General features: G+C 28.5%; 6 protein-coding genes across 8 annotated transcripts; 4 read left to right on the top strand and 2 right to left on the bottom strand.

Annotated features, from left to right (window-relative positions):
* Window positions 1-49,240: 49,240 nt before the first annotated feature.
* LOC123305153 (homeobox protein goosecoid) lies at window positions 49,241-121,681 on the bottom strand. Its single transcript, XM_044886785.1, has 3 exons — window positions 121,195-121,681; window positions 110,751-111,052; window positions 49,241-49,456 (listed from the first exon to the last, which is right to left on the bottom strand). Exons 1-3 carry the CDS (start codon window positions 121,679-121,681, stop codon window positions 49,241-49,243), a joined length of 1,005 nt encoding a protein of 334 aa, XP_044742720.1.
* A 54,168-nt stretch (window positions 121,682-175,849) lies between these two features.
* On the top strand, window positions 175,850-201,280 carry LOC123300716 (excitatory amino acid transporter). Its single transcript, XM_044883345.1, has 9 exons — window positions 175,850-176,156; window positions 187,175-187,508; window positions 196,440-196,482; window positions 196,896-197,023; window positions 197,247-197,535; window positions 198,564-198,850; window positions 199,561-199,695; window positions 199,777-199,894; window positions 200,437-201,280. The coding sequence occupies exons 1-9, from the start codon at window positions 175,949-175,951 to the stop codon at window positions 200,557-200,559; spliced, it is 1,665 nt and encodes a 554-aa protein (XP_044739280.1). The 5' UTR covers window positions 175,850-175,948; the 3' UTR covers window positions 200,560-201,280.
* A 7,812-nt stretch (window positions 201,281-209,092) lies between these two features.
* Window positions 209,093-211,545, top strand: LOC123305061 (protoheme IX farnesyltransferase, mitochondrial). Its single transcript, XM_044886665.1, has 6 exons — window positions 209,093-209,340; window positions 209,606-210,018; window positions 210,117-210,292; window positions 210,359-210,538; window positions 211,124-211,258; window positions 211,333-211,545. The coding sequence occupies exons 1-6, from the start codon at window positions 209,257-209,259 to the stop codon at window positions 211,515-211,517; spliced, it is 1,173 nt and encodes a 390-aa protein (XP_044742600.1). The 5' UTR covers window positions 209,093-209,256; the 3' UTR covers window positions 211,518-211,545.
* A 987-nt stretch (window positions 211,546-212,532) lies between these two features.
* On the top strand, window positions 212,533-220,803 carry LOC123291117 (serine/threonine-protein kinase grp). 3 transcript variants are annotated; one of them, XM_044871579.1, is made up of 7 exons: window positions 212,533-212,553; window positions 213,338-213,415; window positions 215,859-216,082; window positions 216,143-216,463; window positions 216,842-217,048; window positions 219,078-219,448; window positions 220,425-220,803. In XM_044871579.1, the coding sequence occupies exons 2-7, from the start codon at window positions 213,351-213,353 to the stop codon at window positions 220,632-220,634; spliced, it is 1,398 nt and encodes a 465-aa protein (XP_044727514.1). In that variant the 5' UTR covers window positions 212,533-212,553; window positions 213,338-213,350; the 3' UTR covers window positions 220,635-220,803. The 3 variants fall into 3 exon arrangements, with proteins under 3 accessions (XP_044727514.1, XP_044727513.1, XP_044727515.1); XM_044871578.1 differs by lacking the exon at window positions 212,533-212,553 and adding an exon at window positions 212,808-213,156; XM_044871580.1 differs by lacking the exon at window positions 212,533-212,553 and having other exon boundaries at window positions 213,365-213,415; window positions 215,807-216,082.
* A 4,909-nt stretch (window positions 220,804-225,712) lies between these two features.
* Window positions 225,713-1,020,241, bottom strand: LOC123305133 (dystrophin, isoforms A/C/F/G/H-like). Its single transcript, XM_044886763.1, is given in 43 exon segments — window positions 225,713-226,059; window positions 228,485-228,601; window positions 228,834-229,198; window positions 229,267-229,416; window positions 230,067-230,323; window positions 230,826-231,322; window positions 232,351-232,641; window positions 233,891-234,027; window positions 234,112-234,270; window positions 235,963-236,222; window positions 332,621-332,698; window positions 340,201-340,367; window positions 363,716-363,839; window positions 389,242-389,386; window positions 401,874-402,046; window positions 798,913-799,114; window positions 799,821-799,975; window positions 800,050-800,261; window positions 804,939-804,992; window positions 811,719-811,824; window positions 815,556-815,654; window positions 819,523-819,848; window positions 991,031-991,106; window positions 991,594-991,695; window positions 991,799-991,960; window positions 1,006,535-1,006,738; window positions 1,006,856-1,007,164; window positions 1,007,225-1,007,473; window positions 1,008,282-1,009,019; window positions 1,010,556-1,011,137; window positions 1,011,338-1,011,640; window positions 1,013,908-1,014,222; window positions 1,014,279-1,014,837; window positions 1,015,049-1,015,165; window positions 1,015,244-1,015,433; window positions 1,016,505-1,016,727; window positions 1,016,789-1,016,990; window positions 1,017,062-1,017,879; window positions 1,017,946-1,018,266; window positions 1,018,982-1,019,239; window positions 1,019,663-1,019,755; window positions 1,019,872-1,019,933; window positions 1,020,175-1,020,241. Coding segments are annotated over 43 exon segments (10,086 nt in total). The 5' UTR covers window positions 1,020,194-1,020,241; the 3' UTR covers window positions 225,713-225,949.
* A 4,489-nt stretch (window positions 1,020,242-1,024,730) lies between these two features.
* LOC123303579 (DNA-dependent metalloprotease SPRTN-like) lies at window positions 1,024,731-1,030,096 on the top strand. Its single transcript, XM_044886292.1, has 7 exons — window positions 1,024,731-1,025,134; window positions 1,025,208-1,025,262; window positions 1,025,325-1,025,475; window positions 1,025,533-1,025,641; window positions 1,025,707-1,025,826; window positions 1,026,405-1,026,621; window positions 1,028,846-1,030,096. The coding sequence occupies exons 1-7, from the start codon at window positions 1,025,069-1,025,071 to the stop codon at window positions 1,030,054-1,030,056; spliced, it is 1,929 nt and encodes a 642-aa protein (XP_044742227.1). The 5' UTR covers window positions 1,024,731-1,025,068; the 3' UTR covers window positions 1,030,057-1,030,096.
* The last annotated feature ends 949 nt before the right edge of the window (window positions 1,030,097-1,031,045 follow it).

Below are 1,031,045 nucleotides of genomic sequence, written 5' to 3'. Positions count from 1 at the left end.
AAATAAAATACAACACTGAAAAACACTATTGGAATTTTTATATTTAAGCGAAACTGTACATATTAAGTATAAGTAAAACACCCTAGGTATAATTATATATGCCCAGGGTGCTTTTTTCGATAAAAATACTTCAAGCGAAAAATGTTGGGTGTTTAGGCGCACATCTTACGCAGACATTAAACGTGGCCTAGGTTTTTAAGCTCACTCTACTCCATTACTGGTAATCAATATATAAACACTTTAAATTAGAAATTTGTTATTGATTAAAAAAGTAACATTTTTTGTCCGAAACATTTTTCCGCAAACCGTACAGTTTAAGCAAAAACGGACTGACAAGTTTTACCCAAAATTTTTTTTTCGTATCAAAATTGTTATTTAGTATAATTGTTTCTACGAAATATAGGTACTTTTCGGGAAAATTTTTCCAATAAATCCAATTAAAGTGGTACGTTTTTCTATAAAGAATCATTTTAATTAAAATTGAATGAACAAACGCATAAAAATCAATATTTTTGCTATCAATTACTGTCTAAACTATTGGGTTTATCAACAAATGATTCAAACAAAATTTTTTTGCGTATTTATAAAGGACAACTTTTTAATTAAGTGTTCATCTAATGTTTGCCAGTTATGAATCAGAGTGAGCTTTTAATTGTACCCACTTTCTGAAAATTCCATTTTAGGTTGTACGAATTTCATTTATGTTATCACATACTTAAGGTTAGCCGTTCCGGTTGCTCGTGATAAAATTTGTTATGATAACCTAGATTGTGGCACATTTTTTAAGAGTTCTATGAGCCCCCCGTCTTGTATCCCATATTTATAATGTCAAAGAGAATTCAAAGCATTTATACATTTGTATAGGAATACAATTATTTATGTTACAAATGTGTATTTATTAATATTTTTTATTACCTACTTTTAAAAAGTCCCAAATAACATCTTCACCAGAATAAACTTGGCTATCATATATGCATGTTCTGATATCAGATTTGATCTAGTTCTTCGGGTTTCTTTAATAGCCAATTTAGACCCCAAACGGTAAGAGATAGAGTGACAATTAAAATTAGAAAGTTGACCCTCATAAAAAAACTAACAATTTTTGCTTAAAACATTTTTTCGAAAAACATTAGCTTTCGGAGGAAATGCCACTTAAAAATATGTCATGATTGCATTTAATCGAAAGACCCAGAAATCATCTTTCAAAGTAAATTTCTGGACAACTAGATCGTTTCCAATCATGACATATCATCTTCTGTTTCTTTCGGTTCTTTAACCAACTAGAGCTCAATTTTCTTGTAAGTAATTTTATCTACGCCCTAGTGCGGCAATAAATTCATTATGCTGTTAACCCACTAGTATCGCAAATAAGTATTATTCGAGAGTTTGTAGAAAAAATGCAATTTGGTGTTGGCACAGGACAGCAAACGAAAGTTTTATTTTCGTAATTAATTCATTTGCAATTGATATTTACAATTATTATCAATTTTGCTTCGGAGCCGAATGAATCCAAAGAATTAAAGTTACTAGACTGTTTTCGCTAAGCTATTTACGCAAATACTAAAAGCCTCTCTTGACGAACGTATGCTATTTTCAGATGGTTTTTAATTCTCGCAAATTACAAAATTTTTTATTTATAGTTTATTCAAAATTACAAAATTATTTTCCCCTTATTTTAATTAATTTTAATTTAAAACATGATGACCTTCGAATAAATGAACCATTAAAAATATGATAAGATGTCATAAATATTATTCTACAATGAACTAAAAAATATCGTTTTCAAATTGGACAGTATTTAGGATACATTTCAAATCCTTCAATTGTATGTTTCTGTCAAAAGGGCTTAAAAATGTATTGTTAATGAAATCAATACAAATTTCACGCCGTTTATTTGACAATGACGATCGTTGACAAATAATACCTACAAAAAAGAAGGGTTGAATGTTAAAACCAATTCGTCAAATATGAATATAGGTATTGTATTATGCATATTACAATGTAAACAAATTAAAAATAAATCAAAATATATTAAAATTTAATTAAGTAGGTTATTTATAAGATTTGAATTTGAAAATGTTGTTCAATGAAGTTTTTAAATATAATACAAGAAGCCATTTGGTAGCTGGACTTTAAAAATAAAATACAAAATTGGTGAGACTAATTGGTTATCTATACAAATTTTTATTCAATGAAAATTCTAAAAACATGACAAACTTAGAACAACTTTATTGCAGTTTTTAGTTAATTTTCAATCAATTTTATACTTCATTGAATTCAAATGAAGATAAGTTCAGTAAATTTTATTTAATTTGTAATCCTTTTTCTTGTCTTTCTATTTCTTTGCCTGTTCGGTACCAATGGAAATCTAAATAGCTTTTTCCTTCCCAACGCTTCCATCATATTTCTTCAAAAAATATTTTTTAAAGTAGGTAGGTAGGTACAAGCTTTTCTTGGTTTTAAAACTAAAAAGTTCAGTCACTCATATGCAATTGTAAAAGCTTTTAAGTGTTAAGAGCCTACATAGTAACATTTTTGATATCAATTCTAAATATGAACAAAAGTATATCTAAGTGGGGATCGAATTATTTTTAAATTATGTTACATATTTTTCAATGATTTTGTAAACCAATCATCCATCTACTGTTTGCCAATAGTTCCTACAAGGCTAAGTTCCATTAGTTTTTTTAAATAATTAAAAAATATGTACCATTATTTAAAGTTTTACAGAAATGAATCCGTTCAAAATTTATATCCGATATGCCTCTGATTTATACCATGTATATATGAAGTATATTAAGGTATACTAAGTTTAGTCCTAAGTTTGTAACGCTTAAAAATATTGATGCTACCAATAAAATTTTGGCATAGGTGTTCATAAAATCGATTTCCGGTTGTCCTTTCTGACAACACGATAACTCAGAAATAAAAAAAAATATCAAGCTGGAATTTTTATTGCGTGCTTAGGACATAAAAAGTGAGGTCAAGTTCGTAAATGAGCAACATAGGTCAATTGTGCCTTGGGTCCATAGGGCTCATCTTGTTAACCGTTAGAGATATTATAAAAGTTTAAATATAAAAATGTCTTTCTTATAAAAAATAAAAAACTTTTGTTTGAAACATTTTTTCGTAAACATCACTACCGTGAGGGCGCAAATTATATAGTATGTATTATATGGGAATGTCAATTATGTGTCTATGATATGTATGTATATGTGGTTCTCTAAGAGTGGCTATCTTTTCTACTTAAATGACGTAAAAAACAAACAATTGCGTAATAAACATTATCTATACATGGTATTTCAACAATTTACTCAGTCAATTGTTTGTTTTCACTTGTTTTCTACATAAATTCTGAAAACACAATTTTTAAAGTTTTCTTTAATGTAAGTATAATGATGTAAACAAATTTGTTAGCTACCGTCAGGGTGGATCGTGAATTTATGATCCCGTGGGCTAATACTACTTAGGGTTCTGCCTCATTTAATTGCCTTTTTGTCAAAAGCTGTTTTCTATAGTGATGTAGGTATACGGTATAGTAAACTAAGCACTCACTAGTTGATCAATTGGTCACTTTGACGACGAGAACAGTAATGCGATTGATCTCAGGCTTTCCAACCTTATGATCGTTTTTTTTAATATTGTAATTATTTTCAATGGAAGCTGGGGGCCTTTTATATCCACGTAACTCTACAGATAATTTTGTAAAGGTTAGTTGCCATAAAATGAAAAAAGGTTTTTTTCCCTGTTGTTTGCATACACATTGTTTCTGTAAATCCTCAATTTGTCTTTAATAAAGTGACGAACAACGAAATAGATAAAAAAATTAAATTGATAAAAATACGGATAAAATAAAATTGTTTTTAAAAAAGTAATATTTCTTTGATTTTTTTTTCTATTACGATTCAAAAGATATTTATGGTTTTTTTTATAAATAAATTTTGATATACTTACATTCTCTATTAAAAGAAATTTTCAATCAAATGGTTAATTATTTTCTTTCAGAGCTTAATCTTCAAATAAAAATCGTTGGATATCGCTTTATAGCTCAGTGCCCAAAGATTTCTTAAAAAAAAATTATCATACAATTTTTTTTTTTTTAAATTGTAGAAAAAAGTCATAAGGTATTCAAACCACAACCGTTCATTTTGTAATACCCTGTATAATAAGTTGTAATGTACATTAAAAAAAATATATTTTTGGATTATTATTGTGAAAATGTTGGAATTAAATATTTCCTAATCCGTATGTTACAGCTGTAGGGTATGATGATACCTATATGTTTATTATTGTTGTAGGGTCGTTGGATTTCGGATTGGATGGATATAATATGTATATAAATATAAAAAAAAAGAATTTTGTTCTAATTTCGTCGGTACAATAAATTTAATGAATATAACACATACAATAAATTATATTCCCCTCAATATTCTCTGTATTAGCAGCCATAACGTGTATAATAAGTAAGTAAATAGTTTAAAAAAATCCATTTTGAATAGTGGTTTTGAAAATTTAAATGTAGGTATCTACCTAGTAAATAATATTTAGTAAATAAATCCATTGGAATAATCATAATATAAACGTTCAACCAAATTAAACAATTGATAGTTTATATAAAAAAAAAAAGTTTAAGGAAAAAATTATCTATGCATTAGAAACGCCATATCTACATTACAAATGCTTTATTGTACCATATATATATGATATATACATAGTATATTTAGTCCCAAATTTGTAACGCTTAAAAATATTGATATTATGCACCAAATTTTGGTATAGGTGTTCATAAAATCACCTAATTAGTCCATTTCCGGTTGTCTGTCTATCTGTCCTCTGTCTGTCGTTTGTATGTCATCTGCCTGTGTCCGTCTGTCATCATGATATCTCAAAAACGAAGAAATATCAAGCTGAAATTTAGCGTGCTTTGACGTAAAAAGTGAGGTCGAGTTCGTAAATGAGCAACTTATATTAGGTCAATTGGGTATTGGTTAGAGATAGAACAAAAGTTTAAATGTAAAAAATGTTCCTTATCAAAAAATAAACAAGTTTTGTTTGTTTTCACTTGTTTTATTCTAATTATAGTACAAGAAAAGGTATAAGGTCAATCTTCAACCATTCGATAACCAGTTGAGACATATTTTTTATGAAATTTTATTGATTTTTAAACATGCCTATCATATTTTTTCTATCGAAAAGTGTTCATGGCTATTTTTAATTTCCTTTCATATTCATTTCATTTTTCAGGCAAGCCTATACTATTATTTTCGTTATAAAATTATCTTTCTTCTGATACCAATTTCGATTGGCTAACAGATCGGCGTAGTTACTTATATTGACTTATCTGTTCATACTTGATGAGGTAACTTCACCAATCTAGGTTAGCTAATCGAAATTAGTATCAGAAGAAAGATATAATTTAATTACGAAATTAATGGTATAAGCTTGCCTGAAAAAAAACAGTTCATAGAAAAAATTAATTAAATTGAAAATAGCCATGAACACTTTTCGATAGAAAAACTATGATAGGCTTGTTTAAAAATCAATAAAATTTCATAAAAAATATGTTTCATCTGGTTATCAGATGGGTGAAGATCGACCTTATGCTGTCTCTTAGACATTAGGCAGTTTCTATTTCTTTAACCGATGAAAATAGAGGATAACTTATTTACATAGTTTATCATACTTCGAAGTTGGTACCATTTTACATACCGTTCTAGAAATCGTAAAATAAAGTAATGACAACAAAATTTAAATATTTTCAAAAATTATCGATTCATAGCGCTTTGAAAAGAGAGTTTGACACTTCCTAGGGTAAGTACCAGAAAATTCTTGCTTCATTTTGAGAATATAAAATTCATTAATATATTCAAATAACTCTAATGTTACTTTATTGTAATATTGTTTGTGTAAAGATAGCCAAAAATCCTTAATTTTCATATATATTTGTAAGCTAATATATTTTATACAAATTTGTATTTTGAAAACACTACAGCTAAAGAAGCGTTCATAAAATAAGTGGCTTAATTTCTGCCATATTGGAAGGCCTATCCCCTTCATGTAACATACCGTAACCTTCGCTATGATCTCCTCTCGGATGGAACGTAGATTTTATGATAAAGCTAAAAAGATATTTTGCATTAAAAATAAGAATAAAATTTTTGCTGCCTTGGTTTTCGAAATATCGAAAGCTACATAAAAAACAAAACATAAACATAATAAAAATAAAATATAATATTGTTATTTTTTCATAATTAAACAAAATTTCAATTTTCGATATTTTGAAAATTACTCCAGATATCGAAAAATTAATGCTTACATTTCGTCTTACATTGTCAAGTTTTTGTTTGTTTTCAATAATTTTTTAAGGTTTTAAGTTTAATTTAAATAGTTCTTTTTTAATTTCCGCCGACTAGTTTTGGAGAAATTTATGAAAATATATCATAAATCTACCGTTTTCCCATAAGACCAATGTTAAATATGCCTACTTTTGAAGTCATTTATTTATTTAATTAATCGGACAACCCCCCCCCCCTAAATTTTTCAAAATTGATTTAGATTTAGTTCAACTTCATATAAAAAAAATCAAGTCTTTTGTTTAAAATTGCCCTAGCACTCGTACATCCTTAACAAACTTTCAAAAAAATTTATTTGGTTAAATATCTTCAAACGTGCTAAATCCATAAAAGCCATATAATATACAGTAGAATCTCGATAACTTAAACCTCGGTAACATAAAAACCTCTGTTACTTCAAAAAATACTATGTTCCCTTCCCATCAGAGCCCAAAACCTCTATAACTTAAAATACGCAACCTCTATAACTTAAATAAATAATCTCTGTATAGGCCCTCAGTAACTACATAGAAACATGTACATACCTCTATATTAACTAGGGTACATAGAAACATGTACATACCTCTATATTAACCTTTACCTAACATAGACACTTGATAACTTAAAACCTCTATAACTTAAAATATTTTGTGTTTCCCTTGGACTTTAACTTATCGAGATTCTACTTACTAAAAGTAACATGTACGTGTAGCATATCCAGAAAATTTCGTGGCTTGCCTTCATCGTCACTCCTCTCCTCACGTAGATCAGCGTAGCTTTTGAGCTACCCCCGTTTTTGACCGGACCACATGGTTATAGACTCTCTCTAAATATATTCGAACAGCATAAAAATAGTTGTATATAATTTAATAATAGATTAACGATTTAATATTATACAAAATTTTGCTTAAGGGCTATATTAATGGAACCTATACCATGTTAAAATCACTACACAACATTTAGGTTTAAATAATACGATGTATTTAAAATATATACAAGGTAAAGCGTTGTGCCTTAGATGTAATAGAGCCAAGAGACAGTAGTATAAAATATAAAAACTAGCTGTAGTAAAAGCATGTACAGAAATTCAAAGCTTTAAATTAACCTGACAAGCCAGCCAAATACGCGTATTATGGATGAAATGAGAAGTCAAAAGTGAAAAAATTTGTGAATATACTAAAGATAAAATTAATACGAGTATGAAGATAGAGCACCAAAAAGTTGAATGCTACAAAACACGCGATTCCTGTGGAATTTGACCCTTATTGTTTATTTAATTGTAAGTTAATTATTGTGTTTTATATTTTAAATCACATGACTCACTTTTAAAATGTTGAGAGAAAAAAGTTTGAAATATCTTGAATCAATCAGAAAAGCAATTGAAACTGTTATTGGATGCCCAGAGAAGAGGATGATTATATAAGAGTAACTTGTATAGATCACATGGGGAAAAGAGTGATCCCATTTGAAAGATGTCCCAAAATTAACGCAAGAAATAAATTCTTAGAAAACACAGGTTTTTAAATAAAAGTTTAAAATTTTTTATTGATTCATAAAATAATATAATATATGAACTATTAACCGAACTTTTCGTAGAACATTTTGCATAAATACGTGAGTTTGTCTACATAAGTTACAGATTTGCAAAAAATTACAACGGTGTTATATCACATGAGCCAATTATATTGTAGATTTTTTGATTTAAAGAAAAAATTATGTTTTCACATTTGATGAAAATAAATTACTATTACTAACAAATTTTGTACGAAGATTGTGTGCTGTGGATGCAGCACTTTCATTATTAATAAAACCATGCTTGACAGTGAAAACGCATTGTTTTTACGTGATTAGTTTAGCCCTCCATTTGTAAAAACCCTAACCTAATCCAGAAAATTCAAATGTTGCATTAATTTTAGAACACCATTTACAAACAGTTGGGGGGGGGGGGTACACCAACCTAAACTGTTCTGTGATTCCTTGTTTACATAAATATATATTGTTTCATGAATCACATATCACATATAAATATAATTTTTATTGATAGTGAATAATATGTAAAAATGCTTCGCGTGTAGAATAGGTGCTAAAAGGAGATGATATTTTCGTTGCTAATAGCTTAAAAAAAAAAAAAAAATAAATAAATATAAAATGGTGATCCAAGGTTAGGCACTCTCCCATATTTGTGTAAAATATTTATGTTTAACATATATCGAGATTATCCTTTTACATGCCTGCTTTACTACTTATAAAATAATTTCCCCTCTATACATGGATACCCCAAAATAATTTCATCCAAATCCATATTTATATGAGTGAGGTATGTACTAATAATACAATACCCAATAACATAATATATTTTATTATACTGGTATGTACCAAAATATAATGACAAAATATTAAATTCAACGAATAATCCTTCCAAATGTATTATTATTATTTTTATTATTTAGTATTTACAAATAATATGGCGGATCAACAGATCAAAAAATTATTATAACATATTTTTTTTATTAGTATGCATTATTATTCTATGGTTTTTTAACTTCCCAGTATAGGAAAGTTTTATATTGGACCCGAAAATCCTAATAGCAATTTTCAACATATTGTATCGACATTATTTTTTCGATCACGCTTTCACCTAAATGATTAAAGGTAATAACCATCGGATTTGAGTCAATCGATGCGCAATGATTCTAACATATACTGAAAAACAAAAGCAGCGTGAAGAAATTGGGGCGTGGGGGGTGCTAGTTTTTAGGAGAAAAATAAAACTTAAAATTTATTTGTTATTATTAAGAAAATAGAAATTTTGATAATATGTAAAATTGAAGAAAATCGATTAAAAAGTAAAACTAAAATTTACCGAATAATACTTACGATAATTTAATTTTATAAATTTGTATAATATTAAAAAAATTTTAGTAAGTACCACGTTTTGATCTTTATACTTCTTGTTAAGAATGCAAGTGCTTAGCCACTAAGCCACGCTTTTTTGTTATAATGAAACAATTTTACTATAACAACAAATTTACAAATTTGTATAACATTAAAAATTTTTTTATTAAGTACCACGTTTTGATCTTTATGCTTCTTTATGAAAATTGATGATTAGGACTATAAGGATCGCACGCACAAGACCTTGTTATACCCTATATATGAAATACTAGCGGACCTGACAGACGTTGTCCCGTGAAAACATAACTCTATATGCGCTCCCACCATTTAATGAAATTTAATTTTTTTGGTGCGAAACCCTCAAAAACAGTTGCAGTGGACCGAATTGAATATAAACCATCATTAGATTCACTTGAACACACGCAAAAATGTTATCAAAATCAAGAAATATATATAACAGTCACTATCACACAAGAAATATATATAATTGCATATACCCTCAACCCCTGTTAGGGGTAGGGGGTGTAACTTGAAAAAAACAAATGGAAACCCCTATTTTTTTCTGCAGATTTGGATTCTTCAGAAGAAAAGACAAACATTTTGTCTAAGAAATTTTTCCCGATTTTCGGTAGATCGCGCTACAATCGACAAAAATCGTTCTTTTAGATTTGGCATAAGAATTGCGCCGTTCAATGACAAAAATCAAAACGAAAAAGTAAAAAAAAAAAATAAAAATACAAACACACAGAACCAAAACAAAAACAAAACAAAAGCAACACAAAAGTTAGAAATTCAACGAAAATAAAAGAGAAGCGAAAATGTCGAATTGCGGCAATTGAGGTAAACCACTAGACAATTGGGAGGATGCTAAATAAAGCTCTTAAAAAGAATTAGATATGAATCATTTTAGATTTAATTTTTTTTCAGACTTTCCAAAATAAAAAAAAACATTTTTACAAAAATAATTTTTCTAAATCATAATAAAATATGAAAAACAAAAACAGAATAGTCTTTTCTTCAAAAAAACAAAAACAAAATTGAAAATAACTATTCTCGACTCAAAAAACTTTTCTCGCTTTCACTTGAACTGCAATTCTAATGCCAAATATAAAAGAACGATTTTTGTCGATTGTAGCGTGATCTACCGAAAATCGGGAAAAATTTCTTAGACAAAATGTTTGTCTTTTCTTCTGAAGAATCCAGATCTGCGGAAAAAAATAGGGGTTTCCATTTGATTTTTTCAAGTTACACCCCCTACCCCTAACAGGGGTTGAGGGTGGAGGGTGTTTTTGGTATGGTTAGATAGAGTTTCAAAAAATATTTGATACGTGTTTTTTCGTTTCAATTTTTTTTGAAAACTATTCAGAATAATCAGCCTGGACGGGTGGTTTGGAACACCCCGTATATAATCTATTATATATATTTAAATTAATAAATATTGATGCTACAAACAAAATGTTGATACTTGATACTACAAACAAAATTTTGGAATAGATTTTCATAAACTCATCTGATTAGTCTTTTTCGTTTGTCTGCTCGTCTGCCCGTGAGTACGATAACTGATAAACGAAAAAAGTTATCGAGTTGAAATTTTTAAAGCGTATTAAAAACATGCAAAAAAATATTTTAAGTTCGTAAGCTAGCAATATAGCTCAATTATCTTTTAAATCGAAACCGATAGAACAAAAATTTAAATACCAAAAACGTTTCTTATCCAAAAATAAACTAATAACTTGTTTGAATCATTTTTTCGAAAATGTTTTCCCTAAGGGTCCAAATTAGGGCAAAACTTAAATAAATAAATTAAGAGGTAATAAGTTAACGTATAAAATAATCAATCCTTCATATGTTTTTTTCTAAGTTCTTTTATATGTATTTTTTAGCATGTTCTCATCCAAAATTCCATTTTCAATGATGTTCGAACGCCAAGGCAATTTTGGATAAATGCTTGATTTTTTTTTATATGAAGTTGAAATCAATTCTGAAAACTTTAAGGGTGGTTGTCCGATTATTGAAATAAATAAAAGACTTCAAAAGTAGGCATATTTAATATTATGGGTCTTATGGGAAAACGGTAGATGGATGATATGTTTTCATAGATTTCTCCAAAACTAATCGGTGGAAATTAAAAAAAACTATTTAAATTAAAGTTAATACCATAATGAATTATTGAAAACAAAAAAAAAACCCAGTGTGGCTGACTAATTAAGGATGTATGAGCACGGTAGTGAGAACTTTAAAAAAATATATTTTTTCTATTTTGGTGGTGAATTATGTTACTTGACAATATAAGACGAAAAGTAAGAGTAAAATTTTTCGATATATAGAGTAATTTTAAAAAAATCCAAAATTAAATTTTTTTTAAAATTATTTAGCTTCCGATATTTTGAAAACTGCAGATAACGTAAAATTTTATTCTTATTTTTCGTCTACATTCATGAAGTCATAACAAACTTCATCATCAAAATGAAAAATAGGGTACAAATAATTTCTACAAGTCTAAACTTGCTCTGGCACTCGTACTACCTTAAATTAATTATAGTTTACATTTCGGTATGATTTAATAACACATATTAACTTAAACGATATTATTAGGTGTAAAAGCAAGTCTATTATGACTTATTCAATTATATACATTGCAGCTTTTTGGAAAAGTGTATTTTCATTTAGAAAAGACACAAACATATTTACTGATTTTAATAAACACCGATCAAACCAAACGTTATATTTAAAATCGTTCCGTTAAACAACAGTTTCAATGTACATAATTATATATTTTCTTCGATGTCATCACATACTTATTTAAATTTTTGCGTTGAAATAAAATTATTTATTTTAAAACGATTTGTTTCACGACGATTTGTTTTCGTCTACATTCATGAAGTTATAACAGCAAATGCCACACCCACACCCACACTCAACCCAACCCAACCATACCTAACCCAACCTAACCCAGCGTAACCCAGCCTAACCCAGCCTAACCCAGCCTAACCCAGCCTAACCCAGCCTAACCCAGCCTAACCCAGCCTAACCCAGCCTAACCCAACCTAACCCAACCTAACCCAACCTAACCCAACCTAACCCAACCTAACCCAACCTAACCCAACCTAACCCAACCTAACCCAACCCAACCCAACCCAACCAAAAATTACAAAAATTGTGTTTTTTTGTATTTTTTATGATTTTTTCGATTTTTACAAATTGCAAAAGTGTAAAAAAAGTTTTTGTCTCCGATTTCGATAAAACTAAGTTTATAAGGTAATTTTGACCCGAAAATTACAAAAATCGTGTTTATTTGACCATTAAATGAGTAATTTTCGAGATATTTTATGAATCTGACTGTAGAGCCAACATTTTCATTCCGTTCAGTCTCTGAAATTATTCCGCATTGAATTTAATTATTCCAAAATTGTCCTTTTCATTTCAATTACGATTCATTACTGTTTCGGACACACAGTAATAAGTTGGACAAAGACCCAAGATATTTGTTATTCATTTTATTACATTAGTTTTTTAAGAAACTGTCCGAAACAAAAGATAATCAATTTTTAAAATGAAAATACAAACATTTAGAATTTATTGTAAGAGAACACTAAATTATAAAATGAATATTCTAAACAAAGATAGCTCTAAACATATATTAAATAGATGTAGACAGTAGGTACAGATAACATTTAATAAATAAAGATCGACATATATAAGATTTAAATGTAAGTAGGTTTGAACTATCCTTGTTTAATAAAAAATTATCAAAAAAAGATAGTAGATACAAACATTTAGAATTTATTGTAAGAGAACACTAAATTATAAAATGAATATTCTAAACAAAGATAGCTCCAAACATATATTAAATAGATATAGACAGTACAGATAACATTTAATAAATAAAGATCGACATATAAGATTTAAATGTAAGTAGGTTTGAACTATCCTTGTTTAATAAATAAATGGTATATGTACAGTTATGAAGTCCCACGGGAATGCTGTCGAACGGGATAAAAATCCTATGTTATTCTCCTGGCTCTAAACTACCTCCCTGCCAATTTTCAGCTAAATCGGTTCAGCCGTTCTTTAGTTATAACTAGTGTAACTAACACGACTTTGTTTTATATATATAGATATGTCTTAAAATAATTTGTCATATTCATATTCATAATTTGTCATGTAATAAAGCTTCAATTTCGCTTACCTTAATCTTATAAAAATGTGCTAAACAGTAGCAGTGTGAACAATCAACTAATGGGGCGGTAAAATTGATCACACTGTCGTCACTTGGATAAGAACGAAGTTACCGACTCCACTCACATCAGAAAATTTAATAATATATTGGATGTAGTTTAAAATAAAATAAATAAAGGTTAAATAATAATGATGTGGGTGGCCACTGCTATAGATAGATGTCTGAAAACGGAGGTTAAACCCAATTATTAGTCGTTATTATAAAAAAGTGCTTTATTATAAAATTTAATTGGAACATTTCGTCATAATCCTTTTTCGCTTTATTATAATTGCTGCGAGTCAAAAACTATCATTAAAATTTCTACTTTCGTTATGGTGGAAGCGATTTGAAAAATATTTAAAATGCATTACTTAAACGTGAAAATGCTTGAAAAACTCGAAGTAAAAGTACAAGTTTAGAAAAAACTACAAAGTAGAAAAAAAATGGTCCTTGGAGACATTACGTGTACTTATAAGACGATGTATACAAAAGCTTTTCTATTTAATTTAAAAAAAGTAGCCTGGTAACTGATCGTTTTACAGACACTTTAAAACCTTTTTCTAATTTTTAAGTATGTTTATAAATTTTAGCATTATTTAAGAGATATTTATGAAATAACGTGAATGTTATTACCGTATATTTTTGGTAATTTTATTTTAATTAAACTTGTTATTTTAATTAAAGTTGTAAAAATTAAAAATTAAATTTGAATTTAATTAAAAAAAACTCATTCATTCAGTCACATTGTATGTAATTTCTGACAAACATCGTCGTTTTTTTTTAAAGTTTTTTATCACTTCGATTCATACCGAATTTAAAAAAAATGCATAGGTTGTAATTGTATATAGAGGTGTAGTACCTACGTATGTATGACTGTTAATAGTTCAATTAAAATGAATTGGCGCTTTGAGAACTTCTACATTACTTCTATTAGTTTATATAAATTTTGTTAAAAATTATAAAAGTCATCAACAGAAAATTGATATTATAAGGTTGCACGGTTACTAGATATAGTATCTTAGTTTATGCCGATTTCTAAGAAAATATGGTTTTATTTTTATACCATGTATATGTTACAGGAAAAGTTGATTCTGCAGTAAGAGTTAAGACTGTATTCCTAGGTAAAGTTGACTGTTACTGGTCTTTTCAGCAAAAGTTGATTTAAGCCGAAAAGTGTTGAAAGATCAGCATGTACTAGTCAGAGTTAACTATAGCTAGTTAAAGTATACTCTCCCTATCTTGAGATTGTAAAAGTTGACTTTTTGCAAGGAAACATTCTATCAGCTAATAAAAACAAATAAGAAAGGCCAAAGCATAATTAATAAGTGTCCATGGAAAAGTTTAAAAAAACTAAAAAATTACTATATAATAAAAATGGGTTATACAGACACTATCGTGTGTTTAGCTTGAGTCTCACGTTAACATAATTTTGGGTAGATGATTAACGAGAACAGAATAAGTTTTTTGAGCTTTTCGGAGTTTTTCTGGGGATTAGTTAATAAACTAAATCACAAGGTTAACCAAAAAGTCAAATGACCCGCAAACCCGTGGTAAGTCGATCCCATTAAAGGTATGGTTAACCCGTGGATAAGTGAGTGGAAGTAATCACAGTTAAAACCTACTATTTTTTCCTCAAAATCTGGATAATAATTATTCTGTTGACGGTAATTATCTTCTCCACAATATCTTAAACGCGAGACTCACGCTAAACACATGATAGTGTCCGTATATTCTTACCGTAAAAAAAACTAATAAACTAATAGAAATGTAGACTATTATTTGTTTCTACAAGGAATCTGACATAATTATTACACTTAAGTAACTTCCTTTTACTCAAATTAATCGAACATAGCATCCAGAAGTTTTTATTTATTTATTTATTTTAAAGTAAGAAACTTTGTTGTTTTTTTATTATAACCCGTGGTATAACAATTGGCAACGTGGCGAAAAAGATACGAAAAAGACTGGATTTTGGGTGAAGTACATCACGTATCTAAGAGCGGTTTGTTAACTGCATGTTACTTGTTCACATAAACATTCAAATTTTTTAAAATAATTTTTCAAATCCTTTTAGCAATATAAATCATAATTGCCAGATAATTTTGCTGTTACTAACATTTCGCTAAAAGAAAATTACACAGTTTTGCAACTCACAGCTTCATATCATAGGACAGAATGTGGAACAATATAATATGAATGAATGTAGCTTTGTACATCTTTAACGTTATAATGGAAGTAATATCGATAATATTGTTTTTTAATTTATTTAAAATTTTTATTGGAAAGTTTATTGATGTGAAACATGATCAAACTGTTGTGAGCACAAAATTTTACGCTTTTTGTTGTTATTATTTTTGATATCTGAGGCAGAATAATATTTATTGTGTATTGGTAAAATAATGCATATTTTTATAGTTAAAAATTAATTACACAATTATTTCATCATTATAATTGTCATTACTAAGAAAAAGTTACCTTCAAGCATTCAATTCGTTAATTTATATTAAGCCAACCTGTAGATTGATTACCGATGATGGTGGGATATATAAATAAGATTATTGTTTTCAACATACACATCAATTTTTAAAATAAATTCTAAACATGCCATTCATGTGAGTGCAATCTTAATGGCACACACAAGTTCCCAGGATATGAAAAGAACCAAAATTTGTTAATGTATCCTTTTGCAGATGATTAATAACCATCCATAAGTGCCTTAAACACTGAAATATTAATGACCAGCTTTTTTCTGAAGCTTCACTTGCAATAATGATTTATTTCAATTAATTCATTGAATGTTGAATTTAATGACTCATTGATTCATTTAAAGAGTCATTGTTAATTAAGAGAAAAAACTTTGTCTGAACTTATCCCCTCTATATACTACTCGCAACATAGGAAATATTAAATTTAAAGGCAAATTTATCACATGCTACCCTTTAACCTACTTGCTCCCTTAAAATCAACTTAATCCTTCCGTCCTTTGGACAACAAAGCAGATGTCTTCCAGCCACTCCTCGGACGGCTATATCACAGCCCATGATGTTTAAAATATCAAATAATAAAATCAAATTAATTGATTTTGGGACTAGAGGGAGGTGTTTATCGTGGTTTGCGGTGATTTGGTTTGCAATTTTTACCGTCAGTTTTATGGAATTTTCGAAGTTTTATTCTTTTCCTCGCACCAAACATTCCAATTTCTGTCAGTCTTTTCAGCACACCTTTAGTTCATAAAGCAATAATTGGCTAAAATATGATATTGTTATCATCAAGTTACGTAATAAATAATGTGAAGAACAAATTTTAAACTAAAATTACAAAGGTTTCTTCTTGAATTTCTGGGATTTTAGCATAACGAAAACTTTAAACGTCTTTTTCTCAATGCTTTTTTTATATAAAAAATTCAACCGCCAGTAATAAATCATGACCCCATAATGTAGCGACATTTATATGATTCAGTTTTTCTGTCATTTGTTACAGGCATGATTGCTACTAAAGAAAAGAGAGATTTTAATTGATCTTTCGAGGATGTTTTGGCTAGAAAACCACTGACAACAAAATATATAGAAAAAATTGCAAGAAGTTTGATTTTCTTGCAATTTTTTGAATTTCTCAACAATTTTTTGATACAATTTTTCAAACCTTTCATGGATTCCAATCATTCTACCCTATGCTTTTAGGAAAAAAAAAGTTTCAACAACTGACTGGCATCCAAATTGTAGCATAGTAAAGGGGTTTTGCATTTAAACTAGAAAAAAATCAATTTTTTTAGAATTTATTAAATGTTCTATGCATTTTTTTGGGGAAAAAAGGAAAAACAACATTTTTATTAGTACTTTTTAATTTGCTTAATACAGTCATGCCCGTATAGTTCTTTATATGTAAAGTTGTTATTAAATTATACTTATAAATGTGTAACTTACTGAACAATTAAATAACTAATTTGGAATGGAATTCCAGCTATCTGGTACAAAATTCTGAGATTGGGATTTTTTGGGCTATACGTTTATTTGCAGCACATTTGATAAAATATACACTATAATAAAATTACTACATTATTCTAAAATAATTAGTTATGCCTGAGTGATTGCTCGGGAGACAAACTTTCAAAAATTAATTATCATTATGATTCACACTTTTACTCTCGCTTTACAGTTTTGTTCGCCAAACTTTATCTGTTAAAATTCGTTTCTCAAAAAAGCATTCATGGCATAAGTGTTTTTATACTTTTTTGGTGGCCCAATTCGACAATTTTTAAGATTATGAAATCTAGTGAAAGAATTAAGAAAATATTCGTTCCATTTTTAGTTGGGACACTCAATACTTACTAATGAACATAAAACAGTGGTATGATGATTATGATGATTATTTCATATTTATTAAAAATTGGAAATTTTAATTAATATCTACTTTTAACTTTTGTTATATGATTTACAGTTAAATCTCATTAAACACAATATAGATATTTTTATTAAAATATCACATATCCATATACAGGGTTGGTGAAAAGTTTGAAAATACGTAATTATGTCGAGAAATAGACGTTGAATGAAATAACTATCCAATCATAAACAAGTGAAAACAAACAATTGACTGGGTTAATTGTTTAAATACCCTACATAGACAGTGTTGATTACTCTATCACATTAAACATACATACATGTCACAAATACATAGCTGATATCCCAATATAATACATACTATACAATTTACGCCTTGTTTGCACCCTCGCGGGTAAACAGTGGTGTTTACGAAAAAATGTTTCAAACAAAAGTTGGTTATTTTTTTATAAGGAATACTTTTTACATTTAAACTTTTGTTCTATCTCTAACGGTTTACAAGATGGGTAAAGCAAAATTTTCGAATGTCTAAGTGATTTAAGAAAATGTTGAAACACCAATTTTGACGGGAATAGGATTTTTTTCCAAACGGACGCACTCATTAACGGCCAACTGAAAAATGCTTCCCGGCTGGTGTAGTGGATTGTATACTAGGATTTACCGTTCAATTAAGATTTTATCCTATTTATTAAGTCGTATTATATCAAAGTCTTATCTTGTCGCAAACTACCCAAGTACCAGTATTTTCAGTATGTGGATAGTATTTCAGTCAACTACTAGACTACAAGCAGATGTATGATCGTATATCTAATATTTGTTTTGTTGATCCGATGGCTATGATAAAGCTTTGATAAAAGCCACAAACGATTATATCTTATTTACGAAAAGCGTATAGTAGGTTAAACTAGAATCTATTGAAACTAATTTACATGATCTTATTTGTATGTTTCAAAGTACTAGGCTAGCTTTAAGCACACTTTTTGTTTACCACAAGGTACGTTGACCATATTGCAATTTGTGTATATCAATATACGTTATACGTACTCATATACAAGTACCAATACCGTTAAAGTTCGAAATATTGTTGAGATTTTTTTATTACCTGATTCAAAAAAAAGCTGTCAAAGTCGCTCAACCCGTATTCTCGACTCGACCTTCTTTCTTTTCTTTTGTGTGATTGATAATTATTGAAATTTAAAAGTAAAAAATTTTTGGAACCGTTACGGACTAGAAAGTACAAAGGAGAAAGTACATAGCTTATGAACTAGATATATAGCTAACAAGTGAAAACAAACAATTGACTGAGCTAATTGTTGAAATACCACGCATAGACAGTGTTGATTACGGAATCGTTGGTTTTTTCACGTCGTGTTAGTAAAGAGAGATAGTCAGCCATACATACATGTCACACACACATGACTAATATTCCTATATAATACATACTATATGGGTATACAGTAATGTTTCCAAAAAATGTTTTTTATGTGCAACATTTCTAACATTTAAACTGTTGTTCTATCTCTAACGGTTTACAAGATGGTTCCTAAGACCCAATTGACCTATTTTGCTCATTTACGAACTCGACCTCACTTTTTACGACCTGAGCACGCTGTAAAAATTTCAACTTGATATCTTTTTTTTTTTGTGCTATCATGATGACAGATGGACCGACAGACAGACAGATGGACAGCCGGATATGGACTAGTTAGGTGATTCTATGAACACGCATATTTGATTTTAACGCTAAGATGTCAGCGACACGAGTAAAAAAAATGTAAACTTTTATATTAAGTTAAAAAAATTAACTTTTTAATATTCTGTTTATTTACATATGAAAAACACCCAAAACACATGAAAAATGAACTATTTTCAGTATTTTCACATTCGGACTTTTACAGTAGCATAATTATATTTCATATAGGTATATATGATACAAAATGTAGTTGTCAATTTAATTATATCTCATCCCATAACATGTATTTGATGTGGTTTTAGATAGTAGAGTTTTCATATCATATAAACATATTATAATAAACACTGAATTGGAGAGTTGGAGGGCACCCCCCTCCCCCGAAGACCACCTGAATGATAATTTAGTCAGTTTACATATTACGCATAGTTTACAAAAACATAGAAAGCCATGCTTGGAATTTTTCATATCGTCTCTTCATTTAAGCATAAGAACTTTTCACTCTTGATTTTTTACTATACAGGATGTTTCCCGATTTAAATAGCCACATTGAAAATGAATCGTTTGTTACAAAAGTGACCAGAGGTATAAGCGATTAAAATATACAGCAAAATTTTCCTTTGATTTTGGAATCCTTTTCTACAAAGTGACTTTGCATTTTTATGAACTCACTAAATATCTTAAATTAGAAAAAATAAAACAAGACTTTGTTAATTAGGTCATTTTGTAAGGTAAAATGTACTTAAATAACTAAAAACATTCAATAGTATTTTACAAGCTTTTATTTAGTTTCGCCTGTCCCGTTGTCTGTCTGTAATCAAATCTTGCAAGTCAAATTTGATCCACTTCCCGGTTTCCGATTGAGGTGAAAGGTTGTGGCGTCCTAATTTTCCCATCGCTTCCACCATATTTGACATGTACAGATAAAAGTATTTTCTACTTTTTAGTACAATAAAAGCTTATATATATATATATTAGTCTTAAATTAAAAATTTTAATAAAAAAATACTTCTTAACGGACAAGCTTTTATTGTATTAAAAAGTAGAAAATACATTTATCTATGAGTCACTCATACCCGACTATTTGTAAAAGCTAGAGGCGCTTAATATCAAGAATGAATCGAAAAATAATTAGGTATGTGGAGTACATGAGAAGTTCCGATTCATTTTTGATATTTTAAATTGAGCGTCTCAAGCTTTTACAAATAGTCGGGTATCAGTGACTCATATATAAAATTATTTTCTACTCTTGACTACAATAAAAGCTTGTCCCGTTAACAGTATTTTTTATTAATTTTTTTTTTTTTGGTTTTAAAGTCAAATTTCTCCATCTATAATGACTGTGGATACAAACTTTAGTTATTGTAATATAATATTCATAGCTTGATTAAATTATTGTTTTATATATAAACGTAGTAACTGGAAGAGCCTTTTTTAGAGAATTTTTATACACTGGCTGATCTTTTCGGTCAGAATGGGTTTCATTACAACTTTATTTTTTACAATTTAAAATTTTAAACTGACCTAGCCCAAAGTTGGTTACCTTGAATAATAGGCTACTGTGACTTTCAAAATACCAATGAGTTTATATACATAGAGAACGCCAGGACCCAAAGCGAGAGAGAAAACTGCCAGTTCACCTGTGTCCTTGTCCACTTGTCCATTATATACAAAAAATAATACAAATATAATAGCAGACACAAAATCTTTATGCATTATATGATTATCACATATGATTATGACAAGGACACAGGGGAACTCACAGTCTTCTCTTTCGTTCATCATATTCGTTTGCAGCCATTTATAGGCTAGCAGATCCCTAACTTTCTCTATATGTATTATCTCTATGCAAAATACACTCTAACACTAATATTACCTATTGCGAAATGAGAGGTCAAGTTTAAATAGAATTGTAGATTATTCATAAACAGATGAAATGAAAGCATAAAGTCTTTTTATTTGAATTCATGGGCTAGATCTTTTTGCCAGCAATTGACTCAAATATATATCTAGATAGTCAAAATAACCAACAGTCTCCTTTGGAGTTTGATGGGAAACGCTTTGTTAAAGAGATAAAGTAAAAATTATAGGTAAAATGTCCGTAAACCCACTTTTTAACTCCCGAACTAAAAAAAAGAGGTGTTATAAGTTGGGCCGCTATGTATGTGTGTCTGTGTGTTTGTCTCTCTGTATGTGAAATCGCAGCACCTAAACGGAAGAATCGATTTGGATTTTTTTAGTTTTGTTTGAAAGGTAATTTAACGGACAGTGTTCTTAGATACGTTTTAAGTGCGAATTTAGGCTTCCGTGCCCGGCTCAGTTTGGAAAAGGTTTTAAGGAAAACGCAATTTAATGGAGAGTGTTCTTAGATATGTTTCAAATGCGAGTTTAGGGTTCCGTAGCGGAAAAATTTGTCGAATGCTTTTTAAATATTGTAAATTTCACTTGTTACAGAATGAAATAAAATTTTGAGCTATTGAAGATGCAAGTTTTTCCAAGAATTAAATGTACCAGCTGAAAAAAACTGATTTAAGATCAGATCTTCTTTTTCACATATTTTATTCAAAAATAACTTAAATAATATCTCATAAGATAACAAATAATTAATTAATAAATATACAGCTGTTGACACCTTATTATTAAATATTTTAATTAATAATTAATAATTTTTATAAACATTAAAAATTAATCTTGGTTACTTGTAAAGCAATAAAATGGATAAACCAAGATTATTTATATATTACTCTTTCCATCTTAATAAATTGAAATCATTTATTCGAAGCGATTCGTAAATCTGTTGCTTACTATTTAGCTTAGACAATATAAGTCGATTTTTAATTAATTAATTATTATCTAATGAACATAACAATACATTCTGTCGAGAATCGAACTACTACATCCTTGTTTAATTATTCTGATAACGCACACCGGGTGCTAATTTTCTCGAACACTATAACAGGAAAAATTTTACCGATTCTTAAAAATAATCATTTAATGACAAAAATTGTATCGTGTACAATTTATCGGTTTTCAGCTAGTTTTATACTAAAACGTAACGATATATAAATTTATCAAAAAATAAATATTATTATTCATATGTTACAACAAATCAGCCCCAATCAACCTCACTCCAATTTTATAAAAACAAACATACTGAATTATAATTTTTTTAGTAATATTTTTTTATTAAAACATCCATATATAAATTTATATTTTTATTAGAATTGTACCGAAAACCGTATCTATCCGATAATCAGTATTACATGATCACATAATGAGTTTGCTTACTTTGGTTTTGTCTTACAAATTTTGTTCTTTTACTTTACAAAATGGGTACGTGTAGGTACTTCGTTAAACGACCATGAACCATTTCTTGGGTTTCCAAAAGTACAACTAAAATGAATGAATGGTACATGAGTGTAAACGCTCTTGAACAAACATTCATGGCCAAGACCTTACAGATACTCTTATAAAAGCCTCTTTTCATGGAAAAAGCCTCAAAGAGTTTGTAACTGGTGAAAATCATTGCACAAAATCAATCATACAGAATATTTTGCCATCAAGAAAAAAATACTATCGGTGAGAATATGGAAGCCTCTTCAAAAAATTTGGAATTAATGAAGTGTTACCCAGGAGTAACATATATAACTGTATCATACTGTTAACTAAATCTGTAATTCTGTAGCACTTCTGAAGCACCTTGGCAGCAAAGGAGATACAATAGATCAAACTGGCTGCAGAATCAAAAAAATCTTCTAAGACTAACTGTTATTTTAAATCTAATCTAATGTAAGTATTGAAATATGTAAGTATCAAACTACTTCAAAACAGTGAATAGTAATTGGAAAAACGAGTTAAGATTATACTACAAATGTCATGTAAGGAAAGAAAGATAGCCACTCTTATAGGTAAAAAGGTTCTTAGGTAGAAAAACTCTTAGGTTTACGAAAAAATGTTTCAAACAATAGTTGTTAGTTTTTTATATGGAACATTTTTTACATTTAAACTTGTGTCCTTAACGGTTTACAAGATGGGTCCTATAGTCCCAATTAGATCCAATTAACCTATGTTGCTCATTTACAAACTCAACCTCACTTTTTACGTTCCGAACTCGTTTTTCAGCTTAATATCTCTTTTCATTTTTGAGTTATCGTGTTGACGGATAGATGGACAACTGGAAATTGACTAATTAGGTGGTAGGTGATTTTATGATTTTATGATATTTTACCTATACCAAAATTTTATTCAAACTTGGGACTAAACTTAGTATATATTTTTTTAATATATTTTATATATACATGGTATAAAGATATATATTAATAAAATACTAAACGTGATTAATTCTTGATGCTAGAATTTACTGATTCCTCTCTACGTGATAAATTCTTGATACAATATTATATTGATACTTGGAAAAAGAAAATATTTACCAGCTACCATGTGAAGAAACTCTTTTCAAATCTTTTCAAACCAAGATTCCAAGATATTCTTGCTACTATTACTTTTTTACAGCGTTATCCAGCAGCCTAAAAAGCCCAACGGATAGATTTTCATATATCTGGTACAACTCTAATTTTCATAAACTATAAAAAATATAATAATATACCTCACCTAACCATTTACTATTTATATAAATTTTTTTTATACGTACGTGTAATTTATGTACTAGTTTTTATTTCATTGGTTTTTTTGTTGTCGTAATTATTGTGAATATTTTTTTACAGCGATGTTTTTGTAAATAAATATGCAATGATGTGAATTTATGCATATCTTTATATGCATTTTTTTCTATGAAAAAAATTTAATAATTGTTTAATTTAATTATTAATATGTCTATCAACAATATCATACACAGTGTTACTTAAAACGCGAAGCATGCGTATGAATTCATAATTAAATATAAATATATCGTCGATATTTTTTATTACAAATGAAATTGTTGGCTGGTTAAGCCTTGCTCAGGTGTATATTAAAAAAAAAGTATTGTGGCAAAAACTTTTCTTCCTATCGGTGTGCTAAAAACAATTGAAAGTTGGACATATAGACATGAAAAATTGTCGGCATATTATATGGTAAAAAAGGCAAACTGATTACTGATCAAACCAAAAAATTTGTTGATGAAATTAGCTCATCCGAATATTGATACTTTTTTAAAATTCTGCGAAAAAATATTTCCCATCGATGATTCAAAGTTGATTGAATTGAGTAATTGAAAGTTGGGCATGATTCTAAAATAATATAATCAATCTAATTAGTAGAAAATGCAGGTGATCAACCGGATAAATCCAATTTATAAATAATTTTCCTTGTCTTTGTTTTGGTAAATGGTAATTGGTAAATTTTTCGTCAACATGATTATTTAACCATCAGAGGGCTTATTAGGTCAGGACATAAGTATGAGTATATAAATCTATGTCATGTATTTTCAGCTGGATATAATATATTATATGTGTGATGATGAATGACTTTTCTAATTTATTTAAAAAAATGCAAGCATTGATATTCAACAGGTTACTCAGACAGTTTTTCATTTTCACTTGTTTTTAACTATATTTTGATGCTGAAGCTGCTTTGTAGTGATAATAAAAAAAGTAAAAATCGTTCAAAAGTTATTTCTGCTTTTTCCATTTTCATGACCACTTTCCACTTTTTTTGTTTTTACAAAATGAAACTGGTGGTTTTTATTAAAAACAATATTTAAAAGTTTTGAATCATTATTGTATCCTAGTGGACGGCGATTAAGTTTTGGTTAAGGATTTGTATTTGTTTAATGAAAAAGATGAAAAGAAGTTGTTGATATTTTTAATTTTCGATTACCAAGAAGACTGTAAAAGCAAACTATTGATTAGGTATACGTGGTTAAATAAAATTCACAATATACAAATTTATAGTACATATTATCTTTAACGAAAAAAAACTTTTTAAATTATGGTGGGAGTGCAGTGAAAATATCGATATATTTATTCTAAGCAAACTTGGGAGGAATGATTGATCAAACGTTTGTCACGTATATTGTCACACCAAATTTTCTTTGGAAAATTTTTAGTATGTTAGTTATTAAATATGTAATCTTCCATATAATAATAATCTTCCATGGTAAAAATAAATTTAGGAGAATCTAGCTCGGGTGTGCGTGGCACCCAGGCGCTGAGATCTTGTTTTCGAAAATAGCCTAACAAATATTTATTATACTCATAAAAATATATATACACCAATATTGTTTGAAAATACGCTTCATGCGTCTTCCGGCATATTCTACTTACTTAGTTGCAACTTATGATGTGCACGCGAAATTTAGCTCGTATTACTACAATAATTAAATTGATGTTCTAACATAAAAAAGCACGACAAAGTTTAATTGCATAAGATTTAGAATGTGAAGCTGATATCCACCAAAACTACTCGACGAAAAAGACATTTTAATTACGAGGCTATAGATGAGCCCATATAAGATCCAAGAACAAAATTTAAATGAAATGAAATAATCGTTTTGTTAATAGAACACAATCGCAAGTTTTCATTTTTGCAAAACATTAAAAGTTGGAGGAAATTGGAAATTGGGAAATTGGAGTCTCAATCTAGAAAAAAATTAACACATAAGAATAGATCTGATATTGATTAGGAAGATCTATTGAATGAGTTGAAATATACCAAAATCTTTTTTTATAAATAAAAATACACAGTGTATTAAATTATTTTCATTCCAATAATATATTTTCGTATTTCCGTATTTCGTTATGTTTCAACATCCTTATGAAAGTATATAGCACTTTCTGTGGCATTAGCAGAAGGCAAAAGAAACTATTAAGTATTTTTATATTTCAAAATTCACCTCACTTTATTTTGGAGTAAGTATTAAATGTATTAAACTGAAACATAAAAATAAAATGTTGTTTTTTATTAGCAAGGTGAGCGAAGCCTGATTTTCGCACCCCAGTGCCCAAATATGATTCAAAAGGCCCTGAATAGATTAATCTGACATGATAATAATTCGAATTACCCATACACAAAGATAAATTAATTCTTTTTAACATGTAATTTTTAAAAATACGGACTAAAATAAACATATTTACTTTGCATTGTATTTATTTATTAATTTTGTGTAGAATAAAATTTAGCTAAATTATTAAATATTTTGATTAAACAAAGTTTTTTGAAGGATCGTAGTTAGATATACATACAATTTAATATTTTTTTAAATTATTTATTATATTGTGTTCATTTTACCGAAAATAATACATGATCTATTTCACTCAACCATCGTAAATTTATATTTATATTGAATTTAATAGTTCTTGTTCTCTTGAAATCCTACTAATATTATAAATTTACAAGTTTGTATGTTTGTTATTCAATCACATAAAAACGTCAGAAATGACTTGGAGAAAATTTGATACGCAGATAGTTTATTGCCTGGATTAACACATGCGATTTTAAATTTTATATAGAAGCGTCTTATGGAACATTACACAATGAAAACAATTACTAATGCGGTAGTCTTTGTTTTTAAAGTTGAAATTGTCCCTTGAGGCCGGTGAGCTATTGCTTGCGGATAAAAATTTTGAAATTTTAAACAATATTTTCTTTTTTAGTTTCATTTTTATCGAATACATGGACTTATGCACAATATTGAAAGTCATCGAGTAGGCGTCTTAAGGTAAGGTGACTCCCAGCTCTCCATTTCTTTCTGTAAAGTTTTCATGTGGTCAAAATAATCAAAAGACAAAAATGTTATTTAAAAAAAAAAAAGAATTTTAGAAGAACAGCTCACGAATTTTACTTCTACTGGTTAATGATTTACGCCTTCTTAACGTGCTGACTCGATAGATACCACCGTTTAGAAAAATGACTCCTCATTTCAAAGAGTAAATACTGTAAATCTGTTGGCATCCACTGAGTTTTACAAACTGAGATAACCAGAAAATTTCTTCAATTATTGTTTTTAAAAATAAACAATATTTTTGTTTGAATTTTAAGGAAATCTTTTTTTCAATAAAATTAAATTATAATTAGTGAAGGATAAATATATTTATTATCGGTTGTTGACCCATTAATTTCAAGTTTGTTAATTAAAAAGCTAACATAATATAAATTGAAGTTTCTCAAATCATAAACATAATTTTATTAACCCTATTACTAAAGAAAGTAAATATACAAAGGGACATTTAACCCTATGACCAATGTCCAGTTGTAATACCCGTTAATAATATAAAAAACGCTTATTGAGAGAAAAATATTTATTTATTAATATTTAATAATAGGGGAATTTGCAGTACCTAGAATTATGGCTACAATCATAAAACCAATCGAAATATAATTATAATTAGTTCATTTTCAATAAGCACTACGCTAATTTGTCAGTTAAATCAAAGGGTATATGCCGTATACCGCCGTAAATCCTCCATTAGAGCACTGCTTCATATCAAAATTCACATTTGTGTGTTTTAACCCTTAAACCCTTTTTTTATATATTATAATTGAAATTGTCTCTATAACACTGTTATTCCTCAACATGTATTTTTTCCTAAAACAATAAATTTAAGATTTATCGATAAATACGTGTGAACTACGCTACATGAAGTGTGTGATACATGGCACAATATGTGCCCTGCCACTATGTGCCTGAAAGCGCTCTCTTCAGCATGTAATCGTTACTATTGAAAATAGCGTTATTAGTGATTGAAAAATTGAAAAATCTACACGATGCTCTGACTGGCACCCTCTATTCTGAGAGTTTAGCAACAGCTCCAACTGGTGGTTTTAGTGTTTCGGGGTGAATGAGACTTCTTTTTTCCACTTAAATTTCAATAACATGTATAAAAAAAAAATATAACTCTAAAATTTAGTGTAGTAGACCACCACTGCACCACTTAGCACCACTTTGTTTATTTCACAAAATAAATTTTATTCGAAAAATGCCTTCTAAAAAAAGCTCTCACTGCAAATGTAAATGCTGACCAGTAAACAGCAATATCTACCCAGAAACCACCGTATGATGCAAGGTATATTGTACTAGGTACTGGTATTGCATCTTACCCTTATATTTATTTAATTTTTAGTAATACTACTAATATTACTGTTACTTTAAAAGGTTTTTTTGTTGCTATTGTTGAATAAATACATCTGTCCAAAATTGATTATATAAAGTTTTGTATATAATTAGTATTAATAATTTTTATGGGAATGTAAATAATTAGATCAAATAATATAGTCATTAATTGTACCTCCTACATCGATCTCACAATGTCTTTTAATCAAAATTTTATTGACCGTTATTTGTCCACTCTAAATCCATTCATGTTAAATCACATAACACCGTAAGTTAAAATTAGGGTAATAAATGGTTTTGATTTTTTTTTTCCTAGTCTTTATGTGTTTATTGCGCTTTCCTCGCTTGTTTGCTTAAATGATGCACATTACAAAAGTTAACTTCTCAATTTTGATTTTAAACAATTGAAAAATTAAATCAGTGTTTGAGTTAAACCAATCTGATTGCTGGACAACTTTTCTAATAGACATAGTATTTTAATATCCTCTTTTATAGAACCTTTCAACTGTTCCGATTAATGTTTTGGTTTACCATAGAAGTTTAGTATACAAAAATGCATGATACAACCAAATATTGTGAGGCTATCTAAACCGCTATTAAAGATTCACGTTAATTGGAGGCTATTATTTCAATAGAAGCATGATATTTGAAATGGTATATCCGAACGCAAGATTGTTTTATGTTTTGTTCTGACACGTTTTGGATTTTCTGACATTTCTTTCCTTATTGAAATAACGCAACACTGATTCCCGTTTTTGACCCTCGGAAAACGGCTGATTTTAAACAAATTTTAAGATTATTATTTTAAATTCATCATTTTTCATATCCTGTTAGCATTTAAATTATAATTGCTGAGCAGTTTTGCAGTTGCTAACACCGCGCCATATATTAATCTAATAATTTTGAAAAAAAGGATTTGAATCATTTGGCTGTTTATTTAAAGAATGTAGTTTTAATTTGCCAGACAGAAATTAACGATAAACGAAACTCTCGTACCAATAGTGAATGGGAAATTTAAATTGATCCAATAGTATATTGTTTATATGTTTACTTCACAATTAAATATATAATAATTTCTAGGAAATGTTTCTTCTTTTTAAATAAACAAACATTTAACATCGCATCAAATTATATTATTATTATTATTATTATTATTATATTGGGATGTTTAAAAACATATCCTATTTCAAATACAACAACTATAACCGTCCGAAATAAATTTCAAATATTACAATATTTCTATTTTATAAACTGCTTTCTTGTTTAAATAAAAATATAACTAGCTTCTTTGTTCTCTGTTCGTGTTTCCCATTTTACTTTCTGATAGAAATTTATTGTTTTCACTCCGAAAATTCTAATAAAATATGTTAACATATAGTAAAATAAATAATCTAGGTATACATGTAATTGTGCCGCCAAAATTTTGATTATCCTATAGCTCTCGAAAATATTCGATAAATACCCGACCAATTCCAACTAATGATTAACCAACAATGAGAATATACTGAAAAATATATTCTTGCAAGAATATACTTACTTGATCAATCTTTTTGTTCAAGCACGGTACACAGATTACAGTTTTTCAGTATATTCTCATTGTTGGTTAATCATTAGTTGGAATTGGTCGGGTATTTATCGAATATTTTCGAGAGCTATAGGATAATCAAAATTTTGGCGGCACAATTACATGTATACCTAAATGCAAAATTTGCAATTAAAATTGGTAAAAACACTAACTTCGCTTCGTTCATGTTTCTAGCTCCGGTCTCGAGTGCTATTGACAATTCATAACTTTTGATGCATAATGTAGTCGTATTAAGCAAAGTTTTCAAAAATAAATTTTACTGGAATTAATCAATGAATACAATAGTTCAGTGAATCAGAATAGTATTGGCTTGACCTTTAAAGGTCATATACGTTACAGATTTTTTGTGTAGACAGTGATCCCTAAACAAGATTAACAATTAGTAATATTGTTAATTTAGGTAGACTAAAAGTATCTTTTGTAATATTAAAATAAAAATGTCTCTTAGCTGGCTAATTAATCTTACAGAGAATCCCGTACCTCGGTTAGTAAAACCGGAAAAATCCAAACACGAATTCGTTGTAGCAAAATTTAAAAAGAAATTCCCCTCCATTTGCTAATCTTTCTAATATAGACATTTCCATATCAACAAAGATAATTTGGATGTTCGTACTAATGCTTCTTAGGTCGAGAATTATGCTTTTAAGAACTGTTCGAGAAGAACATGTAAAATATAACAAGCATGTTTTTTCAAATAATCTAAGTAGACATATATTGCATAATAAGACAAGTGAAAACAAACAATTGACTGAGTTAACTGTTGAAATTCCATGTATAGACAGTAATGATTACTCTGTCACATTACACATACATACATGTCACACATATATAACTGATATGCCCATATAATACATACTATACAATTTGCACATAATTTGCGCTCTCACGGATAAACAGTGATGTTTACGAAAAATATTTTCAAACAAGAGTTGTTAATTTTTTTATAAGGAACATTTTTTACACTTAAACTTATGTTCTATCTCTAACGGTTTACAAGATGGATCCCACGGACCCAAGGCTCAATTGACCTATGTTGCTCATTTACGAACTCGACCTCTCTTTTTACGCCCTAAGCACGCTATAATTTCAGCTTGATATCTCTTTTCGTTTTTAAGTAATCGTGATGGCAGACAGACAGGCGACAGACAGACAGACAACCGGAAATGGACTAATTAGGTGATTTTATGAAAACCAAAATTTTGTTCAAAGTATCAATATTTTTAAGCGTTACAAACTTGGGACTAAACTTAGTATACCTTGGTATATTTCATATACCTACATGGTATACAAACTTTAGACTAAACTTTGTATACCTTGGTATATTTCAAACATGGTATAATAAACTCATAATACCTTGGTATATTTCATATACATGGTATAATCTACAAGACAAGAAGAAACTTATTATACCTTATATTACATGGTATAAAAATAATGCATAATGAATTAATATTAAAGAAAGTATTTGATAGTTTTGTTTATTAATATTAAATATCCGTGGATGGCGAATATTAAAACTCATCAATTTTATCGAATTATAACCCATTTTAACAGACTTATGTCACATACTGTATATTATTTAAACATAAGGGATAGATAGGTATAATATTTGTACAAAATTCAACTACATCTACAGCCTCTTTCTATCTTTGTCCACAATATTATTTTATTTGATTCTTATTTATTTTTTAACTTTATCAATCATTTGTCAAAGTTTGTGTATTTTACAATACTTAAAGTGTTTTTAGTGGCTTCTGTATGCAGGATTATTGATTTTGTAGGTATGCTGGTTTTCTGCGGATGATGAATGCAGATGGAGCATTTTTTTGTTTATTTGACCACCAACAGTGTCTAAGAATAGTTAAATCAGTAAAGGAGCTACTTGCAAAAGACTGTTTAAACAAGAGCGAATTCAGAAAAATTTTAACAGAAGGAAATAAGAACTTTTTCTGAGCATTTTTTGTTCGATTTTTTCTATTTTTTTGGGTCAAATCTTGCAGTTTTGAAATGCTGATTCCGTTTCTTATAAAATCTACTACAAACATGATACCCTTGAAACATAGATTTTCTAATAGTGTGTATTCTTTATATAAATTGAACAATCTTCTTATAATGAACTTGCCTTTCAATGTCTTGGAGATTGAAAAGAAAGAAAAAAGGTAAAGATAGTCATCCATAATTATTCGTTGAAAATTGGAAATAGATTGCAAAACAACTTGTTGTACTCCCTTAAAAATATATAACGCTTGTGAAAAAAATCAAGGCTAAGTTTGTAGTCAGCTCGCAAGCTTCAGTAAAATCTCCATGATAACACTAACCGGTGAAAATTCTTCGCTTAACGATTCTCCGAGTACAATATAAGACAATGAGCACTCTACCTTTTTAATTCAAATATAATTTTAATTTTTCAATTTAATGTACATGAGCGCTTTTCCTTTAATATGTTATTTCTATTGCTTCCAACAAATTTTAATGATACTTGGTAGGTATATTTATATTGTACTGCCATCATAAGTGCATGTATTTTCAAAATTCCAAGCAGATTGACCAGTGTCAAATAACTACTAAATCATTAGTGTTATCAAAACTAACAACGAGCATGCAACACTTATGGATCGAAAGTTCTGAGATAACAAAAAAAAAATACAGTCGAATTAATAACCTCCTCCGTTTTTGTTTGAAGTCGGTTAAAAAGATAAGATTCATTAATGATTTTCGTGGTATTTAAGTGAATTTATTAAAGTTAAAATTGGTTATACAGCAATATAAAAGCAATATACACGAAAATCATGCTGAATCTTATCTATTTATTGTTCATAAATAAGGGCTGACTGACTAGCCCTGTTCTAACATCTAACGGACTGACAATAAGAGACAAGCAAAAAAAAATTTGTTGAATTTACTAAAGCTGATAATTTGAGGAATGGTTATAGCAGTTGTGTACACACATATACTTAACAATAGACCAGGAGTCAGTTATACAGATTGTATATTGCATATAAATAACAGTTATGATTGTCGGTCCGTTAGATGTTAGAACAGGGCTAGTCAGTCAGCCCTTATTTATGAACAATAAATAGATAAGATTCAGCATGATTTTCGTGTATATTGCTTTTATATTGCTGTATAACCAATTTTAACTTTAATAAATACATTTAAATACCACGAAAATCATTAATGAATCTTATCTTTTTAACCGACTTCAAACAAAAACGGAGGAGGTTCTCAATTCGACTGTATTTTTATTTTTTTTTTGTTATCTCAGAACTTTCGACTGGGTGAACCGATTTTGATGATTTTTTATCTATTTGAAAGCTGGTGCTTCCCGTGTGGTCCCATTTCATTTTGGTATAGTTCTGACAACGGCACACATGAAAACATCAAAAGTCTTAAATTTGATTATATTATTTGATCAGATTCACTAAAAATCACAAAAAAAAAAAATTAACAAAAATAAAACCGACTTCAAAAGAAAAACTTTTCCAAAGCAAATTAATATGCACTAAAAAGTAAAAAAAAAAACGATAATTTAATGTAGTTAAAATTATTGTTATTTTTGGAGTCGGTGTCAGCCAAGGAAACAACTCTGACAGAACAGTTTGCTACATAAGCTTGGCTGACACCGACTCCAAAAATAACAATAATTTTAACTACATTATATTATCATTATTTTTACTTTTTAGTGCATATTAATTTGTTTTAGAAAAGTTTTTCTTTTGAAGCCGGTTTTCTTTTTGTTAAAAGTTTTTTTTATTTTTATTATTGTTCATATATAAGAGGTGACTAATCAGCGCTGTTCTAACGTTGAACTGACTGACTGTCATAACTGTTATCCATATGCAATTTACAAGTTGTATAACAATTTTCAGCTTTAATAAATTCATTTAAATACCACGGAAATCATAAATGAATCTGATGTATTTATTGTTCATAAATAAGGGTTGACTGACCAGCCCTGTTCTGACACCAAACTGACTGACAATCATAACTGTTATTTATATGCAATATATAATCTGTATAACAATTTTTAGCTTTAGTTCACATAATTCTTTTTAGTACCACGTAAAACAAAACCGTTTTGATAGCATATATCTGACCCCTGTTCTATCGTTCACTTGACTGACCGCAGTATGTGTGTGTACACAACTACTATAACTAAATCTCAAACGATCAGCTTTAGTAAATTCAACTTATTTTGGCCTGGCTCTTCCATTAAACACACTACTTCCACCAAATTATAAAATTATTTTTCGTGGTGAATTTTCGAAATCCACTGAGATATCATGTAGGTTTTATTATAAAATTGTATTAAAATTAGAATCACACATATTTTCAAAGTTCTTAGCTGGTTACCGACCAAATTAATAGGAGAGTGTTAAAACCAAACAATCATTAAATCACCAGTAAGTGTTCATCAATTATAGTGATTATGCTACTATTAAATTTATGCAAACAACATACCTAAATGATTTCATCAATTAAACTATTAAATCCGAATTTATGAATAGCTGTCCACATTACGAACACAGAATCTTGGTAAAGAAATAAATTGAAATGTAAATAATGAAGAAGAGTCATAGCAGCCAGCCAATCAGCCCTATGGCTGATTTGGTTACATGTGTCGTCCCTGATTTCGTTGTTATATAAGCACAGCTGCTGATACATCAGTCTGCAAATATTGTCATTTTGTATATAGTTGATGGTATATAGTTAATTGTTATACTATATAAGGATGTAGAAAATGCAATGTTGTTTCCATCATAAACGAACGATAGGACAAAACAAAAATGTTTATTTTGTGGTCGCGCGCTTCGGGCAATTGAAAATTAATGAGCGTAAACATGCCATTTAAAAAATAATAATAATAAATATTTCTTAGTTTAGAAGAAAACTGCATTTATTTGACGAATTATTGTTAAATTTATTTAATGTAAATATTTGAACATAGTGTATGTATAGTCTATATTATTTGAAATAAAATTTGGATTCTAAATGCTTAAAATACATTATAATGTTATTATTATTTACATAGAGATTTGTGTAAAACTTCTTTCGCTAATAGAAGTGGTATAGCTTTGACATTTGAGCCCGAAGGCATGAATTTTAAAGAAGTCCTTTTATGGTCAGTATTTTATTTTTTGTTCATTCTCTTAATAACTGAATGGATTCATTTTATGACATTTTAAATCAAGTGTTTCTAAAACGGTCGCATAAAAATTTAATTTTTGTAATTGATGGGCATGCAAAACTGTAAACATTTTGGCTAGAGTAATAGAATAAAAACATCTTGACGAGTTTTTTAAATAAAATACCTAATCGTAGTTGAAACAATTGCGCATAGCCTATCGTTAGATGATTTTGATTAATATATTTTAAGTGGCATCGGGAGAAAAACAAAATATATATAATTATTGTAGAAAATGTTTTTTGAATTTTTTCCATCGATTCGAAGTTATGATGATAACTTCCCTTTAATCCCTTAACGATAAGAAGAAAATTGTAGGTAAAGTTTTAATATGAAAATGTGACAATATTTTACTCCCTACTGTATTGTGCTCGTTTGCAAAAATTAATAAAAAAAAATTTTTTTCTCCGATTCTTGAACTATCGCAATATTTCTTGAGTTGAAAACTTCGATTTATATATTCAATCTTGCTTTAAGTTTTTGCTCCAAATTTTGCTTAGTTGTAGAAAATTGTAGCTTTTTGCAATATGGTAGTTGCCAATTTGGAATTTAACATATAATACATACAAATGTAAAACTAGACTTGATACCATAACAAAATTTGAAAGTGAAATTAAAATTGATTAAAAACCGAAGAAGTTATATAAGCATTCAAAAATTGTTGCCGATTTTCTTTTAACAAAACAAAGTTTTATATATATTTTATATGTATCTCTATGGTGAGATCGGACAATGACGTCACCAATTTATAACTTTTTCTTTGTTTAATCAGGAATTTTAAACTTTCATATTTTGCGTACTTCTAAAGATTTTCAAAAACCTTACCTTCACTTTTCTGCCCGTGCAGTGATAACTCTTCACCTGAAGTGATAAAAAAAAATTTAGTCAATAGACCTATCCATGGAGTGTCACTCGGATCGGCATTCTTATATTTTTACTAAGTATTTTATTTCTTCGATATTAAGTAAGTAAATACTAGTCGCGTTTAGCTTAAGGTTCTATAATTATGCTGAACACATTGGTGAACTCTATAAATTTACTAGCTGTGAACTACCCGCTTTGCTGGGCAACATCCCCACTTGCACCCCTCCCTCCACATTTCCTTGCGTGGGATAACAGTTTTGTAATGTACACGTCATGCTCTTTTATTTGATACCCCACTTAGGTATATTTGTAAATATTCGATAATTCCTTCCCACTTTCTCGCTACACCTTTCTACCCTCCGAAGGTTAAAAGTAGATAAAAACAATAGATCTTTGAAGCTGGTTGTATATCGTGCCAATATTTGAGCTTAATCGATGCACAACTTTTTTAGTTTTTGAAGCATATCCCTTTCAACCCCTATTTCAAACCCTTACTCTACTATAATATGGATGTATTATACATAAAAACCTTTCTCTTGAATCACTCTATCTAATAAAAAAACCGCATCAAAATCCGTTGCGTAGTTTTAAAGATTTAAGCGTACATAGGGACATAGGGACATAGGGACAGAAAAAGCGACTTTGTTTTATAATATGTAGTGAAGTGTAACTACTACTATACTTAATGAAATTATCATGAATATCATATCAGTAAACAGGCTTTTACGAATAAAAATCGGATTTACTAATCAAATTAATTTTTTTAAAAATATTTTTGTTCTTTTTTGTTCTTTTTTTATTAAAAAGAAATTGAATTCTAACTCAATGAGCAAATAACTAGTTTTCGTTTTGAAATACTTTGATTATTATGTTCTGAATATTACGGAAGCTCAAATATTGCGTTTAAAGTTGGATATATAGAAATAAGGTGGAAATTTATATTTATTAATAAAAAAAAAGTATATGAAAATTTTATTATTTGTTATTGTCAATGCATTTGATCGAAGTAATAAATATTATATCATCACAATTGTATCTGGAGGGAATAACAGCTTGTATTTGTGTAGATGAAATATCATTTACGTATTGAAAATTGGCAATTTAATTTCCACTATTCTTTCCTATATATCAATTCAAAAACTATTGAAAAAGTAATAAATGCATTTGTATCTATATTATGTTTCGTAAAAGATTCTCGACATTATAAACATACATACCTGTTTCGTAAATGATCAACGTATATACAAAACAACATACAAGGGTGTTTAAAATATCTTTTTCTGGTCATATTTCATTCTAATATTTCTTAGATACAAATATTTGGAACTTATTTCCTTATTGCGGGTTCAGCGGACGAGGCCAGACAAAAGAAACGTCTCACCGATCAACGCATCACTCTTTTTAAAAGTCTAGTGTCTTAATATAATAAAACTATTTGCAACGAAGCCGTGGTCTTGTGGTTACGCTGCCCGCTCATTAGGTTAAAAAGATTTTTTCCTTCAAAATAGCTTCAAAATTTCTTACATTTAAAGTAATTAAATAAAATTCCCCCCGTGTTTTTTTCGGAAGGTATAGGATCTGTTCGAATAAATGTGTGAAAAGTTTTATTAAGAAGTCAATCCGATCATATTTTCCGTTCCGAACGATTACTATGTAGGTGAAATGGATTGGATCACTCGTTTCGTCCAATAATATTAAATCTGGGCGTAAAGACACTCAACACTAATATAAAGTTATATACAAGTTTTTCAGTCTCAGTAGAGCTTTTGTTTTGGAGAGAGGTGATAAACCATGAATTGCCAACGTTATATCTAATATACGTTATATCTCCCGTGAGTTAATTCCAATAGCCTACATATTTTATGGGAAAAATTATAAGCTTCTTTCTTTTGTTATATGGGATAAATTAAAAAATTTCTTATTGTAAAACACTTGCGATTCTTTTTCTATTTATGATATCATCCATGGTCAGTATATTATGAATTTTTTCGTTTCCGCAGCGCGTGGCTCTTTGAATACAAAAAAAGAAAATCTTTTTTTGAGAAGTGTGTGTCTAGGCCAATTGGTGTACGCTTTTCAATATTTCTAAAGAAATTGTTTTGGTTGTCGGCATTAAGCGAACATTTATTGTTTAGTATTTGACAAAGTCATCTCTCCTGTAGGGATCCTTATATTCATTCTTCTTGTTATAACTTTGGAACTTTATATTTCATAACATATTTTAAAAAATTAATGGCATAATTTTACAATGAAGAAACTGTATAAAAATGTAATATTGGGATATAATGGGTTATGTGTAGAGGATATCATGGCACTCAGATCATTTATTGTATCATATATTTGGTTACTATAGTAACTAACTTTGTGCAGTGGCGTAATGTAATGCATGCTGTAGTGAATCCTACTCTCTGTAAGTAAAGTTTTATTGATGTAAAACAGAGTGAGGAAGGCAAATTTTAATTGATTTGAATTTATGGTATTCTGGTTTAGGTAAGTAAACGTCTAAACTTCGATTTATGAAGAATACTGATTTTTTTCAAAATCGTAACATATTAGAAACACATTGCCAAACAATGACAAATATATTTATTAAACTAAAGAAAAATTAGCGACATTTATAGTTACATATTTCCCAAGGGGTGGAAATTGTTATGATTTATGATGTTTTGGTGATGTCTGATATAAATGTATCAATATATGCTTTTGAAGTATTTAAAGTTCTGTGCACCTCCAGATAAAATCCATGAATAGGCAGTTTAAACAAATAAATATATAGAAAACTCATTATCGAATATTCAAGTGCAGAACAAAAATAATATATACTGTACCCAAAAAATAAGGTGACATTGTATTTATTTTGAAAATTCTTTATTTATTCTTCCAAATCAATTTCATCCATTTCAAAGTAATTTCCTCCCAATGCAATTCATTTATGGCAACGGATTTTCCAATCTTCGCGACACTGGTTGTAGTCACTTTCCGGGATTGCCTTCAGTTCCATCTTCGCTGTGGCTTAAATCTCCTCTATCGTTTCAAAACGGTGTCCACGGAGCGGTCTTTTGAGCTTTCTGAACAGCCAGAAGTCGTACGGGGCCAGATCAGGTGAATACGGTGGTTGCGGAATGATGTGGGTTAAGTTTTTGACGAAATGATCACGAATTATGAGTGCAATATGGGATAGTGCATTATCGTGGTGAAAAAACCATGAATTGTCTTTCCACAATTCCGGCCTTTTTAGGTGGATAGCGTTACGCAAATGACGCATAACGTTCAAATAATATTCCTTGTTGACTATTTGGTTTGACTATTATATTCTATATATATACCGATAATTTACCTGAAAAATTTTTACGTATAAGTTGGATTACCCTTTACGACTAACCAATTGCCCTTGAATAATTTTCTTTATTCTGGAAACTGTACTTGAATAATGACGTTTTTAATTAAAAATCCAACTTTAAATGGTTTTGTACTCTTACATATGACATTATAATATGTGTGTTCGAATTAAACGAATTGTACAAAGTTTAAATATTAGAAGGTTTCTATGTAAACAATAATTTGATCATGGTGCCGTTTATATTATACACATGTTTTCCATAAGTGCAAAGTATATTAAAATTATTGTGTATTCGTTACGGTAGATATTTTTTCTTATCTCCGAACGTTTCTCAATTATATACACGCCCATACTTTTGAACACTTTTTTCCTCCTTCTGCTTTTCCTTGCAGAAGAGATCTTGTGGAGTTTGCGTCATATAATTACTTGCGTTAAAAATAGTTAATATATTATTCTATATAAATGAATTTATTTATCTTTAAAAAATTTATTATTTAAGGCTAATTGTAGACCTGTTTTTAACCCCCCGAACTAAAAATAAGCTTGGTTGTTAGAAGTTTGATCGCTATGTGTGTGTGTGTGTGTCTGTGGCATCGTAGCTCCTAAACGGATGATCCGATATTTTGATATTTTCTGTTTCGCTTGAACGATAATTTAATAGAAAATGTTCTTTGCTATGTTTCAAGTGAGAGTTTAGGGTTCCGAACCAAAAAAAACTAACGATGATATTAAAAATCGGCTCAGTTTGGAAAAGGCTTTAAGAAAAAGGGTAATTTCATTGAGAGAGATTTTCCGTATCAAAAAACTTTGTCGGTGGCTTTTTAAATTATTTAAATTTTATAAATTTCACTTGTCAATTTTTTAAAGGGAGTTTTTCGAGCTACGGGCGATCAAAGCTACACATATATTATCTTCAGTATATGACAATCGTCTTAGTAATCATACATCGTACAACACAATATAATTCAACTATACACAAACACACACAATAATCATATACTATAACCATAATGTTTGAGTAGCTTTGGTCAACCGTAGCTCGAAAACTACTTGTTAAAAATTCTATGGGCGTGAGAGCTTTTGATCAGAACGAACAACACCGAAGAACACCAACTTCAAAACGTCGAATTAAATTGCACACATATGAATGACCGATGTCAATATTATAATTTAATTTAAGTTTGACCGAATATCCTGATCACGATCTTCAAGATTAACGATTTTATAATATAAGTAATTCCTGTAATTCTGGTGGAAGCGCAGATAACATTCCATAATATTAAACTAAAAAGCACGCTTTCGTTGTTAACTGAACTAAAAAGCAGAATATAAATTAGGATTCAAAAAAACTAAAAAAATACGATCAAAAAAAGGTCATATTGGCACCACCAGATTGTATGAGTGAAATCCTACAACACTTTTTGAATAATCGGTATATTTATAAATGCCTAATGTTCGTGCAATGCATGTTCGTATATCTTGTTTATATTCTACATATAACGGCTACCGTAAAATTTGTAGGTATGTATGTCGTTAAACACTATCTATACTGATGCTGAGGTATACTTTTATTAATCGAACTTTAAGTATAATTTTATGATAAGAACTATACTTAGGATAACCTCAAAGTTTGCACATTTACTCCAAAAGATTGTCTTCTGAACAGTGTTACATATGATCACATGCCGTGTAATATCTCGAATGGAAATAATATTTTCACAAATGATCCAACAAGGCTAAATACTGCTGAACTATTTGGTTTACCTTTTAACATGTATGAGAACTATTCTAGTCGGACTAGTATGGTAACACAATCATCATAATTCCAATTTCATGTACTAAAATAATATTATTATTAGATAATCAAAGTTCCAGTTGAATTTACCACTGAAATAATATAAACGCGATCGAAGTGTTCGTATACCAGATGAATATGTTAAATATGGCAAATAATAGAATGTATTATAGATTATTAGTCGATACGTGCGGGATTCCGAAGCAATTCTCAAAGGACCCCGCAATATTAGATAGGAAAATGTTCTTCAAATCGTTCTGATCAAAAACTCTTACTGTCACAAAACTTTTTAACGAGTAGTTTTCGAGGTATGGGCATAGTTCAAAACTACCCGTTTTCTGGCCGTGAGAGCTTTTGATCAGAACGCCCCGAATATTATTTTGGGGGTGGTTTAAAAAGTTTCACAGAAAGCCATTTTCTAGTCATATAGTTACTATATAAATATATGTGTGGCTATGATCGCCCATATCCGTTAAAATTTTTTGTAGTCGGGATAGCTTTTGATCAGAATGATTCACAGAAAGGCATTTTCCAATCTAATATTGCGGATTCCTTTAAGAGAAGCGGGCCGTGTGTCTGTTTTTCGTCATTAGCGAACACAGTGAGCTTTGAAATGAGGGGTAAATTATGGAATTTGATGAAGGTATAAGGAAGATCTCACGAACATTTTTGAAAATATTACCCATATATAGGTGATATTATAAAAGTCAAGTTTGTACATAATCGCCGAACTTGCTTCGCAGCTATCTACTTAGACTCAGTAATAGTGGGTTTAAGTGGCGAAAACATTTAAAAAACTGGTGGAAGCGATGGGAAGACAAGGGACTACTATTAAATTTACTTTTTAAATACTTGGTGCATGAATGCATAACGTTTAAGTACTTTCACACGAAATATCTGTGAGTTTAGATGAAAGTGTGTGGTAAAATATTTGATTAACAAATTGGGTTCTTGTGAGGAATCTCACGCCTAAAAACTTTACTATTGAGAGTTTCTATATCTTTTATTTATGTATTGTTTAAAGAAAAATATCGAGGTGCAATTTTCAATTTGGACTGGACAACAAGATGAATTTCGATTTCCTAGAAGGTCGCCAATAATGATTTTTCGTTTTGTTATCTGATGATCATCCGCTTAGGAATAAAAAAACAAAACAAATATCTATCAATTTCAAGCTGGCGGGAGGAAGTCCCATAACCGAGTTTTCTTATTTAAAAAATTTTCCAGGGACGTTAAGAACACATAAACGAAATCCCTACAATGCAGTAATTACAAAGTTTTTGGGGATTACGGTTTTACACACTTTGGTGTGTGTCGAAGTAATAGTCGGAGTTTAATACATTAGTAGTGATTTAATGTTCCATATTTTAGCCAACGACCAAAGACGGATTCAGGATTTCGTCCAGGGGGGGGGGCTATTTTATTATTTGCCTCTCCTTTTTTAGATTTTGACTATTTATTTTGAAGTTAAACTGTATAAAATGACATATTAACTATAAGAACGGAGGGGGGGGGGTCGGTGTACACTGATTCAACCGTAATTTGTAGAGTTAATCTGTTCTGTATTATCACAATTCTTGTTTTGAAAGGTAAAATGATCTGTCACTAGCAAAGCCTCCGTTGTATCTTTATAACTTTTATAGTATCCTCTCTTTACTTTCAGGTCATAGAAAACAAGACAATCAGAAAAAAGTGTTTTGTGAAAACGGTATCAATGTGGATTTTTTACTTCGTTTGAAAAAACCCAAATGAACATACCACCACAAAATTTGGTCGACTTTTTGTAAATTAAAATCGATTATGATGGGATCGGATAGAAATAACGTTAAAACGTAAAAATAATGATGATAAAAGTTTATATGGAACATAATGTATGCTATAAATAAAACACACACACAATTGTATTCAGGACACAGGAGATTGTATAAATTTGTATGTCTTCATAAGATCACATACAATATTTGATATTTTAATGATAATAACAGTTCGTTTTGCGGCTTTACAGATTGAGGTTGTTATCATCTTTAGATTTGTATTTGATATTATCATATAATTGCTATATAGTATGTTTCACAACTCCTTAGCTATCTTTCAATGAGATCATTCTTTTAAGTCAATTGATACAGAAAAAATGTTTCAAGCAGAAATTGTTCGTATCATATGGTGGGGAGGTATCTCATAGGCACCTCGGAGTGGAAGTTGACCATCAAAATCAGCTAAATTTTCACGCTTTCATTACTGGTAAGAAATAGAAGCTCTTTTAAATTTACTCCGTATGTAAACATTTTTTGTAAATGAGGTCGTTTATTTTCAAGTTATAGTGAAGTTAATAAAAAAAAGTTCGATACGAAAAAACCCGTCAGGCTGAGATGCTAAGAAAACCGTCACAGATTGGTTGAAATAACTTAAGCACAAATTGCACTGCACAAAACTTTCTTTAATCAAGTACAAGAGGTGCTTTTAAAAAGCTTGACCTCCCACCAAAAAAGATAATGAAAATCGGATGACATTTGGGTTGTTTTACATTATTTTCATGTGTAGAAGACACTCCAGGAGTTCGGCGAATTCTTCACGATTCACCCTGTATGTACGTAATTTTATAACAAATAGTAAGGGATGGGATTAACAAATTATTTAATTAAATTGTTATGTGATATTTGTTGATAATATTATAAGAACATTATTAATATTAATTTATACGTTATTATAATAATTCATACATGCTTAATTAATGATTGAATGTTTATAGTACGTATGTATTTCAACAAACCATAATTAATGCAGAATATTCAAATTTTAAGGTTTAGCATTCGATGTCGGAGTTACAGATCCTTACGAAAAACATTCGGAAAAAAATAAACTCGAAAAATGATCTTTGAAAATATATTTCTTGCAAATTAGGTGAGCGAAGATTTCAATAAAAAATATTTTTTGTTCCACTTGAGATTATTTAATTTTTTTTTTTATCTTTGGTAAATATAATTAATTTCACTACAAGTTTCTAAAAAATTTTTTTAATATTAAAAGAGATATTTTTTTAAGGATGAAGAAGAATAACAATTTGTTATCAAATATTGGACATTGTACGAATTCATGTTATATGGTATTATATTAACTGCACTCGTTGTGGCTAAAATGACAGTATCGTAACATTTTTATAATTTTGCACTACATGATGACATTGTAAAATAAAGAAAAAAAACTCAAAAACGTGACAACGGTTGATTGTTTTTGTACCCTTCAGTATAATAATACAAATATAATAATTGTCTCTTTATCTTATAATTTATTTTAAAATGTAAATTTTTATAGCTTAATTGATTATTTTGACCATTAAGTATTGTTACTAAAGTTTAGAGCGGGCATGGGCGAGTTGTTTTAAGTCAAAGCCACCATTGTTATAACTTTATTGGGTGCCATAAATTTTATTGTATGTCTCTTTATCCAAGAACGCATTGCTTATAAAGGAGGAAGCGAGACGGGTATACGGCTCGTCTACCTATCTCAGTTTCTCTTATAGTAATGAGATAAGTAGAAAAAAAATATTGTCTCACTGTCTCACTCATATTTATGGTTTTCACTGGTTAGGTTGTCACTGTCTTACTCGTATTTTAGATACAGAAGTATGAGTGTCTTCTGTAAGTCGCGTTTGCCCATGCACGGTTTAGAGAATAATTATTTAGAAAATATTTGTTTTATGGCTTATAATTGGTTTCGGGATAGCTTCACTTTACATATTGCCTATTAGTTTTTTTCTTTTTCAAATTTGAAATTTGATTACTATTTGTAATCTGTAATCACAATAAGAAAATATTTATTTCATCATTTAATTCTATTGCATTGTTTCTAGATTCGTCAAAGAAAATGCAAACCTGAAATAACCTCAAATAAAAATAAATTTGCTCAAGGAACCTACCTGTTTCAGGCCTCCAGTCGTATGGATACAGCCCCGTTTTTTATTTTTCCTTATGATTAAAGTAGCAGATTTAACAACTAGATAATAAAATAATTTTAATAACATGCTTTAAATATTTGTATAGGAAAACAATTGTATTTACAAAAAAAGTTTCTAACAAAAGTTGTTTATCTTTTGTAAAGAACATTTTTTACGTTTAAACTTTTGTTCTATCTCTAACGGTTTACAAGATGAGTCTCCTACGGACCCAAGACCCAATTAATCTATGTTGATCATTTAAGAATTCTTTTTAACGTCTTCGCTATAAAACTTTTAGCACGACATCTCTTTTCGTTTTTGAACTATCGTGACTGTATTCGGTCTGACAAACGGAAATGGACTATTTAGGTGATTTTATGAACATCAATACATACCAAAATAATTGAATACCAAAATTTTGTTCTTATTATCAATATTCTAAGCGTTATAACTTGGAGCTAAAATTAATATAAAAATCTGTTTAAGTTTTAGCTCTCCTGTTTTGGGCTATGAAGGAAATTGAAGAGGACACTTTCGGAAGCATAAATAAAATACTTATTATATTTTATAATATTTTTATTTTAAATAATTAAATAATAACAATTATTATGTACATCACAGTAAAACACATACGCTATCATCATAATTAATTAAATTTATATGTTAATTATAATTTCATATTATTTACAACATTTTAATTCTATACAAAAAAACGAATAGACCGTAGAGAATTATTAGTTGAAAAAAATTATGTTATCTAACACCCGACTCTGTCTCATTTATATAATACAAAATCGAATACAGCCGACGGTTAGACAATTTTTTCATTCTGGTAAACGATTACGGTCCACGGTCTAGAACGAGATATGTCACCTCGTTGAGTTAGAGGAGTAGAGTAATTGCAACATAAACATATGAGTGTTTTTTTTGGTTTACTTTAAAATCATTATAAAAATAATTTACCATTAAAATTTATCAATAATCCATGAAAATATTTATAAAATACATTTTATTACATGTGAATTATTTTAAATATTATTGAATTAAATTTTTGAAAATAATTTATCATCATTTACTTCTTAGGCAGTATGGTGATTTCGCTCAAAAATAAAGTTTTATTTTGATTATATTTTGATTTTGATTACGAATATAAATCGATTTCGTTTTTTTTTTGTTCAACATAGTTTCATTTTTTTTGTCCAAAAGTTATGTGTATGATCAAATTATATATACTTAGAAAGGGTACTTTGTGTGGAAATTCAAAATTACGGGTCTAATATGGCAAATATTTTAAAGAATTATATTTGTATTAAATTTGCATTTTTCTGTCATTTTCACTTTTTTATTTGAATCGTGATTTCGATGTCCATATTCGCTGAAATTATATTTTTTATTGAAAACCCATATAAAATCCGACATTTTGAAATTTTCAATTTCAAATTCATAATCGTGGCCAGTGATCTAAAACAGCGAAACTGGAGAGTCGTGATAAGACAGAGTATAGATTTTTGGAACTATGTTCCTTATCGCACGTTATCGTTCTGATTTGCTTCCGATTTGGAAGATAAAACCAAAGAAAGTGTAGGAAAAAACGACATCAAAAACCGACCGACCATTTTCGCCCATAGGTCACCAAGGAAACTAAAACTTTTTCTATCGATTTAGCTTGCCATAAATTTTGAGAATATGCAAAAATATTGTTATAATTGCTAATTTGTATTTTTTGCAAAATTTTATGTTTTATCATTTCAAAAAATGAGTTATCAGAAGTTAAAGAAAATTGAGATAATTTAAAGAAAGTACAAGGAATTTTTTTTATTATGTCATAATAAATATCCTCATCAAACCAAATGTTTTGTACGCACATATTCTTTAAATAATAAAACATGTATTTATAATGTTCGAAGGTACGAAAGAAACAAAGTTCCTAGTTCCTACGATAACTTTTGTTCTGTTTTTTTTTTTATAGAAATTTTTTTTTCTTCTTTTTTATTAAGATCAATATGAAAGACTATTAAATGTTTCTTATCGAGCCTACCAGTTTATTTTTGAATTTAATTTATTCTTAAAAACTGTTAATACATGTATGGGTGAGCAAATATTTATTAATTTATTTAGAAATCGACCTTAACAATAGTTTTATGTGATTTAAAAAAAATTAATCATCAATATTAAATATGAAAAAATGCATCAAAATATGCAATTTGATCAATGTAAATAATTTTTTTTTGTATATATATATATTTTATTTCAATTATAAAAATTGATAAAAATTTATGGTAAAATATTTTTTTATAAACTTTATTTAATTGCCTATTATTTTCAAAATTTTTAATCTAACAATATTTAAATAATAATATTTTAATATAATATATACATTTTATTTATTGTTTAAAAATTATAATTTAAAATTGTGTGTCAAATTTTATATATATTGTTTTTATTACGTATATAAATTGATTTAAATTACCAAAAAAATTTAGTTGTTTTTTAATCTAACCACATTTTATAAATAAATACTTATTTTAAATAAATATTTTCAATTTTTTTATAGGGTTGGTTTTGTTCACTTGATCAAACTACCAACAAGTGGTTTACAACATATTCATAAAGCGAGGCCTTCCCAAAGCTTTGGTTTCCAAGGAGGCCGGTGACTATCTTGATAACTATCAGTCCTCTGATATATAACAACACCACTCGGGGTATTCTTTTATCAGAGTTTCATTAAAGAGCGATGGCGATATCACTATCGATCTGATGAAGTGGTGAATATATATCGGTCTAATGAAGTTGTGGATATGTTATCTATGAGGAAGTGGTATATAATTGTTAGTCTACTCATAAACGTTTTCGTAACGCCATCGCTGTCTAAGTAACCTAAGTTTCAGTGATTTATCAGAATAGCCGTATACGGACAATATATTTATATATAGAGAAAATTTCTTTGCAGGACAAGGAAAGGGGTATTTTGATATGATAAGCCACTAACAAAGGATAGTCACATAGTCGTCTCCCCAGGTGACATTACAGACCGAGCGTAAGAGATATTTTCCACAATTATTTGTAAAAAATATTTGTGTAATTAATTATTTTTAATTAATAATAAACCCAATATCGGATTTAAATAGATATCCATTATTTTTAAAATAAATTTTCCAAGTTGACCGTGAGACAATAATAGATTTTTGGTTATAAAGAAAGTTGAGATTTTAACAGTGATTTGAGTCTTGTATTAATGGAAATCTTCAACGATTATCTTTGTCTGCCATATATGTAAAAAGAAAAAAAATTTCGAGAAATTTGTAAACTTCGAGAGGGTTTATTAAGTAGGTTGCACGTGCAAAATTCATTTTTGTATATGTTGTGTTGTCAATTTATTATTTTCGTTTAAAATGGCGGTAATCAAAAATCAAAAAACTTCATTAGAAACAATTCAGCACTTGAGCCACGGAAATTTCTTTTTTTTTAAATTAAAACTAACAAAAAGAATAATTGAATTTTTATCTCGTTAAATTAACGGTCTACGTGTGACTTTTTTTAAAAAATTGTATTAAACAGTTTTGCTCAATTTTATTTACTGTATTAATATAAGATCGGTGGTGATGTGAATGTGTTAATTTTGTAAATCATTTTTCATTCGATAAAATTTATCCAAAAAATATCCATGACGTAGTTTTTGAAATAAAACCGATTCTCGTTACGTGTGGTAATTTTGCGATGCCTTTCCTACTCGTAACCATAGTAATAATAATAATAATAATACAGATGGGTAATACAATTTACTACATTCATTGATATTCACATTTATATTATATGCGTGATTCCCTATATCAACCCTGATAAATAGGGGGTACTTTTCTGAAAATAATGCGTGATTATTTTAATATCAAGTCAAAAAATTAGTTTGGTTATATAAATTATGCATATGCCCTAAATATCACTGGTAGTTTAATCAACGAAATTTTCTATTCTAAATATTTATATATTTTTTATGAAATTTTTATTTTAGACATTAAGCTACTTCTAAATCAGATGAGTCTTCAGCTTCATCACTAAATGAAGTAGTTTTCTGTGATAATAAATCATTATTTGTAGGTGATAAATTTGAGCTAAATTCAGATTTTATTAACACATTATGCGTATTTCGTTCATCCTGTATTTTTCGTATACGTTCTTGTTCTTCTCGCTTTTGTTTACGCCATTTTGCACGTCGATTTTTAAACCACACCTGTAACAAGATAAAAAAATTTATGTTAATTTTGCAAAACAAAATAATTATCTTTGTGAAAAAATAAATTTGATTTAGATAAACGTCTAAAACGAAATTACGCTTTTTATATGGATTGATTAAAACATTTTATACGATATAACGTCATAATAATCGTCAAATTGAGTAACCGAGTTGATTAAAGCGTAACCAAATCCGTACGCGGTATGCCTAGGGAAGTGAGTTCGATTCCCGACGTTACAACGAAAAATATTTAATTTATGTTTGGGATGGGCTGGTGTATGCTTGAAGAAATTGCACTCAGCCTCTAAATATAATTGAGGAGATGATAAATGAAATTATCAACGAAAGCAGTAATAAAACGCCTAGCCTTACTTAGCCTAACGATTAATAATAAGTTACCTATAAGTGACCAGAAATGAAAGCTTGCGACTCAATATTCCTAAGCGATTGTTTACCTGAAAATTTTTGCTGAAGCACAAAATTTGTAAATAGTCACGTGTAGATTCAGACAAAAAATGTTTGTGTTTACAGTTCAGCTTAAGATAATTTTTTTTGTCTAAAGTAATAAAAGTAAAAGAAGCTTGTCTTTGAAAAGTATTATTTCTGCTTCATTTAATGATAATTTTATAATGTGTTGATTGATATTACTTTTTAACGCTTTTATTATAAGTATCAATCAATCAAAGGATTTTTTTTAGAAAAATAACAGATGCTTCCCTGCAAGATTTACTGAAAATAAATAAAAACAAACATAGATTAAATTATGCATATACATATTATTTTATCGGTTATGGTGGGCTTTCAAGCTGTTAAATAATTTTTATTTTACTGGCTATGGTTTCTTGTTACCGCCGGCGGGAAATACTTTATAGTCAAACATTAAAAAATGGCAAACATTTCGTTTGAAATAGTTGCTTAAGGTAGTACTATCGGTAATAGACTTTGCATTCAGAATTTAATGAAACTTGGCTTAGCTGTCCATTATTATATCAAAATTAACCAGTTAAATTTTTAGGGGCCTTCAGACAACTGAACGTCCAGTTTTGTGAAATAAAATAAAATCTGTGATTTCCCATAAGGATCAATGTTAAAATATCTTTTTTTCAGTTCTCTGAAGGTCCTAAAAATTGAACTGGTTAATTATGATATAATAATGGACAACTATGCCAAGTTTCATAAAATTCTGAATGCAAAGACTGTTACCGATAGTACTACCTTAAATATGAATTGTTATTTTTTGTATTGTTATCTTCAACTGTAAAATTAGAGCACCTACGCTTTTCAATTTACCTAACAAAGTATTTTACAAGTTTTAGAAAAATAAAATTTTGTTACAGTTTCAATGAACATTTAATTAATATTTTTGGAAGAAAAAGGAACTCATTTTTACAAAATCAATGAATGAATATTCTTAAAGTTTAAAAAAAAAAATTTTTAATCTGTGACATTAAAAAAAAACCAGATCTTTTTTCTACAAGAACTTGGCACTTGTTTAAATTACCGTATAAATTTCAATTTAACTTATACAAAAGCATATTAAGGTAATGGGAATTAGTGTAATCTTTTATTTTATCAAATTTGTCAGAAATGATTATTGTATGTGATTTGACCTAAAAAATATTATTCAAATTGCAGTTAATTGTTATTACAAGGTAAATCCTGTTAAATCAGTACAAGACTTTCATACAAAAAATACAAAAAAAATAATTTAATATGTATCGGCTTTTATAAATGGTATTACATAGTCTTATCTGTGATTATTCTTAATGTTTTAATATGACCTCTTTTTAAATTTTTTTTTCGAGTAGTAGTACTTTAGAGATATTGGATTAATAATAATCTTCAAAAAATTATTATCCTTTTGTGTATGGACATATATACCAATTTGGCTAAATGGTTTTAAAATAATAAGTTAAGTATTTTTGTAGCCAAAAAATGATTTTTTATACAAAGAAAAAATGTCTGTTAAGGCTTCAATTTTATAAAATTAATTGATAAATTTTTAAATCAATTATAATATCAGTTTATAACTACATAAAATATTTTGAAAATTAAATTTTTAAGTTTTCTCATACAATTAAAATTTTATTTTATTTAGTTAATATTTTTGAAACATAATACACAAATTATTAAACATCAATTGTACCTGTACATAAAAGTGTTGAAATTCCTTCGATCCAGGTTTGTGACTTAAAAAACAAAATTTAAATTATTACATGAAAAAATCCTGTTAATCCCGAGTTATTTTATTACAGTGGTTTGTTAGAAGGGGGTAAAAATTCTAGTTTTATGGTCACCATGACTAAAAACAACTGAAAAAGGGGATGAAAGTGATAGGGATGACGAGCGTTATTTACGTTCAAACTGAGAAAATTTTTCATAGAAGATAGTTAGGAACACATGACCCGATCCAATGGTCCTCTTGGTCTCCGGATTTGAATTCAAGAGTATTTTTTGTGGGGATGTCTAAAAATGTAGCATAGCATCGATAGAGCATCTTGAGCTACGCATAACTCAAGCTTATCTAAATCTTGAAGAGGCCGCCATAAGTGCTGCTTTAAAATTAAGTGTGAGAGTCCTGATCTAAGGCTTGCCTGAGCGTAAGTGGAGCTCTGTTGGAATAGATTCTTTAAGAAAGAATTCTCAAGCTTAATCATCAATTCAATAAATTACTTAAAATTTTGATATTTAACTGAGTAAGTTTCAATATTAATTTGCACGCTTAAAATTACCATAGCTTTTGAAATACCTGAGATTTTGTTTTGTTGTTGTTTACAGAAGCTCAAATATCTACTTTTAAAATCTGAAAAAAAAATTAAATTAAAAACCAAAAATTGTCATGTATTTCCTAAGACGAAATAAAAAATTTGTTAATAAACTAGATTAAAAATGATTAAATGTGTATATTTTATTTTTTCGAAATTGCTCGTCCTAAGAAAAAAAAGTGTTGAGCCTGAAAAACTGACACTCTATATGACTTGAAAATTTCAATTTTTGATTTGTCGGACGATGGACACTGTAAACAAGTAAGCATGAAACTCAATTCATTTTTAGTAAATTTAATTGTTCAAATGAGTGTGAATAAGGTACCGAGCATGGGTAGTGTATGTTCTGTAGGTATTGAAATTCAATTGTAAAGTAAAGAAGGATTTCGTATTTATTATATAGGTACTTACTTAAGTATGTATGTCAAAAAATTACCATTTTTAAGTTGTATTTTGAATACATTTTACTTTTTTTAATGTGTGAAAGAATTCAAATTTTTTTGCATCAATGGCTTGATTTTTTGAAGATTAATAAGCCTAAATGTAAAATACTTAAAAAATTACTTTGGGATGTTTCTAATATCCTGAGACCTTACTTTTAATATAAATTTACAAAAGGCTGAATACTTTGAAAGTTTCAAAATACTTTGTAAGAAACTTTTCTCTCGATTAAAACATATATTAAAATTAAACAATGTATTAATTAATATTAATTGCTGTCTCATCTTCATCGCTTAAGTTGCTTCATCACCGTATGCTGCATGTTCCCATGGTCATTAAGGGAGTTTGTCCAATGATCAACACAATATCCGATACATTATTATTATTGTTGATGATAATTTCTTAATTCCTGATTTCTGAAAAGTATCGGATCGGATCGGATAGTTTGCATTTTTAACAGAGAAATTATTAATTGATAAACATCACTTCATATTTATCGAGATTTAAATATCATGATAATTATTAAGATTATTATCAATTATAATAAATTATCAACTAACGGAGGTTATTTTGAACTACCGAACTAAAAAAGCGGGTGTTATAAGTTTGACCGCTATGTGTGTGTCTGTCTGTGGCGCCTAAACGGTTGAACTGATTTTGTTTTTTTTTTTGTTTTGTTTAAAAAGTAATTTAATAGAGAGTGTTTTTAGGTATCTTTCAAGTGCATCTTTAGGGTTCCGTACTCAAAAAAACTAAAAATTGGCGATGGTCTTCCAAATCGGCTCCGTTTCGAAAAGGTTTTAAGGAAAAAGGCAATTTAATGGAGAGAGTCTAAGATATGTTTCAAATACGAGTTTAAAGTTCCATAGCCGAAAAATATGTCGAGGTTATTTTAAATTTTGTTAATTTCACTTGTAAACAATAAATTTGATTCACCATTCTTGGAAAAAAGGCTGTTTTTTGTAGTTACTATAATGACAACAGAAAGTCCTGCATAAATTATGTTTGCATAAACTTAGAAGCATTAGAGTAGAATTAATGATATTCTTACGCCTTAACACCATTTAATTAAAAAATCTGTTAGTTTATGAGATTTTGATATCAAACAAAATTAAGTTTGAATCAAGAATCATATAAGTATGTTGTACAATCATTGATAAGAGGGCGAAGCCGTGTATGAATGCACAAATATTGTACAATGATTATATTGATTCATATATTTATTGAATAGTTTGTTTATAATACATATCTACAATAAATAGGTATGTATACATACAATATAATAATGTATTGCGAATATTATAATAAATACAATAAGCGGTAAAAACGTTTTGCTATGAAAGTTTTCACTTCATAGCATTCATTTAAACGATACATAGGTTTTACCTTCCTTGTGTATATTATATTTATATACAAGCCACACATTATTTGGTATAAACACATACAATTTATCCAGGCACGTCGATAAGATACCTACTAAGTGTTACACAATACAAATATAAATTGTGGGATATAGTAGAGTATATTATAAATTTAAATACATACAAAAATTACATATACTTAGTATTCATAATCTTAACTTTCCATTACGTGATTTTTTCATAAATACACTGATATATAAGCGTGGATACAGCCCTTAAAAAAGGTGACAGAGCACCCAAAAATCAACCAAATGCGAATCGCAGTATGAACTTGCTCATGATCGATGCATTCTTATAAAGGAGATGTTTACAAAATATATGACGCCTTTACCAAGATTTTGTACAGTGTATTTAAATATTAATAAACCAGTAGAATGTTAATTTGTTCGCTCACAAAAATTACAAAAGTAATTGTCCGTTTGTTTACACGTCACAGTATTGTCCGTTTGTTTACACGTCACAGTATCACATTTAGACTCTAAACTACTGAACCAATTTTGATGAAATTTTTACATCTTCAAATCAAATTAAACGCTAGTTATTTTACATTTATTTAGGTTCTTTTCTTATTTCAAGTTTTCGTTTTTTTTTGATAATATCGATTTCCAGGTGTTTAGGAAAGCAAGCACGAATAATCTTTCCTGTCCAATTTACGCACGCAACCATGATTTTACTCCTTGAAGTGTGGAAAACGAAGTGTGAAGTGTACGCTGGCTGGAAGAGTTACGCTACAAATCTTGGTCACATGCTTCAATGAGATGAGCTACAGACTCTGGTATGGCGGAATTATTTTCAAGTTTTGTTTCTCATTTGACCATTTAGAGTCATTATTGATTTATAATAGTTGATTCACTATCATTATTGAATCGTCGGTCTTCACTGCCTGGATTTCGATATTCAGGCACTAATAAGACACCAACATTTGGTTCATGGATAACGGAATCTAATATAGGGATTGATTTCCGAAAGTACTCTTCTGATTTCACTGGGATTTTTTTCGATTTTTGGAATCTGTTCCTCTCAAAAATTATCAGATGGGGGTTTAGTATGAAATTAGGAACAAGCGACTATTTAAAGCGATTCTTTGTTTTTTTTTTTTTTTTTTTTTTTTTTTTTAATTATTATATCGTAAGTTTATTTAGGTGATGGGCATGCCCATATGGGTGGATCCGCCACTGCTGATATATTACTCAATATATACTATACAGAATACAGCATATTTAAACAATTTAACTAACTTTATAAAAATAGTTATATTTCAAGCTTGTGATTAAAATATATTCTTATTGAATTCAGTCTGTATATAACTCAATTTGATCGGTTTTAATTTAAATATCTTTAATATAAACTTATTGATAATTCATCAATAAAATACATCCTTATTAAGAATTCTGTGGCTGGCAGGAAAAAGGGGGTGCACTTTTTGAAAAAAATTTTTCTTCCTCAATAAATTTTCATTAATAAATGACGCTAAGTGATTTTTTAATACTAAACTAGACGTTTAACACTCTCTGTGACTTAAAAAAGTATAAAGCCTAAACAAGTGCAGAAAAATCTAAGTAAGACTGGCTCATAGGTTTTCGAGCTATAAATGATTAAATATTCCTCAAGGAATGTTGTCTATACCAATAGAATATAATGGTTCTTCATTAAGCTCATTTACTGAAAAAATTAAAAAAATTAAATAACATTTTTATTTTTAACTCCCTGTAGACGGCTATGTGTGTATGTGTCTGTCTGCATGAACCGATTAAAATTAATTTTTTTTGGTTTGAAAGGTGATTTGATTGATAGTGTTCTTAGCTATGTTCCATGAAAATCGGTTTTTCAAGAACCGATTAAAATTAATTTTTTTTGGTTTGAAAGGTGATTTGATTGATAGTGTTCTTAGCTATGTTCCAAGAAAATAGGTTTTTCAAGAACCGATTAAAATTAATTTTTTTTGGTTTGAAAGGTGATTTGATTGATAGTGTTCTTAGCTATGTTCCAAGAAAATCGGTTTTGTTTGAAAATAGTTATAAAGAAAAACCATATTTTTCGGGGGTTTTTAAATTTTGTAATTTCACTTGCTGCGTAAAAAAATTTGTTAGTGAGACTAGGAGTACCTATCCTTTTATACCTTTAAAAACACATTAGTAACAATATTTTAAGTGTAAATACTAAAACATTACACGTGATAAAAAACTAAAAGTCTGTCTGTGTGTGTGTCTTATTTTCTGTGGCACCGTAGCTGCTAAACGGATGGACCGATTTTGATTTGTTTGAAAGGTAATTTAATGAAGGGTGTTTTTAGTTATGCTTTGTTTGAAAGGTAATTTAATGAAGTATGTTACAAGTACGAATTTAGAGTTCCGTACAAGGAAAAACTAAAAATCGGCGATGATCTTCCAAATTGGCTCAGTTTGGAAAAGGCTTTAAGGAAAAAGGCAATTTAATGAAAGAGTTCTTAGATATGTTTCAAATGCGAGTTTAGGGTTACGTAGCCGATAAATTTGTCGGGAGTTATTTAAATTTTGTAAATTTCACTTCTACTATTGTGTGTTATATCGCTTGGAGGACTTTATTTTATATTTTACCCACTAACAATATTCTGTATTAAAATACCTACTAGTCAGGTGATAAACGAATAAAAGAAATCGATTTACAAATTCAAGTAAAGATACTTATAACAATAACATTCAATTGATTATTATATTATGAGTAGATATATTGTATTATGGTAATAATATTCTTCAGTTTCAAACGATAACGATTTATATAAAGTTAATAGGTATAACGATAACCAATTCTATGGTGTACCATATATGTACCCATACTCACCCATACATGATATACAAACCATACACATACACAATAAAACAGACCATATTACTTAGGTACTTTCATTATTATGAAAAGCATATTGTATATTATTATTATGTATAATTGAAAGCTTTGCTTGGCATGCGGCTTGGCTTTTACTAGTATTTAATAATACTATTGTTGGAAAATCTTTTGTTATTTCCTTTCAATTTCACTGTTTTATTTTTCATATGTTTATTATTATATACGATATTTGATTTGGTATAAGTATGTACATGTATTTGACACTTGAAAGATAACTTTTACATTTTATAGTACAAAAAACTTGGGGTTTCAACTCCAAAAAATTAAAATAAATGAAACTTCGTGGAATTATATACTGTTAGATGAGTACAATCAGATAAAAGAAACTTTTCACCAAAAAATATTTTGGGCAGTCTCATTTGGAAACTACAATGTCTCGGGTAGATAATCGCTTCAACTTTAACTATTCTTTTTTGTCGTAGGCTAAATATAAGGAGTTGATTTTTAAAATAGATAAACTTGTTGGTTTCTGAAGTATTTTGAGAAAACGGGAAAATTTATGTATCTTAATCTGAATTTTAAGTAGGTACATACGAGTTTCATTTGGACGTTTTGCGTTATTTTTAGCGAATTTGCGAAGGAGCTATTGCTTTTGTACTGATGATGTAAGTTCATGAATCCTACTTAATAGATGTCAAAAATGACCAACGTTAAAATTTATATATAAATACATATGTATCTATACGTTTATGTGTCTTTAAACTAGCGGTTGCAATTCCAAGTCCGATTTGAATAAAATTTGGTATCAAGAAGGGTTTTGGTATTTGAAAGGTCAAGTTCGTTAATGAGAAAAATCAACACATAAAAATGGGGTAGGGGGAGGTGAAAAGTATAAAATTTGAATATTTTGTGATCAGTTTTAAGCAAAAAAGTATTCTTGTGATATATTTCCTAGGCGCTTAGGTTTCGAAATAATTCGATTTTAAGAAAAATGTGTTATTTTTTCAATCTCTGAGGGAATTCGCTTAGCTAACCTCAGCTAACCTCATCATTAATATTGAAATTAAGTAAAACAGGAAAAAATATCGTTATGCGAACCTCTTAAAACTAAAATACAAATCAAATTGAATAGAAATCTTAAAATGCGAACATATTTTTTTCTATTAAAATGCAAATATCCCATCTTATTAACATTTAAAGTCAACAGCAGAGAAGTGGCTACAAAATTAAATAAAAAGATTGTCGCTTATATTAAAGCATGAATTATAATTTAAATATTAAATTGTGTGTGTTTGACATTTATTTTAATTTAATAATATAAATAAGTACGTATAGATACGATACCATGTTTGTTTTTTTATACGACGTAAGTTAATAAAATCAACACAAAGATAACCTCCAAACTAAAGTGAACTAATATAAAATAGAGAAAAACGTTTTGAGGGTTAGGTTCATAAAATCAAATCAAAAATTTTATTGAAAAATAACACACATTATTTAAGGGGTTGTATGTAAATAATAGTTCGAAAAGAATACAAAGTGTTATAGAAAAATGTTTCGCTATAATGAAATTATAATTAGAAAAGTCGTTTTCCGATCAGTTATACCAGTTATGTCTTTGAGAATTATTATTATATTTGGTAATTTCTAAATTAATATTAGTAGGTACAAGTGAAATTTATAAAATTTAAAAAACCTCCGACAAATACGATTTATTCCTAGTAAACCGATTTTTGAAAACTATAAAATGTTCTCAATCAAGTCAGTTCGACCGTTTAAGGGCTACGATGCCACTGAGAAACACATAGACGAACAGATAAACATTTTAAACTTATAAAACTCCTTCTTAAAGCAATATCAAAGTGATGGTCAAGGACATCAGATGAGATGAAAAGGATACCTAGAGAGCTATCATTTTTTGGGATAAATTTTTGGAAATATTTTAATTGAAATTGAAATATTTGAGTTGACTTTGTTCTTTTGAATTATCTAATTATTTTACCATTTCACTTTTTGAAATGAATTAAGCGTTTATTTGACCATTCATTTCCATAGTAATTATTTATATATTAAAATTATATGTCCTGTCTTTTCCAAACTGAATCGATTTTGAAGATTATCGAAAAATTTTTTTTCGGGCACAAAACCCTAAGCTCGCACTTGAAACATAGCTAAGAACACTCTCCGTTAAATTACCTTTCAAATGAAACTAAAAAAATTAAAAAGGTTCATCCGTTTAGGCGCTACGATGCCACAGACATGCACATACACATACACACACACATAGAGGTAAAAAATATAACACCCCTTTTTAAGTTCGGGGTTAAAAAATAGAATTTTTATAAGTAAATCTTTGAAAATAAAATTTACAGTTAACCTAATATTAGACAAAAAACGGTCTCTAAAATTAATAATAATCTAGGATACTATATTATTTCGCTACAATCTTGCATATTCATCCAGCAGCTTGGTATTAAATGTCATGTCTCTAGATTATTGAGCAGTTAGTTTAAAATCGATAAAAGGGAGATAAATAAGAGGTAAAATACAAAATTAAAATGTATCGAAATATATTTCAGAAGATTATGAACGAAAATATAAAAATTGATAATAAAAGTTTAGAACTATTATAATGAACTCAAATTTATTTTGTAGATGTTACGAAAGCGTTTATGGATTATATTTTATTATTCATATAAGTGTACTATTCGAATGCGATCATTGTGGTTCACTCGATATTCATATGATAATTATTGCTTGGATCATAAAGATGTGTTCTCTTAGCGCCACTCTGTATAAGAATGAAGAGGGTGTATTATTTTTCGTATGCATATGGTTATAGGTCTTGTAGGATGATGATTTTCCTATTTATTAGCCATTTAAAGTACATAATGTAAGGTTTTTATTATTCACACCAGGATGTTAAATTAGGTGTCATGTGTTATATGTTTATGGTGTGTATATGTTAGTGATGATATATTAATATAAATGACACATCCCTTTCCTTCCTAATAATGTACAAATATATTCATATTTTATAGTAGGTACATCTATCAATCCATTCACACCCTTTATAAAATCTATTCATGCATTGTTTTTCAAAGGTGGCGTCATATTGTCCGATAATAATAATAATCATTTTTTAAATGGATAATGATTTTAAATGGATTTAGGCCAAGCACCCTAAACCGTTATCGATACGTTATAAGACACCCAAAAAATCAGTGAAAGTGACTGTAATTTATGTTAGAAACTTTATAAGATTGATAGACTATTAAATTTTTTTAATTCTTAATTTTAGAAAAATGATTGCAAAAGAAAGTAGCAAAAAAGGGTTAACTTAATTTTAACACTTCTTTCAAGACTGCACTATTTAGAGAATAAAATATTTAGTTTGTACCTACTTTGTTTCTACCTACTCAAGTTAAATATAACTGCTTTAAAAGTCTCTTAAAAGTTTGCTTGCGAATAACTCCTTTTTAGCCATTTGGTCTCTTCATGCCCTCAGTTGAAAAAGTGCCAATCACTGAAATCTAAAAATGCCTTTTTTCTTCTAGTTAAATAACCTTGTGGTTTTCTTTTCTGTAATACAATACAGAAAAAGAACTAATATTTTGATTTGGACGGACTTGACAGAATTTTATTAATTAATATACTCAGAAAAAATTATTTTAAAGAATAAGAAAAATAATGTGGGTTTTAAAATAAGAAGTCTGCCGAAATATAAAACTTTTTTTCATTCAAAGACCAATTTTAATAGGGAGGAAAATTTCTCCATTTAGAAAAGATACAAGTTAATAGTTTTAATAAACGAAAAACATTAGAAATTATATTTTCAAATATTTTTAAAATTATTTAACAAAATTGATTGGTAATGTTATCAAATTCCCCACATTTTTTCATTTTTAACGTTCGAACTAAAAAAAGGGGTGTTATAAATTTAACCGCTATGTGTGTGGGTCTGTGTGTTTGTGGCATCGTAGCGCCTAAACGGATGAAAGCATTTTGATTTTTTTGTTTCGTTTGAAAAGTAGTTTAATGGAGAGTGTTCTGAGATATGTTTCAAGTGCAAGCTTAGGGCTTCGTACCCAAAAAATTAAAAAATTGACAATGATCTTCAAAATCGGCTCTATTTGGAAAATGCTTTAAGGAAAAAGGCATTATGATGGAGAATGTTTTTAAAATTGTTTCAAGTGCGAGCTTAGGGTTTCGTACCCGAAAAATTTGTCGGTGGTTTTTTAAATTTTGTAAATGTCACTTGTATATTCATTCAAGATAAGATGTTTTGTGGGGTATCGGTTACTGTTAGTGAATCTTGGACTATTTGGTAACTAATACCTTACAATACTCTTTTTTTTTATATCATTTTATTAGCATAATAATTATTATCCATTTAAACATATATTTATCATTTCCTCTATTTAAAGCATTAACAATATTATTTATTTATAGAGATTATATTATCCTTGGTAATTTGTTAGGTGTTTTTGTACCTACTACTAAAGTATCTTCTATTAGTTAGTACCCATGTGCCTACTTCCTTTCCATGTCTTTTTACAAGTAGGCAGATATAAACTTCAAAAATTAATAATTCCAAAAATATTTACAACCTTTTTCAAACATCTATTTCAAAATTTAAGAAGAAGATCATAATAAAAATTTTTATTTTTCTAATAAAGAATACATGCTAGACAAAAAACTATTGGGCAAAATTTAAATTACAGGATCCGAAGGAATCCTAAGAAATTGAATTGTTTTTAATTGTTTTAAATTTTATTCTTATACAGGGTGGGTCATTTTAATCAATAATGGTTGGCATCATGTTCCAAATCCATCTCAAAATAATTTCATGACATCATGTTCCGACATCAGATTCGATCTAGTTCTTTGGGTTGCTTTAATAAGCAATTGATATTCTAAAAGGTAAGAGATAGAATTAGAAAGTTCATTCTCATAAAAAACTAACAATTTTTGTTTAAAACTTTTTTTCGAAAAACGATAGCTTACAGACGAAATGCGACTTCAAAATATATCATTATTGCATTAAATCGAAAGAAAATATTCTTAAAGATTGTTGGTCAAAGTTATGGATATAATACGAATGTTTTCTATTGCCCTTGACAACTGTTGGCCAACTATTTTTGCATTAATGGTTAATGCATTAATGGCTTATTTTTAAGTCGCATTCTCTCCACGCAATCGGTCATTGACTTGAAAAATTGAGCGGGGATGATGTTGTATCGGTTCTGACCGTTCAAAATGCTTAACCTTTGCGAAAATTACGCTAAAATTGTAGGTAATACATCTAATCATTCGCGATTTACAAGTTGTGAGAGCCAAAGGAAACTAGCTGCTAATTCTGTGGCCGTAAGTGGTGAAATTTTGAATTTACTGCCTCAAGAGCAGGGAATCGAGGATTTTTGGGCTTTTCGAAGTATAAATAATAAAATACAACACTTTATTATATTATAAAATTGATATTTTAGAAAATCCCATTTTCCTGTATTTTGAAATGTTTTTCCTAGGGTGCGGCCTTCTCGAATTTTCCCGTTTATGTAGCCTATACCAATCCTAGGAACACCTTAAGGTCTAGCCTTGTGTCAAGTTTAATCGAAATCTTTAGAGCCATTTTTGAGAAAACCCCAAAAAAAAGGTTTTCCCTAGGGTGTGGGCCTTCTCGAATTTTACCGGATATGTGGGTTATACCAATCCTAGGAACACCTTAAGGTCTAACCTCGTGCTTAGTTTAATCGAAATCGCTAGAGCCGTCTTTGAGAAAACCCAAAAAAAAGTTTTTCCCAAGAGTGTGGGCCTTCTCGAATTTTCCCGGATATGTGGCTTATACTAATCCTAGGAACATCTTAAGGTCTAGCCTTGTGCCTAGTTTAATTGAAATCGTTTGAGCCGTTTTTTAGAAAACCAAAAAAAAAAATACCGACATACCGACATACCGACGGACGCAACATTTTTTAAAAAACCCTTTTTTGGAATCAGGAACTCTCAAAACGTGTATTTCCGTTGAAACCCCGATATCGATTTTTTTTTCGATCAAAATACTTGAAGTTTTATTGGTTTTAAACATGCCTATCATATTTTTATTCTATCGAAAAGTGTTCATGGCTATTTTTAATTTCATTTATTTTAATTTTTTTTTTCATGAATGGTTTTTTTCAGGCATGCCTATACCATTATTTTCGTTGTAAAGTTATCTTTCTTCTGATACCAATTTCGATGGGATACCAGATCGGTGTAGTTACTTATATTGACTTATCTGTTCATACTAGATAAGGTATTTTCACCAATCTATTAGAAAATCGAAATTAGTGTCAGAAAGATAATTTAATTACGAAAATAATGCATAGTCTTGCCTGAAAAAACCGTTCATGAAAAAATTAATTATAATTAATTAATTTAAAAATAGCCATGAACACTCTTCGATAGAAAAACTATGATAGGCGTGTTTAAAAATCAATAAAATTTCATAAAAAATATGTCTCATCTGGTTATCAGATGGGTGAAGATCGACCTTATGCCGTCTCTTAGACCATTGGTTCATAACACAATTGGGGTGTGTGATGAAATTGTCAACTAACAAATGATTTCGTACAGCACTTAACAGGACCTTGCCATAGACTTTCTTCGGATATCTAGTAGTCTGTACTTAAACTGTATCACGGAAATGCATAGCTCTGAGCCTAAATATAAAACAATCAAACAAATATAGCTCGTTTTGTAACTAAACCCAGAAATAAGATTATACTATAAACTTTTCCATTTAAAATCTATTGAATTAATAATAACGTTAAATAACATTCTGTGTGTATTTGTACTATGGTATATCATTCCCATGAGATAGACATAACCTTCTTCTCAAAATCTTACCTACCATATTATATAGGGTAAGATGTAGTGCCTTGAGAGTAGTACACGTAAGAGAACATGATTCAGTTTTTGATTACAGTTTTCAATGATTCAAAAACATAAAATTTATGATACTGTTTCCTAGAGTGAACTGTAACGATTAGATGTTGAAGAGGTCGCCTTCAGACATAATATGCAACGGTGATTTTAGGTACATTAGGATATGAGCCAAGGTGCATATGGTGTTGTACCATTATTCACACATCAAAATTCTCAAAAAAATACGTATTATTGAGGAATAACAGTACTATTAACTTTTACAATTTACATTGCAATATTTTAATTTATGGCTTTAAAAAACATCTCACGGTAATGTTTTATTCTAGGCACTACACCTACACTTGTGTAGTATATAACTAACTCGGATAATAAAGCTTAAGCACACTCATATAATATGTTATAAATACTTTAAATAGGTAAAATAGTTTGGATATATTGAGTTCTCAGTTCATATACTTACATTATTATAATACGAAGTAGATGCGGTAAAGGGGCAGCTTTATGTTAGAAAACAATAGAAAACAAATGATATTCATTAACTATATCGACACAGTGTGGTTATCAAAAATAATGACCGATAACTTTTCATAATTAACACTTGACTTCCTTGTATTAAGTAAAGGAAATATTGAAATAGCTGAAAAATTTGGTGTTGAGTCAAAAACTGTCTGTCGCAAAATCGAAATTTTGGATTCTTGTAACATGTGTTCACGTCCCTTTTTTAACCTATTTATTTATTTTGATATTCTGCATAACTCCAAAACCATCAGCCGTATGACCTTCAAATTTGTCTGACCCTCCACCCTGTACACTCTCTCTTTAGCAAATATTCCTATAAAAATGGAGCTTCCATTCAATAACCCTAGCGTTAATAGGTTTGCCTGTTCATTTTGAGCGTAGAGCTAATTTTTTGAAACCAATATACAGTAAAGGAATGCATGTAAAAAGTCGGAAATTTTCCTTACAATATGATCCCAAAATAATTTCATGAGATTCGTTCGAGCAGTTTCGAGTCGGACAATCTATTTCTTAAATTTTATCATGATCAATATCGCGCGAACAAAAAAAAAAAAAACAAAATGATATCGACTTCGTTAAAGTGTCGATCGATGCGTATTAAAGGCAATATGATCTCAAAATAATTTCATGACATTCGTTTGAGCCGTTTCAAGTCGGGCGAAATTTTTCTTAAATTTTTTCCTGGCCGATATCGCGAGAAACAAAAAATGATATTGACTTCGTTGAGATGCCGATCGAAGCATATTAACGATAATATAATCCAAAAAGAATTTCAAAAAATTAGATGGAGTCGTTTCGAGTCGGTCGAGTTTTTATTTAAAAACTTTTTATTACGCTGAGAAGTTATTCGTGTGGACATCAAGGATCGCACCATACTCTATCCATGGCTTGTTAATTTAGTATTTCACATTGTTTCACACTTCTTAATTTATTCGTTCTATTACCTTCATGATACTCATGAAAACTAGAATACAAAAATATACCTAACGCAAGCAGCTGTTCTGATTTTATATTGCTCAGTGACGACAATAGAGTTCTGGTATTATTTTATTAAAACTATAAGTAGTAACTTTAACTCATGTAAACTGTTGTCCTGTTAAAAATAGCAAAACAAGATTTTTTTTCGAAAATTTTCGAAATCAAAATATTGTAATCATTTATTTTAGTTTTTTGATCTACCCACTAAGATATTTGTGTGTGCCTTTTACCTTATACTGTTAGCATATGCATACCGGTAGTATAATAATAGCGTTATAAACTTTTTCGTTCTAGAAAAAAAATCATTAAATTCTTAGATAATGAAATATCAAAATATTGTCAATAAAACAAATCACTTTTTTGATCTTAAGGCACAAAATAATGTTATCCAAATCTGAGGTAGGTATCCTACGTTGAAATTCTCACTGGCCCACTAGCAATTGTTAAGACGACCACTTAGTTGTGTTTATAAATACCTTTTGAATGATATTTTATCCAGAATGTTATATACTAGCTGATGCCCGCAAATTTGTAACCAAATGCCAGATATAAGTCTTAATTAAAGAGACTTGAACAAATACACACACGTATTATAAATTTAATTCGGAACTCTTGGATTAATGCCATTCGCCTTTTTTGTCACTGAATACGACAATGAGAATTTGAGCAAAGAAAAACCAAAATTCAGCAAAAAAAAAAAACCAATTTCAGAATAGTTTTTCAGATATACCCTTTAACATCTTCGTCTAGATAGATAAATACATATTTAGCTAAATACTCCTTTAATAAAAATTTATTTCCGTTTATGTGAAAAAACGTAAAATTTATTTTTGGCCTTTTAAAGGTAACTCTTTTGAAGGATTCGAGACAATTCTTCCTCTCCCAGTCTTCCTCTTATATACGATATTATTGAACGTTAAAAGCTTGAAGTTGCATGTATTGGACGTGTTGTTGCATGGAAATACGAAATTCGGTTTTTTCTTACTTGAAGAATTGCGAAACGAATAGTTTTTGAGAATTTTGCCCATTTGAACTGTTGATCAAGATGATAATAGTATCGTCTTGAATATGTTTTTTAAGAAATTTTAACGAAAAGATAAATCCAAAGTTAAAAGTCCTTATTATATTTTAATTTCAGGAACTGTATATGGTCCTATTTTGTTAAAGTAGAGGACTGTTGATTTTGATAACTTTAACTGTTTTCCACACAAACGCACATAGCACAAATAAGCTACAATTTTATAACAATATATATTAGGTATATTGGTAACATTGAAATTTGAAAATAAGGATATACATGTGTATCCTAGGTACGAAGTTAAGGTAGTACCTACACGAAAGTGATATTCCAAGAATTTCTCAAAACTCAGAATATAAAATATTTAATTCATAATACACTTGCTGTTAAAATTAGAAGATGATTTACCATGCCATACATGAGATATTAGCAATTAAAAGTGACGCAATTTGTACGTGTACATGGGAGAAGTGTATAAAAATACACAAATTTACAAATATTATATTTATTTACCAATGAATGACGTCCACCATCTCTATGAAAAACTAATATAATGTAGAATACTATATTTAGAAAATATATAAATAAAAATAAAAATTATTTACCATATAGTTTCGATAAAAAACTTAAATAAATAACTCGTTTTAGCGATTATTTTTGTGGAAAAGATATGAAGACTAATGTTAAAGGCATATGTCATAGTGTGTGTGTTTATATGTATACTGGAATCAGTAGTGAGGAACTACAGTCTTTTGAAAATAATATATGGTATATGTATAATAGTCATAGCACAGTTAATGCTCTGAATGATAGTATTAGTCCAAAACTTTTTGACTGTACGGTCGCGGAGGAACTACCTTAATAGAATAACACTGTGAATAATGTTATGAAGGAATAGAAAGGGGCTTTATTAGTTTATTTTCGCTGTTCATTTTCGATCCGTTACTTAAACAATATATGTATATGTATCATATATTATATAAAATATGACCTAAAGCATTTATTTTCATCTATACATATTTCATAATATGATCTGAATATATATTATATACGTATAGGAGATATTATACAGATTTCTATACCTTATACAGTATAGATGATGAATAACAACTGAAACAGTGTGTTACATAGAAATTATTACGTCAAGCGTCTTGCATTTATAGAAATTTTTCCGTGACTCTTTCCAATTCATTTCAATTAATTCACTTGGTGAATCATTGTTTCATTTAGAGAAGGTACGGCCTCACTTATTATCCTCTTTATATATAACTCATAATGTAGAATATGCCAACTTTAAAGACAAATCCACTATACATGATATCCTTAAACCCACTTTCTCCCGCTTCTACCGTCTCCTAAAAACAAAGATTACTTCGACTCCTTGGCCAATAAGGCTGGTGACAAACTAGATTTTTAAGGTGTACATGGCCTCAAATGATCTACAAAAAAAGCAAATAGAAATTGGGGCCAGGATGAAGGTTTGCGTTGAAAATTTTTCCCATTTTATGTTAATTGCTGTAAAAAGTTTTATGTTAATTTGCTGTCATTATTTGTCATCAATAAAAGTGAAAGGGAAAGTTTTAAGGGAGCTGTTATTTAGACATTAGAGTAAATATAAAAATATATTATAGATTATGTCCTATTTTGATATGTAAACTATATTACTGTGAACCTAGCCCTAATTTTAAAAAAAGTATTTATTAGTTTCCTACACAAACTTTCATCCCCTATTCCACTTCCTTCGCGACAAAAAGTAGCCTATGTTGTTTTACATAGTCCCGCCTATCTCTAAATCAGAAATCATCAAACAGTTGGTTTAGCGGTTTAGGCGTGAAAATGAAACAAAAAGACATACGAAGATTCCGAGTTAATTTTACACTTATAATATTAGTTATCTATAGAGGTATAATAAATAGGTTGTTATTGTTTATTCACTAACAAAAGGTGCAGCTCTTTTTGTTTTGAATGGCAAACTCATAAACAATAGTATCAGATCTCCCTGGAACGTCGTAATTTTCTAAAATTGCCTGCTGAGCTGGAGCTGTTGATACTAGAGTTCAAATCACCGCGAGATCTAGCAAAAAATGAATGCGACTGTCAAAACTAGAAGCAGTAAAGGATTAGAAAGAGATTTTGAACCCATTGCTAACATCGATCAAATCGATAAAATATATCAATGGAATAAAGAAAAAGGTGGGAGTATAATATTAACAGTAGTTTGAAATCGATCTATTGTTCGGAGGATGAATTTGATTCAATTTAACGTTTTTTTACAAAAGAAAGTTTGATACGATGTGGTCGATTACATAAAAACAGTTAAAAAATAATTCACCTCTTGGAAAGTGTGTGAAAACAGAAATTTCGAGTGTCAACATAATCAGGTAGTTACTTCAGTTGAATGTAGTTAGCTCAATACTTGAAAATATGGTTTTCCGGCAGAAAATAAGCGTATGCTTGTGATGTTTTTAATATTGGCTGGACATTAGTTTGAAGGCAGAGTATTAATTTTGTCCGTATTGTTCCTGGTTTTGTGACTTTAATTTGGCTTTTTATAGAAATGTTTCTTCAAAACGATTTATTAGATTTATTTTGATATTTTGACTAATGCCTAGGATATTTTTATTAATTACAGTTTAAACGATATGTGTGACCATCTCTCTATTCTTGATCCATTCTGTATGTAAAGAGGAGAATGGATTATATAATTCAATTTTCGCATATCGTTTGTATATATAAACCAATACCTAGTTGGTGGTAGTGTGGTGTGTATTGTAGCTCGCTTTTCGAACATTTATAATAATAACACCGCTACTAAAGTTTAAAACAAACAGTAGTTTCTATAGTATTATCGGTTTTAATTCCAATTAAATTTATTTATATAACATATTGAAAATATTAATTTGAAAAATTCATGTACCTATATTTATAAATACTGGGACGTATTGGGAATTAAATTTCTAACAATATCAATTTTTATCGAAATTTTTATTGAAAAAAATACGATTTCGAGTAATCAGTTGCCCCAATAATCAAGACTTATTCTTCTATTTGACTTAATGGTAAAACTTATAGCTAGCGAAAGTCTATTTCGTAGCATAAATTTTTTGTTATGATATGCTTTTAATTCTAATAGGTTTAATTCGAATTCTTTAGAAAAGTGTGACTATATTTCTTCAAAGCATTCGCCTACATCTCATTTTAATCCCTTAACTAGCAGATTTATTTAGACTGTCAGCTCCCGACAATAATTGAACATAGCATTTTTATAAATTTAACAAAGTATAAGTGAGACCAACTAGTTTAACCTTTGTGGATAATTCTTTGTTTTTGAATTTTCATGCTTTATGGGCTTTCATTGGTTTTTTATGGTTTTTCAGAGCTTGTAACTATGAACTATATGAAATTTTTAATGCGTACTATCTAAGTTATCGATCAAGGAAATAGACATTTTCTATTTGTGTTTTCATTGCGTAGGAAAATAGGAATATTAAAAAAGTGGTACTTGTGTCAACAGTCGGAAAATAAGGAGTTAAAGATAAAAAATCTTCGTACAATATCTTTTTGTTCAATGACATTACTTTCGCCATTATTTTTTCCGTCTCATATGAAAGATACAACATTCATTTGAACAACCTACAGTTTGTTTATATAAATATATTAAATACATAAATTTTGAGACAATTTTAATATAAATGTAAATAATATAATAATAATATTAACTAACTATCTAGGAATATTATAAAAGTTTAAACATTTGTATTATTTTAATTATAAATTCAACAAGCAAACTGAGCTGAATATAGCAGCAACAACCAGTCGTAATATTAAAAAGCGTAAGCAAGCAAAACGTAGATACAGATATATGAAACAAACACCGCACCGTTAACTACTATTACAACTCTTAAAAAACATTGTCGACATCACAGTATTTATTTGACTATACATGGTGGTTCATTTAATAGTCAATAGTATTAAAAACGGAATTTTACCTTCGTTTTTTATATCATAGAAGCCATCTACATCATTATTTTTTCAAGCTTTAATTAGCTTGATTAGAGGCTTTAATTGAATTTAAATGTTTGTATTTATATTTGAATGTAATGGAACTTTCTCTCATTTCTGAGAGAAATTTGAATGGGAGGCACAGAGGTAATGGGAACCGATATACTCATAAGACTTTTAAAATAAGATTTTGCCACCATTATGGTACGAATGCTGTCGTCCAAGTAACTGTCTTATGTTGATAAAATTTTGTGCGTCTGGACAAGTAGGTAAATTATAATCAAATCTGGGAGGTAAAAACAAAAAAATGTCAACAAAGAAAAAACGATACCATAAAACGACTATTTTCATCTAGATTACTTAGAAAACTAAAACTTCTCAATCGATTCAGCTTGCCATGAATTTTGAGAAAATGCAAAAATATTATTGTAATTGTCAATTTTTATTATTTGTCAAAATTTTTTGTTTCTTCATTTAAAAAAACTATGTTGTGAAAATTATCAGAAGTTAAAGATAACAGAGATAATTAAATGTAAGTGAAATGAAATTTGTATGTTATGTCATAATAAATATTCGGATCAAATCAAACGTAATGTACTAACATTTTTAAACTAATTTTACAATTAATTCGTACAGTAAAAAATAAAAGTAGCTATAAAATTAAATTCTTTAAAGAATCAAACAGGTATTTGACTTCTAAAATTAATACGTAAAATTTTCAGAAAAATATCTTGTAAATAAAAAAGTAAGTGCTATATTTATAATGTACCAAGGTACGAAAGGAATATAGTTCCTACAGGATCGTTCCTACAGGATGTCTCACGATACCTGTTTTTTTAACAATTTCTTTCTTTCAATTTTTTCAAGCAAAAGTATTTAGAAAATTAAAAAAACAATACAATTTCCATTTCTTTGAAAATAAAATAACAGACATTAAAAGACATTTTAATCGAATCAAAATGCTCCTTACCATTTAATGACATAGGTTGTTTGGCGATAATGTAGGTTCTTATTAAAAACCCAAAAAGGAGTATCTCTTAGCCTGGAAAACTCAATTATTTAACTGGGAGTGGTGGTTTCTAAATGTACTTATAATTACAATAATGAATGCAGAGAGAACAAGATAACTTTTTATAACATTGAATTTTGCGTTACAATTAAAGTTATTTTATACTGTTCAGTTCAACGCGAATCAAGAGATGTTTTTAAAACTATGAGTTTATCATTAAATGAAATTCTTTCAATTACTTTAGGTGGGCAGAAAATTGAAGAGTAATTCGAAATGGGAGGATAGATAATTCACGAAAGTTTAATATTGAACATATGATAATAGGATTATAAAATAAAAATTTGGGACAATTTGTTCAGTTAAAACTTTATCGATTTTTTCATTGTAGAGGTTGGGAAGTAGTTGTGTTTATTATCAAATATCAAATAAAAACTTCAGAAACGTTTATCAGTTTATGTGGATCAGCCTGTAACAAGCATTATTACATTCTCCATCATATTCCACCAATTCGAATTAAAATGAATTATTAATTTAAAAAACAAATATTATTTGTTCATTTATTTTTGTTATTTCACTGTTGATAATAATTTTAAGGAATAAAATATTGTTGCTGAAACAATATATATGACTTATTAAAACAAATGTAAGTTATATTGTGTATTCGAATAATAAATATCATTGAATTATTAAGCATTTATTTTAAATTCTTCTTTAATTTAAATTTATGGAAGCAACTTCTCTTTTGATATTTTAACGAAGTCTTTCATGAAGGGTTTCGATTAATTTTTAAGAAAAATTGGCTGGCACCATCTCTTGTTATTGTTTACAATGAGTGGGGTGTAGGTCAAAGTATTAGCGAATTGAATCAATTTTTCTGCTTCTATCCTCGAGGGACCATTTGATTTGATTTTCTAATAGCGTTTAACCATGGAGAAAATCATTTCGCCATATGATAACCGGTGCCTTAAAATACTTATTTTAGATTTATCAAAGATGTAAACTGTTTAGAAAAAAAAGTTAAAGAGTTCATTTGTTTTGTAATATTGCTATTCGTAGAGAGCACACCGTATGGCCAATCAACTGAGTCGATCATAGCGCTCGATGCGGAAAAAATTTCGTTAAATCATGCTCATGTTCATATTTAAAATAAATTTTATATTTATATTTTGTCTATAAAAAACTCCATTTTATATCTGAAAGATTGAATAAAAAAATTAATTAATTTAACAATAACAGTTTTTGATAGATGAAATCTGTCAATTTGATAGTTCACATAATATTTGTTTTCGTTCTGGAGTTTATTCTACTTACTTTTTTCTGCTGATCCAAGGAAAAAAAATTTATCGGATCATTAATTTGGTCAAATCCTACTTTTTTTTAAAATTATATTTTTGCAATAAAACAACGTAAACAAACAAAATTATTAAAACTTAAAATGCAATTAGTAAAATAACAAATTACGTCACAAAATAACAAATTACGTCACGTATTTTGTTTGTTTACGTTAAATTAAAAACACTCCTTTTGAGACGTAATTTGCTTTTTTACTAATGATGTAATGTTTTCTTGCAAAAATATAATAAAAAAGTTGGATTTGACCAAACCAATGAAATAATTTAATCGTTTTTTTAAATATTTCTTTTCAAAATAATATAATCCAATTGAAATCAGTTCATATCCCTTCTTTAGTTGAATATTATTAAATTAAATTTACTAATATCTACTGATTATCATTGGCTGCTGGTTATCGAATGATAGTCAGTGAATTTACCAATTTATCAATTTTTGTCATTCTTGTAGCGCCCAAATTAGGGCTCAGATCCAAAATTGGTAAATAACTTTTTCCTTCGTCTTTATGAGCTTATTCTGTGTGCTCACGATATACAGTTAACAACACAGCGCCCTGTATAGGAAGAATATATTTCTTACTTGAAATTTTACTCTTTTAATAAATAATTGGCTACTAACACATATTAACTAATGTCCTAAGAGCATGATTTAATGTTGCCGTCAGATGTCGTTTTCATCGCGCTCTCTACGAATTTATCTCTTTTCAAATATTTGGTAAGCTTACTAATTTTTCTTACAGTTAAAGGAGTCGGTAAAAAAAAAGATAAAAGTAGCATTAATTTCTGTACAATTTTCCGAAAATATACAATTTGGAGTACTTATAGGCGAAGCCACACAGGCTACTGGAGCATCATACTGGATTTATTTTGATCTCCTACTAGAGCCTCTATGTTATTATGATACATGATATATACCTAATAAAACATAATTTGTCATTTATGGAGCTACATGTTATTTATAAACAGAGATAATACAATTTAAAAAAAATACCCATAGTAAAATCAACAAAATTAAAGCAAAAAATAACAGAAAACGATTATTTAAATAAACATTTTAGATTGGATTTTTGTTTCATTTAAAAAAATAAATCATAATTTACTTTTCTTTAATTTAATTAATATTTTAAGTTAAATAAATATAATAATCAAAATGAAATAAGTCAATTTATATTTATATTCTATACGCTTGTACTAACGGTTAATTAGGACTATTCGATACTTTATTCCTTCAGACATTTATAAATAGTTTTAATAGTGACAAACCACATTTAGATGAAGCTTATTTTAGTTGATCTCTTTAGTTGAATTTTTTTGAACTATCGATAAACAAACAGACAAATATATAAACCTAATCACTTTATAATATTAGTTTGATAAGCAGAGCAATAAGTCTTTCATGCGGTAAAGTAAATACCTATTTAATGTTATGGAAGTCTAAAATAAAATTTTGAAACAGTATTAGACAAGGTGGCACGAAGAATAGATGATATATTAATAGGAGATGAAACCTTTAAAAATACATTAAATGAAATTTTTCTATTCATTTTCTTGCTGAAGAATTTTTTATACATTAATTGTTTTTTTTTGTCGTTGACTAGTAGCTATCTCTATCTCTATATATTATAAATGCCAAAGTAAGCATGTTTGTCTGTTTGTTTATTTGTTTGTTTGTTTGTTTGTTACGCTTTCACGCTAAAACTAACGAATGGTTTTTAATGAAACTGTACAGCAATATAGCTGATATATCAGAATAACACATGAGATATAATTTAAACAAATATATTAATAAAAAAATAAAAAAATTGAAAAATTAATTTAATTTGGCATTACCATTAATTACAGATTTCTGGAAAGGTAGTCATTTGACATTACCATAAATTGCAGATTTCTGTAAAAATAGTCAATATAAAATGTTTCACGGCCATCTTCTCTAATATACACAATGAATAATTACTATTATACATATTTAAAAAAATAGAAAACCATACATATATTTTACCTGTGTAAAACAATCCTTACCATTATTTCGAGTGTTATAAAAAGGGGATAAGCGAGAGCAATCTTTATCAATCTTTACATTTAAACCCAGCGAAGCGGGTGGGTATCATTCTAGTATCTATCTATATCTTCTTAAATCAAATGATTATATTTAAGTATCATTTCGTGTTTAGTATGTAAAAAAGTAACAGGTTGTTATTTTGATCTCTTTTTTAATATATATTGTTCATGGTGGAACGTCTGAGAAAATAAACGATGTGAATTTTTATATTGTAAATTTTTTCGATATTTCCATGCGCTTCCTCAAAAAATACGACAAGTTTATTGATAGTTGTAAAGCTATCGAGAAAGAGTGTTATTGGAAGAGTTGTACTTGTTAAGTTCTGAGCCAGGCAAATTTTAAACTGCTCTTGCAGCTTAAAATTGATATACATAAACTTTTTTCTTACTCTAATAGAAAGACAATCGATTCTCTGACAGTATCATCGCCAACAAATCAACGAATTGGTAGCACGACACTTTGAGATTATAGATATTGTTTTTAATCACAATAAACTCTTCTTATGTCATCTAAACATGTATCAAACTAAATATGTTTAAAATATATAGGTACTTTATAATATTTAAAGGTTTTTGGTTACAAGCATACCACCTACGAAGCATTGTGACATGATTAGTGATTACTTTATAACTCATATTAAGAAGTCTTTAATGCTATAATCTTTGCCCTTTTCTGTTATAAAACATTTTTTTTATATATATATTCCCAAGATAATAGTTAATTTTTGATAGACACACACATAATAAATAAACCATGGATGAAATAATATGATTATTCACTCTGGACTGTTAAATAAACCATAAGTCTATCCTTTTATTTGAAAAAAAGGAAGCAAAAATAAACATTTAGTTTAAAGTTTGTGAAATGGTAAGCGATGATGATTTTGGTATGGTTCATGTTTTTTCTACTACCCTATAAAAAATGAATGCTTACACATTTTTTTTAAAATGTTTGTATGTGTGTACGTATACATTGCTTGCTAACTTTTTGATAGGAATTTATTTTGTTCACCCCGAAAAATCCCAAAATTTATCTATACATTTTCACGTTTTTAAATATACAATAAAATTTCTTTAAAGGTAGAAGAAACGGTATGATCGCCAAGTTTACGAGTGGATTCATTTGAACTTATTTTAAAAATTTAAGTCCTGTAACTCGTAAACATACTAGTCGATAATTCTGCAAAACGCGATGCTTATATAAGTGCCGATAAGTGCCGTAGGCCGCAATTCCGGTAGATTACATAGCGAGTCGGGGTCCATTAAAATCTTCACCGACACAAATCTTTCGAATAACGAGCCCCGACTGTTAAGTCGCTATGTAAACTACCGGACTTGTTTCTTTCCTATCAAATTTTATTTGACACATTCAGATTTTTTATATTTTTAATTATTTATTTTATGTATTATTTTATTCAAAACTGCTATGGTTATGATTATGGCTTCTTTTTTAATATACACTTGGTTAAATCAAGTAAGTAGTCTAATTAATTTAAGAACTTCTTGTATCTGCCACAAATCATTTGTCATATCGTTTTAAATAGCTATAGCTCAAAAAATCCAGCAAATTTCCATTTTCTTAATAATTTCTCTAACTAGATGTCTCAATTACCGTTTAAAATAATATGCGGTATTTTGGAAACACAAGAAGTGATTAAATTTTTAAAATGATAAAATCGTGAAATTTGTATTTAACCTCTACCTTATCGATACAACAAGAAATCTACTCTACGATTTAAATTCGGCAATTTTGGGTTTTGGTATAACCGCAGCAGTTTTGACTGTTAGATGCAATTAATTGTAAGAATTAGTTGATAGTATTGAAAATTGATACTTGTAATCATTTTGAAATGAATACAGCAGGCTATAGAATCAGAAGTTTGACTTAAGGTCATAATCAGTACAGCTTTTGTGCATGTAGCAAGAACAATAATTTTTTTCGTTTACATTTCGAACATACAATTTTTTTTAAAGAGTATGAGTATTACTGCAAGGGTGACGCGTTGTGAATTTAGTTTTTGTTGATTTTTACTTTACCCATTATTTTCATTTTTGTATCGTTTTTTTAACTCACAATGCTTAATATGTGTACTGTGAAAAGAGCGTGTATAATGTAATCATAGTATATTATGATTTACTTATGGAAAATACAAAAAGCTGATTTGTAATAATTTGGAATTCATTATCATTTTCCTGGAAAATTGACAGTTTGTAGTTTTAAAAATTTAGATGGGAATTATCAAATAATGGTTTTTAGTTTTTAATCCTTAAAAAATTGCGATTTTGGTTATTTAAAAAAAAAAAGAGTTTGTTTTTGTATATCATTTAAAAAAATGATAAATACATACTTGAAACTTCGTGAATGGCTTCCTTTTGACGAGTCTACCAAACTTTCCTTTACGAATTTTTTCGAAAAGGCTGCATTTTCAAAAAAGCATGATGGCGTCATATTTGAGTTATCGTTCTGAATAAACGCAGCAAGGAATTTGTCATATCGACGAGACCGACAAAAATACTGCACCGATGAGGATGGTTACCTCGTACTTCGAACATGTCGTACTTAAGTACTTTTGCTTTTGAATACGTACATGATTCACTTTTGCTGAATTGTTTGATAATTATTATTATTATCAAGTGGTCATAGTGTCCGCCAAATTCCTTTCTGCGAAAACGCAGCCTTTTCGAAAAAAATCGCAGAGAAAAGTTTGATGGACTTGTCAAAACGAAGCCACTCGTGAAGTTTGAATTATGTATTCAACATTTAAAAGAAACCGTGGTGTTTCACGGTACATTAAAACAGTAATAGATTGGGACAAAATGAAATTTTTTGCCAAGAAATGTTTTGTTGCTATCATTATCTTAAAATATGCAAAATGAAAAAAATATCAAAAAAATTAAAAAGTAAACCTGTCAAGTTAAAAAACAGCCATTGCGTCGCTTCTTATTCTTATTTTAAAAAAATAAAAAATTTGTTGAAAAACTAACAAAACGCTTTTTAAAAATGGTGAAAATTTGATGAGATACAATTCATTATTAAAACTAAATTAAAAGGTTGGCTTATAGCTATTGTGATTAATGAAATTTGTTTTAACGGGAATGACTTAATCAATTTTTATAAAATTCTCAACGTTTCAAATAAAGATCATCAGCGCTTTTTTCGGTTATATGGTAAATGACAAAACTAATGAGATGATAAGCTTTATCGTGCGTTTGGCACATAGGGGCTGTGCAAAAAAAAGAGTGTCCGAACGCTACTTTTTAACATTCTCTTATAAGCTTCATACGTATGTTATTATGTTAGTATGTTAGTATGTAACGAAAACTTTGTACATGATTATTACCCCTTAAAACGTTGGACTAGATCGAAATTTGGCATAATTACCATGGGCCCATGAAAATAAAATAATTGAATTTGTTTATTTGATTATTCTGATCAGGATTTTCAGAAAAAACGATTTCCATATCTGAAGTATATGCATTTATTTGCGCTCCCACCATATTTACTCGGAATTTTTGATAAACAAATAATAGTCTTAAATGCCCCTTTGGAAGTATAGCCTTTCCATTAAAAAATAATCGCTTCACGATCAGCGAAGATATAGCGTAAGATACAAAAAAAAAACAGACGACTTGAGTAAGTTTTTATCAGGCTATTTCACAGCTTTTACCAAATTGCATTTTTAATTGTGCAATAAATTTGAAATTTCAGCTATATTTTGTAGGGATACTTTTACAGTTAAATTTTGATTATTTTCCTGCAGCCATTAGTATATGTATTATAACATTTTTTACGATTTAATATATATTCATAAATAAACATATCGTTATTATACTGTTTAATGAAAACATATAAAACATTTGTTAAAACTGGTACTTGAATAAAAAAATATAACAATTAATATAATTACATAATTTACTGGCTTTTCACAAAAAATAAAATAGTAATAAAGTGAATTTTTTTTCATACCTACATTCATTTATAAGGTTTTGTTTTTTATATATTTTTTTTATTATTTAGGAAAACACATTTACATATCAAAACAATACAAACAGATCTTTTATTCTTAAATATAGAAAAAAATATAAATAAATATATAAACAAAAATAATTTTAAATGTATGAAGTATATTTTCATATTTATAAATAGGGTAAGGTGTTGGGCCTGGCTTTGGACATTACGCATCAAGGAAAGTAGCTGATTCTGAACAAAGGTTTCATAAATTTTCTCTAGAATTATGAGCGATGTTTTGGTACACAAAAATTTTAATTTTAATCTGCTTTTCAAATCGAAATTTTTACATTCGCTCCAATTTATATTCTTTATCCGATTTAAATTATACTAATTCTAAAAGTAAAAATTTACTAATCCGCAACTTCCTAAAATGATTATATTTTTAAATTTAATTCGAGTTTTGAATTCAATCCCTCCTTTAAATGTAGACTAGTTAAGTTTAACCATAATAAAGAACGTTTTACGTCGCATCCACCTTTATGTATAACAGGTATCATAACAGGATTCATTATATAGGGCCGACATAACCCTGATTTTTTTTCTTCTGGCTCCTGGATACTTCGATTCATCGAATGGTGCAATTTTCAACATCAGGCTATCAACACCATTTAAGTCACCATCAAGTCACCTATGTGAACTGTGTTATGTTTTTTATGTATTCTAATATTATATTTTTTGAAAAATAATATCAAAATTTATTTGTTTTCAAAATTGTTTTTTCATACTAATGAATTAATATCGAATTTTCAAAATGTTCTACAATTTTCAATTCAGGTACATTTCTGTGAACCACTAGCAATAGATTTTTTTTGTTTTTTCTAGTTTAATGTTTTCTTTAATAAATTAATTTTTGTCATCATTTGTTCAATTGAAAAAATTATTTTTTTCAAATTACATTTGGTTACTTTTTCTATTGTTTGTCATGGCAGGCGCGAGTAATTTTACGATCTGTTGATTTTTTATTTCTTATTGATCTTGTACAAGATCAATTACATCCGTGGTTTCCAGATCTTTATTACATTGTGTTATGTGTTTTAAACCACTTTTTGAGTACATTACTATTTATTTTTTGATATTTCTCGATGCTTATATTCAATTTTGAAACTAAGGGTAAAGTTATTAGGAGATTTTAATAAACGTAATGTACCACTGATTAATGATAATGGGTATGTAATGAATATTACAATTATTTTGTCCACGTATAAAGCTTATAAATGAGAGTAGTACAAGTAAAAAAAAAAAAATTGCATGGAGCCTGATTAAATAAAAAAACCTTTGAAGCGATTATTGATTGCCCAGAGAAAAGGACGCTTATAGGAAAAGTGGAATTTGTGGGATTTTGATATTACTTGATGACCTTCCAAAATTTTTAAAATAAAAACATTTAAAAAAACACATAGGTAAATATAAATTATAATACTAGGCACGACACTCTTCCCTACGCATGAACAAATGAGAAAATGGTTATAAATTATTAATATTAAGTCATTCTATTAAAAAATGCACAATGTTTAACATTTATTATTATTGTATGTATATGGTTTGAAACGTGTAATGTAAAATATGTTCTATGTATGTGGAAAATGATTATCCCCATAACACACTTCATGCGACCGCAACTGTCTACAGATTATTTTATTACCATACGTTATTAATACAATATATATTATGCTGCAAAAAAGGACCATCCAAAGATCTGATATTATATTCTCTTCATGTATTTATCAAGGGCGTCGCCAGCCAATTGGCCAGAGTGTGGGGGGTAGGATTGGAGCAAAATGTATAGCTGTAAAATAGGGCACCGCAATTCATTTTTTCATGTCCTTAGAAAGCAGCAGCTACACTTCTTACCGCCTACATTTTGCATATTGCCAAAGTCTTTCTGGCTCGTTATCATTACTAGCCAGCCAGCGACAAGCTTGCAAATTGCTTTTATAACCATAAAAAAATTTAAAAATCTGGAGAAATTCAAAACGTTTTTTGAATCGCTATTTCTAGGAATTTTTTTGTGTTTTTTAATAATGCATATTTCGGAGCAAAGTAAACGGTAACCTGAGATACCTTTGACTATGAAAATGAACTTCAAACCAAATATTGCTGAAAACATTATTTCTCTTTTTTGGTTTAAAATTTGAAATATTTAAAAAGGTATTTAGAGTCATGATTATCTGAGGCGTAGAAATAGTTTCTTCGGTATTTTTTCTGTTCAACTCAAGAAAATTAAACAAAAATTTTTCAAGATTCACTGTCATTTGGCTAACCAATGTAACAAAATGAATATCAAATATCTTTTATTTTAGTCCAATTTATAACTATCAACCCGAAAAAAGACCCTTAATTGAATTGAAAGGTCTATACTGAAAATATCGAGATCTATTACGAATAAATTAATTGGAAATATTTTTCTCAATAATTTTTGTAAATATCATTTTCCAAGTTATTTTAGTATTTGGCTGTACTCCCTAAAATTTAAAATCAGTCACCCGTTTTGGAATTAGAGGGTGGATAATGAAGGCAATTGCCATTGAAGGAAACCTGTCCTTTTAACTTCTCCAGACTTTGGTTTCGTACCTCGATGTAATTAATATATTTAAAAACTTTTAACAAAAAAAAAAAACCGACTTCAAAAGAAAAACTTTTCCAAAATAAATTAATATGAACTAAAAAGTAAAAAAATAATGATAATATAATGTAGTTAAATTATTGTTATTTTTGGAGTCGGTGTCAGTCAAGGAAACAACTCTGGCAGAACAGTTTGCTACATTAGTTTGGCCGACACCGACTCCAAAAATAATAATAATTTTAACTACATTATATTATCGTTATTTTTTCCTTTTTAGTGCATATTAATTTATTAAGTTTTTTTTATTTTGTGATTTTTAGTGAATTTGAAGTACACTTACTAATTTGTTACTAGAAAAGAATAATCGAAATCTGCGTGATATTGAGTTATTTGCCCTCTTGTCGTGCATACTTAATGCAAAACTTTTATGGTTTTCTCATGGATGCCGTTGTCAGAACTAGACCAAAACTTGGACCATACGGGAGGCACCAGCTTTCAAACAGATAAAGAATCGTCAAAATCGGTTCACCCAGTCGAAACTTCTGCGGTAACACACATAAAAAAAATACAGTCGAATTGATAACCTCCTCTTTTTTTGTTTGAAGTTGGTTAAAAACAAATTTTAAAATTAAGCTTAAAATATGGTAACAGTAAATTTTTTTATTTTTATTTTTTTATTTCCTTATATTATTTAATTACTAGAAAAATTTTGATAAACTCATCAATTGATTAATTTCATGGTGAGAAATTGAATGTGAGGTTTTACGAGACACTTTGTGTATGATTTCAAACAAACATATATATTTTGGGGGCATCATATCATCGAGTTAATATTGTTTAGTATGAAAACAATTCATTGTTTCAAGTGGATCAAAAATTCAACGGAAGGTTAATTAGTGTTGCATTGATCTACTCACACAAATATATAAAACATGCGTATATTCATGCTTGTATGTAGTGGTTTTTAGATGGAGGGGCTTCCCTAAAGGGCTTTCCATTGTCCCCCTTTAAATTATAACATTATGATATATAGGGTGAGATATAGTACCAAGGTTACATGTACTTTGATTCATTTTCTATTTTCTCTAAGCGCGAGAAACGTAGAGAGTTGATACTCTCAGACAAGAGAATGTCTGTAAGAGAAATTTGTAAGATTTCAATCATATACATTCTATAATGCTGCTTCACAGGTACATTCGGCGAGGATAATTCTAAAATATGTAATCTAAATATTATAGAATTTTCTAATCTTGTACCATTGATCAAACATATTGTACCATGGATCACAAGTTTTTATGAATAGTTGTTATTCTTCTAATAAGGTCTCGAAAAAATTGGTGAGTTCCGTTTTTTTTTTTGTTAAAAAGACACAAATGTCCCGGTAATGTACACCTATTTGAATGTCCCGGTAATGTACTTTATTTTGTTAACTACGATATACACCAATACATGTCAGGAAGAGTCATATTTTGCAGTGTATGTTTCAGTTTTTCAGAAAAAACCGATAAAACGACATTTTTTAAAAATGAAACCTAGCTAGATCGACTTTTCGCCCCAAAAAACTTTTGCATACTCATTTTCATTAAAATCGTTGACGCTATTTCCAAGATCGTTGATATATATAAATATAAATATATACAAGAATTGCTCGTTTAAATATATAAGATAAATTTTATATAAATTTTGGGCCATGGTACTACACTCTCCCATATATAATAATATAAATATTATCCAATTTGTACAGTATCACATGTATTATAGTACATAATATGTAAAAATATATTATGTAGTTATAGCCATATGTTATGTTGAACCACAATAATATTATTTTAATAATTTGTTAAATAATAATTCTTAAAATAATAATTTTATTTAATTAGATAATACAATTATAGATATGATTATATATTTTAACATATTACGTAAAACAAATATTTTATGTATAATTTCATTTTAAATTTTCTAAACTTTTAGATTTAAGTTAAAAACTCCTATTCATAAAACTAGGTATATAACTTTATAATATTATTTAATTTGAAGGATTTTTGTTTCACATTCATGTCGGTCGCACTCCGATGAAAATTAATAAATTTGTTCAAAGTAATATTTATCTACCATATATAATTGTTTTTAGTGAATTTCAGGCTTTTGTACTGTATCTCAGAAAGGATTCAGGCTTTTGTACTGATGATGAAATTTTCAAAAAATTTCTGCAAATGTTAATAGATCCTATCTAATAGATGTCAAAAATGACCATCGTTAAAATTTTTATGTATATATAAATATAATGTATGTATGTATACATCTATACGTTTTTATGTCTGTACCCTCTCTAGCTGTCGGAATTTTAGTCCGATTTAAATAAAATTTAGTATCTAGAAGGGTTTTAGTATTGGACAGTTCAAGTTTGTTAATGAGAAAAATCGACAGTTAAGCAAGGGGTGGAGTAGGCACAAAGTTCAAAATTTTAAACTTTTTCAAAATAAAAATATTTTTTTAATCAGTTTTAAGCAAAAAAGTACCCTTGTAATTTTTTTCTAAACGCTTAGTTTTCAAAATAAAAATTTTTGATAAATTAAAAATGCAATATTCGATTTTTAGGAAAGTGTGTTATGCCTGGGGGAATTCGCCTAGCTAACGCAGGTAAAAGCTTTTCAAATAGAAGAAAATATTTTTAGGTAGTGCTCTTTATTCTCTACTTTGGAGTTAAGGGATCGTTATATGTAAACAGCTGTTGAAAAATGATCATCGAAACTTTTCGTGGGCAATGTAATATCAATATTTTATTTTTGAAGATATATTAATTAAAATTGCTCCAACGTTGGAACCTGCACGCACAACTATTCAGGTAAATATAAGCTGTTTTTGACTAATTTTTATAATTATTGATGTTACAGGAACATAATTAAACAGAAAAATCTCAAAATTAATTATTGCTTAGTATGTGATGAATTAGAATAAGTGTTATAAAACTATATAATAAACGCAGCAATTATTATTGATACAAGAATAATTTAATCGATAAGAAAAAGAAGAATAACTCAAGAATAAATATTAAGGGGATGGATAATTTTTTGTTAAAAAGAAAATAAATAAATATGTTACTCATATCCCACTGTGTTGTGTGTGTACATGTCTGTGGTAGGTTGTTGGTAAAATCGAGAGAATAACATATCTGTGAATCTGTGTGTTGATAGAAAAAAGGGCATTACAATACATAAATAATAATAACATTGGGTATATATTATGTGTATATTGACTATTATGCCAATAGTGCATAGAACACCCCAATTCACTCTACTTCATTGAAGTGTTTGTTTAACAATTCAACCCCTAATAGTTCTATTATTCTGGTGATGATATTCGTAATGTATATATAACAACCACATATTTAATTTTTCAATGTTTATATCTTTTGATATTTTGATGAAATATTATTGATATTTTGATGGGCTACTAGGTGTATTTAAAAAAACAAAGTAAATTAAGGTTTCTTTAGTTTAGTTCTGTGCTTTTATTAGTGCACAGTGGCTCCAAGATAAGACAAAAATAAAGATGATAAAATTTTTTTTTTGTTCTTTTAGAAAGTCCATGTTAATAAAAATATAAATTGCAAGTAATTTCTGTGTAATTTTTTTGTTAGAAGGCCTATACAACCATATATTTTTAATGTTTTAATATACATCCTTTACATATTATTTTATTTAAAAAAAAAAAAATCTAAATAATTACCATCTGCCAACCGTATTGGTAATTAATTAGTAAAAATTCTAAAAAAACCTTTAAAACGATGAAGAAAACTTCTTAGTTTTTCCCGAAAAAAAAAAAAATCTTAAAACTGGAATTTATATTTTTGTCTTATCTCTACATGGAAAAGGACCTACTGGACACAAAATATAATTTAAACAAACGAAAACGAACAATTGACTGAGTTCATTGTTGAAATACCATGTGTTGATTATGTTTATTTTTTTTACATGCTGGAAGAAAAGAAAGATAACCACTCTTACACACAAAGTAAAAAGAATAACTTTCTTCTCATTTCCTCAGTAGATAAAGTATATGGTATAAACAAACAAACACCAAACACAAACATAATATATGTAACGTATAAATTTAAAATATGTACAATACCTGTATACATACTGTATAATGTTCTAATCTAAATTGCACCCTCACGGGTAAACAATGATATTTACGAAAAAATGTTTTAGGCAAAAGTATTTTATTTTTGTGTAAGTTTTTTACATTTAAACTTTTGTTCTATCTATAACGGTTTACAAGATAGGTCCTACGGACCCATGATTCAATTGACAATTATATAAATGAGCTACTAGGTGCATTGAAGAAAACAGTTCCATCGTTTTTAACAAATATTATATCTAAAAAATTGTGAACTTTGAAAGCTAAATAGGACTCTCGATTTGTTAGAATAGGATGGATTAATGTTTTTTTTTTTTGATGATATTGGTCTTAGTCTGTTGTTACTCTCATACTACGTACTCAACCTGCTACACCGACAGAGAAAATGAAATACCTAAAAGTGCCGTATGAAGTGCGAATGTAGCTTATATCTTAATCGTTCATTAGTCGCCGTTTTTCTAAGAATGAATATAATCCTTTTTCATGTAAATTATAATAAAATTTGTTTGTGACACGTAAAATAACGACGGCTGCCAAATATTAAAAAAATTCACATTATTTGTTAAACTAACATAATTCTGAAGTACTAAGAAACGCATAGCGAAATTCGAAAAATAGATACTCTTTGAAATTAAGTATGAGATAAAATATTTAAATTATTTTTATACGATTTTAAATAATCATCTCTTTTTCCATTAATTTCAGCTGAGGCGTAAAGCTATATATTAATTCGCTTAGAAAAAAAAAAACTAAGTGACAAATAATGTATAAAAATCGCAAATAATAAATATTTAGAAAAAGTTAATTAAAGTAAGCTAATTATAATATAATGAATAAATGAATAAATATATAAATTATAATTTATTTTATACTAAATAATTAATTATTAATAATTTTATATTTAGAGTTGTTGATTAGTCACGTATAACTTTAAAGGAAAAAAAAAAAGAAAATAAGAAAAAACCTCTTTCGAAGAAAATATAATACCTTTCATAAAATGTAAATAATATTGGAAACATTTTAATTAGCATTAAAATGGTTTCCTCTTTATATAAAATAAAGAATAATTATTATTTATATTATCATGCGCTCTATAATATAACGATGGTAATTATTATAATAAAAGAGCCAACGAGATACGTTGAAGAATGGTTGGGATAGTGGCGCGCACATAGCATAAATTATGATCAAGGAGTTCTTTTTCTTCTGAACTGTATAAGGTTCACTTTGTTTAATGCATCATTACAATTATGTGTATAAGGTTATATAAAATATTTTCTTATTCATTCTAATACTTGATATTTTATCTTCATTTTACTTTTTCAATTTTCAACACCTTTTTACGTGGAGAAAACTGTTAAAGGCCACCTAACTTTATATACAGAATGTATGAAATGTGTCTTGTTTATCGCTAACATTAACATAAACTAGCTGTGGTGGCCAGCCCATTAAATAATGTAAAAACCACCGACAAATTTTTCGGGTAGGGAACTCTAGGTTAGGTTAGGTTAGGTTAGGTTAGGTTAGGTTAGAGTGGTTATCCTGGGATGGAACACACTTAGACCAAATTGTCCGTTGTGATACCGAAAAAGGGTTAGCCCATCCCCGGCCACTCCATGAACCTTTTGGAGCTGTTTAAGAACAGCAGAAGAGCTTTGACGTCGACGGACTTTTAGGTCGAAGAGGTTGTCAAAGAGGGGCTGGCTCAAGTAAGTCTATCTTCTCATGGAAAGAGCTTGAGACATTGTCTCCTCCTCCTCACCACTGTGACAGCTACTGCAGTAGTCGTGATACACTGCCAGGCCCAGGCGTTCAGCATGCCTGCCGCCCAACCAGTGTACTGTAATAGCCGCAACAACTTTGCGAACAGAGCCCTTGGAAGTGATATAAGATCTTCGGAACGCCGGCGATTGTACTCAGACCATATCTGTCTTGTAGAACCACAAGTACGTTCCTACCTCCATCTAAGATTGGCTTTTTTTAAGATATCTTCTTTTGTGCTACCTTTGACGTTAGATAGACTGAGCTGAAGGATTTAATAGCTGCTTGGCTGCTGGTGAAGATTGTAATGTCCCTGCACCTGCACCAGGGTGTCAGTCTTATACAGTCACATACCTCAGGAATAACCATCACTTCCGCTTGATACACGCTACAGTGATCCGTCAACCGAAATGATAGACGCAGATCGAGATCTTTAGAGAAGATCCCACAACCCACCCTCGGAACCCTAAACTCGCATTTGAAACATATCTAAGAACACTTCATTAAATTACCTTTCAAACCTTGAAATAAATTTTGCGTTGGTAGAACGGCAGGTTTGGCAGTTCTTGATGTGTTTTACCTCCATTTTCGATTATCTCAGCTCCTCAATTATTTTGAATGACTCTCCTACATCTTTTCCATGTATTTTCCCTGCCATTTACCAATTTATCACTATTACTTAAATTAATTTTTGTTGGAGTGGCGGGAATCAAGTCTGAGAATCACGAACTGAGCACTAGAGTTGGCTAAGATATACTTATCTCAGAAATATTTTGATTTAAAGATATTTTGACTATTTAAAATTGCCTATCGTATTTCAATTTTTTGTGAATAACGTAAGGTTTTTACAAAACAAAATATATAAATACAAAAAAAATGAAGCATATATATTTGAAACAGCCTGTATATTTATAAAATATACTAAGTAAATGTATATATTTCGCTTTGCTTCTTTACATACTACATAAATTGTATCTTAAAAATATTTTATAATATTTATTAATTTTATAATTTAAATAATTTCATAAAAACGTTGTAAGGCTTCTTTTACATTAACGCGTCTTTTAACGTAACTTATTTTATATAGGTTGCAATTTAAAACAAAATTATTATTTTATATCTATATTATATTTACTTAAAATATTATTTAATTGAGTTCTAATGCAATTAAATTTATAATTATTTTTAATTAATTCTTAATCGAATGAAAAATAACTTTATAATTAAATAACGAAATTATGTTTAGAAATATATATCTTTGATTTCTAAACGTGCATGTTGATAACACGTGTTATGATAATTTTAGTTTTAAATTATATATATTTGCAAATGAAAACGGCTGAATTGATTTTAACAACTGTGATTTCATTAAAATTGCATTTGCAGTATAGATGATAAAGGATAGTTGACATTACAGAATAACTAATATAGCAAGCCCCAAAATTCCTGGGATTATAAAAATTTATCTTGACCCGTTCTTACACAATATGAAATCAAAAAAATGTCCATTTATGGAAGATTTCGAAAATATACACTATTATACACATTGTTTACCGATTTTGAATACCAACGATCAAAGAAAGAAGTTTATTTCCTGCTTCCATTTTTACCATTGAGGAAGGAATCTTATTCCCTATAAAGTTTCCTCCCTCAATAAAATAACAGTAGTAATATATAGAGTTATCGGTTTGGTGTGACTGCATGTGGTATCGTCTTATCGTAAGGAATATTCTCTAGTGGATAGATTCTCTAGTGGATGGAATTTTATATTTCAATAGGTATCAGCTTAGGTATCCATGCAAATTTTAAGAAAAATATCATTGAAAATCATCGATATAAAATAGATTACTCTTATGGAGAAATTTCAAAAAACGACTTATTTTGAAATTTTTTGATAATTTTTACTTGGAACGAATGAAAACAAATTTTAAAAAAAACAACTTTTTAATAGAAAGTAAACATAATAGCAATGATAGAAAAGAAAAGAACCAAGTGCCTTGTTCCATATAAGAGATGTATGAGCAGGGTAAATTTAGGGTTGAAATTATTTTTATCTTATTTTCAAGATTTTTAAATTTTGCCTTACTGGAGAAGGAGAAACATGTTAAACATAAGCCATAAAATGGAACGTTATCACGGAGCTTAAAATAATAAATATTAAACAAAATTACAAAAGAAAAAAAATTATAAACACTTAATATATGTACAATTTATATAAAATAACTTTTTGATTAAAGAGGCTTGTTTATACCAACTTATTTATGAAGTTGAGATATAAATTACACCGCATACCCTTTTTTTACACATTCACCTCGTATATACTCTTATTCTCATTCCTAAATCATTTGGAAAAGAAATATAACAAGGCGTAGTGATTCTCACCTTTTAAAGGCCGGTCCAATCTTTCTTATTGAGTGTATAATGTATACCATTTTATTCAATTATCCAGTATGGTATGTTCGATATGTTATAATACCTATTCCTAAAAATATAAGATAAGCAGACTTTTTCACCAAAATAGCGACAAGTAACATATCTCTTAGAAGATCATTAGAGTACATAATTGCGATTAATTTATTCATACTGCTGACGACTACATTTTTGTAGCAATACATTAATACATATATAATATAAAAATTGGATTAGATATTGAGACTAATTTTAATTTTATTCGATTACCAGCAAAAATATTAAATTTTAAGCTTAAGAATACGCAAAAGTTTTTCCAAACATATTAAAGTTACATGAAAACTAGTCTATTGTGTTGTATGAGTGATGAAAAAATCTCAAAATCTGGCACCCCCCAATAAAACTAATTATATTCTATACCGAGCTAGTAACTAGTATCGAATACAGCACAATAAATAATATTTACTAAAAAATTTTCTACTATGATAAATATTAACATATTCCCAAGATACTACAAGATTTTTTGTTTACCACTCTTTATAACATTGACTATAAATCCAACCTATGTTCTATAACTTCGATAGCTAGCTTATATCTCTTGAACTAGACGTTTTTAGGCCCTTAATAAATATATTTTCAATATCAATATTTAAGCCGATCGCGATGTTTTTATTTCAGTTTTCGGTAAGAATACAATAATATTCTATCAGAAAAATAATATTATTATAAAATATTCTTCATATTATACTTTATAAACGTGTCAGCCATCCCATCCACCCATTTATCTCCTTCTCTAACCAATGTAAAACGCCTTTACTTTATTTTTACTTTCTCTCTCCTCCTATTTCTTTTATAATTATATAAAATTGTATTTATAATATTTTACTTTTCTCCATACATGAAAATTAAATGTATAATAATAATAAACGAAACTTGAATGACTGGAAAATCATAATTCGTATTTTAATTACACTTTATATTATAATTAATGTGTTTCTACTGCTTTTTCTTCTACTTTCTTCATCATCAACATGTCGAACTCAAATAATGATTCCATACAATTTTCAAATGTTTAATTTTCTTATTCTAAGTATATACTTTCAATCAAACATTAAAGGTTATGTAATTTTGTTCTTTTTAGCCATATATTACCGCGTAAGTAGTGAAAAAAAATTCGGGAGCAGCACAGCTGCATCGCTTAAATCATATTACCCTTCATTGGATGTTTCTTATTGTATAATATTTTCTATTCAAATGGTAAAGTAATTTCGGAAATAGTTGGCCCTTGACGCAGTATATGGCGGAAAAATTAAATAAATTAAAGTAAATCCAACACAAAATACTTTCTTATACTATAATAATAAAAATTTCAACGTATACTCTATGTCATTAAAAACGCTCGAATTAAAACATTCTAAGTGTTACTATTATAACATAACATATGATGAGTACGCTTAGGATGTTTTAACTGTTGTGATTTTATGGGATCAAGTATACTTGTTTGATTACCACTGCTTGCAATAAGATTATAGGTTATAAATGGGGAGTACTTTATAATTTATGATAGGACGAGCTATGAATTTATTGCGCCTGACTTTATCTTAAAAAAATATAGACTAGTCTGCGAAGTAAAAAACGAATTTTGGTGGTCCAAGAAAGAAAAAACGGAGTCTATTTTTGTGTTGAGCATCAAAAATCACTTTCTTGGTTCTAAAAGTAACTTGAAACTACATACTTTAAATCTTTAACTAAATTACGAAATTATTCAAATGAAGATTGGTTAATCATGCGAATAAATGACAAGTATATTTATTATCCGAGTTGGATTTTAAATTTTCCAAAATTTACAAAATTTACTACAAATCGATAGAAAATAATGAAATGTCCTTTCCGATAGAAAATAATCGAAAGTACGATAGTGTGTAGGGTTTATTTCAATTAAACACTTCACTTCATATAAATTAAATTTTCCAGTTTTCTTTCATTCATTTTAATTGCTGAATAATAATTTGTTCAAGTTAAAAGTTTCGCCGTAAAATACTTGAGACAAACATACTTAATGACTTATTAATAATGTTATTATTTGAAGAATAAGTGAAAAAGATTTTCAAAAGTTTAATTGATTGATTAATTTTCATTATGCTTCAATAAGATTTTATGATAATATTTAAACATGGGGGCCGTAACTCACCAATATAATAATTATTGTTTATTTTAAAAACTTTTCCAAAAACCTTCATTCAATACAAAAAATGTGATAACTTGAAGCTTTTATTGTATTTGAGCTTTTATATATTTATTCGTTGAAATATAACAAATTCTGTTGTTATATAATAAATACATATTGTATGTGATATGAAATTCTAATATTAACTTTTTGCAAATTTAAAAAAGATGAAAATATTTTGTTGAAGAAAATTGGAAAATGTAATTTCAATTTCAATTTTCTTGATTTTTCATACCATATCAAATTATAACATCGCTTTCATATTTATTATACCTTAACTTTAACTAAATAAAAAAATTTTATAGCTCCAAATTTGGGAAAAGATAAGATTATTTCAACATCCAATATAAGGACTATTGTATTTGTTTATGATTAAGCGTAGAGAGTGTAAATAATAGCGGTACTGCAAAATGTTTAGGAAAATATTGAAGAATTCGAAGAGTCATACTATGTGATTGCATTGTAGTCGATTTTAAAGTATTGTGTACCTTACTTGAAAATTTTAAATGGAAACACTCTCTTTTGATATTAGAAGAAGAATCAATCATTGGGAGCGAAATCTTACGCTGAGACGTGTATACATGTAAAGTTGAATCTAAATTGATTTTAAGTGCCTGAAAAAGCGACAAAAATCGAGTTCAAGGCATATTTCAAAGATATTTTACTATTTTCTTTTTCTAAAATATTATATTTATAGAAACGAAAGGCAATCGAACCTCTTATTATTTACTTATCAGACTTCTAGAGATAAAATCCTTTTTCCGGTTTAATTTGAAGTTTTGGTTTGTTCGCGAAAAACTAATATTTGGGATTTCGTACATAACAGCTTATATAAAGACAAAAAGCATACTTCCGCACATTTTGAAGCTACAACTAACATTCCAATTTTTAAAAATTTGTTCGGTTAAAGGACACTGTCATTTATCTGAGACAAACTGATATTTCGAATCTGATTTTTTAGTTTTCAAATCTTCCTGACTCTCTATATAACCCTATCCTTTTAACTACTTGATTTTACTGTCAGTACCTACTCAATTTTTTTTTTTTGAAAATGGTTAACGCTTTGCTTTTAATATGGTTTTAAATATAAACTGCAGTCAGGGAATAGGCCACAAATTATTTTTAATTATTTAGCTCGTATTAATGAAGAAAGCAAAATATTAATTTAATAAAAAATATGTTTTTATATTTTTAGATTTTCTTATTAGATATTTTTATTATAAATTTGTTAAAATTATTGTAATCTTAGTAACCCATGCAATTATAAAATTATATGCATATTGTAGACATGAAAACTAATCAAGAATATTTCCAACTGAAAAAACATTGAACTATTTCGATGGTTCTCTATAACAAAATATACTGCGCACTATTCACGAACGGCATATACGTTATAATATTCTTCGTAACTTTATCTACATGATACTTTTTTAACAAGAATTTTCTAAATACAAGAGAAATTTGACTTCCAGGCATTTTAAGTCTATTTTATACCTCTTTTTATATAGTTTTTAAATAATCTTGTTTTTTTTTCTTCCAATTTTGTAAGTTTACATATAAAAAAAGGTGGTTATAAAACGTGGATAACACTTCGAATTAAATATTAAATGAAAATAAATTTTTATTCCTCTCAAAGTTTATAGCAACGTTGAAAACAATTTTTGACTGTCAATACCGCGACGGTCATTTAGCATCTCTCATTTTGTTTTCTTTAACTATGGAAACCTTTTTTTTGTATTTATGGAAAAGTTATTGACGTAATCAGGGCCGAATAATACACTTGTTTGCTAAATTTTATATTCATTTTTACAGTAAATTTTACTTTGTATTTATTATAAGCACACTGAGTTATTTAGTTTTGGAGATCGCATGCTTGCTTATTCCAACAGCCATTTGCTGATGGAATGATTTTTGTAACATTTTTTTAAACAAAATTTTACACTTTCTTTTCTCTAATAATTCGAACTAATACCTTTGTAATAAGGTGAATTATAAAAATGTCATCATCTGTTTCTTCAATCTATTTTATTTTGCTGATGACATGGGATTTTATTCTAAAAATTTTGATTTCATTTTATATAAACTTTAACTACACTCTTAACAAATGAGTATATCAAAATCAATAGTTTTTTGTATTAAATTTACAAATACAAAAATATTTTCTCAAATAATATTAATTTTTATCATTTAATATTAAATCAATTAGCATCTTGCCAGTGTGCACAAGGCGGACGCGTGTAGTATCTATCTATAAATATACATCAATATTCAATAAAATGTAAATGAAGTTCAATTAGAAATAATAACAAAAACATTAGAGTATAATGTTCGTGGTATGTTTGAATTGGCAGAGAATACAGCAAGCCGTATGAGCTTTTTCTCATTAAAGTGAATTAGTTTGTTAAAGTCAGATTCCAATCCGATGGTTATAATATGCGGTGTACTGTATGTTATTATATTGTATAAGTAAAAAATATAAAAAGTTTTCTATCCAATTTTCACTCTTTTTTTTTAACGATTGTAGGGACAGTGAAACCTCCGTTTTGCATTATATAAAGCTAATTCATAGATGATTTTAGACAGCCACTCACATTAAAGTGAGCAGCTGACTCTACAAATTTACTTGTACAGGTAAAATTCCGATTCTCCCAATTGATTTCCATAATATCTGATAAAGTCTAATGACATACCGGCCGTTTGATTCACACTTTCGTATACTGCATACCACGAGTATGAGAGAGTACATACATATGCATACATTAAGCAATGTTTATAAGAAAGACATAGGATATTAGTACAGCTTACTAGTGAACCATCACACAACTCAAAGCGGACCAAACTCTTCTTTCACACCAAAGCTACAAGACATGCACACTTACTTATACACATTGTTTACTGTATACATATGAATGATCTATCATGCTTTCTGGAATGTACTATGCGCAAGTGTGAATGAAAGGGTCGGCATACACTCTGGCTTATTGTTCGACTGTAAAGGGCTTCAATGTAAACTAAACTAAGGATGGCTTCAATATTTTTAATTTGCTTCAATTGACTTATTTAAATATTCATAATATATTCTTCAACATTTTCTCCGATGGCGAAAAACGTTGCGAAAGAGTTTTTTTACAGGAAGAAATTACTTTTGAATTTCTGGAGTGGAGAAGTTTATGTCGGTAAGCTTAAAAACGAAAAAATAAATAAGTATTGAAGTTTGAGTTTTGAGTTTCTTCCACAAGAAAGATGTGTTCGATTTGGTTTTCTATGTCAAAATATGTTTATAGTGTGCTAATATCCATACTAGGGCAGAATATATATACTAGTCCAGGTAAACTTTGGACGGTACGAAGTCAATTTTTCGTCACAAGTGGTCTTAATGATTTAAAGAAATAACATGTTGTTACCTTTTTATTTAGGAGACCGCGGAAACTTGATTTTTCGGACAAATTTGAGAAGTAGTATCCGTTGGTGGAGGTTTTTACCATTAAACAAGAAAAAACTGTTTTAGGTTCGAAATTGTCTTCTATTTTCATGCCAAGATAATAATATTACGTGATATTATCTTTAGTAAGCTACTATTTTATTCCATTCCCAATGCTCACAGTTCAACGATTTGCTTATAATAATTATTCAAAATCAACTTATATTAAATTTAAAACAAACATTAGTTATAATTATTCAGTTGCACTGTAAATAAAATCTATTATTTTCTACTTAAATAAAACGATTGAGCAAACATCTATATGTATTGATATAAATGATGGGTACATAATATATATATATATATATATATATATATATATATACTTATAATAAATGTTTTAATTAATGATGAAAACTTTAATGAACTGTAATGTTAAATCATAATAATATGAATTTTATTAAAATAATAGTAATTTTCCATGTAATAAATTGATGATTGACTTTAAATTAATTATCAATTACGGCTTTTTTTTCATTTCAATAAAAAAATGATAAAATGTATTTTAAATTTAATCAAAAAAAAAAAATTTTTTTCTTGCAACAAACTAAAATGGATAATTAGGTTCATTAATAATAGATCTCAGTAGCAGTGATCGGCAAGGGAGCAATTTTAACGCCCAAATTATGATTGGATTTATCACTTCGGAATTTTTGAAATATTAATCTTATTTCAACAAGCCCGCAACTCACGCTTTAAGGGAGAAAATTTAAAGCTGTATCAACAAAGTCACATTTATTCAGAATGGGAAAACTAAAGTTCATATGCCAGGATAGCCCTGGAATTTTTTCCGATAGGTTATAAATTTTTCCAGATATGCTATTTGATGTATAACATATTGTATACTTCATAGTCGGATAAAGGAATACATATACAAAACCATTCTTAGGGAGTCCTCAATGCTCCGATTTTGATTATGATTTTTTCAAAATGATTATTTTTGTATATTATTTAAAATCAGAAACATTTCAGATTGGGGAAATAATCTGGAGGAGAATAGGCAATGTTGCGACTGATATATCGACGCCCAGTCTGAATCGCTAATGATGGAAGTTTGAAATTTCGAGAAGATATTGATTTTATACTGTAGGTGTAACATAAGAAAGGATTGTTCGAAATCCCCTAAATGCCCTAAAAGGGTGAAATAGGGGAGTAAAGTTTGTATGAAAATATAACAAACCGGTTATTAAAATCGATTGAGTAGTGTTAAGTAGAGCGGAACCTTAATTTTTTGAAAATTAAATACAGCCCATTTTATTTGCCGATAATGTAGCATTCTATAGGTGAAAGAACTTTTAAAATCGGTTAAGTAATGAACTCAATAAATATTTTATAAATATTTTCATACAAACTTGCATTCCCTATATTTCACTCTTTTAAGGGATGAATTTCGAAAAATCTTTTTTTTCGATTACTTTTTTTCAAAATAAGTTTTTAAGTTTAGTATAAAAGTAAATCGAGCCATAAACATAGTAATTGAACGACTCACTTTGATAATAATTTTTTTATTATACCTGTGTCAGTCAGTAATATGGCTGTGCATTAGGTAAAAAATTACATAAAAATGTGAATTGTATTTTTGATATGAGTTTTCTGATGTGATCTGCCGCCATACTTGTGCATATATTTAATATACAATATATTATTGCCATCGGTATAGGTATATCAAATATACAACATTTTATTATATCCATTTAGATAGATATTATTATATACACAATATGTATGTATATATTTTAGTTGTCATGGAAACATAATCCGTATCGTCCTATCATTTGAATCGTTCTACAAATTCCATCTATCCAATCTGCATTATACAGTATTCTATTCTATACATATAAATATTACGGTAATCTTACATGTATACAAAACACAGTATGTTGCAAGAAATAAACTCCAAAACTGTTTTAGAGTACTATCACTAAAAAATCCGGGTAAACATAACAAAGTCATTATTGGCTTGGTGCTCCTACACTCAGAAGTCGATGGGAACAAAGAGCCAAAATGGGTGGACGTACGCCGTTAGATGATCTAGAACTATCTATAAAATCAATTTCACGTAGGGAACGATCTGTACAGATTTTGTCATGAAAAGGTGGAAACTGGAATACTCATTATGTGCGAATACGAGAGTGTGCAGCACAAAAGATCTTCTATGGCATACTCCTATCTCACATCTAATGTAATCTATAACTGCATATAAACTCCGTCAATTTTAAATTATAAGAAAAAAAACAAAGTAAATTACAGGTTCAAGAAGTGGCTGCGTGTCTAAATGTTCATTTAACTCGGATCCTGGTGTGGTGAGGCATCTTTTAGTTTTTAAAATGTATTTCTAGTGCAAATGCAATAAATAACTCCCGATGATTTGTACTTTATTTTGAAAAGTTTCCAGTTAAGAATGTTGAATGGCATTGCATTTATAATGATTTGTGTCCCTTCATAAGTTTGATCTTCACTTAGTCACTTAGTTGCGTTCTTCAAACTCTTAATTGTCTCTGGATGATTGGTATTACATTAGTCCTTGACTCACCGCTACCAATAGTCCGACAAATAAAAAATTTTCCATTTTCCATTTTCATAAATGAATTCTTGGTGGAGTGAATATTAACCGTACGAATGTACATCGACTAATTTCTTTCATTCAAATATAATATTCAATTTCTGTCATTTGAGAAGAGAAACCTTAGAGATTCGAATAACGAAATAATCTAGCGATATTATATTTGACGCTGTTTTAGGCAAACACAGTAACACTAAAATGGCGTAATAATAATTTACGTTATTTTATACCTATCGAAAAATGTCAACAACAAAAAAAAACTTGGTGTTTCTGACTGTAGATTATGCCCATGTATGTTAAAAAAGTCACAAATAAGTTTAATTGAAATTTTCGTTGGAGCTTATAAACAATTAGAATTAGATAAATCTACAAATTTTATTAATTAACTATACTAAATGTGGTTACAAGTGACGCGCTTTATGATCATTAAGTAATCATTTTGGACTAAGCAAAGATTTATGAATTTGATTCTTGTAATTGATGTATCTTTTCATATTTTGATACAAATTCATTTGGTAGTAAAATTCAAACATTCAACTTGTATTTTTATGATTCAATTCTTTAGATATTTAAGACTAAGGATTTTTGATTCAAGACTTTACTATCCGTTTCGATTTCCGATACCGGGAAGTGCATCCGAGCCTCCGGAATGAAAAAAAAAAAAAAAAACGAAAATTAGAAAAAATTGCATAAAAAATAGTAATAAGTATCTGGTGCTGTGGCTTTTAAAAGTGTAGCATTCCAAATTCTGAATCAGCGGTCTAAAATACATTGTGTAGAAATGCTTGAATACAAAATGGTAAAACGAATATGGAGTGAACTGCGTTTAGCCGCTTTACTATATTTAAAAAATAAAATCTAGAATACTTTATAATGAAATATTTCATATCTAATTTAATCGTAAAATGATTTCAAAAATAGTTTTTTAAATTAAATTTTAAATGACATTCCTAATATGGTAAGGCTATCTCTATATCTACAGATTTCCATAGTTATACCATTTAATTCAAATATAAGACAGAGATGCGTGTATATAAAGCTATCCAAGCTTTTATATTATACTGCTCATGATGTCAATGAAAGCTCACATATGTCATTACACATTTATCTAATGACTAGTCACAAGTGTAATCAAACAGATATACAAAGTCAAAGCCATGTGTTGTATGGATACAGGTAAAGGTATATAGGTATTAATTATAATATTCATAGTTACAGTAAAACTTCAATATACAGAGAATCAAACATATACCTTCAATAAACATATGGAAGGATATTTATATTGATAATAAAGTATCTTAATTCATCTTCCAGTTCCTTGATAGATATTGCTTTGTATGAGACATCTACCGAGAGGCAGCAAATATAATAATTAGAGTTATTTTCCATATACTTTTCGTTTGTGTTTATTTACACTTCAGTTTTGTGTTTTCATTTCAATTTCATTTTACCTAAATGGCTACTTATTTGTGGCTGTTTTATTATGCCATATTTCAGATTCAAACATAAAATAGAATATTAAAGAAGTAAAATCTGGAAAAATTCACTTTCATGTACTTTTGATCAAAACAACGTTCCGTACTTCAATGATGGAAATTATTATAAATTGCAAATATTAGTAAAAGAAGTTTGATTGTTTTTTGAAGATGTCTAATTAGCTTTTCTAGAATAACTCAACAGTTTAAACGCGGTTAAAAGCGGTAAACAAAGGCTTAAAAAATTTAGATAAGTTTTTATTAATTTATTAATATTTTTATGTAGCTTTTAAAAAAAGTGAAGGACGGTTTTTGTAAATAGTTACTCCTATGATTAAACTTGTCGTTTGCCAAAAAAATACAAAAAAGAAAAATGGCCTTAGATAAATTGTTAAGCAGATGTGATTTCGTTGGGAACTTTTCAAATTTTATTTATAATAGTTTTTTTAACAACTGTATCAATTTTCAGTTTACTTCGAATTATTGTTAATTGCAATGTCTATTTTGATAGAATAATTAACTGTATTTTATTATCAAAAAAAAAAAATTGCTTTTGAAGATAAATGAATACCATATGTAAGTTTAGGAGACTATTTATGAAACCGATTGCCAAATTGTATTTTTTTATACTTTTAAAAATAACAAAAACAATAATGGATTACAAATAATTTTTTTGCTCGCAAACGTAGAGATAAATCAACACTCAAAAACACTTTGTGGCTCTCTCCAAACTGAACTGAATTTTCTTGAACCATAGCTAAGGACACTCTCCATTAAATTACCTTTAAAACATACAAAAAATCTAAATCGGTTCATCCTCTTATTAAGAGGTACGATGCCACAGACAGACAGACATACACACAAACATTCACATAGCAGTCAAACTTATAACACCCCACTTTTTGTGCAATTTTTTAAAAGTAAATCAGATTAATGCATAAGCTATTTAAAGTAAAGTGGGACCATTATGGCCAGTCTTCCCTATTATATAAAAAATTCCTTGGCCTTGTGTAAAATAAGAAAAAATATCTCAATTGTGTTTATATGTTGGGACATAAAGTTATCATGTGAATGGTCTTGGTGAAAATGGCCATATGATTTTTTATCTTTAAACTTCTGGTACGTATTTCCTGTACGATACTTAAATACACACAGGTAGGTATAATAATTAATTAATGTACTTACACCATATCTAATACCACTCACATATGGTACAGTTAGTTATACAAAGCAGACAATTATTACACCTTTAAAGGGTAATACTAACAGTAGTTAATGTATACACACGTCCTACATATAGTATAAGATTAATTCCTTACAGATCATATCACTCATCAGATAAATAATAATACTAAGTGGTTTAAGTGTATCTAATTATACTAATTAGTAAATGCATAAATAATAACTAAACAGATATAGTTTGTATAGTGAATCTATTTCTCAGTTTCAACAATCAATATATTTTGTTTGATCGAAACATCACTTACAAACTGAAAAGTGCATTTTTTTTCTATACTTACGTTAGATCACAATAAACATTCAAGTTTTTATCCAACATTTGTTATGCTGTATATCAAAATCTCTATAATTGATTTTACCAACTGTGGTGTCATTAAAATCATGTTTGACGGTTCGGGGAACATGGCAATATGTGGTACGCTTAACATAGGATATATAAAAATCAAGTTGATACGCTGTGGAGCCAAAAAAAGAAACATTAGCCAATTTCAACAAATAAGGTATCATTACTTATTGTTGTTGTTCACATTTACCTTACTTTAATTAAAATAAGGTATCGTTAGAAACGTAAGGACAATCAAGATAACATAACATAAATTAATTATCAAAAACTTCCACACTATCTGGCACATTATCTGATTTAAATAATTAAGTAAACGTTAGACAACAGTAACACACATTAAAAAAAAATTCAGAAAAATATAAATCATTCAATTTAAAAATCTCCGTTGTTATAATAAGCCGTGTGTATAGTCAGAAGTCTTTAAGCCTAGCTAATGTCGAATTTAGACACACTAAAATTAGTTAGTCTGTAAGCCTCCGACTATATGACTTCTTAAACACCGGAGTCGGTATAAGTTATTAAATTTTTTTTAAATAAATGTCCTTATAATTACTTAATTTTTAGGCAAAATTGGAAAAATTGTTGATATTACAAAGCTATGTACACGGAAGTAAAAAAGAAAAATACAGATCCAGAAAAAAAAATTATGTTATGTTCATGGGTTCTGAGTTAATACACACATACGTATAAACGTCTCATCGAATAATCAATATGTTCAATATGAATCTTTTGTTCGCTGTTCTGTTCTCAACACCGAATTTTTTTGCGATTTCAAAAGTTATTTCATTTCGAACAGAAAATGATAAACAACGAAAGTAAGTTTTCTAGTGGTTAAAAGAGTTTGTCTAATTTTTTAACTAATGGTTTAATTAAAAAGTGGTTCTTAAATTGTTGTTTTATGCCATAAAATGGATAGCAATTTTAATATTAATCAATTCGAGTGTTTTTCTATTATGCCTGTTATTAAATCTGTATTACCCATATGTTATATAAATCGGGGGTAGACTTCCACTGTTCTGTTGATATAGAAATATGTGTAGGTATATACTTATACATTTACGCATATATGGAATAATACATAGCTTCTGGCCATGAAAGGGCGATGATTTGAGTGCGAACCCTGCCACTCACTATATTCTACATAATACAAACTTTCAAGTATGTATGCATTATGTTTCTAACCTTAGCAAATTTGAATATGTATCATTCCAAAAGACTGTGTGTTCGATTTCGATTCATTTTATATTCCGCAAAATAATATTTTCAAGGATGAGTGCAAAATTTTTGCGTTATACAAATTATTATATATAGATAGTATGAGTACTCTATGTTAAAAAAAATCAATTTTTTAAAAGCTTCACCCCAACATGAGGCTGTATTCCTGAATAACAACCTATGACATCCGTGAAATTAATTTAAAACTTATTTCAGAAATTGATGTTTTGAAATGTAAAAATGGGCAAAAGTGAATATTTTGTACAACATAATATCTGTTTAATATTTGATATTTTGTTTCTATGGAATTGGGATTTTGTGGCAATAATAGACCTTTTCATCGATTTGCTTTTGTTTTGGACAGTTATCAAAAAACTATGCAAGTAAAGAAAATAAATATCTTTTGTCTTTCTCAAACAGTGCTTTTTGACAAAGATTGAACGTACGTGATATGTCTTTACATGAACAGTTTTTTGGCATCTGTGCGAAACAAAAAATAATCATTTTTGCAAATGAAAAGGTCTTTTATTTAATTTTTTTTAACGCTCTATCTTGCCGTTTATAGGCGCTGCTTGTAGTAAAAGATTGGACTATTCCCATAGTGAAAACCTAGGATTTATCGATTATAGTAGATAATTTTTTGACTTAAACTTTTTTTGATATATTGTCCCTGGTCTCTGTGTTATAATTATACAGGGTACCTTAATTCAATACACAATCATATTAATTTAACAACTATATATAAAACGTAAAATCAATTTTTTTCGAACACATTGTATATATACGGTGATAGTAATCTAATGATAAAAGGAACATAAACAGTGCTCCTTGCATTTAACTACATTAAATGGCCCTAAGTGATATTACAACTCTACCCAACATTCATATTTACTCTGAATTTGAATCTTATTAATTAACATGTATTTAAATTGTAATTATTTTAATTCAACTAGTAGTTAATTATTTTATAACACTCGCGGTTTTATTTGGTTTTCGAATATGTACTAACGATAAGTTACTATATATTGCTTAAATCGCTCCTATTTCAAGCATAGAGTTAGTTTTTATTTTTTTTATTTCAAAATTCATATAATGTTTACTAGGTATTACTAGCCTTGCAATATATTTTCTTAAGAAAGAGTAGATATAGAATTCCCCTCTTCGGAACTCAAAATCGCAAGTAATAATTTCCTACGGTAAAAGTTTATATTTCTATATGATATTTTATTACCATTGAAAAGACTATTAGTGTAATGCATAGGGTGATGACTAGAATATAAGTTTTTTATTTGAAATAAAAACAAACCGGTGTAAGATATCATTTCTTCAAAAATGAAGCATTGATTTTTCTTAAATTTCAAGTATTGGAAACATGATTAATTAACAGTATTTTTAACTCCAAAGCGACAGTTTTGCTAAGGCATGAAGCTATTTAGTAAAAAAAAAGCTTAGATTTTTTCATTAATAAATCTGCTTTAATGCAGAAATTACTAGTTTAAAAAAACTGCACGCCTCTTTATGGTAAGAAAACACACATGTTCATGAATCACGTTTTCATTCACAAAAATAACCAGTTTAGTGTGTTTTTTGGTATGGAGGTGTAATTGGATCGTAAACTTGAAAGTGAAAATAGCCATATTTGTCAACTCAGAGATACTCACTTACATGAAATCATTTGAAATGAAAATAAAGCCATAGCCCAATGGCTAAAATTAATAGATAATCCTTTTGTTATCTTATGCCGTTTTGTTTTTATTCGAATTTAAAACGGATATATGACTACCCTCAATGTGAGCTCGATTGAAGAAAATAAATAATATATCAAATAAATTATCCAGGGTGTGTTAGTTCTATCCATTACGCATTTATTTGTGCTTCCAGCTTTTCTAGACCTATCGAATTTTTCGTTAGTTACATGGGAAAGTCACCAAGGTAGGCCAAAACTCTAAAGCAGACTTTATTCACAGGAACTCTTCTTGTGAGAGTGTAGTTGGTCTCAGTTATTGATTGTTAACAAGATTAGGTGTCATGCTTGTGTGGTTTCAGCCCACCAGTTTCGATGCTACAAAAACGTAAACAACGTAACATTTTATTAATTAAAGACAATTGAATCATATACAAAATTCATTAATTGTCGCTTTTTTACTTTTACGACAATAGGGTTAAGCTAGGGGCAAAAGTCAAGAGTATAGACGCATAGAACTTTTTATAAGAACGGTCGTTCGAAATTCATGATATTATTCATGTTTTCCAATTAAGCAGCATAAAAAGTTCATAAAACTTCATGCATGACCAAGTGGATGTTAGTAATGATTGGACTATCCATTTGCAAAGTTCTGATTAGTGTTCAATTAGAAATATCATTATCCTCTTTTTTCATTTATGTGACATAAACTGAAATACATTCTATATATCTAAGCACTCTATACATTTTTTTTTTCTAGAAGTAGGACTCCTTCATAGGTAGATTGAAATATAAATATAATATATTTTACGATTTGTTAGTTAAATTTCTACACGGTATGTTGACTATACAATGGATTCAAAGAATTAAGTGTTGTACCATGATGGCAATGAATCTCCTACCCTTCTTTGGAGACAATCACATTTTGATGACAATCAGACTCCCATTTTTTAAAAGATAATGACATCTTCTAGACAATAATTTTATGAAGACATAAATTTTATTACCGAGAGAATGATTTTCCGATTGCTTTTGTTTTCGAGTGATATAGAATTGATCACTGTTTCAATCAGTTACCTCCTGCGAATCTATTGCCGAGAACGGGTTGTAAGAGCTACATGTGTGATCAAGTGTTCCTTAGAGTTTAATCCATAGTAAATTGCGATATTGTAACATGAATCACATCTTATTAATAAAATATAAATATAATATAGCTTATATCGATATGTAGGAATAATGACTATCAGGAGAATGTATTTCGATTATGATATCATTATTACAAATTTTTACGATAAAATATAGTTTCAGATTTTCGATTAACAAAGAGACATTCGTAACAAACTGCTTGTGAGAATAAAATTATAATTGAAGATAGAAACTTGAATTTTTAACTGATTTCTGAAGCAAATACAGTATAAAAGATTTTCTTTCAAAATCAAATATCATAAAATAAATATTTGATACAGAACTATTAATAGTTACGCCTCTATAAGGTCGCCCTATTAGCTCAGTTGGTTAAGGCGTAACCAATTCCATCCGCAGTATGCTTAGGGTGGCGGGCTCGATTCCCGCCGTCGCAACAAAATTAATTTAATTAATATTTGTGATGGGCTGGTGTAGTGCATGGTATATGCATGAAAGAGGTGCACTCAGCCTCTCAAATTGAGGAACTGATAAATGACATTATCAGGGGAAAGGTGGTAAAACACATATATGGTATCACAACATTGATACCCACAACATTGATAGTCCTATTGCCTAATTGGTCTTTCGTGGACAGCCAATATAACCTAACCTAACATACGGCTCTATAAGATATCTAATTTTTTTTTTGCTTGCCATGGACCCACATGTTCTTCCTATTAATGAACAATCGAATATTTTCAAATCTACTTAAGTGGCGCGGTATTAAATAAAAGAGCATGACGTGTACATTACAAAACTGTTATTCCTACGCATGGGAAATTGATAGAGTAATGAAAGTGAGGGATCGAATATTTTCAAATATACCAAAATCTGGTTCCAAATAAAAGTGCATGGATGTGTACAGTAAAAAAGTTACATGAAAGTCAATTCAGCCGTATAAAATTTGTAAACTCTTTTATCGGGAGCTTATCAAATTTCATAAAATTTACCAGATGCTTCTTATCTATTTCGGTGCAACCATAATGTCCTACAGCGATTGTGGCAGGGGACAGCTAGTTGCTTAATAAAACATATAAATGTATGTTGTGATTCAAGGAACAACACTCTCCCATGCATATATATGTATACATTCATATCTGTATATCTATGCTTATTATTACAATATTACATTTCGAAACTGACATTTCTTTTCGGTATGGTGCACTTGTTTCCATGACATTTGTTACAAAGCTATATATCATACATATATATATATATATATAACAAGCAAACAAAAGAGTGAGTTTATAGATATCATAATATAGGCAAACATGTATACACTGTTTGGTTCGTTCGTTGAATAATGTATGTATGAATGAGTTTATATTTATAAATCACAGTCACTAGTCACAAACAAGAGATGAAATAATAAGAATCAAATCTATTCGATGATCACATCAAAAGTATACGGTCGTCAGTCACATAGGTAGAAGATATCTTTCATGTGTATCTTCTTTCATTATGAAAACAACCATATTTTATATATTTTCTCTTTAAGTTAAATAATTATATATCTTGTTTTTCACTACATAGGTAGGTATATAACATTAAAGTTAAATCAAAGGAAATTTATATTTTATATAAGATAATAATAATATAGGAAGGTACACATGTAGTAGTTAGTTATATAAAATATAATTTTCTTAATAATATGTAGTAATTAAAATAAAGTTTACTCTTTCTGCTAAAAGAATCATTCAGCTAAAATATTCTGAGAAAATGGTTACTAATTTATTATATAGATAGACACAAAACTAATTTCCTTACAGAAAATACAAAACTTTTAGCAATGTCATATTTCTAAAATTTGAGATCATGGGAAATAGGGCTTAGTTGACTTTATCTTATCGCTTTGATACTACTCTTTCTAATATAAATTTCTTCACAAGTGAAATTTCCAAAATTTAAAAAACCCCCGACAAATTTTTCGGCTACGGAACCCTTAACTCATATTTGAAACATATCTAAGAACATTCTCCAATAAAGTGCCTTTTTCTTTAACCGCTTTTCCGAACTGAGCTGATTTGGAAGACCATCGCCAATTTTTAGTTTTTTCGGATACGGGACCCTAAATTCGCACTTGAAACATATCTAAGAACACTCTCCATGACACACACACATAGCGGTCAAATTAATAAGACCCCTTTTTTCTTATTTCGGGGGTTAAAAAGGGTATTGCCCAAAATTTAATATTTTTTGCTGGTATTGAATGGAACGTGTTTTTTGTATTTTTGCAAAACGATTAAGTAATATCTGAAAAAGATTTCTTATGAAATATTTTTTTTTACATTTTTAGTCTCAATATAAAATATTAATTATTTAACGTCAAAGATAATGTTCGAATGTTTGTTAATAAAAACAATAATTTTCATTGCATTCGACCAAAAATTGTATAAAATTGCAAAGCAACATATTTTAAGTTTTTTCAATAAATCGCGAGTTTTAATATCCAACAAATATTAAAAGCTGTCAAAACAAAAAATTGAGTATTTTTTAAATATAGTCTAGTCTGTTCAATTGTCATTCACAGTTTCCTATTGAAAAAAAAATAGCCTGTGTTGTTTGCTACTATAAAAACTGCGAAACATTTAAACTATCCCAATGAAACTTATTTAAATTTTCAGTGAGGTTACGGGAAACTTATTAATTTTATTTAAAAATTAATCATTAACAAAGAAATTAATGATTTAAATATTTTTTTGAATTTTTTTTTCATCTTTTTAAAAATGAGTTTATTAGTTATTTCTTTTGATTCGAGCACAGCCAGTATAAAGGATAAAGTTTTATTTATTTCAAATTCAGTGCAATGATCTCTTAAATTGCCGCCTGTTTTTATAATTATTATACTTTTAACAAACCATGATCTTAATATGGTAAAATAAAAACGGCAAATAATTGAAACCATTCAGAAAAAATGATTCTATTGTATGTATATTATATTAAATAAAATATATTTAGTTACTATTTTCCTCTTTTGTTTTGCATTATTCAACCATATTATTATTATTAACAGAGGGGAAAAATTCTAAAAAGTACATACACAAAAAAAAAACATTCTTTTGTAAATAAATATGTTTACTTCTATATGCGGTGTAATGAAATAATTATCAATGTAAAAAATATATAAAAATTACATTAAAGCTTGTTTAAATATATTTATAGGGTGTTTCAGAAATGTACGGCATAAAAAAAGTTCGTATAAACTTTTGTCTGTGGACTATTACATTATATTAGTTCGAGCGCACACAAGACGGATGGTTTACATTACGTCTATTGCACCGTATTAGGAATGGGATTGTGGAAGACGCAGCATGTACTGTTATGTAAATATCACGCTCACATATCTCAGTAATTACTTAATTTCAGACATATGTTTTTAAGAACTTCTTAATTATTATTTCGCGCTATATAAAACAAATATCTAAATTAGGACCGGAAAATTCAAGAACACCCTATATACAATAAACGCAGAAACGAAACTCGTTGAAAAAAAAGTTTATTATTAGGCATTACTTCAGATAATACAATTAACTAAAATCATTTATTTTCTTTAAACCGACTTCTCTTCATTAAAAAGTAAAGAAATTTTAAATACTCTACCAATAATTTCTTTGAGAGAAATGAACTCTTGATGTTCTGAGAGTATGATTAACGTCCACTTCAAAAAGTAATTGCTGGCAAGGATATTATTAGAAGTATTTAATTTAAAAATATTTATTAAAAATTTTTTTTACTAATTTTTATTATTTTTTGCAATTATTTTTACAAATTGATTGCTGGGACTGACTAAGCCATTGCGATTAACGTATTAAAACATTGTTGGAGTGTTTTTATATTTGTGACTATCATAGACGATGTAAGATTGTCCATCGAAGATTTTATTAGTCAGGATTCTCAAATCCATGACAAAATATTTATTTAATTTAGTAGTGTATTTTCATTTTTCTTTGAAGATATCTATTTACCATTCACCTAGCCATCGGGAATCGTGCTTTTCATAGGACAAGGCAATATTTATAAGAATCGATCTCACGTAAAATACCGCCTCTGAAAGAGTAATATAAAACAAAAAAACAATTTTCGTCATCACGAAGATTTACACTTTTTAGATCAAATTAGTTAACAGGGAATATTAATCGATTTTTTATTAAAATTAAATTTGAATTGATTTTTTAAATAATGATGATAAATATTATGTCTATGTCAAAATATTAACGACTTAAAGTAGAAAAATTTGTTACAAATATTTAAAAAATACCTATAAATTTTTTTAAATTCCTATTTAAACTTAAAAAAATCAATATGATATTGTTTATTTTATTTATGTAAATATATTTATTGAAAAATAATTTTAAGTAGCTAGAGGAGAATATTTCAAGTATATTACGCACTTAAAAAGATCTATGCACTTGAGTTATTAAATGTTAATTTTATTTTTTAAACCAACAAATGTTAAATAAATTATTGACTTGCATAAATACATAATGATTAAAATACATCAACTATTTTACTTTATTATTTCTAGAATTTTAGTCTTTTATTTTATAGAGGTATTAAAAAATATATATTTAGTCGAATAAAAGCGGAGTAACCCTTCCAAACTTTAAATTTTGTGCCTCATTATTCGTTGTGTGCGTAGTCATGGTAGGGACAATAAAATTGATGCCAGCGCTTCCAGTGAAAAATTTTGGAGTTAAAGGGGGCTGTTATGACTAATTTGCAATTCTTTACATGTTAATGTTATGGTGAATGTCAAATTAAAATTATTGAAAAACACTAATTAATTAAACTTAATGCATTAAAAATTGTGAAAATAAGAAATCAAATTGAACAAATATTATTTTTTAAATGTAAATTATCATAATTATTTATTTAAATTTGTGAGACAGTAATATTAAATTTTAAATGTAAGTCTTAAATGCAATCCATACAATTATATATGCATCCATACAATTCTATAATTAAAGTAGTGTATCGTTACCATGGAAACGAAACTCACGCACGGAGCGAATAGGTATAGATTTCGAATATTGAATCTTTAAAATTTATTTTAATTAATTAATTTTGATAAAACGTTATTCAACTTTATTAGCTTTGTTATTATTAAAAATGAATGTTCATGGCGCAAAAAAATCAAAAAAGAGGAACTTGTCCGATACGTATGCTCGATGTACAATTTCTAAATGTCTGCGTTAATATTAAATCAAAATTTCGCTATTGTCTCAAAAAAATTTTCCTTCGTAATGTTTTAATCATTCTGTTAATAAACGAAACTAAAAATAAATTAAAATTAACTCACACGCGAGTTGATAAAAATAAAATAAATTCGTAAGTATTGAAATATATTATAAAATGAGTACGTAACTAAATATCTTCTTGATGTTGACGCAAGGCAGAAGATTAAAAATAATTGATAGTTTTTGGAAGTTAGAATATAGCCTATTCATCAATAATGGAGCCAGAAGAGAATAATTTTAATTTAAAATATAATTTATGCCTCAACTCAGTCTCAGAGTTTTTTTATAATCAACGATTTAAAATTTTTATAAAAATTTCATCAGATTCGCTCTTCTAGACATTCGATATTTCCATATTTTCGTTAATAATAATTTTGAAATATAAATTGTATTCAATATTAAAAAGCGTTTTCGATCATATATCAAAACAAAGTAATTTTCTCTTACCTCAACTCGTTCTTCTTTTAAATCAACTTTTAATGCCAATTGTTCTCTTAACACAACATCTGGGTAATGTGTTTTCTCGAAGGTTGCTTCTAATTGTTCAAGCTGTTCTTCCGTAAATATTGTTCGATGTCTCCTTTTCCGTTTAGGTGGTGGTACATGATGTGGATGGTGATGGTGATGATGGTGTAGGCTTCCAGGATTGCCACCAGCAGCGGCTCCCGCAACAGCCGCCGCTTGCATAGATGCAGCCGCTGCCACAGCATGCATGTATCCAGCCGGGTAAAAATTGGGATACGCTACTGCTGGTCAAAAGAAAGAAAAAATATGTATTTGAAATATTAAAAGAATTTTTGTAGAAAATTTATAACATTTCGAATGTATATTAGATATGTCTTAATTTACAAAATGAACTGAATGCTTAGCTCCTTATAATTTATAAGAACTGGCTTTTGCTATAATATACCATGAAGAATTCAACCTAATATTTTTTTAATGAGATATATGATTTCGCAATAGCTCGTTTTTTGCGAATTCAGTTCTACTATAAAAGCAACGAGAATATTAATTTTTACTTTTATATGATAGCGCTAAGCCAAGAATAGGAGCAAAACGTGCAGGTAAGGGAAGAAGAAATATAATGATAATGAAATATGTAAGGCGAAGTTTTTATTCGCAGTTGAAATATTCATTATAGTTATCCTCTTATATTATTGAGTTTTCGCAGATAAATTCAGTTCTGCAAAATAATATTTTGCTACATAACCAATTTTTACATCAGTCGATTCAGTAGTTGAATATAACGAATTTAAAAAAGCAACCTTAGCAAATCTACTAGTCTTAAATCTAGTTATTGATTCAAGTGGAATCTACCTAACAATTGTGGATAACAATTTTTAAGTTTTTGGTAATGAAAGAACATTGCGTAACTATAACATTTACGAAATCTTTTAAGAATGATTTTATAAAAACATAAAATCAACGAATCATAAATAATTTAAAGAAAACCCGAGAAAATACATATAATTTTTTTTCTCATAATTTAATTCTAGAATATTAAATTTAATTCTAGAATAATTTAATGCAAATAATGTTATAAATATAAAAGAATGTAAGAAATATAATTTTTTCAATAATATTCAAATTTATAACAAATATTGTTTTTTAAATGGTTCGATAATAAAACTGCTTAAGGCTAATCCAATTCCTCGATAATATTAAATTTAAAATAACATAATATTATAAGAACGTATTGCAAATAGATAGGATAATAAAATAAAATATAGTGAAAACCACTTAGAGACATATCGAATGGACCTTCAACAACTCACAATCGTAATAACAAGATCTTTGGTCAATGTCCTGTGAATATGATTCTACATAGCCTTTAATTTATAAAGAAAACATTTATATAAAGCCTTTTGGAACTGCAGCTTCATCATTGGAATACCGTTCCCTTAAAAGTAAATGCTACAAAATACATCCTTGTAAACAATGACATAAAAACAAACTAACTTCGCATATCCCGTTTGACCCGATATCCAGTTTGATATCCAATAACAATTTTTCACGCATGTATTTGAAATAAATTGTTTTAGAAATAAATTTCGATTTTTGTATCATATAAATAAGTATTTTGACTACAAGTAGTCATCATCAGTATGAATTAGCTAAGTCATACTGATGATAATATTTATATAAATTAGTTTAGGACCTGGAATGATCAAACTAATTTTTGGAATTACAAACTGATCCACGGAATAAGAAATCGAATATTAAGAAAAAACGTAAGAATATTTAACGAATAGAATATTAAACGAATATTTGATGTGCATTAACAAAATTCAGTTTTAAGTTCTATATGTTCGAAGAGTTCTAATTCTGAAAATAGGAAGATATTTAAAAGACTTTTGCATAATGCGTTTTGCAAATTTATTGCATTCAGCGAACGTTTTTTAAATGTTGACATATTGACTGCTAGAAATTTATATATGGAATATATCAAGGTATATTAAATTAAGTCCCAAGTTTGTAACAGCTGGAAATAATTATTGATGCAACAATTTAAATTTTGGTATAGGTGCTCATAAAATCTCTTAACTAGTCCATTTTCGTTTTTCCGCCCGTCTCGGTGCCCGTCATCGCTTTAACTAAGAAACGAATAGAAATATCGAGCTATAACTTTTTTAGCGTGTTCAGAGCGTAAATAGTTACTTTGAGTTCGTAAATGAGCTACATAGGATTGGTTCATGGGGCCCATTTATTTAACCATAACACATAGAATAAAAGTGTATATTTAAAAAATTTGTTTGAATAATTTTCCCCTAAGGAGGTAGATAATTAGAATAAAATTTTAGTTCCCGATTTCTGCAAAATTATTCAAGAAAGAAGGTTGAAAATTCTTAAGTAGCTTCTAATAGTGAGTCTATTGATCCTAATTTCATACCAAGCTCTGGAATTCGGCAATGTCAATAGGGTATTTCAACAATTAATTAATTCAGTTTTTATAAATGTTTGGATCTATACTTGAGTCATTTTATCGAGGCCAACATTTTAAACTTTAAAGTGTGTTTTCGAGACTAGTAGTACAATTTAATGGATTCGATTTTATATTTTTGCTAAATATAAGTTATTTTAAATAAGAATTAAAAGATCGAACTACTTAAACTGTGTGCTTTAAAAAGGTACTTTGTTTTTTTTTTATATGTTGGCCTTGATAAAACAACTCAAGTTATAGCTTATATGTAATACCGATTTAAATTTCGATTTTTGCCCCAATTTGTGTAGTCCGCCACCAAATTAGCAAGGAGTAATATAAGAGCAATTACGATTAGCTAATTCATACTGATGATGACTACTTGGTAGTTGAAATACGTAATTATAAAATGCAAAAAACTGATCTAAGAAATTGAGGCAAAAATCGAAATTTATTTTGAAATATCCTAGAGTTCTCATTTATTATCTTTGATAATATTTATAAAAATACCGATTTATCAAAAATATCACTGTGTGTATTCTATGAACATTCTATACACATATTATCATCAAATAAATTATGTTTTAATAAGATTGAACGTTATCGGAAAAATATCGCAATCAATCGATGCATAGACACTGTATACTTACTTTTAAAAATAATATATTCACTGTTAGTATTATATGTTCGTACTATTATTATATAATATTCAATCATTGCCGCAGGATTATTATGAATAAATGATGTCGGAAAAATTTCATCTCGAACTTACTGTACGTATACACACATATTCAAATCATATTGTATTGGAAAAAAAAAAGTTTATCGTATTAAATTTTCATATTTTCTTCATATTGAAAATGCATGATATTATGGAAACATTTACATTACTTATTTACACAATACAATGTTTTAAATATAATTTTTATTCCGATTATTGGATTTTAAAATTTTATTCTTATAGATTTACTTATATGATATAGGTATGATAACTATCAGGGGTGAACGATTGTCATTCGCGTTCGATTAAGTTCAACCTCGAAGCTAACGTGAATGTTAACAAATTAGTAAATTAAAATTACCATTTTTACATTTTTCTGTGTAGAAAACACGCTTGAAAGATATACCTACATAATTTCTTATGACTGTGTCCATACTTTTTCTGTTGTACAAAGAAATTAGTCCGACATTTGTCGTTTCACAAGCAAGGAGCAGCGCCTCAAATTTCTAATAAACCAAAATAAAAATAAAACAAGTGAAAACAAACAATTGACTGAGTTAATTGTTGAAACACCATGTATAAACAGTGTTGATTACTCTATCACATTACACATACATACATGCGCATAATACTAAAATTTGTGCATAATATGAGCTCTCACGGGTAAACAGTGATGTTTACGAAAAAATGTTTCAAACAAAAGTTGTTTATTTTTTAATAAGAAACATTTTTTATATTTAAACTTTTGTTCTATCTAGGAGAACATAACCTAAAAATAGCACCCATTAGTCGAACAAAATTAAAACAATTACTTGTAAATCCCAAAGATAAAATCAACATGGAACAACAATCGGGAATATATTGCATTGGATGTCAAAATTGTTCGAAGAAGTATGTAGGTCAAAGTAGAAGACAAATTATCACAAGATTCAAAGAACATATGGGCCATTTAAAATATGGAAGAATTGAAAAATCATGTGTAGCCGCTCACGTTATCGAAAACGACCACAAAATCGACAAATCAAACCTTAAGCTCCTAAAATCAGTACCCAATCCTTGCGAATTAGACGCTTATGAAAGCATCTTCATTCAAAAGATGGGTAATGAAGCAATGAACTTGGACAAAGGACCTATTCCAAATTCGGATTTAATAAAAATTGCAAAATCAAGGTTGAATTTCTAAAAATTGTCAATACGTTATAAAAATAAAGGATTATTTATTTTCATGATTTATTTATAGTTTTTTAATTTAGGTTTGATTTGTAATTTATTATTTTAAACGTCAAAAAATACTCGAATGGGCTTGCGCACAAGTATCAAGCTCATTGGCCAGACTTGTAAACTGATGGCAGTTGATTGGCTAGCGCCACTGACACTACAATTTGACAGATTCTGTGAACAGTATAAATTGTAAAAACACGAAAGTAACAGTGTGCAGTCCGCCACCAAATTAGCAAAGAGTAACATTCACTAGCTAATTCTTACTGATGATGACTACTTGGTAGTCGAAAATACGTATTTTAAAAATACAAAAAACTGATCTAGGAATTGGGGCAAAAATCGAAATTTATTTCGACATATCCTAGAGTTCTCATTTATTATCTTCGATAATATTTATAATGAATAATCTACTCGTACAGAAATTTAAAGATAAAACGATCGATGAAGGAATTTTTATTATTGTGTTCCTACCTACCTATAAAAAGGTATTAAGCAATTTTGTTTAAATATATGATCTTTAAATATGAAAATATGATTTACACATCGTTGATTTGAAAAAATAATTCAAATGTAAGTGCACTACTTTACATTTTTATATAAAGATGTATTTTGCAGATTATAAAATCTATAAGTTTTTGTTATAATGGTAGTTTTATAGTGGTGTATATATTGTAAATATATGTACATAAGACTTATGGGAATATGTCTTATGGGAAAATGCTATCAAGGAAAATGTAACAACCATAGTAAATCTTAATAGTTCTATAAAAAATTTTAAGTGATTTACATTTTCCCTAATGAATCCAAAAAAATAAAACAATTAATCCTATTATTTTTGTTCACACTATTTTAATGTTTTTGTTATATTAACCTAAATATTGTAAAATATAGGTCTGATATTTTAGAAATTCTAAACCTGCAAAGTAAAAGAGCAAATATTTTTATTGATCTAAGATATAGTGGTAAAAGTTACTCGTATTTCAAAAATACCCCTTTGACGATCAAAACAAAACAAAAATTTCAATGTAATTTTCGGCTTTCTGAACAGCAATCGTACAAATTAAGGATTTTATCATAGAGGAATTTATTAGAGTAAATTTTATAAAATCCCTAATTTTTTAATGTTTGCATGATAAATTACGGTTATTATATCCTAATTATGAAAAAGGGATAATCAAAAGTATGGCTATCCCTTTACATGAACTTTTAAAAATCAAGCCTTTTTCTTTTATTGCATAAATAATGATTACAGCTCATATTACAACCTTTATATTTGCAAGGTTAAATTTTGAGGGAAAAGTAAAATATCATTAAAAAATCATCCATTTTTTATAGTTAAAAACCTGTTTCGGAAAGGCAATGGAATAACAAATGAACAGTTATTTTATCCGACTTAATTATCACCATGTTACTCAAGTTATCGACACTCAGATAATTGCCATTCTTAGAATAAACAAATATCGGATCTCTTGGAATTTGAAGTATAGGAAAGCAATCAAAAATTTTCCGAGTCCCGTGTTAAGGAACGCCCTGTTACCGAGATAATTGTTATGTAGGACGCTGACCACAATGACATCTCTACCGCTATGTCTATCTCTACATATTTTAAATGCGAAAATAAGCATGTTTGTTTGTTTGTTTGTTACGCTTTTACGCTAAAACTAGGCAATGGTTTTTAATGAAACTGTTCAGCAATATCGCTGATATATCAGAATAATACATGAGCTATAATTTATAAAGATATATTTAAAAAAAATAAAAAAATAAAATTTAATCTGACATTTACTATTTAAAATTTTTACAGAAATCTGTAATTTAAAAGTGTTCTGTAAAAATTTAAAATAGTAAACGTCAAACCAATCATAGCCAACTTTTCTGATATACTCAATGAATTATGACTATTTTGCATTTAACAAAATTGAAAACTGTGCACATCTAGAAAGGTGGAGGCTATAAAGCGGTATTTTTTACTTTTAAGCGCAACGGGTGGGTATCAGGCTAGCAAACTATAAATAAAGATCATATTATGAAAGGTCTCAATGGTGATGTTATCAGTAAATTTTTTGAGTGTAGGCCTACGGACTATAATTATATAAATAACCTTAAAATGAAAATAAGTATAAAAATTTTTAAATCGTATTCTAGGAAAATTTATAATATTTGTTTAAAAAATATATTTAAATCAATCCCATAAGAGTTTCATATGCTTCTGAAAATACATTTATAAAAATTTTTATATATTTTATAATATTACGTTTGAAAAAGAAGTTAAAACCCATAAAAAATCATTCTAAACACCATCCATAATATATTTAGACAGAGTTTTGTTCGAGTGAATCTCATACTCACATCAACATAATATACAGTTCATACATAGTACATTACAGTACGTTTATATGTAAATAAGGGTGAATTAAAAAATGTATAAAAAAAAGCTTTTTTTCATCTTAAGCTTCGTTATCTTTCACAACCCACATAAGCTGTTTGTTGAAAAATATTAAACAAAAATCGTTTTGACATGTACACATTATTTTCACATGAATTAAATTAATATTTACGATTTTTTTTTTATATTAAAGTTATTTATTTATTACCTTCGAATGTAGTGTTTGGTTCAAAATAATTTTTTTTGTGATTTGACCCTGGAATCATTACAAACAAATATTGTAGTTGCGTGTATTTTATTTTTTAAGATTTTTATATTTTAATTCGATATTTGGTTTTTTTTTTAAATTATGTTTTTATTGTTTTAGAGAAATTTTTGTTTATTTAGAGAATTCTTGAAAATTTAATACCTAAGCAGTAGAAATCAAAAAGTTGTATAAATAATTGAAGAAATATTAGTTTAGGTAAACTCAAACTGTGTATGAATATAGTACAATAAAGCATGCAAGTTTGAAACATGCCCACTTTTCAATTCTAGGTTGATTTGATGCTCTGAGCAAAAGTATGATATAACTAAATACAGACGAATAAAATGACCACTTTTCAGAAGAACCACTTTTATGTGTTTCATACCTTTAAGTAAAATATTTTTATTAGCTCACGGTAATACTTCTCAACACTAGTACTTAATTTTAAAAAATATTCTAATTTTCTCAGAAAACAATGAATTTAGTTCACAATAAATAATTAAAATAATAAAAAATAATTGTATTATTTTTTCGAACATTCGTTCATTCTCAAGAGATTAAAATTTTTTTTAAATATATCAGTTTATTTAAATATATTTAGTACTAGGGAGATGTTCAAACCAAATAATAATTATTTAAGAAACGACGAAAATGGAAAAAATTTCTAAAAAGTTAAAAAATATATAATCAAGATAATATTAGTGAAATAAATTAGCAATAATAATAAATAATTTTTATACTACCAAATTATTTAAAAATTTGTACTGGCCTACAGAACAAAACTGTTCGGTAATATGCGTTAACAATGTGCAACACATTGAATTTTGTGCGTTTATATTTATAATGATACTAGCAGTTCCGACAGACGTTGTTTTGGGGAAACGTAACTATAATTAATATACCTATACTATGCTTAGCCTACTCGCCAAACCCATTCTGCTAAAGCCATCCTGCTAAAACCATCCCGCTAAACCCCATCCCATCCCACTAATCCAAATTTTTTCTATTTATAAGATAGTCATGGCCTTACCTTCGGCCTTTGGCCTGTCTTTCGGCCTGGTTCGAGCCCTTGGCAGTGGATATAGCTCTAATAAATACCTTTTCACAATACTTGAATAATTATAAATAATACCTCAATACGATAAAAAATATATAGTAGATTGTAAGTTTTAATACAATGTAGAGTTCGTACAAAACGAAGTGGCACCGAGCAAGAGAGAGTGTATGATGTATATGTATGTGCACTCGTATCTACACTCTCTCTTGCTCGGTGCCACTTCGTTTTGTACGAACTCTAATATACGATTTATTTGCGCTCCCACCATTTAATGAAATTTAATTTTTTTTGCTTGGGAACCCTCAAAAACTTTTTTGAGGAACGAATGGTGAATCTTTACCATCATTTTATATTAGATAACCATAGATGTGAAGGAAGCGATCAGAAAACAGGACACAATTGGGAAAAACAACATGCGTATTAAAGTTAGGATTAATAAAATTTTTGAGTATAATATAAACAAGTGAAAGCAAACAATTGACGGAGTTAATTGTTGAAACACCATATATAGACAGTGTTGTATATGCAATGGTTTGTTTTTTTACGTCATGTAAGTAAAAAAAGGAAAGCCACTCTTAAATAGTCACACAGTAAATAATTTCCGCCTTTGCGGGGTAAACAGTGATGTTTATGAAAAAATGTTTCAAACAAAAGTTATAATCTTATTTGTTTAAAAGTATCATTTTTTACACTTAAACTTTTGTTTTATCTCTAACGGTTTACAAAATGGGTTCTACGACCCAAGACCCAATTGACATATGTTGCTCATTTACGAACTTGGCTTCACTTTTTACGTCCTAAGCACGCTATAAAAATTTGAGCTCGATATCTTTTTTCTTTTTTGATTATCGTGTTCACAGACAGACAGACAGACAGACAACCGGAAATGGGCTAATTATGTAATTTTATGAACACCTATAGCAAAATTTTGTTTGTAGGATCAATATTTTTAAGCTTAACAAACTTGAGGCTATACTTAGTAGACCATGATACATTTCATATACACATGGTATTTTAAATAGCTCGTGTTAAACGTCGAGTAATTTATAATAATCTTCAGGTTAATGTGATACTATTCTGTGAAGACTCGCGCATTTTACTTAATTTTAAACACTTTTTTTGTACTTTTAAGTTTATATTTTAAAAATTATATGTTTTCTCATTTCTCAGAAAGTTGGGTAGGCAATTAGGCATTCTATATCAGACTGATTAAGTCATTTTACGCCTGATAGAACTCTTTAAAAAATGAATTTAAAAAATCTTTAATACCAATTATAAAAACTAAACACTCAATTATCTTCTTTTCATTATCGGAATGGATAGTTCTTAATTTTAGTACCCAAATGTACAATGGCAATTTTATGACTTTTTTATAATATTTAAATTACTACAAGCTACTATCTTTTTTTCGACTGCATAAGTGGCTTAAAAAACTTCTTACCCCTTGTAAGTTCTGCAAGGATAACAATATGTAAACTTAGTGTATGCAAAAATATAAAACTTAAAACATAAACTCAAAATTTTGAATAAAAAAGAGGCAGTTTTTGGGTTGTATAAAAATTTGATTGTGAAACTTATATTTGTTTAGTTTGGGTTTTACCTAAGGTACATTTTTAACATTTAAAATTTAGTTCTATCTCTAACGGTTTAAAAGATGGGTCCTCCGGACCCAAGACAAACTTGAAAACTCATTTACAAACTTGACCTGACTTTTTACGTCCTGAGCACGTTTTAAAAATTTTAGCTTGATATTTTCGTTTTTGAGCTATCGTGTTGACAGACAGAACGACAGACAACCGAAAATGGACCAATTAGGTGATTTTATGAACACCTATTCTAACATTTTGTTCATAGCATCAATATTTTTAAGCGTTACAAGCTTGGGACTAAACTTAGTATACCTTGATATATTTCATATATCTATCTATACATGGTATAAAAATAACTGGAACCTGATTTTTCTAATTACCAGTAATTTGTATAAAATTCTGCAAAAACTACACAAGAATAGTCATTTTTGTTTTTTATACCTATGATTTTAGTAAAAAAGTATTTTCAACTAAAAAACTTCGATCCAAATTTTACGAATACCCATTTTATAATACACAATAAAATTTTCAAAAACCATGTTTTTTCATTCTTCAAGAATATTAAAGCGGGCATGGCATGTTAATGATAATTCGTTACTTAAAAATAATTTATTTCCAAACTTAAAGCCATAATATCCCACAGTAACAAAAAAAAAACCTTCCCTGATTTATCATGTTAATTTTGCACTATTTTCTTAGATAATTTATCATTTATTATTATATTATTATTTTCGAAAAATTATATCTTACCTAAAAAGTCTGCACTAGAAGCACCAGCGAAACCGGAAGCAGCAGCCGCTGCAAAATGACCTAAGTGTCCTAAAGGATGATGTAACATAGCAGCCGTCGCAACAGCAGCTTGTTGCACTGCATTATGTCCGGATATTACATTATTATTCGTTGCCGACGCCGTATTTGATGATGACGTAGATGACGTAGGTGGTGAATTTGATAATTGTGGTCGTAATGAACCAGTTGATTTAGTATTTGGTGTTGATAATATACTATCAATTGTAAACAATGACGAAGACGAAGATGATGTATTATTGGGTGATGTTGATTTCATCACAGGTTTAAAACCAGTTCGTGCCCCAAACAACATAGCCGCATTTATATAACCACTTGGCGATTGTCTACTGTTACCAACAACACCATTCCCTGCACTATGATGCTGATGGTGTGCTGAAGAATTCGTATGATGTGTGGTTGATGACATTGGTGATGACGTGTCAATCATTCTGGTCATCAAATATTCGTCTTCACTACACGTACCACTATATGTGTCATCTGTATTACAATTTGGAAATTCCGAAGGATTTTCAATAACCGCCAGTTTTAACGATATTTAATAAAAATTCACTACACCAAGAAATTGTCCTTAAATTAATTATTAGTCTCTAATCGTTGAGTGTGTTCAAATACACTGAACACGTTCCCAGATTGAATATACAGTTTTGAGAATGTGTGTTATTTTTTTCTTTTGGAAACACAATAGACTACCGCGGCGCACTTAAATAAAAAACTAATAAATTTTTGACTAAAATTACACTTGGAACAAATAATCTTTACATTTGAATTAAAATATTAAATTAATTATATTGTTTTACCAACACACAAGCAAATCACAGTTGAATGTTGACACACGGTGAAACAGTACCCATGAAAAAAAATTTCAATTCACTAATTTTTACGATTTACAAAAGAGAATTTTTTTTTTTTTTAATTACAATTTTTACGTTTTTTTTTAGTTTTATTTTTCCATTAAATAATTAATAAAAAAGTATTAAAAAAACAAAATTTGTGTGTCAATGATTTATGGGTGATCTTGACTCAAACAAGTTTGTTATAAATTGTTATACCTTTAAAAGTAATAATACTATTAGAGTTAGAAATTGATAAAATTGAAACCCCTCCCATGAGGAACAACCCCTATGAGAGAACCGTTACGCGCACCCCCTCTTTTATAAGGGCGGAGCATTTACATTCATTCATTCATTTATGGGGTATAAATACATGTATATATTCTATGTAATGTATAAAGGGTAGTTTTATCTCTGCCTTATTCAAGTGTCAATTGAATTTTGTTATGAACAATTCGATTTTTTTTGTCTATGGTACTTAATTTGTTCAATTTGTAAAATCTATAAATACTATTATTGTAATCATTATTAAATTTAACATTTTTTTATAAAATAATATACTGACACTGTCTTTGTAAAATATGATAAATCAATAAGAAAATTTATGGCTTAACAATTATTAGGGCAGGATCAAGTTATACGTGCTTTAAAAATTTTCGGAACCAAAAATAAATATCATATACTGTACATTTGCCGATAATTTTTTGCAAAAGCTGATTGTAAGTGATTTTAAGGAACAAGTTTTTGTTCCAAATTACCAAAGTATTTTTAAAATTAATCAGTTCTGGTTATGGAAAAAAAAGCTTGTATTGGTGCTTACAAAATGACCAACACAGAAATGAAGTTTTGACTAGTATAAAACATTTTTTATAAATATTTTTCTTTTGCGTCCGCATTCATCTATTTTTTAAGTCCATTATTATTTTGATTCTATATTCTAGCAAAAACATCCCATTCATTCTCCAAAATTAAAAATTTAATCAGAGAAATACGAACGGCGCAAAATAATAGACACCTCCTATCACTCCCCTCTTGATTGGCCCATAATTTTATTACTTCTTCCATGAGAAACTTAGCTGTTCAAAAAATTAAGAAAAAATGTGCCCCTGAGCATATATGAACTGAATCAAATTTATTTCCTTACATTTTGCTTGTTTTTCTTTCAAAACTTATTTACACTTTATCATTGGAAAATCTTCGAAAGATCGTTGTTAATGGTAACATATTATTTTCTGAATGGTGAATCTTACACCAAATTTTTTACAATACAATAATGTTGCACAAATGTTTATTGTTCACATATGAATCGCAAACCCTTTTCGACCAAATGTTCAAATATCTTCATTATTCGTGAAGACCAGAGTGTTAAAAAGACAAAAGCTAAAAGTAAAATCAAATAATCAGATGCAACCTCATATTTACGGTTTTTAATTTTCATTTCTTTCATTAAAAAAGTCCTCTACACTTTTCTGAAATTTGAAAAAATTTACAGTTTTTGGCTCTTTCGTTATCCAGTCGTTTGTTTAAGTCCATCAACAGAACACACTCAAGTAATATTAAAAATTTTTTATAATGAAATCATAATTTAATATCTCGGTTGACAGCTACAGAGAAAATTAATTGAATAAACATTTTTTTGCTTCAATTGCCTAAACTTAACTTGTTATGTAAATAAATTCCTAATAAGATAAATGAAACTTACTGAATATACAAATTTTTCGAAATAATTGATGAAAGTTTTATTCATACTATCTTACTCCTATTTTAAGTATTGTTATTTTACTTTTCTGCAATAAATAATGTAAAATTATCAACTATGCCTAAAGCTTAAAGTTAAATCGATATTCTACGAAAAACAAATGGATATAGCATTTAATAGAACTTGGTATTATACTATTATATACAGGTAAGTAAATCAAGCCTTTATTGGTTTCTGATATAAATTATTATATAATTAAGTACCTACAAAATTGAATCGCTTAAAATTATAATCATACAAAATTTAACTTCTCAACCATCAACCAAGTTATTATTTAGATTCGGTTCATGTGTGTCTACATACAGTGTGTCTTATTAAATCGGCACCAGATGGAAAACTTACTATTTGTTCTATGAAGTTATTCTATGTAAAAAGTTGCTGCTTGATCTATAGAAATGGCAAAATACAAAAAATAATATATACCTAGTCATATATTATTTTTTTACAATCGTATACAAGGCGAGAGTAAATTTTAAGAGTAAAGTACCTTTATTTTTTACACTATCATTTATTTGTTGGGAAATTATTAGAGAATTTTTGAGTTGATTCTAATTGAAAACTACGGTCAGATGCCTAATATTATCCATCTACCATGAAAAAATAGATTTTGTTATTTGTACTAACTCTTCTCCGTAATCTGTATTAGATAGAATTAAATAGCATTGATATAATTTGTGTCAATAGATCGAAATTTAATAAAGCATTCATCTACACGCCGGCTGATGCTCTGAAAAAAACAAATGAAGAGAAGAGTAAAAATTACAAAATTTGTTTTTTCATAGTAGATGGAAAATATTGAATATCGGAACGTAGTTTTCAATTATAATCAACTCTCCTTTATAAAGATTGTCCATCTTATAAAAAATAAATGTATACTTGACTTCTAAACAAAATTATTCCACAAACCAAGTATACGAATGCAAAAACTTGATATCTGATTATTTCAATTTCCGTTTCAGGTTATGCAGAACTTTTTCTCAGAAATAACTTTTTTTCATAACACGAAGAATAAACAAGTTTTCCATATGGTGCTAACTTAATTATAGACACACACTATATTGAAAATTTGTACATCCTCTCCCCTTCAAAGTTAAATACTTCGTTGCTTCTAATTCTATTACCTAAAGCATATGCGAGCTATCAAAAATCAAGAATACACTTCTGTGTAGTTTTCAGATTGAGAAAACATGTCACATTTGTTTCAGCTTTAGTATATATATCGCAACAAGATTATTAAAGTCGCTTTATTACAATAATCTAGATTTATTACATTGCGGATTATAATTTGATTTTTAATCATTACATCAAATTTTCAGAATGAAACTTCTACTAAATCATAAAAATAGATGCAGAAATGAACCTGATTGCTCCTAAAAATGAGAATTCTCTTTCAAAGATCTCGTACGAATCCTAAATTTTACCATATAGGAGATTGCAAGCTTGACGAAGCTGCACAAAGAGTCATATTGTGCAAGCATCATATATATAATACTTCTACTATAAGCCAGCGCTCTACTTTCGCTTATTGAAAGAATAGTCACGGGGAGAGTGACTGTTCTTCGTTATCGTTTCGTCGTTATCGCTCAAGCAATCAGCACCGTAGTTAATTTTATTTCAAAGTCAGGCTCAAATAGATAAATTCATAAACATAAAACTTCTTGTATTATTATCTCTATTTTATGAAATTAACCAATTTCAATAACTTAATAATAATCAATAACTTAATAATTCAATCCGGGAGCCATATAAATTTAGAGAATAAGGAAGTTATATTCCGTGTTTTAAAGACACTTACTTTTTTAACTAGTTCCTTTTTTTTTTACCTTAGTATGCCATATTAAGTACACCCCTGAATATTAAGTCAAAGATGGCAAAAATTTTACCTCGACCGAGGCGTGGGTAGTCAACGTTCTACCTCGTTTTGGTATCACCTCGCCTAGCCTCGTACCTAGCTTTTTTATAATTTTATAATGTTCACTATTCTCGGTTCGCCTCGACCGAGGTTGAATGTTGACTAGCTTCGGCTCAGCCGAGATAAAATTTTTGCCATCTTTGATTTAATTTTCATGAGTGTACATAATATGGCATACTATGGTAAAAAAGAAACCTCGAGAAACACTACCAATATCGCCTTAAATAGCCTTAAATGGAGAATCCTTGGCATACATTGCCAAACAATTTGTTCAAGCGATGTATTGGCAATATTCTCAAAAATATACTTTTTTTCCATAGTTTCAACACCACTGTATCTAAAAATTGTACGTATTTCTTATAATCAGGATACTTTGGAGATTTAAATGAAGCTAAGATGAAATAAACCGAGGCTGGTAAATTTCCATACATTTTATGCGATTTTTTTTAAAAAGAGTACACATGTTGCATTTAGATCTATGGAAACTTTTCTACTAAAGTGTTCATGGCACTATTTTAAACACTATTATATTGTCTAACAAAAATATACCCCTCGATTCATAATCGTATACATATATGTTGTGTAGCATACAATACCTATATATACAACCAATGACAAAAGTGCACAAGGGATGATTCCAAGTTCATTCAAAGTTAAGGGGTGGAGCAGTAGTAACTGCCTCGAGTCTCGTTTATACATAAATGTGTAATAGATAGATAGATAGATATAAAATAATATTGTATATTTTTCATACGTATATACATATGTATAGATAATAGTGTAGTTAAATATCATGTTACTATAATTTTAACTTATTGTATAGTATTAAAATTACTATATCCTTAATTTGATATATTACATACATTATAATCGAGTTATTTTATTTTGTAATCGATTAACAAGGATATAACTGATTTATGTACTTCAAACTTTTTTTAAATAGATAAACTTTTTTTAAATAAGTTGCCTGTTTTATAATTTTTTTTTTCGAAAGTTTATTAAAAATTACTGAGAAAAATTCGAAAAAAAGTTTTTTTAAATTGATTTTTCATGTAATTTTACAGTTGAAAATGGTTTTTCTAAACTATAAATTCAAACGCTAGTGACGTCAACACATCGTTTTAGTAACGCCACCGAATAAAGAAATGATAGAGTAACATGCATATTGATAAATGGTTCGTTTTTAACTTGCTTTCACTATATTACAACGTAATTTTCCAAAGAAACAAGTTGAAAAATGTGAATTTAGCGTGATTCAGATTGGCTCACAGCCTCAACGCATGTTAATACGACACTACCTTTTTATACCATGATGTATATGAAATATATCAAGGTATACTAAGTTTAGTCCCAAGGTATACTAAGATACACAAAGAAAATTTTTTACTGTCCGTAAGAAAAATTGTATTAGCTGAAGAACGCGAACAAAAAGATAATTACTCCTTTAGTATCGCTACGTATAATGGATGCTATAATAACTAGTATAGGTTACGATACTACATTTTTCTCTCAAAAGGTATTAACACTTTAAAGCTTGATCATTTGGTATGAAACGGATGAAATTGCAAGTTTTTACTTGAGATAGTTAGCCGATACAGTCATTTGTTTCTAGTTCCAAACTTAACCTATTATAAAAAAATTTTAAAACAAAGTGCAAAAAAGAAAAAAAATTATTTTTCAAACAATTTAAAAATAATAAGAAATTTAGAAAATAACTAGGTAGTTCAAGCTATTTTATTAATTCGAACAACCTGTATTTAGAAAACGAAACTTGAAAATACATTACCATGTATTAAATTTTCCTCATTAAAATATTAAACATCCTTTATACTTTGAATATAACATATTCGAATTAAGTGGGAATAAAAATATAATAGTCTAGATTTCTCAAGTACAAAATTAAGAAATAATACATATTTGGTAACATCATATAGTCACAATTTTAATTTCAACATCCGCTATTTACCAGTCTAATTCAAGTTTTGTTTTTTTAAGTGTAGATTGCACATTTTTGCTTTAGATAAAACAACGTTGCAATTCCGAAAGATCGGGATATCTGTGTCACAGTTAGAGATAAAATAATTCGATTTTGAACATTCGATTTCAAGTAAAAATTATATCTGAAAGTTTTAGCTCATTGATAACGGAGGTATAAAGAAAAATTAAGCTTAGATATCAAGGCCTTTAAGAACGGTTGCCAAAGTTACAAATTTTTTTTCAGATGATAGATCAAAATTTTTTTTTATTTAAATTATTCCGCCGATTTTTAAGAGCTAAAAAGTTAAATTAATAAAAACACTTTATTGTAATTAAGTAAATTTTCTTATAGGCAACCAGTTCTGCTTGTTAACAGATACAGAAAATATACAAATAGTCAATACAATATTCAAATTTATGGTGAGAGTACTTGAATCTTTCAATTTCAAAACAAATAGCTAGTTTTCTTTGGCTTTATGCATTTAACTGCGCTCCCGCCATTATACAGCCTAATGCATCGAATACCTGTGACAGTAAATTCAAACCAGTGACGTCAACACGTCGCTTTAGTAACGCCCCCGCACGAATAAATGATAAAATAACGTGTAGAATGATAAATGCTTTGTCTCTTAATTTATTTCCACTATATAAAAACGTAATTTTCCAACGAAACAAGCCAAAAAACACGTAAAAAACAGGTTTAAAACACGTACACACATGATTCTGATTGGCTCACAACCTTAACGGGTGTAATTTGTTATAACATCCAAAGACAAGTCGTTATTTTTATTCAAATATATAACTAAGTATTTTTTATTAATAATTAATAAAAAATTATTCTTCTAGATGAACTAAAAAGTTGAAAATAATTTCTTTAAATTCAAAAAAATCATTTTATCGTAAAAAAGCGTGGGATGTAAAATTTCAATTATTGTAAATATTTAATTGTCAGATATTGGCAAAAGTAAAGTCGTTATAAAATATCTTAAAAGCACTCCACGCTTTTTTACGATAAAATGATTTTTTTGAATTTAAAGAAGTTCAGCTAGTTACAAAAGCCTGTTTTTGAGTTTTGTAAAACTATTATTTATTTTGTGTTTTTAAGTTTTATAGACTATTAATTATTTATCAAAAATTCAGTAAAAAATATGGTGGGAGCGCAAATAAATGTATATTTTTCAGATATGGAAATCGTTATTCCTGAAAATGCTGACCAGGATAATCAAATAAATTTATTAAATTATTGTATTGTCATCGGTCTTTGATAATTATTCCAAATTTAGAGTTAACCCGACGTTTTGAAAGGGTCAAAATAATGGGTCAAAGGTTCCGTTACATACTAATATACGTATGAAGCTAATAAAAGCGTGTTAAAAATCAAGGCAGCAATTTCAATTCATTTAACAGATGTTGTTCATCAATATCTGATCTTTTTTTTTGTTCTACATTAAAACATTGTGATTTTTTTACCCTTCAACTTTCAATATTTTACAAAAATGAAAACTTGTTATTGAGTTCTGTTAACAAATCGAATCTGTGTTGTTTAACATCAATTAAATTTTTTTAGTAAGAACATCTAAATTGGCTATATTTTTATGCCAAAACTAGCAGATTACACATCTCATGTGTATAAGGTTATTATCGGTTCTGATAATAGTTCCTACATTACTTCTTTGATAAATTTAATAGACATATCGTTAGCTAAAATTATTAAATTTATATGTACACAATTTAATAATCACTTTTAAGACTTATTTATTTTTTTAATCTTTTAAAAAAATAATCTTTTTGAACTCAAATACCATAATTCGTTTGAAATATTCCGAAATTTTTTTATATACAAACAATATACAAACATTCAAATAGTTTCTATTAGAAAATTCGTTCCGCACTTCGAATAATAATGATATTATAATGAAACTCAGTATACATATTTTATTATAAATTTCTTTCGAAAAACATTTATTATTTTATAACAAAATTCTTTTCTATTTTACAAAAAAAGAAATAACACAAAAAGAATCTTAAACGATATTTGAACATGTTTGTTATAATATAGTCAATAAGTAATTTTATTTATTGAAGTCAAGCAGAAATATTTTTTGTATATGAATAAGTTACCATGTAAAAGTATTTGAATTTAGTGTAAGAAGTTTTCCAAATATTCTTTTGAAATTTTATCTTTTAACACAATTTTGGTTATTGATTTTGAAAAAATTCTTTTTTCTTACTTTGTTGCTTGACCAATAGATAAATTGTATGTCTAGTTTTGTATACATTAATTCAGCAAACACATTTTTAAGTAGATCTTTTGTGTAAATTAAAATGGGCGTAAACAGGCGGGTATATTTTTGTTAATAAAAACTAATTTACTGATCAAAATATTAAAATATTATTTATGTTAAATGCTAGTTTACTGAAAAAGATCTAAAACCAGAGTTGCTATTAATTTGTGAGAAAAAAAAACCCTTTTGAAAAATAACTGCAATCCGTTTTACTTTATACCCCATATAGAAACTATACCAATGACGACGATGGAATCGAAGGTGGGACAGCTTTGATTATCAAATAATTTGCTACTCTTCGTCCTTCCTTGGGTAAGACTAATAAAACAAGTCATGGTTTTTGAGTCTTCGTCTCAACCTAGACCAAGGGTAATTAAAATCAAATCAAGGCTTGATTTGCCAACCCTTATCCAATTCACTAATAAATCTTATGTTAGTACCTACTAGCCTTGGTAGGCCAGCAAATAACAGATTATCACAAGATTCAAATAAAAAATAAACATAATATTATCCAAAAACGTGATAAATTTTTTGCTTGCACCCAGGCGTGAAACAATGGGACGATGCTATCATTTGATGATAATTCGAGATTGAGCCACACATGTTTTTATTCTTAACAATCTTAGTCCAGACGAATTTTTTTATTTTAGAAGTAAGATTTAGACTTCATCCAAGAAATATTTGCTACGTTTTTGACGAATCTTGTTGCTTTGAGGTCCTTTGGATTCATATGTATCCCAGCTATTTTGTAAAGCTTTCTAAAACGTTTGGCTTTTCATTGAATTAACTTTAAGATAAACCTATTTTGCTTCTTTTCTTTTTTAAGTAAGGTAAAGAAAATAGATAATTTGATGACAAAGTTACACTTTGTAAAGACAAACATTTTTCAATAATTCTCAATATTTTTCGTAATATTTTACCGGCTTGACAAGTTCAAAATAAAGAACTACGAAAATGAGAAAAAGGTTATAATCTAAAATAAATTAAGCCAACCTGTATAAGCTAAAGGATGTCCAAGGGCTATTGTGTTGGACTATAATCTAAGCCCATTGATCTCTATTAAATAGTCAGATTGAAGCAATTGAAGCTTCCGCTGCTTCACCCGGACAATTTACATGACCTTGGCCCAATATTATTATAAGTCGATTATCTTAGTGATTATTAAAATAAATACATGATGAAATGGAAATGTGATTAATATTGATATTTGTGATCTTCGTTAGCATCTTGAATGTTTTGCTAACAGTATTTCGAATTTGTTAGATGAAAATGAATCTGTAATTTAAAGAAAATTATTCATACATTTAATAATTTTCCCATATCCCTCTACCCTCCCTTTGCCCAACTGCTTTCTCCATAGATAGAACGTTCGATTTTTGTATTTCATACTTTATTTATATAATAATAATAAATATAATACAAATCATTCATTGTATTTCAAGTGTCATATTCCATATTCATCCTTCAAGAGAATTTTCATTTTCTACCCCCAATCTGTCTAATATGTATTATATTCGCACTAAACATGTACACACATACATAGATGTATATGTCACAGTCAAAACTCAAAAGTACTTTTGACTGTAAATTTGCGTACAAAAGCGGAAAACAATCCGACACAAAAACAACGGTACCAAAACACTTCAGTTTAAACAACTCAGTACAAAAACAGCTCGCGTTAACTCTGAGACTGCGTTCACTCACTGATCCACGACTTGGCTCTGTCTGTAATGGGATCGAGTTAACAATGGGTTGGGTTATTTTTACTTTTAAGCTAACCCCGTTCACTCACTGATCTACGGATTGACAATGCCTTTATTGAAGTTGAGTTAGCATGGATCTGCGGATTTTTACCGGAGTTGTAATGTCGGAGTTTATTTGGTAAGTTACCTCGCTAGAGATTCAGTAAAATTTGCTTTTAATGAAAACAATTGCGTTATAGTTTTTTTAATGATTATTATAACTTTAATTGAAGTTAAAATAACTGAAGTAAAAATAGGCAAAAATCAGTAAGTAAAAACCACCTTTGACCAACTTCATTCAGTAGCTGTTATTTCAGTCAAAAGTACTATTGTCGAAAGACTTTGGTCAAAAATACTTTTGACTGATTTTGCTAGTTACAAGTAGTTTTGACCGGTTAACAGTTTTGACTGTAACATATATTATATGTTTAACACAATTATATGTATAACTGTGAAACATTACACATACTGTTAACGCTCTTAAAATATCATACATTAGGTCAATGAAATTTAGCTGAAAATTTAATAGAATAGTAAATATCTTTGTTATTATATCTTAGATATACAAGGTTGGTCATTTTAATCTATAATTTCTAAAAGCTCGTATTGTATTTAATCAATCAAAAAATAACTTGAATAAAAATTGTAAAAATTGTAAATGTTGATGAGGGTCATAAAGTTTTGGCATCAGATGAGACGTAGTTCTTCGGGTTGCTTTAATATCCAATTTAAATCCTAAACGGTAAGAAATAGATAAATAGTTTGAAAGAAAAAAAAAAATTTTGTTTGAAATATTTTTTCGAAAAACGTTAGCTTTCAGAGGAAATGAGACTTAAAAATATGTTATTATTATATTTAATCAAAAGAAAATACGCTTTAAGTTTATCGATAAAAGTAGGTCATGGACACAAACGAATGTTTTGCCCTTGATAACCTTTGGTTAAAGCCTTGTTCCGTAGTTAGTGTGCTTTCTTTCGATTAAATGCAATAAGGGCATATTTTAAGTCGTATCTCCTCCGAAAGCTGACGATTTTCGAAGAAATGGTTTAGAAGAAATATGTATTTTTTATAAGGATCAACTTTCTAGTTTAAAGTGTTATTCTATCTCTTACCGTTTAGGATCTAAATTGACTAGTAAAGAAACCCGAAGAAGTAGGTCCAATATGATGTCAGAATATCCCCAGAATGTGTCCTACCAAACTCTACAACTTTTGTTTAAGTTATTTTTTGATTGGTTAACTACAAAACAAGCTATTAGCCATTTAAGATTAAAATGACCCCTATGACGACACATGTTTTGAACGTTGTAGAACACTCTTGGGGATTTTAGAACATTTAGAAAAGAACATTCTCGAACATATGAAGACTCTGATACATTTAAAAATATCTCAGATCATTCTTATTCAAAAGAAACCATTCTTAATTATTCACGATTATTCAATACCAAGTTCAATAATTATTGATTATTCTAAATCATTTCAAATTATCTAAAGTTTCGAAGGATGCCGAAATTTTCTGGGAAACATCTAAAAGAGGTTTAATTTTTGTTACTAGATGACACACTAAACGTCACAAAATCCTAAAATCTACTCTTGAGTAGAATTAGCTAGAAAAAGGTAGATAGACAGAATGGTCGATTTACATCTAGGCATATAAATATCACGAGTATGACAGAATACATGCGTTAAACAATGCATCTAAGTGAGAGGTATTATATACATGTGTTGAAGCTTCGATATGCGTTGAGATAGTTGTAAGACGCTTGGAGAGTGGGAGTTTCTAAGCCACTTTTGCATTTTCATATAACACCCTCAATACCTCTTACTTAGATGCACTGTTTAACGCATGTACTCTGTCATACTCGTGATATTTATAGGCCTAGATGTAAATCGAACATTCTGTATAACTGTCTATTCCAGCAAACGTTACGAAAAAATGTTTCAAACAAAAGTTGTTAATTTTTTTATAATTAATATTTTGTGCTATCTTTAACGGTTTACAAGATAAGTCATACGAATAAAATACCCAATTGACCTTTGCTGCTCATTTCCGAACTAAGCCACACTTTTTACGTTTTTACCTATACCTACCAAAAATTTGTTCATTGCATCAATGTTTTTAAGCGTTACAAACTTGGGACTAAACTTAATATACCTTGATATTTATTACATATATGCAATTTGATGTAATTACCCTACAAAACGTATTACGTGTTAATATATTGTCCTGATTATGAACTGTAAAGATGCTGAAAATTTCACTTTGATTTTCAGATAAATTAAAACAAATTCGCTATACTGACAAGTTAATGAATTTTTCAACTCTATCAAAACGTAAACTCATTGATTATTTAAAGAGCTTTTTAGAGATTGAGTTTTATATGGATGTAATAATAAAATATATAATACACCTTTTTTTTCTCTCATATAAAATGTGTGATGTTATATCACACAATACCAATGTACTAGATATAGACGAACAACTAATTGTTCCATCAGCTCAAGTATCATTATCTAGCTCTTTGTGTTATGTGGTGTGTCATATAAAGAATTGCTATTAACTTATTTAATTGCTTTTCATATCACAATCATGATGATGGGTGTTTAACGGTTTGTTTATTATATAAATATAAATGATTTTCTTTTTATTTTTAATACTACTATATTATTATATAGATATAATTTTCATTTGTGAAAATGAAAATATGAGAAAACACTTGAAAGACCAAATTATAAAACGACAAATTTCTTAACTCTGCACAAAAGATTTTTTAAATAAGCTTTTATTAATTTTAACTTGCTTTATGGACAAAATTTTTCAATTAATTCTTCACCCACTGATAATTATCGTATCGACTAGAAAGAAACCATGAGAAATATAAATTCGAATGGCTGAATAGAATAGATGGAGAAAACATGTTTCGTGGGCGGGAGTGCTGGTAAATGTTATATTTTACTTAATATTAAAATTTAAAAACTATAAGTAAACAAGTGAAAACAAACAATTGATTGAGTTAATTGTTGAAATACCATGTAAAGACAGTGTTGGTTACGCAATCGTTTGTTTTTTTACATCATATAAGAAAAGAAAGATCGCCAAACATCCATACATAGATGTCACACACACTTAAGGATGTTCCAGCATGGTATTTGCAGTTTCTATGTTAAAGCAATGGTACAATTTTTTTTTCGACAGAATTTAACGAAAAATTAAATTTAAGAATTTAATAATGCTTACTATTAATTCCCAAAGTTTCAGAAATTTTGACCGTTTAAAATGGGAAATAATTATGCCAACGTCCCAATTTCGATCAATTTACGTCAAAATTAATATCTCGAAAGTGAAAATTAATTTCTAAATTTTTTTTTAGAATTGTATTGTATAAACATTTTTTTCTACTTTTTCTTCAATATATAATAATATCATAAAAAATAGTTGGAGAGACCGGACATTTTACATGCTTTAAATTGGACATGACCCTCAAAATCGCGAACTTTGTCTTTAAATATCTCGCGATCTAAACGGTCAAAAATTATGAAATTTTAGGAATTCATAAATAAAGCTATTATAAACCCGAGAAAAAAAATTCGGCCAAATCTGTCGAAAAGTGATTTCATGCTGGTACTACCTTAACAGATATTCCCATACAATACAAAATATATAATTTGTTTCAAACAAAAATGTTTCTATCAAATTTGATGTAATTATTTACCCAAAAATGAGTTTCAAACAAAAATGTTTCAAATAAAAGTTGTTTTTATATGGATCATTTTTTACATCTAAATTTTTGTTCTATCTCGGGTCCTTTGTTTTAACGGTTTACAAAATGGGTCCTACGACCCAAGATCCAATTGACCTATGTAACTCATTTACGAACACGACCTCACTATTTATGTTCTGAGCACGATTATCTTTTTTCTTTTTTGAGCTATCGTGTTGACAAAAAGACAGGCGAACAGACAATCGAAAATGGACTAATTAGGTGATTTTATGAACACCTATACGAAAATTTTATTCGTAACGTCAATATTTTTAAGCGGAGTACAAAATTGGGACTAAACTTAAACTTAAAGTATACCTTGTATATTTCATGTACATGGTATAAAAATTCCACTACATATAAGATAAAACAATAATGAAATACACCGAAATTATCAGCATCAAAATCGCAATTATCAGCAAAAAGAAATTTTTCGAACTGATTTTACTTACAACAGATTTGACTTTCTCACCTATTTCATTGTTTGTTTCATATTTGCATAGTCGGATTTCAATTTGGATTTAATTCAAATATTTTATACTTTTTAACAGCCCTTATATAAGTTGTATTTGTTACACAGGCCAATTCTTTTTTCACCTCATTGCTAAAGTTTTCGTAGCCACCATTACCTGGGAAAAAAGCATTTAGAATAATAGAAAACAACAAGGAAAATTCAAAATATTTCTAGAATCGTTACCAATTTCTAGGACTGTTAGATATTTTTTTTTCTTTTTTTTTTTCTTTTTTCTGGCATTCATTTTTTATCAAAAGTACTTACTTACACAAAATAAAGCATGGTTTTCGAGAAAATAAATCAGTTTTAGGCCCCTAAAAATTGAGGAAGGACTAAAGATAGGTACCTATTTACTATACAAGTTTTTATATTTTTGACAAAATATAGCAGGTAGCGTGGAAGGTTAGGGTTGTTGATGTATTTAGCCTAATTTTATGCCGACCCGATTCAATTTTTTCATTATGCAAATTAATTTTATTTTTATATCCAATCGGATAAAAAAAAAACAATTTAAAAAATACATTATAGAAGTACCCACCTAATGAGAAAAATAAATTAAAATTATTAATTCGAAACACAAACGTATAAAAAATAAACCACCTATTTTTAATAAGGATGACGACAGGTTTAAAAGTTTTGTCATGATAATGGCATAGCATAGGTATATATACAACAAAGCTTCCTGGCTTATTTAATAGGAATAAGTAATGTTGATTATAATATGATGAGTAAGTAAATACTGTTTATATAACAATACTATTGTTACAAATACATATATACACACCATGGTTGCACATTAAAAAGCTTGAAGGGGTGATAAATACGGTGACATTACCAACACAACATTGGAGCTTTTCTTTCTATGATTTAATACATAAATATACAGAGTGGACAACGGATTAAAAAAATCATAAATGACGAAGTTTTCAATTGTTTAAACTATTGGTTTTACTAACATAACTTTAGAGTAAAGTAATATGAAAATTAAATAAATGGACCAATAAATATTTCGATATCTTAAATGTGATTGACCTATTAAACATTTGTATGGCTAACCAAACGAATTTGATTGAATGGATTTAAACTTTTTTTAGGATTACTGTTTTAATAAAGTGGCTTAGAGACGATTTTTATAATAAAAATCATACTGAACTCGGTGGTTATAATAAAAAATTTGTATACCACCGGGTTCTTTGATAAAAACGTTTCTGGCGGATTAAATGATTTTTTTTAAATAAAAAACAATTTTTTCTTTTTATTTGCAATTTGCATTATGCAATATTTTCATTTAAACAGTGACGATAATAAGTACATCAGCATGTTTATTATGTCAAAGGTTCAAATTTCTCGAGGTGTTGCAGGTAATAGACTGACAGTAACAGATGAATAAACAGAATGAAAGAAGATGAAACTGGATCCAACTTCAGAACTACAAATGCGGAAAATTCGATGTTCCTTTACTACAATAGGGAATATTAATGAAATTTAAATTTGAATCAAATATATTTCTTCCCTTTAATGACTGGACATTTCAACTAAACCATTATTTTAGTAATTAATATCTTTTTAATTACTTAAAATTAAATAATAACAAGTGAAAACAAACAATTGACTGAGTTAATTGTTGAAATACCATGTATAGGCAGTGTTGATAACTCTGTCACATTTCACATACATACCTACATATCTGACATATTTAACTGATATTCTCATATAATGCGCAAGTGTTGATGCGCACTCGTTTGTTTTTTTGACGTCACGTAAATAACAAAAGATACTCACTTTGATATTTATACATACTATAAAATTTGTACCTAATAAATGCCCTCGTGGGTAAACAGTGATGTTAACAAAAAAATGTTTCAAACAAAAGTTGTTTATTTTTTGGTAAGGAACATTTTTTACATTTAAACTTTTATTCTATCTCTAACGGTTTACAAGATGGGTACTACGGACCCATGACCCAATTGACCCATGTTGCTCATTTACGAACTTGACCTCACTTTTTACGTCCTAAACACGCTGTAAAAATTTCAGCTTGATATCTCTTTTCGTTTTTGAGTAATCGTGACCACAGACGGACGGACGGACGGCCGGACGGACGGCCGGACGGACGGACGGACAACCGGAAATGGATTAATTAGGTGATTTTATGAACACCTATACCAATTTTTTTTTTGTAGCATCAATATTTTTAGGCGTTACAAACTTGGGACTAAACTTATAATACTATGTATATTTCATATATACATGGTATAATAATAAATATAAGTATAAGTACAAATTCAGTGATTGTATTTAAAAATTACTAAAACGGAAATTCAAATTTTTATTCGGACGTGACATTATAATACGGGCTTGTCAAATTTGTTGATATACTGTATGGTATTAATTATTTACATTTTATATGGTATTTAATTAAATTATACTATTCTACGGCTTTTTATTAAAAAACTTAATAATAATAATAAGTGTAAATTCTGTGTTGTAAATTCATTTTTTTTAAGTGTAAATTATACATTGAACTGTCACCAATTGACAGATCACGTACTTATACGTCATCAACAGAGAGCGTCAAAAAACTGCGTTTAAATATCTCAAAATTATAATGTATTTTAAATAATTTTTTACACTTAAATACAGCATTTTTAAGCAGTATTTATATTTTTTACTTTATTATAACGGTGTAAACAATGAATTAAAAATATAAAAAAATACATGAATATTCCCTATTGGTCATTTTTTAGTTATGTTGAGTACTCAAATAATAAATAAAACAAACATTTTTGACTTGCGATTAATAAAATAAACTTGTGTAAAGTAATGATAATTTTTTTTCAATTTTACTATCCGAAATTCGGCCGGATACTGAATTACTATCCGGTATTAGACCGGATAATGAAAACAGGCCAGATATCGGATAGTTACCAGATATCCGTGTTATATCTAATTATAACATTTGATATTTAATTTTTAGGCTTGCACAATTTGGATACTTTTGTAACGAAAGACAAAAACTAAAAAATTACAATATTTTCTTATTCACAATACGTTTCGAATTAATAATAAATATTACGAACTCGAATGTATGCCATTTTGACCGATTCCTAACTATAGAGAAGACACCCCATACACAGTTTAGTCACACTGAATACATTCGTAGTATGATATTATTATCTTCAATCACTTAGCTAGAAAAACACTTTTAGTAATGTAACTTTGTTAATCCCTAATCCATTGGATCCACAAAGCGACGTCGAGACGTATAACGACGCCGCATCATCAGTATACTACTACTTTTTAACATAGAATAACATTTGGATGTTAAGAGATTATCTCTCAGGCTATTTTATGGATTTGTTTAAAATATTTTCACCATAGGTGTGCATAATATTATGTATATTAGTCACCAGTAGTCAGGTGATTAGGTATACATTTTCATTTTATATTCACGAAAGGTATTAGAAATTCTAATAAATTTTAATCAACAAATTGCATCTATGTATTAAAAAAATAATAAAGGTATTTAATGTAAAATTTTAGATGAAGTAAAATAGAATTTGATGCAAATACTTCAGACTACAGAGAATTTTTTTCTGTATTAAATTACAGGAGTTGTTTCTGTATTTTAAGTAAAACCGTAGTCTTTTATTGTTGATAATTAAATGTCTTTTTTGTCAAATATTTTTAACCGACTTCATACAAACAAAAAAGGAGGAGGTTATCAATTTGACTGTATTTTTTTTATGTGTGTTACCTCAGAACTTTCGACTGGGTGAACTAATTTTGACGATTCTTTATCTATTTGAAAGCTGGTGCTTTCCTTGTGGTTCCATTTTATTTTGGTCCAGTTCTGACAGCGGCATCCTAGAGAAAACCAAAAAAGTCTTAAATTTGCATTAAGTATGCAAAACAAGAAGACTAAAAATCACAAAATAAAAAAACTTTTAACATAAAAAAAAACCGACTTCAAAAGAAGAACTTTTCCAAAATATATTAATATGCACTAAAAAGTAAAAAAATAACGATAATATAATGTAATTAAAATTTTTGTGATTTTTGGAGTCGGTGTCAGCCAAGCTAATGTGGCAAACTGTTCTGTCAGAGTTGTTTCCTTGGCTGACACCGACTCCAAAAATAACAATAATTTTCTTTTGAAGTCGGTCTTCTTTTTGTTAAAAGTTTTTTTTATTTTGTTATTTTTAGTGAATCTGAAGTACACTAACTAATTTGTCACTAAAAAAACAATCATCGAAATCGGTTGGCGTGATATTGAGTTATTCGCCCTCTTGTCGTGCATACTTTATATGAACATTTAAGACTAACCATTTATGACTTATACGACTATGACAATTTACTTATTGGCTATTAGACGATATCTTTTCTAATATTTGTTTAAACAATAAAATGCTAATAACTTAACTTTTAAATATATAAATTTTCTATGACTTTTACTTTAAACTTTTCCTTCTTAAATTAATATTGTTAAAAATTCAAAGGTTGATCGCTATTTTTGCAGGTAAGAAGGCAAATTATTTACTGCTAATTATGTCACTAACATTAACATTTTTCATATATTTATTGAATTTTTATCATTACACTATGTATACTTATTTTTTATTAATCTTGCACACGGAAGGAAGAAAGTAGATATCTAGTTAATGGAAGAGCTACAAAGAAATTATCTTCTATGGGTATGACAAAATGCAATAAAATGCTGTCGAAATGCGACATCGTGAGCATATCCTGTGATGTAATGGAATTTTATTCTCGTACATTACTATAGCGTATAAACTCATAAAAACATGTATTATTCTGGATATAATTTTATTTTATTCTGGATATAATTTTATTTTATTTAGAGCGTGGTATGGTCAGGATTTTTCTTTTGACTTCACAACTCAAATCGTATCAGATTGCCAATGAAGCTTCAAGTGCCTCTTATTATGATGTCAAAAATTCAAGCCAACAGAAATTAAGCTACTTTTGGTCACCGAACTATTTAGTCGAATATAAAGAATGGTTGTCGAATAAAATTTTCTAGTGAGTACTTATTCAAATATAGGTGAACTATCCATCAAAATAATCTAAGAAACAAATTGAGGTCGACCTTCACTCATTTGGTTACGAATTGAAATTTATTTTTCCTGAAATATATGAAATGGTTACAAATACCCCGCAATTATTAAAAGTAGATAATCTTAAGCATATATTTTGTAGGCAACCTATGATATTTGTTGACATTTGTTGAGTGATATTTGTTGACATGTTATATCTTATAAAAATAACTTTCATTCCATAAGCAGATGGGTAAAGGCCAACCTTAATTCGAATCCTGTACCATATAGGTATATAGGGTCATGTAGAAACAAACTCAGACTGAGCATAATCAAATTAGGGAAGAGTATAACGGGAGGAGTGGGTGTGATTTTAGCGTTCAACAAAGACAACTGTGCGAATGGTTATGCTCTCAACATTCTATTTTCTCGCAATTATTACTTATAATTGGCTTCTTGTTCGTGACACTTAACTGATATTGGCAGTAGCACAAAACTGATCAACTCACCTCTGAATTATCTGCCTTTCTGATACTCTTATTTGTCTTCTAATATTGCTAAATGCTGTCGAAAATTGCCTTTAAAGAAATATGCCTCAATCGCAAAAACCTCAAGCGCGATTCGCTTGAAGAAGTAAATTGCTTCTACAGGAACCAGTAGGTACTATACACGATCACTGCACACTATGTTTAGACTTCTTCTGTATACAACTGCCTACTTATCGTTTGGATAAAAACATTTTTTTCTCGTAGTCTTCTTTATGTACTAAATTGCCATCTTTTTTAGATAAAACTAGAGACGTTTTCACAATTTACTTTATTTAATTTCTCCCCTAGCACCCTTCCCTTAGTTGGTCATGAAAATGCGTGCGGTAATAAACTATTTATCCCCCGCAAAATAAGTGCCATAAATAGTTCTTATCTCACGACGCAGATTATGCATGTTATAAATGTGCTCCTTATCTAGATAAACCTTTCTAAAGATATGTTTCTTATTACGCTTACGATCTTACACAATTTATAATCAACTTCAAATTTAAAGTTCTTCGAAAGATAGAACTTTCTTCAAGTTCTTCGAGAATAATATACTTAGGTATACCAAGGTATATTATTTTCGTCCAAAGTTTAAACGCTTAGAAATATTGATGATACGAATACAATTTTAAATCACGTAATAAGTCTATTTCCGTTTGTCTGTCCATCCTTTCATCTGTGAACACGATAACTCAAAAACGAAAAGATATATCAAGTTGAAATTTTTATATAAAGTGCTCAGGACTTAAAAAGTGAGTTCGTAAATGAGTAACATAGCTAGGTCCGTAGATTATAAATCAAAGATAGATTAACAGTTAACATGTAAAAAGTGTTGGAATGAGAAAATTATTTTGTACACATTCTATTAATAAAAATATGTGTTATTATTAAGTTGGCACTAGTGTAAAAAAGCCGCCTTATATTTTTAGTTGTCAATATACATAATGTAACAGAGTTGTACATTTTCAGTTTATTTTTACTTTAATTACAAATCATTAATTATTACTTGTGTTATTTCAATTATCCTGTGATCATCAAAACCGACATTCCAAGAGGTTATGGGCCTTTAAATTGGATATTTTTTGGTGACACTGAAAATTTAACCTCAAGTAGTGTATCCGTTAGCGAAGTAATTAGTGAAGTGTATCCGTTTTTATACACGTGAAAATGTCTGGAAACAACTTACCGGTTATTGAAAAACTTAAAGGTAGGGAAAATTATAACACGTGGCAATTTTCCATTCGAACTTTTTTGGAATTAGAAGATCTTTGGACATGTGTTCTCGGTACCGATTCTACCGCTGATGAAGAAAAAAAGATCAGGCGCGATGTTAAAGCCAAATCAAAAATTATTCTGTGTATTGATCCCATCAATTATGTGCACATTCAAAATGCAAATACTGCGAAAGCAGTTTGGGATAAACTTAAAATAACGTTTCATGATTCTGGACTTGCACGCAAAGTCAGTCTTATTCGAACTTTAATAACCACAAATCTTGAAAGTTGCGAATCCGTAGAAGACTATGTAGGAAAAATTATGTCAACCGCTCAAAAATTAAACGACATAAATTTTGAAATAACTGATGAATGGTTGGGAACATTTTTATTGGCTGGTTTACCGGATGAATATAAACCTATGATCATGGCCATTGAAAGTTCTGGAATCCCACTGACGGCTGATTCTGTTAAAACAAAGCTACTACAAGAAGTGAAAAACAATAAACCTACAAACTCCGTGGCATTATACAACAAACAGCAAAATTACAATAAGCATCAATATAGAAACACAAATCAACAAACCAAGGGTCCGAGATGTTTTAATTGTAATGGATATGGGCATATTTCAAAACACTGTTCACGTAAGAAAGTAAACAATTCAAATTACGTAAAAAATAAGCAGACGACTTTATTATCATGTTTCAATACATCCAACTCAAAAAATAACAGCTGGTTCGTTGATTCCGGCGCTTCAGCTCACATGTCGCACACCAAAGTTCAAAATTTAAAATCTGCAAGTGCTGCTGACATTATGGTAGCAAATAGTCATCGAATTAATGTAAAAGGGATTGGAAGTACAGAAGTAAACTTAAATAATGTTTCCGTCAACATCAAGGATGTGCTTTATGTTCCGGATTTATCAGCTAATTTACTATCTGTCAGTCAAACTGTTAAACAAGGAAACACTGTGATTTTTGATAATAAAGGTTGTCGTATTCTTGACAGTGATGGTTTTCAAATAGCTAGTGCTAGTTTAATAGACAATATTTATAAACTTGATTGTGAACCTAGTATTAACCAATCGTTACTTACCAAGTCAAATATAATGGATTTATGGCACCGTCGACTAGGACATCTCAACTATGAATATATAAAAAAACTTAAATGTATTGAAAATGTTTCAAACGTAAATTCCTCCGAATATAATTGCGATAAGTGCGTAATATGTGTAAAAGGTAAACAAACACTGAAACCGTTCAAAAATGCAGGAACCCGTGCTAAAAATATTTTAGAGTTAGTGCATTCGGATTTGTGCGGTCCAATGGAGAGTGTTTCGTTAGGTGGTGCACGATATTTTTTAACATTCATTGATGATTTTACTCATAAAGTTTTTGTTTTCACTCTTAAAAATAAAAGTGAAGTATTTGAACATTTTAAAAATTTCAAAGCATTTGTTGAAAATCAATCCGGTTATAAAATTAAAATTTTGCGTACAGACAATGGGGGAGAATATTGCTCGAATGATTTTACTCGTTTCTTACAACAATCAGGAATACAGCACCAATTGTCTACACCGCATACTCCGCAGCAAAATGGGCTAGCTGAGCGTATGAATAGAACAATTGTAGAAAAGGTCCGGTGCATGTTATTAGATTCAGGTTTAGGGAAAGAATTTTGGGCAGAAGCGGTTTCCACAGCCGTTTATTTAATTAATAGGTCACCCACAAAATCTTTATCTAATGGCATCCCTGAGGAAGTTTGGTCAGGTACTAAAGTGAAACTAGATCACTTAAAAATTTTTGGTTGCAAGGCAATCATGCACATACCCAAACAAAACCGCAGGAAACTTGATCAAAAATCCAAAGAATGTGTTTTTGTAGGATACAGCTCAAACTGTAAAGGATATCGCTTATATGAACCCAAATCGAGACGTACCCACATCTCTCGAGATGTAGTTTTTTTGGAAAATGATAATATTTCTAAGAAAACCGATGTTGATACTGTAAATTTAGATTTAGTGGGAGGTAGTCCTCTGGACATAGACAATAATTTTAATGAAGATGTACTTGAAGTGGGAGAAAGTGACTTTGTTGCAGAAAGTGATGACTCAAGTACATATTTCTCTGAAAATTCTTTGGAAGACCCGACCTTCGAATTTCCACAGGAAGCAATACATTCCGCAGATAGCACTTCTACAGATCTACGCCGATCTGAGCGACCTAAAAAACCAAAAGTATTGGATGATTTTCTGTTATACATGACAAAATCAACTAACTTTGATCCAATATCCGTGGAAGAAGCTCTAACCAGGCCCGATGCAAATGAGTGGAAGTTAGCTATGAAAGACGAGTACGACTCGTTAATAGCAAACCACACTTGGGATTTGATTGACGTTCCGATTAATAAAAACGTCATTAAATCAAAGTGGGTTTTCAAAACTAAACGTTCAGGGACAGGGAAAGTTCAGTACAAAGCTAGACTGGTTGTGAAAGGTTGCGCCCAGAAACCAGGGATCGATTACGATGAAACTTACTCACCTGTAGTAAGATATAGCTCAATTCGATACCTTATGGCTCTGGCTGTGCGATATGACTTATGCATAGATCAGATGGATGCTGTCAGTGCCTTTTTGCAAGGCGATTTATCTGAAGAAATATATATGTCACAACCCGAAATGTTTGAAGTCAATGACAAAGCTTGCCGACTCCGAAAAACTATTTACGGTTTAAAACAATCTAGCAGGGAGTGGAACAATAAATTGAATGATTGTCTCCTTCAAGCGGGACTCACGAGGAGTAGGACCGATTCATGCGTATATTACAAAATCAAAGAAAAAAAACTGACATTTGTGGCCGTATATGTAGACGACTTACTGATTTTTTCTAATGATTCTACTTTCAAAAGTCATTTAAAACTCCAATTGAGCTCTAGATTTAAAATGAAAGATGTTGGTGAAGCGAAACATTGTCTAGGTTTCGAAATTTCTCGGGATCGTTCCAAAGGAAAACTATGGATTGGTCAGAAAAAATATATTGAAGACATTTTAAATAAATTCAATATGTCGGATTGCAATCCAATAAGTACGCCATTAGATACGAATCAAAAACTTTCCAAAAATATGTCTCCGAAAACGCCTGATGAAGCGAAAGAAATGTTGAACATTCCATATCAACAAGCTGTTGGAAGCCTCTTATATGCTGCACATGGCACTCGGCCAGATATTGCGTTCGCGGTTAGTGTAGTTTCGAGGTTCAATAATAACCCAGGAAAACCTCACTGGAATGCAGTGAAAAGAATTTTTAAATATTTGAAAGGGACTGCGAACTATAAATTAGAATTTTGTAAAGATGAAACTGACGATCTAGTTGGCTATTGCGATGCCGATTGGGCGAGTGATGTAGATGAAAGAAGGTCAGTTACGGGATACGTTTTTAAATTCCAAGGTGGTCCCATAACTTGGTCAACTAAAAAGCAAATCACTGTCGCTTTATCGACAGCCGAAGCTGAATACATGGCCTTAGCGGCAGCCACACAAGAAGCCATGTGGCTTAAAAATTTTAGCAAAGAGTTTAAGCTAGGTCCGTGCTCTCCGACGGTTATTTTCTGTGATAACCGAAGTGCAATTGATTTAGCGCATTCTAATGCTCATCATAGTCGAACCAAACATATTGATATTCGACATCATTATATACGCGAAAGAATTATATCTGAGGATATAAAATTGGTGCCAACAGACACTAATAGTATGTTAGCGGACGTCTTAACGAAAGGGTTAGTTCAGACAAAACATGTCAAATGTGTTAGTGGCATGGGAGTAACGGGGTTTAAAGAAGAGCTAGAAAAATAATTTTCTAGTGGGAGTGTTGGAATGAGAAAATTATTTTGTACACATTCTATTAATAAAAATATGTGTTATTATTAAGTTGGCACTAGTGTAAAAAAGCCGCCTTATATTTTTAGTTGTCAATATACATAATGTAACAGAGTTGTACATTTTCAGTTTATTTTTACTTTAATTACAAATCATTAATTATTACTTGTGTTATTTCAATTATCCTGTGATCATCAAAACCGACATTCCAAGAAAAAGTTCCTTATAAAAACAAAATTTTTTGTTTGAATCATTTTTTCCTCAACATAACTGTTTGCTCATGAAGGCGCAAATTAGGAAAAAAATTTTGCTTACATTTGCTCCAAAATAATAAAAGAGAAGGATATGAAAATTTGCAGATAGTAACTTGCTGTCTTTTAAAATATTCTCGGAAAACAAAAAAAATTATAGAAAATACTAAAATTTTTGAAGTTTACTATGAACGGCCGCCATAATTGTGTTAGTTTTATAAACTTTCTAATTCATTAACATATTGTAACAATTAGTTCAGTCAATTGTTTGTTTCTTTTTTTTAATGTTATTCAAAACTATTTTGTCATTTTTTTTTTAAATCTTTTTTGTTTTTTTTATCCATTTTTTCTTTTTTTGCAATACAGTAAGGTGTAAAGTGTAAAACGGAGTTTCAAATATTAAATACACTATCGATTTCTATAGTTCAATTAAAACGCTTTGCGTGGCCAATAATTTTTCTAATTCTATTATATGGATAACTATTCGAAATTTATTTTAAACAGAAAAGTTTTCCTCTGATTAGAACTCAAATTAAAAAATGAAAATTTGGATTTTAGAAAATTATCGTATGTTAGGATGTTCTTTTAATATGTGCATTCAAACATTAAAAAAAAGAGAAAGCCATACAAATTATTGTTTGCTTAAAATATAAGTCAGTAATGCCATCTGTTGATTTAGTTATGAAACAGTAAATTAATAATGTTGGTTTGTCTCTGAAATACATAAGCAATTGAAACAAGAAGGTAGAAGCATGATAAAAATAATAGAGGTATATTGTTATTTTTAAATAAAACATTTAAAAAAAACCGGGATTATGTTTGTATTACTTTTATATATCCTTTAATGCGCTCCGACCATTATGGTATCTATTTTACCAAGGAAATTTTTTGAACTTTAAAGTATTTTTGAGCCTAATAGTACAATTTAGTTTATTCGAATTTTTATTCTACCTAAATATAAGTTATTTTAAATGAGAACTGAAAAATCGAACTAATTAATTAAACTGTATGCTTAAAAAACGCACTTTGTTATTTTAAATGTTGGCCTCGATCGGTAAAATACAGAGCATTTAAGTTTTCATTTCATCGAAATTATTAATAAACAATTTATCCAATGACCACTTTCGAATAAAAAAAAACATTAAAATTATATTTTCCTAGAAACGACTATAAGGTTACAAAGGTTATAATAGTGTGATCAAATAAATAAAAAATGGCGTCAATTTTTAGATAATTCTGAGTTCGGAGAAAAAAATTGAATTTAGTAGGTCATTATGATACAAATTGAGGAAACTAAAATCTAACATTTTTTGATGGTCGGAAGGGGTCCAAAAAAAATGGTAAAGTTGCCTAATCCGGTCTTTCGCGTCAGATACCGTCGGATTGAGTTAAAAATAAAAAAGTGTTTAATAAGCTTAAGCGCCGTAAAAAGGCGAAAAGAATGAGCTGCGAATGAACCCGATTGGTCCATCAATGTCCCCACAAATTGCAAAAAACCATCGATTTTGCTCGAAATTTCAAAACTTCATAGCTCTTGTTGTTTTAAAGATTCAAAGCTGAGATTTAAATGGATTGTAGATTTTGTACCCATGAAGTATCACACACAATTTCAGCAAGATCGAATGTATACTTTTTGCAAACCGCAGCTGAATGCAAAAAACAGGACTTTTGTAAAATGGCCCTAAAAAAGTTGTGGTGCGGTAACGCGCTATTTTTTTTACGCGATCATATGCTTCAATAGTTAAAGTAATACCTACTAAAGTGTCAACCTCTCATCTTAAGTAAAAGTTACTAAAATATTAATTTTAAATTACTATTATTTTAAATTATAACATTAAAAATAGGATGGGAGTAATGGGAGCAATTTTTAAGACTATAATGTCACATAACTTCTGTCTCTTAATAATTGCTCTCATTACTCCCATCCTATTTTTAATGTTATAATTTAAAATAATAGTAATTTAAAATTAATATTTTAGTAACTTTTACTTAAGATGAGAGGTTGACACTTTAGTAGGTATTACTTTAACTATTGAAGCATATGATCGCGTAAAAAAAATAGCGCGTTACCGCACCACAACTTTTTTAGGGCCATTTTACAAAAGTCCTGTTTTTTGCATTCAGCTGCGGTTTGCAAAAAGTATACATTCGATCTTGCTGAAATTGTGTGTGATACTTCATGGGTACAAAATCTACAATCCATTTAAATCTCAGCTTTGAATCTTTAAAACAACAAGAGCTATGAAGTTTTGAAATTTCGAGCAAAATCGATGGTTTTTTGCAATTTGTGGGGACATTGATGGACCAATCGGGCGCTTAAGCTTATTAAACACTTTTTTATTTTTAACTCAATCCGACGGTATCTGACGCGAAAGACCGGATTAGGCAACTTTACCATTTTTTTTGGACCCCTTCCGACCATCAAAAAATGTTAGGTTTTAGTTTCCTCAATTTGTATCATAATGACCTACTAAATTCAATTTTTTTCTCCGAACTCAGAATTAAATTATTCAAAAACTTAATTTGATCACACTAATAACGACTGTTACAAAGTTTTTGTTCTCATCAGACCCGATATACCTAATAAATACATATTACTGTGTTTGAATCGTTGAACAATAATCGTCTACAAGGTCTACAAAAGTTGTCTTTAAATAAATTCAAAGCTGATTTTAAATTAACTTAGATATATTGGTGTTCATAATCAAAGTACAACAAATTAAATTTGTTAAATAACAGCAATAGAGAAATGGTAATAAACAACAACCAAAAAAAAACTAGGAATAAACTGCTTCAAATAAAAGTTTCATTGATTACGCTTTAACTAGCAATCTGAAATAAATATTACATAATTAATCAATTGTAGAATGTTAAAACAAGCCGCGTTGAGTTGAAAATAACAAGAACAAATCTAGAATTGGGAAAATTATTTCGCTCATAATCCAGAGAAATAAAATACCTTTTAATGTTGTAAGCACAGAAAATGTTAAAGTAACATATTCATAGTTGGGCATTATCAGGTGCTTATGACGATGGTTCCAAAAATAACAAGTGCAAATCTACTATTTTCCAGTATGCATTCCGCTTTCAACCTAGAAAAATTAAATTGCTTTTAATCCATTAAGATGACAAAATTTTCCATGAAAGTAACTTATTTATATTGAGTCATGAGCTCGTGATTATTTTACTTAATGCTGGGTGTTAGACCGTGAGCCTATAATGAATCGAAATTTCCATAATTCTTTTTGTTTGCCTTTTTAATAATTGATAAAGGTACTCTTTGTGATGGAAAAATTTGAATTTTTAACGATAGCCCGGGTGTCAAACTTCATAGAAATCAAGTTGTTTGCCGTAAACATCAAATGAAATCTGTTAACAATATAATACGTAAAAAGATGACCGGAAGTTTGTAAATATTAAAATGACTGTAAAATAGAACTTAAACAAACTCGTCTTTCAACTCATTTTCAATTATCCTAGCATTTTTTCACTTATTTTATTATCAATACCTTCCATTTAACGTAAAAAGCAAACAAAAACCATTGTCAAAAATCGTACAATTCGATTATCATAAATTCGACACTAAAGTCGTAGTAAAGCAAAATGAAACAAGGAAATTTCACTTTATTATGAGCTCACGATCTATGTTGTAAACATGAATGATTTATTTAATAGCATTGTAAAGAACTTAATATTTTAAAAATAATTGAATTATAAAAGATTTACGTTCTATTATTCTTTAGATAAATTTAAAAATCATCACTTAAATCTCCATGATTTGCAAGGCAATTCAATTGCAAAAAAATATGCACTATATAATATACGAACAAACTTTGAGAAAATTATTTCTTCTGCTATTATATTCCTAACTTTTTGGTCAAGTTTTGTATTTATTGGTGGGTAATTAAGATTAAATTTTTTGCTTGAACAATCTGGATGAAACTAGAGATTAAAATATTTTATCACTATACTTCCCTGAGTAGGTACTTATACTGAACGCAGATATACGTATACCTGTTCTGTGGTCCTACTTTTGAGTACACTAAAGGTACTTTTTTCTCTACACTCTCTAGCTAGGAAGGTGGAGCAAATTTGTAGGCTGTGTACTTTATTAGTTTAACTACTCTAGCAATAGTGTACAAGTCTAGAAAGAGCAACTTTAATGTACTTTCCAGCTATTGGAGTTCAAGAAAAAAACATAATATGATAAATTAAAGTACAATTTTATTCTAATAAATTTCGTTCTGATGTAATCAATATAATATAAAATGTAAAGCGTCGAGAGTCAGTTAAAACTGATAACGCTGACCGATGAAATACAAAACTTTCCTAATTGTTACTATTATTGTTTGAAAACATTGATTTTCAATTATTGCTTTCAACTTATTGATTATAGCTTGTCCTGTGTTATATATAAACACTATGCTTGACATGTCCTCACAAAAACAACCGGCTATGCCAAGCGAATTTTCTATGCGATTGTTGAAATCATATTTATTACTTCTCTCCCTAAAAATGGGTCCGATTTTGCTTTATATAGATATTTTGATTCAGCTTTTGACAAGGTTACGTTGTGTCTCTAATATCATTAAGAAAAAGAAAATTTGAGAAATATCATTTTACAATTTTACCCCGGCAATAATAAAGTTCGAATGATGATATTTTTTTATCCTTTCCACTGGGAAGTTAGTCTTGTGGAACTTTCGGATCGCACTTAGACCGCTTTTAATCTTACAAACGGGTGTGTCGCGTTGCGTTAGTACAATTCATTAAAACTTCATCGGTATATTGATATATTCTGTGTTAATGATAATATAACTGAAGGCCAAAATTTGTTTTTTTGCAAATGTGTTCAAAAATTTAATTGCGTTAATTAACGCAAGATGCGAGCTAGTAAAATAACCAAAACTTTATCTGGAAAATTTAAATTACATTGTTTAGATCCGTACGAAAATGATTTTAATAATTGATCTCGTAATTTCTGAAATAGTGAAACACGCTGGCAAAATTTCTTAAAGAAATACAATTTGTATGTATGTATAAGTGAAGATTGTTCACCGGTTGATAGTCAAAGATAATTAATTCTTCGAAATATTATTTTCATTATAATATCATTTAATATTGAATATGCAAATTATAGAGAACAAATCACATGAGAATAAAACAGACCTACTAATACACATAACATAATGAAACCGTTTTGTTTACACCTTTTTAAATATAACGGAAGCCTCTCTTTATATAATTATAAACACATTATTTAAAAATAATGGGTATTATGGCGAAATAAATTTAATAAGAAGATATGCTTATATTGTCCAGTCACAATAGGCAAAAATTCGTTATTTAATTAATTAATTGGCATAAATTCACTGCGGCCTATTAAATAAGTATTTGTACGAACAAAAAATTTATTCTAATAAATATTCTAACCGATATTAATTCGTAAAGAAAGTAATCGATCAGAATATTCTTTCTTCCGGCACTGAAAAAATAATTAATGTCAAGGCAAGAGGATGTCTGTTTGAAAATTGTAAAATAATCGTACTTTTCAAGTTGCATTTATTATTCAATTTTCCTAATAATTGAATAAGAACGATAAAAAATTATGTTCCTATTATATTATAATTTAAAAATTGAAGATTTTGAATGCGGTCGAAAAATATCAAAGCTGCGAGAAAGGGAACGACTCACTAACAAGATGAAGAATTTTCGTAGATAATAAAAGTTGTTAGGCTAATCATAAAAAATTTTTAAAAGTTGTATTTACCAATTACGATATCTTGACAAATATTTATTTCGGCGAAGAAGTATTCCTTCCATTTTTCTTACATAATAAAATATTTGGAACAATTTTTTTGTTCAAATTCAGAAATATATTACAGACCATCGATAAAATACTTCAATTGATACATTTATAATAATAGTTTGTAACAAAAATACTATATCGGGACTTTCGCAAGAAAACTTAACTTTAGTTGTACTATTAAAAGTAGAGAAAATAGATGCTTGTGAGTATAAAATATAGCAATATATATGCTTTGTGAAAATGTCAGCTTTCAATCACCACTGATTTTTTATCCAACCAGTTACACCATTCTATTTTGACCGCCCTATCTGGTCATATATATACCATAGAAAATTAGAAGTTCTAAGCCCTTCGAGACAGAATAAAATTAAAAAAACAAAAAACATTTATATAAACAGCTCAAATCTATACTATGTGAAGAGCATTTCAATAATGAACTATTAGTTCTTAGTTTTTTATAGAAACTAACAGTTCTTTATTTCTAATAAAGAAAAATATAACATTCCATTTCGAAAACATAATTTAACTTATCAGATTGTAGACAAAAAAACTTTTGCACTATGTTAAAGACATGCTGGAAGTACTGGCCTATCATTATATAAATCATAATAAAAATCACTCTGATCATGACATTTTTTACAAGATCATTCCATTTATATAGGTTTTGAAATGTTGCCTTCATAATTTAATGTTCACAAAGAGATGGTTGGTCATCTTTGCTAATAAACAATGTCAGATTTTCAAGTTTTCACAAGCAAATAAAGTACAAGTTTTAGAAATCGGTATTCCGAAAAAAAGACTAGTATGATGCCACAAATACAAATGATACCTGACGCCAGCGTATACCTACGAGTCTCAGCTAGGGGGAATTAAGAGCAACCGCAATTTTTCAATCTCAATTGTATTTAAAGAGAAAGATAATTTACTATTTGTACTTTTTAGTTTCATTTACTTAATTTTTAATACCTATCTTGGCTGCCGGTCCGGAACATTTTTTTTTTGAAAATTTATGTGTACTCTATGGGAAAGATAGGATACTGAAAATCACAGAATATATGGAAGTTACATTACATTACAGTCAGGCCCGTGCGCAGGAATTATCCAAGGGAGGGATCAAACTGTTTTCGAGTAAGAGAACATTTTATAAGGTCAAAATATAGTATTCAGTCACTATTTTCTAATTAGTTATTCATCTTTATTGCAAATGTCAAGTTGAGTGAATTTTTGACTTCCCGGTCGGCAATACATTTTCACGAAAATTGGACTTCGTCGACCCAAATGTCTAGTTCAAAAGTCAAGTTCAAATAGTCTAGTTCAAAGAATCGAGCGTAAAATGGGATAAAATATTGCAATGATTCAAAAATCGATCTATAATCTTCAATAAATCAGTCTGAATATTCGAGCATTGAGTTTGTTATGTCGCAAACCTTAGCTTCCGCAATTCTATGTCGAATTCATCGCAAATAGCGCTATAGAATTTTGAATCAGCCTATTCGATAGCCTCACCCAGAACCAGGTTTTTTGTTTGAAGTACTCGACTCAAGGACAAAGTCAAAGAATGTACCGAGATCAAAATATGTTTGGATATCTGACTAGTCAGTGGAAATACTTCCCATAAATGGATGCATTTACAGGAAAATATTGTTAATTCAATTTTATGTGAAGAAATTCTCAATGGGAGTGGTTTTGATCCCCAAAACCCCTAGTAAAGTGTTAAAAAATGAAGTAATTTATTTCGGTATATTTACTGTATTTTGTAAATGGAATGATGTTTGCACATTGTATATTCAATAAAAATGTAATTGCACATGACTTGTATGTAATAAATTTAAAAATTCTAATTCATATATAACATCTAACTATTTTTAACAATTACCAACCTTTAATGATAAATTAAAAATATTTATACCTTTGCCAAAATTTAAAAAATGCAGTTTGTGAATGTGATGTATATAAGAGTATTATTCCTGCATGCAGTTCACTTCTGGATTTTTCCTACTAGGATATATCTAAATACCAATGTCAGTCACATAAAATTGGCAGACAACCTATACTTTGGAAGAAGTGAATTATTGGGCCAGAGAGCTACAAACAAAAGACACTAACCAGCAGTTGTACATCGATAAAACATTTTTGCAATAAAAAATATTTTTGTATTTTTTACCAGTTTTAAAAAAGAAGTACTCTTGTGAGTTTTTCTTTAGACGCTAAGTTTTTGAAATAAAATTTCTTGGAAAACTAAAAATGCAATATTCGATTTTAAGAATAATGTGTTATTTTTTCAATCTTTTCAATATCAAACAAATTTCCAAATTAAAAAAACCATTGACAAAGCGGTTTTTTTTTTCAAACAAAACAAAAAATTCTAAATCGGTTCATCTGCTTAGGAGCTACGATGTCCCAGATAGACAGTCGGGCTGACACACACACACGCATAGCGGTCAAACTAATAACACACCGCCCTTTGCGCCGGAGATTAAAAATATTCTCATCGATTTATCCGTGATTAAAACAAAGTACGTTTTTAATTGGAGCAAAAACTTATATTTTTAATAGAAGCAAATATAAGGGGTAATGCAAATTCCCCTTATGTATGTATGTCCGTTTTGGATAAAAAGAAGAATTCTACAACTAATGGTTGTACAAGACACATATACTTAGGAACAGAAACAGGAACAAATATAAGGGTAATGCAAATTCCCCTTATGTATGTATGTCCGTTTTGGATAAAAAGAAGAATTCTACAAGTAATGGTTGTACAAGACACATATACTTAGGAACAGGAACATGTCCCTCGCACAACAATCTTCATTAATTATTCACGATCGTGTTTTATCAAAAAAAATTTGAGCATCGAATCAAAGTAAATACTTTCTATACAATCGATATTTAACGAAAATTATAAAACATTCTGATTATAAAGACTGGTGCCATGCTTCCTTATCTACAAAGACCTAGATACAACACACATAAAATCTTGCTAATCCTAGTGACAATCAAAATAATGGAGGAGCTGAAATAATCAGCAAAAACATATATATAGGGTATCACAATATAGTTCTGGCCTCTCAGTAAGTGTAACCACAGCAATACTTTTTTAGGGACAAGTTTTATTTTACTAAAGAGTAGTAAATAATTTTTCCTACGAAACAATCATACATGGCGAATTATAAAAGCTTTAGACACACGAATGAATTTTGATTTTTTAAATTGAACGAGTTGAGCTTCTACAAATAGTCATGTATGAGTGACTCATAAGAAATATTATTTTCACAAGTGAAATTTACAAAATTTAAAAAACCCCCGACAAATTTTCCGGGTACGGAATCCTAAACTCGCACTTGAAACATGTATAAGAACACTCTCCGTTAAATTACCGTTCAAACGAAACCAAAAAAAATTAATATCGGTTCATCTGTTAAAGCGCTACGATGCCACAGTTTTTTTAGTTCGGGGCTTAAAAAAGATTTTTCTACAGTGAGTACGCTCTAGAATTTGCCTTTTATAAAACTTCAATTACCTGTTTTAGACATAACAGCATTAGGAATAAATTGAGAATTACATTTATTAAACAAATTATCTTAAAATTATTAAGATAGGAAACGAACATTAAAAGAATAATTTTATAATAAAGACATCAGCTGTACATCTTGTGATGAATAATGAACTTGAAAATTGAATATATGCATATTGAATATTGAACAAAAAATATCAATGAGATTGAAAAGAAAACGCTGCCAAATTTTCCTTACAACGCACTACCATTGTCAGTCTGATATTAATTTCATACACTTAATAATTAATTTAAAGTAATTTTTAGACCTTTTATAGTGAATCGAAGTACTTCTAAGCCGTAGGTACATTATTATTCTAAATCAGTTACGTGTGTTATACAATAGGTCATTATTATTATCCTAGTACAAAGAATAATATTGAAGCCATACACGGTGTATACATGTTAAACTAATGTTAAACAATTTTTTTATTAGTTTAACAAATTGTCTGATAAAAAAATCAACGTATAATAAAACATATAATAATTATAATTTTAAAATAAATAATATAAATTTTCAAAATAAAATTAAAAGACCAAATCTTTTCTTAAACAAATTTAATTGTTATGTAAATTAAAGTGCGCAAGCTCAGGCAAATTTTATTTTTATTACAAATAAGTGTCGTCATTTCAAATAATATAATATAATTCCTTAATAGTTTTTTGTCCTTAGACAGAAACACGAAATGGTTAATTTTAAAAAGTATACGTTAAAAACTAGTTATAAAATTATTAAAAGAATATTTTATCCAAAAAATTTATGATTTTTAAAAGTATTATGTGAATTAAAAATTTAATTTAATTTAATTTAATTTTTTTAAATTTCTTTTTTGAGTTTGAAAATATTAATTTTTGTACTAAATTCTTATGTTTAAAAAAGATTAAGTAACGCAGTATTTGTTTAATTTTAAAAGATTTATGTAGTACAATAAAATACAAAGAAAATTTTACTATTGAAAATTCTATTGTTTATTAGTTCATTAAAAATTTCGATTGTGGTAAGTTCTATTATTTTTATATTGTTATAAACTTATTGAAAGTTATGTTATTTTGTCTGTGTTAACAATAAGATAAATTAATGTTTGTTTATTTTGTAATAAAAAACTTTTCACATAATTTTCGTCGAAAATTTTATTGACTTTTCATTATTTATTAATGTTGTATTGTGACGAACAACAATTTTAAAAACTACCGTCTAAATTTATCACACAGCTGCATTTAAATATTTAAACTGTTTAAAAATATTTTGAATAATCGTTACATCAATACTTTTGAATAATCGTATATCAATATCAAATTTCTTGGAAGATTATAATTCGAGACAACATTTGTAATTTTCGCGTGTGCAAAACAGTTTAAAAATAAATATACAAACAAAATATACATTCATTAATTAATATTTTAAAAAAATGTCAGCTATACTTTGTCTCAATTTTATAAACATTAACTGTAGCAGAAAATTCCAATATTTTTATATAAACAAAACATAATAAAAAGTTATATACGGTGTAAAATTTTAAATATCAATGAAAGCGGTCCTAATTCAGGGATTTGTATATAGTTTATTATCAATTAAGATAAATTTATTTTTACAAACAAAGCTTATTAAATTATTATATTGTCGTCGGTCCTTGATAAGTGTGCGAAGTTTCAATTCAATGCGACGTTTCAAAGTCGAAAATCACGGTCAAAGATTCCGTTACATGGATACATAGGTACATAGATACATACCAAGCTAATAAAAGCGTGTTAAAAAAAGCGCTTTTATCATATTAATAATATACAGTGTGTCCCCGGATAGAGGCAACTATACTTGTAAATATTCTTATTTTACATTTTAAGAAAAAAAGTCAATCTTTATAAGAAGTTTTGCTTATTCTGAAAAGTATGTACGTATATTTAAAACTTCTTAATGTACATAATAGCCAAAAATTTGATATCACTATTTTTATTTTTGGTAAAGTACCCTTCCTTTTTATAAGTTGACAAAATGTTACTAAAAAAAGTTACTCGAAATTAAAAATTATGACTCTATACAAAATTTCAAGAAGATCATTCCAACTTTGACAATTCCATTCTTAGTGAATGTTTATCCGAGAAAATAAATTTTCTTTTTAATTTTCTAGCCTAGTCCACAAAAAAATACACTCTCGTATAGTACATGTTCATTGATTTATTATTATTTTCTCTGTAACGTTTTTTTATAATTACAGCTTTTGTTCAAATAAAAAATGATACTATAATTAGAGTACACGGATCTTCTTGATATTTTGTATAGAGTCATAATTATTAATTGCGAGTAAGTTTTCTTAGTAACATTTCGCCAATTTATAAAAAAGAAGGGTAGTTTACCAAAAATAAAAATAGTGATTCCAAATTTTTGGCTACCCTGTACATAATTAAGAAGTTTTAAATATACGTACATACTTTTCAGAATAAGCAAAACTTCTTATAAAGAATGACTTTTTTCTTAAAATGCAAAAATAAGAAAATTTACAAGTATAGTTACCTCTATCCGGGGACACACTATATATGCTTTACGTATAATTCAGGATATCTAAAAAAAAACAAATTTACATATTTTCTCTTAAAAATGGACCTAAGACGCGGCAGTTTGTCCTTAATGACCCTATCATATTCGTGTAAAAAAATTACCAATGTAATAATATAATATGGTATATTTTTATGTTATCCCTTCTACCATAAAATAATTCTTTTAGAATAAAATTTACGATCCCCATGAATGAGGCAATGAATTTTCCGTACATATTATGATTCATAAAATATTTCATACTCTACACCAAATGAATCGGAAATTACCATATGATTTACTATGGGATTTTTGTTTCTATATTATACAGGGTGGTGCAAGTTATAACAGCAGGACTTCAGAAAATGGTAAATAACATTAAAGTAACGATAATTTCTCAAGACACTTAAATTTTAGGAAAAGAAGACATTTTTAATGTATAACAAAATCAGGTGCTTAAACAAAATTTGGCTCACGGTATGAACTTAGGATCTCCTTTATGATTTAAATTTTATGATGATTAATTACGAAAACCAGCAATTTAGACTTGAATGTGCCACAATCCTGTTTCTTACGATACGGTCTTCATTAAAATGAAAGAATAAACTCTATTTTATTTGCGAATGTTGAGAGTGGCGTACGAGACTTTTTCGAACCTGTGTTATGGAATACCCATGCCTCGGACGCCACTTTTTACATATGTAACCATAGTTTTAAATTAAGAACGTTTCTTAGTTCATACTGTGTACCAAATTTCCAATTGTTCCTAACAGCGGTTTAGCAATAGGTACTCACAAAATTTTCTTTCCAAAGTTTCAACACCCTGTATTCATAAGTGTATAGGTACTGAGAAATTATCATGATTTTAAAGTTATCTATAATTTGCTTTTATAACTTGAATCATCCTGTATAAATAAAAAATAATTTTTTTAAATCAAGAAAACACGAATCAAATGTTGCTGTCAACATGCATTTTTGTAATTAACCTATTCAATATATATCTCTGGAATCTATGAAAATACGTTAAGTTTTATAATTAACTCTAAACGCCGCCGCTGACCTTCACCATTCACGTTTCTTTTCCGTTGCGTATTTTCGAATCCAGTTAGGTTTAATTAAAGTACTACCTTGCTGTTATATCTTTATCCATTTTTAATATTTTCCAAAATTTTTGAACGTTAAGTCACTTTAAAGTGGTTTTTACATGAATTAGTCTAATCAGCAATTTTCTCAATATTTGACATTATCGTACGAAATACAAAAAACTCAATTCTAATAAAATTTTAAAATCAACCATTTTCCATTAGGAATGTTTCCTGGACGTATTTTCAATATCCCAGTTTACATCCCATGTACATTATTTTTTATACCATGTATATATAAAATATATCATAGTATATTAAGTTTAGTCCCAAGTATGTAACGCTCAAAAATATTTATGCTAGGAACAAAATTTTGGTACATGTGTTCATAAAATCACCTAATTAGTCCATTTTCGGTTGTCTGTCCGTCCATCAACACGATAACTCAAAAATCAAAAAAGATATCAAGCTAAAATTTTTACAGCATGCTCAGGACATAAAAAGTGTTGGTAAATGGACAACATAGGTCAATTGGGTCTTGGTTCCGTAGGTTCCATCTTGTAAACCGTTAGAGATAGAACAAAAGTTTAAACGTAAAAAATGTTCCTTATGTTATGTTCCTTTGTTAAAATAAACAACTTTTGTTAGAAACAATTTTTCGTAAATATCACTGTTTACCCGCGAGGTTGCAAATTAGGCGCAAATTCTATAGTATGTATTATATGGTAATATCAGTTATGTATGTGTGACATGTATGTATGTGTAATGTGACAGATTAATCCACACTTTCTATACATGATATTTCAACAATTAACTCAGTCAATTGTTTGTTTTCACTTGTTTATAACTATAATTGTAACAACTTCCCTCAATAGACTTTGTTTTTAAATGAAACTGTTTAAATGAACTGTTTGCTGTTAAATGAAAAATTATCATTCATTCATTAATTTCAACAAAGGAAATTCGTAGTAAAGTATATTATTTTGTTTACAGTTCTTCAATTTTCACATTCACAAAAAGTTCCCAGAATAATAAATTTTAATATGAATGCAAATTCTAGGTAAATAAATAAATATTGACTTAATTTTACGAAAACATTCATTCAGAATCATATGAAACAAACTATTTAAGATTACCTATAACTTATTAAATCTCATTCACTTCCTTAGAAAAAATTAAAGTGATTTTTTAATATTATTCTATCATTCTGTTTATTTCTATCTTCTACATTCCCCGAATAATTTTAATACTCTTATATTGAATTTTTCAAGTGACGTTAGAAACGAAATTAATAATATAACTTTTAACCCAATCATCTTAGTAAAAAAAAGTGGTCAACCTCGGAATCTAACAGAATAAGCTAAATTTTTGTACAAATCTTTATTGTGATAGGATAAATGTTGTCTCAAAAGTTACATATGATCACGCGTACGCGTCCTTTAATATTCAAGAATTCAAGGTCTCGAGAGAGAGGATAAAATTTTCTACAAATGTGGTTTGCAATTTTTTTTGAACGTTGAACCGTTTTTGAAATGCAGGGCGCAGAAGATGGAACGCTTAGCTTAACACACTTCAGTGCTGGGTCAATATTTATAAATATAAGGTATTAAATAATTATTTAAGTTGTATTTAATGAATAATTAAGGAAAAAAACCGCATAAAAACTTGTACTTTACGATTGACTCTGTCTATTATACGGTTTTTTCACTTAATTATTGATTAAGTGGAATATTTAAATTTCACTTATATTTATAAATATTGACCCAGTACTGAAGTAGGTTAAGCTGAGCGCTCCATATTCTGCGCCCTCTATTTCAAAAACGGTGCAACGTACAAAAAAAATTTCAGACAAAATTTTTAGAAAATTTTATTCCCAACATCTTTTATAATAGATATAAACGCGATTAAAGGCAGAAGAAATGAGATATTTACAAAAACCTGATTTTCACGACCTTAGATCTTGAATATTTAAGGCTGTGCACGTGTGACCATATTTGTCTTCTGAGACAACATTTGTACTATCAAAATAAAGGTTTGTACAAAAATTCAGCTTATTCCGTCAGATTTACTTTTATTTTTAAATTTTATGCGAGACCAACTTGGGCAATTTTGTTCTTAAAAAAGAGATGAGGAAATGCATATGGTACATCCCATAGAAATAAAAATAAAAAGAAGACAAGCTTTTCGTGATTGACTAAATTTCTTTCCAATTAAAATTCCCATGTAATCAATAATTGTTAAATACAATGTACTTACCTGTGTTCGTTGTATGACTGTTATACGTAGACGTAGGTAGAATAAATTGTATACGTAGGTAGAATAAATTCCCATAACAAAAAAAATTTCGTATTTAACATTTTATAATTTAATTAATAGATATTTAATTCATAATTTTTCCAATATATTTTCGCCATTGTCGATATTTATTTAGATTTTCATAATGTATGTCTTCCAAACCAAGAATCTGTTTATGAAAAATGGCATCATCTAAATTAATTAATAATTTTTAATAACAAACGCTTTTATCCCCTTAAAAGTACAGATTTAAATTTTTAATTAGAACTTAGTAATTAAATAATCGATTTGCGACGTTTCCCTAATTTATTTTAAATATATCAGGCTCTGAAAAAAACAGAATAGGTAATTTTTATTACATTATAAAACGACAGAAGAGTAGTAAAAGAAAGTCATTATCACAAAATACCAGTTTGTGGTGATGATTTTTGTACTGTGCTGTTAAACTTGAGTAAAATTTTTGAGTCAAAATGGCATGCCCATAATTAATTCTTCAAAAACTATAATCTATAATAGATTGATTATCTATCCTTCGGATCCTTCCAGCAGAGGATTTAATGAATACCTCTTTAAGCTCTGATATATATAATTTCACACTCGAGATAATGGTTATTGGCTAATCTAAATTTATTTTAGATGAAATTTTAAACAAAAGTTTGTGAAATTTTGATTGAGATGGAGACTTTTGTAATTTTAACATCTTTAATAATTTGTTATAAATTTATTCCTCTTCAAAAAGCGGAAACGAACTTTATAGTAGGATGTATATACTTTCCAATTTTACTTCCTCACAGTAAAGAAACTATTATAATCGTGAAGTCGGTATTCTGTTTTCAACAGAAATATTCATTTTGTGAATTCTTGATTTATTATTGTCTAGTTTCGGCGAAACTTCTGTACAAAAAGATATGAAAAATTTTCGATACGCAAATTCCAATAGAAATATACATTTGGACGATCGCCTAATTTATTTGACGTACCAGGAGCTTTATGAGCGTACAAGTTAATGTTAATGTACAAGTTTTTTAATGTTAATGAATTTCATACATTCTTGGTTTACAGCCAACTACAAAATGAAGAATAGCATAATAGATTAATTGTTGATAGCTGGCTGCAGCATAAAAGTTTGGCTCTGTGATCGCTGTCAATTTTAAACAGAAACATTAAAATTAAATGCTTTAATTAAGGCGACCTATATTGTAAGCATGAGCTTAAATATATTTTTAAAAAGTTCAGCGTGCATGCAGATTTATTCTTCTAAGTTATTGCTTTTAAATCTTATTATTATTTTTGTTTTTGAATCAAAAAAAATTATTGATAGTAGGGGAGAGTGCTTCATGCCTCAACTCTATACATTTTTCGAGAATTTAAATATATGATGTATCTAAAATCACACGTATCAATTTTATCTGAAGGTGTTCTCTTCAACATGTTATATTTACTGTTCACTCTAAGGAACAGTATCGTATAATGTATTCTTCTCTTAGCGACTTGTAACAGCTCCAAATATTAATTTTATCGACACTAAAGTAAACGCTGTATGTATCATAATAAAAATCGCCAATTATAATCGAGAGACCGTGATGTAAATAAATATCGTATACACAATTAAAAGTAAACAAAGTAATAAATGAGACTTTTTTTTTTAGACCTCTTTGACTACGCTTAAACCAAGGAGAAAATAATTTTAAAGTTTAGTGCGTAACTATTATCATGCATCCGTGATAAAAGGTTGTTTTATCACCAACGAGATGTAAGCACGTTGAATAATCCCAGATATATGACGCTGCGTCATTCAAACTTTACCTGCTCGACATTTTACATTACGTTTAAAATTAAATTATGATATAAAAGCCCACCAATAATTAGTTATCTAGGTGGATTGTGATTTAGACCACAAAAAAAATCAGTCAACTTATAAGTAAATGAATCGTAAAAGCCATCATTTGTACCTTGAAACAATTAAAAACGTTATTTCTGCTTTATTTCAAAACAAATGCACATAGGTAATTATTCTCTACGTTGCTTGCCTTTTAGTTACTAAACTATGTCAACGTATAGTCTCCCTATACATAGATAGTCATATCTGTCGAAAAACTACAGAAAAAATCAAGGTACCTACATTGTTTTAACGGTACTAGTATTACATTTTACCCTATACACTGTGTCACAAGAGCAGCGCGACGGTCCAAGAACTTTCTAGAGAAACATATTTTGGAAAACTGTTTCATAAAAAAGTTGCATAGATCAGAATAGGCCCATTACAAAATTCCAAATAGAAACCGCATTTGTTGTTGTAGATTCATATAAAAGAAGTATATTTTATTCGAAACATTTTTTAAGCTGTAAAGTAAAGACAGAAATCGAATGCAAAATTCTACCAATAAAGTGATGGAACAGATAGATTATTCTGTAAGATGAAGGTATTTTTTGAAAAATTAAAATCATGCTTTGGTAATTTTCCACGGGGAATCTAACAGTGATCTTAATTTCGATCTGGAGCAATTACCTTTTTTTCTTGTAGCCTAATTGTACATTTGAATGTAAAAATATCACTGTTTGCACCGATAATGTAAAAAAGTAGTTTTAATTAATCATGTCTCCAAGTTAATCGTGTCAAGATAAAAAAAAAAGGTTAAAATAATCTGTTTAAAAAACTCATCCAACAGAATATCCATCAGTTTCGTTACTTAATAGGTAATATCTAGTATTCAATTTCTTATTGGGCCCAATAAGGTATTAAGCCCAATCCTACGTAAAATTTTATGAGTTACAATTTAATATTAGAAATAATATATGTATACCTCGCGAACTATAATCTCTGTGCTAAATAATAAAAATCAGTAATTTACGTCAAACTGTGATTTTTAGTGTAACTAATCATTTTCTAACAATATTTTTTTATCCGGCAAAATGAGATTGAATCTTACGTAAAAAGGAGGAGGTCCCAATTATGCTTACATAATTAATGAATGGCCCCTTTTGTTTAATTTCTTTTACATAAATCGACAACAAAACATGGGGCTTCCATTTAAAATTATCAAGTCAAACACAGGACTTCACAGGACCTTCCATGGTCATTTGAATGTCACAATAATGTATGTCCACTAAAAAGATTATTACAGATACCAAAAACCGACATCAAGGTTACCTAGAAAACTAAAATCAATCGATTCAGGTTGCCATTTCAATCGATTCAGGTTGGCATGAATTTTGAGAAAATGCACAAATATTTTTATAACTGTCAATTTGTATTTTTTGTCAAAATTGTATGATTTATCATTTCAAAAAATTGACTTGTGTAAGCTATCAGAAGTAAAAGAAAATAGAGATAATTTAAAGTAAGTAAAATGCAATTTTTATGTTACGTAATGTACTCAAATATTGGGTTGACTACTAAATCAGAAGTATGTCTTTTTTAAACTAATACTACAATTATTTCATACAGTAAAAACTAAAAATAGCTATAAAATTAAATTCATTCAAACAAGTATTTGACTTCTAAAATTAATACCTTAAATTTCAGAAAAATGTCTTGTAAATAAAAAAAGTAAACGTTATATTTATAATGTAACAAGTTACAAACAAAAGGAATATAGTTCCAACTAGGTGTCCCAAGACATCTCGCAATCTTTTTTTTTTGTACCACGAAACTTTTAAAACATTTTTCAAAATATCTTCTCTAGAAAGTTCAAAATATCGTCTCTTGCACCGTGCCGTTACCGTTGTGACACTCGATATATTGAATTCCCTATACCTACCTATAAAAATAATAATTTTAAATAAAATCAATATTGACTAGTCTATTTTAACAATTCATGCTGAATAATAAATAAAAATAGTAAATATCGTTAATGTAAAAATAAGTCTTGGTTTTGTTTACACTTCAATTTGTATAATGTTTACATTTTAATACAAATTTAATTATTTATATTATGTACCAACTACTAACAAATTTATATTGGAATAAAAGTTATATACCTATACTTTAAACATCATTATTAATTGATTATAATATTTTGGTTTGATTTTTCTAAATACCTTATAATTTTTTTTAATAAGTTTTACGTGGTACTAAAATGAATTTACTAAAGCTGATAATTGTTATACAGATTGTATATTGCATATAAATAATAGTTATGGCTGTCAATCAGTTAGGTGTTAGAACAGGGCTCGTCAGTCAGCCCTTATTTATGAGCAATAAATACATCATATTCATTTATGATTTCCGTGGTATTTAAATGAATTTATTGAAGACGAAAATTGTTATATTTTGTAAGTTGTATTCATATTGTGTAGGTCGTTGCATAATATACTCTGCCTCAACACTTGACAAAAACTCGATTATAAACTAGAGTATCCAATTTTAGAGGTTAGCCGAAATTGAATGACCGCCACTGAACTAAATCACATTTCCCCTTGATCACTACTTATTGGTGGATAGTTTGCTGTGGCAATTTTAAATAAAGATAATGTAAAGTTTGAAAATCGCACCGTCCTCGGATTAAGCAACGTGCTTAAAAATCGTTGTATCATGTATCCTCTTATCACGGGTACATGATAATAGGTACACAATAAATTTTATAACTAGTTTCTCCTTGATTTAAACCAAACCAAAAACCAAAAATCAGGCGCTTAATTTTTTGAAATTACAGTAATCGCATACCATTAAAATATTTTAAAAAAACACGCTTTATTTATATGTGCTTAAGAGAACACAAATTTCAATTATAGTATAATCCACGCTTTTTATCATTGCATTTTACATTACAATCAAAATAATATTTAAAACATTTTAACCACATTTTAACAAAGCGTGTAACTAAATATATGTCTGCTTAATCAATCAATTAATGCAATATGCAAACCAGCTCACTAGTCGAGCGGTCTAAGGCGTTAGTCTTTGGCCGTTTGGCTAGTCTTTCACTGGGAAGTTACGGGTTCAAATCCAGGCAGCGGCAGTGTGAACAAATTATAATTAATAGGGATACAGAATTGATAACATTGTCTAGAAGTAACCGATTCCACCCACATCATAAAATGTAATTGTATATATTAGTTAAATAAATAAATATTAACAAATAATGATATGGGTGGCCTCTGTTAAGGCATATGTTAGAGATACGGAGGTTAAACCCCATTACTATTAATGGTTAATAATTTCTACAAGGCAGCGTCGACAAAATTGTCTAGCACAATTTTTGTGTAAAGTTAATGATTTCATGACTTCAGATAAAGTTAGCTTAAAACCTTAGACTTTCATAATTGCTAATCTTCAATGAAAAATCTGATAATCTTCAACCCTAAATGACGAAGAACCAAATATTATATTGACCGGATGTACCCACTTGGAACACTACATGAATTACCTACCTTCGAAAGCCTTCTATTAGCATCATATTAGCAATACATTGTCATACGTGAAGACGAAACGATAACTCAACTTCTCTGTCATTGCCTAGCTCTTGAGAAAACTGACCATTGATTGACTATTTAGTAGTGTGCGGTGACCTTAACTTTTAACCCTTGAAACTTGCTTAATCTTGACCGTTGTCATTCTTGACTTTCATCCTAACCTTCTTCCGAATAGTTTGAAGGCCAGCTTTGGTTTATATCTGATACGAAATAAATTTATTGGTAAAATAATTTATCTTCTTAACGTGAACATTAATAATCAGAACAAATGACCTTGATTTAGCGAAAAAAAATTCCTAAAGACTAATTAAATTAATAAATATCTTTAATTAATTAAACATCATCAAAGAAAGTGAAAGATGATAAATTTTAGTTCAATTAAGTTCTATTGGACAGTATCCAAAAAAAGCACAGCCAATGATTCCACAAAAACTTTTTTCCCTATTCTTCGTTAAACTTTCTTCAATTAATGTATGTATATTATTTGTTTGTAAATTTCTTTATTACCTCGTATCTTCCAAACGTCTCGGTGGATTTCGATAGTTAAGGCATCAATCTATTCAAAACCCCAAATGTCCTTAGATAGATTTATGTAAAAAGAGGAAAAATGACGGTTTAATGGCGCAAAATAGTAATTCGTTAAATTAATCAAACCTATAGAGTAGGGTATCAAAATAAAGGAAATTGAAAGGCGATTACAAAATCCGCGAAGTAGTACTGCGTTAACTTTACCAAACCTATCGAGAAGGGTATCGATAAAGAAAATTGAAAGTGGAATACAAAAATTTATATAAATTATATGTTTAAATATAGTTAGTAATAATAAATTCCTTTAAAAAGTTTAAAGAAAGTAAAATAAGGCGGTTTCTTTTAGTGCCGGAAAAAAGTTTAAAATAAAGTAAATGATTAAAAAAATCAAAAATCAGACTGCGTTAAATAAAATCTGAACAGAAAGAATCAAGTCCAGTAGTTAAAATTTTTTCAGTCCAGCAATTTTAACAATCGGGGCCCATTAAAATTTAGGGCGGGGAGCATTGTCAAATTTTCTTTTCTTGTCTACTCAATTTTCGACTAAAATAAGTATGATTCACTCTTATTAAAACTATCTATTTGAAACAAATCATAAAAAATGACCTAAACAAAACCACGCGACTGATCTTGACCAAATATAAAATTGAGCAGAACAACTTTCTATAAAAATTCGACAGAGAAAAATTATTTTATATTCTTTATATAAACATAGGCGAAATTTTTTTGTTTTCAAAAAGTTCGAGCTACATAATGAAAAAGCCGTAATTTCAGTTTTCCTTCTTCTGAACGATCATAGGTTTTGTAAGTTATTGGTATTTCTATAGAACATTTTGTTTTGTTTACCCACCATCTATGTTGAATATATAAGAACTATTGACTTGGTTGGAATCCCAAAATGAACACACTATAACGGCATGTTTGATAAAACATTGTGATAACTTTGTGAAAATGCTTCGCTTATTGCACCACTGAAAAGCCAATAATATAATTATTCAATTTCTACTTTAAAAAAATAAGTTATTGGTTTTACGCCGATGACGAAATTTGATAAAAATTTAATCTTATTACAGCCCATTGTCCCTGTCTAGTAACAATTGATTAGAAACTTCGTTGAAATGTATATTCTTAAAAAGGGCTTAGCTTTTCTAATACGCATATTTGTTTTGGTAGAGATCCTGTGATAAAAGAAGGGATATAACAGTTACTCTGAAGCTACATATTTCAACAATTTAAAGCGATTGGCATAATTTTTATTATTTTAAAAATATTTGGAAACGTTCAGAAGAATGATGTTTTTGTATGTATTAGCGATAGCAGCCTACCTAATATTATAATACGACTTTGAATTTGTTTGTTACGATTTCACGCAAAAACTACTGAGCGGATTTTGATGAAACTTTACAGTATTCAAATTATAATGGCGGTCGGATATTATTCAACCAATATACCTATACATTCTAAAAGCGGGCCAATCAGGGCTGAAGGACAACAAGTGTTGCATTTATATTTAAAGTTGGCATTGTTTATATTGCAAGTGTTACAGTGAGGACAAAGAAGGTGAAGACTATAACACGGTTTTTTTTTTCAAAAGTTGAAATTGCCCAGGAAAATGGGTAGGTTACTACTTATTATTTAATCATAATCGATAATTTTTTATGTGAAATATAAGGTTGATCTCCTACTCTGCTTTGAGCATGAACGAAGGTAATACAAACTAACTAACTAAATTTTGCGTCGCCTCCACACTATGAAAGTATACATACACAAGTTCCAGTTTTCTCCTGACGATACACAAGCTCCGATGACAATACACTTGCTCTAGGTGTACTTTTCACCTTCCCTAGAGGAAAATGCGTTCAAGAAGAAGAAACGTGATGCGTGATGTAAAAAATGGTTATAAAAAAAAACCATATTCCCATAATAATTTACTTAGTGAATTGAAGATACAATCGCGTGATTGGCATAATAGGCCAATCTAATAACTTGTTTTTATCTCTGGAGGGGGGTACTCACACAATGGACCTGCCGAGTCCACTCGTCCGGAACCTGGAGTCTAGAGTTATTAAACAAATTCGGCTGGAAATTTTGTATTGCTTCCTTGTAAGTGATATAACTAGTAAACGGTGTACTTTAGAATACTGGTGCTACGGAACATTTTGTTCCTTAGCTGTTTTTCTTTGACTTAAAAAGAAAAAATTTTTTTTTCGTTCTTTGGAAATAAAAAAAAAATAATCTGAAAAAAATTGTTAAATTTGGTCTGTCCGCAAGGTCTGAGTTTTTATACGATCGCTATCTGTTTCACGGGAATCGAAAGGGTGAAATATCAATCTTAATTAGCAATTTTGTGGCTATACCCATATTCAATATTAACAACAATTACAGCGGTTTAACAAAACGAAAATTCCTTAATTATAAATTAAATTTCAGAACTTATTTTCAACTTAGCGAGATGTGGTTTTAAAATTTTTCAAAGCGGTTAGAAAATCGAAGGTTTAAAAAAATAGCCCCGACTTATGGCCCAGGAGACCTTGGTTTTGTTTTTATGAAAAACAAAAAAAAGTAAATTTCTCATTAAACATTTTGTTGTATTTTACTTGCAAAATTTTGATATACCTAACAATTATGCCATCTGTTTTAGAGTAACGAGTTTTAGAATAAGTTTGATATTTAACGAGAAATTTGCTTTTTTTTTTTTTCGTACCAACAAATTCAAGGTCTCAATCGCGAAATGGGCTAAAACTCGGGTCTATTCGTTTTTATATATTTGATTTTCTAAGCACTTTGTAAATTTTAAAACCGTATCTCGTTAAGTTGAAAATTCTTAGAGAAATTTAATTTTCCAATTTAGGAATTTTGTACCTGGGCACTAGGTACCTCGAAGACCAAATCTGACGCAATATTCGTGTTCAGCGACTCCAAAAAAGCCCGAGTAACATGTTTGGAATCATTTTCATCACTATTAACCGAATTGTGAATTTAGTATTTTTACGGTTAATTAAAACTGCAATTGTAAAATGCATATTATTTATGCAAATTGCATATTTTTTATTTCTTATAAATCAATTTAGGTCACAAAATTTTCTGACGCTCTAACGAATCGAATGCCGAAAACCGCTATCTTTACTTTTTAATCCGACTTACTGTTCAAATTTTTCGAACTTCATTGCTTTGTTTCTGCGACTAGAAGTAAATATTTCGACTTCAACTTACTTATCATAAGTTTGGTAATTGTATAGTATAGTAATTATATACTTTAATTATTGCCAAGTTTGATAAAAAAATAATTAAATGTTCAGGGTCAGGCATGGTATTTGTCAATATTTTCAGAACGTCTGGAAATTTGAATAACTAATGTCAATGTCGTCCTAGGGTAACAATTTGTCAGTTAATCTGGAATTTGGAAAATTTTAAATTGTGAGTTAAGCATAAACTTTATTAATATACTTGTGTATACAATTACTTGTATATACAATTTTATTTCGAGTATCGTGGTATTTATTTCAATAACTATAACTATTGAAAGTAAAGGTCCAATAAAGATTCCCTTGAGATACCCCCTTTGATACGAACCACTTTTTGCTTGAAAAATTTCTCTGTATTTGACTTATATTACAGTAACTTTATACATCACAGTCTGCATGAAATCCGGTAGTTCTGATTTCGCAGACTTGTTTATGGTGTTGGCCTAATGAATAATCCAAGTTTGTAATCTCGGGCGCCGAAAGTAACTTTGTCAAAAATCGCAAAATTAGTGAAAATTTTTGATTTTGGCGATTATTACCCTACATGACTAGTTTTTTATTTTCAAGTAGACTATTGTAGAAATTTGCTACAATATGAGATTAGAGAATGAACTCTGCAGACCCAATACTTTCCGAGATAATGCCTTTCAAAATTTATCGACGTAACTTTATACATCAGAGCTAACGTCAAATTCGGTAATTCTGGTTTTTTAGCATACTTATTTAGGATATTGGCCCAATGAATAATCTAAGTTTGTGACCTCGAGTGCCGAATGCAACTTCGAAAAAACCCATAAAAATTTCGGATTTTTTCTTATTTTAACGATTATAACCCTAGAGAGATAGTTTTTAAGTACTTTTGAACATAATTTTTTGCAAGATTTTTTCGTTCTGAATAAATTTTGACCCTGAGCAACACTAACACACTCCGTCGGAGGTAAGTGGAATTACCTCCCGCTAGAGTAGTTCGAATAATGTCTGACATATTGCGAAAAAATTGCGAAGTTAAGCAAAATGGTGAATTTTGAACAGCTTTATCTCGGAAACTATTGGGACTACATAGACGATTCTCATAGTCTCATATTGTATTTTTTCCCCAATTTCCTAGATCAATTTTTTGCATTATAGTCATCATCAGTATGACTTAGCTAATCGTAATTACAGTAGTATGACTTACCTAATCGTAATTACTCTAATTGTGGACGTTACTCGTTGCTTATTTGTCCCTGGATCTACATATGCTCTAGTCTCATATTGTAGCAATTTTAGTCTACTTGAAAAACCTCCTGAAAAGTTTCTATCAAGAAAATAGTCCTTTAGACTATAGAAGAATCGCCAAAAATCCGAAATTTCCACGGATTTTTCGATTTTTGACAAAGTTGTGTTCGGTGCTAGAGGTCACAAACTTGGATTATTCATTAGACCAACATCATAAACAAGTCTGCGAAAAATCAGAACTACAGGATTTGATCCAGCCTACCAAGTTACTTTAGAAGAAGATAACATTAAAGAATAACTAAGGAAAACTGGAACATACTATAGTATTTCAGAGCACCCATTGCAGTAGTTTGGGTGCACTACAGCCGATCCTAGATCGATATAGATTAAAATAATATAAGATTAATTTCTAAAATACACCGTGCATTTTATTAACATTAAATATAGACTGTCGTGTAAATAATACCATGAATTCTAAATAAATTTATCAATTTTTTTGTTTGTTTTGTTTTGTTTCTCTTTAACTGTATCAATTGTTTTGCATGTCATTAATCAAAGCTTTATAATATCTTTTGTAATATATCCATTGAAATAACTAACTATATAAATAATATCTACAGCGGTACTCAATTAAAATTTTTTTTACTTAAGAAACTAAGACAACACATTTAAATAACATATTATGTAAAATTTAATGATACCTGCATGAGGTGCTCTTTATTGAAATCTCTTTAATCGTCTGTTTTGAAATCTACTTTCGTTTCGATACTTATAATTTGTTAATCTAAATTGGGTTATAGTTGATCATGAATAATTTTTTATTATTTTCCTTAAGTGCTAAATATAGGGATGTTAAAACATTAGGAAAGCGTAGCGTTAAATTAAAGGAATTGTGGTGTTAACAATTAACCCGACGATGTAAATAATCCGTCGTTATAAACAACCCGACGATATATTCATTCAACGGTTCACATATATACAGTCCTATCTTAGAAACAAATGTAATCTAGACAATTCTAAAGAGAAATAAACAATACCGTTTTATATTAATTAAACAAAGATAGAAAACACATACAAGTAAAATATATGCAAGAGAACATATGCCACAGTTCTAGAATTTGCTAGACTGTACGGTAACAATTGATTGTAACTATATAAACCGCGCACAGTGTGCGATACCGTCAGATTACAATACAAATTATTTAAGTTAAATACAGATAAGTTTTATCATCTATCAGAATAACATTAAAATAAAAGTATTGTGAACTATATTGTATTTGTATGTAGTAAAAAAAAACTTATCAATAAAAATTCGTATAAGTATTTGAGTATAGACAGTTCATTTTTTCATAACTCAAATTGGATTACGCTAAGCCCGCTACAGAATAAATAGAATTTATTACATCGATTTTTATAAAAAATAAAATCCCATCCATTTTCATATGCTTTTCATAACTTTTATTCTGGGTTGAAACATACGTACTTCTTATTAGTTGTTCTTCAATTCCCTCAAACTTTCATTGTTTTGCACAAATGAAAACTGGTTATTGTGTTCTGATAACAATGTTAATGCCTATATTTTTATGGATATTATAAAAGTTTGTTAGGTAATTTTGTCTGATTACGGAAGTTATGTGAATAATGTGATCGGGGATGTAAACGGGGGAGATTCAGGCGGACGTGTTGTTTAAAGATATTAAGTACGATGACTGACATATACTAAGTGGGTACTTACTAATGAATTATTTACCTAACTTATCTGTCTGTCTTCCAGTCACCTAAACCATACAAGTTTCTATTTCATATAATAACTTCGAAAATACAATCTTGGTACCTTTATAAAATACGAGAAAATAATATATTGTCATCTCTTCAATAGATAATTATTCGACCATCATTCAAGTGAAGCTAATAAAAGCATGTTTACATGTTACTGTTTAAAAATTTCAGGAAGTAGTAATTCTCATTTTCTATTTATCTGTATTTAATGCGATCTTTATAGCCTGAACGTTTCAAGCTTTATTAATTAGACTTAAGTAAAAGTAAAATAACTTTCTGAATTATTAGCATATCAAGGTAACTGAAGGGAAAAAATTTATTTTTTACTTTTTATCGCAGTCAAAATTTTATTAAAAAATGAATATTTTAATTAAACTTTTAGCTTAAAAGTTTTTAAGTGCTAAAGCTTTTTATTTAAAAAAAATTTGTTAAATCAATTTTGATGTAACTTTTTACCCACTTTTGTAATATTTTTACTGCCATAAGATCGTTTTGTCAACCAATATTTATTTATGCTGTTAAGTTTCATTGGGAAGAATATGAATATTTTTAGAATAAAATTTGACCCTACCAGACAAACAAATAAGAAACACGTAAGAAGTGAAAATGCAAATTTTTATAAATTATTAGGGTACACTAATAGACACACAATAAAAATCCTTAGGGATATATACAGGATGAAGAAGTCGTAAATATGCCTATATTGAAAAGTATTGCAATGCTTTGTATGTGCAGGAACTATTGACTGCATACTATTGCATTGATTGAAATATTTAGTACGTCTGGAAACAAATATATTTAAAATATTATTATTAATGAATTATTGAACCCACGTAATAAATGTTTACATCAATTTTAGGTATAAATGATATTATCCAAAATTATTGGATATATGCCAAAGAAAAAGATGACAATATGAAATGCACCCACCTATCCTACGATATAAATGCAATTTTAGTACCCCTGTCATAGATAAAAGTTGTATATACGAATTTAAGTTGAGGGGGGTCAAGCCGCTAAGACTTGTAACAGATCGATCAATAAACGCGCGCGCTTTGTACACATATATATATATATATATGCACACATATATTTTGTAACGTAGTAGAAATATTGTGGCGGGGGATGCTTTTAACATGGAAATTTAAATACCGTTCCTTAATGATATAAACGAGTCCACATTACGGGAAGAGCTACTATCTAGTAAACAATAAAACTCAAAAAAAGTTTATTTGCTATCACAGTTTTCATTAGTATATTGGATATAATCTGTCTACTTAAAAATTGTCACCCATAATTGTTTTTAAATTAAAGTGAAACTAAAAAACTATTTTTGAACGTCAAGTTTTTTATATAAAAATAATTGGAAATTTCATTAAATTTCGCTAGTTATATAGCGAATATTTTTTATTGATACTAAAATATTATAAATTTATAACTACCAAAACGGCAAAGAAATCGGAAAGATTATTTTTTACTGATTTTATAAATAATCACCATCGTAATTTCTATTTAACTTTATTGGAATTAAGATGGAAAAATCGTCACGTTTTTCAGAGTACTTGTTTGCGAAAATGGCCCCGGCTAGTGGCCCAGAGGCCGGCGAGGGGACGCAGCTCCCGCGTAACACCACGGTGGATAGTTCAGCGCCCAGGGAGTTGACCGGCATACGAAAATGGCTATCCGAAAATTTATTACTCATTGTTACATTGTCTGGGGTTTTAATTGGAGTTATTCTAGGTAAGTAATTCTATATTTATTTTTTTAAGCTTTAACTTTTTATTATTATAGCACAGAAATATTGTTTATATTTATGTTTAAAAGATTTGAGAAGCCTTATAAATTTTAATATTATTTTTAATCCATTAATCAATTTACATTTTCTAAATAACTAATATGTACAAAATGTTTAAAAAGTATGGTACCTACGTAACTTGTATCATCAAGGAAAGGATTTTTGCCCATTTCTGTGAATTAAAGTACACTAAATACTAACGGAAGCAAATCACAAAATGATTATTAAAAAATTGTTTTATTTTGTCTATGACTCATACAACTAACACAATCAATAAAAACTACCAAAACAATTAATATATTGTTAGAGTTGTAGGATAAAAATTAATATAAATAGATAATGGCCTCTTCCTTCTTCATAGATTTTTATTTGATAATAGATGACACCTTTATAGTTCATAATGAAGTCAAAACTCTTTTATTTTTCTTACCTATCATTGCGTCAATGGTAGTTAAGTTTTGCAATTGGTATTTCCGTGTTTTCGGCTATTTTTGAAACAAGGTGCAGTACAAATATAACCATTTTCATCCCTTTTGTAGAGTATTATGTATTATGTATGTATTCAATGGTTTTATTCCACTTCATTACAGATTCAGAGTCTATTTTGAACAATGTAGTATTACACAGCATTCACATATTTCGTAATACCCTGTACAAAAAATAAAGCAACTAGAGTAGTCATAAACAAGACAATAGAAACAAAACTCAAAGGTGATGGTCTTGCACACTTACTCTTGTTTCTGAAGTTGCAGCAAGACTCTTGCAAAGAGTTTTGTTTTCTACTAAATCATAAATACTGACTTTGCTACATGAAACTTGCTTATTTTTCAACTTTGAAGGGAAACCAGTCAAGAAATACTATTTCTGCAAGAAGCACAGTTTCACCTGCGACTTCAAAATTTTAAAGGACTTTGAATATAGAAAAAAAAATTATAACTTATTTGTATGTATCTGTACATTTGATTGAAATGAAACTGTACAATAATCTTAAGGGTGGAAGTTGGGCCTTTGTATAAAAATATTAAGCCACCCAGGAAATGTTGTTTTACAAGTCTTGCGAGACCAATCAGTAAACTAGAGTTTATCAATTTGAATCAGATTCTTTACCGTCATAAGTTTATTGGCATAAGGGAAACGTACCTTTTCAAAAAAAGTATATTAGCTTAGATACGTTTTTTTGAAATGAGATTTTTATCTTGGTTTTGAAATCATGAAATTTTTACATAACAAAGCGAAAAAGGGAGAACGCAGGTTTACACACAAATATTCCACCTTCTAGGTCAATTTACTTGTAGATGTGTGAATAGCATTATTACCTCAAAAAGGCATATTATTGCATTGGGCTAGGGCTGTTGGGGATTTGTAACATTCAAAAGTTTTTTATTATAAGGGAAAATCTAGTCAAGAAAAGTACAATTTACAAAAAATTCTTCGGAATAATATGTTTTAGAAAAGTGTAAAAAACTAGTAGTGGCAATACCTTCTTGAACTATTTAAAATTTCAAAAAATATTTAATTTAAAAAAATTTTTTTGTTTTATGGCCAAATATTATATATTTTTATATTCTTGGCATATTATCGACTTGTTACAGTTCGTAAATTGGATAAAAAAAGAAAATATGATAAATATATATTATTATTTCCTTCAGGCTAGCAAGCACGTGTTTGTGTCAAATTTAAACTATTAGATTGAACGGAATTTTTGTAATTAGTTAAGTAAGCTCATTTATGAAATTCGATGAAAAATAATTATTTTTAAATATTCAATGTTTATGTCATATTTAAATTATTATTTTCGAAGTGCCAATTTCTATGCTTTAATTAATAATTTTGTGAAATAATATCCATACAGGAATAATTGGTAATAGGTTTTTTTTTCTTGGCAAGCCGACAAGCGGGCAGTTTGTTTCACAGCTGAAAATAAAATTTTTTTAATCAAATATACTAGAAATCTTCAAGTATGGCAAAAGAAAAGATGAAATGCCCTTTGATGAAAACTGACATGATTTTTTTATACTTGAATCACTCCTCCAACCGACCAATAAGAAGGATTTCCTTTTCCCTTACTCAAATTTATCCAGCGATTAAACGCGCAACTTTTAAATTACTTCTGTATCACATTCTTAACTACAAAAATAATATCAGCAACTATTCTATTTATCTATCTCAGAGGTTCTCAAACTTATTTCGTCTACCGCCCACTTCGAGAATCTAATTGTTTCTCCGCATCCCGAAAGCGTGTTATATTAGCCTATTACCTATATTTATCCTATACAGATTAGACTTACCACCCCCTATTCAGGCCTCTGACGCCCCTAAAGTGGCGTTATCGCCTACGTTGAGAACCCTGATCTAGTTATTATTCAAGAAAATTTGTTGTGGTCAATTTGACCGTGAGTATTGAATGAAACGCAATTTTTTTGTTTGTTTCTGCCTATCATTTTGAGGATTGATAAAGATAACAGATTAAGAACTGTTCAGAAATTTGCTCAAATAACTTCATACCGATTGAAAATGTACAATTGTAATTTTTGCACAATTGATTAAGAAATCAACAACCTGACATAGTTTAACCACTTGACAGAGCAAAATCAATTTTTTAACGTTTAAAATTTAAAAATAATATTTAAGTTAAATATAGCCGGTCAAGTTGCTAGTCGAGCAAACACAATAAGGATTGTAAAAGATAGAATGCTACAAAAGGTAGCATGGCTGCCATTTAGTAATTCTTGGTTTTATTATTTGCGGTAATATTAATCACACTTTGTAAAAATTTCAGCTGTCTAATTATTACAATCTCTGAGGTACAGTTCGTTGAAAGAGAGCCGTTCGGACTAGCAGGCGGGTAGCAGAATCTTAGTAATAGAGTTCCCTTGGCTGCCCTTCGGATGCAAAACACTAATACTGTATTATATTTTACAATGGTTATCATGAGACTATTGGTCGTGGGATTATGATCAACTCTATACAAGATTGTCGATTTACTTTTCGCAAATATGCAGATAGCTGTGTAAAATTTTAATAATTTGAGAAAATTGTTTAACATATCGTATTCTGTAAGTTTGATATATTAATGAGGTTTTAACTATGATTCTAATTAATTTGCATTTTCTTGCACTGTTTATTGGCAAAGATAAGTGATAGGCATTGGTCCTGATGTCGATTTCAATGTATCTTTCGTTAAAATTTGAAAATGTGCGAGTATAAATAACAAGATCTAAAATCAAAATTAAAATCGATTGATAAACATATAAGATATATAAGGCAATTAAATAATTGTTTCTATCATATTCTTGCAAAACAACTTTTCATATGTAGTCTCTATGGCAATTGCAGGTTATGACGTCACCAAGTATGTTATTTTCTTTTCTTTCTATTTGTAGAATTAAATCTTCCTCATATTTTCGTAGTTATTGATTTAATCCAAAAATTGATTTCACACGATGTTTTGGCTCGATAACGCACGTCTTTTGAAGCAATACAAAAATTTTAGGACAAAGGCTGTCTTTGAAAGAAACTATAAATTTTTTTTAATTTCAACTAAAAATACTTGTGGGTATTTTGATAAGCAAGCCGATAAAAAGGCGTTCCTCTATTAATATTAAGAAGTAGACATGAGGAAGTAAACATACATTGATATCACAGACTAATAGATCCCAAACAACATCATATGACCATAAATCGAATTATTTTAAAACACACACGACTAAGAAGCAGTTCTTTTGAAACTTCTTGTATAATTTTTGTTAATTTCACTAATGATAAACTTTTAAGTTAATTAGTTCATGGAAATAAATACCCTAATAATGATTGTGCAATATAGGTATTATTACATATAAAACAGTGTCATATTATGTATAATTAAATTATTAGTATGTTTTTTAGATTAAAAACAAACCTTTTGAGCAACACAGCACCATCGTTTAAGTCATATTTCTCCTTTATGAAATGTCTCTTATTATTTATTTCTCATCTTATTATTTTAGATACGCTTTATTGAACTGGGATTTTTGCTTTTTCATTGTTTTGATAATATGAAATATCTACATAATAGAACAGGAATCGACACTGCCAAACTCTCAATTTAAACCACTCAATTTAAAGGACTTGTAGATGTGTAATAGCCTTAGAAACTTGTTCCATAGAACTTCGATACAGTGCATGAGTCTATATTTCCAGGGGAAAACACACCTCCGATGAATAAATAGTATTCGGAAAAACTAATTTATTACAATATGAAAAATTTTTTTCATTAGACGAATACCTTTTACGTAATTAATTCTTGATAAAATAATTATTTATTACTTAATTCTTAGTAATGCGTAGGTTTTTATTTCCTACACGTAATTTGTAGATTTTGACATAAGCTTATCGTTTAAGGGTATCTACTTCCTTCCTTGTTTAAATTTTCTTAAACGAAAATTTTTTTAAATTTTTATTGACGCTACGAATTTATTTTCAAAGTTCCAGCTCGATTAAATCACGGGAAAAGGGTTAAAAATCGATCCATTTTTTTGGCATGCAAGCAGGCACTACCAGTTAAAAGAAAATGGAATGGAACAATACAATCTGGGCTTTTAAATGACCAACATATAGGTAGATAGTTCTTAATGTGAAAGGACCGGCTTAATTAAACCATTGTCAGTGTGAAAATTTAATTGTTGTCAATTAAATTAATTTGTTATAAAGCAATAACAAAAATTTTCTAATGGTGATAGCTCTGCTTTAGACGGGGACGTATTTTTTTTTTGGTCTTCATAAGTCACTTGGCGCCCTTCTCTTATAAATTAGTTTTCTTCTCTTGTAACCTTTCCCTTGCAAATGCAAGGGTCCTAGACAGTTGCCTAATCCGTGTAATGATTAATAGATAATGAAATCGTTTTTATTTTTATTTTTTTAAGCGACAATTCATGCTAATTTTTTGCCAGCGTTTAACGCACGATCGAAGCTAAGGAAATTGTATAATAATCTTCCCAATAATACTATACCTACTATATAATTTACCTTTCTAAATTTTATTTCCCTTAATTTGGTGATTCATTAATTTCACACCCCATTAATCTGTTACAAAATGGTATTTTTAGTCGTATTTTATCCGAAATTATAGATTTTTGAATTGCATCGAAGGTTAACGGGAACGGGTGGGTATGTTTTCTAAATTCGTTCCAAGAACTACTCCTTTTGCGCCTCAGCCGACACTTTCATTTATGATTTATCCAAAATAATTTTATAGGATTGATTAACCTCTTTACGGAACGAATAACGTATCAATAGATATTTGTAAATATTTACAATTATTGAAAATTCTCGTTACCTATTTCTCGTTTGCTATTTTAAAATACTACATTTGAAATTGTAACATATATTTGATGAAAATCGAAAAAATTTCATTTCCTTGATTAGATTAAAAGTAAATATCTAATTCTAAAACTCCACAAATGAATTGCTTAATTGATAATTTGATCTTGTGTTAATACACACTTTTTTTAAAATTTATTTATAATTCAAAATATTTAACATTAATTAACCCCAATTTATTATTATAGATCAATTAATATATTGGTTTAAAAACGTAATACATTTTTATTTATTTGTACTTAAAAATTTTAATTCTTTCTTATAGATGTTCACATGTAACCGCCATGTCTATGTATTATGCATACCAAAATTTTAATAAATATTAAAAGTCCACAAGTAAAACTTGAGATATTGTCGTCATATTTAGCTACATTACCATTCTTCATCATTGGCAAAATAGAATTTATAACAATCGATTTTAGCTATTTTTGATGTCAATCAAAAGACTTAAATAACTTAAAGTTTGGTATTTTACAGTCATAAGTCGTATTGCATTTGGCGGACTCAATAACCAATGAAAAATCTCCTCACATTAAACTCTTACTTAAGAAACCATAATAAGCACTATTTTCAAAGCAACATTACAATAAAGAATGATATTAATTTTCATATGTCTTCGGAGGATATCAAATCATATTTTATAGAATTTCACGATCTTAGCAAACTATGCATCAATCCAATCTCATAAAAACTGAAATATTGTCAATATTTTCAAAAATCTTGCCACCTTGTTTTAAAAATTATTCTAACTTTCTAACTTTGTAATTTTACAAACATTTTTCTAATGAAATAAACTTTTTTTTGTAAAATAATCAAACTTATCTATTATTTATGAAGTAAATTTGTAATATTACAAAACATTTTAGAATTATGAACAGCCATTTTTATTATAACTTTTGAACTTTTGTTACATTACTTACCAAACTGTGTTTGTTTTTCAGAAGGTTCAGAAAAAGCTTTTAAAACGATAGATTTTTGAAACAATATTATAACAGTTGAAACTAAAGGCATAACCAAATATAATTAATATAGCAATATATTTATTTATCGACTATGGTTGAAACTACATATACAGAAAAAAATATATATACTTGAGTTGATTAACTAAATTTATTAATTAATTATTTTTATGAATTTTGACAACTCAATTTACTTCAATAAGTTTGTATATGAAAATTAATAATTAATGAGCGATATTTTTAATTTAAAATTAATTACCGAACTAGACTATTTTACAAATTTTTTTCTATTTAAAATTCAAAATAATTTTAAAGTTCCAAAATTATAGAAATAGTTCTAATTTCAAACGGTATAGAGTACTAATATCCGTCTTCAAAATACAATATATATAAATGCCTCATCCAAATTTCATCTAGATTTATTAAATAACGAATTCAAAAGCTCCGTTTCGTATCTATGGATAAGTATTGGTCTCTATAAAAACGAGATAATATATTAGCAATGTTTTTGAATTCAAACCATTTCACCTCCGATATATATAAATATGTTTAAAAAAAAGTTCATTAAGGACGTTCCCAAAAAATCACGTTTTCTTAGAATCATCTTTAAATCGCGTATATATACATTCTCATTATGCTCTTTATAAGTAGGTAAATTTTTTAATACCCCTTACAATTACGGTTTAAAGTTTGCGTTTTTAAAAAATACCTAAATCCTATATTATACGTATACATGTTTTTAAAGGCATGGTTATATATGGTTAATTGTGTAACAAAGGTAATTTTCTTAAGATGATTTGCAAAACTAATATTCATTAGTAAAAAGTATGATAAATATTTTCCTTTAAAGAAAATTATAACAAGCGGCACTCATTTTTCCATAAAAGACATTTAAAGTGATGAAATAAATAGCATTTGTATTAAGAAAATAAGTATTTCTTCTATAAGTGATTTTCTGTAAATCTTTACGCATCAATATATCAAAAACTATGGTAAGTATACATCGAAAAAGTTTACTTTTAATTTTCATCTAATTTTCTTAAGTTCTAACAAAATCCAACCTCAAAATTTAAAACGTAAGTCTCAAATATTTCCATACACTCATTTTCCTGAGAAAGTCCTTATAACAAATTATTTACGTCTTATTTACTATATTTTATATATATATACTATATTTTTATATTTTTATTTATTACTTTAATGTCTCGCAAATGAAAATTCTTTGTGCATATATGTGAACTTTTTCTTGTTTTTGTGTAAAATCCTTTTTTGTGACTTGTGTGCGCATATTTTTTTAATCCAGCTTTTAAAAAAATACTGATGAAATTATGGTGACATGAAGGATTTATAAATACAGGGGAAATCAGATATATATACCTATATATATATATATATATATATATATATATATATATATATATATATATATATATATATATATATATATATATATATATATATATATATATATATATATATATATATATATAGATTATTAAGATTATTTTAAAGATTTTTTTATCTTAAACAACTTTTCCCGTAAAAATCGTCATTTTGCATGCAAAAACTTATATGTAAGACGATTTCTTGACCTAAATTACAGCTATTGAGCACTTTATGAAAATCTTTCATGTAAAATTTGAGTATTTACGCCTTGTGTTTTCCGCATTATGACGCATTAAATAGGCTACTAACACTAGTTTACAAAATAAAATAAAAATCATATTCTTCCAGTGCATTTCATATTGTTTTTATTTAGTGGCAATAAGTAAATGCAATCATATATTTGTTTCATTTTTATTACAATTGTCACATTTTATTTTCAAACTTTTAAATAAATATTAACTTTGAAATTTTATCTCAAAGGCTTCAGGTAATACTAGCATAGCTTTTAAACATTTATGTTTCATCTTTCCATACCTTTCTGAAAGATACTGGGCCCAGGGTATGTTAGGTGATTATTGCTGGTCTATTTTAAGAGATACAATTAAATACAAGGAAATAGCTAAAGTGATTCATTCATTCTTAATATTTTTTCAATACCGTTTTTGTGTTTTTTTGTAAAACAATTGAATTGGATACATAATGTGTTAGATTTTTTCATACTTTTTTGAAACTTAATTGTTAAGAAAATACGCTTTGCATTTAAAGGACAAAAACTAGTTTAATTATAATTTTAATATATAGTATGTGCTTAAAACTATAAGTGATATGAAAAATCTTACTAACACTATCGAAGTCGAGTTTTCTGCACATGAAATTTTATAGAAAAGAAAAAAAATTAAGTAAAAAATGAAACTAAAACATGCATTTCCTGATGCGTGTTTGTTCTGCTTCGATTTATTTTAATATCGGTATATAGTGTCACAGGTCAAGTAATAATAACACACATTTATGCACGCTACAATTATGTACAGGAAAATAATACTACAGTAGAAATTTTTACAAAGTTATTGAAAAAAAACTAGATAATGATACGTTTTGTATTTTCTGCACGACGAGGTCATAGGTCAGTGTACTTGAAGGTACTGTAGATAATACTGTCGTATGTACGTAACATGTACATAATGTATGAGTATATTGTTTTTGTAATTTTCGACACATAATTAATTTACCTGTATACACAATTAAAATGAATGAAATATTTTATTTCCGAAAATACAATACTTTTACTTTATTAGGATTCCGTTTACGGTACATACCCAAAGGTGCTTGTTCTGTTTAGGCGATTAGGTTTATCAGATCATCATTAGATGCTAATTATACCCAACGTATGTAATTAGGAATGGACTAAGTTTAGTCCCTTTATAATGCTCAGAAATAAACAAAATTTTGGTAAAAGTGTTCATAAAAATACCTTATTAGGTAAAAGCGAAAAGTTTTTATAAAATTGTTCAGGACGTAAAAAGAATCTTTAATTTCGTAAACGAGAAACATAGGTCAATTGGGCATGGATACGTAAGACTCAACTTTTATACCATAAAAGATAGAAGAAAAGTAAACAACAAACAACATTTGTTTGAAACATTTTTTCGTAAACATCATTGTTTTCTCGTAAGCGTGAAATTTGGATAAGAGATGAAGGATGAAAATTTATGGATAGCTTTGAATAAGTTTATCTATTGATTCTAATTTCATACCAAACCTCTCGATCAAAGAGGTCAATAAGTGCAGAAATTTTTTTAGATAAACTTCGTCTCAAAGCTGATTCCAAAAAACGAAAAAAATTTCTTTGAAAACAAAAAACGTTCATTTTTAACATCAGTTCAGGAAGTCAGATATTTAAGGAAAATAATAAGTTATTTTAATTTATTAATTTCTAAATTTAATTTTATCAACTCACAGTCACTTTATTTTGTATGCAAATTCAAGCAAGTTAAAGTGCTTTTAATTTTTATCGAAAACAAGAAAAACTTATAAGATTAGCCTAAGGTTCAGGTTTATGTTCGTTAATCCGATTTCAAATTCAATCAAGGACAAGTCGGGGCTATTTCAAAAAAATTCACGAAACATTTTTGTAATACAATAATCTAAGTCTCTGATTAACTATGCAATGCAATTATTTGTTGTGATAAAGTATGGAACCATCGATGCAGGAATCGAATTCACACTTAGCAAATTTTTCTTTCTATAAATATTTAAACAATCTTTTTTCTAACTACACCGTACCAGTGGTTATTGACCTGTTTTTTACACATGTAGCGATGAATTAAAATTGAAATTGACACGTGTTATCCTGTGAGTTTATCAAAATTTATTGCTTTTGTTAATATACTATTGATCGTTTTTCTACACGCACATAGGTATTGGTTTATCGTCGTTTCAGAGAATTTGTTTTTAAATGTATTTTTTATAAACGATGTTTTTTTTTTCAATAGATACCAAATAAAGAAAATGGGACTTTCCATAATAACCGCAAGCAAACCGCATAAAGCATAAAATTCTAATCATAAAAGTTTCTATAGCCTACGTTTACAAGCTTTTTGTTAGGCAGAAGGCATAAACCAGTTTATTAACTATGGCTTTAAAAATAACATATTAATGCGGGCTATGAATTTATTTGACTTATAATATAATTTAAGGATTTTGCTAAAATATATATCCTTTAGGAACACTAGCCTCACTCAATATTTTTGACTTAATATTTGGTAAAGTCTGGGATAACCGTTTAAAAAAGAAAGAGTGTGCTATTGGGTAACCACGCTGCTGCTCAATATATTGACGGATCTTCAATTAAAACTACCTGCGCACGGTCAATATACTTGAAGCAAAATAATCAATTAGAATCGTGACTTAAGCAGAGATAGCATCCCCTGAAAAAGAGGGAATAATAGGCAATCCATGCGTCTGTCAAATATATTGATAAAAGATTACCCGTCTTCTTCAATATTTTTCAACCAATATTATTGTTTCAATACACTCCTCAGATGATCGATATATTGATCAATGTTGTGATGATATTACCTCAGTAATATTAGTGTAGGCACTGAATAAGTTTCGTGTGCATTTACACTCACTCAGCGCCTACACTATATTGTATCTGGTTGATTCTATATTTAAAAACATGAATGAAAACAAAATTTGTGGGCAATGTTTATCAACTTTTGTTTGCAAACTTCTTAAACTTCTTTAATTTTCTTTTTCAGGTTTTGGCCTCAGACCATTAAATTTAAGCGCAAATACAATAATGTTAATGTCTTATCCTGGTGAATTATTTATGAGATTATTAAAATTGATGATATTACCATTGGTAATTGCAAGTTTAATTGCTGGCTCAGCGAGTTTGAATGCACGATTAAATGGAAGAATTGCGTTAAGAACATTAATTTATTTCTTTTTAACATCTTTATTCAATGCAATATTGGGTGTTGCTTTAGCTGTTATGATACATCCTGGAAATCCTGGTATGAAAGATGCGTTAGGTGAAGGTACTGAAAATCGTGAAGTTAGTTTATTGGATAGTCTACTTGATTTAGGCAGGTGAGTTCAAAAAAAACATTAAACTATGTTTCATTTTGTGTTATTTTTTTAAGACATTGGAATTGGTAAGATTTTGTATCAGATCTTTTCATCTCATCTAAATAACAATCCAAAAAATTTGTCTTTATAGGAATCGATTTGGAAAAAGATTATTTTCAATATTATATAACGTCTCTATATTTTATTATATTCTGGTACCATTTATGTCCACGCTTGTTGTTTTTCGAATTTTACAACAAAAATATCACTGTGTCTCAAACTTTAACAAACATAATGCTAACTAAATTCTGCACAATAAAATTGGTGTGTATCATATTTTTCAAATGGCATATATCTAGCTCCGTTATCAAATGGCAAAAATCAAACTTTTAAGGCTTAAGTATTGTGAAAAATTGAGGGTCCATTGTTTTAGAATTTTCAGTTTTATCATATTTTATAATCACATGGCTGCTAAGTCAGAGAGAAAAAATTTTCACGCAAAAACAAGTCATTTTATTTCTTTTTTAAGACTTCCACAAGGATATCCATTTCACCCGAATCGAACAAATATGTATATGAGTTTCTTTTTTGCCTATTTTGCCAGGATGATTACCTTTATTCACATTTCGAAATCTTTACAATTTCCCAATGAAATTCGAAAAACTTTTAATCTGTTTGTTTGAGGTAGTTTTAACATATATCAAGGTCTTATAAAACTAATCGATATATAATATTCAACCTACCCCATTCTCCATCGAATCCTAAAAGACATATTTTTTGTATTTATTTCCTTTAATAGAACTTTTACATCCAATATGAATAAAATATCACTAGTAATGATTAGCAGCATAGATGATAATTATTAAAATATTCTTACACAATTAAAGCTTTCACAAGTTTTTTAACGAGGTACTATTCTAAAAGAAAAAGAAAATAGAAGACCAAGCCGTCAACTTTCTTCATTTTTAAGAAACAAAATCTTACATGAAAATCATTGTAAACTACTATATTGATAATTTGTTCTGTTAAGCCAAAAAAATTTAGCAATGGCAAATACGGGAGATCCATGTTTCAATATATAGTTTTTAGAAAATCATATCGTACACGAAACTTGTTTAAGCATTAAATGTGTTAACTCGAATCTCGCATAATATACCTATTCTACTACAAAAGTTTTTCTGGATATGTTTGTTTAAAAAACTACTCGTTATTTCTATTAAAACTATGGTATTATCAACCATGTAAGTCCTCATCAATATATTTGTAACAGTCAGTCAATCTGTGAGTGTGCTCATCACAAGCAATGTTATAATTATAACACTTAGAATGTTTTAACTAGTACGTTTTTAATGACATAGAGTATATATATGTTCAGTAACCACCAGAGATTATACTAAATACACAACGCGATATTCAGTTAGGGTAATGTCAAACGATACATTAAGTCCGCGTTTTTTTAAACAATCATGTATCACGTACGTTAATTTCAACGTACGTAAGAGCTCTAGCCTAATGTTTGAAGTTATGAATATGAAAATTTTCTTAACTATTATTTTCATAAAATTTTAATTAGAATTATCTGAGAGTTAGGCTAATATAATATAATTAAAATTATCTACCTAATTAATAATCGAAGAAACAAGAAATAAATTGAAGTAACGAATAGTTTTTTGTTCTTGAACGATTGGTTTAAAGAGAATATGTCAAAATGAATTTTATAGATAGATTCAAAGAAATGAAAATTATAATTATAACGTATATGTATATTTAACTACAATATAACTATAATCGCAATTAATACTTCAAAGGTATTCCACACTCTGGTAGAAATAAGCTGTCTATTGCCGGAGCCATCCGGAGCGGCAAATTCTTTAAATATTAAATACAGTAATCTCGATAATCGGGACTCAGTAAGATCAGGGCTATTCCGAAAAATGGTGTTTTCCCAAAAAACACCATTGCAATGTATTTAAGCGAAACTGAACATATAATACATATACCCTGTAGGATGTCTTTTTAAAGTTGGCATATGCTCGAAACTCTAAAACTAATAACTTTTATCGATAAAAATGCTACAAACGAAAAATGTTGGGTGTGTAAGTGCACATTGGCCTAGGTTTTCAAGCTGACTCTACTTCATAACTGATACTCGATAGATGAACATTTTAAATTTAAAAGTTATTATTGATTAAAAAAGTAACATTTTTTGTTCGGAACATTTTTCCGTACAGTTTACGCAAACCATTCCGTTTAGGCAAAAAAAAAAACTGAAAAGTTTTACCTAAAATTGGTTTTTCGTATCAAAATTGTTATTTCGTATAATTGTTTCTGTAAAATCTAGGCACTCTTAGAAAAGAAATTTCCCATAAATCCAATAAAAGTAGTTCGTTTTTCTATAAAGACCATTTTGGTTTTTGCTATCAATTTCTGTCTAAAATATCCGGTTCACAAAAAAATGTTTCAAACAAAATTTTTTTGCCTATTTATAAAAAACAGCTTTCTTATTTGAAGCGTTCGTATGTTTGCCAGTTACGAATCAGAATAAGGTTTTAATTGAACCTGAAAACTTATATCGAATTCGCTGGCGGCATAAGATACGTCCCTCTGAAAGTAATATTTTTCTTTGAAGCGTTTTCCTTGATTAATTTATCTAACGGGTTTCAAGTATATGTCAACTTAAAAAAGACACTCTGTATATGGTATGAGTGTAAAGAGCGGCAAATATTATTTTTTGCCCGGAGCGGCTAAATAGCTAGATCGAGCCCTGGATGTAATATAAATAGTGGCCTTATGAAACGAAACGAAAGTCAATACTTTACTAACAAGTGTAATGCCTTATCTATACGTACCGTCAACGTATATTTTCAAACATTCTTCATTTTCTTCCAATAGAGTCACAAGTATAGGGTCTTTTAATAAGAAGGATACTTTTTATTTACATTCATTTCAATTACTTTTTAGAAGAAGTTTTAGTGATTAGTATTCTTATTAAAAGCAATAGAAATGAAACAATTTACAGGAGTTATAGACTGGAAATTTCGAGTGAAATCCAGTAAAAAATATTTTCGAATGCCAAAAGTACATTGTGATTGATTTTAATTTGAATTGAAGGTATATTGGACAAATAAAGTGTAGACATGCAAAAATTATCGAATTACCTATTTAAAAATACTATTTTTAAAAACAACTTAATGCCAATTTATAAATTTGATTCTATTTATATAATGTAATAAATTGTGAATATATTGAGTGAATATAGTGAACAACCCACGTAGATCTGTTTACCACCAATCATGCAGACATGATTTTTAAATATAAAATTTATGTTTGCATGGGTAACAATCACGCGATTCTATTTTGCAAAATATATGACTTGGTACGTAGAAACATTTTACCCTCAAAATTTTACATTGGTTTTCCATCAAAAACCTCTGTTATGTTTACTGAATGAATTCTATAAAAGAGCCTAATATTGGAAAAAATTAGGTATAACATTTGCAAATGGCAAAAGTTCAGACTATTTCATTCATGAGAAAATGACTTTTTTAGAAAATGTAAAATTTGTTCTGCCAATCAAAAATATGACAATATATACCGCATTGTCAACCTTAAATATTTGCAGGTCCAGGAAAATGAAAAATAATTTTTTCATTTGTTATCCACTCAGCTCATTCGTAAATTTCTGCGAATCTTAGTCAACACTGAAATACCTACTCCCTAGAAATACTCCCTCGTCATCCATTGTCATGTATTGCTACAAATCGTCTCAAAAACTCGAATATCAAGGGGCAGAAAGTTTACTCTTTTCGCGTTCAAAGTCAATTATCTTCTTTTATTTTAAAAAACTACGCTCAGCAGTCATACTACAGATAACATCAATATCTTTGGAATATATTTTAGTATCTGTCACTTTTTATTATTCGAAAATTTTACTTGTTTCTGCTATTTACTGTACCGACTACAATAAATGTTAAGTTCATCAATTCTATATTTAATAGTCAATAACATGTCTATCAAAATAAATCAATATATAAGAGAAGGTGTAGAAACCATATCTCACTGAAAATTGTTTCTATTTATGGTACTGTTATTCTTAAATACTAGGCGGTTTTCTTTTTTTAAATTTAAATAGTTAAAAACTATCAATAAAAACGTTTGAAAAATCATGGTGCACGAAATGTGTTCCATGGTACAATATCATAATGTACCATAGGCTACCTAGAATCAGCCCTACCAATTTTACTTGAAGACCCTCTCCTCCATATATTTATTATCTTTACTGTTCACGCTAGAAGGAACATCGTTATAATTTGTAATTAATAGGTTCTCTCATAGATATCTCTGCCTATTAAACGCTTCGAAAGTAATTTTTATTGATCCGAAGTCTATAATCATGTATCCGTGGTACAACATGATGCTATATCCGAATTGCCTTCTCAATTTACCTTCTCAACATTTAGGCATAAAACTCAATCCATTATTATTATACAAGTTAAATATTTGTACGTAATTACCTCACCAACGCAGTAATTTTAAGTCATTTGAAAAACATGATATTTTATAATATTTTGAAATTCTTAAAACTAAACATGAGATCCAAAGTGTAAAAATTGCAAAGCTGGCAATTTGTAATTTTTTGCACTCAGTAAAAAAATTAAATATTGTTTTAATTGTAAAAAATTTACCCAACCTCACGGCGCCTATTTTTATAAATTCGAAAACTCTATTAGTTTAATGAGAAATCAGTTTTCGAGAGGTATATTTTATAAACAAAAAATTCGAACTCTTGAACTTTAATAATGGAATTCAAAAAAAGTAAAAGTAACATGCAATAATGCACATTCCATATGCTACCAATTGGTATCATCTACTAGCTCCATTAACGTACAAAGCATTGTTTTATAATATTTATGTTACCCGGTGGTACCGTCACATTATTATGTAATAAAACAACATTGTGTGTGCCGTGACTTGCGTGACTATAAAATTATTATGTTAATAAACTGTATTAATTTTAAAGATATCAAATGAATAATATATTTAAAGCATCCATCATTTGCATGTTTTTTGCAAAATATTGTTTCCGATTAGAAGAAAGAAGAAAAATTTATCAATCTATTTTCACTATTTAAAAAGAAATTAAAGATAAATATCTTTAGAAAAACTAATCATTATAAAGAAAAATTTCAATTATTTTTTATATGAACTTTTTGCTATAACTATACATACCAACTTAAAAATGGTAATTCTCCTTTATCAATTAAGGTAGAGTTAAAATCTCAAAAGTAGAGCAATCGTTACTTAAAAAAGTATATTTGGTAAAGCTCAAATTAGGGAAATTAAATGTAATTTAAATTTTTTCGTATGAAACTTGGCTGCCTGACATATAATTCCGTAACTTCATAGAGAAACGATATTTTAATGTTACAAAACATTGAGGTTTTATCCACCGCTCGTTTAACCACGTGGCATCGATTTTCTTTATTACACTGGGAAAAAAAATTCTTAATACAAAGTGATATGAGTCTCAACCTCATCGCGAGATCAATTATGGCGAAAGGTACCACGAATGCGATACTACTACCGTACGAGGTTGAGTGATGAAGTTGACACAAACGCATGAGTTGTTTGTGTGAAAGTAATATTCTGTCCAACAAATTCCAAATATTGTTGTTTTGAAATGCAACTCAGTTTTAAAGAATCGTTTTTTGATTGATTCTACCACTTATAAAAATTATACAAAAATACTGATATGATTGTCACAACTACATGAGCAAGTAAAAAAATAAAAAAGGTTTATACCTGCTAATAAGTTTATTTAAAAAAAAAAAATTCTTCGAGTCGGTTTGAACCAGCGAGATAATCAGCGACCGATGCTTGCTATTCCAAAAAATATGGTTTATACCTATTATAAAAATGATTATGGTTAGTAACAACTATCTTTATGTATTTGGCTCAATCGCATATGAACTATACATTATTGATATGCGATCATATTAACCAAACCCTCTGTTTTTAGCAAGTACAAACAAATTTTCTTTTAATTCATCAATTCGCTTTATTTACATCATTTCCAAAAGGTACAATTTTATTCCATCAATAAAATGCATGACTTTAAACTAAAATCAATCTCTTTCATAGAAGTTAATGATTTTGTTTATTTAACTTCAGTGATTTTGTATCAATGAATTCATATTTTAAATTCAATCCCATTATATTGTAAATACAAATATTTAGCTGTACTTGTTCCAATCGTTAGGAAATTGTTTGAAAGTATTTTTACTATTATTTCAATATGAAACCGCCAACTTCGGGATGAGATTGCCGTTGTAATTATATTAATCCTAATTTAATTAATTAAATTAGCCGGAAACTTATAATTAACAAGTTGACAAACACTATTGACAAAATACATATGAGGTATCTTCAAATTAATTCTCTTTGGTTTTCATAAGTTCCATTTAAAACTCATGAATTCATTTTTAATCCCTTTCTCTATGCTATAATAAAGATTGTGGAATTAGTGGATTATGCCAGAAGCTTGTTTAAGAATATTCTCGTAGATTTTGGTCGAGGTGTAAGCTTTATAAAATATTTCTGTTCTAATTATAAAAAAAAAAAAAAGAAAAAAAAGAAGTTCTTAAAGACTTAAAATAGAACTCTAGAAACTATTTTTAACACACTTTTATATAACTGACCTGTAGATTAAAGGACTGTAATGCAATTTTTCAATTCAGTTTTTACCCACTTTTAGACACCGGAATAATCTGAAATTATACAGACGAATGAAGAATCGATGACAATACAATACTACGTTATTATCCGATGCCATATCGGAACTTGAAAGTATACGAAACGTAATAGTCTAAATATAAAATATAGTTTTAAGAAACTAAGAAATCATGCGAAAAATTTTAAATTATGTGAACTTAAGCGTACAAAACAATATCAATCGAAATGTAAAATTAAATGTTATAAAGCGTGGGATGACCGATATCTGTTAAATAAACTAATTTTATGTGAATAGATGTAGAGGGTCCCCTTACTTTATAACATCGAGTTGTATATTACAATTAAAATTATTATGTACATTATTTTAGTCAACTTATTAATAGAAAGCATTTTCTCAGTTTTCTTAATATTATTTAACTCTTGTTTCACTTTAAATTAGTCGTAAAGTTAAAGAGCTCATTTGTTGTAGAAAGGTAGAAAGGTTTATTTTCCCATCTCTGATAAGCAGAGGACGATTTGCACAATCGAACGAAGTGGATCTCTGTTATCTGAAATATTCTTGTTTAATGGCATTCACAAAATATGAAACGGTGTTAAAGATTGCTTTATATCAACAATCGAATATAATTTGAATGAACGGAAACAAAGAAAGATGGGAAAGAGAATGAGTAAAATATATTCGTAAAACAGAATGTCATACCTAAATATATTTCTAAATAATCACTTTATGTAAATTTAATTGTTTTGTTTTGACGTAATATTCACTAATTGGCTTACGAAAGAAAGAATAAGTGTAACGCTTTATTTACCCTTATTATTTTATTTCGTGACGTAATTCATACAAATATTTACTATGGTAGCAGTGAATATAATAGGCTTGTTCTTTAGATACAAATATCTACTTTGACTCAAAGTGTTCAAATGAATATTTTATAAAATTCAAAATAACGATTTTAACTAAAGAAGTTAAAAATTATTATTTTGAATTTTTTGAACCAAAGATTTGCCGCAGAAAAACTACAAATATGTACTCATGATTTCACCATTTACATGCAGTATCGACATATTCAACTGCATTCAGTTCATCTGATAAAACTCCTTAATTCAAAATACAGTGCAACCTTAATATAACATACCTTAATATAACGAATTCCTTATCAAATTTTTCGTAATCCCCTTGAATTGCGAACAACCTCTTTATAACGAATTTTCGACTAATCTAACCTCAATATAAAAAGCCTCAGTTTAACTAATTACTTGATATAACAAATATTTACTTGTTCCCTTTCGATTTATTATATCGAGGTTGCACTGTAATTATCAGTTAACTTAATAGCTACTTGTTTTTCAGTTAATAATCAGTGTTGGAATAAAAAAATAAACATGTTTTTAACCATTAAGAGCTGAATGTAAAAATTTGAAGCTGTAAAATTGAAAGTCGGGTTCATTTATCAATTTTTGTAGGTAATTTTCGAGAAAAAACCTGTACGAAAAGCCTTTATTTTAGAGCAAATTCCAAAAATATTCATCTAATCGTCAAATAAACTTTTTTATGCTTTTGAAGAAAAAAAAAGTTCCCAGTTTTTTGGAATTTTCTTAAGGGTTATCCTATTGAAAAACTGGACTAAATCTTAAAAATTTTGGAATATTCCAATTTAACTACGAATTATTCGACTGCTTTATGTTTTTTAGCTAGAGACTATTGTGTGCTTATTACCTAAAATAGTTTACTACCTTACTTTTTGGAGTATGTAATTGCCCCTATCTAGACCCACGTTTGCTCCAGGAAAAATCCAGAAATTTAATTTACTTTAGGTATATCACTTCATAATATCTAATATGTATTTGGAAATAGATATAAAAATAAAATTTTTACCCCGTACAGAAAATTTCCGAACAATAATTACCTCGACTCTAAATAATAGCACAAGTAATTAATAAAATTTTGCTGTTCTTATTATATAGGCTCAAAATTTTACAGTCAACTCTTAATTTAAATTATCATCATTTTAATGTTGTTCTAAACTGTATTGATTATTTATAATAAGTAAGAATGAATGGATAATTTTCCATATAAACTTTTTCATAAAAATATTTCGCCATCATAATCAAACACTAACAATTCTAATAATATTAAAAAATGTGTGTTTGGGAACGCTAATTAAAAACGAATGGGAATGTGTAGGATTTGTTAAGGATAACTTTTTGATTTTATTTCAGAAATATATTTCCGGATAACATATTCCAAGCTGCCTTTCAACAGGTTAGTGTTAGAATTCAGTTTCGTTTTACTGAATTCGCAAAACGAAAACCTATACACACACTCAGAATAAGTCTGTCTGATTCATAAATTTTAAAAAATTTAAAAAACATCTCCATCAATTTATCTGACGTAGCCATATTAAAAATTTATCTTCAAAATTTTTCTTCGATGGCCAAAATTATTTAAAATTTAAATTAGCATGTAGAATTTTTTTATTAAAGCCAATGATTAGAGCATGATAAAATTTTTTTTAATATGCTTTTTAAATGACTTATTGTTAACTTTTTTCTAAAAAATTGAACTAAAAAAATAAGGGCCACAACATTTTTGACTCAAAAATTGATTTTTAAAAAATACATAAGAAATATAAAGTAAAAAAAAATTCAAATAATTTATTAATGTCTCTTTTTCAGGCCCACACTGTATACGTACCCAAAAAGAATATTTTTCGCAATGACAGTTTCAATGATACAACTTTAGGAAATACAGAAAATTTGATTATGCCAATCGATGATGGTTTAGAACGAGAAATTCGATATAGGTTTGTTACAAATTTGAATTTAGTTTTCTGCCAGATATGTGCCGATAGCTACACTGAGCTTTCCCGAATACTTACGATAACATGTAAAGTTTAGTGTTTGGGAGATTCGTAATGATATCGTGAGTATTAGAAAAAACTCGATGTTGCCATCAGCTAAACTTTTACAGAAACTGGCTACGTTATTACTGGCATGGTTAAAACATTTCCATTTTTATTTTCACAGAGCTGGTACAAATACGCTGGGAATTGTATTTTTTTGCCTAGTATTCGGAACAATATTAGGTACATTGGGGCAAAAAGGAAAAGTTGTAATTGATTTTTTTACAGCAATATTTGAAGTAATTATGCGTATGGTATCGGGTGTTATGTGGCTCACACCGTTTGGTATAAGCAGTGTAATTGCTGGCAAAATTTTAGATGTGGATGATCTAGGATTAGTGATGTCACAATTAGCATGGTTTATAGCAACCGTTTTAATTGGGGTCGTATTTTACCAATTTATTATCATGCAGGTAAATATAAATATATTTATTTTTATTTTCTAAGTTTTTCTTAATATATGCTAATGCATTTTCGGTTCAATGTTGGTAAAATGAAGAGAATGAATTCTCACGATAACTAGCTTGCACACTCTCGCTTTGACTAAGATAATCTGAACCCTCTTAACTCTTCTCACTCCTATTTATGCACTTGAAATTTAGCACCCTCCCCCCCATACACTTTCCAAACTTCCCCCTTTTTTAACATCAACACTGACTGGGGACGTTAGTCATTATACCAAGTTGTTGCCTGATTTTGTGCTTTCATTTTCGAAATTTTGGCTATTCAAGAGGACTACAATACCGCTCACGCAGCAACCTTAGAACGGGCAGAGGAGACGAAGTATGTTTTTTTAATGGAACTTAATTGGAAAGAGTTTTAAAAACATATTACAAAGGATTTTGGAAAAATACACTACGACACGCGAAAAAAGACATTTTTTCGCGAACTTACAATGATTTAAAAGTGTCAGTTTATTTGTTTAAAGCACAACAAAATCACACGCACACACAAGGGGGATTAGAGTCGATAAATAACGTGAAAATGACGCTAAAAGTCGTAAAGCAGAAAAAACGCGTGAATGAATGTCAATATATGGATATGTGTGAGTGTGTGCCATATTAGAGACAAAGAATCCTCACCTCTTCATTTTCACGTGCTTGATTTTCTGCGCTTAAAGCAACAAAAAATATTTAAGCCGACAATTTTTAAACTATCGTCTTTGAAAATAAGACGTAGCCAGTTTTTTCAAAATTCTCTTGGGAAACCCATTGAAATAAGAACTTGCATCACTTGAAGCTCCTCCTTTCCTTTTAAAAACCGTACTTCGTCTCCCTCTGTTGTCCCTAACGCTATTACTCTCTTGAACTACAAAATTTACGCTTTTTTTCTAGATCAGTTTGAAAGTAATTTGATAATTGCTGAGCTTTTTCCATTCACTGTTTAGACAGAATTTCGTTGAAATGGCATATAGTTTAACAATTTTTATTTTCAATTTCAGTTGATTTACTTTGTGTTTATACGAAAAAATCCATTTAAATTTTATGTAAAATTGGTTCAGCCATTATTGACAGCATTTGCAACGGCATCAACAGCTGCCGCACTACCATTAACATTTAAGTGTGCAAATGAAAAACTACGAATTGATTCACGCATCACACGTTTCGTATTACCTATCGGTTGTAATATAAATATGGATGGTACAGCTTTATTCGTTGCTATTGCCTCAATTTTTATTGCTCAAATGAATGGTATTTACATCGGTTTTGGTGAAATGATCACTGTTTGGTAAGTTGAATTAGAAAAATGTATGTCTTGTTTGTTGGCAACTTGCAGGCATATCTCTTAAAAAAGTGTGTTGTATACATAGTGTTCTGTGTAATTGGCTACAGACCTCTTCATTTTCTGTATAAACTGAGAAAAAAGAAAGAAAAATCTGTTGACCAAATTTCAATCTGAGGCCTAACATAGGAAATATGGTTATGAAAAAAATGATAAATTTAATAAACAGTCAGAATATGGAGGGAACTTTCACAAAACTATAAAGTCATGTATATATCCTATATACTTTCTCGGTAAATTAAATGTACCCAAAATTAACACTATAGGGACTTCCTCCACGCCGCTATATCATCCGTAAATTTCAATATATCCGTAAATTTCATATGATTTTTCATGTGTTTCTTGTTCAGTTAGTTTGCTGGCTTTATTTTTTACAATTTCTGGCTATCTGGCTATTGGCTTACCTAACGAGGAACGAAAGAACTAAAGCAAATAATAAAGAATAAAATCGCAGCGATGTCTTATAATTTGCACTCTTAACAAGGACTCTTCACAACGCAACTGTATTCATCTGCTTAGAAATTTTCTTTGGTGATCAATGATGAAAGATTGCATAAACAAGACTATTTTTGAGTCCATGTTCATTACCCAGCTTACTAGAAATATCTGTCCGCTTCTCAATATAATTATGCAAAGCCAATTTTTTTTTTATTTAGTTTGTGTTCAACGGCTGCTTCTTTGTCATCAGCAAGTGTTCCTAGTGCAGCTTTAGTTTTATTATTGATGGTGCTAACGGCTATAGATGCACCAATTCAAGACGTATCCTTATTATTTGCTGTTGATTGGTTTGTGTAAGTATTTTATTTCATATTCTGTGATTTTAAATTATTTTCATAAATTTTAAACGATAAAATAATTTGTTTACTTTTCAGTGATCGTTTTCGTACAACAAATAATATGTTAGGTGACTGTTATGCGGCAGCTGTGGTTGAATGCTTGTCTAAAAAAGAATTAATGGCCTGTGATGCTGCTGCTTACCAAGTTAGCCAGGTTTGTTTTATAAATTCATTTTGAGCTTTCCTGTCTAAATTTTTAAAATTAATAATCTGGTATGAAAAATATCAATTTTTGTTACAAACTTTTGCGTCTCAAGTTTTGAATATATAAACGATGATCTATATGATATCACATCATGGCGGTTCGTGTTTTAGGTCACGTGACATGCAAATTAAAAATTACGACTTTTAATTTTAATATAATAAAACAATAATGTGCTTTTGTGACTCGAAATCAGAACATTTAAGTATATTCCTACATAAATTTAATTTTTGATCAAATATCATAATTTATTTTTCCCTATCGAAAGTACTGCGTGACAATTAAATTTTGTAGAGCTACGGCCATATATTGAATATATAAAAGATGATCTATATGATATCACATCATGGCGGTTCGTGTTTTAGGTCACGTGACATGCAAATTAAAAATTACGGCTTTTAATTTTAATATAATAAGACAATAATGTGTTTTTGTGACATAATTTATTTTTCACTAACGAACGTACTCTATTAAAATTATTTGAAATGTTGCAGGAACATACACCAGTTACTTCAAATGGTCATATATTATCTCGTCATCAATCCGATCTCGAAGCAAATGGAAAGGTGCTTGATTCTAATTCTGTGATTATAGATTTACGCCATGGTAAAAAATAATATAAAAAAGAAACAAATAATTTTTAATTACTAAAAAACAGATATAATATACATTATAACTATAATAATATACGATTAATCAATAATTTATAATGATCTTAACTATAAGGAATCTATATACTACCGATACTGAAAAAATCAGATATTATAACCTATACATTTACATTAACCATTTATATAGAACTCAATGTGATATTTTATCATCCTAGATTAAAAACCCTGTCCATGTTAATTGTTACCTACTATATGCAAGGTGGTTGGAAAATGTCCAACAAAGACATTGTTTTTATATTTTAATTATGTTTTGGTAGGTAAGCATAAGTAGAGAATACCCACCTTAAACCTACTAAAATATTAACAATTCATTTTTACTGCAAAACATTTAAATATAATTGGAATCTGGCATATTACACTAAATGTCAGAAGAGGTGAGGCTTTAATGATTTAAAATTCGATATCTCAAGCAACATTAAGTGATCATTCCTGGCATCTAGTGGTAAAAATGAAAACAACTATATGTATGCATTTTAAGAATATGTTAGTTTCCATATATTGTTTATGCTTCATTTATTTTTTAATCGATCTTTTACCGACCACCTGTGTTATTATGTGTTTTCTTCATCATAAAAGTTTCCATGGACTTATAAAATATTTTTTCCAACAAATATATTTTATATGTCTATGATGAATCATTTAACCACATCTCTATTTAAAAGCATATCGATTCCAAGAAATATAGTTTTTAGAAAAATTTTTCATTACATAAAGGATGTAAAACTTTTGATGAATTTTTAATCAAACGGAAGTCAATAATAATACAAATAAAACAATATTCTTTATCATATCATCTTAAAATATACATGTATATCATATATGTCATTCTTATAAATGTTAAAAAAGGCCGCCAGGGTTCATAAAAAAACTTTGTACGTAAATTTTTTTTAATGAAAACAATAAAAAGACCATTTTAAAACAAAATTTATATTCATATAATCAATGTAAAAAAACATATAATTGTCTTCATTCAATTTATCAAAACAATAAATGAATCAATCTGCCACAAATAAAAGTATACCTACCGTTACACCTCTAAGCTTTATAAAAAAACAATTCTTAAGATCTGCCCACCTAGCCGAGACAAGTAAATCGGGTACAACCAAATGCATTTGCTCCTTGCAGAAACAATCAGCAACAGGCGTGGTATCAACTTAATACTTCTAGGAATAATTTTATTTTGCAGTGTAAACAATTTTTAGATTACTCGGTCATTCAAGAATGCCTTAATTTTTTTTAAATAATTATAATTAAGTAAATGAAAATTGAAAAAAAATCTTACCAACCTAATTGAAATAGAGAACTAGTAATTAGTCATAGAGTGAAATATTATACTCGTTTTTCTGTCTTATTCGTTGAGTATTAGTAAGTTATTTAGAATTAAGTTTCGCCATGCATGGAGCTAATGAGGATTTCTTATGATTTAAATTGCTAATAAATAGCATGCAATTTTTCCATGCCTTATTTATAAAAACCTAATATTCAAAATATTCGTTAATTTAAACAATGCTTAATTTAAATTTTCATTAAGAATTATTGTATTACTTGTATTTAAAGGATATTTAATTTTTTTTCCCCTGGTCTCACTAAGCTTAATTATATGTTGCATTATTTTATTAATATGTTACCAGTATGTTGTCCAGAACGATTTAACATTAAATTCATGTATTTAACATTATCAGTGATGACTTCATCAAACGCTTCATTATTTTACATCAATAAATTTTTTGAGTCATTTTTAACAACAAAACAAAAATGCACTAGAATCTGACTATTATTCGGCAACAAACAATATTTATTACTAATTAATAGTCCGTGAGACATAACAATAATTACTGAGGAACATTGGAAAGTATTCCTGAAAAGTTAATTCTACTGGACTTCATACATATTCGAGCCATTTTTGCGACCCGTTTGTGCCAAAAATTTAATGATATACCTATGAAATAGCAAACTCTTTTGTGCAATAATTTGAGGGTATCTATGAAACAATGAAATGAAACAAAATGGTGTGAATTTATGCAACAATTTTATTGATATGCCATAGCTATCAAATTGATTGCACAAACTTTTTGCGCAAATGGCTTTCACGGTAGGTGGGTGAGTTAAGAAGTCTCCAAAGCAGTATCATTTCTTGTAACATATTTTATAGTATTAATCCATTCTAAGAAAACGATTCATTTGGCTAATCAAATTTAAGTAAAAATGGAAAGTTATGGACTTGTGTAATAAGATGGATTTATTAGTTGCGTTCTTTTTTTTCTAACACCAAAAAGAATAAATTCATCATTTTGATGAAAACGCATGTGTGCAATTTATTGAAATATGTTCGGTATTATCATGGGCTTTAGAGTATACATAGACTAAGCATCGCCTATTTTTCCGTACTGTGAGAAACGTGCCAACATCTGAGGTAATTGCTTAAGTCGCATAGGGATATTTATCCAAAAAAAATACATTTATCAAAAAATATACAATGAATATAGGGACATTTATCTAAAAAAACATACATTGAATGTTAAATTTTCATATCACAAAATGTTTTACATAAAATATCGTGATTTCACTGAACTTTTTCGCTTTTTGACTTAAAAACTTCTTATCACGTATCACTTTACATTTTTTCTTACGAATCTACAATGGATTTTACCTATGCAATTACCTCAGATGTTTACACGCTTAAAATCTTTTGACACTCAGTCTATATAACTCTAACGTCAATGGGTATTATTCACATGCCATATTTCACGCAGATTAATACACATGCATTTACGCAAAACGCATATTGTTTATTTATTTAATTTGTCTTTTTTGTCGAATATTTTTATACCACACGTTTGTATAGATTGTAAAAATAAGTGTATTTCATAGAAACTTCATTATTTTAATATTTTAAAATTATATATATTATTTTTCTCATTTAAAATCGTTCATACTATTTCTTTTTTTTTTTTTTTTTAAGTGGCATTTGATTAAAAAACTATATTTGCATTTTTGTAGATTTTTTCTCAGGTTGATATTGAAATTACGACCCCGTATTAATAATAGTTAATTGTTATTTAGTAATAATTGTACTAGATTATAAAAATTTAAATATTAAATTATGTCATTTAGTTCATTTTGTACGACATAATTTAAAAAACCCATTTATGTTAGGATGAAAATATAAGGTAACCAAATAAGTTAATGCGGTTATTTATAGTAAAACATAATATATACAAAAACCGCAGGAACTTATTTGTTTACCTAATAATTAAAATAAACAAAGGCTCGTAATGATTTGATGAATAAAAAAAGACGTGTGTCTTTTAAAACTGAACAAGACTGCAACTTTTGATTTTTCTCTTAATTTTAGTGTTTTAAAATTATAACTCTGTTAATGGATGATTTTGAAATATAAAATACATTCTAGAGAAACTTGATATGAAAATACACAACCCAAAGTATCAGGATATCTATCTAAAATAAATATACAGGGTGTTCTATTCTTGACTGCAGAATTATTGCCTCCTGAAAAAGCTGAGAAAAAAAAGAAGCAAATGCTCTTTACCAAATTTGGATCTGAGGCCTAATTTACGAGATAATTATCCTACTCTTATTATAAGCAATTAATACAAAATACATTCCTCAAAATCAAATTCATCCAATCAAACACTATTTCAACAGAGGATGTGTTTTATCATAGTGGAAGGAGTCTCTAAATGCAAAATTAGTACAAAAAAAAACTCTATTTGGCTACTTATATTATTATAAAAACTAACCCATAAAAACCAAGTATTACACACTACATACAAACCACACTATGTATATTGTGTTGAACAATATACAGTTCTATATGATTTTGTTTTAAGGTTTTTTTTTGTGTAATAATTTTGCATTTAGAGACTCCTTCCATTATGATAAAACACACACCCTGTTTAAATAGTGTTTTTTTGGATGAATTTGATTTTGGGGAATGTATTCTTTATTAATTGATTATAAGAGTAGTATAATTATATCGTAAATTAGGACCCATATCAAAATTTAGTAAAGAAAATTTTCTTCTTTTTTTTCTCAGCTTTTTCAGGAGGCAATAGTTCTACAATCAATAATAGAACATTCTGTATATAATAAATAGTTGTTTTCAACAAAGTTATTTCATAGAAAAAAGGAAAACTTACAAAATAGTGCAAAATTCATTTCGATATCTTTTAATTAATCTCGACTTGTTAAACGTTTTATGTTTTTAACGAAAACTAATTTAATATAAACAACACAGCAATATAAACAAATTTCTACCTAATATTTTATTTTTTATACTACAGTATAAAAGTAAAAGATTTATCCATATGTGTGAAAGCTGTATCAAGAACAAAACAATATTTATATCAAAAGGTTTTCCATTCATTTTTAAATAACTGTACCTGCGCCTTGGAAGAGCATGTAACTGTGAGAGGGAAATAGTATCGAATACGGATATGAATTCGACCGTGTATAAGTATCATTCATGTTGGGTTTCTCTGGGAACAAGCATGCCATTATGAAATTTCTAAAGTCTATTTACGATAAATTGATTGTCTACATAAAATTACATAATTCATATCAGGAAAATGCTTAATTTCCTTTACACGAAGATTGTACATCAAAGTTTAGAAGCTAGTTTATAGAAATGTGTAGTTTTATCAAGATTTTGTGTAAGTAGACTTACCTATCCTTAAATAATTGTCTTATACTTTTGATTCTGTTTCATTATATTTTGAACAAAAAAATAAAGTTTTATAATTCTATTGTTTAGTTTTTAATCGTTAATTTAAACAAAAATTAATGATTTCCAACATTCTGAGTGATATTTGTAGTGTTTTAGTAGATTGCACAAAAATATTATAAAGAAAAAATATTTTTTCAGAATATTTAGTTCCTGTAATTATTGTTAAATCAGATGAATAAAAATATCTCTTTTATTCAATGTTTTTATTTTTTCAAAATTGGTTATATTTTGTTTCAAAATTTTAATTACAGCATATAGGTACAACAATTATACTAATCCTGCCTCGAATATCTTGTGGTTCAACTCCAAAGAAGAGTTATTCTTTACATACAAGTGGAATTAAAAAAACCGCTCTGCGATTTTTATAAGATTAATCGGCTGATGATTCAAAAAAATTAATCGAATTAAAAATGCATTTTAAAGAATGAACAAACACATACAAATAGTTTATCAAAAATCACAGATCGATATTTTTAACCAAAATTATCTATTTCATCTTCTTCGAACTTTGGAAACTGAACTGTATAATACTTACTAAACTTAAGATATGTGCACGCGTTTTTCTTCTACTGCCATTAAAAAGGATAAATATCTCAATAAATAATAGCTAAATATGAAATTTTTTATTTATGAAATTGTATAAATTTATTTTACAATATACAAACATACTGGGCATCTGAAAATTGAACTACATCCTACTAAAATGATTGATATATCTATTATCGTATATTTACAGATTCGGGAATGATTTCTAGGTATGAATTATTCTTTAGTTTTATTTAATACATATAAACCAAGGGCCGTCAAAAACTGTAAAAATCGAAAATATAAAGTATTAAAACAAATTTCAGTTTTTTTATATCAATGTAAAATATAAAGAAAAAGAGTACACCTGGACAAGGATCGAATAAACAACGTCTGTATATTCGATACTCGAAAGGGTCATAGTCTTATTCAGTTTGTGTATGCCAAATTTCATTATATTCGAAGATTTATTTTTCGAATATTTGATGCGTAAAACTTGCTAAATTTATTTTAGGTAGGTACCTAATCTTACCTTTTTATAGTAAAGTAAAAACCTGCAATTATCGACTCCAATACTCATCCATCTTGTAATTTTTTTTTTAATATTATGGACAAAAATGGGTATGGACAAAACTGAATTTTCCGGATACCATAGTGGGTTTTCAAATTTTTTAAGTTTGGATATGGATCATTTTTAAAGTTTGGATATGGATTGATATACTTGTTTTTAATCGAGTAACCAAAAAGTGAATTTTCCGGCCGCCATTATGAATTTTCAAATATTTTATGATCAGGTTCGGATTCAACGACCTCGAAAATCCTCAAGACAACATCATTTTTTTAATAAATTTATTTTAGCTGTGTTTAATATTATTCGGGGGTTCAAAATAGAGATTTCGGCTAAAAACTGAATTTTTCGGCCCCCAATTTGAATTTCCATATTTTGAATAGTTTCATTAGAATTCAGCAACCTCAAAAACCTTCAGAGTAGTATTTTCAATCTCATTTATTTATTTTTAATACGTTTCGGGGACTCGGTGGCATAAAAGTCGAATTCCGAAAAAGAAAGTAAGGAAGAGTCACAAAATAATTTAAGGAGCTTTTTCTAAATGCAATTACGAAAATAATAGGCCATGTTAAATCAATATCGGTTCATTATCAAAAAAAATTGGTTAATCGACCCGGATTTTCATTCATTTCCTGTACTACTTTTACAACACATCAAAGAAACAAAGACTCATTTTCAGGTGCCTCTAATAAGATGTAGGTATATTTGAAGAACGCGTATTTTATAATATCATTTGTATTCATTGTCTACAATAAAAACTTGTCATAAATAAATAAGAAATAAAGATTTCAATGCATTAAAAATTTTTTAACAGGGTCTACACCTCTTTAAGAATACCAAAATTTAAATGACACAGCGATTGCGATCATTAATAATCATGAAGGTTATAGAACAGGAGAAAGATCGCTATGTACTAAAGCATTAGCGTACCCATGAAGCATATAGGCAGGAGAACGATCGCTATAGAAAATATTGTCCCCGAAATATGGATAAAATAAGTGAGGCGCTGCGATCAATACGTAGTATCAATAAAAGCGGGCTGTTGTGCGCTAATTTCAAATGATATATCAATTTGTACATTATGGTAACAACAACAGCTAACTTCACAGATACTACTTCTTGATGACAGCGCGGCTGGTGGCTTAAAAATGAACTATAAATTCTACAAATTTTTAGGGACAGATACGCTAATGCTTTAGTACATAGCGATCTTTCTCCTGTTCTATAACCTTCATGAGCGTACCTGTCCCTAAAAATTTGTAGAATTTATAGTTCATTTTTAAGCCACCAGCCGCGCTGTCATCAAGAAGTAGTATCTGTGAAGTTAGCTGTTGTTGTTAGCATAATGTACAAATTGATATATCATTTGAAATTAGCGCACAACAGCCCGCTTTTATTGATACTACGTATTGATCGCAGCGCCTCACTTATTTTATCCATATTTCGGGGACAATATTTTCTAAAGCGATCGTTCTCCTGCCTATATGCTTCATGATTAATGATAACAAAACTCCAGAACTATACCTATTCGATGTGTCTCGATAAACTCGCGATATAGGTCAATTTGACCTAAAAGTACGCAAAATGGTCATTTATTCGTATTTTGCGCATATTTTGTGGCCAAATTGAAGCTAATTTGCCTATTTGTCAGTTAGATGATACCTTTGAACACATATTAACTAGCATTGGCAACAGAGTGAGAACCACCTCTCCAAGATGATTGAGAAGAATAGTAAATGATGAAGCATGATTAATATAATATCCTGGCGCGTATTTACAACATAATAGTTGCCACTTAATAAATATTATTTAATAATTCAACTTTACTAACCTATGATATATGTCTACTTTAAAATATTCCTTGCAAATAAAACAATATGTAACCATTTTTTAGAACTTTTATACAGAATTAATTAAACAAACAGTTGCTATTGAAGCAGCTGACTTCCATCAATACTAACATGCGCATTGAATACCATGCTCTGTTATTGTGTTTCTCTATCAGCTGTTTGAATATTGTGGCACACGTTGGGCATATCTAGTAATAGATTATCTCAGGTTTACGATAATATCTACTTTTTCTGTAACAGTGTCACATTTTTGAACGCAAGAGCTAAAAACTTCTGAACCCAACCAACTTCTGTACAGACTCCATTACAAACTCAACACAACCAACTCGTGATTACAATAAGAGTTACATATGATAATAGATTAAAAATGACACGAAAAAAATTTTTTGACGCTGCTGCTGGAATTGAACTAGTTAATTACTAAAATAACATATTATATAGCAAGCCTCCACTAACTAAAATATCTCTACTTCAAAGTAATGGCTAGAACGTAACATGCATAATGCTAAAATACATTTGTAGTTGGTGTGTACTTATCATAGCCAGCAGCCAATAGTCCATCCTGTCTTGAGAAGATATGATCTTTTACGCTGAACACACTTACCTTACACACACATATTATGATTGAACTGATTGAAGCACGGTCTATTATAAATAGTCTATGGAAATAGACTAAAATAGTTAGCAAAGAAACGCACCTTCAGTTTAAAATGAATCATTAAATATAGATGTCTATTATATTGTCAATTTTGGAATGTTATCTAATAATTGATTTATCAAATAGATTGTAAATAGGGTTTTCCTAACCTTAACGGATCGAATATTTCCACATTGGATATTTGATTGTTTTGAATAAATGCATAAAATACACAGTTTTTTCTAATATGATAGAAAATATACTTTATCAAAACGTTTTTTAATGAAAAATAATGTAGATTCTGTTTGATTGCATAATGTCAATATTATCTGCTAGATTATGGACCCGAGATATTTCAACGTATTTAAAAGTTTATCATAAGGCGTTAAAACACATACATGTAAGTAGTAAATACATTTAAATCTGTACCCCAGAGGTAAACTATCGTAACTGACATTTTGCAAATTTTACAGGAGACAAAAATCACATTATCGAATTTAGATTGGTGGATTTTCCATCAATACTTTTTCCTCGCTTTCCATTGAATTCAAAACATTATTCTGTTTTGTAGATATGATACAAATGATAGTTTACATCTAGAGTACCATCGTACAGAAATGAATTTTTAGAAATGTGACTTAATTTAAATTAAATATAATTTTTAGAATGGTTCGATACTATCATCACCAAACATATCGAAAAATAAGCAAATGCAACAAGAAGCCACCATAAATGTTACTGACTATTCGTTAAAAAATGAAGTAAAAGAAGTTATTAGAAATCTAAAACCAAAAGAGTTAATGACGTGGAAAGTAACACCTTCTGCTGAACTTTCAAATTTAACAGATTGCTACCTCAAATTATCTAAGTTTAGATTAACATCTTTGGTGGTTATTACTAGTATGGGTGGATATGCAGTTGCTCCAGCACCGTTTGATCTAACAACATTTTTATTATGTTCAGTGGGTACTGGGTTATTATCGGGAGCAGCAAATTCAATAAACCAATTTCATGAAGTTCCTTTTGATGCTCAAATGTCTCGTACAAAAAATCGTGTTCTTGTGCTGGGTCATTTAACGTGAGTACATTCCAATTAATTTTTTATTCATTCATTCCATGTATTTAAATTATTTTAATTGGTTCATTAAATTAACGTAAATTATTTTATAATTTTAGACCAACTCATGCCATGGGCTTTGCTGTAGTTTCTGGCATTGCCGGTGTTACCACATTAGCACTTGGTGTTAATGGTTTAACAGCCGCACTGGGAGCAGCAAATTTAATTCTATATACCTCAGTATACACTCCATTAAAACGAATCAGTATTTTAAATACTTGGGTAGGATCAATAGGTAAGGACATTTCAATTACTAATTTTGTAAAATTTGTATTATTTACATGTATTTATTTATTTATAGTTGGAGCTATACCACCTTTAATGGGGTGGGCAGCGTGCGCTGGTTCTTTAGGCGCTGGTGCTTGGATAATGGCTGGTTTATTATATGCATGGCAATTTCCACATTTTAACGCACTATCGTGGAATTTAAGACCAGATTATTCTCGGGCTGGCTACAGGATGATGGCAGTTACAAATCCAGGTATATATTTCCTATGAAAACATGAATTAGAGTAGTAAAAATTCTCTCTTTAATTTATTGAAAATATAATATAATAGTATACACTATGTGTTATTTCAAAAGAAATTTCGTTTTGACCATCAAACTTCCATGAATTAAGATTTTTAAAGCCATTTGTCGTTTCATTTTTTTCATTTGCTTTTCTTTTATATTTTACAGTTCAATTTGAAGTTACTAATTATAGACAGATGAATTTCAGGAAATGGATTAATTAAGTCATTGTCATACTGTTAAGAATCTAAACATTAATTACCAGTAAAGAGTCCAAAAGTCTTTTTATTTTTATATTTGATTAATTATTATTTTTTGCTTTGAAGTTCACGAAGAGTAGGTTGGTTGTCATGTAAGCTTGGAACTGATTATAGTTTACATTAAATTTGTATCACAAAAACAATTGTGTCAAAACCTTTTTGCGATACCATATATCATATGAGAGGAGCATATCTAAAATTGATTAACTGATTTTTATCAGGGAGTGGAATTTTTCGAAACTTCAACCAAATTGTTTAAGTGTCCATAAAATTTATACCTATACATTTGTTACAGGACTCTGCAGAAGGGTAGCACTCCGATATACATTGGCATTAGAATTGTTAACAATAGCGTCTCCAATTTTAGATGTTACAAATTGGTGGTTTGTTTTAGAAGCAACACCTTTAAATCTATACTTCTTGTACTTAGGTACGATCAACTACTTTTAATTTGTATATTAATACATTAAACAAAAATTAATCTCATTTTTTTTTTCATTTTAGCATATTTATTTTATAAAAAATCTGATAGTAATTCATCACGAAAACTGTTCAGATTTTCACTAATTCATCTGCCGTTAATAATGATTTTATTCTTAATAAATAAGAAACATTGGTTTTTAAAAGAAAATGATAAGAAAATAAAATTGGAAACATCGTTACCAATTAGCCCAATTGTACCATTATGATAGTACGCTTATTTAGTTTTAAATGTTATAACTGTTATTTAATAAACTGTGTTATTTTAAACAATAATGTTGTACAGTGTACATAAATAAAAGTAATATTTTTCTTTTGGAAAAATATACGAAAATAAACTTTTATGAAGTAATATTTTTCTTTATTTTCGTTTTTGAACAGGCAAATAAAAATTATAATATATTGAATTTATATAATTATTTATCCATCAAATAATTCATAAAATTATTTATTAAAATTAATTAACTTAGAAAGTTGTAATTTAATTTTCATGGGTCAATAAATTTTTCTCGAAAAATTCGTTTAATGTTTACTCCCTTTTAATTTTCATTATTTTATTATATATATATTAAACAAGTGAAAACAAACAATTGACAGAGTTAATTGTTGAAATACCATACATAAACAGTATTGATTACTTTATCACATACATACACAGTACACATGCATACATGCCACACATACATAACTAATATAGCTGATATTGCCATATACATATATACTATGCAATTTACGCCTAATTTGCGCCCTCACGGGTAAATAGTGATGTTTACGAAAAAATGTTTCAAACAAAAGTTGTTAATAAAAGTTGATAAGGAACATTTTTTACATTTAAAATTTTGTTCTATCTCTAACGGTTTACAAGGTGGGTCCCACGGACCCAAGACTCAATTGACCTATGTTGTTCATTTAAGAACTTGACCTCACTTTTTACTCCTGAGTACGCTGTAAAAATTTCATCTTCATAGCTTTTTTCGTTTTTGAGTTATCGTGTTGGCAGAAAGACGGACAGACAACCGGATATGGACTAATTAGGTAATTCTATGAAAATCTATATCAAAATTTTTAAGCGTTACAAACTTGGGACCAAACTTAGTATACCTTGCATATTACATATATGCATGGTATAATAAGAGGTGTAAACCCAAATAATATGTTCTAAGCAAAGATATTGTAATAGTAATTTTATCTATGGTTCTAGGGTTTTTAAAAATATATTGTAGGGAGTTTTACGACATCGATAATGTAAGTAATATTGAATATTACTAAAATTATATACTTTTGTTCGTTTATTAAATAGTTCGAAATTTAGTAATTGAAATATATAATTAAACTTATTTGTAAATGTTTCACTTGATAAATTTTGTAAAATAAATTTGAAGAAATTAAAAATATATAAATTATGTGACGTAATCGATATTCTTAGTGTATATTTACTATTTAATGTTGGTATTGACAACGCTACCGATCATCACAAATTTTTCTATTTGCCATGGCTGTCGCGTTTTGGTCATTTAGATGCAATCGGCTTAATAATATTTCAATACTAAAATCATATCTAAATAGATTGTCGATTAGTACAAATCTAGTGGTTAATTTAAAATAAATAAATTCAAGACAATAAAATTTATTGAAAATGTGGCCAGATTGATAATATTAAATAGTAATTATTTAGTGAATAGCCCCGGGGTCTTTGATTTTCATAGTCCGTTACCTGGCGAGCAGCCATCATCCCTGTGTTCTATTGTTCGCTCATTATGTATCCGGCACTTAACCACGTGTTATGTCAATATATTCAATTTATTTTAATGCATTATCGAATTAATTTCCAATAGTATATAATTATTGGTAAGTACATTTTTTATTCATTGCTTTTATTTGAATTGTCTATTTGTTACTTAAGATATTGATCAATCGTCTTATGCTATCCAATCATTAATTTTCCCAGTTGGATGAAATTTAATATATTGTATTTAAGTATTTATTTTATATTTAATCTGTTTATTTTTTATTTATTTTGCGTGATTAGATAATTTAGTAACATGGGTACAGATTTTGTTGAAGATTGGACCATTGTAAGTACCTTAGGGGAAGGAGCATTTGGAGAGTAAGTAAATTTAAATTTAACATTAGATTTAAAATTTATTGTTTGCTTTTTTTGTAATTTTTGATTTCAAACTAAAAGGTAGATAGATTCAAATAATTAAATTCACCAGTTCAAAAAATTTAAATAATTTAATTACGTTTTTCTCTGGTTTTTGGCAAAATTTTCTCAATTAATTTTGTTATACTATGTATGAAACATAAACAGACAAACATCGATGCTTTGTTTATAAGCTAAATGCTTAAACAATTTATGAAATAGGTATTGTAAAATCGCCCCACCCTTTTGAAAATTAATTTTTTACTAAGAAAATTGTGTTTGTTTGAAGGATTCTCAAGAATCATTCATTTGGTTAAAAAATAATACATATTACATTAAAAAAAAAGTATCTTTGTATGTTTTTTGTTTACAAGATAGAATAATTTTTAAAGTTGTCTGTTATTTTAACGGTTTTTTAAGTAAATTTTAAAATGAGAAGAAAAAATCATAGTTTCAATAAAAATTTTAGTTCAAGATCGCATCACAGTAGCAAATACGTCATAACACGCCTAAAAATATAAATGAAAACAATAGAAAATCAGGTTAATTCGATAAGGCGTGATATGTTTTTGTTAACTACTATTTCCAGAATTTTTGAAATTAGTAACAAAAATTAACCGGTCGAATAAAAAAAATACTTTCAAAATTTTACTATATATGGAAAAATGTCTAGCAATTTAAAAAGCGGGTCTGGCCTAGAAAAAAATTAATTTTATGAAGGCAAAAAAATTAAACGTGTTTAATGAGAACATTTTTCTGAGACAAATCAATTTTTTCGAAAACAAGATGTTCTTTACCATATCTACTTAAAATTGAAGATGTTTTTATAATGCTCGGCTAATTTTTTGTTGCATATTTTTTTAAAATTTGGTAAAAGTAATAATTTACAAAATTCATTAGCCTGCTTAGTTAAATTTTTCTAACATGTTTTATATTTGGACTAATTTAAAAGAAAAAAAATTGGAATCGATTAGCCAGTTCAGAAGCTATGATTTAGATTTATTAGATTTTAAAATAGAGAAATTACTGAAATAAAACAGTTACACATACTGTTTCTAAAATGGAGTCAAATTATCGGCTAGACTTCTCACGTTTGCGGTTATATATCCACCAGAGCATACGCCACTTTCAGTATCACATGTTAGTTAGCATTTTTATTCTTATCATTAAGTTTTGAATCTCTATTCACAATAGAAGAGTAATATTGGCATAAAACAATAATTCAATTGTTTTATTTATCACTTAAAAAATATTTGCATACGAATAAAATTATCAATATTTTTCAATGAATGAATATAAAAAATAGGAAATTTTGTAGTTTCGTACTTTTTCCCATAGCTAAAAAATTGAAAACTTCATTTGGATCCTCTCATCTTGTTAGATTAATCGTTAAATAAATTTTACTTTATTGACGTGGCAAAATTAAGCAAGGTGCAAATAAATTTTGGGAATATAAGTTTAATTTATTATTTTAATATTTAATTTTGAAATAATTGATTGTCATTCAAAATACTTTCAATAAATAATATTCAATAAAAGCCTGTTCGTATTTTTGGATAAACTTCTATCCCTTTGTAACTAAAATCAGCCCGCTAGATTGAAAAACATTGGGTTATGCATGCTTTGAAATAAAATTCAACTTAGATCATGGGTGGTCTATGCATCTACGGAATAACGAAATATGCAAATAAATTCACTTTACCAATTCATATACTAAGGTTAATGTTTTACATTAATAAGTTATGAATCATTAAAATGTTTACATATTTCAATTAGAAAATATTATAATAAAATTAATTAAAATGTAATTATCATTTTAAATTAACAATATCAAAAATTGTAAAGCTAGTAAGATTTATTTCTAAATAAATTAGTTTTAATAACAATAATTTCATTTGTCGTGCGAGGTCGTGTTTTATCGCAATTAAACCATATTTATACAAAATTGTTTTGATTATCGATAATTATATAAATTGTGTATTTATAATTGCATCGTTGGACGTTTAAATTTTGCTTTTCATTTGAATGATTTAAATTTAAATGGCAGATAACTAAGTTATAGTCAAAACAATTTTTTCTCAAGTAACTTGATCATTCTTTCCAATGAGTAACGAATATCTTTCCTGCAAACAATTACGATAATCTAATTTCTATTGACGACTACAAAGCTCTTTTTTTATGGAAGGACTACATTTTCTATAATGATGTAGTTTATAAAAAAATATTAAAATGAACTATGTAATGATATATGTATTCTAAGCTGTTACAACAAAATTTGCTAACTTATTTCAAATTTAACAATATGTCAATAAAATCAGAAAACACGATCTCATTGTCGTTTTTTTTTTTTGATAGAACTTCCGAAAACGAGAATTACTTAATAAATATTTCCTGCTTTTTATGTTAGAGTAAAATTATTGGTTAACAAAACAACTAGCGATGCAGTAGCAATGAAAATGATAGATTTAGAAAAGCATCCAAAAGCTTCAGAAAATGTGCAAAAAGAAATATGTATCCATCGTATGTTAAACGATCCATCGATAATTCGTTATTATGGGCAAAGAAAGGAAGGTCACAAAGAATATATTTTTTTAGAATACGCCGCTGGAGGTGAATTATTTGATCGAATAGGTAGCTAATAAATATTTTCTTTGGCTGTTTAGATTTCTTATGTTATTTTGAAATTTTTAGAACCGGACGTAGGTATGCCTGAATTAATTGCACAAAAATATATGCGGCAATTGATGTCAGGCGTTGAATATTTGCACAAAAAAGGTGTTTGTCATCGCGATTTGAAACCAGAAAATTTATTATTAGATGCAAACGATAATTTAAAAATAACAGATTTTGGTATGGCTACTATATTTAGAGTGCGAGGGAAAGAACGTCCCCTCGAAACACGATGTGGAACCTTACCATATGTTGCACCCGAAGTTCTTAAACGACCGTATCGTGCTCAGCCAGTTGATATCTGGTCATGTGGTATTATTCTTGTTGCAATGCTCACCGGAGGTGAGTTTATGTTTAGAAATTATTATTAACTCTGTTTTTATTTTAAGCGTCATTCTTGTCATGAAAAGTTGTTGTATCTTTGGTATCCTAGCTGTTGGTGACATTTTCATAACCCAAAGCTATGAGACCAAAGTTATAAAAACCTTTATATTCATCGATGGAAATTTCAACAATAGGAGTTTATTAAGAAAATACATTTTAACTTTGTTTTTTTTTTTTTTTAATAAGATTCCGTTCATTCCGCAGGATGCAACTATAACAAATTATTTTTGTCAAAATATATACTAATTAATAATCATATAAATATTTTAAATTCATAGTCAGCAAATTGATACATGCGTAATTATTGATTGAAACGATAATTTTATGTTTATCCAGAATTACCCTGGGATAAACCAGCGTTAGATTGTCCTGAATATCATAAATTTCGCGAAGAACAGTTTCCTTCCTTTTCGCCATGGAATAAAATTGGTAATATGGCATTATCATTAATTTATTCGATATTGAAAGCGGAACCAGAAAAACGAGCTACATTGGATCAAATTCATAAAAATCGTTGGATGTGTCATACATTTACCTCGAACGGTAAGTTAATAAAAATAAATTTTATTTCAAATTATACATTTATTTCAATTTATTTAGATTTACTATATTTTCGATGTCGTGGAAATTTCTGGATATAGAAGAAAGTTATAGTTTGTTTTAACTTCATGAAAGTATCAGTTCGAAATAATTCATTTCATAATTTCAGGTACTAAGTGACTCTGAGATAGTTTTGGAATTCTCAGAGAAATTTGGTACCTGTTGTTTTGTGATGATAGCCTTCAGAAGGTATTTTTTATCCAATTTTCTTGATTTATTTCATGTTCATAGTGAAATCATTTTTTGTCTTTTCTTTGGTATTATAGCGGTATGATTAGTTTTTGATATTTCATAAAGCTAGATTACCAAAGCAAAGCTGATTAATGAGAAACAACTAAAATGCATTTTTCATTGTTAGTAAAAGCTTGGTTGTGGGACAAAACATTCACAAAAATCACTCTTAATTCCATTTTCCTTTCTGTACAGCGGGCAGTAGTTCATTTGTAAAAAGTAAAATAATTGAATGCGATTAAAAAGTTAAGATAATTGAATGCGATTTCATTCTGATTCTAGAATATAGGATAAGAAAATTTTCCTTCTTCCTCAATCAGATATATAATTACAATCTCGAGGAACACGAGTCGAGTTTTCAAGGTTGTGAAAACAATTCGAACAAAAATTATTTCGATATCTTAATCATTTGAATAAAAATAGTTGCAGAGTTGCTTATTTCAATAATTTACGAATAATCAAAAAGGATCAAGACAAAACATTGTTAAAGCAATCATATTTTTTTTTAAAATTTGTCTGGCCTAGTTTTTTATTAAAATATCAGTTTTTAAACATGATAGGGAATATTCATCTATTTTTTTATATTTTTAATTCATTGTTTATACCGTTATAACATCATAGTAAAGAATATAAATACTGCTGAATTTTGAGATGTTTAAACGCAGCCCTTTTGCCGCTCTCTGTTAATGACGTATTAATATGTGATCTGTCAGTTTGTGATAGTTCAATGTACGGTTTACTACAGGTATAATACCCACGGATGTAGTAATTATAATATATATCCATGGTAATACCATAAAAAATATAAGTAATTAATAGCATACAGTATGTCAACAAGCCTGACAAGTCACATACTATGACACCACGTCCGTTTTAGAAATTTAAATTTCTCTCACTGAATTTGTACTTTTATTAATTATTTGAACTAATTAAAAAGATATTAATTACTAAAATAGTGGTTTATTTCAAATGTTCAGCCAATAAAGTAACGGGAAAAAAATATTTGAACCAAATTTAAATTTCCTTAATCCCTGTTATTGAGATGTGAATTGTAATAAAAAACACAGGAGCTAAAAATTTGTTATTCTAATAAATAATTTACAGTCGTTGGCCCCTTTTCACAATCAATTACTAACTTCGAATGTAGCTTCGTTATGGTTTACCTAAAACAATTTTAAATTTAAAAAATTCTGGAAAATGGAAAAATTACGCAGGGCTCCTAATTTTTTTTTTTTTTTTTTGTCAATTTTAAACTTGATTTATTTTTTTATATTTTTTTTATTCTAATACAAAGGTATTTAACATATAAAGGTGAAGGAGTTTAACATTTTGCAAAACAGGATGTCAATTTTTCGGGTTTTGGACGAAGGACAATCCTGCATTGCAAATGTCGAATCAGTTCACTTTTCCATTGATTATTTAATTATATTTTAAAATGACAAATAAAAAACGAAAATTTACAAATTTTAAGATTCTGTTCATAAATTGATGAAATTATTCATGTTTACATATTCGACTGATCTACCAGTCCTAAAGGTTAGCACTCAGTCATAAACCTTTTGTTTCAAAAAAAATGATACAGGGAAATGTGTTATCTATTTTTGAATGCTAAATATCATATTTTAGTACAAAATGCTATTTGATAACAATGTAAAATACATTTAATTTATTAGATTTTAATGTTATGAAATGAAGTTACGACTTGTGTTTTAAAATTTTAAATGTTACATACAAACAACAGATGAGAAGACCAATTGTCCGGGATCACCAAAACGAAAATGCTATGGCGCTGGATTTATTGATGATGTTGATGGAAAAATATGTCAATCTCAACCGGAATCGTTACGTGTATCAAATATTAATGATGTAGCTACGGCAGTCACACATAACACAAATGATATTATCAGTTTCTCACAACCAACCCACTTAGACGATTTACTATTAAGTACACAACTACATTTCACACAATCGCCTGTTAATCAAAATCATTATCAAAAATTAGTGAAACGTATGACACGTTTCTTTGTAAATACAAATTGGGAAACTACCGTACAACAATTATGTGATTATTTCGATAAGCAGTCATTCAAATGGAGTATAAATTCAGGAATGGTAAGTCAAAACAAATTATTTATATAAACTAAAGATTTTTATTAAATTTTGATTTGAGAGCATAATTAAAATTAAGGTAGTACCAGCATGAAATCACTTTTCGACAGATTTGGCCGAATTTTTTTTCTCGGGTTTATAATAGCTTTATTTATGAATTCCTAAAATTTCATAATTTTTGACCGTTTAGATCGCGAGATATTTAAAGACAAAGTTCGCGATTTTGAGGGTCATGTCCCATTTAAAGCATGTAAAATGTCCGGTCTCTCCAACTATTTTTTATGATATTATTATATATTGAAGAAAAAGTAGAAAAAAATGTTTGTACAATAAAATTCTAAAAAAAAAATTTAGAAATTAATTTTCACTTTCGAGATATTAATTTTGACGTAAATTGATCGAAATTGGGACGTTGGCATAATTATTTCCCATTTTAAACGGTCAAAATTTCTGAAACTTTGGGAATTAATAGTAAGCATTATTAAATTCTTAAATTTAATTTTTCGTTAAATTCTGTCGAAAAAAAAATTGTACCATTGCTTTAACATAGAAACTGCAAATACCATGCTGGAAATACCTTAATTTTGAATTGGCTCCTAATTTTATTTAGAATATTCATCTTTAAATTTTATTTAAAATATTCATCTTTCGAATCAAATATGCAAAAATAGTCTATCTCAAACACGTCTTTCTATTTAAAAATAACCATTGAAATTTTACGAAAAGGTATCTAAAAGAATATTTTATACAAAAAACTGTTATTAATAAGTGAAAATAACAATTAACTGAATTAATTGTTGAAATACCGTATAGACAGTGTTGAGTATCAGTCAATAAAATCAATTTAAGTTCATGAAATATCTCGGTTTCTATTGATTGTACACTAATAGTTATATTAATAATTATATTATTGTAGATGTTAAGAATGTATCTCGTTCCAAAAGTTTAGTAATTTCAATAAAAATTTCAAATATTTCAGGTAACAATAACTACAATGGATTGTCGAAATATGCAGTTGGTATTTAAAGCTCATGTGTTAGATATGGATGGTCATATACTAGTTGACTTTAGATTATCTAAAGGCTGTGGCTTAGAATTCAAAAGACGTTTTGTTAAAATTAAACAACATTTCCAGAATATTATTGTAAAAGGTGCCATCGATACATTGTGGCTGGTTCCGACCAAGTGAAAATTATTTGCATGATAGTGTTGTCTTCAAGAATAATTAATTAAATAGATCTGTTAAAAAATTAGAATATAGATTATATAGTCAATACATTTTGTAGCTTTAAAAAATAGAATCTTGTCAATTGCTATCATAAGTTAAGTGTAAAGTGATTTTTATGTATTTTTTATAATGTGTGTATTACTTTTTAAATTTTTTATACTTTGTTGTACAAATATTTTTAAATATATTCATTTAAAAATACGTTTACTTTTTAATTTTGACAGTTAAATTCTATATTTCATCTTTCATACTGTGTTTATTTAATATAACTATTATGGCTTCCACGGAAGATGCCAAGTTTTTACCATGCTAAACTCGAATCTAACCTTAAAATTGCTTTATTACGTCTGGTTTTCGAGAAATTTTACCAAAAGTGGTAAATCACTTTTATTTAGGCTGTACTAAATGAGATCACGAAAAAAAATTTTTCCAGAAAAAGATTAGATTCTGAAAGAACTATTGCCTTGTTTCAAAATCCATTTTGAATTGTTTCAATATCTTTTTTTCTCGAAGAATCTTGAAAGAATTATATTAGATCTTAACAACAAAACAATTCAGTTAGCCAATTTTTGTTTAAAACGTCATTATCAAATAATGATTGAAATGTTTTAATAAACGCGTGTAAAAAGTTCAAATCGATATAGCTTCGGCATCTCCAAATTTTAATGATCAAAAATAAATTTTCGAATTCTACACTTCAAATAATGAAAAAATGTAAGTAAACTTCGAATTAATATTCGGTTGGCGTTAATCTATTAAATAAATAGTTTTGGACATCAATTATAGGTCATTTTAAGCGGACAAAAAAAAGGAATACACGACTATGTACGATTATGTAACAGTTTTAGTCAGTTCTAGAATGAAAATTATAAAATGCTAAAAAAACTAAAAATCTTAACACCAAACCAATTTTTGTGAAAACATCATTTAGTTGTTTCAAAAAAGTTTCATATCGAATCACGCCGGCGTTGCGCAACTTTATCGACTCTACATTTCTGACATGTTTAAAGAGCTGCTTCATAATTTTACATGGATTCTGTATTTCTAATTTAAACACGATCATGTGTGATTAATATGACCCAAAAAGCGAGTCTTCAAAGGTTTTTTATAGATGGGTAAATTAACGCCAAACGAAGATGAATTTAAGGTATTACCACTAAACACTTTTTCTCCGTTTTTGAAATGTATCATTTGAAAAACTATAAACCTATTATCAACTAACAGAAATATACTTCTGACGTCCAAAACTTTTATAAGTCTCATTTGCTTCCAAATCATAAGAAGCAACATAATTAAAAATGTGTTGTTTGTAATAGTATACCAGGTGTAACAGAATAAATCAATAATCTAAGGGATGTTAATATACGCTAAAATTAGCATTTTGGGGTATATAAGGAACACGTGCCCGGATACGTTACCCTCCACAGGCCTTAAAAATTTGCATACCGTGTTGATTAAAATCACATTATTTTTCGTTTTTTTGTCAGAATATATTATTGATTTTTTATTACTTATGTTTCGACCTATAAGTATATCGAAATTCGACTTATACGTTAAGATTCGTTTCTTAAACGATACTGTATGTATATATATCTTTAGATTTAACTCTTATAACAAAAAGTGGCAACTCTTTAACTATTGGGTTTTGGTCAAAAGTCCAAAAGGCACTTTCGCCTTAAAAGAGTTCAGAGAATATTCTCTTAAGCTATGACCATCGAGTCATGGGCACCCTGTATACCTCAATGATTCATTTGCCAATACTCTATAGATTAAAAAATTTGATAATAAGAAGTCTGTCTGAAGCTGTGTTCGTCATATCCTCGTACTAAAATACATTTGTAATACAGAGTGCTCAATCAATCAAAAAATGGTCTCAATAAAAGCTTGAGTGAAAAGCTTAAAAGTAAGAGAGGCGTCTTTCTCTCTTTATTTATCTTACGTCTGCGATTATGGTTACGAAAATTAATGTCGCTTATAGCATTACCGATTACATTATAAATAATTTTAATGTAAACTTACCTTTAAGCTGTCATACTGGTTTTACTATACAGGGACATAATAAACAAAATTTTTATGAAAAATTTGTTGAAAATAATACACGCTGAGGATTTATTTGTTGGAGTTAAAATAAAAAAGCATTAGAGTTTATTAATTTTTTGTTTAATCTTTTTATTATTTACAGTTTTCGATATTGATATAAAGCCTATAATTGTGTGATTTTATTTATAATATTTATATATTTATATATTATATTATTCAATAGTAATTAATAACAATATTATTTTATTATGCAATAATAATAATCAATCGGTTTTGTTTTTTTGTTTTTTTTTTTTTTCATTTAAATAAAAATCACAAAAAATTATTTAAAAAATGTAAAGTAAATATATTTAATATCATAAAATATTTGTAAAAAGAAAAATGTATTTAAAAGCGTTAATCATAAAAATTTTGGACATTGTCAAAGCTGCATTATTAGGGCCAACCCCTCACCTAAACTAGACTTTCAATTAAAACTTAATACATATAATTATAAAATATAATAATTTAAATTTGTATAAAGAATATTAAGTTTTTTACATCACTGGCAGTGAATGCATCGTCGCAATTTATTATAAAAAAACAATATTTTTTTACTAAGGAACTGTGAAAAATATTCTTTATACAAATCGAATAAAATTATTTGTGTTAGAGTAATTTTTAAATGAGTTCGAAGCCTGCAAAGAAATACGCGTGATTATCTATTTTGGAAGGTAAATAATATTAAATTTGTTCATAGCCGCTGACTGTAAGATTAACTTTTTTAAGTACATGACGGGCTAGTATAGTTCCTCAGCTGCAATAAACAAAGGCTCACGGGCCATTTTAAAAGAAAGTTTAAAACTTTAAAAGTATGTAGATTTCAAAAAAAGAAAGAAAACAGATCAGAAATATTTGTTTCCCCACATTAAAACAAAAACTATTCGAGATGCGAGAGAGAGACCTTTAAATCACAAAGACCTATAAACTAATTGCCAAGTATTAAGTCAACTGTGACAGTTGAAGCTGCATGAACCATATTTTAACTAAACATGAAGCTTATTTATTAAAAGCACATATCTCCCATCGGTTTTGAAAGATCACTGTAAAAAAATCGATTTGATTGATAATTCTTTGATTTAAAAAACTATGAATCAATAAAAATTGTTGATTCGAAAGTTTATATCGATAGCCAATTTATTTGTGGAGTTTTGGAACTATTGTATTCCTCTCTTACAAAAAGAACTTGTCTAGAGCTTTAATTTCTTTTCATGTAATTCTTCCAAAATTTCTTAATACTAATTAGGTCAACATATTATTAACATTTTACTTGAAATAAATTTTAAAACGAGAAAACCGTAATTGCAATTTCCTTATTTCCATTACGTTCTTCAGAGTACTTCGAACACTTTTAAAAACTTCTTTTAAATAAAATATAATTAAATAAATTCCAGAATACAATATTGTGCAACCTTTAGTTTTTTTTTTAATAAAATTCCTCTACTTTGAAATATCTAAAATATTCGACAAACATTTAAACAATCTATTTTTTCCTTTAACACTTCGAATATTTCAGAGTGCACTTCTTTTTCAACAGATAGAAAATAAAAAAATTAAAACATTAACTACGTTTTTTTAATAAATTATACAATTTCATTTGTCTACATTATTTTAAAACAATGGAAGATTTCGGATTACTGGGTTGTTTTTAGCCACCATTTTTTTTTAATATAATGGATTTTACACTTACTATTTTTTATTTATCAAAGTCTATGTATATTTACTTGGAAATATTTTGATATGAAGAAAAAGATTTACAAGAAAATTTCAAATAGTTGAAGTTATTTCTATCTTTGTTAGTAAAATTTTCACATTTTCTACAATTTTTTTCCATTTAATATAAAAACAAATATAAAATATATATTATATTAATTTCAGAAACAGTTATTTTTTAGAGATATGTAATTATTCGATTAACTTTCTTTTCCAACGAAGAGTATTTTTGATATGATAAATGTCGCAATGATATTTTAAAGTTTTTTTTATTCGTTGATAGATTTTTGATATATTTTTTTTAATATTTTGATATGACCACGTCATCAATTAAACTTTTTACACGTAAAACTATTAAAACGGACGAAAAGGAACATTGATCAATTTAACGCAGCTGCCCATCAAATTTTATTCATTAGAAATAAGGACCTACATAAAAGCTGTACAAATTTTTTTTGCTTTTAATAAACCGGAACTTTTAAGCCGTGTTTATATTCGCACGCAACTTTTTTGTCTTTTATTTTTTTAGAACATGTTTGTAAAAAATGTAATGTCAAAATAAGCTTATGCAACTTATTAAGCTTTAAAATTTTTATTGTAGCTTATACAACGTTAAAAAAGTAAATTATTAGGCATTTTTCTTCCGTAATGTATGTTGATACTTAAAAAAATGTTTTGCAAGCAAATTTTAGCAAAAAAGAACTAGCTAATTTTATTTATTTTCCCTCTTAAACGTAAAATGTTCACAGGCTCACTAAAAAAATTGATTAAAAAATCACGTAAATTGATTTGTTGATAGGCAGAGGATGATAGATTTTAAGATAAAATAATACTTTTTGAGGGTCTCTCAAAATTGATTCGAAAATTTATTTCTTGAAACGAAAGGAAATGAAAAATACAGCTTGAGTGTAAAAAAATTGTTTACGTGTAAAATTAATTGATTATGCTAAAAAAATTAAATTAATTTGAAACTCTAAAATGTAAAAAAATGATTTGATTCTGAAATGTGCTATGATGTAATTAATATCAAAAAAATACGCATAAATAAAAGCTAAACAAATTAGTAAATAGTAATTTGATTGTTGATTAAAAAGAGTTTTTAAATTAATTCTGAGATTTAAAATAATAAATTCTTATAAAATTCATCTCAAATTTAATTATTTTTCTTTATTAGTAATAATAAATATTATTTGGTTTGGTTCTCAAAAATTAATTCTAAGAGTTTTTTTTTGTTTGTTTCTTTGTTTAATAATAAATATTATAAAATAGAAATTTCTGAAACAGAAGATTGTCACATCGTTCTGTTTCAGTATCATTTTAATCAAGTATTGTATAGAAAAAATTGTCTTTAAATATCAGTTTTAAAATTCCTTTGATTAAATTTTTTATTAAGTTACAATATGGCTTGGTTGTTTGTATGTCCACTACTTAAAACCTATTTGTCAATATCGTAAAAATATTCTTACTTTTCATAAACATTACTCTTATTTTGATGCATTACCATTGTTATTTTCTGTTATTTGCCCATTACGGAACTGTTTTTCTTCATCTGTAATTACTGTTACTAATTCCTCCACGGCTCTCCCTAATTCACCTAGAATTATAATACACAAAATAAATATATTTTTCCAATTTTTATTATTCCTAAACATTAGCCACACCCATATTATAAATTGTATTTGGAACTTCTTGTTCTTAAGTTTCAGTTAATTATTTTTTATTAACAATATAATAATCCATATATTAAGAAGTTGGTTCAAATCCGTAAAAGCTATATTTAATTTAGAAGTCACTATAATTAAAGATTTAACATACTAGTCTACATTTACAAATTTTCCATCTAAAATTAAACTGTAGCTGCATGTGTATGCGGTCAATGTTTCGGAGTGACACACGTTGATTTTGATTCGAAATTTAATATAAGAGGCAGAGAAAATTTTTGTAAGCCATTAGCATTTTTTAAAACCTCTCGATATCAAAAAGCCTAAAAGCCATTCAGCATCTCAGATTTTATTTTTTGTAACAAATACTTGGACTATTCATTCTGATTTCCAATATTGTACGCTCTATGTCACATATTATTAGTTTACTATTTTATTCTCAGTGTTAAACAAACCCTCATTTTTCTCAAAAAATATGATAATTCAGTGGACCCCCGGTAATCTGACAAACGTTTTGCAAGGCAGTGTCGGACTATCGAATTTCTCGGATTATAATACTGCCTAAGACCCCCCTCCCCTAAAGTCCGTAAATTTTTCAGAATTTTACACAAATCTAATGATAAGATTCTATATGTTATACTCTGAAGTACAAAGCATACTTCATTATGTATGTCGAATTTAAAAAGCAAATTGTGTTATGTTCTTAAGTAATTTCAGTTATTATTATGTAATTGTCAAAAAAATATTCAATAATAATAATAATAATACTTTTTATTCAAATATAAAAAATTTACAACGTATTGAATACGTCACAACAAAAAAAAAGTTCGGATTGTAAGAGCGCCGGATTAGCCAGGGGTCCACAACGTATGTATGTTTGCACAACGAGTGCGTAGCACGTATATATTGGACAATCGCAGAAGTATGTTAATAATGCGTTAGTATAGTTATCACACGTATATCATACCAAACTTTATCTTCGCCTCTAAAATGTGAAAATAAACGATAATTATTATTTAAAATTTGTTATGGCTTATTGAGAAAAATAGAAAATTTTAAAGTTATATAGTAACTGAATTCATTACCGCCCTAGTGCGGGAATGAATTCATTATCACACTAGGGCGGTAGTGAACTATTTTTGCCACGCATACTAAATGGGAAAACTACTTCTTTAACACGGGCGTAAATAAATACATTTTGAGTGGGCATATATTACACTTTTTTACATTTATTAAATATAAATACAAGTTACTTACCATTTACATACGACCTGGTTAGCATTAAAAACATAATTAGTATTAAAAAGTTGTTAAATATTACAAAACATGCTAAATATTAGTGTGTATGCATGCTAAATATTAGAATTAATAATAGTGTAAAAGAATAAAATTGTTTTAGAGTGAAAAAATTTGAATTTAAACAGAATTTGTTTAGAAATCATGCAAAACCGGTTTTTATGGCTACTAAACTAACATTTAGTAGCGCATAAAAATGATAGGTATATCATCACAACAGCTGTTAGTATACTTCAGAGTTAAATATAAAGTTTTAACTATTCACAGGTACTGAAGTTTTGCAAATAACTTTTTATTAGAAAAAATTCAGTACCTAAAACCATAGAAAATCGGTCATCATCTAATATATTTTAAGAAAAGTGGGAGGATTATACACCACATATCTAACGCGTTTTTATGATGACCATCATTTCTAGTTTTTGCACGGTTTGAATAGTTAAAATACATGAATACTGACTAAATGCTCTGCCAAAACAGAATTGTATATTATTAAATAAAATATACAGTTTTCGTTCAATCAACAATATTTATTTCAGACCTTCAACAATCTTTAACAAATTTTATTTTATTGATTCAATCGACTTACCGTGTGGAAATTAAGCTTTACATTCAATTCTGGGATCGTTTTGGAAAATTTTCGAATGTAGAGGATTCAAATATGGCAAACAAGTATAATTAATTGAATTCTTGATTGATCAAACAACGAATATTGGAGTAAACAATGAGCATTATTCTGAATTTTGACGAGTTTATAAATCCGATTAACCCTTAGCCTTCTATTCTAACATTTTAGCGCATCGAAACATGATCGCTACACAATGTACTGATTTATTCAGTGGATGTAAATAAGCAAAATTATTGTTAGATTGTATGATCGCGATTATTAGGACTTGTTTTAGGCTAAGAAAAACCTACAAATTACAAATTCTCAATACTTTTTTGACAGAATGTAAACGTTAACACTTTGTAATATAATAAAAGTAAACAACCATGCAAGTAAAAATATATTCGTGCTAAAAAATGCTTGAATACATAGACATTTTAAATATTATTAAGACCCACCTGCCCTGTGCATTAAATTACCAACAGCTTGATTCGATAATGAATGTGGTGGAGGAGGTGGGCGTATATCTTCTCGCTCCCCATTACCCCCACGTGCATCTTCTACCCAACGTCCACCTAATTTATTAAGCATTAATGTGTTACCCAACTTAAAGTTAAAAAATTATTTAAAATAATGAAAAAATGGTTGATGTAGAGAATATAAATAATTAAGCTCTATTTTTGAATGTTAAAAAATTTTTTTTGAAAACTTCTCTTCACTTAAAATAGTGCTTAAAATCTTGTTAGTAAATCCTTATTACCAAATGACGTGATAGAGAAAAGTGTGGAATATAAAATTATTACATACTTGGAGAATCATGGAAGTATCCATTGTGCAATTTAGCTGGTGAATCTGTTGCTAACTGCGATGCGGTAACCGAGCGTGTTTGTAATGTTCCTGTTGGTCGACCAGCAGCAGCTCCACCAGATGGTTCTTCTAAGAGCTGACGTAATCGTTGCAATTGTGCTTCTAATTGACGATTATGATCTTCTAATATTTGCATTCGGGCCTCCAAGCGTCCCTTATGTTGCCGTAATAATTTTGCCTCAGCTAACATATCTTGTCCAGGTGGTCCTTGTCCTCCACTAAGTAATTGGCCTTCTTCAGGACTTTGTTTGGATCTAAGTCTTTCATATTCTGCTTGTAATGTTGCATTTTCTTCTTCCAATTCTCTGCAATTACGTAAAAATTATGCAATTTTGGAAAATTCAGAATTTAAATGTCAGTGTAATTTACAAACCTTATCATTGCTTCTAATTCTTCACGTTGTTCTGCATCGATAGCAACCATAACTTGTACAGGACTGTGTGGTGCTGGAGGTAAATCACCCCCACCATTACTACCGTTTAATGATTGACAATATTGGGCAATTAGTTGATGTTCATCATCTCTGTGGAGATAAAATTAAATTTCTTTAATGTTTGTTTTTAAGTAAATGCAACACGTTAAACAATCACGGAACCAGTTTTTGAACTAAATATTGTAGGCTTATGGGATAGGAGTTAAACTTAAAAAATGAAATTTTGAACACAGGTATAGTCATTGTGACGGTTCATCATTTATACCAATACATGATCCAATCGATACCTAGGTAGTCACTTCCGATACTGAATTCATTGCGCTTAATAAGAGAGATGCTATTTTCCTACTAGTAGAAGCGATAAGCTTTGCTACTTGTTGAATGCCTTTACTTGTTGACGTTAACCATCAAGCTATCACATTAAATAAATAAAAATGGGTTTTCATAAAAAAAGCAATAACTCTAATCAAGTTAAGTAGTCGCATAAATTAGTAGAATATACTGAAAATAAAACAATTATTGTCGTCGTAACACCTTTTGGTAAATAACACAGAAAATAGCTCTGATCTTACAGGAAATGAGCTCCCTTAAAGATAAGGTTTATCACCATGTAAAATTTCAACTTCCTAGAACTTTGAACTTTCGGGGGCATAGAAGAACGTCGTATACCATACATTCCATAGATAATTATTATGATTACATTATTGATTACTTAAGAAAACATTTAATTGATGACTTACGAATCCGGTGTTGAATTAGTTCTAGTTCTTAGTTCAACTTCGGCTAAACGTGATGCATACATTTCAAGTCTTGAATGCATATCTTGCCCCAGAGCTGAATGTTGTGGTGAAGGTGCAGGGCTTTCTAAAGCATCACCTTCAAGTACTGATCTAACTGGTAAATAGCCAACTCGGGGATGCTTTTTGAAATAGCGTTTTGATTTGAATTTATTTCGTAGAGCTCTTGTGAAATCTCTCACATCTTCGCTCGATGTTGTCTGTAAACAAATACATATATTTATATAAATATGGACAAAATTATTTACTTAAAATTCACTTAAACTATTTATTATATCATTCACTTTCTTGCAGTAGAAATATTGCAAATTGACCTTGAGGTACAATTCTGGGCCAGAAATACTCTGACCCAAAATATTATCTTCTAATAACTTATCAAAAAAATTTCTCCAACCTTCGTCTTTTATTTTTTTAAATAGCTACGCCAAACTCATTTTTTAACTTCCTGAACTCAGTTAGCAAACCTTTGAAAGAATTTTCATATCTAATTCCTGCAAGACTTATTACACAATATTAAATTTTTGTAAATCGTCATTTTCATGAAGCCGAGCTTTGAAAACTGCCTGGGTAGATTACAAGTAGAATTGTAATTCTTTATTGTATGTATTATAATTTGGAGGTTTCTAGTGCATTGCATATTATTGTAAATTCTGATATGGTAGTAGCTACAAACTTGCTTAATATGAAAAAGAAAATACTTACAGCTGTGCAATATTCTTGCATAGGATGTGTCAACTTATGATTTTTAGCTTTACGTCCCGAGAAGAAACATGTCTGACACATATCGAAGTTGAAACATTTTAAACATCGATAACGGAAGCCAATAATTGGATATTCTTTGCAAATATTACATTTAGCTTGATGTTTTGCTGATTCTGCTGCAGCTAATCGGTGTAAAACGGGTAGCCACACCATACTTTGGGGTTCTTGTTGAAGCCAACTCAGAAAATGTACTGCCTGAAAATTATAAATTATCTTAATAACATAATTTTTTAAAATACATCCATTTCATACCTCAATTTCTGTCTTATCTGCACCTGCTTTTTCAAAACAACTTCTTACACTTGGTTCAATATTCGAACCGCCGAAAGCAGCTACTTCACCTAATTGTCGAGGAACTTGGATCGCATCATGTAATAGTAAACCCAATTTTCTTTGGTCTACAAGGCGATTTGGATCAGCAATCAGTCGAAATAGATCTAAAAGATTAAAAATATATTTTAGCAATATTACGATATTTTATTTGCTCGGTTATCGAATTTACTTTCTACCAATTGAATCCATATTTTTCAATTTTAATATGACTTTACGCAATAACGGGCGCATTTGACGAGGCCGCAAGGAGTAATTGGACTTTGAAAATGTCAATTTCTAAGAATTTGTTTTTGCAACAACTTTTTTGTTTTTACAATAAATGGTAAATTTAAAAATCGATTTTCTCGAGAATTGATGGGGCTAGCAGTTTCAGTCTTTTTAATTTCAATATCTCTTCGTCTGTTATGTATACAAAATAAATATGTAACACTGAAGTTAGTAGTACTGAAAATTATTATTTATGAAGAAGTCAAGTGAATCAGTAAGAGAAACACACATATTCATAATTTCATGAAGTCCAAAATCGGACTGACAAGTAACTAACAGGTAAGTTTGAGACTAGAGTACATTGTAATGTAATCGAATTTTCATCTTCTGGACTAGGCCAAAAATAGTTTGATCTAGAGAATTAGACCCATTTGGGAGAAATACTGTGAGGATTGTTCCTCGGGGAGAGTTATCTTCAATAATATTTGAACTCACAGAATAACGTAGATAATAGTACAAGTGACGGTATAAGGTCGATCTTTGCCCATCTGATAACCAGATGAGACATATTTTGTATGAATTTTTATTGATTTTTAAACACCCCTATCGTAGTTTTTCAATCGTTCATGGTTATTTTTAATTAAATTAATTTTTATCAATTTTTTCCGTGGTTTTTTTCTGGCAAGCTTTATACCATTATTTTCGTAATTAAATTATCTTTCATCTGATACCAATTTCGATAGGTCAACAGATCATTAAGTAGATCTGTTCATACCATATGAATAGGTAAGTCAAGTCAGGAAACTACACCGATCTGTCAACCAATCGAAATTGGTATTAGAGGAAATATAATTTAATTACTAAAACAATGGTATAGACTAATCTCTTAGATCATAACAAATGATGAATTATATAAAATACTTACATCTATACTTTTCTTCTAAATGTCCTCTACATAAAATCACCAGTCCAACTTTGAACGATAATACACGAAGTTGACCAGTCCTTTGACTATCATAAACATTAAGTAACCAATTGACAGCGAGATCTAAACATAATGGCACGTCAACTTGCGAAGGACGTTCAGCTGCAACACTTTCGTAAAGTGAACTTAAAACTGTAACCATATCAGGTATATCGATGAGTTTATCATTTTGTGCCCGTAAACCATGACTATCGAATGATTCTAGTGCTGATGATAAATTTAACAAATCCACTAGAAACAAAACAGACATAGTTGCAAATTATTTTCCACTCATGAGTATAAGGATGTTCTTTAGTGATCGCATTCGGACATGAATGGTATAGAGCAGGCTATAGAGCGTAAAATTTTATGTAGAAAATAGCTAAGAAGTTTTTAGATCCAATGTACCAATAACGATATTTAATTCATTAATTCTTATCATCTTCAATTTTGCACAAATAGTAGAAAATTTTTTTTAAAAATTTACTAATCATAGTCCAGTTAAAGATGTTACAAATACAGGAAAATGAAAGAAACCGCTCGCAATTTGTTTAAACCTCATTAACAATTTATTGTTTATTAACCAATAGAAACAATTACGACGCTAGCTCATGCGTTACTAATGATATTTGACTCCTAAGAAACACATTCTATGATGGCATTCCATGAGGTTTTAGCAAAATACGAGTGATTTTTTTTATTTTCGTTTATTAGTCGATTTTTGTAACATTTTTTACTGCACTATCATGAAAAATTTTAATTTTATTAGTAATAATTGAGAAATTTGCGAATTAAAAAAACAAGTGAAAACAAACAATTGACGGAGTTAATTGTTGAAATACCATGCATAGTCAGTGTTGATTTCTTTATCACATTACACATACAAACATGTGACACATACATAACTGATAATCAAGTATAGTACATAATGTAGAATTTCCGTCTAATTGGCGCCCTCACGGGTAAACAGTGATATTTACGAAAAAATGTTTCAAACAAAAGTTGTTTAATTTTTGATAAGGAACATTTTTTACATTTAAACTTTTGTTCTATCTCTAATGGTTTACAAGATGGGTCTTACAGACCCAAAACCCAATTGACCTATGATGCTCATTTACGAACTTGATCTCACTTTTTACGTCCTGAGTGCGCTGTAAAAATTTCACCTCGATATCTTTTTTCGTTTTTGAGTTATAGTGTCCACAGACGGACGGACGGACAACCGGAAATGGACTAATTAGGTGATTTTATGAACACCTATGACAAAATTTATTTCCTAGCATCATTATTTTTAAGCGTTACAAACTTGGGACTAAACTTAATATACTATGTATATTTCATATGCATGGTATAAAAACACTTAACGGAGCCCTATCTCGCTTACAATGCCTTGGATAGAAAAACTTCTAAGAACTTCTCTATGTGGAATTTTATGCATTATTTCACTATAATACTCGAATGTGGTCACTACGGAACATCCCATTTTGGAAAAAAAACTTACGACATAATTTTTTTTGTACAGCCCTCAATTTTAATGCAGTTCGATATGCAGAAAACCTGACTTCATTGAACTCTGTTAATGAATTCATAAGCTCTAACATTTTCGGATGGTCCCAATGCGTTGTTTCCAGTTGATGACTGAAACATTAAATATAACATTTAAACTCAATTTTAATCCTTACTGTAGGTATAATTTCAATAAAACATAAATTGTGTACTTACTTGATGTAATAAGGCACCTTATTAGGTGTAATTGCTCTTTCCCATGGTGGTTCCACGGATGCAGAAAGGAAACCTTGACTAGCTGTTGTGCCCCCACCAGTACAGACATCACTTAATGTTTTATATCTTTCATCTACCGCTAATTGTAATGTTTTCCATCTAAAATTAAATATGGGAAAATTATAATTAGTTTCTTAACAAATTTATGAAAGGTTTTCAAAAAGTTGGAAATTTTTATTTAATATTTGATGAAACTCCGTTGAAATTTTACGGCCATTACTCGTACCTTCTACAAATTTTTATTTAACTTGCTTTGTTGTCTATCTACAAATTTTTTGATCCAAATTTCGACTAATTGTATTTGAGCCAGAGCTTTGAAATTTTGCACACGAATTTATGTAATGACAATACAATATGGAATCTCACATAATTATATTAAATATAGCAGGTTATCCCACGTTGGCGAATTCAGTTTTGATTCACAATTACCTTGACATGAAGCGAGGATCAAACAAATTTTTTTTGGAGGGTTAGATGCATTTTTTGATTAATAAATAATTTTACAATTTTAAGCTCTTAATTCTTAGTCTGGTCGTAGCATTGGTTTACGTTAAGAAAATACGAAAATCTAGTTCAATTTGTGATTTACGATTCTACAAGTTTCTGAGATTCGACTGAAAATGCTTTGGGATACCGTTCTTGGTATAGGATTTAGGGAGAAATCGCAGAAACAATTAATCCAATTGTCAAATGAACTAGATTTTTGTTAAAACAAATTGCGCTAAAATTTTTATGCACATTGGAGATACAAATTTTGATATTTTATAATTTTCTGAAAGGATTAGTAATTTTCTCAAGAATTCTTTAAAAAATCGAAAAAATTAAAAAAAAGTCTTTGTTTCGGAATCTGATAGAATACGGGTAATTGTGAAAAAAAATAAAAATTCATTCAAGAATTGGGGGAGTAGGTTTTGAGATATTCAGATAGAATATGAACATCATTTGAAGAACAAAGTCAAATGACCTTGAAACTAGAATTTCCGGTAAAAGTCATGTATACAGATGGATGTCCTCTATTGTCTTAGACAAATTTTAGATAAACAATTTTTCTGTAGTGGTTTCTTTGGATTAAGTAAACAATTTTTCTGTAGTGGTTTCTTTGCAATAATGAGATATTTTTCCGAAAGCTACCCATTTTCGAAAAAATGTTTAAAATTAACTATTACAGCAACCCGGAGACCTAGGTTCAATCTGCTATCAGAACATGATGACCCAATCAAACTCTACAACCTTTGTTTAAGTTATTTTTCGATTGGTTAATTACAAAACAAGCTATTAGCCCTAATAGATTAAAATGGTTCACCTGTATATAGTAATTTTAATCCAAAAATACATACATCAGGATCATTTAACCATTAGATGAGTAGTATTCGAAATTTTCGCTTAGAATCCTATAAGTATTAAAAAGCTTTAATTTCGGAGCGATTCTTGAGATATCTCGAAAAATACTCATCTAATCATCAAATATTATATATTATGTTTTTCGATTCTAAATTACTCTGAATAACCCATAGACACGTTCAAATTTGATTAATTTGGGATTGAACAACAATTTCTAAGTCAATCTATTCGACCAACCGTCGAAGCGGATTAAATTACTTTTTTATTATTTAAAATAAAAATTATTATAGGTGGAGGATAAAATTTTGTACACCAATACGAAAAGGAATAATGAATCCAAAATTGATACGAAATATTACAAAAAATGGTTCAGTGATTGTGTTCCCAAACATACGATTGGGGAATAAGTAACAATTTTGAAAAAACATTTAAAATAAAATAAACAATGACCTGGTATTAAGATCTTCTAGTTGACGTAATGTCGCTGGAGGGATATGTACACCACCTGCTGAGAATGCACCAGCTTGATCATTCACATCGTCTAATGTACGTTGTAATGGCCCCAGACGTTCACCAAAACGTGCCAATTGTTGTTGTAAATCACGCGCATCATTTGCGTCGTTTGGATTTGTCCAGCTAGCACGTACTTGTTCAACAGCTGACATTCGAGCTGATACATCTTCTAAGGATTTTTGGAAAACTCGTAAATTCTGAAAGAAAAGAAAAAAATTTAGTTGACTTTTTGAATTTAATGTACTTTATTTAAATTTACAAGAATAATAATTTAAAAAATCCTGAATACACATCATGAGACTAGACTAGAAATAATTTTTGGTTTATTCTTTATACCATGTGCTTTTTTATAAAGGAAATAAAGCCCTTATTTAACGGCGCTAACTTTTTCTCCCCTCCGTGCAGAAAGTGTTAACTTTCGTTCCGCTGTGCAAAACAAAGTTGCCACTTTCTGTCTCCGTTGAGGGGAAAAATAGTATACACACCACAGGAGTAAGTAAACAACGTCTCAGATCTCATGTTTGCCACCCTCGCATTCCCCACGGGCGACGATGAACATGATATCTAAGATACTGATGCTACTATTTTTTATTTCATTCATGAGTAAGACTAAAAAATGATATAAATGAAACAGAATCTTCGAGTATATTGGATTTTATTAGAGTCGGCTTTTGTATACGCGATAGATGATTAAACCTGGATTAAATCTCAAAATACTTGACCACAAAGTCGATACTATTTGTAAAAAGATTGACGGGCCGGGCACGAGAGAGGTTTTAAGATATTGTCTCATACGATATTACCTACATGGTTATTACATCAACGTTTTGAGAGTTATTCGTAAATTTTAAAAAGGTTTTAAATCTATTCAATTAAATTATAGCTTTTTGAATGAGAAGCAAATAATTGCTGTTGGTTGAACAACGTTTTTGGGAATTGCGTCGGTTCATTTCCTGGTACCAGACCCTGGGTTCTTAAAATTTTTTGTACCATAATCCAGACAGTCAGCCACAAGTTATAATAGGTATTAGTTTCATTATTATTAATTTCCAGCGATTATACCGAAAATTGTTTCTGTTTATTACCATCAAACTATATGAATACCATCTTATTTATTTTGTAATGAATAATTTTATTGAGGAAGTTTGGAAATGTTTGTTGGTGTAGCAAGTGCAGAAAACTAAACAAAGTTAAAAATTTATAATTTTTTGCAATAGACCTTTTCATTTTAAAATCACGATTCACTTTTGTTTCGGACTAAATGATTTATTACCAATGTGATAAAATGAATAACAAATATCTTAGTCCAACTTATTGCTGCCAGTGTAAAAAAAACTCGTAGCGCAGGACCTGAGTTAGCAAAGCGAATTCCACAATGGTCAATTTTGACATCTATTAAGTAGGATCCATGAACATTTGAAAAAATTTTTCCCACATTCCATCATCAGTACAAATTAAGCAATAGCTGCATTTCCTTCGGCAATTGGTTAAAAATAAACTCTGCACTTGCGCTTATTACGTGATAGAAAGGTCTATTAAACTAAATTCTATCTGAGGCGAATAGTTTTAAATCTTATCAACAATCTTATATCTTTTATTTTAAATTAACTAATACTTGTAAATCAATACAAAAGAAACTAATACCTTATTATATTGTATATTTACTTGTGCATCTCTTTATGTAAAGCTCAGTAGTCCTCTCGGGAGCATGGGTTATTGACGTCTGGGTTATTTACCATGTGAGGTCAACTCTGATATGTCAGGGTTAGGATTCGTAGATAAATAGACACTTTATATGCTCTTTATTAAATTTAATAAAAATCATTCTATACATGAAAAAAATGAATGATATTTTCAATAAAAAAAAATCATTCGCTGAATAACATAACCGGTAATTGAATAGAAATAAGTTCTTAATACCTCTTCTTCTTGTTCAAGTAGAATCATTAATTCTTGATAGAATTTCTCTGCATCAGTAAGTTCCATTTTATTGATGATTTCACTAGTTGAAATCGCCATCATTATCATGGCCAATCAAAACGTTCACGAGATATTTTTCAAAATTAAATTATATTGTATATAATATAGATAGAAATCTTTTTATTAACGTTTGAAGTGTTCACTGTCATTAGTAATTGATTGATTCATTATATACCGATATACTATCTAGTGTTTAATGTCACTGTATAACTTGACTAGTGTGGTTGATACTAATATTATTCATTATAATAAATTAATTACTTATTAATTTATTGTTTCACATTTTATTGTCTTGTTAACATATTTTAAGAATTTCACAATTAATTAATTGATTTAGTCATTTATTTTATTTTATTTTTTAAACTTTAATACAATTTTATTCTGTGTTAATCTAAAGTTATTAAAAAATCATTTATTTTAATAACGTTTTTTAAAGAAAGGAATGTTGTTTCGTTAAATGTGTATAAAAAGTTGTTGCTGTTGAAAAGTTATTTATTATCATTTATTATAAGTGATATAAATACATAAGTAAAAAGTTAATTAAATAATGCAAAATCTGAATAGACAGTAAGATAACAGCACATTTGGACATCGGATTTTTTTTACTTATGACTCGGAGGGAGTGAAGGCATAGTAAAGTATTGATGAGAAAAATTCATTAACATTTCCCCTTTAATATTACTTCTTTAGACCTTATGCCATTATTAATTTATTTACTTCTTTAAAATCACACGTGTGGCAACACCTTTTAGCTCTTTAACAAACCGGATATGAACATTCTACCTAATTTAGTATGGAATTAACAGGCTTTTTTCCACACGTTCATTTGCATCAAATTTCCAACAAATATCGAAAATCTTAACGATTAAGGGGGTCACTTTATTACAAAAGATACTCAGAATTATTGACTTAAGCGAGTTATGTAAAAATATCAGTATAATCGGAAGTACCGCAAATCTGATAATATTTTAGGCGGATGTATCCCAAGCAGTTATGGTGGAATATCAATTTTCATATTTCTATTATGTCTGGTTTTCCAGAAACTTCTTATGGGCGGTCAGCCTAAGACACCCTGTCTACTTGAAAGATAGTTGGGTGAATTTAAATTGAATTATTAGTGCCGTTCGCGAAAATATTCAAAACTATATTTATCTATATTAACATTTTTTTTTTGTTTATATTGGATAAAATAAAAAAATTCTGGACCGATTTTAAAAAATCTTTCGACGATATATTTGCTATATTATCAGCATGTAATATAAACTGTAAATGATAATTAAAAAAAATAGGGTTCCGCAAAAAAAAAAAATTAAAACCAATGAATTTGAAAACAAAAGCGAGGATAAGTGAGGGCAAATAGAAAAAAAATAGTCAAAAAGTGATTAGAATATATTTTTATATGAATGGCAAATATTTGACCAGAACCACAAAAAAATTTTTATTTTCGTCAATAACGAATTTTCGGAAAAAACCCGTACTTTTTTTCTTAAATGCTTATACCTAGAAAATGGCGAGGTTAGATAAAAAATGCCAAGATAAAAAATCTTAGAACCGTCCAAAATATAAAATTCCATAGTTTTTTTAAATGTTAAATAAAGAAAATGTGGCTCCCATAAAAATCTACAGGCGCGATGTTGATTCCTGGGCCAAATGCTTTATTTCCTCGATTAACAATCAATGTGTGAAAATTCATATTAATAATATAATGAAAATTTTATAAATATCTACACGCAACGTGTAGGTACACATATTTTAATGCAATAATAACGATGCAAATAAAAAAAAAATCTAATCTAATTAACGTATTTTGTGAAAAGAAATATTTTAATTAAAAAAATCTTTTTTTTGTGGCCACATTCCATTATTTGTGTTCCATAGTAATAAAATAAAGTAGGGAGGTATGTATGTAAACTACAAACGAACATTTCTGGAATGCTTTAATAAATAATGCATGTAAAATACATATTCATCAAATACCTATTTATTGTTTATTATTTATGTTTTATTAGGTAAAATAGTAAGGGAAGGTGTAATACTTTAAATCAAAACTTACATTTACAAAATTTTAAAACCATGCACTAAAATATCATAATGTTTCTGTTAATAGAACTGTTATTCCTCAAGACTATGTATTTTTTTCTAGAATTTAAATATTATACAACTATCGATAAAAACATGCGAAATATGGTTACATGATGTGTGAACTAGTTATGTTTTCACTATCCGGCCGGATATCGGATAGTAATCTAATATCAGACCGAATTCCGGATAGTAATATTCAAAAAGTTCACAATATTTTACAAAAGTTAATTTTAATAATCGTATGTCAAAAGTGTTTGTTTTATTGATAATTTTAGTGCTAAAAATTAACAAGTGGCAAATTGTGGTGAATGAATACCAAATTTTTCGCATTTGTTTGTAAAAGGTGACTCGTCTTGGCTTCGTATACCAGCTTCTGAAAATTGCCTTTCGCTGTAAACGCCACTGCCGGACGCAGAAAGATAAACTCTAACAAATCTTGACAACTGCGGGTACTGATTCAAATTAACTGACCACTAAATGTATGGGTCGTGATTGCGATCGATTCAAGATGTATTTAATACAAAGATAATCTTGTTAGCAATTGGTTTTTATTTTTCTTCATCACTACTATTATCCTTTGTCACTTCATTGAAACAGTCCCAAAAAGTGTCATGGGCTTCACGTGTGAGCAGTTGATGAAGACGGCGATGATCTGTTATTGTCAGAAGAAGATTTGTCGAGTTTTTTTTATATACTCTATCATGATTTTCTGTCGGGCTCTTGCAGTTACAAGAAGTCCTAAATAATCTGATATGAACCACGACGACAAGTTAAATAAAGTGGAACTACCGGGCCGAATATCCGGTAGTCGGATATCACTCCGGCCACGTATCTTGCCGAATATCTGGAATTCGGAATTCGGTATCATACCGTTTCATCTCTAGTGTGAACCGTTGTACCAAATCATAATGTACTGTGGGTCAGATCGTAATTATATTTAGAATTTCCTCTACTGATTATACCAGAAAGTGCTCCCTTTACGACGCAATTGTTAAAGTTAACTGTAACGATTCATAGAATGTAGGGAACAGTGTCATATAGAATGTTAATATATATGATTGAAACATTGACTCTATACGTCTTTCTTACAGGAATTAACATTGACTCTATACGTTTTTTTTACAGGAAAATTTTTATTTTGTAAAAATACGACATGAAAGCCAATCGTCCTCATACCTGCATTTTGATATATCTCTCATTTCAATACAAATATTGTTCAGTAAATAGCAATACCTGCTAAAAAATTGAACATTCTACCGAGAAGAATGATTCATTGTACTTTAGGTGCTACATCTCACCCTATTATTGTAACTATTATTATTATACTTTTAGGATTCACTATATTCACAGGATGTTCGAATACAGCTCCAATGCTGTATAGATATTCTATCCATTAATTTTTAAAGATTAAGCTTTCGAAAAATTTTAAAAGTAGCAATACTACTCGATATCAAGTATCGTTAATTTTGTAAGAATTGCAATTTTGGGTTGGGAAATTTTTGTAGGAATTCTGTAGTCATTTAACACTGTCTGTATTCCTGCTTTAAACAACTTCTATGGATACAAAAAAAATAAAAAAAATAAAATAAAATATGCATAGTAAGGTAAAAAATAATATTCAAAGAATTTTTACTGTCCGGCTTCTATATTCACATTTTATACATAACTGTAATTATGTCAAAGAATAAAAAATACATCTTTGATATAAAGTAAATGATAACAGTAGGCGATACAGTAAAACTGTAAATACATCAAATGCATTTAAATGTAAAATCCATGAAGACTTAAGGAAGAATGAGCATGACAACAATGTTTGATTTAAAGGCTCAAAATTTTTGTATAGGCAGACTTTTACTCAAAGAATATGTGGTTAAAATTTCAGCATACTTCTTGAAGGAAGGAATATAAAAAAACGACATATTTTGAAAGTTTTATAACTTCATGAATGTAGACGAAAAATAAGAATAAAAATTTTCGATATGTGCCTTGGTTTTCGATAGATCGAAAGCTGAAAAATTAAGCAAAATTTTTAATTTTCGATATTTTGAAAATTACGCCAGATATCGAAAAATTGTATTCTTACTTTTCGTCTTGGCCCCACTACCATGCTCATACATCTTGAAGGTAAATTGGCTACTAAAAGTACAAAATTTAACTGTAACTACATACAGTCTTTATAAATTATAATATAATCATTATTATTAACTTGATTAGAGTGATTATTATTCAGAAAATGTACTCAGACTTCATGATTTAAAAAAAAACTACACCTGCTTTAAACGTTATTTTGTATAATCACTTTATTTACGAGTTATAATGTATTAGAAGAGAACTTGTAAATAAAGTCAATATAAAAACCCCGCCGTCCGTGAATCCAAAATATGAGCCACAGTTTCTTTAGAACGTCGAGCTGCAACTCTAATGCTGTTTTTTTGTTATGATGGCAGGGGTGATAAAATTATAAAGATTAACGAAGAAGATATTTTTCTTGTATATATTCATAAAGTTTTTAACTGATTTCGTTTCAATCATTTCACTTTTCCAAATTATTTTTTAAAGAAATATTCTATGGTATAAATTAATTTTAATTAATTTGATTTTCCCCAAATTTATAATTATAAATCCTCTGACTCCACTAACATAAATTGATAGGATTACGAAATGTAACGATTTCACGGTTATTTTTTAAACAAAATTTAATAATAAATCGTTATATTTCGAAGTAAACGTGCATTAAAATTATCGGTCTAGGCTAGAAATGTTTCTTGAAATAATTCTAACAATTGATATGAGTTGCGTCGGGATTCAATCCCTCAGAGTCGTTTTTTGCGTTAAGGTATGCTTTGTTATTGAAATTGTATGTCTGACAGTTGTCAATGTGTTTATTTGAATTTACCTATGAATACTTTTGATTCACTTGATATACTTTTATTAGTTTTATAAAAATATTTAATAATGAAACAAGTTTGTTTTTTTGTAAAAAACTACGTTACATTTGTCATAGACATAATAATTCTCTTTGATATACAGTTACAGAGTGAGTAAGTAAGAACACGTTTCAATGTGTACTAGGATGTTACTCTATTTCTATTTTGAAATGAAACAGCTTTATAGAAGCAAATTTAATGAGAGTTCCATCCTTGTATATTTTGTAAAACATTCAACTCAAAATAAAGGGTAATAAAGGGAAAATACTTCAAGTCGAAATGAAACGCATAAAAATAATAAAAAGTATTCGGATCATTGGAAAGCTAACTTTATGCCATTTGTGTTAAAGCCTCAGGTAAAACCGTGAAAATTGCGGCTTTTTTCAGATTTTGGCGATCATAAACCTAAAGGACTAGTTTTTAATGGTCAGAAATTTTTTAAGTAGACTAATTTTGCTACAGTATGGGACTAGAATTGTCTCAGTAGATCCAATAGTTTCCGAGATAAAGCCTTCCAAAGTTTTTCATTTCTTTGAACTTCGCAAGCTCTAATGTATAAAGTTACTGTATTTTTTCAGAAAAACAACAGTTAGTTCGTTTAATAAATATGGTGGAAGCGCAAATAAATATTTAGTATGTACGTACTGTGCAGCAAGAAATCTTTCTTGTATATAAGAGCAAATATTTGTTTATAATGACTTTGATATGAATTGCCTAAGCAATAATTGATTAAAAATATCATTCTTATGGAAAATAATAACATCATTTACTCAAGTTTATTATGAAATTGAAAACATTCAAATAATAATCGAAAATTTGCATGCATAAAATTCGATTCATTCTGTAGGTATATAACGGATAGAAAAGAATTTACAATTTGAAGAAAAAAAGTATTGATATTAGTTTAAAAAACAAGCAATTTAACCAGAATGGAAAGCTACTGCCATAGTATCTAAAAAAACACGTTATTATTAACAATATTATTAACTTATAAAAATAATTGAAAGCTGCTTATGAAATGTTAATCAGAACGAGTTACATTAGTTCGCGACAGTTTTTTTCAAGGAGGAAATTTTAAAAAAATGCTATTTTATAATTGATATCAATTAACCTTAATTTTTTAATTCCTTGGTTATTATTTTTAAAATTGTAATTTAGGTCCCATATCTTTTATTTAGGCTACCTCTTCTTGTGTGTCGGATGATTTGGATTTATTTGCATCGAGACCTGTTTGTTGTGTTGGGAAAATTTTCTTTTTTTACTATTAAAAGTCAAATTAAAGTAAAAACTTACAGCGGTTACATATGTATAACAATTGATATGCCCAATTATTGTTTTCGTACAAGAATTTTGTATCGAGATTTGTATGTTTACAATAAATGTAAATATACTTTCAAGCTTACATTCCTAAATGTCATTGAAAAGATTCCTTTTTTGTTGAAAAAGTATACCCTAACATATATTTGTCAGAAATAGTATTTTTCATTTTGTCTATCAAGACATTAATGAAATTCTTCTTTTGTATCCAGACTAGTTGAGTATTACAACGTTGTTTAGAAAATATACCAGAAAACGTTAACACTAAATTTGTTTCTAATTAAAATTTTATCGCGTTATGAGTTTATTTATCAAAATAATATCACTAGCGATATTTTTATAGGAAAAAAGAGAAATACTACATTATAACAGGCGTGGACCCAGGAGCGTTTTTCATAGTTGGCACATTTTTTAAATTCGACAGCATAAACGAGATGTTAGATGTTTTTTTATTGTAAATATTTCAGGTTTATCTTGCAGAAGCATTAAATTTGAACTTTTCTTTCAAGGTCATTTAAAAATGAACTCAAATTCGTAGCCAATAAGAAAAAAAAGGAGAAAAATAAGAAAGTTGATTTATGAAATAACAAACAACTTTTGTTGGAAACATTTTTTCGTCAATCTTATAATTTCGATTTGTTCTCTTACTCCAAAAACTGAGCGCATGACACATACTTTCTTAACAGTACAGTTTAGTACATTTGCAAAAAAATATTTCCAACAAAAGCTGTATGTTGTTTTATAAAGAACCACATTCTAATTTAAAGTCTTCTTCTATCTCTTATTAGTTCAGACCATGAATTTCTTTTTTAAAAGATATTAAAAGTCAATGATTAATTTACGGCTTCTATGAGATGACCACTTCAAGTAAAACAACTTTTACTTGGGACATTTTTTCAAAAGTCCTTTGACGAAGATTTTCAGCTGGATTGTTAGTCAGTTAGTCAGCGAAGATGCCAGCTGGATAAAATGGAATACCTGGTATATTCATAACCAGGTAAGTTTATTGCTATTATTTAATATAATAACTAAGTTTATTGCTATTATTCAATGAATATTCTAGGGTTCAGTTTTTAAGATTTTGTACCAGAAGGGTAACCAACGGACCCCTATTACTAAGACTCCATTGTCCGTCTGTTTGTCTTTCAGCGGACTGCATCTCATTAACCGCAATAGTTAAACAGCTAAAATTTTAACAAAGTGTGTATGACTTTAGTGCTATAACAACAAAAGGTTCTGTGCTTTTTTTCAAAAGTAATTAATAAAAACTTGTACGATGGTACGAAACCCTCCGTGTGCGAGTTTGACTCGCACTTGTCCGTTTTGACCGTTTTTTTAATAGTTACATTCGTTTATTTCTTATATGAGTAATCGTCGACACTTACATGTCAACAGACAGACAACTGACAAGCCATAAAATAATCTAATTTTTTCAATTAGGCTTCAAAAATAATGCTCCATGTTGCAGACAAAATTCATATTTGATAAAAGTATTTGAAAAATCGTACATTTACATAATAAAAAACCAATTAATGCTGTTTAGAATTATCGAAACATAAAAGAAAAAAAATTCCAGTTGTACTAGAATCACGTTTATTTGGGTGGTAGTTTGTCCACATGTCTTCTATTCTGTCTCCAAAATAAAATGTTTTAGACGTGAAAATTGGTGCGATTGGTATTATTGCTACGTGATCACACGTACAAAATATAGTAATGGAATACAAAAGGTATGTTTTATCTTTCACAAAAAATCGCCAACGAAGACAGGAATTATCTACATAAAAAAGAAGAGGTAGCTATTGACAAACAAATTAAAAATTTTGGTCAACATTTCTGTAGAAAACTACCAGTTATTTCATTCAATGGTAAACGATGTACCGATACGGAGCCAGATAAAAGCTAAGAACGTCATCCAAGAAACCATACAATTTGTTTTTGCAAACATTCGATTGGTTTATGTTTATTATAACTATTAATTGAAATTAAATTTTTTTTATTGCTTCAATCGACGTTTGTTATCGAGCCAAAACTGCGAAAATATGAAGAATTTAAATAAACAAATAGAAAGAGAGAGAAAAAGTAGTAGCCCTTATGTTTGGATTGTCTGTCTTTCGCGGCTGACTTTATTCTGCAGTTATTATATTAGTTAATGATGTTTAAGAAAATACTACCTCCAGCTAATTACACCGATTAACAATTCTGAAAAAAAATCAGGTGTATGTTTGTGAAAAAATAAATTCTCCTCTTGGGAGAGAAAAAAGGATTTAAAAAAACTATTTTAAAAATCTAAAACAGAGCAAAGCATTGATGTTGTTATCTCTTACTTTTGTGTATATGTATTATATGAAATGAACCCTTATATTTATAAATGGTGTGATTCAAGTGCACACATTTGGTGAACTTTTATTACATTTAGATGTCTGATATAAAATTTATACTGGCATACAGCAATAATTTATTCAAAAGTATATGGAGTTATAAAATCTAATGTTCAAATACTCATATCACATTCGTATTCCTCACTGTGATCTTCACCCTTGATTATTGACATTTATTGCCAGATTTACCCATGTCTGGAGCTTTAGGCAACGTAATTCTCCGAGTCCTCTTGGCGATGTGAAAATCAGACCATGCAGTTTTTTGGTCTTCGTAAATCACCATTACAGTCATTTTGTCACCATTACAATATAACGGGAAAAATCGGATTATCAAGCTCTGCAATAATGCATTTACACGGTAAGAAATTTTTTGTAGATATAAATATGTCAGTATTGGTTTGTATGTCATACTGTATACTGTATTGAGGGAATAGAAACATTAGCAATAGTTACAGCGAACGAGTCCATGCAGTATAGGCGTCAGACCCATACTGGTTTACGATACCTACAATACTCCTGGTGGATAGCCCTATTCAATACAACAATATTACTTGTGCTAACATAGATGTCTCTATACCATATTAGAATTGTAATAAACGCCATGAATTTCTTACCGTATACCAAGCGCTCTGAGAGTGAGGACAATCATTTTAGTGGTTCTGATCGCGTAAGAAGTGCTTCAAATTATGAAGTTTTCCCATGGCAATTAAAATCAACATAATTCGCCGAATTATTTTCAAGTATTCGACGCATAGAGTTGTGAAAAAAATGGTGTCAAACACTGTGGCAAGATAAAGGCGATTTAAAAACTTAATTATAAAGGTTCAAGTTATTGATTTTCGATTACATACTAAAAATCATTAATTTGTGAATCTACATCGACAATGAAACCTGTTATTTCGAAAACCGTAATTTTATTGAAAATCAATGGACTAGAAACAAATAAATAAAAATCGCGCATTTTCGTAACATTTATTAATTAAGTAACAATTTGTTCAACAGTTACAAAGTTAATGAAAACTGAAAATTAAATTTTTCATCCAACCTTATGATTTAACAGTTTTATATATGCTTTGGTTTTCATGAAATCATTGCTTTGGTTTTTATGATACATTTACTTGTATATGGGATTTGAAAAATGTACTCATTTGATTTTTAATATAACACTATATCGATTTTCATTGCGTTTATACGGATGGAATTATATGAAAGTATATAATATAATATAAATGATATATAATATTTATACCTGAACATATAGGTACGTTGTTAGATATAAACTACCTATGAATGTGCTATATATGGAGTGACACAAAGCTTAACTTGTTTAAATTTACAGATCAAATGAAAATTTGTTCATACTGTATTAGGATTGACTTTATTACTTAAAGGGAAATCATCAATTTTATTTATTTTGCTAATACTTACTTAAAATAAAAGCAACTAAGTTTGCCTACAATATTTGTTTTTTGTCATTTTGAAAAAACACCGGTACTGGCTCGTACATAATAACCCTACGCTTTTTTTACAGAAATTTTACAAAAATTTAGCCCACAATTTAAAAATAATTAACTTTTAAATTAACTCATAACGAAGCGAAATGTCTATGATATTTTTTATTTGTTATTTGAATGAAGATTGAAGAGGTAAAAACGAAATGTGAAATTTTAGCTTATACAGATAAAAAATTTAATAAAAATACTTTTTAGGGGACAAGCTTTTATTGTACTAAAAAGTAGAAAATAATTTTATCTATGAGTCACTCATACCCGACTATTTGTAAAAGCTTGAGGCTCTCAATTTAAAATATCACAAATGAATCGAAACGCCTCATCTGTCTACTCCACATGCCTAATTATTGACTCATAGATAAAATTATTTTCTACATTTACAATAAAACAATAAAAGTATTTTTTATTAAAATCTTTAATTTAAGACTAAAAAAATGTACATATAAATATAAATATAAAATTTGATATATATATATATATCAAATATGACAGAAGCGATGGGAAAATCAGGACACCACAACCTTAATGTCCATGCAAAATTTCTCAAAGCTCAACCGGAAACCGGGATCAAATTTGATTTGCAAGATTTGATTACAGGCAGACAACGGGACAGGTGAAACTAAATAAAAGCTTGTAAAATTACAATCTCTTGCGCGCTTTAAGTTTGGAAAATTCGTCTATAACATCGCTCAAATCCTAGCTTGATGCCGCCTTGATTTCTATCGAAAGTAAAATAAATATCAGTTCATAGTAATATATTATAGTTTCTATAATAGGTCATTTGTCAATTCAAACCTGTATTTAGAAAAACATTATTTACCTTTCGATAAAGTTTAGAGTTATTATAGATATATCGTTGTGCTGCAATCTGTTTTATACATGCTTTATCATCAGAAATGACGGTAAAAAATAGCACATGCTTATCAAAGATACTTGGCGCATGTGTTGAAAGTCTGAAATTAGGAGTTCTGTTATTATTAATGTTCATTTAGCATAGTAAAAAAAAAAAACTTGTGAGCAGCCTCGAGATTTAATAGCTTTGGGAGCTAACTGTTCCTGCCTTTTCAATTCTTAGGCGACCCTAAGAAATTGAAGGCCCAGGTGCAATTTATACGCCACTGATTAGACGGCCTATACCACCCTCAAATAAATTTTTGATGAAATATATTTTTGCACACCCAATAGAATACATTTAAAACTTACAATGAGCAAGGATAATTATTAAAAATTTATAAATTTAATTTTGTCTACTATACATAGCAATAGGTTGTTGGTTTCATACATAATAAAATAGAGTAGTCAGGTTACCCCTATGTAATACACTTCTTACTATTGTTCTATTATCATTTTGGATGTTTGAAATTTTTTTTTGTTGGTTTTGAAGATGTCAAGAGATAGATATGTCACACACCTGTTCCATGATGATGAAAAATTATTATGTGATGAACACATTTGTGTGATAGAATTATTTTTTCAAAGTATCTAAGAACAAAAAAATTCATAATCAAAATATTTAATTGAAAACAGTCGAAATTTTGTTTTTTCTCAGAGAAAATTCGCTTATAATAACAGCTGTTATATAATATTTCAGGAAATGAATTTAAGATTCCGAGAAAATTGGAATTATCTTTCTTTTGAAATATTTGAATATAAAATCAAAGCTTTGGTCGCCGAAGTCTATCAAATGTGCAATCACGCCTAAAATACTCAAGCTTCTATAAGGTAGAAAGTATCACCAAAGAGGTCTGCTTGTCTTTTTTTGAAAAATTGATTTCTATAAGTATTATTTTGTCTAGTTCTCAGCGTGCCTCGAATATCTTTTTTTCGATATGTATGAAATATGATTTGAAACCTGGCATTTTAACAACTAGCCTAAAATGAGTAAATTGAATCTTAAGAAATTAATATACTTTTAATAAATAAATTGAAAACACAATCAAATTTGCTTCAAATACTAAAATAAGTTTTCTTCAGTATTCATTTTTCTTACATGCTTATTTATGTGGTTTTAAGGATGTATGAGCATGGTAGTGGGGGCACAAATTTAAAAATAGATATTTTCAATTTTGATGATAAATTTATATTATTACTTGACGATATAAGACGAAAAGTAAGAATAAAATTTTTCGATATCTGGCTTAATTTTCAAAATATCGAAAATTGAAAATTTTGTTTAATTATTTAGCTTTCGATATTTCGAAAACCAAGACACATATCGAAAAATTTTATTCTTATTTTTCGTCTACATTCATGAAGTTATAACAAAATTCTTCATCAAAGTTGAAAATAAGATAAAAATAATTTCAACCCTTAATCTACCCTGCTCTTACATCCCTTATATGGACGGTGACACTTAGTTTTTTTCTTTTCTAATTCATTGCTAATATGTTTACTTTCTATTAAAAAGTTTTTTTAAAATTTGTTTTCATTCATTCCAAATGAAAATTATCAAAAACTTCCAAAATATGTCGTTTTTTGAGATTCCTCCATAAGAGCCAATGTATTTTATATCGATTTTTAATGACTTTTTTCTTAAAAATTTGCACGGTTACCTAAGCTGAAATTTTAACCACGTATTCTTTGAGTAAAAGACTACCTACAAACACATTTTGAGCCTTTAAATCAAACATTGTTGTCATGCTCATACATCCTTAAATGGTAAAGAGATTATTTGGAAAAATTGATGGGATTTGTTCTGACAGTATTTTCCAAATTGCACACTTCTCTGCTCGATCTTGTATTTGTTTGATTGATATGATGGAACGTAATTAAAAAGGTATCGATACAAAATAATTAGGTTTGATGTCGGTCAATATCAATAGACAATTGATGGACAGCGATATAGATAATAATATTCTTAAAAAATTATGTTTAAACAAATTGACAGGAATATGAAAAGACTTAATCATATAAAATATATTTTTATGATAGTTTTAATACTTAAATACTTCATATTTTGATATGGATTTATAATAAACTATAATAATAATAATTGTAAATAAATAAATGAAATGACCTTTTGTATTCTGTTATAATTTAATATAATCGAAGTTTCAATTTCATATAAAATAAATACAATTAAATCCCTTGTATTAAATAAAATTTAATCTATTTTGAAAATAATACATTATATATTATTATACAGATGGTTCGAAAGTGACTGAATCAAGATATGAACGTTTAAAATTCCAACAAAGAAGACGACACCCACTAGTGACGACATACGTAGGTATCGAAATTACATATAAAACTTTGTTTTGTTAAAAGGAGATGGGTGGTAACCTTTGAATGTAATATTTTCGATTGCTTATAACTTCTTCGTTTATTAATCAATTTTAATTTCATTTTCAAATATTGTCATGATACCAAGTCTAGTTTAACATTTTTATGGGTAACATGGCCAATTCGACATTAGGATTATCCCCTCTTGTGAATAACGTTTATTTCGAAAAATAAAGATTTTTTGTTGTTGCTATATACAAATTAGATCTTGACGCCATTTGTAATATCGATAAAAGATATAAAACTAAAATCAAACTGACGAATGGCGTCACGATTTTTATATATTGTTTGACGAGACAGATTATTAAGCAACAATCTATGTATATCAAATTATCGACCCGAATCGATTTTAAATTTAAGTTAAATGACTAATCCTTATACGATTTATCTACTTTCAGTTTTTTATTGGCAGAAATGAACCTCAAATTTATAAAAAAAAATTTCAATCGTAATTTTTCGGATTTAACGCAAATAAAAATTATTGAACTTTTGGAGGCATTCTAATAATTGATACGAGTGGCATCTAGAGTGCCGACCCATTTTGTGGTCTACGGACTTGTATATAAGGCGGACATAATAATTAAACGAGCAAGTTTTTCCGTCATACTGATTGTAATGCGCCCAAATGTATGATATAGGAAAATAATGATGTGTAGTAAAATCGACAGATAAAGAAGGGGTTGAGGTGTACAAAGTACAAAATTTTGAATTTTTATTCAAAATAAAAAATATTTTTGTATATTTTGATCAGTAATAAGCAAAAAAGTACACTTGTGACTTTTTTCTCTAGACGCTTAGTTTTCAAAATAAAAGTTCTTGAAAAATTAAAAATGCAATATTCTATTTTAAGAAAAGTGTGTTATTTTTTCAATTTCTGAGGAAATTCACTTCGCTAACGCAGCTTCTGCGCTACGAATTTCGTTTGCAGTCAATGTATAAAAATTTCTAAAATATTAGCTTTCCTTTGAAACAATCAATTCTAGTGTGATAAATACATTAAATAAAAAATGTGAGTGTACTTAGGCAATTCTTCGATTTTCTTTAAAAAGAAAAAGTTTTTCTATAACTTCTAATATGTTTTTTTGTTCAAAATTTAAGTCTATTATCAGCTACTTCGTTTTCGTTCTATCCGAGCAATCGGGTCCCAGATTATTATATCACGTCAAAAGTTTTTAAAAATTTTTGTACACAATTGTTCTATGTATTGTTGACCAGCAATACATTTATACACCCTATTTATTTTTAACGCCATAAATGTTATTTAAAAGTTACTGGATAATGTGTAAAAGAAATAAAACTAATTTTTTATATTGGAAATAATAAATAATTGTTAATAAAATGAAACAGATATATAATAATAACTTTTATAATCTTGTTTAGTATTCTTGTTTGTCACATTTATGTGGTTTGTTAGTAAATTATTGTTTTTTTTTTTGTATTATAGTATTTATTTATAAGAACGTGGGTGTATTAATAATATCCGGATCAAATTTAATCAATTGATACAACTAAATTACTTAGCTCTGTCTGTTTCACTTTATATAAAATACAAAGATTTTTTGTTTGTTTATTTTATATTTATGGCATGAAACACAAAAAATAAATAAGACCAAAAAATTTTTATAACATAGAAATATTGAAAAATAGGTGGTTTTCTATTTTATGCTCCAAACAGTTATATTCAAACTTGAAACCTGGAAACAAACTTTTTGAATTTGCAGTTTTACAGAAATTACGTGCCGTTTTACGATTTGTAAAAATTATAAAATGTGAAATGTGGAAAATATTTTTAATTAATTAAATTTGTATATCACTTTTAAAATTTTCTTCAGTTCTAAAGCTTGTTTAACAAACCACTGGTTAACATTAATGTATTATTCCGTTTTTTTTAAACATTTTTTTATTTGAAGACTGGAAGGAGGGAGCACAAGTAAAATATTGAACATATTGGAACGAAGTTCCTTAACGCGGCTTGCCATGGTGAGAAAACTGGCAAAATTCTTCACGTAACAGTGTGAAATATGTTTTGTGTGTGCGTGTGTGTCATATCCATGGCAACAACTGTGTGTTCACCTATTTTATATTATTTTTATTTATTATAGTATACAAATTTTTGAATTTGAATGTAAAGGAACTTTGTTCCTAAAGGGGGTCCTACGATCGCAATATTTTGTTATTTTTCACAAACTAAATATATTTAACGGTTCCAGATTCTTTATAATATTATTTTATAGATCGAAACTCCAAGCTAACTACCAAAAAGGCTTGAATTCAATTCCGTTTGAAACAAGTTTGGTTTAATCAGAATGAAACTTGAAGAGACAACTAACTACAAGTAAATATGTTTGGTAAATGGTATATAACTACCTTAGACCTGAAATTTGTATTTTCTAAAGCGTGTAATATAAAGGCCGAGATAAAGCCGAGGCTTTATATCACAAACGCCACATCCTAATAGTGGGGTTTTTACTATGCTCATTTATCCCCTACTCGTAAGTAAGGTCTAAAAATCGTTTAAAAAACGTTAGAAAGTTTGTATAGTAAAATTTGCTGTGATAACAATGTTTTTTTGGAATGAAAGATAATAATGATTTAAAAAAAAATTGCCAATTTCAGTGAGGTTATTAAGTTCAATAATTATTACCAATTAAATTTTTTTTATATAATTTTAAATGTATATTCTCAAATTTGAAAAAAATGTAATAGTTATTGTGCTATATTTCACAGAAAATTCACATTAAAAAGTCATTATTTTTTGCATAAAGTTTCTATCCAGCTCTTAGATAAAAAAAATTATTAAAGGATGGTCATAAAAAAATTAATATCGCAAAAGTTTTGAAAAAAAAACCAAAGTTTTATAAATGACTCTCCAATTAAAATAGCATCATGAAGATACTGATACTAGAGGATATTATAGAAATTTTGCCTCCACCTTATTTAGCTAAATTGCAAACGAAATGCATCAAATACATAAATTATAAAGATGCTTATACATCAAGATTTACTTATATCATTTACTACAATACCCAATAATTTCTGTAGCCCATTAGTAAAGGATTAAATAACTATGTATTTCCATGTCTCACAAATACACAGAGAAAATTTAAACGTTTATAAGTTTGACCAACATTTCAAAGAGAAGATTTAGTTTTAGACAGTTCTCAATGAATGATCATCATCGTGTTTCTTCTTTAATCTAACAACTACATTTATTTCAGCAATGACCTTTTTATTCCAACATTTATAATAGCTCTAACGTCTGTATACAGTGTCGTTCAGAAATTGGGACACAGTGTACTATTTATTTTATTGTAATTTAGACAAAAAAACGCAGTGATACTTTTTTGTTTATGAAAAAGAGTGTACCTCTCTGCCACACTTTATTATTTAAGTTTGGTTCTCTAAACAGCACAACATATTTTGTGCTATTTCTGATTTCTACCATTTTTTTTAACTTAATATCTGGTACACCGAGAGACGGTCTTATGCTATAATACCCGAAAAGAAGGGAAAGTTTCATTCCATTTTCATATATAATGATACTATAATTATAATTAAGGATGAATGAGCACGGTAGCGGGGGCATAATTTAAGAAAAATATAAATTTTCAATTTTGATAATAAATTATATTATAACTTGATGCTATAAGACGAAAATTAAGAATAAAATTTTTCGATATCTGGCGCAATTTTCAAAATATAAAAAATTGAAAATTTTGTTTAATTATTCAGCTTTCAATATTTCAAAGTTGAAAATAAGATAAAAATAATTTCAACCTTAAATCTACCCTGCTCTTATATTCCTTATATGAACGGAGATTCCTCCATTAGAGCCAATGTATTTGATATCGATTTTCAATGACTTTTTTCTTAAAAATTTGCAGGGATACCTATGCTGAAATTTTAACAACATATTCTTTGAGTAAAAGTCTATAAAAAACTTTTGAGCCTTTAAATCAAACATTGTTGACATGCTCATACATTAATTTTTAATTGGAATCTTGGATCCATTTGGACTCGACGAAAAATAAAAACTTAATAAAATAAAATTAATTTTATGAAAAATGTCAGCCTCATAAAATATTCCCTTTTTAGAAAATTTCAAAATTTAGTATTTATTACTTTTTAATTGTGGTTAACAAAAAGCAAGGTTAGACCATTTTTACGGCCAGATGTTGTAGTATAGAGGACAATGTAGAGAAGATTTAGAGAAACAAAACTCAAGCTTTTTTAATTCATTTCTCTCATTTTTGCTAATACAAAGGTCCTAGATGACTCTGTATATATTAAATAAATGCTGGGGCTCTGTGCTACTGTATGTTTTGTTAATTTGTATAAGACGTTATTATTCAACATCCGTTTTAGTTGAATAATAATCGTCTTAATAATATTTTTTTAAATACGAACTTGAATAGACGATATACTTTTTTGTTTTGTCGTTGTTTCTTGTGTAATAAATTTCTTTTGAAAATATATGGTTTCTAGCGAATTAGCGAGGATCAAAAAATGAAATGGTCACGTTCTAATTATGATTTATTGTATAGGTTCTTGTTAGTGCATCATGAAGTTGCGTAAACTAAAACTTGTATGTGTACACAGTTGGTACACTTGGCAAGCTAGGAGCACTTCCTTTTGAAAATGCATTTGTTCCATTCAATAATATTGTGAATAAGCTCATATTTTATCCCTAATAAAAAACCAGAAATGTCAAAATTATGCAAATTCTGGTGTGTTATTTATAAATGTTTTGATTCAAAGCACTTAAATGTTTAAACTTCGTAGTCACTTTTTAAACGTTATAATTTTGTTTCAAAGCGTCTACAGATTTTGTTTTTAAACATATTCCTAAAGCGTTTAAAACGTAACGAAATAAGAGCTACTGACACCATGCATTAGTTTTATTTCAGGCGTTTCAATGGTAACGATACACTACTTTATTGATATAATGGGTAAACATATAAGTTTATGGTTTTTATACATGGTTTACATTGAAAATTTAAGACTATTTTCTAACAAAATTAAATAAGTGATTAAGTTAATTTACATTTAGTAAATATTTATGTAATTTCGTATCTTATTTTCACAATTTCTAATGCAAACAAGTTTAATTAATTGTTATTTTGCAATAATTTTAATTTGACATTATCTATATCATTTACATGTAAACAATTGAAAATTAGTTTTAACAAAATCTGCAGTGTATGTATCTGACTATCTGAGTTTTTTTTATTTATTTACGACTGATTTAATTTGGATATACCGTTTGTTATCTTATGGAAATATAAATATTCCATTACCCAAAAAACTTTGGCATCCGTGATTTTGGTTTGAGTAGTTGTTTCTATTTACAGAAAAATAATGTGACAGAACTTTATCAAAAAAAGAAACAGGGAGGAAAAACAGGGATGTTATGTGAAAGAAAAAGGATTTAATACTTTTTCATCCTTACGAAGCAGCTTATTATTCGTTAATTATATGAAACGTGAAAATTGAAAAATTAATGACTCCCTACAAAAATATTTTTCAAGTTAAAATCTATAAATATATTATTCAATGTTTGTAAATATATGTATCTGTGAACCTATCTACCTTTCGAGAGTTAAAAATAAAAATATTGTGGAATAAACGCCACACAATCCACCTCCGTATACAGACAAACAGTATATATTATGTGTAGCAGATATGTTGATCGTCCGCTGGTTATAAGCTATACTACCATCACATTAAATTGAATACGGCGCCCTCTAGAGGCATAAAGCTATGATAGCACTTTTCAAATATAAATATGTTGTTATACTTTCTCACGAAATTATAACCCCAAAATGGTTTAAATAAAATAAAGTTCGAAAACTAAAGCCCCGATAATTACAGAATCGCTCTTAAAGGTATGAAAACAAGAAAATATTTTCATCTGAAATTCTTATAAGTAAAATCGTCATTACAGTCAGAGAACCTCTAAGATTAAACAGTTTTTCACAGGACCGAAAAGAGGTTCCTCGACTGTAATGACGATTTTACTTATCATTACAATTTCGGATGAAAATATTTTCTTGTTTTCACACTTTTAAGAGCGCGATTCTGTAATTGTCGGGGTTTTAGTTTTTTAACTTTATTTTATTTAAAGTGTTATTTTCTACTTGAGGTTTTTTTAAAAATTATTATTACTAAAGTATTTGGTAAGCTTTATTTTGTATGGTAAGTTGCGGCCAGTCACCATTCATTAACGTATACATCAAAATATAGACATTTGGAGGAAATAAAACTTCGATTTTAGACTTCGAAAACATAAACTCTATCTACATTATTGCATATATATTATTATATATAGAGGCAATAAAATGTTATTATAACATGAATAGTGGTAAGAATTAACCGCAAGAATTCTTGATCCGTAATCTTATATTAAACCACAATTTGTGTTATTAACAGTGACAACTTGACCTCTTAGTTGTAGAAAGTTTATTAATACCTTCTTAGTTATATAGGTATCATAACAGTTCGTATAATTACCGCAAAAATTGTATTTTTCTGGTTCTTTTTTAAGATATTTCCAACTAATTATTAGGTTGTCAAGTTTTCAACTTCATTTAATTCACAATATCAGTCAAATGAATCCTCAGAAATCAGCTGAATTTTTTTGATAGTTTATTCTAATCCAAACTCTTTCAATAAATTCGACACATTTTTTCCTCAATTTCATAGAAATATTTTTCCTGAAAACTTAGTTTTTTAATAAAAATATGTGTAAAAAAGTGAATTATTTATAATGTCAAATTAAATTTTCTAAATTTTAAAATTGTGTAATCATGCATTTTTTTCATAAAGAAATATTCATTTTATGATCAGTTGATATAGTTTGGAAATACCTTTGTCATTCTTTTATTCAGCATTATAGACATAAAAAATGATATTATTTCCGTGTAAATTTGTTGGGTGCTGTTTATTGTCTTTAAATTGGTAGGATTAAATTATAAATCTTTGATTATAAATTGTAAATAAATACAATATATTAGATTAAACTTATGACAATCGGCGACAAACAGGCAACGGCTAACACTTTTATTTATTTGCTATTTAATTTACATTAAATTTGTTGGCCAATGAAAATATTTTCATAAAATCCTTTATTTTTTGAAGCATCTGTAAATTACACAATTAAAAACTTGTGTTTATCTTCTAAAAAACTAATATTTAATTAAAAAAATAATTAGAATAATTTTGAATTGAATATCATTTTTTAACGTTTTGTTGGAAATAATAAAAAAAAAAATACACCTCTAAGTATTGTCGAAATAAGTGCATGTACATAGATGTTTTTATAAACTTGACTATAATGGACAAATATCGTAAAAAAGGTTTGAACCCAAGCAGTTTTAAAGGTTTGAAATTTTATCGTTAGTGTATAATTAAGTATATTGCTAACTAATTCTTAAGAGTAATTAAATATTATTGTAAATTTGGTGAAAATATTGACCAATTGGAAAATTAAGTGAGTATAAAAAAATTAGGCATATATAACCACTTCTGAATTATACATGTATTTTATATTACAATATGCATAAGGGAGATCAAATGATAGCTCTGATTCTTATATATATATATTATAAATGTATATAAATTTCTGTAAAAATAGTCAATATAAAATATTTCATGGCTATCTTTTTTGTTATACTCAATGAATAATTACGACTATTTTACATTTAAAAAAATAGAAAACCATACAAATATTTTACCTGTGTAAAACAATCCTTACCATTATTTCGAGTGTTATAGAAAGGGGATAGGCGAGAGCAAGAGAGGCGGAGGCTATAACACGGTGGTCTTCATCAATCTTTAACTTTAAACCCAGCGAAGCTAGTGGGTATCCTCTAGTAATTCATATTTTTGAAAGTTTGTAGCACTCTTCTGCCTAGTGATATGATACTGATCCAAAACTGATTAAATATAAATCTGTGTTTTAATGAAAATAAACAGATTAAATAAATATTTATTGTAAAAAAATAAAATATTTTTGCAAAATAAAAATTCCGCATTTCATTTGAAATATTTCTGGTATGTTATTTTAGATTAAATTCCGTCATGCTTAAATCTTTATTTGAAAACAAATACCGTGAAAATATAATTATAACCCTGAACTTCATTGTAAAACAGTGGTTTGTTAAAATAGCAACTAAACGTATAAATTTATATATAGGATGTCTCAGTTTAATATCCTCAACTGAAAGTTTTGAAAAGGAAACGAGTCAAAATTCTTCTATTAAGAAATTGTTCTTACGAAAACCTTGAAATAATAATAAGCAAAAATTAATTTTTATTGTTTGGAGTTTTTCAGAATTTAGTGTATGTGCCTAAAAAAAGTTTTTTTTTTACTTACTTTTGATTAAAACTATAGGAGAATGCCCAAGGTTAATTTGGAGATTTAAATTTTTTCTTAACTGTTAATTTGTTTTAATTTTTTTGTTTTAGTTGATTTCATCCGAATGTAGGTAACAGGTTTACGAAAAAGTTTTTCTAGCCAAAATTATATATTTAACTCGATTGATACCCGCCCACTTCACTGAGTTTAAAAGTAAAAACAACCGCTTTATAGCGTCCATCCTCTCTTGATATACAGTTTTCAATTTTATTAAATGTAAAATAGTCATAATTCATTGAGTATATCAGAAATTTTCACCTGGAGTGATTAAATCGGGGCACTCTTTATATAATATCTATGTATCTGATTCACAACAATAGACGAGAGAATGTTAGCATTTATGTATTGTTGATAATGAAAATTGTGTTACGTGAATGTCACATATACAAATAAACCACTGTGTCATTATTACATTTACCGAATGTTTTAACGAAAATTATTATGTTCACTTTTATATAAAAATAATATATTTTAATTAAAAATATTATTTCATAATATTCATTTATAAATATAAATTTTTTGCAAATAAATTTATTGAATTGTTTTTAAATAAATTCCTATATTAAACTTTTAAAATAATTGAATCGATTAAAATTGTATATTGGCATTAATGAATAAAAAAGTCTTTGTTGTTTGTTAATTTTTTCATGTGAGAGAAATTATAAATTAGTTTTTATATAATTAATTATTTAAAATTCGGTTATTAAACTCAAACTTTTAAAAAAATGAATTCTGCTAGATTTGATGAGTAGATCGAAAGGGTACAAAATCTAAAAATACAAGTTTTTGGCGTGAAATTCGTCTAAGGAGAAAAGTCGGTAAATGATTTATTTTTTAGACATATTCAACAAGTGAAAACAAACAATTGACTGAGTTAATTGTTCAAATACCATGTATAGACAGTGTTGATTACTCTATCACATTATACATACATATATATCACACATATATAACTGATAATAAATACTATACAATTTGCTCATAATTTGAGCCGTCACGGGCAAACAGTGATGTTTACGAAAAAATGTTTCAAACATTTTTTACTTTTGTTCTATCTCTAACGGTTTACAAAATGAGTCTGTAAGACCCATTTGACCTATGTTGGCTATTTACGAACTCGACCTCACTTTTTATGTCCTGAGCACGCTGTAAAAATTACAGCTTGATATATATCATTTTTCGTTTTTGATTTATCGTTTTCACAGAAGGACGGGCGGACAACCAGAAATGGTCTAATTAGGTGCTTCTATGAACACTTATACCAAAATTTTTCGTAGCATCAATATTTTTAAGCGTTACAAACTTAGGGCTAAACTTAATATACTATGTATATTTCATATATAAAAATATGTTTATAATATCTATAAATGGGAGCGATTAAAAAAAAAAGTAATTATCTCAGTTTGTTTTTATTATTTAATTTATTCTCATTGATTTAGTACGAAAGGATAAAACCGGGCATTGGATAATCAACTTGCATTGTAGGGAAAATTTTCTGCCAACTATTTTTTTTGAATTAAATAATTAAAAATAGTTAAAAATTATATATTTTTCAAGAGACATGCTTATTTCTATTAGCGTTTAAAGGCTGGGAAAGTTAAATAAGAATTTCAATGTATTCATATTGGTGGTATATGTCGAAGTAGATTTTCTAGAAATATTTTTTCATAGCTAAAAATTTATTCAGTTATTAGGTAGCTATTAGGTAGTTACAGCACAAAGCAGGAGAGATATTGAGGCACCTGTAATTTTTAGTTGCAGGGTCGGAAAAGCTTTAATTATTACTATTGGTCGGCATTAAACGAAACGTACATAGTTCGACACTTTGTTTAAAACATTCAAAGTGCCGCCCGCACTACATTTACGCTGCTTTGTTGAGTGTCTGGCCTAAGTCTACTGTGTCGGAGAATCGATTATCTTTTAAATCAAATATGAAAAAAAGCAAATTAATCAATGTTAGGGGGCAATTAAAAATTTGCTGGGCCTATAACTCAAGTGCATCTCTCAATATCGTCCTTGTTCAATGATGCCGAACTACCTATTAAATTCATGTGTACAAATTCTTAGCAATAAAAAAATAATTTCATGTCTCGTGTACGCTGGCTGTTAGGCTATAAAAAAAATTGCACTAAAAAAAATAAATAAACGTATCGTTATATGGAAGAAGAATTTTTTAACACATGTTTTTGTCGCTGTTAGTTGTCTCAAGGACTCACCAAATGATTATTTTAATGACAAATATTGAATTGTCCATTCTATTGTTATAATCGGTATTCTATCTGAAAAGAATTCTTTCTATTTCGATGGAATTTTATTTTATGTTCAAATTAAATTCAACTCTATTATAATTGAAAACTTTAACTAAAATAAAAAAATTAAATCGAAAAGTAAAAAATGGAATAAAAATCAATACGCGGGTACTGTCATTAAAAGAGCGAATTTTTTGAGATAATGCAATAGATAAAATACACTATATTTTATAGCTACACATAAAATTATCAACAACTGTAGTAAAAATTATTTTCTATAACATTCCTTATTACAGAGATTTTCTATTTTTTAAATATTAAAAAAAAAAATTCGATTTTCTTCAGACGTAAATGGATACTTGAAGAATTTTTTTTGAATTTGCCGCATAGCGTTAGCCAACACCAGTTTAAGTTTTCAGAACAACACTATCAGGTAAAAATGTACTTCGAATTGTAGTATTTCTTAAGATTCATAACAGTTCTTTTTAATTACCATGCCTCGACATCAGATGTAAAATTATGCATCAAAAACAAAGAATTCAGTGTTTAATTCATTAAAATAATATTTGTTTATTTTATATATTCCACCATAATACATTTCTTACATAATTCGCTTCCAACATAATTTAGTTACATTTCTTATGTATTTTCCATCGAGTAGACCGATGTTTGGTATGATACATTGCAGTTTTACACGATTCTACTATGTGCGTTAAAGTAGTCGAAATTTTGGTCTGAAAGTTAATTAACTAATTCTTACAAAAAACTTATGCTGGTAATAAAAATAATAGATATTGAAAAAACAACTGTTTGGTCGATTTAATAATAAGAATCTGTTCGTACAGATATTTATTTATTATAATAATTTTTTTCATAATAGTTTGTGAAATGCGATTGTAGTTATACATAATACAGGTTGGTTCGCAAATAAAGTCCGTACTTATAAAATATTCCACCATAGCTATAAAATTGTACTACAGCTATCAAAAAATTACATGTGTTTTTGAGAGATAGACATGGACTTTAAATTAGAAAATTGTATGTAAGCACTTGTCACTTTAGTGAATTTTTTGAAAGAAAAATTTCTTCAAATAAACTATTGATCCTACCTCCTAAAATAAAACAATGGCCATTGTTAACATTTATATCCAGCGATATTACAAATGATTGGTCCTATTTTGGGCCATTATAGATGCAAAACTATAATGACTATCAGATTTTACTGTGTCACTTCAGATTTTCTTGCGATTCAACAGTTGGCATGATGATAACGGCTGGTAATCAACAAAAGTATCTTGCAATAAGATAAGACTTAATTCATCGCTACCTTGTACCTTGCATTCCGAAGACAGAACAACTTACAGACACCATTACATAGCCAAAGTAAACTATCTGGTATTGACAGTTCATGGTATTCACAGTTCGATCAGGCGTGGTAGTTAAAACAGAGAACTGGATTCAACTCAATACTTGGTCTCTCGAAGCTTTTTACGTTTTGAATAATAGAATAATTTACCAGAATTTTTAAAACATTTGAGATTTACAGATTATCTTATCCAGATATTTTGCAATTCAGAGTATTGTGACATAATTAAAAAATAAAAAACTTCTCACTAAAAATCAAAAGGTTAGCTATGGACAGGAAAATAAAAAGTTTTAATAAATACTAAATTTTAGGGTACCTACTCTGTATGAGAGAAAATATGATTTATCTACTACTTTATCGAAAGATATATGTCTTGTCATGTATGACTAATAAATTTATATTATATTTTTGTCGATTTAAAAAATTACTTTAATATATTTACATTGTATTATTTGTATAACACCTACGCAGACATGAGGCTGCATGTACTAAATCTGTACTGATTTACATTAACATACCAAAAAAGTGTTGTACCATTATGGTATCGATATTAATCAAACTGCTGATAAATGAAAATTAATCGAGATTTTAGATCAAATAATCTCTCATTACCTACGTAAAATAATGGAGAGAATCGCAACCTAGAAAATGTTAAAGCAATCTATTAGAAATAAACTTTCATATAACACATTTTGGGTAATCGAAGAATATTGTCAAGTTTATTAATATTTCTATGAACAAAATATTCTAAAAATATGTTGGTAGTCAAGATAGTTAGAAGTTAATATTATTTTTAATAAAATTAAATTTTGATTATGACTTGTGTTAGAGGTTGACAAAATTAGACGAAAAGTATGAATAAACTTGTTGAATATCATTTTGATTTGTATATTTACAAGTGAAATTTACAAAATTTAAAAAACCCCCGACAAATTTTACGGGTACGGAACCCTAAATCGGATCATCCGTTTAGGCGCTACAATGCAACAGACAGGCACACACACATAACGGTAAAGCCTATAATTTTTGTATACTATCTTATGAATAAAGTCATATTATTATTATATCACCGTTTTTTTTTATTTCGGGGCTTAAAAATCGTCCAGTAAAGCGAGCGAGAGGGTAGAAGCTAGTGTATATTATATTAATAGTTCAAATATTTCACAAAATGGCCTATCTATTTTCAAATAAATATTTTCAAGTTCAGTGTACCTTCTATAATAGTTTTAGCCAAAGACACTGATTTTTTGGACTCATCACTCAATAAATGTATTTATATGCATTATGTACGATGTGTCATTGAGCGAGCAACAATCTGATTGTGGCTCAGAGCTGACTGTATAAAGCGTTGTGACGATGAAATAGATTGTTTTCAATAAAAGTAGTATGGTAACATAAAATATACAGGATGAGTCCACAAGAATATATTATTGAAAATTTAAATAAATCCAAAACTTGTGTAAGAAATTCAATTCCAATTCATAGTTTTCTTAAATTCATCCAGAGAAAGAAAAGCATTATCAAAATTTTTTTAATAACTTTTTTTTTTTAACGTTTTTTGTTCTTTGATCAACGCCGATAGGATATTATCGTTAGTCAAAAATAAATCATGAAATTTAAAAAAAGTTAAAGTTTATGTAAAAATATACTTAGATATTTTGATTTCGAGTCATAAAAGCACTTTTTTCTTTTAAATATTAAAATTAAAAATCGAAATTTTTAAACTATATATCACGTGACCTAAAACGCGGGTAAGCCCTGCTGTGATGTCATAGCGGTGTGAGTCATAGACCACCAGTTAGTTCAGTGTAGACAGCTGGGTATAATATATACATATAAGTATTTATATTTATATTATAATCAAATTATTTGTGTAATTTCGTATAGTGATACCCATATTACATCATCAAATTGGATGCCCGCGTTTTTGACAGTTTAAAAAAGGTTTAAAATTTAATTCAAGTTTTCAATAAATTTTTTGTTGCTTTTTATTAGCAAAATCAACATTGCTATCCATCTAAATTAAATCGCTGAAATTCGGGTATTATAATATTATGTAACTCTGCGTTAGTATACATTCATAGTACACACTCTATGTAAATGCGTGCGATTTTTGTGACACAGAATTTACTTTTCAACATCATAATTAAAGCTCAAAGTTTTTGCACCGTAATTTTTTAGAATTGCATCATTTTCCAAAGCATTTTCCTAAACTAACGAAACACACGGTATTTTTTATTTAAAACAACAGCGTTATAGTTAAATTGATAAAAGAAACTGTAGCTGTTGATGACTGGTAAAAGCTGGAACATGTACACAAGTCTTCCAGCCACAGACATCTGGAACAGTGCCAGTTGAGTGTATCATCAACATGGCTCTATTACAAAAAGAAAATAGTATTTTACTGTGTTCTACACTATAGTGTCATGTGCCTTTTATTTAAATCTACAGAGATTTTTATTTTTTTAAATAACGTTTAAATATTTCTATAATTAAAGGAATTTTACATGGTAATATAATTTGTACATATTTCATGAAAAGATATTTTCACAAGTCTGAACGGTTTACGATACTCTACTGTTTTTATACCCTGTACCAATATATATCAAGGTATATTAAGTTTAGTCCTAAGTTCGTAACGCTTAAAAATATTGATGCTACGCACAAAATTTTGGTATGGGTATTCATAAAATCGCCTAATTAATTCATTTCCGATTGTCTGCCCGTCTAGGTCTGTTCGCCCGTCATCACAATAACTCATAAACGAAAAGAGATATAAAGATGAAATTTTTATAGCATGCTCAGGACGTAAAAAGTGTGTTTGAATTCGTAAATCAGCATCCATCCATATAAAAGTAAGAATATTTGATGTTTTTTTAATTTTGAAAACATTATTGGTAGCCATATTGTTTTAGGTAAATACTAAAATTAATACAAACAAGTGAAAACAAACAATTGACTGAGATAATTGTTGAAATATCATGTATAGATAATGTTGATTACTCGATCACATTACACATATACCTAATGCATGTCACACATACATAACTGATAATCCCATATTAATATTTACTATAAAATTTGCATCTAATGTGTGCCATTAGATGCAATTTGAAAAAATTGCAGTTTGAAAAAATGTTTCAAACAAAAATTTTTTTTATAAGATTTTTTGATAAGGACATTTTTATACTTTTGTTCTATCTCTAACGGATTACAAGATGGGTCCATAGGACCGAATTGATCCATTTTGCTCATTTACGAACTCGACCTCACTTTTTACGTCCTGAGTGAGCTGTAAAACTGTAAAAATTTCAGCTTGTGACAGACGGAATGACGGATGGGCGGACAACCGAAAATGGACTAATTAGATGATTCTATGAGCACCTACAACATTTTTTTCGTAGCATCAATATTTTTAAGCGTTACAAACTTGGGACTAACCTTAATATACTATGTATGTTTCATATATACATGATATAAAAATTCGGTAAATATAAATAGGTATTTAATAATAATGTCGTATTAAATAATAATAATATCATTATATATAAAGTTTGATTTCTAAGAACGACCTAAATAAAAATAAGTATGGCTACTTGGTTTTAAAAAAATATTAATGATAAAAAATATTACATCATATTTAGAAAAAAAAAAACAGTTTTTTTAACAAATGTGAATGTAATGTTTGTATTATTTCTATTTAGCTACAATTTTAAAATTGATAAGACGTTAAAAAAGTCTTTATGACTGACATTCCATTAATAATGTAATATTATCATAATAATGTGCATTTACTAATAAAAATTAACAGTTCATAGACATGATCGTCCATTGATTTAATAATTTTTTGTTTATTTGTTCAAGTTTTTTGCATTCCTAGTTTAAAATTAATAAGCTCAACTCTCAAATCCATGGTTAGTTGATGCCTAAGAGAGGTCTAAATTAGAACATTAATATGGTTGACAAATAGTATTCCCTTACATAAGATAATACATATATGAGGTGTGTAAATCAATTAAAAGCATAAAAATGTGTTTAAACATAAAGAATTATGTGTAAAGTTTTTCTTACTTAAAAAAATTACTGAATTGAAATAAACACGCTTACTTTGCTGTTGGAGTTCTTAACAGGTATATATTTTTGAGCAAATGATTTCAATTCTTAATTCAAGAAAATAAATATTTTTCTTACAACTATAGTACTTTCTTTTGCAATGTAGTGCGTTTTTTAATCAATATTAATTTAAGGATGTATGAGCACGGGGGACACAAATTTAAAAAATTATATTTTCAATTTTGTGAATTATGTTATAACTTGACGATATAAGACGAAAAGTAAGAATACAATTTTTCGATTTCTGGCGTAATTTTCAAAAAATCGAAAATTAAAAATTTTGTTTAATTATTCAGCTTTCGATATTTGGTAAAACAAGACAGGTATCGAAAAATTTTATTCTTATTTTTCGTCTACATTCATAAAGATATACTAAAATTCATCATCAAAGTTAAAAATAAGATAAAAATAATTTCAACCCTAAATCTACCCTGCTCGTACATTCCTTATATGGATGGAGACACTTGGTTTTTTCTTTTCTATGTTATTGCTAATACGTTTACTTTCTATCAAAAATTCCGGCCACCATTAAAGAAATGGCACCATTTTCAAATTTTCAAGAATTTTAGTTATAAAAATGTTTTAGACACAATGTAATGAAGTCACAATCAAAATTACAACCAGGTATAAAAAAAAACTTCTCAAAACCTTTTTAGTTCAAAGACGTCTATGAAAATTATTTTCAGCATATATTGTAAAACATATTTACAAAACCCTCGACTAAAGACATTTGAAATATTGCTAAACGATAAGAAGTGGCAGTCGAGAGATAAATAGACGAGAGTGGATATAGTTAGACAAACGTCGTGGGAATCTTTCTTCTTATTTGTGAAATAGTGATTTGTCTTGGCAATTAAGCAGCCAGTATGAATTAGTAATACTAATATATTAACATCACTTTTAGATTGATGTCTGAATTGAATAATTTATCCTGTGATAATTTTCTCTTTGAAACTAATATTTACAGAAATATTTACGATAATTGATTTCATGAATTTGTATTATTATTAAGTTCTTATAATTAAGAAAAGAGTGCGAGTACCGAGTGCTCCTAACACCTGGTAAGAACTTAAATATAAAAAAGTGTCAGTTCAATCCTCATCCGCCGATTGCACGATATGAAACATGATACGATTTTTCCAAGTGCCCTGTCTTGATCTTAATACCTCTGGTATAGAAAATGCGCATTTAACTGCTAAGCTGAAAAACTTTGATTTATTGCAATAGCTAACATTGCAGTGTTTTAGGCAGTTATGGAAAGTGATCGTCATTCTCTGGGAAATTCAATTTGTGGACTATTAGAGTTCACTTGAATAGCTTGTTCCTTGCTGAAGTCTAAGCTGAGAAATTATGCAGAATTTAAATAATATAGACAATTAATTTATGCGCGGTTAATTTACATTTAATCTTCAAACAAATAATATAACTTTAAAAATTAACCGCTGAAAGAATATCATTCGAAAAATCATTATAAAAACTGATTATTTTTAAGTTATGCCATGGTATTGGTAATGCAAATTTCAATAATATTTAATAATATTTATGATAATCACATGTCTAGAAGAAATGTAGCCTTGAGAGAACATCTTTTAAATCATGATTTAGACATGTAGCTATTAAAATATTCAACAAAGCTTTACTAATACTTAATAATAAATAATATTTCATATGTTTTAAAAATAGATCACGTATGAACAAAAAAACGATTATAAATAACCATTAAAATAACATTATTGTTAATAAAAAGTACTTCAGAAGAAGCAGCATCAACAACAAACGCTACCCAATCTAAATATTTACATACAAAACATAATCCTAAAACGCTTTGCGCCTGTGTAAACACACAACACTTAAAAAGAGAAACAAATTCAAAATATTATTTTTTAAAATTGAAGTCTATAACAATTAACTTTTATATTTAATAAATGAACAAGCACAGAACTCCACTTGAAAACTTCACACAAATAAACAACACACAAATGCACTCACTCACAGATAACAATTGATAAACGTATAAATTGTTCAATTGTTTTCCACAACAGACAGTCTTTTGTTTTAAATATTATTGATAACAATTGAAATAATGACAATTTTGAAAGGCGGGTGTGTATGTATGATGTTATATTATAAATGCATATATCTATCTATGTGTGTTCGTCAACGACGCGACCGCGATCAACGACGGTGAGTATGATGAGGAAGACCTCCACATACATATGTTTTGTAAATGGTACGTACTTCTTATGATGGTATTTTAAAAGGTATGAACTAACTAGCTTACTTCTGAGTCGACTTTATTTACAATGAGTCAGTCATGTAAGCATGCATGTATTTCACTTGGCTTGATGGCGATGCGATGATGCGTTGATGAGCAAATCATTGTTAAATGTGTCTCAATAATTTCGTAGATTTAAAAGGCGCATACAGATAATTTTGGAATAATGTTTTTTTTTATATTATTCTACAGAATCCAAGGATTTTGAGGCAAAATCTTAAAGAAACTTCGGAAGAAAATATCTTAACGATTCTCCCATTAATATTTAAATTACAAAAATAAATTTTTAAACTTCAAGGATAGTCTAAATGAATAAATGAATAGGAAAATGAATTACCAATTTTTGATAATTCATACCAAAATGATGGAAATTTTGCTAAAGTGGGCAAAAAATCCTTTTTATTCCTCGTTTTCATTCCGCCTCGATTCATGGCGAAAATTATCATAGCCAGTTCATTTTTGATATTTTTGATACAAAAAATAACCAATATGATGGATTATAGGTTTGAGGTAAGGATTTTTTGTAGGGTTTGTTATGTACGTTTAGGGCCCTATATGTTAATCTAGCGCACTCGAGTTACTTCCCAAATCCCTTTTTAGGATCCCTAATCGGTTTTAAATGTAGTTTAAATAACCCATATACGATTCATCAAGCATTTTCAGTTTTCTATTGACATAAATGGCGCTCAGATTTAAGAAAAAACATAAATCGTTATGTTTCGAAGTTCAAGTGAATGAAAAATATCGGAGTAGGCTAAAAATGTTTTTGGAAGGGATTCTAACAATTAATACGAGTGCAGTTTGTACATTTTTAGGAAGAACAATACCATGAATCACGAAAAAATACACTATTTATTCGATGGTGACATAATATTTCACTGTAACAGCCAGGTGTTAAAAATTACGTCATACTCTTGTTAAACAATAGACTTTTAAATAAATTAAATAAAATATTAGAGCTATTTTCTATGAGAATTTAGTGTAAACTTAGTTTGCAAAAACGTGCAAATATAAATAATTTCACACCAAAAAGCAATGTAAGTAAATACAATAAAATTTTTTATTAAACACTTTTTTTATTACCAAAGATTATTATTATTTTAATTATTTATAATTTTAATAGCGGTATTAAAACAAACAATGTACATAAATTCTGATATTTCTACCGTCTAATATCAGTCACGAATTTTATATTTTTTTATGATACATGTAAATCATACACAAAAATATTTATACAATGTGGTCAATAAAAAATACAACCTAAGAATTCTAATTTTACTTGAAAATTATTCTTGTGTTGACATACCTAAATTTTCGTCAACTTTTGTCTAAAGTCGTTGCTGGTTAGAAAAAATCGTAAAGATAGCTTTTAAACATGGAAAACATTGTAAATTTAAACATTTTAATGAGGAGTACCAAACTTTTCCCTCAAGGGCAAAGATAACTGACCTCGCCTAAAAATTTGTGACCTAAAAACCTCATAAATTCATTAACTTTTTTTTTATATAATCACATACTTCGTCAGCAAAATCTGTGTCTAGTTTACTTCGGTACGCCCAAGTTTATACAGTAATTTTTCTGATGAGACCATAGAAACATAACCATGAATTATGGGGAAAATTCTTATAACAGCAATATTTTCTATAATTTTGCTGGATTATTCTTCTATAATAAGTATGAATTATTTATTAGTGAATCTAAATATTTTTTTTGTTAGATACTCATTTTTTAGTCAGTGTGTATATAAGTTTTTTGTACATTGATGCATTTTTTTGTACATCAAGTATCTTAATTTTTTGGTTAATTTATTATTAAATATCAGTATTGTATTGTAATAATTCAAAACTTGTTGTAACCTGTAGGAAATCATCTCTTAGTCATCGATCTTTCTAAATTGTAATCAAAAATTATATAATTAAGACTTATAAAGTACCCAGTTATTAGTTCATTCAATAAAAACGGTTGATTTCTATGAAAATATTTCTATACCTGTAACTTTTTTATCGAATTATCCGATTTCAACAAAGGGGTGTGACACGAACGGTAGGTCAGGACGAACATTGAGATTTTTTGGTTTTTCATAAGAAGGACCTTATTTTCCACTTTGATAATGAATTTTGTTATAACAAGAATAATTTTCGAAATATTCAAAGCTAAATAATTTTCAATTTTCGATATTTTGAAAATTACTCCAGATATCGGAAAATTTTATTATTAATTTTCGTCTTATGTTGTCCAGTTAAAATATAATTCACCATTAAAATCGAAATATACATTTTAATTTGTATCCCCCTACCATGCTCATACATCCTTAATAATTCGAGCACAACGTTTTTTTTTCCAATAATTTATTCAGGTTTAAACTTGAATTTAAATAGTTTTTTTTTTTTTAATTAACACCAACTAGTCTTGAAGAAATCTATAAAAATCATTGATCTAACGTTTTACCTTAAGACGTTACTTAAGATGTTAAATATGCTTTTGTAGTCATTTATTTATTTAAATAATCGGGCAATCCATTTGAAAGCAAAGTTGAATTAAATTATACATTGACAACGCGGCGCCAAATTCGTAAAGTTTTATTACATATTGCATACTTACATAAAATATATCATTATAATATAATATGTGATTCATTGTTGAATAAAATAATAATAATTATCATAAAATATAATAAAAAATATAATTAATAATACAATTGTTATGTTAGTTAACAAAACGTAACAATAATAAAGAAATGCAAATGCCCCCACTCAAGGTCAACTATGCAAATTAATTATACTCATATTACATTATACAGACATAAATGTATACATGTTTATTAATAACATATTTCATAAACTATGTTATTATATTTTATTTTAAGTGTTATTTGGATATATTTTTGTATTTATTTTACTTGTGTTGTTGATTGAAAATAAATTATATATATTTATAAAATATTATATTTACTTATGATGCTCATATAAAAAAGTAGCCGTGCGCACAGCTTCACCACGATTTTATAAAATCATTATTTAAGCTATCCTTTGAGTTATATGTATAGAATTGTGCTTTAATGTGAAGATTACATATTGAAGTAAGTTTTACTGTGAACAAATAATCTCCAAACTGAACCGATTTTGAAGATGATCGCCTATTTTTTAGTTGTTTCGGGTACGGAGACCTAAACACGCACTTGAAACATAGCTAAAACACTCTCCATTAAATTACCTTTCAATCAAAACAAAAAAAACCAAAATCGGTTCGTTCGTTTAGGCACTACGATGTCACAGACAGACAGACACACAAACACGCATAGCGGTCAAACTTATAACACCCTTTTTATTGGTTCGGGGGTTAAAAAACGAAGAAATTATAAGCAATCAATGATTGCATTCAATGGTTGCCCATCTCCTTTTAGCAAAACTTAATGTTTTATATGGTGATACCCACGTATGACGTCACCAGCGGGTATCTTCCTTTTTGTTTAGTTAGGAATTATTAAACGTTTATATTGTTCATACTAGTAAAGATTTTTAAAAAACTTCACTTTGCTGCACGTCCAGTAAGAATTCTTCACCTGAAGTGATAAAAAAAATTTAGTCCGATCTCCTATTGTATAATCGCAAATTGGGATAAATAATTATTTAGTTACGGGCACACTAACTAAAAGACAGGAATCTATTGTGTTCCATCCGAACAAACATAGTTACATACATACATTACAAGTTAAATAAAAGCTTGTTAAAAGGGTTTTTGTAGTGCGGTCTTTCGGTATTAAAACCAATAATGTTCATTTAAATACATACGAACTCTGGGTTATTATTTACTGTTTTTTTCAGATTTCTTTCGTTACACCACTTATTCCACTTCATGACCTTTTTAAAATAGAACAAAGTTTATTTTTACTATACTTTAACACTTACTAATGAAAATATTAAACATTGGACAAACTGATAAACTGGATATTATGGCTAAGCAACATTACTCCTCATAATATAAAAAAAAAAAAAAATCAAATCAATGAAGAAGAAAAAGAATAAAAATATCATAAATATTAATATTCAAATCACAGAGTAAATGATGAATTGATGATGGAGGGAGAATATCAAATTTCAATCAATAATAAAATAATTAAGAGGCATGATTTTATTTTATATATTATGAAAACATTTTACGGAACTGTACATAACGCATATTTCTTAAAAAAATTGTTTATAGTGCTACCGTTTTGAATTGATAGCCTATTCCTTAGAAGACCAGCTTGACTGCTGGACTACAGCAGTTGGTTTAAAACGAAAGTAACGTGGAGTGTATAAGAATGTCTAAGAAATTAGAAAACTCTAATGTGCTGTGAGTCACAGGCTACGAAGCAACGTTGATAGCCTCATTGATTTCAAGTGCTCGGGAAATAACGTGTGTTTTATTTTCAAAGGAAGCCCTCCATGTTTCTATCTGTAAGTCAACCTTGTACGTGTGTCTCTTCTGTTTCCCGTTGCGTAGTTTATGAATACTCCCTAAGGACAGATATGACCAGAATATAATCGGATAGATTTAGAGAATTACATTACTTCATGGCGTCTATATAAGCAACATTGCTGCATTCATTACATTGCTGCGATTGCTCGGACCTTACTGGGCGACTATTGCAGGAGTTGCCACACTGAGGAGAAAGGCGAAACGATCACCCAACTTATCTGTAATTTCAGCTTAGCTCTTTTAATGAATAGATGGATTAATTTTCTATCAAATTCTTTGACATCAAAGGCAATAGCTGTGAAAGGGTCAACTCATCTTAGGCTGATTTACAGTTTTTAACAAATACTAGGTTAATACAAACTAATATTTAAAAAAAATTAGTTTGATACATATCATCGTAATCGTTGACAAACGCAGTAAAAAAACATTTCTATTCTAGATTTAATATTATTTAATTATTTAATATTTTTTAATTTTATTATTGTTTACTTCAAATGATGTTTGATAAGGTGTAAATAATAATTATGTCACAACATAAGATTAAAAAAAAAAATGGATAATAGAATTGATACTTGATATTTGTCTATAATCACCGTGCTATTAATAGTGCCAGAAGACGACAGTAGTTGATATATCTAGTATTACTGACATGAAATTAAACAGAAACATAAAATTTACTTTATTTTATTTACGATTTCTGTATAAAATAACTTTAAAATGAATTCCTTAATAAAACAGGAAGGGGCTAAAATAGAACGATGAATACTGTCTTGATTTTTTATTTAAAAAAAAATTCCGAAATTAAATATTTTAAGATTTTGATAGTCAAATATTTCCTATGAATTTGATTATTCGTACGTCATATTTCAAAATGCAAATTTGTTTCAAGACAATTTCGAGTTGGTGAAAGTAGTAAAACAATAGGGAATATTCATGAAATTTAAATTTGGTTCAAATATTTTTTTTCCGTAACTTTATTGGCTGGACATTTCAACTAAACCATTATTTTAGTAATTAATATCTTTTTAATTACTTAAAATTAATCAATAAAAGTGCAAATTCAGTGAGAGAAATTCAAATTTTAAACGGACAAATTCGTTGACATACTGTATGGTATTAATTACTTATATTTTGTATGGTATTACATTGAGTTATATTATTCTAAGACTTTTTATTAGAAAACTTAATAATAACGAGTGTAAATTCTGTGTTGTAATTCATTGTAATTCAAGTGTAAATTATACATTGAACTGGTCACCAATTGACAGGTCACATATTAATACGTCATTAACAGAGAGCGCCAAAAGACTGCGTTTAAACATCTCAAAACTATTCTGTATTTCAAATTGTTTTTTTTACACTTAATTAACGCATTTTTAAACAGTATTTATATGTTAAAACGGTGTAAACAATGAATTAAAAATATAAAAAATTCATGAATATTCCTTATTTGGTTTCATGAAAAAATATTATTTAGATTTGATTTAATTTATGCCTTAAAAAGAGTCCATAGAGACTTGGTTATTAACTTCGTTTGTCCTGAGACTTGCATATATCATTGTTGTTTTACTAGAAAGATCTTTACAGATTTTAATAATGAAATTATTCATTTAAATTTAGAAACCACTATTGTGCGGCGCGTCATTAAGAGAAGAATTATAACAAATGTGTGGATTCATTCTCGGTGATTTATCGTTTAAACAGTAACAATATTTTTACTGTTTTATTAATTTTATTTTCAACAATAATTGTACAACAAGATTATTTTAAGCTTTCGTTTATAAATTAGTGGTGTAAATAAATGCTTCGAACATAAAAACATCTTGTTTGGAAAATTTATGTTTAAATCAAAAATTATTTTCATAAAAAGTTTAAGTTTTTTATTTTTATTACATTAAAAGTATTTTAAACAGTTTAGTCATTTTATTTTCTTTTTCATTATATTAGTAACCTAGGAATAAAAAGGATAGGTACTTTTTAATTCGAAAGTACATAGAAGAAAGTGAAATAGTCAAAGGGTTTTTTTAAAAATACATTGAGTTTTTCGTAATTTTAATTTAAGTGAAATGAAATTTAATTTATAAAGAAAAACAAACTACCTATATACCTCTCAATTTTTCGGAATCTGAGTTACAAAATACATAGAATTCGAGAATGCCAAAAAAGTCACAGTTTTCACAGCTTTTCGAAACTACAAAATATAGATAATTGTAAAATTGCAGATAGTTTGTGGACTTTATTCAAATTATATGCATACCAACTTAATTAGACCAATTAATAGTCGCATCAAGGAATACATAAAATAGCCATTCTAAGCTATGGAAGTCCACAAGATCAGCTCCGATTTTGATAATTGTTTTTAATGTTTCTTTATATACTTTTTTTTTTTTAAATCAGAAACTTTTTAGATGGGAGAAATAATCTGAAGGAGAAAAAGGTATGGTCCCGACTAATATATCAACCAGGCTAAATCGCTAATGAAAGAATTTTGAAATTTTGAGAGGAAATGCAAGTTTGTATGAAAATATATACAAACCGTCATTTTTGAGTCCACTATTTAACCAATTTAGAAAATTTTTTCACTTATAGAATGCTGTATTATCAGCAAATAACATGGGCAGTATTTTATTTTCAAGAAATTAGGGTACAGAACCGAAAGTTAAAATTCATTTTTATTGTTATTAAATTAATATATATTTTTTGTGGAAAGAATCACGCAAAAGTGATTTTTTTATATTTTCTATATATATTTTCTATAAGTTGCACAAATGTATTTTAAAAATATATCAATATAAACAACTAGAATTCATGCACGTTATAGCATGAGAGTGCACTCAAAAATGACGATTTCACTATTTAATGGATTTTAGATTTTGGTGCGAAACCCTAATTTAAAAAAAAATAAAACACAACTCATGTAACTTGCTGATAATGTAGCAGACTATTGGAGAAAGAAGGAAATCAAAAATGACGGTTTATATATTTATATAGTTTTCATTTTAGGGGATAAATTTCATGAAATTCTTTCTTAAATGACATCTAAAGTATAAATGAATATCCTCTCGAAATTTCAAACTTCTATCATTAGCTAACGATTTAGCCTGGGCTAAATCTTGATGTCCCAGTCGGGACATTGCCTTTTCTCAACTGAGAATGTTTTCTCCTCCAAAAAGTTTCTGATTAAAAAAAAAAAAAAAAAAATGAAACAGTTAAAAAAATCATCAAAATCGGAGCTGCATCGAGGACTTCCTAGCAGAAACTCTCATTGATGCAACTATAAACAGGATATGATTTTTCGAATCTGCTTGTTTTGAAACGAATTTGTACATATAAGTTTTCATCACAATAGAATGGGAATTCTAGAGAATATAATATAATTTGTAGGAATTTGTAGTCATCTTTCCGTAAAGAATAAATCTGTAAGTACACATGTATTTTAAAGTGCACAAACAGCAAAATATACTACGATGGCTTTAAAAATGTAAAAATTTTTATTTTATATCATATCGAAACTAAAATTTTTTTTATAAAGTATGATATGCAGAAATCAAATTATTTAAAAAGAACAAAAACAATTTACCAAAATTGGAGCTGTTTATATTCACCAATTGTATAATAAATTCTTACTGTTCAAAGGCTTGGCTATCTGTTCATCAAATAAACTCTGTTTCTGTTCATAAAATAAAAACTTAAATTATAATATCTTTAAAAAAATGTAATTAAATAATCAACTTAAGGTAGTTCTATCGGTAATAGACTTTGCATTCAGAATTTAATGAAACTTGGTATAGTTATCCATTATTATATCATAATTAACCAGTTAAGTTTTTAGGGGCCTTCAGAGAACTGAAAATCTGAACGTCCAGTTTTGTGAAATAAAATAAAATCTGTGATTTCCCATAAGGCTAAAATATCTTTAAAATATCTTTTTTTCAGTTCTCTGAAGGACCCTAAAAATTTAACTGGTTAATTATGATATAATAATGGACAACTATGCCAAGTTTCATTAAATTCTGAATGCAAAGTCTATTATCGATAGTACCTACTACCATAAGGAAATATTTACCGAATTCCATTCTAATTTATTTTCATTTAAATAAGGTATTTTGCAAAATATACAATAATTAATATAGTTACAGTACCTGCACATTTTTTTGTACAAAATAAATAAAATAATATTATTAAAGTTAAAATGTACATGATTTAAGTGTTAAAAATAAAATGTAAGGTAAACTTTATGTTCCTGTTTATATATTGAATTAAATAAACAAGAACATTATTTTTTTTTTAGTTTTTAAAAAAAAAAAATTAACAAAAAATGCAAAAATGTTTAATGTTTTGTTGTTATAAAAATTATAATGAACGATAATAATAATTTTAAATAAAGAATTTATGAGGCAACAAATTTAAATATTATTCTACAAAAAAAAAATTCTTCATTTTTATTTAGACTGATTAATGTTTTGGTGGTAATATATAATGTTTTATTTATATTATTAGGTACATGAAGATATGTGTGTATAATGCATACAATGTGTATAAACTGTGTATTAGAATCTTTTTCACAACAAAATAAGAAATTTATTTTTGTGATTACTTCATTCAACAAGTGAAATTTACAAAATTGAGAAAACCCCCCGGACGAATGCGATTTATTTTTTGAAAACCGATTTTTGGAAACTTAGCTATAAAATGTTCTCAATCAAGTCGGTTCGACCGTTTAAAGGCTTCGCTATCAATGAGAAACACACAGACGCACAGATAAACACTTTAAACTTATAACACTCTTTCTTTTATCAATATCAAAGTGATGGTCAAGGACATCAGATGAGATGAAAAGAATACTTACGTTAGGTTAGGCTAGGTTATATTGGTTGTCCACGAAGGACACAGTTAGGCTATAATGCCCATTAAAAAAAGTATACTTAGAGGGCTATCATTTTTTGGGACAATTTATGGAAATATTTTAATTGAACTTGAAATAGTTGAGTTGACTTTGATCTTTTGAATCTATTGTTTAGAATTACCGAATTATTTTACCATTTCACTTTTCGAAATGTATTGAGCCATGTTTATTTGACTATTCATTTCCATATATCATGCCTTTTCCAAACATAACTAGAACTTTTAGCTACAACGCGAAAGTAAGTACTTAGCGTGGTAGCAATTGAATATTTCCTTGGGTCAAAATTTCTAAGTAGCCAAATGCTGATTTTTTGATTTGAGTATTGAGACTAGACTCAAGATTTATTTGTTATAAGAACATTAACAGCTTATTCAAAGCGCTTACTTCAATACACTATCTTTTTTCTTGCTTACAATGTATACTCAGTGTCACAAAAATGCACGGATTACATTTAATACTATGCGTTGTGTGCGTAGTCATGGTAGGGACAATAAAATCGATGTCAGCGCTTCCAGTGCGCTTCCATTTTGGTGATAAAGGAGGCTGTTATGACTAATTTGCAACTCTTTACATGTTAATGTTATAGAAAATGTCAAATTAAAATTATTAAAAAACACTAATTAATTAAATTTAATGCATTCAAAATTGTGAAAATAAGAAATCAAATTGCACAAATATTATTTTTCAAATGTAAATTATCATAATTATTTATTAAATTTGTGAGACAATAATATTAAATTTTCAATGTAAATCATAAATGCAATCCATATAATTATATATGCATCCATACAATTCTATAATTAAATTAGTGTATCGTTACCATGGAAACCCCTGAGAAAATTTATTATTTTGTATTCCCATACACTAAATATATTCGGCTATCGAAAATATTGATACTATTATCCAATTATTATTTAAGGGGCAAATGAACTTCCAGTTTAAAGAACGTGTGTTTATCAAAAATTAGAAGTTGGAAATGTCACCATTCGATAGTGCATCCCAATTATTTTCAAGTTTATAATTTTTTTGAAATAACCACTTCCCCGTATTTTAAATGGATGATAGAGGTGTTGTGATAGCTTGTTTACACAACGAGTAGTCAGCAGTAGTCTGAGTCTGATGTTGCCTTACGAGTTTACCATATTTATTTTTATCAACACTATAAGTTAGGTGTAAATAAGTGGGTTTTTGTATATTAAAGCGCCCACCATATTACCAGTATACATTTTTCATATATTTTATTATACATTATATATAAATATATTGCATATTTTTTTATAATTTGGTGTATATTTTTAAACTTGATTTCTGTTAGATTGAACAAATACTTTTATATATGGTTTTTAAAAAGGTCTGGCTTTATAGCCATTATTTTCTTTTTTAAAATGTTTCTTTAAAAGAAATAATATTAGTTTTGACCACTAGACCCCAAAGTTACATTAATACTTAAGTCTTTAATTACGAGACTTTACAGTTTGTTTAAACGATAAAGTTAATTCCAAAAATATTTTATGGAAATTTTTACAAAATAAATTAAGTTTCTTTTACTAATATTACATATTTTATTGCATTACGTTCAGAAATTTAATTTTTTGTTTTCCTTAGCCAACGTTTTATGCTATAGCTAGATCTTACTACAATAAAATAGCAAACCATAAAATAAGAAAATTAGAATCTTCCCAGCGCTTTCATATTTTGATCATTTATCATTCTTACATCAGACAAGTAGGAATAAACGGAGTTTTTTCAAATGGTAATTAAAGTCTTCAAAATATTTGGCTATAATTGGGCGTTTACGCCCAAAAGTAGTTAAACTGAATAGTGGAACTGAATAGTTGAAAAATAGGTGAAATCAACCACACAGACCAGGATGATTTCGCATTTAGAGAACTTAAGAGGCCAAGCAGTCTAAGGCGATAGACTTTAACCGACGCGAAGACTAAGGTTGCGGGTTCGAATCCAAGCAGCGGCAGTGTGAGCAATTATAATTAATAGGGGTCGGCAGAATTGATCACATTGTCGTTGCTTGGATAAGATCGAAGGAACCGATTCCGCCCACATTATAAAATGTAATTGTATATATGAACGCAATTTAATAAATAAAGATTAATAATGATGTGAATGGCCTCTGTTATAGGCGTAAATGCCAGAGAAACGGAGGATAAACCCCACTATGATTATTAGAACGCTGTTATTCATAATCACTTGTAAAGAAATAGAATCATTGTACCCTTGTAAATACTGAGGGATTCAATAAAAATGGTTTAAATTTTCAACAAAAATTCGTATACATTATTCATATAAAAAAAAGTATGTGCTATATTTAAATTTTTTCCATTATATTTTTTACATGAAATGTGGCATATTTGAAATTTTATATATTTACTTATAATATTAGCACACATCAGGTATATATTACAATTCGAATTCTTGAACCTGTGCTGTACCTGTGGTATTTATATTGTTAATATTAATACTATTTGATATCATATTGTAATTCCAATTTTAAATATTTGTTTAACTGCCATTATTATTTGTTATGTGATTAATAAAATAATCTTTGTTGTTGTAAAGTAATTCTAAAGAAACAATATTTTTATTAACATTTTACAAGCGATAAATTGCACAGTAGACCAGTCTTAATCGTTAGACAAATATTTGAAATGGAATATTTTTGTAGGTAGCTAAAAGACTAAATTAAAAAATTGGCTAGAGAATATTTAATGAATAATTCTTTTACGGAACAGAGAGACATGATATCATAATTTTGGATAATTGAAAATTTTTGAATTTACTTTACAATTCATTTCCTAAGCTTACGTCTCCTTATACTTTTGTAGACTTCTCGTCATATAGAACCTTACACAGTAGCAGCGAGACAAAATCCAGTCAAAAATGGATCAGTAAGATTTTGATAAGCAAGAAAAAAAATATATAGCGAGAAGTAATTGCCAGGTCTAGTCATTTTAACCCTCTAAAACCACTCTAAAGGAGAAACAGGAATCTTTACAACGGAGAGTCGTTTTCTCTTGAAGCTCTATAGTTAAATATTTATTTTCCTGTCAAATTATTGAAATCTTTGACTCAATAATTATTTACTTGTTCTAAGAAGGTCAACAATCAACTAAACTTATTTGCTTCAATTCAGTAATTTTTAATCCCCGAAGTAAAAAGAGGGGTGTTATAAGTTTGACCGCTATGTGTGTGTGTCTGTGTGTTTGTCTGTCTGCGGTATCGTAGCTCCTAAACGAATGAACCTTTTTTTTTTTTTTTGGTTTTTCTAGAAAGGTTATTTAACGGGGAGTGTTCTTAGCTATGTTTCATGTACGAACTTAGAGTTTTGTACCCGAAAAAACTAAAAATGCGCGATGATCTTCAAAATCGATTCAGTTTGGAAAAGGCATGACATCTAATTTTAACAAATAAATAATTACTATGGAAATGAATGGTCAAATAAACATGGCTCAATTCATTTCGAAAAATGAAATGGTAAAATAATTAGGCAATTCAAAACCATAATTCAAAAGAACAAAGTCAACTCAAATATTTCAATTTCAATTAAAATATTTCCAAAAATTTGTCCCAAAAGTGATATGTCTCTGAGTATCCTTTTTGATCTCATCTGATGTCCTTGACCATCACTTTGATATTGACTAAAGGAGTGTTATAAGTTTAAAGTGTTTATCTGCGCGTCCGTGTGTGTCTAAGTGGCATCGTAACATTTGCTAAGTTTCCAAAAATAGGTTTACAAAAAAATAAATCGCATTTGTGAGGGTTTTTTAAATTTTGTAAATTTCACTTGTTGTTTACTGTTTATGATCATAATATGTCGGTTTTGGCGCATATTTTTAAATAATGTAGAATAAGTAGATTATACACTTTTTTGACGAGTTAATACCGTTTATTTATTTTGCGACTATAGCCAGCATAGAATTTTAAAAAAAATTTTTATTATTCCCTTGACACATAACTTTTTTTTTGTTACAAAGTTTGTAGTTTTTATTTACAATTTGGTTTTTATCAGCAAATTAATATTTTTACAGTTTTATATAATTTTTTTCTTGTATTGTCGGATTATAATAAATATTTTTGTAAAAGATTTACATATTTACTGATTTTTTGTTGTTTGTATGATATTCATCAGAGCGAAATAAAACCATACATATATATCTGCGGTACATAAGATATATAAAATATTTATTTTTATGCTAAAAGCTAAACTAAAGCTGAATTATATACCGTCAAAAATATATAATAACTTTAAATATACCATACGTGAACTTTTTAGTTATAAATGTAGTCATAACTATATATTCAAATACAGAGTGATATTTTATACAAAAGATTAAATATTTTACACTGCTTCAGCAAGTCCTTTATTAATTTGGTACTACAGTCATTTTAGGTACTTTATTAAACGAACCTCTACAAAAATACAAACAAGCTAAAAGTAATGGGAAAATTAAGGAAGTATGAGCGTGTATGATCAAGTAATTTTAGGTATACAAATAAAAAAAATATGTAAATTGTGTTATAACTTGACGATATAAGACGAAAAAACAGAATAAAATTTTTCGATATCTGGCGTAATTTTCAAAATAATGAAAATTGCAAATTTGCTTTAATTATTCCGCTTTCGATATTTCTAAAACCAAGGCAGATTACGAAAAATTTTATTCTTATTTTTCGTCTAGATTCATGAATTTATAATAAAAATAATTTCAATCCTAAATCTACCATTCCTCATAAGGATGGACACACTCGTGTTTTTTCTTATCTGTCACTGCTATGTTTAATTTCTATTAAAAAGTTTTTTTTTTTTTTCATTTTTTTCATTTTTTTCCCAGTGTTAATTATTAAAAATTTTCAAAATATGCCGTTTTTGGAAATTTTTCGTTAAGAACATTTTAAATAGATTTTCAAAGATTTTATACTTAAAAATTTGCATGGATGTCTAAACTGAAATTTTAACAACATTATCTTTGAGTAAAAGTCTACTGTTATCATGCTCATACATCCTTAAGTGTTTAAAGATCCAAATTTAATTTTAAAAATTTTTCCACATAAAAACATGTCCACATACAAACATACAAAGTTTATATAATATCTCTCAATTCGATGTACTTCAGAAGTATACTTATCTAGGACAAATAATTGCTTCCACTGACATGATGTCCAAAGAAGTCGACAAACGAATAGCAAGTGGTTGGAGAAAGTTCTGGTCACTTAAGGAAATAATAAAGAGCAAAACACTAAGCAGAAGAATTAAAAGAAAACATTTGACAAGTGTATTCTTCCTTGCATAACGTATGTGTGTGAGTCTTGGGCACTCACTGAAAAGCATGAAGCTATTAAGATGCCAACGAGCTATGGAGAGAAGTATGTCTGGAGTAAAGTTCAAAGACAGAATCAGACAATCTGAAATAAGGAACAGAACAAAAGTAACCAATATACTCTACCGCATTGATAACCAAAAATGGGGTTGAACCGGCCATATGCTACGGTGTAATAAAAATAAGTGGAGCAAACAGGTTACTTTATGGTACCCAAGAGACAGTAAAAGAAGGCATAGTCGCCCAATAAGAAGATAGAAAGATGAGATACGCCTCACTTTGGGACCTTATTGGACAAGAGTTGCAGGAGACAGAACACAGTGGAGTCAGATGGAGGAGGCCTATGACAATTTTTTATTACTTCGCGCTTATTATTTTTAAGTTTATTGTTAGATAAATGTAATGGACGATTTTTCTTTATTCCTTTATATAATAACAAATAAAATTACTAAAAAAAAATATCAAAATTTAAAGCCTCTTCTATTCTGACTTTCCAGATTAAAAATATCTATTATTTTTGTCTTCAGACTAAAATTGGCTTTTTTAAACTTTAGGATCATATCTTGGAAACAAATCAAATCTGGCTTATATGTCTCTGGAAACTTTTTGTTTTAGTAATACTGATTATAATATTCAGTTCAATCGAGCGCAGTGTTTGTTTCAAAACAGTGATAGGGTAAGACGATTTTATTTAAACTTGGCAATATGGGTTTGCATATGTTTTATAGGTTCCTTAAACAAACCTTTGGAAAAAATCTACGTCCAAAATTTTCCATGCAGAACAGAATGGTTTGATACCCAATTCTTTGATACATCCAATATACAAACATTCATTTTTTCACTTAATATATAAATGACGTGTGCGCATTTCCAAGAAACTTTTTTATGTTGACTTGTTTTTTTTTTTTTTTTTTACTTTTTTTTGTTACGAATTTCAACAATTTGTGAGATGGTATAGTTAGAAGAATATGGTTTGTTTGTTAAATAGTAGTCAGTCTGTTTAGTTATATTTTATTATAATTTTTTATATTTATTGTTGGTTCTTTTTTTATGAGACATGACTTGAATTTTGCATATTATTTTTTTAACTATTTATATTTTCAGTTTGTGACTAATTTCTCTGTCTTTCTCTCTTAAAAAGAAAAAAAAGGAACAATAATAAAAATAATAAAAATATAATATACAGATAAGTTATAATTGTGGTTTATAATATATTTTAATAATGGTTTTAATTTAATATAATTTTTACAAAGACATTTTTTTAAGGGTGTTATTAAAATTTTAATTTGGACAATAAACATTATAAGCTAGATGTTTTATATTTTTGGTTTTATTATTTTTATACTAGTTTTTAAAGCATCATCATAGAACTTCCATATTGTATAATTATAAATGAGGATAAAGCGTAAGGGTAAATAAAATTATTAAAAATATAAAATTGTGTTAGACTTACAAAATGTTTCCAAACATATACTAGTTAAAATAGGCCCAAGTAAAATACTATATATTTGTAAAACACTATATGAAATTGATTCGATATATTTTGTAACCGACTTCAAACAAAAAAGGAGGAGGTTATCAATTCGACTGTATATTTTTTTTCTATGTGTGTTCCCTCAGAAATTTTGACTGGGTGAAACGATTTTGATGATTCTTTATCAATTAGAAAGCTGGTGCTTCCCGTGTGGTCCCATTTCATTTTAATCCAGTTCTAGCAACGGCATCCATAAAAAAACCATAAAAGTCTTAAATTTGCATTAAGTATGCACGAAAAGAGGACGAATAACTCAATATCACGCCAACCGATTTCGATGATTCTTTTGTTAGTGACTTTTAGTGACAAATTAGTTAGTGTACTTCAGATTCACTAAAAATCACAAAATAAAAAAACTTTTAACAAAAAGAAAACCGACTTCAAAAGAAAAACTTTTTCAAAACAAATTAATATGCACTAAAAATATTGTTATTTTTGGAGTCGGTGTCAGCCAAGGAAACAACTCTGACAGAACAATTTGCTACATTACCTTGGCTGTGAACCGACTCCAAAGATAAGAATAACTTTAACTACATTATATTATCGTTATTTTTTTACTTTTTAGTGCATATTAATTTGTTTTGGAAGAGTTTTTCTTTTGAAGTCGGTTTTCTTTTCGATAAAATTTTTCTTAAGATCTGCAATTTGATATAATGATTTTTCTATGAAAAAGGCGCTCGAAGTTTAAATATAAATTAAAGCAAGTTGTGAGATATTGGAAAAATTTTTAGAACTTAATAAAAGTATATTTTTTGCTACACTTTTCTAGTTATGTTTGGAATATTCTTCAGCTTTTTTAGATTTTTTTTTTAAAATCTACATCGAACTTTAAATTGGTGATATATCAACCTTAAAAATATAATTTGAAAATGGTGAAGATCGAAAAAGGCTACAAAAATTAATTTTTTACTTTCAGATATTCTCTAAAGAGACTCCACTCCGACTTCTCCTATAGTAGGTAATTTATCCATTAAGATTTATATTTTCTTATATATTTTAAATCCTCAATTTTCCTTTATACAAAAAAAAATAATCCAATTTTTGTATTGTTTGAGTTCCAGTTTATCCGACTAACCTTTATAAAATTTCAGGTTTGAGTTTTTCCCATTTAATTTTCTGTAAGTTTTTCTTTATTCGAGAGTAAAAATTTATAGCATATGGTTATATGCTATAAAATGTAAAAACTAACGAATAGTTTTTCAACAAAAATAACAAACAAAATAATTTAACGGTCTATTTTATCACTGCAAATTAAACAGTCTGAAATATCACACCTACGTATAAATTCTATTGAAAACTACTAATATCTAGCACTAAAAATAAAAACCAAAACTATATTTAGTAGATATTCAAATTAGCTTGATGTAAATAATTCATGTTTTTATTAGGCGTATATGTAAATAGCATGAGTATCAACTGAGTTTTTATTATTTTAATTTTTTTATTTCAACAATATTTTTTCCATCTATTGGACGTTGGATGTTCATATTAGTCTATCTCATGTAACAACCAGAATGTAGTATCGATCGTTCTTTATTGAATATATATGTTTATGTATATACTTATCGGTGTTGGGTTCATATATTCACACTCGAATACTTGTCTGTCGATTATACATTGAGCTGCATATTCAGTGCTTATCAATTTAGTATTTTTAACAAATATTGAGTTGTCAGTTAATATTTGATGCTATGGCAGAGCTTCTATAATCATTTTTGGTGGTCCCACACAGTAAGAAATTTTTTGCCGATAACAGTGATATCACTATGTAAGTATAGGCGTGAACGTAATATTGTATGGTTTCGATGATTTTGATTAGCTATAAAATTAACAGCAATGTTTATTAAGGTAGTACGAGCGCCAAGGCAATCTTAGACTTTTGCTTGAAATTATTTGTACTTTATTTTCAACTTTGATGATGGATTTTTTTATAACTTCATAAACGTACAGACGAAAAATAAAAATAAAATTTTTCGATATCTGCCTTGGTTTTCGAAATATCGAAAGCTAAATAATAAAACAAAATTTTTTTATATACATATATATGTATAATCAATTTTGATGGTGAAAGATATAATATATATATATATATATATATATATATATATATATATATATATTTTAATTTGTGTCTCCACTGGTTTTTTTTTTTAATTTCCACCGACTGGTTTTGGAGAAATCTATGAAAACATATCATCCATCTACCGTCTTCTCACAAGACTAATGTTAAATTTGCCTACTTTTGAAGTCATTTATTTATTTAAATAATCGGGCAACTTCCCCTAAAGTTTTTAGAATTCATGTAGACTTAGTCCAATTTAATATACAAAAAATCAAGCCTTCTATCCAAAATTGCCCTGGTGTGCGATCGTACATCCTGAAAATGACAAATTAGGTTAAGAATAAAAGAGTGACGAGCAGTGTGACAACAAACATAGCGTTTTCACCAATACTGAATAGGATCCTTGTTTAATAATGCATATTAAATCAATAACACGCCAAACATTATAGCGGGAAAAACAAGTAGCATTGTGACATCTGCAATTTAGTATGGGACTCAAGACAATCTTGTCAAATTGAACTTACTATTTACTTATAATGTAAGTTGCATCAAAGTTTTTACACCATCTAGAATTTATCTTACGTCAATATTATATAAAGTATTATTAGATATATCTATCCCTATACCATACCAGCATTCTTACGGAGCAGAAATCGCGAATAATCCAAAGAACGAAAAGTAGAATTTTTTCATGAATAATAAAATTTTCATGTATTTTGTTTTGTTCCAGAATTGATATTTCGAATTGGTAGTCATTATTTAGACATTAAATTTAAAGATTTACACAATGAAATTAATCATTATAAATAATAAAATTAAATTATAAAATTAAATTAAAATAGGAGTTGATGTTGGCCAGACGATATATCAAAATTTTCAAACGGTCGATCAAGAAACTGAAAACTACTGAATGAGGCCTTTGACCATTAAGTGAATTTAAATTAGACTTCTGACTCTTAGTTCAGTTTTAGTAGTCTACAAAGATTTATTATATTTTTATATGTAATATATTAAATTACAGTCAACAAATTGAAAAAAAAAAATAAATAAATAAATATATATATATATATATAATCTTTAAATGAAATCTTATAAGTGTAAAAGCATCTGTTTAAAATTATAATATTATTTAAATAACATTTATTAAAAATTAATATGAATGAAGTTAAAATCATTGAATTATATTTTGTTAAATAAAAAAAAAAAACATTTACAACTGATGGTGTTAAAATAATTATAACAAATATTTTGTTGCTAATAATTACAGAAAATTATTCAGTCATGTATAAATAAATAAGTAACTTAATATTATTATTTTATTTGTGGGTGGGTAGAATTTTAAAATCAGTTTATTATGAATGAACTCAAGTATGTTTGTTCTAAGGCTTCACAAGGTATGTCTTCACTACTGTTAAGTGATATTTAATTTCTTTTAAATTAACCTTGGATTTATATTTTTATAAGGACAAAAACAACCAATCAGTTTTAATGGTTTTTTTTCTTTTTTATGATTAAACAATTTATGAGTCTCCACTTATTTTCGATAAAATGGTTAAAGGTTGGAGTTTAGAATGTAAAAAGAGTACCTACACTACTTTTAGTATATGTTCATTATTACAAAAAAAAAAAAAAAAAAAAAAAAAATTGTAAAAAATTTACAAAACATCAGCTACAAAAATATTGTAAATTTAATTAGTGGTACAGGGAGGGGAAAATTTTGAACAAACTGCTTGCCCAAAACATGAAACATTCATTTTATGCCATGGTTTTATATGGCATAAAAGATGAAATGAACTATTTATTTATATGCATCATTTTTATTTCCGTAAACTTTTATTTGTAGCAGTTTTTATTTGTGCAAACTAAATAGATATATAAGTTTTGTATCATCAAAAAATAATAGTCCATGCGCTAGTATCAATTGAATGTTCTCAGCTTCTAAACTCCTGCCTCACTTTTGCATATGATTTCTAATTCCTCGTGTGATACACTACAACTTCATTCCTAACCGGCATCCCCCCCTTGCCAAAATAAAGTAGGTCGCCAAAACCCTGAGTTCAGTGTTGTTTGGTAGATTAGCCAAGAAACTAACTTTTTCACAAAGTAGATCTTCACCACTTCAAGAATTGGAACACATGAAACATTCATTTTATGCCATGTTTTTACATAGCATTAAAACAAAATGATGAACTAAATGCATCATTTTTATTTCCGTAAACTTGGAAATTATGTACCAAATTGTCATTCTGGGTTTATTTACAAAGCCAAATTTATCTGGGATTTTTGTTTGTTTAAGTCATGCATATTTGCTTATAACTTTGAGGAAGCTATAGACCCCCAGTACTGCTCGAGAGATTGTAAATAACATGGAAGAGTGTGGTTTTTGTCTGATATATAAATAATATATGTTAATGACAGGTTTTTAGTAGTTGGCGGCTATCAGATGTTACCAGCTCACGGGTTACAGTAATACAATAGGTAAATAAAAAAAAACTAATTAACATACATAAAATATTTATTAAAACTACAAAATATTTATTAAATACAGTGACGGATTTAGATGTTTTGCCATCCTAGGTTGATTCTAACCATGCCTCTTTAGCATCAATAACTTTGTCATAAGATTAATTCATCTTCATAATTTTTTTTTAACCGATAATCACAAAATTTTTGCTTCGATATTTATAAATTGTATCCTGATAACTATATTTTATACATAGTTCTTGAAATAAATACGACGATACTAGAAATAAAATTGTATATTAAGAAATTCTATTTAAAAAATATAATTAAAAAACATACAACGGACTTACATATCGCTAAATATCGATCGTAATTTGCTATTTCAGAATTATTTTTTAAGTTTGAAAACGGCTATACCTACTCATTACCGAATGATAACTCGAAAAGTCGAAAAATCTCAATTAAATTTTCCTGGTAATGGCAAGGCAAAATTTGTAATATTTCGATCCGATAACTCAAAAGAGATTCAACAACGTCAAAAATTATTAAGTAAAGAGTCAACTCCGGATATTTGCAACAGATATTTTACGTATTCAAATTTCGAATAGTTCGATGACCTCTCTAGAAATTTAAAAGATTCCTTCTTTAAACGTAATTGTATTTCAAAAAAAATTTGATTTAAAAGCAGCAAAAAAAAATTTTTTCAAAAATAGTCTATAGAAAAACAGAGAAAAAGAAAATGAATTTTATTTCTTTAAAATTTCAAAGAGCGTATACTTCTCTCATGTGCAAAACACTGTTATAGGGTCGTTCACAAATTACGTTATGCAGAACTTCGTCATTTTTGACCTCCTATCCTCGTCACGTTGCGTCACTACTCAGCCTGTTAATCCGCCACTGATTAAATATATTTACTGTGAATTTATTTCATAATGAAAATAATTTTAATTGCAATTATTATATACAAAATTTGTATACATAATACTAAATAAATAAACAAACATATTAAAAATAAAAATATTTTAATTTAATATTATTGTTTTCATTTTGGTAAATTTCCACTGTTTTTTATTTTTATATTTATTTTTGAAAATATTATACGGAAGGTTGGCAGTCGCTATAAAGTTTCAGGAATAATAAACTTCTATGTTTATTATTTATATTTAGTATACAGCGATGGGAAAAAGCTTGGCTATCTCTATCTTTAAATTACTTTCAAATCATTCAAGATAAAGGGCTGAAATATTAGGCAACCTTCCTTAGGGGGCAGGGAGAGGCGATGAATCTTTTTTTTTTTTAATTAGAGCGGTGAATTGAGTAATAGTTCATTTGACAGTGTTTTTTAAGACGAATATACAACGAATTTTGAAAAAATTAATAAATTAATATGATTCAATACACAAATAATCCTCATCAAGTCCGCGAAAAAACGCATGTTTGTGAGGATATTATAGGACTCCATTCTTTGCCATTACCGCATTATTTTATTTACTCCAAATTCCCTCGGCTGTGTTTGTGTGTGCTACTTTTTGAAAATCCGTTCTATTGAACAACTCTTTCAAATGAACTATCATTCTACTACGCGTGCCACATAGAGAAATGTACTGTACCATCCACTATTCACCCTAAGATGGGCGCATGTTGTCCTCGTACTTTCATATAAACAGTCTTTTATCCTGAATCTGTAAAATTAAATTAAAAAAACTCATGGAACCTAAGCATCCAACACAACGTTGAAACGCGATATAAATATCATTTATTTAAGATTTATCGAAAATAATGAGATTAATAGTAAACATTGTTTTTAGAATGACGTCACAATATTTTAATTATAAATTTAACCACACCACGCCTCATGAAATTAAAAGATTTCTTTTGTCCCCATATTTAACTCGAAAAATTATTTTCTTTAAAAAAAATTTTTCCGAACAGTATTTTTTTGGCTACAAATTTTAATTACACTAGCCAACACAATTTTGGCACAGAAGCATGACTTTACTTTTTGAAAAGTACTTGACTAGCTGAATATGAATCTGAGCGCAAAATTGCTTCATCACGTCACGTTATCGAGAAATTCGTCCTTTAACATGGAAAAAACTAGTTCTTCTTCTTAATTCGAGGTCATATTTCACCGGTTAATAGTTTTTTCTCACGAAAAAATTTACGCCATTAGAAAATACCATTAATTCCCCCTCAAAAGCCTTTTTGAAGTTTTCCAAAATCTTCTTCCAAGAAATAGAATAGGTAATATATAAATATACAATTAATTAATTATACATAAATATTTATATTAGTAGTAATACAATGTATAGGTATTTTAACTATAATAAATGTGATATGATTTCTCGAAGAGCAAAATGGATATCGGAATGATTCAAAAAGTATTTTAGAGGAAGAGGGAAAGAAAAGGAAGTCTTTCAAATTTTCATATGAAAAAAGAAATATATAGTGGTGTTACGGAATTTCGAATATAACAAAAAAATGAATTTTTTCCTCTTTTAGCTAAAAATATTTTGAAAACCTTACGTATTAGAGAAATTCTGAATTCGAATTCGAATTCAGCATCCTCAAAAACTATAAGAAATGTCTCTCGCATCAATGTGGCAAAAAAAAAAAAAATTTTGTTGACCAGTGTTATTATTCCACTTTCTTAATATAATCCTAATAGAATATCAAAACGTAAACATAGATGTACATAATATTTTACAAGAAAAGGAAATTTTGAAATACATAAGAAATAGTTTGCTGCAACCTTTGAGCAAACAGAAGAAAAAGACATAGTGTAGAGTTTTCCCTGACTAAAAGTTTCAGAACGTAGTTTCTGCTAGGAGATCAAGAAAAATTTAATTTTTTGAATAAGAAGTTTTTATTTTAGGTTTTTGGAGTAGCTTAAACACAAGACACAAATATTAATGATATTTATGGCATAATATTACTATTATCATAAAATTAAATTTAGATTAGATATTATTAAAGTAAACTTTTTTAAATGATTTCAAACAACATAAATAATTATTTATTTAATTATATTGATAAAATTTAATTTTATCAATAATTTTCTATATAAATGCATTTAATTTATTCAAAATAAACAATTAATTAATAAAATAAAATAAATATATAGAATATATATTTTGTTAACCAAGTCATATGTTTATTCATAGTACAACAATAATCATATAACAATCAATTAATTATATATCACACAATCTAATTTAATCAGTATTGTTGTTATGAAATGCTAACTAAATATATGTTATATCCGTATTATGTTAAAAATATACTGAGTGTTCTTGTTTACCCGACTCTCAAGGAGTGGTTCTGTTTTTCGCGCGTATTCTTTATGTATGTAAGACTGTAGGTATATATGTATGTTTGTTGTTGTTAACTTTCTTTATTACCTTGTACCCTTCAAACCGCTCGATGGATTTCGACATTTAATGTATCGTTATATGCGTCTTAAAAACCCAAGTGTCCTAAAATAGGAGTTAAAAAATGGCGAATTTTTATGACGAAATAATAAATTATTAATAAAAAAAAATGAATCCCACCTATCGAGTAGGGTAGCTAAATAAAGAAAATTAAGATGGAATTACAAAAATATAAAAAGTAAAATGCTTCAATATAATTAGGAATAATAAATTCATTTAAAGTTTTAATATAGTAGGTATAGTAAAACGGTTAAAGTCCAAAATAAAATAAAAATTAAAAGAACTAAAAACCCGACTGCGTTAAATAAAATCTGAAAAGGAAGAAACAAGTAGTTCACATAGCGACTTCAATTGCCCGAGACCCGACTGTTGAAGCCGTTATGTAAACTACATTACCTACTTACCTCTTTCTTTTCATATTTTATAAAACGTATTCGGGTTTTGATTTTTTTATTAAGATATGAATCAGAAGTATTTCCATACATTTTATATTAGTTATCCTAATTATATAACTAAAATATAAGTTCAAAATTGTGTACAAAAATATAAAAAATTTGAACTGTTTTTAAAAATATGTCAGTTTCTTTTCGATATGATACTCATCAGGGAAATGGTATCTTACTATTGTGTTGGAATCGATCGTTCAGATGTCAAGAATAGATGCCAAGGAAAAAAAACTGAATTGAATCTTTTAATCAATCGATTTTTAAGTAACTCAATGCCAAATGATTTTTGAATTGAAATGTTGAGATGAAAACACTCTTTTCACTTAATTTCAGACATACTTTTAATTACACCTTTAGTTAAATTATATTAGGAAATTGTTTTAACAATTTTATAGCAATAACTTATCTGTTGTCTATTTACTGTATTATGTTCAATTTTCGGACAGGCAGAAAGGTTTTACATTTGTACTTAAAATATTGATTTAAACAATTGAAATGTATAAAAAATAATTTTTAAAATCGTAAGTGTGAAATAGTTATGTGTCATTGATATTCACTTGTAATTAATTGCTAAAACAACATTTATACAAAGTGATTAAATTAATTTGAAGAGTATTATTGAGATGTATGGTAACTATACTGTTAATTCTTCCCCTTAAATGCATTATCAACTCTCTTTACTTCTAATTGAGGTTCATTGTTACTTCATAAAAGACCATCATATAAGTTCGTTTATATGAAATTATCAATCTTTTTTAATAATTTTCCACTTCAATAGAAAGAAGCAAGCTTCTATGATAAAAATTTAAGCCCAGATTTAATATTCAATTTACGCTGACCCATTTAGGAAACATCACGCAAAATTCGTCCTTTTTGGGTGATTTGCCTTGTGTAACAACATTTTGTTGTTCCCAAGTTCCCTCATTTTACACTTCGTAACGCTAAGCACTACCCTTCCCTCCTTCTGTTTGCATATCAAATTATATGAGGAGCTCCTCAGTAAGGTTAATGGGAAGGAAAAATACAAAAAAGTTTATATTAAAACATAGACAGATTTAATTTTTTCCAACAAATTTGTGAAACAAGCCCTGGATAGGATCTGGTGCAACCTTTGAGGTTGTAACGGGCACATCTTTCCGTATTATGAAAGTATTTAACAGTATTATGTATGGCCTACCATTTTATGATATGTCGTATATGAATGAAGGCTGTACCGTTGTATTTACCATAACAACGTAATTTGTATAAATTTCTATTCCAATTAATAAATTATTACTTTAAAGACTTATTTATTATTTCGGGGATAACTTCCCAGCATTATAAATAGTTATAAATAGTCGTTATTGTTCCGCGCGACATCGTTCATGAAAAAGTTTTAAAAATAACTCGCCCGATTCGAAACGACTCGACAGAATGTTAATGACTTGTCCTGAATGAAACGTAAAAATATGTTAAAAATTTCGATTTCGAAAATCGAACGCATTACAATAACTTCCTATACTGGTAAGTTAAAAATTTCCAATTATAAAATATTTATGAAATTATAACGTCTTAGTACGAAACCTCAAACCTATTTTCAACATAATTAAACGATAAAATTGGGTTTAAACTTAAGAGAAGTTGCAGAAACATGATAAAGCTCCGTAAACAACAAATCGAAACCGACTGATCTGACACCAAGCGAATATAAATCTGTGGCCTAAAACAGATTTCCTTAGCATAGCAACATTCCGATCTCGAATCTTGAGCCATGATTTCCCTATATTATATGAGCTATGTTATTTTGAATGCTCTTTTAAAATTAACCTTGTTTGTAGTAAAAGCTGTATCATTTTTCAAATGTTTGAAATAAATGAATGATTGTATTTTTGAATCACTTTGTATTTTTAGTTTAAATATGTAGACCACAACCACTTCTCGCATCATATCATATGCTTGCTGTTCTATCATTACATTATCATGCAGCAAAAAAAGATGAATGTTGCTGATGCTGATGCTGATGCTGATGTTGATGTTGATGACGTTATCATAATGATCATACTGATATTGTGCGTGCACTTGCATAAAAATACATAAAATTAGTAATGCGGCAGTAAGGATTACAATATTTCATTTTGATTGCAATTATACATGCAAAATATTATGTATATAAAGTTTATATACGTATAATAATTTCCAAGTATAAAAAGCGTGGAAAATGTGTTTAGTATTCATGTATGTGGGTTTAGTTTATTTGCACGAGTGTTTTCATTTACAGTCGTAGTATTTACTAAAACCCGGTAAAAAAAAATTCTAGTTGCATGAAAATATGTTCTTAGCATGGTAACAAGTTAATATTTTCATTTTACCTTCTTGTTTAAAATTTTTAAGCACCCAAATACTTAGTTTTTGAATTGTAAGTATATTAAAATCGTTCGTTGACTCGGGAAATATTGACTTGTTATAATAATATCAACAGCCAAGTAAATGTAAACCCGTTTACTTCAATCTGCCTAGTAAACAATTCTACACACCGAATTTCGGCTTATTTGAACTGAAAGGAGCAGCAGTGGATTCCCTCGCAAAAAATAACTTTTTCGACGTTTTTATTGCTTGAACTTCTGTGCAGCCTTTTCAAATTGAGCCAGGGTGTCGAAAACCGGTATTTGGGTGGGTACGATTAGTGCCATGAATGCCCTTTTTATAGCTTTAAACATTCAATTACTTCCACTCCTTATTTTTATATAACAAAATCATGTTTTTTCGCGATTTTTAAGGTTTTGCAAAATTCCACTAAATGGCGTTAGAGGTGTTAAAAATTTGTATGCAAGTTGAGTTCATTTGAAATGTATTGTGCATTTTGCATGTAGAAAATATCCAGCTGTCATTTCCGCCTTTTTAAGTAGACTGTTCAAGATTTTAAAAGACAATGAAAAGACAAAAATTCCATTTCAACGAAACGCTTTAACAATAAGAAACAATGAGTGACTGCAGTTACGAATTATTATTTTAAAAGTAATAAAGGTTTTATCATAGCTCCGTTAGAAATTTACGACTCCATACAGACATAAAAAAGAGCTATTAACTCAAATAAATAAAACTGTAGTGCAAGCATTGAGCACATTTTGATTGGACAAGTTAAATTCAATGATTTGTGCTTCCAGTTATGTATTAAATTAATACTAAGGAAATAGCTCTGAATATTTAAATGACTAATTAAATGAATTATTATTATCAAAAATTACAAAATAATTATCCTGGCGGAGATATTCAAAAAATTTTTCCATTCATTTTTCATGAGCTTCCTTTTTTACATGGCTAAAATATTTTGAGTTTGGCATAGGAAGTTAGAATACAATTCAGATCAAAAATGAAATTTGAATGTAATGCTATTATGGCATTATTTGTTCTTGAGATATATTAGTCGTTGATAAACAAATATATACGCAGCTGCAAACCAATGTTCCAAATATAGATAAAATCTTAGGTGTTGGAATAATATTAACAAAACAAATATTTTAAAGAGGATTTAATGCAATTTAAGCTGAAAACATGCCTGGCCCACCCAGTAAAATATATATAGTTATGGGATTATTAATTTATATAGCTATTATATCCGTATTGTTGTTGGTATTATAGGTCCCATACGTTCACGTATGAACTACAGACATACCAAGCAATAAGCAAGGTGAATATGGATAATATATGGATTATGAAACATAATAAACAAACACATTCCAAATAATATCCTATCAACAAAACTAACCTATATACGTTAACATAAATAACTACATACCTATTTTAGAGGATGTTGCTGTTACCTACTTATATCAAATGTTGGTGAAACATATTTAAGAATGGGCTATATTGTGATAATCGGAAAAAATAGATCCGGATTATTGTTGTAATTACGAGTAATTAATTATGGAGTTGGTTGGGTAGAGTTTGTCGACTATAGAAGTTTTTAGGTCTTGCGTTCAAAAATGGGACACTATTATAGAATTTTTCGACAGTCTCAAAAACAATGTCATAATTAGTGATATCTGCATATATTGTGAGTTTTTAATCTATTTACCATCTTTATTATCGTAACTTTATTTTCTATTTCTTTCAATTAAGAAGACGCTTTTCCGATCAGTTTATATCGTACTCATATTAGCTTTGACTTTGAAAAGTTTTGTTTTTGAAATAAAGGTGAAACCAGCTTTTGTGATTAAATAGAGCTTAAAAAAGGCAAATATCTGTGATACATTGTTTTCGCACCATACAGTAAGTTAATGTCCTATTACAATCATATGTTATAAACAATAACATTATTCCTATCCACATACATAAACCTACAGCTTCGGTTACAAGCGTTGCGTCGTAAAATCTACATTCAATACATCAAGTAGTAAATACAATACATTATTAGAGTATTGTTGTACAAGGTGTACCATCCACTTTTTAATATGTCTAATTAACAGTTTTTCCAACTTTCAATTCTCAAGCCCACTAAACAGACGATAGAAACTAATAAACTACTAGACAGCAGTGATACCATAATATTTTTCGAAACAAAATTTTCAATAATTAGTATAAATGATATTCAAATATTCAATTATTTGTCCACTAAAAAAATTGAAAAAAGCAAGAGTTAAACCGCTAGTTTTAGTAGTAAAACCCCTGAGTTGGCAACATTGCTAATGAATAGGTTAGAAGTAAACAAGTGATGTGTGATACTATCGTATTAGCATTAATATTAAAATTAGTCGGTTTTCTTTTTGTTAAAAGTTTTTTTTATTTCGAACAAACAAGAGGCCACCGAGGCCTTATCACGACTGGACAAGGACAGACACTTTTTTGCGTTCTCAAATATCACTATCACGATACCTTTACTTTCCTATCCATAAATATCCGGTTACGTTGAAAATATTAATTTTTCTGCATTTAATCCTTTTTATAAACGTTTGCTAAATGTAAAAGTAAAAAAAAATATAAATTTATAACAATTTTAATTTCCTAGTTAATTTAAATATTGAGATCTTCTGTATTATTTACCCCGGATTATAAATAAACAAAAATAAAAAAATACTGCACGAATTATATTCGTTATTACAAACAATGTAAATAAAAATTAATTAAAAAAATTAAAATAGTAATTTAAAAATAATAAAACGTAATCAATTTTTTATAAATAATATGCAGACAAATACTCGACGTGCATGTATATAATTTTTTTTTTTTAATATAGTATTTTGGGTATTATATATAAAATTAAAATTTTGTGCTAGCCAAGCGAAAATGTTTACAAGGTTTGTAAATATAACAAAAATAAAATTATATTGTAGAGACAGGTATATACAGATTAAAATGATTAAAATTTAATAAATAAATAAATAAATAAAATTTTTATATTAAACGAGTCCACCATCCAAACTACTACTAAACATTGATTTTATTTATTTGTATATGTATAGCTACGATTATTTTATTTTATCAAAATAAAATTATAAAAAATTACTTGAATATAGATAGATTAAAATATTTCAGTTAATAAAGTTTAAAATATTTCAACTAATTTTTCTTAATCTACAGGGTGATTCAAATAATAATAGCAAGATTTCATCAAATGGTAGAAGTTAAAATAAAGACAAATACTAAATACACAATCGAGAAAGTGTCAGGGTTGAATTTTAAAGTGTCTGCATCGAAATTAACTGTGAATATTGATAAAAGAACGGCTTATGGAGCATTACATAACGTTATTGTATTTGCAATAAAGTCAGAGGCGCAAAAATCTTTTTTCTTGCAATGGAGTGGTAGCACATCCATATCTGTACCTCTTGTTTTAGTAATTTATTACCGTAAGCTTTAAATAATGAAAGATTTTCTAAGTTCATAACTTCAAATATATTCAAATAAATAATTTTTCTTAAAACTCCACTCTGCATTTAGAAAAGGACGATTTCCTGACTACAAGTGCTATAAGAGTATAAGATATTGCCATTATTTTAATATTATCTACAATTTGAAGAAGTTCTGGCTAATAAATAAAAAATAAATAAATTTATACATTGATAATCAAAAGTTTAATGATATTCCAAGTAAGCCAGTTTATAGACAGAAGATATTATGCGACCTTAGAAGATTAATTAGGTATTCTATCTAGGTAGTTATTTACAATTTTCTGCTCATTCTAAATTTTAGCTTCATCAAATTAAATCTATATTTTAGCAAAATTATACCTTTCTATCTTTTCGTTCATGTGATTAGGTAACTTACTCTAAATATTCTTTCATTGCAAATAATTGTTCTATTCGATTATGCAGGGCTTATAAATGAAGGGTGATAGTTCGAAAAGTTAGGGTCAGCAGTTATAATTGTGGTTCTATCATATAATGAACAAAATTATTATACCTTTAACAAAAAAATTTTACGAAATTTTCAAACGCTATATTTCGGCTATATCAAAAAGCTATAATATCTCTGCAAAAAATTATCTAATTTGGAACCCCTATATCTTGTTTGAAAACTTGTAAATTCTAGCTTTAGAAGGATGAAAAATGACCAAATGACAATTTTATATAAAGTTGATAAGAGAAACAAAATTTTAAAAATTATTTTATAATAAGTCTGTGAGGATCATTTGAAAAGTTGTTTATTTTTCTGATAAATGAGGGTAAATTCCGCACGTACCTGGCTCAAATATTCGTTTTCCAAGTAAAATTGACACTTCTGAAATAAAAACCCTGATCATCTGACATAATCATCACACTGAAATTTATCTCATATCTCTCGCAACTTATCAAAATCAATATCCTTTTGAAATTTCAAACTTCTATCATTAGCGATTTAGGCTACGCGTTGATATGTCAGTCGGTACATGGCCTTTTCCCCCTCCAGATTATTTACCGCCTTTGAAATAATTCTGATTTTAAAGAATATACAAAAAGAATCATTTTAAAAAAATCATAAAATCGAAGCTGTTATGGGAGACTCCTAGGTAAAAACATTCATTGATGCGACTATTATATATATTTATGAAATTAAAAAAAAATTTTGTACTTCCCATATCAAGAAACAGGTATGTAAAATTGTTTTGAAAAGAATTTATAACATTCAGTAGAATTTATAAAAATATTGTTTTAATTGAATAAACATATAAAATAATATTGATAAAGTGCCTATATAGGTTATTTTAAAATAATTATATTTTATCGATTTAAATTCAAATAAAATTAAATATTGCTACCTCTTCGTGCTAAAATTTTTAAATATTGGTTTTGAGTTTTTACATAGCCTATACATGGTATTAGGTTTATTCCAAAAATTATTTTGAATTGTCCTCAATATTTCCAATTTTAAAGCGCCCCCCTAATCAAGTTTTGAAGGAAATATACAAAGTGTCTAGCTAAGTTGGCTTTATATGGAAAATTTTTACATTATAAGGTTTACGAAAAAAAATTTATTTTTTATAAAAAGCTCTGCTTTCAAAAATATTAACATTCAGCTATTCACTTTTGACTTCGAGTGCCACAAATTGAAAAAGTTCAATAGGTATGTTAATGATCGTTTAGAAATGCAGACCATTTTGAAAAAATAATAAAGAAAACAGTTCAAGAAATCACTCCCGGAATATGTAGAAGTGTATTTAAACAATTTTGTAAAAGAAAAATTACATTTATGGAACACGAAGGTTCACACGTTGAGGCAAAAATGAACTGAAGATAACTAAGTTAACAAGGAGCCCCAAAATCGAAAATTTTAAATGTTGAAAAATACAAGTTTTTTAATACAAAGTTAGTACATATTTTTTCGACGAAGGCTGTTATCGAAAGAAATGAAAAGTTAATTTTATTTGTGATGTTGATCACAGTGTTAAGCAATTGATAATTAAAAATTTTTTTTTAATTTCTTGCTATTCATAATTTAAGAGAAGAATAAACAAATGAACAAAGTAACATGGAGAAATTAAACCAATTTTTTTTGAGACCCCGTATAACTTTTAAGAATATGCTAAATAAATTTATGGTGTTAAAAATTCATTTTGTCAAAAAAAAACTTCTATTTGATCTTAAATCAAATGAATTCGATAAAAATGATATACTTGGCTAGGCGGACAAAAGTTTTGTAAACAAGAAAAACTTTGTTTAATCGAAGATGGAGCTGAAATCTTAAATAAGAAACATAATCCAAAATATATTTTAAGACATACTGTATTTACATATTTACTATTAATAACATTTATAACATATTTACCAAGAAGCTATTTATATTATTATTTAAATATGGTAATTATAATTTTATTATGCTTTATTTAATAAGTTATAATTATTATCATTGAATAAATTACAATAATAAATGATTTAATAAATGGTTTTCATTATTAATTATTATGATTTGGTTATATTCAATTTATTTATTTATAGTCAGTCGTTTATTTAATTTTTATCTGAATATTACGATCAATTTAATATTTATATCAAAAATATGTTTCTATCTTCATCTCTTTCATTTAACTGTAACTTATGAGCCTGAGTGTGGGTGGTTTTCAATACAATAAATATAAAACGAAATACAGGCAATTACAACAGTTTATTTCACAAAACTACGAAAAAATGAAAAAAAGATTTTTGGAAGCATCATATACTGCCTGATGTGTAGAACAAAATCTAAAACGCAGGTGGATCATATTTCCAAAAAAATTTATAAATTTAAAGGGCGTTATCGAATTAGATTTAACATGCAATTAGAAACCCATGGTTCAATTTCAATTTTCAAAATTTTTGCATTTTTTCTCCAGATGATGTTAACTATTTTCTATATGTATTTATTAGAAAGGATTTTCATTTGTACAAAGATAAAAGATCTTAAAACTTTTTGCCCACTTTTTAACTTCAAAAGTTTTTGCGCAGAGTTGTTATTTTTGTTAGAAACTCGTCTAGTCAATGTGTTATTAACTAGTAGTTTCGTTATACCTACTCTTTGTATGAAATATATTTTTTTTTTTGCTCAGTAATCGTGTGAAAAACACTGTTAAATTGTAAACTATATAATAACTAGCGGCCCCGACGGACGTTGTCCCGTAAAAACGTAACTCCAATTCATGAATACCTATACTACGTTTAGCCTGTCCGCTAAACCCATCCCGCTAAACCCCAATTTAACTCCTATTTATTGGAGTGGCCTGACCTTCGACCTTTGGCCTGACCTTTGATAGTAGAGCTCGCTGCGCTCGCATATGGCTCTAATAAATGCCTATTGACAATACCTGAATACTATTAAAAATACATAGTACACATAGTATACATAATGTGATATGATTTATATGCGCTCCCACCATTTAATGAAATTTCATTTTTTTGGTACGGAGCCCTCAAAAACAGTTGTAGTGGACCGAATGGTAAATCTAAACCATTCTCCAATCCCCTTGAACTCACACAAAAAATTTCATCGAAATCGGTCCAGCCGTCTAGGAGGAGTTCAGTCACATACACACACACACAAGAAATATATATATTAAGATAAGTTACTATTATTAATAATCTATTTTTTTCAATAACTGATAAATTTTAAATATCGTTTATTTCCACATTTGAGAGGTGTATAGTGATAAAATTTTTTGTACGGCATACGTGGAATAACGCATTATTAACGTACTTCTGCGATTGTCCAACTCGTGCTACGCACTCGTTGTGCATATTTTAGATGATTACGTTAATAATGCTGTTATTCCACTAGTATCGTATATAACTATTTTGTGGAACTTGTCCAAAGACGAAATGCTGCATCGGAGCAATTCGTACATATATCATGTATTAACAAACAAATATTAAAGACAATTTGAAGATAAATGGTAATAAAATTTAACACAATTATTCCCTTTTTATTTTGATATTTGGGATAAAAAATATAAAGCATAATAAATAATAATTAACATTACAACAAACAATAGCAAATAATAAAAATGAATTATTATGATAAATTGTATTTAAAGAAGAATTATCTTTTTATTATTATGTGAGTATGAGTTTGGATTCGTTCCATCATAATTGAAATTATACTGCTAGGATTAAATGCTGTACCTTGATCACAATATACCTTTGATCACTTTTCAGTCTCTTGAAAGGTATGGCTATGTACGAGACAGGAAATATATGAAGGCAAAATTTATTTATAAGAGAGAAGAAAAATTGAAATACAATTTTTAATTGAACAAATTGTTGCTTTTACTCTTTATTTCTGATGTGCAAGTTGGCTATTTTGTTTTGTGATTTAAATCTTACTAGATGACAGGAAATTTTCACACAAATAGGCACCACCAAGTATGCACCAAGTTTACTCTCAAGTAGGCACGTGGTTTAAGATCTATAAAATTTTGTATAGGTACACATACAATTTTATACATCGAAAAATTTTAAAATACCTATTGCCCATTTTTTTACATAGATTTGTTAAAGGTAGCATAATAAAATTATAGAATCATCGGTCTCATTTAATTTTACAAGATTTTATTTAATTTGCAATGTATGTATAAATGTATGTTTGCCCGGGTGGAATCTTGCAACTCAATTTTGAAGCAGTTATTGTCAGCCGATTGAGCTGAAATTTTGCATGCAAGCTAGATTGGGATGACAATGCATGGTTAAGTGATTTTCCTTGGTTAATGATTTTCCATGGATTCCATGGTTTGATGCAAGGTTAAGTGATCCTGATTATCCCATCGCTTCCACCATATTTGAGATATATATGTTTTTTACAAAAAAAAAAAAATAATTTTAAAAATAAGTTTTTATTGTTCTAAAAAGTAGAAAATAATTTTGTAGAATCACTCATATACGATTATTTGTAAAAGCTTGAGACGCTCAATATAAAGAAGAATTGAAAAAGTAGGTATGTGGAGTGGATGAATATTTAAAATTGAGTTCCTCAAGCTTTTACAATTAGCCGTTTATTTACTATTTTTTAGTATAATAAAAACCTGTCCCTTAAAAAGTATTTTTTATTAATTTTTTTTCTTTTTTTGTTAATAATTTTTTTATATTTCTAACGAAAGCCATAATTCTCCACTTGTATGTCATTTTTCTTCCGTAGTGGGAAATGTTATCTTGAAAATGACACCGCATTTATTAAAACTGATGGAGTTTTAAAAGGAATAAACAAATAAAAACAAAAAACACCCTTGAGAAATAAATAAATAATATATGGAGATTTTATCTAAATCACTGGTTAATGGTGATTAATTATTTTGATGTATTTCTGGTTTAAACATAGCATGTTAAAGATGTAAAGTTTGTAATAATTAATAGGAGTTGTTACTAAACGACCAGACTAGATTATGTCTATAAGTTGGTGTCTATAGGAGGAAACTTATGGGTGTCTATAGGAATAAGGATAACATGTTGAAGGAGACGTTTACAGCTAAAATTTAAATAATATAATTATATCTTTGGAGCGAGTTTGACTTATCGATACTTTAAAAATTTAAAAATAATATTGCTAGCCTGTCTCATAGCGGGTGATTTTCTTAAGGGATAAACTTAGATCGAAATCAAACCCATAAAAATTATCAATGGGCACGATATCGAATTCAAAGGAAATGTAATTTTAGATAGTTTGTATTTAAATATGATTTTGGTACAAAAAGCATGTAGTTAGTTCGAATAAAGCGTAATCTGGAAGTCGTATTTTCGATCTTTTTTGGAAGTCGTACTTATTCAATAGTAAGGGGTATATTCCGGTAAATTTTGGATTCCAAATAGTTTTATATGTATGGTTTATTGGCGAAAACTAGCGTAATCACATTTCTTTAAAGAAAAAACAATCCATAGGTGTCAGATCATAAAAATGGTGCATCTTTTTACATTTTTAAAGTGGTATTCTTCCGAGTGGTATTTAAGATGGAATAACAAAAAATATTGAACACAAATCATCTGTCAGCTGCCAAATTGGCTCCCACTAGAAACAATGTGTTTTATGTGCAGGTGTTTTCGTATCATGAACTCCGCATATTTTTTTGACAACTTTAATATGCAGTGTGTCTAAGAAGAGGCTAATGTCATTGGTATTTTTCCAAAAAATGGCTTAAAAAATGTAAATTGTGATCAAGGGTACAGCACTCTTCCATATTCTATATTATATACCATAGAGCTTTCGTTGTATTACAGTGACTATAATATAATAACTCTCTTAAAAAACAATTTATTTATTATACCTCGCCATATCGTCGCGTTACAAAATGATAAAACAATAAATTAATTAATTATTGTGTTAATAAAATATATATTTATACGCGAAATATTCATTTTAATTATAAAAAAAACTTTGTGACAAACAAATAAAAACTGGACGGATGGTATTTTATCTTTGTCTGCTTTTTTATGTTAAACAACAAATCATTTTATTTTTTCTCTGACATTTATTAATCGAAAGAAAATTATTTGAGAATTGTTTTTTGCATATAGTTTTAATGAATTCGTAAAGACAAGTTCCTAGCGCAAGAAATGGGCTGGTATTCTGATTTGGACAACACTCATATCAATTTTTAGAATCCCCTCAAAAATCTCTATCCATGCATATAAAATTATCGACCTTATTTCGAATCAGCTTGATATCCCTTTTTGTTTTTGAGTTATCCTGATGACAGACGGACAGCTGACAGACAAACGACAGACGGACATACAACCGGAAATGGACTAATTAGGTGATTTTATAAAACACCTATACGAAATTTATGTTCATAGTATCAATATTTTTAAGCGTTACAAACTTGGAACTAAACTTAGTATAAATTGGTGTATTTCATATACACGGTATAATAACTAACCCATATGCGATTTAGCAAGCAGTTTCAGTTTTGTATTCACATAAATGCCGCTTAGATTTAAGAAAAAAAATTTTAAATCTTTATGTTCCTAAATAAACGCGAATGAATATTATCGTTCGGAGTAGGCTAGAAATGTCTTTTGAAGGAGTTATAACAATTGATGTGAGTGACGTCCAGATGAAAGTCCTCATTCATTTTTCAGGCTAGGGACATTTATCAATGAAGATTGTTTTGGAAACATTTATAAACCAATTTTACTCGCCCAATTTTTAGTTTAGAATATTAAAATTTCACTTTTAGTTTTCGATTTTTGGACTAACAATATTATTTTACGCATAAATTTCATTGAAATTTTACCTGCTTCAGACATCAATGCAATATTATGATTGCTGCATACGCTGTGAAATAGAGTTTGGTGAAACGAATGTCAAATATAGCAAACTGGAAACTAAAACAATTCAAGCGTAAGAAAATTTAAAAAATAGTAAAAAAATAGATATTACTTTTAAGTGCTTATTTTACTTGAAACTTTAATCAGTTTATAAGAAAACGTTGTATTATACATAACCGCTGGTGTTTAAAAAAATCTGCTTTTAAAAAATATCATGAACAATGTTTGGACTAAACAGTATTTAGTCAAGCTTATGTAAACCTTTTTTCTAAATACCATAGAGCGAGTGTTTTGACAATTGATATAAAAGAATTGAATTATTTAAACATATTATTGTTTGTGTTATTTAATAATAAAATATTTTTTCAAAATCATTAGTCATTAACGTAAATAATAATTATACATATACATATAGTAAATGTAGATAAATAAAAACAAATATGATCAACAAAAAGAAAATTAATAAAATAAAAATACAATAAATTTGATTGATGAATGAAATAAATTGAAAACGTTTAAACATCTGTGATACTTATATACAGGTTGTTTAAAAACTTTAACGTCTGTGATCATATGAAAAAATACCAAATGTATATTGTCTAAGTATACAAGTATACTCATATACTCTAAGTATATGAGTATTGATCGTTCAAAAAAAAACAGGCACCGAACAAGACAATATGTAGACATGAGTGCACATACCTCTACGATCTCTCTTGTTCGGTACCACTTTGATTTGAGCGACCTATACATTTTCAAACAAAAATTCATCACTCTTAAGTTAATTAGTTTCTAATATAAAATTTTGTCTGTTTCGATTTGGGATTTTGAACAAAATTTTTTTAACAAAAATGGAAAGATCACATATAAGTTTTATAACGAAACTGTTTTTATTTTTCATGATAGTTTTAACGAAACAGGCAGTTTTAAAAGAACTTTTCAAAAGAGAAACGAAACCGCCCGGCAAAAAAAATGTTCGTAAAACATCGTTGTGACGTAATAATGCTAAGTGAGTAGTATACACTTTATACAATTCATAATTAAGATTATGATCTTTTACGAAAATTATTTTTGTCAAGCGATTTCGTTTTGTTATAAAACTTACATACAGTGCGTTCATTTCAAAAGTATCCACCCTTAATAACTCTTAACCTGATGTGATTTGTGTGAAAACACGTCGATTTAGATATCGAGCGGGAAATTCATTGTTATTTGAAAGGGCATAAAATTTTGTATTCAACCATGATAAAAATGAAATCATACGATTGGTTCTTAAGATAGACTGCACGGGAGATGGAAGGTATCCACCTTTAATGACTCGTGACCTGATGTGATTATTGTTTTGAGAGAAAACATTCCGATTTATATATCGGCGGGGAAGTTCCAAATTGCTAGCTAGAAAATTCTAGTTTTCATCCCTTCACCCCAACCCACCCCTACTTTGAAATTTCAAATGGCTCCCACTTCCTTGTGATACCTCATTTGAAAGGACAATTCTCTCCTCAACCATGGTAAAAAAACGAAAACGATCGATTGGTTCTTAATATTAACTTCACAGAAGATAGAAGGAATGAATTCCATCTTCTGGGCAGTCTATCTGAAGAGAACTAATCGATCGATTTCATTTTTTTATCATGGTTGGAGAGACAATTGTATGCCCTTTCAATTGAGATACCACAATAGAGGGTAGGGGGTGCAATTTGTAATTATAATGTTAGGGTGGCTGTGGGTAAGTTTATGAAGTCGTTACGCCTGGAAGATCGACTCCAATAAATCACTTGTTAGCTAAGAATATGGTTGGTGCCGACTTCAAAGTATATTTTCTCACAAGGATTATTAATTGGAGCCGGTAAATTTTGTACTTTTTTGGGCTTTTTTCTTGGAGTCGGTTCTATTTTTAGCAAAATTTTCTTTTCAAAAATATTTTATAACCATATGAAAACAATTTGAAAAATTGACAAAATTGTAACTCGTTAATAGTACATCCGGATCAAAATAATTTTAAGAACTTTTATGAATATAATAGTTATTTTTTATGACACTGTTTTGCTCGAAAGCGGTTTTTACTACGTACCCTTTATACGAATAAAATAGATAATTCATGAATGAATGAGAATCAATGTATAATTACTTTTAATTATTATTGAATAATTACAGGACGTACTATTTTTTATTAGTTATGTTAGTTAATTAATAATAAAGTCGAATTAATGAAATAATTATAAAATGTAACTTAATTCATGTCGTTAAATTCAGCATATGTTCACAAGTTCTTAATATATTTGGATCATGTAATAATATAATTTATTTAGAAGCCGCAATAGCAATGCTTGTTTAAAGAGCTATTTTTAAATTTGAATAAACGATTGACTGATTTATATATATTTTGCCAAGAAGGGGGCATATTTCGACAATATAAGCCTTTTGCATTACTTTATAGAAGAAAGGGTAAAATTTTAAATCATAATCAATTTGAAAATAAATAAGTATTTCAGCAATAAAAAAAAAGAATGGGAAACATTAGACCAAGTGCTTTATTAATATTCAATTAAATTTATTGAATTACAAAAAAAAATACTAAAGCAATTAACAAAACAAAATATAAAAAAATTAACTGAAACAGTAGAAAAAATTTCTCTTCCCTTTACTAAATGTCATCATTATTATTTTCAATTTAAAAATTACAATTTTTTATTGCAAATATTTGAACCATTGGTACAAAAATTTTAATTTTTAATTTTAACACAAAAAATTGTCGAAGTAATAAACGCGTTCGTATGTATAATAAAACAATGAAAATATTTCAAGCATTTAAATAAACTGAACACTGGAAGATTCCCATGTAAGCGTCGTCATGAGACAAATTTGAACTAAAAAATTAGTCCGAATATAATATTTGAAGAAAACATCTTTTCCCTTTTACAAATAATATATTTTAAAATGGTTTGCACGTTCTAAATTCACGGTTAAAAATTACTTATAAAAATTACATACATTTCGTTTAGGGATGCCGTCATATGATAAATTTGGTTTTACATATTTAAACTTATGTGTTCTAAAGTTTTATCCGGTTATGCAGTTCCTATATCCCGGAAAAAAAATAAGAAATGATAATGTTAGTAAAGAGAAAAATTTCGCTTCCTTGTCTTTCATTAAACCTCTGTTTTTGCGATCTTATATACCTGTACCTGCTCTTGATAATATTTGTAATGCAGTAAGTTTGTCTTTTATGTGTCTTAAGAAAAGAAAGATAGCCACAATCATGATATTCTCATATAATACTTACTATAAAATTTGCTCCTAATTTACGCCTGCGCGGGTAAAGAGTTATGTTTACGAAAAAATGTTTCAAGCAAAAGGTGTTTATTTTTTAATAAGGAACATTTTTATCTATCATCTTTTGTTCTATCTGTAATGGTTGATAAGATGGATCCTACGGACTCAAAACCCAATTGACCCAGGTTGCTCATTTACAAACTCGACCTCACTTTCTACGTCCTGAGAACGCTATAAAAATTTTCGTTTGATATCTCTCTTCGTTTTTGAGTTATCGTCGACAACAGACGGGCAGACGGAAAACCGAAAAGGTATTAATAAGGTGATGTATACCTGTACAAAAATTTAGTTTATATTATCAATATTTTTAAGCGTTACACACTTGGGACTAGACTTGATACATTTCAAATATACACGGTAAAAAATAATGGTCACTAAGCTTTCAATTGTCGGTTGAGAAAAAACATTTATTTTGCTTTATTAATAATAATCCGTATTTTTTTTTATAATAAGATTATAATAATAACAGAAGTCAAATGTCAAAGCTCTGATCATGCGCACAATCAGCAGGCAATACTCTGCCGTTTTCTCTTCATGGAGTATACCGCTGCACACACTCGTCCCTCTCTTTATATTATACATCGTTCTTCTTTTAGAAATGTAAATTCTTACAAACCAAAAGCATTCCTGTCATTTGAAAAGGAACACCGAATTGCGATTACTATGTAAAAGAGTGTTGGGCATGTTAGCTTTATTAATTAGAATTAGATTATTAAAAAATTAAAATTTGCCTAAATAGGATTAGAATGTATGAATTTAAATAATAAAAATTATATTTATTGACTTTTGTGTACGGACCAGCATTGAATGGGATTAAATATAAAATATTTGTAATAATATTACAAAAAACAAAGAAAAAATATATAATGTTATTATCACATAGAGAGAGTGAGACAATGATAGAAAATGAATACATAAAATGTTAAAATAACACTTTGGAATCATATTGGTTGGTTGGCTGGGTAGGTTGAATAATATATAACGGATCACCGTTAAAATAACGATGAGGTGAAATCTCTCATTCATTCATTCATTCATATTAAATACATTACAACTGTGGAAACTGTTCATTTAGGGTGATTTTAAATTTAATAATGGCTCGTGAATTTTGAGGATTATTATTAACTTACCAGTATAGGGTACGACAAATTGTAAATGGGTCTGACAATCAAATTCGAACTTTTCATCATATAAATACGTTTCCCATTCAGGACAATGCATTGACACCACTTTTAAATTGCTATCTGTGTCGGCGTCTCTACGTAGACATTTTTCCGTTTCCGATTTCTTACGAATCAAAGATGATAGTGATATCAGATTTAAGCCAAGCGTTGCATATAAGCATTAAAGTATATAATTAAATTGAGTCGTTGGAGAAAGAAGAAAACAAAAATTTTAAAATTTTCTTCTAATATTAAGAAACCATAAACTGTAGTACAGGTAATGGATAAAGTTATTTTATCACAGAAATGTTATTATGCCATTTTAAGTGTGTCAAAGCGAAATCCGGTTCCCTTATTTGTAATTTACATCTTATGTTGCAAAATTCGGCCTTTAGTTTGCATATAAGTGAAATATTCGTCATAGGAAAAAATTTACTGGATAACTTTTATTATATTTTTAGAACTATGTTTCTTTTCGCACATTAACATTCTGATTTGTTTGCTGGTTGGAAGGTAAAACCAAAGTGCAACAAAAAAAGACACCAAAAACCGAACATTTTTACTCAGGTTACCTAGGAAACTAAAACTTTCTTAAGCGATTTCTTGCCATGAATTTTGAGAATATGCAAAAATATTTTTAATTTAATCAAAATTTTATGCTTTAGTGGAGGTGACTGATCAGTTAAAGATAATATAGATAATTTAAAGTAAGTACAAGGAAATTTTATGTTATGTCATAATAAATATCCTGATCAAACTAATTGCAGGTACGCACACATTAGGTTGATTACCAAATCAGAAGTATGTCTTTTTTTAAACTAATATTACAATTAATTGATATAGTAAAAAGTAAGTAACTAAAAATAAATTCTTGAAAGAATAAAACAAGTAATCGACTTCTAAAATTAATACCTCAAATATTTAGAAAACATTTTGAAAGTAAAAAGCAAGCGCTAAATTAATAATGTACGAAGATACGATAGGGTCATCGTTCCTACCAGATTTTTCACGGCGCTTTTCGTTTTTTGAAAGACTTGACTTGAAAGACGTGATAACTAACGATACTCAAAATTGTGGGCTTGAAAAAGTGGTTCCCAATGATCTTTCTGTAAATGAATATTTTACGAGATATATAATCTCAATTTTGCAACATGAATTAATTAATTGTAAAAACAAATTAAATTATATTTCGAATTTTTAATGTTTTGATAAAGCGGCAAATTTTGATATAGCGGCTTAACATTTTCCCGAGCGCTAAAGGGACTACTGTTGTTATACTTTCTGCTTAACGAATTTTAAATTATTATTATAGATGAACAGTTTTGAATGTAGATATTTAGAATTGCAAATTATAGCAAGTCGCAGACTATTATGGATTATTTTTTTAATTGACATTGTTTTTGATGCTGTTGATGATGATGAGATCACGTGATATTACATAACATACATATTTAAATATGTACACAGAACACCTACCTCGAACCAAACAAATAAAAATATTATATCTACATACTAGAGTGTTACATGTATATTTGTCAACATTACAGAAATATTCACAAGTTTGATCGTTACTTAATGAAAATAAAAATAATTATTCTATATATTACTGATAAATAAATCATGAAGGAGGTTATTGTACCGAAAAATGCATTTGCAGCTGTGCTTGTGTGGTCATATTACGTTTACAGATGATGCTAAAAATTTCGCCGCCGTCTTAACCGTTATAAATTAATCTACAGAAGAAAGTATATGTAAAAGGAAGGACTTTTCCAATGTGAATGGCCTACTTTCTTTAACAATATTTCTCATAATCATTTTCATAAAACCAATATTTACGTAGATAATTTACTTAGCTATTTAAATTTAAGAGGGTTAGAGCCATTCCTTATATAGTCTGAGAGGGTTAAATATTCTAGTGGTATTCTCGATCTAGAATTTAAGTTTTTGTATTTTTAACACAAGCGCAGGCTCTTTTTCTCGGTGGTCATCAACACTAGTTTTAAATAAATTTAATGTTCATTAAATAAAAAATAGAAGTTATCACATAATAAAACAAGTGAAAACAAACAATTAACTGAGTTAAATGTTGAAATACCATTTGCAGACAGTGTTGATTACTCAGTCACATTACACATACATACATGTCACACATATATAACTGATATTCCCATATAATACATACTATACAATTTGCGCATAATTTTCGCTCTCACGGTTAAACAGGATGTTTACTAAAAAATGTTTCAAACAAAAGTTGTTTATTTGTTTATAAGAAACATTTTTACATTTAACTTAGCTTTTGTTCTATCTCTAACGGTTTACAAGATCGGTTCTACCCAAGATCCAATTGACCTATTTTGCTCACTTACGAACTCGACCTCACTTTTTACATAAAAAGTATGTATATATAAAAATTTCAGCTTGATATCTCTTTTTGCTATTGATTAATCGTGATGACAGACGTACAGACAGACAACCGAAAATGGACTAATTAGGTGATTTTATGAACACCTATACCAAAATTTTGTTCATACTATCAATATTTTTAAGCGTTACAAACTTAGGATTAAACTTAATATACCTTGATATATTTCATATACATGGTATAAAAGGTAAAAAGTAATTTGTTAAGTCGATAAACAATTATCAATCAAAATAATATTGAAATCTATTGTCGCTTGTGCGTTATCTATGTAAAGTGCGTTAAAATTGTGCGTTTACGCCATTTGTGAGGTAAATTTTAAAAACTTAGAAACCGTAACAACCGACAGATTTTAGAATTTAAAGACTACACGAATGGGATGCCCCAAAAATTGCGGCAGGCATAAATTTTAATTTAATTAAAAACAAGTGAAAACAAACAATTGACTGAGTTAATTGTTGAAATACCATGTATAGACAGTGAATATTACTCTGTCACATTACACATACATACATGTCACACATATATAACTGATATCGCCATAACATACATACTATACAATTTGCGCTCTCACGGGTAAACAGTGATGTTTACGAAAAAATGTTTCAAACAAAAGTTTATTTTTTTATAAGAAATATTTTTTATATTTAATCTTTTGTTCTATCTAATGGTTTACAAGATGGGTCCTAAGAACCCAAGACCCAATTGACCTATGTTGCTCATTTACGAACTTAATCACACTTTTTACGTCTTCAGCACGCTATAAAATTTCAACTTGATATCTTTTTTCGTTTTTGAGTAATCGTGATGACAGACGGACAGACGACAGACGGCAGACGACAGACAGACAGACAACCGGAATTGGACTAATTAGGTGATTTTATGAACACCTATACCAAAATTTTTTTCGTAGCATCAATATTTCTAAGCGTTACAAACTCGGGACTAAATTTAATATACTATGTATATTTCATATACATGGTATAATTACTTCTTGCGTTAATTTTGTGACGCAATTTATATACGTACTTCATAATCATTATTATATCGGTTGGATCACATGTGATAGAGTAGAAATATTAAATATTAGTAACTATTATTATTTTTAAAGTATTGTCTAATTGCTTATTTGTCACTGTATTTTTAATAGATACTCAAAAACAGTATTTTAAAAGCTTTCACAATAAAAAGAATTAGGTACAATTCATATCGAAGGCAAGTAATTTACAAATTTAACAGATGTAAATATAAAAATAATAAAATAGAATTATTATTATTGTGAAGCAGGATAAATGAAAGCTTTTAAGCTTACAACCAACAAACATATCCCATGCTTGGGACGAGATTATTTAAATCTTGTTTGAAATATACATGAATTAATACGAGTTTATTATTTTCATTATTATACAGAGTGATTATTTAAAGTGAAATTAATATAACAACTAATAATTATTAAATACTCTGTATATATGGAATTAGTTAACAATTCTCGAACTTGCTTACAAGTAAAATTCAAAATATATGAAAGAATTCATGATTCTAAAATATTAAGTATTTTAACGTAAGTACCTAACAAACTATTAATTACTAGAAGAAGAAAGCTGGATTGCGCAATAGACCTTTTCATCATGTCATATGCGCAAGTGCAGAGTTTATTTTTTCGTACTGACAGCAATAAGTAGGACTAAGATAGAAGATATTTGTTATGCATTTTATCACATTGGTTATAAATCATTTAGTACGAAACTAGTAAAAATAAATTATCAAACTTTATTACATAATACACAGTCAAAGCGGCTAAAACATTTCTTTTTATTTCGCAGTTCAGAAAAATAACAATACTTTTATTGTAATTTTACAAAAAATGTGGTAAAATTTTTTAGTAAATTTATAAATCAAGATCTGTACTTTTTCTAAGCGATTATACGTCAAGGCTTCAAATATATCGATAGTCAGGCGAAAAAGTTTAACAACAAGTGTGTTTTAAAAATCGATTCATGTGCTAATGTGAGGGGGGGGGGAGGTTAAACTCATTCTTACGTAAGATTTTATAAGTTGAAATTTAATATTAGAAATAATGTATATACATAGTGAGCTCATTCGAACGCGTCTCTTTGCTAACTAATAAAAATTTTTTAATTTACATCAAAATGTGAGTTTTAGTGTAACTGATCTTTTTAACGTAAGACGGGAGGGGGAGAAGGGTGTCAAAAATCATCTAAATCTTGCTTATGTAATTAATGGATGCCCCCTTATGACTTTTTCAGGGCATGTATATATTAAAAATATGAAACAATTTTCATTCAGAGCAGCCTTGAGACGGTCACGGCTTGCAGAAGGTTTGCATTAACTCCCCATTTTTGTGTTGGCTCTTGGAGCATAACAGTTTGTTGTAAAATTATGACAGAAATTTTTAACAGCAATAAAACGATAACTTTCTATCATTTTTATGGAATGATATATGTGTGAATGGTTGCTTTTGATACGTATTATCGATGGCATAAATACTGTATATACGTTGAAATTATAGTGAATACTCAAGTGGAAATTCTAACTCTTATCATTAGAATGAAATGAAGATACCACCTCTCTAATATTATAGAATGCTAAACAAAAGACTTGATTATAAGACAATTGTGGTTATAAACTTTTACTGAATATATGTCCACTGGCTAGACTATTCAGTTAGACAGTTAAACTGTCTAACGAACTAAACCCATGGTTTGTTTTCTACGTAATAATAGTTTACGAAGTTTATTAAAATATTTTACATATTTACAAATTATTTAATTACGTGACAATAGAGTAAATACCTAAAGGATATATTTTTAAATTAAATTTCAGTCAGTCTATGAATTGTACTTTCTTTCCACTATTACATTATTCGCTATAATCAATACTTACAATTAAACTCATCAAAAATATTCGCTATTGCGAAGTGCATAAGTAATTAACAGAAAAAATTTTTAAACAAAGGTGTCAAACCTGTGAATTTTTCCGAAGATTTCTATTTTACAAGCTTTAATGTTTGTATTTACTATGTACTAGCGGCCCCGACGGACGTTGTCCCGTAAAAACGTAACTCCAATTCATGAATACCTATACTACGTTTAGCCTGTCCGCTAAACCCATCCCGCTAAACCCCAATTTAACTCCTATTTATTGGAGTGGCCTGACCTTTGATAGTAGAGCTCGCTGCGCTCGCATATGGCTCTAATAAATGCCTATTGACAATACCTGAATACTATTAAAAATACATAGTACACATAGTATACATAATGTGATATGATTTATATGCGCTCCCACCATTTAATGAAATTTCATTTTTTTGGTACGGAGCCCTCAAAAAAAGTTGTACTGGACCAAATTGTAAATCTAAACCATTCTCGAATCTCCACGAACACACATAAAAAATTTCATCAAAATCGGTCCAGCCGTCTAGGAGGAGTTCAATTACATACACACGCACACAAGAAATATATATATTAAGATATGCATATATGTTTGTTCGGCTTAAATCTTGCAACTGAATTTTAAAGTAGTTATCCTCAATCTATTAGGGGAAAAGAGCCGAATATCGAATGGTTTCCTATCACCGGATATGTTAATATTTCTCCAACAAAGTACTGTTACCTATCAAGTGTTTAACGTACCAATAATATGCCTCTAGATGACTGTACTGTCGCGTGATCAGACTATTATCTATCAAAAAGGCGTATGAAATTGTAAAATATTTTATAGTGATATTTAGAGTCAATATTTAAAAAAATTAAGTCTATAAAAATGTTCTCTTTTCATTCCTATTTATTGTTTATTGACTAATGCAAAAAGTTTTGCTGAAAAATCAAGAAAATTTTTTTTTATTCATTTAAATGTGTGAATTCTTATTATCGGATACTTGTTGTTGCTCAATAACGGATATCCGATTTTGAGATATTTATATTTAGAGACTGTAGGGTGGCAGTACCCAGTCAAGAAGACAATATTAATTTATTTGAAGAAATTGGAGATGAAATATCTGGATTTGTTGATTCAAGCTCCAACAATATAATTTCAACCTGGCTCAGATCGATAAGCCCTTTACCTATACACATCGCAAAAAGATACGCCACATGAACAGCTTCCTTAACTCCAAACAAGAGTTTACTAGAAATACATTTACTATATAGATCCAAGATTACATACACTTTGCATATAACTAAGATAACGTTTAGCCCTATTTTTATAAGTAAAAGTATTTAAGTTGAAATTTTGCATAAACGTTTATTTTTAATGACAATGTATGGTTATCAAAATGGCATCATTATAAATCAAATGTGGCAGACCACTTAAGATTCCGAAGTTATTTTTTATTCACTCCTATGACATGGATATCAAATGAATTTAGAGAAGAATATATCCTATGTTCTAAATTGGAATTACTTATGTAAATCGGATGCCAATGCATATTTATGGTAGGCATGACCTAATTTTCCCAACGCTTCCATCATATATATCTTTCTTTTAAATTAAAAATTACTTTTCGGTCACTCAAACATGACCAAATTTGACTGAACTTTTAATTTTTTACAAAAAAATGAAGTGTTTGTAAAAATTCGAGGTGCTCCGAAATCATCTTTTTTATTTTACAAATAGTAATGGTTTGGTGACTCATAGAAATAATTATTTTGTACTTTTAGCACAATAAAAGTGAATATAAAAAGTATTTTTAATTTATTTATTAATAAGATGTAAATAACGACGTCTAAATTTCAACATTTAAAATTTTTGCATTCTTTATAAATTGAAAAACATTCGAATCCAAAGACGATGACAGGGATAGCATTGAATATTACTGCATGAAATATTTTAGTACACCTATTCATAATTCATATACGTGGTTATTATGTAATTAAATCATTTCCAGATATGTGTATTATACATTGGTATCTGTTAACTATCTTAGTCAGAAATAAAGACATATTCATAGTTTTTGTTGAAAGATGTACGTTTTGTCATTCTCGGGTAGCATTATTCTTAAGAAATAATTTTTCCATTCTCAAATACAAAACCTATAAAAAGTTATATAAATTTTAGCAAGAAATGTTTTGTTAGTACCTAAGTTTTAAATTTACAAAGAAAATTATCAAACCGAGTTTTTCATTTTCTATTTCTTAAAATTTTCGTTAAAATTAAATAATAAATTGATCTTTCGCCAATAAGGTGAGACCAGAACGGAGGACAAATAAAATTTTTATAAATATAGAATATCATAAAAAAACAAAATTAAATTTCAAGAATTCTCGAAGGCGAAATGCGAAAAATTTCTCAGATTTAAGTAGAGTATTTGACTGTCTTCTGTAAACCATCATAGAATATTAAATGGTATTGTGCTAAGTTCGTAACATAGCCTCGAGCAACATATGTCAAGGTCTTGGACCTATAGGATCTATTTTGTAAACCGTTAGAGATAGCACAAAATTTTAAATGTAAAAAATGTTCCTTATAAAAAAATAAACAACTTTTCTTTGAAAAATTTTTTGTAAACATTTGTTTGCCCGTAAAGCGTTAGCCCGTATACGTTACATATATTATGTATGTGTTTGTTTGTTTATCTTTTTTTACTTACATGATGTAAAAAAACAAAGAATGCGTAATCAACATGGAAGAATGTCTATACATGGTATTTCAGCAATTCACTCAGTCAATTGTTTCTTTTCAATAGTTTTTATTCAAATTTTTACTGGTTTTTTATTTTAATTATTTCCATTAAATTATTAAATATGTGACGTCACACCAAGGAGATGGGCTCCAAAATTGTGACCATCTTTGAAAGGGCGGAGGAGGCGTGTTAAAAATCGTAAAATTTATGTGACAAAATTTATGGATGGCTCCTAAAAAGACATTGCTAAAATTTTCAGCCAAGTATGTATCTATGAAAGTGTAAAAGCTAAATATAGCTAAGCGTAACCTCTGCTTGAACAACGATAATATTTATTGCCCCCTATCTGCGCCTCCCCTTCCTTGAACTGCACAATGAAAGAATAAATGCTAATGTATTAAGATATATGTGTGGCCAGTACGTCTGGATACACGTGAAGAAGGAAGTATACTTGTCCAATATTTTATCTAATAATTTAAGTCGCATTTTGTCCAAAATAGTGACTATTTTAGATTTCAACCTAGGATGGTAGTAACATTATATGTATAATATGGATACGTGTAGTTAACATACGTATATAAGATTTAGTTTAACAGAAATGTAGAATATGATAATATTCATCATAGTTAGTGAATAGTATAACAATGTTCATAATTTAATTTAACAAATTATTAACAGTATTTAGTTAATTCAATATGGTTTTCAGAAACAATGATAAGAATTGTTTTAATATTCTCCTATGTACTTTTCAACGTGTTATCATACTAACAGTATTATTTAAGTACGTAATACATATCGTTACTGTTTTCAAATTTGTTACGTATAGTATATTTCCCTTGAATAATAGTAATTCGTTATCATTTATTTGCTTATGGCATTTGTACCATAATTATAATGCTATAATTTCAAAGCACTGATAATACTTCATCTATTAGATATTACTATTATTCTAATTAACAAAAATACTGTTTTTCGAAGCAATGGTCATAAACGGAAGGTAATGAAATACTTATGCTTTACTTATTATACAAGTATGTTCTGTACAAAAATTTAATTATTGTTTTCTTAATTTTTTTTTGAAATAATTTTTAGAACAGCACGAGTCGGAAGTAGACATGAGTTTGTGTAGATCAGACTTTAAAAACGCCTAAAAAGTTCTCAAAGAGAGCTCGTTTATAATCTGTATTATAAGACTTGCACACACCGACTGACCGACATAAAATTTTTAAAACATTTGCTATGATATAGGAACTAACAACTAAAATTTTGTGTTGGTATTAGCGACTTATAGTAAAACGAGATAGAGATCTTATTCGCGAAAACTTTTAAACTCGGCTCTTGATACTTGCAGTGACTATTAAGTTCAGTTTTAATTGTGTGGCTGATTAAAAACTTTGGTTCCTAAAAATATTTATTCTTAAAAATAACAAAAAGGGGAGGCTTGTACAGTTTGTATATTCAATTGTGTATTTTAATGACCATAAAATTAATAATTAAGATGCCTTTATTAGTTCGTGTAGGTATTATCATATTATTATTAACAAATGAAAATCAACAATTGACTAAGTTCATTGTTAATACACCCTGTATAAAAGTGTTGAATGCCAGTGCTTGCATTATTTTTAATAAATTAAAAAAGGTTAAAAAACCAACAAAAATATAACGCCTTTCGATCGCCATTTGTTTTTAGTTTTCGGAAATTTCGAGAATTTAGTATTTCCTAAAATTGTTTTTCGAGAATCTTTCACAAGATTACTAGTGAAGTTACCTGCAAATTTTCAACTGAGTATCATTGATAGTTTTAGAGAAAACGGACACCAAAATTTTCTCGTAATTTGCGCCCTCATGAGTAATAGTGATATTTACGAAAAAATGTTTCAAACAAAAGTTGTGTATAAGGAACATATTTAACATTTAAACTTTTGCTCTATCTCTAACGGTTTACAAGATGAGTCAAAAGGAGCCCAACACCTAATTGACCAATGTTGATCATTTAAGAACTCAAATTTACTTTTTACGTCCTGGGTACGTTATTAAAAGTTTGTCTTTTCGTTTTTGATATATCGAAGAACAGACGAACAATTAAAAATGGACTAATTGGATGATTTTATGAACACCTGTACCAAAATTTTGTTTTTATCAATATTTCTAAGCGTTACAAACTTGAGATTAAAATAAGTATACCTTGATATATATTTCTTATATGTAGGGTATAAAAATGAAACACTAAGTTATTGTTTTTCAAGCATAGATGATATTAAAATCGCATCACTAAAATATCTCAAGGTATCCTAAAGATAAAGTTTCACTCTTGGAATAAGTGTATAAAAGCTAATGGACTATTTTGAGAGGGATAACACCGTTGTAAACAAATAAATTAATTACTTTAAAAAAAAAAAGCAAATTCACGTAATTTTTTTTAACAAACCTTCATAGTTAAAAATTTATAAAAACTTATCTAATACATATAGTCTTCAAATATATTTAAAACAATCACTTACAAAAGTGTGCTATAAGAAATTAAAGAATAAAAATATTTCCCATTTTTATTTTTTAATTATCAAAATATTTCAGTTAATTAAAAAAATGCTGACGATGGTAAATTATTTATAGTGTCTTGGTGTCAAATAAAAAAAAAAAAAAAAAATATTACATTAGTTTTAAAAGTATAGCAACCCGTATAACATAAATGTAATAGTATTTTGCTACTGTTGAATTAGTAGTGAGTAGTGGTCTAGAGTCTACATCACTACTGTGGACTACAGATGGAGTAGACTTTCGTGCAGTAGCCATGGTGTAAACTCTGTTAACAGATAATAAAATAATGTATTATAAGCTCCAGTGTACATAGTTGAAAATAGTTATTATATAGGATAATTTTTTAAAAAGATTACAAACTAATTTTTTCAAACGAATCAGAATATAAAAAACAAAATGGTAAAATACATGTATTCTTATTTGGGGGGGGGGTATGTATTTAGATTTTCCGAGAGAGCCTTCCAGGTCAAACGTTCAATTTTGTAGCAGATTTTGATTCTTTGATTCAAAATAAAAACTATTGTTTGAAAAATTTTTCCTAAACCTCTACCCGATTTTACGGATTTTTAAAGGCGAATAACCATACGAATAGTGTGGGAAAAAGTGCTCAAATTGAGGTCAAGGAGAAAATTAGTTAATTTATTTTTCGTAGCAAAAAACTAGAATCTGGTACAAAAAAAAAGTTAGGTAGTTCCATTTTAAAACTAAAGTTAACTATCGTTGGACACGGAATGCGCCCTTAGAAAACAAAACTAGATACATTCTTTTTATTCTTCATGAAAACAAGACAAATGCTTTACCGTTTTTTGATATTCCAATCCGTTAAAAATAAGATGGACTCTTAAAAAAAATCACCTATATACTTAACATAGAAAAAAAAAATACATTGCATCGTATGTAATGAATATATTCAGGTCAAATACTGTATATTATAAATTTTTTTATACCATTAGATCAGTAATTTTTGTTTTCAATAATGTTTTTAACACTTTTATCTATATACAGCGAAAAAAAACATAATAAACACTACCGTCCAAAAATATCTAGGTGTATACCTACATAGTGATGCTTCTACTAGAAAAATAATCTATTAAACAATAATAAAATTTTCGTCTGTTTTAATATATGTTTCATTACAGTCTGAAAGATTCTGAACTGATCGATCGAATTATACCTGCGACAATTATAAATTTATATTTATGTGAGTTTATTATGGTTACACTCTTTTTCAGTTAAAATGTATCAGCTAAAAAATAGAAATATTTCATGAAATTGGTTTGAGGTCCAAACATAAAAAGGTTTAATAAGTTAAACAAATTTAAATATACCGAAAAAATGATTTAGCATCATATTCCAGACGGGTGAACGAAAAGATATGTACAAATGGGCAATTTCATTTTGATATTTTTTTAGGCATTTCCTTTAGTCACATCATTTGGACAAAGCTCATAATTATAAACAAGTTAAAAATTTTCATTTACAGATTTTAATTTATCGAATATAGGAAACTAAATTGCATTTACTTCTGAATAAACATTCTTTAACTAATAAACAGAGAACATAATAAATACATATTACTTGAAGGTACGATGAGTAAAGTACAATGTCCAAAAATCTAGTGAAAAAGAACAGAAGATCCATATCAAAATTCTGCAAAATATTACGCAATTTTCTGATTATTAAAATTTTTTCAATCCCGATAGTCTTTTGTGTATAAAGTGTATGTTTTAGTAAAAAAAATGAGGGAATGTATTGTTCAGTGCCGCATTTCAGTACTGCATGAATGCACTTGACAGATTTAGCCTATTTTTCTCACAGACTTAGAATAATGTTCGTTTTGATATCCCGAAGTCACCGAATTTTTGGTCTTTTACATCGCGAGATAATCAGCAACAAAATTCGCGATTTTCCTATTAAAAACATGTAAAAGCCATCGACCTCCCAGCTTATAGGAAAGTAAAACGAAATGCTCTTAAAATAAAATTTAAAAAAAATTTAGGAATTAATTTTAAATTGGTCAAAATTGGGAACGTAGGCATAATTCGTGTTTTAAACGGTCCAAATTTTTGAAATGTTGGGATTTAATGGTAAGGTAAGCCTTATTAATTTCTTAAATTTAATTTCGTAAAATTCTTTCGAAAAAATATTTAAACATAGCTTTAGCATAGGAACTGAAAATGCCATGCTGGAAATAACTTAAAAGGATTGAAATCCTTATAAATTTAAAAGGCGGAAAATTTAAAAATTAGTTTTAAATATACACTAATTTAATCAAAATAAATGCTTTTTTAATTTACTATCATCACTTAATACAACTCATAAACTAAGCTTTATAACATTAAGGACAAATACGGAACATTTTTTACATTTAATCTTTTGTTCTATCTCTAACGGTTTAAAAGATGGGTCCTACGGACCCAAGACCAAATTGACCTAATTTGCTCATTTACGAACTCAACCTAACTTTTTACGTCCTCAACACGCTATAAAAATTTTAGCTTGATATCTCTTTTCGTTTTTGAGTAATTGTGATGACAGATGGACAGACGACAGACGACAGACAGACAGACAACCGGAAATAGACTAATTAGGTGATTTTATGAACACCTTTACCAAAATTTTGTTCATAGCATCAATATTTTTAAGCGCTAGAAACTTGGGACTAAACCTTAATATATTTCATTATTAATTAACATGGTAAAATATTAAATTATTAATTTAAATAGGAACTTTTTGAAAATTGAGTACATCATAGTTCTGATCTTCTAATAGATCTCTTTCAATACTCGTAAGCATTAAGAGCGTAGCATTAGCGATACGTGTTTTTAATCAATTTCAATTTTGAAAAACTTCGTTCACTTTTTCAATTTGTTGTCGTCACAAACAAATACATTCTTAGTAAATTTTCAACGTTATGAAAAAAAGTATCTTTTAATTTTTTTTTCAACTATAACTTATCTGAATAGCTCAAGTCAACTGCGTCTGATTTTTTCGGCATCAACTGTGATAGGCACTAACCTACCTTTTGGTAGAGGTTAGTATAGGCGGCCGCCAAGGCTTCTGAATTGATAAATGCGGCACAGGCGTTGTTTATAATTTCATCGGGTTTCATCTGTTTATATTACATAACATAACTGTGAATAAATCATATATATGAGAAATTTAGTGCAATTAGTGAAATGTCATTCAAATATAAAAGCAGATGTGACCTAAGCCAAAAATGAAATAGTCGTCTTTTGAATTATTAAAATTATCCTCCATGTTACGGACTGACTACTGTTACCAGGCTATATTATATATTATATATAACCAAATGTAATATATAGGTACATCGAATATTCAATTTTCATATACCGTGTGTTTATTATTGATAATAAGTTTAAGTATGGAATATAATTTCTGTGAAATGACCGCCATGGCTTCGCTAATTGATTGTGTAGATCGGGCTCAACGTCTTTAAGGGTATTGATTCTTATAAAAATAATTTAATACGTAGAAATGTATTGCGGGGCGGCATTTGCCATGCAGACTTAACTATTCTGATTTATTCACTCATTTCTTAGAGAAAAAAATTATTATATTTCCTATACAAGGCTTCGTCGTAAATACCAAATTTTTTTTATAAGTAGTGTATAAGTAGTCAGGGCAGTTACAGTTTCATGTGTATACTATATTTTAAATTTTTAACTTAAAGTTTAAGATTGAAAATACCTATAATAGATCTTTTACTGGAACTAGAATTGTAAGCTAGCTGCACTTAAAGAAGTCTATATGCTTATTTATGTATTTAAATCAATACATAGTATAAAACATAGTCGCTTCCTACTGTTTGTCCCTATGTCCCCATGTATATTTAGATTTTTAAAACTACGTAACGGATTTTGATGCGTTTTTTTTTTTAATAGATAGAGTGATTCAAGAGGAAGCTTTTTATGTATAATACATGTATAATATAATAGAGAAACACTGATAATTTTAAAGGTTTAAGAAATTGTGAACAATAGGAGGATAACAGATGGCATATAAAGTGAAGGCTCATACACCATACCATATAATCTTTGTATTTAAAATTGAAGTTTCCCAGCGAACCGTAGAGTTGATCATTATTTTTTGTCCTACTTAATAACCGAAATAATGTCCCGGACTGACGTTTTAAATCATTGTAAGAATTAACATAAACCAAATTACTATAAATTTCTACTTGAACAGTGTGCCATGATAGAACTGTTCTACTTGAACAAAAATTACAGTGTGTCATGATAGAACGTATGATAGATGATAGATGATGATCGAACTTCGACAATTATGGTCCGCAACAAATTTATTTGTTAGAATGCGGAAGTGTAACACTAACCAAATACAAAGACGTTCTTGGAAAAAATTACTCTGTATCATGCGGTATAAATGGAAACCGACAATATCGAATTTTATAGTACATATTATTAACTGAGTATATTGATGCTATCACATATCTACTAATACCATCCATTGGAACTGTTTGACACATAAAAGGAGTAATAACGAAAAAGGAATTTGATATAAACATGGTTATTTTGAATACGAATTTGGAACACCATCCATGGAATGGATAGTGTTCAATTATAAATTTTTATACCATGTATATATGAAATATACCAAGGTACACTAAGTTAAGTCCCAAGTTTGTAACGCTTAAAAACTTGCAACGCAAAATTTTTTTATAGGTTTTCATAAAATCCATTACCGGTTGTCCGTTTGAATGCCTGTCTGTTCGTTCGTCTATCTATCCCTGAATACCAAAACTCAATAACGAAGAGATATCAAGCTGAAATATACAGCGTGCTCAGGACGTAAAAGGTGATATTCTTTTCGTAAATGAACCACAAAGGTCAATTGGGTCTTAGGTCCGTAAGACTCATCTTGTAAACCGTTAGAGATAGAACAAAAGTTTAAATGTTAAAAATGCCCCATTTAAAAAGATAAAAAACTTTTGTATGAAACATTTTTTCGTACACATCACTCATTACCTATCTTGCTTCGATGTAAAAGCTTCTAGTATTATTGTTATGAACCAAGCCAATCTGTACATATTCCAGTAGGTACATATTAAAATATGTGAAATAGTTCGGTTAAAATCAAAATTTCTATTATTGAATGAATTCATCACAACATAATATTAAATTTTACAGATATACCATCCAGCACAAAACAAAGCATTAATTTATAATATATTTTTGGATATGCTTTCGTACACATATTATGGGCAACATTGATTACAAAGGCAAACCTCAAATATTCTGTTAAAATCTATTCTGGTTTAGATAATTATCTATATTATTTTGTGTGTGTACAGTAGATAAATTTTATATAAAACACAGTTCTACACACATATTGAAAGCACAGCTTTTCAGTTTTGTGGTGTTGATAGCTCACAGATATCTATTAATCCAGTAAATATGTATGAAAATATGGGGTTGCTGTGCAAAAGGTCGGGTAGTTTTGATTTTTGGATATGTTGTTAGTGTTGAGCCCATGACTTAAAATCCAAGTTTTCCACCTCGGGGTGCTAAGGCGCGCCGCGGGGCGCGCCACTTTTTAATGAAATATCGAAAATTTGACCATTCCTAAGTGAAATCTCGCGAACGGTTTATTTTACAGAAAATATCATTTTAATAAATTAAAGGGTAATAAATTTGTGACAGTTTAAGCCCAACACCAGGTTTGTAGCGTACATAATGGCTGAATTATAGATCTTCAAAATAAATTAACTACGATAATTGGGATCAATGATATAGGTTGGTAAACCTGCATTATTAATTGATCAGAGTGTTAGTAGTTTAGTAAAAACAAATTAATTCTATTGTCATGTTATTGTCAGATTTGTTGTTTAAAATGATCTGAATGTTCGTGCATGGTTATTGCTTAAAAGTATCATTTTTAAGATACAGAAATGGCTAGTTCAAGAGAAAAACCCTGTTGAATGGGGCTGGGTATCTACCAGATTTGGGCTCTCTCCCCTCAAAATGGACAGAGATGCAGCTCCTGAATCCCTTCTTAAAATGATATCTTGCAATTGTAAGAAAGCGTGCAAGAACTCATGTGGTTGCCGTAAAGCTGGTCTTATATGTTCTTCTCTATGCACCTGTTCTCTAGGAGAATCTTGCGAAAACGTTTCGGAAATAAATCCGTTTGAGGGGAGCTTTGAAGACGAAGACGACATGCTGGCGTCAATAAATAACTCTAAACATGAAGATATAGGAGAGTTAAATTTTCCACTGGATGAAGAGAACAAGGAGCATCAGGCAGAGCTTGAGCATTTCCATCCTGGCCCATCAAAAATGCGAAAACTTTAAATAGATACTGTTATCGTTATTTGTAACAAATACTTCCAAAGTGTTTAACTAAATAGGACATTCATTGATAAAAAAATGTTAATATATAACTCCTACAAACACACTTTTCATTCTTTCTTTCATAATTTTATTAATACTTTCTTTTATTCTTTTATAGCAAATAAACTAACATACACAATTAAATTATACGGCGTTTGATTTAAACAATTATATTGTGGAAATATTTTAAAAAAATCACGATTTTCACAAATCTTTGAAAAATTGGTTTATTTTGAAGGTTTGTATTTCAGCCATTATTTACGCTACAAACCTGGTGTTGGCCTTAAACTGTCACAAATTTATTACCCTTTAATTTATTAAAATAATATTTTCTGTAAAATAAACCGTTCGCGAGATTTCACTTAGGAATGGTCAAATTTTCGATATTTCATTAAAAAGTGGCGCACCCCGAGGCGCGCCTTGGCACCCCGAGGTGGAAAACTTGGATTTTAAGTCATGGGCCTAACACTAACAACATAGGAAAAAATCAAAACTACCCGACCTTTTGCATACCACAATGTATTATTTTACTGAACTATATTACTATCAATATTATATTATATGTGTAACTATAATCGATCTATCGGTTAAAGCTATTCAAATTTCAATAGTCAAGTATTTCAATTAAATCAAAAGTCGAATTTAAAATACTTCGTTTAGTTAGTTGTTCATACTGAAAGAATTTAGAGTAATTTAAGTATATATTCGGTATAAGTTTCTAAGTTTATCTATTTTTCTAACTTCATGATTCAGAAACCATTGAGTACCGGGTAAAACGATTTGAATCGACACTGCGGGGTTAATAAAATAGTGGATTACCTTTAGAAAAATTTCAAAAAAATTTTAAGTGAATTTTCATTATCTATTACTGTTTTTATCCCGAAATATTATAAAAAAACTTATTTCGAACTTCAGAGCCAAGCCTAGTAGCTCACGGTATTTACTTAATGATTGTGATGAACTGGTGTATTGCATGAAGGAAGTTCACTCAGTTTCTCAAAATAAATGAAATTATCAACGAATAAGGTAGTAAAACACATATATAGTATCACAATGGCCCCTATGACCTAAGTGTGTCTTTCAGTCAATATAACCTAACTTAACCTATTTCGAACTTTTATTCATAGGTAGATTTTCCATTGTTTATATTTACTCTTGTTTTTCGGTTCACGCCGTTCTACGGTACATCATTCAATGTTGGCTTAATTTCTGTTAAACTAGTTAATGCACATCATTTCACCATGGGCGGTTTATGGATGTATGTCTTATGAAAAAAATAATTTATTCCTCTTTCACCTACACTCTTTGCTCTAAGTCTTACCACATAACTTGTTTATGCTTAATAAATGCTTGACTTTAAAAATATTGTATTATATTTTTACAGCAGTACTCATTCCGGTTTAAGCCGTTTAAGGTAGATTGCGAACTGTAGTCTCGCCCTCTGAGAGTGAATTAAACAAGTTATCAGAAATCTTAGAGGTGAAAAGTAATGCTTATGTGTGTATAGACACTTTCATATGAATGTATGGGTAAATATATATATATATTTATTTAGTTTGAGTTTTTTTTTTAAAATATTTTTTTTACTTTCATCTAAAATATATAAATTTCCCAACGTAAAAATTTTTTCTAAGTAGGTTAAAAAATTTTTTATTTACAATAAGTTACTTTTCTGAAAAAAGTGAGTTTTCAGGAAACACCAACGTCAGAAATTTTTTTCCTTTTAGGTATGTATTCATTAAATAACAATCTACTATTCTTTAAAATATGGTGAAAATTTGATACAATTTATTTCTAATGATCTACCTTAGAAATTTATAATAAAACATGCCTACATTATTTTTTATTTTGAATATAGTCTGAGTAAGAGGGTAGTCTTTGGTCGTTAGTTGTGTAAATTTTAAATTATTTTATTATGAAACACTTTAAAGAAAAATTTATCAAAACGATTTAAAAAAATTTCACGTGGGCACCTTCTTTGTTCACGCGAAAAAAGTTAAGTGCACTACTGGAAGTTCCAAACTTCCTACTTAAACTAGTATTCATTATTTAATGACTTTTTTTTTTTTGAGCTTTTCTCTATAATTTGTTTTTGCTTTACTTCTAAATGATGTAAAATGAAAACAAAATAAAATTATAAAATTTATTGATTTTTTATTCGTATAATTCTAAAATGTCTTGGTTAAAAAAAGCACTTATATATACATATTATAACTTAAATTGCTATATGTGTGTGAATGTTTACCCGTTAACCCCTTCTAAACCAAGAAACGGTTTTCACCGCCGTGTAGGAAATTTTTCCCAAAATGTTTTAATGTATAGTAAACAAGAATTTCATAAATTGTGGAAATAATTAAAGTTGCGAAAATAATAAATTCTAAAGTTCTATTAACACAAGCCTGCCGAAGTTAAGCATTGACAATAACAGTCAGTACTCGGCTGGGTGACGTCATAGGAACACTATGTGCTGTTGCTTTATAAATAAATATATTTTTTTTAGATTGCTTTACCGGAGGCATACTTAGTGGTGCTTTCTTGAGAGTGCAAACATTTCGTGTTTTTTCGTTTTTCCGTTCGCACCCGGATTGGGTCATTATTTAAATTAATTTTTTTTAACGGATTTGCTTATACAATAATTATAAATATATATACTAAATGTCCAAAAGTTGTGATTATCTCAAGCTTAATGAATTAAATGTGTGCTTATGTTTATTAAACAATCTCATCTATATGTTTGAACTAAAAGTGTTGATATTATTGTTATAAATGCGGGTAATTTGATTTGTACAAAGTAATTTTTGTACCTATGCAATCACGTACCATTATGTACATTTTGAAAATAAATATTTGTTAATGAATAACACTATGAAGTGGTCAAAGTATGTTTCTGCATTATACTACATTCAAACGCTGTAGATCAGGTTTTATTTGTTGCAGGGTTGATTACTGTAATAATATAAAAAACATTTGAAATTCTTCGTTCAAATGTGCATACGATCAAATCCCAACTTAAATATTTGACACTTTTGAGGTATTTTTTAATATAGACCTATAGATACGCATCCTTAAATCTGAGAAAAGAAAAAATAATTGCGAATATATCAAGTTTGCAAACAGTTAGATAAAAATTACTCCGGCAAATTTTTAGGTTAGAAGCGGCAACAAATTGCTTAACTTTACCGCAAAATAAATTTTTGTTTTAGGATAGCTGCATATAAATATTGTAGATTTCATTTTTTTTCAATGAAGATTAGTGATAAAAAAGCTGCAAAAAGATTATTTTGGCTATTGTTATAAATAAACACAATGAAATCATTTCATAAAACGTAATTTTGATTGAAATGATTTAAATATAATAATGAAAAAATGGTTACTTTCATGGTTAGTTATTGCACACAACACACTGGCACTCACAGTAATTTTTGGAGATTCTGTAGTTGGTTTAGATATAGGTGTTGTAGATTTAGATAAAGATGTTTTCTTAAAAAAATTCTGCAAAACATTCCCAAGTCTCATTATGATATTACTAAAACTTTTAAAACAAAAAAAAAAATTATTTAGAAAGAAATCATAAACGGTATCTAAGAAACGATTAATACAAGTTTCTAAAATGATTACTTTATACCTGAGTTATAAGAATTGGAAGAAATCATCAGTTTTTATTTGTAATTCAAAATTAGAAAATCAGTGAAATTTCCCCATTCGTTCCTTTTTATAGAAATTTTTACAATTAGAATATGATATCTTATATTTCGGAAATTTTCCCACAAGATGAAATTGAAAAAACAAAAAATTATTTTAACTATATCAATCTTAAAAATTTATTTTTGAAGGGATACTCTTTTTTAACAATTATATTGAGAAATATAATAACATAGAGTGAGTTGATCTTTATAGAAGTGAAAATTAGGAGCAAATTGGCGTACAGTGAGTTGCATTTCTAAGAAATTCAAATACAACTAATCAAGTTTTCACTGATTATGAACCATTGTTAGAACATAGCTGACTTTGATAAGGATAATTTTAATAAGGGTAACTTACATCTTTCTCTTCATTTAAAATGATTATGATTATTAATTCAAGTCGTCATAAATCATCTAACGATGTTTTAGTAATATTTTAATAATTGATACTTTCATCGTTATCTTTCAGACAAATTCAGGGTAATAGATATGATCAGTCATTTTAAATGGTCACTTCTAACCATTCTTAAAAATGACATTACGAGCAAAGTAATAATGCATCAAGTTACATGTTTACTGTTTAAAAATAATTGTAATGTTTACGTCTCGAACAAGTTATTAATATTAAAAACTGGAATAAACAAGTAGTTTCTATACGGATTTTTCAGGGCCATAAACGGTATACAAATGACCCTACTTTTTCTAACAAACTTTTATTTTTTCCACCTTATTTTTAAATTTTATTTTATTGTTTCAAGAGATATAGGTTGACGTCAATCATCTATTTTATTGCCGCTTTACCCATTCCACGTTACTCGAATTGCCATCATAATTACATTGGTATTTCATTTGTTTATGTAAGTTCAACGATTTTTGCTTCAAAGTGGTACAAAATGAAAAATCAATAGTCAATTTTTGCCTTAAAAAAATCAGCACCCTCTAAATATATCAATAATTTGAAATTTTCCATAAAAACAACTAACCACAACATATATAATAAATTTTATAGATTGCAAAATGCAATATTGAAAATAGGATGGATAATCAATGGTATTGAACTTGTAAGAAGGAGTATTACATAAATCATTTTTAAGGTTTATGTTTACAGTTGATACAGTAGGTAGAGAGAAGTAGTTCCAAATGCATATACAGAGTGAATTTTAATATGTATCCATTTACTCCAACATTTCGTCAAAAAGTTCTCAAGATCTGACTGAAAGTTGTAAGGTCGAAGAATGTCAACTCAATTTCGTAACTGATGAGAGTAGAGGTGCACCTCAAATTTTAAAATTGATCCTTGTAAAAAATGAAATAATTTTTCGAAATGTGGAAAGTTTGGCAAAAATTAATTCCAACTTTTTGTCCTGTATTAAGGAAACACCTTTAACTTAAAATTAACATTTTTTTCCACTTTTAATGATGTACGAGCGTCAGAGCAATTTTGGATAAAAGGCTTTATTTTTACATTTATATGAAGTTGGACTAAGTCTAAATCACTTCTAAAAATTTGAGGGGAGGTTGCACGATTATTTAAATAAATAAATGACTAAAAGTAGGCAAATTTAACTATGGTTTTATGGGAAAACGGTAGATGAATGACATGTTTTTATGGATTTCTTAAAACTAGTCAAAACCTTAGTAAATTATTGAATACAAAAAACCCATTGTGTACGACTAATTAGGGATGTATGAGCACGGAAGTGGCGACACAAATTTAAAAAAATATATTTTTTCAATTTTGATGGTGAATTATGTTATAACTTATACAAGACGAAAATTAAGATTTTTCGATATTTGAAGTAATTTTTAAAATATCGAAAATTGAAAGTTATGTTTAATTAATTAGCTTTCGATATTTCGAAACTAAGTCAGGTATCGAAAAACTTTATTCTTATTTTTCGTCTACATTCATGAAGTTATAACAAAATTCATAATCAAAGTTGATAATAAATAAGGTACAAACTATTTCTAACACAAGTATTACCTTGCCTTGCCGCTCAAACTACCTTAATTTAGTCATGACCTCCCAAGCTACTCAAATTTTAACTACAGTTCATAAGCGGGAAGAGATAGAGTCATACTTTTTTCTTATAATAAATTTGCAATTCTAGTAAAGCCCGACTTTTTTCGAAAACCGAATAGATACGCTATAAATTCAGTAATATTTTGCCTCATTTTAATTAATTACCGCCAATATTTGATTAGGAATGAGTCCATTTAAAAACTGATCTACTCCTCTTTGAAACCTGCAAATTTCAAGGAGGAAATTTTATATCTAAGGTCAAAAAGAATGAATATTTGACGAATACATTCACTTTTTGAAAGAACAAGTATCAACTTTCTAATTTGGTGTATACCTCTTTTGTTAGTAATAAAATTGGGTTAACTTTTATATGGCTCGAAAGTTCGAGGACAAATTCCATCGCGTGTCGTTCTTCGAACTGAATAACTTTCATTCGAAATATTTTTTGAATGAAGATTCTTATGACAAAATGACGATGGTGATAGATTAATGGTGGGTCCATACGATACAGACTATCTACAGTTTGTACAGATATCTGAAAGTCTGAGTAAAATGATGACGAAATATATGTGCAGACATATCATTGGTAGGTATGGGAATACTTCCAACTTTCGAGCTCAGACTTTTTTTAACTCAGACTTTACATTTACCATTATACAGACTTTACCAGTATACACTGATTTGTTGCGCAGACAAAATTCTATAGAAGTCTGTGTGAAGTTGGTATCGTGTGAACCCACCATAAAACACCCTGTATATAGATGTTCATTGAATATTCAACCATAAAATATTTTTGTATATATCAGATAAATTCATAATAATTTCATCTTTGAAGTATATGTTATATCGTTCGAATACATGTTTTATTTATCGTACATGTAAGTATATAAAATGAAAGAGATGATACACTTTTTTTGCACCCACAAAAAGAACGAATATTTTTATATAATATTCGATGTCAAAACATATTTCTTTATGTTTAATAATACACATAAAATTGAGAAAATATTTATTTTTTAGAGGTTAGATATTTTCTTTATTTTTTTCACTTTATTTTTATCTGGATATTATTAAATATACCTATAATCAAATTTATTTACTTCGTCTACAGTGGATTATGTTTTTTATTAAATCCAAATAAATATAATTTGAAAAGGCGTCGTCAAAGTTTTAAAGAATCGGTGAGAGTTAAATCAGGAATTTTTGTACAGAATTTACGTTGAGTAACTGTCGGGAATCGAAGCCAGATCTATTGAGTTACAACTTGTGTCCTTTTATTTTTAAAGCACTCGTATTTATTGGTTTTGAAAATATTCTACTGTAGTATTATTTAAAAAAAAATCTGGTTAGTAAAATTTCAAATAAATACATGATTGGTATGATAAATTGAGTTTGTATTGCCACTATATTTCTAACGACAGTTATCAATAAATTAAAAATGTATAGAAATTCCCAACACAAAAAGAAACTATTTGATTTGCCTGTGGTATCGTAGCGCCCAAACGGATAAACCAATTTTGATTTTTGTTTATATGTTTGAAAGGCCCTTTCATCGAGAATGTTCTTAGCTATATTTCAAGAAAATTTGTTCAACGATTAAAAATCTTCACCTCTTTTCTAGTTATTATCAGGTACGGAACCCTAAACTCAGTCTTGAAACATAGCTAAGTAGACTCTCGGTCAAATTACCTTACAAAAAATCCAAAAATCAAAATAGGTTTATCCGCTTTAAACCAACGATGTCTCAGTCAGGCACACAGATACATAAACACGTTAAACTTATAAAAACCCTCTTTGTTTGTCGGGGGTTACAAAAATAACTTATACACGAAGTTAAATAGCATCTATAGTTAAATTGGTAGAGGCTGTTTTTATAATTTCGTTACAATATTGCTCTCTAAAAAAGCGCTAATTTAGAAGTTCTAAAAATACATATTAAAAGAGTTGTACCTAAAGTGCAATTTTTCATCTTTGTTCCTCTAATGGACGATTTAAAATATATTTCAATACTGGTTGATTTACAGCACAGGTTCATTTATGTTTCTTTCCCAATCCGTGAAATTTCTAACGTGGATATTGGAAGTTGAGAGCTATTCTTATTTAAAATAATACATTGGACGAATCGTTCAGTTTACATCTAGGCATAGACGTACGACGTGTATGACAGAGTACATGCGTTAAGCAATGCATCTGAGTAAGAGGTTTTATAGATGTTCTATGAAATTGCAAAAATAGGTCTTACATCTACAAGCGTCTTACAACTAACTCAAAGCGAATCGAAGCTTCAACACATGTCTTTAACACCTCTTGTTTAGATGCATTGTTTAACGCATGTATTCTGTCATACTCTTCGTAGGCGTTTGTCTAGATGTAAACTGAACACTAGGTATACTAGCTAATAAGATGAAAGTAGTAATACAACTAGACTGACAAAACATTACAACTAGAATCCTAAGTTTTATCAAGATAGAAAATCTTTTTTTGATGATTTCGTATAGAATGGCTCTAAATTAAAATTTGTACTTATTCCTGTAAAATTTGGTTTAATTATTTTTTTGTTTTGAATTATGTAAACTTCATTAAGTGAAAGCACATCCGACTGCGATACGTCACACCAGATTGAAATGATAATAAATTGAAAATGACATTGAATTTTCTTCAACTTTTAGATGGTATAAATAATTAAAGAACATTTATTCTGAATATATTGTAGACTCTTGTGATTTGTTATGAATAATTATTTAGTGTTGTAAGAAATAAATTTTTTTCCATTTCTTTAATGTTTTCTCATCGTATCTCTAGCGGATTACACAGTAAGATAATTTTGAAAATGGAAGTCATATTTACCTTTTTTTAAATTATAAAAAATATATCTAAATCTCTAGAGAGGTAATAATTTCTTTTTATTGCATAAAATATTTGATCAGGCTTCAGAATGTTCAGGTGTATTTTAAAGTGAAATGAATGGTAAACAACAAAATAGACATCTTTGTTAAAATTTGCTTTGAGTAGGAAAACTAGGAAGTTAAAGCGGTATTGATAGCAAGATTGCGATATAAATTTTGGTACATAGGGTATCAAAATACATCGGCACATTATAGACAAATGAAATTTACAAAATTTAAAAAATCCGCGACAAATTTTTTGGGTACGGAACCTTAAACTCGCATTTGAAACATATCTAAGAACATTATCAATTAAATTGAATTTTTCCTTAAAGCCTTTTCCAAACTGAGCCGATTTGGAAGATCATCGCCAGTTTTTAGTTTTTTCGGGTACGGAACCTTAACACACTCCATTAAATTACCATTCAAACAAAACCAAAAAAATAAAATTCGATTCATCCGTTTAGGCGCTACGATGCCACAGACAGACAGGCACACAGACAGACACACATTCATAGCGGTCAAACTTATAACACCCCTTTTTTTAGTTCGGGGGTTAAAAATAAGAATGGGCATTAATTGTTGAAAATAATTGCTGAATAAAATCATAAAAGTTCGGAAGGCAGCCTGTTAAATATTGGACTTACTTGATATTTTGGATTCAAGTAAGGAAATTTGTTAATAATGTTTCTAGCTTTCCAGGAAAGGAAGACCTGGTTATAGATTCTAGGTTCGTCATCCTATAGCAGAGCTCCACAACTTGACAGCAAAAAAAAAAATTTGATTGCAAATATTTCCAAAAATATGTACTGAAAAGTTTCGTTTTTTATCAGGTATATAATATAACAGCATTTAAGAGTGGTATGGGTTTTTGTCTTTATAAAACTCATTTCTCAATGCTTTAAACAAAATTGTGCGGCTTACAAAATATAAATCGAACTTTATCAGTCTTCAAAAGAATTCTCAAATTCGGTGTGAAATATCAAAAATAAATAATCACAACAAAGTAAAATATTATTATAAACAAAAATTTAATTTTGATATTTTAACAATGTGCAATGTCTTTAAATAAATGGCGACAAAAAGTAAAATTGAAATTTTTATCTCTGTGGATATGTTCTTCAAGCAAATAGTTTCAACTGAAAGATGTAAGTTTTTTAGAATTTTAATTTTATTTTAAAACTTAGTTTTTGGAATCATGCAATAGAGTTATATTAATTGAAAAGTATATCAATAGACAGTTAAGTAAATATACAAAGTTACCTAATTAAAAAAAAAAAGTTTAAATGTAAAAATTTGAAGCTAAATACAGTGTGTCGCATTAAAGATGATATTTCCACCTTCATATTTTTGTTATTTATAGGAATATTGATTTTAAATTTTGTACAGTTGTACAGGGTGATGGGTCACATTTTTTAAGATACGAAATCTGAATTCTAAACCCAGCCTACTAAAAATTGACAAATAGGGCCGATTCTTAAAATTTGTCGGAAATGGTTAGAGTTATCGAAAAAAATCATAAGAAAAGAATTTTCTTAGAATATTTTTTTTATATTAACATACCGATTTTCATAACAAAGTTCGCATTTTTAATTTTTGGATTATTTTATTTTGTACTTTAGTCAAAATTATTAAGTTTATGTTTTTTTTTTTTTAAATTTTATAAGTAGGGTACTATGGAATATAAAAAATGGACTAATTGATAATTTAATAGTGTTCTGTATTCAAATATTTCAATAAACTTGTAATAATTTTGAGAGTAGACTCAAATAATGAAAAAATTAAAAATGCCAATTTTCTCATGAAAATCGGTATACGGATATCAAAAAAATATTTTCTAATAATATTTTTCGATCCCTCTAACTATTTTTGAAGCTAGGTAAAATATTAAGAATAGGCCTTATTTGTCAATTTGTAGAAGCCTGGGTTTAAAGTACAAATTTCGGTTAAGTATTTAAAAAAAATAGAACCCTGTATAAGGTAACAAGCAAGCTTGATATAGCATATTCCCTACATGATTTTATTAGAGGTTTACGAGTATTTCTAAAAACATTACCTACATTTAAAAGTTTACACATTTTTTGTTTAATAACTACTCATTTTATACCACTTGGAATAACTTTTTTACGATGATTAATGATATGATTCTCTTTTAGGAAATTTCCTTAAATGATATTAAAATGTGTATTCAGAATTTTCACTATTAAAAAAATATAAAATTTCAACGTTAGAAAATATAATATGCACAACCGGAAATGAAATCAGATAAGAAATTGGTATACAAGTCCTTCAAAAAGGAAATGAATAAAAAAATGAGATACCTATATTAAATAAATTGTATGTAAAAACATTTATATAAATATCATAAATATACCAACATTTAATAAATAAATAAAAACTTACCGCCAATGTTTCATCAAGACGACGTCGCCATTGATCACTACGATCAATAAGAGCATTCCATTTATCAGATAATTTTCCAACTTCACGACGTATACTCCGAGTTAATTCACGTGCTTGTTCTTCGGCAGTTCTATAACCTCGCGAATCACCGTCTAAATCACCACGTCCTGTAACAAGAACAATAATTATGAAGGTTTTTTATCTATATTTTTTAAGCTGAATATCAAAAGGAAATTAAGACGTCTAAATATGACACGTCAAACGCTCGTTCTAAAAATTGGTTTCGGATGAATTGATTTTTGAACTTTAAAATAATAAATTTATAGTGAACGTCGCACAATGTCTACATACAATCTAACAGTGTGTATTTCAAGAATGTGTGCTAGATCTATTTCAGATACTTTATAAAAAACTTTTAACAAAAAATAAATCGACTTCAAAAAAAGTTTTGAGTCTGTGTCAGCCAAGTTAATGTAGCAAACTGTTCTATCACAGTTGTTTTCTTGACTGACAAAGCTTCTAAAAATAACAATAATTGTAACTATATTATATTATCGTTATTTTTTTACTTTTTAGTGCATATTAATTTGTTTAGGAATAGTTTTTTTCTTTTAAGTCGGCTTTTTTATTTTGTGATTTTTAGTGAATCGGAAGTACACTAACTAATTTGCCACTAAAAAAACAATCATCGAAATCGGTGGGAGTGATATTGACTTATTCGACCATTTTTCGCGCACATACTTAATGCAAATTTAAGAGTTATATGATTTTCTAATGAATGCCATTGCCAGAACTGCACCAAATTGGAACGGGATCACACGAGAATCACCAGCTTTAAAATAGAAAAAGAATCTTCAAAATCGGTTCACTTAGTTGAAAGTTCTGAGGTAACAAACATAAAAAAAAGGAGGAGGTTCTCAAATTGAGAATCTCCTCCTTTTTTGTTTGAAATCAGTTAAAAATAAAATTTATTGATGCTAAAATTGAAATTTAAGGTATTTCGAGTCCAATATACGTGTAAAATTTACCTATTTATATATTCATGTAAAAAAATTCATATCGCTGCACGGTTTACGAGAAATTAAGTCAGCGTGTTTTGGTATTAGAGCATTTTTTTTTTATAAAAACGCTGGCTTAGATAATTGACTTCCATAATCCGTACAAACAATTGATATGAGTGTTTTACAAAAGGTGTACAGGGAAGCCGGTGATTAAATGGTAAATAAATTTTTAATTTTCGGTATCGTTTTTCAATTTTATAAATATTTAGGTCTCGAAATACCTTTATTCATATCGTATTTTTATACCATGTATATATAGAATATATCAAAGTATAAGTTTATTCCCAAGTCTGTCTGTCAGTCTGGAAGCACGAAATTTTTATAACAGGACGTAAAAAATGAGGTTGAGTTCGTAATTCAACAACATTTGTGAACCAATCGTTCGATTTCATTTTTCTTATCATGGTTATATAGAGAATTGTATGCCCTTTCAAATAGGGTATCACAAAGTGCCATTTCAAATTTCAAAGCGGGTGTGGGTGGAGGTAACCACGGATTTTGTCGGACAATATGATCACTTGATAATATTAATAATTCTAAACAAGAAAATATTTTGTTCGACAAAAATACTGTACTGATGGACGAGCTTGCTTGCCACCTCGAACATGTCGTACTTATGTTTTTCTGTTTTTGAATACATGCATGGATCACTTTTGCTGAAATGTTTAATAATTGTTAATGTTATCAAGTGGTCATAGTTTATGACAAATTCCATGCCGCGTTTTTTCCGATCGATAGCTTAAATATGTAGTTATCATGCTCATTTTAAAACGCAGCATTTTCGAAAAAAGTTGTAGAGAGAAGTTTGGTAGACTCAAAAAAGGAAGCCACTCACGAAGTTTCAAGTATGTATTCATCATTTAACAAAGCACCCTTTCTCTCGCACGGTCTAGATTGTACCTCCTTAAATATAATCAACCCTATCTATCTAACACCCTCACATAATAAATGATGGATGAGTTTAATTCATTATATATGAACTTTTTTTCGCAAAATATTGAGGTTAAGAAGTTTGAATAATTTAAGGATCGTTGGTACGCTGGTGAATTTTATTTTAGTATATTCTGTTCTTGATGGTTGCCTGTTGTATGGTTGTATTATATACTTCACTAGCAACAAACTATTTAGTATAAATTGTTAGAAAACCAAACATAAATGCTCTTTCAAACAAAAACATGCAAGGAATTTTAACATCATATTATTATATGCTATCTCACTCTAGTTCACACACAGACACACACACACCAAAATATACGCGTTATATGGTAATGTGGCATTATTATCATAATATGAGAATACAATTTTAGTGAAAATTTTCATAGCTTTGTGTATACATTGAATAAAGGTTGCCTTCCAAAAATAGATCGTTTAAAGAGATGCAAGTTTTTGATTAACAAGTTCATAAGACATTCATACATCACAAATAAAATTCCAAGAAGAAATTTATTATAATCTGTATATTTTTAGAAGGCAAAAAGATTTCGTTTTTTCATGTAAAAATTGAAAAGTATATCGTGTTTAGCCTAAATAATGAATAATAGAGACCTGTTTGAAAATCCAAAATATTTCCGACATGTAATTCTGTATGCTATATACACTACGAACTGAGTTCTTTAATTTCTGAACAAAGTAAACGTTCGCAGTATTTAAAAACGTTAAACTTTCATGAAACGACATTCTAAACCACAGTCTAACAAGTGAAAACAAACTATTGACTAAGTTAATTGTTGAAATACCATGCATAGACAGTGTTTATTACACTGTCACATTACACATACATATATGTCAAACATACGTACTTGATATTCCCATATAATACATACTATACAATTTGCGCCTAATTTACATCCACGCGGGTAAACACTAAACAGTAATGTTTAAGAAAAAATGTTTCAAAAAAAAGTTGTTTATGATGCTCATTTACGAACTCGACCTCACTTTATACGCCCTAAGCATCTATAAAATTATAGCTTAATATCTTTTTTCGTTTTTTGAGTTATCGTGTACACAGGCTATACTAAAATTTTGCTAGTAGCATCAATATTCTTAAGCGTTACAAACTTCCGACTAAACTTAGTATACCTTGATATATGTGATACATATATACATGGTATAAAAATATGGTCTAGAACCATTCTCTTACATTTGAAGTTACATTCTGTATCTACGTAAATGAATGTTTGTAAGTTAGCTCTTGCTATTCGACTTTATGGTAACATTATTAACATAAAACTATTTTCATTTACAAAATAAAACAAAACATTATCTGTAGTTAATACATAATTTAGAAATAATTTTACATGCTAAAAATATTTGATAAATACATTCAGTATATACATGTATTTAATGTTTTAACATACACTAATACTTACAAGGGTATTTAGTTTTTAACTTTAGTACATTAAAAATAATATTTAAAAAAAAAAGCGGTATTTATAAAATCTGCGGTATCTTATAGATATTACTAATAAAACGAAGGGTGGCGAATCGAAATATATAAGCTACTTAACGACTAAAATGAACTATCACAATTAAAATTGAGTATAAATCAATTTGTCCGTTCCCACTCATTAAAACCATCGGTATTGATACATCGAAGAAATATTGGGCATTATTGATTCCAAAACTTCTATTGCTGTGGACGCCTGCAATTTTCAATCAATTTTACACAAGGCTCTTACAATTCAATAATCACAGATACAGATATGAATAATCGCATAATAGAATTTGTAATTACGCCAAAAATATCTTTTTAAAAGATTTCTTAAAAATCAATATTAAATACATTTTGAATTTATGAAACGCGACACTTTTTGATTCGATTAAAAATAAACAATATTCGCTGGCATGTAACTTTGTTATTCTTATCAAGAAGAATCCTACCAAGAAGGATCGTTATAATCATAAATAAATGAGCTTGAAGACGCGTTACTCCAATCTATACATAAAAAATGCATTGTTCTGAATAACTAATTGACTGACTGACGAATCATTGCACAGCCTCAACCGCTGATCATAGAAACCAGTAAACTTGGTGGGTTTGATTTTTGTATGACGTAGGCATCCGATAAGATGCGAGGGAATTTTCCAAAATTTTATCCCTACGGGGGTGTAAAACGGGGGAAAAGTTTGTATGAGACAACGTGATTACTTGGTCCAATCTTCTTCCAATTTTGTATAAACATTCTTCTTTATCAGAATTGATGGAAGATGTGTTTCGCATTTTATTGAAACTCATAGCCTAAAGGGGTTAAAAAGTGGTAGAAAGTTCTTGTGGGGGTGATTTGCATCAAAGTTGATATTCGTCATTTTTGAAAATTACTTAACCGATTTTAAAAATTATTTCACGCGCGTCATTTTTCGCACGCTCTCTTAACAATCAAGCACTTAAAATGCAAAAATTCGGCCAAAAATTTTTTTGGGATGATGTTGAGTAAGCTTTAAATAACAAATTAAAATTTTATACATATTAAATATTTGATTTTTTCAAAAAGTTTTTGAGAAGAGAAAATCGTAAAAATCCTGTTTTTTTAAATTTTACGAATTTTTTACTCGAAGCTGAAGGGTTTGGAGAAAAATGTCTAAGAACATTGTTTATTTTGACCCTAATTATATTACCTTTTTTCCGAAGCGATTCGGTCAATATTACTTACTTGATGAAAACAAATTAATTTAAACAATATTCTACCGGGTTACCCACCGACTGCACTTTTACGTTCAGATACATTTTTTTGCAATGACATATTTTGCAGGGGCTCTATGTATCAGGGTCTAGATCATATGATTAGTCAATCCGAAAATATTCCAAACGAAGAGTTAAGAGTACTGCTATTTTTTTTTTGCAATTTTTTTGTTCCCTCCATTTACTACTTTTTTACAGATGTAGTTAAATCTGAAATGATAGTGCTCCGACAGCTATCAATATTGAAGTTAACAATTTTCTCTCAATCATGATAGTATAGTCCAAACAAAGAACTAAAATTGAATTAAATAAGTTCAACAGTATTTGAAAAATGTTTAAACAAAACTAAAACTCAAATACCATCCATTAAAACTAGTAGTGAGAACACATCGTTTTTAATCTCTAAGGACATTAAATATTCTTACTGTCTAGAAATAGAAAATTTACGTACATGAGTTTCAAACATTATCACAAAAACATCCAAAGCATTAGAGTAATATATTATAGTAAAAAATATTTATTATTCTTCTAGTAAACATTAAAATCACAAATAATTAACGCCATATAAATTTACAATCAAAAATCATTAAACATTCAACATCACATAAAATTACATTTCAAATACATAGAAGAAAAAGTATAGAGAAACCTTTCTTAGAAACATTTCAAAAACATTTGTTTTAATCTTTGTAATAAGATAGGAGGTATAAACCACAATCATTAAAACTAGTAAGATTTATATAAAAGCTCATAGAACAATATAGCTCATGTATAAGAATAAGAAGCTCTTTTCAAAAGAAAGTAAATTGTTTCAAGGTACATGCACAAACCAGAGTGATACCATGGAATGTAGTATATCAAAGGTAATTTTGTTACTACCTGTGTTAGTTAGAGGGTGGTATACAGACATATACACATAAGACAGGAAAAGAAGCTTTAAATCGACTGTATGACTGACTGACGGAAATAAACGAGACGGACAGCCGAGAAAAACGGGTAGACATACATATTATAATCTACATTGATACTCCCATTCCATTTGTAACATGTCGTGGTGTATATGGACTTTAGAAAGAAAATAAATAGCTTCCTTCAACATAACATAACATAACAATTTCAAATATACAGAAGAAAAATATAGAAAAGCGGCCCTTAAATCTAACTCTTTATTATTATTTTTTATTGCGATCGAAACTAAGAAATATAAAAATTTGATTCTTAGAATTTTCTTGTAATCAACATATGATGATTTTCTTTGTCCGGGTTTCATAAATCCCTTAATACTACATCAATTTTCAAAAATTAGATCTCATTTTCATTCTTTATATATTTGTCAATGACTAATAATAATAAAATAGTCGTAAATTAATGCCTCCGTTAAAACAAAAACATTTAAAATAATTAAATTAGCCAAATTTTATTATTTCAAAATATATTAAACAATTATACAAAAATTTAATAAGGCGAACGAAGCGAGATCTGATTGCCGTCGAATATAACTGTCAAGCTGGAGGCCTTTTTGTGGCAAAAGAAGTAAAGTTACGGACGGAAGGGGCTAAAGGAGCAAGTTCATATTAAATATTAATGATGCAAGGATGTGCTCGAAGCGGGCACTAATACATAAGCTTGTTGCTCTAGTGTGGCTTTATTACTCATAAACCCGATAAAGTGAGCGAGTTTAGATAAAAAAATTTTTCATATCGATTATGCCTCTGAAAGAACTTAAGACGACTATGGAGTAATGGTAGAAATTTGAACACATTTTTCCATAAATCAAACATCGGTATCAAATCATTACCTTATTACGTTTCTGAGGAAATTCAATAAAAATATTGCCTATTAGTACTGGAATCTATTTTTACAATAGATATTTTCTAAATTTTATTTGTGGGTAATTCAAAATTTTGTGTTTTTGCGTCTAAACCGGAAAAAATCTTCTTTCGGTAGATAGCATTTCGCTACATAATCGAATATGATCAACTCAGCAAAGAAGTCCACAAATCAGAGAGAATGCAATTCTGATAGGACCATTTATTGGGGTGTTATCGTACCACATAAATTTGTTCACACGCCGGTACATAAACACACATATACATATTAAAAAAAAAGAAAAATTCAAAAATAAACAATTGCGACTTCGTTAAATAAAAACTGAAAAGAAATCCAGTAGTAGCGACTTTAACAGTTGGGACCCATTATCGTGTTTTTACTCTTGAAATTTATTTTTTTATTTTACATTTAAGTTAGGATTTTTAATACTTAATTAATGACACCCCGCACTCAACATAAGTATAAGTCTATGTATATTTGGTGTTTTGTGACGCCCTAGAGACCAAACGGGTAAGCTGATTTTAATGATTCTTATTTCAATCGGTTTGTCTATTTAATATCTATTCAAGGATAGTCAGTCTACTTAACGTAGTTCGTCGACTTACATTTTTTTTCCGATGGTCCCGATATTGAATTTTTATTAATGCCATGCCATCAAAATATGCATTTGCGGCCGACGCGATCTTTATGTATGCCACAAAGGAAACACATACATACATACATAGACTGATAAACACATCATCATTCCTTTGCGTTGCGCAGTCGGGTAAAAATAGTAATATTCTCGCTGTAGAAGTTAAATTATAAAATTTGTACTCTCTTTTTTAGGGTGAAATCAATAACTTTCTGACAGGAAGTTACAATGAATAGAAAGAGAGGAATGAATATCAAACCCATTAATAAATTAATGTGGCAGATAAGTACTTTAGGGAATTACCCAGTCACCATAATAATATTATCTGATATTTCTCTCTTTAGAATATAATTGCAGTAATCTGTTATTAGTGTAAGGTTTTTGTCGGTTAAAATTAAGATGTCTCTAATGGTAATGAATATCGAAATAATCTACAGTAACCATCGCCTTTTGAATATATTTATGATTTTAGACACATATTTTATGTTATTATTTAATCATTCGTGTAATGTTATATATTCAAATATTATACTTGTTGTTTTGGTTTGTTGGTAGAACCATTTTAAATAAATATACTTTTATATGTCCAAAATGTCTAATTTGTTTATTATTTTATGATTTGAAATATGAGAAATTTTAGACAATGTTATAATGAACCGAACCTATTAAAAATGATGTACTGTTAAAATAAAGACAACCCGCTATTTTCCTCATAACCCAAATTATTTAACAAGAGAGTCACAATAATAAAATTGCTTTTTTTAGTAAATGTTTAAACAAGTCTCAGATGGGTAAATGATTTGTATGCTGCAAATATAAAGAGTGTTTAAATTACAGAGATTTTTTGAATGAGTTTCAGTTTTAAACTAAAATCTTCCTTCAAGGAAGATCTACTCGACTTAAAAAATAAATACTTAAAAAATCAAAAGCCCGACTGCGCCAAATACAATTGGAAAACAAAGAAACAAGTTCAGTAAATTACATATCGACTTTAACTGAACCATATATATCTAAACCAGCTCAAATCTTCCTTATAATAGGCACCGACAAAGTTTATTGAATGCAGCCGAGTTTTTTATTTTTTTAAATTATTGCTTTGATTTTAAACTTTTTAGTTTCCCGGCAAAAAAAAAACTCTCTTATAATAGTATTTTAAAACTTGAACCAATTATACCTTATATATATAACTTATATATCTACGTTATTGTAATCCCATTTTTTACTTAGTTACGATACCATTTTCGAAAGATTTGGTTAATTTTTTGATTAACGTATTACTATTTCGCCTCAAAAACCTTCATTATGTTTTTATATCAAACATCCTATCTAAGGACACTTGGGTTTTTAGGACGAATATAGCGATACCATATATGTCGAAATCCATCGAAGCGTTGGGCGAGGTACTGAAAAGTTTACAAACAAACATGCAAACAAGATACGCACGAAAAACATACCTATATCTTGACAGTCGGGTAAAAAGGGTCTTAATGGTTTAAATTAAAACTCTTGAATTAAAAAAAGAAGGAAAACCAAAAATCACTTTTAGGGAATAAAAGTTTGCCATTTTAAGATTTACCATCAATCGTTTTAATAGTTCAACAGGGATTTTATACTAATGTGGAAGAGTAAAAACATTTACAAAGCATATCAATGTTTTTATCACTTTTCACTATAAGTGAAAAAGCTCCATTTTTTGAGGTCAATAAAAAAAATGATATTCCTAGTTTTAAAATTAGAGAAAGAAATACTCTAAAACTATTTTAAATAATATGTTAAACCTTCAGTTTGCGCTACATAAAATTAAAGCTTTGTTAAAAATCGTACATAAAATTTGTACAAAGTAAAAAAAAAAAAAATCATTAGTGTAATTTGTACAAAGTAAAAAAAAAAAACGACGTGTTGCACTCCGGGAGTGCCGGCAGAAGTGAAAACTTGAATATTAACGTTGTGAATTTTTGATATTTTGGAATGACCAGGGAATAATTTTGCACGAATTGCTTTAATTATTATTATAAAAGTACTATCATTTATGTGGTAGAATACAGTATTTATTTATTGCGCTATCCTACACAAACATGACAATTTCATGAACGAACATTTTTTATCCATTACAAAAAAAAGTGTATAACGCCGCTAAAGAAGCCTTCACTTAAAAAAACAAAACAAAACCAAAAAAAATTATATTTTTAATAAAAAGACAAACGCACACAGTGTTCCCAAGCGGTCACCCATCCAAGTACTGACTGTACCCAATGTTGCTTAACTTCAGTGATCGGGCGAGAGCCGGTGTACTGACTGTGACATAGTCTTACGCTTTTTCGATCAGGACACGTGACCCTGTCGCGAGTTTAACATTTTTTACCCATTACAAAAAGTGTACAACGCCGCTAAAGAAGTTTTCACTTCAAAAAATGTTGTAAGCTATGTGTTTTTCAAATCTTTGAAACTTGGGCTATCTAATTAAACGTTATTCTAAACTTTTTAGTAAGAATATATTTCTGTCGTTTAATGAAGGACACAAACTGAGGTAAAATTTAAGTCAAACTGACAAACATCAATTTGAATATCTTGAACAATAATATTTTTTATTCCAAAATAACTTGTTAAAATCTACGAAATAAATCAATTACCAATATATACGAATTTACTTTCAACTATATACTATTGGGAAATTTGCAACCAAGGTTGTATTATCAAGAGCTTCGCCGGACTAAGATTGATTGATTTGGGGATAGAGCCGGCGCTGATCAAGGACAACTTTTTTAAAAGAACTAGTGAATTATCTTTTCCTAATAAACTCTTTCATTGTTCCACTTTTTCACAGTATTCAAGACCTCAAAGACTATTTATTTCCTCCAGGTATTGTTACGCGAAATATAAAATTCTAAATGTATTTGGTTTTATATATTAATCAACCTTTATGTATAATAGAAACTAAGTGAAGAATGGGTATGGTTTATTAAATCCCGTTCTCTTACGTTGGTTTGGTGAGATTGATTCGTTTTGTCATTTTCTCGTCTTCAGTCGTCCGCATATCACTCACAATCTGATTGAATTGAATATTAATTGCTTCGATATAATATATAATAAAGGAAACGAATTTGAATAATAATAATAATCGTTTGTACCAGAGAGAGATGACGTATTTAAATTATCGTTAAGTATTTGTGATTCTATATCTCTCATCTTCTACCTGCATGGTGGTGGTGTGGACAATAAATGGAGAAATGAAAGAAGTATTTTTATTTTTAAATATTAAAATGTAATGTAATTTATGTAGAATTATGGAAATTTAATTTCTTATTGATAATGTTATCGGAATATTTTAATAAAAAAAACTTTTTTTGCCGCATCTTTAAATTTGAATCAGCAGGAATAATATATGTATTCAGGTGAAAGATATTTTTAAATGTAACATGATGCTTGAAGTTTTATTTAATTCGAATTTGTTTTGAATTAAAAAATTTCCCAATGCTGAAAAACTTAATCCAATATCCTTAACAATTGCAATTAATATAAAAATCGTTATGATTATTAACTTCCCAGTATAGGAACAACAAATTATGTTGATTTCCTTGGGGTGCCGATTGAAGCGTATTAACGGCAGTATGATCCGAAAAGAATTTCATAACATTCGGTCGATTCGTTTCGAGTCAGTTTCGTTTTTACTTTTTTTAATTTTTATAATGCTGGGAAGTTATTTGTGTGGACCCCAAGGATCGCACCAGACTCTACCCACGGCCTATTTAAATGCAAGTTTGTCAGATTTGGCTGATGGTTGGTCAAACCGACTAGATTCAAAAAAAACTAAACAGAACTGTTGCAAAAGTTCACACAATCAGTTTGTATTATTTTGTTGAGAACGCTGTGAAAAAAATTAAAACTTGAAATTTATTTTTTTTAAATATTTCACAAACGTACACAGTAAGAAATTATGTATAGATATCACTATGTCAGTATCGGCGTGAACGCCATACTGCACATTGTATTGAGGAAATAGTAGCATTAGCAATAATTATGCGGGCGAGTCAATGCAGTATGGTTGTCAGGCCCATACTGGCCGGCGAAATCCACAATAATTCTGGGGGATGTCCTTTTGTATACTGTAATATTACTTATGTTCTATACCATACCATGAATGTAGTAAACGCCATGCATTTCTTATCGTGGGCTTCTGACAATTTCACTAAAACTATTACACAAACATATGTAATGTATAACTTAAAGATATTTGAGCTACATAGCTTTAATTTATTTACTTTTCTTATACTTATTTACTATTTCACAAAGTTTAATTTCTAGTTTCTATAGTAAATGTAATTTCATAAATCATTTCTACATTTATACTGTTAACTATGTAACAAATCTGTTCTCAACAATCCTTTTGCTGTTACTGTTGGGGTTGTACACTCGAGTTTTAAATAAAACGAATCATAGTTATAGAAATACAATATTCGAAATAAAATTTTTATTGAGAGTTTTATTTTAATATAAAACCGATCAATTTGAAAAGGTTCATATTGAACATACTATTTTGGATAAAAATATGATTTAGCCACGAAAACAAACCTTTTACCCTTCACTGTACCACATAATTTTTCTAACGTTTAGCTGTAAACAAATTGTATACTTTTACTTTCTATTTGCGTAGCTTTAAGTTTTTGTGCAATTAAAACAATTCCTTTAAAAAATTCCCTAAAAAAAACAGAACACTGCAACTATAATTGTGAACAGAACTTATGTATGTTATACTGAAACTTTGCTGACCAGTCGCTACGGTTCCGGAACCACAGGTAAAATACCAGTGAGCTTACACAAATGAACCTTTTTTAGTTTGCCTCAAAAAAGTGATAAATAATCGGTCTTAGCTATAAAGATTTCGTCAGGCTATAAAGATTTAAAAATTCTACCTGAATAAAAAAAGTTGAATTTTGCAGGTAATTTACATTACTCGGATCATAAATGATTAATGATTGACGTCAGGTTCAGTCATAAATTTTAACTTCAATAAGAACACAGAACCAAAAGATTTCAAGGCACAAGAAATATGTTCTTGAATTAAGAATATTTTTTCATTTTAAAAAGGGAAAATATTTTTGAAGCGAGAAGAAATTTAATTGAGATTAGAAAATTTTGGTTAAAAAACTTTTTAACAATTTTTTTTTTTTTTTTAGAAATTATTTTTTGACATGAAGTGTTGCAAACATTCGTTAGCGAATATTACATGGTAACATGTTATATTCTGTGTATATGTATCAAAGTAGTAGGTAGATACAACCAACAGGAATAAACAAGTCCAATGATAAATAATTTTTTGAAAAAGATAAATATCTCATAATAAAAATACTAAGAATTTATATTTTCTACATAGTTTGTTAGTATTCTGTTGCTATTTATTTTTAGGTAGGTACATACAAATTTATTATTAACTGACTGAAAAAGAAGGAGATTCTGAAGTCAACCCCTATATATTTTTTAAATAGCCTGATTATAGAAAATGCGTTCACCCACTGAATTTTTATCTATGAGGCAATTATGTTGAAACATTGAATACCTAAGTAGTTCCAATAGTATACATATGTTTCCAATTTGAAAGGATCTCTCCTGTTATTGCTATAACTGTTTCATCAAAATCGGTTCAGTAGTTTTTACGATATGGATTAAAATGTGTAACTGACTTTGTTTAACGTACGAAGGTAAATAAAAACTTTCGAAAAAGTACAAAAGATAAAATTTTTTCAAAAAATAGAACTGATTTAAAAAAGAAAAACAAACTTTAGTGTACCGGTTTAGTAATTACCTTGTGAGTAATTGAGCAACGTCTTAAAGTCGACGTTAATAATATTCTTAGCTAAAAATCGGTTAATGGACGTCGATTTCAAAGCGTAATTACTCAACAACTGATTGTGCCGGGTTGACTAAATAATACACTCGGTGAAAATCGGCGAGATTAATAGTCTGTTACGTATGTACAATGAATTCAGCTGTACGACAACGTTGCTCGACGAATAGATGAATATACTTTTGGGAAAATAAGATATCTTCCAGATAAAAATAATAGTCATTTTTTTGGTTTAATTTGACACTTTTAATGTAAAGAATTTGATACTTTTAATGGTAATTACGCTGATATTCAATAATGCTATACATTAATAATTAACTTGTTTATCTCCACTTGTTATTTGAATTTTTAGATCGTTTTCATTACTTCGCTCATTATCAGGAATTCTTCATATTGGATCTTTACGTTTGTTTTAGGTTTATTCATCGACAATGACTATATGTTAATTTTTTCTTTAAGCATGTACATAAAAGGATATATCCCTTTTTATATTATAAATGTGAAAGTAAGGATGTTTGTTTGTTAAGCTTTCACACAAAAACTAATGAATATATTGGAATAAAACTTAACAATAACATAGCTCATTATTGAGCTATATTATCAATATATCAGAATAACACATGAGCTAAAATATATCAGAATAACACATGAGCTAAAATATATCAGAATAACACAATTTATAAAAGTATATTACAAAAAAAAAAAAAAAAAATTTAATTTAATTTGACATTACAAAAAATTACAGATTTCTGTAAAAATGGTCAATATAAAACAGTATCATGGCTATCTTTTCTAAAATACTCAATGAATTATCACTATTTTACATTAAAAAAATAGAAAACCGTAAAAATATATTCCCCTGTGTAAAACAATCCCTGACATTTTTTCGAGTGTTATAGAAAGTGGATAAGTGAGAGCAAGAAAAGTGGAGGCTTTAACACGGTGGTCTTTATCAATCTTTACTTTTAAACTCAACGAAGCGGGTGGGTATCACGCTAGTTAAGATATAAAGTATCCAAAAAATACAACATTAATATGCTTTTAAAACAGAAAACGATTATTCAATCACGATGGTTAATTATATAATGCCTAATAAAAATAAAATATCTATGTTTATACAAAAAACATCAAAATATTTCCGCAAGCAAAAAATACAAAAATCTTGAATAATATTTTTAGATAATACATAAGAAGATTGGTAACTAGGATCAAAGTGCAAAGAGTACTATCACCATGACGATAAAGGAGTTTGTATAATAATAATTGCCCAGTTGTATAGGTAATACTGACTGCTACTTATATTGTGTCTTAGAGATTCTTGGGTTATTTTGATATTGTTTATAAATACATGTTGATACAGAATGTAATAACAAATAGCTATGTCAAGTATTCATGAGTTGGTTAACTACCATCCTAAGATTGCTTTAGTAATATATGAATGCTTAGCCAAAATGGATTCCGCTATGGCCACAAAAAGTATATTTCTATTGAATACTGATAAACAATTAATCCTAAATACAAGTAGGTACATTCGCACTTCCATGTCGAAACAGTCTTAAATTCAAATTACTACCGGTTTTTGAGGTATGAGAAATAAACACGTATGTAAGTATATATATATACATAGTCACAATGAATTCAGGTCTCAGGCTTAAAAATGGTACATTTGCATTGAAAAATTATCAATCTTTTAACAAACCCAATCACGTTAGGATCATCTTTAAAAAAATGATTCAAGGTAAATTGCATTAAAACTAAATTTTGTATCAGGATATCATCATATTTTAACAATAGATTTTTATTTAATGAACACATATCTCAAAAGAGAAATATTTTCTGACTTTGGGGTTTGCTGAAAATGAATGTGAAAATTATAGTTGTGTGCTTGTTACTCTTACATAGCCTTATGAAATAATTTAGACAGTCAAAACTTAAAAAAAAATGATTTAAGAAAAACTAACTTATTGTAAATAAGAAATTAAAGAATTTTTGATCCTAGTTAATAATAATTTTTATACAATTTAATTTCAAGTTAAAAAAAAAGACTCAAAAAGTATTTACATATATACATATTTATTTTTACCCATAAATGTTTCTATACGTAGATACATAATGAAGCTTTTCATGACTAAGATTTCTAATAACTTGTTTAATTCACTCACAGAGGACGAGAAAGTTAATCGATTTGTGGTTGTGTTTCAACTGTACCTAGATTCTATTAAAAATCTGTCCAATTATATCTGTCAATTAAAAGTATTCAAACAGAGCTTATATACAAGTGGTCATGGATAAGACAACCATTCATGACAGGAATATTAAAATAAAACACCTGTATGTCAAAGGTAAGTATAATCCTTCACGTATACTGTTCACAAAAAATTTAAAATATCTATTTTTAGAAAACAAACAAAATCGGAAATAATGTAGATATTAGAAATTGAAACAGCTCATTTGAATGAATGGAGTAATCTCAGAATGTAGATACATTAAACTAGATAGCCGAAATTCCATATTTTTCCTACTTAACACTGCTTGTTCCACACTGTATGTTTTGTAATTCCCTGTGGATAATGTAGATGGCAGAAGTGGTTATATACATATATGTATAATACATTTAGTTATATATTTATTATATACATTGAGAGATACATCAGTGACATATCCCACAGGAACAGTTGTCGTGTTATTGTAGAGGTGCTCATCACATGTCATCCATTTCTGGACGTCTACTATTTCTGACAATACCATTAGTTAGTCTCTGGAAAACACAGCATATAACCAAAAACATTATAATGGTAATAATAATTGTATTATGTGTTTTTGGTTATATTTTGTTTTGTTTTTTCTACTGTTTTTCTTACATGGTCCGTTGGATATGTTCTAGATTCTAAGATTCTAGTGATTTTAGAATGATTTTTTATTAAAGTTTTCGATTCTTGTTGATTTTTAATTTTAGTATTTAAATTTTAATTTAAAGGGATTTTCTTATTTTAATTTTTTTTTAAATCAATCAAAATCAATTTAAACAAAAATGTTTCTTAGCATCACAGAATTACTCTCCTAAAATTCTATGAAGAAATTTGAAATAGAAAAAGAAGCTATATCCCTGGACATGAACCGATTTCTATACAAAGCGGTGCCTTATAAAAAAACTTTAAGCTCGTTTTTCAAACTTGTACAACGTTATTCTCATATTCTACGCGATCTTAGAAAATCAAAAGATTTTTGATTCGTTATAATAAAAACTAGAACACAAACCTTTAAAAAATAAGGAAACTACCCCTTTTTTACACGGGAAAATTGTCTCCAAAATTATGTGTTTTGGAAATTTTAAGAAAACGGTGTGTACATGTCACACATATATAGCTAATATACCCATACAATACATACTATACAATTTACGCCTAATTTGGGCTCTCACGGGTAAACAGTGATGTTTACGAAAAAATGTTTCAAACAAAAGTTGGTTATTTTTTTATAAGGAATAGTTTCTACATTTAGACTTTTGTTCTATCTCTAACGTTTTGCAAGACCCAATTGACCTATGTTGCTCATTTACGAATTCGACCTCACCTTTTACGTCCTGAGTACTCTGTAAATTTCAGCTTGGTATCTTTTTTTGTTTTGAGTTATCGTGTACGGACGGACAGGGGTGTAGACAAATAATCGAAAACGGACTAATTAGATGATTTTATGAACACCTATACCAAAATTTTGTTGGTAGCACCAATATTTTTGAGCGTTTTAAGCTTGGGACTAAACTTAATTACCTTGCATTGAATATCACATATATGCATGGTATAATAAAAATTAACTTTTTAAAGATATATTATTGTCCAGTTTTAAGTCTCGCGAATCGAATCACTTGCATTAAAGTAGCACATCAGCTCAAATGTACATTTTAGAAAACGCTCTCGTTAATGTTCAAAAAAGATCAAAAGTGCCATAAAAATTGTTTTTATAAACTTTAAGATTTACATATCTCTTTCAAAACGACTCTATAATTACACATATAATAGTTAATAAATTTTTATAAATGTGTTTTATTGTAATTCTAAATGAGAATGTACCCTTAAGTATCCTTAAAACTATCGTGAAAAACAAACTGGAAAATAGCATTTGTATACGTTGTAAAGCGATTCAATCTACATATTTGTATGCCAAGGGTTTAGCAATTTTTATAAAATTCATTTCACGTGGAAATCTAAAATAGCGCATTCCATTTTACAGATCTTCAAATAACAAAAATCTTACATTCAATTGATACCAAAATGTTAATAGCTGCAGTTCAATGATATTATTTAAATCTCGTGGCATGCCATCAGTCAAGAGACAAACGGACGCACGCTTCAATGCGATCAATAATTGGGCATATTTCTTACTATATCTACTAATAAGTATACGCATTCAATCAATCGTCATTATTTTTGTTTTACACATTAACCGTTCGTTAAATTTTGCGTCTTCAAATTGTTGCTTAGCGCTAAAGGGTACCATTTTTACAATGCCTGTGGTTTCTGGGCGAAGACAAATTCTAATCTTTCTCCGATTTTTTAAGAATTTTGGAGGTTGTATCTATATTTACATTAAAGTTTTAAAAATAGTATTTCAAAACAAACTATTTTTACGCAATAAAAAGCTTTATTCTGGTCACAGTTGTGGGACAAGATATTAAAGTTGCGAAATTCAGTGATTTATGATGAAACAAATTTTGTTTTACAGAATCCTGTACACACAGTTTGAGTTCAAGCTTGATAATATGTATTCTTTATTTAAAAGAATAAAACAAGAAGAAAAATAGAAAACTTTCTAAAGTTTGACAAACAAATTTAATAATACTTTTTCAGAGAAAGAAATAATATAATATAAAAAGAATTTCAGATTTTATATTTAAGTGAATGTATCACTTCTCACGCATCCAACTTAGAATAAGAATGTCCATTTCTCAAATCCTTTGACAATTCTATGATATTATTTCAAAGTTAAATTCAAGTACAAAAAAAGTACTGAACTTACCTTGGGAGGAGTAAAAATGGGGTGGAATGAGTTAAGAATTTTTTGTGTGAAAAGGTCTTATTTAGATTCGATAATATAAAAATACGGAATTATAGTCATTTTGCATCATTCAAGTATGTTTAATTTTACTGTTACGAAATACTTTTTGGCAGTATATTCAGAATTGCTATTTTTAAAACTGTGTCCAATATTAACCGTAGGCCTTCTAGAGGCTATATTTGGGAAAGAGTTCACCACGAGATGAAAGTCCTTAGATGAAGCCATAAAAATTTTAGACTTTAGATAACAGCAGTATAAATTTCCTCAAGTAGAGTTACATAATTTTAATATGAAACCAAATTTTGACATTTGTTACGAATTTTGTGCACTTTCTATAACACTAGCTGATCCGAAAACGCGTAGCTGCAGCTCAGTAATAAAATCAGTTAATATAACACTAAATTTTTCAACACAATTTAGTTAATATGTTTATTTATCTTAAGTGAAATAAGTAACTAATTTTAAAACAAATAACTGAACACGCATATTGCATTTATGTGAGGCACTTGGAATAAATTCGAGCATCAAAAAATATTTTAAATTAGAACATAGCGGCATTTTTTGAATACTTACTCAAAATAAAACTAAGAATGTTTGAAGGAAATTGTGTAACTTCCACTGCCATCTATTGAAAAATTATAGAGCATAGAAGTGAATTCAACTATTTCTCTATAAAATATATTAAATTTACAATAACAAAAAGTTGACGCTCAATAATCGAAAAGTTATACCAAAATAAAAAAACATCTACAAATTTTTGGGAAATTGGTTGAGTGATTTCGGAGCTTCACGTAAACGAACATCGTAATAAAGTACACATATATTAGTGTCAAAGTTCCTCATACATGATACTACCACTAGACTAGCGTTGTTCTAGGTAGAGTTAAGCCAATATAATTTTTATAATTTTTGATTCGACCATATACAGTCTGATCAAGTCCATGATTGGCAATAGCTTTATAGTGAAAGTTATTTAGCTGAAAATGGTGTCGCATTGTCTAAACTTTTCCGAGAATAACGTCGATTTCTTACTATATTAATATTAATGCCTCATAACTTAGCTAAATAAGTCGTTTTGCTGTCAACTATGACATTTTAATTCAATTCTTGTTCAAACCATCGATTAAAAAAGTACAAAAATCTCAACTTATTTTATGTAAACAAAGTAGTATGCAATGTGACACATGTTTTGAATTTTTAAAATTATCTAAACAGACAATATTCACATATTAATATTAAAACAAAAATAATAACAAAAATATTTATGAAAAACTGAATTTTCATATGTTGATATTTGTTATTTTTGCTTGCCATAGCATATGTTTGGTAATGATAAACAAGAGTTAGTTTCATTTATACCGTTTTATATACAGGTTGTGTTAGAAAACCATACTCATGATAGACATATCCGAAAAATTTCATTTTTTAATATTAATTAAAATTATGTGATCACCTATAGCAAAACATATATTTTCCCTGTGCAATTATTGCATCCTAAAACGATTCCTTCTAATTAAATGAAATTTGTCGGCATTTAACAACACACCTACTCGAATAAAATTATTTTAAAAAAATAAAGAACAATTTGATTAATTTTTTCTTCAGTCGAATAAAAATTAATTTTATAGAGTAATTGAGCTTGACAATAAAAAAAATCTAGAGCGACGGTTACACTCGACTATACCATACATACGTACCAATTGATACTTAAATGACAAAAAATACTTGAAGAAAAAAGAAAAATTAAATTTCATATAGAAATTAAATGTTCGAAGAAATTTTGTTTCTGTGTTCCCGTATTAATTACATCATCAGACATGAGACATGTCGTTTCCATAATGGTAATTATTTGCCATTTCATAATACAAATTATCTTCCGTTTAACTTTATTAGATAAGATTCAACATACTGCAGGAAAAAGGGAAAAAATTAATAAAACGAATGTTTCTATCTATCAATCATAATAATCATTGATTTTACGAAAAAAATAATTGAAAAAATGTTTGTCATTATAAAATAAACATTTTTTGTTCTTTGCTGTATCTCTCACTGATTTATTTTTAAAATTTTAGCTATCCTGTAAATTGTATGATTGATATAAAGAATAAATCTGCGTTATAATTGTTGAATTGCATTATTTAGTATTTTGAATTAGTTTATTAATTCAATGACAAAAAAGGCCTAGTTTCATTAAAACTTTATATGCCAGTTGTGCATTCCCTTACATTCCACGTATTATTGAGGCTGTTCTCTCAAGTTACTTATAGCCGCAAAGGTTTCTATTCTTTGAAATTATGTGCCATATCTATAGAATTTCAGATACGCAAACATATTCCAAGAAATTTAAAGTTACAAGACTTTGTAAATTGTTTGGGACCTATACCACTAATAACCACCAACACGAATATTAAAGGCTTATTGTAGTAAATAGCGTTCTATGAGGAATATTAATTGTAATTAATATAACAAAATATTAATCGATAATTAGATCCATAGAATACGAAACGAGATCAGATAAAAGTCCAGATAAAAGGTGAGAAAATGCTAGTAACAATAATTTCTCGTGGTAAGAACGAAACTATTGTTTGAGATTGTATAAAGCATAATTCTAAAAAAATACCTTTTATTTTATTCTTAAATAGATTTTTATCATCTTTATCTATTGCGTATTCTGTTATAAAAGCTATTAGCTTTTTTCCTTATTCAATTTGTAAAACTTAATTTAAAATATACAATGCGGTGTTCAAATGAAGAATTTTGTAGTAACACGGTGAAAATGCCCATATAACATTTCCAATGATCGGCTACACATTTAGTAAGTATTATATACACATACTACCAATAAATATAATATACACATGGCATACGAGAATATATACTACATACCGGGAGTAAAAAAAATGTCGGTATTAAAAATTACTTGGAAAATAATGGCTAAAAAAAGGGAAATTCCTATAGTTAAAGGGTTCAAAAAGTTATACTAAGTGATGATCTTGAAGTATATTTTCCGTTATTTGGTGCCTTACTTGAGAATTGTAAATGAAAACACTCGACGGAGCACAAAATTTTAGTAAAAAACCAATGTATATACATGTTCTAGGGTAGCATTGAGATTAAAGGTCATCGATTTTAAAACAACAAAAATTTCAAGGTATTTTCCGATTTCAAGGTATTTTCCAAAGCCATCACAAAACGTATACAACTTTTTCTTTTATTCAAAACAAAATTATTTAAAAAAAAATTGTACTATGGTTGATGAGGTACAAAATTATTCTGAAAATTTACTTCAAGGAATCTAGTACTTCAAAGTTTGGAATCCTTCATCTTTTGTGTCCAATATTTTTTTCTAAAACCATTGTTTTCCTAAGAGTTTTGGGGTACCAATATTTTCTTTACCCGGTATATATAGTAATGCTGATTCTGATCAACACCGGTATTAAAGTGTTGCTAGCCTACCCTCTATGTTATTATCTCGATAACAAACAAAAGCAAACACTATATGTAGCGGATGTCTGCCTTATCGCTTGGACAATATTGTTAATCTCTTATATATATATATATATATATATATATATATATATATATATATATATATATATATATATATATATATATATATATATAAATTGTATATATGGTATAGTAAGAGTAAATGAGCCAAGACTTTCTATATATGTTGTAAATTTTATTGAGCTTTTGTTTTAAAACTTTACTTAGAAGTGATTATTTAATTTAATATAATAATATTTTGGAAAGAATGATGTCTTTCGATAAAACAAAACTTGAATTAGCAATAAATCTTATGGTTGATATAATTCGGCTTTCTTTTACCAATATCTGCCTATAAAATATTTATAAAATGAAATTTATCACTCCTCACTATTTTACGGTAAAATTATTTTTTTGAATTAAAAAAAAATTATGTTCTTCCTTTTAGTTCAGCTAATTACAAAAGCGTGTTTTTAAGTTTTATTATTTATTTTTGTGTCGACTTAAACATCATTTACATACATAGATAATATTCAATTCAAAGATACTCGTTCAAATTGAAACGGAACCGTTTACATAGTGAATTTGATCCTTAACTAAATTTTAAATGTGTATAATTTTATATGTATGGATGTGTGTTCACAATACACATATAAAATACATTGAAGTGAAATATGTTGGTATTATAATTACAAATAAGATTATGTAAATATATGAAAGCTATAATGATAATATTTTCTTATAATTATATTAAGAGATTATTAAATAAATTTAATTAATATATACAAAACAATAACAGTTATATTATTGCAATAAATATGTGTTTTTTAATATACATAACATACAGTTCATGTATTTATTATGATATTAGATTTTGTTTCATAATAAACCTACTTACAGGTGTTTCTTATAATAAATAAAGATTTACTTCAAAAATTCAATTTATATAAATTTGATTAGACCATAAGCCCATCTTGAAATTTTTCGGGTGAAATGACCCACCAGGAATCATGTTGAAAAAGATTATCCTATATGTAAAAATAAGTTTAAATGGTGTTAGTTTTGCTCGGTACAGATGAGTACAGATGCAAACATGGTTGTCATACCTCTTGGTATCTCAGCCCTGCACCAGCTAATATGTACAGCCGCGACGTTGGTGGATACTAACTCTGCATAGGTATTTGAAGCGAATTAATCCGGTTAACTTCGGTACCGGAAATTAAAAAAAAAAACTTTTGATTCCGTCTATTCCAGAAGCCCTACGTGATTATTTCTGTACGGCATTCATGTTATTCGCTTCAAATACTTATGAAGAGTTAGTATCCGAGGCGTGTGAAATCCATATTCTCTCCTCTACTCATGTACCGCGCCGCGCAAAACTGGCGATATGGTGCTTACAGTTACTTTTACATAAGGGAGCATTTTTTTCATGTTTCCTAACGGGTCATTTCACCCAAAAAATTTCAGCATGGGCTTGTGGTCTATATTTGTAATGTATGTGTAATATAATGGTAGGTTTTACGCTTAAAATGGCAGAATGCATCAGAAAACATAGATATAAAAAATGTCGGTTGTATTTTCATCGTTTATTTTCTCAGAAAATATTAGTTTGACATAAAGTGCTGCCTCTATTTTGTAAAAAATTATATGTTCTTCCTACAGCTACTATTCTTTTTAAGTAAAAATGATAGTCAGACACTTTTAGAGAAAACCATAAAAATGCATTTTTAAGATGACGGCTACAAAGATGTCATGTAAATTTTAAGTTTAGGTTTAAAACGATAGACAATTTGATAGTATTAAAAATATTGTCTATTATTTAAAACTTAAAAGTAACATAATCAACAAATTTAATTTCAATTGCATATATATTATAAAAAAGGTAAATAATATATATCGGCAGATATTATATAATCACTTACCTTCACTATCACTCGTATCAGACAAAGGTGGTTCGTTTGCAATATACTGTCGTCCACTTAACAAATTACTTTCTACAACTGGTCGTTTGTCTTCTAATTGCCGTCTAAATGCTCGGTGGTCATCCTGAAATAAAAAAAAGACAAAGTTATTATACCATTATATTCCAGTGTTAAGATTTGTAACATTTTTTATACTATACTAGCTACTAGCGGACCCGACAGGCGTTGTTCTGTGCAAACGTTACTCAATTCATTAATACCTATACTTTGCTTTAAATGCCCGTTAAACCTATCCTGCTTAATCAATTCCGCAAAGCCCCATTCCATCCCGCTAAACTCAAATTTTTCTCCTATCTATTGGACAGGCCTGACCTTCGGCCAAAGGCCTAAGGCCTGGCTAGAGCCTTCGGCAGAGGAGGTTGCTGCGTTCGCATATAGTTCTAATAAATATTTATTTCTAATATCTAAATAATAATAAATATACCTCAATACTATTAAAAATACATAGTAAATAGTATGTTGTAATAATAATGTAATCTTAATAATAAATAATACTTAAATAATATTAAAAATACGTAGTACGTAGTATGTTGCAATATAATGCAATTTATATTTTATATGCGCTCAAACCATGTTTAAAGAAAATTAAATTTTTGTCAAAAAAGGTTGTAGTGGACCAGATGCATAAATCTAAACCGTCATTGGATCCACTTGAATACGCACACAAAATTTCATAAGAATCGGTCCGTCGATTTAGGGGGGGTAGTGTCACTAACACCTACACACTCGAAATATATATATATATATATATATATATATAATAAACTAATTAAGAATAAAATATTGTTGGCTTTTAAGCATTACTCCATCAAGTTTTCGAGAAATTATATCTAAAAAGAGGAATTCACCCGTTTTTTCGTTTTGCTCGAATTTAAGTAATATCACCCAATTATTTGTTTCGACAAAATACTTAAGGGCATCTGAAACTATTCCTCTCCTTCAAAACTTGGCTATTTTACAAAAGTTTCCATTTAAAAAAATTCTATCTTTCCTGAACTATACAATATTTTTAAAAGAAAATAAGAGAAAATGATCCAAAGTTTTATTGAGGAATAGTGTATTTAAACGAAAACACGTATTGTTTAGTTTTTTTTTGTCGATTGATTTCAAAAGTCAATTATCAGTTTTACCTTTAAACATATTTCTTAGACGATTAACGTAAAACGTGACCAAATATTTTTGTAAGAAAATAGTACAGTATTACCTATATTGTAATTGGTAGTTTAGAATAAATGAGGTTAATATCATCAAAAAGATTACTTTTCGTCATATTTGTCGAAAGATTTCGATTTGTAGAAGTTTATTTGAGTGGTTATAGGATTGTCTTTCAAGTCAAAAATTTGTGTAGGTGTAAGTCTTTATTCCAACAATACTATACAAGCACCATACGTTGCCACTTTTATACATGAGATTATTCATCAATCATAAGTCCGCGACGCAATTAAACATTTGCTGTAGAGCTAAGTCTTCACAAACTGTTATATCGATTAATTTTGTGTTATTTTACAATTACCCTAGGATCAGATATTTTATAGTCATTGCAGAATAGTTGGTAATTCGAGAAACTGTTGTCAAAATCTTTCCGGCATAGTCTGTGGCATGCTCTATCAGAGGATCTAACACAAAACTGAACACTTGAAAATTGCAATTTTTAAAAATTTCCTTTCTTCGAGTTCGGAATAAAATGAATTTTGAATTTATTATATAATCTTGTTATTTGAATATCCAACTTCTGTCAATGGAAAAATTTATAAGGCATGACCTGGCTCATATTATTTACCCTCAGCAACGCAAAGGAGTGGTAATGTGTTTGTCAGTTTGTCTGTTCTTATGTGGCACACTAGAAGCCAAGCGCTTTAGCCAGTTTTGATAATGCTTACATCAATCGATTTATCTAATCCTTACAAGTCGTAATAATCATTAAAGTCGGCTCACGCGTTTGGTAGCTAAAGTGCCTCAAAACCAAACATACACATAAAGGTTGCGGAGCGACCGGTACCGACTGTTAAAGTCGCTCTGTAAACTGACGTGACTTGTTACTTTCTTGCAACTACATGCTTGACCCTACAAATTTTGCCTCTTGATTTGAGACTATTGGTATTTGCAAGCCACATGTCAAAAGAAAAATATTACATGAGTACTGGCTTATTCAGTAAAGTTTATACTCTATTCAAAAACACTGTTCTAAAAATAGTAGTAGTGAATTATTTAAATAATTAAAAAATTTTGTTAATTCATACAAAATAACCCGGAGTCGAATGTTCCAATTAAAATCAACAGGCGGCTAACTGCAATTGCCAAATATCAATTGAGGATCCTTCCTGCGTTTCAATCATGGCCAATATAACTAACTTAACTGTGCTTACAACTTTGTGTTTCTACTATATAATAATTGACGACGCAAATTTTACGACAATTAAAACTTTATGAGAAAACCACCTGAACCATCTGTAATTCGTTTGAATTTTAAAAATTTTTATTTGACTTACGAGTTAATTTTATATTATTTAAACAGTTGTTTCTGAACGTTATAGTTTTTTTAATATTATTGTAACAGACAAGTTTATATTTTTACGTAATATATAAACTAGGTACTACCAATGATTAAACTCAGTGATTGATTGTGACAGCTAATAATACACTTCAGCAGGTGGAATACAAGAAAATCTAATATTTATTCACTGTATATTTTTTTATAATAAGCTGTTTTTTTGTTGTTTTACTATATTGAAAATAAATTAAGCTGTCTATAAGATTGAACTGTAGTGTGTATTCTCTGTGCTTTCAGTTGCGTAAGACAAAAAGTAATGACTTTTTAATAGAAATTGTGAGCGAATTTAAGTCTATCGAGTGACTATAGAATCATTATACATATCCTTTTTTTGTTTATACATATTTTTCAATCATAATAGACATAATAATATCCGTAATTCGGAAAATTGCGAAAAATGTATATCTTGGATGCTTTCTTACGAAATTTTAAAAATACCTTCGATGTATTTGCCACAAAAGGTTTATACGCAGTGAAGAACAGTTTTTCATATATCCTACACAGGAATTTTAGGTAACCATAGACAAATGTAGTATAATTCCCGAATTTAGTACTTTTTACTCCTTTCGAGACCACTTTCGGTGTGAGGAACAATACCTCTACATGAGGGAAACAATACCCTACATGTTCCATTTTCCTGTATAGAAAAGCCTGCGCAACCAAGTAGTGGGCAGTACACAATACATCTGCACTTGGTCCCAGGTACACCGAATTGCTTTTCAATGCTACTCAGTTTGCTTGGACTGGTCTCTATGCACAGCACAGAAAATAAATCCCATCGAAATGTTGGTAGTCGGGCTGTGACAAGAAATATTTACCCCCAACGCATTGCCACCAAATTTTATATTAAGTGAAATTTACAAAATTAAAAAAACTCCTGACAAATTTTCGACTACAGACCCCTAAACTCGCATTTGTAACATTTCTAAGAACACTCTCTATTGAATTACCTTTTGCTTTAAAGCGTTTCTCAGACTGAGCCGATTTTGATAATCTTCGCCAATTTTTTTCGGTTACGGAACCCTAAACTCGAACTTGAAACATAGCTAAGAACACTCTCCATTAAATACCTTTCGAATGAAACAAAAGAATCAAAATCAGACAGACAGACACATACACATAGCGGTCAAACTTATACCACCCCTTTTTTTAGTTCGAGGGTTAAAAAAGGGAAATAAAGGGTTATCAATCATTTGAAAAATGATTCCGGGAGAAGTGGATAGTAAGAATGTGTTTAGACAAACGTTTGCTTGCCCAAGTAGACGAAAAAAAAATTTGTGCAAGCTAGACCGAAATTTTTATTTTTATGCCGTAGAGCAAAATACTTACAGTCTGACAATAATAGTAAATCGACATTGAAGTGAAAAAAAGTTATAATTATAATATAAATAAAGAAATGAATGAATAAATTCAATATAAGTAAAATACTTTTTTATATCTATTTACTTTTTGTCAGTAACGATTTTCTTCACTTTTATGATATAAAACAATTTAATAGAAAGAAATCTTTTCAAAATAATAATCATAATACAAAAGCAAATAGCAAGTAAACATGAGGCATATAATAATCTGAATCATGTACATAGTAAATGTTTCACGAATCATGATATTGCTGTTGCAACAGTGAAGGCTTAAAAAAGAGACAAATCGTACCAAAATGAGATTTTTGGAGCTTATAACAGATTTATGTTTATAGTATGAACAGATTTCCAATTGTTTGCAAGCTTATATTGAGCTATATTTTCTATTCTTTTATCTGTTTACTTGATTATATATTATCAGACATTATCAAATCTTGGGATTGATAATGTCTGATAACATATAAGCCAGATATTGATATTTGACAATTAAGGGACTTTCTTATACCATAAACAACAGTAATTGTAAGACATTTTTGTAAGCTACAATACCACGCAACTACAAAAATATATATATTGTGTGCAAATGATGCTTATAAATTTGATAATATAGATATCGTCCTTCAATCATCAATACTCTATTATTGATAATCTTTCTATTTACGATAAAATTATGCCAATTGTATTTCTGTTAAACAATGAATAAGGTCTTTTTAACCCCCGAAGCAAAAAAGAGATTAAATTTGACCGCTACGTGTGTCTGTCTGTCTGTCTGTTGCATCGTAGCATCTAACGGATGAATCGATTTGGATGTTTATTGTTTCATTTGAAAGGTAATTTAATGGGAAGCACTCATAGCTAAGTGGAAGGATTTAACGGAAAGTGTTCTTAGATACGTTTCAAGTTCGAGTTTAGGATTCCGTACCCGAAAAATTTCTCGGTAATTTCACTTGTTTAACAAAATTTACATCATGGAATATTATTCTGTTTAAAAGAGACTCAAACATATATCTTAAGGATGAAACTTTGAATAAAAAAGTAAAATAATTTTAAATTTAAGTTTCAAGCTTTTACAAATATGTAGTCATATCAAAAGTGTGGTCACTAACTTGCAGTTTACTGTCTCCGATTTACGATTTCCATATATTTGTATTGTTTCGAAAAATACACGGGCAGATCAAGAAAAAAAGCTAATAAAGAGCTTGTACAAAGTATTCTTTTGATAACATGTTTCTTGAAATATATGCACATTTTTCAAACCGATTTTTATCTAGAAAAAACACACAGCTGAGGCTAAAAGAAAAGTTATGTTTGTGTTTTCGTCTACACCACAATCATTTAATATTTTTATATATTTTCTTCTCTCGGTGTGCTTGCTTCTTGCATGTAATATGTATGTATGTGTACGTACAGTGAACAAAATAATATTGTTGTTTACAATATAGATTTTCATTTTTCTTATTTGTTTTCCTCGTAGAAATAAGGCAAACACTATGGATATTTTACTTATTATTTACATTGAAATAAAAAAAATTCAATTTCATTTTATAATTACCGTTCTTTTGAATTAATTTTTTAAGTTTTTTAGTAAAAAAAGAAACAAAATACAATAGTGAAAATTTTTAATGAATTTTTGTTTGAAACATAAAAATGCTTGCTATAGAAGTTATTTAAGGTTATACGAGCAGTATCGTCATATATAGATAAATATTATAATATTTGTTACATAAAATGTTATTATTGAATTGTTGTTTTAATTATTTTAAGTTGCATATTTTAAATTAATTGTCAAAACTGAAACGGTTGAACCACTATTTTATTTTGTATTTCGAAATCAAAAATCTGAATTCTATTACATATTCTAGATTTTATTTGAAACAACTGATTTTTTATACAAAAATCACAAAATTTAAAATACCCCCGAGAAATTTTTCGGGTACGGAACGCTAACCTACCCTACATTACACTACCTTTTTCCTTAGAGCCTTCTCCAAACTGAACCGATTTGGAGGAACATCTCCTACTATTTTAGTTGTTCCGAATACGAAATCCTAATCTCGCACTTGAAACATAGCTAAGAACACTCTCCATTAGATTACACTTCGAACAAAACATAAAATCAAAATCGATTCATCCGTTTTGGCGCTACGATGCCACAGGCAGACACACTCACATAGCAGTTAAACTTTTAACACCTCTTTTTTTGGTTCGATGTTTAAAAATAAACATTTACATCTAAAAAGACTTTTGGAACGATGAATAAAGACATACCCACGATGTGAACATGCAAAATGGAGAAATTTTATTATATCAAGGCGCAACTTTTGTTATGTACAAGTGGTAAATTATACATCTCTCCAATTATTAAATAAAATTAAGAAAAAAATTGTACAATTAAATAGAAAAATCTGCAAACAGAGGGGAAAGAGACAACTCATTGTCTATTACCTACTTAAAGCTCACATTTGTACATCCTTTCTCCTCTAATAAATTCTTATTATTATATAATTATTTATATTATTCTACTTTTGTGGACAAGTCACATGAGTTTTCACTAACGCATTATGTATGCAGTATACAAGAAAAATTATTACGGTTTTGGGACTAAACATTAAAATGACGACAAATTTGAATGAATTTGAACACCCTATAATTTATTCCTACCTAAAATACTGTATATAAGTATTTATAAAAGTTATTTTGGATTCCTAATCTAAATGGTAAATTATATTTTTCCAACATATACATAAAATTGTGTTATTATTTGTATTATTATTGGTATAATCCTTTCGTTATAAATTTAATCAATGGAAAAACAAGACAGGATAAAGGTAATCGAGTAGGAATAATACCTAATACCTATTTTATTATCAAAAATGACTATATTTATTTTATAAACACAGTTACATTTCTATACAGAATGGTACAGAACTAAAAGGCTGATTAACTAATAATTTTCGAAAATGGTGGCTTTGAGAGTTAAACATTATTTTTATAAGCAAAATTCGATCTTATCAATAGAATCTTCAAAATATCATTGGACACATATTTCGAAATATCATTGGACACATATGTTCGAAACCTGATGAAAATGTTTTGTTTGTACCTATATCTTCCTAAAAAGCTGGAATGAAAAAAAACATGTTATCTGATATTAATAATAAATAATTACTAAAGCTATAACCACTCGAATCTTCTTGAAGCACTTTTGAATTATTCCAGGTAACTAGGAAAATATATCTTTTCTTTCTTTCATATACCTTTGGGTTCTAAATAGTTCAATAGACCCAAAAACTTCTTGGTGACATTATTTTAAATAGGTCTCTCATAACATCCAAGAAGATTCAAGGGGCAGACATTATTTCCGATATTTTCTTAAAAAATATCTTTAGCTTGGTATCATGAATGTGGTTTAGAATATTGTGTACCAATTTAGAAGGCAAAAGAAACAATCGAACTACTTAACAAGAAAAAAATAGAAAATTTATAACTAATTTATAACATATACTATTTCAAGTTCACAGCACAATCAAAATTTGGTGGATATGGTATACTTGTATCGGTAAGTTTTTTTCAATCTTAATGATTTTTTTTGTGAAGATTTTTTAAACGATATATTTTGTGATATCCATTCTAAAATCTGGTGAAATAAGAGTTCTCCACAGCTGCTTGTATACGTGAATGATCTTTGCTAGTAGTGTGTCTGAAATTTTGTAATAATTTACTATTGAGAATTAATGCTATTCATTCAATTCCTAGGAATAACATCCAACTGATTTTCACTTTGACCATTACACATGATAATAATTATAATTATCATTTACCCAAACTTTTAATGAAAATGTTTTTATAATATTCAAGAAAATTTCATATTTATAATATTAAAGAAAACTTTTAAATTCTTTGCTACATCATTCTGTATGCATACATATCGTATTTATTCAAATACCACAGTATAATTCTGTGGAATAAAACTATTTTACCTGAATCATAACCGCATTACCCACAATTTTAATGCATAACTTTACCTTTTAAACTAAATCATCTTAAATGTTTATATAACAATATTACAGTAAAACAATGTTAGAATTTTTATTTATTAATTTTCATTATTTAAGGTTAAGTATAGGTTACACAATTACGTAAAAATATTATAAAATCTCGTTAGAACGGTTCTTACCATCAAGAACATAGCAAGGATCATCATATTCTAACCAGTTCAATATGTTGAACTTGAGAGAAAAATATTCAATTTCCCATTTTTATTTACGTTTTTCTTTGCGTGACAACTGAAGAGATGAAATATGAAGAAAATATCAATAGGTCGGTGTCTTTCAAAGCTACGTATAAAAGTATTCATTAAAACCAGAATAAAAGGCTAGTTTTTAGGATTTACATAAATCAAAATTGAATCGTTATTTAAATAAAAAGCTTTGTATTATGAACAAAGATGCTTAAAATAATTGACAGCGGAAAGAAATGTAAGTAAAATTAAAATATTTCTGAGTTGTAGTTCTGACAAAGTTCGTATCTGTTGTAACCTTGTATGCGAATAAATCATATTTAAAAAAAACTAAAAAAACACGCTTTATTGCACTAAAAAGTGCGTACTAATTTTAATAATGAAAAAATCCAACCGTAATATGATCGATTTCTGTCGAAATCAGGTTTTTAAAGAATGAATGTAGAGAGCACTCCACGCTTTGAATTTTACATTACAATTAAAATTATTATACACTCTTTAGGGCAATAAAGTGAGCTTTTTTAGTTTTTCAAACTGTAATTATTTTCCTATTTTTATTTTTAGTCTCGCTTAGTTAAAGATTGTGCACTCGTTGGGTAAGAAAGTAAAATAAAATAAAATTCTAATAACGTGGGTGGGTTTCGACTTGATGACCTTCCGCATGAGAGGCGGGCACCTCAGCTTAAAATATTATCAAAGTAATAAAGATAATATTATCAATTGTTTATCCTGGTGATACTGGTTGAAATACTAGGATAAAGTTATTAAAATATTGTAATGTAATCTTACCTTAATTGATTGATTGATATTTGTGCACATTTTCAAGTTAATCGGACAATTAGAAGTAGGGTAAAATTGATTTCTAAGATTTTAATACATTATTTGTTAGATAGTTACATGTGAAACTAATAAAAGCATGTTTTAAAAGACAAAAATTTGATGCAAAGTTTGATCTGTTATCGATATGTTTATGAACTATTTTATGCATTAAGCGATCAGATGTATAATGTAAAGTTAATTTTATTAGATAAATTCGGATTCGGCGCAGGAATATTTTCATTTGTTTTTGTTGTTATCTTGGTAATTTGAATTATTAGAATTTAAAGATTTTAAACCTAAATATTTAGTGTTTGATCTAGTGACTTTCTACTTAAACATTATTTAGGTACACAAAAATTTCAGTAGAGTGACATTAATTTAATTTTCTTTCAAAAAGGTTTTCATGTTTTAAATAAAGTTTATTTTTAAATAATATTATTAACAAACTAAAGCTGTGAACCCACAAAATATACCAAGATAGTTTGAAAACAAAAATATTTATTTTGTACATTATTCTCTAAAACCACTTTAGAAAATTTTACTGTACTTACACAAATATTTATACAGAATAAATAATAATTTATAATAATATTCAAAGTATTATTTGGCTTGTGGAAAATTATTTAACGTTGTATCTAAAAAGAATTATGAAAATATTATTTTAAAGAAGAAATTTTAAACAGTTCTTATTTGTGGGGTTTTGGGTGGTATTACTTTGAGGTCAAAATAAAATTACTTCACTATTTTCTTGGTCTACCAGGGATAGTTTACAATCAAGATAATTTTCTGCTTCAAAAAAAGCTATGGATTTTTTCATAGAAAAATAAATACTTAGACTGCACTTAAATTTTATCAAAGAATTCAATCCAAGAATATCATGTTTATGCGAACAAGTAGGTACCTAATAATCAAGATGGTATTTACTTCTTAGTTTCAGTTCTCGAAAGAATTTGTTGTTTGAAAGGTTGGACAGAGCAGATTTTGTAGTTGAACAGAATAGCAAACGTCTTCTCTATGTAATTTTTGAAAATTCTTAAAAAATCGTAGTTCTTGTGAATTTTATAAGCCAGGAAACAAACAATACTAAAACGCCATTCGAATTGGCAAACTTAGTTCTCTTGACTGTTTATCATTTACAAAAGTAAAACAACTCCAAGACCCAAGACTCAATTGACCGCTGTTGTTCTTTTACTTTGTCTTCTTACGTTCTAAGCACGCTATCAAAATTTCAGCTTGATTTCTCGTTTTGTTTTTGAATGTTTGTGTTCACAGACATGTGGGCAGACGGACAACCGGAAATTGACTAATTAGGTGAATTCCTTTATGTTAAGGTGATCGAGAATTACAACAAAAATCATTTAAAATAGTAACGAACATATAAAACCACTTTTCTACGAAGTTCGTTGACATGTTACCGTCTTATCGGAATAGCACTAAGTTAAGAATATGCTTCAATTTTTTTTTTTAATATTTAGTGTCCATTTAATATAATTTTTTTTTTTCATCTCTCTTATATATTATGATAAAGGTGGGTAAAATCGGAGCAGGATAACCTTTTGTGAAATATATTACATTTTAAGTTTGGTGTGAAAAGTTTTAGGTTAGATATAAATATTGATGTAAAAGCATAGCAAGTACCAACATACAGTAGTGCAAAAGAAGAAGAATGATGGTTAGTTGTAGTAGTGAACGAACAGAAGGGAAATAAAATAAAAGGGAAACTCATAGACATCTGTTGTATAGTCAGAAGAACGATACAAAACCATAATCACAAACTGTTTCTTCACTACTCATTGCATGTAAGTGTATTTATCATTTCCTTATACAGGATGTATATTGAAAAATCATCCTTTCAAATATTTTGTAAACTTTATGTTTTGATAATTTCCCTTCATAATAAATTTTTGTTTATGATGTTTTATTACTTTCATACACAACGTAATGTATTTCATAACCAGGGTTTCATTATGTTTCTTTTTGTTTCACTGGAAAACAAACTTTGTAGCTAAAAATAATGCTTTAAATTTACTTATCTATGTATTACCGTTGGAGTAATTCATAGTTTACAGGCGATCATTAAAAGAAACTTTTAACGTATTGATATGAACAAAATATGAACTACAGATTAGATAGAATTTAAATTTTCAAAATTTGCATTTTTTGTGGATGTTCATATTTAGTTGGGCCTTAGTACATGAGTCCTGAGACAAATTAGATAAAAATTTAAAATGATTCATAATCCATAGTTAACTGCTTTCAGTATCTGATGCAAATATCGGCTAATAATCGAAAAATCGAAGAAAAAAAAACTTTCAAAGTCAACTTTAATTCTTGAGTTTTTTTTTACTCAAAATTATCTATGGAAATTTTTTCGCTGTTCTCTTAAAAAGGAAGTAAATCAATGCCAATTACATTGTTACATTGCCCCACTCATTAATGACTTTGATGAATTACTTTTTATACTATATATGAAATATATCAAAATATACTAAATTTAGTCCCGAGTTTGTAACGCCTAAAAATATTGATGATACGAACATAATTTTGATATAGGAGTTCATAAAATCCCCTAATTAGTCTATTTTCGGTTGCGCTTTTCCGCCTGTCTGTCTGTCTGATAACTCGATAGCTCAAAAACGAAAAAAGATATCAAGCTAAAATTATTACAGCTTGCTCAGGACGTAAAAAGTGATGTCGAATTCGTAAATGAGCAACATTGGTCAATTAAGTCTTGGATACGTAGAACCCATATCTAAAATATTTTTTTGTAAACATCACTGTTTACCCGTGAGGGCGCAAATTAGATATTATAAAGTATGTATGTATTTTATTAAGTATACCTAATATGATCACTGAAGAAGTGAGAAGAAAGATACTATTTTAATTTGTTTGTTTGAGTGGCTCTCTTTCTGTATTTACATGACGTAAAAAAACAAACGATTGCCTAATCAACACTGTCTATACATGATTTTTCAACAATTAACTCAATTAATTGTTTGTTTTCAATTCTTGTGAAAACCTATGAAATTAGAATAATGAAAGAAACTTTTATAATATTAAGATTTTCATGTTATGAAGATCTCACCATTAGTGCAGACGGTAGGTATTAGGGGAAGATTTGTGTAATCCAAATGATATAACTACTCAATCTATTTAATATTCATATAAAGTGTTATGAATGCTAGGTAGAATCGAAATTTTTCGCTTTTACTTCCTTGCATAAATTAAAGAAAGTATTATAATCAGATAATTAAAAAAAAAAAAAACACATTAGCCTTATAATGTTGAAATTTTGCATTTAGGATCTTTTTAACATTTAGTTGTGCACTTCCGCTATTGTACTTCGATGTAGGTAGTCATATTGAAAATTTTCAGTTTTACGAGTTACTAGAAATAACCATTCAGATTTATAACAAATTCCTAAAAGTGCAAGCAAGCAAGTTTTTGTACATAAAGAACATCGAGCGATTTAAAATATAATGTCAGATACTGAATATTTCAAGCATGTTAACAGTCTGGAAATTCACCTGTATTACATTGGTCATAGACAAGCAAAACTATTTAAAGTAAGCAATATACATACACATACTGGCAAAGATATTAGTTTTAGGTACTACAAGATCACTCTGGGTGGCTGGATAAGTATATAGAAATGAATCAGAACTTCCACATATATTGCTTCCGTATTTCAACGCTTCATTTAACTTTAGAACAAAACTTACAACAGCTGTGTTGATGATGAAGGTAACAAACGAACGAATGTCTCGAATACATACACAAAGTATAAGGTATAGGAAAAATATATATAACGACAAAATTTGATGAAAATTTATGGTCATGGTCACTTATGTCATAACTATAATTTTTTTAGATATACTTTTAAATGAAAAATAGTTGTTTCTTTTTTGCTGGTCATAAATCATCAAATTTTAACCTTAGTTTGTGATATTAAAAGTTTTGTAATCCATCGGTCTATATTTTCGAACTAAAAGAAAATTTTTTTATAAAAAATTACGAACATTACTTATTTAACCAGTAGATAAAGAAATAACTATGTTTATTCATTTTATAAAAGAAGATGAGAGCTTGAAGTTTGATAAAATAGTTTTCTTTGAGTTTTCCTCTTAAGAGAATTCTGTTTTAGACAATATGCTGTTTCTAGACAATTCTGTTTTAGACGATATCTGTTGAAATTAATTCATATTCTAACATACTAACTACTATATCAGTCTGTAAATAGTAAAAAATCCAAATTTAAATAATAGAATTTCTAAAAAAATTGTATATACAAAGATGGTTTGTAGATCTCTTTGAAAAATAATAACAGATAATTTGAAAATAAAATTGTGTTTAGGACAAGCTACGCTACGCAAGTAAACATATATAGTGCAGTAAATACGTAGGAAAATACCTCATATTTTAAAATAATTATCCCGTCAGGTTTTTCAACGGGATAATAATGATAAAAATAGTAGTTTTTAAGAAAACATACTTTGAATAAAGTCGGAGTGTGGCAAGTTGTTTAAAAACCATCGAAAAGTTACGAAAAACAGTTTTTTTGCAAATAAAAACCGGGAAAATGATTTAGATAAAAAACAAAACCTAGAGCGTTTAAGAGCTAAAAAAAGCGAAACAAATGACACTAGCTTAAGTTAATCCGATTAAAACTTTACGAGTAAATATGGTTTTATGACTCAAAATATCGCTTTTTTGCTTATTAATTTTTCGGTTTATATGAATTGCAGGAAATCCGTTCTGGCCTCAAATTGTTGCTTTTAATGGTATCTTTTTGTTCGTCTGAAAATAATATAAGGTTAACGCACAATTTGCGAAAATGCGAAAATATGAGCTTCCGAAAAGCCGTACGCAAATGCTAACGAAGAATCCTACGGCAATTTAAAAAAAAAGATCTTCTTTTAGAGTTTCCCAAGAACCTCTGTATAATTACGAATCTTGTAGACGCACGATGGAATCGTGAAATGCAAGGAAATGCGTGGATTACATTAATTACCTTTTCAATTAAATAAAAAAAACTTTCAAAACCGACTTTAAAAGAAAAAATTTTCCAAAACAAATTAATATGCACAAAAAATTAAAAAAATAACGATAATATAATATAGTTAAAATTATTGTTATTTTTGGAGTCGGTGTCAGCCAAGCTTATGTAGCAAACTGTTCTGTCAGAGTTGTTTCCTTGGCTGACACCGACTCCAAAAATAACAATAATTTTAACTACAATATATTATCGTTATTTTTTTAATTTTTAGTGCATATTAATTTGTTTAGGAAAAGTTTTTCTTTTGAAGACGGTTTTGAAAGTTTTTTTTATTTAATTGAAAAGGTAATTAATGTAATCCACGCATTTTTGTAACACTGAGTATACAAATTAGGGATAGAAGTTATTTTTTAGTAGCTTATTTTTTAATCTTACCTAATACATGATTTTACAAAAACAATACGTATATTAATATAAACAAAATATAATAAACACATTTACAATGTATGTATTTGTAAAAGCTAACATATTATTACAACGAAATATCTATCCTGGTGGAATATTATTTTATAAACATAATGTAAGTATAAGACAGAGATAAATTAATATTATCAAATATTTATGAGATAAACAAAGATAATAAATATATAAAAGCATTACAAATTGATACGTTTTATTATTAGGAACTATTTGCAATAATTGTAGTAGTCCCAGCGCCTGGGGATCCCGTGGCCTAATGAGATGGGTGGATTCACCCTGATTTTGTTTATGTAGTTCTACTTTCAAATTTGAATTTTAAGAGTGGAACCTCGAAAAGGTGTTCGAAAATTTTCAGGGAACAGAGAAAACTTGATTTTTTTAGATATACAAAAACTAGGCCTCAAACCTATATTTTGAATATTTTTGTCAAAAAGAAATCAAAATCAAATACTTTTCAATTTTCTCCAAATTTCGTAGCCTTTTACAGAAATTCCACCAAGAAATGAGAATTTGATTATTGAATAAATGTTCGGAGATATGCCACATGCGACAGTTTTTTGTAAAGTCAAGAGCTATCTTGGAAAATAAACGTTTAAAACTCAAAACAATAAACTCAAAACATCTTAAATCGATTAGATCGATCTTCTCGATATATTTGAATTTCTTTAAGGTTGCAAAAGTCCAAAAAAATCACAAGAAAATAAGTCAAATTTCAACCCACAAATTTAAAAAAAATCCGATTCCTTTAAAAAATTTGCTCTTCCCTCTCAGAGGTGAATTATTTTATTAAAATTATAATTTGACCACCGTAAAAAAACAGTTTTTAGCCATTAGAAATAGAATCATAAAAATCGATTAATAATCAACGAAAATATAGCGTAACACATGCACAAACAAAAATACAGTCGAATTCATAGCCTCTTCTTTTTTTCGTCAATTAAAAATTAAAAACATCAGACCTTTTACATGTGCACAAAATATTATGGTTTTCACATATAAGTTTGGAAAAAGGATTCTGTATTGTAAAAAACAAGAATTTTATTAATATTACAAATTTTCTGTTATTAAATTTTTTATGTTTTAATACTCAAACATTTTTATTATACCAGGTGATTTGTTCTATCACCAACTAAACAAATATAAAACTTTCAAACAAGGTCACTAATGTTCATACTGTGTTTTTAAGATATACCTTCACACATAATTTTGAAGTTAAATACTAAAATATGAAAGTATTAAAATATGGAGAGTGACATAGAAACCAAGAGTCCGACCTAGAAAGAAAAAGTATATTACGACTTTAAGCCAATTAGATTTCCAGGCATGAAGATTTCCTGGTGTCTGTTCTATACTATTTTTCTTTATTTCCTAGCCGAAAGTACGTTATATAACTATCGTTACATAACTAATTATATTAATTAATGTTTATAGGTCTCTAAAGTAAGAATTTATTTATAAATTATCCTTGAGAAGTATATCCGATAAATTTTGTTCAAAAATTTACAGAATTGACTAATTCTTGGAAAAATGACTCGGGCGAATGTTATGTCTCTTCAGATCTTATTGCCGTGAATACGCTTCGATCGATACCTCAACGGAGTCGATATCATTTTTGGTTCGAGCGATATCGATCAGGAAAAAAATGATGACCACACACGCACGTATATACGTACGTACACACACACATATTCACACACAATTTTCTCCAAATTATGTTGTGTAGCTATTTCCAACTGAAAATTTTAAATTTCTTCGAAGCCGCGATTTGTAAAATTGGAACCATTACAATAACTTGGGAAGTTATTAAAAAATTATAGCGTTTGCTTTGATAACAATGTTACTATGGATTGTAAAATTGTAAGATTGATTTAAAAAAAGTTCTCGCTTGCGATAGGTTGTGACTACTATATTCAAGAGGTAAGTGTACAAATAATTTGTAAATATGTAGAACTGTAGTTTGCAGAAGAGTTAATAGTTTAACAAGATTATTAATTATACCATGCATATATGTAATATGCAAGGTATACTAAGTTTAGTCCCAAGTTTGTAACGCTTAAAAATATTGATGCTACGCTCAAAATTTTGGTATAGGTGTTCATAAAATTACCTAATTAGTTTCTTTCCGGTTGTCGGTCCGTCCGTCTGTGAACACGGTAACTCATAAACGAAAAAAGATATCAAGCTGAAATTTTTACAGCGTACTCAGGATATAAAAAGTGAGATCGAGTTAATGAGCAACATAGGTCAATTGGGTCCCGTGGGTCCCATCTTGTAAACCGTTAAAGTAGCAAAATTAAATATTTCTGGAATTCGCCCAGGAGATAAAGAACAAATTCTTTATTTTTGATTCAATGTTGTAAATCAGACTATTATTCAATCTATAAGTTGCTATTGGGAAAATGACTTCAAGCAGTTAATATAGCAGCAGGTAAAAATCTTTAAAAAAAAAACAGCAGTGGCCTGTTAACATTTTTATTTGAAATTGTAAATTACTATTAGTATCTTTGTGTACCAAGTGTCAACTTTACTTGAAACTCTTGAACTATAGAATGATTTTCCCAATAAGAGGCTACTGAGAAGTGATAAGAAGCAATTTCCTGATGTTATTTCTTATTGTTATTTCATAATCTTAAAATTAAGCATGAAGAAGAACGGTAATAAATTTAACAAGCCACGTATGTATGTCTACAAATGTTCGGACGAAGCAAATTTTGCAAAACAAAAGTTTCGCGAACTATGAAATCATACTGTAAATATAATTTTTGTACATAATAAAATACTAAAACTTTAAACATTAAATTACTTTATAAATGGTCGGTTTCGCATCCGGTATGGAAAATTATTATATTTAAAACGACCCCCCAACTAATAATGAATAAACGTTTTTATTTATTTTTAACGGTCTTAATTTAATACCTTAGTACACACAGATTTTAGTACCTCAAATTTTATTTATCGTAGGATGGATGGTTTCTGCAACAAATTTTTTTTTTCTACTGGGCCATCAATTTCTATAAAACCATTTGTTGGTTATTTTAGTTTTATTTTATTTTTATAATTATTATCATAATGTTAAAGATCGTCTCTGCTTAATTTAAAGTTCACAGGAAAAAGGGAAGAAGAGAACTTACGGACTAGGGCAGCTGACAAAACCAATAACGGGTAAAGCTTAAACAGGGCAATACAGAAAAATATAATGACCTCGTGGAGGTAGAGTGTATATGTCAAAGATATGGCCAGTTTAGTTGAATTTACATTCTTATGTGTGTGGTTGAGCAATCGCTTAAAGCTATTCATCTGATATATATTATAATCGTGTAAGTTTGGATGGGGGGGGGGGGGGTACATGGATGGATGAATGATTGTAGCTTAATCACGCCAGAACGATTGAATTGATTTGGATGAACCGAATTTGGAACACAGATAGTTTATAGCCAGGATTAACACATTGGCTCTTTAATGCGAAAGGGCTGTAAGGGGTTGAAATAGGGAATGAAAGAGGTGTGCTTTAAAAATATATAAGGTTCTGCATCGATTAAGTTCAAATTTTAACACGATATACAGGCAGCTTCAAGAATTGTTTTTATCTATTTTTAACCTTCGGGAGATGAAAAGGTGGGGCGTGAAAGGGGAAATGGGCAATCGGATATTTTTATATATAAGTGGGGCATCAAATAAAAGAGCATGATGTGTACATTACAAAACTGTAATCCAGACGCAAGGGGATGTGGGGGAAAGTGTGAAAGTGGGGATAAACGATCGATTATTTTAAAATATACCCAAGTGAGATATCAATAAAAGAGCGTGACGTGTATATTACAAAATTCCGACGCAAAGGGATATAGAACGATGGGGGGTAGTAAGGGGCTAGGGTGAACCATCGAATATTTTCAAATATACCCAACTCTGATATATGTATTAAAAAATTTGAAGTTACATTAAAATTAGTGCAGCCGTTTAAAAGCTGTTTAAACCATTTTATCAAGGATTTATCAATTTTCATAAAAATTAATAGATATTTCTCATCTCTTTCTAGGCAAGGTACAGCTAGCTCAAAAGTTAGGGTTCCGCACCAAAATAATAACAAAAGGAGAGTAAGTGACGGCATAAGACATGAAGGTTATAACACATTAATCTTTGTATTTAAAATTGAAGTTGTCCAGCAAAGCAAGTTGTTCACAGCCAGTAAATTATAAAGAAGAAAAGTAAAAGCCAATATTATGAAATAAGTAATTGCATTTGACAGTCAAGATGTCTTCTTTTGCTTAATTTATTTTATAAAATATGACAACAATACACGATTTTTCGTGCAACAATGAAAGCTTATTAATTGTTTTTTGAGCCCACCGAATTTTGTTCTAACCGTATAAACGCCTTCAAAAGTGGCAACTTTTAGGGCGTCAAAAATGGAAAAACATAATGATTTTCGGATTTTTTTAAAAAGATTTCAGTTTTAAAGTTGAGAAGGAGTTCAAAATTTACGACTACTTTAATTTTTCACTTGTTGAAAATAATTCCAGAAATCATACGCTTATGGCTTCATACCTAAAATGTAACATTCTTGAATTCCCAGAGTAGAGAACATTTCTTAACGATTCGTGGTCAGGGCAATGTATTAACACCACTTTTAGATTATTGCCTGTTTGTAGGCTTTTTTCGCTCACAATATCTCGTGAATGAAAGGGGATAGCGATATCGAATTTGCGTATCGAAATGTGCTGAAAAGATTGCAATACAATAATTAATATTCTCTTTACGTCAGTTATAAAAAATTATTTCATTATCTGGTTTGAAGTGTGGACTGTGAGGATCGCACTCACATGAACAGCTTGTTTGCATCAGTTGTAGATGTCATGACTAATTATTATTGATCTGATTTGAGAGAACTTACCTTTATCTACAGATAAATTTCGGTTACAAGTCAATTAAAAACATTTCAAATAATTTGGATAATTCCACTAATTATTTGAGAACATATTGTGTTACCCTTTAAATCTCTTTTTAATTAGAATGTGTCCATTGAACAACAATTAATATTGACTGAAACATTGTTATTTTAATCCCGTAATACAAATACGAAGGAATTTTATAACCTTAATATTACACCATTCAGGGAAAGCTTTAAAAAGGTACAATTCATCGTGTGGTGAGTTAGGTAGGTGAATATATATAGCAATTGTAAATACTTTGTTATTTTAATCGGTAAATGTAAATGCTTATAATAGTATAGTTCTATCAAACCAAAGTGGCACCGAGCAAGAGAGGGTGTATGATGTATATGTATGTGCACTCGTATCAACACTCTCTCTTGTTCAGTGCAACTTTGGTGTGATAGAACTATATATGTTTGAATCATAGATTAAATGGAATGAGAAAGACGACACAGGTGTAGACAAATACTATCTACTGGAATGTATGAGATGACAGCATATTGTTTGTGTGTTTATGACAAATTATTATAAGTCCTAATAGTCCAAGAAATACAGATTTTTAGCTCAAAATATTAGTAACTTGAAAATAAGGATATAAGTATTTAAAAGAATGTAAAATAACATGTCAAAGTTTTGCTTCAAACTTATGAAAAATTGAAAATAGAAAAAAAACAGCTTCATACAACACACGTTTCTTAAAATCGAATATTGCAGTTTTATTTTTCTAATAATTTTTATTTCGAAAAACTTTATTTTCGAGTACTTTTTTGCTTAATATATATTTTTTATTTTGCAAAAATTAAAATTTTGTACTTTGCGTACAGCAGCTCGTCCCACCCACCCCTTCTTTATCTGTCTTTTTTCCTCATTAACGAACTTGACCTTTCAAATACCAAAACCCTTCTTGATACCAAATTTAATTCAAATCGGACTCAAATTGCGACCGCTTGAGAGTTTACAGACACATAAACGTATATTGTATATACATGCATAAATTTTATAATATTTTACAAATTATATATATATATATGTATATTTATATACATTTTAACGATGGTCATTTTTGACATCTATTTGGTAGGATCGATGAACACTTGAACAAATAGCTAACAGATTAAAAGCACACTTGATACAATTTTATAAAAGCGGAATGTGATCTGGTAACGAGTTAATTTAGAGGAAATTACCACTGAAGAAAAAGAAGTTTCGGTTGCAAAGAAATTAGATGAGCAATAGAAAACATCGCCATCTTTTAAAATCACCTGAAATCACCCCTGACCTACAATTTGTATTTTTCGTACTAACACGAATCCTTTCAAAAAGAGCTAAGGACTTCTACCCATAAGTGAGTATTTTAACAATTTTCGGTTGCGGAACCATAAACTCGATCTTGAAACATATCTCAGAATACTCTTTTTTAAATTATCTTTTTCCTTAGAGCCTTCTCCAAACTGAGCCGATTTTGAGTATCATGGCCTTTTTGGCCGTATACGGAACCCTTAACTTGCACTTCAAACAAAGCTAATAACAACTCTCCATGAAATTACCTTTCAAACGAATCAAAAAATCAAAATCGGTCCATTCGTTTAGGCGCTACGATGCCTCAGATAGACAGTCAGGCAGACAGATACACACACATAGCGGTCAAACTTATAACACCTCTTTTTTGGTTCGGGGTTAAAAGTAAGTGAAAAGTTTTATTTTGGATAAAATTTCGATTGTCAAAATCTGTTTCGGAAAATATATTTTTGAGAAAAGTTTTTTGCAATTAGAGACCTTTAAAACATTCAGATTGCGGGACTAAATCCTAAAAGTGGAAGATAGTTAAAAAACAAATACAATAATCAGTCAGTTTTGTCGAATGTAGTATAAATTAATATTAGTATTTTTTTGGAATAAGAAAAAAGGACAGTTGTCAATTTAATGCTTGTGCAAATTGAAAATTTCATGGACAGCTTTCTTAATAGCCTCCTAGCTGAGTATTGATACCTGTGACAAAAATCCATCATCATTGTAATTTCATAAAGGATGCATATTACCATGAAGTGATCAAAATACTTTCTTATATTTAGTGCAACAATTCACTTCCGAATAAAACTTTCCTTTAAGTTACTTAGTTTGTAATAAGAGACAATTATTTTAGCTATGAAAACAAAACAGAAAAAGGGGGATATTACATCTAGAACAAAAAAACACAATATTACACCTTTATTATGGAAGGTAAAAAAAATAAAATGACTTAAATATAATTAAAGTAAAAAACATTAAAACATATGCTCGCAAATTAGAAGGTTTAAGCTTGAACAAACGAAGTTCTTAAAAGCAAATCATATATTACAATATTTTTATCCAGTGGTTTTTTAGGTTATGTGGTACATTGTTTTTGACAAACAATACGGTTTTGTAAACATATATATTTTTTATACCTTTTTTTCTTCTGTAAATAAAATATACGTCATACTCACAGCTAGTAATACTAATTGCTACAACCCATCGTACCTTTATAATCCATGATTAAATAGTCGGAACTTGTTAAATTTTAAATCTTGATGAATTAATGTTTTGTGTAAGAGAGAGCTGGAGCATCGAACAAGGTAGTTAAATAGAACAGAAAAGCTGCTTTTACATCTTTTTAGTTGTGAAATAATTTTTTTATATTATCATTTTATTTTGTACAAATACCAAAATAAATCATATTGTTAAAATGGTGTATACAAATTTAATCCAATTAAAACATTTCACTCAGACTTTTTCCTAAATTAGTAGTAATTTTTCTTACAAAAGATTTTTTGTGTGCAAATAAAACTATTAGCTTTTTTATGATACAATGTCGTATATGCGGCCTAAAAGTCACCAATATAATATGTAAATGGCATATAGCTTATATAATTTAATAATTTTGTATTTTTTTAGTTCAGGCTATTTTATTGAATTTGTTAATTTTTTTTATAGAACTAAACGAATAAATCCCGCCAATTGGCGATAAAAGTTTGTACTATTAAAGAGGAAGTGGACTCCTTTTTCAGTAGTTCCTATTTAGACCACCTGATGTGTGTCGTTCGTGGAGAGCCAATGTAACTTAACTTAAGCATAAACAACCTAAGTATATACAACTGAAGTATATACAACCTAAGTATATATAGGTCTTTAATGATATACAACCTAAGTATATATACAACCTAAGTATATACGAATGCAGGAAATCCAGCGCACGATAAAACTTTGATGGATCTGCCACTTGCTGTATTCGTTAATATATCGTTGTTTTTCTACATCTAAGGTTTTAGAAACATAAATACATTTTCAACATTTTCCATAATAAACCTTTCATCTCTGTTTGATGATTGTTTGAGCTACCTATCATGTAAACCATAGATTGTTTGGATAATTAGTTCATATTATTATGGTGATTTGAGGTTAAGTTTGTTACAAAATTAGTTTAAATAATAAAAGTTTTTAATTTAAATCTATTTAAATTTAAGGGTTTGAAATTAGTTTATGTTATTCAAAATATATAATATACGATTTTCATAATTTGAAATCAATAAATCTCATTAATTCATTAAAGTTTAATTGATCTCAAGTAGTATTTTATTTATCAGTACACTTTAAATGCGTTGTATGAAAAAATGAATTTTCTGTCAAATGTATTAGGGACTAGCAAAATGCGTGGCTATGAGAGGATTTGCGGGGTTTTTTTTATGTAGGTAGTAATTATTTTTAATAAGATGGATGGTAGGAATCACTTTTATTAAGACCGTAAAAAATAAAGATTCTGTGCATAGTTTGGAAATAATTTTAAAATTTCTAGCACAGTTTTACTAGATGTCAAAAGAAATTTGTTAAAAAAAAAACCTCCATCAATAACTAAGACCTCACTAATAATATCAATATGAATTAGAAGCAAATATACCAGATAAAAAAATTGAAGAATTATAATTAATATAGTATTTCAAAATGTTTCACAACCGATTTTTCGACCGATATTTCACACGATACCAATTTTATATTTCACATGAAAATTTTAAGCATAGAAACGTTTATGAAAAACCACACGTATATGAGCTATGGGAATTTAATGAAAAACTACTTTTTGTCAAAAAAGCTATTTTTGCCAAAACTTTTCAATATTTTTCAAATTTGCAGAAACTTTCTTCTTAGGTAGATATATTAAGGACAAAATTTTCATTAGATGTCGTTTAAAAATATATTTTTTTCTTAGAGATACGGGCGTTTCAAAAAATACAAATAAATTTAACGGGAATTTTTTACATGTATTGGTTTGTTGTATCTTGGCTTTGGCTTGAAAAATGTAGAATGACCAGTCTATTATTAGTTTTGTAATTTTCGGCTTTTTTAAAGTTTGTTTACAATTCTAAACAAGAATTTAAATAGCTACGTTAAATTATCAAATCTATGGTTGTGATAGTTTTTTCGGAAAGCCGTATCAGTTTTAAAAAAGTAAAGGTTTTAGGAAATAATCAGGAAATAGTTGGAAATAGGCGTCGCTCGGATTTATTAATGACAATAATACAAAATATTGTACGGACGTCACATAGATTTTGCCTATTAAACTATCATATTCATTTCAGAAACTAAATTGAAACCTGCTCTCATTTAGAGCTTCTTACAATGTATACAATTTAGAAATCAAAAGGAGTGCGCATCTTAACTAGAAATATTTCAATACTCTACGCCTAATCGCCGTATGCCTTCGTTGTTATCATAAAAAAAATCAACATTGCGGTTTAAAAAAAAGTATAAAATTCTTACAAACAAGGTATTAAAATGTAATATGAGTCTCGTACAGACTTTTTCATGACTGAAAAATTTATACTTAAATAATTTTTTAAAACACTATAAAAAAATTCCCATATTTTAATAAAAAGAAAATGCCTTTTTCTTCATCTTTGTCTGTTATATTTCTCTTAAACCCATATATTGTTCTAAACATGTATACACTAAGTCAGCTAAAAACCATTATAAAGTTTAATGTTAAAAGCAACATAACCAGCAAAATAGCATCGAGTGAGTAATACTCAGTACCTACCCAAGTAAAAACAATTTTGGTATATTATAAAGTTTATGTGTTAAATTTATTTATTAAACATTATAACTTATTAAATCTTATGTTACATTATTATTGAAAACTCGTTGAAAAATTAATGCCGAACTCTTTTTCTGTCTATATATTGTTTGCTTTAACAATAACGCATGTTCTAATTTCCAAATCAAGAAAAAACATGTTTATGTTTTCTATAATGTTCGATAAATGAAAGCCATTTATTCTCTAGACTTTACTCTTTTGGCGTGAACTAATTTCATTACAGAAGTGGTTCAACTTCTTTGAATACTCTGGAATAATCTACACATCCATGGTAAACACAAAAAATCCCAAACAAATTTCTCAAAATAACGCGCAATTTGAAAATATCTCCTAAATTTGGGACTTGATGAATAACATTACAATGATATATACTAAGAAAGTTATAAAGCAAATGTTATATTAAAAAAACATCTGCATTTAAATATCTAGGAAAATAAGCTTTTTTTCAAGTACATAGCTCCATGTTTCTAAAAAAAGTATCCAGAATTTCTAAAATTTGGTAACCATAGACGAAACAAATTTTTTTGAACTAAATATTCCTACCTTCGAGTTTCATTTTCATTAAGTGAAAATTAAGACACTCTGTTTTATCGAGTGATGGTTAAAATGAATTTTAAGCTGATAGCACTATTAAATTTCTCAAGCGCCATGGACGAACAATCCAATCATAAGAATTTTCGGAGTACAATATTTGACATGCATGCATAAGTATACTCCATTTTTTTTACTAAAATCTCTAAAAATAAATTCTTTTTTATGAATACTTGTATAAGTTAAAGTAGATTACGAGACTTTAAGAAATGAAAAGTGGAACAGAATCACGTAGTAATCATTGCCAAACTTCAGCAGCAGCTCAAAAGTACATCGGAAAGTAAATCACTGTCGTTGAAAATTTGGGAACATTACATATGTACAACGTCCGTACAAATATAAAAAAAATAAATAAAAAAGAAAGTAATATAGTAATTTTATGGAACGTACCTGTTGTTTTTGAATGGATGCAATATCACCACGAACGGGAGCCAATCCTGTAAGTTCGGTATCTTTTCGAATTACCCATTCAATTAATTCACGTAAAGAAAGTAATAATGCATTCCAGTGTTCAGCATTACTTTCTAGTCGATTTCTGAAAGTAAAAAATATTATTAAAAGTTATTTCATAACTAAGCGTTATTTTTTTAAGTTGATAAGTAACAAAATTCATATTGTCCACGAAAATATTTATGCACTGTAATGACGGTTAAATACATTTTGAAGTCCTTAGAACACTATTTAAAAACTTTGGAAATGGCTGTATATATCTATATGGAATATAGAGAAGCCTCTTTTAGTCCCATTGGGCTGGAATTTGGCATGTAGGGAGAGTAATACCAGAGAAAAAATATCGATTTTGGAGACCATCTGAAAGTTTTGCTCAACTACATAGCACCTCAAAATTGAGATGGAGGGTTGAAAATAAGTATATTTAAGGTTAGTATTAACGAAGTACCTTTAAGTAGTGTTTATGTCCCGCCCAAGTTCCAGTCTTTTTATGTAAATTTTTCACATGTTCAAAAACATGTTAAGATAAAAATCCAATTTCAATATAAAACGTTTAATAATAAGAAGCATCTAGGGCGAAAATATGACTTTAATAACAGAAATGGCGAACTAGCGAATTTTTTAAACAAATTTAAATTTGGTTTCTTTGTAGATAAACAAACAATTGGAATATTATTAAGTATTAACAAGATCCAATTAGTTTCAAATAGCAATAAAGGATATTTTTGCCAAACAACACTTATGACTGAAACAATGCAATACCATCTTGTTATTATTATTATTATTATAAGCATATGAATTCGATTGCTTCCAGTACATTATGCCTTATGATAACAATACTAAATAAAATATATGTGTACCTACACAATGCATATAAGGCAACTATTAAAGCTACTTCTACAACTTGTAGGGAGCATCTAAATTAGTCAATTAACATAAAGTCTAGTATAAATAATAACATTTAGTAAATTCACTCCCACACGTGTCCTAACGATCATAAAGCTTCCCTACTGGTCGTTTCTAATTTATACGAAAATATAGCTATAACTAGCTGAGCTCGCAAAGGGTTTCACCCTTTGAAATTCGTGGAAGCCTTTAGCTTTGGTTTGGCATCCCACAAAAAAACAGTACATGAATTTTATGAAAGCTTAGGTATCAAGCGATTCCGCGGCGAGTCCAACATATCTTTCTAGTATGTATAGAACTGAAAAACGAAATTTTAGGGGGGTTGCATTGATAAACTTGTCGATTTTTAGATAACAAAAATAATTTAGCGTTACGCTCTTATATCAATATAAATTTCGATCCGATGGGTACTGATATAATTAACTCAAAACAATTAATCAAATATCAATAAAATTGTCCAATACAGAGTCACTTAGATGTAAAAGATATCATCTTATGTATTACTAAACATACGGAGTAATACATAAGATGATATCACATTTGTCTTGTGTTTTCACATTTGTCTTAATTTTCTGGGTATAATTTTCTGCTAGCAATTAAATTTAAGGTTTTTTTTTTTATAGAGAACCGGTTAAATTCACTTCTTGGTTAGGTTAGGTTATATTAGCTGTCCACGAAAGACACACTTAGGCTATAGAGCCTCAATTATTTTCAGAGTGCAACTCCTTCATGCATAACAGGTTGGCTGATAAGTCCCCGGTCTGACACATAGATGGCGTCGCTAGTATTAAATGCATATTATTTTTATATAGTACCAACCTTCAAATGATTCGTGTCAAAATTTGACGTCTGTAAGTCAATTAGTTTGTGAGATAGAGCGTCTTTTGTGAAGCAACTTTTGTTATTGTGAAAAAAATGGAAAAAATGGAATTTCGTGTTTTGATAAAATACTGTTTTCTGAAGGGAAAAAATACAGAGTCCGGAAACTCATTATCAAGCCAAGTTTTTGCTTCCACTGTATTTTTTCCCTTCAGAAAACAGTATTTTATCAAAACACGAAATTCCTTTTTTTCCATTTTTTTCACAATAACAAAAGTTGCTTCACAAAAGACGCTCTATCTCACAAACTAATTGACTTACAGACGTCAAATTTTGACACGAATCATTTGAAGGTTGGTACTATATAAAAATAATATGCATTTAATACTAGCGACGCCATCTATGTGTCAGACCGGGGACTTATCAGCCAACCTATTATACCATGCACTCCACCAGCCCATCACAACTATTAATTAAATTAATTTTTGTTGTGACGGCGGGAATCTTACCCACTACCCTAGGCATACTGCGAACGGAATTGAATTCACTTTTAAGTTTTATAAATTTTTCAATCGATGGCGGTGACATTTATACAATTTTCCTCGAGCAATCTTATTTTCATTTTGTGAAATTATTTAGTAGAAGGCGCGTGTTTTAATTTCAAATATTTTTTAATGCTTCAATGTAGTCCATTTGCCTTACACATGGACTACATTGTACCTGTACCTGTTCAGTTATTTGTGTAAAAATATTTTATTGTCATTATTATTTCTATCTTTCTTTTAATTCTTATTTTTCTTCTTTTTATTTTTCCGGTCGATCTTTAATTTTTTTTTAGTCGTAGTTTTCTACTGATATTTATTTGAGTGTTCTTTTATTCCATAATTGATCTAGGCAGTGACTTTCTTTAAACGTATCAAAAGATCTGATTTAGACTGATCAAAAGCGATACCAGTCCCTCCTTTAAGGCCTAAATGAGTTCAATGAAATAGATTCAAATATACGAATAAAAGAATAATTGAAACTAACGTACATACACCGGGTTCTGTTATTGACTGCAGAAGCATTGGCTACTTGTTATCGAATGATAGCCAGTAAATAAACAAGTTTATCAATTTTTCATCAGATCCAAAATTGGAAAATAGTTTTTTTTTTTTTAATGAGCTTAAATTTTGGTAAGCTGGGTTTTTGCAGTCAATAACAGAACTTCGTGTATACGCAATAATTTCATGTTTTATGTCGAACACATATACCAGATGAGCATAATAAGAATTGACGGATTTCATATTTACAACAAAATAACAAAGGATATAACGTTAAGGTACAAACATTATATGGAGTAAATATGTTTTCTGGTGTATATAAAAGCATTTATAAAATATATAGCTACTAACATTATTACATTTAGATATACATGTATCGTTGAAATATATATTTCAACATACATTAGATATATACATTTCTTTGTGGTACGGTATGTGTGGAATATCAATGGGTATTATGTATTATAATAAATATAATAATACCACAGGTATTGTCTACGACTTGATTAATGCGGCTTTTAGTTGCACATAGTACCTAGCCATAGTGGTATTGTCTACGACATTCTTGGACATCTATATATAAAAGAAATTGGATAACATATTGGTATTTGATATAGGTTGTATCTCAGTACTGTCGTTGAATTAAGTTGAAGATTATTCCAAAATATTCGTTGACGCTATATAATCCTTCCTAATAGCCACTACGATATATCTATGTTTCTTTCTATTTTCATACTAAAATCAAATTGTAATTTTGAGGTAAGCTACCAAATTTTGGTGGCAATATTATTTACAAGTTATTTGAAAGAAGTGAAATTTACAAAATTTAAAAAACCCCCGACGAATGCGATTTATTCCTTGTTAACCGATTTTTGGAAACTTAGCTATAAAATGTTCTCAATCAAGTCGGTTCGACCGTTTAGGGGCTACGATGCTACTGAGAAACACACAGACGCACAGATAAGCACTTTAAACTTACAACACTCCTTCTTAAATCAATATGAAAGTGATAATCAAGGACATCAGATGAAAAAAAGGATACTTCAAGAGAGCTATCATTTTTGGGACAAATTTTTGAAAACATTTTAATTGAAAATGAAATATTTGAGTTGACTTTTTTCTTTTGAATTATTGTTTTAAATTACCTAATTATTTTTCATTTCACTTTTCGAAACGAATTAAGCCTGATTTATTTGCCCATTCATTTCCATAGTAATTATTTATATGTCACCTTTTTTTAGTTCGGGAGTTCAAAATTCATAGATACTGTGACCCTTTTCTTATCGGCTATTTTATGGCGTAATACTGATGTTTGAAAACATAGCGAGTATAATTTGTATAGCACATTGTACTCTACGTAGAATACGTTTCTTAGGTGCAGAACTAAACTATATAATATTTGAGTGCATTTTAAGTGGGTACATATATATAATACGCTACATAAATTTCAACTACAATTATTATGTGCAATGCTATCCGTAAACTTTTAATGTATGTTAGTAGGTACGTAGAAGGAGTAGATATACTTATAATAATACAACTGTATAATATTTTTATAACCAACCTCTCCATGGCGCGTTATATGCAACTGGATAATATGTTGCCGAATTTATAACCATGGATCAAGCGAAATTACATCAAATCATGTGCTGAAAATAGTTCCAAGCATTGCGTGGAAGTTGGGGCATTGTAGGGTAGAAAAAATAAAATTTGACTATTTATAATTCATGTAATTCAATTTTACTATTTATAATTCATTAAATGAATTAACAGATATTTATTTTATTAAGGTTTTTTATTTTATTTTGTAATTAATTTATAGGGCTTTTCATTTTAAAATCACGATTCACATTTGTTTCGTACTAAATGATTTATAGCCAATGTGATAAAATGAATAACAAATATCTTCTATCTTAGTCCTACTTATTGCTGTCAGTACGAAAAAATAAACTCTGCACTTGCGCTTATGACATGATGAAAAAGCCTATTGAATTGTCTACTTACGCACTAGGAAAAAGTAGTATTTTTATTGAAACGTGGTGTAAAAAAGAAATTAAAACATTAATAAAATATTTGCCAAATTTCCTTTTTGTACTTGAATATATTTTAACAAAAATATTTACGATAATTGATTTTATGAACTTGAATTCTCTTGTATAGAGAGCGAGTATTTAACCTCTACGGTATGCGTCTCTGTTGAACTACAATAGTTTTTTAGGCAGTTATACTAAGTTATTTTCATGTAGATCGTAAGAGGGTCGCAATCACATGAAAAACTTGTTTAATTTTAATTTTTGTCAAAAATTTCAGGGGTGACGCATAAGCTTAAAGACCATCGCGATATAGTCTTCACCTCTTTTACTCTCGTTTATCTTCCATCCATAACACTCTAAATAGGGGTAGGGATTGTTTTACACAGGTAAAATATATGTACAGAATTCAATTTTTTTAATGGTATATATATCTTGATTCATGGAGTGAATCGAAACAAGTGGCCATGAATTCTATATCGTACACAATTTTACAGTAATTTTTAATTTATGGTTCAAAATGATACTCGTTCATTGATGGCGTGGTGAAATGTCGTAGTTAAATTTAATTGTTTTTCTTTTAAATATATCTTTATAAATAATAGCTCATGTGTGAGTCTGATGTATGAGCTATATTATTGTACAGTTTTATTCAAACCTTTCGATGATTTTTGCGTAAAAGCGTAACTAACAACAAGCATCCTTACTTTCACATTAATAATATAATATTGAAGGAATGGCATCAACCGCTAACAATCTTTTCGAGATTCTATAAAGGGCACCTTTATACTTATATTTGAGAGGAACACTTTCTACTCGAACAAATGGAATAAATTATCTCTAAGGGTATACATACTAACTTGCATAAAATCAGATAATTTTATGAAACGGTGATTTTATGAAACCTATTCCAGAATTTTCTTTGTAGCGTAATATTTCTAAACGTGATAAACTTGGAACTAAACTTATTATACTCTGATACATTTCATATATACAAGGTATACAAATTTTTATCACTGGAAAACTTTTTTCTTTATTTTATTATATTATACTTTGATAAAGTTGAATTGAACAGATAAGATACCAAGCACACAGATGTAACAGACATTATACAACATAATATTTATATACAATTTCATCGTTTTCGTTCTTAGGTTTATGACCAAAAAAGTTATTAAATCTCGACCAATAAAAATCACGAATATTACGGCTGTTAGGAATTTAAAACAATATTTTTATCAACCATATTTACAGTCTAAGTGTGTAAAAAAATGCCCTTCGATCTGTCAAAGTGGTTATAAAATTCACTCACCTTCTACAAAATCGAGGAACTAATCACAAACGCCAAATATACATATAGATCGTTCAAGATTAAATTTATTTTCTATAATCTTTATTATTTGTGAAAAGTTCGGGAACAACGAATAGGGAAACGAAACAGCGTTGTTATTAAAGCTTCAGTTGTATTATTTCAAAATATCATTCATACATAGGCCTATTTGGTGAGTATTATTATTAGATTGGGATAATTTTTAATAAACATTTACAAGTCTTTATCTTTCGAGCACGATTTTAACTTGACCGCCCTTTTATACCTTTTCTTTGTTTTATGATAGAGAAAAATTCGTAAAGAAAATTAAAATCGTTGTTTATAAAAATATTAACAAAGCATAAAAATAAGTGTGTATGTATAATGTACATAAAAAGGAAACTTTTCATAAAAATCTAAATTGCTTAGATACGTGACTTTTTGTCATGTCGTATAGGGTGTGCCATATATTATGTCGGTATGTTAAGGAAAACTTTGAACCAAAACAAATATGTGATATTTTAATTCAATTTGGTTCTCTGCTATTTATTCGAACTTTTTGAATACATCAATCACCGGCGGTAACTTGATTGATGTTGCTATTAGTTAATACAAAATGTGTCGTTTTTCCTACGTTATGGCACAATCAATCACTTTTTGGGCATACAACGGCGTTTCATGAAGCTTGTGCGAATTCTCCGTTCCCTAAATGGAACAATATTGCTTATTAATGTCGCCAGAGACTGTGAAATGGACCTCGTCAATTATCTCAATTTGCGATCTCTCAGACGATCTCCCACTCTCCTGTGCTCAACAAAATTTGACGCCATAACGCATTGTTGGACGGTGCTTATCAAACAAGGTAATTTAAAAGATATGCACGTATTTCGTATAGTTGTTTCGGTGTGAATAAATTCATACTGAAAAATTATTAAATACTGTTAAAATTATACTGAATTTATATTTAAAAACATGTCCAATCAATTAAATCGGTTGACAAACGCCAAAGTTATTACATGTTTGCGTACGAATATAAAAGATTACGAACCCTATATGTTTAAATATATTACTGTAGTTAGACATTATCCATCAAGTAAGAAAATCGATATAGATTTGATTGATTATACAATATGCTTAGCCATAAAAACATGTTTACTGTTCAATTCACAGTAAATATTTTGACTAGATTATGGTCAATACTTTGACTAGAAATGGCACATACGAAGAATTTAAATATTTTGCTACACAGTAAAAAGAACTATTTGCAAGAAAAAATGTTCTTAACATGGTTGAAATTAAATAATTTCTAGCAGTCGAATACAAATTTCTTGAATTAAGTATTGAGATCGTTGACTCAAGAAATCTTTACTTGTTAATAATATTAATAGCAAAGTAAACGCGTATACTTCAATCTAGTAATTTTTTAAAACTTTGTGTAATGAAATCACATACAATTGAATCGATTATTTACTCTATATCTTCTTTGAAAATTATACTTTTAGAGTTTTTATTTCTATTTTCTAGTTTATAACAGAAAGCAGTTAGTTCGTAAATTCCTTGATTCCTCGCGTTGATATAAATCGTTTAAAATTGCTGATCATTTTTAAGTATTTGAAATGGGTAATAAGTATTTCAATTCTGTAATTATGAATTTTAGAAAGAACTTCGTATTCCATAAATATATATTCAAAAATATTATTAGATTTCGGATTTTATTATTTAAAATTTATGTATTTATTTCCATACAATAGTTATTTTTTACGCAAGACGCATTAGTTGAAATAACGAGTACGTACTTCATAAAAATCCTTCACAAATCACCTAATTATTTATAGTAAAATTTACGGTAGTAAAAGTTAAAATAAGTGTTCAACAAAAAAAAAAAATTATGAAAATAAAATAGAGGAAGTGATGGTCATAAAATGTAAGAAAATATACCATAAAAATTTTTAATGTATGTTGTTATACATTTTAGTACTGGGACATATCATCACATTCTCTATAAATATGAAAAGTTGAATTTTTATCATTTCTTTAGTATCATATGAAAAAAAAAAGGTTAAAACTAAAAATCAACTAAAACTATTTATTTTCCAAGAAAATAAAAACGAAAAAACGCCTTTAGCTTGGAATTTTTTTTTCTGGTGTGGATTTGAATGAGACCCGGTGCAACATGTTTGTATGAATATAAAAATTAGTTAATTCTATTATCCAAGAAAATAAAAACGAAAAAAAGGCCTTTAGCTTGGAATTTTTTTTTCTGGTGTGGATTTTAATGAGACCCTGTGCAACATGTTTGTATGAATATAAAAATTAGTTAATTAAATGGAGAATATTTTGGGCGCGGATTAAAATTTAATATTATATCTTATTTTTTCAATTATTTTAGCATTGCCTCTTGACATTTTTTACCTATTTTCACCGTTTTCGGTATTTAAGGTAGTACCAGCATGAAATCACTTTTCGACAGATTTGGCCGAATTTTTTTTCTCGGGTTTATAATAGCTTTATTTATGAATTCCTAAAATTTCATAATTTTTGACCGTTTAGATCGCGAGATATTTAAAGACAAAGTTCGCGATTTTGAGGGTCATGTCCCATTTAAAGCATGTAAAATGTCCGGTCTCTCCAACTATTTTTTATGATATTATTATATATTGAAGAAAAAGTAGAAAAAAATGTTTATACAATAAAATTCTAACAAAAAAATTTAGAAATTAATTTTCACTTTCGAGAAATTGATCGAAATTGGGACGTTGGCATAATTATTTCCCATTTTAAACGGTCAAAATTTCTGAAACTTTGGGAATTAATAGTAAGCATTATTAAATTCTTAAATTTAATTTTTCGTTAAATTCTGTCGAAAAAAAAATTGTACCATTGCTTTAACATAGAAACTGCAAATACCATGCTGGAACTACGTTAAACGATAAGGTGAATGATTAAAATTATTGGATTTTATATTGTGAATTAAAGCATTTTATAACTTGTTTTCGAAATAAAAACCATCAAAAAAATATATAATTGAAATGCTTGTACCTTAAATACAGAGAAGTTTGATGAAAAATTATAATAATTCAAACTGCTTAAAACAGTTCAAAAAATAAAACCCAACGGTTTTCGTCATTCATTGAAAAAAGCTTGAAAAAAAGGCAAGAGCTTAAAAATGCATCAAGTATTCAAAAATATAACATGCGATGTTTTTTATATTAAATTTAAAATCAGCACCCAAAAAATTCATTTAGTGATAACAATTTTTTTCACTGGAATGAATACACGTTAATTATTTTTAAACGCTTAAGTTAAATCAATTTACAATATTCATTCTTTTATAGTATCAGGGAAAAGCTTTGAAAACCTCTGAGCACTAAATTTCGTAATGTAGTTTCTAGAGGTGCTTCTAGAAACTATGAGAGATAGCAGGCTACAAATTGATAAGTATAGCTTCGCGTTATTGAATTATTGTGCCTAATTTGATCTGCAACTGATCTGCATTACCGACTGATCTAAGCGATGAAAGATCATTCACACAAAATTTGCTTTCTTAAGAGTTGAAATATTACTATAAGAAAGTTATGCTTTTACCAGTCGCCGTCTAGAAATTTCGAGACTTTTCGTACCACTACGAAAAATGAGCACCAAAATCATAAAAATTCCCTGATTATTTTCTTTTATGAAAATATTTACCAAACTTTTAAATTTAGCGTGCATCAAAAATTTTGAGCTGTATGATTACAATAAAATTTATTCCAAAAATATGGATAAGATATTATTACTAATTTATATGGAATATATTAGATCCCAGTAAGTAGACGAACCATACACAAAATGAGACCATTGTAGAAGCGAGTACTTCTATCTATGTATTGTGAATTGTTGAATTGTAGAAATGTAAAAAATCATTATTCTCCTTTTCCAACTTACAAGTGACGGTGTAACATTTTATTTTTCCTAAAAACTTTTCATTATATAATACACTTACGAAGAACCACTTAGATATCTAACTGCATCCATAACTTAAGTGTATATATTTCAATGTATGTGGAAAGCTCTTTTATGAACCCCAAACTACCTCTATATACAGCTTTAATTTTATAATTTTAATTAAGTTATGCCTTTAACTTATTTATGTTTCATATCAAAAAAAATTAAAAAATTTCTTACTTTAACGCATGCCTTATTGTATGGATGATTTATTGTAATATATTTGTTTTTTGACGTTTTGTATATCATTTGTAAATGGTCTATTTCAAATAAATTATTATTATTATTATTATTATTATTATTATTATTCAAGGGCTAAAGGCCTTTGTGTTTCACATATTTTCAATATTTTTATAGTTCATACTATATGTATAAGAAAATATTCGAGAAATTGTAAAAATTAAAATTAAACAGATCGATGATAGTAAAAAAAATGAAATATAACGAAATTGATTTAAATTACGTATGAAGGTTAAATCAAGGTATATACGTATTGAGTTGTGGGACTTAAATGTAGTCTCGCCTGATGAAGTAAGGTTCATGGCCCACCATTTTAAAATTACTAATATTTGTTCTTATGTAGGTACACAGTCGCTGGGTTTAAAATAATTGAGTTATTCTTTTGGTGAAAAACTTTAGAATACAAGTCTGAATATTTACGAGTAATTTTAAATTCTAAAGAGGTTTTTAACCCCCAAACCAAAAAAGGCGGTGTTATAAGTTTGAACGTTATGTGTGGTGCCTTTCTGTCAATGTGTCTGGGTATCTGTATGTTTGTCTATGGCATCGTAGCACCTAAACGGATGAACCAATTTTGTTTTTTTATTTCGTTTGAAAGGTGCCGTACCCGGGACAACTAAAAATTAGGCGATGATCCTCCCGTTTCAGTTTTTAGAAGGCTCTATATGGAAAAAAAAATTTACTGGAGAGTGTTCTAAGATACGTTTCAAGTACGAGTTTAGGGTTCCAAGTAAGAAAATTTTCTCGGGCGTTTTTTAAATTTTGTTAACACTTGTAAATACAATTAGTATGCTACAATTCATTAAATGTCACTTCACTTGAATTCGTAATGAAACGAAAATTGTATAATTTATTTTACTTGCGTTAGAGGATTGTTAAAGATATTTTCTCTTCATTATGGGCGCATGGTCAATCACGTAATCGGATAACGTCAAAATCGAGTGAAAACAGGATATTGAAGCCTGTATATAGGAGTAAAATGAATATACCATTTATATTATATGGGTTAGGTTGGATATTGGACTTTACTGTTACCCTAGTAAAATTTACTTGGTAGATATTATTATTCCAATAAATAAACGAAATGTCGCGTACAAACTATAATATAACGTTATATTTATCATGTATGTGATACCGCAACGATTGTAAAAAATCACTTAAGTAATATCAGTTGTAAGCTTAGAATTTATTTGAAGGTTAATAAAGTTTAGGTCTAATGTTATGATGATGATAAAATACACTTTTCTTTCTAGATTATTATTTCAATCATATTTTATTTTTATTATAAGGAAATGTTGTAGGTGATTGTTTGCTCTCTGACTTACTTACTCTTTATTAAAACTTTAAAAGATGAAAATACACCACTGATTATGGCATACACTGCCATTTCCCGTCAGATTTTCATGAAACATAGTTTAGAAAACTATTGCTTAAATTACCTTTCAAACAAAAAAACCCATTCAAATTGGTTCACATTAACACCCAAAATATTGACATCCCTCTTTGTGCGGGGATTGAACCGGTTTTGACAAAACATGTCCAAAAACCATCGATAAAATTCCTGCTTTCAAATAAAAAAAAAAAGCATTCAAATCGGTTCACTCGTTAAAGAGCTAGGGCCCCACAGACAGTCACACACATACCCATAGAGGTTAAACTTATAATACCCCTGTTTTTTTCGCTGGGTTTTAAAAATTGTATGTTACGCGGTCCCCTTCATGTAGATCGAAAACTTTTTGATCGCGCGTATACGCTGGACATCTATGGTTATCCGATTTTATGTTATTCTCAAAGGAAGATAATTAAGAAATAATTGGAAAAAACATTTTATCTGATACTTCTCTGATAGCCAACAACTTTAAAAATTATTAATTAAATTATTTTCTGTAATCTTTCATCAATTGCCAATACGATTTTTGCATTTATTTTCAATTATCTTCTTATTATAATAAAAACATCGGATATACGTCAAATTAAAGCTTGTGCAAGCGTTCAAAAAGTCAAATATCAATAATATGTGTGGTTAATTATTTACTGGCTGCTTAAAAATTGCATATTTTTTGAAAAATCTGACCAATTGACCCTTTAATTTAAAGCTGAATGAATATATTTACTTTCGCCAGTAAAAAAAAATTAAATTTCTTATTGGCAACAAAAGGACAACGTAGTCATTTTCGGGCTGACAGTAAGTAACATGAACAATGAATACTTTGTCAACTATGTTTAAAAAAGTCATCTTACCTTATTGCCATGCTTTTTGCTTTTAAATGGTGCCATCTTTGATTCATTTCATCCAAGCGTCTTTGTAACATAACCGCATCCTCTTGACTTGCCAGTGAGCCCAGTAACTTTCTACCTGTTCCATTAAGCGATGCATAAACATCACGATGTGTTTCAATTTCTGATTGCAAATCCTAATAAATAAATAAAAAAAATATTAAAATTTGAGTTAAGGTATAAAGCATAGTTGATTCCACTATGTTTGCGTAAGGTATGTTCTATCAAATATTTTCACAGTAAAACCAAAATTTGTATATTTTCATTGTGAAATTTTACATGAAACATTTCTCTACAAAGGATTTAATTTAAAAATAAGAATTTGGCTCTTTTATTAGCAGTAGTGATTTGGGTTTAACACAAATAAAGAGTATTGCAATCGATAAAAAATATACAATTTTCTATCATTTTTTCGTGACACAAACTTATGGGAACAACACCTGAAAAAGTCGTATTGGGAATAGAGCTTTAGGTAGTTAACATGGAGAAAGAAAAATATTTCAAAAACTTGGAACATTTTCCAAAAACCGTTTTTGAATCTTATATATTTAAACGAGCAATTCTTGTATATATATATATCAACGGATATGGCTCCAACGATTTTCATGAAAATGGGTATGCAGGGGATTTTTGGAGCGAAAAGTCGATCTTGCTAGGTTTCATTTTGAAAAGCGTCGTGACAATGTTTTTCGGAAAAACTGAAATATGACTATAAAATGTGACTCTTCCTGACAACTATTGGTATTTATCGTAGTTAACGAAATAAAGTACATTAACGGGACATTCAAATTGGTATTTGTGTGGAGACATTTTAAATGGTTATTTAATTAGTGATAAAATTTGTGTCTTTTTAACTTAACGAATGAACGAAAAAATAAATATGATTTAAAAAAAACTTTTTTTAATCACCTTTTCGATATATCCTTGTAATGCCAATAACGTATAATTGATATGTATAAAGCGAGCATCTTCAACAGACCGCGTCGGTCCAGTGAGACCCTGTGACCGTATGGACGGTGGTGGGCCTACACGATGTAACCGACGCGGCCATGTTACACCGCCAACTAAGTCTTCACTACGTCTTAATCCAGTTTTGAACACAATTAAATTTTTTATATTTATATCACATAACTATATTTGCTTTTTATAGTTTTTCATTTTCTTTTTTTATTCTTATATTTTATCTTTTAAATTTGTTTATATTTTACATGTATAATAATTTTCTTGTTATTTTTCGCATATGTACCTGTTATTAAATAAAATATTTAACTTATATAAATATTATTCCAACATGATGTCTTTCGACGATTGACTGTAAGATGATGGCATGTGTCCCAAATGCTCTTCTCGATTGTGTCCTGGTGGGGGCTAAATATTACACGAAAATGAAGTGGGGGAAATTTTCGAATATTCCGTGTAACAAAGGTATAGCAAAATTCCGAAAATGCTTCGTATGAAAAGATTGGAATATCTGCGGTTTAAAAGTTCGGTTTACCAATCTAAAAAAAGCGCATATAGTAAAGCCCACAAAATGGGCACTACGATTTGGAAAATAAGATTAAGTTCCCAAACAATATAAAACGAAAATTTTAACGTTAATTTTCCCCCATTTTGGCCAACACTCAAATACATTTCAGCCCCTAGTCAGAAGCGAGAAATGAGGCATCCAAATGTGTCATTATCTAACAGTCTATAATTGAGAATAAAAATTTCAACATTGAATTCCAAAAAAATATTTGACAAAAAAGTTAAAACGAAAAGACTAAGCTTGTATGAAATACGAACTTGCTAACATACTAAACAGATAATTAAAGTTATCTAAAGCAAACAAATAATAATTTAGAATTTATTATCAATAAACTCTAATTAATTCTATTCTCTTTTTTCAAGTATAACAACTAATGGAGTTTATACACTCTGTATATATCGAGATTAATACGAATGATTTAATTTTTTTCTGGTTCTATACTGAATTGGTGGCTGAACACTTAGTCATTATTTTTTCAAAGCATGTTTTATATACAAGAACTTTTTTGCCATTGAAGAGTGTATGTCTTCCATCTTTTGCGATTTGACTAATGTACGTAGAGCAGTTTTGCTGTAGCAAGCTTAAAAAAAAGTATCAATAATAGCCATTGTTGCATTTACGCTTATTTCAGTTATTAGGAATAAGATGTAAAGCAAAAATAAAAAATATTTGATTATTCAAATTAAGATGAGCATTTCTGTGGGCTGTATTATGCTGTATTATAATATTTGATGGTTGAAAATCGAAAAAGTTAAAGGTGTCCAGCACTGACTGCTGTTCTCAGGTACAAAATTGATAAAGTTTTATTGGAAACCGACCCCCCAACAAATATTTCATCCCTTACTAACGAACAATTGATGATTAAATCCAATCGACTTTGTAATTAGAATCTATATATATATAGGAGACTTTCTATAGATATAGATAGTCACTCATCACGATATCTCTGGAACTATAAGACCTAGAGACTTGAAATTTGGCAGGAATATTCCTTTTGCCAAGTAGAGGTCAGCTAAGAACGGATTTTACGAAATTCCACCCACAAGGGGGGTTGCGGGGGTGTTCACGAATAAAAAATTCATATTTTTAAATTATGGCTTTTAATAGTTCAAAACTTGGTCAGAATGTTTTAAATTACATTTAGAAATTTTTTTAACCTTCGGAGGGTAGAAAGGTGTAGCGAGAAAGTGGGAAGGAAATATCGAATATTTACAAATATACCTAAGTGGGGTATCAAATAAAAGAGCATGACGTGTACATTACAAAACTGTTATCCAACGCAGGGAAATGTGGAGGGAGGGGTGCAAGTGGGGATGTTGCCCAGCAAAGCGGGTATATTTTACGCCACGCAAAGCGGGCGGGAAACAGCTAGTTATCAATAATTGAAGTTGTAAATTATTGAAGATCGTAATTAATTATTCTCTTTAACAGAAAACTAATTGTATACCGATATACATTATTTATTGCAACATACTAAAGCAATTTTACAATAATTACAACGTATCCAATGAAGATGTAATGTAGTAATGAGAGAATTAGAAAAAGTATACAAATTTCTACTTTAAAAAATTGCAGCAAATTTTAGCAAAATACGTGCTTTGAGAATCAATTCAATAGGTAAAGTTTTCCATGAAGTGAAAGTGTAAATCCCAATAGTGTGGGGTTTTTGAAAAAAATAAGGTAATAAAATTTTTTTGAAGTGAAAGCATCACGCTCCACTATATTGAAAACAACGATTATCACCCACACATAGACCTGTCTGGTTGTAGGGTGAGAGCACTCGCATCCTGTTCGGATAACTTGTGTAGTTTTCACTTCGATTAGCAGTCCCGATGACTGCCTAAATTTTTTTTTCTATTCCGGGCCGAAAGTGTCGTCTTTCATCCCACTGTGCTAAACGAAGCTGCCGCTTCCGCCTCTGTCGAACAGAAAATAGTATACACACCACGGGAGCAAGTAAAGAACATCTCAGGGGTCATGGTCATTGAGATCTGAGACATTCTTTACTTTTGCACCCTAGATGTAAAAGATACTATATTTATCGAACTTCGAATATTGATAATTGTCACTATCTTCATTTATTATTTATAAAGTAATCAAAATTTTAGAAGTAAGATAGGTAATAAGAGAGAAAGATTATATGAGTATAAAGATTATTCTTTGAAGAATATTTAAATTTTATATAAAACTATTATAATAGGTAGTCTAAAAGGTACCAACATTTTAAAACTAAAAAGTTTTATAAATAAAATAATGATGATGACGTAATATTACAAAATCATTATACATTATTTTAATATTGTTCCGAGAAAATATATGCTAAAAAGTTTTTGTATACAAAATTAGTACGTATTTATCAAACATGATAATACTAAGCGAACTTTAACACCTTTATTGTGAAAACAACGATTATGTGTGAGTTTTACCCGCAGATAAAAGGCTCAGAGCTTTACCCACTGGGTAGTTTAACACACAAATAGCTTCTCAAGTAATTAGATTAAAATGTATTTTTTCTCGTAGGTATTATAACAAGCTGAAATTTTTATAGCGTGTTTAGGACGTAAAAAATGAGGTCGAGTTCGTAAATGAGCAACATAACTGAGTCTTGTTTATTTACGCATTCTTAATATATGGCGTCAATTATTTTTAACAGTTCCCTCGGATAATTTTTCAGCCTTTTTGATACCATAAAAAAAAAGCATAATTAAACAAAGCTAACAATTTGAAGAAATCTTGTGCTTTAAGCTAAAAAAAGCGATGATAACTATTCTTACTGATCCTAAAACATATTCATCCACTAGATGGAAAAGTCATGGTTAAAAAAATTATCGGACACATGGAGTTCTTAATATTGATTTAGCTTTACATAAACTGGGTTGAATTGAATCAAAGCAAAAAATTCAGGTTAGACGAAACATCGAAATTAAACCCTCAACTAAACTAAATTTTCGTTTTTATAACAACCAAACTGAACCACAAAATAGAAAGCTAAGTAACATATAAAATTAATAAAATATGAAAATGTACACTGTTATTCACGAAAACTGATTCAGTGGTCATAAACAATAAGAGTACATCAGTTGTATATTGATAGAAAGAATATATCAAATAGATGTTGTACCGAAGCAAAATTATTTTACATTTATTTAAAATATGCGCAACTTTATAGAGGCTGAATGCGATCACAGTCTATTTAGCTATATCACAACTCTGCAATACATATTACATCAAAAACAAAATTCCAAATCTAATGGAACATGGTATCTGAGTATAAAAGAAAATTCGTGATAATAATCTTTTAAAAAAATTCTTAAAAGAAAAAGGGTTAAAAATCAATTCGAAAACGTAACATCTTTAAATTTTATATTCAGATAGTGTATGTAAAATTTCATTTAATTTGTAATTTTTGATTGTACGCCTTGCACCATCTGTAAGCCTGTGCAAGAACTTAATTCTACAAAAATTTTAAACTTTTTTTTTTCATTAAATTTCATTCAATTTAATTGAATTACGTGTACTTTGAATGTAGACAAATACTCCTCTTGTATAAAGTAATAATGCAGTAGGTAAATAAATGTATATAGTTTGATTGTTTAATGAAAAATTCATGTTCTATGTTGATGTGAATGAATATATCATGATATTAATTTTTAAAAGTCTGTTGTACTCAACTCAACATTATTATTATATCACATTATATGGATGGATCATTGTAAAATATACAAATTAAATTTTGTTGCTAATTTTTGTTATGTCTGATGCCTCTCATCTGTATAAAACAGATTTAGAGTGTATATCACAAATTTACTTTTTAACTGACACTACCGCCACCACCAGAGTTGCTGAGGTCAGAGGTTAGTTACCAAAACAACCACATCATATCAAATATTCTATATTCTGTATATATACAAATTTACATATATAAGTGCCTAATATAAACACTTTACATTTATGCTGAATGAAAATCAAAAACATACATATAATACAAACATACATACAAAATACGATTATACTAGCTCCTTTTATTGTATTATATGTACAGACTATGTATACAGTGTGTCAACCGAACATGAAGAGTCTCGATGATATTGAAAACTAGAATTTTAATTTGCATCATATCTGATTTATTCTCGACTTGTTTGATTTCTTTCGTCCCTTGCGATATCACTTACAAGCATATTAAATGCCTAATAAAGATGTATATTTTGCATAGAGGTGAATAGGTAGATACACCTTTTTTATCAGAAGAGCGGAAAAAGTCTTACCAGTGTAGCTACAATTGCACGCATTTATAAAGCACTTAGTAATTTCCATTATTGGATGGAAATATGATATATAACATAATGACAATTAGGAAAAGGTTATATTCAGACAATTTACAAATCGAACTAATTTTCTAACAGTTTTCTTCATTTCATAGACTGTTTTATTTTGTTTCCAGATGTTTCTAAAGCCGAACTGCTTACACGCGATAGAAGTGTAGTTTTTGAAGGAAGTAGTACAGACACAAAAAGATAAGATTGACATACTATGTACGAGAATATTAACGGTAAGACTAAAACATATACATCTGGAGAATGTATTGAATAGATAAGGATCAACATATATGTATGGTGTTTGTATAAAGGAATACATTAAATTATGTACAAAAAAGGGATAAGGTGATAATAATGACCATTAAATAATGCATATCTAATTATACAATTATTATCATTCTAAAACTATGTGTACCAAGCGTGTTACGACTATAGAGATCCTGCAAAAATTGTTTTAAAATATGTCTTTCGTCGTTCTCTGGAGGCAATTGTTATTGAGAATGTATTCTTTTGGTAAGATACTGTTTTTAAAACATTCACGGTATGCTATTTTTGTAAGTATATTATAAAACAGAATTATGTTATTTTTTGCTGAGACATTTTATAATTTGGACGGCCATGACAAAAAAAAAATGACATTATCTTTGGAAAAAACAACCGTTAGAGAGTTTTACTATTAGAGGGCCATGGCTTCCTAGGTTCAAAATATGATATGAAGTAATGCTACACAGTTTGAAGTTTTTTGATGTGATTAACGTGTCTCATTTCTGATAACTTTAGTTTTAATGGTACAACTTTCTTCCTTCGTCAAGCTGCACCACATTTCCTGCAACTTCCTAATATCTATATTATATTTCCTCTTTTATAAATATTCTAAAAATAAAAAATAAAATACTACAAATTCTGGTGAAAAAAATTAGGCACTAATTAAATGTTTCCTTGGAATCCCTTCATCTACATTTGTGTCGCATTTTATCTGCTTGTGTCATATTTTAAGGATGGTTCCCTTACTGACGGAACGAAAAATCAACATATTTTGGTATTGTTTTCAGGAAATAATTTAAAATTATAACTTTTAAGAGTGACTAAATTTTTCTCTCTCAATTAATTCTTGTGACTTTAAAATAACATTTAGAGAAAAATTGTATGAAAATTATTCATTGTCAGTGCAGCGTCGGCATTGGTGTGTCTTCTCTCTTTTATTACGTATATGCATTTTTAAAATAAAGTACAACAGTATGTTGTGATAACAATAATTATTATAATTAAATGAACTTCAGATGGTGTTGACACCGCCTGTATGTATAATAATGTGTGAACTTCGTTCGCTCACATAAAACGGAAGTGAGTGATGATTTAGTTGTACCCCAAGTTTATGCAATATGCAATATAATAATAATACTGTATGTAGATACTATCTTCCTATAATAACGAATGGGTGAGCCAACTTGAGTTACTTGTACTTTTTATAGGAAGCCAAATGAAAGTGTCCAAATGAAAAGCCTACATCACAAGTTCCACTGTTAAGCTGAGCATATTATTCGTACGTAAAATAACCCGAGAAAACTTAACGTAAATTATTCGATTTTTTTCAGATTAATAGCTCATTGAATTCATTTTATTAGGATAGCTTTTGTCTACTTTTTCAGAAATGGCCCCAATATTTTTAATAGAAACTCATTCGGTGTTCTTATTTAAGACTTATTTTTTGATATAAATCATGAATTTGTTTTATGAATAGAGATGCAAACAAGGTTTTTCGATTTTACATCTCGAGGTTCGAAAAATCTATTAGTATTAAAATACTACTAGATCTATCAGTACCTAGCGCAGGAGCTGCGTTAGCTCTAGTTGAAATTACATGCCTTTCACATTAATTCCCTTGATTTCAAGAAAGATTTATTTGATTCAAACGTCAAAAAGAGAGAAATGGGTCTACAGTTTATAAGATCAGAAAATTTGCTTTTCAAGAATATCATCAACGCCTTGCGTGCCAATTTGTTCCAAGACCCAATGTGTGTCAAATCTAAGATGGATTGAAACTCACGTGTGTTTAATTAACCAACTCTCTTAAATAACAGATTGCAAACATAGAAAACCAAAGTTGAATCACCCAATAGCACTACCAACCTATGGTACATTATTTGTGCGCTAACAACTACTACAAAATTACAACGAATATATTTAACTAGAGAAACAAGCTACAGTATATACGAGCGAGATGAACTTTATCATTATTATTATTGAAAGTTCCACAGTGTATTCAGAAAAGCTTTAACGATGTTTAGAGTACTTTAAAATATAATACATTTATATTTTATCTTCACATCTTTCGTCGTCCGTCCGGTTCCTTCATAACAACTTCATTTATAATACAAGCGAAGTTTTTTTCACGTCTGTGAAAGAATGACCTGACTATGATTATGTCTATAATAATAATAATAGAATGAACTAGATGTTACAGGATTAAATGTCTGAATTATTTTCTTATTTATAAATATTACACACACATATACGCATCGAAATGTGGGTTTAAAGGACGTTCCTAGTACATAGTAAAGTAAAGTACTAAAAATTATTTCCTGTCTTTTGAAGAGTGGATATAAGTAAGAAAAATTGAATTTTTAGCGGTGGCTTGAGTGTTTGTTTTATTGGAACCTTTAAGGAAATAACTTGTTGAACTTTTTGCCTACTGTAGGTATATATTTCAAATAAGTAATTGGCAACACAAAATGTAAAACAATATCAAGAAGTGGTGGAAGTGTTGTAAAATGTTGTGTTCTTGTAAAAGTAAATCATTTATGAGCTCTTTCGATATTGACAAGTTTCAAGCCAGTTTTTCAGGTATAATGTTTTAAAATACGCTAAACTCAACGAATTTATTAGAAAAATACGAAAACTTCCGTGTGTACGACACTGGATGACAATTCACTGATAAGTATACCAATACACAATTCTACAAACTAGGATTAAGAAGATGCCATTTTGTAGTCAAAATGACTTGATTTCAGTTTCTACCTTCGGATCATTTAAAGAAACACCACTTCTTAGGAACTGAGACTACTCTTAACAGTTGGCCTGTGTTTTAAAGGCTATTTTTTACTGAGAAAACAAAGTAACACTTCTAATCTTAGAATGAACTCAGGCTTACATATATTATTGTCTAGTGTTCAAGCTTATTTTATTTCTCTAATAAAGAAATAGCGAGCTTTCCAGTTTTCATATAAAATCAATTATTAGGATATGCTTCGATAGCAAACTATGCATAAATATTGTCGATCAAAATGGGTCAATGAATGGTAGGATATAAGCCTTTATTCATAAACTTTGAACGTGATACATCTTGTAAAAATAATAATTTTAAAAAATTATTAATGGCATAAAAATAAAAGCTTTGGAATAGGAACTTTGGGTTTTATATTTACGTTATATTTTATTAACAATTTATTTAATTACGATATAAAAAATGACTTGATATATTGTTATGCAAGTCATTATGCTCTAAGTGCATTATGGTAGAATGTAATGAAAAGGCTCAGGAAGTTCTTATTGTATAGGATAGAGAAAAAAAAACATTATACAACCTTCATTTACTACAGATTATGAATATCTGTCTAAAATATAAACAAAGGTTTCGTTTGGCTCTACTGTCAGTTAAGTTTACGAAATGCGTCAAAAGTTAAAGAGAATTGAAAATGAAGAAGTTAAATACAAGTAATGGATTTTACCGTAAGTTGAAACAATAACCTTCTCTATTAAATTTTGAACTGTTGATTAAGAATCCTACAAATCCTCATAATTAAAAACGGATGGTCTAGCGTTTAAAGCTCTTTCTGCGAATAAAAGAAGTCCATTTCAAGAAAAAATTGTTGCTCATTTTCCTCATGTGAACGATTGATAAACAATGTTTATTTGTTCAATTACGTCAAATCAGCTGAGTTGTAAGTATTGGGTGATACAAATCAAGTATTTTTGTTGAATTGCTATTTCATCCACCCACTATATTAAAGATGTCTAGGATCAAGTCATAGTTATTTTAAATACTCTCCGGGCTGAAAATCACATTCCTAAAAACGTGGCTTAGTAACTTTTTAGAGACGTAGTATAAAAAAGTTACGGAAGAGTTCGAAAAATATTCAAGTTTATATTTGACAGAGTCTGCTGGCATCTAGCTCCGGTATGTCTTTAGTCTAAAATTGTACATAGGTATAACGATAAAAATTCAACTTATATACCTATTTGTACGGATTGAATTCAATACACGAGTTGATTAAATTACATTCTATATATTAAATAAAATATTTTACTATTCTAGCCTTACAGGTGAATAATATTACGTATACATATTTTATGTAAACTATTTATTTTTTCCGTCCTGTGCTCCTTGTTCCTGACCTTAAACCGGCGACACACGGAGAGAATTTTTGAAATCTAGGAAATTAAGTTAATTTGCATGAAGCTCGATTTACTAGCTTGTGTATTGGTACTAGCTTAATAGCTTAGTTTAAGAAACTACACAGTAAGAAAATTTTTGTGGATTTCCCAAAGTGTCAATATCGGTGTGAACGCCATACTATATACTGTATTGGGGGATAACATTAGCAATAGTTATGGCGGATGATTCAATGCAGTATGGGTGTCAGGTACATACTAGTTGGCGATACCCACAATACTTCTAATGGATAGCCCTATTCAATACTGTAATATAACTTATGCTACTACTACTACTAACATAGATACTATATGAATCTATATCTATACCATACCAACATTGTAGTAAATGCCTCGCATTTCTAACCATGTAGCCTTGTATATATTGGGCGAAACTTTTGGTGTGATCGGTATTGGAAAAAATTAAGTTAAAAACATCATAAGCTTTTATTTATCATATCGTAAAATATTTATCACATTTATGTTAACAGAAATGAATGAAATTGATTACAATTCTTGACACTTCCACGGTTCATGTTTTAACTGCGGTGTCAGAATAATTCAATTTTGTCTCAAATTTTCTTATTTCATCGTATGTAGTTCCATAAATGATTTTTCATTGTTATTTTTCAAGAAATAAAATAAAGTTCGATTTTGCAAATATTTTTCATTAGCGTGATTTAGTCATTTTGATTTTTCAATGGGTTTCAACCATTATGAAAACAATATTAATAATATCAATATCAATTCTATGTAAGTCCATATTATGGTAATAAATTTATGCTAATAAAATCAATGTTTTCAATTTCGAAACTATTATTTATTATTGAATTATTAAATTCACAAAATATTCTATTATTGATCCGACTAGGTACTATTTATTATTCTGTATAAGTAGTTTATTATAGTTTAAAAGGTACTAACTGCTATCTATAGTTATTCAATCATGTAATAAGTGGAGAGTTTATGGTCAGTGAACATATTTCAAAATGTAGAGAAATGACACAAAATTATTAATATTAACACAAAATAAATTATGTCAATATTAGTATTGGATATTGAACAATTAACAAATAAATAAGATTCAATATTGATTTATTAAATAATAATAATAATAATTTTAAATTTATTGTTATGAGATAGTTTGAATATTTTACGCATAAATTTGAAGCTATAATCAAATAAAGGAAGAGAATGGAAACGGCCGCCTATCGTATCAAAATTTATAAGGTAAAATTTATGCACAGGTTTGAACGATTTTTATACATATTTTTATAAATCTAAAGTAGTTTTCGAATTAGTCAAATTAAGGTTCAAGTCAGATTTTTTTTTTAATTGTTCATTTTTGCCAAGCATAGATAACATAATTTGCATATTTAAAGCGCTAAGTAGTGACACTGATCACAAAATGTTTTACAAAATACGTGTTATCACAAAAAAAAAAATTGATTCCCCATATAATTAAGAAAGTTGAAATGCATATCTGCTTCAACGGGAATTTCTGGAAAAGGTTCAGTATGTTACCCAGTTTATTAATGGTATATAAGGGTATAAACAAACTGATTGACACATAAAAACACATTTGTGTAAAAACACACGAACTAATCAATACGATAGTACGTACATACCAGCCTCCAACAATCAGACGGATACAACTTATGTAACTTTTTTTTTTTAATTTGAGGCTAAAAGTCTAAACCTAACCGCCAAAACAAAAATATAATCGCCCTAAAAAAGATTAAAATAAACACAACAAATGTTTTGCCTGTTTGCTTGAAAGTTTGACCTGTAAAATGACATCTCAAGTTCAAAAATGTTCATTTTTGAACATTTTCCAACATTGAAATTTCCTCTTTCTTAAAAGAAGTGAAGATTATCACCAAAAACAAAATAATTGTAATTTTATAGCAAATTTACAGATATACCTGATAATTGAACGTGTATAGTTACTTCAATATAAAAAAATTAAAATTGAAATCAATTTAATTTTCTTAAAAAAAACGCAAACTTAAAACGTAATTTAAAATTGATATTATTTAAAGAATTTAAAAAATTTTTTGATAGATTATATTTTTTTTCTGCACAATGAATTTTAATAAATGACACAAATAACATGTTCGTGAAAACATGTCATTGTAATGAATGACTGATTGAATTAATATTTCATTATTTTTGTTTCAAACATTCTACCACAATTTCCTTCTTAAAGACAACGATTTTAGACTGAATGCTTGACTGACTGACTGACTACGAGCATGAAAAAATGAACAGTGAAAATGATTACTTTAGTTGTTATAATAAAAGGGTTTTAAGTGGGAGTAGGTAAATTGGTAAGTGATTTTGATGAATGGTTTTCTATAAGAAAAACAATAGAAAAATCATATTATAAAACGTCGAACGTGTGGCGTGTGTAGAAAACAGAAAAGAAACCAAGCAAGTAACATTACTTACGATTAGACATCGTAGTACAGGTTGTTAGAACATTTTAAAAGTATTTACGTCCACTTCGTTGGTTGAGATATAACCTTGTTAGAACTAATTACTAACAATGGTTGGGTAGAGGTTACTTACAATAATTAAATATTTATAATTGTAATTTTAATGTAAAATGTAAAATGTAATGCTGAAAAGCGAGGAGTGCTCTTTTTGCTTTCTTATAGCGATATCTGGCACCCCAAGCTTTTTAACATTAAATTTTACAAAACTATTATAATAATTATTTATTGTTTTTTGTTTACTTATAATCATGCATACGATATTTATTTACATCATGGTCTATTCGACTATATTTGATGAAATATGATACATACAGGCGTAAACTAAATATTGACAAATATCTTGTCTAGTAATCTTAGTTAAAGAGAATTGAAAAAAATACACTCGAACCAGGACTCGAACCCGGACCTCTTGGATTCATATCAAGCGCCCTACCAATTAGGCTATTCGTGTCTAGAACTCGAATAGCCTAATTGGTAGGGCGCTTAACATGAATCCAAGAAGTCCTGGTTCGAATGTATTTTTTTCCATTCTCTTTAACTACTAATAATTTAATTATTTTATACTTTTTACTCCGATTTAAAAAAGTGGTGTACTACAAAATATTTTTTATTTAAATTTGCATATTCTATTCTTTAGTATTTTTCATTTTCATTTTCATGCATTGTCATCTAGTTCTTATCTGTGTTCAAAATTTCAAGTCTCTAGCTCATCGGGAAATTATTTTGTTTAAAATTAATTACAAAATTTGATCCGAGCAGACACACACGAAAATGAGTTACTAAAAACTAATTAAATAACATGAGTTTATAAAAACAAGATCGAACAAAATCAGTAAAATGCATAATCAATTCTACACCGAACTTCAAAGCACTTTTAAGTGCTAGCACAAGTTTTAAAAATGAACCAACGACAGGAATCAAGATGAGATAATTTACTGTCATTCTACACTTGAATGCACAGTATCCAACATAATATATTTGCGAGCCAGCGATTAGTTGCTAAACCGTTGTCACACAGGTGAAATGGACAGATATTTTTGAGGTTCCATAAAAAAAAATTAATACTCAGAGATCTGATGAATCGATTATTATAATTGAGAGATAGTTGTTTTTAAGTCGACAGCAAAGTGAACGAAATAGACATCAAATAATTTAGAACTTTCATCACATTTGAACATTTTTTCTTTTCTTCAATCTACTCTTACAAAACCGATCATATTATTGAGATGTATGGCTTAAAACATTTAGTTTCTTATTAATAGCTTAAACTTTCTTCATTTATAGCCGTGAAAAAGTTTGCTTAAACTTATAAAATCCCTATTTATAATATATATATTCATATCCTGATTCATAGTCTATAATTCTATGTAAACAATATAAAACCGAGATTCGAAATTTCCACCCTGTATTTTACAAATATTCTGTAGTAACTCTGGATGTAAGTTCTGCTCCTGTACAACATCAGTTCTGGATTTAAATAGAGAAAGTATTATATAAGTAAGTCGTTACCAAACGTTTTCTTTTACAATTAATCAAAAGAATAACAACAAACCCAATTATATATTGGCGAAAGAGAAAAGAATATTTTTAATTAAATTTACATCAAACACTTTTCGAGTTTTATTAATCATATTTAAACACAAAATATTATTTTATATAAATGAATTTGTGCTTCTTGTGCTTCTAATAATACAATTGTTTTATATTGTGTTTGTATTCCCTAAAATAGTCATTTTCATTCACCATACATATTTTTATGGCTTTGAAACAATAGAATATTATTCAATTTTTATGCAAATATTTTAACAGTGAAATACTAAAAATCAAAATATTTCGAATTATTCGGTTTTTTTTTGTTCATTCTCTATACAAGGGCATTATGTTTTATTTTCGATTTCAGTTGATTTATTTCGACTACAAAAGTCATTTAATCTGATTTGATCACAATTTGATTTTTGGAAAAGTATCTTTACCGCTCGTCAAATAAAAGTATTCGTTAAATAAGCTACCAAAGGGATGCTTTCATAATTATTTCCACATCTATACCACCACAAATTTTACTTAAAAATTCGTAAGCATTTTTTAAAATTTCTAAAATACATTATGAATAGAAGTAATATTTAGATAATAGAACTTCGTGAATATATTTCTTTTTATGTGCTTTAAATGTTAAAATCCATTTTTTTCATACAAAATTTTGCAATAATATGTATGTATTATTCAATTTCCAAACCGAAATCAAAATTCAGTAGAGGTTATTAGTTTATATGGTATTAATCAATGATAAATTATTGTTTTATTTGTAATTAAGGTTAAAATTAAGAGTAAAATTAAAATATTTTAATATGACTCATTTCTTCGTAAAAATTATGAAGTTTATTCAGTAAAGATGAAAATGACTTAGATAACAACTTGAATAGAATGATTCAAAATAATAAAGTCATTTTCTAACCAGCATATTCCTTTCAATTCCATTCCAAACAATAAGTAAAAATTTTTTTTTCATTTGCAAGTGGTTCAAAATTTACCAATTCGACTGTATTTTTTTTATTTATTATGCGTGTTACCGCAGAATTTTCGACTGGGTGAACCGATTTTGATGATTCTTTATCTATTTGAAAGCTGGTGCTTCCCGTGTGGTCCTATTTCATTTTGGTCCAGTCTGACAACGGCATCCGAAACAACCATAAAAGTCTTAAATTTGCTAAGTATGCACAACAAGAGGACGAATACTTCAATATCACGCCATCCGATTTCGATGATTCTTTTTTTAGTGAAAAATTAGTTAGTGTACTTCAGATTCACTAAAAATCACAATATAAAAAAACATTTAACAAAAAGAAAACCGATTTCAAAAGAAAAACTTTTCCAAAACAAATTAATATGCACTAAAAAGTAAAAATAACGATAGTATAATGTAGTTAAAATTATTGTTATTTTTGGAGTCGGAGTCAGCCAACCTAATGTAGCAAAGTTCTGCCAGATTTTTTTTTTCTTTTTAGTGCATATTAATTTGTTCTGGAAAAGTTTTCCTTTTGAAGTCGGTTTTCTTTTTGTAAGTTAGTTTTTTTTTTTATTAATGGATCTACTTCGAAAGTTTAATTAATATTTCCATTCCTAAATGAATTTAACTGTAAAATCATTACAAATATTTTTGAATCAATTCAGGATTAAATAAACAAAATTATTTAATAAAATTATCGGAAATAGTATTCAACATTGATTAAAATAAATAGTTTATACTTACACCTCGGTATGTGTATACCTTTGCAGATGTATAATAAGTAAATATATTTATTTACCAATATTATACCATCATCAATTTAGTTAGCTACCTAATACAAAGGTAACAGTTATATACAATTGTTTGTTAAATGTAGGCAGGATATTTAAATGAAACGTGAACACTACACTCACTATATTTATAATTTACACAGTTAAATAGAATTTGTAAATATCGTTCACATCTTTTAAGGATAATAATAATATTCTAGCTTGAACATTTATATTTAACATTATACCAAAACATTGTATACATGATGTTCAGAATAAAAACAGCTAGTGAGTTAAGATGCCCTGTTCAATTATTTCCGATTACATGCATATGTTCAAAATTTCTCATTGTTGTGTGAACTGCTAGTAGTTCAAACTGCAAATTGAACCTAGAAGAAAGTGAAATGCCTCTAATTCTTTCTACCTGCTTTTTGATTGAATGTTTTATTTTTCAATTTTAGTATTATTTAATTAGTCTTAATGTTTTTAATAACCAAAAAAAGCGGTGTTATAAGTATGACCACTATTTATGTGAGTCTATCTGTGTGTCTGTGGCATCGTAGCTCCTAAACGGATGATCCGATTTAGATTTTTATTATTTAGTTTGAAAGGTTATTTAATGAAAAGTGTTCTTAGCTATGATAAAAGTGCGAGTTTAGGGATCCGTACCCGAAAAAATGTCGGAGTTTTTGAACTTTTGTAAATTTCACTTGTGTAAAAAAAGTTATTACAATTTTCATTAGCCCAACACCTCTTAACCTTTTTTTTATTTTAATTTTAAAAATAGAAAAGTTTTTTCATTTGGCATTGAACTATATAATATTTACATTATGAAAGGAAAGGAAAATAATATTTTTTTAAACCACATGTACAGAGATTATAATACTAAATTTTTTCTATTGTATTGACAAGACTAAAGTTTTTCGCTATCATATATGAGTAGATTAAAATAAAAGTAATTTTTAATGCAATGATACTGCTCTTAAAAGTTTTTTTAAGGTAGAACGAGCGCCAAGGCAGTTTTGGACTTGTTGTTGAAATTATTTGTACTGTAAATTATCTGTAGTTTCAACTTTGATGATGAATTTGTTATAGTTTCATAAATGTAGACGAAAAACAATAATAACCAAGGTTTTCGTAATATTGAAAGCTAAATAATCAAACAAAATTTTCAATTTTCGATATTTTGAAAATTACTCCAGATAACGAAAAATTATATTATTAGTTTTCGCCTTATATTGTCCAGTTATAACATAGTTCACCATCAAAATTGAAACTATATTTTTGTAAATTTGTGTCTCTAATGTGCTCATACATTCTTAATAAGTCGGGCACAGCAGATTTTCTTTTGTTTTCAATAATTTATAAAGGTTTAAACTTGAATTTAAATAGTTTTTTTTTTTAAATTTTAATCGACTAATGTTAAATGTGCCTAATTTTTAAGTCATTTATTTATTTAAATATTCGGGCAACCTCCCCTTAAATTTTCAGGATTAAGATTTAGTCCACTTTCATATAAAAAAATCATGCCTTTTATCTAAAATTGCCCTGGCACTCGTACATTCTTAAATGAAATGACACAAACTTTTGGATTTCAAGATTTAAGTAATCCTATCAGTGCATGGAATAAAATTCCTGGGACAGTAACATCACTTAATTAATCATGGCTTGCAAGAAAAATTAATTAATCTATTTGCGAAAAATCCAAACAACCATTTTTCCACCTGTACACAAAATATATAGAATGTATGTATAATACAACAAAGTAATATAGTTGTATTCCAAATTCGTATATAACAATAATAATAAAGAGCATAGCATTTATTGTCTTATGATTTAAATGGTAACAATTAATCATTTTATTTATAATATAAATGTTGTACCTAGGTAACATCATAAATATAATATAATTAAACATATTATACATAACACACGTAACATAGATATTAAACAATTTCAAATATTCATAAATTTATTATAATATTTTGTGATGTTTATTATATTATATTAAGTTTATAATCATAAATAATATTTATATTTATTTATGTATATTTTATGATTGGTTCATAAATAAATAATAAAAATAATAATCGATAAATGCCTTCTAGTTAAATAGATGATAGTGGCTCGCTTCATTTTAATAAATTCAGTGTTTATTTGTATAATTGATTTATTATAGCAGCTGTATAATTTGCCTAGTTTATATGATGTTATGGAGATGCTATCTTATCTACTTACCAATTACAAGCTAAATTTACAAAATTTCAAAATGGAAAAAATATGACCATATATTACCAGCGAGTATTAAATTATTTTCTTGGTGATATTTTTATCATTTCTTTTTAAATTTTACACCTGAACTAATAATATATAATTATATTTGGCTCTGTTAAGAACTAAGCACATTTCATATCAGTACTCACTTATGTAAATTTAGAAGTAATTTCTGAATTACACAGAAATTATGCCTAGTGTTCGATACTGAATTTTAAGAAAATTAATCTATTTTCACTAATGCGGTTATTCTCCTATCCGTCAATCAGTTCTTCTTAGAAAATTTCCCAATTCAAAAGAAAAAAGTAGGTTTAAAACTATTTGAGACTAAGGACTCAGTTTGAGTTACGAGCGTGAAATTGGGTTTATTAGTTTGACCTCAAAAATCTATCTATCAAGTTACTTATTCAAATACTTTTAATCTTTAATATTAATAGTAATCTTTAATTTTCAACTTTCACCCTTTTCAATGTAAAGTGAAAAACAATTTCATAAAACAAAGTGTACAATGAAATTAGAAACAATTAACATAATTTCGGTGTTTCTTGAACGGCATAAACCCATAGGAATTTTTGTTGGGAACGTGTAAATTAAGGTATTGCCAGCATGAAAGCACTTGTCGACAAATTTTTCCTAGAAAAATGTTAGTTATTTACAGAGTCAGAATAATGTAAGCTGTGAGATCCTGAAGTTGCAGAATTTTTGGTCGTTTAGATCGCGGGATAGTCTTAGAGCAATTGATATGCAGGGTGCATCCGACAAATTCATTACTGGTTTTCCACTAAACGGACAGTTTAGTTTTATTCGACACGAGCTTGTGTTTTGATTTTGTTTGTCCGGTTAGTGAAAAACCAGCACAAGAGTAGATTTGAGGCACAAGGACTTAATCTATACGTATGTCAATAATTTTGTTGGTCTATTTTTTATAATAATCATTGAGAGAACGGTATAAGTATTTTTATTTGTAGTTCAAAAGTCCAACTAATGTTGCTCAATTATTCATAAATACTCTGAATGGCACACGTTGTTCAATTGACGCCAAAATGCGAATAATAATTTTTGTGACAAGAGTAGAATTATAAATGATGAACATATTTAATCAAATCATTAATAAATCTATTTTCTAACACCCGTAGCCTATCCATTTAAAGACTGTGCCCTAGCAAATAATAATAAATGATATTGGTAGTAAATATGTAGTATCTTCTGCTCAAGGGTAAATAACAAAAATAATTACATAGGTTATCATGTAATTGAAGACATCGGTACTATAAACTATAAACCGGAACTACCTAGATGATACCCATAGTTCACCGCACTGCACAGTCAACCAAGTTAATTTTAGTAAATCGTTAACACCAATGTAATATAACTAAGGGATGATGTTGCAGATACTCTCATGTGTTTTGTTTAGTAGCATCACCACCGTATATGTGTGTGTGGTGACAACACGGTAAACAGACCGACAGGCATTCATATATGTATATATAAAACCAACACCAATGTAATATATAGAACAGCTTGGTTTCATACTTGGTGTAGTGTAGCCTTGCATGTGGTAAGGTAAAATTAATAACCTAACGTATATTCTATAACGTTGTGTGAAAGAACCTTTTATAATTGTGTATACGTACACACACCACACACACCACTATCATCATCAAAAACCTACTAAGAAATAAAGCAAAGTAAATAATTTAAAGTGAAAACTCATTATAGTGTAGGCAAATTAAAGGTCTAAAGCTTCAATCAGAATTCGTATTTTAAAATTATCAATAAAGAAATTAATATATTTTACTATTATCCGCTTCCATTTACATTATCAGCAGACATAAAAGTAGAAAAAGAAAGATTGTGGCAGGTATTTCAACTGCTGTTGAAATTTTTAGTTAAACACCAGCAAAACTACCATCTCGATTAAAATGCTTTCAAAAAAGCAGACGCTTCAATTTTATATACAACTAGCGGACCTGACAGACGTTGCCCTGTGAAAATATAGCTCCAGTTCATTAATACCTATACTTTGCTTAACCTGTCTGCTAAACCAATCCCACTAAACCCAAATTTTACTCCTGTCTATTGCAAAGGTCACGGCCTGACTGGAGCCTTATCCATGGATCTCGCTGCGCTCGCATATACCTATTGACATATCTAAATTATAATAAATAATATGTCAATACTATTAAAAATACATAGTACATAGTGAGTTGTAATAATAATGTAATTATAATAATAAATAAACACCTCAATACAATTAAAAATACATAGTACATAGTAAGTTGTAATATAATGTAATGTATGATTTATATGCGCTCCCAATAATTAATTAAATTGAATTTTTTGATGTGGAACCCTTAAAAACCGCGTAGTGGACCGAATGAATCTAAACCATCATTGGATCACACACAAAATTTCATCAAAATCGGTCTGTCTGTTTTGGAGGAGTACAGTGACTAAAATCTACACACTGGAAATTAATATAATAGACTTGCCTAACCAGCCCACTTCGATGAACGATTTTACTTATCCTCTCATGCGTAACACTCGAAATATATGTCAATTTCTATTATGAAGCAAATTATTTTGCTTTTCAAATCGAAATCATTCAATGAAGCGGCGGATAATTGCTATTCATTATTACTTCATTACTTCATTATTAAAATATTTATTTAAAGTTTCATTAAAATCAATACCTTATCCTTCCACAATAAATAGGCTATCCAACATTTAAAAAAAATTCAATTCGAACCAGAAGTTCTTGAGATTAGCGCGTTCCACGAAACCAACGAACAAACTCTTCAGTTTTATAATTAGTAAGGATAATGATTATTTGTTTTCAAAGGTTTAATAATGAATTAATCAAAGAAAATAAGTTTTTTGCAAATATTTCAATTTCTACTTTCTAATGAAAAAATTGTTTATAAAGAAAATTTTTTAGGAATAACCAAGAGTTTTCGAAAATAAAACATACTCCATATTTTTAAACAAAGTTGTATGATTCATCAGTTATATAGATTCTCATCAGGGTAACGCGTAAGTTTATATACGGAAATCAAAAAACGCCTTCGATTTGTTAGCTATTTGAATATTGCCATATGAGTTTTCAAAATGCCCTGACTCATAAATAAATGTTATAAACAACTTTTTTTGTAATAATAATAATAAATTAAATGATTTTTGTAGGGAGATGCAGAAAGTCAGAAACGAATTATATTTTTTATGTTTGCCTAAGGAAGTCTAACGCCAATAATCAAAAATGCATAGGATTTCTACAAACCGATCAAGCATAATTGTTATACATGTTGATTTATAAACAATTTTTTGATTCATAGGACCGTATTTAAATATGGTAATTTTCAAATCATTAGATTTATTGCTGTGTTTCTACTTATAACCTATTGTTGATTGTTTTGCGTGTATGCGAATGTCTTATGCTTGTATTTCAACTACGCAATAGATTCTCCAATTAATTAAACTCAGCCAAGATATTATTTGAAGCAGTACAGTTTTAATTCTAAACAGATTTCACTGTGTTTTATTTTGTTATGAAAAGCTTCACATGTGTTGTTTTCAGTATTTTCTGCCAAACTGGTTATGTTAGTTGAATGGATAGGACAGAAGATAGTATAGAGGGTTGCAGGGGCCCAGTTAGGTTATGGGTAGCAAGTATAAAGAAAGCACTTCTATATTGTTGTTGACACCATATACAAGTAATTGTAAAGTATATGTTTTTTGAAAACAAGGTTTTATTATAGCCTACACATGGACAATGTTGCCAAGTTTTATACAGGGTATTTCCGCATATATGGTACATTAAGTATTTTAAGGCGGTCAATTTAATTTAATTTAGTATTTTCATTGGATATACATATATACAATAGTAGGAGATTTTTGTAAATAATAAAAAATAATAACAATTAGTCCTGGAGCCATGGCTTATAAATATTCGGGATCACCTAATCTTTGGGAATACATGTCTCTTTATGTTTAGTCGACTAATTATGATATAAGAAAATTTTTGGTTCTTGCCTGGAAAAGTTATTACGTTTGAAAGTTTACCAAGTCACAATATATTTTTGCAAAAATATCAAAATAATAATACTTGTTTAAAAAGTTTTTGAATCAAATCATTAAAAGTGGAAGAAAAAACTAGACTCGTACTTTTTTGTAAATAAAGATATTTCATCTTGTATAATTTTTATTTTAAGTATAATTTTACGAGTAACAAAAATAATAATACTTTCAGGTCTATTGATTTCATGGAACATTGCAATAATGTATGCGTTTTAAAAAAGCTCACTACTTTTATCCAAACAGGCAATCAGGCATATTGCATTTATATCGGAAATGATGAAGAAAGTATAGGGATATACAAGCTCTTAGATATCCGACGTCTAACAGTCACAACAAATTTTTTCAACTTACTATTTTAATTTATATATTTTTATTAAACGATACAAAAAAATTCAACCGTGAAGGACTAAATTGTCTGTAATAATAACTTTGTTTATTTGAAGAATCCCAACAAGTAAAATATTTTTCCCGGAAAAGTGTTCTTTTTCCTCAAAAATTAATATTTAATGGAAGGCGATTAATAGAAAATAACATTTTCTTATGCCCAACAAAAAAACACATTTACAACACTACCTGTTTGATGTAATTTCATTTATCATATGCCTGGCCCCGGGAACATAAAACTATTTTCAAATATATTATTTGTCTCATTGTAAAGCAATAAATATTTCATGTTAAAACGAATCAATAAAGGTTAAAATTTATCAAAATGGTCAATTACAATTTTGAATGATTCAAAAATCTCCTACTATTTAAAAAATATTTGTATAAGGGTAAGCCCTTATGTATGTAAACTGCGCCTCCTTAAAACACGTGATGTACTAGTTTTACAGATTAACCCTGTATATTTAATGTAAATGGGTAAACATCTATGTTATATAATGGGGTTGTATAAAAGTATACAACCAAAAATATTTTATTATATTTGATATAGTAACAAATATATTATTACCTGCTAACAATATAGAAAAATATAAATGAAATTGTTATACAAAGATTTCTTTAAAAATATTTCATTATTTCAAATAGGTAAATATTAAACTGATGTGAGGTGGAACTATGAAAGGGTCAGAAACCATCAAAATAGCATCTGGTGTTTGGTAGACTCCCTTTTAACAATAATATGGAGGAGGTGACTAACTGACCCAGTTTAATTCAAAACTGTGAATTTAACACTAAAACACTACAATATTCTAAATATCTAAAGAAGGATATGCATATTTTTTTTTTTTTTTTGTATTAGCTTAAAATTATTGTATATCCTGTTGTATCCTCTTAGAGGGTAAGAATCCAAAAACACTTTTTGTTACCAAAATATTAATTTTAATGTTAAACATTCTTCATGCATGGCCCCTTAAGTTGATGCACAAGTACAAGAGACCAATCATAGATACCTGTCTATAATAGGCTTTTGCCCACTAAAAATAAATCGGTTGGATAAGAGTTTCTAATGATTAACCATGATTTGTAGATAGCAAAACACAAAATTATTTAAAGATGATTATAATTTTTAGAAATTGAAATCAGTTAAATTTGGCATTCAGTCACGTGAAAACAAACATCAATCAGAAATTGTAACGTCGCGTCATGCCAAACGCTACTAATGTTGTTTAATAGAACGAAGCAGGTTACTTGATTCATTGTCATACACAAAAATGTTTATTTACTTACAACTGTTAATTAATATCTTTCATACACAAAAATGATTGTTTGGCAAGTCGTGATGTCATTCAAGACGCTATGACACTGTTTTCTAAGTAAATTTAAAATCGTTTTTAAAATTCAAAATACATAATGCAAACAGTTTTTATACCATGCATATATGTAATTATGCAACGTATACTAAGTTTAGTCCGAAGTTTGTAACGCAAATTTTGGTATGTAAAATTAGTCCATTTTCGGTTGTCTGTCCGTCTGTCTGCCAACACGAAAACTCAAAAACGAAAAAAGATATCAAGCTGAAATTTTCACAGCGTACTCAGGACGTAAAAAGTGATGTCGAGTTCGTAAATGAGCAACATAGGTCAATTGGGTCTTGATGATGATTGGATCTTGTAAACCGTTAGAGAAAGAACAAAAGTTTAAATGTAAAAAATATTTCTTATAAAAAAATAACCAACTTTTGTTTGAAACATTTTTTCGTAAACATCACTGTTTACCCGTGAGGGAGCAAATTATGTATGTGTGATGTGAAAGAGTAATCAACAATGTCTATGCATGGTTTCAACAATTAACTCAATCAATTGTTTGTTTTCACTTGTTTTTTTTTTTTGTTTTTTTTTTTTTTAATAATATTTTTTTGGTGTAAATTAGATATTACTATAACGTATAAACCAATTTTTCAAATATAGGACAAAAGTCCATTTGATCAGTGACACTGTAATGACTCAAAGATGTTTAAGATAGGCTTATTTGAGTAACAATGTAATATATATAGTATATTTTGAGCTACACAATTTTCGAAAAAACGTAATCGAAAAATGGTTTAAAAGAAAAATTAATTTTGTTAGTCATAAAAAAAGTTTAATTCAAAAAGACAAAAAAAATATTATTTGTTAATGTAAAAAGGATAAAAAAATTAAATAATTAAGTGTCAAAAGCGTGGTGAAATGTCGTAGGAGTATAATGGTTTCATTTCTATTTAATTATATTTTCAAATACGTTTTCGACACACAAAAAATGTGTTTTTTTAATTTTTTGATTTTTAATTTAATTTTATAAGTTTTGCTATGGAATACAAATACAGAATGGCCTAAATAAAATTAAAAACAACAAATTTATAATTTAATAAAAAATTGTTTTTTTAATTTTGTGAAATGTAAGTATATATAAAAAATTTTTCACTTTAGCATCATTCTATTAATAACTTCTGTATAGGTACTTCACAAATGTAAATGTTCAAAAATATCATATGTAAATACACTTGTTATTTTAATTCATTAAATTGTATATTTTACTAATATACAAATCGAAGTCAGACTGTCTTTTGAGTCAAATTTTAATCTAGCTAGATTTTATGCCAAATTATAATTTCTTTACCTAAACACAGGCCCAGAAAACTCACTTACCCGTATCACACAAAACAACTTCTTTTGGTTGAAGTGAGATATTGTAGGTTAAGTTAACTCGGGTTGGGGTGGTTTTCGCTAGATTGTACCCAGCCGGATTATTATGCGGCTGAAATTACAATATAGCTACGATATAACTATAATATAACTACATATCAGGTATAATAATTCAATTAGGCTGTATTAACACACACGTTGCATGAGTTATTTTAATACCAAGTACATATAGTATGTTCCCGGATAGAGGTAACTACACTTGTAAATTTTCTTATTTTCATTTTAAGAAAATCAAATCATTATTTATAAAAAATTTTGATTATTCTGAAAAGTATGTAGGCATATTTAAAACATCTAAATAATGTACAGGGTAACCAAAAAATTGAAATCACTATTTTTCTTCTTGGTAAACTACCCTTCCTTTTTATAAGTTGACAAAATGTTATTGAGAAAAGTTGCTTGCAATTAACAATTAAAACTCTATACAAAATATCAAAAGAAGATCCGTGTACCTTAATTATAGCATCATTTTTTATTTGAACAAAAGTTTTAATTACAAAAATGCGTGTCAAAGAAAATAATAATAAATCAATTAACATGTAAAAACAAAATTCATTTTCTCGGATAAACATTCACTAAGAATGGAATTTTCAAAGTTGGAAAGATCTTCTTGAAATTTTGTACAGAGTCATTATTGTTAATTTCGAGCAACTTTTCTTAGAACATTTTGACAAATAATAAAAAAGATGGGTAGTTTACACACAAAAAAAAATATGTGTTACCAAATTTTCGGCTACCTTGTACATTTTTTAGAAGTTTTAAATATTTCTACATACTTTTCAGAATAAGCAAAATTTTTTATAAGAATGACTTTTTTTTCTTAAAATTCAAAATAAGAAAATTTACAAGTAAAGTTACCTCTATCCAGGGACACACTGTATTTGGGGCAACAGTTTGAATTTATATAAATATGATATCAATATTTATTTATTTTTATATGATAAATGAGCAAACGCTGATGAGATATGATAAATTCAATGAAGGATTATTTAAAACAAGTACCCATATATATATATATCATAGATACCATTATATAAAAAAAATATGTGTAAATCATATTTTAATAATCAATCATAAATTAGATGAATGTATAGGGAGTACATAAATTACGTTGTTATTTGAAAATTTGGTAGGTGTTAGTTCTTTAAGAGTGAAAAATAGCCACAGAGTTAAAGTTTTGGAGATATTTTACCTAAAAGCTATGGTTTTGATCGAAATTTAGATGATTTTACTGAAAAACATTTAAACAAAAAAATTCTGTGAGTGATTTTATTTTTTCATAAATAATTGCTTTTTACTTCATGCAATAGGTTGTCCAATTTTCTATATATTACATTGAAATTTTTAATTTAAGATTAAAAAGTGTATGCAAATTTAGCAACACTTTGATTATATTTCTAATATTATACCATGTATCCATGAAATATACATAGTATATTAAGTTTAGTCCCAAGTTTGTAACGCTTAAAAATATTGATGCTACGAAAAAAATTTTGGAATAGGTGTTCATAGAATCATCTAATTAGTCCATTTTCGGCAATCCGTCCGCCCATCTGTGAACACGATAACTCCAAAACTAAAAAAGATATCAAGCTGAAATTTTTACAGCGCACTCAGGACATAAAAAAGTGAGATGGTAAATGAGCAACATAGGTCAATTGGGTCTTGTAAACCGTTAAAGATAGAACAAAAGTTTAAATGTAAAAAATATTTCTTATAAAAAAATAAACAACTTTTATTTGAAACATTTTTTTTTCAACATCATTGTTTACTCACGAGGGCACACATTAGATACAAATTTTATAGTATCTATTAATATGAGATTATCAGTTATGTATTTGTGACATGTATAGGTATATGTGTAATGTGGTAGAGTAATCAACACTGTCTATACATGGTATTTCAACAATTAACTCAGTCAATTGTTTGTTTTCACTTGTTTTTATCTTATGATGTTCAACTGACATCCAATTTACAAATGTCCACCGGCTTCCAACTTTCTTTATCATTGGAAAGTACCATCATACAAAATTTGTACAACAAAAGTAAACATACAAAAAAGAATTATGGAATGTTGTATGTTTTCGAAGATTGTAAGACTTAAAAAATGTTCATCTGTGTAAAATATTTGAGTATGTACAAATGAAAAGTTATTAATCTTATTTTTCAATTATTATTGTCTTTCAGTTTTTCTTAAATTACTTTAGTTTTCATACTTCTTAATTAAAAAAGATCATAAAACGTACATATTTTCATAACAACATTGTCTAAGATTTTATATTTTAGTATGAGGAACTTAATAAAGTGAAAATTTCCAATAATTTATTTAATTATTTATAATTATATTGATTATATATTTAGTTCGCCAACTTACTCAGAATCTCAATTTATGATCAGACAACGACATAATCATAAAATATCATAATTAGAAAAAAGTAAACCATTTCATATGCATGACGAAGTACTTGGTTATATTTGAAGAATTGAAAATAAAGCAAATTATTAGTCAGAAAATGAGAATACATTTAGCTAAAATTTAAGGATAATTCAATTTATGTTTTATTGCTTCTTTTTTGATATGATACTAATTATTTATGATAACCATTAAAAATTTTTTAAAATATGAAAAAAGTTTTTGGTATAAGAAGTAATTAGATAATTTGCATAATTATTCGTTGGGATAAAGGAGGCTATTACGGCTAATTTTCAATTATTTATATGTAAATTGTATAGTAAATTTCAAATTGAAATTTTTGAAAAATAACAATTAATTTAAATTTAGAAATTGTGAAAATAAGAGACGAAATTACATAAATAATATTTTTTGTATAAAATGTTAATTTATTTAAAAATTTAAAGTTAGAAAATAATATTAAATTCCCAACGTAAACCATATATACAATCCTTAGAACACAATTATATTAATTAAGTTGTGTATCGTTAGCATGGAAACGCCCCCAACAAAACTCATGTACGGTGCGAATAGACAAATAAAAGATGGCTAAAGTATTTTAGAAAATTATTAATATTTACGTTTACTAAACAATAATATTATCAAATCATAGCTACGAATGTTAATTAAATTAAATTAATATGTAATTATAATAATAATAATAATCTTGGAAAAGTAGAAATTATTCATTAAAACAAATGAATGAACGGATGACGTTAATTGAAAATTATATTTTGTGCTATTAAATATTCAATATCTATTCTATTATACAAACAGGATAAGATGCTATCGTTTGCTGATATCGATCTTAATATGATTTCGTTAGACTTATTTGCATGTGATTGAGTTTGTTTATATATTAAAATTGCTTATTTTCTTCAAGTTCAAATTGCCGTATTCGTACAATATATGGTACAAAGTAAATACCATATGTATATGTATGTATATATGTATATACCATATTTCTTTGGTTGATCCAAAAGTATGAAACCTAACATTCAAACGAAACAATAAATAATATTGATATACATTTCTATAATGTTATTCTTTAGAAGTAGTTACTGTTTGGATATCGTTTGTAAATATTGACGGATTTAAATTAAGATTATTAACAGGACGAAGTAAAAAATAAATAATTACAGAAAACTATCGTTTTCCGATTGACATCATGGTTATTATTATTAGCATAAGAACGGTTCATTGTATTCTGACTTATATGTAGGTATTTCATTTGGCTCGAATTTTTTTTTTTCATTGAAAAAATGGAGAGGGAGAAGATGAAACTGATGGTTACACCTTTTATCTATCCTGACAACACCAGGAATTTTAATTAGCATAAAACAAATTTTAAATTGACCATCCTGTAGTTGAGGAACGTGCATATACATTTAAACATACGTAATACAAGTTTGAATGGTTAAATTCCAATATTTATTATTAATAAATTTTATGATCATGTGAAAGAGGTTTTTGTTATTGAAAATAATTCATAAAGTACTATTATTCTCGATATCGTAATCGAATGTGCTGGATTTTATTTTCTATATAAACCTGTTTAACCTCCAATACATATTGGAAACTAAACCGCTTTTGAATTTTCAATTAATTATATTTAGATAATTATATAATTATATTTTATATTTGCCTATAATCTATCGACAGATAAACGTTATCTATAAAAGTTCATATTTACGCAGTAAAATTCTGCTTTGTCTACATAAATTTTAGTATTATAAATACGTACTTCGATTATAATGCCGTTGTTATCAATAGGGTATTCTACTATATTTGAAAAAGTACTTCAAAATGTTGATTTTGCTAATAAAAAGCCACCAAAAATTTATGTCGGAAAATTACACAGGCTTTCTTGCCAAAACCAAAAACTCGTTATTCGGTATCATTATACGAAATAACACAGACAAGTTTGACAGATATGTTCATAGACAACTGATTATAATAAATATGAATACTATCTATATAGATATATTATACCTAGTTGTTTACACTGAACTTACTGATGGTCTATGTTTCATACCGATATGACATCACATCAGGTCTTGCCTGCGTTTTAGGTCACGTGATATACAGTTTAAAAATTACAATTTTTAATTTTAAAATGATTAAAGAAAAATGTGCTTTTATGACTCGAAATCCAGAATATTTAAGTATATTTTTACATAAATTTTAACTTTTCTTTTCAAATTTCATAATTTATTTTTATCTAACTAATTAATTTTTTTTTGAAGGAGTATGTTTTCATTACTTTACGAATAATAAAAATATAATTTTATATTTTTGACATTTGTTTTAAGTTTCCCGTTGCAGTTATTCTGCTCAATAAATGGCGAAGATGAAGTCTATGGAATACTCATAGTTAACTATTATTTTTACTTAAAAATGAAACAAAATAAAATACTAAATTAAATAAAAGAGTTTCATATTTCGTAAAATTATATTTTTGTATCCAGTTAATGAATAAATAAAAAATATCAAATATAAATTTCTTGAAATATAAAATATTTTTATGTATCTAGTCTCACTTTTTTTATACTAGTATATTTATTTTCTTTTAGAAGAAAACTTAATGCAATTCCGTTCAATTTAATAAAATTGTTCTGTTCAGTAAGTAATAATATCACAATATAATATCACAAAATTGAGATTTCTAAGCTTCAATTTAAAAGTAATTTTTCTTATGTGTCGTCATAAGTGAAGAACATTTTCTCCTTGTGACAATATCTTACAAATATATACATATATATAAAGATGAACAGAAGTCAAGTTACATCATTGAACACTTATTATGACGACAAGAGAATGTTAAGTTTACTATCGTTTCTATATTACCTACATATTTTCTTCAAGTAAAAACAAAATTTATATCTTGGAGAATACCCATATAGCATGCTTTTTATTATTAAAGTGTATGGGAAAATTTGCTTATAATGATATGCATTCAATTGTGAAAAAGAGACATTCTGAAAGTTTTATAAGCAAATAATTTCATCATTCAAGGTGTCGGACAACGGACAATCGCTTTTTGTTGAGTATTTTCTGATATCTATCAATTTTAAACTAACTCCCACAGTAAAATTTTACGAGAATTATCAAATAGGAAAAATTTATTGGGCTTCACAAGTGACACAAAAATTTTGGGTAATCGTCAAAAACTCATCTCTAAACAACTTTTGAAAAAATAACTCAGCAATACTTTGCCAAAAAGCAAAAACCATACAAAAACATATCTTGTCCAAAATAGTCCGAGATAAAACAACTCGTGATTAGATAATTAATGTGTATACAAAAGATTCTCAAATTAATGACGATAATGATAATAATAATAATAATAATAATAGTTTAGTATAAACGTGATCCACAGGTTAACTTAAAATGCCCTTTATAAGGTCAAGTAGGCATCAGTGTTTGGATTTTTCGGCCTTTGCATTAAGCCTGTGATAAGGTCCACTTTGTTATCCAGGGGTAAGCTATGCCATTAATCGAGTCAAGCTAGCACTGATATTTTTCCTCTTAGTCCAGCCTTTAATGGGGTAGAGTAAGCACTAATCTGCGGAGCATTTGACTTTTCCGTTAAACCTGTGGTTAAATTGGCCAAGCAATATTATTGATATACATATTTATTTATCAAAAATAAAAATTAATATTAAAAGCTTATTATCTAACCTTCGAGTTGTTATACCTCAACTCCTCTGGGTTTTTTGTATCGGATTTAGGTCTTTTCATTTTGGAGCTGTCGCATTTATACATATACTCAATTACAGACCGATGGAAAATGTAATATTTTTGGAATCAATGGGTCTTATATACACACAGGTAAATATTTTACGATATGATAAAACTGGTACATATTTTTGGATTAAGGCACTTTGTACGTATAAATAAAAACTCAACTATCTAAGTTAATGAAAAAAATTAATGCCAAATGACGACATAAAGTAACTACAAAAAAAGAGTTGTGAGAAGGTTTTTTGTATGTTCTTTTTTTATCCCAATTTGTAGAAATGTTTTCACATTTATGACCAATTTATAAGAAAAATAACATGTGTGTTCAGGGTGTTTTCCTGTTTGTTATTAATTCATATGAAACAAAAAAAACAACAGTTTGCAAGAAATAAAATGTAATAATTGTATACAGGTTATCCCATAAGTACCTCAGGAATTTGTTGCATCAGATAGAAAATAAAATTCTAACACGAAAAGTCCTCTTCCATTTTTAATCCGATACACGGACAGTTAGCTATTAATTAAAATAGGCAGCTAAAAATTAAAACCACTCAACTCTGAGTGAGACTGGCTAATTAATGATATTTGATAGATATAAAATAAATAATTAAATAATGATCATTGTTATTTAAAAAAAAATAAATAAATTTATTACGTATTCAATTTGAGTCGAGAGCTTTTAATTTATTTTTATTTTTATCTTTCAAAAATCATTAATAAGTTAGTCTCAGTTAGAGTCAAGTGGTTTTAATGTTTAGTTACAATGCTTCTAATTGGCTGCCTATTTCAAGTAATAACTATCCGTGCATCGGATCAATCCTATTTTTTGAATAAACTGACTTATTTTTATATTCTCATATGAAGAGTTTACGCCCAGTTTCGTAAAAATCGGCCTCCAAGTAGTATTTCCTCAACTATTCGTCAGTATATTGCTTGGTCAAAATCTACGATTGGCTATGTCTTTTATGCCATAGAAACCAAGCCTAGTCGAATGAAAATGTTTTGGCTTTCTCTTACCTAAAAAAGTCAAGTGAATGCGTACACATATAATACATACACATTATATGTTATGAAATCTGGGTTATGAAATCAGAAATTTTACTGCATAGGTTATATACTTAATGCTATTTTGATGGGTTATATGTTATGAAATTATTTGGAGAATTTAGTTTAAAAATATGAAGTATTTTTATTTGTTATTCTTTGGAAAAATACGTAAAATAATTAAAAGCTCAATATTGAAATATTCTACATAACCAGTGTTGAATATCAGTGCTTGTAAAATTTTTATAAATAAGTGTAAAAAAAGTTTAATATACGATAAAAAAGCGATCTTTTTTTCACTGTAATCTACTTGTTTTGAAACGAATTTTTAAACAAAACACTTTCTCCCAAAAACTCAACCTTTTTAACTGATATTATTGGATGAGTTAAGTATGAAATTTGAACCAATAGACTCACCATTTGAACCTACCTACTAATTTTCAACTCTCTTTTATGGGTTTTTGAGAAAACGGAAACTCAAGTTTTGCTCTATTTTAGACCCACGGTAAAACAAAGACATTTATGAAAAACTGTTTCAAAAAAAGTTCTTTGTTAAAATTCTCCCATCAATGGTTCGCACAAGATGACCAAATTACTCGTAAGCAAACTCAAAATCATTTTTACCAAAATTTTGTTTGCAGCATTAATATTTCTAAGCGTAATAAACTTGGAATTATACTTAATATACTCTGATATATTTCATATATAAGGTGGTAAATAACAAACACTATTTATGGGCTGAATAAATACCATCTAATAATCTGAGTTGGTTCCACAACCATTCAAATGTCTCCCCTATTAACGTTCCATTTGGTGTTCCATTTGATTTTCATATCAAATAGAAAAAGAATTTCAGATGCAAAAAAAAAGGTTTTTTTTTTTATTTTCTAAACAAAATTCTTTTTTAAATAAATATTTTATTCATTTTATTCATAAATTCCTTTAGCAAATTTAAAAAGATAGACAGCAACATAGTACCACGAAAAAAAAACAAGGAAAAATTGTTGAAAAACAGTTTTTTAAACAATTTAATACATTATTATTCTTGTAAAACGTCGAAACTTTTGGAATTTACATTTCAATAGTAAGAAGTTTTTACTCTACATTAATTCAACATTTAAAATTATAGAGCATGTAAGAAAAAAGAAAAATCGAATAGTATTGATTTAAAAAAGTACGTAGAAAATAAAAACGTTTATCGAAACACTAAAGTAAACCACCATGACAGGGGAGAGGGAGAAAATCTAAGAAAACTCTTTTTATACAACATTATAATGAAATTTTAATCCAATTTTATTTTCCACCTTTTTTTATTATCAAACTATTCGGCATTTAACATTGTAAGTTACCGTCTCTTGCCAAAAATAAAATGAATATTATATAAAATTTATATTCGTCCAAATGGATGGATGAATGTGTATCAAATAGGATATATATAATAGCAGGATACCCTCAGAGTGATCTTTATGACAAACAAAATGTAGAATGTGTACATCTTTCGACTTGCTAAATTTAATTATATTTGAAAGGAAATAAAAAATAAGTTTCTCCAATATTAGCAATAAAAAAAAATCTGTAAGAAATCACACATCGATGTACGTTGGTGAAATATTAAAACATTTAAAGTTTATCTATCCAAACCTGTTTACTACATTCGTAGAAAATATTTTGATAACAAGTGAAAACAAACAATTGGCTGAGTTAATTGTTGAAATACCATGCATAGACAGTGTTGATTACTCTGTCACATTACACATATATACATGTCACACATATATAACTGATATTCCCATATAATACATACTATAAAATTAGGTATACTAAATTTAGTCCCAAGTTTGTAACACTTAAAAATATTGATGCTACCAACACAATTTTGGTATAGATATTCATAAAATGACCAAATTAGTCCATTTCTGGTTGTCCGTCTGGCTGTCTATCTGTCTGCCTGTTCCTCTGTCACCATGATAACTCAAAAGAAAAAGAGATATCGAGCTGAATTTTTATAGCGTACCTAGAACGTAAAAAGAAAGGTCGAGTTCGTAAATGAGCAACATAGGTCAATTGGGTCTTGGGTCGGAAGGATCCATCTTGTAAACCGTTAGAGATAGATCAAAAGATCATGTAAAAAATGTTCCTTATAAAAAATAAACAACTTTTGCTTGAAACAGTTTTACGTAAACCTCACTGTATCTGGTGAAGGAGGAAATTAGGTTAGGAAGTATATGTACACGTATTGTATTTGTGTGTAAGGTAAGTGGATATCTTTCTTCACTTACATGTCGTAATATAATAAACGACTGCGTAATCAACACTGTCTATGCATGGTATATCAACAATTAATCCAGTCAATTGTTGTTTTCACTTGTTAATATAGGCATTGATTTTTGAAGAACAATAAGCTAATAATTCTATTCGCATAATTTTATCAGTTTCCTGTAGAACATTAGTTCTCAAAATAGTAATTAGTATTACTATCCGTAACACAATTTAGAACAAATACATCTAGAAGAATTAATTCTTGATAAAGGCAGGTTGTATAAATTATTTACATACAATAAACTAATACAATAATAAAATCTATTATTTTGATAAAGGTTCTGACTATGTATGCTATATTCTATATTCAATATTCTACAACACGGATTGTGATACGGTAAATTCTACTAGATAGATTAACGGTTAGGTATGTTTTGTTGTATTATGTTTAGTTAGTGATCACGGGTTGACAGAAGGATATGTCTAAATGTACAAACTAAAAACCTGTTAAATACAGACTGATACATAAGTGATGTTACTCAGGGAACAAAAATTTCTTATTGTTTATTTTTCAGTTCATTCTGTTAAATATATTAACTAAATAGGGCCGAAGTGTAATCGAAAGTGGAGCGACACCATGAGGAGTAAGCGGTGGGAGTAACTTGTGTTTCTTTTCTATTGGCTGTTGATCCTGCGCTTAATCAGAGCTTCGAAATTTGACATTTGTTATTATTACAACCTTCTTATTATTATAAAAATATGAGCTCATAATAAAGTAAAATATTTATCTCAAACGACAATTTAATACTGAACGACCTACATCAATTTATTGTATGTCTTAAATATACGTTAATTATTTGTCTATACAGTTGTAACTGAATGAGGCCAAAATCGATTGTGTATTATTAGCGTGATAATTAAAGGAAAATATTAAATTCGAATTTCAAAAATGTAAATAAGCCAATAACGATTTTTATATATTTCAAAATTTTGGGGCTTTGATTAGGTGGGTATTGTAAAAATGGAAACTTTTTATATAAATAGGTTTTAAATAGTAAAATGTAGTTTTTCAACATTTTTGTGTTGCATTCTGTATACATCAATGTTGTCGACATGATATACTTCGAACCAAATAGGAATATAGAGGATCATAGTTGTAACTATACTAATACTACTATCCAAGTTTAGGTTTCAGCAACAACAACGAATGAGAAAAGTGATGTGATCGAAAAGGTGACGGATTTTAGGTGGGATGGAGTGATGTGGTTTAAATCCATTATAATGCCAAACCGTTGTATATCACACCATCAGCGTCTGTGATCTAAAATGCTTGTAATCAATCATAAAGATATTAAAAATAGATTTGAATTTTTTTTTTCAAATTTAAATTTTCTTTCATACCAATCGAAAACGAATTGTTTTACATATATACTTAAAGAAACAAATGATTTTTATCTGAAAAGTAAATATCGGAATCTAGAAAGTTCGAAACAAAATTAATTGATTTTTTATCAGGTTTGCTTCAAACCATCAAGAAACAGGTATGATATGAAGAACGAAGTTGTCATAAATTAAAATTCAATTTATTTTAGTTTCCATACACACGGTCAAGTATATAGCACAGGAATCGACATTAATTCGCTATTTAACAATTGTGAATCATATGGTTTGTAAGAAGCGGGCCTTGCTTCTTGATGCAAGTAGACAACAATGCGTATTATAAGATGAAATACACGTTCCTAGTAACAGAACTGCGTAAGCTTTAAATTTGAACATAAAAATTTAAAAATTACGGTTTAAAATTTATCGCACAGCTTAATTTTATACGCACAATCTACTGTTTGTTTAATGCAGAAAATTTTTTCTAAAGAATTTAACCCTTTTTAATATCCAACTGTATATTATATTATCTGCATAATAAACGAAACTTATTCTACTTAAAAGTAATTATTCAATTATCTTATAAATAAATCTATGATATCGTCTAAAATACCTCCGGAACAAAAAAAGATGATAGATATCTTCCCTTTCTATTCAATCAAACAAACTAACTTCTACTACACAGACTAGAGTATATGGGTTTTTCGATAATAGAGAGAGAGAAAGAGAGAGAAGTTATTGGCTATCTAAAGCTGGCGCTTGTTGTAAATGTCTGATCGTCATTGTCCGTCCATACTGTTCGCGTCAATTTTACTTATTATATATAACACGATGTATATACTACATGTAAACGTCTCCTGAAGCTTCCGTAATCAATTTCAACTTTACATTCTCAACCAATCAATCATTTAATACAACTTCCATCCTCTCAAATACATATACTACATGTACATTCAAGAATATACAAACCGCGGTAGATATGGCATTTCGGAGCCAGATAAATAAATTTTTAAGCTTCAGTAAATTATTATTGACTAATTATAGCAAAATTTGTCATAAATATTTCCATTATACTTATGATAACCGCAAAAATTTTATAAATTTTTTACCTAGCGTTTTCTAGCGATCATAAAGATATATTTTATAAGTACAGACAGATCTGTTCTTCAGAATGTAAACATAAATGATACATTTTTTGTTTCGTTTCTCGGTGTGAAAACATTATCTTTCAGTCAGAAAGTTAATAAACTCATCTAGAGATTTCGAACTCATTCCATGAAAAAATTTAGGGTACATTATCATCATCGTTTTCCATTTCTAATCTTTTTTCAATACCTTTTTCTCACTCACTTTTTAAAACTATCCATCTCTGTCTGTAACGAAACTATTTTATTTATAAAATAGGGAAAGGCATGGATAAATGTATTTCTATCCATGCCCGTGTACAGTGAGTGAATGTTTTAAATATCTGTTTTTATTATCTTGCAAGTATTTTACAGAGACAATACATGTAGATAGTAATTTGTTTTTGGTAATGTTATTTACGATACTTTTTCCAATCAAGTAGTACTCAAACGATTATAAATGATTTGTTTAATCCATTTAAACAGTGGTTTGCAAACATTTTTATTTCTGTGATAGAAATTTTACCAAAAATATTTCATTTATAGTTTGAAACTTTGTTATAGTTCCGCAAGGTGGTAAATTAGTTCCAATTATTTTTTTTGTTTTTTGTTTTTATTGTATATAAACGGTCTTACTAAATTTATATAACAATAGCTGTTATTGAGACAACACAGGATTTTTTTAAGTTAACGTTAATTTATAAAACTTTTTAGCTTATGTAGGTCATAAGGCCATAGGTTTAAGAGAAATTTGCAATTTTCTGTACAATTTAACTGTACTTAAAATAACAAAATTGTGAAGATGGAACGCCATTTGTTAAATATTACTGAAATTAGTATCTTTGGATTTTTTGCTCAAATTACCCTACGCTCACATACCATCTTTTCGTAAAAAAATTGATTGATTATTAAATTAAATTTACATTTTTATGTTAAAAAAAATTCACTCAGTATATATCCATTATTTAAATTTAATATTAATGATTCTGATAATATAATTATTACAGCTCTAGAAGGTCATTAATTATTTTAAAATATAGTTTATTAAAATGTACATTTTCATCATTTATAACAGAATTAATCCGTATAACCAAATGCATTTCCGTATAAAACACACATATTTCTGATTCACTTACAGTTCATGATTTAATTAATGAAATAGGGAATATTTTTTTATGATGGCGATATGTTATTTTCTGGATGCTTTAGATATAGTATATCAACATAAACCTATACGTATACGCTGACCCAAAATGAAAAAAGTCTCACTCATGGAAATTTGCATAAGATAGCGAAAAAAAAACTCACAGCAAAAAATGTTAAAGAGAAGCCAGTAAACTGCGCCCTAGTTTTCGTGTTCTTATTCGTTGGTTGCATGTATATCTGTCTGACTAGATGCTTACGTTTTCTTTAATTTAAGGGGGTGTTCAAAAGTGACATTTCACAAAACGAATACATATATTTTTTAATTATATGTAATTGACAACTTTGAAATATTTTGTTAATTTGATCAGTCAAAAAATATGTATATACAGCGTGTTTAGTTAAGTTGGCTCTATATGGAAAACAACTTTTTTATTAGAAGGTTTACGAAAAAAAGTTATTCTGTATAAAAATCTCTGCTTTCGAAAGCATTAACATTCAGCTATTCACTTTTGACATTGAATGTACAGGGTGGCATTTGAAATGTAGACCGGATAATCAGGGAAACGGTTCGAGAAATCACTCCCGAAGTATGTAAGGGTGATTTAAAAAATTTTTGCAAGAAGAATTCCATGTATGAAACGCGAAGATGAATAAGTTGAGTCAATAAAGAACTGGAGAAAACTCGATATCAAAAGTGAATAGCTAAATTTTAAAAGCCAACTTAAGTAGACACGCTGTATACTATAATGGAATAGAAAATAGCTTTTTCTGCCACAACCGATGCCGGCCGGCACTTCGATTATATTTCATTAATATTTCGATGCACTCAATTAATATTTCAAAGGCATACTCTTTTGTACATTTTCAGGATTGCCTTTTTTGGCGAGAAACAACATTATGTACAAATTACGATACCTCAAGAATTTTTAATTCTAACAATTTTAATGTTCAAATACATCAAAAATTAGCCTAGATATGGCCACTAGATATATATCATACATATTTATTCATATATTTATTTATGTCATTACAAAAAATAATTTCAATGCATAAAACTCAAATGTCTGTTACAATATTTTATTATTTTGATAAACATTTTTCTAGTCTAATTGTTTAATTTATAAATCAATCAACCATTATTTATTAATATTCATATTTTTATTCCCAATAAAATTATATGGAAATAAAGAATTCAATTTTTTGATAACTATTTATTTTATATATTTTAAATGAAATATTAATTTAACGAATAGGAACGTCTATGATTTTGAACAGTCTGACTTTAAGGGATAGGTGTGGTAATGTTAAACTGATCAATTTCAACACCGGGTTGTTATTGCTGAGAAAAATTTGAAAGTACGCAATTATACTCTGCCGAACGCGTACCTTAATATTAAGCTGAAATCTAAATATATTTTATAACCCCCTCCCCCAATATGTTTACGTTAGTAATGAATGGTTCCTTATGAGCGTCTTTTGATTCAACCCATAAAATACTTTATATCTCTTTTATTGTCTTTGTTAGAATAAAAGTGGTTACACGCCTTAAACTGTCATATTTAATTTTTTTTTTTTAATTTTAATAAAAAATACTTTTAAAAGCACAAGGTTTTATGGTACTTAAAAGTAGAAAAAATTTTATCTATGATTCACCCATACTCGACTATTTGTAAAGACTTGAGGTGCTCAATTTAAAATATCAAAAATGAATCGGAACCCCTCATCCACATGCCTAATTATTTTTCGATTCATTCTTGATGTTAAGTGCCTCAAGCTTTTACAAATAGTCGGGTATGAGTGACTCATAGATAAAATTATTTTCTACTTTTTAGTACAGTAAAAGCTTGTCTCTTAAAACGTATTTTTTATTAAAATTTTTAATTTAAGACTAAAATAAAGGTATAGATATCAAATATGGTGGAAGCGATGATAAAATGAGGACGCTACAACATTACCATGCATTGTCATCCAAACTAAATGTGCATGCAAAATGGTAAAATGCATGTAAGTGGATAAAATTTGACTTGTAAGATGTGATTACAGGCAGACAACGGGGCAGGTGAAACTAAATAAAAGCTTGTAAAAAAATTTAAACCAAACCTATAGAAAACATTATTGTAAATACTTAGTATAAATTTTTACGTCAAATATCAATATTTTTCCCGAGATAATTATTTTTCCCTCTAAATTTGAAGCACTTTGGATGAAGATTAGAAAAATTGTGGGCGTGTTCCTTTGGCATCCCTTTTACAGACGTTTCTAACGCAAACCTTAGATTTTTTCGACGATATTACTATATTACAGGAATAATGAATATTTACGGAGGTTCAGTTATGTGTTCCTTAACTTAGTGGTATTACAAAAATTTGTCTTTTTTTGTAGTAGTCAAATCAGGTGATTCTTTTTTATTTTGTTGAATTCTACATTTTTATATTTTTTTATCTTCTCATACACCATACATTGTATAATATAAATTTTTTTTCATTTTTCAGACCAGTGGTTTGTGTATCTCTTTCTACATTTGAATGATGACATACATAATAAAAATAAATATGTAAAACAAACGCAACAAATGTGGTTTATTCAATGTTGTTTTGTTGTTGTATAGTTTAATGTAACAATGCTATACATAAAAATACTATAACTGTGGTAGTGGTGATGGTGGTAAAGGGGGTGGTGCTGTACTTATACTACAGTTGTTGTTGCTGTTGTTGTCGGTTATGGTGGTGATGGGTTCCTCCGAATGAATAAACAGAGATAATAAATAAATCTACGGACTCCGTACCGAGTATTGGAAAAATGTTAAACTGCTCCTAGGTCTAGGCCCAGGCGAAGTATTTGTAAGAGATGTCAGAACGCCTTGAAATTGAATAAGTAAAATTCAATTTTCGAAGTCGATGGCTTCTCTTTAATGGAGTTAATATTTATCAAGAATAAAATTCAAATAAGGAAATGATTGAAAAAAAAAATCACTTTGTTTATTACTTGAAATAACACGTGATGAAAACTTTTGTTGGGTTTCAGACAAACTGATTTTGGCATTTTTTATTCCATTATCGTCTTATAAAGTTCTTATCAATTGAATACTTAATAATTATAAACTTTAAATACTGCACATGGTCGCAGAACTATCTTTACAATACAGAATTGAAGTTTTTCAAAATAAAAATGATTAATGAGATTTACAATATTGCATTTAATTATTTCTTTGAGGTGTATCGCATCATTGAGACATAAATATAAAGCTGTAATAATTTGTCTTCTCACATTTAATCATTTTACTAGATGGAGGAAACCAGTGAAATTTTTTGAATCAACCTAAAAAAGTCTACACAGTTTTGTGAAATACACAGAATTTTGGTATTTCATCACAATATGTAACGTAAAATGCTGGGTATTACGTAAGTGTCATATTTTAAAGTTTCATTCGCAACTAAGACCATAGCTTGTATTCATATGCGTAGCCTATGCTAAAAAATAAATTAATAATATATAATTTAATAAATCAAATACTTCATGAAAATATTTTTACTAAACATTTTTTAACGAAAAAGAATTAGACTTATTCAGAATTGTTTTGAGACGCTTTGTCTACATGTATTTCTAGTGAAAGTACACAGTAAATGTTTTAAAATGCCATTCGAAAGAAAATATATAAACATGCCGTATATACAATATGATTGTATACATATACTGACTTCAATCAATTTTACTGAATTTATAATGCGTTTAAAAAAGTATACAGTATGATTGTTAGAAAACGGGTCTTCCGTTTTCCACATTTTTGTAATATGTTAAACAAATTAAAGACAATTGAAAAAAATACACTCGAACCAGGACTCGAACCCGGAGTTTACGCTATATGTATCATATTAATAAAACATCAATTATAATCGAAGAGACCATGATGTAAATAAATATCGTATGCATGATTAAAAGTAAACAAAAACAAAAAGTAAAAATTGAAACAAAATAGTGTTGAAACAAATAGTTTCTATTGGATTTTAATTATATTATTATAAGCCTAGAAAAAAACTGGCTGTTAAGAGCAAGAAAATAACAGTTTCATTCAAGATAATAATTTCCAAATAAAGAATATCAGAAGAATATACAATGGCAAAAATAATCCATGAAATTTTTATGTTATTAAAATCAAATCTGTTTTGTCTCTAATAAAATCAAAACCGTTCATACTTCACCCATCATTTCAACCAATCTTAACATATTATATGTATTTCAAGTGTGTAGATGTTAGACTGTGCTTCTCCTAAACGGGCCGACCGATTTTGATGAAATTTTGTGTGTGTGTTCAAGTGGATCCGATGATGATTTAGATTTTGATCTTTTACAACTGTTTATGGGGATTCCATACCAAAAAATTAAATTTCATTAAATGGTGGGAGCGCATATAAATCATATTATATTGTGTTACAGCTCACTTTGTGCTATGTATTTTGAATAGTATTGAGGTGTTATTTATTTTTATTAAAATTAGATTATTATTACAACTTACTATGTACTATGTATTTTTAATAGTATTGAGATATTATTTATTATTTATTATTCAGGTATTGTGAATAGGTATTTATGAGAGATACATGCGATCGCAGTGAGATCTACTGCCGAGAGCTAATGCCAGGCTAAAGGCATGCCGTGGTCTATCCAGTAGATAGGACCAGCTTCCTCCAGTTGCATCCAGTTTCGCGGGAGGGATTTAGCGGGATGCGTTTAGTGGAATGGGTTTAGCGGGATACGTTAAGCGGGACGGGTTTAGCGTGATGGGTTAAGATGAATGGGTTTAGCGAGCAGGCGAAGCATAGCATAGGTATTAATAAATAGGAGTTATGTTTCCATTGGGCAACATCTGTCGGGTCTGCAAGTACACATATAAATTAGAATGTCGTTTTTTGTTCGGGTTATTTAAACTGTTTTTGAGTTAAATTTTATATTTTTTATGGTGCAGCCTGTAAAAGTTCTTTACATATTCAATGTTCATTATATTTAATTTTATTTAGATAGATGAAACTTGAATTACAAATCTCTCCCATTTTATCCATCATATTAGAAGATTATTAAACAGAAAACAGCTCAATTTGTTTGTTGTTATATTCAAATGAATTTTCACAAAAAATTTTTCAATTGAAAATACGTTTAAGTTTAAACCAACAGTCTATCAAGAAAAAACATGTATAAAATATTCGTAAATTTTTTAAAAACATTTTTCAGTTATTTATGTATAAAAATAATTTTATACATATTATTTCTAATTTTTCCTAACTTACGTAAATACAAAAAATCTGTAAAATACTATTTGAATAAGTTTTATATTGATATAAAAATATAAAAAGTTTATTTTAACCTACTTAAAAAAAAACTTTAAATACTTTTGTTAGTAGATCTTTAAAGATCCTCGTTTTTTGTGATCGAATCGACCAGGAGAGGACTGCATATCTAACTCGTGTTTTTTTTAAAGATAATAATCTTTGAATCAAAATTAAATAATACAAATCACCATGATTGGAAAGGTTACGCCAATCACCAAGATTGGAAGTTCAAACGAAACGTAAGTCTTTCTCTTCGACCTTTTTATCAGTCGCTTAAGGGAGTATGGCGGCATATCACGGCAAATGTTTGATTCGAATTAGTCTTATAAATGTGTTTCATCGGTGCTATTTAACGACAATTTTTCATCTTTTAGAAGCGTTATTCTTGTGTAAGTCTAATAGTCTCAAACCTGTTTCATGTTTTAACACAAAAAGCAAAAAATTATCTTTCCAATGAACCCAAAATTGATATTACTTTTGTACGTTTAATTTCGATTTAAAATTTACACTGTTAAAAACCAGCTTAGATATATGTCCAGCTTAGATGTATGTGCAAATCCCAAATAAACGTTTGCATCAGGTTTATATTTTGTGATAAACATTTTTTACTCGTTTAATTCCATAAAATATTTTGAATTGTCTTCCAGATATTTGATATATGATAAGCAAAATATCACTCACTGACCGATTTACTTCGAGATCTTGTAAAACTATACACTCGATTACCTTGAACTTTTAGCATAATTACTCATTTCGCCATGTAGACGCTCACTGAGAATTTTTTAAAAATTTTACTCCTTAAGGGGTGAAAAAGAGGAATAAGAATTTTATATGCAAATATGCCATTTTTTAATCCACTACTTACCCGTTTTTAAAAATTATTTCCACTATAGAATAGTATATTATCAACTAGTTGCATAGATTATAATTTATTTGCAAAAAAATTAGGGTTCCGCACCAAAAAATTAAAGCCCGTGAAATTGTCAGTTTAAGTGAGGATACCGGAAGTGAAGGCTATCATGCGGTAGTCGTTATTTTTAAAGTTCATGCCCAGCGATGCGAACGAGTAACTAGTAGTCAACGATATTTACTATAATTTAATACTATAGCGCTTACACGTAAAAGTTACATAGGTATAATTTTGTTATAATATTAACATGTTTTTGCGAAGAGTAAAGTATCCCTAGGTAGGTACAATGTTTTACCATATCAAAGGAATATATAATATTAGCATTGAATTAAAAGCACATTTATAATAAATAGAATTACACAATTGACATTCATTCTTTGTTTTTCATTTACAATGCAGAAACATGAATTTTATATAATTTCCATGTTATAGTAGCGTGTACCAGATGTACGGACTAATTATTTATTAGACTACATTAACAATTTTCGATGCAAATTATTTAATTGATACTTCAGAAACGTCTCGTTTAAGCACAAACCAACTAGACTTTCATGTCTTTGGATTTTTAAGGGCAATTAGGATAAAAAAAACATTAAAATTCAGTACGTTTTTCAGTTTGAAGGAAAAAGATTTAGGTCATATTTCAAAAAAAATATGTCCAGTCATCAAATAAAGTCGATTTATGTATCTCTGGGGTCAAAATTATCTCATATCCCAAGTAATGTCAAAAAAAATTTTTTTTGTTTATTTTTTAAAAATCGATTTTATATTTTTACATATTGTTGCTCTGGTACCAAAATAACAAGCCACAAAAGTCGTTCTTTCTGGAGTAAAATGCGGACAGAAAGTACGTAATTTCGCCTTGGAAATACAGAAAACATACATACAGATAAATAGTTTTTGAAATATCGACTAATCTCAGGTAATTGCGACACAAAAAGCATAAAAATTCAGCTAATTTGAAGCTCCAGAATTCATTAGAAGTAAAAGATTTTCTTGCAGAGTTTTAGGTTATATCTCAAAGAATAGCTATTCCTTCGTTAAATTAATGTACTCTACCTTATTTTAAAAGTGCGTGAATTAAATTAAAACCATTTCTTTGTTTTTCATTTTGCCATTTCTAAAACGTGTAAGCAGGTTCACAAATCTCGGTGCTTTTAATTAGTTAGTTTAGGGTCGTATCTATAATTTTAAAATCACTTATAATTCATATCTTGTGAAATTGAAGATATAAAAAACTGATTTTTAACGTCTCTCACAGCTTGCTCACATAGTAGTATGAAAAACGTATAGATATAGATTATTTTTTAAAACTTTTGCTATACATGAAGAATGAATTACATTACTATTTTTCATATTTATTAGTTAAGAGGATTTACAGTTTACTTTTTTATCATTCAAAATCCTTTGTTTTATAAAAATTTTTCTGTTTTTGTCAATTTTTTGTTCCTTGTAATGAAAAACTTTGTACACATGAAAATTTTTATAATCTTTTCAAGTGGGTATTATTTGTTTGTCAATAGTACAAACAATGGCATTCATGGACATCAAAGCCTGAAATTTTTTGCTGATAAGGACGTATTTTTATTATGTCATGCCTAGAAGATTTGAACAACTCTGCATTCATTGTTTTCACGGTTTTAAGCACAAATTTAAAGAGTTCACGTTGTGAAATAACTAAGTAGCGACAGCGGAATTCTTTAATTAGTAGATACCCACGCCAATTACTATCTCTAAACAATACCATTAGGAATTTTTATACCTGTAGCCTTTGATAATGGAGTAATAAATGTAGAAAATGAAATTTGGATTTAGTGATGAGCGAGAGCAAATCCATTTTGGCGATAAAGGAGGCTGTTATGACTAATTTGCAATTCTTTTCATGCTAATGTTATAGAAAAAGTCAAATTAAAATTATTGAAAAACACTAATTAATTAAACTTAATGCATTAAAAATTGTGAAAATAAGAAATCAAATTGCACAAATATTATTTTTCAAATGTAAATTATCATAATTATTTATTTAAATTTGTGAGACAATAATATTAAATTTTTAATGTAAATCATAAATGCAATCCATACAATTATATAATGCATCCATACACTTCTATAATTAAAGTAGTGTATCGTTACCATGGAAACGCCTCTTATAAAACTCACGCACGGTGCAAATAGCATCTTTGTCTTACTCAGTGGTCTTGGTGTTGCAAGTCTTGTTTGGTCTTGCATATGTATAAGAGCAAGATCAAAGCACAACACCAAGTATGCTAGACTGCAGCAGTTAATTACAAAAAGAGCACTTAATTACAGACAGATACAGTTAATTACATTAACCGGCTCAGTGACCGAGCGAGTAGAGGCGTAATGGTCTAAAACCGATTGATATCGGTTGTCGCATGGCAAAATGATTTATAACAGTCACTCTAAAACTTATTTAAAAATATTTTGATTTGAAAACACTTTACATTTACTAGGTCCATTATATTAATTTTGAAAAACCAAATGCAAGTAACCTTCGATTCTTTTTATTTTTTGTGATATTTGCCAATATTTTTATTTTTATGATTTTTTAGACTCCTCAAGTGAAATGAGAATCCATTTTCATTAAATTTCGAATTTTTTTACGACAACAAAAGTTTCTTATTTCTATTGTAGCTTGAAAATCTGAATTATCTATATGATACATTCTATTAAATAAATAATACGTATATACCTTTAGTTTTAGAAAAGATTTATCATTATATTTTTATAACTAACAACATGTAATACTTGTCAACCTCGAAACACCGAATATTGAAAACAATGTTATTGTTATATGTATACAATAGAAAATAAGATGATTTTCTTTAGAAAGTGGTTCGTAGTTATATTGTTTTGGTAGTTCTATGTAGAATAATATTATTATTATTATCTATTCGTTAAATTTTCATAAACAAAAACCTTTCTATTTATTATTTACGTCACGAAGGAACATCATGTTGGTTATGTTATTCAGATAATGTTATTGTTAAACATATAAAAACTATCTGGAGTAAGATGATCTTATAGCAAGTATTTTACCTAATGTAAAACTTTTATATAAAACCACATTATAAATCGGAAATTTATTTTTATCTTTACAACTGAAATTACCCAAACAATATTTAAATTATTGATGGTAGAATTTAAAACCTTTACAAAACTATTCAGATGATCGCATAAATGTTTCAATTGTTTTGATTTCAACAATAGCTATAAATAATTAAAACAATAATTAAAAATTTTTTATAGTAAAGTAAACCAAAGATTTATGTCAACAGACAATAACTGCCTTTGTATGTGCAATTTTTGGCATACTAATTTAGAAAGTAACTTGAAGTTGTGTGTATAATATGTTCATTCCCATTTTTTAAATTCCAAGTGCCTGATTTTCGATTCATAAAGAAACATTCCTAACATACTGCTTACGAGAAGAATACTTAGAATTCTCTTTTATAAATATTATCAATCGCATGATTCAAGAAAATCTGAATAACTTTGACATTTTAGCAAACATTGATCCATATTTGTTTGTAAAATTATTTACATTTACATGCTTCCATATACAAACTATCATTCCCTTTTTCACCACCTTAGAGTGGGGGAAGGAAAGTGAAAAATACTTTACAACCTATTCTCAATCCTACTGAATTTACAAAAAAAATATTAAAATCAGTCGAGCCGTTTCGGAGGAGTTTGAACACAAACAGCTGACAGGAAATTTTTATATATTTGATATAGAAGTTTTATATATTAGAACTTAAATTTTTGTTAAGGTACCCACTTTGGCTATCGCTTCAAATAGTCATAAATTTTGGAATTCTTTGAAAAATTATCTAACGTTAAAGTTTAGAATTCAATACATTATTCTCATGTAGTTAAAGTTTAAATTTTAATACATAATTTTCATGTTGAAATGACAAAAAACGACGTATTTTGATAGTTTTTGAAGTTTTGATGATAAGTTAAGTTTTGACTTTACAAAATTAGACTAAAAATCAAGCTATAAAATTGTTCGATATCTGATTTAGTCTCAATATATTAAATTTTCATATTTTTTGTCTTAGTTTGTGGAATATAATAACTCACCATCAAATTTGAAAACAATTTAAAAAAAAATTTGTACCTGCAGCTGAGTTAACTATAACCAAGTTATTATATTAGACATTAAACAATTAACAAGTTTTCTATTTAAATATAGTAACCATTGAATAACCTATGATATATTTATTCTATTATCAATTTTTTTTTATACGATCAGAAGTATGATGTAGATAATTAACTACGATTAAATAACAACTTCAACTTTACTATGTGGGGCTATGCATTATTTCAAAGTTTTCACTGGAAACTCCTCTAATCTATTGTTTTAAACATGTTAGAAATGTACTTAATGTATTATTCTTTAAGTCAAAACCTTTTCTGGCTTGTTTCTGTGCTTAAATTTCCAACTACGTAACATCTGCAGTCATTTTTAAGTATGACACTCGAAGATCAAAATATTCTTTAAAACTTCTCTGCCTTGCATGTAATCTAGAAAATAATTATAATTATATTCACCTATATCAAAAGTCGTTCTATTTAGTAAGACGCCAATATTTTAATAACGAATGATATTTTTTTTTTCAAATGTAAACCTATATAAAATACCCTTGTTTTACAAATTGGAATAAAACGCTTCAAGGCTTTAAATCTATTCTAATATTGAAGTTATTAAAATTTTATATTAAGTTATAATGTAATTAAAAAGTAATGACGGAAGATTCTACGCGAAGGCCGCACAGCACGTGGTATGTGTCTCTCATGTAACTAACCTTCATAGACTACAGCGTATTTCAAAAGTCAATTATTTTTAAATTAACCCCAAGCAATATAAAATTAAACTTGTCTGATGGATAACAATTCGAGTTTATGAAATAACTTCATTAAATCTTCATTCAATCTAAAGAGACAAATAAATCTATATTTTTAATTTTACTATTTAAGTCAATAATTTTTGATCCGTGGATTTTATAATTTATACGATCAATAAATTATTGGTATATTTTTGGAACTATGTGCCTTATCGCACGTTCTAATTTGTCTAATTTTATAACTAGTGTAGTATTTCAATAAACTTGTAATAATTTTGAATAAAGACCAAAGTAATTCAAAAATTTAAAAATGCGAATTTTGTCATGAAAATCGGTGTATGGGTTTTAAAAAATATTCAAAGGAACTTTTTATTGAACAATCTTTGACACTGGGAAAAATATTTGGAAATGGATTATTTGTCAATTTGTAGTAGTCTGAGTTTAAAGTAAGATTTCGGTTAAGTATCTTAAAAAATGTGACCTATCACTCTGTATGTCCGTGCAAAATTTCCAGTTGATATTCCTATAACTACCAAAATTATGAAGGTGTCTTCATCTTAAATGCTACACACTGTATATTTAAGGTATTCAATTACAGTATCATATATATTCATTTTATATGATAATTATGATATACTCGGTATATGATGACAATTCATTCATATGTATATAATATCAAATACACGAACACAAGATGATGACAAAAACACGATACAAAATACAATTTATTGAAGCGATACACAAAATATGAGCTTCAGATATGAAAAATTTGAATATTTTCATAAATATTTCAAAAATACGCGTTATATTTGTGACTACATAAACATCATCATCATAATTTTCTTGTTCTTCGTCTTGTGCATAACATGAAGCCAACAAATAATAACTCCACGTTGTTATAGTTGTACGTAGGTAGTGTACGTAAGTATTCAGTATTGTATACGTATGTAAGTATATTACAATTTTCTCTTCTACTTTTTTGTAGAAGAAAACCATGATGATGAAAATGTTCCTTTCGATTATTATAACATAAAATATAATATCCTTCACATAAATTAAGCACGCATAGCATTCGAACACTGACACATTCACATACATAAAACAAAAGATTTATAATAAATGCCTTCACATACTGTGTCATCTAAAAAAAGATCTCATAAACCGTTTCAAATTGTATTTCAGGATTCAATTTCAAAACCAATCACCAAATATGGTTTATGGAAAAAAATTTGTCTTGTACATTATCATTAACTTTGGGATCGCTCAGTTTAGTACGTTAAATTGTGGTGAACTAGTTCGCTATTTTAGTTCGTTTGTTGAAAAATTTGATTTAAATTAATTAAAACATTTAAATATTTAAAAAATTTACTGGTTGCTAAAACATTAAATAGGGGATCGGATTAATTTTTTTTTTTTATCATTTCAGATGAAGAAATCTCACTCCACAAATAGAAAAGTGAGGTTGGATTCTAAAAACCTTTTCTAGTATGCTAGATATACACGTTTAAAATTCCTAATTCAACAAAGAGGAAGATACCCACTACTGACGTCATACGTGGGTATCGCCTTAGAGATTACATATAAAGCTTTGTTTTGCTAAAAGTAGATGGGGAAACTTTGAATGTTATCTATGATTGCTTGTAACTTTTTCGTCTTTTAATCAATTTTAATTTCACTTTCAAATTTTGCCATGGTATCAAGTCTAGTTTTACATTTTCATGGGCAATATGGCCAATTCAACATCAGGATTATCCCCTGTTATAAAAATCAAATTTATAATGAACTAATTCCTATAGTTCACCTGAAAGAGCGTTTTTAAAGTAGTTCCACCGCGATGTATACACGGATATAAGTTCCTTTAAACAAAACACTACGCAGAAAATAATTTTTTTTAAATCAAACAACTGCACAGTTCATCAAAAACATCATTTGATTAAAGAATTATTTTTGGCTCACACTGTATCTACCTTCGCTATAGGTTACATGTACATGATGTTTTAGTTTTTTTTTTGTGTGATATATCGTTCAGTTACAACTAGGCAAGATAAATATATCAAAATTTTGAGTAAAAATAATTTTCTTACAAATTTCACACGCACACATGAAAATTAATTTTATTATTGTGAAAATTTTAAAGAATATTTTCCTTGAACGTCAAATATATTCTATATTCAGAAATTTTATTTTATCTTTAAGTTTGCTATAATTATTGCATTAGAGATATTCCAATAACGAGATAAGCTTTCTTTAGTAAATAACAACAACATAGTAGAAATAGTGCGTATGCCTTGTTATGTACGCCTTTGTTTCCATAAGAAAATAAAATATCCAAGTCCAAGCGTATTAGAAATGCAAATTTTTTTCGAAGCGTAATTGCTGACAAGGGAAAAAAATTAAATTGTTTTTTACTTTTTTGTGGCATAGTTCGCCGGCTTTATTTTTTTAAGAAAATTTTATTTAATACTTTTTAGTAAATTTAAGTCCGCCTCCAAAAACAAAGTCGGCTTCACATATTAGACTGTATCTTAAAAATTTTCAAAGATGAAAATTCAATGGAGGAATAATTCATTATTGGAGGCGAAATTTTTGTTCAAATTTATATAGTACCAACTTCGATGAAATCCAATGAACAAACAGACCTATATGTATCATGTCCATTCATTAAAATAAGAATGTACACCTATTACTAATCTATTTATTAGTTTACCAACATAATTAATCAAACTTATGGAATTTTTCTTTAAAGAATTTCATATATATATATACAGATTGGAACAATTACAATTCAGCAAATTTTATTGTTATTGATTTTAAGCAAATTGTGTTGCTTTTTTAAGAAAATTCAGTTGATTATCTGAATCTATCTAGCCGTATATATTTTTGAAGGTAATCTTGAAGTTATCTACCATATGCTGTATAATTGTCAGAGGATTTTGAACCATTTCCTCTAGATATTGCACTTCTAGTTATTAAATATTGTTTTGATAAAATATTTTTTTTATATTTTATATTAAAAAGTGTAAAATCTAGTAGGGTGCACCGAAATACTGATTTCCAGTAAAATTAACTTAACAATATTAACGTTTAAACACGGAACAATTTTCTTATTTCAAAACACAATAAATTTTCTTGGGTATATTTTAAATACCTCTTCCCCGACTAAAAAATTTTTAATTTATTATTATTAATGTAGCATAAGGTAGTAAAAAGATAATTAATAAAAATTCTTCAAAATCGCCCACTGCTCTGCCCCTCTTATATGTACTGTTATTTGAAACTTATTTTTTCAAAGTAATTCATTTTAGTTTGTAGTGTGAGGAAATAATTTCAAATCGAAAGAAAAAACAATGCTCTCTGATTCAAAAAAGATAATTTTCACCCATATTCGAGTCTTATGTTTTTATTACTTAATCAGAAGAAATATCCATAAATAATTTAAAAGTCACAAAACATTTTATTCTTAAATAAAAACTATGATACTTTTTCATCTCCCCGAAAAATTTATCCCAATTTTGTTTTTCCTTATGTACCATCCCCACTTTATATAAGTATACCTAAGTACATCTCATCATTATACTTTTCTGTAGTACTATCTTTCTCATTTACATTTCCTGTCACTCTTTTATACAACACCTGTTTTCAATTCCCATTCAAAAACCCTTCATAAATATTCAGTAGAACACAAAACATGTAACTATAAAACATAACATTTTACTTTACGAAAAGAAGACGAATATTATCGTATAAACAAAACATTTTCTCTTTTGATAGTTGAAAGTATTATGTATTAGGTTAAAACTACCATTAGGTAATTCTTAAGATGAAATAAAATTATTCTACATTTTATTTGGCAAAATTTCCTGTCCGTAATGCAAGATCCATTGTTGTTATTTGACAGGTTGAATCGTTAAAATATTGTTTAGATAAAAAATTAGAAAATTAGAAGCATTTTGAATATAAAAAGTTAATATACAGAAGCAATGGAATTTTGATAAAAAAAATTTTTGTTTGAACTACGAATATTGTTTCATAGCAAAAGAAAATAAAACATGTGGGTATTTGATATCGTTAAATTTTACTTCTGGACGTTCTGTACGATCTTTTTCGATCTGGACGCCCGATATCAGCAATTTTTTTTTTTTTTTCACTTAAAAACTATTAATGAACACCGTTACCGTACGAAATGAAAACTTATTTTTTCCTTTCGATTATTTCTAGGATGAAATACTATTTACGACTTTCAACTAAACATAATTTATTTTGAAATTTTCGGTTCGTAGGGTAAAACTATTTAGCGAAAATTGTAAAACAAAAAACGAATATATGCACTAGAGGATCGAACTACAAAGAATTCACGCCTAATGAATAGAAAAGTGAAGTTGGTTTCTAAAAATCTTTAGTAGTATGCACGATATAAATGTTTAAAAATCCTAATTAAACAAAGAGGAAGAAGATACCCACCCACTAGTGACGTCATACGCGTCATCGCCATAGAGATTACATAAAAAACTTTGTTTTGCTAAAGAGAGGTGTGCAAGCTTTTTAATCATTTTTAATTTCTTTATCTAATTTTGTCATGGTATCAATCAAGTCTAGCTTTACATTTTTATGGTTAATATGGCCAATTCGATATCAATAATATCCCCTATTATAAAAGTATGTTTTAAATTAATTCCCATTTTTCATTCGAAAATTTTTTTTCATTTTTGTTTTTGATTCTAGTTATTGGGAAGAAATGGTAACTACATGTTTCTGAAAAACTTGAAATTTTTGATTGTTTGCTCCATAATAATTAAAAAAGTAAACGAAAACAAAATTTAGGAGAATAGTTGGCAAAATTTGAATGCCATAAACAGAGAAATCTTGAATATTTTATCTGTGTTTAGCAGAATTGTTTCATATCTCTAGCATTTATTTTTTTAAATAGTACAGTTGTTTTTCCTCAACTCAGCCTCTAATTTTAAAGCTTATTGTGTCAGTTTTAGAGAAAAAAATCAAAGCAAAAATTCTTACAAAAATATTCAATTAGGATAGTAGAGTTACTAACTTTCCAGCCAATAAAATTATTAGTTTTGTGACAAAATTCAGCAAAACATTACCAAACTCTTATTTAAGGCTTTTACTGAAACATACAATGTCATCGGAAAGAAATTAAGGTTCGATAAGAGAGTAAGAATCGATATTTGAAAAGAAGAAATATTGCAGAAGAATACAAAAAGTTTTTTCTAATGATTGATGAATTCATTCAATAGTTTTTAGTCAAATAAAAATTATCAACGAAATTTGTCGAAAATCAAATTTATTATATGATATGTTTATATAATTGCAAAACTAAACCACAGTAGTTTTTGAAAGTATTCGAAGAATTTCATTATGTAGATAATAATCTTGTCATATTTGATAACATACAATGTTCAATTCAAACACATAAAAATTTAATTTCCGTAAACATGACATTAACTCTTTGAAAATTTAATAACATATTGATTTTCTTTTCATATACGAAACACTATTTTATCAGCTATTTCCAAAAACTAAATTTATTTTGTTATGACAAACACACAAATTATTATAAATCAATTTATTTGTTTGGTGAAAATTGTTATATAATTGGAAAATTGTCATTTAACTACCGTCATAAAATTACAATAAAACTAACATTAGCGTTACAATAAATGAAATGACAAATTAATTCTCTTTTTATGAATTTATTGCTAAAGGCTAAAATACATATTTTTGACCAGCCATACGTAGACATTTAAATAACCATTACAAAAACATTCACACTCGTTGTATTTCTAAAACAACGTGATGTAGTTTTGTGAGAGAGGCGAAATTAAATTTGGATCTGTGGATGCACGAAGTTAATTTCACCAAAATAAATATATGCGGAATTTCAAAACATATGTGAAATTTTTTTTGTAATTATTTTGTTTGGTTTGTAGATGTGTTTAATATACAAGTAAAAAGTGGCAGAACGGTTGAAAACAATTTTACAAACAAGTGAAAACAAACAATTGGCTGAGTTAATTGTTGAAATACCATGAATAGACAGTGTTGATTACGCAATTATTTGTTTTTTACGTCATGTAAGTAAAGATAGATAGCCACTCTTACAGCCAAAGTTATAAGGGTATCTCTTTTCTCATTTCCTCAGTGGATAGAGTATATGCTATTACAACCAAACTCATACTTAATATATGTAACTTATAAATTTAAAATATATACATCTATTTTACGAACATTTACAAAACCCTTTAAAAAACAGAGTTCCTTTATGCTATCTCACGAAAACTATATATTTTACTGGGATAAAAAGTAGCCTATTTCAGACTATAGTTTATCTCATTGCCAAATTTTATCAAGATCCGTTCTGGTGTGATTAGGTTACAAACATCCATCCAAACATTCAGGATTATATTACATATCAGATGGAAATCGGTATGGCCGTTTATAACGTCAAGTATAATCTAATAAATGTTTGCTTGCTTTCAAGTTATGAGAATTTTTTTATTCAAACTGGATCCTTCATTTTATTGATCTACTAATGGATAATTTAATAAGATTTTCTAATGGTATCAATATAAAAAAAAAAGAAAGAGTTTTTAACTTTGAAATATTTGATGTAAGTAAATAATATATTTAATATTCAGTATTATATATTCATTCTATATGGGTTCAAAAATCCCCCTAACAAATTCAGGTGAAGTATTATATAAATGACATTCATAAATATACATTTTAAACTAAGGGTTGTATTTGGATTGGTTGGTTGGTTACTTTTATAACTATTTCAATAATATACACCTATTTTATGTTATTGAATATGTACTAGATTGACCTCTGAGCCAGTCACTATACATTATCATATGTGCATTGAATGAGATACTATACTACCTGTAAAGTAAAATGTGAAATATTATCGAAATAAAATTATTATATTTTGAAATAAATTCAGTTTTACTATAGAAATAAACAGAATTTATAGATAGTCATATAAAATAAAATGATAAATTTAAATGTTAGTTTTTTTTTTTTGTCAATTTATCCTTGAAATAATTCATGTGCTATGTAACAACACCTACCTAATTAACTGAATAAATCTACTGGTCATTTTTCGCTGTTAGCTAAACCCACCTGAACTGTGGAAATTGAAGAATGAAAAAGGTTGCTAAATATTTTTGTTCAAAAGCAAATGATTTTTTTTTACATAAATAATAACATACGCTAATGATTAACGAGTAAACACTCAGAAACACATACACAGTAAAATAATTATGTCGAAAAAAAAAAATTTAATTAAAATTAACTACTTCTTAACTTGCCATTATAGAAAGTTATTGCAATGGGTACGATTTTCGAAATCGAAATTTTCAACATATCATTATCATACGTTTTATCAAGGTTAGGACAAGGCATTAACACTAATTTGGAGAAGTACTTTGTTGAGGAGGCGATCGATTTTTTATTGGCCATATTGCCTTTAATGGCAATATTATCCGAAAAGAATTTCATAACATTCGATGAAGTCTTTTGATTATGCTGGGAAGTTACTCGTGTGGACTTCAAGGGCCGCACCAGACTCTAACCACGGCTTGTTTATCTGTGTATCTGTCAGTCGACAGAAGCATATTAGTGTGTGGAGCACATCGAAAAATATCGACGTAGAATGTCATGCTTTACAAAATGTCTAACGTACCACAACTTTATTTTCGAGCTTTTATTCTGCTATTTTCAATGTAATGTTGTACTAAAGTCTCATATGATATAAATCGATCATTTTGATTAACCCTACAAGGGGCTTTTTACGAGGAAAAAATATCCGCGTTCAACGCACAAAAAGATGCAGCAACTAGGCAGCACAATTCATAATTTTATATTTGTGTTTTATATGTGTTTTATATAATTACAACCTTTTTCTTCCTCTAAAACTACTTATATGCACACATAGTAACATACTAATATTCCCTTAATATATTTATAAATACAAAATAAAAAATTCTTTAAGTGTTTTAATTTTCCACAAGCCAACAACTGCATATTTAAGAGAAACATTTACTTAACCAATAACATTTTGTTTTCTTTTGTAATATACTTGGTTGTCTCCCAATTAGCTCAGTTGCTTAAAGCGTAACCAATTCCGTCCGCGGTATGCGGTATGATTCCCGCCGTCACAAATTAATTTAATTAATAGTTGTGATGGGCTAATGTAGTGCCTGGTATATGCATGAAGGAGGTGCACTCAGCCTCTGAAATTGAGGAGCTGATAAATGAAATTATCAGCGGACAGGTGGTAAAAGACATATATATTTGGTTCATTTACGTTACTAACACTTGATTCAATTTGACAAATTTATTCCGAAATGATTATTATCAAAAATTGTTTGGCAAATACATACAAAAATACTATTAATTACTGTTAAATCGAATACAAGTGTTTAGGAATTTCCCTTCTTACAATAGTTCTAAGAATATTTGCCATTTCCAAATAAATTCGTCAATAAGACACTATGCAAACAAATAAATAAATTCTTATAGAATAAATATAACAAGGAAACAGAACAGAGCAGATAAATATGTACAATAAGGCATCAAGGCAAAAAAAAAAAAAAAAAAAAAAAAAAAAAAACATGCAAAAGAGGAAAAGTAACTTTTTTCTGAACAACAAAACAAAAAGCATATCACACATGAAAGCTTTAGAGTAGAAAAAACAAGGATTTAAGAATATCAGATACCGTTTAGAAAGTTGACAAGGGCACGTGTACCCATGAGAAACCAACGATCTAATATATTTTTCTTTTCTTCTATGTGCGCTAATATATACAGGAAGATACACAAAAAAAAAATATTGATATTTAATTATAGAAAACAAAAATATTTTTATAAAAATTTGTAAAGCGGATAAAATTTTATTTAAAACTATATTAAAATAGTTTATTAATATTCACTCTATTGTCAATTCTGTGACCTTCCTATCCAATATTTGCTGTGATAAATTAGAACTTCATCCTCTTTCGAAAAAAAAGGTGACACATATTCTTTAGTATATTTTCTCCACAATCGAAGTATTTTCAATCAGTTTTTCGGTGACGATTATGTTATATAATATAACTTTTGTTTAAGACTTTTTTTAATCCGAAAAAAAAAAAGTAAGTAAAAGGTCCACATAAATCTATAACACTTTTCTCGAAATATAGAATAATGAAAAAGTATAGATATTTTTTAAAACTTTAATTTGGGTAAATCTCGAAAGTCTCGATCCATATATGTTTATAATTTTTTCTTATTTCTGTGAAAGGAAACGCCATTTTTTGCCATATTCATGATACATCTTGTACAACATCTGTATATTTGAACATAAAGATAGGCACATGTACATACATCTACAAACAATCAATGGTAAGTTATGCGCTACAAATGGATTCCTAAGCATGTGAACACAAATTTGTAAACAATTATTTAATAAGCGGAATAGTGTTACTTTAAAAAAATTTTCAACCAATAAATTTAGTTCCTACTTAAAATAATTTCAGAGAGAAATCAATTTTATACAGTTGACGTTTTCTGCCAGGCTTATTCAATTTTCCAAACATGTTTATTTACAACAAAAGTAACATTTATAATTAGAAGCATTTTCCACAATCTCGTTTTATTTATTAACATAATGTGATCTCCTTAGTGTGACTCACCTCAAAAGTTATACAGGTGAATAACAATTCCAAAAGAACTTCGTGAGAGTATTATTTTGTACCGTTATTTACAGCAGGACACCGTGTAAAATAAATCATAATATGAGATATTATTGGCAAAATAATGTTGCAAATCTTGAATTAGAACTTACGTAATATATTGAAAACCTGAAACCTCTTGTATTCATTCGGAACATACTGAAATAAAAAGAGGAATTCTATATATTGCTATACCTTTTGAAAGTATATTCTTGTGTCTCATACGTGTATAGAAGTTAATATGATAAAATAACGGCTCAATTCAATGATTATAATATAAAAAGGGGATAAAAGAAAAAGAAAATCTTTCAAAATAAACTGGATTGTATATTTTTACAAAGGGTATGTCGAACAATTGCATAATGTAACATCATTTCAGTATAAAATGCAATTCGTTGTGTTATTTTCGATTGCCAAAAAAACTGAAAATTTTTTACTAAAAGCAATAGTTTTAAAGATGGGGAGTCCAAATTAATTCAAAAAAATGTTTTTATCAATAAATGAAAATAAATAGATATTTTATTTATAAATAAATGAAAATATTTTAAGGAAAAAGCTAGTACTTCATGGCTTTCATTTTGGAAAATAGAAATTTTTCAAAATCACCGGAAACAAAAACTGTTCATCTTTTTACATTCGAAAACTTTTCTAGTGACAAATAGACATTGAATGCCGTAAAGGGTGTACGATATTGAAAAGTACGACAATTTTGTTTATTCAACATATTCTTTTTTTATACATTCAGTATCGAGAAAAAAGATATGAATACCGTTTGTAACTCAAATGTTAGGATATAAATTCTTATAATAAAGATTGACATAGCACAGGAAAGTGTTTTACTGTTTTTTTTCCAGGTCTATGATCTAATAAAACAGATTTTTGTATTTTAAGACTTTTCATACGGAAAATGATATATTATTCTTCAAATGAAAATATAACACCTTTCGAAAGGAAAATACAGTTTTCTGATTTATAAGTTTAAAATAAATTGAAGATAAAACACTTATTCGACCTCCATGTATATTTATATACATGGAGGTTGAGCTAATACTAATACTAGCTTTGCCGTTTCTGAATGTTTAAAGTACATACATATTTCAATAAATCTTAAGGTGTATGAAAAAGGTTTTTTACGGATAAAGGGTTTTTTAAAAGAAAAATAGTGCAGGCAATGTAAATTAAAATTCACAATGTAATCATTTCAGAATGCTGCACTTTGTACAATTTTAATGCACTTCTGGTCAGCCTTTTTAGATGAATGTTTAAGGTTGAAAAAGCAAAGGTTATTCTGCAAGTCAGTATTTGGCCAACATTATTATACCATGTATATATGTAATATGCAATTAAAAATAGATGCTACGCAAAAAATTTTGATATAGGTGTTCATAAAATCACCTAATTAGTCCATTTCCGGATGTCTGTCTGCCCGTATGTCTGTCAACACGATAACTCAACAACGAAAAGAGATATCAAGCTGAAATTTTTATCGCGTGCTCAGGACGAAAAAAGTGAGGCCGAGTTCGTAAATGAGCAACATAGGTCAATTGGGTATTGGGTCCGTAGGACATCTTGTAAACCGTTAGAGATAGAATAAAATTTGTTCCTTATAAAAGAATAAACAACTTTTGTTTGAAACATTTTTTCGTAAACATCACTGTCCACCCGTGAGAGCGCAAATTGTATAATATGTGTTATATAGGAATATCATTTATATATGTGTGACATGTATGTAGGTGTAATGTGAGTAATCAACACTGTCTATACATGGTATTTCAACAATTAACTCAGTCAATTGTTTGTTTTCACTTGTTTTCAACCTAAAATAATATGATTGGACTATGAAAATGGCTGTGAAAGTTAAAGCAATAAACTCTTTCTGCAAAAAAAATCAAGTACAATTTGTATTATTTCTTAAACGAGTAAAAAAACCAAAACTATTTTATATCGTTAACATAAAAAAATCATTAATCAGTCGGTTTTCCAATTTTTTCTTGAAAGGTACATTTTGGTGAAGATATTTTCAAAATGAATTAAAATACACCTTTTTTTTTAATTGTTCGAAAACAATCTTATAAAAATAATAATAATAGTTCAATATTTTCCGGTAGATAAGTTGGTAAAGATAATGTCAAATGGTGAAAATATCGATATATATAGGATATTTATTAGTCAGTAAGATACCATTATTATATAATGACAATTGTTAGAAGTTTTCTATAATAACAGTATACAAGCGATATTACAGCATGTTAAATTCAAAGCCCGAAATTTAACCAAAGTAAAAAAATTTCTTTGATAATTAATAAATTGTCTTTATTACAATTTTTAACAAAGTATATTCTCGATAAAGTTATCAAAATTAAATATTTGTCTACAATTTTATAAATTTGGTATCATATTTTGGATGTGGGAATTCGTTCAGAAATATTCCAGAAAATGCAAATAGACCAGTCGAACAAACTTTTTCCCCCAGAAAATTAAAATATGAGCTTAATACGATGGTGACAAAATAAAATTTGTCTGGCCTGCGGGCTTCATTGTTAAAAATTAATGATTTTTAGCGACAATTTTCATTGTTTTGACTTTTTAAGGAAAGCGGTTATCAACAACTACCTCCAACATTTCGACCGAAATAATATATCCAAGCGTTAAGCAGAAAAAAAATTGTTAATTTTTGAGTCTTAATTAGTTTAAATCAATCGTCAACGTATTTTGTCAAAATTTTTTGTTTCTGGCTCTTAACTTTTTTTGTCCGGCGTACCGTTTTTCTTAAAAAGTCGCAAAACAGCAAAACATTGAAGTTCAGGTATAACAATTTTTTTTTTACAGCGCATTTTTTTTTTATAAAAATATTCAAGAAACTTGCCCATTTAATTTTCTGACGGAAATCGTTAATTTTGACTTCTATGCGATTCGACTTAAAGTAGTGCTTATGCCAGAAATCGTGCTACCTTTTATGGAAATTTGAGAATGTAATTTACATTAAATTTTTAGTTGTTTAAGTTGTCAATGTAAGACTCAATTAAATTCGGACTGAAGTTCTAAACTCTAACACTTCTTGTATACATGGTGACGTTTTATATATGTTCGTATCATGTGACACATATTGGATGCAACAAGACATCGAACACTATTCTATAACAACAAGTTACAATATACTATATACAACAATAAAATTGGATGAGGTCGATAACTTAAGTATGAGGGTAAGAGATGTGTTTCCTCAAAATATAAATTAACACTTGAACTTGTTCAATAATATTTCTACGTCATCACATTAACAATGTTCTTCACAAAATATATGAAAAGACAAAATCGAAGAAAACATCTGCTTGGAAAATGGAAGTACCCAAACAATATTAAAAACAAATTAAGAAAAACATATTGTTCACGTTTTCAGTAGTCAATACGTGGCTATGGGCAACGATAATCGTTGAACAAATATCGTGTTTATTTGTCAAAATATCAAAGTAATTTTTTTTCTAAATAAATAGATGGTTCAAGCATTAGGTTTCAATCAAGCTGAGATAACAGACTCTATTTATGACATCTTGACTGCGATTGAATTTTACATGTTCAAAAGCATTCGGTTAGCTGCAGAAATGCTCACTAGTATGTTTTTCGCAGAAACATTCATTTAATGTGTGTGATTCATGGAAACGAAAAGTATTAGACCTGTCGGTATAATATATTTCGAAAAGCCGTTCGTTTCTCTCAGGTGCCCTTCGATACCTCATGTACTTTTTTTATATATTACATCAATACCATTATAGATGAGGAAATTTAACACAAAAAACGTCATCACCGCCAAAATTTCTAAAGTAAGATGGATCGAGTTGCAGTTTTTTGGTATTTATAAATTTGGCGAATATTGGGAAATTATGGGAGATAATTTTCCTCGGTTGGCATTAAAAAATAAACTTTTTGTCATGAACTAATTAAGAAAATTGAAAAAAAAATTATTATCCCGTTAAATATACCAAATGGCCTGAAAATGGTTACTCCGGGGTTTTTGGGGTTGCTGAACACTATTCTATGTTAAACAAATTCCTCGGAGTACCAGGGCATCCTGATTTCAAAAGCAGAACAGAAAAAAATTTTGAAACAAATATATAAAACATAAAAAGCTTTTAATGATCATGAAACGTAAAGGTATTTTATTTAAAATTTGAAAAAATTAAGTTTCTAATCATTATTTACCATGTTTTAAAAAATGTACAAAATATGTACAAGAAATTCATTTTTTAATGCACAAATGAGGAACATTATCTCCCCGTAATTTGCTCTTATGTTCATAAAGTTTACAAATACCTTCTAACACCTAATGCAAAAAACCGCATCACGATCCATCTTACTTTAGAAATTTTCGCGGTAAAATTTTAAATTTCCTCTTTAATTTTGCTTTATCACGATGTCCAAAAAATCGAGTGCCTAAAACATGCATTAAGCGCCTAAAACATGCATAATTAAATAAACGTACAAATTTTTTTGCGTTTACTGTAAAGCAAAACTCAAGAAATCTTATTGCATTTCACTTGATAATAACAAATACGATAGTTATCACGTTCTTTATATAAACTTACTCAAGCTATAACCATAAAACGTATTGCATACATGGAGATTAAATCATGTCGTACGTACGGTTTACCGTCTTCCCTATCTCACACAAATAATAGTAAATTATCGAATGACGAAAAAATAAATTAATAAAATTTTTATGACCATTTTTATTTTTATTTTGATATATTGAATGTGTTACGCTCAATTCAAAAAGACACAACTTGGCTATATAACATTTTGAACATTTTCATGTACTTGTAGTACGGTTTTATACCCTGTATCAATAAAATATATACCAAGTTTAGAACCAAATTTGTAACGCTTAAAAATATTGATGCTACGAACAAAATCGGACCCCATTTTCGGTTATGGTATTTTTTCCAACATGATATTGGCGTTTCCTGTGCTAAAACCCACTTTTCGACAAAGTCTAACAATTTCTTTTCCACAGATTAAGAAAAGAGCTTGCTATTAAATCCCAAATTTTCAGAAATTTTGACCATTTCAAAACACGAGATGCCTAGGTTCCCATTATTGACAATTTACGTATCAAAAACAAAACGCCATGGTACTATTTTATTTTTTATTCTAAAAACATTTTCAATTCTCCCACTTTTTTTTCAATTCTGTGGAGAGAATTTTTGAATATCGTAAAAAATAGCTGGGACGATAGTGAGTTTTATATGCTTTAAATAGGGAAATCGCAAACTTTTCAGCTGATTATCTCATGTTTAACTAGAATAATGCTGCGGGTTCGAAACAAGGCAGCGGCAGTGTGAGCAATTATAATGAATAGGTAGAATTGATCACATTGGCGTCGCTTGGATAAGAACGAAATAGCCGACTCCAACCACATCATAAATGTAATATTATATTTATGAATGTAATTTAATAAATAAAGATTAACAAATAATGATGTGGGTGGCCTCTGTTATAGGTACATATGTCAGACACACAGAGAAAAAAATGTATTATTATTATAAGCCTGTAAAAAAATAGGCTTAATTTGTTGGCCAGTGCTTTCATGCTGGAAATACCTTAAGACAGCAAACTATTATTAATAAAGTATAACATGTAGAATGTAGAATGTGCAGTGGGTTATATGTGATGTGTTATATTATTACAACACTTCCTAATGCAATGAACAAATGAATGCATTATTGATAACAATAAACAACAATGACAGATATATTAAATGACATTAATTGGAATGAGAATAGGAATCACATTTATAAATAAAATACAATACATATGGATAGGTATATGTATATTAAATTGACATTAAAACAAGTTTGTAATTAAAGCTTTGTGGTACAACGAAGACATTTCAAATAACAAACGATAGAATTACTAATCATTCTAAAAGTCTAGTCTTAATTGAATTCTGGCATTGTATTCGAATATCTATTTAGCTGTTAAAATAAGTTACGACTTCTTCTAAAGCATGCTTTCAATCAAACTATCACTTATCTTAAAATATTCTGAAGCATTTTTACGCTTCTCAACAAATACCAATGTTTCAAGGTAGAGATTATCACACGCTTTTGTAACTAGCTGAACTTAAAGGTAGAAAATAATTATATCTTAAAAAGCACCAAACACTTGTTTACGATAAAATGATTTTTTTAAATTTAAAAAATAATTTTTTACCTTTTAGTTCAGTTAAATACAAAACCGTGTGTTTTAGTTTTTTTAAACTATTATTTATTTAGTTTTTTCATTTTTTAGACTATTATTTATTTATCAAAAATTATGCATAAATATGGTGGGAGCGCAAATAAATGTATGTTTTTCAGATATAGAAATCGTTACTCCTGAAAATCCTGATCAGGATAATCAAAGAATGATAGATATTAAATTATGGTATTGTCATCGGTCCTTGATAAGTATGCCAAAGTTCAAGTAAATCCGACGTTTTGAAGAGGATCAAAATCATGTTCTAAGTTTCCGTTATATACTAACATACCTATGAAGCTAATAAAAGCGTGTTAAAAATCAAAAAACCCGACTGCATTCAATAAAACTGAAAAGAAAAATGTCCATTAATTTATATAACAACTTTTACAGCCTATCTAAACTGGCTCAAATCTTAATGGACTACGCCAATTGTTATGTAAACTACTAGACTTTTTTCTTTCTTTCATTTATCGCAGTTCTTGCTTTCATTTATTGTTTTTATTTTACACAATACAGTTAGGATTTTCAATTAAGTATTTAAATAATTATTGAAGGCATATTATAAGGCGCAAAAGATTGGCCATTTTATTTTTTATGATTTTGACAGAACTAGTGCCACTTCCACAGTTAAGACACATCTCATTTGACATCTCTCAAACTACAATCCATCATGCTGTTTAGGCTACATAGCGTGACAAAAAAATAAACATACATTCACTCACTCGAAAAACATTATCCTCCTTTTGGAGCAGTCGGGTAATAAAACAAATTGTGAATTCTTAGCTAAATATTTTAATATTATAAGTTTGAAATATTTATATAAAATATTTATCAATAAATAAATATAATATATATAAATTAAAGTTTTTTTGAAATGTTTTATTTTGTTATATGTATATATATAACAAAATAAAACATTTCAAAAAAACTTTAACCATTAAAAGAAAACTAAAAACAATAACATGCGAAAATCTTAGGATTCACAAAGAAGCACGTAAAAAGCGTTAGCAAAAACCAAAATCAACTTTTAAATGCATTTACACATTTTTTGTTTAACATAAGTCCGACTCGATAGCCTTTTGCTGAACACTCGAAAATTCGGCCTGTATTCTAACAATAAAATTTCAAACGTACGCCCCACTTCGCCTAGTGCCAGGTTAAAGCTCACTCTACGAGAAAGTCGATTATCTTCCTATGTAAATAAGCAAATTTAGCAATGTTTTGCTATGAAAGCTATGAAACAATTATTACAGAAAAGTACATACAATGGCTTCAGGGCTAAAAGAAATTTTAACCGTTAATCAAATATCGTACGTTCTTATCTCTTAAATATTGTTATAAAAACCAAAAAGTTGTTGATCCTTTTTACAATAATAATATACTTTTGTCAACGCGTATTTATGAAAATAAATTGTATACATCATAGACAATGTAATGATAATATGAAAATTAATTATATGGGTAATGAATACTACAAACATTACTTCTTTGTTGTGGTAAATCCTTATTTTAACCAAAAACACCAAAATCTAACAACAAAACACAAACTTCATGTATGACAATACCTCAGTTAGACAAAGATAAACTTTTATAATATTATTATAATTAATAAATAAAGAGTTGTATTTGTTTTACAGACTATAAGAACTTATTAAATAGTTTTATAAAACTAACCGTATAAAACTTTGTTTTTGCTTTTTGATATTTTATTTTAAAGGAAGAATAAGATAAATGTTGATAAGCTCCTCTAAAATCTGCTGTTGTCTCATTATGTTAACTGAAAACCTTCAAAGAATTTATATATTTATATATATATATTTTAAAATAATAGCTCTGTGATTTATTTTCTCTAAAAACGTAAAGAGTGGTTTCTGCATAAGAAAATTATAAAGTAAGCATTTAGCTCTTGTGTTATATATACAATGTTGAGAAGAAGTTCAGCAACCCATAAATTCTTTTTGCACGGTTCAAGATAAAAGGCTGAACGGATTATGAGCTCAAGAGGACTATAATTCGGTTCATTTAACGGTAACATCATTCAGTTCCCTTTTTTTAAATGAAACAGGGACGTTAAATAGTGACTCATTTAAAAGGGTTTTTCAAAACTAATGGTAATACATTTTGAAAAAAAAAAAAAAAAAAAACAAAAAACCAATTACGATTAATTTTAAACCATCATAAAGTCGCAAAATACGTAGTAGAGAATTTTTTCAAAATCCATCATAATCTTCTTGAAAAACCTTTTCAAATCAGCTATCACTCGATCCTCCGTTCAATTAAAAAAAAAAATATTTACCTCCCTTTAATCGGTATTATGGTCCTCTTGTACGTTTGAAAGAAATTTAAGAATTTCCGAATTTTTTCTCATCACTGTATTCTAATCAAATAAAAAATGGTTTGTATGACCGACATTATACCCGCATATAATTTTGTACAAGAAGTTAATTGAATGTATTTAATATTAAAAGATATTAAATCTGCAAACAATATACCCATCTACTTTGTTTTGAAATATATACAGTTTTCATGTAAATGCATTGAATTTATTCGTAAACGACAATCGAGCATTGGCCTACAATCGAGGAAAAACCATCTGAGATTATTAGATGGTAATTATAGAGTTAAAATAATAATGAATTGAAAATATTCGATTTAAGTAACATCTTTGCAATATAATTTGGATATCATAATTATGTTTTATATGTTATATATTTATAAATGTTGTTCAAAGGAGAGTTAAGACAATACTGCCATTCTCAGGCAGGGATTTCAAAAATGTAGTTGTACGACGGGTTTCTTTTATCAATTATGAGATACATTTGTGAATAATTTGAAAATTACCCGGGTCCCGTTAATTAAAATAAATCATTTTGAAAAATTTTTTATAAAAAATTTAGGGTCATCAAAAAGTAACGCTTAAATATGACTATCAACAAAAATTATCACAAACGTTCTGAAAACTTTAAGTTTATCTTGAACAAGATAACAATCAAATTTAGGTAGTATATTTTTTCACAAAGTGTTTACTTATTGACATGGTTTGAATGTCCATAACTGAAGGTATTTAGTAATAACATTCTGTATACAATAAATAGATTATCGAACATGCTTAATTCAGAATGGCGATAATAAACATAATCACCATATCAGGCGGCAACGGCAAATGAATTTAATTTTATGCAAGATCACAACTGGTATATTAGTGTACACATTTATGGTCAAACTGTATATGTGTATAAATATATGTTGTTATATTTTATGGTATATATTAAATAATGATACGTTTAATTATCTATAATAGTAAGATATGTGTTTTTCATGGAGCAATTTATTAGTCTCTTTTTGATACAGTGGGCTAATATTTAGGTTTAGAGAATAGCTTAAAAAATGACTTTCCCAAAATTGAGTTGTTTAAAATATATTTGTTAAAAATGTACTGCTCAAAGCGAAGTTTTAAGACAAAGTAAAAGTAAAAAGCAAAAACCGATTTACCACAACAAATTAATTGGGATATTGTTGATAGCAGAACATATTTTTGTAGAATTGACAAAAAAAATATGTTTTTTTAGAGTTGTTTAAAAATCATTTAAAAAAAATGGGATTAAAAAAAAAAAACTTTAATTGGAAACCTATAAAATCGAGGAATATTTTTCTAATTAAAAATTTTCTTTTTTAAACATTAACGAACAAGTGTTGAACTTTCAAAGTTCCAGAAAATCAAGGTTTAATTCAAGACCAGAGGAATAGTAGTAGAACAATTTTTAAATAATTTGTGAAATTTAAGAAAAGTGAAATTTACAAAATTTAAAAAAACCCCCACAAATTTAAACTAAAACAAAACTTGCACTTCAAACATATCTTAGAACATTCTATATTAAATTACCTTTTTCCTTAGAGCCTTTTTCAAACTGAACCGATTTTGAGAATTATGGCTTATTTTTTAGTTGTTCCAGGTACGGAAATATTTATTTTAAACTTGCACTTGAAACATAGCTAATCCATTAAATTACCTTTCAAAGGAAACAATAAAATACCAAAATCGATCCGCTTAGGGGCTACGTTGACACAGACAGGCAGGCAGACAAATAGATAAACAGACAGACAAACACACGCACATAGCGATCTAACTTATAACATCCCTTTGTTTTGTTCGGGGGTTAAAAAATGCTTCGATGAAGAAATCTTCAGGTGGATTCAAGAAATATACGATTTAACTAAATTTGTTAAATTTGCAATTTAAGCGAAAAATATTCCAAAACTTATAAGAAACAAATTAAAATTATCGCAAAGATTTTGATTAAACATGTAACAAACTGACTAACTTTGAAGAAAATGAATATTTTATTTAACACAATATATTTGGTATAATTGGGAAAACATATATAAAATAAAATATTATACACATAATATTTCTTTTTTTTAATATTATTAAATGGTGTTGTAATAATAATATAAGTAAATATGCTCTGCGACTGCTTGTTGAAAGATGACACACAAAGGAGACATGAAATGATATTTTATAACAATAATAATGATGATGAAAAACATAAATTAAAACAATATCACTGAAATAATATACAAAACATATTTGTGACATTAAACTTAAATGACTTGATATGCTTTTGTCAAAATTTCTCATTACCTTAGATATATTTTTACGATACAACGAGTTTCGGATTGTAAAACTCAATTGAAATCGTTATTGAAAAATGATTTGAAAAATTTTCAAATATTTAAATAAATACACGGGAAAATTTGTCATCAATATTCTAGTATTATAGTACCTTTATATAGGTAGGTATACGGGAGCGATACCCACCCGCTTCGCTGGCTTTAAAAATAAAGATTGATAATGATTGCTCCCGCTTATCCCCTTTCTATAACACTCGAAATAATGGTAATGGTATGTATGGTTTTCTATTTTTTTACATGTATAATAATGGTAATTATTCTTTAAGTATATTAGAAAAGATAGCCGTGAAATATTTTATATTGACTATTTTTACAGAAATCTGTAATTTATGGTAATGTCCAATCAATACTTTTACAGAAATCTGCAATTTAATGTAATGTCAAATTAAATTAATTTTTTTTTATTTCTTATTAATATATCTTTATAAATTATAGTTCATGTGTTATTCTGATATATCACCTATATTGCTGTACAGTTTCATTAAAAACCATTCGCTAGTTTTAGCGTGAAAGCGTAACAAACAAACAAAACATATATAGATTTATTGTAACCATTGCTGCATTGTTCATCGTTTTATTTTTTCGAATACGCATTTAAGATAGACACAATGAAGTATTAAAACGTTATCTAAAGGAAATAAACGTTAATAATTTTAAAATATCCAACAAAAGCAAATTTCAAATTTCATTCTTAACAAATTACTATCTACTATATAAATTCGATACCGAAAATGATCGTTCCTTGTAACACTTTTTGTAAAATCACCTGAAAGTTGCCTTCGTGTGTTGGCAATGAATTGAAATAAGTAATTAAATCAAATAACAAAGCTGTATTCAAGAATTTTACAAAACAGCTTCAAAAAAGACCTGAAAGTGATTAGAGGAGAAAATTGATTGAGATAATTGCATTACTTTAAAATTTTATAGTTGGAAAGTTGGATAATAGGCTTGAATCTTTTTTATATATGAAGTTAAAATAAAATCTGAAAATTTTAGGGGTAGTTGCCCGATTAATTAAATAAATAAATGACGTCAGAAGTAAGCATATTTAACATTGGTCTTGTGGGAAAACGGTAGATGGATGATATTGTTCTCATAAATTTCTAAAAAACTAGTCGGGGAAATTAAAAAAAATATTTAAAGTTAATACCTTTATAACTTATTGAAAAAAAAAAAACCTTTTCTGACCGACTAATTAAGGAAATTAAGGATGTATGAGCACGGTAGTGGGGAAACAAAAAAAAATATTTTTTTCATTTAGAAGGCTGGATTATGTTATAACTTAATGATGCAAGACGAAAACTAAGAATAAAATTTTTCAATATCTGAAGTACTTTTCAAAATATCGAAAATTGCAAATTTTATTTAATTATTAAATTTCTTATTTTTCGTCCACATTCATTAAGTTAAAATGTAATATAATCTTTAGGGTACAAAGAAATTCAATCACCAGGTCTTAACTTAACTGTAATATAAAAGTAAATATTTTTAATATGTAAGATTCAGCATTGAAGAGACGCTTGGTATACATTCGCAAACAACAAACTTGAAACTTACGTAACATATAATGTATATTTTGAAAATTAATATTTTTTGTCAATACAACATTATAATAATTGTACTTAAAATATAACATTGCTCAATTATTCTTCATTTCAAACTTTAATAAATTTCTTATAAAGTTTTATATGTTCGTAACAGGTATCATATAATTTAACACATTATAATTGAAGAGGGTACTTCTGGTATAAGGCTCAAATCCATTTTATCTCAATCAAGAGATAGAGAAATAAGTGCATTTCATGTGTGAATCCTTCTGGAATTTTTTCATGACTTTTATCACTCACTTAGAATGAATTCTGATATAGTCCGAATCTTCTTTCAAAAGTTAGTAAGTGAAACTACATAGAATATAGATCTAGAACAATTAAGTACTTTGTGATTCACGCATAAAACTTTTACCATTGTTAATACATTGTTTGAGCATAATTTTGAAATATTGGAGCCTTTCAAATAACGCAAACATGAGATGTGAGGGTGAACATAAAAAGTACTCGCAAAGTGAAAGATAAAACATAACCAATAAGAGAAGTAGAAAAACTATTCAAATGTTTATTATATAACTGACTGGTTAATTATTATAAAACTGGTTAGCTTATTAGCTTAGTGAATACTCAAAAGGATTTAAGTTCATTAAATGTAATGCAAGCTTAATGGATAATGCAAACAACTTCATCTACTAGCATTACCGAAACCAGCATACAATGGCGTGTCCATTTTTGTCTTGTATCAGAGAAAGCGTCGTATATGAGTTTAAAATTTTTTTGGATTTTCTTAATTTTTCTACACGCGTTGAAACTTCTCGAGATCGAGGCGAAGAAAACAAAATTGATCGAAATAAATAAATCTGTTTTCAAGATAACATCAAAATGTATGAGAGAAGCGGAGACGACTCCATCAAATCAGAGATTTTTTAAATCGGTACAGGCGTTCTTGAGTTATACATCGTGTAACAAACCGGACTTTGTAACACGATATTATATATTCAAATAATAAACAACTTTTGTTCTAAAATTTTTTTTTTGTTACACTCAGAATTTCCGTATAAACCTTGTGATAGCACAAATAACCGTAAGCACAGATGGACGATACAATAGTCAAAATTAAATATTATTTACTATTAAATCTATAAAAATACACCTAGACATATTTTATTTTATATGTTCGTACACTCTGTGTCACAAAAAATGCACGTTATCTACACCTTCGTTACAAGCTGTAACCTTTACCATTTTTCGAGATAAAAATTTAATAAAATCTAGGAAACAACTGACCTATTGCTCTTATTATCCACTTAATAGGAAATTATTATTTTTTTCTATTTTTTTTTTCTAATTTTTTTTTTTTACAATGTTGACTAAAAAATTTATTAAACTTTGATGTGTATGTCGGCTACTTTACTAAATTGAACCCTTCCCAATAGCAACTCTAGCCTATTCCAATCATTTTCAATCACGCTAACTTCAGTATAGAACAATCGAATCTAATTTAAAAATACCAAAAATAGCTAAATACAAGTTATTTTCAACGTAAGCGAGCGAGAATGAATAGTACCAGAGTAGACAAGCAAGAATTATTCTTTGAAGGAATTTCATTTATTAAAGTAAACGAAGCAAGATAATAGTTTGATTTAGTTTCTGGACTGCATGTTGGTCTATCTAAGATAATTTAAGTTATGATAGTTTTAAGAAATCTATAAAATTGGTTAGAAAAAATATACTATTTCTTAATATCTATATTTAATATGGCAAAAATTGGTTACTTCTCAAATTTTAACGTTTTATACTGAGAAATATTTTATGGTTGCATCACAAACTGCAAGATTATTTTGCTATGTTGTCTACCTAAGATATAAAATTATATAATAAAATAATATATTATGCAGTATATAATTTTCATAATTATTAGCAATTTTAAATTAAAAACCATTCTTGTGTATCTAATTTTAAAACGATGCTATAAAATTTATGTTATTATTAAACTGTTAATGCATTTTTGAAAATGGTGGTTACATTTAAAATCAATACAAACCCGGTCTAAATAGGCGACCATAGTAAACTCTTCTAGATACTTAAAATATTATATATATTATAATGGTTGAAGCAAACAAGATCTTAGAAGTTCTGCAAAAATTGGATTTTTTCTTTTGGGAACAATTTTAATATGGTCTTATTCTAATAATGAACAGAGAATGTTGCATCTAAGTTTTTATAAAATATTGATCTGCCATAGGTTTTTTAATCTAAAATATTAAATAAAAATTGAATTTAACTATTATGAGGGAGGATCTACTACGACTGGTGCATATAGTAAATACAGTATTTAAATATTATCTATCAATTGCAAACAAACCAATTGGAAATATTAATAATAATTAAACAGGAACGGATTCTAATTTTATTAACTCATTAAATATTATAACAATTGAATAACCAAGTTTCCGTTTATAGTAATTTGTAAATAAAGAATGTTAAATTTATCATAACGTAAAAAGATAATTTTTTATAATTTAATCTTAACAAGGTGTTTACCATTCTAACGTTCGTTCAATCTTCAACAAGAACTCAAAAAAGACAAATGAAAAATAAAAAATAATAAGTTTTTATTTCTGTTACATTTTTTTTTTGAAAATCGTTAAATATTTTTTTTAAGCAAAAAATCGACAAAAAATATTAGCCAGTTGACTATATTCCAAATTCATACAAGCAACTTCCTTCATGTGTCTGTTCAGTTCAAATCAATGTAACATGAGATGAAATGAATAGTTGAAATTATTAGAATATGTGTAGCTTAGATGAAAATACAGAAAAGATAATAATATGATTGAGAAATAATACAACGACGGTGGATGTGTTGAAAAAATAATTTTATTGTGTAACCGTTTTTTAGTTTTAAGTTAAAAATTTAAGAATTCATTTCAAAAAGTACGTATTAATCTTAAAAATTGAAGGAAATTTGGTGCGTAAAATAAACTTTCGAAATTAAAGTAGTCCCATTCGACTCGCTATGTAGACGGGTTACTTTTCCACTTTGAGCTGGCTTGTTATTTTGCTGGCAAACAAATAATAATCACATAGCACCCACAACCATAATTAATCATCCTTAATATGCGGTTCATCCACTCTGACGAAAAATATATAAATATAATAATTACAACTACAGCTTCACTAATCAATTAAAATCAATCGAAATATAACAAATTGTTTGTGCATGTAAACAAAATATTACACATTTTACTCAATCGATAAAATATGAAAAAAATTTGTTGAATAATTTCAATTAATTAAACACATAACTGTTTTTGTTTATATTTTTTTTAATAAAATTCGATTAGACTTCCTTGTATGCTTAAATCAAAAAGTTCAATACGACTAATGGTTTTTAAATCAAGCGAAGCAGGTGCACAAAAAAATATTACATTCTTAAATCTAAAATTTCAACAAGTGTGTCATGTGTGAGATCTGTAAACGTTCAATTAATTGTTTGGAAGTAATTATCAAATATACCTTAAAATAAATTTTTATTTTATTTTAATTTGAAAACTATTTGTACAGGTATTGTACACTTTATGTTTCCATCTATCTTCTCTATAAATATATTAGAGACTTTCTATAGATATAGATAGTCACTCATCACGATATCTCTGGAACTATAAGACCTAGAGACTTGAAATTTGGCAGGAATATTCGTTTTGCCAAGTAGAGGTCAGCTAAGAACGGATTTTACGAAATTCCACCCACAAGGGGGTTGCGGGGGTGTTCATGAATAAAAAATTCATATTTTTCAATTATGGCTTTTAATAGTTCAAAACTTGGTCAGAATGTTTTAAATTACATTTAGAAATTTTTTTAACCTTCGGAGGGTAGAAAGGTGTAGCGAGAAAGTGGGAAGGAAATATCGAATATTTACAAATATACCTAAGTGGGGTATCAAATAAAAGAGCATGACGTGTACATTACAAAACTGTTATCCAACGCAAGGAAATGTGGAGGGAGGGGTGCAAGTGGGGATGTTGCCCAGCAAAGCGGGTAGTTCCCAGCTAGTTAGTTATATAGAAAAACAAAAAATCAAGTAAAATAAATGCTTATACCATAGATAAAAAAACCTTCAGACGAAATACTATGCATAGTCAACGCTCCAAAATTAGTCAAAATAGATTCAGAATTTTTTCGTGATTTTAATACTTCCTTTATTGAATACAAGGAAGTAAAAAATAAATAAAATAAAAGCAAAAAAGAAAAAAAAAGAAATTCTCTTTTAGAAAATAATAAATATTATTTTAAAATAATATCTTTTGTACAATAGGAACAAATTTTCTTTTTTTTTTTTTTAATTTATTTGTATTTCATGTAAAGCACGATTATTATGAAGAAAATTGATTTCCATTTCAATTAACACATTGGAAAATACATAAAAAATAATAATAATAATAAAGACTATTGTGTAGATATATTTTCTCATACACAGTAACTTATTTTATAAAAAAAGGCAGAGTTTATTATTAAAAAAGATAAACTTTCATTTTTTTTCTATAAATTTCTTTCAGTTCAAAAGTTTTGAGTATTACTTGCTTTCTTTACTTCAATACTGTTGTTTGAACAAAATTACTTTACACAGGGAGATTTAATACATTGTATGTTTTCAAACACATACATAGACGGGAGAACACAGTAATAATTGCGTCGTCTTATTTGTGTTTCCTTAGTAAAAAATCCGTGTATTAAACTAACAAGTTTTGGTACAGTAAATCTGGCATTTTGACTGGAAAAAATTACAATACTGACTCTGAGGTTATAGATCGTTAGGGGGGCATGTAAATAACTTAAAAAAAAATTAAGAGAATTTTTCGTTCCGCTGTTTTTGAGAAAATCCAAAAAAATGGGAAAAAAAAATTTGGAATGCGTTTTTCTCGGAATCTATTGATTTAAGGGAAAAGTTTTTCAAATAAAAAATGTAGAAGACACTGTCAGCTACATTTTATGTCATTGGAGCAACGTCATACGAGTTAAATTACAAAAAGTAGGTGGCGTTAAAGTATCAAAAAAAGGGTTTTCCACGGTTTTCATTAAGAAAAAATGATTTTTTTGTAAAAGTGCCCCCCTAACGATCTATAACCTCAGAGTCAGTATTGTAATTTTTTCCAGGTCCGGCCTTTTTTTCGTCTATATTGACTGAATCATTTTAGAAGATATTACGTATAACGTTTGGTAAAAATTATATATTTTAAATCTATGCAACAAAATTAACTAATATTCTAGAATTTTTGTAAAATAATTTTTTTTTTAAATTGTATTTTGATAATGGGACAATTGTTTTTACCCGACTGTCAAGAAGTGGTAATGATTTTCCCGCGTGTCTTGTATGCATGTATGTATTTTTGTTTGTAAATTTCTTTATTACTTCGTATGTTCCAAACGGCACAATCGATTTCAACATTTAAGGTATCATTATATTTGTCTCTAAAACTCAAGTGTTCTTAAGTAGGTTTTTGAAAAAACATAACAAAATGGCGGATTTTTGGATCGAAATAGTAATGCGTTAACAAAGAAAATTAACAAAACCAGTCTAGTAGGATATAAAAATAAAAGAAATTAAAAAGGGAATACAAAGTTATATGTTTAGGTTTAATTAGGAATAATAAATCGGTTTAAAAGTTTTATAAATAAATTGGTTTAAATATAATAAGAGCCTCAAACAAGTGAAATTAAAAAAAAAAACCCGACAAATTTTTCAGGTACGGAACCCTACACTCGCATATCTAGATCACTGTCCATTAAATTGCATTTTCTTTAAGGCCTTTTCCAAACTGAGCCCTTTAGAAGATCATTGCCAAATTCTAGCTCTTTCGGGTACGGAAAAATAAATTTGCACTTAAAATTACGTTTTAAACAAAAAATCAAAATCGATTCATGCGTTTAGGCACTACGATGCCATAGACAGACAGACATATACACATAGCGTTCAAACTTATAACACCCCCTTTTTTAGTTAGTTAAGAAAATAAATAATTAATAAAATAAAAATCCGGCCGAGATAAATAAAATCTGAAAAGAGAGAAGCAAGTCCAGTAGTTTACATGGCGGCTTTAACATTCGGGGTCCTTTATTGGGAAGATTTGAGTTGGTCTAGATTTAAATGGATCCCGACGCTTAAAGTCTCTATGAAAACTACTGAACTTGTTTCTTTCTTTTCAGATTTTATTAAATGCAGTCTGGGTTTTTTATTTTTTTATTATTTATTTTATGTAATAGAACTAACTATATTTTTTTTCCAAATACTTCTTATTACATTGTAAATTTTTCTTACAGTGTAAAATTAAAAAATTAAAAAATAATAAATGAAAAAGCATATTGTACCTTTTTTATGATAAAAAATGCACAAAGTCATTCATTCGTTATGATAATGGGTATAAAAATTAAAGCACTCCTTAATATTTAATATGCATATACCCTACCCTACCCTACCCTACCTAGCTAGCTTGTTGTCATACAACCAAATTATCTTTTAAATAATAATAATGTATGTAAACTCAATATTAAATTTTAAATGACTTATTAAAAATTAAACTGACTAAAAAGAACTAGCAAACCATGCGTATAATAATTATAAACCAAGCGAAAGTGGATAAATTTATCCAAATATGATTGTTAACAAGGGGTAATAAATGTGATTTGTCTAATTAAAATTTTACATAGTAGCAAATGCCCTCAAAGAAATTTGTCAAAGTTTTGGCTCGGATTTCAAAAAAGGTTGCGACCATTTTGAATTTTGGGGATTCCGTCGCCTCCTCGGATATTATTAAACGCGCAAAATGATTAACAAGAAATAACTAAAACTAGTTAACAGTAAACAACAGTTTAACCTTAGTTCTAACTAATATATTGTACTGTTAACAAGTGCATTAGCAGGGTCTAAGTTGACTTCCTGGATTTTATATCAAAAAATAGTATGAATACATGAAATATTTTCGTCGATGAAATAAAGCAATTAACTGTCGATTTTGTGAGCAGTAAGACGAATTTGAATGCGGTTTTTTGAATTCGATTTTTGAAAATATCACCACAAAAGAGAAACTCCCGAGTTACCTGGTGTCCAGGTCGGGCAATACTTCAACTCTTGGAGTTTTACGAGAATATGTAACATATTTTGTTGAAACTCGTTACGTGGTGGTTTTTTAGAACGCTGAACAAAAATATCAATACAAAATTTACCCATATGTACCTGGTGCCCTGAACGGAAGAAAGTGGACACTCAGGGACGAAATATGTTACATATTCTCGTAAAAATTCCAAGAGACGAAGTGTATACTGCCAATCCTGGGCACTAGGTACCTCAATGGTTATTTTGTGTTGATATTTGAGTTAATCGGAAGTTTTTAGTGCTTTATTTCCTTGTCTATTATAAAATAATATGAATCCTAATTTACGCCAATGTACATATTATATACAAATAATTTTTTAAGCAGCAGTAATATTATATTTTATTAATATTACAATTTTAATGTCGATTGTAGCTTTAATTTTGTAAGCAACTCCGATCTCCTAAAATATGACACTTAATATGTAAAAAGATAACATCAATTTGCTTTTACGATTCGAGAAATATTGGGTTAATGGAGCTTATAAATTGATAGCAATACTTTATATGTATAATTATTATTATCTTCTATCTCACTCGCAATAGAACGAATATATCGAAATTGTGGTAAATGACATTAACGAATAATGTAATTATTGAATTTAGATTATTGCAATTTGATTGACATGTTACAAATAGACATAGCTATAATTGTTGAAAATATGATTAATTAGTTACAGAGTAAGTTAGACATTAAACAAAGTGTGACATTTACATACACAGTAACAAAAAAAAAAAAAAACTGCTTGACTGTGATGTTCTTATAACAAGCAAATATTTCTTGTGTCTAGAATCTCAATACTTAAATCAAGAAAATAAGTATTTAACTGCTTAAAAATTAAATATTTTCTTGAAACAATATTTATTTACTTTCCTTTTTTTGCTGTGTAGGCAAAATCGGTTAATTTAAATCGCTATAAGAAGAATAAACTATAATAAGAAGAAAATATATAATATAATAAGAAGAAAAAAATGCGCTATAAGAAGAACTGTAGCTTAGGTACTAAAGATATTTTGGATTATTGTGAAACAACATCTCATCAATATTTTTAAAGCCGGAATTTCACATTTTATTTAATTAAGTAAAAATGTTGAATAGTGAATCCTCGAATTCATCTTATTTAATCTTTAGTTTGCCTAGCAAGCAAAATGGAAGCCTGGAAAATTGAAGCTAATAATATATGTTCATTATACAACTTTGTGAAACATACATATCAGCTCCGCCAAATTTAAATACATTGCTATTAGTTTTTAAAGGAATGATTCAAGGTTTAACGAAAATGAAGCGTGACGAAGATGAATTCCGAGTTTCAGATGTCAGCATTTCTTTCTCTTTATTTTGATAATTTCCACTAATACGACTCTAATGGAAAAATTCTAAGGTGAAGAGATCATTTTTAAAATTCGTGCATGGTTTACTAGCCGTCATTTACTTCCGAAACGCCGAAAAAAAATATAACTAAAAAAGTATTTGATTATACTGAACGGCAATGGTCGTATATTAGCTAGTTTGTTCATGAATAAATGCAAATAGAGTTCACATTCGACATGAGTGTCTCAGTATAACATTTTAATAAAACCTAACTTTTTAAGATATTTCTACCCGAAGGTTTTAAAATCACTCAATTCAATGTATTACATTTTTACTGATTAATGTGTTTTGACGGGAATGAAGGTTTATTAAATGTTTTTAAGAATACTTCAGTTAAAGTATTTTTGTCACGTAAAATGAATTATTAATGCTGTTTAAAATGAACAACTCTATTCTAAAATGACACAATATGTAGCAAACAGGCAAGGATTTACCTATAGAATTAAATGAACTAAAATTATAATGAAAATGAGTGAGTTAGATTGTAAAGTGAACGAACAATTGTAAAGTGAACGAACATGTAAGCAGATAAAGGTTAATGATTAAATTCGGCAATAACCATGTTGTTGTAATGATGTGTATGTCGTTCTACTAGAACACATTATAGACAAAACAAGTGGGGTTGCTAATATTGTTATTATTATGATTACTATAACAAATGTACATACATACACATGCATATATACATCAATACGTACATACATACATACATACATACAAACATATGTTAAGGGTGTTGATTTTCGAGTTTCAAAATTAACGATTATTTACTCCATAATAAATACACCTCTAGTGTTTATCGGGTCAAGTACAGTGACTCAAATAGAATTATATAAAATGGCCGAAAGCAATAATACAACACCATATCGACAAAAAAAATTGGGTGTTCTACAAAAAATTTACAACACTATACAAGCTATATTAATTTGTTAATGAAATTTTCTTCGGTAGTGCGTAAACAGGAGAAGATTCAGTAGTAAGTAAATACAGCAAAAGTACTTAAAGAAGCATGAAACATGTTTCAAATTATTAATGATGGAGTTTCCCAGAAATATATCTTCGCATTGCAAAACCAAGAACAAACAAAAGTGAGGAGCGGGACCAAAACCAAAGTTATCTTTGTCTTGCTCTTGAACTTGATGCTTGAATCTTGACATTGATTTTGCATTCGAGTTTTGGTCTTGGACAATTGAGTCTTGTATTAGATCTTGGGTCAACTATGTTTTGAATTTTTAAGTTTCGATTGAGTCTTATTGTATTATTTCAGGATTTTTGGAGTCTTACTTTTAGAAATCATTAGAAAATTAGTCAATTATCTACATATATATTATTTATATAAAATGATGAAATTCACATTTGATGATCAAATTCACATAAACAGTGCCATACCGAAATTTAGTTCATTAGTTATTGTTTTTTCCCTTATGTCTCTGATTTTACTTGAAATGCGAAAGAAATATTTACTCAGGCAATTTAAAAAAGCACATTTCTCTAGGGGGTTCATTAATAATTTTCAACAATAAGTTTACTAGAAGTCTAGTTATGAAGCTTGGTCTTGCAGAGTTAGCTCTTGCTCAGGCAGAGTTGGTCTTGTTCTTGATCTTAATTCATATAAATAGGGTTTTGGTATTGGTATTGTCGAAGTGGTACTATATTGGTGTTGGTCTCGAAATATTTGCAAGATCAAAATTAAGACTGCAAGACCGAGACTAATTTTGCACATCACTAACAAACAAAAACATTAAGCTATTTGTGATTTTACTCCACAAATATTTTAATGATGAAAACGATTTTGGAGCGAAAATAGTCACCTATTAATTAAGTTTAAAAAATAAATATTTATTTGATTTTGAAAAAACCATAATTTGTTTCTCAATACTAAATATTCATAAGTTCAGATTATGAAAAAAAAAAGTGTTCATTATAGAACGTATAGTCATAAATGTTTTTTTCCGGGGAAGATTCCCCTACTTGGCTAAATTTTGAAAATGCGATTTGGGTAAAAAAACAACTATTCGATGTGATCAGAACGTGATCTTTTACTCCATACTATTCAAAGCTTCTTGCGTGTGTTCTTTGGTGTTTTTATTAACCGTAATTTTTTTCTTTCAATAAATTAATTTGGTATTAATCTTTCATTATTATTTCATTATTATTAAAACTTAGAAATTAATAAACAAAAACTTAAAACCTTGATATAATTTTGAATAAGATGATATGGAATAAATTGTAAAATTAATAATTTAGTGTTAACGATCTCTGATAAAATAGCCATAGGTTATTTATCACATAGAAATTAGCATATTAATATTTTAACACCTTTATATTACAACAATATTTTATATCATACGTGAGATAATAGTTATTAATGCTACAAGTGGGATAACTAGCAAATAATCTGACAGTCGTGGTGTTGCGGCATGAGCGTAAGGTTATGAGACATTCTTATGAAGACGAGTGTGGTAGATGTCGCTACGAGCCGTAGGCGAGTTGCGACAACCACACGAGTCTTCATAAGAATGTCTCATAACCTTAGAGCGAATGCCGTAATCACGACTGTCATATTTGCTAGTTATTCCGCAAGTAGCATTCAATACTTTTTACAACAATCGCTCGGGAAGTTGACTTTGAGAGAAATTTATCAATTTGAGAAATGATTTATTTACTTATTTTAAATTTAAATTTTATTGCATACAAATTTTTATTGCTCGTTCATTTTAATTTCAATTTTTAATTTTGTTTTTTTGTATGTAACACTCGCGTTTGACACAATCAGTGTGGTAACTTTAATAAATGAGGGTTAAGATTGATTACTTATTTTTTTTTAGTACAGATGGCGTGTCAGTAGTACATACAATTATGTAGTCTATAACCGAACATGTGCGTTTATGAAACACCTATAACCGAACATGTGCGTTTATGAAACACATATAGTTAAGTATGCGATTATTGTGTATTTTGAAGGTGACATACAGCGCTCGAAAAGTCTACTTCCCGAGTGGGCGTTGTAAAAAATATATTTAACAAAAGACAATTTTAAACAACATTTCGAAACATAACACATTCATAATTTTAATTATGTTACTTTAATGAAACAATTTACCGAAAATGGTTCCCTAGGGTTAGTACACCAAGGTAACGGGAAAATAAATTTTACTTAGTTTTTATAAAACATAACTTTCTTCATGCCATAAATATTTAGTGTTCTTAAAATATACTTTTAGATGTTTTCGTAACTCGATAACATAAGGGCTTGCTATTTAAATGGTGATAAGGCAGTAAGGCGTCGTGAATCTGCAAGGGTAGTCTTGTCAACGAGCCGATCGGATTCTGAATGGCAACAAGAGAGGACTCCATGATCCAGAATAGAATCGGTTTTAATTCACTGTCAAATTCATAATGGGAGATGTAAATGATTTTTAGTTGGTAAACAAAAGTAAACAAACATATTTTAAAAACAAGCTGGAATTTTAGAGACATACTTAAAAAGAATTAGGAAAAGAGACAAACATTATAAACACAAGTTGTTTTCTTCTAAGTGAAAATTTGTACTGTTGATATTTTGACTAGCTGCACCCCTTGGTAGTACCCGCGATTAAAAGAGATTTTAAGAGTTTTTATCGTAACCGTGTAAATTAATCACGCCTTCTTGAGAAAAAGACGTTAAAAATCTATTTTACAAAACCCTTTAAAAAACCCGATTCCTGTATACTATCCCATAGTAACTGTGCATTTTTTCGGGATAAAAATTAGCCTACATTATTTGCTGACCCCTAAACTACCATTACTTATGAAAAAAATCATTTGGATCTTTTGCCCTATGAAAAACAAAAACAAGTCTATTCCACGGAAACCATACATTTTACCGGGATAAAAAATATCCTATGTCCTATTCCAGAGTATATCTCTGTGCCAAATTCCATCCAAATCCGTTTGGTAATTTTGCGTGAAAGGGTAACAAGCATCCATCCATCCATCCATATCAAATAAAGGTTTTAATTTCATTAAAATGGTTCTACTCACATGGATGCAAATTTTGGTTGTAATAGTTTGCAACTAATTGACTTACCAATCAAAATTAAAATTCATAATATAAAAATCGGAAACTTACTGATTACAAACTTATTTACAGCTGATTTGCAACCTTACTTTCAACTGTGTGTAGTTCGTTAATTAACAAAAGTAAAAATTCCGTTTCTCTTTTTGTAAAACGATATAAATTTCTTAAACACATTTGAACATAAACATACGGTATACTGAAAAAGTCTTCTACCTAGAACCTATATAATCAAAATAACTTCAATTGCATATCGTTCTGTACCCATAGGAATATGTCACAAGTATGTTTGTTATAGCGTACTTACATATGATGTTTGGTCATTGTGGGATTTAATATGTTAACACTTTAAACCTTAACATATTAAGATTTTAATACCTTTTGTTTCTATACTAATATTATAAAATTTATATGTAGGTACGTACGAGAAAATTTTACAGTCAGGATATAGGATTCGATTTTAAATAATAAATAATTTATGTATTTATCTAGGCCATTTACATATTTACATACAAAATGTTGTAAGATGACTTCAAATGTTGAGAAATTTATTGATTAACGAAAATATTTACTAAGAGAAATATAAACAATACCCTCAAAGTTATATATAACACCCTAAAAGTTATATACAACCAACTGAATCTTCTATGAATACTGAATGATATAGTTTCTATAGGTATTACATCTTATTATATATACCTATCCGTAGTACATTAAATTTAAAATTTTTCTATTTATCGCTTTTTTACAACTTGAGCTTGATAAGGATGGAAGCATATTTTATGTGAAGAGGACTTAAATTTTTATTATGACTTAACCATAACAAGCACAAAATATTAAATGTCATAAATATGCTTTTTAAAGCCATGTCGTTTTTGAAACTTTATTATTTATAGCCAAACGGTCAATTTTGCTTGCCAGTTAATTATTTTACTCTTTTAATTGATTACGATACTCTAATGCATTTTGAATTCGTAGCTTAGTTTAAGCAAATTACCTTCGATACGGAAATCAAATACGATTTTTGAAAAGAGACGCCTTGAATTCCAAAAGATAATTAGACATAAAGATACTAGAATTATTTTTACGCCCACCTTTACACTTAAATATAGAGACGTATAAGAGGAGTTATACGTTATTTTAAAATGAATCAACAATTTTAAATTGTAAATCTTCTAGAAGTTGAGGAATATAATGTCGAAGAATTCTGTTACATTCATAAATACACACAGGTCTAATAGTGTTAAAAATGGAATTTATTTTTGAAAAATAAAAAAAGTTAATGTAAAAGGAATTACTTAGGTAGAATTGTTATGTTAAGTGATTACAAAATTATTTATTTATTAACATATACCTACTTAAAAATATAAATAAATAAACATATGAAATGTTGTCATTGAGAAAGAGTTTAAATACAATATTTAAGGAAGTACGAGCAGGGCAGCAATTTTCAGAGAAATAATTATTATTTATATGTATTTTAAATATTTTTAAATGTATTCTGAAAATTTAACAAAAACTAGGGGAAAGGGAGATCTAAACCAGGCATGGGCAAACGTGGCTCAGAGAAATCCCTCAGATTTCAGTATCTAAACTACGAGTAAAACAGTGACAACCAAAACTACGAGTAAGACAGATAGAAAACGAATGTTATCTCTAAGAGAAACTGAGATAGGTTGAAGAGTCGTTTACCCGTCTCGCTTCCTCCTCTATGAGCAATGCGGACTTTGATAATGAGACACACAAGAAAGTATATGGCACACAATAAAGTTTATGGAACACAATAAAATTATAACATAACTCGCCCATGCCTGATCAAAACTGATTATTTAAATAAATAATTAACTTCAAAAGTAAGTTATCTAATAGACGAGATATTTTAATAATTCCCAGATTTAGCCGTAAAAAATGAAAAAGACTCTGAAATTAAGTTAAAGTAAAGCGATTGATTTTTTACGTTGTTAAAATTCGTTTAATTTTCGAGAAAATTCGTGAAAATTTCAGGGGCGGTATTTAATATTGGTCTCATGTAAAAGCGATTGATAAAAAAAAATAAAAGAGCGTGTTCATCTACCCTGATCGTACTCCCTTAAAAATAAAAAAATAAAATATAAACGCCATATTTGAAATCAGTTCAAGGTCAAGTAAATATTATTACTTTAAAAACTGTATATTTACTTTTTACAATGTAAACACTTTTATACTATATAAGTTTGTCATACGTTTGTGTTCTTGATATGGTGTATGAATAGTAGAAAATGTTTTAGGGAAAATATAAAAATAGGTAAACAATAATGTGATTTTATTAAATTCGTTGCATTAAAATTGACTTTTCCGTTTGATACAATTTTTGAAAGGTATATTATCGCAATTTTAGACCTACATAATTGTTTTTCAAAAGATTAAATAAAGAGCACAAATCAACTTATATTTGACGCAGTAAAAAAATATTTGTGTAGACTAGAATATCGCAGAAATAAAAATCAAGGCGATATACATTTTTTCAAATCGTAAAATTGGAATAGAAACCCTCATCATTCTAGAAAATAAAATTTAAAAAAATGTCACAAACTTAATGAAATTAATTTCAAAGTAAAGAATATTTTTAAAACTTTTTGAAATAAATGATAAATATTTATTTGATCAAGATGAAAGTACACAACATTTACCAATTTTATAAATCTAATGAGTGTAAAAAAAAAATATTTCTGCAATGTTAAAGATATTTGATGAACTTTCTAAAAGTAATAATGATAAAAAACACGCAACATTTTATTATCATGATTTTCTTTTTTAACTGTAGGATGATAAAAGGAAATTATGTCAATTGCGAAGGGGTCGTGAAAACTTGTTGTACGATTTTCATTAAGGTAGATATACATAGGTTACATTTAAGATTAAAAGATACTTAATTTCAAATGTAACATTTTTCATATACATGTATTTTTTGTTATTATTTGTGTGTTTATTTAGTAATGCATGAATAAACAAACATCTTACTTATTTGATACAAAATTTTTTTAAAATAATAATATAAAAAAAGAATAATTTTTAAAAAATTACATTTTGCAATATTTTATAATTTCATAGTTTGTAGTTACCCATTTAAAATTATATTTTTAAATATTTCCGGCTCAAATTGTAATCTGTCTTTTATTGTAATTTTATTTAATACCTTTTTGCTTCTATGCATTTTCAAAGCGTAATATAGGGAATATAAATTCACCAAAAACGTTTTCTATCCAATGTATCAATAATTAAGATAAGTTATAATAATACGTCTTTATTGATTGTAATGTTTATTGTGAGAATTTCACTCTTTAGATATAAAAATGAATCTCTTTTTCCTTTGGTCATTGCATAACGCGTGAACGGGTGGAATAATTTCGCTAATTTTTTTGTTGTTGTTAATTGTTGGCAGGAAAAAGTTCTTATGAAAGAATAAATTAAGGAACTTGAGCGGAACATTCGAAAATTTAAGACAAAATATTAAATGCAAGAAATGGTGGAAGCGCATAGAAATAATGCATTATATTACCTTACTATGTTCTTATGTATTTATTTGCGTTCCTACCACATTTATTTAGAATTGTGAACAGGTATTTGAATGTTATTGAGGTATTATTTATTATTATTCTGGTATTGTGAATAGGTATTTATTCGAGCTATATTCGACCGCAGCAAGCTCCACACAAAATTTGTTGGCCTTAACGAACTTAGCGGGTGGGTTAAGTATAGTATAGCTGTTAATGAATTAGAGCTGCAGGGTAATTAGGATTTATAATCACCGAACTAGAACTACAATTAAATAAATTGTAGGTGAAAGTTCATCGGGACATCTAGTTTATGTTATAAAAATGAAATTTTTAAACTAAAATTTTGCTAGAATGTGCATTTCCAAAATATTCATTTTTAATGGATTCAAATTTATATTTTTTTTAAATAGTTATTCATTTAATCTTGTTAACATGGAACTGTTGAAACATATAATACGCACCTTTCTTTCGCGAGAAATTAAAAATTAAATTTTACAAAATTTATAAGTATGCTTTAAAATATACTTTAGAAAATGTAACAATTTCTTGTTACCATTATTACAACTGTTTTCGGGTATTAGTACTCCGTATTATAAATATTATTGCAATAAATATAGAGGCAGTGCATTTAGTATTAATAAATTTCTAGAACTTTAATTATACAAAAAGTTGGACCGCAATTGAAGTTTTCTGGGCATCTTACATTAAAAAAACTTTCCACCCACTTCAATCTTATTATATTCGCTTGTTATAATTAATAACAAATTCTATTTACCTCGGTAATTTTTACAGGGTTGTTAATGTTAACAGACATAATATTGGATATAATAAACTACTCAGCAGTGTTTGACACAAATATTTCATTCATTCAATGAAATATAATAACATTCATATTCATGCATACCTTTATCTCTTGTATTCGTATAACGAACGCTATGCGATAGATAGTCAACATTATAACATTGCTTTGTTGCTATACTGAATGAATTATGAAGTGAACGCATCATGTCACAAAATATGTAATTAAGGACATGTAGTTTTGAATGCGTGAATGATATATTAAATATTTTATTTACATATGACACGGTAAGTATGTAAAATCTGGAGAAAATACAGGCATAATGTGTTAAAGTTATGTCAGAGAACGATAGCGTTAACAAATAAGATAGAAAACTATAAATTCAGAACAAAAATCAAGGTTATTTTGAACGTAAGGTGTAATTCCAATCTTCTGTTGAATGGTGTTTTCAACACAATAAACAAATAGATCGGACGTCTAGCGTTCAGTTACAAAAAAAGAAATCGAACGTCAGGTAGAAACATTGGTTACGTTTTTAAGAATGTTTCTAAGCACAACTGAAATTTACAAAATTTAAAAACTTCCGAAAAATTTTTCGGATACAGATCCCTAAACTCGCACTTGAAACATTTCAAAGACCATTCTGCATTAAATGACTTTTTTCCTCAGAGCCTTATCCAAATTAAATCTATTTTGAAGATCATCGCTTATTTTTCAGTTGTTTTGGGTAGGAAACCCTAAACTAGCACTTCAAACATAGCTAAGAACACTATCCATTAAATTACGTTTCAAACGAAACAAAAAAAATCAAATTGGTTCATTCGTTTAGGCGCAACGATGCCATATATAGACATACAGACACACATATAGCGGCCAAACTTATAACACCCCTTTTTTGGGTTAAAAATATGTCACGTGCATATGTAAGTTAGGTAGTTGAAGTGAAGATATATGAACATTTTTGGACACGCTTTGGGCGGTAAATAAGCGATTTACATAATTTTGCTTATAGTCGTTTATGACCGCTTGGTATAGAGGTTTCTTGTTGAGGTATTTCGAATTTGTTACCTCTCCGTTTCAACCAGTACAAGTGTCTAGCAATTTGAGTTCAGAAAATTGTTAAAAATGGCATATTGTTATCGACAATATGTAGTTACCTAATAAATCTTAAAATTATATGACTATCGCAATATCGCCAACAATGTACAAATGTAATTATGTATATGTAGAAGTTGCCAACTTTATAATGTAATATTATTAGTAAAATATTTGATTTTAATGTTTATTTAAACATAAACACACAAGTATAATGATTGGTATACAGAGTGATTCGTTTTTATTTTATAATGCTTCGCATAAGTGGAACTCAGTGAAAAAGTTGCAGTTTGTAACGCTCATGAACTAGAATGAAGCAAGCTATACAGACCGTGTTTGTACCATCTAGGGATAAAAATATCACTAGTATGACAGAATACATGCGTTAAGCAATGCATCTAAGTGAGAGATATTACATACATGTATGGAGCATGTAGTTGTAAGACTACAGTTACGATACGACAGATCTTCTGTTGTGTGCATGCGTCTTACAACTACATGCTCAACACATGTATATAATACCTCTCACTTAGATGCATTGTTTAATTCTGTCATATTATCACTAGTATGACAGATCCCTAGATGGTACAAACACGGATTGTATAGCGAATGTACCTTGAATGAAACGAACAATCATATGGTGGGTACAATGTAATATGTCTGATCATATAAATAATATTCAGTAATTTGAATGGGTACAAAATATAATATTTTATTTATTGTATATAATAACATTTTGAAAATTTTGGTATAATTTTAGTAGATAATATTATTATAACAAATTATTTGCTTGTTATTATTATTCGTATACTATATATAATAATTTAACAATTATTATTTCTATAATTTGTGGTATTTAATGTAATAATATCGTATTTTTGTATCTTTTATAAACACATTCAATTTATTTTATTAATTCGGATAAATTACTTAAATTTAATTTTGAGCAGTGGAGTTTCTAATTAAATAAAGTTCGACTAATAAAAATTACGTTCAACTTACATGTGGAATAAAAAGTACAATAGTTTAGTACCTACTTTTAACAGTGCAAAGTGGTTTTTATGATATTAAATTTTTTTTAGAGCGTGGGGTGCGCTTTTTAAGTCTAACAACCACTATTGAAAATATTCAAATTTACGTCTTTACACACCTATACCATTCAAACTTCTATTTCTTATCGCAATTTTGAATTCCGTGAAAATTAAATTACATCTTTAAATTTTAATACACCTACAAAATTTCTGATTAGTATAATGTACTCAAAAAGAGAGAAAACCGAGGAAAATAATTTCATTACATTCAGGCATAGATGCAGAACAAGCTGATAAAAGCGAGTTAAAAAATATTTACTTTGGTGATCAATTTCAGTAAAAGGTGAACATGTTAGTAATAGCAACATATTTCTTTCATCTTAAATATTTGTTATTTAAAGTTTTATTTCGCAGACCTATAACAATTATTTTTTACTGTTTCTGTAAGTTTTCTAAACTTTGTAAATGTCGCTTCTTTACAAAATTTAATGATCAAGAGACCGATATAATAAAGAAGTTTAAAGATATTTTCAAAAAAAAATGTGTGTACTTCTGTTTATACTTAGTGTGTTCACGTGAGAAGTTATAATTATTCGGTAATAACAAATATAATAATTTATAAATAATGCAAACAAATAATACATACTGTCGGTTTTAAGAAGAAACGTAATTTGCTCAAATTAATGATTTTCTTCTTACATAAACCTTTTTGGTATGAGTTAACCAACAGAATAATAGTTAATCTTTTATTATTGACTATAAGAGGCTTTTATTAAATGATTGTTTTTAATTATACTTAAATTCTATGGAAAATCAAACTTTCTTGGATTAAACTTTTTACTTGAATAACATCATTATTTTTCTTACTTTGTAAGTTTTCTTGAAAAATCAAGAGTCTTGAAGGAAAGAATACCAAGTGTCCTTCAACTTTCAATTAACCAATTCAAATCTGAATTTTCAAATTATGAAGGTCAATGATTATTGTATTGCATTTGTCAAGTGTAATTCCAATCTTTAGCGGATGGTCGCAACAGCTCAATTTGATCTTTCTATGTTTGTAACACTGTAAATTTGACCGTTGGCAATTAACTCAAAAATATTAAAATATCAAAAGGAAGTTTGCAATACCGAATTTACGAGAATCAATTAGATCCAATAATGATCATAAAATGGGTTTAAAAGTAGTGAAAGATCATATTAGTTTTTAAAAGAAAGTTTTATCTTATGAATCGCTTATCTGATTTTGTAAAAACCAAAATTGTCGCATATGGAATGATGAAAATTCTTAGTAATTTAAGAGACACAATTATTTAAAAATATGAATACTATTTTACTCATGGGCCATTATAGAGTTATGGATTTTCGAATTGCTGCAGTTAACGGTCAGAGCTAAGATGTTTCTGATTATTTCTGGCGCGAAATTGAAGATATTCATGTGGATGACATGTTATTTCAACAAGATGAACCAACCAATTTTTTACGTGATAGGTCTGAGATTTTCCGGTTTGGTAATATCAAATACCTGCCAAAATTATGTGATTTGACGACTTTGGTCTCGACATCACTCTGCTCCAACATTGGACTGCCTTCAAATCAATATTTGTCAAAGCTTGAAGTTTCAAAAAGTGCGCAAGACTTGAAAGAATCGATCACTGAACTACTGTAGAAGTTCTTGAATTTGGATGACACATTATGAGGTTGAAAAACGCTTTAAGCGATCTCGTCCTATTAGAATGCTGTATTCAAACGATTGCGCTAGTTTAATTTTTCTTTCTATATTCAATAAAAAGAATAATACTGATAAAACAATTAATACAGACTACAGAGAATTTTTTTCCGCATTAAATTACAGGAGGTATTTTTTATTTAAATATGTCCAGTATCACTAACTGAATGTAAATGCACAAAATCTTTGCAAAAAAAGAGGGCAGGAGTGTCGCCCTCTAGTCTAGTTTTAAATGTTTTTTTTTTTAAACTATCTTTATTAGTCCATGGAAAAAAGAAAAATATCACTACAAGATTATAGTTTATCACTTTTGCACATGACACCCTGTATCTGTAAAACCTTATCATTACGAAGAAAATATCAATAACATTTAATCTAACATGAAACACAATTAAGTAAAAAATAATCTGAAATAAACCAAAAATAATAAAAGTAATAGATCGCTTTCGTTGTTTTATGGTAACAGAACATTTTATGATAAAGCAGAGAAATATATACTAGTTCAACTATACCTACTATCAAATAGTGAAATGAAACTGTTATCGAATTTCATATGGGTTTGACACATGCTGCGGGTAGCCCTAGCCGTTTGGTTGTCCAATATAATGTAACAAAGAAAAATATCAAACAATATTATCCTTCTTCTCGTGTGTTTAGAATTACACGGAATATACTTTATCAAATATATTATGACGGTTATATTGAATGGTCCATTTAAACGGTTTTATGAATTTTTATTAAAGATAGTGTTAGTGCAACAATAAATTGATTTATTGCAGTTTCATAAGTCTTAAGGGACACTCAATATCGGCCATTAACTTTTATTATATGGCGATTGTTGTTATTTAAATAGTATAGGCCCTCCTGAGCCCATAATAAATCGAAATTCACGTTATTATTTTTGCCTGCCAAAGAACCATGGTAATTTCGATTCATTATATGCACATGTTCTGTTACTTCGCATGTTCCAACGATAAAAGTGATAGCCACAATTTTGAATTGCTTTTCTCAAAAAATGATTAAAAAAAGTATGGATACTAAACCAAACATTTTAAATAGCACGTCAATTCCAAACTGAAATCCTGTTATTTATAACTTTGCTTAGCTGAAATCAACTATACGAAATATCTCTTTTCCATAGTCGGGAAACATTATTCCAGATAGATTCGTTGTGCTTGCACGGGGCATAAAACACTCAGAGTTCCATGAAATTTATAGATAGAATTTTTTCAATAGGTATATGAACCTTTTTCGATCGAATAGCCGTTGCGAATCAAATGCCTTGCTTTATAATTAAAGAAGGAAAGAAGTTAGAAAATAGGAAAGAAGAAAGGACCTTCAGTTCGATAATAACATATCCGTGACTCGTTAAACATAAAAGTAAAGACAGAAATTGCGTTGCCGGGTTGTTGCCAATATTAGTCACGTTCGTTTTATAACGGTACATTCTATTTCAGCAGGATTTAACTGATCTATACAATTAATGATTTTAAAATTATGTAACAAAAGTACTAGCGAAATCATGCTATTCATATTTCATTGTTGGAAACATGCAGCAAAGATATATTTGGCTCTTTTGAGTCGGATTTTATTAAAATATCTATAATTTATTACTGTAAAATATATATTTTATTTAAGGTAGTACCAGCATGAAATCACTTGTCGACAGATTTGGCCGAATTTTTTTTCTCGGGTTTATAATAGCTTTATTTATGAATTCCTAAAATTTCATAATTTTTGACCGTTTAGATCGCGAGATATTTAAAGACAAAGTTCGCGATTTTGAGGGTCATGTCCCATTTAAAGCATGTAAAATGTCCGGTCTCTCCAACTATTTTTTATGATATTATTATATATTGAAGAAAAAGTAGAAAAAAATGTTTATACAATACAATTCTAAAAAAAAAATTTAGAAATTAATTTTCACTTTCGAGATATTAATTTTGACGTAAATTGATCGAAATTGGGACGTTGGCATAATTATTTCCCATTTTAAACGGTCAAAATTTCTGAAACTTTGGGAATTAATAGTAAGCATTATTAAATTATTAAATTTAATTTTTCGTTAAATTCTGTCGAAAAAAAAATTGTACCATTGCTTTAACATAGAAACTGCAAATACCATGCTGGAACATCCTTAAGTGAATATTTTCAAGTAATTATAAATACTAAACAGTGAAAGAATCATATTAAGAGAATTATTTCACTAATAGACCAATTTTTCATTTAAGATTTTCATGTTTAAAAGGAAATAGTAAGTCAAAGGGAAAAGTCAACATACTTTATGCGTATCACCACGTATATATACAACATTGTAAAGTGCTTTATCGCTAGCATATGAAATGTAACCAACACGTTTAACGCTACAACGTTATTCAATATCAATAAATTATAGCAGGGTAAGATGTAGTACCAAGAATACAATACATCCAAAATTTATAGTTCCTCCACATACATCTCTATCTATGAGATAGCAAATACATTACAAAGTTTATTTATAAGTTGAATATTGTTTTTTGTAGTCTAAATCATGATCTAAATAATTTCAATTTTAAACATATCGTAAAATGTAGGACAAGTTTAAAAAAAAGTACCATGATGTACTTGGGAATAAGCAACCTACTGAACCACGGATACATGATAATAGATCCACACTAAATTTTAGAACTACTTTCTCCACTGCGGTTGGTTACGAAGTATTGGTTAGCGTAATCAAAATGAGAAGGAAATCTCATTCAGTCCGAATCAATTAAAAAATCAGTTGAAGCTGTTACAAAGCGCAAAGAGAAGAGGTTTCTTGGCAAAAGAAGTTTGTAATGATTTCAAGCCATTTAAACAGATATTGTATGATACTCCAATCATCTTAGGGTTTCACCTTGGAATTTGACGGAATAAGCTGAATTTTTGTACAAACCTTTATTTTGATAATACAAATGTTGCCTCAAAATCCTTAGATAATCAAGGTCAAAAGTCACGAAAATCAGTTCTTTTGTGAATAACTCGTTGTTTTTACCTTTAATCGTATTAATAAATTTATTTATTATAAAATTTGTAGAGGATATAATTTTCTGTAACGTTAACGTACCTACTTCAGTGATAAATATAAGATATTCAATAATTATTTAAGTAGTATTTAATGAAATACTACTTAGGATTAGGATTAAGGATTAACGATTGACCCTGCCTATTATACGGTTTTTCCACTTTATTATCGATTAAATACTAGTTTAATAGTTATTTAATACCATATATTTATAAATATTGACCCTGCACTAAGATACGTATTGCTGAGCGCACCATGTTCTGCGCCCTCTAGTTCAAAAACGGTCCAACGTATAAAAAGATCTTTCAGACAAACAGTATCTCAGCGATACGTAGCTTAGTGTAGGGTCAATATTTATAAATCTATGGTATTGAATAATTATTGAAGTGGTATTTAATCGATTATTAAGTGAAAAAACCGTATAATAGACAGGGACAATCATGATTCCCAGTTTATTACGCGGTTTTTTTTATTATTCATTAAATACTACTTAAATAATTATTTAAAACCTTATATTTATAAATATTGCACTAAAGCACTAAAGTACGTTAAACTAAGAGCCAAGAAACTTTGTAGAAAAAAAAAACTGATTGTCGAGACCTTTGACCTCGAATATCTAAGGACACGCACGTGATTATATGTGACTTTTGAGACAGTATTTGTAATATCAAAATAAAGGTTTGTACAAAAATTCAGCTTATTCCGTCAGATTCCGACGTTGACCACTTATTTTGACTAAGATGATCGGGTTAAAGAATAAAATAGAAAGTGAAAACAAATAACAGTGCTATAAACTATTTCCATGGCTATGTTTTAAAAAATGGCTTAAAAACACATCAATTTAAATTTTGATCCCTGATACTACAATCTTCCCTATCTGAAGTATGTGTAGTAGGTATTATATTTAAACTGTACAATGTGTGACAAAAAATTGTATTTATTTAACAATAGTCGAATGAAATTTAGGGAAATATTATTAGGTGACCCGTATCTTTGACGTTCAAATTTACACACGTTTGTATATAAAGCATACTAAAATGCTTTTTACATATTATGATGGTTTCAAAAGGTTGTTATTTAATAAAAAATATTTATATTCCACTCGTTCCACATGAATTTTATTGTATGAAAATAGAGTATATTTTAATTTGCATAATAATATTACAATGTGTGTGTATATTCTTTACATGAAATTAAAAGATATTTTTTCACGTAGAATTTACACTTCACATCCCAGTACTTCAATAAAATACACCTATCACCCTTGAATATTAAACGATCAGCTACTAAATCACATTAACAAAATTAATGATGCACGTCATTGAAAATGGTACATCAAGTTAAAAAAATTTTGTTCAGCATTTTATTCCCTTTATCACATTGTTATTTGAGTGCGTTCATTATGGGATACACTATAAACAAAGCTAAAAGGTTAAAAATGTATAATAAAAACTGTAGATAGATTATATCAAGGGAAATGTTAAATAATTTGAGATATCGGGTTTTTCACTTGCTAAGAGTTTAAGTTAGGAAGTTTTTAATGGTCCATATTTTTACTTATTGAGGTTTATTTATGCTCTTTGTTTATTGTTTATACACATTGTGTTAGAGTTGGTTCATGTTATGTTGGACCTTACAAACAAAGAGATTGATACCCGATTGATAGCTGATATATCAGAATAACACATGAACACTAATTTATAAAGATATATATATATAAAATAAAAATAAAAAAATAAAACTTGACATATGCCTAAATTTGACATGCCTTTTTTTAATTTTTACAGAATTATTTAATTTATGGTTCAATATGATGATCATAGATCTCCTCTATCTATAATCATCATTTTGAACCATAAATTAAAGATTTCTGTAAATAGAAAGTTAGCTAGTTTTTCCGTGAATACGTAACAAACAAACAAACAAACATGCACTTTCACATTTATAATATATAGGGATTCTCTTTGTAAGTAAGGTCCAACATACAATAAACTAACTTTATGTATATGCATTATTATTTATTGTACACACGAGGACAATATTAAATTATGAATAAAAATATAGATGCTGGAAAACATAACTTGAAGCTACTAAAATCCTGTGCCGAAATTATTAGTTCCGGTTATAGAGGCTTTGTATTTTAAGTAAAAGAGGTTTTAGGCTCTGAACTGCAAAAAAATTTGTCAAAATAAATTAATTTTTGTTACCAAATTTCAAGTTATCGAAATTCTACTGCAAAGTTTTGGAGTATTAACTTTTTCGTTTCAAGACTTTTTATAAAAATTGACTTCCATTTACACAAATACATATGTTAACACGCTAGAGGGGAAAAATTTATTGTGTAAACTAAACAGGTTTTAGTATGTATACTTGTGGACAATGAAATGCAACACTTTGGGGTACATCAGATATATTTGGTGGTTGAAAATACACAATAATTAATATCTGTTTCAATGCCACCAAATATATCTGACATACAGCTTCGTTGCAATTTTATTGTCCGTAAGATGCATGATGTTGAAAAAATCAACGGTAACATTTTATAGCTATTATTTTATACTATTTTCTTCTTCCATAATTATCAGAGTGAAAAAGAAGATAATTTTGGCTTTACAAAGCAATTATACAGGTTGGACAATTTCTATTATGGCTTATAACTCGTTTTGCAGTTTACCATTCAAAAAAATAACTTGAACAAAAGTTGCAGAGTTTGATAAGGGACATAATATTCTCAGATTGGGTCTAGTAGTTCTCCGGGTTGGTTTAATATTCAATTTAGATTCTAAAAGGTAAGAGATAGAATAATATTCTAAATTAGAAAGTTTATTCTCATTTTTTTTAAACATTTTTTCGAAAATCGTTTACTTTCGGAGGAAATGCGACTTGGATATGTCATTAGTGCATTTGATGGAAAGAAAATACGCTTTAAAAAAATGTTTTAGACAAAAGTTATCAAGGACAAAGTAGTCATTTGTCTGTGTTAGTATCTTTTAAGCCCAGAAAATTTTCAGAATCATTTGAGGAACAAGGCCTATGCCAAATGACCTTGAAACTAGAATTTCAGGTCAAATATTAATGGACACAGGCAAATGTCATCTTTTGCCCTCGACAACTTTTGGTTACAAAACTTTTCTAAGGCAAGCTTATTTTTTTCGATTAAATGCAATAATGACATATTTTTAAATCATGATTTTAGTAATGACCCGGAGAACTAAATCTGACGTCAGAACATGATGTTCTCCATTAAACTCTTGTTTTTACAACTTTCGTTTCAGTTAGTTTTTTATTGGTTAACTACGAAGCGAGCTATTAGCCACAGTTTTTTTTAAATGGTCCACTCTGTATAACATTATTTCTTGTTTTATAATTGTTGAATTTGGAATAAAAGGATATAAAGTCATTAGATTGTCACAATTTTATTGAGCTATATAGTATCTATGCCTAAACGAGAACAAAAAAATTCGAATTTACATGATGATAACCTTTTATTATAATAATATAGACACACAGACACATAAATAAAATTGTACAATTAAAATTAAAATGTTCATTGTTCTAAAAATTAAATTACATATTATTATTGAATATATAATTATTTCTGTGTTATAAATTTTATTGTCATTATTACAATTTAAAATTTTTTTAGTTAAGAATAATGAATCAGTTCAGATGACCTACCGCAAAGTTCATTTCAAAACGAAGCATTTTAAATTACAAGAAAAAAATACAGTGATTGAGACAAAAAACATTTTATCGTTAACAAAGTGAGGGGTGATAGATTAAATGATTGTAAATATTTTATTGCCAAATATTGGTGAATGCAAAGTCGTTATAAAATATCTTAGAAAGCACTCCACGCTTTTTTACGATAAAATGATTTTTAATCACTCTATTTTTTTTTTTTTTAATTTTCCAAGTAATTATTTGCTACTTTTTAGTTCAGCTTGTCACAAGAGTGTTTTTTTTAGTTTTAACTTTATAGTTCGGCTAGCTACAAAAGCGTGTTTTTAAATTGTTTTAAACTATAATTTATTAATATTACAGAATGTTACCTTCGCTTCCACTAGCAAAGACTTTTTAGTTAATCGATAATCTTGACATTATAATCTGACAAACTTTTGTAATTATTGTATTTTCATCGGTCCTTGATAAGTGTATGAAGTTTCAATTCATTCCGGCGTTTTGAAATAGGTGAACAATACGAACAAAGATTCCGTTATATAGATGCATAGAAAGATACATACCATGCTAGTAAAAGTGTGTTAATAAATAAAATCCTAATAACAAATTTTAGTTTAGTGCAAGATTTGTGTGTTTCAAAGTCACAATTTTACTCGAAGCATTTTAACTTTATCAAATCAAGTTGAATAGACCCAACTCAACTTTTCGCTAGAGTTTTTCAAACACTTTTTGTTAAAATTTATTATTTATTCAAAGACTCCTTAGTTCCTACAGCTTTTTACTCTTTGGTACACATAGAATAATACAGTTCAAGGTTATGAGAATAAAAGTACCAGTTAATCGACCTCAAAAACAATTTCACCCAATAAATACCCTTGTGAAAATATAAATTAATTATAATAAGGATAAATCCATATAAAAAAATCATACATCATCAATCAAAGTTCATACCGAAGGCAAATGTTAATTTCCAATATTTCAAGCAGAATTAGTGTTTACATCTTTACGTAAAATTTTTAAATAAATCAAACCATGAATATTAGGTAGCCCAACTGTCCAATAATAAAATTTTAAACAATAAATATTTGAAAATACAATAAATTTAAAAACCACACAACGACTAAATTTGAAACGCATATATATTATTTTAAAATTTGCGGTTTATAATTACCTAATTATGCGTTGAAAAATAATCATAATAAATTATGAATTATATTAATCGTGTATGCATGTGTGTATGTATGGTGTATATTAGTTATTGAATAAAATTTGTAAAATAAATTAATTTATTATTTCAATAATCACATTTGACATTTTATTTAATATTCAATGTGAAATGTTCGTCGTAACAATGTCTTGTAGACGTGTCAAAGTGAGCAAATGTTAAAGGGTCGGTTGTCAACACTTCCAAAAAATGGGGGGAAAGCTATATCACTAGATGCCTGAGCCTGTCATAGTCTAGTTAACATGTACGATTTTTTCTAACTTTTTTGTATATTCTCCGAAAATTTCGAAACAGGTGTCATTCGATTCAAAATTTTATGTAGAAAGTTTACAGAAAAATCCGAAATGGCGCTGAAAAAAATTGCAAAAGTTATAAACAATTAAGTGAAAAATAAAATAAGGGGCTCAGGTTTTTTTTAATAACTCAAAAAATATTGAAAATTTTCAAAATCTGAAAAAAGATCCAAAAAGATGAAGAAATTTCCTAAAATAAAGTTCCGATTGTCGAAATTGTATCTCCATATTTATAATTTTTATAGAACCTTGAAAATAGCAAAATACGGCAAGTTTTTCTTTTGGTTAACTAGACTATCATGTCAGGCACAACAAGTGAATTTTGTTTTGTGTCATACAATATCATACCAAAACATACTACTGAAATTTTGAAAGACTATCTAAAATGTATTTTTATACCATGTATATATGAAGAATATTTTCAATTAACTTGCAGCATGAACTATATAGTTGGAATTTTATAATTTTTTTCAGTGGGTAATTTTCCTCGTATCATATCAAATATCAAAAAATATAAATAATAATTATGTTTGTATAATTCTAATTGAATAAATATTATATAATTTACATTTATTTGAAATATACATTCCTACTAAATTTATATACCATTATTTGATAGACATTTTCAATATATTAATATAAATTATATTAATGATTGATTGATTCGATTAGTGTATGACACATTTCAAATGACAAATTTGAGTTTTGAACCCTTTAAATGTTATCTGTTTTATATACATTGAATAGTGGAGGCTATTTTTCCTGCTAAAATTTTTTTTCTAATAGAAAGGAAGTTTTTGTTTTTTAAATAGCTGATTTATAGTGTTTTGATTTTCGTGTTGGATTTTTTTTCTCCGACCGATAATATTGACATCACGTTGCATAATTGAGTTACTACATAAGTATCATTTAAGTATAGTATGTCATGGGTACTGCTGCAAAGCCAGTTAGAGACATAATATGACCTCCCAAATATAATAGCCAAGAGGAATTAACTGAATAGTAAATTAATTCTGCTAAGCCATGTAATTGTTTTGCCATCTTGCTGAAACGGGGACATTTGATTGTTTGTATTTCTTATATTTTAAGTTGTAGTTTTAAGATTAATTTAATGGCTACGTTTACAAATCAAGAATTCATTTAATTTACGGATAACGTGACGTAAATGCAAGAGCATCAGTACGGGAATATTAGCAGTTTCCTGATCGAAGAAAAACTAAAAAACAAGTGCTCTTAGATGTGCATCTTCAATTGACAGAAAAAGGTTATTAAAAAAGCTAAGAACAATCAAATATTTTCATATTTAACCAAGTAGGATATCAAATAAAAGGGCATAACGCGTAGGTAATAAGACTTTAACACCTGCCGCAAGGAAATATGGGACGTGGAAGTGGGGATGAACAATCGAATATTTTTAAATATACCTTCTCACAAACAATATAATGTAAAGCAACGTATTTATAACGAAACAAGTAAAAAATCGATCACCAAAGAATGTATGGAACTACTTATTTATGACATATGACAAAATAATTCGTATTTCGTAATCATTTTTTAATCATTTTTTGCAATTGTACGAACGTTTCTACTATCCAATTATAAACAATTGGAAATTTCCTCAATGTTTATGGTCGCAGTGATTGAAGAATTATTTACCTACTATATTTACTAGAAAAAATATCTAACTAGGTAATTAAAATTCTATAATTTTTAGTAAATTTATTATGGGAAGTAAAAATTAATTACTTAATTTAATTTAGATAAATTAACTTTTAGACAATTGAATATAATTCTCATCATCATTTTCAATTTAGTGTGTGATATTGAATCATTTAAACTTTTAACAAAATAAACTTTAAATATAATTTCGTTTCCTTAAAATAATATTTTATTAATTAAAAATTTTAATACAATTGTGAGAGAATTTAAAATTATTATATATCATAATAATAATAATCATAATCATACTGTTAATTAAATCAATTACACATCTATTAAGAATAATACTCTACAATTAAATATAAATTGATGTATGGCTGACTGACAGAGTAGTGTATGTCTATTAAATTTTAATTTATGAAAAGACTGACTGTGTTAATTATTATATAAGATTGATATTTATATCGGTAAAGTATGATTAATATAGGTAGTGATGGAGTAACTGAACCATTAAAAATCTGTGCATTCATTACATGCTATACGTTTTAATTGAAATATGGACTAGAAAGTATAAAATTATTTTAAATGCAATGTAAAAAATTGTTAATCATCATATAACTGCCTAGTTCGGTTATAAACTTGTAAAACCATTTATATTCATATCTGTTATTTATTCGGTATGGTTAAGCAAAGAAGAACGAAGGGAAAGTTCATTCAGGTATTGTAAAAATAAATATTTCTATTGACGTCTGTGGATCCTTAATTTTGCCATCGTTACGGGAGAGACTATAAACTACAAAATGGAAGTAGTACAATCAGACGTGCCAAACGCACTAACTCAAAATTTCTGTAGCTTATTTCTTTTGGGTAAGATACACGAGATGAATGACTCGGTTGAAAAATAAGCATCGAATTACCATTCGATTATATTACTTACTATTTGTACAAGGTGGTTAAAAGCGTGGAATGCTCTACAACCCTTGCCTAACAGTTTCTTAGATTTTTCGTTCTCACACTAGCACTTAAAAACTCCTTAAGTCGAACGTTTTTGAAAACTTTAGCGTATGTCTAATGAAGTTCGGTTACGGAATCACTAGAAATACATAGCACATTGAAAGTAACACAGACACTATTCATATAATTTAACATCTTTCTTATCTGAAGAAAAATGAATCAAGATGTAATATTGCATTATTATATAATTTCAATAGTAGAAAGCACCTAAGTTAATTAAGATGGCATCTATCATCATAAAAGTTAATTAAGAAAATAAATAAAATCTAAAATATTACCTTTCGTTCAATATTTTTAATTCAAAAACATTGTAAAACGATTCATGAAAAATAAATTCAACCTCGATATAGTCTTAGATCCCGACCTAGGTAGATCTATCCTCACCGAGTTTGCTGACGCTTTTTTGTATTGAGCAATCAAAACTATAAAGATAGTACGTTTCCCAATTCATTTCTTAGCGACATTGGCTGTAATATATGTTTATGAATGGAATGAAAATGAAACTGAGTTATTTTTAATTGGCATAAAATGGATGCTTGAATCAAATGATATAACCAATACAGTTTTGCTTATGCATAAATGGTTTAGTTTCTTGGGAAGTGAAATGGAAAGTGAGTTTATTGCTCGAGCGCCAAATGCAAACAACAAAAACACTTGGTTTGATGCTGAATGTAAAAGCAAGAAGAAAGATTTAAAATGTAAATTACGAATCATGAGGAAAAATGTAAATCAGGAAAGCATTATAGAATATGTAGAATGTCGAAAATATTATAAAAATTTATGCAGAACGAAAAAACTAGAGCACGGATTAAAATATATTCAGGAAATACATGCAGCTTTAGAGGCAAAGGACAATAAAGGGCTCTGGCTGTTATTGAAAAATAATGATCATAGAGCCAATAATAATAATAATTTTAATAATATTGCACCTCATGAATGGATTCAACACTATCGGAATTTATACGGCGAACAGTGTGATTATGCGGAAGTTAACTTGGGGGAAATTAGCGATGAAAGAGAATATAACACTTACAGCGATGTTTTGGATGCAGCGATAAATATTTCAGAGGTTCGCTTGGTACTAAGTAATTTAAAATCAAATAAAGCTGGCGGCAGAGATGGTATTGTGAATGAATTTTTAAAGTGTGGGTTTTTGAATAATAATGAAGCTTTGATTATTTTTGTGAATTTATTAAACAAGTTGATGGAAGTCAAAATATTTCCAAAGGAATGGAATGTCGGTATAATTTGTAATTTATTTAAAGGCAGGGGAAGTGCACTGGATCCAAATAATTATCGAGGATTGACTTTAATGCCGAGTATCAGTAAAATTTACACTAAACTATTGTCAATGAGGATTCAAGAATGGGTTGAGACTGAACAGAAAATTTCTAAATATCAAACAGGATTTAGAGTGGGGTATGAGGTACTGGACAATTTACTAGTTATGAGAACATTGATTCAAAAAACACTTACATTAAAACGTAATAAATTGTATTGCTGTTTCATTGATTTTGAAAAGGCATTCGATTCTGTCGATAGAAATTTATTATGGAAAAAACTGTTAAAAATGAAAATGTCTGTAAATATGGTGGAAATTTTAAAGTCAATATATAAAGAACCTGGATGCTGTGTACGTATTGATAAATATCATGTGTCGGACGTATTTTACACTATGAAAGGATTAAGACAAGGATGCCAATTGTCTGCTATATTGTTTGTTTTATTTATCGATGATATTGTTGATCATATGGAAGGCCTTGAAACTATTTCTCCGTGTATCAAAGGGGATGAAATTAAAATTCTGTTATATGCCGATGATGCAGTTCTGTTGTCAAACTCAGTTGGTGGAATGCGAAGAGCTTTAAAAGGGCTTGAAGATTATTGCGACAAATGGAAGTTAACGGTTAATGTGAAAAAAACGAAAATGCTAACAATCCGAAATGGTAGCAAGCAGGGCAGGAACGAAAATTGGATGTATAATGGTTTCAAAATCGAGGTAGTTGATAACTTTCAATATTTGGGGCTTTTTATTTGTAGCAACGGAAAATGGGGTCTGCATCAAAGCAAAATGATTGAGAAAGCCAACAAAGCATTAATGGTGATTCGAAGAAAAATTTATAGCTATGAAAATTTTCCACCTAAAATTCTATTAAATATGTTTAGGGTGATGGTACTACCCATCTTATTATATGGGAAAGAAATTTGGGGTCTAGAAAAATGTGAAGAGTCTATCGGTACATTTGTTCATAGCTTTTATAAAGAAGTTTTAGGAGTTGCAAAATCATCACCAAACAGTGCGGTTAAGTTGGAGTTAGGGGAAATCTCGATCGAAGCTACTATACTACATCTTATAAACTATTATTGTCGAATTCATTTAAGCAACAAAATATTACAGAGAAATTGTTACAGCTTAAACGATACAACTGCAATAATTAAAAACAAATTATTGGAATTAGGATTTAATGCGATGGATGTAGCTCATGACAATTATTTGGAGATCAGGAAACATGTCAAGAGTACAGTGTATGAGTACTTCCTGAAAGAAATGCTATTGGATGTGAGGAATAAGGTTTCATTGCATTTGTATTCAAAATTGGATCACTATGAGGGTGGAGCAATGTATGTAAATTTAACAGACAGAGATGTAAGAAGAACTATTGCTATTTTCAGAATGAACAGGTTTGCTTGGGAAAATAAGAAAAACCGAAGCGGGGATAGGGTTTGTGTTCTGTGTAACGGAATTGAAACAATTGAACATCTTATAGAGGAGTGCTATGGGACAGTAGGGAATGAAAGAGACGATCTTTACAGTCGCGGATTGAATAATACGAAATTGATTTTGGACGCTAAGAATATTGCAGATCTTAAAGCAGTGTATAAATATTTGCGTTTCATCTTGGACAAGCGCTCACAATATCTTTGAATTTCAGTTTGCCTTGTTGTACTTGTGACCATATTTTATTTTATTTATTCATTTATTTCTGATTAGACATTTGGTTTAAAATTTATATTTTTCATGATGTTAATTTTTGTAATATGTTATCTTTCAGTTTTATTCTGATTTTTTGTGTATAAGTTATATAATGTTAACTATGTATTACTTTGATTAGCCAATTGGCATATCAATAAAGTTTATTATTATTATTATTATATGTTTATATTTTACTTCGAAAAACAATGATTAATGATTTTTATTTTTTGAAAACCACTTACACATATACAAGTGCAAAATGAATTAAAAAAAAAAGGTAAAAACAAATTTATTTATAACGCAAAAAATTTCCCAGCTATTCTTAAGGTAGTTAGGTCATTCCATCAAAATCTTAAGAAATATTCAAAACTTTTAATATAAGTAATTTAAAGCTTAATACACACGCTGTTAAAATTAAAGACAATCGTGCTTAATATAAAGTAATTGCAATTAAAAATGACAATTTAACACACGAATTTTGTGAATAATAGTTTCGTTTTGACAAAAACGAATATTTGGAGTCATTAAAAATTAGATTAGAAGATTTTATTTAGAATCATTAAAAATAAAAAATGAAATTATTCACCGTTTGGTTTCCCAAATATTAAAGAAAATATTAAATTTAGATTTATTTTTAATAGAGGGGTATATGAATTTATTGTATTTGATTGTGGTTGTGTACACTACAGTAAGCAGTAAAAAAAACTTAATTGTGTGCAGTGTAGTTTCAGTGCAGTTAGTATACTTTTATACCGGATTGTAGGGAAAGAACTACCTTAAAAAAAAATAAATGTTGAATGTAAAAAGCTATTTTATGTTTATTTAAAAATAGGTTAGCCTGGACTTTCAGGCTAACCTACACAATATATTACTCCTACAATTGATGACATTTATTCAAATCTAAATAAAGTTTAACCTTGATTAAATTAGAATCTCACTACTTTAAGTGGATAAAAATAAAATTAACTTTAAAAATTGTAGTCAAAAATGGTAAACTGTAGGTGTGATCTTTATAATGATCATAAAAAACTTCACAAGAATTACAAAGTTTAATGAACCATCATAACACGTACTGCCAACGCATTAATAAATATTGTATGGTTATTTAAAAAAACAACTGAATATTATCTTTTTATGGCCATAAAAAATTCTGGTAGTAAGTTTTTTTCCCTATCTATATAAAATAAATTATGAAATTCTACCAAAATATTAGATAAACAATAATAAAACAATAAAATTATTACATTAATTTTAGGATCCTATAATTTCGAATAAAATTTCAGGTCTGCTGCATTCTATTATGTACAGAAAGTTCCGAACTTCTAAAAAAGTAATTCCAGTGTACATTTTTAGAAATTCGAACTGTTGAAAATTAATGAACATCCGTTGTTTTGTTAAAAAGAAACAAATTAGAAATTTATCTTGCGAGATCCACACAAATATCAATAACAAATTATCCATTTAAAAATTTTTAGGAGAAAAAGTATTATTACCTATTAACCTTTAAACGCACGCGTCCCTTATTCAAGCAATGGCGCATAATCTTAAAAAAAAATTCCAATAATCTAACCATTGAGCATGATTTGTCATTTCGACTGTTACATTTCACAAAAGCTTATCAAAAGTTACAAAAAGTTCTTGGCGATTAGACACTCCATTTATCAACGATGATGAATACTGAATAAGCATGCACGATTTTGGTATAGAAAATATAGAAAAAGCGTTCGATTCGACCACATCGCGAATGCTTGAAAGTGAATGAATTTCAAGAAGTGACAATCTCTCAATAGCGTCCTTGCTCAGTTTTGTTGGTTCTCCTGAGAAATACAACTTCGCAAATTTTTGACTCTTGCCAATATTTCCAACAAATGTATCATCAAAATGAATGGAAGCCCTGTACTTTGAATTACAAAGATAAGTATCATATAACCAGACAGAATATTTTTTATTTATTTACTCTTATAAAATGAAGTCTTGCATAACACCACACCTGATATTGTGGTTCAAGCAACAGCTCTTTAAAGATTCGATGTAATAGAAATGATTTACAAATAGTGATCAAATCATGAATAGAATGTGCGTAGGTTGAATAAACTAAACATACCGATTTGATATTTATTTTTGATAATTATAATACACATTTTAAAATTTATTTTATACGTAAATACAATAACATATTCGTATCCATTAAAACCGCATAAAATTATAATTAAATTATGAAATATTATATTTGCTTGTCTAAAAAGATTTATTAATGAATAATTGACATCTTGTAAATATTATTGACCAGTCATTTTATAAGATATTAATTCAAATGATTACTGGGATAAATGACCATAGTTGTTAAACACACAGTATACATGACCCAAACGAGCTTCCAAAAATCTAAGACCAATGTGGCTTTGTAAATTAGCCCTGAACCACACTTTTCCAGATAATTTCCAATTCTTCGAATGGAGATCGGTATTCTCTGTATGTACCAAAGAAAATTTTGTGAGGGATAAGACACATAGTAAAACTCGCGGAGGTCAATATTTAATGGAAAAGTATGGTTGGTTCTTGGCTAATTTACAAAGCCACACTGATTTTAGGTTTGGCAACACTGATCTTAGGTTTAAGTCATGTATATTTTCTTAAAACCTTAAGAAGGGGCTATCTAGCCAGACATAAAAAAATGTAAATTATTTCCATATGTAAATCATTTAGAAAAGTCTGGTCTGATCCACAAAACCATTTGTCATAGGTTTTTGAGTCTAACGCTACAACATCAATACTATGTTTTTGGTTCACAACATTCAGGTGTAACTAGTTTACAGGCTAACAGCTTTAAGTAGATATAGTTAATGTTTTAGTCCAATCGAGTATTTAAAATAATTATACGCCAACAATATAGAGGAAATGCCATTATAACTGACTTGTTCTTTTACGTAAATGCTACGGAAGTAAAGTATTTTTGCTGTGTTCTACGAAAGATATTTTCTTGTTACTTTAATATCAATATTAATTGACAAACGAAAAGTGGAGTACAAGCAAACAAAAATCAAACAAATATTCCATAAATTTTGTAATCCAATTAATTTTATTTCGATGTCGGTACGTGAATACAAGTATACTGTAGTAAATCGATGTAACATGAGGATAAATTTTAATTTATTCAAAAATCATTTATATTCCATTAGGTATTGAATTAACACGAATTGAAATAGAAATTCTTAATCAGAATACAGTAAAAATTCATACAAAAGAAAATTGTTCATACTAAATGAAAGTCACGATTTCTATAAATAATTACATGTAAATGTGAAAGTAATTAATGTAAAATGAAAAATTTTACAATCGTTTGTACAGTCGAATTTATTAGATCCTCCCAGTATATTATTTGTAGTATAAAAAATTTTCTTCTTTAATTATGGTATTTTATATAACAATTTTAAATAAATTCATGAAATCAAATGTAAGTAAAATGAAAAAAAAAAAACCTCTGCATACCAATTACCCATTAAATAAATGTTTTAAAAATGGTAATGGGTGCTAGACATTTTAAATTTGTATGATAAAACTTTAAAAAAAAAAAATGCGAAATGAATTAAAATAAAAACTATTCATTGAATTAATGAATGTTAGAATTGTTTTTTAAAATCTGCGTGTAAATAATAATGAAAGATGCAAAAATTTATGTGTGTGCGACAGAGAAGGTTTTCCAGTGATTTTTCTTAGTGGCGATTCTTAAGATCAGATTCTAGCCTGAGGTGTGAATGGGTCCTTTGAGAGTGTACTTTTGCCTATGTTTCAACTTAAACTTTAAATAACAAAAAAAATATTCATTTACGTTTGGACCCACTAGACACTTTTGATAAGCTCGCTCGGGTGGATGATATTTCAGACGATTTGGTCTTTTATAAAATTTTGAATGTTCTGTGACGAAAATCAGGAAATCTGTGTTAATATAAATAAACTTGTTTATAAATATTTTACAATTTTGTTTGTTTATCCCATTCCATTCAAATCACTATGTGGAATAATAGTCAATAACTTCTATGATAGTAATATAGAAATAATATATATTTAACTTTTATAAAATAGTTCGAATTAAAAATCATGTATTTGATGTAATTACCTGCATCTGCTGAAATATAATGAGATGATGTAAAACATTAGATTTATGGGGGATATCAGATCTAATCAGAAAAATCTGTGTTACATAAATTTCTAACAATAGTAAAATTTTTTTAGGATTTTTAGTTCATTCGCTTGTTAAAAAGTGGGGATAGAAGTGAATTTTTTGAACAAGAATCCTAAACCAACGACCAACAATTTATCACAGACTACCTCGCTTAATCGAATAACCATCAAATTTTCTATTTCAATTTTCGATATCTCAAAACTTTAACTGTGCAAGCAAGAAATTTTACTGTGACTAAAAGGCGTTGTTATGACTAATTTTCAATTGTTTACATGTGAGTGATGTAGTAAATGTGAAATAAAAATTATTGAAAAACAAGCGAAAACAAACAATTGACTGAGTTAATTAATGAAATACCATGTATAGACAGTGTTGATTACGCAATCGTTTGTTTTTTCACGCCATGTAAGTAAAGAAAGACAGCCAAACATACATACATGTCGCACACACTTAACTGATATTCCCATATAAAACATACTATAAAATTTGTGCCTAATTTGCGCTTTCACGGGTAAAAAGTGACGTTAACGAAAAAATGTTTCAAACAAAAGTTGTTTATTTTTTTATAAGAAATATTTTTTACATTAAAAGTTTTGTTCTATTTCATACGGTTTACAAGATGAGTCCTACGGACCCAAGACCTGATTGACCCATGTTGCTCATTTACGAACTTGACCTCACTTTTTATGTCCACTTTATGAGCACGCTATAAAAATTTCACCTTGATATCTTCTATTCGTTTTTGAGGTATCGTGTTGACAGACAGACGGACAGATGGACAGACAACCGGAAATGGATTAGTTAGGTGATTTTATGAACACCAATACCAAAATTTTGTTTGTAGCATCAATATTTTTAAGCGTTACAAACTTGGGACTAAACTTAATATACTATGATGTATTTCATATACACATGGTATAATAACAATTAAACTTGCTGTATTCGAAATTGTAGAAATAAGAGACGAAATTGCATGAATAATTTAAAAAAAAAATTATATTAACATAATTACTGCGTTAGAAAAAAGTATTAACTTTTCAATGTAAACCATATTTACAATCCATAGACTTATATCCATACAATTATGCACAGAGCGAAAATGTATTTATTCATTCATCTGATATTACGTATCTTGGAGATTACATACCTTGATGAAATATAGAATGTATTGAATAAAAAATAAAGATACTCGTACATATACGAGATAAAGACTCACTGCCATCTTATAATGTTTTTTATTTAAAAGGAAATATGAAACAAAAGAGACCGACCAATTAAATAAATAAGATTTGTTTTTATTTTTATTTTTATTTTTGTAAGTCGGGTGTGTTTTGTTTAATAGCTTGTGAAAAGAATGTGAATATAGTATATCTGTTTGATATTATTAAATAAAATAACAGAATCGTTGTTCTGACTGTGTATTATACATATAAATTAATATGGAGGACTCCAAATATTTAGTTCAAATTAATTTAGTGGAATTATATGAAAGTGGTCTTTAATATACTCGCAAATTACAGATAAAAGATTTATTATGAAGTTTGAAGTTAAATTTTTATTTACAAAGACTGTTAAACAGCCTAAAGAAGAGAATTAATAAATATTATTCGGATTCGGAAGAACTGATGAAGATGGATGGTCCAAACTGATAAAAAATAAATAAAGAAATAAATATAAATTTTGAAGACGCAAACTTTTCATCTAGAGTGCGCTTCATACTGCCAGAAGAAGGCAAAGCTTGGCATTTATGGAAGCAATATGAAATATTTTTTTTCTACACTAATCTATAATATTATAAAATGACCCAAGATTTTATTTATTGTTTGTGTGTTTGTTTGTAATGAGTAAACTGAAAAACTTCTGAATCGATTTTAAAATTTCCTTCACTAATTTAAAGGCACATTATCAACGAGTTACACGAGCTGAAATTTATTTTTATAAAAATGGGATTCTGCACAAAAAACCTATGAAATTGAGAACAAAAGAGGCATAAGCGAAGCCAAGAGAAACGAAGGCTATAACGCAGTAGTCTTTGTTTTTAAAGTTGAAATTTCCTAGCGGAATGGTCGGGTAACTGCTTGTTAATTATAACTCATTATAAAATGTTACGATCCAAACTTTTAATTGATTGAATTTTATTAGAAAGTCAACTATTCAAACGACAAATGATATATTAAAAGGCGCCGATCTCACGTGGACATTTAATTCTTTTTAATTTTTTGGGTACAAATAAAAACGCACTCTGATACATTCTTTTCCTAAACAGTTATGAAGCAGTGTGAGCTTTTCACTGAACTTGAAAGCCGCCCGGTTCCCTTAAAACAAACCACTGTGTATATGCAAGACGCTCCACTTAAAACAAACCACTGCACTGTGTATAAAATTAATCAAATTTCCAATTTTTATTTATTTTATTTTATATCTATTAATCTATTAGAGATAATTGGTATCATTAAAATTAACTAACTATAATGTATAATGTTTAGTATTAATCACATTGAGAACGATGGCATCAATTTTCTGTTGGTATGGAATCCCTTGAAATATTTTACACATTCTTTAACTCAATCGGATAAAGATAATTTAAAATTTTTATTTTTTGCTGTAAAAGATTAAATCCATCATCGATGAGAAAAATTTCTAGAAATGACATAAAAGTGACATTAAGGAGTCTGTAGAAATGGTTAAAGCTTTAAAAGCCAAACAGCCTTATCATGGCTTCACTTGACAACAATCATATAGCTAAAATCCAAAGAACATGTAAAAACATAGTTTCAAATTACGAAAAACGAATATCAAAGAACAATTATAGACTAATAAATATTTGTCTTACGCTAAATAATTTTCGAATTCGTTCCCAAGCGGTTGTAAATGAAAATTTTTACGCGGGAACTCTAATCTACACTGATTTCTGGAGTTGTGACAGTGAATTTTTTAAACAATTTAGTAAATCTGTCATTAAAATGTACAAAATATTAACGACTTTATGGGTTGTAAAAAAAAGTATTATCTAAGTTGTGCCAAAGACCATTTTGTGTCTTTCATACTCGGATTCGAATTTTAACAAAAATAAAGAAGTTTTGATTAACAATTTTACTGAAATTTTACAATTTAATAAAGTAAACTCCATTCTCGAAATAAGCTTACTGGATGGAGTAAAATATATTTAAAACTATTTTCCCAAATTTTCTAGATAAGCAGATGGGAAATTTCTTTTAGGAATAACAAATTCCATTATTTACTCCCATTTAGAAGCAATATACTGGATATTGTAAAAATTGATTGAATAGGGTATTCTATTATTTTTGAAAAAGTACTTCAAAATGTTGATTTTGATAATAAAAAGCCACAAAAAATTTATTTCTGAAAAATACACACGCTTTCTTGCCCAAAACTTAAATAAAATTTTAAACTTTTTTTAAACTGTCAAAAATGCGGGCATCCAATTTGATGACGTAATATCGGTATCATCACTATCATTACACGAAATAACACAAATCAGTTTGACAAATATATTCATAGACATCTGATTATAATAAATATAAATACTTATTATCTATGGATATATTATACCCAGCTGTCTACACTGAACTAATTGATGGTCTATGGCTAATACCGATATGACATCACAGCAAGGCTTGCCCGTGTTTTAGATCAGGTGATATACAGTTTAAAAATTACGATTTTTAATTTTAATATTTTAAAGAGAAATGTGCTTTTATGACTCGAAATCAGAATATTTAAGTATATTTTTACATAAATTTTAACTTTTTTCAAATTTCATGATTTATTTTTGACCAACGATAATAACCTATTGTTTGGCTCACGTATTATTTTCAGTCATATTAAAAAATTAACCAATGTATAACATGAAAGTCAACCTTAATAACTTGTACACACATTGTTTAACACTTGTTTTGATAACAAACAGAACCGTACATGGAGTAAACACTGATCATTACAATAATTTATTGCTTTTTTTTTCCAAAATAATTATATTTTATTTACAGATTTTAATTATAAATTTGTCAAAATTTTTAACATAAATTTTATTTTGAACACATGTGCCCATATTAACTATTATAACAATAACATTACGAATGTTACTAAAAAAAAACAACCATTGTTATGTACCTATGCGTATCAATGCCTATAATTTACCACCCAGTTAAAATTAATGGTAAAGGGATATGATACTAATTATTGTAAATCTGTCAAAAAAATTGTGTTTGTACAGGGATAAAAACTAATACTATTTTTAATTTTATTTTCATTACATAAGGGGGCAATCTTTCATCGACGTAGTGACATTTAAAAATTACGTTTTAAGTATATTTAGAAAAGTATTATCAAGGTTACATAAATTATTTTTGACTATCCATTTTAATAGATCACTATTTTTAAACTCCGGCTAACACAGAGGGATGTTATAAGTTTAACATGTCTGTATATCTGTACGTATGTCTAAGCGAGCATAGCTCTTAAACGGATGAACCAATTTTATTTTTTTTTCTATTAGGTAATTTTATCGAGAGTATTTTTAGCTAAGTGTGGTTTCAGTTATCTTTCAAGTTAAAAAAAATCAAAATCAGTTCGTCCGTTAAGAAGCTGCGATGCCACAAACGAATCAATCCGGGCTAATTTTGTGTCGACGATTTCTATAAATTTTCCTCCTTGATGTGATTTTTTAAATTAGCTAAGATTTGATAGATCGATAGTCGAAAATTTTATGTATATGTTTCTTTACGTTAATGTTGTTTTTTCTTAAGAATTAATTTCCAGAGAAATCTTTTGATGCGGCTTTATTTCCTTTCTCTCCTCTTTATGGATATTTCAAGTGTAAAATTATGACGAATCGTTACATATTCGATTAAAACATCAATTTTTAGATTTTTTCCAATAAAATATTATTTTTTTAACCATTGATGAGTGTTATATTTTCAATTTGTGAACTATTAACATTCTCTGTTATTTTGGAATTTTGATAATCTATTAACATTTTCCCTCAAAAAATTTACATATGTAAATGAGAAAGAGTAAATCAAAAATATTAATTATTAATGTTATTTTAAGTATTTTGTCTGAAACGAAAACTAATCGAAACACAATAAAGGGGTCTATTTGAAAAATTTTATTGTCCAACTAATTCTTTGCTTCGATATACATTACAAAAATAAGAAATAAAAAGGGCATTTTGTTTTTGTAAGTGTCCGAACAAACTAAAGATAACATGACCGTAAATATGCCTGATATATTCTAATTTGTATGGACGACTCCTAGACTATACTGAGTTAAAATGTTCTATCCAAGACCCAAATCTGTTATAGTAAATTGTTGACCTCTCATTACACCCAACATTTCCTGTGTTTGAATTACTTTGAGCGATTGTGAAAGACAATTATGTTATTAACTTCTAAATTATTTCAAATATGGAATGGAGTCATTTTATTTAATTCACTTCTGAATGTAAAATATTATTTATAATCAAAGTGCCAAACCACTTTCCGTATCCAATGGATGTCCATGGTTGGAATAAAGTTTCCTTACGTTTTTTATAAACCAAAGTCAATTTTCGAACAAAAAAGGTTGAGCTAATATGAGGTGAATTAGCACGTTGGATTATAATGCGGTGGGAATTACTATTTGGCTACGCTATCCTACACTGATTTCCCGCCCATATAAAGATGAGAAATTATATAAAATATTTGTTTTGATAATTTTGTTTTAAGAAAAATTTTTTTCCAGTATTTCTTTAGATTTCTTTAAAAACTTTTCAAATAAAAGTACTTTTTTATATTATTTTGGAGAATACAACCGATCAACATAGGCGTACCTGAGAGAGAAAAATGAGGGAAACGAGCTTCTACGAAAACTCTTTAGCTGCTCCAATAATGTATATATCTACCTAGACACTGATTTTCAAAATGTTTAGTACAACAAGTATTTTCATCCACTTTGACATATGATTCCCAGTAAGGGGGATTCAACGGAGTTGATATTCGAATTAATTAATAAGAAGATAATATATCTGTAACATTTTTATCATAAGTATTCAATGGTAAAGCAAAAACAAGGGAAAACAAACAATTGACTGAGTTAATTGTTGAAATACCATGTATAGACACTCCTACATAACTGATATTCCCATATAATACATATTATACAATTTGCGCCTATTTTGCCCCCCTCACGGGTAAACAGTGATATTTACGAAAAGATGTTTCAGACAAAAGTTTTTTTATTTTTTTATAAGGAACATTTTTTACATTTAAACTTTTGTTCTATCTCTTACGGTTTACAAGACCCAATTGCCTTATGTTGCTCATTTACGAACTCGACCTCACTTTTTACGTCCTGAGTACGCTGTAAAAAATTCTTGATATCTCTTTTCGTTTTTTAGTTATCGTGTTGACAGATATATATTAATTATAGTTGATTTATGAACACCTATACCAAAATTTTGTAGGTAGCATCAATATTTTCAAGCGTTACAAACTTGGGACTAAACTTAGTATACCTCGATATTTATTACATATATACATGGTATAATATTATTGAAAATACCCTTATTGAAGTTTCTATCAAACAATTGCAATATAAATAGAATTTCAAACATAAAAAATATGTCAGTTGGATATATAAGCATTGTCCATCAATTTCCACGGTATACAGTTACAAAAATTCAACGAAAATTGTTCATAAATGGATCTGATATTTGTGTTTAATGAATATTGAGGTTTGAAATATTAATCAGTTTCTTTGTTAAAAATATCAATAAATAAAATATCATAATAAGAATTTAAATATTTGATTGATATTCATGTAATTATTTTTTTGTCAATCAAACTCTAAGTAAAAAAAAAATACATTTTTATCTTAATAAATATTTAATCAACTTCATGAAAAATTATTTAACATTTTTTTTTTAAACATAATTACTCTAAAAATATTAATCAAATTGTAATCGTAGTCAATTTTATGTATGATAAATTGAGAAAAAAATTTATAAAACATAAATGACAAGAATTTATAATTTAACAACTTATTTCTTGTTTCATATTATGTCTATCAATCAATACAAACGAACACACTCCATGTATGGCCTCATGTATTATAGTAATTGACAGAAGATTGATTGTTTTTTTAAGAGTGCGTGTATTGAAAATTATCTTGAAGGAAATTTTTTTGTGAAAAATAATTTTTTGCAAAGATGTTGGATTTATTTAATATTAATTTCTTACAAACATACTTTTTTTGAAATTATATCAAGGTATATTGCGAGGCATTAGTGAGTACTACTAATACTAATGATACGTACAACATTAATTCGGTGAAAATGAAAAAGATACTTATTAAGTTTTGAACTTTCGATTACCATGAGATGCTTTCAAATCTTAGACTAAATTGCCCTTAAAATGAGCTCAAAAGGATCAAAGATAGCAGATAACATGTCTAGAAATACGCCATATTTTTTACGACGCAAAGAGTGTCACGGTTTTCATTTTTATGGTAGGTAATAAAACACTTATATACAGAATGTTCGATTTACATCTTGACATATAAATATCACGAGTATGACAGAGTACATGCGTTAAGCAATGTATCTAAGTAAGAGGTATTATAGGTGTTATATGAAATTGCAAAAGTGACTTGTATCGTGGCTTGTCGAAAGATATTCGTTCAATTCTATAAATATATATGTAAGCACAAGTATATATTTTTATAATGTATTTGTAAAATGATTTATAAAAATATACAGAATGTTCGATTTACAGAAGTTTCGAGTTTTCAATTTTGTTAAATGTAAAATAGTCATAATTCATTGAGGATATCAGAAAAGTTGGCCATGATTTGTTTGACATTTACTATTTTAAATTTTTACAGAATTCTTTAATTTATGGTTCAAAATGATGATCATAGAGATAAAAATTTTAAAATGGTAACTGTCATAATAAATTAAATTTTTTTCTTTTTCTTTTAATTTATATTTATAAATTATAGTTCAAGTGTTATTCTGATATATCAGCTATATTGCTGTACAGTTTCATTAAAAACCATTCGCTAGTTTTAGTGTGAAAGCGTAACAAACAAACAAACAAACAAACAAACAAACAAACAAACATGCTTACTTTAACATTTATAATATATAGGGATAGGGATCGGTATAGGGATAATCGAATTATATTATTATTTTATAAAATATTTATGTCATTATTGCAAATAATATTGGAAATATTTCGAAAGTAGGAACAATTACGAATACCACTTACAATAAAGAAATATTTATATGCTATCGAAATGATTATATCTCGCCATATCGAGGGTGTTCAGAACACATACTGTTTTGTAATTACATTTAATTTCACAGTAGGCTATTATTTAAAGAAAACCTCATATATTGAGACGAGTTGTTATAACAATTATTATTTAGTGGGAAAATGTATAGAAGTTGTTTTTTTTCTTTGCTCTTTCTTTTCTTGTAATATATATTTAATTAATACATAACATTCGTGTCTGATACTACATATAATAATAATTATATAAATATGCCCCCTACTATGAAAAAGGTTTTCCAATCTTCTTGGATGCATTATTAAATATGTGTATTTATGTATGCTGTGTTATTTATAATATGTTTGTACAAATACAGGTTGATTTTAATAAAATACCAGTTAGGAAAAAACCGGGTATTTCATTTCTGGAATTAACTGCAAAAATTTTTTTCGTATTGAAATTGTTTGAGGATATCCTCCGAGTGTAAATCGAAATTGGCTGGACAGAGGGGCGTGAGCTACATCCGCCATCTTAGGAAAACACACTTTACCAAATATCTCGTGAACCGAGGATCCTACAACAAAAATGGTAGAGATCATTTTTATAGAGAATAGCATTTTCTATATTTTTTATAAGAATTCTTATCTATATAATGGATAGGTTTTTATTTATACCGCTCCAAACTCTTATTGTTCTTTTTAAATATATAGTTAACGGTTCACAGTATATAAAAAATGGTGATAAGCAAGTTTGTAGAACATATAATTTCCAATAAATTTCATCTAAAACTTTTTGCCATAATATTCGTAGTTTAAGTGCTACAGGCCAATAGCCAGGTTAATGGCCTGTAGCTCTTAAACATCGAATGTATCGACAAAAAGTTTCTTACGAAATTTATTGGAAATTATATGTTCTAAAAATTTGTTTATTTCCATAAAATTTATAGAAAATGATCTCTACCATTTTTGTTGTACGATGCCCGGTTCACGAGATATTTGATAAAACATGTTTTCCAAGATGGCGGCTGAAACTCATGCCCCTGCGTCCCGCCAATTTGGATTTAAACTCGAAGGAGACCCCTAAATATGTTACAAGACGAAAAAAATTTCTGCAGTAAATTGCATTATGAAACTCCTTTTTTTGCTCTGGCTATTGGGGTAAGTAAATTCTTTCAAAAACGCATTGCAATATAAAAATTGTAATATACAATCATATTTTCAGGGGGTATTAATAAATTGTACTTAGTTTTTATTTTACGAGAGCGCCTTTCGGTTCAAAGAGGGAACAATTTTGTTCTTTTTAATGGAACTAAATACTGTTTGTATCAGAATCTGGTTCTTTGTCGTATAAAAAGCAACTTTTGATTGACAATTTTTTTCTAGACTTCAATTTTTAGCACCTTAATTAAAATATTTTCAGGTTAAAAAGTATTCACCAAGAAATTTTCAAAATAATAATTGTTAGACATGTTCTTATTTTTATCGAAAAACAAATAACTTTTGTCTACAAAATTTTGTTTTTAACCCTAAAAAGCCGTAAAATCAAGTACCGAAAGGAGAGGTCTAGGAAATACTTTTGCCAATAGTTGTTTTTTTGCGACAAAAAAATCGAAGAACCTGTTTAATAAAAAAGTTACAAAAAAAAATTTTACTCGTTAGACATGGAAAATCTCTTGGGAAAATAAAACCAGACACATTTTTTTCATTTCCCCAGAAAAAAAGACCTCTACTATTTTACTATTTTTTTTATATTGCAATTCGTTCTTGTAAAAAGCTATAAACGTATTTGAAAATCATTCTGTATGTTTGTTTATGTGTTGTATAAGGGTAATATCTTTGATAATGTAGGAATAATTAATTAATTTTTGAAAGTGGATCGTTTTTTTCTTTTTCATTATTTTTATTGAATTTTATGTTATTAAATTTCTTGATACGGTTTTATAACGCTTCACTTCATAGTTGTATTAAATTTTTAATATGCGCATTTTTTATAAAAATTCATTGCAGTTTGATTTCGAATTTTAGCACTTGAAAACTATGAAATTTATAATCCTTTAACGTTAAATACCAAAACTTGAGCGTCTCAATAGTTAAATTTTTATTTTCGAAGCGTAAGATAGTTATTATTTTAGTTTTCCCCGGGCCTTATTCAACTAGGAACCTCTATGTTCTAGGTAAAGGATAAGGTGATTGGCAAAAGAACACCGCATATGTTAATTGAGGAAATGGATAAAATAAGTCACAAACTGTATTTAAAAAAATGCTCTAATAAAGATGAAAATAGTAGTATTATTATTCTAACACTGAAAAAAAATTTCTTAGTATCAACCGATATGAGGTTGTCTCAACCCCATCGCGAGATCAAATATGACGAATGGGGCCACGAATGTGATACAAATACCGTACGGAGTTGAGTGGTGAAGTTGACACAAACGCATGAGTTATTTGGATGAAAGTTATATAGTGTCAAACTTTCAAATATTGTTGTTTTGAAATGCAACAATCTTTTTTTGATTGGTTCTACCTTTTATAAATAATATAACCAAATACTGATGTGATTGATACAACCACATAAGCAGGTATAAACCTTTATTTATTATTAAAGGTTTATTTAAAAAAGTTAAGATTTCTTTGATTCGGATTAGAACCAGCGACATATGGATTACTATTGATTTAATGTCTTCGCTTAAAGTACATCGCTCTATCAAGTCCACTTCCGATGGTTGCTTAATATGTATACAAATATGCTATATATTATAAAAATGATAAACCAGTTTATTTCAAACTCTCTATAAGTTAGTAGCAACAATCTTCATGTAGCTGGCACAATCACATATAGACTAGACAAGGCAGGTATGTGTTCGTAATAACCATATCCTTTATTTAAAGCAAATGCAAAGAAAATTTCTTTTAATTCATCGATTCGCTTTATTTACACGATTATATAATCCAACTAAGTACAATTTTATTTGACATCAATAAAATGCATGATTTTAAACTAAAATCAATCTCTTTCATAGTAGTAATGATTTTGTTTATTTTACTTCAGTGATTTTGTCTCAATAAATTCATATTTAAAATTCAATGCCATTCTATTGTAAATACAAATTTTTAGGTGTACTTCGGGATGACGTTGTCATAATTTTAATTTTTTTTCAGTGTATTCATCACTGTATTTCAGTGTGGTCGTTCAGATAACTTTTGAAAAAGAAGCGGGTGTATTTCAGATTTGTGTATCAAGTGCCTTCAATATCAACTGTCACATCGTGATGAAATTTTTGTGATAGTTAAATAAAACTACAAAAATCTAAAAAACAGACCAAAAAGAGTGTAAATATGGTTACACCCTTACTTCACCCAGCCAGCACTTCAATTGTCGTTTATGACTAATAACCCTGTATGTATCATACGGGTCCCAAAAAATTATAATAACTAATAAATTTAAAGCAAGTTTTACTAAAATTTTATAAACTACACAAATGGAATTAACATACATAAAATGAACTTTATATGTAAGCATGCAGTACATTCATTATCATTGAGTGATTATTATTATATTGGAGGTGGTAAAAGTGGGAGTAAAATGTAAGAGGTTATAAAACAATAATCATTAGGAATAGTTAGTCGTACAGAGTAGATAAGTATAGTCAACACATGAAGTCAATGATTGTGAAATAGGAATGTGAGAAGTTATTAAATTACCCCGACAACAGAGAACTAACCATACCTACCCATTATTATCGTCCATCTCCTACTACAATGTACTTTACGAAGCACAATCTGTACTTATTATTATAATGTGTATAGTAGTAGTCGGTAACTATTCTATCTAGCCAAAGCTTTAGTTAATTGTTGCTTCATTTGGTGGTTGGTCGGTGCATTTCATTGTAGTTGGTACAATACAACAATACAAGAGTATGAATGTTAAATAATGAGACTTTAGTGTAATTATTTGTACTTATGAACAATTAAACAAAACAAAAGGTATATATGGGAAGTATGCTTAACCTCATACATGTTGATGTGTATACAATACGTCTTTTGTATTTTATTTATACCTATAGTAGGTACATTTAATATTTTGCTGAAAATATATTCTTCACAATTCAAGTATTCAAATATGCTTACTTGTTTTTTATAAATACTTGCTAGTTGTACGGATGATGACTGGTCTTGTGGATATACCAAAATTACGTACGAAAGCAAAGGTTTTTGTTTTTGAAATTTCTTTTTATTGTGCTGTTTATTAAAGTAAATAGTTACAGGGTGTCCCGTGACACAATGAACATAGTTTAAGAGCAGTTAAAGACTATTTTAAGCCCCCGAACCAAAAAAAGGAGTTTTTAAGTTATAAGTTTGACCACTATGTGTGTCTGTCTGTGGCATCAAAGCGCCTAAATAAACCGATTTTTGTTTCGTTTGAAAGGTTATTTAATGAGAATGTTCTTAACTATGTTTCAAGTGCAAGTTTAGGGTTCCGTACACGAAAAATTAAAAAATTTGCGATGGTCTTCAAAATCGGCTCAGCTTGGAAAAAGGCTTTAAGGAAAAAAGTGCTTTAATGGAGAGTGTTCTTAGATATGTTTAGATTACGAGTTTAGGGTTCGTGCCCGAAAAATAAAATATAGTTCCAAAACTAAAACGCCGACGATTACATAATCACGCTCTGAAAAAGTATGAAACAAGAAAGTATTATCGTGGGACTGTCCTGTGGAAAATTTTGAATCTTAGAGATCTAATCCTCCGTTTGTAATGACGATTTTACTTATGATTAAAATTTCAGACGATAATATTTTCTTTCTTGTTTTTTCATACCTTTTGGAGCTTGACCTTGTAGTAATCGGAATTTTAGTTTTTGAATTTTTGTTTTATTTACACTGTTTTGGAGATATAACTTTGCGATAAAGTATAACATATTTTTGAAATATGCTTAAATACTTTCATTTGATATTCGGTATTATTAAATTACATTTTTTTTTTAGTTCATAACTCTATATCCTCTAGGGGGCGCCATTTTCAATTAACATGACCTTAGATGGCTTATAATCAGCGTACGATCAAGAAGCTTCCAACGATACGTTATTTGTCAAATTATTACAAGTAGTTAGGAAGTAATGGGGAAACAAATTTTAATCGATTTCGTCGGAGAAAATTAAGTAAAAAATTTGCAACTCTGGTAATCATGTTATATTGATCCAAGATTCCAACCGTGACATTAAGTTACAGGCCCGGATATCACTAAAATTCAATATAATTACCTTACTGGAAGTTATTTTGTTACTTTGAAAAATCTTTCATAAATTTCCGTTTCCAATCACAAATCATCCAGAACCATCATCATCAGTGGTTCGCCTTGATAAATAGTTATTATTTAGGCTTTATTTAACTAAATAACCTGAATCACAGTGTTTTTCAGTATGGCAAATATGGTCTACACTTTCAAAAAGGTAGAAAAGACAATGCAATTATTTTATAAATCGAATATAGCCATACCTTCTTAAGACATATATTGCCATTTAAGTTATTATAACAATTGCAAAAAAAAAAAAAAAAAAAAAAAAAAAAAAAATGTTAATAGGAAGCGTGATTAACTGTAGTTGATATATGCCAAGGGTTTCTCTATAGATATCACTTTGTTATTTTTGAAATTAGTCAAATACCCTTTATTAAAAATGAAGTATTCAAAAGAGTTATAGTTGCTACTCATAGAATTTGTTATGCTAACCATGGCATTATTTCAAAAATGGCCAAATTTTCAAGAAAGTTTTCATTAATGATAGGATAATTAAAAGGCGTTCAGTAAACGGGAGAAATATATAATACTGTACCGGAAATGAATGAATGTTCTTGATATAGAAAATAAATTTTTAATTTGTTACTTCGATTTAAGTGGTCGTGTAATTTGAACATCAAATTATTTAAATTGCTATCTATAAAGTTATACCCTATACTATAATATGTTGTTTTTCAAATCAACATTATATATTTTGCATAAAACCGTATAGTATCTATAAACTATTTTATATAATACCACAATTTAATTATTAAATTCTTTCAATAAAATACTATTCCTATTTATTACATTCAATATAGGTTTTATAAACAGTTAAACAATGTAATTACTTTGTAATAAATACATTTAATTGCAAATCGATTAATAATATTATGGCTGGATGCAATCAATGAATCAAGGCAACTTCTAGCCTCAAACAGAAATAAATAAACCTATCCAACAGAAAAAATATATAAAATACATAATATTTTATTAAAAATTGAATTATTCATTTATATTTTATAAAATATATATTATATTCCGCATTATACTAATAACTGCCCATAAAATGTTTCTATGCTATAAACATTTTTATTAGGAAAGGGACTTGTAATAAGACCAGTACGGATAAAATACTACAAAGTTTTACAACTAAATAAATTGTATATTACTAGTAGACCTATCTGAAATCTCTATTAGACCCATCATAAGCCATTTGGCTATATTTTCATGCAGTGTTCTTTTTTTAGCAATTCAGTGATCCAGAAGAGGGCAGTGAATAATTTTTAATAAAATATAGAAAAATGTAACAAAATAATTCCAAAAATTAATCATTTACTGCGTGGTTTTTGGTTGTAAGAGGATACATACATTACTTTAACAAGTTTAAGCCTTTAAAAGAAAAATCTTGCAAGTAAATTGAAAAGGGGTTTTAATTCAAAGTTTTAGAGATTTTAAACTTCGAAAGAATATGAAATTGATTTATGTCAATAATCTACAGTGTGATCAAGAATGCCGTTTAAACAATTTTTTAAGCCCGAACTATAAAAAAAAGGGGTGTTATAAGTTTGACCGCTATGTGTGTGGCTGTGTGTTTGTCTGTCTGTGGCATCGTAGCGCCTAAACGGATGAACCGATTTTAATTTTTTGTTTTAATTTGAAACGTAATTTAACTGAGGTGCAAGCTTAGGTTTACGTACCCAAAAAACCAAAAAATTGTCGATGATCTTCAAGATCGATTCAGTTTGGAAAAGGAATGACATATAAATAAATACTATGTAAATTAATAGTCAAATAAACCTGGTTCAATTCATTTCGAAAGGTGAAATGGTAAAATAAAAGGAAATTTTAAACAATAATTCAAAAGAACAAATCTCAAATATTTCAATTTCAATTAAAATGTTTCTAAAAATTTTCCCCAAAAAATGATAGCTCTCTAAGTATCGTTTTCATCTCATCTGATGTCCATAACCATCACTTTGATATTGATTTTAGAAGGAGTGTTATAAGTTTAAAGTGTTTATGTGTGTATCTTTGTGTTTCTTAGGGGCATCGTAGCCCCTAACGATCGAACCGACTCGATTGAGAACATTTTTTAGCAAAGTTCCCAGAAATCGGTTTAAAAGGAATAAATCGCATTTGTCGGAGGTTTTTTAAATTTTGTAAATTTCACCTGTTCACAAGTTTAAGATAAATTTATATTTACAAGTATCTCTGATTATCATTATAAATTTTAATATTTTGGTTCGAAAAGGAACAGACATTAATGCCATATCAAGTGGCTTTTAATATAATTGAATTGATAATTTTGTAAATTTTTATGAGAAGAACAATAATCGTCTCGATCATGAAATTCATTAAAAGAAACATTTTCCGAAAGACGTTTAAAGGTCAAAAAATTTGACATTTGCATCCAAAATATGATTTTTCAAATAAAAGAAGAAGGTGCCTTCCAAAATAAAGTTTCTTTATAGCTGTCACTATTTTGTAAGTAACAAAAAAAAAAAATATTTATGAAAATTTTTGAAACAAATATTGGTATTATTTTTAATAATTTCCATGTTTTGTTAAACACCCTGTACGCTGTTTTTCATCGTAAAATTAATAATAAAAATTCCTTTATCTTGTTAACTGCACTCGATTCATGGACATACTATATATAAAATATATTCACATAATATATAAGCAAATAATAAAATAATGCAACAATCAATAATGTATCTTTTATATAAATCTTTATACTGATTTCGGGTTTTACGAGTCATTTTTATTATGTACATACAACTACAATAATAATAATAACTTCTATATAAAAAGCAATGAAGAACATTGTATGTATGGTATTTATTGAACAACAAACATGAACAACACAACATTATACACGGTGTGTTTTCAGAAAAAGAGTTCGAAGATCACAGAATATTCTAGTTACAGTCATCAAAAAGTGACAATATTTTAAAACTGAATCAGCCTGGAAAACGACTGGTTTAATCAGCAAAATAATTAAATATGCAAATTTCGGACTTTTCTACAATAATACCAAAAAAAAAACAAAAAAAAAATACAAAAATACAAAAATAAGCATAAATACATACAAAATTAAAATTGTTATTTTTTCGCAATAGAATCAATGCTGGATTAATTACTAGCTAAATTTTCATAATACTAAATTTATTTACATAAGATTTAATTTGTAATTCGCTACTCATTACAATGTATTATGTAAAATTGTGTGAAATGTAAAATTTATACTAATTTTATGGTTCTTAATTAATTTGATAAATTTAAAATATTTATTCACTATCAATCGAATACAGAAATTGGCAAAGCTGTCCTTTCTAAACCTAGAATCAGTATTAGGCGGAGGATATGTTTTGAGAACAGAACTAGACAGGCATTTTTTTTTGGCTCTCTCTCTCTCAAAAAATATCCTCCGACATGTACTGTTTTTTGGATTAAAAGAAATAATAAAGTTTTGTATTCGATTTCTGCCCAATGGATTCGGAAGATATGAACTTGGCCTTTTAAAGCTAAATAAATGTTAAAGCAAATAATTAGTATTTTTTATGTTACATTGATTTCTCTTTTTTTGTAAAAATTTGAAAGATGTCAAATCTATCAAAGAGGTGATAATTTTTAAGATTTCATCAAATGAAACAATCACTGTCTAAATACTTTTAATTTTTCAGGAAATTTTTTACAAATTATTAACAATGTTTCGAGCAAAAAAATGGAGAAGATTCTTGAATTTTCTTTTTCATGTTCTCAAATACATAATTTGGTACAATATAAATAATTTTTGGCACAATTAGAAGCATAATAACTATATGGTATTAAATAACTTCCTGAAAGAGACTAGGGATTTTATATCTTAAATAACTTAGGATGTCAGGAATATCTTGTAAATAGCAAATAATTCTAGAACAACCTGTAGATTTGAAAGAAAAACGATATTCTGTTTTAAATGTATATATGTTTTTACGAAACGTTACGAGTTAAAGTCAGTTGTCTTCTTTATCGTTTTTTTTTCTTTGTTTTGTGCTAGTCATATAAACAAACAAACAAGCCCATTATTACATTCATTACATAACATATGTACAGCAAATATCTTATTTTGCAATAAAAATGTATTATATACACATGAATTTTATATTGGTCGAATAATAAAAATTGATGGGGTTTTATTCGAGAGAAGCAAATGTATTTAGAGATGGATGGACAATTAAAAAAAAGCATGTTTATCACCTATTAGCGATCATTGTGGTTTCTTTCAAATAGTTTTATTTGCGATAGTAATAATATATTTATTATTATTGTCTACTAATTAAATATCTAATTGGATATTTCATATTGGTAAGCTTAAATTACGTTGCGCATTATTTAAGAATTTTTCTTCACCAGGATTTTTTATACCCTGCATATGTATATGAAATATATCAAAGTATACTAAGTTTAGTCTCTAGTTTGTAAAAATCTATTGCCGATTGTCCTTGAGTCTGCCCGATTGTCTGTCTGTCTGTCAACACGATAACTCAAAAATGAAAATGGATATGAAGCTTAGATTGCCACACGAACATGCTTGTCACACATACACATATCAAATATTTTCATATCATACATACTAAATAATTTTCGCCCTAACTTTGAGTTATCGTGGTGACAGAAAAAAGGACAAACGAAAAGGGGCTAGTTAGGTGATTTTATGAACATCTAAATCGAAATCGTTAATTTTGAACTTGAAGCACAATTAAAACATATTTAAACTCTCAAAAAGAAGTGTTCTAGTGAGGAAACTCGAACGACTCGAGCAAGTTTATAATAACCCGAATTAACTATTTAACACAACCTACAACTCGAGCAAGATTTCCCAAAGCATTTTTTGGGATTTTCCAAAAGAAGAAAATTAAGAAAAAATTGCTAGTAAGATTTCTAAAAATTGCCAAAAATTAAGAAATTAGAAGGAAATTGCTACCAATTCAATATCTAAGAGTTGGAATAATATGAGAAAAAACTTCCCAATATTCCTACTGGTGGGAATTCATGGAAAACATTGTGGATATACCCTTTTTTAAATATATTCATTCAATTAGCAATATTAATTATTAATTAAAATTTGTCAACTCTGAGAAGTCCATATTAAGCTAAAAATAATAGGGGGACCAAATATTCTTCCCATGCAAACTAATACAAAACATATTTCTACACATCACAGATTATGAAAGAATTGACTTAAATACGTCTGCGCTTTTAAATAATACTTAAAATGGTTAAACTAAAGAGGATAGTTGTTGAGTTTTTTTAACACTTCTTTAGATCTCTTTAGCCAATTTTTTAAAATTGTACAATAAAACAAAGTTCTAATTGCAAGAAAATTTGGTCGTAGCTACCAAGTAAATATTTTTGGATCATTCAAATTCTGTGTATAGAATTCGTCTTCCAATCTACCTCATAACTATTCTCCAATGTTGAAATGTGGAATTTTATAAGTTAAAATGTGTTGAAATGAAAAAAAAAAATTTAAACTATTACTGAATAACAATTTCAAACACCTTAAAAGGATCATTGAAGGATTATAATTGAAGAAAACGATAATACTTAGGGTAGGTACCTACATAGAATCTTGTAAAGCACTATTATACACATAATATACAACATGATTACCGTCTTCCTGCTTGACGTGGATTTAACATCTAAAATTAGATGGTCTATTTGAGATTGAATTCACATTTAAAAGGCGTAGTTTTATTTATATTCTAACATACAGTTTTATAACGTTATAAACGAAATGGAAGATAAAATGATTGTGTTACGTGTAATTTGATTACATTCGACTAGATAACATTTTTATTTCATTCAAATAAAAAGGGCGCTTCTTTTTAGTGTGGTTAATAACTTTACGGTTTATAGTTAAGAACAATAAAATACTTACAAAAACTTTGTTTATTTAAGTTTAGTTTAAACAATATTTTTGATTTTTGTGTGTTTGTAAAATCGGGATTGAAATTTTTTCTAAATATAACAGAAAAAATCGAAAAATTGGAATAAAAAAAAGTTAAATATTATAATCTCGCCACATTTACATTTAAACTTTTGTTCTATCTCTATCGGTTTACAAGATGTGTCCCACGGACCCAAGACCCAATTGACCTATGTTGCTCATTTACGAACTCGACCTCACTTTTTACGTCTGGAGTGCGCTGTAAAAATTTCATCTTGACATCCTTTTTCGTTTTTGAGTTATTGTATGCATAGACGTACGGACTGACGGACAACCGAAAATGGACTAATTAGAATTAGATGATTCTATGAACACTTATACCAAAATATTTTTCGTAGCATCAATATTGTTAAGCGTTACAAACTTGACTAAACTTAATATACTATGTATATTTCATATATATATGGTATAATTAACTGGCAGAGCAGAATATAAACTACCTTAACTAGCTTATTTTTCAATGTACATGCAAACTTAATTGAAATCTTTAACATATACGGGGCATGGATATCATTCAAAGTGTTGTGTAAGTTTAAATTTGACCACAAATAATAATGATAAAAGGAGTTTGTTGGGTAAAGTTATAAATACACCAAACTATTAATGAAACGATTGAAAATGAAGTTTAGTAAATAATATTGTACGTATACATGAACAATCTCTGAGGAATTAGCTAAAGTACTATCGGAAAGATGCATTTTAGTATTTAATTACTTTGATGAAAATAATCTTTGCACTACTAATGGTGTATATAGCCAATAACAATAGCGATAAAAGTATAGTTGAAACAAAAATTCTTTAATGATATTAATATTTTACAGTTGAGGGTATAGAATCGTTCATTCGGAAATGAAACTCGCTGAATAAAGTGGAAACAATTTTTTAATATCTCAGTAGAAATCCACATCGAGTATCTAAAAAAAAAATCATAGGGTTTAACCTCCGTTTCTAACACCATGTCTATAACAGAGGCTATCGACATCATTATTTTTAATCTTTATTAAAAACAACCTGGACTCAATATATTGAAGTATATATTAAGCACAAATGGTTCAATATCACAACTATTATATGCCACTTTTTCATGGCCCTAATTAGTCGTATAAGAGAATATTTTCCATAGATAGTCGTTCCATTGAAGAGTGAGTAATACACAAGCGGTAATACTATTATTTTCAATAGCTGCTGTATATTCATCTGAAATCTTTACTTTGTCGCTAAATCAAGTTTAGTAAATAAACTTTTAACTAAGAAGTAACCTACATTCGGTGGACATGTAGGAGAAAAAGTTAGTTTGAAATATTCCATTCACGATATGAATCGTTTAACTAACGCTCAATGCCCAAATTGTTCACTTGTTCTACAGAAATAACAATTCTATATGAATTGTGTATAGACATTTACGGGATGATAGCCAAATTAATCGTTCTAGTGAGCGAACAATTCGCATCACTGTGTAAAAGCTCGAAAAAACTATTGGCATTGGAGATAGGGCAAAGCGTTTGTACCCTTGTAGCATGCGTTCAGCTAAAACTATGAGATTGATTTTTTGTGTGGGATTTTCCTAAGACTCGCCTCTATATCAACAAACCTCCAAAGTTGGAGTACCAAAATGCTAACATCCTCCAATTCAAAACTTAAAAAAATCCCCCAAAATTGGCGAAAGGTCATAGAAAGTTACCTTGATCGGATAAACTAATTTTTTTTTTTTAAATTAAAGTAAGGAGACACAACTTGGATCATTTCAGCCATTCACAAACGTATTCATCGGTACAAGTATGACAAATATTTAAAATTTGACTTAACATTGAATATATCATCAGAAATCAGAACATATAAACATGTACTGTTGCACGTCATATAATTTTTCAATATCATACATTTAAAATAAAAACGAGCGATAAGGGACAAAGTTCCAAATAGCTCGAAAACTAAAAGCTTTTGAGCTTTGTGAACGCTGAGAATTTTGTACCCTTCAGTAACTAACGTTTTTCAAATATACAGAAAATTTGTTCCTGACCCACTATTTAATAATGAATGTGTCGGATTCGTTTACTATCTTTCATCAGATGAAATTCATCAGAATATTCATCAGATTTCTCCAAATAAAAAAAGTGTCCAAAATAAAAACAAAAGCGAAAATGATGATCATGATAATGATAAGAAATTATTTCCAATTTTAAACGGTGCACATTGTATTTACAGAAAATGTCTTTAATAATACCTTAGTTTTGATTATACATTCCCTCTTTGTTTACTAAGGACCTGGTTTTACTTTAATCATATTGCTTGTCATATGGCCAATCAAACAAACAAATTGTGTCAATAAACAAAGTAGCTGTACGTGTATGTTTATGTTAACAACAAGTAAATTTATTCTCAGGCTGCCTTAATATAACAATTAGGGTAAATGAACTTCAACGACTTCAACGGGTTTATATACGTGTGTATACGAAAATGTTGACTCTCTATCTTATAAAAAAAAAATCGAATTGTTCAGTTTTCTGCTAATATTTAAAGCCCTGATGAATTAAAAATAAAAACAGATTCTGATGGGGCATAATCATATAATATGCTAAACTAAAAGAGACTTACGCAATAGTTAATATTTCGGTAATGGACTCATGTAGAGCACAAAATTGTCAAGTCATGACTTAAAAATTTGCGTATAATAAAAAAAGGTCTATATACTGGATGATCGGCCATAGCTTCCATGTCTCAAAACATTCAAAAAGTATATGTAAACATTTGTTTTAAAAATTTTAATTTTAGAGATAGAGGTTTCAACTTTCAAAACAAAAATATGATGATGATTTTTGAAAAAAAGTCATAGCAGATTTTTGTTTCTTTTTATTACTTTTAGGTTTGTATAGTATCCCAAACAAATTTTGTAGCATTAAAATCTGTATCTGTATCTGGAAAATTAAAAGATTCAGACCAGGTACGTTTTTTGCTTTTTTTGAACCAAGAAACCCATGCCCGAAGTTTGTGACTTTTTTTTAAATCACTCGATATATTAGATATTTTAAAAAATAGCATTTTCAAAATATTTCTCGCCAAAGTTTTAATTTTATAATTTACAAAGAATATGAGAGTATCTTTATTAAACAATTAATTATTTGTATTGTCCTTTACTTTTCACAGTTAAAATCAATCACCACTAAATTTATAACACAGAAAAATTGCGTAATTTAGATAATATAAACATGATTTTTGCTGTATAAAGATGAGTTTTGCTTTGTATAAGTTTAAACAGTTTCCAGTTATATCAATTTTCATTTTTAATTTTATTTAAACGTATTTATTACAGCTTGAAGTTGCTCGCTCTACTACCAAATGACACTTTTCATTCAGAGATATGATAATATTGCACTTTGGGTTGCATTAAAATAAATTATGAATGATTTGTAATTAGAAACTTCATCATAATACTTTATTGTAATTTGAATTCCTCAAATTTCTAAGTTTAACTGCAACATATATGTATATTATTCTGCAGTATTGTATTTCATATTGATTGAAGCTTCTGATCTGAAAAGCTAGTATAGTAATAATAACAATAATAATCATAATAATTCCATTTCATTGCTACATACAAACTATAACATTACAAACTTCATTCCTATCATTTCTCCCACCTTAAAATATAATGATGGTGAAACTATACTTGCTTGTCGAAAGATATTCGTTCAATTCTATAAATACATATTTTTACAAAACATAATATTATTGAAAATATAAGTACAAGTATATATTTTTATACAACAAATAGTTAAATAAAATAAAAATTCGTTTCTTGTGAATAGTATTTGTAAAATGAATCTGATATACATTTTTATCTTCATTTAACATTTTGTTATTTCTATTATTTTTATTCAAAAATAATGCAACGAAAAGTTATTATTTTTTGAATATTATTGAGTAAATAATAGTGATGGTATTCAGCAAATATTATTTTAAAATCAGATTACTTACAGCATAATTGAACAGCCACTCCTTTATATTTTTAACAGACGGTTTTTGAAAGCCCAAACCCCCCGCCAGTTGTCTCATGGATGCATTGTGTTTACACTTGTTCCCAATCAAAGTTGTGTTTACACTTGTTCCTTCCAAAGTACAGAGAGTGGGTATAGTTTCGTGATTAACACACTTAGGAAACTTCTTGAGTGTCTTCATTTCAGTGTAACCTACAACATTTACATTTACGAAAACTTTGAAATTGGGGCGTTTTCAATATGGTGAAGACGGGAAACATGTTAATTAAACGACCTATTGAAAAAATACAAACAACCGTTTGCTTTTTTCTTAAATTCAAGATATATGAATATAATAAGAGAGAATAATAGAGGCCTACAAAAATATTGGGCCATTTGGGGTGATCTCCACCCCAACATGTCGGAAAAACGAGGTTATGAAAACTTATGAACAACCGGCTAATTTTCCCACAGTTGTTTAATAAATATAAGTAAAATTAAATGTACATACTGGCGACTGTTTTATTATGCTAACGCCCCAATTTCCAAAGTTTTCGTAAATAAAAATGTTGTAGGTTACGCTGAAATGAAACCACCCAAGTTTCATGAGTGTGTTAGTCACGAAATCACCCCACCCCCTATACTTTAGACTAAAACTGATAATATATAGATAAAATTGACTCGCAAACATTAATGGAAATTGGATTATTTTTTTTTTGAATTGGATCTGAGAGCTTTCGAATTTGTGATACTTATAAAATTTATGTAAAGAGTACCTAATATTATTTTATAATTTTAATCTGATACATGGTTTAGCTTAATAATGATTACAAATTTTCAAAAAATAAAAAAATAAAATTATAATAATTATTAAGCTTAAGGACGCACATTCATAAGACTTGTTAATAGACAAATTAAAAAAAAGCATGATAATATAAAAGTTTAAATTATTTTGAATGATTGAAGATAACTAATTTTGTTTAACTATTTAGAAGTATAATTCTAAAAAAAGTAGAAATATATTGAAATATAAATACCTATATTTAAACGTAAAACAATTTAAAAGTTACTTAAGTTACTTTTATATAGTTAGAAAAATCGTGCAGTTCTAAAAAAGAGAGTAGAATTCTTTTATGTCGACAAAAAAAACACAAATAAATTAAAGTAATATTTGAATATATGGTACTGGCAATAATTATTACGGAGTAATGCTTTCTATATTTGTTAGTTTATTCATATGATCATTAATATTTACCAAACAATGCAAATATATATATATTAATTAGTATTGTGATGGTAATAATTATTTATGCGACAACATCACATCATACATATATGATATATATTCAGAATTAATGAAGATAAGTGATATAATACCACAAATTGTCTTAACATTAATTAAACACCCTATACAAATATTTCAACGATGATATTTGTATAACACGTTAAGTAATATTTAATGTTAATATGTTTATATTTATTAAATCAAAAGGTTAATTATGAAAGAAATAACAATTTTAGAGGAGGTATGTTAAATAAATTATTCACATGTCCGTTCTATACGTACATGTAATGTATTATATGCTTTTAATAATATAAAAACTAATTAATATTAATAGAATTTTATTCAAATATTATTAATAATTCATAACTATCTGTCTCGAATTTATAATCACAATACAGCAGAGATTTGTTTGCTGTAGAATATTATTTAAAGGTTTAAAGTTGAAATATACTGATTCAAAGTACTGCTTCAAAATGAAGCAAAATGCAATAATAATTCATATTAGTCCAATAGAATTCGCTAAAAACTGAGAAATGCATGATCATCAATTTTTTTTTATTTCATAATGTTCCTTGAGATACCTAGACGCGAATGTTCACATTTATGAGAAGGGGTGCTAGATTCTTATTTTTAACTAGCTGTATACACTCACCGACACAGAATATCGTCATAATAGAATTATGTATACTTCATTTTAGAAACTTGTATCATCGTGGAAATTGATCCGATCTTGACCATATACAACTCATTTGACAGCATGTGATTTTAAAAAATGTAGCTCATTATCACTCCATATCGCTTTGGGCAAAGGATTGAAAGAGGAGTAAAAATTTAAATATGTGAACAGTAAGAGAAAAAATTGTTTTGCATGAAAACCATCGATATAGGCTTGTTCCTTCCTCGAGAAAAAGCGCCGTTCAGCTTTGTTGTAAGAACTTTATTGAGCGAATTATTAACTGTCGAAACAGAATTGGCATTGTTGACTTTCAATTACTAAAATAATGATCGCATCGAACCGGGCATCATTCAAGAATTGCAGAAGTATCCTGTGACCTTCAGTTTTTTTAATAAAATCTTTTTTTCTTCTTTTTACCTGTTCATTTCCCTATTTAAAAAAATGCCACTAAGAATTTGGACCAAACATAATCAACCATTCGATAGTTATCCCATTGCATTTTTTGTTTGGAACTCAAAAATGAAGAAATAATAGCTCAAACTATGCCCCACCATCTTGGTTTTTCAAATTTTTCTATAAGAAAAATTGTCGAGAAATTTGTGTTTAAAATTGCGTGACTGATCAAGTTGGTTAAGAAAAATTGAAATAATAATTCAAAAGACAGCTCGAAATTCTAATTAGAACTGTAATTCTTAAAATTTGCTGAGAAAATTTGCAAAAGTTTTATAGCTTCTAGAACTCAATTATATAGAGATAATTAAATGCCCTTTCTCCCTTAATGGATATTTTCAAAAATAACTATTGTGTTTCAATACTTTTTCCCAAAAATTTGAAAAAGATCATCATTTAAATCATTGCATGCCCATAATTTCAAATATCGATTTTTTGAGCCTTTATAGCATACGACACTAAAAAAGGCATTATTTAAGAGGCAGTTAAAATAAGTATCGAGCATCCCATCTCGTGTTTGCACGAAAGTCACATTCAACTCAATTTGTCTCAAATAACACAAAAAAATTCGATGGACATGCGTTGCTGATAATAAGTCTTCTTTTAATGATTATGATGGGACTGTATTATAACAGAAAGGAATCTTTGGTAGAAAAATGATAAAGTAATGTTATAGTTTTGCGAATTTTGACAAAATTGCGATTTTCATTAAAATAATTTTATTTTTACAGACATTTCATTATTTTTTCATTTACAGCATACGCTTATCATGCTATAATCTCATGCCCCTAGCATTTCCCGCTTTAAGTTCTTAGTTTTCAAATCTACAAAAACACTGCTAAAACTCTAATAGAATTATTTTAAAATCAATTGCATGTCTTTAAAGAGTCTTGCAGTACTTTTTAAATGTCACAAACAGAGAGTGTTTATTTTATAGTATATATTTATCTAGGAGCAGTCTAGTTCTTGACAAATATATTAACGAAGTTTATTTTGATTTATCCAAAGATTTCTGTTATATGTTGACAGTGATGTATGTATGTTTTGTTTTAACCAATAATGACTTAAAACTATTTATTACCTGATTGCTTTATTTTAATATGTTAACAAATATAATTTGTGAGAAATGAAATGTAACATTCTCATAAATAAATTATTTTAATTCGTTGGTCTCATTTGCTTCTGTATCAGATGGAAGAACAATTTTATAACTGAAAATTTGGAGCCTTGAAAATTAATGATGAAAATAAATGTTCATTTTTTATTCCTATAAAGGTCAAATAAGAAATATTACTTGTTTCAAGGCTAACATAAAATTTTTTTATCCTAATCAGTTAAATTCTCTCTTATTGTTTTTAATAAATTAGATAAATGCAAGATGGAACAGAGAACTGTGAGGTTTTAGAATCTCTTCAAAATAATAGCCCATCAATTTTGCCACAATTTTTTGTTCATCTTAAAATACATCAAAAACTTAACTACGTTTTTAATTTTTCAACGTTCAATTGAGTAAATTTTCTAGAACGATACTTTTGGATTTTAACAATTTAACAACTTACTTAATTTAAAAAACAATTTACAATAATTCACTAGAAAATACAAATTATGAAATTTTCGTTAATGTTTTTAAGATGGCAAAAACAACTTGGAAAAATCGATGAGTTTTTGTTTTACAGCGATTAAAAAATCGTACAATTCTTTACCCCACCTTGTATTTTGGTAAGAATTACATAAGCAGTTAAGTTACTACGAAGATTTTGTTAAATTGTAATATTTTTAAGTTTTAATACAAGCCCATTTCGGTTTACATAACCATTTAGAAGACATAAGTCTAATAAGCAGCTGAGAATTAATAACATAAATATTAAATAAAATATAGACCTCCCTCCACTAATGACCATTGCGCTGCTATTGAACTTCTCTCCAATCAATTATTTGATTTATAGTTTCGTGATGATGATTATGTTCGTGCTGTTTTATTCATAATATTAATAACAACAATTTCTATCATTCATATTTATTCATGTATCAAATTAATTAGTTGACATATTTTTTTATTTTTTTAATTGGTTGTTCAATATTTTTTTATTGATGATCTATTCTAAATTGTTATTTATTATAAAATGATGATACGTGATGTTTTGAAATGTGTTTTATTTTGTTAGCGCTGTGTCTACTTACATGCTAACGCACACACATTTTCAAAGAAATTCGTAATTTAAAATTTTATTAATATTGAACTGTGATTATGACATGTATTTTGTATACTCACAACTAGATTACGACAGCTATACTTATAACGGCACCGCCCGATATCCTCTTTCGAAATCATAGTAAAGGTGTACACGTATACATATTTTTTTCTTCCCGTTGCTTCCACACTTTTTGTAAAATTAGGGTTTGTAAAATTGTGCGTGCACAGTTTTAACGGATGCAAGCAAAAAAATAATAAATACATTAATACCTGGTTTGAGTCAGGACTTTTTTTTTTTTGTTTATACAGCAATATTGAGTATCTATCTCTTAGCCAAGCAATAAAAAATCAATGATTTAATGGTACAAGAGATGGTAACGAACCGAAAAAGTTGATTTGAAGACGTTTGAAGTTTTGAGTACGCATCCTCTCTGTTCAGATGAAAACTTTGAATTTTAGAATCATTTTAAGGTATGTTAGTTTTAGAAGGTTAAAATATCCTTTAAACTCGTGGTATGCAAAATTAAGTACAAAAAATCCATTGCCGACAAGGTCCGTACTATGTAATTTTAACATATCATAAATTTGTATGATATACATCAATTCAATAATACTCAAGATATGATGACGTGTCACAAACTTTATTAATAGTAAATTATAAAATATTTATAATAACAATGATAATCGTTATGTGTATAATTTTGTAGACACCATTAAAAATGAATAAATTTAATACAATTCTTTTTCATTAGAATTAATTGGATACAATTCACTTAATCACAAAAATAATAATACAGTCTTTATAAACACTTTGCATGACATATAAAAAATGAATATTTAGTAAAATTTCTGTAGAACGAAGTACTTGGTTTTAAATATTCAAGTTTTAAACAAACTTATTTTTAGACATGAATGAGATTTTTCAGTCATGTCGAAAAAGAATTCAATTATCGTTGGTAAAAACAAATCTGCAAACTCTGGATATAACAAACAATCTTCAATTGCAAAAAAAGGATACGCACCTTTTTATCTATTTTTAGTAAAACGTTTATTTAAGTTTAGACTTGAATTTGTGAATGACAGAGAATTGGGAATCGAATTCAGAAGTAACCGGGAATAGTCAGTCCTACTGCTTCTGGATGTTCCGGATAAAATGAAGTGTTAAACCAAAGAAAACTTAAATATTGATATGATGTCTACATGTAAAAAATCGTAGCTTGTTTCATGTTTGTACGGACATCAACTAACAGTTTCAAAAGACGAGGTTTCCTGTCTTTGTTTGTAAAATATCGGTTTTAAGTTCTGTTTCATTTCAAAATATTTCAAATTTGAAAGCTGGCCTGTCAATGTAAACATTGTGCATTCACATATCAAATCACTTCTCTCGTTTTTTTTTACTTGTGTACAGACATTCAAAAAAGAAGAAGCTTTTTGCCTCATACTTTTTGGAATAAAATATCAAAGCAGGCTTAGCGGTTTACAATTAATTTAAAAGTACAGTAGTCATTAGCCTCCACCCGCGCCTCTCCCACTGCTTTCCTATTTAATCAGTTCATCTTTCCTATTAAATTTGAGTTAAAGTTCGTTATAAATTTTAATACGATCCAGTAATCCGAACAAGTGATTGTATTTTCCATTTGTAAAACAAGATTTAGATTCCAAAAATCTCCATAAAAAATATCGGTTTGAAGATTTACAATCTTATTAACAAAAACTAAAAAAATATTTTAACAGATTTCACTGTAAACCGAATTTATTTAATTGGACATCATATCAAAAAATTCACTATTGATGAATGCATCACTGTAAGGATAATATTTATATTTGTTCTGTCCATCAAAATATCACTTAAGTGTTATGTGTAAAAATAATTTAAGTTTGATGAAAGAAAAAAACTTAAAAAAGAATGACAGTGATGTCATCGAATATCATGATGTGAAGTGGACAAACTGCTGTGATTTTGATACGGAATTAGATACGGCAGACATTAATGACGATGATTGCTTACATATAACAACGATTCAAATAAATGAAATAACAACAAGTCTGATGTTTACCTTATTTGGTTAAGTAAGTTTGATTATTGCTTTAAATTTAAAATGAACTTTGAATTGAACTGGTAAAAGTAAATAAATGTGATCATACTATTCGCGATTAAAGTTTACCTACCATGTTACTTTGTGCTGTACAACGCTGAAAGTTTTGAGAGAGATATTCCAGGGAGACTTAGGATAATGCCACCATTTTCAATCAAATAAGTTTGGTATCAAAGGAAATATAAATGCTACAGCCAAACCGTTAATCATAGACTTATATAGCTGAATAAATAATTTAATTGCCTTAACTGTCCTTTGGGTAAGTCTAAATTGGGAAGCAGAGCACTGACATGCATAACAAAATTTAATAGCTTTTATTATTTAACATAAATATTCTTGTTGTTACTCGTAAAAAAATAAGAAATCAGTCATATTTTATTCACATGTTATGCCCATTTTATATCTTCGGTTGGGCGTATTTTACATGACTACTCTAAAGAATTTCAGCAAATATTGAGGCTTGTTGGAAGTTTTAATTTTTGGAGAAAAATAAAATGCATATGTGTTTTTGCCAAGCGAATTATTTGCTTTATCGGAGTTTGGATGAACGCGTGCAAATACGTATTTGGATTTGCGCATGTTCGTAAAAATTCAATTCCATTTTCCCATATTTAGCCCATAAAACATGATATCTTAATTTTTAGATCCAAAATTAGAATATCTTACAATCAATGAGTAAGAATGATGTATAATTTAATAATTTCTTTATTATATTCCATAATCCTGAAAGTAGACTTTCACAAAGCCTTAACTCTCCCTCCTCTACTTTCTAATTATCCTATTCTAATGGTCTAAAGAAGACCAAGAAGTATTTACCACTCGAACTGCGAATTGGAGCATTAGATAGAAGACAATATAGGGCTTATGCGACTAGCCCCATCACTTTTATATTATAAACTGGTAGGTGGGTCACTGTGGAACACAGGGCACAATGAATAAACCGTGATATTTGTACCTTATCCCAAGAAAAACTTCAGAACAAATTACACAAAATTATTAAGTCTGGTTAACTCAATAATTCTGTGTAATTTGTTACGGAATTATCTTGGAATAAGGTACAAATGTTAAGATTGTACCAATATGTCCCGTGTTTCACTGTACCCAACTTCTCTCTACCTATATTTTACATATAATTTGAATGTAATGTAACTGAGCATTACATACTCCAGGAATTATGTTATAATTTAAAATCTATGACCTTAATGAAAACCTTATTCACTAGTTTGTGAAAGAATCCTAATTAAACCATATTACCAATTAAAATTATACGATGGATGCATTATTTTTTCAACGTAAGTAAATTGTATTAAATGAACTATACCTGTAATCGATTAATGTAAACATCCACGCATTTATTACTTAATTTACAATTTTACATTTCTAAATTTATTTTAAACCTAGACGACATCAAAGTGGATGCAAAAGGTATGTATACCACATGGAAGCATAATACACAGAAGTACTTCATGCAAAAGCACGTACTTCGCAAACAACTATATATATGTTATGTGTAGGTATAATATATACCTATTCTCAATGAACGTACGTCTAGACGAAATATGGAAAATATATTGTTTAAATAAATTTTTCAATGAAAGAGAATAAAAGCTAAGTACTCAATGGAGTAATTTTTTGACTTAAATATCATATTATTTATATATTTGAGATAAAATTCGAATTATTAAAAATAAGATGATAACAAAATCTGCATTGTTGTACACAAGTTCAGTCTTTCATTAGATACCAAACCGAAGGTTATTTTCATCAATGTTGATATTTTCCATTCATAAAACCATACAAAATAAAAATAAAAACAATACCATCTATCAACGATACAATGAACTAATAATATAAATAAATCACTATTTACAAAACACTTTCACTATAAAAACATAAACAAACTTAAAATTTCGCGCCACTCACAGATAGAATCACATCACACGGTACATAAAATCAAAACAAAACACTCTCATCACCACATCATAAACATACAACCAAAAACATGAGATGATTATTTAAGATAACAATGAATATTAAATAATCTTTTAGTTTCGTTGTGTCGAATAACTTCGAAGAAAGTAGATTCCTCTCTATATACTTCAATTTTACATATTATTATTATGATTATTACTATTCTACACACTCTTGAAGATGATGTCGCCCGTTCGTGGTGTCATGTACGTATGAATGAACGCAAAAACTAGTCAGCTAGTTTCCCCCACGTGTAGTAGTTGTAGACGTCGAACTATATACATACATACACAACTTACTTACATATTCGTATATCATATAACTGGCTTGTTGGTTTGATGTTATGTTCATCATAGCAGTAACAGCAGAGTATAATACACCATCAGGAGTTGTTGTTAGTTGAGAAGATCATTTGTTCGTGGCAGAAGTACGTCGTAACATACCTTCATCCTACAATATAGTCCTGGATCTGGACCTGTTTCACTTCCGGAGAATATGGTACAGAAGTGTTTAAAAGTTAACCCATGGAACTTTTCCACTCAGATATCAAGTTACCACATCATAAACTTTCCGTCTATGACGTAATCAAACACGATAAGAAAACCTGTTAGTTTTTCCGTCATTTAACTAAAAAGTTATGACTGGATTTCGGGTTTATTCTTGCTCTTTTGGCCAATTTAACAAGATATTAAATTTGTAAAGAATGCATAGAGGCATATTTTGAACGCTTGAACGCAGCACGATACATGATATTTGAGAAAAATGTGCTAAACGACAATCGTCGTTTTTCTAAGCAAAAAAGAATATGAAAGCGGACGTCAAGTTGGTTAGTTTTAATCAAAGTCAGGTACATAAGGTCTGACTCACAGATTGGTTGGTTAAAAAAAATTTTTAAGATTATCTAACAACACTTAAAACAATCTTAAACGAAAAAAGTTCTATGAAGCTTGGAATGCCTGTTGTACGGCCAGCTGAAACCATATCTTAACATGAGTGTGTAGCAAAAAGTTAAATCTGTATTTTCTGCAAAGATCTTTTTATAAATTGATCAATAATGGTTCGTTCACTCACTAGCATTAAATGAGAAGAACCGGATTAAAATTAAAAAGAGACATTTTTCGGAAATCGGAAATCGAAATGACGGTCAAAAATTTACCTGTTTAGATATAATATTATAACAGCAACCTGAAAGGAAGCTATGGGCAAAAAAATTTCAAACAAATAGAATAATTTGGGAAAATTGGCTATGAGTTTGGCTAAATAAATACGTGGTATAGCATTTTAATTACGTCACGCTCGAATTTCTTATGTTGTGAAAACTTGACACCTGAATTTTAAAAAAACACTATCATGAGTACTTTTAAAATATTTCTGAAGAAAAACACTCCATTAGCAGCTTTCTTACAGAAGCTTACCTAGATGCTGGATTAACATCTCTATCATACAATAATGTGTGTATACATGGTATATACATGCTAAAGAGCTCACCAGAGAATGGAAGGTACCTTCTCTTGACAGACATAGGAAATCTATTAGAAATAGTATGCTTTCTTCATGTAACCGACCGCAGTAAGTAAAAACACAGGATGTTTTAAAGTAGCAAATTTTATGAAGTGGAACAACATGCCATGATTTGAGAAAGAATAACAGTAGCTTTATTTTATTACCTCTGCATCTCCATCCAATGGTGATTAAAACCAAATTTAAATTTATTTATTTTTATACAGAATGGAAAGAAGTGTAATTGAAATAACGCGACGACAACGGTTTTATACCACTTACATATGTTAATACCTTCAGGTTATTGCAGTTTTTTTTAGACACGTACGCGGCTTAGTGCCTACTACTTTGGTTATTAAATAAATAACAATGACTGCTATACCATAGTGTTTCTACTGAACGTAGTACTAATTTTGTGTGTATTTAATATTTTCTCACATATGCCAACCTCTCAAACGACATAAGAAATACAAGTTTGTTTTAAAGTCGAAAAAAAAAACACGTAATAGAGAAATAATTAACTTTGATTTCAAAGACTTTAGCAAGTTGTTGAAAATTGGTAATTGAAAGAGTCGAAAATACTGTGTGTAAGTTGCTCCAGTCACATGGTTGCATTCAAAAATTGGGAAATGAAAAATTACCAATACAGGTTTCCTCTTACTATATTAACTGATAAAAAAGTTAGTTGTTAAAGATTTATCTGTCGTAATTCTTCTCAATTTCGATTTTTGTTCGACTTTCTAGCATCAAAAACGCTGCGACACGAGTAAAATTGCTCACTAGTTTTTTCACAGACAAAATGTCACACTCAATGAGCCGTAGCTCGGAAAGTATTATTTTTACAGGAACGAAAAGCAGTCGAATTCCTTTATTAATATATTATTTTTGTAGTTTTGTACTATTTTCAATTTAAGGATGTATGAGCATGACAACAATGTTTGATTTAAATTTGTTTGTAGGTAGTCTTTGACTCAAAGAATATGTGGTTAAAATTTCAGCTTAGGTATCCGTGCAAATTTTTAAGAAAAAAGTCATTAAAAATCGATATAAAATACATTGGCTCTTATGGAGGAATCTCAAAAAACGACATATTTTGGAAGTTTTTGATAATTTTCATTTGGAATGAATGAAAACAAATTTAAAAAAAAGTTTTTAATAGAAAGTAAACATATTAGCAATGAATTAGAAAAGAAAAAACCTAAGTGTCACCGTCCATATAAGAGGGATGTAAGAGTAGGGTAGATTAAGGGTTGAAATTATTTTTATCTTATTTTCAACTTTGGTAATGAATTTTGTTATAATTTTTATAACTTCATGAATGTAGACGAAAAATAAGAATAAAATTTTTCGATATGTGTCTTGGTTTTCGAAATATCGAAAGCTAAATAATTAAACAAAATTTTCAATTTATATCGTCATGTAATAATATAAATTTATCATCAAAATTGAAAATATCTATTTTTAAATTTGTGCCCCCACTACCATGCTCATACATCCTTAATAACGTAAGATTTTAGAATTTATTCCGTGAAATTTGGAACCTCGAGTATATTACCTATCTTATGATAAAAAGTTTTTATTGTAAAAAGAAGTATATCTCAGTTTTTTTGTAAGAAAGTAAAATAAAAACTGAAAATGTGTAGAATATTGGTCATATTATTTGAATTACTGACCAAAATAACCAACAAAGTTTAAAAGGATGAATTGAAACTTTATAGGACAGAAACCATTATCCAAAAATTCGATAGAAAACGAAACTAAAAAAATTCAATTTGGTAACTTTATTAGTAATTTTTCAGTTCCAAGAATGTTTTAAGTAAGGTCCAATAATGTTTTTAACAATTTATTTCTTTAAATAAAAGTTAGCGTTTTTCGAAACAATTGAAAAGAAACATTTACATAGAAACATCCGTGTCATTCCAACAACTTTGATTGACTCGATTATCGTCTTGAATGAATAAGAGTTACGAGTTGTATACTATATTATTATGAAAAAATGCCACCCACATATTATTGAATGCAGTTTTTCATTACAAACATCGTGTGTGTCACAAGAAACGGATAAAAAGGGATTTTGAATTGACAATATTCAGGCACATGTGAAAAGAATGGCAAAGTTGAAGATTTTTTCTAATGTCAGTTTTATCTTCATACAAACACACTCAATGTATACAGAGAAATTTAAAATAATAAAGATGAAACTGTATGAAATATTATAGAAATTTTGGTAAAACATCTATCCTTTAAAATGAAACAATCACTTCGTGTTCGAAGATTTTTTTTATATCAATAAAATGGATCTTTTGCTGAACAATGTTTTTAACTTTTGAAGACAAAAATGCCAATCGTAGTTTTACGTCGCTTTTTTTAATTTAAAAAATTTTTAGTAATTTCTAGATATTTTTTAGGATTGAATTTTTGAATTATTTGCATAGGAATAAGTGCAATGTACATAGGAATTTCGACAATAAAGCAAGGGTGCTTAAGAAAAAGCCTTAATTATTAGTACGTTTTTCTAATCAATAGCTAAACAAAAAACCAAATGCAAAAATCACTTTTATCATTATCAAAAGTCAAGAATACGTACAAACTCAAAGTATCAACAAGTGAAATTTACAAGATTTAAAAATCCCCGACAAATTTTTCGGGTACGGAAATCGAAACTCGCACTTGAAACATAGCTAAGAACACTCTCCGTTAAATTAGTTTTCAAACAAAACCAAAAAATTAAAATCGGTTCATTCGTTTGGGCGCTACGATGCCACAGACACGCAGAGACAACAAACATAGCGGTCAAACTTATAACATCCCTTTTTTTAGTTCGGGGGTTAAAAATAAAAATAAACAGTGAAAAAACAGGTCTTTGGAATTCGAGTTTTCACACCTATGTTCTACAATGATAATTCGTTCGAAGCATTTATTAATTTCGAGAAAAGACTTACGATATAAATAAATTTGGCAGAAGCAGTATTTTCCGCCCCGATTATCCTATCTATATTATATTACAAACAGCCCATACAATAATATTTTGAAATATTGAAACACAAAGTCATGTATGTGTGTCTTGACACAACTGAATATTCTTAGATAGAATATTTCTATCTATTGTCAGATAAACAGTTGATTTTTCTTTTTTTAGAAATGTCAAGAATATTTTAATATTTTATAGCAAATAGTAAAAGAATATATTTCGTTTCAGACTGCACAAGAAGGAATCTGTTAAATATTTTATACATTATTATGAATGAATAATGTAAATAATAAAATATTCTTTGATTCTCTTTATACAATAACTATTGATAGGGAATGTGTGTTAAAAGAGAAAGGTAAGGACATCCTGTAGAAAATGTGCACTAAAAGTAAAAGAGCAAAAAAAAAGTTATTTTCCGCAACTCATCATCATGTTTGACTGGTTAATTTTTTGTTGTACTCTTAAATATACTTCTTTTTGCTATTAACACATACGTTTCTCTATGTATGTAGAATCGTCATGTATGTCTGCCATGTCTATGCTTTTAATGGTATAAGAGGATTGTGCGTGATGATCCATCGTTATGATTCTATATCGGTGTCTATAATGCTAGCCAAACGTGTAATTTAGTAAAATAGTTATAAGGTAATGGAACCAATGATAACCCGGATCTTACGATAGACCACATTTAAAAAAAATAAGTATTTAATGACTAATTCATTTCAAATTTCATGGGCATGCGTAAAAACTAGGACAGGTAAAAAAGCAACCCCACCTATACACAAATACACCGCCATTTTAACTTCGGACTTTAATGTTCAGTGACATAACAAACCAAGTGCGTATTTTATAACTTAGGAATTTGAAATAATTGAAGAAAAAAGAAGCTGAAATAGTATTTTATTATAAGCAGTATATTTTCTTACCAAAACGTTTCAAGCAATTAAACATGGCACAGCAAGGTTCAAAAAGCTAGGTCCAAAATTTGTAACACTAAAGCAGTATTGATCGTTGACCGTAAAATTCGACACTGAAGTTCCATAAAAGGTCTAATAAGTTTATTACTACTCCTATCACACATATAAAAGAATATTTTGCTCATCGTCTTTCACTTTCAAATATTCTTTCCAAAACTTTTGGACATCTTAGTTTCTTATGCCAAAAGCACCCAATGCCATTGCCTGTGACTAGACTGAAGTGTACTCATATTGCCAATTAATTTTTTATTTTAAATTAAATTTTTTCGATAATTAATACAACGACAAGTCCTAGTTGAGAAACATGACTATCTGAGAAATATGTTATCAAGTTTATGTAATTACCAGTTTACCAGATACCTTTTTCAAATGTTAGTGAAAATTGTTTGTTTGATAATGTGTTGTTAAAATAGAAACAATAGTTTTCTCTTTTCTCATTCTCTAAAAATAAAAACGTTTAACCAATTGTAATAAAATGTGAATATGACAGAACGATTACTGATGAGTAAGTTAAGGTACAGACAGCGTAAAAATATCTTAAAATGAAAATATGAGGAGGAAAAGTATCCACGTTAGTTGAAAATACATTCGTTCGACATAATAAACAACATGAATGTATTAAATGTTACAAATTTAGTAGTATGAGTTGTGATTAATTACTTTGTAGATTTTACGCTTTGTGGATATGAATGTTGTTGAGGTATGACACTCACTACATTTACGGTCTATCAAGCTTTCAAAGGTAAATTATGCAGACACAAAAATACCTAAGAGTAAAAAAATTTTGGGCGACAATCTAATAAGTTAGGAAAAGCTAGTAAAATACTTGCAAAATACAATTGATTTCTGGCAACCTTTTGCAGCTTTTATTTTCAAATAAATACCGAATCAAACCTGAAAATTTAGACCAGGCACTCGGACAACACCTTCTAATTTATAAACAGGAAAAATATTTTTGTTTCACACTTTACCATCTTGTATTTTTGAAACAAAGTATTTGTGAACGTATCTTAAGAACTTTTTTTCCTAACTCAAAAATATATTTTTAAATTTTTTGCACTTACTAGAGAAATATGAAGTTTTTACCAATAATAAGCACTATAACAAATCGCTCATATTTATTTTCTCACTCTGCTGTGGGTGGCAAATTGTTTTCTTAATGTTGGCTAGTCAAAAACTTGTTTAAGGAGCAGAATTTTTTAGGAGAAAGATAAACCAAACAGCTCCTAATATACTCTAAACTAAAGGTAATAATTATCACTTTAAGATGCTGTAACTTTATTCTTGTTAAGATACGAAAAATATTATCATGCCTGGTTTTTTATTAAAAAAAAAACATGCCATTGCCTGAAACTTGTTTTCAAATTTATTACCATTTATGGGAATGTTGAACAAAAATAATGGATTCGAATTCCTTTAGGGCATAAACAAAGTTGAATTTGTGTCCCTAAATGATTCTGTTTCAGCAGAGTTTTAACAATTCATTTATTAAAATGTATTTGGTTTCGTAAGAAAGACTTATCTCTGCTATCTTGAAAGACCTTTTGATCCATTTTACAAAGTCTGAGATTAGCTAAACAAAGTTCAGTTGTTGGAACGTAGGTATTATATATTTCTGGGTAATTGGCGAATTCTACTGACTGATTAACTTAAAATTTTTTTTTTTTTAACATAAATCGTGTAAAAAAATTTTATTAGTTAAATTAAGTATGTTTCCAGTAATTTGTGACTATCTACAGTAAATATTAAAACATTCTAAATTAAAGTTTTAGCAAGAATATTGGGTAGTTTAGCAAGGATATTACTGGTACTCTTGCTCAAGTTAAAATTGAATTATGAACCGGAGCGGCTGAATAATAATATTATTTTCATTAAATACAAAAAAATAATTTTTATCCTAATTAAAATCTTATGTTTCAGATTATAGATGTTGATTATATTTCTTAGTTTATGTTGATATATATTTTATTGTGTAAATTAACCAAACATCGTTTCGATTTTACTACGAAAAAAAATAATGGGCAGAACTTTATCCCTCAGAGTGGAACAAATTTGTTGAAACTTGTGTCAACAAATACCCAATGTCTTCATTTTTTAAAAGTAGTTTGAAATGCTTAAACAATGACGAAAATTTAGTAAAATATTATTGAAAACTTACGCAAACATGGTGACTTCATGAACTCATGAAGTTAATCGAAATATAAAAACTTGAAAAGCTTACCTGAAACAAAGAAAAATAAATGTTATTTTAAATTATTAACAAGAAGTGTTTGAAATTTAAATCATGAATGTGTTTAAATAAAAAAATCAGTCTCTTCCCTGGAAATATTCACCACTATTACTTTTTTGTATATTATACCTTTAATTTATGAAAAAGTATGTTATACTTAATGCAAGCTTTTACTAAACTTTGGCGTGATTACCTGAATACTAGGGTGCATCGCATTTCTTTGTAAGCATTTTTCAAAAATCTTAATCTATATAAAAACAAATACAAATATCGATATTATTTCAAGAATGGCTCACTGTCGATTTATGAGAAAGTGGCGCTACACTAGCTTTATTTATTTATTTAAATGTGTACTACCCACAAGTATAAAACCAACTTTTAAAAAGCCACTAGTTCACTTTCAACAAGTGCACTTATGACTTGTGCTATTATGGAAACGAACCTTTTTGAAGATGTCAGTTGGTGATGATTAACCTTTAATTACACTACCGAAACTGTCTGGAATTATTAATAATGTCCGGATTTAATAATAATATGATAATGTTTATAATTTGTCTTATGTAGTTACTTCAAAAATTTTTTTAGTATTATTTAAAAAATATAATGCTTTAATTGTTGATTTTCTTTTGCATATGCACATTTCTAATTTCTAATATTTAAAAGTATTATTAAATGTTTATTATGACGTTATAATTAGAAATCTGCACATGCCAAATACCGACATCCAAAAGGGTTCTTTTCCATAATACCACAATTCGCAAGTGCACTTGTTGAAAGTGAACTAGTGGCTTTTTAAAAGTTGGTTTTATACTTGTGGGTAGTACACATTTAAAAAATAAGCTAGTGTAGCGTCACTTTCTCATAAATTGACAGTGAGCCATTCAGACTTTCATAAAAGCCGGTCATGTAAAAATATTTTACTCATTTGTATAGATTGACCGGTTTTCCTTGAGATTTAATTCGCTGAAAATCCAAAATAAAATTCGGTTGTCGACTGTCATCATTGGATGGTAAACGATCTCAAAATAGATAATGATTTTTACGATCAGTGATAAGCTAAAATAAAGAATTTATACGTGTTTCTTAACAAGGTTGCAACATAGATTTTAAATAAATATTAATTAAAAAATAGCATTAATATAAAATACAAACACAAATTCATTAAGATTATAAATTAAAATTCACTTGAAAGAAAATATACTGTTCTATTCGTTTTAAAAGTATGATGAAATATCTACGAGCAAGTTTTGAAAGAATAACGTGTAAGAAAAACTTAATACATAATCATCTACCCTCGTAGCATGGATGACAAAAATAGAAAATACAGAATGTACAGGATTGTTCAATAATATGTTACCACGTTGGGAGACATTTTGTTTAAAAAAAGTTACCACATAAATGATACAAACAGATAGATGTTACTAAGATAAGTCCAAAAAGATTTTACTACTTAAATAAGACGTTTATTTTAAGAACAAAATACAAAAGTAGGAGAACGAGGAGTTTTTTGTAACAGGGCGAATTAGTCACAGGACTTTTTCACTGGTGATGCATAATTTTACTTTCGCAAACTTTTGGTTTGCTTTACTATTATCCACTAATTGGATCTTGGTATATCATTTTGATGATGAATTTTTTTATTGAAGTGAAACTTTTTATGGGACACTAGCGTTTTGTCATGAGTGTTAACTCGTACAGCTAACAAGCTAACAAACTGTTAAACTCCTTGTTGTCTCTTTCTTATTACCATTTACTCCAGCAGAGTGAGAGAGGCCGTGGGACTTGATAACTGTACATATATTTATTAAACAAGGATAGTTCAAACCTACTTACATTTAAATCTTATATGTCGATCTTTATTTATTATTAAATGTTATTAAAGTACATATACCATTATAAAGTACTGTACATATATCATTTATTTATTAAACAAGGATAGTTCAAACCTACTTACATTTAAATCTTATATGTCGATCTTTATTTATTAAATGTTTTTACAATAAATTGTAAATGTTTGTATCTACTATCTTTTTTACTTATATAGTTCTTTTCTTAATGTAGAATGTTTATGTATATGTAATATATATATATATATGTATATGTCTATTAAATTATTTCATATTTCATATTAAAAATTTTTTAATATTGTTTTTATTGAAGTGAAACTTTTTCTCAGTTATTGTCAATGAAGATACAAAAAATGTATGCGTCAGTCCAAAACTAACAGCGTCAAAAGTGAAACTTTTTATGTAATTCAAAAACTGTCAATGAGTGTACAAAAAAATACATTGCAGCAAAATTAATTACTACGGAAGTTTCACTCGTACGTACTATTATTTACATATACATAAAACTATATACATATACGTACAAGTGAAACTTCCGTAGTAATTAATTTTGCTGCAATGTATTTTTTTGTACACTCATTGACAGTTTTTGAATTACATAAAAAGTTTCACTTTTGACGCTGTTAGTTTTGGACTGACGCATACATTTTTTATGAGGTTGTGTAACCAGTTTCGAGATTATTCAATTAATTAAATAGTTATCGTGAAAATATTAAGAACCACATCTTGGGGCTACTGTCACGAAATCTTGGGGTTTGTTGTAACATGTTACAACTTGTTACTTGTTACAATTAATTGTAATATAATTTGTTTCTTTTTCAAGTGTATAAGAGAAAGTCAGCGCTGGCGATACAAAGCCAGAAGGTATATGCGTTACCTGCAGCTGAAGTTTCAGAAAAGCACTATAGAATTCGGAAGGCGAATAAGAACTTTCGTGTAGGTATCTCACGTATCTCTTTACAGATATATTTAGAAAAAGAGGAATAATGAAAGTCTAAAAGTTGGCTATGTCCAGCCTAGATAAATATTTACAGCAGAAAGAGAATGTAAAATAAGGCTTTATAGGCTTTTACAATTCCAGAAACGACGACACTGAGCGGAGGAACATCTTTTAAAAAGATTGTTAAGACTTTCTTTGAAACAAATATATTTTTTGTTGATTATTATATATAATTGAAAGTAATAAATGATTGAAGGTGTCATATTCTCGTTTTTTAATACTGTTACCACTTGCCTTAATATATGTTATAGCAAACTCCAAGCTCGGAGTAAGTTGTGACACCACCCTTTTTGAAATAAAAATGTAATTGTGAAGGAGATACTCGTAATTTTGATATTTTTTCAATTTGGATCAGTAGAAGAATGGTTAAAGGATCAATCAATAGTTCGAGGTAATTTAACGAATACACCTCAAGTCATTTTAATATTTCTAAAAATTGTTATATCAAGCCCCTCGTTTCGTAATATATAATTTGAAATAACGTATATACAAAATTTTACTTTTGTATTATGTTCTTAAAATACACATCCATTTAAATGGTAACATTACCACTTAAATGGGTGAGACGTTTATTTTAAGAACAAAATATAAAAGTAAAATAATATAAAAGTTTTTTTATCGATTGATGTAGATCCAAATTCAGCTTCTCAAAAACTGCAGACAAGTATCGATAGAATACAACATTGGTTGAATAAGTGGGGCATTCAAGTTAACGAGATGAAATCCGTTCAAGTAACGTTCAATTTGAGAAATGAAACGTGTGGTGAAACGTTAAGTGGTAACATTTTTTTTTTTCATTGTGACTCTCCTATTAAAGTGGTATCATCTTTTTGAACAAAATGTCTCGCATTTACGTGGTAACATCTTACTGAACAACCTTGCATTATAAGGTGTATAGTAATAAAACCAATTCAAATGAAGTACATTAACATCTTGTTACTTACTATAAATTAATTTTCAATTATACCGGGTGTATCAGTATAAATGATAATTATACCGGGTGTATCAGAAATGTCATATTTCTGCCAGATTTGTTAGTTTTCAAAAAGTTTCGAACAAAAGTTGATATTTTATTTAAGAAAAAAATCAATCAAATCAAAATCTCATAAAAACATCGAAAACGTTTGTTCGAAACAATTTTTCATAAGCCACAGTAAAGAATAAGAATAAGGCATAGTATACGAAATTTATAACGCTTGCTACTTTGAAGTGGAGATTCAATATGGTTTTCGGACGTTTTCGGGCACATGTTCCTTTTTCCAAAATATTTACTTTGATGTACCTTATCATCCTTTAGATTTTTGGCCATTATTTCGATACACTGGGTATACAAACAAGAAGATGATTTAATATAGCAAAATACAGTATTTTATACTATGAATTTCGAAGATGCTATTGGTAAAAAAAGTGAAACCAAAATAAATAATAAAGTGTCCTTCGTAGACAGCCAATATAACTTAGCCTAACCTAACCTATTAGAAAATTATAAAATATAAAAGTATTATCCAAGTTTTAATTAGCCTAGTAACTAAACGATAATTAAATATGGTATGGAAAAAAAACAGTTTTTAGTTTTCTTGTACGATGGCATTTGCAGGATCAAGCTGGAGTTCATTCTGATTTTTAAAAGAATGAATATATTATTTAATAATGTTATTTAATAATAAAAAAAAATTTTTTTTTTTGGTTCAAGTTATTTTTAAACCAATCTGACGACAGAATGTGAATTGGTGAAAAAAGAAAATCATTTAAATAATGTTGCTTAACTTTAATGAATAGTAAACGATCATTACACATTTTGACATAAAAAAATTATACAGAAAATGTTACAAATGAATTGCAAAATTCTAACATAAAATAATTTTCTCATTTGCGATACATAAAAATTTAAGTTAGAATAACATGGCTTACATGTTATAAATTGGAATATTTACATTAGACATTACTACAAACATCTTCAGTAAACTAGTTAAATGTCTTTTCTTGAATGAATAAGATGTATTCAATCTTCAAAACCTATTTGTGTTTGTTTACATCAAACAAGGGTGCTACCAGTATACTTTATTTTCCAACTAGAAAATTGCCTTCTTCTACTTCATTTATCAACATTTAGACATAATACCATTAGGAGCATTTTTTTGTTACAAATTCCTTATGTAGATAAGATTAATATAATGTATATACAAATCAATTCACATAAATCTCCGTAACTTTTCAAAGTTATTTATTTTTTCGTAAAACAATTTTTGTTAATTACTTCTCTAGCATGAGCTAAAATTATTGTTGAAAACCATTTTCAGTATTCTTATATCAGAGCTGGATATAGTTGGATTTTCCAAATATGTGGAGGAATAACTAGTTTGTATAACTCGTACCCTTTAAGAAAAGCTTTATCGAATAACGTATTATGTCTGTTCGACCTAAAAATTGTATACTTTGTCTATAATAATCTTTTTAGTCAATCCGTTAGACTTTTGTCGCTTCATCGCAGTAAATTATACTTTTTTTGTAATTGTAAGAGATAATCTACGGACAAATGAAAAACTAATTCTTTAATTTATACAATTTCGAATGTATGCTGAGGTAAAGTGAAGCAGAAATATTTAAGCAAACAAAAAATATTCTTGTAGTAAGAATAAATTTACTTTAGGCAAAAATAATTTCATAGCAGAAGAAATTGTTTACTGGTCTCAAAAAATTTCCTCTTTCTTTTAAAATGCAAAAATTATTGTTGAATTAAAGTAAACTACAAAAGCTTTTTTTTCAATGTAGAATTTCAATCATTTTGATTATATTTCGAAGAAGTTTTGTTGTCAAATAAAAGTTGATAATTCTTTTTATAAAGAATAACTTCTACATTTAAACTTTTGTTCTATCTCAAACGGTTTATCAAATGGATATATCTTCATTTGATTGAATGATCAAAAAAATTCTATTTTATAATTTTCATGTATCGATCAATTTTGAAGCAAAAAATTCGGGATTAGGTACCTCCCGAAAATCGGAGTTAGGTACGCTAAAATGTAGACCTTTTTTCACGAAGGTTCCAACCTAATAAACAACTGTGGAAAATATCAAAGATAGATCGATTTTTTCTTTTAGATATTTAGTATAATTGTTCAAATGATTGATGTGCAAAAATTGCACTTAACGACAAGAACATTTTGCTTAATTTTTTTAGAAATATTTGATGATTAATCAATGTTGTATTTGATGATTAATCAATGATGTATAGTAAAAATGATTATTCTTGACACAATTGTTGTCCTGTACTAATTAGTACAAATTATTATCGCTAGATGGCATGTTTGCAATTTCCAGATATCAATACTGTGATTTTATATAATTGAAAATGTCAAAGGATATGATGCGTTACAGACACACATTACCTGTATTGCCTTTGTTTCTTAATATAATGTCAAGCATTATTACCATGCATTAGAAATCGAAAAGAAACAGACACAGCTGTATAAATTTTTATCCTTTAATATGAATTAGTTTCAATATATTAGTTTCATATAGAGTGCAACTCGATGGATATAAATTAAGAGCGTATTCTTTTTAAGTCGAAAGTGTTTTATATAACTGTAATAGACGGGGTGCCCTTTGCCCTATAAACTTACAAAGGCTAGACTCTCTGACAAAGAAATGGTTTTAATTTAGATGAAAGACAAGAACAAAATTCAAAAATCTCACAAAATAGGAATTTTGAAGTACTAAGTTTCCTCACTTAATAAAAGGAAAGGTCTGGTATCTATATAATGAAATTTTATATCTATATAATGAATTTTCTTTGTTCTTTACTAAAACATCTATTTATAATAATGAAAAGAAGTGAATGGCATAACACATATTTTAAATGCAATTTAAGGGAAATGATGCATAAATAAAGTAATAACGGTGATCAAATTCACATGAGTTTCGAATATAAATTGTTTGTAGTTTTTGAAAACAAATGAAACGTGTTTTAAACAACAACAAAACAAGAAAATCTGAGAAAATAAGACAAAATAATAAAATGATTGTTTACCATGATCAGGCGGTGGTGCTTACGAAAACTAACATAGAAGCTGTTTATTAAAAATTCAAATTCTTATTTCTAAAATGAACATAAACTTACACTGATTTTGGTATTTTGCGATATCATGCACTGAAGTGTTTTAAGTGTGAAATTTATTTTAAGCGATTTTTCTGTCAGATCATGTAGAGGCTGCATACACATAAAGAATTCGAAAATATTTAGCTGATAGCTTTCTTGGTCCGTTAGGGCACGGCTACCACCTATGTTCAAATTGTTTGCTTGTCAAGAACAAGTAATCATCAAGTCTTGTAAATGTACAGTGAAAATCATGTTTCAATCATACTCCTGTGATTTTTTTCGAAATAAAAATTCTTGAAAATTAAAATTCGATTTTAAGAAAACTTTGTTATTCAATCTCTGAGGGAATTCTTTAAGCTAACGCAGCTCTCGCGCTACGATTTTTATTATTTCATTCAAATCGTTTTCAATCATTTCAGCACGAATTTCGTATTAGTTTATCGATTCGTCTTTTTTCTCATAGCGTAGCAATCATTTAGCGAAGAAAAAAATTTTTTTTCCTCCGATTCTCAACACCATGTGCTTGCATTTATGACTTTCTTTGGACATTAAACCTGTTGGAACTTAAAACTGCGATCAACCCTAACAAGCTAACCATAATAAGCAAAATAGACGATAAGTTGAATGAATAATTTATCATTTTACAAAAACCCGCGTGCTAACCCGCGAGCAACTGGTTTATGAAATCAGTAAATTGTTACAAAATCTAAACATGATGTAACTACGTCATCCTTTTTAGAATATTACTGCAGAAAAGTGTAAAATATTATCAAATATTTACATTTAATAGGTGTAACCATGAAATTTTTGTCTTGTATGGCTTCTAATTTAAGTTTCTGGCACATAAACTAGACAGTTTCATTTTTTGATAGTTTGCAACTGACCCAAAAATTTTAATTGAAGAACATTGCAATTTTTGGGAAAAAATTCTGATTTTCCACTAGTATTCTATTAAGAGATGTTATAAATTCAACGACACTCTCTGTATGGTTACCACCCTTTTAGTAGGATCCTATTTACATCAGAGTGTGGCTCATGGTACATGATCTTGTACGATTATAGATGTGTTATATTTAAATTCTGAAAAAGCGCTCAAAGGAGAAACTATTTTGATTTATGTTATCTTTTAAAAATGGGCTTTAAAAAAATTGTGAATTTTGATTATTGATACTACATTCTCCCCTTCTGTTTAAAGGAAAAGGAAAATATTTTCTTCAACAGATCCACGGAACTTGAGAGGATTGGAGAATTATTATTTGGAAAATTATATTTCAGGTAATTTTTACCGTTATAGAAAATATCTGATTTAATATGTGCCGTCACTTAGTATATACGTACATAACCATATAATAGAATTTTTGCATTCAGATATGCAATTTTTAATCAGAATCAGCCTTAACTAGAAGGATGGAAATATTTATAAAATGTAATGAATGGGAGCTTAATTATAGAAGTGAAAACATATTTACTACTAACATGCTTTCGAAAAGACTATGAAATGTATAAATATAATTTTTTATTTTACTAGGAATATATTTATGCAAACAAAATGCATATTTTTAATGAGCTATATATTAATAAAAATAAATACAATGTACGTTCGTTAATAAAAAAATAAATGAATTTTTTTTAGTTTAGAAGGAAAAATTTTTTCATTTCAAAAATTAGACGTGGCTTATCCACCACAGTTTTGTATCAATAAAGATAAAAATAAAAAAATCTTGACAATTTTAGAATATTTTCTAGCGAATATAACAACTATTCTTCAATTGTAAAGTGAATATTATTAAATGTAGGTATTTTGAAATTGAAATTTAATCGCTTAGGAATAGAGTGTTCGAGTAAATGTTTTTAATACTTTCATGATTGAAAGATATAGAAAGGCTCCCGCATGTAAAAAATTGGCAGAGCTTTAAAGAGCTTTAAGTGATTCGATATTTGGTTGGATATTTATTTTTACATACTTTTTTCATACGAAAAATAACAAACAAACAATTGACTGAGTTATTGTTGAAATACCATGTATAGACAGTGTTGATGACTCTATCATCACATTACACACACATACATGACACACACATATAGCTGATAAACTCATATAATACATACTATATAATTTCTGCTCTCACGGGTATAAACAGTGATGTTTACGAAAAATTTTTTCAAACAAGAGTTGTTTATTTTTTTATAAGGAAAGTTCTTTGAACTTAAGCTATTGTTCTATCTCTAACGGTTTACGAACGGTTTAAGATGGGTTGGCGGACCCAAGACTCAATTGACCTATGTTGCTCATTTACGAACTCGACCTCACTTTTAACGTCCTCAGCACGCTTTAAAAATTTGAGCTTGATATTGCTTTTCGTTTTTGACAGACAGACAGACAACCGGAAATGGGCTAATTAGGTATTTTTATGAACACCTGTACCAAAATTTTGTTCATAGCATCAATATTTTTAAGCATTACAAACTTTGGACTAAACTTAGTATACCTTGGTTTATTTCATATACATGGTATACAAATTATGACCTAATTTTGAATCTTTCATTGTTTTGCATTTCAAAGTCATTAGTATTGAATCGCAGAAAAATGGTAGAAATCTAAGATTACATGTGTTTTTGCGTTTTTTTATCTGATAGTAGGATAGGTACCGTTAACGGATAGGTACCGTTAACGAGTAAGAACATCGTTAATTATCGATTTACATTTTAAGAAGTTCTCGATTTATATTTTTTAAACTGTTAAATTAGAAAAATTGTAGGAAACAATTTATTACAGTTTAACAATAACATTATTTTTTCACTGTTTGTGATTTACAGAGATATTACACGTTTAAAGGTTTACAATGTAATTTGAAGTTTTTCGAATTCACTCGAAATTTAATTAATTTCGAGTAAAATTTGATTTTTTGAATAATGTTAAAGAAAGAAACTTGTGTCTCAGAATGCAATCCTCACCATTCACCATTTTTCAGCTGTTCTTTACTTTTGGGGCACTCTGTATAATTAATTATGCTTTTAAAATTATAAAACTAATTTTGCATTTTACTTTATATGCTAAAACCAATTTTAATCATAGGTTTGTTAAATTAATTATCACTTCAAATATTGAAACAATTTATGTAAAAACAGTGTCGACTATAAATATGATTGAATTCATATAAAACATACTATATACAAAAATAACTATATATATACATGAATTCATATAAAACATACTATATACAAAAATGACTATATATATACATGAATATATTATAACGATGATCTGTTCCTACTATTTTGAATACAATACAATTCTTTCAGGTAAATCTTTTCCTGTCTTTTCATAGTATTTTCAGCTACAGAAAAATGCATACTTTAGATGTAAATATATATCACTGCAGTTGAACCTATTTTGCATTCTGCAGTTGCAAAAACTATAAAAAAAAAAAAAAAAAAAAACCGGTTTCTATTCCAAAACTTATAAATTAAAATTAACATGCACTAAAAAGTAAAACATAACGAAAATATAATGTAGTTACAATTATTTTTATTTTTTGAGTCGCTGTCAGCCAAGCATACAACTGTGACAGTTTGTTAAATTAACTCGGCTGACATCGACTCCAAAAATAACAATATTTGAAACTACATTATATTTTCATTATTTTTTTACTTTTTAGTGCATATTAAATTGTTTTGGAATAGTTTGTTTTGAAGTAGGTTTTTGATTTGTTAAATTATTTGTCACTAAAAAAAGAATCATGGAAATCGGCTGACGTGATATTGAGTTAATCGTACATTTGTCGCGCAAATAATTAATGCAAATTTAAGACTTATATGGTTTTCCCATGGGTGCCACTGTCAGAACTGAGAAAAGTTGAAATGACACCACACGGGAAGCACCAGCTTTCAAATAAAAAAAGAATAATCAAAATCGTTTCACCAGTCGAAAGTTTTGAGATAACAAAAGTTTTGAGGTAGCTCCTTTTCGTGAAGTCTGTTCAAAATTGAACGGTTTTATGTATAGTTACTTACTAAGTGGTATTTCAAGATCCTGACAAACGGTCTATACCTTTGTTGTGGTATAATGTATGCGGCGCTTTGACTTATATGAAGTACACAAAAAAATGAAATAAATGTAAAAATTTATTATCATTATAAGAATATCTCACTTGTATTACCTATCTAGTAGTATGAAACGTATGTGTGTTCTGTATACACAAACATAAAAATAGTATAAAGACCCGACGAGGTTACATATAATTTGTGTTTCACGCAGAACTAGAGTGACGGACTTAGTTACGACTTAGACCAGATATCTAGGTTACCCGAATTTGAACCCCGGCTTGTGTACTTTTTCATTTCTTTCTATTTATTAAAATGTAATCGTATTGTTGAACAAGTCTAACTGTACTTTAATAAGAATATAAAAATGGATACATTTATGAACAAAGAATATGTTGTGCAGTCAATGATTCCAAAAGAGGTGAAAACCACCTTCATCCATCCTCAGACACTATTTATACACAACACTATACTCGGTAGATTGTGATGATACCGAACTATTTCCAAGTGGGAATAGCTTTCTGTATGATTACGGATATTCTTTCTCCTAGAATAATTTAGTTACATTATAGAAATGAACTATATGCATAACATTTATGAAAGCCCGACACAAAAACCCATATATGCTTGTAGTTGTTACAACCACATATACTTAAAAATAAAGTTGATTTAACAATATAAAATCGATAGAAAATTTAACAATATTTTTAAACAAATGTTTGTTAATAAAGACGGTAGCTGCATCAGGACTGATGGCGTAAAATGCTCGCTTGCTAATAATGATGTTATTTAATTATTTGAAGAATTTTCTTCATGTCTACGGAAAGAAACTAAAAAGTAATAGAAAAATAGGTTAACACATACTGCAGGCTGCTACTATTCATTGGATGCTACAGAATAAAAGCTGCGCATGGAAATAATTGTAGTTTCTCTATTTTTTCATTACCTGGTGTTTTTTTTTATATTTTTATTTTTATTTTTTTTTTTTAAATTGATATTTAAAAAAAATTAAAAATACAAAAATTGTTTCAAACAAAAGTCATTAGAAAGTATCAATCAATTTTAAATGTTTGACACAATAGTTTTAACGTAAGAAATCATTAAATAAATCTATTATTTTTTGACCAAGGATTTCAAAATATCAAACATTTGTTTGAAACAATTGTTTTTATTTGACTTATTTTCGACTCGGTATAATTACTTAATATGAATTTTCACACTTATTTAATTAATGTAATAATTTTGCGTACATTCTTAAAAAAATAACATTATTATAAAATATAAGCAGTGTTAAATCATTGTGATAAAACTCACAATAGGTAATAATATAGAATGAAAAAATATACCTCACTAGCTTGATATTCGCTGGGCTTAAAAGTAAAGAACACCGTGTTAAAGTCTTCACCTCTCTTGCTCTCGCTTATTCCCCTTCCATAACACTAGAAATAAGGGTAGGGATTGTTTGACACAGGTAAAATATATGTACAGAATTAAATTTTGATGACAAATGACCAAGAAGTGTATCTCGTTCACAATTTTATAGAACATCTTTCATTTATGGTCCAAAAGTATGCTCATAGATCTTAAGCGGTACATTTTTAGACCGTAAGTAATAAATAATAATAAAAATAATGTTTAACCTCCGTTTTTCAGATATCTATCTATAACAGAGGCCCACATCATTAGTTCTTAAATCTTTTATTTATTTTATTTTAAGTTCATTTGTTATAATTGCTCACCTTGCCACTGCCTGGATTCGAAATTGGAACCTCCCAGTCAGTAGCCGAACGGGCTAAAGACGATTTTGATCGCACGACCACTGAGCCTAGACCATGAGTATATTTTTCGATATTAACCCGCAAGATAAGTTTTCAAATGAGGGGTAAATCATAAAAGTTGATAAAGAAGTAAGGAATATATTCGCGTATCCAGGAAAAACTGGCTAGAGATATAACATATAAAATTGTTATACAGTTGAGAAATATAATCTTAGAATTTGTGTTTTATTTTTCAGACACTAATTGGATTATCCTATGGATTTATTATTTTTGAAGCAAAAATATAAAGAATAATACGGAATATACCAGGCACGATAATAAAGAGATTCCAATGTACATGTTCTCTATCGAGCATTTTTACGTATGTATTTTATATACTTATTGACGTCCAGCTTATGTGTGATACGTGAAATAGAATCTGAAAGTGAGATGAAATTAATTATATTTGGATCGTGGTATTACTTCAAAGCCATTTTATTTAAACTATGCGAAAATTTCCATATGCTGTTCTTCTATCTATGCATGTAAATATGAGTTTCGGCGGTATTAAAATATGAAGCGAATATTATTGATTTGAAATACTTGTAAAAAAATTTAAATTATATGTGAACGAAACTCAACTACCAATGCTACTGAAAGATGATTCTGGGAATTAAAGTCAATTGTTTTGGCAATCTTAAAGCTGATCAGCTACAGAAAAAAAGACATAAAACTCGAAGAATTAGCATATCTTACTTCTACATATGCTAAGCATTTGGTTTTGAACAGACTAGCTTTAGCTTTCGCAATTAATTTTTATTTTCTTAATGGCTTTTAAGTGATATAATGAGTACTTTTGGGTGATTTCAAAAACGGGGTGGATAATAAAAAGAAACATATTAACTCCTTTTTACGGGAAATGAAAAAGTACTATTTAGTTTTTTATACGATTACCCTTTCATAATTAGAAAAGGTTTACTATTGTTTTTTAAATAAAAAAAAACATCTTGTGAAGCATATTCTTGTTCTTAGCCGTAAAAAAGTAAATTAGTTTGAAAAATAATTTCCTAGATCTCAGTTTTTAGCACCTGATTTCAGATATTTTCAGGTTAAAATGTATCCACAAAGAAAAATTTGAAACATTTAATTCTCAAAATATTTTTTTTACAGATTCTTATTTTTTATCGAAAAAAAAAGTTCATTAGCATTTTGAAGAACGCCTTTTATAGTTCTTAAATCATCACGGGATTTCCTCTTTTCATAATATTTTTTGTAAAACCTCGCTTCGCCTTGCCTCGTATCTCGTGAAATATTACCCCTTTAATCTGTTTAATTTTAAGATTTATAAAATGGTGGATCAAAATTATCCAACTTTGTGTTGATAATGAGATTGAAGTTACGTTCTTAAAAAAAACTTTTAGTAAAATATAAAACAAATTTTGATGAAGGCTTAATTAATACATTACATAGTTTTAAAACATTTTTTAATTAGATATCTTAATAAGCATGTTTGTATACTTAGCAAATAAAGTACACAGAGAAAATTAGAAAATCTTTCAAAACAAAAATAACACACATTAAAAAAAATGAAGTAAATAGCAAAAATTGTTGAGGTCATTTGTACATCATTAAAAAAAAACATAGAACTTTTAAAAAGAAGCCAGTATGTTTAAAAAAAAATGTAGTACATAAGCTTAAATATGTATATATACGAGGGACAAAACCACTACTTTCACAACTTAATTAAATATCTGAACAAAGAGGTAATTTATTCAGTAGAAAATTTTAATTAGTGATTGGTGGAGTGGTTTCTTGGTACTTAAAGCCCTTACTACATCCATGCGAGTAACAACAACCCTATAGACCAAACCATTATTATTATATTTTTTTACAACTTTCTATACTTCATGAAAGATTTATGAAAAAAACCTATGCATAGGCACCACACATTCTCTATATACAGTGCTCTATTTTAATTTTCACGGTCCAATTTTTTGAAGAGCAAGCAAGGTAGAGAAAAGTGATAAATGCAAAAATTTGAAGATTGCTAGAAGGCCAAATATAGATGAGACTTGGGCTTTGACGCGAAACTTCTTTACTTTGATTTTTTTAATCCGAGAAAAGAAGAAGCCTTTCAGAAAAAGAAGTCAGGTCAGTTTGTTTGATTATTGTTGTCAGTACTGGAAAGGGTTAATCGCCAAAATATCTGGGAAAATATAGTCAAGTAATTTCAAGGAACTATTGATTTTTGAACCCACGAAAATGTGATCGAAATCGAAGCAAAGAGTAATGTTTTATAAGTTAGTATGGTTATTTATAAATATGCATAAAAATCGATTATTTTAAAGTTAAACTATTGCATCTCGGATTAATTTAAGTCGATGAAGACATTTTTTTCAAACCAAACCTATGTACTTTTCCCATAAAGTAAGAATGTGTTGAAGAAAAATATCTATTTAGAAAATTGAAGTTGATTCCATGAAACCATGAAAATGAACTTCCAAGTCAAAGTTAAGGTTTCAATTATTTGAAATCATAGGAAACTTAAAATTTTTGCTTTTTTAATTGAGAGAATTAAAATGGGATACCACTTTTTAAGTATAACGTATATGCTACCCTAAATCAAAAAGTAGGTTCCAGAAAATTACACCGCAGATATACATTTAAAAATTTATAAGAAAGTATTCCTTACTAAATTCATAATTTTAACTAAATCTATATCTTATAAGCCGTATTACATAGAAGAAAAATGCAATAGCTAAAATAGTACTTTTTTAAAATAAACAAGCTTTGCCGCTCTGATAAAGTCAACAACATATTTGCGATTTTTTTAAAATGATTTTAATTTACAAGAGAGATAGAGTTTTCAATATATTTGGAATCGAAAACTCGAAGTTTCTAAATTCCACAACACTTCTGCAACATGGAAACTCAGACATTTATACACACAAATGGCTAAAAATGTTATTTTATTCACTTTATCCACGACCGAAAGTACGACCTTGCTGCTTCTGTTGGGAGGCAGAAAGCCCAACTTTTATGCATTGGTACCAAAGCATAAATGTGGGGCGAACGTATTTTCGGCCGAAAATAAAGAAAAACAGTATACACCACGCGGTCGGAAAGTTTGAGACCCCTCAAATGGGTGACATGAGGCAGGAATCTCAAACTGTCTGCCTTTGTAGTGTTATATACTATTTGGAAACACTAGGTAAAAAAATTGAAACATTAGGATCCATTAAAAACTCATTGTCTTTTTTTCTAGTAGAATACCAAAATTATACTATACTTATCTATATAGAAGTAAAAAATGTAAGAATAAAATATCGCAAAGGACTTTCATATGACAATATTCAATTTAAAATTTTTAATTGCTAATGATTATCCTAAATTAATGTCGAAGTTATAGTTCTCGATAAACGTTCTTGACCATTTTGGCCTGGAGATTTTCTAATTATCGGAGAAATGGTACGGGATTTTTAATATTTTGAAGATTTGATTATAATTTTTTTAAGCTAATATATATAGGTAATTGGTAATAGCGACTACGCCCTTTGACGAATCACCCGCTTCGCAGAGGAGTTTCAATTTGAAAAAACTACCATATTATAGCATTCATTTCGCATTTTCTTACTAATTGACCCTTTCGTTTACAATTGTATGGATTTTAATTTTTTGGTGCAGAACTCTAATTCAAAGTAAAAGTAGCTTAAGTTATTCCTTATTATCCCGGAATAACGCTCCATAAGACACATCTATCTTATATGTTTAAACAAGCAATATATATATATATATATATATCTAACTATATATGATCGATTATTTTTCCTGGATCCATTACTTTGACGCTTCGATCTATTCAAATAAGCTATGTGTGAATTATCTGTGTTTCTTAAAACAATACTAAAAGAGCTCGGTCCGGTTGCCTGAGGCCCTTTGTGCTATCCTTTGAGTGGTATCTCTCTTTTCCTGAATTACCTCATCTTTTTCATGTGTATACCATGCACTACATCAGCCCATCACAATTATTATGAATTTTTAATTAACATTTGTATTATGATGGCGTGAAGCTAACCCTGTGCCCTAAGAATACGGTAGATGGAGCGCTTTAACAAACTTTGTCAAAAGGTTTATTGGTACCTAATAATATAGTTCTTTGTAAGGTAAAGAAGACTAATTAGTGGTTGTTCTTAGCTCGAAAATAATAGACGATTAGACGATAAATGAAAAGCTTATTGAATAGAGTATCTTTTATAATTCCATCTATTCGGATCGTTTAAAATTAACGAATCTCTTAACATAGTAAATTTTAATGAAAACGTGTTTATCAATTTACAATTCCTCCAATAAGAAGCTAAATCAATTCAATTAATTTTAACAATATTAAACTAACAAAATAAACTATTTTCGGTACAATGTACGGTATTCAAATATAGACAAGCTCACAAAATTGGACATTGAAGATTTAAACAAGAACTTTAAAATACATGTATTGAACAGAATTTGAATACTATTTTATATGTACATTTATTATAAGTAGTTTGTTTTGGATAAAACTAAAACTACTAACCAATATTACATTCCACACCCAATATGCTGACCAAATGATGTACCAATTGTGAAGATTATGTAGATGCTCAAGTATTACGATAATATTGTATAATCTCAGTGTATATTTATCTAAAAGCCACACATTATAATTTATAAATGTGTACTGTTATTTATTCAATTAGAGAAATAAAATTAATTGTTTGAAACTTAATATTAATTTATGTTGTATGCTGTTAAGCTGATTTGTGGTAGAATAAAAGCTCCTGCAACTATTAAATGTCAACCTTTGCTAAAACCATAATAATTTGACTCTATTTTATCTAGATTAAATAAATTTTTCTATACACACGTAAAGAAGAAATTATTGAAATATTTGTACATAAGACAATAAAACTGTCGTTCCAAGATAAACCAGGAAATTGAACTTAGGTTAGTTGGCGGTAAAATTATCGTCGCATCAATTCAAACCATCAAATTCGAGCCATCAAATTATAAAGAATTTATCTGATTACAGATCCTATCAATAATAATTGAATATTTGAAATTATGACCCTCAAGGTTTTGGACATTTGGCAGTTTTCTTAAACATTCATTACACGATCAATAAACTAATCGTAGATGCAATATTGAAGATACAAACTAAATAACCGTGTTATGCTTAAAATACTAATTCCGTATATAGTCCCTACGTACATTGAATGTAGGCAGTCAAAGTACCTATTTAAAGTTACAAAGTTTCCTTATTTCAAATTACAAACAAGTGAAATTTACAAAATTAAAAAAACCCTCGATAAATTTCTCGAGTACGGAACCCTAAACGGGCACTTTACACGATCAAACAACACTCTCCAATAAATTGTTATTATAAATTATAAATTATTTTTTAAAAAGAACCTTCTCCAAACTGAACCGATTTTGAGGATCTTCGCCTATTTTTTAGTTGTTTCCGGTACGGACCCAAAACTCGCACTTAAAATATAGAGACCTTTCAAACGAAACAAAATAATCTAAATCGGTTCATCCGTTTAGGTACTACGATGCCACAGACAGCCACACAGACAGATATACAAATACACATAGCGGCCAAACTTATAACCCTCCTTTTTTTGGTTCGGATGTTAAAAATATTACTTCTTGAAAGTTGATAATATTACTTCTTCACAAATAAGACATCATTAAAATAAACCAATTCAGTGAGAATTATTCAAGCAATTTCCTATTTGTATTTCTGGATTACACAGTAAAAACCACAATAAATAATGTTAAAAATTGGTTTGTTATTCAACACTACATGTAATATTTGAGCTTTTGACAATCCGCATAGAGGAATATTTACATGAAATGTTCATGTCATTTAGGTTTTAAAACGCATTCGTTTACATAAAAGATTTACAAGTTAAGTAATTTCTACCAATGGTTTATACGTTATACCAACATACGTATTACTAACACAGATAACACGGTATCTGTAACCAAAACTATATTATTTGTATTCATTTAGTATCTACAACATTCAATTCGAACTCGAAGTCGATGAATTTCGACAATAGTCATTCTCAACCTATATACGAATGCTAATATCCACGTACAGGTTGGTATATGCCAATTTTAACTTAAATAACTGGGATTCGGTCTCATTGGTAGTGTACCCATCAATAAATAATGGATAGAGCACAAGTGACACTGTGTGTAAAAGTAGTTTGAAGGAGGGTGCGAACTTGGTATTTTAAATAAAATATAATTCCTGTTTATTATAAACTGCGGAAAAAAACATTTTCTTCAAACTTCAGTAGTAACTAAATTGTTAGTGGTTAGTTAATAACTTTACGATGAGGAATAAGATAAACGAGTTTTTAGTAAAAAAGCATGATTATAGATTTTAGTCTTTTTATAATAAAACAAATTTTTAATGTACTATGTTTCTATATTGGACTAACAAGAATTTGAATAATAAATACCTAATAAAAAACTTGTAAAATTGGAAACGAAAATCATGGAGCGCATGTAGCAGACATTATTCTCTTTATCGCAATGTATTGTATGCGCCCCATGTTTTATCATTTTCATTCTTACGTATTTTTACAGCTACTTAAGTATTTTAATAGCTATTTATTATTTTATACTTTTGAGTCCGTTATAAAAACATGATTTTCTTATTTTAAATATTTTCTGAAAAATCTACATCAGTGCACAATTTTCCGTGGTATTTAATTTTTCTTAAAAACTATGGCTTTTAAGGCAATAAATGTTTGCATAAATATGTTAAGCATACAATTTCCTACTAATGTGTATATTTTGATAGTTTCCAATTTTTCGCATTTTCGTAAAATCAATATTGAAATAAATATAAACGAGCATGCATAATTATGTTTGTTTTACTCCTTCTAGTGGTGAAAATTATAAGCCGGAAAAAATTATATACACATATCGGTTTAAAATTTTGCGGTCTAAAACCGTGCTTTTCCCTAAAATTTATAGTTTTTAAATAAATTATATTATGTGGAAAAACTTCTATTCCGAGGAAGATTGGTAACAATTAAAATAAATATACAGATTAGTAGAAAATTTTATGCTTAATAACTTTTATCAAAAGTTTTTTTTTTTTTTCCTAAAATTTTTTAAAGAAAACTTAAAAAAAAAAACCATCATAACGAAAATTGATGTTTATATATGCAAATCTATCGGTATTTTGATGTCCGATAACTTTGGACTGATTTATTTCTTCTCTAAAAAGCATAGTTTTTAGTAATATGGAAAAACGTGGAAAATCGTTGATTTTTGCGTACTCACCCTTTTTTCCTGCGCATATGAATATTTTTAATTTACAGGTAAAAAGCTAAAACTTGTAAAGTTGGAATTGAAGCTTTCTAAATTTCATTCAATTTCACCTAATTTGATGGGAGTAAAACACATGTATTTTTCTAAAAGATAACATCGATTATCTCTTGGTAACAATTACAAATATAATCTATACTTAAATCTAAGATAAAGTTATGAGAAGTACGTAAGATATCATATTCCTTTTATAAGTAGACATACATTACAATAACATAATGGCACTTGAATGGTACAATTTAAGAGGATTAATAAGTACATTGGTTAGGTTACACTTCTGCCACACGCAGTACACATGACAATTGGTTCTAAAGTGAATTCGTACTTGAATTTGATACATACCCAGATCCAACCAACATTGACAAACGTATCGGGAATAATGAATTCAGCTATTGTACCTACATGTATATAGATAGGTAGGTAGTATATAATACATGACGTTAGGAAGGCGGGTAGGTAGCTCTCTGGAAATGTGATTGGGCTAATCTAACTGTTGAAATAATATAATGCATTTTAATGAGATATCTTATGAGAATCATACAATATGAATTATTTCATATCATATTGGTAGAGATAGGTAAGCTCTTTATAGTCAAATGCAAATAATAGCACTGAGTAGGATATTGTTAAGTGGAATATTGTTCAGTACATCTTGTATTTCGGTGCACTTACCTTGAGATGATTTCAGTAAGATTATTAATATTTGATAGTTCTTGTAATGAGTTCGAAAATTCAAATCGAAATTCAAATTCCTTTTTTTTTTTTTTTTAATTATACTGCGTTTGTAACTTCTTGGTCATTACGCAATGTAAATAAAAGTGCAATACATTAGAATAGGTATTTTAGATTTCATTGGATTGAGATATTAGACACAGCTTTATTACAACAAAAAAGTAACATGAAGATGATTTGGACTATATGGATTGCATTCACATGAATAGTTGATAAATGATTGTTTGAAAAGCAGACATATCCTCAAAACCCACCCACCATGTTGTATTGAAGTCAAGGAAAATTATCGATTTCCGTCAGAAAATTGAAGAGGCCAATTTATTGACTTCTTTTATATAAAATTGCTCTAATTTTATTAGGAAAGTCTCATTGAATTTTATTATGAAAGAACTCAATTAATACTGTTACTAATTATTCAATAACTGAAAATATGCAATTAATTTACATCCTCATAAAATTATTTTTCAATTGAAAATTTAAATAAATAATTGTTTTAAAAAATTAAAAAATACGGTTTTGAAATAAACTTTTTCACGATAAAATGATTTTTTTTTTAATTTAAAGACATTATTTTCTACATTTTAGTTCAGGTAGTTATAAAAGCGTGTTGTTTAGGTTTTTAAACTATTTTATTTTATGTTTTTAAGTTTTTTAGACTATTATCTGTTTTTCAAAAATTCAGTATAAATATGGTGGGACCGCGAATGAATATATTTTCAGATACGGAAATCATTATTCCTGAAAACCCTGATCAGGATAATCAAATAAACTTATTAAATTATTGTATTATCATTGGTCCTTGATAAGTATGCCAAATTTCGAGTTAATCTAATTTCTTCCGTTACATACTTACAAGCTTATAAAAGTGTGTTAAAATCGTCCAGTGAGGAAGTTCTGGGCAACGGCTGGGATGTTACGTAAATTTTAAATTATTCTTTTATAAAATTTCATTTTCACATTATTAAAATAACATGATAAACAAGGAAATTATTAACATTCCAGTAGTTAAATAAATTTTAAATGGGATGACATTTTAGTTAATATACGATCGTTTCTATTATTACTTACGGATTACGGACTAAATAAGGTTGGCTGCTCGAATTTGACGGTTGCTTTTTTAACTTTTTTTTTTTTGAAAGGAAATACGTTTTGAAAACTTTCGATTTTTTAGTTACAACGAATTCAGATTTTATATGACGCATCTAAAATCCAAAATATTATTCACGATGAATCCAAAACATGAAAGGTTGAAATCTTATACAAACAAGAAAAAGATTTTCAATAATACAAAAATGTCAATAAATCAGATAAAATTTGTATAAACGTCAAAAAGACAGAATAGAAAATTTATAACTTCAAATATGTCAACATGTTCGGTTAGGATTCTATTGTTTCCAGTGTGTGTGTTTCTCTGTGTATATTTAAATAATTGAAATGGAATTTAGTGAATAGAGTGGAATTTAATGTTTGTATATTTATTCTATACCATAAAATGTTATATCAAACCATGAAAATATTATAAAAATATGTATTCTTTTCAAAAAGAAGAAATAATGTTAATAATTCTTTGAAAATGTGTCTTTGATGTTTGCATACCATAAAAATTTATAATGAAACCTTGTGGAAAATGTATACAGATCTGAAAACCAACAATAGATATGTAGAGAAAGGAAAACAGTAAAATAATCCACAAAATGACGTCTATTGTTTTCTTATTGATGCTAAAGAAGTACCTATGGATAGTAAACCTCAAATATGACTTTCTAATGGTACCGTAAGAAAATCCAACCACTCATTGCAATTCTTATTGCCAATGTTTTGCCATTTGTGGGAACTCCAGAAACTTACAAATATTGTTAAAGCCATCTCATGAATACAATTGATCAATCATCGAAATTTGAATCAAAAATTCAAAAGTTTACCTGATTGTTAGTTTGTCCGTTTCGTGCTATCGAAGGGAAATATTTATCATTAAGTAAAACATGATACAAAAGGCTTAAAAAGTATTATTCTTTAGACATTTAATTTTGATACTTTCACAAAACTTTTTATAACTGAAGTCTTAAATAATAAAGTTTTAATGTTAAAAATTTTCTAGGGTTTTAAGTTAGAGCATTTATGTTGCCTACTTCGGACTATGTAAATTTAAACACGCGCACATATAAATAAATGGTATAAAATTGTTCAAAGTTGAGACTAAAAAACATAACAAAACATCAATATTTCGCATATACATATAAAAAATGATTAGCTCCCATCCCAGTTGGCTTAACTTATGATTTATTTTTAATGAAAAAAGAGTGTATTGTATATTCTGAAGTTAATAAATAAACGAAATGTCGAGTTTGAGAGTGAAAAAACAGATATTATCCATTGAATGAATGACATTTGTTGTTTTTGTAAATAAAATCAAAGAAAAAGAAAAAAACAGAAATTATTAAAAATTTGCTCAAGAGTATATAAAATAAAGCGTTGTACCATGCTACACTCTTCAATATTTTGTGAAAGAAATATTACTTATCGAAAAGCAACAACAGAGGAAATGGAGTCCAAGTACTTTTGCTTGAAATAAAAAATTAAATAAGTTTTTTATTGCAAAAAATTTGCAATTTCACTTTTACCGCTTATTAAGTTTTGTTGTTTTGAGTGTTTTAAACCAAATTCAAGTTAAGATAACGTAAATAGTTTGGGTGGTACAGTTTAACAAGACTAGCCGTCATGTTACTTTAATCAAAACTATGTACCTTTTGAACTCTTGATGAATGACTATAATATATAGGTATTTTCTGCTAGCACTAAAAAAAACTACTAGTAAAAACAGTCATATTTACCCTGAGTCAATGAAAAACCACAGTTAAAAAAGTTACTGGACGTTCAGGTAAGAGAGATGCCTTTAAGTAAAAATTGTAGGAATTTCAATATCAGAATCAAATACGTCTTTTGATGCTATTTTCTAGAATGATCTATAAATATTATGTTTAAAGAGAATGTCTCCGCATACAATCGAGAAGGTACGTATAGGCTGAAGGTAGGATAGTATTAATAGGTATTTAATGTTTACATTCTATCAAAAATTCATAACCTTGTAAGAAAATGCGGCTGTACGAAGAGAATATTTTCATTGCTATATTTTAAGAAATAGCTTTAAAAAAAGTAAAAATGTAAGTTGTGGTCCAAGGTACAACACTGTATTCTACATGTATATTTGTTTAGTAAGAAGAAGAATGGGGTATTATTATGTTTACACATTGATAAACATTTGAAGCTTTTATTGATAACAACAGCCTTCAAGGGAGATTATTAAATTTTCTTTTATCAGAAAAATATTTTTATATATCATGTTGACAAAACAAAACAAAATTTATACTGGATAAATAAATATCAGCTAATGAGAATCAATTTCAAACAATCGATTTTCGTTTCGATAACTTTTTGCTTGAGGTTACACAATAACAAATAATAATAATTACTATAAATCCGGTTAAAAGTTTTTATTGATTTTGTATCGAAAACAACAGATAAATATTAGTCGACTTTACTTTCGAATATAACATTATATTAAAACTAACGTATCAGGAACGTAACACACGTAACACATCAAACTAACGTAACACATCAGGAGTGTCATTGTGTCGGTTGCCGGCATTTATACCTATGGTATTATAAGGTTTTACATTAGATTTCCACAAAAGTAAATACTGAGATAGTTCAAACTTACTCTATATACTCTATAACTGCATTACTCTCCCTTTTTTAATTTCCCTATTATCTATTGAAATACTTTTGAAGCACACTGTGTTTTACAATATTTTAATCGTTCAACATCAATCAAAATAATATACGATTTTCATTTTCAATAAAAGACAGAGAGAATTTAGAAAAGTGAGCAAAAAAATTAATTATATTATCTCTATCTACGTATTGATACTTTGAAAAAATATTTTGATAATGTGAAAATCTAGGTAAATTCATTATACCAATATAAAAAATTCAATTGAACGAAAACAAATCTTATAAAGATTTAACGAGAATAGAATATACCATCATCCATTCTTAAGAATTCTTATTTATATGAATAGGAACGCATACACTAAGAGAAGAACTTCAAAGAAACCTCAATAATTATTATTGAAACCCGAAAAGAATTTATTGATTAAGAGAAATGTTTTATTATTTTTTGTATATCCCTTATTTTATTATTTAGACACAAAAAAGTAAAGCTAACTTCAAAAACGGATAACAGAAGATAATTTTAAAATGAAACTTTATATATTTTGATTTGTTATGTATACAAAAATAAAATAATTTATAAGGTCGGCAAATAACTGTCAAGCGGTTTTAAAAGGATTAAATGACTTATTCCACAGCTAAACTTACTGTTAGCCTTTACTGGTGTCGCAACCTGATGATCTCGTTTGAATTTACTCGAATTTTAGCTTCGTTAATAATGTTAACAACAATAATAGTTCAGCATTTCGTTTCCTAAGAATTCTCGTTAAATTTCCGCATTTATTTGATAACAAAAAAATTGTTGGAAACGCATACATTTTCGAACGCAACCTCTACTTACGCAACATCCACTTACGCAACCTCTATAAATTTACACTCCTTTGTAGCAACGGTATAAAAAAATCTTCATGTTTGAGATTTTGATAGAATTATACATTTTGAAGTCAACGTGCAAGGAAGTCAGGAATATCTTAGCACAACAAATAATACCCAAACTTTATTATTAATTAAAATACATTAGAAAAACGCAATTTTAATATATAACAAATTTCTAATTTAAGATTTTTTATGTATCTAAGTTACTTAAGCCCATACATACTATCAATACACCACTATAAGTTTTAGTACCTACTATTTTTGTCTATAATAAAACCAGATGATGTACACCAATATATGGAATAAATTTAATGCTACCAAACAACAATGCCAAAATACCAACAAAGTATAACAAAACACCATAACCTAACTTCATTTATCCCGTATGAGTGATAAAATTTTGCAGAGTTTTTGTATATGTTTCATTTACAAATAATATACCCTAACACATATGAGGTAACATTGAATTAAAATTTATGTATTGTAAGTTTTCTATATATGTATACACACATGTATAGGTATACATAAAAAGCCATACTGCAAGTTGTAAATTTTCGTTGTATATAACATATTTCGTTGACAAAACATTATACAGACACATAGAATAGATACAAGCAACAAATAGACCCTACGTATATAAAATTTTTGGTATATTCTTTACACCTATCATATAGATTCAAGAGAAAATTCCAAACAAAAACACATTGTTTTATTTTATTGCTAGTGTGTCGTCCTTTTTACGATATTTATACAATTATATAACTAACATACATCGATATGTACAGGCTAATTTATAATTGAAGTATCAACGTAATAGGCTCCCAACTCAATAATAGACTAACAAGCACATTTTTCGGGTAATATGACTCACGAAGAATCATGTTGAAAAATATAATATTCAGTATAAAACCACTAATCAATATTCAGTTCATAAACCACTAACCAAAATTCAGTTAATAAACCACTAACCAAAATTTAGTATAAAACTTAAAATTGAAAACTTTTAAGAAAATGAAAAACACGAGTGCCCTGCCAAAGAATGAACAAAAAAGTAAAAAAGAAGCTTTATTAGTTTATCTGTGCCCGTGAGATTAGGAAGTATTTGCCAAATACGAGTCAGTATGCGTGGGAAAAATAGTTAATTACCGCCCTTGTGTGGTAATGAATTCATTACCAACAACAAGTTACAATAGTAACTTATGTTAATAATTATTATTATTATTATTATTTATTTTCACCATAAGATACAAACGTACATAGGTATATTCAACATCAAAATTAAATAAATTAAATTAAACTATATGGGCACGACGTTACAATATGCTTCTTCAGCTCACGTTTAAATTTTGGTATACTCTCTATGTTTTTTAACTCTCCGGGGAGATTATTGTACAATTCACTTCCAATAATTTCCGGGGAGTTTTTGAATTTTTGCAATCTATAGTTTGCAATATGCAAATCATTATTATGACGAGTGTTATAATCATGTATTTCATTTCTAAGTTGTAGGTTTTGATAATTTTTTTTGAGAAATATTAATAGCTCGTAGTAATAAATGCCATAGAATGTTAGTAAATTATTCCGCTTAAAATGATTAACACATGATTCTCGGTACAAATAAAGTAATAAAACTTGTTTATTTCTTTTTAATTCGTTTTTTGGTAGGGTTTTTATGTTTTTTAATTTTTTTAATTTTTTTCAATTTTTATTTTTTCATACATTTAAGAGGGAAGCTCCTTTACCTGATTTAAGATTGCAGGTAAACTATTTGATTACTAGAAAACTAACTGTTTTCGCTTAACGTACAGCTAATTAAAAATTAGAATGAACTAGAATTTAATAGCTAGTAATAGAAAATTACAACGACTTCATTAATAAGGAAAGCGTTACTATTGGAAACAGAATTCCAGTAAAATTTTTGGGAAAGTAAAGTCAGTTATCTAAAAAATATTATAACACATAAAATTTTGAATAATTTTTCCATAATCGCAACCTGACTGGTTACAGAAGTCTACAAGCATTAAACTGACTGAAATATTTGTATGAGACAAAAATTAAATGATGATTTTCTAAAACTTTTCAATTTTTTAGTAATGTTTTATATACAAAATCCTTTGGGAATACCACGTTAAACAACACTGACGAGCAACAGGGTTTGTTGATTTTTCATAAATGTAGTCTGTATAAACGAAGTAGTAAAAAAATGGTGTAAAAAACGATTATGATAATTCGAATCACCCAATCACCAGAATAGTATACCACGTATTATAAATATAAGCATTGATGCATGTATGTATTGTGTTAGAGTTTATATTGAGTTACTACTTACTTGTGTGTAGTGAATTCTAGTGGATGTGTTTTTATATGCATCAAACAACGCAATAGTGGAAGCACATACGTACCTGTTGTCCTAAAAGTATCGATACTTGTATAAAGATTATTGCGACACAAACACATTGCTAACAAATTGACTTGGAAAGTCATTAATTATCAATGTCATTTAAAGGTAAAGAAAACATCAATTGTGACAATTTGGAGAATTTTTTACATTAGAAAACTTGTTAATGAAGAATTTTCACAAAATGAAACGTATTTTTCCGAGATTTAGGTCAGTGGTTTCTGATATACATCGCAATAAAAATCACTCTCTCTACAGACCCCCCCCCATTTTCTGAAAAAAGTTTGGGAAGCACATTTTTTGTGGAAAGCGGAACCTCTCGTTTCCAGGCAAGCTCATCAAAATCATTTTACCACGGCAAATTTAGTACCTGTGGTCTAACTTGTAATTAATTTTTGCAAACACAATACAATAATCTTGAGGCTCGCATTTATGTTAATGCTAATGCCAAAAATCAAAGATGCCAATGTTTATTATAAATTGCTACATCCATTTTTTGACTTGGTTGATTTCAGATGCTTCATTAAAGAAAATAAGCTAGGAGGTTAAAGACTTATATGGGATTTCACGTTAAACAAAGAAGTTGGACTTGAAATGAGTTTGCCACAATGCCTATGAGTTATAAAAACCACTCCCTCTACAGAAACTCGTTATCCCACATCCCGGCCACTTCCTGAAAAATGATTTCCTGAAAAATAAGTTTGAGAAGCTTATTTTTTGTGGAAAGTCGAATCTCTAGTTTTCCAGGCAAGCAAACCAACCACAGCAGATTTAGTATGATCTAACTTAATTAATTTTCCTGCTTATGTTTAACGTATTTTGAGGTCTATTAACATTTTTGTATTCAAAACACAATTCTGATGTTCGCAGTAATGTTAATGCTAATGGCAAAATTCGAACATGCCAAAGTTTATTATCATAGCTACATCCATTTCGGACTTGAAAACTCAAAAATTGGTGGACTTCAGGTTCTCGATCAAAGAAAATAAATTTAGATTTAGACTTGAATTGACTTTGTCACCAAGCGCTGACGAGTTATTGCACCGTATTCATACTTTTGAAACTCCATGGCTGTGATACAAACATAGTACAGCTATAGCTTTCAGTGCACAAATAGTGTATAAAACATTGGTTGTAACATGTAACAGAAAAACCATTTGTTTATTTTTGGTTTTTTGGCTATTCACAATAAATCTATCAGAATTTTAAATGAAAATACAAATTAGTGAATATTTATTGTAGTTATTAAAGGTTTTGTTCACTGTTTTATGCTGTGTACCATTTTCATACAAATTTACATTTTTACACAAATGATCATTGAAATTTTTAGTTTTTGGAGATAAAATTCAATATTTATTTTGTTCATTGCCTGATAAAATCATATTTGGAAAATTACTCTATTGATTGTATTATATAAAAAAATGATATAGTTAAAAAGCAAATCACAGGGACTTGAATGAAGTGCTTATACAATTTTTGTGCATGTATTGGTTAAAAAAAAGTGCTAGTGAAAGTTTTGTTAAGGTCTTTAATTTTTGCTTATAATTCATTTCCGCAAAATATATTCTTGTCAACTGCCAAGCAAAGTCAAAGTAAAATCATTACTAATCAGCCGTCGTAAACGGCTCGTATAGTTCAAAACTAGCGAAATTCACGTCCATTTGGTCGCTTCCATAAAGTAGGAAAGAAGCTATTTTGTAGAATGGAAGTTTTATAAATATAATAAGACTGTTTTTGTTTTGTTTGTTTGTTTGATTGTTTTTTTTTCTTTTTTTTTTTTGCATAATTAATTTGAATAATACACGACTTCAAGATTATTGTCTTGCGTGGGTGTGTTTTTCTTAAGTCGCTTTTTTTATCGAATTTCCGAAGAAAATGGAGCTATGGCTTTTGTACTGAAGATGGAAGTATTTATACGTTTATGTGTCTGTACCCTCTCTAGCGGTCGCTAGAATTTAAGTCCGATTTATCTGAAGCTCAAGTTCTTAATGGAAAAAATCGACAAATAAACAAGGGGTGGAGGAGTGCGCAAAGTAACAAATCTCTCTAGATGCTGAGTTTTTGAAATAAAAATTCTTGAAAAATTATAAATGCCATATTTGATTTTAAGAGAAATGTGTTATTTTCCAATCTCTTAGCTAACGCAGCTCCTGCGCTACAATTTTATAAAAACTAGAAGCGTTTCTATTTTTTTAATTTTATTTTTATTTTTGAATTACTTGTAGACTTGTTGAGAACTTGTAGAAAATTTTTCCTGGTTATTGTCGTATCCTAGAAATGTTTACTTATGAGATAAAGAACATTTGTTATCTATTCTCACTTTGCATTAGCTAGTGATTCCATAACGTCAATATTGTATAGTATTTCATGTAATAAGCATCATATCAATATAGATATGTAGTCAGTATATACCTATAGAGCAGATTGATTTATCCATAGAAATAATATAATATGTACATAATATCCACATCTAGAACATATTATTACTAATAAATGAATATGAATTAAACTTATCTCATAAAGCATTACAAAACTATTCATGAATCCAATAAACAGATAGTACAACCATATTTATTGATAATGCATGTATAAATACAAATGCAAGTACAACACATGATGGCTTCTATCACTTAGCCAAAAGGGCTTACTAGTATTATTGTTATTACTGAATGATTTTTGTATTTATCATCATAATAATTTTATATTTCAATTACATACATACATATCCGTGTTTGTTGTAGATATTTACAAAGGCATCGAGTATAGTGAAACTTGGTTTCTAAATATTGCAGGTGTTTAAATTGATCTATTGGTAGCCCCAACCTATGTATAAAGTAACAACAAACTGTTAAAACAAACTACTTTTAAATCGTACGCGAAAACAGGTCGTAGGGAACTTTTCCAATATATGTAGTATTTTTCTAAAAAAACTATTTTAAACAAGCCATCATTCAACCTCCCGTTCCATTTAAATGATCCAAATTATAGTCACCTAAAATCATACAAATTTCAGTGCTACCGTTATATTGAGCCGTTTAAGAGTTGCCGAAATTTGCCCTATCACTGAATACTTAAACGTTTATATCATATTTGCTTCTGTATTCTGTATGATATTTAACCCCCGAATTAAAAAAAGGGGCGTTATAAGTTTGACCGCTATGTGTGTGTGTCTGTGTGTATATCTGTGTGTGTCATCGTAACGCCTAAACGGATACGCCGATTTTAATTCTTTTGGTTTCATTTGAAAGGTAATATAACGGAGAGTGTTCTTAGCTATATTTCTTCTCAGTACGAGTTAAGGTTTCCGTACCGAAAAAACTAAAAAAATGCCGATGATCTTCAAAATCGATTCAGTTTGGAAAAGGCATGGCATATTAATAATTACTACGGAAATGAATGGTCAAATTAATTTGGTTCAATTCATTTCGAAAAGTGAAATGGTAAAATAATTACGTTATTCAAAACAATGATTCAAAAGAACAAACTCAACTCAAATATTTCAATTTCAATTAAAATATTTCCAAAAATTTGTCCCAAAAAATGATAGCTTCTAAGTATCCTTTTCAACTCATCTGATGTCCTTGACCATCACTTTGATAATGATTTAAGAAGGAGTGTTATAAGTTTCAAGTTTATATGTGCGTCTGTGTGTTTTTCAGTGGCATCGTAGCCCCAAAACGGTCGAACTGCCTTAATTGGAAACATTTTATAGCTAAGCTTCCAAAAATCGGTTTTCAAGGAATTTATCGCATTTGCCGTTAATTACTACTATCAACTTGTATGTATGCGATAATAGTGAACGAAAAGAGATAGACAACTCAGCTTCTGGATATTTCTTATAGCTTTTACTTGCCAGTGAAAAATTTCAAAAAAAATTTACTCTTTGTATATTCACTAAAATTAGGCTTTATCATATTTTTTATGCAACCCGTTGTAGACATATTTGTTTACATTTTATATTTCATAGAAATTAACTTTCATTCGGTAAGCAGATAGGGAAAGGTCAATTTTAGACCAGAAATTTATGGCTCGAAAACATAGAAAACAGTACCCGTATAGTAACAGATTGTATATATTTTTATAAAATCATTACGAAAAGTTACACCCTAACCAAGTTGAACTGTTCAACTCAAAACTGCATCGCATATAATTTAAACACATTACGTTATGTTATGTATATAAATAAAAGCGATGATGATAATAATAATTATTGAGATTATCAAATAATTATGTTGAGGATGATAGAGCTTTTAACGGGTGCTTGTTCACGTATCTATGTAGGTTGTTCTCGCCTGTCAATTGTTCACACAAACATATATACTACATATATTGATACTAATACAAAGTGTTTCAGAAATTATTAACATCAATCATCCAGTTCCAAGTGTCTCAAATACTGTTTTTATTATCATTCTTTGATAGTAAAAAAGAAAACTAAAATACATTGTGAAAAATTATTTCGATAGCCATAAATTTTACTCAAAATATGTTAAGTTCATAGGATGTTTTAGGCATTCGTTGTGTGCGTAGTGATGATAGGGACAATAAAACCGATGCCAGGGCTTCCAGTGAAAAATTTTGGGGATAAAGGAGGCTGTAATGACTAATTTGCAGATCTTTACTTGTTAATGTTATAGAAAATGTCAAATTAAAATTATTGAAAAAGACTAATTAATTAAACTTAATGAATTAAAAATTGTGAAAATAAGAAATAAAATTGCACAAATATTATTTTTCAAATGTAAATTATCATAACTATTTATTTAAATTTGTGAAAAAATAATATTAAATTTTCAATGTTAGTCTTAAATACAATCCATAAAATTATATATGCATCCATACAATTCTATTGATAAGTGACCTGAAGGCGTGGCTTACCATTATGGCTACGTATTGTGTGCAAGCAACCATTTGACAGTTTGTTTACATTTATTTTTTAATTAATCTAAATGAAATTTTTAATTAATTCCGATCAAATTCAGGTCAGAAGAATTTTAGAAAAGCTAAGAAAATTATTGCAGCTAGTTTTTTTTTTAAATAATGTGGTAAAAATAATGAAAATAGTGATGTTGTGAGTTTCTCAGCACTGTATTTGCAGAGTGTTAATTTAGAAGATCGACCACATGGAATAAATGGATCAGTGACAAAAAATGGAATAACTTACCAGTTATGTTCATGAAAAGGGTTTAGGTGAAAAATGCAAGCATGTCGCGTTTTTGAGCTATTTTTTCGAAGCTTATTACTTTACCGAATCTTATTACCTTTTTTTGTCATAATATATTAAAAAATGATTTTTTTTTAGAATAGCCACGTTTTTTTCTTGTACTGCCTTGAAAAGTTCCAAGATGGTGAAAATATTAAAAAAAAAAAAAAATTAATACTATGAACAAGTGCAATTAGGAATGGCTGTGATAATAATAAAAAGAAACAACATTCATGATATATTCGTCCTTTAAAAAGCAAGTTGTATTAAATGTTGATTTGATAATGTATTTTTGTTGATTTGATAATGTATTTGGAAAAAATAATACAAGAAAGGCAATTATTCTATTTATTCCTTAAAACTGTGCACATTAAAACTAGTTTGATATTAAGCCACCAGATGTAGTGACCAAAGTGGTCCGTTATCAATAATTAAAGTGTATCGTTACCATGGAAACGCCTCCAATAAAACTCACGCACGGTGCGAATAGTCATGATATTAGTAAAATAAAGAGAAAGATAATAATTAACCGTTATTGTATTGATCTTAAATTTGTATTATGATTACGCTATTGATTGTCGTATTTTAAAACGAATTTTATTATAAAATAAACCTCAAAAAGTTTTAATCCATAGTATTATAAAATTCGCTTAAAGAAATGCCTTTTCCTTTAATTGTTTGAAATCCTTAATACAAGATATAAAACACCACAATCAACAACAGCGTAAACCCTTTATTCATGTAAACTATACATAAACAAAACAATATTCTGACATATTAATTTATATCAATAGGTTTGTATGTTATATACGCATTGATTTTAAGGTAGCACATAATACCGATATGATATGGTAAAACGGTGTATTAGTGCAGAATGAAAATAGATGCCATCCCTCAGAAACATTTTTATAAAATAACATATTTTGTTTGTTATTTAAACAGGGTTTATAAGAAATGCTTTCTAAGTTTAGTTGAAATTAGAAGTTACCATTTTTTTAGCCACGTTTTATGTGTCGATAAAAAGTCGATAAAATCCGGACTTAAGCGTATTTTTGTCAATTCTCGTTAATGAAGGTTTACTCGACAAATTCTTTGTTTTTATAATGCATGCAATCCACATTGTATCATGATGGACTGATGATACAATGACTGATTTGATGTTTGTAGTTTGCAAATTTTAGTTCACAAACCGCTGACTTATAAAAATAACGAAACTTCAAAATATTTATCGCAAAAATGTATGCATGACGAAAAAATGCCAGAGTGAATTAAAATCATCTCAAATAATAATAATGCCTATATTTTTTCCAAAAAGAGGAATTTTTATTTAATGGCATGTAGGCGAATTTGTTAGATTTGTTCTGCACCAAAGGAATAGTACACTTATAGTATACAGGAATAGTACACTTATAGTATACAGTGACTGTACTGTCGCGTACTATATAACTGTGATTTCTATTCAAACTGTATATATGCACGTGATTCATTTTAATATATAATATTTTAGAGATAAAAAAAAGAAATGCAATATATTAATGTCAATTGTTTTAAACAAAGGAAAATATATTCATCCCATGTGATTAACAATATAAATTATATTATTACATAACATTACAATGTTACATAAAATATATAGAATACCTATAGTTTTGTTGTAATAAATATATAGCGATATTTTATTTATTATTATGTAGCGACGAGATAAACTACCTATTGATTATAAATTTGTATAGCACCAATAACATACAGAAAAAATTTGACTGTATTTAAAATTTATATTCGCATTAAGTAAATTTTTAAAGGATGGTACAAAAAATCTACCTATTGTTTAAGGATTCAATTTTACATTTTCAAAATAGTTAAAGATCGATTCACAAATGAAATGAGTCTAGATGAGAAAATAAGTCAGGTGAAAATAAATCAGTTCTATTTACGATAAATATTTCAGTTGCAGGCAATTCTCCGTCCTAAATTAAAAAGCTCTACTCCAAAGAACCAAATTTTACAATAAATAAAATCCAAAAATCCCCTTATTGAATTAAGAGCTATCTAGTATAAATAATAGTTCAATTTTTGTAAATATTGACTGAAATTCGTAAAAGTAAAGTTATTATAAAATATCTTCAAAAGCACTTTTTTTTTTAATCACTCTATTATTTATTTTGAACTTATTAAAATTATTGTCTACTTTTTAGTTCAGCTAGTTACAAAAGCGTGTTTTTTTAGTTTCTTAAAATTATTATTTATTTTTCACTTTTAAGTTCAGACTGCACACAAAAGCGTCTTTTTTACTTTTTTAAACTGTTACTTATTAATATTATGGAATGTTATCTGGACTTCCAGCAGTTCTGATAGTTAATCGTTATTCCTGAAGATCCTGATCAGAATAATCGGACAAACTTATTAAATTAATAAATTGGCATCGGTACTTGATAAGATTTGAAGTGGGTCAAAATAACGTTCAAAAATGTCATTACACAGATACATGGCGTATTTGTGAGACAGTGTACAATACTAAGATATTGTATCTAGACATGTATTCAATACACACACTCAACTGCAAATTAATAATTTGTTTTTATACCATATGAAATATTAGGTAAACTAAGTATAATTCCAAGTTTGTAATATTCAAATATATTGATGCCATGGACGAAGATTTAATATAGGTGTTTATAAAATTATCTAATTACTCCATTTCCGGCTGCCCACTTGTCTTTGTGAACACGATAACTCAAAAATGGAAAGGGGATATGAAGCTGAAATTTTTATAGCGAGCTTAGAACGTAAAAAGTGAGATCGAGTTCGTAAATGACAATCAATTGTTTGTTTTCACTTGTTTTGCTTATTTTTTCAACAAGTGGGACAAGAACCATTTTCTAGGTACCAAAAAATTCGTAATAAATGAATACAGACAGTGAAAAATAAAAATTTTTTTATTAAACACATAATATTTGTATTAATTTTATTGAATTTCTAAGAAAATATGACCAGTAAACAACTACCTTTTCCCCTATTCGAAAAAAAAAATTCAAATCCAGAGACAATACGAGGCAAATGACAAAAACAGTAAATAATATTAATAAAAGTAGCAAAACTTTAATTTAACATTTTAAAAATACTGCCTGGATTTTCGTTAGCAATACAGATGAATTTATCTCCCTTGAGATTCTTCAACTCGTAAATAAAGCAGATATAATGCTATGATTTTTCAACCATTTGAACTTTTTACACTTATTTGAAACAAAGCTTGGAAGAACTATAGTTGCTACAAACTAGAAAAATATGCGAAAAAACTCAAGATTAAAACTTGTAGGCACAGGTTAGCCTGAAATCCTAAATGTGTCGATATATAAGTTAATATATTTTATTCTTTCCAACGATTTGATGGGATGGTTTTTCATCAAAAAACCACTCTGCTAAAAAATCGTTTTAAAATCAGTTAAATAAAACGTGAGGTAGCTACAGTAAACTACAACTTTGCAAAATGGAACTGGCAAATCTTTCAAAGATATAAATTTTTCTCTAGGTTAAGTATCTGATAATATTTGAAACCTCGTCTTTGAACTTTTGGAACTCCGTTTTGAACATTGATTATGGAATATGTTCCAACTTGGAAAAAGTCGACGAAATTTATCAGTTAAAACAGAGGCTTGCTTCTAAAAGTTGATGTGCATTCATATTTTTTCAAATCCAGCTCCTTTACGTCTTACAATTAATTGTCTATTTTTATGGGAAAAGTCTAGAAACTCTTCAATAAAATGGAAAGGATCTCATATAAAGAAAAATAACAAAATAAAAGATTAAGTGCAATGAAAAAAATTATATTAAGTAATCTCGATGGAAAACATACCTATGTTTATTCAAATGTCAAGTATAAAAAATCAATGTCCACACTGATTAGATCAGAAATCGGTAATTTCAAACATAAATAAAATAATTATTTTGAATAGTAGGTAAAAACAAATATTTGTTTGCACACAAAGCACACATATAAAAGGCGGATAAATGGATCGATGGATGTGTGTTGAAATGTTATTGTCCTAAATTTTAAATGTCACATAGAATCCGTTTGAAAACAACCACAAAAGTTTAAATGATTTATTTATTGCTTTGTAAAAAGCAAATCGAATTTAAATTCATTGTTATTTATAGAATTCGTATTTAGTGCTAATTTTTGAAGCTATGGACATGAAACTATAATGTATTGTAAATTAAACCTATATTAAACATCGCAATTGTAATGAATGCTTCTGTAAGACTAACCAAGTATAACATCTTTGTCACAAATATCTCGGAACAAAGCCATTTGTGCAAAAATCATTTTATGAAAAATTAAACAATTTTTCTTATCTCCCAAACCGATTTTTGGGTTAATTAAAAATTATGAGATAAAGAATGGTTCCAGTTACAAGTTATTAATAATGTTTAATTCTTCAACTGACAAACTGTGACAGTTGAACGACTATTTCAAATTTTTAGACGAAATCGCCCTCAATGATGTACGTCCATAAACACACTTTTCTTTACAATGTTATAATATTTCGGATAGTGAGTCCCACCATTGCTGAATAGAGCGCACTTCATTCAATAGGGGGTTGTTTGGAGCTCTTAATCTGATTTTGCGTATTCGGAAAATTAACCTTTTAGTCGCCTTCTTGGAAAATGACTTTTTTTTACGTTATACCCATATCTTGCGTTCTATTCATTCAAATTTGATCTTGAAATCCATTTTTATCAAAATACACGCTACGATTATAGAAAAAAAGTTATTCGTGATCAAAGTCGTTCGTGTTCAAATTTTTTCGTCAGTTTCTTTTTGTAAAAATTTTTTTAAATAGTTTTTTAATAGTGCATCTTCTTCTTCAAGGGACATCAAGCTGAAATTTTACAGCTTGCTTAGAACGAAAAAAATGAGGTCGAGTTCGTAAATGAGAAACATAAGTCAACTCCGTCTTGGGTCTTGGAACCCATTTTTTCAACCGTTAGAGGTAGAACAAAAGTTTTAAAGTAATCCTTATAAAAAAATAAACAAGTTTTTTTGAAACAGGGTTAATTTCCCGAATACGCAAAATCAGATTTAAGGTCTCCAAATAACCCTCTATTGAATGACTGAATAAAAAAATCTAGTGTCAAAACTTTTGAGTCACCCCTCTGTGGTTTACTTATGTGCACTTGCCCCTCTAATAAAAGAGATTCATTATCAAAGGGGGTACTTTTTGCATAATTTAAATGTGTCAGACGATTAAAAGTGACATATTTTACGTCAAAATTTTTCTTCAGATATATTTTAAAACAGCCAGTTCATACATTCATTTATGACGAATTTTTTGGGAGCTAGAGAAAATCGTTCTTGCTCGATTTATTGAAAAGATAAATAAAAACAACAAAATACTTTCAACTTATAAATATGGTGTAATAATAATAATAATAATTATAATACGTACAATATCCCAGTATTAAAGACAGAACTATTGCTGCATGTACTACTACTACTAGCACGGACATACTACCTTAAACATAGTGATTGCTTCGTATGAAATCATTGAAAATATGTATACCTTTTTGGAAATTTTCCAGTAGTAAATTGCCAGTAGTAATTAATATTTATTCGATGAAGGCGACTTCTTCAAATTTAAATATTACGTTCTGTGTGTTTGTGCCAATGGTTAAATGATACAAAATACAACTACAAAATTAAACGTAGACATTTTTTACTAAACATAATAATTATAACCTCTAAAATCTTCTTCAATTTACTAAATGCTGCTACGATATACCTTCAGGAGTATTTTGATTGTGTGATTTCGTCATAGTGCAACAGTCGTGAGTTATTTGATTGAATAATTAATTGAAAACCAGCTTTTCTAAAATATGTTTTATCGTGTGCTCTAGAGACTATTTACAATTATTCCAATAAATAATACAAGCCCTAAAGTATTTGCACAGAAAGATTTAAATATGAAAAGGAATAGTTTAGTATGATCTAGCAAAGCATTTGTATTAAACCACCACAAATAATGTCTAGATGTACAATTAAATTGATATAGACCAATGAATTTTATAAAAAATGTGTGAAGAATCAAAGGATAGAATAATTTCGTTTATTGCAATTGAATGGATTAAATCACAGTTTCTAAAATAAATGCAACATTAAGGGGGTATAAATTTAAAGTTTGAGATAAAGAAATATATTACTCGTATTATACCCATAAAAATATAAAACTAAACTTGATATCATTAAAAAATTTGAAAGTGAAACTAAAATTTATTAAAAAATGAAAAAGATATAAGCAATCAAAGATTGCATTCCAAGATTGCCCATCTCCTTTTAGCGAAACAAAGTTTTATATGTTGTAATCTCGATGGCGATACCCACGTATGTCGTTACTAGTGGGTATCTTCCCCTTTGTTTAATTAGGAATTTGAAACGTCATATCTTGCATACTAGTAAAAATTTTGAAAAGCCAACTTCACTTTTCTCTTGAAGACGTTTTGAGATTCTTTTTTATAAACCATTTTTAATCCAGTTTTAATTTAATCAATTTGTTTTTCTTCACCAAAAAATTGTATGGATATATTATTTTGGTCAAAGTATTGAATGTTGTGCATAGAATGAAATCGATAAATATTTATTAAAGAAATTATTTGGAGATGAACGACCTAGCAACAAGGAGTTTTCTTTACATTTGTGTTTAATATTTTATAAAAAAAAAAATTTAAAATATTTTTCTTCTTCTTTTCTATTCTTTTGGTGAAACTATCAAGAGTAAAATTTTTTGAAATTTTTCACTGACTTGCATATCTAACGAATTTTGATCTACTCAAAAGTAAAAGCCTTAAAGAATATGCAGCAGCGATGTTGTCTGCCTCTTTGCGTTCACTATTATCGCATTTATACAAGTTGTGAATAGTAATTACTTTCATCTTTAATTTATTGGCTCGCATATTCTAAATAAAGATCATTTTATTGCAAATGGGGTGCTATATGATTTTCAACAAAATATCAGTCAAAAAGTAAAGTTGTCTTGACCATATATTTTTAGGCAACCCATTACAGGTATATTTGTAAATTTATACATGTCATAAAAACTAACTTTCATTTGGTTAACAGATGGGTGAAGGTCGACCTTAATTCCGCTCTTGTACTATAAGGAATAATATAGTTGACTTAAACTATAATTTAATCATATTTATCGTTTAGATAATAATTTTTATTTTTAAATCCAAATAAACATCACTCATAAAAAATAACATTAATATAATAATAAAGCGTAATGAATAGTCATTTACGATTAAAAAAAGCACCTAATATAATAATAATAATGGCTATAATAAAACCATAATTGTCCACTTAACTAAAGTATCGTAAATCATAATTTTTTGTCGTACGGCAGTCGAGAGAAAAACTCTGTTTCACAACTATGTGTACACTGAAATAACAAAGTTAAAACACAAAACTCTTGAACGTTTAGTAAAAAACCCTGCATGAATTCATTCGACCTCTATATACAAAAAAGATCCTTTTCAAGTTCTCAATTCATCTTTTTGCAGTACTTGTGATAAATGTGCTTTAGGAGTCGTTTGTTAAAAAATTCGAAATATCGTAAATCTTTTTAAACAAGATTCTTCTTTAATGGGATTTCATTATCATCTTTCAAGATATTTTGTTACTTGATAAATTGTGTTATATACCCCGTTTACACTAGGTTGCACTGTATTTGTAAAAGCTTGAGGCGCTCAATATAAAATATGAACATTGATTCGGAGCACAATGTATGGATGTTTGTTCTTGTGAGAAAAATTATTTTTTACTTTTTAGTACAATAAAATATTGTCTTTAAAAAGTATTTTTATTTGATTTTTTTATTTTAGTGATATCCTCATAGGTTATTAGCAGGCTCTGTATATAGAAGTAAAAATTTGGGTGCTAACAAGAATATAAGAGGAAGCAACATGAGTGTGTATTGTAAAAATAAATAAAAATGTTTGTTATCAGTAGCGTACAGTCCAGTGTTATACTTTTTTAACCACTAAGTGTATTGGTGTACATGTCTGGTTTGCTTAATGACAAATTACGTTTTTGTTTTCTGAAGAGCGGAGTGTAGGGTGGGTGTACGCGATGATACTAAACCTTGCGTATATTTTTTGTTTGTTTTTGAATTTAACATTTTATCTAAATTGGTTTCATCATTTACGAAAATATAGGAACGTTTACTATCGTTAATAATATTTCTGATTAAGACACAAATATTGAGAGCTTTTCATAATAATTGGACGTAAAATCACCAAAATGAAAAAGCGTATTGAGTTTAAACATTCGGCCGGCATACTCTCAAATTAATTTTATTATAAATTTTGTAACAAAATATTCTATTTATTTGTGATATTAATTGGGCTATTTACTCATTAAGGATTTCTGGGCCTAAAACTGATTAATTTAAAATTAATAAAGTATTGTATATTGTAAAATTGACGTAAAAGCCTCAAAATATAGATTTCTACTTGCGGGTCATAAGAGAATCGGGAAATAATAGATAGCCTGTCTTTATTAAACTTTTGTTTTTAAGAGTGTACTTTGAAGCTACGTTTTATTACAGAAAATGATCATCAATGTTTGCTTATACAGGCTGTCTTTAATTGATCCTAGAAAAAACTACTCAATTAAGCTTATCAAGATCAAAGAGAAAGCTTTTTACCAAATTTAGTTCTGATGCGGACTTAATTTAAAATTGGTTCAGCGATTTTGGTTTAGGAGTGAAAACTTAACTGGCAAACAGGCTGAATTACTTTCGCATTTATAATATTTGTTGGGATGTTTATTATATATAATAATGATATAATTATTATATTCTCATACATGGATTTATCAGAACTTAGAATGAAAATATGCAATTTAAAATTCGTATTGTCTCTTATTGAATTCGTTTTGTTTCCATATCGAATTAATCATTTTAAAGAATTCTCAATATTTACCTACAAATCCAAAATAATTAAACAAATGCCAAAAACTAAACCACTATTTGGAATAAATAAATAATAAATGTAAGTTTATAACAAAAACAAATATTCTATACCTTACAACCTTATGTCCACTAAAAGCAGGCGGGTAACTGCTAGTTATATCTTAAGTGCAAACATAACTCTTGATAAAAGTAATGCAATTTTTAATACCATCCTTGTAACAAGATTTTCAATATTAAGACTCATCAAAGAAGAGAGGAGAAATTTTACGAAAAACACACGTAAAAACAATTGAAAATATGATGGTTTTTAAGGCCATCAAGTGATTTATTCAAGCATGCACTTAGGTTGATAAGTCTATTAGTATACAATTTGTTTTCTTTTTTGAGTGTAACCGTTATATAAGATAACTTACTGAAATGGTGTTTATACAACTAGTAACAATATTTAAATAAAATAACCTTTTTGATTCAAAAAACTGAAAAAGAAAACAACTACACCCCTCCACTCCTTCAATTCCAAAATGATTCAAAAACAATTTAATAGCATAACGTAAAAGAGAAACCAAAAATAAAATAAGGCTTGGTATTTCTTCGAAAAATTTCTTATATTATTGATATAATTCATATACGCTTCTTCCAATTCAGACAATTGCTAGAATTATAATATTTTGATTTCCACTGAAATATACATACATACAACGTGTGCTGTTATTGACTGCAGATACCTAGCTCATCAAGAGCAACAAAAAACTCTTTTGAAAATTTGGATCTGAGGCCTAATTTGGGAGATAAAAATTGAAACATTTGTTCATTCACTGACCATCATTCAATAACTAGTATATATATATATATATAAATACCAAATAAAATTTTTCTTGTATAACCATTATTCTGGATCAGGGATATTGGATCAAAGCATCCATATTCGATTATTGAATATATTCTGTATTACATTATATTTATATATATATATATATATATATATATATATATATATATACATATATATATATATATATATATTTATATATATATATATATATATGTGTGTGTGTGTGTGTCACATATTCAACATATGTGTCTTATATTGAATATTTTCTGTATTATATTATATTATATATAAATATATAAAATATAATACAGAATATATTAAATATTAGACACATATATTCAATAATCGAATATGGATGCTTTGATCCAATATCTCTGATCCAGGATAATGGTTTTACAAGAAAAATTTTATTTGATTGTTTTTCATCATTAGCCTGAATAGAAAATAATATTTTAAGCATACAATTTATATAAACGTCAGCTTTTTCACAAATCATTTGAAAGTACTATAATTTTTCATATGGATATATACGTTATATCTTGTTAAAAAAACATTTTAAAGTTGTTTGAATTATAAACGTTTTACAATGTTAAGACTTATCCATTAGAATTACAAATACAAAGATAAAAAGACTGATTTATTACAACTACAAAGTTATCCGTCTAGCTAGCATTAATGAAATATGTATATTTGCATGATATTATAATGTCAAAAAAATAACGAGATTGTTTTCGAAGTTTTTATCTTCATTTGTTTTACATTGTTAGCTGAGTGAATATAGAAATGTACACAGTAACTCATAAGTGAGTATATTTTTAAGGTTGGTAAATTTTATATTTTCCGAGTGATATAGGAAGATTTTCAAGATTTCAAGAAAACAAATTGTTTTGCTATTTTGAATTTGAAATAGCGATTGGAGGCTGATTGAACATGACAAATCGATTTAATTTTGAAAATGATTATGGTTTGTATGAATGAATTTATGGTTCATTAGACCCATCAGTAAATTTAAGAGCATGCTAAGTTCTGAGCATGATCACAAGAGCTCTTCTTTTGACAGACGAATAAAGGGAAGACAAAGTAGTTGTTATTTTCATATATGCAACTTGGAAGGAAATTCACTTTAATGACATTTACAGCAAGTTTTGAAATATAATAGTGTCGAAGATTACATCTACAAATTTGAATTTCGCGCAAATTTGATTATCTTCATCATCAAATGTTAGGTAGTAGATATGATTCTCACTTCTCTCGTAATCGGCCATATTACATTGGGTAACTTGGAATTTGAATGATGATGAGCAGTTAAAAATATGCAGTTCGCTTGTTCGAGAAATTTTTTCAAACCAAAACCTTAATGCCGTCTTCAACGATGACTTCACATATAAGATAAGAAATATCTGACTGATTTTTCCACACCAAATTTATAGTACACTACTCAAATTTATAGTACTGGGCTCAAAAAGTAAAAAAAAACCCTTTTATAGCCTCCACCTCTCTTGATGTGCACTGTTTTCAATTGTGTTAAATGTAAAATAATCATAATTCATCGAGCGCCTATATCAGAAAAGTTGGCCATGAATGGTTTGATATTTACTATTTTAAATTTTTACAGAATACTTTAATTTATAGTTCAAAATGATGATTATAGATCTGCTCCATCTATAATTATCATTTTGAACCATAAGTTACCGATTTCTGTAAAATTTAAAATAGTGAATGTCAGATTAAATTTTATTTTATTATTTTTTTTTTTAAATATATCTTTATAAATTATAACTCATGTGTTATTCTGAAGTATGAGCTATATTGCTGTACAGTTTCATTAAAAACCATTCGCTAGTTTTAGCGTGAAAGCGTAACAAACAATCAAACAAACAAAAATCCTTACTTTCGCATTTATAATATATAGAGATAGAGATTTACGTATGAGTGGAGGTTGCACGTAGATTTCTCAGCATTTGAAAGTAATTTTAGTCAGATATTCATATTCAAATACAATATAATTATATTAGTGCATATTTATGAATGTATATCATCACCTTTGTCGATGGTCAAATTTCTATACAAATCATTGTATGCATGGAAGACCGAAATTAATTTGAATTGGAGTTCGCAAATGAGTGAAATCCTTTAAATTCGCTGCACTCTATAAATACAACAGATACTATTTTTAACACCGTAAAAATTTTATAATCAATTTTATAAATATTTACCATCAGCATAGTGTTTTGAATGCTGATATAAAAAAAAAAATTCAAAATATGGTTTATATTTCTTTGTGATTATTTATGACAAATTGAGGTTATATATTATAAACAATACATTATATAATTTAATGTATGTTCTTCGTACTATACTATAGCTTGTGTATGCTGTACACTCACTCTATGAATTACACGGCAATTTAATATTACACGTTTTTATAATGAGCAAAATACGAATAATGGCTTTAGGTATTTATGTGTATGGATGTATTTTGTTGTACATAAAACATTTTACAATGTTTGTTATAGATGAAAATAATAGCTACTACAATAGATCTTGAAAATATGATATGGAAATAATTGACCCAGATTATATTTAGTGTGTACGTTTAATAAATAAATTGAAGTGTATTCATTGGTGGTTGCAGGTTCGTTGTTCAATACAGGTACCTACCTAAATTACGAATTCAAATGAACAATCATAATTGTAATTTATTAAACCGAATTATATTCATCCAATTTATTTCTTTCTAATTAAACATAGCTCTAAGAAAATTATGGTGCAGGAGCTTGCAACGTCGGCAAAACAAGAATTTTATTATGGCTGATTTTATGATATGTGGTTCTTCTTGCTCTTTCAGGTAGAGCTTGGGCCATCTGGCTGGCGGTAGTGGTTGAGTTTAGTACTGCGAAGTATTTTACGAACTCGGAACTAGTTATCACTAAAATGATATAAAGAATATTGGCACCTTAACAACCCCGGCCAGCTGACACACATGCATCTAATCCTATATATCCAACTAGCTGGGAACTACCCGCTTTGCTGGGCAACATCCCCACTTGCACCCCTCCCTCCACATTCCTTGCGTTGGATAACAGTTTTGTAATGTACACGTCATGCTCTTTTATTTGATACCCCACTTAGGTATATTTGTAAATATTCGATAATTCCTTCCCACTTTCTCGCTACACCTTTCTACCCTCCGAAGGTTAAAAAAATTTCTAAATGTAATTTAAAACATTCTGACCAAGTTTTGAACTATTAAAAGCCATAATTGAAAAATATGAATTTTTAATTCATGAACACCCCCGCAACCCCCCTTGTGGGTGGAATTTCGTAAAATTCGTTCTTAGCTGACCTCTACTTGGCAAAAGGAATATTCCTGCCAAATTTCAAGTCTCTAGGTCTTATAGTTCCAGAGATATCGTGATGAGTGACTTTCTATATCTATAGAAAGTCTCCTATATATTTATAGATAAGATATATATAATACTAATGTCGTTGGCATTGCAATATTGTTCATAACTTTTTCGTTTTTATTCAAGGTTTAGCAACCGAATTAACGTCTTTCAAATTAATTTTAGGTTTTTGTATACTTAAATAACATAATAATTTACAGACATAAAATTTGAATTACAGACATACTGAAATAAAATTTGGAATTATTACCTGTACATTTATGCTGCGCAGTACTAAACGCAATCACTACCGCCAGCCAGATGGCCCAAGCTCTATCTAAAAGAGCAAGAAGAACAACATATCATAAAATCAGTCATATTAAAATTATCTCTCGAAATCGTTGCGAGCTCCTATACTATTAAATGTGCCATGCTTTTAAACTGCTGTAAAATAATTGAGGAATATGAAGTTCAATCTCTGTAAATCACAATAGCTATTTATATTCAAAATTTATGCCAATAATAATACCCAAATTGAAAGAAAAAAAAAAGCGTTATTTCGAAACTAAATAGTTAATTAATAGTAGTAAACGATTACAAAAAGCTAAAAACAAAAGTTAGTTATCTAAAGTTTTTTAAAGACGGTATGCAACTTTTCCGCTGTTCTATTTGAAAAGCAAACTTAGAGATTCAATTCTCTCTTATTGTAAGAAAATTTGTTTGTTTGGAAGGAGCTTTGTGTCATAAGGTGGTCATGCTTCAATAATAATTCTTTCCAATATTTCCTTTGTTTTCAAATGATAGAAGCCTATACCTAAATGGAAAACCGCCAGGTTCCTGTCCAACAGAACTGTTAAATAAGAATAATGTGCACAAGTTTATGCCAAGAATAAAATTTTGATCATCTTTTCAAACTACTTCACTCGAAATATTATATATTTAAACGAGCAGTTATATATCAGGAATCACGGAAACGGCTCCAACAATTTGCATGAAGTTTAATAAGCAGGGAATTTCGAGGGCGAAAAATCAATCTAGCTAAAATTGCATTTTATTTGGAACTGTATAGAGCTCTAAAGTTTTAGAAACGTTATTCTTCTAACTAACGTTATACTTAAATAGGGGATCATAATAAAAAAATTTTAACAATAAGAGTATCAGATTGACAGAGTTACAATTTTTACATCAGTTTTACCCGATATAACTACTACTTTACAGTGTTCAAATAAATAACTCATAATTTTTTTATTTGCCTAGTTTAAAAAATAATAAAGCTTCGACAACACTAAAATAAAAATAGTCTTAAATCAGGCTTACCCGACTAGAAATTTTCGTGGACCGACACTGGATTTGGTCAATCGGAATCCCAAATGGGAATACAACAGAGATACATATACTGGGTTTTGTTTACGGATTAAATATGACGTAGTTATTATGGTTGTAACGGGGTTCAAGCCGGAGATCATCGGATTGCGAATGTAAATCAGATTGAGCACTGGTTAATATGACAAAACTATTGGTGGTTTAAGATAAAAGTACGGCAAGTCATTGTACTACCTCAACAGGTTCCCGTTCGTGTCCCAATTAGGTAAGATCAATATCGAGCCATATATTTTTACAAAGTGTTATCCCAATAGATTCCCATCCATGTCCCTACTAGTCAACCCCAATATCGAGTAATTTATTTTTATATAGAGGTATCTTAACAGGTTCTTTTCCATGTTCTAACTGGGTAAGCCCAATGCCATTTTTTTATTAATTGGGGTATCCCAACAGGTTTCCGTCCGTTTCGCAACTTGGGTTGCTTAATTGGGCATGCTACAACAATATCTAATTAAGTACTTTGGATAATTTTCTAGTCAGGATCTTAGTTAAAATAAATTAGTAATAGTAAATTAGGAAACGTTTTACAAATTTAGCACACAAAATTTTGACTTCGAATAATATGCTAAATTTTTTCTATACAAAATGTTAACTTATGCAATAAACATAATCCAGGCAAGAATAATTAACTTTCGATATTTTTCAGGACATGAATACCAAAAAAAAAATTCTATAAACATTTTACTGTTTACCATCGGCGACACTTGTAGCAAGTTGGATATTTTCAATCAGTAGCTGATTTTGACAACTTTATGGTCAGTAAAGGTTGATCAAATCATTCTCGAACCAACTGAAAATTACATATTTGTAATAACAAACATGCTTAGTGTAGCACTATCTTAATAACGTTATAAAACGTTCATAATAAATAAAACAAGTAATATAAAATATGAAGTCGATTGAAAATAAAATAACAATATGGAAAATAAATTTGAAAATTTAATTAAATGATCACAATCAGTAAAATATGTAAACATAAACCTTGTTTGTCAATAAAAATACACAACATTTTATTTTGTGTAAATGTATGACGTTGAGTTGGCAATACTGTCTGTACTGTATTGTTGATGATCGTTTTATCCAAATATACCACTGCTTTTTGTTTTTCTTCCGCTTCTTTTCATATTTGTGGAATTTTTTTTGTATATTTCTATTTTATTTAAATATTCAATCAAAAAATAAATATTCGACAACCCAACAATCACAGCAAACCAATACAATGAAAATTTTGACAACCGTGAAAAAAAGTTTGACATTACAAAAAGATAATGAAATTGAGAAAACAAAACAAACAAATGAATTTGTATTTTTAATTCAATTTTGTTTATGTGAAGTATTATTTATGCATACTTTATGAGATAACATACACGGAGAACTTTTCGACTGAAAATCGACATATTCAAATATAACTAGGTGAAAGTAGAAAGGTCAGAGTGCCTCATTTTCTTGCTTATGCCTGGAAGGAAGATTAAAAAAATACCAGCGTTGATCTATATAACGAAAATTAATGCCAGTGAAAATGAATACTATGAGACCATTGTGTCAAAAAAAAAAAGGTAGACATAAAGGTAGCAAGTGACAAAAGAGTTGAAATAATGACTAGATTTTGTAAGGAGAAATAGTACCTTTCCATGGTTAAGAAGTTTTTGCTAACCAAGACTATGACTCGGTATACCATAAACTCCAAAAAAATTTACAAAGATGCAACAAATTTTTTGAATCGTTTCGTTATCGAGTCCTCATTTCTTTGAAACATAAATTATTGCGGCAGAAATTGAATGTAAATTTAAATACTGAAATTTTCAAATTTTGACACCAAGTTCCTCATATTAGGATTTAGATTTTGAAACATTAAGCACCTCAAAACATCGAAACTTTAAAAAATACAATTTAAAAATTACAACGATTTTTCATATATAAATAACTTATATTGATATTTTATTTCTGCCATTCAAAAAAAAAAATTTCAAATCAAAAATTATTAATTATTTTATGATTTTATTTTATGAGATTTCCTTAAAGGGCGGCTAAGTACTTCTATATTTTTAAGACTTTTATGTTCCATGTCTCTTATAAGAAACGTCAATAAGCCAGTTTGTTTAATAATTAGACAAAAAAAAATGGTTCCACTACCGATCTGCTAATGACTTATTTACGTACAACGCTCTGACAATTATCTGTGATGTTTAAATACTTTTGTTTTGCCATCTAATAAAAACACACTCTCATTATTTTTAAAGAAATATACTCGTGAACTTTAAAGAGTAATATTATTATTTTTAAATATTATTTTTAAATATTATTTTTATTTTCTTGATAAATAAGATTTTTTGTGTGGAATTTTAAAAAAAATATTGTCTTCTCTAAGTACAACTGTTAGTGATTTGAAATGATTATATTATACCCTCCAATGCGTTGGTAGTGATAAGAATTTTAAAATTATAAAAGAAAAAAAAAACTTATGACAATAATGTAAAATGAAAACTAGAAGAATGGTTTTATTAAAAAGGAAATATAATAATTGCCTTGTCAGAGAAAAAATGCAAAAAAATATTTTTTAACAGACTTTTTCATATCTAGAGAGTAATAGGTACCTATTTAAAAATCATTAAAAAATATTTTTTGATTTCGTACGTATTAGTGTTAATTCTTGAAAAATTTGCTAACGAATGTATCATTTCTGAAGTTTGCTGCAACTTTTCAAGTCTTTTTATACTTAATGGTTCCTGTGATCACGCAGTGGTAACAAATATAGCAAATAAAATCATTACGGTATGTACGGTATATTTTAGAGAAAAAAACAAGACGGATACAATTTTAAGTATTTTGAAACACTGCAATTGTTTTGAAACATCAATTACACTAAAGACCATTTGAATAATTAATTAGTATTTTACCTATTAAATCAATGTGTATTTGTAGCCCCTCGAGATTTCTTTAGACAAATAGGCAATTCGATCATTGAACGCATAAATTACAGAATTAATTGATGTACTGGAAAATTAGGTTTGGCACCAACTATTGCTATGTAACATTGAGAGAAATGTCCATGACGATCATGTCCTTTTTCTTAGCTTATTTAATCCAAGGAATAAACAATAAATAAAAATCGAACTTCGGAATAATTCCCGGAAAGCTGGATTTTTGCATGAACCTTCTATTTGCGGTTCTAAACAAAATACCAAAAGTCCCCAGCGATTCGTATGAAGCTATAAAAGTTACCCGGGGTCAAATATCACAAAAAAAATTGTATATTAAGAAATTCCCTACAAAAAACATTCGGATTACTTTTTTTCGTAAGACCAACGGTTTTTCAGGAAATTAGATTCAAAAATTTGTAACGTATAGTATAGTTAAAGGTATCTGAATTTTTAATTTTTACGCACTCCATTATCATTGAAGAGCAAAAATGGAAATGGAGCTAGTTTATACTTACATTTTTGAAGTTGATCGTAGAATCTTTTTGTAATGCTTATTTAATTTATACTTTTATTTCATTTAAATTCTAAAAGACCGTTAGTGTCACGAAAAAGGGTAATTTTACACTATTTGTAAAATAACCACTATTTTTTCGATAACAGTGGCCGTTAACGAAAAACTGTATTTTGTAACCTTCGACCCTGAATAACTTTTGCAGGAGGCACAAATAGAAGGTTCATGCAAAAAATCCAGCTTTTTGGAAATTTTTCCGAAGTAAAATGTCTTTATTCTTTGTATTATAAAGAAAATTCGAGCCCTAAAATATTTCGCAAGAAGTGCAATTCTGAAAAAGTGCACAAATTTTGCAGTTATTTGACTCCCAAAAGTTATGCAAACTCCCTGGGATTGGGCTCGGATTAGACACCTTTAGAACCAAATGAAGGTATCAAAACTATTTCCAGCTGGCTGGAAATTAATTTAAAAATTTTAATTTATTTTTTTAATTTTCGAAATGTTTAAAAGTATTGAAGTTACAAGCCTAAAAACTTGAAGCGTTTTTCATTACATGTACCGTATTTGTCCAGGAAAAGAAAACATGTTCCCAAAAATTAAATTGAGAAATACATGCTGTTTATATCAAAATTCTTTTTAAGCCCACCTAGTTACATTAGCTTCTTAAGTGAAAAGTTCCTCAAACTTTCTCTTATTTTAGAAATTACGTTTAATAAATAACGATAAGTTACACCAAAATAATAAAAAATAGTAATCTCTTTCTAGCTTATCGATGGACTGATTAGTGCGTATTAGTGATTTGTAATTATTCATTTTCTAAAGAAAACATTATCATAAAACCAACCGTTCAAATTTTCTTTAAACTCACATACCAATTTCAGGAAACTTATTTTTAACGACTATTCTGAGAAGTCGGGAAACAAACTGTATTAAAAGTCCGCGTACTTAAGGTAGTAAGAATAAAAGCCCAGTTTTTTGAAAATTGAGCTCTGAGATGTTTCCGAAAAATTTTTCCCCAGGCACGAAGGCGAAGTCTTGGTTACAGTAGGTAAAATAGTGACCAAAAAAATAGTGCAATATGAAGAACATGTATTCGAAAACCTCTGTTTAGGCAGCGATGTGTTTTAAAAATGTTTGGGATAAAACTTGTTTATATTTTGATGAGAAATTTGAAGTTCTGAGAACATGTTTCCGAACACATGATTGTGTACCAAAAAATTATGCTTTTGGTATTTTCTATTAGTCCTTTGTTCACTTATATGCCCGATGGAAGAATGGCTACTACTTAAGGTATTTCGAGCTGCGTATGCAACGGTTATTCACTAAACTAAAAATAAAGAATTAATTGCAATTCAATGTCAATTTTAAATAAATATTTATGAGCCTACCTACTACTAATACCATATGAAATAGTAAGTTATATCTGACATTAGTACACATAACAGCACACCTGTCGTCTCGAGGTTGAATAATGCTAAGTGTATAAGCTTTCAAATACATAGTTTGATTGTGACGTTTATATGCATTATGAAAACAACGAATATACCTATATATATATACCTTACTTACTCAACTAAATTGAAGTAATAATTCGTTCTGCGGTATGGTTGTTGTTCGTGTAACACAAATACAGAATGTTGGAAAAAAAAGCATTGTTTTCTCTTGAAAGTAAAAAATTTAAATTCGAATTCCTTCGACTGGCTATTCAACGTCAAAGTCTTTTTTCCTTGAGTTCTTTACCACAAGACTGTGAAGGAAAATATGTAGCTGGTAAGGCTCGTGACAAGAAAGGTCTATTATTTTTATGAATATACTCTACTCTTAGGGAAATTTTGAACTCACCCCTGAAACTGTATAATCTCTTAATGATATTATCGGTGAAAATCGGACAAAGATTCATCAGGATCGAAATGATTATGCCGTTGCTCGAAGCTTATAGTTAAATATTAATGGTAATTAACCAAGATACAATGACTAATAAGAAAAACTACCATACAAGATCAATATAGTTATCATAATAACCTAGCCTATATAGTCAGTATCTACCTCAAAATAAGATGAATCACAAATGACAACTATTGCGGAGAATGCAATTAAATAGAAGAACCGATGGAATATGCATAATTTGTAATACATATTCCGAAAATCCACCCTTTTACTCAAAAACGGAAAATCTTCGTCCTGAAACTGAACGAACACAACTTTAACTCGAATACATCTAACGAAGCTTCATTCTAAGAGCTTTAATTTTGAGGTTTAAAAATTCATTGATCTGATTAATGAAATACACTTATCTGTTTCTTAAAAATATTATCAGACACCATTGTCTTCTTCTAGAAGAAGACAATTATTGTTCTTAGGTGCTTATAAAATATCTTCTTCTAGAAGAAGACAGTTAGTTGCTTTTAATATACCTTCTTATCTACATTCTCTAAAAAGTGACTCTTTCTTTGCAATTTTCTAATTATACTGTAAGAAATCAAGCAATTAAGATTGGAATTCTATGGTACAATATGACTTTTTGTGGGGCCAGGCTCAAAATGATACGAGTCGAGTGTGTAGAACAAACTCATATTGATTAGAAAGTGTACTCTTACAATGCGCGCGCATGGGCGCTTAGAATTCCGTCCAAGTTAATTCTGCTGAAAAATCATCAAAGAATTTATATTTTGAACTACTCTAAGATCTTTTTGTGTCTTTACATTTTTCAACCTATTTCGATTTTTTTCAATCACTCATGTCTCAAAAACGGGGGGTTTTAGAATACCCCAAAATATATTCCAATATATACAATCCAAAGACTGATTTGGGCAAACTTACTAAGCGCGCGTGCACATAGTAAAAACAAGCTTTCTAATCAATATGACTTTGTTCTAAACACTCATATAAACATTTCCATAGAAAGTCATATTTTTCCATAGAATTGCAACCTTATGCCCTTTTTTCGCCTTTACTTCTTACATTACGTATTATTTGTAAGTATAGTACAATATAATACAGTTTGTATCTTACCTGTATCTACTACGTATGAAGCTTTAATGACACAGTCATCTACAAAACATAATATTACAATTGTTTGCAGTAGTTACACAAACAAGAAGAGGTAGGTAGATGTCACCATTTTGAAATATGTCATTTACAACAAAATAATACATACATATACAAGTAATAATAATATTGTTTGCAACATTTGAATCATAATAGTAATTTTAATAACAAATATTGTGCATTAGGTATGTATAGATAATATTAATATGTTGTTTGAAATGAGAAAGTTGTTGCTTATAATGTGCAGCAATACTTATTGCATGTCATCCTTAATTTACACAATACTCAAACGTGCAAGGTTACATCTGTATTATCCTTTCGAATATAATATTTAACAGGTGGGTGGATAATAAGTGTGGGTTTGTTGCAGTTTTACTTGTACGAGTAGTTATCCAGCTTCTTTTATCCGTGGACATGGTACCTTTATACGTAGGCTACCGTTAAATATTTATGAGGATAATGTATGATTTTTTTTGTAAAATGGTGCGTGCTATGTAAAACAACTCTAATCATTTACCGATTGTCACTTCGTAATTTGAAAATTTAAAGTTTTTTAATACGAGTGCAACGCAAATAGAACGCTTACTTTCACACTCTTAAAAGGCAAAATAAATAATTTAAAAAGGTGTTATATCCACAAGGAACTGTGTAAATAGCTGCATCAATAAGTGTTTTTTACTAATTGTAATAAGTTCTATAAAGCAGCTTCAATTTTGATGTTTTGTTTTTTAGTAAAAACTTCTTTAGCGACGTTGGTCACTTTTTGGTAGGGGAAAATGTTATGGGTTAGCGTCACCGACAGGCTGTGCGCGCGACGACATGTTTATAGCAGTATATCTGTAGCTATACAGATGACTTATTGTATAACATTAGTGCCGCGTATGTAACAAGTACATTGAAATTTATGCAAATACAAATACGATCCACAAATCATATGATTGTATATCAACTGTTATTTCAATTGAATTGTATTTATATTTTGTCATAATCTTGTATAGCCCGTAATATATTTAAATAATAAAAAACCATATAAACATGCATATAATTGTTGCTCGGAGTGTCAATAGATGTGAAAACCAGACTGATGTTGATAATTTTAATTCAAATATTATGAAATTTGAAGTTTTTATACTATAACCTCTAAGTTTTACTTCTATCGGCAATTTTTATTGCTGTTTGTTCTTTTTTTTTAATTCTGAGGGGGGGGGTGAAGTAGGAGATCAAAGTTTGTGTGAAAATTTGTAATAACCCTTATTTTTGAGTTCACTACTAAGCCGATTTAATAAATTCTTTCACCCATAGAATGCTAATTTTATGCGACTACTGTAAGGATCGCTTACTTTTTTTATAATAATCAAATCACAGCTTGTAAAATATTTCATCTATACAAAAAATTAAATTTAAAATTAAAAAAAAAAAGTTTCAACTTACACAAACACGATGAAAATTTCATTACAAAGTAACGAAAGAATATTTAAAAATCTTACCTGAAACAATGAGAATAAAATATATTTATTTAAAAAAAATACAAAAATATATAATTTTATATGTAAGTTAATAAAACATGTTTTTTTTTTTTTATATATTTACATTTAAAAAAGAATGTAATTTGTAACTAAATAGAAAAAACTTATAAATAAAAACTTTTCTAATATAAAAAATTAATTTAAGTTGAAAATCTATTTAAAGAGTTAGTTAAAAAACTTTTCAATATTGTAATTCACTAGAACCTACGAGCAAAAGGCACAATAACAAGCAATAAGAACACAAATATTATACACAAATTGTATGCACAAGGTGGGCCACTTATTATAGGTAGATTGTCATTATCGGATACATCTAAAAATCTTCTAAAATAAACCATATATAAAAAATTTGGCTACAACAAAAATTGTTTAGTATGAAGGGCAGTTGTTTAGTTTGAAAAATTGTTTTTTCTTTTCTTTTTCCATGAATATCATTCTATTTTTCAATAGTCTCCTAAAGCTCATTGTCAAATGCTTTTCATAATAATTTTCTTTTAAATACGAAAATCAAGTTTATCCGGAGGAAATGCGACTTAAATAATGCATTTTTTCAAATTAAACAGAAAGATTATTTAGGAAAAGCACAATGAAGGACTCTGGCCAAATAACATTGGTCTCCAGGCCAATTTGAAGATCATTTAAAGATCCAGATTTCTTAAATTAAATTGAATTATCGTTGATCATTCAACTCGAAAAACGGTTTAAAAAAGTTTTATTTCGAATGAAAATCCACTTTCTAATTTAAAGTGTTCTTCTATCTATTATCGATTAGGTACATGAATTGACTATTAAATAACCATGAGGATCGGACTAAAATTAAAAGTCATAATAAGGTGGTTTCCTTCACCTTTTTTTGTAGCTGGTGTATTTCAGGAAATTTTTCTTTGTATCGATTAAAATGACTCACCAAGTATTTAAGTCGAATATATATTTTACATTTTGGTCGTACAACAAACACAAAATTTATTATTCTTTAAGTTTTCTACTATTTATCAATGTTATTTATAAAAAAGAAAAAAAAAAAATTATGTATATTTATTATAGAAAAGAGAAAAAGTTTGTTGTTGTTAGCACTTTAAAAGTCAATCATCTCACACAAAATAAGTGCACTACAATGTTTTCAAAAATGTATGTGGATATATGAAGTGCAACGAATAACAAACATCCATTTGTGCATAAAAATATTAGAACATGAATATGACATTGCAAAAAATTAAGCTTATTTTGATTCAAATAAACGCATTAAATATAAAAATATTGTAAAATTTTGAAATGACCGCAGAGTTATCATCGTATATGGATATGGAACTCTATAAAAGTACAACACAACGGGCGAATTACTCTCAAGGGAATATTCAGTTCTCACACAGAAAACAAGTTTGTTCTTAAACGAAAAATTTAAGAAGAAAATAATATTATTTAAGCGAACATAACTTTATTTGTGGCAAGAATAATTTCATGGAGCAAGACATATTTTGCTTGTCTCAAGAATATTTTCGTTTTCGGCTTTAATATTATTGATCCAGGAAAGCCAATTTTTTAACATACATCAATATTAATAGATTATATATCTATAAAATAGTAGTAAAATAAATATTATTAGTATTATACCTTATAAGTGGCGTAGAGATCTTTTCAGAAGCGTTTGAAATTCAAAACTAGCATGACTGATCTCAGATCTATAAATTTTGATATCAGACTTTCCAGGGATGTATGCTAAATGAATATGGTAGTTAGCATTATTACGAGATAGTACGTAAATGCGAGGAAAAAAAACACTAAACAAATTTTAAATTTAAAATAATAACACAGTCTATGAAACTAAAATATGAGGCTGCTGAAATAAAAACATTACAAAAGGGTGATTAAAAAGAGGATGAAAATTTACAAAAGGGTGATTAAAGACTGGTTCTAAGATTTCAGTAGCATATTTGATCACAGGTTTCTTTGCAGTAAAAAATACTAAAAAGTATTTTATATTGAAATTGAACTGAAATTTTTTAAACACTGAGTAGAAACAATTATTTTCATAAAGTCAATTTTGAGATAGAATAAATGAGAGAAGATGTTGTTTGAGTATTATTTATATTACAACTAGACTTCTCAAAACTTTCTATACGAATATAATAGTTTATTAAAGTTTTGTTGTGAAAGTTTTAGTCATCATATGAATGAATATGCATCCATCGTATGCTGAACTACCAATGAAACGTTTCTATATATTATTGTGTATTGTTGCTTTTGCTTATGCACCTACTGTTGAAAATTTCCTGGTAGAGTTCTCGACATTTCGTATACAATTATGTGTGTAGTAAGAAATGTTTGAAATATAGGGTGAATTAAAAAGAAAGCCATAAACTTTGATAGAAACAAGAAAATACACAAACTATCATTTACTGAGTACAGCCAGTAATTGTAAAATTTACTTTTATGACTGATGTGGTTTTAAGCAAATAAGTTTTGTTTAAGAAGGTATATTTAATTCACCTATGTGTTCTAGACCTTAGAAACGCTGAGAATTGCAGTGATGATAAATAGAAATGCTTCGCCAAATACTAGATGTACGCACGTCAAACGCAACTGTAATATTATTTCGACCACCACCAAACTTCCATCGATGACATTTAGTATCGACAGTAATCTTATTTTCGTTAGGTAGACAAAAATTCAGTCAAGTTGACAATTAATAGTTAATATGACTAATACGAAAAGGTTTTCGAAATAGATAATATTTATTTTATAGGTAACAAATGAAATTTTCAAAGTTTTAAAAACCCGCGACAAATTTACGGAATCCTTAACTCGCACTTGAAACATATCTAATAAGATTCTTCATTTAATTGTCGTTTTTCTTAAAGCTTTTTCTAAACTGAACCAATTTTGAAGACCATTGACAGTTTTTTGGGTACCGAACCCTAAACTAGCAGATGAATCATAGCTAAGAAAACTCTGCATTAAATTACCTTTCAAACGAAACCAAAAAAATCAAAATCGCTTCATCCGTTTGGGCGCTACGATGTCTCAGACAGACACACACAGATAGTAGTCAAACTTATAACACCTCTTTTTTTTAGTTCGGGGGTTAAAAATGAAATCCATCCTTAAAATATAGGATCAGGAACCCTGTATATAGAATAGATTTGGTATACCAATATACACTTATATCTAGTTTAGTTTAGTTTAGCGCATAAAATGGATATTACTCATTGCCTAAGAGAATATGATATCTGCCATATCAAGTTAAACTACCTTTACGAATACAGACATCACAACATACAATTGCAAATATCATTTGCATTTGAAATAAATGGCATTATAAACTCTAAAACTAGATATTGGGATATAATACAGCTGATAAAATATATCGAATAACAGCTAGTTGTATTGTTATCAAAAATTTTATTTATTAAAAAATAAATTACATCAATCACATTTAGATGATTTTTTATTTTTCAATACAACTGATATTTGATATTTGTGCAATAGGTATTATTTTATTTTATTACAAGTAACGTCATTGCATTGATTTGTTAAACACAACCAAATATCAAATACTTCATCAAAATTTATAAAAAATGTATTTTTGATAAATTTATTTTTTAACCCCCGAAATAAAAAAAGGTTGTTATAAATTTGACCTTGTGTGTGAGTCTGTGTGCGTGTTTGTCTGTGGCATTGTAGCACCGAAGCGGATGAACCGATTATATTTTCTTGGTTTCATCGGAAAGGTAATTTAAGGGAGATTGTTCTTATATATGTTTCAAGTGCAAGTTTAGGGTTCCTAATAATTTTTACATATAAATATTAATTATATGGAAATGAATGGTCAAATAAACCTGGCTCAATTTATTTCGAAAAATTAAATGGTAAAAGAAATAGGTAATTCAAAAGAACAAGGACAACTCAAATATTTCAATTTCAATATTTCCAAAATTTGTACCAAAAAATGATAGCTCTCTAAGTATACTTTTCATTTCATCTGATGTCCTTGACCATCACTTTGATATTGATTTAAGAAGGAGTGTTATAAGTTATAAGTTTTTAATTGTGTGTCTGTGTGTTTTTCAGAGGCATCATAGCACCTAGACGGGCGAACCAACTTGATTGAGAATATTTTAAAGCTAAGTTTCCAAAAATCGGTTTACAAGGAACAAATAACATTTTTTGGGGAGTTTTTTAATTTTTGTAAATTTCACTTGTTAATGATATACTCCAAAATCTCGTTTTTAATTTAAATGTTATTTGTTTTCAGCATTCAGTTTAACGCATACTAGATATTGGCTTAAAAATACATCTCGAACGCGATATTCCTTAGGAAATAATTAATAACGTTTCATTTGAAAAGTTTTATCATTTTTATCATGAACCAGAACTGACCTTACAAAATACCAAGGTAATTTTACAAATCGTGCTGCAAAGTTTTACAAAATATTATTATACTAATTGGTGAATTTTAAATTTCGTAAAACCAACAATTCAGAAATTATAAATTGCTCGTTAAAACGTTGTTTTTTTTTCAATTTAAAGTGTTGTTTTTCAAGAAACAAACATTTTTTTTCTTGAAATATTAATAGAAAAGATCTGGATTGATCATTGCGACCCTTCACTTTATAAGATTACGAACCTTCTGAAAGCTACTCCACTGTTATGTTTTCAGTTTTGTATTTAACAACAACAAGTGAAAACAAACAATTGACTGAGTTAATTGTTGAAATACCATGTATAGTCAGTGTTGATTTCTTTATCACATTACATATACCAACATGTGACACATACATAACTGATAATCAAGTATAGTACATATTATAAAATTTCCGCCCTAATTGTCGCCCTCACGGGTAAACAGTGATGTTTACGAAAAAATGTTTCAAACTAAAGTTGTTTAATTTTTGATAAGGAACATTTTTTATATTTAAACTTTTATTCTATCTCTAACGGTGACCATGACCCAATTGACCCATGTTGCTCCTTTATGAACTTGACCTCACTTTTTACGTCCTAAGCACGCTGTAAAAATTTCAGCTTGATATCTCTTTTCGTTTTTGAGTAATCGTGACCACAGACGGACGGACGGACAACCGGAAATGGATTAATTAGGTGATTTTATGAACACCTATACCAATTTTTTTTTTGTAGCATCAATATTTTTAGGCGTTACAAACTTGGGACTAAACTTATAATACTATGTATATTTCATATATACATGGTATAAAAATAAGACTTATGCGTAAAAGATACGTATCAGTTAGAAATACCTACATCATTCAAGCTTGTAGCAGCGAACAAATTTTCTCAGGTACTCAATAAAAAATATCCTATGTTCCGAGCATTTTTCTAAGTGAGAATGTTTCATGCTCGTCACAATTAAACCACATATACTCGTTTAGTTTTAAATATGTAAACTATCGCTAATACTATATTTTGTATATTGTTTTGTGAATTTGATTTAATCAATGATGATTGGGCAATAATAATTATTTGAAATGCGATCCTGATTTCAACACAATATTATTAGAACAGTAAACATACTATGCGTAACAATTCAGAAGTGTTTGTATAATATAATACATACAAATCAATTTATATTGATAATAATAGTTATTAATCAACCAAAATATGGTACCTATATAAATATATACATATATTGTACTTAATTATGTAAAGTAGTTCATATCATTATTATTAGTGTATGAATTGCACTAATGCAGATGAGAGTTTATTGTCATAACATCATCATAACAATACATATATGCAATATCAAAACGTAACAGAGAGTAAACAATAAATGAACAATCACCAAGTGTATTTATTAACTTTGGCTACTTCAGTTGTTGAAGCTATAGATGGATTATAATAAGTAATAAGTAAATATTAACATAATTATTATATATATTTATGAAACGTGATTAATTTGATTTATATTACACACATAGCCATCTTATTAAAGTGAAACTTTTTATGGGACACTAGCGTTTTGTCATGAGAGTTAACTCGTCGAGCTAACAAAACTGTTAAACTCCTTGTCTCTTTCTTATTACCATTTACTCTAGCAGAGTGAGAGAGGCGGAAAAAATTATATATACATATATATCAATATATGTTCTAGTATTGATGTTATTTATTTATATAAAATTTAGGACTAGTTTAGACTTGTACAATCTTACGTACGTAGAAGAGCAAGTAAGTCTCAGTTCATCAGAGAAAGTCGTTGTAACTAGTGTTGCTTTATTTATGGAAATATTTTTTTTTGTAATTGTAATTTAAAATTATTTTTTGATAAATGAAAATGAATGGACAAAAAACTTCAATTTCAGTCGTTCATCTATAGTTCTTTTCTTAATGTAGAATGTTTATGTATATGTAATATATATATATATATATATATATATATATATATATATATATATATATATATATATATATATATATATATATATATATATGTATATGTCTATTAAATTAGTTCATATTAAAAATTTTTTAATATTGTTTTTATTCTCAGTTATTGTCAATGAAGATACAAAAAATGTATGCGTCAGTCCAAAACTAACAGCGTCAAAAGTGAAACTTTTTATGTAATTCAAAAACTGTCAATGAGTGGACAAAAAAAAAAATGCAGCAAAGAAAAATTGACTGGAAATTATAATAAAAATGATTTATAATAAAAATCAAGAAAAATCTACAGACTATCCCGAATTAATTACTACGGAAGTTTCACTTGTACGTATATGTATATAGTTTTATGTATATGTAAATAATAGTACGTACGAGTAAAACTTCCGTAGTAATTAATTCGGGATAGTCTGTAGATTTTTCTTGATTTTTATTATAAATCATTTTTATTATAATTTCCAGTCAATTTTTCTTTGCTGCAATGTATTTTTTTGTACACTCATTGATAGTTTTTGAATTACATAAAAAGTTTCACTTTTGACGCTGTTAGTTTTGGACTGACGCATACATTTTTTATGTTGAAAATTTAAAATCAGCAATGAGCCTTCTTAAGACTATATGCTCTTTTGATTATTTGCTTTCTTCCCAGTTGATTGTTTTTTTCGATTACTTTTGAATAAAAATATGCGCAAAATAATATATTTTTAGTCTTCTTAACAGTGTGCACGACTAAAACCATGAACCATATCCCGATTGAAATGGTATGGCTTAATATTTACATGACATGGACGATAGAGCACATATATATGCGAATAAACTTAACGATATAAAAAATTATCCTCATTTGTTAGGAATAAGGTAATATTTTATTCATATTTAAATTTATGAATATTTCTACAAAATTGTTATAATAATAAACTAACAAAAGTGATAAAAGATGACTGATATCGAAAAACAAGCATATTAGAATAGGCCTTTGCCCTCATGCCGATTTCAATGTATCTTTCGTTAAAATTTGTAAATGTGCGAGAATAAATGATAATATCAGAAAACAAATATCTTATACTAGTTTTTAATAATAATATTAGTTTTAAAAATTTAAACAGAGAGCCATACCATTTGAATCGGGATATTTTTCATGGATTTAGTCCTGCACAGTGTTAAGAAGAATAAAATAAATGAAAAAACCTTGATAAAGTAGCACAACCAAAGATTTTGGTATAAATATAACATGGGTCTTTTCATTCAAGTTTCATTCTTTCTAAAAGTATACTAAAACTAGAAAATAGCAACGACAAAGTAATTAAGGAAAATATACCTGCCACACTGATTATAGCTGCTTAAAATTATTACAACAAAGAAAAGTGATTCAAATAAAAATTATAAGCCATAATATAATATCTACCCCTAGGATTAACATTGTTGTTCTTGTTGTGTTTGTTGTTCTAAAAAAATTTTTTTATTAGAAGTAATGTGATTTAGATTTCTCTTGTATCCAAAATTCAGTTTTGATTGTTTGAGAAAAACCAAATTTTAAGTTTTTAGCCTTCCAATTAGGGTGTAGAAAGCTTCAAACATATATAATTCATGTTCGTCGATAAAGTCATTGACAAAACTATTTGGTTATCTTTTACTTAGAATCAACTTTCTGTTTGATATCTTTGTGCCCGTTTAAAATTGACAAATCAAGGAAGGAAATAAAATGTAGAACCTATGATTGATTTCAATTAAAAAGATACTAAATATTTTACATCTGAGAGAAATTTCAATGGTTTTTATGATAAAATTTTAATTATTCAAATACCAACACTTATAATATAGCTTTCAAAGTGCGTTTTAACTTGTCAACATTAAAAAAAAGGCTCTTAAATAAATATTCAAAACTCAAGCTAAATTTTTAAAATTTTGACATTTATGAGGTTTACCAAATTGATCAGAAATGCTTTGATTGCAAACATAGATGATCGGTTAGGTTAGGTTGTATTGGCTCTCCACGAAGGACACACTTAGGCTATAGAGCCCATTGTGATACCATATATGTGTTTTACCACCTTTCCGCTGATAATTTCATTTATCAGCTCCTCAATTTCAGTGACAGCACTACACAAGCCCATCACAACTATTATTTAAATTAATTTTGTTACGACGACGGGAACCCGCTACCCTAAGCATACCGCGGACGGAATTGGTTACGCCTTAACCAACATAGATGATAATATCATCATATTATAAAGTGAAAGGTACATTTTTTTCGATGCTGATCTTGTTTAAAGAAAATAATTTTATCGGTGTTGGAGATCTGGGGCCAGAAAATTCAGAAAAAAAGATTCGTGTAAAATGTTCGTTCCAAAACAATTTCGATGAGAGAAAGCTCCAAATATTTACTCGTTAACCTTTGGAGGAAGTGGAACAACCATGATATTTGATTACTTTAATAATTCTGTGTAATTAGTTCTGAAAGTTTCGTGGAATAAAATACAATTATTACGGTCTCCTACTGTTTCCCACCTCTCCCTATTACCTATAATCTATATTCTGAGTTCTAACATTAGAATAAGAAAGAATATGGACACATGGTTATATATTTTATAAGAAAAAACAGACCTACTTTATATTCATTAACCACGCTGTATAAATAAATTTTATTATGTAATTTTATCTGAAAATATAAATTATATTCGAAGTTATGAATATTGATTCTATTCGATACGATCGGCTTTCTCTCTAACTCACACCAAAAATTCTACACATCGATCGATTTGGGATTGGGAAGAGGAAAAGCAGTAAATGTACAGAAGCTATATGACGTATATAAAATATAAAGAATGTTATTACGGTGGAACAAGCCCGTTATAGACATTGGTGTTAGTCGTTATTATTGGTTTTAGTAAAGTCATTCATATATACAAGCGGGTGTATTAATTAATATGTTTCACTTGTTAGTGAGATGAAACGTTTTTTTAAATTTGTATCTAGCGGAAATGTTTTTGTTTTATGAAATCTCTAAAAAAATTCGGAAATATAATATTAAACAAACAAATTTTTCCCCATGTATGATCCATTTGATCCATTTAATTTATTCATTAGTTTGTTTATCTAGTTGAGAAATAAATTATTTAACAGAAAAATTTTCCCGGATATATTTGATCTTTAATAAACATTAAGCTACCTCCATATTAACATACGGGGTTGGCTTTAAATTAGAATGAATTCACTAACCGACACTACACGCAAATTTTGAACCCTTTACCATTTATAATATGTTTTAATAAAGTACAGGAGATAACCAAATTAGGCATACTTTTGATGAAATTTTATTGATTTATAAACACACCTACCATATTTTTTCTATTGAAAAGTGTTCTTGGCTCTTTTTAATTTTAATCAATTTTTCCATGATCGGTTTTTTTGCATATACTATTAATTTCGCAATTAAATTATCTTTCTTCTTATATCCATTTCGATTGGTTAATAGATCTAATAGTTCATACCACATGAACAGGTAAGTGAATATAGGTAACTACATTGATATGTTAACCAATTGAAATTTGTATCAGAAAGATAATTTAATTACGAAAGTAATGGTATAGTTTAGCCTGCAAAAAACGATTCATGGAATGAATTAATTTAATTAAAAATAACATGAACACTTTTCGATAGAAAACTATGATGAGAGTGTTTCTATTCTATCTATTTGTGAATGTGTCAAAATGTTGTGTGGTTAACTTGAAAAATTTCCACAATTTATGGCACATAAAATTTTTTTTTCATCACTTCTACAAGGATGGGTATCAAAATCTTTTAGAACATATTAAAAACACCTAAATAAACCGACTGCCTAAAATTTGCACTGGAAATTAGAGAGTCGTGACACGATAAGCCCTCATTTTTTGTAGTACTTAACTTATTCTACAGAGATTGGACACCAACAAACATAGAAACTCCTCCTCATTATGAACTCATGGTTTGTTATAATTCAATTTAAATTTAAAAGAATGGAGTTTTGTATATTTTTTAATAATCGTTTGGCTATCAATTTACGTTGTAATATTTTTATGCGTTGTAACATTTTTATGAAACATTTGGTCATAAATATAAATAATATACCCTTGAATGGCGTTAAATGCATACAGATGTTCAAATAGTGTTTATTCACTTCGATTCTCTCTTTTGTATAGAACTATGTATGTAGTTATTTTACTCTGCTCAATTACTTTATTTAATTTGATCTAAATCGTAATAACACCCCTCAGTCCATTATACAAAATGGTCTAAATGTACCAATAATATAAATATAGGTCAATGGTCTATAAAAATGGGTACAGTTATTATAGTAGATGTTAACTGAAAACTATTAGCAATATGTACAACAGAGTATTGTTAGTTTTATTATAATGGTTTGCAATGGTATGCTACAGAAAAGTTCATGGAGTACGAATTAATTAACAGAATTTCAAAGTCTTTTTTTTTCAAAATAAAAAATTAAATTTTTTTATTTTCTACATTCAGCAAATTTATGGCATAAAATGGAGTTATTTTCCCTCTTTACTGCTTGGATTACAATTATGCAGCGTTTTCCAACCCTTTGCAAAAATAAAGAAATTAAAACAACTGAAAATGAACAATTCGCTAAGTTAATTTAGTTTTTAGAAATTTTTTCACTAAGCTCACTAGTGGAAGCTATCTACAAATTTTCAACTAACTATCTTCTGTATTTTTAAAGAAAATGGAGACTAAACTTTTGCCGTAATTTGCGCCCTCGCGAGACAACAATGATGTTTACGAAAAAATGTTTCAAACAAAGTAGTATATTTTTGTATAGAGAATATTTTTTATATTTAATTTTGGCTATCTCTAACGATTTACAATGCGGGACCTACGGAACCCCGACCCAAGTGACCCATTTTGCTTGCTTATTTACAAATTTAAGGTCATTTTTTATTTCCTGAGTACGCTATAATAATTTTAATTGGATGTCTCTTTTCGCAATTTAAGATATCGTGCTGACATACAAAAATTTTGTTCGTACCATCAATATTTCTAAACGTTAATTGAGACTAAAATTAATACCCCTAGTTACAAACTTGAGAATATAATGAATATATCTTGATAACCATTTCGTACATACAGGCTATAAAAATAAATTCATTGCTTAGTAGAAAAAATTTTTATACCATGTTTATATGTAATATATATCAAGATATACTAAGTTTAGTCCCAAGTATGTAACGACTAAAATTATTGATGCCATCAACAAAATCTTGGTTAAGGTGTTCATAAAGTCACCTAATTAGTCCATCTAAAGTTGTCCGCCTGCCCGCCTCTTTGTCTGTAATCACGATAACTCAAAAACGAAAAGAGATATCAAGTTTGAATTATATTATATATAATAGCGTGCTGAAGACGTTAAAAGTGAGATCAAGTTTGTAAATGAGCAACATAGGTCAATTGAGATTTGGGTAAGTAGGTCTCATCTTGTAAACCGTTGGAGATAGAACAAAAGTTTAAATGTAAACGAAATATCTTATCAAAAATTAAACAAATTTTGTTTGAAACATTTTTTCGTAAACGTTACTATTTATTCGTGAGGGCGCAAATTAGGACAAAACTTTGTTGTTGAACCGATAGAGTTGAAAATTTGCTGCTTCAACTAGTGGATATCAAACATTTTCGAAAAACGAAACAATACTCTAGAAAATACTTTCGAAAATTATTGAAATTTTCGAAAATCCAATAAATAGCGGCCGAAAGAGCGCCATAATTGTGTTTTTTAAACTCTTCAAATTTACAAAAAATAATGCAAGCGCTGGTATTCAACACATTCTATACAAGGTATTTCAACAATTAACTCAATTGTTTGTTTTCACTTGTTTTTATTCAATCCAATAATGAACAGCAATCTCATAATTAAATGCGTTGTTTAAATATTTACTTTTTATAATATATTTTATTTAATTGAGTTTTGTTTACTTTAATGGTCGAATAATAATTGAATTAATAGGCGATTTTACATTTCATTTCATTAACATGCTTATCTAAATGACTATAGAAAAATTAATTTCATATTGGATCGTAGATAGTAGGTAATCACAACTGATCATTTTTTTAAAGAATAGAAACGAATGAATATTTGTGTGCCACCTATTTAGAAAAGCTGCGACCCGTCAACACTTGCCATCTGGTTGAAGTCCGTTGCCCTACTCAAAAAGATCATATCACGAAGTTTTTATTTGAAGCTCCAAACTCATTGCTTATATATACCTTCAACTGTATTCCTTCACCCGAATTCACTTGCCAAGGTAGATACTTTTGACCCTAAATATCTCCAAAACTGTTAGATATTCAACTTTAAACTCAAGGAAACTTTTGATAAACAAGTTAAAATTACCTTCAAATTTTCAGCCAATTTAAAAGAACTCTGCATCCTCTTTTGAGAAGTTGTTATACTTTTACAACAAATTTTCGTCAAATCCATTCATCAAGATCATCAAGAATATGCGGGTTTTGATTAAGAATATGTAGTCAAACAGACAAAATGATAAAATACGTAAAGACATAATAAAACACCATACAAATAATTATTACAAATCAAAAGAATTTTTCTTTTTTTTATTACTCTTAGTAATTAAATCATTAACATTATATTCTAATTAAGATAAAGATTATTAAAATATTTTACAAATTATGAATTTTTCACCACGTTTGACTTCCTACACAAATATTTACTTCTATAAATTTATTCTAGAAGAAGAATATGGCAATGTGTATATATAATTGACTAAATGAGTTTGATTAATTCAATATAAATAATTTAATTAATTAGCTGAATAATTTGTTTTCGTAGTTTGAATTTAAATAAATTAAAAAACACTGTCAAATAAAATATATAAATCATAATCACATTTATAATCACAGCTATTTTCAATTAGTAATCTAATTTGATAATTTGTTACCTTATTATGGATATCGGTTTATCAACTCATATAAAATAATTATTTTCTTTCTCAATCAAAGTATGAAAATGAAAGTTGCTTCTTTTTCTCCACAGAATTAATTAGAATAGATTTAAAAAAATGTGGTGATTGGAAAAGTTTTGCAAGCTAAACTATTAACTAAAGAACAACACAGTAAATATTAGTATGTAAATTTATCTTTGCCAATTAGCTAGAAAGTAAAAGCCAAAATAGAACCATTTTTTCATTCCCGCTTGGTTCTCGCAGCTTTAATTTCACTTTCTTCACATGCTTGTCTTTTTGTTTGAAACTTTATATTTGAAAATTAAATCATCTAACAAGAGGGATGTAAAGAAGGTATAAAGTATAAATTAGATGTCAAAACAATATTCCAACAAAATTCTGAATATTTTACATACGAGCATTTTTGAAAATAAACTCCGAAATTTCATCACACATCACAAATGGAGACTTGGTGCTTAAATTTGTATACAAGGGTAAAGTATGACACTTTGAATTCCTGATTCCGCCGATATCAATTGAGGGTTAAAACTAAATAAATAATGCTATCTAATTAAAATTCATAATAGATAGTATTTCATATGAAAAACTTTCTATAAAATATACTATTAGTTAATATAAATCAATTTAAACAATTTTTTCAATTATTTAAAGATAGAAAATTGTTTTTTTACTTTTTCGTTATAGTGTAAATTACATACATTTGTTCAATAGACTGGAAAAGCAAACAACTCTTGGTAAATAAAACGTTTCCATATAAAGGTATACTAAAAAACAGACAATGTCCAATTAAAATAGTTTAGAGAAATGAATTACTGCATTTTTCGTTTTTCTTTTTTTAATGCACACCATACAGAGCGACAAAATTGTTATCTGGATCGTTGTAAATAATGCCAAGCTTTGAACACGAGACGGAAAATACTATGTGACTGTTTTTAACTATTGAATTTTGTTTTTTTAAATAATACCGGAGAGATAAAATGGTGAGCTTTCCATTGCCCAACAACTTAAAGAGTTTTGGACAACGTACATCTTCTTTAATTAGTGTCGGGCAAAACAATTTTTGCATTTATTATTTTTCTGTTAGAGTAACAAAAAACCAGAAGTGAAGCTTGTGCGTTAGATTAAAAAGTTTCTGAGTCGCGCAAAAGAGAACATAGCTACTCATCAAGAATTTGGACGTCGTTGCCGAGACGAAGCCACTTAGCTTAATGTTTATCATCCAGAATAAACCCATTGTCTCCCAAATTAATATTTCTGTGCGAGCCATAAATTAATAAAAGCATGAAGTCTTTATGTGTATCTGCTTCTCATGTCATAACTGTATAGATAGATCGATTTCAATGTGGCCCTTACTCGAAAGCTACATCTGAATCGGCATACTTAAATGTTTACACTATTGAGCCTTTTTTTTTATTAGTAGAATATTAATCAAATTACATTAAATTGTGTTACAAATGTAACAGATGTTTAATTTGTCTGTTTAATTTGTTACTATAATACAATTTAATATAATTTGATTAGCTCTTTGAACATCTCAATATATATTCTAAAATAAATATTCTATTGACTCGCTCATAGAACCTCTTTATTATGAATATACAAAGAAAAACAATTATAAGAAAATAGCGCTGCCCGTTCGCTTCACACACAATATTCTTTTTTTTTATTAAAGATGCCTTTGTCTTTCGACATGCCAGCCCGCTGTGCTTCCAACAGCTCGAAAAGTTCAGGCACATTATCGGTTCCTTACTTTTTTTTTTAATTATAAGTTTTTTTATGTACTTGAGGATAGTGCCAACGGTGTTTTTTTTTTCAAAACCTGATTATAAGCTAAACTTTACCACCCTTCTTATGATCAAAAGTTACATCTTTTTCCAAAATTGCAAATCAATTCCTTCAATTTTTGAGGTTATTTTGTTATGTTCAGGGTTCGATAGCAGGCAAGGTCGATGCAGAAATTTTTAAGAAACAATATGTTTATTTTTCGTCTCAATCCGAACAATAGAAGTAGAAATATTCAAGAAAACGTTACCAAAGAAAACAGTGAGCCGTAGTAAACTAATACTTTTTTACATAAATCGAAAACGGTTTCTTATCATTTTTCATTCATTATGGTCACTAATAGTTCAAGAGCATATAGTTATGAATCTAAATAAAATGATATAAATATCTTAAGTTAAAATTCTTTGAGGCATTTATGGAAAATTATTATTTTTGGCGTTTTTGAAAAGATACATAAAAATTTTAATTTTATCTTTTCATTTTCATGAAAGTTAAATGGTGAATCATGAAGGTAACACTCACATGAACGATTTGCTAATAAAAATTAGTAGTCAAAAATAGTTAACCAAAAACTAATCTTGTACGTTGTGTTTATTAAAATTGTGCTAACTCAATGTTTCAATGTTGTTATTTTATTCTGAGCCACATAAAACACTTACACTTTATTATAAATAAACCATTAAAAAACAATTTTAGTACAATATGTGGTAATTTAAAATAATTTCTTAACATACTTTTCATTATAAATTTCAAAAAGAGGGTATAATGTTGGTGCAATAATTCGTCTTTAATGTGGTCGTTACTTGACCTAGACTACAGTATATGTAGGAAAAAACAGTATTTTAAAAAAGTCTTTAAGATGACGCCATAAGTATTTTTAGATACAATTATAAATTATACATATAGGTACGTAATATATTCTTTATGCAAAAAGATGAGACGATAGTTTGGATTCATTCCAGTACCCATTCTAGGTTACATTACAATTACATTAAATCTTCATGTTAGCATTAATATAAAAGTGGAATATTCCCAGACCAATGATAATAATAATAATAACACATAGAAAAGAGAAAAATCATAGACTTACTGCTTGCATTTCTAGACGAAAAGTTATATTAATCGAACATTGTAACAGCAAAAAAAAAATTTGATATCAATGCAGTGAAAACTATGATTATTTTTTTATCTCTTTGTAAGATTGATGCAGGCAATTGTGGTAATACAGATAATTTATGTTTAAACCTCCTTCGAAGGGTAAATTTACGGAAATCGAATTGTTTGATTTAAGTGTTTCGATAAATGACAGAAGTTTGTGTTATGTTGATAGTGTTATTTATAAGCGGGCGCTGATACACTAATAGGCAAAGATAAGTGCTTCAGGGTGAATCTCGCAAAAATAAACAATCATTGCATTATGATTTGATTTGTGGATTCCATAATTTATGTACCGGCTAGCAGCAAAGACTAATAAATATAAAAAATTTGCTTCTGCATTAACAATTTCGTTGAATTGTTTTGTCATAGGTTTGCTGAAATTCTGGCCAATCAAAATTAAAACTTCAAAGTTTCTGGGCAAGCAAACAAATACGGGATCATGATCAACCCTGATAGCAGAGCTAATAGTTATCGGATGGTACGTACGACTGCTCTTATCGTTTATTATTTAAAAAAAGTAGTTTTGTATTATCCTAGACTGTAATGAGATGCCATTTCTTTGATATTGATTTTAATCCAACCCATTTGTAATTATTTTTGATATTTTTTTCTTTAAGGTAGTTATTTTTAACATTAGTGATTATCAAAATTATTCTCAGCCTTGCACTTACTGTTGAAAAAGCTCTAGAGAATTTTCCAATGTACTAAAAACCGGGACCTATTTTTCCGAGAACGAGACAAAGTCATATTTTTGCAAGACCAACCTAAACCCTATAATACAAGACCAAGACCAAGATACAATCGTCAACACCAATAAAAGGTTAGGTTAGGTTAGGTTAGAGTGGCTGTCCTGGGGTGGGACACACTTAGACCATAGGGTCCCTTGTAAAACCTAAAATGGTTGGCCCATCCCCGGCCACTACTCCATGAACCATTTGGAGCTGTTTAAGAACAGCAGTAGTGCTTTGATGTCAACGGACTTTAGGTCGGAGAGGTCGTCAAAGTGAGGCTGGCTCAAGAAAGTCCATCTTCTCATGGCAAGAGCTGGGGAGTGACAGAGAATATGAGAAGACTTTGTCTATTCCTCCTCACCACTGTGACAGCTCCTGCAGGCCAGGCCCAGGCGTTCAGCATGCCTGCCGCCCATCCAGTGTCCTGTAATAGCCGCAACAACTTTGCTAATAGAGGCCCTTGGAAGTGATATAAGATCTCTGGAACACCTACCACTGTACTCAGAATATATCTGTCTTATAGTACCACAAGTACGTTCCTCCCTCCATCTTAGGTTGGCCTTTTTTTAAGATATACTCTTTGAGGAGCAATTTGCAGTTTGCAAATGGACCTCCCAGATTTGCTTGTGTCCGGCAGCATTGTGCCCTTTCTAGCAAGCTTTACAATTTTCGGAAATGTCGCAGTGTCTCGGTAACTATACCAGGTTTACATTCATTTGTTCCGACAGTTCATTTAAGGACGCACGGCAGTCCTGTGCTACCTGTGCTACCATCGAGGTTAGTTGGACTGAGCTGAAGGATTTAAGGCTTGCTTGGCTGTCGGTGAAGATTGTAATGTTCCTGCCCATTAGGGTGTTCAGTCTTACACATTCACATACCTCATGAACAGAAATCACTTCCGCTTGATACATGCTACAGTGATCCGGCAGGTGAAATGGACCAATACCTAGATAATTATGAGCTTGGTCTTGTTCTTGTTCTCGCTCATTACTGTTTAAAATGTTTCCCCTTCCCTTAACCCATATTTACTATTTCCTACGCTTTATGTTCCCTTTTCTTTCACCAACCTCACAACAAATCGCGAGCTTGTTGGATAGAGCAACTTTCAAAATCCGAGCTTCATTATAAGAACTTCGTTGGTTTGGACATAAATATCTTCTAAAAAGCGATGATATTCGAAAATAACAGAAAAGCAGGTAGTTTAATTATTAAGTGGAAATGAGAACACAATTACAATTAGGTAATTTTCTTTATCCTCTGTCTATATAAAAAGCAACCAATCGCCAAGGACTGAAAACAACGAAATAAGATCATCATGGATACAAATTGGAAGACGCAAACCAGATATTTTTTGAATCTTGACTGCAAGTAACGCGGCAAAAATTAGATTATACTTATTTCAACCGGTATACTATCTTTATTTCAAACTTGACCTTACTATATGTAAACTATAAACGTTTAAACTAATAACATTTTTTTTTAAATTACACAAATCTCATTAAAATTCAATAAACAAGTATGAAAATACAAAGTTATTTATAAATTATTACAATTCTATGGAAAACAGATATAATATTTTCTTTTGCATTTAGCAAGGAGTTTTCAATTGTATATGTAATAATAATAACACAAGCAAATACTCTACTCAACTTCTCTCCACATTGGTGGTACCAATTGTCATAAATTTTACGAATCACTGCTCACACATATTTCAGTTTCAAGTTTCAACTAATGTTATTTGTTTGGTATATGTATATGCGGCTGACGGGTTTTCGGCTACTTTCCGAATATTATTACAACACAGCCGAATCGACCGACCATCCAACCGACAACAAACATACCAAAATTAAAGTATGGGATATGAAGCAATATTTGCCGGTTGTGTTGTATTTATTCACTTCTTAACAAACAATTATTGTTTTCATCTCGAAAATCAAAATCTTTTAATAACCTTGCAATATGGAAATAACATTTTTTTTAAGAATCTGTGTGAATTGACCGTCAAAATTATTGCACTTTAATAAAACATATGATCAATTTGAAATTTTCACAGATTGCCAAATTGGCAGTTAAATAGTAGCGAACGTAGTTAGGAAATTGTAATCATAGTAGATAACCAAAGTTGTGAAAACCATTTTTTCTATAATTTATCATCAAACAATTTTTCTATCCAATATTTATCGACATATTTTTTATTTTAGAGAGAGAAACTGTACTAAATGAACTTTAATAATTTCATTTCTTAAAGCTTCAGTTTCTTGAACTACGGTAATTATGTGCTTTATAATTTGGTAAAAAGATACTGTTTTGTCTACTAAAATTATGAAGAAACCACTACACTAATAAGAAAACTCGGCTCTACAAGGACTCATTTTAACGATAAAGAAATAAATTTGATGAAGATCCAATGTACTCTAAGACTTAACGTGTTGTCAGCTCAATCAGAAATTCGCGGCTATTTGTTAGAAAGAAATTCAATTCTTTTTATGATAATTGCTCTGTTCCAAATGTCCATGTATTTCTCATCAATTTGAAGTTCATTCATAGAAGCATGAATTTTCTCGAGATATAAGCATTTTTATAAGAGAAAACATAATTCAGTTCAATCTCATACAACTTCAATTCCATTTTATTCCATTTCTGTCATAAATACACATTTTGTAAGGTATATATATACAGCCAATTCTAGATATACAATCATTCTAATGCGCATTTTACGTTGTTTGAATTAATGGTCTATATTTTTTTTGGTCGAATTAATGGTCTATATAGAGCTTTAATCATTGCTTAAAATATCTGGTTTCTTGACAAGGAAAAATCGTACCACTATGTAACCCACGTCAAATTAATAGGAAAAAGGGATCATTTAAAAACGAAACATTGAATTTTTTCCTATTACAAAGAGTTTTGAATTTCCGATTACCATGATAACACTTCAACCCTTATAATATATTGAAGAAATACCCTTTAAATTTACTTTGTTTTCATTAACGAACCCATAGTAGAGTCCAAAAGGACAAAAAATAACAAAGTTACATGTCTGAAAATATTGCAAATTTTTAAGGAAATAAAAAGGATTAAATGAAACTATAAAAGTTTGATTATTAAAAATTTTTCGGAAAGAATCCAATAACTAGATGTCAGTATGCTATTGGTCTGGCTTCTTAAGGTCCAACCAACACGACTTGTTTTGTTAAAGGGGTTGGTTTGTTTCTTACTCAGTGGGTGGGAAAATACATAGATAGCATCTATGTAGGGTAAAACAATGATGGTTAAAGATAATGTTTAGATGTAAAGCAAAGGCCATACACATACATACGTAGTACGTACACACAATCATCTTGTCTTTAATAGTTCTTTGTTGCTTTACATTCTTTCTTACGAATTCTTCTGTTTTCAACTTCTTCCTTCAATGTGGTTTTATACAATTGTTTTATAAAATTGCTTCATTTGTTTTCATGTCAACTTTAAAATATTTAAAACATTAATAATGGTCTATTGTTATTTTTTTCATCCGTGTACATCTTTCCTTTTTCTAAATGTAAAATTTTATGCAATTCATCACGTGTCTTACTGTCGAATGGAAACAAGGAAAAATCTTGGACTCCATTACTTTTATTGAATGTATGTAACGGGTTATTTAATATACAAAGTAATAATAAATTATCCGCCAGGACTAGAAGTTATAAAGCTGCAAACGCATTGAAAGGCAGATATATTTTTAAAATTCTAGACTAAGTTTTGAAAAAAGTGAAACTTATAGCATTAAGAAAATCAAGGTACAGGCGGCCGGAATAAAGCTCTAAACGCAAAGATTGGCAGTAGCTTTTTGTCTGTATGTAGACAATTTTTAATGTTAAGCTAACGACTTTAACGGTACCATAATCGCTTAAATCATTGAAGATATTTGTGCCGCGTAATGTGAACATTAAGATTGGCGTTATGATACTTAACTCTCGCAAAATTCTTCCTTTTGAAAGTTAACCAGTGCTTTGTTACCGGTATGGTCGACACGCACTATTCTAACAGTGCCTTATTTATTGAAATAATGTTTTGCGCATTAATGCGCTAAACTCGACAATCAATGCGTATAAAAGTTTTCTTTTTATATACATCATGTGAGGATAGGCCAAGCGAAAGTAATATCATCTCTGCAATCTTGGAGCAAAAAATCAATATACCGCGTGGAATGTGGCTTTTTGTAGAGTCAACTATCCTATATCCTCCAGTCTGCCACCACTATTCTAGCAATATCAGATTTGTTAAAATCAGTTCAATCGTTTTTGGTCTACAATAGAACAACTAAAGACCACCAACAGCAAACACACATGTCCTCCGCTTGTCTAATAAAAATAAGATAAAATTCTGCAGATTAATAAAAAGTTTTCCAGCACAACTAGAAAAGTGTTATTATAGTGTTATAAGACCTTGTTCTACTACTTACACTTTTCTACTACTTACACTGAATGTAACAACAAATTTTATACACAGGTAGTTTTCTTAATACTATTACAGGAATTTGTAGAACTACACAGAAAATCAGTTAGAACTGCACAAATCGAAGGTCAAGCTGCACGTTAAAATAAGTGTTATATGGGGTGTGTTTATGCTACAACTCGAATAATGGCTTATAGATCAACAGGTTAATGTCAGTTTAACAAAAAGAAAATCGACTTCAAAAGAAAAACTTTTCCAAAATAAATTAATATGCACTAAAAAGTAAAAAAATAACGATAATATAATGTAGTTAAAATTATTGTTATTTTTGGAGTCGGTGTCAACCAAGGAAACAACTCTGGCAGAACATTAGCTTGGCTGATACCGACTCCAAAAATAACAATAATTTTAACTACATTATATTATCGTTATTTTTTTACTTTTTAGTGCATATTAATTTGTTTTGGAAAAGTTTTTCTTTGAAGTTGGTTTCTTTTTTGTTAAAACTTTTTTTTATTAAAATGTGATTCGTATTGAAAAATCCTATATAATGCCCAAATACCTTTTTGTATCTTTTTTACATCCTTTAATATATTTTTTTACTAATAGTTTCTCTAAAAGGCATTTACAAAATTAATTTTTACTTTACAAGTTGTTAATTAGGAAAGAGTTTTAATGTTTTAAAAATTAAAACAAAAAGGACGAATTTTATGAAAGTGATACTTTTAATTACCTTCATAAAAGTATACATATAAGAGCACACATGTATGGACCAAAATCTGATAGAGTACAGTTGTGAAATGAAAGATCATCAGGAGTTGTTTAAGTGGATACAATAATTTTGAGAGCTGAAAATTTCGTTTAAATTGAAAAGAGTTGCGACCCGAAAACGTATGAGAGCATTCTCTCCAATAGCGAAGATTTTTTACTTTATAATAATAATAGCGAGGATGTTAACATTATCTTATAGAAAACGTAATTAATTCGATGAACTAGTCCGATTAACTTCTACTATTCGATGAACTAGTGTTGTGGATCTAACAAAATAGATTATATATTCTATGGTTTTTTGTATGTATATGGAAATGGATGTTTATAACCCCTTAAACTACCATCATAGTGCCAATTTCTTGTAGCCACAATCACAGTGCCAATTTCTTGGAATAACAAGAAACAAGTTATTAGAAATCAAATAAATGAGTAAGTGAATGTTTAGAATATAAAAACAGAGCGCCAAGGGTGAAGTGCAATGATTTTTTATACATAAATTATTTGTGCCTACATATCGACACAGTAAGTGGTATTGTTGGATTTGTTTAATTATCAGGGGAAGCCTACGTTTTATAGTGTCCGTAAATTATAAAATTATCACTAAGATGCCATCTTTGTTCCTGAGATAGCAAAAGTTCGAAATATAATTATTTTGTAAGATTAACTTGAACTATACTTACGCAATCGAAGCTTCAAGATTTCTCGTGGCTAAATGAAATACAGTTGGCAACGGGGAAAGGCGCTAGGGCTAAAACCATTAAGAAAAAACAAATTTGCGATAAAAGCGAGGTAATTCCTCCTCTAAATGCATTTTAGTAGATACGACCTTGTTTTGATGTTTGTGTACAAAGTATTATTAAATAATAATAAAAAGGGTTTGTTTTTGACCCATTAAAAAGTGTCACAATACTAAATGTGTACAGAGATGTTTAAACTGATATAAATACGTATAAATGTGTTTTTGGGTAGCACTTAAGTACCAGACAGACCTACACACATACACACATTTTGGTAAGTATAAGGTGTGAAGTTTAACGAGAACAACAAACACAAAAAATAATATGTTCACAGCACTTCAGAAACTGTAATAATAATATTTGCAGTTCACCGACCTGGAAATAAATTATTATACTTTTCTTATTTTGTTTTTTGATGATGTATAATGTAATAATGTAATACCTACAATGTCCAAGTAAAGTTGTTGGTGTACTTCATTTCCTCATTGTCAGTTGGTGGTCGAATGAACATGTGTTGTCGTCATTAAATGAATTATGTATATAAGTTTATTTAATAGAAGCACAAGCATATTGTTGTTGTATATGGGAAATATTTAATGACACTATGAAAAATGAAACGAAAAACATTGATGAATGTTCTACGATTGTAGAATTGACCAAGTATTAAAACCACAAAAGTAATGTGCTATTTTCCATTTCAAAAAAAAATCGCCCCCTTCCGAAAAAATTCAGAAATTTCCGAAATTTCAAACAGCTGTATTTAAAAAAAAAAAAACAATAATCTAATTGAGTTCATCTACAGCTCATTCAAAGCTTGCACTATCTAGTTTTATAATGAGCAGCAGAAATTTTATCTCTTACCGCTTATTGTCAAGGGTAAGAAGGATGATAAAAGCATTAGCACAATTTTCTAACAACTTCGAAATGTTTATGAGACGAAAACATTATTTGCAGGAAATGTATGAAATTTTATGTTTTTCTATAAAATGTGGATTACGTTAGGTAATATTTTCTATCCACGAAGGACAGACAGGCTATACAGTACACCAGCCCATTACAACCATTAATTAAATTAATTTTTGTTATGACGGCAGGAATATACCGCGAACGGAATTGGTTACGCCTCAACCAATTTACCTACTAGGGTTTATCTGTCAAATAGAAAAATTCTGTAAAAATTTATCAAGTTATGCTCAAAGTCAAAGTAAATTTGATATTTTCAAAATTAAACATGTTTAAACATTTAGACAAAAAATTTTGCAGCTAAAAGATTGTGCATTTCATTGTAGAATGCACTTTAACGCATTGTTACAAGCATTTTTACGCAATACAAGAAGTGCCTCACTTATTTTCCGAGACTTTTTACTCAGTTATTAATTAACTAATTATAATTAATTAAGATGTTATTAATATACTTTAATCATTATTGTTCTTCAATTTAGATTTAATCATTATAAATAAAGAATAAGATAAATCAAATAAATAAAGAATACTAATATTGAAGGTTTTGAAAAAAAAAGAAAACTAAGGCTGCCCTGACATATTCCACAGTGACTTCGCTAATAGTGGCACATAGCATATCGCAAAAGTAAATACATCAATAAAAAACTGGAACTTACAACATTAACACGGTTAAACATTGCTTCCATTGATTATTCCTTCCAACATTTCTGAACTAATATGAGATAGTGATTCTGATCCACAGTGTACCTTTTTAATTTGAGTTATTGTTGAAGGCGAAGTTATTTTAAACAGAAATACAAAAATAACTTATATTCAGTAAAATAAATTTTATTGGAAAACCTACAAATACAAATAATCGAACTTTGAAACTGTATTTAGTTTTATGTTGCTGTAAAAATTTCGTTACATTCAAAGAAATTATTTTATCGTTAAAAAGCGTGTGGTGCTAAATTTCAATTACTGCAAATATTATATAGGCAGATATTGCTAAGAGTAAAGTCATTATAAAATATCTTAAAAAACACCCCACGCTTGTTTACGATGAAATCATTTTTTTGAATTAAACGAAATTATTTTCTATCATCAGAATTCAGCTAGTTACAAAAGCGTGTTTTTTAGATAGTTAACCTTTTATTTAATTTGTGTTTTTAGTCTTTTAGACTATTATTTATTTATCAAAAATTCAGTATGAATACGGTGGGAGCGCAAGTACATGTGTATATTATCAGATATGGAAATCGTTAATACTGAAAATCCTGATCAGGATAATCAAATAAACTTATTAAATTATTGCATTGCTATCGGTCTTTGATAAGTGTGTCAAATTTCGAGTTAATCCGACGTTATGAAAGGGGGCAAAATCATGTTCAAAGGGTCCGTTACATACTAACATACTAACATACAAACATACTAGTATACGTATGAAGATTATAAAAGCTTGTTAACAAAAATATTGGTTTTACCTCACTTTAAAAATGGTCAACGATAGTTGCAAGATGAAAAATCATAGCCATAGAAACTTTTCACGATAGCAGAAGAGAGTTTGTTCAACCCTTCACATTTACTCGGGATATTGTACCCACTGTTTTATTTCATTTAATTTTTAATCGTAATCCAAATAAAGTACAAAATATAAATTTTATATTAAATAAAATATATCTTTTATTTTTTATATTTTATTTACATTTTATGTATTTGCAGTTATTATATCTAGAATAAACAAACATGGCATAACGTTCGTTCGTTTGATACTTAGAATGACAAAACAAATGGAAAATATAACTTTCTATTAAAAAGTTTACTGTTATTTTAATCTACTTTCAATTATGATTAAATATAATTTTATTATTGAGAGTAATAAAAATTGAATACAAATGGAAAATAATAATATGATTGTACGGTGGTACTGTCTATAAAAAAATATGCCTTCTGTTTTATTATTCGTTTGTTTAAGTCATCAGGAGTGTACTAATAAGTAACATTACGTGAGGTAATTTCAGTTAATAGTTAAATCAAATTCTACTGATAAAATTTAAGGTAGTTCCATTGCTTTAACTATTGTAAAACCTAAGAATAGGCCTCACTATTAAATCCCAAAGTTTCAGAAATTTTGACTGTTTAAAACACCATATAATGAATGACTAAGTTCCCAACTTTGATCAATTTACATCAAAGCGAAGAACTTTAGCAATAGTTATCTCGTGTTCTGAACGGTCAAAACTTTTGGAACTTTGTGATTTAATAATAAGCCCTATTCTTACCCTGTGAAATAAAATAGGTTAAAGTCTGCCGAAAAGTAAGTTTCACAATAGTTCAAGCAATGGAACCTTAAATAAAAATAATGGACGAGTTAATTTTAGGTACCGTTAATTTGACAAAAACAAACACATTATTAAGTCCAGATTCAGATGAGTCATACCATATCATCCAAAAGAGCAGTTTCTACAGATTCTTAAACAACAAAGAAACAACAAGTGTCTCTTAAAATCGCCTTGCAGAAGTGTTACGCTCATTTCTCATGAACTTGTTTAAAAGCGTTAGCAATTACGTATAACTTTTTCATAAGGAATGTGTGTAGGGTACTTCCTGTTTCTTACACCAACTAATTAACTTTATATTTATTAAAAAACTACTATTAAATGTCTCAAATTTAATATTTTTATATTTCCTCACTCTGGCTTGGTCTCTTAATGGTCCCTAATGCGTCCCTGTAATAAAAATTATATACAACAGAACAAACAGAAGTTTAATTGTAAAACATAACTTTTTTTATTAGGATTTTAAAAGTTTTTTTTTTTGTTTTAAATTATAAAATTGAAATCTTTTTACAATTTTTAAGTAAAAAATATATAACCTATAATATTGAAATTTAATAAAATCATAGATAATTCAATTTAGTGTGCAACTTCTAAGCTTCTGTAAGTATTTTTTTAGTCAACCCTCGTAGCACAGTTGGTTCAAGCGTAATTCCATAAGCGATATGCCTAAGGCACGCCGTATAACTAGCGAGTTCGATTCCCACTTTTACAATAAAAATTAATTCAATTAATGATTATGATAAGGCTGGAATAGTTTAGGTAAAAACTTACTGAAAAGTTTTACCCAAAATTGTATTTTCGTATCAAAATTATTATTTCGTACAATTGTTTCTGCGAAATCAAAACACTCTTCGAAAAAAACATTTAGCTAGATTTTTCATATCAATTACTGTCTAAACTACTGACAAAAAAAAATCCGCTCAAAATAATATTTTTACGTGAATTTATTCAGAGAAAAAAACTAAAAAAAGAGGAAGGTTTCGGCATCTAATTTAAAACTCTACTAACGCGCAGTCTCAAAAGTGCTAGCGTTGCCAATATCTCGATGACCATCGATTTTAAAAAATAGTTTCAAATAAAAATTGACGGAAATTTTTTCCCTAAAAAAATGCAGAATCAAAAATTTTGATATTTTCAGCCATTTTGCCAAAAAATCGGGAAAAACGGCCAAATATTTATATGCTAATTAACAATATCTTAAAACTAATTGATTTTATAAAAAAAAATTTCAAATAAAAGTTATTGGAAAATTGTTTTTCTAAAAAAAATGTAGAGTGAACAATTTCGATATATTAAGCCGTTTTCAAAACGATCAATTCCCGAAAATCGGGAAAATGGCTGAAGATATCAAAATTTTTGATAAAACATTTTTTAAAGGGGGAAAAATTTCTGACAATATTTGCTTGAAACTATTTTTCATAAAGTTGTTGGCTTCCGAATAAACCATCCTTTGTTTTGCCTTTGAATAAATTCATAAAATCGCTTATTTTCAGCTACTTTGAACGGCCCAATAACGTATTACAATAACAGTGTAAAAAGAAGAGACTTTTTTTATTGTTACGTTTTAAAAAATGTCTTTATAAACACATCACATTCCTAATTTCTTAAAGAAAAATGGACATTCATATTTTGTCGATGAAATAAATTACCGATACTACTATATTCAGTATAATTAAAGTATATTACCCCATATGTACCTAAATGTCTTACAGTATAAACATTAATAAAGATCAATCTAACAATTTCACATTTTAAATAATAAAATATGACACAATAGCAGCATTTATTTTATAATATTCATTAATTTTAATTAGTTCATAAATTCATTGTCATATCCGATGATCTATAAAAGTATCAAAAATAAAACAGAAAAGATACAAGCAAGCTGCTTTAAAGTTATCTACGGAAGATGGTAAGTCAGTCTACAATATTTTAGCTAGCATAGCATTTATAATGTTATTTTAGTACTTTACATTAATAGTAATACTAAGTTATAGCACTGTGTTTTACAGTCTTAAGTCTATTTTAATGATCACATTTATGAAAAGTTTTAAGTTTTATTAGATAGGGTGGTTTAAATAGTTTTTATTTAAATGAACATGTTATCAAGAATAATGAATAAAAAGTGTTATATTTCTTGTTTCCAATAGAACTTTTTTTATTTCTATAAAGTAATTTTAAGGAATATCTAACCAAACAATTTTTTTAAACCTGACCTCTCACCACTTTGGAACAGAATTTTTATCATTGGATTTGAGAGGAGAGTTAGTAGGTACTATAAAAATTCGTCAAATTCGAGATTGACTTCTGTTTGGAATTTGTGAGAGGTAGAGTAGAAGTAGCAAAATGACTAAAGAATATACTACTGAAAATGAAAGGCTACACATACAGAGTGTCGTATTTAAGATGAAGACATTCTCATATTTTCGTTATTTATATAGGAATATCGATTTGAAATTTTGTACGGTCATACAGAGTGATGGATCACATTTTTTAAGATAGGAAATAATCGAAATCAGATCTCCAAATTCAATTTGTAGCCTATTACAAATTGACTCATATTGTTGATTTTTATCAGAAAAAATTATCAGAAAAGGTTGCTTATCTCTAACAACCTCTGATTCTAGGCAAAATATTAAGATTCGGTCCTATTTGACAATTTTTAGTAGGTTGAGTTTATGATGATATAGTAGACTGAGTGAAATGTGACCCGTCACCCTTTATGACTGTGCTAAATTCAAATCGATATTACTATAAATAACAAGAATATGAGGGTGTCTTCATCTAAAATGCGGCACACTATATATGAGCAAATACAATCTGCTCCAAATAATTCAAGAACTTATGACTATTAATAAAGGCGAAAATTCAAATTTCAGCTAACTCTAAGCACATATCTAGAGAAGGTTAATCGAAGCAATCACCTCCTAGTGGGCGATATTTCAAAAACTACTCATCCGTCCATTATAAATGGAGCCAATTTTCGTATTTTCTGGAATAAAATCACCAAATAAAAAAGTTTAATTAATCTCCAAAAAAAAAAATAAACTGTTTTGGAAACACCAGGAATTTTTCTTCATATATTCAACAACATGAATTAAATAAACGACAGTTAATCATTAATAAACGATTTATTATATGATAAATATTCTTCTCGTATGCTGAATTCTTTTGAGTAATTCAACGAAAGAGCTTTCCTTAATGTTTTCTATTCCTTTAATAAGGACATAAACATCAAACAATACTACAGTAAATCTTTATTAATTTAAAATTGAAGTAGTCACAAATTGTTGTAGTTCTCAGTTCGAAACGGATATTATCTGAATTTATTTCAACATTAATGTTCACTTTCCCCATCAAGTTTTCTACTTGAATTAAGATATAACTAAATTTTCCATATTAAACCGTATAACATGGAGGCTCATTATTTCTTAGCTGCCTCAAACTATTTTAGAAAGTATTTAAGTGTCGACTAAAATGAGGGAAAATTAAAACTCACTCGTAAATAACATACCGAAAAAAGTGTTTTGAATTTTCAACAGAAACATCTAAAATGTTGAAAATTGCTATGTTTCCTAACAAAATTTAGTTCTCATTTCAATAGTTTTGCTACTTGTAACCCTTACGTCATTTTCTGTAAACCTTAAATTTTCCACGGACTCGGGGCTGTGGAAAATTAAAAAAAATAAGTTTCGATAAACACTGGAAAAATACAGTACGCAAAGTCAAACTGTGTCAGCTCGCAAATTAAATCCGTTCATTTGGCTTCCATAGTGCAGGTAATGTTCGCTGCCGAACACGATGAATATTAAATTTAAACATTTGTTAAAAGTTAAATTTTAATGGCGTTATATGAGTTGATTTGAGTAAAAAATTTGATATATATTGTTTATTAATATTTTGGGTTCTCGAAAAATATCTGCCCTCGTAACACAAAGCAGCAATCAGAGCAAAATTTTATAGATTTGCTATGTAGATGTTGGTATAAGCAACATGAAAAAATAAACTGTATAGATTTCACCAAAATCAAACAAAAGAAAGACGTGGTAACGATGTAGTTTTAACTCTCACACATTCCTTGATATGTTAATAAATAATTTGGTACAAAATAAGTTCATATACAAGTTTCACTGTATATGATATATTCAACATTGCACTACATAACTGTCTTGTGGTGTTTTCTTGCTAAACTCGCATACTGTAAAAATAAATAATAACATCATTGTGAGAGAGAGGCTCGCTTAGTAGTACATTATTTTAAATCTCTATATTATTTAGTATAAACTATCGTTAAAAACAATGTTATTTTTAATTAAATTTGCTATTTTTAATTATCTTCCATCTTTTAGTCATTTTTTATTTACTTTTTAATATTCTCCAAAAACATATACTTATGCACTTTATCGAAGTTCAGTGCGAAGGAACGTGTGGGAGTTTGTAATAAAGCCGTTTAATAACTCTAGTACACGATTTATAGAATTTCAGGGTTGTGGATGTAAATGATTCTCCAACGACCCCCTTTAGTTCAAATGTGAAATGAGTTGGTAAGAAGAGATGTATTTGCAATGATTTCATAGTAAGGGTCAATTTGATCAATTTGGAGGAGTTTCTTAGGGAAAACATTACTTTTTTCGACGTATTGAAGCAACCTTTTCGCCCGAGGCTAGAAAATTTGTATACGAATTTAGTCAGTACCAAGGAAATGCTTTTTGGGAGTATCAACTTCACAGAAATAGCATTCCCTTTTTGATATCGAAATATAATGGATTTTTGCGATTATTATGCCTTGTGCGCGACTAGAGTTTCTTCAAATTGTTATAAAAGGTTCAAAAATATTCTTTTATATAAATTTTAGAAATCCCGAAAGGTCAAAAATACCTTGTTAAAAACCATTTTAAAATAAGAAGCAACTAATTAGGGGTTAATATAACCTAAATTACGGTGCTCTACTGCTAACGAGCTCTTTGTTATTGAAACAGTGAACAAGCAGATGGTTCATACTTCGTTCTACTTTTTATTTTCTTCAAGAGGAGTTTGTTTATTTGTTTCATCATAAGGAAGATACCTTATCTTTAACATATTTAGTTTGTAGTAGCAAAATAGAAAATATGAATAAAGAAAAGATCTCCAAAGAAAAGATAATTTAACAATGTTTGTCTAGAAATAAATATCTCAAAGCACCGATCAGCAGTTAATAAAAACAAAGTCAAGGTGATAAAAACAATCAGCGTTCATCATTATTTTAAAAAATACAACTGAAATTTTCAAGGGTGTACTTAGAACCCGCACAAAGGGAGTCCGGATATGAAAAATTTTATTCATAATTTCAAATTGAAAGATTGAAACAAAACAAAAAATTAATTTAAAAAAAAAATATGGGTGCCATAAATTGTTCAAATTTCAATTTCCATCAAATAATGCCAACTAATACAGGAATAGTGTAGCTTTTGCTCTAATATATTATAATAACTGGCCTAGTTCCAACTGTGTTTTGAAGCATTTGTTGTTTGAAGATTCAATATTTTAATAAAAGTTTTGCTTATTTGAAAGAAGAATTGTCAGTTATTAATTTTTGTGAAACTAATAACGAATCCCGTTTAATGGTTTGTATTCGATGAAGTATAACAGAAATTATAGACGTTCTTTTCATATAAAAAGGTCTCGTTATTTTTAAGGTTTTCCGTTTCATACTAAAACAATTTTTAAGCTACGGGCTTTTCAAATATTAAAAGATTTTTTTAGTATACTTTGTCTTAGTTATGATGCAATAAAAGTTACCTATAATTTAATTAGCTGCAATATTTTAAAAAATTAACGAGTATGTGCTTAAAATTTGCACACCTTTATAAAAAAAATGGTAGGTATATAATGTTTCATGAAAAAATGGGTTAAGATTCTCTCTTTTTTTTTACAATGAAGTTGAAAAATAATTTAAGTAGTTGAATATAAAATATAATTAATAAAAAGGTACCATACCAACGTACGTTTCAAATATAATAATTAAAATAAACTTCATGGCACACATTTATAAAGTTTATAAAATATATCATAAGCTAACTATATCATCATCATAAGCTAACAGGTGATTCAATAATAACCTCTTAATGCAAATTTGTCAACAATTTTTAAACTTAGCGTGTTTATTTCGATTTCATTTTTAACATTTAACAAAAAGATAGACTCCTAACAGAGGCTTAGTACTTCCGAAAGTATCGATTATTACCAGCGTTGCTTCTTTAATGAGGACGGTTTTATTAAAAAAATATAAATTATAAAATGTAGCAGCCAGTTTTTTTAGACATAGAGACGTGCGTACTCATACTAGTTGTTCCATCTAACAACAATATAACCTTCTCCAATAATTTTCATTATTCAAATTTATTAAAAAATACAAAGATTCGAATAAGATTTAAAACAAATTTCATGCTTCTAGACCCAGCGGTTTCAGTTTGTTCTTTTATATGAAAATAGATATATAGAATATCTATTAAAATCTTTCTGAATCTACTGAGCAAAAAAAAAATTGGGAAGCTTAAAACAAATGAATATATTTGTCAAAAAATATATTAAAATTATTAAACAATCAAAGAAATAATAAGATATTTCTTACAAGTAAAATTAGATATTTTTGAGAAAAAAATATCTATAAAAGTATAAAACTATGAACTATGTAATTGTTGACAGTCGATTATTTAATTTTTATATTAGTAAAAAATAAAATAATGCCATATTAATCCAGTCAAATTAGTCCTTAAAATAGAAGTGTGGTTACAAAAATTCCCATAAAGCTAAAAATTGGTATGAATGTTCAGAATACTTTTCACGGCGCAATGCTACTTTTCCGAGTATAATTTTTTCGACACTTCACACAAATTTTTACAAATTTCTGGTCTTTCAGGTACTCCGAAAACTCATCACCTCTTTCAATACTTGCGTCAATTAATGCTTTCATGCCGCGATCAACAGTAACAACTCTACTTTCGGTCAAAGATTGACTACAAATCAAGCAGAATTGCGACATTTTGTTTTAAAACAGTAAAATGCACAAACTTTGTTACAAAATATGCTTACGATTAACAGTATTTTGTTCAGTATGAGACCCTTGAAACGAAGCAGGTATACGAGCATCGCTACGCTGACAATTGAATGGAAGACAGATGTTACTCAAGGCTATGCGACTAAATAAAAATAGGGGGGAATTTTTGACGTTCATTGTTATTCTAAAAATTTTATAATTTGTATGTACATTTGTATAAGACATAGGGACATTTTTACTCGTATAACGGTTCAAAAATGTGTATAAAAGAACGTTACGTGCATATTACGAATAAAATAATTTTTGCAATTCTTTAAACCGCTGTAACACGGAAATGGCAATACTTATGAAAAAGTGTAGGCATATTTTTTGTAGAAAATCGAATGATCTACAATCTGAAATATTCTTGCTGTAAAACTCACCGTTCTTTCACCATCAATAAAATGTTTGGCACAAGGCGGATTGATGGGGATTTTTCACAATTCATTTATAATAATATTCTGAACATTCATACCAATTTTTAGCTCAATGGAAATTTTTGTAACCTTCAAAGTTTTATTTGACTGGATTAATATGTAAAAATACATTTAAAAAACTCAGATACTGATAATACGGTACCAATAATAATGGTACATTTCAATATTTTGATTAATGTGTAAATAAAAGGTTCATTTTCTATACAAATTGTTGGTTTTTTAATATCTGTTAATATTTATTTTACGTGCCACAGAAAAATTTTAACTAAAGTGTTCGCGCATTCCACATGAGGTAACACCATATGGCTTGGCATCATATTCATAGCATAAAAGTTCATCTTCAGTGCCATCAAATATAGTCTACTAAGACAATATTGCATGTAGAAATAAGCATATATAGACAAATATAAACTTAAAAATAGAAAACTGATCCTTTCCACGATTAAATGAAGTAATTGTAATTGAATCACCCAGTCTAATAAAAAAGAGTGAAATGCTGGTGTATATATAATATCTCTCTTCTACTTTTGGTGACGTTAAATTTATATTAATACTTTAATTAGAAATTATAAAGAAAAAAAAATTTTAATGAGTAAACAGGCTCTGTGTGTATCATTATGATGAAAGATTATGGCGAGAAAAACGTACGAAAATAAAATGAAAAAGCAAACACAAAAGTAATTATTTTTTTATAATAAATAACAAAAATGTGCATTGAAAAACATATCATTTGGTGCTTGGATTATCAAAAACTGTTTCTAAATATTATTGATATGTAATCAAAACTCACCAAAAATTTATTCCAGTGGTAGACATATTGATCCCTTACCTGAAAAAGAAAATTTTGGTTAATACTTTTTGATATTATAAATGCAAAAATGTTTTTTATTATTTCGTGACTCACTGAAACAAAAAACTTTGTTTACTAATTGAAACTCTTATTAACTAGCATAAATTATCCAGAACAAGAAAATAACAATAATTCATCGGGAAAAAAAATGAAGTTTTACTTAAAGTAATTCGGTTAGCTGGTAATTTATTTTAACGGTAGGAAAAAGCTTTTTATTTTAAAATTTAAATAGCTTTGCCATTTTGGATAGCAACGTTTACGTTTAAGCTTACAAAATAATAAAAATTTTAAAATTAATATTATAGTATTTAAACTAAGAGTTTAACGACATACCTTGATGTAAACATATATTTGATTTAATCGTAATTATAAAATTTAGCAAGCTGTTCATATGAGTACGACCCTTATGACCAACACATTTAACTTTGCAGATGATAAAAAAAACTTTATCTAATTTTACCACACTCAGTGTGATAATGATTACTGTTTTTTGCATTACTGCACTCATTTTCAATCAACAAATTAGCCAAATTACTATCAAAGTCTAGACTTATAAAAATTTACTTGGTAATTTTTCAATGTTTTATTTTTCTCAATAGCTCCTGACATATTTTAAATAATAATGTATATATTTTCACATTTTAGAGGCACAGATAAAGTTTTGTACAATATACCTGTGAAACGCATTATTAACATACTTTTACGATTGCCTTAATTGTGCTTCGCATCGTATAAATTTCGCAAGCTTACGTTAATCATGCTATTATCTCACTAGTATCGTAAATAACTTTTCCATAATTGCCCAAAGCACTGTAATATTAATTATTGGATATTATAGATATGTTGCTTAGAGGTTAAATACGCGTGTCCCTTTGCACTGAGATCAACACCACCACAGGGACAAATATTGTTTAATATAATACAAATTCATTCAATTAGCGTAAATATTACTATAAATATTTTGAGAAAAAAAATTATTATTTAATTGTTCAACTTTACTAATCATCAAAATTTCAGGTTTCTTAATAAGTTAACCAAAATTTTTATATTTTTTACCTTGAGGTAATGTACTCAAGCTAGAACTACAAATTTTAAAGCGATACTTATCTATCTATATATATATAGGAGACTTTCTATAGATCTATATTGATAGATAGTCACTCATCACGATATCTCTGGAACTATAAGACCTAGGACTTGACATTTGGCAGGAATATTCCTTTTGCCAAGTAGAGGTCAGCTAAGAACGGATTTTACGAAATTCCACCCACAAGGGGGGTTGCGGGGGTGTTCATGAATAAAAAATTCATATTTTTCAATTATGGCTTTTAATAGTTCAAAACTTGGTCAGAATGTTTTAAATTACATTTAGAAATTTTTTTAACCTTCGGAGGGTAGAAAGGTGTAGCGAGAAAGTGGAAAGGAAATATCGAATATTTACAAATATACCAAAGTGGGGTATCAAATAAAAGAGCATGACGTGTACATTACAAAACTGTTATCCAACGCAAGGAAATGTGGAGGGAGGGGTGCAAGTGGGGATGTTGCCCAGCAAAGAGGGCGGGTAACAGCTAGTTAATATATATGTACCTAGATTTATAGAATTGTGATTATATAAAAAAATAATCTCGCACAATTTTGACTGCTGAAATTATAGTGTACCTTTATATTTTATTATATTATAAATATAATAAAGTATTGCGATCGAAAAAAAAAAATCGTTATCGGGGTTTCAACGGAAATACACGTTTTGAGGGCCCCTGATTCCAAAAAAGTGGTTTTAAAAAATGTTGCGTCCCGCGGTATGTCGGTATGTTGGTATGATGGTATGTCGGTATGTCGGAATATCGGTATGTCGGTCCTTTTTTCATGGGTACCCTCTAGGCCAAAACAGGATTTTTGGGGTTTTCTGAAAAACGGCTCTAACGATTTCGATTAAACTTGGCACAAGGCTAGACCTTAAGGTGTTCCTACGATTGGTATAAGCCCCATATCCGGGAAAATTCGAGAGGGCCCACACCCTAGGGATTACTACACCTTTGGGATTTCCTAGGAAGAGGCTAAGAGGACAGGAGTGAAACTTCGTATCATAGTTTATATCAACAAGGTCCTAGGTTTGATATAACTCTCCTCTGGGACCCCTCCCCCTGGAGCCGTGGAGCTGGAGAGGATGAACTCGTCTAAAGTGCTCAAATCAACCCTACCCAAAATTGACGAAATATTATTTAAAATGCCTTTTTAAGTAACTTTTGTAACTTGGTAATCTTTGCTTTATCTCACCAAAACTACATCCTTGAAATTGGTCACATAATCAAATAAATCAAATAAAGAAATAAATAAAACTAAATTAAGCCAAATTAGTGAAGTTAAGAAACTGAAGCTTTTCCTTAATTTTAAATAGTTGTTACAATTGGTTGCTTTCAATAAAAATATTACAAGAATAATATATCAATTTTATGATATAATAAAGTCTTGTCCGATATTTCGGACCGTTTTTTTAGTTCGTTTAGACATAATTTGACCTCTTAAAAATAGACACTCAAAAAAAGTTTCTATAACAAGTGAAATTTACAAAATTAAAAAAACCTTCGACAAATTTTTCGGGTACGTAACTCTAAACTGGAACTTGAAACATATCTAAGAACTTTCCATTAAATTACCTTTTTCCTTAAAACCTGTTCCAAGCTGAGCCGATTTTGAGGATCATCGCCAATTTTTTGGTTAATTCGCACTTGATAACTAAGAAAGCTATCAATTAAATTATCTTTCAAACGAAACCCAAAAAAATAAATATCGGTTCATCCGTTAAGGTAGAACGATGCCACAGACAGACAGACAGACAAATACACGGACAGACACGCACTTGGCGATCAAACTTATAACAACCCTTTTTTTAAGTTCGGGGATTGAAAATATCTATATTTTTGATACAGAGACGCAGATGGTCCTCCTCAAAAATTTAGCAAGTTTAATGATATACCTAATTGAATAATCGAAAATTTCTGTGAACTTCTGTATCTATTGCAAAATAACCCTGATTTTAAGCCTCTGGTGGCCGGCCTATATTTAATAATAAAAATTCATAAAAAGGCAAAAATACATTGTATATTGAATACAAAACCAATGTATATACATAAAATTTCATTTAATAAAAATTTTCTTACATTTGCAGTTAGTTACAACATATTGAAAAATGAAAAACATACATATAAATGAAAACACATATGTCATAAAATATGATTTTAGAAATGAAAAAAATGTGTGCCATGTGTTTTATATAAAATCAATGAATTATTATATTATCTATTGAAGAACTAAAATGCACAATCACTTTTCACTGATAATGGGGGAGGAGGGTATGGTTAAAATGTTCGGGCCATCTAGTAAATTGGGGCTTAGTCACGGGGGCTGATCCTGGTACTACCTGGATGTCGCGCGACCAGCGGATCGTATCCGACCTCACCAACCGAGTCTTGGTCTGCGTATATCTCGGTGCTATTCCCAAAGACTTCGTAATCCCATAGTTATTAACTAGCTAGGACCCGAGCGAACCAACGACAAATGCATCCAATGAGACTCTGTAGCCTTTCGTGGTTAACTCAGCAGCAAGTTGGTTATATTTTTCGAACTTTTGCTGCCATGCAACCTTTAGAGCATCAGGAGCACCCTCAAATGGAATGCAAGTGTCGATGCTCTATACTTCCTTGCTAGATTCATCCAGCACAATCAGGTCAAGACGAAGAGTACTCTGTACACCAGGAACTTATCTATTGATGTTGATCCGCAAGCAAGACGGTCTTGAACGGTATTATGCCGCCGTTGCTGAATGGATGGTACAATGATCCAGTACGTGTGGTAATGTCTCATCGACATAACAACAAAATGTCGGAATCATTGCCGTTGCAAAAATTTATCACTATCATAGCCATTGCAATAATCCTGGTGGGCTATTAAAATTAGGTGGTAAGCTATTATGCTAGTATAAAGATCCTTGTTAGGGAGATAAAACATTCGGAACCTCCCATTAAACTGACGATATAAATACATCGAGTATACCGAGTCTTTTCCGCAATATTGGCATTTCTAAAACGTAATATAGGCCATTCATTAGTTTCAAAATGGAAAATGTAGACAAAACATCATATAGAATACTGAAATCATATTTATGGATAAATCAAATCGTTTCATAACCTCATTTCAAATAAACTTTTCACATTGGCGGTTGTTCGTGATTGTAGTTGGTTGGTATAAGTGATTGGTTACAATAATAATAATACTGTTGTGAGAACAACTTCCATACGTCTCAATATTCTTCTGTACATAACATAGACTAACTCTTCTACATGAGTATCTCTATAGTTGTATGATAAAGCGAATGGTTACCTCAAAGATATATTCCCTAGCGTATAACAACACTACCAATAGTTAATGTACTTGTGTATACTGAGTATCATCTGTATCTGCTATTTGATATATAGGAGAGAGTAGTCTAAGTGTGCCCACCGCTGCTCACGTATATCTATGGCCGATTTTACCTATGTGAAGTTTTTTTGTAATTTTTTAATCACTCGTTAGAGATGGACATCAAATATATATACACATCATATGAATTAATACTGCCATCTATATAGCATAAGGAAACAGTATGTAGATTTTAAATAAATAGAAAATTATTAATATTTTATGAAATTCTAAAAATTTAGATAATAATAATTAACTTGTTTGATTATGTAGTTCCATGTATAACGTAGCTTCTCATCTCTTTTTACACTTAAAATTCAACGAAATTAACTTGATAAGAGTATATTTTTCTTTCCTTAAATAATTTAAACTCTATTATCAAATTTTAAATTCTCTATTTATATCGTTGACAAATGAAAATCCTTTAGGGATTGAATTGCCAACGTGACATATTTTCAAAAGAGAATCCCGATATTCACAAAAACTTGTCATAATGATTCTTTGATTCAATAACAGCCACGTTTCAAAAATAACCTAAGAACGTTCTACTTAACAAGCTAATAATTTTTATCTAAATTTTTATAATTTCATAAAATTTTTGCAATTTTTTTGCATACTGCTTCTCTACGCTCTAAAGACGATACAATAACGCCCTTAACGTGTTTGAGTGAGCTGAACAATATTGATATGGTGCATGTATTTATTTGGTTCTGAACGAAATTGCCACAACACGAAATTTCCAGAAAGTTTGATCAACATAAAAGAAAATAAATTGTAAGAATCATGTGTCATCTTTTTTCCACTTTTCAGTTCAAAGCAGACGATAGGTCTTTCAGATTATTTTACGTGATTTGTAATAAAGCATTAAACAAACAAAAAAAAACCATTAAAAATAATTTTCGTAAATTTTCGGTGATAATAAAACCCTTAACAAAATTTTAAAAATTTGTAATGGCCTTGTGGTTTTTTTCATTTTTGTCTAATCGATTTCCGATATGTAGAAAAATACTTCCCATACTTTAAGATGAAATTTGTGTTCTTAAAAATGAAAGTTATTGAAATACGTGGCCGATCTTGACAAACTTCCCATATGTACTTCAAGGCAGGTACTGTCTGTTTGTGAAATAATGTGATTTGTCTGGTCGACTTGAGGATCCATCGTATTGTGATTATTATATCTCAAAGGATGTGATGAAAAGTTTCAACTGTATCAAATGTGTATACATACCTTTGTAAACGTATACGTATTATCGAAGTAAATGTTACTTTTTTTTCGACTTTATTTCGAGAAAAATTCATATTTTTATATGCATCATTTTAAATTTATATTATAACGAGAGGATGGTTCTTTCTGTGGCAAATTTCAAGACAACATTGATTAAATAAAGTTATTCTTTTTTGTAAAAGTTATAATGATATATAGAAACAACATACTTATGCAGACAAATCAATCAATAATCATATTTTTAAATCTATTAATAATCATATTTTTTTCATAAGTTAAAAACTTAAATCCGACAGCATAAATGTTGTAAATACAGTATGAGAAACAGCTTGGATTGAAAATGGTATAAATAATGGCATTGATACTACCGAGCAGAAATAGACCGACGTTAAACAATAACCAAGTAAAATTAATTCAAAATAAAAAAAACGCAATGAAAAATAATTTTTTTTTCGTTAAATGAATTACTAAAAATCTAGTATATAATAAACACGAAACACAACAGCTTGTTTTCCGCACAATATGCAATATGCGTGTGTTTTTTGCACACGATGTATAAGATTTCACAATCTAATGCAAAAAAACACGTTCATTTTGCAATTATTATAAATAGCTATTTTATATAAATAATACTTATTAAAACTCTTATAAGCAGGTTATTGAAAATTTGTAAAATTTATTTTTTTAAATTATTATATAATGCAATTTTGACCATTAAAAAAATCATCTAATGCAACGCGCTCAGTTCATTTTTCTTTTAAAAAAAAATTATCATTGATTTGTTAGGACACGATCAGCGGATATATAGCTTGGAAATTCCTTAATACCTTAATTGTTTCACTCACTTTAATGCTTTTATGTAGCATTGTTTATTTTCTTAGAAAGATTTTCAATTATTTTTCAATACATCTTTCAAGAAAATTTTTATTTTTTAAGTGGATTGACGAATAACCGTTAACCAATAACGAACTCTATCCGAGTGATAAAAAATTTAACTCATGTTCAAGCAAAATCTGCTAAGCTGGCCATAACAGAAGTTGAACAGTCAGTATATAAATAAATAATAGATGAGTGTTTATTTTGAGTATCTCGTGAATAATGCAGCAATCATTTGAAAATATGAATGATTTTAATGGCAATTTAAAAACTTTTGTTTATTAACTTGAATAAAAAAAGAATTAATTAATACTTTTATTTGGATATTATATTACGAAATAAATATATTTAATTCATTAATTTAAGAAGGATCTAAAATTACATATTTGTATCTTCTTCACAAAACTTTATATTCATCCTGTAAATATCAAAATGAATGAAAAATAATAACTTGAAAAAAAATTTAACAAAAAAATTAACGTATAAAAAATGGGAAACTGAATCAAAATAAAAAATAAAAAGTACATTTAAACAAAAATAAATATAAAAAAAAATTATATTCTTTAGAGAGAAGTTTTTTTTTTGTATGTTAAAACCGGAACTTTGAAAATTCATTTAAGCTCTACGTATAATAAAAATACATAGTTTTATTACAGACCGTTGTTGTGTACTCAGTATTATCGTTATGCATCTATAAGTAGGATAGAGGAAACTATCCGTTCTTCTTCAGATGATACCATCATCATTCATCCTTACATTTTAAACTTGTCGATTCTCACTATTTACTTTAGTATGTAGATATAGAAAGTTATTGTTATAGTATGATGAGTAGGATGAACCCACAATACACTACTACTACTGTATTCATCGAGTGTAGAGACTTCACCAATTATAAATCATTTGTGAATGTGAATGCATTATACACTGTCAGGTGCAAAATTTAAGACAAAAATAAAATATGAGAATTTAGTACACAATCAGTAATTACATATAGAAATCGAAAGATCAATACTTTGTCCATTTTGAAGACATTAAGATTATTCTCATTTGCATAGGCATTATACGGTGTAAATCACAGGTATATAAACAAATCAAAAAGGCTAAAACTATAGGTAAATTTCGGCCAGTTTGCGTTAAAGAGGTGGGTCCTACGGATCCGAGACCCAAATGACCTATGTTGCTCGTTTACAATCTCGACCTCAGTTTTTTAAGTGAAAACTTCTTTAACGGCATTGTACACTTTTTTATAATGGATAAAAAATGTTCGTTTATGAAATTGTCATGTTTGTGTACGATAGCCCAATAAATAAATATTGTATTCTACCACATAAATGATAGTACTTTTATACTGATAATTAAAGCAATTTGTGCAAAATTATTCCCTAACCATTCCAAAATATGGAATGGTTAGGGAGTGCAACACGTCGTTTTTTTACATCCTAAGCACGTTAAAATAAATTTCAGTTTAATATCTCTTGAAGAAGATCACACTATTAAAAAAATATTTTGTAAGCCGTTACAAAAAGAAACTCACGAAAATGGTTTTGACTTTGAACTCGAATAACTTTGTTTCTGTTAGTCATAGCGTGTACTTTGACATAAATCGGTTTGAAGATAAAACGCAACACTTTAACTCGCACTTGAAACATAGCTAAGAATACTCCCCATTAAATTACCTTTCAAAGGAAACAAAAAAAACCAAATCGGATCACCCGTTTAGGCGCTACGATGCCACAAACAGACACATAGACAGACAGACAGACACACATAGCGGTCAAAGATATAGCATCCCAGTCTTTGATTCAGGGGTTAAAACACGAAAAAATAAATAAAAAAACACGAAAATAAAATCTCAATTTCTTTTGTTATTAAAAATACTATTACTTTCATCGATAAAACCGTCATATTCGCGATTTGGTGTGCATCGCTTGTCAACTAGGCTTAAGTATTTAAAATAACAAAGGTACTTTTGAAATCTTTATGAACAGACCAAATAGAGTATAAAAGAATTTGTAAATCAGTTATTCCGGTTTTCTTACCTATGATTGTATTTTAACAAATATGAAAAAAGGGTCAAGTATGTGGTGATGATGATGGTATGTATGCCTCTTATACTGAATAAGTATTTTGTATATACTTAAATTTCCACTCAACATAATTTAGGCTTTGAAATGGTGTGGTAATACGATGACAGAGTCTGTTTTATAAAATTACAGAAGTATTTTTTGTAAAACGCAATATTGATACTTTTCATCATAATTTTTGCGAAAGTTGTTTTTTATTTTATGTTTTTTTGTATCTGCTACCGTTTGTTATGTGGCATTTAAACAATGCCACCTACCTTAAACAAAGATTAGCCCAAATTGTGATTATTTGAATTTTTTTTAAATTGTTTCTTATTACGACTTTTGTTTTAAATTTCTTCTTAGCAATGAGGAGGATGGTTACATTTCCAACCCCACTCCCCCCTTTTGACGGGGGTAGGGATAACGTTTGACTTTTTATAATATATTATAAGGAGCCAGAAATATATTTTGTTAGGAAAATTTTCCTTAAATACGATCCTTTTCTATAACTGAGCTGGAGTAATTTTAAACTTCAACGTTATTTCGAAAATAAAAATGTTGTTCGATTCTACCACCTTTACCACCAGTTTTACCACCTTTGACGCTGTTTATTTCAGCCTCTCAATTATCGTGAGGGCTGAGTACAAATCCTTCATGCATATATCATGCATATATCATTAACTTATATAATTTATCTTGCGACGGCGAGAATCGAGCCTGGTAATTTAGACATAGACTACGGCATTGCTTTATATTTAACCGATTTCCAGTTCAAGAAAATGTTTAAAATCACTAGCTCTTTTTTTAATATACGGTGAAGACAGGTATGCAAACGAAAATGATCTAATCCTGTGACTTTATTTTTATCCATACCAAAATTATGGCCTAATCATCAATATCTCTAATCGTAAACTCGCAGACTTTAAACTCAATTTAATATACTCCTTATATAGGTATTACATATTTTAAGAACGAACGGATGGATAAAACTGTTCCTCACTTATAAAGGATTGCATTAGAATTGCGGACATTGTTAATTTTTTTATGATTTTCAGATAGTAATTTGTACAACAATGAAATAAAGTTATACGTAACATGAACAACGCATTAATGGTAGACTCAATTATGACATTACAGTACGGTAGTGAACCGCTGAAACTTGTCACAATTTTCAAATAATTGGCACAATTCAATTTTCAAGCACAATTAATTTTTATTAATTTCAATCTCAGTATCCTGCAATATCGTAGTAGTAAATGCTGCATAGTTTTCTGTATCATATTTGTTTTTATTCACTATTTACTTTAATAAGTATATGTAGCCAAGAGACTACTAATAGCTGCACATTGCACAAGTATGATAGGCCATACGAGCTGGAGTATATATGAATGCAATAGACAAGAATTATATTTACTCATTGTGTAAGACACCCTACAGCAGCGACATGGAAAAAAAGCATACGGAAAATCTACACTAACCATACACACAGATACATATACCACTTTACTATCTCTTTTACCATTAATTTGAAAAGAATTGTCCCATATTCATACTAATTTTATATATGCACATTATTTTACAGCTATCCTTATTTATTAAGAGAGAAAAAACTTTAAGCATCACAGACTATCTATTTAAAAACGAAGTATATATGCAAAATGTATTCAACTATGTGGTTACGAAAAGTGATCTGTAGTTTAGAAAAAATCTGTTATTGAACAAATTAAATTTAGATTTTCAGATCCTTCCATATTAAAAACATTTTTAAATAACATGCAGTGTAATTAAGGAAGAAAATGAGCTTGCTAAAGATAATGTAATTAAAGTAATATACATCATTTTGTTCGTTTACGTCATAGCTATGTCTCAAATTCTTGTATTTTACATCAAGAGATGAAATTTCGCAGCGCTCTAGGTTTAACTCCAGAAGAGACATAACTAGATCATTATGTTTGTTATTATTAAGTCAATTCATTCTGGTTAGCAACAAAATAAAATGATTTTTAAATAAAATTACCGTCTCGAAAGTTCCAGACTATAAAAGCTGCACTTGAAGTCAAGATAGTTCAGTTTATTACACAATGCAGTATATTGTTAAGCTTTCTGGGCTCAAGTAAAGAAATAATATAGTAAAAAATGAAATGTAAGTGATTCAGCTGTGAAATATACTTTCTTTGTAATTAAATGTATACAATTCCTTTTTATGGTAATTATTTTATTGTTGTTCCAATTGAAATATAAACTTTTTAACAATTGTCAATATCTTGTTATTTTGTTATGAATGGTCTTATTCTAACGGTTTATCTTTGAATTTGAACAAATTTTAAAAACAGAAATTTGGATTCAATAATAATTAAAAAGGCTATTCCCGGCTAATCAAACAAAATAAAGTTTGTGGGTATCACATTTGACAGGTGCACATTGATTGTCCATTTCCATTGATAATGGAAAGTCCACATTGATTCATTATGTGCAAGACTAAATAAAGTTTTTTTTTCAGATAAGATGAAAAAAAGAATTGATATAAAATCTCTGTTGCTTATTTAATATTCAAGCTTCTACTCGATCATGTCGTTTGGAATAATTGTATGGGGCTCTAATAACTGCGTCCAAAAAGTTTTTCTGTTACAAACAAAGGTTATTAGAATTGAATTTGGTTAAACTCAAAGTTGTAGAAATGTATTTAAAGAGACGGAAATTTTGACGTTTCACAGCGTTTATGCACTAATAATTATTTCAATACAAATAAATTTAGTATTTAAATCGTTATACAAGACAACAGTATAGTTATCTGAACCCCTAATGCGATTACAAATGTGTAGATTTAGGGCTCCTTAACCAAGAAATTCGCCTAAATAAATTTATAAGTTGTAAAGCAATTAATTCTATAATGGAGAAAGATGGATCGACTTTTGTAGCTGCAGTAAAAAAGTATTTATTAGATATTTTTTCGTATTCTGTAGACGAAGTGTTGCTTTGAGCCTCAGTACTTTATTTGTAGGGATATTGGTTTCATTTTTTAAAAATTAATGTTTGTTTGTTAATTATTTATATTTGTGTTATAACATATCTATTAAACTGAGAAAATATTTTAGGTTGGCTTATGTAATTCACAGTTTAAATTTGTATGTACTTCATCTAAGTATACTACTTGTATTCCAAATCCTTGATATTTTGTATCAGGTGTCGCAATATAATTCTCGGATTTTAAAAATCCAAAGTTTCCACAGTTTCCCCTAAAATTGCAAAGATAATTGCAATACAATCTGGAACTACACAAAAATTCAAAACAAATATGGTGCCAAAACTTCAAGCTGGCCCTGGAATTTTGAACTTTTTTTCTGAATATGTTTGTGCTTTTAACTAAATAAATTTTTTTATTAATATTCATATTTTTTAACAATACGTACACAAGTTAGATGAAAGAATTAAAAATCAAATTAGGTTATGTTAGGTTATATTGGCTGTCCATGAAAGACACACTTAGGCAATAGAGCCCATTGTGATTTCATATATGTGTTTTACCACCTTTCCCCTGATAATTTCATATATAAGCTCCTGAATTTCAGAGGCTAAATGCACCTCCTTCATGCAAATATCATTTACTATATACACCAGCCCATCACAACTATTAATTAAATTAATTTTGTTAAATAACTAATAAAATTGGCTAAGCATACCGCGGACGGAATTGGTTACGCCTTAACCAACTGAGCTAATAGGACGACAAAAAAAATCAGATTAACTCCCCATTGAAAATTTAATAAATTGATTCTTAATCTATCCAGCTAATTAATTCAAATACTTCATATCTAGTAGAGTGAAATTACGCCTTGTGTATGGATTAAAAGTTCGAGCAATGAAACTTTGGGGTTTTTCTTTTCACATCAAAATAAGTATTTTTTGAAATTTTTTACTTTCCCGGAGTGGTGCAACATGTTTAAAAAACAAAATGGCGTCAAAAATGAAATTTTTTTCAGAAATTTTATCATTTTTATTTTATATTCGCAAAAGGAGACATCGGTGCATATCCAAATTTGGTAGGTTTGTAGTCAATGTTAAGAACTACTTCTCATATTTTTTTGGTGGGGTTTTGTCCCTTCCCCTCCCAGTTATATATATATGTATACATACATATGGTAAAACAGTTCATTTGACTGTAACTTGAAAAATATTCGATTGATTTTAATGAAACTAATATCAATAGTAGGTTTTATTACTTACAACTTTCGGTTAAAATTTTAGCGAAATCCGTTAATTAGTTCGGCCAAAATTTCCAATTTAGGGAATTGTTTAAAATGGCTGCCATTTTATGCCATTTTGTCCTACGAGTTTTAAATTGTAGCATTTTTTATTATCTTTCGATTTTATAATAAGTGACTTACCCGTAAAATGACTCCTTGATCCATATTTTTGCGAAAAACGGAAAATTTAACACTTTCTGGAAATAATTGTTTGGGGGGTGTATGGACTGGCTTTGGGGAATGTTTTTTGCTTTGGCATGAGAAAACTATTTTTAAAAGAGGTCTATATGGTTTAAAGCAAAATTTTTAAGTTTTAACCCCCGCGCTGTAAGGGGGAAGGGGTGTATGAAATAAATGTATCTTAAAAGATTTTAAAAAGAGGTCAAAATAGTTTAAAATGCTAAAGTAACCCAAAATTTTAGCTGTTTATATTAATATAGCACTTTTTACAACATCCACCCCTTCCGCTCCCCCTTTCATATTTTTTGCAAATTCAAAATTTTTAGGACGTATAAAGGGGTTTTTGGGGTCGCTGATCTCGAATTTTGCAATAGATTATCAAAAACAATTGTAATATTTTTAGGGGGTGTACTTATTTGGGCCAAAAGTTCGAGATCAGCGACCCCCAAAGCCCCTTTATACGTCCTAAAAATTTTGAATTTGCAAAAAATATCAAAGGGGGGGCGGAAGGGGTGGATGTTGTAAAAAGTGCTATATTAATATAAACAGCTAAAATTTTGGGTTACTTTAGCATTTTAAACTATTTTGACCTCTTTTTAAAATCTTTTAAGATACATTTATTTCATACACCCCTTCCCCCTTACAGCGCGGGGGTTAAAACTTAAAAATTTTGCTTTAAACCATATAGACCTCTTTTAAAAATAGTTTTCTCATGCCAAAGCAAAAAACACCCCCCAAAGCCAGTCCATACACCCCCCAAAAAATTATTTCCAGAAAGTGTTAAATTTTCCGTTTTTCGCAAAAATATGGATCAAGGAGTCATTTTACGGGTAAGTCACTTATTATAAAATCGAAAGATAATAAAAAATGCTACAATTTAAAACTCGTAGGACAAAATGGCATAAAATGGCAGCCATTTTAAACAATTCCCTAAATTGGAAATTTTGGCCGAACTATTTAACGGATTTCGCTAAAATTTTAACCGAAAGTTGTAAGTAATAAAACCTACTATTGATATTAGTTTCATTAAAATCAATCGAATATTTTTCAAGTTACAGTCAAATGAACTGTTTTACCATATGTATGTATACATATATATATAACTGGGAGGGGAAGGGACAAAACCCCACCAAAAAAATATGAGAAGTAGTTCTTAACATTGACTACAAACCTACCAAATTTGGATATGCACCGATGTCTCCTTTTGCGAATATAAAATAAAAATGATAAAATTTCTGAAAAAAATTTCATTTTTGACGCCATTTTGTTTTTTAAACATGTTGCACCACTCCGGGAAAGTAAAAAATTTCAAAAAATACTTATTTTGATGTGAAAAGAAAAACCCCAAAGTTTCATTGCTCGAACTTTTAATCCATATAACAGCCTTTTTTTGCTTAGATTTACTCCAGTAATCCATAATTTTTAGAGAAACTTATAGTAACCAATATGTATGTACTGAGAAGGCTTATTTTATTATTAGCATATACACATATGTATTTTTTATCTGATGAAAAATGATAGAGATAATTGTATAATTTATAATGGTACTCACAATGTCTTGTCTCATTTTCATAAATCATTTGTCATTTTTTGTGCTTTTACAATTTTTTTTTCTACATATATAAAATATCTTCCATTTTAAATAATAGCTGAAATATAATTATTATATATAAATGTATAAGCTTTTTAAAACCATATATTGTTACTATCATGTTTCAAAGAAAATTTATTCTAGTTTTTTTTTTCTTCCAGGAAAAAATAAAAGATAATTTATTTGAAAAACGTTTACTATAAAAATTCTAAACGTTTATCAATTGTTTTGTTAAAATATTTGTTAAAGCATCCTTAGGTACCAAGAAATTACTATTTCTGGGGAATTTTTTTTATTCATTCCCATTATGGAATGAACTTTGAAACATTCAAATTGACAAGTGAAATTTACAAAATTTAAAAAAACCCCGACAAATTTTTCGGCTACGGAATCCTAAACTCGCATTTGAAACATATCTAAGAACACTCTTCATTAAATTGCCCTTTTCCTTAAAGGCTTTTCAAAACGGAGCCGATTCGGAATATCATCGCCATAGTTTTTAGTTTTTCCGGGTACGGAACCTTAAACTCGCATATCTAAGAACATTAAATTACCTTTCAAACACACTCTACATTAAATTACCTTTCAAACACAACCAAAAAAAACAAAATCGGTTCATCCGTTTAGGCGCTACGATGCCATAGACAGACACACACACAAAGACACACACACATAGCGGTCAAACTTATAACACCCCTTTTTTTTAGTTCGGGGGTTAAAAAAGGAAAAATGTTTTACAATATTTTTAAGCAATGTATCCATGAACACAAAATCCTTTAGAATGAAATTCAATTTCGGGTAGACGATATTGATAACAATAGGGAATATTCATGAAATTTAAATTTGGTTCAAATATTTTTTTTCCGTAACTTTATTGGCTGGACAATTCAACTAAACCATTATTTTACTAATTAATTACTTTTTAATTACTTAAAATTAATTAATAAAAGTACAAGCTTGGTGAGAAAAATTTTGAAACAGACGTGACATCATAGTACTGGCTTGTTAAATTTTTTGACATACTGTATGGCATTAAACTTACATTTGGTATGATATTACATTAATTTCTATTATTCTACGGCCTTTTATTAGAAAACTTAATGATAACGAGTGTAAATTCTATGTTGTAAATTCATTTTTTTAAGTGTAAATTATAAATTGAACTGTCACCAATTACAGATTACATACTTATACGTCATCAACAGAAAGCGCCAAAAAACTGTGTTTAAATATCTCAAAATTATCATTTATTTTTTTACACTTAATTACAGCATTTTTAAGCAGTCTTTATATTTTTTACTTTGTTATAACGGTGCAAACAATGAATTAAAAATATAAACAAAATACATGAATATTCCCTATTACTGTCGCCTTGATAATCGCTATATTTACCTAAAATTTTTCAACGGTCTAGTAAAAGAGATAGATATTCGCTATCAAAATTGGAACTTTTTGCATGACTTAAATGTACAAGTTGAGTAAAAGTAACGCAATTTATATCATAACCTAAAACTTTTTTTACATAAACAACGTATTGAAACAATTTATAACGAATTTGTTTGTCCGGTTCTTAAACGATTTTTTGAAGGACTAGCTAAAAAAATATATATTTGCAGTTTTTTTCTATATATTGTTTGTCTATATTGTAGACTGTTGTCACAAATAGTGGACTCAAATCATTGCATGTTTTCTACACACAAATGCTGATGTATGTGAACTTAAAGCATGAATTTTCGGTGGAAAAGTGTAAAATCAGAAACCTCTACTTTGTTATATGTATCAGTTAAAATATTAGAAAATGCTATTAATTTTATAAAGACACTTTTTTATCTGGGGAAATTAAAACGCAGCACTCAAAAACATTTATTTTTGAATTTTTAATACACTAAAACGATAAAAAATTAAACAATGGTGAAAGATTACACTTTTATTACTTTAGTCCGTATATCAAAAAAGCAACAATTTTCTCGTTGAAGTTAAAAATCGAATTTATCGTATTTTGTAATCTGAATTCAGTATGGTATATAAGTAAAGTAGTGGTCATCCCCAAAGGTGTATAAATCACAATTTATACCTTATAGAAATCAAACAGGTTTAATAAATAAAAAATAACAATTTTTTTTCCATCTCTATAGAGACATTTTAAATATATCAGGTTTAAAAAAAAGTATTTTCTAAACAAATATGTGTTTACGCATCGTCATTGTTTGCTTTTTTTGAAAAATATGCGCAAACATCATACTACGTTTATTTGTAAGATATAAAACATGTCCTATGAAAAATATTTTATTGCTATTTTCAATTAATTTATGAATTTCATTTTCTTTTCAATAAAAGTTATTAATCCTTGGTGATTCACAAAACGGGTGATATTATCGAATAAAATATGGTGTTATCACACAAATATATATGACTTCAATAGGATTGGACATTTCACTCCATTTTAAATTTAAGAGAGAGAATTTGTTCACGAGCTTTCATTTTTCCATATTTTTGTTTTAAAAAGTGTCAAGTAGTCTAATGAAATCAACTACAGATATACAAATATCTCTAACTAGCTTTTGCCCACGGCTTCGCTCGTGATAATGTATATTTCAATGTATTCCATAAATGATTCATTTAATGAATAGTTGGTCCATTTAGAGAATTTATTTTAAAGACGTAGAGAACCAACTTTACTTACATCCCCTTGGAAAATAGTTCGCTGCGCTCCTCTAAAGAATGAAATAAAAAATTCGTACAGTATACTTTTCTCTCAATCGTTTATGATAATGATTCAGTTAGTGGATCATTGATTCATTTGGGGATCGAACCTTTACCTCACTTATCCCCTCTATATACTACAATATGCACACAATGTCAACTTTGAAACGTAACTATATTAGTAGTTCTGTATTTAATATTCTTTCTAAGATATTTGATTTTGTAAACAAATAAACCTATTATACTATTTTTACTTTTAAAATAATTTAAATTTCTATCTTGATTTTGCCTTCGACTTTTTCTGCCGGTTAAAACCTGCAATATACGGCTGTATAATCATTGTTTCAAACATTTTGTACAACGATAAAAAAAAGTTTCAGACTTTCAGTTTATAAATAAACATTCCTTACACACCACTTGTGAGAAGGATAATTGAAATTCTCTGTAAATATATATAAACCACATGAAGTTAAAAAAAACTATAGTAACATGACAAACATACAAACGTAGATCTATATTTGTCTATAGTTATTAACATGGGTTTTCCATATACAAAATTCGAACTTTTACCCCCATACAAAGAACATACTCTCCAAGTTTCAGGTCTCTACGATTAGCAGTTTAGGCTGTGCAATGATTCGTCAATCAGTCATTCAGGACACAGCATTTTTTATGTATAGATAATCATATCGGGAAAGACGAGAAAAGCAAAATAACTCCAGGGATGAGTCGGAAGTAAATATAATTATTTTCGATAAATATTGCAGTGATAGTCGTTACACTATATATCCCAATCTTAATAGATTATTTATTAATTTATAAAAATGTACTTGCCAGTATCACAAACCAACAAATCATTTTGGCTGGTAATATTTTAATTTTACCAATCAATTTTTCCCATTTAATAAATCAAATATATAGCTTGTACGCATGTTGGTACGCGTTAACCAACGGAGCCACTTGATTTTGATGTCGAAAACTGTTTTAAACGGAGATTGAAAGATAAGAGATGAAAACAACCGAAATGGAAGAGCATTTTTTAACACTTTCAAAGCGAAGGTGTTGTTTTGTAGGATTGAATAAGTACACCGACATGACAAAATTACGAATTGAACTATGAATTTTTATCAAAGAAGATGGATGAACAAACAATATAAAAAATCGCTTATAAATAAGCAAAAACACTTCAATTTTAAACTGCATCTGAACATTTATTAAAATAAGAAACTTTAGTTATTAAAATAAGATAATTATCTATCAATAAATTATTGTAAACAGTTTTCAGAGAAGTTTTTCAAAAACGATTACAAAGAAAATGAAAAACTATTAAATAATTTATAACATAATTTAATAACGAATAAAATAAAATGGATAATGCTGATAGTTAAAGAAAATAATAATTTTGTAACGTTGAATATTCCCAAAGTAATTTTAATAATGTAAACAAAAATGAATATTTAAGTTTATATTTTCTTATATAAATGTATCCTCAATTTTCTACAAAATAAAACTAGAAAATGTGTTAACGTTTGTAAATTAGTTTAACATACCTTTTTAGTTGCTGTTTAACATAGGAAAATTGTATATGAAGGTGAAAATTATTATATAATGTTATTAATAAGAACATGTAAGTGAAATTTTCACTTTATACGCAAAATATAACTGAAGCATATTTTAATTACAGGGTGCCAAACAAAATACACAACGAAAAAATTATTTTGTACCTTTTAGTACACATGCTAATGAAACCTGTGTTTTAAATTAAAATTAACAACATAAAAAAATTATTTACTCTAAAAGACGTGCAAAATTTCCACTTCAAACTAGGCTGGATAGATTAAAATCCTTAATTGACAATTTACATTTATAGAATTTGGCTTTTAGGTTACTCAAATGTAACGTGCAATAAACTTTCCGCAATGATTATAGTAAGTCTCTTATAGCTGCTCAAACTATATTAATTCTTAAATAATTACAAAAACTTTAAACTTTATATGCCAAAAACGCGTTTTAGTTTTAGTAAATTACAATCACTATGTCTCTTACATAATTTTCCAATTTGGTTAGAGTTATTTAAATTCATTGTTTTTTCTTGTTTACTTACAATAAGCTTAGTATAAAATAAAACTCATTTCAGTAAAAGAAAGTTATTTAATTTTCCTAAAACATGCTATCATTTCGTATTTATCATAATAATTTTGTCAGCTATATGATTTTAATAACTGTAACTTACATATAGTTTTTTAGTTAACTGTCAGCTGTTAAATAAATATCAACGTAGAATGATAACAAAAATTTTATATCTTTTGTAACTCAAGAAATAGAAACAAAAACTGCTTTTTAATGGATAAAGTATTTAGAATCTAGTGAAGTAGAATGAACGGTTGAAGTTGTTGTCGCTTCAAAAGCATACCTTTCTCTAGTGTCGCTATCACAATTACCCAAATAATTTTATATGAAATAAAAAAAGAATATTATGAACTGCCTTGTATAACTCTATCAACTAATATTTATTTGATATTAATATTCATTTATTAAGCTAATAGAGCCTAGCGAATATTCCCTTTTGTAGTATTTTGAAGATATAAACTTGTACATTCAGAATTATATATATTAAATAGAAATAGGCCTATGCAGTTGTTAACAAATACAACATAGGACAAGATATAATACCAAGAATTAAACGTAGCTTGAATCATAATGTAGTTTCCCAACATATATTTATATTTAGAGTATTTTATTAGAATACAGGTAGGCTGGATAGGGGTTCGGACTAAATAATTTTTATCACTTCAGATGAAGAATTCTCTCGTCACGAATAGGAAAGTGAAGTTGGTTCTTAAAAGTCTTTACTAATTTGCAAGATATGCACGTTTTATAAATTTCCTAAGTACACAAAGAGGAATACACACTAGTGGCATCATACGTGGGTATTGCCATAGAGATTAAATATAAAAATTTGGTTTGCTAAAAGGAGATGGGCAATCTTTGATGGAATCAAATTTTAATAAAATCATTTTGTCATGGTATCTAGTCTAGTTTTACATTTTTATGGGTAATATAGCCAATTTGACATCAGGATCATCTCTTATTGACTGATAGATATTGAGGTTTTGTATTCGCGTAAACTAATTTTTATTTTAAAACAGTGTAAAATTTTGACTCTTTTGATCTTGTTTATCTGTTGACCATTGCACATTTTGTATGAATCTTTACTGATTTAATCATAACCTTAAATTTTAAGGAGTAAATATTCAAATACGCAAAGTGATGTTCCTTAATCATAAATTAGTCATACATGGTAATACGTATGACTAATTTTTCAAAGTAGGTACAAAATTTTTCAATTATATTCTTACTTTTTAAGGATGATTAAGTATAGGTTAGCGGAGTATAAGTGGGAAAAAAAAGTCTTAATCAAATCACCCCAAGTTATTAATAATATCTTGATAATACCATTAAGAATACTTGGTGCTGGATCCTCATAGCAGTGGTTATCTGTAAGAGATACGTGTTGGGTATTTCAATGTTTCAATCACGTATATTTAAAGTTCTCTAGACTGAATTGTATTGATTACATGCTAAAGATAGCGCCTTCAGGTAAAATCGGAGAGGATGGATCTTGGTTACTGTATCGTGCTTAACCGGTTTTTATTAATAGTCGTGTAATATATGTTTTTTTTTTTCGAAAAAAATACATAGTGTTAAGGACAATAACCGTGTTATAAACAGAGAAGATTTCAATTGTATATTTTTTAATGCATGGCTGTAAAAAACACATACCCAAATTTTGATTCTAGGTACTACATCTTCTCCTATATACAAAATTTTTCTTTTAAAGATATCGCCGACTCGTTAAGCTTCTTTGAAAATAGAATGCAATGGCACAGGATGTTGTCACTCCACCTAAACAAGAGGGCCTGAATAATAATAATAATTATAATAAAGGCATAATAATAAAACACAGTAAACCATCATGCTGTAAGGAAACAAAAATTGACTTGGTGAATACCACGATAATAAAATACCTAAATAACGTAACATAAATGCAAAAAATAAAAGAATCAGCCATCCATCTTCCTGTTTTATTAACCCGAACAGCAACAACAATAACAAAAATAAAAACACCATAATAAACTTTTATATAATATAAAATGAAACATTATCTTCCCATTTAAATAACAGTGAATTGAAAAATATAATAAATCTCATTATGGTCTCAATGTGTTTTCATTGTGTTTGTAATTTTTTATTTATTTAAAAAAAAAAAACTGTATTTTTTTTTTTTGTGTTCATCTAAATAAACAAATATTTCAACTCTTCAACAATAATAATAAAACCGGTTGTGAGAATTTTCAACATTTTCATGTTTTTCCACCTCATACTTTTATAATGCATGTAAAACCACAACCCAAATCAGATTTTCGTTTCCCTTTTAGTTTAAAATTTATGGACTGTATTTTCAAGTAGGGAAATTAATATCGATTTTTGTTTTAATTTGAAATCACTTTAGTTAAAATTTCTCAATAGTATGCATTTAGCAAACTAACAAAATAAAGAGTAGAATAATCCTAATCCTATCCCATATTATAAATATGAAAGTAAGCATGTTTGTTTGTTTGTTTGTTACGCTTTCACGCTAAAACGAGCGAATGGTTTTTAATGAAACTGTACAGCAATATAGCTGATATATAATACATAAACTACAATTTAAAAAATTTATTTAAAAAATTAAATTTGATTTGAAATTTACTATTTTTTAAATTTGCACAGAAATATTTCATTTATGGTCCAAAATGATAATTATAGATGGAGCAGATCTATGATCATCATTTTGATCCATAAATTAAAGAATTGTGTAAAAATTTAAAATAGTATAATGTCAAACAAATCATGGCCAACTATTCTGATTTACTCAATGAATTATGACTATTTTACATTTAACAAAATTGAAAACTGTGTATATCCAGAGAGGTTGGAGGCTATAAAGCGATAAAGCGGTGGTATTTACTTTTTAGCCCAATAAAGCGGGCGGGGATCAATCTAGTAATAAATAACTTTCGAAACTGTTCATTTCAGATTTTGTTACTATATTGAGAGCAATATTGATGATCATATTACCATATCACTAGTCTAACATATGTTCTTTTTTTATCCATATGTACCTATTGATAACCGACCATTTCTGTCATACCGTTGGTGGTTAAAATTCTAACTATAATAAAGTTGCATGGGATGCTGTCACTACATGGAATTCATTCCATAATTATAGTTACAAACAATTAATTATTATCAAAATAAAATTATTAATTATTTACTTAACTATAGCCTGGAAAGCACCATACGATTTGAAGTTTCGAGACGGCAAAAAAAAAGAGTAAGTCGAAATAAGAAAAAAATCTGTAAATGATATCATATCTCACATAAAAAGCATGTATTGTAAAAAAAAAGTTTGAAATTAAAAGTCAACCATGTTTATCGTTATTAATATGGCTGATTAAGTTAAATTTTTTTAATATTGACAACTAACAGAGAACTCTTGAATTCTTAACTAAACCAGAAAGCAGAAAGCAATTTAACGTAACTATTGATACTATTAATTTTTTTAACCAAACTAATATTCCCAAACAACAAGCTTCATTCAAATGGTATGATGTTTTCAAGGCTATAGTTAAAAATATAATATCTTTTCTGAGAGACAATATAATCATTGATGAACAATTCTTGCTTCAGAAAACTTTTGAAATATGTACGTTCTAATAAATATTTTTTCGAAGAGTAAAACAAATCAATATGATGTAAAAAATATTGTATTCAATTGAACAGCAAACGAAAATTAAACTGGTATATATGATTCGATGTGTATATTCCAACAGGAAAAACATTTAAAAGTGAATGGATAAAATAAAATTTTTATTACTTTTTAGGATTATTACATAACACAAAAATTAATTTCCATAGTCAAGGAGAAGCAGACTGGACAGTCTGATAGACCAAGTAATGTACGGGCACGTAAATAAAACACAATAAAATCAATCCAAACGTCGATTTCGGTTTAAGAGACAATTACTGTCCAACTATTGTCTCGGTAGCTCATAGTAAATATTAGAATGCAACCTGTACTCAATTTGAAGGGCTAGCATAAGTCATCATAAACCTAAATATATTTTTTAAATAAATTATATTGAAATTTAAAAGTTCTGCCTGTCTTAAATTATACCCTGTATAATAAGCGTTGTTCAAGTGTGCTTGTATTAGTGATGGGACGAATGTTGAATTTTGTACATTCGCTAATGCAAATGCGAATGTTTATTTTCAATATTCGAATGTTAACTTTCAAATGAAGCACTCACAAATTTAAAATGTATTAACTTAATTAATCCTTATATATTTCTTTCCAGCATGTTTTCTTCTGTCCATACCTTATTTTCCTTATTCCTTTTCACATTCCATGATTCACCCTTCATTTTCAAGCTTATCATGTTGGCTTCTGACGAAAAATATACTCACGGACTAAAATTGTACCCCTGAGAAAAAAACAGGCTACACAAATAATATTTAATTTTAACGAAAAATTATCTATATATGAAATGATAAGTTAAATGATAAGTGTATCAGGCTAAACATGATTCGAGAGTAGCAGTTTTTATAGATGTTTCCTAATTCTGAAGACATGGTTAAGAAGTAAATCAGTAACTGTAAAGATATTTCAAATGAAATTATTTTTAAAACATGTTCTCGTAATATTAATTTGATAACTTTTGATTTTTCAACACTTTTCTACGAAATTTGTTGTTGTTTTTTAGTCACGAATGCAGGGGGTAGCCATGGGTTACGAAACCACGAGAGCGCAATTCCGCATGGGTCGAACTGGTACATATAATTCTTAATATAGCGTAAAAGAGTCCGTCGTATAAATCCATTAAAAACAAACCAAATAAGTCTATTAAAAGCATAATTCAGTTTTTTACTTTATTATATTATAAATATAATAAAGTATTGTGATCGATATCGGGGTTTCAACTGCTATACCCGTTTTGAGGGTCACTGATTCCAAAAAAGTGGTTTTTAAAAAATTTTGCGTCCGTCGGTTTGTCGGTATGTCGGTATATCTGTTACCAAGCTGGAGCCCTCAATTTTCAATCGATTTTTCTCAAACTCGGTACATAGGTTCAGTTTGGTCGTAATTCCAGACGATTTTTTCATTTTTTCCCTAGGCCTTTTTTCAAGGATATTTCCCTCTAGGTCAAAACAGGATTTTTGTGGTTTTCTCAAAAACGGCTCTCACGATTTCGATTAAACTAGGCACAAGGCTAGACCTTAAAGTGTGCCTAGGATTGGTATAAGCCACATATCCGGGAAAATTCGAGAAGGCCCACACCCTAGGGAAAACCTTTCCAAATACAGGAAAATGGGATTTTCAAGCGAGAGACTGAGGAGACAGCAGTGAAACTTCGTATCAGGGTTTATATCAACAAGTTTGACATAACTCCCCTCTGGGACCCCCCCCCCCCTGGAGCCGTGGAGCTGGAGAGGATGAACTCGTCAAAAGTGGTCAAATCAACCCTACCCAAAATTGATCAAATAAATAAATAATAAAATGTCTTTTTAAGTAACTTTTTTAACTTGGTAATCTTTGCTTAACCTCACCCTTACCAAACTCCTCCAAACATCCTTCTTAATATTATATTAAATCCAATAAATACCTAAGCCTGTTCCTCATTACTTGTTTTTAAATAATTCTTACAATTGGCTGCTTTTAATAAAAATATTACAAGAATAATCAATTTTATAATATAATAAAGTCTTGTCCGATGTTTCGGACAGTTTATTTTTTTTATTTGAAGTTAGTTTAATATAATTGCTAGTTAGTCAATCATTCAAATTTAACAGTGATTTAAAAGTGATCTAAAAATATGAGTAAAGTAGATGTCAGTGAAGTTTAAGATAATTTTGCAATTTATGATACAAAATGATGATGATTTTTTGTCAAAATATTCGCAAAACATTCGCAAAATATTGGCAAAACATTCGTCTTTTTGCGAATGCGAATGCCAATGCAAAAAAAAAAAAAACGCGAATGCGCATGCAAATGCGAATTTTCCCCCCATCACTAGTTTGTATTTATTAGGGGGATTTTTTTTTTTTATCGTTCTTTTTTTATTTTGCCTGGTACGTTGCGTAGCCCACTCGAAATTGATTTGTTTTATTAATTTAATTTTCATTGTTGTATTATAACTCACCCATTCTAACAAATGTATAGAACGATCTACATGTGAATAATGAATATCATTGAAAAAACCTATATTAATATTAAAATAAAAGTTTATTTTCCCCCTTTCTGTTTCGATGTTATCAGAAAAACCGAAGTTTATTACCTGTTCTCTACTTTATCAAAACCAGACTTCATTAAATGGACAGGTTGACTATGAAAACCATGGAAGGAAAATAGTTAAACAAATTTTTCCTGATTTCTTCGAAAATTATTATTATTATTGTAAAAATTAGTGAATGGTTGTAAAAAAAAATTGGAGTAACATTATTTGCTTTTGCATCTAAAATATCATGCAGCGGTATGCCTTTTACAAATTTAAAATAGCTTTCCGTTGATTTATAACAGATTTGCAAATTTAAAATAGCATTCTGTTTAAAACAGATTTCTATGCTATGATTCCAGAGTTAGTCACAATTTAAGTTTTTTTTTTTTTGCAATTTTAACTCTGATTTTTTTTATTTTAAATGAAATTGATTTTTCTACCGTTTAAGCCATTTGTATGCAGAAAATTGCAAACTTTTCTTAGTCGCGTTATTTTAGTAATTAAACTATAACAACAGATCTGAGACATAAGTGTTAAAGAGCAAAGAGCTTTTTTTGTGAAATTATGATGGAGAAGCGAAAAATTTGGTTTACTCTTTAATATTTTTCGTTGCTGTTTCACAACAAACTGTCTTACTATATTTTACACTGATTTTCATAGAATATCAAAAAGTATTTTAAGGCGATTAATTTCGTTAAAACATATTTTAAATCAGTAACTAAGCATTTGTAATGTGTCTCTCGTGGAACTAATTAGGGATAATGTTCCATAAAAAATAATCATTACATTTTAGATCTTCCTGTACCATGTTCAAGTGGAAACAGGCAGTAGAAAAACACAATAATTTCTTGGAGATATGTTTTTATTTTGTTTTTTTATACTTAGAAAAATATTTATTATTATGTCATAGAACAAAGGAAAATTTGATTCGATTGTATAATTTTATTGTTTATGTAGGCGTTGTTTGACTTCTTAATAAAGAAAACTGACTGAGGTTATAATAATAGATAATATGGAAAGGTCAATTAATTCACAACCCAACGATATGAATTTAATTTTCTGGAAAATTATATTTTCTTTTAAATGTTTCAATTCTTTTATTCAATGGAATGTGATAAGTGATTTAAAAGAAAAAATACATTTTTCAAACTGTTATGTTTATTTATTTTATTTTTCTCGATCAGTTATTTGGTTTCCTTTATTCATGCCTATTTGTCAGTAGTATCTTCAAAACAGCCAGTAGTATCTTACTTATTGTAAAATGGCTCTGAGTGTAGCCTGTGAGATTGATTTTTTATGCGGTTTATTATGAGATTGTGAATGAGTGCATTTTACCAGAATAAGCATCTTTCATTCTGATGTATATTTTGAAATCTTTAAAAGTAAAAACAGATTCACACTGAAATTTTAATTACTAAAAATATTGGAATATTTTACCAGTAACACGATATAATAATACCAATTTTAAAATCGAATGAGATTAAATTTTTTTTCATCAAATTGAAAATCAATAGATTTTTAATTTGATTGCATTTACTAAATTTTTCATTTATAACCACTAAAAATAAAAATTGAAAATAAATTAATCAATTTATATCACTTTGGGTTTTTTATTTCCATAAAATATTTTCATTAGTCTTTGCCAATACCCATTTTTGCGGTCCAATACCTACAGTTATCGGGTATGGTGATTCGATATTCATGTTCATATACATAGATCAAAACTTTTACTCAAATAAAATAAACAAACCTTCTATACTCAGTGATGTATCAAATTACAAAAAACGGTTTGTTCTAATTTAAGCTTAGGTCACAAATTTCATTGTGATACGGTATACATTTACATTCTTCATTTTATGCACATGAAAAAAACAATTGAGTTGTTGAAATATCATGTATAGACAATGTTTTTATTACACACATACATGTCATACATATATATCCAACTGATATTCCCATATAATACATAGTATACAATTTGCGCTCTCACGGGTAAGCAGTGATGTTTACGATAAAACGTTTGAAACAAAAGTTGCTTATTTTTGTATACGAAATATTTTTTATATTTAAACTCATGTTTTATCTCTAACGATTTCAAGAGGGGTCCTACGGACCCAAGACCCAATTGACTCATGTTGCTCATTTACGAACTTGACCTCACTTTTACGTCCTAAGCACGCTATAAATTTCAGCTTGATATCTGTTTTCGTTTTTGAGTAATCATGATGACAGACGGACAGACAGACGACAGACAGACAGACAGAAAACCGAAATGGACTAATTAAGTGATTTTATGAACACCTATACCAAAATTTTATTCATAGGATCAATATTTTTAGGCGTTACAAGCTTGGGACTAAACTTAGTATACCTGGTATATTGCATAGACATGGTATAATAATTGTAAGCAATAGCTCGCAGGTTGAAATTCTATTATAGTCGGTGTGCAAATATTCTACCTGATGTAGTTCAGTTAAGATAGACCAATTTAGTTAAGCTTTCCTTAAGTATATATTTCTCCTTTTTGACAGCAGTTATTGCAGTTGTTTGCAATAACTACATTATTCCGTTCGAAGTGTGGCTGGCAAAGCCATTTTGTTGAAAGAATATTGTTTATACCATTACATTACTCAATATCATAACTTTCAAGCGTTGCTCGAACGTATGTTTCTTCACGGCCAAACCATAATACTTTTTATGAACTTGTGAAAGATCATTTTGTTGCTTCTTACTCTATCTTCAATACAAACAACAAATACAACAAAATACTTAATAAAATTTGTATCATCGTGTTTTTATTTCCAATAACCAAAACCTGCTTTTTCTCCCGTTCTACACACCAAGTAGATTTATATGTATGCAGAAAAAAACCAAATAAACCAAATATTATGGTTTTATAAATTGCAGCTTAAACGATCAAAATACTTGTAAAACCACATTTTCGAAAATATATACAAGCATACGAAGATTAGCATATCGATAAGTAAACTGTATGACGACGTTGATGGTTGATACCTACATAGTTATATTCAATAATCTAGATGTTGACTAACAGATTATAGAAACTATATTTTACCACTAGTAGCAATGTTTGCTAAACTTTAATACAAAGAATGAGCTGGAAGGTTTTTGGTGTTAATAGTTAACTAGCTACAGTTGACTTTACTAGCAATTTTAGTAAGTCAATGTAGATAGTAACACGTGATGCAATAGATGAACGAACGTGGATATGTATGGTTTTGCAGGAAGCTAGAAGTGAAATACATGTATGCATTAATTTTGTGTATTCTGTAGATGAACCAAGCCATGTACAAGGTGTATTATAGCAACACGTTGACAAAATACTGCCGAGGACACTCATTTTTGAGCTAAAAATCTCATTGTAGGGAAAAAAATATGTTTTATAGTACCAGTTTTATGTCACTTCTGATATTGTGTTTCATAATAATAAAAAAAAACCATTTTCTCTTTATCTTAAAAATAATAGCTATCTGAAAATGTAGAATAGAATAGAATAATGAAATTTATTTGACATTTTAAGAATCAATATACAAAATAATAAAATTATATAATATACTAGAGCTCTACCTCGCCAAAATTCGCTGTGGGATATTATGGTACAGTAAATCTGGCATTTTGACTGGAAAAAATTACAATGGTGGATCTGAGGTTATAGATCGTTAGGGGGGCATGTAAATAACTTTAAAAAAAAATTAAGAGAATTTTTCGTTCCGCTGTCTTTGAGAAAATCCAAAAAAATGGGAAAAAAAAATTTGGAATGCGTTTTTCTCGGAATCTATTGGTTTAAGGGAAAAGTTTAAAAATGTAGAAGACATTGTCAGCTACATTTTATGTCATTGGAGCAACGTCATACGAGTTAAATTACAAAAATTAGGTGGCGTTAAAGTACCAAAAAAAGGGTTTTCCACGGTTTTCATTAAGAAAAAATGATTTTTTTGTAAAAGTGTAAATAAAAAGTTGTTTGACTCAAAATTAGCTTCAACTTTTATTTAAACAATTTTTTTGTAAAACTTACCGTTTTTGAAATACACCTTGCTAAAAAATCTGAAAGTTAAGTTTTTTAAAATTTTGAAAAAGAGTACTTGATTTCCTCTTTATTTTCTTGGTTTATTTTAAACATACATTGTTTTACTATAGCTCGGAAACGGTAAGTTTTTCATAAAAATTGATTAAATAAAAGTTGAAGCTAATTTTAAGTCAAACAACTTTCTCATTTACACTTTTACAAAAACATCATTTTTTCTTAATGAAAATCGTGAAAAACCCTTTTTTTGATACTTTAACGCCACCTACTTTTTGTAATTTAACTCGTATGACGTTGCTCCAATGACATAAAATGTAGCTGACAATGTCTTCTACATTTTTTATTTGAAAAACTTTTCCCTTAAACCAATAGATTCCGAGAAAAACGCATTCCAAATTTTTTTTTCCCATTTTTTTGGATTTTCTCAAAAACAGCGGAACGAAAAATTCTCTTAATTTATAACATAAGTTATTTACATGCCCCCCTAACGATCTATAACCTCAGAGTCACCATTGTAATTTTTTCCAGGTCCGGCCTTTTTTCGTCTATATTGACTGAATCATTATGGTTGCATCGAAATAGATGAAAAGTATCTATAGGCTGGTCAATCTACATTTTTCGAGCCAAAGTCAAGATACAGCAAACCAATACATGTAAAAAGTCGTAAATTTTCCGTAGAATTCAATGCACTATTTTTTTACACTTTTAAAGTGTAAACGGGATGACATTCAAAATTTTAGTATAATTTCAAAGATAAAAGAATTTACACTTTTTTCAGGACTTTGACCAGCAATCTATAACTGAAAAAACTTCGGAAAGATCCGCAATAGTAATGTTTTTCAGTGTTTACGTACCAAATTATATACGATTGTCTTTAATAGCCAACAAATATGTAAACAGAGAATTTAAAAAACCATTCTGTATCACTAAATCCCTACGTATAATAAAATGTTAGTTAAAGAAAGATAGAAACAAACTCAACTAGAACAATATTTATTTTAAGTTAAACGAACATTTTCACATTGTTCATACAACATAAAACATCGATCGAAGAATGTGTTTAAACATACAACACATACTTACTACACTTTACTACACTACATACATATTCACATATCTCTATATTTTATTAGAAAATAATTAAGAGAAAATAGAAAGTATATTGTTTACTTATTGTTTTAAATTTGTATTTATTTGTGACATTTAACATGCAGTGAAAACAATAAACTTAAATTTATTTTCGTTTTTGAACATGTTTTTATTCCAACATGTCTTTCTTTTTTCCAATGCGATTTTCATCAAAAAATAAATCGAATTGTATATAAAAAAATAAAGTTTATTTCTCTCAATTTAATTGAATAAAAAGATTTGTTATCGTTTTTAAATGTTTATTCATTTTATTGGTTAAATTTTTTTGCGATGCCACGGATTAATGCAAAGCCAATGATACTAAAATAAGGAAGTAAAGCTTGTACTTTTTTACTTAATGCAATAACATTAAAATCGAAAAAAAAGTAATAAGTAAATGTAAAAACGATTTTGTCGCTCATTTTTCAAGTTTTCTCGGCACTTTCGCATCCAAATTATTTATATGCGATTCCACCCTTTTTGCATTGAATATTTTTTCTTAAATTTTCTAATGTTCCGCTTTACTTCCTTAATTTTTTCTTTCAAACAAATAAGCGAAATTGTTCCATCCGTTCACGCATGGTTCGTTGATTAGAAGTAGGGGCGAAATAGGGGCTAATAGTACAACATTGATATTGTAAATGGCACGTTATATGACACTTGCTTTCTTTTTTTCGTAAGCCATTCAAAAACTTCAATCTCGTAAAATATTCAGCATAAGCTAAGCAACAAAACTTTATTTTCATTATCAGATCTGTCAAACGCTACTCCACCCAAATATTAAATTTTGTAAAATTTCGGATAATTTTATATTATTGTGTGTTTTTACTGTAAAAATTTAATTATTTTGTGAATTTAAATTATTTATAAAAATATTTTATATACATATAATTGTTTTAAAGTACATTACATAATAAAATAAAACAACATAAAATTCGAGTGCACTTAGATAAAAGGTAAAGGTACCTTAGGGGAATTTATCCAAGGGGAATAATGAAGTTGATTCTGAAAGTCATATAAAATGCATACAGCAAAAGTGATACATTTAATATTTATAGTTATGCAATGTTAACTTTATTTATTAAAAAAATTTTTTTTTTAATAAAAATAGTTTTTACCAACTGAATGTGTATCTATGCGCATATTTAGCAACAAACACCACATTATACTTATTTTAGACTGCATAAAATAACAATTTCATACAAATGCATTCTTGGTATTAATCGTAATATTTGTTTTCTCTTTATTTCATCTTCAATTTTATCGTAGTTCACTAAGTATAACTCTCTATAGCATACACTAATAAAAACATTTTAATTTGTTTTGTAAATAGAAAATAATGTAGATATTATTGCATTGCATATGAGAATATGTTTATAGTGGGATGGCATTTTATTATTTATTTTATTAGTATTTTGCTTTGTAATGCATAAAAATCAAAGATATTTTTTCGCTTTCAGGGAATGAAATCCAACTAACATTTTTTAAAATTTTAAAAGTGCTTCATATGTGGTTTAGATAACAAAAATGTGAAGGATATTCTTTCGATTAAGCCCTTTCAATTAAAACTAGAATTTCCTAAAAGGGCGGTGTCGTTATGTAATGAAGCTACTATGCATACACAGACAATAATCATTTTGAATCAACCAACTTTACTGTAAATAAAAATATTAGAACGAAGAAAATATATTAATCAGTTTAATTTTCTTCCGTACGATTTGAAATATATGAATATGTCAATTTGTTTAGATTAAATATATATATATATATATATATATATATATATATATATATATATATATATATATATATATATATATATATATATATATATAGAACGTTATATTCTAAAGGTAGTTTTGCTGATATAAATATTCAGCTTAACAATGCAGCATAAGAAAGAAAGAAATAAAATTTGTATAAAATACCAAAAAAATAATTAAAATTTTTAACTGTTACATTAATCCTGAATAAAAAAAAAAATACTGGTTATAAAAAAAAGATTTAGGCAAGTAATGTTTTAATTTTTACCCCGACTATACAATGGCGGGGATTATGTGTTTGACCGATATGTATGTATGTTCATCTGTTCAGGACTACCTTCTAAATTACTAATCATAAATTGACAAATGAGGTATCGTTAAAAGCGTCTTGATCGTCCTGATTATAGGCTATGTGGCGTCACATTAAATTGAATATGATGCCATATAGAGGACATAAAGGCATGATAGCACTTTTTTCAAATATACATATGTTTTTATGCTTTTTCACGAAATTATAACCCCAAAATGGTTTAAATAAAATAAAGTTCGAAAACTAAAACCTCGACAATTACAGAATCGCGGTCTAAAAAGTATGAAAACAAGAAAATATTTTCATCTGAAATTGTTATGGTAAAATCGTCATTACAGTCGGGGGACTTCTAAGATTAAACAGTTTTCCACAGGGCCGAAAAAAGGTACCCTGACTGTTATAACAATTTTACTTATCATACCAATTTCAGATGAAAATATTCTCATGTTTAATGTTCATGTTTATGTTTTGTAAATTGAAATTACAATTTCCACTTTGCATCGTACGGGTCTTATCGTATGGTATGGGAGCACTGAGCAATATGGTTTATATCGTAATATAAGTATTTTACTGGCATTGAAACTTTTTAAATAAATATGACTTTGATAATTTTACTGACCACACTGTATATTTAAAATTAAACAGCTCTAAGTATTCGTTAGGTTATGGTTTTTTAATTAAGTTTCGAAACGTTTTTAAATACTCCACAACTAGCTAACATATATCATCATATTTATATTTATAATCTACAAAAACATTTATACAGAGATAAAACAAAACACAATGTAATTTTTTTTGTATGTTTACTCATTGTACGTAATGTTGGAAATATGAGATAAGTAGGTAATATGTTTGTTATATACGTATGTGGTATTCGTCCACAACAATATTTATTTTTAATTGCTGTAATTCGGTCAAATGTTTTAATTACATGTACATTTCAGATATATAAATCATTTTTTAACTTCACTTTTTGAAATACTTTTTTATTCTACGTGCATTTTTTCAATATTTTCCGTTGTTCCAAGATATATTCTTGGTATAACGAAATTTTCAAAAAAATTACTATTTTTATCACAAATATATAAATCAATTCACTTAAACTTAAAATTAATTTCACTTTTTTATTTGAATAAAAAAAAAAAAAACGGTAGTGACGTATAACACCCGTGGCGGCTGTGAGGCAATCAAAATCAAGCTAAATTTACATTTTTCAGTTTGTTTCTATGGGAAATTACGTTTAATATTTATGTTTCTCCATGTAATTTATCATTTCTCCTTGCGGTAGTGTTGCTAAAACGATGTGTTAACGTCACTTGCGTTTGAATTTATTTTTTTCTAGTAATTTTTAGTAAACTTTTAAAAAATAAAAAACATGCAACTTCTATATTTTACATTACTTTTGAAACTTAATATCAAACCATTCATATCGCTTATATTACTACCTACTTTTCTTTTTCACCATACCGAAACTGTACTCGATCAAACAAAATTTGAAGCAAGCGATATACCAAGCATAAAATTTCAAGTTCATAGAAATAAATTAATTGCCTTTTGTTCAGCGAAATTTGATCTGGACAGAAAGACGGGATACAACGGACCTCTTTACTTTGGTTGAGGGAAAATTTAAAAAACATTTTTTTTTTTAAATTCATTTCTTTTATAAGGTAAACAGTATAATATTTCCACAATTTCATCGATATGGCTCTTATATATCTTTTAGAAGGTTTTGAAATTGGTTTTTAATCTAGTTTCAAATCAAATTACCTTTTCCTGTACTTCCAATTTCTCTAATATTCCGTTTTCGTCTTTTAATGTATGAGCTTCTCCAAAAATTCTCAACCAAAAACTTTTTGTGTTTGATCCGTTACAGAATAATTTAAGTATAGACAGGACGCTTATTTTTAGCACATCACACAGTCTATAACGGTTTTAACAATATTGAGATTAAATAAGTATCGACTTGTAACTTTGATCTCCTTCAGTAAAAAAATATTTTTATCACAGTATACCGACAGTAACTGATCAGTTTTATATCTCTACGAGCTTCAATGGATGTTACATATTCCATTTTTTATTGAAAGACTATAAGTATAAAATTTTACACGTGTATAAAATATATTTGGTAAGAATTTTCCATTACATTAAAACAACAAATTTACATCAAAACAATAAAATATCTGAGATATCTAAAGAAGTAAGTATTAATTCAAGTAAAAACTCGAAAATGATTCTATATTATCTTTTATTGACAAAATGAATTACTTAAAATCTTACATTATACATAAAGACGGCGATAATAAAACATAATAAAATCTTGAATCAGTTCAAAAACTGTATCGGATGTGTTTTGTAACCTTAAGCAATGATTGATTTCAGTCGCTAGTAAGGATTCTAGGTTGAGGCGGAGTTCCCCTGTTATTTGATCCGCATAATCGATTGTTGATGAGTTCCAACTCAACTATCTTACAGGTGGCAAAAACATCTTTAATCCGAGATAAACTAAGGACGAGGGTTACCCTGAAATACCCAAAAATATACTACACGAATCGAAAACCAAAAGAAATAATCTATATCTCAACTTTACTGAAGACAAATATAATTCGAAAAGTATTTCAACCAAACAAAATTCTTTGTAAATTTTTTCAAATTTTTTAGTAACTTAGAAAGTGCCATCTAAAAGATTTGTACTGAAATATCCAGAATTAAGCCGCCTGAAAATGAAAAATTACGTTATAAACAAGCATACCATAAGGTCAGCGATTCTCTAATTAAGATTAGGGGTACGAAAAATGAATAACAAAGTCTTATAATGTCCATACAGCTCGTTCTTTTATTTTCCCTATTGTTTAGTCAACAATTTACCTGAACTGTTTATATAATGGAAATACTACGAGTTTTATATGTTTTTTAGCACACTGATAACGAATTTTAACTTAAAAAAGAGGAAATCTATGAAAATTTTCGTAGTTCAATATCGATTTATATGTTTTTTAGCACGCTGATAACGAATTTTAGCTTAAAAAAAAGTGAGTTTACGAATATTCTACCTTAAATGCCAAATAATTAGTTACACACACTGTATAACAAAACTATAAAATCGAATTTATTTTTAAAATTTATCCGTTTTATATTCTCTAATAATATTGAAAATAATGTTATTAGTAATCCTTTATTGATTTTATTATTTTTATGACACATTTTTTCAATAAAAAATAAAGCTTTAATGTATATTTAGATAATATTACGACCGCACACACACACAGATACATATAAAACATTACTTCTATCAAAGCGTAAAACCTTTTAAAAGAACCGTATCATTCGATTGCTCTGTAAAATATGGATGTCTTTTGTTAGTTTTTTTTCTTCAATTTTTATTTTCTCTTATTTTCTTTAGTATGAATAATAAATCAAAACTTTTTATTTGAATATAATTTTTATTGATATTATACAAAGGAACGACGTAAAAATCAATTTTAATGCTGAAAGTGTTAATAAAAACAGTTTTTTCTTTAGTATTTCTGTGGAATATTATTATCAAGTAGGGTATATCTATTATTACAACAATAAAATCAGTTTTTTGAGAAATAGATTCCTGGAACATTATAAAGTGTACGGAGTATTAACGCAGATTGAGGCAACCAAGAAATTTCAATTTTTATGAGTTTAAAGTAGGATTTTGGATAGGAATTAGAAGCTATTTACTTTCGATAATAACATGCATTAACAACTAATTAACAATTAAAAAATACGAATGATAATCGGATGATCGAATAAGGTCAGTTTTACCCGAATACGCGACGCAAAAGAATGTTAATGTGTTTGGGATGTCAATCAGTCTATATATGTATATATGTACCTACTATGTGGCACACTAGAGACTTACCGCGTGAAGTGATTTTGATTAATTATGCTTACAATCAATTTGCCTTAATCTTACAAGGGTCACTGAAGATATGGCATAAAGGAAAATTCAATACGACAAATACCAGACGTCATACTGGGAAAAAGAAAAAAAAGAAAGTTGACGACTATGTAAAGTGGAGTAATTTTAAGAGGGTTTAATAGCTTATTGAATAGCTCTCTAGAGCCCAACAAAATAGCACACATTCACATACTTTGTCCAAAAAAAAAAATTCTCGGACTTACATAGTCACTCTATGCCTCTCTATTTTGGAAATCATATGCAACGAATATTTTGTACAATCCAGACCCACAACCAAATTAAAGATGTCAACATACGAGGGAAAACAATTACAGTAAAATTAAATTAAATTAAACTAAAATTCTATTCGTAAATCCCTATTATTCGTTCAGAATGTCTTCTGAACGTGATATGTATTTTAATGAAGACGCCAATATTCGCTATGATAAAACAGGTTTAAGTTAGAGGTTTTTCATAAAATAAATCACAAAAACAGAAGGGGGGAGGTATTACTTGGGTGACGAAGGTTGATATGGGGGAAGGTTTCAAGGAAACACGACAGTTATATCTTCAAATTGAGAAAGACAAAAACGATATGATCAAAATCTGAAAAATTTTTTTTTCGGTATAACTTCGTACACAAAAGTTTGAAGGGACCGGCCAAAAAGAGAAAGTAGGAGCTGTAAGTTAATACAGTCGTAAATGCTAAATTTCGAGATTTTACCTCTTATGGTTTATAGTTATGCGAGGTATCGATAATTTTCGACATTGATACATACAATGTAGTACACAAGAGAAGGAGCACAGTTAGATATTATGACAATCCTACATCAATAATTTTGAGTTAATTGTGAAACTAATAAATAAGACTAATAAAAAAGGATTCAGAGATATTAAAAATAGATATTTCCATTGGAAACATCGATTTTTCAATCCTTTATTTAATACAAGGAAGTAAAAATTAATTGGCTTTTGCTTTAAAGTGATTATTAAAAACCACTTATCTTAGTTCTTTAGAATCGATTTCTATTTTCTATCCCTACAGTAACATATAAGCAACAAAGAAATACTTTACAGATAGTCCATTTACGTTTAAAAACGTCCTTTGAAACATATTTATTTCTATTTTATTATTCTCGGTACTATCGTAGATACATATAAGATTAAACGTTCAGCTGCTTGTATTATATACATACACAATAAGTACAAGTAAGATTTTTTTTTGCATTAAAAATAACAAAACTACCAATTTTAATGGAATGAATCGTTTACCACTTTTAAATGTGGTAAAATTTACAGAACCATTTAATAAAACAAATTGTACAAAATAACAAATTGTAGAATGAATTTTATCTGATGGATTTTTAAATTACAAAATAGCTGAAGCGGCAACTTTCAATAACGTTAAACATATTTACCAACATTATATACTACACTAGCTGTGAACTACCCGCTTTGCTGGGCAACATCCCCACTTGCACCCCTCCCTCCACATTTCCTTGCGTGGGATAACAGTTTTGTAATGTACACGTCATGCTCTTTTTTTTGATACCCCACTTAGGTATATTTGTAAATATTCGATAATTCCTTCCCACTTTCTCGCTACACCTTTCTACCCTCCGAAGGTTAAAAGTATATAAAAACAATAGATCTTTGAAGCTGGTTGTATATCGTGTCAATATTTGAGCTTAATCGATGCACAACTTTTTTAGTTTTTGAAGCATATTCCTTTCAACCCCTATTTCAACCCTTTTACTCTACTATAATATGGATGTATTATACATAAAAACCTTCCTCTTGAATCACTCTATATATTAAAAAAACCGCATCAAAATCCGTTGCGTAGTTTCAAAGATTTAAGCGTACATAGGGACATAGGGACATACGGACAGAAAAAGCGACTTTGTTTTATAATATGTAGTGATTAAAATTAGAGATATAAATAAAAGAGTGTACATTCACAGCATTAATAATAATTTCTTTGGCTGTAGCGTGGCCGATCGTTTCGTCAGTGGTACAATGACCGTTCAAAATAATTTTAACAAATTAATTTGCCAAAAGTTATTAAAAATCTTTGATACTTAAAGTTTAAAAGTTGAAAAGAAACGTGGATAATAGATAATGCCAAACAAATACATGTTTCTTTTAAAATAAATTACGTATGATCGATACAATACTGACAAAATAAGTTATTAATAAGCAAAAATTATTGTAGTGCCATTAAAAAAAGATTGTAAACTTTATGTTATACGTTTTTTTTAAAGATAAAAAAAAAAATTAATATTGATTAACATGTAAGAGCTGCATAATAAACAACGCGAGGTATCTTATACGAATAATCAAAAATAAAATTATCAATTGAACACAATACTTTTAGTCTAAGATCCCAATTAGGACCGACCTTCACCCATCTGTTTACCGAATGAAAGTTATTTTTTATGAAATATAAAATGTAAACAAATATCCCTGCAATGGGTTGCCTAAAAAAATGTGGTCAAGACTACTTTTAGTGAAAATATCAAGAGTAAAATTTTTTGAAATTTTTCACTGACTTACATATCTAACGAATATTGATCTACTCGAAAGTAAAAGCCATAAAGAATATACATGCAGCTATGCTGTCTGCCTCTTTTCGTTCACTATTTTCGCATTTATACAAGTTGTGAATAGTAATTACGTTCATCTGTTAATTCATTGCCTCACATATATAAATAAAGATAATTTTATTGCAAATACGGTGCTATATGATTGTCCACAAAATATCAGTCAAAAAATAAAGTTTACAAGCTTTTCAAGTTTTGATATTTTTATTAAAAGTTGTCTGGACCATATTTTTTAGGGCAACCCACAACAGGGATATTCGTAAATATTTTACATTTCATAAAAAATAACTTTCATTCGGTAAACAGATGGGTGAAGGTCGACCTTAATTCGGATCTTGTACTATTTTATCAATTATCAATTGAACCAACAATACTTGTCAGAGGAGAGAAACAAAATCTATAAAACACCCAAAAAAAAAGATGTGTATAAAAAACTAAGCAACAACATACAGTGTAATGAGAAAAAAAGCAAAAACACCCATTGTTTATAAACGGCCACCCATCCTAGAACTTAGTGTGCTAAATATTGCTTAACTTCAGTGATCGGATGAGAATCGTTTTCAATGTGGTATGTAAGGAGAGTTAAACGCGAGACGATGCTGCGAGTTCCATGATTTTTGTTCACCTAAAAGGTACTCAACGTGTCTAAAGAAGTTTTCACTTCAAAAATAAATAAATAAACTAATTCTAAGTAAAGTTAATAATTTGAATGTAGATTAGAAACATATGGTTTTTTGTGGGAATTGAATATAAATTATGAATGTTATCGACTGTAACAAATATTCTACTTATGAATATAATGCTTAAAATATATAACAAAATAATACCGTAGCACCACAGAGTCATACATATTAGGTTTGTGTACCATATTTTCGTACAGTAAATTTGTAAAATGGCCTAAGAGACTTCATACGTATAATATTCAAATACATGAGCTTATATTTATAATCCAGTGAGACTATATTCAAACATGAATATAACAGAGTATTATTATAAAACCACTAAATATATACACTCTCTTGGAAAATGATATACTGACTGTTGGAATATAGTCTCAGTATAGAAGTAAATGTAAGTATGGCAGCCAATACTTATAGTTTTCAAACAAAACATCTGCTACCAAAGTACAAATTTACCTACTAAGGTAAATTAGGCTGGTGTGCTGTGTCCTAACACATTATAAAATAATATTCAAGAAAAAGGTGTATTTACCATAGTCATTTAAAACAGATTTTTCCCCCAATCTCTCACTTTTTCCAAACAAGGTCAACTTTTGTTGACATGTAGAGTTTGATGCATATAATTCAATTTTATTTAAAGTATACTTTTATATCGTCAGACCAACATACTAAAAATATTTTTGGTCCAAAAAATACTTTTTTTGCAAAAGCTCATATCTTCAATAAAAAAAAAAATAAAGTTCGAAAACTAAGACTGCGACTCTCTTACAAAATCTTGTTCTTAAAAGCATGAAAACAAGAAAATATTTTCATCTGAGATTGTTATGATAAGTAAAATCGTCATTTCAACCTCTAATATTAAACAGTTTTCCACAGGACCAAAAAGAGGTCCCCCGACTATAATGACGATTTTACTTATCATAACAATTTCAGATAAAAATATTTTTTTGTTTTCATACTTTTAAGAGCAAAATTTTTTAACAGAATCGGGTTTTAGTTTTCCAACTTTATTTTATTTAGACTATTTTGGGGCTATAGTTTTGTGATAAAGTATTATAATATATATTCGAAAAGTGCTAATTCCGCCCTTTCATTTGTGCCTAACACGGTATCTCCAAGTTATTTAATGTGACGCTACATAGTATATAACCAGCGGACGGTCAAGTTCCTTTTATCGATATTTCATTAGTCAAATTATGATAAGAAGCTTCGAAGTTCGGAGGGAACAGACGAAAATAAATACATTCAAAACTATTTTGCGGTTATAATTTCGTAATTAAGTATAACAATATATATATATATTTGAATAGTGCTAATTATGCCCTTTAATTTGATACCAAACACGCGATTATTAAATCGAAATTTGTTTTTCGATCATAACTTTATGTCCTCTATAAGGCGCCATATTCAATTTAATGTAACAGCACATAGCCTGTGCTGTAACGCTTCTAACGATACCTCATTTGTCAAATTTTTATAAGAAGTTTAGAAGCTAGGTCCGAACAGATGAACATACATACATACAGTTCAAACAGAAAACCCTCGCCATTGTATATTCGGGGTAAAAAATCCCATGAAAATGTAATATAAACCAAAATCAGGAGCAAATCTTTTATGAATATAATTTAGTTCAAAATTGAATCGATGATTCCACGACATTTTTAAAAACTTTAAATTAACTGTCTTAACATACTAAAACACATAGGTACATCCTTGGAACCTGTAAAAAAATTTTATGCTTTTTCATATAGGGTTTCGCGTTTTTTATTTATTTATTTCAAATAGTTTTTGATGTATTTAGAAGTAAGCTGGACCGAAGCGATACAAAATTTTACACATCGAACTCTACATACCCAAAAGTTAACCTCGTTTGCAAATAGTGAGAAGGACAAAGCCAAAATGAATTTACCACCATTATGTGAATGTAGATACAAATATTTTAATACACCCAAGTAAAATTCTTTGAAACAAATTACTACTTTATCTACTCAGGTGAAATGACAACTTTCTGTGTAATGGTACTACAAACTTTGTTCATGTAACTTTTATCAATTTGAATATTATTGTAGAGTATTTAATAATTTACCGTTTCAATAAAAGTGCTAAATAATAGAGAAATAAGAAAGAACCAAAACAGGCCGAAAAGTTATATTTTTGATTAATTGAAACATGTATAAATTTATGTATTGTATACTTTAAACAGTCTATTTCAAATTTATCTGAAAGAACATCTTTTCTCAATGTGCTCCAATCATATCACAAGTGATATAAAGTAAGTCCTTTTTCTAGATTATTCAGCAATTTAAAGAGTTCTTTATCGAAACCAAAATGCTTATGAAACTCCTACTATTTACCTCTATCTCACACGATTTCGGAGACACAAGGAGATTTAAATTCAAAATATTTATATCATCCAGTTTCTCAACACAATTGTTTGAATTCTATAATTGAAGAGAAAATAGGAGAAGCGGCAAAGGAAACGATTTTGTAGAAATTTTATGAAATCTATAAAATTAAAAAAAATTCGACTTTTTAAATATGCATATTTTATTATTCATATAACTAAATTTTTAGAAGTTATTCTGGAAATAATTAATGGAGTTTTTTTTATTAGATTTTCGTTAACTAACTCTCATAGAGAAACACACAGAATCATAATTTAAAAGATTATTTAATTACAAATTTTATCTTCTTTAGGGAAGGAAATTCGGCAATAAAATACATACGCAATTGTCATAACCAATGATATATATCCCAGTATATTTCAAATGAAAATCAAAATTATGTAAAATTAATTTCAAAAAAAATGAAAAAAAAAAATGTTTACGCTTAACGTAACAATTTCTATACAAAAACAGTCCATATTTTCTGAAGTCAACTTAATATAATCTTACGTATTTATTGCTACTTCCTTTGATGTCTCAACAAGTTACCTTTACCCATCGTATTTATACTTCATAGATACAAATACATACATATATGAATGTACACACATTTTCTCTGATATGAAACAGATTACAACCCTACGGCAATTATCACATCATAGAGAAATGATGACTACACGAAGCAAACCTTATGGAAAATCGTACATGTATAGACGATTAATAAACAAGTTCTTGGAAGGTAAAATATAAACTATCTTAGTAAAAATAGACAACTATAAATAATAGGGAAAGCTATAGTACCTAGAATTAAAAGTTCCATTTAAAAAAAATCAAAATGAAAATTGTTTCTGTTCATAGCACTGTTATTTCTCGACATTATGTAGTTTTTAACAATTAGAATATTATAAACAATTATCCATTAAATCGTATGACTCATGGTCAATGATGTGTGAACTAGGGTACAACACAATGAACCGTGAGTTACACGTTAATTTAAAAATAATCACACCCTGATTTTATCTGAAGGCGCTCTTTTCAACTTGTAATTGATACAAGTCACCTTAGAGTACAGCATTATAGAATCTATTCCTGCGTCAAAAAGTCTGCGCAAATTGATTATCCATATTTATTAAATCAGTAAAAGTTCTAATGTTTTGTTGATAGGTATATCACATGTATATCACCAAATAGTTATAACATTTATATATCACAGATTTTGTGACACAGAATATATTTGATTGAAACATTAAAAGTTGCTCTTAAGGGCAACCACTACTCTGAACGTCGAGCAACAGCTTTAACTGGTATTTTAAATGAATTGGGATGAATGCGACTTCTTATTCCCACTTATGCTTCGCTTTATACTTACCTATAATTGGGAACCAATAAAATACAATAATGTAGTAGTAGGTCAGTGCATGAAAATTAATATGTCAATGGTATATTATATTGTAAGATTCTAAATACATCACTTTGCACATTTGAAACTTTACTTTCTCAAGAATTATCGTCATGTTTAAACCTGAATAAGCCAAAGGCAAAGGTCAGCTTGTAAATGGACAATCAAAATATCATTCCTTGTTTCGGCAAAAAATTTTATTTTTAGTTTATTCAAAAACAAAACAATTTTGAAACTCAGCCATCAGCCTACCTGTATTCTCATAAAATTCTCTCATTTCAATGAAAATACTATAAAGTAAATTATTGACTGTAGTAACTACATCTTACCTTACATATTTGTATTCTACAGACTATACTATTTTTAACGTTGTTCAACTCTTTGGAATATTAACATGAAAATATTTTAAATGAATATAGAAAACTATTTTAATAATGTCTGTCGTATTTTAATACTATCAGTAATTCCAAGAAATTTAGTTTTTATTTAAATTTTATTGAGTGTTCAAATTTGTTCATATATTGAAAATCAGTAAACACTTAAATACGAATATGCACAACTATTTAAAATAATTTTAAACAAGTGAAAACAAACAATTGACTGAGATAATTGTTGAAATAGCATGTAAAGGCAGTGTTGATTACGCAATCGTTGTGTTTTTTAAAGTTATATAAGAAAGATAGCCATGCTCTGAATTTTATATAACAATTAAAATTTTTATCCACGAGTGTTGTTTTAGTTTTTATACCCTGTATATATGTAATATTTTCAAGGTATACTTAGTTTCTCTAGTCACAACTAAGTCATAGAAATATTGATGCTACGAACAAAATTTTGGTATAGTTATAAAATCACCTAATTAGTCCATTTCCGATTGTCCGTCTGCCCGTCTATCCGTCTGTCTGAACGTAAGCTCGATAAATCAAAAACAAAAATAGATATAGAGTTGAATATTTTATAGCGTGCTCAGGACGTAAAAAGTGATTTTGAGTTCGTAAATGATTAACATAGGTCAATTGGATCTTGTAAACTGTAAGAGTAGAACAAAAGTTTAAATATAAAAAATGTTCCTTAAAAAAATTAACAACTTTTGTTTGAAATATTTTTTTCGTAAACGTCGCTGTTTACCCGCGAAGGCGCATATTAGGACAAAACTCTAGGGTCCATTTTCTACAAATACTATACTATAAAAGGTAGAGATTTGAAAATTTGCAGGTATCTACAACTAGTGACCTTGTGAAACATTCTCGAAAAACAAAAATTCTAGAAATACTTTCGAAAATTTTCGGAAATTTCTAAAACCAAATAAATAGCAACCGAAAGGCCGTCATAATTTAATTGGTTTTTTGATTCAATCAATTGTTTGTTTTCACTTGTTTAAACTGTAATTTATTTGTAAATAATTAGAAAAATTAATTTGTTTTTTTGCAAGGTATACTTATATAATACGTGTAGTGACAATTGTTTCGATTTTTACATATTCATAGAAATGTTTGTTATCCATGAAATTTTTTGTCTATATAGTCACCGTTAGAAAAAGACTAGAAGTTGATTAAATGTGTAGTCATACAAAGATAAAATAAATAAATATTTGTTTTAGTAAACAATTCAATTTTATAATGAAGAAACAAAAATTAGTTTTTATAATTATTTACAAATATAAAAATTGAAAGTAGCTTCAAATATTTAATCTATTGATTCTAATTATACCAAACCGGTCGGATAATATGAAGGGGGTTACAAATAGGTCACCATTTTTTTCTACATAAACATTTTGAAAATTATCTAATTTATAAAACAATACAAGATCTTATATTCAACACGGTCTATACAGGGTATTTCAACAATTAACCAAGTCAAGTGTTTATTTTTACTTATATTTTGGAATGATAAACGGCTGATACTGCGCTTCAAATTATTAACATTTTACTGATTTAATCAACTGAAATAAAGGCTTTTAAAATGATTACAAGTTGTAAAAATTTTAAGAAACCTCTTGTTTTGTTATGGTCCTTCTTTATGGTAAAAAAAAATTTTCAGAGAAATTTTTGTAAAAAATTTTACAATGTTTAATACAATCAGTGTAGCCCAGACAATTATAACGTTATACATAAGTGAAAATTTTGGAACGAATAGCTTTATAAAATATGTAACAGTCCTTGGATAAAAACTTATAAAACTGCACAAAAGCAGATAAAAAATTTCCTAAGAAAAAGAATATGAGAATTTCTTTTTCCTTTTCTGGTTTCAAATGCAACTTAAAATCAGAATAATATTAATAAAATAAAGTTACATTTACAATACAGAAATATTTTTTTTAAATATATGTTCTAAGTTATATATTTTATATGTAGAACATAGGTATAGACGAGATTATCAAATTTTAAATGCTTAGCGAAGCGAAACGTGATAATCGTTGACAATATTGTTTAATGGAAACATCATAATCATCACACTCGTATTCTATATTTGTAATATTATATTATACATAAATCGTTTTTAATATTCAATATTAAACATTGTCTAAAACAAGAAAAAAAACTATTTACGTATATGCATTTCATATATGTATAGGCCGTTTTTGTACCATCTAAAGATACCAATATCACAATATGACAGAATACACGCGTAAGCAATATATCTAAGTGAGAGGTATTATATACATGTGTTGAGCATGTAGTTGTAAGACTACAAATACCATACGACAGACCTTCTGTTGTGTGCATGCATCTTACAACTACATTCTCAACACATGTATATAATACCTCTCACTTAGATGCATTGTTTAACGCATGTATTCTGTCATACTAGTGATATTTATATGCCTAGATGGTACAAAAACGGATTGTATAAGTAACTAGTCGTTCGTTGCTAAAACCAGTTTACTTTTTGAATTGATGAAATATATATTTTACGGAAGTTTGGAACCAATAAAAAATCATATATATCAATAGCATACCAGTCCTTTCTAATTATTCTTTTTACTTGCCAGGTCTTCCAAATTCTAAAAGATTCAAAGTCGTTTGTAGCAGATGGTCTAGGATTATTTAAAACTCTAATCTAAAAGTCACGGTTATCAAATGCTAAAATCCGTCAAAAACAAAATTTTCGAAGCATATTCCTATAATTTTCAGCTATGTTAACTTTGTAATATCACGATTGCAAATTTTTCTTTCTTAAATCTGAGCGGTTTTATGTTTTATGTCTCGCGATGTTCAAAATATTAATTCCTCGTTATTAAGCGATGAGCCCCCCCCCCCTCAAATTGCATTTAATAATTTAGGAAAAATATTTATTTATTAAAAGTTTTATAGATAAGTTTTAAATGCTATAAAAATTAATAAATACTCCAGAAAAAATTTTGTTTAAATTTCAGCATCATATTAATTATTTTTTGTTTTTATAATTTTATAACAAAATATAATACAATTACAATATTATCATATTATAATATAGTTAATAATATTTACAGAAATAGAAATTAGAATTGTTGTTTAATTTCAAACAAACGATAATATTATGTTCGTATTGAATGCATATGTCTGTTTTTTTTTTTGGTTAATAAATTATTATTATATTATTTTTTCTTTTTTCTTTTCCACATAGCTTGCTTGTATAGCTTGCTCCTATATCCTTGATTTTCGGGAAGTTAAGTTAAGCTATTTTCAGTATTTATGTCTTCATAGTCAGCTGTATAACAACGACAAAAATTGCAGTTTATTAGAAAAATGTTTGAAAAGTTATTTAGCCTCGCGACATCAGTAGCTTTATGGCCACATAGCCTCGAACCCCGAAGTAGCTGCCTTTAACTTTAGGTTTGAGAAAAAGTTCCAAATCATAATTTAATAGTCACAATAAAGACAATCTACTTCAAATTTTTCATTCTTTAAAAAATATTCCGTTGATTTTTTGCATCCATCTCCTAAAATACATATCCACCATAATTGCAGTTCCTCATCTGAGTTCAAAGGCCGTATTTACTATGTTTAAGAGCCGGTTTAAAGATAGTGTGTAAAGCTTTAAATTTAGATAGGATGGCTTTAGCTATGGTATAAGTTCATTTGTACGAACCCTTAGTTCATCTGTTTATTGTGATAATCGAGAAAACAATGAATGAACAAAATCATTAAATATTTTTCGGTTATAAATAACCAAATAAACCTTCTTCTTGGTTCAGGTGATTCCAATGTACAGTTAGTGGTATAATGTTGATGATATGAAGTATGCCTCTCAAAACAGAATACGATTTCCAAGACAAGTTAAATCTTTTTTTACGTTTTCAGTCTGTGTTAACTATAAGCTGCTTAAAATTTATATTTTGTAAGTTGTATTGAATAAGAATTCATTTTACCTAGTTTTTAAGTTCTTCCCAAAAAATGCTACTTACTATTTTCAGTTCTTAAACACATTTTTCTATAATATTCAATATAATACGGATGTAGACAGACATTCCTTTTTCGTAGCTACATAGGCACTTACAAATATAATAAGAAGTTTGTTGGTTCACTTTTTGAATATATAAACATTACAAATACATTTACTTACTAGTAAATATACACTTTATATTGGTATATAACAGCTTAAGAATAAGTTTTTAAGCAATATGCAAAGAAAATAATATTCCTTTTTAAAGACTTCTTAACTTTGTTTATTAAAATATTGTAAACTTTACTATTTGAATTTTATATGATAAATAAAAATAATATCCAATACTTGGAAAACTGTTTTAAGAGAATTTCAGTTAGTATTAACTTTGTCATTTGTCTGCATTGTTCGAAGTTTTTACTACTTATTTCATGAGTTAAATAATTTCCAATATTTTGTTAATATATTTCTAATTTATATCACTAATTTATAATGAAACGGCAAGGGAAAACCATGGAACAAACATCAAATTTTCAATAAATTTTCTTATAGAAAAGTATGATAAACCAAAATTTTGGGCATACTCTGAGCTATTATATCAACATTTTTGAGTTTGTATTGCAGCTTTCGAATATTCAGTATACTTCTTGCGATCTTTATTCAAGGCGAACAGTTCTGTTATTCAAGGCGATGGATGGTTTATCGAAAAAGATAAAAAATGGAACCAATATTTATTTGGTTCCATTTGGTTCCAATTGGTTCCAAATCAATGCATTTGATTTACTACACAGATGTAATTATGTATCAATTTTGGAGTATGTAAAACCCAAAAATATTGTATCTGCTATTCATATAACTATGCAATTCTTTAAAATCAAATGAAATTGAGAATAGGTTTAATATTAGTTCTAACAATGAAAAATATACTTTTGCAAATCGATAACAGTGCTACAACTAGTAATCTTTATAACATGATGAGCAAAGTCAATAAAATTTGATTAAGTGAAATATATTTTCATTTATTAATTAGTGAAAGTTATTTTCACTAATGAATTAGTGTCTTCTTTTTTAACTGAATCATTCTGTGAATTTTCACTAATTCCAAGTTGCTCGAATTCAACTGCAAAAATTAATGAATTCGCGGACCATTATTACTATTCAAAAATCGAATATTTCGAGCAGCAAATTTGTATATTTTTAATTATCATAATTTATAGGTGTCATATACTCTGAAGGGTAATAAAATGAAACGAAATAAGACAAAATATTTTAAAACAAAACGCAATTATAATAATAATGAAAATTATCTCAATTATTAAAACAACAATAGCACAAAAAAGAATACAAACTTGTATTTAAATTCATTTGAAATAAAATAAATTTAAAAACTATACTGTTGTATATAAAAAGCCACACTAACCACCGTCAAACACAAAGAACAAAAGATTCTAGAAGTGTTGATTTTAATTACATTATTTGAAGAGAAAAATGTGATATATTTATAGCTCTTGTTTTTAGTCTTGTAAATGAATTGGAACTCTTGTATTGTTTTTTAATTATTACTACTGCGTTAGTATACATTATAACTATGTTATATAACATTTTATACAAAGCTGCTTACTTGATAATAATTATATCAATGATTACCACTCGTTATTGCTTTAATCAGTAAGATAATGTATAGAGAAAAGCATAAGACCAGAAATTTTCAGAAAAAGAATGGAGGGAATAGAGTGTGAGGATAATGTCTGGTGATCAAATGAAAGCTTACTAGCTATTGATCGAATTATATTCATAGTAAAATAAATTTTAGCATCGTTTTAATTTTTTTTTTTTTTTCAAAATTCGAATTTGATATTTGTTCTTTCTTCACAAAATTTTTTCTAAAATGCACAATCAGATTCGTAAAAAGCATGCCAGTTAATGCTTCGTTTATTTAAATTCGATAATTGCAAGCATGTTTACAAAAAATTTGTTTAATTTTTAATTTAAAATTTATTTTCTCAGGGATGAAAGAATAATTCGAAAAAAATCCTCCATTTCTAGAAATGGTAAGTTTAAAGATAGAAGTCTTTTAATATCAGATTTTTCTCATTTAAAATTTATTTAAAAAGTCAACTTTAATTATTAAAACTTTAAAGAATTCAGTATAAATGTCGTTTTTGAAAGTTTGTTTACAAATCTGCTTTTCTGAAGACTTTTGTAATTAAATATTTCATTCACTTTTCACCTTTTAATGCATTTTCGTAAACTAACACACACACACACACTAAATTTAATAATTTTATTGGCACACAGAAATTCTAATGGCTTCACGTCAAAGTTGTACGTAACATGACGACCATTTACTCTCAAAAACTATGTGACCAAACTTTTCCTCTCTGTTAAAATACATATTTATTACGTAAATGTTTTCTTGAGTCAAATCTCCGTTTGATGGGGAAAGTAGATTCATAAAATGTTTAATTACATACTTTTCTACTAAGAGATAAAAACTGTTTAGTAGACAAATAATACCTGATAAATAAGGGTCATTCAAGTATTATGTAAGCAAACTTTCAATGGCTTTAGAAGCCTTCCTTCCCCAGCATAAGCAAAAATAAGAAAATTATTTTTTCGGAAGACGATTTTCGGCTCTCATGTAATTATTAGTAAGGAACATCTCTTTTCAAACCTCTTCGGCAACAAAGTTAAGGAAAATTTTGTTTGAGTGACGAACATATTTTAAAATTGTACAAGAAAACTGTGCATTATCGTTTAGAAAACATTATTTTGTCTAGAATCGCATATTTGAAAGCGCGTAGGCCAGATATTTTTTTCAATTTTGCAAATTGACTTTTTTTTTATAAGGCTTGAGTCAGGCGTCTGCCTGCCTCTGTTTAATCAAATTTCTTACTTCAGTCATTATCGGTTATAACTGGATATGTAATTTAAGTTGTTGCGGAATATTAGTAGCTATAGTCGATATGGTGCTATAACACATATTGTTACAGCCGAAACATGCATGTGTTAATACCGCGATTCAATCGGAATCTTTCAATTACGTCGCTATAATCAATTTTGACTATACATGCAGATAATATATCATTTGGTTGTATTTGGCAACTTTCAATAATGAACATGCGACGTTTAGAATTGGAAGTACTGCTGATTCATCCACGGGTTTTCCTTTTCGTATATTTTATAACCAGAACTTCCTACACATTTACATATGTCTATATCATTCTGAGCCAAATAGACACAAATAGATAGCTCCTGCCTTTAATATTAGTAGATACATAACAATAAATAATAATAATAATAATAATAATAATAATAAACACATGAAATTGAAATAAACATCATATTTTCTCGACTATATGATGCATTTTTCCATGCGAGAAATATTTCTTAGATCATATTTATTACTCCAGTGAACATTATTGTGAATGTAAGCAACTCTCAACATAGCTACACATCAATACACTCATACACAAACACGCATACATACAAAGAGAAAAACCTATATTTGATATATGTCTAACTCATATTATGGTTTATCAGAAAAATGTAAATACATAATGCATCTAGTTTTCTAGAAAACTTAACAGATTCATGTTCTAGTACTTTGTTATATACCCAATATAATATACCATTAATCCTAACTAGTCCTAGCTAATATTAAAAATGCGAAAGAAACTCTGTTTGTTACGTTTACACGCCTAAAGAGTTGACCCTATTTTGAGTTCCAGTGTAGAGATGGATAATGCTTTGCGAAACGCTAATTTTTGTCGAGCAAATAATATAAAATAAAACTTGAATGAGGTGAAACAGAGGATAAAATTTTGTATGCGGTAGATTATTACTCTGGTTATAATTTTGTTAAGTATTCGTAGGTCGCACTGTATGTACTAGACCTTAGCTCTGATAATAGTTCCGTTAATTATTCATAGGTGGCACTACGGATACTAGATAATAACTTCCATAACGTCTCTAGTGTATGCCCCACGATTCGGGCGGGTAACGGCAAGTTGCATTATCAATTAAATGTTTGGAAATAAAACCTTTGTTTTAACATCTTTGTAGAAGCAGTCAAGAAATATTTTATCAATATTTGCTAGTTATTAGTTTTAGCGTGACATCTGTATGTATGTATCTCGTTTAAAAGTGTAAAACATTAGCCTTCACATGATGAAATTTTGAATTTAACTTTTCTAACGTTGGTACTTTCCCTTTTTCATTGTATATAGAAGTACTTGTAAGATGTACAAGATCAAGAATAATACTACATCGTGATCACAGTTACTTATTTCGTGACGCGTTATAGTCATTTTCGCTGTGTGTGTTTGTGTGTACTTACGTCCGTAGAAATTTTTTTCGTCGTCGATATCGCGCGAACAAAAAATAATATCAACTTCATTGAGGTGTCGATCGATGCGTATTAAAGGCAATATGAACCGAAAAGAATGTCATAACATTCTGTCGAACCGTTTCGAGTCGCTTGAGTTTTTTCTTAAATTTTTTCAAGATCGTTATCGCGCGAACAAAAAATGATATAAACTTCGTTTAGGTGCGATCGAAGCGTATTAACGGGAAAATGGTCCGAAAAGAATTTCATAACATTCGGTCCAGCCGTTTCGAGTCGAGCGAGCTTTTTCTTAAATTATCCTGATCAATATCGCGAGAACAAAAAATTATATCGACCTCGGTGAGGTGTTGATCGAAGCGTTTTAACGGCAATATGATCCGAAAAGAATTATCATCAGAATTATTATAACATTCGATCGAGCCGTTTCGAGCGGGGCGAGTTATTATTATTATTTTAAATTTTTATAACTTTTTATTATACTGGGAAGTTCTTCGCGTGGACCTCAAGCAAGGGTCGCACCAGACCCTATCCACGGCTTGTTTCTTTTTTCTTTTGTGGGGGAGCAAATGTATCGGGCACAATAATCGATTTACTATAGATAATCTAAATTAATTAATGATCTAAGTTAATTGTGTATGTGGTCTACCATGTTAGTTGTCGTTGTTTCTATAATGTTTACATGGTTAAATGATTTGAAAAAAATTATTCATTCATACTTTAAACTAGTATTTTAATATTTCGGTATTTTAGATTCTCAGAGTCAAGATATTTCAGGCAAAATATTACTAGATGTTTCAAGGTAATAATAAAAATAATTATCACGTACGTATTTTTTTTGTTAATATTATAATCTGGATTAACATTTTAATATTTTGCCTCTTGATGAATTGAGCATATGTTGAAAAAACAAACTTTCTGGGTTTTAAGCATACAACATATTTTCCTATTTTTTCGATATATTTCATTCTGTGTACCCTTACGTATGTATGTATACATAATATGTGTATCTATTTAGTTAAAAAATAACCTTAAATATATGTACATATTGTTATGTGTGCCTTTAGTAACTAGTAGTTGTTTGCGTTTGAATAAAATATCAGTTGCAGGAACGTGACACATAACAAAATCTAACAATACAATAAAATAACCCATAACAACAAGAGTAGAAGCAAACAGATACATACTAAAATAGCTAGAACATACGATTTTATGTTAACGCTAGTAATATACATTCGCGAGAAATATTCCTCACATTTTATACGTGCATGTACGTCTTTATTTGTTATACTTATTACATATGTATTCAAAACTTCAATTCTTTCTTTTTTAGAAGTAGTATTTTCACATATGTTCATATAACACAGTTTATCTTGAATCATTCAAGTGTAATTTTTATTCCATAAAATCGAACATTTCTAAAATATACTGAGACACTCTCGAAAAAAAATTATTCTGAGGCATTTTAGAACCTTCCATTATGTGCGTTAATATTTATCCATAATCGATATATTTCGCTTTTTGAATTATTTTATAATATGCAGTTCAGACAGTTAAGACATTTTCACCACAAACTCTTTCCAAATATTCCTTTTGTAAGATCCATCCACAAATATTCCAATTGGAAGAAATTCGCGAACATTATGCTCCAAAAATTCTCTTTATCAGTAAGCCCAATTTGTATCTATTTCCTTGTTGAATCATTGGTCGGCGAAGTAAGTTCTGGAGAAAAGTCAACGTAACCTGCAGATATTTTTATAATATAATATTCGATACTCATCTTTGGGTGGACTACCTGTGATAATTCATATTGTTTGCCTCTTTCAATTGTCGACCCGGTAGTTTCTGCTAGTGGTTCGCTATCTCAGCCACCATTTACATAACTGTCCAAATTGTAATTGAATTGGTATCGATGAACTTGCATTAAATACGTCAAATAATAGTATGGAGCTATTTACATGTTTGAGTTCTAAATAGTTAACATAATAGTTAACAAAATTTATAATCTAAGAGACCGTTAACAATATTTTTTTTTTTTTGCTCTCCCGTTTTTTGCAGAAACAGAATGTCTTCAACTTCTATTATATTAGTTATTTTACATTAACATAACAAACAACTATGATAACTCTATAAGATAAAAGTTTTTTTTTTAATGATATTGGTAATTTCCCATAACGCCTAAAAGTCTTTTATAAATATTTGGTACCGGTAATTGTAATATAAAGTTAATAATTCCCTAAGGAAACTTATAAACCTTGAGATTTTTTGGATTTTTTTTTCTATAACATAAATAGATACCTGTATACCTTTAACATTATTCTAAAATTTCAGAATAAAACAATATTTTTTGAGTTTACATATGTATAGTAAATCATCGCGTTTCCTTTTCTATAAATGCGTTTTTCCCAACACTACGTTTTTCAATTGTTGTCCTTATAACTGGTTGCCAAGTTTATCGATTTTGGTCTAGTGATCTTGTTTTGTTCGCTTTGAGTAAACATTGAGAGTTTTTTTTTGTTTTCTGTTTTTGCTTTTGTTTTTTATAGCATATTAAAACTAAATTTTTGAAAAAATAAAATAAATTGGTCAGTCATCATTAGATACCAGTAAAATGACGAGTACTTTAACATTGTTTATGACTTTTTTCTATAGGCCATCGGAAATCGAGATTAGGGCAAAAGTTGTAATTGCCATTTTTTGGGAAATCTCCACAGGAAAAATATGACGACACACAAAATCGGTTAAATTTTTTTTTAACATGAAAAATACATATATAATAATAAAGAAGACACTTTACTTATAACCATGATATATTTTTTTAAATTTAAACTTTCGGTGTTAATTTTTTTTCTATTCACCAAGGTGATATGCCCCCTTTAAGAATGTAGATAATATAGTATCTTAATTCAACTTGTTTTTTTAATTCTGGAAGTATAGTCTTTTTTCTGCAAAACATAATGAAGTCTTTTCTCTACGACATTCAATAGAAATTTCTCTTGTTAACGATAAAATATTTTATTTCTATTAAATATTTATAACAAACTAGCTAACCAGGGGGACTTCGTACCGCTTAATAGTCGATTCTTCTTTTCTTTTTTTTTTTTAATTCTTATTGTGCTATTCAGGACATCGAGTCAGCTAGTACTTTATATTTATAAGATACTAACGTCACTCAATTATTCTGCATTCCCGAAACCCCTCTACTAACACTTAAATTTTATAGTATAGTTTAAATTGACTTTTAATTATTATAACGAATCTTCTGTATGGGAATATAGAAAAGTGTTTATTTCAGGCAATTTTTTAAATTTTTCTCTCCGTAAGAACCGTCCTCGTACTTCAAGGAATATTATAAAAAAAGAATTAGCGAAATTTGCGCTTAGCAACACATTCAGCGATTCATTTTTATATTATAGATTATTGTCATGAAAAAACCAGTTAATTAATTCGTGTATACATAGAAAAAAATTTACATTTATTTAAATACAATAGATAGAAAAAAAAATTTAAGTGGTATCTTCACCACACTTGTTAAAAATAATTGGGTAAGAACCCTACACATTCGTATACAAAACACTGTTTGAATACAAAAAATCCAGGAAACAAACAAACACTTCATTTCAATCCAATTCATTTTCAAATTTTGTAACATTATTTTTTAATGAAAATGTATGTCAATTGGATGATATCAATCTGTTCAAAATATATATAAATAAATTGATATCAAATGTAAATTTTATCCTTCTAATCTTGATACAAATAAAATAATTTTATTTTCTCAAATGGATTTGATATTATCATGAGCGATTGTGAATAACTGTATCATTTTTCATGTGTTTAAGTGTTTTCTTCCTTTTCTAATGCTGGGTTTAATACGATGGTATAGGTGCTCAAAAAGGATCACACCAAAAAAGTTTTCTACAAAAGCACGATCAAATTATAATATTTTACTTGATCAGAATAAATCCCAGTATTGTGGGTCATGGGGATTCGGAGACACATTATGAAATATAAATATTCATTAATAAGTTTTCCAATTGATAATAAATTTTGCCGTTACAATTTTATAAAAATTATCAAAGATAATAAATGAGAACTCTAGGATATTTCGAAATAAATTTTGATTTTTGCCCCTATTTCTTAAATCAATTTTTTTATTATATAAATACGTGGCGGACTGCCATCAATTAGCAACGAGTAACATAGACAATAAGATTAATTACGATTAGCTAATTCATACTGATGATGACTACTTGGTAGTCGAAATACGTATTTATATAATTCAAAAAATTAATCTAGGAAATTAATTTTCAAAAAAAATCGAAAATTGTTTCGTTACAATTTTCTTCCAAGTTCTTGAAGCTGCAAGTATCAGGCAGCTTCTTTATGTCATGCCCAAGAAAGGTAATTTACTAAGCTGAAAATAAACGCTCAGATCTCAACATTAACTGTTATTACAACAAGTATTTCACTGAAACATGTATTTCTCAACATTAGAAAATTTATTTAAAATAAGTATCACATCAAACTCTTGCCCTTAAAAGTGAGCTTATCAGTTCGGAAAAAAATGAAATGTTATATTATCTACTGTCTTACTTTTTCATGTATTTTTGAGTCTTAACGATTATTTTAATATTAAATCTATTGATCTTCAAGTGTATTTCATGAAACATTTAATTTAATTCCGTCTCGATTATTTATAATCGGTTCGCCGGTGGGCATAATTGATAGTGCTATAACCGATTGTGAGTGCATATCATATTGTTAATTTGAATTAATCATAGCTTCAATTACAAATAATTTTTTTTAAATCTAATGGAAGTTGGTCATCCTTAAATGAAAAAGAAAATTTTCAAATCAAGATATTAGCTATAACGGACACCGTTAGAGTTATTACAAATTAAACATTATTCAGAAAGATGCTTCCATTATTTAAGCCCAAAAAACTGCTGTATTCCACATTTTCACTTCAAATTGACTCGATACTGAATTTTAGACAATGTTTATGATTTTTCGACTAGACTATTAAACTTGGCACATCGAGTCATAGACACCTTGTGTTAAATCTGGTAATAAATAAACAACGCATTGATTTAAAGTTAAACAAATGATCATAAACAGAACAAAAACAAATGAAATCGTTAAAATAAAAAAATCTATCAGAAAACACTACCGAAATAAAAACGTATGAAAACAACACTTACAAAAAAGTATTTTCTGAATACACAACCACAAATATTATTTTCGATAATACAAATGTTGCGTGCAAATTAAATTAACAAACTCTCAATTGCAAACAAACTACGTGATTATTTTATACTTTTTCCTTTTCTTTCATTCAATGGATATACCCTCTCGTACAAGAAAATTTGAACAACAATGATTTCAATTCAAGATATTTGTGCACTTTCGTTAAATTATCCTAGAATTTAATTTTGTTTCAATGAAAGTAACGCATTATACTAGTATAGTGCTGGCGCTGACATGAGTTTGAATATTCAAATAAGCACCCCAAATTCTTATGAGTTGCTTGGAGGAATTTCCAGGTATAAGAAAATCCACGTTGACAATTTCAAAATTGGCTATTTATCCCCCACTACTTCATAGTAGCTTACTCATAAGGAAATCCTTGCTACTAAAGTCAAAATTTTTTACTGTGGTGGTAAACCTGAGAAAATAAATACCAGATAAAATATTAATGCTTGTCGCTTTTCAAGTTTTTTATTTATGCTTTAATTTCTGTTTTAAATCCTATGTGAGTTATAAAGTTTCTTTTTAACTTCCTTTGATTTTTACAGTCATTTGGAAGAATCCAAGCAAAAGTGATGATGTCTACCCAAGCAAAAGACGGCAGTTATTCAGTTGACGTATAAAATGATTTAAAATTTCTTTGAGTTTTTAATATTTAAGTTCCTAATTCAATATATTTATAACCCCCAAACTAAAAAAAGGCCTGTTATAAGTTTGGCCGCTATGTGTGTGTGTCTGTGTGTTTGTCTGTTTGTGGTATCGTAGCGCCTAAACGGATGAACCGATTAGGGTTCCGTACCCGAAAAAAGGCGATTATAAAATTTTAACATACAAATAATTACTATGGAAAGAATGGTAAATTAACCTGACTCAATTCATTTTGAAAAGTGAAATGGTAAAATAATTAGGTAATTCAAAACAATCATTCAAAAGAACAAGGTTAATTCAAATATTTCAATTTCAATTAAAATATTTCTAAAAATTTGTCCCGAAAAATGATAGCTCTTTAAGTATCCTTTTCATCTCATCTGATGTCCTTGACTATTACTTTGATATTGATTTAAGAATGAGTGTTACATTACTTTTGTTATTGGCTTACAAAACATGTACCTTATTCATGTCCCAGAAATAAAATTAAATACAAAAATTAAAAAATGATATATTCAATTAGATGCTAGAGTACAATGAAAGAGGTTACTTTACATATAAACAGTAAACTTTAAACGTAAAGTTTTTTGAAAACATTCTTTTACAACTTTTATAATCTAAATGGTCTATGAGACTTTGTAAACATTTGGGGAGATTTATTTGACAAACTTTTCCTTATTTATAATACGGTACGGAGATAATAATACTTAGAAACATATATGTACAACAGAAATACAACATACAGCTAGAATGTACAACATATAACGGATGTTTTTTTAATAATATTAATCGCCATGATATTGAATAAATTGGAAATTTTTATTCTATTTCATTTGTGATTAGTTTTTTGCCAAAGAATACCGTCGCTGGCTCCAAAGGCGCGTAATCTGGATATCGTAATTTCAACCTTTTCCATATAATCCATAGGAGTGAGATCAATGGTGCAATTTTGAGCACAAATCACCTGTCCACTGCCTACTTTATTCAAACTGAAAAGACTGGAGTAATGTGTGGTTTTCGTCATCATGCTCATTTTACAATTCATTCGAATCAGAAAAGGTACTCTATTAAGGTATCGTAATGAATTAATTACCACTGTCAAAGCGCTAACCAATAGTAAGTTACCATTATAACTTAGTTTTTTGTCTATTTTGCTCAATTGTTATAACAAATTTTAAATAATAATAATATATTTATTTTGAAATTTTAAAGACAAAGGTAAAGTTCTGTACGATAACGCATTACTAACGTATTACTGCGATTGAACAACTCGTGCTAAGCACTTTGTTGCGCAAATTTTGCTTGGGAACGATAATAATGCTGTTATCCTAGTATCGTAAATAACTATTTCAATAAATGCAACATCGTGTAGATTGATTTTATTTGTGCGTGTTTAATTTTCATTTAAATTTTATCCGTTTAAAATAAAACATCAGGTATACAGAAAGCTGGCGTACTAACTTTTCTGCCATTATTTTCTAATGTTAAGGTTTAAACAACATAAACAAGGCAAAACGTTTTTGTTGTTGTTTTAGTTTTTGTAAAAAAAAATACATTGGCGTCGCTGTCATTAATTGTAAAAAAAATTACATTGACGTCATCTAATTTACAATTGGTTATAAAAAATTAATAAAATACTCTAATAATGTATAGTTTGTAGCGGACGCGTCTTTCCGTTGGCTATTAATTATTAAATAATTAATGGACGAGGAAGGCTGTGACAATGCATTTACTATAACAACATAATTTGTATAAAAATTATTCGATTAATAAAGTCTTAACTTTGAAGTCAGATTTAGTATTTGCGCGTCTTTCAGGAGAAGGTTCAAGTGAAGAGTTAATTGTAGATATTGAAATTCGAAAATGTGTCAAGAACATTTTGTAAAATCCAATTTGCTATTCTACAAACAAACTAAAAAACCTACCCTATCAACAAGTCTTTACAATTTCATTATTAAAAAAATTATTTACACCCAACAAAAACTGTGCGTGCGAAAGTGGAAGTCTATCAATAGTAAAACATTTTTCAAAGATTTTTAAGAATTTCATTCTTGAAATAATTAGAAAAAGGTATGATAGCTTATAGTAAGAAAAATGTCAGTACAATAAACCACGTATGCATTTTTGTCATGTTTGTTTATTGTCCCTCCCCCAAAGTTACATGTGGACATTAAGATTGACGCAAACTACTATTATTATGTTAATTTTCACATTAATTACATATTTCACAATTTCCAAAATTAAAATAATTATGAAAAAAAAAAAATAATAAAACAGAATTTTCTGAAACTTACTTACTGTCTGTTTTATGAGTTGGATATGATTAATTATAGTTATCATTAGAAATATTTCCTTTGACTCTAATCAAAAATAATTCCGAACATTATATTTCACATTCCCCCCCCCCCTCTTGTAGCACTAGGTAGACAAAAATTGCCATTTAATGACCACCAATTGTCTTTATAGCGTTACGTGGTGTATGAACGAATTGTAAATTTTTTAATCCTGCAAATTTTTGATAAATTCTTTTGGTTATGAAAACCAAATAATATTAAAGTTATAATTAGGAGATCTTACCATGTTTTAATGTTTTTAAAAAACAGCTTACCTGGAAATAGAAATAGTTATTATGTATTATTTTGATCGTTTTAATAAAAATAGATTAATAGCTGAGGCATTAAATATCAATTGATTTTAATTGAAGCTAGTATTATATGCTAGAACTTGTTCTAAGTATATATGTTTAGTATGGTTATCGGTAATATAATAACTGTATATAACTGATGATGTCCTATGCATGGGTATGATATTAGAGAAATACATACAAACATACAAACATACATACATACATACAGGTGAAGCTAATATAAGCATGTTAAAAAACCGTGGTCAATTATCAGTCATTAATAGAGCGATGTATTATTTTAATGCAAGCATACTAGTATAAAGCTACCGCAAGTTATTCGGATTTCGAAAAATTTGTCTGGGCATAATCCTAAGGTAGTCTTACAAAACTGACCAAGTGCTATATTGAGAGAGCTACTCTACAGACCGGCAAACTTTTAACTCTTCTGTTGAGTAAAACTGGTTAATTTTTTTATTGTATTTTTATTCGTAAGACTATATATTCAATCTTCCATTTAATTGAAAAAAAAAGGATAAAGAAGTGAAAAATTCGAACAAAATTTATATAGCTTTCTTATGTTATAGCAAAAAAAGTTTTAAAAAATTTTAAAAAAATATTCTATATTTTAAGAAACAAAATATTTTTTGTTTCTACATTAAAGTTCTATCATTTCTGTGATATAACAGCCTATTTTTTTAATACTAGCGAATAAATAGATATATTCTGAAATTGGTTAATATAATAATTCTGTTCAGCGCCCCACGAATAGCACTTACACCTTTTTATAATTTTGTAAGAGCTCTTTAATATAAAGAAGGTTTAGAATAAGTTGCGACAAATGTTTTATTAGCACATGTTCATCATAAAGAATAAATGAATCATGCAACTATATTTCATAGGAATTTTAGATAGAATTTGTATCGCACATATGTTTCAAAATTATGAGCAATACACATTAAAAATTGTTGCAATAACATAATTAAATTTTATCAAGAATAATTCAATAAAGTTTTTTACTACAACAAAAAAAACCTTATATAAATCTGTTCCTAAGTAAAAACCCATATAAAACAAATTGGACACACGTCTATGATAAAAATAGAGTAGTCACTTTCCTAGTACATTTAGCACTCTTTTTTTGTAGCAAAGTCATAGTGTACAACATTAAAACAAAGTGCGATAACTATTTTTCACTTTATAAATTTATAAAAATAGGTAATATTTTTCCTTGTCATTTAAATGCCATACAGCAGGTAGCAGACAACATTAATGTCATTTTATTGTAGTACATTCACATACCCTATACATAGAGTACATTCACATACCCGAAATGTTAAAAGAAGGTAGATTTTTAGAAAACAAAGATAGACTAACAATTTTAGAAAAATATATTTAAAATTTTAGACGATTTTGTAAAACAAAGCTAAATATAACTTTCGAAAAATAAAACTTTGTCGGTAGTAAAACTCTAAGAAATTCCAACCTGAAATATGAAGTTAATACGTGAATTGTTTCCCCACAAACGAGGCGTAGTATTTAGGTCACCTAATGTCCCCATGAAAAAGAGATTCTTCTTCAAAATTGGATGTATACGTATCATACATAACAAGTCATCCATTTTTCCTCTTTCAGTCGTTCGTAAAACTTTTTTCGTAATCATCCCCGGATCCCCTATCACAATGTAGACGAGTCAATTTTTTTTCAAACATTGCTATCATCAAGTTACAATTACAAGGATTATGATTCTTCATATATTTTCGAGCTTATAAGGTAAAATGTAATTCCTGATGCTTATAAGATGTCACCGAATGTGCGTAAGTTATCAAAGCGGACTCAGTAGATCTATTCTTACCAAAATCGTACTGTGACTCGCTTTTAATTTCGTATTCATTGAGGAAATTCAAAATACGTTCAAGAAAAGCATATTCCAAAATTTTCGACAGTGTAGGCAAAATTGAAATCGGCCGTATCCTGAGCAGATTTTTTATTAGCTGTTTATCGGAATAGATATGACTTTAGCAAGTTTGGATTGGTCTGGAAAAAGTTAATCGGCAAAAAAAAAGGTTAAATATATCTGTTAGAGGGATGGACAAAGCATTAGCATGGTGAATTAGAAATCCAGGTATGTCATCGTAGCCAGTTAAGCTGGTGTTTTTTATTTAGGCCATGATGCGTACAATATTCTTTTGTGAAAATGGCCTTAGATAAAAGTTATTGTGGTTGCGAGGAGTCAGAATAGTTAAATTAGATTTCCAATTGGAAGCATTATGAACTGACTTAATTAAAAATTTATTCAGGGTATTAGAAATGATATTTCAATGCTAATTAAAAAATGGTCCTTCTGATTCTTAGCTGGAGCTTTTACATTGTGAAGTTATTTTCAACAAGTGCGGCTTTCATCAACACAGCTTTGATATTATTCGCGCTATTATATCATTTGCTAGACATGATCTGTCTTGTTCATTTTCACTAGGGACTTATATCTCCTTTGGCTGAAGCATACCATATTCTTAGATCAGGGAAAGCTATACTCAGTACGTGTATATCACGCAGCTTCTGCTTTTCAAGTTTTTAGATTGTCATATATCCATGTTGAATATTTTCTGGGCGTTTATGTAAAGAGGACTTCTTTACTGGGAAGAGAAAGTAGAAATTGTTGATAAGTAATTTATGGAAATAGTTAAAATATAAGGTAAAATCGTTAAAACTAGTAATATCTTCCCACGTCTGGAAATTTAAAAAAAATTCAAATTTGACATGTTTTCTTTTGTACATTATCAAAAAATTGGATTGTTATTGTGCTTTGAGAGGGGATTGTTATTATCCGTGTGCTAAATTTCATCTAAATTTACTCAGCCCTTTTTGCGTGATTGAGTAATAAGTATCTAAACATACAAACTTTCAAATTTATATAATTAATAAGTAGACTCACCAAAAAATGGTTGAACAATTTGTTTCCGCCAAATAGTACTTTCTTTGCATCATTTTGTGTTTTGGTTATATATGAAGGTTCAATACCCATAGAATATTTCAAGGTAATAAAAACCAATGTAAAACTGTTTATAATTACATTAGACAAACGGATATTGAGTATCATATCATAAACGTTTAAAATATGAGATCCATGTGAATTCTTCGTTTACCATCCTAACAGCCCTTAATGTTAGAATTGTTCGGAAAAAATTTACATCTAGAAAAATTTATTCTGAGAATTTTATGTTATGATCATTATGAAAACAATATTATTATTATAATAGGAATAAGGTAGGTACTTGAATAAAGTGAAAATTAATAAAAATATTAATTTTATATAAATATGTACAGGCTATTTTTCTTCGTCGGGTAATATTAACAACAACAATATACAGCACCGTAATAGAAAACTACGGATGACTTTTTTTTACAAAAAACTAAAATACATCTTTGTTATTTTTTTTAAAACATATATTCATCGAGAAAAGGTTGTTCTTCCGTTTTAGAAGTAGAGTTGAAGGCAAATGGTGTGAGTGCATCATACATAAGAATGACTTGACTAGTGTAATAGTATAGATGAGAAGAAGACCGCTTTAATTTGATATAATACTACTTCTATATGCAATCCCTCCCCCATCTTTTACTATCCAGTTGCCAACATTCATCGTTCCCAACTCATATGTTAAAAATTATAGTTTGCTTGTTATCTCTTTAGAACTGATATATATAGCGTATTCTATAGTATATGGGAAAATGAGCTTTTAATGAAAACTTGAAACTGAATATTTAAAATTAAACTACAAGTGTGTAAACAACCATGCCTGATAGTTTTCAACTAAATGGACACAACTACACTATTTGATCGACAGATTTGATCTAGCAAGAAGAAGATTTTCTCTAGCTAGAACTAGCTCTAACAGAAGAGTCTAGACTCTTCATACATGTAATCACAAGAGCCTTTGCTGTCACTCTGGGCCTCTAAAAGTGAGATAGAATAACTTTAAATACTAAGGGAATACTCATCTTCTCCTATACTCGGGCTTCAATAACTTCTCTGATATATTTTGAAGAGACAACGATTCAAGACATTGGACAATACTGAACTTCAGGTACTGGCTTATCAAACGATAATTACTCTGGACAATTAAATGAGCAAGAACAGATAATTGTCTACTGTATCTGTGCTAATCGTTAGAAAACCATCGCTATGATATTTTAAAGATACAGACCAGAAATACTATGCATTGAAAAACTAATAAGCTCTACTAAAAATAGGAAATAAAACTTTAGAACGAAGTACTGGTTTTGTTACGTTTTTAGCTCAGACTAATCTTATGAGCTAAATCTACTAAAACTCAACATATTTCTCTCAAAAAATCGTTTTTTCACTCTCTACACACCAGGTAGATTAGGTTACAGTGGCTGCCCGAGTGTAACACATTTAGATATGTACACCTTGACATTTTTTCTGGTAGATTATCTTAACCCATCATTTATTTTGGTAGAGCAGAACTAATATATGCCTGTATATGCCATTCGAGACAGAATATTGCACTACAGTATCCCAACACAATTAACAAATTAATTTTTGTTGCAACTACCTTACGTAAAACGAAACACCTAACTCCATTGAGGTACCAGGCTGGCCACTGCAAACTAACATACCTACAAAAACTTAAGATTTTTATATTTTTATTGCTGTAATGTTTATTACGTAATTATATTACTTAATGTAAAAATTATTCACATTGATAAGAAACCTTAATTTGAAAATAATTTCAAAGTATCAATGATGCTCATTCCCTCAATATCGTTCATTTGTTAATTATTATGGTTGTCCATGAAACGAATATTAGATTCAGAAATGAGGAAAAGATATATGCAGAACACGGGAAAATAACATGCTTAGTCACATTTTTGTATTTTTTTTACCCAATATGTCTTATTATTCTGCAAAGGTTGAAGAATGCTTCGGTGATATCTTTTTTGCGCTAACATGCGTTGTCACGAGGAAACCGGGGACACCGACTCCAAAAATAACAATAATTGTAACTACATTATATTAAACTAATTAGAAACTGAAGTAAACTAACTGATTTGTCACTAAAAAAAGAATCATCGAAATCGGTTGCCGTTATACTCGTTATTCGTCTCGAGTTATTCGTCTACTTGAATCGCACATACTTAACGCAAATTTAAGACTTGTATGGCTTTCTTATGTGTGTAACTGCCATAACTGGAACAAATTGAAATGGAACCACACAGGAAGCACCAGCTTTCAAATAAAAAAGTAACATCAAAATCGGTTCACCCAGTCGAAAGCTGTGAGGTAAAAAACACAAAACAATAAATAAAAATACAGTCGAATTGAGAATTTTCTCCTTCTTTTGATGTCGGTTAAAAATTAAAAAAATTCTGTCGTGTGGCTTCCTTTAAGAACGAAGTTCCTTTACATCCAAAACTAGTTATGCATGTACATAACTAGTGATGCATATGCATAATTGGTTTTGGACGTAATAGTATAAAAATGCCAAATTATTGTACTATAATAAATAAAAATAATATAAAGTAGGTGAACATATCGTGGATGCCATTTATATAACACACACACATACAAAGCATATCTCACACCGTGACGTGATGAATTCTACCAGTTTGATCACCATGGCAACCCGCAAAATAGCTAGTTTCGTTGACTATGGAAATTTCAAAAATTTTGAGCGACCTCTTATACATTTATTTTCCGGTGCCCTATGGAGGAGGTGCTTTATTGTCAAAATTACATTTATATTTTTTGAAAACTTTAATTGTAAATATCTTCTCAGTTCAATGTCTGCGCGGCTGAGCATGATCTTTCCTTGTGCTCTTCACATGCAAAAAAATCAACGATCTACAGTTATTTCTTATTGTGCGGAATTTTTTTAGGTCACAAAAGGAAATTGTTCATTAAATCTAAGTAAGTATTTATTGTACTATTTACATGCATATATGATTGTTGTTGATTCACCTTTTGCCTTATATACATATTCAGTTTTCAAAAGATAAGTGAAAAAAAAAGTTTGAAGAGTGGTGCGCTTTGGTTGTTGCTAAAGTAAGGAAAGAATACATATACACATATTTATGAGGGTCTTCATATAGTTTGTTGGAACAAGGAAAGAAAAGCATACACACAACCATCCATGCTCCTGGTTGCCGTCTTCACAAATGACGTACATCAACTTCTTACAGACATATTTGTTAACATTTTTACCTCTTTTTAAAAATATATTTCTTGTATTTAAAATGCAAGAATAACCCATGTTATATAGAAAATATAACAAATAAGTGTGTTTTTTTGTAAATAAAATTCTTACATTCTATACATAAACATATATTATTGTAAAAAATTCAAATATGATACATTCGAGATGACAAATATGTGTAATGACTGGTAAATGTATGTAATGATTGATATAATATGATTCTAATTTATTAAGGCTGCTAATAAAAAAAACCTTATAAAAATAAACCCGAGAAAAATCCCTTCATCCTCAGCAACCTCAACTTTGAAGATCCAATTGGCATTGGCACCCCCAACTTTGTGATACATTATTTCAAGGGCATAAAATTCCATTTTATAATGGTTAAATAGAAAATTATATTCCTTTTCAAATGATATATTCCAAGCTCAGGGGTTTCATTTGAGATTTTCAAAGGCTAAGGGGTGAAGAGATGAATCCTAAAATTCTCTAGGTACCATTTTTGAATTTTTGAACTTCGCCCTCGATATTAAAATCGGCGTGTTTTCTCTGAAAACAATAAACACATCAGCTCAACAATTATTAAGAGTTATATATATATATATATATATATATATATATATATATATATATATATATATATATATAAGATCTTTTTTGTCCATCTTTCCCATTAAACTACACATGTATTAATTACAATGGATTTTTAATGCGCCTTCCGTATAAATTTGAAATCGATTCTCTGTACGGTTTACGATAAATTAATTTTAATACAATGTTAGACTTCTGGTATTAGTTCATGTAATCTTTTAGTTGCAATAAATTTGGTTGTTGCATGAACTTCTTACCATCTTCAAAATATCGCATTTTTTGGCGAAATCCTTTTTTTCTGAAAGCTTTTAATCTATACTGTGACTCATTCTAATATAATATATAAATCCAAATAACTTCTAAAATACCTCATCGACATAGAATTGGTTTGGACAAAACTTGTCAAGTATGATGGGGCCATTTACCTGTAATAATAGATTTTATGTTCAATTCAGTTTAAAATTTTATTTTTTAAATAGCAATCTCTATTTTTTGCAGCATATTCGAAGAACGGAAAATTTTAGGTAACAAATGATGTATTTAATTTTACTGAGCAAGACAAGCGCTGGTCAAATGTTTAATAAGCGGTTAGAATTTGGTTTTTCTTATTCTTAGATAATAATAGAAGATAATGCATTTTATCAACTTACTAAAGGCACTTTCAACAATAATTTTTCCTAAAACACCGATAAAAATACGAAAAAAGAAATTCTAACCGTTCAACAATTGACCTTGGTCTGGTCTATTTAGGGTTATATAGGCAAAATTTAAAAATAACATTTGGCATATATATAAAGATTCCAGTTGGTTTGAAATTTACTGTAACAAAGTTAGAAAAGGTTTAAAAAAGTTAGAAATTATTGGGATGTACACATTGAAATAGAACACAGTGTATAAGAAATGATGCAAGTCAACTCAAATTATTTTGAGGAAATTTCTAAGTCAGTCCGGCCATTTTCATGTTGTATTGTAAATTCCACATTTTATTATATTCAAATAGATATTTTTAGCAGTAGACTCGCAAAAAGTCCCTATATAACGTTGATTTGAAACCATTTTAGAAATATAATTTCTTGTAACATAAAAATCTACGATTTTCCAAAAGTAGATCCAAATCAATAATTTGGGGGGATACATATTTTTACGTCGTGCAATATTTCCAGAAATCATTTGTCGGAGTTTAATATTCCCGGTATATTTAGCCATGCCACCCATTCAATAATAAAATATGCATAATATATTTTATTACTAGTTAATTACCTACGTGCTAGACCTATGCAATAAAACGTATTAATTCTTGATTCGATTTAATATTAATAATTCAAGGTAGATACATGTTATCTATACTTTATCTATACAATTTCATTACAATTATCAAAATAAATAAGGATCAATCAATACGGTTTATTTAGTTTATTCACTTAATGTTGTAGGCCAAAAGGCATTTCGGTCATTTTAGTAGGTTATAATATAGAGATTATATTTTAGTAACAAAAAAACTAATGTTTGTGTTTTCCTCGAAAGTTTTCGTTTTGGGATTCTGCCTTATTTACCACAGTAGACATTGAAGTTTTAATTTCGGGTTAAGGTATAATTATTTCGTCATTTATTGTTTGATGGCAATAAAGTGGTTTTGTTCTTTTAATTTAAGGTATAAACTTTGAAAAGAAATTAAATATATAATAAAAAAACTTTTAACAAAAAGAAAACTGGCTTCAAAAGAAAAACTTTTCCAAAAAAAATTAATATGCACTAAAAAGTAAAAAATTTACGATAGTATAATGTAATTAAAATTATTGTTATTTTTGCAGTCGGTGTCAGCCGATGCTGTTGTCAGAAGTGGGCCAAAATGAGACCACAATAGAAGCACCAGCTTTCAAATAGATAAAGAATCATCAAAATCGGTTCACCTAGTCAAAAATTCTGAGATAACACACTTAAAAAAAAAATCGAATTGATAATAGTCGAATTGATAACCTTTTCTTTTCTTGTTTGAAGTCGGTTAAAAATAATTGCGATCGACCAATAATACTTGGTTATTTGGAAAATTAATTTTATAGAACATTCTTTTTTTTAGTACGATTCTGGACCCAAAAACACCTTGGCTAGCTTCCAATAAAGAGTACACTGTGCGTGATGTGATGTAAAAACTACTCAATAACTCTTCGAAAACGTGAAAAATTGCACCGTTTGTTTGATCTCATATTTATACATTATTTTTGGTGGGGATATGTAAAGTTAATATATTGTGTAGATAAACCAAGAACATAAACATTTACATTGATTTTGTCGGTGGAAGTCTGTAGAAAAACGCCGAAAATATACTTACACGAAAATAGACTTTCAAATTATGCTCCACGCAAGGTAGACACGGTTAGAGCATGTTTAAATATAAATAACTAAAAATTGACTTTCCAATAAATCCAACATCATGGTAATTTAAATTTTTATTAGCATGATACCCGCCCGCTTACTATTTGTCCTGTATAATACTACAAATAAAACCTGAAGTACTTAGTAATAAAACATATAGCAAATTGGATTTATCATTTAAATCTTCAAGTCTAGATTTTATTTTTTCTTGTAGAAATTATTTACGATACAAGTGAGATAGAAGCATTATTAATGTACACCAGCAAAATTTGCACAGCGAGAGCGTAGCACGAGTTGGACAATCGCAGAAGTATGTTATAATGCGTTATCACACGTATATAGTACAAAACTTTATCTACGCCTAAAATGTGAAAATAAGCGATAATTATTATTTAAAATTTGTCATGGCATATTGAGAAAAATAGACAATTAAAGAAGTTACTATTCATTGTGTGCGTAGCCATGGTCGGGACAATAAAATCGATGCCAGCGCTTCCAGTGAAAAATTTTATCGAAAGGAGGCTGTTAGGACTAATTTGCAATTCTTTACATGTTAATGTTATATAAAATGTCAAATTAAAATTATTGAAAAACACTTATTAATTAAACTTAATGCATTAAAAATTGTGAAAATAAGAAATCAAATTGCAAAAATATTTTTTTCAAATATAAATGATCATAATTATTTTTTTAAATTTGTGTGACAATAATATTAAATTTTCAATGTACCTCAGTCATAAATGCAATCCATACAATTATAAATGCATCCATACAATTTTATAATTATAGTAGTGAATCGTTACCATGGAAACACCTCCCATAAAACTCACGGTGCGAATGGTAATTGAATTCACTAACGTCCTTGTACGGGAATTCATTATCACACTATGGCGGTAAAGAAGTATTCTTCGCACGCGTACTCCTTTTCTAACGAGGGTAGTGTATTTATACTTTCTAGTACATTTTTTGGAAGCTGTGGGTATATTTTTTAGGTCAATTTATTTTCTCCTTCATGATATTCAAAAAATTCCTTTTTCCTAGGTTTTAATTAAAATATTTTGAAAGCAGTGATATATAGAATAATACTGAAAATTACAAAGTTGTTACTTATCAAAAATGGAAATACAAAACATATAGAATCAAACAAGCTAAAACGTTGAATTTCTTATTTGGTTGAGGATTTTTGGTATCGTGTACTTTAAAAAATATACTGCTGCACAAAAATATACACAATGAAAATTCTATACAAGACTGGTGCAGCACCAGATTACATGAGTGGGATAAATGGTTCCTTCAGCTCAAGAAATTTAAAATTTAAAAAAATAACTATAAAATAATTTTCAACATAATGTATTCTTAGTTAAAAAAAAAAGTTTCTTGCGTCTTGAAATCCATTTTTACTGCGTAGTCAAATGAATATCAACCTAAATTTTATACTTTCTTACATTCTTAAACACACACACATTGTATAAATATTATCCATATAAATTTCATTTATGTGAAGTGTAATCCTTCTATTAGTTTTCATCAGTTATATAACTAAAGCACATGCAACGAACCAACCTCTAAAGCTAAAGACAATAGTTATTATTTAACTTCTTCAATGTTGTTGAATTATTTATGAGTTATTTAATTATAATAACTTACACAAATAGAAACTTTAAAAGTAAATATAAACTCGTTAACCCATTGCTTTGAATATCAAACGCTATAAATTTATGTATTCAATTTTTAAGCGTCACTTTTTTACATCTAGATATTTGTTTACACAGGATTCAAAATTTTATATTAAAATTTATTAAAATTTATAGAGACTGGGAATTATTTGTTTATAATCAATTTTTTATTGTTTTAATCCGACTCTAATATTTGCATGTGTGTGAGTTTTTTTAACGACACATAGAAAACGGTTAACGCTAGCTTGTTTTGCTAAAAATAACGTTAGGGAATTACTTTTAGTATGTATATTTCGAGACTTCGACTTTCGATATTAATAAATCAATTTTTTTGTCGCTCATACTTACAATTTTAGAATAAGGCTATATATAACTCAATTTTTTTCGGCTAGGTGGAACCCTAATTTGTGGCTTAAAGTCAGCGTCAAGCACCTTGAGGTAACATTTTAAGAGTTGACAGTTTAAGTTGAAAAAATAACTTAAAAAAACGGTTTTCCTCATTGCATTTGTCAAGGCTCGGTAGTTTAAAATATTTAAAGAAATAAAACTTGGTTACAATATCCATCTAATGATCAAAGTTGTACAATATAAAATTTACTACAATTTGTCATCAGATTGTTATCTTACAATAAGTTTTATATGTATGAGATATTTACGTACAATATTATAGCCTAGAGAATTTTCCGAAAAACGTGAATTTTTTATTTTTTATTTTAGGGCATTGAACGTAAGGCGTTCTTTATAAATATTTATTGAGTCTCCGGTTTTCGAGGCATTTTTCCGGTTTTCGGTTTTCCAAGAATAATCTCCGGTTCTTCTTGAGCATTTAAAAAAAAGGCAATATGCACACTACTATATAGGCACCGATATTGACCACAGTAAATACAAAGAAAATATTAATAATTATTATAAAAAATTTAAAGGTGAATTAAATCTATGAATATAAAATGCTTTATTCTGAATGACTGACGGATCAACACACAGCCTAACACGCTGATCGTAGAGACCTGAAACTTGGAGGGTGTGTTTTTTGTATGACGAAGACATCTGATAAAAAAAAACGGTGGCAAATTTTGTATGGGACAATTTCCAGGACGTCAAATTAAAATTTAAAAGATCCTAGGAGATTATACCACCAAAACCATATATTACCAATTTTTTTGGTCTTCATAAATATAACAATTACTAGCAGTAGTTATCCATCACAGTTACGGGTAGCTTGAATTTTAAATAAATACAAATACTTCAGTCCATTCTGTTAAAGAATGTTTATGCAAAATTTTAAGTAGATTGGACCAAGGAATGACATTGTTCCATACAAAATTGAACTTTTAAAATAATTAACTTTTAGATAAATATTTTGCTTATACTTTTCAGGTTTACTAATAGCACTAATTGAAAAGTAGCCAAATTAAATTCAATCTAGAGGGTAATAATTGTTAAATTCATTTTAGAGAATTTTGATGTGTTTAATTATTCTTAGAAAACGTTGTTCTTTCTCTCATCCGGGAAAAAATTCCAAAACAGCAATTTCATTCTTAACAAATAATGATTGTCGACATTCAACAAATTGTACATTCGTAAACATATTGTTAGATACAAAATATGTAAAAGAAAAATTAAATTAAATTGATTGTAATTATAGTAAAAAATAAAAATCGAGATTTTTTTATATTCAAGTTGACGCATTTTCTATTTTGTGGCTGGCTTTTAATTATTTACACAGAATTTATCTTTTGCATAGAGAAAAGACGATTCCGTTATCTATATTATCCATTCACTTTGGTAAATATTCTTCTAACAAACGATATTTAATCCCAAGGGAAGGCATACACAGTGAATACATACACAATATTACTCAAATAATAGTGAAAATGGAATACAGTATGTTCAGAAATTAAATTTCCTAAAGGAAAATATATAAAAGTGTTTATTCTTTTGAATGTCGAAATAAGTTCACTAATTGATAAAATTGAATATAAAGATAATGTATACTATAACAAACGTTTCAAACCAAAAGCTCTTAAAAATTTTGCGCTTAGATGTAAAAGAACTCTCCAATAATTCAATTAAAAGACAATTTTATATTTAAATAGAGTTCTTTAAATTTTTAATTTTTAGTCCTCAATTAATTTCTCGACTTAAATGGTGCTTTATACACTTAAAACTAGCTATCCCAGCTAATTTCATGACACCTAAGAATCAATAAACCTTGTCTTAACTTATAAGCTGAATCAAAATGATAAAGTTCAATAAATGAAATATAAGGTGTCAAAGGATAATGAACACAACGCCATCTAGTGGAATTACGGGAACCAGCATAAAACGTTCATTTTTGTCTTGTTTGTGTCTAGCATGTATCAGAGGTGGACATTGTAAATGGATTTAAATTTTTTTGGAGTTTCATAATTTTCGCATAAGCGTTGAAACTTTTCGAGACTGAGTTCTCAAGATATGATAAAAAAGCCGATTCATACACAATTAGAATGTATCCGATAATTATAATTAATTTTCCGATTTTAATCGCTATTCGGAGCGGAGACCAATCCAAGAAATCAGAGATTATTAAAATTTGCTCAACCGTTCTTTAGTTAAAAAGGGTGTAACTAACACGACTTAATTTTATGGTGTAATATCCGAATCGTAATAGTTAGCAGTTGCTTGAATCGATTTAGTCAAGAAACAGTAGTTACATTATCCATTCTGTATCTATTTCAGATTTTGATCGAATAATATTTATTAATTGCGTAAATCTTCAATTTAAGACCTTAATTAAGTATGCAAAATGTAAGATCGTATCCCTTGAACAGTTTTCGTCGAAAGTCCATTGATAAATAGTAATAATTAATCATCAATAATAAAATTGATGAATTTCTTAGCAAAACCATTCACTTTTGGGCCAATGTGTATGAGTTGTTTTAATCTTAAAAATACTCAAGGAATATGCTGTTAAAACTCACATATATAGTTACACGTCACCCTGTATAATCTTTAGAGCTGGAAGATTTACCACGACTTATTCGTACGTTTCTAACACAATGATTGTCTATTTGTTGTGGACGGATCATTTATTGTAAGCACAGACACATAGATTCAAGAGCATCAACAGTAGTAACGTAACCTATATAAATATGTGTAGTGGGGAAGCTCTAAGTACTTTCAGTAATTCTATCTACTCGACAACATAGAAAAAGTAAAATGCATCTAAGTGCCTGTAACATCATCATGCTGGAAATTGGAACAGTTTTCATATACGTATTAACATAATGTAAAATTTATTTTTTATCTTTTTTTTATTTTTGAGAGTTTAAAGGTTACAGATGTTTTGATGATGATGGTAATCAACGCTCAAACTTCATGACCATGCATTTTTATTAACCTGAAGGGATTTTGAAAATTTGAGGATAGATCATCGAGGCGATTCATACTATTTTCATCGAGTTTATTCCGACTATTTTCTCGCAGAAAATATGAACAAATAGGATGAGTGACGGAAACGTTTTTAAAAGTTATTTTTAGCACGACTGAGTTTCGAATATTTCTTTAGTTATCGAAATTAGATACAAATGAAATAGGTCTTGTATTTGAGAGCGGTATGGTTAAAGAACGTGAGCTGCGAGCTAATAAAGTAACCAAATTTCGGTTAAAATTAAAATTAATATTCCCTAGAGCCATTCTAAAATGATTTGAAATGTCCTTCTTCAAATTATAATTTAATTATTTTGCAACGGAAGAACTGACAGGCAATTATAAAAGTACTTGAAAAATCATTTTCTATCAGGTGACAGAAATACTTTATCTTTACCTAATTCCAAAAAGAGAAGTAATATCCAAAATCTAACCATCTTGAAACTTTCTCTCAACGTTAACAGCTCTTATACCAAAATAAAGAGTTTTTAAATAAATTAAGGTTCAGTTTTCCATAAAGTTGACTAATAAAAACTTGTATTTTGTGTTTGCAAACTTTATTGTATGGAATGTTGTTTTAGTGAATTTTCTCCTCAAGTGATTATGTACTCGAAGACACTAATAATGTTCGTTAATAATAAACCAATTAATGAAGTAGGTATAAGAGAAGTTTTTTGTAGATATTGTTAATTACTTTTGTACAGGGCCAAATTTACACAAAGGGCCGCCATTAAGAAATGGCAAAAAATGCTACCCTAAGTTTCTTTAACTAGTTCTAGTACAATAAAATACATATACAATTTGAACTAAAGAGAAAAATTCAACTCAAATCTTATATATTAATGCTATATGCTTAAGAATTCGTCATTATTTCAGAAAACGTATGAATCAGTATTTAAAAATTATACCTATGATTGAGAATATGTTTGTGAAATTCAAAAGTACAGAATTTTTTCAACATCTTCAACAGTTTTTGTCATGCCTAAGATTGACATGTACGCAAAAATATTTTGACCTGTTGATCAATTTGTCACCTAATCCCATGGCTCATGTGCCGCTAATCGGAATACAAGTCTATCGATATATTTCTTGAAATTTCACTACATAATTATATGCAATTAACATTTAAGTAAAAAAATGTCAGATGAGTTTGGTGGATTCGCATTGGTAGGGCGAAATTATAATAATATTCTTTTTGTAATTTGGTTGCTTTTACATGCTTTTAGCACACAATGTACAGCAAATTATTTTTTTCATTAAGTATTTCAAATTCACCTTATTTTTCTCACAGTTCAAATACAATTATATTTTTATTTGGAATGTATACATCAACCGGAACCTAACGAAACATTCACGAGTTTAAACACCAATAATTTAAAATAACCCACCCACATTAGATACAGATTATTAAAAACACTCTCCATTAATTTCAATTTCCAATTAGTTAGTGTTGTTGCAAATATCATAAAATTATATTTAGGTAGTTAGGAGGATTATGATGGCAAAACATGATTATGGATGTAAATGGTACACATGCTAATAGGAAATGACGCTGTCTTATACCGTGGTAATGGAGTATTAATTATACCGTGTCAATTAATCCGCGATCAATTTACTCCTTATTAATGAGGAATTAATAAGGAGTAAATCGATTTTCTAAATACCTCAAAACCATTTTTCAAGCATTGGCATCATATTAAATGAATTACATTTTCAAAGATTCTATTATTTAAATATTCCTCACAGCCAGTGAAAACAGCAAAATCATTGCCAAACAAATTGTTAATTTTGTTGCACATGCCGTTGAATAGTACCCAGTATTTAACCTAACACAGTAGTTTGTAATAGAATGGAAAAGCCACGTGAAGTCATGAGCTTGCCTACAACGCCAATGAATGTGCCTTAATTTTTTCAATTTTGTTATAAGCTTAATAGACCACTAAACAAACAATAATGAAGAGGGTGTAGGCTAATTCCTTCAGAAAAATGTAGTGAACGTGGTTTCTGAATAGTTTCTCAAACAGTTTCTTGAATTTTCTACTCGTGCTATGTGAAGTGTCCTACAAATTTAAAATTTTTGGAATTATTTTAGGTTTTTACTAGGGTTTAAATGTTTTTAAAAAACTTACAATTTTACATATTATACCATATGTTTCGAATTACTCTAAACCGTTTAAAAGATGTGTTTGTTATAGAATGGATATTTCTTTCAATTTTCAAGAAAAATAAACTGTATTTTCTCAATGTAAAGTGTAGTTTGATATTTAAAATATATTACAACAGTATTTTTTATTGACAAAATGTTTAGGTTTGTAGGACATCCTCCGTAAAGCACAGAAAAATGGTGCAAACTTTAAGAAACTGTTTTTACTTGCAAATGAAGAGATTTAAATCATTTCCAGCTTTTCCGATTTAATTAGCGAAAAAACTTTATGTAGATTGACCCATAATATGATGCTGAAGAAATTGTCGAAAGTATATACATAATCGCGCCTTTCGAAGTTTTTCATTTTGTTACGGAATCTTTAGCAAACATCATGCAGAGAACAATATGTTTTAAAAATATGATATTTATTACAATCTATAATGAGATATATGGGGGAAATTTTAATAAAACGTAAAAGTTTATATTATCTTGACATAAGTCTTTCAAAAACAAACATACATTACTTCTCTAATAAATATTATTATAAATAAAATACATAGATGTTTAATAACGTACTAGAATATACCAGATGTTCTGTTTTAAACAAATCAGCTGAAAATATCTTTATCGAAAAATTTTCCAAGAAAAAAGAAAAATTTTTTTACCTGACTGTCAGAAGTGGTTATAATTTTCACGCCTATCTTGTATGTATGCATCTACGTATGCATGTATGTATGTATATTTGTTAGTAAATTTCTCTATTAACTCGTATCTTCCAAACGGCTCAATGAATTTCAATATTTAAGGTTTCAATATATTTGTCTTAAGAACCCAAGTGTTCTTAGATAGGTGTTTGAAAAAACAAAATAAAATGGCGGGTTTTCGAGCAAAATAGTAATAGGTTAGTAAAAAAAAAAAAACAAAACATATCGAGTAGGGTATCAAAATAAAGAAAATTTAAAGTGGATTACAAAAATATTAAATTTAATTAGGAATAATAAATTGGCTTTAAAGTTTTAAAATAATATAATAAAAGGGTTATTTAGTGTTGGGATACTTAAAAGTCTAAAATAAAATCTATAATTAAAATAATAAAAATCCGACTGCGTTAAATAAAATTTGAAAAGAAAGAAACAAGGCCAGTAGTTTACATAGCGACTTTACAGTCGAGGCCCATTAGAATCTATAACGACTCAAATCTTCCCAATAATGGACCCCCACTGTTAATGGGTATGAGATGTACCCCTCCGATTATAATAACCTTTACTTGAATTTTTTTAGCTGACTTGATTACAATGAGACAACTGGTATATTATTCAATAATTGAATGGACGTATAATATTATTAATCCGTTTCAATGACTACATAAACTAAAAATAACTATTGTTATCAAGCTTCCATTCAGTGTGCATGTACATTGTACATGTCTGTCCATCATTAATATAAAAATATTTAATACGGGATGCGACAGAGAAGTGTGCGATTTTGAAAACGGTATAAAACAAAATCCCATAAATTTTTTTCTAATTATGTTTGTTCATCTACAACAAACAAATAAAAAAACTAACCAACATTATAGAAAAAGTATATTCAAGTAAATTATAGATTTGTAAATGAAAAAATACATAGTTCTGAAAAAAATTCATGCATCTTTGAAATTTTTCACAGTTGTTTATTAGGTTGTAAACACTTTGTAAAAAAAAGTCAACCTCTCAGGGGCCCCTGGAAAATGTTTACAACCTAATAAACAAAAAAAAAAACAAAAAATTTACATTAATTTTTTCCAATTAGATATTTACTTTTTGTACTTTTTATTGTACTAAAATACAAGAAACGGCATACAAGAAAATTAACATTTCTAAATCGTTAAATTAACTAAATTCAAAAAATGAATCAAGTAAGATGACGTGTATCCATGAGTAAATTTTACCAAACGATTAAGTTATTCATAATATTTCGCAGAATTTTAATCCGTTATAATCAGTTTCATTTTTCCGGTGCTTAATCTGTTGGTGATCGACTATTCTGGTACAGTTTCTCTCGTTAGAGAGTTACTCTTCTTTTCAGGTAAATTCACAAACAATAGCAAGCTGTTATACATACGATAATTTGTAACTTACAAAAATATATTTAATTAGAATTGTAATTTAACTTTTGGTTAACAATTCAATGTAGGTGATTTTCTCAAATAATTTTTTTATTTAAAGATGGTGAAAAAACAATTTGAAAAATTGTTTTACAGCGTTTTCAAAAGCGTAAGCTTCTCTAAAATATTGATATGCTATTAATTCACAATACACATCTCTACATATTATAAATGCGAAAGTAAGGATGCTTGTTTGTTTGTTTATTTGTTACGCTTTCACGCTTAAACTAGCGAATGGTTTTTAATGAAACTGTACAGCAATATAGCATTTACTTCAGAATAACACATGAGTTATAATTTATAAAGTTAAATTAAAAAAAATTAAATAAATAACATTTAAATCTTATGTTTACTATTTTAAATTTGTATAGAAATATAGTCTGTAGTTAATGGTTCCAAATGATGATTATAGATGGATCAGATCTATAACCATCATTTTGAACCATAAATTAAAGTATTCTGTAAGAACTTTAAATACTAAATGTCAAACCGTTCATGGCTTTTCTGATATACTCAATGAAATATGACTATTTTACATTTAAGAAAATTGAAAATTGTGCACATCAAAAGAGGTGGAGGCTATAAAGCGGTGTTTTAACTTTTAAGCCCAGTGCAACGGGCGGGTATCAAGCTAGTATAATAAAATAGCAATAACGGCCATAACACAATCGAGTTCAAACAAATGTATTCAATATTAAAAATAGTATTTATATTAGATTCTAATTTCATTTAAATTTTATTCGAAATTTTTCTGATGAGGAAGCACTTAAACTTTAATAGTGTATTCCTTTTCGGTCGAAAATAACGTCGGATAGCCATCCACTTTTGTATACCCCTACGATTGTTTGACAACAATCCGAAATAGATATCATTTTCTTTTTCAAGGTATCCCGATAGAGGATATCCTTCCCGCAAAGACAAACAGACAGTAAAAGAGACACAAAGCTAATAAAATGTCCCAACTATTAAATATTCGTATTGAAAATTTTGATTTTTGGGCCTATTATATAACTTTCCTTATACTGAGACTAAATATTTTATAATCAAAAATAGGATTTTGTAAAAAATTACCGAAACGTTATACGTACGGGAAACGTACAATAAATCAATGCATTTTATGAACTTACACACAAAAATGAGGACTTGAAAACTTGAAAATATCGTTATCTTACCTAAAACAAAGAAAAAATCATTTTATTATTATACATTATCAATTAAAAACTAATATTTGAAAATGAGTACAAAAAAGTCACTTATGTTTAATTTTATTCCAGAACAAAAAAATATTTATTGAAACAAAATTTTTTTCCCATAACATATTTAAAACATTTTAGCAATTCAGAGTGCCTATCAGAATTTCTGGTAACTTTATTAATAACATAATTAGTGCGAATAAATACGTCCATGTGATTTCCTTTGACAGTGCCTACTCAAACTTCTAATTTTTAAAACCCCAACTAAAAAAAAAGGGGTATTATAAATTTTACCGCTATGTGTGTGTGCTTGTGAGTGTGTCTGTCTGTGTCTGTCTGTGGCATCGTAGCGCCTAAACGGATGAACTGATTTTAATTTTTTTGGTTTCGTTTGAAAAGTAATTGAACGGAGAGTGTTCTTAGCTATGTTTCAAGTGCGAGTTTAGAGTTTCGTAAGCGAAAAAACAAAAAAATTAGCAACAATATTCAAAATACTTAAAGGAAAAAGATAATGAAATGCTGAGTGTTCTTATATATGTTTCAAGTTCAAGTTTAGGATTCCGTACCCGAAAATTTTGTCAGGGGTTATTAATTTTGTACATTTGATTTTTTTTCAGAATATTTTCTGATAAGTAATCCAACAATTTGACTTTATTAAAATAAAATACCTATTTTATTAAAACTATCTAATAGATAAAATTAATAAACATAATATTATAGAATAAATTTAATATTTTATTAACAAAATGTTCCAGCAGTTTAATTGAATTGAATGGCTCTAATATTTTATAGTGGTATAATTTAAAATTAACATATTCATTTGGTTATTACGTTCCCATTTACATACACTATAATACTAATAATAATAATAATATTGGAAATGTATAATTAAAATTTTCAATTATTTAATAATATGCCAGTTATATAATTTTCATTATCATCAGTCACCACCCACTATCAATAACTAGCCATATAAAACTAATATTTGTTCATTTATTGCTTATCAATATCAAAATTTAATTTTTAGTTCAAATTGTTATGTGTCGTTTTCTGAAATTCAAATAAATAAAATAATATTTTGATTTGTATAAAAAAGTTTTGCTCGTTGTCATGTTTTTATAACTGCAAGTTTATATTAGTTTTTATTCTACAATACAAAATATCAAAATAATTTTTTTTGATATTAAGAACTGTCATACTGAAACTTTTATTTGAGCAACCTCATACCAGTTTAGTACATTAAATTATTGCATTAATTTAACTATCTATATAGAGGTTCAGATGAAATTTGTATGTTATTCTCGAAGGCTTTCAGGCTTTGTTTTATGTTATTAATATTATAAACTAGAGTGATACCCACCCGCTTCGCTGTGTTTAAAAGTAAAGTTTGATAAAGATTGCTCTTGCTTATCCCCTTTCTATAACACTCGAAATAATGGTAAGGATTGTTTAACACAGGTAAAATATATGTATGGTTTTCTATTTTTTTAAATGTATAATAGCAATAATAATTCATTGACTATATCAGAAAGATGGCCGTGAAATATTTTATATTGACTATTTTTACAGAAATCTGTAATTTATATCAATGTCAAATTAAATTAATTTTTAATTTTTTTTTATGTTTTTATTAATATATCTTTATAAATTATATCTTATGTGTTATTCTGATATATCAGCTATATTGCTGTACAGTTTCATTAAAAACCATTCGCTAGTTTTAGCGCGAAATCGTAACAAACAAACAAACAAACATGCTTACTTTGGCATTTATAATATATAGAGATAGTATAAATTAAAACTGAAATTTACAAAACTTAAAAAACCCCCGACAAATATTTCGGCTACGGAATCCTAAATTCGCACTTGAAACATAGAAGCATAAAAAGCGATTTTTTATGAATGCAGTTTTACAGTTTTATTAAATTTTTATCATTGAAAATAAAGTCAGTAGCCAAACGGTCAAAGACTAACACCTTAGACCGCTCAACCCTTATATAGTAAACCAAAAATTTGAAGATCAAGGGTCAACGATTCTTAGCTTAATAACTCTTGTATATGTCATAAAACAGAATCAATCATTCAAAAAGAATTAAAATTAATTAACCTAGTTATTAGTGCAAGAATGAATATTTCAGATAAAAAAAGGTCCATATTCCCAAAACCCATATAATAATTTTATCAATGATAGTAGGTACTATATACAAATATAGATATAACTGCGTGTCTACTGAAAATAAATAATTTTCCTCAAAATATGTGTTTTTGTTTACATGACAATACAATGTACACAGAGACATGCGTGTCATAATATAGGGATACGAAAATAAAGTTTTAATATGCTCCAGTTTTAGTAGGTATAAGGTAATGGGGTATATGGGTACAAAAACCTTCATTCCTTTCCTTCATCCATCAAAAAATGATACAGTTTAATTATATATATATATATATGTGTGTGTGTGTGTGTGTGTGTGTGTGTGTAGGAAGACAAATTAGCCAATGAGCTGACCCTTTGTATATGGACCATTTATTTATCAACAAACTAATAAAATTCCCCTTATAGTTACTATATCAACCGGATACCTCAAATACAAGATGTTCTTCTGTATAGATGAATCAATGGTAAAAGTATAGATGTAGAAATAAGAGAGTTAGTTTTCTTTCCGAAAATAATTTAAAATAAAACTAAGCTTAAAGTGAGAGACTTTTGCCTATAGTGAACATCCTGACAGAAGCTAAAACAAAAAAGTCCTTAGAATTCGTCATGATGTGCATAAACATATCAAATAATAAACAAAGAAGAATGCTCGCAAACTTTAAGATGTTTAGATTCGGTTTGGAAAACAAAAGGGTAAATTCTTATGGAAAAAAAGGCACATGATTGAGCACTGTCAGGAAACAGAAGGAAAGGAGAGAGAGAGGGAATCAAACAGTGAGGATAGGAAAATGCAATGATAAAGCTCGGTCAGACAGTAAACAAGATATAAAGGCGATGTGTGGTGAAATTGGACTCAATCATGAAAAACTGAAAACAAATTTATGAACTAAATACAGAAAAAAAGTGAAAAAAAACATATTTCTATTTTTCTTTTCTTTTTTGGTTAAATTTCTGTTCTATTTAAGACGGTTATTTTTTGTTATATTTTAAATTTAGTAAGAGCCTCTGTAAACACTTCTGTGCAATAAATGTTATGAGTGATAAGCTATTTATCGGTAAATCAAGCAAATAAATAAATAAATAAATAATATATAAAATGGTTTTTCAAATATTTATGCCTATTATATTGGGTTACAATTATTGGAACTTACTGTATGTGAAGTGAGGAGACGTTTCTAAATATACCTACTAAAAACAAATATACAACTCATTTTATACATTATAATAATGTTTCGAACGATATGTTATTTAATTTATTACAAAAAAGAGAAAGAAAAAGCACTATTAAATAATGCCAACTATTTAGGGAACGGAATTTAATGACCATGTTTCATTTAAAACATGGTCATTAAATTTGCTTTTTTAAGTTTTGTTCCGTAGGATATTTTAAGGTTAAAGAAATTATTCATACAATTTGAAAAATATACCACGAAAGGGTAAGTGATGAGCTAAAGAAAATCGACAAAAACTCTACTGTCACGTTAATGGCATAAGCTTACGATTTCCTTCAAACTGAAACGCAAAAAAATGATTAAAGCATTTGTTCTCGGGAAACATTTCTTAGAAAGTTCATCTAATTTCGAATAAATTGAATGTACCAAAATGTACAATTTCTGTTTTCGATTTCTGAACCATTAATTCTGAACCAAAGAATATAAAATAGAGGGGAAGTCCATTATCGGCAATGTTTAAAAGAGTATACGAGTTTCAACGCCTCCTGTGGTTGCACCAGTCATAACGTTGTTTAAAGAAAATTCTGTTATCAGAGCGCAGTTCCGACTGACTTCTGAGGGCCTCTGAGGACCCAACATGTACAGAAGTATTTACAGGACAAAAATTACCAGATGGCATTCGTGCCTGTACACGCGACTTTCTCTTTTATCTTATACAATGTGTGTTTGTACCATCTAGATATATAAATATCACTACTATGACAGAACACATGCGTTAAGCAATGCATCTAAGTGAGAGGTATTATATACATGTTTATATCAATTCATAATATTTGTATTCAACAAAACTCCCACTCTCTGCATGCACACAACAGAAGAACTGTCGTATCGTATCTGTAATCTTACAACTACATGTTCAACACATGTATATAATACCTCTCACTTAAATGCATTGCTTAACGCATGTATTCTGTCATACTTGTGATATTTATATATCTAGAGGGTACAAATACACATTGTATATTCTTTGCTCCGAACATAGAGATCAAAAACAAGACCCCCATAAGACGTCCAGTTATAAGCCTAAAAGCTATCGCAACTAATTTTTTGTAGCTATAGAGAAGACATTAAATCATATTTATACTAGTTTAAATCAAGCTGTGATAAAACAATGTTTAAAAATAATTATATTAAAATAGATTCAACCCAACCAAATGGATGGGTTGCTGGATGTTGGTAAGTAATGTTCTAATTATAATAATGATGAAGATAAAATTAACCTCTATCGTTCGTTATGTTTTATTTTTGGCATATAATAGTACTAGAATACTTTATGTGTCAGATGTTTGACATAAATTGAGGTTATAAACAATTCAATTAAATTCATATTAATTTAAGTAATGTTTGTTATGTTTGGCTGGCTACTGTTTATGTGAATGAATAACACACAACATTCAAACGTATATCACAAGACAAATCATTTAATTCACTTTCTGATTCAATGTTTATATTTTCACCCTGGAAAACGAAATAGGTGTGTCGGCAAATATGGGTAATAAAAATTTTCGAAAAAAAATCATGGAATCAATTTTAAATTTCATTTTCAATTATTATGAAATTCGATTTCATTCAAATTGCAGTCATATAAGTCAATTCGAGGCCCAAGTAAAATAGAAATACGAATAAAAATATTTCGTACAGCGATTAGTTTCAACTCTTATCCTCCATCTATCAAAGCAACAGTTATCCAGGATTAAACTATATGGTCTTGGTCTGCCACTCCAAATGATATTTTGTATTTTAAGAGAAAGATTTTCACATTCACACAGAATGTTAATTCTAGTAGGTAGGTACTCTTCATGACAAAATCTACAGAGATTGGTCTCTTTGAGGCTGATTTGGTGAATATGCTTACTGAATCTCCATTGACCATTTAGCAGGACGGTAAGTAACTTTATTTTCTAATTTTCTTTTTTTCTATATTTTTTTATTCCTTTTTTCTATTATCAGTTCTTAAAAGAACTATAAATAGATCTAGTGACTATAAGGTTGACTTGAACGGTAATCTACCCACTAGTGATCACCTTAATATGCTTAAACTAAGTATATGAATTGCCTTAATCTAATGATAAAGTTAAATAAAGCTAAATTTTAAATCTAGCACATTTTGTCTGTTTAGTCTGTTCACAATGACTGTTAAAACCTAAATCTTAAATCTAGCAAGTTTTGTCTGTTTAATCTGTTCACAATGACTGTCAAATAAATTATATTATTTTAAATCTAGCACGTTTTGTCTATTTAGTCTGTTCACACTGTCACACTTGTCCAAGAGTTTGATCACTTCAGAGTTGAAGTTTCCTAGACAAATATGTTAAGAACTATAGCTTTCCATGAAAAAATTTTTACAAAAGTTTTTGCACGATCTCGTATATAAATATTTATTTACTCAAGAACGAATGTGTGTACCATTTCTTCTATTTTTTTAATGTTGTGATTGATGATGAAGCTAATAAAGAAGTTTATTCACCCATGCGATTCGATTTTCTGAATGCCCAGATATTCTGCAGCCAAGAATGAATTATTTTTACACATGTTTTCCATTGATTCGATAAACTCCAAAACAATTTTTGAGTAAATCTGGTGCACTGGTAAAAATATTCAAAAGCGAGCACAAACGTTTATTTGCGACTTCAATGTTCTAAAACAAAACTATAAGAGCACAGTTATGGAGATAAATGTTATTGCCTATTAAAACCTGATTAAAATGTTATTTATTTTAAGTCATATCCATCTTCTGAAGTCACATCCACCACGATTAGTTTTATTTGATATTGAAGGTTTTCTTTCGTTTTCTTTTTTTACTTGACCGGCAATTGATTGATAACAAACAAAAAATTAATTATATTACATAATCAATATATCCTAAAGAACGTCTATTTATTGTTTTATGGAATGGAAAAATTCATCCCTATGAACAAAAGGAAATGCTAAGTAATTTACAAAAGATATAAAAGATTAGTTTAGAAGAACATTTATATAATTGATCCCATTATTCTTACTTGTTCCCATTATTAATATTGATTGGTTAATTACGGTTATTGACAACGTCCGTCATTTTTTTATGTACTTAATAAAAAAATACTTATTTATACAAATAATTAATTTTTCAAGGAACATTCAGTGAACCAGAGAGATAGAACTAGTCGGATGAAATATTGATAATGATAAATTAAAATGGCACATCTATTATATAAGGTACTTGGGTACTCTATTTTAAAAACAAACACCAAAAAATTTTCGGAAAAATGATTCGAATAAAATTTTTACTTTAAGTACTTAGAACAAGTATCTTAGAACAACGTCGTATTGAACTTGACTTTCCGGAGCTATTTTATTCAATTCTACACTCTCTACTCGAAGAAAATTTCTCAAATCTAAAAATTAATATTAAAATAAAACCGTCTTGAGACACTGCACGGCAAAATTTACTGGAAATATAAAAAAATACTACATTTCGTGAAAAATTGAAAAATCTACATTTTTGATATATGTACTTTATTAAATGTCATGGTGGTAGGCATTTTTATATGTTCGATAACGATAACAAAAACCAATTTCAATAAGTTGACTTTTGATATTGTTTGAAAACTATTCATATACAATAATATTGGATACATCGTATTCAATACAGAAAATGGCAAAAGTTTTAACAAGTTTTTAACATACATCTATATCTATGTATATACAAATTTTCAATTTCCTAAAACTATGCAGCACATACAACACCTTAACGGTATTATAGCACCTTATTCACTTCATGTATATCGTTGTAATATTATCTCAAATTCATACACATAGCAAAGAGCAGGAGGGTAAAGTGTTGAACTTTGGTATCAATGCACATTAAATAACTTTTATCTTTCTTGAAAGATGCCAGGTGGGAAGCAACCGACAGAAGACTTGTAAATAAGCTTTTGCGTTCATGTAAAATAGAAATCAAATTTTTAGTATTTATTTATTAGCACGTTAACTGTTGTCTCTCTTATGGATATTGATGATATTCTAAGAGACTTCGCAACCCTATTATTCTGATCTAGCAAAGACCCGATCAAACCAACGACAAAGGTATCAATGAGACCTTATAACCTTCAGCAGAGAGTTGGTTATACCTGCTGAGCTACATCTGGACATCTTGGGTACCCTCAAATGTAATGCATATATCCATGATATTGATTTTCTTATGCCGTTTCCACGCTACTGAATGAACAGAACAACGGAAAAACACGTACGGCAGAGTACCATTGGCATAGCCACAGCTTCGACACCGTTAACCCCCGTTCCCGAATCTTTGTTGTATTTAATGTAACAATGCTAAGCCGAGCTGAATAGATAAAGCGATAATTTCAAAATCGAATGTACCTTCCATTCAGCAGAAAGCAGTTGCTCGCTTCTCTTAGATTTTGAACTGCGAAGATAACATGCTAAAGCGCCAAAAGATATAATTCATTGTACATTATCATCTTATACAATAGGCCATCTCTATGTCTATATATTATAAATGCGAAAGTAAGCATGTTTGTTTGTTTGTTTGTTACGCTTCCACGCTTAAACTAGCGAATGGTTTTTAATGAAACTGTACAGCAATATAGCTGACATATCAGAATAACACATGAGATATAATTTATAAAGATATATTTAAAAAATTAAAAAATTTAATTTAATTTGACATTTGAAATTACCATAAATTACAGATTTCTGTAAAATTGCCAATCTAAAATATTTCAAGGCCATCTTCTCTGATAAACTCAATGAATAACTACTATTATACATTTAAAAAAATAATATATTTAACCTGTGTAAAACAATCCCCACCATTATTTCGAGTGTTATAAAAAGAGTTTTTATCGATAGCTGGTCAACATTTAAATTCACAAAAATTCGTGTGGGTAGAACTATTGGTACCATAACAGAGACTATTTTCATTGTTAAAAAATGATTTCAAAAATATGTAAATGAAAATTGTGAGCAAGGTACATAACTTTCTCTCATACAGCTCAGATAGACAACAAGTGGAAACTATTTATTTGTATGCGACACTAGTATGATAAACACTAAAGGCGTCAAAATCTAACTTATTGTACTATGTGGGAAAAAGTTTAACACTAAAGTGATTATATTATCATTGTGTATGTTGGTTGAAATTTTTACTTTATCATTTGTGTTTGCATATAAATCGGTATATTAACTGGTTTAGATAAACATTCTTCTTATTTATACTCAAGAATGCGAAAGATATAAAATCGAGTATTTTGTAAAAGTTCAACTTTATTATATTTAATTTGTAGGACGTATTCGGAAACTTTAGGTATAGTCATATTAAAGCCTTATGATTGTCTTGAAAAAAAAAAATGCACGTACGAATAAAACTGAACACCCAATCACAGAAATGGAACAAATAGAAATTTCATTTTCTATACTTTTGACCAATGAGAGCTTATAACGTCTTACTTGAATGAGACCTTTTATCTATATTTATGTGAAAACGACAATTTACAACATTCACTTCGGTTTTAGAAATGTTCACCACTACAAAACTAAAATTTGTGATGTCACCATAAACATAATATTTTATATTTGCTAGAGTTATTAAAGAACCAGTTGTAGCCATTTTCAATCCAATAGGTTTGGTATTTGTATATAACAAATATTAGACTTATAATATCCTGTGAATGACCGAAAAAAAATGGCCTTGGCTCAACTGCTCCTTTAACTATTCTAATACTTACTAAATAAAATTGATTCTACCAAAAAATTACCTTTCTAATAAAATTTTGGTATAGGCGTTCATAAAATCACCTTATTTGCCCATTTTCGGTTGTCCGTCGATCTGTCTGTCCGTCCATAGACACGATAACTCATAAACGAAAAGAGATATCAAGCTGAAATTTATAGCGTACTCAAATCGTAAAAGGAACATTTGTAAAAAATATTCCTTATAAAAAAAATTTGTAAAACATTTTTCGTAAACATCACTGTTTACTCGCGAGGGCGAAAATTAGTACAAAAGGTTGGTGATTAGTGAGAGTGAGATAGACATAATTTTTGTACACTCACTGTTGTGTGAGTCGACACAGCACGTACGTTATATTATTCTGCAAAGGGGGGTTTCAAGATTCGATTTAAATTTTCCGAAAACTGAAACAAATGGTGGCCGGAAGGCCGCCATAATTGTGTTGGTTTTTTAAACTTTTCTAATTTATTAAAAATAATGCAAGCACTGACATTCAACACTTTCTAATCAGAGTATTTCAACAATTAACTCAATTCAATTGTTTTCACTTGTTTTTGTCAAATAACAGAAAATAAATATTAAAACCCATAATATATTACTTATTATAATAATATTATTATATTGCCAAAAAGTCTATTATGTACTGGAAACATTTATCTTTTATTCAGATAAAACAATTCATGTATGTATAGTGGAAACCTTAAAATTTTTAATGCGAACCTACAATTCAACACTTGCAATTTGATTCGGCCTCATTCACTTCAATTCAAATGGGTTTTAATGAGTTATAATCGAAATAAATAAAAAATTATCTCTTTCTGGCTTATTTGGATTGAAAATTTAGATTTCATTTAGAAAACTGCAACAAATTGTTGAATTGGCGAAATAAATTTTCACCACGTTTTAATTCAATTAAGATATTTTTTCTGAAAATAACAAACAATTTTAAAACAATAAATTAAAGTAAACTATAAAAAATAATATAAATAAATAAATAATATCCTCGATATAAAAATGATTTTGTCAAAAAAAATCATTGACATAGTGTTGTCATTTTTATATGAACAAGAGATATATATAACACCACAAAAGCATGTCGAGTGTTGTTAGGTACATCTGACTGTTTCTAAGGAAGAAGGTAGATGATGATATTGTCTCAGAACACAAAAAATTATACCTATATACAAAGGCACTTTTTCTGATTAAATTGCTGTGTTTATATAGGGGAGAGTTGTCTAGATAGACCCTCTGTTCAGAAAGCTCTACTGCAAAGTCTTCCTATGCCTATCGCGAAATTTGTTTTTCTTTCTAGACGAGGAAATTTAGTATTTTACCTCTATTTCCGAAGTAAGATGGATCGAGACGTGGTTTTTTGCATTAGATTCTAGAAGGTATTTATAAACTTTGTGAATATTGCAGATAATTAAGAGGTAATTTCGCTTGTTTATGAAATAAAAAATGCATTTTTTTAGGCAATTAAAAAAAAATTATTATCTCGTCAATAATGTACCAAGTGAACTGAAAATGGTTACTTGTAATAGTCATGAAAAGTAAAGATATTGAAAAAAATTTCAAAAAATTTCATTTTCTAATCATATAAACTTAAACTTATTCAGTTTTTAATGCACAAACGAGGGTAATTATTTCCCAATAATCTGCAATATTAAATAACAAAATTTATAGATACCTTTCATTAACGTGTTAATAACGTGAATTTTGATTAAAATAAGAAAAAATCAATAAGTAAAAGTAATGAAGGGACAGGTTTATTATTTATTTTAATGGTACATTTCGTAACAAACGATCAAATCAAATCATAAATTATATAAATTTGCCGATTATCTTAAAAAGTCGAGTGGTGAGATCCATGACAAGGTATAAAAAGCTCATAATCTACTTTTCTCTTTATTTGACTCATTTTCCACCTCATTTTCAATTAATTAAGTATAGATTCGGTTAACTTTCACTACCAGCCTTAACAGAAAATATTTGACTATTTTTTTATCTATATTAAAATGTTTAGATAAAATTTAAATTTCTTTTTCATATTTTATTCAACCAATTTTCAATGTATGAAAAAATTCTTATTTTCCTAAGAGCTTTAAAACAATATGCTTGCTTCTCCTTACCATACAACATTGTGTTATTGCACTAAAAAAAAGTTGTACTAGCTAAAACAAAAAACAAATAAACATAACAATATGTGACATAAACAATTTTATAAATATGACATTTTCATTTCCTTGTTATTTTCCAGTCATTTGATAAAAATTATTACCATCGATTAATTTCATATCAAATATCAAAAATATAAAAATAAAAATAACAAAGCTTAATTCTATTACGTTAAAGTTATGGTTTTCATTTATGTGTAGATAATTGGATATGATTTTTTAATGATTTATTAATAATGACATTGCGATATTATTACTTTTTATATAGTTTTTCCACAAAATTAGAGACAATTTAGGTTATTCATTTTCTATACTTGTCATTTTCCATTTGTATGAATGTGTGGTGCAAGTGTGTATTTTATATCAAAAGTTCAATTTAATAAAAATTTAGCTACTGATGTTGTTATAACAAGTACATGTTTCTTGAATCAACGACCTCTATATTTAATTTAAGAAAATAAGTATCTGACTGCTTAAAAAGTTTATTGAAGCCAGCAAATATGAACTTGCCACCATATTAAAAACACTTTTTCTTCCAAATAGTACTTTTTTTTTTAACAGTGTATGAAAGTCAAAAAGAACGTTATTATTTCAAGATCCCTTGTTTGTCTAAGTTGTCTCAATGACTTTAGTTCTGAACATTTTTACACATTTAGCGCATCCGTAAAGATAATCAATTTTATTGATGACAGTCTTGTTTCCAAAGAAAAAAAATTGGATAATAGTAGATTTTCTGTAAAGATTGTGGGGGGAGTCTTTAGTTGTAACGTTAATCAATTTTAGAATAACTAAAACAAATAGGATTTCAGTTTCATGGAACACTTGCGCTCATAGTTAATTATTTATAAACTTTTTTTTGCTGGGTATAGAGAACGTTTATTTTTGGAATTGTGCAGAAAAATTGTAAATACAACAATTATTATAATTCATATTTAATATGACAAGTTATACATATACTAGCAGCTCGAACGGTTTCGCCCAGAAACACGAAAAAATACAAAATTTTCGCATCCACAAGTAGGGACCACCAAGTATGCACCCAGTAAGTATACCCTCAAGTAGACAAACGGCAATCTACAAATAATTATTTAAGGCAATAGCACATAGTGTTCAATGAATGGACTCTAAACCATTCTAAGCGTTATTATTATAACATTACATGTGATTGGCATATAATGTTATAGCTATAATATGTTAGTATATCTAAAACATTTGAATTATTTACAAAGTTTCACTTAAATGTACATAAAAACATTCTGTAAACAATTAAAATCTTCCGAAAAAAAAACTTCTACATGATGGCAAAAACCGTTACCAAATCTCTTACATGATTTAGAAGAAGTTAGCGGTTAAACAGACAGATAGAATATTTTATGGGAAAGAAATGTCAGAAACATTTTTTTAGTTTAGAGGTAACAAATTTTTGTGTGGAATTCTACTAAAGAAACATAAATATTATAATGATTATGTTTTTGTGAGATTTTATATGCTTAACTGTATATCATATTTTTCTAAAAATTATTACTTTTTACTTCATCAAAACAAGGAAAAGCTAGCCGGAAAGAATACCAAATGCAAGTAAACCACTACTTTGTAGCAAAGCTCTAAACGCTTCACTAAGTGAGATGTAAAATATGTAGAAATGCATTATTAAGGCCAGTATGTCATCTCACCCTAAGCATAATATAAGTTATCATGTTAGTAATACGAGGGTGATATGACATTTTGTAGATGACCGTTTTTAATAACTGTCAGTATAAGAAGGAAAAAAATACTTGATAATGATTATCGCCGAATGAATTTATTCAAATGTTTAAAATAGCTTGCTTACGTATTTGATATAAATATTCAATACTAGCCTCCACCTATCTTGCTCTTACTTATCCCCCTTCCATAACATTCGAAAAGATTTTTTTATACAGCCAAAATATAGGCCCAGTTTTCAATTTTTTAAAGTGTAAAATAGTCATACATAATTTATTGAGTATATCAGAAAAGATGGCCATGATTTTTTTGACAGTTATTATTTTAAATTTTTACTAAAATCTTTAATTTATGGTTCAAAATGATGATTATAGATGGAGCAGTAAAATGTCACATTGAATTTAATTTTTTTTTAAATATATCTATATAAATTATAGCTTCTGTGTTATTCTGACGTATGAGCTTTATTGTTGTACAGTTTCATTCAAATCCATTCGGTAGTTTTTCCTGAAAACGTAACAGATAAACAAACAAACATCCTTACTTCCATATTTATAATATATAGAGAAGGGTTATATTATACATACGAAGTTAAACTTAAAATACAAGAAAAACTGGATCAGTGAAAAAAGAGTAAAATATACTGAATAAGTGAAAAATAAGGAAGCTATTTTACGTAAATATTTTGTTGCACCTACGAAATTTAACTTAAAATTTAAGAAAAATTTGGTTAATGGAAACGCTATTAAACCACAGTATACTCGCGCAAATTGTTTGGACTAAAGTATTGCTCGTTAAAAGAATATTAAATCGTTATCGACAACAGCAATAAGGACTAACGTATTCCTCAAAGAATGGAATTTGTGTAATGGATAAGCATATTTTCAACAGAGTAGCGCTTTTCTAAGTTGTTGAAATGGGCAAGCGGATACAGATAAAACTGTTTCTCAATTAATTGGACTAATATAGATCTTTAACGTAAACTGAATTAATGAGGACCAACAGAAAAGTGTTTGCAGATCGGAAATATAACAGAAAATATTGATAAACGCAATAGCTATTTTAACAAAATTATTTAATAGAAAATTGTAAATTGTAATACATTGAAAACTAAAGCAACCTTACAAATCAACCTTAAGGTATATGAAAATTTCATTTTGTGGAAAGTCAGTCAATAGAAAAAATCGTTTATATTAAAAGCATACTACGAAAATTGATTTTTTATTATATTATAAATACTGCATATTTAATATATGTATAGAATGTTTTATTATTATTACCACATGTGAATAATGTTAAAGAAAAAACAACGGTTCTTTTACTGTTTAAACGAAACAGGTATAATGGCATTTATCTTATCAATAATTTATCAGATGATATTAAGCTTTTAGTTTAAGGTCAAATATTTTCCTAGCAAACATGAAAGTATTTTTTTACGTCTATACACAATCTATAAAATGCGAAAATTCTTTAAATTATCATTGATTTTATTTTTGGAAACCTATCTATCCAAAATCTTATCCTAAATCCGTTTGTTCCAAACTCACCAAAACGACTGGACCGACTAAGACGAGATTTTCCATTGCCAGATAGCTGATGTTATAAGGAAGCAACTAAGACTACTTTTATTTTAGAAAAAGGATTCCGCACCAAAAATTGAAACCCACAAAATTATAAAATAAATAAGGGTGAGAATAAGTGAGGGCAAGGAAAGGGAAAGTTATAATACAAAGCGGTAGTCTTTGTATTCAAAGTTTAGTCACCATAACAGGGTGGGCAATTGCTAGTATATTTTTTAATACTTGCTACGAAACTAGAAAAGGTATATACAGAAAAAATGTCCATTGATGAGATGAGGGGAGAAAGGAAGCAAATTTTGAAAAGACTGTAAATATGGCAACATGAATATTTCCTAGCAATATTTTTTCCACCTAAAATACATTAAAAAAATTTCAAAAAACTTACTTATATTGTGTTAGGTGTTTTAGGATACATAGCTGTTTGTTTAGTACCTTAATTACTTAAAAAACACAAGCATGTACCAATTATATTTGATTACTTTAAAATCACAAGTGTGAATGTTTTGTAAGTTTGTCTGAAGAGTCCATCAAAATAACCCAACAACAATAGTTGAGAACTGAAAGAGAATGGATCTGATAGAGGTGGTTTAAATTCTACAGACAATGATGCAGAAAGTCATACACAGCTTCGCCGGTAAAGATAAAAACACCTAAAGTAATGTCATTTAATGCGATAAAAAATTTACTAAGTTAATTTAATTTATTTAAATATCGGTAGCTACTCAAGCAACACATTTCATTTCTGCAGACTTTTTAAGACCTTCAAATTTTTTTTTTTTAAGTAAATATAGACACGTATATATAGAGGTCACAAGACGATTACAACAAATTTTTTATGTGTTGTTTGTATATACAAACAGTTTTTTGTATTTATTAAATATTTTTTTATTAAAAAATTTATTAAGTTATAAAATATTTAAAGATGATTCCTCGAAGCTTTTTATACTTTATATTAAACTAGCTTTTGGCACGTTACTTTAAAAATTAATTTAACTATATATTTTTTGTATGTGTATGTACCCAGTTAAAAAGTTTATTTTTTATAGCATGGCAATATACTTTTTTTTCCAGTATTTCGAAAGAAATGGCTAGTTATAAATTTGATAACCAGGATCACCAATTACGCAAATATCATATAAAAGGTAAATTAGTTTTGTCAATTTAATAGATGTATTTATTACACTTAAGGTGTAGATATTGTAGAACGTGTTAGCGCTTTACGTAAAAAACATGAAACAGGATACCAGACGGTGCAGAGAAAGGTGCGTTAACACATCTAGACAAGATGCCAATCTTATGTGGAAATTTTTCATGAAATTGGTTCTACTCCTTAAATAGAACGGTGAATACATTTTTATATACAGTATTTTAAAGTGCTTTTGATATATTGAGCTTTTTTTTAGTACAAATGATAACTATAATATAAAATGAAGGATTAATCTTTCTATCAGTATTTGATAAACCAAGAGCCGGATAAAGTTTTCTACGATGGAAAAAGAAATAACAAAGTCTGGAAAACCTTTTTTGAAAACGTATTTTTACTAGACTATAACAGATAATAAAAATGTCTCTTACTACTCATTTTTTTACTATTTAAATATTCAATCTTTCATTTAAAAGCGATTCTTCGAATGATTCACCACAGTTTATTAACCATTTCACTTGCTAGTAATAGAATGCTAATTCAATGGTCATAGTTGGTAGCATGTAACCGGTTACTAATTGTTACTAGTATTGAGGTAGAGATAAATGAGACTTTATTAAATTGTTACTAGTATCAATACATTTAACAAATTTTCAAATTATTCGGCGTATCGTTTGTTTTTATTTTATTGTTTGTAAAAAATAATAAAATTTATTCAATAAATATTTATTGAAACCTGTTTTATTTTATTGTTAATATATAATGTTCTATTGTTATTATTGTTATATAATATACCGAATGCTTAGTCATAAACTTCCCAGTTCCAGAAGTTTCTTTTTTAACACATTTTTATTGTCTTCATACATATGTTAGTATGTTAGTATGTAACGGAAACTTTGAATATTATTTTGACCCCTTTCAAAACGTCTGATCAACTCAGTTTTGACATACTTACGAATATAATAATCTCGAATTAGGCATACTTATTAAGAACCGAAGACAATATAATAAAATAATAAGTTTATTTAATTATCCTGATCAGGATTTATCTGAAAATATATATATTTATTTGCGCTCCCACCGTATTTATACTGAATTTTTGATAAATGAATAATAGTCTAAAAGTAAATAGAGTAAAACTAAAAAACACAATATAAATGATATTTTAAAAAAACAAAGAAACACGCTTTTGTAACAAGCTGAACTAAAAGGTAGAAAATAATTTCTTTAAGATCAAAAAAATCATTTTATCGTAAAAAAACGTGGGATTGCTTTTTAAGATATTTTTAAATAACTTTACTTTTACCAATATCTGTCTCCCTTCTAAGTTCGTAAGCCAAAGAAGTGTAGTAACAAGTTAATTTTAAGACGACTGTATTTTGGATATGTATTTTCCCACTGAAATTATGTAGGGGTGAAGCACGGAACCCGGAAACGGTTGCATTAACTGCGTTTACTAGTGTTCTCCTCCCGAAAAACGCAGCGAAAGTTACTGATTTTAAAATCATTTTTCATGCTCTTTTAGCTATATAAATTATAATGGTCAACGAATTTGGTTAGTGTTAACAACGCGGCAGTCAAACCCTTTTATTGGATCTGTAATTTTAATATGATTTACTTTTAAAATAATTACGTCCGCGGTATGCTTAGGGTAGCGGGTTCGATTCCCGCCATCACCCAAAAATTAATTTAAGTAGTTAATAGTTGTGATGAGCTGGTGTAGTGCATGGTATGTGCATGAAGGAGGTGCACCCGGCCTTTGAAATTGAGGAGCTGATAAATGAAATTATCAGCGGAAAGGTGGTAAAACACATATATGTATCACAATGGGCTCTATAGCCTATGTGTGTCCTTTGTGGATAACCAATATAAGCTAACCTACTTTTAAAATTAAAAAATGTAGTTTTAATTTAATTATTTTATATATAAATTCAATAAGTAGGTAAGGCAAAATATCCGAAATTCAGATTTTTTAAACTCTAAGAAACGTTGCCAACTCTCGAATCATAAAATTTTACAATCAGTGCATAGGCGTAATGAATAAAAAAAAGCCGCATTAAATAAATATAATATAGTGTAGTAGTTACTACATATTGAAGATAAAAAAACATTTTTTATATAAATAGTATTTTTTGCGTAACATTTGTCGAAAAACAACATAGATGATACACACACAATAAAGTGGTGGTTAGATAAAAATTGTTTTATCGTATTTTATTCGAATTTGTCGAAGCAATAATAACCACAGAATGTATTAAAACAGCATTAAAAATTATCTCTGTTGTTCCTCATTTCAAGAAAAGCCAAAGAATCTCGTACATTGGTTATAAGGTGTTCCTTAATGACAATAATAATAATAATTTGAAAACTATATTTATTTGTTTGTTGGTTTGTTTAGATTTTTATTACTCCATTGCGTCGAAATTAAACTTCAAGTTCAAAAGAATTCCAAATTTTTTGGCTCTTCAAAGTGATAGATGCTTTTTTGCTTTAAAACAAGAAGCAAATGCTCTCGAGTAGAAATTTACATACATTTTTATGTAAAATGCAAGTGTTTTTTTTTCCTCTTTGCTACAGGCAACTAACTGAAATCGCCAGATAGGCAACCTAAAGGACTTGGCTAATCGGGAATTAAGTACAGTTCTACATAACATCCCAAATTAAGTCCTCATTGAGCAAGCTGGTTGTTTCTTATACGTGGGTGCACAAGAAAATTTCGAAGAAACTTTGTTGTAACAACAACATTCTTATTGAAACATCTTGTACAAAATATAGCATACCATCATATAAATAACAAAAAACAACTTTATTTCCGATATTTAAACAAAAAATAAAAACTACAAATAGTATATAAAAATTTATCGTGATAGTGATGATGATGATGATGATAGTTGCTCGTATATATTGCTTAGAAATTTCTATGTAAATCCATGTATCCATGTAATATTAGCTGTAGAATCAACATACATACCTAGAAAGAACTACATAACACGGTCTTGTTGTGTACATGATACGGTTTGTATACATAAAACAAACGAACTAAGTTTTCTGAGATTACTTTTAAGCCTTCTGGCATATTTGTGTCATTGACACGTTTTTCCACAATGTCCCCATTTTCACTTCATTTAACTTTATGAAATATTTACTTTGAAAAAAAAAAACATACTCGACAAGATAAAGACAAGATACTATGTGGTCTCTTTTTATGTTATACATTTTTAGTTTCAAATGTATTTTTATTTTTTTCTAATTTGGTTTTAATATTATATATCCATCTATTTTGTAAATTAAATTTTTCTTTTAAGTTAAGAATATCGTGCACATTAATATTAAAGTTATTGTATTAGTTTTGTTTGAACGTATTTCATAGGACAAAAAAACGTGAAGTTTTGCAGAAACAGTAGACTTTTTTTTTTTTAAATATTGATTGTTCCGAGATAACGGTGAAAAACTAAAACTTCATCTTCAACTCCTAAAAGCAACACACGAATGTTCTTCATAAACTCTTGATTGAAGTAAATACTTAACAAAATACTTATGAAACTGGTAGCCTCTTTCAAACCTCCAGGAAGTGCAAAGGTGAAAGAGGTATGACTGTGAAACGAAACAAAAAAAAGCTATGAAATTTAAAAACAAAATACATGTTTTAAATTAAATATTAAGGCCAAGTGTCAGTAATTCTGCTGTATTTAAAAATTTAATTTTTCCTTTCGAGTTTGCCTAATTTTGTGTTCGTGAGAATTAAACTTTGAAGATTTACTGTGTGCTTAAGTTATATTTCTTAACTAAGCAAAGTCGCACTTTTCGAATGTACATACCTACAATTGGATAGAAAAACGCAGCAATCACAATGTCATTAGAAGTTTTAACAGACAGCATCATCAAAATTAAAGATATATCTGGAAAGTATCATCTTCAATACTCCCCTCGCCTTTCCATGTGTATCTAAAAATTTCTCTTATATTAATGCATTATTCGATTTTCAAGTAGAAGAATTGTATTCAAAAATTATAAATCGAAACAAATCCATTAACGTAAAACAACAAGTTAAAGAAATAATTTCATAAAAGCATTATGATTAAGAAACAATGTAGGTACTTCAAAAACATGAAACAAAACTTTTTAACAGAAAATATAATAACCTATTTCAAAACTAACATAATGAACAGAAATTTTTTAATTTAATAGTTAATGGATGATGTTTTTCAGGAAAAATGTTTTAAATCGATAATTAACTTTGTGGAAAAAATAATAATTCAGCATATTTTCGAAGTAATTTTGTTGTTTTCTTAAGTCTGTTTAATTTTTTGGTAATAAGGTTTATTGTTTCCATATAATTATTAGTTGAACAAATATCATGTTTTCAAACTAGTATTGTCTCTAATTTAAATTACAGCTTGAAAGGTATGATTGCTTTTGCTTGTCAGATATTGGTCAAACAATTGCGGCACTGACCCTTGCCAATAGATGGTCTATTAATAATTTATAAATATAAATAGTGTAGCATTACGTCGATCTAATATTATAATGGTCTAAAACCTTATATAAAGTGAGGGGTGTAGTAAACGAGATAAACTTTAAAAAGTTAAACTTTAAAAAGATAGAGTGGTAAAATTTTTTAATAATTTTACAAATAACAGGTGAAAACAAACAATTGACTGAGTTAATTGTTGAAATACCATGTATAGACAGTGTTGATTACTCTGTCACAATACACATACATACATGTCACACACACATAACTGATATTTTCATATTAATACATATTATACAATTTGCGCATAATTGACGATCTCACGGGTAAAAAGTTATGTTTACGAAAACATGTTTAAAACAAAAGTTGTTTATTTTTACAAGGTACATTTTTTACATTTAAACTTTGACTTTGAATTGAAGACCCAATTGACCTATGTTGCAAATTTACAAAATCGACCTCACTTTTTACGTAATAAGCACGCTAAAACAATTTCAGCTTGATATCTGTTTTCGTTTTTGAGTTATCGTGATGACAGACGGACAGACTCACGACAGACAGACAGACAACCGGAAATGGACTAATTAGAAAATGTTTCAAACAAAAGTTGTTATTTTTTATAAGGAACATTTTTTACATTTAACTTTTTGTTCTATCCTTAACGGTTTATAAGATGGACCCTACGAACCCAAGATCCAATTGACCAATGTTGCTCATTTAAGTTGCGAACTAACTTTTTACATCCTGAGTACGCTATAAAAAATTCAGCTTGATGTCTCTTTTCGTTTTTGAGCTATCGTGATGACAAACAGATAGACGACAGACGACCGACAGACAGACAGACAACCGGAAATGGACTAATTAGAAAATGTTTCAAACAAAAGTTGTTATTTTTTATAAGGAACATTTTTTACATTTAACTTTTTGTTCTATCCTTAACGGTTTATAAGATGGACCCTACGAACCCAAGATCCAATTGACCTATGTTGCTCATTTAAGTTGCGAACTAACTTTTTACATCCTGAGTACGCTATAAAAAATTCAGCTTGATGTCTCTTTTCGTTTTTGAGTTATCGTGATGACAAACAGATAGACGACAGACGACCGACAGACAGACAGACAACCGGAAATGGACTAATTAGGTGATTTTATGAACACCTATACCAAAATTTTGTTCATAGCATCAATATTTTAAAGCGTTACAAACTTGGGACTAAACTTAGTATACCTTAGTATATTTCATATACATGGTATAAAAATTGTAGTTATCTAGATCGTTGTGCATTAGTTTAGAAACGCATTAAAAGGTATCGTCGCCATATACTCTCCCTGCGAAAAAAAAATGGTGAAAAAATTAAGAACATTTTTCTTTGAAGTAGGTTAAATAGACACCCGCACGTACTCCATTACAATAAGGTTTAAATGTCGACTAGAAACTTACGTAATATATATTATAAAAAAAATTTGTTTTATCATTTCTATGCGTAGTTACTATTCACATCCACACTCACGTTATTTGAAGACATACTGTATACGATAAAAAAATTCCTATGGGAATGTAACTTGACTAATGTGCAAATATAATTTATTATTTTTATATTAACCAAATTCGAATATACTAAGTGATTTTTTTTTCAAGCGTTTTATTTTAGATAAAAAGATTCATTTGATTGATGTAAATTCTTTACAAAATATAGAAGAAAAATTAAATATATGTTTTTTATTTGAATAAACGAATATGTATGAATAAAAATTTTAATTAACAGAGCAAATAGTAATAGGAATAAAACGCCTGCATTTTTCAGAATTCTATTTCCTAGCTAAATCCGAGTTTATGCGAGCAGAAAGTTTTGAACATTCTCAACCACAGTTATAAACTTAAAATATGGCAATCTATCTCAGTGATAAACGTCTAGTCACGTTTTCTTCTTAGAGTGTAACGGTTTTGCAAGGTTAACTAATTATTATTTGAGATATATTTTTTTTTATTCCAACAAACAAAAAAATTCTCGTTTTACGATGAGAGTTTAATGGAAATATTTTCCGATGAGAGAGCAACTCATCATACTATTGACTTTGTTGTCAACAAGCAGGAATTTTTGATAAACAAATAGATGTAATTTCTCGAAAATGTAGTTTGTTTTATGATTATCATAAACGGGAGTTTTTGTACCAAACTTAACGATTCTAACTCCAGCGTAATTAGCTTCTATTTATTCCCTTTCACATGAAAAAATTACGCTATTACTAAGGCATCAAAGGTACCTCACTATAATCATTTCAAAAATTTTTAAAAAGAGTGAAAGCAACAACTCGTTTATCGAGATACAAAGAAATTAATAATACAAAAAGGCTTGAGACTCATTCAAGATTGATCATACTAATTTTTTGTTTTTAATGAAAAATTAAAATACTTGCTTTTATTTTCGCATGTTATATTATGCTTAGTAAATAAAATACACAAAAATCGGCCTTTTAGAGTGAATAACATCAGTAATAAATTACACCATTTTTCCGTATCATTATTTAAATAGAAATTTTCCGAAAACAAATTAAGAATGAAGTGTACAAAAACTAAGAAAATTTGTCGAAATGATAAGAGGTCTCTACTTGTTGATATGATATGGAAAAAACTTGTAGCGGAACTGGTATGAATACATAGAATTTATATATATGTTCCTTCTTCGTCTTATCATTTTCTTTAGTTTATTAGTGTATACGTCCGCCATATAAATATCTCTAACATCAAACATCATATATATTTCCACTTTGCTACTAGAAATGTTATTGCTTATAATAACACACCGAAATTGAAAGCCGAAAATTATATTTATCCGTTGCCTATTCATAATGAGAGTTTGATGTGATCTTTTATCATATCACTGATGTAATCTTTTATTACATCAGTAAAACAACAAAGCTATTTATTGTCAATAAATTTCAAATTTAAAATATCCAGAAGGGTGTAAAAATTTAAGAAAATAATTATTTGTTGATGTATTTCTATCAAATTATTTTCAAAGACGAAAAATCATTAGATTATATTAATTTACTTCACAACACTCAACAAAGTATTTTTTATGGAGATATTGTATCGATACAATATTCTTGTAAAATTATTAGTCATTATTAGTTAAGAATATTGATAATAATTATTCTTATGAATGAAATCTGCAGATAAAAACATGATAAATTTTTGTTTTCTCGGTTTTTGTACTAAAAAAGGAAAAAATATTGCGAAGCGATAAACACATGTTATTTTATGATGCATGCTAATATATAAATATGGAATAAATAGCTACCAAAAGTAATTCAAATCTAAGATATGTATCTGACTTTAATATTTTGTCTCTCTCTTTAAAATTATTTATTCCTCAGCAAAAATTTAGTCTAAAATTTAATACGTAAAAAGTAGTACAAAAATAATATCCACATTTTCCCCTTGGCAATATAAGACGAAAAGTAAGACTAAAATTTTTTGATATCTAGGGTAAATTTCAAAATATCGAAAATTGAAAAATAGTTTAATTATTTAGCTTTCGATAATTCGAAAATCAAAACAGATATATCGAAAATTTTTATATTTATTTTTCGTCTACATTCATGAAGTAGTAGCTAACAAAATTCATCATCAAAGTTGAAAACAAAATTTTTCAATCCTAAATCTAAAATTGCCTTCGTGCTCGTACTACCTAAGACTTAATAAGACTTAATATAAGAGTGTATACTTATATATCAAACAGTGTAATAAATCTTACAATAGTAGATCAATTTTGACCTTCTTCTAATTATCCAATTAACCTGAAAATAAGCACAATTATCAAAGCCCGATGACAAAACAATAATTCAAAAATTTTATTCGAGGATCATCAGGATCAACATTTCCATCATTAGTACTTTAGGTGAATTATATATGACACTCGCTTCTCATGCGAAAGGCCGCCAGATCAAAGCCATTAGACGCCAATTGTATTTTTTTAAATTTTAATTTGTTGCCACAAAGAGTACACAATTTTTATCCTAACCAGACTATAAAATAAATTATAGTTTAAAAAACTAGAAAACACGTTTTTTTGCACTAAAAATTGGAAAATAATTTCAATTATCATGTAGAATTACAATTCAATTCTTTTAAGCAGTTATTGAAATTGAAAATAAGTTAAAACACAAAGGTCAAATCCGCAAATATTGAAAGCAAATTTCAGAGAAATATTACTACAACCCAAAAATTTTGGATTCCATTTTATCACGTAAATGTTTCACAGAATGATCTAATACCCAAGAAATAAAACATTTTATTATGATGTCACTTTTAAAATTGGTGAAAAAATTTTACTTTTTTCAAAATAATAAGTTTTATATTGGATATAATGAATACATTTGGCGTAATTGCTTCAAGTTTAAAATAAATTGTTCTTTCTATTTTATATTACCTAAAAATATTGTTTAAGTCGTAATACATAGATATAGTATATCGGAAGTACAGAATGTAATTCAATTTTTTAATATTGTGGTTTATTGAATAATATTCAATGTATATTACATTTTATACATAACGAATACAAGAGAGGAGAGGGAGTCATAGTATAGAAAAATATTTGTATGGTGCGATGGTATAAATGATAGTATATGTGGTATGGTAGTGTACCCAAGCTGTCATAAATATGATATATGAACCCGAAGAACTCTCGAATACTGTATATAAATGTAAATAAAACATAATATGCTGTTACTTATCCTGTATGTACATTGAAATTATAAGACTTTATAATATGAAACTCATGGAGTTTTTCCATTCCAAAAAAACCACTCTCTATACAAACAAAAAACCAAATACAAATTTTACTTAACTTATTCAATATTATTTATACAATATGCTAGTTTACTCGATATTTTCTACTGGAAATCTTTAAAACATTTGAATCTTGCCAGATGATTTGTCAAATATTGGGCAGATAAATAATGTTTAATCTATAATTGAAAATCTGAGTTAGTAAATCGATATTACGATAGGTATAAACGTAGTCCTTCGGTAGTCAAGCAACACAGAGCAAGAACGATATTGAGAGAGTTGTCCTATTTAAAATATACCTAGACGAATTTTGAATTGCTCTGTCAGTTTAAAATTGATGATTATCTGCTTTTTTAACCCCCGAACCAAAAAAAGAACTTTTAAGTTTGACGATATATTGTGCCTATCTGTCTACCTAAACGAATGAACCAATTTTGATTTTTTTTGTTTCGTTTGAAAGGTACTTTAATGGAGAGTGTTCTTAGCTATGTTAAGTGCTAGTTTAGGGATGGGGATCCGGAACAACTAAAAAATAGGTAATGATCCTCAAAATCGGTTGACGAAGGCTCTCACGAAAAAAGTAATTTAATGAAGAATGTTCTAATATACGTTTCAAGTGCAACTTTAGGGTTCCGTACCCGAAAAATTCTCGGGATTTTTTTTATTTTGTAAATTTTACTTCCATCTTATTCTAATAAGAAAAAATGAACTCTCCGGTAATACCCATTAGAGTATAACCCATAAATTTAAAGAAACCCAAGACTCAAATTTAGGTCTGATCAATTTGCTTCTGGAATCGTAGCTCTTAAACGGATGAACCGATTTTGATTTTTTTTAAGGTAATTTAATCGAGATCACTCTATGAAGATCACCACCTCTTTTCTAGTTATTCCAAAACGATAACCCTAAACTCCCACTTGAAACACAGCTGAGAACAACATTGGTTCATCCGGTTAATAGCACAGATAAACAGATGCACAGACACATTTAGCCTGATAACACCTCTCTTTTTAGTCGAGAGTTAAAAACAAAAACAAATAAAAAGTAAATATTATACTACGAGCTTTTATGTTAATAAAATAAAAAGTAGAAAATATTGAGGCGCAAAACTTAAAACAAATTGAAGCGAAAAAATAATGACCTGATTAAGATACTTCAGTCTCAGTTTTGTGCCAAACCCGATTATTTGTATACTCTTTAGTCTTTCTAACGATATGTCTCAAAGTTATCCAATTTAAGATTTTGGTAGAATTTAAAAAAAAAACGGAGTTCATATATATTGATTCGAGAAAAGATACTTTTCCGTTTATTAAAATGAAAGTATATACAGTTACTTAATTTTAATCAATTTAATTTCACCAGGCCTCCACCATATCTTATTACATTTCATATATTGCTCACAATGGAAGAAAATAAAATCAATGAGCATGTTTATTTTTTTTTTATATTCAAATTTCGTGTTTTCGATTTTAAAGTTAATAAAACTTGAAATTAACAGAATAAATTTCGAATATATAAAAAAAAGTATTTTATTTTCACTATTAACAATACGTTTTTTCTTCTATTAATATAAATATTCAAAAATTAAGTGTTTCCATTATCCCATCTTTTTCTAATAGCGTGTGAAAATTTGACAATCCGTCATACATGTTTTCAGAAAGTATAATAAATTATGTTCAAAAAAAAAATTAGGAATAAAAATATTTTTAAAAGAAAACTTTAGTGAAAAATTAGTAAATTAATAAGCAGACAAATATCTAAATCAAACAAAGAAGTTTAGAGATAATTTTTGTGGTCCAATCCAAGAAAGTATTTGAAAGGAACCACAAATGCAACCGCAAGATGTCACAGATGTAACTTTCTATAAATAATTTCTTTAATTTGTAAATTAAAAGAAAAAATTAAATCAATTCTTTTGTTAAATAAGGAAATTTTAATCATTAAGTACACTCTACATTAGTTGTTTCTCAAAAATTGCATGTATAGGTTTAAGACTAATGTTGTACTAATGCCTTTACAACTCCAGTTTTAAAATTTCAAAATTATAGCCAAATAATACTAAAATTTGTAAGCATTCAGGAAATTTGAATTTAATAGCCTACAATCGGTATTGAAATATAATAATAAGTAGCTAATTATGGTAGTTTTCAGTGTGTTAATATTTGTGCTTTATTTTAAGCAAAGAGAAAAATACCTAGAATTTTATGCAAAATAGAGACAACAACTGCTTTGCATTAATTCAAGAAAGTTCACACACAAACTATAAAATGAATATTGGTTACCTGTGCAAATCTTTCTTGCGTATCCAAAATATCAATAAACAATGACATTCTATCGTCAAGTATATTAAAACCATTTCTAGGTTGTTGCAATAGTTGTTGCACCATTAAAGTTACGGATGATGGTGTTGAAGCTGGTGTACTTGGTGTACTACCGCCATGATGTTGACCCATTGGATGTGTACATCCAAGGAATAAAGGTGTACCGTTTGGTGACACTCCACATGTAAATGGCCGAAACGGAACACCATGAAATGTGGGACTTGGCTTAGGACCACCTGGTCGTAATAGCGTTTGTGCGGAGCCAGGTAAAGATAAGCGTCTTGTGTTTGGATCTGAGGCGGCACCAAAATTTGGTGAACGTAATTGATGTTCACTTGCACTAGTGGGTAAAGATCTATATCCAGAATCAGATGGACTACCACCAACTGGTCGCCTAGGACCCCAAGTTTGGCTGACAGAATTTGGTGGTACTGCTCGTCTAGCAATAGGGTGGTATAATGTTGGCGGTGGGCCATTTGGCGTTGATGCTATGCTATGTGGACGGCGAGGCAGTTGTGATTGATGATTTAGTGTATTGTCATTATTATTCCAATGAACAGATTGAGCTGCCGTTGGCGTAGTGGCAACACTATGTGGACGTCGTATTACATTAGGAACAACACCACTTGCACTGTTATTTATACTAGTAGACGGTGGTACTGAATCTACAACAACTTTTGGCCGCCTCAACACCGGTTGTGGAGGCGGAACGCGAATGTCATTAGACGAAGTAGATATCGGAGTTGGAGGTGTGTATAGCTTAAATGTATCCGAATTAATGATTCTCTCTGTCGACGGTGTTATTAAATTTGGAACTGCAATGCTATGCGGTCTACGCGCAGGGGTACTGTTTAAATCGTTCCAATTATTTAAGGGCAATGCCTGTCCATTGGTTCTTGTAGGTGGGACAGCAATACTGTTTGGACGTCTAGCTGGTGTACCCCCGTTACTATTTCCGGAAGAAACGGGTGCAGGCGGTGGTGGTTCATTGGCTAAGCCATTCCATTTTGGCTGTGAATTCCCACCATTTCTAGTGACAGGAACAGAAGGAATTGTCGATGGTGTCCTTGTCGCAGGTGTTAATCCTGCATCCCCATTCACTTTATTCCAATTTGGTACCGCATTTTGTCGAGCAGGTGATGCAGCAGGAATTCCCCTACGCACTGGTGTACCCGATGATGGGGCTGGTGCTGGAGGATCTTCATTACTATTTTGATCATCACTCCAAGTAATTGGACCATTTAATTGTGTTTGCCATGCAGACGGGGTAGTTGTCGTTGGTGTTTCATTATTTGATCTTGCTGGGGACTTGCTTGAACTACGATTATTCAAACTCAATCGTGTTGGACTATTGCGGTAAAATGTTGGTGGTCCAAGTTGTAATGACGAGGGTTTTTGTGGACCCGAAGGTCCATGACCATTTTGTAAACTAGTCGGAATATAACCCACACCACCGTTTGAGTTCGTTATTGATGGTTGCTCATCCATTGAAAAATAATTTTAATAAACAACATTTTTATAATATACAATAATGAATGAAATCATTTTCCTCCTTTCTTAGATGTAATAAATCACTTTCGTTAAAATTATTTTTACTTTAGGAACTTAAACGAAGACATTTGTCATTTATTCTATAATACCAGAGAAATGTTTTTTAAAACACGTTTTTTTTTTCAATAAATATTGAAAATTTTTACAATAAATTGTTTATTTAATTTAAACTTTAAGTTATTTTTAACATTTAGTTTAAACAATGTAAAATAAATCAAATATTTACTCTAGGCCTGCCTCATGTATTTAACTAACTACATATGTTACGTTAATTTATAAGTTTTTTTTTTTTTTAAATTATTTAATGGTTATTATTATTTTTTATTAACGATTATCTAATAACATTTTTTATTTCGTTGTAAAATTTTGTAAATAATTTATGTAACTTGTATTGCAACTATTTTAAATCTATAAAAACAGAAAACCACGGAAAATTTTAATAAATCAATTATTTTTCCTTATAAATTTTACTATGAACTAGAATAATATTGTCATAACCAACTAGTCTTAAAATTTAATACAATATTTTAACGGTTTTGGACGATTTTAAAAAATGGACAGAATTTATGAAAACAAAAAAAAAAATATAATTGATACGATAAGTTTATACGCGTTCCGACAATTGCGTCGAATATATTTTGTCGGATACGGGTTATAGATATTTTCACTGCACACGTCCCGTTATGCAGGAGTATGTTGTTGGTACTGAGGATGCTGTGTAACGGCCGTTGATACACTCTTTGTGATGGGACAGCGCGCAACTCAAACAACAATAACATACAACGAATGGTATGTAGGAGGGCGGTTAGAGAGGCGGTCGTATATATATGTATATATCATTTTCATCATCACCTGGTGCCTTACATTCTATATATGGTTAATTGGAGGTTTCATTATTGATAATAAATTTTAAGCAGGTGTAGGCATTATTAAAGTTATACTTTGTATAATAAATATTTATGTTATTATTATATACAACAATAATAATAATACCAATGGAAAACTAATTTTAATCAATTGATTCTCATTTGTATATACATTGGCTACACTTTAGTTACAAAAATTGGATCTCCCACGCGACCTCTATGTATACATACATATAATATGCTCAAGTAACTTAACTTGTCTATAAATAAAAAAACTTTTAACAAAAAAAAAAACCGATTTCAAAAGAAAAACTTTTCCAAAACAAATTAAAATGCACAACGTAAAAAAATAACAATAATATAATGTAGTAAATTTTTGTTATTTTTGAAGTCGGTGTCAGCCAAGGAAACAACTCTGACAAAACAATATACTACAATAGCTTGGCTGACACCGACTCCAAAAATAACAAAAATTTTAACTACATTATATTATCGTTATTTTTTTACTTTTTAGTGCATATTAATTTGTTTTGGAAAATTTTTAGTGAACCTATTCGTTCTCGTGCATACTTAATACAAATTTAAAACTTTTCTGGTTTTCTCATGGATGCCGTTGTCAATACTAGACCAAAATGAAATGGGACCACACGGGAAGCACCAGCTTTCAAATAGATAACGAATCATCAAAATCGGTTCACCTAGTCGAAAGTTCTGAGGTAACACACATAAAAAAAATACAATCGAATTGATAACCTCCTCCTTTTTTGTTTGAAGTCGGTTAAAAACATTATTAACAAATTTTCGTAGTCAATAATGTTAAAATGATTTGAAATTAATCCTGTACTTTTGAAGCTTACATTATATTTTCATTTTTGCTTTTATCGTCGCGTCGCGGTAAATATTACACATCTTGAAAAGAACGATAACCCCTTTGACCTTTCTCACTATTTTTGTTAAATTTCTTAAAAAGTATGAAGTTTATTGTAAAACAGACTGCTAAAAATTTTATGATTATCACGTAATTTTACGTCTATTTTCGAGGAAAGTTTTTCTATTCGAAAATTTGATAATGCATTTTAAATGAATATTTACGGTAAGATTCCCCGATTTCGAAAATACCATTAAATCAGTGTTCTGTAATGCTCCCAATAGAAAGGATCTAGATCATTCCGCTAAAGTGGGGAAAAGCCTAGTTTACACAATGCGAGTTACTAATGCCTAGTTCTTGCCAGTAAACACCAATGTCTTGCCTGAAAACAAGGAAATTAGTTCCAAATATTAGTACAAGTGACAAGTGCTAGTGAATAGAACTAATTCTATTAACTAGATCCTATTAACTATGAGCGAAACCACTACTTCCAATACAATTAACTAACCAATTCCCACTTTCTAACCTTGTAAACTACAAATGTAAGTAATGTCTAGTGAATATACGTGTTTAGTTTGGTATTCCATCTCGTAAGAATCTCATATTTTCGGTAATATCTTTCTGTGCGTATCAACGGATAAACAGGTACTAAGCACTTGTCACAAAGCATGTAAAGTTCTAAGAAATTAGCTACAGTTTAATTTTCCCCAATTTTCTTTCAAAAAATAAAATTTATTTCACTCTTCGATGTCTTTTCGAAAATTTTATGTCGTTAAGAGAACGCAAAATAAAACAAACTTCCACTGTTCTAAGAAGACATAGAAAAATAGATAAAAATTTGTGTAGTACCCAGTATATAACGATCAAATCAAACGATCCAAACAAACGATCAAATTTGTTGATATCCTGGTCATATAATGTTGAACATGTGGTGTAAGTTTTAACTCATTTGTATCTGTATTTTCGAGGCAATTTTATAGTTTTGTTTATTATTTACTTTAGTATATTCATACATACTGAATGTTATTAAAAATAAATTTTCCAGTCTACTGAGAAACCTCCATCATTTACACTTAGCCAATATAGGTACTAAAAAGCATTCCGTAGAAAATATCACATAGTCACTACAACAATGTATCCCTATCCCTATCCCTATATATTATAAATGTGAAAAACAATTTAATGGATTGATTGAAACTCTACAATAATATAGCTCATACACAAGAGTAACCCATGAGCTATAATTCATAAACATATATCTTTAAAAAAATTAAATTTAGTCTGACACTTCACTGCATCTCTGGGCATCATTTTGAACCACAAATTAAAGTATTTATTATAAAGTATTTTCCACAAATTTCTGTAAAAATGGTAAACGCTAAAATGTTAAAATGATAAAAATACAATTCATGGCCATCTGTTCTGATATACTCAGTGAATTATGACTTTTTTACATTTAAAAAAAATTGAAAACTGTACATATATTTTACCTGGGTAATACAACCCTCAACCCTATTTCGAGTCTTATGGAGAGGGGATAAGTGAGAGCAAGGGTGAAGGCTGTAACGCCGAGATTTTACCAGTCTTTACTTTTAAAACCCAGCAAAGCGGGCCGATATCAAGCTAGTACCTAATAAAAATCGGGATTATTTTTATAGAAATTTGCAGATATTTTACTATTAGATATTAAAACGAAATTAATCTGGTACGAATCTTGAGGTCCACACGAATAACTTCCCATTACATTAAATAGTTATAAAAAATAAAAAATAAATAAAAACTCGACTGAATCGAAACGACATATTGCTTCGACCGACACCTCAACGAAGTCGACATCATTTTTTGTACGCGCAATATCGAACAGAAGAAAATGACCACGAAAATGGTGTAGAAGTATGTGTGTGTACGCACGTACATTCGTACGTTCGTACACACACATACTTTTACACCAAATTGATGTTATTGCCTTGTCCTGGTCATTAAACGTAAAGATATGTTGAAAATTTTGACTTCGAAAATCGAACCTATTACAATAACTTTCTATACTGGGAAGTTTAAAAAAAACTTACGGTAGAATTCTATAAAATTGTCCGTAAAACTGAATAGGGGCGACAGACTTATCGAACTATTTAGTAGCTGGTTCCCACCAAAATTCCCTCACGATAACTGGCGTTCACATGCAATGAATTTTTTTTCCTAAATTAATTTTGAATTTTGTTTATTTTTATCTTCAATCTTATCTTCAAAGTCTTATCTTCATGTTTTTTAAACTTGAAAACTAAACTTGAATGATTTTTACCTAAACAAATGAGTGTATTTCCACATACTTGACCACTCTTTTTTATCATATTTGCTCAGAACAGTAATGATAATGAGTGAGAAAAAAACACATATAGCAAGCACTAAAAAAAAAGTTTAGGATAATTACCATAGAGCTTGAAAATTACATATGCTTTGTTATTTTCTAAAACTAACATAAACTGACAGTCTACAACAGAGTTAGTTAACTCAAACATAACGACTATTAACTACTTTCCACACATATACACATATAAAACAAAACCACTAGGTATCTAAAATAATCATAGTAGTAAGTATTCTTCTCTATTATGTGTGTAATATGCAGTAAAAGACTTTTTCGTCTTCTGTGTATTTAGTCTCAAACGGTTTACCTGGTTATATTCTCATAGACATCAGTAGTAGAAGTCTTTGTGTATATTCTATTTAATTTTCGATGTAAAACACCACAAAATGAATGAATGCATTAATTTTGTTATCTTTATTATTATTATCTTTTTTTAAACATGTCAGATTATTTTAATGATATAAATTTAATTTAAAAAAAGCATCTTGTTAACAAGATTATTTATTTTCATTTCGTTTTCATAATAAATTATTTCTAAGAATTTTTTTTTAATTGAAAAATAAAAATGATTAAATATTACACAATAATAATTATCGTAAATATTCTAATGGCAATTTCTTGCTTTTCACCCCAGGTGGCTCATTTGGTTTAAATATACCAATTGCCGCACAAGGATACGCTTACTCTCACAGTAGACAAGCTCAGTCTCTCAAAATAAATGAGTTGAAATATACCCCGCTATCAAAAATTTTACGTAGTCAGCGACTATAACCAATCAACCGACCAACCTATGACTTGACAAATTTATAACCCTTAAAAAATTTGTAATTAGGGTAATTAATACTGACTGGATGACAGTGTAAATATTGCAAAAATTGAAATAAAATTCAGCAGAAATTCTTAATGATTATAAGTTACGAACTTTTTTGAGCACTTAGTACAAATCTCATAAAATATGAATAATAAAGAAACGGGCATAAATGAAACACGTCGAGTTATAATGTTTTTGCAAAATTTTAACAATAAACTGTAACAAATTTCATTAAATTTACTTAAAAATGCGAACAATAAATGATATTATTTACGTTATAACAAAACATACAATCCCATTTTTAGAAAGAAAACTTTGTATATATATATTTACTGGAATTAAATATATGAAACAAATCCAATTTAATAAAGGGTAAGTACTTACTTATACGTCACACCAAAAATATATACAAGAACTATTACTGCCTAAGAAGTTTTCATAAAACTTTTCTCTTAATAAATGTTATTGTATAATGTTTATTTTAAAAAGAGCAAAAATGGTTATGAGTGTGTTTTAAAACTTAAGTAACAGTTTGTAGAGCTACTTTGAAAATTAACTTATAACAATTTGTTGGAAAAAGCAATTCGGGAAATATTTCGGGTGTTAGTGAAAAATACCGCATCTCTTTAAACCTTATTGCCCTAAACGAATATTCTAAATGATGAGCCGATGCTTCAATCTGGGAATTGATTTTCTAATTTTTTTAATCATGCAACTTTTTCTAATTTAGCTTGGTTTGTAGACATCGATACTTTTCACCACCTTATTATTTTTATAATTATTACTGATTAATTATATTTTTTCAAATAAAGCTCAGAAAATTTTGAAAAACAAAAACTATCGTTATCGTAAAAACTAAGCAAAACCTGCTTTATTTTCGATTTTATTTTTCTTTGAATTTTATAAGGATTTGTATTCATTTATCAAAGCTCTCGGAATAAAGAATTCCCAAGGTTTCAACGAAATTAGTTGTTTAATTGAAAACACAAAAACCGAGGTCTTGAAATATAGCTATTTGGAATTGTTTGGTTAAATCAGCCATGTATGAATTTTTTCATTTTGCTTTAAAATTTGTTGTTATTTTTACCAATTGAGAATTATTCATAACAAAGTGAAATTCCTTGAAACTAGGCAAATAAATCAAAAACAAACTTTTAATTGGCAAAAATATTTCTGAAGGCTCCAAGAAAGATATCGAATAGATATCTTCTTTGATCGAAGTGTTTAAGGCTATTTTATTGTCAATCAATGAGAATAACTAATAAAGGATAAAATTACCTATAATTTATAAAAAGAAAAATGGAAGCCACTTTCCAATTTGAATGGAAAATGAAAAATATTAAGCACTATTTAGTAAGCTAATGGTTTGGCTTTTTGCTTGGAAACGTATTCTTTTTCAGTTATTTGTGTATGTTATGTTAAAAAAGACACAAATAAGGCGAAACATGAAAATCTATATTGTCTCCAACTTATTTGTAATCTTAATATTAAATAAAAATCCCATGCGACGATGTTCGTTTAAGCTGAGCTCCAAGGCCACTCAAATTTCGATAAAATTTTGTAGTTTTGTATGTTTCGATTAGTAAACGTAAATTTTAATTATTGCGAATTTTAGATTTTTTATAGAGAAAGAGTTAAATTTACTTCCAAGATATTTGAATATATAAAGATTATTTATTATACGTAAGTTCTTTGTATAGTTTTTATTAAATTTATTAAATTTTTTTAAGGTAAAGGGCTTAATTAAAATAGTTATAATTAATATAAAAATTTTTTCACAGTTAGAAACAACCTTTCTACACTTTAATAATGAAATTAATATATAGTTTCAAATAAGAATTTCGCTATGCCACGATGGTCGTATACGCTCAACTCCGAAACTACTAAAACAATTTCAATGAAAGTTTGTACATGTGTATTTTTTTTTTTTTGTCCAACTTATAAGGTAGGGTATTTTTTTTTTTTCTCGATTAGTGAATGTCAATATTTTTATTGCGAATTTAAGGTTACTTATAAAGAAAGGGTTGAATTAAATTCCAAGTTCTATACATATTCAATAGATTGCGGTGAAATTTATACAATTTTCCTTAAACAATTTTATTTTTATTTTGAGTAAAGATTCAAAAGATGGCGCTGCGTATCAAATATGTTTTATGCTGGAGTTTAGTCCATGTCTTTCACATAAATGCAATATAAACAACATGCGTCTTCAATTACTTGTGTAAAAATATTTTATTTTAATTGTGCTGTGTATTATTTTGTATTTTTTTTTTACAAAACAATTATAATACGCGAAATTCTTTGTTTTAATTATTATTAAATTTTACACGTTTGTCACACTAATTGTTTTATTTTCGTTGCTGACTTCTTTTGTTTCAAGGCACAGCAATACGTGGCCGGGTCAGCTAGTAATTATATAAAAATATTTTATTTGTTTGGTTTTAAGTGTTAATTTAAAATTTACATAGAAATTTTACAGTCCATGAAATTAATAATAAAGCAATTTACAGTAAAAACCGAAGTTAAAAGGGAAATAAATAATATAAATAGAAATACCAACCAATGATGACCATTTGAAAATCATTTCTCAGAACAATTATATAATATTGAAAATTTATTTATTTGAAAAACATCATTAAAGTTCACGATATTGTAATTTAAGAAAGTTTCCACATAAATAAATATTTTATGCAAAATGCTCGAACCAATACCTGTGCGTAGTAGTTAAGCATGTTTGTCCGATGTCAATGTTTGAAATCACTTAACAAATACAGGGTTCAATTAGAGAATCCTAAATTTGCTTCAATTAGTAGAGTAAAATTACGCCTTTTGTATGGATTAAAAGTTCGGGCAGCGAAACTTTGGGGTTTTTCTTTTTACATCAAAATAAGTATTTTTTGAAATTTTTTACTTTCTCGGAGTGGTGCATGTTTAACCAACAAAATGGCGTCAAAAATGGAAGTTTTTTCAGAAATGTTATTATTTCGCAAAAGGAGACATCGGTACATATCCAAATTTGGTAGGTTTGTAGTCAATGTTAAGAACTACTTCTCATATTTGGGGGGAGGGATTCGTCCCTTTCCCTCCCAGTTATATATATATATGTATACATACATATGGTAAAACTGACTTCAAACTTACCAAATTTGGATATGCACCGATGTCTCCTTTTGGGAATATAAAACAAAAATGATAAAATTTCTGAAAAAAAATTCAATTTTGACTCCATTTTGTTGTGACGAGTAAATGTTAGTAACGGGGTGAAAAACGTGGGCAAAGTTTGTATAGAGTAACGTGATTTCCTGGTCCAATCTTTAACACAATTGATGACGTGTTTCGTATTTTATTGAAACTCATCGCCTAACGAGGTTGAAAAAGGATAGAAAGAACGTTCAGAATCATTTTTGAAGTTAGAAATGTAAAAATTGATATATGAGCTCATGGTTTGACCAAGTTTGTATAAAACTCCGTCATTTTGGTGATCAAAAGAGGATGAAAGTTTGTATGAAAATTGGTCATATTTGAATTAACTACTTAACCGATTTTAAAAATTATTTCACCCATAGAATGCTGCATTATCAGCTAGTATCGTAGGCTAAAAGTTATTTTCAAAAAAATTAGAGCTCCGCACTAAAAAGTTTGAAAAGTTCACAAAATTCATGAATTTGTGAACGAGTTAATGTTAAATTAAATAACATTTGAAATGAAAATTTTTTCGAAACGTAAAATTAACTTTTAAACGCGACTAGACTATTTTTGTTTCCATCTGTATGGGATTATTGGTACAGTAGTGCCAATGGTGATTAAAAGTACAGTAGTGCCAGGTTGAACTTGAAGACCTGGCGACCATGATAATTTTATTTGTGTATACATGGTTTACTTCTGTACTTATTTATAATCTCTTTGTGACTGAGTTGAACTGTTAACTGATTCGATATAGAAGAATTTGTATATTGATTTTTCAACTGTCTTCAGCTATTGTATATAAAAATAATATATACATTGGAGTTGATAAAATACTTCTGTGATTATCTAAATTATTAATGAAACACACAAAGTTCAACCCTCCTAATTTAAGGGGTGAATAAGTTCGTAATAAAATGTCACTGTTGGGGATTTTTCCACCCTTGTTCTTCTCCTTTTCATTTACACAATTCGTTTTGTATATACGTATATTTATGATTTCAACTTTGTTTTAACATATTTTCAGTTTTAGTGTATTATTCGAAAAACGTTTTAGGTAGTTATGTAACGTTTTACGTTATATACCCATGTTGACAGTCATCTGTTGAGATTTTCTTGAAGTTGTTTCTTAAATTTGTGTAGGATAAGAAAATTGTGTTTGTCTATAAAACTTAAAATATTCTGTTAGTTACATTTTATTAAGGTTAAACAGTCCTGAATATAAATAATTATGATGTATCTATCCACCATTTTTGTACCCGCTAGAGTTGGTTAAGGCAGTATAAGTTAATTTTTGGTTCGGTCATATTCAACAGCCTGATCCTACGTCTATAATTGGTTAAAGATTTAATATTACCACAGATATCAAACTTATTTGGTTGAAAATGGCATATTTGCCCTAACTAAATATATGTATTACTCGTAATACGATCAGTTGGCATAGGACAGAATCCTCCAAGATACGTTGACCACGTATCTGACCTGTCAACTTGACCATTCTCTAAAATAACAATAGCAGGTGCGCAAAACAGGCTTCGTCACATGGAGGATAGAGAGTACGAGAACTGTCTGTCTAGCTTTGTCACGACTCCTTCCACTTATAGGAACTGACCATATAGGAATATTACATATATACCTAAACGGCATCTGTACAAAAGAGAATTACATTTGAGACACCAATAATAAGTACCTTATTGATCCTAAATCCAATATACATTTTTTAAAAAGTTGTTCGTTTGGATCGAACTGGTTTAGGTTCCCGATATTCATGAATTCACACTGGATATTCTTTCGATCGGATATTCAAGTTGTAGCACCTCAAGTTTTATTATTATCTACTTTGAAATCTGTTTTTTTACTTTCCAAGCAATTTTGAACCCCTTTCGTGTCCTTACAAATATGGACGGTCTTAGTAATGTAAGAAGTTTTGCATTCAAAGGCTACAAATTAATAGAAAAGTTTTCAATTCGTGTATGAACGTCAAAAAGAAACATGGAATCTTTATCATAAGTAGTGTAAATGTACAGTTAAATTCATTAATCTGCATGTTTGGTTTCCACACTTATAGTACGCGGGATGAAAAAGATTTCCGGAGTTTATTTTATGATGGCTAAATTTTGAATATTTTTTCTTATTTATTTTTATTGAACTTAGGTATTGATGAACTACATCTCACATCTGAAAGAGTTACCCTAATTAATCCCGGATGCGCGCTCGTAAAGCACCCAAATGCTTGTCTGGCAAATTAATATTATATTCATTAACAATAAAATTCAATCATATTGAAATAACAACTATATTAAAGCTAATTGAATTTTTTTTTTCAATTATTGGTAAAATATCTATGAAGGCGTTACTAACGGCAATTATAATCTATATAGCGAAAATCATCTATCTAACTTCAATAAGAAAAATAAAAATAAATATATTCCAGTTCTTATACAATTATTTTATACTAGCCTTATACCCGCCCGTTTCACTGGGCTTAAAAGTAAATAACACCGCTTTATAGCCTCCACCTCCCTTGATGTGCACAGTTTTCAATTTTGTTAAATGTAAAATAGTCATAATTCATTGAGTATATCAGAAAAGTGGGTCATGAATGGTTTGACATTAGTATTTTAAATTTTTAGAGAATACTTTAATTTATGGTTCAAAATGATGATTATAGATTTACTCCATCTATAATCATCATTTTGAATCATAAATTACAAATGTAATGTAAAAATTTAAAATAGTAAATGTCAGATCAAATTTTATTTTTTTTAAATATATCTTTATAAATTATAGCTCATGTGTTATTCCGTAGTATAAGCTATATTGCTGTACAGCATCATTAAAAACCATTCGCCAGTTTTAGCGTGAAAGCGTAACAAACAAACAAACTAACAAACATCCTTACTTTCGCATTTATAATAAATAGGGATATCCGGTAAATAAATTGCCATTAATTATTCTGTTACTAAAGCATTATACTAAAGTAATTTCTTCTTTTATGTAGAATCCCGAGATATTAAAAATTATCACGCTAAAATAAAAAAACACACAAATACATTCAAACGTATTGATGGCAAATATATTTTGTTCCAATGTTAATTAAAAACTGACCTCAATAATAATTAAAACATAAAAGCACATATACATAGCGGGTGAGAGAGAAAGAGACTTCGAAAGAGAGATGAGACTCCCTAAGTAAAAAATTGTCCAAAAATAATATGGAAATGAGTATAGCAAATACTGACAAATATCTATCTCATTGACAATAGTAAAAAATGCAAACAAACTGGCTATTATAAAAACCAAGTTAATTTCAAACAAACAATAATTAAAAATTTTGTATAGCCATTTTAGCAAAGTTGGTTTTTATATGATGTTTGTAGTTGGAAAAAATGTGGTAAACAGTTGACATTTATTCGAATCCGTATAAAAATATACAGTTTATTTAGTACGTACTGGCTATCTATATTTATATAAAAGAACAATTGACTGTCTGCCGAACATGTCTACGTACAGCCCAAATTCCTAGTAACAGGACCTTGAAAATTTTCATTTGAGTTTCGTAGACACTTTGTTAGACAGAAGTAGAAACGTTGACACTTAAGACGAGCTTGTGAGGCATTAAGGAAGAATTTTTAGAAATTTAATTCCAAAGGTAGATTATGAAAGTTGTATGAAAATTCGTCATTTTTGAATTCATTATGGTTTGGACTGTCGTTATCGCAATCGTTGCCATGGATAAGGCTATATTATTATCAAGTAAAACAAAGTCTTTGATTTTTTTTAAACGGGTTCCACATTTGAATTAAAATGAAACTCATGAAATTAAAAGGTTAGACAAGTGACGATAAAACAAGTGAAGGTCATAACGCGATAGTCTTTGTTTTTAAAGTTTAAATTTTCAAGCGAATCGGTTAGGTAACTGCTAGTTTTAGTATAAAATACGAAACCAGTTAAATTATGAGCATGCACTAAATATCTGAAATAACTCCTAATAATAAATATTAACAATTAATTAATTTTTGGGAGGATCGAATCGCGAGTGCCAGACATTCCGTTATTTGAAAAGTGCCACATGGTTAATGTTTGCGCTAATTAAGATCGTGTTCGTGGAAAGTATCGAACAAAGTATGGCAACTCGCACTTGAAACATACATAAGAACACTCCCCTTTAAATTACCTTTTTCCTTAAAGCATTTTGAGGATCGTCACCAGCTTTTATTTTTTTTTCGGGTACGGAACCCTAAACTCGCATTTGAAGCATAGCTAAGAACATTCTCCGTTAAATTACCTTTCAAACGACAAAAAAAATTAAATCGGCTCATGCGTTTAGACGCTACGATGCCACAGACAGACACACACACACACACACACACACACACACATACATAGAGGTCTAACTTATAACACCCCTTTGTTTTAGTTCGGAGTTAATAAAATATGGCTCTGTGTAAAATCCTATTTTTGCAAAATAATTTACAAAATTGTTTCAAATACTTGCCACTAATCTTCACACTATATTGGTAGTGAACTTACCCTTACTCGTTAACCATGGTACGTAAATACGAATTTGGCATACGGCACATATACGGCTCAAAACACAATTCGTTTCGAATTTTCAATCATTGCTGCTATTATAATTTTTAATCTTTCAAAACACATTCATAATAGAAAAGCTATCCATTAGTATTAAAATAAGTTTTAATAATAATACCAAAAACCAACATATTTTACGTAATATTAATTAGAGTGCCCATGATATACCATAATTATTAACATATGTTTAAAAATAAAGTTCAACTCACTCAAGCAACATCTACCTACATACACTTGATATTTGATTAACACAATTAAAAATTTCGGGATTCTGGGACAATCATATAAAACGATTATTTGTTATAAACTTATTAAAATGTCAAGCTTTTATCAATATTTATGCGTTGGTAATAGGATATTTGACTGATTTCTGAAAACCATTTCAGACTATAGGATAGCACTTAAAGAGCCCATAAAAAGTGTGTTCTTTTAGTTATTATATATATTTTTTCATTATTAAATGACAAATCTGAATTAATTAGATTTAAATAATCCAACAAAGCGATATTTGTTATATATGCCCCTTTGTACTAAAATTTGTGAATTAAGACAATGACATCGTTTTCGGGCAAATATATTTGGTTATCTATGATAGTATAAAAGCTATAGCCAATCGTGGACTTGCAATCAAGCATAATTTATGCATATATCACTTATTACGATAATGTTCAGTAGAAAAATTATTTATACGATTTTATACTTTAATTTGACAAAAATGTCTCTGTAGTCTTACTTTCCATCATATTTGCATGTTTTTTTATACCATGTATATGAAATATACCAAGGTATACTAAGTTTAGTCCCAAGTTTGTAACGCTTACAAATATTAACGTTACCAACAAAATTTTGGTATAGGTGTTCATAAAATCATCTAGTTAGTCCATTTCCGGTTGTCTGTCTATCCGTCTGTCATCACGATTACTCAAAAACGAAAAGAAATATCAAGGTGAAATTTTTATAGCGTGATGAGGACGTAAAAAGTGAGGTCGAGTTTGTAAATGAGCAACATCTATCAATTGAGTCTTTTGTCCGTAGGACCCATCTTGTAAACCGTTAGAGAAAGAACAAAAGTATTAATGTAAAAAATGTTCCTTATAAAAAGTCACCATCACTTATGGGAATATCAGTTATGTATGCATGTGTTAAGCAGGTAACATCATTGTTTACCCGTGAGAACACAAATTATACGCAAATTGTATAGTATGTAGTATATGGGTATATCAGTTATACGTGTGTGACATGTATGTATGTGTAATGTGACAGAATAATCAACACTGCCTTTACATGGTATTTCAACAATTAACTCAGTCAACTGTTTGTTTTCACTCTAAATTTTAAGTCTGTAGTTGAACGAGAACAAACCGAAAACAAAGAATAGACATGCAAAATACTAAGTTTTGGAAATCTTGATCACTTAGGCTTTAAGTCAGGCATTAGATTTATAGTGTAGAATTTTTGTCTTCGCTACATACCTTTGCCTAGAGTGTTTATCATGGATACCTTCCTATAAATTATATAACCAAAAATTGTATTACAACTTTAGCACGAAATACTGCGTGCAATGTGTATGTATATGGAAGTGTGACTCAAGTTAAAATGTTATAAGAAGATTAATTAACCTTCTGTAATTGATTTGTAAATTTCATATTACATTTTACAAAAGTATTTTGTATTATAATGTGTGTTTAAAGTTGTTCATCATATGCGAGATAAATAATACAACCCTACATACCCATATTTAAAACATTCCGTATCAAAAGATTAACATTAACACCCTTATGTTTCGAAAAAGGAATGGAATCGCATCATTTTCAAGCGGAATTGAGCTGCATACATTTTGTAGCAGACGGCTATTGATTTCCTGTGACTCAATTTTCAGCACCTAGATTTAAAGTTCTAGCACTTAAAACTGTAAAGTGAAAAGTAAAGAAAACTGTTTCAATTTTTAAGTTGAAATTGTAAAGAAAAGTCACAATTATTGAATTTTCGTTATTTCCAAACACTATACATTAATTAAATGATAAAATTTCCAATATTCTATCTGATAAATAATAATAAACTCATGGATTTGATTGGAATTGGAATGAGAAAAACAGAAAATCTGAAAAAATTTTGCTGTGACAAGGAATATTGAAAACAAATTCATCAAAGATTGTCGAATTCTTTTAGAGTTAAATTCGATCAAACATCCAATACAAATAAATATTTTATATGAATCGATAACAATTAACGATACACATATAAAAGTTGCATGCTTGACTTTTTTCTCCGAATTAGTTCCCAGCATGTGTACAGATACGGGCAGAGAAACTCTAACGTCATATAACACCACGTACCATATCCCCACTGATATAGTAACAAACAAACAAATATCACCTCAGAGTCCATATTATCTATTAAACTATACACCGGGTGTTTTTGTCCACCAATTACCGTCTCCAAAATTTAAAATATATTGCTGAATATGAAATCAATAAAATCTCTTATTCTAACATCCGGAAGTGCCTTATTCAGATTCGTTCTCGCAACTTGTAACAAGATTTAGAGGGTCACTATAATATAGAATAAATGGAAATTTTTTCATATTTTCCAGAAGTGGAATGTAAAAACAAATGTAATAGATTTCTACGAAATGTATTCGGTTTCCGAACAAATTTCTAATTTGAAGAGTTCTTCTACCCCTTACAAATAATGAAAATAAGAAAAAAAATGTCCAAATATTGCGGTATGACTATAATAGCATATTTCAAAATTTTTTCAAAGAGGTCGTATGGATGGTCTAAGCACTCGGTATAATCCACTTTCATAGTATTTCATACGTTTAATTTTTTTACGAATAGTACGGAAAGAGTTTATTATTATTATTATTATTGCTATTCTACACTTACATGAAAACAAAAGACGTGTTTAATTCAGTTTATTCATTTATCGGTGAGAGGTTATATAGATTTTTTCCACTATATACGTTACTAGAAAAATGATTACCCTTCACTTTGGTCCACCCCGTTAAATACAAACATCGCTATCATAGACATATAAATTATATCGACAAACAGAAAAATTGTTGCAATTTATTTATAAATGTCTAGTATCTCAATTTTGCAAAAGGTTATTTTACTTTTTCTTTAACCTTTATAAAAGCATCTCTAGCTTTCATAGTAGTTCAAAGTTCGTTAACCATCAGTTTTACAAGGAACTAGAGTGATACCCACCCGCTTCGCTGGGTTTGAAAGTAAAGATTGATAAAGATCGCCTTTCTATAACACTCGAAATAATGGTAAGGATTGTTTTATACAAGTTAAATACATGTATGGTTTTCTATTTTTTTAAATGTATAATTGCCGTAATTATTCATTGAGTATATCAGAAAAGATGGCCGTGAAATATTTTATATTGACTATTTTTACAAAAATCTGTAATTAATGGTAATGTCAAATTAAATTAATTTTTAAATTTTTTTTATTTTTATTAATATGTCTTTATAAATGATATCTCATGTGTTATTCTGAAGGTGACCTATATTGCTGTACAGTTTCATTAAAAACCACTAGCTAGTTTTAGCGTGAAAGCGTAACAAACAAACAAACAAACAATTAAACAAACAAACAAATAAACAAACATGCTTACTTTTGCATTTATAATATATAGAGATGATATTAAAGGATTCACTAGATCGCTTAATGGAAATTTTTCGATTTTTAAGCTGAAATCTTATCGAATTTTTTTTGACTTGAGCTCAAATCTAATAAAATATTTGATAGAGAAGAAAAATTACTGAAAGGCTATAATTCTACTTTTAAAAGCCCTAAAAATGTTATGTGTGTTAAAAAAACAAGTTCAGAAACAAGCAATAACATGTTTGCAATCGCTTTGAAAAAACTTCTCCTTTTAATTAAATATTTTACCAGATATAAACTAAACCTCCTATTTTGTAACATTAAATTATTAACAAAAAACTGAAACTAATTTGGCCTTAGAAACGTTAAAATTTCAATTCATCTATATCCGGAGTTGTAGTTATAATCTCTCATTTCTTTTTATCCTCAATATTTCCGCTGCTGAAAGATTTTTAGAAATCGTGAAGCTTTTTATCTTGCTATAAATGATTTCACAACACTCTAAATATTATATTATTAAAAAAAATATTATATAAACCTAAAGAATAGGTCAGAAAATCGCTTACTACTCTTATAAACGTTTCAATATCATTTTAAAATAAAGACGTGTAGAATTTTTGTATCGAAGCATTACTTAACCCCTCATATTGAGGCACATTTAACACCAACTCAATTTTAACATGTATCGAATATTATCCCCTTAGCCATATATTTATTTTTAAGGTAATCCTTACATATTAAAAATTTGAAAGTAAGGATGTTTGTTTGTTACGCTTGTACACAAAGACTACCGAATGGATTTGATTGATATTGTAAAAATTACAGCTCATACATCAGGATAACATATAAGGTATAATTTATAATGATATATGAAAAAAAAATTTTACTGATCAATCTATGATCACCATTTTGAACCATAAATTAAAGATTTCTGTTCAAGTTTTATATAGTAAATATCAAACAATTCATGACCTTCTTTTCTGATATACTCAATGAATTATGACTATTTTACGCTTAAAAAAAATTAAACTGTGCATATATTTTAGCTGTGTAAAACAATCCTTCGAGTTTAATGGAAGGGGGATAAATGACACGAAGAAAGGTGGAGGCTATAAAGCGATGGCTTTTACTTTTAAGTCCTGTAAAGTGGGCGGGTATCAAGCTAGTATTCTTATAAAAGGTATGAAAATAAAAGAAATATGATAAAAAGAATATGGAAAATACTAGATAGTATCGATGATATTCAAGCTATTGTCACTGTTTCTTAAAATATCGTTCTTACACAAGTACATATAGTTATTTATTCATATCTTGGTTACAGGAATTATTTTAATTTTTTTTTTTTTTTTTTTTTTATATTTTGTTTGTAATATTTAACTTGCGTCATTGGAGATTTTTCCTTTATATTATAAATAGCTTATTCAGCCATTTATTATTCATTTATTTGAAGTGTTCGTTCTTCGTAATAATAAGAAAGCTTATATACAATATCGATTGTTTATTAAAATCATTTTTGCATATAGGCCAGAGAAAAAGTACATTTACCTGATAAAAGTTCATACATGTTTGTTTTTTAAAAACTAGTAAATTGAAACCAGTACATTCTTTAAATTTCCCAGGTCTGTGGAATGCAAGCTCCAGATCATCGATACAATAAAACAATAGCAAAGGCACACTGAGACAAGATGGGCACAGAACAATAATCGATATTTCAGATACAAAATAACAATATAAAGAAGGAGAATTCGCTTTTTTAATGATTTATATCACAGATTATTATAAACTGAATTATTCAGTATGATTCCTGCTTTAACTAAGGAGTCTATTAATTCTCTCATAACAAATTTCGCTTGTAAACCAAAATTATAAAAATGTTTCAAGGTAACCCATGGATATCGACACTTTCCTATGTCAATTATTATAAAAAGTATGTACCTACCAATTTTTAGGAAACTACGGGGAATCATCGCAAGTAAAACTGCATTTAATAAAAACGAAAAAATAAAAGTGAAAAATTCTCCGAATTATTTTCAAAAATCTTTTAGCACAACTTGGCAGAAAACTCGATAAAAAGAAAATGACATCTACATTAAATGACGACCTTATCTCATAAAAACTCGTTCCAAAATTTTGTGGATTAAGATACGATTCTTGGAGTTGTTTCACTTTATGTAATCTACTGCTTTTTTACTAAATTGTTTAAGTTACTAAGGTTTTTTTTAACTTACATATGGTTTACAATATTTACAAAAGAGAATTATAATTATTCTTCTCACAAGCGGTATGTTAGGAATGCTTCTTTATAAGTAAAAAATCTGAGACTATATTTTATCGTTGCATGTATATGAGTACGGGTGTATTTGTTTTTCTTCAAAAAAATTAGGATTCCGCATCAAAAATTAAAACCAACGAAATTTTGAACGAAAGCCGGGGTAATAATGGAAAATAAAGTGAAGTTTATAATATTTCTTTGTATTTAAAATTGCAGTATACCAGCGAAGCGGGTGGGTAACTGCTCGTATTATATATATAAATTTGGAACTTTACAAATAAAATAAAAATTCATGTTTGCCTTGGTAACGAAATATTAGTATGATCAGACCTAAATTATTCGAAGAAACAATAATAAATTTAAAGCATACAATCAGGTGAATAAATAGCCATATTTATGATATTTTGACCTACAAATGCAAAATTAATAACATAATGAATATTGATTTAATACCTCATAGTTTTCTATTATGATTTTAATATATAATAATTTAAAATTTAAAATTAATCCTTTCTTGAAACTCTATCACTAAATGGATAGATATTAAAATTTCTAATAATATATCTCTCTCTTTTTGTCATATATAAACATACTACATTCATGTTTGTCAAACACATTCACTATATTTCAAAATCAACTATCATGTATTCTAATATAAACATGTTTAATGTTTTTAGTGAAGGTTTTCCCTTGATATAGTATGTACTTATTTTCATCATTATAAATGTAAACTTTATAACCATACATATCGATAAAAGTCATGGAGACGAGTCAGTCACAAAAACGACGAATATAAGAGTTAGGTATTATTATTTATACCATGAGAATGGTTGAACTCAAGCAAGCAAAATGATATACTGAAAGTATATTGTACATACGAAATTGTATTTATAGTCTGTCTGCTACAGAATGTTTAATATTTTGTGGAAGTTAATTTTGTGAATAAAATCCCCTGTTTATGGTTCTTAAATAGGTAATAAAGATAATAAATTTTAGCCCGTCAGCACTCGCATATATATATTTTTATTTATAAGAATTTAGCTCACGATCGATTTAAAACATAAATCACTTTTATTTTTCAAATGGTATATATCGTTGAAACTTTTTCTATCTTCATATAATCTATTTTCGAATTGCAAATTTTTCAAATTTTTTCAACCTATCTACAGTTTAAAAAAATATAAGCTTCGGAAATTTTCTGTTCGTGTACTATCATTACTTTGATATAAGTCGGATTTAGTAATTTAACTAAAAAAAGTATTTGATAGGAATGTGGTGAAATTAGTTAAAATGAATTTAATTATTTAGATTATTTCTCCGCTCTAATATTTTTACTCTAAAACATCATTCAATGATCACGTAATCCAACTATTTTTATTAGCTTGCATTAAAAAATATATTTATCTAAAATTCTGTAGAAGTTATGTTTTACAAGGTTAAAGAATCATTAACGCGCGAAATATTTGATGTATGTGCAGAACTCGTGAGCAAGTCTCTCATCACGCGACTGGAGATTACCAAACGAATGACGGGTTAAACAAATTGAATACTTTCAAAAATCTATTCTAAAAAGGGTATTTACAAATCTGAAGTACTACAATCTGAAATCATAGCATGTTTTAAAAATCATGAATTCATTTCTCCAATTATACATTTTTATCATTTTTATGAGATTTGTGTATCAACAAATTGTAATCGCACGATTCAGAAAACAAAAGCTTTTTGACAATTTATAACCGACATATTTTTTGTGCTGAGGTCTTCGACTCGACCTCACTTTCTACGTCCTATAAATCCACGCTATAAAAATTTCAGCTCGATATCTCTTTTCGTTTTTGAATTATTATGTTGACAGGCGGACAACCGGAAATGGACCTTTTAGGTGGTTTTATGAACACCTATACTAAAGTTTTGATCGTAGCATCAATATTTTTAAGCATAATAAACTTGGGACTAAACTTAGTATGCCTTGATATATATTACATGGTATAAAAATATTATTTATAAAAATATTAATTACTTGTTATTATTCAATAGTTTTAATTTGACATTTGTTATTTGACAAATAAAAACATGATTTATTGCTAATTTTATAAGATAATAGCAGCGCTAATAATCAGATAATAGTTTCTTAATATCCATCTATTTATTCAACGTTTTTTTGCATGACAAAATGATTTTACTATAAGCAAATTTTTCAATTTTATAATTTAAATAGAAATAAAATATTCTTTAAAGAGAAGTAACAACCCACATTCCATTTTGCACATCTTTATTATCATCCTGTATTATAGCAAACACAGAAATAAAACTGAAATGATATATCTGAATGTACAAACGATACACTGTCAAGTGGCCGAGTCAACCATCTGTACAGTATCAAGCCAGTCTGATCAAACTAACCAGAAGATGTGATCTGATACTCTCCTATAGAATCACACACACAAGATGAGAGCAAGTTGAGCGAACGAAGAATGAATATGTTGTGTGGTCGAGAAATGGTGTAAATGTTAAAAGTGTAGTTACACTTTTCCCCTTGCAGATCATCACAGTACCAAGTAGTAGTTTTCGATTGACGCTGAAACTAAACGATAAATATTCAAGTACTTTTTCTATTTTGCATATAACGATAAAAAATTAAAATACATTGCAAACTTAAATTTGCGTATACTTTTTTTTTTGTCTTTATTTTTCTACAACGTACTGACAATAAATAAATATAAATGGTAAACGGTTTACAGAAATTTTCCTATGATATAACTATATCTTTTGTGTGATGAATAAATAATTCTCTAGTACATCACAAATTTATGAATGAGAGTATACTGATTAATATTTATAAATCTCGTGAGCAACAAAGTTACATCACTAAAGTCATATTTCCCTCTCATTTAATATTTGTAACTGTTATATGCTTAAAACTCAATTTACATACTTATTTTCAATCGTTTATTTTAATTTGGAGGGGCTGCAAAGCCTTAAATATTGTCAAAGAGCATGAATGTGTCGGATTTATAAGGGGTAAGGGTTGAGAAGTTGATACCCTCAAATTGCACAATTTTATCATGAAAATTATATTACATACCGATTTCCAACCTTCTAGCTCTATTTGGAGGGGCTGTGGAAGTGTGTTAATTCTTAACTCGAGAAAAACTTAATTTTGATGTGTATATACATAGAATTTTCTAAAAACGATTTTATAAATCGATAAATTTGACCCTCCTAAAAGTATTTTGATAGGTTTTAGGTTTCCGAGCTAAGTTACGAGTTTAAAAAAGAATTATAACTTGAAATGTATCAAATCAAAAGTAAGCTGAAGAACGCATTGGAATAAAATAAAAATTATTTATAAAAATACAAAATACCGCTCATGTAGCACCGTTAAGAGTTCAAGGCCAGACCATAAGCTAACAATTCTAAATTTACAACAGATCATTGCAAAAGTTTAAAGTCTCCTGTATGGTATAAAGATATTTCGTGTAAAAAACAAAATATCGCCTGTATTACCTGTAGAAAATTATGCACCAAAAACAAAATTTTTATGATATAGATCGTGTTTAACATAACAAATTAAAGGTCTTTATGATTATATATATATATATAATTAACAAAAATAGCAAGCACAAAACAAACCAGCGCCAAGTGCTTTGATTAAATGCCACAAACGAAAGATTTCATATAAACAGTTTCATTTTTCCTTGTCTTTTTACGGAAGACGTGATACGAGTACTATTTTGTTTTACATAATATATCTATTATTTGAATATAGTCTTCTAAACCTGATTTGTAAGTTTGTTTTTAGACTCATAGCTTTTTGAGCCTGTGACAGCCACACAAAATATTTCAGAAACCTGAATCACACGATATTTTTTGGAAGATCAAAACAATTCTAGGCTTTTTAGAAAATTCGAAAGGGTTATAAAAAACACATGTGATTGTGTATGTCCTCTTGTCACACAGCTGCATTTGGGCAACTAAAGATCGAATCGTTAGTCAGAAAAGGTCTTGGTGGTCCAGTTGGCACGACAGGGGATAAATTGTATGTTAATATTCGATGTTAATAATACTATAAAATTGGAATTGCCCAGAAAAACTGGTAGGTAACGGTTAGTTCATTAGCTTCCCAGAGGAAGTAAATGTAATGAGTATGAGGAAGTTAATGTAACCAGTTATGACATTAACACGTGACTGGGTATTTAAGAACTGAAAGAGTTTTCAGCAGAATTAGTTGAGCCGTTTTTTAATGGTCATACAAAACTGGAAAATGAATAAACAGAATCTGAAAAGTGGATAAAACACATCATTTACCTATGGAGATAATGATCGTTCCAGCATAAGCTGCAGTACATGTTCGAAGAATAATCTATGAAAGCTAACAAGACCTTTTTTAAGGTTTTTTCCTCCTCTGGGAAGTTAGTCGTATGGACTACAGGGGTCGCACTCTCACGACTTCAGTAACACACCGACTATGCACTGCCAATTTATTTTAATTTTAAAATGATACAGCATATTGATATAAATAAAGTTTAATTAACAATACAATATTTTTTTATGTTTATTTAATTAACAATATATATAAGTACAATGTTACATGATGATCTCTGGTTTTTATTAAATGCATTAAATAGTACCTAAACGATTCAAGTTGTTATTTTTATTCATCTGCTATATTTTAAGAAGAATATTTTTTTAAGACGCGTATTAAAATATCCATTCATACATTTCTTAAAATCATTTAATAATAACACACTGATTCGACTTTATTTTTAACGCAGAACACGTGCACTATATTGAGTTGTTTTAAGTTATGAATGAAATCGTTTAATTTTATTTAAGTAGTTATTAAAAAATATATAAAACCGACTCAGAAATAACGGTCTTTGATATTTAATACTGTACTTATAGACTAAGAGATAGAATGTTGAGGTCATTTTATAAAAGTGGTCTGAGGGTATAAATAATCACTGATAAAATCACTGTTGCGAGGTTGAAAGTGAAAATCTGCTTTTTAACTTGAACGTGGTAAACTTAACTTTCACATTCGTATCTTCCACCCCGCATCACTGATTTTATCCGCCATTATCACTTTTTACAAATTACAAAAAAAACTATTTATCAAACTAAAAGTTCTAGCTGATTTATTTGTTTATTTTTTTATAGTCAAAACATTTTTGATATTTAAACTTTTGTTCTACCTTTAATGGTTTGCAAGATAGGTCCTACGGACCCAAGACTCATTCACCTATGTTGCTCATTTACGAACTCGAACTCACTTTTTTCGTCCTTCAGCTTGATATCTTTTTTCGTTTTTGAGTGATCGTGATGACAGACGGACAGACGACAAACAGACAGACAGACAACCAGAAATAGACTAATAGGTGATTTTATGAAAACCTATACCAAAATTTTGTTCATAGCATCAATATTTTTAAGCGTTAGAAACTTGAGACTAAACTTAGTATACCTTGGTATATTTCATATACACGGTATAAAAATTAACAACTTTTATTTGAACTATTCTTTCGTAAACATACTTGTTTACCCGTGAGAGCAAAAATTTGCAAAAAGCATTGATGTCCATTTTCTCCCAAAATATAAATGTGCGGAAAATTTTTAGGTTAACTTCAACTAGTGGTTTTGTGAAACATTCTAAAAAAACAAACAAAAAAATTCCACAAAATACGTTCAAAAATTTCATCTTAAAATTGGCATATCTCGGTCAATTTTGAAAGTCGACAAAAAAGATGTGCACAATTAAATTAGAAACAACTTTTAGTTGAACTTTCTATTTATTTGATACATAGTTTTTTTGTCATTTGTAAAAAACATTAAAACCCTCCAACTACCCCACAAAAAAGAAGGTTAGGTGCGCCTCTGAGAGGTCGACTTTTTTTACAAAGAATTTTTTCCTTTGAGATATTTAGTTTCATTGTGCTAAACTGTTAATAGTTTAATTTCATCATATAATAAAAAATTTTTAGTGAATTATAACCCAAAATAATAAAAGTAGGCGTAACACCCTACAGATGTCGAAACAGGAAAAACCTTTTAAATAGATTTGTTCATTTTATATGTTAAATTACTTAATAGTAACATACCTACCTATGTTACTTTTAACGTACGTACTAAAATATAATTTATCGAATGTCATCATTTATAACTATCATTCTATTTATTTATTTTTCTAAGAGAGAAAAAAACATAAAAGAAATTCAATTAAATGTTAACTTGTTAGTTGATCACCGTCATAATCGTTAATATTGTTAATGATACAGGTAAATCACATTTTATATCGTTACAGATAAAATATTACACACATATGTTTGTTCTTAGTGTCCAGTCTAACTTAAAACAATAGCGTGTGTCTGTTAGTCGAAGTAATAAAGTTCAAAAAGAAAGATTACCAACTAAGAAAGGACTGTACAAGTTTTAATATGAACTGAGGTTTGTCACTTTAAATTTGTATCAGAAAAATCAGTTTTTTATTAAATAATCTAAAGTATAGTTATTTATGTTTCATAGCATCAAGGTACATTTTTACAGATTTTTCAAAACATTTCAGGTCAATATCCAGGACAAAGGACTCAACCAGGACAAAGTGTATTTACAAAAAATTGAAACTAAATGACCACCACTAAGAGTTATTTACAATCTACTGTAGGAGCAACATTTAAAAATTTGATAACCAGTAATTCAAAGATGTAAGCAAAAAAGAATATATTGAGAAAAGCGCATAGGGATTGTATTTGGTTAGGAATGTAGGGTTGGGAGCATCGCGACGTTTAACTAAATTATAATTAAGGTAATAATGGATATTAAGTTTTACGGTGTTAAACTAAAATGAGATAATATTTTCAAGTGAAGCGTTGTTAACATATCACAAAATTGATTTTCAATTTTCGTGCCTTTATACTTTTTTTGTCACTCGCTAACGTAAAGCCGATATTTTGTCTCAACTTCCATGTATCCAATTTCATACTTTCGATTCAAAGAAATTTCTAAAACGCGTGAAAGCTAAATGTTTTGTTACAAAATCAGGTTCTTATTTCAGCCCTTTTTCTGCTTACAATCATTCCTATTGCTTTCCGATCCTGATTTCTATTGTTTAATTCATTCAGTAAACTTTCTGACTATAATTGAGAAAGAAGCGTATTTTACATTCTAACTATATCAGTAACTTGTTTCCCCGTGTTGACATGTAAAAGTGAAGGTTCAACAGCAAAATGGGCACACAAAAAAAACATGGAGTTTTACGTTTTCAGTAAAAACCTCTATTGCTCGGACTAAGTGTTTGTATGGTTTAACTGCAAACAAACAAGACGGTCAGTCAACACAATAAACTTAATATTGTATGTTATTACAATTTATGTGACAGATATGTACACTTTTTACAAGGTATACTACACTCATTATCTTGATATGAAAATAAAAACGAAATTTAATATCGATATCAAAAACGAAATAATGATAGTTGATTTTTTACTTCGTCATATTCCTCAAAAACAATTTTTGTAAAAATAATACCCAATCTTATACTACGAGGATATTCTGAAATATTTTTAACGTTATACCAGCTTAAAAATAAGTCAATTTTTAAACTGAAAGGAAAGTTTAGATTATCAAAGGTAGGTTAGATTTTGGAATCATCAAAGACTTTTGCTTAATTTTTTTAATAGTTTAAACTCACTCTTATAAACTTCTGTCTGGAAGCTATATCAAAAAAAAATCTACTATTTACTCTACGCCAATTATTATTACGCCAAATGGAAGCAAGACACTTTCAGTTTCAAATTTAGATCAAGCAACATAAATATTATGTAAAGGGCGTGTTTTTTGAAAAAGAATAAACTTTAAACCCAAATTAAACACAAAGCAATATCAATCACCACATTGGATTCATTAGAGAGCTAAATTATGCCATTTGAGATAAAATATGATTTTGAGCTTATGGGCACCATGTCTGGCTCGAATGAAGAGTAAAGAAGTGTGCATGGTGCTAAAAGCACACTTCACAAACATTGTTACTACTGGGAGTAAATTTCACACCAGCCTGATAGTTTGTGCTGAATATGTTTTGTTAATTCCATGTCAAAAGGCAATAATAACGGTTCAAAATTTGAAAACTAGTACCATTTGTATGATCTTGTGTGTTTGTGTGAATAAGATATATAAATGAGATTAATAGGAATTCAACATTTATCGTGATGTTGCCGAGATAAATCTCTAACTGCTCGAAAAAATGTCAAAATAGACTTAAAAATTACTTAGGTCCCTTAGGACCAGAATCATGATAAATGACAATTGATATTATTTAGTGGATTTAATTTCGATTTAGAGTTTATTTCCTGAAAAAAAAATTCGTTATTTATGTAATAAAATTTTTTTTACATGGTGTTGGGGTTCGGTGAATTAATTATTTAGTGATTACTTGAAATAATGATCTTCTATTAATACTTGAACCATACTAATTGAAAACACAATACAATACGAAATATATAAAAATAAATAAAATCAATTAGCAATCAACTAATTAAACGAAAATGTGAGGCGTGTCTCAAAATTACGGTAGAAATTTCCAAAGGAAAGAATATTTAATTTTACGTAATTTTTATTTTTCGTGAGTCATTTTTATTTCTATAAGCTTTTATTTTGCTTGCAATGTATACAAATGTATGGTTGTCTTAAGTAGCATCCCGCTTTTCCTATCGTTTTCACCATATTTTATATACATGCGGTTTAAAGTCTTAAATTAAAAATTTAAACAAAAAATACTTTTTAGAGCACAGGCTTTTATTGTACCAAAAAGTAGAAAATAATTTTTTCTATGAGTCACTCATACATGATTATACGTAAAAGCTTGAGGCGCTAAATCTAAATCTAAGTTACAAGATTCCACTCGAACAAACATAGTTACATACATACATTGAGGTGCTACGACTCATAGAAAAAATTATTTTCAATTTTTTAGTACAATTAAAGATTGTGCTCTAAAAGGTATTTATACTTAAATTTTTGTATTATAGAGCACACACAAATTTTTACCACCAATCACTATTTACAAGGAAAAACAGTTTTTAGTACCATCATTTTTTCAAATTTAAAATATTAAATACCTTAAAAATAGTTTTTAGTGCGAGATACTCATTTTTGACGATATAACAACAGTAAAAATAACGCAAAAGATCTATTTTCAGCAATATATTAAGATTATAAATAATGGAGATCGACCGACCTCTTGTTTCTTTAATTGTATAGTTTATAACTTTTGCAATTTTTTTTGCTGAAAAACGCTTCCGGGGCATTTTTATAGACAACATTCCAAATCCAACGACCTTTCACACGTATTTTTGCGATCATTATTTCTATAGTTCACCAATTTGAATTTTTCGAATAGAAGTACATTACTTTGTTAAGGAAAAATACGACTTACTTTATTCGCCACTATCTCTTAAAATTATTACCTATAATTCCTAGCAATAAAGTTTAGCAGAATAGAGTGTGAGATAATTTCAACTTAAAATTGTTCAAGAATTACGGTCCTAAAACTTGCAGTTTTTAAAAGCAATAATGAAGATACCGATTCTAATGATACCAATTATGAAAAATAACATAATTAACCAACTTATTTGGCACCTTGTATCTAACACCCAACAAAATCTGATTTGTGTACATAAAATTTAATTGAATTACCCGCTGGCTACATAAATGATACAGATTATATATTATTATACTCATCTGAAAAGGTGTCGATTTTTTTTACCCTTTAGTCAGTAAAATTCAATTCAATATTCCTGTCTGTTGATAATACACTGGTTTGAACTAAATACTGGTAGGTACTGTTTTACTTGTTTTATTCTAGTATTTATGCTGATGATACCTACCATCATCAGAGGACATCACTACCAAACAGTATGTTAGTTGCATCATGTATAATCATCTGTTATTAAACATCAACATTACCTTAATAATTTGGTAGCGCGTTAATGGGAATCGATACATCTAACACCAAATCTAATGAAGAAATTTGATTACAAAATATATTGTATACACAAACCAAGTATGAAAATGTGTTATTCAGGTACGGATTTGGCTATTTTAACGTAATTTTGCTTTGTATATTTTTTCATAACTAAAAACGTCAACAAATATTGTCAAATCAAAGACGTTGGTTTTACGCAGTAAAAAAAAGTACTAATTACAAGAAAATATTTATTTAACATGGTAGCAAGTAAGTTTTTTTTTTGCTTCAAGAACAATTTGAATCAAATACTTATTTTCTCGAAAACAGTATCAAAACCTGTTACTTTTTATTTTAAATATTCACGAAAATCTCGATTTCTAAAGTAATTCAGCGCGGTTATACTCAAATAAAGCCAACTGTATTTTTATTTTCAAAGGAGAAGTATAAGCAAATTTTTATAGGAAAAATACACATTCAGATTTTGAATTCCTAAAATGAGGGCGTTTATTTGAAGGTCAATATATTAACCTATTAATAGTGCGAGATGAAACATTATTATATCTTTTGTATTGTCCAGTATTGTTTCTACATTTTTTTTAAAATACGAATAAGTAGTGAAATTTACAAAATTTAAAAAAACCCCGACAAATTTTTCGGGTACCGAACCCTGAACTCACATTGAAGCCAATCTAAGGACACTCTCCATTAAATTACTTTTCAAACAAAACCAAAAAAGTAAAAATCGGTTCTTCCGTTTAGGCGCTACGATGCCACAGGCAAACAGACAGGCAGGCACACAGACAGAGACACACACATAGCGTTCAAACTTATAACACCCGTTTTTCTACATCAGGGGGTTAAAAAAGTAATTTTTGTACTAAATTTTACAAAGAACGTGGTCTTATCGGTGCGTACTCTAAAAAGAAGTAATCAAAATAAACAATTCAGTTAACTTTTCAATGCTCCGGTTCGTACTGGATTACTTAAAATAATTCTTCTTATCACTAAGTCTGGAAATTTAATATTTCAATGGAGCTATGAATAAATGAATTACGATCCTGACTGATTAAATATAAATTCATTTGCTCACTCACTCATCACTGTAATAATTTACATGTCGTAGGTATTAAAACACATCCGATGTACTGATTAAAATCTAGGCATTACGGGCAAATATGATAGTAGGAAAATGAATGACAACAAAATGAGTTAAAACATTTAAAATGTTCATTAATATCAATAAAATGTATGTATTCACGAATTTTCTGAGCTAAGATTGCGATTGTCTAAATTATGATCTTGAAAAGGGTAATCAGCGGAACAATTTTATAACATTCTGAAACATTCTAAGTTTCTTTTAAGAAGCCAATGAGTTTAAAGCAGGATAATTAACAACTAAAACGTCAGGCAAAAATACTTATGGATAATCAAAGTACTTTAGTTGAGTAATTTGTTGTATAACTTCCCATCACTTCCACCATTGTCTTAAAAATATTTTCCCAACATTATTCGACGTTTCTGATAAGAAAGTTTATATTTGCGGAATAGGACCGCACAATCAACTAGTTTGAAGTTTTTACAGTTTGTACAACAGCTAATATTAATGATATTATAGCAAAAACGCAAAATAACATCTAGGAGATACCAGTGGCTAGCTAATCGTCAACTTCGTTTGTATCCTCCAATAGCTAATTGTATTGCATCATGAGGCTAAATAATATTCCAGTTGATTTTTAACCCCCAAACTAAAAAAGAGGATTGTTATAAGTTTGACCGCTATGTGTTTGTACTTGTCTGTGTATGTGTGTGTGTGCGTGTGTGTGTGTGTGTGTGTGTGTTTTTTTTTTTTTTTTTTTTTTTTTTTTTTTTTTATAAAGCGAAGAAAATTCATTTATGAATCTCTGGCTTAGATGTTTTGCCTGGTATGTCGGACTCGGACATTAACTTAAGATGACGTGTTAATGCTAATACCGACTAAAACCTCCGCTATCCTCTGAACTCTGGTCCTCCACGGTATCCGCCGTTAGGCATTACTTCGTGGGGGGAGAATTTAGCTACTGCTTTTTCTTCTGCTAGCTAAGATGTTATTCCTTCTTTCTTCTAGCTGTTGTCCTGTGCCCTTCTTCATGTGTGTGTGTGTGTGTGTGTGACTATCTGTGGCACCGTAGCGCCTAAACTTATGAACCGATTTTGATTTTGTTTTGTTTGAAAGTTAATTTAATGGAGAGTGTTCTTAGGTATGTTTCAAATGCTAAGTTTAGGGTTCCGTAGCCGAACAATTTGTCGCGGATTTTTTTAATTTTGTAAATTTTACTTGTTTAAATCAAAATGACGCTTTGTGATAAAGACTTGAATCACAATTGATTTTCAATTAAAGTTTTATAACACAACGACTCGCAAATTAAGAACAAAATACAATGAGTAGCTTTTCGTTAAACTAAGTATAAATCTGTGATCTTTATATCAATGAAAAAGATCACCTGTATGGCCTAATAAATGGTTCATTTTTTTGGTACAACGGCGCTGAGATCTTATTCTCGCATTATCTTATACAAATATTATTACCAAAATTTTATAATTTTTTCCATCCCAATTGTAAGTCGGAGCAGTTACACTCCTTTTTTTAACGTACACTGACAGTTTATAGTTTAGTACTGAGGAATAAATAATTAAATAATGCAGATAAACTACCCTCTGGTGAAAAAATGGAAAGTAAAAAGTTGAAACCAAGGGTTAGATTATCGCTCTATTTGGTATTTTAGTATTAATCAGTAGTTTGTGTTTAAAATATTACAGAAATTTTACTTTAGTATTGATGGAGATTTAGTCACCTTACTATGTATTCCTTGTTATTTATGTCTAGATTTAGAGCATAATAACGGATTGATTTTAATACTTACGACATAGTATATGTATCTAACACAAGATAGTGATTAAACTGCACTACTTAATTAGACACCAATCAACAGTATTTAATTGAAACCGCAATTGACAGTGATATCAGTGTTGATATATCGTCTCCTTTCGTTACTTAATCACACTAATCTCAATGTATTATATTATATAGAGTTACAAAGGACATATACCTACACATCTTCCTTTTCAATACAATATAATGTAGGAAGCAATACAAATTATCTAAATATAATTAATCTAAAATATGAAAATTAGCTGTCCATGAATCTTAAAAAACTGTTTTACCATTGAAGGACTACAGTGTTGTAATTTAGTTCAATGATAAATAAGAAACTTAAAAAAGGTTAATAATACTTTACCCGATGTTATTTTTATATTTCTAGCGCCCTCATAGAATCTCTCCTTTTCATACTCAAATAATGAGAAGGATAATCAACTCTCCGACATGACCAAACTTTGTCCGACACTAAATTTCGAACTTCAAGCACTCTGCTATTGAATGTCAGGCACCAGCTAACAGTATTTGAGTGTGAAAGAAGATATAAATATTAATTAATTTTAATCGTGGTGCAATTAAAACTTTGTGAAACCAAAACTTAAGAAGCGCATCTCTCTCAATGTTTTTTTCTTCCAGTGTTGTTAAAATACTTAAGGCCTACATCCACACAATAAATAAGCTTTAAAAAAGTATTGCTTAAAAAAAAACTATTTGTATTATGTATTTTGCATTTTTGTAAACCAATTCAAAAAATTAAAAACTATTTTTTTTTTATTTTGGTTCCATTCTAAATAATATTATCGCGTACAAAATACAAAGCTCCTTCTTATAATCTTTATAAATAGCTCCAGCATTATTACTCAATCATATACAGGATATGGAAGCAATTAAATATGTTAGTTACAATATTTATTTCTTTTTATAATATTATTTTAAATGTGCAATTCAAACATGCCTCAATATAATGTAAGGTTGATACAAAGCATTACAACGTAAGTTCATAGCCAAGAAGTGTAAATTTAAAAGGCCTTCTGTACATTCAATAACTATTACCGGTTTAGATGAGACATGGGTATAAATGTTGCCTAAGGGCTTATTTAAGCATTATATGGTGATTGGTGTGCATGATTTGATTGTATTTCCATTTAGTACAACAAAATTTCAATATCCATATGGTTATATGAAGGTATCCTAAGCCCCCTCTAATAAATCGTATTATCAACATAATTCATTTAGTAATACAAAGTGGCACAAAAGTAATCATCCTACTATAAAATGGTCATATTGTTTGTTGAAGTTACGCATTACCATTGATAAATACACCACCAAATCGGCGGGTCGCTTAATAATGCTTGGTCTTACAAATATTATATCTAGGAAAATTATTGTAAATGATGTGTTCTCTTTCACGCGGCTGGGAAAGTTTTCTATTGCTTCCACAAGCTACAATTTGACGGATTCTCACTCTTTTGTAACTTCCTTATAAAGATAATTGAGTAAGAAATATCAACATAGTTTTGCCCGGAATTGATTTTATCTACCTTCATGTAACACGTGAGCCCTCGCGTTATGAAGAATTTGCTGACGCTCGTATTAAAACATAAATAACTTGTATTTTTCAAATGGAATATGTGGTTGAAAATTTTTCTATCCTTAATCCTAATAATTAAGAGAGCCATAGAAATCTATTTTCGAACTATACATATTTCAGATTTTTTTCAACCAATCTACAGTTTTTAAAAATATATGTGTACTTTCGTAGGTTTAATGTAAATCGAACTCAGTAAATTTAAAAAAAATCCATAGCGCAGGAGCTGCGTTAGCTAGGCAAATTCTCCCAGAGATTGGACAACCCCTCTCCCCCCACTTCTCACAAACGAATTTCCAAATACCAAAATCCTTCTTATACATAAGATTATTTCTCTGATCTAATATTTTCACTTTCATACATCATTCAGTTATCACGTAACCAAAAAATTTTTAAGCAACTAATGAATTTAAAAATGAAATTATGTAGAGGTTATGATTTACAAAGTTAAAGAATATTTAACGCGAGTGCTGGCGGGTTAAAAAGGATTTCCGTTGCCCGAAAATTTAAAAATCGTAGAAATAGCAATTTTAAGTTGTCAGGCAACGGACATCCTCTTTTATTCGGTGTCGGGCAAAAATATTGTTGTATTTGTTATCGTCTTAAAGGAGCAACGAAAAAACGGATATCCGTCAAATCAAAAGCTACGTGGGAAGAAAGAAGTGGAAGAATTGTCATAGATCAAAAAGTTACTTACTATTTGGAATATTTAGAGGAATAAGTTACTCTCTTTTAGGATACTTTAGGTTGAAAGGATCTCAACTGTTGTCAGAATCGTTTAAAGGTCACAATTTAAATTAATTTGAATAACATTGGCACAGATAATGAATTATTTAAAAATAAGGAATTATAAATTGAATACCCTTACAATTACAAATTAATTGTTTTAGATAATAATGGTTTTAAAAAGTAACTAGTACACATTATACATATGCATAAAAAAGAAAGAAAGAGAGAGAATTTGCATATTTACCATACAACAAAGAGAGCCATAGAAAGATATTAAAATTTGGTAAACATACTATGAAGTGAGGAAGAATATATGTTCTAGCATGAGCAACGTTAATGTTAAAATCTTTCAAGCATGCATATCGCGTGTTAGCAGCAGCAAGCACCAGAGAGTTCTTTTGAGGAAGATGATGGGGCAATGCCGCTTGAAACAATAGTGGTTTTAGAAATGTGTGATATGTATAGTTATCGGAAATGGGCACACGCATACTGTACAAACATTGTGTGAACCAACAGAGATAAACTCATTTACAGTATTAATTTACCGAAAAAAAAGGTCATATTATACATAAATGATTTTCCACTTTTCATACTGATTTTTTCTTTTTGTATGTTGATAGTAGTATATACGAATGTTTAAAAAAAGTTTTTAATTAGATTAACTTTAGGGGTAAAAAACAAATTTTGTTTGCTCATTGTTAAATGCAATATAATTTTCTCGCTAATTTAATTGAACGGAAAATATTTGTTTTCGGCTTTTACATTTTAATATAAGCTATTCACATTTTTTTTCAATAGAATTTATTTCAACGTTAAAGATGTTTTTAGTAAAATACTCAAAGAGAAATTATAAAACATTAAATACGTAAACAAGATATTGACCAGTGTTTTGGAAACGGCTTATAGCATATTTTTACCCGACTTTCAAGGAGTGGTATGTATGCATGTATGTATGTATATTTGTTTTTGAATTTCTTTATTACCTCGTATCTTCCAAACCGCTCAATGAATTTCAACATTTAAGGTATTTAGATATCTTTATATTTCTCTAAAAAACCCAAATGTTCTCAGGTCGGTGTTAAAAAACAAAACAAAATGACGAATTTTGAAGCAAAATAGTAAATACGTTAATAAAAAAAATTAACCTAACCTATCAAGTAGGGTATCAAGATATATATAAGTAATTTGTTTAAATTTAAGAGTGTAATAAGAGGGTTATTTTAGTGCTGGAACACTCAAAAATCTAAAAAGAAAAAAATAATATTGGCATATTTCATTAAAATTAAAAATTCTTCGAATTACGGATCGGTGAAGTGGGAGGCTACAAAAAAAAAAAACACGGTACCCTGGCTGACACGATTCCAGTACTTGTAGTGATCCGAAAGAAAAACATTCTTAATTGGTAAAGATGTTGCTATCGTCTAGACCTAACCCAAAAAAAAAAAATTAAAAACTTGGTGTCTAAATGAAAAATTATTTTATTGTTTTGAGCCCTTTTTTTGACCTTTTCCAAATTTTGAAAAATAGTCTTTGAAATTATTTAAATTAGAGGTTCGGACGACAGAAAGATTTCCACCAAATTGAATCGGTCGAGTAGAACTTGAGATATTATGTCTGCAACATCGAAAAATTCAGTTTTAAGAAAACGCGTTATAAGTTTCGGGTAATATTCCGGCAGAGTAACTCGAATAATAATATAACTCACTTTGAATTAATCGGTGATCCCAAATTGATACATTAGACATTCTTCTACTTCATAAGTAATGTCTTGCAAAGTCATTTCTGCTAACCGAGTTGTTTTCCCTTCTTCTGAAGCAGGACATATTCTTTAGAGTCTAATTTTAAAAAATATGCAAAACAAAATCGATTTTTTCAAATTTTGAGATCAGAATACAGCCTTAAATCTAATTTTCGTTTATCAAGGAACATTTTCTGCAATTATACTTAGACAGAGAGCAACTATACAAACAAAACAGTATGTACAACACAGAAGGAAAAGTCTGTGCAATAAAGCATGCTATTAATTTCAAAATATCTAGATATGGATGGTTTAAAATTATATAAAACTCGTTATATAATACAAATGGTCTGTAAGAAATTAAACTGTAACCTACAGTTGACTTAAATATCAATGAAAATACAAGGACAAAATAAATTTGTCGTTTGTAAAAAAAAATATAGCAATATTTCACATAAAGTAAATATATTGAAACGAAGGAAGAATTTAACCAATTTTGAAATATTTATTAGGGAAATAATAAAGCAAGACAAAGCCAATGTTCAAAAATAAAACAATGCTAAGCCATAATTCATTTTAAAAACATTAAAATAAACGCACACACAGACGGGAGGACAACATTTCTTGAAATATACAACGTTTTTCGGTAAAAAGTCATGGTATGTGTATTATATACATCCTTTTTTGCTATATTATTATTATTATATTCATAAAATAATTTCTAGAAAATATTATATGCCATAAATATATTTAAAATAACGCTGACACAAATTGGGCGTCTCGTATTTTTCAACCCCTAAAATTATATTGTTGAATATCAAAGGCGTCATATTCATAATAATCGTATGTAAAATTTTCTTGAATAATTGCCGGCCAATGTTCTCTATCCAAAATAATTCCAAAAAAGACAGCATATGCAACTTAAGGTAGTACCAGCACCAAGACAAGTTTAGACTTGTGGTTGAAATTATTTGTACCTAATTACTTTCAACTTTGATAATGAATTTTGTTATAACTTCATGAGAGTAGACGAAAATTAAGAATAAAATATTTCGATATTTGCTCTGGTTATCGAAATATCGAAAGCTAAATAATTAAACAAAATTTTCATTTTTCGTTTTTTTGAAAATTACTTCAGATATCGAAAAATTTTATAATTACTTTTCGTATTCTTACATCAAAATTGAAAAATAAATTTTTTTAAATTTGTTGTCCGACGACCGTGCTCATACATCCTTAATAAGTCAGGCACAACGGTTTTTTTTTTTTTTTTTTTTTTAAATTATTTATTAGGGTTTTAACTTGGGAATTTAAATATTTTTTTTAATTATTTCTACAGACTAGTAGTTTTAAAGAAATCTATGAAAACATATCATCCGTCTACTGTTTTCCAATAAGACCAATGTTAAATATGCATACTTTTTGAGTCATTTATTTATTAAAATGATCGGGCACCCCCCGGCCCCCTAAATTTTTCAGGATGGATTCAGAAGTCAAACTACATATAAAAAAAATCAAGCCTTTATCCAACATTACCCTGGCCCTCGTACATCCTTAAAGAAATATGTAAGATATGTTTTCACTTATTGATAAAAACTACAATTTGTTTAAATTCTGTGTTGAGGCAAACTCAGATCTTTGATTTAATAAAAAGTAAATAATAATTTAGTTCAACTGGGAAAATCACTGATACTATAGGACAATAGTCCTGATTTGTTCCGCTCTGGATTTGTCCCCAATCTAGTTACTTCCACATATATAACACAAATATAAATTTTGTATGAAATGTGATGTAATGCCACACCCAACTATTCACTAAAGTTAGAAGGTAAAAAACAAAAGTAAATGTTTGGTTGTATAAAAATTCACAAACGATTCATTTATATGTGCAACATTGTCTCAAAGATATAAATGCACCCTTTTTATATATTTATTTCTTGGACACATGTGTGTCCAGTTAACATTTATATTCACCTAAGTAATATTATATCAGACTCGACAAATTTATGACTGAAACCAGAAAATAAACACCATATGGTGTGACAATATTTTTCTTAATTCTCAATTCGCTGAGCCATTCCCACTTCATCAGTTGTTGAAGACAATAATTTTGTTTCTTTTTTTATTGTCATAGATTTTAAGACACTAGGTTGATACTCGCCCGCTTCACTGGACTTAAAAGTATAAACAAACGCTTTATAGCCTGCACCTCTCTTGTTCTCACTTATCTTCCTTCCGTAACACTCGAAGCGATTGTTTTACACAGCTAAAATGTATGAACAGTTTTCAATTTTTTTAAGTGTAAAATGTCATAATTCATTGAGTATATCAGAAAAAGTGGCCATGAATTGTTTTTATATTTACTAAATCAAATTTTTACAGAAATCTTTAATTTATGGTTCAAAAGGATGATTATAGGAGAAGCAGTAAAATGTCATATAAATTAAATTTTTTGAATAATTTGTTTTTTAAATATATTTTTATAAATTATATATGTGTTATTCTGATGTATGAGCTATATTGATGTAAAGTTTCATTCGAATCCATTCGATAGTTTTTGCGTAATAGCGTAACAAACAAACAAACAAACAAACATCCTTACTTTCACATTTATAATATATAGGAAGGGATTAAATAGATTATTTTCCGCTCCTAAATTTTGGAATTTTCGAAAAATGTCAGGATAACCAATTACTCCGTTCGTATCAGTGCAAACACAGGTTAATTAATCATCTGACGTGATTATTATACTTGACAATATGTCGCTGTTATTCTGCCAATCAGCAAGAAATTTTAAGTACCAGCCGTGGTATTTACCGATATCATCAAAATTCTGTTGCCGAAGAGTTTATTGAAAACAATAGTTTACGTTGCGAAGGAGTTGTATCTGGTGGGACGTCGTCTAAGCGGGTTTCACCTTTCGAGATCTACATGATTATATTGAAACAGCATATTATAGGAAAATGACAAAGAGTTCTTTTAAAATAATTTTACAACCTTATTTTATAAACTTTCATAGCATGTGCGTAATAATAGAATCGCATTCGAAGGATTCTTTTGCTACTTTGCGACGATATTCTCTATGGCAATTAGTAGAACCTTGATTTGGACTATGAACTTCATTGTAATAAATGACATCATGACAGCATATATAACGTCTAAACCAAGACCCCACGTAGAACGATAGCGAATATGAACTTCAAATAACTAATATTTATCACTACATGGTAAAATAAATACAGCTGCATTTCGAATAATAAAAAAAAGTTACATAAAGATATGTCCACTTTTTATTATTACCGACCATAGACGCAACCAGGTAAATACAAATAATGTTCTATTTTTGTTTACAAAATACTATGCGATTTAACGATAGCAAATATTCAGGAAAAGCAAGCAGTATTTAGTCGTGTTTGTGTGGCTTGTATGAAAAGTAGTTGCCTACGTGTGGCTGTTCAACTGTGAACATGTTGTTAGTTGAAATATGCAAACCTAGGTCTTGTAGCTTTATAGTCCACTAACTCATATATATCTACGTGTCCAATAAACATTCACTTGTTTTTACTGTCGACAATGCCTACAAATACGCTGCTATCTCTAGCATTGCATACTAGTCTAGGATTATTACTCGTTCATGTAGATTATATTATTACACTACCAAAATAGTTTTACTCTAGTAAAAACGTTCGTATTTAAATATGCAGGTTTGTTTTATTTGAAAAAGGTAAAAGAAAGGTATGTGCTTTTATTTTAGATATTTATGCTACGTGGAACACTCAAGATTCACGAAATTAGTTGGTTCGAATAGAAATCAATATTGTTACTAGAATATTTACTTAAAGGTAGCATCATACGTAGCTGCTTTAAAATTGCTAAATAACAATATAGTTCGGTAGGTAAATGCGAAATAATTCTAATCTTTTCACGACGCAACGTATTTTATATCAGGTATTCATTATTATTTAATCATCAACCTGAAATTTTTTATAGGAATTTTCTTTCCTATAAATTCCAAAACGTCTGACAGTTTTTCATAACGTCTCCACAATCAAAATTAGATCAGTCAATAAGGCAAGGCTTTCAGCTACCCACACTTTTTAAATTCAAGTACTTTTGGAGTTTCTTTTATTTGTGAGACAAAATTTTTCATAAAAGTAAAAAATGAAACAAATTGTAGAAAATAAATGAATCCCCACTAAAATTTAATTCACTCCACGCTTCTAAGGATACCCTCATGCCAAAAATAAATCCCTCAAGGAGTGTAAAATATTTTATTATTCACTTTTTTCTTAAAAATGTTTCCTCGTGTCAGCTCATTTCATTTGACTTTACGGAACCTATATTCTGATAACCCCAAAACTGTCTTCAAAAGAAGGAGAGTGGGATGTTCTTGATGAAGAAATTAAATAAATTTATTAAAGTTACTTAGAAATTAAACTTACGGTGTAATTTTTAATTCGAAAATTTCTAATTTTTATTTGTACTTCAATCGATGTTTCTTTGGAGACCTACTATTTCATATAAATAAGTAACACAGTTATATATCTTTACGAAGATGAAAATTTAAAAAAAAATCTAGAGGTGCCGTGGGACACTAGAAGGAACTATGTTCCATTCGCACCTTGGTACATTATAAATGTAGCGCTTACTCTTTGTATTTACAAAATATTTTCATTAAATTTAATATATTAATTCAAAGTCAAATACTTGTTTAATTCTTTAAATAATTTAATTTTATAGCTACTTTTGGTTTTTACTGTATGAAATAATTGTAGTATTAGTTTAAAAAAGACATACTTCTAATTTAGTAATCAACCCAATATGTGAATATTATGTTTCGTTTGATTAGGATATTTATTATGACATAACATAAAAATTTCATTGCACTTACTTTAAATTATCTCAATTTTCTTTAACTTTTGATAACTTTCACAATTCAATTTTTTAACTGGTAAAACATAAAATTTGGACAAAAAATATACAAATTGAGATTAAGAAACATTTTTGCATTTTCTCAAAATTCATGCAAACCTGAATTGATTGAAAAAGTTTTAGTTTCCTAGGTAACCTAGACGTCGGTTTTTGTGTCGGTGTTTTTTAACTCCCCACCAACAAACAAATATCGTGTGATAAGGAACATATTGAGCCAATTGATTATTGTTTCAATTTAAAACCAAACCAAACAAACTTTCAGAATATGGTGTCCGTACATAGAGATTGTGTGGCGCTATTACTAGTTTTTTTTTTACCTTGACATTATTGAAAGATATCATAAACATTAAAAGACAAATACAATAACATATATTTTTGAGTTTGAAAAGAGAAATCTATTTCCAAAAATAAAAAAATTCTAAATTGAATGTATATTATATTTGGAATTGTACAATTGAAGGTAGGTAGACACCGGTGAACGAAACAAATATATAATATATACGAACAGACAGTTTTAATGAATAGACAGCTTTTCGATGTATTTGGAAACCCTAGTGAATATTATTGAGTGACAGTCAACGAATTATTTACGAGATGTTTTTTTATATTTACCAAAAATCCAAGTCTGTATACATTTTCACAATAATACAATATTATAAATTCATAATTTTCAAAAATGAATCAGTTATTCTGTGACTAGTCTAAATAAAATATCAAAAATCGAAATAATAAATCAATCTGAGGCATGTGCCAAGAATATTAAGCTAAAATATATAATAGTTACAACTAAGATAACACGGTTTTATGACTAGCTTAACTAAACAGTAAAAAAGCATGGGGTACTAGTGAAAATTTCTTCACTTGGGACACGTTAAGCACTTTTTGTATGAACAAAAATCAAGGAACTCACGTCATTGTCACCGAACATACTAAGTTGAGCACAAATAGTTCTGATGAATGACCGCTTTTAAACATTGTGTGGCTCTGTGCGGCCCAAGACTCAATTGATCTATGTTGCTCGTTTATGAACTTAGCCTCACTTTTTACGTCCTGAGCCCGCTAGAAAAATTTCAGCTTGATATCTCTTTTCGTTTTTGAATTATCGTGTCTACTGACGCACAGTCGGAAATGAACTAATAAGGTGATTTTATGAAAACCTATACCATAACTTTGTTCGAAGCATCAATATTTTTAGGCGTTGCGTTGCAAACTTGGTACTTATATTAGTACCTTGATACACATACCATATATACAGGGTATAATAACAATTAATTAAACTTGGAGCATTAGAAATTGTGAATATATTTAAATGTAAATTAACATAATTACTTATTTAAATTTGATAGAAAATATTATTAAATTTTCAATGTACATCGTACATATAAACCATAGAATTATATGTCCATCCATACAACTATATTGAAATAGTGAATCAATGCCATGGAAAACGACACCAAAAAAAACCTACGGCACAAAATGCACGGTACGAATAGTTTTTTTAATTCGCCTAGGAATATGATGCATAAGATAATTAAATAGAAGATAACTGAATAACAAATACAGTCATTTTGTTTACCATATGCAGAGCAATATGTGCCTAACACATTAAAAATTGCAAATATAAATATCTTTAAATAAAAGAGAAGTCTCTGGGAATGAAAATTTTCTTAAAAGAATCAATAAGTAAGATACAACCTTGAGCTACCAAATTGTACCATCGCTCTAGGCCTATACAATGGTTTTTTATCGATTTTAAAGAGTACTGATACGAATATTCTACGTAAGTATGGGTCTGCAACAAAATTTCTTTAGGAAGTCGAATGAAAATCTAGTTAATATTTCAATTTTTCACAAATTCCCTATTTCCTGTTGAGTAAATATAAACACAAATTGCAAATTCAAATGTTGTACACACATTTTGGCCAGTCTAGTTAGATGACTGTAGTTTATCAACCCAAAGCTGTGTACATAGTATAATTGAATATAAGGCTTAGTTAGTTTTAGTTGTGACTAGGAACTAGAAACTATAATCTGATTCAAACCAGTAAATAGTTTCACAGATTTACCGAAAATTACAATGCTTTCTACTTAATGAGTACATTAGTTAGTTTGTGATATGATTGTTACTATATTATTGAATTACTGCTCGGTTTTCATTATAAATATAAAATGTTGTCTTTCAATTTTAACTGTATTTTTGTTTGCAATGATTAGCTTGCTGTATATCTTTATTGTCTTCTGGAAAGATTTTGACACATAAAAAAAAATTCACAAATATTCGAAGTATGAAGTTTATCAAACTAAATTTATATAAACATGGTGGAAGCGCAAATAAATGCATGTAGTGGTTGATTTAGGTTCGATCACGCCCTAGATTCCGTCCGACATGGCATCCTTTTTTGCTCTTTGCAAAAGTGATTATTGAAATTTAACATTTAATTTTCAAATATTTATCATTTACAAATGAATATTTATAGTAGTGAAAAAAAGAGTATAATTCAATCTCATAGTTGAATAAAAACATAATTGCGCCTTTTAAATATTAGTAACTTTTTGAATTTTGGGCGCCCCTCAAATGTTGCATCTGTAGGCCTAAGCCAAAATCTGCCTCTGCTCCGCCTAAAAAGCACGTAGGAAAAGTTTATATTCAGATAAATTTTATTCTATCATTTTATAATATATCGTTAAAGACAATGCAAATATATAACTTCAAAGTAATACTTATATCGATTGAAGGAAACACAGTCAATCAAATATCTTAATAAAAGAAGTTTAGTTGCTATATTTCGTGAATAAAAGCTTCTATTAAAAATGTTTTCGCAGTATGATAACCGAGATTCCTAATTAATTGATATCACAAACGCCACGCATAGGGTGTATGAGCAGATACTATAATGCACCTTCTCAAGTGATACAATTCGATACCGTTTTCCAACTTTGTGTTTATTTCAAATAAACTAATTCTGTGGTAAAAGAAAATGGCATTAGATGGCATTATAATATAAATTTTCAAGTCATCACTACCTGGATGAAAATAGGGAAACACATCGCATACACAAACCATAACGCAGCTGTTATTTACTATACACTAACGATAGGCGTCGAGACGCTCTTGTGAAGTTTCTATATGAGTTTAATCTGTGCTATGTTTGATACTATACTAACAGATGGCGTTACTTTGTTCTGTTTTAAATTAGTGTTTTAATAGTTTACTAGAAAGTTCTATTTATACAATCTTATTAAAAACAAATGATTATTGTTGACTTTGTTCGAAATAAGTTTTTAACGACACTTTTAAAATACAAATTATATTATGCAAATATTGACAATAAATTTAAATGAAATAATTATTAATGATTTAATCAAAGTTTATCCGCTGATATCAAATCACGTTTTAGGTAGATAAAAAATTACTCATTGATTTGCTGTAAGCTTGTGTTGTAAATCCATTCTAAAAGATGTAAGATAAAAGTTGATATTAGATGATTTTGGCGAATTTAAATAAATTTTCGATACCAATATTTAATTCTTAATATAAATTTAAAAAAATACGATTTTTCCTTACGGTCCAATATTGGGACTATAAGTTGCCATGCGACAAACGATACCTCAAATAGAACTAAGATAATAGGATTAAGCCGGGTTTAATCAGGCTTTAAATAAAATAGGCTTCTTTATTCCATAGACAACTGATGTGTTTTTTAATATTGAAACCTGCTTATGACTGTCAAATTAACTGCTTGACGTCATTAGTTAGGGTAACCGCTACTCCCGATTTGATCACAAAACTCTAAAAATCGTGCAGTTTCTCCCGACTCAACTTAAAAACTCTCGATTTGAGTAAACTTTATGTTTTGTAAATAAAAATTTACTGATTATCTGTAATAAGTTTCAATTAAATTATAACTACAATTAATTTCAGTTACTACAATCAGACTTTCAAATTTTGAGGTCGTAACCCTATCTATTTGATTTTACCCATATTGATTGGAATGAAAAAGGAATTTAACAGAAACGCTTATTCAACAAATGATAATGCCTCTATGCTCCAACAGAATAATGTGACATTCTTCATCATAGGGAGATTTTGCAACGAGTTAAATATAATGAAAAAGAGAACCAATTCGCAAGGATCGAGCACAAAGTAGCTTTACTACTCCTCTTATCGATTAATTTTCGTAATTACTGTTAAAAGGATTATTTGTGAAATTAAATTAGAAAATATGAGTTTTTAGAATTTCTATTTTAATTTATATGGAGTAAATAAAAAATCGTACTCGCCATGGGAACTGATTTTAGCGCTGTCTAGTGGTAGAAAATAGAAGCTGTCTGTGACAAGTCAAATTTATGCATGGCTATGATTGAATTGTTTATTTATATTTTGATAATGAGTGAAATTAAAAAAACTAAATTATTTAAACTATGTGATGTGATTTATTTCTTATTTCTGTTGAAATTTGACTTGTCATATACAGCTTCTATTTTATACCACCAGACAGCGCTAGAGTCAGTTCCCATGGCGAATTGGAACTTTACTTTAACTAATAGAAATATCTGTAAGTTAAACTTTGGCATTTAAATATTTTCTTCTTTCTATTTCGCTATCGTTTAAAAAATGTTCCAAGTTTAAATTAATTTATACAAATTTTTATAATTCTCCATGGACTGAACTTACCTTTCGTCTTCCATTTGCTATATAATAAAGATGAAACGGCGATCGATATAAATCGCTCACAAGGCTAATTATCATTTTTTATTTCAAGTCTCTAACGCACTGAAAATTAGCCACATTGGATATCAAGATTAAATGATTCAGAATATATTGGGTGAATTGGGTATTTTCAAAAAAGAGAATATTAAGTTTAGGTCAAAGTTTATAACGCTTAGAAACATTGACTAATTAGTCCATTTTCGTTAGCCCGTCAGGTCAATAAAAAAACTCAAAAACTTATTGTCGGACAGAAGTTTTTATAGCGTGCACTGGACCTTAAAACGTAAATATGGGTTTATAAAGGAGCAGCATAGATAAATTTGGTCTTGGATCCGTAGGTTTTGTCTTGTAAACCAAAATAAATGGAACAAAAATTTAACTGTAAAAAATCCATTTTTTTCTTCATAAATATCAATATTTTTCATGAGGGTGCAAATTAGGACAAAACTGAAATTGTTCTTTTCTTTAACACCATATATAAATATAGAAAATTTGTAGGTAGGTAGCTGCAGTAGCTTCAAATAGTGAATTGATGTTAATTTCACACCAAACCAATTAAATAAAATTAGGGCCATATAAGGGCCAAAAAGGGGAAAATTATTAATTTTTTTTAATTCGTTCAAAGGAATTTACGATTTATTTTGGCTTTTTTATGGGATTTTGTGTTAACTCATTCATTTTTTTCATCATTTTTTTATATGATTCACGAATTATAATCCTAATTATATATTTATCTACCAAAATTTTCCAGTGCGGTAAAGAAATGCAATAAAATTTCTAAATCACTTTTTTTTATTGCTTATTCAATGTGGTAAAGGTTCCAAACCATAATGAAACATGAAACAGCGTCATTAATACATTTGCGTGCATTAATTAAGGTAATTTAATGAATGTAATTAGGTTATTTATTTTTACATAAATACATCGCTAACGAAAGAGTAACAAAGTACTTGAATGAAAAAACATTCTAAAATGTGTTGTTATGCATAAATTTGATTACTCCAACAAGAACACCTTTTCGTTATGAGTAAAATGCACGCTAAAGTTGATTTGAATGCAAAAATAAAATGTCTTATACTACCATGTCTTATATTATAAAATCAATGAAAAGAAAGGTGCGCCTATTACTACTAAATATCATTATACAATATCAACTTACCTTAAGTTGATGATGTGGAAGTGAGTTCACTACCTCCTGATGACGTGAACCAGTTGTGATAGCAGCACGTTCAGCATCGACCTCCATACTCTCTAAAGATGATTCAGCTTCTGACAACCATGCCAAAAAGTTATCCAACGATCGATCAAAGTTATGTAAAGAATTCATTGCTGAATTTAATAATTTACCACGATTTATGATACTAAAAGACAGATGAAAATATTTTGTTACAATTATTATAGTAAAGAATTTTATAGAGGTATTCATTGAAAAATGTTTATTAAAAAAAATTTATATCGAAGATATGGAAAAGTTTCTCAAGTTTAAACATATTTTAAATCGTTGTTATACAAAGAAATAGTGAAGACAGAACCCTATATTTTTCCAATAATTTCACGCTTCTGAATAATTTTCATTTTCGTTTCTACAATAATTGTCAGAAAAGGGCAAATTAAAGTTTTTGAAATATTTTAAGTACTCCCAAATTTTACTAACTTAATTTCCATGCACGTTGCTAGTCGTAGATACAGTGTGTATTAGAATAAAATAATCACGCACACATTTACACAGAGATATATGTCACAGTCAAAAGTATTTTTGATTACACATGTTGGTTAATAGTAATTTTGCCTGAAAAGCATTGGATAATAGTAATTTTGACTGTAAATTTGCGGTCAAAAGTGGTTTTGACTGACGTAAAGGGTCAAAATTGGTTTTGACTAACGGTTCGGGTCAAAATTAGTTTTAATAACTAGAGGGCGACCATCATGAATAATTCGGTTTAAAAACTCTGGTCAAAACAACTCGACACAAAAACAACCCGATGCCAAAATAACTTCGATCAAAAAAGAATTTTAGAGAACGTACTGTATAATTTACGGTAATAAAAATAGAAATAAATCACTCACCTCGTGTTCAAACTGTTGTATCGTATGTTGATTTGTTCAGTCATTTTCTTAACTCTAGTAGTATCATCTTGCTGATAAACAGCAATTAATTTCTGTGTTAATTGATTAAACAATTCAATGTGATGTTTATATTGATGTAACTCAGCATGGAAAGACTAAAAATAATAAATTGAATAATAAATTAATACAAATTTTATGAGACAAAATTATTTAAAAAAAAATATTATACCTTTTGTTCACGTAACTGAGCTTCTAACACATCAGCTGTATGGCCAGCTGAGGCCATACGTTGTAAACGTCCTTCCATTCTAGCTAGCCATGCTTCAACTTCCAGTCGTTTACCTTCGTAACGTTGACTATCATTAAGCATGGCATCTAATTGTGCTTTACGCTGCATCACTTTTGAATTCGTTTCGTCCCAATGTTCACGCAATTTTGTAACTATAATATTGAAAAAATTAGATTAAAAACTTATATATCGAGAATAAATTTGATCATTTTTGTACTTCAATTATTATATAAAATTAGCCGAGCCCTGTTCGTACACAAGGTATGTTCGAAAATATCTGATTTAGTTTTGATTCTGATATTTTACTGCGACAATGTTGGACTATTTTGTTAACTAAAGCGTGAGCTAACAGAAACAGTTTTCTAACCAGACCTTGCTTCCGAGATATGACCACATAATGTCGAAATATCAAAGGTAAGTAATAATCTTGTATGTTATTCAAAACTACTAGTCGTCGAAAAAGAAGCTAAGTTTCCGTTAAAACAATATCTGAGAAAATGTAAATGAGAAGAAAGGGATGGCTCCAGAAAACTATACTAAGCTAACTGATAGCCACTATCGTAAACTTTACAAACAAAGTCAATTATAATAAATAAGCAATATTGCCTTTACATGAAAAATTATTATTTTAAAAATAATTGAGAAAATGTTAGCTTAAAAGCGTAATATGAACTTTGCGTGACCATTTTTTAGTAATTAATAATTTTAAACTTTTCGTTTACATATTAGCTTATTTCGATGCCAACTCATCACCAGATACTTGGTTTACTAACTAAAATAAATAAAAATCTGATTTATTCGCAATATATCAACAGTTTCTGAGGTTTCTCTGAAAACCTTAGTACCTATATTGGTTAATTTTAACCCGAAAATTAAAAAAATTAGATTTTATTTATTGTCATTAATTTATTAGATATGTTAGAAATTTTAAATAGCTCAAACACACGAAAAATTATCTACTCGTACTATCAAAAAAAGGCTCGATTTTTGTTGCCCAGATCAAAATTCCTATTGAAAATGATATTTCGGAGGCATACAATTTTCCTAATTTCTTGCAATTTTTTTCAAGCGAACATTTGAAAAAGTTGATAAATCACAAATAAATTTTTGTCTCGTCGTTGGATGAAACTTGTTATTAAAAATTATTTTGACCCAATAATACGAAATTTGATTTATTTAACGTTAGATAAATAGTTTTTGAGATACATTTTTGTTATGTTATGTCTTGAAATATTTTACCCTGGTTGAGTAGCTTTTTGATATTAATGTGAACTGCAAGTTATTTTCTAATTACCTACTTTTAATAAAAAAGTTCTTTTTGGAGGGTACATTTGCTCCAACCGCTCTCTTAGTACGTACTTACGAACTCAAAAGTATCTTCTCAATGAAGATTGGTTTAATCGTTAAAAAATTTCTCTAGTTTTGGCAAACATCTCAGCAATGCAATATGTAATTTAAGGTTTGCAGACAGATTGTAAAGTTGAATTTTCAATGTGTTTCAACTATTGTTATTAATATCATGTATATGCTCATATAAACGAAAAATATCGGTGCACAGTTGAATTAAACATCTTGTAAGTAGTATTGTAGTAGTGACGACAACATTCCCCATTTGGGAAATAAGATACATTTGTGGACAAACTAAATTGATGTAGGAGACATATGTTCATATAAAAAGTAATTTGTGTGATTTATGTGAACAAACCAAAATAGAATAAACATACTCTATCTATGTCGTATCTATCCATTCATAATATGTTTATACAATAGATTGCAAAAAATCTCAGAAATCTTGTTCCATTTTTAAGCTCCGACGCAGAAAGAGGGGCCTATCTGTGTATCTGTATATGGCATCGTAGCTCCTAAACGGATAAATCAATTTTTTAATTTTTAACAATAAAAATAACAGAAATAAATTCTGCCTAGTTTCTTCGTCAGTTATCCAGTGGTAGTTAATTGTTCAATGGTAGAACGGACAAGAAATAAAAATAACTTGATTGAAGATTGAAGTCCACATCTGAGGGCATTCGGTTATTAGCATAACCAAAATAATATATACGAGATGGTAACCATGGATCTCATTGATTTTATATACGATCAAAAAGAAATACGAGTCCCCAGGTCGTTAGACACTTATTAGTATAAATTAGTATATGAAGGTGTTCCATTAAGGCTATTATTTTTTATTGAACCGCCATTTTTGTGTCTTGTACGGAAATATACGAGAATTGTGGACATGTCACAAATTTAAGTATTCTGCTTAACAAAAGTGATGTTAATTAAAAATATCATGAAAATAATTTCAATTAATACATTGGAAATAAGAACATTCTGGCTACAAATATTTTAAGCAGATTTTTCACTAATCTTTTGAAAGGCAGCAGTGATGCTTATTTTCAGACCGTTTATGGTTTGACGATCCTTTGGCTAGATCTTTAACTATAAATATCTTTAAAAAAAAGTCAATAATTGCTAAACCGCAAGATCTCAGTGCTCAATCGACATCAGCTCAACAGGAGATTATTAGAAAACCAAATCGTTCAAGGGTCGAATTTTACTTGTTACATGTCAAAATGCATAAAATTATAGTACAAGACATCAGAACGGCGACACACTGAAGAAGAACATCTAATGGAACACTTGTTACATATTGTACCAATATATTAAAAATAATATTGGGGTATAAGCTATTCGTATAACATACATTTCTCCGTACTCAATACACAAATAATATTCAAAATATTCATATATCGTGTACCTACCACAAGGCTCCACAAGTCTTGAGACCAATAATTTTAACAATCTCAAGGATTATGAATGTGGTGATGGAAATTCGTGTTACAAGGTAATTATGTATGTAGTACATACCACTAAAATGTTGACAATAATATGAATACCAGATGACCATAAATTATACTAAAATAAAAGAGCATAGTAATAATCATTATTTCTTCGATTAAAGTTGTATAAGATGCCCCGTAGCTAACGAATTAGAATAGCAGAATCATTTACAGGAGATAGTTCTAAAAAAATAATTACCCTGCAGTAAATCTAATATACCATCCTAGGCTTCATTCAGAAATATAATTTTCTTACGTAATTTTCAAAATTTCTCGATAAATTTGTATAACCAAATTTGTAGAAAATAAATTTTTTATAATAGTTTATATTAATCGAAAATTTTCAAAAAGCTTACTTTCTATTTTTAAAATTCAATCCTGTAGAGCCCTCTCAATATCCTATAAAGTATTAAACAATTTCGAAATCCTTTGGGTAACAGTCCTTTTGTGTAACAATGATAAACTTTTTTCAAACGCAGAATATTATGTGAAAGTTTTTTTATTTCTGAAATAATTTTGATATTATTACAAAATGATTTCGGTTCAAACTAAATTCCAAATCAACCGAATTTCTTACTAGGTATATGCAGGCAACTTTATTACTTTCAAATCGTTTACAAAGTTTAAATTGTACTTTTCTGAAATTTCATCTATTTCTGTATTACCAAAAATTGAACAGGATAATTTTCAAATATTTGAATTACTAAGAAGGATTTTACCCTGAACTTTGAGTCAGTACTTGGCAGAAATACCATCAAATAATTTAACTTGATCGGCCTTGCTTGAATTTAGAAACCAAATGTGCAAAGTCTGTTATCTCAACTGCCTTTTAGTGTATTCTAAAACACAAGTGGCTTTTTTAAAGAGAATTCTCAATCAAAAAACGTGCTATATAAAAAACATACTCTGAATAATCCAATTGTATCATGATGTTATTTTTAATAATGTAATATGATCTCTATATATTATAAATGCGAAAGTAAGCATGTTTGTTTGTTTGTTACGCTCTCACGCTAAAACTAACGAATGGTTTTTAAATGAAACTGAACAGCATATCTCATGTGTTACTCCAGAATAACACATGAGATATAATTTATGAAGATATATAAATTAAAAAATTAAAAATTAATTTAATTTGACATTACCATAAATTACAGATTTCTGTAAAAATAATATCTTTTCTGATATACTCAATGAATAATTACGACTATTATACATTTAAAAAAATAGAAAACCACACATATATTTTAAATGTGCAAAACAATCCTTACCATTATTTCGAGTGTTTTAGAAAGGGGATAAACGAGAGCAATCTTTACTTTTAAGCCCAGCGAAGCATATGGGTACCACTCTAGTAATTGTATATTTCTAAAAAAAATTATTTTCCATTCAAAATGACAAAAGTAATATCCAAAAAGGTTTCTGGCAGATAAAATTTTCGTTGAACGATTCTATTGCTAAAATTTTGAAATGAAAATATGAATCTTTTTCAAACGATTATATATGTAGAAGAAACTAAAATGTGTCGCTTTCATAAAAAACTTTGAATGAAGATACTGTGTTGAACAAGCTTCTTTTTGCTTCACTGAAATAATCAAATTCTGATAAAATTTGGTGGAAAATATCTTAAAGTTTTATGAGATCTGTTCCTTAAAGTTTTACGAGATCGATTCATATTGCCTCGATGTATTTATTTCAAGTATGAACAAATGATAAATATTAATTAATTTTATAATAAATGGTTTCTTTAATGATGAAATTAGTATTAATAAATTATGTAGCATCAAAAAGTAGCATGAAATAAGCAGAAACACATTTCCTTGTAAAAAATTTGTAATTGTGTAAATCCCCATCAACCAACACCAAACTGCGAGAAAAACTATTAAAAATACTCTGGAAATAAATTAATTATGCTTCAAAATACTCCAAGCTTTTGTTTAATGAAAATCGCTCAAAATTCATCAAAGCGAAAAATAATTCATATGATACCTTTTATGCATGATCGAATATTCAACAATTCCGTCCCACAAAGTGAATAATTACCTTTCAAAAAAGAAAACAAATAAAATGTTATAAAAACATAACTAAATAAGTAAGTAATCTAATAAACAAAACAAATTTAGGATATAATTTAACTCAATTTCTTTTTTTTTTTTTCAAGACTTCCATGCATTGACGTACAAAGCGACAAATTTTATATTTTCAATTTTTCCGAACTAACAGGGATCAATTTAATCACACTTTCCATTGGTTGATGTAAGACAATAATTCTCTGATGCACCCCATTCGATTTGAAATTTTTTATTAATATTTAATTATCAATTTGATTAATTTGTATAACAATTTATACTTTCCTATTTTACATGCTCTTAGTTTTTAGTCTGTTTCGTTACCTATTGACATTGATCTTTTGACTTACTTGTAAAGAAATTTGAAAACTTGGTTGATTTTCCGATTCAACTACACATTTTTGAGCTATCGTTAGAAATTGTTCCGGTACATGACTATTCGAGTTCAATATAGTTTGGCCGACATCTCAGAAATTACAGCTCACCCCTAGTCAAAAGTAACGTTTTCCTGTTTTTTGTTAATTTTTTAAGGGATACGCTTTATTTTATGAAGGGTTGTAAACTTCAATATTCAAAGCGAAGTGAAAGTCTGATACAAAAAAACAGGCGTCTCATTTAGTGTTTTAGGGAATGTGTAGTCGACGAAACCTTACGACAATCTAGAGAGGGAGCAAAGGAGATTATTTTGTGGTGATATTTTATTATAAAGTTGTGAAAATTATCTAGCAAAGCGTGCGGGTAACATCTAATCTTTAAAATTGTTTCGAATAGGATAAAATTTGGTAAGAGACAACGGCTACATGATAAAATGAAAAAATTCCAATGATTTTTGTTAAAGATAAAAATATTTTTCAAGATATTGAATATTATTAAATTTTGGTGTGTTATGCATATACATATTTATAATATACATTCCATATCATGAGTAAACTGTTTAATATTATGTTCCATAATACGAGCAATGTTGCAATTTACTAAAATTTCTTTGGAAACTTTTTCATATTGTTTACATAAATGACGCATTAAGTATTGAGTTTGTTTAATTACAATGGCCTACATTTTAGTTTGATCGAAAGACTTCACTACAATTTGCAACGACAAAAAAAATGTTTTCGCATTTTTCGTCTACGAAAGAGAAAATTTTGACATTCGTAAGCCAAGGCATGCTATTTTTGAACCGATACTATTCATTTTTTTCTCTACTTCTTCTTCTAAATAATTCTACTAAAAAATTCTGTTTAATGAGTACATTATTCTTTTTGAGAACACTTGTAAATACTCAGATAATAAGATTAATCAAACACGCTTTTGTAAAAAGCTGGGGTAAAAATTAGTTTCTATAAGTAAAAAAAAAAAAACAAGCCGTGGATAGAATCGGGTGCAACCTTTGAGGTCCACACAAACAACTTCTCATAACAATAAAGATTTTAAAAAATAACTCGATCGGCTCGAAACGACTCAATCATATGTTAAGAAATGCTTTTCGGATCATATTACCATTGATACGCTTCGATCGGCACCTCAACGAAGTCGATGAACTCGCCCGATTCGAAACGACTAAAAAGAATGTTATGAAATTTCTTCAAGGATTCTTTTACATAGATACATACCAAGATAATAAAAGCATGTTCAAAAGAGACCCTTATAAGATCACTCTTGTATCTGCCTGTGTCGGTGCTATTGTAACAATTATTTTTCTTTAAATCTGCTGGACGAAAAAAGTTTTAATTCTGAATCTACACAGAGTTTGATGACCCAATCACGGGCTTAGGTATAGCATAAACAATCGAGGTCTGAATATGCGAAAAATAACCATCCCACTCTATATCTCCAAACTATATAGCATAGAGTTTTAAAACAAATACAGAGTATAGGTTGCGCTCTAAGTTTAAGCAAAAATTATGTTTTGATTTTAAGGGTTAATTTTGGGGAAAATTTATTAAGGAGAATAGTTTCCAAAAGTATCATGTATAACGAATGTATCATATATTAACGGAAAAAAATCTTAATGAGTAATAAATGTTTTAAAATAATTTTAAAATACTAGTTTGGAAACTTTATGAAAATTAACTAATTAACTGCCGCGTTAACACCAAAAGTACTGGGATTAAAATTTTAGGAAAAATAAACAGTATAGTGTTTTATTCAGAGTTAATACGAAAATCTAAACAGAAATCATAATTCTTTAAATTTTCGAGAAGTGGGAAATTTCCAGATACAAAAACATATCATCCCTTATCCTTAAGCCATTTAGAACGACAAGGCCAAATAAAAATAACAACATATACAGCAATTTTCCATTACAATTTAGTATTATATATATATATATATATATATATATATATATATATATATATATATATATATATATATATATATATATATATATATATAAAATTTTTTTTTTTTTTTGACAACTTAAACAAAGGGTCATATTTACAAAAGATAGAGATGATTCAATCCTCTCTATAGGAACTCAACTTGAATTTTGTATAGGCGAATGATTACCGATATTTCTTTATTTCAGTCAGTTAATATATGCAGTTAACATCCCCCAATTTATGAGTATACCACAAATTCCAATAATTATTTAATTAAGGAAGTAAATAAGATGGTACACTGTCCTTGTTTTGGAGATTGTAGATTTTGAGGATCTAATAAAAACCGAGAAATGTATAATCAACAATACAATTTTAACGCTTGCCAAATAAAGTTGTGCAACTAAAAAACCAAATTGATGATTCAGAATATTCTATTAGGTTATATGGTGGATCATCAATCATAGGATAAGTAAATTGGTTTAAGAAGCCTTTAAAATAATTGAAAATAAAATAATCCTGTTTTGGATAATCACAGAGCGCCTTCACTATATAAACTTCCTTTTTGTTCTGGGATAAAAATGACTTCTTCAGAACGAAACACACTTACAAAAGAATAAAAATAAGCAAAAGGTTCAGTTTAATAAAAATTACGTAAGGTATCGTAAGTTAATGGACATTATTACTATTATCAGGGTAGAACAAGTTAGAAGATTTATTATATGAACAAGAAGAAATAGAAAAACTATTGTATTTTAGAGACCATCGATTAATTTAATAGTGGGCAAATGTCTCAAATAATAAATAAAAACTTTTCGATTCGATTGTGTATTGTGTTTTGTAGAACATAAAACATAGTCAGACTTTCTTGTGCATTGATTTTTGTGTAGAATTTTTTGTTATCCCTATACATTAACACTATACACATTAAAACCAAATATCGATTCTGTGTGACTGGCGGTTATATTGTATACATTTACCAGTAACACTATTAATGTTTTAACACAATTAGTAAACATGTTAAATTATTCCCATTATGTTATCATACGCAAATACATATTTCACGTATCGTCAATGGGATTCATGAATTATGTATAATTTTTATTTTACAGGTGTCTAATACTGTTGGTATTTACAGACCATATTGGGTTCACGTAAATTAAGAGACAAAGTTTGCAAACTTTATGAAAGATACTAGAATCAACAAGATACATTTGAGAAGGTCAAATCCTTGAAATACCTGTGAAATGATACTACTCGTGGCAATGAAATACTGACAAAGATAAAGGCTATGAGTGAATTATACTCCTCTCGTAGCCTTTATAAACTTCCGTTTAACTGAATAGACCAAGAGCCAGTGACCAATTTTAGGTGTTCATTTCAAAAGTCACGAAACTTTTCATAGTAAAACCGAAAAGAAATACTGAAAAGCCACTTCTGGCAGCCCTGTGCAGTCCTTTTCAAAATTTTAGTACCAGAAAACTTAGCTATTCATATTTTCTACACTTATATATTTTAACAAAATCAATAACTCATTTTCCTTGAAGTTCTCTAAAAAATAAATTGCCCAAACAAAACCCTTACTAGATAACCCTTAAATGAGGGTTGTTAAAACATGGTGGATTGGTTGATTCAACTTGCTATGCTACTTTAATAACATTAAAACCGGTATACTTATATATTCATATATAGCCACTCTCATGGCTATAAAATAAAAAGGAAGCGTTTCATCTCGTTGTTTCGTTCGTAAACCTATCTCTACCGATACAATTACACAATAAACTCAAAAATATTAAAAGAATTGTATGCCTGCCTATGATATCAAAAACTTCTTTTAAATAGTTGTAGACAATTTCATTATGAGAAGTGAAAAAGTAGATACGGAGATTAATTAATTCTGCAACAATATCATTGAAAATTACATCGCAATTTTTGATGATATTCTATTTTTGATATCGGTAACACACTGCCCAGCAATGAAAGAGCACTAATGTGCTCTTTCAAAACAGTTCAAAATGTTTTCGGAAAATTACATGCAAATATGCCACGTTGAAAATAATCAAATCGAAGTCTAAACTACAACTCGTTCGAAAAACATGCACCTTCTAGTTTTTGAATCAAAACCTGTTGATTTGGATTTTGTAAAAAAGATGAAATTTGAAATCTCGCAGTGATTTTTTGAACCGTTTCTCTAATTATCTGTTCCAAATGGTCTACATTTCTAAACGACCATTAACATTACCAATAAAACTTTTTAAATTTGTGAACACCCTGTATATTCGATGTCAAAAGTGAATAGCTGAATGTTAATATTATTGAAAGCAGAGCTTTTTATAAATAATAAATTTTTTTCGTAAGCCTTATAATAAAAAAGTTTTCCATATGTAGCCAACTAAGCTAGACACCCTGTATAAATTACACAAAAATTTGACATATGTAAATGCAAAAATTTAGTCTCATAATAAAAAATATCTTCCTCTTTGTTGCATTATGAGTTTGAAACGTTCATATTTAGCGTACTTCTAAAGATTTTTAAAAATCAACTTCACATTTCTGCCCGTGCAGTGAGAATTCTTCACCTAAAGTGAACCTGACTCAGATCTGATTCAAAATGTCCGAAAAAATAGAAATTTGACGACCATCAGTTGTGGAAAATGCACTTTCATGATTAGGATTGTGCCGAATAAAATACTTTTTGGAACTTTTTGCTTGCAATTCGGTTAGTTGTCATAATATACTTATTGTGATCTGCAGAAAACAGTATGAAAACAGTATTTTGTTTTTGGTTTTTTACAAAAACAAGCTATTAAAGATTTAGTCAATGGACATTTCACCCACGAAATAAGAAAAAATTATTAATGCACGAAAGGATAATAACTATAGATCGTTTTTTGACCAAATTCGATCACGCTAGTATTATTCGACGTATTTCATAAATTTTAAACGTATATTATCTTTCATTTTTTTTTGTTTTGCATCATCACACAAATCATCACACAAAAATTATAAAACAAAATTCGTATTATTTTAATATAAATTTATAAGTACAAACAAAAAATACCAGAAAGCTAAATACCTAAAAAACTAAAAAGCTGGAAAACAGAAACTTGTTGAACAGGAAGAAATTTATGAGGAATTATTTGGCTCATTATATGGTCCAGAAATCGCTTACTAATGACAGGTAAGTGTATTGATAATATACATAAAAAACTTTAAACGTGTTTTCCGTGAAATATTGTTTTACAAAACGGTGATCACGATTCTGAAAAAACTATTTGACCTATCGAGTAAAATCTTTAAGCAATTTCTTGAAAATAACTAAAGCAGTCTCAAAATGTTCAAAATCTGTCAAAAAAACAAAATATTGTATTTTATTGTCATTTTTAATATAAAATTTTCATCAAAAAACCAGTTTTAGAAGACGATATTATAACAAAATTTTGTTTTACTTTTTTCCTCACACTAAAAGCGATACTAGAATGGAAAGCGATTTTTAGCGCGTTCATAGTCAAAACGTGTTGTAAACATGTGTTTTTAGTCGAAAAAAAATTAAATCAATATAATTTTGTTATTTTGTTATTCTTGAATAGTTGCGGAATATTATGTAATGTTTTTTTTATAAATATAAAGTTTCCCAAAAAAAAAAAAAAAAATCAAGAAGCGTCGATTTTAAATACTAAAAAATACATTTCGATGAAATTTTGGAACACTTTGAATTTTTTGTCTTCTTTTCTTGAAGTTAGGTATAACAATGGATCGGTCTTATGGCCTTCGTGTGTCCCAGTAGGACAGCCACTGCAACCTGACGTAACCTTCATTTGAGTAAAACAAATTTCATTAAAATATTCAAAGAAAAACGTTGAAATGCTAAATAGTTCGAAGGACTTTGATAAGGACTTGATTATTCCTACAACGTCCGCAACTGTCTAGTGAGAATATCTAACGGATATTATATATCCACCAAAAAGGTGAAGAATTACTAAAGACTAAGTAAGCAAGTCTACTCTGACTGCCTTCAATCTATTGAAATAATCCAAAAAAAAGAAGAACATAACGACGTGGCCAGATTACAAAGTATATAAACGAAAGAAAAAACGAGGCACAGAGGTATTCGCAGAGAGTTAGGTGTGTGTAGTTTCGTATCGTTATATTATATTGAGAAGACAGAGAAGGGGGCACGACATACGGAAGCTACAGGGGTGGACATAAAATCGATATAAAATTTCAAGTACAACACAGTAGTAAAGTGTTATATACATTATAAAAATCTTTTTACTCTTCTATTCGTGTTATTTTATAACAGAAATTATTTGAGATTATTTAATATTTTTGAGTGTTAAAAAACCTTATTTTAAAGAAAATTTTTGATCCTTTTTTCCTACCTTTGCCGTGCAATTGTTGTCTATTAGAATCGGCTTTTAAATTTTCGGCTGTGTGTACTAATTCATCAAGTTGTGGCTTTTTCTGTTCTAATTCACGTAAAACACTCTGAAAATTAAATAAAAACAAACGAAAAAATATAAAATAATTCATTTTGAAAATTATATATATTATTTAAATGAAAAACGAATACAAAACACTCAACAATTACAGAAAAAGTTCATTCACTTTATAAGTTTTGAGGTTATCGCACCATTTAATAAGCTGCAAAAACAACGTGGGTTATACAAATTTTTCGCATGCGATGTTTTTCACGTTTTTTAAAGCAATAAACAATTTTTCTAAAACATAACCACAATAAAAAAACAAAAATACTCCGAGATAGCGTTGTATCTCTGTTAATCAGCTGATTTTTTCATACCACAGTATACAATAATAACACATGAGCTCACAAAAAATTGGATTCAAAAGTAGAAAATAAAAATCTTACATTAAAGCGATGCTGTAAGGTACCAGAGGAATTTGGCCACATATTTTTGGTTTTCTTAAAAAAAATGTAAGTAAGCGAAGGGACAATAATGGTAATTTGTACTCACAATAATAAATTTAGTAATTCAGTGTATCCCTATCACAAAGATTATAACAAAAAACAGATGAAAATGAAAAAATGCATAATTCGACACTAAATAATAATTTTTTATTTTTCCTCAATGAATGAATGAAAACTCAAGAATGGTGTTGATATGTATTTTACGAGAGGTATAGTAACGTTGTCGACTTCACGGCACGGGTTACTATTTCCATGGCATGTGCGTTGTATACGTTTATGCCGGTAGTTTAGAGACGGACGCCAACAACGCTGGGTGTAACAGACAGTAGGGCGTCGGCGCATAATCCCTTGTCTGGTCTGGCGTACAACAATGTGTTCATATATTTCATACATAAAAAATGTATATCATATCCACGTGCATTAAAAAGAAACAAACAGTATCAAATTTAGGAATTCCTTACTATTATAATACTTTTTGCAGCTGTAGTGAGCCGCGCGCGTATGAAAATATTACCATTTAAGTTATTAGCTAATCATTCAACTTTTTTTTACAGTCATACAGTTAGAACGAGGGTTATAAATTTCCGTTCCAAATCATTATTGTAAAACATATCAAGAAAGAAGATACTAATACTATTAATTAAAATCACGTTGAATTTTTTTTACAATATACGGATGTATCGTTTCTGATGTTTTTAAAGACAAGTAGAATATTTAAAACGTCATTTGTTGAAATTAAAACCACATATACTATTATTATGATGGGAGAGCCAGGCCAAAAAAATAAAATCTTTGAATTTCTTAAAGCTGATCTTTTGAGAAGTGTTCCCCTGTTCTATCGTCAAGCGAACGGTAGAACAGGGGTATATGCTATCGAAACGGATATGATTGCTATAGTATTTAAATGAATTTCCTAAAGCTGAAAATTGTTACACAAATTGTATATTGTATACCAGTCAGTTAAATGTTAGAACAGGGCTGATCAGTTAGCCCTAATAAATGTACAATAAATAAAAAATTCAGGTCTGATTGACCAGCTCTATTCTCACATTTAACTGATTGACTGACATTATTTATATGCAATATACAACCTGTATAACAATTTTCAGCTTTATTAAATTCATTTAAATACCACGTAAATCATAACTGAATCTTATTTATTTATTGTACATACAATAAGGCTGACAGACCAGCTCTGTATGACAGATCAACTACTATAACCAATCCTCAAATGATCAGCCTTAGTAAATTCAGAACTTCCTCTTAATCAATAACACTAATATATTTCTTGGAAAAATGAGAGTGACTAGCAAATTTTTACAAACAGTATCTGACTATCAAACTATTTACCATCCAAACTGTGCTCTAGAGGGTTCTTTTTGGTCACTGATTACGACTCCGATGTCAGATTACATGGATTGTGTTATTTATTTCGAAAATTGGGATATTTTTGCCAGTAACTCAAAATTAAATATTTTTTTCTAAACATAGTCTCTAGAAACTACTATTACCTTGATATAATTGTGTAAATGTAAAATTTAGTATTTCCAACGTCAATATTTAATTTTTTTTCCAGAAAAATATTGGGTGTAATTTTTGTGGCGTTTTTGTGTTAAATAAGTGAAATTCTTAGCCAAAAATGACATCGGATTCCTAATCAGCAATAAAAAACACCTGCTAGATGACAATTTTAAGCCCCAATAAGCATTCCTAAAAAATTTTAGGTACGTCTGCTCCCCGCTGGGGTCATATGCCTTCCTATGACTAGGTTAAGTTTGCTGAATGTTCCATAGAGTTTTATAAACGCCTTACAAAAAGGATTCATTCAAATCGGTGCTTTTTCTCAACTTTCCACTATTGACAGCTTTTCTCAGCTTAATAACTGTGTAATTATAGGATCAAATAAATGAATGTATCTTTGTAGGTATCCAACTTGCATAACCGTACCTTTGGGCCAGTATCACTGTAAAATACAACTATACAGTCTACAATAGAAAAAGTCATTTTAGAATTCCACTTTGCCTTCAGAACATGGCCGTATACAGAATGTTTGATTTACATTTAGGCATATAAATATCACGAGTATGACAGAATACATGCGTTAAGTAATGCATCTAAGTGAGAGGTATTATATACATGTTTTGAAGCTTCGATATGCGTTGAGATAGTTGTAAGATGCTTGGAGAGTGGGAGTTACAACAGATATCTGTGGAACTACAACAGATAAGCCACGATGCAAGTCACTTTCCAATTTCATATAACACCTATCATACCTCTTACTTAGATGCATTGCTTAACGCATGTAATCTGTCATACTCGTGATATTTATATGCCTAGATGTAAATCGAACATTCTATATATTTTAGACACTATGTCACTGCTGTATAATGCAGAGAGATATAGAGATAAAATTAGAAAAAAAGCTTTAGAATACTTTCATCAGAATGCGATAGTGTACTTAGGAAACGATAACATACTTATAAAAATGAGAAGGTATATTTCATCGCTGTTTTTTACAATTTAATTGTTTAAAACGCAAAAATTTAAAGGAAACCTACGTTTTAAGACAGGCAGTTCGAACAAAGATTATGCAAAACCAAAAAATTCAAGAATCTTTACGAAAGTTCCCAAATTTTCTAGAAGATCTATTTGTACATTCGAATATCTTCACCTATGGGTGCGCTTCACTTCTGAGTGTGTATTCTAAAATATTTTCGGACTTGTCATAATATATTACTGTGGTAAACAGAAATTTCTGTCCATACTCCCACACCTATAAGTAATTCATCTAAAACATTTAATCGTGATCGTTTTAATCGTAAAAGGTACTTTTTTCAAATTGTAGCGATTAAAAAATATCCAGAAAGCAAAACGGCGCGCCGTTTTCAAGACGTTTTCCAAGTACAACTTCACTGACAGAAGCATCTCTTTCATTACCTTTTACAAGGAAAGTGACGCTCAGCGTATTGACTAAAAGGTGTTCGTTCTGATTGTGTTCTGTATAAAAAAGTGTTTTTTTGAAAGTAAAATATTGTATTGATTAACCAATTTTATTTATGGTAAATTTATATTCGTTTAAGAGTAAATATTTATTCGTTTTTCATTTAAATAAAAATATAATAAATATACATAAATATGAAAACACAAGTAAAATGTTAAATCTTTTACACACATCGTTAACAAAAAACAAAGTTTATTACAAATAACACAAAAAAATTCATAAATAATTTAATTTCATATGAAAAGTATTTGTTTCGAAAAATATTTTTAATAAAAAATTTTCTTTTACCTTTTGTTTATCAATCAACTGGAGTATTTCGTCCACATTGCTTACAACAACTGTTTGTTGTCGTAGCATGTCTTCCTCCACAGTTAACCAATCACGAATCTGAAAAAATTGAAAGCATGGTAATTTTTAGCTTGGTTTAGCTTTTTCAAATCTTTTTTTTTTTTTTAATGAAAGTAAATGTTTTGATTAATGGGCAAATTTTTTTCCCCCATTTTTGAGCCATATGACCTAGAAAACAAACAATGAAAATCATTAAAATTCAAATTGGAGAAAACGATCCGGAAATTCACGAAGTTATTCGAATGGCGGCTATGACGTCAATTAGTAAGAATTATATATTTTCAAATATTGTTTTGGCATAGTTTGCATTTTTGTTTATTAAATAACTCGTTTATTTTCAATTTTACACGAAAAATGCCAGACCCAAAGTTATTTGAAATTAAATTTCTTACAACTTTGATTCATATTAGTTTTTCCTAGGATCGCTATTTTTCGATTTAGACCTAAAAAAAAGGCTGCCGTTAATTCTTGTTTGTTGTATAACTCGTTTATTATTAATTTACACGAAAAATGGTTTTCTTCCAAGTTATTAGAAATTAAATTTTCTACAATTTTGGTTGATATCAGTTTTTCTTAAGATCGATATTTTTTGATTTAGACCTAAAAAAAAGGTGGTCGTGAATTCTTGTTTGTTGCATAACTCATTTATTATCAATTGTACACAAAAAATGGTAATGACCTAAGTTATTTGAAACTAAATTTCGTTCAATTTTGGTTCTTATGTATTTTACTTTCATGGAAATTAATTTGTAAGAGACCATTTCATTGCAAATTTTATCGTGGCAGAAACGTCTGTAACACCGATTGTAACATATAAAGCCAATAAAACTTTACCCTTTACGTGGAATTACTTTCTTTTTCTTAATTTGTTCGCTTTGAGTTCTATTTTCGAAATATCTCGGTGCGACAGTTCAAAACTTTACCAAAATATCTGTCATACCAGTAAACAATAAAAAAATCCTGGTAAAAAATATTTCTACCAGGATAAATCCTGGCATACCTAGTCCATATTATACCTATCGTTAAATGGTATTGAGTCATATGCGAAATTTCGAAATCCGTATAAGTGCAGTTTTACTGTCACGGGCTCCAGGGCTAATATGCCTTTCTTCCATAAAGGACCCCGCACGATTAGATAGGCAAATGGTCTTCGGATCGTTCTAATCAAAATCTCTCACGACCGCAAAATTTTTTACGAGTAGTTTTCGAGCTACGGGCAATCAGAGCTACACATATTATATTAAAACTAGCTTGACACGTGAGGACTTCCGCTCCCATGGCTACCGTACCGCTACCCTATACTCGTGACTAAAAAACAACAACAAATTTTGTAGAAAAGTGGTGGAAAAAATCAAAAGTTATTAAATTAATATTAGGAGAACATGTTTTAAAAATAGTTTCATTTGAAATATCCTTACAGTTACTAATCTTAATGATGTCTTCAGTACTAGGAAAACATTTATAAAAATTGTTACATTCGAATCATTTTTGCCTGATACACTTATTATTTAGCTCATTTAAAATCGAGAATCATGGAAATTGATAAAGGAATAAGATAGATAAGGTATGGACAGAAAAACATGCTGAAAATAAATATAAGGATTATAGTATTAAATAAGAAAATGGCTTTCTGTAAAACTTTTCCCAACCGCCCCCAAAACCGGATCATTCTGATCAAAAGTTCCCACGGCCATTAACTTTTTTAACGAGTAGTTTTCGCGCTAAGGGCAAGTAATACTACACATATTATATTATTGTTATAGTATTAGATAGGAAAATGGCTTTCGGTGAAATTTTTTCAAACCACCCTCAAAAAGTTTTTCGGATCGTTCTAATCAAAAGCTCTCACGGCTATGAAAATTTTTAATGAATAGTTTTCAAGCTACGGGCTTTCATAGTAACACATGTATTATAGTTGTAGTATATGACTACCGTGTGTGGCATGTGTGTGCGTGTGAGTATTATTATTAAAAGGTAGTCATTTACTATAACAATTATATGTGATGTTTTCATCGCCTGTGGTTCGAAAACTACTCAAAAATTGTGTAGCCGTGACAGTTTTTGATCAGAACATTTTGGGGGCGGCTTGAGAGAGTTTCATAGAAAGCCATTTTCCTATCTATTCCTGCGAGGTCCTTTAAATAAAACATATTTAAAAAATGACCAGTTTTAGGAAAAATAAGAATGAGAACTAGGTAGGGTCTTATATTGAAATATTTTTAGTTTTAATTTAATTGAACTGATTGTCTATGTAAGTTGATGAATTCTTCACTATCATTATTTGCGCTGTCATAGCCTATCATTTTAATGTAATAAACGGTCATATACAAAATCTACAGAAAAAGGCGTATGTGCGTATTGAGATTTGTTGTTGTTTTTTTCTTTATTTTTTTTTTTATGTACAGAGCCCCTTAATTTCGTTGTAATTGATCGGTGATTTGTATATGAAGCAAATTGTGTAGTAGATTTTTAGATAATAACTTTTAGTCTTAAGATAGTACCAGCATGAAATCACTTTTCGACAGATTTGGCCGAATTTTTTTTCTCGGGTTTATAATAGCTTTATTTATGAATTCCTAAAATTTCATAATTTTTGACCGTTTAGATCGCGAGATATTTAAAGACAAAGTTCGCGATTTTGAGGGTCATGTCCCATTTAAAGCATGTAAAATGTCCGGTCTCTCCAACTATTTTTTATGATATTATTATATATTGAAGAAAAAGTAGAAAAAAATGTTTATACAATAAGATTCTAAAAAAAAAATTTAGAAATTAATTTTCACTTTCGAGATATTAATTTTGACGTAAATTGATCGAAATTGGGACGTTGGCATAATTATTTCCCATTTTAAACGGTCAAAATTTCTGAAACTTTGGGAATTAATAGTAAGCATTATTAAATTCTTAAATTTAATTTTTCGTTAAATTCTGTCGAAAAAAAAATTGTACCATTGCTTTAACATAGAAACTGCAAATACCATGCTGGAACTACGTTAAACTAGAATTGTAAACGCCGTCTTCTAATGCTAATTATTATGAGTTTGTGACGAATGGAAAATTATAGCAAAAATTGACTTTAACATTATTATGAGCGAATAGAATTGAATAATGTGGGCTTTTTGATCACATATTCAGATTCTGAGTAAATTCTTGTTGTAATGAATGCTTTTAAAAAAGAATAATTATAAAAGTTTGTATTGAAAGTATATACTTATGTTCAAATCGAAATCCTTCATATTATAATTATAATAATAATGAGGTTTAACCTCCGTTTCTCTGACACATACGCCTATAACAGAGGGCACCCACATCATTATGTGTTTATCTTTATTTATTTAACTACAAACATATTTACAATTACATTTTGATGTGGGTGAAGTCGGTTACTTCGTTCTTATCCAAGCGACGACAATGTGATCAATTCTACCGCCCTCATTAATCATAATTGTTCACACTGCCTGGATTCGAACTCGCAACCTAAGTCTAAATGGACAAACAGTCAAAGACACACGTCGGTCATTTAAGCCCATATTATAATTAAAAGAGAGCTGGAGGTTAGAAGTGACTAGAGTTGGTCAAAGGAGAGATGTAGCAATATCGCCATGTTTAGTCCAACAGGTTCCATATCTTTGGTAATAAAGCATTGGCTATAGCTAAATAGCTATAGCCAATGATATATTATATGATCACGGTGTTGAATATGGCCGAACCAAAAATTAAATTATATTTTCTGCCTAGATGTGGCTAATTTGTGAAAAACCTTTAAGCAAAAATATATATGATTTTGACCTATATTTATAAATAACCTTCTGGTTCCAATACGAAAATTTAATCCGTTTATGAAAAAATGTTTATGATGTTTTTAATTAAAAAGAAATAGATAAGATAATAATAAATATTAACCAACCTGAAGAATAGATTTATCAAAACTAGCAAGTAATGTTGTTGTAGCTGCTGCAGCTTCAGATGCAGCTGCTGCAGCTAAGTTTTGTATGTCTGCTGAAGTAGATTGTTGTTTACTTGGTGTTATTGAAGTACGACTAGTAACAATACTAGACGATGACGAACGTGCAGGACTAACAGTATGCCTGGACACGTTGTTGTTATTATTACTACTGCTAGTGCTACCACCTACAGTGGTTGTTGACGATGATAATGATGATGTAGGTATTGAACTTGTTACACTTTTCGTTGTAACAACTGTTGAAGAAGTTGGCTGTTGCTGAACCACGTCTGTAACAAGAAAATAATTATCAATTATTATCGTTTAGTTTTGACACTTTAATTTAGATTGGATACACAAATATTGTGTTAGCGAAGTTATTTGAAAACAATTAGATATATTTGACATGATTAGAATCTACAAAAATACAGGAATTTTCAAAAGTTTCCCAGTGATTTTTACTAAATTCTTCATTATAAATTAATCCCTTTCATTATGGGTACAATTTATTTATTTTATCACTATAATAGACTAAAATGGCATTGAAATTAATTCTTGATATGAAGAGACATAAAATGTTTAGATTTAAATGTGAAAATAAATAACGTCATCCAATCCGTTAGAGAAATACTCTTATAACGGAAAGAAGAACGTTAAATTTAACTAGAATTAAAAAAGAAAATTATAAAGAATTCACAGAGACTTTTAAATACAAGTTAAAAATGCAAATTTCGTCATGAAAATGGGTATATGTGTCTAACAAATATTCTATAAGTAACTTTTTTTATAAACTTATTTCGATATCTCTAACCATTTTCTAACGCTGGGAAATGTATATAATAGACCCAATTTTTCATAATGTAGTTGGCTGAGTTTAAAGTTCAGATTTTAGTTAAGCATCGTAATGAATGTGACCCATCACCCTGTATGACTATGTAAAATTGCAAATCATTGCTTCTGTAAAAAAACGAAAATATTTGGGGTGTATCTTAATTGCTACACACTGTATATAAAATAATTTAAATATTCTGTAAGAAAATCATTATTTACTTAAAAAAAATTCTCACTTCCCACCTTGGCCGAGGCGAAGATAGCCAACTTAATCGAGACGAAGCTAGTCAACATTCTTCCTCCGAGGCCGAGGCGAGGCGAGGGTGATACTTAAAAAAACGAAGTGAGTCGAGGTGATACCACAACTTCGCCTCGTCTCGTGAAACTCTTTTCTCAAGCTACGTTTTCATCCATATGGTATATTTTTGTGCCAAATATGTTTTTAATTCGTGTGTTTTTTTAAACGATTTTCTCGCATAAGCATAAGGGAAAAATCGTTGTTTGAAATCTACACCATGTCTCCGTTAATTTTAAATTTTGGTCGCTTTTTTAAATGAATATTCGATAAAGAAAAACAGTAAACAACAAACAGTAACATATTCATATACATATTTGGTAATGACTCAATTAGAACAAATAAATGAAATAGTAATATAAAATAATTAAATTATTTTAATTTACAAATAACTAGCTTTTAAATCAAATATAAACGAACCATTCGTTACTCCTCTTTAAATACCATAATAGGTATTAGCCGGAATCGAAAATACAAAAAGTAGTGAGTGTATTTGTCATTGCATTAGTTAACCTTGAGCCTAATATTCCCAGAGTGTTGGTATTTTTACAGTCTTGTTTTGACGATTGGAATTAATGGTGGACAGCAGCGCATGCCTAAATAACAAAATGTATAAATCCTTCAAAGCCATTCACTTCTAAGAAACCAATAATCGGAATCGAATTTGAATTTTGCTCTTGCCTTCTGTGACTATTATATCTAGTCAAACTTCAATTAAGTGAAATTCTACACAGTATCGACTGATTCTGATTCAGCCACTTCAGATTTATTTCTAAGGTTTTCTTTGAAGGATTTATATAAAAAAAACTTAAAACACCGACTCCAAAAATAACAATAATTTTAACTACATTATATTTTCGTTATTTTTTTTACTTTTTAGTGCATATTAATTTGTTTTGGGAAAGTTTTTCTTTTGAAGTCGGTTTTCTTTATGTTTAAAGAATTTGTCACGAAAAAGAGAATCATCAAAATCGGTTGTCGTGGTATCGAGTTATTTGTGCTCTTGTCGTGCATACTTAATGCAAATTTAAGACTTTTATGGTTTTCTTATTTATGCCGTTGTCAGAACTGGACAAAAATGAAATGGGACCACACGGGAAACACCAGCTTTCAAATAGATAAAGAATGATCAAAATCGGTTCACCCAGTCGAAAGTTCTGAGGTAACACACATAAGAAAGAAATACAGTCGAATTGATAACCTCTTCCTTTTTTGGTTGTAGTCGGTTAAAAAATAAATCAGAGACAATGAAGCCAACAAGAAAAACACTGGGTAAGAAGAATTAATTAATTCCTCGTCCTGTCTTGCGTATATCATTTTGTCTATTTTTTCCAATAAGTTATTAAAAAACTATTTTTTTATTTCTGCAAATAAGGTAGGTTTTATTCATTTGATGTTTATGATGTGCTTTAATTATATTTACCATTCACGTGTAAAAATTTTTAATGTAGTTGTTCTAATTTTATTAACTAACAATAACTCAATTGTATCGTATGGAAGCGTTTGTCTTGTAAAATTATTCACTTACAAACTTATCTAGATCATCATCAACAAATTGGTAGTTCAACTCCGGTATATTCAGCATATTCAGTTCCGGCAAGCGTCAGATCTACTAGATACATGTACTATAGTTAAATAAAATGTTATTTATTTAAAATGTTTAAACAATAATTGATGAAACTAATTCATAGTTTTTATTTGAATGTGTGCATTTACATGTACGTAGCCGGATTATAATACTTACATATATTCATTCAAAAGCCTATATCACTACATAATTAATAAAAAAAAAAAAAAAAAAAAAATAGAGGGTAATAAATTTATGCTAATTCGACAGGTGGCGTCTTCAATTGAAAGCACAGTTTAAATTAAACTGAGATACCAGAAAATACATATTTTTAATTTTGAAAAACATGATTCACAAGTCATTGTATAAGAATTAATGACATTTAGCAAATATGTGTACGTCAACCCGTAACTTCCATAATGTATACGCAAAATCTCATTATATCGGCATTCAGCCGGCCTAATTATATCGGTATCTCATTTGTTATTAAAAAATAGATTTCGAATAAAATTTTCTACTTTTGTGCATGTTAATTTCACACGCAAAAAATATGTAATTCAGAGTATATATTTTAACAGATTATTTTATGAAGGACATTTTGTTGTGAATAGTCAACAAGCTAAAGGAAGTGGCTGCATTGAGCTGAAGTGAGCGCCCGTTTAATTTTAGTGTGATACAACCGTACGGGTTTTAGTGGTGAAGTTGACACAAACGCATGAGATGTTTGTATGAAAGTAATAAACTGTCTAAAAAATTTCAAATATTGTGGTTTTGAAATTCAAAATTGGTTTAGACAATATTTTTTTGATTGATTCTACCACTTATAAATATTACAACAAAATACTGATGTGATTCTCACAACCACATGAGCAGGTTTATTAGTTTTACTTAGAAAAATTAGATTTCTTCGAATCGGATTTCAACCAACGACATACGGATTATTGATCTTAGTGTCTTAAGACCATCAATGTACCAACTGCGCTACCGATGGTTGTTACATAAATGCACAAATACCCTATATATTATAAAAATGTTCAATAATTTTACTTGATATTCTCTGATTATAAGACACAACAATCTTCATGTGCTTGGCTCAACCCCACATTGACTAAATATGATAGGTATGTGTTCGTACTAGCCAAATTTTATATTTAAAGCAAACGTAAATATATGTTATTTTAATTTGTATTTCTGATTAGTTTACACGATTATATATTCCAACTAAGTACAATTTTATTTTCCAACAATAAAAAGCATGGCTTTAAACTAAAATCAATATCTTTCACTTTAGTGAATTCATATCTTAAATTCAATTAAATTTTATTGTAAATACAAATATTGGCTGTACTTGTTCCAATCATTAGGAAATTGTTTGAAAGTATTTTTACTTTATTGTCATTATTTTAATTTTTTTTCATTGAACATGTTAAAACAAGGTAAACCATTTTTTCCGGTTTCCTTCCTAAAAGGTAAAAGATAGAATAATACTTTAAATTAGAAAGTAGATTCTCTTAAAAAACTAACATTTTTTAATCAAAACACTTTTTCAAGAATCATAAGATTTTGGAGGAAATGCGACTTAAAAATATGTCACTATATCTTTTAGTCGAAAGAAAACACGCTTGCTACACAGAAATTTTTCAGCCAAAAGTAGTCAATAAAGGATATTCGCCTGTGTCCCAAATTGAGGATCAACTTTTTTATTTAAAGTTTTATTCTTTTTCTTACATTTTAGGATCTAAATTATCTATCAAATCAACCCAATTACTAGGTCCAATCTGATGTCAGAACATGATGTCCCCTATCAAACTCTGAAACTTTTGTTCCAGTTATTTTTTGATTGTTCTACTACAAAACGAGCTATTAGTCATAATAGATTAAAATAGTCTACCCTGTATACATACATATTTAAACAAATTAACCATAGTTATGATGTCTAATAGCTTCATTGATTTGGCACAAAAGCAGTAGCTCAATTTCTTTAGGAGGAAATAAACTAATAAAATAAATAGTGATAAAACAAGTAAGCATTTTACAGCGTATTTTCATATCGCCGAAAATATTTCTGCGAATTTAAACTTACAGAAAAAATTTTAAATTGGTGCTATGAGACATTTTCAAATTTTTGCAACACATCAATTTTATTACAGGGAAATAAATAAAAACATTGAAAAAAAGTTTTATAATATAATATTTATTATATCAAATAACCATAACTTGAAATGAAATTAAAAAAGGTGGTTAACATTTTTCCAATTAAAATCGATCAATCGCTAACAAACGACAGCAACTGCACGTAGCTATATATATATAAAAATATTTCGAATATATTTTGTAGAATGTTGTAGTTATATCATTCTGTTCTCGGAATTTTACAATATTGATAAATATTTCTATTTTGTGTTATTTAGTCAATATCGGGTTGCTATTCGAAAATATAACAACATAAAAGGATTTGGTATTTGATGAAAACACATAAGCGCATTAAATGTCGGTAAATTGGAAATACTGTTGCAATAGGTTGATAATATTTGAAATGCAATTTCCGTTAAATATTCCTACATAATACTGTAATATAAAAGCGGCATACGTATAGCTACCTCGAACGTAATTTATAAAAAGCTTCATCACATAAGCTTTTAATAACCATACTCATAGATAATTATGTTATTGCTAATACGTTTTACAAAATGTTTCAAAAAATATGGCTCATGCTTTAATGGAAGGTCAATGTATTAGTAAAAAAAACGAAATTTCTGTGGGAAAAAATTTCTAAGCTACTCCTTAAAAAATTCAATTGCCCTTGATGATCTGAAAATTCAAGTTTAAGGTCAAATTGAAGTTCCAAATTTAGTTTCCTTTAAGTTGGACTTCATATTTTTGCACCCGTATGTTGGAAGATTCGAAGAAGGCATCCCTGAATCTATTTTCATTTAAAATTTTTACTAGCACCTTTTTTTTGCAAATCACTTCATATGAATAATTCTCACTCTTAACCACTAAAGAGGTCGTACGTGGATATCGCCATAGAGATTACTTAAACAACTTTGTTTTGCTAAAAACAGATGGGTAATCTTTGAATGCAATCTTTGATTGCCTATAACTTCGTTTTTAATCGATTTTAATTTCACATTCCAATTTTGTCAAGGTATAAAGTTTAGTTTTACATTTTTAAAGATAATATGGCCAATTCGACATCAGGATTATCTCCTATTGATAATTTTTCATGTTTGTTGCAAATCATGATTAAGAGGCATTATTCCTTAAATAGGACTACTTGACTGTAGTAAGAATTATTTATATTTAAACAAAAATTACAAATTGTTTTAGCTACTATCAAGTGATCGAAAACGGTTTGGATTCGCTGTCGTTGTGTTCAAATAAAACATTAGAAAATATTGGAGTGAGAACTAAGGCATAACAATTTAATTTTTGGCTCGGCCGTATACAGCCTAATCATAGGACTACGATTGGTTATATTCTTTAAGCTACCCATGCTAGTTTAGCAAGTTACCAATGCTATTTGGCTGAAAATGGTGTAATTTTCTTACCTCTGCCTTGAACCACTTAAATATTAAACATAAAGTATGTGACACCATAAATTTTAGTGCATGGGTCAATATGATTCAAATATCTTTTTGATAAGTTGTTTAGATCGAATATTTTTATTAATGTTATCTTATTACTAGTATATTCTAGTTTTTTTAATAAATGCTTAAAATAATTAAAAATAAAAACATTTTATGCGCTCTATAAATAGTATAGAGGGTGAATCACTTTCATCTATTATGGCTAATAGCTCGTCATGTAGTTAACTAATAAAAAAATAATTTATACAAAAGCAGAGTTTGATGAAAAACCGTGTTGCTTTAATGGCCAATTTAGATCCTAAAAACTAAGAGATAGAATAACCTAAATTATTTCCAAATTTAAACCATTTTTTCCAAAATCGCCAGCTTTCGAAGGAAATGCGACTTAAATATAAGAAGCTACAGAAAATGTAATACCCAAAACTTGTCATGTCTGAAATTCTAATTTCAAGATCATTTGGTCTTAATCTTCAAATGATCTTGCTAATTTGTCTTAAAAGATAAAACACAGACGAATGACTTTTATTGTCCTTGATAACTTTTGTCTAAAAAAAAATTTTTCGAAAGCTAGCGTATTTTCTTTCGATTAAATGCTAATAATGACCTCCGAAAGCTAACGATTTTCGACAAAATGTTAGTTTTTTTAAGAGGATCAACTATCTAATTTAAAGTGTTATTCTATTTCTTTCCTTTTAGAATTTAAATTGACTATTAAAGTAATCAAACATTGAAACTTTTAGAGTCATAATCACAGTCATATAAATAAACAAGTCATTTAGCTTTTAACAAAACCATGGACCTCTTAATGAAAAAGCTTTATTTACATTATTAAACATTTCACAACGCCAAACAAGTTTTAATTTGGTATAAATTCTATTTATATTTTCATTAAATTAAGAAATAATTTTAATTAATTGATAATAATATTTGCTGAAATAAAAATTAATTATTAATAAATAAATTATTTAATTATTGGCCAGTGGTTTGGAATAGATACTGGCGGCGTTGCTATGTAGCAGTTTTGGGAACTAACACTTACATCAATAAGGGAACATATCTTCCCAATGCATTTTATATAGAGTTAACAGACTTGTGTATATAAATGACTGTGATCATAATAGATTAAAATGGTCCACCATGTATAATAATCTGAAATGATTTCCACAAAATTCAAATACCCTATTAAATTCGGGTTTTAATGAACATGTATACAAAATGAGACTGCTTTATAATATTCCATATTTTAGAAGATAGCAATAAAAATGGCTCTAAGCATCTTACCTAAAGAGAATATTTGCATATACCTGGTATTATAGATAGAATATTTGATTTTATTGATTAGAACGTGTACCTAACTGAACATGTATATCCTTTCTCATTAAAATCATTAATAATAAATATATTCATAGAATGCGAGAGATAAACCATAGTTCAACAACTATTATAATTACTTTGATTTTGATTTCAATATAGATATATTATATAAAATGATGTCTCAACTCAATATACTACTACTACAATCATCTTGGATTTATATCTCTTACTTTTTGCACACTAAGCTAAAATTTTGGTGACATGTAAAATTTGATTAGTAGAATTCAACATGTTGAATTTGATTAGCAGAATAGCCCGGCATCGATATTTTGGACCTCTTCTGTCCAAGAAAACTTTGATTGCAAATGTCTTTAAAAAAATAATTGTATCACTGATTTAAAGACCTGAATGTATTTTTTTATGTTAAAGAGTAACATAACATAAATAGTTCATCTATGTTTAAGACTGTTTGTTAACTTGTGTTGTTTTTTTGAAAGATTAAGATTGTTTGAAAATATTATGCGATCATGGAGTACAAAAACATTATCATGTTAAAAGGAAAAATCGCACGGAAATGAAAACTGACTGGCATCGTGCACAAATGTTATCTAATACGAATGTTGTTGAAATACCATGCATAGACAGTTTTGATTACTCTATCACATTACACATACATACATGTCACACATACATAACTGATAATCCCATACTAATACATACTATATTTGCATCTAATGTGTGTCCTCCTGAGTAAGTAATGTTTACAAAAAAATTTTTAAAAACTTTAAGTTAAGCGTCTTAAACATACAAAAATGCACGCACAGACCTTTTCTCATGTCCTGAGAAAAATACGGCAAATTTGATATATAGAGAAAATCGTATTCTTAAAATCAATTAAAGAAATTTTAACTTGTATGAAAAAACTGAGAGGTTGGTGGATCTTTTTGAAATTAATCTGTTTAAAGTGAATGTAGTATAAATCCACTAACAACGTAACGTTGTTGTTATCAGTATGATGTGTTTGATCATATAAAATTGGTTGACTGCATCATCAATTAATGGATAGATTGATAATAATAAGTGTTTGATGTGGTTAAATTAACGTTACTCTTAATTGTAAAGAACGTATTTAAGGCAAATTGTTTATAATTAATTAGTCTTGCCCTGTATTAATTTTGAGCCTTTTTCTAAAACCCTTTAAGTCATTTGTGTTGCACGAAGCTGTACTTATACGAAAGACAAAACAAATACAAAAACGACCAACAATGCATTTAATGAGCGTTCGCTAATGAATGCTGATAACAAGACTATCAGGTAAAAGCACCAGGCCTGGGTTCACAAAAGTAACGTTCGTTATTGCCTCGAAAGAAGCTGAAAAAAATTGCAACTAACAAAAAGATTAAAAATTAAAAAGGATAAAATTTTCTTAGTAACCGTACGAATCGTAATGAGTGTCTTTAAAGTCAAGATATCATAATTAGTCCTCTATATCCTGACATGGATCGTGATAATGAATCTTCAGTAAGGAAAGACGTTGTTTAGCCTTCGTAATATTGAAGTATGAAAATTACCTGATTTACCGAGTTAACTAGTTTTTTGTATTTTGCGAACAGCCGTTTAACTAGTTTTTGTATATTATCAATGACACTTGTTTTTAATATAAACAAATATATATAATGAACAGGGAGTAAGTGAATCAAGTTATTGTGAGTAAGCCAAACTTAGCTTCCCGATCGACCGACCGCAATCGACTTGCATTGTTGGCCAGCCGTGACATATACACATCACTAGTTGGTTCATGTACATACCATCACTGAGAGACGGTTGCGAATCCATGTAGCAAAGGGCTAATAATTTAACAAAATTCGTAGGTGAAAACCTAAAAATTAACGCGTATAGGAAAACTTCCGAATACTATTTTTAATTCAACAGCTTTCAAACGACTAAAGAATTTCTAGATATTATACTTGTTATCATTTGCATAGTCCGGACTTAAGTTGTCTTAACATACATGTAATTCGATACTATCATTATTCATTTTATATAAGGCACGATACATTTTGCTGAAATTATTTTAGAGCATATGTTGATGGTTCGAATGTCGGGAAGCTATGTATTTAGACTTTAGCCTTACTTAGTTCCAGTTTTCTCGTAGCAGTAGCTTTCCCTATTCCCCCCAGCAGTTAACTATAAGGCGAATCGTCAGCCTATTAGAAAAGGGAAAAATGTGGTTTTATCGATATAATTCTGGTTTCCATCATCGTAGCGAAATATACAATATATAAATTTTTGAGTTCTAATAATCAAAATCACCTCAGTTCTTTTTATGAGATATTCGAATAAGCTCACAAACAGATAGACAAAAACTTTTTAAGAGGATAAATATGCTATCGGAGCTTTAATCTATTTAACAATAATTGTATTCACTTTGAAATGAGCATATTTAGGTAAAATTATTTAACTATTTATACAGGTAATAATAATATTAAAACATTTACATTTACAAGTAGAATTTAATTACATATATTAAATAATATACAGTGTATGTTAATAATAAATATTATAGGTACATAAAGGTAATTATAATTATAGTAATTGTAATACACCGCGAGAGAAGGGGAAAGTGCAAAGAAGATTACATCTAAATCATGCAAAATAGATAATAGTTCCGAGCAGGGTAATTTTCTTTCGAGTTCCTTCCTCTCTGAAGCTATGTTCGTATTTTTAACCAAGGGGATTTAGTCTGAAACTGAATTAGATTCAAACGTCCAGAATAAGAAATATTCTGGAAATATTAACTTGTAAGAAGCGAGATTAAGGTAAATAGATACAACTTTACACATCAAAGTTAAATACAACTTTATACATAAAACAGTTAAATTGCCTTCAAAATAGCACAATCTTCACGCCATTTTTGTCAATATAAAACTGAAAATGCATGATAAATCGCATATGTTTTATTTGTTTAGTTTAAATATATCTGAAGTCATTTATGTTTTTTTCAGATTTGTATCGTTTATCGATAGTATAAACGTCGTCCAGATTTTATTTGCGTAGCAAAAAAATGGAAGTTTTTAAATGTTTCTATTTTTCGCCGTAAACGTGAAAGATAATTATCTGAGTATATAAAGGTTTTTTATAGGTAATCTAACAGTTGATGTTTGCATCAGATCAGAGTTCCGGTCCAATTTACGGGCTAGGACATGATTTAATAGTAAGATAGTATATACAACTAGCGCAGTTCAGTAAATTGCTATTTTTTTACGAATATAATATTAGTACTAATATAAGAGCCAATGTATTTTATATCGATTTTTAATGATTTTTCTATGAAAAATTTGCATGGATATCATGCTGAAATTTTAATCACATATTCTTTGAGTAAATGTCTATCCATACAAAAATTTTGAGCCTTTATATCCAACATTGTTGTCATGTCCATACATCTTTAAGTGTGTCAGTTGTTATATTTCTTAATTACGAATATAAACAGAACTAAATGAGTAATAATATTAAAAATTTTTATTTATTAAAAGATTTATTCAATAAGTATTTAACTCTTCGTTAGTTATATAATATACTCCTGAGGGGACAACACGGCTTTATTTTTAGAATAATATGAAATAATTTTAATTTCATAATAATATGCAAATCATGCCATTTTACTAATTTGTTAATTTTTAATAATAAGCTATTTCTCTGGTTCCTGCCAACCATCTCAGACTATTTGCGAAAAGTGTTAACCATTAATTATTTTCATGTACTTTTTTTAAAATTAAAAATAAAAATACTTTTAAATTAAAGTGCCAAAACGGTACTTGTAATATGGGTTCAGATGTAGTAAAAGAGTTTAAATTTTTCTTGATATTTTTTGAATAATTGATCCGTTATTTTTTGTACGATTACTAATTATGACTTTGTTATCGGTCACATAGTTCAAATAAATTTGATTACCGATACATTCTCAAATACTAAATAAGTTTGCAATACGCAAGTGTGGTACCGCAGTATCATTACTTGATTAAATACTATGAAGTAAAAAAAAATAAAGCTTATAATAATAAAAACTTATACTATAAAAATAAAACAAAATGATAATTTAACAGTTGTTTTTCATGGTTTTTTAACATACCCCATAAGTTTTAAATTAATGTGAGAGTGATATGTGTTGGTATGTTCTTCAAAAAGGTAAAAACAACAGACTACCTAGTACCTACCTATCTACTTATCCCAGTCCATAATGTGTTACTGACATGTATATTATATAAGAGGAAAACCTAGGTATTAATAGTGCTTTTGTCAACTACAAACATACATGTTGATAGTATTAAGTGCTTAGTATACAAAATGTTTCATAATTATCTGGCACGAGTATTTCTTCTAAAAATTCAATCAAATTAGGTTCTCATCTCTGATTCTGTTAACGACAAATGACGACAACAACATTATTTTATGAATTTTTTCAAAAAAAAAAAGGATTAGATTGAAAATACTTAAGGGCGATACCGGGATGCTATTTTTTTACTGATACAATAGAATGAATTTTCGAAATTTTTCCTTGCCTCGATATTTAAATTCAATCAGATTACTTTATTATCAAATACAAGTGCCTAATGACATGAGGCACTTGTATGAAGCTGTTTACTAGCTTTCATCTAAATTGAAATCCGGTTTACTGAGTTTACTGAAAGTTTCCAGGTATCTAAAAGTCAAGGGTGGCATAATTTAATACGATAGTTATTTAGTTTTTCGAAACATACTTTCTTTGAAATTCAATAGCCATTTTAATTTTGGCTTTATTACAATAGTTTCACATTCTTATTTTTTGCAAAAATGGGAATGATTATCAGATCTTCGAAATATTTTTTATGAAATTTTTGTTTACTTCGGAGATGAATTCATCCAAATAGAAAAACATGGTAGTATAACTTTTAATGCAAGATTCACATTGTTATGCATGCGCTGTTATATCTTTGGATAATGATATACATACATAAGAAGCCGCAAACAGAAAAGTATGCCAAACTCTAGGGGAGGCCTTTGCCAAAGGGCAATCTGATTCAAACGTTACCGATGTTATATGATGACCTTTTTCAAATAAATTTATAAAACAATAATATTAATTAAAATAAACCTAATATATAGCCAAAAAAAAAAATTACTTAATTAACTAAAAAAAAAAAAAATTAAAAATAAATAATTTATTTATTAAAAATCAAATTTATCAAATTGATCAATGTGAATGTTATATATATGTATACTATTATTTTTTTCTAATAAGAAATAAAGGCTTTTGAATTTGAATTTGAATGAATACATAGATAATAAATAATATTGAGAGTATCTTAATACAAGTTTAACTGAAGATATAACAAAAGTTATTTTTATCCAGCAAGTCAAATTTTAGCTTTACTTAGCAAGGTAATGCTTAAAAAATACATTAAAGGAGAGATGATTTTTTTTTCAAAAACGTCTATATTACAAATATATGCTGTTCCCTTGGTAACTGGTTAACTGGTCCATTGCTACTTAAATGACCACAGGTAAGTTATTACGATTATGCAACAACTTGACATATCCGAGTGATGTATTACGCAGGAATGGAATTTAAGTACTTTTTGAAAAACCATTTTTATGGCGTATCTGATCAAAAATGCTAAAGTTACGAGTATTAAACACTTATCATTTATCAATTTTAATATATTTTTATCCGCTGCGTACATGAATTTCCTTGGTAGCGTTTTAAATAGTTTAAATTCATAGTAAAAATAAATTCGAGTGTTATGGATGGTGGATAAGTGAGAGCATGGGAGGTGCAAACTATAACGGAGTGGAGTTTACTTATGTAAGTACTATTATAAAATAGATACTATTACCAAATAGATTAATATAAGTAATGATTTTAAAAGTATTAAATAATAACTTATACTAAAACCATAATGTATTTTCCGAATAAATGTCTTTGAAAAGAGTATTTTCATTTAATTTCAACATAAAGCATCCTGTTTACTCTTGGTAATTTTATTAATTTTGTTTTTTAGTGTATAGTTAGGACTCTACGGTCTAAGTGAGTTCCAACCGAGAATCCACTCTAACCTAACACCTAACCTAGTCTATAACTATTCAGAGCGTCAAAAAGTTTTTTTTAGTTAAGTTTAAGTTAAATGTTTGTTGTAGTAAAACCGCTATAACAGTGAAGTCCGATTATCATTGCTTGATAATTTTTATCTTTTACACTTTAAGAATTGTATACACATTAATCTTGGGTCTTCCATAATTGGTCATCTCTATCGGCTTGTTCTTACACATTAGCAAAACCAAACAAAGATTTTAAGCTCGTAAAACTAAATGTGTTAATGGAAGAGAGTCAAATACAGTCTTGTTTTCTGTTCGTCTTCCGGCCAATAGTTAGCGTACTAGTGTGCGCACTCTTATAACATGCTTATCCAACAATCTCGAAGTACCAGAGTAAAATCAGTCACTTAGATAATTAAAAAATGTTTTTGTGTATGGAAAATTCCGTTGTACAGAAGAATTATGTAACATCCATTACTTCAAGTTATTGTATGATAAAATACCTTCAAACTACTACGGCGCAGTAATTGCAGTTATCTACCCTAAACCATGCTCTCCTCATCTAAACAGTTGTCTCATTACATCATATCATAAATTACAAACATTACTTGAGATATTTCATCCCCTTTACTATACTTGCTTTGACATCCATTAAATATTTCTAAGAAACTCTGTATATTTTACAACCTGTTCAACATAAATGGTCCACTTCTGAATTATATTGATAGCATTATACATTTTGTAATTTTAGGGGACATAAATGTTTTAATCCTTTGATTACGATATTTATTAATAAACAACATTGTCTTTGTAAAGGGCTGTCATAGAATTTGCACATTTTGATAATATTATTGTTCGAGTAAGGTACCTATAAGTTAGGACAAAACTAACATGTGTTTTTAAAGAAATAAACATTAAATCGAAATCGATGTTCTATGTATTTACTTTTCACTTTGTAAAAAATGTTTGTAAGGTGATAGATAGTTGCAATCGAAATATCGATATTTAGGGAAATGCGAGTCTGTTGTACGTTTTTTAATTGTATTTTTTAAATAAAATTTCTTAATATACAATTTTATTTCGAGTATCGTGGTATTTATTTACAAAAATTCATCCTTAGGTATATAATATCTATAGTTTGTTGTTTGTCACTGCAGTTTTTATTGGCATTCACATTGATGACATGGTGATACCAAATTGAAAAATAACAACTTATAAACAGAAAACATTTATATATCATAAATAAGTCCCAATTCTCTCGTTAGAAAGGCATCTTTCTATTTGACTTCAAAATTATTTGTTGGATACATTGTTCGTGCTCGCCTTTTTTTTATTAAGTATAAAAATAATTTCTAACTCAATAATTTGCTCATAAAAATATTTGCTCATAAATTTGAGTGAATTCACAATAATTCTTAAGATACTTATTTTAACTACTCAACTGTAAATATATATCATACAAACAGTACAAAACGATATTTCCAGTATTAAATTCTACTAATACCATAATCATAATATCCTGAATTATCAAAGAGAATTTGATACAGATTGTCTTACAAAAAATGTCCCGTAAAAATGTCGTCTCATTTTTTACATTTTTTAACAACTGGAGATTGACATATCTGATTGGTTTGACTATCTGCTCTATGGAATCAGCAGATTTCATAAATGGCCGCGGAAAAAAAGAGTTTATGGATCTATCTATCAAAATTTAATCGAACAGTTTACAATATAAAAAATATCTAAAAACGGTTAAATAATAATAATATGCTAATTGGAGTTATTCCTTTAAACACAACGATATATAAAATGAAATTATGCATCTATAATTTTTTTTAAATTTCTTAGTTTTTTTAAACAGTATCGCCATGATTATTTAAACCTGACGTCATTTCAGCATTACTATTATCTACGTTAAATGTATATCAGTCACTTCTTGACTGATAGAAATGGATACACGTTCAATCAATGTAATGTACTAGATGACAGTGATTGAAGATGAACGGACGATGCCAAGTTTAATTTCAAATGGTGCACAGGCATGGTTTTCGACATTACTTTCTATAGAAAAATTATATTTTTTGAAGTTTTGAAATAAAATATAAAATTAATCCCGCCATGAACATGAATACTTAATTCGTTTTAGTGCTTAATTATTTTGTCAACCCAGCTTACTTATCTTAATGCTCAAAATTTCAACCTATGCACGTAATATATGGCTCGATGCGGACTTAATTTCCACCATCGAAAATTAAACAGCTGTAAGATAGTGTTTGATAATATAAAATTTGAATAACATGTGATTCAGATACGACAGTACGACCAACAAACACTCTTTAAATATCCAAAGGCTGCCTAGTTACTAAAAGGTTGAATTCGATTTAAGTTTTACATTTTTTTAGATTTTAGCTTGATTGACTCTATAAGAATCACCGGATGATCCCGGAGGATGTAAAATAATGACAAGGCAACGTGTACCATCCTTTCGCTTCAAAAGGGACTGAAAAGCATAACAGTTCCTTCTGCGGCGAATCTTATTACAACATATTATTACATCTTCATGTAGTCTTTCATGAGATATACCGCATTCTACATATTTATAACGAATAAGTATGTAGCTGTAATGATATTAATAATTACAAAACTTATAATAATTTAATATACACATATGGTGCTTGTTGCTTGTTCTATGTTACTTTTCACATTATTCATTGAAAATAACATTTTATAAATTCGAATTTCGTATTAATCAGGTGAATGTGGAATTTAATTTAAATTATGTGCAAGTAGTAGGTAAATAATATTGACTTTAATTTAATATTGAAAATCTTCAATCATATATGATCCTGATATTCATACCAATGGCCATAAAATATTTAGAAAAAAAAAAATGAAATCTCACAAAGTAAATTGGATTTATTCGGTTTTATTCTCATTCATTATTTAGCCCGAAATAGACCATGGCTGTGAGTGAATACTTACCGTGAACTCAAAAAACTATCATTGCACGTTTATCATAATAATTGTATTTTAAATCCATTTATTAAATAACAAATGCAGGGTGGGCAGAGAAGTGTGCGATTTTATAAACAATTTTAAAAAAAGACGGTATTTAAAATTGTATTTTAAGCCCTTTTAGATCAGTTTTTTTTTGTATTATAAATGATTGTTTTAACTCGTTGCTTATTTGGTGACTATTTCATTTGTTTTCACGACTATCTATTCATTTTGATGATGACTATATTGTAGTCGAAATACACATTTTGTATTTGTAATACCAAATTTGATCTAGATATTTTTGACATTTACTTTCTTATGCAGTTTAAGATGGTAAAACGATATTTTGGTAAAATTTATAGGATATTATTTTACAACGTTTTCAAAACAATCACTTTTATGCCCCAACCTTTATAAATATTATATCCTTAATTTCACATGAATTTATATAAAAATGTTGAAAGCTCCATGAAAAGATATTAAAGGAAATACAAATTACTTCTTAGAAACTGAAATAGAAACTATGTATCTATTTAAAACTGTCATCAACTACATATAGTTAGTTATCTAGCAAAGATTATGTATAAAGGTTGATTGTAGTTGGAGTTTACAAATCATACATTTGATACTTACATATTTCTAAGCTATCACTATTTCCTTATTCAGTTTCGAAGGAAAGGTTAAGCTTAAAATTATTTTTCTTGATCCCCTATCCGAAAGTACGATCCGAATCTTAGATGCATTGATCAAGAAAAATAAACTCCAAGGCGAACCCGAAGTTTTATACTACATATACCGGAAAATATACACTTATAAGTATTGCATATGCTAACAAAAGTTGCTCTTCCCGGAATTAAATGCGGCCAGGAAGACCATACTTTGAGCAAGGGGCCAAACAAAAGCAATAGCTCCATTTTCTTCGGCAATTCACTAAGAACAAATGGTATAAATTTGCCTTTCCAATGAATCCAATATCATATCATGGCGATTAATATTATTTTTATATGTGTTCAATTTCCATTCAAAATTTATAAATGCCCTTACAAATTCATCCGTTTGTAAACAAAAAATTTGAGTAGAAGAATCTACCTATGTAAAGGTTGTTTAATTAAGAATAGCATCATTTTTTAATGTATCCCAAATTTGGTGTTTTGGTCTTGAACATCATGTATTGCGGCTATGAGACATGAATAAACATTCCGGCTAACATCGAAGTAGAATATTCCATAATTTGTGATAGCCGGAATGTTTTTACTTGTCACATGACAAAAGCTATGATATGCTAGCTAGATCAAAACATCAAAATGGCAGCACAATAAAAAGTAAAATACTTAATATAGCACCCTTTATTTCTTCTAACATAATGCAAGTAGAAAGAGTACAGAGAGAGGTACATATATTAGTCGGTATAGAAATATGTTTATTGTCTTGGTAAAGAAGGTAAAATTTTGTATATAAATTTTACTTGAAGTACTTTACGTATTAATTAATTTCCATTTCACAATTTAATTTATAAGTTTTCGTGTGAAGACTTGAATGCATACATTAGGTTTAGGTACACCGTACACATTACATTAAAACAAATATATAATACCACCAACACAAATTTTAAAGTAGGATTAATTTGTTTTATATATGCTGAACAATGAATGAATTCAACGAAATATGTACCTACCTCCTACATTTAAATGGAAATGAATAAACATATTTAGGAAGCATTTTATTTTTATAAATTATGAAATTTCAAATTGTTTCTTGGAAGTATATCTGCAATATTTATTTTTATTTTCCTATTCGTTGCGTGCAGAAAAGAATTTTGCGCTGCTAATGGAAATATTTATAACTTTTATATCGATCCTTTTTTATTAACTTTTCAGTATAGTGAATTTATTGTAATGGATTCGAAAATCCAAATCGATATTGTCAATATATTACACGTTTCATAGTCGGGGCAATGTATTAACACCAGTTTTTGATTGATGCCTGTGTGTACACATGTATGTCCGTTGGATAGCAGACATTTTGTCTTTCAAGATTTCTTGTGAATGACAGGTGATAAAAATCTACGATTTTCACCAATCGTTGCGTTATAACAGCAAGACGGTTTGAAAAGACTGACAAAAGTAAGCTAACGCTTAAAAGTTGAAGAGTTGGACTGGAAGAAAAAAAATAATCTAGAAATTTTCCGGTTAATATAATAATAAAGTTATAGTTGTAATGAAAATCAATTAAACAATAATTGCCATGGTCATTTTCTGTAAAACCAATATTTACAGAAATATTTACGACAATTGACTTTATAAACTTGTACAATATTTAAAAAAAAAAAAAAACATCTTGGCCAGTGTCGGGTATTGATCGCAGTACTTCTTTTATAGAAAGCGCGTGTTTAACTACTCAGCTACACACATAATTATTTCATCATTTGCGATAATATACATTAAAAATATATTTAATATTGTTTTCTTTTCATATTCTGGAAAGTTAATGAGGAAGACTTCAATAATTAAGACTTCATAATTGGTCTTTTATGCCTCATAGTTACAACCCCAAATAGTAATTGTAGTAGCTCCACTTCAAGAGACATTTTATTAAGCGGTAGTTAAGGAATTTTGAGGCAGGCTGTACAGAGGTAAAAAATGAAATTTAAATTAAATATTATTTATAACATTAAAAGTAAATTATAAATCCCTTAGAAATAAAAATATATTTTATATAATGGAAAAACAAAAATAAATAATAATTTCTCCCTGCAGTATAAATATAAAACCTTCGTAATAAGAAATGTATAGAAAAACTCAAACAATATTTATTATAATCTTATATTTTCTTTCAAACAAAATAAATCAGAAAAACGCAGATGGTCAGATGATTGCATAATATTAAAATATTTTCTTCCAATTCATGTCAATATATTATTACATAAAAATGATGCCATTTAACGTATTAAACTGCAATCAAGTAATCCAAGATAAAGGATCCTAAAAAAGAATAGTCATATATCTGGATTCTAGACTATTATTAACTTTGAATAATAGTCAAATATTTTGATTTCAAAATCTTTAAGTGACTAGAAGGTAAGAGTTTTATTTTTTTGCGTACATAAACTTTTTCGGGATTTTTTTAGTAACACATAATATCTAAGCAATTCGTATTTATTGAGAGATAATCAGATCAATAATTGTGAATTCTAATAAATGAAATTTTGGTAAGTAATCTTCATAGCTATGACAAATTCCTGATTGCGTGTATGAAATGTTGTACGTTGTTGCGTGTGTGAAACGTTATGCGTTTCATGAAACTTCAATGTCATAATATTAACTAAAAAAATAATAACTAAAAAAAATTAATTATATACAGCCAGTTTTCAGAATGTGCATCAGGTTTTTATTCTAAAAGGTAAAACTAATCATAAGACAGTAGTACCTATTTTAGTTTAAATGCGTATTCGGAAAGGTAAGGTGATATCTAACCGCTTAAAGCACCAAAACTAACTCAAAATTTGATTTCGAAAGTCGATACAGAGTATAATTCTGCAAAGCTCTAACGGCCATTTTCTTCAGTTACTATTAACTAAATATTTATTTCAATTTAAAGATTGATTCAAACTTTTTTTCAAATTGTTAAAAAACTTTAAAAATGTCAAACATTCCATGAAAATGGCAGCAGCTCTAGAAATGTTTCGAATCTACTCAGATTTTCTATGGTTCTAAAAGTTCAGGGTAGCTAACAACAACTTAAGCAAAAAATGAAGAAATTTTAGTTTTCTCTCATAAATATACTAAAAACTTTTATTCAAATTTTATATAAATTCTTTGCCCACGACAAATATATTCGAATGATCTCACAAAAAAAGAAAAACGGATTGACCAATGGATTGAATAAATTGGTAACTAGACAAACCCAATGAAGAAGAAAAGTTAAATAAAAATTGTATTCTCATTACGTAACATTGAAAAAATTATTTATAGAATCTAGGACTTATTTACCTACAGGCACTTAAATCCAAAAGTACCTACGTCTGAAGTATGTTCTTTATTCCTATAAAAATAATGACATAAATATTTTAATATTCAAATTCACAACACGAATTGAATTGTATGCCCTTAGGGACACAAAGATTTTTACCGTCATATTCCTATATGTATATTTTTATAATATGTATGGTATAAGGTTAAGCAAATATTCCATATGAGATTGGTTTGTTTATATTATGAAGGGCCAATAATACATGCATCACTTTTATAATGTAATTTATTATTCAAGCCATTTATCTAACGTTAAAAAAAATGTATTTTTGTGGTCACCTTTTTTTTTACATTAACATTTTTTTACACTGTTTTAAAGGGTTTAATATTGAGAGTGAATAGAACTTTAAACTTAAAATGATAAACTTGTGTATGAGATATAATAAAAACTGGTGATATAATAAACCGGCTTAATGGTAATCGCAGCTTCACTGGACAGAACGATAAAATTAATAATGGGAAAATCGCATGAACGTTATTTATTATATTTGATTTTTAATTCTTACCGCGTACTACACAATTTTTATTTTATTTTTGGTTTTCGTTGATAATACGTCCATTACTCATCGCGTGATTGACTATACTTTAAAGAGATTATACTATCGTATGAAAAAGCTTAAAATTCTACCATTCTTAATGGAAAACCCTTAACTAACATTTTATATGAATAATTTTCTGAATAACGTTTGTGCTATATTATAAACGAGGAGCAAAAAAAAAACAGATAACAGAACTAATGCAAACAATAGAGACGGAAATAGAGCCAGCAAAGTCGAAAATGATTTTTGTTTAAATCGTCACACGATTAAAGCATAAAATATACGATTTCGGATATGGATCAGTTTGTTTAAATTTTTGTTTTGCAAACTACGAAGTAGCCAAAAGTGGGTAATTTTCATTTAAATTATAGCTAAGTGAATTAGAGTACCATCCTATGCAGACATATGACATATTTTTAATTTCGAGTTTTGACAGACACGAATACATAGATATAGACATGAAGAATGCATAGATTGCCCCAATCGGCAATTTTTTCCGAAAAAAGTTTAAATCAGTCAACTTTTCTCCCTAACTAGCAAAAAGTGTCAGACTCTAGTATCAATACAGTAAAATAGCTCGACCCAATAAATACAAAAATCAGGTCCTTTTGGCGATTGGTTGAAAAGGTTCTTATATCTAAGTCAGAATCATTTACAGTGTGTCGCATTTAAGATAAAGACATCCTCATATTGTCGTTATTTATAGGAATATCAATTTGAAACTTTGCACATCCATACAGATTGATGGGTTACATATTTTAAGATAGTTAACCGAAATCTGAACTTTAAACTCAGCCTATTATAAATTGACAAATAGTGCCGATTCTTAATATTTTGCCTATCGTCAGAGATGGTTAGATATATCAAAAACAACTATTAGAAAAAGGTGCTTAGAATATTTTTTATACCCATATACCGATTTTCATGACCAAATTTCCATTTTTAATTTTTGACTATTTTGGTCCACACCCATTATAATTTACAAGTTTAATGAAATATTTGAAAACATAACACTATTAAATTATGAAATTGTACAGCTTTTACATTCCATAGCACACTAGTTATAAAGTTAAAAAGAAAACTTTTCTAACTATTGTTAGAACATTAGTTAGTACGTGTTAGATGCCAATTATTTATTAAAAAAGTAGAATTTAAAGTAAAAAATATATTCTTCTAAAAAAACTACAATATCAGTTTAATTAAATTTTTTTTCTTGAATCAGCTGAAAAAAGTAAATAAAATAAACACAATATCGTAATCAAATATTATGTGAACTATCAAGTGGACTGATCTCATCAAACTGTAATTGTTAAATTTATTAAATATTTATTTTCCTTGTTTAATCTTTCCGATATAAAATGAGAATTTATTATATACAAAATATAAATATAAAATTTATTTTAATTGTGAACGTGAGCATGATTTAACGAAATTTTGTCCGCATCAACTGCTATGATCGACCATACGGTATGCTCTCTGCAAATAGGCGTCTGAATTTGATAATCAGACTTTTGATACTGACTTTTAAATTTGATAATAAGACTTTTGAATTTGATAATAAGACTTTTGATACTGAATTTTGAATTTGATAAGACTTTTACAAGATTATATAAGGTTTTCAATTGGTTTATAATGGTAAACTCAATATTCAAGGTTGAATTATACTCTAACAATAAATACACATTCTGTCAACATGTCAAAGTCATATTGGAATTTAAGATTTATCTATACCTTAGTTACCTATTCAAGCGATAAACAATGCATTTACTATAGATACTAAAGATAAATTAAAGAATATTTTTACAATCTGACATATCCCTTTTATAAAACTATACATTTTCAAGGAAAAGAATATCCCTCATACGTCTACTAACATAGGAGCCTCTAAAGACCTCCGACACAGATCTACCTACTACTATATACGTGTGTATAAGAGTACGTGCATTGAACAAAGAATGATAAACATGTATGGGGGAAAAATATTAAGGGGTAAAATAAAAAACAGAAAGTTCTTTACACAATTTGTCGCAAACTGTTGAGCGATATAACATTAAATAGTAAATAGTTGATTCATATGTCGGCGAGAGAGTTTTGCATATTCTCAGAATGTCTAGACAAGACATAATAAGTTTCTGTTTAACAATCACATTCAATGAATAATAATTTCTGGTCTTTCAAAAGGATAACGATTTTTGATAAATTGATAAATAAAACATTTCTATTAAGGTATGTTTTGATAATTTATTCTATCTTTTAACAAGCGTATTAGGTTGGGTTAAATTGGCTGTCCACGAGAGACACACTAAGACCATAGAGCCCATTGAGATACCATACATGTGTTTAACCACCTTTTCCGCATATAATATCAATTGTCAGCTCCTCAATTATTTTGAGAGACTGGAGTACATCTCCTTCATGCGTATACCATGCAATACATCAACCCATCACAACCATTAATTAAATTAATTTTTTTGTTGTGACGAAATTGAACCCGCTATCCTAAGCACAATACATGCGCAATTGGTTACGCTTTAACCAACTGAGCTACTAGGAATGATCCAATGTATTACAAATAGCAGAATCGTGCATAATAACTAGTTTATTATTTTGCTAGAGCTAAGAAAATTTTTAAGAAGTTATATACTTATTCTTTGAATTTAGTATTGAGACCGTCGATTCAAAAAATATGTACTTGCTACAACAACATCAAGAACCGCCAACAAACACGTTTATTTTACGTATGGATTTTGATACCCTACAAAGTTTTTTTTTCTTTTTTTTGGAAACTTTGGGAAAAAGCTACATTACCTCTCGATCAAAAGTCTCAAGGGACGCGCAACCTTCAATGTTTATACTAGTGCAGTAAACGAATGTAAAATCGATTTTTTGGCTCCCGAGTTTCCGAAACCTGTTCAAAACAATTGTGAAAACAAATAATTTACTGAGTTATTTGTTGAAATACCAATACATTTTTACATCATGCAATAAAAGAAAGCTTGCCACTCTTAGATAGCCACACGTACATACATGTCACATACACATAACTAATATTTCTATATAATACATACTATATAATTTGCGCTGAATATGTTTATTTTTTATAAGGAACATTTAAACTTTTGATCTATCTCTAACGATTTACTAGATGTGTCCTACGTACCCAAGACCCAATTGATTTATGTTGCTCATTTACGAACTCGACCTTAATTTTTACGCCCTGAACACGCTGTAAAAATTTCAGCTTGATATATTTTTTTGTATTTGAGTTGGCAGACAGACAGACAGACATTCAGATGGGCAACAGGATTTTATTAATACCTATACCAAAATTTTGTTCTTAGCATGAAGCAACTTGTTTCTAAGCTTGGTATACCTTAAGAATAAATGAGAATAAAAATACGACTAAGGAGGTTTTTGGGGCCGTCAAATTCGAATCTGATCATAAAAATATGAAAATTCAAAATGGCAGCCAAAAAAATAAGTTTTTACCCCAAACCTTTTTTAAAAAAACCTTTAGGATTGAATTGATGATTGAATTTTTCGAACCATTAGACCATTTGGACTACCAAGTAGTCATCATCAATACGAATTAGCTAATCCTAATTACTCTTATTATGTTTGTTACTCGTTGCTAATTTGATGGCGGACTACACCAAATTAGACCATTTTATTCACAATAACGATTCTGTTGATGCAAGGAACCCGTCCAGAAGTTTGTCAATGTTTTCTATTTATTACCTTTCATTTCTATTTAATCACATACTTTAAACTTGATTTGCATCCAGCTATTGTTTATAAAATTTAGAGTCTTTAAGTTTATGTTTTACTAATTAGTAAGTTAATTCAAAACTTGTCTAATTTCAATGTTTGTCTCCAATATGTACATACAAACAGTTTAGGTATAATGATAAAACACAAGATGGTATGTATGTTTTTTGATGATATGGTTATATAAGGTTACTTTATACAACAACGATGCAACTCAACTCTACATACACTCTACTCTCTTGAGAATATACCAACAACGTTTTGTTACGAAAATATACTTTAATATTATAACGGTCTAGTCATTCCACTCCCCAAACACCATCACCATGCCAAGCCCAAGACAATCATCATTATCATCTCCTTGTCGATGTACAATGTCATCTCTGACACACAATCCCAAAGTATTTACTAGCGTGTGTATGTGTGGTTAAGACAGACTCACTTAGTTTGTGTATGGTTAAATACTGTAGGAAATGAAGCATTTAAGTTGGCAATACGATATTTTATGGGACCCGGATCAAAATGTTCGTATGAGTGTGTAGAAAAAATTAATATCGATAAGGTGACGTCAATCAATCTTAATTCTGTTGACAAGTGAAATTTACGAAATTTAAAAAAACACCGGAAAAAATTTCGGGTACGGAAGCCTAAACTTGCATTTGAAACAAGTCTAAGAACATTCTGCATTAAATTGCCTTTTTCCTTAAAGCCTTTTCTAAACTGAACAGATTTTGAAGATTATCAATTTTTAGTTTTTTCGAGTACGGAGCCGTAAAATCGCACTTGAAACATAGCTGGGAACAATTCCCATTAAATTGTCCGCTTAGCCGTTAAGATGCCATAGACAGACAGAAAGACACACACACATAACGATCAAACTTATAACACTCCTATTTTTCGTTTGGGAGTAAAATAATCATAATATTTAAGAAAACAATCATTGGCTCTTATATTTTGGAAAATTATAAGCCTTTTTTGTCTCGTGACACTTCCTAAAACTTATCGTTTTTTAAATTCAAGTGATGATTGGTATGAGTATTAAAAACACCTAATTTTGGTAAAAATTAGATACGGTTAAAACTAATAATTATTGTTTGGTTTCTATCAAAACTTTGATTTGAAATTCATTGTATCTCATATTTTGGACAATTTTAACTGATTCTGGTTTCTTGACTTTTTTCACCTCATTTCATACAATACAAGTTTTTTAAACACTTAAATATCGAAAAAGGTGATTTAAGGTAAAAGATGACAAGACACAAAAAGTCATCATCGCGATAATCGTCAATTTTGTTAAGGACAAAATTTTAGGTTAAAAAAGCGAATTGTTTTTTTATAACGCTGATATCGCAAAACGTTATAGAATATAAGCTTCAATGGCTGTTGTTAACGCGTAACCCAAATACAGGCTAGGTAACGTGAGGCCTAGATGGAGTAATGCTTAGAATAATTTGAACTGTATCAATTATTAAATTCCATAGGATTCTTGAACGAATTTTGATTTCAATGAATTAGTATATGAATATTCAACTTAAGTGATATTACGAATTTCATCGAAGCATGTCACATAATAATAATGGGGAATCTAGGTGTGAAAATGTGGGAAAAGTATAGGTTTGTCAATATGATGAAAATCTGCTTGCTAACATAATTCAATACCAGCAACGCCACATACCTAGAGCTCCAATACACAAATTAGCATTAGCACTTTTCATTTAAGAAAAGTTTACGTGAATTTAATTTAAACGCGCGGTTGATTACAAAGTCACAAAATATCTCTCTTTTTTCTCCACAAAATAATTAGACCAAAATAAATATAAAATGCATTGTTAACACACTTGAAGCATATAGAAAAAAGCTTCTTGAATTAGAAAATACGTTTCTGATGTGCGTGATAAATTTGAATTTAATTTTGAGTGGTTGACTTCAAACGAATTGAATCAGAAAATTTTAATGCAGCGTGCATTACGTACTGAAATAAGAATTAGTAAATACTACAGTTCATTGCACTTATAGAAGCAGGTGAATTAACCTCTATAATCGATATCAATCACTGCACGCCACTACATGGCAGAAATTGGGATGAAAGGTTCAGAGCCAGATGGCGTGAATGGCTGTTTTCTCAAATTTCATGATTATTCAGCAAAATTAGATTGATCGAACTTCTACTCATGGTGAGAATACCCTTTCTAATCGACATGATTTTATTCTAAACACTCATTCGAACATTTTGAGCCGGGTTCAATAAACAGTTCTATTGTATTTTAGAAGTGCAACCTTTTGGCCGTTCTCCGGCTTTATTTCTTAGATTAAAATTGTACTGAAGAAACAAAATGCTTTGATCTTAATTTAATACAGCATTTCAGAGACTTTAGATAAGAATTTTTTACATCTATTATACATAATTCGTTTGTGTATTTTGAGGAAAATGTTATCCCACGTATTACAACCAAATTATATGTAGGTACTGGAAATGGAGCCCTAAATAGAATGCAGTTTCTAAATATAATGGTATTTTAGATCAGTTTAGAATTCACTCGCTTAAAAATGTATTGTCACTCTTAGTACGCATTGCACTTCATTCAATGTATTTCACTTTTTAAGAGAGATGATAAAAAATATAACCAAAACAAACGTTGCTTCATATAAACTACAATCACTTAAAGACAATTTTTTAGATCATTTGACTGAAAACTGTATAATTACTATTCCAAAATGACAACTTTAGAGCTATGCAGTGAAATTTCAGTAGCGCATAAAAAACTGAAGTTCTATACCGCAGCACTGGGTCCAAACTTGTTAGAAATATAATGACATATCTTCAAATCATGTTCTTTTAGATTATACATAATGCTAAAATCATTCAAACTTCAATGAATCAAATGACTCAAACAACGAATCAAATTAATTAATATTTATTTTGTAGTTATCTATAAAATATTTTGTAATAATTACAATGCAGATAATTTAAAAAGTGATTTCTAAAATTAACTTACTAAAAACATTAATGCGGATGTCACACCATATATCTGATAAAAAGAATGCACTTTACTTTTATTGGTAAAGTAAATGTAGTTTAGCAATTCAAATAAAAGTGTGTATTTTTTTCCGCAGCTACCCGAAATGACACAGAGAAAAGTGGAAAATTCGAGGAATTCGTTGGGATAATTCGAAAATTTAGGAGGCTTTAAAATTGCTAATGATTGTATCCTAAATTAACGATATCTTATTAGCTTGTGAAAACCCATAGGTGAAACAGAAGACGAAAAGCGAAAATGTGATCAGATGAGCATCAGAAGAAAAAAATGTTTTTATAAAATTGACAATTCAGGGATTAATTTCATTCAATTAAAAAAATATTTTTTTAATTGGTTCACTATGAATTAGGCTTATGAATGGTAATATATTTTTTATACTTTATTAATTAGTAAGTAAAGATTCAATCATAAAAAAGAAAAGTTAGTAAACATTTTATAACTTATCACGCATTAAAACAACTACAAAGTTAAGTTGAAATAGCAAAATGTTGAATAAAAGAACAAAGCAAAGCAATTAAAAAATTTAATGCTTTAATATGACTCTAACACCGTATTATACATATGAAATTCACAGTAGCAGAATATGGACATTGTCACATTTTTTTGTCCGTAATGCATTATTTCAGGCTTCAAATATTTTTGTCAGTATGTAATTAGATGTTCGGCACTTAATTAAATTGAAAACAAATGAAAACAAACAATTGACTCAGTTAATTGTTGAAATACCATGTATAGATTAAATTAAATTTGTATGTTATTCTTGCAGGCTTTTAACTTCTAAATATTAAAATGTAAAAAACAAAAATTGATAGTTAATAATTTTAAATTAAAAAGATAAAATTAAGCTTTATGGCATTTCGAGACCATTTATCTATCTTAGGGATAAGATAAAATTTATATGTTATTCTCGTAGGCTTTTAATTTTCTCGTAGGCTTAAAATCAATATGTTAAAAGATTCAATAAATATATGATAATTATGAATTTTAAAAAAAGTTAAAAGTATGCTTTATGGAATTTCGAGGCCATTTATCTGTCTAGAGGATCAGACACAATAATTTTAAATTTTACTCTCTAATAATACGTACAAGTATAGAAATAGGTAATTGGGAAAGAGCATTTCTTGTCCCGTAAATAAAACTTGAAGGGGGTGAAATAAGGGATGAAAACAAATGTAAATGACTGTTTAATAATATAAAATATAAATTTCCAATAAAAATGAAGCGGGCGGTCAACAGCTAGTTCGTTAATAACACATTAAACAAAACAATAACCTCGTAAAACTAAAAAACAAAAATAAATACGAGAATTCTTACAACTTGCATTCGACAGTTTGATGTAGAAACGTGAAAACAAATATTTAAAATAATATTTAATATCAGTAGTAATATATTTTACGGTTAGGTGTATTTATTGTAAACATCATTCCTTGCATATTATGGCGTCGACCCTTTTCTATGTTGTGATAAATTTTCATATAGCGTGTAAATTTGTAATTAAAAATAGTTTTACTATATTTGTGTGTGATTTCTGCCTCTATGTATTGTTATTTGTTTTTTATTTTCAATGAAAAACAACCTCTGTTTTATCCGTGTTGTTAAATTATGTTTTCATTGTAGCCACCAACTGAGGGAAATAGTGTTGATGAACTCTTTTCACAAAAAATATTCGTTAAAATTTGAGTCATACATACTAACATTTTTTTTTCATTTATTGTTGGTTTCAATAACAAATAAAAATTGTCACAGAATATTTCGAATGTCTTACTAAATTAACCTTTTCAAAAACCACAAAACATAATTTTAAAAATTTTTTTGGGTACTCTTATTTAGGTTAAAAACATTTAAGACAGCAAATACGATAGAAAAATTTCGATGCTTTATTTAAACATTGGGACATTGTTGGGTATTTATAAAGGTTATGGTTATATTAGCTGTCCACGAAGGACACACTTAGGCTATAGAGCCCCTTGTGATACAATATATGTGTTTTACCACCATTCCGCGGATAATTTCATTTATCAGCTCCTCAATTTCAGAAGCTGAGTGCACCTCCTTCATGCATATGTCAAGCTCTACATCAACCCATCACGGCTATTACTTAAATTAATTTTGTTGTGACAGCGGGAATCGAATCCGCTACCTTAAGGATACCACGGGCGGAATTGGTTACGCCCTAATCAACTGAGCTAATAGGGCGACGGTATTTATAAAACAAATTTAATATTTTTAGGTTTTTGTATATACATCTGTACAAAAAATTATTCCTTTTAAAAATTTTAAAATCTATCACAATTTTTACACATTTAATGGATGTTTTGTATGACAACGAACATTTTAAGATATAAAATTACTCTACATATTCATCTAAAAATCTTCCACTTTGATGAAGATGACTGACTGATTGATTGATTTAGAAATGCGGTTGCATTTGAAACGGAATAACTGATAACATGAAAAAATTCAATTTCCTCAACACAATCTCTAATGTTTTCAGGCAGTAATCCACTTGTCTAAACACATTAAGTTTGTAAAAGCAAACGTTTACCAACTCTTTACTGTCAGGGAAAAATTTTACCTACTAATATAATTTTAATTGCACTTCGTGTGTATTATTGTTTATAAAAGAAAATATATATTCAAATAATAATTAAAACCGGAAAATTATATTTTAATTTTTTATAATATACAGATCATATTGGTCGATAAACATTCACACACAAAAATAATTATAAACAATCAAATAATATTTTTTCATAATAAAATGATAAATATTGCTGTTGAAGTTCGTTGAAAAAATATCAGTTTTCAGGTTTTCCAGCTAATTACTCGATTCCAGTTTTTAATATTTAATGTATTGTATTTTATGTATTTTACATGTATTTTTATTTATATACCATGTATATATGAAATATACATGGTATATTAAGGCTACGAAAAAAATTTTGGTATAGGTGTCCGCCCGTCTGTGAACACGATAATTCAAAAACCAAAAAATACATCAAGCTGAAATTTTGACAGCGCAATCAGGACATACAAAGTGAGGTCAAAATCGTAAATGAGCAACATAGGTCAATTGGGCCTTGGGTCCGTTGGACCCATCTTGTAAACCGTTAGTAGTAACTGTTTACTCACGAGGGCAACATTAGATGCAAATTTTATAGTACGTATTAATATGACATTATCAGTTATGTGATAGAGTAATCAACACTGTCTGTCTATACATGGTATTTCATCAATTAACTCAGTCAATTGTTTGTTTTCACTTGTAATTATATATTTTCAACATAAGAACATCTTAATGTTTGAAGGATAATAAGTACTTTACGCTTTGATTTTCACTTACATACATATATACTAACAATCGAATGACTAAATTTCTAGTAAACTCTGAGGTTTTGTAAAAGAAACCAATTAATGTTAAGTGAATTTATAATATTTGATAAATTAATTTTCTTACCATAATTTATTAGAAATCTTTACCTGTAACAAAAAAGAAAATCCAAATTAATATTAAGAACAAATATGTTTAACTAATTAGTGGTCATAGTATATTCGTTTCAAATAGTACAAAATTAATTTTTATGTAATTATTTTTTGTTTGAAATTTAAAGGATTTTTTTAACGATAAGGTTATAATATTGAAGAATATAATTATAATTAATATTACTTTTTTTTTTTTTTTAATAATTATGTAAATTTATTCTTACAATTCAACAAGATGAAATGTTAGTTTAAATACTTTTCATAAAGAGCGCTTTTTCATGCATTATTTTATGCGGAGCCGCTGGAGTGATAATTCGCTCAAAACGTATTATAGCGTTTTTGCTTTCTTAAAACACGAAGAGTTTTGCTAGCTAGCAACGCTTGTTATTAAAATTTTTGTTTGGTAGCACAAAGTAAGACTTCAGAAAAACAAGTTCTAGAACTGATTCTAAAAGAAAACGGATTCTAGAATTGATAAGGGACACATCGTTGTAATTTAAATAAGCAAATAAATCGCCTAAACCTTAAAATTAAAAAAATTGAAATATGTACATTTTACCTGTGTGGGCGAGTATCAAGCTAGTAAATAAATAAAAGTGTTTGTGAGTAAATTATTCATCGATTAGGAAAACAGTATTTGGGTGTAATCATTCAAAAGCTGTGAAGATAATTCAACTATCGGTTCGCTTTACCAATTTAATATAGATTCCGCATTAGATTTGCATCCCTTGAAAGCGATCTTGACAGAAAAAAATTTTTACAAATACTCACGAAAATGAATTCTTTAGAAATAAATTTTAGTAAAAGCGATTCAAAGAAAGATTTAGGTATGCGCGTTTAAGTTAACAATGGATGATTTTTTTTATAGCACGATAAATAACCATTGAATATTTTTATCAGCATTAATCAAACTGATAAAAACTATATTTATTATATTATATTGGCATGACATAAATGGTATTTTAGAACGTCCCTTGTGAATGTATTTCACGCGGTTACTATAGTCTCAAAGCTCTCAATAAAAATTCAAACATGGTACGGTAGAATTTTTGAAAACAATATGGCTTAAGGATAATATAAAAACGAAACAGTATCTACATAATTCAAAAAAATTGCGTATTTATACAAAGGGCGTAGCATAATTATAACTGATATGATTAAAAACAAACAAAAAAAATCTGGGAAATATGAAAAATTAAAAATCAATAATTAAAATACACATTCGTATAAAAAACAATACAGTCATTTATATAATCTATCGCCCATGAACGAAGAATAGCAATATGACAAATAAGCAAAGCAGTTAGCAACAGCCACCAGTAAATACATTCCAATGGTTAATGTGAATGGATGTATCAAAATATCTGAGCACTAAATTAAACCAAAAGTTATATGAACGTAGAATTGCTTTAAATTTTATAATCTATAACATTATTATAAATGAGATAGTGGAAATATTTGTTGATTCATCACGACTAAGTAGCTAGACGATTTGCAAGAAAAAAATGGTTTGGAGTTTGAATAGTTTTTTAATTCCTTATTTAAATGTCTCCAAATATCTCTGTAAACATGAAAAATGAGTAAAAAGTTATTGGGAATCGCTTTAAAGATATTTACATTCCCCGCAAAAAAGATGCTTACCCAAAGTTTCAAACTTTTCCATAAAAATCGAAGAGTTGTATGTTTTTGTTTGTATAAGAGAAACTTTCTTAATTTTTAATTTCTTCCGCGAAACATCGGTCAAAGTAATATTGGAACGACATATACACTTCCTTTCCTTCAAAATGAGGCGCAGAATTGACAGGATGAATTTTTTTTGCAGCCGAGGCGCAAACACATCTGGTCTAAGAGAAAACAATTAAGTTTAGAATTCTCAAAACTTTACAGGCTATTAGGCTATAGATCAAAGTTATCATTAGACAATACTGTGCTAGTGTATAAAACAATTCTAAAACCTGTGTGGACTTATGGGATCAAACTATGGGGAATGCTAGCAACAGTAACATCGAAATTCTTCAATGGTTTCAATCAAAAGTGTTACGAGCAATTAATGTATGTTTCTGGTATGTGCGAAATGAGGAAATTCACCGCAGTCTCGAAGTACCCAGAGTGCGTGAAGAAATTGTGCGGTTCAGTGAAAGTAACTTGACTCGCCTTAAAAGGCACCCAAACGTTGAAGTAATTAACCCTTAGACAATAGTGAAAGAGTAAATAGACTTAATCGACAAAGTATACTTGATTTAAGATTTAGATTTACGTAAATAGTTTTAATTACAGTTTACATACTTTACAGTGGGTAATTACCGTTCAAAATATCTATACAGCAGACCTATTTATAGTTCCTTAAGGAACTAATAATAACATATTAGGACACCAAAAAAAAAAAAAAAACAAATTAATTTGGGTAAATGCGAAATAGACGTTGATAAATTTTGAAAGAGACATTATTTGTATTCTGGGAAAAGACTAGTTATAAACAAAGTGTTTGTGGCCGTATAATGTATGAATTACTGAACTAATACTGAAATAGTTAGTTTCCATACAATTGAGATAATAGGATTATTAATGTACGCGTGCAAAATTTGCACAACGAGTGCGTAGCACGAGTTGGATAATCGTAGAACTACGCTAATAATGCGGTATCAACAAGTATATCGAACAAAACTTTATCTACGCCTCTAATTGTGTGAATAAACGATATTTATTATTTATTTGTCTTGACTTCATTACGATAGAAGTGTGGTAAAGAACTATTTTTCCCACGTATTTATATAGTAAAGAACTATTTTTCCCAAGTAAAATTTCTAAAAAAACTGAAAACTCTAGTAATAATTTCCAACTCAGTATGCAATAGTTTTGTAGTAAAACTTACAGTTTTTACTTTTTTATAAATCTACTTGTTTCGGGTTTATCGAGAGACGATTATTTAAAATTTATTTAAAATAGTACTGTGATTATTTTAAGTTTACTTTTGAGTTTCATTTAATTCTATGGAGATTATCATTCTTTTACTTTTCTCCAGTATAGTAATAAAACAAGTGCTCGAATTACATGCATACAAGGAATTATCCTATAGTGGATATGCATAACTTTATAAATGAAACATATTATAATAGTGAAAACAAGAAATAGCATAACAAACGAATCCTACGTACCCTACATCCATGCTGTCTAGTGATGGAAGGGTAACAATTTACATACTGTTGTTGTTGTTCATATCAAAGGATATTCTCACATTATTAACAACAGAAAAGGTATCATCAGTAAACAGGAGGTAGCATTTACTAGTAGATAATAATACGGAATACACATTATCACTGAATGGTTCATAAAAATGTTCTATTACTCCTCATTTTTGGCCAGCATATATGTTTGTGCTTGGATTAGCTTCTTAAAATCGGCACTTAAAGATATCATAACAAAGCATTCGTGTTATCGTCACTTAAAGATATCATAACAAAATCTATAAAGTTATCGTTTATATTTACAAAAATATAACACCTTGTGATTTATACACACACAATTTTCTACTTTATTACATACTATCAGTGTTTGATATAATAGTTTTAAAACTATAAAATATTCAATAAATAACATAATTAAAACTACAGCGTTACTATAAATGATTCATAACATTTTAACGCTTGACAGCCAGCTTGCCACACATTTGGATCAAAAAGTGGTAACAGGCATTTTAAAAATTTTATTTTAAAGATTTGCAAAATTTGTAAATTATACAAAATTGAAACGTACAGATTTTCTACGTGATCGTTTAAATTAATTGTGCAAGTTACCCTAAGCAGCATTTTTACCTTTACTAAACCTTTGAGTTGCAATAATATTGGTGCTTAATTGATAACATTTTTACAAAACTATGGTCACTCCTAGTAGCTCAGCGGGTTAAAGCGTAACTAATTCCGTTCGCAGTATGGTCGCAGTTATATATTAAATTTAATTAGGATTAATAAATTAGATTAAAAGTATTAATTTAGTATAATAAAAGTTTACCGGGACTAAAAAGTCTAAAATAAAATTAATTATTTAAAAAGTCAAAACCCGACTGCGTTCAATCAAAACTGAAAAACAAATAAATAAATCTAAAATTAAAAAACCCGTCTGTGCCAAATAAAAACTGAAAGGAAAAGAAAAGCTCAAATCTTCCCAAATATGCCCTGAATGTTAATGTTAACTACTTATAGTCTTGTTATACCATGCATAAATGTTATATGCAAGGTATACTAAGTTTAGTCTCAAGTTTGTAACGATTAAAAATATTGATGCTACGCACAAAATTTTGGTATAAGTGTTCATAAAATCACCTAATTAGTCCATTTCCGGTTGTTCGTCCGCCCGTCTGTCTATGAACACGGTAACTCAAAAACGAAAAAAATATATCAAGCTGAAATTTTTACAGCGTACTCGGGGCGTAAAATGTAACATCGAGTTCGTAAATGAGCGACATAGGTCAATGGGATCTAGGGTCCGTAGGACCCATCTTTTAAGCCGTTAGAGATAGAACAAAAGTTTATATGTCAAAAATGTTCATTATCAAAAAATAAACACAACTTTTGTTTGAAACATTTTTTCGTAAACATCAATGTTTACCCATGAGGGGCGTAAATTAGGAGTAAATTGTATAGTATGTATTATCATCAGTAATCAACATTGCCATGCATGGTATTTCAACAATTAACTCAGTCAATTGTTTGTTTTCACTTTTTTTTCTTTCAGTTTCTATTAATCACGGTCGAGTTTTTGATTTAGGGTTTTTAATTTTTACCAGATTTTAATCAAGTACCAGATATGTATACCAGATATGTATAAACGAATGCAACAAACTGGAACCATAGTGACACAATAACTAACATTTTAATGTTTGAGGGAGAATAAAGAAAACGCTTTTGAATTTATATAAAAACTATTGATTTAACATTATTGTTGTTTATATAAATCTTGCCTGGTATTTTTGGATAATAGGAAAATAATATTTCTATATCAAATCAAATTAAAAATAGTATTCAATTTTACTTTGTTCAAATAATTTTTGAAATAAGAGGGGTTTTCTCAAGGGAAAGGATGCCAAATGATACATTAGATCAGTATGGCAGGGAAGCATCATAATCATTTAATTTTTTCATACCCACATGATAAAATCTAAATTTTAAGAAAAATTATTGGTACTTGAATCACTATGATTTTACTTTCAACAAATATGCAAATATTTGATGACTGAATATTCATTTTTTCTGTGATATTTCCAACACATCTTTTTTTTCGAAACCCACTGTATAATTGCTAATATTCATAAACCATGTATAAAATATAATAATAATATAGAACATTATTATAGTTTTGGTATTATATTATATAAAATCATGTTTTGTACTTAGATACTATACTATACTATAAAACACTAATCTATTTTAGTTGTTTAGACAAGTCAATGATTTTAGTTAAGTTTATTTAATCGAAGCGGATACTATTATATAGGATTGTTGATATAAAATAAATAGAACACAATATACGTTATAATCTTATACTGTTGTAGTATACTGTACTGTACTGTTATACTATATTAAAACTAAAACAAGATCATCATCAAAATGACAATATTTATTTAGGTAGTTAAGTTTATGATATAGGTAGAATTCACTGAAAATGTAAAGGGATAGTCAGTTGTCTGTTAATAGCCATCAACAAATGTGCCATTTAGTGAAAGAAAATAAACTCGGTGCCGTAAATTTTATGTTAAATTCATCTTGATGCTGAAAATCGCTATTCTCTGCGAAAAAGAATAATTACGCACGGTTGTTGCATAAAGCTCTTTAAATCTTAGACGGTCAGTCAAAGTTTTTAGTAAATTTTTAAAAGCGAATATATGCTATAAAATTTTTTAAGTGATCAATAATAATCTTATATAGCTACGTAACTATATTTAGAGTTAGGGCGGAAACAACACTATAACGATTGGATGGAACATATATATTTCAAAAAAAAAAATTTTTCATTTTCATTATTTATAGTAAATAAATCAATAGTATTCAGTAAAATCGTTAAATTTTGGAACTATGTTCGCTATCGCAACAATTTAAAACGATCCCCAAATCCGACGATGCGTTACCTAAGAAACTAATACTTTTTTAATCAATTCCGTTTGCCATAAATTTTGAATATTATGAAAATAATTTACAATCTGTCAATTTATATTTTTTGTTCAAAGTTTTTCATTCAAACAAATTAGTTGTGATCAGAAGAAGTTATACATAATAGAGATAATTTAAAGTAAGAACAAGGAAATTTTATGATATGTCATACTAAATATCTTGATGAAGCCAAATGAAGGTAATATACCTACGCACATATTGGGTTGACTACTAAAGACTACTGAAGTATGTCTTTTTTAAACTAATATTACAATTAATGCATAAAGTATAGAGTTAAAGTAGCTTTAATATTTAATTTTTTAAACAATAAAACAAGTATTTGACTTCTCAAATTAATACTTAGAATTTCCAATGCACAGAACCGCAAACAGTATCGTGCGAGAAAAAATAAAATAATAACCATTTACAAGAAACTTATTACACTAAACCTGCAAGGTAACGTACCCCAAAACTAATATTTATAATTAATTACCAATATAGTTATTTGTATTCTCAAATAATTTTTATCTTGTTGTATATTTTTCATTATTTGGAATTGTGTTTTTTTTTTTTATAGCAAATCGACTACAAGTTCTCAAATAATTTTTATCATGTTGTATATTTTTCATTTTTTTTGGAATTGTGTTTTTTTTATACTAAATCGACTACCAGTCACACTGAATATTTTAAAAAATAGGCAGATGAAAAAAGCAAAACATTAATGAGCTCACAAAATTGAACATGTGCACAATCAATCATTCAAACCAGCAAAAAATCAAAGCAAATCTGAGTAAGAAAGTAAGCGCTATATTTATAATATACGAAGATACGATAGGAGCATAATTCCATCCGCGTGTCCGACGATCCCTCTCGTTTTTTTAATTTTTCACTTTTCATATTTCCGCAATCACACTATCGTATCGAATATAAAGATATCAGTAGAATAAAATATAAAACCACTCATGTAACGACCGACACATTTTGTTAACATGTACTACTGAACAGTTGTGATGTTTATGTTGTATTATGTTAATGTGCTTAACGACACATTTTATTATCTACCAATTAAGAAGTCTATTATCTATACCAAACAAAATTATTGATAAGAAATATTTCTTCTTTTTTTTTTTTAAAGCAAAAGCAAGCATAGATTTAAATAACATGGCACTTAAAGATAATCAAATATCAGTACTGTGTTGATGATGAAATCATCATCAAAATTGGCAGTTGAGTTATTTGGCGAAATAATATCTAAACTTGGAGCTAGAAATATTGTAACAGAAACACAAAGGTAATGGAATACTGGAGAAAAGTTTAATTACAGCATAAGTTTTTTCTGATGCATGAAATATTTTAACGCTTACCATAATTTTGAGTTTAGATTAACTACATCTATAACGATCACGTTTTAGATAATCCTTTGTAATTTATCATCTCATAATACTTTGTAATATCAAATTTTGTCAGATTTATAGTATGCGAAAGAAAATCTAGCACCTAGACTAATCGCTGATGACCATATTATATAACTTAATATATTAATGGTCGGATTAAATTATATATAGGAATCTAGTCCCTTATTATATCGAAATTGAAAAATTAATGAAACAGTGATGTTTTGTCTGATTATACAAATACATAATGAATTGTAGTCGATAATTAAGTGTTAATTACAAATATGGAAACTTCCTTAGAACTGCAAAAATATATTTTTTCTGTAGGTCTTAGTTATACTAAGCTTTTAAAGTTGTAATAAACAATTTTACTTAATGGTACGTAATTATGTGTATAACTGCTTAAGAACAGCGGAGAGTAGAGGGTCGCAAAATCTTTTTAGCTACTAAGGGGGTCGTGTCATGAAAAAACTGAGAAACACTGAAATAAAGTATACATTAGGTTTCCTACTTACCCGAAAAATCAAAGTAAGTTCATGAAACTATCGTTATAGGCTTCAATATAGACTAATGTTTAAGAATACGCAGAGTACCTAAGGGTTAAGGATGTGGTAATTGTATTGATTTGTGAGGATGTGGAAGTGAAAAATTTGACTAAAATCGTACCTATTGTGTTTAATTAAATGTATTTTTCACTGCTAATTTTTTTGCGTTTCGGTAATAATTATGTTCGATTCGCCATTCCAAACATGTACAAATTGATACCACAAGTCCTTCGATTTTCACATCGGTTAAATTGGGAATGAAATATTTTTTATAATTATTTTGTTAGGTTAGGTAATATTAACCAAAATCCCTCTCTGAGCTAACACCGACTCATTATTATTACGAACTACTAAAAACAACTGAATATTAAATCACTTTTACATACATGTAGAATGTGTATAGTTAAGAAATAAGCCTTTCATATTAGAAAGGATTTCTGAATATTCAATGAAAATATTTAAAAGTAATGCGTCGGTTCTTCTACTGAACAAGAATAAGCAAAACTAAAATTACAACTCTATATTTATAATATATATTATACATGAATAGAATTAACAGAAAATAATGCCAACTCAGTTGTGTGGTAGTGGTTTCAAGTTTTGTTTTCTGCTATTATTATATTGTGTTATGATTTATCGTTAAAGCTTATTCAGCTAGTTGAGTATGAATGCTGGAAGCTATAGTTACATCGGGTCTTTCAATAAGAGTGAGATTTCTTTTAAAACAATACAAATTTGTTCTATAAGTCTGAATTTGAACATCGAAGATTTTCAATAACACCAATTATAAAACTTTCATTATAACTTAAGGTCTTCAAAAGTTCAATTATTCACATTATATTCAATTTTCCAACACATTGAAAGAGAATAGTCCTGTGCAAAGAAAAGAATCATACATTCCAAGGAATTAGTTAAATTCAATATAGAAATTATAAAAAATTCGATTAGAATCCTTTTAAGGTAGTTGGGGCACGCAGGTACAATATAAAGAAAATTTCAAAACTACTAACAGACCCGGACACGCGTATTCAAGAGGAACAGTAGCAAGACATGAGTCATGAAGACCACCGTGCTTTTTTTAAATAGATACTATTTGTAAAAAAACATGGCGTCCTCCATGACTGATTTTCTACTTCCGTTGACCCTTAATACAATGAAATTATTATTTATGAACGAAGAGGGAAAAGTTAAAGCTGGTATAAGAATCCACTGGTTTGGGATTTTAAAAGGAAGGACTTTGAACACGATTGATCAAATTTTTTTTTTCAGTTGATATTAGGCAAAAATTAATACAAAAGGATTAATTTTAAAATTTATTTATTTTTTTTTATTCAAGTTTGTAACAAATGAGTATATTACGAAGTTGTTAGTAAATAACATGTGACACTTAAACTAATAAATGGGAAAAACATTTGAATTTCACTGTTTTTCGTTTATTACAAAATAAATTTAAGTTATACCTCAGTCTCATCAACACGTGGTGGTTATACTATTTAATATGTAGCTTTTAGCAATCCTTAATATTTAGCAATCCAGTCAAATGATATCGCCATCTCTTAGAATTGTTTGGATCGTTAACGGATAATTGTAACTGTCAAATTATAGACAATTAGTTTGCAATAAAATAATATTGCGACTATAAATTGAGATGTAAGCTGTCCTTCCTTTCAAGTTGGATCAAATTGCACATGGTGAGCAAATCAAATTTTAAATCGGTCCAGTAGTTTAGAAGTTCATAGCGAACAAACAACGTGGCACATTATTTTTATATATAAATAAGATTAATATGAGTAATTGAAACCCTAATAGACACGCTGTTAAACTATAAAAAAATTTACCACGACTAGGAGAAGCCTGCGAAAATGGCTTTATTTTATTTTTTTCTAGTGAAGGTATCGTTTCAACAAAAAACCAAATATTTGGTAGAATATTATATTTCGAATCATTAAATAAAAGAAGAAAATTATTCACCATTTAGTTTCCATAACATATTAAATTACATTTTACATTTAGAGTCTTATTTTTAATGGAGGAGTGTATGTGTGTGTTCCATCCTAGTATATATGTGAATTCATTACTTATGTTGTATGCATTTGTAGTAGTAATGCTACAGTAAACAGGAAAAAAATTTGATTAAAATCTGTAGTTGTGTATATACGCAAAGCATGGGAAGAAGCCAATAAATTTTGACTGCAGTGCTTGGAAAGATATACCTTAAGAGAGTCGAATATGTTCAATTTATTTTGTTCACAACAAAACTTTAATGCTTTGCGTTCAGAATAGAGTTCTCTTTGAATCGATGATTTGTGTGATTTTTTTATTCAAAATTTAAAAAGTTATCATTCTTATTGAAAGACCCTAGAAAATATTTTATATTGTATTATTACGATTAAAGTACGAAATTGGTAATAATCAATAGAAATCACTACTATAAGCAAATACTAGATGTAAGTAAAGCACATCGAAAGCATAAAAAAAAAAATTGGTATAATTTACAAAAAACATAAGGTGATAGTCAGAACTACGCCGGAAGGTCAGAAATAGTCAAAATTAGGCAATATTGGAAAAATCAAATATTAAACGGATATACCTCAACACACTCAAAAGTATACCGCAGCATGGATCGAGAGAATTTAAACTTAAGTTTTGCCATAATTTGGACCGTCAAGGACAATAAAGATATTTACAAAAAAAATGTCAAACAAAAGTTTTTTATTTTTAGATATGTAAAATTTTTTGATTTCGATTGTTTGTTCTATCTTTTACGATTTCAATGATCCATGACCCAATCGACTTATGTTGTTTGTTACGAACTTAAAGTCATTTTTTACGCCTTGAACAAGCTATAAACATATCAGCTAGATAACTCTTTTGGTTTTGAGTGATCATGCTCACGGACAAACGCAAAAGGACTAATTAGGTGATATTAGGAACACCGTTACCAATATTTAATTTTTAGCATCAGCATTTCTAAGCGTTACAAACCTGAGATTAAAAATAATGTACTCTGATATATTTCATATATAGAGATAAGGTAAAGAAGTGAGTAAACACAAATCAACTCCGTTAACTAACGCACTGGTAGACCTTTCTAACGTCGTAATATAAAATTTTTACATACAGAATAAGAGAAAAAGGTTATATTTTTATCAAATGAAACTTTCTTTATTTACGAAATAAATTATTTTATTATAAATACAAGCCGCATTTCGTGTTTTAGCCGTTACTTACTATAATAGACAATTTCACATTTATGAATATTGAAGAAAAAAATGTAAGCAAAAGTTCGAAATATTATGAGTTTAAAATGAAAAACAGCAATTAGTTTTAAATTTTATTAATAAATTTGCAATCACGCTCGAATAAATTTTGCTCTAATTAAGATTTTATAATGTAATTTAAATTTATATATTGATTTTACTTACGTTTTCTTGTCTAATGTATTAAAAATATAAAACAAAGTTTGTTAATTGATATTGAATATTGTTTCAAAAGAAGTTTATTGGTCGTAAAACTATAGTTTTACACGACTACGTTCAAATATAAAGTGAGTTATGTGTTTAGCAGTCTATGGTATGTTCATTCATGGTTTTGTTCACTTACTGTATCTTAACTAGTTAACGTGTTTCAATCTATCGTATTTGTCAGTATAAAAAAAAACAAAACGAAACAAAAAATTGAGAAAATTATATCGAAATCAAATGAAAAATCTTGAAAAATACATTCTAATGATATCTCGGATGTATCAGAATAAATATTCAATGTTCAAGAAGCTAGCTTAAAGAGTTATCAAAACAAGCAATTTCGAAAACGACCCTCTTCGGAGCTACAGACCTTTGAAGATTGATAAATATTTTAAATTTGTACCGGACTGAATTGTATCGAAAAAAGCTTCCAACTTAAGTTGTTGTGGAAGAAATAAATTAAAAACATAAATATGTGTATGTAAAAAAGGAAAAAATTAACGACCGTTGTTTGTACTAAAAAGTATAATATAAAAGTTAAAAAACTAAAACTTAACTACACAAAATATAAAAATAAAATAGTATGTAAAGAAATGCATTTCTTTAATTAATTACCCCAGCGCTCACTTGACCGCGGGTTGGTATGTTCGTATGTTAATTGTTGTTACTATAGATTTTGTATAAATAGCTTTTGTATAAATCATAATAAAAACTAGATATAGTTTGATAACTCGAGAGGGAATAAATGTCATTGTGAGAATTGACATTATTGTCGTTTCTCTATTTTCAGGTAATTAAATAATTAATTCCTTTATGTAATTAGTATTAAGATTATTCATGTAATTGATTTATAAAAATAAACTCTATTTTCAGAGCAACACAAGTGTTTATTCAAAAACTGTCATTTATTTCCAAGATTCACATTATAAAACGACAATTTCGTCAAGAAAAAAATAGATAAACAAGAAGAAAGAAATATATTTATATATATACATTAAAACAATGGAAAAATTACAATTCACTTTCAAGCTTTTACCGAGCTCAGATAATAAGTCAAATATTATATGTGTAACTTCAATTGCGACTCCAGATGGGCGGAATTTCGAAGTGCCTGATGACTTAAAACCAGCAAAAAATCACACTTATGTTATTGCAACAAATACTTTTGAGAAAGTCAAAAACTCTTTAAAAAGAAGAAATCAATACAGAAAGGTATGGATTGCATTAGATGAAAATTTAAGGAGTACCTATTTAGATGATGAAGAAAATATTCAATTTGGAAATACCTACTTGGAAGAGACAATCATAGAAAATTCAGTGCAAAACATTTCAACCAATAATGGTGGTGATAATGAAAGCAAATTAAAAAATTTAGCTAAAGTAGCTGAGAGATTCACAATTAATAAATTTTCTAACAGAACATCAAACGCCTCACAGTGGTTGAAGGAGTTTGAACAAGAATGCACAAGGTTTGGTATAAATCAAGAAGAAAAAAAAATAGAAATCTTGAAGTTCTTATTAGAAAAACAATGTCACGATTGGTATAGCAGCATGCTAATAAAATATACCGTAGAGTCCAATTGGAACACATGGACTGCAAAATTTCTTGAAACTTATGAAATTAAAGGTTGGTCACAAGTTAAATATGCCTTTAATTTTAGATACCAGACGGGCCCAATATTAGAATATGCAACAAAGAAGGAGAGGTTGATTCTTGAAGTGAATAGAAACATAGATGATTCTACAATGATATACTTAATAGTAATGGGATTACCGGACAATATTATGAATAAAATAAAAAAAGAATCACTAAAGACAACCACAGATTTATTTAAAGAGATTAGCCAGTATGAGTTCTTAGCAAGGAAGAGAGAAACAGAGAAACAAAAAACAACAAAATCAGATTATAAAGAACCAGGTCAGAGAACTCCGTGCTCTATATGCAATAGATTAAAAAAAGGAGTACGTTATCACCCAGAGAATAAATGTTACTACAAAGAAAATGATTATACAAAAAGAGTTCAAACAGTAAACAATGCTATTGATGCAGAATTAATTGAAGAAGAACAAAAAAACGAATAATGCCATTAATTGCAGTCAAACTACTAATTAATGATATAACAGAGGTGCTAGGAGTATATGATTCAGGTGCCAATATTTCATTAATTAATTCAAAATTATTAAAAATAAAAGAAAATAAAAATAATAATAATCAGATTAATTTAAAGACAATTAATGGTAATCAAAAAACTTGTGGTTTGACTAAATTAAAAATTAAAATATTTAACATAGAAAAATTTGTTTGTTGTCATATTATTGATAATGAAGATTTCAAATACGATTTTTTAATTAAGATGAAAACCTTGAAATAAAACAAGGAAGAGAAAAAGATGATGTAAAGAAAATTGATAATAAAGATATTACATCAAATTTTGAGAAAATAGAAAAAGAGTGTTTTAAAAAAAGTTCAGTGAACTTTAACGAGCACATAGAAAATACAGAATATAATATTGACAAAAATTTATCAGAAGATGAAGAAAGAGAAATAAAATTTCTAATCGATAAAAATAAAAGTTTGTTTGCAAAAGATAAATATGATATAGGCACAGTAAAAGAATACGAAGCCAGAATTGACCTAACGGTAGAAAAATATTGCAGCAAAAGACCCTACAGATGTTCGATTGAAGATAGAAAAGAAATTGAAACACAGATATCAAGATTGCTAGAGAGAGGACTAATAGAAGAATCGTACAGTCCATTTGCGGCTCCGGTAACACTAGCAGAAAAAAAAGGTGAAGGTAAAACAAGAATGTGCATAGATTTCAGGGATTTAAATAAAATAATTGTTCCTCAAGCACAACCGTTTCCGATAATAGAAGATCTTATGGTAAAGACAAGAAATTGCAAATATTTCTCAAGTTTAGACATAAACTCTGCTTTTTGGTCTATACCATTACGAGTTGGGGATAAAAAAAAAACGGGATTTGTGACTCAAGAAGGACATTATCAATGGACAGTGATGCCATTCGGTCTAAAGACTTCTCCAGCTATCTTCCAAAGGATACTAAGTAATATTTTAAGGAAATACAAGCTGACAGAATTTGCAGTTAACTATATAGATGATATTTTGGTGTTTTCAAAATCCTTTAATGACCATAAGCAACATTTAGAGAAATTGTTTAATGCAATTAAAATAGAAGGGTTTAGACTAAAATTCGTAAAATGCCATTTTGCAGCAAGCTGGGCAAAATATCTTGGTCACATAATAGAAAATAATACAGTAAGACCATTAAAAGATAACCTAATAGCGATAAAGAATTTTCCAATACCAAAAACGCAAAAAAATGTAAGACAATTTTTGGGGAAAATAAATTTCTACAACAAATACATACCGAAGAGCGCAATTCTTCTGGATCCATTGCATAATTTATTAAGGAAAAACATAAAATTTATCTGGTCAGATAAATGTCAAGAAACATTTGATAAGGTAAAGGAAATGTTATGCTCGCAACCAATTGTGGAAATCTTTGATAATGAACTGCCAATAAAAATCTACACAGATGCAAGTCTACTTGGTGTTGGAGCAACACTTAAACAGATACAACAGAATGGTGAAGAAAAGCCTGTAGCTTACTTCTCAAAGAAATTAAATGAAGCTCAAAAGAAAAAAAAAGCTATCTATTTGGAATGTTTAGCCACAAAAGAAGCTTTGCGTTACTGGCAATACTGGTTGATCGGAAAACAGTTTTTGGTAATCACAGACCATAAACCTCTAGAGGATCTAAACATAAGATCAAGACCAGACGAAGAACTGGGAGATATGACGTACTATTTATCACAGTATGATTTCAAAATAAAATATGCACCTGGAAAAAGTAACGTAGAAGCTGATTGCCTTAGCAGAAACCCAGTATTAGAAGCTAATGCGAATGAAGATGAACAACTTAAAGTTGTAAATTTAATAACATTAAATGAAATAATAATAGATCAAGAACGAAATGGCGATCTACAACAAAAAAAAGAAAAATTAATATTAAGAAATAATGTATATTACAAGATAAATAGCAAATCAGAAAAAATAATAATATCGGAAGACTTTAGTAAGAAATTAATAAAACAGATCCATGAAGAGATGTGTCACATAGGCATTAAACAAACCCAAAGAAAAATTGGTACAACATATACAGCAAGGAATTTGACAACAAATATTAAAAAAATAATAAACAACTGCGAGATCTGTATAAAAAATAAGTCAAGAGGCGCAAAAAAGTATGGTTTAATGTCACATCTGGGACCGGCAACCAGACCTTTTGAAATAGTATCAATTGATACAATAGGGGGTTTTGGTGGATCTAGATCAACAAAGAAATACTTGCATCTTTTAGTGGATCACTTTACAAGGTATGCATTTATAGTGACATCAAAAACCCAAATGTCAAATGACTTTATAAAACTAATTAAAAATACTAATGAAACCGAAAAAATAGAAACACTCCTTACGGATCAATATCCAGGAATAAATTCAAAAGAATTTAAGAAATTCTTAAAAGAAAACAATACAACTATAATATTTACGGCAGTAAACTCACCATTTTCAAACGGATTAAACGAAAGATTAAATCAAACATTAGTAAACAAAATAAGATGTAAAATAAATGAGAAAGGAAAAAAATTAGCATGGACATCAATCGCACATGAATGCGTAAAAAGGTACAATGAAACAGAGCATACAGTTACAGGATTTGCCCCCAAATACCTGTTGAATGGCACAGATGTATCGATATTACCAGATGAACTTAAACATAATAAATCAAAACAAGAGTGGATATCAGATAGATTGATAGCATTAAAAAATACAATTCGGTCACATAAATATAACAAACAACAATTTGATAAACATAGAAAGCAACATGTATTTGAAAAAGGAGATTTGGTCTACATAGAAAATGGAAACAAACTAAACAGAAAAAAATTAGATGAACTGAAAATAGGACCATTCCAAATACTGGAAAAAATATCTGATTCTATTTACAAAATAAACACAGGGCGTGGAAAATTAGAATCTAATTTTTTTCACATAACTAAACTAATACCAAAAGATGTAGAATATGAAGAAGATGAAAAGAAAAATTAAGAATCAATAGAAGATAGTATTATATATTGAAATATCTTAAAATTTTACTAAATACATAAAATTTTACCCAAAGGGGGGAGATGTAAAGAAATGCATTTCTTTAATTAATTACCCCAGCGCTCACTTGACCGCGGGTTGGTATGTTCGTATGTTAATTGTTGTTACTATAGATTTTGTATAAATAGCTTTTGTATAAATCATAATAAAAACTAGATATAGTTTGATAACTCGAGAGGGAATAAATGTCATTGTGAGAATTGACATTATTGTCGTTTCTCTATTTTCAGGTAATTAAATAATTAATTCCTTTATGTAATTAGTATTAAGATTATTCATGTAATTGATTTATAAAAATAAACTCTATTTTCAGAGCAACACAAGTGTTTATTCAAAAACTGTCATTTATTTCCAAGATTCACATTATAAGTATAGTAAATAGTACGCATGCAAGACATGAAACAAGCATACAATATAGAGGAATATCCAAATCCTAAATAGTCGGCGATCGTTTTCATTCATACAAAATCACTTTTCGATTACAATCTTATTTCTTTCGCGTGTGACTTAAGTACAAGCTTTCAAAAAAGATATTTTAGCATAGATAAAAATCTAATGAATGAGGATGCTTAGGTACACATGTTACAAATTCATGATATACTTTACACATAAAAGACATTTTATGTTTTAAGAAACATAAAATAATATTTAAAGAACAACGTAATTATTCGTCTTACATTAAATAAAATTGATTAAAATTGCATTAGAGTACGATGCCGCCACTGACCGAACAAGCCACTAAACAAGCTATGTGTTATAAGCAGAGTATAATATAACTTCTTTATAAAATAACATAATTTTTTTTGATAATTTGTTACAACAACATAATATTTACAAATTTGATCACAAATAATAATAATAATAACTGGGTGACCGAGCTTTGCTCGGTATTTTTTGAGTTAAAAAGACAGATATTTTATCACTAATATAAGACCGTTTAAAATGTCTCCACACAAATACCAATTTGAATGTCCCGGTAATGTCTTTTATTTCGTTAACTGCGATATACACCAATAGATATCAGGAAGAGTCATATTTTGCAATGCATGTTTCAGTTTTTCATGAAAAGACGTTTTTTAAAAATGAAACCTTGCTAGATCGACTTTTCGCAACAAAAAACCCCTGTATACTCACTTTCATGAAAATCGTTAAAGCCATTTCCAAGATCGTCGGTATTTATAAATTTCACATGAAAAATGTTTTTCTCCAATATGAATTCGTTGAAGTAAAGTGATTTTCCAAGTAAATATTTTATCACAACCATTTATATTATATAATAACAATGATTATTTGTATATTAAAATATTCAGTATTTGTATTTAATATAACTGATTGTGATAAAACATTTACACAAAAAAAGCAATTTAGCCTAACATAAAATCATCCACACTGTAGATGAACCTTTTTCCATGTGAATTTTGTGATAAAACATTTACTACAAGTAAAAGAATGGGTATTTACAAAGATGTATTCACGTTTCTAAGGTTCGTTGCACAAAAATCCTTGTTTCTAGGAAAGAAACTTGCTAGTATTTGCTAGTACCAAAAAATCAATCGCAGGAAATTACTATTACTTACTTTGATGAATCCAGCCTCCATTGGGATAAAGATATTCTGTTGTTCAAATTATCGAAAAAATTATGTTAAGACAAGTTATATTATATTATGTTTATAACAGATATTTCAGCTTTTTTATCGGTCAGTGTTGTCAAGTGGGAATCTGGAAAATGACTTATATTTACGGTTTTTTTTTGTTTGTTTTTTGTTGTTTTTTTTTTTTTTTTGCATTGAAATTCCTACATATTATAAATGCGAAAGTAAGGATGTTTGTTTTTAATGATTTTTAATGAAACTGTACAGCAATATAGGTCATACATCAGAATTGCACATGAGCTATAAACTATAAAGAAATAGATATTAAAAAAATTAAATTTAATCTGACATATACTATTTTACATTTTTACAGAAATCTACTTTTCTACTTTTTATTACTTGCAGCTAACAGCAATTAACAGCTAACAGAAAGGCGTGTCTATTACAACTTCATCGCATGTACTCGAGTCTCAGAGTTTAAGCCTAATTGATGATAATCAGACACAAAGTTTTGACCTGTTTCATTGACAAAAAAAAAAACAAAAAAACAAACGTTTATGAAATTGATAATATCAGCTTAAACATACATATTACAAGACAACCCCCCCCCCTCCTGGCACTTAAAATTCAATTGCTTAGCTTCCTACTTTTGTAACGACATTTTAAAAGTCAAACTTGGATTTTCGACATATTTGTTAAATACGGAGATTCCATTCCTATATGAAAATAATTAAATTGAACGTTATAAAAATAAACAATGTGAAAATAACAAAATATATTTGAAACATCCATCATAGACACTCATCATTCTTGAGAGTCGAACGACATATATTATTACATATGACGTTAGCATCAACTTATGATGAAACTCATTCATATCGTATTTATCTGTTAAGCTCATACAATATTAATATTACATGTAACTTTGTAGTGTTGGTACGTAGAACTTTCTGGTAATTTGCATAAGTAAATTTACATTATTACATGTATGTATTTCTACATATTATATATCAAAAAACAGGATACTGTACAAGTTTATACATTTATCTCTCCAACTGAATAATACTCGGCTTTTCAATAGAGTTATTCTTGTTATAATGGATATACGTCACAACAGTATTGTTCATAGCTATTTTTTTATAATAACTCTAGCTAAATTTACAAACAACGATTCATATTTAAATATTATCCTAAAATTTCGTCGATAAAACCAATAGTTGTTCTAAGTGATATGCTTACAGAGTGGTTTTTTAAATTGACATATGTTTGAAATTTGAAAAATAACTTTTACGGGCACATCTTACGCAGACATTAAACTTGACTGAGGTTTTCAAGCTCAATAAAAAGCTCATTCTACTCCATAACTGACAATCGATAGATAAACACTTTAAATTAGAAAGTTGTTATTGATTAAAAAAGTAACATTTATCCTCAAACCGCACTGTTTAGACTAAAAATTCCTCCCAAAATTGTTTTTTCGTATCAACAATATTATTATTTCTTATAATTGTTTCTGCGAAATCTAGATACCCTAGGCAAGACAATTTTCCTTCACATTGAATAAACAAACGCAGAAAAAACAAGATTTTTGCTTTCAATTACTGTCTAAATTATTCGGTTTACAAAAAAATGTTTCAAACAAAAAATTTGTGTATTTATAAAGAACAACTTTCTAATTTAAAGCGTTCGTCTGATATTTGTCAGTTATGTATCAGAGTGAGGTTTCAATTGAACCTGAAAACTTAGATCGAATTCGATGCCGGTATAAGATGTGTGCCTTTGAAACTAACATTTTTCGTTTGAAGCATTTTCCTCGATTAAATCTATTTAACGAGTTTCAATCATATGTCAACTTAAAAGACATCCTGTAAACACTTTTATATTACAAGTTTAACTATGTTTATATGAGTACATGCCAGTTATTATTTCTGATTAAATCAAATCAGGATTGGTAGCATTAATCGATATATGATTTAATAAGATTCAAATAAAAGTTTATAAGATTCAAAAGAGTAAACATGTTTTAATAATTGAAAATGTACATGAATATTGGTCGCTATAGACGACAAAGGATTAGTATTATAATAAACTTTATTTTAAACATTCTACGCCATTTAATAATAAAAGACACTAAAGCCAGAGTTTCATTCTCTTCAACAATATTTCTCCATATTGTTTCTATTATTGACTGTTATTCTGTTATTGACTGCGTTTCGCATTTCTTTCAGTATCATTATGATATATATCCTCATGCAGCAGTGTATTTACATAAGAGCTAATTGAGTTATTGTTCAGGGCTAAAATTTTCTCCCCATTGCAAAAAATGTAAAAAGTAAAAAGCGTTTCACACATGTTAATAATATAAAAATCATAAATAATAGAAAGTTTATCAACATAGAATCAATAAAATAATAATAGTATAGAAAAAGGGTATTCAAGACATTTATCCGTAGATAAAAATCGCGATCCGAATATTTTTGTGCATGTTCGCTTCTAATGGCACAGCGTTTTTTTCTGTATTACGTTTGTATTACTAAAAGTATATTCGTAGTACTATATCACAGACGCGATTTAATTCATTACCTTTGCTGTCAATAGAAAGTAGTCTAATGAATGGTATGTATTATTTCGATATAATCGATTCGCTTAACAGCAGTTCCAACGAAAAATTTTAAACTAAATTAAATTTATTATTATGACTAAAAAATATGTGGATAATACTCAGCAATAGATGCTTTTTATTTAAATTAAATGCACGTGTATTGATATTTTTTTGATTATTTATTAAATAATATATATAATAAGTACAATTGTGATAACCAAGGCAAATAGGACGGAAAATTTTAATAGCTCAGGGCGGCTTTGAAACTAAATACGCCACTGTAGTTACATGTAGATCGGAAGAAAAAATGGAATCGCTGTAAAAATGACGTTTAGTTTCGTGTAACATATTTGGCACAAAATTAGAGCCCTTCTAGACTATAGATGAGTATTCTGGAAATATGTAAACAGACCATCGGTTAACATACCAACAAAAGTTAGAACAACTGAAAAGTAAAATTTTTCAAGAATTCACGAAACTGAACAGATACTTTGAATGCAGTATTATCCTCAGGAATTATCTAGGTTGGAGGGTAAATTATGTTTTTAGAAACTACTGTCTCTGTATTTGCTCCTATCTTAGAGGGGAGATGGAAGTTACGTGAATGATATCTGATTTGAGAAGAATTCCGTGAGGGCGACAAAATATTAAAAATTCGGTTACGTTTTTTTCAATACTCTACAGAATAAACTTTATGATAGAGCTATGCATCGGAAAACCGCAGGCAGAAGAGTTCCAAGTGGCTTAAGAGAAAATAAAAACAATAAATTTTAATAGGTAAATAAAACAATTTTACACGTTTTTGCAATCCTATAATGATATTATGAGTATATCACAAGAAATATAAGCAAAATATTAAAAAATGGCCAAGTAACATTAATGTAACATATATAACCAGAATCAGGTGTCTTTTTTCTACCTTAACCAAATATATCCTGGGCAACTAGTTTTTATGTTTGTTATTCGCTCCGTTTCTGCTACTCTTTTTATTTGATGAATTTCGAATAAAAGAAGATAAAAGTGTTTAAATTTGGTGTTCAAACATTACGTGAATGATAAGTTGAGAGGTAATATAAGGAAGCATTGATAAAGCTAAATTTTTCACTTTCGTAACTTTTTTTAATTCATTCAAATTAATAAATGCAAAATATTCAACATTTATCTGGCGAATAAGGACATAAACTATTATCTAAATGATCTTATTTTCATGTTTTTCAATTATATTTCTTCTTATATATTGAATGTCAAACTGACTTTTTTCTATATGAAAATATATCGTGTACAACAAACTTGTTACAAAGGAATAATTTGGTTAAACCTTTACATTTAAAATCCTTTTTCTATGAAAATGATGATACGAACAGACATAGAGTATGCAAACATAAACGCTAATGAAATAGTATAACTGAACATCCGTTATTAGCATACCCTGAGGACTTTTATGCTTTCCCTCAGAAACTATCCTTTTAAAATGAAACTTCCCTTGACGTATACGACATATTATGTATACTCCAAACTAGATATATACGGTATATCATTAAATACATAGAATATTATGATTTTATACATTAATGTTACATTCTTGTTTAGTTATCAAATAAAATATGTCTTTGATTTATATTGATAATCATCATGCTCAGAGAGGGCACCTGGGATTTTAACCATTAGAGGCAAACATTAAATTTACCCTAGTTATAAAAATTACCGTTAAACCAGTTATTTTTGCTGTACGACGGTAAAAAATGTATGACGTATACTACAAGGCTGGTATGGTAAAAACACAGATACTATAGTATCTATGTTAGCATAAGTAATATTACAGTAATAACTAGGGCTAACCATCTGAAGTATTATTGTAAGTATAGCCTACAATCGCTAATGCTGACATGGACTCATACTCATACATACATACCTATTGCGTTCACACTGACACTAACATAGTGATATCCACAAAAAATTTCTTACCATGGCCATGTATTGATTGTTCATTAACCAATTCCAACCAGTGACAAACAACTAGAAGAGGTGACTGAGTTAATAATTTACTACCGTTTTAACCCAAAATAGTAATATTATTTTCTCATCGAAAATTTCCTCCATTTATTCTCGTATTTATAAAATGGAAGACAACTGAGAAATTGTGACAAAATAACATTCTGCTAAACTACAAAATTCATTATTGAAAAAACGCCTAAAACCTATGGATAGTTTTCAGTTGGTTAATAGTGTAGAGAAGTGCCATCATATACTCAACAATCCACAATATTCCTTTGTTTCAGTTGTTTAATAATAAACTAAAGTACCTGAATTTATGCAGGTAATTTGTAAGCATCATTACGCGTAATTTTTGAGCTCCATTTGCAATTCATATACTATCTTCAACTTAAAGTTGTACGAGCGTCAAAGCAAGTTTAGACTTGTGGTTGAAATTATTTGTACCTTATTTTCAACATTGATGATGAATTTTGTTATAACTTTGGAAATGTATAGACAAAGAATAAGAATAAAATTTTCGATACCTGTCTTGTTTTTGAAAATATTGGAAGCTAAATAATTAAACAAAATTTTCAATTATCGATATTTTGAAAATTACTCCAGATATCGAAAAATTGTATTCTTACTTTTCGTAATTATATTGTCAAGCTATAACATAATTCGCCATCAAAATTGAAAAAAAAAAAATATATATATATATATATATATATATATATGTATTTTAATTTGTGTCTCTACTACCAAGCTCATACATCCTTAATTAGTCATTAGGGCACAACGGTTTTCTTTTCAATAATTTATTAAGGTTTTAACTATAATTAAAATATTTTTTTTAATTTCCACCGACTAGTTTTAGAGAACTCATGAAAACATATTAACCATCTACCGTTTTCCCATAAGACCAATCTTAAATATGTGTCTACTTTTGAAGTCAATTTATTTATTTAAATAATCGGGCAAAAAAATCAATCCTCTTATCCAAAATTGCCCTGTAGGTCGTACATCCTTAGCTGAAGAAGTTTTAGGTGCTCTTAGTTTTTATACTTTTTATACTCAAATAACGATATTCCTTTGACACACAATAAGAGAATTTATGTTTGAACAACGCACAATCTTCTAGAAGGGAGCAATACACCCTTTTCTCTTCACCCTACCCATATAGGTTCTCTTTTCTTACAAATATGAAATATTGAACATAAACGACATTCATTACGAATAATTAAAATTCATTGTTTTCTATTTACAAAATATTTTATTGAATAAACAATTAAAATTATCGTTCATTAATTTATTCTTATAAATTGATTTTAATTTAAAAACTAATAACATAAACAAAGAGTTAATTTTTCGTCATTTATACAGAAGACTTTATTAATCAATACGAAACAAAATTCGCATAAACATCATTTACCTATTAAAGTAAATACTGTTTCGATCATAATTTATTGTTGTCAATCCTAGTAGCTCAGTTGGTTAAAGCGTAACCAATTCCGTTCACAGTCTGCCTAGAGTTCGATTCCTGTCGTCCCAACAAAAATTACTTTAATTTTTAATAAGTGATGGGCTAGTGTAGTGTATGGCATATGCATGAAGGGGGTGAACCTCTCAAAATAATTGAGGAACTGATAAATGAAATTATTAGCGGAAAAAGATGGTAAAACACATATATAGTATCACAATGGGCTCTATAACGTGTCTTTCGTAGACAGCCAATATAACCTAACCTAGCCTAATGCATTGTTTTGCATATGCATAACAAAAAAATGCACATGTATGATCATTCTCTACGTTGCTTGCCTTTGTAATGGTATTTATTCCAATTTAGGTATCTGCTATTCAACAAATGCATGAAATAAAACCTATATTCCTATTAATAAATTTATGCTTTTAAGACATTTTTATTAATTCGAGGTTTCAAGATTTACTTCAAAAGATTCATCCAGCATAGAACTAACTGCAATACCTTCTACTTTAGTACGTATATTTTGTTTTTCTATTATTGTAAGGTCATAAATAGGAATATCAGTTGGGAATTTTGAGAATGAATTAAAGTATGTTGTCTGTGTGGAACAACATCTTACCCTAATATCCCAGTTAAGAAATATTGGGCCAATTATTAATATTAATTTTCATTAATATCAAGAATTGCATTAGATACATATAACAGACAAAGAAAGTACACATAGATTTTCAAACAAAAGTGTATCGAAATACTCTAATTTAATTAATTAAACAAGCCTTACACTAAATCGTAAATCATCTTGAAATAAGATTTGTTTCACGTCTCTGGAATAATGTTCTATAATTAATCATCAACAGTATAAAAAAAATCTATCAAAGCTTTATTAATGATATTAAGGATGTTATTGTCGTTACAGATATTACATTGAACCAGAACTAAGTAGCTTTTGTTAATTTAATCGATAAATATAACATATCCGCACTTCTTAAATGCTATTTATCCCTCTTTATTGCGAAACTTCCTTATCTTTCAATCATTTTTTAATAACTTTTGTATGTATCGAAAAATTTACCTATATAATACAAAAGTTGGATTTTTGTATATTATTTGTTCTTTTTTTTTTCAATAGCGAATGCATAGCGATTGTAACTATCCCGATTAAAATGAATGCGTAATTTACACATTTAACTAAATACTCCATTAAAGAACCAATCAAATGATATGGCTGGATATGGAGAAAATAGTAGTTTTTGTTTTCGCTGAAATCTTTTCAATTTATAGTAATTATTCAATTAGTAATTAGCACAAAATGTAACATCCGCCAATTAAAAAACGGGCATAACACATAGCGCCTTTGAGCGCCGAAGCCCATTATTATGGGAAGCGTTGGGGCGGTCTAGTTTTTTTAAAGGGTCCCGACTGTCAAATTTGCTATGTAACCTTCGGGAATTGTTTTTTCTTTTACAGCTTTTATTTAACATAGACGTGTTTTTTTGATTTTTTTAATTTATTATTTTTATTTTACACTTTTAAGTTAGGATTTTCAAATACCTTATCAACAAATACCACTTAATATATTGATACCACTTAACGATACCACTAATAATATTAACGATACCACTTAATATATAACGGTCTCTCTTTTTGGCGCAATATAATTTTTACAATAAGATACTTTCGGTAGTGAAAATTAATAATGAAGTTTTACAAAAGTTTATGTAGAAATAAATATACTAAAATATTCTGATTTAGAGTCATAAAAGCACATTATTATTTTATTATATTAAAATTAAAATTTGTAAATTTTAACCTCTATATCACGTGACCTACAACCCGAGCCGCCATGATGTGATTTATAGGCAACAATAATATGCAATAATACTAATTTGTAGATGGTTTTCATAGTAATTGTATAATTGTAGGCTATGTTACCATCAACTTTAAACAAACACAATGTCTAATATATATATTTATTGTTTTTACCAATATTACGTCACTAAAATGGCTCAAAGCGTTTTTGACAGAATAAAAATGGTTTAAAATTTAATTTAATTTTATGGCAAGAAAACATGTTTATTTTGCCGAAATATATTTTTTGTGACTTTTTATAAGGAAAATCAACATTTTGAAATATTTTTTGAAACATACTAAAATACCCTATTTTGAAATAGAAATTGTCACTCTCCTAAATAAGACGAATCTCCAGCTAAATTCCATCAAGCCGTTCAATCTGCAGAGCGTCCTAAAGAAATACACATATATCCATACAAACGTACATACAAACATACATACAAACTTAAATGCAAACATACAAACATACAAACATACATACACTAGAAAAAAATAACTCTAATCCGGCGAAGTAGGGTAAAAACAAGATATATCATAAATAAAACGCTGTAAAGAGGAAACATTTTCTCTTTACATTAAAATATGCAAATAACATAAAAGAACAGAAGAAAGAAAATATTTATGTTTAAATATGAAGAAAAACAAAAGTTTTCACGCTATAATGAATATATGTATAAATATTTTCGTTAAAAATATTTTTACAAAAATATATATACATTTTAAATATTATGAATAACAAATTTGGATGTATAAATTTATGTGCATAAGCGTAGTATAGCACACACTGGAATTAAAGTACTTCCTTTATAAAGTCAGTCACGTTCAGTTCCTTCAATCGATATAGAAACTGAACTAATAGTCGTGTCATTTTAGCATTTCATAAAGAATTTTTTTGTACCTCAACCTATCGAGGCAGTTTTTATTTTAAAAATGATCAGGAAGGTCCATATTTCAGAATTTCAGAATGTACATATAACTTTTTGCCGCTAGAAAAAGTTTTGAATTGAAGTTAGAATGAAGATGATCTCCCCTGCTTTAGGGTTATTCGCCCCGAGAATATTTTTTTGACCTTTTTTTGTTGAATATTTACAAAATATTTCTGTGTTGGGCCAGCGATTGGCAAAAAACGCCAGGAAGGGGGACTATATCCCCATTCTAAAATTGGAATCGTGATCAATGACCCCGAAAACCCCCGAGTATACTTTTTTTAATACATTTTGTTGAATATTTACAGAATATTGCAATTTTGAACCAGCGGGGTAAATTACAAGAGGAGGGGGGAGTATATCGAAATGCTGACTTCGAAATAGTGATCAGCGATCCCGAAAACCCCCGAGTATCCGTTTCTAGCCCATTTTGTTGCATATTTTCAAGGTTTGAAATTTTTCGAAAGTCACCTCTGAAATGGATTCTAATAATGGGCTTATTTGGCCCATAGTAATGGTCAAACTTTCTAGCGGCAAGAAGTTAGATGTTGAAAGCTGGTGCTTCCCGTGTGGTCTCATTTCATTTTAGTTCAGTTCTAACAACGGCATCCATGAGAAAATCATAAAAGTCTAAAATTTGCATTAAGTATGCACGACAAGAGGGCGAATAACTCAATATCACGCCAAACGATTTCGATGATTCTTTTTTTAGTGACAAATTAGTTATTGTACTTCAGATTCACTAAAAATCACGAAATAAAAAAAACCTTTAACACAAAGAAAACCGGCTTCAAAAGAAAAACTTTACCAAAACAAATAATATGCACTAAAAAGTAAAAGAATAACGATTATATAATGTAGTTAAAATTATTGTTATTTTTGGAGTCGGTGTCAGCCAAGCTAATGTAGGAAACTGTTTGTTAGAGTTGTTTCCTTTTCTGACACCCACTCTAAAAATAACAATAATTTTAACTACATTATATAATCGTTATATTTTTTACTTTTTAATGCATATTATTTGTTTTGGAAAAGTTTTTCTTTTAAAGTCGGTTTTCTTTTTGTTATTATTTTTTTTTTTTTTTATTATATATATAATGATATAAATCTATTCAAATTTCGTGATTTTGTTACTTGATTTAACCCTGGTATGACATTTATGACATTTTCAAATGAAAAATGAGTTTTCTTAAAAGTGTCTACTCGTTCTAAGAAGCATGCATATATGAACATAACAAATATACTGAAGAATATGTGGTTTTTTAACTAACTTCAAACTCTGATATTCTAAACACGTCGAATATAGTTTTCTTAACATATGTTTTTACGATGTGGTGACCACGTTCAAGTTTTCTCAACCCCTTATATAATAAAAAAAAAAGGAGGAATAAATTATGGGCTAAATTCTGAAAGGTATATAGGACTGCAATATGTATATATTTCTTGAGTAAAATACTAATCAATTTTTATCCACATTATTTATTGTACAAGCTTGTTTAGTAAGATATTACCATGTGGTACTCGAATCACTTTGGTAGAAAAAAAGTTAGCAGCTTTATCCTTCAATGTTTCTATTTCTGGTCCAAGAGCCCAAACACATTTTAGAGCACAGATTTGATGCATCAAGTTATATAGCTTAAAAGTATCGTCTACGATAGTTGTATGGGGAATGATTAGTCACGATTCACAGGTGAGACAGGTACTGCGCAAGGTAAAAAGTAAGGTAGATATGTTTGGTTAATAAATATTAATGATGCTGCATGAAATAACAAAAAATATAATTTAGTATCAATAATAAGCGTAATATATGGACCGCAAATCATTTGAGTGGTGGGACACTGAGCAGGACCACTCCAATGATTAAACAAAAAAAATTGTTCGCTTGAAAATATTGACGCAACGAAAAAAATTTTGTAATAGGTGTTCATAAAATCACCTAATGAATTCATTTTCGGTTGTCTGCCCGTCTGTCTGTCCCTCTGTATGTTTACACGATTGCTCAAAAACGAAAAAAGACATCAAGCTGAAATTATAGCATGTTCATGACATAAAAAGTGAGGTCGAGTTCGTAAATGAGCAACATAGGTCAATTGGGGTCTTGGGTCCGTCTGACCCATTTTGTTTGAAACATTTTTTCGTAAACATCATTGTTTAACCGTGAGAGCGTTAATTAAGTCCAATTTATATAGTTAGTATTATATGGGAATATCAGTCAAGTGTGTGTATGTGACGTAAAAAAACAAACGATTGCGTGATAAACTTTAAATGGTATTTCAACAATTAACTCAGTCATTTTTTGTTTTCATTTGTTTTATTTAGGTATAATAATTAAAAATTATAAGCATACCATGTATAATTAATTGTAGATACAAGTGGACTAAGCAAAGATGATGAGAAGTTTTTTCTTCAAATTCTAAAAAATACTATGTATAACTTAATTTTGATAATTAAATATTATTTTGCACCATAGTGTAAATTTATACTTACCTAAGAATTGGGATCCCAAACAGATTTCAAAAGAGCACAGATCCCTTGTTGACATGAAAGGTAAAATAAAAATGAAGTCATTTAAAAAAATATATAATTGAATATTTTTGTTCAAAAACTGAGCAAATATTCAATTACAATGATTTTTTTTTTTCTTACTAATGATCTTAAAATTGTAAAATCAGCATTTTTAAATTATAATAATAACCATACCTTCGTTTCTTTATAATATTTATCGTAAATATCTTTTTCCAAAATAAATCAACGTATATAATTTATTTTCTTTATTATTCATTTTTTCTCTTTCTTGAATAATAAAATGAAAGTTTTGATTCCCGATAGGAGCTTATCTTATACCGAATAATATAACAAATAATCGAATCTGAGCCGGATTCTAGTTGAATCATTTCATTGAAATTCATCATCGACCATTTTTAGGGGAGAGTGTCTTATCGAAAAACTTTCACCACTATTTACTAACTATTTATTATATTAAAATCTAAATGTTTATTATTATTTAAATAATATAAAAGTCTTAAAGAGCGGAATTTAAGCTTTCAACTGAAATAACTCGATATTTTGCGGATGTGAATAGTGGATTTCGATATTCACTTGATGCTGATTTTTAGTCACCATACTTCTCCAACGATCTACGGCTTTCATTTCGAAACGGCTTTCAAGTAAGTCTTCTTCAATATTTAGTTAATTAATATAGTTTTGATCTTGATTATCTAAACTCTTGGCTTTCCATCACTTAAACGTACATCATAATAATGCCGTACAACGCCGTACATCATAATAATGATAAAATTTCCAAAAGGTTTGGGTGTATCAAAAATCGTCGTAGAAGTACGCTTCTACTGCATACGTGGAGTACATGTAGGACCTCTGCGGCATGCCTATGGAATTGGCTGCTTTATGTTTTATTCAATACTCTTTTGAACTACACGGTAAGAAATGCATGGCATTTATTACGATCCTCGTATCTTATATGGCGTTATTTACAATACACTCTGGCGTTATTTACAATACTGTTTTGTAAGTAGCGCCATAGTACTGTAAATAACGCTATAAACCATACCAGCATTGTAATGAACGTGAAGCATTTCTTACCGTGTGCCAAGCTACTTCAATTTAAAGATTAAATGTACCACACAATGACGAATGGGTACCTGTAAGTACTATATTTTTTTATTGTAGGGACAAAATAAACTTAAAAAAAATATAGTATTCGACATTGAATTGAGATATTAATAATTTAATTAGAGTACATAGAAAAATAACAGTGAATTAATTTTCTTTTCATTCTTTAGTACATTTTTAATTAAAATATATCTCGTTATGTTTGAATACATTAATATTTTTCATCTAATTTCTTTTTTCACTTAAAAGAAACCACTTACGTCAATAAGGAGAAAATTTCATTAAGAAGTTCGTTTTTCTTTCTTTTATTTATGTAAACAACTGGTGATCAAAATTATAGCAAGAAAAAGACAGACAAGTGATATACAGAATAGAAGATATTAATTTTAAGGGTCGGAAGGTGAGTAGGGATGAAGTACCTCTTGAATCTGATACCCGTTGCGTTAAGTAGTGCATGTTACGCGATAGTATACCATACTTTCTGCCTGGCAAATTAAAATTAAATTTTTGTCAAATTACAGCTAGGCTCAAATTTGTAATCGTTTTTTAAATATTAGAATAGTATCTGTCTGCGATGCGATGTTAGCAAACGCAAAGCTGTCTAGACAAGTAAACAATGACTTATTCATTTCATATTTCGTGAGCATGTGTAAAAACTATCTCACACAAAGAACCAATCCCACCCAAACACAAATACGCTGCCATTTTAACGTTGGGTGTTAGTTTTAATTGAGATAACAAAGTCAGTCCTTTGACAACTGGGAATTAACATTTGATAATTAATTTTTTACCAGGAGTTTGTTACTATTGTGTAAAGTTTCCTATTATGGCCCGGTGCGCGGATTCCTAAGAAGGTCCGAGGCCGGCTCTTTCTTAGCTTGCGAATATTGTATTTAATTGGCTTCCAAGCAATCAAACATGGTTATGACTGAAAATGAATGATTAAACTACATTCTCCTTATATTTTGTTATAAATAAATATGATAAACCATGTGTGATATTTTTTATTGAAGCAACAAATTTTTGTTTTGTAGCTATTTGGAGTTTTGATTAGCCTAAGATGGCCCACACCCAGTTGACACCGTTTTCAAAGTTTTTATATTTGCAATGATTAAATTCTAAATAAAAATGTAAACGGACATGTATTAATAAAAAAAAAACGTCAGCTTTGGTAACTACGATCCTAACATAGCCCATCAACACATTTAAATTTAGTTTGTTTTATTTCAGGTTTAGAACCACTTAAGGTAGTACCAGCATGAAATCACTTTTCGACAGATTTGGCCGAATTTTTTTTCTCGGGTTTATAATAGCTTTATTTATGAATTCCTAAAATTTCATAATTTTTGACCGTTTAGATCGCGAGATATTTAAAGACAAAGTTCGCGATTTTGAGGGTCATGTCCCATTTAAAGCATGTAAAATGTCCGGTCTCTCCAACTATTTTTTATGATATTATTATATATTGAAGAAAAAGTAGAAAAAAATGTTTATACAATACAATTCTAAAAAAAAAATTTAGAAATTAATTTTCACTTACGAGATATTAATTTTGACGTAAATTGATCGAAATTGGGACGTTGGCATAATTATTTCCCATTTTAAACGGTCAAAATTTCTGAAACTTTGGGAATTAATAGTAAGCATTATTAAATTCTTAAATTTAATTTTTCGTTAAATTCTGTCGAAAAAAAAATTGTACCATTGCTTTAACATAGAAACTGCAAATACCATGCTGGAACATCCTTAAATATGATAAGTTTATAAAACTTATATTGTCAAGAATGATTAATTATTTTACTAATAGCGATTTAAAAAATGCTCTATTTCTATGAGAAGAACTTACAGAAAACTATTGCATAGACTATACAAATAATAAAAAGAAACATAATTAGAAAAGAAAAGAAAAAATAGCATTTATAAGAATTTATAATGTGCGTAATTAAACGAATAATTTTATCAAAAGTGGTTTGGAAAACAAAAGTTCATTCATTGAGGCTCATCTTCTATACGTTAGTTCGTAACAACGACAACGTCTCCCTCTGTGGCCATCATTTTACCCCCATCGTAGGCACTGTCGATGTTTTTATGTAAAAACATACATACTATATTAAAACATAAAACCACTGAACATAAAAACATGGGTGCGAGGCGCGTTTATACATGTTATTGGTTTATTTTCGAACTATACCATAATAATATTATAATATAATTTATTATATTCATTTTTGTGGAAAATACTCCTATTGTATACATTTGTTCATTGTTGTGGAAAATAAAAGAGTCTTTTAATGAAAAAGAAAAAAAAATTAACAATGAAAAAAATATATTATTAAATAGTCTATTAAATGTTAATTAAATTTTAACAAATACTAACATTATTTTCAAGGTAAAAGAGGATGTGTCTATAAAACGTCGTTAAATACAGACAAATCGTGGGCTGGCAATAAAAAAATATCACCCACGTAGAAATTTACAACTCAAATATTACCTTTGTTGATATTGTCAATTAGTTCACGCATTTAGTTGTTTGCTTGTTGTCAGTTACAACACATTCCCTAAAAATAAGGTTGCAAGAATTTGTAAATTTTATTTAAGGTTGCAAGAATTTTTAAATTTGTAATAAGTAGAACTGGTAAATTTTTATTGCAATAAAGTGCTCCTAAAGACTTTTATGAGGTGGGTTACGATCAGATTTAACTTTTAACAGTCGATATGTATCGATAATACATATCTGAAGGCTGTTGGTAAGTTAAACTGAACGCAGTTGGTTTCAGTGGCAGGTATATTTCCACTACATGCAGTCGCAATTACGACTGAATATGCAGTCAAATCATTTGTTCAATCGGTTTGATCAGTCAAATCCTTTTTTTAGCGTGTTTTCAAAAAACAATTTTTGTAGGGTTATCGATTAATTCATAAATACCACCCCACCTATGTTTCCATAAAAAAATTTCCATGGCCCCTGACATTTATTTGAAAAATTATATTACACCTGGAGTAAAATTATATAACAGGTTGGCTGATAAGTCCCCGGTCTGACACATAGATGGCGTCGCTAGTATTAAATGCATATTATTTTTATATAGTACCAACCTTCAAATGATTCGTGTCAAAATTTGACGTCTGTAAGTCAATTAGTTTGTGAGATAGAGCGTCTTTTGTGAAGCAACTTTTGTTATTGTGAAAAAAATGGAAAAAATGGAATTTCGTGTTTTGATAAAATACTGTTTTCTGAAGGGAAAAAATACAGAGTCCGGAAACTCATTATCAAGCCAAGTTTTTGCTTCCACTGTATTTTTTCCCTTCAGAAAACAGTATTTTATCAAAACACGAAATTCCTTTTTTTCCATTTTTTTCACAATAACAAAAGTTGCTTCACAAAAGACGCTCTATCTCACAAACTAATTGACTTACAGACGTCAAATTTTGACACGAATCATTTGAAGGTTGGTACTATATAAAAATAATATGCATTTAATACTAGCGACGCCATCTATGTGTCAGACCGGGGACTTATCAGCCAACCTATTATGTTCTACGATATTTATAAGAAACAAAACAGTTCGCAATAGATTACAAAGAAAACCATTGAATTTTGGAATACAATAAAAATTATTATATACTATTATATATTATAAATCTTCACTTAAAATTTATAAGTGAAAATAAACAATTGACTGAGTTACTTGTTGAAATATCATACATAAACAGTGTGGATTACGCAATCATATGTTGTTTACGTCATGTAAGTAAAGAATGGTAGCCACTCTTAGATAGCCACAGTCGTGTTTATATAACATGACTGTGGGTCACACACACATTATTGACAAATCCTCACGGATAAATAGTGATGTTAACGAAACAATGTTTCAACTAAAATTTGGATATACATTTAAAATTTTGTTCTTTCTCTAAGAGATTACAAGATGCAAGACCCAATTCATCTCTATGTTGCTATTTTCTACATCTCTGTGTTAATTTTAAGTCCTGAGTGTGCTATAAAATGCTCACAGACAGAATCGTGATCACAGACAGACAGGCAGATAGTCAACCGGAAATGGATGTTTAGCTGATTTTATGAACATTTATCTCAAAATTTTGTTCGTAGCATCAACATTTTTAAGCGTAACAAACTCGGAACTAAACTTACTATATCTTGATATATTTTATATATGTATACATTAAATAAAGTATACAAGTGTACGAATTACGTTTTCCTCAATGAATTCAGCATTAATCATATACTCCAAAATTATTTTATTACTAGTCCTTTTATTACTTGTATTTTATTACTAGTCCACCCACAAGCCCGCATGCAAAACATAAATTTTGCTACTATCTCCTAGACAGGCCTTCGGCAGTGTTGCTCGCTGCGATCGCATATAATATATGGATAATAAAATTATAATACCTGAATAACAATAAATAATACCTCAATACTATTCAAATACCTGTTCACAATTCTATATATGGTGGGAGCGCAAATCCCATAAGTATATAGTAAGATAATATAACAATTGCGCTAATCTTTTTTTTTTGCGTTAATTATTGTCAAGAGAACGTTTTTATAAAAGAACAAATATTAAATGTAATAAATGGCAGAAACGCATAAAAAATAATGCATCATATTATCTTACTATATACTTATGTATTTATTTGCGCTCCCACCATATATAGAATTTTGAACAGGTATTTGAATAGTATTGAGGTATTCTTTTTTATTATTCTGGTATTATAATTTTACTATCTATATATTATATGCGATCGCTGCGAGTCACAATTATAGATGAAATTAATTTAGTAAAGATGTATATTTCTCATCAGTTGTTATTGATGTATAAAATAATTTTCTGTTTAGTATTCAAAACTGAAATTAATTTCCAAATTCGATTTTAAATGTTTATATAATTTTTCGCCTTATTTAAATGCCACACCACTGTAGTTCATTGAACTTTTCGTTTGTATATCGTGACTATAAAAAATGATTGTGTATGAAAACAAAAAACATAATAACCATGATGATATTATACAAACATTTTTATAATTGTTTGGGGAACATAAAAATATTTACAACTTTATGTTGTAGCCTAGCTTGTAGCTTCTAGGTATTCAATAGCTATATGTTAACTTCACTAGTATTTTATTATGTTTGAGGTGGAGATTTATGAGAAACGCAATGATGTTATAAAACAACAAATTGTGTAACATTGACCTACAAAATCAAATTACACCCTCATACTATCAAAATGAATAAAAGGTTCAAAGGTTTATTTATGTTTTCATCATACTTAGTGGTATTCCGTTTTAAGCACATGCATTTACAAGATCTTTCATTCTAACATTATGTTTTTGACCTTAAACGATTCATATTAAAAATAATATGGAAATTTTACACATTTCATCTACCATTAACTTGTACTTTAATATAAAAGTCCCTTAACTTGTACTTTAATATAAAAGTCCCCTAACCTGAAAATAGGCGAGAGCTACGATCTGGATGACAACACTGACATCCATTTTTAGAATCCCTCCAAAAACATTTATAGCCTACTTAGATAATTTTCATTCATATTAACTTCGAAATATAACGAAATAGGTTAATTATTTAACAACAATTGACAATCCAAATTGAATTGAAAATAAAATCTAAAAATTTGTTGAGAATTTGATATACATAGGTTTTTGCTTAGTAGTTTGCTTAATACTCGCCCGAAAATAAGTATAAATCCGGACGCCAATTGACAATTTTATTTCAATTTTGCATTATTTTTTGATTGTATAAGTGGTTAGTAAAAAAACTTTCGCTAAATCTTTGTTTTTTTATGTCAACGTGAATGAGAATTATCGAAGTAAGCAATAAATGTCTTTTGGAGTGATTTATATGAGTGGCGAGGAAGAATTTATATGAGTGGCGTTTGGGTTAGAAATTGGTATATAAGTGGCTTGGTATATAAGCTAAGTGGACTTTTAAAAATATTTTGCAGTTGAAAAATGCATATCATTCTATTTCTTTTTCTTCAAGTTCAAAAAAATATGTTGAAAAGAAAAGGTATCAAGTTAGTTTAAAATTTGAATCGTGGTTGAAACAAAAAAAAAAATTATATTAAACGTTTTGAGAATTGCGAGTTTGAATGAAAATAAATAAAAATTTTAAGTAATTAAAAATACTTTTATCGGCTTAAATATTAAAATTCAACAATTCATTTTCATTGACGAAATTACAAAACTTTTAACAACCTGAGAGAAAATATAAATTCAAATTAATGGTACTTAAAATTACGAGCACTCTATGTTTAATTTATAGGAATATTGTCTGCCCACTTGATAAATCAAAGTTCACAGTATTTCTCGATAATCGGAACTTAATTCAAATTAGGAGTGTTCTAATTATTGGATTTGGTTCGATTACTAGGGAACAGTATGGAAAAATTCATAATAAATGAAACCAGCCATTGTAAAAACAGTATTGCAATACATGTATTTAAACGAAACTGTACATATACACAACATTAATGAACACATTAAAAGGGTACTTTCGGTAGTGAAATATAAATTATGAAATTTGATAAATATTAAAATTTATGTCGAAATATACTTAAATATTCTGATTTTGAGTCATAAAATCATACTATTGTTTCTTTTATTAAAATTAAATTCGTAATTTTTAATCTGTACATCACGTGACCTAAAACACGAGCCGTCCTCATCTGGCATCAGGTAGGCAAAATAATTTGCATTAATAACTAATTTGTTGATAGCTTTCATAGTTTTGCTGGTTATGTTACCATCAACTTTTATTTATACATATAATAATTACATTCACGACTGTTGTTTTTTACAATATTACGTCTCCGAAATGGCTAACAGCGTCTTTGCGTGAATAAAAAGGGTTTAAAAATTAATTAAATTTTATGGCAAGAAAGCTAGTTTATTTTGCCGAAATATATTTTTTTGTGCTTTTTTATTAGGATAATCAACATTTCAAAGTAAATTTTCCAACATAGTAGAATATCCTCTTATTATTCCGATGCTATTGCGTTTTTATAATCAGAACAATTTTTGAGTGATTGGAAGAGAGCGGTGTAGAGGCGGGCAAAAAGTGTTCAAACCGCTAGACGATTCCGATTATCGTATGGGTAGGTACATATATGATGTATACAGATTTATGATATATGATATTTTATATATGATATTTGACTAAATCAGTGTTATAGATTGGCATAAATTTCAAACGGTTTGTTCGAATTCATAATAATTCTATTATGAAGTTTCTTGGAACAGTTGGAACTTGGAACTCTTTACATATATAACTATGCAATAGCCTTCGAGAACTGTTTATAGTAGGGAAACCCTCATGCTAAATGTATAGTAATTCGATCGCCGTCAAGAACTATTTGATTTTGTAGCTTAGATGATTTTAACACAAAAATGTGCTATAAAATTTTTATTAATATATATAAATATGTATATGTATACAATTTTTTAATTTAGGGATTAAAATCGGTCAGATTTTAATAGAGGGCATTAAGTAAACCCCAACGAAGCTCCCATACAAAAGACTGCCGATTTGGAGGTAAACCAATACACCATATTACAATATAATTTACACAACTGAATACACAGCAGAATTGTTTTTATGTAATGAATTTATTATAATTTTATATTATAAGTTATTAATCAAATATAAAGTTATATTTTAATAATATTAATCTATAAAACTTTTCTTTGTGATTTATGAAGCTGTGGCTTGCGGAAATCGTCGTCTTCCTTGTCTTTTTCTGTTCAAAACATTTTTAAAAAATGACAGCGCTCGAGTTTCGCCCATCGATTTATTTTAAATAATCTAATCGTCTGCACTACGAGCGCGCCCTTTTATTAAGGTCTAATATTTGGAGAAGTACTTATGAAGGTTCAAGGAACCTACCATTTTGCTTATTTGACGCGCTTGAGTCATTCCTCAAATTCCTCCTTCGGCTCCGCTACTATTATTTACATTTCAAAAATATTCAATAAAAACTAGTGTATTTTTGTAAATAAAACGATTCTCAAGAAAAATGTATGTTTACTTTGTAACAAAAGCCTTTTATAACACATAATAGTAAATAGGTTAGAATAATTTGTTTACAAGAAAAAAATTATTTTTATTTGTTAAAGAAATTATTTGTGCTTTCATTTGAATACATATCGTGTTTTTATGCAATGGCGTTTCAAGAAAAATGATTATGTATAGCAAACGATCGCATTATATTTCGTATAAAAATACCATACATGATGATTTCTTCAATATTTTGAAAGTGTAAGTTTAATTTTTGACATTTACTTAATTGAAAATTCAACTACAAATTTGTAGTGAATAGACATGCGAAAACTTTTTCTGTGTTCAGTTCTAAACGTTTGTTTCACCCTTAATGTCACAAATTTTGTTAAAACAACTAACTATTTTTGCTAATCTTTGTAAAATAAAGAGGGTTAATTTAATTTTTAATTAAATATAAGTAAAAATAGATAAGGGAAATATCATTGAAATATCTGACATTGTACATTTCAAGCTTGAAAAATAACGACCTTACATTCAAAATATTCTACATTCAAAAATTACGATTATGTACGATTATAACTTGTTAAATAATACAATAACTTGTGTAAAAATGTTTCGATATTTTTTCACTCATCGGGTTTTTTATACATTATATCAAATTTTTTTTGTTCCGATTTGATTAGTGTACTGCTCCTACGAAAATTTCGTGTATTAAAAAAAATTCTGGATGGTACGTTTTTTATCATAGAAATTTTTTTATCATATCAACTACTTCTTTAATGTAAAATTTGCAGTTCTTTTTAAAGAAAAATTTATTTTAAAATATAACTGACAATACTAGTTAATTAATGATGGACAGAAAGGAAAACTAGAAAATTGCGTGGAAGGAAGGTAAAAAAACTTTTAGTATGTTGTTCCTGAGATGGTTAGAAATGTATTCTCATAAAACAAAGTTCAAAAACTAAAACCCCGCCGACTGCTAAAACACGCTCTTAAAAGTAAGTATGAAAACAAGAAAACCTTTTCATCTGATATTGTTATGATAAGTAAAATCGTCATTGTAGTCGGGGAACCTCTAAGATTAAAAGGTTTTCCACATGACGGAAGGGACAATTTCAGATGAAAATGTTCTCTTGTTTTCATACTTTTACGAGCGTGATTTTGTAGTCGATGGGGTTTTAGTTTTTGAACTTTATTTTATTTAAACTATTTTGGAGTCATAATTCCGTTATAAATTACAACAATATATATGTTGTAATACACCATATATATTGTTGTAATAAAAGTACATACAACAATATATATGTACTTTTTAAGTAAGGAGTTCGAGAGACTTCTGTAAGTTCCATTTACCCATGCCTGCTCTATATATATATAGCCAGCGGATGATCAAGACGCTTTCAAAGATATCTCATTGGTCAAATTATGATAAGCAGTTAAAGGAATACATATATTTTAAACTATTTTGGGGTTATAATTTCATGATAAAGTATAACAATACACATTTTTTGAAAAGTTCTAATTACGCCCTTTCATTTGATACCTAGTACGGTATCATTAAATTAACAGTTCAGAACCGATTGAGCTGGAATATTGCATACATATTTAGTTTGGATCACAATGCATGGTAAGGTAAGTTTTAGATTCTAATTAAAAATTTAATAACAAATACTTTATAGAGGAGAAGCTGTTATTGTACTAGGTTAGGTAAGCTAAGGTTAGGTTATATTGGCTGTACACGAAGTACACAATTAGGCTATAGAGCCCATTGTGAAACCATATTTGTGTTTTACCAGTTTTTCCGCTAATAGTTTCATTTATCAGCTACTCAATTATTTTCAGAGGCTGAGTGCATCTCTTCATGCATTTATCATGCATTACAGTAGCCCTTCACAACCATTAATTAAATTAATTTTTTGTTGTGACGGAGGGAATCGAACCCGCTACCCTAGGCATATCACGAATGAAATTGGTTACGCCTTAACCAACTGAGCAACTAGGGTTGGCATGATTGTACTAAACAGTCGAAAATAATTTTGTTGGAGTTCCTTATACATTACTATTTGTAAAAGGTTGAGGTGTTCAATATAAAATATCAAAAATGAATTGGAGCACCTCAATGTATGTTTGTAACTGTGTTCGTTCTCAATTTTTACATTGGGCGCCTCAAGCTTTTACGAGTAGCCATGTATGAGTCCTTTAAAAGGTATATTTTATAAAAATAATTTAGTATAAGTATGAAAGTATGGATATATCTCAATGTGTTGCTCTTACCTTGACAATATATTACGTCAAGCAACCACTAAAATCAGGATATATAGGTAGTATTAGTAGTTCTAATCAGAATGTATATTCAAAGCAACATCAGTTATAACATACTTTGATGTGGTTATATACGATGATGAATATGTACGGTTATCTAGATAGAATTTTTCAAAGAACAGTGACAAGTCTGTAATTTGTAACCAAGATATTACTATTACTAAAGCTGGGTTATATAGCGTAAAAGGGATCACTGTTGATTGAAGCTGGTCGGTATATACAGAAATAATTTTCTGTATAAACCAACAATTTTATAATAAAAGCATATCTTTATTATATGTTGAAACAAAATGCAATAGTTCATTACAAGTTGGCTTAGAAAAAATATTTCGGATTGGTTTTTAAAAATACGATGGCTGTATGCATGAAAAAGCTGTGGAGTAAGCCTAAAATATTTATTTGTTGATCATTTGTAGATTACAGGAAAAATATTGCTAAAATACATTATCACTTTAAGTAATTTACATTAGCCATTTTAAGTAATTTTAAAAATAAATATTTACGAAAACCAGTAACAAATCAAAATGCTAAAAAGAGTATCATAAAATGAACAATTGTTTGTAAAAATTCAATCGTAATTCAGCCCCTTGTTCATAAACTAACACTTTTGAGAAAATTTTGTAAGCCTTGATCTCTCGTGTTAAATTCAATTAAAACAAGTAAAAAAAAAAAACAATTGACTGAGTTAATTGTTGAAATACCATGTATAGACAGTTTTGATTACTCTGTCACATTACACGTACATAATATATACAATTTGCGCTCTTACGAGTAAACAGTGATGTTTACGAAAAATTTTTTTCGCATTTTTGTTCTATCTCTAACGGTTTACAAGATGGGCCCTACGGACCCAAGACTCAACTGACCTACGTTGCTCATTTAAGAACTCGACCTCACTTTTTACGTCCTAAGCACGCTATAAAAATTTCAGCGTTTTTGAGTAATCGTGATGACAGACAGACAGGCAGACAACCGGAAATGGATTAATTAGGAGATTTTATGAACACCTATACCAAAATTTTGTTTATAGTATCAATATTTTTAAGCGTTACAAACTTGGGACTAAACTTAGTATACCTTGGTAAATTTCATATACATGATACAATAAAATAATTTATTTTATAGTTTAATTAATATACGTTTCTATTCAAATTTCCACACCTTATTCCAACATTATTAACGTCATCTCTCTCATTCTTAATTTGTTGGTGCATTTTGGAGGCATCGAATCATCTCAAAGTTGTTGATTTTTAAAAGGTTAAAGTTCAAAAGGGTAATAATATTTGTTTGCTATTAATAAAACTTGGAAAAAAGTTTTTATTTTTTACGCGCTCGCATAAACAAAATAAAAATACTCCGGCGATGTATTGCTGTCTACTCGCAGGAATAAACGTGGGACGATTAATGCCTATTTCTTGAGATATTTTCATGTCTTATACAGTTTTAACGTCATGGGGTGTGAGGGGGCGAAGCCCCCGCTGTGGAAGCAAGGGGCGAAGTCCCTGGGGATGCAAGGGACGGAGCCCCCTCTAAAAAAATTTCTACAAAAAAAATTATAAATATTAAAACATATGATATTTTTTTATCTTTTCCACTGGGAAGTTAGTCGTGTGGACCTTTAAGGTCGCACCTAGATCGTTTTTTCGAACTTGCGTTCATTCTCAAGAGATTCAATCTAATTTTAATTTTATTTTTATTTTTATAAATTAGATTGAATGTTTTGAGAATGAACGCAAGTTCGAAAATTTTTGAGATCAAATAACAAAACTTGTAGTCATACACTAATAATAAAATTATTTTTTATTATTTTAATTATTTATTATAATGTAGTATGTACTACCAAAAACTACTATAAATTCAATTAACAATAAAAAAAACTTTTAACAAAAAGAAAACCGACTTCAAAAGGAAAACTTTTCCAAAAGATATTAAAATGCACTAAAAAGTCAAAAAATAACGATAATATAATGTAGTTAAAATTATTGTTATTTTTGGAGTCGGTGTCAGCCAAGCTAATGTAGAAAACTGTCAGAGTTATTTCCTTGGCTGACACCGACTCCAAAAATAACAAGAATTTTAACTACATTATATTATCGTTATTTTTTTACTTTTTAGTGCATTTTAATATATTTTGGAAAAGTTTTCCTTTTGAAGTCGGTTTTCTTTTTGTTAAAAGTTTTTTTATTTTGTGATTTTTAGTGAATCTGAAGTACAATCATTAACTTGGCACTAAAAAAAAAATCATCGAAGTGATACTGAGCTATTTGTTCTCTTGCCGTGCAAGCTTAATGCAAATTTAAGACTTTTATGGTTTTCTCATGGATGCCGTTGTCAGAACTGTACCAAAATAAATAAAAAAATACAGTCGAATTGATAACCTCCTCCGTTTTTGTTTAAAGCCGGTTAAAAAGATACCAAAAAAATAAGCCATAGCTTATTTGCATGGGCTCGTTGGGAAATTTATCTCTTGTGTCTTAGATTTAACATTTTCTGAAAATTTCACACTTTTTTATTATCTCAGAAAATTTGTCGGATTTCAACATATCTCCGTGTAGTATGTTTTTTAGTTTTCAGAATAAGACTATTTTCCTAATAATGTGTTCTTTGAATTTTATATTCTGGTACGTATATTTATACCATTTTGTGGAATGAGAAACCATATTCCATAACATCAAATTTCAGCAAGGATATTTTTTTTAGTTAAATGTTATATATAAAGTTTAGATCATAAAGTTGACTCACACACATACCACTATTGTGGAATTGTAATCAAGATTCTAGAATATATATTACTTACTTTCTAGGTCAAATTTTTATGATGTCTCAGTGGTGTTTGTGACAAATTAATTTTTGTCTTATAATACATGTCAAATAGAAATATTTTTCAATAAATCTTTTTTCAAAACATCTACAGGGTTTATCACGCTAAACGACACGGAAGATTATAGCTAAACGGCTTACTTTTAACAAACTATTTTTTTAAGAATAGATGGAGGGTGATCGGCTGTACTTTTAAAATTATTTTCGTAATATACAGGAAAACCGGCAATGTGAAATGTATCAAAGTTGTATTTTTGTAAATGGAACACCCTGTTTATTGTTTCATTTTCAGGATATACTATCAAAATAAAGTTGTTTTTCATTAGGATTTACCTCATTTTCATTTCAGGGTTTTCTAACTATGTATTTTCTGAAATTATAGTAGCAATTTTAAAGTATTACGAAAATAATTTTAAAATATACGGCCAATAACCCTCCATTATTCCTGAAAGAAAATTTTGTTAAAATCAAGCCGTTTAGACATAATTTTCCTTATCGTACAGCGAATTATCGCAGAGGAATTCCGATACACAATTTCTTTCAATACTTTTAGGTACAAAATTTTTCTTGTAAAAAGTGTAAAAAAAATATAATTAAGATTTTTTTCATAAAGTTTGTTCTTCCTTCTAAAATTTCGAATATTTTATTTGACAAATAAAAAAAAGTGGCAAAGGGATCTTTACGAAAATTATCTCTGAATTGGAAAATTAACTTGGACAAAAACAATTTTTCCGTTGTATTAAAACTAAAGCTAAAATTTTATTATATCTCATAAAAATATCGATTATTCATTAAACTCTAGATTGTTGTCAATTAAGAGTCAATTGAATACCAAATTAACAGTTTTGTTTTCTAAACGACAACAAGTATAAATATTTAATAAGATTGTCTCCTATTAATTATCGTTTTGTTCTTAGCAATTAAACATTTATGGTTCTCAAAGGTATTTTATCCAATTTGAATTATGTACCAATTTAACAAGATTCTTATTTATTTGTTAGAAAATAATTTTCAGTATAGAATAAAAACTGACATAAAAGATTTTATTTAATCGACTAGAAAATAAAATTTAACAATTTTGTTGAGATTAAAAAAAAAAATTTGACCAAAAGGCCTATTATTTTCCAGTTTAAATAAAAATTTTAAATCGCTTAAAGTGTTTAAACAAAAAACTACTGTATATTTGAGCCAAATTGCCTGAAACTTTTATTTATAATCACATACAGATACTGATGGAGTCGCATCTAAGTCAATTTTACGTTTCCTTTTAAGCTCGTAAGTATTTTCTTTGTGGCCCATTGTATTAAAATATTAAAATCTGGTTTCAAGATCTTTTTTTGCTAAAAATTTTTATTAAACTGAAAATTGAATCAATTCATCTATTAAACTTGCACATACAGGACGACACATAAGTCAATGATAACCAGGTTCAGGGTAAGAAATGCATGGCGTTTACTACAATGCTTTTATGGTATAGAGACAGATATCTATTTTAATAACTAGATGACCAAACTTTGCTCGGTATTTTTTTAGTTATAAAGAAACAAATTTTAACACTAATTTAAGAACCGTTTAAAATGTCTCCATACAAATTTGAAGGACCCAACAATCTACTTTATTTCGTTATCTACGATATACGTATATCACACTACAATATAATACGAAAATCATTGGAGACATTTCCGAGATTGTTGATATATACTAGAAATACTCGTTTATGAATATATAAGATTACAGTATTGAATCCACCTGAAGGGCTATCCACCAGAAGTATTGTGGCTATCGTTAACCAGTATGGGCCTGACGCTCATACTGCATTTCCTCTCCCACCTTAACTATTGCTAATGTGACTATTCCCTCAATATAGTTTCCAGTATGACGTTCACACCGATACAATATGTCCCTCAAACACATACTGACATATTGATATCCACAAAAAAATTCTTACCGTGTATTAGCAAAATACTCGTAATACCAAAAACTTGGAATGGAATATGTTTCAGTTTCGGAAGTTTTGGAAGAAAGTAAGAATTAATTTTAAAATTTGTTTTTAAAACTTCCTCTTGCCCACGCCAACACGTGTTGACGTCACTGGCGTTTGAATTAATAGTTTAGAAAAACCAGTTTCAATCGTAAAATTACATGAAAAATCAATAAAAAAAACTTTTTTTTAAAAATTTTTCTTAATAATTTTTAATTTTTTTTTCTCCGTTCTTTATTGTGTATCTACTTACACATTCTTCTACTTGCAATACTTGCATGGTGCCGACAATAAATACATTTCAATTTTTGAAAAATCAAATAAAATGGGTACATCGATTTGCGAAAAACAATTGAATCCACAGACAAATGAAGATTTTAAAAACAAAAAAAGCGCCTTTTTTTTAAGTAGAATCTACGATTCTATAACAAGCATTGTCAAATACTATTCTCTATTATAAAAATGTCATATAAGGATCATATAAACTATATTGACATTATATAAAATGAATAATTGTCAGAATCACAAAGCGGATAAATCGACCATCATACTATAAATGTTATTACGTATATATTGTCAGTTATTTCAACACTCATGTACACATACAAACACAAACACAAGTCTTGCCAACACAAGTTTTATACGACTGTAATACATTTCAAATAGTCCAAGAAATAAATGAATTATGTAAGTTTGTATCAACTTAGACAAAGACGAAGCCATTTTATTTTTAATTTCGGAGTGATTATAAAAATATAATCGATCGAAGGAGCTTTCAGTGACAGGAGAGACGACAGTCTTTGATATTATTTAATGATACTACCTCGACCCGTGCGGAATTCTACAGTGCGGTATATCGTATATGTGGCTAGAAACAGGCTAGAGAGGCTTTTAAAAACGCTGCAAAACAAAATGTCAATTTTTTTAAAATTCAAGAAAGTTAGCTTCAATCAGGGCCGTCAATTCCGTTCTTTCAGTGTTTCAACTGTTAGTGATCTGTTATTCTGGTCTCTCTTTCTTTCTCTCTCTCTCTCTCTTCTGATACCGTTGTTTTCAGATAAACTTACAAGTTATTACATTTACTAATTCATAATGACTAATTACTAAGCTAAAACTACAATTTAAGAGAGTAAAAGATAATTTGTAAAAATGGATCGTTTTTGACTTACTGAGTTTTCAAAATGGCACACTCTTCTGCCCTACTCTAAATTTCTTTCCGTTATTGGAAGGAGAGGGAAACTAAAAGTTTCAAATTCTCAATTTTCAATCTAGCTTGCATTGGCTTATTAACAATTGCCTTCAGAATGTCATGATTTTGAGACACTAGTCTATACGATGTGACTTCTTATGCTGAACGGAATTAAGTACTTGTGAGGATTCCAAATTGTTTGTCCATTTTCTTGTATTTCCAGTTAAGCTCGTTGTAAAACACATTGGTAAAGATTATGGTATCAGCAAATTTCAAAACAGACTACAAATTACTAGAACCCCTTAACTTGGAAACATTTAATTAATGTGATTAAATTTGACCATTTTTGGAACTGCTACGACTAAACTAATGCACTTTTTTTTTCTATACTTCACCAACATCGGTTATTCAATAGTTATTCTAGTATTAACAAGACTATAAATGTAACTAACCCACCATTCAACTATAACCCAGATAAATACTTTGTGTTAAAAGAGAAAAAATATGTTTAATCTTAGACCATAGACAATAGATTGATGTTTGCATAAAATCGCCCCAGGAAATCGGAACAACAAAATATTTATGCAAATATAATGGCGGGCGAGTCAATACAGTATGGACGTCAGGTTCGTACTGGTTGGGGATACCCGCAATATTTCTGGTGAATAATCCTATTCAATGTTGTAAAATTACTTATGATAACAACGATACTATGGTATCTGTTTTTATACTATACCAGCATTGTAGTTTATTCCATGCATTTCTTACGGTGTAGTTGAAAATAGTCTACTAACTATAGCCATTGCGCTTAATTTAAACGCGTAATATTCTTGGTGTGCATCCTCCATACCGTTTCATCCCTAAGAAGAAGTCTTCTTCATTTTCAAAATAAAGCGATTATTCTCCGATACATTTTCTATCTTTGTTTAATTTTACTCTTGAATAACCATGCAAAAGCCGTTTAAAAAGATATAAGGACGTAAAATGAACAAATATATAATAAACGGTCATATAACTACTTTGACCCAAGGTTGGATTCTAGCTATTCATGGAATGTTTAGACAACAAATAAATACGCAAAATAATTAATTAGGTATGCGACTGGTTTCTGAAGACTTTCTTATATTATTATTTTGTGGTTCCCGGTAAAAAATGTTTACTTACTAGTTTAGGAATTTTTACTACTACCTACTACGTGTTAAGAAATGCTTGGCGTTTACTACAATGCAAGTAGGTTAGAGACACAGATACATATAGTAATGTATCTATCATAGCATAAGTAATGTTACAGTTTTGAATAGGACTCTCCACCAGTATGCTCTTCGCGCACATAATGCATTGACTCGTCCGCCATAACTATTGCTAATGTTACTATTCGCTCAATACAGTATACAGTATGGCGTTCATAGCCAATAGAAGACATATAATTAGGTTATGTGTCTTTTGAATATATCTAATATGTATTTTAACGATGTTTAAAACGATTCGGCACGCAACGAAAAGACCAAAATAGTTACCACATCATCATGTATGTTTTTTCTTGTCTTGGACATAACAAGGATAGCCCAATTTTTATTAACTCGTCACAAGTATTATATGCACATATAAAATTGTGAACATGACCGGTTTGTTCATTGTGTATTATATAATAATATTTCTCACTTTATTGTTTTATTGTAATAATAATCAATGTCATACAAAACTGTAGATAATGTAATTCAGTTATTCATATAACATTTTGTCATTTAACTCGTAGCGTAATTGTATTATCTAGATACTTCTATATTTACACATATGTAGATATGTATGATTATAGATGTACAAACTATCATTGTAAATTCAACTAGACATCATCATTTAATTCCCTACATATTCACCATAATCACATAGCATCTATAAATTACGAGATTATTCCTCAACTACATTGAAACCAAACGTGGTCGTTATCTATTTAATAGTGGTCTACTAAACCATTAAAAAATTTAAAAATTATTTGTCTCTAGAAGATTGAATGCCATATATTTTGATATAGCACGGAAAAAATCCATGACTTTCCCAAAACCCTAACTTACTGCCGCATAGTGAATAAGCTTTTGAGTCGATGTGGAGCATATTCTCTCGATAGACATATATATTGGCAGATCGGACATTTTCGAGATAAAGAGAGGCATAGAAGTCAGGGGAAAAAGTGGACCCTAACCGTCTGGAAGAAACGCAAAGTCAAAGCATTCTTTTTTTTAAAACCGGGGAAAATAGTAATATATATCCACATGTTTTCTTCTGTACAAACTTTAACATAACAATAATTTTTCACCAACTAAAATTGGTTTTGTCAAAGTTTTTAGAGTAGAAAACCGTCTGTCAATAAGTTTTTAGTGTATTGAACAGCCATGGCGTTTATTCAAATGAATGGCAGACTGTAAAAATTTTACATTTTTCTATTATTTTATTCATTGGCAAACTGAAAAAATGGATATAATATTTTTCTGTCAAGAGCAGACAGTCGAAAACCAAGTGTAAACATAGAAGTTTTGCGAAGAGAATAGTATATCATAGTTCTTCTTCGATCTTGCTTGTAAGTAAGTCTTCTTTTATTTAATGAAATTTTCATTAATTTTCGTATAATTGCGAACCTATTTCATTAATACTCCCTCTAATATCTTTCTTAAGCTCCAGCATAGTTTACAGATTATGCAATATCTCCAAAAAAACGCTGCTATATAACGCAATCATAAAATTTTGCCTTCAATAATAACATTGTCTATTTGAAGATATACCGCAGTTGAGATTGCTAAATATAGATTAATCATCACAAAAATAGTAAAAATCTAATTTATTCAGAAACCGTATAATGAAGCCCTATACTTTAGCGAGAATTTCGATTGTATCTCGAGAGCTGCTCATCTATAGTCGTCAAATAAGGTGGATGTTAATATTTTTTGGTGCAAAATTATCTTATGTACTTAGGTTTAGTAATTTTATAAATCTCCGTTTATGGAGTAATTAAAACTACAAAAATACACAAATCATTTGGCGTAATATCAAGCTCAATAATTTAGAGTCATTTTTGGCAATTTTTCGAGAACTGTTCATCTAGTCGCCAAATAAACAAGGTTCTTGTATTTTTTTTTGAAATATTGCAGCAGAAACAAAAAAGTGTTGTTCTTGATAACTTTTTAAATGTAGTGATAACATCCCCAACAGCCCAAGGTATCAGTATATCAGTATAGTAAAATTATAAACATAATAAAATTATAAATAATTTGAATTGAGTAATAATCATTTTTTTACAGAATTTCAACTATTTCTATTTTATAGCTGGATAGTGCCCAGGATTTTTTGATATCTCTCAGATTTTCCTGATTTCCATAATAATTCCCGATTATTCTAAAAAACTTCTGTAAATTAACTTACGTAAAACATGAAGAATATCTTACCTGAAACAAACATAAATACACAAGATATTAAAAAACCGCAAAGATTCATTATTAAATTCTTATCAAAAAGTTACACCATATATTATCAAAAAAGTGTAAGCTAAATGTGTTAAAAATTTTAATCGAAAACCTATTATTATAGAAAAAATAAAAACATACTAGAAACATTTTCCCATGTAAGTTTAACATCATAATAATATCAATTATGATTTTCCTGTTCCATGTTTTTCACATCTACAAGAATAATAACTCAAGTTTTTTTTCGTATTATTATTATTATACTACATAATCGAATTTTCTATAACAAGTAACTTTTCTTTCTCTATTATTATTATTTCATAAATAATTTTTCATTTAAAATAATATCTTTTTCTCGTGTTTATATCCACAAGTCTCGAAAAAAAAAAATTAAATAAGAAAAACATATTATATTCTTTACAAGAAAAATAATATTAAAATCGATCTTAATGAATTACACACGAAAAATATTATAGTTCATTTTATTACATGACAATAGCCGAGCAAAATTGTAAGAAAATGGGAAATTTTTTTAATATGCTTTTTATATAAAATATTATAAGAGTTATGATATGAATTTTAGGGTAGACTATACCCGAAGTTCAAAAAGTTCAAGATCCCCCTAAATTTTATAATATAATGACTGAAAAAAAAAACCAGAACGAAAGCTGTAAAAAATATTTAAGAACCAGAAGTTTCATGTCACTGTATCAAACTTGTACTCTGAAGTGGTCAATGTGAAGGTCAAATTCAAGGGCAATATTCGATTGTACGAACGAGATCCCACAATTCTCTCATTATTTTCTAAAATTCAGAAGGGGAGGGTTTCGAAAACACCTCGTATAACACAAGCAGTGAAAAAAGAAAATAAATTAGTTTTTTTGTAATTTATAAAATAAAAACTATTAGACCCGGTAAGAAGTATCAAATTTGAGTGCTTTATGTTCTCGGAGGAGGTTGAAAATATTGTCATTTTGTCTAGAAGGAGGAAAAACTTTCAGGAATTCCGCTTGGTTACAATATAAAAAAAAATGTTTTCCATATTTTGTGGATTTTTGCTGGCACGAATTCTACGATAAAATCTGACATTGAACACGATAGGTATTGGACTCAAAAGTGTTGAAAATATGATCTGATCTTCTAAGATTTGCCATTTTATTGCGTTTTAAAAAAATAATTAAAATTTTTGCAATGTGTACGTAGGAATATGGGCCCACAAATATATTGGCAAAAACTGCTAATACTTTAATTTTGTAGAAAATCCGATGTTAAATTTCAATTTTTGCCACTTGAAACTTGATTCCTTTGTTCCGTAACGATAATATTATATATAATTATATCTTAGCTACTGGTCTGTGTTGGAACAATAATTTCACATAGGTTATTATTACTCATGACGAAAACTAATTTTCAGAAAAATTTGATAACAGGGAATATCGATGTTTTTTTTTTTTTTTCATTTCTTAACAAAATATACAAATTTCATTGTTAAAAGAGAAGACAAAACGTGAAATTAAAATAAATACGGATGATATAATCGATCAAGAAATATAAGCATTTTAAACTATTAACTAGACAGATTTTAGACAGAGAGATAGGTCGATCATACTATTTGACGTCACATACTATGTTTGCCATTAGAACCCCATACTTAAGTTGCAGTCTTTTGTTCAGCTCAACTGAAATATCTTGAAGTATTTCAATATGATTTCGAAAATTTTCAAAAGTAAAATCTTATGATTTTAATTTAACTTTGTTAAAATTACATTCAATAATTTTGGTACTTATTGGATATGTTGCCCTTGAAGCACATTAAAAAAGCACAGTTTTGAAAATATAGATCCTTTTTTAAACAAGCAATATTTTACTCTTTTATTTCTTAAAGAATTGAATAGATAACAACAAACAAACAATAAAAAATTATTTTTATTAAAATTATATGTTAGTTGGCAAACAAAAAAATAGAAAAAAAAACACTAATGCTAAGGTTATGGCCTACGGTTAGCATCTAATTAATGCTTCAAATAAAGTTGAAACACAAACCATATACAATGAATTGTTAGTTTAAAAAAATTTTGTTTTTATTTTTTCATGATAATTTTAAAGTTACAGGATTTCAAAAGAGAAACGAAAACGCCCAAAACAAACAAAATGTTCGTAAAACATCGTTGTGACGTAATAATGTTAATTGAATAGAATAGTATACACTGTATACATTAATGACGTTACACGATCTTTTACGAACATTTTTTTTATCGGGCATTTTTGTTTCTGTTTTGAAAAGTGCTATTAAAAATCCCAATTGTTTGCGAAAAACACTATATTTCTATTTTATAAAATAACAACTACTGCACCCGTAAGGACATAATCAGTTTGAGTGCTTCATTTTCTCGCTCTTACCTCGGACGAGCCTGAAAATATTTTCATTTTTCTAGAAGGAGGAAAAACTTTCGAGAACGCTTGGCTAACATATAGAAAAACATGTTTTCTATATTTCAAAACAGTCACGATTTTGTCGATTTTTGTTAACACGAAGTCTACGAATAAATCTGGCATGAAAAACGAGGCAAAAGGGTTGAAAATATAATCTGATTTTCTTTGATTTGGCATTTTATTGCGTTTTAAGAGAATTAGCAAATGTGTTGTCAAGCGTACATAGGAATATGGGCCCACAAATATATTGACAATAATTGTAAATACTTTATAACAGAATTCCGTAAAGCCACGCTCGCCATCCATAACTGCATGTAGAATAAGCATTAATATAGTTTGCTTTATTGACATAATACAAATGCAAGAAATACATCGGAGAACTAAAATTTAACGACTCGTACATCGTGGTATAATTTAGGTATGTATCAAATAGTTTAAAATACACTATATTTGCACCTGTATATACATCAGAGTATAAACTAGTTAAGTAATAGATACATATTGATAATTGAGTTATACGTCTCTATGCATTTATAATAATACAATAAGAAGAGTATTATATATAAAACCTCTTAATAATACGAGTACTGAGTACATTTGAATTGAATTTACGTGGCAATGCATTTTATTTGATATGGAGAATCATTTAAAATAGGTACAGTTTCCATTATTTTGTTGACATATACAAAACTCATCCCTATATCTTATAAATGTGAAAGTAAGAACGATTGTTTGTTTGTTTGTTACGCTTTCACGTTAAAACTAGCGAATGGTTTTTAATGAAACTGTACAGCAATATATAGATCATACATCAGAATAACACATGAGCTATAAATTATAAAGATATATTCGATGGTTCAAAATGATGATCATTCTGATCCATCTGTGATCATCATTTTGAACCATAAATTAAAGATTTCTGTAAAAATTTAAAATAGTAAATGTCACATTCATGGCAATCATGGGCCACCTGATATACTTAATGAATTATGACTATTTAAAAAAAGTGAAAACTGTGTATGACTTTTAGCTGCGTAAAACAATCCCTTCAAGTGTTATGGAATGGGGATAAGTGAGATCAATAGAGGTGGATGTTAAAAATCGGTGGTTTTTACTTTTAAGCCCAGTGAAGCTGACGAGTATCAGGCTAGTTTCAATATACAGTATAACATGATAAGCTTACAACCAATATTGTGTTATTCCTTTATACAAGTAATGTATAACGGTATGTTTTTGCTTTTACCAAGGTCGAACAACAAGAGTTTTTCAATCTAATGCTAGTTACGTCTCTCAGATAATCAAGCTAGGCAGTGAAAATAACTAAAATTTCCGACGAAAAAAAGAACATTTTTTGCGTTTTTGAGTTATCGTGTTCACGGTCTTACACTCGGACAAACGGAAATGAACTACTTAGGTGATTTTATGAACACCTATAACAAAATTTTGTTTGTTTTCTAAGTATTACAAACTTGGAACTAAAATTAGTATACCTTGATACATACTTTATATACAGAGTATAAAATTGCCCAAAAGAATCATTTTTACAGAGTCTTATTCTTTACTGAAAGCCACAAAATTTATTTAAACCTACTTTTATTTACGTTTATAGCTTTAATTTGAAAAATCTTAAAATCAACTGCTGGAAATTGAGGTATAAGAAAAAATTAAAAACGAACTCCTACATGTTTCCGAGTTTTTTAATTTTTCATTCCGTTTAAGAGAAATAGTGGTGGAAACTTTTTGAATAATTAACCCGAATGAAGTTTTTTTTGAATACGTTACAGGCATCAAATTTTGGTAAAATTTGTATCAGATAGTTTTTAACAGCAAGAGCTATCTATATTCGACCAAGAAAGAACATAAAGAATAACATCGAAATAGTATTTTCCTTAAAAAATAAATATTTTATAAAGAGGTATAATTTAGTGAAATATGCAAAATATTTCCTATATTAATGTTTATAGTTTGGTTTCTGAACCAAAGCCCTAACTTTAACTTTGTACTTTTTTTTTATTTTCGGAGAAAAACTCTATAATTGTGAGATATGTGATCAAAACTATATAGAAAGCTATATGAGTCGACGCTTTACATAGGAAGGAATGCAGCATTCATCACATCTAGTCAAAAGAGGAGGTAGTCATGCTTCACAATTTTGAATGTTAGTTAAAACAGCAACAATGAATAAATGGGGATGTTTTTGCATAATTCTATTGAGATCGATAAAATTATTATTCGCAAATATCTGAAAAAGTATGCGTTTGTTAGGTACTAACAGACTGCCTAGACATTAACAGAAAATGCACCCAAGACTTATAAGCAGCAAACAAGAGCAATCTCAATTTCTTAAAAAGGAATAGAAATTGCTAAATACACAAATTTCTAAGGTGGAAACAAGCTTATAAAATAGTAGTATTATTTTATCCAGCAAAGAAGAAGAACACGAATAATAACGATGATGATTCACTTGGAAATAATAAAGTACTGTTATTATTCACTTGTACATGTGGCTATGAATACAGGTACATATCAGAACTAGACACTCTTAACAGTGATATTACTACTCATTTTGTTCTCCTGTATTCATTGTATGAGTGCTTTTAATTCAACCTTCACACTACACACATAAAACAAGCCATTTAACTGTCACTACGTCTGTGGAGATTCTATTAATATTCTAAAATTAAATGAAAAAAACAAATATCAATAGACAGACAATAGGTAAACATCGTCTTATTTTTTGTTACGCACACAAAAGGACAAAAATGGCTTTTTCTCGAGTTTAAAATATTTCATGACCATAAACAATTTATCTAGCCTTCTACAAAAAGCCTGGCCCCCTTGTCGCCTTCAGTTCTCAATGTCCTTAAAAATTTAGAGATATTAAACAGGTAAGGATTAATGTAAATTTCCAGTTGTCCTTGAATATTTCAGAATAATTCGAATAAGGCTCATCATCGTAGAATCACTTTTGACCAACTTCAATTTTTGTTTTCACCACCCACCGTTCGAAAAATATTCACGATTGAAATAATTTCCCACAGCCTCCACCATAAAAAAAACATTGTAGTTTTTCCTGACGAAAATAATCAAATATTTCGAACTTATCCATTGAAAACGCTTAACCATCATACGATTACTCTTTAACGCCCACCAACTTCCTTCTATCATGATTCGTAAAATAATTTTAAGATTCTTCTAAGAATTTTAAGTTTTTCGAAGTGACCAATCGAAGAAAAAAAACCCAAAGTAATATTATAAGTAAGTGAATAAGGTCAAATTTTTTCACCCTCAGTTCGAAAAACATTAAAAACAAATCACTTATTTTTAACGAAAATTATTTTAACGAAACGTTAGACCGAATTTTGTGATTGACTAAGCCTGGTCCTACGATGGTTCGGCAATTAATGCCAAAAATAAATGGTTTTTGTGAATGTTTTTCGAACTGAGTGTGGTCTAACGAAGTTTGTGGTAGGTTCAGCCCGGTCCTACGATGGTCCAACGATTAAGGTAAAAAATTTGACCTTTTTCACTTTTTTTTTCTTCGATTGGTCACTTCAAAAGTTTGGAATCTTCAAAAACTCTTTAACGAATCACGATCTAGAAGGCAACAGGTTCATGATGAAAAACTACATTGTTTTTATGGTGGATATTATGAGAAATTAATTCAATCGTTAATATTTTTCGAACCGTGGCTGGTCATTGTGGAGGTTATGGGAAGTAAAATTTTGAATCGTGAATATTTGCCGAATGGAGGGTGGTTAAACGAAAATTGAAGTTGTTCAAAAGTGGTCCAACGATGGTCCAACGATTAAGCTCACAATGAACATAAAATCCGTTCATGGGGGTGCCAGCTTTACAAACCTTTAAGTTTGGTCATCAATATTTCAAACATTTGCTATGTTTTGTAAAACTAATCCAGTTCATTTCAGTTCAAAGGACATACTTCTCTACTACACTTTTTACATACAAACATTAAAACAAGTGTAGGAAGCATTATATAGTTATAAAATATAATATCTTTTTATATAAATTTTACATAATATGCCTCAAGCAGGTTCAAATAAGCCAGTAAAATATAGTCGAATAAATTTTAAGTTTGATAAATACATTTTGTACAATAATTAATAATATTACCGATTTTAGTTTACAGAGATCCTTTTTGGTTCAATAATTCCCGCTAAAGTTGTTAAGTTTAAGGAATATAGTATCTCCAGTACCAGGCGGAGGATTAAAAATTTTAGGAGAGGGTGGATCTAAATATTCTTTATACCGCTCGGGGGATTGGAAATCATATAGGAAAGTGTGATTCTAGTCTAATGTATACATATGTCAACAGCAGTTTTTAAGAACCTGACGACATTCAGGTTTTACTAACTCATAGGTTAATATACATGTTTTTCAACAGATCAATGGAACCCATTCGTAAACGATTGACAGACATCAAACAAAGACATTAAATGATTAAATATTATATCAGTATTTTAGACATTTGATAAAGCGTTTCTTTTTCTTAAATATGAAATAAGAAATTAGTTAAATAGTTAAATACTATATCCGAGGCGACACAATATTCGCCAAGTCAGATTTATCATATATTTCCCATTTCTTTTAAATTTAATTCAAAATATTTGTTTAAATACTCAGTCAGTGATAAAGTTTACATGAAAATGCATTACAAGAAACTTAATTACAAGAAGCTCATAATTCTGATTTTCAGAATTTACTTCAGATAAATCAGAAATAATAAATTTTATTTAACTTCGGTACGTACCAGTAAGAGCTGGCAAGTCTGTAAGTGCACGAACATGTAAGAAGCAATGGAGTTTTCATGAAACTGAAATATGTGGACATATTCTCTACTGTTTTTGGAAAGACAAGCACATTTTTTATGAGCCTAATTTGTATATAAAAAAATACTTTTCCACGTGATTTTAAATAAAATTTTGTCATAGCGAAGAGTTTCGTTTCTCTCCCCCAATTAAGCAATTTCTGATTTCAAATCTTATATAAAATTATTCTCATGAAATTTTGTGTGCATATTGGGTAGGTCTGAGAATCGGACAACATCTATTTTTCATCCCCCTAAATTTTAAGGGCAGTCCACCCCTGATTTTTTCTTAATTTCTAGATAAATTTTTATTTTTTATGATACAGCATTAGAAAATACATACCACCCTGAATTTCCAATCCTCTACGACCAACTCCTATTTTTCCATCACGATTTTTATTCTTAATAATTTCCTTCAATTATGATTTTCTTCTCAATTCAATTTGATATTCTGCCTTCGCCGGTCGATAACCGATCAACTATCAATCGATCAATTATCCCTATAGATATCTACCCTTGTCACCTCTCATCCAGCAAACATCACGGAGTAGGGATGAGAACGAAGACGGTCTCCTGTCCTACTCACTATACAGTTTTCGGCCATTTTCTTTTGGTTTTATTTGTGTATCGATCGTAGCAGTGACTGTTATAGATGTTTAAATCGCTATCAAGAATTGTAATTTAAAATATATTCGTTACTTTAATAAACATTAATTTATTACCTTAAATAGATCATACTTTTATTATTAACGTGTATAACGCTTTCAATTATAAGTACATCCCTGAACACTTATAGTAGATAGTCATTTTTATTGAACTAAAAAAATGTTTCCTTGAAATAATATACATGACAAAACAACGTTTGCCGGGTCAGCTAGTAATATAGAAAAATAAGCATTTCCTCTTTCTTCATTTGCTTTCTTACATTGAAAATAATGGGCATATAATGATAGAAAATTATTATTAATAGAATGAATGCATTTATTTCACATTCCATATAACGTTGTTTTGATCTTGTCCAATGGCAAGTAGAAAATTGTGTGCCTATAATCGTAGCTAATACAGGCAAAAAATAATTTGGCATATAACATTGAATGTTCAACTCTTATCTCATTACAATAACGATAATAATAATTTGCATAAAATATTCAAATTACACAAAAATAAAATGGCAATATGACAGAAATAAAATAATGAAGATGTCGTATAAACCTAAATAAGATAATAAAATTTACATTGTGATAAAAATTTTTATTCTTTTAGAATATTATTCGCATTTTATAAATAATATATTTCTCATTTTCTCTATTTTCCTTAAATGTTTTACGTCATAAATTTTACTACAAAAGTGTATCGTCCATTTTAATGACTATAATAATAAATAGGTAATTTCATATTTCTCTTGATTCTAAATTCTAGTTACTTATATTTTGGTATAAAAGTATTTGAAATATTATGTTTAAATTCTAGATCAAAGTTTCTTTGATTTCCATTTTTTCTAGCGATTTAAAAAAAAATATTTTATGAAAATCTAAACCAATGTTTACCCATTCAGCGACAAAATCAACCTTTCAAGACGCTCGAAAAATCACCATCGATTTTTAAAAAAATGTAAGCACGGATGTAAAAATTGAGAAATTTATTATACTATGTATATATGAAATAGACATAGTATCAAGTTTAGTCCCAAGTTTAAACGCTTAAAAATATTGATGCTACGAAAAAAATTTTGGTATAGGTGTTCATAGAATCACCTAATTAGTCTATTCCCGGTTGTCTGCCTGTCTGTCTGTCGTCTGTCTGTCGTCTATCTGTCCGTCTATCATAACGATTACTCAAAAACGAAAAGAGATATCAAGCTGAAATTTCTATAGCGTACTGAGGACCTAAATAGTGAGGTCAAGTTCGTAAATGAGCAACATAGGTCCTTATAAAAAATAAACAACTTTTGTTTGAAACATTTTTTCGTAAACATCACTGTTTACCCGTGAGAGCGCAAATTATGCGCAAATTGTATAGTATGTATGTTATGGCTATATCAATTATATATATATATATATGTGTGACATGTATGTATCTGTAATGTGACAGAGTAATCAACACTGTCTATACATGGCATTTCAACAATTTATTCAGTCAATTGTTTGTTTTCACTTGTTTTACTTAAAGCATTTGTATCCGTCTGTGGAAATAATTTTTTTTAACCTTACCAATTGTTACTGTTCCACTCCAAAAATAAAGTAGAAAAATCACAATTTGCAAATGTGACTCATTTTTTACGATATGCTTCAAAAATATCATTTCAAAACTACATTTGCCAGAATTTGTTTAAAATACTTTTTTCATTTTAATGTAGGTATAAAGAACCATACCTCTTCAATAAAAAATCTCAAACCGATTGGCTTTCATGAAAAAAATATGTATTCCATACAAATGAAGCTATGCTGAATGGTTACTTTAAATATCCCTATACGCAGAAAACAAAAAACAGATGCCTTTTCTTAAAAAATAGAGATGACACATTTAAAATTTTACTCTCCAAAAAACTAATATTTCATAGTCTTTTTAAGATATCATCAGCTCTACTAAAAATTCATTTACTAAAATTTTAGTCCTATGTAATACGTACACAGAAAATTTAAATTGTAAGCATGTAAAAACGTTATAATTTCTTATTCTAATTTTAAAGGAAAAACCAGATAAAAAACTGTCATAAATACGCCCAACTCATTACATTACAACAAAAAAAAAATTCATTTTCCCAACAAACTATTGTTCATAAAATAAAATACACAACTTACTTAAAACTGTTTTTTTACCCTCTAAAAATGGTTAATAAAATTAAATTAAATTTAGTATAAAACTGCCAATATTGTTGATGAATACAATTCGACGTACACATGCAAGCTATATCCTTGAATACACAAGTACTAGCCTTGATCTTGTTAATGTTAATTTGTTCGTTGGAAATGAAAATTGTTCGTTCGTATTTCTTTTTAACTTTTATTTTTTAATCAACATTTCAAAGTGGAATTGTTCATTTATATCATTTTCTTGGTATTTATTTACATTTTTTAATCCAAACCGAATAATTCAGAACCAATTGTGGTTGATACACTGTCATTTTAATTAAACATCGGTAACTTGGTTTAAATAAATCAGCACATCGGTCAAAAACTGAATCCTGAATATGTAGCTGATCTTGCTAATGACTCTAAGGTGCTGCACATATACTTAAAAGTTTTAGTTTGTATGCCGTCAGTTCAGAAACATCTGATAATAAATGTTTAATTAAAAATCGGGAAAAATATAAATATCTGACTTATTTTTTAATATATGTTACTCTAGTAAATAAACAATCAATTTACTAGTTGTTATCTGTAACTCTGTTGCCTGTTATCTAACTACGTACCAATATAGAAATTTTACAGCAATAGTTTCCACCAACTTTAAATTGTTCTGATGGCAGTACGATTTTTCCCATCCTCAATTCATGCTGGAATTCAAAAAAAGCTACAAAAGAATTTGGCTATAAGAGAATGATTTCAATGGAATAATTAATTTTTATATATATGGAAATAGTATGGAAACAAGTATATAGATATACATCATACAAGATGAAAAGATATAAGAATCTCTATCATGAAGTTCAACAGTCATAAAATTGGGCTATAAAAATCCCCCTCTTCTTATTCAAGATTATGGTCACCGCCTCGTTTACAGATGTATTGAAAATCAATTAAATATAACGCCAGAGACAATAAAGAATATTTATTTATACATACATTTTTCTTTGAAAATCAATAGTGAAAATCACTTTTTATTTGAATTAGTGCATGTGTATGCGAGTGTATGAAAAATCACTCTTTTATTGTTAATTTCTCTTTATTCACTGATTTTCGTATATACAGAACGATACAGAATGATAAAATACGTTTATTACACAATCCATTCAAAATCAATAAAGCACAAACCGGATACAGTGAGTTTTTAACGCTTCACCTACTTTTTTTCTTAAGGTTCGAGATTTTGAAAAAATAAGTATTTAAACATTTTTAATCTAATTTATTTTAATCGAAAAAAAATTATTTTTCTCATCTTAGAAGATACAGCTACAAATTTTTTATTTTCATTTGAACCACTTCTCCTAAACAGCCAAATAATTGTTTTCGAAAGAAGAGTCTATTAAAACTCAATTCCACTCACGCTTTGCAGCATTTATGGCGACCTATATCTAGCATATTATCTGCAAAAAACTTTTTATTTGAACTAATGAACTAAAAAACTTTTTAGTTTTTTAATGCTTACGACTGCGAGTAGCCAGAAAAAGCACTTATGAGCGCCAAATTATTAAACTACAAACCAAAATCATTTTCCGATATTTCAAAAATCTTCATAAGATCCAAACATATTCTATAATAAATCATACTAAGTTTAATGAATAACTTTTTTATCATTGTCAAATGAATAACGTTTTTGCATAATCGAAATTTAAGTAGCAAAATACGAAAAATTTGCATTTGTTTACACAAATTTATTATAAACATTCGTCGGTTCCTTATTAAGAGATATAAGGTTATATTCCGAATCCCTTCTCAATTAATACTTCTTAAATTTTATTATCTAAATACAAGGATAAAAATTTTTAGTAAACTATATTAAATAAGTGTTAAATAAGGGGCGGTATTATTTATTAATTATTTATTTATGAACAACCTCTATATGATTAATTACTAACTTTTTGTTTTGCACCTAAATTCTTTTGCACAAGCGGCCGAGTATTTGCAATGCCACGCCCTAGTTAGGGCTCTAATTGCTACTATAAATAACAATCAAACAAATCACCCTCTTACAATACCAAACATTTTTCAAAAAAAAAAGTTAATAATTATTTAAAAAGAATTTTACCAAATATAAATATTTAAAACAGTTAAATTGTTTAAAAGAGAATAAATAAAAATACTTTTATTTGTTTGAAAATAAAATAAAATTAACAATTATGAGAAAAATGTTTTTTAATAGCAAATATTATAAAACATTCACAAATTATGTCGGAAATACCATTTAGAATCAAATTATTTAAAAAATAACATGAAACTAAACACGTACTAAGTGTTTCGTTTCTGTAAATTGAAATGACGATAGCACCAGACTGTTAAAGAAAAAATCTAACGAAATTCAATTTCCTAAAAATAAAAAATCTTAACTTAAACTGAGTGTATGAAAATATTTGAGATTTACATTTAAAATTTTGAGAGTGGATTCTGTTAGAACTTGGGGAAATTAGACAAAAATTAAGAGTAAAATTTTTCGATATGTATACTCAATGTCAGAAAAAATGCTCGTTTTAAAACATTCTAAGTGTTACTATTATAACATAACATATGATGAGTACGCTTAGAATGTTTTAACTGTAGTTTTTTTTCTGACAATGAGTATACATACCATAGTTTATGAAATCTTGATTCCCAAAGTTTCAGAGAAAATTACTTATAGAAGAAATACCAGAAAATGTCATTCAATACACTTTACGTGTATTTTATGGAAAAACGAGTGCCCGCATGTTATAATTTTCTTTATAGGAAAATATTTTTCATGCTTTTAACTAATGAATATTAGTTTTCCAAATTAATCTTAAGAAAAATTCACCTTGTCACATTATAAAGCGCTTTTAAAAACACTTCAACATAGAATTTATATGTTAATAACAAGTGAAAACAAACAATTGACTGAGTTAATTGTTGAAATACCATCTATAAACAGTGTTGATTACTGTGTCACATTACACATACATACATGTCACAGACATATATGTAACACACACATAACTGATATACCCATATAATACTACAATTTGCGCATAATATGCGCTTTCACGGGTAAACAGTGATGTTTACGAAAAAATGTTTCAAACAAAAGTTGTTTATAAGGAACATTTTTTACATTTAAACTTTTGTTCTATCTCTAACGGTTTACAAAATTGGTCCTACGGACCTAAGACCCAATTAACCTATGTTGCTCATTTACGAACTTAACCTATAGACCAACTGAATTGCATTTTTTTAAGGAAAAAATTAGTTGCAGGATCGGACCCATTTTTTTGTGTAGGACTAAATGTGTATAACTGAGGAAAAATATTTAAAACAGCTGAATTTAGCCGGAAAGGGGTGCGCCGGGGGTGGAAATAGGGAGCAAGTGGTTTTTAGCGATTTGTGGCTAAAGTATTAATTATACAGAAAAAAGTTAAATAGGAAAGTTCTTGGCAATAAAAAAATACATAACTTTTGTGCTTACCATTTTTTCACATAACCTCAAATTTAACGAGTAAAATATAAAAAACTAATTTTTTTGTTTTTAGCGTTTCTTTTTTAGAAAAAAAAACCGGAAAAACTGGATATGTTGAGGAAACGTTCTGTGTTTTATTACCAACAAATTGTTTTTTGATTTTTAAAAAAAAGTTAAATAGTTTTTGAGATATTCAATTTTTTGGCAAAAACCACCCCTTTTTTCAGCTGGATGAACAATCTATTTTTTTTCATCGTACAGTGTTGACCATGGTCTCATTTTCTTTGTTAGGATGTATATTTTCATTTAAAAAAGTAAAAACATATCATTGCAATGAAAAAACATTGTTGAAATCACCAAAAACTAAAAATTCAATTTTTTCATTTACACATTTTTTCAATGTCTATGATAATTATACAATTAAAAATTAAAAACGTTATAATTAATATTTTTGCTATCTGACATTTTATATATAAATATTAAAAAAATTTTCATTATCATTGCTGGGAATATTAGCTTTTTAAAAATAATTGAAAGAAAAAAAGTAAAAATTTTAGAATTTGGAACAGTTTTATATTTTTAATATTATACAAACTTAAACTTAAACTGCTCAAATTATTTTCTCGCCGTTAATTTTCTTCGTTCTCTTCGGGTTCTTTTTCTTTCTCTTCCTGGTCGATTATTGACGCAGGTTCTATAGCAATTCCTTGTTCTTCATCTTGATCAGAATCGTCATTACGGTCATAAAACACCACCTCAGCATTAGTGCAGTTTTCTAAATCGTAACAGTACATAAATTAGTACATTTTAAGGCATGTTTTCTGCAACTACATTTGGAGGTTGTACATCCTTTTTCACACTTGCAAGAAATTCTGCCCAATAGATTTTCCAATTTTTGGAATAACATGCATAGTCAGTGTTGATTTCATTATATATAACACTGATATTCAAGTATAGAACCTGATATTCAAGTATAGAACATACTATAAAATTTTCGCCTAATTTGCGCCCTCACGGGTAAACAGTGATGTTTACGAAAAAATGTTTCAACTAAAAGTTGTTTATTTTTTTATAAGGAACATTTTTTATATTTAAACTTTTGTTCTATCTCTAACGGTTTACAAGATGGGTCCTACGGACCGAAGACCCAATTGGCCTATGATGCTCATTTACGAACTCGACCTCACTTTTGACGTCCTGAGTACGCTGTAAAAGATCGATATCTTTTTTCGTTTTTGAGTTATCGTGTCCACAGACGGACGGACGGACGGAAATGGACTAATTAGGTCATTCTATGAACACCTATACCAAAATTTTGTGGGTAGCATCAATATTTTTAAGCGTTACAAACTTGGGACTAAACTTAGTATACCTTGCATATTACATATATGCATGGTATAAAAATCGAAAACATTAATTATGAACGCGGTTTTAATTTTTAATTGTATAATTATCATAGACATTGAAAAAAATGTATAGATGAAAAAAATGAATTTTTAGTTTTTGGCGATTTCAACAATGTTTTTTCATTGCAATGATATGTTTTTACTTTTTTAAATGAAAATATACATCCTAACAAAGAAAATGAGACCATGGTCAACACTGTACGATGAAAAAAAATAGATTGTTCATCCAGCTGAAAAAAGGGGTGGTTTTTGCCAAAAAATTGAATATCTCAAAAACTATTTAACTTTTTTTTAAAAATCAAAAAACAATTTGTTGGTAATAAAACACAAAACGTTTCCTCAACATATCCAGTTTTTCCGATTTTTTTTTCTAAAAAAGAAACGCTAAAAACAAAAAAATTAGTTTTTTACATTTTACTCGTTAAATTTGAGGTTATGTGAAAAAATGGTAAGCACAAAAGTTATGTATTTTTTTATTGTCAAGAACTTTCCTATTTAACTTTTTTCTGTATAATTAATACTTTAGCCACAAATCGCTAAAAACCACTTGCTCCCTATTTCCACCCCCGGCGCACCCCTTTCCGGCTAAATTCAGCTGTTTTAAATATTTTTCCTCAGTTATACACATTTAGTCCTACACAAAAAAATGGGTCCGATCCTGCAACTAATTTTTTCCAAAAATTATTAATATCAGATGTATTTAGCCTGGACTACTAACTTTTTACGTCCTCAGCACGCTATAAAAATTTCAGCTTGATATGTGATGACAGACGGACAGACGAAAGACAGACAACCGAAAATGAACTAATTAGGCGATTTTATGAACACCTATACCAAAATTTTGTTCTTAGCATCAATATTTTTAAGTGTTACAAACTTGGGACTAAACTTAATATACTATGTATATTTCATATATACATGGTATAAAAACGCAGACATTAACAGCCCAAATGTAAAAATTTAACATCGTAATGGGTTTTAAAATATTTAACTATACTGATAAAGAGCGTTAATGAGAATGCATATCCACGATTTAAAGACGATCCTAAGAAAACGATATTTTTTGGGAAAATCCTTAAGCCAAAAAAATTTGAAAATATAGGCGGCATTGATTTCCTTCCATTCTTATAACCCAACCAATCACGGATAATCAAAAAATATTCTATTGAAATCTGAAAATCGAAATTATTCAATAATATCACTTAAACGGTAGACGCACAATTAAATGTTAAAATAGGCAAATTTTTCGTTGAAATTTGCCTATTCAACTCCGAAAAAAAATATCGAACGTGATTTATTATGCATGATATACCTACCACATTGGTTCTGCAACTGTTATTCCGTTGCAGTTCATTTTAAAATACCTCATCAGAATGGGAAAAAATTTAATATTCTATTCACAAAAATTACTCATGTGCATTTAGAAAGTAACTATATCTTCAACATTTTTATATAACATTTCACATATTAAATGCTAGGTATAATATGTTTAATATACTTTTGGAGTAGTGCCAAAAATGTCTTAAATTAACAATGTGTAACACTCTACCTAGTTTCTACTACTTAGAAAAAAGGGTAAGTATTCAAAATACCCACATAATCGTAAAAGCAAAAAATATAACAACAAAGTTAATTGTCTAAATACCTACATATTCAAATATCAAAGCCTGAGTTACATATCTGCTATTATTAAAGATCTTGATTATAATTTTTTGTCTACTTAAGGAAAGAAAACTAAAGATAAATGAAAGAGTAGAACTTAAAAATAGATATGCATCTACTTGTAAGAAAATATCTATCTACAAACAGAGACAGATCTGCAGGTAAATATTTAAACCTAAGTATTATATATTTAAAGCTAAAAACTTTCGTGCTGTTTCGAATTGTTAAAAAAAAAAAGTATTCAATTAGTTTCAAAAACTTAGAATGTAAAAAAAAATTATTATTAAGGAAAAGTTTTCGACCATATTTTGATACATTATCATAAATTGTATATGAAAAAATAACATGTTTCAAAACATACGTAGATTCCAAAAATGGCACACACGAAAAACAATAAAAATTACTCGGACTTTCCCAGTAAAATAATTTTTCAGGCCAAACAATCGGAGGTTAAATTTTTATTATACGACTGTCAAGGAGCATATATGCATGAATGTATGTATGCATATTTGTTTGTAAATTTCTTTATAACCTCTTACCTTCCAAATGGCTCAATGGAATTCAACATTTAAGGTAACATTGTATTTGTCTCTAAAACCCAAGTGTTCTTAGATAGGTTTTTGAAAAACAAAACAAAATGGCGGATTTTTGGAGCGAAATTACAAAAATATATATGTCATATAGTTATTGAAATAAATACCACGATACTCGAAATAAAATTGTATAATAAATTGCTTCAAAAGTTTTAATATAATAAGAGGGTTTTTTTAGTGCTGAACACTAAAAAGTCTAAAATAAAATAAATAATTAAAAAAGTAAATAAATAAAACCTGAAAAGAAAGAAACAAACCCAATATTTTACATAGCGACTTTAACAGTAGGGCCCCATTAAAATCTAGACCGGCTCAAATCTTTAAAATAATGGGCACCGACTGTTAATATCGCTATGTAAAGTACTGAACTTGTTTCTTTCTTTTCAGATTTTATTTAACGCAGTCGGTTTTTAATTTCTTTATTTATTTATTTTATTTTAACATAAATTATTTATAATTAATTTATATGGCCAATCCACGAGATGAAAATATTCCACATAGAAGATTACTAGGAGTTTTTCCAATCGCATGGCTTACAAAGTACTGTCGTTTATACGAGCAGCAAATAAACTATCAATGAAGAATATTAACTCATATATTTTTATTGTTGTATTAAAAAGCGTACGTTTTTGCGTTGATAATAAACTCAAAATGCCACAACGCGTTGTAGTCGATTATTTTGTAAAATGAAGAGCGTTTTCGGTGATTGATTCTGACAAATATACAAATGTACATATACCTACTTAGAGACATAAATAACAAGAATCGTTTCATTCAAAAGAATAAATAAGATTAGTTGAGTAGTTTCTTGTATTTTTTTCTTGTCTTGTGAATAATCCCCTTCGTTTAGTAAAAAACATCATTCAATTTAACTTTTCTATTGCTATGTATTCAATGAATATAAAACATACATATTATATACAGCATGATTGTTGTACGAGTATAGGTAGAGAGTACCTACAGTATGATTTATTTACAGATTTACTGTAAATATGTGAACAAGTGCCATTTTTTTTTCAATAAAAACAAAAATTATGGGAGTTTTATTAAAAGGTCTCATTTTTACAAAAACATATTCCTTACTAAACAACAAGTAGCTATATTTGTAGATCAATTTTGTGGGGAAATTTCTGTTCACATGTGGAATATTATATCAGTCAAATAATCGCCACATGTACGGCTACAAAGGACCCCGCACATTTAAGATTGCATTTGGCATTTGATTAAAACTTCTTGGAACTCTATGCAGGACGTTATGACATTCTGATCTAAAGTCCAAACGAGCGAATTCTCGTAAGGAATTTCGAAAAAAAAAAGTTAACATGAATCACTTAAGGAGGTCAGATGAACCCTAGAAAAACGAAAATTCATTCAAGTAATACCAGATTTCTAGTTTTTAAGATAAATGTCGTACACCTTCGTCTAGACAGGAATTCATAATTAAAATTATTAATTAAAATTAAATTTTTAAGTCGATTTTTAAAAACATTTAAATAAGTAATTTAAACCTAAAATAAACAAAAACGAGAGGTATCATGGGACACCCGATAGGAACTATGATCCTATCGTATCTTCGTACATTATAAATGTAGCACTTACTTTTTTACCCAGATTTGCTTTAATTTTTTACTGGTTTGAATGATTGATTATTCGCATATTCAATTTTGTAGGATCATTTTGTGCTTTTTCTTCTGTCTAAATTTTAAAAAATAATCAGCGCGACAAGGATAGGCATAATGCATGGGAATCCTAATATTACAGAGGCAGTTATAAAGAGCGTATCATATTAGACATTTATTATGATATGAAAATAAACGAAGATTTTTTAGATTTCAATTCGAAATGAAAATCCATTTTATTGTGACAATTTTATTTGAACCATCCTGGATAGAATTTTTCGACCGAATAAACACTTGTATATGTATCGTTCATACATCTGAAAATGTATCACTAAACACACAACTCGTAGTTTTACTCCTATTTCTTAGAAGTAAAAGTTTAGATTTAAAAAAAATATTAAAAAGAACATTTCAATTTCAGCAAACTGAAGTATATAGGAATGAAACAGTCAAACCGGTCTGAAGTTAATTTAGAGATATATTTAAATAGACATGAAAACGCCTAAATAAAATTTGAGTTCAGCGAAAGGGAAAGCTCTTCTACACCAATATATCTTGTAAATTATCTCAAGAAAATACGTATCGTGCGAAAAAATGATTGGTTAGAGTAGGAAAAGTGGCGCATCGTTTTCAAACATTCAAAATTCTCATGTAACAGCAAATATTTTTGTCTAAACTATTTTTGCTGTGAAACTCATCGTTTTACTGAAAAACGCAAAAAACCTATTTTTGAGAAAATTCCCCCCTCAATAAACTTTTTTGCACAAGGGGGATTGATGGGGACTTTTCACAATTCATTTATAATAGTATTCCGAACATTCATACCAATTTTTAGCTCTATGGGAATTTTTGTAACCTTACTTATATTTTATGGACTAATTTGACTGGATAATAAGTTTATTTGCTTAATACTGTCATTCAAAAAATTATATAAACGCATCTAAGAAATTATAACACTTCACTGCTTTATCATTTTCTCTTTTATGAAGTTGCAAGCTCTACCAAAATAATTACCAAAATACAATTATTTTTTAATAGACCCATTATTATTAAAGTGGAAAAGATTTACTACAATTTCTTCACATAATTCATACAAAATAACAGAACTAACAAAAATAAATATCTATAATTAATTGTGTATTGAACAGAAAAGAAAAAGAACTTAAATGAACTTTATGATTGGAAAATATGAACACAAACAAAAAGAGAAAATACACTCCAATACGCAAAAGTATTATACAGTAATAGGAAAAAAGTCAGGCAATCCTTAAATTACTTTAAAACAGTTCTAAATAAAGAGCTGGGGTTTAAATTGACCAGCATGGCTTGCTTAACGACCTCAACTCTCATGTTAAACCTCGCCCTACATTTTTCCAAATAGACTCCAGACGTTAATTTTCCATGGCTATGGCAATTTTCCATGACTCCAAGCCCTGTATCCGAAAAAAAATTCGTAGCGTCGATTTTCAAAATTCGTCTTCGTTACCCGCAGTTTAAGTCATTATTTGATCCTCATTCCTACCCGCCTTCCAAAACGGGCTTTGTGAGCTATATTGTCGTTAAACGATTCATATTAATTATCTTGAGCTCCTATATGTTCCAGCCTTTTATCTTAAACCGTTTAAAAGTAATTTAAGGTTTGGGAACTTTTTCCAATCTGTGTATACATTGTGATTTGTGACCAACTAAGTAATACCTAGATATTCATTTCGAGATACATGTTATTATGAATCAAAAACATATTGAATGCTTCAAGATATATATTAAGAAATGTCATTATTATCTTAGCTTGAACGAAAATTTAACCATATCAAATCAACAATAAAAGAAAACAATAAACGAAACATTATTCCAATAAATAATCTATCATTTTTGATTTTGTTAATCAGATTCAAGAAGTTAGCGTAGGTTACTAGTTCGTAAGAGATACGAGATCACTTTAAATTAGAGCATTAATTTCGAAAACCAAATAAATTCAGCAGACATCTAATGCAAAATGTAATACTAAGTTAGACTGTATAAAAAAACCCGACAAATTTTTTTGTTAACGTTATTCGGAAACTTCGTTACTCAAAACAAAATACCAGAACTAAAGAATTACTAACAAAAGTTTACTTAGATAACTATTTCCAAAAATTCAACACCACTTCTTTTCTATGAAGAAATATTCGACTACAACGTTTAAAATGATACATTTTACAATAGATATCCTTAATTGTTAAGAAGAGTTATTGAGTATGCATCGCCCATTAATTCCCTGTTACTGTAGCGCGACTAACGACACTAGAGGTCAATTTGGTAGCTTGGACCAGCTTCGGCCTGACTTTACTACTTTCGATAATTTTTTCATATTTCTTCTATGAAGTACCATAAACCACAACATTACTTATAAATGTATTTTCATCAATTGATGTTCTAAGTCGAGTAGCAATGTTAACTTTATTGAAAAATTGTATTATGAATTTCTACGACAGCTACCTTGATAAGGTAACTTGGGCAATGCTTATTTAAAAAGCATTAATACATTGATTTTAACTGCGTAATAAATAATGTCTCAACTGGTTACAAGTATTGGTTTGGTTGAAAACGATAGCGGAATGAAAAAGATCTATTAATATATTTTTAAATTGATAACTGGATTGTTTCAAATCATTTCCAATTATCTAAATGTAAATGAGATGCATCAAAATTTGTAGTGGATATAATTGGATTTTACTTAAATCGACTTGGGAAGCGATTAGCCATTATTGGGAAACCAAATGACAGAAGCTACCTCAATTTTCCTTCAAATTTTAACGCAATTACATTATACTGCAAGAAGGCAAGAGATAATTCATTGTAAATGCGTTTCTACAGCTAACTTAAATACTCGTTTGAAAAATTAAACCTTCAGTGACTCATTCAATACACCTAAAATAAGACGACATGAAGGAAACAGGATGAAATTCTTGTATTATACGTCATCACATAATCTCTATCTCCTAGCCATTTGAACGGAACTGAAAATATATATTCACGTCGTCTATTTGCCTGCCTCTATAATGTTAAAGATGTTTTCCAGGTACTCAATTCCGTTCAACATCATCTCGAACAGAAAATAATTCTATATATGTTTTGTAGATGCTTGTGTTGCTAAGGTAGTGTTTTGAATTTATCTGTATACACACATACACATTATTATTTATTGTCTCATACCATAATACCGTGTTTATGTGTACACTACCGCCTTCAAGAAATTGAATCTATCGTAATGGAAAAAAGAAAAAAAAATTTCTAATAAAACGGTTTTGATATTTTCATAGATAAAGTACATCAATATTAATTACATTTCATCACTTAGTTTTGACTTTCAATTTAACCACCATACTGGTTCGAGAACATCGTTTTCGTGAGTGAACTTTAAGATGGCTGAATTTCAAATATTATTTTTCTTACTGAAATTAGGTAGGAATTAACAACGACTTGCCCCGGTTGCGTTATCTACCACCAGATGTGCGCTAGTATTCGTTGTGTGCGTAGTCATGGTAGGCACAATAATCTATGCCAGCGCTTCCAGTGCAAAATTTTGGCGATAAAGGAGGCTGTTATAACTAATTTACATGCAAATGTTATAGAAAATGCCAAATTAAAATTATTGAAAAACACTAATTAATTAAACTTAATGCATTAACAAGTGAAAACAAACAATTGACTGAGTTAATTGTTGAAATACCATGTATAGACAGTGTTGATGCGCAGTCGTTTGTTTTTTTGACGTCACGTAAATAACAAAAGATATTCACTTTTAAATAGACACACACACAACTGATATTCCTATATTAATACATACTATAAAATTTGCACCTAATTAACGCCCTCGTGGGTAAACAGTGATGTTTGCAAAAAAATGTTTCAAACAAAAGTTTTTTATTTTTTTATAAGGAACATTTTTTACATTTAAACTTTTGTTCTATCTCTAACGATTTACAAGATGGGTCCTACGGACCCAAGACCCAATTGACCTATGATGCTCATTTACGAACTTGACCTTACTTTTTACTTCCTGAGTACGCTGTATAAATTTCAGCTCGATATCTTTTTTCGTTTTTGAGTTATCGTGTCCACAGACGGACGGACGGACGGACAACCGGAAATGGATTAATTAGGTGATTCTATGAACACCTATACCAAATTTTTTTTCGTAGCATCAATATTTTTAAGCGTTACAAACTTGGGACGAAACTTAATATACTATGTATATTTCATATATACATGGTATAAAAATAGTGAAAATAAGAAATCAAATTGCACAAATATTATTTTTCAAATGTAAATTATCATAATTATTTCTTTAAATTTGTGATACAATAATATTAAATTTTCAATGTAAGCCATAAATGCAATCCATACAATTATATATGCATTCATACAATTCTATAAATAAAAGTAGTGTATCGTTACCATGGAAACGCCTCCAATAAAACTTACACGCGGTGCGAATAGCAAACGAATCTCTGACTGGCAAATTAAAAGCACGTTCTTTAATTTAGTTTAAAAACTTAGAACAAGTAATTATGGCCATGTTAAAATTATTTGAAACCTTTTTTTCTTAATTATTAGAATGGTATCTTATTTTTAGACTTATACATGCAAAATAAGAATTATCGTCAATGCAATTAAAACGTAATACATTACACATCTGAAAAAATTTAGAAAAATAAAGATTTTTTAAATTTACGACTAAAATATAAAGTAAATTAACTTCCATGCGTTTCTGCATTACCATATTTTTGACAGAATTAAATTTGCATATTTTTGAATTCAATAAGATCAAACCAACTGTTCAAATGAATGCAGCCATTTTGTTCCACTCCATAAACTTTCCATTTATTACAAGTACAAAATCTCGACGAATATAAGACTTACAAAGTAAAGGATAAAGTGATAAATGAAAGGAAGTAAATATTACATTGCTAACGATCAATATGCACCGCTGCTATTAGTAACAAACAAAACATCTTGCGAAACGATCGCTTATAATCCAAAATTATAATCATTTTCCATTCGTGAGATAGTTCTCAGAGCAAATATTCACACATTTGTGTGCGATCATACATTCGATCTAGGGCTAATATATTTATCGACAAATAAATGTGTATAACGAAACAACAACGAAAATTTCGATTTGTATTTTCGACTCCATTTGCCAAAAAAATTAAAAAATAAATGCATGAGAGAAATTTAAAAAAATTCTCAATGATTTTGTGGTTAAATAAGAAACACTTCTTGCATTCTAAGAATTTTCTTAAAAATCGATAGTTCTCGCATAATAAATCAATGAAAATAATGGTTATTTTTTTCTCAGATCACAAAAAATTTGCTTTGCACAAATATTTTTTTTAAATAAAAGTATTCTTTTTTTCCTATAGAATACAAATCATATACAAAAAATATCGATTTGAAAAAATGGATTTGAACACCATTAAAATTAGAACCTATCCACCTGAAAAAAAAACATGCATTTCGAATTGATCGAGACTATCAAATGATCAAACTTTTTTAGTATTTGATTGATTGATTTTTATACAAATTTCATGCTCATAAAAGTTTGTTTTCCCGTCTGTTCATCCACCCGTGAGCACGATAACTCATAAATCAAAAGCAATATCAAGCTGAAATTTCTATAGTAAAATCAAGGCGTAAAAAGTGACTCCAATTTTATAAATCGTAAGAGATAGAAAAAAAGGTTAAATGTAACAGTTGGTGTCAATATTCTTCAAAACTATAAAAGTTAGATTTAAAAATTTTATTCATCTAGCAAGCCTTGTGAAATAGTTTTGATAAACGGAAAAAAAAATTTTTCTAGAAAATAATTCGAAAACTAGAACAAATGGCGGCCGAAAGGCCTCCGTAAATTTCAACCTTTTCTATAAATAGTATTTCAACAATCAACAAGTAAATTACAGTAATAATTATGAGTAATTTAGATTGCGGGTTCGAGTCCAGGCAGCGGCAGTGTACAATTTATAATTAATGGGAGTGCAGAATTGATCACATTGTCGTCGCTTGGATGAGAACGAAGTAACCGACTCCACCCACATCAAAATGTAATTGTAAATATGTTTGTAATTAAATAAATAAAGATTAACAAATAATGATGTGGGTGGCCTCTGTGATAAGGCGTATATGTCAGAGAAACGGAGGTTAAACCCTATTATTATTTTTTATAATAATTATGAGTAAATTTTTAATAGTTGATTCTTACCACAATTTGCAAGAAGATTAAAATGCATGAAAATACATCCTTACCTGAAACCAAAAAGAATATTGTAAGAATTAAATCGAACTTTATTTGTATATATGATTAAAATCGTTTTGTCGAAATGAAAAACATTTTATTATATAAATATAAAAAAAAAAAATCTTATATAATAACGTTTTCTATAAATAAACATTCTTTTTTTTATTGGCATGAAAAATATTTTAAATATATTACGCAAAAAGTATAATCAAATTTGATATCACAAATTAATTAGGATTCAAGGTTTTTTCATCCACACACTGATAAAACATTTTGTCGATAAATAAAATAGTTATTTACGATACTAATGAGATAACAGAATTATTATCGTACTCCTATCGTTATCACAAGTATATCGTACAAAACCTTATCTACGACTCTTCAATGTGAAAATAAACGAAAAAAACTGAAATCATTACAGCCCTAGTGCGGGAATGAATTCATTATCACACTAGGGCGGTAATGAAATATTTTTCCCACGCATACTGAGTGATAAAATTACTTCTTTTCTCACGAGCCAAGATAGAAAAAGTTAATTTTCTTGTATTGATTGCTTACATGTTCATAACAAGTTAAAGTATTGACACATTGTGTGTGTCCTTATACAAAACTGTTTTTTCAACTTCATAATCTTCAGCGTTTGAATTAATAATTTTAAAAGATCATATAGTATCAATAATAATATTAAATAAACTGTAGAAAAGATGGTACCAATCCATCAGATTAAACCATCAAATTATGTTGGAAATTTTATGAGGAATTCTTCAATAATTTAATGTTCAAAACATTAAAACACTTTTGTATAATTTTAATCTGCAGCAACATAAAATAATATAAGGTATGCTTTTTTTCCAGATATACAGCATTTAAACAGTGATAAATTTACCCGTGAAAAACATACTTTAATAAATTTGAGAGCTTTTTTATATTATTAATTCAATGGGTATTATATTTTTTTAAGAAGCTTTAACTGTCTACTGGTATAAAACTATGGGATTTTTGTATGAAATAATCTCAAGATAAAATAACGTTGCAGAGGTTTTACGTCACAATATTTGACAAACAGAAAATGTAAAATGAGATTAATCTATTTTCGAGAAATTAACCGTTGGCATAAAATATAACATATAATAATCGGTCTCAAATTTTAATCTGATCTTTGGTAAAGATGTTGTTTAATCTTTGGTAAAGACGTTGCCAATAAAAAGAAAGAATTAAAGGAAAGTAAAATCTGAATATCTCTTAACAAGTAATAAAAAATACTACAAATATGTAAGCCAAGAAATTTTAATTGCTTTTACAGAATATTTCTTAGTCATATATCAATAAATTAAGTAAAAAATATTACGTAAGGTAAAAGATCTTTTTACTCATGCAGTTTAAGTACATTCTTTCCGCAAGTTCAAATAGATGAAATATAGAAAATTACTGGTCGTAAAAATACGTGTGATAGCTCGTTGGATTCAGAATGATGTCTATAAGGACACACACACAAAATGTTTGCATTAAAAAATTCTTTTAACTGTTTCACAACATGTTTATTTTTACACTTTATTTTTTATATATGATTATTTAGAAAATGTGAGCACCTCAGACTACAAAAGCGAAATTTTACACAAAAAAAGAAACTGATTCTCAATTTTATGAACACTTTAAACCTGAGCGCCTCAAACTTTTCTGTATAGTCATATAAGAATGACTCAGAAAAGAATTTACTTTTTAATTTTAAGCGCTGTTAAATTTTTTCCCACCAAATAACATGATTCAATCTCAAATAATATTTCCTATTTTTATTAAAATAAAACAGAAACATTTCTGTTTCTACAATCATTTTCTTTAGGAATCTATTGGAAAATAAATAAGATTATCTTGTTTTAGAGCAAGAAAATAAATCAAAATGAAAAGAAGGGAATATTCAAAACATATTTTGATAGGTTTGATAAATATATGTGGTGACATACATAATTTATTTTCCGGAAAAAAAACTATTTAGTTCATAAGAAGAAAGTATCTTTGTACATTTATTTTAGTCTTCATCGCTTTTGTATTGGATGTAATCAAAAAAAAATTCAAATTTATGTAGTCTTACTCTCGTTATTGAACCGAAAAATCAAAAAATGACATAATTTAGAATTCATTAGAAATGCTTCATTAGCAGCAAATGGCAGTAGCTTGCATTAATTTGGGTTTATAAATTCAAAGTTAAAGAAATATTAGGAAAACTTTCCTTGTCCTTTATGTGCGCAACTAACTTCTCAAACGTTTATAATAATTGTTGACAATAATTTCATCTTACTTAAGACATTATCAAAACAATAACTTATATAGATGGATTTCGTTACATGTATGGATGGCAAGATAAAAATATTTTATATCATTATTTTTATTATACAGTATAATCTCACTAATCCGACACTTCAACAAACTGACACGTGTAATAATCCGGCACCCTCAGCCTGCGCAAGTTGCATAAAAACATACCTTAATACTCTCTTTATAAATGCTTTATTTTATCTATATAATATATAAGAATAGAAGCTGACTGATTGATCAACGCGTAGCTAAAGCCGTTGGATCTAGAAGCCTCAAATTTTGGACACACGTTCCTTAAATGACGTAAGCGAGCACTAAGAAGGGTTTTTTTTAAATTCATTCTCTAAGGGGTTAAGAAGGGGTGTGAATTTTGGATATGGAAACTCCATGTTAATAATTTTATATCAAATACAGATCAACGTATGTTAGTTATAACGTAACTAAGGTTTTTTAATATACAATATTTACAAAATAATTATTCTTCTCACATGCGGTATGGTATAAATGCTTCTTTATAAATCGAAATTCGAAAATGTATTTTATCATTGTACCAATGCTTATGAAGCTAAATAGTAAAGTTCAAACCCGGATAAAAAGTCGAGGATAAAACCACTGAAGATATAAATTTGAATTATTTTTAAAGATTTCTAAAGAAAAACCAATATAATAGATTTTCTTACAAAATCAATTATCTTAAAAGGAATATTTGATATAGAATTACTAATTGTTACGGATTTATAAAATATTTAATAAATATTTTCTTTCCTCTCATGAACACCATGTTCCTAACAATATTATATCTAAGTATTAAAATTGTCATCCAATTTCTGTTCATAAAAATAAACTTTATTTATTTGGGGGAAGGGGGAGAGTTTAAAATGAGTGTTAGAAACTTGTATGAAACTTGGTCAATTTTCAAGTTAGAAATGTAAAAATGATATATGAGCATGATTCAAAACAAAATTTTCCTCGATTACTATTTTCAAAAAATTCATTCTACAAGGGGGTGAAAATGTATATAAAACATTGTCATTTTTTAAGTTATAAAGGTAAAACTTGATAAAAAGCACATGGTTTAAGAAAATAGTTTATCTTACTTTTTACATGAAAGTTCATTCTTTCAGAGGATCAAATAGAGGATGAAAGGTTATATGAAACTCCGTAATTTTGGTGGTGAATAGGGGCCAATATAGTTTGTATGAAAATTTGCCATTTTTGAATTAACTACTTAACCGATTTTAAAAATTATTTCACTTATAGAAAGTTACATTATCAGCGAGTATCATAGGCAAAATTTCATAATCGAAAAAGTTGAATTAAAATGAGGTTAAGGAAAGCTATAACGCGGTAGTCTTTATTTTTAAGGTATAAATTGCCCAGCAAAGCAGGCGGTTATCTGCTAGCTAGTTTATTATAAATTTTTCTATACAATCCAGTAATAAGAACATTCTAATAACCCGGCATCATTTAGTTATTAACAGTGCCGAATTAGTTAGATTCTTCTGTATACACACTATAAATTATAGTATTTGTACTTTTATTAACCGATATTAGAAAATTTTATAAAAAAGCGCATTAATTCAAAAATTGAGTTGGCAAATTTAATGCTTTATAATTAACAAAGTTTTTGTGTCATTTTAAAAATTATTTAAAACTGTTATGCATGTAGAGATGTGACCACTCTGTATATGTATATAACAAGCAACAACGGGATAAAACTGACATGAAATATGCTGACATTTACAAATATCGATTGAATGACCGGAACTTGTTTCTATAACCTTTTATCATTAGTTTTCCTTTTCGAACATATAAAATAACCCTTACGGACAGAGAAAAAGTATCTTTTTAACTACTTATACATCCATATATTTTCTGTGTAAAATTTTTACTTGAAAAAGATTTCACTTTGTATTAACTTTGCGTGTTTTTGTGTTGTTTTTTCTGTGTTTGAATCTTAGAAGAATTTCTACATTAAAAATATTTGAAACATCTCAATTCTGCACTACTTACAGTCTTGAAAAATGTTCTTTTAAATTTATTCAGGTATACACAAATATGATTTTTAAGTCTCTATACTATTAAAGTATTTTTAAGTATTGAAGTATTTTTAAGTGTATAATGTTAACATTGCAAATTGCAATTTTAAAACTTGTATATATGTAATTTATGACAGTTGCAGGTATAAAATTGAATCTTTAATTTTTAACGCTTACAAGTATTGATCGTAGAGACAACATTTTTGTTTAGGGTCGTAAATCATCTGAATGATACATTTGCATAAATTCATCCGTTATCGAAATAAGACAAAACTGACAAAAGCTTATCTCTTTGTTTGAACTGGAATAATTTATAATAGCGAGTTATACATCTAAAAAATTGATTCGAGTTTTGGACAACCAAAATCGGAAAATCGATCAAGGATCTATAGAACAAAAATAAAACTCTCATCAAGGCAAACGGTAAAACTCAGTAAAAGATGTATTTAACTACTCGGTACTACTACTTTTGGCATTTGAACTGTAGTGTTTTTCTCTCACCATTCAATCAATCACTTGTGAGTTGTGCTTTTTACGAATCGTAAAAAACGTTTTCGAAATTATTTCTTCCCTTCGATTTCCCTTCAGCGGAGATAGAGTTTTGATCATAATAGGTCTTAGAAGAGTGTGTTTTTATACCATGTATATGAAATATATATACAAAGGTATACTAGATTTAGTCCCAAGTTTGTAACGCTTAAAAATATTAATACTATGAACCAAATTTTGGTATAGAAGATCATAAAATCACCTAATTAGTCCATTTCCGGTTATCTGTCTGTTTGTCGTCTGCCCGTCTGTCATCATGATGACTCAAGCTGGAATTTTGATTGCGTGCTTAGGACGTAAAAAGTGAGGTCAAGTTCGTAACATAGCAACATAGCAACATAGAGCAACATAGGTCAATTGGGTCTTGGGTCCGTATGACCCATCTTGTATACCGTTAAACATAGAACAAAAGATTAAATGTAAAAAATGTTCCGTATAAAAAAATGAATAACTTTTGTTTGAAACATTTTTTCGTAAACATCACTTTTTACCCGTGAGAGCGTAAATTATGCGCAAATTGTATAGTATGTATTATATGGGAATATCAGTTATATATGTGTGACATGTATGTATGTGTAATGTGATAGAGTAATCAACACTGCCTATACATGGTATTTCATCAATTAACTCGTCAATTATTTGTTTTCACTTGTTTGCGAATATAAATTGTAAATCGTATCTTTTATATAAATGAAAATCGTACCGCAGATTTTTTCTCCAGAAATGACCCATCACTAAATCTCTAGCACGTACCTTAAGAATGCTTTATTTTTGTTACTACAGAAAAATGATTTTCCACATTAATAATCCATAAAATAAGTGTAATTTAATAAATGATCAACTCTGTAAAAAAGGGTGTTTTTATATGGAAAAACTATGTAAATTTTTATAATAGGAATCGAAATATTTAGGCCGCATTTAATGTTCACATAAAATATGTTTTTTATTAAAAGTAATGCTGGATTATTTTCTCCATTTATGGAGAGCTTACTGTACCATAATATTCAATTCTCTCTCATCCATTAAAATTATAAATCTTTTTAAAAATGTTATTAATCCAGGCTAAAAAATAAAAAAACTACCTACAATTCATATTTTAATTTACTTTTTTATTACAAATGTTATTTATGTAAATTAAATTCAATTTTTTCTTTAAATGGAATACAAACTTTATTTTATTTGACTATATAACTATAATTAGTTGGAATAATTTATTGGGGTCAAGATTTATTTTCTACAAACTCTGTATGTTTTATTTTGTAAGGGTTGCTAAGATTCCAATTGAAGTTTCATATTTGAAATGCCATTCTAGTGAAATATAAAGAAAATTTGTAACTTCAGAATATCAGAGGTGTATTTTCGGGATACAAAACAAAAATCAAGCGAACGGTCAAATTTAGAATATCCAACATTTACTCAAAAAGTACACCTCGTATCAATTTTTTTTTTTCTAGTGCAAATTTCCAGAATACAAACAAATTTGGAGAATGCAACTATCCTGTATTTTTAAATCTTCACATTAAACTGATGATAATAACCGCGTTTAAAGATGATTTTTGACACAGAGTTACGTTATAAACTTAAAAACTTCTCATAAATTCAAACGCATTCTCCAAAATGCGATTAGACCGATGAAACTTGGTCAAAAATAGTCATAATTTATATATCCTAAAAGTTCGAATTTCTAAGATTTTAAGTCAAGAGATTTTGAACGAGCATCATTTTGAACCATAAATTAAAGATTTCCGTAAAAATGGTAAAAGTAAAAATTATAAAAATATAATTCATGGCCTGGATCTGTTCTGATATACTCAATGAATTATGACTATTTAACATTTAATAAAAACAAATTGAACTGTACATATTTTTTTTTATTTTACTTCTGTAAAATAATCTCTATTCCCATTTCGAGTGTTATGGAAGGAGGATCAGTGAGAGCAAGGGAGGTGAAGGCTATAACACGGTGTTTTTACCAGTCTTTCCTTTTAAACCCAGCAAAGCGCGCGGTTATGAAGCTAGTATTTAATATATTTTGATCAAAAAAATTAAATTAAATTAAATTTTTTGATACTGTGTTTCAAAGATTTACAAAAATTAAATTCAGCAAATCTACGTTATAAATTATTAAATCTGCAATTAAACGAAACTGTGACGCTAAAAAGGGTGCTTATATTTTTCTACTATAAAGCGTTAATTTCAATGTATTTAATTCAAAACTACTAACTACTAACAAACATGTTTTAAAAACTTTATGTAGCTCTAAATATTATAAATTTCAGTCATATTACAGTTATACAAATCATATAAAGCTTTTACATATATATTTACTTAAAAAAAAAAAAGCTTTAAAAGTTGAGAGTTTGTTTTTCTCAAGAGTTTTTTATTCTATACATTTATTAAAAAACTTTGTATACAGTAATGTAAAAATACACATATAAAATAATTTTTAAGGTCGCTTTAAACTCAACTCCTTCCTTTTTTACCTATTACGCTGTCAGAGTGTAGAAAAGAATGTCGGCCAAGTATGAAAGTTCATGCATCAAGTGATTCATACATACTACTAATAAAAATTAAACAACACTTTTATGATATTAAATTTTTTCGAGAGTATACGATGTGCTTTGTTTCCGTTTTGTAGCATTCAAGAATAATGATTCTGAAACAATCACTTTTGTAACAAAATCTAACTTAAGAGGTATAGGTTATTTCATTCCAGGACGGTGAGAAACCGAGTTACTATTAAAATTATATAAAATACGGTGGTATCTTAAAAGTCAATTTTCATTGCGTTTTAAATTTCGCTCTGCGTATGAGTTTAGTAGAAGTTCTCTTTCCATCACAATAGCAACAATTCTCTTCGCAAGTGGTGAATTACCGAATCAGCTATTTTATATAACCGTTAGTTGTTTAATAAAACAGTTCCGTTATGCAAAACAGCGTAAAGACGGTTTTTCATAATAACTGAATTTTACACAACGCACTGAAAGTCAGTAATCGTGGTAGGTGTGCGTTTGTTAATATGACAGGCGGACACATAACTTACACAGATTTTTGTCGTTCATGAAATAATTTGGCAGTTTATTTTTTATGAACTATAAAAATTAAAACATAAACCGTTTGTTGTCTTTATCGTCGCATTAATATTAACTGGAAAAAGCCCTAAAACTCTACCCAGTCTTATTGAGAAAATCACTAACAACGTCAAGCAATTAATTTGGTATTCATAAGGGATTAAAAGAGTGGTCTATGTTATATTTGACAGTTTATTCATTCATCTGGGCAGTTTTGTTGTAAATTACTATGATTTTAAATATCCATTTAGTTATTCAATTCCTGCTCCAGAGCATTTGTATCAAAATTCGTACCTTTTCCCATCAAAACTCGTAAATGAATTTTCTCTGCTTTGTCGTATACACTGTATAATTTAGCACCCAAAAAAATGTTTTAAAATCAAAAATTTGTAAGTAAGTACATTGTAAGAAAAAAAATCGAAATAAGAAAAATCGAGTCCTTAGATAATTTATGTTTACCAAAATAGTCACCTCATTGTACGAAAAACCGAGTATGATCATATTAAAAATTGTCAATTATAATCAAGAAACCATGATGTAAATAAATATCGTATACATTATTAAAAGTAAACAAAAACAAAAAGTAATACATTCTCCATATTAAACATGTTTAATTTTCAAATACAAAGTTATTATTCCATTTCAAAAATGAAAATTAAAAAGATGTATGAAATTTAGGTTTTGAATGGAGGGTAAAACTAAACAAAAATTAATTCAACATGTGATCTTGACACGGAACGCTAAAACGTTTCGTTTATTTGAAAAACGAATAAAGTTTTCTCATTGATATCAAATCAAAAAGTAAGTTAGTTGTTCAAGCCACCAACCAATACTTCTAATATTTTTTATTGATAGATAAAGTTTTTTTTCTTGTAAAAAAATAATACTATTATTTTGTAATAAAGTTGGTTTAAAATGTTACTGATGGGTAATTTGAATAGTTCTTAACTTTTAGACTACGTTGTAAAAGATCCGTACCACAAAGTCAATAACATTAAACCAATATCGAAATGAAAAAATAAACATTTGAGGAGTATATTGAAAAATAATATTGATATGATGAGAAAAATACTGAACCGAATCCACTCTTTTTGTCAGCGTAGGTTGTCCCTGTTCAAGTCACTATTATTGACTCGTGTGAGGCAACCGAATTTCACCATATATTTGCTTCAATAATATTGACCATAATTTAGTCTTCAAAACTTTCTTTTAAAATCAATATTCGGCAGGGAATCTTTATTAATAAACAAATTGTGTATGGAATATAATTAATTTTATTTGAAAGAGTATTCTATTACAATTTGTATGGAATATAATAATATCGGTCAAAAGGCTGACCGCCTGGGTGGAAAGTACGAGAAATGTTCAAATTTCTATAAATCATTCATTCACTCTTGAATTAATCACCAATGATGTTAACTTGATGGCTAAAAGAACTTAACACTTAACTAACAAAGCCGATCCATATTTTAATACCCTGAATATACGAAATATATATATCAAAGTATACTAGTTTCAAGTTTGTAACGGTTAGAAATAATGGTGCCACGAACAAAATTTTGGTATAGGTGTTCATAAAATTATCTAAGTAGTCCATTTTTGGTTGTCCGTCTGTCTGTCTGTAGCCACAATAACGTAAATGGGCAACAAAAGTCAAATGGGTTATTATCACCCGTCCGTATCACCCGTCTTGTAAAAATTTAGATAGAGCATAAGTTTAAATATAAAAAATGTTACTTAAAAAATAAACAACTTTTGTTTGAAACGTTTTTGCAACATCATTGTTTACCCGTGAGGGCGCAAATTAGGACAAAATTTAGGTCTTCATTTTCTTTCTTCAAAACTTTCAAAGATTGGAAGTTGAAAATTTACAGGTAGCTTCAACTATTGGTTTTGTAAAAGATTCTCGAAAAATGTGAAAAAAATTCTAGAAAATATTTTTGAAACTTTTCGAATTTATTAAAAATAAACCAAGCACTGACTTGCAACACATTTTACACAGAGTATTTTAACAATTAACTCAGTCAATTATTTGTTTTTTAAATGTATTTAGACCAATTATAAAATAAACGGTCCAAATATTGAACTGATTTAATTCTACTGAATTATTTAGGATGAGCAGTTTCAGTTCAAATGGAATTAAATACTTTTAAGAACTTTTCTATTTAAAATTTTGTTATTTATATCACTGTAGTCACAGCCTACGATCATTCGAGACAACCCTCTATATAGAGGGATAAAAATATTTCTATTATCAGTCTTTATATTTTGCAGCTATATACGACTACCAATACACAGAACTGTGATCAACTATTGATAGTAATTTCAAAGGGTAGAAACAGGTACAAAAGTAAAATCCTACATCTAAAAGTATCAATAATGTCTATATTACATGAATTAATATTAGTTCCAAAAAAATAAAATAAAACATTTTCTATTGCTTAGTTCCCTGCTTCCACACACATATAGTTATAAAAGAAAATTATACAATGTTTGGAAAAGGAGAAAGAAGGATACATATAAAAGTTACGTGAGAAGAATATTGTAAGTGCAGTTAGCGTTAAGTTAAATATAGGGGGCGTTAAATATGGCAACAAAAAAATATTTTTATATACACACATATAAAGTTTAATGATATCTGTAAATGATAATTTATTTGAAAACTTCTTAAACGCCTTTTTCGTTCAATAAAATCGCTTCACGCCTTGTTTAAATTTCACTTAAACAATAGCCAACAAATATATGAAGACAATGATAAATTCTTGACCAGAAAATTTAAGATGATAAAAGCAATGATATAAAAAAATATAACGCATTGTGTTTTGCTTAGAAGCACAAATTACATAATATCTTTCGATAGGAATAATACACTTTTAAATTTAAAAAAATTTATTTGTTCATAGTCTAAGCCATAAAATAAAGTGCTCTTATTGAAAGACTGAACGAAGCTTGTGGAATAGCATATAAGTCAACGTTTGGTGTAAACTATCATCATTGAAAGGCTCTTTATTAAAAGCCATCCAAATTTTCATCTTCACACCATTGCAACTGCGTGGATAAAATTAAGGCACATATATCTTGTAGGTCGTAATCTAGACGCTGTCTCAAACTGTAAGCGCAGTGATAGGAACTTTTTACGCCATCTGAACTCATAATCAAGAAATTGCAAAAATTATTTACATGTAAGTAAGTTAAGTTCTCAACAATTTTCACTTGTACCATTTGTCAAGTAAAAACAATATTTTCAAAACAATTGACTTCTTAAAATCAAAAAACTCTTAAATATCATACTAAACCTGATGTATGTAAACCTGAATGTAGACTGGCGACATACATGATATTTAGGAAAAAATTTTAGTTTTTTATTTGTATGTAAAAAAAAGTCATCACTACAAGTAACTGCGCGCAGCGCAATAGGGAAATTTAAATATTCTTAAAAGTTGGACAAGTTTTATCATCAAGATTGACAGTTATCATACAAAATATGGCTGACCATATCGATTGTTCAATACTCTTAATCTGCATATTTTAATAATATATTACTGGACTAAAATACAAATACAAAATGAAATTTAATAAATAATCATTTAATATTTTTATCGGTATAAAAGCTAATTTAATATTATTTATTGAATAAAATAATAATGTCGAACGACCAACAAAATGTCCATTTGATAAGGTTCTTAGACCTAATATTACATAAATATTATATGAATTATGATTTGATATTAACATTAAAGGTAAACTTCTTATGACAATAAATTTAACTTTATGACTTTCCTCTAACGTGTCACTATTATTATAACATTGGTAGGGTTGGTAGGTATAAAAGTAATACAATACGAATTTGTACGACTTCTAGTTGAAAATGTATGTGGCTTGAGTTTAAGTATTTACTGCCACAAAAAAAAAATTTATACTATCACCACACATTCAATAGACGAAGAAACGAAGCACTAAAAATGATAAAAGTTCGAAAAATTTGGTCATTAAGTCGGATTTGAATGCGGTTTTAGGCATTCGATTCGTTAGAGCATCAGAATTTCAATTTTGTGACCTAATTTGAGTTATAAGAAATTAAAAATATCCAATTTGCATAAATAATATGCATTTTAAATTGACCGTAAATATTAAATTCACAATTCGGTTAAAAGTGATGAAAATGATTTCAAACTTGTTACATTGGGGTTTTTGGGGTCGCTGACAGTATTGACTTCAGAGGTACCTGGTGCCCAAGATGAACTGTATCCGAACCGAATTGTGAATTGAATATTTACGGTCAATTTAAAATGCAATTATAAAATGCATATGCCAATTGCATATTTTTAATTTCTTATAAATCAAATTAGGTCACAAAATTTTCTACCACTCTAACGAATTGAATCTCGAAAACCGCATTCAAATCCAACTTACTGATAAAATTTTTCCAACTATATTCCTTCGTTTCTTTAGCTAGTAGTAGATTGAGAGTAAAAGAAAACCTGTTTGGTATTTTATTTATGGAAAAAAAGTAACGCGTGCTTTTGATAATAGTAAATAATTCTAAGAAAAATGTGATATTATATTATTTTAGGTAGTTTGGTACATTATACTCAAGTTCATAAAAACATGCTCACATTTATGTGAATTTTCACAAAATCTATGTTACTGCACATCAAGCTTAGACATAGTGTGTATTCGCTCCGTGCTTGATTTTTATTGAAGACGTTTCCATGGTAACGATATACTAAACTTTAATCTTATATATTTAAACGAGCAATTCTTGTATATATATATATCAACGATCTTGGAAATGGCTCCAACGATTTTCATGAAAATGAGTATGTAGGGGTTTTTTGGGGCGATAAGTCGATCTAACAAGGTTTTATTTTAAAAAAACGTCGTTTTATTCGTTTTTTCATGAAAAACTGAAACATACATCGCAAAATATGACTCTTCCTGACATCTATTGGTGTATATCGTAGTTAATGAAATAAAATACATTACCGGGACATTCAAATTGGTATTTGTGTGGAGTCATTTAAAACGGTCTTATATTAGTGATAAAATTTGTGTCTTTTCAAGAATACCGAGCAAAGCTCGGTCATCCAGATATTAATATAAATGTATGGATAGACAAATAATTGTATGGCGAATATGGTTTAGATTGAAATTAATATTATTTTCCAACCACTTTAAATAACTAATTATGTTAATTTACATTTAAAAAAATTATTTACGCAATTCCGTCTCTTATTTTCACAATTATATATATGGGTCAAAGGATATCAACCGCAAGATATTGGAAAAAAACCCAAAAAAGTCATTTTCCAATATGGCGACGAAAGGGTTACTTCCGCGAATACACAAAATCAGATTTAAGGTCACCAAACGTCGCCTCATAAACTTTTGGGTCAGTCCGTAACTGCACTGGAGTAACAAGGTTAATACACATCTTAATGCGTTATACGTATATAACTACCGTTCAATATTTGAGCTTATTTGCAACAAGTTAAAAATTTGTGTGAATATATTCCTTTAAGAGTCTAACAACACTGCTAATGGAAGATGTTGAGGGAGTTACGCTTTACTAAGCTCTGAGAAAATAAATATTTAGTTTTTTCCAAGTTTGTTGACTTTTATAAACAGTTTGAAATTTGAAAAATAGCGAATTGCAGACACTTCTCCTTGTTAAGTGTCAGATATAAGCCTACAGTGTTAAAGAGTTAGTTATCCTCTTAAGAAGGAGGATTATTCATCAATTTTTGACTGGGGTGGCAATTTAAAATGTGCCGGAGGCAAAACTTGTAGCTCTCCCAATATCGTCCTTTCTCCGTGTTGTTAGACTACCAAAGCAAATTAAGATTTATATAGCGTAGATTTTTACCTGTTATATTATTATACGAGGTACGGTAGTGTAACGTTTGAAAATTTTAAAAAAAAAAAAAACTTAAACCAATAGATTTTTCCTTTTCTTTTTTGATTTATTTTAATGTCCAATTTGTACTAAATATCTGAAACACTATGATGGGTGCAAACGCTATTTTAAAACAAATTATGCTACATGTTGATAAAGCGTATTTTATCACTTTATCAGTTTCTAAAGTTATTATATTTTAACTAGAAAATCAATGCTCAGGAAAGCAAATAACATAACTTCACTACATCGCCACCATTCAAATTTCTATATTAGATCACTAGCTGTAAACTACCCGTTTCGCTGTGCAACTTTAATTTTACATACAAAGATTATTGTATTATAACCTTCACTTCATATGCCGTCACTTATCCTCCTTTTACTCACAATTTCGTTGATTTTATAAAATTTGTCAAACCTCCGAAAAGAGTTCTGTCGACGGAAGTGAAAACTTAAAACTTTGGAATAACTGTGTTCACGGCCTGGCCTTACGCCTATGGTCTGACCTCCGTGTTGTTAGACCTAACGTGGTCCTTAGGTCTTCATCAATTTTTGACTTTTTTACAAATAATTTCAAAAAATAAAAAAGGTTTAATATCTAGATTTTAAGGATGGAAAAATTAAACATCGCTGGTGTGACTCTTAATGTCATTGAATCGGGGCAATAAGACACATAAGGCAGTAATATTCAGTTAGTTGCTTAGTTTCATCTCAATCAGATTTATAATAGTCTTTTGAGACGCAAAATTCTGAATTTGGACAAACAAAATTTTCCATCACTCGATGACACATATATTTAAAAAACATTAAATAAAGTTTACGTATACTTACACTATATAATATAGGTACACTCACGGACAAAGAAATTTAGTTTTGTCTTCATTAGTTAGTTTTCATCTACCTATAAAAAACTATAAAAATGTGTAAAAGTTTTTTCTACCAAAACTTCGAATATGTTTTCAAATGTAAAACCTTCCAAAAAATTTATTTTGGAAGTTTGATTAGATTTCATTGATTGTAGATATTTCGATTTGCAAAAAATGTTTCGATGTTTCGAAAATTTGCTTCATTTGTATGAGAAAAGTTTTGAAAATTTAAAGTTTACTCCCCCTCCTTTTTCCTTCCATTTTATTTCATTACGTATATGTAAAAATTCGCATTAAAACATTTAAATTACAAAAATCATAAAAATAATTTTGTGCTTCTCTTTTTTTAAGAATTATTTTCAAATAATTACCGGCTGATACCAATAAACCAACAAACTACGGCTAGTTAGCCACAAATTTGCTTACTTAAATCCTTCAAGGTTCAGTAAACCCCTTTGGAAATCTCTAAAGTTTTGAAAATTAATACTATCTATTATGTATGTTTGTTGAAGATTGAGTAAAAACATAATCGAAATACTTTGACGTTAAAAATTTGTACACAAAATTTAGTAAACAAGCATAAAAAGTTAATATTGGCAAACAAAACAAACAAAAATGCCATTGAGTTGAAAAAATTACACATTGTGTCTATGGCCCAGTTGATTAAGGCGATTGGCCTGAATTTAAGAGACCTGGGTTCGAATAAGGTATGTGCATATTTTTATTTTCTATATTGAATTTAATTCTTTTTAATTACTATATTGATTATTATGTAATATTTCAATTCTCTCGAAAAGTCTTTGCTCACGAGTACACTCGTCTATACTAAAATCTAGTGGGAATTACGACGGATACATAGAATGTATTGTATAAACAAAATATAACAAGTTATACATCTAACAAATACATGCTATAATTACAATAAATAAATAATCAAAAACTTTATATACCTTCATATTTTTGTTATTTACATTTTAATTTTCATATGAATACATCAAATTTAATAATTTTCCATTCAAGAGGAAAACTGCTATTTTTTGCGTCACTTTATCGTCTTGATTGTTATGTAATATTTTAACTTTTTTTTTTCGTATTTAAAAGTTGTTGATGAAAAACACTTTCCACCACCACCAAACACTACACACAGCTATACGGACTGAAACACAAATAATGAACACAAACACTTCAAGTTATGAATACTTGCATAAATTATATTCTCCAGTAATTTGTCCTACACTATTTTAAATTTTCGATTCGTTGGAAAATAAGAAAGCAACTTAGGTGCAACAGGTTAGTGTGTTATTATTTTTCAATGATGTAGGTAAACAAAAATAAAAGCTTTAAATAAAACAATGAAAATTTTATTTTAAATACCTTTCAGTATTTTATTTTTACATGAATTTTTAACCAATTATGACACTTTCTTTGCATTAAATTAGAAAAAGATTGTATTGTTTTTATAAACTCACGCGTTTAATACCATATACATGGTCTTTCAATAAAAATGATACTTTAATGAAATAAAAATGGTAAGTTAAAAAGACATTTTAATTTATCAAAGCAAATTGTTCTTTATTGAAATGCCACTTGTCACATTAATTTCTGGAAATTCAAAGAAGATAATAATACATTCAAATAAAGAAGTCCTTTCTTCCTTACAGAAATTTAACAAAAATTCAACTGAAGTTCTGTTAAAGGAGTTGTGGTCGACATTTGTATGCCTACATTTTAAGAAAAACTCAAATTTTTAGATAAAGCACTCTTATTGAAAGAATTAAGTTTATCTTGAGTAAGAGACGGTCCACCAATTAAAATTTTTATAGTAATTGTATTATAATATTCTTATAAGTATAAAGAAATTGAGAATTTTCTGACACTAATGCCCATAATGAGACAACAATCTCATGTGTTTCATTCAAATGATTCTAAACTGGATTTACAGTACTCTATCCTGATAAAAAATATTCAGAAGATTTTAGATAGTTTGAGAATCTAGTTCCCTTTCATTGCGCCTTTCAAAGCAGTCGCCTGCCTCTAACTAGTTAGCATAACATTTTCCATTGAAGGTTTACCGCATATAATTAGTCCGACGGAAGTTTTCTATATTTAGATGAAATTTTGGTGGTAATTACTGAAGTTTTCAACACTTTCAATAACAATCGTAATATCAAATATCTAATTTTACTTGGAATGCGCTCATTAGAATAATTTTTATTACAAATATTTTATGCAGGAATTCATGTTTGAATTTAACGAGAGGTAAGCTATTATACGATACGTTCATATAGTTCATTTATATGACTTTATGCAAATAGTTATTACATTGCCGATATCTAAGATCATACCAAATACCGACTTTAGTTTCTAAGTAAGTTGACGTCGCGGCTGTTATATTGCTTAACTACATAGAGATGCATGATGCAACCAACGTACTTCCATTATAATTGTATATTACTCCGTCATATTTTCTGACACGCAGTTATCTCCATGTAACATAAAATGACTTTTAGATAAAAATTTGGATCTTTTAGCTATAAGGAAAGTTTTACCGCCAGTAAACAAAATTTTTTATATACATTTGAATAAAAGTGCGTGTCCAGAGGAATTAAATAAAAGAGTAGCTTATGATCAGGATAAGCTCAAATAAAATTAGCCCCTTAACAGTTGTGAAGGTAATGCATAAGGAACAGCTTTGTCAGATTTGTGATTTTATCAAATTCAATATAAAACAAGTGAAAACAAACAATTGACTGAGTTAATTGTTGAAATACCATGCATAGACAGTGTTGATTATTCTATCACATTATACATGCAAACATGTCACAAATACATAACTGATATTCCCATATAATACATACTATACAATTTACGCCTAATTTGCGCCCTCACCGGTAAACAGTGATGTTTACGAAAAAATGTTACAAACAAAAGTTGGTTATTTTTTTATAAGATATATTTTTTACATTTAAACTTTTGTTCTATCTCTAACGGTTTACAAGATGGGTCCTACGGACCCAAGACCCAATTGACCTATGATTCTCACTTACGAACTCGACCTTACTTTTTACGTCCTGAGTACGCTGTACGCTGTTTACGTCCTGAGTATTTCAACTTTGAATTATTTTTTTGTTTTTGAGTTATCGAGTTGAAAGACAGACGGACAACCGGTAATGGACTAATTAGGTGATTTTATGAACACCTATACCAAAATTTTGTTCATAGCATCAATATTTTTAAGCGTTACAAACTTGGGACTAAACTAAGTATACCTTGCATATTACATATATGCATGGTATAATATAATTGATCCATATGTGCCAGACTTTAAGCAAAGACTGCAATTTAGTTGCTACACCAGTAAAACGTCTGGGCTCGACGTTTGCTTTTAACTTCCAGGCCTTAAAGTTATCTGACAATTATAAATATTTCTTTCTCAATGAGAAAAGCTCAATCAATATTGAAAATTCACATCAAATATAAAATGGAAGTCCTATAACGTTTCATGAATAACATACATTTTTCGTTTTGTAGAAACGTTAAGTTATTTGATATGGAAAATGTGAGTACCTACATTACTTTACCCAATTCAAAGACCTATTCATCAGTTTCTGGGAAAAAGTAAAGAATATTCATATTTCTCGCTACTGCTATCAATATATTTATGTTGTAATATTAAGGTTGTTTTTCATCATATTGATCACCTGCCTTAGTTTCACAGCTTAATCACTAGCCAGAGGCTACAATTCTTCAGAAAGAAAGGTATATTTACTTCCTTTCAGTTTTCGCATATAGCTCATAAAAGCCAAAATGGTTTTTTTACTGTGTGATTTCAGGAATAGAATGTACTATGGTTACTGTTGGACAAGAATGAGGTAATTTAAGGAATCTGCGGTTGTGGGCGACAGGAACTTTTCAATACGCTCCGAAGTCTGATTTAGTTGAACCAATGACACACTGAAAGTTAACGTTTACTTGATTATAATTTTTTTTGCCTTCCTTTTTGTGCACATTGGACAAATAAGTACGTTTTCTCATTTCTCATGTCAAGTACGCAAGTATCGCTTGTCTAGTGACTTCATCAAACCTACAAATAAGTAGAATAAAAGTACATGTACTTTTTAGACCACACTCGCTAATAGAGTAAAACTTACACGAAAAGTTTCAATCTATAATCTATAGATCAGTGCGCTTACATTTAGCGTAAGAAAAAAAAAATATAGGGAACATGTATAAATTACGTACCCTCCGCCTTAGATGAGATTTAGGGAGATTTATTGGGACCGCTCTTCCTCTTTCGTGAGATTTTTTTTACAATATGAGCTTAACATACGTTACTAAGGTGCATTTTTTTCTATTCTCGAAATATGAGATTCTCTTAAGCGGTCGAATTTTTTTTTTTTTTGAAGTGGGCTATTAATAATAGCCATGAGATTTTTTTTAAAGCACGCGAAATGAACACTCACAATAATATGTTTTATTATCCCTAAAATTATTTATATTCCTCTCCCTCCCCCTCCCCACTCCAATGAGATTTGGTTAGATTTTCTTGAAACAACTCGTCCCCTTGAGCGCAAGTAATTTATGGATGTCACCATAGGTAAATTATACCATTCCTTTTTTGTATCAAGACACATACAATGTATATATTGTTAATTCCTCACAGTTAAATTGTATTTATATTTATAATGTTCAACCTACACCAAATTTTCACACGTTTAATATTAGCTTTCTATTGAATTTTCAATCATTATAAGCAAGACATATCATGTGATAATTACTAGACATGAAGACAGGAAATAATTACTATTCTATAGAATCTCAATTTGTTTAATACATGGACTGGCTCCGTCATGGCGACATTACGAGCTACCAAAATGAAACATTTCTAGTTTTTGCTAAATAACAACCTTAATTCAATATATATTCGTTAAATAACCAAAGAAAAAAAAGCATATCATTTTCGTCTTATATACATTGTGTATTTCATTATATATTTTTTCAACAAGTTTTTCTACTATTTCAATATGACAGACTTTCGAGTAATGAAGAATATGACGATTTGATTACTATTTTGCATTTTGTTCATATACATCTTTACGTAGTATTATTACCATATACATCTTAACGGAGATGATTTTTCTGTTTTTTATTAAAAATCTCTTTCGAATAAAAACAGCTTTGAAAAACATTATAGCTTTAAACTAAACTAAAACATTAAGCTAAACATTAGAAAAATAGTTTCTAAGAAAATGTCGATTGAATTAGTTTTGAGAAACTATGCATCTAATCAACAGAATTTTTTTATTTTTTGGGGCAAAATCCCCTTAAATACTTGGAGACAACAAAAATTCCTTTATTATTTTTAATTAAATGAAAATAAGCTGTTTATTTCGGAATTTGATAAAACTGAACGTTTTGAGTAATTTAAATTCAATAAATAGAAAAAAAGGATACATTTGACGAATGTTCGAGTATTTTCTATGGTATCACTTGAAATACCAAAGTCCTGTTTTTTAACAAACTGTAGGTAGCAATAATAGTATGCTAACTAGAAACATACTCCCACAGACACTTTGAACTAGAAACGATACACGATGCGCGAAAAGTTATTTCTTTAAAAAATCCGTTTAAGGTCGGTTGGATCGCGCATCAATATCAATCTGCGTAACTGTTTAAAAAAGGGTACAAGTAATGATTCTACATCAAATTATAATTATTATCTCAGGACATCAACTTAAACTCGGTCATTTATTTTTTTCATTTTTGTTTTCTTGAAAAGACATTAAAGACACTTCTAAAATAAACCACCAACATCTCAAATGGAAGTAAAAAACATAAAACAAAAAGAAGAAACACAAGAAATGAGCTTTATATAAAAATCAAAAAACCAAAAATGAAATATGTGTAAGGTAAATAAATTTATTAAATATAAAAGTAAAATATTACATTTTTGCCTCACTCTCAAGAGGGAAAATAATATACAAAAAAAATAAAAAATAAATAAATTAGATGTTACCAAAGCATCCATCTACCTATCTAGTACCCTACACAGTAGGTAGTAAAACACCGACAACGACACAACAAAAAGAAAATAAAAATGAAACTAAAAATATAACAACCTTCGGTAAATAAACAATATGGTAGAGAGATCTTAGAGTGCATGTGAGTATGTGTATGTGCTATATTCTCAACGGGGAATAAATTGACAAATATAATCATCGTATTGGTGCGATATAGTGCCACAGATCAAATAAATAGATATCTTAGTTAATAAATTTGTCATCTAGCATTTTTCGCACATTTCTTACACGAGCTCAAGCTAGTTTTATACAGACTTCATGAAAACCTCAGTACCATTCGTTGCCCTAATACGCAAAGTTGATCTACTATGCACTCTGATTTTAAAAAGAGCATGATGTTTTAATAAGTCTGTTTATAATGATCATTCCAAGAATCCAAAATGAATTCTAACGAGGTTTGATTTAATAGGACTGACAAAAAAGATCAGTAAATCTGGATGTCATTCCAATAAATAAATCTACCTAAAGACCTTCTCCAAAGAATTTGATTACCTTGTAATACAAAACGCTTATTATCAAAATATTGAATAATATTATTAAAATCATACTTTAGACTTTTTTAGTACATAGTTCTACCTTAACACTAAAACTATTGGGCTCATCAGTTCATAAATAAATAATTAATTAAAGACAATTAATAATTTCAAAAACAGAAATTACTAAATTTGACTAAATTCTAAATTACGCCGGTAAATCATAAGTATACACTTAAGTAAAAAATTTAAGAAGTATTTGCTTAATATTAAACAAAATACTTTTTGGCTATAATTTTTATAGAATAATAATTCTTTTTTACCAATTTGTATTTAAGTTTACTGGTCAAACTAGATTCCTATTCCTATCTCTAATTGACGACGATTTCACGCAAAAACTACTGTATGGAGTTGATTGAAACTCTACAATAATAGTGCTTAAAATGTAAAAATGATTCATGACCATCTTTTCTGATATACTCAATGAAATATGACTATTTAACTTTTTTTTAAAATAGAAAACTGTACATATATTTTACCTGTGTAAAACAATTCCTACCCCTATTTCGAGTGTTATTAGGTGAGATCAAGTGCGGTGAAGGCTATAACACGGTGGTCTTTATCAGTCTTTACTTTTAAAGCCAGCGACGGGAGAGGGTATCAAGCTATTGTAATGTAAAAAACTAAACTAAAATAAAACTAAATAAATGTAGCGCAAGCGCAAACATCAGTAGCGGTATCTATGTCATGATATGGACATAATTAATTTTTTTTTTTTTTATATAAAATAAATTTTCATTTGTAAGATATTAATTTTTTTCTTATAAAAGTGGCAAAAATTCGGAGTTTATTCTTAAAAAACCGGAGAATTGGCAGCCCTAGGTCGAAAACTTCTTCAAAAATCCATAACCATCCTACGAATTACACTAGTTTCTCGTAAGTTTTTCGGAGCGACAAAAAGACGAAACGCGCGTCAGAAAGACACAGACTCTGACAATATAAGAACAAATTTTTAACCAAGTATCCTTAAATTAAAAATTACCCTAAAAAAATAATGATTATAATAATAAAAATATTATAAATTTTTAGCATTGTTTAAAAACACATGTTTTTTTATTGCATGACAACATGAAAAATTGTGAAAAATGTGGTACGATACACTCACGATAACCTCTGTATAACAATAACTTAACAATAGTAAAAGTCAGTAGTAATAATATAGCGTAGACAACGTGTAATGGCAAAGGATTATGTATCAGCGTACAAAACAAGAACCTCAATGAAATTAAAAGCAAAGTCAAAAAACGCTACATCAGCTGGAAATTAATTGTAGGCTTGATCTGTTCCTTCTTCGGATAGTATAATACTGCATAGACCAAATGATTCGACTGTTTAAATCGAAAATAAAACTGTCTAAAGGCAATGGACATTGCCGTAAAAAGTAGACGTCCAGATTTCGATACCCTGCCGATTTAAACTAAACTTACTTCTGAAAAGTAATAAGCATTATCAAATTAAGCACACAGTAGCAAAGAAGCAATAAGCAGAAAGAAAATTGTTTACAAAACTTCAGTGTGGTATAATATGTTGAAGTGAAATTAATTCCATAGTTGTGTGTTAAATCTAGCCATTCTTTTTATTTTGACTAGAAATTAATATAATTGTTTCGAATTGTGTAAATACCAATGTTAACAACAAAACTGATTTTGGTATAAATGTTGTATACACACACACAACTAATTAAATTTATTTACGAACGAAAACGATGCAAAATTTCACATGAAATATTTATTAAATTACAATTATATTATTACATAAATAGAAAATGTGTGTTGAATCAGTATAATAAGCTAGGTATATGCAGTCAAAACCGGTTATATCGACATCTCTTTAAACAACGAATTTACATATTCGTCCATTCTGAATAGCTATATAAAAACATATGATATCATACCGTTTATAACAATATCGGGTGAAACAACACAACGGCTGTACACGGTAATAAATGCATAGGTATGCGCTTCAGGTGGTGGTTCCATAATTGTTTCATCGAGAACGATTCAGTGGTTTTAAAATTTTGGATTAATACATGCAACTGACTTTGTTTTTACGTACAAAGGTAAAAAACCTAAACTGAATACAGATATAAATTTTTGCAAAAAATAAAACCGACGAAAAATTCACAACAAAGCAATAAATAATTTTAAATAAAATGCAGAATCCAATCAATAATTTCTTTGTGAGCAATTACACATTGAAGTCGACGCGAACGACTAGAAGCGACTTGAAAGCGTAATTGCCATAAAGAAATTACTGATAATTTTTAGGAAAACTCACTAAAGGTAAAAGATACGTGTCTTTTATATTGACTATAGAATCTAACGACCTTTATTGTCAGATTCCTTTTTTGTCATTATGGCCGGTTTTGACTGTAGTACCTAAATAAACTTCTTAAGATTTTATGTGTAATGTATAACACAGGTACCGTACCTTACATATATATTTAGTACAAGTTAATTAATTAGTCAAGTAGCAAAATATATAAGGGGGATGAATATAAATATTTGTACCAAAAATTAAACGTATTTACTGAGGTGTATATTAAAGTTGTATAGCTTTATTAAAAAGCAACCTTATTTCTATATTCATTGGAATAATATCTGCACCCAAAAGTTTCTTGGATAACGTACGTAAACATATTAAGCTCTTTTTTATTATAGACTTATGCACTGTTCATATGATCTGATATTCGGCATACAGGGTTGCCATTTTGGCGGATCGAAATATACGGTGGCTCATTTCAGCAATTTTGAACAAATTCACAAGGCAAAAACCCTTTTCAGAACTGAAAATTGAACCTAAGGCCTCTGCTAGGTTGGAAGTTAATCAATTTAAGCACGTCTTTCAAATCAAGGTTTTAAAAAAAACAGCCTTTGTTGAAAATATATTCTTCCTCAGGGTTTAAAGCATCCTTGATCTGAACCCTGGAAAATATACTTCAAGCTTTAGATAAGAGGTTCCATTATTATAAAACGTTATTTCATTAGAGCCTGGTATCCCTAAAAGTACTACCAACGTTGGAATATAATGAAAATAAATTGAAGGAGCACTGATTTTTTATGAGAGGCAAGAAAAACTTAATATCGATTGTCCGTTAATTGAATGAGTATTAAAACAATATTCACATGTTACTAAATATAACTCCGAAAACATAAAAATCAATATTTATTGATAATAAAATTGATAAAAATAAACTTAAAAAAATTAATAAAAAAAAGTTTGTATTATTCTTGAGCCTACTGAGAATGGTATCTTCCAATCGCTTCCACCATCATTAATCACATTAGATACATATTTTATTTCTTCTTCATTTTACATTCAGTCTTAGTACAAAAACAATTCAAAACAGATTTCTTTCAATCTACAAGGAAAACATATAACCATTATTAATGTTCAATAAATGTAAATATATTGATAAAATTATATTTTTTCGATTTTGCTTTTCCTTAATTTACATAAATATATTTAATTTTTTTATACAAAAAAGTTATTTATTTTGATAATTTGTTTGGCGAAAGTCTATAGTATAAAAATAAGATCAGATATATACACGTATTTTACTATTCTAACTGTTATAGCTATAATATTATATGTGAATTACATGTATTGCTATAGTAATAACACTAGAGTGTATATAATTTTTTTTTTAAATCTTAATATATTTTAATTGAATGAATAATGGACACACAGATCGAAACAAGTACGAATTATTTTTTAAAAACCTGCCCATAATTATTGTAACTAGCTAAGTTTCAAGGAATAAATTTGTTTCGTGACAATTTATCGATTCATCTATAAAGGCATATTCGAATAACAAAAATCCCGTTACCAAGATATCTCATAACTAGTGCTTATTGATTTCAGGCAGAATAAATAACTGGCTATTAAGAAACCATAGTAATTTACAACAATACCATTAAAGTGTGGACATGAAATTTTTTGTTATTCATAATTCACTCTTCTAATATCTATTCCATAGCGCACTGCTGTTTTTTAAGATTTAAGCCTGCATATAACGGCCATACTGACAGCTTGACGCCATCAGTGATTTTCCTAATATCTGTGTAGAATTTTTAGTCTGGAAAACTGAGAAATATTTACCAATATCCCCCTTATCGATTCCTAATCCTATTCCTATACAGTATTTTAACTTAATAGATCCGAATGGCAGATTATTTTTCATTGCGATTATTTTTCAAATATATTGTCCAGAGACAAAGTTATTATCCTCTATGTAACACAATATAAAAGTATTAAAAGGTAATAAACATAAAACTTGTGTTCTCATTTTGAATATAATAAAATTATTCATATAAAATAAATCAGGAATGATTATAACATTCTGGATATTGTTTGTTCTACGTAAATTCATTAATTAAAGCGTTTTTAGGGTATCGTTACATTATAATAATATCGTCGAATGTATTATATTACGATTATTTCGGATTACTTGTTATATTCGACATTCAATTCTAATCTCTAATGATCAGATTATTACACAATCGAGCTTTAATGGGCCATTTGGATTACTATGTATTTAAAAAGTATGTATTTTATAATGCAAATCTGATTATAAATTAAATGATAAAAAAGCAATTTGTTGAAATTAATAAGTTAATCTCTAACAAAAAGTATTTGATCGTATATTAATCAACTTTATCCTGATAAAATTTCACATGTTCTTGAATAGATTGCACACAATTCAAGATGAGCAATTGATTGTGCATATTTCCTGCCTTCAACTTCTTGGGTGAAAGCAGGATCAACACAAATTTTTCAGATATTGCGTCTTTTCCTACCTGATCAGGAACCAATTTTTTTGAAATATTTTTTTAATCTCGCCGGATTTGACATAAATACAAAAAATGTGGACGTAAATTTGAATAAAACTCTGAAAAGGCCGCTTTTCGACATATTTTCCTTCTACTAAAATACTTATTCCTCTATTCTACCTTCTCTAGATATTATGTATTCTTTATAGCCTAAGAGGGACATGCAAGTTTTACTATCAAACAAGTACGTGAGTTTCCTGTTGCAAAAAATAAAGATTTCAGGTTACTCTAACAAATGCCGGAACATCAGGTCAGGCAACCTCGGACCGTAGGTCTGGGCAGAGAGAAAAACATACAAAAAAAATTTTTTTATTGAAACGAACAGGTACGTGGCTGATGTTTTGCCAGAATGTTAACAGAGATGCTGTAAACAATCAGAAATCAGAAAGAAGGCATATGTGATTCAGATAGATTTATCTACATAGATAGGTCCATATTTATTCATTCAAAAAATTTACAAGCTACAATCTAAAATAGTTTTTAAAATGGAACCAAAAAATTTTTTTCAAAAGTCTAGATTTCGCGGAAATCTAGATGGTTTTTAACGGCAAAATTCGAATAATTATGGGTAAAATTTACACAAATGCTGCCAAATATAAAGCGGTTTTGGAAAAAACAGAAAAGTTTTGTAATTTTTAAACAGAATTAAAATATCAGAACCTTTCGAGAGCGCACCTGATTTACAAGAAAACTTTTTTTACTTCTTTGAAATAAGCTAAACTCTTATTTTTAAATCAGTTATACGTGTGGTGTGGAATACGCTGTATAGATAGACATGCTCATTTTATAAAAACTTTCACTTTTGACGACTAACTAGATATTAAACACCACGTAATTAGTCCGAAACTATTACCATTTGTTGTTATTTTTATTGATTTCCTGTCCCGAACAAATTGGCACATGATAATTATAGGTATGTATAAAAATCTGGCATCTCTCTTTGTAATAATCGTTTATGTTAAATTTGTATTACTCCAGTCGCTAGCAAGGAGTCTCTGATCATAAAAGGATTGGAAAGAAGATATAAATAAGAACATTTTATATTTATATTGACCCGTTGAATCAATTTTTGATGGACTAAGGCTCGTTCGTATAGTCACATTTTACCCTCTCTTTTTTGGTTAAGTTACACTAGCACCCTTCAGCCAATCGATCAACAGATTAGTGTATGTTATCTTTGACAGATAAATCAATTCCCACCTAATTTTAAACAGTTAAAACCCTATCATTAGGAGAGAATAACCTAGGCATCATCTACCAAACCAAATGAAAAAGGTCACAAAATAAATTTTTTAATATACGTTCCAAGTTGAACTTTCGAACTATTTATTTCTCGGAGCTTTAACATGGTTTCTCCGGACCTTGAAGGACTTAGCTCGGGATGTTAATCATTTCCTTTATTATTGGGGTAATAAAATTTTTCTTTTGTAAATTTCTTCATCTTGTTTGATTGATGCTTATTAGATTATTTCATTATTATTTCAATTCCCAAGTTTTTACGGCTAACGATCAAAAACAAAGAAAAATTGTCTTTTTAAAGTTTTGGATGCGGTACTAACTAACAGAGATAACATATACGATAGGATTTTTGAATCGATTCGATGATGAGCGTTTGTCATTTCTAGAAAAGGGGCGGGGCAAAATGACCAGGCAAACGAGTCTAAGACCATCAAAAACTGGTTCAACGTGTTAATAAAAATAGAAAATTATCTAAATATCTTGTCAATCCCTTCAGAGCCAGAGAATCCTTACCTGCGACTAGATTAATGTTTATTAGTGTTACTATCTGTACAAAAGTTGTATAGTAAAAGTTGTATAATATTTTTAATGACCTTTTAATTTTGTTAAAGTCATCGACAAATGTCATGTTAAACATTTTCCTTGTTCATTGCTTCAAAAACGTAGCGACTAGATTATTATCAGCAATCATATTAAAACAACATAGGTTTTAGAAAGGCAAGTACAATGTATGTGATCTAAATGGATCAAAGTGGCAGCAAAGATTGTGTACATTTTAAGAGCCTTAGGAAAATAGCGTCAGTTAGCGGGTAAAATATTGAATTTTTCAATTTTTAGGCACAATTAAAAAGTGTTTGGCACACGTTGTAGTATTAACACCTTGTTAGAATAAGTAACGCTTTCGGAACTTCAGGGATGAAGAAATTTTGCTAATGAATATAGCTTAAAATTATTCAAAACTATTTTAAAATACTTGTTTGAAAAATTATATTTTGAAACTTGTGACAAAAATCACTCATTTTATTATAACTATATTTGCCATTCTTCGTCTATAAGCAAGGGAATTGTCTATACCCGGTTTATCGAAATTTAAGCCAGGTATTGAAAAGTGCTTAAATGAAATAGAATCAAAATTTGTTACCTATAGAATTTTAAACGTGCCACCCGATAGTTTTTACTGAATTTATATTTTATATACCGAAATAAAATGATTAAAAGTTAATAATTTTTCCAGAAACTGTAATGCCAAATATCCTTCTATTAGTTTTCAGGTTCATTGAACGACATCAGTTACTCATTACCGACAGATGCTATCTGAATTAAACTTTACTCAAAATTACATTTAACTCCGGATAACATATATGAAGAGAACAAGCAGGAAATGTGTAACAAATGTCAATAATTAATAATTCAACCTTGAATTATTCAATTGACAATTTTCCATGTGTACATACCCAAAACTATATTTAACTTTCAATCACAAATTTTGAATAAAATTAGGAATGTACTTTCTTACATAAATTGCCGTATGGTATTTCAAAATTTAAAGAGAAAAACTATATTTCCTTAGCTAAAGTATGTTCAAGCAGAAACACAGCGTCATAAAAAAGCGCGGGATACTAAAAGAACTTATTGTACCTCTTAGTTCACAACTACCTTAAGTGCTAGTTTTACAAAAAGATAAAATAACGTTTTACAAACGTTTCAAATTTACGAAAAAGAGACTCAATTTTCGTTATTTGAAATACTTTACGATTGTGGCTATAAAAATTAAAACAAAAAAATAAAATTAAAAAAAACACTATTTAATTAATAATTTTATATGAAAATGATATAAAAAAGTATTTTTCTTAGTTAATAAATATTTGCTGTTTTAAATGTGACAAAATTGAAATGCACGAACAAACAGTAGTAATATGCAAACGAACTTGAACTTCCGTTTACAGTCCATGAACCTGGTGACGTTATCCCGGTCAAACCAGCCGTTACAATATTTACAGTTGAACAATAATAACACACATATCACCCAAAACTTTTATTCTGAAAATAAATATTTTATGCTTTTTATCCCTTTCAATAAAATATTGAATAAATTTAAAAAAGTGGAAAACTCTTAAAGATAGAAAATTTTTATAGGCATTTTTTCCCTACACACATTTTGCTTTCACTCACTGGTTATAAATTTCAACCACAAAATTTATTTAACATAAACTTTTCACTGAAAAAACACAAGGAAAACAAATATTAACCTAAAAAAAAAGAGAAATAAGTATGCGTCTTACACAAATCCGAAAATTACGTTTGTATTATTACTTAGAGAGTATGGATGATTATTATAAGTGAATGTTGTTATCCCTGCAATAGCGGGGCGGCAACTAAATGACCGCCTCCAAACATTCGAGCTCAACAGTGAACATTAGAGTAGAAAACGACGGCGGCAGCAGGCTAGCAACCCCTTACCGTTTGAAAATGTTTATATCGTATATCTCTACACATGTACATCTATCTTTATCTATCCTACAGTATGCTTATTGGGAAAACAAAATAAAACAAGTTTGAACCTCAAACACTTTCATGTCATTTTGGTGTGTGGTGTATTGCGTTTATCGAGTATTATTATTGCGTTTTGAACTTTCATAATAATATGGAAAATTCAATGTGGAAAGTGGAATCTCACTGACTGCTCACCAGATACATACAACAAATATAAATATTAGTATCAAACTTTTATTTGAACATGGAAACTTATTTCTTCCCCAATTCCCAAATATAAATGTTTGTACGTGTGTGTTTAAAATCAAATAATTGTCTCGCATGTGTTTACTCGATCATAGATAATAAAAAAAGTTATTTAACTTCCCAACACATAAAAATTAGAATAAGTTTGATAGTATTTCAGAAATTTATTAACCGTTTTATAAATATGTAAATTAATTCGATAAAAAAAAAGTTTATAACAAAGAAAGGGGTTGTCTAACCCTAACGGCTCGTGATACATAATGAAAACTTTCAAGTTCTTTTAAACTTACAACATCAATTTCAATACCTACAATATTTTTTTTAAAAAAAAGGCTATTCCTTATTCTCTATCGAAAAAAAATCGCTGAATGCGTTCAAAGGTTTTTTTGTTTTTCATTTCGTTTAAATTTTGAAAAAAATGTAATGTACCAAAAGCTTTTCTGGGAGGAATACGCGGAATAAAATTACAAAAGTGTACTTTAAGCTTAAATTCATGTTCGTTGATAAGAAATAGTTTTTTTTAAGCGAAAACATAGTTACGTGTTAACCGCTATGTAATACATGTATAATCAATAATGGTCAAGTAAAATCTTATGGTTTCGCGTCATCAACATGCTATGAGTTACAGCTCATTGCTGCAAGGCTACATTACTTACAAATATAACACCGTAACTTAGGGCACAAAATTTTTCAATCAAACTATTTAACTATTTAAACTATAAGTGATTCTGATCTTTGGAAGCTTCTGATTACTGTTCATAGATGGCGTTTTTTAATATTATTATATGTAATAGTTTTTTTATATACATTTTAATAATTTCAATTTAAAAATTTTGAAATTTTAATTATCGTACGATTATTAATTAAAAAATTTTTAAAAAAACACGATTATTCCAAAGTTTTAATTTTTTACTTCCGTTGACAGTTCCCATGGCAGACTGACTGTCTTCTTTTTTTTAAACTTCTTCAAATATAAACATCGCAACCATAATTAATTGAAATTTTACTGTTTTAATTAACAAACCATTTCGCGTTGAATATCATTATTAAATTTATTATTTTTATGGTGGAAACGCAGGGAAGCGTTTCCATATTAATATCAGATCTCTATGCAAATACGAAAAAAGATTGTATTTTTTCCGATACAATTTTCATGCAAAGAGATTCGCGTAAGCGCAAGCAAAGAGAATCACACATTTGAAATCTGTATCCTATTTTAATTAGAGAAAATTACAAAACTATGCCTAGAATGGAGAAGCGATTATAATTAAACTTTTATTTCTCAGCCATCTTGCAGTTTTATTAAGTTTTAAATTGATGGTAATCATAATAGGAACAAAAACATAGGTATGCTCACATTTAAGAAACAAATTCATTTTTGCAAATTAAACTTTTGTGAGAACTCACTAAAATACCTAAAAATCCCTCACAGGAAAATAAATTTAAAAAAAGAACAATCCCATATAGTCAATCTGATTATCCAAACGAAAATAACTTCAAACGATATAAAATTTCCTAAAACTTTAATAATAAATTTAATGAGAATACCTTTTATGAGGGGTTAATTTCATTTATAATCGACTTCTAAAAATAGGAGGTTAAGTGGAATTTTTGAATGTAGAAGTAGACTTTTCATTTTTAAGTAGGTAACAAAACGGGGTTGTATCCACGTGGGTCTTCTATTTATTAAAACAGTAACATAAATTCCTGTATCTTTAATTTTAAGCTTGTGGTGCAAGTAAATTGTTGAAAAAACGCAGCATTTTCAGAAATGTTCCCACATAATAAATATTTCAGGTTCGTTGCAATGAAGCAACATACGAAGTCCTAGTTAATCAGTGTTCATGAAATAAAAGCTAAATATGGTATATTGGAATACGAAAGAAGGTAGACACGTGCACTCACTATGGCTTGTACCTCAGTGCCCATGAAATATAATTTGAAACCGCATGATACAATTTTAAACCAAAATACAAGTTTATCGATTATGTATTAGACATTACAAAAGAAGTGTTACACAAGCTGCCTCAAATAACTACCCTAAAATGTTAAATGTGTAACAGCTCCTTACACTGTGAAAGGAAAAAAATGTTCAATGAAACATTTCTATACATAATTCCAATACATTTCGAAATTGATAAGTATATACGAAATATATTTTCACCCTTCAAATTTATTTTATACTTTTTGATTTCTTTCAAGTTGATTTATTTATTTTATTAAAAAGTTTTATTTCATTTTCACGTAAAAGAGAAAACATATAAACAAAAATCCATAGTAATGGCAATGATTTATTTAGAAATATATTTATTTATTTAAAAAAAATGAAATGTGTGGGTATAATACACAAAAAGAAATGTCTCAGGAAAATTTGTATGTACCATAAAGTTACGGAAGTTGTAAAACCGATTATCATTGAAACATCCTATATTTTATAAACATAAAAGAGCTGTTCGCGAGTATATTTATAAGTCGATCTCTTTCTATATCCCGGTATCTCTCATCCGATGAAGGCAGAGGATATTTTATTCTAACATAATCCAACTGTTCTATGAGAATCTACCTACGTATATTATTACTTCGAGTTCGGCGTGTCTGCAGTATACCTAGTACTATCATGCTGTTGTTGTATAATGTGTACCAAACTATACACTCATTCACTATGATCACGCTTGTCTACAGCGTTGTCGTCGTCCAACATCATCCCCTATATTTTAGGTGTATTCATGCTATATTTTATACCTTCTTTGTGAAGTCACTGAAGCACATCGATTGTCATATGAATTGTTTAAGAAAGATCATTATTTTCTATTTAGTATTTATAACTACAATTCCTTAAATTACTCTATTGGGCCAAAACTTGCGATTTGCGTATGAAGGGAGAAGATTGCCAGTGAGTTCACTTGTGTCTTTATCTAATACATATAATTATACGTAACATACTGTCTACCGTGTATAATAAGTATACGTACACATGATTATTAAAAGGACGCAGGGAAACTCACTGACAGTCTTCTCTCTCGCTGCATGTATCGCATCGACTTACAAGCTAACAGACCCCTGGTGTTCTCTGTCTGTATTATCTCTATGATATAAATATAAAATATGGCATGAACTATACGCTAAAAGCAGTAGGTAAGTAAAATGAATGTGCGACCATCTGATACACACATTTGACGACAGCATACAGCATAGAACCAACCGCCTGAACATATAGGTAATGTACATCATAAACTTCATATTCGCGATTACAAACCAACCAATTTATATCTCATCCTTAATACAATTCACACACATAATCCCTATAGTATCATCAAATATTATATTACCACTAACTCAAAGCTATAAGTAAGTATATATCTATCTATGTATTGATGGGCACGCCATCTTCATCTACCAATATGAACGGGAGATATGTTATTTGAGCACTAAACTACATGAAAACTATAAGATGCACCCAGTCACGAATTGGTATTACGCTTTGCGTCGACACCTTAAAAAATACAAATATGCTATTCAACTATCACCAATAAACCAGCTTTTTGAAAAATGTGTCTCCCATTTAAGTAGTAACATATTTTTGGATAAAATGTCCCAAAGATGATTGTGATATTATGTTCCCAAGGTTTTTCCTCAACTGAAAAACAATAAAAAACCTACTAATTCCCAACCCTGAACCTGTCAAAGTTATTAATCCCTTTTCCTAAAGAGCAATTAACTCATAGAATGTTATTATGAAATTATTCTTACAGAGAAGTTAAGCATACAGTCGAATAGCTCCTCTCCTGTCGTACTATCATGCAGTAGTTTCTTCGACTTTTGTAATAAAACTTTCTGTTTAATAATTCTTATAGCCGGAGAATTCTATTTCTGCCGTTAAGTTTAATATTTAAATGAGACACTTATTCAATATCGTTCGTTCATCAAGTTTAAACATGAGTTACATTCGATCTAAACAACAGCTCCCCAAACTACCTTTGATAAAATAGGTGGCTCAAATATATGCTGGCCTGAGACTCACATGTACTTGCAGTTTGTCACGTAAAAATAACTTTGCATTACACAAAATAAGTTACTTTTAAACATTTACTAGTGAAAACAAACAATTGACTGAGTTAATTGTTGAAATACCACGTATAGACAGTGTTGATTACTCTGTCACATTACACATACATACATGTCACACATTTGTTTACATTTAAACATTTGTTATATCTCTAACGGTTTACAAGATGGGTCCTACGAACCCAAGACCCAATTGACCTATGTTGCTCATTTACGAGCTCGACCTCACTTTTTACTTACTGAGTACGCTATAAATATTTCAGCTTGATATCTCTTTTCGTATTTGAGTAATCGTGATGACAGACTGACGGACCACAGACGACAGACAGACAACCGGAAATGGACTAATTAGGTGATTTTAACACCTATACCAAAATTTTGTTCATAGTATCAATATTTTTAAGCGTTACAAACTTGAGACTAAACTTAGTATATCTTGGTATATTTCATATATATGGTATAAAAATATTGTCCAAATTGCCCAAATTGCTTGAAATCATCATATTAATATTAAAATATACACTTATACAAGAATATATTTGTACGTCAATCATCAGTTATGTTCACAAATATTGAAATATCTTTTTTTTCTCAAGTTTTATTTTCGTTACAAAATATGTTATTTTGACTTCTCGATCACTTTCGATGAAATTTAAAAAACATCGAAGAAAATCACTTGACAAAAAAAAACAAACTATCTACAAACAATCTTGTTAACAGAGGTATGATATGTTTGTATATCATATTCTCGGCTTATGCCAACCACGAAGATAGATATTGAGTTTGGTATTAGGAAAGAAAAAGACACAAAAGTATTATTATAAGAACACAAGGTATATTGTGTGCTCCTCTTTGCATTTTCTTTACTTTTATTTTCTACGTGATGCGTTAGTTTAGCAATCGATATCAGTATGTAGATGGATATCAATATTTGTGGTTATAATGAACATATTTTAGGCAGATTTTCAAATCAGATATAGAATATAGCAGGATTTTACGCATACTTATAGATAACATGTGGCGAATATCAAAAAAATTTCAACTTTTATTTTTCATATTTCCTTTTTCGATACCTCGCATAACACAAAAATCATAAGCCGCAAAATATTGAAATTTTGTATTTAAAACTTTGGTAACATCGTGTTGTGAACTTCGCTCTTTGTACTTCCTTGTACGTGAAGATTTCGGTTATTATCTTGAAATTTAAATAAAAATATCGATTTTAACTCTCCACGAATCCAATTTGTCATCAAATTGTGCACTTGCTATCATATACTTCCGGTTCTATACTCATTTTGACGGGATTTTTTAGGTTAGTTTTTCATTAAAATTCGCGGAATAGGGAATATATTTTTTTTTTAATTCATTGTTTACACCGTTATAACAAAGTAAAAAATATAAATACTGTTTAAAAATGCTGTAATTAAGTGTAAATAAATATTAAAAATAGAGAATAATTTTGAGATGTTTAAACGCAGTCGTTTTAGCGGTCTCTGTTGTTGACGTATTAATATGTGTCCTGTCAGTTGGTGTCAGTGCAATGTACTGTTTACTACAGGTGTTATACCCACGTATATAGCAATTATAGAATATATCCATGGTAATACCGTAGAAGATGTAAGTCATTAATACCATACAGTATGTCAAAATGTCTGACAAGTCACATACTATGACGTCACGTCCGTTTTAAAATTTAAATTTCTCTCACGGAATTTGTACTTTTATTAATTAATTTTAAGTAATTAAAAAGATATTAATTACTAAAAAAATGGTTTAGTTCAAATGTCCAGCCAATAAAGTCACGGGAAGAATATTTGAACCAAATTTAAATTTCATGAATATTCCCTATTATAATGTAACGAAAATTTGAAATCTTAGTCTCAAATATTCTCATCCGGATACTTTGATGAGCCAGATTAAGTGCTAACGAATATACGAAAACAGGCCTGATCATAGATAAATTTTTACAATTCATAAATTACAAAATCAATAGCTCTTAGTACTTCATTGTAAATTACAAACATGTTTTTAAAATAATTCAACGACATACTAAATACAATGTGTGTCAACAAAAGAAACAAACCTTCTCTATGATTATACTTAAAAAATTTAATGAAAAATATTTTTTAAAGGGAAGCTTTTATTTAAAAAATTGGAACTAATGATTGGTAAAAAATGGTGAAAATTAGTATTCTCACTATATATAACAAATAAAAATTTTAAATAAGAAAAGAAACGAGCCATTAATGAATTCCAGCGTTATAAAATCGTTAAATCAACTTCCCAAACATATAAAACTAAGCGTACAAGGTTTCGATGTGTATAAGTGGCTCCAAGGGAAAATTTATCTTTAGTTTCATAAAGTTAAATGCAGACTTGGTTTAGAAATCTTTATAAGGACCAAATAAACCCTAAATATAATAAATAAAACTTAATATAAACCCGTATGAGGTGATGGGTTTGATGGGTAAATTGGCACAAGCGCATGAGTTCTTTAATTCATCGATTCGCCGATTTTTTTTTAATTCATCGATTCGCTTTATTTACACGATTATATATTCCAACTAAGTACAATTTTATTTTCCATCAATAAAATGCATGACTTTCAACTAAAATCAATCTCTTTCATAGAAGTAACGATTTTGTTTATTTTTACTAACCGCTGTAGCAACCAGGCTACAGATGGTTGTTATATATGTATAAAAATATGTTATATATTATAAATATGATCAATAAGTTTCAAACTATCTGTAAATAAGTTACAACAATCTTCATGTAGTTGACATAGCCACAAATCCTATATTTAAAACAAATACAAAGAAATTTTCTTTTAATTCGTCTATTCGTTTTAATTACACGATTATATATTTGAACTAAGTACAATTTTATTTTCCATCAATAAAATGCATAACTAAACTAAAATCAATCTCTTTAGCTATACTTGTTCCAACCATTTTTCCAAGTCTTCGATCTAAAACTTTAGATGAAGAGTTGATTGAACCCTAAGAAGGAGAATCATTTACTAACTTACGTTAAGAAGAATTTTTTGAAACTCTTTGTAGATTATAATATTTTAACTGCCTATAATAACTTTAACATAGGAAATATAATCAACATATGGATTTCCACTATTGCTTCCGTATCTAATAAATATCATTTTGTAGTGGAACTGCCCTCTCTAAAACATTACCAATTGTGTGTCTGTAATATATATATGGTGCTTACTGCTACTTACGTGTGTTGCAATAAGTTATAGTAATTTATATCATGCTTGTTAAAGATGGTTATTACTTCATAGGAAGACTATGCGGCACAAGTATTATGCCAATGTATTTAGAACTGTGCGTTGCGTTGGTATATATGAGACGATTTGTATTAATTAAGATAAAAATTAATTTGAATAAAAAATATACACTGCATGAACTTATAGTTTGTGCAAAGAGGTGAGAATAAACATTTTTAGCAACCAAATGTCGAGGTGATGTTAAAGTGGATTATTGTAAGACAATATTGGCTCAAGATGAAACAAAACTATAACGAAAGTTATTGAGAAAAAATTAGTGTATATTTCTATAACATTGGCACAAATATTGTAAGCATAGAAACTTGTAGGCATTGAAACAATTATCTCAAGAACCTTGTTGCCTGAGAGGAGAATTTCTACTCGACACAGCATATTTAACGATAGCGACGTAAATTTTAACGTAAATTTAACGAATTTACATTTTTGCGCGCCATAGTAATATCAACATATGCGCAGAGCTGCGAATCTAGATCAACCTCTTTTGTAGGTCTGATTTTTATTTTGTTTCAAAACTTTGCAGAAAATGTTCAAGGTTCGTGAAAAAAATTGGAAACATAAACTACTTTCCTTCTTCAACTTTTTTTTGCTGACAAATTTATTTCTTGGAGACCAAAATAATTAAAAAATTGCTAACTGGAAATATTTTATTTTCAAATAAATACGGTTTCGTTAATCAAATCTTGCAAGTTAAATTTGATCTACCCGGCTTCCGATTGAGCTGCAATTTTGCAAGTAAATTGAACGGTAACGCAATTTTGTGGTAAGCATGATCTGATTTTCCCGTCTCTTTCAACACATTTCATAAATATATTTTTTTTAATTTTAAAATAAAATTATCAAAAAAGATTATTTGTAAAAACTTAAGGCGCTCCGAATCATCTTCCATATTTTAAATTGAGCACCTCCAGCTTTTACAAATAGTCATTCATGTATGAGTAAATCATAGAAAAAGTTATTTTCTACTTTTAAGTACAATAAAAGTATTTTTTATCAAAAATTTTTATAATTCAGAGTTAGAAAGTACCGCCGTGACATCTTACATTATAAAACTCGTTACCTTTTTCTCTAAGGAGTTAGTTAATACAAAATAAATGAAAATCAAAAGATTGATATAAGGAATGAAAATGAATGAATATAAGCAAATATAAGCAAATATACATCAAACAACAATTTATTTCAACAAGTTTTTATATTTATTCTAAACACTATATATTTCTATTGTTATACAAAATGGAACATAGAAGTGTGCGATTTTGAAAACGATATAAAAAATAAATACCCATTACTTTTCCCAAATTATTTTGTTACCCGCTAAAATACATAAGCTTTTAAGAAAATTACATAAATAAAATGTTTAAAATAATTTAAAATAGTATTTTTTTACTAAATACAGTCAATTAAATTATAAATTATTCGGATTTAACAACTTCTGACATTTTCTTATGAGTTTACCTGAAGCATTGCCAGAATGTTATTTCCAATAAGATTCAAATTCTGCGGAATGTGATGAATAGCAATTAGTTCATTTTCTTGAATGCTTTTTTATGTCATTTAAAAATTTAAGTTGTTCAATTTAAGTTGTTCAAATTACAATTTACTTAAAATACTAAAAATATAATTTATAATTAACTAGAAAATTGCTTTTTTATATATTTTAAAATAGTAGAAAAATAATTTGAAGATTAATTTGACGGTTTTTTAGCGTTTTCGAAATCGACGACTTCTCTGTTGCATCCTGTTTAATAACAAATAAACAGACACGCCATTTCCATAAGACATTCAATGTGTTGAATGCAAAAGTATATTTTATATTACAATATAAATGTATTTTTTCTATGTATGTTTACAGACGTAAATACGAGAATTTCTATTAACATTAAAATTATATGCTATCAAACAGTTCATATACTAGCTGATCCGACTACAACGAATATAACTTTGAGTTGGGCAAATCGATAATCGCAGAAATTACGATAGAAATAGAAGCTGTGGGTATTGAGAAAGTGTGATGAGAATAGTTATAGATACTTCACGCAGCCTAGAAGTTTTTTAAAGAGTTTTCGTATTCAAATAAGGCAAGAACTGTAGAATTCAGAAAACCACACAAAAAGGATGTGATAACTAACTTAAAATTTTGAGATTTTGTCAAAACTAAGTACGATAATAAACATTTAGAATATTTGGACAAAATATGGCTAAGTTTTCTGTCTCGAATAAACTGTGGAACTTATTTTACATCCCAGAAAATAATGTTTAAAATCAAATCTGGACACATTAACGTTAATATATAAAATTACAAAGATAGTCTTTGATGTCTGGATATAATCAAAGATTCTGGAGATAAAAAAAGAGTTTAAATTTAAATATTAACAGGATCCACCGCTGTTTAGAAATATACTATATACAATACTACAGAAGGAAGACTTCAAAAGGATTCGCTATTAAAGTTCGCTGTAAATGACACTGCTCTCCATCCCAATGTAGAGTTACACGGGTGAGAATTAAGCCAATATAACACAATTTTAAATAAAAAATAAACAACTTTTGTTTGAAAGATCAACTCAACTAGTGGTTTTTGAAATATTTAGAAAAACGAGAAAAAGTTCTAGAAAATATTCGAATATTTTCGAAATCTTCGAAAGCCAAATAAATAGCGGCCCAAAAGCCGCCATAATTGTGGTGGTTTTTTGCAACTCTACTAATTTATAAAAAAAATAATGCAAGCACTGATATTCAACACTTTCTATACAGGGTATCTAATCAATTAACTCAGTCAATTGTTTGTTTTCACTTGTTTCAACTACCTTACCCAGATTAATATTTATTTATTATGGCTACCCAGATTAATATTTATTTATTAATTTCAAACAACAAACATCTTGTCTAAAATTAAATTAAAATGTCGACTAGAAAGTGAATAAATTTCTAATCGTTTTCGTTACGTTTAGGGACAGTTATATTTTTGTAAAAAAATTTAACCCCTTATAGATTCGTTAAAACGTTGATAAATGTTGAATATAAATAAACAATACCTTTAAGCTGAGATACATAAACCGTCTAAACTAGTGTTATCAGAGTGGTGGCAAATGGCATTTAGATAATAATTCCAATCCATTATTTTAAGATACCGATCTAAAACATCTTTCAACCATTCTAAATCATTTAATTCCCATGAAGCGCGACCAGAAATAAAATGCAAAAAAGCGAGTACTCTCAGCAGACACAAAATTATTTCATAACAAATCAAACAGCACTTCATGGACAATATAATAGTTTACAGTTTTCGTTGATACTACTATATTATTTGCTGTACATTTAGAAAAAAAGATGAAGAATGATTGTGAATTTGTTTGGCAACGGTCTCTATATGTATATACTACACTATTGGTAAATAAATCATATGAAAATGTGTCGTTGACAACTTGTATTCTTTACAGATGAGCTTTCAAAATATAATAATGAGAATAATAGTAATAATAACGTTACTAACTGCAGTTGTAAAAAGATGCAAATGTCAAACTGTTCTGCAACAACTGAGTAATTTTGTATTTTTGTACATACGTTATTTTAATTAGAACTTATGTAATATTTACCGTATAGTACAGGATACAAATTAGGATCTACCTTCACTCATCTGTTTACCGAATGAAATTTATTGTTTATATTTGTAAAACTTTTACCAAATTTCCACGTAATGGGTTGCCTGAAAAACACAACACTACAGCTAACAAAAATAGCATAACTTGGAATGTCATTTTTGACAGAAATTTCGCGAACAAATATACCACCCTGGTATTTCAATTAATTAACAGGTAAACGTAATTACTATTATCAACAAATTATATATCTTAAAATAATAGTTAAAAAGGCAGGCAACTTAAGTTCTCCATATTGCTCATGCTTTTTACTTTCTAGTAGAGCAAAAAAAGTCCATTTCGAGTAGTCAAAGAAAGAAATGCAAGTCGGCAAATATTTTGCCCATATTTTTAGACAACCCATTGCAGTGATTAACATTTTATATTTCATAAAAATTTTAATTCGTACTTAATTCGTCGACCTTGGACTAGTATTTTTAAATATTAACGCAAAATAAGCAAATGAAAGTGTGTATCCTCAACATTATCCTAAATTACTGAGTAACCGAGTTCAAAAAATAACTCCACTAGGATGACATCTATTCAAGAGTACACACTATTCCATACGATTAAGTTATTCGTCACATTTCGTACAATTTGAATAATCTATTATCATTTCCGTTCATTTAATGCTTCAATCCTTAATGGTCGGTTATTCTGGCATTATTTCTCTCTATATCTTGATACTCTACCAAATAAAAAATATATTTTAAATCCGACTAATTTAATGCTTTCTTAATTAACTTATTTACTTAAAAATACAATTTATAATTTACATAAAAATTCAATTCATATAATTTCCTTAAAATAGTAAAAAATAATTGGAAAAAATCGATAGGTTGCCTTGAGATAAAATTTAAATGGCAAATTCAATGATCAACTGTTGTTTAAATTCATAAACATGGCCTCTAACTAGCATACAATTTTATACATACGGGGTAAAGGTGAGGAAGACAATCTTACAAAGGGTCAAAACAAAAAAGTGTCCAGTTGAAAACATAACCAGTTCTTCAATTGAATAGAATAGCGCTTGTGTTAACACAAGAGTGAATTTGATGTGAACTTCTCTAGTTACTCTTTTGCTACAGCATCGCCATTCCTATTTTCTGCTTTTCGATCAACTAAAATGATTCTCCTTACCTCTATCCTCCATAATTTTTTAAAAAATCGCAATTTTAATTTATACATTCTTTTGATTTCAATATGAATAATAATTGATCATAATATGAATAAAATAAAATTTATAATGTATGCTATTTACTTTCATTATATTATTTAATTATTTTAATTTATTAATATTATTTATAATTAATTTATTTTGTAAATGTGTTATATATAATCTAAGGAATTTTTTCCCCAGAACGCTGCGTAATATTTCCGATTTATAACAACAGAGACAGAAACTAAGTATGATAATAAATATTTAATTTAATCAAAACTATACGGAAAATTGTTTAGTTTGTTTTTAGTATACGACTGAGACATCGTTCTATCTACTGGAAATTTTGCTTTTTGAGATCAACTATGCCTATTTTTTACAAACCATACATTATTTGGCGTTATCTAATTTTTTTCCCTTATTTTAAATAATTATATCTCTTAAACGATGCTTATAATATCTTTTAAATATCCGATTGTTTTCGTAACTAGTGGAACTATGATCTTTTAAATTTTTTTTTTTTTAAATATTGTTGTATTAACTATGAACCTCATCAATGCTTTACCACCTTATACTACACACTCTGTAGTTAACAACGAATTAAGTTACCTGTTATAATTTATCATCTTGTAAATCAATTTAAGTGTATCACTCTGAACAAAATTTATTATGAATGTAAAATTATAAATAGTTATAAACTATTTACAAACTTTTACGACAGTTTTGTAAATAATCATTATATCTATTCTACGTTACTTACTATGTACCTACGTATATAGTATTTTATATTCAACTAATCAACTACAAATGTAATGTATAATATCTATAATTTGATACAACTAGTTTCTAAATTAAATAAGTATTAATCAAAATATTAGTAAATAATAGTTATCAACTTCAAAATTTTAACAATAGAAATGTGTCATTGTTATTATATTATTCTATAATTAATCTATGTTTGTATTTGAATTTGTTATGTTAGGAAGTTTAATGTTGTATAACTTTAAGAAAAAAAAACTCATGAGCAGCATAGCTCAGTCATTTAAATCATATTTCTCCCTCATTAGATGAGGAAAGTTAACATTTTACAGCGAAAATTTCTTAAGTAAGATGGATCGTGATGAGGTTTTTTGCATAAGACATAGTAAATAATGATTAGAAAATGACTAGGAAATAAACAAAAAAAATCTGCTTTTGAAATCAGGATGGTCAGGTCCCCAGGTACTCCGGGGATTTTTTTAACATCGCATTCGTGTTTAGCGACCCCAAAAACCCTGAGTAACCATTTTCAGTCCATTTGGTACAATTGATGAGATAATAATTTTTTTTCAATTACCTAAAATAGTGCATCACACAAAATTCATTTTTTAATGCAAAAACGAGAATAATTATGAAATTTTTGACGTTCTTAACGTTTTTTGTGTTAAATTTTCTCGTCTACGTATAATATATGCTTCTTATTAAAAGACACTTTTTATTGAAATGGGCCTTTTCCCATTACTTTTATTCTTGTAGGGAGATTGAAAAGTTGACACCTTCAAGATACATCCTTAGCAAGCACCCAACCTCCTAGCTCAATTTGAAGAAGCTGTTTAGATGTTCAAACCATACACCGCGATAAACCATAATATTTCGACATACAAGAGGAAGAAGAAGGCTGTGAAGTTGGAATCTCCAAAACGCGAACTCTTGACACCGACCAAACCTACATGCCAATTTTTCAACTCTCTAGCTCAATTTGGGAAGGCTGTACTCTTGTTTAAAGCCATAAAACCATCGAAAAAAGTTCCCTTGGAGATCCCTCCAAATTAATGAAATAAACGCTCCCTTTTATAAAATCCGATCCGAGTAATAATCAACCCTACATATCGAATTTCAGCTTGTTTGAACCAAAGAGCGCTGCTGGGGATGCCCAAGAGTAACGAGGGAAACGTACAAACATCTACAAAAGCCCATAAATTGTGTTCTGGTGGTCCTGAAACGGATTTATAACACACGCTCTCTTTTCTCTGTTCGCCTTCAATACATGATATATGTCTATATAATCGGGGGAAATATAACGAAAAACTATGATGGGTGTGAAAGTAAAAGGCCCCGTGTATAATGAGTTAAGAATCGAAATCAAAACAATTTATACACGTATAATCCAAAATATGATACGTATAATCCAAAATATGAAAATATTACCTATGCGTCAGAAAGTTTTTAAATAATAAAAAAAAAAGTCGAAGAATATCCAAATGAACAAATTTGATTAATAATTTACCGAATTATCTAAATCAAATTTCTGTTTCGGACCAAACTATCAAAAGCTTGAATTTCTAGAAAATAAAAAATTCATTTTTAAGATATGATGCAATCTGGCCGGCACTTACATGCAATATTGAAATACCTTTTAAACTTAAAGCTTTACCATAGAAGCTTAAAATAAAGTTTGAAAGCACATTCGTACATCGAAAAACATCATTCTAACATCAATAACATCAAGTTATACTCTCTTTAATATCTTGAAATATATTATTTTGAATTTTAACAATACTTATTTAAAAGAGGTAAGTACTGACAAAGCTTAGAAGTCCTTTTATGACGCATTATTTTGTGCTTTAAAAGTTCAGCTAGTTACAAAAGCATGTTTTTTTTTAGTTTTTTAAAACTATTTTTGATTCAGCCCATTTAATGCATCTAACTCGGATGATATCAAATATTAATGAGATATCCACTGGAAAAAGTTGAATATTAGTATTTTCTAGAAATTCAATCTCTGGATAGTTTATTTCAAAATGGGTATTTCAGTTGCAAAATGAAGAAAAAGAAAAAACGACATTTTTTAACGAAAATCGATAAATTTACACAAATTCGGTTAACATTTGACGCGTTTTTCTATTATTTAAAAATGGCTCAATGCATATTATACGAGAAAATTAATTGTTTTTAAAAACTACCGATTATGTCACTTATGTCCCTAAAAATCGGAAATTCTAGGTTGTCAAATAACACGCTGTACTCAAGATAATTTTTATTTGGCTAATAAAGCTTTTTACAAAAACCTGCTGAGGGCGTGAAAGTGGAGATCAGAATCCATTATTCATTGGTGTAAGTACAGAAAATATTGCTAGAATGTTGTTTATATGCTTTCTTAATTCAATTTTCAACACTTCACACAATTGGAATAAAATTCAAACCTTGTAATAATTTTTAGACGGTCTTTAGAACTAAACCAATACTACTCTAATCGAACGAAACATGATACTTGTTTCATCAGACCTAATAACGAAAACTCACCAAACTATTGAACAAATCGAAATCAATATAATTATAAATAATCATCGATTCACAAATCACGATTGTCATTAAAACTGTCGTAATGTTTACGAATGTCTAGATACCACAATAAACGTGACTTTAACATCACAAAAAACATTTCACAGATCACATGTATCCCAAACAAAGGCCATCCAATATATCAAACAAAAATATTTTCTTTGAAAACATTAATAAACTGTACGTTTAAAGTAAGAAAAATTTAATGTGGTAATGTGAAAACTACTCAACGTAATGAATAAATATAAATGTATATATTAAAAACGTCAACTGATATTTTGTACAATCTCCTGTGGGAAATAAGAGATAAATGTGTGTAACCCGTGTGAGTGCGTATCCTTTCTATTCACTGATATACTCCTGTGCACATTATAAAAGTATACTTGAAAATATCTTTTTTCATATGTACAGTGTGTCACGAAAATATTTTTAAAAAACCTTGAGTATTCGGATATTTGGGTGATTCTGTTCTGTAGTCGCATTAATGAATGTTTTTACTCAGGAGTCCTCAATAACAGCTCCGATTTTTTTAAATGTTTTTTTGTATATCATTTAAAATCAGAAACCTCTCAGAAGGGGGAAATAATTTGGAGAGGGAAAGCGCAACGGCCCTCCTACTGATCCGTAATTTTTTTAAATAAAATACAGCCCATGTTACTTGCCGATAATGTAGCATTCTATAGATAAAGAAATTTTTTAAATTGGTTTAGTGGAATTCAAAAATTGACGGTTTGTATATATTTCCATACAATTTTCCACCCCCTACTTCACCCTTTAGGGATTTTCTTAAATGACATCTATAGTATAAAATCAATATTCCCTCGAAGTTTTAACCTTCTATGATAAGCGATTTAAGCGTCGATAAATCAGTCAGTTAGTTTGCATATTATACAAAATTTCATCCCCAATTTCCGGCGTTTAGGGGATAAATTTCGAAAATTCCTTTCTTAAATGATACCTATAGTATAAAATAATATCCTCTCGGAATTCAAAACTTAATATTTTTAAAATTAAACTGTTTTAATTTTAATGCATATAATTACTCCATTTTATTGTAATGAAAGTCTAAGAGAATTTTGCAACCTATCAAATGAACAAGTGAAAACAGTGTTGATTACTCTATCCTATTACATATGCATACAAGTCTCATATACATACTTGATATTCCCATATAATACAAACTATACAATTTGCACCCGGGTAAACAGTGATGTTTACGAAAAAATGTTTCAAACAAAAGTTGTTTATTTTTTTATAAAGAACATTTATTACATTTAAGCTTCTGTTTATTCTCTAACGGTTTAGAAGATAGTTACTACAGATCCAAGACCCAATTGACATATGTTGCTCAATTACGAACTCGATCTCACTTTTTACGTCCTGATTACGTTGTAAAAATTTCAGCTATATTTTTCCATTTTTGAGTTATCGTGATAACAGACGGGCAAACAGACAGACAGATGGGCTAATTAGATGATTATGAACACCTATACCAAAATTTTGTTCCTAGTATCAATATTTTTAAGCGTTACAAACTTGAGACTAAACTTAGTATACCTTGATATATATTGCATATATACGTGGTATTAAAAGATAAAATACATAATTTGAAAATTTTTTGAAATATATAAAAATTTATCCTCCTTCAAATTTTGGGAAAAATACAATCTATGAGACCTTACTGATAGTTTATAGTAAATGGGTTATCGATGCCGTTTTTATGACGTGTAGATATTTATTACTGTCTAATAAACTTGTAATTACTGACACAAAATTTTCATCAAATCATTTTACAATACGAGCTTACAAAAAATTATATATGACATGAAAATTAAAAGTATATATGATATGAAGATTTTGTAGAATGCGATAATAAAAAAGATCAGTTTAAAAAATTTGCGTGTTTCAAATAAAATAACGCCAGAAACGAATTTTTGTAATCGACCTTCGAATTGCGACCAAAAACTAGCGCTGAGATCAACATATACCTTTCATATTGTAACAAACGGTTTGAAATTATGTATCAGTGTTTCAAGTCTATAGGATTAAGCGCAGGCGACGAATTCTAATATACATTTATTTTGTTTAGATTTATATACAGAAATGTTCCATGAACTGCATCACCGAACATAGCTAGACTCTATTTTCTGGTCTCAATAGAATCTCCCTAGATCCCAGCACCATTGAATGAAAATAGATAAAAGAGATCAAATTGATCGCAGTTCCAAAGCTTTTTAAAAACTTGAAGTCTCAACTCAAGACAAAACGGAAAAAAGACAGAGGATAATATCAAAGTAAAAACTTTTTTTTTTTACACTCTGTACGAAGTTTAGTTAAGTTTTATCTTTGTCTGTTTGTCTTTTAAGCATCTAAAAAATACACAATGCACAATCTCCTGTAGAATAGAATACACAAAACACATACCCTAACAAGCATAACTAATTTTCATGCGATTAAAGATTAAAAAATCATAAAAGCGCGGCCATTGTTAAACGCGACATGTACAATAAAAAACATAACAAGCATGGTAATTTTATTCAAAATTTAAAATTACACGTATGGTATGTATGTATATTGTATAGCGTGTAGTGTATGTAGACTGTATGTAGACTGTAGAGTGTATTTATAAATATTTAATTGGCAATTTTACCCTCTTACTATTATTTTATTCGAACAATAGAGAGGCAATCAGAAATTCTTCGCATAAAATATTTACAGAATCTAAGTGAAAGTAAATGTTTTTGATATTATTATTCTAATTTAATGTCTATTAATTCCTTCAAGAGCCGCAAGGAACATTATTAACATTCTAATTTCGATACATGTGATAATACATGTTTAACCGTGATAAAGAAATCAAAAATTAAATCATTTGAGAGAGAATTATTTTACAATAATATGATCGAGAGATATGATATCCAATTATAAAATTAGTAGCCTAATCCATGGGCGTCGTCAAGGGTGGGCAGATAGGAGCCGCTGTCACCTGTATAAATTGCTAAGAATGATTCAGTCTACTAATTTGATTTAAAAATGTAATATTCTACTGAATTCAAAATTTTATTTCAAAATTTTATTTTCATTGATCAAATCACATTTCAAAAAAATTTATGATAAAAAAATCTAATTTTAAAACACTACCATTTTTACATTTTTTTCTCTCCTATATTTTGACTTATCGAAATATAAATTAATATATGGTATGTTAGTCTGTTAGATAAATATTGTACGCAGCCATTTTTATTAACCGATTATATGAAAGACAATGCTTCATAACTCATATATACCCAAATGCTACTGTAAAAATAAATTCGCGACCTAAAAGCTAATGGGAAAGTATTACAATTATTATTATATATATAATATATATTTTTACTAGCTTTTGCCCACGGCTTCGATCGTGATAATGATTCATTTCATTGTATTCCATAAATGATCCATTTAATAAATCGTTGATTCATTAAGAGAACCAATTTTAAAGACTTTAACTTACTTTAACTTTACTTTACTTACATTCCTTTGGAAAACAACGTGGTATTTGTCCATGGAGTTCGCTCTAAAGAATGAAATAAAAAAGGTGATATAATTTACTTTTCTCTCAATCGCTTGTGATAATGATTCATTTAGTGAATCAAGGATTCATTTAGAGATCCAACCTTTACCTCAGTTATCCCCTCTATATACTGCAATATACACAATGCCGCAGCTTTACTTACATCCCGTTGGAAAATAAGGCGGCATTCGATGTAATTCGCTGTGCTCCATTAAAGAACGAAATAAAGTGTGATACAGTATACTTCTTTCTTAAACCATCATTTTCTTAATTAAATTATCTTTCTCTTGATATCAAATGCGATTGGATAACAGGTCGTTGTACAACTGTTGATACCAAATGAACAGGTGTAAGCCAATATAGGCAACTACATGGATCTGTTAACCAAACCAAATTGATATCAGAAAAAAGATAATTTAATTACGATAATAATGGTATAGGCTTGCCTGTTAAAAACGCTTCATGGAAAAATTGGTTAAAATTAATTTCATTAAAAACAGCCATGAACACTTTTCGTTATAAAAAATATAACAGAGGTCTTCACATATAAATAAAATTTCGTAAAAAATATGTCTCATCGTGTTATCAGATGGGTGAAGATCGACCTTATACAGTCTCCCTCTCTGGATTAAAAACTGGAGTGATTGATTTTCCTTTTTTTATTAGTGTGTATTTATTTTTATGAATAGAAATTGGATACCAAATTCCACTTAAAATATGAATAGGAACATAGTGTTCATGAGAGGGGAGAAAATATTTAGTAGATATTTTATAGAAACGTTACTCTATTAATAATTCTATATTAAATATTCTTTCTAAGATATTTGATTTTGTTACAAAATAAATCTATTATACTATTTTTTCTTTAAAAATAATTTAAATTTCTATCGTCAATGTTTTTGTCCTCGACTTTTCTGCCGGTTAAAACTTTAAATATTCAGCAGTATAATCATCGTTTCAAATATTTCGTACAACGATAAACTAAATTTTCAGATTTTGAGTTTATAAATCATGATTCCAAGCATACCGCTTGATGAGAACAAAAATTAAAATTCTCTGTAAAATACTATAAACCACATGAATTTAAAAAAAAAAAAACAAAAAAAAAAAAACTATAATAACATGACAAACATGCATACGTTGATCTATATTTTTCTATAAAATAATTAACATGGGTTGTCCATATACAAAATTCGCATCCCTTTTTTACCCCCTTAGGGCGTGATTTTCGAAAATCCTTTCTTATCGGATGCCTACGTCATAAAAAAGAACAAACTCTCCAAGTTTCAAGTCTATACGATCAGCGGTTTAGGCTGTACAATGATCCGTCAGTCATTCAGGACAAAGCATTTTATAGATATAGATTAGATCATTAAAACAGTCTATTCGATCCATCACTGACATTGAAATGCACGGCCATTAAGGATCGTTTTGCATAAGAATTTGTAAATAAATGTAATCCTCAAAAAATTTACCATCTCTAAATCTGTCGAATGAAATCACATGCGTTAGAAAAGCGCAAAAATTATATTTGCTCATTTTAGCAGTTTTAGCAAAATGTCCATTTAAAATTTTTTTTCTTATAATTCATTTTTTGTATCTTCCAAATTGCCCGCTCTGGCCTATTGGCTGGCGACGCCTCTGGTTTAATAATTGAAAATTAAGATAATGGATGTTCACAATTAAATTCGTCAATTTATTTTGACTTTATCAAGCTCTCTAAAAAATGTCTAAGAGAAAACATGCTTTATAAATTATTTAATTTAGTTTTAATTATTTATTCGATTTTTAAATGTGTTTTATTTATTTATACTGTGTTTGTGCAAGAAATAAATAGCTCCTCTGACCCGTTAACTTTTTTATTTAATTTAGGTTAAAGTTAGGAAGGTTATATTGGCTGGGACACACTTACGCCATAGGGCACATTGTAATATCGACTTTCCGATGATAATTTCACCGCCTCTATTATTTTAAGAGTACACCTCCTTTTATTAATTTAATTTTTGTTCTGACGACAGGAATCAAACCCGCTATCATAAGCCTACCACGTACGGAATTGGATACGCATTAAACAATTAAGACACAAGATTGACTAATTTAATGATAATTGTCTAACAATAGAGGTAAGCAGCGGGGAAAATAAGCAAAAAATAATTCCTTTGTGGTCGTGGTTTTCTTGATCTAATTTTATCTATTGTTCTTTAAAATGAAATCATACTTCAATATTTTTCCTCTGATAAATTTTTGAGAGCCTTAAAAGTAAAAATAAATTAACAAAACGTCGCAAAGTAGTTGAAATGTTTAAAGAGAGAGAGCATAAAAGCATAAAAATGGAAAAATTTGGAAAAACTACGTTTCATATTCCCAGGATACAATTAAATAAATTCTTATCATTAACCATTGAAATAAAAATATTCTGAAGAACTTACATGTTTTGACCGACATTAGTGGATGCCGGCCATTATGGACCAACGTAGCATAAGTGTAATTTTTTCCCTTCGCGATTTTTTATCTTATCTCCTAGTTTACTTCTCCCAAATGTTATCAGATAGCCAAAAAATGTAAATATTAAATTTATGACCAACAATCATTAACTATCATTATTTATTATCCTAACTAACGCAGAACTATCAAAGTACTATTGACATGGCTGGGTTTGACGATAAATAGAATAACCAGTGAGACATGTATTGGATGGATAAAGTATTTCACCTGTAGTATAATATACAGTCGGTAATATATTTTTACGACATCATTTATAAGTTAACTGTGCATTTTATGATCATTTATATTTAAACAGGATGTTCCAAAACTATCGAATAAGAAGAGCAGGCTATTATAGACTAAAGTGGATAAAAGTCAAAAAAGAAAGGTCCTTTGTAATTTTTAGATCCGATCCCATTAACGTTTCTTCACTGAATTTAATATTTACAGAATAGATGTTATTATTCACAATAAGTTTAATATTTACGTTTTAAGTTCTCTCAAACAAAATTTAACAATTTTCAACAAAAATCTTATTTTGTATTTGAAAACTGCAAACGTGTAAATAAGAAAAAATAAAGTAGATAAATTGTAGTAAATTTTGCTATCCAAGTCAGAAGTCCCGGGTTAGTACTACACGTGCTTTTACAGTAAAAAAGCAGATATAATTTCATATTTACAAATAAATAAAAGCTTATACATACAATAACATATTTTTTTGATATTTGGTTTAAAATTAGAACTCCAAACGATTTAAAATGGGTCTTTGTAAAAAAGCAAGTTTTTTGGAACTATATCCTTATCGCACGATATTAGTTTGCTGGTTGGAAGTTAAAAACAAAAAAAAAACTGCACCAAAAACCAACATCTGGGTTACCTAGGAAACTAAAACTTTTTCAATCGATTCAGGTTGTCATGAATTTTGAAAAAATGCAAAAACTTTTTATAACTGTCAATTTCTATTTTCTGTCACAATTTTATATTTTATTATTTAGAAAAATTGAGTTGTGAAAGTTATCAGAAGTTAAAGAAAACAGAGATAATTTCAAGTAAGTACAATGCAATTTGTATGTTATATCATAATAAATATCCGAATCAAACCAAACGTAATGTACTCACATATTGGGTTGACTATTAAACCAGAAGTATGTCTTTTTTAAACGAATACAACAATTATTTCATACAGTAAAAACAAAAAGTAGCCATAAAATTAAATTCTTTAAAGAATCAAAGAAGTGTTTGACTTCTAAAACTAATACCTTAAATTTGCAGAAAAACAACTTAGTAAGCGCTACATTTATAATGTACCAAGGTACGAAAGGAATTCAGTTCGTACCGGGTACCCACGACCCTTCTCAATCTTTTTTTCTGCAGGATATTGGATACATCATATGCCTGAGATTTCTAGAGAAACAAAGCCCATATAGAAAGAAGTATCATTTTTATACACATAATACTTTTTCATAACACCCTATAAATATTTCAAAAATAGAATTAAATATTTTAGGCTATATTATGCAGATATCTGCAGTATGAACAATAAACATTTGTTTACACCCAATATTTTGTTTTTAATTAAAAATTAAATTAAATTTTCATCGTAAAATATACATAATATTGGATTTCTATTCACAACAAATATTTATAATTATTTTTTGATTTTTACGATTTTCCAATTAAAATTTCATCTATTATTATTAATTTATAAACGCTAATTAAATTTGTAAGAGAAATTTTCAATCGGGCACCATGATGGTGGTACCATCAGGCTATTTTTATTTTAATATTTAAATTATTTGTGTTAATACTATTGATTATTATTTTCAGTTGATTACTATTATTTGATATAATCAATTTATAAACTAATTGCCATTTTTATAAAATTATATCATATTTTGAATGATTTAATAAGCATGGCATAAAATACAGAGTGCTCTTAACCTGTAGCTGTTCATACTGAAACTGTTTATTATTGGTGTAATAGTGAAGTGATTATAATCCGTAAAATGTCCGTATTTTGTTTTCAATAATTTTATTTTATCACAACAAAAGCAAAATTGCTGCATAAAAAACGAAAAACGTAGATAATATTCTCTTTACGCTAATCATTTACTCCAAATTATATTAGCGTAGGACTCAAGTTAAACACACGTTATTGTCCGTACAATCTGACCCTTTTTTATATATATATATAGTAATTTTTATTAGTTTTTTTAAACTTTTCCATGTACACTTATTAATCAAAGTTTTGCCTATCTTATTTGTTTTTTATTAGCTGGTAGACCGTTTCCTTGTAAAAAATCAACTATTACTATCTTAAGCAAGAGGCAGTATACTTTACCTACACTGGAAAAAAAATTAAAATAATGACAACCTCATCTCGAAGTTGGCCGTTTCATATTGAAAACAAGTAAAATACTTTCAAACAATTTCCTAATGATTGGAACAAGTATAGCTAAATATTTGTATTTACAATAGAATGGGATTGAATTTAAAATATGAATTCATTGATACAAAATCACTAAAGTCAAATACACAGAAGCATTACTTCTATGAAAGAGATTGACTTTAGTTTAAAGTCATGCATTTTATTGATGGAAAATAAAATTGTACTTGGAATATATAATCGTGTAAATAAAGCAAATCGATGAATTTAAAAAAAAATTCTTTGTGTTTGCTTTAAATAGAGGATTAGGCTATTCCGAACACATAGATGCCATGGCTAGTCCATATGTGATTGTGTCAACTACATGGAGATTATTGTTACTAACTTACAGTGAGTTTGAAATAAACTTATTGATTATTTTTATAATATACAGCATGTTTGTGTGCAATAATATAACAACCACCAGAAGCGCAGTCGATAAAGCAGTGAATTTAAGTCACTAAAATCATTAGGAATTTATGTCGCTGGTTCAAATCCGACTCGAAAAAATCAACTTTTTTTAAATAAACCTAATAAACCTGCTCATGTGATTGTTACAATCACATCAGTATTTTGTTATAATATTTATAAGTGGTAGAACCAATCAAAAAAAGATTGTTTAAAACTAGGTTTCATTTCAAAACAACAATATTTGAAATTTGTTGGACAGTATATTACTTTCATACAAACAACTCTACGTTTGTGCCAACTTCACCACTCAACCTTGTACGCTAATTGTATCACATTCGTCGCCGCACTCGCCATAGTTAAGCTAGCGATTAGGTTTAAGACAATCTCAAATCGGTTGATATGAAGAATTTTTGATCCAAATCGCCAAAAAATTTACTTTCATGTAAATTTTGCAATCTTTTAAATCTAAACTGCACCGGTGCAAAGCTGAATCGGATCGCTAGTTAAAACCTATTCGTAAATCGGAAATTCGATTCCAAATTTTGATATACATAGACTTTTTCTTAATAGTCTATCTCACCCTAAAATATCTTCTATCTTTTATCGATAGTGTAAACAGCGTCAAAATCTAATTTGCGTAACAAACAAAACAATCGATATTTTTCGAAGTAAACTAATTGAAAATTATTGGAGTAGGGTTAAATGTTTTGACGAGATTCTAGCAATTAATGTGACTTGCGCCAGGATCAAAGACCCAACTCATTTTTTGGCTCATATAGAACTATTTTTCCTATACTAGAGTGATACCCATCCGCTTCGCTGAGTTAAAAAGTAAAGATTGATAAAGATTGCTCCCGCTTATCCCATTTCTATAACACTCGAAATAATGGTGGGGATTGTTTTACACAGGTAAAATATATTATTTTTTTAAATGTATAATAGTAATTATTCATTGAGTATTTCATAGAAAATGGCCTTGGAATATTTTTTATTGACTATTTTTACAGAAATCTGTAATTTATGGTAATTTCAAATGTCAAATTAAATTACATTTTTTTTTTAATATATCTTTATAAATTATATCTCATGTGTTATTCTGATATATCAGCTATATTGCTGTACAGTTTCATTAAAAACCATTCGCTAGTTTTAGCGTGAAAGCGTAACAAACAAACAAACAAACAAACAAACATGCTTACTTTGGCATTTATAATATATAGAAATACAGTTTTTCTATTCAAACGTTTGAATTTTTTTCAAGCGAAATGTTATACTATTAATGACAATTATTATTATGATACAGTCCAGAAACACAATTAATTTATTCGGTGTGAGCGAGAGACCATTAATTCAGTTTCCTGGTTAAACAAACAAACAAAATGAACCTCTTTAAAATCACATATACAAATGTATTCACAAACTCACACTACAATCTAATTTATTTAAACTACCAACTTTTGGGGTGCGTTCAATATGATAGTTACAATGTAGTATGTAGTATACTAGTACTACAGTGGTATAGTAGACTTAGTGTAGTAGTAGTACGAATACTAGTAAAATAACAAAACCACAATGACGAATGAACACTATATAGGTAGTACACATAGATATAGTACTCACTACTCTGGATATGGATATGATGGGTATTGTTTTCAACTCATACTATAGTAATCGTTAAGCTTGTACTAAAACCCATTCATTTGGATTCTGTAGATTTAGCTTACAAAAAAATTTAATGTGTTCATTTATGATTTCATTAGGAAAGGTTACCCGCTGGCATTATTTACAGTGACTAAAACAGACAAAACGTGGAAATTTAAAATTTTGATTATTTTAAGGGTTTAGTCAAAACAATGTCCTACACCTTTAACCCTTCGTATATTCATTAGGTTTATAAAACATGTTTTTTGTTTTTAAAAACTATTTTTTAAATTTAAGATTGAAAACGTTAACCAAACATATGAATTTATTTCCGTTCATCATTCCAATTTCTATTTCGAATCGTATTTTAAATTTAGTTATACCGAGTATGTATCGAACTATTGTATTGTTATTCATTTTTAATGCGTCTGCATAATTTCAGATCATTCAGACACCAAGACTAGTATAAAAACTGAATTTAAAAATTCCACTCAATTTCTACATTATGCTAGCTTAAAAGTGTATTAAGAAAGTGGAATTTACATAATTTAAAAATCCTCCGATAAATTTTTCCCTTGTAACTCTCTCCAAACAAAACCGATTTTCTTGAAACATGGCTATGAACATTCTCGATCAAGTCACTTTTCAAATAAAAAGAAACCAAATCAAAATCGGTTCATACCTTTAGGAACTACGATGCCAGAGACAGACTCAGATCAACACGTCAAAAAGGATATAAATAATGTGAAATTTAATAAAAATGTATGAAAATTAGGAGAGTCACTATTTGAAAAAAAAAAATTATATAATTTTCTTTCAAAATTACAGTGTATAACTCATATACAGCACAAAGAGCGCCACTTCCTTGCAAATTTTAAAGAATATTTTTATCGATAGCTATAAAATACTATTTACTTCTTTCGTAACATAATTTGAATTATTACGTTTTTGACAATAAAATAGTATGAGCAAAGATATTTTTAGAACTGGGAAGTATACATTTATTTTAATACAATAATAATCGACGCGGTCTCAAAAATTTATCTATCCTTTAATTGCTGAAGAAAATCCGCCAAGATAGGACTCCAATAAGTCCTATCCGCCAAGATAGGACTCGCACTTTAGTAATCTATTTATCATTTGCATGTGCTACAGTCTACAATGTCTCCCTCATACGGAAAATCGCGATATGTCGAAGTGATTGATTTTTGATGCCACTTGATTGAATTTTTTCTGCTTGCCAAATTCTATTTTATTCTCCGTTTGGGTGGAATATAAGGACGGTAGAATCATAGTGATCGCAGTAAAATTTTTATATTAGTGTGAAAATAAAGGCAATATGTGTTTTTAGGTTCATAAAAATAAATATTAACCATTGTAAGAACAATGGTAAGCATTTTTTTTTAATTATTGAAGATGTACTTGTGAACTTTTATGTTACATTAAAGTTAAAATTTTTTAACACAATGAAGTTAGTCAAACGTAATGTCATTCACAATAGACAAGTAGAGATAGATGACAGATTGTCATCTATATCATCTATATATTATTTGTTTTATATTTGTTATTACTGAAGAAATGTAACTTCTCACGCGCGTACATAACACATCTTTTTTTAATAATATTCGCTTTTTATACACATAAAAACATAAATCCTTCAGGAGCAAATGCCACTCAGATGATTATGACATGAAACAATTATGAAGAACTACGTTTTTTACTTGCTCGCATGCCTTTCTAGCTAGAACCGAATTTAGGACCCCGTTCATTATGTCATTATTATGAGTTTCCGAACAATGATTTAATCATTTATATAATAATATTGCCTATATTTTTATGATCCGGTCAAATTAAATAAGAAATATGATTACAGGAACAATTAAAGGTACAATAATTCGCACTCGGCTGAAATTTGGTAAAATTGTTCAAAACGCCATCATAAATGAAATCTAAAAAGTCTTCATCGATTCGAGAGACGTGGAAAAAATTTACGAAGGGTCAAAGGTTACAAAAACTGGTTTTTCATGATTTTCTATTAAAATATTATTAAATTTGCAATGTAAGCCATATAATTATATGTCCATCCATAAAAACATATGACGATTACTCAGAAGCGGTGGCTCTTAGGAAAACAAATTGAGACATTTTTAATTTTTAATTAGTTGATCTACAATTTTCGTCTGAACTAATTTTATGATAAAACTTACCGTTTCACTGAAAATGGCGAAAACCCCGTTTTTGTGACCTTTGACCCCGCGTAAATTTTTTTGATGAGAACTTTCTAGTTTTCATTTAAAAGGTGTTTTGATCAATCCTACCAAATTTCAACCGGGTGCGAATTTTCGTACCTTCGAACGTTTAAACTGACCGGATCATTAAATAAATATGGGAAATATTATTACATAAACAATGAAATATTTGTTTGAAAACTCATATTATTAATATAATGAAATGATTTCGAAATTTATAAATAATTTCACACGAGGCCCAAATTTGGTTCGATAGGCAATGAATAGAAGCTTCCGCATGAATCCTCATACCATATACAGCAGGTATAAGAGAGAAAATGACGAACGAATAAAGGTTGTTAAAATATTGTAAGCTAATAATAATATTAAATCGTATTTGCCATCATCGACCATAACTACATTAAGTTATACCTCCTGAAATAGGATATTCCACTATTTTTGAAAAACTTTTTCAAAATGTTGATTTTGCTAATAAAAAGCCACCAAAAATTTATTTCGGAAAAATACACACGATTTCTTGACAAAAACTTAAATTAAATTTTAAACCTTTTTTAAACTGTCAAAAACGCGGGCATCCAATTTGATGACGTAATATGGGTATCACTATACGAAATAACACAAATAAATTTGACAGATATATTCATAGACATCTGATTATAATAAATATAAATACTTATTATCTATGTATATATTATACCCAGCTGTCTACACTGAACTAGCTGATGGTCTATGACTCATACCGCTATGACATCACAGCAGGGCTTACCCGCGTTTTAGGGCACGTAATATACAGTTTAAAAATTGCGATTTTTAATTTTTATATTTTAAAAGAAAAAAGTGCTTTTATGACTCGAAATTAGAATATTTAAGTATATTTTTACATAAATTTGAACTTTTTTCAAATTTCATGATTTATTTTTGGCTAACGATAATACCCTATTTAGTCTGAAATATTATAAAAGATTCTTATAAATTGTCTATTAACCTTACACCTACAATGATGTATCATTTTATGAATGTATATGTGTGTTCCACATTTTGCTATTCGCATAATACAACAACTCTTCTCTGAATAGTTTTTAACAATCTAGTTCTATATAATAATTAAAAATTGTCAAAATTATCTTGACAAGCTGAAACGAAATGGGAATTCAATTAAACATTTAATTAATTAAACACACGTTTTGGTTATTTTGAATTTACTTTCAATTGCAACAAATAATTTGAAAGTTGGGAACAAAATTTGACCATTTAAACTAATTTACATTATCTACATATATAAGAATAATCAATAAAAAACCAACAAGATAAGACAACAAATAAAAGAAATGGTAGAATCAATTTCATATTAATAGGCTATTTGATAGTATGTTAAGCTTTGTCGTAGTAATCTGACAAAAAATTTTAATTATTTTAACTGCAATCCCGTGATCAAAAACGGTTTGGATTAGTAATTAGCATTTATGAAATAAAAAAATTCGTTAATATTATAGTTGTCCAAGGGAGAATTTAGTCTATACAAGTTAATTTTTGGCTAGACCTCATGCAGAGTGATTATAAGTATACAATTAGCATATACTTATGTTATCATAGATACCGAGCCTATTTGGCTGAAAATGGTGACATTGTTTAACTATCCTTACAAAGGTATTTTTTATGGGGAGAAATATCATAAGAAGGAAATATGACGCAATTTGAGTAAGCGAGGAAGAATGCCGCATCCGAACCAACAGAGAAATCCAGGAGATCTTGAAGGGAGAAGATATTGTGAAGTTCATTAAATCACAGAGGCTCAGATTTTTCGAACATGTGCAAAGAATAGAGAAAAGAAGGATGCCCAAAAAATATTGCAACCCAAAGTGTACGCCACACGAAGAAGAGAAAGGCCTCGACTCAGATGGTTGGTCCAAGATGTTGACGACCTGAAGTAGATGCAAGTCACCAGATCCGCTGCCAAGGACCGAGTTATCTGGGGGAGAGTTGTCGAATAGGCCAAAACCTACAACCGGGCTGCAGCGCCTATTGGTTAGGTTAGAGACCTTGTTACAACTACACTTAACAAAATTACAACATTGCGATATTTTTAATTGTTTTAATATAAAAGTAACTAGATTCAAAGCAAATTTTTTTTTACTTAAATTTTTTTCTGCGTCAATCATCCTTTTTGATTTTTTCCTAACACCTATAGAAGTGCGACATTCTAGAAAAACTATAGTTTTTCAAAAATATTTATTCGTTTAAACTATTGCAATTGTTTCTATACGGATATGAAAATTTTGCAAATTTTTTCTAGATGTTCATTCCGAGTTGAATTACGACCACAGGATCCAAAAAAAATGGTTATGGGTTGTATGATGCATTTTGTTAAAAAGGTTTTTTGTGGTTACGGAAGGTGCCATATTTTAACAAAATGCAAATTAATTTTGTGTTAGGTAAGAAAAGTAAACGAATTTTTCATTTCGACTTACAATGATGCTTTATAACTTGTAACTTCAAACGTGATCTAACCGTATATTAGTACAGTAAAAGTATAAGTCTTAAATATTAAAATATATTAGTACAGTAAAAGATATTACAAAATCGGGTAATAAATAACAATGAAATAAACCCAGAGTCGGAAGGACAATCCACCTCTGAATAAACTGCTCACTTTTTTCTAATTCCTGGTGGAATAAATTTCTTAGATGTCGCATATAAACACACTATCTTATACGCGTACATGTATAACATATACGTAATACAATTTTTATTAATTTTTTAAGTCAACATTTACATGGACCGTTTCATTTAATTAACAAATAGAAACACTTGTGCAACTATCTCATGGTTAATGAATGATAATTGACACCTAAGAAACACATTTCACCATATTTTAGCAAAAATTGAACGATTTATTACCTTTTCTTTAATCTGTTACATCTTTGACTGTACTATATGCGCATATTTATAAATGAATCACACAGTATGAACTTCAACTAATGTAATTCCTGTTAGATTGAAAATAGGAACTGTTTGTTCAAACAAATGAGTGAATGGCAGGACTACTATCATTTCACAGAATCATAGTAATGTGTCTGTAGGCTCAATTTTATTTGCTAACACCGTATACACGTACACAAGTATACAATGTATATAATATACTTGATAAAATAGGTTTGAATCATTCTCTATTTTAATAGAGAATTGTTAGTAGAAGAGTCATCCATTCGACGAGAGGTGTTGAAACTGGGTATAGTTATTCAAAATTGTTCCGTTTAATTTCAATGAATATTATAATATTATATGTAGGGCATTTTAACGTACTACTTTTTATTTAAACAAAAAGACTTATTATTTTTTATAATAATGTACTATTTTATCAATTGTTTTATAACTATTTTATCAAAAAAAGCCTAGCCGAGGTTATTCACTTTTCTCTAAACATTTGTTAAAAGTTTCTTGAACTGTCCTCAATACAGAATATGTTAGTCAGAGTATTTAAAAAATTTGGAAAAGTGTACAGTAAAGTAAGATTACATTTGTTGATATTTGACATTAAATATTTCAAATCTTTATTTTAGCCTCCGATTCCTAAAAAAGTTTCAACTCCATATCTCACTTCATATTAGCAGTACGCTAATTTTAAATAAATTTATTAGTCTTCCTTAATTTCTCCGTAACTACTTCTATAAAAAAGTGAAAGATAAAGTATCTCTTTACTGGATTGTCATTGTCAAATAACGGGGTCTGGGCGTATTTAGAATTCGGAAGCCCTGGGACCAAAATTTGGTGGAGGCCACTAAAATTATTATGTATGTAGTGGAGTATACTCAAGTAAAATAATATGATTACGTACAGCATAATATGACAAAATTTATTCTTGTACTATATTTTCACACTGACAATCGTTTATTAATTCTACTATAATTATATAAAAACTTTGCGCGATTATTAGCCCAGTGTAGACAATATCATCAAAATTCATATCACGGAAAGTGTCGCTTTCCAAATAGAGAAGCATGAGATTCGACAAGCGTTCTTGAGTCATCAACGTTCGCAATATGTTCTTTATAAAATTAGATTATTATTCACTACAATTAGATGCCATCATCGATTACGAAAACTAGATTGCACATACACATATTTCAAAATTATCCGGTAGAGATAAATTTCATTCGATTCACTCTTTTTCCACACTAGAAAACTTTTCTTAGTTTCTATCGAATTTGGGATCAATTAAAAATCATACCAATAATTTTTTTATTTTACCCGAATTGGTGAGGGATTTCAATTGGCGAGGGGCTTGGAGCCATGACTTCGCTGACCCCGTCCTAAATTCGACCCTGAACAGGATTCTAAAGTAAAAACCAAATGAAAACTTAAGCTAAAAATATAACAGTTATTGGTAATTTAAAAAGAATACAAGTTTAATTTTAAAAATTTGCTTTCAAAACTAAGAACCTAATTTATAATTTATATTTCCTAGCTGTATCATGAAATAAGACTGGTTTTAAAAAATTTTTTTATTTAACTTCACTTGTACATCCTGAAATTTTGCAATCAAAATTTGACCCACTTCCGGTTTTCGATTGAGCTGAAATTTGGCATGTGCTTATATGCCTGTGTCAAAACAGAGGAGTATATATGCTATAACGTGCGTTTTTTTAGTCACAGAGTATACAGGGTCTTTTTTAACTTGGCATATGCTTGAAACTAGAAAAATTAACTTTTATTGATAAAAATGCTTCAAGCGAAAAATGTTGGGCGCACATCTTACGCAGACATTGAACTTAACCTAAGTTGTTATTAATTAAAAATACATTTTTGTTTGAAACATTTGTCTGAAAACCGTACAGTTTGGGCAAAAACAAACTGAAAGGTTTTACCCAAAGGTTTTTTTATTGTTGACTCCCCCCCCCCTCGTTAACAGAATTCAATAATTTTTTACTAGAATACTTCAAATTTATGCCAAAACGAACTTATAGTTTTGATGGTAGTTTAAATCTTCATTTTATTGGACTATTAAAAACTTAAATTATAAGAATAGTCCCGTTCAAAAGTCTACGAAAAAATTTATGTATAAAAAACTCTATTTCGATAGTGTATAAAGGAATTTTGATATAATTAGCTAATAATTATTTTAATATAAATAGTTTTGGTTAATTATAACTAATTATTTATAAAATTTCGTCGTACACTATCGAAATCGTGTTTTTTATAGATGAATTTTTTGTAGATAGTCGTGTTTTTTAAACGAGATAATACGTTAGTTAATTATTTTTAATTTTATTTAAAATTTTAATTTTAAACTATGTATATAGTTTTTTGTAGTATAGTTTTCAAAACATTTTATGTATTATTATTTCAAACTTTATTTTAAATACATTTATATTGTTTGTGTACTTTGTAATTAAGCTTGTTAAAAAAAATTATTCCAATATTTAACTATTCATACTAGAATCTCAAAGAACATTTCTTAAAAATTTTTTATGTACTAGATTATGATCCCCTGAACAAAAGTCTTCGTAGGCGCGAGACTTAAAAAAAACAAATTTTGTAAAAGAGGGATCTAAAGGTATAAAGGTCTAAAATTGTTTTAAATATCTTGAACATGCATAATTTGAAATGTTTGATCACATCATAGAAACATATATGAAGGGCGTTATTTGAGGGAAAATTAGGATTTTTTTTATTTTGAAACTCATAGTAGCTAAAATTTTAACCTTCACACCAAGATGAGGATTTACTCTCAAACAATCAATACTCTTATACATGGATTTGTTTTATATCAATGTTAATTCAAAATATGATTACTACTAATTTAAAAAAATATATATAAAAGTAAAAAACACACATACCTTTATCTACAACGCCCTTAAAGATGTCTTTCTTACGAATATAATTCCAATCTGTTCGAAGTTTTTTCATTTTCTCCTGAAATACAAATGAACAGATACTTTTTTATTCAACAGCAAAGTACAATATACCGGGTGATTCAGTAACTATTACCAATAATAATCATTTTTTCATAATCCCCCTCTTCGCATCTACAAGTCCTAAGATCTTGTATAACAAAAATTACGCAAATAAAATACGAAAGGGACGATAAGATAGTAATTTTTCGTTCAATTAAAGGCACCTGTGAGACCTCAATATTCTAAGAAATTTTCGTTGGTAATATCTTCTGGTCCCTATACCCAGTATACTGATTTAAACAAAATTGAATTTTATTAAAATTTTACGAAATTCATAGAAAGTGTTTTTATAAAAATGAACTTATCCGTTACCCTATTTTATTTGATAAAATTTTCCTTATTATCAAAATCAATTCATTGCCTTTCTAAAAGCTTAAAATTTCCATAAAAGGGCTTGAATAATAAACAAATTTCACTGTAAAAAAATTTTAAAAATATATATTAACCTGGAATTCAGCCGCCAAAGGTGAATTGCTGGTCGTGGCTTCCAAATTTGTAAAATTTTCAAATATTTCTTTCACCTCCATTTCACGATCTGATATCGAATTCTAGAAAATAAGAAAAATAATAATGTTAAAAGTTTATAAACTAAATAATTAAAACAAAGAGTTAAATTAGTGTCTAGTAATTATTTTGTATGTCGACACAAACCATTATATTTTGATGAATACGCTCTTGTTCTTTTACGGGTAAATCTTTTGTAATGTTAATGCGTGTTTTTGTTTCCATTACCCATGATATTAGGGCATCTAGTTGAACACCGAACCGATACAAAGGTGAATCCTTGTCTAAAGTAAATGACGATATGGTTTTCTATAAAACAAAAAACACAAAGATAGGATAGAATACTTAAATATTCGACATTATAATATTATTTTGAATATTATTCAGTGATAAAAATTAATTAAATACAGAGTGTTCCAAGATTTTGTTAAATTAACCAGCCCTGTAAATGTTATAATTTATAAGTAAAGAAAAAAAGGAAAGAATATAATGTAAGTTAGTTAAGATAGAATTTGAAGGTTTTAGGTTTAGAAAGCATAAAAAAAAAAGTTGTTCCAGTCTACTCTTCACTACATACTGGTCGTGATTGGTTAATAATTGGTCATATTCATGTTTATAATTTAACCGCTAGAGTTTATTAACCTTGCTTATGCAAATAGCTTTGAACCATAGTGTTCGGTTAGTAAATATATCGTACATATGTTAAACCAGGAGCAAATTCTTCCAAATTCATGTAACTTAAATTTCCGATCATCAGTTTAAGCACAGTCATTATTACAATCTAAGTAGAATCTCCATTGGATATCATACTAGCAACCACTCTTCAAGTTTTGTAAATTCTCAAGAAGAGATATTAACCACGAGGCACCAATCCGAAACCAACCCCCAGCCCCCCGTGGTAATTTATGGTTTATACTTTTTTTTTTTGGTTTCACAATCCAGATTAAAAATTCAATTGCTCTTTTTAAATTAACACATTCTGAAAAATAAATTCAGCCTCCGAGCGGCTAAGGTCTACCCCTCTCCACCTCGTGGGTAATTTTCAACGCATACATTTTTGTTTGTTTGTATTAACATGTACTTTTCAGTTTTAGGTGTTTGTCACTTGCAAACTACAGCATATCCCGGAAAAACACGAAAATTTGTTTCCCGGAATGTGCTGTAATTAAAAACAATTTAATTCTAAAATAGTCTGACGAAGAGTTTTGAATACCTTAATTAAAAAGGAAAAAAATTCACGAAAATTTTCGTCCGTCAAAACGAACAGAGTCAAAAGACCATTATTTATTATTTTTAGTAATTAAAAATTACATTAATCCAAATACGACTAGTGTTATCAGATGCAGCAGTCTTTTAATAAATTTAAAATTAAAATTTTAAATTTATGTTTAGAAAAAACTTAGAGTGTACTGTAAAATCCCAATTTACTATCCTATCCGACCAACCTTATACGAATCTTGAGACCCCCGGTAGATTATATTTGTTTGATTTATAATTAATGTCAAAATTTTTGATAATTTAGGGTAAAAAAACTTCACTACAATGAAAATGTGTTAGAGTCTGTTACGTTTTAGACACATGTAATCAATACATAGTCGCTTTCTCTGTCCCTATGTCCCTATGTCCCTTTGTATGCTTAAATCTTTGAAACTACGCAACGGATTTTGATGCGGTTTTTTTTAATAGATAGACTGCAGGGCTTCTTAAACTATGGGTCGCGACCCCATTTGGGGTCGCGTATCAAAATTCTTCGGTCGCGAGAGGTAAAAATACAATTTAACAGAAAATGTTTTTTAACTTGTAAAATTATTGTTATAAAGATAAAATAACAATTATCGTAGATAAATATATCATAAAATCTTCTAGTTCGGAAAGATTGTTTGTACCTGCATTTCTATTAAGAGTATTATAATAACTTGAATAACATTTACTATGAATTATGAAATGTTATTGGAATTAATAAAAAATATAAATTTATTTTTGTCAATCTCTAAAAGCCGAAATAATCCCGAGAAATAATTATCAACAAAATTTCTAGGTAATATTGCTGAAGAAACAGCTTTAACACATATTAAATCCCAATATCGTTCAGCGATAAAAAATGTTGAAGAGGTCTTACGTCCAGCAGTTTCAAACATTCCACCTAGATTTGATTTGTTATGCAATAAAAAACAGGCACATCCATGTCATTAAATTTTTAACTTATACTTTAATTTAATACTAACCACGCAACTACTTGAATATATTCGAGAGAATTAAGACGGTCAGAATCCACTTTTATTTTTGAAACTATAATAAATACAATTTTAGAATTTTTTGTGCAATTTTTAATTTTAGATTTTTGTATGTTTCAAAACGAATTCTAAACTTATATATTTTCATATGTATATGTATATTGTTACCTAATAAATAAATCATCAAAAAATATTAATTTATTTTTCTTTTATATTTGTATGGGGTCGTCAAGAAACTCGTAATCATAAATGGGGTCGTGAATTACAAAAGTTTAAGAAGCCCTGAGATAGAGTGATTCAAGAGGAAGGTTTTTATGTACAATACATCCATATTATAGTAGAGTAAGGGGTTGAAATAGGGGTTGAAAGGGATATGCTTCAAAAACTAAAAAAGTTGTGCATCGATTAAGCTCAAATATTGACACGATATACAACCAGCTTCAAAGATCTATTGTTTTTATCTACTTTTAACCCTCGGAGGGTAGAAAGGTGTAGCGAGAAAGTGGGAAGGAATTATCGAATATTTACAAATATACCTAAGTGGGGTATCAAATAAAAGAGCATGACGTGTACATTACAAAACTGTTATCCCACGCAAGGAAATGTGGAGGGAGGGGTGCAAGTGGGGATGTTGCCCAGCAAAGCGGGTAGTTCACAGCTAGTTGATTGTATGAAGAATTGATTGCATAGGGTGTAGGCACTGTGGTATTATCTAATAATAGAATGATTTATTGAAACAACTTTGCATTTAAAAATTACCAAATTTTTCAACATTTAATATTATCTATCAAATTTAGAATTTATAAAATGAGTTGAAAAAAGTCGTTTTGGGTTTTACAGGTGATGGGATGGTAAAATATCCTCTAAGAAGGTTGCTTTTATAAATACGCTTTTCCATTGAAAGTGTCCAAATTTTAAACTTAAACAAGTTGTAATACGAGGCAAAAGGTAAACGCATTCATGGACTAAACCTCACGTTTCAGTGACACTTCGTCCCGTTTCTGCCTTACTCAGCACTGCATGTAATATTGCATAATGATTTTTCCAATATTACATCGCACAGCTAAGTGAAGTTGCGGTTGCTACTTGGCTGGTTTCTATATCACACAAAATTATATTTAATATAAAATATACTTCCGAATTTAAAAAAAAAAATAATAATAACGATATCATACACAATTTGTTTAAGTTTATAATTCGGATACTCTTAATGGAAAATCCTTTATATATTTTTTCAAAAAATTTAAAATTAATTAATTAATTAACTAGTATGTAATATAGTCATAGAGTTAATACCATAGAGCTGTATAGACATAGGAAACGCAATTAGGGAATTTTTGACCGTGGTAAGAAAGATAGAGTTAGAAATTTTAGACGTAAAAGAGAGACAAAGGTAGCTATACACACCTACTTTATCTGTCTTTATCTGCAGCTTTTATTTTTGCAGCTCTATGGTACTATGTCTATGAATATAGTTGAATAAGAAATCAAAATATAAGGCATCAAGATAAGGAAAAACTGTACGTACACAGCTGCCATCGGCCTGATAACTAGTTGGTTGATCAATTTCTACAGAGTCTAGATCTAAATGAAATATCGTATTATACGAATGATAATGGTACCTCCTGTTTTCTTAACCTCTGTTCTGTATAATCTTTAAGACGTTTCGTAAATAATTTTTTATAAAGAACGACTTATGAGTTTACTATTGGTACATGCACTGTAGTTTTATTTAATATATCGTTTTTTGTACTCTGATGTTTTGTGCTTCAAAACACACTCAATATTATTTTGTTAATTTTACGTTTAATTTTATTAAATAGAATACAAACTTTCTCATTTACAATTGTTTCAATGTGGGAGATAAAATGTTTAAAAATTGTTTAGTAAGGTTTACAGTAACAACGCTGCAAGCAAAATGAAATTGGTACGCAAAAACGTTTCAATTACACAGTTAATATAAAACAATATAGTACATAAAATTTGTTTCCGTATGAATAACAAAAAATTATTTTTATACTAACATGTTTATCATATTATAATAGAAAGAACACATACGGCTTCTTTTTGATCATATACCACTAGTTCGATTTACATCTAGGCATATAACTATCACGAGTATGACAGAGTACATGCGTTAAGCAATGCATCTAAGTAAGAGGTATTATAGATGTTATATGAAATTGAAAAAGTGACTTGTATCTTGGCTTCGATGGATTTTAAGCTATACAACAGTTGTATGCCTGCAGAGAGTGGGGGTCAACACATGTATATAATATCTCTCACTTAGATGCATGCTTAACGCATGTATTCTGTCATATTCGTGATATTTATATGCCTAGATATAAATCGAACTAGTGGTATAATCCCATCATTTAACTTTACTAAGACGTATTTTACAAATAATATAGGTTGAGTCTAACAGATAATATTCAAAATCCAGTACAGGTTGAGGAAACGACACACTATATGCAAAAGAATAGAATCTGGCACTATTTTAAAATTATATATTCTTGAAATTCAGTACCAGGGAAAGCTCTACATTTTGTTTTGAATCCTATCATTAATATTATAAGCCCGTATATTGGAAAAATCACTTTTGAAGTCAAGCAGTTAATATGGCAGGCATATTGTGTGTGCTATCTGTTATTACGATAGTTCATTCATAGACCCGGTAAAATCCGTCATTGACCATGCATAATTTTCGGATGGAAATTTTTTGCAGCATCCCTTTAAAAAAATGCTTCTGAACGTAAAAATGCATTTTTATCATATAATTGTGGTCAAAATTAACAAAAAATGTTCTTAGACATTTTTCTCTAAAAAAGGGTATAAAAAACGTTCTAAACAAATGCAGAAAATTATTAATTTATTTTAATGTTAAATTTGATATGTTTAATATTTAAAAACAAGCATTTTATAAAATAATGCTCTGTCATATTCTGTTATTTGTATGTTCCCGATAAATGTTGGACATTTTTGTTTTATTGTTTAAAATAAAAATAACTTACACAATTTATGTAATACAAAAACCAACCATAAATACAGTTTATATAATTTTCATACAAATCTATTTTCATTACATTACTAGTTTAAATGTTCAAGAAATAAAACAAAACAAGTGAAAACAAACAATTGACTGAGTTAACTGTTGAAATACCATGTATAGACAGTGTTGATTACTCTATTACATTACACATACATACATGTAACACATTCATAACTAATATTCCCATCTAATACATACTATACAATTTACTTTATTATTATATTTTATTTTATTATAATTTTAAAAAATGTTTCAAATAAAAGTTGTTTATTTTTTTATAAGGAATATTTTCAACACTTAAACTTTTATTCTATCTCTAACGGTTTACAAGATGGGTCCTACGGACCCAAGACCCATTTGACCTATGTTGCTCATTTACGAACTCGACCTCACTTTTTACGCCCTGAGTACACTGTAAAAATTTCAGCTTGATATCTTTTCTCGTTTTTGAGTAATCGTGATGACAGGCGGACAGACGACAGACGACAGACAACCGGAAATGGACTAATTAGTGATTTTGATTTAGGACCAAAATTTTGTTCATAGCATCCATATTTCTAAGTGTTACAAACTTGGGACTAAACTTAATATACTATGTATATTTCATATATACATGGTATAATGAGTACTTTTGTATCAAATGTGACAAATTTTCTCTTTCTTAACTTGAATATCAAGAATTTAAAAAAATATATTCCTAACTCAGATAAATTCTTCTTAACTAAATCGAGTTCAAGTAAGATTACCGTCAAGATATTTTTTTAGATGACATCGGTTGTCAAATATAATAATAACATAGAAATCCTAGTCTTAATCGTAAGGACGGCCCTGAATTACAGCTACAAGGATAAACATACATAGTAAAACATATACTTTGTAGGTATGTTACTTTCATATGTATACGTCAACATAGAAGTGGAACCACGCTGAGAAGTATTTATTTCCTCAAAATTCACTTCATATTAATTTTTTATTGTATGGAAAATTTGAATTTTCGCATATACATTTTTATGAATTTTCATAAAAGAATTTGTTTGAAATCTTAAAATGAAGTTCCTCGATTTGTAAGTGTCAATATGCTGGCAAATTTGTCCGCTAATGTTTGGTAAACCGAGATTAGTCAGAGCTGCCTATTTTAATAAAATTTTACCGTGGTGACTGACTAATAACGTATGATAGATAGTTGTTATAATATCTTTATACAATAAGCCAGACTGACGAGTTGGTTGATGGGGGGATCGGTCAGTCAATGTGTGGGCGACAAACAAAATAAAATAAAATCAAAATACAATTTCTTTTTTATTAATTGCATTATTTTATATTCGAAAGTCAATTTTCCAGTAATATCCAGCAATAATAATAAAGTGATATAAAACAACTTAAAATTTTTCCATCCATTAACGATTTATAAACAAACAATTCATAATAAAATTGTACGTTTAGTAAATGGACACCGTAATCAATAATGACATTTCGGTTTAAAAATAACAAAATGATATTTTTGAAAATAAACATTTTGTTTGGTTGAGTACGTTACATAGACAGACGAATGCTATATACATAATACTATTACATACACATTACATATAATACATCCCGAATATAATACAGTCTAACTTCAACCAATTTTCGAATATCTTAAAATTATCAAAAAAACTTTTTTATTGGCTAATATTCTACAAAATTGATTCGATGTAATAATTTATTTTTGGTTATGCTAGTTGGAACAATCAATGAAGAATAATAATTATTAAGAAATGTTCGAAAATATTATTTTTTCGCAGAGAAGCAGTCCGTTCAAGGCCGTCTTTAAACTCTATGAGAAACTTTACACTGCGGAAATCTTCTTGGTCGACGAGTCAATCTTCGATATGTGGGGATCTTTTTCGTTGGAATTTGGAGGTTTTATGGAACACGAGATCCTACATATTTTCCCCCAGTGCTCATTAAGAAAAAGGGTTCACAAGTTCGACAGTCATTATTACACACAAATGTGCAAGTAGCCTCGATAGAAAACGTGGCACTTTGAGTTCCGGTGGATAAATAATTCAAACAGAATATTCAGAAAATCACTGTTAGTTAACTATAATTATTTCAAAGGGGGGGGGGGGGTTAAGTGATTTAATACTGCGAAAGGAGGGGGTTATTTATAACATTTTAAACAAGGTTTGATATTAACAGGAAAAAACGCTTTTACATAGGATACTCGAATTTCAATCTTTTCTGGAATGATTAAAGCCTTGGACACTTTAGTCTCATGGAGCCCTTAAACTATACAATATCAACGGTGGTCTTTTTTTAGTCGAGTCAATCTTCAATCCAAGGAGATCTTTTATTATTATTATTCTTATTATTCGGTTACCCTCGGATATTTGTTTTACACGCAATCTTGAAATCTTTTGGCAATAGTTTAAGAATTTTGTGGCCCCTTAAATGTCGGGGTCTTGGGCACTTGTCCACAGTGCCCAATGAGAAAGAAGGGCCTGAGTCTGGATCATAAGCAAGAATCACAAATCATCCAGGAATGTATTTCCGAATATGAATTGGTAAATCTGTCTAGTCTATGCTGGATTCTCAGCCACAAAGCCAAGATGGGAGATAAAGAACATTGTAGATGAAGTTACAAACATAATGCAAGGTGAGATGAGGCAGAATCGAAGTAGCTTTGTCATAAATCATAACATTTAAATGAAGATTAACAGTAGTAGAACAAAGAGATTACTGAATCATAAAATGAAACTGCGTAGTCGGAATCAACCTCAAGATGGATAATCAAAAATTACACCTACTGCAGAGATCGCAAGGAGGAAGAAGAACAATAAAATATTTTTGTGTCAATGCCCGACACTGGAAATGGTCATTCTAAAATCTTGAGACTAAGTTTTCTGAATGATCTGAGAGAAGCGTAAGGAAAAGACGTCGAGAAAATAATGAACTTTACTTAAAGCTAGAAATATTACAAAGCAAAGATTTAAGAGAGATTTTAATAAAAAGCAACAATCTCCGGACCTCAATCGAACCTTATTATCAATATCATTTAGCATTAAATTCTAAATATTGAACTTTTTAATATTTGCATGTTTATAAGCTAATACTTTCGGTTCAAAATGACGTAGTTTGATCAACTTGACGTAAATAAATAAATTTAAACGATAAAAGTTTTACTGTATAACCTACTTAATACATTACGTTATACTATTAGTTACTGTAAAAGGGGGAATATAAGCATTAATGTAGAACAGAAAGTATGTATGTAGTAAAACTAATATAATGAATGTATAAAATATAATAGCAAACTAAATATAAAAACCATATGTGCGATATATTTTTATTTTTTGTTTCTAAAAAAACAAATATTTAAAAATAATAACAATTTTAACTATGAATTGGTAAAAATATTACTTATTTGTTTTTATTTTTGTCTATGAAATATCATCCACGTGAAAGCTAAAATAAAATAGGAAGTATCTTTGTATACATTTTGCTTAAGGTGGTTGGTGAATTAGAAGAATTATGACATGTTAATGTAACAGAAGATTCATGGTATGTTTACATGTTATTCTTTAATACACTTCGAAATAAGAGCAAATTTTCACGTTTATGGCAAAACACGCACCAAAAATCCCCACTTGATTTGACACAAATGAATATTTTGAGACAAATAAATATCTAAACTACATTGACAGTTAGTTGTTGAAATACCATGTATAGACAATATTGAATAAGCAATCGTTTTTTTTACGTTATGTAAGTATTTTTAACTTCATTTAAAATATATACAACTAGCTGACACGGCGAAATTCGTACCGCCTAACAGTCGATTCTTTTTTTTTTAAATACTTATTCTGATATTCGGAACTCCGGGTCAGCGAGTAAGATAAAAAAAGAAAAAAGAAAGTTAATATGTCAACAACAACATTTCAATTGACATTTTACCACAGACAATTTACATTTTACCATAGACAATTTGTTTTTGAGTAATGTTGCAATAGTACAAATATTGATAAATATTGACATACTAACGTCACTCAATTGTTTTGCTTTTTCGGAACCTCTCTACTGACACTTAAACTTTATGGTATGGTATTAAAGTTCAAATTGACTTTTAATTATTATTACGAATCTTCTGTATGGGAATATAGAAAAGTTTTGTTTTTAGACTTTTTCAGGCAATTTTTTAAATTTTTCTCTCCGTAAGAACCATCCTCGTATTTCAAAGTATATTCTAAAAAAAGAATTAGCGAAATCGGTTCAGCTGATTTCGAGATTTGCGCTATAATTTCCGCCCTCACAGATAAACAATGATGTTTATTTTTTTATAAGAAACATTTTTTACATTCAAACTTTTGTTCTATCTCTAACGGTTTATAAGGTCTGTTCTATAGATCCAAGACTTTGACCTACATAGCTCATTTACAGACTCAACCTCACTTTTTACATCCTGAACACGCTATAAAAATTTCAGCTTAATATCTCTTTTCGTTTGTGAGTTACCGTGATGACGGTCGGACGGACAACCGGAAATGGACTAATTAGGTGGTTTGACGAACTTTTATACCAAACTTTTGTTCGTAGCATCATATTTTTAAGCGTTAAAAACTTAGGGCTAAAATTAGCATACCTTGATATATACTTCATTTATTCAGGGTATAAAAATCTATTTTATCTAGTCTATGTATGATAGACTAAAACATTCTTAAATAAGATGGCTCTTGGTTAATGTTAGTTCTAAAACAAAAGTCTCTAATGCTACAAAGCTAAGATGAAAAAAACATAGCTTCGTAATGTTTTTCTTATTTCGAATGAACAGCTAAAATCTTTGAATAAATAATTCGTAAAACATGATATGTACTTTAGATAATTTCCTTAGCGATCCCTCTAAAAATCAATATGCAGACCTTATGTGCCAAGGTTCAAGCTGATTTTTCTTAGTTTTCTCAAATTTAAAATAATTGAATTGAGTCATGGCTACGAATACTCGTTTTGTGGAAAAAGGAGGGCTAATTGATGTTGTTAAGTTTTAAAAGAATCTTTTTTAGAAAAAATAATTATACGAAAAAAATTATATCATAAACACATTAAAAGCTAAATAAAATTACGCCAACATTCATTCTGAATATTGCTGGAAACATAAATCAAGAAATTTAGAAATGGAAATAATAATAATAAAGGAAATAGTTTTTAAAACATTTTCAATTTATTTGTGTTAAAAATTTTAATGATTAAATGAACTTAAAGAAATATTTATATAAAATCTTTCAATTGATTTATGAGTTATAGCGAAGGCATAAACATAGACTACAAAACAATTGTACAAAAAATAAAAACCATAGAATTATAATTTTAAAATCAATGTTGTTATAATTTTATGTTCAATAATATCATCAAGTCTAAAAAACTTAGGTATTGTCGTTATTTGCAAATTAAAAATTATTACATTTTCATAATTAGGAAAATGTTTTTGACCAAAAGATTCTTTGCAGTACGTTCCAAAGCTTGCGAGAGGTAGTTCAGCTTGAACACACTGAAGTATTAGTTGGTCATTTTAATGGGCAGAATATTTGATATCAGTGTACATTTTCACTAAGTGATAAGTGAAAGTACCTGGATGATCGAGCTTTGCTCGTTATTTTATTTTATTTTTTTTGAACGACGTTTTCAAAATTGAAACCTAGCTAAATCGATTTTTCGCCCCCGAAATCGTGTGGATACTCAATTTCATGAAAATCGTTTAAGCCGTTTCCGAGATAAACAGATATTTTCTAAAAATGAAACCTAGCTAGAACGATTTTTCACCCCAGAAACCCCCAACTTACTAAATTTCATAAAAAATCGTTGGAGCCGTTTCCGGGAATAAAGTTTGCGAGATAAAACAAGGTTTTCTCTAAAATGAAACTTAGCTAGAACGATTTTTCGCTCCAAAAATCCCCTGCATACGAAATTTCATAAAAATCGTTGGAGCCGTTTGGAAAATGATCTAAAAAGTTTTTTTTTTTGTCATTCTAAGGTAAGGTCTTTTATTTTCATAGCAATGCATTGTGATTATCAAAATGGTTGCGGACTGGGACTCTACCATTCTAATCGATAGTTTGGCTCTTATAACATTATGATAATATTTGACTTTAAAAATTTCAATTTATAGCAACTTATATGCTCGACCAACAAATCTACTAAGCTGTTTTATCTAAGTCTTATTAAAATGAAAGATGATTTTTAATCAGCCAAATCCTTAATCCTTAAAGGATTACAAAATCATAATTAGTGTGGAAATTGGGCCACCATCTACGGACATGACGATTAAAAACAGGGAAAGTGAAAACTATTTATTGCTACTTTTATCCCCTATAAATGTGGAATATATCAGAGTATTTTAAATTTATTTCCAAATTTGTAACAAGCACGATAACTCAAAAATGAAAATAGATATCGAGTTAAAATTTTTATAGTCTATTCAGGACGAAAGAAATGGCTTTGAGTTATGGCTCGTAGGATCCATCTTTTAAGCCGTAAAAGATAGAAAACAGGTTTATATAAGTCTATCACTGACATAAAACACTGTCTATAAAGGACAATTCCACAATTAACTCAATTATTTATTCTCACTTGTTTAAAATATATTAATTTTTTTTTTAATTCTTCGAAACACATCGATATTTTTAATTTTAACCTTTTTTTCTTAAAAAATTTTCAAAATAATGAAAAATAGGTTTTCATTGGTAAAATAAATTGTAACATAATGAAAATAAAAACGGTATGCATGTATTAAACAATTATAATAGCACTTTTCATTTATGCTAGTTAAATAAACAAATTTAAAGTACATTTGAGATTTTTTTATCTGATCGCTGGCGTTGATATACAATAGTAAGTAGAATCAACTTTCGTAGACCAACCTTGAAAAAACAAAGTGTGATTTTAAAGCACATAGATCAATTTAATTAATTCGAGCTTTTAATTTCGGTTTAAAATCAATTATATTTATCAAAATCATAAGTTCAAATTAATTAAATTGAACTTTTAGACTAGGAACTACACTTTGGAATTGCCAAGATTGACCACCGGAAGGCGAATTAAATGTGTGTTAAAATAATTTTATTTCTTAGAAATGGAATGTTTATATCAATTTGATTTTTTCATTGAACAGGGTTTCTGGCACTGAAAGTTTTCAGCTGTTTCCTGAAATTGTTGTAGAGGAATATTTGAGAGCATAATGAAGAAATTATTTTGTAAAACATAAGAAAATCAAAGCTTTTAAATATATTAGTGGAACGGAGCTTAACGGAAGTTAAGAAGTGCGTTGATAATTGTTAACAATAATGTTATCGTTAAATTATTAAGTAAATCACACAATTAATGACTAAAACGAACCCAACTTAGACTTTATCTTGACAAATACTGAAAATTAACTAGCGAATTAATTTGAATAATACCATATTTCCTAACAAATGTTAGAATAACTTAAAACATAATAAAACTACAAGAAATCACAAAAATAGAAATAGACGCATACCAAACGTTTTCAAATAATTTTGGCACCACAAATACCGGTAGCACAGTGATATTTACATAAAAACTATTTTGGTATTAAATTAACGAATTGAAACGAAACGTCCAAAAAAAAACTACAACAATCACATAAATCACTACGCCGGGAAATTCCTATGAAAAATTGAGAACAGTAAACAAACAGAAAATGCAATTACAACAACAATAATAATACACCAATAGACAAAGTTCATAGAACTAACGATAAACACATTGGATACACACTAAGTACTTAGTTAAAATTCTCAGTTTTAAAACATGTAGTGTAGACGCGTATAAAAGTGGCCGGACAAAAATAAACTTGTGCCTAACTATTTAATATTATGTATGACAGCATTTAAAATATATATCATACATTTTCAAATAAATATCATAAATATAATACTAAATTCTAAGTACAAAAATTATACATTACATAAATATATGTGTGCCATAATTATAAATATTTTTAATTAAATGTATAACATTACTGAAAGATCTCATATTTCATAAGTTATAAATGTATTTTATCATTATCGATTTGTAATTCAAATATCTATAATAGTTCAATTTTAAGTTTAATTTTAATGTTTTTTCAAAATAAATGCCCTCTCATAAAATAACAATATTTATAATATTCTAAAAGTTACTAAGGGCTAGCTGATGCCTTCGACTTTAGTCTGGAAATATCAAGTCTGTAAGTCTTATGAAGCAGAAATGTTTCCCTATGGCCTCAATCTTCAACCTACTACTCACTGCACCAGCATTTATCCCCATACTCCCAGTTCTTTGCTCCCTAGCAAATAGGACCGCAAGGCCGCCATAACTGTTTTGGTTTTTATAAATTTTTTATTAAAAACAATGTAAGAACTGATATTCAACACTTTCTATACAGGGTATTTCAAAAATTAACTCAGTCAATACCACGGTACTTAGAATAAATTATATTATTAAATGATTCGAGGCGTTTCATATTTATTTCTTGAACAGTGTTCGTAATTCCATTACAATATCCATAATAATTTCGACATAAACTAAGCAAGGTTATCTATTTCAAAATTTTTGATTGTTTATCTTCTTGTTCGAAATAAATTATAGCACGACTTAAACATGGAAGTGTTAACAAAAAAATTTATTTAAATCTAATGGAATATCGAAATTCAGCAGGTAAATTAGATTAAAAAAATAATCGTTTTTAAGTTTAATTTTAATTTTTACAGTCCTATTTATTCGGATCTTTCTAATAACGAATTTCTTCTTTCTAATAATCTAATAACGAATTACATTTCTGTCCCTCCTCCTTTTACCAAGGTTGCCAGATTTGGATACCTATCGCAAATTAGACTACTTTTAATATGCATTTGCTACCATAAAATTTGTTGATCGCAAATTAGACTATTTCTAAACATTTATAATAAGTCTTAAAATCCTAAGGCTGATTATGTGGTTTTAGTAGCACATTAGGCACATTAGGTACATTATTGGAAAACAGATTTTAAATTCCGAGTTCAATTTTTTTAGTTTACTTTCATGGATTGGCTTAAAACGAATCGACCAATAAAATATTTTTCAACTGATCATTAGGGCCCAATTACTAAAAAAATTGTCAATGATCTGATTACTGGGCGCCATTTCAGAATATTTTCTTTCAACATTACTTTTGTGTATAGGTAGGACAACTTGTATTAAAAATTCTGACAACCCTGTCCTTTACTCGATGAAAGTCCATTCTTTTGACATACTTGTCCTTTGAAATATCGTTCATTTCTTTTCAAATAACCAACTTATTGGAAATAATCCATAAAATATTGATTTACTAATTACAATTTTAAATAGTACAAACGCATTTGTTGTTTATGTTTTATCAAATAACAAGAAGTTTTGTTCAGGTTTATAACCTTGATGGTTTTCACATAGATGTTAATAAGTTTCAGTAATTCACCTTAAATATACTTATAGCAACATGCAACAAATAATTGGGTTAGTTTGTACAAGCACAATATCAAAAAACAACATTATTTAGAATGCTCAGGCATTAAAAGAAATAAAAAATATATTTAATATAAAAGCACATACCAATTCACGATCGCTAAGGAACTTTTCTTTGCCTTTTGGTGAAGTACGTAATACTTGGAATTGTTTGGTAACAGACTGCCATTTACTTTTCACATTACTTAAATCGGAATCGTGTATACCAATGTTTTGTTTTTTTAAATCGTTTACTAAGCCATACAACCGTTCAATTTCATGAGTTTTTACATCAAATTCTTCTTTCATTTTCTGAAAATAATATGAATTACAAATTACTTTCTTGGAATAACTTTTCTCAGTTTTAATGTATGTAAGTAGATTTTTTATTAATTTTCACTAATTAACAAAAATTGCATAATATCTTACTTGTAATTGCCCCTCATGGTTATTTGCTAATGTAATTCGGCCTGGTACAATTTCTAACCAATCGGAAATGGAATTAAGCAAAATGTGATATTCTTCAAATTGACTTTGAGCTGATAATGCTTTCTGGCGTTGAAGTTCAGTTTCCTCACGTATTGTTGTCCAACCGTTACGCAATTTTGCAATAGTATCATGTTGTAAGCGTTCAGCACGTTTAGGATGTGTTGAATGTAGAATTAATACTAAGCTATCACCACGACTTATCAAAGAAGCTGCATCAGGTGCTAATAAACTTAGCTCAGTTTTTAAAATCTGGAATCAATATTTATATTATTACTTCACTTTTAAACACAAATTAATATTTCTGTTTACCTCTAAACGTCGGCCAGGATCGGTTTCGTGGCCGACAGATTTAACAACTCGTAACATATTATCCATTCGATCCAACATCAATTTGGCTTGTCGTTCAAATTCATTAATATCAGTTCCTGGAGATAATGGAGATAATGGCGGTAATGTACTCACTGGAGAATTTGGTGCTGAGCCTTTATGACAAACCGATACAACAGATACCTGACGTGACGATTCTACTTCACGAATCGATGTAGTAATCATACGATCCTAACAAAAACAAGAAAATGGAAAGTTAGTATATAATTTTTTTGTAAATTTAGTTGATCTATCATATTTAAGCTTATGTAAAAAACGAAAAGATTAAGAATATTTCTAATGCGAGTCTTTGAAGATAATAAGAAAAAAAGACATGGGACGAAAATTGAATTGTAAAAATTAACAAATACTTATAAATAAAATCGTCAAAAAAATCGAGTGAATTTCTTTTGAATCGAAGTCTGAGGAAATTTATGGCAGGTAGTGGATGCCTTTAGATCAGATTCCATAAACGATTCCGACTGCCAGCTTCAATTTTAAAAATCAGGTGGCTATAAAAAACAACATTCAAAATTCTCTGATGGTTTCTCTGATCATTTACAAATCCATACAGATGAGAGTTTACACTGATTATTGGTCCAAATGAATTTGTTTTTTGTTATATAATTTCAAGCGGTGATTTGATTGTACCTTAAATGGTCAAATGATCGTTTTTTTTGGATACTAACCCTTATTATGACTCTGTCCCTATCGAAAATAAATTTTTTAATTTTTACAATTATACTGGCACCCGGGTTTTTGTAATTGAATCAGTGCAACAAAAGTTGTTGGAATACTGTTTTCAATAATTGTTGTCATAATCATTCTTCGCGGAAGATGACACCCACCTCGTTTGGAATCCAAAGAAAATTTAATTAAGTGAAATTCTGCAAGTCATCGATTTAATGCAAACCTTGATCTATCATATTACTACATTAATACTATTTTAGAAAAGATATACTCGAGCTTCTTCTAAAAGCCCACTGCAAAAATTACTTACAGAAGAAAAACTTTCAGAATCATTTTTCAAATTGTTTTCATTTCCAAAAACCTCATGCATTTTAGAATTTTCTACTTCTGTATTTAAAGTAACATGTTTCAAAGGTGAAATTGAAGACTTCTTTTCAACCCTATCTTTATTTTCATGATCATCCAATATTAAATATTCCCCTAAAACATCCTTCTCTTTTTTCCAAGATGTGATTTTAGCTTGGTCATTTGCATTGATTTTAGTAGGTAATGGAAGTTTACTGATTGTTAACTTTTTAGTATTGTTGTTATTAATTTGATTATTTTCTTCAATCACCCGACTAATTGTCATATTTTCAGCAAGACTAGCGTCTGGAATACTTTCAGTTGATTCCGTTTCAAAAATTTCAACCATTTCTACAGCATGCTCAGGTGATGGGAGTGTTGTTCTTGGAAAAATTTCGACGGATGCAACAAATGTTTGTGAAGGTTCTGTTTCTTTTACTTCAACCATATGACAACGATCACTTTCTCTTTTATCTTTAGTGACATGTGCTTTTAAATTATCCGCAGTCATTGTGGAAATTTGTGAAAAAAGACTATTATTTTCAACTAATTTGAATGTATCATTGATTAAATCTTGAGAATCTGTTATAGATTCTTCTTGTAACATTGGCTCAGGTGTTGGTAGTGTCTGCACTTCAGGATTTTTATGATCAATTATTGTATTTGAAACGTTTGCTTCACGTTGCTTTAACTTACATTTATCCTGAAAATCAAAGGTAAATTATTACCTTTGCTTAACATTATTTACACTAGCACCGAAAACCATAAGTAAAAGCACCGAAAAGCAAATGTTTTAATCGCTTTTTAAATTTACCAACCCATTAACCTATCCCAATATTTCAAAATTTTTATGTACAATGATCAAGCAACATTAATTTAAACACAAAAGCTTAAATAATTTCTTAGAAAAAAATTTTATATTTACATTTTCAATAGAAAAGTATACAACACTCTCATCAAAATTATTTTAGACTGATAATTGAAAATAACAAGAAATTTTAACCTGTTCTTTTTTTAGGTTATCAAACGGAATTCAAATATTGTAATTTTAGCCCAAAATTCTTTGACAAAACAGAAATGGAAAATTCATTACTTACCATATTATAAACATAATAGGACTCATTCAAATATATTGGTTAGTAAATTATTTTATTCAAAAGCAAAAAAAAAAGAAAGCTGAAAGTTTCATAATATCGCTAAAATTTAAGCAGCTTAGCTATTTTAGAAAATACTTTTCTTGAAAAGATTCTTTTAGAAACAAAGACGAAAAATTTTTAACTTTACATTTAACTCGGGGATACGTTCGTCACTGCATTTAATCAACCATACATCGCAAATAACGTGTGTTTTTAGAACTACATTTTGCGTTAGAAATAAAGTGCCTTTCATTAGCGAACGCACGTTTAGCTTTTTATTGGAATTAATGATCGGATACACTATTGTTAAAAATTACGGACATTAAACATAATACTTCATAAATTGTATTTTAACGTGTTATATGCAGTTTTGCAGAGAAGTCTGGGTTACAACATACTCGAGTTTCAGTGAAATTGATAACATAAAATTTTTCACAAAAATTGTTTTCGGATCCTATAACAGCAGCTATTTTTCATTATTACTAGACCAGAATTGGTATAATCAAATTCTATAAAATTAAATTTTGAATTCAGAAAATGGAAGTTTATAACCGAAAAGAACTTTCACTTTCAATTATATTCATTAGAAGCATAAACCTAACTATCGTGTGCGCAAGTCATTTACATACAAAATCGCTGCATTCTGCAAACACGAACGCTCAGTTTATTTATGTAGCGCCTCTCTCTTAACATTTAACACCCCATATTATCAATATTATACTTTTTTGTAAACGAACTGACCGCTCTTATCTCACAAAACGCACCCAATTTAATAATATAAATAAATAAATGATTAAACTTGAACAAATAAAGTTGACCAATGGAGAAAGTTAATTGCCTGAACTTGTAAATAGATCACCCAACAAAATGTCTACACATTTAATTAAAAAATATTGAATTACTGAGGTGCTGTAAAAATTTATTTTATACGTGCCTTGAGTATAAAGAAAAAAGAACAATCCCAAAATTTTACCCTGTTTCAAAAGTTTGAAGTACTTAATAAAATATAAGAAAATTAACAACTAAAAATGAGTTATGAAAATGTAGATAAGTTAGTTAAATTAATTTAAGCGAATAATAAAGAAATTTAAATTCCAATTTACCTTAATCTGTTCAATTAGACCTTTCCATTTTTGTTGTAAAATTTGTGGACACTTATCAAACAATGGCTTTTTAAACATGAGTTCCTTTTCTAATTCAAGTAATTTCGTTTCTGATGCTGAATTTGCTTCAATTTCTTTATCTTCCAACCACTTAGCAAGTTGCATATGTGATTCTAACTTCTCCCAACGTATTTTAATATTATTAATACTTTCTTTTAAGCTATGAGAATATACTGGATCACACATTTTACTAAATTCGTCATAATCTTCTAATAATATTTTTAAAGACGGTTTAATTTCAGCCAATAAATTCCAATCACAAGTATTTTCATTGTAATCTAACCATTCAAGCAAATCAGAATTCCTTTCGTGAATTCCGCGTAAAAGTTCCAATGCTTTTTCTAAAGTTTGTTTAGCAGTTGTAATTTGAGCACCTAATGTATTGTACAATTCTTTTAATGAATCAACTCGAGCCGTTAATTGAGGTGGATCAGGCACAGCTCTTTCTTCAACTAACTTGCGTCCTAGCTTGATAACATCAGTTACTTCACCTTTAATTTCGCTTAATGTGCGATAGAATTTCTAAAATTAAAATCAAAAATAATAATTATATTGGATATGTTCATGTTTCTCTACTTAGTACTTAAAATTAGTTAGAAAAACAATTATTGAGAAGTATGCAAACTAATATAAATTGTCAAAATTTTATCAATATGAGTTCTGTTCTTGAAAATTGACTAGTTTAAACTTTATTGAAAACCATAATACAGAAAAATAATTACCAAGCAATGTTTTAATTGTCCTTCGATTCCTTCAACATCAGCAGATGCTGGTTCTAACAAACAAGAAGCATCACTCACATCTCGAAGTTGCCTTAAAGCGCGAGATAAACGTGCTTCAACGCAATCAGTTCTTCGAAATCTTTCATAAGTACGTTGTACATGTAAGAATCTCAACTTTAATGAATCCACTTGTTCCTTTAAACGAAGTGCAGCTTCATGTTTACCATTGTCTTTAAAAGCATCAATTTGTTGATTTAATTCAGCAAGTAACTGCTCTTGAGATTCAAATTCTTGTGAGAGTATCTAGAATCAAACATAACAAGTGAAAACAAACAATTGACTGAGTTAATTGTTGAAATACCATGTATAGGCAGTGTTGATAACTCTGTCACATTTCACATGCATACATATCTGACATATTTAACTGATATTCTCATATAATGCGCAAGTGTTGATGCGCACTCGTTTGTTTTTTTGACGTCACGTAAATAACAAAAGATACTCACTTTGATATTAATACATACTATAAAATTTGTACCTAATTAACGCCCTCGTGGGTAAACAGTGATGTTTACAAAAAAATGTTTCAAACAAAAGTTGTTTATTTTTTTGTAAGGAACATTTTTTACATTTAAACTTTTATTCTATCTCTAACGGTTTACAAGATGGGTACTACGGACCCATGACCCAATTGACCCATGTTGCTCATTTACGAACTTGACCTCACTTTTTACGTCCTAAACACGCTGTAAAAATTTCAGCTTGATATCTCTTTTCGTTTTTGAGTAATCGTGACCACAGACGGACGGACGGACGGCCGGACGGACGGCCGGACGGACGGACGGACAACCGGAAATGGATTAATTAGGTGATTTTATGAACACCTATACCAATTTTTTTTTTGTAGCATCAATATTTTTAGGCGTTACAAACTTGGGACTAAACTTATAATACTATGTATATTTCATATATACATGGTATAAAAATTAACAAATAATATATTTTAAATTTTTGTTACTTTATAATTAATATCAAATTCAGTTCACTTGTAAAAAATTCCTACTTTAATCGGATCTTGCGTTTTTTAAGGAGGATTCAGTGATTGAATCTCAGGAACATGGATCACTCTGAGATACTACACCCCTACTTCAAATTTATATCAAATTTTTTTGACATTTTCATTGTAGTCAACGATTGATGAGAAATTAAAAAAGAAAACAGAAAGAATGGTTTGCCCTCAAAGGTAGCTGCACAGTTAAAGATCACCCTCTTTTATGATACACAAAATTCGATCTATGAAGGAATTCCTTTCTAGCAAGACATTAATTGCATTGTACTAATATAATCAGTGAAATTTTTGCACAACAATAACAAGTCTACATCTAAAAACATTAATAATAATCACCGTGCTTTGTTAAATCATTCAAAGACACAAAACTCTAAACAAATAAATTTTTACAAATACAAAGCTATATTATTCAAAAATAAAATTTGTAATTACTTAAATTACAAAAACACATCATTTATTCTACTTACAGATTTTGTTCAACTGGAATAAAAAATCAATGTTGATTAATCTAATTTAATTGAAAAAAAACGGATACTAAATTTTTTTTAAATTCCCGAACTATTCTCTAATATTTCCAGAATCTCAAAATTCCCTCACACACACACTCAGACTTTCAAAGCTTTCTACGCCACTTGCCACCTTGCACTCATAATTATAATGTAATCTACCACAAAGATTTGAATTAAAATTTTTACTAAAAATCTATTTACAGGAAAAATTGACCGTTTACATTAGTAAAAATAACTGAAAAAATCTACTATCAAATCTTAAAAGTAATATCTACCCGTGATTTTTATTTTTTTCTTATTTTAATGTATGATTAAGTTTCAGCTCCTCTAAAGAAAACACAATATTCAATGTTTTCTTTCGACAAATTAATTGATAATAGATCGATTCGAGTCTTTTAGGTAAACGGGACTATTTAAATCTACAAATCAATGATTCAAATGTAATTTCTTAACTTCTACAGTATATTATTTAAACTATATAAAACCTTTAAAGTAAATTATTCATATGGATAAAATATTAAAATTAATTTTTTTAACAGGAAATTATCTTTGTCTGATGGACAAATTTTGAATTGGAATAAAATAGTATTAATTTTCTATTCATTCCAATTTAAACATGTAAAATTTTTAATTAGTTTGGATAGGATTGAATGGGAACAACTGAATTTCCGATTCATTTTAATAAGAAAATTTTTTAGTTTTTTACTACTTTCGCAAAAATATTCTTGCTTATTTGATTAAAATAAGACTGATTAGAACTACTTTTATCTGATCGATAAAAATATACTTTATGTTAATAATAATTAATTTACAACTCAAGTGCGTTTAATTTATTTTTAGTTTAACGCATCATTTATCCAAATTGAGTAAAGAATATCTTTGGATTCAGTTTCCATTCAACCTTAGTATGTTGAGATTATAACCATAATAATTTTCCTTTTTTAATTAGTCTATAGTTTTTTCGGAAAGCACTTATAAATCAATTATCTTACCTGATCATCATCAGGTAAATCATCTGCAGTCAGATCATTATCGACTCTGGCAGATAACATTGAATCAGTACGATCTAGCCAAGCTTGAAATTGTAAAATCATTGTTTCAGATTGCTGAGCTTCATCTACAGAGCGTTCTAATAACGCTGCTCGTTCCATAGCTTGCTCACGTAAACGATCCCATCGACTGGTAACTGCTAGAAGATCTGAATGAACTGCTTCTACCATAACATCACTGTCTGTAAGAACTTTTGCAGCGTCCTTTAATTGTTGAACACGATCTTCAGCTTCGCTACTAATATAATTTTCCAAATCCTAAACAATAAAGTTCATTACATTTCAGTCACAATTAAATACGAATCAAAACTTACATCTAATTCCTCAGAAATATCTTCAGCATCAACAGCTGTAGGAGAAGCTCTAGCAAGTCTTCGCTCAAGTCGATCTAACCAATCAGCTTGTTGAGCAGCTAATGATCGGAATTGGCCATAATGATTAGACGCATTTTGTAAAATTTTCACACGTGATTGAACTGAAGTCGCAATTGAATTCCATTTATCGTTTATTTCAGACAATAATTTTGATATTTCTTTAGCTGAATCGTTTGGATGCATTTCTTTCGCAAGTGTATTCATTGTACGAAAATCAGTAAGTCTAGAATCACATTTATCTCGAACAAGTTGATACTTAGCTTTAAGTTGAAATAATTGAGCTGACGTTTCAATTGGTTTATCTGGTGATGGTATTTCTTTTTCCAGAGCTAGAAGCCAGTCTTTCATTTCTTTTAAATTTCGAAGTAATTGTTCTGTATTCTCAAGTATATTTTTTAAACCAGATTTTTCATTTTTTAATTTATCTTTCACATTTTTCCAATCCTTATTTAAAGTATCTAACTCATTTTTAAAATCTTCCTCAATCAGACATTTATTACTTAAATCATTAAATAACGTATTCATTTTAGACACTTTTAATTGCAAGTTATCGATTTCTTCCTCTCGTTTCTAAAACAATAAATTTTCTTCTTAATTAAAATAAAATTGCAAAACATTAAATAGTATTAAGTTACTTTTTATAATTTGTTTTTTTAAATTATTTTTTAGAATTTACCTCGAATTTATCACATAAATTTTGTAAGTCAAGCTTTGTTAATGTAGGAATGTTTGGATTTTCAAGCAAGAATGATTGACATTCCAAAATATACTCTTTTAATTCTTCAGTATCTTTTTGTAAATGTCGTAACTGTTCATATTCTTGTATGCTAAAAATTTCATAAAAGTGATAAAATTAACAATAAGTTGTGATGTCTAATTAAAACTAATAATCTTTTCAAACTAACCGATTTTTTAATGTATTCCGTGCAGCACTTAAACGTTCATTAAACTCTTGAACATTTTTTGAGGATACATTTTTATCTTCAGAAGATGATTTCAATAGTTCCTGCTTTTCTTCAAGTTCTTGTAATGTTGTTTGGTACCATGCTAAATGCTCTTCAATTGTAAGAGCAGTTGCAGGTTTCACATTACCACCTTAAAAAATTAGTTTAATTTATCATATGTAGTAAATTTTAAAGTATCTCTATCAATTCGAAAAGTTTTTTATACGAGTTTTCCATTTTCTATTTCAACCTCATCGTTTTTCAGGAGAATATACAGTGGGAAATAATTTTATATAAATTTCATTCATAACAAGAGGTAAATTTTTATACCATGTATATATGAAATATACATAGTATATTAAGTTTCGTCCCAAGTTTGTAACGCTTAAAAATATTGATGCTACGAAAAAAATTTTGGCATAGGTGTTCATAGAATCACCTAATTAATCCATTTCCGGTTGTCCGTCCGCCCGTCTGTGGACACGATAACTCAAAAACGAAAAAAGATATCGAGCTGAAATTTTTACAGCGTACTCAGGACGTAAAAAGTGAGGTCAAGTTCGTAAATGAGCATCATAGGTCAATTGGGTCTTGGGTCCGTAGGACCCATCTTGTAAACCGTTAGAGATATTAAAGAACCGTTAGAGATGTTAAATGTAAAAAATGTTCCTTATAAAAAAATAAATAACTTTTGTTTGAAACATTTTTTTGTAAACATCACTGTTTACCCACGAGGGCGTTAATTAGGTGCAAATTTTATAGTATGTATTAATATAGGAATATCAGTTGTGTGTGTGTCTATTTAAAAGTGAATATCTTTTGTTATTTACGTGACGTCAAAAAAACAAGCAACTGCGCATCAACACTGTCTATACATGGTATTTCAACAATTAACTCAGTCAATTGTTTGTTTTCACTTGTTTAATATCCTGTTTGTATTGCCTACCCTGTATTTGAATGTTTGAACTTGTTTAAAATAAATACGAAATTGACAGAACATATGCAGAATACATATGTCATAAAAATTTCAGCACCATGTGTCTCTTTTTTTGGGGATTTGTAGAAATGGATTGTTATTGTGAACAATTGTAACAAAATTTTATTTTTACGCTCAATATTTCTAAGCGTTTTAAAATTTAAATTAAAATTAAGTATACTCCTCATAAATTGCATACATATAGAATAAAAATTGAATTATTTTAACGAAAAAAATAGTACATACTTTTATCAGAATGTTCAAATTGCAGTTCAGTTTGTTGTAACCAATCTGAAATTTGCGATAGATTTTCATCAGTTTCAGTAAACGCTTCTCCAAGTCGTGGTTTTTTCGATTCTTTACTAGAATCAACGCCTGTATTTCGTAATTCCCATTGACTACTTGATCCAAGTTGGCTAATATTAACTGTGGAACCACTCAATGTAATTTCAAATCCAAATGAAGCAATCTAAAAAAATTATTATTAAATTTAATAAATATTTCTTAAAGTCCAATATATTTTGACATACTCTATGAGCTTGTATTTCTATAATTTGATTTAATGCATCCCAACGATCGAATAACGTTTCAACTGAACTCTCTAATTCAGAACTTGATTGAATACCTAATGGCCCTTCTTGTTTTGCAAGCAGTGCGATATCATCTTGAAGTTTTTGCAATCTTTCCTGTGAACCATCTAATTCCTTTTTCAAAACTTGCAATTTTTTAATCCTGTAAAGTAATTTAATGAAATATTAAAATTTCTTTTTGGAAATCCAAATAATTAAAGTATTCATACTTACTGATTAAGTACTTCGACAATTTCTGATGCCGGATTGGCTTCCATATTTTTTAGCGTAACTTCTCGTCGATTCAACCAGGATTTTTCTTGATCACGAGTTTCAATCAAAGAACACCATTTTTTCAACCTTTGAGTCTCTTCTTCAGACCAACTACAAACATGAGCCCATCTCTCACTTAACGCTGTTAATTCATCTTCCATAGCAGAAAACTCATCATCTGAATCAGTTTCATCAACAATTATTACAATATTTGAAAGAATATCAACTGATTCTTTTTGTTGTTCCACGTCCTTTTGTAACTCTTTATGTTTATCAACCCTCTGCGATAGAGGTGCTGCACAAACTTCTGCCATGCGACCTTCAACTTGTGTTAACCACTTTCGTAACAAATCTAATTTATTTCTTTGTTCCGTACGCAATGCTGTATGTATTGACGCTTGTCTTTCTAAAGCATTTAATCTTAAGCGTTCCCACCTAGCATTTAATAAATTCATTTGTAAACGAATTTCATGTTCTTCGTCTTGATGAAGGCCAGGCTCTGCCAATAACCGCGCACCTTCGGTTAAAACTGAGCCTACACCATCTTGTTGGCCAGCTAGTTGTAGTAAGAATGCTTCATGTTGATGAAAATGGTCTTTTAATTGGGCTAAATCAGTAGGTAAATGTGTTGGCTGTTGAGCTAATTGATCTTCCGCGGCCAACAACCAAGTAAGTACATCCTCTAGTGCAGTTTGATATCCACCTAATTCAACAGATACATGGCTTAGTAAACTTAACGGTCGTGATTCTAAACCAGCTGTTAAAGACATATTCTCAGTCTAAAAAATAAATTATGTGTTAGTTCGAATTATATATTGATAATTTGTGTTAAAGCTTACATCAACGTGTCCAATATCTGGCGGTTCATTTTCTATAGATTTCATATCCTCTTCTGTTGGTAATGATTGGAAAAGACACATTACATACATCATAATTGATTTTTTATCGGGACAATTTGTATTAACATCTTCGGGATCCAATAGAGTATCAATATTAAGTCGATCATGAGCTAGTCTAAATGCAAAATCTAAACGTTTTGTTGGTGACATTAAGCAGGCTTGTTTATACTCAAATAAATTTGGCCGCCATCGATGCAATAATGCTAAAAATGCTCGTCCATCCGACCAACTTGTTGTAAAATTGCGAATTTCAACATCTGAATAATTCTAAATGCAAAGATATAAAAATTAATTCTAAAATTTATAACAATTTAGGTTCATACTTTCAAGAGGCAATTTGTTAAAAAGAAGTTGAAAAAATAGCAGTTGGTAATTTACATTTTGTTGTACTCAAATTTGTATTTATAAATCTGTTCCGTTGAAAACAGAGGTTATCAAACATATAAAATATTTGAAAAGCTATTAGTCTGTAAAACGTAAGTCTGTAAGTAATTATAATTCCACAACAGATGATTGAAATCAAAGGATATTTTTTTAAAACAAATTTATAATTTAATATTATTTGACAACAAAAACAATTATTTGACTGTAAAGTTCAAAAAACTGACATTTTCTTAAAAAAAAAAAAAATTAGAATAATGTAATTTGACAACAACAGCAGGTGTTTGATTACTAATATTGGTTTATTTTTTTGCCATCGAAGTGCTGAGATTTTCATTTTAGTCCACTTATTAAAACCCATCGTAAAAATTTGTCGTCCATGAAAGCGAACTTAACTAGATTATATCACTTAAACTAATTATCATTAAATTTTTAACTGCTTATTTTCATGATTTTGGTATTATAAATATCATGTTTTGGAAAAATCTTTTAGAGATATTTTGTTTTATCCTAAAAATGCTACATTGTGGTCAAACTATGTTTAGATAATTGCTCTTCAAATATTCTTTGTAAAAATGCTTTTATTAAAATGGATACTTACTTGAACACTACGTTGACACCATGATAACAATGCCCGTTCTAAGCTTGAATGTTGATGATCTGGCACCAGTGAGTCAAGCCGACCTCCTGGCCAACGAAGCACAACACTCCATATCAGACCTAGTGTCAATTTTCCGTTTCCGTCAACAATTGCTTCACTGCTGATATTGATTAATTTTACACCATTTGACTCAAGAACTTGCAATACTTTGTTAACATTGTTCAGATGATGTAAACGCATTTCACCCTTTTCGCGTTTCTAAAAGAAAATTATATTCTTATTTATGACATTTACACAAGTATAGACCAGCTCATTAAGCGAAAAAAGATGATTTTTAACGGAACACCGATTGTACTGATGTTTCGAGTATTTTGAACTGAAAAACTTACTAAACTACTAAACAAATTCGTCTTTTTTGTTAACATAGATAGATAGCCTTATTCATGCTTATAGTTTCAAACAAAATATTGCGCTTATTTAAAAGTAAGTTGAACGAACGAAAACTTTTTTGCACAATGTCACAGAATTTGTGTAATGCAACTACACTAATGCATACAAAAAATGTATGCATATTTAGTAGTGTAGTATTTTTAATAATAGCTATACGAATAATTGACGTACAATTAAAAATCATACTTTTTTTGAACCGTGAATAGCTGTTTATCTTCTACTTTTACTTACATATTGTTTTCCGGTAAGGCATTGCAATAAAGACAAGAGACGCGTTCCATCACGTAAATCGGTAAATAAATCGTTTATTAATGGTTCGTTAATCTAAAAATAAATTATATATAAATTTCGCTGTAATTTTATATACTTAAAAACATATTTAATTAACAAATAAAATATGCAATTATTATAAAAAGGATATGTAAAAATCTAGAAATCACCTTCGATAAATGCGAATTAATCCACTTCGTAAACGCTTTTTTCTGAACATCCTCCCGTTCATCTGTAAACAAAATTCTTTTAGGCATCATTTTTCTAACATAGACTCGATAAAGATTAATTTTCGAGAAAAAATGAGTCAATATCTTTATAAAATATCCTCAAAAATGATGAAACACTTTAAAATTAATGATAAAACTGAAAAATTAACGCAAACAAATCAACAGGTAGGTACCAAAACAAACACATTTTTAACCAAAATTTTCACCAATTATTTAATGATTTCATTATTTTATTTCAATTACCTAAATTTAATGAATCCATTTCATAAATTCAAACACTGATTACACAATTTTCAAGCGAGTATTAAATAAAAAAACGTTATTTTCTCGGAATGTTTAGGTTAAGTAGTAAAGTTTTTCATATTTCACCACTCCCTTGTATATTGTTTTAAGTAAACAATTGTCGGTGTAATTTGACTTTTTAAAAATGAATAAATTAATGTTGTTGTTGAATAAAGTTAACATAAAGATTACTTCAAATATAAAAATTATTCAAATGCATTTAAAATCAAATACATAATATTATAAATTGTATACGGCTTTTGACAAATCACCTGCTGCTTCAATCTTACATCTATGATCTATGTATTTTAATCTTATACATCATATTTCATATAGTATATTTCACAAGAAATATCATGCCAAAAAATAATCAAGGTTGTTTTAAATTGCTTCCAAAATCAAATATGCAATAATTATAGTTTACTAGTTCTAATTTATTAAAAAATGAATTAGTAGTCAATATTTTATCTAACAACGTTTCAAAAATATATAATAAAGTTTTTTTTTTTATTAGTTTGCAAATTAGCAAATGGAACACTTTTTGAAATGTTTTATAATTTTATAAAGCTATGTTTCTATTGACAAATGTAAATATTAGTTTAATTCACAAATTCTTTAATCGCTAGTTTATTTTTATTATCTATCATTCATTGGAATAATTAAAATAAATAAATAAGAGTATTATTTTAATATAGAAATGAACACATATTATTCATTCCTTAAAGAACAAAATAGTTGTACATACTTGAATGAAGCATTCTAGCCTTCTTTCAAGGGTATGTTTGTCGTGTGTGTACATTGCTTTAGTTTATAAGAATAATATTGACCCTTTAACAAGGAATTGTATCTTGTTTATTGACCTTTAATACAATAATTATTAATTGTTCATATGGTACAAAAATAATAATCCTAATTATGAATTTTTAAATATTGTTTAATAAAGGAATAAAAACAAGGAAAGATGTAGGAACTCATATCAATTAAATTCATTAATTCATATAAATTAACTTATTTATTTACTACAACAAAATGTGTAACTGTTTAATGAACTGTTTCTTTAAAAAATTTTGTTTACCAAATAATTTAATAATTATTTTAATTAAGAAAAAAACATTTTTTTTGTCTTTCACTTAATTATTACATTTAGATTTATTTAATTAAAAGAAATAATGAAAAAACCTGATGTGAACGCCACACACGCCTGCAAACAAAAAAATAAACAAAAAAGTGCGGCCTAAACGGGACTCGAACCCGAGACCAGGGCCATGACGAGAGTCCAGGGGCAAAATTTTAATTTATGTATTTTTAATTAAAAAAAGGAATTTAAATTTTAAGTATGCCTTAAAATCTGGGTTTGGCATTATCCCGAAAAATATTAGTTTAAGGGTGGTAAAAAAATAAATGCAATCAATGCGATCAATGATGTACGCTTGCATATTTACGCTTAGTTCTCGAAATTAAAATTTTTGAAAAATGTTTTTTTTTATCTCTGAGGGAATTCGCTTAGCTGACGCAGCTCCTGCGCTGCGAATTTTTTAAGTAGGTTCAGTATCATGAACTGAATGTAAACCCATCCGAAAATATTAAAAATACTAAAGGGATCAATTTTCGGGGAAAAATTTTTTGTTTAAAAATTCGTTTCAAAACATGTAGGTTTAAAAAAACTTATTTACAACAAGTGAAACAAACTATTGACTGAGTTAATTGTTGAAATACCATGTATAGACAGTCAGTAAATGTTAACTCAGTAAATTGTCACTTGTTCATTGATAATTTGATTAAATTTTTCTTCAAATGGCTATTTTTATTTTTAGTCGCAACAAAAAAATAAGCTTATTAAAAACTATTATTGACATTAAGATAACGATTAATTTTAAACTTTAACATTACGCAGGCAAATATTTGAGATGTATTTTCATTTACGTCATGAAAAAAACTTTTAATTGACTTTGTCAAGTGATGGGAAAAGTCCGACATGAATGTAATTACTGACAAATTTTTTAGTAATTGTAGGTTTAAATAAGCTTGAAAAAATTATCCACAAAATCCACAATTGGATCTTGGGTCCATAGAACCCATTTTGTAAATCGTAAGAGATAGAACAAAAGTTTAAATGTAAAAAATGTTCCTTATAGAAAAATTAATAAATGAGGGCGCAAACTAAGTACATTAAATTTATACGTTACATATATAATGTATGTGTTTGTTTGTTATGGCATATACAATACAGTTTGGCAACCATCTTGTTAGCCAATTAAAATGTATGAAGTAAGAAGAGTTTTTATGGACGTTCTTATGTATGAAACAAAGAGGGAATGTACAGTGTGTGATGCGCGCATTATCGTATGCATGGAGGTTATAAAGAAGGAGAACAATCGCAATAGAAAATATTGTCCCCAAAATATGGACAAAATAAGTGAGGCGCTGGGATCGCTAAGTTGTCTCATTAAATGCGGGCTGTTGTGCGCTAATATACTACTTACCGACGACAGCGCGGCTGGTGGCTGAAAAATGAACTATAAATTCTACAAATTTTCAGAGACATGTGCGCTAATGCTTCAGAACATAGCGATCGTTCTCCTTCTTTATAGCCTTCATGATCGTATGCGTACAACTTCGAGTGATGTACTAGTGATAACACAGTGTATTTTCAAAGGATGACACTGACCTGCTGCATATACAATTACAGATTAAATGATTTGATTACGCGCGCATCACACACAATACATTGTCTGAAGAGTTTTTCTTTGTCGTATACATAAGAATGTCTATAAACACTCTTCTTTCTTCATATAATTTAAATGGCTCACGAGTTGATTGCCAAACTGTATACAATATCCACCGAGGAAGTGAGAAGAAAGATACTCTTATTATTTTATGCGAAAGAGTGGCTATCTTTCTTTTCTTACAAGACGTAAAAACGATTGCGCAATCAACACTGTCTATACATGGTATTTCAACAGTTAACTCAGTCAATTGTTTGTTTTCACTTGTTTACTGTTAATTTTTGAACTAACAAGAACTTGAAAAAATTATAGTGTCGGGGTAGATATCCTAAATTTTCTTTGAGAACTTATACTTTTATGAAAGATAATAATATAACAAGTGAAAATAAACAATTGACTGAGTTAATTGTTGAAATACCATGTATAGATAGTGTTGATTACTCTATATATATACATAACTGATGTTCCCATATGATACATACTATACAATTAAGGTCTAATTTGCGCCCTCACGGATAAACAGTGATGTTAAAGAAAATTGTTCAAACAGAAGTTGTTAATTTTTATATAAGGAACACTTTTTACATTTAAACTTTTGTTCTATCTCTAACGGTTTACAAGACAAAATTGACCTATGTTGCTCATTGACGAACCCGACTTCATTTTACCAAAATTTTAGAGACCTCAGAGATTTATACATATGTAAAAATTTTTGTTTTTGGTAAAAGAGTTTTGAATAGTTGTATTGAAAAGTTTTTACTGTATTAATTTATAACTAACTAGCTGACCCGGCGAACTTTGTTCCGCCTTAATGGCAATAAATAAGCAGTTTTTTTTTTTTAATTGCAAAAAATACAAAAAAAAAAATTAAAAAAAACATTAATCATTCATAATTATTTCTGTATTTTAGTACATAGGTTGCTCTTCATTTAAGTACCTTGTGATACACGACATTTTTTTTTATTATCAGGTGCAAAAACAAATAACGCAGATGGTCTTCCGACCCGTGAACATGCCACGTATAATTGACCATGGGAAAAACATGAATGATCTAGATTTAAACCACAAACTTTTAAGGATTGGCCAATAAGTTCATCATAGATGGCACCACCGCCGAAATAAATGTTAGTTCAATATGTTTACTACAGATGGCACCAACACCGAAACCCAACCCAGTTATCAAGTCCCACGGGAATGCTGTCGAACGGGATAAAAATCCTATGTCCTTCTCCTGGCTCTAAACTACCTCCCTGCCAATTTTCAGCTAAATCGGTTCAGCCGTTCTTTAGTTATAAGTAGTGTAACTAACACGACTTTGTTTTATATATATAGATTTAAAGAAATATTATTTTTATTTAAATGGAAAAAATCTTTTACTTCAAACGCACATAACGATAATGCCCATTTTTTTTTTATAAAATTAAAAAGAGGCAGAGAATTTGCAAAAGACTCTTTTAGGACCACAGGACCACATTTTGGACCCTATTATTATGCTCTCTTACTTTATATTTTTACAATAAGCATTTCGATATAAAATTTAATTAATAATTAACAGATAGTAAATATAATTTACAGTTACTTACAATTTAATCAAGTTAGCAAATAATTTCTTTTGGACAAACAATAAAATAATTTTAAAATGTTGCATGTAAAAATCATTTTTAAATTTCCCGGTTTGAGAGAAAAAAAATTTGCCTTGCAACCAATACGAGTCTCTGAAATAAATGCTTTTGCGCTGTGTCAATTTATATTTTGTATAGACAGTAACAGATGTTTCATGTTTGGGTTATTATTGCGTGACTACTTGACAGTTCAAATAAACTCGTGGAAACATACTCACTCACAAAGTCACAAACAAGAATAAGGAATAAAGTCTTTTACAAATTCTCTGCATTTCTTTTGGTATTATAAAAAAAATGTGCATAATCATTCCGCGCGTTTGAAGTAAAAGATTTTATCCATTTAAGCAAAACAAAAATTTTTTTAAATTAGTAATCAATTATTTAATTACTAAATTTTTAATATAATTATTCTGCCGCCTTAAGGCTAAGCTTTTTCGCCAAAAAACAAAATTTTACAGTAAAAAAGGAAAACAAAGTTCTTAATCTGCATGGTATTATTTTTTAATTATGGAAGGATCTGTAAATGCTGATTATATTTTGGCCTTACGCCTTCAACAACAATTAGAAATGGAGGTTTGATTTTATTACTGAACTTTAATGATGGTTATATTTTAGCCTTATTATTTACTAAAATATTCTTTTTTAGGAAAATTCTACACCAATACCGTGCATTTCTGAGAAGGAAAAATATAATAATAAAAGTAAGATCACTAATAATACGAAAATTTCCTTACGCTTATTTGGCATGTGAATTTTCTTTCAGATAATAAAAATAAAGAAAATTTAATTGATCCGTCATGGGAGCTAATAGACCCTACTCCAAATATTTTTACGTTATTTATTCAATTTGATAAAAGGTTTTTTTATAACAAATTAAATGCTGTAATTGTAAAATGGAGTAAAAGAATGACTACGTAAGTCGTAATTTGTAAGATCCTGAATGGCATATATTTATATTAAATTTGTTTTAGATGTGCTGGTATATGTAGCTATGAAGGACGTGGAGGCGCGTGCACAGTTAGTTTAAGCGAACCTTTATTAAAATTAAGACCCAGAAAAGATTTAATTGAAACTTTGTTGGTATGCAAATGATAATTTACTGTCTGTTGCTTTGCTCTTTCAATAATGTAATATGTATGTTTTAGCATGAAATGATCCACGCTTATTTATTTGTGACTCATAATAACCGAGATAGAGATGGCCATGGACCCGAATTTCATAAACATATGTATCGCATTAACAACGAAGCTGGAACCAATATTACTGTAAGTATAAGTGTCTTAGCCGTGAGTCTTTTTTTTTTTATGTATTAAAATTCGTAAACTTGGATTAATTTGACCCAACTAATTCAATTTGAGACACGCTGAGTACATACTAAAGACGCGCACACCATGATCATGATAAAAAAAAATTTTAGAACAATACTTCTAACAACTTAAGTTTGAAATTTTATCTAAAATTTTTATCTTTAAAGAGTTTTAGAGTTATTTAAAAACCCGTTTGAGGTTTTGAATCCAAGCTTGCTTGTTACGTTTAACTTGAATTTCGAAATACCTTTTCGCGCTAACAGAAAATATTTAAAATTTTTTTTAGAACACTGTAACAGAAAATATTTAAATTTTCCAGATCAAATCAAATAAATGTTATATTAATACACAGAGCCGATTAGCGTAGATTTGCGGCAGCCCTCTTTTACCATACTATCATTAATATTATATTAAAAAATAAAATTAAAATAGATAAAATATTAAGTACAATCCCACTTTGATGTTCTTTTAATATTTTGGATTATAAATGTAGGTTTTTCGCGAGTGATATATTTATTAATAAATAATTTGTATAGGTTTATCATAATTTTCATGATGAAGTGCGGCTTTATAAAACCCACTGGTGGCGTTGTAATGGTCCTTGTCAAAATCAACGACCATTTTATGGGATGGTAAAACGAGCTTCAAATCGAGCTCCAGGTCCAAATGATCGTTGGTGGGCACAACATCAAAGTATTTGCAATGGCACTTTCATAAAAATAAGAGAACCTGATAAAAAATCGAAAAAAACAGGTAAAAATCTTCTTACTAGCTTTATTTAACTTTCTTCGTATGCATGTCTGTTTACTTGCTTCTGTCTTCTGTTTTTATGATGAGATAGAGAACTCAAAAATTGCATAACATGTGTAAATCAAATGATAATATATTTTTATGGCAACGAATATTAGAAATATGATGAAAGAGTTGTAAAACTAAATGGATTGTACAAATTATAAAAGATTTTTAATTGAAAATTTAATTTTAATAGTATTCTTTTAAGGTAGTTCCTCCGCGACCGTCCAGTCAAAAAGTTTTGGACTAATACTATCATTCAGTGCATTAACTGTGCTATGACTATTATACATATACCATATATTATTTTCAAAAGACTGTAGTTCCTCACTACTGTTTCTAGTATACATATAAGCACACACACTATGACATATGCCTTTAACATTAGTCTTCATATCTTTTCCACAAAAATCATCGCTAAAACGAGTTATTTATTTAAGTTTTTTATCGAAACTATATGGTAAATAATTTTTATTTTTATTTATATATTTTCTAAATATAGTATTCTACATTATATTAGTTTTTCATAGAGATGGTGGACGTCATTCATTGGTAAATAAATATAATATTTGTAAATTTGTGTATTTTTATACACTTCTCCCATGTACACGTACAAATTGCGTCACTTTTAATTGCTAATATCTCATGTATGGCATGGTAAATCATCTTCTAATTTTAACAGCAAGTGTATTATGAATTAAATATTTTATATTCTGAGTTTTGAGAAATTCTTGGAATATCACTTTCGTGTAGGTACTACCTTAAAAGTATATACAAGTTTTTTTTAAAATAAATTTTTGCGTGACTCATTTACATAAAATAAGGATTCAATTTCGATCATCATAATATTTTTAAAACATTTTTAATAAAGAGAATATAGTCACTTCGGAAAAATTCCCGGAAATCTAGATTTTTGCATGAACCTTCTATTGGCGGCTCCCAAGAAAATCCCAAAAATTTCTCATCGATCCGAAAGCCGCTACAAAAGTTAACCGAAATCAAATGTTACAAAATACAATTTTTAGCGAATCTTTCGTTAACGGTCACTGTTTTCGAAAAAATAGTAGTTATCAAATTTCTATATTAGGAAATTTACTACAAATAACATACAATTTTTTTTTTCGTGAGACTTACGGTTTTTAAGAAAATTCGGTTCAAAACGTTGTAACATACAGTATGCACCCCGGGATCTGTGTGTCGAATATTTGTGCTAAATGAAATAAGTAAGCATTACAAAAAGATTGGACGATCAATTTGAAAAATTTTTGAAGTATGACTAGCTCCATTTCAATTTTTGTTCTTTAATGAGAATGGAATACGTAAAAATAAAAAATACATAGATCGTGAAGTAGTGCATACTGTATGTTACAAGTTTTTGAATCGAATTTTCTTAAAAACCGTTGGTCTTATGAAAAACAAGTAATTGCATGTTTTTTATAGCAAATTTCCTAATATACAAATTTGATAACTACTATTTTTCTATAACAGTGGCCGTTATCGGTTATAAATATAAATATTCTTAAAAATCGTATTTTATGATCTTTGATCCCGGGTACCTTTTGTACACAAATAGAACCGGATACCTTTATTTATTGTTTATTCCTTGGATTATTGGAACATTCTTGAACATTAGTTAGTACGGTGATAGATAATAGACGTGTTAACTTGTTAAAAAGTATATATATTTATAATGTAAGATTTTTATGATTATTTTGTCCTAGTTCAATGAAAAAACCACCAGATGTCATATAAGACAAAAATGCTGGACCTCCTCAATTACCCCTTAGAGTAAGAGAGAGGTAGCATGATTGAAAATTTGAAATGCTTTGTGAACTTGTCAAATTCTAATTTTGATTTATAAAAATACTAAATTACATATTTAATGAGAATATATAATATTCTTGAGGTATTTTCCTGTTATTTGGGTGTTTATTACGCAATAATATTATTTTTGATTTATCCAAATTTTTGTTTAGCAAAATACTGTTTTTATAATTTTTAATTAAAACTTATTTTTATATTCTTATAATTTTTTATTTCTTCGCTCAGTGTTTATTCGGTGCTTTCTACTTAAATGCCAACTAGCGGATTATACATATGAACTAGGACAATTTTAAGCCTTCTAAATTACACTCATATATACATATGGACTAAGTTCGTGGCTAATATTTACAATTTTTTTAAGGTGAATTGGCAACAAAATCTGTACCAATAACTGATATACGAAAATATTTACATGATTCAAATTCAAACAAAGTTCCAGTCAAATCGAATGTAAATAAAATACATACAATGGGAGATTTATCCATACCAAACAAAAATATGATTAAAAAAACTAATTCGAATCAAAATAAATCAAAACCACCTCAAACTGCACAAATACAAACTTTTAAAGATCTGGATAATAAATCAAAAACGGGTGGAAGTGCTGTGATGAATAAAGGCAGTGGTACTATCGTTGTACGGGGTACAAAAACTGATGGAAAAGATAAAACTGATTCTAATCCATTACGAATTAATAATTTTAAGCCATTTTCTGGAAGTGGTTATAGCTTACATTCAAGTGATGATGAAGTGTTTAATAAGGCTGTAAAAACTAAGGATAGTAGGAATGAAAATCAACAAGCTACTGTTCGTAACGTTTGGGCAAATAAATATCCCGCTAGTGGAGGTTCTAAACGACATATCTCAGAACCTGCACCCAGTAGCTCAAAGAAATTAAAAAAAGTTGATGATGTTAACATGGATGAAATATATGATTATAGCAGCGATAATGAATTGTTTCAAGCGACAAAAATTCTGGAAAATGAAGTCAAGGATCCATATAAAAACGTTCGTGATTTTTGGGCAAATAAATATCCTGACACAAATAAAAAACAAAATTCAAGTCAAGATAGTATCGAGTCAATTACAAGTCAATCAAGCGATGTGATTGAAATAAATAAAAAAGAGATACCTGTTATTGATTTATGCGGAGACGAAGATACAGTTTGTCCAATTTGTAGCAAATCATTTAAAGCATCTGAAATTAATGACCATATTGATTTATGCTTAGAATCTAGTTTTAATAATGATTTTGAAGATCTTGAAGATGTAGAAACGATTAATAAATCGCCAAAAAAACAAATTAACTGTTTAGTTTGTAATAAATCGGTTAGTGGAACAGAATTAAATGCCCACTTAGAAACTTGTATGACGGATGTTTTTGAGGATGAAATGATTGCTCCTGAACCTGTTGTCATAAGTGAATTCGACAGTGAAATAATTATTCCTACTCAAAGTGGATCAAGACTTATAGAAAGCGATGATGATAAACTGGTTCGCTGTCCTTGTTGCCCACGAGTATTTAAAGAATCTGAAATTAATGCGCATTTGGATGTTTGTGCTGCACTTTAGATAACGTATTTTTATATTTAGTGAAATTATTTATTCATTTATAATGTTTTATTTTATTTTTTTGATATTGTTATAATTATTTTACAACATTTTTAAACTTTGCGTACTAGAATGCGTGATAATAAGGAATATTAAATAAATTACATTAATCATTTTGTTAAATTATATTTTTTCTTGTTAAAACATTCTATCAATTAATAATTAATTATAAGTCTTTATTTCTTATGGGGGATTTGTGTGCTCAACTCAGCCGGTTTCCGAAATTAAAAAATTATCAAATATCTTTTATCGCTGTGAAACAGCGGTGTTTGATAACGATAAAAGATACTTGGTTTTCTTACATGATTATAGTGTCTGAACGATGTTCGATTTCTCTGAAGCCGAAGCCGATTAATCCGACACAACATTCCGCCGAAGGCTTAAAAGTTCTAAGCAGTTTTATTCAAGATTGACTACAAACTGCATTTAACAATTTAAATGATTTTAAAACTTTAATTGAAGGTTTATATTTACTTGTCAAAAATAATAAATATTAAAAAAAAAAACTTCGACGAAAGTGGTTCTTTTGAACGAAGGCGAATTTAAAGTTTCTGTCGGATATTACTTGACTAATTTTTTGAAATTATATCTGAAACATTTTTTTTAAATAAAAAACAAATATAGACCAAATTTCGCAATTAAAAACAAATGTAGATGTCAGCATTACGAACGTCTTAGCAAAGAATACAGATATGTGTTTATCTGTAGTATTTTTTGGTCTGAGCCAGAAACTGTAATATCAGTAAACTATATTCTCTGGTATGAGCTAAGCTAAGTATAAATTGATAAGTAAGGCGTATAAGTTGGCTACATATAAATTGATAAGTAAGGAGTATAAAATAATATCTTGAATAGACTGGAGAAATATAGTAGTAATTTAGAAGTGTTTACAGGAATCTTTTTTTAAAATTAGTGATATTAGATGTAACAATATCAGCTGTTACTATGTC

Source organism: Chrysoperla carnea, chromosome 1, assembly GCF_905475395.1.
Source record: "Chrysoperla carnea chromosome 1, inChrCarn1.1, whole genome shotgun sequence".
Classification (NCBI taxonomy): Eukaryota; Metazoa; Arthropoda; class Insecta; order Neuroptera; family Chrysopidae; genus Chrysoperla; species Chrysoperla carnea.
The sequence above is the reverse complement of the archived record's forward strand: the minus strand, read 5'-3'. Positions and strand labels throughout refer to the sequence as shown.

Bases quoted from the DNA above. Each gene is read 5' to 3' on its own strand.
- LOC123305153 (XM_044886785.1), bottom strand. From the start codon at position 121,681: ATGATTGACACGTCATCACCAATGTCATCAACCACACATCATACGAAT. The intron at 111,053-121,194 runs GTAAGATATAAT...TCTTTTGACCAG, and splicing joins TTCTAGTGCAGACTTTTTAG to CAGTAGCGTATCCCAATTTT. The intron at 49,457-110,750 runs GTAAGAGAAAAT...ATCTTGTTACAG, and splicing joins TAAAAGAAGAACGAGTTGAG to GTGTGGTTTAAAAATCGACG.
- LOC123300716 (XM_044883345.1), top strand. From the start codon at position 175,949: ATGGAAAAATCGTCACGTTTTTCAGAGTACTTGTTTGCGAAAATGGCC. The intron at 187,509-196,439 runs GTGAGTTCAAAA...ATTTTATTTCAG, and splicing joins AGTCTACTTGATTTAGGCAG to AAATATATTTCCGGATAACA. The intron at 199,895-200,436 runs GTTTGTTTTATA...GAAATGTTGCAG, and splicing joins CTGCTTACCAAGTTAGCCAG to GAACATACACCAGTTACTTC.
- LOC123305061 (XM_044886665.1), top strand. From the start codon at position 209,257: ATGTCAATATTATCTGCTAGATTATGGACCCGAGATATTTCAACGTAT. The intron at 209,341-209,605 runs GTAAGTAGTAAA...TATAATTTTTAG, and splicing joins AGGCGTTAAAACACATACAT to AATGGTTCGATACTATCATC. The intron at 210,019-210,116 runs GTGAGTACATTC...TTATAATTTTAG, and splicing joins CTTGTGCTGGGTCATTTAAC to ACCAACTCATGCCATGGGCT.
- LOC123291117 (XM_044871579.1), top strand. From the start codon at position 213,351: ATGGGTACAGATTTTGTTGAAGATTGGACCATTGTAAGTACCTTAGGG. The intron at 213,416-215,858 runs GTAAGTAAATTT...TTTTTATGTTAG, and splicing joins GGGGAAGGAGCATTTGGAGA to AGTAAAATTATTGGTTAACA. The intron at 217,049-219,077 runs GTAAGTTAATAA...TACAAACAACAG, and splicing joins TCATACATTTACCTCGAACG to ATGAGAAGACCAATTGTCCG.
- LOC123303579 (XM_044886292.1), top strand. From the start codon at position 1,025,069: ATGGAAGGATCTGTAAATGCTGATTATATTTTGGCCTTACGCCTTCAA. The intron at 1,025,642-1,025,706 runs GTATGCAAATGA...TGTATGTTTTAG, and splicing joins ATTTAATTGAAACTTTGTTG to CATGAAATGATCCACGCTTA. The intron at 1,025,827-1,026,404 runs GTAAGTATAAGT...TAATTTGTATAG, and splicing joins AAGCTGGAACCAATATTACT to GTTTATCATAATTTTCATGA.